A 994,220-nucleotide genomic window follows, 5' to 3' on the forward strand; every position below is an offset into this window, starting at 1 on the left:
TCCTGTCTGCATATGAGGTAGCGCACAGCACTGCAGCTGTGCGCCATTGCGCCCACACTAACCCACACACTCCGGTCACTGTAGGGCGCAGGGGGGGGGGCGCCCTGGGCAGCAATTAAGTACCTCCTGGCAAAAGCAGCATATATACAGTTGGACACTGTTATATGCATGAGCCCCCGCCATTAATTTCACACAAAATCGCGGGACAGAAGCCCGCCGCTGAGGGGGTGGGGCCTTCTTCCTCAGCACTCACCAGCGCCATTTTCTCTCCACAGCTCCGCTGAGAGGAAGCTCCCCAGGCTCTCCCCTGCAGACTCACGGTAGAAAGGGTAAAAAGAGAGGGGGGGCACTTAAATTTAGCACATTAATCATATATACAGCAGCTACTGGGTAAACACTAAGTTACTGTGTGATTCCTGGGTCATATAGCGCTGGGGTGTGTGCTGGCATACTCTCTCTCTGTCTCTCCAAAAGGCCTTGTGGGGGTCCTGTCCTCATATAGAGCATCCCCTGTGTGTGTGGTGTGTCGGTACGCGTGTGTCGACATGTTTGACGAAGAGGGCTATGTGGAGGCAGAGCAAGTGCAGATGAATGACGTGTCTCCGCCGACGGCGCCGACACCTGATTGGATGGATATGTGGAAGGTGTTAAATGATAATGTAAACTCCTTGCATAAAAGGTTGGATAAAGCTGATGCCTTGGGACAGTCAGGGTCTCAGCCCATGCCTGATCCTACAGCGCAAAGGCCGTCAGGGTCTCAGAAGCGCCCACTATCCAAAATTGTTGACACAGATATCGACACGGATTCTGACTCCAGTGTCGATGAGGATGATGCAAAATTGCAGCCTAAAATGGCTAAAGCCATCCGCTACATGATTATAGCAATGAAGGATGTTTTGCACATATCAGAGGTAAACCCTGTCCCTGACAAGAGGGTTTATATGTATGGGGAGAAAAAGCAAGAGGTGACTTTTCCCCCTTCACATGAGTTAAATGAATTATGTGAAAAAGCGTGGGATTCCCCCGATAGGAAAGTGCTGATTTCCAAAAGTTTACTTATGGCGTACCCTTTCCCGCCAACGGACAGGGTGCGCTGGGAATCCTCCCCTAGGGTAGATAAAGCTCTGACACGCTTATCTAAGAAGGTGGCCCTGCCGTCATAGGATACGGCCACCCTAAAGGATCCTGCAGATAGGAAGCAGGAAAGTATCCTGAAGTCTGTTTATACACATTCAGGTACTCTACTGAGGCCGGCAATTGCGTCGGCCTGGATGTGTAGTGCTGTAGCAGCATGGACAGATAATCTGTCTGAGGAAATGGATACCTTAGACAAGGATACCATTTTACTGACCCTGGGGCATATAAAAGACGCTGTCCTATATATGAGGGATGCCCAGAGGGACATTTGCCTACTGGGCTCTAGAATAAATGCAATATCAATTTCTGCCAGAAGGGTCCTGTGGACTCGGCAATGGACAGGTGATGCCGACTCCAAAAAGCACATGGAGGTTTTACCTTACAAGGGTGAGGAATTGTTTGGGGACGGCTTCTCGGACCTAGTTTCCACAGCTACGGCTGGGAAGTCAAATTTTTTGCCATATATTCCCTCACAGCCTTTGAAAGCACCGTATTACCAAATGCAGTCCTTTCGATCACAAAGAAGCAAGAAGGTCAGAGGTGCGTCCTTTCTTGCCAGAGGCAGGGGTAGAGGAAAGAAGCTGCACCATACAGCTAGTTCCCAGGAACAGAAGTCCTCCCCGGCTTCCACTAAATCCACCGCATGACGCTGGGGCTCCACAGGTGGAGCCAGGAGCGGTGGGGGCGCGTCTCCGAAATTTCAGCCACCAGTGGGTTCGCTCACAGGTGGATCCCTGGGCTATACAGATTGTGTCTCAGGGATACAAGCTGGAATTCGAAGTGATGCCCCCTCACCGTTACCTCAAATCGGCCCTTCCAGCTTCCCCCATGGAAAGGGAGGTAGTGTTAGCAGCAATTCACAAGTTATATCTCCAGCAGGTGGTGGTAAAGGTTCCCCTCCTTCAACAGGGAAGGGGATACTATTCCACAATGTTTGTGGTACCTAAACCGGACGGTTCGGTCAGACCCATATTGAATTTAAAGTCCCTGAACATTTATCTGAAAAGATTCAAGTTCAAAATGGAATCGCTCAGAGCGGTCATTGCAAGCCTGGAAGAGGGGGATTTTATGGTGTCTCTGGACATCAAGGATGCTTACTTGCATGTCCCCATTTATCCACCTCATCAGGAGTACCTCAGATTTGTGGTACAGTACTGTCATTACCAATTCCAGACGTTGCCGCTTGGGCTCTCCACGGCACCGAGAATATTTACCAAGGTAATGGCGGAAATGATGGTGCTCCTTCGAAAGCAAGGGGTCACAATTATCCCATACTTGGACGATCTCCTCATAAAGGCGAGGTCCAGAGAGCAGTTGCTGATCAGCGTAGCACACTCTCAGGAAGTGTTGCAACAGCACGGCTGGATTCTGAATATCCCAAAGTCGCAGCTGATTCCTACGACGCGTCTGCCCTTTCTGGGCATGATTCTGGACACGGACCAGAAGAAGGTGTTTCTCCCGGCGGAGAAGGCTCAAGAGCTCGTGACTCTAGTCAGAGACCTCTTAAAACCGAAACAGGTGTCGGTGCATCGCTGCACGCGAGTCCTGGGAAAGATGGTGGCATCATACGAAGCCATTCCCTTCGGCAGGTTCCATGCGAGGATCTTTCAGTGGGATCTGTTGGACAAGTGGTCCAGATCGCATCTTCAGATGCATCGGCTGATCACCCTGTCCCTGAGGGCCAGGGTGTCTCTTCTGTGGTGGCTACAGAGTGCTCACCTTCTCGAGGGCCGCAGGTTCGGCATACAGGAATGGGTTCTGGTGACCACGGATGCGAGCCTCCGAGGGTGGGGGCAGTCACTCAGGGAAGAAACTTCCAAGGGTTGTGGTCAAGTCAGGAGGCTTGTCTGCACATAAATATCCTGGAACTAAGGGCCATATACAACGCCCTGAGTCAAGCGGAGCCTCTGCTTCGCAACCAACCGGTGCTGATTCAGGCAGACAACATCACCGCAGTGGCTCATGTAAATCGCCAAGGCGGCGATGGCGGAAGCCACCAGGATTCTTCGTTGGGTGGAGAATCACGTGCAAGCACTGTCAGCAGTGTTCATTCCAGGCGTGGACAACTGGGAAGCAGACTTCCTCAGCAGGCACGACCTCCACCCGGGAGAGTGGGGACTTCATCACGAAGTCTTCACTCAGATTACAAATCGATGGGAACTGCCACAGGTAGACATGATGGCGTCCCGTCTCAACAAAAAGCTACAAAGGTATTGCGCCAGGTCAAGAGACCCTCAGGCGATAGCTGTGGACGCACTGGTAACACCGTGGGTGTTCCAGTCGGTCTATGTGTTTCCTCCTCTTCCTCTCATACCCAAGGTGCTGAGAATCGTAAGAAAAAGAGGAGTGAGAACAATACTCATTGTTCCGATTGGCCAAGAAGGACTTGGTACCCGGAACTGCAAGAAATGCTCACAGAGGACCCATGGCCTCTGCCTCTCAGACAGGACCTGTTGCAACAGGGGCCCTGTCTGTTCCAAGACTTACCGCGGCTGCGTTTGACGGCATGGCGGTTGAACGCAGGATCCTAGCGGAAAAAGGCATTCCGGAGGAAGTTATTCCTACGCTGATAAAGGCTAGGAAGGACGTGACAGCAAGACACTATCACCGTATATGGCGAAAATATGTTGCCTGGTGTGAGGCCAGGAAGACCCCTACAGAGGAATTCCAGCTGGGCCGGTTCCTGCACTTCCTACAGTCTGGAGTGACTATGGGCCTGAAGTTGGGGTCCATAAAGGTCCAGATTCGGCCCTATCCATTTTCTTTCAAAAGGAACTGGCTTCTCTTCCTGAAGTTCAGACGTTTGTTAAGGGAGTGCTGCATATTCAGCCCCCTTTTGTGCCACCAGTGCCACCTTGGGATCTCAACGTGGTGTTGGGTTTCCTGAAATCCCACTGGTTTGAGCCACTTAAGACCGTGGAGCTAAAATATCTCACGTGGAAGGTGGTCATGCTATTGGCCTTAGCTTCGGCTAGGCGTGTGTCAGAATTGGCGGCTTTGTCATGTAAAAGCCCCTATCTGGTTTTCCATATGGACAGGGCAGAATTACGGACTCGTCCGCAATTTCTGCCGAAGGTGGTGTCATCTTTTCATTTGAACCAACCTATTGTGGTGCCTGCGGCTACTCGTGACTTGGAGGATTCCAAGTTGCTTGATGTAGTCAGGGCTTTGAAGATCTATGTAGCCAGGACGGCTGGAGTCAGGAAGACTGACTCCCTGTTTATCCTGTATGCATCCAACAAGCTGGGTGCTCCTGCTTCAAAGCAAACCATTGCTTGCTGGATCTGTAGCACGATTCAGCAGACTCATTCTGCGGCTGGACTGCCGCATCCAAAATCAGTGAAAGCCCATTCCACAAGGAAGTGGGCTCTTCTTGGGCGGCTGCCCGAGGGGTCTCGGCATTACAGCTTTGCCGAGCAGCTACTTGGTCGGGTACAAACACATTTGCTAAGTTCTACAAGTTTGATACCCTGGCTGAGGAGGACCTTGTGTTTGCCCATTCGGTGCTGCAGAGTCATCCGCACTCTCCCGCCCGTTTGGGAGCTTTGGTATAATCCCCATGGTCCTTACGGAGTCCCCAGCATCCACTAGGATGTTAGAGAAAATAAGATTTTACTCACCGGTAAATCTATTTCTCGTAGTCCGTAGTTGATGCTGGGCGCCTGTCCCAAGTGCGGACTTTCTGCAATACGTGTACATAGTTATTGCTTAATAAAGAGGTATGTTATGTGGGCATCCATTGTTGATGCTCTGTTGTTGTTCATACTGTTGACTGGGTAAGTTTATCACAAGTTATACGGTGTGATTGGTGTGGCTGGTATGAGTCTTACCCTGGATTCCAAAATCCTTTCCTTATAATGTCAGCTCTTCCAGGCACAGTTTCCTTAACTGAGGTCTGGAGGAGGGGCATAGAGGGAGGAGCCAGTGCACACCAGTAGTACTAAATCTTTCTTAGAGTGCCCAGTCTCCTGCGGAGCCCGTCTATTCCCCATGGTCCTTACGGAGTCCCCAGCATCCACTACGGACTACGAGAAATAGATTTACCGGTGAGTAAAATCTTATTTTTATTCGGTATGTATGAAAATAATGTATCTGATTTACTCCTGTGTGTCAAAATGCAATTTTTTGACCAATTCCACTGCTATACTCAAAGAGAGCTGAAATAGTATACAGTGTATTAACCTTTCACCTATTTTTTGTGTCTTGGAGGTATGGTTGTGGATGTATATCAACCCGGTGAAAATATTGGCTATTTCTTCGTTGGGTTCCATAGGGATCCACAGGGATAAGCATAGGTGACAGGATCAGCCTGGGCACCATACAGTTAAGCCTTTTTTTTTTAATAGAGTAATTTTTTTTTATTGACGAGTAGGCAGTACATGCACAAATTAACAATGCAAAGGAGACAAGCCGATGCAAATACACAATGGCAGAGCAACAAATGACAATATGTATCATATACATAATCACATCCAGAAAATAATAAAGTGTTGTATGCGCATACTCATAATCTCCTCAATAAAATGTAGCATTTTTTTTTCAACTCCTCTAAACCGCCAACAAAACACCTAAAAAAATAAAATAGATTGCTTTCTGAAACCTCAAGTGCTCCGCAACACCCTAAACTGTTTACACATTTTAGGTCAGTATATAATATCTCCATATAACGAAAAAGTAAAGTTATGTAGGAAATTCCGGCATAGAATAAATACAGGTTGAGTATCCCATATCCAAATATTCCAAAATACGGAATATTCCGAAATACGGACTTTTTTGAGTGAGACTGAGATAGTGAAACCTTTGTTTTTTGATGACTCAATGTACACAAACTTTGTTTAATACACAAATTTATTACAAATATTGTATTAAATGACCTTCAGGCTGTGTGTATAAGGTATATATGAAACATAAATGAATTGTGTGAATGTACACACACTTTGTTTAATGTACAAAGGTTTAAAAAATATTGGCTAATATGACCTTCAGGCTGTGTGTAAGGTGTATATGAAACATAAATGCATTCTGTGCTTAGATTTAGGTCCCATCACCATGATATCTCATTATGGTATGCAATTATTCCAAAATACATAAAAATCCGATATCCAAAATACCTCTGGTCCCAAGCATTTTGGATAAGGGATACTCACCCTGTACTATCAAGCCAGAAAGACCACATTTTTTCATACCTAGTACTAGCGTTATTTTGCATATAAACATAGTGTTCCTTAAGCACAGTATCATGAACCAATAATTTAAAAGAGGATAACGTGGGTCCCGTGGGCGCCATCCACTTCCTGGCAATACACACTTTAGCTAAAGGGCACATATTATGTAGATCTAGTTCCTCCCATTTAGAGAGGAAGTCAGAGACACCCGAACCAAGGATACATGACCACGGAGTAAGCACCACTGAAGGGATACCCGTATCCTCCAGAATTGACCTGACCCCCCTCCAGAATGCTTGTAAGATACGACATTCCCAAACCAAATGCCAGAAAGTTCCCTGAGGAGCATTACATTTAGGGCATACTGTGGAGTGTTTAGGTCCAATCTTGCTCAGCCTCACAGGGGTCATATAGGTCCTGTGAAGAATATAAAACTGAATTTGTTGAAATCTGAGAGACTTTGTGTTAGGATTCTGTTCAGTATGTATCTGATGTCAGCTGATCCCTCTGTGTGTTCTGTTCCTTTGGCTCTGTGTACATGCAGCTCAGCAGGTGCACTGGGTTTGTAATTAGAGTTAACACTCCCAGTCTGGGTTCGTTCATTGGTTAGTGTGGCTGTTAAAAACCAGCTAGCTGAGTTCTCAGACGCTGGTGATATTATACTACTTTCCTGCCTGAACTATCTGCATTGCCTGGTGTCTTAGTCCTAGCTCCTGTTCATGCTGAGAAGCCTGGTCTGCCAGGTCATGTTATCCTGCCACAACCTGCCAGGACTATCTAGCTAAGTATTATGGACTTTTACTGTGCCCTGTGGATTCTCTAGCATTCATTACTTGTGTTACATATTACTATGGACTTCCTCGATGCCTGCATGCTGTTCAGCTTTATTGTGCAAATCCTGCAATCTGAGTTCCGTGGATTATATTACTCTGGTTCCTTGTTCAACTATCTCATTACTCTGCTGCAAGTGTCAGTCTGAAAAACCATTTACTCTCTGCTCATATTGTACCCTGGATTGTTACTGTGATTCCTCTGCCATACCTTATTATACCACTGCTATAATAAAGCACTTAGTATTCCTGCACTTCTGTGGACATTCATTACCTGCAACAGTGATTGTGATACATTCTAGTCCTGTATTCAAGCCCTGGCTCATAGCTGTGTTATTATTACTCATCTGCTGTCCATAATCAGTGTAAAGTATGGTGCTGCACATTCCAGTATTAAAGGGAAAGTCCATAGTCTGCTAAACTTTAATTCTGCTACAACTCGCTCAAGTTATTACAGTATTCCACAGTCAAGTCTGGTTAACCATTTCTATGTCACTCTGCACCTGCCTACACCTCCAGTAGTAATCCTCTCCTTGTAATTCACCTGCCAAACATTAGAGGTAGGTGAATTGTAACATTATCACCGGCCACAAAACACACACTACTGGAGTAGTATGCTCAGAATGCACCCTGTCGTGTCAAGACCAGTCCAGATCTCAGCCGGTCAGACTCATGTCGCAGATCCAGTTCCGGGTCTTCTGAGCATGCTGCAGAACTTTGAGAGTATACAGACACTGCTGTTACAGGCCTTTTTAGGAATGTCTTCTCGTGTGGATCTGCTGCAGCAGCAGAGTATTCCAACCTCCCAAAGTGTCCTGGATGCAGTTAATCCTTGCCATAATCAGCCTGGTGAGGACAATTTTGTTGGTACATTTTCTTGCAACTGTTCCAGGTCCTCTCAGTCCCACGGTGGAGGGAATCCTGAGCGACTGAGTATTTTGTTCTTGAAAATTGAGCAGTTACAAACATTTTTTTTTTTTTTTTTTTTTTTTTTTAAACACTGTTTATTGAAGTTTTTTCAGAATACATTGGAGGAAGGGGGTGGGAAAGACAGAAGGAAAGAGGGAAAGGGGGGAGGGGGGGATACAGCAATGCAAGCATTTGTTATTCATTTTGTAAGTATATTAGAAACCGAATGTCAACGGAGGAGGGCATTTGAAGTGTGCCAACCATGGGGACCAGACCTCAGTGAAGGTTTCCGCCCTGCTTTCGATTACGCTAGAGAGGAACTCCATGTGATATGTATCCCATACAGCCGCAATCACCGCCGCAATGGAGGGGATTGTATGCGATTTCCAGTGAAAGGCAATCTTACATTTCAGTGCGGTCGCAATGTGCCAAATGAGTCTTTGTCTAGGTTTTGGAATTCCGGGGAGGGGCCTTGGAAAGATGAAGAAAGTTGGGGAGAAGGGCACCGTTACTCCGGTGATTCGTAATATCAAATTCCGAATGGCTTTCCAGCGCGGTGTTATCCGGGGACAATCCCAGAATATATGGAGCAGGGTACCCTCCGACCCGCAATTCCTCCAACACCTGTCTGATGCGGAAGGAAATATTCTACTCAGACGGGACGGTACCAAGTACCATCGGACATAAATTTTAAACAAATTTTCTCTATGTCTGATTGAGGTCGCTGAGGATACTAGGTTTTGTTTAATTTGTTCCCAGGTGTCTGGTTCTAGGTGGTCCTGTAATTCAGATTCCCAGGCTATTTCATGAGGGGTCCTTGTGGGAAGATCATGAGTAAGCATGAGACGGTAAATAGATGACAGAAGGCCCCTTGAGGGAGAGCGCAGCAAGCATAATGATTCAAGAGGTGAACGTGTTAAGGAACTATGTGAATGTAAGTATGCAATGTGAAAACTACGCAGTTGTAGATATTGGAAAAAGCAGTGTGGAGGGAGATTATATTTACTCTGAATATCGGAGAAGGCTGGGAAAGAGCGAGATGGTGCTATGTCGTTGATGAACAATAGGTCGTGCTTCTGCCAGTGTTGGAAAGTACGAGTGAACTGTCCCTCGGGGAACAACGGGTTGTTCCAGAGGGGTGCCAGAGCGGGGGGGGAGGACAATAAGGAGAAAGTCTTAGTGAGTCTGTCCCAAAGTGTGACAGTAAATGCTATTGACGGGAAATTAGCGCTTTCTGGAGGTCTATCAGTTCGTGGGATCCAGAGGAGGGTGGAGATGGATCTCATACGTACGAGTTCGGATTCCAATTGAACCCATCTACGTGACGTTGTCTGTGAGTGCCATAAGACGGCCTGAGATAGGTGGGCCGCGTAATAATATAATTTAATGTTAGGTACTCCAAGTCCACCCTCTCTGTTCCTGTTGTAGAGTGTCTTGAAGCGAACCCGGGGTCTTTTACCTGACCACAGGAAGTGTGAAAATTTCTTCTGTAAGTCTGCGAACACCTTTGAGGGTATTCGTATCGGGAGTGCCTGGAATAGGTATAGGAGACGAGGCAGGATGTTCATTTTCAGGGCGTTGGCTCGTCCGGACCAAGAAATATACTGATCTGACCATTTCTGCAGATCTCTAGTGACATTATGAATAAGTTCAGGGTAATTGGCTTTAAATAGTTGGGAGTGTTGTCTGGTGAGGAAAACGCCTAAGTATTTTAGGTGAGATTTCTTCCAATCAAACTTGAAATTACTGTGCAAAGATATCTTTAACTGGGCATGGAGATGAAAGTCTAGCACCTCTGTTTTAGCATCGTTAATTTTAAAGTTTGAAATGAATCCAAATTCTTGTATAACGTGTAGAAGGTTTGGGAGGGAGATGTGGGGGTTCGAGAGAGTAAGCAAGATATCGTCTGCATATAAGGAGATCTTAAACTGAGAAGATCCAATTGTAATCCCTGAGATATCCGGGCAGCCGCGGATCCTCGACGCCAATGGTTCCATCATCAGCGCGAAGATTAAGGGTGACAGAGGGCAGCCCTGTCTTGTACCATTCGCAATCGTGAATGGAGGGGACAGTTGACCATTTACTAGAACGCAGGCTGAAGGGGAGGAGTAAAGGGATTCAATGCCCGTGAGGAACCGGCCCGTGAATCCAAAGCGTCGGAGAGTGCGGTCCATATATGCCCATGATATGCGATCGAACGCCTTTTCAGCGTCCAGCCCCATCGCTAAGGAGGGAATTGCGGAGGCGTCTGCGAAGTGTAGGGTATCAATAGCTCTTCTGATGTTATCAAACGCTTGTCTGCCTGGGATGAATCCGACTTGGTCCGGGTGGACCAAAGAGGCGATCATCACCGCAAGGCGATTAGCGAGTATTTTTGCGAATAACTTCAGATCTGAATTCAGTAATGATATCGGGCGGTAGTTACTACACTCCGTGGGATCGCGGCCGGGCTTGGGGATGACAACTATTTCCGCTCTAGTGGTGGCGCTGTCGAAGGGCGTACCAGCCAAAATAGCATTGAACAATATCGTCAGGGCCGGGGTCAGTGTTCCACTGAATTTTTTATAGTATAGGGCCGGTAGACCGTCTGGACCGGGAGCTGAGGTATTCCTCAGTGTTTTAATTGTGAGATCAACTTCTTCAGAGGAAATTTCCTGATTAAGTGAGTCTATCTGTAGCTGAGATAGGGTTGGGAGGGAGCAAGTAGAAAGGAAACTATCTATACGTTTTTGCAAACTAGTGGGGTCCTCAGGGGTGGGGAGATTGTATAGGGATTGATAATACTTCTTGAAACAATGGGCTATTTGTTGAGGATCGTACGTCAGTTTGTGCTGTTGGTCTTTTAGGGAGAGGATCCTATTTCTCTGTTTGCGGGCCCGTAGGCGAGAGGCCAAGAGGGAGTCCGCCTTGTCACCCTTAGAATAAAATTTGTGTTGTAGCCACCGCATGGTCTTAGCAGCTTTGGCCGACAGAATTTGATATAGCTGGCCTTTAAGAGCCAGGAGTTTGTTATAAATCGTGCGTTTGGGGGTACGCTGGTGTCGAGCTGTGAGTTCTTTAATTTGGTTCTCGAGATCCGCGACCTCCCGGAGGTCCTTCAGTTTTTGCGCTTTAGTTAGGGAGATGAAGTGACCTCGAATGGAAGCTTTGTGCGCTTCCCATATTATTGCAGGTGAGATCTCGTCAGTGGAATTTAGAGTAAAGAATTCTTTCAAGACTTCGGCAGTCTGGGTAAGATATTCTTTTTTCAATAGGAGGGCCGTGTTCAATCTCCAGCGGAAAGTTGTGGGGAGTGCAGGGGAGGAGTCAATGGTCAGGGACACTGCTAAGTGATCCGACCACACCACCGGGGAAGCTGAAGTTCTGACCAAACCCTGCACAGTGGAGGAGTCTACCAAGAATAGATCTATTCTGGAGTGTAAATTGTGGGGGACTGAGTAGTGAGTGTACGTGCGTTCACATGGGTGTAGTACTCTCCAGGCGTCGTAGAGGCCCGAAGATGTTATGTAGTCTGTCAGTCGTCTGGATTCCCTGATTGTCGATGGACTGGGGTTACTAGATTGGGTGCGGTCCCATATCAGATCTGGCACTGCATTAAAATCTCCACCGACGACAACTCGTCCTTTTGTTATTTTTTCCAGTTGAGGGCGGAAGTCGCTGAGGAAGGCACCCTGCTCCATATTGGGGGAGTAAATTGAGGCCACAGTTAAGAAAGAGTTTCCAAGTTGAAGTACTACTATATTGAAGCGGCCCTTAGGATCTGAAAAGGAGCTCTCAACAGCGCAATGGAGTGAAGCGCGGAGTAGAATGGCGGTACCTTTACGTTTTTGGGGGGTGGTGGAGTAGAAGGCCTGGGGGTAAGCTCTCGAGGCAAGAGAGGGGTGTATCGTTTTGAAATGTGTTTCTTGTAAAAGAATTATGTCCGCCCTCTGTTTTTTAAAGTATTGGATGGCCATAGTACGCTTTTGGGGGGAGTTGAGTCCGTTGACATTCAGTGACACAATTTTAAGAGTCATGGGGGATTCCAGAGCCGGTTTCGGCTTAGGGAGGGTCTAACCCTCGCGGGGGTAGCGCAGAGCTGTGTAGGGGGGCTGTGGGCGGGACGGGAAAAGCTGGGAGAGCAAAACAAGGGAGATTGGGGCCTTGCGGCCATCCAAGTATCCGGGTATGGTCGTAGTCTTAAAGACACGACATACAACACCACTGATGGACTCCATCCGTATGGGAGGGAGGTCCGGTGTTGTGGGGGCGAGACCTGGGGGTGACCAGAGGAACGCCTGGTGTCAATCGAGCACAGCAACACAAAAAGGGTTGATATGAACTTGAGCATGGGGAGGGGGTAATCTGCACGGCAGGGAGGGGGAAATACCCCAATATCTTTTAGGTAGGGTCTGATTGAACCGCAGGAGTCGGTGGGTTATCCCGACGTCTGCATGATCTTAGTATTAGGAAAGGTGATACCCTAGCGTGTACAATTGAAATATCACAGTTTAAGATTTGAACATGGGTGAACTTAAACATGGAACAGTTAATGGAGATAAACAATCCTTAAGCATACAAGCGAACGCGTCATCGTGCCATCGCCGGGCGCCCGGGCGAGGCCACCCCGGGGCACCCCACCGTCCAATCCGCAACGCCGTCAACTCAGGGCGTCGGGAAGACGGTCCATGGGGGCCCCGACGGGGGGCCCCGCCCCGGCACCCGGCGAGACCAACAGACAAACATCAACATTTACACAGACAATGATTCCAAAACATTAATCTATGGAAAGGAAAACCTTCTGTTCATCCATGAACTAGAAATCCTGGGAAATCAGCGGGCGGTCGACCACTCAGCTTGAGGGGGGGTTCTCGACTTCGGGTTGTCCATTGAGTCTGAAGAAGATTCAGGGGGAGAGGTCGAGAAAAGTCCCAGTCGTCTTAGTACAGACAGTCCATCATCGGGATTCTTAACTGAGTGGGTTCGGCCGTTGAACGTGAACTGTAGGGCAAACGGGAATCCCCACCTGTAGAGGATCTGGCGGTTACGTAAGGCCTTAGTGACGGGTAACATTTCTCTCCGTTTTTTGAGGGTGGAGGGAGCAAGGTCCTGGAAAACAAGGAGATTTAATCCCTTGTATGGGATAGCCGGGGTGCCTCGGCAAGCGTTGAGCACTTTAGTTTTGACGTGGAAAAAGTGCATGCGGAGGATAATATCTCTAGGTGGTTGATCTGGAGGTGGTTTTGCGCGGAGGGCTCTGTGCGCTCGATCCAACAAAAATTGGTCGTCCGAGAGATCCGGGAGTAGCTGGTGAAAGAGGCCCATGAGAAATTCCGGCAGTGTAGGGGTGTCCACAGACTCGGGTACATTGCGTATTCGCAAATTATTTCTGCGCAAGCGATTTTCCAGGTCCTCTACTTGTTCGCGTATGAGGTCGACTTCCGATCGTAGTTCCGAGACCTCCTGGGTGACCACATCTTGATAATTGCAGATGTCATCGGTCTTGCGTTCTAACGCGTCGGTGCGGGACCCCAGGGAGGACATTTCTGTCTTAAGTTCTTGGATAGCTGCGCGCAGTTCAACTCTGAATGTGGTCGCTATGCGCTGCACTAAAGAGTCGTATGGATCCGCATCGACCGTAAGGGCTGAGTCAGATCTAGACGGAGAGGATCCCGTATCTTGTGGGTTTCCGGGTGAAACCGGGTGTTGATTCGTATTTTTGCCTCGTTTAGGGCCGAAGAATGACGCTGAGTCACCCGGGGGTGCTTTACGGTTCCTGTTAGACATGATCCTTTTGATCTAGGGTGACGCTGTGCAGGTGTATAGGAAAAATTCAAAAACTGAGAAGCTGATGGGGTATTATCCCGTGCCGTGCAGCAGAAGGGAGGTGAATTACATATACATCCCGGGGGCTTTTTTCAGAATATAAAAGACCGCATAGGTAGGAGTGACAGCCACAGGTATCTGTTCAGACAGGTGTCCAGATCACGGCTGCAGGGTTGCTTTTAATAGATGCCAGGTGACCCCGGGATCGGAGTATATGATAGTGAGTGAGACCTCCGAGTTCTTTCAATCAGGGCTGCCTAAGGATCCAAGATGGCCGCCGTGGTACATGCAGGTCTGAAGAACCACTGATTAAATGCTGACCCAGTGCCTTTTGGGCTGTGTGGCCCCGTCTGGTAGGTGACTGGGGGGTTGGGATTGGATGTGGAGCAATGTGGGGCAGCGGAGGGTACGCTGGGCGCCGCTGTGGGTCCCGTTTCAGACTCCTCTTGGGTCTGGAGCTCGCGGTCGGGGAGATGTGAAAATCGAGGCCCTGGTCTCTTATCAGTGTAGGCCCCGATTCCGCCTGAGGTGTGCGGACCTCCTGGATTAGCCCCGTGCACGGGGGGGTGTCTGCAGCTGTGTGCAGGGTCGGGTGAGAGGGTAAGAGACTGTAGGGGGGCCGGCAGGCAGTGAAGGGACTTACTTGTATGCAGGCCGCCGGGCGTCCGTCCGGTCCGTTCCCGGCCTTCTATCTCCGGGTCCCCGGGCAGATGGAGCTCTAGGAGTGCTTGGCCGGCAGTGGGAGGGTCCTCCTTAGCTGCTGACAGCGAGTTATACCGGTTTTGGGCTCCGGAACGAGTCCGAGACGCGGTCCGCGAGTTCCTGGAGCCTTCTTCGGAGAAGCCTGAAAATCGAGGCCCCGGCTTCGTCTGGTCTGTAGGCCGCAATCCGCAGGAGCAGTAAAAACTGCTCCCCGATTCTGCGGCACCTTTAGGGACTCTGTAGGGGGGCCTGGGGAAACAGTGAGGGTCGTTGTGTGCCCAGGGAGGCTTGTAAGAGGGGTTAAACTACTTTTAATCCCCTGTAGTTAGAGGAGCTCTGCAACACTGCTTCTGACTCCATTCGCAGCCAGGCCACGCCCCCGTTACAAACATTTTTTACTGGTATAACTCAATTGATAACAGAAATTTTTGGGAGTTTTCTGGACATTTTCAAAGCTTACTCTCAGGTTTCTGAGACCAATTTGACTACAGACTCTTGCTCCCCCACTACTGAAATTTCCTCGTCAGGTTGGAGTGAAGGGAGATTTCGGAGTTACCTGCGACCCAGGCTCTCTGAAGCCGAATGCCAGCGGCGTATGGAGAATGGTCTCTGTCTCTATTGTGGGAGTGCTGAACACCTGATTAAAGACTGTTCATTATGCAAGTCCAGAAATAGTAATAAACTTCAGCCTTCCAGGGTTCATGCTGATAAATCACTCAATGTTCTTCCAGACCCTATTACTCCCAAAAAGGTTGCCCAAAAGAAAACTCTTATTTACAATTGGAGTCCTGTGATGAGGGGCTCAGAACTTAAATTTGGGAACCAGCAGGAGACGATTAAGTCTCTTATCAGCAGTGAGGTGTTCACCGCCTGTGCCCCAGGAGGGGTTTCGAGTGGCTGTGCCCCAGGAGGGGTCTCGAGTGGCTGTGCCCCAGGAGGGGTCTCGAGTGGCTGTGCCCCAGGAGGGGTCTCGAGTGGCTGTGCCCCAGGAGGGGTCTCGAGTGGCTGTGCCCCAGGAGGGGTCCCCACTGCCCTTGCCTCGCGGCATGGTGTCCCACTGCCCTTGACTCGCGGCATGGGGTCCCCACTGCCCTTGCCTCGCGGCATGGGGTCCCCACTGCCCTTGCCTCGCGGCATGGGGTCCCCACTTCCCTTGCCTCGCGGCATGGGGTCCCCACTGCCCTTGCCTCGCGGCATGGGGACCCGTCTGCCCTTGCCTCGCGGCATGAGGACCCGTCTGCCCTTGCCTCGCGGCATGAGGACCCGTCTGCCCTTGCCTCGCGGCATGAGGACCCGTCTGCCCTTGCCTCGCGGCATGAGGACCCGTCTGCCCTTGCCTCGCGGCATGAGGACCCGTCTGCCCTTGCCTCGCGGCATGAGGACGCTGTTTTCCCTTGCCTCGCGGCATGAGGATGCTGTTTTCCCTTCCATCGGGCAAGTGAGGACTGCCATGTCCACAGTCAGTCCAAATGTTGTCTTGTCTTTCAGGGTCACTCAGTCATTCAAGTCTGCCTTGCCAGAGGTCCGTGAGGTGCCTGCCTTGCCAGAGGTCCGTGAGGTGCCTGCCTTGCCAGAGGTCCGTGAGGTCCCTGCCTTGTCAGAGGTCATGCCAAGGCCTGTCCAGCCCCAGGAGGGGGCTCTGCCTGTCTAGATTCCAGAAAGGGTAGTTGATGGCCTCTCACCAAAAGGGTCATCAAACCCTGAAGTCCCAGGATGGGTTCCAGTTTTTGTGTCCAGTTCTGAAACCCCTGGTGGGGCATCTGATCCTGCAGCCCTAGAAAGGGCATCTGATTCAAGTACTAGTGTTGATTTCCAGTGTGAACACAGCTTTCTCAGACTGTATCCAAAATGCCTCCAAACACTATCATGTCGCATCTGTTAGTTCCAAAAAGATCTCCATTGTAATACTCCAGGGAATATTGTCTTTGAAGGAGATCTTGCCCAATTCCGTGCCCTGGCTCGTTAGTATCTCATATACATCGAATCAGACTCGTCAATCAGCATCACTCCTGCCAATGCAGTTAATTATTTCCTCAGATCCCTTCAGAGGGGAAGCTTTGGACTGGGCCAAGCCCTTCATCAAGTCCAAAAATCCATTGCTCACTGATCTTCCTGCCTGCGGTACAACAAAGATTCACCCCAAAATCAGACTGTCCAAAGTTGTCTATAGATTCAAATTCTGTCATATCTATTCCAGTCAAAGTCTGCCTGTTTCGGTCCATAAAGTTAATTTAACTGTTTCTGATAATGAGTCTCTATGTCTTGCTGATCCTAAAGAGAAATTTCCTGCCCTACCGGTTCCTGGGAAAAACCTTAAGTTTCGTAAGTCTCAAGTAGGGGCTTCATGTCCTGTTGGTCCTGAGAAAGTTCTTCCTTCTGTCAAGCCTGAAAAGAAAGTCCAGTCTGCTGGTCCAGCTAAAGACTCATTCTGTTGATCCTGTCCAAGACCCAGACCCTATTATTTTTAATGGGAGGTTGGAGCAATTTCGAGATCTGTTACTTCAAGTTCGGGAATTGGGTCCATGCCTTTCCTCTGATGCTGAGATAATTCTATTCTTGGGCATGGCCTTCAAGGGGGAGGCTCTGGAATGGCTTAAACCACTCATCTCTTCCAATGACCCTGTTCTTCAAGACTTGAAAGCCTTCAGTAATGCTGTTACTAAAAGATTTAGTTGTCCTGAAATAGATTTTTCTGAATGTTCTGGGAGTCCTGCCTTGTTCACGAAAGAACCTTCTATAACTGAAGTTGGATCACCTTTGAGGAACCAGCGCACGAATGACTCTTCATCTCACAAAAACGGCAGCCTTCCTAAATCTTCTCCAAAACAACAAACCAAGTACATAACTTCTGTCTGTATGTCATTCTCACCATACAATTGGTCTTCTGAAAATTCCTGTCATTGGAACCCATCATCTGCTCAGTCTGTCAAGTTTTTATCTCCTGCTAAGAAAGCTGTGGTTTTGCCTTGTGACGTTGACTCCAATTCGGATTATGACGAAGAAGCTCTGTTACTGGAGTCACCTGTAAGCTATGACAATGTCTTAAAGCTTCCAGTGGTAAAGCCAAAACGGACCCGTAAGAAGAAGTATCGTCGGAGATCATGAATTTATGATTTATCTCTAAGACTTTTTGTTTCCCTTAGTCCTGTTCGGGTGGCCGGAGTCCACCCTGAAGGGGAAGGGCGGGGGGGACTGTTTGCATTCTGTTCAGTATGCATCTGGTGTCAGCTGATCCATCTGTGTCTTCTGTTCCTTTGGCTCTGTGTACATGCAGCTCAGCAGGTGCACAGGGTTTGTAATTAGAGTTAACACTCCCAGCCTTTCCTTGTTCATTGGTTAGTGTGGCTGTTAAAAACCAGCTAGCTGAATTCTCCCATGCTGGTGATATTATACTACTTTCCTGCCTGAACTATCTGCATTGCCTGGTGTCTTAGTCCTAGCTCCTGTTCATGCTGAGAAGCCTGGTCTGCCAGTTCATGTTATCCTGCCAGGACTATCTAGCTAAGTAATAAAGTCGATATTATCTTAAACCATAAAGCTATACCTCTAAATACACTTTTACCTTGGAGCCGCTATGGCCGCTAGACTGAATATGCACGCTACGCACTTTGCACGCTATTTGCGTACAGAGTCCCGTAAGTTGTACGGTCTTACCGTACCAATGCCGCGCTGGAGGTACAAAGTACACACAGCGCGCGCACACTCAATAGATAACCTTTAAAACCTTATTAGTAATACAATGTAATGACATGATTATACTTTAAACCTTTATGCAGCAAAGCACTGCAATGATGTTATACCTTAAACCTTAAGTAGCGCTGACGGTATAAAGTACCCGCAGTGCGTACACCTTATCAATACACTCTTAAACCTTATATAGTTAAATACGCTTTAAACCCTAGCAGGGAAATGAGGGCACAACACCGATATGTAGTTAACCACAGGGTTCTAAGGCCACAGTGGATTATTTCAAAAGGGATAACAGTACAATTTATACACTACAGGCTAACAAGATAAATCTACAACAGAATAATGGCTACAGAAAATGTACATACGTGAGAATGTTCGCTTGCGCACCTGGACCAGTCCTCCGCTCATCAGGTAGATGGCGTTCAGAGTCTTCTGACCAGCCGGGCAGCAACAGGCTTTTTATACACAACTTCCATACACAATATAATGGTCACTGTAATCTCATTGTCCATTGGACACAGATGCATCTTTACATTACAGGAGAGGTCATAGGTTGATTTGAAAAGGTGGGCGATGTCTTTCTCAACTGCTCTTGGGGGTGGTATCCTCTCGATTCCCGACGCACACATAATATACAGTAAATACAGTTTATATCTATATTCTACTTATGCACAGGCCTATACGCAGGAACATGCGATCTTCCTCTAACCAACACCGGAATGTTACCCTTAAAATACCCTACCGCTGGATACTAGACATCACCTTCTAACCTTAGTCTGTCCCTTCCTATCATGCAAAGGCGAATCCCTTAGCCCTGGAATCATTTAAACTGTTGATACTTGCTGATGTGGTGCAGTGTGGCTATGTGTAAAATATGCACTATTTGGGTTAAATATGTAATATTCTGATAACCGTCTATGCGCTCACAAACCCCGCCGTAAATACCCATACCACGTGCAGGAACGCGGGAGCGATCATACGCAAATTGCGGATATGTGCACACACGTCTAATCACAACCTTGGCTCTATTGATGGGTCATAAATTAAATCTGCTGCTGTACCAATGCCCCTGCTCCTTAAACTCATCACTTTGGTACCGTGCTTGCGCCGCGTTAAAATTCGAACACACCTAAATATCAAGCCAATAATTATGACGACTCCCAGGATACAAAGGAGAAACTTTCCTACACTCATGATAACATTTTGAGCCCATTCTCCTAAACCTGAGAACCAATTGCGTGGGTTCAACCATGAGACCCAGCCGGTCAGTTCATTACTCACAGCAGTAAGGGTAAGGTTGTGTCTCCTTCGGAACTCCCACTTCAACTGCAAGATATCGTCCATCTTTTGATCTATGACCTCGGTTGGGTCATCAGTGCTGTTTGTAATATACGTGCAGCACTTCACACCATACTGAGTTGCCAAAGTGACACAGTACCCGCCTGTCACCGCTGTGATATAATTGAGGACCATCCTGTGCTGGATCAGTTCCGTTATGTAAGCTTGCAACTCCCTTCCTGTATACCTGAAGGTGTCATCATACATCTCTGTGATATTATCTATCAGGTTCGCTAGCGCGTGGATATACCTATAATTTATAATTCCTCTGGCGGTGCGGGTGATGTCTAGCGCGAGTAGGAATTGAATCCCGGTGGATTAAATCAGAGGCTGCGTGCTCTGTCCTATCTATGAGGTGTCTCTTAACGATGTGTTCATAGTGAGTATGAGTATAAGGAGCTTGAGCACTGTGGTGAACGTCTTTCATCTTATCATGGGTTATGGTCATTACTTCTGGCAACACTCTTCCAATGTAACACAATCCCTCTGAGTTTGGGGCAAGCCACTTCCTCCCGCATATGAAATAGGTATCATCGGGGAGAACATATGGGACAGAATATGACATTACCATATTGCAAACTTTCCAAGTGAAAAACCCAATCCCTAGTTCTCTCATCTGTTCAATACAAGTATCAGGCTGTATGATATGCGCGCAGTACCCTGGTGATACCTCTCCAACCCAATACCTATACCGAAAATACCTTCCACCGTCGGCTATTTGGCGTATGAGTTCAGAGTCTACGGGTATCCTATCAGCTCTGTGTAAAAATGCCATGGTCTGGTTATTCCATGTCACCTCCCAATTTCCCGGCTTTCGGGAATTGGAAATGTTGAAACACACTAAGGATCTATCTACATGGTACTGGTGGAGCTTCAAACTAGGGGGCCTAGAAATATTACATTTCTTGTCCACCGGTCTCCCACCCCGTAATTCGAGTACCTCATCTATTGCTAACGGGTACGGTACTAGTCCTGACTTGCTCTGACCTTGAGGTACTTGTGAGCACACCCAGCATTCTGTTTGGTTTAAAACCTTACCCACTAGTGAGTGATAATCACTCAATGGATGACGGCCCATGTTGATATTAAGGCTGGACTGACATCTCTGGATGCACCCGTCCTCAACTATGTTTTCACAATTCCTACAAATACAATTTTCCTCAGCCAATAATCCTTCACATTGCCTCCTAGTTTCCTGACTACCAGATCGTTTTCTGATGCTCGCCTTTGCTCGATGGATGTGTTGCTCTTGGAATCCTACAAATCCGTCCTTGCCATCAGAACCCATTCCAGATCCTTTCTCGACCTCTCTGGTACTCTCACCGAAACAGACTGCTTTGGTCAACAACAGGGTCAACAGGAAAACCCGGAACGCAGTCTCTTGGGGTAAGTCCATCTTGTTAAGGGGAGAGAAAAGGGAACAAGAAGGGGGAGGAAAGGAGGGTAATGGGAGATGGAGAAAATAATAAAAAGGAAAAAGAAAATTGGTGCGACAACCGCCTCTGGTCTTGTTGTTCTCCGTGCTTAGGTGCCGTGACAACAGTCCTGCCTCTCAACCTTCCCGGAACAGACACTCCAGTGATACGATGTTCTCTACACTCTGCTCTTTGTCACGGGTTCTCTCTGGGTCAGCGACCTTCTTACAGTGGGACGAGTGGACCCAAGTCTCTCTTTCGGCAACCTTTAATGCTGTCGTGCTGGTTAGTAAGACTTGGTACGGTACTTCGCACCTGTCAATAAGGCAACCTGAGCGTAGAAAATTTTGAATCATTACATAATCCCCAGGTTCAATGTCATGACAATTACTGTTCGGTAGGTCAGGAATCACCAGCTTTAGATTTCTGTTTTGATTCCTCAGCTGCTGGCTCATCTTAACCAAATATTTTACAGTCACCTCATTATTGCATTTCAAATCATCCTAGGGGTCAATCATTACATGGGGTTGTCGACCAAAAAGAATCTCAAAGGGTGATGGGTTAAGAGGGGACCTGGGAGTGGTTCTGATGCTGTACAATACAAGTGGCAAAGCTTCTGGCCACAACAATCCAGTTTCAGCCATCACTTTGCTCAGCTTGTTCTTAATAGTGCTGTTTACTCTTTCCACCTTCGCACTTGCCTGTGGGCGGTACGGAGTATGCCGCTTGCTATTAATTCCCATCAGTTTGCACATAACCTGAAAGACTTCACCTGTAAAATGGGTACCCCTATCGCTTTCAATTATCCTAGGGATACTATATCTGCACACAAATTCCTGCACAATTTTCTTTGCAGTGAACGTAGCAGTATTTGTGGCAGTGGGGAACGCTTCTACCCAATTGGAAAACACATCAATACAGACTAACACATATTTTACATTTCTGCAGGGTGGTAACTGTATGAAATCAATCTGTATTACCTGAAAAGGGCCGTCTGTTGGCGGGATATGGGATGGTTCTGTTGGTATTGACTTTCCAATATTCTTCCTCAAGCAGATAAGACATGTCATTGCTCTCTTACCCGCATGAGGAGAGAATCCTGGTGCACACCAGTAGGCTCTCACCAGCTTACACATACCCTCTTTGCCCAGATGAGTCAGACCGTGTGCCGCCTCAGCTAAGCTTGGAAGATATGCTCTGGGGGCTACTGGCTTACCCTGTCCATCTGTCCAGAGTCCTGAGGACTCCTGGCCATACCCCTTTGACCTCCAGATTGCCTTTTCCTGTGGAGAACACAAATTTTGCATATCACTTAATTTTTGTGTATTGACGGTGTTGAATATCATCAGTGATGTGATATCTGTTTGTATGGGGGTGCTGGCTGCTGATTTAGCAGCTTCGTCTGCCCGGCTGTTACCAAGTGACACTGGGTCTTGACTGTAAGTGTGGGCTTTGCACTTGATAACAGCCACTCTGTCAGGTTCCTGTATCGCTGTTAGAAGCCTTTTTACGTGGGATGCATGCGCTACAGGTGTGCCAGCTGCCGTCATGAAATTTCTTCGGCGCCATAGGGCCCCGAAATCATGCACTACTCCAAAGGCATACCTAGAATCTGTATATATATTGGCTGACTTACCCTTAGCCAATTCACACGCTCTGGTCATACCTACTTGGCTGTTGTAAAGCAAACCGAAGACAAATTCCTAGTATACGCAAGTATACCTGGCCAATAAACCTGATTCTGATTCTGGTTAGGGCGACCAGCTCAGCAACTTGTGCTGAGTGCGGTGGGCCCAGGTGCTCGGCTTCTATGATACCTCTGTCATCTACGACTGCGTATCCAGTACACAAGTCTCCCGAGTCCGTCTGTCTGTGGCAACTACCGTCAGTGTAAAAAGTAAAATCTACCGTCACTAATGACGGGTCTTGCAGTGAAAGTTTGGTTCAGATATTCCATACAATCATGTGTGTCAGTGTCTATACTAAATCCTCCTTCACCATCATTCTCATCTTCCACCCTTTGTGCCTGTCCAGGCACACCTGGCAGATAAGTTGCAGGATTTAGTGCGCTGCATCTCTTTATGGTGATGTTTACAGGGGCCATTAGTGCTAATTCCCACCTTGTAAACCGTGCTGATGAGACATGTCTGGTTTGGGCAGAGTTCAGTAAGGCTGACACTGCATGAGGTGTATGGATGGTCAGGTTGTGTCCTAACACTACGTCTTCGCTTTTACTCACTAGCAAAGCTATTGCTGCAACACTTCGCAAGCATGTGGGGAGAGACCGTGCTACGGTGTCCAACTGTGCACTGTAGTAAGCTACCGGCCTGCTGGCATCACCATGTCTCTAGGACACCTGCCGCACACCCAGCACTTTCCGTACCGTAAAATTCAAAGGGTTTCCCATAATCTGGCATGCATAATGCAGGTGCCTGTGATAGACATTGTTTAAGTCTCTCAAATGCCAGTTCGGACTCATCTGTGTGAGAGATCCGATCCGGTTTGTTCGAGGAGACCATTTCCTGCAAAGGTAAAGCCAAGCAAAGGTAAAGCCAGACACCCTCAGGAGTACAATATATGACACACCTCATCTTACACAATAATTCTCTCCCAAGTAGATTAGTCGGAGCCGATGCAGCTAGCAAAAAGGAATGCTTGGTCTGCAAAGGCCCTATCGTAATCTCCGCTGGTCTACTTAAAGGGTAGTGTTGCACTATTCCTGTTACTCCCATTGCTGAAATTGTTTTACCCGTGGTTTTCATACCTACCATTGAATTTAACACTGACCTGGCCGCCCCTGTATCTACAAGAAAAGGTAGTGATCTACCAGCTACATCAACTGTGACCTCAGGTTCACTACCAAGGCTAGCAATCAACTTCACTGGCTGCAGACTACAGGTGTGGCCTAACCCCTATTGTATGTTGTGACGCTCCCGCAGCGCGCTGGCAGCTACAATATGTGAGGGGGGTAGCTGAGAATTTTCAAAGGTCTGCCAGTCCCTCCTAGGTAGGTACCTCCTACCTGCATGTGGCTCATAACTCCTCCTATGCGATCCCTTATCCCTATTACGTATATCATAATGTGGTTCATGTTCTGGTCTAGGGGGTCGATATACCTTATGTGTGCCTTTATAATTACAGTTCCGTGCGTAATGTCCTTCCCTCTGGCAGTTATAACATTTTACTACATACGACTTACCATCAGGGGTCTGGGGTTTTGGCTGATGCGGCTTTGTTGTAAGGGCTTTTATACTTACTGTCATCAGCTTATCCCCCTGTGACTCCCTGTGCTTAATGATGTTCCGATCGTGCTCAATAGCGGACTCTCTTAATGCAGCCACCGAGATACCTCTCCAGTTAGGTTGAGTGGTTTGTACCCTTGTTCTCAATGTTTCTTTTAACCCGTCCATTAATACTGACACAGCTACCTCTCTATGATGTACATTTTCCTTAATGTCCTCGACCCCAGTGTATCTAGCCATTTCTTGCAGTGCTAGATGGAAATATTCACAAGCAGTTTCACCTTCTTTTTGTCTTATGGAAAAGATTTTATTCCATTTGACAACAGTAGGGAAATATACTACTAATTGTAGATTAATCTGTCGTACATTCTCCTGAGTGTATTCATCAGTGATAGGTACTTCTATGTCCAATTTACAATCAGTAATGAATTTCACGGGGTCAATATTGGAGGGTAAACATGCCCATAGCACTGTTCGCCAATCTTTGTTTGTAGGTTCGGTGGCGTTACCTAATTCTCTAATAAACCTCTGACATGCGGCTAGATCCTTTCTGGGATCGGGAAATTCAGACATAATTGTCCTCAATTCTGTCCGGGACCAAGGACAATGCATGGCAATGTTCCTGATGGGAGTGATTCCCTGAGCGTCAGTCTTCCCATTGGGGACTGCGATCACCCTGACAGGATTTAGTTCAATTACATCATTTTGTGTTGACTCTACAGTCTGAGGTGCTATTGTCTCTGCATAATGTACGGTACCATACTTACCTGTGGACACGACCTCACCTGTCCCTCCGCTAGGGGCCTTTGCTACTGCTCTTACTGGTTGGGCCGTGCCCACTTGGGTGTCTTGTATGGTGGCTGCTAGAGAGAGTGCCGATATCGTGCTGGGCTCATCTTCTTGCTCGCAGTCCTGAGGGAAGTTTAAAATGGGATACAACTTGCACAGGTTAGCATTAATACATTTATCAAGTTCACCCTTATCATATATCAGTATGCCATTGTCTGTAGCCACTTTCTCCCCTGTAATATACGGTGGTGGTGGTGCGGTTGCCATCAGATTCCTGCTAGGTTTGGTACCGGCTGTGTGAGCTAGTTCCCTCTGCATATCGCCCTCTTGCTGCCATAAATGTAAACAGTTTGTGTCTGACCCTTTGTTTTTGGGATTTTATCAGACATATCCAAAACCTTAAATTCTGCAACACCTCTGGTTCAAAACTGCCTACCCTAGGGAATGGTTCCCTATCTTCCGCAGTCATACGTTCCCATTCATTGCATAAAACCTCTGTGTGTGATCCATACTTCTCACACATTATGTACCTCGCCGACCCCTTGGGCCGCGGAATATCAACCTGAACCCTGGTTGATCGTCCCTTACTTGAGCAACTGGCCCCCATATTTTGCAGGTATTGCCTTCTCAGGTAATTCCTACAAAAAAAAAAAAAATACTCAATATAAGGCAACGGTGAAAGTTCAACGAGTGCTCTCACCCACTCACGCCCACGTTGGCCAATACTACCATACACTGTTGATAGCGCAGGCAATGTACCCAACCTAGGGCCCCTGTGTAACCTCTATTCACTGAAAGTATCTGGGAGTGACTTACCCTTTCCAGTAAATATTGATTGTTGGAGATTTCCTGAGTGACCAGCGAAACTCCCTTAAAACAAAAAAAACTTTTTGCACAAATCACGCTTGCGTATACTACACCCAGCGCTAATGATCCCGCGATTTTATGCAAAGCTCGTAAGAAGGGTATCACGTTGCGCTAAGTATTGTACCCACGAACGCGCGGTCCAATCGCACAGCGTATAGGTAACTGTTACTTATACGCCGTACGACCAATGGAATCGTTTTTCAGGCTGCGAAACCTCAGCCGGAGCGTATCTAAATGGGCCTATATGGGTTCTTCGCTAACCCCCTGGGCTGCGGTATCTAAACAAAAACCTCGCTGACCTTTGGTCTGCGGTACTCTAAACCTTTGCTGACCTTTGGTCTGCGATATCTACTACCTTGCTCCTTTGTACTTTAATCAATGTTAACGTGAGCAAGCCACTCTCACGCCACCAAGTGTCCACTCACCTGGTGTGGTCTCCTACGGGATCCCGAATTCCCTGGGTCCACAAAACCTTTATTATTTGCACACTCACGCTCGTTCACTCATATACACTTTGGTTTTTCTGTACAGAATATTAACTTTCATTCAGATAAACAGCCTTAGTACCAGAGGTAATACAGTAAAAAAGGATTTATTTAAACTAAATCTTGGACACTGAGCAATTTGTGCTATTATCGCGTGGCTACCGTCTCGCGCCTAAAGTAAACAATGCTATTGTGTAATTTGTACTTAGCGGTCGTACCTTTACGCACGTTTGCGTAAACACATACGCAGTCCCGTACTTTGTCCGAGACACGTGTACAAAGACCGTACGTCCGCAGTAGTACAAATCCCACACTTCTATAAATGTAAGCGATATTAACTATAATCGCTCACTTAACACCACACACAGTTTCTTCTGTATAAACCTTTACAACTAGGCCAGGCTGCGTATGCGTCTTACACTTATTTCCTTAATATCTTAACTCTATATTTTAACTAAATAGCAACAAATTTCTCAGCACAGGTCAAAAAAGAATCTAATAATCAATACTTATGGCAACAATGCGAGCAGATATGCAAAGTACAAAATACAGGTGTATGCGTGTGTTGTGTGCGCATTTGGCGCCAAACAGAAATTTACAGACTTTAAAAATAGCTTTGCGTTCTTACCTTACGGATCTCACCAGCATCCCTACAAACCATGCAGAGCAGACGCCATCATATCAGCAATTGAGGTAGGGTTTATCAGTGTATTCCACGACCAGGAAAAGGCTTACGTAGGATACCTAGACACCTTTCCGCCCTTTGCTTATAGATGAGGTCTGCTTTAACCTGCTAGGCTGTGGGTATGAGGAAAAACCGGACGATGCGCCCAATTGATAAAGTCGATATTATCTTAAACCATAAAGCTATACCTCTAAATACACTTTTACCTTGGAGCCGCTATGGCCGCTAGACTGAATATACACGCTACGCACTTTGCACGCTATTTGCGTACAGAGTCCCGTAAGTTGTACGGTCTTAACGTACCAATGCCGCGCTGGAGTTACAAAGTACACACAGCGCACGCACACTCAATAGATAACCTTTAAAACCTTATTAGTAATACAATGTAATGATATGATTATACTTTAAACCTTTATGCAGCAAAGCACTGCAATGATGTTATAGCTTAAACCTTAAGTAGCGCTGACGGTATAACGTACCCGCAGTGCGTACACCTTATCAATACACTCTTAAACCTTATATAGTTAAATACGCTTTAAACCCTAGCAGGGAAATGAGGACACAACACCGATATGTAGTTAACCACAGGGTTCTAAGGCCACAGTGGATTATTTCAAAAGGGATAACAGTACAATTTATACACTACAGGCTAACAAGATAAATCTACAACAGAATAATGGCTACAAAAAAATGTACATACGTGAGAATGTTCGCTTGCGCAACCTGGACCAGTCCTCCGCTCATCAGGTAGATGGCGTTCAGAGTCTTCTGACCAGCCAGGCAGCAACAGGCTTTTTATACACAACTTCCATACACAATATAATGGTCACTGTAATCTCATTGTCCATTGGACACAGAGATGCATCTTTACATTACAGGAGAGGTCATAGGTTGATTTGAAAGGTGGGCGATGTCTTTCTCAACTGCTCTTGGGGGTGGTATCCTCTGGATTCCCTGCCGCATACATAATATACAGTAAATACAGTTTATATCTATATTCTACTTCTGCACATAACTATACGCAGGAACATGCGATCTTCCTCTAACCAACACCTGAATGTTACCCTTAAAATACCCTACCGCTGGATACTAGACATCACCTTCTAACCTTAGTCTGTCCCTTCCTATCATGCAAAGGCGAATCCCTTAGCCCTGGAATCATTTAAACTGTTGATACTTGCTGATGTGGTGCGGGGTGGCTATGTGTAAAATGTGCACTATTTGGGTTAAATATGTAATGTTCTGATAACCCTCTATGCGCTCACAAACCCCGCCGTAAATACCCATACCACGCGTAGGAACGCGGGAGCGATCATACGCAAATTGCGGATATGTGCACGCACGGCGGAACAAGTGCACGCGCAGCGGGCATGTGTATGGGGTTAGTACATGGTGTATGCATTACAATATTTTTCGACTTTGATATAAGTATTATGGACTTTTACTGTGCCCTGTGGATTCTCTAGCATTCATTACTTGTGTTACATATTACTATGGACTTCCTTTTATGCCTGCATGCTGTTCAGCTTTATTGTGCAAATCCTGCAATCTGAGTTCCGTGGATTATATTACTTTGGTTCCTTGTTCAACTATCTCATTACTCTGCTGCAAGTGTCAGTCTGAAAAACCATTTACTCTCTGCTCATATTGTACCCTGGATTGTTACTGTGATTCCTCTGCCATACCTTATTATACCACTGCTATAATAAAGTACTTAGTATTCCTGCACTTCTGTGGACATTCATTACCTGCAACAGTGAATGTGATACATTCTAGTCCTGTATTCAAATCCTGGCTCATAGCTGTGTTATATTACTCATCTGCAGTCCATAATCAGTGTAAAGTATGGTGCTGCACATTCCAGTATTAAAGGGAGAGTCCATAGTCTGCTAAACTTTAATTCTGCTACAACTCGCTCAAGTTATTACAGTATTCCACAGTCAAGTCTGGTTAACCATTTCTATGTCACTCTGCATCTGCCTACACCTCCAGTAGTAATCCTCTCCTTGTAATTCACCTGCCAAACATTAGAGGCAGGTGAATTGTAACACTTTGTAACTGTACGAGTGTATTTTCTAGCAAGATCCCACTCCTCGTCATCCATAGGACCCAGGTCAGCCTCCCAGCGCACTCGGAGATGAGAGAGAGGATCCGTGTGAAGCTGAGCAATAAGAAAGGAGTTAGCCAAAGAGACAGTCCTAAGACGTCCAAGGCTGAGAAGAAAGGTTTTAGTAGGGAAACCATTAATTGAGGGTGGGGAGACCCCAAATTGCGTTTGGAGAGCATGCCTGAGTTGAAGGTATCTACAGAAAAAGGAGTTGGGCAGACTAAACTCTCCCTTAAGTTGTTGAAACGATTTTAATACGCCATTACAATACACCTGGGATAAGGACACGACAGCCCTAGGGGCCCATGACGACCGTCCTTCAAAAGAGGTCAACTCAGGAAGCCAACGTGAATGTCAGAGGGGGGTGTCTGGGTCCAAATCCGTAAATCTAGCTAATTTACAGAGTGTCTGCCAAATTTCAACAGATTGGAAATCGATAGGGGGAGAGTATGTAGATACAGATCCACTCAGTAAAACCTGCATGGGAGTGAGTACAGTAAAAGTGAATAAACTCACAATGCAGTGAGCAAGCTTTCGTATCCTGTAACCAAACCCGTATATGCGACATTTGAGCAGCATAATAATACAATCGAAAGTTGGGGAGTGCCAGCCCCCCATCCTCCCTGGGCCTAGTGAGAGTAGCCAACTGAATTTTAGGCCTTTTATTGGCCCATACTAAAGAGGAGAGCACACTAATCTGCTTCCTACAAAAAATAAGGGAATACGTACACCGGAGACTGCAAAAGAAGATACAAAATTTTCGGTAATATCACCATTTTAACTAAGTTGACCCTGCCGGTTACCGTCAAGGGTAGCTTGCACCAAACTTTGGACCTTAGTATGGTATACTGCATTAAGGGATCCAAGTTCAAAGGAACATACTCGGCAGGGATATTTGTAACCTGAACGCCCAGGTATTTAAATTGAGAGGTCCAGCATAAAGGTAGAGAAATCTTCGGGGCAATGGGAGGAGGACCCACCACAGGCATTATATAAGACTTATTCCAGTTTATGCGGAGACCCGAGTAGTTACCAAAATTGTCAATAACCTGCAGGACGAAGGGCATGGAAAGGACATAGTCATGCAAGAATAAAAGGAGGTAATCTGCGTAAAGAGCCACTTTATCAGATCTGGTTCCTGTGCTCAATCCCACTATATCTGAGTGAGACCGAAGCAGACATGCAAGTGGTTCAATGGCCAATGCAAACAATGCCAGAGAGAGAGGACATCCCTGCCTGGTGCCACGGGACAGTGTAAAGGGAGGGGAGACAAACCCATTCACCGAGATCCTGGCACAAGGATGTTGATATAGCAATTTAACCCATTTAATAAATCCAGGACCAAAACCCAAAGCTCTCATAAACCCCCAAAGATGCGGTTACTCCACACTAATCGAAAGCCTTGGCCGCATCAAGGGAGACCAAGACGGGTACACATGGGGAGACTGAAGCAAGGTATACATACGACGTAAATTGATAGAGGTAGACATACCGGGCATAAAACCAGATTGGTTCGGATGTATAATGGTAGATATAACTGCATTAAGTCTAATAGCTAAAACTTTTGCCAGGATCTTTGCGTCTGTAGGGATGAGGGAAATCGGCCTGTATGAATCTGGGGAGGTGGGATCTTTCCCGGGCTTAGGGAGTACAATTATAATTGCCTCCGCCATAGAAACAGGCGGTCTCTCTGTTGCAAAGAACTCTGAATATAGTGCAGAAAGTTTTGGGACAGTTAAGCCTTTTAAGATATCCCTTGTTGCCTGGTTGCTTTCCCTATAACCCAACCTCCATGCTCAGGCATGTCAGTTTTTTGTATGGTGCAGCACCTTTTTACAGGGGGCTGCTATATAGCTGCCCCAAGTACTTTTTTATTTTTTTCTATTTTTACACTGAGCCTGTCACTGCTGGATGTCTATTGGAGCCTGTGTGCTGGAGTCTAACACTCCCCGTCGGGGCCAAAACTCCTGCATGGCCTCTGCCAAGACGGGTACTTACGGCAAGGCCCACACCAAGCGACTAGCACCGCTTTTGCTGGCAACCCCTGGACTGCATGGCTTTCCATTGGGGAGCAGGTAGGAGGGTCCCTGTCTCTGGGACCCGCACTTAAATCGTGGTCCGCCGCAAGTCCCAGGAGAGGGATGCCAGCGCTGGCTGTGGACACTGGCGTCAACCATCTAGACCATCAGAGCATATTTACTATGGGCCTCCCAGAACCAGTGGTTAAAACGCCAGCATAGGGGAGAGAGCGCCAGCCTGTAACCACACCCCCAGCTTTGGGTGCCAGTCTACCGCAGACTTCCCGCTATTTCGCTGTAGCACCATACCCTCCTCCCCTCAGAGGCTCCGGCAGCCATACCAGTGCAAGCAAGACAGGTCTCCAGGAACGCTGGCTGCAGTCTCCCTGTAAAAAGATCACCAAGAAGTCAGGTTTTTACATCACTTATATCCTACCTGCTGAAAAACAAAGCGGAGTAGTTGATAAAGTGCTCATTGCAGTTATATCATTGTATTTCTCTGCATTGTATGTGATTTGTGCTAGTTTCTGCTGTCTAATTCCCAAGTAAGGGCATAATAGTAACATAGTAATTAAGGTTGAAAAGAGGCAATTTGCCCATCGTGTTCAACCTGTATTAAGTTGTGATGAATCTTCATACCCGTTGAGTAATGTTTTATGACTAGTTAACTACTATAACTCATATAACCCCCGGATTAACCATTTTGATATTTTAAATATTACAACCTTGGATATAATTTTCCATCAGAAATGTATCCTTTCCTTTTTAAATCCATTTACAGAGTCCGCCATTACCACCTTCCCTGGCAGGGAATGCCCCATCCAAATTGCCCTAACAGTGAAGAACCCTTTCCTTCGTCGCGTTCGGAACTTTCTCTCCTCCAGCCACAGCGAGTGCCCACGTGTCCTAAAAGAACTGTGTTCTTTAAATAAATAATTCTTCTGATAAATCTTTGTAATGCCCCTTTACATATTTGAAGATATTAATAATATTCCCTCTTAGACGCCTCTTTTCTAGTGTAATACATATACAACCTATTAAGCCTTTCCTCATAATCCAGTCCCTCTAGGCCTTTAATCAATTTAGTAGCTCGCCTTTGGACCCTTTCGAGTTCACTGATATCTTTTTTATACAGTGGTGCCCAAAACTGAACACAATATTCCAGGTGCGGACGTACCAATGCCTTATACAGCGGCATGATTACATCCGAGTCCCTTGTCTCAGTTCCCGTTTTATGCACGCTAGCACCTTACTTGCCTTCATTACTGCGCTTTGACATTGTGTATGGTTATTAAGCCTATTATCAATGAGTACCCCCAAATCCTTTTCCAAATCTATTTTACCTAGTTGTTCCCCATTTAGTATGTAGGCTGCAAGTTTGTTTTTAGTCCCGAAATGCATAACCTTGCATTTGTCTGTATTGAACCTCATTTTCCATTTAGACGCCCAGAGTTCAAGTTTAGATAGATCTTTCTGTAAGGACTCCACATCCAATTCTGAGTTAATTACCTTACACAGTTTAGTATCATCTGCAAAGATTGACACTGTGCTTTCCAGGCCTATTTCTAGGTCATTGATAAATATGTTGAACAGTAGTGGACTGAGTATGGAGCCTTGTGGTATACCGCTGACTACTGGGGACCAGGTTGAGTACTTCCCGTTGACCACTACTCGCTGTACCCTGCTATCCAACCAGTTGCTTATCCATGTGCAAATAGTTTTTCCTAGGCCAAGCTCCTTTAATTTGATGATCAGTCTCCTGTGAGGCACTGTATCGAATGCTTTTGCAAAATCTAGGAAGACTACATCCACTGCTTTTCCCTGATCAAGATTATTGCTCACTTCCTCATAGAAGCTAATTAAGTTAGTCTGACATGACCTGTCCCTCACAAACCCATGCTGGTTCTTGCTAATAATCCTAGCGGACTGTAGATACTCCTGTATGCCGTCCCTTAAAATTCCTTCCAATATTTTCCCCACTATAGATGTTAAACTAACTGGTCTGTAGTTTCCCCGAAAGATTTTTGGATACCTTTTTAAATAATGGCACTACCTCAGCTATACGCCAATCCTTCGGTACCATGCCTAATCTAATTGAACTATTGAAAATCAAGTATAGGGGTCGTGCTAGTTGTGAACTAAGCTCCATAAGAACCCTCGGGTGAAGCACATCCGGACCAGGTGATTTATTAACCTTAATTTTACTTAGTCTCTCCCGGATTACTTCTTCACTTAAACAAGTTTCTAACCATGGATCTTTACTGTCACAAATGTTATGCTCTACTCCCACCAACAGTTCTTCTCTGGTGAATACTGATGAAAAAAAATTGTTCAGTATTTCCGCTTTTTTTCCGCCATTTATCAATTCTCCAAATTCATCTTTTATGGGACCTATATTCTCCTTTTTTAGCCTTTTACCGTTTATGTATTTAAAAAAAAAATTAGGATTGGTTTTACACACTATAGCAATTTGCTTTTCATTTTCCATTTTGGCTGCTCTTATTGCTTTTTTGCATTTCTTATTACATTCCTTGTAATACTTGAAGGACTCTTCCTTTCCATTAGATTTAAATGCTTTGAAAGCCCGCTTTTTTTATCCATTTCTGCCTTAACCTTCTTGTTAAGCCACATCGGCTTGGGTTTAATATTCCTGCGTTTACTGCCCAAGGGATAAATTTATGAATATTGCTATCCAGCAACCCCTTTAAAACATCCCACATTTCCGAAGTATTCTTGTTATTAAACAAAATCTCCCACTTTATGTCATTAAGTGCACATCTAAGCATACTGAAATTAGCCTTCCTAAAATTAAAAGTTTTGGTGGAACCCCTGTAGCTATGTTTCCTGAAACTGATGTCGAATGTGATCATATAGTGGTCACTGTTACTCAAGGTCTCCCCAACTTTAGTGTTTGATATAATATCCGCATTATTAGTAATTACTAGATCCAAGGTAGCTTTACCCCTAGTTGGGTCCTCGACTAATTGAGATAAATAGTGATCCTTTAACATATTTAAGAACCTATTGCGCCTCGTTTTAGCACATGAATCATTACTCCAGTTTATATCCGGGTAATTAAAATCCCCAATCACAAGGGTGTCCCCCAATCCCACAGCCTTTTCGATTTGTTGCAAGAGTTGTTCTTCCTCCTGTATGCTAATATCCGGCTGTTTGTAGCACGTGCCTATGACTAGTTTCTTTGCATCAATACCCCCATGAGGTAAACCAGCACACCACCTTATAAAGTGCAAAACAGCAATATTTTAATGCATCAAAAAGGCAATGAGCCTCTGTATTAGCAGCATCAGCCAAAAATAAGCGCCTTTACATTAGCAGCATTATTGTAATCCATAACAAAGACATCATATTGTTATCAACATACTCATTCATATCTAGGACATCTGTGTAGCTGCACATGGCCATCCCAACAGACCGTTTCGGTTATTTCCTTCATCAAGGGTCAGCCACACAATTAAGCATGCTTGTATAGGTGTTTATACCCAATCTATAACTGCAAATATCACCCACCTGTGTCACAAGGATGCCATCTTTCAGCACAGAATGCCTCTGGCTGGGGAGAACCAAAGATGCTCACCATAGTTCTGCTGTGCCGGAAATGACGCAGCGGAACCGCGACTGTCACCAGGCAACAGGGAACAAACAGTGAGCCTCCGAAGAAGCGCGGAGTTAATCTAATCCACACCTCCGGAAGTGACCACGCGGCTTATAGCAACACTATTCATTCAATAATCACAATAAACAAACATATACTTAATATGCAAAACAGTACACACAAAATACAAACAGAAAAAATAAATAATTTACAATGAAACAGTCCACCAGTATATATCACTATTAATATATAGTGTGAAGGACACAGATGATCCGCATCCATTTATTTAGTCTATAGGTAAGTAGCAGCTTGCATATATGCATGTGTATGAAGATACAGTATGCATAATCAGAGTGTCCTCTCATATATGAAATAAATAGCTATCTTATATATACTGATCTAGATATTCAAAATCTGCTAGACTGTCACATTATAAAGTCTTAAATTGTGCAGTATCCATAATCAAAAAAGGATCTGGACAGAGAAAGACGAAAGAGACTAAAATATGCTCAGGGACCATAAGCATGGAAATGTAACAGCAAAATAAAGTCACATGCGTAAATCTCCATGTACTCCAATTCTACTTAACCGCTGGTGCATAAGTATTCAACAATAAGAGAAATGTACATAAATGTAGTTCAAATAAAGGACGAAAAGGACAGTTCCTCGTTAAGTCTATTGGGTGCAACACTTTTCAGTTTATATATCCATTCACATTCCCGTTGGAGAAGTCGGTGCCTATCACCTCCTCTACGCAAAGGGGGATTGTGATCCACTGGCATAAATTTGAAGTCATTGATGTTATGTCCACAAGCCAAAAAATGTTTTGCAACTGGTGTGCTAGGATCTACCAAAATAGCTGTTTTTTTTTTAATAGAGCTGCAATGCATACCTATACACTCTTCAAGCATGTGTATGGTCTTTTTTACAAGGACAAGAAATAGTATAGATAAGTTGTTCTCAAACTGTGTGCCGTGGCACCCTGCAGTGCCTCGGAACACTAGCAGGAGTGCTTTGGATTGGTGGTCCAGGACCAATTCAATTTTTTTATGGTCTGTGTAATAGGCAAAAACCAGTGCTGGTGGCTGTTAATTTCAAATATGTGTACAAACAGAAGCAAAACCTGTTCCACAGCACACAACTGAACCTAAGGATGACCTATAAACACAATTTACTTCATGTAATTACATAGTTACATAGTCAGTGAGGTTGAAAAGAGGCAAAATGCCCATTGGGTTCAACTTCCTGCTGGAGTAATGGTTTAGTACCAATTGACAGCTATAAATCGTACTACTCCCATATAATTTAATGTCAATATGTTAAAAGCTAAAGCCCTGGATACATTTTTCAGTTAGAAATTTGTCCAATCCGTTTTTAAATGCATTTACAGAGTCTGCCATTATTACTAGAGATGTGCACCGGAAATTTTTCGCGTTTTGTGTTTTGGTTTTGGGTTCGGTTCCGCGGCCGTGTTTTCGGTTCGAACGCGTTTTGGCAAAACCTCACCGATTTTTTTTTGTCGGATTCGGGTGTGTTTTGGATTCGGGTGTTTTTTTCAAAAAACCCTAAAAAACAGCTTAAATCATAGAATTTGGGGGTCATTTTGATCCCAAAGTATTATTAACCTCAATAACCATAATTTCCACTCATTTTCAGTCTATTCTGAACACCTCACACCTCACAATATTATTTTTAGTCCTAAAATTTGCACCGAGGTCGCTGGATGACTAAGCTCAGCGACCCAAGTGGCCAACACAAACACCTGGCCCATCTAGGAGTGTCACTGCAGTGTCACGCAGGATGGCCCTTCCAAAAAACACTCCTCAAACAGCACATGACGCAAAGAAAAAAAGAGGCGCAATGAGGTAGCTGTGTGACTAAGCTCAGCGACCCTAGTGGCCGACACAAACACCTGGCCCATCTAGGAGTGGCACTGCAGTGTCAGGCAGGATGGCCCTTCCAAAAAATACTCCCCAAACAGCACATGACGCAAAGAAGAAAAAAAAGAGGCGCAATGAGGTAGCTGTGTGACTAAGCTCAGCGACCCAAGTGGCCGACACAAACACCTGGCCCATCTAGAAGTGGCACTGCAGTGTCACGCAGGATGGCCCTTCCAAAAAACACTCCCCAAACAGCACATGACGCAAAGAAAAAAAGAGGCGCAATGAGGTAGCTGTGTGACTAAGCTCAGCGACCCTAGTGGCCGACACAAACACCTGGCCCATCTAGGAGTGGCACTGCAGTGTCACGCAGGATGGCCCTTCCAAAAAACACTCCCCAAACAGCACATGACGCAAAGAAAAATGAAAGAAAAAAGAGGTGCAAGATGGAATTGTCCTTGGGCCCTCCCACCCACCCTTATGTTGTATAAACAGGACATGCACACTTTAACCAACCCATCATTTCAGTGACAGGGTCTGCCTCACGACTGTGACTGAAATGACGGGTTGGTTTGGACCCCCACCAAAAAAGAAGCAATTAATCTCTCCTTGCACAAACTGGCTCTACAGAGGCAAGATGTCCACCTCATCATCATCCTCCGATTCATCACCGTGTACATCCCCCTCCTCACAGATTATCAATTCGTCCCCACTGGAATCCACCATCACAGCTCCCTGTATACTTTGTGGAGGCAATTGCTGCTGGTGAATGTCTCCATGGAGGAATTGATTATAATTCATTTTAATGAACATCATCTTCTCCACATTTTCTGGTAGTAATCTCGTACGCCGATTGCTGACAAGGTGAGCGGCGGCACTAAACACTCTTTCGGAGTACACACTTGTGGGAGGGCAACTTAGGTAGAATAAAGCCAGTTTGTGCAAGGGCCTCCAAATTGCCTCTTTTTCCTGCCAGTATACGTACGGACTGTCTGACGTGCCTACTTGGATGCGGTCACTCATATAATCCTCCACCATTCTTTCAATGGGGAGAGAATCATATGCAGTGACAGTAGACGACATGTCCGTAATCGTTGGCAGGTCCTTCAGTCCGGACCAGATGTCAGCATCAGCAGTCGCTCCAGACTGCCCTGCATCACCGCCAGCGGGTGGGCTCGGAATTCTGAGCCTTTTCCTCGCACCCCCAGTTGCGGGAGAATGTGAAGGAGGAGATGTTGACAGGTCGCGTTCCGCTTGACTTGACAATTTTCTTACCAGCAGTTCTTTGAACCCCTGCAGACTTGTGTCTGCCGGAAAGAGAGATCCAAGGTAGGTTTTAAATCTAGGATCGAGCACGGTGGCCAAAATGTAGTGCTCTGATTTCAACAGATTGACCACCCGTGAATCCTTGTTAAGCGAATTAAGGGCTCCATCCACAAGTCCCACATGCCTAGCGGAATCGCTCTGTGTTAGCTCCTCCTTCAATGTCTCCAGCTTCTTCTACAAAAGCCTGATGAGGGGAATGACCTGACTCAGGCTGGCAGTGTCTGAACTGACTTCACGTGTGGCAAGTTCAAAAGGTTGCAGAACCTTGCACAACGTTGAAATCATTTTCCACTGCGCTTGAGACAGGTGCATTCCACCTCCTATATCGTGCTCAGTTGTATAGGCTTGAATGGCCTTTTGCTGCTCCTCCAACCTCTGAAGCATATAGAGGGCTGAATTCCACCTCGTTACCACTTCTTGCTTCAGATGATGGCAGGGCAGGTTCAGGCGTTTTTGGTGTTGCTCCAGTCTTCTGTACGTGGTGCCTGTACGCCGAAAGTGTCCCGCAATTCTTCTGGCCACCGACAGCATCTCTTGCACGCCCCTCTCGTTTTTTAAATAATTCTGCACCACCAAATTCAAGGTATGTGCAAAACATGGGACGTGCTGGAATTTGCCCATATTTAATGCACACACAATATTGCTGGCGTTGTCCGATGCCACAAATCCACAGGAGAGTCCAATTGGGGTAAGCCATTCTGCGATGATCTTCCTCAGTTGCCGTAAGAGGTTTTTAGCTGTGTGCGTATTCTGGAAAGCGGTGATACAAAGCGTAGCCTGCCTAGGAAAGAGTTGGCGTTTGCGAGATGCTGCTACTGGTGCCGCCGCTGCTGTTCTTGCGGCGGGAGTCCATACATCTACCCAGTGGGCTGTCACAGTCATATAGTCCTGAGTCTGCCCTGCTCCACTTGTCCACATGTCCGGGGTTAAGTGGACATTGGGTACAACTGCATTTTTTAGGACACTAGTGAGTCTTTTTCTGAGGTCTGTGTACATTTTCGGTATCGCCTGCCTAGAGAAATGGAACCTAGATGGTATTTGGTACCGGGGACACAGTACCTCCAACAAGTCTCTAGTTGCCTCTGCAGTAATGATGGATACCGGAACCACGTTTCTCACCGCCCAGGATGCCAAGGCCTCAGTTATCCGCTTTGCAGCAGGATGACTGCTGTGATATTTCATCTTCCTCGCAAAGGACTGTTGGACAGTCAATTGCTTGGTGGAAGTAGTAAAAGTGGTCTTACGACTTCCCCTCTGGGATGACCATCGACTCCCAGCAGCAACAACAGCAGCGCCAGCAGCAGTAGGCGTTACACGCAAGGATGCATCGGAGGAATCCCAGGCAGGAGAGGACTCGTCAGAATTGCCAGTGACATGGCCTGCAGGACTATTGGCATTCCTGGGGAAGGAGGAAATTGACACTGAGGGAGTTGGTGGGGTGGTTTGCGTGAGCTTGGTTACAAGAGGAAGGGATTTACTGGTCAGTGGACTGCTTCCGCTGTCGCCCAAAGTTTTTGAACTTGTCACTGACTTATGATGAATGCGCTGCAGGTGACGTATAAGGGAGGATGTTCTGAGGTGGTTAACGTCCTTACCCCTACTTATTACAGCTTGACAAAGGCAACACACGGCTTGACAAATGTTGTCCGCATTTCTGTTGAAATACTTCCACACTGAAGAGCTGATTTTTTTGGTATTTTCACCAGGCATGTCAATGGCCATATTCCTCCCACGGACAACAGGTGTCTCCCCGGGTGCCTGACTTAAACAAACCACCTCACCATCAGAATCCTCCTGGTCAATTTCCTCCCCAGCGCCAGCAACACCCATATCCTCCTCATCCTGATGTACTTCAACACTGACATCTTCAATCTGACTATCAGGAACTGGACTGCGGGTGCTCCTTCCAGCACTTGCAGGGGGCGTGCAAATGGTGGAAGGCGCATGCTCTTCACGTCCAGTGTTGGGAAGGTCAGGCATCGCAACCGACACAATTGGACTCTCCTTGTGGATTTGTGATTTCGAAGAACGCACAGTTCTTTGCTGTGCTTTTGCCAGCTTAAGTCTTTTCATTTTTCTAGCGAGAGGCTGAGTGCTTCCATCCTCATGTGAAGCTGAACCACTAGCCATGAACATAGGCCAGGGCCTCAGCCGTTCCTTGCCACTCCGTGTGGTAAATGGCATATTGGCAAGTTTACACTTCTCCGACGACGATTTTATTTTAGATTTTTGAGTCCTTTTTTTACTGATATTTGGTGTTTTGGATTTTACATGCTCTGTACTATGACATTGGGCATCGGCCTTGGCAGACGACGTTGATGGCATTTCATCGTCTCGGCCATGACTAGTGGCAGCAGCTTCAGCACGAGGTGGAAGTGGATCTTGATCTTTCCCTATTTTTGGAACCTCAACATTTTTGTTCTCCATATTTTAATAGGCACAACTAAAAGGCACCTCAGGTAAACAATGGAGATGGATGGATACTAGTATACTTATGGATGACGAGCGACTGCCGACACAGAGGTAGCTACAGCCGTGGACTACCGTACTGCATCTGCTAGTATAGACTGGATGATAATGATATAAAAAATATATATATATCACTACTGCAGGACAGGTATATATTGTATAATGACGGACCTGCTGGACACTGTCAGCACTGCAGACTCCTAAACTACTAGTATGAAGAAGATAGAAAAAAAAAAAACCACCACAGGTAGGTATACAATTATGGACGAGCGACTGCCGACACAGAGGTAGCTACAGCCGTGGACTACCGTACTGCGTCTCCTAGTATAGACTGGATGATAATGATATAAAAAATATATATATATCACTACTGCAGGACAGGTATATATTGTATAATGACGGACCTGCTGGACACTGTCAGCACTGCAGACTCCTAAACTACTAGTATGAAGAAGATAGAAAAAAAAACCCACCACAGGTAGGTATACAATTATGGACGAGCGACTGCCGACACAGAGGTAGCTACAGCCGTGGACTACCGTACTGCGTCTGCTAGTATAGACTGGATGATAATGATATAAAAAATATATATATATCACTACTGCAGGACAGGTATATATTGTATAATGATGGACCTGCTGGACACTGTCAGCACTGCAGACTCCTAAACTACTAGTATGAAGAAGATAGAAAAAAAAAACCCACCACAGGTAGGTATACAATTATGGACGAGCGACTGCCGACACAGAGGTAGCTACAGCCGTGGACTACCGTACTGCGTCTGCTAGTATAGACTGGATGATAATGATATAAAATATATATATATATCACTACTGCAGGACAGGTATATATTGTATAATGACGGACCTGCTGGACACTGTCAGCACTGCAGACTCCTAAACTACTAGTATGAAGAAGATAGAAAAAAAAAAACCACCACAGGTAGGTATACAATTATGGACGAGCGACTGCCGACACAGAGGTAGCTACAGCCGTGGACTACCGTACTGCGTCTGCTAGTATAGACTGGATGATAATGATATAAAAAATATATATATATCACTACTGCAGGACAGGTATATATTGTATAATGACGGACCTGCTGGACACTGTCAGCACTGTAGACTCCTAAACTACTAGTATGAAGAAGATAGAAATATAATGAATGACGGACCTGCTGGACACTGTCAGCAGAATGCGTTTATAGAATAAAAAAAAAAAACACCACACGAGTGTTTAACTTTTTCAGGCAGACAATATACTGGTGGTCACTGCTGGTCAGTCACACTGGCACTCTGGCAGCAAAAGTGTGCACTGTTAAATATGTACTCCTGCTATAACTGCTCCCCAGTCTCCCCCACAATTAAGCTGTGTGAGCAGTGAGCACTATTCAGCACAGTCAGATATACATAGATGATATTATCATGCAGCACACTGAGGCTGAGCACAGATATGGTATGTGACTGTGTATCGTTTTTTTTCAGGCAGAGAACGGATTATATTAAATGATAAATAAAACTGGTGGTCACCACTAGTATAACTATCAGCAAAACTCTGCACTCTCTGAGTACTCCTAATGCTCCAGTAAATCAAGTGTCTCTGTCTCACTCTCTATCTAAACGGAGAGGACGCCAGCCACGTCCTCTCCCTATCAATCTCAATGCACGTGTGAAAATGGCGGCGACGCGCGGCTCCTTATATAGAATCCGAGTCTCGCGATAGAATACGAGCCTCGCGAGAATCCGACAGCGGGATGATGACGTTCGGGCGCGCTCGGGTTAGCCGAGCAAGGCGGGAAGATCCGAGTCTGCCTCGGACCCGTGTAAAAAGCGTGAAGTTCGGGGGGGTTCGGTTTCCGAGGAACCGAACCCGCTCATCTCTAATTATTACCTTCTCCGGCGGTTAGTTCCAAATCTTAATTGCCCTTACCGTGATGAACCCTTTCCTACGATGTGTACGGAATTTTCTCTCCTCTAGCCTCACGCGTCCTATACAGAGTTCTTTTAATAAACAAATATGCTGCTAGCTCCTTGTAATGACCCTTTACATATTTGAAGATATTAATAATGTCCCCTGTTAGTCGCCTCTTTTCTAGTGTATACATATTTAACCTAGTGATATATGTATTATATCTGTTCAAATTTCTCCAAAGGAAACTTCTGGCCTAGAGGTGCCGTGAAAAAAATTCAGATACTCTAGGGCGCCTTGATTCAAAAAAGATTGGGAACCACTGGTATAGATGATATATTTTGACTCTCAAGTCATCCGATGTTTTAAACTATAGCACTTTATTGGATACAACAGATCAGTAAAAATTTGTCAGTTAACACAACGTGAAGATCCTTTTGTAAAGACAGCCAATTTGAAGACTTACTCATTCCCGAACTAATATCTGAGTATGTTAACCGTTCTATAAGATTGCGGTTTCTTTTGTAAAAAAAAAAAAAGTGGTGTTGACTCGCATTTAGAGCCAATCACTGGATCAGATTGGAGTATACAGTATGCCAATGTTTCAGTATAGCTTTTCTGATCTGTTCCCAGGAAATGCAATATGTGGTAGGGAACATCATCCTATTTCCCATATCATCTTTTACTTTGGGAATCAGTAAATCATTTCTTGAAAGTTGTAAACACTTGTCTATTGCTTCCTGTACCTGCTTTTTGTCATAGCCTCTTTGAACGAAATTCTGACCCATGTTGTTCAGGGCTTTTGAGAATTTAGCTTCCTCAGAAGTCATCCTCACAATCCTTACCAGCTGTGAGAATGTTAACCCTTTTTTAAGAGGGTATGGATGGAAGCTCGCTGCTAAAAGGAGAGTATTTTTGTCGATTGCTTTTCTAAAAATGCCAGTCTTAAAGTTGCCATCCTCAATTGATACTTGAACATCGAGGAACTCAATAATTTCAAAACTACTCTTATAAGTAAATTTAATTTCTCTAACGTCCTAGTGGATACTGGGTAATAGTATATTACCATGGGGTATAGATCAGGTCCACAGGAGCCTGGCACTTTAAGAAATCAATAGTGTGTGCTGGCTCCTCCCCTCTATGCCCCTCCTAGCAGACTCAGTTTAGAAAATATGTCCAAGGACCGGGCGCATTCTGTTAATCTCCAGAGAGTTTTCTTCAGAAATTTATTTTAGTTTAGTATTTTCAGGCACACTGGTTGGCAACATGTCTACCTGCGTCGTGGGACTTAAGGGAGGGACCAAACCAACTTCCTAAGAGTCATTGGTTCGTAATACCAGCTGACAGGACACTGAGCTCCTGAGGTGATGTTTCTCACACTCCCAGAGGATGAGCCCATGCCGGTAGTATGCCACCACCCCTTAACAGATGCCGAAGACAGACGCAATGCAAGATGGCGGAATGAAGGGACGGAGATCACCCAGCTACGAGCCGTGGTGCTCATTGGAAACCCATACTGGCAACATGGTAAACGGGGGCTGCGGGCTCTTGTTTTACACTTTAATGGAGAAAGCCAGTATAAAGAAAGTACACAGACCGCGCGCCATTAAGGGGGTGGGGCTTCCTGGAGAGCGGGACCTGAGGCTAAACGGCGCCATTTCCTGCTGCTACTGATAACCGGCTGCATACCTGTTTTGTTGGACAAATGGTCGGGATTTCACCTGCACATGCATCAGCATGTAACTCAGTCACTGAAAGCAGGAATATACCTACTTTGGTGGCTACAAGTTCCCCATCTGATGGAGGGTCGGAGTTTCAACACCCTGTCCTGGACACTGTTGACAACAGATGCCAGCTTCCGGGGTTGGAGGGCTGTGACTCAAGGAGCGCAGTTCAAGGGGATGTTGTCCTTTCAGGAATCTGCTCTTCCAATCAACATCCTGGAACTTAGGGCAATTTACAACGCTCTCATACAGGCCTCATCCCTCCTTCGGAACCAGGCCAAGTGCAGTCGGACAACGCCACGGCAGTAGTGTACGTCAACCGGCAGGGAGGAACCAGAAGCAGGGCCACAATGCGAGAAGTGTCAAGAATACTCCTCTGGGCGGAAACCAACGCAAGGGCCATCTCAGCCGTTTACATCCAGGAGTGGACAACTGGGAAGCGGACTTCCTAAGCAGGCACGGCCTCCATCATCAGGTGTTTCAACAACTCGTTCACCGTCTCAACAAGAAGCTCCGTTGTTACTGCTCCAGAACGAGGGACCCGCATGCAGTTGCGGTAGACGCTCTAATGACACCATAGAATTACCAGTTCGTTTACCTGTTTCCTCCAATTCCTCTAATCCCGAGAGTTCTAAAAAGACTCAAAAAGGAATGGGTTCAGGCAATTCTCATTGCCCCAGATTGGCCTCGACGGGCCTGGTATGTGGACCTCCTTACCCTGTTATTGAAGGAACCCTGGCCTCTGCCACTTCTCAAGGACGTTCTTCAACAAGGACTGTTCATCTATTCAGACTTACAGGGGCTACGTTTGATGGCCTGGAGGTTGAGAGAGAAATTTTAACCAGGAAGGGTCTTCCATCCAAGGTGGTTTCCACTATGGTTCAGGCCCGTAAGGTGGTTACCTACAAACATTACCTCCATTTTGGAATAAGTGTGTTTCTTGGTGTGAGTTTTCTCCTGTGGAATTTTGTCTGGGCCGGTTTCTACTGTTCCTGCAAGTAGGAGTGGATAAGGGCCTATGATTAGGCTCCATTAAAGTTCAGATCTTGGCTCTCTATCTTCTTCCAGAAACAACTGGCGGTATTTCCTGAAGTACAGACCTTTCCTTAAGGGGGTGTTGCACATTCAGCCACCCTTTGTTCCTCCCACTGCTCTGTGGGACCTCAATGTGGTGTTGACTTTTTCTACAGTCAGATTGGTTTGAACCCTTGCATAAGGTTGACTTAAAATACCTGACGTGGAAGACAGTTATGTTACTGGCCTTGGCTTCGGCTCGATGAGTGTCGGAATTGGGGGCCTTGTCCTGCAAGAGCACATACTTGGTGTTTCAGGAGAATAGGGCTTAGAACTCACCCACAGTTTTTGCTGAAAGTGGTATTGGCTTTTCATGTAAATCAACCAATCGTGGTTCCTGTCTTATCCAACATTTCAGTTGATCCAAAGTCCCTGGATGTTGTTAGGGCTTTGAGGATTTACATCAAAAGGACTGCTCGTCACAGGAAGTCTGACTCACTTTTCATCCTTTATGATGCTACGAAAATTGGTCGTCCTTCCTCCAAGCAGTCCATTGCTCGTTGGCTCAAATTGACTATCCAACAAGCCTATGCGTCGGCTGCTCTGCCGCTGCCGAGTTCGGGTTCAGGCCCACTCCATAAGGTCGGTGGGTTCTTTCTGGGCGGCTGTCCGGGGTGTCTTGGCCTTACAGTTGTGCCATGCAGCAACTTGGTCTGGTGTGAACACCTTTGTTAAGTTCTACAGGTTTGACACCTTGGCCAAAGATGACCTTCAGTTTGGTCAGGCGATTTTGCAGGGGTCTCAGCACTCTCCCACCTGTTCTGGGAGCTTTGGGACGTCCCCATGGTAATATACTATTCTATTATTATGTGGAATTTATATCTGGTTACGGTTATCATTCAGGGTGCTGGGGGAAACAAATGCCCTTTTTTCTTGCTTAGAAATACCCCTCCCTTTCGAGCACCTGAATGATATCACTAAGCTAATTGAGCATCTACCAATATATATGTTTGTTGTGAGAGGCAGAGAGGTTCCTGCATTAGGAGGAGGTGCAGGCCCTGATATGCCACATGGAGCATTATGGGGTTGCTCCAAGGTAGGTAGCTCTTAGCTTAGACATATTGTAGTAAGGAGCCATTATCATGTGGCTCCTTGCTGGTTAATCTTAGACCCAGATTGGGGTAATGGAGGTGTGAGGTGTGGTGCCTCTGGACTGGCTGAGCTGGATGGCCTTAGTGTGGCATACCTTTACATTCTATTAACACTTTTCACTTATTAATTTTTTAACACTATTTCTCTATTTTAATTGCATTTAATTTTTGTTTCACTTTCTCTATAGCTTCGGCTTCCTAAATACTAATTTATTAACACTATAGTTTTTTCACTGGTATGCTACGCTGGGCTTTCTGGCTTATGCTGGTGTTTTGGGGTGCCACACCCTGCACCTAGATATAGCGCTAGGGACCCCAAATATACAGAGACGCCTTGATGCGGCTTTGGGGCTTATTCACACATTTGCGCAAATATGTGTAACGAAGATCTCTGAATTCTATTATTATGTGGAATTTATATCTGGTTACGGTTATCATTCTGGGTGCTGGGGGAAACAAATGCCTTTTTTTCTTGCTTAGAAATACCCCTCCCTTTCGAGCACCTGAATGATAATGCTAATTGAGCATCTACCAATATATATGTTAATATACTATTCGCCAGTATCCACTAGGACGTTAGAGAAAATAGGAATTTAATACCTACCGGTAATTCTTTTTCTCATAGTCTGTAGTGGATACTGGGCTACCGCCTTTGTACTTCGTTTTCCTGCTTACCTGGTTGTAAGTGTTATTGGATGGGTTTGTTGTTGCTTCCCTGTTCCATGTTTGATTAGCGTTGCTATCCTTATATTGTTAGCGTTGCTTTCCTCTGCTCTGGTTAGCTCTGCTTTCTTATTGTTTGTGTGTTGGTTCGTTACCTCATCATTTTATGGGTTATATCCTTCTCTCAAAGTATGTCCGTCTCCTCGGGCACAGTTTCCTAGACTGAGTCTGCTAGGAGGGGCATAGAGGGGAGGAGCCAGCACACACTATTGATTTCTTAAAGTGCCAGGCTCACGTGGACCTGATCTATACCCCATGGTAATATACTATTCCCCAGTATCCACTACGGACTACAAGAAAAGGAATTACTGGTAGGTATTAAATTCCTATTTTTCACTTACTTCAAATTTAAAGCGCCAACAAAGAGTTCAAGTTCAGCTTGTGTTCCTATATACGGTTTATCTGTCCCCGTGTTTCTCCTACGTCCTAGAGGATGCTGGGGACACTTCAAGAACCATGGTATAGACGGGATCCGCAGGAGACATGGGCACTTTAAGACTTTAAAAGGGGTGTGAACTGGCTCCTCCCTCTATGCCCCTCCTCCAGACTCCAGTTAGATTCTGTGCCCAGTGAGACTGGATGCACTCTGAGGAGCTCTCCTGAGTTTCTCTGAAAAAGACTTTTGTTAGGTTTTTTTATTTTCAGGGAGAACTGCTGGCAACAGTCTCCCTGCTTTGAGGGACTTAGGGGAGAGAAGCAGACCTACTTCTGTGAGTTTCAACGCTCTGCTTCTTTGGCTACAGGACACCATTAGCTCCTGAGGGTCTGAACGCTAGGTACGCCTAGATGCTCGTTCCCAGAGCCCACCGTCACCCCCCTTACAGAACCAGAAGTCAGAAGACGGGTGAGTAGAAGAAGATCTGAAGACTTCAGTGATGGCTTTGAGGTACCGCACAGCGGCCGCGCTGCGCGCCATGCTACCACACACAGACGGCACTACAGGGTGCAGGGCGGGGGGTGGCGCCCTGGGCAGCATAAAAATCCTCAATATGGACTGGCAATGTGGTTTTTAAGTGCCTAGGCACTAAATCCGAACCCCCGCCAGTATAAATATTTTAAAAAATAGCGGGGCTGAAGCGCGCCATTAAGGGGGTGGGGCTTAGCCCTCACAGCTCACATCAGCGCCAATTTCTCTTCACAGAGCTGCAGAGACGCTGGTCCTTCCTCTACACTGCTGTACTAGTAACTGTGCAAAAGAGGGGGGGGGGGGGAACAGTTATTTTGGTGCTGTATATGTAATTATAAAAGTGCTAATGGGTCTGAGGCTTTATATAAGGGATTTCAGAACCGGGGTAAGCGCTGGGTTGTGAGCTGGCAAACTCCCTCTGTGTTTCTCTGACAGGCTTTACTGTGGGTCTGTCCCCTATATGCCCAGTGTGTTTGTGGGTGTCGGTACACGTGTGTGTCGGCATGTCTGAGGCTGAGTGCTCTTCCCAGGAGGACTCTGGATTAGGGAAAGAAACGGCTGCAGGAGTGACCCTGTCGGCACCGCCGACTCCTGATTGGGTAAATGTTTTGAGTGCTTTGAATGCGAATGTGGCTTTGTTAAATAAGAGATTAGATGAATCTGAATCTCAGAGCCAGGCATGGAAAAAATCCGTGGAGGAGGTGTTATCACAAGTTCAGACCCCCTCGGGGTAACAAATGCATTCATTTACCCAGTTAGCAGATACGGATACCGACACGGACTCTGACTCCAGAGTCGACTATAGTGATGCCAGATTAAATCCAAAACTGGCTAAAAGCATTCAGTACATGATTGTGGCGATAAAAGACGTGTTACATATCACGGAAGACCCTGCTGTTCCTGATACAAGGGTCTGTATGTTTAAAGGAAAGAAACCTGAGGTAACGTTTCCTCCCTCTCATGAACTGAACGCTCTTTTTGAAAAGGTTTGGGAAAATCCTGACAAGAAGTTTCAGATTCCCAAGAGAATTCCGGTGGCATATCAGTTTCCCTCTGGGGATAGGGAAAAGTGGGAGTCACCCCCCACTGTGGACAAAGCCCTATCACGGCTGTCCAAAAAGGTAGCGCTTCCGTCCCCTGACATGGCAGCCCTAAAGGAACCTGCAGATTGTAAGCAGGAAAATACATTGAAATCCATTTATGTCACTACGGGTACGCTGCTCAGACCTGCCGTTGCATCGGCCTGGGTGAGTAGCGCTATTCAAAAATGGGCAGATAACTTGTCATCTGAGATAGATACCCTGGATAGGGATAGCATTCTTTTGACACTGGGTCATATCTAAAGGAAGCTGCGAGGGATATTGGCCTTTTGGGATCAAGGGCCAATGCCATGGCAGTCTCAGCTAGGAGAGCATTGTGGATTCATCAATGGAATGCTGATGCTGACTCTAAGAAGGCGATGGAGTCTCTGCCGTATAAAGGTGGTGTCTTGTTTGGTGACGGCCTCGCTGACCTGGTATCTACGGCTACCGCGGGTAAGTTATCCTTTTTACCTTATGTTCCTGCACAACAAAAGAAAACGCACCACTATCAGATGCAGTCCTTTCGGCCCAATAAATACAAAAAAGGACGAGGGTCTTCCTTCCTTGCTTCTAGAGGAAGAGGAAAGGACACCGGCTGTGGCAGGTTCCCAAGAGCAGAAGTCCTCTCCTGCTTCTGCCAAATCCACCGCATGATGCTGGGGCTCCTCTGCGGGAGCCCGCACCGGTGGGGGCACATCTCAAACTCTTCAGTCAGTTCTGGTCTCGTTCGGCCCTAGACCCATGGGTTTTGGAAATAGTGTCCCAGGGGTACAAACTGGAGTTTCTAGACGTTCCCCCTCACCGATTTTTCAAATCGGCCTTACCAGCTTCTTCTCCGGACAGGTAGGTGGTATGCGAAGCAATACGGAAATTGTGTCAAAATCAAGTCATTGTCAGGGTTCCTTTGTCGCAACAGAGAGAAGGCTTCTATTCGAGCCTGTTCGTGGTCCCGAAGCCAGACAGCTCAGTCAGACCGATCCTAAACCTCAAATCCCTCAATTTCTACCTACGGAAATTCAAATTCAAGATGGAATCTATCCGGGCAGTGATATCCAGTCTGGAGGAGGGGGATTTTATGGTGTCGGTAGACATAAAGGATGCCTACTTGCATGTTCCCATTTTTCCTCCACATTATTCTTACCTGAGGTTTGCAGTGCAGGATTGCCATTCTCCGTTTCAGACGTTGCCGTTTGGTGTGTCCACGGCTCCGAGAATTTTCACCAAAGTAATGGCGGAAATGATGATTCTCCTGCGCAAGCAAGGAGTCACAATTATCCCGTACTTGGACAATCTCCTGATAAAAGCGAGGTCCAAGGAACAATTACTGCAGAACATTACGCTCTCCCTGACAATTCTGCAACAACATGGTTGGCTCCTAAACTTACCAAAATCGCAGTTGATTCCGACGACACGTCTGTCGTTCTTGGGTATGATCCTGGACACGGAATTAGAGTTTTTCTTCCAGTGGAAAAGGCTCTAGAAATTCAGATCCTGGTGAAACAGATTCTGAAACCAGCAAGAGTGTTGATTCATCAATGCACTCGGTTGCTGGGGAAGATGGTGGCGGCCTACGAGGCTATTCAGTTTGGCAGATTCCATGCCAGAGTGTTTCAATGGGACCTGTTGGACAAGTGATCCGGGTCCCATCTGTACATGCACCGACAGATAATCCTGTCTTCCAAGACCAGAATCTCACTCCTGTGGTGGCTGCACAGCTCTCACCTCCTAGAGGGACGCAGGTTCGGGATCCAAGACTGGATCCTGGTGACCATGGATGCGAGTCTCCGAGGCTGGGGTGCAGTCACTCAGGGGGGAAATTTCCAGGGAAAATGGTCAAGCCAGGAAACTTGTCTACACATAAACATTCTGGAATTAAGGGCCATTTACAACGGCCTTCTACAAGCGGAACATCTTCTTCGCGATCTGCCCGTCCTGATTCAGTCGGACAACAGCAGTGGCATACATAAACCGCCAGGGCGGAACGAAGAGCAGAGAGGCAATGGCAGAGGCCACAAAAGTTTTCTGCTGGGTGGAAAGGCATGTAAGCGCTCTGTCAGCAGTCTTCATTCCAGGTGTGGACAACTGGGAAGCAGACTTCCGCAGCAGACACGATCTCCATCCAGGAGAGTGGGGTCTACATCAAGAGGTCTTTGCAGAAGTGACAAGTCGTTAAGGAATTCCTCAAATAGACATGATGGCGTCTCGCCTCAACAAGAAACTTCTGAGATATTGTTCCAGGTCGAGGGACCCTCAAGCAATAGCGGTGGACGCCCTAGTGACACCGTGGGTGTTTCAGTCGGTATATGTGTTCCCTCCGATTCCACTCATTCCAAAAGTGATAAAGATCATAAGAAGAACAGGGGTTCATGCAATCCTCATTGTTCCAGACTGGCCAAGGAGGGCCTGGTATCCAGATCTTCAGGAATTGCTCGTAGGAGATCCCTGGCCACTTCCTGTACAAGAGGATCTGTTACAGCAGGGGCCGTGCGTGTACCAAGACTTACCGCGGCTTTGTTTGACGGCTTGGAGGTTGAACGCCGGATCCTAGCCCGAAAGGGTATTCCCAGTGAAGTCATTCCCACTCTTCTTCAGGCTAGAAAAGAAGTAACGGCGAAACAATATTACCATATTTGGAGAAAATATGTGTCTTGGTGTTAATCCAAGAAGGCTCCTACGGAAGAATTTCAGCTGGGCCGTTTTCTCCATTTTCTGCAAGCAGGTGTGGATGCGGGCTTAAAATTAGGCTCAATTAAAGTACACATTTCAGCCTTGTCAATTTTCTTTCAAAAAGAATTGGCCTCCCTTCCGGAAGTTCAGACTTTCGTGAAAGGCGTGCTGCACATCCAACCTCCCTTTGTGCCCCTGGTGGCACCATGGGATCTTAACGTGGTGTTGCAGTTCCTGCAATCTCATTGGTTTGAACCTTTACGTAAGGTAGAGTTGAAATTCTTCACTTGGAAAGTGATCATGCTGTTGGCCTTGGCCACTGCAAGGCGGGTGTCTGACTTAGTGGCTTTGTCTCACAAGAGCCCCTATTTGATCTTCCATGAAGATAGAGCGGAGTTGAGAACTCGTTAGCAATTTCTGCCAAAAGTGGTGTCATCGTTTCACATGAACCAACCTATTGTGGTGCCAGTGGCTACTGACACCTTAGCGGAATCAAAGTCTCTAGATGTGGTCAAAGCTTTGAAAATTTATGTAGCCAGAACGGCTCAGATTAGGAAAACGGAGGCTCTGTTTGTCCTGTATGACCCCAACAAGGGCCTATATTTACTAAAAATCCGAGTTTGCCCGATTTGTGTGTTTTTTTCTAAGTCCCAATCCAGAAATTCACTAAGCACCAATCTCTGCAGTGTTTGGACTATTCGTAATGGTTTGATTTGCAAAGTTCAGAAATACGAATGAATAGACCATCGGTCAAACGCGGCTGTTATTTCATACAATACGGGAATTCACTATTCATTCGTATTTGGGTGTTAGTCTCTGAGTGCTCAAATGCGGTCGTATTTTTTTGCGAATCGTTAAAAAAAGCGGCAAAAAAATAGACATGCTTTTTTCAGGCGTGTTTACATGTGTTGCAACTCAAAAATCAATCACACCTGAATACGGATGCCTATAAAAGGATGTTAGGCCCAATTCAATCCACCTACACTCAGAAATGGCAGCAGGACTGTGGACCAATGATATTTTGTGTACTGTGGGATTCCTCAGACTCAGACATCAGCCTATAAGTAACCAGGGCCAACAAACTGAACATGGTCAGCAGGTTGTACAGGTTCCGCGGAGGCTGCGCAGGCCTCGTTTTTTTAGGGGGCGTTTAAACTTGAACGCATTGTCCGATGATATGGTCATACAGATGTTCCGTCTAAATCGTAACAACATTTTCCGTCTGTATGACCTTGTCAAACTTGGCCTAGACCCTGAGATAGCACGCTGTCGCTCTGTCTCAGGCCTGCACAAACTCCTGGCTGTGTTGCACTTTATGGCTACTGGTAGCTTTCAGGCTGTGTCTGGGGATGTCATAGGAATCTCACAGCCCTCATTTTTGAGAATATTAACACAGGTGATGTATACCTAACTACCTCTTCTTCTTTTTTTTTTTTTTTATTTCTCGGTGAACAGTTCTGTCCTAAAATCTCATGTTTATTGTTCTTTCAAATATACACACAGGTGTTGGCTGTTTTGCAGCCCCACATCGATGCCTCAATCTGCTTCCCTACCCAGGAGTCTCAGTGGCATGCTGTCAGGGTAGATTTCTATGAGCTGGCTGGCATGCCCAATGTGCTTGGAGCCATAGATTGCACACACATTCAGCTGAGACCACCTAGGGGCAGGCAGCACATATATACTAATCGCCATTTCGAACACTCCACAAATGTGCAGGTGGTTTGTGATGCAAATCTCAAAATAATGAGTGTTGTTGCTGGTTACCCTGGGGGCTGCCATGACTCCTTCATCCTCAGTCAGTCATCCCTCTTTGATAAGTTTGAGGATGGACAAATGCCAGATGGATGGCTGCTGGATATGTAATTTGATATGTGTAGGCCTGCGTATACTTTGTCCAAATACAGGGGCAGATGTATTAACCTGTAGAAGGCATAAGGAAGTGAGAAACCAGTGATATGTGCAAGGTGATAAAGGCACCAGCCAATCAGCTCCAATATGTAAATGAACATTTAGGAACAGATTGTCCGCTGCCTTTATTACCTTGCATATATCACTGGTTTATCACTTCCTTATGCCTTCTACAGGTTAATACATCTGCCCCACAGTGTGTTACTTATGTGTTGCTGTATCTTAACATGAATCACGTTACTATATCTGTCTTTTAGGTGATGGAGGATATGGCTGTTTCTCTTGGCTTCTAACTCCATTGTCCCGACCTGATACCCCTGCTGAACATAATTACAATCATGCACATAAGTCCATGCGGAATGTGATAGATGTTTTGGTGTGCTGAAATCTAGGTTTCGGTGTCTGGATAAGTCTGGTGGCCTTTTGTTGTATAGTCCCTCGAAGGTGACTCAAATTGTGTTCTGCTGCTGCTTTCTTCATAACATGTGTTTGCAACAACATCTGCCACATGTTGAGGAGGAGGAGGAGGATGAAGAAAGCAGCCAGCAAGCAGAGGAATTAGAGACATCTGGTGATACTTGGAGTACAGATGTAGGGAGGCAGGTTAGGCAAGAGCTCATCACTCGCTATTTCTAAGGTAAGTTTGGTTTGCTTATTTCATTTATTGTGTAATCATAAAAAGATGTTGGCCCATTTTTATTGTAAAAACCATTACTCAGAATGTGTCTGTCTCCTTGAGACATACAAACATACCCTCGCTTTATGCAAAACTAATGTTGCATGTGTATTGTGTTTATTTTAAAAGTCAAAGCAACAGATTATGAGTGGCATGCATTAAGTCTTGATAAGTGTACGTAAACTTGCACTGATAATTTATTACAAGCACACATAATCCACATAGTAATTTATTTAGTATTTTACTTTATGATTGTGTGTAACGTCCTAATGCACAGGTTCTCAAACTCGGCCCTCAGGACCCCACACAGTGCATGTTTTGCAGGTAACCCAGTAGAAGCACAGGTGTATGAATTACTCACATACACATTTTAAAAGGTTCACAGGTGGAACTAATTATGTCACTTGTGATTCTGTGAGGAGACCTGCAAAACATGCACTGTGTGGGGTCCTGAGGGCCGAGTTTGAGAACCTGTGTCCTAAATAAACAGTCCTCAACATATAATATGTTAGCCTTGAGGAATACATGTGTCCCTATGTGTGATGCTCAATCATATTTAAGGGACACAAACTTACTCTCATCCAAAATAATTTATTTCGTAATGTTTGCTGCAGTAAACTTGCTGATTTGTAAGTAAATACACAGTTTGCCACATATATACATTATTATACACATTATTATTTTTTGGTTAAAAATGTATTATTTTTTGGTTTCTGCATCATGTGTAATAACATTATTACTCATTTTTAACACACACAAACATGGCCCAACAATAATGACATTCATTTTGGCAATGAATTATCTCAATTCAATGACAACAAATTAAAAGCTTTTTACGCAACTCAATTGTGTTATTCTTGTAATGTTGTATAGAGAAGAAAGGTAAAATAGTTAACAATCACATTGTAATGTAGATTGGCTGCAGGATAGGAGAATGATTGGAATCTAGAAAGAGTAATGATTAGAAAAAAAATCAAGTGGTATGGTTACTACCTGCTAACATCTATGTGCAGCTCCAACAACATTTCCCTCCTCCAAAAGAAAACAAAGATGGTAAAGAATAAATGTGCGTACTAATTTTATGCTGTTGTTTGTACCACTTATAATTAATGATGTATAAATTGTCAAGGAGCTAAGTGTTATATATATTTTGCCAAACATACACTTACTAACTATTTTGAATTACTTCTCAGAAATGTAAAATTGTTTGTTTTGTGTTATTTTTTTTGGCTGCCTGCTTGTCCTGCCCTTTGCCTTTAGCACTGTCATGTTGTCGTGCTCTGGTGGAGCGTCTTCGTGGTGATGAGACTGGCGTGATATTTGGAGTAGTCGTACCAGTACTGCTGCTTGTTTGCTGTTGGTGCATGGATCTGAGTGTTTCATTCAGGTTAGTGAGGGTGGCATTGAGTTCACGTGTAGCAGCATTTTGATTGTCTACAATTCGGAATAAACTTTCATGAATCTTTTGATTGTTTTGAAAAATGTTCATATAACTTTGCTGTTGTCTGTGCTGTTCTTCCATTAGTCTGTGCTGTTCTTCCATTATGCGCTGTAAGTTGCCCATGACCTGTGTAATGTCTGTATGCATGAGTTCCATGGTATTGCCAATTCTGGTTGTTTGTTCATTTTGTACTCATATTTCTGGTTATTCTTCTGAGGTGACATGGTAGGCTTGCAAACATTTGTGTCTACCTACGCAGGCAATCTTCATTAGTGGCCTGCTTTCTAGCCCAAATGGTCCAAAACACCTGATCAGGGCCTTGTGTTACTGGTGTTGTTGGGCTGTGTTGTGGTGGTGGTGTGCTTTGCTGTGGTGGTGTACTCACAGGTGCTGGGGGGCTGATTCCTTGGCTTAATGGTTGAATTTCTAAGATGATTGTCTCCTCCATGTCACTGTGTTGCTGTTGCGGAGGGATGCTGTTACCAGGACTAGAAGCTGAAATGTCGAAAAATTCGCCGTTAGCTATCTATATGTTTGATAAATGAAAACAAATCACTACACATGGAACACATGTCATTCACTGTTGCTTTCAGATATTCTGCCTAGCAACATCATCACTCATAACTTAAATACATACATATGCCTGTTTGTGGCAAATGTGTCTGGTTACTTAATTGTGAAAGCAAATACTTTAGTTTTATTGTAGATCAGACATACTCCACCATAAAAACACATTGCAATCCATAATGTGTCACCTTATAGCTTTTCTAAAACAAACATAGTAATGTTTTTATATGTATGTGGCAATGTGAGCTCAAACACACATGTGAAAATTTGTGTAAACAACCTTATTATTTGCAAACATTAAACATGAGTTTCTGTTGCAGCATCTTACACACTGTGCTACTGTATGGCTCAAGTGGACATACATATCTTTACTGGATGTGGACAAGGCCATTTTGCTTGGATTCCATTTCATGTTTTACTTACTTCGGTAAGTATATAAGTTTTTGATGTGTTTTGACTTAATGCGGTTAAGAAAAAGTTTGATTATGATCTAAAATTGTTTACATTTATTTCAGTTTGATACTCACAATCAAGATGAGGGGAGTGTGGATGACGTCTTGGAGGTGTGTCCAAAATTTGGAGTGGGGGGACTGAACATACTGTCGATTAATCTTCGTGGCGGGGTAGCCTGCTGTGGTTGGCCCTGGACATCAGGCCTTGCTTTCTTTGCTGCCACAGGTTTTTTGTGGTGATGTCTTACAGAAGTCCCACTTCTGCTGCTCCAGACTTCTTTTGATGGACCTATTAATGAAAGTGAAATTTTGTTATGGCCATTCCTTTACAAACATACCCCCTACTACAATGGACACTTTACCTGCTTCCGCAGCGTCATCATCATCAGATGTGCTGGGAGTTACTGGAGGACGTGTAGTACTGCTTTTTTCAAACACTGTAAAAAAAAAAAAAACACTCATGTATTCATGCTATTGTTGATACATCCACCCATTATGCTTATAAACATGTATTCTTTAAGAAATGCTTGCTTTATTTTTATGAAAAACATAAGGACCGGAAACAAAAAACCACTACATAAAACAATAAACATTGTCCAATAGCAGTAGCGGATCTTGCCATGGGCAAGCAGGACTTTTGCCCGGGGCGCCGCCTTCCGGAGGGCGCAGGGCGCCATCCGGAGGGCGCCGCACCAGGGCAAGATCCGCTGCTGCTGTGTGCCCACCGCTGCCCGCTGCCACTGTGAAGGGAATCTAGACGCGTACGCGTCTAGTTTCCCTTCGTGGAGAGGACCTTTGCTGTGCGGTGCGCGATGACGTCATCGCGCACCGCACATCATTTCAGTCTGTACAGGGGGTGTAAATTACCACGCCCCCTGTACGAAGCCACGCCCCCTATTGCCGCCTGGGGCGCTCAGAGCGCCAGAACCGGCCCTGTCCAATAGCCATATGCACTATGGAAAGTTCAACACAGGAAAACATGTACAGGGCGCTGACATAGGCCACAAGTAAAAATACATACATTAACAACCACAGACACACACATCTTCATTTTGTAATGAAAGGAAAAATATTACAGATGCAATATATAAATTGCTCTGTGATGTGGCACTCCAAACACACATTACCACTATATGACCCAAACAAAAAAAATTTTTTTTTTTTAAATTACACTGCAGTGTTGTCACGGTACAAATACAAACTCAAACTGAACAAACAAATAGTGTTTTTTTTTATAAAAAATAAAACATTCTGTAATAATGACATTACACATGTAAGTGGTTTCCAAACCACTTTCCACTACTCCAGCCTCTAACATGACAACCACTGTTTTTGAAACATTGCACATGGATAACCTAAATATAAAACATAGTCCAAATTAAAAAACAAAAAATGTCCAAAAGGAAAACATTATTGCAGGACAATTCAATGACACACCAAGTCCAAACTACACATGCGAAATATACTGGAAAAAAACACATGACATACAATAAAGTAAGATGTTACATTGGCTTTTGTATAAAACATTACCCAAAACAATGTATTTGCTGACACACACTTGAAGATGGGAGTAATATGCAACGTAACATGACACACATTTAAAAAATAAAATAAAAATAAAAATAAGGTCATAGAATGTTAATGCAAATACACATGCTCACCATTCTTCCTGGGCCTATCTGAATCCCGGACATGGGTTGCAGAGACTACTTCAGGAGGTATTACACTCCGCATGGGCTCCTCATACTCCAGATATCTTGCAATATAGGGCTGGCCACCACCGGTTTTTCGAGCCGACTTCGCCTCCTTGGCCATTTTGGACTTGACACGTCGCTTTATGTCATAGTACCGTTTGCGGCACGTGTCCTCCGTCCGCTTGACCAACCCCTCACTATTGACAGCAGCAACAACTTTCGCCCACAACACCGTCTTCCTCCGTGTTGGCACCTTGGCGGACTCAGGCCCAAATAGCTGCCTCTGATACTTCATCAGCTCACGCACCAATGCCACATTTTCAGCAAAACTAAACTTTACATTCCGCCCAGTCTTAGTAGTGGTGCATGGCTGCGGAGCTGTCTGACTGTCACTATCACTTGAGGCTGCTGCAGCAACCTCACCCACCTCCTCCACCTGACCGACCTCCTCCCCCTCACTCACACCCTCCACCTCACCCACCTCTGAGTCACACATAATTGTGTGTCTAAACACTTAACACAGATAAAAAAAATAGACAAACAACACACTCCTCCACTACCACTACAACTCTCACACACACACACACACACACACACACACACACACACACACACACACACACACACACACACACACACACGGGACTATAAAGAAAAATAACTTGGACAAAAAATGAGACAAAACCACAAAAAACAGGACTACAAGAATGACAAGACGACTTTCAAACACAATACCACACTCAGAAATCGCTACCAACATTCCTCACCAAACCACAAATTCACCTACCTCCACAGCACAACCTCCCTCCTCCTCACCACTAACTAAACCCACTAGGTGCGGACGGTTTGGTGCGTATTTATATGGTTGCGCACAGACACTACTACATCTGAAACACAACCAATCATGAACGGGGATGAAAAACGAAACTAAAAGTTAAAATGCGGCCGGGGTCTTAAAAAAACCCTGCCGCGTTTAACTTAGAAAAAATACCGGTAAAAGCAACCAAAAGACGTACGCAAATGACAATGACGGCCGAGAATGGCCCAAAAAAACCGACTGGCATCGACATCGGAAAACACGAAAACCATAAAGTCGACTGCTTCGTAACTTTGCGTATATAGGCCCTCATTCCGAGTTGTTCGCTCGCAAGTGAATTTTAGCAGATTTGCTCATGCTAAGCCGCCGCCTACTGGGAGTGAATCTTAGCATCTTAAAATTGCGAACGATGTATTCGCAATATTGCGATTACACACCTCGTAGCAGTTTCTGAGTAGCTCTAGACTTACTCGGCATCTGCGATCAGTTCAGTGCTTGTCGTTTCTGGTTTGACGTCACAAACACTCCCTGCGTTCGCCCAGACACTCCCCCGTTTCTCCAGCCACTCCTGCGTTTTTTCCGGAAACGGTAGCGTTTTTTCCCACACGCCCATAAAACGGCCTGTTTCCGCCCAGTAACACCCATTTCCTGTCAATCACATTACGATCGCCAGACCGATGAAAAAGCCGTGAGTAAAATTCCTAACTGCATAGCAAATTTACTTGGCGCAGTCGCAGTGCGGACATTGCGCATGCGCATTAAGCGGAAAATCGCTGCGATGCGAAGATTTTTACCGAGCGAACAACTCGGAATGAGGGCCATAGTTTCAAAAAGTTGCATGAAAATGCACCCGATACAAAACGAGTTTAAACACTACACAAACCGACTCAAACACGAATATTAGTAAATATTGCCCAAGATTGGGGCTCCTGCTTCCAAGCAGACTATTGCACACTGGATCTGTAATACGATTCAGCAAGCTCATTCTACGGCTGGATTGCCGTTACCGAAATCGGTAAAGGCCCATTCTACCAGAAAGGTGGGCTCATCCTGGGCGGCTGCCACGGGGGTCTCGGCATTACAGCTTTGCCGAGCGGCTACTTGGTCGGGTTCAAACACTTTTGCAAGGTTTTACAAGTTTGATACCCTGGCTAAGGAGGACCTCTTGTTTGGTCAATCGGTGCTGCAGAGTCATCCGCACTCTCCCGCCCGTTCTTGAGCTTTGGTATAAACCCCATGGTTCTTGAAGTGTCCCCAGCATCCTCTAGGACGTAGGAGAAAATAGGATTTTAATACCTACCGGTAAATCCTTTTCTCTTAGTCCGTAGAGGATGCTGGGCGCCCGTCCCAGTGCGTACTGTATCTGCAGTCATTGGTTATGGTTACACACGTGTTGTGTTGCGTTTATAGTCAGCCTGTTGCTGTCGTTATTCATGCCGTTGCATGCGTTGGGTTAAATGCCATGTTGTACGGCATGCTTGGTGGTGTAAGCTGGTATGTATCTCACCTTTGTTTAAATCAAAATAAATCCTTTTTCCTCAATGTCCGTCTCCCTGGGCACAGTTCCTATAACTGGAGTCTTGAGGAAGGGAATAGAGGGAGGAGCCAGTTCACACCCCTTTTAAAGTCTTAAAGTGCCCATGTCTCCTGCAGATCCCGTCTATACCCCATGGTTCTTGAAGTATCCCCAGCATCCTCTACGGACTAAGAGAAAAGGATTTACCGGTAGGTATTAAAATCCTATTTTTTCTATGCCCTGTGACCAACTGCTGTCAGGGGTTTTCATTAAACAGTTCAGCATTACTGCAGACAGTTGTCACATACTGTAACAGGATACCACACCCTTATTGTGTACTATGGGGGTCATTCCGAGTTGTTCGCTCTGTATTTTTTTCTCGCAACGGAGCGATTAGTCGCTAATGCGCATGCGCAATGCCCGCAGTGCGACTGCGCCAAGTAAATTTGCTATGCAGTTAGGTATTTTACTCGCGGCATTACGAGGTTTTTTCTTCGTTCTGGTGATCGTAATGTCATTGACAGGAAGTGGGTGTTTCTGGGCGGAAACTGGCCGTTTTATGGGTGTGTGCGAAAACGCTACCGTTTCTGGGAAAAATGCGGGAGTGGCTGGAGAAACGGAGGAGTGTCTGGGCGAACGCTGGGTGTGTTTGTGACGTCAAACCAGGAACGACAAGCACTGAACTGATCGTAGATGCCGAGTAAGTGTGGAGCTACTCAGAAACTGCTAAGAAGTGTCTATTCGCAATTTTGCTAATCTTTCGTTCGCAATTTTGATAAGCTAAGATTCACTCCCAGTAGGCGGCGGCTTAGCGTGTGCAAAGCTGCTAAAAGCAGCTTGCGAGCGAACAATTTGGAATGACCCCCTATGTGTGTGGGTGACTCCCTATCGTTGCAGCTATGTCTAGCAAAGCAAAAAGTCGCAAACAGCCTGACACCCCAGTATTACAGTCATGTAGATTGTGCTCTGCAGGTATAACTGCACAGGATGTAGTACAGAATGGGCTCTATGTAAACTGCTATGCACCTCCTGGCCAGTCAACATCCACAGCACCTACTCAAGAACCCCCATGGGCTTCTTTTACTCAGTTACTGGATACCTTAGTGGATCGGTTAACTCCCCCCATGTGATCCCCCTATGTTAGCACCGACTAATATTGTCCCTATGGCTAACCTACCTTGGATGGATACACTGAATACTATAGTTCAGAGCTTAGCCCAAACAACCTAAACATTACAAAGGATGTTACCCAGGACTAAGGACCTAATTAAGACCTGATCGTTGCTGTGCAAAATCGCACAGCGGCCAATTATGGAACGACTGCACATGCGTACGGATCGTAATGTGCAGGCGCGAGGCCAAAGCGTGAAAAAATCCTGCATCTTTTTTGATCGCTAGGTGAACGCAGGCTGATTGACAGGAAGCAGACATTTGGGGGTGGTAACTGGCCATTTTCTGGGAGTGTCAGGAAAAAACGCAGACGTTCGCAAGCATTTTTAGAGCGGGTGTGTGGCATCAGCTCCGGCCTGATCGGCCTGTTTTTTTTTAGCACTGTAGGAGGAAGTCCTGGGCTATGCACAGACTGGAAGAATCATTTGATGGTGAGTGAGTTGCGAACGGATTTGCAGCTGATCGGCAAGGCGTATGCAGACTTGCACAGGGCGGTTTTTTATTCTGTCTTGGTGGTGACTATCCAATCACAAACCTCTGTAAAGTGGCAGGGGTGCAATCAGGTCTGAATTAGGCCCTAAACCGTCCACTACTAGGATTCCTTCATCTCAGTCCACTGCTATATCAGACTCCAATGAGTCATCTGCTGAGGAATAGGAGGATACAGTCTTTCACTGACTCCTGCATTATGGCAGAAGATTCTCCCAACACAGTGGACGAGGCAACTTTAATTGAGGCAATTAGGCTTATTATATACTTCAACTCACTGAGGATGAACCTGAGCCAGTTGCTAAGAAAACTGACATTTTTAAGCGACAAAAAAGGTTGTTAAATCTGAATTTCCACATTCAGATCACCTTACGGAAATTAGACAGGAACCCTGGAATACTTCGGGTGAGAAGTTTTCTGTGTCCAAATAGTTAGCTTCCCGTTACCCTATTCCTGCAAAGGATTGTGGTAAGTGGGAGGCTCACCCTCTGGTTGATTTGCATATGCCATGTCTGGTTAATATTAGTGATGTGCACCTGAAATTTTTTTTGTCGGATTCGGGGGTGTTTTGGATTCGGGTGTTTTTTGTTTTTTTATTACAAAAAACCCTCAAAAACAACTTAAATCATAGAATTTGGGGGTCATTTTGATCCCATAGTATTATTAATCTCTAACCATAATTTCCACTAATTTTCAGTCTATTCTGACCACCTCACACCATTATTTTTAGTCCTAAAATTTGCACCGAGGTCGCTGGATGACTAAGCTAAGTGACCCAAGTGCCCGACACAAACACCTGGCCCATCTAGGAGTGGCACTGCAGTGTCAGACAGGATGGCAGATTTAAAAAATAGTCCCCAAACAGCACATGATGCAAAGAAAAAAAGAGATGCTCGAAGGTCGCTGTGTGACTAAGCTAAGCTACACAAGTGGCCGACACAAACACCTGGCCCATCTAGGAGTGGCACTGCAGTGTCAGGCAGGATGGCACTTCAAATAAATAGTCCCCAAACAGCACATGATGCAAAGAAAAATGAAAGAAAAAAGAGGTGCAAGATGGAATTGTCCTTGGGCCCTCCCACCCACCCTTATGTTGTATAAACAGGACATGCACACTTTAACAAACCCATCATTTCAGCGACAGGGTCTGCCACACGACTGTGACTGAAATGACTGGTTGGTTTGGGCCCCCACCAAAAAAGAAGCAATCAATCTCTCCTTGCACAAACTGGCTCTACAGAGGCAAGATGTCCACCTCCTCCTCATCGTCCGATTCCTCACCCCTTTCACTGTGTACATCCCCCTCCTCACAGATTAATTCATCCCCACCAGGGGCGGATCCAGAAGAAACTGTCAAAGTCAGAAAAATATCCCCATGCACGTTGCCATATTTGCACCGCACACTGGTCTGCGCTGCGCATGCGTACGCTCTCCCGTGAAGGCGCATACCCGCAATAGCGTGCACCCGCGGGCGCACGGTATGCGTATTTACGGTAGAGTTTATGTAATCGTAGCGTGCGACTCATTCGTTACATATTTTCAGTAATAATGTAGTTTGTAGATCATGGTCCCTTTGATAGATTCTGAAAGTTTGGTTAATATAGAATGTCCCTGAGCTGAGGAATCCCTCTTTGTATCGTAGGAAGGGTCTAACAGGAGTCATGCAGTAGTGTTTGGTACCCATCGGAAGAGTATTTAAATAGCAATATTCCGGTGTTGGTTTGGAGCGTATTAATCGCTCGTGCGAATAGTTATGGACATAAGAAGTTTATGTCCATTTCTACTATTTACTCATACTCAGGTATGCGGCGGGAAACCTAGTTCCCCACCCACCTGAGCTGTTTGAAATCGTCACAGCCCACCTGTATGAATCAACCTATGACCTTTTGTTATGATGCAGGGCCGAATTCCGACGTCCAATGGACAATGGGATTGTAGGGACTGTAAGATTGCATTGTGTGTGGGGCATAAATAGGCAGGCCGACCACATCCAGCTCTCACTCTTCAACGGTTCTCATTGCTGAAAATCGGGTGCTGGATGTCCAGGCGCATGCGATCGTTTACCCTTGTGCGTAAGTTTCTCTCCGTAATCATTGTCTTTCCGTGAGCCATTTCTCTCATATATATCTCTCTCTCTCTCTCTCTCTTTTCCTTCTCTCGTATCTCCCATTGACTAGTATTGTATTGTATTAGATCAGCATAGTATTGTATTGTATTTCTTGTATAGTTATTTGGTTAGGAAGTCTCTGTTATATTGTAGTGTATCATTTGTACTGTAATTCTTTTTGCAAGTATAATAGTTATAATACAGATAATAGGCTTTGGACCCTAAACCAGTATCTGTGTATTTTCTCATAGTTTTAAGTGTTCACTTGAGCGTCGGTGACGCTCAAGCAGCTTTGTAGTTAGTCAGGTTACACAAGGTTGCACTTACACCCTGTATTCACATTAAGGTATTCTGTGTATTTCATTAATAATAGGTTTAGACATAAAGGTATAGCGTTGTGAGCGTCTGCGCCGCTGGTGATCTCCTCGTGGTCTCGAGCGTCCGCTACGCCATAGCGATTCATTACGTTAGTCATAGCCAACAGAGTGCTTGTCTGTGATCTCTGGGCCGTGAGCGAACGTGACGCTTGAGCGTCTCGCCTACGGCTGAGCGATCGTTACGCAACTTGCGTACCCTTACGGTACTTCTTAAGTAAACAGCGTACAGTGTTCTTAGACCTCATAAAGGGTTGTATATACGATAAATATTTAGTTTTATCAATTGGCGGCTCGTCCTGTCCTTCACATATCTGCACTAGGTAGATCAGCAGACATTATCCCTCAGCAAAGGGCGGGAGGTTGTCTCGTAGTGCTGACGGGATAAGCGTCTGCTTCGCTTAGATAACGAGTGCTGAAGGAATCCGGGAACCGGAGGTAAGAACAAAACGCTTGTGTTTTTTTTTTTTTTAAACTGTTTATTTTTCTTCTGTCTTGCGTATATACGCACGCATACATATATATATATCTGCACTTCTTTTCCATCTGTGTATTTCATTTGTCGTATATCACCATCCTGTCTGCCAGTTTTTATAGTTGATAGAAAAGTGCTAAAAGAGACTTGCTGTTATTTCATAGTTTAAGGATAGAGGTAATAGTTAAAAGTGTAGACAAACACACAGGTTTGCCTGGGAGATAAGGCAAAGCCAGTGGGGTACGCGGTAGATGATCAGGGATCGTTTACATTGATAAAAGTATATTGTGTTACGGTGGATCTTTGTTTTGCGTACACGTGTCTCTAACAAAGACTAGCGTACGCAATCCAAAGGCCGACGCACGCAGCGTTCATTACGCAACGTAGCGTCCGGTTACGCCCACGTAGCTCAAGTCACGATAAGTTGATTTTTAACGCAACGTGATAAGTAACGCACAGCGGTAAATAGCGCAACAGGCGGTAAATAACGCAAGTCTATTTTTGGAAATCCAAAAATTTAAATTAACAGATCCTGCTCCTAATTGGTAACACAGCTGGGTTGAAGAAAATTTTCTGCGCAGAAATAGAAATAGAAACAAAAGTGTACATATGATGAGTGAGTGTTTTTACAATTTTAAAGGTTGAACCACAAGAAAAGTCGAGTACTCGTGAGGTACATGCGTGTAAGTGACGTGCACGGTGGCTAGGGAGGCATCTCTGGTTAAATACAATTTTGAGCATTAGAGTATAGCAGACCAGGAGGTCATACTGTAACAAGACCAGGAGGTCATACTGTAACAAGACCAGGAGGTCATAACAGACCAGGAGGTCCAGATACAGCCGACAAGGAAGTCCGCTATACAGTTCACAGGCACAACACCGAAAAGGGTTGGTGCAACACCCATATAGGCCATATAAGCTCTGGCTGAAGGAATTCGCAGTCGTAAGTTTCGATTCCATTGGTCTTTCCGTACATAAGCTTAGTTGTTTGTGTACTGAACGACTGGACCGCACGTAAGTGTGTGCAGTAGTTAGTAATCTGACCTAATACCATTAGAGTAAAGGGGTCACAAACGCTATCTGTACACTCTAACGTGATTTGTGTAATTTTTTTTATTTTAAGGGAAGTTCGCTGCTCACTCAGGAACTATCCAGCAACCAATAGTTACTGGAAAGAGTAAGTGTTCTTCGGATAACCCTCACAGGTTCCAGTAAATAGAGGTTCAGGTCGCAGGGGCCCTAGGTCGAGTACGCCAGCACCATATCGGTGTGATCAGGTCGTATAGGTCGGCGTGGGCGAGTGAGTGGGGTACTCGGTAAACCGCCACTGTCAGCCTATTGTTGGCATTTGGTTTTTCGTAAAGGGTTGGCTAAATAAAGCAACACTTTCGAACTATGGGGGCCACTTGTTCAGGTAGGGGGCGATCAACCTCGGTTCGGGTTGATTCAGTGGTCCGGCCAATTGGGTCGGCCAGGTATATCATGTGTGAGAAATATGGAAGTCACACAGAAACTTTATGTGATGAATGGGAGAGAATGACTGTGCATGACGGGGAGAAATTCCCAAGAATAGGGAGCTTCAGCTCAGAAGTGTTACAAAATTTAAGGAGGAGGATATGTCTCATAAAATCAACAAAGAGACGAATTCAGCATTATGATTATTTACAGTTGTGGCAACAGGAAGGTGAGATACAGAGAGGTTTTGCTCAGGCGGCGGGATCTGGCACTAACAGAAAATTAATTGCCACGGCCCCGCCGCCACCATATATATCAGGAGAGAAGTTGATTACGGAGAGAGACGCACTAAGGTGTAACACAAAATCACTTAGTAACTGTGTAAATGTTAATGATAATGTTAACTCATTAACCCATGCAAGTATTAACCCGTGCAAGTTGTACCCTGTTTTGAACTTTCCTCAGGAGTGTGATCAAGAGGACGAATCGGCAACGATTTCAGCGCTCTCTCTAGCAGCCACCATAGCAGAGACCACAGTAGGCACAGCTCCACCCACGAGATTAGTAAAGGTCCCTAGCGGAGGGATAGGTGAGGTCGTATCAACTGGTAAGTACGGCACCATGCATTATGCTGAAACTAGTTCACCACAGCCTGTAGAATCTACACAGAATGAGGTTGTTAGAATCACACCTGTTAGAGTAATAGCAGTACCAAATGGGAAAACAGACGCATCAGGAGCCACTCCCATTAGGAACATCGCCATGTACACTCCATTTTCCCGAATGGAATTAAGGACCATAGTGTCTGAATTTCCTGACCCTAGAAAAGACTTAGTTGCCAGTCAAAAATACATCAGAGACTTAGGTAACACTGTAGAGCCCAACAACAAAGACTGGCAGATATTGCTGAGAGCGTGTTTACCCTCAAATGTCGACGCAACTCAATTTTTAGCTGATTGCGGACTAGATCATGATGTACCTCTTACAGATGTGTACAACCAAGATAATGTGAAAAGAATAAACTTGCAGCTAAAAGAGTATTTCCCAGCAGTAGCTAAATGGAATAAGATATTCTCCATTAAACAGAAGGAGTCAGAGACAGCTGCAGAGTATTTTCACAGAGCATTATTAGAAATGGCAAAATACACAGGTATAGAGGACATTAAAACAGACACAAACCATCGGGAAGTAGCAGTATCGGTACTGATGGATGGTTTAAAAGAGTCATTGAAGACTAGGGTACAGACCACGCAACCTTGTTGGCGAGGTCTGTCTGTGGCTACTTTGAGAGAGGCTGCTATTGATCACGACAGAAACATCACTAGACACAGGGAACAACAAGGTGACAAATTAATGTCAGTAAGTATACAGGCTCTGACCACAAGGCAGCCTTTGTTTGTATCACCAAATCCTGTGGGTAAGTCAAGTATGGTTACTTGTTATTCTTGTCACAAACAGGGACACATGGCACGAGATTGTAGAGTAAAGAATCCACGAAACTCATACCAAACCCCTAGACAACGACACGACACACGACATTGGGAGCAAGGTCCGCAGAAACGGAGTTATGAGCCACATACAGGGGAAACAAAAAGATATCCCCCAAACAGAGACTGGCATGCCTCTGGTAGTTCCCAACTATCTCCCTCACAAGTAGTTGCTGCCAGCGGGATTCAGGGAGGTCACCATACCCAATAGGGGTGTGGCCATACCTGTAATCTGCAGCCAGTAAAATTAATTGCCAACCTTGAAAGTGAACCCGAGGTCGCAATCAATGTAGCTGGTAAAACTTTAAACTTTCTTGTAGACACAGGGGCGGCCAAGTCAGTGATAAATTCGACAGTGGGCATGAGAACCACTGGTAGGACAATTCCAGCCATGGGAGTAACAGGAGTAGTCCAGCACTACCCTGTTAGCAAACCAGCCGAGATTACAATAGGGCCTTTGCATACCAAGCATTCCTTTTTGCTGGCTGCATCTGCACCAACCAATCTCCTGGGAAGAGACTTACTGTGTAAAATGGGGTGCGTCATTTATTGTACTCCTGAAGGTGTATTCTTGGACATACCTGAGAAACACGCTCAGGAAGTGCGAGACATGTTAGACTCCCCATCAAAATTAACGTCACATACCATTATGACAAATAGGAATCCATCCCAAATAGAAGAGATGACATCTCAGATACCAGAGTCACTTTGGACAAAAGACGGACAGGACACTGGATTAATGGCAAACGTAGCTCCAGTAGTGGTACAAGTAAAAAATGGTAGGATAGCTCCAAAAATCCCACAATATCCTCTGAAGCCAGAGGTGGAGTTAGGAGTTTACCCAGTAATAGAGCGCTTGCTACAACAGGGCATTCTAGTAAGAACGTCCAGCACTGCCAATAGTCCCATCTTCCCTGTTAAGAAGAGTGGGGGGAGGGGTTACAGGCTAGTGCAGGATCTAAGGGGGATTAACAAAATAGTTGAGAGTCAGTTCCCCGTAGTGCCAAATCCAGCTGTCATCCTAATGCAAATCCCTCCCACTGCCAAATTTTTCACTGTTATTGACCTCTGCTCCGCTTTCTTTTCGGTACCTCTGCACCCTGACAGCCAATATTTGTTTGCATTCACATACAGAGGAGTCCAATACACATGGACTCGGTTGCCCCAAGGTTTCATAGATAGTCCAAGTATATTTTCTCAGGCTTTGCATGATTGTTTACAGTCTTTCCAACCAGACAGTGGATCAGTATTGATACAGTATGTGGACGATTTATTACTGTGTTCAGATTCACTGGAAGCATCTCTGAAGGATACGAAACAGCTCCTGTTTCATCTTTCAGACACCGGACACAAGGTGTCCAAAGACAAGTTGCAATTATGCCAAACTAAGGTAAAATATTTGGGACACTGTCTAACACAAGGACTGAGACACCTGACCGCTGATAGAATCCAAGCAATTAGAGACATGACACTGCCACAAACCCAGCAACAGATCAGGACGTTTTTAGGAATGTGTGGGTATTGCCGTAATTGGATCCCAGGGTTTTCCATATTGGCGTTACCTTTGCAGGAAATGGTCTCCTCAAACAAACCTGATAGGATCTCGCATACAGACGAATCCGAAACAGCATTTGAGAGACTCAAACAGTGCCTAACGCAGGCGCCAGCACTAGGTATGCCAGACTATGGGAAACCCTTTGAACTATACGGAACAGAAAGTGCTGGTTGCGCAGCAGGTGTACTAACCCAAAAACACGGTGATGCCAGCAGGCCAGTTGCATACTACAGCGCCCAGCTAGACACGGTAGCGCGATCCCTCCCCACATGCTTGCGAAGCGTTGCTGCGATAGCATTACTAGTGACAAAAAGCGAAGACGTCGTGCTAGGCCACAACCTCACAATCCATACGCCACATGCAGTATCAGCCTTATTGAATTCTGCCCAAACCAGACACGTCTCATCAGCGAGGTTTACAAGATGGGAATTGGCACTAATGGCCCCCGTAAACATCACCATAAGGAGATGCAGTGCATTAAATCCTGCAACATATCTCCCAGGTGTGCCTGGTCAGGCACAAAGGGTGGAAGGTGAGAGTGCTGGGGAAGGAGGATTCAATACAAAGGAAGATACACATGATTGTATGGAATATTTGACCCAAAATTTTACCGCAAGGCCTGACATCAGTGACAACCCACTGGAAGATGCAGAACTCACGTTCTACACGGACGGTAGTTGTCACAGACAGTCAGACTCGGGAGACTTGTGTACTGGATACGCAGTCGTAGATGACCAAGACACCATAGAAGCGGAACCGCTAGGCCCACCTCACTCAGCCCAGGTTGCTGAACTGGTCGCCCTAACCAGAGCATGTGAATTGGCTAAGGGTAAGTCAGCCAATATCTACACCGATTCTAGATACGCATTCGGGGTAGTCCATGATTTCGGAGCCCTATGGCGTCTCAGAAACTTCATGACGGCCGCTGGTACACCGGTAGCGCACGCAACTCACATAAAAAGGCTTCTAACAGCGATACAGGAACCCGACAGAGTGGCTGTTATCAAATGTAAAGCACATACATATAGCCAAGACCCGGTATCACTTGGTAACAGCCGAGCAGATGAAGCTGCTAAGTTAGCAGCTGCTACCCCCATACAGACAGACACCACACAACTGATGGTATTTAATACCATCAACACACAGAAGTTGTGTGAGATGCAGAATTTGTGTTCCACACAGGAAAAGGCAGTCTGGAAGGCAAAGGGATATGGCCAGGAGTCCTCAGGGCTCTGGACGGATGGACATGGTAAACCAGTGGCCCCCAGGACATACCTTCCATGTCTGGCTGAAGCAGCTCACGGGCTGACTCATCTAGGCAAGGAGGGGATGTGCAAATTGGTAAGAGCATACTGGTGCGCCCCAGGATTCTCCTCTCATGTGGGTAAAAGAGCAATGTCATGCCTTACCTGTCTGGGAAAGAATATTGGAAAAGCAATACCTACAGAACCATCCCATATCCCACCTGCCGGCGGCCCTTTCCAGGTAATACAAATTGACTTCATTCAATTACCCCCATGTCGAAATTTGAAATATGTACTTGTTTGTATAGATGTTTTCTCGAATTGGGTCGAAGCATTTCCAGCAGCTACAAATACCGCTATGTTTACAGCTAAGAAAATTGTGCAGGAATTTGTATGTAGATATGGTATCCCTAGAATCATTGAAAGTGATAGGGGTACCCATTTTACCGGTGATGTCTTTCAAGGAATGTGTAAATTAATGGGTATTGATAGCAAGCTACACACTCCGTACCGTCCACAGGCGAGTGCGAAGGTCGAAAGAGTGAACAGCACCATTAAAAATAAATTGAGTAAAGTGATGGCAGAGACAGGATTGACATGGCCAGAAGCTTTACCCATTGTATTGTACAGTATCAGAACCACTCCCAGGTCCCCTCTTAATCTGTCCCCTTTTGAAATCTTGTTTGGTCGACAACCGCATGTCATGATTAACCCTCAGGATGATTTGAAATGTAACAATGAAGTAACTGTAAAGTACTTGATTAACATGAGTAAACAGTTGAGGAATCAAAATGATAATCTGAAGTTGGTGATTCCTGATTTACCAGATAGTAATTGTCATGACATTGAACCTGGGGATTATGTAATGATACGAAATTTTCTACGCTCAGGTTGTCTTATTGATAGATGGGAAGGACCATACCAGGTCTTATTGACCAGCACCACAGCATTGAAGGTTGCTGAGAGAGAGACTTGGGTCCATTCATCCCACTGCAAAAAGGTTGCTGATCCAGAGAAGTCCCGTGATAAGGAACAGACGGTAGAGGTTGTATCACTGGAGTGTCTGTTCCAGGAGGACTGAGGCGGCACCTGAGCCTTGAAGACCGAAAGCAGTTGTAGACCCCCTTCTCCCTTTTATTGTTTTCTCCACTTCCCATCCCCCTCTCCCTTAAAAATTTCTTTTTCCCCCTTCTCATTCTTCTCTATTTCCTCCTCAAAGATGGACTTGCCCCAAGAGACTGTGATCCGGATTTTGATGTTAACCATGATGTTGACCAGAGCAGTCTGTTCCGGCGAGAGTACCATAGAGGTCGAGAGAGGTTCTGGAATGGGTTCCGATTATGATGATGGAGGCGCAGTTTTCCAAGATCAACCAAGCCAACAAGCAAAGGCGAGTATCAGAAAACGATCCGATAGAAGAAATTGTGATGGATTGTTAGCTGAAGAAAACTGTATCTGTAGGCTCTGTGACAATTTGATTGAGGATGGGTGCATAAAGAAATGCCAATCCAGTTTTAATATCCATATGGACCGGCATCCATTGAGTGACTATCACTCCTTGGTGGGTAACGTATTAAACCAAACAGATTGTTGGGTATGCTCTCAAGTACCTCAAGGTCATAGCAAATCAGGGCTAGTGCCATTTCCTTTAACGTTAGGGGAGGTACTTGAGCTAAGTGGTGGGAGACCGGTGGACCGGAGGTTTAACATCTCCAGCCCTCCTAGTTTGAAGCTCCACCAATACCATGTGGATAGGTCCCTCTTATGTTTTAATATCTCCAATCCCCGTAAGCCGGGAAATTGGGAAGTGTCATGGAGCAACCTTACCATGACCTTTTCACACAGAGCAGATAGAATGCCTACAGATACAGAGCTTGTACGCCACATAGCCAGTAGAGGAAAATCTTTCCGGTATCGATATACCTTAGGAAATAGGATTACTAGAGTTGGAGAAGTATCACCAGGATACTGTGCACATATCGTACAAACCGATACGTGCATTAAGCAGATGGAAGAATTAGGGTCAGGAGAATTCACCTGGAAGGTGTGTAATATGGTAATGTCCTTCTCTGTCCCATATGTTCTCCCCGATGATGCATATTTCATATGCGGGAGAAAGGCGTACAAGTGGCTTGCCCCAAACTCTGAAGGATTGTGTTATATTGGAAAAGTATTGCCTGAAGTGATGACTGTTACACATGACAAAATGAAGGACATACACCGTGGTGCCCAAGCTCCTTATACTCACACTCATTACGAGCACCGAGTTAAAAGACAACTGTCAGAAAGGTTAGAGCACCCGGCCTCTGATCTTATCCATGAATCCACCGGGATTCAGGTTCTGGTAGCGTTAGATTTCACTCGCACCGCTCGAGGAGTGATGAATTATAGATACATTTCCGCACTCGCCAATTTGTTAGATAATATCACTGAAATGTATGATGACACATTCAGATACACTGGAAGAGAACTTCAAGCTTATAAAACAGAACTAGTTCAGCATAGGATGGTTCTTAATTATCTTACAGCAGTAACAGGCGGATATTGTGTTACATTGGCAACACAGTACGGCATAAAGTGTTGCACGTATATCACCAATAGCACCGAGGATCCGGTAGAGGTCATAGACCAAAAGATGGACGATATTCTCCAATTGAAGTGGGAATTTCGTCGAAAACACAATCTCACCCTTGCTGCTGTAGGTAATGAGCTGACTGGTTGGGTGTCATGGTTGAACCCGCGAAATTGGTTCTCCGGTTTAGGAGACTGGGCTCAAGGAGTCATAATGGATGTTGGAAAGTTCCTCCTATGTATCTTAGGTGTTGTTATATCTATTGGATTGATATTTAGATGCGGGCAGGCTTTAATGAGGTGCAAACAAAGTACAAAAGTGATGAGCTTGAGGAGTGAGGAAACTGTAATTAACCTGGATTTGATTTATGACCCAATGATAGAAACCAGGATGTGATGAAAAATGCGATTATACGGTCCGTTTCTTTCACCTGTTTTTCTGCTTTTCTCCAAGATACAAAGACCCCCTTGGACGAGGAAGTTGACGAGACGCTATACAGACAACAGACAAGCACCAAAGATGAAGTTTTGACCACTTGAGAAATGGACATTTGATGAACTTTGCCATGGATCCCCAGTTTCCCTAGTATTTTTAAACTCACGCTAGCCCAACATTTTTGTAAATCTGATGGCACTGACAAAGCTATTTGCTCATGCCCAAGGAGCAATACAGCGCAAAGAAGACGACTCTCAACAGATACCGAACAAAACTTCAACAACAGATGTACATTTCCCTGACATAGAATACCACCGCATCTACCGTAATTATGTCTTTTCTTCATTTCTACAACCCTCAGGTAATGACACACATAGTCGATAGGGAATACAGGCACAGATATCAACAACCACATACTTCCCCCATTCATGTATCATCAACTAAAATGTGCATCCCCATTTTGTTACAACTGAAAGCCGAAATGAGCTCGGTAAAGTTTGACAGCCCATCCACAGACCTGTACCACGGGATAAGAAGGAATTCAAATGTATACTTCGCAATACCTCGAAGCTTGATTTACCACACGTACGGCACGATGATACATGACCCTCCAAACATGGACTCATACACACATGCTTCTGCTTTCTCACTAGGTCATACCCTCTTCACACCTACTCCTCTCTTCTTCCTCACCCAACCATGGAAATGAATTAACCCCTGACATATATTTTTCTCCTTTTGAAATGTTTTCAGGAGGTGGCAGTTATTATTGACTGCCAAAGGGTGGACTGTCAAAGTCAGAAAAATATCCCCATGCACGTTGCCATATTTGCACCGCACACTGGTCTGCGCTGCGCATGCGTACGCTCTCCCGTGAAGGCGCATACCCGCAATAGCGTGCACCCGCGGGCGCGCGGTATGCGTATTTACGGTAGAGTTTATGTAATCGTAGCGTGCGACTCATTCGTTACATATTTTCAGTAATAATGTAGTTTGTAGATCATGGTCCCTTTGATAGATTCTGAAAGTTTGGTTAATATAGAATGTCCCTGAGCTGAGGAATCCCTCTTTGTATCGTAGGAAGGGTCTAACAGGAGTCATGCAGTAGTGTTTGGTACCCATCGGAAGAGTATTTAAATAGCAATATTCCGGTGTTGGTTTGGAGCGTATTAATCGCTCGTGCGAATAGTTATGGACATAAGAAGTTTATGTCCATTTCTACTATTTACTCATACTCAGGTATGCGGCGGGAAACCTAGTTCCCCACCCACCTGAGCTGTTTGAAATCATCACAGCCCACCTGTATGAATCAACCTATGACCTTTTGTTATGATGCAGGGCCGAATTCCGACGTCCAATGGACAATGGGATTGTAGGGACTGTAAGATTGCATTGTGTGTGGGGCATAAATAGGCAGGCCGACCACATCCAGCTCTCACTCTTCAACGGTTCTCATTGCTGAAAATCGGGTGCTGGATGTCCAGGCGCATGCGATCGTTTACCCTTGTGCGTAAGTTTCTCTCCGTAATCATTGTCTTTCCGTGAGCCATTTCTCTCATATATATCTCTCTCTCTCTCTCTCTCTTTTCCTTCTCTCGTATCTCCCATTGACTAGTATTGTATTGTATTAGATCAGCATAGTATTGTATTGTATTTCTTGTATAGTTATTTGGTTAGGAAGTCTCTGTTATATTGTAGTGTATCATTTGTACTGTAATTCTTTTTGCAAGTATAATAGTTATAATACAGATAATAGGCTTTGGACCCTAAACCAGTATCTGTGTATTTTCTCATAGTTTTAAGTGTTCACTTGAGCGTCGGTGACGCTCAAGCAGCTTTGTAGTTAGTCAGGTTACACAAGGTTGCACTTACACCCTGTATTCACATTAAGGTATTCTGTGTATTTCTTTAATAATAGGTTTAGACATAAAGGTATAGCGTTGTGAGCGTCTGCGCCGCTGGTGATCTCCTCGTGGTCTCGAGCGTCCGCTACGCCATAGCGATTCATTACGTTAGTCATAGCCAACAGAGTGCTTGTCTGTGATCTCTGGGCCGTGAGCGAACGTGACGCTTGAGCGTCTCGCCTACGGCTGAGCGATCGTTACGCAACTTGCGTACCCTTACGGTACTTCTTAAGTAAACAGCGTACAGTGTTCTTAGACCTCATAAAGGGTTGTATATACGATAAATATTTAGTTTTATCAATAATGATAGGGGGGGCATCATGGAAGGGGCAAGTACATTTGCGTGCGGCTTCGGTGCATGTGAGGTGGCGCTTCTTATACAATGCCCACAGTTGTTCCGCTCATTATGCAATGTCCACTGTACTGGTAGTGCCCCTTATATAGACCCCATAGTAGTGGTGCCCCTTATGCAATGCCCGTATTGCCCCCAGTAGTAATGTTGCCTGTAGTAATGCCCCCAGTCATTTAGCGCCCTAGTAGTTATGCCCCCAGTGGTAATGCCCCTGCAGTTATGACCCCAGTAGTTTACCCCCCCTTTAGTTTAGCCTCACAGTGGTAATGCCCCCAGTAGTTTGCCTGCTTGTAGTTTAGCCCCTGTAGTTATGCCCCCCTTGTAGTTTAGCCCCCAGTAGTAATGCCCCCAGTAGTTTGGCCCCTGTAGTTATCCCCCAGTAGTTTGGCCCCTGTAGTTATGCCCCTAGTAGTTTGGCCCCCCTGTAGTTTAGCCCCCAAGTAGTAATGCCCCTGTAGTTACGCCTCCAGTAGTAATGCCCTCCTGTAGTATGCCCCCAGTAGTTAGCCCCTTTGTAGTTGGTCCCCGGTAATAATGTCCCCCAGTAGTTTGCCCCCAGTAGATGCCCCCCAGTAATAATGTCCCCCAGTAGATGCCCCCAGTAATGTCCCCCAGTAGTTTGCCCCCCAGTAGTAATGCCCCCAGTAGATGGCCCCCATTAAAAATGTCCCCAGTAGCTGCCTCCAGTAGTAATGCCCCCAATAGATGACCCCCCAATAGTAATGCCCCCAGTAGATGCCACCCCCAGTAATAATGCCCCCAGTAGTAATGCCCCCAGTAGTAATGCCCCTTGTTGATGCCCCCCAGTAGTAATGCCCCCAGTAGATGCTCCCCCAGTAATAATGCCCCCAGTAGTAATGCACCCCCACCCAGTAGTAATGTCCCTTGTTGATGCCCCCAGTAGTAATGTCCCCCCCTAGTTTGCCCCCAGTAGATGCCCCCGCTGCACTGAGGTAGAGAAAAGAGAACATACTTACCAAGCCACGTTCCCGCTTCCAGACCGCTGCAGTACTCCTCCTCTTGGCGTCCTCTCCTCAGCACTATGAGAGAGACGTCATGACTGACGTCTCTCCCATAACGCACGGCGCACAGTGACAGCGCCGGAGGCAGGAGCTCAGTACTGAGCTCCTGCCTCCGGCTGCCGCTGTGCAGGGAGACGGGCGCCCGCTGGTAACACAATCTCAGCGGGCGCCCGTCATCTCCCTGTGCAGCGCCGGGGGGGGGGGGGGGCAGACGGGGGACTGAGGGACTGGGGACAGAGGCACAAACGACAGGGGGGCACGGGCCCAAGTGCCCCTCCCCTGGATCCACCACTGGTCCCCACTGGAATCCACCATCTCAGGTCCCTGTGTACTTTCTGGAGGCAATTGCTGGTGAATGTCTCCACGGAGGAATTGATTATAATTCATTTTGATGAACATCATATTCTCCACATTTTCTGGAAGTAACCTCGTACGCCGATTGCTGACAAGGTGAGCGGCTACACTAAACACTCTTACGGAGTACACACTGGAGGGGGGGCAACTTAGGTAAAATAAAGCCAGTTTGTGCAAGGGCCTCCAAATTGCCTCTTTTTCCTGCCAGTATACGTACGGACTGTCTGACGTGCCTACTTGGATGCTGTCACTCATATAATCCTCCACCATTCTTTCAATGGTGACAGAATCATATGCAATGAAAGTAGACGACATGTCAGTAATCGTTGGCAGGTCCTTCAGTCCGGACCAGATGTCAGCACTCGCTCCAGACTGCCCTGCATCACCGCCAGCGGGTAGGCTCGGAATTCTTAGCCTTTTCCTCGCACCCCCAGTTGCGGGAGAATGTGAAGGAGGAGCTGTTGACGGGTCACGTTCCGCCTGACTTGACAATTTTCTCACCAGCAGGTCTTTGAACCTCTGCAGACTTGTGTCTGCCGGAAAGAGAGATACAACGTTAGTTTTAAATCTAGGATCGAGCACGGTGGCTAAAATGTAGTGCTCTGATTTCAACAGATTGACCACCGGTGAATCCTGGTTAAGCGAATTAAGGGCTCCATCCACAAGTCCCACATGCCTAGCGGAATCGCTCTGTTTTAGCTCCTCCTTCAATGTCTCCAGCTTCTTCTGCAAAAGCCTGATGAGGGGAATGACCTGACTCAGGCTGGCAGTGTCTGAACTGACTTCACGTGTGGCAAGTTCAAAGGGTTGCAGAACCTTGTACAACGTTGAAATCATTCTCCACTGCGCTTGAGTCAGGTGCATTCCCCCTCCTTTGCCTATATCATAGGCAGATGTATAGGTTGAATTCCACCTCGTTACCACCTCTTGCTTCAGATGAAGGCAGGGCAGGTTCAAGACTGTTTGCTGGTGCTCCAGTCTTCGGCACGCGGTGGCTGAATGCCGAAAGTGGCCCGCAATTCTTCGGGCCACCGACAGCATCTCTTGCACGCCCCTGTCGTTTTTTTAAATAATTCTGCACCACCAAATTCAATGTATGTGCAAAACATGGGACGTGCTGGAATTTGCCCAGATGTAATGCACGCACAATATTGGTGGCGTTGTCCGATGTCACAAATCCCCAGGAGAGTCCAATTGGGGTAAGCCATTCTGCAATGATGTTCCTCAGTTTCCGTAAGAGGTTGTCAGCTGTGTGCCTCTTATGGAAAGCGGTGATACTAAGCGTAGCCTGCCTAGGAACGAGTTGGCATTTGCGAGATGCTGCTACTGGTGCCGCCGCTGCTGTTCTTGCTGCGGGAGGCAATACATCTACCCAGTGGGCTGTCACAGTCATATAGTCCTGAGTCTGCCCTACTCCACTTGTCCACATGTCCGTGGTTAAGTGGACATTGGGTACAACTGCATTTTTTAGGACACTGGTGACTCTTTTTCTGACGTCTGTGTACATTTTCGGTATCGCCTGCCTAGAGAAATGGAACTTATATGGTATTTGGTACCTCAATCAAGTCTCTAGTTTCCTGTGAATTAACGGTGGATACCGGAAACACGTTTCTCACCATCCAGGCTGCCAAGGCCTGAGTTATCCACTTTGCAGCAGGATGAATGCTGTGATATTTCATCTTCCTCGCAAAGGACTGTTGGACAGTCAATTGCTTACTGGAAGTAGTACAAGTGGTCTTCCGACTTCCCCTCTGGGATGACGATCGACTCCCAGCAGCAACAACAGCAGCGCCAGCAGCAGTAGGCGTTACACTCAAGGATGCGTCGGAGGAATCCCAGGCAGGAGAGGACTCGTCAGACTTGACAGTGACATGGCCTGCAGGACTATTGGCTTTCCTGTGTAAGGAGGAAATTGACACTGAGGGAGTTGGTGGTGTGGTTTGCGTGAGCTTGGTTACAAGAGGAAGGGATTTAGTGGTCAGTGGACTGCTTCCGCTGTCATCCAAAGTTTTTGAACTTGTCACTGACTTCTGATGAATGCGGTCCAGGTGACGTATAAGGGAGGATGTTCCTAGGTGGTCAACGTCCTTACCCCTACTTATTACAGCTTGACAAAGGCAACACATGGCTTGACACCAGTTGTCCGCATTTCTGTTGAAATAATTCCACACCGAAGAAGTGATTTTTTTTTTGTATTTTGACCAGGCATGTCAATGGCCATATTCGTCCAACGGACAACAGGTGTCTCCCCGGGTGCCTGACTTAAACAAACCACCTCACCATCAGAATCCTCCTTGTCAATTTCCTCCCCAGCGCCAGCATCACCCATATCCTCATCCTAGTGTGCTTCAACAGTGACATCTTCAATTTGACTATCAGGAACTGGACTGCGGGTGCTCCTTCCTGCACTTGCAGGGGGCGTGCAAATGGTGGAAGGCACAACCTCTTCCTGTCAAGTATTTGTAATAATTAATAGAAAGCGCTATGTAAGCTATATGAATATATGTGGGCGTATGGGTGAAATATGAATGTTATTTAACAAATGCGGTACCTGTAAAAAAGATATTTGATTATTAGAAATGTTTACACTCCTTTGAGAGAGTATTTTATGGAGTAGCCAGCAACACTTCGTTTAATTAGTCCTGGTTTGCAGGTGATTGCCCTACCTTTCCCTGTACTTTGATGTTCCTGAGCCGCTGCGGCTCTGATGTTTCTTTCTGTGCGGCAGCCGGCAGGGCTGTCGGCGCTTTGAGTCCCGCTGCGTCCAGCGGGGCTGTGCGCTGATGTAGTCTCTCTCCTGGCTCCAGGTGCAGCCGTTGTTAGCTGTTCGTGTTGCCGCCGATGATAAGGCCGTGCTGTGGGCTTCCTCCTTGTTTAAAAACGACTCACCAACGCGTTTCATGCAATTAAATGCACTTTTTCGAGGAGTGGAAATGAATGAAATGTCTTTATTGAATTACGTTTTTTTTATATTAAAAAGTACCGGTACTTCCGGCCGGAAATGACATCATTTTTAAGTGGGAACCATATGTTCAGTTCTACACTTATTGGGGGAATAAAAAAGTGGTAATAAAATATATAGTTTAGTAAAAATATATCAGGTACCGCTAAAATGGGGATGTTATTTATTTGTTCTTTTATTTTTATTTATAAAAATAACAAATAAAGGCAAAAATTATTATAAGTTACTACAAAGATATATTTGATGATATTAATAATTTAGTTTTGTCCAAAAAATTATTACCTATATTTTAGTTTCTTATAAATTTAATACTGTTTTTTTTTCGAAGAGATGGGTTTAATACAATTTCTACATTCAGGCCCTTTGGAGTCATGGTTTTTAGATCAAAAATCCATTTTGTTTCTACCATTTTTAATTCTTCCGAAATGTTGCCACCTCTCCAGTTAGGTTGAATTTTTGTAATCACCATGAATTTTGTTCCAGTAGGATTTTTATTGTGAACTTCTGAGTTCTTTATTGAGACCATTCTTCCTGTCAAGTATTGGGAAGGTCAGGCATCGCAACCAACACAATTGGACTCCCCTTGGGGATTTGTGATTTAGAAGAACGCACAGTTCTTTGCTGTGCTTTTGCCATCTTAACTCTTTTAAGTTTTCTAGCAGGAGGATGAGTGCTTCCATCCTCAGGTGAAGCTGAACCACTAGCCTTGAACATAGGCCAGGGCCTCAGCCGTTCCTTGCCACTCTGTGTCGTAAATGGCACATTGGCAAGTTTACGCTTCTCCTCAGACGATTTTGATTTAGATTTTTGGGTCATTTTACTGAGCTTTATTTTTTGGGATTTTACATGCTCTCTACTTTGACATTGGGCATCGGCCTTGGCAGACGACGTTGATGGCATTTCATCGTCTCGGCCATGACTTTTGGCAGCAGCTTCAGCACGAGGTGGAAGTGGATCTTGATCTTTCCCTATTTTACCCTCCACATTTTTGTTCTCCATTTTTTAATGTGTGGAATTATATGCCAGTAATATATCAATAGCAATGGCCTACTACTATATATACTGCGCACAACTGAAATGCACCACAGGTATGGATGGATAGTATACTTGACGACACAGAGGTAGGTAGAGCAGTGGCCTACTGTACCGTACTGCTATATAGTATATACTGGTGGTCAGCAAACTGTGCAAAACTGAAATGCACCACAGGTATGGATGGATAGTATACTTGACGACACAGAGGTAGGTAGAGCAGTGGCCTTCTGTACCGTACTGCTATATAGTATATACTGGTGGTCAGCTAACTGTGCAAAACTGAAATGCACCACAGGTGTGGATGGATAGTATACTTGACGACACAGAGGTAGGTAGAGCAGTGGCCTACTGTACCGTACTGCTGTATAGTATGTACTGGTGGTCAGCAAAATGTGCAAAACTGAAATGCACCACAGGTATGGATGGATAGTATACTTGACGACACAGAGGTAGGTAGAGCAGTGGCCTTCTGTACCATACTGCTATATAGTATATACTGGTGGTCAGCAAACTGTGCAAAACTGAAATGCACCACAGGTATGGATGGATAGTATACTTGACGACACAGAGGTAGGTAGAGCAGTGGCCTACTGTACCGTACTGCTATATAGTATATACTGGTGGTCAGCAAACTGTGCAAAACTGAAATGCACCACAGGTATGGATGGATAGTATACTTGACGACACAGAGGTAGGTAGAGCAGTGGCCTACTGTACCGTACTGTTATATATTATATACTGGTGGTCCGCAAACTGTGCAAAACTGAAATGCACCACAGGTATGGATGGATAGTATACTTGACGACACAGAGGTAGGTAGAGCAGTGGCCTTCTGTACCGTACTGCTATATAGTATATACTGGTGGTCAGCAAACTGTGCAAAACTGAAATGCACCACAGGTATGGATGGATAGTATACTTGACGACACAGAGGTAGGTAGAGCAGTGGCCTACTGTACCGTACTGCTGTATAGTATGTACTGGTGGTCAGCAAAATGTGCAAAACTGAAATGCACCACAGGTATGGATGGATAGTATACTTGATGACACAGAGGTAGGTAGAGCAGTGGACTACTGTACCGTACTGCTATATATATAGTTATACTGGTGGTCAGCAAAATTCTGCACTGTCCTCCTACTATATACTACAATGCAGCACAGATATGGAGCGTTTTTCAGGCAGAGAACGTATAATACTGGTGGTCACTTATCACTGGTCAGCAAAACTCTGCACTGTCCTCCTACTATATAATACTGCTGGTCCCCAGTCCCCACAATAAAGCAATTAGCACACTGAGCACAGATATTTGCAGCACACTGAGCACAGTCAGATATGGAGCGTTTTTCAGGCAGAGAACGTAGATATTTGCACTTGCAGCACACTGATCACAGATATTTGCAGCACACTGAGCACAGATATTTGCAGCACAATTTGCAGCCCACTGAACATAGAAACTGAGAGCACGCCAGCCACGTCCTCTCACGATCATCTCCAATGCACGAGTGAAAAATGGCGGCGACGCGTGGCTCCTTATATAGAATACGAATCTTGCGAGAATACGACCGCGGGATGATGACGTTCGGGCGCGCTCGGGTTAACCGAGCAAGGCGGGAGGATCCGAGTTGCACGGACCCGTGAAAAAAAAGATGAAGTTCGGATCCCGAGGATCCGAACCCGCTCATCACTAGTTAATATGCCTGTCACTACTCTTTCCTCAATGAAAGAGCCCAATGATAGACAAATTTAAAATTGCCTTAAGCCTATTTTTCTTTCATGGATGCAATAAATAGACCCACTGTGGCTGACTCCTGGGCTGCAAAAGCCATTGAATCATGGTTACAAGCTCTAAAGGAAGAATTACCTTCCGATATATCGGAGGACTGCATGTCATACTTGGCTCTTATACGGCAAGCAGTGGGTTACATACATGAGGCCTTATCTGATGCCGGAGTATTGACAGCTAAGGCGTCTACCACATCTATACTCCTCCAGTGCATTATTTGGCTCCGTTCCTGGAAGGCTGACCTTGATCACAAGAATTATTTTTGAATTTCTTCCTTTTACTGGTGATGTGTTGTATGAGGCTGAATTGGACAAAATTGTCACTGCATTGGCTGCAACCAAGACTGCTTTTCTCTCGTCCACACCAACTCCTCGAGGAGTTCTAATTTTCATAACTTTCGTCCTTAAGGCCAAGTGAAAGGACAGGCTTTCCCCAAACTTCCGCCACTAAGGCTAAGCATCCCTAGGCTGCACGTGAACCTTTAGCAAAAACTGCCAAGCGACCTCCTTGGGGACCCCAGCATGGGAGGCTAACTTCTTCACTTTGCGCATGTCTGGACTCTGACCACTTCAGAAACATGGGTGCAAAAAGTGGTCTCTCATTCAAGAGACGCCCCCCCCCCCCCACACACACAGTTCTTTTGCACATGTCTTCCCTCATGCTCTCATTCTGCAACAGGTTGTGCAATCCCTCCTGTACTCAGGGGTGATCATACCGTTTCCTCCATCTCAACATGGAAAGGTCTATTATTCCCCCCTGTTTCTAGTGCCAAAGCCGAATGGGTCACACTAACCCATCCTTAACCTCAAATTTTAGATTTGTCAAGGTTCCCAAATACTGCATGGAGACCCTTCGATGCATAGTCCTTGCTATGGAGCTGGGGGACTTTATAGTATCCCTGGACATACGGGATGCTTATCTGCATATCCCTATTGCTCCCTCTCATCAGCAATACCTGCGTTTTGCTATGGGCAACCAACATTATCAATTCAGGGCACTGCCGTTTGGACTGTCTATGGTGTGCATAATTTTTACAGAAGTTATTACAGTCATGGCAGCACATCTGCGTTGTCAGGGAGTCAGAATACTTCCCTATCTGGATGACGTACTATTGCTTGCTACTTCACAAGAAGTATTGTACAGCCATCTTCAACTCACGATGACCTTCATTCAGACACACGGATGGCTCATCAATTGGAAAAAGTCCTCCCTCACACCATCCGAGCGGGTGTTAAACTTGGAAGCCCTATTAGACTCTGCAAGTCAGCATCTCTTTCTGCCAACAGAAAAAATCTCCAAACTGAAGGACAGGATTCACAGGCTCCTCCAGCCGTGTGGAGTGTCCATTCACTCAGCCATACAGGTCCTCGGGCAGATGGTCTTCGACCTTCGACATGGTAGAGGATGCTCAGTTTCATTCTTGTCCTCTACAACATCTGATCCTGGTCGAGTGGGAAGGCCACCCTCATCTGATCAGATCTCAAATGATGATTCTCCCTCCAGAGGTTTTATTGTCCCTCACTGGGTGGCTCCACACAGCCCACTTGGACAAAGGACGACCCCTTTTGGATTCAGGACTGGGTGCTTCTAACCACAGATGCCAGCCTCCGCGGTTGGGGGCAGTAACGGAACAGCACTCATTTCAGGGGCGTTGGATGCAGTCTGAGTCCCGTCTCCCAATCAATGTCCTGTAACTGCGAGCTGTCTACAAAGCCTTAACTCTGGCGTAAAATGTTCTTCATGGCAGACCTGTTCAGGTTCAGTCCGTCAATGCTACGGCAGTAGCTTATCTCAATCACCAAGGCGGCATTTGCAGCCAGATGGCGATGTAGGAAGTGGCCCGCATTCTCAGGTGGACAGAACATCACCTTCCAGCCATCTCAGCCATATACATTCCAGGGAACCTCAACTGGGAAGCAGACTTCCTTAGTCGCGAGGACGTTTCATGCGGGAGAATGGTCCATTCATCCAGGAGTCTTCCAACTTCTAGTAGACAAGTGGGATCTCCCAGATGTCAACCTCATGGCCTCACGACACAACCACAAGGTTGCGGTGTATGGATATGGATCCCAAGACCCACAAGCAGCATTTGTGGATGCTCTCTTCATCAAGTGGACCTTCTGTCTCATGTACATCTTTCCTCCAGTATCCCTTCAGCCAAGGGTTCTATGGAAACTCAAATAGGAAGAAGGCAACCTCATTGTGGTAACCCCAGCGTGGCCCAGACGCAATAGTTTCTTGGACCTGCGAGGCCTCTTCAGTGGGAGTTCCACTTACACTACGCCAAGACCTCTTGTCTCAGGGAACATGTCTTCACCCGGACCTGCCACGTCTGTCTTTGACAGCGTGGCTCTTGAGTCTTCCATACTGAGGACGAAAAAGGCTTTTCTCGCCCAGTAGTGCAAATCATGCTTAAGGCCCAAAAGCTGGCCTCTGCCCGCATCTACTACCAGATATGGCATACTTCCAGTGGTGTGCTTCGAGGCACGATGCCTCTGCAGCCTTCCTACAACTGGGATTAAGCCTCGGCCTTCGCCTGGCTTCTCTCAAAGTGCATTGTCCATGTGGTTTCAATGCTGGATTGCTCTTCTATCTGATGTCCACACCAGGGTGTTATCTGGGTCCAGCCTCCCTACATTCCTTCAGTGGCTCCATGCGGTCTGTTTGTTATTCTGGACGCTCTTCAACAGGCTCCTTTTGATCCTTTGTAAACAGCTGAGCTGAAATAGCTAACTGCTAAGACCTTGTTCCTTCTGGCCATTGCATCTACCAGACGGGTGTCTGACTTGGGCGCTCTCTCCTGTTGCCCTCCTTTCCTGATTTTTCATCCGGACAGAGCTGTACTGTATACTAGACTGAGTTTCCTACCTAAGGTGGTCTCCCGTTTTCATTTGAATGAGGAAATTGTGTTTCTGGCCTTCTTCTCAGCAGATCTCTCCACTGCAGAGTGTTCTTTGGATGCGGTTTGTGCCCTACATATCCTTGTAGACAGCACCAGATCACTAAAGAGATCGGATTCCCCCTTAATCCTTCATGGTTTTCACAAACGTGGCTGGCCAGCTAATAAACTGACTCTGGCCAGATGGATTAGAAAGGCAATCGCACTAGCATACTCTCAGGCAGTTCTACAAGTCCCAGCTTCTATCTCTACTCAATCTACTCAGTCTATAGGACCATCATGGGCGGTGCGACGTGGCGGGTCCATTGAGTAATTGTGCATGGCAGCTACGTGGTCTTCTATGCACACGTTTCTTAGGTTCTATGCATTTGATACATTCCCCTCCCAGGATGCTTCATTTGGACGACGGATACTACTATCCACTCAGGAGCATCCCCACCCTTGAAGTACTGCTTTAGGACACCCCCGATGGGATCCCTGTGGAAACAAAAGTAGAAAACGAGAGTTATGGTAGACTTACCTTTGTAAACTCTATCTTTCTTCGAGGTCCATAGGGTCCACAGGGCACCCACCCTGATGCACCTGGCCGATATAAGTTTGCGGCATTGGTCACTAGTTCCCTTCTCCTGCCTGAGTGTGTTCCTATGTGTACCAGATCTTTCTTCTCTCTCTCTCTCTCTCTCTGCATCCTCTTCTTGCTTTGGGATTGTTACCAAAACTGACCTGCCTGAGCATGTAGGCGGGGTTATAGGGAGAGGGACTGAGGCATCCTGGGTTATTGGAAAATGCTTAACTGTATGGTGCCCATGCTGATCCTATCACCTATAATCCCAGTGTTATCCCTGTGGACCTCGAAGAAAGGGAGTTAACAAAGGTAAGTCTACCATTACTTTCCTTATTCAATATATGTTCACTAGTACCAATAGCCAAAAATTATATTAGGCACTTAAATTATTATCAGGTAATTGTGAATATTTTGTGTATCAGTCACCAATTTATCAAATAAATAATTATTGAAGGAAGAGTCCGTATTTAGTGGTAAGGGCCGTACTGACAGTGAGATTTCCCCAGAGATGTGTGCTGAGTGGTCTAGCACAGACCACTCAGCACACATCTGTCCCCCCGCTCAGCACAGCGCGATGTGCTGAGCGAGGGGGGGAATGGACACGGGGGGACGTTAATTTAACCCAGCGGTGAAATGAGCGACCTGCTAGATTGTGCCAACATGCAGGCCAATCTAGCACTGACGATAGCGACACACGGTACCGCGCATTGCTGTCACCAGCACCCCTACACACGGAGCGATGTTGATTGCTTAGAAATTAGCTGAACATCGATACGCGTGTACCCCCCTTTAGATTCAAATTTCTTATTGATAACGGTAATTAAATTACCAGTGGAGTCCACTTATCATGTTGGATCTCTTCCTTACACAAAAATAGGAGTCTTTTATTGTTCCAACTCCAATTAGCTATGTATGAACAACAGTCCTTCAGACAATGGTTCACACTCCGTTTCATGCACAACAGCTTTTCACAGAATATATACTCAACAATTATAGTTAAATTACTCAATCAGAAAACATGCATCCATTGAGAGGATATCAAACTTTGTACATCGTACTGGGTAACCCAGTGTATGTCAAGTGTTGTATCTCCAATTAGTCAGTTTGTGGTTCACACCAAGTGTTGCTCGCAATCAGTTATCACAGGAACATTGAAAGTATAGGAAAAGGGGCGTGGCCGTGCCTCCTTTACCTGCTGCCATGCCCCCTTTCCAATTTGTACCAATTTTTATGTGTAAAATGTTGGAGGGTATATTGTTGGTCTGCTTATTAAAAAAAACATGCATTGTCTCCTCTGAGAGGATATTACGATTCATACACAGTGCTAGATTACCTTGTATATTTCAGTCATTGTATTCCCAAATTGCTGTATATAACACCAAATGTTCTTCGCAATCAGCTTTCACAGCAAATAAATATAAGACAAAGGGCCTAATTCAGATCTGAGCGTAGCAGCAAATTTGTTAACTAATGGGCAAACTAATGTGCACTGCAGGTATGGGGTTGGGGAGATATAACACGGGCAGAGAGAGTTAGATTTAGGTGAGTTACAACATTTTGTTTCTGTTCAGGGTAAATACTGGCTGCTTTATTTTTACACTGCAATTTAGATTTCAGTTTGAGCACACCCCACCCAAATCTAACTCTCTCTGTACATGTTATATCTGCCCCCCCCCCCTTCCTCCCCTGCAGTGCACATGGGGGGTCATTCCGAGTAGATCGCTCGCTAGCAGTTTTTAGCAGCCTTGCAAATGCTATGCCGCCGCTCACTGGGGAGTGTATTTTAGCTTTGCAGAAGTGTGAACGCATGTGCAGCCGAGCTCTGCAAAAACAGTTTGTGCAGTTTCAGAGTAGCTCTGAACCTACTCAGCGCTTGCGATCACTTCAGCCTATTCGTGTCCGGATTTGACGTCATACACCCGCCCAGCCACGCCTGCGTTTTTTCGGACATGCCTGCGTTTTTACAAACACTCCCTGAAAGCGGTCAGTTGACACCCAGTAACGCCCCCTTCCTGTCAATCTTTTAGCGGCTGCCAGTGCGAGGAAAAACTTTTCTAGAACCTGAGCACAACCACAAAGGGCTTTGTACCCGTACTTCGCACGTGCGCATTGCGGGGCATACGCATGTGCAGAAATGCAATTTTTTTCTACCTGATTGCTGTGCTGCGAAAATCGTCAGAGGACGATCAACTCGGAATGACCCCCATGGTTTTGCCCATTAGCTAACAAATTTGTTGCTGTGATCAGATCTGAATTAGGCCCAATAGTTGTTAGTCTGCAAATTCAGAAAACATGCGCTGTCTCCTCTGAGAGGATATGGGTTTCATACACAGTGCTGGTATATTTCAGATACTGTATCCACAGATTGCTATGCATAATCAGCAGTTAATCAGATGATGGTTTACATTATGTATTATGCACAACAAATTTTCACAGAAAGTATATTCAAGACAATGGTTGATAGTCCGCTCAATCAGAAAACATGAAATAATTCCCCAGAAAAATATCATACACAGCGCTATTGCCTGCGCTATTGCCTGGTATATGTCATGTATTGTATAAGCGGCATTGCGGCAGCATTTTCGAGGCATGGTCTGGACAACACAGGCATGTCCGTACCATTTGAGCGGCGGCCCACGGCAGCTGTGTGACATCACATGCAGCCGCTGCAGCCAAAAAACATGGCGGGTAGATGCCTGCCTTAGCAGCTAGTCTGCATAGGCAGGGAGCTACTCGGCGTGTGAGAAAGCATCACTGCCATGCGATGCTTTTGCATGTCTGTAGTGGCGGGTAGGACCCAGCATGCGGAGCGGACTTGCCCTGTGCTGGGCGTCCCCCCGCATGTCAGAGATTTTGATCGTAGATGTAAGTTTTTTTGCACATCAACGATCAGGTCTTAATTAGGCACTATACCCGCTGCACCATAATGAGAGGATGCCAGAGATACCTGTGCAGTCAGTGTGTCTGATCAGACCCCCGGTGTTAATCGCGTCTTCCTCCTGTGCCTAGTTTCGGATCTCGTGTGCACCGCGCAGCATGGGAACCCGGAAGTAAATTTGTCTGTGACGTCAGTAACGGGAAGAACTAACATATTGATATTTGAATTTGTTTGATTTGCGATAAGCGGACCACACTGGTGATTTCATTAGTTATCTATAACACATTGGAATAGAACAATAAACACAAAATCTTCCTCCGATGATTATTTATTTGATAAATTGTGATTGATACACAAAATATTTACAATTACCTGATAATAATTTAAGTGCCTAATATAATTTTTAGTTATTAGGACTATTGACCTTATATTGAGTATCGCCAAATAGAAGAAATTTTCTCCCGGTTTATATACATACACAACCATTCCTCCACGGCACAAAAATGGGGTGAGAGGTTAATACACTCTACACCATGGGTCTTCAACCAATGGCCCTCCAGCTGTTGTGGAACTACATATCCCAGCATGCTACCAAGTATATTAAAAACAATTTATTTAGCTAGCATCAGAAAAAAACTAAAAATACACATAAATTAAAAAATACTAATAATAGACCACAATATTAGGTATCACATAAAACTTGGGTATATTGCACCTCAGATATTAGCATAATACATGCCTAAATAAAAACATATAAGAGAGGGTCACTGGATTTTACAAGGAGAGACTTTCAATAGAATATGATTAGACTCTAATAGTTGTTCCGTATCTCACAGTTCAAATAAGGATATGTCCTCCGGCTGATGTATTCAGCATCTGTGACCATAAATTGATGTCAACTTTTCCATGGACTGGATAGATATTTATAATGAAAGACCGTACGGTTTCTATTACTCACTGAGTCACTGTAATTGCTTTCCTGCGCAAGGTGAATTGTAGGAAGCCGCTCTCTATCACCCTTTGCACGGGTGAGACATTTGTCGGCGGCACGCTCAAGTGAAAGCTGTTCCCTTAAGTGCGGCGCAGTATTAGTGTACTGGGCCGCCGTGCAGGGTACAGAGAGGAAGGGTCACTGAGACTACCAAGTGCTCACAGGAGAAATACACCAGCTTATATTCAAATTGGCTGTTTGCAACCAGTTGCCGGTAATCAGCCCACCTGTGATGAGAGTGAGACTGGACTTTTCATTCCTTCCTGCATTGGTAATACCACATATCCTGCTCTGCTGAGCATAGATCTTTCCAAGCCGGGGATGATGCACGGCGGCCCAGTACACTAATACTGCGCCGCACTGAAGGGAACAGCTTTCACTTGAGCGTGACGCCGACGGATGTCTCACCCGTGCAAAGGGTGATAGAGAGCGGCTTCCTACAATTCACCTTGCGCAGGAAAGCAATTACAGTGACTCAGTGAGTAATAGAAACCGTACGGTCTTTCATTATAAATATCTATCCAGTCCATGGAAAAGTTTACATCAGTTTATGGTCACAGATGCTGAATACATCAGCCGGAGGACATATCCTTATTTGAACTGTGAGATACGGAACAACTATTAGAGTCTAATCATATTCTATTGAAAGTCTCTCCTTGTAAAATCCAGTGACCCTCTCTTATATGTTTTTATTTAGGCATGTATTATACTAATATCTGAGGTGCAATATACCCAAGTTTTATGTGATACCTAATATTGTGGTCTATTATTAGTATTTTTAATTTATGTGTATTTTTTGTTTTTTCTGATGCTAGCTAAATAAATTGTTTTTAATATACTTGGTAGCATTATTGGAGTTAAGCGCCGGCCTGGTGTTTGTTTTTAATTGTCTTATTGCTGAGGAGGCTGGCTACCTCCTCACCAGGTGGCTGCTGATTCCAATTGTCATTCACACGGATCTATCCAGCGCCAACAAACCTTATTTTCTGTTTGACATATCCCAGCATGCCCTGCTCTGGTTTAGCTTGCCTTAATAACAAAACTGTGGTAGAGCAGGCTGGGATGTGCAGTTCCACAGCAGCTGGAGGGCCACATATTGAAGACCCATGCTCTATACTATTTCAGCTCTCTGAGTATAGAAGTGGAATTGGTCAAAAAATAGCTTTTTGACACACAAGAGGAGTAAATCAGATACATCATTTTAATACATACCGAATATGGGGTATATTCAATTGGTTTCGAATCCCGGCGTGGATTCGTAATTTTTCTGATTCAACACTATTCGACAGCCGAAACCCTCCACCCGGGACACTGAATTCGACATATTCAATTAAAAACGTATTCAACACGCCCCCGGTCGAAAACGGACCAATCGTCAAATAGTGGGTGGCCTGGATTAAACTTCCCGACGTTTTTTAATCATATATAGGGCTTGTTTGCTGCGTGCTCAGCAGCCATTTTGTGAACCTGCAGAGCGGAGTGAGGAGCTGCAGAGTGATCAATTTGGTTTTGCTTGCTGTGGTATCATTCACACACCCAGCAGACTTTCATCCAGGACGGACAGAAGACCTTCAGCCACCCCGGAGGAGAGGTGGTCTGGCGTTGCAAGTAGGTGTTTGTGTAGTGTATGGGTGTTGTTTTGAGTAGAGATGAGCGGGTTCGGTTCCTCGGAATCCGAACCCGCCCGAACTTCAGTTTTTTTTACACGGGGCCGAGCGACTCGGATCTTCCCGCCTTGCTCGGTTAACCCGAGCGCGCCCGAACGTCATCATCCCGCTGTCGGATTCTCGCGAGGCTCGGATTCTATCGCGAGACTCGGATTCTATATAAGGAGCCGCGCGTCGCCGCCATTTTCACACGTGCATTGAGATTGATAGGGAGAGGACGTGGCTGGCGTCCTCTCCGTTTATAGAGAAGAGAGTGAGACTAGAGTAGAGAGAGACACAGTATTTACTTTAGTAATTTTGGGGAGCATTAGGAGGAGTACTACTACTTGCTGAAGTGAGAGTGTGACTGTATATCTGACTTGTGGGGGAGACAGTGGGGAGCAGTTAGAGTCTGAGAGCAGGAGTACATATTTTAACGTACAGTGCACACTTTTGCTGCCAGAGTGCCACACTGCCATTGTGACCACACTGACCACCAGTATATATTGTGATTGTCTGCTTAGGAGTACTACTTGCAAGTTGCTGATAGTGTGACCAGTGACCTGACCACCAGTTTAATTAATCACCACCAGTTCAATATATATATATATAATTGTATATAATATATATATAATTGTATACCACCTACCCGTGTTTTTTTTTTTTTCTTTCTTCTTGATACATACTACTATAGTAGCTTACTGTAGCAGTCTGCGGTGCTGCTGAGCTGACAGTGTCCAGCAGGTCCGTCATCAGTCATTACATAATAAATATATATACCTGTCCGGCTGCAGTACTAGTGATATTATATATATATATATATATATATATATATATATATATATTAATTTAATCTCATTATCATCCAGTCTATATTAGCAGCAGACACAGTACGGTAGTCCACGGCTGTAGCTACCTCTGTGTCGGCAGTCGCTCATCCATCCATAATTGTATACCACCTACCCGTGTTTTTTTTTTTTCTTTCTTCTTGATACATACTACTATAGTAGCTTACTGTAGCAGTCTGCGGTGCTGCTGAGCTGACAGTGTCCAGCAGGTCCGTCATCAGTCATTACATAATAAATATATATACCTGTCCGGCTGCAGTACTAGTGATATTATATATATATATATTAATTTCATCTCATTATCATCCAGTCTATATTAGCAGCAGACACAGTACGGTAGTCCACGGCTGTAGCAACCTCTGTGTCGGCAGTCGCTCGTCCATCCATAATTGTATACCACCTACCCGTGTTTTTTTTTTTCTTTCTTCTTGATACATACTACTATAGTAGCTTACTGTAGCAGTCTGCGGTGCTGCTGAGCTGACAGTGTCCAGCAGGTCCGTCATCAGTCATTACATAATAAATATATATACCTGTCCGGCTGCAGTACTAGTGACATTATATATATATATATTAATTTCATCTCATTATCATCCAGTCTATATTAGCAGCAGACACAGTACGGTAGTCCACGGCTGTAGCTACCTCTGTGTCGGCAGTCGCTCGTCCATCCATAATTGTATACCACCTACCCGTGTTTTTTTTTCTTTTTCTTTCTTCTTGATACATACTACTATAGTAGCTTACTGTAGCAGTCTGCGGTGCTGCTGAGCTGACAGTGTCCAGCAGGTCCGTCATCAGTCATTACATAATAAATATATATACCTGTCCGGCTGCAGTACTAGTGATATTATATATATATATATATATATTAATTTCATCTCATTATCATCCAGTCTATATTAGCAGCAGACACAGTACGGTAGTCCACGGCTGTAGCTACCTCTGTGTCGGCAGTCGCTCGTCCATCCATAATTGTATACCACCTACCCGTGTTTTTTTTTTTTTCTTTCTTCTTGATACATACTACTATAGTAGCTTACTGTAGCAGTCTGCGGTGCTGCTGAGCTGACAGTGTCCAGCAGGTCCGTCATCAGTCATTACATAATAAATATATATACCTGTCCGGCTGCAGTACTAGTGATATTATATATATATATATATATATTAATTTCATCTCATTATCATCCAGTCTATATTAGCAGCAGACACAGTACGGTAGTCCACGGCTGTAGCTACCTCTGTGTCGGCAGTCGCTCGTCCATCCATAATTGTATACCACCTACCCGTGTTTTTTTTTTTTCTTTCTTCTTGATACATACTACTATAGTAGCTTACTGTAGCAGTCTGCGGTGCTGCTGAGCTGACAGTGTCCAGCAGGTCCGTCATCAGTCATTACATAATAAATATATATACCTGTCCGGCTGCAGTACTAGTGATATTATATATATATATATTAATTTCATCTCATTATCATCCAGTCTATATTAGCAGCAGACACAGTACGGTAGTCCACGGCTGTAGCAACCTCTGTGTCGGCAGTCGCTCGTCCATCCATAATTGTATACCACCTACCCGTGTTTTTTTTTTCTTTCTTCTTGATACATACTACTATAGTAGCTTACTGTAGCAGTCTGCGGTGCTGCTGAGCTGACAGTGTCCAGCAGGTCCGTCATCAGTCATTACATAATAAATATATATACCTGTCCGGCTGCAGTACTAGTGACATTATATATATATATATTAATTTCATCTCATTATCATCCAGTCTATATTAGCAGCAGACACAGTACGGTAGTCCACGGCTGTAGCTACCTCTGTGTCGGCAGTCGCTCGTCCATCCATAATTGTATACCACCTACCCGTGTTTTTTTTTTTTCTTTCTTCTTGATACATACTACTATAGTAGCTTACTGTAGCAGTCTGCGGTGCTGCTGAGCTGACAGTGTCCAGCAGGTCCGTCATCAGTCATTACATAATAAATATATATACCTGTCCGGCTGCAGTACTAGTGATATTATATATATATATTAATTTCATCTCATTATCATCCAGTCTATATTAGCAGCAGACACAGTACGGTAGTCCACGGCTGTAGCAACCTCTGTGTCGGCAGTCGCTCGTCCATCCATAATTGTATACCACCTACCCGTGTTTTTTTTTTATTTCTTCTTGATACATACTACTATAGTAGCTTACTGTAGCAGTCTGCGGTGCTGCTGAGCTGACAGTGTCCAGCAGGTCCGTCATCAGTAATTACATAATAAATATATATACCTGTCCGGCTGCAGTACTAGTGACATTATATATATATATTAATTTCATCTCATTATCATCCAGTCTATATTAGCAGCAGACACAGTACGGTAGTCCACGGCTGTAGCTACCTCTGTGTCGGCAGTCGCTCGTCCATCCATAATTGTATACCACCTACCCGTGTTTTTTTTTTTTTTTCTTCTTGATACATACTACTATAGTAGCTTACTGTAGCAGTCTGCGGTGCTGCTGAGCTGACAGTGTCCAGCAGGTCCGTCATCAGTCATTACATAATAAATATATATACCTGTCCGGCTGCAGTACTAGTGATATTATATATATATATATATATATATATATTAATTTAATCTCATTATCATCCAGTCTATATTAGCAGCAGACACAGTACGGTAGTCCACGGCTGTAGCTACCTCTGTGTCGGCAGTCGCTCGTCCATCCATAATTGTATACCACCTACCCGTGTTTTTTTTTTTTTTCTTTCTTCTTGATACATACTACTATAGTAGCTTACTGTAGCAGTCTGCGGTGCTGCTGAGCTGACAGTGTCCAGCAGGTCCGTCATCAGTCATTACATAATAAATATATATACCTGTCCGGCTGCAGTACTAGTGATATTACATATATATATATATTAATTTCATCTCATTATCATCCAGTCTATATTAGCAGCAGACACAGTACGGTAGTCCACGGCTGTAGCTACCTCTGTGTCGGCAGTCGCTCGTCCATCCATAATTGTATACCACCTACCCGTGTTTTTTTTTTTTCTTTCTTCTTGATACATACTACTATAGTAGCTTACTGTAGCAGTCTGCGGTGCTGCTGAGCTGACAGTGTCCAGCAGGTCCGTCATCAGTCATTACATAATAAATATATATACCTGTCCGGCTGCAGTACTAGTGATATTATATATATATATATATTAATTTCATCTCATTATCATCCAGTCTATATTAGCAGCAGACACAGTACGGTAGTCCACGGCTGTAGCAACCTCTGTGTCGGCAGTCGCTCGTCCATCCATAATTGTATACCACCTACCCGTGTTTTTTTTTTTTCTTTCTTCTTGATACATACTACTATAGTAGCTTACTGTAGCAGTCTGCGGTGCTGCTGAGCTGACAGTGTCTAGCAGGTCCGTCATCAGTCATTACATAATAAATATATATACCTGTCCGGCTGCAGTACTAGTGATATTATATATATATATATTAATTTCATCTCATTATCATCCAGTCTATATTAGCAGCAGACACAGTACGGTAGTCCACGGCTGTAGCTACCTCTGTGTCGGCAGTCGCTCGTCCATCCATAATTGTATACCACCTACCCGTGTTTTTTTTTTTTTTCTTTCTTCTTGATACATACTACTATAGTAGCTTACTGTAGCAGTCTGCGGTGCTGCTGAGCTGACAGTGTCCAGCAGGTCCGTCATCAGTCATTACATAATAAATATATATACCTGTCCGGCTGCAGTACTAGTGATATTATATATATATATATTAATTTCATCTCATTATCATCCAGTCTATATTAGCAGCAGACACAGTACGGTAGTCCACGGCTGTAGCTACCTCTGTGTCGGCAGTCGCTCGTCCATCCATAATTGTATACCACCTACCCGTTTTTTTTTTTCTTTCTTCTTGATACATACTACTATAGTAGCTTACTGTAGCAGTCTGCGGTGCTGCTGAGCTGACAGTGTCCAGCAGGTCCGTCATCAGTCATTACATAATAAATATATATACCTGTCCGGCTGCAGTACTAGTGATATTATATATATATATATATATATATATATATTAATTTCATCTCATTATCATCCAGTCTATATTAGCAGCAGAAACAGTACGGTAGTCCACGGCTGTAGCTACCTCTGTGTCGGCAGTCGCTCGTCCATCCATAAGTATACTAGTATCCATCCATCTCCATTGTTTACCTGAGGTGCCTTTTAGTTGTGCCTATTAAAATATGGAGAACAAAAATGTTGAGGTTCCAAAATTAGGGAAAGATCAAGATCCACTTCCACCTCGTGCTGAAGCTGCTGCCACTAGTCATGGCCGAGACGATGAAATGCCAGCAACGTCGTCTGCCAAGGCCGATGCCCAATGTCATAGTACAGAGCATGTAAAATCCAAAACACCAAATATCAGTAAAAAAAGGACTCCAAAATCTAAAATAAAATTGTCGGAGGAGAAGCGTAAACTTGCCAATATGCCATTTACCACACGGAGTGGCAAGGAACGGCTGAGGCCCTGGCCTATGTTCATGGCTAGTGGTTCAGCTTCACATGAGGATGGAAGCACTCAGCCTCTCGCTAGAAAAATGAAAAGACTCAAGCTGGCAAAAGCACCACAAAGAACTGTGCGTTCTTCGAAATCCCAAATCCACAAGGAGAGTCCAATTGTGTCGGTTGCGATGCCTGACCTTCCCAACACTGGACGTGAAGAGCATGCGCCTTCCACCATTTGCACGCCCCCTGCAAGTGCTGGAAGGAGCACCCGCAGTCCAGTTCCTGATAGTCAGATTGAAGACGTCAGTGTTGAAGTACACCAGGATGAGGAGGATATGGGTGTTGCTGGCGCTGGGGAGGAAATTGACAAGGAGGATTCTGATGGTGAGGTGGTTTGTTTAAGTCAGGCACCCGGGGAGACACCTGTTGTCCGTGGGAGGAATATGGCCGTTGACATGCCTGGTGAAAATACCAAAAAAATCAGCTCTTCGGTGTGGAAGTATTTCAACAGAAATGCGGACAACATTTGTCAAGCCGTGTGTTGCCTTTGTCAAGCTGTAATAAGTAGGGGTAAGGACGTTAACCACCTCGGAACATCCTCCCTTATACGTCACCTGCAGCGCATTCATAATAAGTCAGTGACAAGTTCAAAAACTTTGGGCGACAGCGGAAGCAGTCCACTGACCAGTAAATCCCTTCCTCTTGTAACCAAGCTCACGCAAACCACCCCACCAACTCCCTCAGTGTCAATTTCCTCCTTCCCCAGGAATGCCAATAGTCCTGCAGGCCATGTCACTGGCAATTCTGACGATTCCTCTCCTGCCTGGGATTCCTCCGATGCATCCTTGCGTGTAACGCCTACTGCTGCTGGCGCTGATGTTGTTGCTGCTGGGAGTCGATGGTCATCCCAGAGGGGAAATCGTAAGACCACTTTTACTACTTCCACCAAGCAATTGACTGTCCAACCTTCCTTTGCGAGGAAGATGAAATATCACAGCAGTCATCCTGCTGCAAAGCGGATAACTGAGGCCTTGACAACTATGTTGGTGTTAGACGTGCGTCCGGTATCCGCCGTTAGTTCACAGGGAACTAGACAATTTCTTGAGGTAGTGTGCCCCCGTTACCAAATACCATCTAGGTTCCACTTCTCTAGGCAGGCGATACCGAGAATGTACACGGACGTCAGAAAAAGACTCACCAGTGTCCTAAAAAATGCAGTTGTTCCCAATGTCCACTTAACCACGTACATGTGGACAAGTGGAGCTGGGCAGGGTCAGGACTATATGACTGTGACAGCCCACTGGGTAGATGTATGGACTCCCGCCGCAAGAACAGCAGCAGCGGCACCAGTAGCAGCATCTCGCAAACGCCAACTCTTTCCTAGGCAGGCTACGCTTTGTATCACCGCTTTCCAGAATACGCACACAGCTGAAAACCTCTTACGGCAACTGAGGAAGATCATCGCGGAATGGCTTACCCCAATTGGACTCTCCTGTGGATTTGTGGCATCGGACAACGCCAGCAATATTGTGTGTGCATTAAATCTGGGCAAATTCCAGCACGTCCCATGTTTTGCACATACCTTGAATTTGGTGGTGCAGAATTTTTTTAAAAACGACAGGGGCGTGCAAGAGATGCTGTCGGTGGCCAGAAGAATTGCGGGACACTTTCGGCGTACAGGCACCACGTACAAAAGACTGGAGCAACACCAAAAACGCCTGAACCTGCCCTGCCATCATCTGAAGCAAGAAGTGGTAACGAGGTGGAATTCAACCCTATATATGCTTCAGAGGTTGGAGGAGCAGCAAAAGGCCATTCAAGCCTATACAATTCAGCACGATATAGGAGGTGGAATGCACCTGTCTCAAGCGCAGTGGAGAATGATTTCAACGTTGTGCAAGGTTCTGCTGCCCTTTGAACTTGCCACACGTGAAGTCAGTTCAGACACTGCCAGCCTGAGTCAGGTCATTCCCCTCATCAGGCTTTTGCAGAAGAAGCTGGAGACATTGAAGGAGGAGCTAACACGGAGCGATTCCGCTAGGCATGTGGGACTTGTGGATGGAGCCCTTAATTCGCTTAACAAGGATTCATGGGTGGTCAATCTGTTGAAATCAGAGCACTACATTTTGGCCACCGTGCTCGATCCTAGATTTAAAACCTACCTTGGATCTCTCTTTCCGGCAGACACAAGTCTGCTGGGGTTCAAAGACCTGCTGGTGAGAAAATTGTCAAGTCAAGCGGAACGCGACTTGTCAACATCTCCTCCTTCACATTCTCCCGCAACTGGGGGTGCGAGGAAAAGGCTCAGAATTCCGAGCCCACCCGCTGGCGGTGATGCAGGGCAGTCTGGAGCGACTGCTGATGCTGACATCTGGTCCGGACTGAAGGACCTGACAACGATTACGGACATGTCGTCTACTGTCACTGCATATGATTCTCTCCCCATTGAAAGAATGGTGGAGGATTATATGAGTGACCGCATCCAAGTAGGCACGTCACACAGTCCGTACTTATACTGGCAGGAAAAAGAGGCAATTTGGAGGCCCTTGCACAAACTGGCTTTATTCTACCTAAGTTGCCCTCCCACAAGTGTGTACTCCGAAAGAGTGTTTAGTGCCGCCGCTCACCTTGTCAGCAATCGGCGTACGAGGTTACTTCCAGAAAATGTGGAGAAGATGATGTTCATTAAAATGAATTATAATCAATTCCTCCGTGGAGACATTGACCAGCAGCAATTGCCTCCACAAAGTACACAGGGAGCTGAGATGGTGGATTCCAGTGGGGACGAATTGATAATCTGTGAGGAGGGGGATGTACACGGTGATATATCGGAGGATGATGATGAGGTGGACATCTTGCCTCTGTAGAGCCAGTTTGTGCAAGGAGAGATTAATTGCTTCTTTTTTGGTGGGGTCCAAACCAACCCGTCATTTCAGTCACAGTCGTGTGGCAGACCCTGTCACTGAAATGATGGGTTGGTTAAAGTGTGCATGTCCTGTTTATACAACATAAGGGTGGGTGGGAGGGCCCAAGGACAATTCCATCTTGCACCTCTTTTTTCTTTAATTTTTCTTTGCGTCATGTGCTGTTTGGGGAGTGTTTTTTGGAAGGGCCATCCTGCGTGACACTGCAGTGCCACTCCTAGATGGGCCAGGTGTTTGTGTCGGCCACTAGGGTCGCTTAGCTTACTCACACAGCTACCTCATTGCGCCTCTTTTTTTCTTTGCGTCATGTGCTGTTTGGGGAGTGTTTTTTGGAAGGGCCATCCTGCGTGACACTGCAGTGCCACTCCTAGATGGGCCAGGTGTTTGTGTCGGCCACTAGGGTCGCTTATCTTACTCACACAGCTACCTCATTGCGCCTCTTTTTTTCTTTGCATCATGTGCTGTTTGGGGAGTGTTTTTTGGAAGGGCCATCCTGCGTGACACTGCAGTGCCACTCCTAGATGGGCCAGGTGTTTGTGTCGGCCACTAGGGTCGCTTAGCTTAGTCATCCAGCGACCTCGGTGCAAATTTTAGGACTAAAAATAATATTGTGAGGTGTGAGGTATTCAGAATAGACTGAAAATGAGTGGAAATTATGGTTTTTGAGGTTAATAATACTTTGGGGTCAAAATGACCCCCAAATTCTATGATTTAAGCTGTTTTTTAGTGTTTTTTGAAAAAAACACCCGAATCCAAAACACACCCGAATCCGACAAAAAAAATTCGGTGAGGTTTTGCCAAAACGCGGTCCAACCCAAAACACGGCCGCGGAACCGAACCCAAAACCAAAACACAAAACCCGAAAAATTTCAAGTGCACATCTCTAGTTTTGAGTGCTTGGCTACTGTTTTGTATGAGGTATGAGTGCAGCCTGCATACCTCCCAACTGTCCAGATTTTCGCGTGACAGTCCCGTTTTTTTGGGTCTGTCCTGCTGTCCCTCCCGCGGGCCGCAGTGTCCCGCGGTGGGGGGGCAGTTGGGAGGTTCCTGATCACTTGCTGCTCTGCTCAGTTCAGAGCAGCGGAGAAATGTGCATGCGCACAGCGTCTATTCCAGTGAGGGAGAGGAACTGAGGGCATGGCCAGCGGCTCATAGAGTGCTGGCCGTGCCCCCACTGTGATGAAATTTGGAGGCGTGGCTCACGATCGCGTCACCCACGTGAAGCCACGCCCCCTTTCCATTAGGCCATGCCCTTTTTCTGCGCCGCGCGAAGAGTCCCTCTTTCCAGCATCAGAATGTTGGGAGGTATGCGCATGTAATGTTTGGGTGGTGGGGTGGTGCCATGAGGTGTACATGTGGTGCTTCTTGGGTGTGTTTGGGGTATGTTTATGTGTGGTGTGTATTTTTAAGGTCCTGCTTGTATTGCTGCATGATTTTAGTGGAGTTTTGTGTTTGGGGATGTTTTCATGGGTTTTTTTATTTGCTAAAATGTTTTTGTTCATGCTTCAACACTGGTGTACTTCCAGCATGACATGTTGGGGTGCAGGGATGCATTTACTGGTCTTTTGGGTTGTTTGGGCATGTATTTTCATGTTTTTTTATGTGCTAATGTGTTGTTGGGATGGCTTTACTGGCTATACGGGTGGTTTTTCATGTGTTTTTTTTAATGTGCTAATGTTTTTGGTCATGCTTGAGCACTGGTGCACAAAAACATGTCATGTTGCTGTCACATCTACTGGTCTTTTGGGTTGTTTGGGCATGGGTTTTTCATGGGTTTTTTTATGTGCTAATGTGTTTGGTCATGCTTGAGCACTGGTGTTCCAGCAGCATGACATGTTGGGGTGGCTTTACTGGCTTTTTGGGTGGTTTTTCATGTTTTTTTTGTTTGGTCATGCTTGATCACTGGTGCACCCCAACATGTCATGTTGCTGACACATTTACTGGTCTTTTGGGCGTGGTTTTTCTTTTTTTTACGTGCTAATGTGTTTGGTCATGCTTGAGGACTGGTGTACCAGTAGCATGACATGTTGGGATGGCTTAATGGGTGGTTTTTCATGTTTCTTTTAATGTTTGGTCATGCTTGAGCACTGGTGCACTTCAACATGTCATGCTGCTAACACATTTACTGGCTTTTTGGGTTGTTTGGGCATGGTTTTTCATGTTTTTTTTTATGTGCTAATGTGTTTGGTCATGCTTGAGCACTAGTGTACCAGCAGCATGACATGTTGGGGTGGCTTTACTGGCTTTTTGGGTGTTTTTTTGTGTTTTGTTATGCTTGAGCACTGGTGCACCCCAACATGTCATGCTGCTGGCACATTTACTTGTCTTTTGGGTTGTATGGGCGTGGTTTTTCATGTTTTTTTTAATGTGCTAATGTGTTTGGTCATGCTTGAGCACTGGTGCATCCCAACATGTCATGCTGCTGTCACATTTACTGGCTTTTTGGGTTGTATGGGCGTGGTTTTTCATGTTTTTTTTTTTATGTGCTAATGTGTTTGGTCATGCTTGAGCACTGGTGCATCCCAACATGTCATGCTGCTGTCACATTTACTGGCTTTTTGGGTTGTTAGGGCATGGTTTTTCATGTTGTTTTTTTTAATGTGCTAATGTGTTTGGTCATGCTTGAGCACTGGTGTACCAGCAGCATGACATGTTGGGGTGGCTTTACTGGCTTTTTGGGTGTTTTTTTATGTGTTTGGTCATGCTTGAGCACTGGTGTACCCCAACATGTCATGCTGCTGGCACATTTACTGGTCTTTTGGGTTGTTTGGGCGTGGTTTTTCATGGTTTTTTTAATGTGCAAATGTGTTTGGTCATGCCTGAACACTGGTGTACCAGCAGCATGACATGTTGTGGTGCAGGGGTGGCTTTTTTTATTGTTTATAGAATACATTATGTAATGTGGGGTGTGCGTCTCTGTGTTTTATTTTTGGTGTGTTTGGTTGTGTTTTTTGGGGCACATGTAAAAATAATTTTTCTTTTTCTTTTTACACCAGGGATTTCCCGGGACCAGCACCCCCGATCCCCCCCCCCTTCCCCCCACTCCTCAGAAGAATTGCTGGACAGCAACGAGGAGTGGGCGCCGACCCAGGAGGAGGAGATGGCCGAACAGGCATCCAGCGATCTGCCGCGGTCATCAAGGGACCAACCAGAAAGTAGAAAGAAAAGGCCAAGACAGGTAATTACTTTCAGCACCTGCAGCCACAATATCATCCAACTTGACACAACCATGGGCTATTTTGCGCACTGCCAGGCACACCGACACACCACAAGGCACACCTACAGGTATCTTTGCGCACTGCCAGGGACACTGACACACTCCCAGGGACACCTACAGATCATTGTGATAGTATTAATTGCATGTTTTATTTCCCTAAAAGGCAAGAAGCCAGCCAGAGGATCAGTCAGAGGAGGAAGCCTCTGGAGAAGACACAGGACGGAAGATTCCGCGTGGACCCCGGTACACAGAGGTGGAAAACTGTGCCCTAGTGGATGGCGTCGACAGGTCCTACGACGTTCTGTATGGACCAAGGGCACAGACAACAGCAGCAAAGACAAAGAGAAAGATCTGGGACACCATCGCGAGTCAAGTCACTGCAGTATCTGGAAACCGCCGGAGCACCAGAAACTGCATGAAGCGGTACAGTGATTGCCATAGACAGACCAAAAAAAAGATGGGGATTCAGCGCCGACATGAGACAGGAACCGGAGGTGGTCCGCCTCTCAATTTCAAGTGGCTGCCCTGGGAGGAAGTTATAAAAAGGCGCATGAACCCTGTCATGGTCCAAGGAGTTCACGGAGGTGTGGACTCGACCCGTCCTGCTGGTTTTCCCGAGGAGGAAGAACCGCCCAGAAGACGGAAGACGGCGGGAGCACAGCAGTCCAAAAGGAGGCGTGATGGTAAGAATACATTCAGATGAGCTGTACTAGACTATTATTTTTTTCTTTGCTAATGTGTTTGCTCTTTCCCCTAGACACGCCTGCCTAGAGGACATCACCAGCGCGCAGAACATCACCTGTACTCCGAACATCACCTGCGCGCCAGATATCATTAGCACGCAGACCATCACCTGCGCGCCAGACATCATCAGCACGCAGACCATCACCTGCGCGCCGGACATCATCAGCACCTGGGCGCCAAACTTCAACAGTACGCAGTTCATCACCTGTGCGCAGGGTATCCCCAGCTTGTGATCTAACCTCCAGGAGCTTAGAGACTGTGACGTAAGAGCCTCAAAAAGACATTACCCTTATGGACCCATCACCTGAGCTGTTTGAGTCGACAGGGTTAACCAACGAGACATTTCTAGGGTTTGATGACAGCCGTGCAGACGCATCCAGCCATACCCTAGAAAAGTCTCCAGATTTGAGGCCCAGAGAAGCTCCTGGAGCAGCGGCACCACAGGATGCAGAAGGTTGATATATCAATTTATTGATTTTTTTTTTGTTCACCATTTTGTATAGTTTACTAACTTATTTTTTTTGTTTACTTTTGCAAACAGAGGTGCCATGGATCAGCAGCGGATTCACGTCAGGGATTGGTCCCTACTTCAGGCCAGATCTGTTACAGGAAGAGTCGGACGACGAAGTGGAATTGCAGCAGCCCGCAGTTTCTACATCCCTGTGTAAGTAATTAGATAAAACAAATTTTGCAAAAAAAAATCTTTGTGAACCTTCAAACATATGTAGGAATGTGTCTTCTAATTTATTTCTAACTTTCTTTGCAGCTGCACAAATGCAATTGGTGGCAGACATTCAGCAAGGGCAGGATCCCTCAAATATTCAGAGGGTAAACACCCTGGCAACAGAGATGCAGGACTGCCAGGAGAGTTTTCGGGATGTCGTTGACACTAGACTGGACGCCAAAGAGAAGTCAGTGGAGAAGATGGCAACCAGTATGGTTGAAATGCAAAAGGCTCTTGCCGACAGCACGTCAGAAACGCAAAAGACCAGGCAGGCAGATCACAGGGAGACTATGGACATCCTTCACGTTCTGGTCACATCCATTAACCGGCTGGTGGACAACACGGCATGCCAGTCACACAGCGTTCACAACATGTCGGAGAGCCAGCGACATTCCGCAGCCAGCCAGCCAACCAACAGATCATCGCAACAACGCTACAGATGATCTACGACAAATTCCCAGAGACAGCTCATCAACATGCTGGTCAACCACCACATCCGCCACCACAAGCCACACTGACACCTCCTGCCCTTGCTCCACCACAATCCTGGTATGAACAGTCACAGCAGTACCAAGGATATACAGGCATGTACCCCACTTACCAGATGCCTCCACCACCAACACCGGCCTCAACATCTACACCAGCACGGCCACCAAGGCCAATCCAACGCACTCAACAGCTGCCAAGGACACAGTCGCCACCACCGGAGGAAGAGGATCAGGACAGCCCACACACATGATAGCACGGTCGTATTATTTCATTATTTATAATGTTATTTTTTTCTACTTTCCCTTTTCTCCCTCCCATTAGTTTGTTTTTTTCTTTGTATTGTTTCAATTTAATATGTGTTCTCCTCCACCACCCCCGACCGGGTACTACCAAGGAGCTATGTCTAGACATACATGCGCGGGCATGTATGAGTGTGGTAACTGATGAAGCTCCTTGTGGTTACATATATGATGCGCCAAAGAGGCAATCTGATACCACTTTTTTTTTTTAATTAAAAAACCCCGTTGGTGAAAAGTGTGTAAATTATTCATTCACTTTTGTGTTACTTGACCACTCACTAGTATATATTTTTTTAATTCTTCATAGGGATGGTTGATAAAGAGTCATGACGGCGTTGTTCGTGTTGTGCGTAAAGCCATGTTTCACTATACACACAATTACACAAACCCCATTGCTAGACTGTGTGGTTCAACAAGTGCAGGCGTGGCAAAGTGCAGAATACTGACACCACCACTCTTGCACTTTGTCCCACCTGCCCTTGGGGAACCACACAGTCCAGCAAAACCCATTGCTGGACTGTGTGGTTCAACAAGTGCAGGTGTAGCAAAGTGCAGAATACTGACACCACCACTCTTCCACTTTGTCCCGCCTGCCCTTGGGGAACCACACAGTCCAGCAAAACCCATTGCTGGACTCTGTGGTTCAACAAATGTTCTCGGAAAAGGAATGTGAATGTGACATCATTACAGTTCCCTTTACTTAAGTATGATTTTCTAATTTTTCAACAGATATCTACACAAGAAAAAGGAATGTATGAGGAAGAACAAACACTACTTTTTTTGTTTTATTACAATTAATTTTTTCACAACAATAGAAAATACAACTGTTTTATTTTCTTCAATAAAATTTTACATTTACAAGTTTTGTGTTTTTTCTTAAAATTAATGGTAAATTAAATTTACCATAGGGCATTTCAGGAATGCGGTGGTATTGAAGGTCTTGTTATAAACCATCCATGGTAGAGGGGGAGTACTGTAGTGTCACTTTACATCCGGAGAGTGTACTTTTAACTTTGGGAGGGCTTTCTACGTAAGACCTGTGTAAGAGAAATAGGATTAAGTTCAAGGTATTTGGAATCATGTCCTCCCTCCTGGAAAAGAACAGGTACCAGCAACATTGCACAAAAAAACAGGTTACAACCGTCACTGACAAAACTGCGGCCCTCCAGCTTTTGAGAAACTACACATCCCAGCATGCCCGGACACAGCTTTAGCATTCTCTGACAGCAAAGCTGTCTCAGGGAATGATGTGATATGTAGTTTCACAACAGCTGGAGGGCCGCAGTTTGGACATGCCTGGGTTACTCCGACAAGAGGGAGTTTTGACCAATACATCTCACCTGAAGGGTGTCTCTGTAACATGGCTGAGGGGCAGGTCCACATCATAAGTAGGCCGTCCATGGTATAGCTGGGGTACTGTAGTGTCACTCTACTTCCAGCGAGGGTACTTTTCACTTTGGGAGGGCTACTCTGTAGGACCTGTGGAAGAGAAAAAGGATTAAGTACAAGGTGATTGGAAGCATGTCATCCTTCCTGGAAAAAACAAGAGGTACTAGCAACACTGCGCATACACACAGGTTACACCGACAAGAGGGAGTTTTGGCCAATACATCTCACCTGAAGGGTGTCTCTGTAACATGGCGGAGGGGCAGGTCCACATCACAAGTAGGCCGTCCATGGCATAGTTGGAGTACTGTAGTGTCACTTTACTTCCAGCGAGGGTACTTTTCACCTTGGGAGCGCTACTCCATAGGACCTGTGGAATAGAAAAAGGATTAAGTACAAGGTCATTGGAAGTGTGTCATCCTTCCTGGAAAAGAACAATAGGTACCAGCAACACTGCACATACACACAGGTTACTCCTACAAGTGTAGGTTTTGGCCAATACATCTCACCTGAAGGGTGTCTCTGTAACATGGCAGAGGGGCAGGTCCACATCACAAGTAGGCCGTCCATGGTATAGCTGTGGTACTGTAGTGTAATTTTACTTCCAGCGAGGGTACTTTTCATTTTGGGAGGGCTACTCCGTAGGACCTGTGGAAGAGAAAAAGGATTAAGTACAAGGTAATTGGAAGTGTGTCATCCTTCCTGGAAAAGAACAACAGGTACCAGCAACACTGCACATACACATAGGTTACACCGACAAGAGGGAGTTTTGGCCATTACATCTCACCTGAAGGGTGTCTCTGTAACATGGCGGAGGGGCAGGTCCACATCACAAGTAGGCGGTTCATGGTATAGCTGGGTACTGTAGTGTCACTCTACTTCCAGCGAGGGTACTTTTCACTTTGGGAGGGCTACTCTGTAGGACCTGTGGAATAGAAAAAGGATTAAGTACAAGGTAATTGGAAGTGTGTCATCCTTCCTGGAAAAAACAAGAGGTACTAGCAACACTGCGCATACACACAGGTTACACCGACAAGAGGGAGTTTTGGCCAATACATCTCACCTGAAGGGTGTCTCTGTAACATGGCGGAGGGGCAGGTCCACATCACAAGTAGGCCGTCCATGGCATAGTTGGAGTACTGTAGTGTCACTTTACTTCCAGCGAGGGTACTTTTCACTTTGGGAGCGCTACTCCATATGACCTGTGGAATAGAAAAAGGATTAAGTACAAGGTCATTGGAAGTGTGTCATCCTTCCTGGAAAAGAACAATCGGTACCAGCAAAACTGCGCATACACACAGGTTACTCCTACAAGTGTAAGTTTTGGCCATTACATCTCACCTGAAGGGTGTCTCTGTAACATGGCGGAGGGGCAGGTCCACATCACAAGTAGGCCGTCCATGGTATAGCTGTGGTACTGTAGTGTAATTTTACTTCCAGCGAGGGTACTTTTCATTTTGGGAGGGCTACTCCGTAGGACCTGTGGAAGAGAAAAAGGATTAAGTACAAAGTAATTGGAAGTGTGTCATCCTTCCTGGAAAAGAACAACAGGTACCAGCAACACTGCACATACACATAGGTTACACCGACAAGAGGGAGTTTTGGCCATTACATCTCACCTGAAGGGTGTCTCTGTAACATGGCGGAGGGGCAGGTCCACATCACAAGTAGGCGGTTCATGGTATAGCTGGGTACTGTAGTGTCACTCTACTTCCAGCGAGGGTACTTTTCACTTTGGGAGGGCTACTCTGTAGGACCTGTGGAATAGAAAAAGGATTAAGTACAAGGTAATTGGAAGTGTGTCATCCTTCCTGGAAAAAACAAGAGGTACTAGCAACACTGCGCATACACACAGGTTACACCGACAAGAGGGAGTTTTGGCCAATACATCTCACCTGAAGGGTGTCTCTGTAACATGGCGGAGGGGCAGGTCCACATCACAAGTAGGCCGTCCATGGCATAGTTGGAGTACTGTAGTGTCACTTTACTTCCAGCGAGGGTACTTTTCACTTTGGGAGCGCTACTCCATAGGACCTGTGGAATAGAAAAAGGATTAAGTACAAGGTCATTGGAAGTGTGTCATCCTTCCTGGAAAAGAACAATCGGTACCAGCAAAACTGCGCATACACACAGGTTACTCCTACAAGTGTAAGTTTTGGCCATTACATCTCACCTGAAGGGTGTCTCTGTAACATGGCGGAGGGGCAGGTCCACATCACATGTAGGTGGTTCATGGTATAGCTGGGGTACTGTAGTGTCACTTTACTTCCAGCCAGGGTACTTTTCACTTTGGGAGGGCTACTCCGTAGGACCCGTGGAAGAGAAAAAGGATTAAGTACAAGGTAATTGGAAGCGTGTCATACTTCCTGGAAAGGAAAAAGAGGTACCAGCAACACTGCGCATACACACAGGTTACTCCGACACTTGGGAGTTGTGGCCAATACATCTCACCTGAAGGGTGTCTCTGTAACATGGCAGTGTGGTAGGTCCACATCACAAGTAGGCCATCCATGGTAGAGGGGGGTAAACTTGCAGAAGAACTGCGACAACCCAACAACAGGATGCAACTTGTGGATAACAGGACGTCAACGGGACTTCAAAGGGATGTCAACGGGACAACTCTGTAATAAAATGTAAAAAAAATAATAATAAAAAATATGACACACTGATTTTACATGAAAATACAAATATTACAATTATACTCACAGGCTGATGAAAAATACGTCTCGATCAACATTCTTCGAGCTTCATCTCCTTTGTCAAAACCCAACGGTGGAGCAGAAGAATGGTTCCTGTTGCGGAAAGCCCTGCGACGAAGAGTCACCGGCAAACGGTTTGCGACACATACAGATGTAGCCACCTTTATCTTGACTGGCTGAGGCGTTTGTCCTGATAGAGCATACGCAGCGTACCGGGGCATAGGGAGGCGTGCCTAGTCACAGAAAGGCGTACCTAATCGCACGGAGTCAGTGCGTTTGGCGTTACCTTTACGTGTAATACCTGCGATCATCCACCAGATGTCGCTTTTTACAATCACCACTGCAGATGCGTGTGGTCTCCCGTAAAATACAATACTGAAATATATAATAAGGACTACTTTACTAAGGCATCTCATTACGCTGCATACAGTAAATACTCATTACGCTGCATTATTTAATACAGTATATACGGTACAGACGCAAATAGTACAGCATACAGTATATGATCCATCTTCAGTACTTTATGAATATGTGCGCGTCCAAGTCCCGCAGACAAAATATCATAAAACCAGTAGTGTACACTGTCGCAAATGGACGTGTTAGAAGTTCACTATTGCCTCTTGAGATTAGGAATTTTGTACAGTATGTTAGCATCTTAATCCCATAGCCATTACAGCATAATCAAAACCAATGGATTTATTCATCTGTCTGCGGTGAAGTGGTGAAGTGTTCAGCTTCCTATACTCAGAGTCCCGGGTTCGATTCCTAAAGTACGAATGCATGTTAGTTTTTTCCAGACACTTTATTATTTTTTTTATTCACATAAACCAGGGCAAAGCTGCAGGAGCAGTTCTACTGTTAAGGTTCTATGCACCGTACAGTACACATACAATTCTGTAGCAGGGCAGACTCAATAGAAATGGCTACCACCTATGACTCCTTGCCCCACGGAGGCCCTAGGCTACGGAGGAAGTCACAGTCCAGATTTTGCAGGCTATGGGGCAATGCTGAAGGAGCATCACAATCCCCTAGCTAAAATACACAGGGGCGATAGGAATAAGCGAGGTCTATGCACATTACGGTACACCGGACTTGACTGCATAGCACACTGGCAAAATGGCCGCCGCCCCTGAACCCCCACCACGTGGCAGGCAGCGCTCGGATATGGAGTGAGAGATGGCATAAGCAGGCTACGGGGCAATGTTGAAGGAGCGTCACAATCCCCTAGCCAAAATACACAGGGGCGATAGAGATAAGCGAGGTCTATGCATATTACGTTACACCGGGCTCGATCACATAGCAAACTGACAAAACACAAGTTTTACATAAAGCAGGGCAAAGCAGTAGTAGAGTTTCTACTGTCAAGGTTCTATGCACCGTACGGTACACATACAATTCTATAGCAGGGCAGACTCAATTGAAATGGCTACCGCCTGTGACTCCTAGCTCCATGGAGGCACTCGGCTATGGAGCAAGTAACAGCACAGATTTTGCAGGCTACGGGGCAATGCTGAAGGAGTGTCAGAATCCCCTAGCTAAAATACACAGGGGCGATAGGGAAAAGCGAGGTCTATGCACATAACGATACACTGCAAAGTTCCCCATGGTTTTGATTATGCCTTTTCTCTGAACACGGTATTTTCCACTGCCTCGCCCTACCCCCATCCCACTTTCCCTTTCCCCCCTGGGAGCCTGCAAAGTACATGCAGTAGACAGGGAGGGAGTTCCGATCAGGTTACAAGACATGTGCAACAGTATACTACTGAATGTAGGAAAATCCCCCGCCCACTCTGATTTATGTGAAACCTGTGTGCACCCTTTCATTGAATGTATAACAAAGAAAAAAAATAATAAAGTGAATGTCACTGGAACATATTTAAAAAAAAAGGTTGGCACTTTGGGACTCAAACCTGGGACTCTCAGCGTGGGAGGTGGGAGCCTTCATCGCTAGGTTGGTATGGAAGGGGAGACAATTAGCTACTGGAGGGTACCAACCCCAAGTTTCTGCATCCCCCACAAGGCTCATGGCAAGCGTCTGAACCCATGGTGGGTCTGAATTAACGGGCCCATTATAGTCTATGGGAAAATGGGTCCACTTTGCGTACTGATATCTCTGGTTCTGGGTGTCCCAGAGACTCAGGACTGGTATCATACAAAAGAGGAGACTCTTGGCTTTCGGGGCAGACCAACCTCTAGTTTATGTGACACTGGAAAGGGAAACGGAAAGCAACCGTGTATCGGGTCCCCTCCAGTTGTACGCCTAGCTTGCACAGGATGCAGGGTTTCTGGCTAGATAGGAAATACTGTACAGAAATGCTAAGCATGGTAATTTGACATCCAGGAACATAGGGAGGAGTTTTTATCTCTCTCCATTATACATAGAAAAATTACACTTGCCACTGTACGTTACAAGCTCTTCATGCTAATTAGTACACTAGTAGAACATACTGTACAGAGATACTAAGTACAGTGATTTGGTATCCACGAATTTAGGGAGGAGCTTTAATCTCTCTCCATTGTAATCTTTCTAAGTATAATGGAGAGAGATAAAAGCTCCTCCCTAAATTCCTGGGTTCCAAATTACCGTCCTTAGTATCTCTGTACTCTATGTTCTACTAGTGTACTAATTAGCACGAACAGCTTGTAACGAACAGTGGCAATTTTAATATTTCTATGTATAATGGAGAGAGATAAAAGCTCCTCTGTAAATTCCTAGATACCAAATCACCGTACTTAGTATCTCTGTACAGTATGTTCTACTAGTGTACTAATTAGCACGAACAGCTTTTAACTGGATGCCAAATCACTGTACTTAGTATCTCTGTACAGTATGTTCTATTAGGGTACTAATTAGCATGAACAGCTTGTAACGTACAGCGGCAAGTTTAATCTTTCTATGTATAATGGAGAGAGATAAAAGCTCCTCCCTAAGTTCCTGGATGCCAAATCACCATACTTAGTATCTCTGTACAGTATGTTCTATTAGGGTACTAATTAGCTGTTCGTGCTAATTAGTACCCTAATAGAAAATACTATACAGAGATACTAAGGATGGTAATTTGGCAACCAGGAACTTACGGAGGAGCTTTTATCTCTCTCCAATATACTTAGAAAAATTGCACTTGCCACTGTACGTTACAAGCTGTTCATGCTAATTAGTACACTAGTAGAACATACTGTACAGAGATACTAAGTACAGTGATTTGGCATCCACAAACTTAGGGAGGAGCTTTAATCTCCATTGTAATCTTTCTAAGTATATTGGAGAGAGAGAAAAGCTCCTCCGTAAGTTCCTGGTTGCCAAATCACTGTCCTTCGTGTCTCTGTACAGTAAGTTCTACTAGTGTACTAATTAGCACGAACAGCTTTTAACTGGATGCCAAATCACTGTACTTAGTATCTCTGTGCAGTATGTTCTATTAGGGTACTAATTAGCATGAACCGCTTGTAACGTACAGCGGCAAGTTTAATCTTTCTATGTATAATGGAGAGAGATAAAAGCTCCTCCCTAAGTTCCTGGATGCCAAATCACCATACTTAGTATCTCTGTACAGTATGTTCTATTAGGGTACTAATTAGCTGTTCGTGCTAATTAGTACCCTAATAGAAAATACTATACAGAGATACTAAGGATGGTAATTTGGCAACCAGGAACTTACGGAGGAGCTTTTATCTCTCTCCAATATACTTAGAAAAATTGCACTTGCCACTGTACGTTACAAGCTGTTCATGCTAATTAGTACACTAGTAGAACATACTGTACAGAGATACTAAGTACAGTGATTTGGCATCCACAAACTTAGGGAGGAGCTTTAATCTCCATTGTAATCTTTCTAAGTATATTGGAGAGAGAGAAAAGCTCCTCCGTAAGTTCCTGGTTGCCAAATCACTGTCCTTCGTGTCTCTGTACAGTAAGTTCTACTAGTGTACTAATTAGCACGAACAGCTTTTAACTGGATGCCAAATCACTGTACTTAGTATCTCTGTGCAGTATGTTCTATTAGGGTACTAATTAGCATGAACCGCTTGTAACGTACAGCGGCAAGTTTAATCTTTCTATGTATAATGGAGAGAGATAAAAGCTCCTCCCTAAGTTCCTGGATGCCAAATCACCGTACTTAGTATCTCTGTACAGTATGTTCTATTCGGGTACTAATTAGCTGTTCGTGCTAATTAGTACCCTAATAGAAAATACTATACAGAGATACTAAGGACGGTGATTTGGCAACCAGGAACTTACGGAGGAGCTTTTATCTCTCTACATTATACTTAGAAAGATTACAATGGAGAGAGATTAAAGCTCCTCCCTAAGTTCCTGGTTGCCAAATCACCGTCCTTAGTATATCTGTATAGTATTTTCTATTAGTGTACTAATTAGCACGAACAGCTAATTAGTATCCGAATAGAACATACTGTACAGAGATACTAAGTACGGTGATTTGGCATCCAGGAACTTAGGGAGGAGCTTTTATCTCTCTCCATTATACATAGAAAGATTAAACTTGCCGCTGTACGTTACAAGCTGTTCGTGCTAATTAGTACCCTAATAGAACATACTGTACAGAGATACTAAGTACGGTGATTTGGCATCCAGTTAAAAGCTGTTCATGCTAATTAGTACACTAGTAGAACATACTGTACAGAGATACTAAGGACGGTGATTTGGCATCTAGGAACTTACAGAGGAGCTTTTATCTCTCCATTATACATAGAAAGATTAAACTTGCCACTGTACGTTACAAGCTGTCCGTGCTAATTAGTACACTAGAAGAACATACTGGAGACTCGGACTCATACAGTACTTGCATTTCAAAAGCACAGTATTTTCCACCGCCTCCCGCTAGCCCATCTCCCTTCCCCCCTGGGAGCCTGCACAGGTCATGCAGTAGACAGGGAGGGAGTTATTCACATAAACCAGGGCAAAGCTGCAGGAGCGGTTGTACTGTTAAGGTTCTATGCACCATACGGTACACATACAATTCTTTTGCAGGGCAGACTCAATTGAAATGGCTACCGCCTGTGACTCCTTGCTCCGTGGAGGCGCTCAGCTATGGAGCACGTAACAGCACAGATTTTGTAGGTCACGGGGCAATGCTGAAGGAGCGTCAGAATCGCCTAGCTAAAATACACAGGGTCGATAGGGATAAGCGAGGTCTATGCACTTAACAATACCGCAGACCCCATCGCATCACAAAGTGACAAAATGTCCAAGGCACATGAAAATCCGCCTTGTGTCAGCACTCAGCTATGGAGCGAGTGACGGCATAGGTTTTGCAGGCTATGGGGCAGTGCTAAAGCAGCGTCGGAATCCCCTAGCTAAAATACACAGGGGCTATAGGGTTAAGCAAGGTCTATGCACATAATAATACAAGGCGGGGGTTCATGTGCCTTGGACATTTTGTCACTTTGTGATGTGATGGGGTCTGGTGTATCATTATGTGCATAGACCTCGCTTATCCCTATCGACCCTGTTTATTTTAGCTAGGGGTTTCTGACGCTCCTTCAGCATTGGCCCGTTCTTTGAACACGGTATTTTCCACTGCCTCGCCCTACCCCCATCCCCCTTTCCCCTTTCCCCCTTGGAGCCAGCAAAGTACATGCAGTAGACAGGGAGGGAGTTCCGATCAGGTTAGAAGACATGTGCAACAGTATACTACTGAATGTAGGAAAATCCCCCGCCCACTCTGATTTATGTGAAACCTGTGTGCACCCTTTCATTGAATGTATAACACAGAAAAAATAATAATAAAGTGAATGTTACAGGAACACATAAAAAAAAAGTTGGCACTTCCTTCCCATTGGTGTTGGTTTATGCCTTAGGGGACTCGGACGATAATACTTGTATTTCAAAAGCACGGTATTTTCTACCGCCTCTCCATACCTTCATCGCCCTTCCCCCCCTGGGAGCCTGCACAGGTCATACAGTGGACAGGGAGGGAGTTCAGGTCAGGTACAATACACAAATGCCGACGATCTACAGTACTGTGTTGCTCAGTTAGTTGCATCGGAATACACTAATTAATACTCATTACCGCTGTGTATTTGCATATAGTGGAATGAATTGCTGCTGCAGATTTACTTTGATTTATGTGGAACCTGTGTGCACCCTTTCATTGAATGTATAACAAAGAAAAAATAATAATAAAGTGAATGTCACGGGAACATATATATAAAAAAAAAGGTTTCACTTTGGGACTCAAACCTGGGACTCTCATCGTGGGAGGTGGGAGCCTTCATCGCTAGGTTGGTATGGAAGGGGAGACAATTAGCTACTGGAGGGTACCAACCCCAAGTTTCTGTGACCCCCACAAGGCTCATGGCAAGCGTCGGAACTCATGGTGGGTCTGAATTAACGGGCCCATTATAGTCTATGGGAAAATGGGTCCCATTTGTGTACTGATATCTCTGGTTCTGGGTGTACCAGAGACTCAGGACTGGTACCATACAAAAGAGGAGACTCTTGGCTTTCGGGGCAGACCAACCACTAGTTTATGTGACACTGTAAAGGGAAACGGGAAGTAACCGTGTATCGGGTCCCCTCCAGTTGTACGCCTAGCTTGCACAGGATGCAGGGTTTCTGGCTAGATAGGAAATACTGTACAGAAATGCTAAGCATGGTAATTTGACATCTAGGAACATAGGGAGGAGTTTTTATCTCTCTCCATTATACTTAGAAAAATTACACTTGCCACTGTACGTTACAAGCTCTTCGTGCTAATTAGTACACTAGTAGAACATACTGTACAGAGATACTAAGCACAGTGATTTGGCATCCACGAACTTAGGGAGGAGCTTTAATCTCTCTCCATTGTAATGTTTCTAAGTATATTGGAGAGAGATAAAAGCTCCTCCCTAAGTTCCTAGGTGCCAAATTACCATCCTTAGTATCTCTGTACTCGCTTATCCCTATCGATCCTGTGTATTTTAGCTAGGGGATTCTGACGCTCCTTCAGCATTGGCCCCTTCTTTGAACACGGTATTTTCCACTGCCTCGCCCTACCCCCATCCCACTTTCCCCTTCCTTCCTGGGAGCCTGCACAGTTCATGCAGTAGACAGGTAGGGAGTTCCGATCAGGTTACAAGACAAGATTTATGTGAAACCTGTGTGCACCCTTCCAGTGAATGTATAACAAAGAAAAAAAATTATAATAAAGTGAATGTCATGGGAACTCGGACACTCATACTGTACATGTATTTCAAAAGCACGGTGTTTATGCATTGTACATACTTCCTTTTACACAATTAGTTGCGTCTCCATACACAATCTTGCGTCTGCATACACAAGTGTTTTAACATGTTCGTTTGTGTCTGTATAAACTATTTTTTATTTATATTGAGAACTCTCACCGTCTGACCATTGGTCACCATCTATTAACATTACAGTCGTCACTGACCATTTGCCATAGCTGTAGATCAATCCGCCGCTATACGATCAAAAGTACTGGATTAGTGGAGCATTAGCCACCCAGTGGTGGAGATGTGTAATGCATGCTGAGTATCTAGAATCGCCTTAACACGCCTGCCTGTGATTAAACTCAGCAAGCTAAGCTATCGCCTTAGCGTGACTAAACGTCCGTCTAGGCGGAGAATCGGTCAAGATAAAGGTAGCTACATCTGTATGTTGTGTAGAATACAACATGCATTTATTATGCCGCAAACCTTCGACGGTGAGTATAAAAGAGCACCACTGGAAGAGTCTAAACATCGAAACCGGCTTTTAAATACACCGAAGGCATGCTCAATTACTCCCCGCGATGCAATGTGTGTCTCTTGGTACCGTTCTTGGGCTTCACCGACAGGATTATCAATGGGGTCAAGAGCCAAGGTTTGTTGGGATAACCCGCATCGCCTATGGGAAAAAGAAAAATGGTGGGTAATATTAAAAATAAAATAAAATAAATTTTCTACTTACCTAAAAGCCAGCCACCCAGCATATTTCCTGTCTCAAAATCCTGAAACAGTGATGACTGGCTTAGGATGAAGGAGTCATGAGATGACCCAGGAAATCCCACATAAAGATCGTTAAATTTCATATCGGCATCACAGACCGCCTGAATATTAATGGAATGGAAGCGTTTTCGGCCTGATGTGCACGTGACTACAGTCAATCACGCCCAGAACGTTGGGAAATTTAAATTAGTTGTAAAAGCCTAATTTGATCTCACGCCATCCACTGTCCGTATCTGGAAATCTGATGAACTGGGTCGTTAATTTGCGGAATGCCTTAAAGTAGGCTGGAATGTGCCTGACGCCAAAAAATGTAACATAGCCAGCAGTCTCTGGAAACCACTGACTGCGTGATTGGTCCATGCCCGAGGATCCAAGTCTGCCTCCAACAGATTGTACAGTGAATATATTTAGCGAGCCAATAAGCGATAATTTTGTATCACCTCGAACTCGGAGAGATCCTCCAGTGCATGCCTAGTGCAATACTGGCGTGGACGTGGAAATGAAGCACGCACTGACTCACCCAATGCAGACATTTGCTGACCACGATCCTGATGTTCCACAGCCTTTTCATCCTCCACACTTGCCACCAGCATGAACATCACAATCTGGTCAGAAAAAGGCTCCATTATTGTAGTCAGTGTAAAAAAAATAGGATATATATATGTTAAAAACGCAGGGGTTGTCCTAAAAGATTTTCCTTGATGTATTGCGACATGGAGTCGGTCTCAGGCGCCGATAGAGGATACATTCGCCCTCTAGGAGGAATCTTTCCCGGAATCAGGTCAATAGGGCAGTCTCAGGGTCTGTGGGGTGGTAAGACTTCTGCTGCCTGTTTGCTGAAGACATCAGAAAAGGAGGAATACTGAGACGGAATTTGTGGTAGGATCTCCAGTTGGCTCTTATTCACATATTTAACACTGGTAAGACAAGTTTGACTCTCCCTAGGCCAAAATTTGCATATTCACCCAATTGATTCTTGGGTTTTGCTTCTGGAGCCAAGAAAGTCCCAAAACAATTTCATGAGTAGCTATTGGAATGACTAAGAAATTAAGTAACTCCTTATGGAGAGCTCCTACACATAGCTGAAGGGGTAGAGTCTGGTGGGTAACTACTCCACTGCAGATTTGACTTCCATCTACAGCGGAAAGGGCAATTGGTCAGGAAAGCTCAACTGTAGGAATCCGTACTCGCTGTACCACATCTGCTGTGATAAAGTTTTCAGCAGCTCCCAAATCTAAAAGAGAGAAAAACCCTTTAGAACCCTGTGGCAGGCCCAAAGAAACCTCTAGGACAGCTCAGAACGAGATGGAGACGATGTCACCACTCCTAACCTAATGTCTCCTCTTCTGGTTAGGAGCGCTAGTTTTCCGGACGCTGGGTGCAAGAGGCTACCAAATGTCCTGAACCTCCGCAGTATAGGCACAAGTTCTCCCTGCGCCTTCTCTGACGCTCCTCTGGCGAGAGACGAGCCCTATTGATCTGCATAGACTCATCCTGGGACGCTTCAGCTGACACACTCGAGGAAGAAGGCGGAGGAGGACGGAGCCTTGGGTGCTCCCCATGATTCTTCTCTAACTGGCGCTCTCTAAAACGAAGGTCAATCTTGGTACAAAGGGAAATCAAGTCGTCTAATTTGGGCGGAAGGTCCCGGGTAGCCAACTCGTCCTTGATTTTGTCAGACAGACCTTTCCAGAAGGCCGATACTAGTGCCTCCTCATTCCACCGTAATTCTGAAGCATAGGTCTGGAATTGTACTACATACTGTCCCACAGACCGGTCTCCCTGCCGGAGGCGCATTATCTCGATTGATGCCGACGTGGTTCTTCCGGGCTCATCGAAAATGTTTCGGAAGGTAGCGATGAATTCATCATATTTGTCAAGTAGAGAATCAGCTCTCTCCCACAGGGGTGACACCCAATCCAGGGCTGGACCGGCCAGGAGGGAGACGATATATGCTACCTTTGCCTTCTGTGATGGGAAGTTTAAGGGCTGTAAAGAGAAATGAATCTCACACTGGTTTAAGAACCCGCGGCACATCTTCGGGTTCCCGTCGAATTTGGTGGGCGTCGGTAGTCGCAGGGATGAAGGGGAAGCTAACATAGAAACTGGGGCGGTCGGCACTTGCTGAGTCTCTGGGCGTCGACCAGTGGCGACATGAGCAATGTCGGCTTGCATGGAATCCTGGCGGGTAGCCATCCCTTGAATAAATTGAGCTAATTGGCGCTGGGATTCCTCTAGACTCTCCAGATGAGCTGCTATGCCCTGCAGAAGATCCGTACCGGAACCATGAGCACCCTCCGGATCCATAGGGCCAGTGCAAACTGTCACGGGGACTGGGTTTTGTGAATCCGGAATTGTGGCGTGCGGTTTGGTATCGGTGACTTTAGGCAGGATTAGCCGAGCAGGTTGAATGAAAGTCTTTTCATAGAGCTTTAAAGGAGGTTCCACAGGTGCCCTAGCTGTTTACTTGTTTGGAGCGGTTGCGTCGGCAGGATCTGTACGTCTGTGGACGAACGTCTGGCGGAAACCCGGATAGGAAGACTGTAGACTGGGGTAACTGAGACTCGCTGAGAGGGATGATGACTCGGAGGAGAAATAACCGGGTGTAGATCCAGCAATCCAGGTGAGAACTCAGGGAACAGGATGCTTTAGAAGCAATGCTGTGGAGCACAGGGAACTAGCACACACAAGGCTGTGTGAGAGACGTTGCACTGGCAATTTGCTTACCCAGAAATCCCTAGATTTATACCTGCAGACTGTTTCCCATTGGTTTTGCAAACCTTGCAGGTGACTGAGTGTTTTAGATTAGCTGACCCTTCCAAGGCGGCGACGCCCATCCCGGACCTCTGCAGCTGGAAGCTGCACAAATGATTGCTGCTGCCTCTGAGCCCTCTCCTCCCAGACATGCCTGCAAGTTGTGCCCTTCGCCAGCAGCCCGCACCCCCACCGGAGGGACCGCGCCAGAGCATCCGGACAAGTAAGTACCGCTGGTCCCGGAACCCGATCCGCCGGACCGTGACACACGTGGCGCACTAAGCGCGCCACGCTATCTATTTTCCCTCCAGGAGGGTCGTGGACCCCCAAGAGGGAGAAAAGGTGTCGGTATGCCGGGTGTCGGGATTCCGGCGCCGGTATACTGTGCGCCGGGATCCCGACAGCCAGCAAACTAAAGACCACCCATGTATATATATTGAAACATGTGTTTCAATAAATATATATAAGTGCACAATGACTTTCCAAACACCCTGTACTTCTATAGGCCAGCCTGGCATTGCCAGGTAACTTGACTACAACCACCAACATATTCTGCTGCATTATACTTCTATAGGCCAGCCTGATATTGCTAGGTAATACAAATTGAAGCATTACTGCATAGTATCTCATTCTGATGTACTTTCTGTAGTTTTGACCCAGTTGTTAACTATGTGGTATGCCTGTTTGTTTGCGCAAGGTAATTTACTGCCTGGCATTCTAGGAGGTGGGGAGTGGTTGTAGATTCCAATTATTGGAATCACATGCATTGTTTATCTACTTTAGTTCTATTCTGTAGGCTGTGCATTTATTATCGAAGTGTCCATTTTTATCAAAGTGTGATAAAATTGACACATAATAGCAGCGTTCCATCAGCGTTTTTATTCGAAGTGAAACAGGACACCAAACTAACAAAACATAGAAATATGAAGAACTAATTTAAATAACAAATGTGAGTTCACTTTCTTTTCATATCATTCACCTCCTGATTGTTGAATCTGATTAATACCCCTTTTCCACTACTGTAGCTCAAAAAACACGGGTAAATGCACAGGGGCGCGCATTTACCCGTGTTTTTTGCAAGTGGAAAAGGGTACGCCCGCAAAAACCCGGATCAAGTGACCCATGAATCCTACCCGGGTAAATACCTGGGTAGGACACGGGAATGATCTGGGTAGGGTTGTAGTGTAAACGGGAGCCATGTCGATGCGACATGGCTCCCGTTTACACTGTATGGAAGGGCGGCGCAGCCCCTGCCACATCACTAGCAGCGTCACCAACCCGGCAATTTGCTGGGTTGGTGACTGCTGATGGGAAAGGGGGCTGAGCACGGGCCGCAGCCGGGTAGCACCCGTGTCAGGCTCCCGGCTGCGACCCGTGCTCATAGGTGGAAAATAACACTGAACTACCTGACTTGGACATTTAAAAAACCATCCATTTTACCTACACATGCTTTTATCTGTATTTTTGTATTTTGTTTTTTATCCACAGCTGCACCAATGCAATTTTACCTACAAACACTTAAAAGTCCTTTCTGGATTACCATTGCTTTTTAACCCTCACAATCCTTTCATTTCTTACAGTCCAAATATATTTCTGCACCCATTTTATCTACACTTTTGATTTACGTCAAATTAATTTTACACCTATTGAGTTTACACTGCTTTTCTCAATTGTATTCTGCAATTCTTATGCTGATTCCCTTACAGCCTTCACTCCTACTTCCAGTTTCCCTCACCTATTTACCTACTCCCCACTATGTCAAGGCTTTCTTCTATTCCCCATATCACTCAGGTGTCTACCTAATCATGTATCTTTCCCCCGTTCACACCTTTATCCTTCCCCCCCTTGTCTCCTACACCTCATCCTTTCTCCCCTCCTCCCCTGTTTCCTTTCGCCTCCTTTCCTGTTACCCCACTTTCAACTTCCTCTGCCCTATGGTACCCCATGACTCAGCCCTGCTCCCTCCTTTCCCTGTCATCTCCCCACACCCCCATCCATGTCACACGATTTCAACATCCCTATCAATATCCCCACAAAATCCCCTGCCTCTAAATTCCTTAAACTCACCTTTTCACTTGGTCTCTCCCAGTGGACCTCCTCATCCTCGCAAGTGAATGGGAGCTTACTGGATCTGGTCTTCACTCACCGCTGTGATATTTCTGATTTCTCCAACTCCCTATTTCCCCTCTCTGACCACAACCTGCTCTCCTTTAACCTATCTCTCTCTCTGCTTCCCCATCTCTACCTCCTAAGGCTACCATCACTAAGCGTAACATTGAGGCTATGACACCACATTCCTGTCCTCCCTGTTTGACTCTATTCTCTCTTCTATTCTCTCTTTCATGCCCTGAACAAGCCACTTCCCTATACAAAGCATCCCTTACTTCTGTTCTTGACTCTGTCGCTCCACCAACCACTATTCACCCTTGCAATTAACACCTCAACCCTGGCACACCAAATGCACCAGATATCTTAAAAAATGCTCACGTACTGCTTAGCAACACTGGAGGAAATCACACTCTAAGGCAGACTTCCTCCATTTCAAACTTATCTTCTCATCCTTCAGTGCCGCCCTTTCCTTTGCTAAACAGTTATACTTCAAGAACCTCATCTCCTCCCAGTCTTCCCACCCCTGGTGCCTCTTTGCCACTCACAACTCACTCCTCTGCCCACCTCCACATCTTCTTCCCTCTTCACTCTCTGCTCTTGACTTTGCCACTTACTTCACATCCAAAATTGACGCAATACGTCAGGACATCACATCACACCAGACCATCAGCAACCAGCCTTCTCCCATTCTTTACCACCCCTCCCCATCTCTCTCACCAACACTGACATCTTTCTCCGATGTATCTGGTGAGGAAGTCATGGCCCTCATCTGTTCCTCCACCCTCACCACCTCCCCACTTGACCCTATCCCCTCCCACCTCCTCTGCTACCTCCTTCTGCCTGTTCCCATCTTTCTCACCTTCTCAATCTCTCCCTCTCGTCAGGCACTGTTCCCTCTGCCTTCAAGCATGCACACATCACTCCTATTCTTCTCTAACTACCGACCCATCTCTCTCCTCCCTTTTGCCTCCAACCTCCATGAGCATATTGTCTGCAATCGCCCTCTCTCCTTTCTTTCCTCAAACTCACTGCTTGACCCATTCCAATCTATCTTCCATCCTCTCCATTCCACTGAAACTGCCCTCACAAAAGTCTGCAATGACCTCCATGCTGCCAAATCAAAGGGCCACTACTATATGCTTATTCTTCTTTACCTCTCTGCTTCTTTTGACAATGTGGATCACCCTCTCCTTCTGAAAATCCTTCACTCCATTGGTCTGCGTGATACTGCCCTCTCTTGGCTGTCTTCCTACCTTGCTGACCGTTCATTCTCTGTCTCCTCTCATGACTCCACCTCCGCTTCACTTTCACTAACTATAGGTGTCCCCCAAGGTTCTGTCCTTGGTCCTCTTCTTTTCTCTCTCTATATGTCCTCGTTAGTAGAGATGAGCGGGTTCGGTTCCTCGGAATCCGAACCCGCCCGAACTTCAGTTTTTTTTACACGGGTCCGAGCGACTCGGATCTTCCCGCCTTGCTCGGTTAACCCGAGCGTGCCCGAACGTCATCATCACGCTGTCGGATTCTCGCGAGGCTCGGATTCTATCGCGAGACTCGGATTCTATATAAGGAGCCGCGCGTCGCCGCCATTTTCACACGTGCATTGAGATTCATAGGGAGAGGACGTGGCTGGCGTCCTCTCCGTTTATAGAGATTCGAGAAGAGAGTGAGACAGAGAGAGACACAGTAGTAATTTTGGGGAGCATTAGGAGGAGTACTACTACTACTAGTACTTGCTGAAGTGATAGAGATAGTGTGACTGTATTATCTGACTTGTGGGGGAGACACTGACAGTGGGGAGCAGTTAGAGTCTGAGAGCAGGACTCAGGACTCAGGAGTACATATAACGTACAGTGCACACTTTTGCTGCCAGAGTGCCACACTGCCATTGTTTGTGACCACACTGACCACCAGTATAATATATATTGTGATTGTCTGCTTAGGACTCAGGAGTACTACTTGCAAGTTGCTGATAGTGTGACCAGTGACCTGACCACCAGTTTAATAATCACCACCAGTTTATGAGTTTAATATATATATATATATATATATATATATATATATAATTGTATATAATATATATATATAATATTGTATACCACCTAGCACCTACCCGTGTTTTTTTTTTTTCTTTCTTCTTTATACATACTACTATAGTAGCTTACTGTAGCAGTCTGCGGTGCTGCTGAGCTGACAGTGTCCAGCAGGTCCGTCATCAGTCATTACATAATAAATATATATACCTGTCCGGCTGCAGTACTAGTGATATTATATAATTATATATATATATATATATATATTGATTTCATCTCATTATCATCCAGTCTATATTATCAGCAGACACAGTACGTTAGTCCACGGCTGTAGCTACCTCTGTGTCGGCACTCGGCAGTCCATCCATAATTGTATACCACCTACCCGTGTTTTTTTTCTTCTTCTTTATACATACTACTATAGTAGCTTACTGTAGCAGTCTGCGGTGCTGCTGAGCTGACAGTGTCCAGCAGGTCCGTCATCAGTCATTACATAATAAATATATATACCTGTCCGGCTGCAGTACTAGTGATATTATATAATTATATATATATATATATATTGATTTCATCTCATTATCATCCAGTCTATATTATCAGCAGACACAGTACGTTAGTCCATGGCTGTAGCTACCTCTGTGTCGGCACTCGGCAGTCCATCCATAATTGTATACCACCTACCCGTGGTTTTTTTTCTTTTCTTTCTTCTTTATACATACTACTATAGTAGCTTACTGTAGCAGTCTGCGGTGCTGCTGAGCTGACAGTGTCCAGCAGGTCCGTCATCAGTCATTACATAATAAATATATATACCTGTCCGGCTGCAGTACTAGTGATATTATATAATTATATATATATATATATATTGATTTCATCTCATTATCATCCAGTCTATATTATCAGCAGACACAGTACGTTAGTCCACGGCTGTAGCTACCTCTGTGTCGGCACTCGGCAGTCCATCCATAATTGTATACCACCTACCCGTGTTTTTTTTTTTCTTTCTTCTTTATACATACTACTATAGTAGCTTACTGTAGCAGTCTGCGGTGCTGCTGAGCTGACAGTGTCCAGCAGGTCCGTCATCAGTCATTACATAATAAATATATATACCTGTCCGGCTGCAGTACTAGTGATATTATATATACATATATATTGATTTCATCTCATTATCATCCAGTCTATATTATCAGCAGACACAGTACGGTAGTCCACGGCTGTAGCTACCTCTGTGTCGGCACTCGGCAGTCCATCCATAATTGTATACCACCTACCCGTGTTTTTTTTTTTCTTTCTTCTTTATACATACTACTATAGTAGCTTACTGTAGCAGTCTGCGGTGCTGCTGAGCTGACAGTGTCCAGCAGGTCCGTCATCAGTCATTACATAATAAATATATATACCTGTCCGGCTGCAGTACTAGTGATATTATATATACATATATATTGATTTCATCTCATTATCATCCAGTCTATATTAGCAGCAGACACAGTACGGTAGTCCACGGCTGTAGCTACCTCTGTGTCGGCACTCGGCAGTCCATCCATAAGTATACTAGTATCCATCCATCTCCATTGTTTACCTGAGGTGCCTTTTAGTTGTGCCTATTAAAATATGGAGAACAAAAATGTTGAGGTTCCAAAATTAGGGAAAGCTCAAGATCCACTTCCACCTCGTGCTGAAGCTGCTGCCACTAGTCATGGCCGAGACGATGAAATGCCAGCAACGTCGTCTGCCAAGGCCGATGCCCAATGTCATAGTACAGAGCATGTAAAATCCAAAACACCAAATATCAGTAAAAAAGGACTCCAAAACCTAAAATAAAATTGTCGGAGGAGAAGCGTAAACTTGCCAATATGCCATTTACCACACGGAGTGGCAAGGAACGGCTGAGGCCCTGGCCTATGTTCATGGCTAGTGGTTCAGCTTCACATGAGGATGGAAGCACTCAGCCTCTCGCTAGAAAAATGAAAAGACTCAAGCTGGCAAAAGCACCGCAAGGAACTGTGCGTTCTTCGAAATCCCAAATCCACAAGGAGAGTCCAATTGTGTCGGTTGCGATGCCTGACCTTCCCAACACTGGACGTGAAGAGCATGCGCCTTCCACCATTTGAACGCCCCCTGCAAGTGCTGGAAGGAGCACCCGCAGTCCAGTTCCTGATAGTCAGATTGAAGATGTCAGTGTTGAAGTACACCAGGATGAGGAGGATATGGGTGTTGCTGGCGCTGGGGAGGAAATTGACAAGGAGGATTCTGATGGTGAGGTGGTTTGTTTAAGTCAGGCACCCGGGGAGACACCTGTTGTCCGTGGGAGGAATATGGCCGTTGACATGCCTGGTGAAAATACCAAAAAAATCAGCTCTTCGGTGTGGAAGTATTTCAACAGAAATGCGGACAACATTTGTCAAGCCGTGTGTTGCCTTTGTCAAGCTGTAATAAGTAGGGGTAAGGACGTTAACCACCTCGGAACATCCTCCCTTATACGTCACCTGCAGCGCATTCATAATAAGTCAGTGACAAGTTCAAAAACTTTGGGCGACAGCGGAAGCAGTCCACTGACCAGTAAATCCCTTCCTCTTGTAACCAAGCTCACGCAAACCACCCCACCAACTCCCTCAGTGTCAATTTCCTCCTTCCCCAGGAATGCCAATAGTCCTGCAGGCCACGTCACTGGCAATTCTGACGATTCCTCTCCTGCCTGGGATTCCTCCGATGCATCCTTGCGTGTAACGCCTACTGCTGCTGGCGCTGCTGTTGTTGCTGCTGGGAGTCGATGGTCATCCCAGAGGGGAAATCGTAAGACCACTTTTACTACTTCCACCAAGCAATTGACTGTCCAACAGTCCTTTGCGAGGAAGATGAAATATCACAGCAGTCATCCTGCTGCAAAGCGGATAACTGAGGCCTTGGCATCCTGGGTGGTGAGAAACGTGGTTCCGGTATCCATCATTACTGCAGAGCCAACTAGAGACTTGTTGGAGGTACTGTGTCCCCGGTACCAAATACCATCTAGGTTCCATTTCTCTAGGCAGGCGATACCGAAAATGTACACAGACCTCAGAAAAAGAGTCACCAGTGTCCTAAAAAATGCAGCTGTACCCAATGTCCACTTAACCATGGACATGTGGACAAGTGGAGCAGGGCAGGGTCAGGACTATATGACTGTGACAGCCCACTGGGTAGATGTATGGACTCCCGCCGCAAGAACAGCAGCGGCGGCACCAGTAGCAGCATCTCGCAAACGCCAACTCTTTCCTAGGCAGGCTACGCTTTGTATCACCGCTTTCCAGAATACGCACACAGCTGAAAACCTCTTACGGCAACTGAGGAAGATCATCGCGGAATGGCTTACCCCAATTGGACTCTCCTGTGGATTTGTGGCATCGGACAACGCCAGCAATATTGCGTGTGCATTAAATCTGGGCAAATTCCAGCACGTCCCATGTTTTGCACATACCTTGAATTTGGTGGTGCAGAATTTTTTAAAAAACGACAGGGGCGTGCAAGAGATGCTGTCGGTGGCCAGAAGAATTGCGGGACACTTTCGGCATACAGGCACCGCGTACAGAAGACTGGAGCAACACCAAAAACGCCTGAACCTGCCCTGCCATCATCTAAAGCAAGAAGTGGTAACGAGGTGGAATTCAACCCTATATATGCTTCAGAGGTTGGAGGAGCAGCAAAAGGCCATTCAAGCCTATACAATTCAGCACGATATAGGAGGTGGAATGCACCTGTCTCAAGCGCAGTGGAGAATGATTTCAACGTTGTGCAAGGTTCTGCTGCCCTTTGAACTTGCCACACGTGAAGTCAGTTCAGACACTGCCAGCCTGAGTCAGGTCATTCCCCTCATCAGGCTTTTGCAGAAGAAGCTGGAGACATTGAAGGAGGAGCTAACACGGAGCGATTCCGCTAGGCATGTGGGACTTGTGGATGGAGCCCTTAATTCGCTTAACAAGGATTCACGGGTGGTCAATCTGTTGAAATCAGAGCACTACATTTTGGCCACCGTGCTCGATCCTAGATTTAAAACCTACCTTGGATCTCTCTTTCCGGCAGACACAAGTCTGCTGGGGTTCAAAGACCTGCTGGTGAGAAAATTGTCAAGTCAAGCGGAACGCGACCTGTCAACATCTCCTCCTTCACATTCTCCCGCAACTGGGGGTGCGAGGAAAAGGCTCAGAATTCCGAGCCCACCCGCTGGCGGTGATGCAGGGCAGTCTGGAGCGACTGCTGATGCTGACATCTGGTCCGGACTGAAGGACCTGACAACGATTACGGACATGTCGTCTACTGTCACTGCATATGATTCTCTCAACATTGAAAGAATGGTGGAGGATTATATGAGTGACCGCATCCAAGTAGGCACGTCACACAGTCCGTACTTATACTGGCAGGAAAAAGAGGCAATTTGGAGGCCCTTGCACAAACTGGCTTTATTCTACCTAAGTTGCCCTCCCACAAGTGTGTACTCCGAAAGAGTGTTTAGTGCCGCCGCTCACCTTGTCAGCAATCGGCGTATGAGGTTACTTCCAGAAAATGTGGAGAAGATGATGTTCATTAAAATGAATTATAATCAATTCCTCCGTGGAGACATTGACCAGTAGCAATTGCCTCCACAAAGTACACAGGGAGCTGAGATGGTGGATTCCAGTGGGGACGAATTGATAATCTGTGAGGAGGGGGATGTACACGGTGATATATCGGAGGATGATGATGAGGTGGACATCTTGCCTCTGTAGAGCCAGTTTGTGCAAGGAGAGATTAATTGCTTCTTTTTTGGTGGGGGTCCAAACCAACCCGTCATTTCAGTCACTGTCGTGTGGCAGACCCTGTCACTGAAATGATGGGTTGGTTAAAGTGTGCATGTCCTGTTTATACAACATAAGGGTGGGTGGGAGGGCCCAAGGACAATTCCATCTTGCACCTCTTTTTTCTTTAATTTTTCTTTGCGTCATGTGCTGTTTGGGGAGTGTTTTTTGGAAGGGCCATCCTGCGTGACACTGCAGTGCCACTCCTAGATGGGCCCGGTGTTTGTGTCGGCCACTAGGGTCGCTTATCTTACTCACACAGCTACCTCATTGCGCCTCTTTTTTTCTTTGCGTCATGTGCTGTTTGGGGAGTGTTTTTTGGAAGGGCCATCCTGCGTGACACTGCAGTGCCACTCCTAGATGGGCCCGGTGTTTGTGTCGGCCACTAGGGTCGCTTAGCTTACTCACACAGCTACCTCATTGCGCCTCTTTTTTTCTTTGCGTCATGTGCTGTTTGGGGAGTGTTTCTTGGAAGGGCCATCCTGCGTGACACTGCAGTGCCACTCCTAGATGGGCCCGGTGTTTGTGTCGGCCACTAGGGTCGCTTATCTTACTCACACAGCTACCTCATTGCGCCTCTTTTTTTCTTTGCGTCATGTGCTGTTTGGGGAGTGTTTTTTGGAAGGGCCATCCTGCGTGACACTGCAGTGCCACTCCTAGATGGGCCCGGTGTTTGTGTCGGCCACTAGGGTCGCTTATCTTACTCACACAGCTACCTCATTGCGCCTCTTTTTTTCTTTGCGTCATGTGCTGTTTGGGGAGTGTTTTTTGGAAGGGCCATCCTGCGTGACACTGCAGTGCCACTCCTAGATGGGCCCGGTGTTTGTGTCGGCCACTAGGGTCGCTTAGCTTACTCACACAGCTACCTCATTGCGCCTCTTTTTTTCTTTGCGTCATGTGCTGTTTGGGGAGTGTTTTTTGGAAGGGCCATCCTGCGTGACACTGCAGTGCCACTCCTAGATGGGCCCGGTGTTTGTGTCGGCCACTAGGGTCACTTAGCTTACTCACACAGCTACCTCATTGCGCCTCTTTTTTTCTTTGCGTCATGTGCTGTTTGGGGAGTGTTTTTTGGAAGGGCCATCCTGCGTGACACTGCAGTGCCACTCCTAGATGGGCCCGGTGTTTGTGTCGGCCACTAGGGTCGCTTGTCTTACTCACACAGCTACCTCATTGCGCCTCTTTTTTTCTTTGCGTCATGTGCTGTTTGGGGAGTGTTTTTTGGAAGGGCCATCCTGCGTGACACTGCAGTGCCACTCCTAGATGGGCCCGGTGTTTGTGTCGGCCACTAGGGTCGCTTATCTTACTCACACAGCTACCTCATTGCGCCTCTTTTTTTCTTTGCGTCATGTGCTGTTTGGGGAGTGTTTTTTGGAAGGGCCATCCTGCGTGACACTGCAGTGCCACTCCTAGATGGGCCCGGTGTTTGTGTCGGCCACTAGGGTCGCTTATCTTACTCACACAGCTACCTCATTGCGCCTCTTTTTTTCTTTGCGTCATGTGCTGTTTGGGGAGTGTTTTTTGGAAGGGCCATCCTGCGTGACACTGCAGTGCCACTCCTAGATGGGCCCGGTGTTTGTGTCGGCCACTAGGGTCGCTTATCTTACTCACACAGCTACCTCTGTGCAAATTTTAGGACTAAAAATAATATTGTGAGGTGTGAGGTATTCAGAATAGACTGAAAATGAGTGGAAATTATGGTTTTTGAGGTTAATAATACTTTGGGATCAAAATGACCCCCAAATTCTATGATTTAAGCTGTTTTTTAGGGTTTTTTGAATCCAAAACACACCCGAATCCGACAAAAAAAATTCGGTGAGGTTTTGCCAAAACGCGGTCGAACCCAAAACACGGCCGTGGAACCGAACCCAAAACCAAAACCCGAAAAATTTCAAGTGCACATCTCTACTCGTTAGGTGAGATCATTAGTTCTTTTGACTTCCAATATCATCTCTATGCTGATGATTCATCTCTATGCTGATGACACTCAAATCTACCTTTCCTCCTCTGACCTCTCCCCCTCTCTCCTCACTCGTATCGCCAACTGTCTTTCAGCTATCTCTTCTTGGATGTTCCAGCACTTTCTAAAACTTAACATGTCTAAGACTGAACTGATCATCTTCCGTCCCTCCCACATAACCTCACCTCCCACAATTTCATTATCTATTGATGGCACTACTATCTCTTATAGCCCCCAAGTGCGCTGTCTTGGAGTAATCCTTGACTCCTCCCTCCTTCCAGGATCAGACCCTTTCTGACCCAGGATGCTACGAAGACCTTTATCCACTCACTGGTCATCTCTAGACTGGACTACTGTAATCTCCTTCTGATTGGCATCCCTGACATATACCTCTCTCCACTCCAATCTATCCTCAATGCTGCTGCCCGGCTCATCCTCCTCACCAAACGCACTATGTCCACCTGCCCTCTCCTAAAATCTCTTCACTGGCTTCCCTTCCCTTTCAGAATCCATTTCAAGCTTCTCACACTAACAAATCCCTCACACACTCTTCTCCCATTTACATATCTGACCTTATCTCCCTTTACACTCCCAATCGTCCTCTTCGCTCTGCTAATGTATGCCACCTCTCCTGCATACTGATTAATTCCTCCCACGCCTATTACCAAGATTTTTCATGTGCTGCTACCTTTCTCTGGAATTCCCTACCTCTCCCCTCAGACTCTCCACCTCTCTACAAAACTTCAAAAGGGCTCTCAAGACTCACTTCTTCACCAAAACCAGCACTCTCTCATCCTAAGCACTCTTTCAGGCTCTCTGTGTACCCCATCTGTGTCACCCCTGTCTGTCTATCCCTCCCCTTTAGAATGTAAGCTCTCACGAGTAGGGCCCTCTTCCCTCAAGTGCTTAACCTCTTACTTTAATAATCTTCAACTGCACCAAACTCCACGGTTTTCTGCTACATGATACTTATTTCAGTGTCATTTGCTGATGTAGCTCTATTTATTTACCCTGTACTTGTCCTATATTGTCTTTAACTGTAATGGGCCCTACACATTGGCCGATCCGCCGCCGAGCTGGCCGACAGCGGATACGGCCGACGGGCAACCCAGCGGTGGGGGGGGGGGCAGTGACGGGGGGAGTGAAGTTACTACACTCCCCCCGTCACACGGCTCCATAGAACTGCAGGCAAATATGGACAAGATCGTACATATTGGCCTGCATGCACAGCCGACGGGGTACCAGCGATGAACGAGCGCGGGGCCGCGCATCGTTCATCGCTGGTGCCTCCACACTGCACGATATGAACGTTATCTCGTTCATTAATGAACGAGATCGTTCATATCGTGCAGTGATGTCGGCCAGTGTGTAGGGCCTATAAGTTGCTGTTTTCCTGTTTTTGATTATTTGTTTATCTACTCTGTAACTGGGTGCCGAGGATCCCTTGTGGTGCCATATAAATAAAGGATAATAATAACCAAAGTAAATATTTGCCGCCCTGGTTCTGCCTTTTTTAACAGATAACCTAACCACACGATATAAGCATAAGGTAACCAAATAGAAAATACATATTTTAGTATTTCCCTCCTGTGACATACAGTAGGAGCCATTAAATTATATTTTCCTATGTACAGTATAAACTATCAGTGTATATTCTTATGAAAATGTTACTTGCAAACTGTATGCCAAAATTATATTTTGTAATTAACTCCAGGCAATTGAACAGAGTCAGGGAACATGTGCATTGTAAAAGAAGTGTGCAGTATGTTTACACTACCCAGCAAGAGGTCTTGTTCAGCTGGTACTATTCCTGGCTGTACACAGGTGTCAAATTATTTTGAAGGAAAGTGATTGAAATTTCCCAGGAAGGTATTTGGTCAGAGAATGGTTTTCTTGACTAAGGCCATAAATATGCCCAGTAAGGACAAGTCCCAGACCTTAGCCTTCAGAATGAAACAGAATATTAAGGGACCTTTGCTTGTTTGACAGGGAAACCCTGGGGTAAAGGAACATAGACACAGATCTTCCAATCAATTACTTTTGGTTTTGAAAGAGTTAAAAATCACCAAGGGCTGTGGTCAAGAAGTAGAACATAAGGGATAAATATATTTGTTTAACTGAAACTAGTGTGCATTTTTGGGGGGACAGCGACACATTGAGAATGCCCCGTATCTCTTAACTTTGTGACAGAAATCTAAGTTCTTTGTAGTAAGTTCTGAAAACTTTATTTTATTTTCTGGAACTATTTTTGCACTATAATCTCTGTCTTTAATTTGTAACATTTTAACTATAAACTTTGGAAATATTTCCGATTAAATACACCTTTAACCTAGCGTATTCTCTGTGTGCTCACTGAAACTGTGTGCCTGCGTGGCTCATGTTACCTGTTTTGTGAAATGATAATTGTGTATGTAGGTAGAAGCTAAGGCTACCTAGTGTCCTATCCAGGCGCTCATGGAGGCCGATCAGAATCCATATATCGAAGAGACGCAGGCAAACACTAGATGATCAGTTGGTACTGGACATTGCAACAGACACTAGGCATGGGACTGATACCCCTACTAGTCACAGTGACAATATTGCCTTGGATAAATAACTGCAGCCTGCCTTCAAGTACGTGAAGGATACAGATAATGTGACGCCCCTGCAACAACAGTTCCATGCAGAACATTGAGCAGCTATAGAATGTGAAGCTGCTAGGGATTAATGACAGGCTGAGCACCTATACCTGCCCAAGTAGGAACAGACCTCGGCACGACTAGCTCCTGGTGCCAGAGAAGGACGGCGACCTAGATACTTTTTTTAGGGGTTTTGAAAGGACTTGCCAACAGTTTGCACTAGAGATGAGCGGGTTCGGTTCCTCGGAATCCGAACCCGCCCGAACTTCATGCTTTTTTACACGGGTCCGAGCGACTCGGATCTTCCCGCCTTGCTCGGTTAACCCGAGCGCGCCCGAACGTCATCATGACGCTGTCGGATTCTCGCGAGGCTCGGATTCTATCGCGAGACTCGGATTCTATATAAGGAGCCGCGCGTCGCCGCCATTTTCACACGTGCATTGAGATTGATAGGGAGAGGACGTGGCTGGCGTCCTCTCCATTTAGATTAGAAGAGAGAGAGTGAGATTGAGACAGAGACACTTGATTTACTGGAGCTTAGGAGTACTAGAGAGTGCAGAGTTTACTAGTGACTGACCACTGACCAGTGACCACCAGTGCAGTTTTATTTAATATAATCCGTTCTCTGCCTGAAAAAAACGATACACAGTGACTCAGTCACATACCATATCTGTGCTCAGCCCAGTGTGCTGCATCATCTATGTATAATATCTGACTGTGCTCACACAGCTTAATTGTGGGGGAGACTGGGGAGCAGTTATAGGTTATAGCAGGAGCCAGGAGTACATACATATTATTAAAATTAAACAGTGCACACTTTTGCTGCAGGCAGGAGTGCCACTGCCAGTGTGACTGACCAGTGACCTGACCACACTGACCACCAGTATAGTATACTATATTGTGATTGCCTGAAAAAGTTAAACACTCGTCGTGTGACTTGTGTGGTGTTTTTTTTTTATTCTATAAAAAACTCATTCTGCTGACAGACAGTGTCCAGCAGGTCCGTCATTATATAATATATACCTGTCCGGCTGCAGTAGTGATATATATATATTTTTTATATCATTATTTATCATCCAGTCGCAGCAGACACAGTACGGTAGTTCACGGCTGTAGCTACCTCTGTGTCGGCACTCGGCAGTCCATCCATAATTGTATACCACCTACCCGTGGTTTTTTTTTTCTTTCTTCTTTATACATACTACATCTCATTATCATCCAGTCTATATTAGCAGCAGACACAGTACAGTACGGTAGTCCACGGCTGTAGCTACCTCTGTGTCGGCACTCGGCAGTCCATCCATAATTGTATACCACCTACCCGTGGTTTTTTTTTTTTCTTCTTTATACATACTACATCTCATTATCATCCAGTCTATATTAGCAGCAGACACAGTACAGTACGGTAGTCCACGGCTGTAGCTACCTCTGTGTCGGCACTCGGCAGTCCGTCCATAATTGTATACCACCTACCCGTGGTTTTTTTTTCTTTCTTCTTTATACATACATACTACATCTCATTATCAACCAGTCTATATTAGCAGCAGACACAGTACAGTACGGTAGTCCACGGCTGTAGCTACCTCTGTGTCGGCACTCGGCAGTCCATCCATAATTGTATACCACCTACCCGTGGTTTTTTTTTCTTTCTTCTTTATACATACTACATCTCATTATCATCCAGTCTATATTATCAGCAGACACAGTACAGTACGGTAGTCCACGGCTGTAGCTACCTCTGTGTCGGCACTCGGCAGTCCATCCATAATTGTATACCACCTACCCGTGGTTTTTTTTTCTTTCTTCTTTATACATACATACTACATCTCATTATCAACCAGTCTATATTAGCAGCAGACACAGTACAGTACGGTAGTCCACGGCTGTAGCTACCTCTGTGTCGGCACTCGGCAGTCCGTCCATAATTGTATACCACCTACCCGTGGTTTTTTTTTCTTTCTTCTTTATACATACATACTACATCTCATTATCATCCAGTCTATATTAGCAGCAGACACAGTACAGTACGGTAGTCCACGGCTGTAGCTACCTCTGTGTCGGCACTCGGCAGTCCATCCATAATTGTATACCACCTACCCGTGGTTTTTTTTTTCTTTCTTCTTTATACATACTACATCTCATTATCATCCAGTCTATATTAGCAGCAGACACAGTACAGTACGGTAGTCCACGGCTGTAGCTACCTCTGTGTCGGCACTCGGCAGTCCATCCATAATTGTATACCACCTACCCGTGTTTTTTTTTTCTTTCTTCTTTATACATACATACTACATCTCATTATCAACCAATCTATATTAGCAGCAGACACAGTACAGTACGGTAGTCCACGGCTGTAGCTACCTCTGTGTCGGCACTCGGCAGTCCGTCCATAATTGTATACCACCTACCCGTGGTTTTTTTTTCTTTCTTCTTTATACATACATACTACATCTCATTATCATCCAGTCTATATTAGCAGCAGACACGGTACAGTACGGTAGTCCACGGCTGTAGCTACCTCTGTGTCGGCACTCGGCAGTCCATCCATAATTGTATACCACCTACCCGTGGTTTTTTTTTTCTTTCTTCTTTATACATACTACATCTCATTATCATCCAGTCTATATTAGCAGCAGACACAGTACAGTACGGTAGTCCACGGCTGTAGCTACCTCTGTGTCGGCACTCGGCAGTCCATCCATAATTGTATACCACCTACCCGTGGTTTTTTTTTCTTTCTTCTTTATACATACTACATCTCATTATCATCCAGTCTATATTAGCAGCAGACACAGTACAGTACGGTAGTCCACGGCTGTAGCTACCTCTGTGTCGGCACTCGGCAGTCCATCCATAATTGTATACCACCTACCCGTGGTTTTTTTTTCTTTCTTCTTTATACATACATACTACATCTCATTATCAACCAGTCTATATTAGCAGCAGACACAGTACAGTACGGTAGTCCACGGCTGTAGCTACCTCTGTGTCGGCACTCGGCAGTCCATCCATAATGGTATACCACCTACCCGTGGTTTTTTTTTCTTTCTTCTTTATACATACATACTACATCTCATTATCAACCAGTCTATATTAGCAGCAGACACAGTACAGTACGGTAGTCCACGGCTGTAGCTACCTCTGTGTCGGCACTCGGCAGTCCGTCCATAATTGTATACCACCTACCCGTGGTTTTTTTTTCTTTCTTCTTTATACATAAATACTACATCTCATTATCATCCAGTCTATATTAGCAGCAGACACAGTACAGTACGGTAGTCCACGGCTGTAGCTACCTCTGTGTCGGCACTCGTCAGTCCATTCATAATTGTATACTAGTATCCATCCATCTCCATTGTTTACCTGAGGTGCCTTTTAGTTGTGCCTATTAAAATATGGAGAACAAAAATGTTGAGGTTCCAAAATTAGGGAAAGATCAAGATCCACTTCCACCTCGTGCTGAAGCTGCTGCCACTAGTCATGGCCGAGACGATGAAATGCCAGCAACGTCGTCTGCCAAGGCCGATGCCCAATGTCATAGTACAGAGCATGTCAAATCCAAAACACCAAATATCAGTAAAAAAAGGACTCCAAAACCTAAAATAAAATTGTCGGAGGAGAAGCGTAAACTTGCCAATATGCCATTTACCACACGGAGTGGCAAGGAACGGCTGAGGCCCTGGCCTATGTTCATGGCTAGTGGTTCAGCTTCACATGAGGATGGAAGCACTCAGCCTCTCGCTAGAAAACTGAAAAGACTCAAGCTGGCAAAAGCACCGCAAAGAACTGTGCGTTCTTCGAAATCCCAAATCCACAAGGAGAGTCCAATTGTGTCGGTTGCGATGCCTGACCTTCCCAACACTGGACGTGAAGAGCATGCGCCTTCCACCATTTGCACGCCCCCTGCAAGTGCTGGAAGGAGCACCCGCAGTCCAGTTCCTGATAGTCAGATTGAAGATGTCAGTGTTGAAGTACACCAGGATGAGGAGGATATGGGTGTTGCTGGCGCTGGGGAGGAAATTGACCAGGAGGATTCTGATGGTGAGGTGGTTTGTTTAAGTCAGGCACCCGGGGAGACACCTGTTGTCCGTGGGAGGAATATGGCCGTTGACATGCCTGGTGAAAATACCAAAAAAATCAGCTCTTCGGTGTGGAACTATTTCAACAGAAATGCGGACAACAGGTGTCAAGCCGTGTGTTCCCTTTGTCAAGCTGTAATAAGTAGGGGTAAGGACGTTAACCACCTCGGAACATCCTCCCTTATACGTCACCTGCAGCGCATTCATAATAAGTCAGTGACAAGTTCAAAAACTTTGGGTGACAGCGGAAGCAGTCCACTGACCAGTAAATCCCTTCCTCTTGTAACCAAGCTCACGCAAACCACCCCACCAACTCCCTCAGTGTCAATTTCCTCCTTCCCCAGGAATGCCAATAGTCCTGCAGGCCATGTCACTGGCAATTCTGACGAGTCCTCTCCTGCCTGGGATTCCTCCGATGCATCCTTGCGTGTAACGCCTACTGCTGCTGGCGCTGCTGTTGTTGCTGCTGGGAGTCGATGGTCATCCCAGAGGGGAAGTCGTAAGCCCACTTGTACTACTTCCAGTAAGCAATTGACTGTTCAACAGTCCTTTGCGAGGAAGATGAAATATCACAGCAGTCATCCTGCTGCAAAGCGGATAACTGAGGCCTTGACAACTATGTTGGTGTTAGACGTGCGTCCGGTATCCGCCGTTAGTTCACAGGGAACTAGACAATTTATTGAGGCAGTGTGCCCCCGTTACCAAATACCATCTAGGTTCCACTTCTCTAGGCAGGCGATACCGAAAATGTACACGGACCTCAGAAAAAGACTCACCAGTGTCCTAAAAAATGCAGCTGGACCCAATGTCCACTTAACCACGGACATGTGGACAAGTGGAGCAGGGCAGGGTCAGGACTATATGACTGTGACAGCCCACTGGGTAGATGTATGGACTCCCGCCGCAAGAACAGCAGCGGCGGCACCAGTAGCAGCATCTCGCAAACGCCAACTCTTTCCTAGGCAGGCTACGCTTTGTATCACCGCTTTCCAGAATACGCACACAGCTGAAAACCTCTTACGGCAACTGAGGAAGATCATCGCGGAATGGCTTACCCCAATTGGACTCTCCTGTGGATTTGTGGCATCGGACAACGCCAGCAATATTGTGTGTGCATTAAATATGGGCAAATTCCAGCACGTCCCATGTTTTGCACATACCTTGAATTTGGTGGTGCAGAATTTTTTTAAAAACGACAGGGGCGTGCAAGAGATGCTGTCGGTGGCCAGAAGAATTGCGGGACACTTTCGGCGTACAGGCACCACGTACAGAAGACTGGAGCACCACCAAAAACTACTGAACCTGCCCTGCCATCATCTGAAGCAAGAAGTGGTAACGAGGTGGAATTCAACCCTCTATATGCTTCAGAGGTTGGAGGAGCAGCAAAAGGCCATTCAAGCCTATACAATTGAGCACGATATAGGAGGTGGAATGCACCTGTCTCAAGCGCAGTGGAGAATGATTTCAACGTTGTGCAAGGTTCTGATGCCCTTTGAACTTGCCACACGTGAAGTCAGTTCAGACACTGCCAGCCTGAGTCAGGTCATTCCCCTCATCAGGCTTTTGCAGAAGAAGCTGGAGACATTGAAGGAGGAGCTAACACGGAGCGATTCCGCTAGGCATGTGGGACTTGTGGATGGAGCCCTTAATTCGCTTAACAAGGATTCACGGGTGGTCAATCTGTTGAAATCAGAGCACTACATTTTGGCCACCGTGCTCGATCCTAGATTTAAAGCCTACCTTGGATCTCTCTTTCCGGCAGACACAAGTCTGCTGGGGTTGAAAGACCTGCTGGTGAGAAAATTGTCAAGTCAAGCGGAACGCGACCTGTCAACATCTCCTCCTTCACATTCTCCCGCAACTGGGGGTGCGAGGAAAAGGCTCAGAATTCCGAGCCCACCCGCTGGCGGTGATGCAGGGCAGTCTGGAGCGACTGCTGATGCTGACATCTGGTCCGGACTGAAGGACCTGACAACGATTACGGACATGTCGTCTACTGTCACTGCATATGATTCTCTCAACATTGAAAGAATGGTGGAGGATTATATGAGTGACCGCATCCAAGTAGGCACGTCACACAGTCCGTACTTATACTGGCAGGAAAAAGAGGCAATTTGGAGGCCCTTGCACAAACTGGCTTTATTCTACCTAAGTTGCCCTCCCACAAGTGTGTACTCCGAAAGAGTGTTTAGTGCCGCCGCTCACCTTGTCAGCAATCGGCGTATGAGGTTACTTCCAGAAAATGTGGAGAAGATGATGTTCATTAAAATGAATTATAATCAATTCCTCCGTGGAGACATTGACCAGTAGCAATTGCCTCCACAAAGTACACAGGGAGCTGAGATGGTGGATTCCAGTGGGGACGAATTGATAATCTGTGAGGAGGGGGATGTACACGGTGATATATCGGAGGATGATGATGAGGTGGACATCTTGCCTCTGTAGAGCCAGTTTGTGCAAGGAGAGATTAATTGCTTCTTTTTTGGGGGGGGTCCAAACCAACCCGTCATATCAGTCACAGTCGTGTGGCAGACCCTGTCACTGAAATGATGGGTTGGTTAAAGTGTGCATGTCCTGTTTATACAACATAAGGTTGGGTGGGAGGGCCCAAGGACAATTCCATCTTGCACCTCTTTTTTCTTTAATTTTTCTTTGCGTCATGTGCTGTTTGGGGAGGGTTTTTTGGAAGGGACATCCTGCGTGACACTGCAGTGACACTCCTAGATGGGCCCGGTGTTTGTGTCGGCCACTAGGGTCGCTTATCTTACTCACACAGTCAGCTACCTCATTGCGCCTCTTTTTTTCTTTGCGTCATGTGCTGTTTGGGGAGGGTTTTTTGGAAGGGCCATCCTGCGTGACACTGCAGTGCCACTCCTAGATGGGCCCGGTGTTTGTGTCGGCCACTAGGGTCGCTTATCTTACTCACACAGTCAGCTACCTCATTGCGCCTTTTTTTCTTTGCGTCATGTGCTGTTTGGGGAGGGTTTTTTGGAAGGGACATCCTGCGTGACACTGCAGTGCCACTCCTAGATGGGCCCGGTGTTTGTGTCGGCCACTAGGGTCGCTTATCTTACTCACACAGTCAGCTACCTCATTGCGCCTCTTTTTTTCTTTGCGTCATGTGCTGTTTGGGGAGGGTTTTTTGGAAGGGACATCCTGCGTGACACTGCAGTGACACTCCTAGATGGGCCCGGTGTTTGTGTCGGCCACTAGGGTCGCTTATCTTACTCACACAGTCAGCTACCTCATTGCGCCTCTTTTTTTCTTTGCGTCATGTGCTGTTTGGGGAGGGTTTTTTGGAAGGGACATCCTGCGTGACACTGCAGTGCCACTCCTAGATGGGCCCGGTGTTTGTGTCGGCCACTAGGGTCGCTAATCTTACTCACACAGCTACCTCATTGCGCCTCTTTTTTTCTTTGCGTCATGTGCTGTTTGGGGAGGGTTTTTTGGAAGGGACATCCTGCGTGACACTGCAGTGCCACTCCTAGATGGGCCCGGTGTTTGTGTCGGCCACTAGGGTCGCTTATCTTACTCACACAGCGACCTCGGTGCAAATTTTAGGACTAAAAATAATATTGTGAGGTGTGAGGTATTCAGAATAGACTGAAAATGAGTGGAAATGATGGTTTTTGAGGTTAATAATACTTTGGGATCAAAATGACCCCCAAATTCTATGATTTAAGCTGTTGTTTAGGGTTTTTTGAAAAAAACACCCGAATCCAAAACACACCCGAATCCGACAAAAAAAATTCGGTGAGGTTTTGCCAAAACGCGGTCGAACCCAAAACACGGCCGCGGAACCGAACCCAAAACCAAAACACAAAACCCGAAAAATTTCAGGCGCTCATCTCTAGTTTGCACTGGACCTCAGTCAGTGGGTCAGCTATTTAACCCCTGAACTGAGAGGGAGAGCCTTGGAAGCGATTGCAGACCTTCCCCAGGAACTGGTTGACAATTATACTATTAAACAAGCTTTGCTGAAGTGTTTCAATATCGTCCTTGAGGCATACAGACAGAAATTTAGAGGGTTACAATGTAGTGCCTCTGATACATACTCTAGTCTTGCGTCTCAGTTGACAACCCTATTCTGTCAGTGGTTTGAGGGGATAAAGGTGACAAAATATGCCAAACTCCAGCTAATCTGTGTGTCCTGTACAAGAGCTATCTCCAGTTATCTGATTTCCTGCAACTTCAAGCATCTCCAGTATATCTGCATATACTGTATCTGCTACATCTCCAGGTTATCCTGTATCTGCCAGCATCTCCATTATATCTGAAAATCCTGCTTCAGCAAGTGTATTCAGCATATCTGCATATCCTGCACCTGCTAGCATTCCCAGTGTATCTGGATATCCTGCTTACTGCATTTCACTACTTCAGTGTCATTCCTATACACCAGTCATCTCATAGCAAAGTGACGGTTTATCCAGCCATTTCTTCTACACCTACTGTGGCACCATCTTTGCTGCCTCTTGAAAAAGCTGCTGCTTGTAGTGAAACCAGTTGAGGAATACAGAGCATAATTTTTGGGTCATTAATCATTTCATACCACATCCTTGTGCCTTTTACCATGATCTCTGTAAAAGGAAACCACCCGTAGGCACAGCATTACAAATTGCTGCAGACTATTACCACAGACCAGGATAGGAGCTCATATTGGTAACACAGCCTGACTGGCCTGTTAGAGCTTTCCTGGTAAATGATATGGTCCCTGTGCTGCATTAACAGTGTGTCCTTACTGCTAAGGGTTGGCTCCTGATTAAGAATTACTTGGACTTCGCCACCATCTCTGCATACCACCAGCAGACACCAGAAGAATCACCTGCTTAACCAGTGGTGAGTTAAAGCTTCAGATTCACATGTGAGTAGGCAGGAGCAGCATTCCCGATGCATTGACACAGAGGTTTCTGAACTGCATTACAGCCACTTGGTTCACTTTTATTATACCATCAGTTTCTATATACAGCAGGACTGATTGGGACAACCCATTTCTGAGCTATCACAAAGTCTGGATTTTGGATGCTATTTGCACTATATGTCACAGTGAGACTCTGATGTATGGGTAAAATCCCATTTCCCTTTCTACATTATTGCCAGTCATTCACTGTTACCTACTAAGGTTACTATTAAGCATGTGTTATATACTAACATGTTTATAGGCGATCTGTTTTGAGATTGTGGTCATGAATTTTCTATCTATCTATCTATCTATCTATCTATCTATCTATCTATCTATCTATCTATCTATCTATCTATCTATCATTGATTTTAATACATTCCCGGGAGTGTTATTGTATGATTGTATTGTGTTCTTCAATACACATCTATATATGCTTTTTTTAAAATACATTTTTCATATACTATTTTTCTATTTTATTGGTATTTAGGCTGATGTGTGCAATGCCACCCACTACCTTTTTGTCTGTATCATGTTTGCTGCCTCTGCATGTCATCTACTCAGGATCTGCTATCTGTGTGTCACATGTGATGGTTTTATGTTGTGCTGCGCTGTCTTTAGTTTTTCCACAGGCTGGTATCTAGGGTGACAGGGCTGTTACTACTTCTCCTACCTGATTCCAGGGTTGGAGGGTTTCTGGTTCTCAGGATCTCTTGACTGTCTGTGGTGCTGATATCCTCGGGGTTGTGTCTCCTTCTCCAGCTCTGAGTCTCTACCTGCATTCTGTATTACCTGCTAGTGCTGTAGGGGTAGGCCCAGGGTAGCTAAGCCTTTTAGGTATCTGCTCTGCAAATTCTATGTCCCTTACTGGTGGTGCATACTAGGAGGTTCAGTACTATGCCGCTGAGTTTCCAATGCGGTCTGTCCTTCACCTATTCATATTTGGATAAGGCTGTCAGGATGGACACAGGTCCTGGGAAATGAGAGGGAGGAGGAGACACAGGAGGTAATTCAGACCTGATCGTAGCAGTAAATTTGTTAGCAGTTGGGCAAAACCATGGCCCTCATTCCGAGTTGATCGCTCGCTAGCTGCTTTTAGCAGCATTGCACACGCTAGGCCGCCGCCCTCTGGGAGTGTATCTTAGCATAGCAGAATTGCGAACGAAAGATTAGCAGTTCTGCTATTAAATATTTCCAAGCAGTTTCTGAGTAGCTCCAGACCTACTCCTAGATTGCGATCACCTCAGTCCGTTTAGTTCCTGGTTTGACGTCACAAATACGCCCTGCGTTCGGCCAGCCACTCCCCCGTTTCTCCAGCCACTCCTGCGTTTTAGCCTGACACGCCTGCGTTTTTTTAGCACACTCCCGGAAAACGGCCAGAAACACCCACTTCCTGTCAATCACTCACCGATCAGCATAGCGACAGAAAAGGGGGTCGCTCGGACCTGTGTAAAATTACATAGTTTTGTGTGAAAATACTTAGTGCGTGTGCCCTGCGGCCCATACGCATGCGCAGAATCGCCCATTTTTAGCCTGATCGCTATTCTGCTAAAAACGGCAGCGAGCGAACAACTCGGAATGACCACCCATGTGCACTGCAGGGTGGGCAGATATAACATGTGCAGAGAGAGTTAGATTTGCGTGGGTTGTGTTCAAACTGAAATCTCATACCTCCCAACATGACCCTTTCCAGGAGGGACAAAATGCTCTGTTCCTGGACTTCCCTCTTAATTTACTATTGCCATCACCTGTGCTGAAACACATTTCTCCTCAATTAACTAGTTCTACACAGGTGATGGCAATCATACTTTAAGACAGAAGTCCAGGAACAGAGCATTCTGTCCCTCCTGGACAGGGTCATGTTGGGAGGTATGGAAATCTAAATTGCAGTGTAAAAATAAAGCAGCCAGTATTTACCCTGCACAGAAACATAATAACCCGCCCAAATCTAACTCTCTCTGCAAATGTTATCTCTGCCCCCCCCCTGCAGTGCACATGGGCCCTCATTCCGAGTTGTTCGCTCGGTAAAAATCTTCGCATCGCAGCGATTTTCCGCTTAATGCGCATGCGCAATGTCCGCACTGCGACTGCGCCAAGTAAATTTGCTATGCACTTAGGAATTTTACTCACAGCTTTTTCATCGTTCTGGCGATCGTAATGTGATTGACAGGAAATGGGTGTTACTGGGCGGAAACAGGCCGTTTTATGGGCGTGTGGGAAAAAACGCTACCGTTTCCGGAAAAAACACAGGAGTGGCCGGAGAAACGGAGGAGTGTCTGTGCGAACGCTGGGTGTGTTTGTGACGTCAAACCAGGGACGACAAGCACTGAACTGATCGCAGATGCCGAGTAAGTCTGGAGCTACTCAGAAACTGCTACGAGGTGTGTAATCGCAATATTGCGAATACATCGTTCGCATTTTTAAGATGCTAAGATTCACTCCCAGTAGGCGGCGGCTTAGCATGAGCAAATCTGCTAAAATACGCTTGCGAGCGAACAACTCGGAATGAGGGCCATGGTTTTGCTCAACTACTAACAAATTTGCTGCTACGATCAGTACCTTTGGACATCAGGGGAAGAGGTGGGACACAGTACACATACACATTAGGGGGAGGAGATGAGACCAGACCCTCCAACATAACCCGTCCCACTAGGTACAAAATGCTCCGTTTCTGGACTTCCCTTTTAATTTATGATTTCCATCACCTGTGTTGAACTAAATGATAAGAAAGCTGTTTCTTCACAGGTGATGGCAATAATAAATTAAGAGGGAAGTCCAGAAACAGAGCATTTTGTACCTAGTGGGGCAGGTCATGCTGGAGGGTATGGATGACACAGAACTTGGGGACATGAGAGAGGGAGACAAGGGACCTAGGACCTTGGAACATGGTGTGTGACACAGGACATAGGGGGTGACACAGTACCTGGGGATATGGGTGGAGGGAGTGACACAGTACCTTGGGAAATTAATGGGAGGAGGTGACACAGGACATGGACACAAGAGGGGGCGGGGGGAGGAGAAACACAGGACCTGGGGGTTGGGGAGGGGGCGTGATAAAGGATCCAGTGTTGTACATGCCGGGGCAGTCTCTCCTCACCTTGGATTTATTTATCTTCTTCCACTCAGCAACTGTAGCTCTAATCCTGCACTGGGGGCGGCGGCTTCAGTCAGGAGTGGTTAGGCAGTAACCGAGTGGTCGGTGCCGGAAAGAACAGGAGCTGATAGTACCATCCAGGTACAGGGCAGAGAGCAGAGGTGGGGATGGCAGAACATGGATGCCAGGCAGACACTGGCAGCCAGTGAGTGAGAGAAGCCTTACACATTCACAGTGCACCTCATGTTGCCGCTGCCAGTAAAATTGGGAAGAGACTGTGCTCTGTGACAGTCAGCACCGGGAGCCAGGGGTTGCAGAACAGAGAGAGAGGGGACACTGGGGGTTGCAGGATGGGGAAAGATGGGGGGGTACCAGGGGTTGCAGGACGGGGCGAGCGGGGGGACTGGGGGTTGAGGGATGGGGAGAGCCAGCGGATGTAGGACATTAAGAGATGGGGGGGACTGGGAGTTGCAGGATTGGGAGAGAATAGGGTCACATGTAGGTGAGAGAGGCATCAGCTTCAGCGGTGCAAGTGGGCGGGTATGGGTGGGTACAGAGTATCCTTAAGAATTTAGCCGTGGGTATGCTGTACCCACCGACGCCGGGCTGCTTCTCCCTCCCTCCTTCCGCTGCTGCTCACCGTGCCGCTGCTGCATGAGGGGAGGAGAGCGCAGCGTGCGCCTCTCCTGCCCCTCAGTGTCTACCTTCAATTCGGCGCCAGCCCATGAGCCAATCAGAGCTCTCGGACCGGCAGCCAAGGCTCCTGATTGGCTGTCGGACCGCAAGCTTTGATTGGCTCATGGATCGGCGCCTAATTGAAGGTAGAGTGATACCCGCATTGCCGCCGGAGACTGAGGGGCAGGAGAGGCAAACGCTATGCTCCCCTCCCCTCACACACAGGAACAGGACAGCAGCAGCGTGGTAAGCAGAAGGGGAAGGGGGGGGGGCATGTATACCTGGCACTGGGGGCATATCTGGCACTGTGGGGGCATTTCTATATCTGGCACTGGGGGGACATGTGTATCTGGCACTGGGGGCATATCTGGCACTGGGGGTATCTCTGTATCTGGCACTGGGGGCATATCTGGCACTGTGGGGGCATTTCTGTATCTGGCACTGGGGGCATATCAGGCACTGGGGGGACATGTGTATCTGGCACTGGGGTCATATCTGGCACTGGGGGCATCTCTGTATCTGGCACTGGGGGCATATCTGGCACTGGGGGCATTTCTGCATCTGGCACTGGGGGCATATCAGGCACTGGGGGGACATGTGTGTCTGGCACTGGGGGCATTTCTGTATCTGACACTGGGGGCATATCTGGCACTGTGGGGACATGTGTATCTGGCACTGGGGGCATATATGTATCTGGCACTGGGGGCATATCTGACACTGGGGGCATTTCTGTATCTGGCACTGGGAGGCAATGTATATCTGACACAATGGGGGCATTTGTGTATCTGGCACTGTGGGGCAATGTATATCTGGCACTGTGGGGCAGTGTATATCTGGCACTGTGGGGCAACGTGTATCTGGCACTATTGGGGTCATATGTGTATCTTCCCCTCCCCCATATGTGTATCACGCCCCCATTTTCATTGGCCACGCCCCATGTTGCATTTGGTCACACCCATTTTTTTGGTGCACGCTCACACAGTACCTGTAAGACTTTTTTTCTACTTGCACCACTGAGCTTCATACACTATCCAAGTTGAGAGGACAGCACATAGGGGGTGTCGGGAGCTGCTCACTCTGAAGACGGAGCAGGTGCAGAGGAAGAGAAGGCTGCAGGGACGTCTGCTGGGTGAAGGGGGAGAGGGCAGAGTTTACACAGTAGATGCCGGGGAGAAGGCTGCAGCCAGGGGCAGTCGAACTGAAAGGCAGCACCAATCACAAAGCACTTTTGAATTTCCCACCCAGTTCAGTGACATCACCGATTCTCTCTGAACTGTCTCTGGCACTGCACGGACCTTATCAAACTCCTTTATTAAAGCAGTGTCAGAGCTAATAATCACACAGTCTGCTCCATTTAGCCCCCCTAACATCCCTTAGCCTCCCATGTTTTACTTAAACAATCATAATTCCTCTCTAGCTCACAGAATGTAACGGCTATACGGGCATGTTTGTACACCCAGTTGAAGCCTCTCTGAATAGTACACCCCCTGCTGGAGACCACTGTGCAGGTGCAACAAATTGAAATTCCCTATCTTTAAAATGGGGCAGATTTTGCTGATTAAAAAAAACCCCTGTCAATTCTGAAAAACCTTAACCCCCAAAAGGCACTACAATGGGACAAGAGCTATCTAACAAAACAAACCCCAAGTCTCAATTTGTCCACTACCCTGACTTATGTTTTCCCAAAAATCCCCCCATAGACTACAGCAGAAAACTGTCAGTTTTGACCAAACAGGAAGTGGCAGAAAAATTCTGACAGTTTAAATTTTAGTTTGCTCCCAATTACTCAGTGTATAGTTTTTTGGCATGCACCACCGGGCAACAAATCTACATGGCCATGCCAAATTTAATCTCAGTACATCCAATAATTTTTAAGATGTAGCCCCTCAAACACCATGCTCCCCTCTCAGGATTCCCTACGGGAGACATTTTTATAATGAGTGCAGTGTGTGTGTGGTGCACATGGGCCACTCACACCGCACCCACATATTATACTTACCCCTCTGGAGTGATTTGCACATGCGCACTGGAGATGTCCCTGGGAACAAGGCACACATGCCACAGACTTGCCAACTCTCCTGCATTTAGAGGGAGGTTCCTGTATTTTGCCTGAGTTCCCCGCTGCCCCGCACACTGACCTGCAGCTCCCGGATTCCACTACAACCACCCCTTCCCCTGTCCGTGAAAATATGGAGTGTGGATGCAAGGGGAGGCCGGAAGGACTGTGGGTCCAAATGCTGCATGCCGTGTGTCCCCGCCCTCAGTAGCACGTCACTTGCCATGCTTAAATTCAGAACCCGCGATGGCACCTGTAAGAGGCCTGCAGTTTGAAGGAGTCTGTGCGAGCTCCTCTAGTCACCAGTCCCCGGCATCCACAGTGACACACAGCAAAGCCTCAGCAGTCCCATTAGCTAACAGGATTCATGGAAACCCCACGAATCGCAGCATTTTGGGGGCGGAGCCTAATAGAATGGCGCCTTGTCCACAATTGTGCAACTGATCCTCTGCTTGGTGAGTGTGGGGGAGGGGTGGGGTGTGTTTTATATAGATATGTGTGAGCATGCATGTACTGTATATACATATATATATATATATATATATATATATGTAGGTATCCCTGCACTCTCATGCAACACAGGCAACTACTGGGGTGCCAATGAAGGTCCAACCTAATAGAAGATGGGACCCATAGTACAACATACAGTCAAAGGTGTGCGCAGGGGGGGTGCCTGGTGCGCACAGGCACCCCCTAATGTCTGGCACCCTGATCTCACATGCCTGATGCAGCGATCGCCGAGCAGGCTGATTACTGTCCCCTCTGCGCTGCAGCCTGTCAGGACTGCATTACTGACCGGAAGCCTGGGTTAATCAAGGGTGCCACTGCCACCGGCTTTCAAACTCCCGGCTCCACCTCCATGTACAAAAACAGCGTGATGTGATGTGATTACGTCATGCTGCTCGCACGCCCACCTGCCACACCCGCCACATGTCCACCTCTCTCCTTCTATGCTATGTCAACGCCAGCCACTGATGAGGATCAGCATGCAGCCAGCGTTCCTCTTAGGAAGACAAATTCAATACTGGCAGGCAGCCGGCAGTAGCATTGACACGTAACGCGTTTTTCCAGCAGCAGCAGTACTAGTCTGCGACTGTCAGTGACAGTGAGTGGCTGACTTGTAAGTAAGCTGCTGCAGCTTGCAGGGGAAAGAGAGGGGGAGCCAGACCAGGCTGAGGAGGAGCAGTGTAATTACAGTGAGTGCCATCAGGGGTGTTTGCTTGGTGCACACCACAACATCTGACAATGTATACTTTATTAGGATTGGTACATGTATTGATATTTTATATTGCATTGACCGTCAATAGATGGTGTTAGACACGCCCAAAAGGCGGTGCTAGACACACCATTCTGACGGTGCACCCCCTAATAAAATGTGCTGCGCACGCCAATGTATACAGTATCTGGCTCCAGTTTCCTACCTTACTTTGACTCATGCTGCACTGCTGTACCCGTTGATTCTGTTGCTGTATACCTTGAAAAAGGTCCTGGTGTGGACCGAAACGTTGGACACTTCCTGGAAACTGTGAGATAGACTTTACAATAAATGTGAACTTTTTAGATTTTTTTGATATTCCAATCTGGAGAGCGCTATCTTTTCCACATAGTGGAGATACTGTATGTTATATATATATATATATATATATATATATATAAAATCATATGGAAACCCTCCCCTGCCACTATCAGTGAGCGGCTTGTTGCTCGGGCTTACTTTTTTCCCCCTCACAGCTCCAAACTCTGCCTTTCCCCATCCGCAAAACCCCCCAACCTCCACACAGATTGCACTTGGAGATGACTTGCCATGTGGGAGGGTCCCATTTTTTGCCTTTCTTCCGCTGCCCTGCAAATTTACTGTGGGACCTGTAGGGGATATGTCATGATGTTTAAAGGCTGGCCACCGGCACCATCGCGGGGTTGTAAGTAGTGGTGACCGCCTAGTAAAGTAGCGTTAGCACACTGGGTGAGACTGTTTATCGGAAGTGGTGGGAGTGGAAGCAGTGGCCTGTTTAAAAAATAATTAAGAACAATAAAGCTTAAACTTTAAAGGCCAAAATAATGTCTGTCACATGTGTATGTCACATATACTGTATGTGTATAATGATGTAGGTGTGATGTCAGTATGTAGCCCTGCCGTGTAATGTAGCTGTGTTGTCGGTGCGTAGCCCTGCCGTGTAATGTAGCTGTGTTGTCGGTGCGTATCCCTGCCGTGTAATGTAGCTGTGTTGTCGGTGCGTATCCCTGCCGTGTAATGTAGCTTTGTTGTCGGTGCGTAGCCCTGCCGTGTAATGTAGCTGTGTTGTTTCGTGCATATCCCTGCCGTGTAATGTAGCTGTGTTGTCGGTGCGTAGCCCTGCCGCGTAATGTAGCTGTGTTGTCGGTGCGTAGCCCTGCCGTGTAATGTAGCTGTGTTGTCGGTGCGTAGCCCTGCCGTGTAATGTAGCTGTGTTGTCGGTGCGTAGCCCTGCCGTGTAATGTAGCTGTGTTGTCGGTGCGTAGCCCTGCCATGTAATGTAGCTGTGTTGTCGGTGCGTAGCCCTGCCGTGTAATGTAGCTGTATTGTCGGTGCGTAGCCCTGCCGTGTAATGTAGCTGTGTTGTCGGTGCGTAGCCCTGCCGTGTAATGTAGCTGTGTTGTCGGTGCGTAGCCCTGCCGTGTAATGTAGCGGTGTTGTCGGTGCGTAGCCCTGCCGTGTAATGTAGCTGTGTTGTCGGTGCGTAGCCCTGCTGTGTAATGTAGCTGTGTTGTCGGTGCGTAGCCCTGCCATGTAATGTAGCTGTGTTGTCAGTATGTACCATGTACTGTGCTTTGTACTTTAGTTTTCACCTGCCACTGCAGGACACACCCCTAAGACAATAGATACGCTCATAGGTGGGGATAAACACACCCCTTGGGTGGAATGTAACACCCCACCTCAATGGCGCAGTGTGCTTCTCGCATTATAGTGCAATCTATAATCTCCCTGAAACTACTTTTCAAAAGTAGGCAAGTATACAGTAGACTCTGGCATTATGCCAGAGTCTACTGTGCAGGAGAGCAGAGGCTGCACGTGGGTCCCCTCCTCTCTTAAAATGCCCCTGATGGGAGAATTACGTTGATTCAATTCAGCCTTAAAATAAGGGCACGACCTTGCCCTTCTAATAAAGCACTGACTGGCTTGTGCACTACAGTTTATTTCCTTAGGATGACTGCAGCTTGTGCATACAGGATACTGACAAAGGTCCTCAGCTCCTCACAAAGGCTTCCCAAATGGAACTATCACTAATAGAGTCCTCCCTAGTTACGGGCTGGCTTTTATGGCATCAGTCTCACAGACAAATACCCCAGACAGGCTTTTATACCTAAAGATCCATACACACGGAGAGATTTTGTCTATGAGAGATTTTGACTGAGTGATTTCCCTTGAACTGGCAGTAGGAGATTTTGACTAACTTTACCAGCAATTTCGACTTAGTGTGCAGCAATTTTGGCTATGGGCGATTTTGACTAACTCATTTAAGCAAGAGGATGCTTTTTCTTTTCCAGCGACCTAGCCAAAATTGAATTGCCTGCACAGTCTATTATTAGCAGCGACCTGGCGGGGACGTGCATCGCTATCGCTGGCTGTGTACACACAGAGCGATATATATAGTCAAAATCGCTCAGCTATATCGCTCCGTGTGTATATACCGTTAGACTCATCTTCCTACTCCCAGACTGACAAGCAGGCTACACTCCCACCCTGCCTTAAGGGAGTTCCTCACAGATGCTGTGGTTAATACGTCACTTTCAGCTACACCAGGATGCAGAGGAGAAATTCGATTAAGCAGGTAAGACACACATTTTCTATCCTCCAAATATGTGACTTCCCTGGGTCTGTCAGCTAAACACCCCTGGTTCCTCTGTAGCACATTGCTTCTTTGGGCGCAGATACGTGTTCACCTAAGGGTTCCCCCAGGATTATTGCAAACTTTTTCTTCAACCAGTGTGATTTCCGTATCGCCTTGCTTGTGTCACTAGAGCACCTTCCTGCAATAGTAATTTTGCTTTGCTGAAGTGCAGATCTTGCTTTTGCAAATCCATTAAAACTGAAGATCTGTTATACAGATATAGCCATGCTTATCTAGCATGGCTACATCGCAAATGTGCACTGATGGCATGGCTATGCATCCGGCACCTAGCCGCACCGAGGCAGTGCACAAAGATGTTCCCATTCATGCGATTCGCTGGATGTACGTGGCTACATCTGTATATTGCCAAACCTGCTCTAAGGTTAACTCCTGAAACAAGGGAAGTCATGTAACAAAATAAGTGGATACAGCAGCTTAGGCGTCATTGCCACCACATCCACATGGTCTGGCCCTTGATGGTGACTGGAAGGAGAATCCTCTTGCATTCCTCAGATGTCCCATGAATACACAAGACCTTCACTTTTGGCAACCAAGGCACCAGTTCAATCAGGATCAGTGAGTTCACTAACGGTGCCCACCAAAGCCAGCACCATGGTCTGGTAATGAGGACTGTTACCCAAAATAACCCATTGCTCTTCTGGGAACACTCATGGTACAGTGACGCCTCCCACTCGAGATCCATAGAAGCCCACTGGGCCTCACTGGACAAATATGGTGCCAGCTCTCCACCCCAGACATTTGGTGGCCATTTCACTCTATTTGTCATTCTCTTGAAGGTGGAGGACTAGGCTTCTACAGTATGTCGTCTTCAGCTGATATTTTCTGAAGCTTGGCTTCCTTCTTAGGTCTCAACTGTTGTTGCTGGCATTGCAGCAGCAGCCATTCATGCTACAATTCATGCTGCTTTTGCATGTATAGCAGCTGCTGCGACCCACTCACAAACATTTTTAGAATTTCCTCCATTTTGGCTTCTTAGTGGGTTGGGAAGTGGAAACTAGCTTTCCTTAGTATCCCATGCATTGACACCACCTGTGACAATGAAGCTGTGTAGTTGAAGCACACACTTACTATAGACTTGTGCACTACAATTTATTTCATTAGGATGACCACAGACCAGTAATAATCATAGTTTGTGTTCACACAGGACACTGACAAAGGTCCTCAGCTCCTCACAGAATCTTCCCTTCTGTCCCTAACACTAACAGAGACCTTTTACCTAGTCACCAGGCAATTTTTCTGGTATTGGGCTCACAAATGCCACAGACAGGCTTTTATACCTTTGACTTCTCCTCCCTCACCCAGACTGACAGGGAGGCAACACTCTTCCCCTGATTTGGTGCGTATAACAGATCAAATACAAAAAAACTATAAAGCAACCTGCTCCCCAAGACTGCAGCTTAGTTCACATTAATGAGCACCACACCTCAAACAACAACCAAAAAAATAATCTTCCAGGATGACATTTCTAAAGAATATACATAAATCTTACCTGTGAAGAATGACACTCCCACCCAGCCATCCTCACAGATGATCTGGTTAATCAGTCACATGCTTTCAGCTGCACCAGAGTGCAAAGGATTAATTAACTGAAGTCAATTAAGCAGGTAAGACACACATTTTCTGTACCCTGGGTTTGTCAGCTATACACCCAAGATTCCTCTGTAGCACACTGCTCCTATTGTCATGTGACTGCTTAACCAGAGAAAAAACGAAAACAATACAAAACACTTGAATAGCAGGTGAAACAAACAGTGCTTTTTTTTTCAATGTTTTGGGGAGAATTTCCCCTTCATCAGGTATATCCTTATGAAGGGGAACCTCTCCCCAAAACATTGAATAAAGCACCGTTTGTTTCACCTGTTATTCAAGTCTTCAAGCGCCATCAATTCCACTTCAGCTATCTATTGGGGTGAGTCCCCGTGAGGAAGACACTAAAGCCAGGTATATTAACATTGTTTATATACACACACACGTACATACTGCATATTTCAACGATATAAAACTGCCAGATATAGTGAAATATGAGCAGTAGTGGATTTCCCTACCTTAACCTTACGTTGGAAGCTGAATTGTAATTATAAGGTGCATAGTGTTCCCCTGTTCTGCACTACTGAAGAGAACTTGGTGGGCAACATTGAGCTCATAGTGCAACAGACTTCATCCTTCAGTTGGAAGAGAGGCAAGCTGTAGTAATGAGGAGGCTCGCTTATGTAATTGTTTATGTAGTCCACTTCAATTTATATTTTGAATGCCAGATAACCACCAATTTTTTTAGTTTTGCTTTAGCACAAGGCATTATAGCATTTATATAACACCTTGTTTTAATAACTCTTTAAAGGATAATTCCACCCAAGACTAAAGATTATCATAATTTAGAGCACATCTGGAAAGATTAGTAAAGTTTAGCATTCATGTGACCTGGTAAGGAATGCATGTGTGAAGTGCCGGTAGGCTTGTTTCTGCTGGCAGGGAGTTCTTTGATGGTTGTCTGAATGGCAAAAGATGGGGTCAGCAGGAGTAAGGAGAGCATAGCAGACATTGCTAAACTCTCATATAAAATCAATCACACTGATATGAAAGGTACCACTAACTGAAAAGATATTCTAACACTATTATAAACCACTAACTGTGGGATTATTGGCATTTCCCCTGACTACACCTGCCAAATAAATACTTGAGAGCAATAATAATATATTTCCACCAAAAGGATGTCTGACCCAGATCACAGTGCATCTGTAGTATCCAAATATCATATCATATATTACGGGTGTGGTATGGTAAGCCGGCAGCCGGGCTCCCGGAGACCAGCATACCGGCGCCGGAAGCCCGTCTGCCGGCATACCGACAGCGTGGGGAGCGCAAATGAGCCCCTTGCGGGCACGGTGGCGCGCCACGCTATTTATTCTCTCTCCAGGGGGGTCGTGGACCCCCACAAGGGAGAAAAACTGTCAGTATGCCGGCTGTCGGGATTCCGTCGCCGGTATACTGTACGGCGGGATCCCGACAGTCGGCAACCTGAAGACCACCCTATATTACAGTACATACTGAACTTTGACCAGAGCTGTGTTAAAGACATGCATGATAACACTTGCTATACACAATAAAATAGTGAAACAAAGTTAAAAAAAAAACATACACAATTATTACAAATATAATTTATTATTGCTCAAAACAGACAAATCAATAAAAATACATATATTTGAGACTGCTGTAAATGGCAGTGGTCATACAAAAGAGAGAAGGTATATTCATGGATTGAATGCATTCATGAATATACCACAAACAAAATCTGTACCTCTCATGAAAAAGTTAGTCCCAGCATACTGTAACAGATGCAGCTTGAAAACTGGAGAATGGGGTCATTTCAGCAATGGAGACTAGCAGCAAAAAGGCTATGTTTAGGTTTGCACATTGCATAATATTTACTGTATAAAAAGATTTAATTTTCTATGGGTATAGTCTTCATTCTGAACATGCAATAAATATGGTACTACAGTATTTATGAAACACTGCATTGTGGCTGGATAAACATCAATCAGCACACATTTGTATATAAAAATAACAAATGCAATTTATTTATTACTTTAACAGTCATATAAAAATAGTCAAGCAATTGATTCAAAAGCAAAAGGCTCCTGTGGAACGGAACGTGTTAAAGGATAGGACCTGTTTCTTGTGCAACTACACTTGCACTCTTTGGGCCGATTTTATCCGTTTTCGATGGATCAGGCCAAGAACTCGGATAAAAAATGGAAAATTGCGGGTGTTTTACATCAAGGACCCCATACACTATATCACTGACCTGGTTTGGGAGTGTTGTGGACTCGGGGTTTCTTCCGGTGACCGGGAAGAGGAACCGCAACTGGGTCGCAGCAGAGATGGCCGAATGTAGGTTTTCCTCATGCAGGATTTGGACGGCAGGCAGGGGGCACGTGTGGTCGCTGGAGGTCTCCTGAAAGACAAGACTTGAAAAGGCGCTGATGAATTGGTGAAGAGTACCGTAAGCTCACTGAGAGCGACACTGAGGTGCTGGAGGCACTGAGGTGCTTGGAGGCACTGAGGTGCTTGGCGGCGCTGAGGCGCTTGGAGATGCTGAGGTGCTTGGAGGCACTGGGGTGCTTGGAGGCACTGAGGGGCACTGAGGTTGCGGCTGATAAACCCAGAGACAGGAATTTAAGGGTGATGCTGACCACACAGTGATTCAGAGGATTCATGAGTGATGCTGAAGCACACGGTGACTGATGCTGGTGAGCGTTGCAGAAGCACACGGTGACTGATGCTTGTGAGCGTCGCAGAAACACACAGTGACGGATGCTTGTGAGCGTTGCAGAAACACACAGTGCTGGGAGCACAGAAGTCTGTGCAGCAGAGAGGCACGCTGAATGCTGGAGCACAGGAATCTGGGAGCACAGAAGTCCATGCAGCAGAGGTAAGAAATACTTTAGAGAACCGGAGCGCTGGAGATTCACCCTTCTAGGAGAGAGAAGATCTCAGGCGCCGGAGCTCTGCCCGGCGTCTGAATTTGAACTTCCCGCCTCTATCTGATTGGCGGGGAGCGCCGATGATGTCACCCGCCCATCCGAACGTCCGCCAGGACCAGCGCCAACGGAGCACCAGAAGCCGGGGACCACCAGCGGGGATGGCCGCCAGGAAGCCCAGCGCACCCGGAGGGGTAAGCGCTGTGGCCGCGGCGGCATGACAGTACCCCCTCCTCTAGGAGTGGCCTCAGGACACTTTCCTGGTTTTGTTGGGTGTCTGGAATGAAAGATACGAATTAGTCAGGTAGCAGTGACCTCAAAAGCCTTTATCCAACTTCTTTCTTCAGGTCCATAACCCTTCCATTCCACCAAATATTGTAAATTCTTGTGATAGTAACGAGAGTCCAGAATAGTTTTGATCTCAAATTCTGTCCCAGTTTCAGTCTCTACTGAGGTTGAACTAGAAGGCTCTGAATGGAAACGATTTAGTATGAGGGGACGAAGGAGAGAGACATGGAAAGAATTTGGTATACGAAAGTGAGGAGGCAAACCCAATTTGCAGACCACAGGATTCAGGACTTGTAAAACAGGGTAAGGACCGATGAACCTTGGAGCAAATTTCATAGTGGGTACTTTTAGACGAAGGTTGCGGGTGGAGAGCCATACCCTATCGCCAACTTTGTATTGAGGAGCTGCCCGCCGTTTCTTGTCCGCAAATAATTTGTATCGGATGGAGATTTTTTTGAGGTTATCATGAACCCTACTCCAAATTTGACTGAAGTGTTGTAACGTGGAAGTTACAGCCGGAACCTCCTCCGACAGAAGGATTGGTAATTCTGGAACCCGTGGATGGAACCCGTAATTGATGAAGAACGGAGATTCGCCAGTGGAGGAATGAAACAAATGGTTATGGGCAAACTCTGCCCAGGGTAACAGTTCCACCCAGCCGTCCGATGAAGGAAAGAGATAAACGCAGAGAAAAGTCTCCAAATCCTGGTTGCCCATTTGTTTGGGGATGATAGGCAGACGAGAATTTGAGTTTAATTCGTAAGGCAGAACAGAGAGCTCTCCAAAACCTGGTGGTGAACTGTACCCCTTGATCTGAGACCACCTCCAGAGGTAAGCCATGTAACCGAAAGTGCTCCCGGATAAATAGCAGAGCCAGTTTGGGAGCTGTCGGTAGACCTGTCAACGGAACGAAGTGTGCCATCTTCGAAAAACGGTCAACAATCACCCAGATGGTATTGTAACCTTTGGAGTGGGGCAACTCGGTAATGAAGTCCATAGAAATATGGGTCCAGGGTTTCCTTGGAATGGACAAAGGACGAAGCAATCCGGCAGGAGGCAGACGAGGAATTTTGTGCTGTGTGCATTGAGGACAAGAACTAACATAATCCTGTATATCTGTTAGGGTCTCCTGCCCTGTGCTGCCACGTCGTCATGGCAACCGGGAGACAAGTGCTAGCGGAGTAACCTGAGCGCAGCTGATACTCCGGTTCGGGTCTTTTGCTGTGCAGTGGTTACAGGCATGGGATCCGGTGCTGGTTTTTGTGCTCACAGTCTGTGAGGTCTGAGGGGGGCGTGGACAGCACCTGCTTTATAAGGCCTCTTCTCAGATTAAGCAGATGCTGCTGAATCTTTGTTGGTTAGTCAGTTCCTGAAAGTTAGCCAGTACTGTGTAGCTTTGTATTTTGTTATTGCTTACTGCAAATAGGCCTGGGCATTTGGTACTACACTCTGCCAATCCAGACCTAGCAGTAAGACTGGAGTCAGTCGTTTAGCCTGCTGAGGTTCTTTTGCTATTCTGTGAACCCAGCAGGTTTGTGGCTGTACTTTCAGACCTGCCTGCATAATCCTCTCTCACTGTGCAGGGCGTCCATGTGTCAGTTTAGTGGCAGTAAGCTGAACCTGGGCCCTGCAAGTGAGAATTAGGATTGTGGAGACTCTCCTTGTGTCTATTATTCCATCTCTGACCAAGGCGTTTACTGCCACACCCGTTGGTAACCCTTTAGGGTTTTGCTGTTGCCCTTAGCAACAGCATTTCGGGTTCTCTACGTATTAAAACACAACATCTTGCTTTTTCCATCTGAGCATTTCTAATACTAGGGAGACACCCAGTTTCTTAGCCTCTGGGCTTCTCTGTTCACTCTGTGTTGGTTTTGTTACCCTATCACCTTCTGTGTACGTTATGTCATATTTCCCAGTCTGTCTGTGAGTTCATTTGTTTTGCATCCCTCTCTGTTCAGACACCAGTACATTCCTGCAGGCACTGGTGTGTATAACAGTTCAAACACCAGTACATTCCTGCAGGCACTGGTGTGCATAACAATATCCCTCCTCATGGTATTCCACCAATAAGACCTTCGCAGGAATTCGAACATTTTTTGGACCCCCGGGTGACCAGAGAACTTGGAGATATGGGCCCACTGTAGTATTCTTGGTCGGAATTCAACTGGTACTGACATTCTTCCAGGAGGAGGATCTAGAGAAGTGGAAGCAGCAGAAATGGAGATTGGACTGAGGATTAAACTCCTTTCAAAGGAATTCTCTTCATCTGAGGCAGTTAGGGAACGAGACAGAGCGTCAGCTTTTGTATTGAAAGTCCCGGCCCGGTACTTAATAACAAAGGAGAATCGAGTAAAGAAAAGTGCCTATCTGGCCTGACGGGGATTCAAGCATTGTGCGGTCTTGATGTACAATAAGTTTTTGTGATCGGTGTAAATAGTAATCAGATGTTTGGCACCTTCTAACAAGTATCTCCATTCTTCCAAGGCGGACTTTATTGCCAACAGTTCCTCATCTCCAATAGTGTAGTTTTGCTCAGCAGGCGAGAACTTACGAGAATGGACCCACATGGATGCAATTTCTTGTCCGAAGAATACTGGGAAAGAACGGCTCCGACTCCGACTGAGGAAGCATCGACCTCCAGGAAGAACGGTTCTTCGAAATTTGGTTGTTGGAGTACCGGAGCTGATACAAAAGCTGATTTCAACCGGGTGAAAGCTTCCACAGCTTCGAGAGACCACAAACTCGGGTTGGAACCCTTTTTGGTCAATGCGGTAATGGGTGCAACAATGGTGGAAAAACCCTTAATGAATTTCCTGTAGTAGTTTGCAAAGCCCAAGAACCTTTGTACTGCTTTCAAAGAGAGAGGCTGAGTCCAATCACGAATGGCAGTGAGTTTCTCCGGATCCATACGAAGCTCCGTACCCGAGATGACATAGCCAAGGAACGGAATTGACGATACCTCAAAAGTGCATTTGGAAATCTTGCCGTAAAGACGATTCTTTCGTAGTCGGAGAAGTACCTCTCTGACCTGTGTCCTGTGTTCTGCAAGATTTTTGGAAAAAATCAGGATGTCGTCTAAATACACCACTACACTTTGGTATAACATGTCTCGGAAGATTTCGTTAACGAATCCCTGGAAAACGGCAGGAGCATTGGTAAGGCCGAACGGCATCACCAGATATTCGTAATGCCCATCTCGGCTATTGAAGGCGGTCTTCCATTCGTCCCCCTGCCGGATACGTATAAGATTATAGGCTCCTCTCAAGTCGAGCTTCGAAAAAACGTGGGCTCCACGCACCCTATCAAATAGCTCCGTGATTAGCCGCAAGGGATATTTATTTTTGATGGTGATATCGTTTAGGCCACGATAATCGATACATGGTCTCAGCCCCCTGTCCTTCTTCTTCACGAAAAAGAAACCTGCTCCAGCCGGAGAGATAGAGGGGCGAATGAATCCCTTAAGAAGAGTAGATTTAATATAGTCCGACACATCTTGGGTCTCAGGTAGAGACAGGGGGTAAGTGCGACCCCGAGGCGGCATCTTCCCTGGGATGAGGTCAATGGGGCAGTCCCAAGGTCTATGGGGTGGTAACTGATTAGCCGCCTGCTCAGAGAACACATCCGTGAACTCCCGATAAGCCTCCGGAATGAGCTCCTCGTCCGACCTAGAAGATGCACGGAGCGGACAGACGGGAGTAAGGCAATTAGTGAGACAGAATGAACTCCAAGACAGAATTTGTGAAGACTTCCAGTCGACGTGGGGATTATGGGTTTTGAGCCAAGGCAACCCGAGGACAAGGTCGTGAGGCATCTCCGGAATCACTAGGAGCTCCAGATGTTCTTGATGTAGCGCTCCGACCTGCAGCCTAACGGGCTCTGTGCGATATGTAATGAGGCCATTGGATATTCTGGTTCCATTAATAGCAGTCAATGAAATAGGCCGTTTGATAGACCGCAACTTTAAATCCAGACTTTGGGCACAGGAGAAAGAAACGAAATTCCCAGCAGCCCCAGAGTCCAATAGGGCATTAAAAGATTTGGCAACTGACTTGGAGGTCAAAGACACGGAAAGTAAGCAATCCAAAGTCGGAGAAGATTTGGACGTGACTCTCAACTTGACTCCTCCGGAACAAGCTAGGCCTGCCCGTTTCCCGGACGGGATTTACAAAACTTGAGGAAATGATCCGCGGCTCCACAGTAAAGGCAAAGTTTACCCTCACGACGACGCTGTCGTTCCTCCGGAGACAGTCGGGACCGGTTAATTTGCAGGGGTTCGTCCGGACTGGGTACAGCCGCCGGCCTAGGAGGAGGAAGCCGGAACCTGGAATGATCTGAACGACTACGTTCTCCTCCACGCTCCTGCATCCGAAGATCCACCTTGACGCAGAGGGAGATCAACTCTTCTAATGGATCTGGCAGATCCCTAGTGACCAACTCATCTTTCAGCCGGTCGGAGAGACCGTTCCAGAAGGCAGCCCTCAGGGCGTCATTATTCCAGCGAAGTTCAGAGGCAATGGTCTGGAAATGAACCACGTACTGACCCATGGAGCGGGAGCCCTGACGGACACGGAGCAAGTCAGAAGAAGCAGTGGTCATCCTGCCGGGCTCGTCGAAGATTCTTCGAAAGGACGTGATGAAGTTGGTGTAGTTGGAAACCACGGGATCAGATCGTTCCCATAACGGAGACACCCAATCCAACGCTGACCCTTCGAGCAGGGAAATAATATACGCCACCTTAGACTGATCCGTAGGGAAATTATGAGAGAGAAGCTCGAAGTGCACCTCGCACTGGTTTAAAAAACCATGGCAATTCTTTGAATTCCCATTATAGCGGGAAGGAGTAGGAAGCTGAAGGCGTGACCTGGTACCGGCCGGAGGTTGGACATTACTGGAAATGGCAACTGGAGCAGTTACGGGAACTGAAACCGGAATTACGGAATCTAAGGATGCTTGAATTTGATCCAATCGGCCGGACAATTCCTGGAGATATTGCATCACCTGGCCCTGTGTCGCCTCCTGAGTCTGAACTCGGGAAGCCAAACTTTGGATGGCGCTCGACTCTGTGTTCCGATCCCCCGGGTCCATGAGGCCTGAGTATACTATCACTGACCTGGTTTGGGAGTGTTGTGGACTCGGGGTTTCTTCCGGTGACCGGGAAGAGGAACCGCAACTGGGTCGCAGCAGAGATGGCCGAATGTAGGTTTTCCTCATGCAGGATTTGGACGCGTGTGGACGCTGGAGGTCTCCTGAAAGACAAGACTTGAAAAGGCGCTGATGAATTGGTGAAAAGTACCGTAAGCTCACTGAGAGCGATACTGAGGTGCTGGAGGCACTGAGGTGCTTGGAGGCACTGGAGTGCTTGGAGGCACTGAGGTGCTTGGAGGCACTGAGGTGCTTGGCGGCGCTGAGGCGCTTGGAGATGCTGAGGTGCTTGGAGGCACTGGGGTGCTTGGAGGCACTGAGGGGCACTGAGGTTTGCGGCTGATAAACCCAGAGACAGGAATTTAAGGGCGATGCTGACCGCACAGTGATTCAGAGGATTCATGAGTGATGCTGAAGCACACGGTGACTGATGCTGGTGAGCGTTGCAGAAGCACACGGTGACTGATGCTGGTGAGCGTTGCAGAAGCACACGGTGACTGATGCTTGTGAGCGTTGCAGAAGCACACAGTGACGGACGCTTGTGAGCGTCGCAGAAACACACAGTGACAGACGCTTGTGGGCGTTGCAGAAGCACACGGTGACGGATGCTTGTGAGCGCTGCAGAAACACACAGTGACGGATGCTTGTGAGCATTGCAGAAACACACAGTGCTGGGAGCACAGAAGTCCGTGCAGCAGAGAGGCACGCTGAATGCTGGAGCACAGGAATCTGGGAGCACAGAAGTCCATGCAGCAGAGGTAGGAAATACTTTAGAGAACCGGAGCGCTGGAGTTTCACCCTTCTAGGAGAGAGAAGATACTCAGGCGCAGGAGCTCTGCCTGGCGTCTGAATTTGAATTTCCCGCTTCTATCTGATTGGCGGGGAGCGCCAATGACGTCACCCGACCATCCGACCTCCGTGGACGCCGGGCGTACCCGCGGCGCCCGCCCCCCGAATGTCCAGCGCCAACGGAGCACCAGGAGCAGGGGACCACCAGCGGGGACGGCCGCCAGGAAGCCCAGCGCACCCGGAGGGGTAAGCGCGGCGGCATGACACACTAGAACGATAATGCCTGATTTAATCCGATTCTGACCTTTTGAGACGATAAATCGGATGAAAAGTGGCAAATCGGATGTGTTTTACATCCAATCTGATGCGTGGTCCCGTGAGCATTGGATCGGAGCCCCTAGGTCGTTGGTGCTGCACTCATGATATATCGTAATCGGATGGAAAAAAGTGTGTCTTTTGTGCATGCGATGTATCGCACAAGTTTAACTGGCATTCTCCAACACACTCCCAGCCCCTCTAGCCCCTATAATTCAGCCCATCAGATATATCTTATGGCACAATTGTATGCCATACGATATATCGGTAATATAATATAGAATCAACTATACAAGAGAACGCAAATATAAAAGATTTATTCTTATATTAAAAACATAAATGCTTCAATCTAAAAGTTACACTGTAACAGAACCACATACCCAGTTTAAAAAAACCACAAAGTATCAAAATGAGTAGTCTGAGTGCAATATAATGCAAATTGCCATGCAGTCCCAATTAAGACGTAATGAAATGAGTCCAAATAATCCTGAATAACGGTAAAGTAGCCCCTTAGCAGTGCAGCAGAAATGGGTGCCAGCTATATTCTCAGGATTGCTGCTGCGCCCCCCCCCCCCCCCCCCCCCCCCGTCAATAAGAAATGTATCTCTCTGCAGGTGTCGTTCGTGGCTGCCATGTCCTATAGCACAAGGACGATGCGGTGGTTGCGGGAGCAGATGGATTTGGTGCTGCCGTGACCTATAGCACAAGTGTGATGCGGGAGCGGCGGTCAGATGATGGTAAGTCCTGAGAGGGAGAGAGACCAAGGACCTGGCTGCAATTAGCACTTGTACTTTGTGCTGCGGCTGTGTGCTGATGCCGTAGAAGAAAGGAGCTGTGGGTAATGTGCTCAAGCCCTTAACGCGTTTCTCCAACGCGTAACCGACAACGTATATGTTGGAGAAATGTATATGTATCCCACAGAAACATAGTTGATAACTACAGGCAGCCATCCTCATTTGATTTTGATACAGTATATCAATGTAAAAATATTAAATTTCACTTGTAGATGTAAAACTGTGACCCAGTATTTGATCTTAATATCATACAGTATATTTGAACCAATAATATTTTTATTGGATACATCAATCGAAAGAACATAGGCCCTCATTCCGAGTTGTTCGCTCTCAAGCTGCTTTTAGCAGCATTGCACACGCTAAGCCGCCGCCTACTGGGAGTGAATCTTAGCTTAGCAAAATTGCGAACGAAAGATTCTCAAAATTGCGAATAGAAATTTCTTTGCAGTTTCTGAGTAGCTCGACACTTACTCTGCCACTGCGATCAGTTCAGTCAGTTTCGTTCCTGGTTTGACGTCACAAACACACCCAGCGTTCGCCCAGACACTCCTCCATTTCTCCAGCCACTCCCGCGTTTTTCCCAGAAACGGTAGCGTTTTTTCACACACTCCCATAAAACGGCCAGTTTCCGCCCAGAAACACCCACTTCCTGTCAATCACATTACGATCACCAGAACGAAGAAAAAACCTTGTAATGCCGTGAGTAAAATACCAAACTTCTTAGCAAATTTACTTGGCGCAGTCGCAGTGCGAACATTGCGCATGCGCAATTAGCGGAAAATCTCTGCGATGCGAAGAAAATTACACAGCGAACAACTCGGAATGACCACCATAAAGTATATATACTGTGTGATTGACGTGTGCAGTCTATACACAAGTATACCACAAAGGGAAGGACTCCATGCCATTAGGGAATTCCTCATCAAGGAAGATCTGAATGCCCTGGAGCTCAATCTTTTTTTGGAGCTTTTGTAATTAACTTTAACGAGAAATTATTTTCTATTCAAAGGGAAATTTTATCATCAGAAAAAGGTGGGTGTGCTATAGGGAGCAACGTCTCCACGTCATTTGCAAACATTTTTATGTTAAAGGGGGAAAACCAAGTCTTTTTTAAGGCTCAAGATGTAGCCAAACACATCCTTTTGTTTTCCAGGTACATAGATTACCTGTTCATCCTGTGGATGGGCATGGAGGACCAGTTTGTTCAGTTAATGCAGGACTCTAACTCTAGGACATCTACCATAAAGTACACTTACCAAGTTAGTTCAGTCTCTGTGAATTACTTCAATGTAAAAGTTTAAATTGAGAATGGTTTATTCTCCAAGCCCACTGACAAGAACACGTTCTTGAGGACCAATAGTCATTATCCTAAAGCCCTCAAGAGATGTCTTCCCAGATCACAAATGAATAGAGCTAGCAGAGTCATTAGCGATCGGAGCACATTGGAATCTGAGTTGGACAAGATGGCTTCAAAATTTGTGGAGAGGGGATACGATCGTAAGACCTTACTGATTGAGAAAAAAGAAGTCTTAATCCCCAGAGAAAATCTGATGACTCCGAAAGCAAAAATACCAGGATTTGATATTCCCGTTTGTTAACAAATATAACACCTCTAGCACGGTGTTGACATGGGCAACTAGAGCCTTATAGCCATGGATAAACAATTACCCAATCTGAAAGACAGACGACCGATAATGTGTGTTACCCGTGATAAGAGCATCAGAGATTGAGTAGTCCACTCGGATATCACAGTTTTCCAGCCAAATCAAGATAGACCTAAGAGCTTCCAGGGTAGGCCTCCCGGGTGCTACAAGTGCCCCAAGTGCACCACCTGCTCCCATATTATCACTGGAACTCAGTTTATAGTTATACATCCTCACAGTGACCATACATATAAGATTTATCACATATTAACGTGTACTTTGACTTATATAGTATATGTGATAATTTATCCTTGTAACCTGTATTATGTGGGCAAATCAATTAGGTCCGTGAGGGAGCAAATGGCCCTTCACAGGTCAGCGATCAAGCAATATAATGTCCATCTCAGGTAAAGGCTCCGATCAACCAGTAGCTAGGCATTGGGCTGAGAGAGAACACACTATGGGAGACCTTAAACAACATGTCATTGATCATATCCCTAAAGATCTAAGAGGGGGAGACAGAGAGGGCAAGTTGTTACGAATTGAAGCTAAATGGATATTTGAACTGGATACCATTAACCCTAAGGGGCTAAATGAGATCATGGCGTGAAATATTTTCATGTAGTCCAGGACTGATGGGTCGTATTTTGGTGGTGTAGTATTTATTAGTATTATCGCTACCTTTATTAGTCAAGGAAATTATTAGGGATTAGGGCAGGATTAGGGCTGTATAATGCACGATGTATAGCTACAGCAAGTTCAAAGTGGTCCTTATTACACACCTATTAGGGCAGGGGCAAACGCAGGATTTTCAAGGGGGGGTTTCCTATTGATTATATATATATATATATATATATATATATATAAAAAAAAAGATTTCACATATATGGAAATCCCCAACCCACTGTAAATATACATATGTATACATTTAAATATATATTTATATATATTTTGAGAGTGAGAGATCTAGGCATGGATAGAGAGATAAGGGGCATGGGGAGAGAGCGAGAGGCATGGGGAGTGATAGGGGCATGGGCAGGGAGAGAGGGGGCATGGGGAGAGAGAGAGTGAGAGGTAATGGGGATAGAGAGGGCATGGAGAGAGAGGTGGAGAAAGAGGCATGGGGGGAGAGAGAGAGATACAGGCATGGGGAGCAAGAGAATGAGACTGGGCAGAAGAGCTTGCACTCAGACAGGTGCATTGGAGAGCAGTTACTTGGAGGCTGGAGGTCTCTGGAGGAGGCCGCATCATGTCTCCGGCAAGGCTCCCTAGAATGTGCAGCGGCTGTAGCGGGCTCCCGGCAGTCCTGGAAGACTTAAATTGCTGTGCAGGGGTAGGCGGGAGGTGTAGGCAAAGACGCAGCAGCCAATGGCGGTTGGTATGAGGGAAAGGGAGGAGCCCATTTGCCTGATGGTTCATATATATATATATATATACACTGCTCAAAAAAATAAAGGGAACACTAAAATAACACATCCTAGATCTGCATGAATGAAATATTCTTATTAAATACTTTGTTCTTTACATAGTTGAATGTGCTGACAACAAAATCACACAAAAATTATCAATGGAAATCAAATGTATTAACCCATGGAGGTCTGGATTTGGAGTCACCCTCAAAATTAAAGTGGAAAAACACACTACAGGCTGATCCAACTTTGATGTAATGTCCTTAAAACAAGTCAGAATGAGGCTCAGTAGTGTGTGTGGCCTCCACATGCCTGTATGACCTCCCTACAATGCCTGGGCATGCTCCTGATGAGGTGGTGGATGGTCTCCTGAGGGATCTCCTCCCAGACCTGGACTAAAGCATCCGCCAACTCCTGGACAGTCTGTGGTGGAGGGAGCAAGACATGATGTCCCAGATGTGCTCAATTGGATTCAGGTCTGGGGAACGGGCGGGCCAGTCCATAGCATCAATGCCTTCGTCTTGCAAGAACTGCTGACACACTCCAGCAACATGAGGTCTAGCATTGTCTTGCATTAGGAGGAACCCAGGGCCAACTGCACCAGCATATGGTCTCACAAGGGGTCTGAGGATCTCATCTCGTTACCTAATGGCAGTCAGGCTACCTCTGGCGAGCACATGGAGGGCTGTGCAGCCCCCCAAAGAAATGCCACCCCACACCATTACTGACCCACTGCCAGACCGGTCATGCTGGAGGATGTTGCAGGCAGCAGAACGTTCTCCTTGGCGTCTCCAGGCTCTGTCATGTCTGTCACATGTGCTCAGTGAGAACCTGCTTTCATCTGTGAAGAGCACAGGGCGCCAGTGGCGAATTTGCCAATCTTGGTGTTCTCTGGCAAATGCCAAACGTCCTGCACGGTGTTGGGCTGTAAGCACAACCCCCACCTGTGGACATCGGGCCCTCATACCACCCTCATGGAGTCTGTTTCTGATCGTTTGAGTAGACACATGCACATTTGTGGCTTGCTGGAGGTCATTTTGCAGGGCTCTGGCAGTGCTCTTCCTGTTCCTCCTTGCACAAAGGCAGAGGTAGCGGTCCTGCTGCTGGGTTGTTGCTCTCCTACGGCCTCCTCCACATCTCCTGATGTACTGGCCTGTCTCCTGGTAGGGCCTCCATGATCTGGACACTACGCTGACAGACACCGCAAACCTTCTTGCCACAGCTCGCATTGATGTGCCATCCTGGATGAGCTGCACTACCTGAGCCACTTGTGTGGGTTGTAGGGAGGTCATACAGGCACATGGAGGCCACACACACTACTGAGCCTCATTTTGACTTGTTTTAAGGACATTACATCAAAGTTGGATCAGCCTGTAGTGTGTTTTTCCACTTTAATTTTGAGGGTGACTCCAAATCCAGACCTCCATGGGTTAATAAATTTGATTTCCATTGATAATTCTTGTGTGATTTTGTTGTCAGCAGATTCAGCTATGTAAAGAACAAAGTATTTAATAAGACTATTTCATTCATTCAGATCTAGGATGTGTTATTTTAGTGTTCCCTTTATTTTTTTGAGCAGTGTATATATATATATATATATATATATATATATACACACACACACTTACATACATATATATATATAAATGAGCTGTGTGACTGGATGATGTGCGGGTGGGGGGAGTTCAGATGGGGAGGACTTTAATAAATGGGTTATATATACACGCACAGTATATATATATATATATATATATATATATATAAACAATGTATATAGATTGTAAGCTTGCGAGCAGGGCCTTCCTACCTCTATGACTGTTATCACCCAGTTTGTTATTGTTATTTCAAATTGTAAAGCGCAACGGAATTTGCTGCGCTATATAAGAAACTGTTAATAAATAAATAATGTATATACATATAGAGCCTCTCTTTATACTATATATATATATATATATATATATATACATACACACACACACACACACACACTGTATATATATATATATATATATATACAATATATATATAAATATACAGTATATACACACACTTTATATTTACACTCTGCGAGTATATATAGGCCATTTATTAAAGTTCCCCCCTCTCTGAACTCCCCCCCCCCCCCCCCCCCCCCCGTACCCGCACACACTCATCACTCAGGCACACAGTTGCAGCGGCTATCGGGACATCACAGAAGGGGGAAAGTGAGTTCTCACCAGGCTCTCCCACCACCAGCAGAATCCCCCGTGCGTGCAGCGCGCCCGTCCACTTGCTCACCAGCACCCCCCGGCATGCCATTCTGAGCCACACTGTCTTCCTGACTTGCTACCAGAGACAGTGCCTCACGATGCCTGCTCTGTATTAAAGCCGCTTTGGGAGCTGCCACGGTTACCATGCGCTGCAGCTCCCCCTACATTTAAGCAGCCAATCCTCAAAGTATAAACAGTAAGGAGGCTGCGGTAGCATTGCAGACACTGCCTGCAGCATCAGTTCCTCCGTCTGAGGTATCAGCGGGCGGGGGGGTTCCAGGTACTCGGAAACCCCCCCTACGTGCGCGTATACAGGGGCAGTGTTAACAGCCATAAACCATTATTTGGCAGACACTGTTAAGTAATTTGTTAATATTAGACACAGGCACTGAGGTGGACATTATGGGGGGACAGGGGAGTATCTACCCACTGGCCAGGATGGCACTCGCCAGGGGCACCAAGCAAGGAGGGTGCGCCGCATGGCAGTGCCACCCGCAGCCAAAGGGTACAAAAGTAGTACTGTCAGACTGTACCTGGTGAGAATCTGTTACTGCCGGCGCGGCGCCGGTGTCCGTCAGCACCGCACTGCACTAGTGATCAGACTAGTTTCCGGCAGCACCGCACTTGTAATCAGACTCAAAATAAACTACAGCTCCCAGCAGCCCTTGTTGCTGGGAGCTCCCGGCACCAAGGACTGCTGGAAACTGTAGTTTATTTTGAGTCTAATTACAAGTGCTGTGCTGCCGGACACTAGTCTGATCACTAGTGCAGTCTAGTGCTGACGGACACCGGCGCCGCGCCGGCAGTAACAGACTCTCACCAGGTACACAGCAATTGTTATATAGAACAGTGCTATAGATCTATTTGTTGTTGAAGATAATAAAAAAGTGTCAGTGTTTGAGAGAAGGGACTGTAGAATCTGGAAATCTACACGATTTTCATGCATGTTAGATGTAAGTAAGTAGTAATTAAGCAAAAACTTTAACTTGTTGAGTGTAATATAGAAAATACATATCTTACCTATTTCAAGGCCAGGTTCAAGGAAATGTATATCAGTTTATTGTATAATTGTATTGGAAGTGATGGCACCCTGATACTTTTTTTCTAACAGGAAGCACTTCTACCATCCAACTAATGGTGTTTGGTTAATGGCTGGGTCCATTTTAGGCTCATCTCACAGCATCTCATTAGCATTTCATTCAGGATGCAGTCATGATGCCGGCGTTTAGCATCCCGAAACTGCTTGGAATGCTGATGCTGGCATCCCAACATAGATAGCGATGCAGAATGCAAAAATTTGGATCGAGTTGGTGCCAAAGTCTCCACTGGCAAGCCGCGTGGGAGGATTAGGTTAGGCTGCGAGGGTGGGAGGGTTAGGGTTAGGCTGCAGGGAGGGAGATTAGGATGGGTGAGTTAGGGTTAGGCACCACTGAAGAGGCTGGTGGGGGGGCAGGTTAGGCTCAGGCAGTGGGAAAGGTGGGTTAGGGTTAGGGGGGAGGGATGGTGTAACGTGAATACGAGACACTACTGTGCGGTGTAATGTGAATAAGGGACACTAGTGTGTGTCATAATTTGAATCGGAAGTACTATTGTGTCCACGCCCTTCCCCCACAAGACCATGCCCCATTTCTAATACTCACACCTTATTTCAAATGTGTGTAGGGGGTGGGGGTAGCCCCTTACTTTGCCAGGGGCGCTCGGACCCCTAGATACACCCCTGGGTGGGGGGATTCAAATGTTTGAAAAGTCAGTTGGGTGTCTGTTTTTTCTTATCTAATAGACAGGAAAAACAGACGCCCAACCGACTTTTCAAACATTTGAATTTCCCTCTATGTGTTAGTTTTTTAATCAAATATTAGCCACTTTTTTAATCTAATATTAGTCACCTCTTTATAAACACTAAAACAATATTTGGAAGCGATTGGCTATATAATTAAGTTGTTCCTCTTTGAGCAGTCATTTTCCCAGTTGCATAGGGCAACAAGGGGTTATTTGAAGGTAGGGACATATTGGGGGAGATTCAAATGTTTGAAAAGTCAGTCGGAAGTCTCTTTTTTCCTATCTAACAGACAGGGAAAAACAGACACCCAACCGACTTTTCAAACATTTGAATTCCACCCATTATGTGGGTAGGGGAAATTTTAAGTGTATTAACACTGGTTAGGAGTAAGGGAAAAATCTCTGCAATTTACTATTCACAATTTATAATATACTATGTTCCTCCTTGAATGAGTGGTATAGGCTGCTAGTTACTGCTATGTATAACAACATTTATATTTCAAGATTTTAATACATATAGAGAATGAAGTACTGCGGGATCTACTGTGGCGTTATTTATTTGTAATGAAATTAAGTTGTGTTGACTAATGCTGCCTCCAATATGATGATTGTAAACCTTATTAAGTTAATATATGGTCTGTTATTTAGTGATTACATGCTAGATCTGAATGGGATAGTGGTTTCTATAAACAGTCACTCTGTTTCTCATTCCAGCGCGGGGTTGTAGCTGCGCCAGGCATCCTGGTTGCCAAGACAACCTGTCGCCACATAGTCAATAACGCGCTTGGAATGCGCTGGTGGCCGGGACCAGAAGTTCGGATACTGGGTGGCGCTGAGCACTGGCGGGCTTCTCCAGGTATATACTGGAGGTAAGATTGTTTTTGATGTTTGTTACTCACCTTGACAAAGGGGCGGGACGGCCCCGAAACGTTGGTATGTTGCTGTGATACTTTTGAATACACTTCTATATGGACCAAGCCTCCGAGTGCGCTGTATCTTTTTCCACATTATATATATATATATATATATATATTGACAAAGCCTATATATTTATCCTATTTAAAACACTCTAAAAGATTAGGAGACACAGTACGCAATTGGCGCAAAAGGTATCGCAAGGGTACGCCCTTAGCGTAGCAGACGCTGTGCACAGGGTGTGAACACAGGCGTTGCAGATACTTACAGAATTAAACTAGAATAACTATACCTTAAGGAATGTACTTATACTGTAAACCTTTGTGCAGTGATAATGTGTAGATGTAATGCAGTGTAACCTTGTTAGTTTAAAAGCTGTATGAGCGTATGTGACTCTCTGAGAATACTTAGAAATATAATGAACACACACAGATACTGGTCTCAGGTTCTAACACCTTAAATGAACGTTCTATTGCAAAAGAATATACATTACAAGTTATACACTACCATCATAACATAGAATTCCTAACCAAGTTACTACACATAAAATACAATAAAAACACAAGTACTTTTAAGGGGAAGGAGAGGAAGAGAGAGAGAGAGAGAATGGCTTGCAATAACAATAAAGACAATATGGTTGCAGAGAAACTTACACATGTGAGAAACAATCGCTGCGCAGTTAGTCAATGCTGAGAATCTTTGTGGAGAGAATACTTGTTCTTACCCAGGCTGGCTGTCCCTATATACACAACACCCAGCAACAACACAATGGTCCCTACAATACCGCATGGGACTGAAGCTAGACTCCATTTTGGGAAAAACTCCCATGATTCCAAAGACTGCAACACATGGTTCAAAGGGGGAGGAGAAAACACCCAGCAGCAGCCATCTTCTACAAACCAACTAATTATATTCCACATTCCAATCCAACTAATTATATTCCACATTCCAATCCAACTTCCTAGAACCATCTTATTCAATTTCACATTCCAAACAAACTTCGTTTATTGCCTACAGTCCATGTTATATGAATCACCAGATCACAATGTAACCACATATCCCAGCATGCCATTGCTACAAAACCCATATTCACAAGTAACTGCATGGCGGTATTCATGATTGACAAGGTATATTATAACAAACCAGCACAATCTATTTTAAATCACCATAGGCAAACAAATACCACAAATGCTATGCTACAGGTTGTCTAATGTCCCAGCTACCATCACAGATTCCCAAACGAGTTACAATATCCTAGTTAAACCAGCACCATTGACCTTAAAGCCATCTGTCTATATTTCCTTATCTAGCCATGTGAATTCAATACTTAGCCTTTCGCTTGGAGCCTGGTGATAAGCAAGCCATTGCTTCTGGATGCCAGCTTGGTTCTGAGTGTAGCTACAGTACATCTGTCCTCTGAGGCCACATGCAACTGAACCCTGACCTCTTCTCTAGCCAGGAACTACTTTCCTGTGTGACTAGTTCCTGGGGGAGGGGTCTCTCCTGCACGATTCAGTTACTATTCTCTTTGTATATGCTGATCAGGTTCAGCCCTGAAAACTGCCAAAAGGGTTGGCTTGAGTTCCCTGTTCATTGTATCATTCATTGTTCTAACAAAGTGATTTTAGCTTTTATACATATAATCATAACTATCCGCAGCAATGTCCCACAACTTCACAACAAGTATCAAATTAATCTACACACCAATCTGCTTGTTTCAATAGTAAACATGACGGGTGTATCTGGTTCTGTTCAAATAATACACATTCATGACATTAATTCATTAGGTAATTTTAAATCTCCATGATGTCTGGTGCTTGATATTATTATAATTATGTACTGTATGAAATAAGTGTCGAATCCATCTCTGTGCCATGTCCGTGTAAATGCGTGTGTTAACATATATTGCTGTGCTCGCTGCGCATATTTGCAAGTATAGCGACTTAAATGTGTGCAGTTTGTATGTTCTCTCTATGTAATATTTTTGACTTTGACAGTCCACCCTTTGGCAGTCACCAATAACTGCCACTTCCTAAAACATTTCAAAAAGAGAAAAATATATGTCATATGTAAATACATTTCTATGATTGGGTAAGGGAGGAGAGAAGAAGGTGGGAAAAGGGTATGACCTAGTGAGATAGCAGAAGCATGTGTGTATGAATCCATGTTTGGGGGGTCATGTATCATCGTGCCGTACGTGTTTTAAATCAAGCTTCGAGGTATTGCGAAGTATACATTTGAATTCCTTCTTATCCCGTATCAAGGGTCTGTGGATGGGCTGTCAAACTTTACCGAGCTCTTTTCGGCTTTTGGTTGCAACAAAATGGGGGAGCACATTTTAGTTGATGATACATGAATGGGGGAGGTATGTGAGTGCTGATATCTGTGCCTGTATTCCCTATCGACTATGTGTGTTATTACCTGGAGGTTGTAGAGATGAAGATAAGAAACAATTATGGTAAATGCAGTGGTATTCTATGTGAGGTTAATATACATTCGTTGATTGGAGTCTTGTCTGATGTCTTGTCTTGATGTACATGTTGACTGTAGTCTCCTTGGGCTTTTGTCAAAAGTGCGAGCAAAAGCTTTGTCAATGTCCATAGACTTACAAAAAGTGTTGGGCTAGCGTAATTTTTAACGTTACTAGGGATAAGGGGGGTCTATGGCATAGTCCATCTGTTGTCTGTGTACAAGGTTGTCAAACTTCTTCTTTAGTCCATCTGTTGTCTGTATACAAGGTCGTCAAATTCCTCTTTCAAGCGGGTCTTTTTACCTTGGAGAAAAACAAAGGAGAGACAGGTGAAAGAAACGGACCGTGGAATCACATTTTCATCACAACAGTGTCTCTATCGTTGGGTCGTAAATCAAATCCATTGGAATTTCAATGTCCTCACTCCTTAGACTCATCACCTTAGTACTTCGTTTACACTTCGTTAAAGCCTGAACGCATCTAAATATCAAGCCAATCGATATGACAACACCCAAGATACACAAAAGAAATTTCCCTACATCCATTATAACTCCTTGAGCCCATTCTCCTAAACCAGAGAACCAATTTCGCGGGTTCAACCATGACACCCAACCGGTCAGCTCATTACCCACAGCAGCAAGGGTGAGATTGTGTCTCCTGCGGAATTCCCACTTTAATTGGAGAATATCGTCCATCTTTTGGTCTATGACCTCGACCGGGTCCTCGGTACTATTCGTAATATAAGTGCAGCATTTTACGCCGTACTGCGTTGCCAGTGTGACACAATATCCACCTGTCACTGCCGTGAGATAATTAAGAACCATCCTATGCTGAACCAGTTCTGTTTTATAAGCTTGGAGCTCTCTTCCGGTATATCTAAAAGTGTCGTCATACATTTCAGTGATATTGTCTAATAAATTTGCAAGCGCAGATATGTATCTATAATTCAACACTCCTCTGGCGGTGCGAGTGATGTCTAACGCGAGTAGAACCTGAATCCCGGTGGATTCATGGATCAGGTCAGAGGCCGGATGCTCTGCCCTTACTGTCAGATGCCTTTTAACTACGTGCTCGTAATGAGTGTGAGTATAAGGAGCTTGGGCACCACGGTGAATATCTTTCATTTTGGTATGTGATACAGTCATTACCTCAGGCAGTACTTTTCCAATATAACACAATCCTTCTGAGTTTGGGGCAAGCCACTTATACGCCTTCCTCCCGCATATGAAATATGCATCATCGGGGAGAACATATGGGACGGAGTAGGACATAACCATATCACACATTTTCCATATGAAATCTCCTAACCCTAATTCTCCCATCTGTTTAGTACACCTATCAGTTTGTACGATCTGTGCACTGTATCCTGGTGATACTTCTCCAACTCTCATGGTCCTACTTCTTAGGGTATACCTATATCGGAAAGATTTTCCACTACCGGCTATGTGGCGTATAAGCTCTGTATCTGTTGGCATTCTATCTGCTCTATATGAAAAGGTCATGGTTTGGTTACTCCATGACACTTCCCAATTTCCCGGCTTTCGGGGATTGGAAATGTTAAAACATACTAGGGATCTATCCACGTGATATTGGTGGAGCTTCAAACTAGGAGGACTGGAGATATTAAACCTCTTGTCCACCGGTCTCCCACCACTTAACTCAAGTACCTCCCCTACCGTTAAAGGGAATGGTACTAAGCCTGATTTGCTATGGCCTTGAGGTACTTGAGAGCATACCCAATAATCTGTCTGATTTAACACTTTACCCACTAAGGAGTGATAGTCACTCAATGGGTGCCGGTCCATGTTAATGTTAAAACTGGACTGACATTTCTTGATGCACCCATCCTCTACTACACTGTCACAGAGTCTACAGATACAGTTCTCTTTTCAGCTAACAATCCTTCACAATGTTTACAAATAACATGGCTGCTAGATCGTTTCCGGTACTCGCCTTTGCTTGGTGATTGTGTTGCTATTGGAAATTTACACCTCCGTCTCAGTCATCAGAGAAACCCATTCTGGATCCTTTCTCGACCTCACTGGTACTCTCACCGAAACAGACTGCTCTGGTCAACATCAGGGTCAACATGAAAACACGGATCACAGTCTCTTGAGGCGAGTCCATCTTACAGGAGGAGAAAAGGAGAAATTTGTAATGGGGGTACAGGAAAACAGTTTGAGGGGGAGAGAAACTTGTTACGATAATTAGTTCTCTAGTCTTGTTGTTCTTCTTGTTCTGCTGTCATCTCAAAGGTGCTGTCTCTCAGTCTTCTAAACATTCTGGTGATACAATATTTCTTCTAGCTCAGCGCTCTTTCTGTAAGGAGAATAAATCTTGCATTACCATTTGTCCAACTAATGTGTGACATACCATCTGTAACGTTATGAGAACATGAGAAAGAAGAGAGAGAAAGGAAAAAAAACAACAAGAGAGAGAGAACCGTTCATATATATATGCATCACATAAATCAACAATAAACAACAACAGAAAAAAAAAACATTTTTTTTTTCAAACATTTTTCAGGAGAGAAAAAAAAACATTGTCAGATCTTCCGTTCACCATTAGGCTGTCACATCTACATGTCCAATGGTATCCATGCATAGTCTCTCCCACCAGTATTTCCATACCTACACTCTGTATCTGGCCAGGATACATCGATGCTGGTAGGTCATACTGGGGTTTGGTAGACTTCTGCAAGGACCAAATAGCTATGTGATATTTGGGTCCTGCCGATGAACGTCAGAGATGGGGAAAAGTACATTTACAGATAAATTACAACGTCTACCCGGCCGTCCTTGTGCCTGCAAGGAACTGACCTCCCATTTCATTAACTGTAACCTCAGGCTTACTATCAGTCCTAATGATCACCTTTCCTGATTTGATTACCTTTCCTGATTGCATGTTACAGGTGCGGCCCAAACTCCTTCCTATGTGATCCCTGATTACAATTTGGTGTGTCATAACTTTGCTCATATCTTTGTCTAGGGGGTTTATATGAATTTGGTCTACTTCTTGATCTACAATCTCTTGCAAAATGACCTTCCTTCTGGCAATTATAACACCTTTTCACCTTTGACTTACCCACAGGGATCTGGGGCTTCTTTGTTTCCCTGTGCTTGATGATGTTTTGCTCATGCCCAACAGCAGAGTTCCTTAATGCAGTTACTGAGTTATTTCTCCAGTTAGGTAGAGAGGCTTGTATACTCGTTCTTAATACTTCCTTTAAACCATTTATTAACACCTAAACTGCTACTTTCCTGTAGTGTACATTTGTTTTAATATATTGTGTTCACCCTGACAGGATTTTGTTCCATTATGCTATTTTGTGTTAACTCTTTGGTGTAAGATGCATTTGTCTGTGAGTAACATACAATACCGTACTTACCTGTTGACACGACCTCACCTGACCCTCCGTTAGGGGGTTCTGCTATTGCCTTTACCAACTTGGCCGTGTCCCTCTGGGTGTCTCGTATGATGACTGCAGGGTAGAGTGTTGACATCGTGTTGGTTTCACCTTCTCGCTGGTAATCCTGAGGGGAGTTTAACATGGGGTGCGACTTGCACAGGTTAACATTTGTAATTTTTACACTTTTCATTTTTATAAAACATTATTACATTTGTTACTTTCATTCTTAATATAGTTACTAAGTGCATTTTTATCGTACACCATCGCCATTCTCTGCAACCATACTCCTCTCCATTGCCATGTCTCTCTTTGCATTTCACTTTCCTGTTGCCACAATTTTAAATAGTCATAATGTTTGATCCGTCTCTTTGCAGATTTAATGAGACATATCCTTCTCCTTAGATTTTGTAACACATCTGGGCTAAAGCTGCCTACCCGGGGAAACTTCTCTCCGTCATGCACAGTCATTCTTTCCCATTCATCACATAAAACCTCTGTGTGTGAACCGTGTTTTTCACACATTACATACCTTGCCGACCCGATTGGCCGGTTTACTGAATCAACCCGAACCGAGGTTGATCGTCCCCTACCCGAACAACTGGCCCCCATACCTGCAGGTGTTGCTTTCACTACCTCTGACCTTCAAATCAGGGTCTTCAGCGAACCCTTACAAAACCAAGATGTCCGGTGTAGGCCGACGGTGGCAGTTTACCGAGTACTCCACTCACTCGCCCACGCCGACCAATACGCCCACACACTGCCTTAGCGCTGGCGTACTCGACCTAGGGCCCCTGCGACCTGAACCGCTATTTACTGGAACATGCGAGTGTGATCCGCAGAGCACTTAACCCTTTCCAGTAACTATTGGTTGCTGGATAGTTCCTGAGTGACCAGCGAACCTCCCTTAAAATAAAAAAAATTACACAAATCACGTTAGAGTGTACAAATAGCGTTTATGACCCCTTTCGTACGCAAATGGTACTGGTCAGGTTACTAACTAATGCACACAATTACGTGCGGTACAATCGTTCTGCACATAAGCAACTAATCTTATGTGCGGAGCGACCAGTGGAATCGAAAATTGCGGCTGCGAATTCCTTCAGCCAGAGCTCTAATGGCCTATATGGGTTCCGCACCAACCCTTCCTGGTGTTGTGCTACTTCTCTCTATAGCGGACTTCCTCGTCTGCTGCACCTAGACCTCCTGGTCTGTCTGGACCTCCTGGTCTGTGCTACAATAGACCTCCTGGTCTGCTATACTCTAATGCTCAAATTTATGTTTAACAAGGGATGCCTCCCCAGCCACCATGCACGTCACTTACATGTATGTACCTCACGAGAACTCGACTTCTTGTGGTTCAACCCAAAAATTGTAGAAACTTATATATATACACTCACTCACCACATGTACACTTTAATTGTTATTTCTGCGCAGAAATTCCTTTCATTCAGTAAAAGTCTAGACCAGATGAGTCGCAAATTGGAGTAGGATCTATTAGCTTAAAATTTTGGACACTAAAATTGACTTGCGCTATTTATCACGTTGCTTCCTTTTCACCTATTTAAAATAATACTATTGTGTAATTTGTATTATGTGGGCGTACCCAGACGCTCCGTTGCATCGGCCCTCGCGTCGCGTACGCTCTGTCCTTGTAAGGACACGTGTACACAGACCAAGTACGTTCACAGTAACACACTACACGTTTATCAATGTGAATGATCTTTAACTGTAATCATTCACTATACACCACCCAAATCTCCCTTGTATTCTTAGGCGAGACTGTGTGCGTGCTTTTTTTACAATTATACCCTTAAATATTACTTTATCTTTTTAACTACCAATAGCAACAAATCTTTCTTAGCACGTTATCAATGCAAATGGCAAACAGGAAGGTGAGATGTGAAAATTACACAAATGAACATGCAATTCTAAATTTAATCTAATAACATACATTGATGTAAGCACACGCATATAGATATTACATATAAGTACCAATCACTATTACTTATGATTGACTATGATATAGATTAAATAAATGCATTAAAAAAAAAAAACTCATTAAATGATGATTTCTTTTTGACAATGGATGGCTGATTATTTCCTGAGTCAACTGAAAATCAGCCGCTTAGGGGAAAAAAATAGAAAATTGACCTTCCCAAAATGGCCGCTGCTCCTCCCCCTTTCACCTCCCATGAGGTTTACACAAAATGGTGGACAGACCATGCGGCCTCTCCTGCCATAAAGAAAATCACCATGCAAGCTCCCAAAGTAACTTAGGCCTGAGTTAAAAAAAAAACACTATATCAAGGCTATGCAGCAACTTTTAAATGTACTTTTTAACCTACTTAAACAGATAAACAATCTAATCTTAATCAAACACGATATGATCCATTTGAACCTTGTTTTGCGACAATAAAAATACATTTTAGCATCTTAAATATTATGAGAAACGCCTTGTCCCTTAAAATTTCCTATCAGCGTCTTACTGATACCACAATACATTAACGTGGATGTTTTTTTTTTTTTCGTCAGCATTTTGCGATGCGTCCATCATTAGCCAGTCAATTACAGCCGCGTTTGTAATGTACAGTGCATCATTAAGAACGTGATATCCCGTGAGAGCCCCCAATTGACAAAGCCTATATATTTATCCTATTTAAAACACTCTAAAAGATTAGGAGACACAGTACGCAATTGGCGCAAAAGGTATCGCAAGGGTACGCCCTTAGCGTAGCAGACGCTGTGCACAGGGTGTGAACACAGGCGTTGCAGATACTTACAGAATTAAACTAGAATAACTATACCTTAAGGAATGTACTTATACTGTAAACCTTTGTGCAGTGATAATGTGTAGATGTAATGCAGTGTAACCTTGTTAGTTTAAAAGCTGTATGAGCGTATGTGACTCTCTGAGAATACTTAGAAATATAATGAACACACACAGATACTGGTCTCAGGTTCTAACACCTTAAATGAACGTTCTATTGCAAAAGAATATACATTACAAGTTATACACTACCATCATAACATAGAATTCCTAACCAAGTTACTACACATAAAATACAATAAAAACACAAGTACTTTTAAGGGGAAGGAGAGGGAGAGAGAGAGAGAGAGAGAGAATGGCTTGCAATAACAATAAAGACAATATGGTTGCAGAGAAACTTACACATGTGAGAAACAATCGCTGCGCAGTTAGTCAATGCTGAGAATCTTTGTGGAGAGAATACTTGTTCTTACCCAGGCTGGCTGTCCCTATATACACAACACCCAGCAACAACACAATGGTCCCTACAATACCGCATGGGACTGAAGCTAGACTCCATTTTGGGAAAAACTCCCATGATTCCAAAGACTGCAACACATGGTTCAAAGGGGGAGGAGAAAACACCCAGCAGCAGCCATCTTCTACAAACCAACTAATTATATTCCACATTCCAATCCAACTAATTATATTCCACATTCCAATCCAACTTCCTAGAACCATCTTATTCAATTTCACATTCCAAACAAACTTCGTTTATTGCCTACAGTCCATGTTATATGAATCACCAGATCACAATGTAACCACACATCCCAGCATGCCATTGCTACAAAACCCATATTCACAAGTAACTGCATGGCGGTATTCATGATTGACAAGGTATATTATAACAAACCAGCACAATCTATTTTAAATCACCATAGGCAAACAAATACCACAAATGCTATGCTACAGGTTGTCTAATGTCCCAGCTACCATCACAGATTCCCAAACAAGTTACAATATCCTAGTTAAACCAGCACCATTGACCTTAAAGCCACCTGTCTATATTTCCTTATCTAGCCATGTGAATTCAATACTTAGCCTTTCGCTTGGAGCCTGGTGATAAGCAAGCCATTGCTTCTGGATGCCAGCTTGGTTCCGAGTGTAGCTACAGTACATCTGTCCTCTGAGGCCACATGCAACTGAACCCTGACCTCTTCTCTAGCCAGGAACTACTTTCCTGTGTGACTAGTTCCTGTGGGAGGGGTCTCTCCTGCACGATTCAGTTAATATTCTCTTTGTATATGCTGATCAGGTTCAGCCCTGAAAACTGCCAAAAGGGTTGGCTTGAGTTCCCTGTTCATTGTATCATTCATTGTTCTAACAAAGTGATTTTAGCTTTTATACATATAATCATAACTATCCGCAGCAATGTCCCACAACTTCACAACAAGTATCAAATTAATCTACACACCAATCTGCTTGTTTCAATAGTAAACATGACGGGTGTATCTGGTTCTGTTCAAATAATACACATTCATGACATTAATTCATTAGGTAATTTTAAATCTCCATGATGTCTGGTGCTTGATATTATTATAATTATGTACTGTATGAAATAAGTGTCGAATCCATCTCTGTGCCATGTCCGTGTAAATGCGTGTGTTAACATATATTGCTGTGCTCGCTGCGCATATTTGCAAGTATAGCGACTTAAATGTGTGCAGTTTGTATGTTCTCTCTATGTAATATTTTTGACTTTGACAATATATATATATATATATAGTTAATTGTGTTAAAATCTTTTAGTGGTATTTTATTGTATTTATTCACAATTGATTGCTTGAATATCTTTGACTATTATAGTAATTAATATTTGCTATGTTGTTTCTATAACAAATGTGTTTTAAATGGTATTTATCCAGGCACAATACACTGATTTATAAATAACAAAATACCATATTTATTCCATGTTCATAGAGAAAAACTTGTTGTCCTTAATTGGATATATAGCATTAAAGGCTTTATATTTTTATATATAGCCTGTAATGCTCTCAGGCTCTATTATGAGGTACTGTGTTTGGAATTTATTGTTTGTGACTCATATAATACTTTCCTGTAGTCGTTTATCTTTGGCGTTTCCATGTTCAGGAGTTTCCAAAGAGCTTAGTTCTCATACAGATGGGTCCACATTTATCTTGACCTTTAATAGGATTAACTGAGACTGGCCAGTCGGACTTAATCCCCTGCTGTATTGTTCTCTGTATTGTATTGCAGCTGAGAACAATAGATGCAGAGGCGGAACTACCGGCAGTGCAGGCAGTGCACTGCACTGGGGCCCGCCTCTGTCCAGGGGCCCAAGCATGTAATGAGTCAAACTGACTCATTACATGCCGCTGTGCGCTGCGGGCAACCGCTGCCCGCAGCGCACAGCCGCCCGGCGAAGAGAGGAGAGGAGAGGAGCAGCGGTACTACAGACGGGGGAAGGAGGAGGAGGGAGGCTGAGAAGGGAGCCGCAACAGCGCTTTGTTACTGGTGGAGGCGCTGCTGCTGCTGCCCCTCTGCTTCCCTATAGGCTGTCTTCCGAGAACAGCCTATAGGGAAGCAGAGGGGCAGCAGCAGCAGCGCCTCCACCAGTAACACAGCGCTGCTGCGGCTCCCTTCTCAGCCTCCCTCCTCCTCCTTCTCTCCAGCCCGGGAATCGTCTCTGACGCTGCACCGAGGAGCCTGAGCCAGCGGAGAGGGTAAGTATAATTCTTCTTTCTTTCTTTCCTTCTTTCCTTCTTTCTTTCCTTCTTTCCTTCTTTCTTGTGCCTGCCTGCCGCAATGTGTAAAAATGGGGGACTACCTGCCGCACTGTGTAAAAATGGGGGACTACCTGCCGCACTGTGTAAAAATGGGGGACTACCTGCCGCAATGTGTAAAAAGGGGGGCATACCTGCCGCAATGTGTAAAAAGGGGGGACTGCCTGCAGCAATGTGTAAAAAGGGGGGACTGCCTGCAGCAATGTGTAAAAAGGGGGGACTGCCTGCCGCAATGTGTAAAAAGGGGGGACTGCCTGCCGCAATGTGTAAAAAGGGGGGACTGCCTGCCGCAATGTGTAAAAAGGGGGAATCAGCCTGCCGCAATGTGTAAAAATGGGGGACTGCCTGCCGCTGTGTGTAAAAAGGGGTAATCTGCCCGACGCAATGTGTAAAAAGGGGAATCTGCCTGCCGTAATGTGTAAAAAAGGGGGACTGCCTGACGCTATGTGTAAAACAGGGGGACTGCCTGACGCTGTGTGTAAAAATGGGGAATCTGCCTGCTGCTATGTGTAAAAATGGGGAATCTGCCTGCCGTAATGTGTAAAAATGGGGACGCTGTCTGCCGTAATGTGTAACAAGGGCACGCTGTCTGCCGTAATGTGTAAAAATGGGGACGCTGTCTGCCGTAATGTGTAACAAGGGCACGCTGTCTGCCGTAATGTGTAACAAGGGCACGCTGTCTGCCGTAATGTGTAACAAGGGCACGCGGTCTGCCGTAATGTGTAACAAGGGCACGCTGTCTGCCGTAATGTGTAACAAGGGCACGCTGTCTGCTGTAATGTGTAAAAAGGGCACGCTGTCTGCCGTAATGTGTAACAAGGGCACGCGGTCTGCCGTTATGTGTAAAAAGGGCACGCTGTCTGCTGTAATGTGTAAAAAGAGGAATCTGTTCGCTGTAAGGTGTAAAAGGGTCTCTACCTGGTGTAGTGGTGCTACTGTGCGGCGTAATTTGAATAATGGAGACTACTGTGTTGGTATTATTTTGTGGCCACACCCCTTCCCCACGAAGCCACGCCACTATGTATTTTTGCGCGCGCCTACGGCGCGCACTGCCCCTGGGGTGGACTTGGATGGGGGGGGGGGGGGGGGGCAAAGCATTTTGTCGCACCTGGGCCCACCGCTTGCTTGTTCCGCCACTGAATAGATGAATGGTTTATGCTCATAAACCAAGTTGCACCTAGGTACAGAAAACTAGTCAAGATAACCGTGGACCCATCTGTATGTTTTGCAGTACATCCCGTGACATTTTCTATGGAAGACATAAGATGTATACTGGTTATTCCCGCCATTATACTATGTTTGTTATGCTGTATTTCTCTTGTCTCCTTCTACAACTCCCTGTTTCTCAATGGGTATCCACCTCATGTTTCCATCAACATGTTGATATATCAACCATGTTTTTGGACATGCCTTATATGGTTATAATATTCATGTACTGCTGACTATGGTTAAGTCATTTTGATCAAAATAGGAAGCTGGAATGTGGGGGTTATAAACTCCCCACAAAAATGTAAACGTATTCTAAAGTATTTAAATAAATTACACATTGATCTAATATTACTCCAGGAAACGCATCTAGTTCCTACTGAGGCTCTTAAGCTAAACATGTTAAAATGGAAACTTATTGCCTCAGCATCTCACAATTCAAAAGCCAGGGGAGTGACCATTCTGGCTCGTACACAGCTGCCTGTAGTGATATCGGATATTGTGGCAGACCCCTTAGGCTGCTATGTTTTATGTCAAATCTCATTAGGACAGACAGACTACATACAGATGGGTCCATGTTTATCTTGACCTTTAATAGGATTAACTGAGACTGGGCAGTCGGACTTAATCCCCTGCTGTAATGACTTAATCCCCTGCTGTATTGTTCTCTGTATTGTATTGCAGCTGCGAACAATAGATGAAGGGTTTATGTTAATAGATCATGTTGTGCCTTGACGCAGCAAACTAGCCAAGACAACCGTGGACCCATCTGTATGTCTTAATCAGAGTTGTATCTAGGGGACCAGGCACCCCTGGCAAAGTAAGGTACTGCCCCCCCCCCCATATTTGAAATAGGGAAGGTGCATGTGCAAATAAGGGGCATGATCTTGTGGGAAAGAGGCATGACCACACAATAGTACTCCCATTTTAAATTAACTTACACAGTACCCCTTATACACATTATGTCACACACTAGTGCACCTTACACATCATGCCCACACAGTAATCCATGTCACACTGTGGAGAAATCAGCAGTGCCTGACGCGGCCAAGGAGGGGCACTACCCAGCGATGCCATACGCAGTCAGGGGGTATAATCAAATATTGATGGCACTACCTAGTAGTGGTGATGTAGTGATATCTTAAGAATAGCATTCTAGTAGTTTATTTTGAGTTTTTTCACTATGGTGCATTGTCGTGTTGAACACTGCGCGACCCACCAGCCCAAGCACTACCACTACTAAGTGATTCCACTCCCTGGCCAAGGGTGGCACCACTAGGCAGTGCCCCCTCCTCGGCCAGTGGCATCCTGACCAATGGGTAGATAACCTCCTGTCCCCAGCACATAGAAGTAGTCTCCATCCTGCTCCCAGCACATAGAAGTAGTCTCCTTCCTGCTCCCAGCACATAGAAGTAGTCTTCATCCTGCTCCCAGCACATAGCCGTAGTCTCCATCCCGCTTCCAGCTCACAGCCTAAGTCCCCCTCCTCCTCCCAGCACACGCCCGTAATCTCCATTCCCCTCCCAGCACACGGCCATAGACCCCATCCCCCTCCCTGCACACGGCCATGGTCTCCCCCCTCCCTGCACATGGCCATGATCTCCCCCCTCCCTGCACACGGCCATGGTCTCCCCCCTCCCTGCACACGGCCATGGTCTCCCCCCTCCCTGCACAGAGTCCCCCCCCTGCATATAGTCCTCTCCCCTCCCAGCACAGAGTTTCCCCCCTGTATATAGTCTTCCCCCCTCCCTGCACAGAGTCTCCCACCCCCCTGCATATAGTCCTCTCCCCTCCCAGCACAGAGTCTCCCCCTGTATATAGTCTTCTCCCCTCCCAGCACAGAGTTCCCCCTGCATATAGTCCTATCCCCTCCCAGTACATAGTCTCCCCCCTCCCTGCATATAGGGGGTCATTCTGAGTTGATCGAAGCTGTGCTAAATTTAGCACAGCTACGATCTTCTTCCCTGACATGCGGAGGGACGCCCAGCACAGGGCTAGCCCGCCCCGCATGTCAGTCTGGGCCCCCCTCGCAGAAGTGCAAAGGCATCGCACAGCGGTGATACCTTTGCACTTCAAGAGTAGCTCCCGGCCAGCGCAACTTTAGCGTGCTGGCCGGGAGCTACTCATCGCTCCCCTGCCCACGGCGACTGCGTGTGACATCACGCAGCGGCCCGCCCCCAGTTCGGTCCGGCCACGCCTGCTTTGGCCGGACCAAACCCACGAAACGGTGGCCAAACGTCGCCGTTCTGCCCCCTCCCGCTCAGCGATCACCTCTGCCTGTCAATCAGGCAGAGGCAATCGTATCCCTGCTATGGCCTTCGGCTGTCTGGCATGTGCCAGCGCACTATGGCGCCGGCGCAGTAGGGACCCGTTTGCTCTGCTGCATTAAAACACAGCGAGCGGGTCAGAATGACCCTCATAGTCCTTCCCCCCTCAAAGCACATATCAATTAATAGGGTAGCAGTACCTAGTGTGATGAGCTGCGCATCGCCTGGGCTGGAGGATTGCACAGTAGGCAGGAACACCACACTTCGGCACCGCACCACACTTCGTGAAGAAAGTGAAAGTAAACTACAGCTTCCAGCAACCCTTATTGCCAGGAGCTCCCGACAGCAAGGGCTGCTGGGAACTGTAGTTTACTTTCATGTTCTTCACTAAGGCATTGAGGAGCCAAACACTGGCGCCTGTTCCTGCCTAATGTGAGATCCTCCAGCCCAGGCAATGCCACTACTAAGTGATTCCACCCATTGGCCAAGGGTGGCACTGCCGGGCTGGCGCCCCTGGCGAGTGCCATTCTGGCCAATGGGCAGAGATACGCCCCTGGTCTTAATGTATATGCAACTAAAGTGTATTTGAAATCGTTCTTTTTAAAGATTATTTCCTTACTTACACCACATTCTCATTTACCTATTTTACTGTGTGGTATGAAATACCTACTATCAAAATCCAGAGGGTCAAAATCTAGACAGCAATTGACCAACGGTCAAAATCCCGACATGGACAAAATCCCGACACTTAAAATGTTGACAGGTCAAAAAGCCGTCACAAGTTTTTCATTTTTTTGTGTATGTATGTCGACATGAACACCATATAAGTGTACCGCGTCCCCTCGCATGGCGAGCGGCTTCGGGCACACTATTATATTCCCCCTCCAGATCCACTGGGATAGTAAAGTATGAACAAGTCGGTTTCAATGAAAAAAAATAAAAAACTCATGTCGATTTTTTTGACCTGTCAACATTACAAATGTCTGTATTTTGACCATGTCGGGATTTTGACCGTCGGTAAATTGCTGTCGGTATTTTGACTGTCGGGATTTTGATTGTCGGTAAATTGACTGCATCCCTCAAACACCTCTCTTTCAGTAAATGTTTCACTGAATCCTATTGAGTTAATTTTTGCAAATTTCGATGTTTGGAAAATACCAGCATCAAGGACACAGATATTACATGTTCTAATGATTCTGGTTACTGCAGCTAAAAAAGTAATCCTAAACTCATGGATTACTAATCACTTTCCTTCACTAAGGGAAGTTAACTCCCTCATGATGAAATATATGTTTTTTGATAGATATGAAGCAGTTATTGATCCCCGTAGTGTGAGGAGAGGTCACTTCCTCCGTACATGGGAGACCTATTTAGCAAGTAAACCGGCATCAGTGCAGTCTCAAATATATGAAATCCTTGAAACAAATAATATGCTTTCTTAACATACCTACCCTGTATATGATGTATACTATACTTTCTATCATGGGCGCCGATTCCGTGGGAGCTCCCGGGCCCAAGCACCCACGGAAAATATAAACCACCCACTAGGTACGTCCAGCAACGACCGGCTAGCGATGTGACATCACCACGCTCCCTCCCGGCCACCCTGCGCTGCCCTCCTGCCTGCGGCCCGAAGACACACACGCAGAACAGTTCTGCGGCAGTGCAACTGAGGGAGCCATAAATCAATAAGAGCAATTCCTGGAATAACTGGATCAGCGGCCCACATAACAGTAGGAAATTCCCACTGGGGATGTACACCTGGCTGGCATTACTGAGGTGAGGATGACCTCCATCAGCCATTCATTCATTGGCAAAAAATAATAATAAAGATATAGATATAGATTTATGTAGTATTAGTGTAATTGGCGCCTTGGGGTTGTTATAACACTCCTATTTTTGTGACAGAATGAGCTAATGTCAAATAAAATCTTGTTTAGGAAAACAAATAATATGTTCCAATACGCACCATTTATTAAAATTTATAAAAGATCATCTAATATTGTATTGATATAACTGTCCATAAAACATTTTAACCACCACTAACATCCAGTGGTGGTCCACATAAGAGCAGATGTACAAGTATTTATTTTGCGAAATCCTCCTTCAAGGATTGTAAGTTGGAGGTCAGATCACAACAAATTTGATAACCCAGCGTGTTTTGTCTCTCACAGAGACTTCATCAGGGGTACATCTAAAACATTAGAACATAATTTTAATAACATACAGTATGCACACAGGTTTACACAATTTTTAACCACAAGTTATGATACAAATAAAAATTGAAATAAAAATTGGAACACAACTGTTAGGTTAATGGAACACAATGTAAAGATAACATAGCCCTTTGCATAGAGTAATGTGTAGGCACATACCTTATTTGAGTAATTAGTCTCAAACAATCAATGGATTAATTTGCTCTGGGATATTAAGATCGGTAAAAATTGGATCATCCACTATGAGTACATAGCCAATAATGCCTATTAAAAAGACAGTCTTATTTGCACATATTTTTTATAAAAAAATGGTGCCATCAAACTCAGCTGAGGGCCAATCAATCAGTATACGTAACAGCACATACCTGGCCAATCAGGAGGGATAAAAGTGTGGAAATTATAGAATAAAAAACCCACTGGAGATTCATATAATTCACAACCTAAAGGATTTATTAATGCATGTAGTCAGTATCAGCTCTAAGGCAATAAGTATGTACGGGGAGAGGGGAAGATCAATTACTATTAACTATAATACAGATCCAATTTCAGAAGGGACCAAGTTAACCAATAATGAACAGTGTCTTTTTTTATTATTTAAAAATAAATATTACTTATTGGTTCACAAACTTTATACAAAAGATGGTGCTTCTATAAAACTTTCATAAAGCCACTTAATATTTAACAAGGGCACATACCTGAGCAATCTTAAAAATCGGCATGCGATACTCAAAGACTCAAAATCAGTATTAGCACTCAATGGTTTTGTACCTAAAGGGTTCATTATTAAGTAAAATTAGTATAATCAGTGTCAGACATCTGTCATAAAATATATACAAATAGGAAAACCCAAAGTTTTTTTAAATTTATATGCAGATAAGTATATATAACATGCAGGGGCCAAAGCTAGATGTTTAGTATCATAGTTATCAGTGCCGGATTAAGCCTTGGGGGTGCCCGGGGCACTTTAGACAAGGGGAGACTAGTGGAGGGGGGGGGATGTATTATAGATTGTGCATAACTCCCAAGATGACCCATTCTAGGGGTCTTTCAAGGACTTCCCTCTTAATATATGATTGTAGTCACCTGTGTTGAACTATTTCATTGATAATAAGGATGTTTCAACACAGGTGATTGCAATCATAACTTAAGAAAGAAGTCCAGGTAGAGAGCATTTTGTCCCTACTGAAATGGGTCATGTTGGGATGTATGGATTGTTTATATTAAATTTAACCCAATGGTGTATATTAGATTTAAACTAACAGTTTAATAATGCCTGGGTACTGTTTACAGCGCCACCTAATTGAAAGACAACTATTTTATAAAATGTTCTTGTAGTGGAACAAAAGACAACTTAAACAACCTTAAAATACACATAGAAAAATAAAACCTATTGTTTATATTGTCACATGCAAAAATAGCAGCAGCCTCTGTACTATTTACACACTGGGATAGGACTCAGGACGACTCTGTGTGTGTTTCTCTAGACTCTCATTAGATAACAAGTTACACAGGACTCAGACACCACAGTGATCCCACCCTGTGTCACTTGCAGCTACAGATGGGTCCATGTTTATCTTGACCTTTAATAGGATTAACTGAGACTGGGCAGTCGGACTTAATCCCCTGCTGCATTGTTCTCTGTATTGTATTGCAGCTGAGAACAATAGATGAAGGGTTTATGTTAATAAACCATGTTGTGCCTAGGTGCAGCAAACTAGCCAAGATAACCCTGGACCTATCTGTATCTCCACCCTCCTCTCTCTCCTATGGTTGGGAAGCGCCATCATTAGTTCATAAAATCTGATACTGCTGTTGCTTACATTCTGGCTGTCTGGATCTGCTGCTGCATAAGAGGGAGTGATGCCAGTGTGCTCTGGCCGGGGAGGCCCCCTGGCAGAAGGGGGCCCAGGGTACAGTATGCCCTGCATCCCCCTCTTAATCTGGCTATGATAGTTATGTATTAGTGCAACCCTGTTTTCAAAAATGCTTAATGCCTTTTTGAGAGAACTTATAGTCATTATATGGTTCTAATAAGACGACTAAAATCATCAAATTGTTATAATGGAAGATATGTGCAATCACTGGTAAGGGAAAACACGTTAGAACCAGATAGATGTAGAAAAGAGTTCACATATTTAATATATTTTACAGTGTCCTTCAACAAATGGGGCTAGATAATCAAATAGAGTGGAACACTGTGAATAAAAACAAATGCAAAAAAATGCTACCTAAAGAAACTTACCAATAGTGTGGTGTGCTGTGTATCCCAGTATCACATATACTGGAGTGGGGTCATTGCACTGCCTTATATTGTGATGGAGGGAGTGGCATCACTTCCTCCCTAATTAAATCAATATGTAACGAGTATAGGGATTTACTCCCCACAGATGGACTAATTATACCTCGTATGCTTTAATATACAAGGGCTTATGTGTAAAGTAGGATCAATTTAATAGACAAGGGCTTATGTGAATAAAGTAGGATCAATAACCATAAAAATATATAAAGTGTTGGTAATCACTAATTGATAACAAATGCCCCAAACATAATTGTGACTGTGGACCCTGTAATAATGTAATAACCAATGTGTTTACATTTCCTGAATTAGGTCCAATAGTCATAATGGAACAGAGGAAAGTTAAATCTGTGTTAAATCTATGTAACAAGGTGTATAAATAAATGAATAAATAGCCCATAAAATAAAAATTATTAATATGTTCTATCACTGTAAAAGAAAGGTAGCTGTAACCTGTCTTACATCAGAAAAACAAAGCGATGCATAAAGATAATAAGACAAAAACATCTATGTAACATAAAAAATAAGATCCAGCTAGATCCTAGATTGTTTGGGCTAGATATCGAAGAGACACACTCCCTGGTTTTATACCGATACGTTTTATGCTTAACTAACCTGGCAAAGGTGTTAATAGCCTGAAAATGGTCCTCCCCTGAGGTGCCCAATATCTCCCACTGGAGGGCTTTGGTTAATGAGATTTCTGGCCATGAAAAGGTGATGTTTAAATCCAGAGGCACGTTGGCTAGTTACTATGGGAAATGGGATAGATGGAATATGTCGATTTTTGGAATGGGATTGATGCGCTAGGGAGGTGGTTACATGTTAGTGCTACGGATTCTGGAGACATATTACTCTTGTAGTAGTTTGGATCATGTCTCCTGTTTATGCCTTTGGCATGTTCCCATTGAGATGTGAATTTTTTTTTCTTCTTTTACCCATGTCTACTGATACACCGCATTTCCCTAATTTTACGATGCTTTGATTGTGCTGCTACATACGCTGTTGTCTATATATACATGATGTACTCTTATGTGTTCTATGCAATTTTCTTCCATTTCTTTTTTTGATGTTTAGTTGTTGTTCTTTCTTTGCATGTTTATGAAATAACAAAACTTTTCAATAAAAACGTCCTGAATAAAAAAAGAAGAAAAAAAAGATCCAGAACCACAGCCTTCCTCGTCATTTTCAAGACTGCCACATTTCAAAGACCTTTCTTTTACCGTGATAGAACATATTAAGGAAGATTTTAGGGGCGGTGATAGGAATGCCTTTTTAGCCAGTAGGGAATCACTTGTATATATACGCTTGACACACTTATTCCAAGGGGACTTAATGAGAGCATAGATATGGTAGCATTTCTATAATGGGTATTGGTGCCACTCATAGATAGCTCAGTTAATTTTTGTCTCTATAGACACCCTCCCCCCACCTCCCCCCCTCTATATTTTTTTTTATTTTTTATCATTACCATTCTTTTTGTATATGTCTCTTTCTTCCGGTATTTTTTCTTTGAATGTCATCCATGGGTATTGTTAGATAACAATGTCCGATTTTGAAGTCTGTGGTTAATACTCCTCGATCATTTAATTTATGTTTATACTGATCTATTGTGAAGATGGGGTTAAATAATCAGATTGGTGTGCTGGCATATAGATTCACATGTATAGTATGATTTACATATTAATTATATTAAAATAGTATTCTATGTTTACATTCTAATTTGTACTTCTTGTTCATCGATTGAAGGGTTGACAGTTTAATATTTAGAAACATTTCCAAATAATTTTTCTTTTATGGGTTATTTACTCATTTATTTATACACCTTGTTACACAGATTTAACTTTCCTCTGTTCCATTATGAATATTGGACCTAATTCAGGAAATGTAAACACATTGGTTATTACATTATTACAGGGTCCACAGTCACAATTATGTTTGGGGCATTTGTTATCAATTAGTGATTACCAACACTTTATATATTTTTATGGTTATTGATCCTACTTTATTCACATAAGCCCTTGTCTATTAAATTGATCCTACTTTACACATAAGCCCTTGTATATTAAAGCATACGAGGTATAATTAGTCCATCTGTGGGGAGTAAATCCCTATACTCGTTACATATTGATTTAATTAGGGAGGAAGTGATGCCACTCCCTCCATCACAATATAAGACAGTGCAATGACCCCACTCCAGTATATGTGATCCTGGGATACACAGCACACCACACTATTGGTAAGTTTCTTTAGGTAGCATTTTTTTGCATTTGTTTTTATTCACAGTGTTCCACTCTATTTGATTATCTAGCCCCATTTGTTGAAGGACACTGTAAAATATGTTAACTATGTGAACTCTTTTCTACATCTATCTGGTTCTAATGTGTTTTCCCTTACCAGTGATTGCACATATCTTTCATTATAACAATTTGATGATTTTAGTCCCCTTATTAGAACCATATGGTGACTATAAGTTCTCTCAAAAAGGCATTAAGCATTTTTGAAAACAGGGTTGCACTAATACATAACTATGATACTAAACATCTAGCTTTGGTCCCTGCATGTTATATATACTTATCTGCATATAAATACAAAAACCTATTTGTATATATTTTATGACAGGTGTCTGACACTTATTATACTAATTTTACTTAATAATGGACCCTTTAGGTACAAAACCATTGAGTGCTACTACTGATTTTGAGTCTTTGAGTATCACATGCCGATTTTTAAGATTGCTCAGGTATGTGCCCTTGTTAAATATTAAGTGGCTTTATGAAAGTTTTATAGAAGCACCATCTTTTGTCTGAAGTTTGTGTTAGGGTCTCCTGCTCTGTGCTGCCACGTCGTCATGGCAACCGGGAGACAAGTGCTAGCGGAGTAACCTGAGCGTAGCTGATACTCCGGTTCGGGTCTTTTGCTGTGCAGTGGTTACAGGCTCTGTGCACGGCAGGGGATCCGGTGCTGGTTTTTGTGCTCACAGTCTGTGAGGTCTGAGTGGGGTGTGGACAGCACCTGCTATATAAACCCTCTTCTCAGGTTAGGCAGATGCTGCTGAATCTTTGTTGGTTAGTCAGTTCCTGAAAGCTAGCTAGTACTGTGTAAACTTTGTATTTGTTTGTTGCTTACTGCAAATAGGCCTTGGGATTTGGTATTACACTCTGCCAATCCAGACCTAGCAGTAAGACTGGAGTCAGTCGTTTAACCTGCTGGGGTTCTTTTGCTACTCTGTGAACCTAGCAAGTTTGCGGCTGTATTCTCAGACTTGCCTGCCAAAATCCTCTCTCACTGTGCAAGGTGTTCAGGTGTCAGTTTAGTGGCAGTAAACTGAACCAGTGCACTGCAAGTGAGGACTAGGACTGTGGAGACTCTCCTTGTGTCTATTATTCCATCTCTGACCAAGGAGTTTACTGCCACACCCGTTGGTAACCCTTTAGGGTTTTGCTGTTGCCCTTAGCAACAGCAATTCGGGTTCTATACGTATTAAATCACTACATCTCGCTTCTTTCCATCTGAGCATTCCTAATACTAGGGAGACACCCAGTTTCTTAGCCTTTGGGCTTCTCTGTTCACTTTGTGTTTATTTTGTTACCCTATCACCTTCTGTGTATGTAATGTTATATTCCCCAGTCTGTCTGTGAGTTCATTTGTTTTGCATCCCTCACCGTTTAGACACCAGTACATTCCTGCTGGCACTGGTGTGCATAACATATTCAGCAGCCAAATACTCCTGTTGAAATTTTGTGGGAATATGGAGCATACCCCTCAAAATACTTTGCAACAGGTGGTCGATCAGGTGCAGGTCCTGACTCGACAATTTAATGATTTGTCCATTAAAATGCACACCTCACAGGCCGCTGGCGGAGCTCCCGCAGCAGCAGTACCTTCAGGGGTTAAGGTGCCGAAAGTAAATCTCCCGGATCGTTTTTCTGGAGATCGCTCGCAGTTCTTTTGTTTCAAGGAGAGCTGCAAGCTATATTTCCAGCTTAGGCCTCAGTCTTCTGGGTCGGAGATTCAGCGGGTGGGCATAGTGATTTCCTTGCTACAAGGAGACCCACAGGTCTGGGCATATGGGTTGCAGCCTGACTGTCCGTCGCTTAAAAGTGTTGATGCTTTTTTTACGGGCACTGGGCATGTTGTATGATGACCCTGACAAGACGGCCTCAGCCGAGGCTCAGATTTCGATCCTTAAGCAAGGGCGAAGGCCAGTTGAGGTTTATTGTACGGAGTTTCGGAGGTTGGCCCATGATACCCAGTGGAATGACCCAGCCCTGAGACACCAGTACCGAAGAGGTCTTTCTAACCAGTTAAAAGACCAACTGGTACAATATCCCTTGCCTGATAGCTTGGATCAGCTCATGCAGTTATCCATTCGGGTGGATAGACGGCTGAGAGAGCGCAGGCTTGAAAGGGAGACCGAGGTTTACTTCTTTCCCAAGGGAACCTCAGACTCTGAGGAATTTTCCGAGGAGCCTATGCAGATTGGGGCTACCCGCCTCTCCTCGCGTGAGAAGACGCGGAGGAGACAGCAGGGGTTATGTTTGTACTGTGGGAATAAAGGTCATGTGGTAGTATCATGCCCAGAAAAGCCGGAAAACTTCAGGGCCTGAGGGTGATGGGAAATATCCTGTCAGGCCAGAAGTCAGAATTTCCCAAGAAGACTTTTATCATTCCGGTGACCTTGAAGATCCTCGGTCAAACTGTCAAGACTGAGGCCTTTGTGGACAGTGGGGCCGACGGGGTTTTTATGGACCGCCAATTCGCCCTGAAACACTCTGTTCCCTTAGTACCCTTGGCATCGGAAAATGAGATTTGTGGGTTAAACGGGGAACCATTATCCCAGGGTAAAATTACCTCTTGCACTAGCCAGATTTCTTTGTTTATTGGAGCCACACACTCTGAAAAATTGTCCTTTTATGTGACTGTCTGTACTTTTGCTCCATTGGTGTTGGGGTTACCCTGGTTAAGGGCCCACAATCCTCAATTTGACTGGGTCTCTGGGGAGATTCTTAGTTGGGGTACTGATTGTTTCAGGAGTTGCTTGAGCCTTCCAGTCAGGCTTTCGCAGCTAAGTTTGCCAGGATGTTATGCAGATTTTGCGGACGTGTTCTCCAAAAGAGTTGCAGAGGTACTACCTCCCCATCGCCCCTATGACTGTGCCATTGATTTGTTGCCGAATGCTAAGCTTCCCAAGAGCAGGTTGTACTCCCTGTCACGTCCTGAGACTCAGGCTATGGCAGAGAACATTCAGGAGAACTTGGCTAAGGGATTTATCAGACCTTCACAGTCTCCAGTTGGGTCGGGGTTCTTCTTCGTGGGTAAAAAGGACGGTTCGTTGCGACCCTGCATCGACTTCAGGGAATTGAACCGTATCACGATTAAAAACTCATACCCACTGCCTCTCATTTCGGTCTTGTTTGACCAGCTTCGTACTGCCACCATTTTTTCTAAGATTGACCTACGCGGTGCGTACAATCTAATCCGAATAAGAGAGGGGGATGAATGGAAGACTGCCTTTAATACCCACTCAGGGCATTATGAATATTTGGTGATGCCTTTTGGGCTCTGTAATGCCCCGGCAGTCTTCCAGGACTTCATGAACGATGTTCTCAGGGAATATTTGGATAGATTCTTAGTTGTATACTTAGATGACATCCTAATCTTCTCCCATTCCCTGGAGGAACATCGGAAGCATGTACGCTTAGTCCTCCAGAAACTCAGAGACCACCGGCTTGGGGCGAAGCTGGAGAAGTGCGAATTTGAAGTTCAGCAAATCGCATTTCTAGGATATATTATCTCCCCAGAAGGTTTCCAAATGGAGGGTTCCAAGGTACAGGCAGTCCTGGATTGGGTGCAGCCCACTAGTTTGAAGGCGCTTCAGCGTTTTCTGGGCTTTGCGAATTTTTATAGACGATTTATCGCTGGATTTTCGTCTATAGTGGCGCCCTTGGTGGCACTCACTAAGAAAGGGGCGGATGTTGCTCACTGGTCTTGTGAGGCCAAAGCGGCTTTTGCCCGTCTCAAAAGGGCATTTGTCTCGGCCAAGGTGCTGCGACACCCAGATCCAGAGCGTCCTTTTGTGGTGGAGGTGGATGCCTCTGAGATGGGTATTGGGGCAGTGCTCTCTCAGATGGGGGTGTCTGATAATCGCCTTCATCCCTGTGCTTACTTTTCCCGTAAATTTTCGCCTGCCGAGATGAATTATGATGTGGGTAACCGGGAATTGTTGGCTATTAAGGATGCACTCGAGGAGTGGAGACACTGGCTTGAGGGGGCTAAGTTTGTGGTCTCAATTCTCACCGACCATAAGAATTTGGCATATTTAGAGTCAGCGAAGCGCCTCAATGCCAGGCAGGCACGATGGGCTTTGTTTTTTGCTCGCTTTAATTTTTTGATAACATATCGCCCTGGGTCAAAAAACATCAAGGCTGATGCGCTCTCGCGGAGTTTTGCTCCAATCCAGGAGACCACCGAGGAGCCATTGCCTATTGTGTCCCCATCATGTATTAAAGTGGGCATTACCCAGGACCTCTTGTCATTAGTCCTTAGAGCACAGGAGCAGGCTCCTCCAGACCTTCCGGTAGGTCTTTTGTTTGTGCCTCCTAGGTTAAGACAGCGAGTGTTCCTGGAATTCCATGCCAAGAAGTCGGCAGGTCACCCGGGTATTGCCAGAACTCGGGAGTTGCTATCTAGGGCGGTGTGGTGGCCCTCGGTGGCTAGGGATGTGGATCAGTGGGTTCGGGCATGTGACATCTGTGCCCGAAATAAGACTCCTAGAGGGGTTCCTGTTGGCCCATTACATCCACTCTCTATTCCATCTAAGCCATGGACCCACATTTCAATGGATTTTGTGGTGGACTTGCCCAAATCCTCGGGATGACAGCCATCTGGGTTGTCGTTGACAGGTTTTCGAAGATGGCGCACTTCGTTCCATTGGTTGGGCTGCCATCGGCCAGACGCCTGTCTGAATTATTTATGCTGCATGTTGTGCGCCTCCACGGGTTGCCACTTGATGTGGTCTCTGACCGCGGATCCCAGTTTGTGGCCAAATTCTGGAGGGCATTTTGTTCCGATCCGCAGTCTAATGGGCAGACTGAAAGGGTGAACCAGTCCTTGGAGCAGTTCCTCAGGTGTTATGTCTCCAAGTGTCAGACTGACTGGGTTGCTCATCTGTCCATGGCGGAGTTTGCCTATAACAACGCGGCTCACTCTGCTACAGGGATCTCTCCCTTCCTTTGTGTGTATGGCCATCATCCTAAGGCCAATTCTTTTGACCCCCTGGACTCCACGCCTGGTGGTTCCTCTGTGGTTTCGGTCCTTAGAGGTATTTGGAGGAAAGTGAAGAAAGCCCTTGTGTCTGTGTCATTAGTGACCAAAAGGGTTTTTGATAAGCGGAAAAGACCCTGCAGCTTCAAATTAGGAGACTTCGTCTGGTTGTCTACCAAGAATTTGAAGTTGAGACAGCCATCTCATAAGTTAGGCCCCAGGTTCATCGGTCCTTATAAGATCACTAGGGTTATCAATCCGGTGGCATTTCAGTTAGATCTACCCCGTTCTTTGGGTATCAATAAAACATTTCATTGTTCCCTTTTAAAACGGGCGATTAGTAATTCTTCTTCCAGTGGAAGACCTTCCCCTCTTCTGATACGTGGCCAGAGAGAGTTTGTTGTTGAAAGGATTCTTGACTCCAAGATGGTTCGGGATCGGCTGTCATTTTTGGTGCACTGGAAGGGGTATGGCCCGGAGGAGCGGTCGTGGGTGCGCAGTTGTGATCTTCATGCCCCCAGACTGTTACGCTCTTTCTTCTCGCAGTTCCCCGATAAACCCGGTGGTAGGGGTTCTTTGACCCCTCGTCAGAGGGGGGGTACTGTTAGGGTCTCCTGCTCTGTGCTGCCACGTCGTCATGGCAACCGGGAGACAAGTGCTAGCGGAGTAACCTGAGCGTAGCTGATACTCCGGTTCGGGTCTTTTGCTGTGCAGTGGTTACAGGCTCTGTGCACGGCAGGGGATCCGGTGCTGGTTTTTGTGCTCACAGTCTGTGAGGTCTGAGTGGGGCGTGGACAGCACCTGCTATATAAACCCTCTTCTCAGGTTAGGCAGATGCTGCTGAATCTTTGTTGGTTAGTCAGTTCCTGAAAGCTAGCTAGTACTGTGTAAACTTTGTATTTGTTTGTTGCTTACTGCAAATAGGCCTTGGGATTTGGTATTACACTCTGCCAATCCAGACCTAGCAGTAAGACTGGAGTCAGTCGTTTAACCTGCTGGGGTTCTTTTGCTACTCTGTGAACCTAGCAAGTTTGCGGCTGTATTCTCAGACTTGCCTGCCAAAATCCTTTCTCACTGTGCAAGGTGTTCAGGTGTCAGTTTAGTGGCAGTAAGCTGAACCAGTGCACTGCAAGTGAGGACTAGGATTGTGGAGACTCTCTTTGTGTCTATTATTCCATCTCTGACCAAGGAGTTTACTGCCACACCCGTTGGTAACCCTTTAGGGTTTTGCTGTTGCCCTTAGCAACAGCATTTCGGGTTCTCTACGTATTAAATCACTACATCTCGCTTCTTTCCATCTGAGCATTCCTAATACTAGGGAGACACACAGTTTCTTAGCCTTTGGGCTTCTCTGTTCACTTTGTGTTTATTTTGTTACCCTATCACCTTCTGTGTATGTAATGTTATATTCCCCAGTCTGTCTGTGAGTTCATTTGTTTTGCATCCCTCACCGTTCAGACACCAGTACATTCCTGCTGGCACTGGTGTGCATAACAGTTTGTGAACCAATAAGTAATATTTATTTTTAAATAATAAAAAAAAGACACTGTTCATTATTGGTTAACTTGGTCCCTTCTGATATTGGATCTCTATTATAGTTAATAGCAATTGATCTTCCCCTCTCCCCGTACATACTTATTACCTTAGAGCTGATACTGACTACATGCATTAATAAATCCTATACTGTAGGTTGTGAATTATATGAATCTCCAGTGGGTTTTTGATTCTATAATTTCCACACTTTTATCCCTCCTGATTGGCCAGGTATGTGCTGTTACGTATACTGATTGATTGGCTCTCAGCTGAGTTTGATGGCACCATTTTTTTTTTTAAATATGTGCAAATAAGACTGTCTTTTTAAAAGGCATTATTGGTTATGTACTCATAGTGGATGATCCACTTTTTACCGATGTTAATATCCCAGAGCAAATTAATCCATTGATTGTTTGAGACTAATTACTCGAATAAGGTATGTGCCTACATATTACTCTATGCAAATGGCTATGTTATCTTCACATTGTGTTCCATTAACCTAACAGTGGTGTTCCAATTTTTATTTGTAGCATAACTTGTGGTTAAAAATTGTGTAAACCTGTGAGCATATGTTCTTAAAATGATGTTCTAATGTTTTAGATGTACCCCTGATGAAGTCTCTGTGAGAGACTAAACACGCTGGGTTATCAAATTTGTTGTGATCTGACCTCCAATTGACAATCCTTGAAGAAGGATTTCGCAAAATAAATACTTGTACATCTGCTCTTATGTGGACCACCACTGGATGTTAGTGGTGGTTAAAATGTTTTATGGACAGTTATATCAATACAGTATTAGATGATCTTTTATAAATTTTAATAAATGGTGCGTATTGGAACATATTACTTGTTTTCCTAAACAAGATTTTATTTGACATTAGGTCATTCTGTCACAAAAATAGGAGTGTTATAACAACCCCAAGGCGCCAATTACACTAATACTAGATATTTGTTTTTTGGTTCCTCATAACAGGGAACCTAGTGTAATAAGGCAGCCGATCCTAATTATTGAATGTGACCTCTACCCTATTACTCCATTTTCAATCAGTGCAGAAAATAAGATTTTACTCACCGGTAAATCTATTTCTCGTAGTCCGTAGTGGATGCTGGGACTCCGTAAGGACCATGGGGATTAGCGGCTCCGCAGGAGACTGGGCACAACTAAAGAAAGCTTTAGGACTACCTGGTGTGCACTGGCTCCTCCCACTAAGACCCTCCTCCAGACCTCAGTTAGATACTGTGCCCGGAAGAGCTGACACAATTAGGAAGGATTTTGAATCCCGGGTAAGACTCATACCAGCCACACCAATCACACCGTATAACTCGTGATACTATACCCAGTTAACAGTATGAAATATAACTGAGCCTCTCAACAGATGGCTCAACAATAACCCATTAGTTAGGCAATAACTATAAACAAGTATTGCAGACAATCCGCACTTGGGATGGGCGCCCAGCATCCACTATGGACTACGAGAAATAGAATTACCGGTGAGTAAAATCTTATTTTCTCTGACGTCCTAAGTGGATGCTGGGACTCCGTAAGGACCATGGGGATTATACCAAAGCTCCCAAACGGGCGGGAGAGTGCGGATGACTCTGCAGCACCGAATGAGCAAACTTTAGGTCCTCCTCAGCCAGGGTATCAAACTTGTAGACTGTTGCAAAAATGTTTGAACCCGACCAAGTAACAGCTCGGCAAAGTTGTAAAGCCGAGACCCCTCGGGCAGCCGCCCAAGAAGAGCCCACTTTCCTTGTGGAATGGGCTTTTACAGATTTAGGGTGCGGCAGTCCAGCCGCAGCATGTGCAAGTTGAATCGTGCTACAGATCCAGCGAGCAATAGTCTGCTTAGAAGCAGGAGCACCCAGCTTGTTGGGTGCATACAGGATAAATAGCGAGTCAGTTTTCCTGACTCCAGCCGTCCTGGAAACATATACTTTTCAGGGCCCTGACTACGTCCAGTAACTTGGAATCCTCCAAGTCCCAAGTAGCCGCAGGCACCACAATAGGTTGGTTCAATGAAAAACTGATACCACCTTAGGAAGGAATTGGGAACGAGTCCTCAATTCCGCCTTATCCATATAAAATACAGAAAAGGGCTTTTGTATGACAAAGCCGCCAATTCTGATACATGCCTGGCCGACGCCAAGGCCCACAGCATGACCACTTTCCACGTGAGGTATTGTAGCTCCACGGATTAAGTGGCTCAACCCAATGCGACTTCAGGAAATCCAACACCACGTTGAGATCCCACGGTGCCACTTGAGGCACAAACGGGGGCTGACTATGCAGCACTCCCTTAACAAAAGTCCGAACTTCAGGCGGTGAAGCCAGTTCTATTTTGGAAGAAAATTGATAGAGCCGAAATCTGGACCTTCATGGAACCCAATTTTAGGCCCATAGTCACCTCTGACTGTAGGAAGTGCAGAAATCGACCTAGCTGAAATTTCTCCTTTGGGGCCTTCCTGGCCTCACAGCACGCAACATATTTCCACCATATGCGGTGATAATGGTTTGCGTTCACTTCTTTCCTAGCTTTAAATAGCGTAGGGATAACTTCCTCCGGAATGCCCTTTTCCTTCAGGATCCGGCGTTCAACCGCCATGCCGTCAAACGCAGCCGCGGTACGTCTTGGAACAGACAGGCCCCCTGCAGCAGCAGGTCCTGTCTGAGCGGCAGAGGCCATGGGTCCTCTGAGATAATTTCTTGGAGTTCTGGTTACCAAGCTCTTCTTGGCCAACCCGGAACAATGAGTATAGTTCTTACTCCTCTCCTTCTTATTATTCTTATTACCCTGGGTAAGAGAGGCAGAGAAGGGAACACATACACTGACTGGTACACCCACGGTGTTACCAGAGCGTCCACAGCTATCGCCTGAGGGTCTCTTGACCTGGCGCAATATCTTTGTAGCTTTTTGTTGAGGCAGGACGCCATCATGTCCACCTGTGGCCTTTCCCAACGTTGTACAATCATTTGGAAGACTTCTGGATGAAGTCCCCACTCTCCCGGGTGGAGGTCGTGTCTTCTGAGAAAGTCTGCTTCTCAGTTGTCCACTCCGGGAATGAACACTGCTGACAGTGCTAACACATGATTTTCCGCCCATCGGAGAATCCTTGTGGCTTCTGCCATCGCCACCCTGCTTCTTGTGCCGCCCTGTCGGTTTACATGAGCGACCGCCGTGATGTTGTCTGACTGGATCAGCACCGGACGGTGTTGAAGCAGGGGCCTGGCCTGACTTAGGGCATTGTAGATGGCCCTTAGTTCCAGAATATTTATGTGTAGGGAAGTCTCCTGACTTTTCCATAGCCTTGGAAGTTTCTTCCCTGTGTGACTGCCCCCCAGCCTCGAAGGCTGGCATCCGTGGTCACCAGGACTCAGTCCTGTATGCCGAATCTGCGGCCCCCTAGAAGATGAGCACTCTGCAGCCACCACAACAGCGACACCCTGGCCCTTGGAGACAGGGTTATCCGCCGATGCATCTGAAGATGCGACCCGGACCATTTGTCCAACAGATCCCACTGGAAAATCCCTGCATGGGACCTGCCGAATGGAATTTCTTCGTAAGAAGCTACCATCTTTCCCAGGGCTCGCGTGCATTGATGCACCGACAGCTGTATTTGTATTAGGAGGTCTCTGTCTAGATACGACAACTCCTTGGACTTCTCCTCCGGGAGAAACCCTTTTTATCCTGTTCTGTGTCCAGAACCATACCCAGGAACAGTAGACGCGTCGTAGGAACCAGCTGCGACTTTGGAATATTCAGAATCCAGCCGTGCTGTTGTAGCACTTCCCGAGATAGTGCTACTCCGACGAACAACTGCTCCCTGGACCTCGCCTTTATAAGGAGATCGTCCAAGTACGGGATATTTCGGCCATTACCTTGGTAAATACCTCGGTGCCGGGGACAGACCAACGGCAACGTCTGGAATTGGTAATGACAATCCTGTACCACAATTTTGAGGTACTCCTGGTGAAGAGGGTAAATAGGGACATGCAGGTAAGCATCCTTGATGTCCAGTGATACCATGAAATTCTCCAGGCTTGCAATAATCGCCCTGAGCGATTCCAATTTTTAACTTGAACCTTCGTATATAAGTGTTCAAGGCTTTCAATTTTAGAATGGGTCTCACCGAACCGTCTGGTTTTGGTACCACAACATTTAGGAATACTAACCCCGGCCTTGTTGAAGGAGGGGTACCTTGATTTCACCTGCTGGAAGTACAGCTTGTGAATTGCCGCCAGTACTACCTTTCTCCGAGGGCAGCAGGCAAGGCTAAGAGGTAACGGCGAGGGGGAGTCGCCTCGAACTCCAGCCTGTATCCCTGTGATACTATTTGCAGAACCTAGGGATCCACCTGTGGGCAAGCAAACTGGTCCCTGAAGTTCCCGAGACGCGCCCCTACCGCACCTGTCTCCACCTGTGGAGCCCCAGCGTCATGCGGTGGACTCAGAGGAAGCGGGGGAAGATTTTTGATCCTGGGAACTGGCTGCTGGTGCAGCTTTTTCCTTCTTCCCTTGTCTCTGTGCAGAAAGGAAGCGCCTTTGACCCGCTTGCTTTTCTGAAGCCGAAAGGACTGTACCTGAAAATACGGTGCTTTCTTAGGCTGTGAGGAAACCTGAGGTAAAAAAATTTCTTCCCAGCTGTTGCTGTGGATACGAGATCCCAGAGACCATCCCCAAACAATTCCTCACCCTTATAAGGCAGAATCTCCATGTGCCTTTTACAGGCAGCATCACCTGTCCACTGCCGGGTTTCTAATACCCTCCTGGCATAATGGACATTGCATTAATTCTGGATGCCAGCCGGCAAATATCCCTCTGTGCATCCTTCATATATAAGACGACGTCTTTAATATGCTCTATGTTAGCAAAATATTATCCCTGTCTAGGGTATTAATATTATCTGACAGGGTATCAGACCACGCTGCAGCAGCACTATTTATGCTGAGGCAATTGCAGGTCTCAGTATAGAACCTGAGTGTGTATATACAGACTTCAGGATAGCCTCCTGCTTTTTATAAGCAGGCTCCTTCAAGGTGGCCGTATCCTAAGACGGCAGTGCCACCTTTTTTGACAAACGTGTGAGCGCCTTATCCACCCTAGGGGATATCTCCCAACGTGACCTATCCTCTGGCGGGAAAGGGTACGCCATCAGTAACTTTTTAGAAATTACCAGTTTCTTATCGGGGGAACCCACGCTTCTTTACACACTTCATTCATTCATCTGATGGGGGAACAAAACACTGGCTGCTTTTTCTCCCCAAAAATAAAACCCCTTTTATGTGGTACTTGGGTTCATGTCAGAAATGCGTAACACATTTTTCATTGCCGAGATCATGTAATGGATGTTCCTAGTGGATTGTGTATATGTCTCAACCTCGTCGACACTGGAGTCAGACTCGGTGTCGACATCTGTGTCTGCCATCTGAGGTAACAGCGTTTTTTGAGCCCCTGATGGCCTTTGAGACGCCTGGGCAGGCGCGGGCTGAGAAGCCGGCTGTCCCACAGCTGTTACGTCATCCAGCCTTTTATGTAAGGAGTTGACATTGTCGGTTAATACCTTCCACCTATCCATCCACTCTGGTGTCGGCCCCACAGGGGGCGACATCCCATTTATCGGCCTCTGCTCCGCCTCCACGTAACCTTCCTCATCCAACATGTCGACACAGCCGTACCGACACACCGCACACACACAGGGAATGCTCTGACTGAGGACAGGACCCCACAAAGTCCTTTGGGGAGACAGAGAGAGAGTATGCCAGCACACACCAGAGCGCTATATAATGCAGGGATTAACACTATAACTGAGTGATTTTTCCCCCAATAGCTGCTCGTTTACATATATTGCGCCTAAATTTAGTGCCCCCCCTCTCTTTTTAACCCTTTGAGCCTGAAAACTACAGGGGAGAGCCTGGGGAGCTGTCTTCCAGCTGCACTGTGAAGAGAAAATGGCGCCAGTGTGCTGAGGGAGAAGCCCCGTCCCTTTTTCGGCGGACTTTTCTCCCGCTTTTTTATGGATTCTGGCAGGGGTAATTTATCACATATATAGCCCTGGGACTATATATTGTGATGATTTGCCAGCCAAGGTGTCTTATATTGCCCTCAGGGCGCCCCCCCCCCAGCGCCCTGCACCCATCAGTGACCGGAGTGTGAGGTGTACATGAGGAGCAATGGCGCACAGCTGCAGTGCTGTGCGCTACCTTGGTGAAGACCGAAGTCTTCTGCCGCCGATTTTCCGGACTCTTCATGCTTCTGGCTCTGTAAGGGGGACGGCGGCGCAGCTCCGGGAACGAACACCAAGGTCGGGTCCTGCGGTCGATCCCTCTGGAGCTAATGGTGTCCAGTAGCCTAAGAAGCCCAAACTACCACCTGTTAGGTAGGTTCGCTTCTTCTCCCCTTAGTCCTTCGCTGCAGTGAGTCTGTTGCCAGCAGATCTCACTGTAAAATAAAAAACCTAAATATACTTTCTTTCTAGGAGCTCAGGAGAGCCCCTAGTGTGCATCCAGCTCAGCCGGGCACAAGAATCTAACTGAGGTCTGGAGGAGGGTCTTAGTGGGAGGAGCCAGTGCACACCAGGTAGTCCTAAAGCTTTCTTTAGTTGTGCCCAGTCTCCTGCGGAGCCGCTAATCCCCATGGTCCTTACGGAGTCCCAGCATCCACTTAGGACGTCAGAGAAAGAGGGGTTTATTTTTTTATAGATAGATACTGTATCTCAGAAATTAGATTATGTATGTAATTATATATGTAATAACGGCACCAGTTATTATTTGGCAATTACAATGAGCTGAGGATCTGTTTTGTATTTGTTATTGTGTTACAATTAAACGAAGTGTAGCTTGTATGAAAGTTAATTAAATAGCATCACCGCTCTGTTTATATGGGACCGTCCTTCACAGATTTTTTTTCCAAAGGAGGACGACAACTGGCTATTGTATGAAATATATGTACATAGGTTAGGCCGCTGATGCAGATTTATATGCCTGCTATTTTTGCTGTAGTAATCCAGATTGCTGTACCCAGAAAGAATGTTTCCATATAAATAGAGCTTTGATGCTATTTAGCTAACTTGGAATTTTACTTCAAATCACGTTTAATTCTAACAAGTTGGCAAATAGAATAGGCAGGATCTATGTTGTGATTGCCAGATAATAACTGATGCAGTTACTGCGTATATGTATCTACTGCACTTGTATACTGGTTTGTACTGCGTGCCGTTAGCAGGCTGAGCACCCACCAGTAAAAACATCAATCTGCTCCTCTGTTTTCTATATGCCAAATTTTATATCGACAAACCTGTGGCTGGGCACAATGGATTCGGGTGATGTTATGCAGGCTGTGACGACACAGCCTGCGCATCATGTCGCACAGTGGTAAACGCCACAAGGTTACTATCCTAGCCCTGGTCCTACCCACGGACTCGACTAATTGCCAATATGCATTTAGTTATATGCTAGGCAATATAGTATTGTGTTATATTGTACAGTTATATTTTATAACATGTATTTTATTTGGTTATACTGTGTTCAATGTGTGTAATTATTAACAGGAATAAGTCTATGCCATGGTGTTATTTAACATGGTAAACAATTCATTGTAATGTAAGTCCCCTAGCTGTACAATCACATGTGATTAGGATGAATAGGCTAAGTAGTAAACAGCAGTGCCGTAACTAGACATTTTAGCGCTGTGTGCAAGAAACGGCATCGGCGCCCCCCCATATACAAAACAGGGTCAATGCGCGTACCAAAAATATAGGGGTGTTGCTTCATGGGGATGGGGCGTGGTCAGAGCTCCCTTTTACACAGTACATTAGGCAGAGCTCCCTTTTACACAGTACAGCAGGTATAGTCCCCTTTTACACATTACGGTAACAGTCCCCCTTTTTTTTTTACACATTACGGCAGCAGAGTCCCCCTTTTTTACACATTACGGAGGCAGAGTCCCCCTTTTTTTTTTTACACATTACGGCAGCCAGAATCCCCCTTTTTTACACATTACGGCAGCCAGAATCCCCCCTTTTTACACATACGGCAGCCAGAATCCCCTTTTTTTACACATACGGCAGCAGAGTCCCCCTTTTTTACACATTACGGAGGCAGAGTCCCCCTTTTTTTTTACACATTACGGCAGCCAGAATCCCCCTTTTTTACACATTACGGCAGCCAGAATCCCCCCTTTTTACACATACGGCAGCCAGAATCCCCTTTTTTACACATACGGCAGCCAGAGTCCCTCTTTTTTTTTTTTTACACATACGGCAACGAGTCCCCCTTTTTTTACACATAGGGCAGCCAGAGTCCCCCTTTTTTTTTTTACACATACGGCAGCCAGAGTCCCCATTTTTTTTTACACATACGGCAGCCAGAGTCCCCCCTTTTTTTTATACATACGGCAGCCAGAGTCCCCCTTTTTTTACACATACGGCAGCCAGAGTCTCCCTTTTTTTTTTACACATACGGCAGCCAGAGTCTCCCTTTTTTTTACACATTAGGCATCCAGAGTCTCCCTTTTTTTTTTTACACATTAGGCATCCAGAGTCCCCCTTTTGTTTTACACATTAGGCAGCCAGAGTCCTCTTTTTTTTTTTACACATTAGGCAGCCAGAGTTCCCCTTTTTTTTTACACATTAGGCAGACAGAGTCCACGCTTTCCCCCATTTTGCATGAGAGAGCGAGAGTGAATGAGTGAGTCAGTGTGTGTGTGTGCTCTGTCAGTCATCTGGGGGTGGTAGGCAGCATCCAGGCACAGAGCCTCTCCTGGGGTCTGAGACACATGCTGCAGTGATGCTACAAGAAGCATGAGAGCGGGTCCGGGAGCAACCTCTGACAGCACTCCACACCCCGCCAGCAGGAGACAGCCAGTGGGAGTTCACTGCTGTCTCATTATAGCTGTGACACAGCTCCCATTCTCCTGCACTCACAGCAGGACATGGGGCAGCTGTGTGCTGCTAGATGCCAGCTACAGCCACACTCCCACTCCCATGCAGAAGCGGGAGACAAGCGGCGCCGCCGGGACTGTCACTACTGACTGTCCGTATGGGCGTTGGGTAGGTGTGCTGCCAAATGGTGCGCCTTGCTCACATTTGCACTGTGGGCAAGGCACCCTCGGCACACACCTTGTTACGGCACTGGTAAACAGGTCATGTATGAGCCTGCAGGTAATCCGATCCTATACACCCCATTGTGTACAGGAGCCCAGACACCTCGTCTCCACTCCTCTGTGACCTCCTGACTGACCAGCTTGTGTGATGAATAGACAAGAGGAGTGAGCTCTTCTGGTGAGTGAGAGATCTGCACAGAAGGTCAGAGAGTAGAGGTACTTCTGGAGTGCATGCGCTGACTAGGCATTGTGGTGCCGTCAGTGGCGAGAATCCGTGGTGAAGGGCATTGTGTGAGCTGGTATTCCAGACCAGGAGACACAGAACTACTGCTGGCATGTAACATCAGGAGTCTGTAATCCTATACTACTGTGGCACTTAGTAAGTAAGATACCATCCTGGCTTGCAATTGTTAATGTTATTGTGTACTGTGTGTGTATATTTCGAATAAAGGGCATTTGCCATTTTACTAAACTTTTTACCTGAGTGATCAGAGAATTTGTATCTTCACAAATGGTGGCAAGTGGTGGGAACACTCAGTCCCGGTTTACCCTGGGTAAGGTTGCGAGAGGTGTCGGCGGAGTACACCTAAAAGCCTTGTAAACCGTTTGGCACACAGTAGTCAGGTATCTTGCTGAAAAGTTTTTGCGATAAATGTCATGGTACGTTTGGAAAGTCAGCAGTATGGAGGCAGACACAGAGGTGTACAAAAACCTCAACAAGAGATTCCTGCATATGGTCTGTAGAGCGCGCGGTATTAAGGTGACCGTAACGGATGTAAAAGAATCCCTAATTGTGAAATTGGTTCTATGGGTTCGAGAACACCCTGAGAATGAGGAGGAGGACTCTGAGGAGTCGGACGACGAGGAACAAGTGACAGAATGGTTGAAACCTGCAGCCGGGACATTCGATGCCAATAACCGCAGGGAGAGCGGAGGACCAGAGGTGGGATCCCGAGAGTTAGTACAACCCCATCTGAAAACCCTTAGAGAAGGGAAGGTTGAAGAAAAGTTTGATAGGACCCCGGAGATATTATAGGCCCATCTAGAAGTGCTGGGAGATGGCACGACACCTGAACGGATGCGGGTAATAAGGGAGGTACTGGGATTACCAGACAACAGTCCTACAGTGCGAACTCTTGCACCAGTAGCCACCATTAGACAGACTGCCCTGTCCCATCAGGATGTGCACCAGGGCAGGTGCCAGTGACTCAACATGGCGTCTGACGTTTCATATGGAGATTTGCAAACTGGGTCAGAGGATGGAGAGCTCGAGCTGTCGGCTGATGAAATCCACACTGAGATGGCGAGAACACACCAGGGATCAGGTCATGATGGACTACTCCAGGTAACCGTGGTGTCTGGGTCATCCAGAGCAGGTAAGTACAGTGAATGCTACCCTGCACTACCCTATACAAGGAAAATCCGAGGAACAGATGAGTTGTGGATCTGCTGTGCTTTTAGCTGTCCCATGTGCTATACTGGGGGAGGCTACTGAAAATGAGAAGGAAGTGGGGTATGTCATTCAGACACCCCAGGAGTAGATGCACTATGTCTTCCCATATGCAGAGGTGGAAGAGTAGATCTCTGTGAGGGCAGCAATAGGTGGTAATATCCCAACTATAAGCATGGTTAGTGCAGACAGTGCCTCACTTCAGGCTGCTCAGCATATTTGGCTGAGGGAGGCCTATTGTGTAGCGATGTTCATGGCTGCCCCAGTTATTTTAGCAGAAAAGGATGTTCAGGAAGGGCCCAGTGTATCCCCAGCTACTGTATTTTTCCCAGAAGATTCTGGAGGGTTGTTCCCATTCAGTGAACTTGATGATAAGGAGCTGCAGTCTGAATGCCAGAACCTGCCCTGTGACTCAGAGAATCCAGGTATCAGGCATGGTGAAAGCAACATCAGCACAGGAACTGGAAGGGAATATGTTGATCTATTCTAAAGGGCCGTATTCACAGCCCGACTTGGGGAGAGATGTGTGCTAAGCAAACCGCTCAGCACACATCTCTCCCCATGCTCAGCACAGCGCGATTTGTGCTGAGCGTGCAGGGGGAGACGGGAAGGGGGGCCTTCATTTCACACAGCGGGTGAAATGAGAGACCTGCTTGATTGGCATGCATGCCGGCTCAATCTAGCACCAGAGATAGCGATGAACGGGGCCGTGCATCGCTATCACTGTGGGGTTACACACTGAGTGATCACTGCTTAAAATCTAAGCAATCTAGTCAGATTGCTTAGATTTTAAGCAGCGATCGCTCCGCGAGTACCCCCTTTAAGGCACCTGAATGTGTTTTGCACTGGCATTGTGTGCAAGATGAAATGACTCTAACCAGGACAATGATGTTCAGCCAGGACATGTAACAGTGAATGGAGAAGGTAATGCCATTGTCCCTGTGAACCTACAATTCATGTTCCAGTACAGCCATGGTCAAGTTGGTGGGTAAACACAAGGGAGCTAAGCAGATTGTACTCCAGGCTAAAGCAAACAAGACTCGTAGAGGCATCCCACAAGTTATCCAGCCAGCCAGGCTGGAGGAGGCATTTACCCAGGATAGCACAGAAGAAACTTCTGGCATGGAGGAATCCCCACTGTGCACTGCCAATTACCATACCCGTGGTTCTTGTTTGGGGGAGGCAAGCCACTGTTCTGATGCACCAGAGGTGATGGAAGTGGGGTTCCCAGGGAAAACTTTGGGGAGGGAGACTGAGGGCCCCAGAGATCAGATTTTGTTTACGGAGGAAAAGTGCATCAATCTGAAATATGAGTTTACCCAATTGGGTGTAGGGGAATTATTAAGTCCCCAGGTGTAGTTATTGGACCTGTTGAAATACACTGTTGTACTGGCTGTTTGCCCAACCAAACGTCTGTCTCCAAAGGGGACTTTGATTAATGTATTTGGATGGGACACCAGGAGGAAATACAAGAACTATGGACTGCTGATCACGTTTCCACCAGACCCTGGTAAGATTCTATTGATTTCTGTTCTGTGGGGGACACACCTGCCAGACCGGGGAAAGGAATCCCCACACAAGCCTTGTGACAATTGCTACAGGCTTTGGACATGGGACGCTGGTGGTCTCCCTACAAACTGTATAATGCTATTCACACAACCACCAGGCCCATAAGGGCATCCAGCCAGTCATTGTTATGTCAGAACCCAGACTGATGTATAAGAGCACCACTGTTCTCAGCAAGCTTAAGCTATCCAGGACATAGGGGCAGATAATGTAATGACACAGCCTGCGCATCGTGTCGCACAGTGGTAAACGCCACATGGTTACTTTTCTAGCCCTGGTCCTACCGACGGACTCTACTAATTGCCAATATGTATTTAGTTATATGCTAGGCAATATTGTATTGTGTTATTATATTGTACAGTTACAGTATATTTTATCTGTTATATTTGGAACTAGAGATGAGCGGGTTCGGTTTCTCTGAATCCGAACCCGCCAGAACTTCATGTTTTTTTTCACGGGTCCGAGCGACTCGGATCTTCCCGCCTTGCTCGGTTAACCCGAGCGCGCCCGAACGTCATCATGACGCTGTCGGATTCTCGCGAGGCTCGGATTCTATCGCGAGACTCGGATTCTATATAAGGAGCCGCGCGTCGCCGCCATTTTCACACGTGCATTGAGATTGATAGGGAGAGGACGTGGCTGGCGTCCTCTCCGTTTAGACACTTGATTTACTAATTTTGGGGAGCATTAGGAGTACTCAGTAGTGTACAGTGCAGAGTTTTGCTGATAGTGACCAGTGACCACCACTTTTATTTATAATCCGTTCTCTGCCTGAAAAAAGCGATACACAGCACACAGTGACTCAGTCACATACCATATCTGTGTGCACTGCTCAGGCTCAGGCCAGTGTGCTGCATCATCTATTATCTATATATAATATTATATATCTGTCTGACTGCTCAGCTCACACAGCTTATAATTGTGGGGGAGACTGGGGAGCACTACTGCAGTGCCAGTTATAGGTTATAGCAGGAGCCAGGAGTACATAATATATTATATAGTGAGTGACCACCAGACACACAGTGCAGTTTATTTAATATATCCGTTCTCTGCCTGAAAAAAGCGATACACACAGTGACTCAGTCAGTCACATACCATATCTGTGTGCACTGCTCAGGCTCAGGCCAGTGTGCTGCATCATCTATATATATTATATATCTGTCTGACTGCTCAGCTCACACAGCTTATAATTGTGGGGGAGACTGGGGAGCACTACTGCAGTGCCAGTTATAGGTTATAGCAGGAGCCAGGAGTACATAATATTATATTAAAATTAAACAGTGCACACTTTTGCTGCAGGAGTGCCACTGCCAGTGTGACTAGTGACCAGTGACCTGACCACCAGTATATAATATTAGTAGTATACTATCTCTTTATCAACCAGTCTATATTAGCAGCAGACACAGTACAGTGCGGTAGTTCACGGCTGTGGCTACCTCTGTGTCGGCACTCGGCAGCCCGTCCATAATTGTATATACCACCTAACCGTGGTTTTTTTTTCTTTCTTTATACATACATACTAGTTACGAGTATACTATCTCTTTATCAACCAGTCTATATATTAGCAGCAGACACAGTACAGTGCGGTAGTTCACGGCTGTGGCTACCTCTGTGTCGGCACTCGGCAGCCCGTCCATAATTGTATATACCACCTAACCGTGGTTTTTTTTTCTATCTTTATACATACATACTAGTTACGAGTATACTATCTCTTTATCAACCAGTCTATATATTAGCAGCAGACACAGTACAGTGCGGTAGTTCACGGCTGTGGCTACCTCTGTGTCGGCACTCGGCAGCCCGTCCATAATTGTATATACCACCTAACCGTGTTTTTTTTTCTTTCTTTATACATACATACTAGTTACGAGTATACTATCTCTTTATCAACCAGTCTATATATTAGCAGCAGACACAGTACAGTGCGGTAGTTCACGGCTGTGGCTACCTCTGTGTCGGCACTCGGCAGCCCGTCCATAATTGTATATACCACCTAACCGTGGTTTTTTTTTCTTTCTTTATACATACATACTAGTTACGAGTATACTATCTCTTTATCAACCAGTCTATATATTAGCAGCAGACACAGTACTGTGCGGTAGTTCACGGCTGTGGCTACCTCTGTGTCGGCACTCGGCAGCCCGTCCATAATTGTATATACCACCTAACCGTGGTTTTTTTTTCTTTCTTTATACATACATACTAGTTACGAGTATACTATCTCTTTATCAACCAGTCTATATATTAGCAGCAGACACAGTACAGTGCGGTAGTTCACGGCTGTGGCTACCTCTGTGTCGGCACTCGGCAGCCCGTCCATAATTGTATACTAGTATCCAATCCATCCATCTCCATTGTTTACCTGAGGTGCCTTTTAGTTGTGCCTATTAAAATATGGAGAACAAAAATGTTGAGGTTCCAAAATTAGGGAAAGATCAAGATCCACTTCCACCTCGTGCTGAAGCTGCTGCCACTAGTCATGGCCGAGACGATGAAATGCCAGCAACGTCGTCTGCCAAGGCCGATGCCCAATGGCATAGTACAGAGCATGTCAAAACCAAAACACCAAATATCAGTAAAAAAAGGACTCCAAAACCTAAAATAAAATTGTCGGAGGAGAAGCGTAAACTTGCCAATATGCCATTTACCACACGGAGTGGCAAGGAACGGCTGAGGCCCTGGCCTATGTTCATGGCTAGTGGTTCAGCTTCACATGAGGATGGAAGCACTCAGCCTCTCGCTAGAAAACTGAAAAGACTCAAGCTGGCAAAAGCACCGCAAAGAACTGTGCGTTCTTTGAAATCCCAAATCCACAAGGAGAGTCCAATTGTGTCGGTTGCGATGCCTGACCTTCCCAACACTGGACGTGAAGAGCATGCGCCTTCCACCATTTGCACGCCCCCTGCAAGTGCTGGAAGGAGCACCCGCAGTCCAGTTCCTGATAGTCAGATTGAAGATGTCAGTGTTGAAGTACACCAGGATGAGGAGGATATGGGTGTTGCTGGCGCTGGGGAGGAAATTGACCAGGAGGATTCTGATGGTGAGGTGGTTTGTTTAAGTCAGGCACCCGGGGAGACACCTGTTGTCCGTGGGAGGAATATGGCCGTTGACATGCCAGGTGAAAATACCAAAAAAATCAGCTCTTCGGTGTGGAGGTATTTCACCAGAAATGCGGACAACAGGTGTCAAGCCGTGTGTTCCCTTTGTCAAGCTGTAATAAGTAGGGGTAAGGACGTTAACCACCTCGGAACATCCTCCCTTATACGTCACCTGCAGCGCATTCATAATAAGTCAGTGACAAGTTCAAAAACTTTGGGTGACAGCGGAAGCAGTCCACTGACCAGTAAATCCCTTCCTCTTGTAACCAAGCTCACGCAAACCACCCCACCAACTCCCTCAGTGTCAATTTCCTCCTTCCCCAGGAATGCCAATAGTCCTGCAGGCCATGTCACTGGCAAGTCTGACGAGTCCTCTCCTGCCTGGGATTCCTCCGATGCATCCTTGCGTGTAACGCCTACTGCTGCTGGCGCTGCTGTTGTTGCCGCTGGGAGTCGATGGTCATCCCAGAGGGGAAGTCGTAAGCCCACTTGTACTACTTCCAGTAAGCAATTGACTGTTCAACAGTCCTTTGCGAGGAAGATGAAATATCACAGCAGTCATCCTACTGCAAAGCGGATAACTGAGTCCTTGACAACTATGTTGGTGTTAGACGTGCGTCCGGTATCCGCCAATAGTTCACAGGGAACTAGACAATTTATTGAGGCAGTGTGCCCCCGTTACCAAATACCATCTAGGTTCCACTTCTCTAGGCAGGCGATACCGAGAATGTACACGGACGTCAGAAAAAGACTCACCAGCGTCCTAAAAAATGCAGTTGTACCCAATGTCCACTTAACCACGGACATGTGGACAAGTGGAGCAGGGCAGGGTCAGGACTATATGACTGTGACAGCCCACTGGGTAGATGTATGGACTCCCGCCGCAAGAACAGCAGCGGCGGCACCAGTAGCAGCATCTCGCAAACGCCAACTCTTTCCTAGGCAGGCTACGCTTTGTATCACCGCTTTCCAGAATACGCACACAGCTGAAAACCTCTTACGGCAACTGAGGAAGATCATCGCGGAATGGCTTACCCCAATTGGACTCTCCTGTGGATTTGTGGCATCGGACAACGCCAGCAATATTGTGTGTGCATTAAATATGGGCAAATTCCAGCACGTCCCATGTTTTGCACATACCTTGAATTTGGTGGTGCAGAATTTTTTAAAAAACGACAGGGGCGTGCAAGAGATGCTGTCGGTGGCCAGAAAAATTGCGGGACACTTTCGGCGTACAGGCACCACGTACAGAAGACTGGAGCACCACCAAAAACTACTGAACCTGCCCTGCCATCATCTGAAGCAAGAAGTGGTAACGAGGTGGAATTCAACCCTCTATATGCTTCAGAGGTTGGAGGAGCAGCAAAAGGCCATTCAAGCCTATACAATTGAGCACGATATAGGAGGTGGAATGCACCTGTCTCAAGTGCAGTGGAGAATGATTTCAACGTTGTGCAAGGTTCTGATGCCCTTTGAACTTGCCACACGTGAAGTCAGTTCAGACACTGCCAGCCTGAGTCAGGTCATTCCCCTCATCAGGCTTTTGCAGAAGAAGCTGGAGGCATTGAAGAAGGAGCTAAAAGGGAGCGATTCCGCTAGGCATGTGGGACTTGTGGATGCAGCCCTTAATTCGCTTAACAAGGATTCACGGGTGGTCAATCTGTTGAAATCAGAGCACTACATTTTGGCCACCGTGCTCGATCCTAGATTTAAAGCCTACCTTGGATCTCTCTTTCCGGCAGACACAGGTCTGCTGGGGTTGAAAGACCTGCTGGTGACAAAATTGTCAAGTCAAGCGGAACGCGACCTGTCAACATCTCCTCCTTCACATTCTCCCGCAACTGGGGGTGCGAGGAAAAGGCTCAGAATTCCGAGCCCACCCGCTGGCGGTGATGCAGGGCAGTCTGGAGCGACTGCTGATGCTGACATCTGGTCCGGACTGAAGGACCTGACAACGATTACGGACATGTCGTCTACTGTCACTGCATATGATTCTCTCAACATTGATAGAATGGTGGAGGATTATATGAGTGACCGCATCCAAGTAGGCACGTCACACAGTCCGTACTTATACTGGCAGGAAAAAGAGGCAATTTGGAGGCCCTTGCACAAACTGGCTTTATTCTACCTAAGTTGCCCTCCCACAAGTGTGTACTCCGAAAGAGTGTTTAGTGCCGCCGCTCACCTTGTCAGCAATCGGCGTACGAGGTTACATCCAGAAAATGTGGAGAAGATGATGTTCATTAAAATGAATTATAATCAATTCCTCCACGGAGACATTGACCAGCAGCAATTGCCTCCACAAAGTACACAGGGAGCTGAGATGGTGGATTCCAGTGGGGACGAATTGATAATCTGTGAGGAGGAGGATGTACACGGTGATATATCGGAGGGTGAAGATGAGGTGGACATCTTGCCTCTGTAGAGCCAGTTTGTGCAAGGAGAGATTAATTGCTTCTTTTTTGGGGGGGGTCCAAACCAACCCGTCATATCAGTCACAGTCGTGTGACAGACCCTGTCACTGAAATGATGGGTTGGTTAAAGTGTGCATGTCCTGTTTTGTTTATACAACATAAGGGTGGGTGGGAGGGCCCAAGGACAATTCCATCTTGCACCTCTTTTTTCTTTTCTTTTTCTTTGCATCATGTGCTGATTGGGGAGGTTTTTTTTGGAAGGGACATCCTGCGTGACACTGCAGTGCCACTCCTAGATGGGCCCGGTGTTTGTGTCGGCCACTAGGGTCGCTAAACTTACTCACACAGTCAGCTACCTCATTGCGCCTCTTTTTTTCTTTGCGTCATGTGCTGTTTGGGGAGGGTTTTTTGGAAGGGACATCCTGCGTGACACTGCAGTGCCACTCCTAGATGGGCCCGGTGTTTGTGTCGGCCACTAGGGTCGCTAATCTTACTCACACAGCTACCTCATTGCGCCTCTTTTTTTCTTTGCGTCATGTGCTGTTTGGGGAGGGTTTTTTGGAAGGGACATCCTGCGTGACACTGCAGTGCCACTCCTAGATGGGCCCGGTGTTTGTGTCGGCCACTAGGGTCGCTAATCTTACTCACACAGCTACCTCATTGCGCCTCTTTTTTTCTTTGCGTCATGTGCTGTTTGGGGAGGGTTTTTTGGAAGGGACATCCTGCGTGACACTGCAGTGCCACTCCTAGATGGGCCCGGTGTTTGTGTCGGCCACTAGGGTCGCTAATCTTACTCACACAGCTACCTCATTGCGCCTCTTTTTTTCTTTGCGTCATGTGCTGTTTGGGGAGGGTTTTTTGGAAGGGCCATCCTGCGTGACACTGCAGTGCCACTCCTAGATGGGCACGGTGTTTGTGTCGGCCACTAGGGTCGCTAATCTTACTCACACAGCTACCTCATTGCGCCTCTTTTTTTCTTTGCGTCATGTGCTGTTTGGGGAGGGTTTTTTGGAAGGGCCATCCTGCGTGACACTGCAGTGACACTCCTAGATGGGCCCGGTGTTTGTGTCGGCCACTAGGGTCGCTAATCTTACTCACACAGCTACCTCATTGCGCCTCTTTTTTTCTTTGCGTCATGTGCTGTTTGGGGAGGGTTTTTTGGAAGGGACATCCTGCGTGACACTGCAGTGCCACTCCTAGATGGGCCCGGTGTTTGTGTCGGCCACTAGGGTCGCTTATCTTACTCACACAGCGACCTCGGTGCAAATTTTAGGACTAAAAATAATATTGTGAGGTGTGAGGTATTCAGAATAGACTGAAAATGAGTGTAAATTATGGTTTTTGAGGTTAATAATACTTTGGGATCAAAATGACCCCCAAATTCTATGATTTAAGCTGTTTTTTAGTGTTTTTTGAAAAAAACACCCGAATCCAAAACACACCCGAATCCGACAAAAAAAATTCGGTGAGGTTTTGCCAAAACGCGTTCGAACCCAAAACACGGCCGCGGAACCGAACCCAAAACACAAAACCCGAAAAATTTCAGGCGCTCATCTCTATTTGGAACATGTATTTTATTTGGTTATACTGTGTTCAATGTATGTAATTATTAACAGGAATAAGGGGGTACGGAGAGATCCGTGTTTAAAATCTAAGCAATCACTAGATTGCTTAGATTTTAAGCACGGATCTGCCATGTGTATTCCCCCCAGCGATAGCGATGCACAGCCCTGCGCATCGCTATCGCCGGTTCTAGATTGGCCTGCATGCAGGCTCAATCTAGCAGGTCACTCATTTCACCGTTGTGTGAAGTGAGCGGCCCCCCGTCAGTCCCGTGTCCCCCCTGGCTCTCATGCCAGAGTGTTATTTAACTTGGTAAACAATTCATTGTAATGTAAGTCCCCTAGCTGTACAATCAGATGTGATTAGGAGGAGTAGGTTAAGTAGTAAACAGGTTATGTATGAGCCTGCAGGTAATCTGATACTATGCAGCCCATTGTGTACAGGAGCCCAGACACCTCGTATCCACTCCTCTGTGACCTCCTGACTGACCAACTTGTGTGATGAATAGACAGGGGAGGTTATCACACGAGGAGTGAGCTCTTCTGGTGAGGGAGAGATCTGTAGAAAACCGGAAGAAAAAAAGATATTCCCTATTGCGGGCACACACGGACTAATATATCTTCATATAGTCAAATACCCTAAGGTAGATGGCCAGAAATGCTAAAATCTAACTTTTATTATTGGCATTAAAACATACGCGAAACATAGTGCAAGTGTAATTGTGAAAATAATAATAAAGTGAATTTAAAAAGCTTAGTCACTGTATTGAGTTCTCAATTCACTGTCTCTCTTGTCCTTCAACAATGTTTCAATGTTTGTTGCAATGTCAGCTGCTGAGTGTCTTTCACTGATACATTTGTATGAGTAGCGGTCACCGCAAACGGCTCTCCATCATACATCATATTTGGATTATTAATGGATCGCCTGTAAATTTATAAATTATAATCTTGGCTGGGATTTTTTATCTACTGTTACCATGACCGTTTAATTCTCCCCTGGACCCCAGTCTCATACCGGTGATTTTATACATTTGGCTCGAACTTTATTGTTTAATTCAGGGATTGCAATATCTACAACCTGTTAATTCCCATTGAAGACTATAGACATATGTATGAATTGAACTGCTATATAGTAGCACTAATCAGTTAACATTCCTCGGATTGCTACATATAATTTGTTTGGTTACATGCAATTGTATCTATTTTGGTGCTGTCTGTCTTTTTTTTACTAATTTCTGTTCCTTTTAAAGTGATACATATGGGTACAAATATAATTAATTTTTGGGGGTGTGGCTTGGCAGCCATCAGGACAGGATGTGCTTCCCAAGAGCTCCAGCCATAGAAGCCCTAAAAAGTGACTTACAGCTGCAAATCCCTACCACCTCAGCTCCCCGCTTACTTCCCTGGAGCCTGGGCTCCTTCCACACCACTGGAGCCGGAAGGGGTCTCCTACCTCTCTGCAGGTTTCAGCCTATCTCCCCAGCCCAAGCCGGGAACTCAATTTCCCTCTTCATCCTGCGGGTGGTGCCGCCCCTACCCGCCACTCGGACTGACTCCTCCACCTCGGACCCACTGAACCGCTCCATCGTCTAACTCCCCTACCTCCGGTCCGTGGCGACTGCTGCCTGCCCGGCCCTGATGCCCGGCGGCTGCCGCATCTCAAGCCTGCATGGCTGCCCGCTACGTCGGACGATTCCTGCTGCATACATACACGGCTTCTCCTGGACTAACCACTTGGCCCCGGCACCCTTCCCACCACCTGCGGTCAGACTTTACAAATTAGGAGTATGGAGGAGCCCGCTGGCTGCGGCCTCCCTCTCCTCCCTATACTAGTGGCGGACATCTTTTCCTACAACTGAGAAGAGCAGCTACAACCTGGGGCTGCACACAGACTGGTAAGCAGTACTCTTCCCCCTTATTGCTGCTAGCCCTCAAGAGCAGGATCCAGCTGGGCAATCACCTATTCCTGCTGTACCTGGGGACACTATCTACCATAGGGGTCCCCCCAGGATTTCTCTGTACCAGAGTCCAGTTATTTTTCACTATATTGCAATGGACTCTCCTTGTGATGTGCATCTATTCGGTTGGAGCTCCCTCTAGTGTCTCTTTTCCATACATTGATTTACCTTTATAGCTTCATCACTCTCAGTTGTGTATACATATTGGAAGGATATATGGGCCACTGCGGTACATTTGCTGTGCACTGGTGGCGTGGTGGATGCCCCGTATCCCTCTTTCACAGAAAGAGAGGAGATCCGTCACCGATATGTTCTCACTGTCCTTGCGACTAATACTTGTCTAATGCTATGCTAATGCCATTCCACTGGAAGTCACCATATTGACGGCACTTAACAGCGTACTGTGCAGTTTCCTTGCAGCTAGGCCTTGCACTTCATGATCTCACTTTTATATATGTTCTTGCTCCAGTATGGTCAGATCCGGGGAAAAAAAAGGAAACACAGCGCAGCCTAAAGAGACCGCATCTCAGATGGGGATGAGATCCTTCCTACACCCTATACCTGCTAAATCCTCCGGAGACTTCTCTCCTCCCAGTCCTTCTTCCTGTCATTCCGCCTCGCCTGCCTCTCCCCTACTGTTGGATCAAACATTATCGCACACTCAGGATGATACAGCCCTCCAGGACATTTTAACTTTCATGAAAACTCTACTTACCAAACAGGACCTCCAGGATACCATGCGCAGAGAGCTGGCATCTATTAAACATGATATTTCTCAGCTTTCTGAAAGAACACCGTGATTCTGCTAATGTGTTCATGAGATCCCTCACTGATGTCACTGCGGCTCAATCAGATGAAATCCTGTCGCTGAGGTCCCGTGTGTTGGATTTGGATAACAGAGGTATGCGGAATAATATACGGGTGAGAGGTATTCCTGAGGATGACCCTCAGGCCTGGTGGATGCTCTAACGAAAATCTTCAACGAGGTTCTGGAAAAAGACCCGGCTAACATTACGTTTGATAGGGATCATCGTGCCCTCAAACCGAAAGGGCTCCCTACATCCCGCCCCCGCGACGTCATATGCTGCCTGCACTACTACTACTAAAAAAGAGATCATGAGTCAAGTGAGTCGACTAAATGGGGTGGACTTCGAGCCAATTGCCATTTACCAAGATCTTTCCTGGCACACTCTCCAACAATGGAAAGCTCTTCGGCCCCTTACGAAGGAACTTTGCAAGCGTCGGCTGAAATACAGATGGGGCTTTCCCTTTAACCTTCAGGTCTCATCATCTGGGAAAATCCACACCCTGCACACCCCCTCCAACCCCACCACATTCTGCTCTAGTCTCGGTCTCCCGTCCATCAAGATCCCTGATTGGGAATTTACTTCCCCTCATCTGCCTACGACACAGCCTTCTGGAAATGATGCATCCTGGCAAATCTACATCTAACGGGAAGATTTCTACAGCCCTTGCTGCTGGCCCAGGCTCCTACGTTACCTGATTTCCTCTTTCCCAGGTGACCTGAGACCTGAACTTTTTCCTCCTGTTCGCAAGGGTCTTGAACAGTCCGGGTGTGGTATGACTGGTGAGATATGCCTTGCACTACCCTATTTAGTTACTGCCCTGTCTCACTTGTCCCCCCATCCAGTTCTTTTTTTCTGCCTGGACTTTCCTACAATGTTTATGCCATTGTACTACCTGTAGTTACTGACAGTTTCTGTCTTTCTAATGTTTCTAGTTTATATTGTGCCTAAAATGGTGACTCCCTTGCCCCATTCCCGCACACGGCCCTAGTGCCCTATGGGACTTCTGGTTTGTGAATATACCAGTCCTCCCATGGCGGGTTTCTTCTTATTGATGTTTTTACTTTCTGTGACTTTTTTTTCCCTCTTCTCTTTTTCTGAACTTTCTTCTCTCCCTTATTGACCTATCCGAGTTCCAAGCTAATATGCACTGTTGTATGTTTAATGTCTGTTTTTGGTAGGCTCAAGCTTGCCTCAATAAATGCCAAAGGCCTTACTCTCCCTGAAAAAAGGTCCCATCTATTTAGGTCACTGTGGTCAGACAGGGTGGATATAGCTCTAAAACAGGAGACACACTTTAAAATGTCTGCCCACTACCCTTCCCTCACTAACCATAGGTTTCCCCTTGAGTTTTATTCCAACAACTCGGAGAGTAAATCCAAGGGGGTCACTACACTTTTTTTTTTCTAAATCCTTACAGGTTACCGATATCTGTCCATAAATTAGTTCCTGGTAGACTGTTGGTGGTTAATTGTACTATATTTTCCCAAACCTACACACTCCTAGCGATCTACGCCCCCAACCAGGACCAACCGTTTTTTCCCCTCTCATATCTTTCCCATCTTGAATCCTTTTTTACAGGTATTGTTGTTTTGGGTGGTGACTTAAATTGGGCCATGGACCCTTCCATGGACACCTCCCCCATCATTCTGAAATTTTCTAAACAAAAAGACAGGTTAAGAGTGTTTCATGAGCTTCAACTTGCTGACTCCTGGAGGATCACACACCCCTCGGATGGGGATTTTTCCTTTTATTCTCACCCACACCAGGTTTACTCTCACTTAGATTACTTATTTTTGAGCCATAGACACCTGCCCCTGTTACTAGACACCTCCATTGCTTCCATTACTTGGTCGGACCATGCCCCAGTATTTATCTCCCTTTCGACCCCACTTCGACCCCCTGGCCAATGGACTTGGTGCCTTAATGAATCCCTCCTCCACAACAAGTACTGTAAGGGTGAACTAGATAAGATGCTGTCTGATTATTTCACCATAAATGACACTGAGATTTAGAAACTGACTCTTTGGGAAGCACATAAGTGCGTTCTACAGGGCAAACTGATCCAGTTAGGCTCTTATATGAAAAAAAGATAGACTTGTCCTAACCACCACATTGTTGCATAAAATTCATCATTTGGACACTCTTCATAAATCCTCCTTATCCACTTCCGGTGGGTGGCGCATCCAAGATGGCCACGTTTTAGCTGAGCTCTGCTCACCACGCTCCATCCATCGCCATCTGCCTGGATTTTTTCTATATTGCTCTTTCCACTGTCAAGGGATACCTTCCTTGTGATACCTTCCTTACACTTGGAGGGACCCGACAACATCTTTGTTGGCGGAATTCCTTGGCTGTGAGCCTTGTTCCTTGGAGTCAGGCCCGTGATAGGGCCGCCGCATGGTGGATGTTCACATCTTTTACCCCTACATCTAACCCGTCTCGATTAGAGGACCTCGGTCTGAATATAAGTAAGGACTATCACTATACGCCCCCTCTATGGTGCCCGCTATCTACCTGTGATCCCCCTGCCTGCTGGAGACACAGCTGTTCTGAGCAGCTCCCGGAGGCTTGGGCTTGAGACGCAGGGATGGGTGAGAATGGTGGAGGGGAGTTACACGCCTGCAGTAGGCTCTCCCTGCTTGATTGCCAGCGGCATCTGGCGCAGCGTGATGGGGGTGTTCCTCGGAGCGGGACAATGGGGGAATCTGATGAACAGAGACTGCACACACTACTGTCTACCCTATTGCTGGATGCTCCAGGAGACTGACCGTCGACCGCTGTATGAACGCTATTCATGAGGCTCCGCTGACTCTATTACCTCCTCTGCTGCTCCATTTATGTGGGTGTGCCTACCTGGTACCCTGTTGGGCTCTTGCTGACAGACATGTATCCCCCCCTACCTGTGCCCAGATTTGCTGACACCTGCTTCCTTTTGGGGTCCCACTGCTGCTGCCAACGGACCTGAGCAGCTTCCTACTGCCCTGCTGAACCTCCAGTGTGGGGTTAATGCTGTCTGGTGTCGAGGATCCTGACGGGAGTCCTGGTGGCTGAGGATGCTCCAGTGGATCGCTGCACCCCTTAATTATTAACCTGGTTTGTCTCCCCTACACTGACTAACATTACTGGCTTTCTGACCTTGATCCCTTGACTTGATCCCAAACCTCCTTATGTGTGCCCCCTTCCCTCCCCCCTACATTACCTTTTTTTCCCCTCATCTTCACTACCTAATCCTACTTGCTCACCACCTTCTTCCCCCTTCTATTCGTCTCTTTCACACACATTTTATAAAGCCCATAGGGCTAATTTGTTTGGTCTAGGTGGAACGCACTGGCTACACTGGTCTGCCTATATTTCATAGCTCTCTCCTGATGGAACACATCATAATTTACTTTCTTGATATAGAGATCTAAGCCTCTCCTCTGTATATACGATGACTGTATTTTGTAAGCTACATATATTTGGTAATTTTTTTTGTACCATAGATGAGCTTCTACTGTCATATACTGGCAAAACAATATAACTGTTTGAAACCACATATCTTCTTAATACCTTTTGTTATTATTGGGTTGTACTTATATAGATAAGCTTGCACCGCCACCTGCTGGTAATATTGAACAATAACCTGGTTTTAGGAGCATACGCTGCCATTCATTGGCGATATTGAATAAAAACTCAAATTCACAAATATTATTATCATTGATTATTATTGTGATTTCGTTTTTCTCTCCCCCCTTTGTACACAAGGTAATGATGTAACTATATTTTTGCCTACTTTATCCCTCTCTGGTTCCATTTGATTTCATTATACCATTTAGGGGGTGTTGCATTTTTTTCTATAATGTGAAAGGAAGGAAAGAGGAAAATGTCCTCATTTTCTTTAAGTCTTACCATCATTACTGTCTAATTGGTAATGATTTCCTGTAAACTCTGCTGTAACTCTCTTGCTTGTAAGAATACCCCTCCTCCCTCGCATTTGATGTATAAATTCCTACTATCCTCTACAAATACTTATCCATCAATTACCTCTCCCGCTAGTGTCAATACGGCACGCAGAAAGAATAAACAAAGGAAATGTTTCCCCATCATTGACACAAACCACATGTGCCACAAATGAGGATAGTCAACCTCCAAGCCAACTTGACCCTACCACTCATTTGTCTCAAACTGCACAGGAGATCTTATCAGTTATCATGCCACATATTGACAAAAAGCTAGATGAATTTAAGGTATCTTTTCAATCTACTATCAAAGAGGTCGCCTCTAACACTTCTAGGATAGCCGACCTTGAACAACAAGTCAGTGATATTGAAGACTCAACGTTGTCCCTACAATCCAACACCGACTCATCTGTAGCGATGATTAGAGAGCTACAAGATAAATTAGATGATTTGGAAAATCAGAATCGCAGGAATAACTTGCGATTCATTCGGATTCCGGAGGCGGTTAAACCTACCTCCCTTAGTGATTATATTATATTTTCCTAAATTAGCACTAGCTTTAGATCTTCCTGAATCGATGGAATTTCCCCAAGTAGAGAGAGTGCATAGAGTTGGAGTGGAGAGGGACAGTACCAACTCTCGCCCCAGGCAAGTGATTGCACGTTATTTCGATTTCAGAACCAAATAAATGGTCTTGAGCGCATACAGGAAAATGGATCAATTGATTGACGGTGCCAGCATACTTATTTTTCAAGATTTTTCAGCTGCAGTTGCGCCGAAGCACAGATCTCTCTCTACTGTTTGTAAATTTCTTGCCGACTCCCAGAAGAGATATGCGCTCCTGTATCCAGCTAAGTTGCGGGTTTCCGATAGTGATGAGCGAGGTTCGGTTTTACTCGGTTTTACTCGGTTCTCAAAACGGCATCTTATTGGCTATCCAAAACACGTGACATCCGTGAGCCAATAAGATGCCGTTTTGAGAACCGAGTAAAACCGAGTAAAACCGAACCCGCTCATCACTAGTTTCCGATAACGGTTGCACTCTAATCTTTGATCCGGAAGATGCGCAAAAACATTTTTTGCCTCTTACATCTTCTGGGAAATCAATGTCACCTATAACAGGTTCCCCTAATCACTGATAATATATCAAAATGACCTGTTAAAGAGAATATCTTTTATAAATAGATGGGAACATTTGGAGAACCTGCCCTTATATATACACTTTGTATTATGATGGTAATTTACTCCCCTTTATTTACATTACTCTCATATGGAAGAGAGAAAATACCTCTCAATCTTATATTAACACAATGGTTAATTTTATCTTGATTGTTTCATGTTTGTTAATTGTGTTTAAGATTTGCCTGGCTGACACTGACTCTCCAGTCAGAGACTGCCATGTTAATTTGGTTGGAAAATTTAGAAAAATTACATTGTAACGTCAGGTTTTTTTTCTACTATTTTTGATCTGTATTGTTTCATATTACTTAATATTTTTCCTGTGTCTGTGTCGATGCTGGGTGTTTTGTCCAGGGGGTTGTCTCTCACTCGCTGGGATAGTGGGCAATCCCACCGTACAAATCTTTTTCCATTCATTGCTATCTCTATGAAAACTGGCGTAGGATAATGGCAGATCATCAAGTTACTCTTCCATTCTCACCACCAGATTCTCTAAAATTTCTATCCTGGAATACTGGGGGTCTTAATACTCCTATCAAACGTCGTAAAATTCTCACTCATTTGAAACACTTAATGATATTATGTTTTTACTGGAAACTCAATGGCACTTCCCTCCGCGCCTTTTGGCTCTCTGACTGTATTTCGGCTCCATATATCCGAAAATCTCAAGGAGTGGCCATTCTCATAGCTAGACGTCTCTCCTACACAATTTTGGATTCTGTTGTTGATCCAGAAGGTAGATTTGTTTTGGTTGACATTAAAATCAGAGACACACCTTATACCCTCCTGAATGTATATGCCCCTAATAACCAAGTATCTGATTTTCTCAACATTATCTCTCAAATGCTTGCTCAATGTGTTATTTTCCCACTTATATTAGGAGGTGACCTCAATATTATCAAAGACCCAGTTTTGGATAAATCTCCTGTCCCACCTAGCCCATCCTCTCGAACTTGGGATATTTTAAATAATTTCATGATACAAAATCAGTTGGCTGATGTGTGGAGACTATTTCACCCATCTGATAATTCCTTTACCTATTATTCTGGAGTCCATCGCTCAGTCTCACGTATCAACTATTTATTGGTATCTGACATTTTAGTCCAAACGGTATCATCGGCTGACATAGGTGATCTAATCAATTCTGACCATTTACCTATCACTCTATCCCTACGTCAATCACCGACAGGGCCCCTACATAAAACTTGGAGATTCCCCTCATATTTATTTCAGTCTGACTTTAAATCTTACCATAAAAGACACTGGTCTGATTATGTCGACAATAGTATTGAACATTGGGGAGACCCAATTTTGTTTTGGGAAGCTTCTAAGACTGTAATTCGGGGGACATATGATCTCCTACATAGCTAATCGTAATAAAATCATCAAGGAGCGATATAATACTCTAATACTCTATCTGAAAGTTTGAGTAAGAGTCTCAGAATATATATCCAACTCTTCTATTTTACACTCTATACCCAAGCTAAAAGTCTACTCGATGACTTTCAAGCTCAATTGCGACTTGACTATACCAAAAACCGTTACTATAGATGGGGTAGTAGGACAGGCTGTCTCTTGGCCTCTTCGACTAAGACATGGCACCGTAAAAATCACATTGTTTCTATAAGAACGAGCGATGGACTCTCATCTCGGACAAGTAATCCTGATATCTGAAAAGAAGAGAGTAAGAGACAGCGCTTCTTACTTTGATAAGCTTTTATAAAATAAAACACAATGAATTACAATAACACATATAAATACCGGCCAGTATTGTTTAAAAATATATTATATTCCACAATATATATAAAAAAATAGTATCACTTAACCACTTATGGAGCTGCCAATTCCGGCACTCTATTTGCTACAATAAAGCTCTAATTTTATGTTGTAGTTGCAGAGACATCCATCTATAATCTCTGGAGGCACACAATCAGCTGTAGTATGCAAATTAGAGTCCCACTGCAGATATTTCTAAAACGGTTCTTTCAGGTACACCATGCAAATGTACCAATATCAGATCAAACAGGTATTAGGCAGTTCTTTTTAAGCATGCCATGCACATGCATAGATATTAAAGCGTGTTAGTTGAAAGCCGTTCTTTCAGGCACACTTATGCACATGAACCAATATCACTGCTGGTTAGTGGAAAAACAGTTCTTTTAAGTGCACCATGCAAAGCACCAATAATACCTCTCACAGCTGCTCCTTTTGCTGGTAGCCTTGCCTGTATTTTCAGGCTGCTGTATAGAGTCTGTTTTGTTCCCCCTTAGCACTGGGGTATTGAAATGGAAATGAGCCGGCCGGCTTACCAAACAATTGCTGCAGGAGTGTTTTTCCTCTCCAAAGGTGTCCTGTCTGTGACAAACGCATTTCTCTGCCTCCTAATTACCATCAGCGGCTTCCTCAGTGTCAGTAGTGCTTGGGTGTATAGTTTGATCTTTAAATACCAATTTTCGCGGCTCGCACATGCACACTGCGCTCGCAATTCGAGCCTCTCTTTCAATCTTGTTATCTCCTTTATGCTCTGCAGAGCCAAGCTTTGTTTTCGTTTTTGCTTCCTAGGAAGTATTCCTATGGCTCCCTATAGGCTTATTGCATAGAACCAAGCCTCATTTTCAATCAGGAAGTGTTATGTGGGCTCTAAACATAAAAACCTCAATCTACATTCCATAGTATTGTATTAGCAATGTATATACACACACATACACCTAAGCACATAGATAATTTTTAAAAATATATATATTTTTTATTAATATTTGTTGTCTCTATTCTTAGCCTCTCATACATAGGTGCCAGATCCAGTCCGCATCTCTAGTGCCCCCTATTGGGGCTAGTTCTCCATCACAGTTTATATATCAATATGGATTTACTTATATAAATTAATTCCTTAAGTCTTCTCTCATATAGTTATTAATTATAATTTTATATATATATATATATATATATATATATATATATATATTTATACCTATAAGAAAACCTCATATTGTTTTCAATCCACCATATAGCTCTCCAAAATATATCCACTTTACCTTATTTCATTTGGACATATTTATACCTTATCACCCATTTTTATATATATATATATATATATATATATATACACACATATCTCGCACCCCATTTAGTTCCACCGTGTCATTCAGGCCACCAGGCATCAATGTTCCCATTCTAAAAATCCAGTATGCCGCTCGTCTGCATAATAGGCTGTAATGGTCTCCGTCCCGTGTTGTACTATTTCATTTGTTCTATAGCCATCATCTTACAATGATCAAAATTAGAATTCTGACACTGCATGATGTGGCTAGACAGTGGATGACATTGTTAATGACATTCCTCCGATGTTCCATGTATCGAATATGCATAGTTCGTGTGGTCCTTCCCACATACTGTTTTCCACATAGACAGGTGATTACATATATAATATATGTCGAACTACAGTTCAAAAAGTTTTTTATTTGGAATTCTTCCCCCGTGTTAGATGATATATATATTTTACTAGTTCTTGGCATCTTAACACATGATAGAAAGTTAATCTTTCTACATCTGTGGAACCCCACAGGTTTTTTGGGTAACCACATATTTTCTGATCTTTTCCTCTTTATATTCTCAAAATGACTAGGTACTATTTTAGACCGCAGATTTTCTGCCTTCCGAAAAATAGTATGACCTTTTAGGATCTATTTCTGTTTTCAGAATATTATCCAACATCAAGAGAGGTGTTCTTTTTTTATTACTTGTTCTATCTGATGGGCAGAACCATTAAACTGTGTAATAAAAAATCTATTTATCTTATCTTTTTCTTTTATCATGTTCTTTTTAGGTTCCAATAGTTTGGCTCTATTTATCTGTTCTACCTCAGCTAGATTTTTTTACAATATTCCTTGCGGATAGCTTTGTTCTAAAAAAGATTTCATAAGGGTTCTTGCTTGTATACGATATAACTCCACTGAACTACAATTCCTCAGAATGCGGACAAATTGACCCTGGGGAATATTTTCTTTCCAGCTTTTTTTTAATGAGAACTAGTGTATTGTAAATAATTGTTTTGGTCCACAGATTTAATAAATGTTTTGGTCTTAAGATCTTCTCCTTCTACGTATAGCTCTATATCCAGAAAACTCATCACCATATTACTATATTTATATGTAAATTTTAGTCCAAACTCATTATTATTGAGCCCTTCCGTGAAATTAGGAAGTGTATTCAAATCCCCACCCCAAATAATAAATACATCATCTATAAAACAGCCATAGTATACCAGATCCGCGCCGAGCCCACTCCCCCACACATGTTGGTCCTCAAAGACCCCCATGTATAGGTTCGCGAGATTCGGCGCGAACCTGGCACCCATGGCCACACTTCGTGTCTGTAAATAATATTGTGAATCAAATAAAAAGTAATTGTGAGATAATATAAATGTTATAGAATCTAATATAAACCCACGTAGGGAATCCGAGATCCCATCCTTTAGCAGATATTTCTCTACTGCTTTTATCCCACTACTATGTGGAATATTTGAATACATTGAGATTCAACATCACAAGTAATCAGATAATAATCTTTTTTCCAGGGAATTTTATTAATTATATTCAAGAAGTGTTGTGTATATTTAATATGGGACCCCAAATTCCCCACGTGGTCCTGCAAATAGTGATCAACAAAAAAGGATAAATTATTAATGAGAGACCCAATTCCCGAAATAATAGGACGCCCTGGTGGATTAACAAGTGTTTTATGTATTTTGGGCAAATAATAAAATGTGGCAGTGATGGGGTGTGGACATAACAAAAAATTAAAAAAGTTTCCTTGGATATAGCGCCATCCATAAGTGCATTATCCAATAATTCCATATATTCCTTTTGGAATCGGGCGGTGGGGTTTGTTTTAAATTTACAATAGAATTTGTTATTATTCAGTTGTGATAGAGTCAAATATTTACCTTGAACCTAAGCTATATACTTATTATAGACAATGTACGCAATAGGCGCACGAGTACCGTAATGCTCCGCTATTGGCATAGCGGACGCTGTACCGCGAGAGTGGGATACAAGCGGCGCTGACGCTCACTGAATTACACACAGACAACCTTGTAACAGCACACTGCAAGGATATGCTTATACTGTAAACCTTAGTACTGTAATAATACCACAATGTAACGCTGATTAACCTTTGTTATATGAAAGCTGTTTGAACGATTGAGACGCTCAGAAACCCTCTATAATGTCTAGTGAAACACACACTACTTGCTAAGGTTCCAACACCTTTATAGACAATATTTTGTACGTAAAAAGGGGAAAAACAGTTACAGCTCATACACTACAGACCTAACATTAATACCTAAACAGAATAACTAAACAGAAATATAAACAATAGCGAACGATCGCAAATACAAATAAACAGAAAGAGAATAAATGGCAAACGCTTAAAGGATAACAAAAAGAGAACAATTGCATACACACAGAGTAACGAAATGGCCACAGAGAAACTTACACACGTGGGAATGACTCGCAGGCGCAATCTGGAAACCAGCCCTCAGCTTTTCACCATGAAAACCCTTGTAGAGAGAAGTGAGTGCTGGTCTAGCTATGGGGGTCCTTATATACACAACATACAGTACACTACAATGGGCCCTACAATCTCATTGTTCATTGGACACAGGAATGTGTCTCTGCATTATAACAAAAGGTCATAGGTGGATTCGAACAGGTGGGCTGTGACTATTTCAAACTGCTCAGGTGGGAGGTATCCTCAGGATTCCCCCTGCATGTGTAATTAAACTGCAAATACATTTAATGTTCCAAACATACTTTTGTGCATAACTATACGCAGCAGCGATTAATCTCTTCCTAACCAACACCGGAATGTTTCTAATAAAATACTCTTCAGTTAGATACTAGACACCACCGTTCAACCTTTGCCTGACCCTTCATATCATGCAAAGAGGAATTCCCATGTCCACGAACTATTTACACTAAACATACTTGCAGACATTATTAAGGGGAATATTATCTACAAAACACACTATATGAGTTAACTATGCTATAAACGAGTCGTCCGCTACAAGCTCACAAACTCTACCGTAAATACGCATATCACGCGCGTTATCGCCGGAGCGAGTTTACGCAATTTGCGGACATGTGTACTCACGGCAGACTGAATGCACGAGCAGCGGGCATGTGCATTGGGGTTAGTACAAGGCATGTGAATCATGATATTTTTCGACTTTGACAGTTGTCTATAACATTCTTTTGTATAATCCTCTATAGGATTATAGCGCCCTTATCCACTGGTTTTATTATAATCTCTTTATTTTGCTGGAGACATTTCATGGCTTTCCTTTCCCCCGGGGTCAAATTGTCCCCATACGGATTTCTTTCTGATTTTTCAAATATATTCCTAAAACTAGCCAGGATTGCTTCATACAAGCTGTCTACATATGGACCTCTATATTGTAATGGATAAAAATCCGATCTTTTTTTGAACGGTTTAGTGACGACATACACACATGTCTCTTTTCCACATTCACCCTTCGCTTTCCGCTGTAATGATTCTAGGATCCCAACCGCTATGTCGTCGTCACCATCTAATATAATGGGACTAACTTCACTCTTTTGTGCTTTTAAAGATTTTAACGCAAAATATCTTGTGTGACTTAGAGTTCAGACATAGCGGTTGAGATCTACGAATAGTCTAAATAAATTGGGCTTTGCAGTTGGAGCATAATTCATACCCTTTTCTAATATATTTATTTCCTCTTGTGTAAGAATTTTCTTGGATAGATTAAATACTCCTTTTCCTGTTTTTTCTTTGGGAGTTACCTTCTTCCGGGAGTCTTGTTTCTGTTTACCTCTCACTCCTCTTCATCCTCTATTTCTCCGTTTCTGCCCCTCTTTCTTTGTGATTTCGCTATCTGCCAAGAACTTGATTCCTGGTACCTGTTTCCCCCTAACAAAACTTTATTTCCTGGGGTGGAGTCATATTCATCCTCAGTTTCTGAGGGTTTGGTGAGTTTTTTAAACCTCTCCTGGTATGTGTAAGGCCTTTCCTTATATTTCTCCAGAACCTGGAATCTATTTGTATGTGTCCAATTTCTGTTAGATCTTTCTCTCTGATATGTTCCTCTTTCTTTTTTATTTTGATAGGAACTATTCACCTGTCTACTCATGTTTCTTCTAAAACCTACTGGTTTGAAATATTGGGTCTGCTGTTCCTGCTCCCTCAATTTGATTCTCTTGTTAGAATTGTAAATATTTGCACTTTGATAGTCTGAAACATCCCCTTTCCATCTTATTCTCCTTTCTTGTTGTTAAGGACTGTTCAAATTCTTCCAATTTCTTGTTTACTTTTACATCACTAATTTTATATTCTTCAGATTTTTCATAGGCTTTTAATAGGGTGTGAACTTTTTCAATCTCTAATTGTAACTCATTAACTCTTTGTTCTCTATATTTTATAAGCACCTTCATCAAATTCTTAGAACAATTATCCAATATATTATTCCACTCTTCCGTGAAGTCTTTGGGGTATATGCAATTGCGGTAGAATTGCCGCAAATATCGAAAAACGGGGCATTTTCGACACAAAAAAAATGATTCGACAATGCAATACAGTACTTTTCGACAAAAAAAACGCAGTTTCAAATTCGACTTTTTGCAATTCGACAGTTGTCATATTCGACATGTCTGCAATGGTAAAAATGCGCCTTTCGACAAAAGTATATTCAATTGAAAAATGTTGATTCAACAACAGTGCTTTTTGACAGTAATTTCATCAATTTTAGTCCGCCTCATTTTGCTGGCGGGATCTATTAACATTTTTAAAAACATGTTTTTTGTGTGTTTTTTCTATTGCTAATAGCATATCTATTTATATTAGAAGGGATTATGTACTTGGTTTGTCTATTAGGAGCCACAAGTATTATTTATATATTTTTTAAAAGAATATATATTTTTTTACTGACTAAAATACTATGGAGAGATCAGAGCATGTTTTTCAGTGGGTAGGGGTGGGAATGTGTAAAAAATCCTGAAAAAAATGTGTGGGGTCCCCCCTCCTAAGCATAACCAGCCTCTATGTTCACACGCTGACTCGATCCCCTTCACCAGTAGAATCCATGGGGTACCTGAAAATAAAATTATACTCGCCAAAATCCTGTGTAGATCTGTCCTTTTCTTGTTTGTAATCCACGTACTTGGCAAAATAATAAAACGCAAAAACCCGGACCACGCACTGAAAGGGGTCCCATGTTAGTGATTTAATGACATGGCCGCAGGGACCGATATAAAAGTGGTAAAGGCTATATATAAAATATAAAAGTGATAAAGTGGTAAGTGGTAAAGTGATAAAGGCTGTGGCATTATCTCTCTGACTAGTGGAGCCCGGTGCTGGTGTTAAAAATATGGACCGGCTCAAAGAGCCCAAGGATGGTTATGCTTAGGAGGGGGGACCCCACGCATTTTTTTTCAGGATTTTTACACACTTTTTGTGCCATCCATGAAGTCGAATCCAGAACGCACACTATCGTCAATTGGTCAGTTTTTCGACAGCAGGACTGTCGAATACGTTTTTTATTGAATATGTCGAATTCGGGTCCCGGCAGGAGGGTGTCTGACTGTCGAATTGTGTCAAATTTAAAAACTGTCAAATTTCAGCCGGAATTCGACCGCAATTGCATATACCCCTTTATCTTCTTTAAAGGTGGATTCTTTCCAAATTGTCAAACCCCTAGGTATAAGATTATCATCTAAATATTTTTGTAAGGATATCTGATCCCACCATTGCTCAGTTTCTGTCATGCATAGATGTTCCAATTTATTGAATAATCTATGCATTTCTGTTAACTCCTCATATGCATCATCTGTGGTGGGGTGCTGCTTCCCTTTAAGGTAATGATTACGTCTCTCTAGTCTATTAGCAATACATGTAAGTTGTGCCATTATAAGATGCAAACTATGTTGGAATGACAACACTATATGAGAGCAAGACAACCAATTATTTATACACCTTTAAAATCTTTCAGTATCAACCACCTTAATACTTGGATAGTAGCAGCCTGTGTAAGGAACTAGTCAAATACAAGTGTTTACAAAAGATATACACCTTGTGCTATTATCCTCAAATGTATCAGCAGCTAGTCTTGGGGATTAAGTTCCAATTGCCCCAAATTTAAAAACAGAAAAGAAGAGAGTATGAGACTGCGCTTCTTACTTTGATAAGCTTTTATAAAATAAAACACAATGAATTACAATAACACATATAAATACCGGCCAGTATTGTTTAAAAATATATTATATTCCACAAAATATATAAAAAACAGTATCACTTAACCACTTATGGAGCTACCAATTCCGGCACTCTATTTGCTACAATAAAGCTCTAATTTTCATCCCCATTGCTTCTGAGTATGCCCCCCACATTCTCCTACCCACCCGTACTAAGATCTGATCAAAATGTTATCCCAATCCTACTTCTGCCACTAGTTGCCTGCTATTGTTTCTTTTTTTTCTCTTCATTGCTTGCTTCCACCCCACCATGTGTTTTCCTGTAATGTTTACCTCCACTGATTGCACACCTTTCCATTGTGCCCTACATGCAGGGTACATCATACTACTACATAAGCATCAGTCTTCCCATATATGAACTTGGCCCTTGATTGGCTCACCTCCCACAGTGTAACCTTCAAAGTGCGCCCAACATGGCTGCCCCATATGGTACACTTGTGGATGGGATGAAAAATACATAGGCCTGATGGTTTTGATGGAACCCTACTCTGAAATGTAGGACTCTGAAATCATCCCCATTTTGTGTCATCTCTTCAAGGGGTGGACTATTCCACCCTGGGTAATCCTACGCTAAGCGCCCATGATGGCTGCCGCACCTGGTACCTTGTGAGGGTGGAATACACAACCCTTGGAAGTTATTACCCAAAATGCCTTCACCAATCCTGCATTATGCTTTCTGTGTGCTTAAGGTTTTCTTTTATGTCTGTGTTGCTTGTCTATTGTTGTATTACTCAAATCCTCTGTATCATGTGCATTGTTTTTGATATCTGTAAAGCGCCTTGAGTCCTGTTGGAGAAAGAGCGCTATATAAATAAAATTATTATTATTATGTTGTAGTTGCAGAGATATCCATCTATAATCTCTGGAGGCAAACAATCAGCTGTAGTATGCAAATTAGAGTCCCACTGCAGATATTTCCAAAACAGTTCTTTCAGGTACACTATGCAAATGTACCAATATCAGATCAAACAGGTATTAGGCAGTTCTTTTTAAGCATGCCATGCACATACATAGATATTAAAGTGTGTTAGTAGAAAGCCGTTCTTTCAGGCACACTTATGCACATGCACCAATATCACTGCTGGTTAGTGGAAAAACAGTTCTTTTAAGTGCACCATGCAAAGCACCAATAATACCTCTCACAGCTGCTCCTTTTGCTGGTAGCCATGCCTGTATTTTCAGGCTGTTGTATAGAGTCTGTTTTGTTCCCCCTTAGCACTGGGGTATTGAAATGGAAATGAACCGGCCGGCTTACCAAACAATTGCTGCAGGAGTGTTTTTCCTCTCCAGAGGTGTCCTATCTGTGACAAACACGTTTCTCTGCCTCCTAATTATCATCAGCGGCTTCCTCAGTGTCAGTAGTGCTTGGGTGTATAGTTTGATCTTTAAATACCCATTTTCGCGGCTCGCGCATGCACACTGCGCCTGCGATTCGAGCCTCTCTCAATCTTGTTATCTCCCTTATGCTCTGCAGAGCCAAGCTTCGTTTTCGTTTTTGCTTCCTAGGAAGTATTCCTATGGCTCCCTATAGGGTTATTGCATAGAACAGTGGTTGCTTTTGTCCTTGAGGTGCCGTGAAAAAATTCTGATGCTCGAGGGCGCCGTGATTCCAAAAAGTTTGGGAACCACTGGCATAGAACCAAGCCTCATTTTCAATCAGGAAGTGTTATGTGGGCTCTAAACATAAAAACCTCAATCTACATTCCATAGTATTGTATTAGCAATGTATATACACACACATACACCTAAGCACATATATTAATAAAAAATATATATATCTTTAAAAATTATCTATTTGTTGTCTCTATTCTTAGCCTCTCATACATAGGTGCTAGATCCAGTCTGAATCTCTAGTGCCCCCTATTGGGGCTAGTTCCCCATCACAGTTTATATATCTATATGGATTTACTTATATAAATTAATTCCTTAAGTCTTCTCTCATATAGTTATTAATTATAATTTTTATATATATATATATATATATATATATATAGACGTCCTTATATTGGCCGGCACTCCGAAGGCCTCTGCGGGATTACTCGCTCAGGTGCCATCCTTTGAGGTATCACCTCCATCCATATCCCATAAAGAAGGCGGCACTCAGAGACTTTGTTGAAAACAGGCAATTCTTTAGTGAAAACACTGCACGGTTACATCACATCAACGTTTCGGGGCGTGTAGCCCCTTCATCAGGATAACCCCACACCAACAAACAACAGATATATATAGGTGCACTCACCCCTCCATGCTGTCACCCACTGGCTGCCGCCGCCGCCGTGTCCCAGGCCCGGCGTCCGTCCGCCCGAGCAGAGCACTTCCGCCGGAAGTGACGTCACGGGTCCCGGTCACGTTGCCGCGGCAACCTAACAAACAAAACATACAGCGTCTCTATGTGAGAAAAACGATCTGCGCCTCCACACCAGGATAACCTAAAACCGAGTTTGGTGCTGTGTATAATCTTTAGCCTTAAATGTATAAAGTGCTACGTGCATATGTGCTAATTCCAAACACACTACCGCCAGCGGTGTGAACAAAAAAAGTAGAAAAAATCTTTTAACATCGTGTCCATGGTTTATGAGGTCGTATTAACATTAACAGCACCTCTAACATAACATAAAGTGACCTCCAGTGTTCAATCATTCCTCCTCTTTCACTACCTAAAAACGCGGAGCGTTCTAGGCTGTTATAAAAAAATGTGAAAAACAATCTAAAAAATATATATGTATATCTATACACATCCCCAGTGCTAACATGGGACTAATTTCTCAGTTTTAGTATACCCCCGTGTGGGTTGTGATACAGATCGTCAACTCAAATTCATCTATAGCCAGCCAACACATGGTATATCACCCTCAATTACAATACATAATTCTGTGTATAAAAACATCCAAAACACATCACATATAAAATAAAAATTAGACAAAGAACACATGTAAACTCCACACACAAATTAGCAGCAAAGTTCAATGGACCTACCCCCCGTTTAATCCTTCAAATTATCCAATGATTACCCCTGGATATTCATGCATAATCACTATATATATAGATCGTCTGGTGTGTCCCATCAGACCAGACTATCCTTGGAAAAACACTTTTTACTCCAAGATCTAAGTACAATGCACAGTTCCCAAGTGGTTACTACCCAAAAATTGTCCAAAATTGCTAAACGATTGTACATAATTACAAAAATTTACAAAACATGATCTACAAAAAATTACTCAGACCCAGCGACTCATTCAAACCCCTAGGTCTAATGGTGTCGAGTCTAAAAATCCACCGGGATTCTAGCTGTAGTAATTTTAATGCTCTGTTACCCCCCCTGATGGATTCTGGCATCTGGTCGATGATGCGATATTTTAAAGTCGCCATCCCATGTTTCATTTTTGCGAAATGACGTGCCACCGGCTGGTCACTGCTACCTGTGGTCAACGCCGCCCTTATAGCCTGTCTGTGTTGGGCCATCCTAGTTTTGAATAAACATTCTGTTTTGCCCACGTAATATAGGCCACAAGGGCACATAATTACATAAATTACAAATTTCGAATTACACGATAACGGGTAATTGATGGTATATTTTTTGGCAGAATGTGGATGTACAATGCTAGCCCCAGGGGACATATAACTGCAGGTGGTACACCCAATACATCTGTAGCAGCCATTTGGTCTGCTTAGAAAATGTGCAGGAGTTGGTTTTTTAAATTTACTGAGATCTGTTTTCACTACCAGGTCTTTAATATTCCGGCCCCTTCTATAACTAGGCATTAATTGTGTATTTTTCAATACCTTAAGTTCAGGGTCTGTGGTAATGATAGGCCACAACGTCTTGGCCTTTCTACTAGTATGGCGGCTGTTAGTATCATATGTGTTTACCCAGGGTAATTTATTCTGTTTCTTGCATGTCCTGGTTTTAGTGAGAAGGTCCCCTCTGTCCTGAGCACATGCTTTTACTCTAGCTTGTTTTAATAAAGGTACAGGGTACCCCCTCTCCACAAACTTGGCTTCCATAATATCGAGTTGTTTCTCACGATTAGCGGCAGTGTTTGTAATCCTGCACACCCGTAAAAATTGGGAGTAGGGTAAACCGTGTACAGTAGGAGCAGGATGAAAACTCTTGTGGCTCAAAAGCATGTTTCTGTCAGTGGGTTTGGAATATAGGTCTGTGTCAATCTTCCCTTCATTGATTCGGATAGAGATATCCAAAAAATCAATGTGGGTGTGACTGCATTGCATTGTGAGCTTAATAGTACTATCTGTACTGTTGTGATTTGTTATAATATCTAATAGAGACTGTTCATCCCCTTTCCAGAAGATGAGCAAGTCGTCTATATAACGGTAATACAGATAAATTTGCTCAGCCACCTCCGGATTTTCAAAGAACAGTCCCTTCTCGGTTTCCCACATAAAAGTGTTTGCGAAGGCCGGCGCCACCGCAGACCCCATCGCACAACCCGTTATCTGCCTGAAGAATTTGTCCTCAAACAGAAAATAGTTGTGCGTGAGGGTGAACTCCAATAGTTCGATGAAAAGGTCCACATCTGGGCCTGTGTGTGTTGTATTACCTGTGATTAACCTTCTCACCGCCTGTAGCCCTCCTGCATGCGGAATGCATGTATACAGGCTAGTTACATCAATAGTGGCCATCAGTAAATTCGATGGTACCTGATCAATGTGTAGAAATTTCTCCAACAGTACGTTGGAGTCTTTTAAGTGTGTAAACGTTTGCTGAATGCATGGTTGCAAATAGGAATCAAGAAAGATGGCCAGTGGTTCACACAGAGACCCCCGGGCTGACACAATTGGTCTCCCAGGCGGTCTCTGTGCGTGCTTGTGTATTTTAGGGAGTGTATAAAACACCGGTACTACCGGGTGTGTGTTTAATAATTTCTGAAACATATTCTTAGATAACACCCCCTGTTCACATGCCCCTTTCAAAATACCGGCCAATTGCTCCACATAGATACCTGTAGGATCTCTCTCTAACAAGCAGTAGGTCTCTGTATCATTCAATAAACGGTAACATTCAGTGATATAATCACTGGTGTTAAGAATGACTATAGAACCCCCTTTATCCGCTCCCCTTATAATAATATCCTGTCTCTTACTCAGGGCCTTTAAGGCCACTTGCTCCTCCCTCGACAGATTATTATATATCGGGGGACTAGGGCTGCTGCCGGCTGCCTCTAATAGCCTACTGAAAGTTTTCACCGATGCATTATTTGAAACCGGATCAAATTTAGAAGAGGGACCCAATTTTAACACTCTAGCAGGAACATCACTCATACTCGGTGGACTAGAGTCTTTGGAAAAATGTTCTTTAAGTTTTACAGTGCGGTGCAGTCTAAATGAGTCAAGTTTCCATTGGAACCTATTAGGTTTGTTGGTAGGGACAAACGTTAGGCCTTTCTCCAATACGCTTACCTCTGCAGATGACAGCTGGCTCGAGGACAAATTAAAGATCAAGTCTTTTTTGCCCTGGGTGGGCGACCTCTTCGCTTGCCTTCTTGTTTGTCCCCCCCGTCTGGTGGGTCTCCTTCTCGAGCCGCTGGAATAGCCCGAGTCCTGGCCCCTAAAGGGGTAACCTCCATTGGCCCTTGTCTTCTTGGTCTTACTTGATCGTCCGAATCACTCGCTGATGTCGTACCACTGCGCATGAATGGTCTCCTGCGCCGGAACCTGGGTGCATTATACGCAGGTCCATGATTGCCCATATTGCCCAACCAGGGGTATACCCGATGTTGGGCGTAGTCCTGTTGGACCTTGAGCAGTTTATCCCGTTTGAATTTAAGCAGATCGCTGCGGTACTTCTCCACTTGCTCAGCTAATGTGGACATTTTAACTGCTTCCGCTGCAAGAAGCTCATGATGTTCCACTTCATACTGCTTAATTTTCTCCATGGTCACATTATGTTCCCGAGTCGTCTCCTCTATGACCAATAAAAGAAGGTCCATGGAACATTTATTCAGCACTGCTATCCATCTTTTGCAGAAGCTGATATTAAATCTCCCAATTGTCGGGGCGTTATGCACACGGAACCCCCTGGGGATCTGTTTGGCTCGATAATAATCGGACAGCGTCCGACTATGGTATAAAAAATCTACTGCTCTTTTCTTCAGCTTCAGTAATTCCTTAAATGCATCCTCATTTGTTGTAACAGGTGCAACATCAAACGCAGATTCTTTATGTAAAATACCTTCAGCCTCCAGGTCTGAAAAACTAAGGGTATCAAGGGTATCACATTGTAGCAAAAATGAGGAAACCTCATCTTCCCTGTGGGGTGGCCATTTAAAGTTGCTGCGAACCTATTTGTGCAGGCCCAACCACGTAGATAAAGTGCTGTGTCTACAGTCTGTCACCCAGTGACACAAAAATACTGACAAAAAATAAAGACGACAAAATAACCAAAAATAAGACAGAAAAAACAGTTCCTGAGGAAGTTTAAGCACACCAGGTAAAAATAATCTCGGGTGCCTTGCCTCTGCTCACCACATTGCAAGAAGAGGTACAGCAGTATATAGACGTCCTTATATTGGCCGGCACTCCGAAGGCCTCTGCGGGCTTACTCGCTCAGGTGCCATCCTTTGAGGTATCACCTCCATCCATATCCCATAAAGAAGGCGGCACTCAGAGACTTTGTTGAAAACAGGCAATTCTTTAGTGAAAACACTGCACGGTTACATCACATCAACGTTTCGGGGCGTGTAGCCCCTTCATCAGGATAACCCCACACCAACAAACAACAGATATATATAGGTGCACTCACCCCTCCATGCTGTCACCCACTGGCTGCCGCCGCCGCCGTGTCCCAGGCCCGGCGTCCGTCCGCCCGAGCAGAGCACTTCCGCCGGAAGTGACGTCACGGGTCCCGGTCACGTTGCCGCGGCAACCTAACAAACAAAACATACAGCGTCTCTATGTGAGAAAAACGATCTGCGCCTCCACACCAGGATAACCTAAAACCGAGTTTGGTGCTGTGTATCATCTTTAGCCTTAAATGTATAAAGTGCTACGTGCATATGTGCTAATTCCAAACACACTACCGCCAGCGGTGTGAACAAAAAAAGTAGAAAAAATCTTTTAACATCGTGTCCATGGTTTATGAGGTCGTATTAACATTAACAGCACCTCTAACATAACATAAAGTGACCTCCAGTGTTCAATCATTCCTCCTCTTTCACTACCTAAAAACGCGGAGCGTTCTAGGCTGTTATAAAAAAATGTGAAAAACAATCTAAAAAATATATATGTATATCTATACACATCCCCAGTGCTAACATGGGACTAATTTCTCAGTTTTAGTATACCCCCGTGTGGGTTGTGATACAGATCGTCAACTCAAATTCATCTATAGCCAGCCAACACATGGTATATCACCCTCAATTACAATACATAATTCTGTGTATAAAAACATCCAAAAACATCACATATAAAATAAAAATTAGACAAAGAACACATGTAAACTCCACACACAAATTAGCAGCAAAGTTCAATGGACCTACCCCCCGTTTAATCCTTCAAATTATCCAATGATTACCCCTGGATATTCATGCATAATCACTATATATATAGATCGTCTGGTGTGTCCCATCAGACCAGACTATCCTTGGAAAAACACTTTTTACTCCAAGATCTAAGTACAATGCACAGTTCCCAAGTGGTTACTACCCAAAAATTGTCCAAAATTGCTAAACGATTGTACATAATTACAAAAATTTACAAAACATGATCTACAAAAAATTACTCAGACCCAGCGACTCATTCAAACCCCTAGGTCTAATGGTGTCGAGTCTAAAAATCCACCGGGATTCTAGCTGTAGTAATTTTAATGCTCTGTTACCCCCCCTGATGGATTCTGGCATCTGGTCGATGATGCGATATTTTAAAGTCGCCATCCCATGTTTCATTTTTGCGAAATGACGTGCCACCGGCTGGTCACTGCTACCTGTGGTCAACGCCGCCCTGATAGCCTGTCTGTGTTGGGCCATCCTAGTTTTGAATAAACATTCTGTTTTGCCCACGTAATATAGGCCACAAGGGCACATAATTACATAAATGACAAATTTCGAATTACACGATAACGGGTAATTGATGGTATATTTTTTGGCAGAATGTGGATGTACAATGCTAGCCCCAGGGGACATATAACTGCAGGTGGTACACCCAATACATCTGTAGCAGCCATTTGGTCTGCTTACAAAATGTGCAGGAGTTGGTTTTTTAAATTTACTGAGATCTGTTTTCACTACCAGGTCTTTAATATTCCGGCCCCTTCTATAACTAGGCATTAATTGTGTATTTTTCAATACCTTAAGTTCAGGGTCTGTGGTAATGATAGGCCACAACGTCTTGGCCTTTCTACTAGTATGGCGGCTGTTAGTATCATATGTGTTTACCCAGGGTAATTTATTCTGTTTCTTGCATGTCCTGGTTTTAGTGAGAAGGTCCCCTCTGTCCTGAGCACATGCTTTTACTCTAGCTTGTTTTAATAAAGGTACAGGGTACCCCCTCTCCACAAACTTGGCTTCCATAATATCGAGTTGTTTCTCACGATTAGCGGCAGTGTTTGTAATCCTGCACACCCGTAAAAATTGGGAGTAGGGTAAACCGTGTACAGTAGGAGCAGGATGAAAACTCTTGTGGCTCAAAAGCATGTTTCTGTCAGTGGGTTTGGAATATAGGTCTGTGTCAATCTTCCCTTCATTGATTCGGATAGAGATATCCAAAAAATCAATGTGGGTGTGACTGCATTGCATTGTGAGCTTAATAGTACTATCTGTACTGTTGTGATTTGTTATAATATCTAATAGAGACTGTTCATCCCCTTTCCAGAAGATGAGCAAGTCGTCTATATAACGGTAATACAGATAAATTTGCTCAGCCACCTCCGGATTTTCAAAGAACAGTCCCTTCTCGGTTTCCCACATAAAAGTCTTTGCGAAGGCCGGCGCCACCGCAGACCCCATCGCACAACCCGTTATCTGCCTGAAGAATTTGTCCTCAAACAGAAAATAGTTGTGCGTGAGGGTGAACTCCAATAGTTCGATGAAAAGGTCCACATCTGGGCCTGTGTATGTTGTATTACCTGTGATTAACCTTCTCACCGCCTGTAGCCCTCCTGCATGCGGAATGCATGTATACAGGCTAGTTACATCAATAGTGGCCATCAGTAAATTCGATGGTACCTGATCAATGTGTAGAAATTTCTCCAACAGTACGTTGGAGTCTTTTAAGTGTGTAAACGTTTGCTGAATGCATGGTTGCAAATAGGAATCAAGAAAGATGGCCAGTGGTTCACACAGAGACCCCCGGGCTGACACAATTGGTCTCCCAGGCGGTCTCTGTGCGTGCTTGTGTATTTTAGGGAGTGTATAAAACACCGGTACTACCGGGTGTGTGTTTAATAATTTCTGAAACATATTCTTAGATAACACCCCCTGTTCACATGCCCCTTTCAAAATACCGGCCAATTGCTCCACATAGATACCTGTAGGATCTCTCTCTAACAAGCAGTAGGTCTCTGTATCATTCAATAAACGGTAACATTCAGTGATATAATCACTGGTGTTAAGAATGACTATAGAACCCCCTTTATCCGCTCCCCTTATAATAATATCCTGTCTCTTACTCAGGGCCTTTAAGGCCACTTGCTCCTCCCTCGACAGATTATTATATATCGGGGGACTAGGGCTGCTGCCGGCTGCCTCTAATAGCCTACTGAAAGTTTTCACCGATGCATTATTTGAAACCGGATCAAATTTAGAAGAGGGACCCAATTTTAACACTCTAGCAGGAACATCACTCATACTCGGTGGACTAGAGTCTTTGGAAAAATGTTCTTTAAGTTTTACAGTGCGGTGCAGTCTAAATGAGTCAAGTTTCCATTGGAACCTATTAGGTTTGTTGGTAGGGACAAACGTTAGGCCTTTCTCCAATACGCTTACCTCTGCAGATGACAGCTGGCTCGAGGACAAATTAAAGATCAAGTCTTTTTTGCCCTGGGTGGGCGACCTCTTCGCTTGCCTTCTTGTTTGTCCCCCCCGTCTGGTGGGTCTCCTTCTCGAGCCGCTGGAATAGCCCGAGTCCTGGCCCCTAAAGGGGTAACCTCCATTGGCCCTTGTCTTCTTGGTCTTACTTGATCGTCCGAATCACTCGCTGATGTCGTACCACTGCGCATGAATGGTCTCCTGCGTCGGAACCTGGGTGCATTATACGCAGGTCCATGATTGCCCATATTGCCCAACCAGGGGTAAACCCGATGTTGGGCGTAGTCCTGTTGGACCTTGAGCAGTTTCTCCCGTTTGAATTTAAGCAGATCGCTGCGGTACTTCTCCACTTGCTCAGCTAATGTGGACATTTTAACTGCTTCCGCTGCAAGAAGCTCATGATGTTCCACTTCATACTGCTTAATTTTCTCCATGGTCACATTATGTTCCCGAGTCGTCTCCTCTATGACCAATAAAAGAAGGTCCATGGAACATTTATTCAGCACTGCTATCCATCTTTTGCAGAAGCTGATATTAAATCTCCCAATTGTCGGGGCGTTATGCACACGAAACCCCCTGGGGATCTGTTTGGCTCGATAATAATCGGACAGCGTCCGACTATGGTATAAAAAATCTACTGCTCTTTTCTTCAGCTTCAGTAATTCCTTAAATGCATCCTCATTTGTTGTAACAGGTGCAACATCAAACGCAGATTCTTTATGTAAAATACCTTCAGCCTCCAGGTCTGAAAAACTAAGGGTATCAAGGGTATCACATTGTAGCAAAAATGAGGAAACCTCATCTTCCCTCCGTTGTGGGGTGGCCATTTAAAGTTGCTGCAAACCTATTTGTGCAGGCCCAACCACGTAGATAAAGTGCTGTGTCTACAGTCTGTCACCCAGTGACACAAAAATACTGACAAAAAATAAAGACGACAAAATAACCAAAAATAAGACAGAAAAAACAGTTCCTGAGTAAGTTTAAGCACACCAGGTAAAAATAATCTCGGGTGCCTTGCCTCTGCTCACCACATTGCAGGAAGAGGTACAGCAGTATATAGACGTCCTTATATTGGCCGGCACTCCGAAGGCCTCTGCGGGCTTACTCGCTCAGGTGCCATCCTTTGAGGTATCACCTCCATCCATATCCCATAAAGAAGGCGGCACTCAGAGACTTTGTTGAAAACAGGCAATTCTTTAGTGAAAACACTGCACGGTTACATCACATCAACGTTTCGGGGCGTGTAGCCCCTTCATCAGGATAACCCCACACCAACAAACAACAGATATATATAGGTGCACTCACTCCTCCATGCTGTCACCCACTGGCTGCCGCCGCCGCCGTGTCCCAGGCCCGGCGTCCGTCCGCCCGAGCAGAGCACTTCCGCCGGAAGTGACGTCACGGGTCCCGGTCACGTTGCCGCGGCAACCTAACAAACAAAACATACAGCGTCTCTATGTGAGAAAAACGATCTGCGCCTCCACACCAGGATAACCTAAAACCGAGTTTGGTGCTGTGTATCATCTTTAGCCTTAAATGTATAAAGTGCTACGTGCATATGTGCTAATTCCAAACACACTACCGCCAGCGGTGTGAACAAAAAAAGTAGAAAAAATCTTTTAACATCGTGTCCATGGTTTATGAGGTCGTATTAACATTAACAGCACCTCTAACATAACATAAAGTGACCTCCAGTGTTCAATCATTCCTCCTCTTTCACTACCTAAAAACGCGGAGCGTTCTAGGCTGTTATAAAAAAATGTGAAAAACAATCTAAAAAATATATATGTATATCTATACACATCACTAAAGAATTGCCTGTTTTCAACAAAGTCTCTGAGTGCCGCCTTCTTTATGGGATATGGATGGAGGTGATACCTCAAAGGATGGCACCTGAGCGAGTAAGCCCGCAGAGGCCTTCGGAGTGCCGGCCAATATAAGGACGTCTATATACTGCTGTACCTCTTCTTGCAATGTGGTGAGCAGAGGCAAGACACCCGAGATTATTTTTACCTGGTGTGCTTAAACTTCCTCAGGAACTGTTTTTTCTGTCTTATTTTTGGTTATTTTGTCGTCTTTATTTTTTGTCAGTATTTTTGTGTCACTGGGTGACAGACTGTAGACACAGCACTTTATCTACGTGGTTGGGCCTGCACAAATAGGTTTGCAGCAACTTTAAATGGCCACCCCACAACGGAGGGAAGATGAGGTTTCCTCATTTTTGCTACAATGTGATACCCTTGATACCCTTAGTTTTTCAGACCTGGAGGCTGAAGGTATTTTACATAAAGAATCTGCGTTTGATGTTGCACCTGTTACAACAAATGAGGATGCATTTAAGGAATTACTGAAGCTGAAGAAAAGAGCAGTAGATTTTTTATACCATAGTCGGACGCTGTCCGATTATTATCGAGCCAAACAGATCCCCAGGGGGTTTCGTGTGCATAACGCCCCGACAATTGGGAGATTTAATATCAGCTTCTGCAAAAGATGGATAGCAGTGCTGAATAAATGTTCCATGGACCTTCTTTTATTGGTCATAGAGGAGACGACTCGGGAACATAATGTGACCATGGAGAAAATTAAGCAGTATGAAGTGGAACATCATGAGCTTCTTGCAGCGGAAGCAGTTAAAATGTCCACATTAGCTGAGCAAGTGGAGAAGTACCGCAGCGATCTGCTTAAATTCAAACGGGATAAACTGCTCAAGGTCCAACAGGACTACGCCCAACATCGGGTATACCCCTGGTTGGGCAATATGGGCAATCATGGACCTGCGTATAATGCACCCAGGTTCCGACGCAGGAGACCATTCATGCGCAGTGGTACGACATCAGCGAGTGATTCGGACGATCAAGTAAGACCAAGAAGACAAGGGCCAATGGAGGTTACCCCTTTAGGGGCCAGGACTCGGGCTATTCCAGCGGCTCGAGAAGGAGACCCACCAGACGGGGGGGACAAACAAGAAGGCAAGCGAAGAGGTCGCCCACCCAGGGCAAAAAAGACTTGATCTTTAATTTGTCCTCGAGCCAGCTGTCATCTGCAGAGGTAAGCGTATTGGAGAAAGGCCTAACGTTTGTCCCTACCAACAAACCTAATAGGTTCCAATGGAAACTTGACTCATTTAGACTGCACCGCACTGTAAAACTTAAAGAACATTTTTCCAAAGACTCTAGTCCACCGAGTATGAGTGATGTTCCTGCTAGAGTGTTAAAATTGGGTCCCTCTTCTAAATTTGATCCGGTTTCAAATAATGCATCGGTGAAAACTTTCAGTAGGCTATTAGAGGCAGCCGGCAGCAGCCCTAGTCCCCCGATATATAATAATCTGTCGAGGGAGGAGCAAGTGGCCTTAAAGGCCCTGAGTAAGAGACAGGATATTATTATAAGGGGAGCGGATAAAGGGGGTTCTATAGTCATTCTTAACACCAGTGATTATATCACTGAATGTTACCGTTTATTGAATGATACAGAGACCTACTGCTTGTTAGAGAGAGATCCTACAGGTATCTATGTGGAGCAATTGGCCGGTATTTTGAAAGGGGCATGTGAACAGGGGGTGTTATCTAAGAATATGTTTCAGAAATTATTAAACACACACCCGGTAGTACCGGTGTTTTATACACTCCCTAAAATACACAAGCACGCACAGAGACCGCCTGGGAGACCAATTGTGTCAGCCCGGGGGTCTCTGTGTGAACCACTGGCCATCTTTCTTGATTCCTATTTGCAACCATGCATTCAGCAAACGTTTACACACTTAAAAGACTCCAACGTACTGTTGGAGAAATTTCTACACATTGATCAGGTACCATCGAATTTACTGATGGCCACTATTGATGTAACTAGCCTGTATACATGCATTCCGCATGCAGGAGGGCTACAGGCGGTGAGAAGGTTAATCACAGGTAATACAACATACACAGGCCCAGATGTGGACCTTTTCATCGAACTATTGGAGTTCACCCTCACGCACAACTATTTTCTGTTTGAGGACAAATTCTTCAGGCAGATAACGGGTTGTGCGATGGGGTCTGCGGTGGCGCCGGCCTTCGCAAACACTTTTATGTGGGAAACCGAGAAGGGACTGTTCTTTGAAAATCCGGAGGTGGCTGAGCAAATTTATCTGTATTACCGTTATATAGACGACTTGCTCATCTTCTGGAAAGGGGATGAACAGTCTCTATTAGATATTATAACAAATCACAACAGTACAGATAGTACTATTAAGCTCACAATGCAATGCAGTCACACCCACATTGATTTTTTGGATATCTCTATCCGAATCAATGAAGGGAAGATTGACACAGACCTATATTCCAAACCCACTGACAGAAACATGCTTTTGAGCCACAAGAGTTTTCATCCTGCTCCTACTGTACACGGTTTACCCTACTCCCAATTTTTACGGGTGTGCAGGATTACAAACACTGCCGCTAATCGTGAGAAACAACTCGATATTATGGAAGCCAAGTTTGTGGAGAGGGGGTACCCTGTACCTTTATTAAAACAAGCTAGAGTAAAAGCATGTGCTCAGGACAGAGGGGACCTTCTCACTAAAACCAGGACATGCAAGAAACAGAATAAATTACCCTGGGTAAACACATATGATACTAGCAGCCGCCATACTAGTAGAAAGGCCAAGACGTTGTGGCCTATCATTACCACAGACCCTGAACTTAAGGTATTGAAAAATACACAATTAATGCCTAGTTATAGAAGGGGCCGGAATATTAAAGACCTGGTAGTGAAAACAGATCTCAGTAAATTTAAAAAACCAACTCCTGCACATTTTCTAAGCAGACCAAATGGCTGCTACAGATGTATTGGGTGTACCACCTGCAGTTATATGTCCCCTGGGGCTAGCATTGTACATCCACATTCTGCCAAAAAATATACCATCAATTACCCGTTATCGTGTAATTCGAAATTTGTAATTTATGTAATTATGTGCCCTTGTGGCCTATATTACGTGGGCAAAACAGAATGTTTATTCAAAACTAGGATGGCCCAACACAGACAGGCTATCAGGGCGGCGTTGACCACAGGTAGCAGTGACCAGCCGGTGGCACGTCATTTCGCAAAAATGAAACATGGGATGGCGACTTTAAAATATCGCATCATCGACCAGATGCCAGAATCCATCAGGGGGGGTAACAGAGCATTAAAATTACTACAGCTAGAATCCCGGTGGATTTTTAGACTCGACACCATTAGACCTAGGGGTTTGAATGAGTCGCTGGGTCTGAGTAATTTTTTGTAGATCATGTTTTGTAAATTTTTGTAATTATGTACAATCGTTTAGCAATTTTGGACAATTTTTGGGTAGTAACCACTTGGGAACTGTGCATTGTACTTAGATCTTGGAGTAAAAAGTGTTTTTCCAAGGATAGTCTGGTCTGATGGGACACACCAGACGATCTATATATATAGTGATTATGCATGAATATCCAGGGGTAATCATTGGATAATTTGAAGGATTAAACGGGGGGTAGGTCCATTGAACTTTGCTACTAATTTGTGTGTGGAGTTTACATGTGTTCTTTGTCTAATTTTTATTTTATATGTGATGTGTTTTGGATGTTTTTATACACAGAATTATGTATTGTAATTGAGGGTGATATACCATGTGTTGGCTGGCTATAGATGAATTTGAGTTGACGATCTGTATCACAACCCACACGGGGGTATACTAAAACTGAGAAATTAGTCCCATGTTAGCACTGGGGATGTGTATAGATATACATATATATTTTTTAGATTGTTTTTCACATTTTTTTATAACAGCCTAGAACGCTCCGCGTTTTTAGGTAGTGAAAGAGGAGGAATGATTGAACACTGGAGGTCACTTTATGTTATGTTAGAGGTGCTGTTAATGTTAATACGACCTCATAAACCATGGACACGATGTTAAAAGATTTTTTCTACTTTTTTTGTTCACACCGCTGGCGGTAGTGTGTTTGGAATTAGCACATATGCACGTAGCACTTTATACATTTAAGGCTAAAGATGATACACAGCACCAAACTCGGTTTTAGGTTATCCTGGTGTGGAGGCGCAGATCGTTTTTCTCACATAGAGACGCTGTATGTTTTGTTTGTTAGGTTGCCGCGGCAACGTGACCGGGACCCGTGACGTCACTTCCGGCGGAAGTGCTCTGCTCGGGCGGACGGACGCCGGGCCTGGGACACGGCGGCGGCGGCAGCCAGTGGGTGACAGCATGGAGGGGTGAGTGCACCTATATATATCTGTTGTTTGTTGGTGTGGGGTTATCCTGATGAAGGGGCTACACGCCCCGAAACGTTGATGTGATGTAACCATGCAGTGTTTTCACTAAAGAATTGCCTGTTTTCAACAAAGTCTCTGAGTGCCGCCTTCTTTATGGGATATATATATATATATATATATATATGGAGAGAGTTTTTTATAGGTCAGTGCGCTTAGTCTAACGTCCAAATGTTCCTTTGAAGGAAGGGGTCGTCAGAAAGTCCTGCTGTTTGGACTTATTCGGTTGTGGATGCTCCGTCAATGAACACCTCCCAAGCTTCTTTGGTGGCTGCTCAGTTCTTCAAAATATGACTTGGGTATGTTCAGTCATGCAATTCTGTGAGGGCAGGGGAGAAGAACAAGCGCCATATGGTGTAGTATTTTAAATAAATAGGAGTAGTAAATACGTATATAAAATGTAAGTACCGGATGGATTCTTGAGATCAGGCCTGTCTGTCTCACTAAATTCTTTGTAGCTGTTCCACACCTATATGTTAGGAGACAAAGATCATCGCCATATAGTGTAGTAACCTCGGATATATCTTGGGGAACCCTCCCCTATATTTCATGCGTACCAAAAAAAAGATTCAATATAGCATATAGGATATACTTATATCCAGGTAGATCAAGTCGGTCCAATATGATGTAATGGCTAAATCAATCGCCTGCTACTGCCTTATATAGCAATATCAATAAATTTTTTAATCAACAGAAATAATATACAAATTCAAATAAAAATAAAATAAATCAAGAATCTTAGCTGAATGGTCTAGGCAGTAGGCAGGTCAGTCTCAACGCGTTTCGCCTCCAGGGCTTCCTGAGCTAAGATTCTTGATTTATTTTATTTTTATTTGAATTTGTATATTATTTCTGTTGATTAAAAAATTTATTGATATTGCTATATAAGGCAGTAGCAGGCGATTGATTTAGCCATTACATCATATTGGACCGACTTGATCTACCTGGATATAAGTATATCCTATATGCTATATTGAATCTTTTTTTTGGTACGCATGAAATATAGGGGAGGGTTCCCCAAGATATATCCGAGGTTACTACACTATATGGCGATGATCTTTGTCTCCTAACATATAGGTGTGGAACAACTACAAAGAATTTAGTGAGACAGACAGGCCTGATCTCAAGAATCCATCCGGTACTTACATTTTATATACGTATTTACTACTCCTATTTATTTAAAATACTACACCATATGGCGCTTGTTCTTCTCCCCTGCCCTCATATATATATATATATATATATATATATATATATATATATATATATATATCGAATATGCATAGTTCTTGTGGTCCTTCCCACATACTGTATTCCACATAGACAGGTGATTATATATATATATATATATATATATATATATATATAATATATGTCGAACTACAGTTCAAAAAGTTTTTTATTTGGAATTCTTCCCCCGTGTTAGATGATATATATATTTTACTAGTTCTCGGCATCTTAACACATGATAGACCGTTCATCTTTCTACATCTGTGGAACCCCACAGGTTTTTCGAGGAACCACATATTTTCTGATCTTTTCCTCTTTATATTCTCAAAATGACTAGGTACTATTTGAGGCCGCAGATTTTCTGCCTTCCGAAAAATAGTATGACCTTTAGGATCTATTTCTGTTTTAAGAATATTATCCAACATCAAGAGAAATGTGTTCTTTTTTTATTGCTTGCTCTATCTGATGGGCAGAACCATTAAACTGTGTAATAACAGACATATTTCTCTTACATTTTTCTGTTATGTTCTTTTTAGGTTCCAATAGTTTGGCTCTATCTGTTCTACCTCAGCTAGATCCTTTTCCAATATTCCTTGTGGATAGCCTTGTTCTAAAAGATTTCATAAGCGTTCTTTTTTGTGTACGATATAACTCCACTGAACTACAATTCCTCCAATTGTGGACAAATTGACCCTGGGGAAAATTTTCTTTCCAGCTTTTTTTTTATGAGAACTAGTGTATTGTAAATAATTGTTTTGGTCCACAGATTTAGGAAATGTTTTGGTCTTAAGAGCTTCTCCTTCTACGTATAGCTCTATATCCAGAAAACTCATCACCATATTACTATATTTATATGTAAATTTTAGTCCAAACTCATTATTATTGAGCCCATCCGTGAAATTAAGAAGTGTATTCAAATCCCCACCCCAAATAATAAATACATCATCTATAAAACAGCCATAGTATACCAGATCCGCGTCGAGCCCACTCCCCCACACATGTTGGTCCTCAAAGACCCCCATGTATAGGTTCGCTGAAGTAAAACAGATAGAGCCAAACTACTGGAACCTAAAAAGAAGAAAATGATAACAGAAAAAGATAAGATAAATGTCTTTTATTACACAGTTTAATGGTTCTGCCCATCAGATAGAACAAGTTATAAAAAAGAACACATCTCTCTTGATGTTGGATAATATTCTGAAAACAGAAATAGATCCTAAAGGTCATACGAATTTTCAGAAGGCAGAAAATCTGCGGTCTAAAATAGTACCTAGTCATTTTGAGAATATAGAGGAAAAGATCAGAAAATATGTGGTTACTCAAAAAACCTGTGGGGTTCCACAGATGTGGAAAGATGAACTGTCTATCATGTGTTAAGATGCCGAGAACTAGTAAAATATATATATCATCTAACACGGGGGAAGAATTCCAAATAAAAAACTTTTTGAACTGTAGTTCGACATATATTATATATGTAATCACCTGTCTATGTGGAAAACAGTATGTGGGAAGGACCACATGTACTATGCATATTCGATACATGGAACATCGGAGGAATGTCATTAAGGGCACCAGGCATCCACTGTCTAGCCACATCATGCAGTGTCAGAATTCTAATTTTGATAATTGCAAGATGATGGCTATAGAACAAACTAATAGTACAACACGGGGCGGAGACCGTTACAGTATATTATGCAGACGAGAGGCATACTGGATTTTTAGAATGGGAACATTGATGCCTGGTGGCCTGAATGACATGGTGGAACTAAATGGGGTGTGAGATGTGTGTGTGTGTGTGTGTGTGTGTGTATATATATATATATATATATATATGGGTGTGATAAGGTATAAATATGTCCAAATGAAATAGGGTAAAGTGGATATATTTTGGAGAGCTATATGGTGGATTGAAAACAATATGAGGTTTTTTTTATTATAGGTATAAATTTGATGAAATAAAATCATATGGATGACTTTACTTTTATATATATATATATATATATATATAATGATAATTAATAACTATATAAGAGAAGACTTAAGGAATTAATTTATATAAGTAAATCCATATTGATATATAAACTGTGATGGGGAACTAGTCCCAATAGGGGGCACTAGAGATGCGGACTGGATCTGGCACCTATGTATGAGAGGCTAAGAATAGAGACAGCAAATAGATAATTTTTAGAAATATATATATATTTTTTAATATGTGCTTAGGTGTATGTGTGTGTATATACATTGCTAATGCAATACTATGGAATGTAGATTGAGGTTTTTATGTTTAGAGCCCACATAACACTTCCTGATTGAAAATGAGGCTTGGTTCTATGCAATAACCCTATAGGGAGCCGCAGGAATACTTCCTAGGAAGCAAAAACGAAAACGAGGCTTGGCTCTGCAGAGCATAAGGGAGATAACAAGACTGAAAGCGAGGCTTGAATCGCGGGTGCAGTGCGCATGCGCGAGCCGCAAAAATGGGTATTTAAAGATCAAACTATACACCCAAGCACTACTGACACTGAGGAAGCCACTGATGGTAATTAGGAGGTAAAGAAACGCGTTTGTCACGGACAGGACACCTTTGGAGAGGAAAAACACTCCTGCAGCAATTGTTTGGTAAGCCAGCCGGCTCATTTCCATTTCAATACCCGAGTGCCAAGGGGGAACAAAACGGACTCTATACAGCAGCCTGAAAATACAGGCAAGGCTACCAGCAAAAGGAGCAGCTGTGAGAGGTATTATTGGTGCTTTGCATGGTGCCCTTAAAAGAACTGTTTTTCCACTAACCAGCAGTGATATTGGTGCATGTGCATAAGTGTGCCTGAAAGAACAGCTTTCTACTAACATGCTTTAATATCTATGCATGTGCATGGCATGCTTAAAAAAAACTGCCTAATACCTGTTTGATCTGATATTGGTACATTTGCATAGTGTACCTGAAAGAACTGTTTTAGAAATATCTGCAGTGGGACTCTAATTTGCATACTACAGCTGATTGTTTGCCTCCAGAGATTATAGATGGATATCTCTGCAACTACAACATAAAATTAGAGCTTTATTGTAGAAAATAGAGTGCCAGAATTGGCAGCTCCATAAGTGGTTAAGTGATACTGTTTTTATATATATTGTGGAATATAATATATTTTTAAACAATACTGGCCGGTATTTATATGTGTTATTGTAATTCATTGTGTTTTATTTTATAAAAGCTTATCAAAGTAAGAAGCGCGGTCTCATACTCTCTTCTTTTCTGTTTTTAAATTTGGGGCAATTGGAACTTAATCCCCGAGACTAGCTGCTGATACATTTGAGCATAATAGCGCGAGGTGTATATCTTTTGTAAACACTTGTATTCGACAAGTTCCTTACACAGGCTGCTACTATCCAAGTATCAAGGTGGTTGATACTGAAAGATTTTAAAGGTGTATAAATAATTGGTTGTCTTGCTCTCATACAGTGTTGTCAGTCCAACATAGTTTGCATCTTATAATGGCACAACTTACATGTATTGCTTATAGACTAGAGAGACGTAATCATTACCTTAAAGGGAAGCAGCACCCCACCACAGATGATGCATATGAGGAGTTAACAGAAATGCATAGATTATTCAATAAATTGGAACATCTATGCATGACAGAAACTAAGCAATGGTGGGATCAGATATCCTTACAAAAATATTTAGATGATAATCTTATACCTAGGGGTTTGAGAATTTTGAAAGAATCCACCTTTAAAGAAGATAAAGACTTCACGGAAGAGTGGAATAATATATTGGATAATTGTTCTAAGAATTTGATGAAGGTGCTTATAAAATATAGAGAACAAAGAGTTAATGAGTTACAATTAGAGATTGAAAAAGTTCACACCCTATTAAAAGCCTATGAAAAATCTGAAGAATATAAAATTAGTGATGTAAAAGTAAACAAGAAATTAGAAGAATTTGAAAAGTCCTTAACAACAAGAAAGGAGAATAAGATGGAAAGGGATGTTTCAGACTATCAAAGTGGAAATATTTACAATTATAACAAGAGAATCAAATTGAGGGAGCAGGAACAGCAGACCCAATATTTCAAACCGGTAGGTTTTAGAAGAAACATGAATAGACAGGTGAATAGTTCCTATCAAATTAAAAAAGAAAGAGGAACATATCAGAGAGAAAGATCTAACAGAAATTGGACACATACAAATAGATTCCAGGTTCTGGAGAAATATAAGGAAAGGCCTTACACATACCAGGAGAGGTTTAAAAAACTCACCAAACCCTCAGAAACAGAGGATGAATATGACTCCACCCCAGGAAATAAAGTTTTGTTAGGGGGAAACAGGTACCAGGAATCAAGTTCTTGGCAGACAGCGAAATCACAAAGAAAGAGGGGCAGAAACTGAGAAATAGAGGATGTAGAGGAGGGAGAGGTAAACAGAAACAAGACTCCCTGCAGAAGGTAACTCCCAAAGAAAAAACAGGAAAAGGTATATTTAATCTATCCAAGAAAATTATTACACAAAAGGAAATAAATATTTTAGAAAAGGGTATGAATTATGCTCCAACTGCAAAGCCCAATTTATTTAGACTATTCGTAGATCTCAACCGCTATGTCCGAACTCTAAGTTGCAAAAGATATTTTGCGTTAAAATCTTTAAAAGCACAAAAGAGTGAAGATAGTCCCATTATATTAGATGGTGACGACGACATAGCGGATGGGATCCTAGAATCATTACAGCAGGAAGTGAAGGGTGAATGTGGAAAAGAGACGTGTATGATGTCACTAAACCGTTCAAAAAAGATCGGATCTTTATCCATTACAATATAGGGGTCCATATGTAGACAGCTTTTATGAAGCAGCCCTGGCTAGTTTTAGGAATATATGTGAAAAATCAGAAAGAAATCCGTATGGGGACAATTTGACCCCGGGGGAAAGGAAAGCCATGAAATGTCTCCAGCAAAATAAAGAGATTATAATAAAACCAGCGGATAAGGGCGGTGGGGTGGTTATATTGGATATAGAGGATTATACAAAAGAATGTTATAGACAACTGAATAATAACAAATTCTACTGTAAATTGAAAACGAACCCCACCGCCCGATTCCAAAAGGAATATATGGAATTATTGGATAATGCACTTATGGATGGCGCTATATCCAAGGAAACTTTTAATTTTTTGTTATGTCCACACCCCATCACTGCCACGCTTTATTATTTGCCCAAAATACATAAAACACTTGTTAATCCACCGGGGTGTCCTATTATTTCGGGAATTGAGTCTCTCACTAATAATTTATCCTTTTTTGTTGATCACTATTTGCAAGACCACGTGGGGAATTTGAGGTCCCATATTAAATATACACAACACTTCTTGAATATAATTAATAAAATTCCCTGGAAAAAAGAATATTATCTGATTACTTGTGATGTTGAATCTCTGTATTCAAATATTCCACATAGTAGTGGGATAAAAGCAGTAGAAAAATATCTACTAAAGGATGGGATTTCGGATTCCCTACGTGGGTTTATATTAGATTCTATAACATTTATATTATCTCACAATTACTTTTTATTTGATTCACAATATTATTTACAGACACGAGGTGTGGCCATGGGTGCCAGGTTCGCGCCGAGTCTCGCGAACCTATTCATGGGGGTTTTTGAGGACCAACATCTGTTGGGGAGTGGGCTCGGCGCGGATCTGGTATACTATGGCCGTTTTATAGACGATTTATTTATTATTTGGGGTGGGGATTTGAATACACTTCTTAATTTCACGGAAGGGCTCAATAATAATGAGTTTGGACTAAAATTTACATATAAATATAGTAATATGGTGATGAGTTTTCTGGATATAGAGCTATACATAGAAGGAGAAGATCTTAAGACCAACACATTTATTAAATCTGTGGACCAAAACCATTATTTCCAATACACTAGTTCTCATAAAAAAAGCTGGAAAGAAAATATTCCCCGGGGTCAATTTGTCCGCATTCGGAGGAATTGTAGTTCAGTGGAGTTATATCGTATACAAGCAAGAACGCTTATGAAATCTTTTTTAGAACAAGGCTATCCGCAAGAAATATTGGAAAAGGATCTAGCTAAGTTAAAACAGATAGATAGAGCCAAACTATTGGAACCTAAAAAGAAGAACATGATAAAAGAAAAAGATAAGATAAATGTCTTTAATTACACAGTTTAATGGTTCTACCCATCAGATAGAACAAGTAATAAAAAAGAACACATCTCTCTTGATGTTGGATAATATTCTGAAAACAGAAATAGATCCTAAAGGTCATACTATTTTTCGGAAGGCAGAAAATCTGCGGTCTAAAATAGTACCTGGTCATTTTGAGAATATAAAGAAGAAAAGATCAGAAAATATGTGGTTACCCGAAAAACCTGTGGGTTTCCACAGATGTAGAAAGATGCCTATCATGAGTTAAGATGCCGAGAACTAGTAAAATATATATATATATCATCTAACACGGGGGAAGAATTCCAAATAAAAAACTTTTTGAACTGTAGTTCGACATATATTATATATGTAATCACCTGTCTATGTGGAAAACAGTATGTGGGAAGGACCACACGAACTATGCATATTCGATACATGGAACATCGGAGGAATGTCATTAAGGGCACCAGGCATCCACTGTCTAGCCACATCATGCAGTGTCAGAATTCTAATTTTGATATTTGCAAGCTGATGGCTATAGAACAAATTAATAGTACAACATGGGGTGGAGCCTATTATGCAGACAAGAGGCATACTGGGTTTGTAGAATGGGAACATTGATGCCTGGTGGCCTGAATGACACGGTGGAACTAAATGGGGTGTGAGATATATGTGTGTGTGTGTGTGTATATATAAATGGATGTGATAAGGTATAAATATGTCCAAATTAAATAGGGTCAAGTGGATATATTTTGGAGAGCTATATGGTGGAATGAAAACAATATATGAGCTTTTCTTATAGGTATAAATTTGATGAAATAAAATCATATGGATGGCTTTACATATACATTTATAAATTATAATTAATGACTATATGAGAGAAGACTTAAGGAATTAATTTACATAAGTAAATCCATATTAATATATAAACTGTGATGGGGAACTAGCCCCAATAGGGGGCACTAGAGATGCAGACTGGATCTGGCACCTATGTATGAGAGGCTAAGAATAGAGACAACAAACAGATAATTTTTAAAAATATATATATTTTTTTATTAATATGTGCTTAGGTGTATGTGTATTTATATACATTGCTAATACAATACTATGGAATGTAGATTGAGGTTTTTATGTTTAGAGCCCACATAACACTTCCTGATTGAAAATGAGGCTTGGTTCTATGCAATAAGCCTATAGGGAGCCGTAGGAATACTTCCTAGGAAGCAAAAACGAAAACGAGGCTTGGCTCTGCAGAGCATAAGGGAGATAACAAGATCGAAAAGAGAGGCTTGAATCGAGGGCGCAGTGCGCATGCGCGAGCCGCGAAAATGGGTATTTAAAGATCAAACTATACACCCAAGCACTACTGACACTGAGGAAGCCGCTGATGGTAATTAGGAGGCGGAGAAACACGTTTGTCACGGACAGGACACCTTTGGAGAGGAAAAACACTCCTGCAGCAATTGTTTGGTAAGTCGGCCGACTCATTTCCATTTCAATACTACAGCTGATTGTTTGCCTCTAGAGATTATAGATGGATATCTCTGCAACTACAACATAAAATTAGAGCTTTATTGTAGCAAATAGAGTGCCGGAATTGGCAGCCCCATAAGTGGTTAAGTGATACTGTTTTTTATATATATTGTGGAATATAATATATTTTTAAACAATACTGGCCGGTATTTATATGTGTTATTGTAATTCATTGTGTTTTATTTTATAAAAGCTTATCAAAGTAAGAAGCGATGTCTCATACTCTCTTCTTTTCTGTTTTTAAATTTGGGGTAATTGGAACTTAATCCCCGAGACTAGCTGCTGATAACTTTGTGGATAATAGCGGCAGGTGTATATCTTTTGTAAACTCCTGATATCTCTTCTATTTTCCATAAATTTTATTCTGATCTTTATTCTGCTCCACCATCAGACCAATCATTAATGGACAATTTACTTAGAAAAACCAACCTACCTAGTCTCACGATAGATCAACGTGAATTTCTGGATGCAGAAATCTCTGACCAAGAGCTCTCCGTTGCAATCTTGTCTCTTAAAACATGTAAGACTCCTGGGCCTGACGGCTTTTCAGGCAAATATTTAAAAATTTAGCAAATAGAGATTACTCCTATGTTATTAGAATTATATTGTACTATATATAAAAATTGCCCACAATATCCAAATTTTAATAAAGCATTCACAGCATTGATTCCAAAACCGGGCCGAGACCCTTCTTGTTTGGACTCTTACCGACCCATAACGCTATTGAATGTGGACCTAAAGAGTCTTTCCAAAGTAATGGCCGACACGTTTACAATCCTTTTTATCTACAATTATTTCTTCTCATCAATTAGGGTTTGTTAGTGCACGACATTCTGTGAAAGGAATATGGACAGCAATAGCATCTATAGTGGCTGCAAACTTAACTCCTGATTCTCCTAACATGCTTCTCAGCCTAGACGCCCACAAGGCGTTTGATACTGTTTCATGGGCTTTTCTTTTTCAAGTATTATCTTCTTATTCATTCGGAACTAAATTCATTAACTTTATCAAATTTCTTTATACTTACCCAATAACTTCATTATTGATCAATGGTACTCGGAGTGACCCGTTATATATGTCCCGGGGAACCCGAGAGGGATGTCCTCTCTCCCCCATCCTTTTCAACCTTACCCTTGACCCTCTTCTTCGACTGATCAACTCTTGGTATTAAAGTGGGCGAGATGGAAATTAAAGTCACTGCCTTCGCTGACTATGTTTTGATATATCTTTCAAACCCAAAATCATCTTTCGACCTCTATTGAACTTATTCAATTCCTTTGGACCCGTCTCTGGTTTTATTGTTAATTTTGATAAGTCTCAAGCACTGTATCTTAAAAAGGGATTTGTGCACCCTAAATGGACGGCATCTCTATCTCTTAAATGGGCTAAAGGTCAAACACAATATTTAGAAATTACTCTTCCCAAAAACATTTCTAATTTATATAATTATACCAGTAAAATTATAACCGCACTAACTAGGGACCTGAGTCATCTCCAGCTCTCTTATCTAGGAAGAGCGAATTTATTACGAATGGTTTATTTCCCAAAACTCCTATACCCCTTACGAGTACTCCCTATTCTTTTGACTCGAATGGACGTCTTATCAATCACAAGATTATTTCATAATTTTATATGGAATAACAAAAGAGCAAGAATAGACATGATAAAATTATATCAATCAAAAGGGAATGGTGGTATAAATTTCCCGGATATAGTAACTTACAATTATGGAGCCTTGCTCAGATACCTTAAAGATTGTCTGACAACTCACCAAACTTATACTAATATCTTATTAGAACAAAATGTTATACCCCAAACCTCTCTAATAGCTTTCTTACACATGATAGATTGTGATATTCATACTGAAATTTTTAATAATTCACTTTTAATGTCCACAAGGAAACTCTGGTTACTTTTATGACATAGATATAAAGTAAATCCCCATGTTTCAATTCATTTACCACTCACACGCAACCCAAATTTCCAAGATGGAATGGCCTAGAGGGTTGGTTTAATTTGGCAAAAGAGTGGTTATGCACTTTATCGGACTACTGATGACTGCTAAAATAAGAATTTACTCACCGGTAATTCTATTTCTCGTAGTCCGTAGTGGATGCTGGGTACTCCGTAAGGACCATGGGGTATAGATGGGCTCCGCAGGAGACTGGGCACTCTTAAAAGAAAGATTAGGTACTATATCTGGTGTGCACTGGCTCCTCCCTCTATGCCCCGCCTCCAGACCTCAGTTAGGGAAACTGTGCCCGGAAGCGCTGACATTACTAGGAAAGGATTTGGAATCCAGGGTAAGACTCATACCAGCCACACTAATCACACCGTACAACTTGTGATAACTATACCCAGTTAACAGTATGAATAACAATTGAGCCTCATTAACAGATGGCTCATAACAAAACCCTTTAGTTAAGCAATAACTATATACACATATTGCAGAGAGTCCGCACTTGGGACGGGCTCCCAGCATCCACTACGGACTACGAGAAATAGAATTACCGGTGAGTAAATTCTTATTTTCTCTGATGTCCTAGTGGATGCTGGGTACTCCGTAAGGACCATGGGGATTATACCAAAGCTCCCAAACGGGCGGGAGAGTGCGGATGACTCTGCAGCACCGAATGAGCAAACTCAAGGTCCTCCTCAGCCAGGGTATCAAACGTGTAGAATTTTGCAAATGTGTTTGAACCCGACCAAGTAGCAGCTCAGCAAAGTTGTAAAGCCGAGACCCCTCGGGCAGCCTCCCAAGAAGAGCCCACTTTCCTCGTGGAATGGGCTTTTACTGATTTAGGATGCGGCAGTCCAGCCGCAGAATGTGCAAGTTGAATCGTGCTACAGATCCAGCGAGCAATAGTCTGCTTTGAAGCAGGAGCACCCAGCTTGTTGGGTGCATGCAGGATAAATAGCGAGTCAGTTTTTCTGACTCCAGCTGTCCTGGAAACATATATTTTTAGGGCCCGGACTACGTCCAGCAACTTGGAATCCTCCAAGTCACGAGTAGCCGCAGGCACCACAATAGGTTGGTTCAAATGAAAAGCTGATACCACCTTTGGGAGAAATTGGGGACGAGTCCTCAATTCTGCCCTGTCCATATGGAATATCACACATGGGCTTTTACACGACAAAGCTGCCAATTCTGACACACGCCTGGCCAAAGCCAAGGCCAATAGCATGACCACTTTCCACGTGAGCTCCATGGTTTTAAGTGGCTCAAACCAATGTGATTTTAGGAAATCCAAAACAACGTTGAGATCCCAAGGTGCCACTGGAAGCACAAAAGAGGGCTGAATAAGGAGCACTCCCTTAACAAACGTTTGAACTTCAGGCAGTGAAGCCAGTTCTTTTTGAAAGAAAATAGACAGGGCCGAAATCTGGACTTTTATGGAACCCAATTTAAGGCCCATAGTCACTCCTGACTGTAGGAAGTGCAGAAATCGACCCAGCTGAAATTCCTCCGTTGGGGCCTTCTTGGCCTCACACCAAGCAACATATTTTCGCCATATGCGGTGACAATGTTTTGCTGTCACATCCTTCCCAGCCTTTATCAGCGTAGGAATGACCCCATCCGGAATGCCCCTTTCCTTTAGGATCCGGCGTTCAACCGCCATGCCGTCAAACGCAGCCGCGGTAAGTCTTGGAACAGACAGGGCCCCTGCTGCAGCAGGTCCCGTCTGAGCGGCAGAGGCCATGGGTCTCTGAGATCACTTCCTGAAGTTCTGGGTACCAAGTTCTTCTTGGCCAATCCGGAACAATGAGTATAGTTCTTACTCCCCTTTTTCTTATTATCCTCAGTACCTTGGGTATGAGAGGAAGAGGAGGGAACACATACACCGACTGGTACACCCACGGTGTCACTAGAGCGTCCACAGCTATCGCCTGAGGGTCCCTTGACATGGCGCAATATCTTTTTAGCTTTTTGTTGAGGCGGGACGCCATCATGTCCACCTGTGGCCGTTCCCAGCGATTTACAATCAACTTGAAGACTTCTGGATGAAGTCCCCACTCTCCCGGGTGGAGGTCGTGTCTGCTTCCCAGTTGTCCTCTCCCGGAATGAACACTGCTGACAGTGTGTCACGATCCGGGTATCTGGACGCCATTTCTTACCCATCAGATGCCTCCTAAGGCTGGCTCAGCGCTCCAGGACCGGATCCCATCTGTTATCCTGATGTTCACATTCCTGCATCCTCTCCTGTCTCCCTGAGACGCTGTCACAGTCACGCCATATTACATCTGGCATGGCGTCTCCCGCGGCCTCCGCCGCCATCCCTGAGCTTCTGCATGCAGAGTGTCAGAGTGGCGATTACGTCAGCCGCGGCCTCCGCTGTGTCCGCGTGGTTGGATGTGCACTTGTCAGCCTGGCGTCGCCTGTCTCCAGTGGCCGGCGCCGCCATTACTGTTTTCATTACCACATGGATTACAAACCAAACTTCCCTCCAAGTGTCTGCATGGGCGCAGCCATCTTGGATTCTGTCAGCTGATCATTTCCTCCAATCTGTTGTCAGTATTGTTAATCTGCATAATTGCCAAGCCAATCCCTTCCTTGCTGCAGGTATAAATACACTGTGCCTGAGCAAGGAAGGCGTCAGTGCTTTGGTTGTCAAACCTAGTTCCTGTTTGTCTCTCTCCTGTGATTGTCTTCCAGGTTCCAGCTCCTGTCTCAAGACTTCCACCATAGAGACCCGCACCAGCATTCCACCTGCGGTGTAGCCTGACTCTCCAATCCATTGTGGATTCATCTGTTTCCAGCTACAACATTACCTGCTTCCAGCAGAGTACAGCTTCTCTTAAAGGGCCGGTGTCCTTTCTACACTTTACCACTCTCCACCGGTATTATTATTTCTCCGCTCTCAAGTTCTACATTTCAGCTCATATTTCATCGCTCCCAAGTTCATTTATTATTTAACTGGTTCCAGCCAGTATCCACTCCGTGCTAACAACAGTCTGGTTCCAGCCAGTATCCACAGCAGCCGTTTTATCTTCAGCAACCCAGCTTTTCCTGGAACACCAGCTGGTACAATCCTGGGTTATCTCCATTGCTACAGTCGGGCCTGGTAAGGACTTTCCATCTAGAAGATTATAAGAACTATCTCACACTACCAGTGCCCTGTGGCTCCTGCCATCCTGTAGTACCCAGGAACTGTATTTATTCTTTGCTGACTTTTACGTTTTCTTTTACTGCTGCTGTGTTGCGGAGTTGTCATAATAAACATCATTGACTTTTATCCAAGTTGTCGTGGTCACGCCTTCGGGCAGTTATTATTCATGTTACTTACATGTCCAGGGGTCTGATACAACCTCCCAGGTTCCGGTACATCTCAGCCCCTACAACTGAGGCTGCCTCCCGTCAGCTCAGGCCCTCAGTTGTGACACAGTGCTAGCACGTGATTCTCCGCCCATCGAAGAATCCTTGTGGCTTCTGCCATTGCCATCCTGCTTCTTGTGCCGCCCTGTCGATTTACATGGGCGACTGCCGTGATGTTGTCTGACTGAATCAGAACTGGGTGGTTTTGAAGCAGGGGTTCTGCTTGACTCAGGGCGTTGTAAATGGCCCTTAGTTCCAGAATATTTATGTGTAGGGAAGTTTCCTGACTCGACCATTGTCCTTGGAAGTTTCTACCCTGGGTGACTGCCCCCCAACCTCGGAGGCTTGCATCCGTGGTCACCAGGACCCAGTCCTGTATGCCGAATCTGCGGCCTTCGAGCAGATGAGCACTCTGCAGCCACCACAGCAGAGACACCCTGGCCCTCGGGGACAGGGTGATCAACCGATGCATCTGGAGATGCGATCCGGACCACTTGTCTAACAGATCCCACTGAAAGATCCTTGCATGGAATCAGCCAAAGGGAATTGCTTCGTAAGAAGCTACCATCTTTCCCAGGACTCGCGTGCAGTGATGCACCGATACCTGCTTTGGTTTCAGGAGGTCCCTGACCAGAGATGATAATTCCTGGGCCTTCGCCTTTCAGAATCCAGCCGTGCTGATGCAGCACTTCCTGAGATAGTGCTACGCTGACTAGCAACTGCTCTTTGGACCTCGCCTTTATAAGGAGATCGTCCAAGTACGGGATAATTATGACTCCTTTCTTTCGGAGGAGCATCATCATTTCGGCCATTACCTTTTTTAAATACCCGCGGTGCCGTGGACAGACCAAACGGCAGCGTCTGGAATCGGTAATGACAGTCCTGTACCACAAACCTGAGGTACTCCTGGTGGGGTGGAGAAAATGGGGACATGCAGGTAAGCCTCCTTGATGTCCAATGACACCATAAAATCCCCCTCTTCCCGGCTTGCAATAACCGCCCTGAGCGTTCCATCTTGAACTTGAACTTGAACTTTTTTATATAAATGTTCAAGGATTTAAAATTTAGAATGGGTCTCACCGAACCGTCTGGTTTCGGTATCACAAACATTGTGGAATAGTAACCCCGTCCCTGTTGAAGGAGGGGTACCTTGATTATCACCTGCTAAAGATACAGCTTGTGAATTGCCGCCAGTACTACCTCCCTTTCTCTGAGAGCAGCAGGCAAGGCTGATTTGAGGTAACGGCGAGGGGGAGTCGCCTCGAACTCCAGCTTGTATCCCCGTGATACTACTTGCAGAACCCAGGGATCCACCTGTGAGCGAACCCACTGGTCGCTGAAGTTCCGGAGACGCGCCCCCACCGCACCTGGTTCCGCCTGTGGAGCCCGAGCGTCATGCGGTGGACTTAGAGGAAGCGGGGGAGGATTTTTGATCCTGGGAACTGGCTGTCTGGTGCAGCTTTTTCCCTCTTCCCTTGCCTCTGGGCAGAAAGGAAGCGCCTCTGACCCGCTTGCCTTTCTGGGGCCGAAAGGACTGTACCTGATAATACGGTGCTTTCTTAGGCTGTGAGGGAACCTGAGGTAAAAATGTCGACTTCCCAGCTGTTGCTGTGGAAACGAGGTCCGAGAGACCATCCCCAAACAATTCCTCACCCTTGTAAGGCAAAACCTCCATGTGCCTTTTAGAATCCGCATCACCTGTCCACTGCCGAGTCCATAATACTCTCCTGGCAGAAATGGACATTGCATTAATTCTAGATGCCAGCCGGCAAATATCCCTCTGTGCATCTCTCATATATAAGACGACGTCTTTAATATGCTCTATGGTTAGCAAAATTGTATCCCTGTCGAGGGTATCAATATTATCTGACAGGGTATCGGACCAAGCTGCTGCAGCACTGCACATCCAAGCTGAAGCAATTGCAGGTCTCAGTATAGTACCTGAGTGTGTATATATAGACTTCAGGATAGCCTCCTGCTTTCTATCCGCAGGCTCCTTTAAGGCGGACGTATCCTGAGACGGCAGTGCCACCTTTTTTGACAAGCGTGTGAGCGCCTTATCCACCCTAGGGGATGTCTCCCAACGTAACCAGTCCTCTGGCGGGAAAGGGTACGCCATCAGTAACTTTTTAGAAATCACTAGTTTCTTATCGGGGGAAGCCCACGCTTCTTCACACACTTCATTCAACTCATCTGATGGGGGAAAAACCACTGGTTGCTTTTTCTCCCCAAACATAATACCCTTTTTAGTGGTACCTGGGTTAATGTCAGAAATGTGCAACACATTTTTCATTGCTGTAATCATGCAACGGATGGCCCTAGTGGAATGTTTATTAGTCTCGTCCTCGTCGACACTGGAGTCAGACTCCGTGTCGACATCTGTGTCTGCCATCTGAGGTAGCGGGCGTTTTTGAGCCCGATGGCCTTTGAGACGCCTGGGCAGGCACTGGCTGAGAAGCCGGCTGTCCCACAGCTGTTATGTCATCGAACCTTTTATGCAAGGAGTTGACACTGTCGTGTAATACCTTCCACATATCCACCCACTCTGGTGTCGGCCCCGCAGGGGGTGACATCACACTTATCGGCACCTGCTCCGCCTCCACATAAGCTTCCTCATCAAACATGTCGACACAGCCGTACCGACACACCGCACACACACAGGGAATGCTCTGACTGAGGACAGGACCCCACTAAGTCCTTAGGGGAGACAGAGAGAGAGTATGCCAGCACACACCACAGCGCTATATATCACAGGGATGCACACTATACTGAGTGATTTTTCCCAATAGCTGCTATTTTACACAATTTGCGCCTAAATTTATGTGCCCCCGCTCTCTTTTTTACCCTAGAAGTCTGAAACTGCAGGGGAGAGCCTGGGGAGCTGTCTTCCAGCGGAGCTGTGAAGAGAAAATGGCGCTGGTGTGCTGAGGAAGATAGCCCCGCCCCTTTCTCGGCGGACTTCTCCCGCTTTTTTATATGCTTTATGGCGGGGGATTATGCACATATACAGTTTAATAGCTGTATTATGTGCTATTTAGCCATGTAAGGTACTCTAATTGCTGCCCAGGGCGCCCCCCCAGCGCCCTGCACCCATCAGTGACCGGAGGGTGTGGTGTGCAGAGGGAGCAATGGCGCACAGCTGCAGTGCTGTGCGCTACCTTAATGAAGACCGGAGTCTTCAGCCGCCGATTTTCAACTTCTCTTCGTTCTTCTGGCTCTGCGAGGGGGACGGCGGCGCGGCTCCGGGACCAGACGACCGAGGCTGGGCCTGTGTTCGATCCCTCTGGAGCTAATGGTGTCCAGTAGCCTTAGAAGCCCAAGCTAGCTGCAAGCAGGTAGGTTCGCTTCTCTCCCCTCAGTCCCACGAAGCAGTGAGTCTGTTGCCAGCAGATCTCACTGAAAATAAAAAACCTAACAAATACTTTCTTTTCTAGGAAGCTCAGGAGAGCCCCTAGGGTGCATCCAGCTCTGGCCGGGCACAGATACTAACTGAGGTCTGGAGGAGGGGCATAGAGGGAGGAGCCAGTGCACACCAGATATAGTACCTAATCTTTCTTTTAAGAGTGCCCAGTCTCCTGCGGAGCCCGTCTATACCCCATGGTCCTTACGGAGTACCCAGCATCCACTAGGACGTCAGAGAAAACCTATTTCTCTTATGTCCTAGAGGATGCTGGGGACTCCGTAAGGACCATGGGGTATAGACGGGCTCCGCAGGAGACATGGGCACTCTAAGACTTTAGATGGGTGTGAACTGGCTCCTCCCTCTATGCCCTTCCTCCAGACCTCAGATCCTGTGCCCAGAGGAGACTGGATGCACTACAGGGGAGCTTTACTGAGTTTCTCTGAAAAGACTTTTGTTAGGTTTTTATTTTCAGGGAGCACTGTTGGCAACAGGCTCCCTGCTTCGTGGGACTGAGGGCAGAGAAGCAGACCAACTTTCCTGGAATGATGGGCTCTGCTTCTTAGGCTACTGGACACCATTAGCTCCAGAGGGTCGGAACACAGGTGTCGTCCTTGCTGTTCGTCCCAGAGCCGCGCCGCCGTCCTCCTCACAGAGCCGGAAGATTGAAGCCGGGTAAGTATAGGAAGCAAGAAGACTTCAAAGGCGGCAGAAGACTCCAGATCTTCATGAGGTACCGCGCAGCAGTTGCGCTGCGTGCCATTGCTCCCACAACACACACAGGCACAGCAAGGGTGCAGGGACTGGAACACGTATATAGATACTGCAGAGGCAGTATATAATTAATCCCCTGCCAGTATACTAAAAATAGCGGGACCGAAGCCCGCCGTCGAGGGGGCGGAGCTTGATCTTCCAGCACTAACCAGCGCCATTTTCTCCACAGCATGTTGCAGAGAAGCTGCTCCCGGACTCTCCCCTGCCGAACAAGTAACAGGGGGAAAAACGAGGAGGGGGGGGGGGGGCACATTTATTTGGTGCTAATTCTACATATAAAGCGCTGTACAGGCTGGGACTTTGTTTCAGTATCTAGTGGCGCTGGGTGTGTGCTGGCATACTCTCTGTCTCTCCAAAGGGCCTTATTGTCGGTCTGTCCCCATATTCATATATCCCAGTGTGTGTGGGGGTGTCAGTACGTGTGTCGACATGTCTGAGGCGGAATGCTCGTCTAGGGAGGAAGCAGAGCAGATGGTGGTGGTGTCTCCGTCGGCACAGCCGACACCTGATTGGTTGGACATGTGGAATGTTTTAAATGCTAATGAGGCTTTATTACATAAGAGATTGTACAAAGCAGAGTCCAAGGACAAAGCAGGGAGTCAATCCATGGCTGTTACGGTGTCACAAGACCCATCAGGGTCCCATAAACGGCCCTTTTCCCAGATAGCAGACACTGATACCGACACAGATTCCGACTCCAGTGTCGACTAGGATGATGCAAGATTGCACCCAAGAGTGGCCAAGAGTATTCAATATATGATTATTGCAATAAAAGATGTTTTGCATATCACAGACATGAGGGTCTGCATGTTTAAGGAAAAGAAACCTGAGGTAACGTTTCCCCCATCTCATGAGCTGAACGCTTTATTTGAAAAGGCTTGGGAAACTCCAGACAAGAGACTGCAGGTTCCCAAGAGATTTATTATGGCGTATCCCTTCCCCTCAAAGGACAGGGTACGGTGGGAATCCTCGCCCGCGGTGGACAAGGGCTTGACGTGCTTGTCCAAAAAGGTGGCACTACCGTCCCCGGACTCGGCGGCCCTAAAGGATCCTGCGGATCGCAGGCAGGAAACTACCTTAAAATCAATTTATGCTGCTATGGGAGCCCTGCTCAGACCTGCAGTAGCGTCGGCATGGGTGGGTAGCGCAATTGCAGCCTGGGCAGATAACTTGTCATCTGACATTGACACCCTAGATAAAGATAGTATTTTGTTGACCTTAGGGCACATCAAGGACACAGCGTTATATATGAGAGAGGCTGCGAGAGATATTGGGCTTTTGGGTTCAAGAGCCAATGCCATGGCAGTTTCTGCTAGAAGGTCCCTGTGGACCCGTCAATGGTGATGCTGACTGAAAGAGACACATGGAGGCTTTGCCTTACAAAGGTGAAGTTTTATTTGGGGAGGGCCTCGCGGACCTGGTTTCCACAGCTACCGTGGGGAAGTCTTTTTTGCCTTACGTTCCTCCACAGCAGAAGAAAACACCTCAATACCAGATGCAGTCCTTTTGGTCTCATAAGTTCAGAAAGGGGCGTGGCTCTTCCTTCCTCGCCAGAGGTAAAAGAACACCAGCTACGGCTAGTTCTCAGGAACAAAAATCCTCCCCGACCTCTACAAAATCCACCCATGCCAGCCAAGTCTGGGTTCAGTCGGATTTGGATCCTTGGGTGGTCGAAATTGTATCCCAAGGCTACAAGCTGGAGTTCGAAGATGTGCCTCCACACCGATTTTTCAAATCGGCCTTGCCAGCTTCTCCCCCCGAGAGGGAAATAGTTTCAGCTGCCATACAAAAGCTGTGTCACCAGCAAGTGATTATCAGGGTTCCCCTAGTGCAACAGGGGAAAGGGTTTTCTTCAACCCTATTTGCGGTCCCGAAGCCGGATGGCTCGGTCAGACCAATTCTGAATCTAAAATCCCTAAACCTATATTTGAAGAAGTTCAAATTCAAGATGGAATCTCTCCGGGCAGTGATCTCCAGCCTGGAAGGGGGGGATTTTATGGTGTCACTAGACATAAAGGATGCATACCTTCATGTCCCCGATATATCCGCCTCATCAGGCGTACCTGAGATTCGCCGTACAGGATTGTCATTACCAGTTTCAGACGTTGCCGTTTGGGCTTTCCACGGCCCCGAGAATTTTCACCAAGGTAATGGTGGAAATTATAGTGCTCCTGCGCAAGCAGGGGGTCACTATTATCCCATACTTGGACGATCTCCTGATAAAGGCAAGATCAAGAGATCAGTTACTAAAAAGCGTGTCTCTCTCCATGAGAGTACTACAAAAACACGGCTGGATTCTACCAAAGTCGCAGTTGGTTCCGACAACTCGGCTGTCATTTTTGGGCATGATTCTGGACACGGAAAAAAAATAAGAATTTACTCACCGGTAATTCTATTTCTCGTAGTCCGTAGTGGATGCTGGGAACTCCGTAAGGACCATGGGGAATAGACGGCTCCGCATGAGACTGGGCACATCTAAAGAAAGATTTAGGACTATCTGGTGTGCACTGGCTCCTCCCCCTATGAGCCTCCTCCAAGCCTCAGTTAGGACACTGTGCCCGGAAGAGCTGACACAATAAGGAAGGATTTTGAATCCCGGGTAAGACTCATACCAGCCACACCAATCACACGTATAACTCGTGATAGGAACCCCGGTTAACAGTATGATAACAAAAGGAGCCTCTGAACAGATGGCTCGCAATAATAACCCGATTTGTGTAACAATAACTATTTACAAGTATTGCAGACAATCCGCACTTGGGATGGGCGCCCAGCATCCACTACGGACTACGAGAAATAGAATTACCGGTGAGTAAATTCTTATTTTCTCTGACGTCCTAGTGGATGCTGGGAACTCCGTAAGGACCATGGGGATTATACCAAAGCTCCCAAACGGGCGGGAGAGTGCGGACACTCTGCAACACCGAATGAGAGAACTCCAGGTCCTCCTCAGCCAGGGTATCAAATTTGTAGAATTTTGCAAACGTGTTTGCCCCTGACCAAGTAGCAGCTCGGCAAAGTTGTAAAGCCGAGACCCCTCGGGCAGCCGCCCAAGATGAGCCCACCTTCCTTGTGGAATGGGCTTTTACAGATTTAGGCTGCGGTAGTCCCACCGCAGAATGCGCCAGCTGAATAGTGCTACAAACCCAGCGCGCGGTAGTCTGCTTTGAAGCAGGAGCACCCAGTTTGTTGGGTGCATACAGGATAAACAGCGAGTCAGTTTTCCTGACTCCAGCCGTCCTGGAAACAAAAATTTTCAGGGCCCTGACTACGTCCAGTAACTTGGAATCCTCCAAGTTCCGAGCAGCCGCAGGCACCACAATAGGCTGGTTCAAGTGAAACGCTGATACCACCTTCGGGAGAAACTGAGGACGAGTCCTCAATTCTGCCCTATCCATATGGAAAATCAGATAAGGGCTTTTATAGGACAAAGCCGCCAATTCTGACACACGCCTGGCCGAAGCCAGGGCCAACAGCATGACCACTTTCCACGTGAGATATTTCACATCCACAGTCTTAAGTGGTTCAAACCAATGTGATTTCAGGAACTCCAAAACCACATTGAGATCCCAAGGTGCCACTGGGGGAACAAAAGGAGGCTGAATATGCAGAACTCCCTTGACAAAAGTCTGAACTTCAGGCAGGGAAGCCAGTTCTTTCTGGAAGAAAATCGACAGGGCCGAAATCTGGACCTTAATGGACCCCAATTTTGAGGCCCAACGTCACCCCTGCTTGTAGGAAAAGCAGGAATCGCCCCAGTTGAAATTCCTCCGTTGGGGCCTTCCTGGCCTCACACCAAGCAACATATTTCCGCCAATGCGGTGATAATGTTTTGCGGTGACATCCTTCCTGGCTTTGATCAGGGTAGGGATGACTTCCTCCGGAATGCCCTTTTTCTTCAGGATCCGGTGTTCAACCGCCATGCCGTCAAACGCAGCCGCGGTAAGTCTTGGAACAGACAGGGCCCCTGCTGCAGCAGGTCCTGTCTGAGCGGCAGAGGCCAAGGGTCCTCTGAAAGCATCTCTTGAAGTTTCGGGTACCAAGCTCTTCTTGGCCAATCCGGAACCACGAGTATAGTTTTCACTCCTCGCCTTCGTATTACCTTGAGAATGAGAGGCAGAGGAGGAAAAACATAAACCGACTGGTACACCCACGGTGTTACTAGAGCGTCCACAGCGATCGTCTGAGGGTCCCTTGACCTGGCGCAATTCCACCTGTGGTCTTTCCCACCGGTTTACCAGTATTTGGAAGACTTCTGGATGAAGTCCCCATTCTCCCGGGTGGAGGTCGTGCCTGCTGAGGAAGTCTGCTTCCCAGTTGTCCACTCCCGGAATGAACACTGCTGTCAGTGCCAACACATGATTTTCCGCCCATCGGAGAATCCTTGTGGCTTCTGCCATTGCCCTCCTGCTTCTTGTGCCGCCCTGTCTGTTTACATGGGCGACCGCCGTGATGTTGTCTGATTGGATCAGTACCGGCTGGTTCTGAAGCAGGGGCCTTGCGTGGCTTAGGGCATTGTTAATGGCCCTTAGCTCCAGAATATTTATGTGAAGCGAAATCTCCTGATTTGACCACAGTCCTTGGAAATTTCTTCCTTGTGTGACTGCCCCCCAGCCCCGAAGGCTGGCATCCGTGGTCACCAGGACCCAGTCCTGTATTCCGAATCTGCGGCCCTCTAGTAGATGAGCCCTCTGCAGCCACCACAGCAGCGACACTCTGGTCCTTGCCGACAGGGTTATCCGCTGTTGCATCTGGAGATGGGACCCGGACCATTTGTCCAACAGATCCCACTGGAAAGTCCTTGCGTGGAACCTTCCGAATGGAATTGCTTCGTACGATGCTACCATTTTTCCCAGGACTCGTGTGCATTGATGTACCGACACCTGTCCCGGTTTTAGGAGGTCTCTGACTAGAGATGACAACTCCTCGGCTTTTTCCACTGGAAGAAACACTTTTTTCTGGTCTGTGTCCAGAATCATTCCCAGGAACAGAAGACGTGTCGTCGGGACCAGCTGTGACTTTGGAATATTGAGAATCCAGCCGTGCTGTTGTAGCACTTCCCGAGAAAGTGCTACCCCCACTACCAACTGTTCCTTGGACCTCGCCTTTAACAGGAGATCGTCCAAGTACGGGATAATTAAAACTCCCTTCTTGCGAAGGAGTATCATCATTTCGGCCATTACCTTGGTAAAGACCCTCGGTGCCGTGGATAACCCAAACGGCAGCGTCTGGAACTGATCGTGACAGTCCTGTACCACAAATCTGAGGTACTCCTGGTGAGGGGACATGTAGGTACGCATCCTTGATGTCCAGGGAGACCATGTAATCCCCCTCGTCCAGGCTCGCAATAACCGCCCTGAGCGATTCCATCTTGAACTTGAACCTTTTGATATGTGTTCAAGGATTTTAAATTTAAGATGGGCCTCACCGAACCGTCCGGTTTTGGTACCACAACCATTGTGGAATAGTAACCCTTTCCTTGCTGAAGGAGGGGTACCTTGACAATCACTTGCTGTGAATACAGTTTTTGGATAGCCACCAACACTGCCTCCCTGACAGAGGGAGTTGCTGGTAAGGCAGATTTTAGAAAATGGCGGGAGGGGGGGGGGGACGTCTCGAATTCCAGCCTGTACCCCTGAGATACTACTTGAAGGATCCAGGGATCCACCTGTGAGAGAGCCCACTGTGTGCTGAAATTTCTGAGATGGGCCCTCACCGTACCCGGGTCCGCCTGTGAAGCCCCAGCGTCATGCTGTGGACTTACCGGACGTGGGGGAGGACTTTTGCTCTTGGGAACTGGCTGTATGCTGCAGCTTTTTCCCTCTACCTTTGCCTCTCGGCAGAAGGGATGCGCCTCGAGCCCTCTTGTGTTTATGGAGCCGAAAGGACTGTACTTGATAATACGGTGCTTTCTTTTGCTGTGGGGTAGCCTGTGGCAAAATGTCGATTTCCCAGCCGTAGCTGTGGAAACGAGGTCTGAAAGACCATCCCCAACAGTTCCACCCCTCAGCAAAATATTGTCCCTATCCAGGGTATCAATATTATCCGACAGGGAATCTGACTACGCAGCAGCAGCACTGCACATTCATGCTGATGCAATCGCTGGTCGCAATATAATGCCCGTGTGTGTATATATAGCTTTTAGGGTAGCTTCCTGCCTTCTATCAGCAGGATCCTTTAGGGCGGCCGTATCCGGAGACGGTAGTGCCACCTGTTTTGATAAACGTGTAAGCGCTATATCTACCCTAGGGGATGTTTCCCAACGTGACCTATCCTCTGGCGGGAAAGGGTACGCTGCCAATAACCGTTTAGAAATTATCAATTTCTTATCGGGGGAAGTCCAGGCTTCCTCACACACCTCATTTAATTCCTCAGATGCAGGAAAAACTACTGGTAGTTTTTTCTCACCGAACATAATACCCTTTTTTGTGGTACCTGGGGTACTATCAGAAATGTGTAATACATTTTTCATTGCCTCAATCATGTAACGGGTGGACCTATTGGAGGGTACACTAGTCTCATCGTCGTCGACACTGGAGTCTGTATCAGTGTCGACATCTGTGTCTGTCATCTGAGGTAGCGGGCGTTTTAAGTCCCCTGATGACATTTGAGACGCTGGAACAGTCACAAGCTGAGTAGCCGGCTGTCCTATGTCGTCAAACCTTTTATGTAAGGAGCTGACACTGTCACGTAATTCCTTCCATAAGTCCATCCACACAGGTGTCGACCCCTCAGGGGGTGACAACACATTTACAGGCATTTGCTCTGCCTCCACATAATTTTCCTCATCATACATGTCGACACAGCGGTACCGACACACAGCACACACACAGGGAATGCTCTGACAGAGGACAGGACCCCACAAAGCCCTTTGGGGAGACAGAGGGAGAGTATGCCAGCACACACCAGAGCGCTATATACCACAGGGATATCACCTATAAAGAGTGTTTTCCCCATATAGCTGCATATATATATTATACTGCGCCTAAATTTGTGCCCCCCCCCCTCTCTTTTTTACCCTTTCTGTAGTGCAGGACTGCAGGGGAGAGCCAGGGAGCGATCCTTCCAGCGAAGCTGTGAGGGAAAATGGCGCCAGTGTGCTGAGGGAGATGGCTCCGCCCCTTTTTCGGCGGGCTTTCTCCCGCTATTTTAATATTTCTGGCAGGGGTTAATATACACCTATATAGCCTCTGGGGCTATATATGGTGTCAGTTTGCCAGCCAAGGTGTTATTTATTGCTGCTCAGGGCGCCCCCCCCCCAGCGCCCTGCACCCATCAGTGACCGAAGTGTGTGGTGTGCATGAGGAGCAATGGCGCACAGCTGCAGTGCTGTGCGCTACCTTGGAGAAGACAGAAGTCTTCAGCCGCCGATTTTCCGGACCTTCTTGCTTCTGGCTCTGTAAGGGGGACGGCGGCGCGGCTCCGGGAACGGACGACGAGGTCGGGTCCTGTGTGCGATCCCTCTGGAGCTAATGGTGTCCAGTAGTCTAAGAAGCCCAAGCTACCACCACTTAGGTAGGTTCGCTTCTTCTCCCCTTAGTCCCTCGGTGCAGTGAGCCTGTTGCCAGCAGGTCTCACTGTAAAATAAAAAACCTAAATTATACTTTCTTTCTAGGAGCTCAGGAGAGCCCCTAGTGTGCATCCAGCTCAGCCGGGCACAGAAATCTAACTGAGGCTTGGAGGAGGGTCATAGGGGGAGGAGCCAGTGCACACCAGATAGTCCTAAATCTTTCTTTAGATGTGCCCAGTCTCCTGCGGAGCCGTCTATTCCCCATGGTCCTTACGGAGTTCCCAGCATCCACTAGGACGTCAGAGAAAGAGGGTTTTCCTCCCAATGGAAAAAGCCCAGGAACTACAGAACATGGTGAAGGACCTGCTGAAACCAAAAAGTGTGTCAGTTCATCAATGCACTCGAGTATTGGGAAAGATGGTGGCGGCCTACGACGCCATTCCGTTCGGCAGGTTCCATGCGAGAACTTTTCAGTGGGACCTTCTGGACAAGTGGTCAGGATCCCATCTATAGATGCATCGGAGGATAAGCCTGTCCCCCAGGGCCAGGGTCTCTCTCCTGTGGTGGCTCCAGAGTGCTCACCTTCTAGAGGGTCGCAGGTTCAACATTCAAGATTGGGTTCTTGTGACCACGGACGCGAGCCTCCGAGGATGGGGAGCAGTCACACAAGGAAAACATTTTCAGGGAATATGGTCAAGCCAGTAGGCTTGTCTACACATCAATGTGCTGGAATTAAGGGCCATATACAACTGCAATTGCAGGCGGAGAATCTTCTTCGCAACCTACCCGTTCTGATCCAGTCAGACAACGTCACAGCCGTGGCGCATGTAAACCGCCAGGACGGGACAAGGAGCATAGCAGCAATGGCAGAAGCCACCAGGATTCTTCGCTGGGCGGAAAATCATGTAAGCGCTCTGTCAGCGGTTTTCATTCCGGGAGTAGACAACTGGGAGGCAGACTTCCTCAGCACGCAGGATCTCCATCCAGGAGAGTGGGGACTTCATCAAGAGGTTTTGGCAGAGGTAACAAGTCGTTGGGGACTTCCTCAAATAGACATGATGGCGTCACGCCTCAACAGAAAGCTTTGGACGTATTGTTCTAGGTCGAGGGACCCTCAGGCAGTGGCGGTGGACGCCCTGGTGACACCGTGGGTGTTTCAGTCGGTCTATGTGTTCCCTCCGCTTCCATTTATCTCAAAAATATTGAGAATAATAAGACGAACAAGAGTGCAGACAATACTCATTGTCCCAGATTGGCCTCGAAGGGCCTGGTATTCAGATCTTCAGGAAATGATCACAGAAGATCCGTGGCCTCTTCCTCCCAGGGAGGACCTGTTGCAACAGGGGCCCTGTGTGTTCCAAGACTTACCGCGGTTACGTTTGACGGCATGGCGGTTGAACACCAAATCCTAGCTAGGAAAGGTATTCCGGGGGAAGTCATCTCTACTCTAATCAAAGCTAGGAAGGAGTTAACGGCGAAGCACTATCACCGTATCTGGAGGAAATATGTATCTTGGTGTGAAGCCAAGAATGCTCCTACGGAAGATTTTCAGCTGGGTCGTTTTCTCAATTTTCTACAGACAGGAGTGGATATGGGCCTAAAGTTAGGCTCCATTAAGGTGCAGATTTCGGCCTTATCTATATTCTTTCAGAAGGAATTGGCTTCTCTCCAAGAAGTCCAGACTTTTGTAAAGGGAGTGCTGCACATCCAACCTCCTTTTGTGCCCCCAATGGCACCTTAACGTGGTGTTACAGTTCCTTAAATCACACTGGTTTGAACCTCTTCAAACAGTTGATTTAAAATTTCTCACTTGGAAAGTGATCATGTTGTTGGCCTTGGCATCTGCGAGGCGGGTGTCCGAATTGGCGGCTTTGTCTCACAAGAGCCCCTATCTGATTTTCCATGTGGATCGAGCAGAGTTGAGGACTCGTCCTCAATTTCTGCCTAAAGTGGTTTCGTCGTTTCATATGAACCAACCTATTGTGGTGCCTGTGGCTACGGGTGACGTGGAGGATTCCAAGTCACTTGATGTAGTCAGGGCCTTAAAAATGTATGTAGCCAGGACGGCTCGGGTTAGGAAAACAGAGGCACTGTTTGTCCTGTATGCAGCCAACAAGGTTGGCGCTCCTGCTTCTAAGCAGACTATTGCTCGCTGGATCTGTAACACGATTCAGCAGGCTCATTCTACGGCTGGATTGCCGTTACCAAATTCGGTAAAGGCCCATTCCACTAGGAAGGTGGGCTCTTCTTGGGCGGCTACCCGAGGCGTCTCGGCATTACAGCTTTGCTGAGCAGCTACTTGGTCGGGTTCAAACACTTTTGCAAAATTCTACAAGTTTGATACCCTGGCTGATGAGGACCTCATGTTTGCTCAATCGGTGCTGCAGAGTCATCCGCACTCTCCCGCCCGGTCTGGAGCTTTAGTATACACCCCATTGTCCTAACGGAGTCCCCAGCATCCTCTAGGATGTAAGAGAAAATAAGATTTTAAACCTAACGGTAAATCTTTTTCTCCTAGTCCGTAGAGGATGCTGGGCGCCCGTCCCAGTGTGGACAAATTCTGCAAGGCTTGTATATAGTTGTTGCTTACATAAGGGTTATGTTACAGTTGAGATCAGTCTGTGGCTGATTCTGTTTTGTTCATACTGTTAACTGGTTTAGTATACACCATGTTGTACGGTGTGTATGGTGTGGGCCGGTATGTATCTCGCCCTTAGATTAACAAAAATCCTTTCGTCGTACTGTCCGTCTCCTCTGGGCACAGTTCTATAACTGAGGTCTGGAGGAGGGGCATAGAGGGAGGAGCCAGTTCACACCCATCTAAAGTCTTAAGAGTGCCCGTGTATCCTGCGGAGCCCGTCTATACCCCATGGTCCTTACGGAGTCCCTAGCATCCTCTACGGACTAGGAGAAAAAGATTTACCGGTAGGTTTAAAATCTTATTTTCTTACTCTGAAGCTGTAGCAAAATTCCCTGTGAAAAAAACCTTTTCTTATTTACAAGCTCAACACTATGTTAGTAGTCTCTGGCCTCTTCCTGGCGGGGGATAGGGATAACCTCCTGGACATATCATTAGCAATACCCTCAACTAAAGGAGCGATATCTACAAATTATAAATCTCTAAGAAATGCCTTGAACCATACTGACATGCGCACTGGCATTTCCCAATGGTTGGTACATTTTCCTTCTATGACAACTGAATGTCTAATGAAGCAACTAGAATACTCAATCAATACGTTTCCCATGGCTAAATTCTCAGAAATTTTTCTTAATATATTTCACCGTGCATATATATCTCCAGCATGGGGGTATCAATTGGGAATATTAGAAAGTTCTACATGCCTCAAATGCTCCCATGAGTCCGCAGACCTTTATAATTGTTTTGGACATGCCCAAACATAAAACGCTTCTGGCTACAGGTTGCACGTTTCACTACGGAACACTTAGTTACTTTTACTCCACTGACGTCTGAATGGGCAATTTTCGGAATATTGACGGCTAATTCTCGAACTCCTAGAGGAGTGCGGAAGTTATTAGTGGTGTCATCTGCTGCTCGTAAAAGTATATTGCAATTGTGGCCTCAACATACTAGCCCCTCTCTTACACTTTTCAGAGAGAAACTCTTCTTTATGTTTCATATGGACTGGCTGGAAGCCTCTTTACAAAAAGAGTCTCGTGTTAGAAAAATTTTCGAATCGTGGGAAACTTATATAGAGACTTTATCGACGCCTACGAAAGATTCACTTGTGAACTGCTTCTTAGGAACGGTATGGTATGAGACACGGGTTGCTTTGGAGGACCCTCCAATTCTTTTGAATAACCCTACGTAATTGGGTTTGGCTTTGATAATTGATATATATGGAATATATTGTATACTGTTGAATATTTCATGTTCATTAATTGACCCATGGTATTGACACAGACTATACTGTTCAAAAAACAAAATGTACACAACACAATTGAATCGTAGTTTGTATATGTCTATTGAAGTTTCAATTAAAAAAATTACAAATAAAATAAATATCTATATCTATCTATCTATCTATATATATCTCTCTCTCTCTCTCTCTATATATATATATATATATATATATATATATATCCTCCTTATCCTCCTCTGATTTGGTTGAGATAACGGAGGCCCGTACACAACTGAAGAAAATTCTCAACAACAAAATCCAATTCTCTCTGCGTTAATGCAGCAATAAATATTATCAGTGGTTTAATAAACCTGGCCGTTTACTGGCACAGGCACGGAGAACCCAGAGGGCGGCTTCTTTCATTCCAACTATGAAAAATAGTACAGGCTCCCTTTGTTTCACAAATATAATATAATTTAGGTGACCCCTCTCCTGCCCATGATCCACTATCTACTATACTGAAATTCAAGCTATATCTGGAAAGTTGCGTAACCTACACATTGGCCCCCTCCGACAGGGACTCTCTGGAAAAGCCCTTTACTCTGCAAGAGGTAGAGCATGTTATATCTTCTACACCCTGAGGCAAAAGTCCAGGCCCAGACGGCTTCACAGCTGTTTATTACAAAATATTTAAAGATGTTCTCTTCCCTGGGCTCTTGCAGGCCTTTAACTCCATTTCGGCTGATACCCATTCTTCCAATCAATCCTTGGAAGCCCAAATCATGGTGATTCCTAAACAGGGGAAGGACCCTTTGGTGTGCTCCAGTTATAGGCCCATTTCCCTGCTCAATGTAGATCTTAAGTTTTTTGCAAAGTTGATGGCTCTTAGGCTGAACTAATTTCTCCCTTCCCTTATTCACAATGACCAAGTGGGGTTTGTCCCAGGCCATGAGGTGAAAGACAACACCACAAAGGTCCTCAGCCTTAAACACTTAGCTACTATGAGTCGGACCCCCACCATATTACTATTAACAGATGCCAAAAAGGCCTTTGATAGGGTTAACTGGGATTTTATGAGGGCTATACTGGAGCACATTGGGTTAGGTCCACAGGCACTTCATAGTGTTGTCTCTTTACACACGGCCATCAGCTCGAGTTTGGGTTAATGGGGTCCTCTTTTTATAAGCAATGGGACTAGGCAAGGCTTTCCCTTATCCCCCCTGATATTCATACTTTGTATTGAAGCTTTGGGTAGGGCTATTAGGGCTAACGACCACAGCACAGGCCTACAAGTGGGTGATACCAATTATATACTAGCCTTATTCGCTGATGTTTTGTCAATTCTCACATTCTCTCATTCCGCTCCGCACCTCATGCGTGAACTAGACACTTTCAGTTCACTTTAATACGTCCAAATCATATGCCCTTAAAATTTCCACTCCGTCCTATACATTAGCCACTTTAAAAACTGCTTACCCATTTATATGTAGACTACCATACAACATATTTAGGGGTCCAACTCCCCAGCGACTTATCGCGTTTATTGTCCCTGAACTTCTACCATTTAATACAATCAGTTAAAAAAGCTTACTGTATATGGCAATATGATAGTATATCCTGGTTGGGTAGAAGTAACGTTTTGAAGATGAACACCCTGCCCAAATTACTCTACCTTCTCCTAGCATTACCGATACGTATCCCGGATGCTTGGTTCCGCTCCATATGATCGTTGATCCAACAATTCATATGGTTTCGAAAGACCCAGGCTTAATAGATCTGTCTTGACGCGCTCGCCTCGACAGGGTGGATTCCAACCCCCAGATATAAAAATATATTATCACGCAATTCTGTTGGGCAGGATCTTGGACTGGACCAGACACCGGGAAGCCAAGCAGTGGGTGGTTTTGGAGGGATTGTGTGTTCAGCAATACCCTGAAATTTTCCTGTGGCTCCCCATCCTACCCAAACTCCCACGCCCACACCCGATTATTTCCCCTACACTTTCCCTTTGGAAATGGTTGCGGTGGAAGCCTATTGTTTCCTCAGATTTTGGCTCTCATCTCTTTTTTGGGTAACCCTGCCTTTGCCCCCGGCCTTACTCTTCTTCCTATCGAAACTGAGCCCTAGCGGGACTTTTTAGAGTGGGTCAGTTGACACAATCATCCGGGGGTTAAAATTCTTTTTTATATATGGACGAAATGGGATGTCCCACAGGCTGACTTCTGGAAGTACTTACAAGTACGGCACTTCCTCTATACGGGTAATACTTACTGACAGGTATCTAGGGAACTGACTCCATTTGAAAAGATGTGTGCTGCGCCTATACACCCTAAGCATACAATATCTGCCCTTTATAAGCTTTTACAATTGTCCGACTCCCAGTTCCCCCTTCTCTTTACTCAAAAATGGGAACGTGATTTGAATCTCTCACTTTCAGATAGGGAGTGGGAATCTATTTTTCTCAAGACCCATGGAAGTTCTATCTGTAAATAAGAGAAACTCAATACAAAATATTGATGAGATGGCACAGGCTCCCCTCTCTTCTCCATGCTACTGTATTTCCCCAGCTTATTGGAGAAGTCATAATGCTTTGGGCTCTTTATTGCACATTTGGTGGACTTGCCCTCTCATTAAAGTTTTTTGAGATTACGTAATATCTGTCTCAGGAGATATACTCCATGCCCCGGTCCCCTCTGACCCAGCCTTTTGGTTATTAAATCATTCTTCCCTACCTTTGTCCGCCTATAAGACATCGCTACTGTGACATCTTAGTAATGCTGCCCGTGCAGTGATCCTTGCTCTGTGGAAATCTGATAGTTCCCCTTCTATGAACGCTTGGTTTTCCAGACTTGATTACTATATGATTATGGAGGATATTCTCCTGAGCTCCAGGGACAAACTGACTGAGTTTATAACTATATGGTTGCCCTGGATGGAATATAAATCCACTGGGGCCTATAAGGATTGTATCTATTCCTTACAATGTTGAGTTTATATGCATTCTTGGCTCTAGGTATTATTCCCTTCTTTTTCCTTTCTCTCTTTCTTCTTACTCCTTGGTTTGAAATGTGTTAATGCAGATTTATGTGATGCTGGACACGTCAACATGATTACATATGTTCTAGTGCACGTTGTGTACGGTTACTTTTTACAGGTGTGCTGCTGTCCTTTTTTCCCTGATTTTGAACTGATTTATATCTGTATTTTCTTCAATAAACACTCATTATACAAAAAAAAATAAGAATTTACTTACCGATAATTCTATTTCTCGGAGTCCGTAGTGGATGCTGGGGTTCCTGAAAGGACCATGGGGAATAGCGGCTCCGCAGGAGACAGGGCACAAAAAGTAAAGCTTTAGGATCAGGTGGTGTGCACTGGCTCCTCCCCCTATGACCCTCCTCCAAGCCAGTTAGGTACTGTGCCCGGACGAGCGTACACAATAAGGGAGGAATTTTGAATCCCGGGTAAGACTCATACCAGCCACACCAATCACACCGTACAACTTGTGATCTAAACCCAGTTAACAGTATGATAACAGCGGAGCCTCTGAAAAGATGGCTCACAACAATAATAACCCGATTTTTGTAACTATGTACAAGTATTGCAGATAATCCGCACTTGGGATGGGCGCCCAGCATCCACTACGGACTCCGAGAAATAGAATTATCGGTAAGTAAATTCTTATTTTCTCTATCGTCCTAGTGGATGCTGGGGTTCCTGAAAGGACCATGGGGATTATACCAAAGCTCCCAAACGGGCGGGAGAGTGCGGATGACTCTGCAGCACCGAATGAGAGAACTCCAGGTCCTCTTTTGCCAGGATATCAAATTTGTAGAATTTTACAAACGTGTTCTCCCCTGACCACGTAGCTGCTCGGCAGAGTTGTAATGCCGAGACCTCTCGGGCAGCCGCCCAAGATGAGCCCACCTTCCTTGTGGAATGGGCCTTAACCGATTTAGACTGTGGCAGGCCTGCCTCAGAATGTGCAAGTTGAATTGTGTTACAAATCCAACGAGCAATCGCCTGCTTAGAAGCAGGCGCACCCAACTTGTTGGGTGCATACAGTATAAACAGCGAGTCAGATTTTCTGACTCCAGCTGTCCTGGAACATATTTTCAGGGCCCTGACAACTCCTAGCAACTTGGAGTCCTCCAAGTCCCTAGTAGGTGCAAGGCACCACAATAAGCTGGTTCAGGTGAAACACTGACACCACCTTAGGGAGAGAACTGGGGACGAGTCCGCAGCTCTGCCCTGTCCGAATGGACAAACAGATATGGGCTTTTTTTGAGAAAAAACCACCAATTTGACACTCGCCTGGTCCAGGCCAGGGCCAAGAGCATGGTCACTTTTTATGTGAGATGCTTCAAATCCACATATTTGACTGGTTTTAAACCAATGTGATTTGAGGAATCCCAGAACTACGTTGAGATCCCACAGTGCCACTGGAGGCACAAAAAAGGGGTTTGTATATGCAATACTCCCTTGACAAACTTCTGGACTTCAGGAACTGAAGCCAATTCTTTCTGGAAGAAAATTTACAGGGCCGAATTTGAACCTTAATGGACCCCAATTTGAGGCCCATAGACACTCCTGTTTTCAGGAAATGCAGGAAACGACCGAGTTGAAATTTCTTTGTGGGCCTTCCTGGCCTCACACCACGCAACATATCTTCGCCACACGTGGTGATAATGTTGTGCGGTCACCTCCTTTCTGGCTTTGACCAGGGTAGGAATGACCTCTTCCGGAATGCCTTTTTTCCCTTAGGATCCGGCTTTCCATCGCCATGCCGACAAACGCAGCTGCGGTAAGTCTTGGAACAGACATGGTACTTGCTGAAGCAAGTCCCTTCTTAGCGGCAGAGGCCATAAGACCTCTGTAAGCATCTCTTGAAGTTCCGGGTACCAAGTCCTTCTTGGCCAATCCGGAGCCATGAGTATAGTTCTTACTCCTCTACGTCTTATAATTCTCAGCACCTTAGGTATGAGAAGCAGAGGAGGGAACACATACACCGACTGGTACACCCACGGTGTTACCAGAACGTCCACATCTATTGCCTGAGGGTCTCTTGACCTGGCGCAATACCTGTCCCGTTTTTTTGTTCAGACGGGACGCCATCATGTCCACCTTTGGTATTTCCCAACGGTTTACAATCATGTGGAAAAAACTTCTCAATGAAGTTTCCACTCTCCCGGGTGGAGGTCGTGCTGAGGAAGTCTGCTTCCCAGTTTCCATTCCCGGGATGAAAAACTGCTGACAGTGTTATCACATGATTTTCCGCCCAGCGAAAAGTCCTTGCAGTTTCTGCCATTGCCCTCCTGCTTCTTGTGTCGCCCTGTCTGTTTACGTGGGCGACTGCCGTGATGTTTTTCCCACTGGATCAATACCGGCTGACCTTGAAGCAGAGGTCTTGCTAAGCTTAGAGCATTATAAATTTACCCTTAGCTCCAGTATATTTATGTGGAGAAAAGTCTCCATACTTGATCACACTCCCTGGAAATTTTTTCCTTGTGTGACTGCTCCCCAGCCTCTCAGGCTGGGCTCCGTGGTTACCAGCATCCAATCCTGAATGCCGAATCTGCTGCCCTCTAGAAGATGAGCACTCTATAACCACCACAGGAGAGACACCCTTGTCCTTGGATATTGGGTTATCCGCTGATGCATCTGAAGATGCGATCCGGACCATTTGTCCAGCAGATCCCACTGAAAAGTTCTTACGTGAAATCTGCCGAATGGAATTGCTTCGTAGGAAGCCACCATTTTTACCAGGACCCTTGTGCAATGATGCACTGTTTTTAGGAGGTTCCTGACTAGCTCGGATAACTCCCTGGCTTTCTCTTCCGGGAGAAACACCTTTTTCTGGACTGTGTCCAGAATCATCCCTAGGCACAGCAGACGTGTCGTCGGGATCAGCTGCGATTTTGGAATATTTAGAATCCACCCGTGCTGATTGTAGCAGTATCCGAGATAGTGCTACTCCGACCTCCAACTGTTCCCTGGACTATGCCCCTATCAGGAGATCGTCCAAGTAAGGGATAATTAAGACGCCTTTTCTTCGAAGAAGAATCATCAATTCGGCCATTACCTTGGTAAAGACCCCAGGGTGCCGTGGACAATCCAAACGGCAGCGTCTGAAACTGATAGTGACAGTTCTGCACCACGAACCTGAGGTACCCTTAGTGAGAAGGGCAAATTTGGGACATAGAGGTAAGCATCCCTGATGTCCCGGGACACTATATAGTCCCCTTATTCCTGGTTCGTTATCACTGCTCTGAGTGACTTCATCTTAATTTGAACCTTTGTAAGTGTTCAAAAAAAAATTTTTAGAATAAGTCTCACCTAGCCTTCTGGCTTCAGTACCACAATATAGTGTGGAATAATACCCCTTTTCTGTAGTAGGAGGGGTAATTTAATTATCACCTGCTGGGAATACAGCTTGTGAATTTTTTCCCATACTACCTCCTTGTCGGAGGGAGACTTGGTAAAGCAGACTTCAGGAGCCTGCGAAGGGGAAACGTCTCGACATTCCCATCTGTACCCCCGGGATACTACTTGTAGGATCCAGGGGTCCTGTACGGTCTCAGCGCCATACTGAGAATTTGTCAGACGCGGTGGAACGCTTCTGTTCCTGGGAATGGGCTGCCTGCTGCAGTCTTCTTCCCTTTCCTCTATCCCTGGGCAGATATGATCTTATAGGGACGAGAGGACTGAGGCTGAAAAGACGGTGTCTTTTTCTGCAGAGATGTGACTTAGGGTAAAAAACGGTGGATTTTCCAGCAGTTGCCGTGACCACCAGGTCCGATGGACCGACCCCAAACAAGTCCTCTTCCTGTATACGGCCATACTGTGCCGTTTGGAATCTGCATCACCTGACCACTGTCGTGTCCATAACATCTTCTGGCAGTTATGGACATCGCGTTTATTCATGATGCCAGAGTGCAAATATCCCTCTGTGCATCTCGCATATATAGAAATGCTCTATAGTCAATAAAATACTGTCCCTGTCAAGGGTATCAATATTTTTAGTCAGGGAATCCGACCAAGCCACCCTAGCTCTGCACATCCAGGCTGAGGCGATCGCTGGCCGCAGTATAACACCAGTATGTGTGTATATACTTTTTATTATATTTTCCAGCCTTGTCAGCTGGTCCTTGAGGACGGCCCTATCTATAGACGGTACCGCCACTTGTTTTGATAAGCGTGTGAGCGCCTTATCCACCTTAAAGGGTGTTTCCCAACGCGCCCTAACTTCTGGCGGGAAAGGGTATACCGCCCATAATTTTCTATCGGGGGGAACCCACGCATCATCACACACTTTATTTAATTTATCTGATTCAGGAAAAACTATGGTAGTTTTTTCACATCCCACATAATACCCTCTTTTGTGGTACTTGTAGTATCAGAAATACGTAACACCTCCTTCATTGCCTTTAACGTGTGGCCCTAATAAGGAATACGTTTGTTTATTCACCGTCGACACTGGATTCAGTGTCCCTGTCTGTGTCTGTGTCGACCGACTAAAGTAAACGGGCGTTTTAAAACCCTTGACGGTGTTTTTGAGACGTCTGGACCGTACTAATTGTTTGTCGGCCGTCTCATGTCGTCAACCGACCTTGCAGCGTGTTGACATTATCACGTAATTTCCTAAATAAGCCATCCATTCCGGTGTCGACTCCCTAGAGAGTGACATCACCATTACAGGCAATTGCTCCGCCTCCTCACCAACATCGTCCTCCTACCTGTCGACACACACGTACCGACACACAGCACACACACAGGGAATGCTCTGATAGAGGACAGGACCCACTAGCCCTTTGGAGAGACAGAGGGAGAGTTTGCCAGCACACACCAAAACGCTATAATTATATAGGGACAACCTTATATAAGTGTTTTCCCTTATAGCATCTTAATATATATATAAGCATATCGCCAAATTAGTGCCCCCCCTCTCTGTTTTAACCCTGTTTCTGTAGTGCAGTGCAGGGGAGAGCCTGGGAGCCTTCCCTCCAGCCTTTCTGTGAGGGAAAATGGCGCTGTGTGCTGAGGAGATAGGCCCCGCCCCTTTTTCGGCGGCCTCGTCTCCCGCTCTTAGCGGATTCTGGCAGGGGTTAAATATCTCCATATAGCCTCCGGAGGCTATATGTGAGGTATTTTTAGCCAAATTTGGTATTCATTTGCCTCCCAGGGCGCCCCCCTCCCAGCGCCCTGCACCCTCAGTGACTGCCGTGTGAAGTGTGCTGAGAGGAAAATGGCGCACAGCTGCAGTGCTGTGCGCTACCTTTAGAAGACTGAGGAGTCTTCTGCCGCCGATTCTGGACCTCTTCTTACTTCAGCATCTGCAAGGGGGCCGGCGGCAAGGCTCCGGTGACCATCCAGGCTGTACCTGTGATCGTCCCTCTGGAGCTGATGTCCAGTAGCCAAGAAGCCAATCCATCCTGCACGCAGGTGAGTTCACTTCTTCTCCCCTAAGTCCCTCGTTGCAGTGATCCTGTTGCCAGCAGGACTCACTGTAAAATAAAAAACCTAAGCTAAACTTTCCTAAGCAGCTCTTTAGGAGAGCCACCTAGATTGCACCCTTCTCGGCCGGGCACAAAAATCTAACTGGCTTGGAGGAGGGTCATAGGGGGAGGAGCCAGTGCACACCACCTGATCCTAAAGCTTTACTTTTTGTGCCCTGTCTCCTGCGGAGCCGCTATTCCCCATGGTCCTTTCAGGAACCCCAGCATCCACTAGGACGATAGAGAAATATAATAAATGGTTTTAACTTTTTTAAACCACTGACTTTTACTGTGATTATAATGGTTCCCTAGCACGACCCTTCACATACAATTTATTGCAGATGGAGCCACGATTAGCGCGGCTCCATCTGTAGTTTAGAAATACCTACCTGCACATAGTATTTAGCCTTGCAATATGGACTACACGGGAGCGTGCATCTCATTGCAAGGGAAACTAAACACGGTGTGATCTGAACTAGACGCGATGCAAGTTGAACTAAAAAGATCAAATTGTATGCGATAATCTCACCGGTCTATAATAAACACTTACCAGATAAAATGCGGATATGCATGTACAGTTAAGGATTCTTACACCTATAAAGTCAGAAAAGGAGAAAAGAAAAGGATAATCCCAAAGTTGAGATTTGTAAAAAAAAATGTTTTTACTGTGATTCCAGAAAATCCCCATAAACGGAACCTATTGTGAATCCCAGGAGCATTTTTCTGGCTTTGTTGCATTTCAAAATGTAGTCTTGGTGGGGGAGATGCCGCCTACAGTGATAGAACAGCACATTATGCAATCATTTTGTCACTAAACTATAGCTCCCATTACATACTGCGCATTAACATCCAATCAGCAGCACTAATAAGTGCTCTTTAATTGCTCTGTGATAGGAACTCATCAAATTTGGACACTCACAAATAGCAGGATCATACTGTTTATGGTTTAACACTTCAGAAATTTTATCATTTCTTAAGCAATCTAAAATACTACTTTGTTTAGAGTGAGGATGGATGCAGAAGCAAAACTGAAATGTATAAAAAAAATGAGACTATTCTATGAGTGCATTAATGGCCCACAGTATTTGTGTATGTTACAGTAGCAGTAGTCACATTAATAAAAACTTGGTTTTACCAATCACTGCAGTAGATCTATATATTCATAACATAATGAGGGATGTAGTATTTTTTACTAAACATGATCAGGCACGATCAGATAATCTATGGTTTGTAAAACCATTATGAACTTTATTAAAGTTTGTTTGGATGTGTTCAGTAGACTAGTAACTTCCACAATAAGGACATGTAGCACAGTGCACTCTTGGTGACAAAATTCAGCTCCAGATGTCCTGTAAATATTGACTCTTATCTCTTAGTGAAGCCAGTGTCTTCATCGCCTCTAGCTTGTCCACACAAAGCTCAACACTTAAAATATCAGTTAAAGCATCGTTGACATCTTTGGCCATATTCCTTGCATCTCTGAAAGAGAAAACAATAGTTGTAAGAGAAAAGCATCAGTATGCTTTTATTTTGTGTTCGTGGTTTACAACATTTTTAACTACAGAACATGAAAAACACTATAATTCCAAAAAAAGCATAATACATGGTCGAGTTACATTATTATAACCACCAGCTAATAGCCAGAGTAACAGCTGTGTCTGCGGCACGGTCAGCAGCTAGACGTTTGCTGAATTGTCATTTTAGACAGACGTCTTGTATCCCTCAACTATAGCGTGTAGGTCGGCCATTATACACCTTCGTAGCAGACGTTCACCTCTCACATCAATGGCAGGGTGTAGTATGGTATGCCTGCGGCCGGGCTCCGGCCGACCAGCATACCAGCGCCGGCATACCGTCAGGGTGGCGAGCGCAAATGAGCCCCTTGCAGGCTTGCTGCGCTCGCCACGCTATTTATTCTCCCTCCAGGGGGGGTCGTGGACCCCCAAGAGGGAGATAAAGTGTCGGTATGCCAGCTGTCGGGATTCCGGCGTTGGTATACTGTGCACCAGGATCCCGACAGCCGGCAAACTGAAGACCACCCTCAATGGCACATGGTGCTCTGCAGCTTCCACTCCAATTTTACAATAAGGAGGGTGCTGCTGGGAGGCTCAAGGACTCTTGGAAGATGAACACAGTACAGGAGGGAGGTGTCACAAACAGACAGACTCATACACACTTACACACACTACATATTAACCACTGTTAAGTGGCAGCGCAAGATCCGGTGACTTTTCCAAAAATTAACTATTTTAGGAAAAATCAGACATGCTCTAGAGGTGCAACTGATTTCTACAGAAATCACTGCGTTCCATTTTCAGCCCTGCGGCTGCAGGTTTTTTTTTAATTCCCTGCCCTCAATTGAATTCTCTCATATGTCTGACTTTCATGTGAACAGACAGGCTCACCTTATGCACAAATCTACAAATCAGATATGACAAATGCAATTTTTGAAGATGAGGATGAGTGAGAAAACCATAGTAATAAACCACAAAACATCTGGGCCATATTGTAATAAATCACTTCCTTACTTGTCTACAGATTCAGGTATACCTATAACATGCACTACTGGCACAAAAAAACAAAAACTTAACATAGGTATCCTGTAGCCATTTCATTTTATATAACAAAATATTTATATACCAGATAAAAATCAAATAAATAATTTATAAGGAATAATTAAAAGGAATAAACGGCTTCAAGCAGCAGATATCTATATACAAAAACTCTGTAGTAAATAAAGTAACTAAAAGCTGTTTCATGGTGACCAAGATAGACACCTTTGCTTTCTGATGGTTTAATGTACACAAACTTGTTTAACTCACAAAATTATTCAAAATATTGAATAACATTACCTTCAGGCTGTATGTATAAGGGGTTGCACTTATGTGACCGGCAGTCAGGAGAACACCGGTCACAATACTGTCCCCTATATCCCACCCGCTCACAATCCCAATGGATGCATGCCGAACAACAGGGACTGTTCCCACCTGTAGCTGTCCACCCATGGAGTGAAAATAGAACCTGTGGAGAGTGCAGCGCGCCTGCAAGGGGCTTGTTGAACTCGCCCCCCCCCCCCCACCGGTCACGCATACCCAACCCTGTATAAGGTGTATATGAAACATAAATGGATTTCATGTATATACACAAACTTTGGGTCATGCACAAAATTATTTAAAATATTGTACAAAATTACCATTAGGCTGTGTGTATAAGGTGTACAGTATATGAAACATAAATGCATTCTGGGTTTAGACTTAGGTCCCATCCACAAGATATCTCATTATGGTATGCAATAATTCCAAAATACGGAAAAATCTGAAATCCAAAATACTTGTGGTCCCAGTCATTTTGGATATGGGCTACTCAACCTGTATATCCAGAAATTCTATCACTACTACAAAGCCATTCTGAAAGTGGTATGGGCTGCACAAGAATACTCAGGAATTTTTTATAGAATTTTAAAAAGGTCTTCAGACAAGATCCCAGCCGTCCATATACCAGCAGTGGGGCAAGCGCAGAGTGTCTCCTTGCAGGCTCAGTGGCTCGCTGTGCTCTCCACATGTTCTATTCCGACTCTATGGGTGTCGTGGGCACCCACGAGTGGGAATAGCCCCTATGAGCAGGGATTCCGACTGCCGGCAATTCAACTGTATCCCCCTCAAACTGTTGCCAACAAAGCAAATGTTTATATTGTACCTATGCCTACTGATTCTTTATATCTATGTACAGGAGATGACAAGGAATTCCAAACAGACAAACAAAATAATGTGAACCGGAATCTAAAAGTGATACAATTGTCTTATACTTCATTGGTAACTTGAAATAAATACATTTACTATATTCACACCATACATTTACTAAATTCACACCATCTTGGATCATCCAACAGCATAAAACATTAGTTATGGTAGACTTACCATTGTTAACTCTGTTTCTCCTAAGTCCACAGTATCCACAGGATTTACATTGGGGTTGTAGATGGCATCAGAGGATCAGGCACTAAACAGTTAAAGTTTTTGGAGCTCCTAGCATTCATCGGTCCAGCCTCCCTATAACCCCTTCCCCTGGCCCAGGGAATTCAGTTTGTCATAAAGCTCGAGGTAGGAGCAGGATTAGAACAAGAAAGAAGACCTATTCAGGTGAGAACAGACACACTTCCATACCAGGAGGAAAGGCACAGTAAATGTATAAATATTCAAATCAGGCGTGTCAGGGTGGGTTCCCTGTGGATACTGTAGATGCAGGCCATACTCTCTTGTAAAATCCGTACAGAACAAAGAGAGAGTCTATTCTTCTGATGGCACTGCTACGATCCACGAAGATCCTTATAGCACGAACTACGTCCAATGATGCATCCCCCACAGAGAGATCCGGTGACTGAAAGGCCGGAACTACTACTTCTTTATTTAGATGGAACTTTGAGACCACCGTAGAAAGATATCCAGATTTGGTTCGGAGAACTGCTCTGTATGGATGGAATACCAGAAATGGAGGGTTACATGACAGTGCCTCTAAATCAGATACTCTTCTAGCTGAAGCAATAGCCAGTAGAAAGAACTTTAGCTGTCAACCATTTGAGATCAACTCGATGCAGGGGTTCAAATGGAGCATCTTGAAGCACCCTGAGGACTATTTCTAGATCCCAAGGGGCTGTAGGGGGAACTAAAAGGAGGTTGAATGTGAAGCAGTCCTTGGAAAAAAGAGCGAACATCCTGTAAGTTACCAATTTTCTTTTGGAACCATACCAGTTAGTGCCGACACTTGCACCTTCAAGAAAGACACACATAGACCTTTATACCAAGGAGTTGTTGGTGGTACAAATGGAGGCTGAATGTGGAGCATTCCCTGGAAAAAGTTGTAGATTTGCAATTTTCCTTTGGAACCAAATGGTTAATGCTGATATTTGTATCTTCAGGGAAGTTATGCAGAGACCTAGGGGGTAATTCTGAGTTGATCGCAGCAGCAAGTTTGTTAGCAATTGGGCAAAACCATGGCCCTCATTCCGAGTTGTTCGCTCGTTTTTTTTCATTGCATCGCAGCGATTTTCCGCAAACTGCGCATGCGCAATGTTCGCACTGCGGCTGCGCCAAGTAAATTTGCTAAGAAGTTTGGTATTTTACTCATGGCATTACGAGGTTTTTTCTTAGTTCTGGTGATTGTTGTGTGATTGACAGGAAGTGAGTGTTTCTGGGCGGAAACTGGCAGTTTTATGGGAATGTGTGAAAAAACGCTGCCGTTTCTGTGAAAAACGCAGGAGTGGCTGGAGAAACAGGGGAGTGTCTGGGCGAACGCTGGGTGTGTTTGTGACGTCAAACCAGGAACGAAACTGACTGAACTGATCGCAGTGTAGGAGTAAGTCTCGAGCTACTCAAACTGCTTAGAAATTTCTATTCGCAATTTTGAGAATCTTTCTTTCGCAATTTTGCTAAGCTAAGATTCACTCCCAGTAGGCGGCGGCTTAGCGTGTGCAATGCTGCTAAAAGCAGCTTGCGAGCGAACAACTCGGAATGAGGGCCCATGTGCACTGCAGGGGGAGCAGATATAACATTTGCAGAGAGAGTTAGCTTTGGGTGGGTTATTTCGTTTCTGTGCAGGGTAAATACTGGTTGCTTTATTTTTACACTGCAATTTAGATTTCTGTTTGAATACACTCCACCGAAATCTAACTCTCTCTGCACGTTATATCTGTCCACGGGAATGAACTGGACCACCTCATTACCGTCGGCAGGATTCCCACAATTATCGTTTGGACATTTCCTATTGGTCATCATATTGTTTTTTTTCCACATCATTCCCTGTGGAGACCGCATTGCCATCGTGAGGGCATCCCACTCCCAGAATATATAGGTTGTGGACAGCAATTCTCCTCCAGCGGTCATCGTGTGGTAACGTTACCCTTAAAAATCATAAGCACTTTACAAAGTTACTATAATATTTCCAAGAACTGTCCATACTAATTGGAATAACGAAAGCGGGAGGTCCTGCATAATTGTACGGGATTCAAAGGAGTCCAGAGCACATAAACAGAATGTTTTAGTGAATATTAATTTTATGTTTCAATAAACCAATTTTTAAGTGTAATATACACTGCTCTAAAAAATAAAGGGAACACTAAAATAACACATCCTAGATATGAATGAAATATTCTTATTAAATACTTTGTTCTTTACATAGTTGAATGTGCTGACAACAAAATCACACAAAAATTATCAATGGAAATCAAATTTATTAAGCCATGGAGGTCTGGATTTGGAGTCACACTCAAAATTAAAGTGGAAAAACACAGTACAGGCTGATCCAACTTTGATGTAATGTCCTTAAAACAAGTCAAAATGAGGCTCAGTAGTGTGTGTGGCCTCCACGTGCCTTTATGACCTCCCTACAACGCCTGGGCATGCTCCTGATGAGGTGGCGGATGGTCTCCTGAGGGATCTCCTCCCAAACCTGGACAGTCTGTGGTGCATGGAGCGAGACATGAGCGAGATATGATGTCCCAGATGTGCTCAATTGGATTCAGGTCTGGGGAATGAGCGGGCCAGTCCATAGCATCAATGCCTTCGTCTTGCAGGAACTGCTGACACACTCCAGCCACATGAGGTCTAGCATTGTCTTGCATTAGGAGGAATCCAGGGCCAACCGCACCAGCATATGGTCTCAAAAGGGGTCTGAGGATCTCATCTCGGTACCTAATGGCAGTCAGGCTACCTCTGGCGAGCACATGGAGGGCTGTGCGGTCCCCCAAAGAAATGCCACCCTACACCATTACTGACCCACTGCCAAACCGGTCATGCTGGAGGATGTTGCAGGCAGCAGAACGTTCTCCTTGGCGTCTCCAGACTCTGTCACGTCTGTCACATGTGCTCAGTGAGAACCTGCTTTCATCTGTGAAGAGCACAGGGCGCCAGTGGCGAATTTGCCAATCTTGGTGTTCTCTAGCAAATGCCAAACGTCCTGCATGGTGTTGGGCTGTAAGCACGACCCCCACCTGTGGACGGCGGGCCCTCATACCACCCTCATGGAGTCTGTTTCTGATCATTTGAGTAGACATGCACATTTGTGGCTTGCTGGAGGTCCTTTTGCAGGGCCCTGGCAGTGCTCCTCCTGTTCCTCTTTGCACGAAGGCGAAAGTAGCGTTCCTGCTGCTGGTTTGTTGCCCTCCTACAGCCTCCTCCACGGCTCCTGATGTACTGGCCTGTCTCCTAGTAGCGCCTCCATGCTCTGGACACTACGCTGACAGACACAGCAAACCTTCTTGCAACAGCTCGCATTGATCCTGGATGAGCTGCACTACCTGAGCCACTTGTGTGGGTTGTAGACTCCGTCTCATGCTACCACTAGAGTGAAAGCACCGCCAGCTTTCAAAAGTGACCAAAACATCAGCCAGAAAGCATAGGAGCTGAGAAGTGGTCTGTGGTCACCACCTGCAGAACTCCTCAATTATTGGGGGTGTCTTGCTAATTGCCTATAATTTCCACCTGTTGTCTATTCCATTTGCACAACAGCATGTGAAATTGATTGTCAATCAGTGTTGCTTCCTAAGTGGACAGTTTTATTTCACAGAAGTGTGATTGACTTGGAGTTACATTGTGTTGTTTAAGTGTTCCCTTTATTTTTTTGAGCAGTGTATATTCTTGTCTATCACTTAGCGCTGCTACGCATATTATCCTATATAATATGTGATTTATTTCATAGTTTGAATTACTGCCTGTGAAAAGCTTTTTGCTTTTAATATGGATGTATTCAAGTGCTACGCCGTCAAAGACAGTCAATCCAAGTGTTCGTAGAGACAAGGACCCTGAATCACTAGATCTGGTCGCCGAGGCAGATCTGTGAAGCGTCCACAGATAGCCTCTGCAGATCAGTGTACTAATTTCGTCTGGACCACGCTATTAAAATCACGGCATCCCCTTCCTGTTTGAATTTTCAAATCACCCTGGGTAACAGGGTGGTTGGTGGGAAGACATATGCCAGATGAAATTTCCACCTCAATGACAGGGCACCCATTCCCAGCAGACCCCACTTGTTTACCAGAATCTAAAAAAAGACTCCTGGTTGCAATGCCTCAGCTGGCAAGACATTCATGCAGACGGCATGAATGTCTTGCCAGCTGAGAGAGTTCGCTAACCAATTTAGGACTCTGGGTATAAATACTGCGGAAACAGCTGTATGATGAAATTCTGCCCACCTTCATCATCTTACTTCCCTCATTGCCATCCGAATGCGAGTGCCTCCTTCATGATTTAGGTATGCTACTGCAGTGGCATTGTCCGACTGAATCTGAATCGGTTTGCCGTGAAGCACTTCTTTTACCTGGGTGAGTGCCATATACTGTATATGGCCCGAAGTTCCAGGACATTGATTGGTAGACAACTTTCGTCCTTGGTCCAATGCCCCTGGAGAGATTATTGCTCTGTTACAGCTCCTCAGCCTTGGGAACTGGCATCCGTGGTCAGAAGCAGATCAGAGGCCACCAGGCTAATGACTGACAAACTTTCTGTGGAAGGATCATTGTCTGACTTTTTATCGTTTGATGCTGTCCATTATATCTGGAGAGATTCAGATGTTGAAGGAGTCTTGAATGAAACTGGGCATATTCTACTATATCGAATGCTGAGACCATTGATACCAGAATCCGCATTGCTGCATGGATGGATTCTTTCAGATTGTGTAGCAATTTGCAAATTCTCATCTGTATCGTGTATCTTTTGTCCAGAGGTAAAAAGATTATCTGAAGACTGGTATCCAATACAGCCCCTAGGTGCGTCATCCACTGGTATAGAACTAGGGAGGACTTTGTCCAATTTATGTGCCAGCCGTGAAACTTAACATATTTATTTGTTTGAGACTGTTTGACATAAGCCTTTGCTTTTGCTTTACCTTGTAGCCACACTGCTCTATGAGCTGCTAATGAAGAAGTTGAGGCTCGAGAAGCTAGTATACCCATTTCTAGGGCTGCTTCTTCCATATAGGCAGCAGTTTTCTTGATATTAGCTATATGGGATAATTGTTATTTTGGTCCTTGCACAGATATCATTTTTGCCACCTATGCTGTGGCCATAGCTGGTCTTGTACTTGACCTTGTTAAGGAGAATACAGTCTCAAGATAACTATTAATCTTTCTGTCTGTTGTATCATTTAATGATGTTGAGAGCAGAGGTAATGCAGATTTGCACACCAGTCAAACTACGTCAGCATCTACCTTGGGAGGCACTTCCCTTTTTCCAAGTCCACAGGTGGGAGAGGATAATAAGAAACCAATTTTTGGGGTATTTTAAACTTCTTACTGGAAGTTATCCATGCCTCTTATATAATTCCCGTCAGCTGATCTGAATTGGGAAATTAAGTATTTACTGTTTTGGGACGTTTAAAGATTGGAACCTTAGACTTTACCACATCCTCCATTTACAATATGGATTTTACGGTCTGAATTAACTCAGGAATATCTACTGAGGTATGGTGTTCCTCTTCTCTTAAAGCAGACAGAGAGAGAGGATTCAACTTCATCAGCTGAAGTATCCTCGGATTCTGAAAACGGTGTAGATTGTAATGGTGGTGTCCCCTGTCTATCCGTTTTCATATCTGTGTGCCTGTATGCTTGTATTAACTGCTGAAAGGTAGCTGAGGTCTGGGCCAAATCTTGGACTGAGTGTGATAGCACATTTATCCATGGCGGCTGTTGCATAAATGCAGAAGGGTTCTGTGGGTACCTCAAATCTGGAGACATAGCCGGAACAGGCAAGCGATTTGCTATGTTCTATAAAACCTGTGCAAAAGATGCCCAAGGGGATTCTTGTACTAGTACAGGTTCCTTGCATAAGGCTGGCTGGTCACTAAGCTTGAGGTTACTCATGAACCTACAACATTTAGCACACAAACCGTCCTACACGAATTCCTAAGAGGTTAACCCTGCTTTGCAGGACAAATATGACCATGTAAGTCCGGGTGCTGCATCGTTACCCTTGCATTGTGAGGACATAGCAACAATATTATTCACATAACAGTGTAACAATCCGCAGCAATGTGACAGCCTTCACTTATGTATGTTTTAAGTGAAGTACAATCAGAACCTACCCTGCTTGTGCCAGCATGGAGGGTATTGAAAGAAGAAAGGGATAGAAAGAGAGACTGACAGAAAAAAAGGTTTTTAAAGTCAGACAGCAGCACTAGCAAAAAGTCCCATAAAATGCATGAGAAAACATTTGCAAAATGGGCATATTTTCAACTACACAGTACCCTAAGGCAGGTAGCAAAACAATACTGTATTACCTAGCTCCAGGTAGCGGGATACAGGGAGACTAGCATATCTAGATGCATAGCGAATAATACAGCAATATATGTACGCAGTTTCTCATTTGCACAAGGCGCTTATTCAACTGTGCAATACCACAGAGGTAGGTAGGAAATTAGTGCTGTACCTCCTGCCTCCGGAGAGTGGGATACAGGAAAACTAGAATAGAACCCGGCTTCCATTTTCAATAATGACGCTAAAAAATAGGACTTTAATACTTGTCGGTAATTCCTTTTCTCGTAGTCCATAGTGGATACTGGGGAACTGTACTTTAGTATCATGGGGTATAGATGGGGTCCACTAGAGCCTGGCACTTTACAAACCTTTAGTGTGCATGTGTGTGTGCTGGCTCCTCCCCTCTATGCCCCTCCTACCAGACTCAGTCAATGAAACTGTGCCCGAGGAGACGGACATACCACGAGAGAAGAAAACAGGTACAACAGCGCTGAGGCACTAAGCCAACACACAACCATAACTGAAAAGGACTGAGCTAACCAGAACAGAGGATAGCAACACCAACCTAACCAGGATAGCAAAGCTATCCCAACAGCATAAGGGGACCGCAACGGCGAGCCAACCAAACACTTACCCGGTAAGTAGGAATCGAAGCACTGAGGCGGGCGCCCAGTATCCACTATGGACTACGAGAAAAGGAATTACCGGTAGGTATCAAATTCCTATTTTCTCTAACGTCCTAGTGGGGAACTGTACTTTAGTACCATGGGGAAGTCCTAAAGCTCCCAAATGGGTGGGAGAGTGCCGAGACCCCTGTAAAACCGCCTGACCAAACTGAAGGTCATCCTTGGCCAAGGTGTCGAACCGATAGAATTTCACAAAAGTGTTCGAACCAGACCAAGTAGCAGCATGGCACAACTGTAAGGCCGAGACACCCCAGGCAGCCTCCAGGCAGCGCCCACCGATCTCGCCGAGTGGGCCTGAATAGATGTCCACAAAGGCAGAGCCGCCAAAGTATAGGCTTGTTGAATGGTCAACTTTAGCAAATGAGCAATTGATTGCTTAGAAGCCGGACGACCAATCTTGGTGGCATCATAAAGGACACACAGCGAATCAGATTTCCGATGACGAGCAGTCCGTATGACAGAAACCTTCAGAGCCTTCACCACATCCAAGGACTCTGGACCAATGGAAGCGTCAGACAACACTGGAACCACAATGGGTTGATTCACATGAAAAGCTGAAACCACTTTTGGCAAAAACTGAGGTCGGATCCTGAGTTCCGGCCTGACTTCATGAAAAATCAAATAAGGGCTCTTACAGGATAAGGCCCCCCAATTCAGAGACACAGCTGGCAGACACCAATGCCAATAACATCACCATCTTCTAGGTAAGAAATTTAAACTCCACCCTATGTAAGGGTTCAAACCAGTACGATTGAAGAAAGGACAGAACCACACTAAGATCCTATGGAGCCGTGGGAGGTACGAAGAGCGGTTGCATATGAAGAACTCCTTTTAGGAAAGTTTGTACTTCCGGCAACATGGCAAGTTGTTTCTGGAAGAAAATAGCGCCAAAATCTGTACTTTAATGGAGCCTAAACGTCCAATTCTAAATTCCATGGGAGAAATCTTTCTACTTTCACACCAGGAAACATACTTTTTCCAGAAATGATGATAATGTTTTGACGTAACCATCTTCCTGGCCTGGACCATGGTGGAAATAACCCTGGAGGGAAGACCTTTCCTTGCTAGAATCTCCCTCTCAACTTCCAAGCTGTCAAACGTAGCCGCTGTAAGTCTGGATAGACAAATGGACTTTGCTGAAGATCCTTTTGAAGCGGCAGAGGCCAGGGATCCTCCAGTGCCATGGATAGAAGGTCAGAGTACCACGCCTGTCGAGGCCAATCCGGGGCAATTAGAATTGCTTGAACGTTTTTCCTTCTTAATCTTTTTAGAACCCCTGGGATTAGCGATAGAGGAGGGAACGGATACACAAACTGGTACGTCAATGGTGACGTCTGCGCATCCACTGCTACAGCCTGTGGATCCCTCATTCTGGAACAGTAATGGCATAGCTTCTTGTTCAGACGAGAAGCCATCAGATATATCTGCGACAGCCCCACTGGTGAATTAACTGTTGAAACACCTGGGGATGTAGGCCCCATTACCCCGGATGGAGGTCGCGTCTGCTGGGGAAGTCTGCTTCCCAGTTGTCCACTCCTGGAATGAAGATGGCTGAGATGGCCATTGCGTTGGCCTCCACCCAGCAGAGTATTTTTGACACTTTTCGCATCAACGCTCTGCTTCTTGTTGCCCCTTGTCGGTTAATATACGCCACCAACGTGGCGTTGTCCGATTGAACCTGGATCGCCCGATCCTCCAGGAGATGGGAAGCTTGCAGAAGAGCACTTTATATTGCCCCGAGTTCCAGGATGTTTATCGGCAGAGCAAATTCCTGAATTGACCATATCCCCTGGAATTGGGCCTCTTGGGACACAGCTCCCCAACCCCAGAGGCTGGCATCCAATGTCAGTAGAATCCACGAGTGGATATTGAAATTCCTGCCCTCTACTAGGTGAGGAACTTGTAGCCACCATAATAGAGAAATACAGGCTTTCGGATATAAGGTCACATCCTGATGCATGTGAAGGTGGGACCCCAACCATTTGTCCAGCAGATCTCGCTGAAATGGCCGGGCATGAAGTCTGCTGTATTGGGTTGCCTCATAAGCAGCAAACCATCCTGCCCAGCAAACGGATGCAAAGATGTATGGATACCTTGCAAGGATGGAGCACTGAGCGGACCATAGCCTGGGTAGCCAAGGCCTTGCCCATCGGGAGAAACACCTTTTGAGACACTGTATCCAGTATCATTCCCAGGAACTGAAGACGCTGGGTCGGTTCCAAGTGAGATTTCTGAAAATATAGGATCCACCCATGATCCGTAAGCAGGTGAGTCGTCAGATCGATGCTGTACAGTAGACGGTCCCCTGGACATAGCCTTTATCAGGAGATCGTCCAGGTAGGGGACATTGTTGACTCCCATCATGCGCAGTTGCAGCATTATCTCCGCCATGACTTTGGCGAAGACCCTCGGAGCTGTGGACAGGCCAGAGGGCAAGGCCTGAAACTGGAAATGGTCATCCAAGATGGCGAACCTGAGGTAAGCCTGATGAGGGGGCCACATGAGAATGTGTAGGTAAGCATCCTTGACATCTAGGAGGTACCAGGAATTCCTCCTCCTCCAGACCGGACACCACTGCCCCCAGGGATTCCATCTTCAATTTGAATACCCGCAGATACAGGTTTAGAGACTTCAGGTTTAAAATGGGTCGCACCAAACAGTCTGCTTTTGGAACGACAAAAAGACTGTTGAAAAAACCCTGTTGTGTAACGGAGTTGGTACCGGAACCACCACCCCTGTCCGCAAAAGTTTTTGACTAGCCTCTTGCAAGGTAACTTTCACAGTGGGCAAAACTGGTAAGCCCGACTTGAAAAATCTGTGAGGAAGTACTTGTAAATTCCAGCCAGTATTCCTGGGAAATGAGGTCCCTCACCCAAGGATCCCGGCAGGACTTCGCCGTGTTGAAGGCGAGCACCCACCTGACAGTCGCCTTGCTGCTGGGGCCAACCGTCACGCGGAAGGCTTAGCGGCAGGGGATCCGGTGGTCTGGTCCAGGGATGCAGCAGTTGCAAGTTTACGGGACTTACCATGAGATCCTCTAGGAGTGGTGGAGACTCCACGGCCCCTGCCTCTGAACTTTCCACACGAAAGGACTGCAAGGAGGGTCCTGTTTAAGAACGTCTAGCAGGTGGTGCAGCCAACGGCAGATAGATAGACTGAGCCTCCCTTGCCTGGGAAATCCATTTATTTAATTTGTCCCCAAACAAGGCATCACCTGTACAAGAAAGATTTTCTACACCCTTTTTGGAATCAGCGTTCACTGACCATTGACGTAACCACAGAGCTCTGCTTGCCGAAACTGCCATAGCAGTAGTGTGGCCATTTATCTTACACAATTCCTTTATAGCCTTGCTCATAAAATTTGCAGCATCCTGAATGTGTTGCAGCAAAGTAATGACCTCATCCTGGGGCAGTGTCTAATCCATTAATAATAATATCGGACCACTTGACTACTGCCCTGGAAATCCACCTACAAACTATTTTGGGGCTCTGTGCTATGCCTGCTGCCATATATATTGCCTTGAGTGGTCTCAATTTTACGGTCAGCAGGGTCTTTAAGGGACATAGCACCTGGCACCGGTGGTACCAATTTGTTAGACAGTCTGGACACAGATGTATCGACTGATGGGGGTTTTTTCCCATACCTTCCTATCCTCAGCTGGGAGGGGAAAAGGAGACAAAAACCTCTGAGGAATTTTAAATTTCTTGTCAGGGTTTACCCATGCTTCCCTGGCAAGGGAGTTTAATTCCTTAGACACAGGAACAGTGGCTAAAGTCTTGGGGCTAACATTAACGTACAACGCCTCATCTGGTTCTGCTTCCTGGTCTGGTATGTGAAGAACCTCTCTTACAGCATAAATGAGGGCCTCCACCCCCGGGGACAGAGAGCTGTCCTCATCCATATCATCATCATCCACATCAGGCTGATCAGAATCCGAATCAGACTGGAGTACCTGTGGCAGTGAGCGTTTATGTGAAACCAACAGATGGGGCTGAGAAGCCTTTCTGGTATCTGCTGCTTTAGCCATACAATCTACAGATTGATTTAACACCTGTCTCTCCTTTTTAGCTGCAGCTAATTCTGAATTCACATTCTGAATCATGTTTTTAAAATTATCTAGCCAGTCAGATGCCTGTGAACTGTGTCCCTGTGGAGATAAGGAGCACTGTTCACACATGAGGGACCTCGCTGAAGAAGGGGTAGAGTTACAAGCAGCACACATAACCATGTCAACAGACATATTTACACAACTGTAATACAGCGCAGCGCACTGAAAAAGCACCTCCACACAGACCCTAGACAGCCCCTGGAGTGACACAGAGAAAACGGAGACCAGCACACAGAACACAGCGCAATGTGTGAAAAAATGTGTATCACTTAAAAGATATGCAGTGGCGCTATCGCTGATGTGCTCCCCCATGCAATGACCACCTGGTACCAGTACAGAGTCTGTAACAGTGTGGGTCCGTGGAGGAGCAGCTTGCAGCAGCAGGATATGGCGCCTTCCCTCCTCTGGTCCCGCTCTCCGGGAAGCCCCGCCCCTTGTAATGGCACGTGGTCCCACTAATGTTTATACTGGCTGATTTTAACACAAAACAGTACACACAAAGCCTAATGGACAGTGAGCACTGTGCAGCATAAGCCCACTGAGCCAGTGTAGTCCGTGGCGGGCACCGCAGCTCGTGGCCCGTGATGGCCGCATGACATGCCGCCAAACCACACCAGGGACCCCGCTGTTAACACTCACCACACCTGACGATCTTCGGCATCTGTTAGAGGGTGGCGGCTAGCTGCTGGCGTGGGCACACACAGTATGGTGTGTGAAACAGCACCTTAGGAGCTCAGTGTCCTGTCAGCTGGGATTACAAACCATTAACCCTCAGGAGGTTGGTTCGGGTTCCCCTCTAAATCCCATGAAGCAGGTAGACTGGTTGCCAACCAGTACTATCTGAAAATAATAAACTAATATAAAAAATAAAGGAAACTCTCTGGGGCTCCAGAGAAATGCACCCCACTCCATGGGCACATTTTTCTAAACTGAGTCTGGTAGGAGGGGCATAGAGGGGAGGAGCCAGCACACACGAACACACACATTAAAAGTTTTTAAAGTGCCAGGCTCCAGTGGACCCGATGTATACCCCCATGATACTAAAGTACAGTTCCCTAGTATCCACTAGGACATTAGAGAAAACGTCTATCAGTAACAGATGCACCAGTGAACACAGCACTACGTACTCAATCTCTATGCATCTCAGATGGAAGCAGGTAAATGCAGTAGACTCTGAGGAAAGTTGTCATGAACTGGGGAAAGGGGCAACCAGGAGAGCGCCTTACTTCCCACTGCTTACATCCACCCCAGGCTTCGCGTCCTCATTAAACCTCAGAGCCTATGATCCCTGAGGTTTAGCGCTGGTCCACCAGAGGTGGACGACTGCATCAGCATCTTTCCGGTAGTCTCCCCCCGAAACAGTAAGGCTGCATTACATGTATCTTAATCCGCTAACCGGATACTGACGCATTACCTTCTCCCTGTGCTCCAATCGCAGCCTGGGATGGTCAGAATGGACCTGCTAGTACATCCAGCTGGCACCTGCCATAACACTAGTATTTACATGAAGGTAACTGTTGTTGCAACACTGGCGGGAAGTTGTTGGAGCAAATTTTTTCAATGCATTTAAGACGCATATTAAAGTCACTAAACTATATAAAACAGCCACACCGTTTCTACAGTGGTCAGACTCCTGCCGTACCAAACAAAAAACTGAATTCCCTGGGCCAGAAGGCGGGGTTATAAGGAGGCTGGATCGATGCATGCTGGGAGCTTCAAAAGCTTTTACCGTTTGGTGCCCCAAACCTCTCATGCCACCTACAACCCCAATGTAAATCCTGTGGATCTACTGTGGACCCTGAAGGAGAAACATGACATATGAAAAGCTACTAGTCGTTAGACATTTGGACGATACGTTGTTGGAACAATTTCTTATCAGTAAGTGCAACTAAAAGCTTCTACTGATTATGTGTTCTTGTGTCAGATGTGAAAGAATTTCATCTACATAATTATATTCTAGGAAAACTTATTTTGAAATAAAATGAATACCAGTCATTCTGTGTGAGGTGTTTGAATAATTTGTTTGATGAAAAATACAATACCTTTGCCAAATGAAACTTAGTTCCTATGTTCATTTCTACGCCTCTCCTCTTGCCAAATTCTTATTTTCAGTTTGCAGATTCTGATTATATAATGCAAAACTAACGATTTATAAATTATATATATTTTTAGTATTGTCTGTTCCATTATATCTTATTCTGTGCTACCTGTATATTGTGTATTTTGAGAAACCTACTAAACAATATAATTATTTATTACAGATTGTCATCAGGATAAATAAATATTACATGTGCTTACTTTATCTATACACCCAACATCCCAACACACGTGCAACCCAATCTATATAACTACATTTGTTGATCGGGTTGCACATGTAAAGGTCCAGAGTATATAGATAAGGTAAGCACATGTAATATTTTATATCTTGATGACAAGCTGTAATATATTGAAACGTCTGGAGTGGCGGACTTTCTGCATTATATAGTAAAGAACTGCGTATAAACTACTTCGGTCTGCTTAGCCAGCTGACTCCTTTATTTCACCAGACATCCATTGTGACACAACATTTTAAACATCCCACAGCTTCCTGACACTAGCTAAACACCAGCCCCAGGGATGTAACAAGAACCCCCCCCCCCCCCCCCTTGTCATGCCTATTACGGGTGTATTTTGTGATTATGTGTTAATAATGGATTTAATGTGTGAAAGAAATTACAGTTTATGGAATCAAGGATGACCCCTAGTCAGGCATGGGTTAGAGTTGATTAGATTGATCAACCATAAAGGGACCCTCACACAGAACTGTGATATTTTAATATTTAAGGATAACTACAGGGTACCTAAAAGAAAATGAACAAGTCTAATCTGACAACAGACCACTATGGGAGACATGGAAAATGTTGTATCACTGAAAAATAGGAACATAAAAGTTGGGATCCATAATTAATTAGCAGGAAGCCTACATAATGGACAATCTGAATAAGAATTATTGAGTGTTGTGCTCCATTTGTGGCTGATAAAATCGGAAAATCGGTGAGCATTTTGTCTAGGTGGGGGTGGGGGAGAGATCTGGTAGAAAAGAAACACCACTAAGTCAAATGACCCATCTGAAGCATGTGACTGAAAAAAGATTTACCAACATGTGGCTTTTGGTAATGTTGGTAACTTCTGTTGGTAATGTTGGTAAATTGGTTAGTTCTTGGTAATTCTTGCGAGGCCTAAATCCTTTAAATGTGTAATGCTCGTCCCTAAAGAAGATACATTTCTTTTGTTAATCCTGCTCAAAATAAACATTAAACCTTTTTAAATAAAGGTAATTTATTGGATCATTTATATATTTTACTTGTATGATAAAATTATATCTTAAAAAGATCACTGTTTTAGCTTAAGTACAACTGTATCCAATACAGTTGCAGTGTGCAAGGTAAGATAATTTAGAAGCATTTATGTTTATAAATGTGCACAATGTACAGGATAATACATCAGGTAAAAACACATTCTCTGCTTGGAAGTTGATTCCCTTTACTATTTTCATCATTAACCTTGCAAATTCCAACTACAGTACAGTATGTATGTATTGTAATGCATGTTTCTTAAAGATAACAGATAGGCTGGTTGAAGTCATGGGTTTTTATTGTAAGAGGATTTTTTTTTTTTTTTAAGTGTCTTAGACGGAAACCATACATTTAATCATCTTTGCAACAAAGGAACTACCAAACTACCTGCTTTCACTCTCATGCTAACTCATCTGTGCATTTAAACGTATGTACCTGTCTTTCAATCTGAAATCCTCACACTGTCTGATAACACTATGCAACCAAATTTTATATAGGAGAAACAGTTGTTATATCAAGATTTGTGTGCGACTGTTAATACCAGTGTTTAAAATTTTGCTCAGTCATTCATAGTTAATGAAGGCATACTGGCCTGGTGTTTTTGCATAATCACATAGAGTGTAATTTATCACCTTTCATCACCTAAACATTTTCCTCACTGGTAGCCTCTATCAATTTGCCATTTTCATGCAATCTAGGGTCACATGTGCTGAACAATGTGTGTTCACATACACTAATATTTCATAACAGTAATACCCCTTTTCAACCAGCCAGCATACAACACTGGTTATTGCACATGAATGCGCATAACCCGTGTTGCTGGCTGGTGTAAAAGGGCTGAGTTGTAATAATCCGGGTCGATTGACCCGGTATTCCAACTCTTTTCAACCCGGTAAGCTGTGCAGTGTAAACGGAAGCGACACGGCTCCCGTTTCACACTGTATGGGATGGTGTCACCGGCAACATCACCAATACGGCAATGGAAAGGGGGCTGTGACCCGTGTCAGGCTCCCGGCTGCGACCCGAGTAATTAGATCGAAAAGGGGTATTCGCTTTTTTGTAAAATTAACAGCTGAATAACATCAGTAAAGCTTAACTTTAACAACTGCAACTTCATTAAACTTTAAGCCTAAATAACTTATTTCAAATGACCCATGTACAACAAATTGATTTTCTTCATTGCACTCCATAATATTTTCTCAAAAGAAATTATATCATTCACTCTACCTGCAACTCACCCCTCTGTACACACTGCCTCCTCAATAATCCACTCCCCTCTTATTAACACTCTTGAGCTTTTTACTTATCCTTATACAGAGACTATAAAATCCACAACCTGTCACCACAAAAAAACATGATCACAAACCTCCTACACCCACATTTATCTCTCTCTCCTTCTTCTGATAATACCATGTGATATTTCACCAAATCCGGGACCCAACCAAATGCCCCACTCACATTCACCTGTTTTGCAGCAATATATAAATCCAGCCAACCTCATAAACATCACATGTCTCCTATCACCCTCCAAATCACTAATGGAATGCATGCTCTGTTTCTAACAAATTAACATCCATGCGTGACCTCTTCATTTCTAACAACTTCAATCTGGTGGCTTTAACAGAAACATGGCTCACCTAATCAGACATGGCCTCCCCTGCAGCCCTATCACATGGTGGTCTCCACTTCACACACACCTCCAGGCCTGGCAACAGTAAAGGAGGTGGGGTTTGAATATTACTATCCCAATCTTTGGCATACACTGTTCTACCACAGGTTCCATCATTCACATTTACATCATTTAAAGTACATTCTACCAGGATTTACACTCCTTTCTCTATGCATGTTGCAGCTACACTATTGTCACAATCCTGACTGTAGGTTTCATATTTGGTGACTTACCCCTGCCATCTGTCCCGGATCCTATGTCTTTTTACTCACTGAGTTAAACAGCTTGTCAGCACTATGAGTTTTCCTGAGTTCTCTGCCTGAAAGGTAATAGTTAATTAGCTCCACCTGTGGTGATCTCCTGTGTGAGGCTGAATTCAGTAATATGAAGTTCAGGCTTCAGTGTTCTCTCGGCCTGCTAGGCCTCATTCTACATCACAGCCTAGTCTGGAGTAGTCACATGACAGTGACTGTTCACCTGATCCAGAGTTGTCCAATCCTCTGCCAGCCTGAGACTCTCTGCATCACCTAATCCTGCTCACCAATCACCAAGAACCAGGAAGTATAAGTTTGGAGGCTGAGTTAGAAACTGGGCCAGTTCCTTGTGTCACACTCACAGCTATGTGTGAGTCTTCAAGCTGAGCTCCCTAAAGGTAACCTTTATACTCTAGTTCCTGTGAAAACTCTGTTCCTTGTTACCCTGTTTGGTTTACTTTTGTGTTGCCACTGATGATCACTATTTCCACGAGTCTCAAAGTAAAGGCACAGCTGCAGTGGTTCATCTTAAAGGCACAGTATTATATTCCATAGTCTCAACTGAAAACCACAGCTGCCGTGGTTCATCTTTACTGCTGTTGTAGTGGTGATCTCCAGAGTTCCCGTATCCCGGCAGCATCTCCGTGCCTCAGCACCTCCGTGCCTCAGCACCTCCGTGCCTCAGCTCCTCCGTGCCTCAGCACCTCCGTGCCTCAGCACCTCCGTGCCTCCAGCATCTACGTGCTTCCAGCATCTCCGTGTCTCGGATCCTCGTGCCTCAGCATCTCCGTGCCTCAGCACCTCCGTGCTTCCAGCATCTCCGTGTCTCAGCACCTCGTGCCTCCAGTACTTCCGTGCCTCAGCGCCTCCGTGCTTCCAGCACCTCGTGCCTCAGCACCTCGTACCTCCAGCGTCTCCGTGCTTCCGGCATCTCAGTGCCTCCAAGCACCTCAGTGCCTCTACGCACCCCAGTGTCTCTACGCACCCCAGTGTCTCTACGCACCCCAGTGTCTCTACGCACTTCCGTGCCTCCTAGCACCTCAGTGTCTCCAAGCATCCAGTGCACTTTAGCACAGTTGTACCTGGTATTCTTCACTGATTCATCAGCGCCTTTCCAGTTCTGTCTTTCAGGAGACCTTCAGCGTTCACACGTGCCCCCTGTCTGCTGACCTAATCCTGCATGGGGAGAACCTAGATTCGGCCATCTCTGCTGCGGTTCCTCTTCCCAGTCACCGGAAGAAGCCCCGAGTCCACAACACTCCCAAACCAGGTCAGTGGTAGTATTCATATAACTCTCCAGTCGCCCGCACAGACTTCACTAACACCGGGTTCACAAAACCTCAGTCATGACAGTAGGAACTGGCCCCATGGACCCGGCCGAAAGTGTTTGTCTGAAGCAGGACCTCCTAAGCAATATTGCAGGACACTTGGAGGGTTTGGAGTCGACTCGGCATCAATTAGTACAGTGTCTGCAGTGGAATTCTTTCACCAGAGATTCTCTGACCTTCTGCACTAAGACTCCTGACCAACTGCAGATTTTCTTCCAGATGTTATTACAGTTACAAGAACTTTTGTCTAGTATTCTTTCTGTGATGCCTGATCTCTTCAGGAATACTACCAACGTTGTTGATCCTGTTTTGTCCCATCCAGTTAATAGAGTCTCTTCCTCTGTGCAAGGAAAAGTTGTTCATCAGAGCTATCCACGGCCCAAACTCTCTGAAGCTGAACGTCAGCGGCGTAGGGAGCTACACCTCTGTCTTTACTGTGGAAATTCCAGTCATTTTGTTAAAGACTGCATTCTTCGTAAGCCAGGGAATGGTGACAAATCTCAGTATCACAGTGCTCATGTCTACAAGTCATCCACAGTAGCCGATCCTGCTACTGCTGACAGGGGTATCAAGATGGCTACTCTGAAAGAGACTCAAATTTATGACTGGGGTCCGGTGATTAAAAGACCTTATCCCAAGTTGGGTGTCCAGAGAAGAATATTCAAGCCATTTAGAGTCACAGAGGAGTCCGTGTCTTTAGCCCAAGGAGGGGCATCCGTGTCTTTAGCCCAAGGAGGGGCGTCCGTGTCTTTAGCCCCAGAGAGGGGGTCAGAGGGTCCAGCTCCAGAGAGTCTACAGAGTGCTGCCCAGTCAGAGAGACTACAGAGCGCTGCCCAGCCAGAGAGTCTACAGAGTGCTGCCCAGCCAGAGAGTCTACAGAGTGCCTCAGCCCAGCCCCGTGAAGTGGGGGCTCTTGCCTCAGCCCAGCCCCGTGAAGTGGGGGCTCTTGCCTTAGCCCAGTCCCGTGAAGTGGGGGCTCTTGACTCAGCCCAGTCCCGTGAAGTGGGGGCTCTTGCCTCAGCCCAGCCCCGTGAAGAGGGGGCTCCTGCCTCAGCCCAGCCCCGTGAAGAGGGGGCTCCTGCCGGTCCAGCAATACTCCAGGCCCAGCCTGGTCAGTCCGTCCCGGTTCCAGCCGGTCCAGCAATACTCCAGGCCCAGCCTGGTCAGTCCGTCCCGGTTCCAACCAATCCAGCAATACTCCAGGCCCAGCCTGGTCAGTCCGTCCCGGTTCCAGCCGGTCCAGCAATACTCCAGGTCCAGCCTGGTCAGTCCGTCCCGGTTCCAGCCGGTCCAGCAATACTCCAGGCCCAGCCTGGTCAGTCCGTCCCGGTTCCAACCGGTCCAGCAATACTCCAGGCCCAGCCTGGTCAGTCCGTCCCGGTTCCAGCCGGTCCAGCAATACTCCAGGCCCAGCCTGGTCAGTCCGTCCCGGTTCCAGCCGGTCCAGCAATACTCCAGGCTCTGCCAGGTCAGTCCGTCCCGATTCCAGCCGGTCCAGCAATAGTCCAGGTCCAGCCTGGTCAGTCCTTCCCGGTTACAGACGGTCCAGCAATACTCCAGGCTCTGCCTGGCCAGTCCATCCCGGTTCCAGCCGGTCCAGCAATACTCCAGGTCCAGCCTGGTCAGTCCGTCCCGGTTCCAGCCGGTCCAGCAATACTCCAGGCTCTGCCTGGTCAGTCCGTCCCGGTTCCAGCCGGTCCAGCAATACTCCAGGTCCAGCCTGGTCAGTCCGTGTCGGTTCCAGCCGGTCCAGCATTACCCCAGGCCCAGCCTGGTCAGTCCGTCCCGGTTCCATCCGGTCCAGCGATACTCCAGGCCCAGCCTGGTCAGTCCGTCCCGGTTCCAGCCGGTCCAGCAATACTCCAGGCTCCGCCTGGTCAGTCCGTCCCGGTTCCAGCCGGTCCAGCAATACTCCAGGCCCAGCCTGGTCAGTCCATCCCGGTTCCAGCCGGTCCAGCAATACTCCAGGCTCTGCCTGGTCAGTCCGTCCCGGTTCCAGCCGGTCCAGCAATACTCCAGGTCCAGCCTGGTCAGTCCGTCCCTGTTCCAGCCGGTCCAGCAATACTCCAGGCCCAGCCTGGTCAGTCCATCCCGGTTCCAGCCGGTCCAGCAATACTCCAGGCTCTGCCTGGTCAGTCCGTCCCGGTTCCAGCCGGTCCAGCAATACTCCAGGTCCAGCCTGGTCAGTCCGTCCCTGTTCCAGCCGGTCCAGCAATACTCCAGGCCCAGCCTGGTCAGTCCGTCCCGGTTCCATCCGGTCCAACGATACTCCAGGCCCAGCCTGGTCAGTCCGTCCCGGTTCCAGCCGGTCCAGCAATACTCCAGGCTCCGCCTGGTCAGTCTGTCCCGGTTCCAGCCGGTCCAGCAATACTCCAGGCTCCGACTGGTCAGTTCGTCCCGGTTCCAGCCGGTCCAGTGATACTCCAGGACCATCCTGGTCAGTCTCCTTTGGTTCCAGCCAATTCAAGTATCCTCGGATCCAATCCAGTCCTACTCGTCCAGCCAAAGATTTCTCCAGTTTCAGTCTGTTCAAGCTCATCTGGACTCAAACAGATTCCAAGCATTGGTCCGAGTAAAGAACTTTTGTCAGTTGGTCCCAGTAAAGGACTTCCACCATCTAGTTCTAAAATTAGACTTCAGTCTGTCTCTGATTCTGTTTCCTTGTCTTCTAGCACTGAGTCCACAGCTTCCGCGGGGAATTCTAATACCTCTTCTCCTCGATGTCTGGATAATTCTGCTCTATCATCTAAAGTCAAGAAAAATACCAAGGCTATTGATCTAATGTCTGAATGTGTACCTCAGTCTAATGTTGTTTCAGTGGCATCTGTTTCCTTGAGTCCAATTTCATCCTCCACTCAGTCTTCAGAACATTCAGCCGATGCTCCGTTTTCTGACCCATCACTTTCTGAGCAAGATAATGCCTTGATGAACCAATACATTAGGAATTTCAGGAATGCCAAGAATTGGAAAACAGTACAAAGACTGTTGATTTAAGTGTTGGTTATGTTTCCATTGATTCCACTCCAAGTTCCTTGTGTTGTTCTGAACTTGTTAATGCAGCTTACAAAACGGATGTAGTTACTCTCAAAGAAGACTGGTATCTTCCAATAGACTTGGACTCAGACTCTGAATTTGATCCAGTTCATGATGCTACTTCTTTCAGGGGAGGTCCCATGTTTTCTAAGGAAGTTTTTTCTTTACAGGAGATTCCACTCTCCCTGGTCAAAACCAAATGTTCCCGTAAGAAGAAGAGACATCAACGAAGGTCCTAAATTCTTCCATATGAATTTCTCAAGTTCCTCTAAGATTCAAGATGGGTGTCCGGAGTCCACCCTTGAAGAGGGGGATACTGTCACAATCCTGACTGTAGGTTTCATATTTGGTGACTTACCCCTGCCATCTGTCCCGGATCCTGTGTCTTTTTACTCACTGAGTTAAACAGCTTGTCAGCACTATGAGTTTTCCTGAGTTCTCTGCCTGAAAGGTAATAGTTAATTAGCTCCACCTGTGGTGATCTCCTGTGTGAGGCTGAATTCAGTAATATGAAGTTCAGGCTTCAGTGTTCTCTCGGCCTGCTAGGCCTCATTCTACATCACAGCCTAGTCTGGAGTAGTCACATGACAGTGACTGTTCACCTGATCCAGAGTTGTCCAATCCTCTGCCAGCCTGAGACTCTCTGCATCACCTAATCCTGCTCACCAATCACCAAGAACCAGGAAGTATAAGTTTGGAGGCTGAGTTAGAAACTGGGCCAGTTCCTTGTGTCACACTCACAGCTATGTGTGAGTCTTCAAGCTGAGCTCCCTAAAGGTAACCTTTATACTCTAGTTCCTGTGAAAACTCTGTTCCTTGTTACCCTGTTTGGTTTACTTTTGTGTTGCCACTGATGATCACTATTTCCACTAGTCTCAAAGTAAAGGCACAGCTGCAGTGGTTCATCTTAAAGGCACAGTATTATATTCCATAGTCTCAACTGAAAACCACAGCTGCCGTGGTTCATCTTTACTGCTGTTGTAGTGGTGATCTCCAGAGTTCCCGTCCCCCTGCAGCATCTCCGTGCCTCAGCATCTCCGTGCCTCAGCACCTCAGCGCCTCCATGCTTCAGCACCTCCGTGCCTCAGCACCTCCGTGCCTCAGCACCTCGTGCCTCCAGCATCTCCGTGCTTCCAGCATCTCCGTGCTTCCAGCATCTCCGTGTCTCGGATCCTCGTGCCTCCGGTGCCTCAGCATCTCCGTGCCTCAGCACCTCCGTGCCTCAGCGTCTCCGTGCTTCCAGCACCTCGTGCCTCAGCACCTCGTACCTCCAGCATCTCCGTGCTTCCGGCATCTCAGTGCCTCCAAGCACCTCAGTGCCTCCAAGCACCTCAGTGCCTCCAAGCACCCCAGTGCCTCCAAGCACCCCAGTGTCTCTACGCACCCCAGTGTCTCTACGCACCCCAGTGTCTCTACGCACCCCAGTGTCTCTACGCACCCCAGTGTCTCTACGCACTTCCGTGCCTCCTAGCACCTCAGTGTCTCCAAGCATCCAGTGCACTTTAGCGCAGTTGTACCTGGTATTCTTCACTGATTCATCAGCGCCTTTCCAGTTCTGTCTTTCAGGAGACCTTCAGCGTTCACATGTGCCCCCTGTCTGCTGACCTAATCCTGCATGGGGAGAACCTAGATTCGGCCATCTCTGCTGCGGTTCCTCTTCCCAGTCACCGGAAGAAGCCCCGAGTCCACAACACTCCCAAACCAGGTCAGTGGTAGTATTCATATAACTCTCCAGTCGCCCGCACAGACTTCACTAACACCGGGTTCACAAAACCTCAGTCATGACAACTATATGGACAAAAGTATTCGGACGCCTGACCGTTACACCAACAGGGACTGTAATGACACTGTATTCAAATACATATACTTTAATATGGAGTTGGCCCCCCTTTTGCAGCTACAGTATAACAACTTCCACTCTTCTTGGAAGAATTTCCTAAATATTTTGTTGTGTTTCTGTTGGAATTTGTGCCCATTCATTCTGTAGAGCACTTTTTAAGTAAGGCACTAATGTTGGACGATGAGGCCTAGCTCGCAATCTCCATTCCAGTTAATCTTAAAGGTGCTCGATGGGGTTGACGTCAGTGCTCTGTGCGGGCCTGTCAAGATCTTTCATACCAAACCCATCAAACCATGTCTTTATAGTCCTTGCTTTGTGCACTAGGGCACAGTTATGTTGGAATAGAAAATGGCCTTCTCCAAATTGTTGCCACACAGTTGGAAGCATAGCATTGTCCAAAATGTCTTGGCATGCTGAAGCATTAAGAGTGCCCTCTACTAGATATAAGGGGCCTAGCCCAAACCCTGAAAAACAGCCCCATACCATTATCTCTCCTCCACCAAACTTGGCACAATGCAGTCAGGCAGGTAACGTTCTCCAGGCATCCGCCAATCCCAGAATCAACCATCTGACTACCAAACAGAGAAGCATGATTTATCACTCCACAGAACATAGTTCCACTGCTCCACAGTCCAGTGTTGCTGTGCTTTACACCACTCCATCCGACACTTGGCAATGGGCTTGGTGATGTGAGGCATGCATGCTGCTGCTCAGCCATGGAAACCCATTCCATTAAGCTCCTGCTGTAGTTTTTGTGCCTACATTTATGCCAGTGGAAGGTTCAGAACCCATCAGCTATGGAATCAGCAGAGGGATGTCAACCTGTACGTACCATGTGTCTTAGTAGTAGTTGAGCCCACTCTGTGATTTTACGTAGTCTTCTGCTTCGTGTCTGAGTAGCTGTTCCTAAATGCTTCCACTTTCTAATAATATCACTAGTTGACCGTGGAATATCCAGTTTTTATCACAAATGTTTGCAAATGGAGACTGCATGGCTAGATGCTTGTTTTTATACACCTGTGGCAACGGGTCTGATTAAAACACCTGAATACAATAATTAACAGTTGTGGGCAAATACTTTTGACCATACAGTGTATCCATCACCTACCTGGGCAACCCAAACAATTTCTGGAAGATCTTTCTGCCTGGCTCCCTCCCTTTCTATCTATCATCTGACATCTCAAACATCACCATGGGTGACTTCAGTGTTGCTATTGGTAGCCGGAAATCTGCTGCTCATGACTCCAAACTACACTCTCTAACCTCCTCTCTCGGTCTCTCCCAATGGAGTGACTCCTCTACTCATTAAGAATGCCACTGACTTGATTTACTGTTCACCAGATTATGCTCAGTTTCTGAATTCACTAACACACCTTTCCCTCTCTCAGATCACAACCTTTTCACCTGCATGCTCTTCACCATTACTTCAAATTCACTGTCACTGAAGTTCTCCAATCCTCCTGAAACCCGCAGAAATATTTACACAATTCATTTTCAAGAACTTTTCACCTTTCTGTAATAACTGCTCTCACCTCTTCCTGCATTCACTTCTCTTGAGATGGCTGCATCACACCTGAACCAGACTCTGGAAATAGCCCTGATGAAGTGGCTTTAGCAACCTATTACACTCCACATAGGCCTAGACGTCAACCGTGGCACTCTAAATTAACAAGACACCTACAACAACTCTCACTAAAGTTGAACGTCAATGATGTAAATCTCATACTCCAAACAACTTCCTCCTATATAAGACTATCCACCACTCCTATCGTAATGCCCTGGACACTGCCAAACATATTTCCAAACTAGTCAAAAAGTCACTATCAGCACACAAGATCTCGTTTCCTACTCTAAGGACAAGATTGATAAGAAATTTGAGATTAAATGGTATACTCTTCCTCAGCAAGTGACCTGGTCAATTCGCTACTGGAAAACTCTTGCACCTTCTCTTCCTTTCATCCCAAACATGAAGATGAAGTATCAACATTCTTCTCATCTTCCTACTCTGCTACCTCTCCTCTTGATCCAAAACCCTCACAAATAAGTAAAGCTGTCTACGGTGCTTATCTAACTAAAATCTTTAATTTCTCTCTCTACTGGTATCTTTCCTTCAGTATTCAAGCATGTAGTGATTACTCCCATTCTGAAAAAAACTAAATTCTGACTCTCTCTCAAACTACCATTCCATCTCTCAGCTCCCAACACTCCACAGAGACACTGACTAAAGTAGTGAATGATCTGGTTATTGCCAAGTCTAAAGGCCATTACTCACTTCTTATTCTTCTAGATCTCTCTGCTACTTTTGACACAGTTGACCTCTACAATCCCTAGGTCTTCAGGATACAACCCTTTCTTGGTTCATATCCTACTATCTTATCGCTCTCAGTGTCTGCTTCTCTGAATCCACCTCCTCTTTGTACCTCTTTCAATTGGAGTACCGCAAGACTCAGTCTTAGGTCCTCTGCTTTTCTCAATCTATACCACATCTCTTGGCAAACTAATCAGCTCTTATGAATATCAGTATCATCTACATGCAGGTATACAGTATCATCTGTATGCCTAGCCTCCCTAGATATGCCACCATCTGTATTGGTCTGTGTCACTGAAAGCCTTTCTGCAGTTTCATCATGGATGTCATCTCCTCACCTCAAACTTCATATTTCCAAAACAGAGTTAATTATATTACCACCGGCCAATAGTAGTTACCAACCTAAAATCTTCCTAACTAGATGTTAGTCATCTACAGATCCACTCTGTCAGTCCTTCCGCTGGTTTACTTGTATTCTACCATATTAAATACTTTTACTCACACACAAAGCCATTAAAACAAACTACACCAACGTACATCTCTTTGCTTATCTCAAAATACCTCCCAACCCAAATACTGTGCTCTTCACAAGATCTATGTCTCCCATTCATGATTGCAGGACTTTATATAGGCTGCAACCACTCTGGAATGCCCTACCATGCAAATTAAGACTCTCCTATAGTCTCCAAAACTTCAAGCGTTCCCTGAAAACTCACCTCTTCAGCCAAGCTTATCAAATTCTAGAACCGCTCGCATAACCTTCATAAGCTTTCCTATCCAATTACACCCCCACTTTATAAGTCCACACATATCTTCACGTTTTCTTTTTTCTTTTAACTTTCCTTTCCTCCTGACCTCAGTTTACCATTGCTGTGTGGCCATATCATGCAGCCACCAATAGTCTTTGCAACCTGGAGGACAATTATGCAATAGATAGCACCTATCCTTGCGTATCAATGCCTATTTCCCTATAGAGTGTACGTTTGCAAGCAGGCACTTCCTACCTCTGACTGTTTGTTGTTATCCAATTTTGTTTTATTATTGTTGTTTCCTATTGTAACATATTTTGCTGCGCTAAATAAGAAGTGGTTAATAAATATTGTAAATGTTACACAGGTCAGTGGAGAAGACAATTAAAAATAGATGGTGGTACTTAACTCATAATGAAATATTTAATTTGGGTGACGTCTGTTTTGATAAGATAAAATATAGTCAAAATTGACTTTGGCACAGTGATTTCTCAGACGTTACACAGTTTAATAGTAAACACACTCCACTCTCCATCTAATCAAGTGAACAGTTCACAACGACTGGGAATGAGCACTCCCCTCACATTGTAAGAACAGCAGGAAAGATGAGTAAAAAGCTGAAATGAAAGAGAATCGCTTTCTATTTTATGTTATTGTTGGATTACATATTCCACGAAGTTTTTGTTTTGATTATGCATTAAAAAGGTAGTAGGAAACACAGTGTACAGCAAAGGGAAGTCTTTTAGGAATTTACTTTATATCCAGGAAAGGCAAATATTATTTTCATTGTTTTGTATTGTTTTTTTATAATTTTATTTTTGCCTTTTACTTTACACATGTCTATTAAATTTATTACGGAAAACCTACAAACTGTCAGAACTCCCTTTTTATTTTGCATATAAAGAACATGTAGACATCACAAAAACTTCCAAAGGCGAACCAATGCTGGGTAGCGCTTCTCAAAAGAACGGCATAAGAAACTGAATGAAAGTTTGAAACCATACTGTAAAAATAAACACACATTGGTGGTACTGCATGAAGGGATGCATGACATTAGAACACAAATCTAATTTTCCGATTTAGCTGGTGCCTTGTACAATATGCGCTATACTTACCCACAAACATAAATGTGTCCATTTTCTTTGATCAATATTTTAGCAATATCTTGAGAGCAAATTTTAAGATATTCCTGTACATATTTTGGAAAGTGTTCATTTGTGCTGCTGAGTGCCTCTCTTGAAAAGCACACTTTTAAATGTGTTAACGTTCCATTTTCAACAAAACTATTTAATTCCTCCCTAAATGCACAGGGGAAAAACACATGTTAATGTTATAAATCAACATTAATTTAACATTGTCATTGTATTTTTCTTTATAGTCCTGAATTATTGTTATAGCTATGTCATGTATAAATTGAATATAGTAACAGAATTACAATTTCTGAGGTTGAAAAAAGACAATTTGTCCATCAAGTTCAACCTGTTAGTGATCTCTTACCAAAAACAAATCCCCCGTTAGCTCTGTGTATTGTTCCCTTTATATATTTGTAAATGTTAATCATGTCCCCTCTTAATCTCCTTTTTTCCAGTGTATACATGCCTAGCCTAGCAAGCCTTTCCTCGTATTCGAGCATCTCCATCCCCTTAATCAATTTGGTCGCCCATCTCTGAACTTTTTCTAGTTCCAGATTATCCTTTTTGTAGTATGGTGCCCATAATTGTGAACAGTATTCGAGATGTGGACTCATTAGTAATTTATATAATGGGAGTATAACACTCATCCCTTGCATCAATTCCCCACTTTATGTAAGTTAATACCTTGTTTGCTGCATTCCTACTTTGGGTACTACTGCTATGTTTGTTATCTATGTGAACACCTAAATCTTTTTCCAGCACAGAATCCACTAGTTTTCCCCCATTTAGTATGTAGGTGGTATTATTGTTCTTGCTACCAAAGTGCATTACCTTACATTTGTCTATATTGAACCTGATTCTCCATTTTGCTGCCCATGCTTCAAGTTTAAATAAGTCGTTCTGAAAGGACTCAGCGCCCCCCTCCAAATTTATAACCTTACACAGATTTGTATCGTCTGCAAAAATTGACACCATGCCCTCTAGACCTACTTCTAGATCATTTATGAAAATGTTGAACAATAGTGGTCCAAGTACAGACCCTTGTGGCACACCACTTAGTACTTCAGTCCATTTTTGAAAAAAATCCACTTGCTGCTCCCTATGATCCAACCAATTTCTAACCCAAGTGCATATTGTGCATCCTAGCCCAAGTCCTCTTAATTTATAGATAAGTTTCATGTGAGGTACTGTATCGAAAGCTTTAGCAACGTTCAAAGATTACAACCGCCTCATTACCCTTATCTACAGTAGGTTCACACTAACTGTTTCCTAAAATCCTATTAAGTTAGTTTGACATGATCTATCCTTCACAAATCCATGTTGGTTCCTATTTATAACCTTATTGGCTTCAAAGAAATCCTGTATTCTATCTCTTAAAATACTTTCCAGTACTTTCCCCACTATAGATGTAAGACTTACTGGTCTATCTTAATTTTTTTAATCGGTCACAGACTATTTCCTCACTTAAATGAGCATTTAGCAGTGGGACATTATCATTGCTGAGATTATGTGTTAATCCCTCCATCTGGTCCTCTCTTGTGAATACAGATGAGAAAAACTAATTTAATGTTTCAGCTATGTCATTATCGTCTTTGAGTAGGATGCCCAACTTGCCTTTTAACTATACTCTCCTTCTTTAATCTTTTGCTGTTGAGGTTTGATTTACTTTCCTTTGCCATTAACTTTTCAGTTTCTATTTTAGACACTCTGATTTTATTTTTGCATATTTTGTTGCAATCCTTATAGTACTGGAATGAATATTATAGTAGGGGAGCCCATGGGAAACAGCGATATTTCCCATGGGCTCCCCTACTATAATATTTGATAACAAACAATGGGGAAATGATAATACCAGGTCTAAGATTGCATTGTACCTAGTTGGTTCCTTGATTAGTCAAAGTAGTGATCATTTAGTGTGTTTAAAAACCTTTTACCCCATTTAGTGTGTTTAAAAACCTACCCCTAGCAGTATCACATGAACCATTTGTCCAATTAATCTCTGGATAGCTAAACTCTCCCATCACTAATATGTCTCTTAATCCTGCCACTTTTTCGATTTGCTTCAGTTTCATTTCCTCATCAGACACATTAATATCAGGCGGCTTGAAGCATATCCCTATTAGTAGCTTTTTTGTTCCCTTTTCCCCCCCAGTATTTACAGTCACCACGCAAATGTCTTCCAGTATATCAGGTTTTAAAAAATGGCTTTGCATAAAGACATACCCCTCCACCCCATGTATTTAATCTGTCTCTTCTGAACAGCGTATAACCCTCCAGCTTAACTGTCCAATCATGAGATTCATCCCACCAAGTTTCAGTAATACCTATAATATCATACCATTTGTTTGCTGGTAGGACTTACAGTTCCCCCTTTTTGCCAGGGACCTTGTATGCATTGGTATATATATATATATATATATATGCCCACCCATCATCTATAACATTAAAACCACCAACCTAATAGTGTGCCGGTCCTCCTTGTGCCACCAAAACAGCTCTGACCCCCTGAAGGCATGGACTCCACAAGACATATGAAGGTGTCCTGTGGTATCTGGCACCAAGATGTTAGCAGCTAATTTGTTAAGTCCTGTAAATTGCGAGGTGGGCCTCCATGGCTTGCACTTGTTTTCAAGATATCCCAATCTGCTCGATCAGATTGCGATCTAGGGAAGTTGGAGACTCTCTGTCATGTTTCACAAACAATCCCTGAACAAGTTTTGCAAAGTGACAGGATGCAATATGTAGCTGAACGAGGCCACCGCCATCAGGGAATACCGTTGCCATGAAGGGGGTGTACTTGGTTTAAAAAAAATGTTTCGGTGATTGGTACTTGTTAAAGTAATATCTACATGAATGCCAGGACCCAAGATTCCCAGCATAATATTGGCTAGAGTGTCACACTTCCTCAGCCGACTTTCCTTGTTTCCATAGTGAATCTTGGTGCCTTTTCTTTCCCAGGTAAACAACACACACGCATCTGGTCGTTTACATAATGTAAAAGAAAACTTGATTCATCAGATCAGTCCACCTTCTTCTATTGCTCCATGGCCCAGTTCTGACGCTCACCAGTTCATGAAGAAGCTTTGAGCAGCAGGTTGGGGTCTGCATGGGCACTCTCTACAGTCTGCGGGTATGCAGCTGCAATGTACTTTTGTTTGACACCTTTCTATAATAAGCAGCATTAACCTTCTCAATTTGCGCTACAGTAGCTCTTCTGTGGGATTGGACGAGACCGGCTAATCTTTGCTCCCCATGCGCATTAATGAGCCTTAGATGCCCACAACCCTGTGACCGTGTTTACCACTCAGACCTGCTGTTTTGGAGAAGCTCTGATCCAGTTTTGTAGCCATCACTATTTGCCCCTTGTCACTCATATCCTTGCAATTGCCCATTTTTCTTACTTCTAACACATCATATTCAGGAACTGACTTTTCACTTTCTGCCTAATATATCGCTCCCCTTAACAGATGCCATTGTAACGAGATAATCATTGTTATTCACTCACGTCAGTGGTTTTAATGTTATGTATGATTGGTGTAAACTTCACAAAGGTTCAGTTAATATAGTCAATAGAAAGGGGGCAGTCCAAGGAGTTATGATGATAGAGTTTTATCCTTAAATTAACATTTTCATATCAGTGTTTAGGTGAAGAATGAACTTTCTGCAGCAGGTTACATTGGTTTCTGCAGGGAAACATTGGGGTAGAGTGAATCTTGATCCAGAGGCACCAACAGGCTAAAGATTTAGGCTGTCCCAGGATGCATTGCGGCCTCCACTATAACCCCGCCTACAGGCACTGTGAGCTCAGTTTCAGTTGGGGTCTGCAGCAGCAGGTCACTTAACAGGTGGGCTGTACTGGGCAGCCCTGAAAAAGCTTGTTCTGACAGAAAATTTCTTCAAAACTGGGCTGTCAGTGCTGTGTGTCATGGTGAGACTTTAGCGCTACAGCTCCATCACCTCCCAAGCGACTTTGCATACTCCCGCAGCCTGTTCATGGGTACTTGCAGTGGAGACGCTCCAGCTTTAGGCACGCGGCCATTAAATCGCGTTTTGTCCGTGAACTAAGGAGACGGGTCACCGAGCAGGGATCCCACTAGACCACCATGGCAATAGAGCACAGGTCGAGTGTACTAACGGCCTATTTAAGAAGCCTAGCAATAGTACCTGGGGTGGAAATCCAGCATAGGGGAGCTGGCGCTTGACCTGTAGCCTCTCCCCAACCCATGGCGACATCTACGCCCTGGAGCTGCCTCACACTCTCCCTCACTCACTGACAGACGCTGGTCGCCATCTTACAAGTATAGTTGCGGAAAGAGAAAGAAGGTGTCCACTTGGGCAAATCTACATTAGAATTAACTGCTTACCTTAATTTTTTGTGCACCACTCACTTCAATCTCTAATAGATGGGTTTGACACATATGTCTCTTTTCTCAGAGAGATTGCCTTTCAATGCTCATGTTTCAAATTATGCCTATCGTGTGACTGAACAGTTGATCTGCTTTTAGGACAAACTGACATACCTGATTTAGCTTTAATAGCAATATATTTTTTCCACCACATGGAACTGTTTTTGTATGTTATATATTTTCAGGTCCAGTCTACATAACTGATTATATATCTTTTTGATAAATAACTGTTATTTGATTGATTCCAAACAGCTGTATTTGGCCACTGTGCATAGATTCATAAGCAATCACCCTCCCCTGTTCTCTTTCTTATATACCTAATTTATGCCATATAGGCATTTATTGCTATAATTTTCGTTTCTAACACTCCTGCACATCTGTGCTAATGTGCTCTCTCATCCAGTTCTGGTCACCACGGGGGTGGTGACGAATCTCTGCGGAGCCTCATTTCTGGACAGCAGAAGCACATTTCTGTTTATCAGGAATAAGTACTCTCTCATCCAGCTGTTTACGGCCATACTCCACAGGAGACGCCTAATCTCGTCTGATCTTGGAAGCAAAGCTCTGGAAGGCCTGGTCAGTACTTGTTTGGGAGACTGGCAAGGAACACCAGGTGCAGTAAACTTGACTGGAAAGCAGAAGGAACATTCCCTTAATCTTGCTTCTTTTTTTTCTCTCAATAGAGCAAATAGATCTATCCTCATAGGCTCTATAGGTAAATGTCAATATCTTCCCACAAACTCGTTGTGGCCTAAATACCACCTCTTTACGGTTTAATCTACTATCTGTTTTTAATCACTAATCTTTATCAACCCAGCAGATTATACACTCCTGTCTAACCTGCTGCATTAAAAAGCCTATGGTGACACCACTGTCAGACATCTACACAGAAGGTGGATCAATACCACATTAGGCAACAAATCTTTTAATCTATTGGTGCTTAGATTAATTTACGGGATTTCATCATAGGAGACTTTAGCTATCCACTCGCTGTTAGTGGACATATGTTAAACTACTCCTGCGATTATATATAATAATTTTTCACCTTGGCAGTATTTACTGTTTATTAGTCCTACATAATTTTGGTATTTGTAATTTTATTTAGAATACCATATCTTGATGGTCACACCATATTTTATATGATCCTTAATAAAGGTTAAGTTTTATTGTCTATCATTTTTTCATATAAGAGTGCCCCAGCGCAGAGTCTTTCTTTTTTCCTTTTTATTTTTCAAGTATAGTTGCGGCTAGTTTCTGGGACTGCAGGGTAAGGTCTCCCATGTAAAACCGCCTGTTTACAGCGCTATGTCTTTACAAACACTTGAGTATTCTACATGTCTTTATACAGACAGCGTTAGTTAAAAAAAAGTGTACCTATTACAGGATATAATGTATGAATATTCAGATATACACCTACGGTCTAGGACAATGCTGTGTGTATGTATGTATGTATGTATGTATGTATGTATGTATGTATATATATATATACACACACATACACGCGTGTGTGTGTGTATATATATATTTATTTATTAGCAGTTTCTTATATAGCGCAGCATATTCCGTTGCGCTTTACAATCAGAACAACAGTTATAGAACAAAACAGGGCAAAGACAGACATAGCGGTAGGAAGGCCCTGCTCGCAAGCTTACAATCTATAGGGAAATAGGCATTGATACACAAGGATAGATGCAACCTGTTACATAATGTTTCCCCAGATTGCTAGCTTCTTAGTGGGTTGTATGATATGATCACCCAGCAATGTTGGAAGACAAAATGTGAGGTTATGGGGACTGTGCAGAGGGGATGTAACTGGATAGGGAAGCATTGAAGGTTATGTGTGTGGGTCAGGAATTTGATAGGCTTGTCTGAAGAGATGAGTTTTCGGGGAACGTTTAAAGGTTTGGAGACTAGTGGAGAGTCTTATTGTGCGTGGGAGGGCATTCCACAGTGTGAGTGAAACCCGGGTAAAGTCCTGTAATTTTGAGTGGGAACAGGTAATACATCTGGATGAGAGACGCAGATCTTGTGCAGAGCGGAGGGGTCTGGTAGGGAGATATTTTGAGATGAGTGAGGAGATGTATGATGGTGCAGTTTGGTTAATAGCCTTGTATGTAAGTAAAAGTATTTTATATTTGACACGGTAGAATACCGGTAACCAATGGAGGGACTGACAGAGCGGATCAGCAGACGAACAACGTCTGGCGAGGAAGATTAGCCTTGCAGCTGCATTTAAAATGGATTGAAGTGGTGATAGCCTATGTTTGGGAAGACCAGTAAGGAGACTATTACAATAATCAATGCGGGAGATGATGAGTGCATGGATCAGAGTTTTTGCAGTGTCTTATGTAAGATAAGGGCGTATTTTGGATATGTTTTTAAGGTGCATGTAACATGATTTAGAGACAGATTGAATGTGTGGAACAAACGACAGTTCAGAGTCAAGGATGACACCTAGGCAGCGAGCTTGTGGGGTAGGGTGGATAGTTGCATTGTCAACAGTTATGGCAATATCAGGTTGGTAACTACCCTTAGCTGGTGGGAAAATAATTAATTCTGTTTTGGAAATGTTGAGTATGAGATGGCGAGATGACATCCAAGATGAAATGGCAGACAGGCATCCAGTGACACGAGCCAATACAGATTGTGATAAATCTGGGGAGGATAGGTAGATTTGAGTATCATCAGCGTACAAATGATACTGAAATCCGAAGGAGCTGGTTAGTTTACCAAGAGAGGAGGTATAGATTGAGAAAAGCAGAGGACCTAAGACTGAGCCTTGCGGTACTCCAACTGATAGAGGTAGAGAAGAGGAGGTATATATATATATATATATATATATATATGTATGTGTGTATATATATATATATATATGTACACACACACACATCTGTACACATACTAGTCCAGTGCAGTTTTATTGGCATAATAAATATCCGCATTGCATGTGACTGTGTGTGCCTGTATCTGCTGTGTGGTTTCACTTTCAGTGTTTACCAGATATAGCTATCACTATTTTCTGTACCTTAAGGGACTAGGTGCGTCAAGTTATATATATTGTGCGTCATAGTATTTACCTATTGCATGTATTCTACGGTGTACTCAGTCACATAATACCGGATTTATTCGCTGGTGTTGTGTACTGTGTCTACAGTCACATACTAATGGATTTATTCGCAGGTATTGTACTTTGTCTGGCTTTATCGTACTAATTTGCTCTGTTGTTGCATTTGTGTACAATATCTAACAAGAAGGGCAGTAAGTCTGTGGACACCTTTGAGAAAACAGCAGGAGCTGTGAAACGCGTCAGGTGTGAGCCTCCTTGTCACCTTATCACCATACATCACCACAAGCTTGAACCACCTTGGACCCCAAAAACCAGCTCGTCTTGAACCAAATCCACAATTAAGGACTGGATTTCTGCAAACCAAACGCACCACTGGTGAGGACTTTCCATTTGATTTATGCCATACCATTGGAACTGCTAATCCTCCAGCGTTGGGACTCTGATTATTCCAGCCCAGGGACTATGCTATAGCCCCAGGATTAAATTGGTTCTAAAATTAAAAGGTCCTAAGGAACATTGGGAACAAGCATGTATGTTGTATAACAGGAGATTAGAGGCTATTTTTACAGTGTATTCTCAATTTTACTGTCCGAAAGACATATTTTATATTTTATATTTAATAAATTCATTTTATTATTAGACAATTCATCTCTCTAAGCGCAGCCTTATTGTTGTTGTATTAAGTCTGTGGACACTCCTGCATCATGCAGAGTATGCGCCAAAGATTTACCAGAGAGGGAAGCTGTGTACTATGTATCATACACCTCCCAGTCAGTCTGCAGCTCCTGTAACCAATCAGGAGCCACCCTGGGCTGCGTTCATAAACCTACTGGGTATTCTGGTGGAATGCCTTATGCCCCCTATGGGACCACCTGTGCCATTACATCCACAAATTGTCGCTATGATTAATCCGCCTTGGGCGGAAAGTTTGTCTAACCACTTGCAGCAATTAAATCATTCCTTAGTCAGACAAAAATCTACTCCAGGTCTCTCTAGCATCTCTGGGTCATCTAAGTGGGCTGCTTCCTCCTCACAATCCATGATTCTCTCAGATGTTTCATCTGAAGAGGAGGAGGAGTGTACGGTCATGTCAGAGACTGAATCAGGTGTTTCTGACAAGGATTCTACATTGCAAATTGATGTCCTTGCCCTTGTGGTTGTTATTAAGCATATCCTACAAATCACTGATGACGAAGATTCCACTACTGTGGCTAAGAAAACTGATAAGTTTAAACTCTGCCTGTCACCACTGTCACTTCAATGAAGGAACGGACAGATAAGCGTGTGGAGGGATGCCTGAAATCTATTTACTCCCTTACAGGTGCTGTACATAGACCCACTATTGCGGCCTCTTGATCTGCAAAAGAAATTGAAGCATGGGTTCAGACATTAGAGGAAGAGCTGCCCGAGGATATATCTGACAATGCCAGACAATACCTCACATTACCACCGCCGCCTATTACATTCAGAAGGCGTCCTTTGAGGTGGGTGTGTTGGCAGCCTAGGCATCGACAGTCTGCCCTGACTCACCGTATTCTGTGGTTGAAGTCATGGAAGGTGGACCAAGACTCCCCTTTAAGGAGGATATTTTGTTTTGGAAGACCTAAACAAAATGGTGTCTGAATTGGCGGCTGCTAAGACTGCCTTTCTCCCAAATACTAATCCTTCTGCACAGAAGGCTAAAGGTACCACTTTTCGATCTTTCAGCCTCAGGGGAAAGCAAAAAGGTCAGGCATACCCGAGACAATATTGTGCTCCCAAAACTACTAAGCCCAAGGCAAAGCAGTACTGGGCGGCCCGTCAGCCTGCTTCTAAACAAGACAAGTCTGCCGGTATGACAGGGGCGGGCCTCCCCCTGGGTGACCCCAGGGCGGTAGGCCGACATCTGCAGTACACCCAGGTCTGGTTAATGACCACTTCAGACGCATCAGTGCGAGAAGTTATCTCTCACGGGTACGCAGTCTCCTTCAAGAGACATACCCCTCACCAGTTTCGCACCACGGTTATCCTTTTGGATCCATTAAAGGTGCAAGCTTTGCAAAAGGTTGTGATTTCTCTCCTGAGTACAGGAGTGGTAGTGCCGGTTCCTCTGGCCCAGAGAGGCAGGGGTTACTATTCGACCCTGTTTCTAGTTCCGAAATCCAACGGGTCTTTCCGGCCTATACCTCAAATCATTGAACAAATTTTTGAGAGTGTCTAAGTACCGTAAGGAAACACTGCGCTCAATTATACTGGCTATGGAAACCGGAGACTATATGGTATCCCTTGATATACAGGATGAGTACCTGCATATACCTATTGCCATGTCGCATCAGCAGTATCTGCGGTTTGCTATTGGCAACCTCCAATATCAGTTCCAGGCTCTGTCATTTGGACTGGCTACAGCTCCTCGGATCTTCACCAAGGTCATGGCCATAATGGTGGCCCATCTTCATCGCCAGGGAGCCAGGATCCTGCCGTATCTGGATGACTTGCTGATTCTGGCAAACTCCCACAATGTCCTCCTCAGTCATCTACAACTGACTGTAAGCTTCCTACAAAGCCCATTGATGGCTCATAAACTGGAAGAAATCCTCTCTGGTCCCAGCTCAGAGTATGGTGCACCTGGGGGCACTCCTGGACACAGTCAACAACCGTTTCTGTCTCCATAAAAAGTCCTGAGACTTCAAGACAGGATAAGATGCTTCCTTTGTCGCCACGGAGTGTCGATACACTCGGCGATGCAAGTACTTGGCCTGATGGTGTCGGCATTCGACATGGTAGAGTACGCTCAATTTCATTCTCACCCTTTGCAGAGGTTAATTCTTTACAAGTGGAACGGCCTACCTCATCGGATCAGATCTCACATGATCATTTTGACTCCGGAGGTTCGTCTGTCACTGGCCTGGTAGCTACAGTACCAGCAATTGAGCAAGGGCTGCCCCTTCTGGATCCCCGACTGGGTCCTGCTGACAATGGACACCAGTCTGAGTGGATGGGGTGCAGTGTTGGTGCAACACTCTTTTCATTCTGGAGCAACAGGCAGTGTTCAATGCATTGACTCTCGCCCTGCCTCTGATACAGAACAGGCCGGTTCAAGTAGGATCAGACAATGCCACTACAGTGGCATACATAAACCATCAAGGCAGCACTCGAAGCCACATGGTTATGATGGAAGTGTCAAAAATCCTCAGAAATATCGTCAGTGTTCATTCTGGGTGTCCTAAACTGGGAAGCGGACTTCCTCAGTCAGCAGGACGTGCACGCCGGAGTGGAGTCTTCATCCAGAAGTCTTTCAACTCCTAGTGGACAAGGGAGGCCTACCAGATGTAGACCTGATGGCGTCTCAACACAATTACAAGGTTCCGGTCTTCGGATCAAGGACCCTCAAGCAGAGTTCGTGGACGCATTAGCCACTCCATGGAACTTTCAGCTGCCCTACGTGTAACTTCCAGTGTCACTATTGCCCAGGGTCCTGCGGAAGTTCAAACACGCAGGAGGATTTCTACTTCTAGTTGGTCCAGCGTGGCCCAGACGGCATTGGTTCTCAAACCTGCAGGGTCTTTCGACAGAGCATCTTATTCTACTTCCTCAGTGCCCAGACCACCTCGTACAGGGCCCTTGTTTTTATCTAGACCTGGCCAGGCTGGCTTTGATGGCATGGCTCTTGAGGCATCACTCCTGAAAGCCTAAGGATTCTCTGAAGTGGTCATCCAAACTATGTTAAATGCCAGCAAACTGGTATCTGCTTGCATTTATTACAAGGTCTGGAATTCTTACTTCACCTGGTGTGCTGATAAGAATTATGATGCATACATATTCAGAATTTCCAGAATTCTGGCTTTTCTGCAAAGAGGCCTGGACTTAGGCCTTCGTCTGACATCCCTCAAGGTTCACATATCTGCCTTGTCGGTATGGTTTCAGAGAAAAATTGCATCTATACCTGATGTTCATACATTCACTCAGGGTGTCTTACGAATTCAGCCTCCCTGTGTCTCTCCTTGGCTCCATGGGATCTGTCTGTTGTCTTGAATGCCCGGCAAGAGTTTCCATTTGAATCTCTTGAAACGGTGCACCTTAAGTGGCTCACGGCCAAGGTCTTGTTTTTACTGGCTATTGCCTCTGCAAGAAGGTTGTCGGACTTAGGCGCACTGTCCTGACGGCCACCCTTTCTAATATTTCATCGTGACCGGGCAGTTACTAGAACTCACCCAGGTTATTTACCTAAGCTGGTGTAATCTTTTCACCTTAACCAAGAGATTGTGGTTCCGGCCTTTATCTTCTCTGATTTGTCCTCCAAAGAGCGGTCTTTGGATGTGGTTAGGGCTCTCTGTTATATGTTGAGAGGACTGCCTCTTTCATGAGGTCAGATTCCCTTTTTGTTTTGATTGGATTTCACAAATGTGGCTGGCCTGCGAATAAGCAAACCTTTGCCAGATAGATTAGAATGATGATTGCACAAGCTTATGCGCAGGCTGGTCTCCCAACTCCTGCTGCTATTAATGCCCATTCTACTCAGTCTGTTAGACCATCTTGGGCGGCATGCCGTGTCGTGTCCGCAGAACAATTGTGCAAGGTGGATACGTGGTTCTCAGTGAACACGTTTATTAGGTTCTATGCCTTTGATACTTCCGCCTCCCAGGATGCTTCCTTTGGACGCCGGGTTCTCATACCAGCTAAGGCGTGTCCCCCTCCATTGAGGAACTGCTTTAGGACATCCCCAATGTTTCACTGTGGAAACCAATGTAACCTGCTGCAGAAAAGGAGAGTTATTGTAGACTTACCATTGTTAACTCTCTTTCTCCGAGGTCCGTTGGGTTCCATAGGTCGCCCACCCTGACGCACCTAGCTTCTATGGGTTTGTGTGGCATTAGCCACTGGTCCCTTCTCCTGTCATAAGAATGTGGTTCTATGTGACTAACATCTACCTTCTCTCTTACCTGCTCCTGCATTGGACTGGTTAACAAAATTGAGCTCACAGTGGAGGCGGGGTTATAGAGGAGGCCCCAATGCATCCTAGGACATCCTAAAGCTTTAGCCTGTTGGTGCCTCTGGATCACAATCCACTCTAAGCCAATGTTTCCCTGTGGAACCCAATGTACCTCGCAGAACGAGAGTTAACAATGGTAAGTCTACCATAACTCTATTTTCAAAATAACCAACAGTAAAAATGTGCATGTTTTAAAACCAGACCACATATCATCTCAAGCTGGTTCCATGAATATGACAATGAGTTATACTCCAATGTCTTCCACATTCATCAATCGCGGTCCTCAAGGCACCCTAACGGGTCATGTTTTAAGTATATCTATGCTTGGCCACAGGTGATTTAATCAGTACCTCAGTCAATTTGATGTAACCATCTGTGCTGAGCCACGGATACCGTTAAAGCCACAACCGTTCAGGGGTGCCAGGAGGACCATGATTAGGTACCTCTGACACAGGATATTTTGTGGATGCAGCTTATAAATTCACATGAAGTCAGTTTTATGAATAGCAGCAATGAAGTGTCTCAGTGAAGTCAAGGATTCTTAGGCAATGGATAGGCGTATTCTAATTAAATACAAAATAGCTTCCACTTTGTAATTGTTTCTTTTTAAGTTACACAAAATTCCACAAAGTTACAAATGCATCACAAAAATATAACTTGGCTTCACCCAAAACTTAAGTCAGTTCAATAGGTTATACAAAATGCTTTTAGTTGGAGTTTGGCATTTCCCAAGCCAGTTTCATGGGGCCCAGTATCTAAAAGGGTCCAGCAATGCATCACTTATACCTTTTCCCTTAGTACGGTAAGTACAATTCAGTGAGGGATATTCAATTGTTTGAAAGTCGGTTGGGTGTCTGTTTTTTACCTATTAGATAGAAGAAAACAGACACCCAACTGACTTTTCAAACAATTGAACACTCCCCCAGTATTTTAGTATAATTGTTGAAGGGCCCCAAAAATGTAAAAGTCAATTTTGGGTAGGGTTACATTTAAAAGCACATCTTGTTTTTAAAAGGCTGCAGATATTTCAAAATACATTAAATGACACATTACTACAAAAGGGCTTAACGACATATAATTACCGAAATAAGTAATCTTTATTATGACTCCGACAACCAAAAAATAGCCAAGTATCTCCAAAAATCTGTTCATTCTCTTGACGGAGAATCTCTCTATATAAAAGCAATCACATAAAAATAGAAATTAACAAATGTCTATAGTTTAGAAATGGAAAAAACAAAAACAAATGAGAATTACAAATTCAATTTTTATAACTTTTTAAAATGTTCAAGAGGCCATACACTTGTGACAAGAACACTGGAATAGTCCTTGAGTGCAGTTATATTTGGCCCAGGTTTCTGATCTACACGTTTTAAAACCCAAGGAAAAATTAGAGTAGTGTTGTCAACAGCCTTTGGGCTTTGGTATAAGCTGGCTAAGGGTTCCTTGGGTCATGGATAGAGAGTGGGGGCAGGCTCCATTCAATAGGCTAATTAACATTTGCACCTGGGTGAGTGTAATAAAAGGCTGTCATACTGGAAACTCAGGGGAAGATGCATGTACAGATGTGTCCTAATAAAGCTTGCCTCAATACGCCATGCAACTGTATGCCTATTGTGAGTCAGCCGGCAGCTTCCGAGCAGCTATGCAAACGTCTGCCTTTTTTTTTTTTTTTTTTTGCTGAAAATGCATTTTATTTGCATTGCTAAGTGACTAGGATGCAAAAGCAGCATATACTGATTAAAATGATGTGGCATGCCTATACTGTGTGTGCGACTGTGGCTGTATCTGCATATGAAATACTACGTTATAGTGATTTCCAGGAAAACCCTAATGTAGCATTTCGTATGCAGATACAGCCGCAGTCACACACAGCATATAGACATGACACATATCATTTTAAAAAGCATAAGCTGCTTGTGCATCCTATTTGCATATCAATGTGACTTAGATGCATGAAAAAAAACTCACATAAAGACTCTCTGCGCTACAGAGTCACACCGCGGCATGGCGTGACTAGAAGGGATGTTTAACATGACTGTAGCACGGATGTAGGAGGAGACATCTGTAGCAGTGAGCCAGTGAAGTTTCCCATGGTAACCAATCAGCATTGAAGTAACATTTATCAAGTGTATTCTATAAAATTATAAGTAGCAACTGATTGACTGCCATCCACTCTTTTCACTGCTTCATACATCTCCCCTCAGTCTCTCGCTGCCTGGGGAAAAAGAGTATTTGTGAGAGAGACCTGCAACTTGGTACAAATGAGCTATACTTGCTGAAACTTTCAAATGTGTTTGTAGTGGATAGTCAGGAATGTTTCTGTTCAGTTGGTGCCAGACAGAGGAGGAGTTTTTATTTTCATGTTTTATTTTAAATTATCTGCTTAATAAAAGTGGCTGAAGCCATTTGAATTAGAAACCTTGGACTTGTGTGATCTCTTGGCTGCTGTTCACCACTGTCTACCACAGAAGATGATACTTGTTCCCTAAACTCTGTTACAGTGTTGTGAATGACAGCAATCTTATCTGCACACAGTAAGAGGAGCAGCAGCCTCGAGAAACTTGCAGAAAACAGGTCTGTGTGTTCCGGGAAAGAAACTAGACCACAGATACAGCCCAAATTAAAAGTTGCAGACTGATACTCTGCAGAGACTCCTTACAGTATGACACGTGCTGGGAACTGCAGTGCCTCAAATAAAAAAAGCAAGTCCAAGTGGTGTTTGGTCTGCACATTGGTGTAAACTTACAGTTAAAGGGCCAGAGCCTCCAAATTTGAAAACAGTGTTGACACATGTCCTGGGTAAAGGCATCTACCACATAACATGAAAGACGTAGTTAAGGCCTTTCTACAGGCTAAAGCAGCCTATCAGGAATCCACCAGAGTTCAATAATTCACCATTGTCATGGCCTGGAGGCAACAGCACTTGGATATCAAGGAAACACCTAGGCAAGAGCACGTAGACCACAAAGCCTTACAGGCAGTGTGGTGCAGCAGCTTGCAGTCCGACCTAGAAATTCTTCCTTGAATCTCCCAACTAGCTCCAGTGTTATTTGAGCTAGTTACATTCTTCCAAAAAATGACTATGGCTGATGACATGACGGCATATCTAACCACTTTTGAGAAAACCGCTGAGCATGAGAGTTGGCCTTAAGAACAGTGGGCCAGACTTTTTGCACATTTCTTGCAGGACAACCATAAACAGCTTATTTCAATTTAAGCCCTGCAGATGCTCAAGACTATGAAAAGCTAAAACGCTCACAAATGCACAACCTCATCCACCTAACCAAGAAATGGTTACAGAAGAACATTAAACAGTCCTCATATAGTAGGAAGAGTTGTCATTGGTCGTTATTTGAGGTCTGTGCCTATGGTTTTGCAGTATCTGGCAGATGAATTACTGACTACACCACAGCAACCCCTAGATCTACGACAGCGCACTTCAGTAAAAGCTGGTAAGAATGTTCAAAGGAAAAAGGGTTCTGGGCACTTAAGAGAATTTAAAAATGGAGAGACTGCAGACACTGGGCCAGGAGACTGGCCAGTTGGGCCAGGAAAGTCCATGCCACACAAAAGACTTTACAATTGTGCTTACATTTTTAGGTGTGGTATGTCAGGAAATGTTATTACTAATTGCCCAGTTGTGAACCCATGCAGTATGATGCTGCCTTTGAATGTTGCAGAACTATTTCTTTGCCAGGTAAGCCTATACTGTTCTAACTTAGCTGGAAAACCCTAATGTGTAATTTCTATGGAAGGCAATTGAATAGAGGCATTGCTAGACTCAGGAAATTTAATTACCCTTGAGAAAGCTGGGTGAGTTAACTCTTCAAAGATTCAGCAAACAAATGTTTGTGTAACTTTCATACAACTGCCATTATATTGCTGCTGAAGTGAATATTAACACCCTTTGTGTTTCAGCTCTTGTTAAAGTAGGGTTGGCTCCTTTCTTGGTGCATGAAAAATAGGGAGAAATTTTCCTAATTTTTGGAAATTATAGGAATCCAGTCTGATCACAGAAGTTAAATGTATAGAGCTCTCTGACAGTGCGGATGGTCCACTGGCAGTGGGTGTGTCCTCTGTAATCCTGGAGCCATTTCCATTTGCTAGTATGGCTGGGGACTAGTGAATGAGGAATATCAAAATGAGACACCTCCTAACATGGAATGAGAAGCTGAAGACAGAGATGGAGGTATGCCTAACCTTGAGGTGAGGAAGGAACAGTCTGTGGTTAAAACAAACATAAGATAAACCCTGAGAAAATAAGAAAGTTATTAACGGGGTAGAATCTTATGACAGGCTTGCGTACCCACACATATCCATCCGTCATGAGGTGTTGTACCAAATTACAAAAAATGGTGAATATGTGGTAGAACAGCAGTAGTTCCCAAGCCATATAGGAGAATCATATTAGACCTAGCTCATGGTCACATCACAGCAGGAAGCTTAGGAGCAGAAAGAACCACCGAGAGGATTTTCCAATGGTTCTTTTGGCCAAGGGTGCATGAAGAGGTATTGGAATATAGTTCCTGTCCCAAGTGCCAGTATCATGCTCCCACACCGCATTTCAAGAGTCCACTAGTGACCATGCCTATTATAGAGGTCCTGTTTGACAGGATAGCTATTTATCTTGTTGGGCCCTTGTTAAAATGTCAGCTTGGGGTCATCAGTATATCCTAGCAATAGTGCATTATGCTACATTATATTACATAGCAATCCCTTTGCGTAATATCTCTACCAAGCTAGAGTAGGGTGGAAATACCTAAAGAAATTCTGACTGACCAATGTACCCCCTTTATGTTTAGGATCATGAAGGAATTACTTAAGGTTACTCACATCAGGGAATCAACTTACCATACCCAAACTGATGGGTTGGTATATAGGTTCAACAAAACCTTAAAAAGCCTGCTGAAAAAGGTCATTGATAAGGATGGGAAATACAAGGATTACTTATTGCAATATTGTTGTTGGCTATTAGAGAAGTTCCACAGTCCTACAGGGTTCTCTCCATTTGATCTGTTGAAAAAGGAAGACACCCCAGAAGGTTGCTAAAGAGTTATGGGAAGGGCAGCCAACTCCTTATAAAAGTGTTATTGAACACATATCGCAGATGTAGGACAGGATTGTGGACGTTATGTCCATTGTCAAGGAGCACATGGAACAAGCCCAACAGAGGGTTTATATATGGAACACATGGGTACATACAATATGACAAAAAAAAAACACATTCAGCACTCCACTGAGAGGAAAAACAGTGCGCGATCCTTTACGACAAATATGATTAGACTTCACATATACAGGATGTATAATAAAATATTTGTATACTTCTCCATTGAATAACAATCAAATTCCTCTATGGATCAGACTTTTGATCCGTAGTTGTTCTTCAGAGCACTTACATAAAGGAAAAATGGAGAAAGTACATACGGTGTAGTACGTTCAGAAACAGTATTGTTCATAAAATGTAAGGAAGACCCCTAGATAATGGGACAGTGATCTTTATCTCCTTAGTCTGAGTACGTGTGGGAAATAATGCTCACTTTAAATACTTACCTAAGATACAAGGGAAGAAACATATCAAGGTATCTTTGTTTGTTCAATGCTCACATGAATGTTTACTTCCACTGTTTAGGTAATCCGCTCATCAAGGTATCTTTAGTGCTGGTTCCCCCAAAAATATCACTCCGTACAGTACTTCTGACGGTATTTCAAGGGTTAACAAATGTATTATTTAAACAGAAGCAAAATAGAATTCCATGAAAACAATTCCATACATAAAAAAACAGGTTCACTACGATATGCCGGCGGTCGGGCTCCCGGCGACCAGCATACCGGCGCCGGGAGCCCGACCGCCGGCTTACCGACAGTGTGGCGAGCGCAAATGAGCCCCTTGCGGGCTCGCTGCGCTCGCCACGCTATTTTATTCTCTCTCCAGGGAGGTCGTGGACCCCCACGAGGGAGAATAAGTGTCGGTATGCCGGCTGTCGGGATCCTGGCGCCGGTATACTGTGCGCCGGGATCCCGTCAGTCGGCATACAGAAGACCACCCTAAAAAAACACAGCGTTAAGTCCGCTATTTCAGATGGAGAGATGGTAACATAAATCCAACTCCTTATCGTCGCTGGTGGTGTAATAAAAGCCCTGGGAGAAAAGTCTTACCAAGTGGTTCTCAGGGTGGTCTCCAACTTCAATGCGGCATAACTAGTAGCACAACACCAACAAGTTACGACTTGCAAGTCTTTTACAAGGTGTTTCTTCCATGTCTCAGACAAACATATTTATTCATTTTGAGATCCCGCCCCCATTCCTATTGGATGATTGTGATAGGAGTCTTAAAGTATGCCCTCTGTAGGAAGTTGTAGGGAATCTGCCGGTGGAACTCATTCTTGATGTCCTCACTGACTCTGTGCCTGGACAATGCCCTTGGACTTTTATTACACTACTGGCAATGTCCACTGGCTGGTGGGACCAGTGGAGCCATCATAAGAGGGATGAACCTTTGGCAACAGAATGATTATCTGCGCCTTGAGATGCTGATGAGACTTGTTCCACCTGGCCAGAACTTCTAGCTGCAGAGGATGGGAGTAAAACTGGGAACACTCCACACCATGTCGAACATGGAGCCCAAGGAATCCAGGATCCGCATGCAGGAGTAGATGGACACTTGACGATCATGGAGGAAAGTACAAATTTTGTATTGCAAGGCTTGAATCTTATCCATTGGAAGAAAGGCCCGTTAAACTCTGGACTACAGCTGCGCCCCCAAGTGCAACATCACCTGAGAAGACGCCAACGTAGATTTGTACCAATTGATTTTGCACCCGTGTGATTGCAGCAGATCCACTATAAGGCAAATGTGGTCTGTCAGGACATCCGGAGACAGGGCTAGGAGTAGGTCATCTAGATAAGACAGGAATCTAACCCCCCTCCGCGATGAAGGTGCACAGCCAATACGGTAATGACCTTTGTGAACACCTGAGGGGCCACGGACAGTCAAAAACGCAAAGCCTGAAAGGTAGTGATCATTTAACACCACAAACTGGAGGAAGCGCTGCTGGCTGACCTGGATGGGAATGTGTAAATAGGTAACCTGGACATCCAAAGATGCCATAAAATCCCCAGTTCCATAGCCAAAATGATGGAGTGAAGAGAATCATCGCGGAATCGGAGGATCCGCAGATACCTGTTTAGAGCTTATAGCTTGAGGATACGGTAAAAGAAGTCATTCGGTTTTTGGATAAGAAAGAGATTTGAATAGTAACCCATACTATTCTGTGAAAGAGGGGCAGAGATGATGACCTTGTAGGCCAGAAGGGAGCAAACAGATTCCCTGAGAGCTACCACCTTTTCCATATCCACTGGAAATCCTGTAGAGAAGAATTCTAATGGAGGACACCTTTGAAAAGGTCAGTGCATAGCCTTTAAAGACCACACCTCTGACCCAAGCATCTAATGTTGTCTCAGTCCACACAGCTGCAAAACGCAGAAGCTAGCCTCCCATGATAGGATCCACTAGTGTGGGTCAGCCCCTTTATGTGGCAAGCATGTCAGCTGGTTTGGAAGCAGGTCATCTGGGAGCCAAGACTTTACCTCGGGATCAAGAGGTCTTGGAGAGGAACCCTGAAATCTCGACAATGTCTGACCCCTGGCCTTTCCCTGTGGACTAAAGGAATGAAAGGAGGAGTTTCTGGCCCTGGGAGAAGCCGCCAAAGGGAGGAAAGCTATCTTGGACGCTGCTAAATAGCAACAAGCCTGTCCAACTCCTGACCAAAGAGAATGTTCCCAGAATACGGGAGTGCCTCTAATGTCTTTTTAGAATCTGCATCAACTTGCCAGGAACACAGCTACAGGGCTCTCCTGATCACTACAGTAGAAGTAGACACCTTAGAGGCCACCTCACCCAAGTAAGACCCTGAACGCTTCTAGTGCCTCAGCCAACATAAAATGGACTTATCCACCCATGCAAGGCAGGGCCAGCGACAGCACCCACATGGGTATAGGGTCATCTTAAGGAAGTTCTACATCTTATCTGTGGAATCCCTATGGGAAGCTGTAGGGAGGATGGAAGATCTCATGAGGCCAACAATGTGGGCATCAACTAGAGGAGGGGACTTCCACTTGGCCCGTTCTGCAGGTGGGAGAGGATAGAAGGACACAAGGCACTAAATTGAAAGGACCTATTAGGGCAAGTCCACGCCTCTGCAAGATTGTCTTCCAGTTGCTCAGAATTGTCGTCACCTTATTCTGACACCTGAAAATGGGGGCCCTGGACCTAGGCGCTTGTTTGGAGTTCTCCACCTAAAATACTGCCCTGATCAGTGCTTCCACATCTACCCTGGAGGCAGAATCCTAAGGCACTAAGGAAGTCTATGTCCGAGGTGGCCAACACGCTAGTCTCATGCACTGAGGACAGGATCTGAACCACCTCTCAACAGTTACATACACACAGACCACTCCATGCACAGAAAAACGTGGGCGATAAGTTCTAAACAATCCAGCTTAGCAGCAGGAACGAGCTAAAGCAAAAATCTAGCCACTGGGAGCAAGGTATATGGAAGACAGGAGCCCAAGCTTCTCCCCAGGCAGAACTGAGGCAGGCAGTTTGGGTAAAATGGCTACCCAGCATCTATGTGGAGTTAAAGAGACAGGAGTCTGCCTGGGACGGGCTGTCTGCCATGACCAAGTGCACCTAAGGGTGGGGATAACAGCAGTAGCCTGCCTGCTCCTCTAGTGTGGACCCCAGGAACACTGCCTGCACCGCTATTAACGGTGTTCCTGTTCCTAATTGTCCTGGTGGCCTATTGTGCAGAGTGCGACCTCCGGGTGCTGACACCAGCACCGCCAGTGGCCTCCACACCAGTGGTGTATAGCCGCTGCAATGTGGCTCCTGGGCTTACCTGTCCCCTGCCAGCTATGGCTGCTTCCATGAGCTCTGTGCAGTGTCTGTGTGGATGGAGCGCCATGGCAGAAGTCACTGACCCGGTCGCCAGTGCTGCCGTCGCTGAAGCTAGGGTGTTTGGAGCAGCAGTGAGGGAGTCTTACACTACTGCTAAGCAAAAGCAAATTAAAAATAGAAATTTAAGTAAAATAGTCTGAGGGACCACTTAAAAGCAGCTCCCCACCACCGGTGCCCACCGGTGATGGCACCAACTAAAAAACTGGCTAATTGGGGTTGGGGTGTAGAGGAGTGGGAGGCCTTGGCTGTTGGGAAAAAATAATTAACTAGTTGGTGCTCAGTCTCTCCTATCCAGCTATACCCAGCATTCCTCACTGTGCCCCCTAGTGGAGGAATAAGAAATACTGGATGAAACTTTCAAATGTGTTTGTAGTGGATAGTCAAGAATGTTTCTATTTAGGTAGTGCCAGAAAGGCAATGCCTTTTTTTTAAAGGTTTTATTTTATCTGCTGAATAAAACAGGCTGAGGCCAGATGAACCAGAAACCATGTACTTGTGTGATCTCTCAGCTGCTGTTCACCACTGTGTACCCCAGGAGATACCTGTTCCCCTAACAATGTTACAACTGTCAGATGTGGTCATCTTCTGATAATTTACACTCTATCCTTACCATCATTTGATGAACTCCATCAGATGTTGACAAGGGTTGGTGATCTTTTGTGGTGCACACAATATGGGGTTTGCATGAAAGCTTGGCTGTCAAAATTACAGCATGTATAGACACTCATGCTGGTCTGGGATAATATGCATCTTTCTACCTTTATTAAGACTACAGAAAGTTATCTACAAGACTGGTGTTTTTTTTTCCCCCGGAGTGGCTCCGTGTCATGTCATGCAGCTGCCCCGAAAACGCTCATGTCACACTCACATTGTGCCCACTAGCCGCCCCCTCCCCTTCCCTTTCCTGAACGCCCGCCGCTGTCAATCACCTTGCGACCACTTCCTGGAAGGATGCGACTGCAAGGTGTAGGGTCAGGCACGCACACTGCGACCGGTACGTGTGCGCAGACCATCCAAATGCAGCCGATGCGTACTGATGCTCTGAATAGCCCCCTTAGTCCAGATATGTTTCACTACAGCAGGTTTTGTTAACCTTGAGCCGTTCTATTCCTACCTATTTTTATTTTCTAAGTTTGCAATGTGTTTTTCTTTGTTTTTCTCACATGCAATGTTTTCTTGCTCTTTTCTTTGCAAATGGTAGATTACTGTTCAATTTCATTGTCCATTTGATCCCGGACGATGGTCATGGATGCCTACCCGAGTTGGGCTAAACTGCATATACCCTATGGACTATTAGATTTACTGCTATGCCCATTCTGTCCAACAGTGGTTTTCGGTTATTACTGTTGCTATATATTCTGTGTTCAATATGTCTTCTGTTTTCCGTATTTCTTCATTCTCTTTTTCCCTTGTTTTCCAATCTTTTCTCTCTCCCTTCCATTTTGTACCCTTCTCCAGCCACCTTACCTGATTTTCACAGGGATTGCCTGGTGACTTGCCCCTCCCGCATCCCCCTATCATTCTGCCCATGCATACTCCCACATCCCCATCATTCTGCTATTAAGCTATGCTCCTTAAATGTTAAGGGGCTTAACATACCTGAAAAATGCTTCACATTACTTAACAGCTTAGAACTGAAAGGGTGGATGTTGCTTTTTTGCAGGAAACACACTTCAAACATCTTGCCTCCCCTAAATAGAGTAATTACTATTTTCCTCAGGCCTTTCAAAGTGACAATACTCTAAGCAAGTCACTAGGTGTGGCTATTTTACTTTCTCGTAGGCTGCCACTTCTAGTTCCTCGACATTTCTTGGAGGAAGGAAGATGTCCGGTCCTCAAATGTAAGTTGTTTGCTCAAATGTATACCTTTGTTAATGTATATTTCCCTAACCGTAATCAGTGACAGGTTTTTAGTAGGGTCCTACGACTTTTGGAGCCACTGAGGGAGGGGTGTCTTGTACTGGGGGAGGGGGGGATGATTTTAATTAGTCCCTAGAATCTGCCCTTGATTGCTTTCCTGTGCGTCCTACCCCTATCTCTGAGATCATCATAGAATCCGCCAACTCCTCCATGAACACCAGCAGTTTTGATCTCTGGAGGATTCAACACCCCACAGTAAAATATTATACCTATTATTCTACCCCACTCCGTATACTCCTGCATTAATTATTTCCTTGTGGACCATCAGTTTTTGCAATACTACCCTCATAGTGAGAGTGGACAAAATTACGTGATCTGACCACACCCCAGTTTATGCCTTTGCGAGTCCCCACCCAACGCCCTCCCATCCGTGGATCTGCCGTTTTAATGACCAGTTACTTTCTGATCCCCGTCTTAAGGACAAACTTGGCTCTGCACATAAATGCATGCTTCATGTAAAATGTATACAATTAGGATCCCAGCTAAAGGAGGAGAGGGCGGCCCCAAGAACGCAACTTCTTGACTATATTAAATCCTTTGAATTGTCCAACAAATCTACGCTCTCGGATGATGTTCTGCAGGAACTCAATGAGACAAGGGTGGCCCTTACTATGCTCCTCAACAACAGGACTAAGCTTTATATGCATAAGTGCAGGCATAAATATTACCTATGGAGCAATAAACCTGGATCAATGCTAGCTAGGGTACTGAGAGTGCAGAGGGTACAGTAATATGTTCATTTTAGCTGCGAGTCTGGGGGGCTGGCGGGTACACATGTTCCAGCAAATTGCTGAAGCTTTTCAAAACTACTAGCTCTATAATTTAAGGAAGGACCATCCTCCTCTCGACCAGCCCTCATTTAGCCAAACAATCAGAGATTACCTTAATTCCGTTGAGTTTTCATATATTCCTGAGGAGGACTTGACCTTCCTAGAACAACAATTTACCATGGAGGAGCTGGAATCAGCACTGTCTGCTACCCCTACAATGAAAAATCCAGGCCCTTCCTAATCAACTATTATAAAACCTACCGAGCATCCCTTATGCCCCTTTTCCTGAAGACATGTAATGCAATTGTTAACATGATTAGCACTTATTTCTATAATCCCTAAAGATCATAAGGATCCTGCCCAGTGCTCGAGTTACAGGCAGATAGCTCTCTGGAACACTTATTTTAAGCTTTTGGTAAACTTCTTGCCAATGAATTAGGGCCTCTCCTTCCTAGTTTGGTTGATGAGGATTAGTTGGGATTTGTCAATGGCAGAGAGGCCAAAGATAATAACTACTAAAATGATTGACCTCATCCACCTCGCCAGGCGTAGTAGGTCCCACGTGGTTCTCTTGTCCGCTGAAGGTGTTCGATAGAATAGACTGAAATTTCATGGAGGGTCTTCTCGAGCACTTGGGCCTGGGTCCAAACTGTGTCCATTGTATACTTGTCCTATTCTGTGCTGCCTCTGCCTGAGTTCATATTAATGGGGCTCTTTTAGAGGGATGTAGTTACAGACGCCTACATCCCGCTCCCATCACAATCCAGACAATCGGCATGCCAACTAACAGGGATTATTTCCACTCATGAGTGTCCACGACACCCATAGAGTATGAATAGAACCTGTGGCCCGCAAGGTGCTTCGTAGCGCTCTCCCCCCCACCGCCAGGTATCTAAATGCCTGGATCCCGCTGTCGGTATGGTGACCGGCAGTCACATGATACCAACCCCTTTAAATTCTCTCTCTATCCAAAATGGCGCTCATCAGGGATGCCTGTTATCCCCCTTTTATTTTTATGCCTTGCATGGAGGCTCTAGCAAGAGTGATTCGAGCGAATGGTGACATCAAAGGTATCCTGGTAGGGAATACTGACCATAAATTGGCACTCTTTGCCGACGACCTCTTGGCATCCGTTTCCAGCCAAGTGACCTCTCTACCGTCCCTTATGCCTGAATATCAGAGGGTTGTGTATTTGTCCAATTTTAAAATAAATTTAGCATAATCAGTAGCCTTAAATGGCCCTGTAGTGGAGGGGCTTTTGCAGGCATTCCCGTTCCAATGGCACCCATCTCACATTAAGTATTACGCTATCCAATAATAATTCCAACTGCGTTCAGCTTAATTTTTCCTCTTTACTAGCTAAATTTAAAATGGACTTACCAAAATGGTCATCATTACGACTGTCTTGGTTAGCTAGGATTAATACCATAAAAATTAATATCTTGCCCAAAATCCTCTATTTATTCCAAGCGCTCCCAATCAGTTTCACTCTCCTTTTTTTAGGGATTTACAGGGCCTGGTGGGGAGATTTGTTTAGGGAAATTTGTTTGGGGCAATGGAAAACCCAGGTTAGTTTAGAAGTTACTTATTCAAAGCCGCACTAAGGGGGCCTTCAACTACCACACTTTCTTAGCTATTACCATTCAGCATACTTGGCTAGAATAGTGAAGATGTCTAGGGTCCAGCCAACAAGCATTGGCCTTCTATTGAGGGCCACTCAGCGAACTGCACTTTATCGATTATTCCATGGCTTGTGTTGAAAAAGAATTAGACATCTCCCCTTTTTCAATCCAGGTGCCTCATTACTTATGCCCTTGAGCAATAATCCAGAGGTATAGCCTGTATGTTCTTGCCTTCTCAGTCTGGTTCCTTCAGGGCATCTCCCGTTTGGGCCAATTGGTGGATGCAGCCGGGCAACGGTCCTTTACGGACCTCTGCAGTGCCTTTGGTCTTCTAATTCATTTTGGTTCTACCTCCAGGTTAGGTATTACTTCTCCTCATTGTCTGTCTGCAGGGTGGGTTGGGATCAAACTAATTTTGAGTCATTATTTCTCTCACAAAATCCACCTAGACATTTGATATCGAATATGTTCCAAGCCAGTCTAGCTGGTTTCATGGATGCTATGCCGTGTTATGTCGCCACGTGGCAAAAGGAACTATCCAGGGAATTGATGGAAGACCAATGGTCTTGGATATTTAGTTATACATTTGCCAGTTCCCCTCTGGTACAGGTCCAACTCTTCAACTTTACCTCAGTAAACATGGAGGCAATTCCATCACAGTGAAGATGTCTAGGGTCCAGCCAACAAGCATTGGCCTTCTATTGAGGGCCACTCAGCGAACTGCACTTTATCGATTATTCCATGGCTTGTGTTGAAAAAGAATTAGACATCTCCCCCTTTTCAATCCAGGTGCCTCATTACTTATGCCCTTGAGCAATAATCCAGAGGTATAGCCTGTATGTTCTTGCCTTCTCAGTCTGGTTCCTTCAGGGCATCTCCCGTTTGGGCCAATTGGTGGATGCAGCCGGGCAACGGTCCTTTACGGACCTCTGCAGTGCCTTTGGTCTTCTAATTCATTTTGGTTCTACCTCCAGGTTAGGTATTACTTCTCCTCATTGTCTGTCTGCAGGGTGGGTTGGGATCAAACTAATTTTGAGTCATTATTTCTCTCACAAAATCCACCTAGACATTTGATATCGAATATGTTCCAAGCCAGTCTAGCTGGTTTCATGGATGCTATGCCGTGTTATGTCGCCACGTGGCAAAAGGAACTATCCAGGGAATTGATGGAAGACCAATGGTCTTGGATATTTAGTTATACATTTGCCAGTTCCCCTCTGGTACAGGTCCAACTCTTCAACTTTACCTCAGTAAACATGGAGGCAATTCCATCACATTTCCCTAATTCCTGTCCCTTATTCCCTTCTAACTTTCCATCTACTTTGTGCTCTACCTCCCTTTTCTTTTTCTTTTTTTTCTATGTTCATTTCTAATTCTGTGACGTTCACTTTAAACTGACCTAGGCTATGCAGCAGTTATTGTAAGTAATTGTTCGGAATCCCTTGCACCACATATCTTGCTCCTGTTTTCCACTTGTATGACTTGAAAAATGTCTTCTTCTGTACTTATTGTTGCGGTTTCTCAATAAAAATACATTACATAAAAAAGTAGTAATAGGCCTACCAGAATTTAAGAAAGCTGAACTGCAATAACTTCTAATATTTATTTTAGTGGTGCTGTGAAGGACAGCAGCTTTTCTATATTTAGTGTGTTATGGTAACATGTATACAGTATCATATTTTTCTATTGTCAGGCTTTTCAATAATTCTTTCAATATAGAAAATATTGGGTATCATGTTATTTGATTTTAACTCTTACCAAGGAACATTAATGTGTGAATATTTATTTCCTATTACCTTTACACTGGAATATAACAGTACATTTTAATTTAAGGAAGGGATAGGAAATATGTGCAGTTTCCAACTGTGACTGACCTACTATCCTTAGCAAGCCAATCTAACTAGATGGTACATATTTAAACAGTTTATGATGCCCGCCTTGCTGGACGTCCTGACCAACGTGCAAATTAGTAGACTTTACATAAATGTATAAATGCACATTGTTTCAGTTATTGTGGATTCATGTATCAATCCTATATTTCATGTGTTGATTTCTATCCTGGTATAAGTGAACATGTTTTGTACCCCTTCCCTGGAGCTCAGCACACCCTGCAGTTTGATCCCAGTGTTACCTTTTCTTTTCTGTACCCCTTTGTGCCTTGCATGTAGAAACTTCAATAAAAATCTAATGTAAAAAAAAAATAAGAGAGAATAAAAGGGTAACCTCTTACACACAATGTCAAAGGGTTGCCAAGCATATCAAATGTTTGAGGGGATGCTGTATATACTCTGCACCATGTGACCTTAGTCTGGGGGGCATTTAGGGAGGTGGGTATGCGGTAATATGTGACCCTCTTCAAAGCTGAAAGCCCCTTAAATTTTTCAAGTTGTCCATCACTGAATAACAGCAGTAATGACTACCGCTGGTTACACAGCATGCTTAAACACTATATTTGAGAGACAGAAAAAGAAATGCATGCAATGAGCTGATAATAACATAGCAACATTTTATCATATTCAGTTTGACACTATTTTACAAAACATGCCTTTAGAGGATAGCTTAACTTTATCACTGACCTGTGTTGTAAAAAACCAATAAATGGTGCAATTCCAGTTCCAGGTCCAACCATCACAATAGGAACAGTTGTATCAGATGGTAAACGGAACAAAATGGAGGGCCTCTGAAAAATAGATATCTAAAATAGAACAGAATTTCAATTACAGTAAATTCATGTGAATGAACGCACTTTAAAAGAATTAATGTCATTGCCCTGCCTCTACAGAATTATCCAAAGTTACAGCAATATATGTGATGCTGTAATGTATATTGTACGTCAGGTGGCATGTTTCTTCTTGTATCCTCTTGGGACACAAACCTTTAAATCAAAATTACAACTCAAGGTGACAACTCAAAATACTTAAATATTTGAGTCTATTTCTGACATCATGTTACGAGTTGCTATTCCAGCAAAACTTTCCACAACTTATTTGCAAATTACAGAATTCCTGAAGATGCTGGGTTGTCTTGTGGATGGGCAGGATTATAGCTGTTAAAAAGAACATTATTCCCAAATAGCTATATATTTTTTCCAGGCTATTCCAGTTGCAGACCTCTTTGTCCTCCTATATAAAAGTTCAACAATCACTTATACCGCCCTTCGGGATCCCGGCTGTCTCAATACAGCCAGGATCACGACAGGGTACTATATCACAGCCGGAATAACGGCGAGGTAGGCGATTCCCCCTTTATGAGTGTCCACGACACCCACAGAGGGAGAATAGAATCTGTGGCGAGTGAAGCTCGTTACCGAGCCGCAGCATGGCGAGCACAGCGTTCCTGCAAGGGGCTTCATTGCGCTCGCCCCCGTGCTGGCATTCTAGTGCCCAAGATGCCGATGTCTGTATACTGAAATTCACCATCCCGTGCAGCGGGATCACATACCCATCCCCCCTAAGATTATCATCGAACATCATTAAGAAGGAAGTGTAAGAGGCCTCCATGACATAACATAATATTGTTGAGCTGCGAATTTCTCTCAGGTTGCTACAGGTATGTCATGGTCCCCATCAAGAACAACTTTGTGTCTGCATATTCAAACTACATATACTGACTGGACCTGCCCCCTTTATGTGTACTGCAAAGAAAAACATGCTACCCTCTAAATTACTACCAATGCTAAAATTCTCTTAACACTTTGGAATCTATAATCTTCAGAAGTAAGCATCACCTGTCCTACTTCCCCCTCTATCTCAATCTGGAGCAACCCAGCATTTATATCTAGGATGTCCGCAGTCTGTTTTCAGAGATGAATCAAAGCAAATAATACAGACTTTTATAGGGGAGGGAAAAGGACCATCGTACACTATGCACATGCTTCAGAGCAGAATTGCTTTCACAATTTTACAGTGATCGCACATTGATTTACTGAGTGTTTAGGGGTAGTAACATGGCGTTTTGTGGGAGTGGTGGCAAAAACGCAAGTGTGTCGTGGCCATTTGACGGGCAGGACTCTGAAGTATTCTGCGATCACTTGCATGCAACAACATGTGCAGATTTGTGGATGCTCTGACTTGGCGCAGATTGAATTTTACCCCTTTGATGTTCCTGATTTTGTGCATGGATTGCGAAGTATACGCAAAACTGCATATGCATTGCAAAACTGCCATCGTTTGGTTTTTTTTTTTTAAATTTCTGGGTGGCAACTACCTGTAGAATTCTTTGCAATTCAGTTTGCAAAAAATTGAACTTTTAGTAGCAATAGCAATCCATGCTGAATTAGTCCCTTAAACAGATATTAACATGTAATTTGGAGATATCCAAGTGAATGATATCTTAAAATAGATGGTATTCTCATGAACTCTGTCCTTCCAGTACAAACCTACTATGAAACAACATGGGAGAAGTACTCAAATTTCCTGTTAACAACTTATTTAAAGCTCCAGTGTCTAAAGACCTCTGGATAATTCACAGCAAAAAACTGCTCACCCTGTTGTACTCTGCTGTAAAAAAACAAACAATAAAAACACAAAACTAATTTGACAAATACAGATAATAGAGAAATGTACCTATAATCTCAATGAGAGGGCCCACATATTCATCCAGGTTTGGGCTCACTGGCTTACTGGTGAGTACATAATGAAAAGTTGGCTTTTTGCACCTTCACTTCATGCTGCATATTTCACGATCAAGAACCCTCTATGGAGACAAATTACTTTTTCCCATTGCTACTCCTGTCCTCCTGCACCTTCTTTTCACCCATCACCTGCATTTTTCCCCAATCATCTAAAGTTGTATTTCTTGATTTCCATGTGTATTTTACAGTCTGTTTCTGAAAATCTTTAGTATTTAGACAAACTAAACAAGGTACTGATGTCCCAAGACTCTTTTTTTCATGCAAAACAGATGTCACTCATGAATCTTAATATTTATTTATTCTCCAAATTCTAACATACAGAGTTATTGAACCCTCAGTTACAGTTTATCCATGTTCCTCATTACACCCAGTGTGAGCTGTGCCTTTGCTGACTTTGGGCCTAATTCATGTTTGTACACAATGGGCGATTATCATGCAATGGACTGCAATCGCATGTGCGAAGGTGCAGCTGCGATCTCACTCGCAATGAGGATTTCATGGAAAAGTGATTGAAAGGAAGTGACCATTTGGAGGTGTTAACAGGGAGTTTATGGGGAGGGGTTAGGAAAACGCAGGCGTGTCATGGCCATTTTCAGAGGGTGTATCTGTTGACGGATGCATGCAAAAACATGGTGTCTGAGTCACTACTGCTGTGTCTCGTCTGCAAAGCCATAGACCAACCTTTAGCCCCGATGTTCCTCATTTTTGGGTATAGGCCACGAACGTGTATGCAACTGAGAATGAGTTTGTGATGAGTGGAGTGTGCATCACTTTTCATTACAGGACAGCACTTTCCCTTGCTAACATTAACAGTTTCGTAGCCTAGAAAACTGCATTTGAATTTGCAGACAAACATGAATTAGACTCTTTGGACTAGCTTTTACAGACCCATAAATAAGTACGCTTTCAGTCTAATAGAAAAACCAAAGTACAGCGAAGACAAAAATATATAATATTTGCTATTTATCGGTGAAAAAGTAACAGTGAACCAAAAAAAAAAAAAAAGGTTTGAATTTGGTGGGTAAATTTAGACTAATTTCCAGTTTTCTAAATACACATATTGAACATGTGAGGCTTAATGTACACATATAAAACAATAGATAGATTATATTAATTTTTTATTCTACCAAACAAACATATCTGCACGAAAGTATAGAACTAACAGTCAGACTTCGGGAAAGGGGCTATAGTAACAAACTTATCAAAATCAGCAAAATATCATGCATCCCGGATTGAGAGGGAAACCCTTATCCTCCCACAAGATGAAAAGAAGACTGAATCTACGGTAGTGGGATACGTTACTAATTTCTGTCATGAATGGAGAGAACTACAGACACTGGTCCAGAGACATTGGAAGGTTTTACTTATGGATGAGGACCTGCAGAAAGTTCTGGGAGACAGACCTTCCTTTAGCTGGAGAAGGGCTAGTAGCTTAAAGGACAAACTGGTAAAAAGCCATTTTGTCAGGAATCTGACACGAAAGACCCCATTGAAAGGCACATACCCATGTGGTAAATGTAAAGCCTGTACTCTTATCATCAGAAAGGATCAGATAAGGGATAGATTTGGCAACAATATCAAACTGGAACAGTTCATCAACTGTGACACCATGGGAGTGGTATACTGTCTGCAATGTAGCTGTAATTTAAGATACGTGGTTATGACAATCCGCATACTTAAACAAAGAATCTTAGAGCATGTGGGCAATATAAGGAATGCCGCTTCAGACCTAGCCAAACATAAAAAACTCACAAACACAAGGATTACAGGCCTTTGGTTTAGAACGTGTCAGACTTGGAACACGTGGTGGAGATTTGAGTAAAGAACTACTCCGGAAGGAAAGCAAGTGGACGTATAGACTAAACACAGTGAGCTCTCATGGCTTGAATGAGATGATAAACTATAATGTCTTTTTATAGACACACTTTATATGTCTTTGGTTTTTTAGGTTGACTCTCCTCCTGTTAACACTCAACATCACATATTTCTCCCATCGATGGAGTGTGTAACTTCATATAATTATTCACTATACAGTTGAAATATACAAACCATATCCCACCTTCTTAGGTATTATATGGTGCCCATGTTACTATCTTCCTCACATACAGCGGGCCTTAACTCACCGATATGCATATTACATAAATATTTTTTACAGTCGCCCAGTATCTTATTTATTTATATTAGTATTATTTTTTTCACCCCACAGAAGTACAATGTAACTCCAATATAATTGGGGTTATGTCATTCCATTATCACTATTATTTTTATTATCTATTTTTATTATTATCATTATTTTCATTTTTTATTTTTCATTATATTTATTTCTATTTTTATTTTTTATTTTATATATATTTTTTTAATTATTATTTTTTATTTATTTATTTACATTTATTATTATTATTTTCATTTTCATTACTATTATCATATTTATTTATTCATTACTCTTTCATATTTTCTCTTATTATTAATTTTTTTCTTTTTCTTTCTTTTTCCTTATCATCATGCTTTCATTTATGATTTATTATTATTATTACTATTATCATTATTATGTTTATTTATATTCATTCTTATCCTTTACTACCATCACTATTTCATTTCTCTACATATTTATCTGTGTTGTTAGGGTGCCATGGATATGGAGGATTTCTAATGTTTATAACCTGCATAATTTACAATCACATTGACAAAAGGTTTATAATATTTAATTGACTTACGCATCTGATGTGACTCGTATAATCATTTTAAATATCATATGAGGATTTTCGAGATATGTATCTAATCTACATCCATATACATATACAAGTATATATCCCTCATAGTTCTATATAGTGTTCCACCTTTTTGCATTTTTATATAATCACATCAGCAGTAAATTTTATTTCTTCTTTCCCCTTCTGTTAATTAATTTTGTACTGCCTTCTCATTCTCATTTTTTGCATGTAGCCTTGCAACTTATTGTTATATAGTTATATTTTCATATTATTGCCAGGTGTCTATTTATACTTGAATAAGAGAGACCATTGGGTACTAATAGAATCTATACTGCACGTCTCCAGAGAATTGTGTTCCCAATTCATAGGGAATGGGAGACGATGCTAGAATACTGACACCTGAGACATAATGCACACACCAGGTCTCATCAGGTACTAGCACAGGCCTAATTGACAGCCGGCGGGACCACATGGTGGGTAACGGGTCCTGCAATACCTTGCGGCATCAAGACCGTTACTACCATTAGGGTCCCAGCACTGTCACCTAACTACTTTCTTCCAGGCACTATAGGCGTAAGGAAGGTACCGCTCACCTGGCATCAATGTATACACATATGCAAGGAAGCAGCGTACATTCAAAAGGGGATTGGTGCTCTTTATTTTCATCTTATTGATACTATGTTTCTTAAATCTTTTTTCGATGCTCTCTCATTGTCATAAGGAGAACTCAGAGGACCCCCTGCGCTGTTACATCAGGGTGCCCGAGGGTGATCTTTTCAAAAGCAGAAGCATTCTCTCGGTTTCCATTTACTGTATTAATGCATGTCACACAGTAAACAGAAGCCACCCCACTGCATCAATGATAGGAGTGCCTTCTCTTCCCCTTTTCTGCAATTTGTACCAGCTCATTCATATGCTCCTTACCTCTTTAAGCCATCTTTTTACATACACGTATTAGAGGTTATGTTAGATGTATACCCTGTTATACTGATTTCTGAATATCAATATGATGGTTACATATGAGGAGCAAGATTGATACATTTATTGCTACAGTGTGTTCTTGAGGCATACTAGATATTTCTGCCCAGACAACAAATTCAATCAGCAATAGCCTGCCAATACCTGAGACTCGGATCAGGGTGTTATATATAGTGGACATTTTTTACCAAGAAATTACCAATTCTACTAATAATAGGCTTACCAGTACACTGCACTGAGAAAATCAATAGTATTTGCACTAAGACAATTACTGGATCAGTTTTTACTCATATTATGGAGATTTATATCCTAGATCTTAAATAATTATAAGATTATTTCGCTACTACCTCTCTAAGGGAACATATGATATGCAATCAATGGGGAGATTGTATGTGCTATGAAGTTTGGACACCTACTAATCAACACTGTTATTGTTACTTATATTCTACGCCAATAGCATCCATTACAACAGGCTGAAATTTTTGGTAAATCTATCTATAGGGCTACCACTTCTTTTTTCAGCCGACTATATCATCCTACAATTTGTCTCCTCTTGTTAGGGGACTGTCAATGCTTATTATTGCAGGAACTATTGTCAGGATCAATAACATTGACCCTGACCAGGTCACGTGTATCTCCCCACGGTGTGTTCCTACCACGCGTAAATTTAGGCGTGTTTTTTTTTTTTGTGTGAATTCTGGTATTTATGTGTACATATTCATGTCCTAGTCTTGGTTTGTGGCAACATTTTTTTAATGATATTTAATAAAAGTTATATTTTATGTAATATCTTTCAATGAGTGTCCCCCAAAAAACGAGAATCTCTTTTTTTTCTTTTTTGGTACACTATTGCTTACTCGCAGGGGTGCACCTCCACATGAGTTATTGTTATTGTACCCTTCAGTGAAGGACGTAATTTCAAACTATTGTGGTTTTTCCAATTCATTCAGCAATATATTATATCTCACCACCTGTGCTCAAGTTTCCCCCATCCCTTTCCTCCCCCCATATTAAAGATTATATTTAGGGACATATTTGTTGAAAAATCTAAAAGGGTAAAGTGGATGTGTCACGCATTGCAACCAATCATATTCTAGCCGCAGTTTTGAGGAATATAAAACAAGAACTAGAATCACATTAGTTGCTATGAACAATAATTCTACTTCCCCCACATAGGTATTTTAGTACAGAATCTGCTCAACAAGTACAGAAATTTAAAATGGATACAAGAACATAAATGTTACTTTGCAATGCTTGTCAAATATGCATGAACTACTGTATAATGTGGGTCTGTGAACTTGTTATAACTAATGCATTTATTTTACATTGTGTATACATATGTATATGTGTGTATGAGATATGGTAGATGTACCATGGTTGACTCTTTTTATTAGAGGTCCATAGGAGCCACAGGGAAACATTGGGGTGTAGGTGGTTGGAGAGGACTGGGCACCAAACAGTTAAAGCTTTTAAAGTCCCGGGGATAAATGTAAGGTGCGATTTCCACCGTTAATTTGCATGTTTTCCAAAATCACAAATATAATAGCTTACGTTTTTAACATATACGAAAATCGCAAGTGAAAAATCGAATCCACTTGTTTTCCCTTTGAAAACAATGAAAATCACAAATGTAATAGGATGCGATTTTTTCATTCTTATTCAGTATTATCCTTTTTTTTATATGGTGCCACAAGGGTTCCGCAGCGCCCATTTACAGAGAACATATGTAAATAATCAAAACAGGAAAACAGTGCTTACAGTTGAAGACAATATAGGACAAGTACAGGTTAACTAAAGATAATTACATCAGCAGATGACAATGAGATAGTAACAAGGTGGCTGAAAACTGCCGGATTTGTGGCAGTTGAGGATTATTAAAGTAAGAAAAGGATAAGCACATGAGGGAAGAGGGCCCTGCTTGTGAGAATTTACATCCCAAAGGAGAGGGGCAGACAGACAGGGGTGACACAGATTTGGTAGAACAAAGGGTTAGGATGAGATTTGGCTGGGTTTGGTAAAGAAGTGGGTTTTTAAGAGCTCATTTGAAGTTCCGTAGAGAGGTGGAGAGTCTGAGGGAGAGAGGTAGAGAATTCCTGAGTAAGGGAGCAGCACATGAAAATCTTGGAGATAGGAGTGGGAGGAAGTAATTAGAAGACAGGCGCGTCGGTGTGCATTAGCAGAGCGAAGAGGACGGGTGGGAGTGTAAAGGGAGATATGGTCAGAGATGTAAATGGGAGAGGAGTGGGTGAGGGCTTTGTAAGTGAGTGTGAGAAGTATAAATTGGATTCTAAACGGAAAGGGAAGCCAGTGAAAGGCTTGTAGGAGAGGGAAGGTGGATGTAGTACATTTGGTGAGGAAGATGGGCCGGGCTGCAGCATTGAGGATAGATTGGAGTGGAGAGAGGAAATTGTCAGGGATGACAGGAGGAGATTGCAAGAATCCAGTCTATAAATTATCAATGAGTTGATAATGGTCTTGGTGGCATACTGGGTGAGAAAGGGTCTAATCCTGGAAATATTTTTGAGATGAAAAATGACAGGTTTGTGAGAGGTGCTGAATGTGTCATTCGAAGGAGAGGGAGGAGTCAACGATTACGCCAAAACAGTGCACTTGGGGGCTAGAGGAGATAGTTGTGCCATCAATAGATAATGAGATTGTGGGAGGTGAGGTTGTGTGGGAGGGTGGGAAGATGATCAGCTCAGTCTTAGACATGTTGAGTTTAAGAAAGCGCTGGGACATCCAGGAAGAGATAGCAGAAAGACAGTTAGAGGTACGAGTGAGGAGAGCCATGGATAGATCAGGGGAGGAGAGGTAGATTTGAGTGTCATCAGCATAGAGGTGATACTGGAAGTTAAAAGAACTAATGAGTTCACCTAAAGAGGACGTATGGAGAGATAAAAGGAGAGGAGCAAGAACAGAACCTTGGGGGACACCAACAGTTAGTGGAAGTGGGGGCGAGGTAGCATCATGAGAGGAGACAGAAGGAATGATCAGAGAGGTAGGAGGACAGCCAGGAGAGGGCAGTATCGCGTAGACCAAGAGAGTGAAGTATTTGCAGAAGGAGAGGGTGGTCCACAGTGTCAAAAGCAGCAGAGAGGTCAAGAAGAATAAGCAGAGAATAGTGGCCCTTAGAGTTGGCTGCATGGAGGTCATTGCAGACTTTTGTGAGGGCAATTTCAGTGGAGTGGAGATAACAGAAATCAGACTGGAATGGGTCAAACAGTGAGTGGGAGGAAAGAAAGGCAGCGAGGCGGTTATAGATAATACACTTAATGAGTTTGGAGGCAAAAGGTAGGACAGAGATGGGTCAGTAGTTGGAGAGGGTGTTTGGATCAAGGGTAGGTTTTTTTAAGAATAGGGGAGACAAGAGCATGCTTTAAGGCAGAGGAGACAGTGCCTGAGGGGGAAGAGATTGAGAAGGTGGGCAAGATGGGAACAGACAGGAGAGGTAGCGGAGGAGGTGGGAGTGGATAGGGTCAAGTGGGGTGGTGGTGGGGGAGGAGGAACAGATAAGGGCCATGACTTCCTCACCAGATACATGGGAGAAAGATGTCAGAGCTGGTGAGTGGGAAGGGGAGGGGTGGTAAGGAATGGGTGGTGGTTGGTTACTGGTCTGGTGGGATGTGACGTTCTGATGTATGGAGTCAATCTTGGATGTAAAATAAGTGGCAAAGTCAAGAGCAGACAATGAGGATGGGAGAGGAGGTGGTGGTGGGCAGAGGAGGGAGTTGACAGTGGCAACGAGGTGCCTGGGGTTGGAAGACTGGGAGGAGATGAACATTTTGAAGTATGATTGTTTAGCAAGGGAAAGGGCAGCACTAAAAAGGACGGGAGCATAAGTTTGAAATGAAGGAAGTCTGTCTTAGAGCGTGATTTCCTCCACTGTCGCTCGGCAGTACATGAGCATTTTTGAAGTTATCTGGTGCATTTGGTGTGCCAGGGTTGAGGTATTGATATGCGAGGGTGAATAGTGGTTGGTGGAGCGATAGAGTCAAGAGCAGAAGGGATGTATTGTATAGGGATGTGACTTGGGCTTGTTCAGGGCATGAGAGAGAGAGAATAGGAGAGAGAAGTGAGTCGAACAGGGAGGATAGGGATGAGGCGTCAATAGCCTCAATGTTACACTTAGTGATCGTAGCTTTATGAGGGAGAGATGGGGAAGCGGAGATAGATAAGTTGAAAGAGAGCAGGTGGTGGTCAGAGAGGGGAAAAGGGTAGTTGGAGAAATATCGCAACAGTGAGTAAAAACCAGAGCCAGTGAGCTCCCGTTCACATGAGAGCGTAAAAAGTTCCATTGGGAGAGACTAAGTGAAGAGGTGAGGTGAGGTTAAGGAGTTTTGAGGCAGGTGATTTTGTGGGGTTCTCGATAGGGTTGTTGAAATCACATAGGATAATGGAGGGAATGTCAGAAGAGTGGAAGTGAGGTAGCCAGGAAGCAAAGTTGTCAAGGAATTTGGAGGAACTGCCAGGGTGGCGGTAAATGACAGCAACTCAAAAATTAGTAGGTTGGCAGAGGTGTGTCGCATGGACCTCAAATGTAGAGAATGTAAGGGATGGTTCTGGAGGTACTGTATAATTTGGTATGTGTAGCTAGAGGGTAAAAGGACCCCAACACCACCACCACTATGGTGACCCCCGAGTCGGGGTGTGTGTGAGAATGTGAGGCCCCCAGCAGAAAGAGCAGCAGGAGAAATAGTGTCAGTGGGGGTAATCCAGGTTTCAGTAATGGCTAGGAGATACAGGAGTTGGAAATTAAAAGGTCATGAGTGGGGGCCAGTTTGTTGCAAACAGATCTGGCATTCCAGAGGGCAAAGGATAGGGGGTAGGAGTTTGTGGGAGAGATGTGAATGAGATTATTAGGGTTGCTGTAGCATTGAGGTAAGATTAATTTGGAAGTGAGAGATATAGGGGGTGTAGTGATGGTGCTGGGTCCTTGGCTAGGAAGGGAGACCGCAGGAGTGAGGCGTGGAGGGAGTGCAGAATGATAGTGGTGAAGGAGAGGTGAGGTGACTGGCAGAGGAGGGAGAGAGCAAGATTGAGGGGTGGGGAGAGTGCCTGTGAAGGGGCAGAAGTGAATTGCAATGGGGAAACAGAAGAGATTGGGAAGGGAGGCAGAGGGAAGGATGGGAGACAGAGGAGAGAGGATGAAAAGTAGGGGACTGGGAGAGAAGGATAGAGGTTACATAGTTACATAGTTAGTGAGGTTGAAAAGAGGCAAAATGCCTCAGTGAGATCAGTGCATGCTTCTGTCTGTAAAAGTAAAGAACGTGTTAAAAATGTAAAAGAAACCAAAAAAAAACAGACGTGCAGGTCCCCCTCCAAAATCATAACCAGTCCCGGGCTCTTTGAGCCACTCCTGTTTGCAAAAATACAGGGGAAAAAAATTGACTGGGGTTAACGGTATTTAAACAACCAGCACTGGGCTCTTGGACTGGTCCTGGTTACAAAAATAAGGGGGACAAAAGAAGTAGGGGTCCCGTGTTTTAGAAACAAGTACCGGGCTGCACTAGCAAGGGAGGTGATGCCGCAGCCGGGGAACGCTTTTCTTCAGGTCCCTGTAGCCGTTGTTCCCCCTCCTCCAGGCACCCAAGGGCCAGGGATGAAGTCCGGGGCTATGGCCGCCACCCCTGGGCTGTGTAGATCAGTCCTCTTCTTTCCCTGTAGGCATCCATGAGTTAAAAAAAAAAAAACCCGAACCCTCGAACTAAAGGGGATCCATGATTACACATGGTTCCCCTTTCCCCGAATGCCGGGACCCCCCATATCTCCTGTCACTAGAGGACCTGGCAGCCAATCAGCTAGTGCCACGCAATAGCGCTCTCCTGTTTGGCTGTGCGCACCCGCTATAATGGAAGATCGTGGTCCTCTATTCTAGTCAACGGTGGGAAAATTGCAGTCTGCGGTAGGCCGCAAGGTTAATTGAGGTCACTCACAAGTCCTCAATTAACGGGGGGTCCCGGTATTCGGGGAAAGGGGATCCATGTGCAAACATGGATACCCTTTAGTTACGTGGACCGGGTTATTTGCGTATTGTTTTTTTTTTAACCCAGTGGATGCCTACTTGGACCGAAGAGGACTGATCTACACAAGATTCTAGCGGAGTATATTGTGTTTTTTTTACAGGTACCAAGGTGCTGCGTGGGACGCTAGGAAAGTATGTGCGAGTGTGTAAGTGTGTGTGAATAAACTTTTACTTTCACGGTGTGTGTCTAGTCTTTTTTGTAGGTATTTCTTTTGTTGTGGGACTATAGGTATCAGCAGGCCCATTAATTGCCCACATGCTGGTACTTGTGGTTCTCCAAGTACCAGCATGCGAGGGAGCTTTGCTGGGACTTGTAGTTCCATAACAAAAAGACAATACAAAAATTTAACCCTTTCATGGCTATCAGTTCTCTATCCACAGCCCACAGATGGAGGGGAAAGCATTGGGCTTCGTCCCTGGTCCTTGGGTGCCTGGAGGGGCGGGGGGGGGGGGGGGAGGGGATTAATTTAAGGGGTCCCCACTCCCCCAGGTAACCTGGGGCCAGGGGTGACTAGTTGGGAGTTTGTGATGCTTTGGCCACAGGGACCTATATAAAAGTGTCCCCCGGCTGCGGTATCACCTCACTGGCTAGTGGAGCCCAGCGCGGTTTTCAAAAATACGGGGGACCCTTACTACTTTTGCCACCCATATTTTTGTAACCAGGGCCGGTCCAAGAGCCAGGGTGCTGATTGCTTAAATACGGAGGAACCCCAGTCAATTTTTCCTCTGCATTTTTGCAACCAGAATCGGTTGAAAGAGCCTGGGGCTGGTTATGCTTTTGGGGGGTACCTGCATGTCATTTTTTTTTTTTTTACTTTAACACTTTCGTCATATTTACAGACAGAAGCATGCACGGATCTCACTGATCTGTGCTTGCTTCTGGCTAAGTAATAAAAACATTATTACTAAACATCGCATGTTTCCTTTACTAAAATCCGCCAATAATTGCATGTGAATTCCGTTTTAACCTAAAAAAATTGCAACCTATTAAATCTAGCCCCCAGGCTGCTCTGGTCCCCCCTCCCCTATACTCTGCCCCCAGCCAAGGTTAGGCAGTTTTGTGAACAAGCCCAAGGCAGGAGCAGGATTGGAGAGAACTGGTACACACAAGAAACACTCTCTCAAACAATACAGAAGGGAACCAGTGAACAAAAGGAAATCCCATAGTAGTCAGGTGCGTCAGGGTGGACACCTTGTGGATGCTATGGACTTCGAAGAAAAAGAGTTAACCAGGGTACATCTACCATGACTTATTTTCTTCTTCAGGGTCCATAGGGATCCACAGGGAAGGCATTGGGGATGTCACAAATAAGTGTTGTTCAATGGAGGTGATGCTCCTGAGTAAAGAGGAGAATTCGGCGCCCAAAGGACGCATCCTGAAAGACAAAGGTAACAAAGGCATAGAACCTGAGAAAGGTGTGGACAGATGACCATGTGGCTACCTTATACAGTTGATCAGCAGAAGCACCACGGCAGAATACACACGAAGGATTCACAGAGCGAGTAGAATGAGCAGAAACTGTATTCGGAACAGAAAGGTTAGCCTGCGTATAAGCCTGTGAGATAGTCATGCAAAGCCATCTAGCCAGAGCCTGCTTGTAAGCTGGGCAGTCCCTCTTGTGGAACCCATATAGGTCAAACAGGGAGTCCGTTTTCCTGATGGAGCTCATTCGATCCACGTAAATCCGAAGTGCACGGACCACATTCAAGGAGGCTTCCCCTGCCGGTCCGGGGATTGGAAGTCCAGAACCACAATTCCTTCGTTAGGAGATCCACTAAGTCCAGAGGTTGTAGAGCCTAGAGAACAAAAGACAAATCCCACGGAGCCACCGGAGGGACAGAGGAAGGTTTTATGCAAAGGACTCCCTGAAAAAGTGTGAACATCGGGCAGGGGAGCGATTCTTTGCTTGTACCAGACTGACAGAGCAAAGACATGCACTTTAAGGTATGCCAGGCGGAGGACGAGATCTAATACAGTTTGGAGAAAGGCAAGCACCCTGGAAACTTTAAAAACCAGATGGTCTTGAAGAACACCACTGAAAATAAGAATTTACTTACCGATAATTCTATTTCTCATAGTCCGTAGTGGATGCTGGGACTCCGTCAGGACCATGGGGAATAGCGGGCTCCGCAGGAGACAGGGCACATCTAAATAAAGCTTTTAGGATCACATGGTGCGTACTGGCCCCTCCCCCTATGACCCTCCTCCAAGCCTCAGTTAGGTACTGTGCCCGGACGAGCGTACACAATAAGGAAGGATCTTGAATCCCGGGAAAGACTCATACCAGCCACACCAATCACACCGTACAACTTGTGATCTGAACCCAGTTAACAGTATGATAACAAAAAACGAAGTAGCCTCTGAAAAGATGGCTCACAACAATAGTAATAACCCGATCTTTGTAACAATAACTATGTACAAGTATTGCAGACAATCCGCACTTGGGATGGGCGCCCAGCATCCACTACGGACTATGAGAAATAGAATTATCGGTAAGTAAATTCTTATTTTCTCTAACGTCCTAGTGGATGCTGGGACTCCGTCAGGACCATGGGGATTATACCAAAGCTCCCAAACGGGCGGGAGAGTGCGGATGACTCTGCAGCACCGAATGAGAGAACTCCAGGTCCTCCTTAGCCAGAGTATCAAATTTGTAAAATTTTACAAACGTGTTCTCCCCTGACCACGTAGCTGCTCGGCAAAGTTGTAATGCCGAGACCCCTCGGGCAGCCGCCCAAGATGAGCCCACTTTCCTTGTGGAGTGGGCCTTTACAGATTTAGGCTGTGGCAGGCCTGCCACAGAATGTGCAAGTTGGATTGTGCCACAGATCCAACGTGCAATCGTCTGTTTAGACGCAGGAGCACCCATCTTGTTGGGTGCATACAATATAAACAACGAGTCAGATATTCTGACTCCAGCTGTCCTTGAAATATATATTTTTAATGCTCTGACAACGTCCAGTAACTTGGAGTCCTCCAAGTCGCTAGTAGCCGCAGGCACCACAATAGGCTGGTTCAAGTGAAAAGCCGAAACCACCTTAGGGAGAAAATGAGGACGTGTCCGCAGTTCTGCCCTGTCCGAATGGAAAATCAGATATGGGCTTTTGTATGATAAAGCCGCCAACTCTGAAACTCTCCTGGCTGAAGCCAGGGCCAATAGCATGGTTACCTTCCATGTAAGGTATTTTAAATCTACCGATTTTAGAGGCTCAAACCAATGAGATTTGAGAAAATTCAAAACTACTTTCAAATCCCACGGTGCCACTGGAGGCACTATTGGGGGTTGTATATGTAGTACACCTTTGACAAAAGTTTGTACTTCAGGCACTGATGCCAATTCCTTCTGGAAGAAGATTGATAAGGCCGAAATTTGAACTTTAATGGACCCCAATTTTAGGCCCATAGACAATCCTGCTTGCAGGAAATGTAAGAATCGACCCAATTGAAATTCTTCCGTTGGAGCCTTCTTGGCCTCACACCACGCAACATATTTTCGCCAAATGCGGTGATAATGTTGTACAGTCACTTCCTTTCTAGCCTTAATCAAGGTAGGAATAACTTCCTCTGGAATGCCCTTTTCTTTTAGAATCCGGCGTTCAACCGCCATGCCGTCAAACGCAGACGCGGTAAGTCTTGGAACATACAAGGTCCCTGCTGAAGCAGATCCCTTCTTAGAGGTAGAGGCCATGGATCCTCCGTGAGCATCTCTTGAAGTTCCGGATACCAAGTTCTTCTTGGCCAGTCCGGAGCCACCAGTATTGTTCTTACTCCTCTTTTCCGTATAATTCTCAGTACCTTTGGTATGAGAGGCAGAGGAGGGAACACATACACTGACTGGTACACCCACGGTGTTACCAGAGCGTCCACAGCTATTGCCTGAGGGTCTCTTGACCTGGCGCAATATCTGTCCAATTTTTTGTTGAGGCGAGACGCCATCATGTCCACCTTTGGTCTTTCCCAACGGTTCACAATCATGTGGAAGACTTCTGGATGAAGTCCCCACTCTCCCGGGTGAAGGTCGTGTCTGCTGAGGAAGTCTGCTTCCCAGTTGTCCACTCCCGGGATGAACACTGCTGACAGTGCTATGACATGATTCTCCGCCCAGCGCAGAATCCTTGCAGCTTCTGTCATTGCTCTTCTGCTTCTCGTGCCGCCTTGTCGGTTTACGTGGGCGACTGCCGTGATGTTGTCCGACTGGATCAACACCGGCTGACCCTGAAGCAGCGATTTTGCCAGGCTTAGAGCATTGTAGATCGCTCTTAGCTCCAGTATATTTATGTGAAGGGACGTCTCCAGGTTTGACCACACGCCCTGGAAGTTTCTTCCCTGTGTGACTGCTCCCCAGCCTCGTAGGCTGGCATCCGTAGTCACCAGGACCCAGTCCTGTATGCCGAATCTGCGGCCCTCTAACAGATGGGCACTCTGCAACCACCACAGGAGAGACAACCTTGTTCTTGGTGACAGTGTTATCCGCTGATGCATGTGCAGATGCGATCCGGACCATTTGTCCAGCAGATCCCACTGAAATGTCCGTGCATGGAATCTGCCGAATGGAATCGCTTCGTAAGAAGCCACCATCTTTCCCAGGACTCTTGTGCATTGATGTACTGACACAGTTCCTGGTTTTAGGAGGTTCCTGACAAGTTCGGATAACTCCCTTGCTTTCTCCTCCGGGAGAAACACCTTTTTCTGAACCGTGTCCAGAATCATTCCCAGGAACAGCAGACGAGTTGTCGGGGTCAATTGAGATTTTGGAAGATTCAGAATCCACCCGTGTTGCTGAAGCACTACCTGGGTTAGTGCTACACCGACTTCCAGCTGTTCTCTGGACTTTGCCCTTATCAGGAGATCGTCCAAGTAAGGGATAATTAATACGCCTTTTCTTCGTAGAAGAACCATCATTTCGGTCATTACCTTGGTAAAGACCCGAGGGGCCGTGGACAAACCAAACGGCAGCGTTTGAAACTGATAATGACAGTCTTGTATCACGAACCTGAGATACCCTTGGTGTGAGGGGTAAATTGGGACATGCAGATAAGCATCTTTTATGTCCAGGGACACCATGAAGTCCCCTTCTTCCAGATTCGCTATCACTGCTCTGAGTGACTCCATCTTGAACTTGAATTTCTGTATGCACAGGTTCAAGGATTTCAGGTTTAGAATAGGTCTTACCGAACCGTCCGGCTTCGGTACCACAAATAGTGTGGAATAATACCCCTTTCCCTGTTGTAGGAGGGGTACCTTGACTATCACCTGCTGAGAATACAGCTTGTGAATGGCTTCCAAAACCGACGTCCTTTCTGAGGGAGACGTTGGTAAAGCAGACTTTAGGAACCGGCGAGGGGGAGACCTTTCGAACTCCAACATGTAACCCTGAGATATTATCTGCAGGATCCACGGGTCCACTTGTGAGCGAGCCCACTGATTGCTGAAAATCTTGAGTCGACCCCCCACCGCTCCTGAGTCCGCTTGTAAAGCCCCAGCGTCATGCTGATGGCTTTGTAGAACCCGGGGCGGGCTTCTGGTCCTGGGCAGGGGCTGCTTGCTGCCCTCTCTTACCCTTTCCTCTGCCTCGCGGCAGATAAGACTGTCCTTTTGGTCGCTTGTTTTTATAGGAGCGAAAGGACTGCGGCTGAAAAGACGGTGTCTTTTTCTGTTGGGAGGGGGTCTGAGGTAAAAAAGTGGATTTGCCGGCAGTTGCCGTGGCCACCAGGTCCGAAAGACCGACCCCAAATAATTCCTCTCCTTTATATGGCAATACTTCCATATGCCTTTTGGAATCCGCATCACCTGACCACTGTCGCGTCCATAAACTTCTTCTGGCAGATATGGACATCGCGCTTACTCTTGATGCTAGAGTACAAATATCCCTCTGAGCATCTCGCATATAAAGAAAAGCATCCTTTAATTGCTCTAGAGTCAATAAAATACTGTCCCTATCCAGGGTATCAATATTTTCAGTCAGAGAATCCAACCACACTACCCCAGCACTGCACATCCAGGCTGAGGCTACTGCCGGTCGCAGTATAACACCAGTATGTGTGTATATACTCTTCAGTGTAGTTTCCAGCCTCCTATCTGCTGGATCCTTGAGGGCGGCCGTATCAGGAGACGGCAACGCCACTTGCTTTGATAAACGTGTGAGCGCCTTATCCACCCTAGGGGGTGTTTCCCAGCGCGCCCTAACCTCTGGTGGGAAAGGGTATAATGCCAATAACTTCTTGGAAATTAGCAGTTTTCTATCTGGGTTAACCCACGCTTCGTCACACACGTCATTCAATTCCTCTGATTCTGGAAAAGCTACAGGTAGTTTTTTTCACCCCCCACATAATACCCCTTTTTGAGGTACCAGCAGTATCAGAGATCTGCAAAGCCTCCTTCATTGCCGTGATCATATAACGTGTGGCCCTATTGGAAAATACGTTTGTTTCTTCACCGTCGACACTAGATTCATCTGTGTCGGTACCCGTGTCGACTGACTGAGGTAAGGGACGTTTTACAGCCCCTGACGGTGTCTGAGACGCCTGAGCCGGTACTAACTGGTTTTCCGGCCGTCTCATTTCGTCAACTGACTTTTGTAATGTGCTAACATTATCACGTAATTCCATAACTAAAGCCATCCATTCCGGTGTCGACTCCCTAGGGGGTGACATCACCATTACCGGCAATTGCTCTGCCTCCACACCAACATCGTCCTCATACATGTCGACACACACGTACCGACACACAGCAGCCACACAGGGAATGCTCTAATCGAAGACAGGACCCTCTTAGCCCTTTGGGGAGACAGAGGGAGAGTTTGCCAGCACACACCAAAAGCGCTATAAATGTATATAAACAACCCTAGAAGGTGTTGTTTTTGATATAAGCGCTTTTAATATATCAATATCGCCAAATTATGCCCCCCTTCTCTTTGTTACCCTGTTTCTGTAGTGCAGTGCAGGGGAGAGTCCTGGGAGCCAGTGGCGTCACAAGGCGGGTGCGGGGGGTGCGGCCCGCACCCGGGTGTGACACCTGGAGAGGGTGACACCAAATGTCAGCTCCTCCGCAGTGACAGGAGCCAGGTGCTGCAGTGTGAAATTCCGTTACAGCACCCGGCTCCTGTCATAGCAGAGGAGCCGACAGCACACTGAGACCGTCTCTGGGGGAAGCCCAGCATCTCCGGAGATGCTGGGCACGCCCCCAGAGTGACGATCCCGGTATCCCCGCGAAGCCACGCCCCCTAGCTGTAAGGCCACGCCCCCCTTTTTGCCGCGATCGCGGCAGTACATCAGGGGTGCGCACCGGGTGTCACCACACCTGGTGACGCCTCTGCTGGGAGCCTTCCTCACCAGCGGAGCTGAGCAGGAAAATGGCGCTGAGTGCTGAGGAGAACAAGCTCCGCCCCTTTTTCGACGGGCTTTTCTCCCGGGTTTTAAGAAAACTGGCCTGGGTTAAATACATACATATAGCCTTAATGGCTATATGTGATGTATTTATTTTGCCACTAAAGGTATTTAATATTGCTGCCCAGGGCGCCCCCAGCAGCGCCCTGCACCCTCCGTGACTGAATCAGTGAGACGTGTAGCAACAATGGCGCACAGCTGCAGTGCTGTGCGCTACCTTCATGAAGACTGAGGAGTCTTCTGCCGCCTGCTTTCCGGACCTCCGTCTTCAGCGTCTGTAAGGGGGATCGTCGGCGCGGCTCCGGGACGAACCCCAGGAGGACCTGTGTTCCGACTCCCTCTGGAGCTAAGTGTCCAGTAGCCTAAGACTCCAATCCATCCTGCACGCAGGTGAGTTGGAAATCTCTCCCCTAAGTCCCTCGATGCAGTGATCCTGTTGCCAGCAGGATTCACTGAGATTTAAACCTAAAAAAACTTTTTCTAAGCAGCTCTTTAGGAGAGCCACCTAGATTGCACCCTTCTCGGACGGGCACAAAAACCTAACTGAGGCTTGGAGGAGGGTCATAGGGGGAGGGGCCAGTACGCACCATGTGATCCTAAAAGCTTTATTTAGATGTGCCCTGTCTCCTGCGGATCCCGCTATTCCCCATGGTCCAGACGGAGTCCCAGCATCCACTAGGACGTTAGAGAAAGTAAGCAAGCCAAACTCTGTAATAGATGTGGGCTGAGGCCGGCTTCCGTGCCTTCAGCATCGTCTAAACCACAGAGTGGTTGAACCCCTTGGCTCTTAGGAGGGATTACTCAAGAGCCACACCATCAAAGACAAATGAGCTGTGCAGACAGGGACCTTTGCGATAACAGGTCTGGCCATAGAGGAAGTGGAAAGGTAGTGTCTATGGAGAGACTCTGTAAGACGGTGAACCAATGGGCTTGGGCCAGGCCGGAACTATCAACAGCACGGTGCCTCCTTCCTGCTTGAATTTGCGAAGAACCCTGGGAAGGAGGGGGACTGGAGAGAAGAGGTACACCAGATGGAAGGTCCACTTTATGGCCAGTGCGTCCACGGTGGCTTAGGGGTCTGTGGTCCTGGACCCATATATGGGAACTTTGTGATTGTGTCATGAGGCCCACATCTGGTAGGCCCAATGTGTCCACCAGGACAACTTTGTGATTGTGTCGTGAGGCCATGAGGTCTACATCTGGTAGGCCCCATGTGTCCACCAGGAGTTGGAAGACTTTCAGATGTAGAGACCATTCTCCGGCTTGTATGAAGTCTGCCTCCCAGTTGAGGATTCCAGGGATGAACACAGCAGAGATGACCGGAAGATGACGTTCAGCCCATTTGAGAATGTACGCCACTTCCCTCATCACCAACACCACCTGATGATATGAGGTAGGTATCACTAATGTGATAGCTATTTTCATGATAATTATTTTGAGCAATAGAGTAGGAACTGCAGCATAGTGGATCCCTTGTTGGGGGCTGCAGGCTTAAATGCATTGATCAATATATGACCTAAAACGCCACTGTTTATTTTTGTTAGTTAATATAGCAAGTGCAGAGCCCCTGTGATTTCTATATAAACAATGTGGTCACAAACAGTGTTTCACCCCAAATCTAGGAATAGGTAAGTGCCGTGGAATAGTGCTTTTTATATAAAAAATATGTGCGTTTTTTCATTGTCATCTGGAGTGGCAACACTTGTTATTTCTCTCTCTTACACTTGTAAGAGGAAAGTAAAAGCTGTAGCCATGGCGAAGCAATTATCGGGTCTTTTACAACAGCAGGCTACAAATATTTACCATAGAATAAAGCAGTCACGGCAGTGGGGTTTCACCTTCGTTCACAGTCGATGTACACAAGAGCAATGGGCCCTCCTGGCCCTGGCTCCCTGACACTAAAACTCCCACCCTGCTTATTTAAGCCACAGCTTTCAGTTGCTGATTTTTACCTGGCTGTTGATCTTAGCCAGCTAAAAAACCTGGAAAAAACCTGCCATACAACCTACACCCAAGGTGACCCTGTTGCCACATACCTTCCCCCTGAACTCCACTCCTTTGGTGAAGCTGACAGACTTCCAGGCAAACTCACCCTTTGTGCTACCCCTACTTTGTGACTCACTTCTCCTTTCTTCACCTCCCCCCCCCCCCCCTCCCTTAGCTTCACCATGGGACTCTCTGAAGGAACCTGAGGTGTATACTTTCGTGACAAGACATCTGCATTCTTCACGGTTGATGAACAAAATCAAATGTTTGTAATTCCAGAAACCAATGTGTTACTCTGGCATTCACCTCTTTGTTGATATACATCCATTAAAGAGGTGCATGGGTTGCTACCAACAGAAACTCTCTTCATAATAAAAAATATTGCAGGGATTTTATAGCCCACATAATTGCTAGACATACCTGTTCCACCATAGCATACCTCCTCTCACACATTAACAACTTACAGTTGAGGTACAAGATCGGTGATTCTTCTCCCTCTACCTCTTAGGACAACACTCAGAGGAGTCAATCTGAAGAATAAACTTTTTCCCTGTCGCTTGCAACATCGGATAGAAAACCAATGCTCCTTTTAAGTATTTTCAAGTTGCCTCAGCAGCACCAGTCCAGATTATTTTATCTGGATTCTTTTTCTTTAAACATTTGATTAGTGGCGCTGCTTTGGTCACAAAACTTTGAATTAACTTGTGATAGTAGCCTGCTAAACCAAGAAATGTTCGAAGTTGCGTTTTCCTTTCTGGTTTAGTGGGCTACTGTCGCAAGTGAATTCAAACTTTCTTGAAGCTACAGCCTCCACTTTATTCATTTGGGGCTTTACTTGTCCATGGCTAACCACATATCCAAGGTACTTTGCCTCCAACATACAGATGTTGCATTTTTCAGGGTTGGCAGTAAAACCATGCACCTGGAGGGAGTCAGCAATGGCCTCAGTCTTTGAGAGATGTGACTTCCAGTCTTGACAGAAAAACACGTCATCTCAGTATGCAGTACATACTCTTAATTCATTGCTTTTTGAGAGGCGACAGGAGCTCCACATAAACCAAACCGTAACACTCAGTATTGAAACAATCCCTCCGATGTTGGAAATGCCATTTTAGCCATAGCCACTTCTGTTAATGGGATTTGACAATATCCCTAATACCTTTTTCTCAACAGAAATCTCGACAATTACCTGGCATTTCAGTGCCGGGTTGTTTTACCGTTCTCTGCCTTACCCTCCTTTCACACAGAGAAGCAAATTACCAGGTCAAGAATTTCTACCTGGTAATTTGCGGATTAACACGGGTATTTCGCCTGTGTGAAATGTTTAACCCGTGTATAAATTCCTGGGAATTTCAACCTGGGTTGACCCTTTCACACAGAAAAAGGACTCGTGTTTATTGGCAAATTACCGGGTAGAACTGTTTTACCCAGTAATTTCATTTTCTGTGTGAAAGGGGTATGAGTTAGACCTAGGGTAGTAAAATACTGACTTTTGGCTAAATTTGCCACTAATTCATTAACTTGGATAGGAGTTGGAGTTGAACTTTATTCAACTTCCTAAAGTCATTACAGAATATTAAAGTTTCCGAAGGATAGACACTAACACAAAGGGATTGCTCCACTCATTATTCGACTCTTCTACTACACCCATTTGAAGCATGTCTTCTACCTCCCATTTTACGGCTCCCCATTTATCTTCAGGAATGCAATAAAGTGTTTGATTCACATCAACCCCAGGAGGAGTGACAATGTCATGTTTAACTATTTGAATGGGGGAGAAAACATCTTAATTCCACGTTACCATATTTGTGGCTTGTGGTCTTTGGTTGGAACTTAACCATTCTTCAACTGGCACAAAACATTCCTGAGTTTTTATAGCAAACCCTGAGGTTCAGGTGATACTCTCTTACCAGGGTTTTAACAGGTTAACAGAATAATCCTGTTCTACCTTCCTTTTACCTTTCTGGTGTACCTTGTAATTGACTGGTCATACCGCTTCAGTAACCTCATATGGTCCCTCTACCAATGGGCATATAATTTACTTTCTGCAGTGGGAATAATTAACACCTTGTCCTCAGGTTTAAAAGGACCAAACTACTGCAGCTGCATCATAATTGATATTTTTGTTGCTGCTGGGCTTGGTTCATATGTTTTACCATTGGACTTATTTGTCTTAAACGGTTGTACAGCTGGGACACAAACTTTACAACATTAGGTTCCTGGGCTGGTTGCTGTTCTGATCCCTCTTTCAACAGGTCTAGAGCTCCCCGGGGCTGACTCCCATAAGAGAGTTCAAATGGGCTAAAACCTATATAAGATTGTGCCACTTTGCATACAAATATCAGATAGGGCAGCAACAAATCCCAATCCCAGCTGTCTCAAATTACAGCCCGTCTAATCACTTGTTTAAAAGTGCGGTTGAGCCGCTATACTAAACCATCGCTTTCTGGGTGGTACCCCAAAGTCCTTATCCTTTCTACCGCTAATAACCAACAAAAGTCTCATCAGGTTCACTTGATCAGTTAAAACCTCCTTATGTATGCCCAGTTGGGTGAAAATTATAAAACAATTTACGAGCAATGGTGCTAGATTTAATATTTTTCAGTTGTATTGCTTTGGGATATCTAGTAGCATAGTCTAATATTATGTATATTGATTACCTCAGGTTAACGTCTCAACCGGACCAACCAGATCCATCCTGATCCATAGGAGTTGGACCAAAATGACTGGTAAGGGTACTAGTGGAGCTCTAAACTGTTACCTGAGGCTGTCCTATGGCAGATTGGACATTCCTGGCAATATTTCTTAACAACTGCATATATGCCAGGCCCCAAAAACCCTACATTGTTTGGTGAAGTTTTTTCTTCCTTCAAATGCCCTCCCCAAAGCTGTGTGCGCGCAGTCTTAAAATACCACTGGTTCATGTCCCCATGGAACTAACAACTGGTCTACCTTTTTACCCTGCACATAGACAACCTTATACAATAAGTCACATTTTAACGCAAAATATAGGGTGCTCTCTGGAGGTAGGGCAGTCTTTATTCTGCCACTTATTTCAACTACATTTTGGATAGCATTCACCAGGTTAGTATCAGTCAACTAATCCCATGCAAAGTCCCATAAAGACACATTTTTTCTATAAGCGACCAGCCATTTTCCAAACTATATTCCTCTGGCTGTTCTGTGGCCATTACTAGTTTCACTATGCCCTTGGACGAGGAACGGGACGTTATGTCAGTCAATTACTTGTCTGACAGACTGTTACTGGACCGTAGTATATGTAGTGGTTGTACACACGTAGGAGTTGTAGTACATGCCCCGGGAATGCTATTCCGTGGCCCCATGTACACACAGCACCCTCACAGGAGGTAATACTCGGCCTGCTCCTTTTGGTACCAACTCTAAGGTAAATATACCCCGTGGCTTTCAATTTATGCTGCCACTTGGAACAAAGTCTACTCATAAAGAGAGGAAAGCCCAGAAGTGCACAAGCTGATCTGGTTATTTTTCCTGTTGCGCACTCCATGGGCTCAGAACGCTTTGGACAGTCACGATGAATATTGTAAGCAATGTAATTAGGTGTGCTGGTCCTGCGCGTGGTGACTCCAGGACCTGCCGGATGAGTGATGAATCTAGATACCCTAAAAAAATCCAGAGAAATTTTTGTGCAAAGAAACTGTGTTCACTCTTTCTGGATCTAGTCACATACTGTATGCACTGAGACATAAGATTTATAAAACTTTATTTTCTAGTTTTGGGCCAATGGACCATAAAATTAATATAATGTATAACTTTATAGATAAAATATCACACAATAAAGCATATGGCAAGTGAGGACAATGGCAGTATTGAATAGGTATTCGAAATATTTGTCCTTTGGCCATTGTTTATCAATACATTATGCGTGGGTTTTTCCCCATTTTAAAATAAAGTCTCATATCGCATGACGGTGGAGGAGCCAGCGGGTGGTATGTGTTGCAGGGTACCCGGGTATACCCTGCAAGGCTCCTCAGCCTTATACCCAATGCGGCAGGTGATGCGTTGGTAGTCCAGGAAAAAGGAACTGGCAGGTATGGCTGATGCATTTCGGGATAACTGATCCCTTCTTCAAGGCTGTGTACCTGTCCTGTGCCAAATCAATCTATTTATAGGCCTCTTCTGATCGTTTTGCCGCTCACTTCCGGTCGCGGCATACCTGACGTCATAACTTCCGATTTTACACTTCCTTGGTTGGTAGAAAAGCGTGTTTGCTTGGCAATTTGGTGATTTCCTGTTCCTGATGGCCGGTAGTGATGTAATGATCCTTTCTTTCAGTTTCCTGGTTGGCATAATGACATATAGTTGGCAAATGAAGGCTGGGGCCATATTGTTTATAGGAACGGAGTCCATTTTATTCGAAATATCCAAGTTATCCTCAATATAAAGAAGATGTTTTTGGTATAATAAATATGTGAAATAAAATAAATAAATAAATAAATAAAAAATGCATAGTTCCATCAATTGTAAAGCAATACTGTGGAGCTGGATAAAAATTTTACAGCATTTTGCATGATGAATGAAAGAATAAATAAATATTCCTCACAGGCTGCAGTTATTCTAAGTGGAAAAAAAATATCTATTGATTGTAATTTAAAGGAACCACTTTACTTCAAAGTCCTGATTAAGACCTGTTGGAACCAATGTCTTTAGCTTGAAGATCATTTTCATTTCGGCTTTGGCCGGTGTTGTGTCCATATTTATATTTTTCCATATTGCTTTTATGTCTTTTATTCCCATTAACTGTGTGATGGCATTTGTAGAACATCCATGATGAAATCGGAAATGTTCTGATAAACTGTGAGTGGTTAAAACTTTGATATTTCTGAGGTGCTCCCCCAGTCGTGTTTTTAATGCTCTTGAAGTTCTTCCTATATTGGTTTTATGCAGGTGCACTCTATCATGTACAGTAGATCACATTAGATGTATGACGTGATGAAGTCCTCAATCTTCATACGTATATTGTTTACCGTTATATCGGAGTATTTAGAACATGAGGTTTTAACTTGTTTACATGCGGGGCAGATCCCGCATCTATGAAAGCCTTTTGTTCGTATTGGATTGGTTGTTTTAGTTGGAAGTGAACTATGAGTGAGTCGGTCTTCCAAACTCCGTGATTTTCTGTAAATAAAATGTGGTTTCTGTGGTATAATGTTGGACAGAATGGGATCATTTAGAAATAAATGCCAGTGTTTCTTCACTGTTTGTTCTATTTTTTGGTTTCCAGAGTCATAGTCAGAAATGAATGACTATTGTAGTTTTGGATTGTTTTTAGATTTAGTTTTTTTCTGTTAGGAGGATTGATCTGTCCATTTTTAAGACCTCTTCTTCTGCTTCATTCAGATCTTTTTTGTTGCAACCTATGTCTGCGAAGTTCTTCTTTAGAGATGTTATCTGTTCTTGACATACTACTTTGTTATCGCAATTTGTCCGTAATCTCACAATTTGACTTTTTGGGATACTCTCAAGCCATTTTGGGTGGTGTTGGCAATCTGTTGGAATATAACAGTGAGTGCCTGTTGGTTTGTAGAAGGTTTTTGTATTCATCATATTGTCTTCAATAGAAATAGTGAGATCGAGAAAATGTATTTCAGACTTGCTTCTTGCAAACGTGAGGTTGATATTGATATTGTTTGTATTAAGCATTTTACAAAGTTTCCAATTCCACCCCTAACCCTCTCCATATGAACAGCAAGTCATCTGTATAGCGACCCCAGAAAGCAATGTTGGTACTCCAAGTTACGCCTGATTATACAACTTCATGTTCCCATTTTGCCATAGATTGGCGTAACTTGGGGCAAAGCGTGTGCCCATTGCTGTCCCGTGTATTTGCAGATAGTAATCGCCATCATAATAGAAATTATTTTCAAGAATGAAGTTGATAGATTCAATTATGAAATTTTTAGTATTTGATGGATATTGTGATTGTTCCAAAAACTAGGATACCATTTCTACGCCGACATGATGTTCTATGATTGTACATAAGGATGTAACATCCCCTGTTACCAAGATCATATCAGTATCCCGTGTTATATTTTGCAATTTTCTTATTGCATCTCCAGTATCTTTCAGATGGGAAGGAGTTTTTGTCACTAGTGGTTGCAGAAGGTGGTTTATTACAGCAGAAAGGTTAGAGGTGATGCTACCAATACCCGCTATGATGGGTCGACTGGGGGGTACGGTGATATTCTTATGGATTTTTGGAAGTGTATATGGTAGGGGTTAATGGTTCTTCAATGCTAATGAAGCCAAATGTTTCATGCGTAATGCCTCCTGTGTCTAGATGTTTTGGTTTTTTTTTAAGTTTTTTATCTGAATTGTGGGGTCAGACCTCAATTTGTGGTATGTGATGGTAAATGAGAGTTGGCGATTGATCTCTTTTTGTAATCTTCAGTATTCATGATAACGATTCCTCCGCCCTTGTCGCTGGGTTTGATGGTTATGGATTCATCTTTCTGGAGGGATTCAATTACCATACGTCTATTTTTCGTTAAATTATGGGTATTGGTCTTGACGTTCTTGATGGGCTAACTTTTTGAATGTTTCCACAAAGTTTCATATCATATGGGCTGGGTAGAAAGTTGAAGTTTTCTTGAAAGGATTAATTGTTCCAGTTGGTGATAAGGCTGATGGTGTAGGATCTCCTTGTGTTTGTTCTGTTTCTCTCTCCTTATTTTCAAAAAACTTCTTCAAAGTCATTTTACGGACAAATTTCTGCAGATCAATGTACTTGTCAAAGTAATTTGGTTTTGAAGTGGGGATGAATTTCAAAATTTTCATTATGACCTTAATTTATGTGGTGGTTAAAGTTCTCTCACTCAGATTGAAAATAGTTATATTCTTTTCCATATTAGATGAATCAAGTACATGGTTGGCTCCAAGGTTATCATTCTTTTAATTTTTTTCCTTTTTTTATTTGTCCTAGGTCAGTGATGGCTAACCTTGACACTCCAGCTATTGTTGAACTACATATCCCAGCATGCCCTGCTACAGTTTTGTTATTTGGCCATGCTAAAACTGATGCAGGGCATGCTGGGATGTGTAGTTCAACAACAGCTTGAGTGTCAAGGTTAGCCATCACTGTCCTAGGTTTTCCTCCTCTAGTCCCTCTAATTTTAGTTATCTTCCATGCAGGTTTTCTCGGCCCCTTGTCAATTCTCTTCTGTCGTTCAGCCTTTCTTCCCGAAAAGGCGATCTGATTCTTTGTCATGTTGTCGTCTCATGGGTCCGTCTGTATTTGCTAGTATGATCTGTATTGCTTGGTGTATGGCCTCTTTCTACTGTATGTTTCCTTGTATTGGTATTGGCCATCCATCTGTAGTTATTCTGTTCCTACTCAGGGAGCTATATGGTCTCAAACGATGTCATTGCAGAACGTGATCTTTTTCCATAATTTTATTTTTTTCGATAATCTCCTCCTTTCCCATAGCGGTGATGTTGTAGTGGACTGCGTGCTCTCCTCCTGAATCTGTCATACCGATGTCTTTCTTGTTGATGATAAACAGGGCTGGTCTGATAAAATGTTGGTCGTTTCCTCCCACTGTTATATATCTAGGTAGATGTTGGTCATTTTCAAATAGGTATGTACTATTAATGTGTGTCCTGGTTGGAGAATGGTATCTCCTTGATTCTAATTGTAATTGTCTTTGATTATGCTGATTGTAATCCCGATGTCTATAAAATCTCGAATAATGGTTATGGTCACGTGTTAGGGTCTCCTGCCCTGTGCTGCCACGTCGTCATGGCAACCGGGAGACAAGTGCTAGCGGAGTAACCTGAGCGCAGCTGATACTCCGGTTCGGGTCTTTTGCTGTGCAGTGGTTACAGGCATGGGATCCGGTGCTGGTTTTTGTGCTCACAGTCTGTGAGGTCTGAGGGGGGCGTGGACAGCACCTGCTTTATAAGGCCTCTTCTCAGGTTAAGCAGATGCTGCTGAATCTTTGTTGGTTAGTCAGTTCCTGAAAGTTAGCCAGTACTGTGTAGCTTTGTATTTTGTTGTTGCTTACTGCAAATAGGCCTGGGCATTTGGTACTACACTCTGCCAATCCAGACCTAGCAGTAAGACTGGAGTCAGTCGTTTAGCCTGCTGAGGTTCTTTTGCTATTCTGTGAACCCAGCAGGTTTGTGGCTGTACTTTCAGACCTGCCTGCATAATCCTCTCTCACTGTGCAGGGCGTCCATGTGTCAGTTTAGTGGCAGTAAGCTGAACCTGGGCCCTGCAAGTGAGAATTAGGATTGTGGAGACTCTCCTTGTGTCTATTATTCCATCTCTGACCAAGGAGTTTACTGCCACACCCGTTGGTAACCCTTTAGGGTTTTGCTGTTGCCCTTAGCAACAGCATTTCGGGTTCTCTACGTATTAAAACACAACATCTTGCTTTTTCCATCTGAGCATTTCTAATACTAGGGAGACACCCAGTTTCTTAGCCTCTGGGCTTCTCTGTTCACTCTGTGTTGGTTTTGTTACCCTATCACCTTCTGTGTACGTTATGTCATATTTCCCAGTCTGTCTGTGAGTTCATTTGTTTTGCATCCCTCTCTGTTCAGACACCAGTACATTCCTGCAGGCACTGGTGTGTATAACAGTTCAAACACCAGTACATTCCTGCAGGCACTGGTGTGCATAACATATTCAGCAGCCCAATACTCCTGTTGAAATTTTGTGGGAATATGGAGCATACCCCTCAAAATACGTTGCAACAGGTGGTCGATCAGGTGCAGGTCCTGACTCGTCAATTTAATGATTTGTCCATTAAAATGCACACCTCCCAGGCCGCTGGCGGAGCTCCCGCAGCAGCAGCACCTTCAGGGGTTAAGGAGCCGAAAGTAAATCTTCCGGATCGTTTTTCTGGAGATCGCTCGCAGTTCTTTTGTTTCAAGGAGAGCTGCAAGTTATATTTCCAGCTTAGGCCTCAGTCTTCTGGGTCAGAGATTCAGCGGGTGGGCATAGTGATTTCCTTGCTACAAGGAGACCCACAGGTCTGGGCATATGGGTTGCAGCCTGACTGTCCGTCGCTTAAAAGTGTTGATGCTTTTTTTACGGCACTGGGCATGTTGTATGATGACCCTGACAAGACGGCCTCAGCCGAGGCTCAGATTTCGATCCTTAAGCAAGGGCGAAGGCCAGTTGAGGTTTACTGTACGGAGTTTCGGAGGTTGGCCCATGATACCCAGTGGAATGACCCAGCCCTGAGACACCAGTACCGAAGAGGTCTTTCTAACCAGATAAAAGACCAACTGGTACAATATCCCTTGCCTGATAGCTTGGATCAGCTCATGCAGTTATCCATCCGGGTGGATAGACGGCTGAGAGAGCGTAGGCTTGAAAGGGAGACCGAGGTTTCCTTCTTTCCCAAGGGAACCTCAGACTCTGAGGAATTTTCCGAGGAGCCTATGCAGATTGGGGCTACCCGCCTCTCCTCGCGTGAGAAGACGCGGAGGAGACAGCAGGGGTTGTGTTTGTACTGTGGGAATAAGGGTCATGTGGTAGTATCATGCCCAGAAAAGCCAGAAAACTTCAGGGCCTGAGGGTGATGGGAAATATCCTGTCAGGCCAGAAGTCAGAATTTCCCAAGAAGACTTTTATCATTCCGGTGACCTTGAAGATCCTCGGTCAAACTGTCAAGACTGAGGCCTTTGTGGACAGTGGGGCCGACGGGGTTTTTATGGACCGCCAATTCGCCCTGAAACACTCTGTTTCCTTAGTACCCTTGGCGTCGGAAATTGAGATTTGTGGGTTAAACGGGGAACCATTATCCCAGGGTAAAATTACCTCTTGCACTAGCCAGATTTCTTTGTTTATTGGAGCCACACACTCTGAAAAATTGTCCTTTTATGTGACTGTCTGTACTTTTGCCCCATTGGTGTTGGGGTTACCCTGGTTAAGGGCCCACAATCCTCAATTTGACTGGGTCTCTGGGGAGATTCTTAGTTGGGGTACTGATTGTTTCAGGAGTTGCTTGAGCCTTCCAGTCAGGCTCTCGCAGCTAAGTTTGCCAGGATTGCCAGGGTGTTATGCAGATTTTGCGGACGTGTTCTCCAAAAAAGTTGCAGAGGTACTACCTCCCCATCGCCCCTATGACTGTGCCATTGATTTGTTGCCGAATGCTAAGCTTCCCAAGAGCAGGTTGTACTCCCTGTCACGTCCTGAGACTCAGGCTATGGCAGAGTACATTCAGGAGAACTTGGCTAAAGGATTTATCAGACCTTCACAGTCTCCAGTTGGGTCGGGGTTCTTCTTCGTGGGTAAAAAGGACGGTTCATTGCGACCCTGCATCGACTTCAGGGAATTGAACCGTATCACGATTAAAAACTCATACCCACTGCCTCTCATTTCGGTCTTGTTTGACCAGCTTCGTACTGCCACCATTTTTTCTAAGATTGACCTACGCGGTGCGTACAATCTAATCCGAATAAGAGAGGGGGATGAATGGAAGACTGCCTTTAATACCCACTCAGGGCATTATGAATATTTGGTGATGCCTTTTGGGCTCTGTAATGCCCCGGCAGTCTTCCAGGATTTCATGAACGATGTGCTCAGGGAATATTTGGATAGATTCTTAGTTGTATACTTAGATGACATCCTAATCTTCTCCCATTCCCTGGAGGAACATCGGAAGCATGTACGCTTAGTCCTCCAGAAACTCAGAGACCACCGGCTTGGGGCGAAGCTGGAGAAGTGCGAATTTGAAGTTCAGCAAATCGCATTTCTAGGATATATTATCTCCCCAGAAGGTTTCCAAATGGAGGGTTCCAAGGTACAGGCAGTCCTGGATTGGGTGCAGCCCACTAGTTTGAAGGCGCTTCAGCGTTTCCTGGGCTTTGCAAATTTTTATAGACGATTTATCGCTGGATTTTCGTCTATAGTGGCGCCCTTGGTGGCACTCACTAAGAAAGGGGCGGATGTTGCTCACTGGTCTCGTGAGGCCAAAGCGGCTTTTGCCCGTCTCAAAAGGGCATTTGTCTCGGCCAAGGTGCTGCGACACCCAGATCCAGAGCGTCCTTTTGTGGTGGAGGTGGATGCCTCTGAGATGGGTATTGGGGCAGTGCTCTCTCAGATGGGAGTGTCTGATAATCGCCTTCATCCCTGTGCTTACTTTTCCCGTAAATTTTCGCCTGCCGAGATGAATTATGATGTGGGTAACCGGGAATTGTTGGCTATTAAGGATGCACTCGAGGAGTGGAGACACTGGCTTGAGGGGGCTAAGTTTGTGGTCTCAATTCTCACCGACCATAAGAATTTGGCATATTTAGAGTCAGCGAAGCGTCTCAATGCCAGGCAGGCACGATGGGCTTTGTTTTTTGCTCGCTTTAATTTTTTGATAACATATCGCCCTGGGTCAAAAAACATCAAGGCTGATGCGCTCTCGCGGAGTTTTGCTCCAATCCAGGAGACCACCGAGGAGCCGTTGCCCATTGTGTCCCCATCATGTATTAAAGTGGGCATTACCCAGGACCTCTTGTCATTAGTCCTTAGAGCACAGGAGCAGGCTCCTCCAGACCTTCCGGTAGGTCTTTTGTTTGTGCCTCCTAGGTTAAGACAGCGAGTGTTCCTGGAATTCCATGCCAAGAAGTCGGCAGGTCACCCGGGTATTGCCAGAACTCGGGAGTTGCTATCTAGGGCGGTGTGGTGGCCCTCGGTGGCTAAGGATGTGGATCAGTGGGTTCGGGCATGTGACATCTGTGCCCGAAATAAGACTCCTAGAGGGGTTCCTGTTGGCCCATTACATCCACTCTCTATTCCATCTAAGCCATGGACCCACATTTCAATGGATTTTGTTGTGGACTTGCCCAAATCCTCTGGGATGACAGCCATCTGGGTTGTCGTTGACAGGTTTTCGAAGATGGCGCACTTCGTTCCACTGGTTGGGCTGCCATCGGCCAGACGCCTGTCTGAATTATTTATGCTGCATGTTGTGCGCCTCCACGGGTTGCCACTTGATGTGGTCTCTGACCACGGATCCCAGTTTGTGGCCAAATTCTGGGGGGCATTTTGTTCCGATCTCCAGATTTCTGTCAGCTTGTCGTCAGGCTACCATCCGCAGTCTAATGGGCAGACTGAAAGGGTGAACCAGACCTTGGAGCAGTTCCTCAGGTGTTATGTCTCCAAGTGTCAGACTGACTGGGTTGCTCATCTGTCAATGGCGGAGTTTGCCTATAACAACGCGGCTCACTCTGCTACAGGGATCTCTCCCTTCCTTTGTGTGTATGGGCATCATCCTAAGGCCAATTCTTTTAACCCCCTGGACTCCACGCCTGGTGGTTCCTCTGTCGTTTCGGTCCTTAGAGGTATTTGGAGGAAAGTGAAGAAAGCCCTTGTGTCTGTGTCATTAGTGACCAAAAGGGTTTTTGATAAGCGGAAAAGACCCTGCAGCTTCAAATTAGGAGACTTCGTCTGGTTGTCTACCAAGAATTTGAAGTTGAAACAGCCATCTCATAAGTTAGGCCCCCGGTTCATCGGCCCTTATAAGATCACCAGGGTTATCAATCCGGTGGCATTTCAGTTAGATCTGCCCCGTTCTTTGAGTATCAATAAAACATTTCATTGTTCCCTTTTAAAACGGGCGATTAGTAATCCTTCTTCCAGAGGAAGACCTTCCCCTCTTCTGATACGTGGCCAGAGGGAGTTTGTTGTTGAAAGGATTCTTGACTCCAAGATGGTTCGGGGTCGGCTGTCATTTTTGGTGCACTGGAAGGGGTATGGCCCGGAGGAGCGGTCGTGGGTGCGCAGTTGTGATCTTCATGCCCCCAGACTGATACGCTCTTTCTTCTCGCAGTTCCCCGATAAACCCGGTGGTAGGGGTTCTTTGACCCCTCGTCAGAGGGGGGGTACTGTTAGGGTCTCCTGCCCTGTGCTGCCACGTCGTCATGGCAACCGGGAGACAAGTGCTAGCGGAGTAACCTGAGCGTATCTGATACTCCGGTTCGGGTCTTTTGCTGTGCAGTGGTTACAGGCATGGGATCCGGTGCTGGTTTTTGTGCTCACAGTCTGTGAGGTCTGAGGGGGGTGTGGACAGCACCTGCTTTATAAGGCCTCTTCTCAGGTTAAGCAGATGCTGCTGAATCTTTGTTGGTTAGTCAGTTCCTGAAAGTTAGCCAGTACTGTGTAGCTTTGTATTTTGTTGTTGCTTACTGCAAATAGGCCTGGGCATTTGGTACTACACTCTGCCAATCCAGACCTAGCAGTAAGACTGGAGTCAGTCGTTTAGCCTGCTGAGGTTCTTTTGCTATTCTGTGAACCCAGCAGGTTTGTGGCTGTACTTTCAGACCTGCCTGCATAATCCTCTCTCACTGTGCAGGGCGTCCATGTGTCAGTTTAGTGGCAGTAAGCTGAACCTGGGCCCTGCAAGTGAGAATTAGGATTGTGGAGACTCTCCTTGTGTCTATTATTCCATCTCTGACCAAGGAGTTTACTGCCACACCCGTTGGTAACCCTTTAGGGTTTTGCTGTTGCCCTTAGCAACAGCATTTCGGGTTCTCTACGTATTAAAACACAACATCTTGCTTTTTCCATCTGAGCATTTCTAATACTAGGGAGACACCCAGTTTCTTAGCCTCTGGGCTTCTCTGTTCACTCTGTGTTGGTTTTGTTACCCTATCACCTTCTGTGTACGTTATGTCATATTTCCCAGTCTGTCTGTGAGTTCATTTGTTTTGCATCCCTCTCTGTTCAGACACCAGTACATTCCTGCAGGCACTGGTGTGTATAACAGTTCAAACACCAGTACATTCCTGCAGGCACTGGTGTGCATAACATCACGTGGATCCTGGTCTCTTATATTACATTCCCTATTAGCAACGTTATGTACAGGGGTAGATTAATTTTGTTGGCGGTTTCTTGGTTTTGTTATTCCGAATCTGTAAAACTTGAAATCACGTTGTAATTTCTTCTGTTTTTTTTTTATCAGTTCTTTGGTGTTATACTCTATTTTGTCTGTGAGTTTTTTCTAGGGCCTCGTATGTATTGAATGACTTGAAGGGTTCAATGAGTGTTTGAAGTGTATTAATTCTCTCCTTTGTTTCTATCAGTTTGTCCTTTCTCTCTTTAATGATTTCCATTAAAGCAAATTAACATGTTTCCAAAGCTTTTGTCCATCTCGTTATGAAGTCTGATGCATTTGAGAATGATGATCATTTTTCAATTCTTAGGCCCTTTGGTATTACTTTCTCACTATAATATTTTTCAAGTAGCTACTTCCCAGAATAGGCGATTTTCTTTTAGTAACCAATTCCCCATTCTGTGCATGGTAGTTTCGGTCATAGTGATTTCCTCTGCATTAAAATTGAGGCTAAAATCTTCTTTGATATTCTTCTTTGATATATCACGATGAATATGCACTGGTTCTCCACATTCATAACAAATTACCATGGAGTTTTCATTAGTTTCCACAAAGACTTGGGTACGTGGTTTGGGTGCAGGTTGTAGGTCCCAGTCAAGATTTTTTATTATCCTACCCAGTGTGATGTACCACTTAATGACTACAGCAAAGTCTTCAAAGGTCTGTGGTTTAGTCTGAAGAGCTCACCTCTGTACTCCTTGGTCCATTACTCATATACAGTGGTCTATGGCTACACAACTCAGTTAACCATATTTGCTTTGGGCTTTAGCCATGCTTCACCCAATCTTGCTAAATCTGCTATATGGTTTCAGGTGTCAGGTTCAGGGTGCCTCTTGACTGGGTAAAGCGCCAGTCATAGACCCCCTGAGCATTGCGAGGTCCAGCCACACATATCCTTGCAAGTATAGCCACCTTAAGGTAGGTATATGAAGTGGCTTGCTGCTCAGGTAGGTCAGTGTAAACTCTTAGAGCTGCTCCAGTTAGGTACGGTGCCAACCTGTTGACCCATTACTCTGCCTGCCAATCTAGGTGCAAAAAATGTCTCATCATCAGACGCTGTTGTTTTCTGCTTTCCTTAGCAGGACAAATTCAGCCTGCATCATCTTAGTACTATTACATTCTAGCTGTGACTGCATTTGGGATTTCAGCTTCTGTATTTGAGTTTGCTGGCCTAGTGCCACATTATTTATTGTCCAGAGGACCTCCTCAAAGCTGTGACAAATGTAAAATGTGTGTCCCTTAAAAACTTCTGCTAGCCACTATAAACATACCAAGATAGGAGGGGTGGGAAGGGAGGAGAAGGGAATGGGGACAGAGAGGGAAAATAAAAACTTCCTCTGTGTGTACTTTAAACATATTGCAGTTTAATCACTAACAGTCACATTCCACAACAGGGTACTCCTGCACTTGATATGTGAATGAGAGAATGATGCACATGTGTCAGTGTCATTGTAGATTATGTAGTTGAGGCAGTTTTTCTTGTATAACAGTAAGGAATTTTAATCGGTAGGTGTAGGGTAACTAGCAGTAGGTTGATAACACAATAGGTTGAATAAACAAATACAAGAGTATGCACACAATGTAGATGGAGATGTGGGCTCTGAATAGTCTTTTGTTGGCCCGTATAAAGATACTGATAGGATGCTTAGTGTTAGCAGGTAGTGTAATGTGGTTGGTTGAGCATCCCGTAACCCCCAGATGCACAGACTTACCCTTCCGGTGTCCTAGCTGGATGTGAGCACTGATCTCTGTGTGCCATCCCTTTTTCCTATCCCCGCTGTTGTCAGATGCTGCCAGTGTGCCCGGCTTTAATCTTCAAGTCTACATTTGACAGCCTTGCCCACTAGGCATATGTCCTCAGCCTCCATAGGCTTCATTTGCCTCCTCTAGCGCTCCAAGTTTCATGAGAAGGAACTACAACCGACCACCTCAATTCCTTCCTGCTGTGGCATACACTTCTCCAACATATGCCCACGTACTGGATCTTCATCTTCAGCCTGTTCCGACGGGTGAGCAAGCAACTGGGGTTGATGCGACCGTGGACATTTTGTCTCGGCTGGGAAAGCAGGAATCCACACAAAATGCAGTTGGTACAGTTTATACAGACCATGTCCACTCATCTGGATTCATGCGGACATGACTACACCTCAGGTTTCGGCTCCCGCAGCCTCTTCTCCTGTGAAGGCATCTTCCGTACCGGTTCCGGTTCCTCAGTTACAGTTGCCGCATTTCCAGTAAATTCAACGGGAATCAAAAGTTTTACAGAAGATTTCTTAATCAGTGTGATATTCAATTCAAATTACAGACTGCCAGTTTTCTGACTGCAGGGACAAAAACTCATCGTCTCACTCCTAACTGGTCAACCTTTGGAGTGGACGTCTTCTTTGTGGGAAATAGCTGATCAAGTTCTCTGAAATTATTCTGAGTTCATATCCTCTTTTCGGAAGATTTTAGATGAGCCGGGCAGAACAACTTTGACCTCCCTGGAGGTTTTTACGTTTAAGTCCGAGTTCTCATCCAGTCAGTCAGTATGTGATTCAATATCGCCCTTCAAAGTCTAGTGTCAAGACTCGATTGTCAAGAGGCTGAACAGCAGCAAATTATCCAATACCTGCAAGGGATATCTTCCCGATTGGACACACTGCAACTGTCTCTCTCTAGGTTCTGTCTCTCCAGCTCCAGCTTCCACCAGCTTCAGTTTCTCAAGTTGCTTCTGTTTCAGTATCAAATCTCCATCTACCTACGCCAAAGTAAATTTGATGGCAACCCCAAAATGTGTCATGGATTCCTGAACCAGTGCGAAGTCCACTTTGAATTGTTGCCGCATAACTTCCTGACACCCAGAGCAAAGGTTGCATATACTGTGCCTTTCCTGACTGGTCCTGCTTTAAATTGGGTCTCCCCATTACGGAAGAGAGCAGATTCTCTCCTAACCAACTATACAGAATTTGTGGCTGCATTAAGACACATCTTCAATGAACCTGGGTGTACAACATCTGCTTCCTTAGACATCTGCCAGATTCGACAGGGAACATGTACCAGTTCCAGACATTGGCATTGGAGGTTAAGTGGAATAACCAGGTGTTGGTTGGTGCTTTCTGGCATGGACTGTCCGATCGTATAAAGGATGAGTTGGCTACCCAAGATCTCCCAGAGCAACTGGAGGCTTTCATATCATTGTGTAAAACTGGATCTGCATTTGCGTGAACATACCAGTGAACGCTCTCGAAGTGACTCTCGCAACCATCGAGTTATGCCTCAAGTACAGCCTCAGTCTACCTCTTCTGATGAGCCTATGCAAGTGAATAGGTCCTGCTTAACCCCTCAGGAGCGGAGGAGGACTAGTGCAGAGTCTCACTTCCCTTTCCACATTCCCTTTATGAATCCCCTGAGGAGCGGTCAAGGTTACAAGAAAGACTGTTTATATTGTGATGCTGCTGGTCACTTGATTAGTTCCTGTGTTACTTGTTCAGGAAACGCCAAGTCCTAACTTGTAAAAGGAGGAGTCAAGTTAGGAACTTCAACCAAAGCTCCTTTTCCCCAAGATCTCATCCTGCCTGTTACCTTGGAAACCCAGAGTAGTCTTTTTCTGCTCTAGTGGACTGTGGTGCTGCAGGAAACTTTATTACATAGGTTGCAGTTGACAGAATCCATCTTCCTGTTTCAAAACTGTCTCATCCAGTCTCTCTCTTTGCCGTGGACGGCAGTCGTATCGCTGAGGGCTCCATCGTTCAGCAAGCCGGTGGTCCTAGGAGTGGGCTTTCTACATTGTGAACTCATAGAATTCCTGGTCATCCCGAAAGCTACTTATGAGATCGTGCCTGGAATGCCCTGGCTTCAGTTACACAATCCACAAATTGACTGGTCTTCGTTACAGATTACGGCATGGAGTCCCTCATATTTCCATTCCTGTCTGGCTCAAGTTCATCCTATGAGATCTTCAGGTTTAAAGCTCCAGTCTGATCTTCCCGAGGCCTATAAAGACTTTGCTGACGTATTCAGCGAACAGGCCACTGATATTCTGCCTACACATCGGAAGTGGAATTGTCCCATCGATCTCATTCCAGGGAAAAATGCACCTAGAGGACGCACTTATCCTCGATGATATCCTGATCTTCTCTTGAGATTTAGCTTCCCATCGTCAACAGGTAAAAAAGGTTCATCGACAGATGCATCTTCATGGGAAATTATCAAAGTGTACGTTCAAAGCTTCTTCAATGCCCTTCCTATTGTACATAATTTCCGGTTCAGACCTTTGTATGGATCCAGTCAAGTTGGAAGCAATAGAGAACTGATCACACTCCACTACACTTAAGTCTGTTCAGCGCTTCCTTGGTTTCGCCATCTGCACTGGATTGGTGCCACCATGACACTGGCGTCAGCCGATCCGGTATCATCCAATCTTGAGCTGTGTCTGCACACGACTCATTCATCCAATGGCTGCTGACCAGGGGGTATATAGTCAGAACTCCGGCTGAGTATCAGTGACTAACAACGCATCGCATCCAGTGCACAGCATCTCCTGGCTCCAGTCTTTGATACTTCCCTGTGTCCGCTCTTTCGTGAAACTACAAGCACCAGACATCCTGCTTGGTTACAGCTTAAGCGACATTCTGCTTCTACAACCAATTGCAGTTAGAGACTGTCTCCAGGTGCTTCTCACCTGTACATTACCACTCTGCAGCAGTTCTGTGCTAACCCACCTGCACCAGGAATCCTGCTCTTATTCACAGCTGTCTCCTGCTAAAACCAAATCTGCTTCTGCTGCTGTTAAAGCACACCAACTACCTGGATAGATCAGTTCCAAGTCACCATCAGTTTCCAGGCTGATCATCATTTGTATTAAGTCACCATCGGCTTCCAGGCCAATCATCAGTTGCTCCCAGTACCATCGGTTCCTAGACCAAACTATCTCTAAGTGATTGTTTATTTCAGAGACTCTGTCAGCTTGCACGCTGAACTCTATTTACATTTCAAATTGCTCCAGTTTCTTATATTTCTTGTGTGCCATCAATAGATTCATTTGCACACATGCGCAGGAACTTACTTCAGCCTCTTTGTTTCCTCCATTGCACCACCACTGACCCACTAATGACCCCTCCGGAAACAGACATGACATCCAGCTGTCTAAATTGTTCATCTCAGAGATCTTTAGACTGCATGGGTTACATCTAGAAATTATTTCTGACAGAGGTCCACAATTTTTAGCTAATTTCTGGAGACCGCTCTATTCCTCTCTGGTTATTAAATGAAATTTCTCTTCCATTTACCACTCTCACACTCTGTCGGATGGGCAGACAGAAAGGTCTAACAAGGACTTAAAAACTTTTCTGCGGTTGTTCACGTCCTCCCCCCAAGACGATTCATTAGACTTTCTCCCAATGGCTGAGTTTTCCAATAATAATCTCTTCCACACTTCTTCCGGATTAACTTCACTAACTATGGATTTCAGTGTGCTTGCTGAAATTGTGGATGGCTCCTTTCGGCACAGCCTGGATGCGATGGCAGGTGACCCGCTGCCATCTTTTTGATCGGTGCAGCTGCGAGTGACATCATGCAGCTGCCTGATCATGCTAACGCCATGCCCACCGTTGAGAAGCCACCACCCCGTTTCCCTGCAGCCGCCCTCGCAATGATTCATCTTGAAAACGGAGCGCTGCTGCCCCACAAATGCCTCTGCCTGTCAATCAGACTGAGGCATTCGCATTTACTGTGGGTCACACGCACGGGCCATGCCCCGCTGGGCGAATGCAAAAATTCTGGTTGGATCGCGATTTGCAATCCAAACTGAATTAGACCCTATATCTTCATGTGATGTGATAAGTGGGCGGTGGTTAGTTAATTGCACAGGTCTTAAAGGTGTATTACGAGCACAAGGGTACAAGTTTTAAAGGTATAGTCCTTTATATATAATGGTGCCTGTGAATTCAGAAAAGTGGCAGTTGGATCAAAAGACATAAAATATATGAATCCTGGTTATTAGGGTATGTGGCTCCTGTAGTAAGTACTGTGCTCAGTGTGAATCTGCTAATTTCATGTATGTGTCATATAAGTACATATGTGGGTCTTATATGCGATATATTACTGTGAAGAGGGGCTTGGTATTGCAGGGATTAAGGCCCTCATACTGACCGATCGCACTCTGCAACTTTTTGCTGCCCGTGCGATCAGGTAGACGCTGCCTATGGGGGAGTGGATTTTTGCATAGCAAGCCTGCGATTGCTTGTGCAGCCAAGTTATGCAAAAAAGTTTTGTGCAGATGAGGAGTAGTATATAAAAGAAAATGTAACAGAAATACAATGGCGCTAAATCTGAACCATAAAGAGCAATATGGATAATCACCATTGTAATAATCCTCAATGTGGGTCAGTTCTTAAATGAGGGAAGACAGTCCATACGACGTTTTGATTTCTTCTTATAATTCTAATCAATAATGAAATCTGATAAAACAAGAAGAAACTCTGCCCACTCAGCATCAAAACTCAGTTTGAGGCAGGGTGTGTTATAGGCACAGAAGATAGGTAACACACCCTGCCTCAAACTGAGTATACTGCTTTTGGAGGTTATTTGAGAAACCTTTTGTTAACATTTATACGGGCTGCTCTTATTTGTTTATTGCGCAACTACTTATATGTTCTGTCTTCACAGATGAGGAGTAGGTCTGGACATACCTGTTGCGATCACTTCAGCGTCTCAGGTCCCGGAATTGGCGTCAGACATCCGGCCACCAAATGCCTCAACACACCTGCGTTCGGATCTCCACTCCCCGAAAACGGTCAGTTGATGCCCTGGAACGCCTCGCTCCTGTCAATCACGGTGCGATCGCAGCAGCGATCGTTTTCTTCTTTAAACGCTGGGCAGCAATGCCCGCTGCGCATGCGCATTCTAGACCCATTCGCACAGCTGTGAAAAAAAGCAGCGTCGGAATGACCCCCTAAGTTTTATTCTGAAAGGTTCAGTGCTGTGTTCATAATTATGCCTAAGGTATAAATCTAGAATTGGTTGCTGGTTGTTGCCATAGCGCAGGTAGGATCTAGTTCTCAGATCTGATCCCTGAATCACTGCTTTGACTTTGTTGTCTTTAGTCCTACTGTACTTTGTGGTTTAAAAAGGTTTTGAGTGTATATATCAATATTAATTAATCTCTGTTAATGGTCTTGTCGTAGTCTCCTCCTCTCCAATTTTTGGATAGCTTTTTGAAGTCCAAAATTATTAGGCCTGTTGGGTTCTGGATGTGGTGCATTTTGAAATGAAGGGAAAGGTTGTGGGTCTCAATTCATTTGTTAGTGTTCTGAAATTCTAGTTTTCAGTTTGCAGTTGGTTCTCCCTACATACAGTATTTAAGTCCACATGGGCATTCTATTAAATAGATAACTAATGTGCTGTCGCAGGTATTGTGTTCGATGTATTTTTCCTTCATAGTACTGGACCTAAAGTGACCTATCTTTTTGGAACGTTGTGGCCTAGTTTGCAGTTGTCGCAGCTTCAACAGTAGTAGAAATCTCTTTGTAGCTGGTTGCTAGACAGTGTTTTTTGTACTTTTATGCTGTCTCGCAAATGATTCTTGATGAGTTTTTATTTGAGATCAGAAGCTTTGGTATGTTTTTGTGGGTGTTTGGTGTTCTTCAACGAATATGGCAGCGGACTTGTTTTTGGCTGTAATTGGTAGTAAATTTTAGGTGGTTGTTGTTTAAGCATTTCAGAAAATTGGTTGGCGTTTGTTCTTCTCTCCAGATGAAGATCTATGTATCTTCACCAGAGAACTAGATTTACACCGAACTCAGGGACACTACAGTAGCTGGCAGAATGTGTCAAGCAGGTGTCCCCATACGGGCCACCAAAAATGTGACACTTGTAAGAACCTCGTCCAGAAGGTGTGGTGAAAGCACTAGGTTTATACATGGAAGTTTTTAGATCGCCGTTTGGTAGCACACTGTTGGATATTTTGTTTCTCCTGTAAAATACCCTCACACCAAGAACACAGACACCCAGACAATGGCATAAAGCTCACAATTAATAAGACATCTGATGTTTATTGTAACATCCACTAAAATTTGAACAGTAAAACAATTATTATATCACAAATAAGTTGTAACCCATTATTACACCGGGACAGATGTATCATATGTGCCACCAACCACCTCAAGATGTAAGCTCAGTCGTGAGAAAATCTCCGAATGTAAACAGAGTATCCTATTCACCTTTTAACCCTATGCTTTTCATCCTTTTTTAGAACTTCCTCAGGGGTATATTCTACAGATTTGGTGAAAGCAAATGCCTATAATTTCCACCAACCAAAGGAACTGCAGTTTAGGCACACTAAATGTCGCCAGATTCGGATTAAACAATTTTACTGGCCAAACAGATTTTTTACATGGGATGTATGGGATGTATGATTCCAATTAAAAGAAGAATGTTAAATCTCAAAGTAAAGTAGTCACTGGTCAAACACGTCACAGACAGGGGCGGATTATGAGTCCGGGGGGGCTCAGGGCACTTGAGATAGGGGGCCCGATCTCATTGCTGTGCCTGCTGCGGGTTCAGGGCGTGGCCTAATGGTGCCCCATGTGGCCACGCCCCTTATGCAAATTCCGGGAATTGGTTGTTGTTTTTTAATGGGATTTTGGCCCCTCAGGTAGGGGCAAATCCAGAGTGGGGGGAGCGATCGGTCTCTCCTACACACCTGCACAGGCAGAAGAAAGCAGGGAGGCAGTAGCAGCCTCCCTGCATCACCACAGACCTGCTAACACGCAGCAGCGTGTGCCGACTGTAGCAAAATGCTGTTGCTGGCAGGACGGGGAGCTTCAGAGCTGGGACAGAGCTACTTCAGCCGGGAGCCCCCCTAAAACTGTCCCCCACCTTAATCCGGCTCTGGACACAGAGGATCAGGAGGCACAAAAAATTGTGTATATCCTTAGTGATCCTATCCAGAGTCTGCAGTATAAAGTGTGTGTGTGTATATGTATATATATATTTTTTCTCTTAGAATATAAGAATAGAGGATGAAGGAAAAGGCACTCACAGTACAGACTGCTTGTTTATTGATGAATTTAAAACCGCATCCAAACAGAACAATTTAAAAAACTCGTACCATTTAGCACACAGGGGCAGATGTATTAACCTGGATAAGGCATAAGGAAGTGATAAACCAGAGATATGTGCAAGGTGATACACGCACCAGCCAATCACCTCTTAACTGTTAATTTACATATTGGAACTGATTGGCTGGTGCGTCTATCACCTTGCACATATCACTGGTTTATCACTTCCTTATGCCTTCTCCAGGTTAATACATCTGCCCCACAGTGTGGGCTGATTACCACATGGTTATAATCCACTGGCATATGCTGCATACCCGCACACCCCCGCACCAGTGCTACAACCCAGAGGCTTCCTGTGGATTGCAACTTTCTCCCGTGTTTGAGAGAAAGAAAATCACCAGTACACCCTCTATGAACTGATATATATATATATATATATATATATTGTGACAAGAACACTGGGATAGTGTTTGAGGGCAGGTATATTTGTCCCAGGTTCTTGTCTTACATGTTTTAGAAAATGTTAACTTCTAGGAAAAATGCTCTTTGTTTTGTCTGAACCTTTTCAGTTTGCTGTAAAAGCTGGGTAAAGGCTCTGAGAGAGAGATAAGGCGAGTTCTAGACATTGGGCCCAGTTCGGGTCTTTGGCCTCACAGAGGGCTAATCAGGGTTTCAGCTGTGTAAGAGTGTTATAGTGCTTCTAACCTGATTAGTATGGGCAGACTGCCTGGGAAGGCTGCAGGATCTGTGTGTGAGAGACACGCTTTCTGATGCAAGTAAGCTATACAGTATGTACTGAAGAACTCTGTGTTTTGTTTAGTGACAGTTAGGAATATCTTATGTTTAGTTAGTGCCGGACAGGCAAGGTATTTTTATTTTGGGGTTTGTTTTATTTTCTGTTTCAATAAAACTGGCCGGGGTCAGTTGTACCAGAAACTGGACTTGTGTTGTTCCTCAGCTGCTGCGTGCGGCCATATTCCCCAGGAAAAGGCGCCTTGCACCCCTACAGTGTTACAACTTGGTGGAGAATGCGAGCACACCGTTCTGCGCATAAGTGAAAGCAGCAGCTTTGTGAGGCCTGCAGAAAACGGTGGTTTATGCAGATACAGCCCAGTGTGAAGTTACTGAGACTCACCCCTGAGGGTTTGATATATGTCCTGGGTGAAAGCAGCTACAAAGCCGCCTGAAAAATCTGTCGACATGGAGGATCTGCTTAAAGCCTTGCTGCAAGCTACAGCGGCTCAGCAGGAGGCCAACCGACAGCAGCAGGTGGCAATGGAAGAAAATAGGAGACAACAGCAGGTGGCAATGGAGGAAAATTGGAGACTACAGCAGGAGGCCAACAGACAGCAGCAGGTGGCAATGGAGGAAAATATAAGACAGCAGCAGGTGGCAATGGAGGAAAATAAGAGACAACAGCAGGCAGTTGTTGATGAACTTTACAGGCAACAGCGTCAGGATAGAGAGGCCTTAGCAGAAGTGGTGCAGAGACTTGCAGCTCGGGTTGGAGATGTGGCCGTCAGTGCTCCAACCAGCTCTAGTTCTATACGGGCCAGTCACTTCCTGCAGAAAATGACAGAGGCTGATGATGTGGAGGCCTATCTGACCACGTTTGAAAGGACTGCCGAGCGTGAGAACTGGCCGAAAGCAGAGTGGGCCAGTCTGCTGGCACCTTTCCTGTCAGGTGAGCCCCAAAAAGCTTACTTTGATTTAAGCCCTGCTGAGGGTCGGGACTATGATAAACTAAAGACTGAGATCCTGACCCGCCTGGGAGTCACGCTGTCAGTACGAGCACAACGGGTGCACCGTTGGCTGTACGCCATGGAGAAGCCTCCGCGCTCCCAGATGCACGACCTTATTCAGCTAACAAAAAAATGGCTACAGCCAGAGACATTAACTGGTCCCCAGATGGTGGAAAGAGTCGTCATGGACCGCTACTTGAGATCTTTGCCCATGGTCCTGCGCAAGTGGGTGAGCCATGGAAACCCGGGTACTGCTGACCAATTAGTGGACATGGTAGAGAGGTATTTGGCAGCAGAGGAACTACTGATGACCACCCAGCAACCCATAGATCCTCGACAGCGCCCTTCAGTAAAGACTGGTAAGACTGTTCCGTGGGAAAACGTTGCTGGGCGGTTAAGAGAACGCAAGGCTGGAGAGACTGTAAACACTGGCCCTGGAGACAGGCCAATGGGGCTAGAACGGTCTATGCTGCCCAAACGGGTTGATAATCGTGTGGTTAAATGTTTTAGGTGTGGTATGCCAGGTCATGTTATTGCCAATTGCCCAGTCACGCAAGAACCCATGCAATGTGATGCTGCCTTTGAATGTCGCAGAATGTCTTTCTTTGCTAGGTTAGCCTGTACTGTGGTACCTTCACCTGAGCTGGAAAAACAAATGTGTGATGTGTTCTTAGAGGGTAACCGGGTAGAGGCCTTGCTAGATTCAGGAAGTTTAGTTACCCTCGTGAAAGCTGGGTTAGTGAACCCCTTAAAGGTCCAGCAGATACCTATTGGGGTAACTTGCATACATGGGGATACCCAACATTATGCCACTGCTGAGGTGAATATAGAAACTTGTTGTGGGTCAGCAATGGTTAAAGTGGGACTGGTCCCTACCTTGGTGCATGAGGCCATAATAGGGAGGGATTTTCCTCATTTTTGGAAACTGTGGGAATCACGGTTATCAACAGATGTGAGAAGTAAAAAGCCAGTTGATAATACCGGTGATTTTATGGATGTACGTGGGTCTTCGGAACTTTCTGGCCCTTTGCCTTTTGCTAGTTTGGCTGGGGAAGTGACAGATGGGGAGTCCAGTGAGGACCCTCTTGCCGGGAACAGAGACATAGTAGTTAGAACTGAAAGCGTGCCTGACCTGGAGGTAAAGAAGGATCTGTTTGCGTCTGAACAGTTAAAGGATCCTACCTTAATAAAGGCTAGAGAGAATGTTAAGATTGTTAATGGGGAACCTGTGGTACCAGGTGACAGGGTTACGTATCCCCACATGGCCATCTGTAATGAGCTCTTGTACCACATTGTTAAAAGGGGTGAGGATGTGGTGGAACAGCTGGTAGTTCCCCAGCCTTATCGGAGAACGGTACTAGATTTAGCTCATAGTCACGTTACCGCAGGACATTTAGGGGCAGAAAAAACCACTGAAAGAGTTTTACAAAGGTTCTTTTGGCCAGGGGTTTATAAAGAAGTGTCTGAATATTGTTCTTCCTGTCCTGAATGCCAGTATCATGCCCCTAGACCCCATTTCAGGAGCCCACTAGTTCCCATGCCTATTATAGAGGTCCCGTTTGACAGAATAGCCATGGATCTCGTGGGGCCCTTGTTAAAGTCTGCTCGGGGCCATCAGTATATCCTGGTAATTATGGACTATGCCACTCGATATCCTGAGGCTGTCCCTTTACGCACTATCACAACCAAGGCGATAGCTAGGGAGCTGGTGCAGGTATTTAGTAGAGTGGGAATACCAAAAGAAATTTTGACTGACCAAGGTACTCCATTTATGTCAAGGATCATGAAAGAGTTGTGCAAGTTATTTAAGGTCACTCACCTCAGGACGTCCATCTACCATCCCCAAACTGACGGGTTGGTGGAAAGGTTTAATAAAACATTAAAAAGTATGTTAAAAAAGGTTGTTGAGAGAGATGGGAAAAACTGGGATTGTTTGTTGCCCTACTTGTTAATGGCCATCAGAGAAGTTCCTCAGTCCTCTACGGGGTTTTCTCCATTTGATTTGTTGTATGGTAGACACCCCAGAGGGCTGTTGGATATTGCCAAAGAGACGTGGGAAGGACAGCCCACTCCTTATAGAAGCGTTATTGAGCATGTAACACAAATGCAGGATAGGATTGCAGCCGTGGTACCTGTTGTCAGAGAGCACATGGAACAGGCCCAAAGTGCTCAACAGAGGGTCTATAACCGGAGTGCCAAGATACGGGAATTTGCTCCTGGCGATAGAGTTCTTGTTTTGGTACCCACTGTGGAAAGCAAATTCCTAGCTAAATGGCAGGGTCCATTTGAGATTAGGGAAAAAGTGAATGAGGTTAATTACAAAGTATACCAGCCGGGAAAGAGAAAACCCGAACAGATCTACCATGTTAACTTAATCAAACCCTGGAAAGATAGGTTGTCTCTGTCAGCGGAGCCTTGCCCTTCGGTGTCTTCACCCCGGTTGCTTCCCGCAGTGAAGGTGTCAGAGACATTATCAGCTGATCAGAACAATCAGGTTAAAGAATTTCTCATCCAAAATAGGGAGGTATTTTCAGAGCTGCCTGGCCGAACGACCATAATAAAACATGACATTGTCACAGAACCAGGGGTCAGGGTTCATTTAAAGCCATATAGGATTCCTGAAGCTCAGCGAGAAGCTATTTCTAAGGAAGTTAAAACCATGTTAGAACTGGGAGTCATAGAGGAGTCTAACAGTGAGTGGTCCAGTCCCATAGTGCTCATCCCGAAGCCCGACGGTAGCATACGCTTCTGTAATGACTTTCGTAAGTTAAATGAGGTGTCCAAGTTTGACGCATACCCCATGCCCCGTGTGGATGAGCTTGTAGAAAGGCTGGGAACAGCCAGGTTTCTCACCACATTGGACCTGACCAAAGGTTACTGGCAAATACCTTTATCTGATAGCGCCAAAGAAAAAACAGCCTTTTCGGTTCCGGAGGGGCTGTACCAGTATAAGATGTTACCCTTTGGGTTGCATGGGGCTCCAGCAACCTTTCAACGGGCGATGGATAAAATTTTGAGACCCATAGAAAATATGCAGCTGCCTATTTGGATGATGTGGTAATTCACAGTACAGACTGGGGGTCCCATTTGGTTAAAGTACAAGCAGTACTGGACTCAATCAGAGAGGCAGGGTTAACTGCTAACCCAAAGAAGTGCTGCCTCGCAATGGAGGAGGTCAAATACTTGGGCTTCACCATAGGCAGAGGTCTGATTAGGCCCCAATTGAATAAAGTTGATGCTATTCAAAACTGGCCTCGTCCAGTGAATAAAAAACAGGTAAGGGCTTTTTTGGGAATTACTGGGTACTATAGACGGTTTATTCCTAATTTTGCGACCACAGCGGTGCCGTTGTCAGACCTTACCAAAGGGAAGCAGTCAAATGTGGTGAAATGGAACCCTGATGCAGAAAAGGCGTTCCAAGCGTTAAAAGTGGCTTTGTGTTCACAACCGGTGTTGATAACACCAGATTTTTCAAAAGAATTTGTGGTACAGACAGATGCCTCAGAGGTAGGGATAGGTGCTGTGCTGTCCCAAACCAGAGATGGAGACGAACACCCTATCATTTATTTGAGTAGGAAACTCAATGAGCATGAATAAAGGTATGCCATTGTGGAAAAGGAGGCTTTGGCCATTAAGTGGGCACTAGATACCTTGAGATATTACCTCTTGGGTAGACAATTCCGACTAGTGACAGACCATGCCCCTTTAAAATGGATGTATGTAAATAGAGGCAAGAATGCTCGTGTAACTAGATGGTTTCTAGCGTTGCAGGACTTTAAGTTTACTGTCGAACATAGACCGGGAACACAATTGGCCAACGCAGATGCATTGTCTCGCATCTTCTGTTTGGGGGCTACAAGTGTTCCGGCCCCTAGGTCGAAACAGGGGAGGGGGATATGTGACAAGAACACTGGGATAGTGTTTGAGGGCAGGTATATTTGTCCCAGGTTCTTGTCTTACATGTTTTAGAAAATGTTAACTTCTAGGAAAAATGCTTTTTGTTTTGTCTGAACCTTTTCAGTTTGCTGTAAAAGCTGGGTAAAGGCTCTGAGAGAGAGATAAGGCGAGTTCTAGACATTGGGCCCAGTTCGGGTCTTTGGCCTCACAGAGGGCTAATCAGGGTTTCAGCTGTGTAAGAGTGTTATAGTGCTTCTAACCTGATTAGTATGGGCAGACTGCCTGGGAAGGCTGCAGGATCTGTGTGTGAGAGACACGCTTTCTGATGCAAGTAAGCTATACAGTATGTACTGAAGAACTCTGTGTTTTGTTTAGTGACAGTTAGGAATATCTTATGTTTAGTTAGTGCCGGACAGGCAAGGTATTTTTATTTTGGGGTTTGTTTTATTTTCTGTTTCAATAAAACTGGCCGGGGTCAGTTGTACCAGAAACTGGACTTGTGTTGTTCCTCAGCTGCTGCGTGCGGCCATATTCCCCAGGAAAAGGCGCCTTGCACCCCTACAGTGTTACAATATATACAAAAATGTTGAGGGGTTCTAAGCGACCAACGGTGTTTATACAGCTATTTAAAAGAATAGTACCCAGTGTATAAAGAATATATATACAATTTATTATAATCACAGGAGCCAATAAAAAAGAATAAAAAAAATTTCTAAAAATATTCACATCTGACATATACCAAAATAATTGGTTTCATAGGAACACAAAACAAAAATAAATAAATAAATAAATTCAAGATATACAAAGTATTTGTCACGATCCGGGTATCTGGATGCCATTTCTTGCCTTTCAGATGTCTCCTGAGGCTGGCTCAGCATTCCAAGGCCGGATCTCATCTGTGTCCACATACTGCATATCCCTCCTGTCATGCTGAGATGCTGTCACAGCGCCGCCATGTTTGAATCCTGCATGGCGTCTCCCGTCCTCCGCTCCTGTGTTATAGTTGCAGGTTGTCAGTGTGGTGTTTCATGCCTGCCGCGGCCTCCGCTGTCATCCACGAGTCTCAGCATACATTTGTCAGTCTGGCGTCTCCTGTCCTCTGTGGCCAGCGCCGCCATTACAGTTATGTTTCCACATGGTTTCCCAGACCAGTTTTCCCTCTAAGTTCTAACACGGGCGCAGCCATGTTGGATTCAATCACATGCTTCAGTTCCTCCAATCCACTGCCTGGAAATCTGCATAATTGCCCAGCCAATACCTGCATTGCTGCAGGTATAAGTATCCTGTGCCTGGGCCAGGAAGTGGTCAGTGCTTTGTTTGTCATACCTTGTTCCAGTCTCTCTCTCCTGTGGTTGTTTCTCCAGGTTCCAGCTCCTGTCTCCAGCATCCACCAAGAGACCCGCACCTGTCTACCATCCTGCGGTGCAGCCTGACTCTGCAGTCCTCCGTGGCTGTTCCAGTTTCCAGCTATTTTCATCTGCTTCCAGCAGTATCCACTACCACCGGTAACCATCCTCAACTCCTCTGTTTCCACGCTCCCTAGCATCTTACAGTATCCACTCCGTGTTTCATCACCTGGCTGATCCCATTCAGCATCCACTCCGTGTCTTACCACCTGGCTGGTTCTATCCAGCAAATACAACAGCTTATTCAAGTTACCAGCTTCATCTATTTCATCTACTGGCATGTTCCTCGGTTATCTTCACTACTACAGCCAGGCCTGGTAGGTTATTCCATCAAAGGACTTTAACAGCTGTTCTTTAACTACCAGTGCTCTGTGAAACCTTCCATGGTCAAAGTGTTCCAGGAACTATATTATTTGCCATTGCCATTATTTGCTGTCTGTTATTACACGGAGTTTGTCAATAAACTTTTAATTTACTTTTACCTGGTTGTCATGGTCACACCTTCGGGTTTCCTTTAATACTTACATGTCCAGGGGTCTGATTAAACCTCCCCGGTTTAAGTTCCTCTCAGCCCCTACAACTGAGGCTTCCTCCTGTCAGCCAAAACCCTCAGTTGTGACAGTATTAGAATAAAAGCGCATAACTATAGATAAAAGATGTGTATATCTTATCTTGGATAGAGGTCATCAAGGGTGAGACCAACGCGTTTCGTCTATGATAGACTTCATCAAGACCTCTTGTGTATCTTGAATTTATTTATTTTTATTTTTGTTTTGTGTTCCTATGAAACCAATTATTTTGGTATATGTCAGATGTAAATATTTTTAGAAAAAGTTTTTATTCTTTTTTATTAGCTCCTGTGATTATAATAAATTGTATATATATTCTTAATACACTGGGTACTATTCTTTTAAATAGCTGCATAAACACCGTTGGTCGCTTAGAACCGCTCAACATTTTTCTATTTTAAACTATCTTCAGGGATTTACCACCCCTGTACTCCTGGGGAATAGCGGACGCCCATAGATTTGTGGAGTGTTATTTTATATTATACATATATATATATATATATATATATATTGAACTGTTTATTATTTTTAATTGCCAGATAAACACATAGGTGATATTATCCTCACAAGTGGCGCAATTTTTTTCATTCTAAACATATATATATATATATATATATATATATAAAATATCTAACAATATATGATCATAAAAATATTAAATAATACCAAATGCATATGAATATTAATATAAAGATATCTCAAGGAGGTGGATCCAAGCTATTCTATGCACAGTAATATACGAACAAATATCCGTGTCTCAGTCCGTATATTGAATAAAATATAAAGCAGCTTTCATTAGAACCCATATAAGAATTATAGACCGGTCTAGATTTTTATATGTATTAAAAAGTATGACATTTATTGAATATACAGTTTGGTTATTTAAATATCAGCCATATCTTATTTTATAGCACAAGAGGTTAATTGTTAGAGTCGTTGTGGGATTAGCACATGGGTTTCCAGTGCTAATTATTCTGACTTGATTACCGCAAGTCAGTAACTCTTTTGCAGCTTGAAAAAGATTTTTTCATTATATACTTTTGATTAGTTATTTACTAGCGCCTGGTTTCAGTTTTTGTGTTTGTGATATATATATATATATATTTATATATATTTTTTTTTATGACAAAGATTTTTTTTCTCTCAATGTTATCCGTTTCTAGTACAACAAACCACGCAATATCTATCACAGAAGTATAACATTCCTATCTGTCTACTATGACACAGTACGATAGAATTCTTTATAAAATAGTTCATTCTTTATCAAATATATCAGGAGTTACTATAATACAAGGACTAGAGAGCTGCAGTTAGCTTGCATGAATATTTTAGCAAGAGACACCAATAATAATTTCCAGAACTGTAACTAGACTTTTTGGTGCCCTGTGCCGGAAAGAGAATTGGTCCCCCTCCCTTTTTTTCCAATACATAAAGCACATGCATCGATTGATCCCACAGAAAGCCCATGCTATGATGTTCCTTCCTCATTTGATTATGTATATATAATATATAAAAATTAACATTTGTCCTTCCGTCTTTCTATACAAATCCACAGTTTACAAGCGAAGATCGTGAAATTTTACGTACAAGCGTATTGAAACATGGCAGAGGCAACTAAAACAATTTGAAATCCCTCGCACCCCTAGGGGGGGCAGACAGCAGCACAGAGTATAGCTCCGGAATTGCTGGAGCAATGTACTAAAAAATTGGTACACATATGCCTTACAATCTGGCAACAAACACTGTGGGAGGAAGACACCCCTAGAACCCTTAGGGGTGAGGCAGCAGCACTGAGTATTTCCAGCAGACAGCATAACTCTGGAATGCCTGCAGCAATTTACGCAAAATTGGTACACATATGACTTACTCTCTGGAAACAAACAATATGGGGGTCAGACACCCCTAGGGGTGGGACAGCAGCACAGAGTATGTCAGCAGACAGCAAAACTGTGGAAGGCCTGGAGCAATTTACACCAAACTTGGTACACATCTCACTTACAATCTGGGAACAAACTCTGTGGAGGTTGGACACCCTTAGCACCCCTAGGGGTGGGACGGTGGCACAGAGTATTTCAGGAGACAGCATAACTCCCGAAAGACTTGACCAATTTACAACAAACTTGGTACACATATGACTTACACTCTGGAAACAAACAATATGGGGTCAAACACCCCTAGCACCACCACCCCTAGGGGTGGGACAGCAGCACAGAGTAAGTCAGCAGACAGCATAACTGTGGACGGCCTGGAGCAATTTACACCAAGCTTGGTACACATCTGACTTACAATCTGGGAACAAACTCTGTTGGGGTTAGACACCCCTTGCACCACTAGGTGTAGGTCAGCAGCACAGAGTATTTCAGGAGACAGCATAACTCCAGGATGCCTAGACCAATTTACAACAAACTTGGTACACATGACTTATAAGCTGGGAACAAACACTGTGGGGGTAAGACACCCCTAGGGGTGGTCCAGCAGCACAGACTATATCAGGACATGCATGAAATGTCAGTGATGACAGGGCTGCATCTGACAGGGGCAGTGACATGATGTGAGGAGGGGAATGGAGGTAGCACAAACCCACACAATGAGAGTTATATAGTGGAAGTAGCACAGTCCCCCAGCAGCACATTGGGTTTTCATTATATTGATGTGTATAACATTTTACATGCTTTTTTTATACTATGTTATTTATACTGTGTGCTTAATATTTAAATACAGTCTTAAAATCCCGGGCAACGCCGGGTACTCCAGCTAATATATATATATATATATATATATATATATATATATATATATAGATATAGATAGATATAGATAGATATAGATAGATAGATAGTGTTCCTTCTAGGCTGTTTCAGCAGGATGCTGCACCCTGCACATTTTTGAAATGTGAAAAAGCACCCTGCCCTTTTTCAGTGCACCCTGCAGGACCATAAATCGCCCCATTGTATACAGAATGCAACAGAGTGCATGTTACAATGTTGTCGTCTACTCCTTGCCCACCTCTGAAATTGGAACACAATTTCTATCCTTAGCCAACTGGATGGCAGAGGAGGCACTGTAAATAACACAGCACTCTGATAAAGAGGGCAAGAACAGGGTAAGCAGTGAGCATGTACTGCTTACAGTATTTCCCTAGTAGTACAGACTAATTTTTTTTCTATATATTTTAACCCATTGTTTAACTTTTCTTTTTTATAACACATACGGATTATAACTACTTCAGCACTGGAAAAGACATTTATAATTACCGTATATACTCTAGTATAAGCCGAGTTTTTCAGCAAATTTTTTGTGCTGAAAAAAAAACAACCCTCAGCTTATACTCGAGTGATGCTCCAGGAGTCCTGCGTTTTTTGGGGTAAAATTAGGTGCCTCGGCTTATATTCGGGTCGACTTATAGTCGAGTATATACGGTATCTACTTATGTATATACTACAGCCGATCTTTCAAGAAGACTGGATATATACAGTATGTTTCTCAGTACAGATGTTAGGTGTCTTATATGCATGCATGGGTATATGATTTATTAAGGGCAAAATGTATGTACAAAAACTTTAAACATATGTGCTATGCTTTATGCGCAAAGCGTCACATCAAAAATGTGCCCTCCAAAATAACAATGTGCCCTCTTCAATGCTCAGCACCCTGCCCTAAAAAATTTCTAGAGTGAACACATATACACACACACACACACACACACACACACACACACACACACACACACATTTATAAACCACTACAAGAAAATGGATTTGGACACAAATGCTCTTTATACTCTATTCATGCACTTATCTTGAGAGCTTGTTGTTATAATACCCTTTATGAAAGAACACATTTCAATATACTGCCATACCCAGGATTCAAACCTATAACTTGTTGAATTCTAATCGAGCACACTACTTATTGAGTTATTTGATCCTGCATAAAAACTATGAACACTATATGAAGCTACTGATACTTTGTAAAAAAAAAAAACAGCATTGCATTTGAACAGATCTATGTAGTGTGCAGCCACATATCCATTCTCTTGCAGCATTAAGGTACATAGAAATGTGTGGTTCACCTGCAATGCTGATAATTTTTTCACAAAGTAAGCTTCCCATAGTTAGATTTCTCTAGCTTAGAATTATCTACCTTTCTATTCAAGGGCAGATAGCTCAATAAATAGATTGTCTGACTGTAATGCCGCAGGCAATGGGTTTGAATATCAGGGTGGTATTCATGTGACCGACGGTCGGGAGATCGACGGTCACATGACCTCCTCCAGCATCCCGACCCCCACTATCCCGATGGTCGGCATGCCGACCAACAGGGACTATTTCCACTCGTGGGTGTCCACGACACCCATAGAGTGGGAATAGAACCCGTGGCGACCGTAGGTCGCCACCGTGCCCGCAAGGGGCTTGCTGCACTCGCCCCTCCCCGCCGGGATCCCGGCGTCTGTATGCTGCCGGGATCCCGGCGTCGGTAAGCTGACCGGCGGTCAGGAGACCGCCGGTCAGCCATACTACACCCGAATATCGGGTATGTCACAACCCTGAAATGTAATAAGGAACAGTGTAACTGAATAACAAAAATCTCAAGTTTAGTTCATGAACGTTGTATAGGTATTAGCGACAGAAAGGGTCAGGGTAGGAGACCGGGGCGGACAGGAGATACTGGGCTTCAAGAAGGGGGGAAGCTGAAAGTGAAAGTAATTAAAACAGATAATTGACAAATGCCTCCAACAATGATCCCTACCCTGCAGCGATATGTGTGGTGCTCCCTCCGCACACACCTAGTACGACCCTGATAACGGTGATCAATTAACCATGAAAGTTAATTTAATATTTGTTTTAGGAGTATAAATAAGTAGACACATATATCTGCTTTATCAGTGGTCTAAATCATCCACGCTTTCTTAAGCAGGTCCTCTAACTAAGCAGTAGATAGATAAGGAAAGGCATGTTTTTCTTAAATAGGAAATGGTCTTGAGTTACAAATTCCTCTGTGCCTTTAGGATAATGTCTAGTGTTTGCCTGGCATAACACTTAATCATACACTAGTGTTTCCAGGAAAAGACTTGTGTAAACCTCAATGGTTAAGCCTTCCAGTTCTAAAGAACCCCAGAAGCTGCCGTTTCCACCATGTAGACCAGTGAATCCTAAAGGCAGTTCTCAGGGCACATCAAAAGTCCAGGTTTTTAGGGATATCCCTGCTTGTGCATAGATGGTATAATCCAAATGACCGAGGTACTATGTAAGTCAACGGTGTCTAAGCATCCTTTAAATCTTTATCCTTTAAACCTGGACTGTTGGGGTGCCTTAGGACCTAGTTAGGGAACCACTGATCTAGATATTTTGGCTGTTGGTAGATTTCTCTCCAAGGAAGAGAATAAATGGTGTGTTATAAAGAAATACAATGTGGCTGCCAAGGGATGGAGGATCCCTGCACTATTCCTAAGGAATGTGGTGAGCTCTGCAACAGCAGAGGCCAGAGACGTTTCCCGAGCTGGTCATCACATAGTGCATCACCTCCTACTCTAGTCTCAGCATTCCACATATACTACTTCCCAGTCAGTGAAACCTCAAGGGTATGACAGGACAGGATAGGACATGTACATGATACAGGAGAATGCGGATTTGAAAATGATACAGATCAGAGACAGGGAGTAGTCCAAAGAAAACCCAGCAGCCTAAAGACAAAGAGCCAGACCGGAAAGTGAAAGCACTGCTGGTTCCAGCTGCCCTCAAAAAATTGCTACAGTGTTTTGTTCTGGTTGTTCTTCTAACTGGGAAGCCACAACAGCATGAACGTGCTTTAGGCAGGTCTAACCACCTTTCTACTGTATGTCTCAACAAAAATGCAGTTTACCAGGGGTGTAACTAGAACTTTGAGGGCCCCATAACAAAATCTTGAAAAGGGCCCCCCTGGCCCACGCCATTGTCACTACAGGAGAGCAGGAGCTAGAGAGTGAGGGGAGTGAGAGAGAGACAACGAGGGTGCTGGGGAAGAGAGCGAAAGAAAGAGAAAAGCAATAAACGGAGGGAGAGTGAGTGTGTCAGGAAGAGACAGACAGGGAAAGAGAACGAGAGAGAGAAGATGTCAGAGAGAGGGAGAGTCAGACACTATCAGGGCGGGAGGGAGACAGTGCCAGACAGAGAGAGAGGGAGGGAGAGACAGCCAGGGAGAGGGACCGTGTCAGGGAGGGAGGGAGGGAGAGAGAGAGAGAGAGTGTGTCAGGAAGAGTGAGAGGGTAGACGGTGAGAGAGTCAGTGTCACGGAGAGAGATAGTGTCAGAGAAAGAGGGAGACAGTATCACGAAGAGAGAGCATCAGGGGGAGAGAGGGAGGAAGTGTTAACAGCATGAGAGAGAAAGAGAGTGCCAGAGACAGAAACAGAGAGAGGGAGAGAGAGAGAGAGACAGTGTGTGTGTGTGTGTGAGAGAGAGAGAGAGAGAGAGAGAGAGAGAGGGGGAGGGAGACCGTGTCAGAGAGAGAAATTATCAGGGAGAGTGTCAGGAAGGGGGTGAGGGAGAGAGTGAGTGTCAGGGAGAGACTGTGTCAGGGAGAGTGGGGGTAGAGACAGAGGGGGGAGCAAGCAGGAGATATACATTACCGGCTGCTACCGCAGACTTACAGATGTCTCTGATGGGGGCGGGATTCATGGAATTAGGCCCCATCCCCTAAATTACCACGAATCATGGCAATGCTGATCTGCTGGTGCTTGGAGCCTGCCAGGTAGGGCCCCACCACCCCCTGCTACATCCTCCATGCGGCTGCAGGGGGTGCTATTGGTGGCAGACATTCAACAGTGGTCGGCGATGAAGGGGGAGCGCGGGCCTAAGAGGCAGGCCGTGACTGGGTGCAGAGGCAGCAGCTGGCCCTGGACGCAGCCAGGGCACCACAGCAGCTGCACCCTCAGTAGTTACGGCACTGCTGTTTGCTATACTCACGCGAGTATAACAAGCGACATTTCTGGGGAGACCTAGCTACTAAACAAGTCTTTTCTACAGACAGACAGAGTGGCCTTGTACACAGAGCAAATGAAAAAAAAAAAAAATAGTCCAACTTATTATAGTACATTTTGCTATGATTAAATGTACAAAGAACTCATGGCTGTATTCCTTTTAATATCTGAGCTAAAGTTTTAAAAATATATATATAAAAAAATAATAATATATATATATATATATATATATATATATATATATATATATGAGACAGTGGCAGTTAATAATCACTTGACGCCATACCTGTGGGATAGCTGTAACCTCATTTGTACTGCCACCAATATGCAGGAGCTTGGATTTCTCATCACTCACAATATCAGATAGCCAGCCAGTACACACACCTTTTCTGAGTGCTGGCAGTTCCAACCGTGTTGCAAACTTCACAACATTAAAAACAAAATTAAGTTTTCCAGGATAAAACAAGTTGGAGCTAAAGAATAAAAGAAATAATGTTGTTACTTAAAGGGTACTATTTATTATTTATTAACCATTATTTATATAGAGCATGTATATTCCACAGCGATTTAGATAATATTTGGCCATTCATATCAGTCCCTGTCCCTACACAAACACTAGCGTTCATTTTTCTCAGAGGCCAATTTAACCCCTGAGAATAAGCACACCGCTATTTATTTACTATGGTTACTATGGTTGATTTAACAGCTAAGATCATTTAAAATAAAAAGGACAATTTTTGAAGCTACTGCACAGAGTGCCAGAATGTTCAGAATACACCACAGCTTCCCATATTAATTCTGTCAGAACGTGAGTTACTTATTTACGCACAATTCAAGGAGTTGGCTTATGCTACAGACATTTCTAAATAAATGCAGCTCAGTTTGAGCTAGACGATTCAGTCTATTTGCTAATTCGTTCATTACTGGGTGGATGCAATTCCCTAGATGCCGTTGTTTTATAAATGCATGTAAGCAACAGCAAGCCATTCTCTCGCCAGCAGATCTGTAGAACATGAAGTCCTTTGCAAAGGGTGCTCTGCAATAAAACAGTAAAGTTATGACTGTATTAGAGTTACGTGGCATTACTAAGAGCGTTACATGGTAACATGTATGGTAAATGGTGTCTCACTCGCGTCCAGCATCTTGCGCTGCGTGCTGTATTGAGGCTATCTGTGGGACAAACATGTATAGAGGTTATTTGTGGTCACCAACCCCTGATTACATCCCTCCCCTAACACAATTAAATATTCCTGCGCATGAGAATAGATTTAATCCCCATGAACATCAAGGGTGTTTTTTAGTTTTTTTTTTTTTTTAATAAGCTTCCCTCGCCACATTGCTTTACTAGTTTTAGTATTCTTTTTCCTCACCCTGTACTTATCCCACTCCACAGCTATTTTAACAGGATTCAGAAACACACTCCCTTTGATAAATCAACCCCAAAATCTTTCACTCCTCTGTTATAATGTTTAACTGAAGCATTTTCTCTGTCAGGGTCCAGAGTGATCCTCAGGATCTACCATGGGATATTAGGTAGTGACAGCAGAACGGGCACCAAACAGTTAAGCTTTTCAGACTCCCAGGATGCAATGGGCCAGCCCCCCCCTATAACCCCGCCTGCCAGCTCAGGCAATTCAGTTTTTCTTGTTTGGTGCGTCTACTAGAACGGTTGGGCTGCAGATTTTTTCAAAGCCACAACCTTTGTTAATTTGTATAGTATTTTTTTGTGAGCGTGTGAGCTTTCTATGCGTCTTAAAACGCATAATAGAAAAGATGCTCCAACAACTCTCCGCCGGGTCGCGACAACTGTTACCTCAGAGTACACTGTTTCGGCGGGCACCAGACTGGATGTGCTAGCTACGGCCGGAGAACGGGGAGAAAGTAAGTCGTCTTTTTCCGGTTGGCGGTTTAAGATGCATATAATGCAGCCTTACTGTTCCGGCAAAGACGACTGGACAGTCGCTGATGCGGCTGCCACCTCGGTTGCACCAGCACTAGGTTTCAGGGATCATAGGTTTTGAGGAATAGTTGAGCCCGCAATCCCTAAATGTCAGCAGTGGGGAGTAAGACGCTCCCCTTGTCGACCCTCCCCCCAGTTAATGACCAATTTCCACTGAGTCTACCGCCATTAACTGATTTCCGCTTCCTTCTGAGATGCATAACATATTATATCGGTCAGAGTAGCACATGCGGCTGGGTACACTAGTGCGTCTGATTCGCTCAGCCGTTTGTTTGCCGCATGGTTGCATACGGAAGCAGGGTTTAAGTCTCCCTGTATCCCGCTCTCCTGAGGCAGGTGATACAGCACTGAGTTCCTATCTACCCTTGGCGGTATTGAGTAGTTGAGTAGGTGCATGATGCAAATGAACGTTGTAAACACTTACTGCTGTGTTATTCGTCTAAATACGCTAGTCTCCGGTATAAGGTGATGATGCAGTAATGTTTTTTCCTACCTACTTATATGTACTGTGTAGTTAAAAAATATGTGCTCATATTGCATATGATGTATATATATTAACGCAGTCCTTTATGTGACTGATTGCTAGTGTGACTGCTGACTTTAAACTCTGTTTCTGTTAGCTGTTTCTCTCTGATATTCAGATCCTCAATGCCTGTGCAAAGCAGGGTAGGATCTGATTGTACTTCACTTTAAAATTTTAAAGTGAGGACGGTCACATTTATACATAAAAATACACTGATTATTGTAATAATTGTTGCTATGTCTAGGAAAGACAAAAGTGACCAGGCACCTACATTAACATAATGTTTGTCATGCAAATCTGGGTGAACCGCCCAGGATCTGGTACAAGAGGACTTCTGTGCAAATTGCTATAATTTCCATAAAAGCCTTCTGAATAAACCAATTCCTAACAGGAACCTCCTTGGGCAGCTTTTGCACAGACAATGTCTAATTTAGCACCTGTTACAGTACCAGATATTGGGTTCCCACTTAACCTTCAACATCCCACTTGGGTTGTGTCACATCCAGTGTTAGATTTAGATCAGTCCTCAGCTGCTGTTCAGCAAAAACAAGCTGATAGGCCCAAGGAATGGAGGTCAGATAGATAGGGAGCTACATCTTCACTGCCTACACAATTTTCAGAATCAGAGGATACTTCAGGTGATGAAGCGGAATCCTCCCATTCTGAAACTGCCTATAGAGAGGTGGAGTACTTTTCTTCAGTGGATATACCTGAATTAATTCAGGTAGTTAAATCTATTCTGTCAATTGAGGAGGCAACAGAACATGTGCTAAAATCTAAGGTGCCCGTGTTTAAACGTCCAAATGGACATAAAGATTGATGGGTTTCTTAAGACTGTTTTTTTTTTTTTTTATAGCAGGGGCAGTGACTAGCCCAGCTATGGCCACAGCCTGGGTGGCTAAAGCAGTGGCAGGCTGGGTAGAAGCTTTGAAAGATTATCTTTCAACAGCTACAAGAGAACAGTTATCCCATATTGCATATATAAAGCAGGCAGCTGCTTTTATGGAAGATGATGCCCTGGATATGGGTGCAGTAGCTTCTCAGGCCGTAGCCTCCTCAGTAGCAGCTCACAGAGCCACCTTGCTATGTGCATGGAAGGCTGATTCAGAGTCCAAGTGGAATCTTTGGCACAGAATTAGATAACATTCTTGTGTCTGAAGCAGACTCCAAAAAAGTTACGTTTCCCTCTTTATTTAAGGGTAAACCCAGTTTTCCTGCTTTCCAATCCTTTTGGGCTCAAGGTAAAGCAAAAGGAAAGGTTTACAGCAAGCAATCTCAGTCAGGTAAATCTGGAAGGACTAAGAAGAAACAGATTTGGTCAACCAGATGTCCAGCTTCTAAACCAAAAGACAAGCCATCGACTTGATGGCACGGGCTTCCACCTGGGGGATCCCAGGGTGGGAGGCAGACTTCTTTTTGCACAGGTTTGGCAACAATCCACCACAGTTATGCTTCTTCCTACAAGAAAAGCCCTCCTCAAAGATTCTTTTGTACCAGCCCATCTCCTGTGGAATCGAAGGCCTTGGCTCTAGAGGACACAGTTCATAAACTACTGCAGTTCGGAGTAATAGTGCTAGTTCCTACAGCACACAAGGGATGTGGTTTCTATTCCAACCTGTTTCTAGTTCCGAAACCAAATGGACCTTACCGTCCCATTCTCAAAGCTCTGAACAAAGATATATATACACATATATAGATATAATCTATCCATCCTCGACTCCGTATGGAAACCTTGTGGTCCATTATCTCGGCTACAGAGCTGGGGGATTTTATGGTGTCCCTGGATATTCAGGATGCTTACCTCCATGTACTTATAGCATCTTCTCACCAATGTTATCTCAGGCTCGCTAATCTCCAACAATATTTCCAGTTTCAGGCTCTACCTTTTAGACTGGCTACAGCTCCAAGGGTATTTACCAAGATCATGGAGGTGAGACAGCTCATCTTCGTCGTCAGGGAATAAGGATTTTCCCATATCTAGACAACTTGCTTATCCTGGCTCAGTCTCGGGGAAACTCTGTAACACTTTCTTCAAGTGACAATAGCCTGCCTACAGGATCACAGCTGGCTCATAAATTGGGCAAAATCCTCCTTAGTTCCATCTCAAAGGATGATGCATCTGGGGGCTGTATTGGATACCAATCTTCATAGAATCATTCTGCCTCTGAACAAAATAACCACAGTACAGACAAGGTTTCAGTAACTGTTACAGTGGGCCCGATTCAGACCTGATCACTGCTGTGCATTTTTGCACAGCGGGAGATTATCGATAGACCGCACATGCGTAAGCACTGCAATGTGCACGCGTGTTACCAAACAACGGGCATCTCGAACAGCGACAGGCTGCTGCGAGAATAACAATCGCACGGCCATTTGCATGCTGATTGACAGGAAGAGGCAGTTTGTGGGTGGTAACTGACCATTTTCTGGGAGTATCAGTTAAAATGCAGGTATTCCCTAGTGTTTTCAGGGACCTGGATCTGATCGCATCGCTCTGTAGGAGTAAGTCCTGGGCTGCGCACAGACTGCACACACTGGTAAAATCATTCGATGGAGAGTGAGGTGCAAACAGAGTTGCAGCTGTCCGCTGACTGAGAGACATTATTGCACTGTGTACACATGCGATCGCACACTTGCACGGGCAAATTTACACTACCCCGTGGGCGGCGACTATCTGAATTCAGGACAGCAAAATCAGCAGCAGTGATCATGTCTGATTCACCCCCAATAGTCGGAGAGTGTCCATCCACGCAGCAATGCGAGTTCTGGGATCAATGGTCTTGACATTCGACATGGTGGAATATGCTCAATTCCATTCAAGATCCCTTCCAACATCTGATTCTCTCCAAATGGAATGGACAGCATCAGATGATAAAAACTCAGACAATATTTCTTCCTCAGGAAGTGCGTCAGTCATTAGCCCGGTGGCTACAGATGGCCCATCTGGACAAAGGGCGACCCTTTTAGATTTCAGATTGGGAGGATCTGACAACAGACGCAAGTCTTCTGGGCTGGCGAGCTGTGATGGAACAGTACCTGTTTCAAGGACGTTGGTTTAAAGAAGGTCATCTGTCAATCAACATTCTAGAGCTTCAGACCATGTACAAGGCACTCATCAAGGGAAAAGAAATGCTTAACAGCAAACAACATTCAGATTTGCTCGGACAATGCCACGGCAGTAGCGTACTTCAATCACCAAGGAGGCATTTGAAGTCGAATAGCAAAGAAGGAGGTAAGCCGCACATTAAGGTGGGTGGAACTTCCTCATCCAGCCGAGTCAGCAGTTTTCATACCAGGAGTACTAAATTTGGAAGTGGACTTTCTCTGCAGGCACAACATTCATGCAAGCGAATGGGCCTTACACCCAAAGGTCTTCCAAATTCTGGTAAACTGGTGGTGACTGCCAGAACGCTGATCTCATGGCCTCTCGTCAGAACAACAAGTACCCGCATACAGGTCAAGAATAAAAGATACCGTGGATGCTCTATCAGCGAGATGGAATTTTCGTCTGGCTTACATGTTTCCACCAATCTCTCTGGTATTCAGAGTGATTTGAAAATTCAAACAGGAAGGGGGTGCCGTGATATTAATACCCAGAAGAAATTGGTACACATATCTGCACAGGCTGTTTGTGGACGCTCTGTTCCTACTGCCTCAACGTCCAGATCTGCTGTTTCAGGGTCTCTGTCTCTACAAACATCTCGATCGACTATTTTTGATGGCGTGGCTCTTGAAACATCCATCTTAAAAGAAAAAGGTTTATCACAAGAGGTAATTCAGACAATGTTTAAAGCAAGAAAGCCATCATCTGCTCATATCTATTACCGGATTTGGCAGGCATATATTCAATGGTGTGCTGCCAAAAGTGTTGATCCTAGGTCTTTCAGAGTTTCTAGAATTCTAGCTTTTCTTCAAGCAGTAATGAACAAGGGTCTTAGGGTGACTTCCTTGAAGGTACAAGTGTCAGTATTAACTGTATGGTTTCAAAAGAAAAATTGCAAACCTACAGGATGTTTGCACTTTTTTCCAGGGAATGCTTCACATTCAACCTCCTTTTGTTCCCCATACAGCTCCCAGGGATTTAGAATTAGTTCTAAGGGCACTGCAAGTTGCGTCATTTGAACCACTGAATCGTGTGGATCTCAAATGGTTGACAGCAAAAGTGCTTTCTCTTCTGGCAATTGCTTTGACTAGAAGAGTATCAAATTTAGGGGCACTGTTGTGTCATCCTCTTTTTCTGTTAATTCATCCAGATAGAGCAGTTCTTCAAACTAAATTTGGATATCTTCCTAAGGTGGTCTCTACGTTCCATCTTAATGAAGAAACAGTAGTTCCGGGTTTTCAGGCATCGGATCTCTCTGTGGGAGATGCATCACTGGACGTAGTTCGTGCACTAAGAATATACATGGATTGTACCAGTGCCATCAGGACAGACACTCTCTTCATCCTGTATGGGTTTCACAAGAGAGGATGGCCTGCCAATAAGCAAACTCTGGCAAGATGGCTTCGGATGACTATCTCAGAAGCATACTCCCAAGCTGATCTCCGAATTCCGGATAATGTCCCTGCCTACTCTACTCGTAAGGTAGGTCCATCATGGGCAGCCCACCGTGGCGCCTCAACTGAACAAATCTGTAAGGCAGCAACATGGGTCATCCATTAACACATTCATTAGACATTGGGCCTAATTCAGAGTTGATCACAACCATGTGCACTGCTGGGGGAGGGGGGGGGGTCAGAAATAACAAGTGCAGAGAGAGTTAGATTTGGGTGGGGTATGTTCAAACTGAAATCTAAATTGCAGTGTAAAAATAAAGCGGCCAGTATTTACCCTGCACAGAAGCAATATTACCCACCCAAATCTAACTCTCTCTGCAAATGTTATATCTGCCAAACCTGCAGTGCACGTGGTTTTGCCCAACTGCTAATAAATTTGCTGCTGCAATCAACTCTGAATTACCCCCATTTTGCCTTTGACACATTTGCCTCTCAGGATGCTGCATTTGGCCAAAGGATTCTCCTGTCCAATCAACTTGTCAAGTCAAATTGAGATGGCATTGAATAGCCCTTGTCGGATCCATTCAGACAAATGAATGTCAGAATGGATCAGACTTCAACTGAATATACCCCATAGAACTGGAAATTTCATCTTTCAATTTGGGTAATGGTTTCATAAAACTCGGAGCTAGAATAGTTTTCAATGATTTATTTTTCTTAAAAATATTATTAGGATTTGGAGGGAGGACATTATCATATCTTAATGCATTATAGTTCCTCTTAATAATACTTTTTATTTCACCTGATTGATTATTGAAAGTTGAAATGAAAGATAAGTCTTGCTGTGTTGTAGTGGAGTGAGGAACCAATACATGGTCAATACTCTCAGCAGCAACATCCACTGTGTCCGAACTAAACAACAAATTGAACCCAACATTTGGAACACTGTTTGGAGAACAAATTTCAGCTGCTAATTGTTCCATTGTCACAACATGGCCATGTGTGAGTAAGAACTTATTGCTTATTGGACATCCTCCATTAGGGAGTGCATTAATTGGTGGACTATACCAGAGACCTTTTAAATTTCACCTGTGTGCTAATAACAGATAGGTTTCCTTATACACACAAGAGATATTGTTTTTTAACTGCTTATTAAAGTGTTTTATTGATTTATTTAGCGCTGTATTCATATTTGAACATTGTTTTCTGATTGAGGAGACTGACTATCTCCCATAACAGCTGCTAGAGAAACAGCTCGTGCATGCACCGGTTATTTTTGTATACTGTATTTGGTATATTTATTTTTTCCTGGTTGGTTACCAGCCTGGCAGCTGTGTTTTGCACCAGCTGTAAGTGGTGTAATTCTTTTGCTGGGAGACCAAGGTAGAGGGCAGTACAGTAGTCTAATCGAGATGATACAAATGCATGTATGACTTTTGTCAGATCATATGAGGGAATTAGGTGCTTGATTCTGGCTATGTTCCTCAGGTGAAAGAATGAGGATTTGATTGTGGCTGATATCTGATGTTTAAGTGTCAAGACAGCATCCAGGACAACGCCAAGATGCCACACACGATCAGTGGTTTGTAATTCTGAATCCCCGAGTGTAAGTCCAGTCGGTTGGCTATGCTGCAGTCTTGTCCTTTGATGTTGCGGTCCTATCATAAGAACCTCTGTTTTAGTCGCAGCCAACTGGCGCTCATCCACTTCTGGAGCTCAGCTAGACAGAGATTTAGGGTTGCTATTGGGTTATCAGTGCCCAGAGCAAAGGACAAGTACAGTTGTGTATCATCTGCATAGCAGTGGTAGACCAGGCCATGACGCCTGATTATTTCACCCAGCGGGAGCATGTATCACTGATGGTGATGAGTATACTCCAGACGATTCTCTCTGTGACCTGCCTGTGAGAAATGATTTGAACCAGTTTAGGACTGTGCCATCCAGTCCACAAAAATGTACAAGTCACTCAATCAGGAGCCCATGGTCCATGGTATCAAATGCTGCAGAGAGTTCCAGAAGGATTAATATTGAACAGTCACCTCTGTCTCTTGCCATCAGAAGATCATTTAACATACACACCAGGGCTGTTTCAGCGCTATGTCTTCTCCTGAATCCTGATTGGAATGGATCATAAATATCATGGGTTGTCAAGCGGGTTTCCACTCCAGTTGATTTGCAATGACTTTCTCAGTAACCTTTCCTAGGAAAGGAAGGTTTGATACCGGTCTGTAGTTTGTCATGTAGTCTGGATCTTAGGTTTTTTAAGAAGAGGTCTAAAAATTGCTTCCTTTAGGGGGTTGTCAGGAATCTGCATTCTCCATCGTATCACTTGAACAGGCGTCTCCTGGCTTCAGTCCTCTGTCTTCAGAGTATCCCCTGTGAATTGTACCTGTGAAACTACAGGTCCCAGCAGTTTCGATCCAGTTCAGTTCTAGTTTCAGTCTTCAGTCTCCTGCAGCCTGGAGTACACAGTGCTTCTAGTTAACAGCATTTACTCCCGATGCACTACTGAGCCCAGCCAGCAATCAGCAGTGCATTGAAGAATTACTCTCCTGATGAATCATTAGCTTCAGCTAACTCACAGCTGATCTGAACACCCAATCCAGTCGGGTGTGTTCTCACAGAGATGCAACATCCAATCATCACAGACCAAGGGGTATAAACTCCAGTTCCTGGCTCAGTCTCATCGCCTTGGACAACGAGTCACACTCGGTGTACTAGTGCTTCTGGTTCCTGTCTCCAGGTGGATCCCCTGTTGTACCTTTTATCGTTCAAGTCTTCAGTCTTCATTCCTTCAGCCTGCTTCAGATTCCAGCCTGCTTCAGACTCCAGCCACAGATCACTACTTCCATCTGCAGTAAGACTTTCCTCAGGTGTTACTCTCTGCTAAACCTGTGCACCTAATTAACAGCATTTCATCCTGTGCATTATATCCAGCATTTAACACTGTTGCTGAGTAGGACTGTCTCCTGCCTGGGCCGTGCAAAGCAAAAGTATTTCTATGTTATAGAGACTGTGTACTTTTACAAAACACTGGAGTTCTTCTTTTCTTCAATTATTACTACAGTACTGTTTTGCATCCAGCTATTCAAGTTATTATTATTACCTATTTCTGCTACCAGTGACTTTTGAATATACATTTCCTTTGGACTCAGTAACTGTTCATTATTCCAACTATCAGTTGTACCAGTTATTATCCATGCTTCAGTTTCTGTTATTATTGGTTTCCGTGTAACTATCCATTGTATATCATCCCATCTGTTTCCAACTACTCTGTGACCTCTGTGACACAATAAACACCAGTGCTTTCGCGCAGGACTCTTATCAAGCCTCCTTGTTTTATACACCGCACCAGCCCTGACCAACTAGTGCCCCCTCTGGGAACAGATAAAACCAGAAACCTGACAGGGGTCCAGGAAAAATGCCTGTCTGCAAAGTGCATTGAACAATTTTTGCAAAGACAGGACCAATTATATCCATGCAACCTATTCGAAGCTTGGTTGAGGCAGGGTCCAGATCACAGGTGGTGGGACGCAAAATCCGAGCAATTTCAGCAGTTTCCTTTACATCCACTTGGTCAAAGCTGGTACATGAAGGCAGGTGGCTTATATTGGCAGGCTTTGTAGTTTGGCACTCCTTTGATGGCACTGTGGAGATTCCAGCCCGGATGGTAGATATTTTCTCTGCAAGGAAGTTTTTCAAACTCGTTGCATCTTGCCTGGGAGAGGGTTTCAACAGTCTGCAGGCATGTTGGCTTGCAAAGCATCTCCACTGTGCGGAAAAGTTGAGCTGGCCTATTGTTTGCTGCCGTGATTTCATTTGACAGGAACTGTGATTTCTATCGAGTGATTGTCGATTGATATTCTTTGTTATGCTTTATTAGTTTTATTTTGTCATCCACTAGATTAGTCTTCCTCCATCGTCTTTCCAGTGTACGCCCCCTTTTCTTGAGCTCGCTAACACTGTTGTCGAACCAGGGAGCTCGACTTTGTGGTTTAAGAGGTCTTATACACACAGGGGTGATAATATCAATTGCAGCCATAACATCCCTCTTATAATAACAGACTAGGGAACAGGGATCTTCACAGGCACCCAGTATAGCAGAGAGATCCAGATTTGCTGCAAGAGCCTGGGGAGTCATACCCCTCCTTGGACGATACCTGGTTAACTCCACGGGCAGAGATCCTATTTGAGGGGCTGCAACTGAGAACCAAAGGGAGTGGTGGTCTGACCAGATGACTTGGTTTATTTTTAGGTCAGTGACTTCCAATCCAATCTGAAAGACAAGAGCAAGAGTGTGACCACTTATATGTGTGGCAGAAGTTATGACCCGTGTGAAGCCCAGTCCATTCATTGTGCACAGGAGGTCTTGGCCAAGGCGTGAGAACTCATCATCCATGCATTGAAATCCCTGAGGATGAGCCATCTTTGATGTTACAGAATCAGGCCATCAATTTCTTATAGAAATATCTTTCCATCTCCAAGGACCGGTAAATGAGAAGTATTCTGAAACCTAATCCTGACGCACTCCGGGCAGCAATACACTTGAATGAGCGAGTAATTTCAATAGGGTGGACCCTAAGTTTAAGTTTTTTTTTGAAGCAGATAGCCACCCCACCACCCCTGCGGTCAAGTCTTGGGTTGTGGATGACAGTAGTTTGTTGGGACTGCAGCCTCCAATATAGGTTCTGATTTTCATCTAGCCAGGTCTCTGTAATACAGGCTAGATCTGCAGATTCATTAAGGACAGCAATTGTTGCAGTCTTGTTTCTTATAGATCTGGCATTACAAAGGACTGACCCGATTGGGCATACCAGAGGGCCTTCAGTTTTCTTTATGTTAAGTGCATGAGCTCTGGGTATGGGGGTCACAAAGCGAGAGTTAACAGTTCTGTTCTTCCAAGCACAGGTCCGTCTTTTGGGCATCACTTTTGATTGTTCTTTGAATCAGGGGGTGGTCAAAGGACTTAGGTGGTTACCGGGGAAAATAAATTTCCATCCTGTTCGCTTTCCAAGAATGCGCCTGTGTTGTTTTTTTTTTTTAAATGCCAAGGGATTGGAGAATAGAAGCCTGTGATGGTGTAATAGGAACTGCAGTACGTGGTGGGCGGAGTAAATGAATGAAGCTGGAGGAATACATATACATTGGGTCATCAATGACAGATTACTATAAGTATGAGCTGCATATGATAATGAGAGAGGGAGAGAGATATACCGTTATGGTAAGAACTTACCGTTGATAATGGAATTTCTCCTATGTCCACAGGTATCCACAGGATAACATTGGGATATGCCGGAGCAACATCGGAAATGGCACCAAATAGTTACGAGCTTTCTGGCCTCCCAGGATGCATCGGTCTCCTCCATATAATCCTGCCCACCGACTCAGTCAAATCAGTTGTTTTCACAGCAATTAGACAGGAGTATCATGTAGAACCCTATTCAGTCAATAAGAACACACATGCACACCCTTCCATACAAGAGGGAAGAGGCTTAGTGATTGTACAGATCCTCAAATCAGGTGTGTCAGGGTGGGGATCCCTGTGGATACCTGTGGACATAGGAGAAATTCCGTTATCAACGGTAAGTTCTTACCATAACAGTATATTTCTCCGGCTGGGTCCACAGGTTATCCACAGGATAACATTGGGATTCCCAAATCCATTATTAGTGGTGGGGACTCTCTTGATTAACCAGGAGAACCTTACGCCCGAATTCCGCATCATGAGAGGCAAAAGTATCCAAGGCATAATGTCTAATGTGTTAATGGACGACCATGTGGCTGCTTTACAAATCTGTTCTGCTGAAGCACCATGTTGTGCTGCCCATGAAGGACCTACCCTACGTGTTGAGTGCGCAGAGACATTAGCTGGAACAGGGAGATCAGCACGAGAATATGCTTCTGAAATAGTAATTCGAAGCCATCTTGCTAGCATCTGTTTAGTAGCAGGCCATCCTCTTTTGTGAAATCCGTAGAGAATGAAGAGAGAATCTATCTTTCTGATGGCACTAGTGCGATCTACGTAAATTCTTAATGCACGAACTACGTCCAGCTACGCTTCTCTCGCAGAAAGTCCTGATACCTGAAAAGCCGGGACTACAATTTCTTCGTTCAGGTGAAACTTTGAGACCACCTTCGGAAGATAACCAGATTTAGTTCTTAGAACTGCTTTATCTGGATAAAAGATCAGAAAAGGACACTTACACAACAGCGCTCCTAAATCTGACACTCTTCTAGCTGACGCCATTGTCAGTAGAAAGAGAACTTTAGCCGTCAATCATTTAAGATCTGCTCTCTTAAGCGGTTCAAACGGAGCCCCCTGAAGGATTTTAAGAACCAGATTTAAATCCCAGGGTACTGCAGGAGGAACAAACGGTGGTTGAATGTGCAACATTCCCTGGAAAAAAAGTACGCACATCCTGTAGGTTAGCAATCTTCTGAAACCATACAGTTAATGCTGATACTTGAACTCTCAAGGAAGCCACCTTTAAACCTTTATCAATTACTGCTTGGAGGAAATCCAAAATCCTGGATACTTTAAAAGATCTTGGATCCATACCCCCTTCGTTACACCAATGAATATAGGCCTGCCATATTCGATAATAAATAAGAGCTGAAGAAGGCTTTCTTGCTCTAAGCATGGTTTGAATTACCTGTTGTGAGTATCCTTTTGATCTTAGGATAGAGGTTTCAACAGCCACGCTGTCAAAGACAGCCGTTCCAGATGGCTGTGATAACAAGGCCCCTGCATTAGTAGATCTGGACGTTGAGGAAGCAGAACTGGAGCTTCCACGGACATCCTTAGTAGATCTATGTACTAATGCCTTCTGGGCCAGGCTGGAGCTATTAGAATTACGGCTCCCTTTGCTTGCTTTATTTTCCTCACCACCCTGGGTAACAGGGAGATTGGAGGAAACAGATATGCCGGATGAAATTCCCATTTCACTGACAGTGCGTCTACAAGGATCGCCACGGGATCCTTTGTTCTCGACCTGTATGCCAGAACTTTGTTGTTCAAACGGGACGCCATGATATCTATCTCTGGCAGACCCCATCTGTTTACTAGAGTTTGGAATACTTCCGGGTGTAATGCCCATTCAGTCTCCTGAATGGTGTGTCGACTGAGAAAGTCCGCTTCCCAGTTCAGCACTCCCGGCACAAACACTGCGGACAATGCCGGAAGATGGAGTTCTGCCCATCTTAGTATGTGAGTTACTTCTTCCATCAGTCTTTTGCTGTGAGTTCCTCCCTGATGGTTGAGGTACGCTACTGCTGTTGCATTGCCTGAACGGATCTGGACTGGGCTTCCCTGCAGAATGTCCTTTGCCTGAACCAGAGTCATATATATGGCCCTTATTTCCAAACATATTTATTGGCAGGAAACTTTCCCTTGTGGTCCACTTTCCGTGGAACCAAACATTTTCGGACACTGCTCCCCAGCCTTGAAGACTGGCATCCGTTGTCAGTACCTGCCAATCTGCTATCCAAAAGGGTCTCCCCTTGTCTAGATGGTCCGTCTGTAGCCACCAGGCTAGTGACATTTTTACGTTTATTGGAAGCTTTATCATCTGTCTTTTTATTGTCTGATGTTTTCCATTCCATCTGGTTAGAATGAGGTGCTGTAGGGGTCTGGAGTGGAATTGTGCATATTCCACCATGTCGAATGTTGACACCATCAGACCCATCAGTCGCATTGCTGCATGGATTGATACTGTCTGACTGTGCAACAATTGCCGAGTCATTACTTGTACCTTGGATATCTTCTTCCCCGGTAAAATAATCCTTTGTAGACTTGAATCCAATATGGTCCCCAAGTGAACCATCCGTTGGGATGGACTCAGAGATGACTTTTCCCAATTTATGAGCCATCCGTGTCTTTGTAGACAAGCTATTGTCTGTTGGGGATGGTCCAAGATTAACTCCTGGGATTGAGCCAGGATTAAAAGATCATTGAGGTATGGAAAAATTCTTATCCCTTGCCTGCGGAGATAAGATGCCATAACCACCATAATATTGGTAAATACCCTGGGGGCTGTCGCTAGCCCAAAGGGCAAAGCCTGGAACTGAAAATGTTGCTGGAGGATGGCAAACCTGAGGTAACACTGATGGGACCGTGCTATGGGCAAATGCAGGTAAGCATCCTGTACATCCAGAGATACCATGTAATCTCCTGGTTCCATGGCCAAGACTATGGAGCGTAACGTCTCCATGTGAAACTTTGGAACCCAAATGTATTCGTTTAACCTCTTGAGATTGAGAATTGGTCGGAATGATCCATTTGGCTTATAAATCAAAAATAGGTTGGAGTAAAACCCCCGTCCCCTTTGTGTCAGGGGTACCGGGATAATTACCCCAGACTGAAGCAATTTCTGAACTGCTTCTTGCAGAGCTCTGGCCTTCGACTCTATACGAGACGGGCTGGTGCAAAAAAACCTTTGAGGAGGGTGCTTCTTGAAAGAGAAACAAACCATAACCGAGAGATACCACCTTCTGCACCCAAGCATCTGTCGTCGACTGCTGCCACATGTGTGCAAAGTGAAGGAGTCGGCCCCCAACCCTGGAATCCTCCAGGCGGAGGCCCACACCCTCAAACTGATGGCTTCTGCTCTGGTTTGGAAGCTGGCCGTCTATTGGCCCATTGCTTCCTACCCCTAGCTAATTTATTGTACTGGGGTTGGTTAGCATCAACCTTTCCCTTTGATCTACCTTGCCATAGAAATGGGCAAAATTTTTACCCCCTCAGTTTAGGGTTATAACTAGCCGGAAACCTGACCTTTTTGGATTCAGCTTCCGATTCCAGAATATCTGTCAATTGCTTTCCGAACAGAATATTACCAACGAAAGGCAACGCTTCAAGAGCATTCTTGGATTCTGCATCCGCTTTCCAAGTACGTAGCCAAATTGCTCTACGAGCGGCTACCATTAAGGCTGATGCTTTAGAAGCAATCGTACCCATATCAACTGCTGCTTCTTCCAAATATTGCGCAGCTTGTTTTATATAGCCTAGATGAGACTCTTGCTCCCTGGTAGGTGCGGAGAGGCCATTCTCTAGTTCCTCCACCCATTCTACCATTGCTTTCGCCATCCAGGCTGAAGCCATAGCTGGCCTTACAACAGACCCTGAGAGAGAAAATATTTTTCAAGAAACCATCTACTCTTCTATCTGTAACATCATTCAGTGAAGTTGACGGCAATGGTAAAACTGATTTACGCACAAGTCGTACAACATGTGCATCTACTTTAGGAGGAACTTCTCTTTTTGAACAGTCCCCAGCTGGAAAAGGATAGTAAGAGTCCCATTTTTTCGGAATCTTATACTTCTTATTGGGCGTAGCCCAAGGCCCTTCCATAATTTCCGTCAGATCTTCTGACTCTGGAAACTCAGTCCTAACCGTTTTTGGACGTTTAAACACAGGTGCTTTAGATTTTGACACTGCTTTGGCTGGTTCCTCCAGACACAGAATAGCCTTCATGGCATCAATAAGCTCAGCTATATCTTCTGTGCAGAAAAACTACGACTAATCATCATATGGGGTATTTGAATACATTGTATCCTCATCTGTTGTATCATCTTGTGTTACCATCTGTAACATGGATGTATCTACCCTGGTATTAATAGCCTGGCTACTTGTAGAAGCTGTTGGCAACAAACCATAAGAAGGGAGCTGCATGTATGGGTTAATAGTGTAACCTATTCCCAGGGGTGGAACTGCAGGTGTTAATCTGTTTGCTATTGTAAACAAGGTCTGTGCGAACACACCCCATGGTGGCTCTACTGGTTGCTGAACCAGAGCCTGCTTTTTAGTTTGCCTATACGCAAAACAGTTTGCACATAATCCCTCATAAGTAAGATACTGGGCTATTCCATCCAAAATCTGTATTTTTGAAAGATAAGCATGTTAAGGGTGTAGGAGCGCCTGATAAAGTATCCTCGTCACTTTTGCCGCTCACAGACATGGTAAATAATCCGTTTTTACAAATACTACACTCTCTGTGACTAAAAATCACTTATACAGATATAGAAGTGATATCAATCTGACCACAATCCGTGCACCTGAATTGAGGTTCAGAAACAATACTTGACAAACATATAAAAGTCAGCAATCACACTAGCAGTCAGTCACATGTTAATTATTAGACATTGTCATATGAGAATATAATCAACCACAAAATACTTCTCAAGTATGTAGGAGTACAATTACTGCACTTCTGTTTTTAAACAGCTATTACCACAAGTTTTTCAGACATGTTATGCAGAAAACAACAACAGTACTGTACAGGTCTCGTATGCATTGTGTACCAAAATTAACTATTCATACTTACAAGTAGATAGAATCTTAGTACTGTATAACCCTTTACTCAGAGTGGGATACAGGGAGACTCACCCCACTTCCAGGATCAATCAATACGCTCGAAAGACGCTGAGTGGATTCAGATGCTACTAGTGTACACTGCCGCTCCGGTAACTGAGACACAGACGCTCAATAACGGACCCAGACACTCAGTGAACTATGAGTGTATGCAGACGCTCCTGTTTGCGACCCGGTCTCGGCGGCAACTCTAGTGTACACAACTGCAGCAGCCTAAGCAACGACCGAGTACCCTCGTGGTAGCGTCTGAGACGGAAGTGAGGTCATCAGTTCATGGACGGGAGATGCACGGTCAAGAACTGGGGGGAGGGGCGACCAGGAGAGCGTCTGACTCCCCCTGCTGACAAACTCCAGGGATCGCGGTCTCAACCTAGTCCTGGTACCTATGATCCCTAAAGCATAGCGCTGGAGCAATTAAGAGTGGCAGCGCGTCAGCCACTGTTTGTAGTCTCCTCCAATACAGTGCGGCTGTGTCCGACTTCCCCTAGTAAGTGGAACCAATGCCTTACCTTCTCCCCATGCTCCGGCCACAGCCTGGTAACGTCTGCTGGACCTGCTAGAACATCCGACACAGACGCCCGTCGAGACAGAACTAATAACCGAGGGTAAGCGTTGTTGCAACCCGGTGGAGAGTTGTTGGAGCGACTCTTTCCAGCATGCATTTAAGATGCTGTTAAGAAAGATCACTCAAAACATAGTAAGACTATAAAAATAAAATAATAAAAGCTTAGGGCTGCCTTAACAGCAGCCCTGTGACCATGGTCCGGCTGCTGCTGCACCAAACAAAAAACTGATTTGACCGAGTCGGTGGGCGGGATTATATGGAGGAGCCTGATGCATCCTGGGAGGCCAGAAAGCTCATGACTATTTGGTGCCATTTCCACTGTCGCTCCGGCATATCCCAATGTTATCCTGTGGATAACCTGTGGACCCAGCCGGAGAAAGCAGTGGTTTTATTTTGTGTGTCCCCCCCAATTCGATATGTGATCCAAAAATTATAATAGGTTTATGAACAGAGTTATTGCTGATTTAGTCAATTATTCCAGGACAGAGCAGGCATGTGGAAAGGTGTTAAAATCCAATTCATATTGTGTAGGTGTGCAAAGTCTCAGTGTGAGAGGCCTTTGAAGTAGATTTCTTGTAGGGGTAGTAATAACGTGTGCCCTGAGGAATGGCTGGGATCCTGCAATTTGAAACGAACAGTGAGCCTTCAGCAATTCAGAGCCTGAATATATGGATATTAGTTGATTAATGCAAGAAGTCAGTTATTTGTTGCTCAGACAACAGAGGTGGATGATGTCTAAGTGAGGGCTGGATGGAGCCAAAATAGATTGTAGTCCACAGTACCTTATCTGGCATGTCCAATGCAGAATACAGTAGATGCCAAACTGAAGGACTTCTCAGTGGAGGGATGCAGAGGATTCAATCCAGTGTGTATCTCAGTGCAGGAATGCAATCTGTTGGTTTTGATGAGATGTCCGTGTAGAGTAGTACAAGTTAAAGGTAAGTCCTTGGATATTTATGATGATTCATAGGTCAGTTGTGGTGAATTTAAGCTGTTTTATGGAGATGATCAGAGCATGCAAAAGGTGAGGCAGCCATTTTGGGCGCCAGCATTTGGTGATTAGTTGATTTTATTCACAACTGACCACAAGTTTACTGAGCTTTTTAATGATATGCCCTAAACATAGTATTTAATTTAATTTCTTTGCTGGCGTAAAAAGAGCATGAATTTATAGTTCTCACTGGAAAATAGGAACACTGAGAAAAATCACAATGCAGTATTGCATCCAGAAGTGTTATTACCTGGCAGCAGAGTATGGCCTTGCTTGTAATCTAGGTAGATGCTCTGAAAAATAAGTAAACATATAATTAGAAGAAAAAAAATTCTGCATAAAAACAGATACTCAGGATGACTTATAAGCAATGTATTTGAATATAGATTACTTTTCTCTTTGGAATTAAATATTCTCTTGAATACAAGTGGAATAAGAAATCCTTTTTGTACTTTTTTAATAATTTGTGGCATAAAGTTACTCTCAAGTAGCATGTAAGATGGTTGCTTTGTTCTCAAGGTCAAGTAGGTAAAAGCAGTGCTTAAAGTTGTCCTAGGGAGGTGGTGGAATTCATCCTACCTCCAGCGCAATAAGGGAATGCAAGCACTGCAGGTGCGTACCACAAAAAGGGGTGTGGTTACTCAATAATATCCCAGTTCAAATTATGCCGCACAGTAGCACAATCTTTTTCACATTACACCACATAGTAGTGTCCCTTATTCATGTTATGACACACATTAGTGCCCCTTATACACAACGCACACAGTAATAGCACCTGAAATACACAATGCCCACAGCAGTAGTGCCCCTTATGTAGAGCCCATAGTAATAATGCCCCTTATGTTCGTTGGAGTGATGCCCCTTAGTAAGTCCCCCTATGCAATGCCCTCATTAGTAGTGCCCCCAGTAGTAATGCCCCCATGTAGGTATGGCCCTTCAGTAGGTATGCCCCCTCAGTCCACGCTCAGTAGTTAGCCCCCGGTAGTTATGTCCCATTAGTAGGTATGCCCCCTCAGTAGTTAGCCACCAGTAGTTATGCTCCCTTAGTAGGTATGCACTTACACACACAAAAAAAAAACAACCCAACACAATACTCATCAAGCCCCACTCCTGCCTCCGACTGCTGCCATCCTTCCTTGCCGCCCGATCCTCGGAACTATGGGAGAGACGTCATGACGTCTCTCCCATAGAGCACAGCTGCACACTGCCAGCGCCGGAAGCCGAGGCTCAAGAGTGAGCTCCGGCCGCCAATGTGGGGAGGAAGCCGGGTGCCTGCTGGTAACACAATCTCAGCAGGCGCCCTGCATCTCCATGCTCACCGGCTTCTAGGTTAGGTGGGCCGGAGAAGGTGTAACTGGTTCTGTCTCAAAATTAAATTGACACCCCAGAAGACACTCAAGTCTATAGGCTCTAAGTTGGCATAATAAGTGCAATGTTGCAATGTGCTTCTTTGTACATCGCCGATTTCTCATACGTCCTCGAGGATGCTGGGGTCCACTTCAGTACCATGGGGTATAGACTGTTCCGCAGGAGCCATGGGCACTTTAAGACTTTTCAAGGGTGTGATCTGGCTCCTCCCTCCATGCCCCTACTTCAGACCTCAGTTTAGAAAATGTGCCCAGGCAGATTGGATGCACTTAGGGGAGCTCTACACTTTATGTTAGGTTTTTTATTTTCAGGGAGGACTGCTGGCAACAGACTCCCTGCTTCGTGGGATTTAGGCGGCAGAAGTAGGAACCAACTTCCTGAATAGTTTCATGGCTCTACTTCTGGCTGACAGGACACCATTAGCTCCTGAAGGGTACTGAACACTAGCTGCGGCTATGCGCTCACTCCCACAGCACGTTGTCACCCCCCTCACAGAGCCAGAAGTCAGAAGACTGGTGAGTGTACAGAAGAGGATCTTCAGTAATCGTGACGGGTAAAAGGTATCGCGCAGTGGGCGGGAACACTGCGCGCCATGCTACCCTTCAACACAGGCACAGCAGGGTGCAGGGTGCGGGGGGCGGGCCCTGGGCAGCATGAAACCTAATAAAAACTGTCTAATAAGGGGACATAAGTTGCTGAGGCACAGTCCTACCCCCGTCAGGATAAAAATTAGTATTGAAATTGCTGAGGAGAAACGTGCCATTGCGGGAGCGGGGCTTCCTCCTCAGTCAGCCAGCACACTGCTCAGTGCCATTTTCTCTTCAAGCAAGCTGCAGAGAAGAACGCTGGTCCTCCTCCACTTCTGAACAAGTATCAGGGTACAAAACAGGGGGGGGGGGGGGACAGTATAAATTGGTGCTGTATTGTGAATTTATCATTATAAAAGCGCTACAGGTCTGTGGGCAGTTTTGTGTTACACAGGGTTTTTATCACTAGCGCTGGGTTGTGAGCTGGCAAATCCTGTGTCCTTCTGATAGATTTTACTGAGGGTCTGTCCCCTTTAAGTTCCGGGGTGTCTGTAGTGTGGTTGTGCACGTGTGTGACATGTCTGAGGCAGGGAGCTCTTCCCCTGAGGGAGCCATTTTAGGGACACAGAATTGTAATGTGGTGGCGCTGCCGGCACACCACGAGCCTGAATGGGTGAAAGAATTACGTGATAGTGTGAATCATATAAGTAAGAGATTAGATAAGTCTGAGTCTCCAGCAGAAAACTGGAGAAAATCAGTGGAGGATGTGATTTTTTTTATAGTTCTGCCTTTTCATCCAAAGGCGACCCCTCTGGGTCACATAAAAGACCATTTGAACAAATAGTACAAACTGATACCAACACAGACTCTGATTCCTGTGTCGACACTAGTGATTCCAGGGGAATGGATCCTAAATTGGCAAAAAGCATTTAATACATGATTGTTGCTATAAAGGAAGTCTTGGAAGTTACGGAAGCCCCTCAGGAGAAGGCTTATTTTTATAAGGAAAAGAAAATTAATGTAACTTTCACTCGTTCTCACGAGCTGAATACTCTCTTTGAGGGAATTTGAGCAAACCCTGAAAAGAAATTTCAGAATCCAAAAAGAATTCAGGTTGCTTATCCCTTCCCGGCAGAGGACAGGAAAAGGTGGGAGTCACCCCCCGTATTAGACAGTGCCCTGTCACATTTAACTAAAAAGGTGATTCTCCCTGCACCTGGGACGGCTTCACTAAAGGAGCCGGCAGACCGCAAGTTGGAGACTACGTTAAAATCTATTTATGTGGCCAATGGTACACTACTCAGGCCCACCAGTGCTTGTGCGTGGGTGAGTAGTGCTATCGAAAAATGGTCAGACAACTTGTCATCTGAAATTGACACGATAGATAGAGACAAGATACTCCTAACCTTATCAAAGCATACCCCTCCAATGCAAAATCTGCTCCTCCATCCCCCTGGCCCATGTCTTGGACATCTCTGCTTTGCTCGCATACCACCATCAGGCTTCTACCTGCTTGGTTGCACCTCATGTTGCACCTCATGTCATCTGTCTGTCGCCCCTCCCCACTAGATTGTTAGCTCTTCAGAGCAGGGCCCTCTTTCCTCTTGTTTAAACCCTCTTCTCGACACATTTCACTCAGCGACCATTCTTTACCTGCTTTTTCTCCTACTGGTAAATGGCCTCTCTCTATCTATGGCCGCCAGCCCCAAGTACTACAATGATTACTCCCTTGCTACTTACATCTAAGCTGTATTATGTTTTCAGAATTGTGGTGTTCTTTGTTACCTGCACTCCATTTTTGTTATTTATTTACTGTTATGCTAAGTTTTGTCTCCCCGTACTGTCCTTTGTACGGCGCTGCGAAACACTTGTGGCGCCCTATAAATAAAATATAATAAGAATTTACTTACCGATAATTCTATTTCTCATAGTCCGTAGTGGATGCTGGGGACTCCGAAAGGACCATGGGGAATAGCGGCTCCGCAGGAGACTGGGCACAAAATAAAAGCTTTAGGACTAGCTGGTGTGCACTGGCTCCTCCCCCTATGACCCTCCTCCAAGCCTCAGTTAGGATACTGTGCCCGGACGAGCGTACACAATAAGGAAGGATTTTGAATCCCGGGTAAGACTCATACCAGCCACACCAATCACACCGTACAACTTGTGATCTGAACCCAGTTAACAGCATGATAACAGAAGGAGCCTCTGAAAAGATGGCTCACAACAACAATAACCCGATTTTTGTAACAATAACTATGTACAAGTAATGCAGACAATCCGCACTTGGGATGGGCGCCCAGCATCCACTACGGACTATGAGAAATAGAATTATCGGTAAGTAAATTCTTATTTTCTCTAACGTCCTAGTGGATGCTGGGGACTCCGAAAGGACCATGGGGATTATACCAAAGCTCCCAAACGGGCGGGAGAGTGCGGATGACTCTGCAGCACCGAATGAGAGAACTCCAGGTCCTCCTCAGCCAGGGTATCAAATTTGTAGAATTTAGCAAACGTGTTTGCCCCTGACCAAGTAGCTGCTCGGCAAAGTTGTAAAGCCGAGACCCCTCGGGCAGCCGCCCAAGATGAGCCCACTTTCCGTGTGGAATGGGCTTTTACAGATTTTGGCTGTGGCAGGCCTGCCACAGAATGTGCAAGCTGAATTGTACTACAAATCCAACGAGCAATCGTCTGCTTAGAAGCAGGAGCACCCAGCTTGTTGGGTGCATACAGGATAAACAGCGAGTCAGATTTTCTGACTCCAGCCGTCCTGGAAACATATATTTTCAGGGCCCTGACTACGTCCAGCAACTTGGAATCCTCCAAGTCCCTAGTAGCCGCAGGCACCACAATAGGTTGGTTTAAGTGAAATGCTGAAACCACCTTAGGGAGAAATTGAGGAAGAGTCCTCAATTCTGCCCTGTCCGTATGAAAAATTAGGTAAGGGCTTTTATAGGATAAAGCCGCCAATTCTGATACACGCCTGGCTGAAGCCAGGGCTAACAGCATTACCACTTTCCATGTGAGATATTTCAAGTCCACAGTGGTGAGTGGTTCAAACCAATGTGATTTTAGGAATCCCAACACTACATTGAGATCCCAAGGTGCCACTGGAGGCACAAAAGGAGGCTGTATATGCAGTACTCCCTTGACAAACGTCTGAACTTCAGGAACAGAAGCTAGTTCTTTTTGGAAGAATATCGACAGGGCCGAAATTTGAACCTTAATGGACCCTAATTTGAGGCCCATAGACAGTCCTGTTTGCAGGAAATGCAGGAATCGACCCAGTTGAAATTCCTCCGTAGGGGCCTTCCTGGCCTTGCACCACGCAACATATTTACGCCAAATACGGTGATAATGTTGTACGGTTACATCCTTCCTGGCTTTGATCAGGGTAGGGATGACTTCATCCGGAATGCCTTTTTCCTTCAGGATCCGGCGTTCAACCGCCACGCCGTCAAACGCAGCCGCGGTAAGTCTTGGAACAGACATGGTCCCTGCTGGAGCAGGTCCTGTCTTAGAGGTAGAGGCCACGGGTCTTCCGTGAGCATCTCTTGAATTTCCGGGTACCAAGTCCTTCTTGGCCAATCCGGAGCCACGAGTATAGTCTTTACTCCTCTCCTTCTTATGATTCTCAGTACTTTTGGTATGAGAGGAAGAGGAGGGAACACATACACTGACCGGTACACCCACGGTGTTACCAGAGCGTCCACAGCTATTGCCTGAGGGTCCCTTGACCTGGAGCAATATCTGTCCAGTTTTTTGTTGAGGCGAGACGCCATCATGTCCACCTTTGGTTTTTCCCAACGGTTTACAATCATGTGGAAGACTTCTGGGTGAAGTCCCCACTCCCCCGGGTGAAGATCGTGTCTGCTGAGGAAGTCTGCTTCCCAGTTGTCCACTCCCGGAATGAACACTGCTGACAGTGCTATCACATGATTTTCCGCCCAGCGAAGAATCCTTGCCACTTCCGTCATTGCCCTCCTGCTTCTTGTGCCGCCCTGTCTGTTTACGTGGGCGACTGCCGTGATGTTGTCCGACTGGATCAATACTGGCTGACCCTGAAGCAGAGGCCTTGCCTGACTTAGGGCATTGTAAATGGCCCTTAGTTCCAGGATATTTATGTGAAGTGACGTTTCCATGCTTGACCACAAGCCCTGGAAATTTTTTCCCTGTGTGACTGCTCCCCAGCCTCTCAGGCTGGCATCCGTGGTCACCAGGACCCAATCCTGAATGCCGAATCTGCGGCCCTCTAGGAGATGAGCACTCTGTAACCACCACAGGAGAGACACCCTTGTCCTTGGAGACAGGGTTATCCGCTGATGCATTTGAAGATGCGATCCGGACCATTTGTCTAGCAGATCCAACTGAAAAGTTCTTGCGTGGAATCTGCCGAATGGAATCGCTTCGTAAGAAGCCACCATCTTTCCCAGGACCCTTGTGCACTGATGCACTGACACCTGGCCTGGTCTTAGGAGTTTCCTGACTAGGTCGGATAACTCCCTGGCTTTCTCTTCCGGGAGAAACACCTTTTTCTGTACTGTGTCCAGAATCATCCCTAGGAACAGCAGACGTGTCGTCGGAATCAGCTGCGATTTTGGAATATTTAGAATCCATCCGTGCTGTCGTAGTACTATTTGAGATAGTGCTACTCCGACCTCTAACTGTTCTCTGGACCGTGCCCTTATCAGGAGATCGTCCAAGTAAGGGATAATTAAGACGCCTTTTCTTCGAAGAAGAATCATCATTTCGGCCGTTACCTTGGTAAAGACCCGGGGTGCCGTGGACAATCCAAACGGCAGCGTCTGAAACTGATAGTGACAGTTCTGTACCACAAACCTGAGGTACCCTTGGTGAGAAGGGCAAATTGGGACATGGAGGTAAGCATCCTTGATGTCCAGAGACACCATGTAGTCCCCTTCTTCCAGGTTCGCTATCACTGCTCTGAGTGACTCCATCTTGAACTTGAACCTTTTAATGGAAGTGTTCAAGGCTTTCAGATTTAAAATGGGTCTCACCGAGCCGTCCGGCTTCGGTACCACAAACAGCGTGGAGTAATACCCTTTTCCCTGTTGTAGGAGGGGTACCTTGATTATCACTTGCTGGGAAAACAGCTTGTGAATGGCTTCCAATACCGCCTCCCTGTCGGGGGTAGACGTTGGTAAAGCAGACTTCAGGAACCGGCGAGGGGGAGACGTCTCAAATTCCAATTTGTACCCCTGAGATACTACCTGCAGGATCCAGGGGTCCACTTGCGAGTGAGCCCACTGCGCGCTGAAATTCTTGAGACGGGCCCCCACCGTGCCTGAGTCCGCTTGTAAGGCCCCAGCGTCATGCTGAGGACTTGGCAGAAGCGGGGGAGGGCTTCTGTTCGTGGGAAGAAGCTGTCTGTTGCAGTCTTTTCCCCCTTCCTCTGCCCCGGGGCAGATATGAGTGGCCTTTTGCCCGCTTGCCCTTATGGGGACGAAAGGACTGAGCCTGAAAAGACGGTATCTTTTTCTGCTGCGAGGTGACTTGGGGTAAAAAGGTGGATTTCCCAGCCGTTGCCGTGGCCACCAGGTCCGATAGACCGCCCCCAAATAACTCCTCCCCTTTATACGGCAATACTTCCATATGCCGTTTGGAATCCGCATCCCCTGACCACTGTTGCGTCCATAATCCTCTTCTGGCAGAAATGGACATCGCACTTACTCTTGATGCCAGAGTGCAAATGTCTCTCTGTGCATCTCGCATATATAGGAATGCATCCTTTAAATGCTCTATAGTCAATAATATATTGTCCCTGTCCAGGGTATCAATATTTTCAGTCAGGGAATCCGACCAAGCCACCCCAGCACTGCACATCCAGGCTGAGGCGATTGCTGGTCGCAGTATAACACCAGTATGTGTGTATATACTTTTAAGGATATATTCCAGCCTCCTATCTGCTGGCTCCTTAAGGGCGGCCGTTTCTGGAGACGGTAACGCCACTTGTTTTGATAAGCGTGTGAGCGCCTTATCCACCCTAGGGGGTGTTTCCCAACGAGCCCTAACCTCTGGTGGGAAGGGATATAGTGCCAATAATTTTTTAGAAATTAGCAGTTTTTTGTCGGGGGTAACCCACGCTTCATCACACACTTCATTCAATTCATCTGATTCAGGAAAAACTACGGGTAGTTTTTTCACACCCCACATAATACCCCTTTTTGTGGTACTTGCAGTATCAGAGATGTGCAAAACCTCCTTCATTGCCGTGATCATGTAACGTGTGGCCCTACTGGAAAATACGTTTGTTTCTTCACCGTCGACACTGGAGTCAGTGTCTGTGTCTGGGTCCGTGTCGACCCACTGAGGTAACGGGCGTTTAATAGCCCCTGACGGTGTTTGAGACGCCTGGACAGGCACTAACTGAGCTGCCGGCTGTCTCATGTCGTCAACAGTTTTCTGTAACGTGCCGACACTGTCACGTAATTCCTTAATTACGGCCATCCATTCAGGTGTCGACTCCCTAGGGGGTGACATCACCATTATAGGCAATTGCTCCGCCTCCACATCATTTTCCTCCTCATACATGTCGACACACACGTACCGACACCCAGCACACACACAGGGAATGCTCTGATAGAGGACAGGACCCACTTAGCCCCTTGGGGAGACAGAGGGAGAGTTTGCCAGCACACACCAGAGCGCTATATATGTATAGGGACAACCTTACAATAAGTGTCTATTGCTTATAGCTGCTTATATCTGTTATTTTGCCAAATAAGTGCCCCCCTCTCTTTTTTACCCTGTTTCTGTAGTTGCAGGATGCAGGGGAGATTCTGGGAGCCTTCCTACCAGCGGAGCTGTGTGGGAAAAATGGCGCTGTGTGCTGAGGAGATAGGCCCCGCCCCCTTCACGGCGGGCTCTTCTCCCGCTTTTTTCTGGAAAACTGGCAGGGGTTAAATACATCCATATAGCCCAGGAGCTATATGTGATGTATTTTTTGCCAAATAAGGTAAATTCATTGCTTCCTAGGGCCCCCCCCCCCAGCGCCCTGCACCCTCAGTGACCGAAGTGTGAAGTGTGCTGAGAGCAATGGCGCACAGCTGCAGTGCTGTGCGCTACCTTATGAAGACAGGAAAGTCTTCTGCCGCCGATTTATGGACCTCTTCTTGCTTCAGCATCTGTAAGGGGGCCGGCGGCGCGGCTCCGGGACCCATCCATGGCTGGGCCTGTGATCGTCCCTCTGGAGCTAATGTCCAGTAGCCTAAGAAGCCCAATCCACTCTGCACGCAGGTGAGTTCGCTTCTTCTCCCCTTAGTCCCTCGATGCAGTGAGCCTGTTGCCAGCAGGTCTCACTGAAAATAAAAAACCTATTTAAACGTTTACTCTAAGCAGCTCAGGAGAGCCACCTAGATTGCACCCTTCTCGTTCGGGCACAAAATCTTAACTGAGGCTTGGAGGAGGGTCATAGGGGGAGGAGCCAGTGCACACCAGCTAGTCCTAAAGCTTTTATTTTGTGCCCAGTCTCCTACGGAGCCGCTATTCCCCATGGTCCTTTCGGAGTCCCCAGCATCCACTAGGACGTTAGAGAAAATAATAATAATAACCTTAGGTCATATTAAAGACGCTGCTGCATACATGCTAGAAGCCATGAAAGATATTGTGCTCTTGGGTTCAAAAGCCGCTATTATGGCAGTCTCAGCTCGGAGGGTATTGTGGAATCGCCAATGGAATGCTGATGCAGATTCCAAAAGAAATATGGATGCTCTCCCGTATAAATGTGATGCCTTGTTTGGAGATGGGCTGGATGCTTTAGTCTCTGTGGCTACCGCGGGTAAATCGTCATTCTTGCTTCATGCTCCTGCGCCGGCAAAAAAATACACATCACTCTCAGATGCAGTCCTTTCGGCCCAACAAATACAAAAAGGGTAAAGGTTCCCCTTTATTTGCAGGTAGAAGGAGGGGTAGAGGAAAAAAGTCCACAGCATCTCCAAGAACGCAGGAGCAGAAATCAAACCCTGCTTCTGCCAAATCTGCAGCATGACGCTGGGGCTCCCGTGCGGGAGTCCGCTCGGGTGGGAGCACGTCTGAAACTTTTCAGTCAGCTCTGGGTTCAATCTGGCCTGGACCCATGGGTCTTGCAAATAGTGTCCCATGGATACAAACTGGAGTTTCAAGACGTCCCCCCATGCCGATTTTTCAAATCGACCTTGCCAGCTTCTCTCCTGGACAGAGAAGTAGTAACAGCTGCAATTCAAAAATTATGTCAGGATCAAGTCATTATCCTGGTGCCCTTGTCACAACAGGTAGAAAGGTTTTTATTCAAGCCTCTTCGTAGTTCCGAAGCCAGACGGCTCGGTCAGACCAATTTTAAACCTGAAATCTCTGAATCTCTACCTGAAAAGGTTCAAGTTCAAGATGGAATCTCTGATGGCAGTGATTTCCAGTCTGGAGGAAGGGGACTTCATGGTGTCAGTGGACATAAAAGATGCCTACTTACATGTCCCCATTTATCCTCCTCATCAAGATTATTTGAGATTCGCAGTACAGGATTGCCATTACCAGTTCCAGACATTGCCGTTCGGACTCTCCACAGCGCCGAGGGTATTCACCAAGGTGATGGCTGAGATGATGGTCCTCCTTCGACAGCAAGGAGTCAATATAATCCCTTACCTGGACAATCTCCTGATAAAAGCGAGATCCAGGGAACGGTTGGTGCAGAACATTGCACTCTCCCTGTCCATACTCCACCAACACGGTTGGATCATGAATTTTCCAAAGTCGCAGTTGGAACAGATGACAAGATTGTCCTTTCTGGGGATGATACTGGACAAAGAAGTACAGTAGGCTCTGGAAATCCAGAGAATGGTCAAACAAATTTTGAAACCAACAAGAGAGTGTAGATCCATCAATGTATTCGGTTGTTGGGAAAGATGGTAGCGGCCTACGAGGCCATACAGTTTGGCCGATTCCATGCCAGAGTATTCCAGTGGGACCTGTTGGACAAGTGGTCCGGATTCCACCTACACATGCACGAGAAGATAATCCTGTCTTCCAGAGCCAGGATTTCGCTCCTGTGATGGCTACACAGTTCTCATCTACTAGAGGGATGCAGGTTCGGGATTCAGGACTGAGTCCTAGCAACCACGGATGCAAGTCTCCGAGGTTGGGGAGCAGTCACACAGGGAAAAGCTTCCAATGAAAATGGTAAAGTCAGGAAACCTGTCTTCACATAAACATTCTGGAATTGAGAGCCATTTACAATGGCCTTCTACAAATGGTACATCTTCTTCAAGATCAACCCAGTCGGACAATGTAACAGCAGTCGCGTACATAAACAGTCAGAGCGGAACGAAAAGCAGAGCAGCAATGGCAGAGGTGACAAAAATCCTCCTCTGGGCAGAAAGACATGCAAAAGCTCTGTCGGCAATTTTCATTCCAGGAGTGGACAACTGGGAAGCAGACTTCCTCAGAAGACACGATCTCCATCCAGGAGAGTGGGGCCTCCACCAAGAAGTCTTCGCAGAGGTGACAAGTCTTTGGGGAGTTCCTCAAGTAGACATGATGGCATCTCTTCTCAACAAGAAGCTTCAGAGATATTGTTCCAGGTCGAGAGACCCTCAAGCAATAGCAGTGGATGTACTGGTGTCACAGTGGGTGTTTCGGTCGGTGTATGTCTTCCCTCCACTTCCACTAATACCAAAAGTTCTCAAGCTCATAAGAAGAACAAGGGTTCGAGCAATCCTCATTGTCCCAGACTGACCAAGGAGGGCTTGGTATTCAGATCTTCAGGAGTTGCTCATAGAAGATCCTAGGCCTCTTCCTCTTCTGCAGCAGGGGCCGTGCGTGTATCAAGACTTACCGCTGCTACGTTTGACGGCATGGCTGTTGAGTGCAGGATCCTAGCCCGAAAGGGTATTCCCAAAGAAGTCATCCCCACTCTTATTCAGTCCAGGAAAGGAGTAACGTCTAGACATTACCACCGTATTAGGAGAAAGTATGCGTCTTGGTGTGAATCCAAGAAGGCTCCTACGGAAGAGTTTCAGTGGAGACGTTTTCTCCATTTTCTGCAGGCGGATGCGGGCCTAAAAATTGGGTTCAATCAAGGTCCAGATTTCGGCCTAATCAGTTTTCTTTCAAAAACAATTGGCCTCCTTTCCAGAAGTTCAGACATTCGTGAAAGGGGTTCTGCACATACAACCTCCATTTGTGCCTCCTGTGGCACCATGGGATCTTAACGTGGTGTTGCAATTCCTTCAATCGGATTGGTTTGATCCTCTACAGGAGATAGAGTTGAAGTTTCTCACTTGGAAAGTGGTCATGCTGTTGGCCTTGGCATCCGCAAGGCGGGTGTCTGAGTTGGGGGCCTTGTCTCACAAGAGCCCTTACCTGATCTTCCATGAAGATAGGGCAGCGTTAAGAACTCGTCAGCAATTTCTTCCGAAGGTGGTTTCGGTTTTCCATATAAACCAACCTATTGTGGTGCCAGTGGCTACTGACACCTTCACTGCGTCAAAGACTCTTGATGTGGTCAGAGATTTGAAAATTTATGTAGCTAGAACAGCTCGGATACGGAAAACAGAGGCTCTGTTTGTCCCGTATGCTCACAACAAGATTGGGTGTCCTGATTCTAAGCAGACCATTGCGCGCTGGATCAGAGGGACGATTCAGCATGCTCATCCCACGGCAGGATTGCTGATACCGAATTCGGTAAATGCCCATTCTACTAGAAAGGTGGGCTCATCCTGGGCGGCTGCCCGGGGGGGTCTCGGCATTACAACTTTGCAGAGCAACTACTTGGTCAGGGGCAAACACGTTTGCAAAGTTTTACAAGTTTGACACCTTGGCCGATGAGGATTTCAAGTTTGGTCAATCAGTGCTGCAGGGTCATCCACACTCTCCCGCCCGTACTGGAGCTTTGGTATAACCCCATGGTACTGAAGTGGACCCCAGCATCCTCTAGGAACGTATGAGAAAACAGGATTTTAATACCTACCGGTAAATCGTAGAGAATGCTGGGCACCTGACCCAGTGCGTACTTTACCTGCAGTTGTTAGTTTTGTAGTTACACGAGTGTTGTGTTACGATTATTTTCAGCATGTTGCTGCAATTGTTCATGCCTGTTGGCATGTGTTAAGTTGAATGCCATGTTGTGCGGCATGGTTGATGTGTGAGCAGGTATGAATCTCAGCATTAGTTTAAAAGTAAATCCTTTTCCTCGAAATGTCCGTCTCCCTGGGCACAGTTTCTATACTGAGGTCTGGAGGAGGGGCATAGAGGGAGGAGCCAGTTCACACCCTTGAAAAGTCTTCAAGTGCCCATGGCTCCTGCGGAACAGTCTATACCCCATGGTACTGAAGTGGACCCCAGCATCCTCTATGGACTAGGAGAAAAGGATTTAAGGGTAGGTATTAAAATCCTGTTATTTATGTTAGCCCAACACCACTAATTTTACTGCACACCTATATGTGGCTGTGAGGTAAAATTAAGAATTTAATACCTACCGGTAATTCCTTTTCTCGTAATCCGTAGTGGATACTGGGGATGACATTAGTGCCATGGGGTATAGATCGGGTCCATTGGAGCCTGGCAATTTAAGAAATCATTAGTGTGTGCTGGCTCCTCCCCTCTATGCACCTCCACCAGGAGACAGACATACCATGAGAGAAGGAATATACAACACGACAGCAGTGAGGTAACGAACCAACACACAACAATAAAAGGATGGCATCGCTAACCAGAACAGAGGACAGCAATGCTATCACAAACAAGGGGAGCAACGCTAGCCAACATGGAACAGGGACAGCAGACCCAACCAATAACACTTACAAACAGGTAAGCAGGAACACGAAGCACTGAGGCGGGCGCCCAGTATCCACTACGGACTACAAGAAAAGGAATTACCGGTAGGTAATTAGGTAATTAGATTCCTATTTTCTTTAATGTCCTAGTGGATACTGGGGATGACATTAGTACCATGGGAAAGTCTCAAGGCTCCCAGAATGGGTGGAGAGTGTTGAGACCCCTGTAAAACCGCCTGACCAAACTGAAGGTCATCTCTGGCCAAGGTGTCGAACTATAGAACTTAATGAACTTGTTCGACCCAGACCAAGTAGCTGCAAGGCACAACTGTAAGGTCGAGACGCCCCGGGCAGCCACCCAGGAAGAACCCACCGACCTTGTGGAGTGGGCCTGAATAGAACTCTGCAGCGGCAATGCTGCCACAGAATAGGCTTGTTGAATGGTCAACCTGAGCTAACGAGCAACTGACTGCTTAGAAGCAGGATGACCAATTTTAGTTTCGTCATAAAAGACAAAAAGCGATTCAGATTTCCTGTGACGAGCTGTCTGCTTGACGTAAATCCTCAAAGCCCTCACATCGTCCAAGGACTTTGGAGCAACCAATGTATCAGACAGTATAGGAACCATAATTGGTTGATTAATCTGAAAGGCCAAAACCACCTTCAGCAAAAATTGCGGGCGAGTCCTGAGCTCCGCCCTATCCTCGTGAAATATCAAATACGGGCTTTTACAAGATAAGGCACCAAATTCAGATACACATCCAGCAGAGGCTAGAGCCAGCAACATGACAGTCTTCCAATTAAGATATTTCAGGTCCACCGTGTGCAAGGGTTCAAACCAGTCCGACAGGAGAAAGTTTAAGACCACATTGAAATCCCACGGAGCCGTGGGAGGGACAATGGGTGGTTGAATTTGAAAAACACCCTTCAGGAATGTCTGTACTTCCGGAGGTACCGCCAACTGTTTCTAGAAGAAAATGGAGAAAGACAAAATCTGAACCTTGATGGAGCCTAACCTTAGGCCCATATCCACACCTGGTTGCAGGAAGAGCAGAAAACGGACAAAGTTGAAACTTCGCAGGAGAATATTCTCTACTCTCACACGAGGAAACATATTTCTTCCAGATACGGTGGTAATTTTTAGATGTGACCACCTTACTTGCCTGAATCATAGTGGAAATAACCTTGGATGGAAGACCCTTTCTGGCTAGAATCTCCCTCTCAACTTCCAAGCCGTCAAACGTAGCCACAGTAAGTCTGGATAGACGAACGGTCCTTGTTGAATATGGTCCTTGAGAAGTGGCAGAGGCCAGGGTTCCTCCAGAGATATGGTCAGGAGGTCTGCATACCAGGTTCGACGAGGCCAATCCGGGGCAATTAGAAGTGCCTGAATGCCTTACCTTTTAAATCTCTTTAGAACTCTGGGAATGAAAGGGATGGGAGGAAACAGGTATACAAAACTGGTAAGACCACTGCGCCGTCAGATAGTCCACTGCAGCCGCCTGTGGGTCCCTCATTCTGGAACAGTAACGGTGAAGCTTCCTGTTGAGATGAGAAGCCATCAGGTCTATCTGCGGACAGCCCCACCGGTGAACCAATTGTTGAAACACCTGAGGGTGAAGGCCCCATTCCCCTGGATGGAGGTAATGCCAGCTGAGGAAGTCTGCTTCCCAGTTGTCCACACCTGGAATGAATAAAGCTGAGATGGCTCTTGCGTTGGCCTCCACCCAGAGGAGTATCCTGGACACCTCTTGCATTGCAGCCCTGCTTTTTCTTTCTCCTTGTCAGTTTATGTACGCCACTGCTGTGGCGTTGTCTGACTGCACCTAGATGGCTTGATTCCAAAGAAGATGGGAGGCTTGCAGAAGAGCATTCTAAATTACCCTGAGTTCCAGGACATTTATCAGGAGTGCAAATTCCTGACTCGACCACTTCCCCTGGAACTGGGCCTCCTGGGTTACAGCACCCCAACCTCGGAGGCTGGCATCCGTTGTCAGAGTCCAAGACTGCGTACTAAAACTCCGACCCTCCACCCTCAACAAGTTGAGAGACATGTAGCCACCATAACAGGGAGATCCGTGCTTTTGGCGACAGAGCTATACTCTGGTGCATGTGCAGGTGAGACCCTGACCACTTGTCCAGCAGCTGGAACGGACAGGCATGAAATCTGCCATACTGGATTGCTTCGTATGAGCCTACCATCTTGCCCAGTAGGCGGATGCAAAGATGAATTGAGACCCTGCGGGGTCTGAGCACCAAGCGGACCATAGCCTGGATACTCCGGGCCTTGTCCAGTGTAAGGAATATTAAGGATCCACCCGTGGTCCATAAGTATGCGAGTAGTCAAGTGACAGAAACATAGAATTTGTCGGCAGATAAGAACCACTTGGCCCATCTAGTCTGCCCCTTTTTTTTTGTTTTACATTATTTTTTATCTCTAACCTTATTTGATCCTTATTTCTTTGTAAGGATATCCTTATGTCTATCCCATGCATATTTAAATTTCTCTACTGTCTTAGCCTCTACCACCTCTGATGGGAGGCTATTCCACTTGTCCACTACCCTTTCTGTGAAGTTATTTTTCCGCAAATTACCCCTGAACCCCCCCCGCCCCCCTTCCAGTCTTAGTGTATGTCCTCGTGTCCTATTGCTTCTCTTCATTTGAAGAATGTTTCCCTCCTGGACTTTGTTAAAACCCTTGATATATTTCAAAGTTTCTATCATGTCCCCCCTTTCCCTTCCCTGCTCCAAACTATACATATTGAGATTTTTTTAGTCTTTCTGGGTATGTTTTGTGATGTAGGCCATGCACCATTTTAGTTGCCCTTCTTTGTACAGTTTCTAATGTATTAATATCCTTTTGAAGATATGGCCTCCAGAATTGAACACCGTATTCTAGATGAGGCCGTATCAATGGCCTATACAGTGGCATTATTACAGGTTGAGTATCCCATATCCAAATATTCCGAAATACGGAATATTCCGAAATACGGACTTTTTTGAGTGAGAGTGAGATAGTGAAACCTTTGTTTTCTGATGGCTCAATGTACATAAACTTTGTTTAATACACAGTTATTAAAAATATTGTATTAAATGACCTTCAGGCTGTGTGTATAAGGTGTATGTGAAACATAAATGAATTGTGTGACTGTAGACACACTTTGTTTAATGCACAAAATTATAAAAAAATATTGGCTAAAATTACCTTCAGGCTGTGTGTATAAGGTGTATATGTAATATAAATGCATTCTGTGCTTAGATTTAGGTTCCATTACCATGATATCTCATTATGGTATGCAATTATTCCAAAATACGGAAAAATCCGATATTCAAAATACCTCTGGTCCCAAGCTTTTTATATAAGGGATTCTCAACCTGTACTTCTTTCTTTCTGCTGCTGATTTCTCTCCCAATGCAGCCAAGCATCTGGCTAGCCTCCCTCATTGCTTTGTTACATTGCTTACCTGCCTTTAAGTCACCTGAAATAGTGACTCCTAGATCCCTTTCCTCCTCAGTAGTTTCCAGTATAGTGCCATTAATACTATATTTAGCCTTTGGATTTTTGAGACCCAAGTGCATGATTTTGCATTTTTTGGCATTAAACCGTAATTGCCACACTCTTGACCATTCCTCTAGTCTACCTAGATCCTCAATCATTTGTTTTACCCCACCCGGTGTGTCTACCCTGTTTCATACTTTTGTGTCATCTGCAAAAAGGCATACTTTCCCATTAATGCCATTTGCAGTGTCACCAATAAAGATATTAAAAAGCACTTGTCTAAGTACAGATCCCTGGGGTACTCCACTGGTAACTTTTCCCTCCTGTGAATGCACTCCATTTACCACAACTCTGTTTTCTATCCTTAAACCAAGATCATATCCATTCAGTTATCCTAATATCCAATTCCAAACTTTCAAGTTTATTTAGCAGTCTGCGATGTGGAGCAGTGTCAAAAGCCTTACTAAAGTCTAGATAAGCTATATCCATGGCTCCACCTTTATCTATCACTTTAGTCACAAAGTCAAAAAAGCCAATAAGATTTGTTTGACATGATCTCCCCCCAGTGAATCCATGCTGTTTGGGATCCTGTAAATTGCCGGATTTGAGATAATCTATAACTCTTTCTTTTAAGAGTGTTTCCATCAATTTCCCTACTACTGATGTAAGACTCCCTGGTCTGTAGTTGTTTGCCTCTTCCTTGCTTACACTTTTGTGCAGTGGGACTACGTTTTCTCTTTTCCAGTCCTCTGGAATTACTCCTGTAGCTAATGACTGGTTGAGTAATTCTGTCAATGGTGCTACCAGCACCTCTTTAAGTTCTTTTAGTATCCTTGGATGTATCCCATCTGGCCCCATAGATTTGTCCACTTTCAGCTTTGAGAGTTCTGTTAGGACCTTCTCCTCTGTAAATGTACTTGTTTAATGTATCTGAATATCCCTGCAAGTTAACTGTGGCCCCTTCCCCTCTCTTTCAGTAGTAAATACTGAGCAAAAATAATTATTATGATGATCTGCTATTAAATGGTCTCCCTCAACAAGACTCCCAGTGTCTGTCTTTAGTTTTGTTATTCCGCCTTTTGTTTTTCTCCTTTCTCTTATATACCTAAAAAAAGTTTTAAACAATGGTAGAAAGGTTCGCTCCCCCTTGTTAGTGTGGCGCCCGAAACCTGTGACCACCTATGGCTAGGTGTCAATAACGAATATCAGCAATAAAATAATTAAATTTTACTGAAAAATGACATACACAATACACAATAAAAAACATGTGATAATGTGACTAAAAACATGGACGATACTGGCAGGAAAAAGTCATACCGGTGAAGGCAGATGGAGCCACAGGTGTCAAAGAAGCAAGGTATCCCGGGATATACCCTGCTTAGGCTCCAAGAGGTTAATCCCACTAGCCGTGGATGGAAAGTTCTGGATGCCCATCAATGATGAAGATGAGCACAGGGATACCTTGCTTCTTTGACACCTGTGGAGGAGGTACTAGGACAACAACCCCCGTGTATAGCAGTTTTTGAATGGCGTCTTGCAAGGTAACCCTTGCTATGGGTGAAGCTGGTAAACCTGACTTGAAAAATCTGGGAGTAGGTAGTGCTTGAAATTCCAACCAGTACCCCTGGGACATGAGGTTCCTCACCCAAGGATCCCAGCAGGACTGTGCCCACACATGGTCAAAGTGTTGAAGGCGAGCACCTACCTGAAATTCGCCCTGCTGCTTGGGCCAACCGTTACGCGGAGGGCTTAGTGGATGAGGACCCGGAGGCCTGGTCCAGAGATCCAGCAGCGGCTGGTTTAAGGGACTGACTGCAATTTCCTCTAGCAGCATTTGAGGCGCCTTTGGCTCTGCCTCTGAATCTGGCAACACAAAAGGACTGTAAAGAGGGCCCAGGGTAGGGACGTCTAGCAGGAGGTGCAGCAGATGGCACATATGTAGACTTACCCACCATCGCCTGAGAGATCCACTTCTTCAGTTCTTCCCCAAACAAGGCATCCCCTGTAAAAGGAAGGTATATGATCCAGTAGTGTAAAGATCTCCTCCTGAGGCAGGGAGTCGAACTCCCTTATTATATCAGACCATTTTGCCATGGCCCAGGAAAACAAGCCGCAAGCTATATTGGGCCTTTGAGCTACGCCTACCATGGTATAAATAGATTTGAGAGTAGTCTCAATTTTGCGGTCAGTTGGGCCCTTGAGAGAGAGAGAGCTCCAGGTACAGGCAGTACAATTTTACGTGATAGCCTGGACACTGAAGTATCCACAGACGGTAGATTTTCCCATACTTTCCTATCATCAGGGGAACAGGGAAAGGAATTTAGTAACAGTTTAGGAGTTCAGAATTTTTTGTTGGGATTGACCCACGCTTCTTTAGAAAGGGAGTTTAATTCCTTTGATATGGGGAAGGTGTCAGAGGATTTTGGTTTCACAATAAAAAAACAATTCCTCTTCGGGTTCTGACTCTTTATCCGGTATGTTGAGGGCTTCTCTAATAGCATAAATCAGGACCTCAACCGCCGGGGTCAGAGAATTGTCATCTTCAACATCTAACTCTCCCTCATCCAGCTCTGGCATGTCAGTATCAGAGTCAGACTGGATCACCCGTGGGAATGTGTGTTTATGAGAGACCATTAGAGGGGGCTGATGAGCCTGTTTGTGGTCAGCAGCTTTAACCAAGAAATCAACAGATTGTTTAAGGGTCTACCTTTCCTGTCTGGCGGTAGCCGAATCTGTATTAATATTAGTAATCATGGTTTTGAATGAATCTACCCACTCAGGTTCCTGCATACTACTACCCTGTGAAGGGAGAGAACACTGGGTACACAGGAGAGAACCCCCTGGGGAAGGTGTACACTTAGTGTTACATGAGGGACACACAGTCTTTTTCCCAGACATTCTTATTGCAGAAAACACACAGAGTTAGGTGAATACACACAGTGCAGTGACAACACAGATAGTGAAACAGCACAACCACCCCAGACAGCCCGAATGGAGTGACACAGAGAGGATTGGGACCAGCACACAATACCTCAGTCAGAGCAGTCCTCCGCTGGGTATAAGAAATATAAATAAATATATATATATATATATATACACACACACACACACACACACACACACACACACACACACACACACACACCGTGGGCGTTGTGTCGTCAGCTACTGGGTCCGGAGCCAGTGTAGCAGAATCGGCTAGACGGAGCACAGCCGTGACGGTTTTTATAACATTGCCGTGCTTGTTATTTTAAACTGAAATGTATGTGGATATTGCATTTTTTACCATAAAGATATTACCTTTTAACTCATAAGTGCGCTCTCCTAATTTCTCATAGCAACAATACTTACTACTCCGCTGGCTTGGAGTTGGATGTAGCTGCACGTGTAGGAGTTAAAGGAGGAAAGGACACATTCTAACTCTGAGAGCATTTGGACTAATTGCGCAGAGACCGAGTATTTAATACTATTCATACATACATACATACAATATATATATATATATATATATATATACATACATACATGTATGTATGTATATATATATATGGACAGAATGTAGTCGCGCATTCCAACAATAAAAGTCTTTGAAATGTATATCAGTCCGAATGTATTGTTGCAGCAATCCTCCTTTAAGAGTAAACCCGTACTCCTCAGCACATGTAGAAAAGAAAATAATGGAGGGCGCAAGTGAGTGTAAAATCACAAGTAGTTTACTGACATATTATTGAATATATATATATATATATATATATATATATATACCCAGATAAGGTGCGGCACTCGACTTTGAATAAAGGACAACCAAACCACGCTTTCAGCGGTTTGGTTGTCCTTTATTCAAAGTCGAGTGCCGCACCTTATCTGGATATGTCTTTATCATTGTGAGGGCACAGGCTGAAGTTTTCCATACGGATCATTGGAGTGCCGGACCTTCGAGCTTGTATATATATATATATATATATATATATATATATATATGATATTTGGCTCTATATTTTGGGTTACTTTCTGGAGAGTGGGTATTGTTGCAGGATTACCTCCCACCACTATTGGACTACAAGGATCAAGAACACTGGCTCTTACTGTATAAGTTGAACAAGAAGTAGTACACAAATTGTGTCCCTCTCCACCTCTTATACTCCTTATATAGAAATTCTATGTATGGTTTCCCATTCTAATACGATGAGGGAAAATTTTATATAATCTAGTTCCATAATAGATTAGCGCACTCTAGAATTATTCTGTATTTTATATGTAGCACAGTCCGGCACTAAATGTCTTTTGCCCCAGTGTCCAGGTCCAATGAGGTATGTACACCAATTTAGAGAAAGCATTGAAGGGTATGGCACTCAGGATTTTTAGAAAAGTAGTGTATTCAAATAGATATACAAGTCATTACATCAACGTTTTGGTGCACTGTGCATCGTCTTCAGGATATATAGTACATATATACTATAAATCACTTTACACAGACAAACACACCATAGCAACTTACCATATTTAGAACAAACCCCCATAGGATAGAAGAGCCAATCCCATGTGTCAGATGCCAGGCTCTGCCAGTGGCTGCGAGATGTGCTGCAGTGACATAGCCTACAGAAATCCTCAGGCACATAGTGGAGACGTCCTGCATAACATTGTACCGTTACCATGGTAACCTCACTGGCGTCAGCATTGTTTACCCGGGAGACAGCTGCATCACCAATGCACCTGCTGAGACACCGGGGGCGCCGCGCCAATATCAACGGGCATCTGGACAAAACAACACAAACAGATTACAACAAAAACATACAAAAGTACTGCAGAAAACTGGTGCAGACTGCCATACAACATACAGGGGAACCAGTCTATAATAAGTATATATCACGTAAAAGGCATATTACAGGGATAGCTCCTAATACCTATATAGCTAGCTCAAATTGAGCATTAAACTATAATATGATGTCTAGACACACCATGACCATGGTTGATCTTACTTTAACTTTGAATGACAATAAAGAAATACTGTAAGTACACATACGAATGGATTCATATTAGAGTGTTCCAACAGATTTTTTCGTTAAGACCGCAAGGCAAGAGGGTGTCCAGTCTGACAATACATTTAGGTTACTAATGCATACTCATTTTTAATGCATAATCACTAAAACTTGATTATAATTTTTATTTGAAGCAAGAGTGCCCCAACACAAGAATCTTCTTTTCTCTCTTTGTACATATATACAGTTTTCTGACTCTAGGGAGCACCACCAACCATACTGACTACCTTGTTTAAAGGCTGTATCACTCACATGTTGGTCATGATGCTTTTCTTCAATGTACTGTATAAGGAATACCATTTCCTGATTGACACTGTGCAGAATCAACCCCTTCTCTTTTCACAATCCTTTTAGCTTCCAAGATGAGCAGTTGTTTATTTCTATCGCCTCCTTGCCTATTAACATGGTCGATAACCATATATTCAATGCTTGCCATATTATGTCCTCGCTCAGTAAAGTGCTTGGCCACTATTGCCACTGTGAGGGGCTGCTGTGAGTGCAGATCGATGTTGTGTTACGCGTTCCTTAAACGGGCATATGGTTTTACCCACATGGGCATCGGACAATATAGATCACATATGCCGTTGTACACGTCACCGCATGCCTAATTGGAATGTACTTGCTACTACTGTATGTAGATGGCAGAACGATGTCCTTATGTCCTTATAGCTGCATGTTACACAATTAATGCACCTATAGCAACCTTTTTTCTGTACTCCAAGAAACAATAGCGGCTGAGGTTGGAAATTGGTGATGTCTGCGCATACCACTAAGTCTTTAATATTTCTCCCTCGCCGAAAGCTGGCCATAGGAGTTTGAAACTTAGAACTTTGCAGCTCCTTATCGGTACTGACAATTGGTAAAAGGGCTTTGGTGGCTGATAGTGTTGCAATTTTGTTCCAAATATGACACAAGTGTTACTCTTTTAGTTTATCCAGAATTTCTGGCACATTTCCCAGAATAGTAACTGTATTGTGTGTATTGTAGGCTAGTAGTCAGTCCCTCATTTGGGGGGGAATATAATCAATTGATTTTACTCTGTATAAAGTGGTGCTCTACAATATTATGGACCGAACAGCATATTTGCAGCTAGAGGATGGGGAGAATCAATGAATCTTATACATTCTCATACTCTCAAGGCTATAGTACTGTCGGTTAACACCTATCATACACTAATTAGCAGAAGGACAGAGTCTATTCTGATAGGAGGAATTAAGTCCCATCCAAATTCATAGGACATTCATGTTCCTTTAATTATCTCTCACATAGTGTCAGATGTACTCTGAGTATGGGAGGGATCAGTACGAGATCCCGCCGGACGGAATACCGACGGTCAAAATACCGACACCGTGATCCCGACCGGCACTTGCGCTCGCCACGCTGCGGGCACGGTGCCTCGCTACGCTCGGCACACTCATTTTTTCTCCCTCTATGGGTGTCGTGGACACCCACAGAGGGAGAATATGTCGGGATTGTGCCGGTCGGGGATCCCAATGTCGGTATTCCAACCACCGGGATCTTGACCGCATCCCGTATGGGATGTATTACCCTGTATTATCTTAGAGAGCATTTATCCTATAAATATCCTATTCATCTCTCACATATAGTGTCAGATGTGGATAGGTTGAGGAATATACAGGTAGCCTATTCCTTAGTTTATAGAGTAATTAGCCCATGAATGTCCTAGAATTCTGTATAGGATATTATTGAGTCTACATACAAATGTCCTCTCACTTATAGTGTCAGGTACACAGACAGTTAGACCCCTTTTAAAAATTTTTGCAGTAATCAGAAAGTGTGGGTTGATCTGTTCATATTAGATCCTAGTATGGTAATTGTCTTACAGACTAGTACATAGGTTCTCAAACTCGGTCCTCAGGACCCCACACAGTGCATGTTTTGCAGGTAACCCAGCGGGTGCACAGGTGTATTAATTACTCACAGACACATTTTAAAAGGTCTGCAGGTGGAGCTAATTATTTCACTTGTGATTCTGTGAGGAGAACCTGTGGACTAGCACATCTTCTGTTAAAGTTTATCATAGGTTAAAATTCATGTAGCAGTTAGCCAGTATTTCTGTTATTGATACGAATAAATTAACAGAGCAGTCCAATGTGCTGACCAGTCATGATTTTCAAACCCTTATCTGGGGTGATATTACGTTTATCACAAGGTGCAGCTAGAGTGTCCTTAATAGTATTATATGTACACTCCAGGAAATGTCCGAGAATTATCTATTACGTAGTCTGTACAGTGTGTTGTCACTGCCTATGCACAGTTTCTCATTGATAGATGTCTGGGGTTTATGTTGCTGTAATTAATGTTACAGTCCCCATTGATTACACCATCATTGGTGTTTATAGACCATAAATATTAATTGGTCCTACCATATGCCACATCTATCCATATACCGCTTCTTATACAGGAATGTGTTTTAGTATCATAGGTACTTAAACATGTATGATCCTAATATTCTTACACACTGGAATATATTGCTATTAAAGAATAGCGGTAATCCTTATCCCTGTGAGTTTACAATGCAGTTCACAGGAATTATTATGTTAATATTGGCTACATTAGCATGGATTAAGGGCTGTAGATGGGATGTGTTACGACAATACAAACATTCATATAACCACACATACAGTAATATCCAATAGATGGACCAGTATCATATTAGTCATAATATACTCTGCTGCATCTCAAACAAGTCAACACTCTGTGTAAATTGGGAGAGGAGCTGCGTAGTCCGGATAGCGTGTATAACCGCGGCTCGTCAGCACTGCTATATAACACCAATATTCAATTCAGTGCGCCGTTGGCCTGCTGTCCCTGCAATTTCTATAGCGGTCTATCATAGTGTGGGTAACTACTATTCTTACACATATGGAATATGTTGCTATTGAAGAACAACAGTAATCCTTATCCCTGTGAGTTTACAATGTAGTTCACAGGAATTATTATGTTAATATTGGCTGAATTAGCATGGATTGAGGACTGAAGATGGATTGTGTTACGACAATACAAACATTCATACCACCACATATGTAGTAGTATCTAATAGGTGGGCCAATGTCATGTTAGCCACAATATACTCTGCTACATCTCAGACAGGTCAGCGCTCTGTATAGATTGGGGAGAGGAGCTCCGTAGTATGGGCAGCGTGTATAGCCGCGGCTTGTCAGCACTGCTATATGACAATATTATTTAATTCAGTGCGCCGTTGGCTTGCTGTCCCTGCAATTTCTATAGCTGTTTGTCATATTCTGGGTGAGCATAAATATTTACAAATACACTTGTTTAAACATTTTAGAGTATACACGTAGGACGCCCAGCCGGTGTCCTATGTACGTTTCGCAAAAGGCTTCGTCAGGGTAAGATGTCAGCTGAAACATTTTTTATCTCAATAATTAAATTAAAAGTCATGTTTTAAATATAGTGCACAGAAAACAGATCGCTTTTCTTCCTTTCTTTGCGTTTTCTCTCAATGTATAGGATCTGTGGTAGCACCCCCAACAATGGATATTGGGGGTCATTCCGCCCAGATCGCTGCAGTTTTTCACAGCGCAGCGTTCAGGTCGGAACTGCCAGGCGGCCGAAGGCCATCGTCAGAGGCGCATCTAGGGTAGGGCGAGTGGGGCACGTGCCCTGGGCGCCTTGGCAGGCCCAGGAGAGGGGGGGCGCCGCCGGCGTCCAGGGCATCATGCCCCACTTGCCCTCGTCAACCCTAAATGTGAGGGGAGGAGAGCGCAGCGTCTCTCCCTTCCCTCACCGCCGCTGCCAGCAGCGCTGCTGTGTCCGGTCTCCGGCGTTAGCCAATCAGAGCTTGCGGACCGGCTCCTGATTGGCTGCCGGTCCGCGAGCTCTGACAGCCGCCGGAGACCTGGAGCGGTGAGGGAAAGGAGAGGCGCTGCGCTGCACTCTCCTCCCATCACATAGCAACAAGCGGCGGCACAGTGGGGCATGTATCTGGCACCAAATGGGGCATGTAACTGGCACTGAGTGGGGCCTGGCACTGTGAAGCATGTATCTGGCACTGCGGGGCGATGTATCTGGCACTGTGGGGCATTGTATCCGGCACTGTGGGGCATTGTATACGGCACTGTGGGGCAATGTAACTGGCACTGTGGGGCATGTATCTGGCACTGAGTGGGGCATGTATCTGGCACTGTGGGGCAATGTATGCGGCACTGTGGGGCAATGTATCTGGCACTGTGGGGCAATATAACTGGCACAGTGGGGCATGTATCTGGCACTGTGGGGCATTGTATCCGGCACTGTGGGGCATTGTATCCGGCACTGTGGGGCAATGTAACTGGCACTGTGGGGCATGTATCTGGCACTGAGTGGGGCATGTATCTGGCACTGTGGGGCATTGTATCCGGCACTGTGGGCATGTATCTGGCACTGAGTGGGGCATGTATCTGGCACGGAGTGGGGCAATGTATCTGGCACGGAGTGGGGCAATGTATCTGGCACTGTGGGGCAATGTATCTGGCACTGTGGGGCAATGTATCTGGCACTGTGGGGCATGTATCCGGCACTGTGGGGCAATGTATCTGGCACTGAGTGGGGCAATGTATCTGGCACTGAGTGGGGCAATGTATCTGGCACTGTGGGGCATGTATCTGGCACTGTGGGGCAATGTATCTGGCACTGAGTGGGGCAATGTATCTGGCACTGAGTGGGGCAATGTATCTGGCACTGAGTGGGGCATGTATCTGGCACTGAGTGGGGCAATGTATCTGGCACTTTGGGGCATTTTCAGTGGCCACACCCCTTCTGGAGCGTAGCCACATGCTTCATTTTGTGTGGGTTTTTTTTTTTGGGGGGGGGGGGGGGATTTTCCATCTTGCCCTGGGCTCCGAAAACCCTAGTTACGCCTCTGGCCATCGTTGCCTATCAATCACCTCTGAGGTAGAAGCGGTCGCTGGGCTGGACGGCAGCATTAAGCCGCTGTTTAGGGGGTGCAGTCCGGCCAACGCAGGCTTGGCCGGACCATTAGGGGGGCGGGTTGCGGCGGCTGCGTGACGTCACATGCAGCCGCTGCGACCCGGGGCAGCGAAAAGGTTCTCCCGGCCAGCCGCAGGAGCTGCGATGGTCAAGAGTAACTCCTGAAATGCAGAAGCATCGCCGCTGTGCGATGCTTTTGCATTTCTGCAAGGGGGGGAACTAGCCCTGTGCTGGGCAACCCCCCACATATCTGAGTGCCTGATCGTAGCTGTGCTAAATTTAGCACAGCTACGATCAACTCGGCATGACCCCCATTGAATAAAACAAATTATTGATATTAGGGGTTTTCAATGCTAAAATAAATAACTACAATATAGAAACATTGCTTCCTGTGCAACAATAATCCCTTCCCTTTTTTCCCTAAAGCATAACTCAATACGTGGTAGTAGGAAGTCTGGAGGATAGCAATTGCTGCTCTGGTCAACGCATTTCACCCCACAATGCACTGGGACTTTTTCAAGACTCAAAATAATAAGGTCATCTATGTAACGCAGAAAAGTAGTAAATTCTGGATTACTAAAAAAAAAATAAGAATTTACTCACCGGTAATTCTATTTCTCGTAGTCCGTAGTGGATGCTGGGAACTCCGTAAGGACCATGGGGAATAGACGGGCTCCGAAGGAGACTGGGCACTCTAAAAGAAAGATTAGGTACTAACTGGTGTGCACTGGCTCCTCCCTCTATGCCCCTCCTCCAGACCTCAGTTAGGGAAACTGTGCCCGGAAGAGCTGACACAACAAGGAAAGGATTTGGAATCCAGGGTAAGACTCATACCAGCCACACCAATCACAACGTACAACTCGTGATAACTATAACCAGTTAACAGTATGAACAAAAACTGAGCCTCAATTAAAAGATGGCTCATAACAATAACCCTTAAGTTAAGCAATAACTATATACAAGTATTGCAGAAAGTCCGCACTTGGGACGGGCGCCCAGCATCCACTACGGACTACGAGAAATAGAATTACCGGTGAGTAAATTCTTATTTTCTCTGACGTCCTAGTGGATGCTGGGAACTCCGTAAGGACCATGGGGATTATACCAAAGCTCCCAAACGGGCGGGAGAGTGCGGATAACTCTGCAGCACCGAATGAGCAAACTCAAGGTCCTCCTCAGCCAGGGTATCAAACTTGTAGAATTTTGCAAATGTGTTTGAACCCGACCAAGTAGCAGCTCGGCAAAGCTGTAAAGCCGAGACCCCTCGGGCAGCCGCCCAAGAAGAGCCCACCTTCCGTGTGGAATGGGCTTTTACGGATTTAGGATGCGGCAGTCCAGCCGCAGAATGTGCCAGCTGAATCGTGCTACAGATCCAGCGAGCAATAGTCTGCTTAGAAGCAGGAGCACCCAGCTTGTTGGGTGCATGCAGGATAAATAGCGAGTCAGTTTTCCTGACTCTAGCCGTCCTGGAAACATAAATTTTCAGGGCCCGGACTACGTCCAGCAACTTGGAGTCCTCCAAGTCCTGAGTAGCCGCAGGCACCACAATAGGTTGGTTCAGATGAAACGCTGATACCACCTTTGGGAGAAATTGGGGACGAGTCCTCAATTCCGCCCTGTCCATATGGAAAATCAGATATGGGCTTTTACATGACAAAGCCGCCAACTCTGACACACGCCTAGCTGAGGTCAAGGCCAACAGCATGACCACCTTCCATGTGAGATACTTTAACTCCACGGTCTTAAGTGGCTCAAACCAATGTGATTTTAGGAACTCCAACACAACGTTGAGATCCCAAGGTGCCACTGGAGGCACAAAAGGGGGCTGAATATGCAGCACTCCCTTAACAAACGTCTGAACTTCAGGCAGTGAAGCCAGTTCTTTTTGAAAGAAAATAGAGAGGGCCGAAATCTGGACCTTAATGGACCCCAATTTTAGGCCCATAGTCACCCCTGACTGTAGGAAGTGCAGAAATCGACCCAGCTGGAATTCCTCCATTGGGGCCTTCCTGGCCTCACACCAAGCAACATATTTCCGCCATATGCGGTGATAATGTTTTGCTGTCACATCCTTCCTAGCTTTTATCAGCGTAGGGATTACTTCATCTGGAATGCCCTTTTCCATTAGGATCCGGCGTTCAACCGCCATGCCGTCAAACGTAGCCGCGGTAAGTCTTGGAACAGACAGGGCCCCTGCTGAAGCAGGTCCTGTCGGAGAGGTAGAGGCCAAGGGTCCTCTGAGATCATTTCTTGTAGTTCTGGGTACCAAGTTCTTCTTGGCCAATCCGGAACAATGAGTATAGTTCTTACTCCTCTCTTTCTTATTATCCTCAGTACCTTGGGTATGAGAGGAAGAGGAGGGAACACATAAACCGACTGGTACACCCACTGTGTCACTAGTGCGTCCACAGCTATCGCCTGAGGGTCCCTTGATCTGGCGCAATATCTTTTTAGCTTTTTGTTGAGGCGGGACGCCATCATGTCCACCTGTGGCTGTTCCCAACGATTTACAATCAGCGTGAAGACTTCTTGATGAAGTCCCCACTCTCCCGGGTGGAGGTCGTGCCTGCTGAGGAAGTCTGCTTCCCAGTTGTCCACTCCCGGAATGAACACTGCTGACAGTGCTAGCACGTGATTCTCCGCCCATCGAAGAATCCTTGTGGCTTCTGCCATCGCCATCTTGCTTCTTGTGCCGCCCTGTCGGTTTATATGGGCGACCGCCGTGATGTTGTCTGACTGAATCAGCACCAGTTGGTTTTGAAGCAGGGGCTCTGCTTGACTCAGGGCGTTGTAAATGGCCCTTAGTTCCAGAATATTTATGTGTAGGGAAGTCTCCTGACTTAACCACTGTCCTTGGAAGTTTCTTCCCTGAGTGACTGCCCCCCATCCTCGGAGGCTCGCATCCGTGGTCACCAGGACCCAGTCCTGTATGCCGAATCTGCGGCCCTCGAGAAGATGAGCACTCTGCAGCCACCACAGCAGAGACACCCTGGCCCTCGGGGACAGGGTGATCAACCGATGCATCTGAAGATGCGATCCGGACCATTTGTCTAACAGATCCCACTGAAAGATCCTTGCATGGAATCTGCCGAAGGGAATTGCTTTGTAAGAAGCCACCATCTTTCCCAGGACCCGCGTGCACTGATGCACCGACACCTGTTTTGGTTTCAGGAGGTCCCTGACCAGAGATGACAACTCCTGTGCCTTCTCCCCAGGGAGAAACGCCTTCTTCTGTTCTGTGTCCAGAATCATGCCCAAGAACAGCAGACGCGTCACAGGAATCAGCTGCGACTTTGGGATATTCAGAATCCAGCCGTGTTGTTGCAACACTTCCCGAGATAGTGCTACGCTGACTAACAACTGCTCCTTGGACCTCGCCTTTATAAGGAGATCGTCCAAGTACGGGATAATTATAACTCCCTTTTTCGGAAGAGTATCATAATTTCTGCCATTACCTTGGTAAATACCCTCGGTGCCGTGGACAGACCAAACGGCAACGTCTGGAATTGGTAATGACAGTCCTGTACCACAAACCTGAGGTACTCCTGGTGAGGCGGGTAAATGGGGACATGCAGGTAAGCATCCTTGATGTCCAGCGACACCATAAAATCCCCCTCTTCCAGGCTTGCAATAACCGCCCTGAGCGATTCCATTTTGAACTTGAACTTCCTTATATAAGTGTTCAAGGATTTCAAATTTAGAATGGGTCTCACCGAACCGTCTGGTTTCGGTACCACAAACATTGTGGAATAGTAACCCCGTCCCTGTTGAAGGAGGGGAACCTTGATTATCACCTGCTGGAGGTACAGCTCGTGAATAGCCGCCAGTACTACCTCCCTTTCCATGGGAGCAGCTGGTAAGGCTGATTTGAGGTAATGGCGCGGGGGAGTCGCCTCGAACTCCAGCTTGTATCCCTGAGAAACCACTTGTGCAACCCAGAGATCCACCTGTGAGCGGACCCACTGGTCGCTGAAGTTCCGGAGACGCGCCCCCACCGCACCTGGCTCCGCCTGTGGAGCCCCAGCGTCATGCGGTGGACTTAGTGGAAGCAGGGGAGGATTTTTGTTCCTGGGAACTGGCTGTCTGATGCAGCTTCTTTCCTCTACCCCTGCCTCTGGGCAGAAAAGATGCGCCTCTGACCCGCTTGCTTTTCTGAGGCCGAAAGGACTGTACTTGATAATACGGTGCTTTCTTAGGCTGCGAGGGAACCTAAGGCAAAAAAGTCGACTTCCCAGCTGTTGCTGTGGATACGAGGTCCGAGAGACCGTCACCAAACAATTCCTCACCCTTATAAGGCAAAACCTCCATGTGCCTTTTAGAATCAGCATCACCTGTCCACTGCCGAGTCCATAATACTCTCCTGGCAGAAATGGACATTGCGTTAATTCTAGATGCCAGTCGGCAAATGTCCCTCTGTGCATCCCTCATATATAAGACGACGTCCTTTATATGCTCTATGGTTAGCAAAATAGTATCCCTGTCGAGGGAATCAATGTTTTCTGACAGGGTATCAGACCATGCTGCTGCCGCACTATACATCCATGCTGAAGCAATTGCAGGTCTCAGTATAGTACCTTAGTGTGTATATACAGACTTCAGGATAGCTTCCTGCTTTCTATCTGCAGGCTCCTTTAGGGCGGCCGTATCCTGAGACGGCAGTGCCACCTTTTTTGATAAGCGTGAGCGCCTTGTCCACCCTGGGGGATGTTTCCCAACGTAACCTGTCCGTTGCCGGGAAAGGGTACGCCATTAGTAACCTCTTAGAAATCACTAGTTTCTTATCAGGGGAACACCACGCTTCTTCACACAATTCATTTAACTCATCAGATGGGGGAAAAGTCACTGGCAGCTTTTTCTCCCCAAACATAATACCCTTTTTGGTGGTAACCGGGTTAATGTCAGAAATGTGTAATACATTTTTCATTGCAGTAATCATGCATCGGATGGCCCTTGTGGACTGTACATTTGTCTCATCCTCATCTACACTGGAGTCAGACTCCGTGTCGACATCTGTGTCTGCCATCTGAGCTAGCGGGCGTTTATGAGCCCCTGAGACGCCTGGGCAGGCGCGGGCTGAGAAGCCGGCTGTCCCAAGGCTGCTGCGTCATCAAACCTTTTATGTGAGGAGTTGACACTGTCGGTTAATACCTTCCACATATCCATCCACTCCGGTGTCGGCCCCGTCGGGGGCGACACCACACTTATCTGCTCCTGCTCCGCCTCCACGTAACCCTCATCAAATATGTCGACACAGCCGTACCGACACACCGCACACACACAGGGAAAGCTCTGACTGAGGACAGGACCCCACAGAAGTCCTTTGGGGAGACAGAGAGAGAGTATGCCAGCACACACCAGAGCGCTATATAACAGAGGGATTTACACTAACAAAGAGTGAATTTTCCCCAATAGCTGCTTATATCACCTTTTGCGCCTAAATTTATGTGCCCCCCCTCTCTTTTTTACCCTTGTTGTAGTGTATACTGCAGGGGAGAGCCTGGGGAGCGTCCTTCCAGCGGAGCTGTGAAGAGAAAATGGCGCCGGTGTGCTGAGGGAGAAAGCCCCGCCCCCTCCGTGGCGGGCTTCTCCCGCTTTTTTAATAATGTTAATGGCGGGGGATTAGGCACATATACAGTTTTATAAACTGTATTATGTGCAGTTTTGCCAAAAGGTATACTTATTGCAGCCCAGGGCGCCCCCCCCCAGCGCCCTGCACCCACCAGTGACCGGAGCGTGTGGTGTGCTGTGGGAGCAATGGCGCACAGCTGCAGTGCTGTGCGCTACCTTAATGAAGACAGGAGTCTTCAGCCGCCGATTTCGTCGCTTCTTCTGTCTTCTGGCTCTGCAAGGGGGACGGCGGCGCGGCGCGGCTCCGGGAACGGACGATCGAGGACGGGCCCTGTGTTCGAACCCTCTGGAGCTAATGGTGTCCAGTAGCCTTAGAAGCACAAGCTAGCTGCAAGCAGGTAGGTTTGCTTCTCTCCCCTTAGTCCCTCGTAGCAGTGAGTCTGTTGCCAGCAGATCTCACTGAAAATAAAAAACCTAACAAATACTTTCTTTCTAGCAAGCTCAGGAGAGCCCACTAGGAGCACCCAGCTCTGGCCGGGCACAGATTCTAACTGAGGTCTGGAGGAGGGGCATAGAGGGAGGAGCCAGTGCACACCAGTTAGTACCTAATCTTTCTTTTAGAGTGCCCAGTCTCCTTCGGAGCCCGTCTATTCCCCATGGTCCTTACGGAATTCCCAGCATCCACTAGGACGTCAGAGAAAACAAATGCTGTTCTGAAATAAGGACTGCCCATCCCTATTTGCATGGGCAATTGTCGATCATATTCAAGGCACCATGGTATAGTTTGCAGTCATCTACTACGTTTTTTTCCTCCGGAGACAAGGGGGCAGGCGGCATTCCGCTATGACCACCTTTCTAATGTGCCCTTTGGGATTGCAATATGGTGCACGAAGCTTACACATTGTCTCCATTGCCATTGGGAGAAACTATGAGCTTCACTGATGAACAGATCAAAAATATATTTTTCACTGAGGATCCTCAATTTTCAGAGCAAGTGGACACTTGTGAGGACCTATATCAATTGTTATACAAGCTGAAGAGACGCAAAATAGATTTCACTATGCATGGCCTTACACTCTCGAACTATTACCGTGACAAATACATACCACGGGGCTTCAGGGTAAGAGAAACACCCACTATTGGCCGCCATAAGAGTTCTACCACAAGTGGATAGCCATCCTCGACAAATACTCATTCAATCTAATGGATATTAGTGGTTAAGGAGGCTGCAAAAGAACTAGAAAGCAACAAGAGCAAAATTCAAAGTTCTGAAGCAATACATACCAGCACATTGCAACAAGATACTTCGGTGAGCTGGTTTACCAAACTGCAATTGCAGTGTGATAAGTACCGATCTGATCTCATCAAATTTAAGAAATTGAATCGCACCAAGGTGGTCCAAGATTACGAGGTGAACCATGTTTGCAGGTGGCTAATCGGAGCAGAATCACCTAAGAATTACAGAAGGCATCAGAGGAATTTTATAGGGTTCCGAGGACCTAAACAATCCACAGAAGTGACTACATCACAAAGTGACAGTGATTTTGTCATCTCTGAGGGTGAGGATACCAGCGCTACACAAGCGGTCCCTTTCGGTCTGCGTGCATGCACTGGAAGCCAAAATCCAGACGCCCACACATGAGCAGAAGTCGGCAAACAGAGAGAGGTAGGACCCCCCCACCCCCTCCCCCATGTAAAAAGATCCACAACTAATATTCAATTTATACTTCTGAATACCGGAAGGAGATCACAAGACAACTCAGTGATCACACTGTCTACAAAAAAAAACTTCCTAGAGATAAAGTGAAGGTCTATAAACAAGAATTGGATCAAATATTGAAAACAGCTAAGCTACAAGGAATCATCTCTGAGACAGTCGTGACAGCTTTAACCCAAACACATACGATTACCCCGATTTTATACACAACACCGAAAATCCACAAGAATCCTATTCACCAACCTGGGCATCCCATAGTGTAGGCTTTGGGGTCTTTATACCAACCGGTTCAAAATATCTGGATACCTTACTCCAGCTGTGTATAGTATACGAAAACTCATACTTGAAGGATGTAACTAGTTTTTTGTTACGCATACAGGAATTCAATACAGCTCCTTTTGACCTGCTGATGTGCACATTAGATGTACAAAGTTTGTACACAGCTATACCACATAAGTATGGATTACATGCTGTGGAGCTGTTTCTACAAAACAATCAATTCTATAAGGGCCCGGATGTGTCATTTGTCTTAAATTGCTCACACTGGTGTTGTATACTACTTTCTCTTCGACGGGCAGTATGATCTTCAAACAAGTACTACTAAAGTGGGTGCTACAAAAAAAATTCTAAAAATATATTTAAGGATTTATCAATAATAGCATATATTGCTCATACGGCTGCCCACACAAGAAGGATCTGGATATCCTCCAAAAATAGAAATTCCTCTGAAGAAACCGCCCTCCAAATAGGTGGAGAAATGCGTCAGGTGACAACAAATGGCAGGTGGAACGCACCAGAAGCCGCAAAAAACGGAAATCACAGTACGCGAACAAGTAAGCGCTCCCTGTCTCCTCCGCCATGCTACTCGCGTGCTATAGCATTGCTGGGTACACCAAACCGCTGCTGTGCGGGAGAATCAGTGGGGTAAACATGGCCTCTACGGACTGCGTGTTGCTTAATACCGACTGCGCGGTTCACTCAGAGCTGCCGTTTTTCTCAGGCTGTTATTAACACCAACTGAGTAGCAAACTGGTAATCTATAAAAGCACTGTAAACTTATCTGCACCACAAAAATAAAAACATTTGGCAGCCAAAGAGGAAATCATCTGTATTTAAACTCCAACAGAGGGTGAAGTATTAACTACTCCTATTTCTCTTTATTAAAGACTGTGCATCAACCAATACTGTTGCTACCAACCGACAGCATATGCATGCACACTATTGACCTGCTTAGACCAAACCAGCTATTGCTATGAAGTAATCTTTTTCTCTTCATTTTTAATGTTGTGCTCCATGGATATTATGAATGTGTATGGTAAACATAACATATATGTTTTTTAATATATGTATTATTAAACCAGCAGCCAATATCATTTAGATTTTTACTGTGCGCCAACATTAATCCTTGTTATTTTCAAACATCAGGTTGTTCCATGGGTTCGAATGACTCACCAATATATGCGAACATCTATATGCATCTACAGCATTTGTTTTTTAGTAACCCAGAATTTACGCAGCACACTAAACTGTTTCTACATTACATAGATGACCTTATTATTTTGTGGTCTGGTGCTGAAGAAGCATTTTGTTCCATGTTAGATTCCATTAATGCACAAGATGGACCAATCAAGTTCACATATAAAACTAGCTTCCGGGAGATCGAATACCTGAATGTCAAATTAATCAGGATGGACAACTTATCAAAGCTCTGTCTTCAGCAAAACGACGGATCGTAATATGTTATATTCTAGTCACCATCCTCCAGCATTAAGATCTGGTTTACCTTACTTGCAGATAATTGGAGAGAGACTGCGCTCACTGGAATGGGGGGTTAGTGCTGCTAGGCCTAGAGGTGTCCTACCTCCGTACTAATGTTAAGCAATGGTGAGGTCAGCGCACTTGTGGGAGAGAATGAATGTGAGAGAAAGGGTGAAGATGGAAAGGGATGGAGAAAGAAGGGATGAAAGAAAATGGGAAGAAAGTGATGTGATAATTTGATGTATGATAGTGTTCACAAATGACCAAATGTCGTAATAAAATGATATTTATTAGGGTGGTATGTTCCCACTGTCAGGTGTGTCATGCAGACCACCCTTTAAAGTGTACCCTCCTGAATGGTACACTTCTGCTCAAAACTTCTAGAATTAATAATAAGAGTGGTGGGTAAAAGTATGTGCCTCTCCGTAAATCTGGCACAATGTCTGTGTCAGTGTTACGTCCTTGGGAGTCCTAATGTTCAGAGGTCCCTTGCGGGATGAATGTCAGGTATGCCCAATGGTGCACCTTTACCATAGGTATGGTATCACCTATGTGGCTCTGAAACTAGGTTAGTACCAGTCGTGGTGGGGTGTGTGACAGTTTGCGGCATCCTGCCTGTCAGACCTCCCTGTGTGCACCAAATGAGGAATCGGGGGTACGGGCTTGGTTCTTACACTTACCGCCGGGGGTGCGTTCCGCGCGCCTATGCCGGCTCAGCTTCCGTTCCCGAGTCCTCCGGTGTCCTTTGATGTCCAGGCCGTCTCGTCTCGGTCCCCGTGGTCGGTCAGCGGCCGCCGCTTTCCTCCTTCCTCCGCCGGGTCCCGTCTGTGACTTCCTGCTTTGCCGCTCACGTGATGTGTCACGTGAGCGGGAGTGTTCAATTAGCCCCTGTTGCTCGGGGATACCTCTCTCCAGCCGGGGAGAGGTGTCTGTAGAATGCAGTGTGTAGTGAGACAAGTCCACCAACGCGTTTCAGCAATCTGCCTTTTTCTAGGATTACAAATCTTGAGTCCTTGGATCATTATATGCTTTTTACATGGCACTGATTGGTTCCCAATATATGTGCACGCCCCTTTATGTTAATGGCCAGTATTATATAATCGGCTTTCTCCAATGTTGATAGGAAGAGACGTATTCTTTGGCCCTAATTTAGGATGTCTGTTAACACTGATTGATTACTAATAATGGGTAATACTTGTGTGAAAAAAGATGGGGGATAATGTATGATAGAACTGTCGGTGCATATATTGTATAGATTGAAAAAGTTATGATAATTACGTAGGTGGAGGGGATAAACATGGTGGGGGGGGGATAACATGATTGGTATGGATAGTATGTGATGATATTAGGTAATTGTCTGTAACGTGGGATATCGATGTATGCAATTGCATGACAGGATGAAAGAGATGTGAAAGGAAAAGATAGTAACGATGAGTGAAAAATGATTAATGAATGAAAAATGAATAGCAGATATGATTGATATGTGATTGAAAATAAATAAATATACACAGTCATAGAACACGCACAGGGCACTGAAAGTATTAAACATTTTCTCTCAGGGGACAACACACTTCAACAAATACAAACAGATTTTATTATAAAGGCCATCATATTCATATTGGAACACAACTACACCTGGTTTGATAACGACTACTACAAACAACTGACAGGGACAGCCATGGGTACCAGGTTCGCCCCGAGCTATGCAAACCTGTTCATGAGTAAGTGGGAGGAAGATAACATCTGGCAGGGGCACGGCTTCGGGGCTCACCTGGTCCTCTGGCGACAGTACATCGATGACATAATATTCATCTGGAAAGGGAGCGAGCACGACCTACAGGCATTCATTGCATACATTAATGATAATGACCGGAATCTACACTTCACAACACAATACAGTAAGGATAAAGTAGAATTTCTTGATCTGGACATACACATTCATAACAGCAAGATAGAAACACGGACATACCACAAAAAAGTAGACGTCAACAGCTATATCTTATCAACCAGTAGCCACCATCCCAACTGGCTGAAAAGCATCCCTACAGGTCAATTCACTAGATTAAGGAGGAACTGCACACAGCTGGAGTACTACAGAGAACAAGGACAGGATCTGACACAGAAATTCATGGACAAAAAGTATGACAAACAGATTGTGGATAAGGCATACAAGAAATTGGAAGACACTGATAGACAACAGCTACTCAAATACAAAGAGAAAAACACCACGCAACAGTATAACGACTTATACTTTGTAACACAGTACAACACCGCAGCCGGAAAAATAAAACAAAGCATACAGAAGCACTGGGCAATACTGATGCAGGATGAAACATTAGCTAAGATCCTACCCTCACAACCCAAAATAGTATATAGAAAAGCTCCGGACTTGAGATCAAAATTGGTACACAACCACATACCACCACCGAAAACTCAGACTAAAATAGATGGTATCACAAAGAGACAGGGCTTTCATCATTGCGGCACATGTATAGGGTGCAGGACTACAAATGCAAGATCAACCAAAAGCATAACAGAATTCTCATCCACAAATACAGGACAGACATTCAAAGTCAGAGAAGAAATATCATGCCACACAAAGGGAGTAATTTATCTCATCACATGCCCGTGCGGACTCCAATATGTGGGACGCACAATTAGGACATTAAAAGTCCGAATATCGGAACATATACAAAACATCAAAAAAAGGTTACGATAAACATAGTGTGTCTCAACACTTTAGAGACAAACACACACAGGATCCGACACAATTGAAATTTATGGCCATACAACAGGTGACGAACAACTGGCGGGGAGGTGACTTCATAAAAAGAATTAACAGGGAAGAACTCAGATGCATTTTTACCCTCAAAACCCTCACACCGAAGCGGCTCAACATAGAGTACAACATTTCTTCAGTACTATAGTGGACACTCACAATCTAGCAAATAATCACCGTACGGATTAGGATCATTTAACACGGTATGATGAACCCATACCTCGGGTTATGGGACTACAAATGTAGGGGTATGACAAGATGTCTAGGGACTTAGATTAATTCATAAGTAAACACCATTATATTAGTCCTACACTGAGGCAATCCACTCATCCTTAGAAAGCCATAAACATTTAGGGTCAGTGTAACATCATTTAAATCAGGAATGTAACCGCCTCCTGAGCTCTTACTACTAATATACATTAAAGTACTCACACACACACTCTGATCATTAATACATTCCTCATTCTTATTTTTATTTTTACTTTTTATTTTTGTTTTTTTTATATATATTTTATTTATTTATTTTTATTTTTTATATTTATTTTTATTTTATTTTTATTTTTTTTAATTTATATTTATTTTAATTATATTTATTTTTATTATATTTGTTTATTTTTATGTTTGTTTATATTTATTTTTATTCTTTTTATTTATTATTTATTATTATTATTTTTATTTATTTTTATTTTCATTATTTATATTTATTTTAATTTTATTATTATTTTTATATTTATTTATTTTCAATCACATATCAATCATATCTACTATTCATTTTTGATTCATTAATCATTTTTCACTCATCGTTACTATCTTTTCCTTTCACATCTCTTTCATCCTGTCATGCAATTGCATACATCGATATCCCACGTTACAGACAATTACCTAATATCATCACATACTATCCATACCAATCATGTTATCCCCTCCCCCACCATGTTTATCCCCTCCACCTACGTAATAATCATCTTATTTTTTTCAATCTATTCAATATATGCACCGACAGTTCTACCATACATTATCCCCCATCTTTTTTCACACAAGTATTACCCATTATTAGTAATCAATCAGTGTTAACAGACATCCTAAATTAGGGACAAAGAATACGTCTCTTCCTATCAACATTGGAGAAAGCCGATTATATAATACTGGCCATTAACATAAAGGGGCGTGCACATATATTGGGAACCAATCAGTGCCATGTAACAAACATATAATGATCCAAGGACTCAAGACTTGTAATCCTAGAAAAAGGCAGATTGCTGAAACGCGTTGGTGGACTTGTCTCACTACACACTGCATTCTACAGACACCTCTCCCCGGCTGGAGAGAGGTATCCCCGAGCAACAGGGGCTAATTAAACACTCCCGCTCACGTGACACATCATGTGAGCGGCAAAGCAGGAAGTCACAGACGGGACCCGGCGGAGGAAGGAGGAAAGCGGCGGCCGCTGACCGACCACGGGGACCGAGACGAGACGGCCTGGACATCAAAGGATACCGGAGGACTCGGGAACGGAAGCTGAGCCGGCATAGGCGCACGGAACGCACCCCCGGCGGTAAGTGTAAGAACCAAGACCGTACCCCCGATTCCTCATTTGGTGCACACAGGGAGGTCTGACAGGCGGGACGCCGCAAACGGTCACACACCCCACCACGACTGATACTAACCTAGTTTCAGAGCCACATAGGTGATACCATACCTATGGTAAAGGTGCACCCTTGGGCATACCTGACATTCATCCCGCAAGGGACCTCTGAACATTAGGACTCCCAAGGACGTAACACTGACACAGACATTGTGCCAGATTTACGGAGAGGCACATACTTTTACCCACCACTCTTATTATTAATTCTAGAAGTTTTGAGCAGAAGTGTACCATTCAGGAGGGTACACTGAAAAGGGTGGTCTGCATGACACACCTGACAGTGGGAACATACCACCCTAATAAATATCATTTTATTATGACATTTGGTCATTTGTGAACACTATCATACATCAAATTGTCACATCACTTTCTTCCCATTTTCTTTCATCCCTTCTTTCTCCATCCCTTTCCATCTTCACCCTCTCTCACACATTCCTTCTCTCCCACAAGTCGCTGACCTCACCATTGCTTTACCTTACTTGCAAATGCTTAGAGTCGCCAGGATTAATAATGATCACAATTAGAAGCACAATTGAACAATACGGTACACAAATTCATCCAACAGGGTTACCTGGAAGCATTGTTACTACAGCATAAGATGAAAGTCCTTAGCATTCCACATGAGAACTTACTTGTACCCATGTCTAATAAGAAAGGTAGAGGACGTGAGAAAAAAACTGATTGATTTGGACCACTATGTACTCTACAAGCAGCTGCATGACTCAATCAGCCACCAAAGCCAATTGGCCAATTGGCAGTATCGATAAGGAGCTGCAAAGTTTTAGGTCTCAAACTCCTATGGCCAGCTTTCAGCGAGGGAGAAATATTAAAGACTTAGTGGTATGCGCAGACATCACCAATTTCCAACCTCAGCCGCTATTGTTTCTTGGAGTACAGAAAAAAGGTTGCTATAGGTGCATTAATTGTGTAACATTAATATGTATATGGACATTGGGACATTGTTCCGCCATCCACATAATGGCAAATACATTCCAATTAGGCATGCGGTGACGTGTACAATGCCATATGTGATCTATATTATCCGATGCCCTTGCAGGTCTACTATGTGGGTAAAAACATACGCCCGTTTAAGGAACAAGCAACACAACCTCGACCTGCAATCAAAGCAGCCCCTCACAGTGGCAATAGTGACCAACCTGTGGCCAAGCACTTTGATGAACGAGGACATAATATGGCAAGCGTTAAATATATGGTCATCGACCATCTACCTGTAAACAAACTAGGAGGCGATAGAAATAAACAACTGCTCATCTTGGAAGCTAAAAGGATTGTCAGACTGGACACTGTCTTGCCTCGCGGTCTTAACAAAAAAAACCCCAACTGTTGGAACACTAATATGAATCCATCTGCATGTGTATTTATTTCTTTAATGTCAGTCAAAGTTAAAGTAAGATCGTCATGGAGTGTCTAGACATTATATTATTATAGTTTAATGCTCAATTTGAGCTAGCTATGTAGGTATTAGGAGCTATCCCTGCAATATGCCTTTACGTGATATATACTGATATATACTTATTATAGACTGGTTCCCCTGTATGTTGTATGGCAGTCTGCACCAGTCTCCTGCAGTACTTTTGTATGGTTTTGTTGTAATCTGTTTGTGTGTTGTTTTGTCCAGATGCCTGTTGATATTGGCGCGGCGCCCCCGGTGTCTCAGCAGGTGCATTGGTGATGCAGCTGTGTCCCGGGTAAACAATGCTGACGCCAGTGAGGTTACCATGGTAACGGGACAATGTTATGCAGGACGTCTCCGCTATGTGCCTGAGGATTTCTGTAGGCTATGTGACGTCACTGCAGCACATCTTGCAGCCACTGGCAGAGCCTGGCATCTGACACATGGGATTGGCTCTTCTATCCTATGGTGGTTTATTCTAAATGTGGTAAGTTGCTATGGTGTGTTTGTCTGTGTCTTTGATTTATGCATGTGTACTATACATCTTGGAACACCTGGCACTCATGTGACTCACATAACTTCTCCGGTGCCCTCCCTGGGAACAAATGTCCATGTACAGGAGAGGATACGGGCGGCACTCAGAAGACTTGGTATGAATCCTTTAATGAAGACAGTTCAACCAACAATTGTTTCGAGCGACAGCCCATCGTCAGGGATGTACAACACATCAAACATACACAGAATATATACCCACATAAACCCTTCTCCCCATGTCAATGTTTGGGTTTAGTAAATTCCGTGACGTCCAATTGCTCAAGCAAGTCTTTTAGGTCCTCTATCTTTGAGACACGGTCTTCCCTATTCCAAGATGCTCAGAGTAAGACGCATAACCAGTGGTCTGCGCCGTTCTCTCCCTGCGGGCGCTTCCAGATGACGTCACCCGCTGCACCGAGCGGTTGCTAGGAATGGATGGCCGCGGTCTGCGTGGTTGACTGTACTGGTGGCACTTACACAGGTGAGGTGAGTTGCAGACATTGACAAAGGGGAAGGGTTTATGTGGGTATATTAGGATGGGGTTGGACAGTAGCGTGCGGTGAGATCAGTAGCTGGTGAGGCAGTGCAGCCATAATGTCCCGCCGAAAACTCCTAACGCCGCCAAGCCAATGCCAGCTACTGCTAATTTCTGCTGCCCCATTGTGTGGGGGGGGGGGGGGTACTGTGTCTAAGGGGCTGTGTGCAGGGTGGAGAATGTGTATCCCCGGACACGGGAGGAAGAGGTAGTAAGGTGGATAGTGTATGTACCCGCTGGCCTGGAGGGTAACTCTATGTTCAGGAGGACGGGGGTGTTAGTTAGGATGGGTAGTGTACTGTGAGGCATGGAGCACAAGCTCTGTACACTTTAGTTGGAAGCAGAGGGCAGGATGGGAGCAGTAGAAGTGTAGAGCAGGGGGCAGGTTGAGAGTATTAGTAGTGGTAGAGAGCAGGGGGCAGGCTGAGAGTAGAAGTAGTGGAGGAGAGCAAAAAGCAGGTTGAGAGAAGTAGTAGTGGTGGAGAGCAGGGGGCAGGTTGAGAGTAGTAGTAGTGGTGGAGAGCGGGGGCAGGTTGAGAGTAGTAGTAGTAGTGGAGGAGAGCAAAAGGCAGGTTGTGAGTAATAGTAGTGGTGGAGAGCAGGGGGCAGGCTGAGAGTGATAGTAGTGGAGAGCAGGGGGCAGGTTGAGAGTAGTAGTGAGGAGCAGTGGGGGCAGGCTGGGAATAGTAGTAGTGAGGAGCAGTGGGGGCAGGCTGGGAGTAGTAGTAGTGAGAAGCAGTGGGGGCAGGCTGGGAGTAGTAGTAGTGAGGAGCAGTGGGGGCAGACTGGGAGTAGTAGTAGTAGTAGTGAGGAGCAGAGGTGGCTGACTGGGAGTAGTAGTAGTGAGGCAGAGTGGGAGGAGGAGTAGTAGTAGTGAGGAGCAGTGGGGGCAGTAGTGAGGGGCAGAGTGGGAGTAGTAGTAGTGAGGAGCAGTTGGGCAGACTGGAATTAGTAGTGGTGGAGAGCAGGGGGCAGACTAGAAGTAGTAGTAGTAGGGAACAGGGGCCCAACTAAGAGTAGTAGCAGTGGGAAGGAAGTAGTAGTGGAAAGTCGAGGACATGATTTGAGTAACAGTAGTGCAGAGTTGGGGGCAGGCAGGAAGTAATAGAAGGGGGGGCAGGATAGGAGTAGTGATGGGAAGAAGTGGGCAGGATGGCAGTGGAAGGGACTCGGTGAGCAGAAGTTACAAAAGGATCTTGCCTTATCTTTGAAGCTCCCAGGTCCCGGCTGCTTCATCCATGCTCACACAGGAAGGACAGATGGACACTTGGACAGCTGATGGGTTCCACTCCTCCGGTAGCCGAGCTCACACTCGTCTCTTCTCTGCATGGCCCAGGGGAGCTTGAACACAGGGGTGGATATGGCTGGCGATCAGGTTGGGGAGGTTGGTGTTGCCGCACCAGCTTTACAGCCTGCATGCAGCAGTTCCTGCCTCATCACTGGGGCATGCCAATGTCTGTAGTACAGGCTGCAGCCCACAGACATTCCCCTGAGCTGGCGCCGTCTGTGTGACAGACGGCGGCCCTGGGAGGGGGCAGGACCTCCCGTGCAGCTCTGCTCTCCGTGCGGCTATAAAAGAGGTAATGCTGCTGAATCTGATGCATACTCCAGCAGGGAATGGCGGACTCCAGTGGGGAATGGCAGTGGAGAGGGGACACTTGGCAGCCATTGATGTAAGCTGGACGGGGTGTGTGTGTGGCCAATGCTTGTGGTAGCCGGCACGGGGAAGGGGGGGGGGGGGGATTTGGTGATGGGCAGCACCAGATAAAACAATGGCAATGCCGCACAGCACAGCATGTTTGCTGCTTAGCTGGACCGGCCCATCTGCAGAACAGCCAGTCCGGCCCTGCCCACTGCACAATTACATCTATTCTAGTGACAGGGGCGTGCTTTCATATGGGCTGAAAGCACGCCCCTGTTGAAGAGGCACTTCCAGAGGTGCCGCTTACAGGGCTATTTTTAATGGGCTTTTACTGCCTGATGCTTCGCCCCGCTTCCAGCTCTTTTACAACGACAGCCGGAGGCACCGAGAGCGGTGCCTCCGATACACATTTCAAACATTTTTACACAATAGAAATAATTAAAATATAAAGGCTGAAGCATATACTTATGACACAGTAGCTGTGTATAAGTATCTTCTTTATATAATTTTAATCATTAATGACAGGGGAGGCCCCTGACTGCACGTCGATGCGGTTGGAGGGGAGAGCTTATATACCCTAAAAGGTTTACTCATTAAGTGTTGGCTCCTCAATCCCCTCTAACCCCATGGTAAACAAGTGTATTTCAGATGAAGGAAAGAGAAACACAGATTTGGAGCAGCTGAAAGCTGTTTGGCAAGAAAATTGTCTGCTTTTGCAAAGAAGCATAAGCTCGTAAAGTGGGTATACCAATATTACGGAGATAAAGGGATGTAGAAAAATGTTCAGGGGGTCCATCCCTATATTTTACAAAAAGACTTCAAAGCTGACAAACATTGAGTCTGGTCCTTTTAATTAGACAACACAGGGTCTGACTTAAGAGTTGTTAATAAATCCAGTTTAAGAGTGCAGATGTGCACCTGGCCAGTACAGGGGGTGCAAATGCAATATATAACAGAAAAGATTGCCTGCTTTTGTATAGATTGATATTACAGATTGTAAGCAGGGCCTTTCTACCTCTATGACTGTCTGTTATTACCTAGTTATGTTGTATCACTGTTGTTTCTATTTGTAAAGACAACTTAATTTGCTGTGCTATATAAGAAACTGTTAATAAATAAATAATACTGAGCAGCTTTAATTTAATACTGCAATTTAGAGTTATGCTAAGACACTTTTCACTACTCTGAAGTTGTACACAAACTGCCCCCCTCCCCACAACATGGCTTTACCAAGGTGCAAAATTATACTTTCCGTCTGGATACTAAACTAAATAAGTCTCACAGTGCAAAGTGTAATAAAAATAGAAATAATTAATATTCTGAGCCAGCCTTAGGCCTATACAGTCTGTGCTCGTGCACTAGATGAGAAAGACCATGGGAATGGAGTCCAGTAGGGGGTGGGGATAACTAAACATAATAAGAAGTGCTAGCATGCAGAGACTCGTAGTGCTATATGTAGAAAGAAAGAATACAGGTGCACTCTCCGAACATTACTAATCAGAAAAATTCTGTTATTACCTAGTTATGTTGTATCACTGTTGTTTCTATTTGTAAAGACAACTTAATTTGCTGTGCTATATAAGAAACTGTTAATAAATAAATAATACTGAGCAGCTTTAATTTAATACTGCAATTTAGAGTTATGCTAAGACACTTTTCACTACTCTGAAGTTGTACACAAACTGCCCCCCTCCCCACAACATGGCTTTACCAAGGTGCAAAATTATACTTTCCGTCTGGATACTAAACTAAATAAGTCTCACAGTGCAAAGTGTAATAAAAATAGAAATAATTAATATTCTGAGCCAGCCTTAGGCCTATACAGTCTGTGCTCGTGCACTAGATGAGAAAGACCATGGGAATGGAGTCCAGTAGGGGGTGGGGATAACTAAACATAATAAGAAGTGCTAGCATGCAGAGACTCGTAGTGCTATATGTAGAAAGAAAGAATACAGGTGCACTCTCCGAACATTACTAATCAGAAAAATTCTACTACATGTAGCAATTTAACATCAAGTAAAAATGTTGTTTTTTTTCCTCCAGAATTCTGGTTAAAAGTATGAAACAACTGACTGCGTCTAGGTGACCTCATCATCAGGTAGGTCCCTAACATTCTAAAGATACAAAGCAAGGGCATGGGGTACCCCTCCAGGCTGGCACAATCAAACCGCCCCAAGGTACCACACTAGTGAGAGTTAGGAAGTAGAGTGTTAGAAGGTGTTAGATAAGTAAAAAGCAGCTGCTTTGCTTTAAAGCTCAGTACACACTAGCCGAGTCCCGCCGATGCAGATATTGTCGGCGGCGGGATCCGGCATCGGCAAGGGCATACACACTAGCCGATGCTAGCGGGGAGGGGAGCGACGGCGGAGAGGCGGCAGGGGAGACACCCATGCTGCCTCTGCAGCATGGCTGTCGTTAACAAAGACCTTCCTCATCTGTACATGGTCAGATGAGGGAGGAGGTTGTTAACGAAGCACGGTAGCGCGCATTATTAATGATAATGAGTGTACACACTAGGCAATATTGTGAATGATGGTGGTCATTCTGAGTTGATCGCTCGCTGCCGTTTTTTCGCAGCACAGCGATTAGGCTAAAATCCGCATTTCTGCGCATGCGCATGGACCGCACTGCGTACGCGCAAAGTAATTTCACAACAAACAAAGCAATTTTACACAGGTTAGAGCAACGCTTTTCAGTCGCTCTGCTGATCGGTGAGTGATTGACAGGAAAGGGGCGTTTCTGGGAGGTACCTGAGCATTTTTTGGGAGTGTGCTAAAAAAACGCAGGCGTGTCAGGCTAAAACGCAGGAGTGACTGGAGAAACGGGGGAGTGGCTGGCCAAACGCAGGGCGTGTTTGTGACGTCAAACCAGGAACTAAACAGACTGAGGTGATCGCAATCTAGGAGTAGGTCTGGAGCTACTCAGAAACTGCAGGGAAATATTTAATAGCAGAACTGCTGATCTTTCGTTCGCAATTCTGCTAAGCTAAGATACACTCCCAGAGGGAGCGTGTGCAATGCTGTTAAAAGCAGCTAGCGAGCGATCAACTCGGAATGAGGGCCACTATTGCTCAGAAAGCATTGCACACGCTAAGCCGCCGCCTACTGGGAGTGGATCTTAGCTTAGCAAAATTGCGAACAAAAGATTCTCAAAATTGCGAATAGAAATTTCTAAGCAGTTTCTGAGTAGCTCGACACTTACTCTGCCACTGCGATCAGTTCAGTCAGTTTCGTTCCTGGTTTGACGTCACAAACACACCCAGCCTTCGCCCAGACACTCCCCCGTTTCTCCAGACACTCCTGCGTTTTTCCCAGAAACGCCAGCGTTTTTTCACACACACCCATAAAACAGCCAGTTTCCGCCCAGAAACACCCATTCCTGTCAATCACACTACGATCACCAGAACGAAGAAAAAACCTCGTAATGCCGTGAGTAAAAGACCAAACTTCTTAGCAAATTTACTTGGCGCAGTCGCAGTGCGAACATTGCGCATGCGCAGTTTGCGGAAAATCGCTGCGATGCGATGAAAAAGAGCGAGCGAACAACTCGGAATGAGGGCCCTTGTTCACAACATCGCCTAGTGTGTATGGGGCTTAAGAGTGTTACATGAGTGAAAGAAAATAACAAATGTGTTAAAAGTGTTACATTGATTAAAAAAAACAGGTAAATCCTTTTCTCGTAGTCCGTAGAGGATGCTGGGGTCCATATTAGTACCATGAGGTAAAGACGGGTCCATCAGGAGCCATTGGCACTTTAAGAGTTTACGAGTGTGGGCTGGCTTCTCCCTCTATGCCCCTCCTACCAGACTCAGTCTAGAAACTGTGCCCGAGGAGACGACATACTTCGAGAGAAGGAATTACACAGATAGTGGCGAGATTCATACCAGCTCACACAAACACGTGAATCCGGCCAACATGCCGGAACAACTCCGCAACAGCTGAAACATAAATAACGCAGAACTTACCTACGAATCAGGTACTGAACCATAAACCCAATGCAGGAAAACGAAGCGCTGGGCGGGCGCCCAGCATCCTCTACGGACTACGAGAAAAGGATTTACCGGCAGGTAATTAAAATCCTATTTTCTTTTACGTCCTAGAGGATGCTGGGGTCCATATTAGTACCATGGGGATGTACCAAAGCTCCCAGTACGGGAGGGAGAGCGCGGAGGCTCCTGCAATACTGCCTGACCAAACTTGGTCATCAGAGGCCAGAGTATCGAACTTGTAAAACTTGGCAAATGTGTTCGAACCAGACCAAGTAGCAGCTCGGCACAGCTGTAAGGCCGAGACACCCCGGGCAGCCGCCCAGGAAGAACCCACTTTATGAGTAGAGTGGGCCTTAACCGTTTTCGGACACGGCAATCCTGCCGTAGAATACGCATGCTGGATAGTGAACCTGATCCAGCACGAAATCGACTGCTTAGATGCAGGACACCCAATTTTATTGGGATCGTAGAGGACAAATAGAGTCAGATTTCCTATGATGAGCAGTCCTCTTCACATAGATCTTCAAAGCCCGTACAACATCCAAGGCATTTGAAGCAATTGAGGAGTCAGTAGCCACTGGCACCACAATAGGTTGGTTGATATGGAAAGCCGATACAACCTTAGGTAGGAACTGTGGACGAGTCCTAAGTTCCGCCCTGTTTTCATGGAAGATCAGATAAGGACTTTTGCAAGATAAAGCCCTCAATTCCGACACGCGCCGAGCAGAAGCCAAGGCCAACAGAGTGACCGCCTTCAACGTGAGAAACTTGACGTCAGCCTCCAGTAGAGGCTCAAACCATGCCGATTGTAGGAACTGCAACACCACATCTAGATCCCAGGGTGCCGTTGGCGCCACAAAGGGAGGCTGGATGTGCAGAACCCCTTTCAAAAAGGTCTGAACCTCAGGGAGGACAGACAATTTTTATTTGAAAGATGGACAAAGCTGAGATTTGGACGTTGATGGATCCCAATCTCAGGTCCATATCCACTCCTGCCTGCAGGAAAAGGAGAAAACGTCCAAGTTGAAACTCCACCGCGGGAAACTTCCTGGCTTCACACCAAGAAACCTATTTCTTCCAAATACGGTGGAAATGTTTAGACGTCACCCCCTTCCTAGCCTGAATCAGGGTAGGAATGACCTCACTTGGAATACCTTTCCAAGCTAAGATCTGGTGTTCAACCACCACGCCATCAAACGTAGCCATGGTAAGTCTTGATAGGCGAACGGCCCCTGCAGCAGCAGCAGATCCTCCCGAAGAGGTAAGGGCCTTGGATCTTCCAGCAGAAGATTCAGTAGATCCGCATACAAAGCCCTCCTTGGCCAGTCCGGAGCAATGAGGATTGCCAGAACCTTTGTTCTTCTTACCAGCTGAAGGACCTTTGGAATCAGAGGAAGTGGAGTGAACACATACACTGACGTGAACACCCACGGTGTTACCAGTGCATCCACCACCACTGCCTGTGGGTCCCTCGGCCTGGAACAGTACCTCCCCAACTTCTTGTTGAGGCGGGAGACCATCATGTCTATGTGAGGAACGCCCCACCAACCGGTTACCTCCTCAAACACCTCTGGATGGAGGCCCCACTCCCCTGGATGGAGATCGCGTCTGCTGAGGAAGTCTGCTTCCCAGTTGTCTACTCCCGGAATGAAGATTTCCGACATCGCTACAGCGTGCCTTTCTGCCCAGAGAAGGATTCTTGACACCTCTGACATGGCAGCCCTGCTCTTCGTTCCGCCTTGTCGGTTTATGTAGGCCACTGTGGTCACGTTGTCCGACTGCACCTGAACAGCCCGATCCTGTAGAAGGTGTGCTGCTTGCAGAAGGGCGCTGTACATAGCCCTTAGCTCCAGGATGTTTATTGGGAGAAGAGATTCTTGATTTAACCACCTTCCTTGGAAGGTTTCCCCTTGAGCGACTGCTCCCCAAACTTTTAGACTTGCATCTGTGGTTAAAAGGATCCAGTCCTGAATTCCGAACCTTCGGCCTTCCAAAAGGTGAGGAAGTTGTAGCCACCAGAGGAGTGAAATCCTGGCTTTCGGAGACCGGTGTATCCTCTTGCGCATGTGTAGGTGAGAGCCCAACCACTGGTCCAATAGGTCCAGCTGAAAAGGTCGAGCATGAAACCTGCCGTACTGCAGAGCCTCGTAGGCGGCAACCATCTTCCCCAGAAGGCGTATGCATTGATGAACCGATACCCGGGTAGGCTTTAAGACCTCCTGAACCATTGCTTGAATCACCAATGCTTTCTCCACCAGGAGAAACACCCTCTGCACTTCCGTGTCGAGGATCATTCCCAGGAAAGACAGCCACCTTGTCGGTTCCAGATGAGACTTTGGAAGGTTTAGGATCCAACCCTGCCTCCTGAGCAGTTGTGTCGTGAGCGCGATGGACCGCAACAACCTCTCCCTGGGTGACGCCTTGATCAAGAGATCGTCCAGATATGAAATTATGTTCACCCCCTGTTTGCGGAGGAGAACCATCATCTCCACCATCACCTTGGTGAAGATCCTCGGTGCTGTGGAGAGGCCAAACGGCAGCGCCTGGAACTGATAGTGATCGTCCATCAGTGCAAACCTGAGATATGCCTGATGCGGCGCCCAAATGGGAATGTGGAGGTAAGCATCCTTGATGTCCAGAGACACTAGGAACTCTCCCTCCGTCAGTCCTGAGATGACAGCTCTCAGAGATTCCATCTTGAATTTGAGCTCCCTGAGATAAGGGTTCAAAGACTTTAAGTTTAGAATAGGCCGTACCGAACCATCCGGTTTCGGTACCACAAAAAGGTTCGAATAATAACCCTTGTTCCACTGCTGAAGTGGGACCGGAACAATGACCTCTGACACCACCAATTTTCTGATGGCCTCCAGAAGAATTTTTCTGTCTGCCAGCAGGGCTGGCAAGCCTGACTTATAGAAACGGTGAGGCGGGGGATCTTGAAACACCAGTCTGTACCCTCTGGACACTATATCCAGTACCCATGGGTCAAGACCCGACGACACCCAGACGTGGCTGAACTACCGGAGTTTTGCCCCCACCTGACTCTCCTCCAAGCCTAGCTGTCCACCGTCATGCAGAGGACTTAGGGGTATCAGAAGTGGGCTTCTGTGTCTGGGAACTTGCGGGAGCAGGCTTCTTTCCTTTGGCACGACCACCTCTGAAGAAGGTGTTCAAAGGCTTATTCTTTCTAGGCCTCGCGGGCCGATAGGACTGTGACATGGCAGATGAAAAAGGCTTCTTTGTAGCCGGTGCAGCTGAGGGGAGAAAAGGAGACTTACCCGCAGTAGCCGTGGCAATCCACGCATCCAGCGCATCCCCAAAAAGAGCCTGACCTTTGTATGGTAGGCCCTCCACACACTTCCTGGATTCCGCGTCCGCAGACCAATTGCGCAGCCAGAGACCCCTGCGAGCCGAGACGGACATGGAGGAGATCCCCGCAGCCTTGGAACCCAGGTCTTTCATAGAATCCACCAGGAACCCTGCAGAATCCTGAATATTACATAAAAATAAATCAATGTCCCCATTATCCATCGTAGTCGATTCCTCCTGCAGAGTGATTGACCACCTGGCAATAGCTTTTGCAATCCAAGCACAGGCTATAGTAAGCCGCAATATAGCACCTGATGCCGTGTAAATGGATGTCAGTGTAGCATCCACCTTGCGATCTGCCGGGTCCTTTAACGTGGTAGATCCCGGGACCGGTAATACCACCTGTTTGGACAGCCTGGAGACAGAGGCGTCGACTATCGGCGGGGACTCCCATCTCTTCCTATCTTCCTCAGGGAAGGGAAAAGCCACCAAGACCCTCTTGGGAATCTGGAATTTCTTTTCCGGAGTTTCCCATGCCTTTTCAAAGATAGCATTCAATTCTTTGGATGCCGGAAAGGTGAGGGGGGGCTTCTTATGATCTGTAAAGAAGGCCTCCTCCACCTGTTCAGGAGCTGTGTCTGAAATGTGTAAAACATCCCTAACAGCCTCGATCATCAACTGCACCCTCAACACATCCCAGTCACCGTCTGCAGCGTCAGAGTCGGTGTCCGTGTCATCCTGCATCATTTCTAGTGCACATTTTTGAGAATGCACCGCAGGGGACCCAGAGGAGGCAGGATCAGACCATACCACCATAGAGGACTGGAGGACCTGAGTGGCATGCTCAGTCCTAGCAACTCTATCAGAAATCTGAGAAATAGTCCCCCTCAGAGAGACTAACCATTCTGGCTCTCTAGCTGGGATCTGCGCTAAAACAGTGCAATCCTGATTACATGGAATGGAGTCTTCCTGGGAAGATAAATCCTCTGCAGCATATGAAACAGTGTCGCTAGACATGTTGTCACACACACTCAAACACCCCACAAACACACAGGGTATTATGCAGACAGAGTTTCCCCCCCAAGAATGGCAGAGAGACACAGAGATTGGAGCCAACCCACACACAGCGCTATCAAAGGTATAGGGAGTCCCTAACCAGCGCTGACAGTGTCCCTTAATAGGTGACACAGCCTGTATACAGCTTCCCCCCCCCCTCCTTCTACAACCCCCTTGGTACCCTACAGATAGCTGGAGATTGCTCTGAAGGGACCTGGTTCCACTTGTAGTACGTGCAGGCAGGAGAAAATGGCGCTGAATGCTGCTGGGTCCGCTCTGAGGAGAAGCTCCGCCCCCGCAATGGCGCTGTCTTCCCGGTCACCGAAAGATTATAATGGCCGGAGGAGTTGCGCTGGCCTGGATCCGCAGACCCAGACAGACTTCAGTGGACAGTGTAGGGTCCGGCGCTGGCCCAGTACCGCTGAGCCATCGCGGAGCGCGGGTGAGACCGCGCTCCCTACCCTAAGGCCGCCTTCTTCACACTTGCAAGTGGGGACAGTGACTAACTCGCCATCTTCAGCTCCCGAGGGGGTGGCGGCCGGCTGCCGGGACGAGCGTTCCCCATGCGACGAGGTGCGATCAGACCCCTCTGAAGCCTAACGTTCAGTCAGCGGGAGCAGTGGCTCAAGATCCCGCATGGCGGACACTGCCGCCAGCAGCCTCCCTGTAAAACAAAAAACTCTGAAAAGAAAGAAAATAAACTTTTTCTAAAGAAGCTCTGTAGAGCTCCCCTAGCTGTGACCGGCTCCTCCGGGCACATTTTCTAAACTGAGTCTGGTAGGAGGGGCATAGAGGGAGGAGCCAGCCCACACTCAAACTCTTAAAGTGCAGATGGCTCCTGGTGGACCAGTCTATACCCCATGGTACTAACATGGACCCCAGCATCCTCTAGGACGTAAGATAAAAAAACCCATACAAACAATTAGGGTGCTGTAAAGTGCTAACTTAAGGTTATATTGTGATGCCCTGAAGTGGCCCAGCCACACCAACCCAGGGGGGCCAAAACTCATCCCATTACTGACATACTACACTGCTAAAAAAAAATTAAGGGAACACTAAAATAACACATCCTAGATCTGAATGAAATATTCTTATTAAATACTTTGTTCTTTACATAGTTGAATGTGCTGACAACAAAATCACACAAACATTATCAATGAAAATCAAATTTATTAACCCATGGAGGTCTGGCTTTGGAGTCACACTCAAAATTAAAGTGGAAAAACACACTACAGGCTGATCCAACTTTGATGTAATGTCCTTAAAACAAGTCAAAATGAGGCTCAGTAGTGTGTGTGGCCTCCACGTGCCTGTATGACCTCCCTACAACGCCTGGGCATGCTCCTGATGAGGTGGCGGATGGTCTCCTGAGGGATCTCTTTCCAGACCTGGACTAAAGCATCCGCCAACTCCTGGACAGTCTGTGGTGCAACGTGGCGTTGGTGGATGGAGCGAGACATGATGTCCCAGATGTGCTCAATTGGATTCAGGTCTGGGGAACGGGCGGGCCAGTCCATAGCATCAATGCCTTTGTCTTGCAAGAACTGCTGACACACTCCAGCCACATGAGGTCTAGCATTGTCTTGCATTAGGAGGAACCCAGGGCCAACCGCACCAGCATATGGTCTCACAAGGGGTCTGAGGATCTCATCTCGGTACCTAATGGCAGTCAGGCTACCTCTGGCGAGCACATGGAGGGCTGTGCGGCCCCCCAAAGAAATGCCACCCCACACCATTACTGACCCACTGCCAAACCGGTCATGCTGGGGGATGTTGCAGGAGCAGAACATTCTACTTGGCATCTCCAGACTCTGTCACGTCTGTCACATGTGCTCAGTGAGAACCTGCTTTCATCTGTGAAGAGCACAGGGCGCCAGTGGCGAATTTGCCAATCTTGGTGTTCTCTGGCAAATGCCAAACGTCCTGCACGGTGTTGGGTTGTAAGCACAACCTCCACCTGTGGACGTCGGGCCCTCATACCACCCTCATGGAGTCTGTTTTTGATCGTTTGAGTAGACACATGTACATTTGTGGCTTGCTGGAGGTCATTTTGCAGGGCTCTGGTAGTGTTCCTCCTGTTCCTCCTTGCACAAAGGCGGAGGTAGTGGTCCTGCTGCTGGGTTGTTGCCCTCCTATGGCCTCCTCCACGTCTCCTGATGTACTGGCCTGTCTCCTGGTACCGCCTCCATGCTCTGGACACTACGCTGACAGACACAGCAAACCTTCTTGCCACAGCTCGCATTGATGTGCCATCCTGGATGAGCTGCACTACCTGAGCCACTTGTGTGGATTGTAGACTCCGTCTCATGCTACCACTAGAGTGAAAGCACCGCCAGCTTTCAAAAGTGATCAAAACATCAGCCAGAAAGCATAGGAGCTGAGAAATGGTCTGTGGTCACCACCTGCAGAACAACTCCTTTATTGGGGGTGTCTTGCTAATTGCCTATAATTTCCACCTGTTGTCTATTCCATTTGCACAACAGCATGTGAAATCAGTGTTGCTTCCTAAGTGGACAGTTTGATTTCACAGAAGTGTGATTGACTTGGAGTTACATTGTGTTGTTTAAGTGTTCCCTTTATTTTTTTGAGCAGTGTATATACATTTATTCAGGTAGTATCATTAATAGCGCTTTGTTCAATATGCAGTTTGCAAATTCAAAGGTTCCTAATGAAAAACACAGAGGGGCAGGTGGGAGGGGTGCCAATCAAGACTGAAGGTGTCTCCACCTTCAAATGTATGGGGGGGTTGGACTGCACACCCTAACTTATCATAATGAGAGGTGCTATCAGGCTAAGACTTGTAGTGCCACACACAGAAAAAAAAGAATGCAGATGCACTCTCCAAATATTACTAACTAAAAAAATTGTAGTAAATTGTGCAATTTAACAGTGAGGAAAGGTGAGGTTCTTTGCCTAATTTGCCTAAAAGTATGCGCCTAACTGGACGTGGTGGGTAGGCCCATACTATTGGAAACAATTATAAAAACCTCACTTACAAAAAACCCAACAAAATAAACATGTACAGTTGTGTCGTAATATGTCTAACCTCAATACGCCACGCAGTGCGAGATGCCTGATGGGAGTAGGCTGACAGGTATCAAGTGACTTTGCTTGCGCAGAGCATATTTTTTTGCTCAAAAATGCATCTTCGTCTCGGACGCACAAGCACCTTGTGCTGATTAATTTGACATGTAACACTTGTATATCTGTGTGCAACTAAGTATATATGCAGTACAGTATGTAGCACAACGGAGCTTGGCATGGAAAAAAGCTGCTGCACCGTAGCTATTTGTATACAGATTAAGAGACTAGGGTGTGCACACACGGTGAGATATTTTCTTTCGATTTCGACTATATAATCAAAATCGCAAGAAAAGTTAGTGCAGATCGCAAGGTGAAAGTCACCTTGCGATCCCGATTCGCGGTCCCGCCAGGTCGGCATCGCAAGAAAAGATAGACTGTGCAGGAAAGTCAGTCCTTGCTAGATCGGTGTACTATCTAGTTCATCTCACATGTCAATGACATCTCACATAAGCCAAAATCTCACATAAGCCAAAATCGTAAGCACACATAGTCCACATCTCAAGAAAAGTTAGTCAAAATCTGTGCTATCTGGGCTCAGGGGAATTCAAGGGAAATCGCAAGTGAAAATCGGGCATAGCAAGGATCTCATTGTGTGTACACACCCTTAGGTGCACACAGACAAGTGTTGGATATCTAATTAATCAGCACAGTCTCTTGGGGAACATATTTTCGGGCATAAAAACGCTGGTCTCAAGCAAAGTCTCACAAGACCTGGCATGCAGAGAGGAACTGTTTGCAGGACGTTAACAACAACGTATGAGGACACATATGTACTTGAAGAGTGGGCCAGGGTAATCTAAGGGTAACAAAATTATGACCCCGCTGGGTTAAGTATAATAGATGAGGAGCTAAATCTAATAGCCTCGGAGTTGCCGGGGGCGCAGTATTTCAGGTTGGTTTTGCCTTGTAAATGATTGCTGCTTTAAAAAAACAGGCAGACTGACAAAAAGTCCAGCAACTCGGAGGCTATTACATTTAGCCCAAGGACCCTAAAAAACTTTACAAATTTAGATTTGTAATTGTTCATTATTAAAGTCAACTTTCAATATACATCTTTAAATACTTGTGTATTTAAAACAAATTTTAGTTATGAATACAACAGCGATTGTAGCTTAAAACTGTGCAAAGTTAGCATATGGTTTGCAAGTATATTGATATATGAATGCTAGAGAAAATCAAACCACATTCTACCAAATTATAAATAAGCTAATAACAATTTGTTTTTAAATAAATTGAGACTACCTTAGCTTTTCCAAGGAACAGTAAGCGCTTACCTATCAATAGGCTTAAAGGAGGCTGGCAGCTTGGAAATGCATTGAGAAGGTCTAAAATGCTGATTGCAGGGTCTCTAAGAAAGTGGTTATAATCAGAGCTGCCTTGTTTACTACACAACTCCTGAAGTCTTCTCTTCTCAGTGGCATCAGATGTGTACTCTACAATAGCACGTAACAGTGCCTAGGGAACATAACAAAATACAGATAAACAAACACACTCAGAAAAATATCTTATTAGTTTCCCCCAAAAAAGCCATCTTTATTTTGCCCTCTGTTTTAAAAAGTTGCAAAAAGAATACAGTCATGACCTCGTACACATATCCTTTTTGCACCCTATGGCATGAGACTCCTGCCGCTCCCTCACAGGTAATTAACATACTTTAGATATTTTTTACTTAATTTTGCTTCTTATTTGTAAAGTAGCCACACACAAATTTGCTTATAGGAGTAAATGTAATAGTCTACGACTTGCAAGCAATGGCGAGACCTCAGTATGTATGGTTGATGGAACCGCGCTCAGCTGAGACGTGCACTCCCGGCGTGACTAGGCGATCCATCCACCTAGTCACGTCAGGAGTGCACAGAGACGCTCTCCCATTCTAGTGAATGGGGCGTGTCTCCGACACGGACACGCGCATCTGCCTGGAGAGGCCTGTAGTAGCTAGGCGCGTCTGGGCGGGCACGCCCATGCACAGACGGAGCCACAATTAGCGTGGCTCCATCTGTAGCAATCATTTAACCCTTTATGACCCCTTGTCCATTTAAATGGAGATTATTAAAAAACATTAATTAACATTATTAAAAAACAACTTTTTGGGGAGTTAATTAGGACATAATTCGTCTACTTTACCAGTTATAACTGGCATACACCAGAAACATGCAATGTGTCATAAAGGGTTAAAAGGCAAAACCAACCTGCTAGTCACATGCTATTACATTTTCCCCATAGTATACTAGGTGCCTAGGATTACTACTTTTGTGCAAAGAAACTGGTATAAACATTAAGAGGTCTATTTATTTACATTATTTTTACTAAAATCATGTGAAAAAGGGTGTTTTCACACCCTTTTCACATTATTTTAGTATCACCTGAATGTATTAAAGGGCATTTGGAGCAGATTTCATGAAAAACTGCTCCAAACCCTTTAATTCACTTTTTTTTTTTTTTAGTAAGCCACCTCGCATCCCCTATACGTATAATGGGAAATGTGATCTGACCAGATTTACTAAAAAAAAAAAAAAAATTGAAAAAATACCGCAGTTGCCCTGTTAGAATCTCGCCAGCTCAGGCTGGCAGGATCACAGGGCAGCACTGCGATACGGAGGCATTTGCCCAGCTTTTTTTGCCCCTGGCAGAGAAAGCTGAGTGGGACCCGGCTACACTGATCAGCTCTATGTGTCCGATGGACACACAAGCTGATCAGAGTGTAAAAAAACAAAACAAAAAAAGTAAAAAAAAAAACCCCATACTCACCTGTCCAGGGGGCCGGTATCCGCTGCTCCGCAGAGCGCTGCTGGGCACCGGGTCCCCCATATGCTGCAATGTGACCCCGAAGCAGTAAAGTGATGCTGCAAAACAGCAGTGCACTTTACAGCACCAGGGGTCATCACAGCGCAAAGGATCCGGCACCCGGCAGCCCAGCAGAAGAAGCGTGGACCGGCTCCTTGGACAGGTGAGTTTATTATCCTGCTGGGGGAGGGGGGTCCGTGGAGCGTGGGGGTAGTCGTGACAGGGGGAGGGCGCCCCGGCGGTGGTGGTAGCAGGACATCGGGGTATTTACGAAAAATACCCCGATGATGCTGCAAAGAGGCATCGCAGGGACAGAGCTTGATCGCAAATAATTAATTGATACATCCCTGCAATGTAATCAATTATCGCAATGCGAGATTGGGCGGTTATATCACCTGTCATTCGCATTCTGGATGTGGATGGTGATAAATAGGCCCCTAAGCATAATGATGCATGGAGAGAGGCAGAGCGCGGTTCACTCGTATCGGACCTGGATCTCTTGCCTTTTTACCCAGATTAGTGTCTAAGTCATATACAGGACCTACCTGAAATGCCATAGTCAGTATTAAGGCTACCCTTGAATCGTTATTTTGTCGTATTAGTGATATGAATAAAACACATTTTATGAACAGGACTCTGGCAAAACACTTTGTTAAGTAGCAAAGTCCATGAAGCGTCAAACAGGACTATTTGCCGCAAATTGAGGATAGGTGTATGTGGACACATCTATTTAATAATTATTTATTACCATTTGCTTAAATAGCGCCATTGCACTTCATAATCACAAACAAATCAGTAAATAAAACAGTAATAAAACAAGACTAGGTAATAACAGTCAGAGGTAAGAGGGGCCTGCTCGCATGCTTTAATCTATACGTCAGACCTTTGGGACCAATTGAATTGGGAGACTACACCTTTGTTTCCAGATGTGTATACATCATTGTTAAACTCTACTTAAATATTGAACCATTCTCTGAAAGTCCTGTTTCTTTTACGTCCTAGAGGATGCTGGGGTCCACATTAGTACCATAGGGGTATAGATGGATTCACCAGGAGCCACTGGCACTTTAAGAGTTTGAGAGTGTGGGCTGGCTCCTCCCTCTATGCCCCTCCTACCAGACTCAGTTTAGAAAATGTGCCCGGAGGAGCCGGTCACAGCTAGGGGAGCTTTACAGAGTTTCTCTAGTAAAGTTTATTTTAGAGTATATAATTTTACAGGGAGGCTGCTGGCAACAGCCTCCCTGCTTTGTGGGACTAAGGGGGGGGGGGGGGGGGGGAGTAGTGTCCGCCCTGCGGGGTCTGAGCCACTATCTCCGCTGACAGGACACTGAGCTCCTGAGGGGATAGCCACAGTGGATAGCTCACCCCAGCAGCATGCCACCACCCCCTTACAGAGCTGAAGATCAGTGGCAAGTGAGTCACTGACCCCCCTAGCAAGCGAGAGGCCGGTGTGAAGATGTCGGCATCAGGGTAGGAGCGCAATATTAACTGCGCTCCGCAGGCTCAGCGGTACATAGTGCGGCGCTGTGAGGGGCGCCCTGAGCCAGCGCCTACACCCTACACTGGTCACAACGCCTGTCGGGGTCTCGGGATCCCAGCCAGCATAAATCCTCAGGCCAGTATAATCCTATGAAGAGCGGGAAGACAGCGCCCTTTTTTGGGGCAGAGCTTCTCCTCAGAGCGGACCCAGCAGCGTTCAGCGCCATTTTCCTGCCTGCACAACGCTGTCAGTGAAGAGCAAGTCCTTCCACAGCAACTCCAACTATCTCTCGCTGTACCAGAGGGTTGTAGAAGGGGGGTGGGGAGGCTGCAAAATTACTGTGTAACCTATTAAGGTGCACAGTCAGCGCTGATAGAGGGGCTTCCTTTATAGTAAAAGCGCTGTGTGTGGGTTGGCTCCAATCTCTGTGTCTCTCTTGCCATTCTTGGGGTTGAAACTCTGTCTGTCCCCACCTGTGTGTGGAGTGTCTGTGGTCTCCATTAAGCAATGTCCAGGGACTCTGTGTCATATTCTGCAGAGGATATGTCCTCTCAGGATGATCCCATTCCATGTAATCAGGATTGCACTGGTTTAGCACAGATTCCAGCATGGGAGCCTGAGTGGTTATCCTCTATCAAATATATGATTTCTCAGATTTCAAATAGGGTTGCACAAAATGAATCTGCAACTCAGGCTTTACAGAACTCTATGGCAGTCTGGCCCAGTTCTGGTACATCAGGGCTCCCCACTGTATATTCACATAAACGTGCTCTTGCTCAGATCATGCAGGATGATACTGATACCGATTCTGATACTGCAGACGGTGACAGGAATGTGTTGCGGGGGGCAACATCTCTTGCAAAAGGGGTGCAGTTGATGATAGAGGCTATCAGGGATGTGTTGAATATTGCTGATACAACACCCGAGCAGAAAATAAGAAAGCCTCGCTAACCTTCCCTGCGTCAAAGGAATTAAATGCTATATTTGAAAAGGCTTGGGAAAACCCGGGTAAAAAATTCCAGATACCTAAAAGGGTTCTGGAAGTGTTTCCTTTCCCGGTAGAGGATAGGAAAAAATAGGAAAGCCCACCTATTGTTGACGAGTCAGTATCCAGACTCTCAAAAAAGGTGGTTTTATCTGTTTCAGGAACTACTGCTTTGAAAGAGCCGGCTGATCGTAAAATTGATAATACGCTCAAATCCATGTACACGGCTTCTGGGGCAATACTACGTCCCACTATTGCCAGTGCTTGGATTGCCAAAGCTATAGTAAAGTGGTCAGGCACGTTACTTGAGGACCTGGATACTATGGAGAAATGTGATGTTGAATTGTTTTACGTAACATTCAGGATTCTGCAGGATTTCTAGTAGAATCCATGTAAGACCTGGGTTCCATGGCTGCGGGAATTTCATGTCAGTATCAGCTCGTCGAGGACTGTGGTTGTGCCAGTGGTCGGCCGACGAGGAATCCAGGAGAAGTGTGGAGACCCTACCCTACACAGGTCAGGCTCTCTTTGGGGAAGAGTTAGATGCGTGGATCTCCACGGCTATGTCTGGTAAGTCACCCTTTCTCCCCTGCTCTACACCTGCTCCGAAGAAACCCTTTTCTTCAGTTACATCACATCCCTTTCGGTCTACCAAACCCAGAAAGGCCAAGCCATTCAACACCTTCTTTCGGGGAGGTCGGCCCAAGTCCAAGAAACCTGCGGCTGCAGGTTCCCAGGAACAGAAACCTGCTTCAGGTACACCAAAGTCCTCCGCATGAGTGGACTGCACGCCCCGGAGGTGGGGCCGGTGGGAGAGAGACTCAGACATTTCAGTCATGTCTGGGTTTCCTCCGGCCTGGACCCCTGGGTGCAAGATATTGTGTCCCAGGGGTACAGGCTGGAATTTCAAAATCTCCCTCCTCACCGATTTTTCAGATCAGGCTTGCCAACTCTGCTGGCAGACAGGACTGTCCTGCAAGAAGCCGTCCAGAAGTTGGTGGAGGCACAGGTCATTGTGCCAGTACCACCTCATATGCAAAACAAAGGTTACTATTCAAACCATTCCGTGGTACCGAAACCGGATGGTTCGGTCAGGCCCATTCTGAACTTAAAATCACTAAACCCCTTTCTGAGGGAGTTCAAGTTCAAAATGGAGTCTCTAAGGGCGGTGATATCAGGTCTGGATGAGGAGGAATTCCTAGTATCCCTGGATATCAAGGATGCGTACCCCCACATTCCGATTTGGCTGCCGCATCAAGCTTATCTTCGATTTGCACTGTTGGACTGTCACTTTCAGTTCCAGGCCCTCCCATTCGGGCTCTCCACAGCACCGAGGGTATTCACCAAGGTAATGGCGGAAATGATGATTCTCCTCCGCAGACAGGAGGTGAACATAATTCCGTATCTGGACGATCTGCTGATAAAGGCATCGTCCAAGGAGAAGCTGTTACGGTCCATAGCACTCACAACCCAGCTTCTCAGGGAACATGGGGGGTCATTCCGAGTTGTTCGCTCGTTATTTTTTTTTCGCAACGGAGCGATTAGTCGCGAATGCGCAATGTCCGCAGTGCGACTGCGCCAAGTAAATTTGCTATGCAGTTAGGAATTTTACTCACGGTTTTTTCTTCGTTCTGGTGATCGTAATGTGATTGACAGGAAGTGGGTGTTTCTGGGCGGAAACTGGCCGTTTTATGGGTGTGTGTGAAAAAACGCTACCGTTTCTGGGAAAAACGCGGGAGTGGCTGGAGAAACGGAGGAGTGTCTGGGCGAACGCTGGGTGTGTTTGTGACGTCAAACCAGGAACGACAAGCACTGAACTGATCGCAGATGCCGAGTAAGTTTGAAGCTACTCAGAAACTGCTAAGAGGTGTGTAATCGCAATTTTGAGAATCTTTAGTTCGCAATTTTACTATGCTAAGATTCACTCCCAGTAGGCGGCGGCTTAGCGTGTGCAAAGCTGCTAAAAGCAGCTTGCGAGCGAACAACTCGGAATGAGGGCCATGGTTGTATCCTGAATCTTCCAAAATCACATTTGGAGCCAACCAGGAGGTTGTCCTTTCTGGGAATGATCCTCGACATGGAGGTGCAGAGGGTGTTTCTCCCAGAGGAAAAGGCGTTGGTGATTCAAATGATGGTCCGGGATGTCCTGAAGCCAGCCCGGGTGTCAGTTCATCAGTGCATTCACCTTCTGGGGAAGATGGTGGCCTCTTACGAGGCTCTGCAGTACGGGAGGTTTCACGCTCGGTCCTTCCAACTCGATCTCCTAGACAAGTGGTCGGGATCCCATCTACACATGCACCAGAGAATACATCTGTCGCCAAAGGCCAGGATTTCACTCTTCTGGTGGCTGCAATTCAAGTGCAGTCGGACAATGTGACAACAGTGGCTTACATAAACCGACAGGGCGGAACGAAGAGCAGAGCTGCAATGTCAGAGGTAACAAGAATCATCCTCTGTGCAGAAAAGCACGCGTTGGCACTGTCAGCTTCTTCATTCCGGGAGAAGACAACTGGGAAGCGGATTTCTTCAGCAGACGCCATCTCCATCCAGAAGTGTTCAAGGAGGTAACAGATCTTTGAGGCGTACCCCAGATAGACATGATGGCCTCTCGTCTCAACAAGAAGCTTCGGCGGTATTGTTCCAGGTCGAGGGACCCACAAGCAGTGCCGGTGGACACCCTGGTGACTCCGTGGGTGTTCCAGTCAGTATACGTGTTTCCTCCACTTCCACTCATCCCAAGAGTTCTAAAGCTCATAAGGAGAACAAGGTTTCAAGCGATCCTCATTGCTCCAGACTGGCCAAGAAGGGCTTGGTATGTGGATCTTCTGGATCTACTGCAAGAAGAGCCGAGGCCTCTTCCTCTTCGGGAGGTCCTGCTGCAGCAGGGGCCGTTCGCCTATCAAGACTTACTGCGGCTACGTTTGACGGCATGGAGGTTGAACCCCCGATACTAGCTCAGAAGGGCATTCCGAACAAGGGCCCTCATTCCGAGTTGTTCGCTCGGTATTTTTCATCGCATCGCAGTGAAAATCCGCTTAGTACGCATGCGCAATGTTCGCACTGCGACTGCGCCAAGTAACTTTACTATGAAGAAAGTAATTTTACTCACGGCTTTTTCTTCGCTCCGGCGATCGTAATGTGATTGACAGGAAATGGGTGTTACTGGGCGGAAACACGGCGTTTCAGGGGCGTGTGGCTGAAAACGCTACCGTTTCCGGAAAAAACGCAGGAGTGGCCGGGGAAACGGTGGGAGTGCCTGGGCGAACGCTGGGTGTGTTTGTGACGTCAACCAGGAACGACAAGCACTGAAATGATCGCACAGGCAGAGTAAGTCTGGAGCTACTCTGAAACTGCTAAGTAGTTAGTAATCGCAATATTGCGAATACATCGGTCGCAATTTTAAGAAGCTAAGATTCACTCCCAGTAGGCGGCGGCTTAGCGTGTGTAACTCTGCTAAATTCGCCTTGCGACCGATCAACTCGGAATGAGGGCCAAGGTTATTTCTACCCTGATACAGGCTAGAAAAGGAGTAACGTCTAAACATTACCATCGAATTTGGAAAACATTTCAACTGGGACGGTTTCTCCTTTTCTTACAAGCTGGTGTGGATATGGGCCTGAGGTTGGGATCTGTGAAGGTCCAGATTTAGGCCCTATGCATTTTCTTCCAGAAACAATTGGCTGCCCTCCCTGAGGTTCAGACCTTTTTGAAGGGAGTTCTGCACATCCAACCTCTGTACCGCCTACAGCTCCTTGGGACCTTAACGTGATGTTGCAGTTCCTCCAATCGGACTGGTTCGAGCCTCTACAGGAGGTCAAATTTCTTATGTGGAAGGCTGTCACGTTGTTGGCTTTAGCTTCTGCTAGACGTGTGTCGGAGTTGGGGGCTTTGTCCTGTAAAAGCCCATACTTGATCTTCCACGAAGATATTGCTGAGCTCCAGACACGTCAGCAGTTTCTTCCGAAAGTTGTGTCGGATTTCATATCAACCAACCTATTGTGGTGCCAGTGGCTGCTGACTCCTCAAGTTCATCAAAGTCCTTGGATGTTGTAAGGGCTCTTAAAATATATGTGATGAGGACTGCTTGTCATAGGAAATCGGACTCTCTGTCCTGTATGATCTCAAGAAAATTGGGTGTCCTGCTTCTAAGCAGAAGATCTCTCGCTGGATCAGGTTCACTATCGACCATGTGTATTCTACGGCAGGCTTGCCGTGTACTATGTCTGTCAAGGCCCACTCTACTCGTAAGGTGGGGTCTTCCTGGGCAGCTGCCCAGGGTGTCTCTGCGTTACAACTTTGCCGAGTGGCTACTTGGTCTGGGTCGAACACGTTTGCAAAGTTCTACAAGTTCGATACTTTGGCCTCTGATGACCTGAAGTTCAGTCAATCAGTTCTGCAGGAGCCTCCACGCTCTCCCTCCCGTTCTGGGAGCTTTGGTACATCCCCATGGTACTAATGTGGACCCCAGCATCCTCTAAGACGTAAGAGAAAATAGGATTTTGGTTACCTACCGGTAAATCCTTTTCTTGTAGTCCGTAGAGCAGTGGTTTCCAAACTTTTTTGAATCACGGCGCCCTAGAATATCAGAATTTTATTCACGGCACCCCATTGCCAATATTTTCTTATTGAGAAATTTAGAAAGAAATATTACATTAAGTAGATAGCGTTTATATGTCATCCTTAGGGTCAGTGGTGTGGTGAGGGACAAGATTTGCTTCTATTTTATGACTGCCAGCCACCAGCACTGGTTTTGCCTATTATATTGACCATGAATAATTTTGATTTGGTCCTGGACCACCAACCCAGGGCACCCCTGCAAGGGTTCCGAGGCACCCCAGGGAGCCACGGCACACAGTTTGGGAACCTCTGCCATAGAGGATGCTGGGCGCCCGCCCAGCGCTTCGTTTTCTGCTATCAATATTTGGTTCAGTACAACTTCGTTTTAGTTGAGTACTGCATTGTTACTTGGTAAGTAATGTTTCAGCGGTTGCTGAGTTTTCAAGCTAAGTTAGCTTGATGTGCCTTGTATGTGTGAGCTGGTGTGAATCTCGCCACTATCTGTGTTAAATCCTTCTCTCGAAGATGTCCGTCTCCTCAGGCACAGTTTCTAGACTGAGTCTGGTAGGAGGGGCATGGAGGGAGGAGCCAGCCCACACTCTCAAACTCTTAAAATGCCAATGGCTCCCGGTGGACCGGTCTATACCCCTATGGTACTACTGTGGACCCCAGCATCCTCTACGGACTACGAGAAAAGGATTTACCGGTAGGTAACCAAAATCCTATTTTATAGTTTTAAACATAGATCAATCACTCTGACAAAATCAACCAATGACTAAACCCATTTGTTGTACGTGGCACAAGTAACTAGGTAGCACATGGGAAAGGACCTATTTGGGTTAGTAAAAACAACAACATTACGGCTCCTCTACATATAAACTATAAGTGTATTCTAGAATATAAAATATTTTCAGTCGTCCCACGTGTTGCGCAGCTATGTGAAAGGGCCGCCTTATAATTACTGCATCCAAGAAAGTGTCTCTCCAAAACACTAATAAATACTAGAAACAAAGAAAAAATAGGGTGCAGATATCGCCCGGGCGCCCAGTGGCAGAACTAATGACAGTACTGATAATCAATAAAAGAAATACAACAAATATACATCCCTTATACTGAAGAGTCCAATCCTCAAACTTCAGACCTCCTCCTCATAGTATACGACAACATGGATCAGCATGTATGCAAAATAGAGGGAAGAAAATAGCCACATGTGTAGTACAATCGATTTAATGGTCACACATACACACAAACACATAAAACATGAATCAATGGGGATAATAAAAATCTGTTCACCACCGGTTCTCAGACCCTCTGGTAATTGTTCCGCAGGTCCTATGTGGCTGATGCTAATGGATGCCATTGATTCATGTTTTATGTGTCTATGTATATTTGTTGTATTTCTTTTATTGATTACCAGTACTGTCATTAGTTCTGCCACTGGGCGCCCGGTGATATCTGCACCCTATTTTTTCTTTGTTTCTTGTAAGTTTATTCTATTTATGCAGTTGAATTTTGCTTTTTTATTATTTACTGAATTTAGAGAGATAGATAGACAGACAGACAGACAGACAGACAAAGGGCCGGCGACGGGGAAGGGGGGGGTCAAAGGGGACACCTGTACTGGGCCTCAAGGATCATAGGGGCCCCAAATATATGCTGCTTATGTCCGGCAGGGAATCATCAGAGTTATTGGGGAGAGACAGACCATGGTGTGTGTCGGGGAGGAAGGAGAGACATACATATTTACATATCTGTATACTGCAGATAAATAAAAATATAAACCTTTAGTGTAGTGGCACTCGAAGGGTCTTGAGGTAAATAATCAATAAAAAGAGGCAACTCACGCCATGCAGCAGGTTCACGTTTCAGTTTACTTTTAAACTTTCGTCAGAACAAAGAACAAGTGTACATGATCTTACCTTTATAGAGAATAAGATAAAATAGGATTTTAAATACCTACTGGTAAATCCTTTTCTCATAGTCCTTAGAGGATACTGGGGTCCACATTATTACCATGGGGTATAGACTGGTCCACTAGGAGCCATGGGCACTTTAAGAGTTTAATAGTGTGGGCTGGCTCCTCCCTCTATGCCCCTCCTACCAGACACACACACACACACACACACACACACACACACACACACACACACACCAAAAGGAAAGCCATGCTAACCAAACTTGAACATGAACAGCTGAACCTAATACTTAATCAAGTAACGAAGCAGGAAATACGAAGCACTGGGCAGGCGCCCAGTATCCTCTACGGACTATGAGAAAAGGATTTACCGGTAGGTATTTAAAATCCTTTTTTCTCTTACGTCCTAGAGGATACTAGGGTCCACATTAGTACCATGGGGATGTACCAAAGCTCCCATAACAGGATGGAGAGTGCTGAGGTTCCTGCAGAACTGATTGACAAAACTTGAGGTCCTCAGAGGCCAAAGTATCGAACTTGTAGAACTTAGCAAACGTGTTCGAACCAGACCAAGTAGCCGCTCGGCAAAGCTGTAGAGCCGAGACACCCCAGGCAGCCGCCCAGGCAGAACCCGCTGAACGAGTAGAATGGGCCTGTACAGATCTTGGAAGCGACAATCCTGCCATGGAATAAGCATGCTGGATAGTTAGCCTGATCCAGCGACCAATTGTCAGCTTAGAAGAAGGACACCCAATCTTGTTGGGATCATAAAGCACAAACAGCACGTCCGATTTCCTATGACGAGCTGTCCGCTGCACATATACCTTCAAAGCCCTCACAACATACAAAGACTTTGAAGTAGCCGAGGTGTCAGTAGCCACTGGCACCACAATAGGTTGGTTGATATGAAATGTTGATACAACCTTAGGAAGAAACTGCTGACGCGTACTGAGTTCAGCTATATCCACATGGAAAATTAAGTAGGGGCTCTTGTGAGACAATGACCCCAACTTTGACACGTCTTGCTGCCGCCAAGGCCAACATTGTGACAGCCATCCACGTAAGAAAAACTTTACATCTACCTCCTGTAAAGGCTCAAACCAATCTGACTGCAGGAACTGCAACACCACATTAAGATCCCAAGGAGACATAGGAGGCACAAAGGGCGGTTGGATGTGCAGAACCCCTTTCAAGAATGTTTGAACCTCAGGCAGGGAAGCCAGTTGTTTCTGGAAGAAAATGGACAAGGCTGAAATCTGGACCTTTATGGAGTCCAGGCGTAGGCCCACACCACACCTGCTTTCAGAAAAAGGAGGAAACGCCCTAGCTGAAACTCCACCGCAGGAAACTTCGTGGATTCACACCAAGACACATTTTTTCCAAATACGATGGTAATGCTTAGACGTTACTCCTGTCCTAGCTTGGATCAGAGTAGGAATCGCCCTTTTCGGAATACCGTTCTGGGCTAAAATCTGACACTCATCTTCCATGCCGTCAAACGTAGCCATGGTAAGTCTTGATAGACGAACTGCCCCTGCTGTAGAAAGTCCGCGCGAAGAGGAAGAGGCCTCGGATCCTCTATTAGTAATTCCAGAAGATCCCCATACCAAGCCCTTCTTAGCCAGTCCGGCGCAATGAGGATTGCCTGAACCCTTGTTCTTTTGATTCCTTTGAGAATTCTTGGGATGATCGGAACTGGAGGAAACGCGTACACTGTCTGGAACACCCACGGAGTTACCAGCGCGTCCACAGCCACTGCTTGTGGGTCTCTCGACCTGGAACAGTACTGCCAGAGCTTTTTGTTGAGACGAGAGGCCATCATGTCTATCTGAGGTATTCCTCACCAGCTTGTCACCTCCACGAACACCTCCGGGTGGAGTCCCCACTCTCCCGGATGGAGATCGTGTCTGCTGCGGAAGCCTGCTTCCCAGCTGTCTACTCTCGGAATGAGGATTGCCAATAGCGCCACTTTGTGTCTCTCTGCCCAGAGAAGAATTCTTGTTACCTCTGACATTGCAGCTCTGCTCTTCGTTCCGCCTTGTCGGTTTATGTAGGACACCGCCGTTACATTGTCTGACTTAACCTGAATGGCTTGATCTTGAAGAAGATGTGCCACTTGTAGAAGGGCATTGTATATGGCCCTTAGTTCCAGAATGTTTATTGGAAGGATGGCTTCCTGACTTGACCATTTTCCCAGGAAGTTTTCCACCCCGGGCGACTGCTCCCCAACCTCTGAGGCTTGCATCTGTGGTTAGAAGAATCCAATTTCGAATCCCAAACCTGCGGCCTTCGATCAGGTGAGAAGTTTGCAGCCACCAGAGGAGTGAAATTCTGGCTTTCGGCGACAGGCGTATCCACTGGTGCATGCGAAGGTGTGATCCGGACCACTTGTCCAGGAGATACGTACTGCAGTGCCTCGTAGGCGGCTACCATCTTCCCCAGCAGGCGAATGCACTGATGAACCGATACCCGGGCTGGTTTCAGGACATCCCGGACCATTGACTGGATCACCAAAGCTTTATCAAATGGAAGAAATACCCTCTGTACTTGTCGAGTATCATCCTCAAGAAGGGGAGTCTACTTGTTGGTTCCAAATGTGATTTTGGAAGGTTCAGAATCCATCCATAATCCTGGAGTAGTTGAGTTGAGAGAGCAATACTCTACAACAACCTCTACCTGGAAGAGGCCTTTATCAGTAGATCGTCCAGGTATGGAATAATGTTCACTCCCTGCTTGCGGAGGAGGAGCTTCATATCTGCCATGACCTTGGTAAACACCCTCGGTGCTGTGGAGAGGCCAAATGGCAGGGCCTGGAACTGGTAGTGACAGTCCTTTAGTGCAAACCTGAGATAGGCCTGGTGAGGCGGCCAGATAGGAATATGAAGGTACGCATCCTTTATATCCAGGGCTACCAAGAATTCCCCTTCCTCCAGACCAGAGAATACCGCTCTCAGAGACTCCATCTTGAATTTGAATACCTGCAAATAGGGGTTCAGGGATTTTAAGATTAAGATCGGCCTTACCAAACCGTCAGGTTTCGGTACCACAAACAGGTTGGAATAATAACCTTTGTTCTGTAGGTGAGGTGGAACTGGAACAATGACCTGTGTTTGTATCAATTTTTGAATTTCTTCTTGCAGGATTGTACTTTCTTCCTAAGAAGCCTGATTTGAAGCATCTGTGAGGTGGGAGATCTTGAAACTCCAGTCTGTACCCCTGGGCAAAAATCTCTTTGACCCAGGGATCTAGGCATGATGTCGACCAGATGTGACTGAAACTCTTTAACCGTGCTCCCACTGGCCTGTTCTTCAGGCAGCGTGGTCCACCGTCATGCCGAAGGCTTTGAGGAAGCAGAACCTGAGGTCTGCTCCTGAGAACCTGTCGCTGCAGGTTTTCTGGGTTTTCCTCGACCCCCTCTGAAGGCAGTGGAGGAACCCCTGGATTTGTTTTTAAATTTTGCTGTCCGAAAGGACTGCAAATTAAGTGTAGGATATGATTTCCTAGCCGGTGTAGCTGCAGAAGGAAGATATGTCGACTTATCCGCAGTTGCCTTGGATATCCACGTATCCAGTTCGTCACCGAACAGGGCCTCATCTATGAAGGGCAGGCTCTCCACGCTTCTCCTAGAGTCTGCATCCGCAGTTCATTGGCGCAGCCACAGTCCTCTGCGTGCCAAAACTGCCATAGCTGTAACCCGTGCGTTAAGCAGGCCAATTTCCTTCATGGCTTCCACCATGTAGCTTGCAGAATCCTGAATATGATGTAATAGAAAGCCAATTTCACTCCTATTCATTGAATCTAAATTATCAATTAAGTTACCTGACCATTTTACAATGGCCATAGAGATCCATGCACAGGCAATAGTGGGTCTCTGGGCCACGCCTGCAGCTGTGTACAGTGATTTGAGTGTAGTCTCAATCTTTCGGTCAGCCGTATCCTTTAAGGAGGCTGTGCCAGGGACAGGTAAAACAACCTTTCATGATAATCTAGACACAGAGGCATCCACAATAGGTGGGTTTTCCCACTTTTTCCTATCCTCCTGAGGGAAAGGAAAAGAGATGAGTCATCTTTTCGGGATTTGAAACTTTTTCTCTGGGTTTACCAAGTTCCTTCAAAGAGGGAGTTTAACCCCTTTGATGCAGGGTTAGTAACAGAGGATTTTTTTTTTTTTTTACATTAAAACAAGACTCCTCATCTTCAACAGGTACCTTCTTTGAAATCTGCAATACATCTCTAATAGCCTCAATCATAGCTTGCACCCCTTGGGTGAGAGCTGTATCAACCCCACCCCCTCCACCCACCCCAGATCCACCTCACCGTCCCCTGTATCTGAGACATCGTCGTCAGTGTCAGCCTGCAATATCTGGGCCAGTGTACGCTTTTGTGGATACGTGGGTGGGGTGATAGGCGCAGTTGTGAGGGCTGAGTCTTTATTCATCAGATCCTCCACAGATTTTCTCAAAAACTGTGTCTCCTTCTCAGTATGGTATAACTTTGTAGAAATTTTGGAAATCATCACCCATATGGAGTCCACCCACGGGGTTCGGACCCAGAAGACTGAGAATGTGTACTGTTTTGAGCACATTGTATAGAATCTCCAAGAGAAGAAAAACACCCTGCTGTACAAGACACAAATGGGATCATTCCGAGCTGATCGCTCGCTAGCAGTTTTTAGCAGTCGTGCAAACGCTAAGCCGCCGCCCCCTGGGAGTGTATTTTAGCTTAGCAGAAGTGCGAACAAAAGGATCGCAGAGCGGCTACAAAAATAAATTGTACAGTTTCAGAGTAGCTTCAGACCTACTCAGCACTTGCGATCACTTCAGATTGTTCAGCTCTGGATTTGACGTCACAAACACGCCCTGCGTTCACCCATACCCTCCTGCGTTTTTCCTCGCATGCCTGCGTTTTTTCGAGAACTCCCTGAAAACGGTAAATTGACACCCAGAAGCGCCCCTTTCCTGTCAATCACTCTGCGGTTGCCACTGCGACTGAAAAGCTTCACTAGACCTTGTGTAAAAATACATCGGCCATTGTGAAAGTACGTCGCGCGTGCGCACTGCGCCGCATGTGCATAAGTGCCTTTTTTTTACTTAATCGCAGCGCAGCGAACATTTTCAGCAAGCAATCAACTCGGAATGACCCCCAAAGTCTTTTGACATGGTAATGTGAGTTATATGCACACACACACACAGGAAAAACGTCAGACATAATTTCCCACAGAGTCCTTCAGAGAGCCACAGAGTATGAGGAAACCAGCCACACTGCTCCCCTTCTTTGCTAATAATAAAACTAGCCAGGCGCAGACTAACTATCCTTAATAGGGTATTTAGTACTAACAAACCTGCTCTAACCCTCTATAACCCTCTGGTACCGCAGAGGGAGTCTGGAGTTGATGTGGAGGGGCAGTGCTTGCCTGTCACCGTCCTCTGTATAGATCTGCAGGGAGAAAATGACAAGGGGAGCTGCTAGGTCCGCTCATAGTGAAGCCCCGCCACCCTTAATGGAACTCTGCTTCCCGCATTTTCTTTATACTGGCCTGAGGTATTTTAGTGTCTGACAGCGGGTTAGAACCCATATCAGACGATTAGCTAGTGTAGGGTGTCAGCGGTGGCTCAGCGCACCCCTCAGCAGCATCTACCACATACAAACAAACACGTGATGTCTGAGCCTCCTGGAGCGCAGCCTACACCCAGCGCTGCGCTCCTACCCTTATGCCACCATACCCACAGGCGACCCACTAACCGGGACGCCGACGCTGTACGCTGCGGAAGGGTACGCTCGCCGTGGTGGGGTTTGCGAATGACTCCCTCAGGAGCTCAGTGTCCTGTCAGCGGAGTAACGGGACCATTAACTCTTTAGGAAGTTGGGCCGTTCTCCCCCCTAAGTCCCACGAAGCAGGCAGACTGGTGCCAATCAGCCTCGTGTAAAATAACAAACTCAAAATAATAAAACTAAAAAAACTCCTCAGGAGCTCACCTAGCTGTAACCAGCTCATCTGGGCACATTTTCTAAACTGAGGCTGGTAGGAGGGGCATAGAGGGAGGAGCCAGCCCACACTATTAAACTCTTAAAGTGCCAATGGCTCCTAGTGGACCCATCTATACCCCAAGGTACTAATGTGGACCCCAGTATCCTCTACGATGTAAGATAAATAAAAATATATATATTTATTTAATAACAGTTTATTATATAGCTCAGCAAATCCCGTTGCTCTGAGGGGGCCCCAGAGATATCACTGTACCGGGCCCCAAGATGACTGCTGCCGGCCCTGAGATAAGATACTGGGGATCAGTACGTAATCCCGCTGGACGGGATCCCGGCGGTCGAAATACCGACGCCGGAATCCCGACCACACAATCCCGACAGGGGTGGCGAGCGGAACGCAGCCCCTTGCGGGCTTGCTTCGCTCGCTACGCTGCGGGCACGGTGCCTCGCTACGCTCGGCACACTATTATATTCTCCCTCTATGGGTATCGTGGACACCCACGGAGGGAGAATATGTCGGGATTGTGGCGGTCGGGATTCCGGCGTCGGTATTTAAACCGCCGGGATCCCGTCCAGCGGGATGTTGACCGCATCCCAGATACTGTAGTATTTGTCTGAAAAAATAGGATTTTAATACCTACTGGTAAATCCTTTTCTCCTTGTCCTTAGAGGATGCTGTGGACTCCAAAAGGATCATGGGGTATAGACGGGATCCGCAGGAGACATGGGCACACTATAAGACTTTGAATGGGTGTGAACTGGCTCCTCCCTCTATGCCCCTCCTCCAGACCTCAGTTATAGGAACTGTGCCCAGGTAGACGGACATTTCGAGGAAAAGGATTTTTGTTAACCAAGGGTGAGAAACACACCAGCCCACACCACAACACACCGTACAACATGGCTTTTAAGCAATGCCAGTTAACAGCATGAACTAAAAACAGCAACAAGCTGAACATAACCGATACACAACCTCTGTGTAACAGAAGCAATAACTATCAATACTACTGCATAAACAGTCCGCACAGGGACAGGCGCCCAGGATTCTCTACGGACTAGGAGAAAAGGATTTACCGGTAGGTATTAAAATCCTATTTTCTCTTACGTCCTATAGGATGCCCGGGAATCCAAAAGGACCATGGGGTCTATACCAAAGCTCCAGACCGGGCGGGAGAGTGCGGACGACTCTGCAGCACCGATTGAGCAAACATGAGGTCCTCATCAGCCAGGGTATCAAACTTGTAGAACTTGGCAAAAGTGTTTGAACCCGACCACGTAGCTGCTCGGCAAAGTTGAAGCGCCGAGACTCCTCGGGCAGCCGCCCAATATTCCTTCCTAGTAGAATGGGCTTTCACTGACTTCGGCAACGGCAACCCAGCCGTAGAACGAGCATGCCGAATCGTATTACAGATCCAGCGGGCAATAGTCTGCTTGGAAGCAGGAGCCCCAATTTTGTTGGGAGCATATAGGACAAACAGAGCCTCCGATTTCCTAACTTAAGCCGTTCTGGCAACATTAATTTTCAAAGCTCTGACTACATCAAGAGATTTTGAAACAGCCAAGGCATCCGTAGCCACAGGTACCACAATAGGTTGGTTTATGTGAAACGATGAAACCACCCTCGGCAGAAATTGTTGACGCGTTCTCAATTCCGCTCTATCCTCATGGAAAATCAAACAGGGGTTCTTGTGAGACAAAGCCGGCAATTCTGACACCCGTCTTGCAGACGCCAAGGCCAAAAGCATGACCAACTTCCAAGTGAGAAATTTCAACCCAACCTTTCGTAAAGGTTCAAACCAGTGAGACATAAGAAATTGCAACACCACGTCAAGGTCCCATGGTGCCACGGGTGGCACAAACGGAGGATGGATGTGCAGTACTCCCTTCACGAAAGTCTGAACCTCTGGAAGGGCGACAAATTCTTTCTGAAAGAAAATAGATAAAGCCTAAATCTGAACTTTAATGGAACCTAATTTCAGGCCTGCATCCACACCTGCCTGCAAAAAATGGAGGAAACGACCCAGCTGAAACTCCTCCGTAGGAGCCTTCTTGGCTTCACACCAAGACACATACTTTCTCCAAATACGGTGATAATGATTCGCCGTGACCTCCATTGTAGCCTTAAGGAGAGTGGGGATGACTTCCCCAGGAATACCCTTTCAAGCTAGGATTTGGCATTCAACCTCCACGCCGTCAAACGCAACCGCGGTAAGTCCTGGAAGACGCACGACCCCTGCAGTGACAGATCCTCTCTGAGAGGAAGAGGCCAGGGATCTTCTATGAGCAATTCCTGAAGATCTGGATACCAGGCCCTCCGTGGCCAATCTGGAACAATGAGGATCGCCTGAACCCTTGTTCTTCTTATGATCCTTATAACTTTTGGAATGAGTGGAAGTGGAGGGAACACATTTACCGACTGAAACACCCACGGAGTCACCAGGGCGTCCACTGCACTGGCTTGAGGGACGCTTGACCTGGAACAATATCTCTGAAGCTTCTTGTTGAGGCGAGACGCCATTATGTCTATTTGAGGAATTCCCCAATGACTAGTCACTTCTGCAAAAACCTCTTGATGAAGACCCCACTCTCCTGGATGGAGATTATGTCTGCTGAGGAAATCTGCTTCCCAGATGTCCACGCCCAGAAGGAAGACCGCTGACAGAGTGCTTACATGTTTTTCTGCCCAGCGGAGAACTTTTGTGGCCTCCGCCATTGCCGCTCTGCTCTTTGTTCCGCCCTGGCGGTTTATGTATGCCACCGCTGTTATGTTGTCCGACTGAATCAGGACAGGTAGACCTCGAAGAAAGTGTTCCGCTTGCAGAAGGCCATTGTAGATGGCTCTTAATTCCAGAACATTTATGTGCAGACAAGCTTCCTGGCTTGACCATTTTCCTGGAAATTTTGTCCCTGTGTGACTGATCCCCAGCCTTGGAGACTTGCATCCGTGGTCACCAAGATCCAATCCTGGATCCCGAACCTGCGTCCCTCTAGGAGGTGAGGATTTTGAAGCCACCACAGGAGAGATATTCTGGTCCTGGAAGATAGACTTATTTTCCGGTGCATGTGCAGGTGAGACCCGGACCACTTGTCCAATAGGTCCCACTGAGATACCCGGGCATGAAACCTGCCAAACGGAATGGCTTCGTAGGCTGCAACCATCTTCCGCAGCACCCGAGTGCATTGATGGATCGACACTCTTGCCGGTTTCAGAATCTCCTTGACCATGGTCCGGATTTCCAGAGCTTTTTCCGCAGGGAGAAACACTCTCGGCAGATCATGCCCAAGAAAGATAGCCAAGCTGTCGGAATCAAATGCGACTTTGGCAAATTTAGAATCCAACCATGTTGTTGCAGCACTATCAGGGAGAGTGCCACGCTTCTTAGCAACTGCTCCTTTGATCTCGCCTTTATCAAGAGATCATCCAAGTACGGGATAATTGTGACACCCTGCTTGCGTAGGAGCACCATCATTTCTGCCATTACTTTGTTGAAGATCTTTGGGGCCGTGGAAAGATCAAACGGCAACGTCTGAAATTGGTAATGACAATCCTGAACCGCAAACCTCAGGAAAGCTTGATGTGGAGGATATATTGGGACATGTAAGTAGGCATCTTTTATGTCGACTGACACCATAAAATCCCCCCCTTCCAGACTGGAGATCACTGCCCGAAGAGATTACACCTTGAACTTGAAAGTTTTCAAATACAGATTGAGGGATTGTAGGTTCAGAATCGGTCTGACCGAGCCATCCGGCTTTGGTACGATAAATAGGCTTGAATAAAACCCTTATCCCCGTTGAGACGGGGGTACCGTGACAGTGACACGCTGTTGACACAGCTTTTGTATCGCAGCACGCACTACTTCCCTTTCTGGGATAGAAACTGGCAAGGCTGATTTGAAAAATCGGTGGGGGGGGGCACTTCCTGAAACTCCAGCTTGTACCTTCGGGACACCAAACAAGACCCTGCCTTTATAAGGGAGAGCTTCCATAGCTTTCTTAGAGTCGGCATCAGCATTCCATTGATGAATCCACAGCGCACTCCTGGCCGAGACTGCCATGGCATTGACCCTTGATCCCAAGAGACCTATATCCCTTGCTGCATCCTTTAGGTAAGCTGCAGCGTCCCTGATATAACCGAGAGTCAAAAGAACGCTATCCCTATCCAGGGTATCCATGCCAGATGCCAAATTATCTGCTTACTTGCCAATAGCACTACTCACCCATGCTGACGCCACGGCAGGTCTGAGCAGCGCACCCGTAGTGACATAAATGGATTTTAAGGTCGTTTCCTGCTTACGATCCGCAGGGTCCTTTAGGGCAGCAGTGTCAGGAGACGGAAGCGCCACCTTCTTGGACAGTCATGATAGAGCCTTGTCCACATTGGGAGATGACTCCCACTTTTCCCTGTCGTCAGAGGGGACAGGATATGCCATTAGAATTCTCTTGGGAATCTGCCACCTTTTGTCAGGAGATTCCCAAGCTTTTTCACAAAGAGTGTTCAGCTCATGAGATGGGGGAAACGTCACCTCAGGCTTTTTTCCCTTATACAAACAAACCCTTGTATCAGGAACAATAGGTACTTCTGAAATATGTAAAATGTCTTTAATTGCCACAATCATGTACTGAATACTCTTAACCAGTTTTGGATTTAAACTGGCCTCACTATAGTCAACACTGGAATCAGAGTCCGTGTCGGTATCAGTATCCGCCATCTGGGTAAATGAACGCTTTTGTGACCCTGAGTGGGCCTGTACCTGAGACAAGGCGTCCTTCAAGGATTTTCTCCACGTTTGTGTCTGAGAATCAGATTTATCCAGCCTTTTAGTCAATAACGCCACATTTGCATTCAATGCACTCAACATATCCACCCAATCAGCAGTCAGCGGTGCCAACAGAGTCACTCCCAGTGCCTTATCTGCCCCCACTGCAACTTCCTCCGGGGAGGAGCACTCAGTCTCAGACATGTTGACACACACGTACCGACACGCACAAACACACTGGCTATAGGGGACAGACCCACAGGAAAGCCTGTTAGAGAAACACAGAGAGAGTTTACCAGCTCACACCCAGCGCCTGTACTGAGAGCAAATACACACTGCCTCAGACCTGTTTGCGCCGTTATTAATGGGTTAATCGCACCAATTTACTGTGCCGCCCCCCCCCCGTTTTGCTCCCTGTTACTTGTGCAGGAGAGTGGAGGTCCGGGCCAGCGTCTCTGCATCCTGTGAGGAGAAAATGGCGCTGGTAAGCTGTGAGGGCTAAGCCACGCCCCCTCACCGGCGCGCTGTAGTCCCGCTCAAATTTTAAATATTTATACTGGAGGGGGCTATATTTAGTGCCTAGGCACTTCTATTATATATTCTGGCCAGTGCTGAACTTCAGTAATCATGCTGCCCAGGGCCCCCCCCCCTGCGCCCTGCAAGTGCCGCCCAAAGTGTGTGTGTGGCAGCATGGCACGCAGCGTGACCGCTGCGCTGTACCTCATTACTGAAGTCTTCTGTCGTCACTGAAGTCTTCTGATCTTTTTTATACTCACCCAGATTCTTTCTTCTGGCTCTGTGAGCGGGTTGACGGTGCGGCTCCGGGAACAAGCAGCTAGGCGCACCAAGTGATCGAACCCTCTGGAGCTAATGGTGTCCAGTAGCCTAAGAAGCAGAGCCTTTGAACTCAGAAGAAGTAGGTCTGCTTCTTTCCCCTCACTCCCACGAAGCAGGGAGCCTGTAGCCAGCAGGTCTCCCTGAAAATAAAAAACCTAACAAAGTCTTTTCAGAGAAACTCAGGAGAGCTCCCCTAGTGTGTGTCCAGTCTCTCTGGGCACAGAATCTAACTGAGGTCTGGAGGAGGGGCATAGAGGGAGGAGCCAGTTCACACCCATTCAAAGTCTTATAGTGTGCCCATGTCTCCTGCGGATCCCGTCTATACCCCATGGTCCTTTTGGAGTCCCCAGCATCCTCTAGGACACAACAGAAATTTCTAAGAACTTCAGAACTCGTGGAAACATTACTAGAATTAATCAAGCTAAATTGAAAATAGATTGTTAAAAATAGATAATTTCTATTCTCAGAAATTCTTTTACAATGTACTGTACTTTGCAAACTTGAGACGTTTTTCAAATAAATAGACATATATACCTTCTTTGGCAACGCTCTTATTTCAAGACACCACGTCAGCAAAAACTGCAGAGAACAGTTTTCTGGAATATGATCAGGTACTGAAGCTCCTATTGAAAACAAACATGCATGAGATATAAATGTTTTGGAATATAGGAACAAAACAGATACATTACAGAGAGATTACACCTACTGACAATTGTGGAAAACTTCCAAACGCTAAGCAGCCCTTCAAGTTTATCTGTATCTTGTAAAGGAGAGGACCAAGCGCAGAACCTTGGGAGACACCTACACTTAGTGGAAATGGGGAGGGCAGAAAGGGGGGGGGGGGGGGATTGGAGCCATGAGAGGAGACAGAGATGAATGGTCAGAGAGGTAAGAGGATAGCCATGAGAGGGCAATATCACGCAGACCAAAGCAGTGAAGGATTTGCAGAAGTAGAGGGTGGTCCAGAGTGTCAAAAGCAGCAGAGCGGTCAAGTAGAATAAGCAAAGAGTAATGACCCTTGGATTTAGCAGAAAGGAGGTCATTGCAGACTTTTGTGAGGGCAGTTTTAGTGGGGTGGATAGGACGGAAGCCAGAATGGATGGATCAAGCAGTGAGTGGGAGCAAAGAAAAACAGTAAGGCGGTTAAAGACAATACGCTCAAGGAGTTTGGAGGCAAAAGGGAGGAGAGAGATGGGTTGGTAGTTTGAGAGTGTGTTGATCCAGGGTAGGTTTTTCTTATGAATAGGGGAGACAAGTGCATGCTTGAAGGCAGAGGGGACAGCGCCTGATGAGAGGGAGAGATTGAGGAGGTGAGCAACATGGGAGCAGGCAGAGAGAGGTAGCGGAGGAGGCTGGAGGGGATAGGGTCAAGTGGGGAGGTGACGGAGTGTGAGGAAAGGATAAGGGCCATGACTTCCTCACCAGATACATGGGAAAAAGATGTCAAAGTTGGTAAGAGGGAAGAGGAGGGGTGGTAAGGGAAAGGAGGTGGCTGGTTGCAGATTCTTTGATTGGATGTGAGGTCTTGACGTATGGAATACATTTTGGATGTGAAGTAAGTGGCAAAGTCAAGAGCAGAGAATGAGAAGGGGAGATGAGAAGGGGATGGGCAGAGGAGGGAGTTGAGAGTGGCAAATAGGCACCGGGGGTTCGAAGACTGGGAGGAGATGAGGTTCTTGAAGTATAACTGTTTAGCGAGAGAAAGGACAGCACTGAATAATGAGAGCATAAGTTTGAAATGGAGGAAGTCTGCCTTAGAGCATGATTTCCTCCACTGTCACTCAGCAGTACGTGAGCATTTTTGCAAGTATCTGGTGCATTTGGTGTGCCAGAGTTGGTGTGTTGATCTGCGAGGGTGAATAGTGGTTGGTGGAGCTATAGAGTCAAGAGTAGAAGGGAAGCATTGTATAGGGATGTGGCTTGTTCAGGGCATGAGAGAGACCGTATAGGAGAGAGAAGTAAGTCAAACAGGGGGGAAAGGAATGTGTCGATAGCCTCAATGTTGTGTTTAGTGATGGTAGTCTTAAGAAGTACAGATGGAGTAGCAGAGAGAGCTAAGTTAAAGGAGAGCAGGTGGTGGATTGAGAATGGAAATGGGTAGTTAGAGAAATCAAAAATATCACAGCGTTGAGTGAAGACCAGATCCAGTGAGCTCCCATTCACATGGAAGGGGGAGGAGGTACACTGGGAGAGACCAAGTAAAGATGTAAGGTTAAGGAGTTTAGAGGAAGGGGATTTTGTACTGATATCAATTGGGATGTTGAAGTTGCCTAACATAATGGATGGAATGTCAGAAGAGAGGAAGTGGGGAAGCCAGGAAGCAAAGTTATCAAGGAATTTGGAGGGCATGTCAGAGGTGCGGTAAATGAGTTACTTGTAAATGGACAGGTCGGAAGAGGCATATAGCAAGGACCTAAACTGTAGAGAATGTAAGGGATGGTTCTGGGGGTACGAGTTGTTAGCAGTAGCTGGACGGTTAAAGGATCCCAACATCACTGCTTTGGGGACCTCCGGGTCATAGTGTATGTGAGAACGTGAGGCCCCCAGCAGAAACAGCAGCAGGAGGAATGGTGTCATAGGGAGTAATCCAGGTTTCAGTAATGGCTAGGAGATGCAGGGAGTTGGAGAGGAAAAGGTCATGGGTAACCAGTTTGTTACAAACAGATCTGCAGAGGGGTGGGGGGGAGATGTAGGAGACTAGGGGGGAGGGAGAGAGGCATTAGAAAGGTGCAAAATAAAGAATAAGGTAGACAAGGGGTGATGGGGAGGGTTGATGAAAACCTATACGTAGTATAGGTGAGATAAAAGGGTGTAAAAATAAAGCAAAATTACATTGGTAAAGGTGAGAAATCAGAAGTTTTTGGTAAGCTAAAGAAGTAAATTTGAGCAGTTGCAGATGAAGTTGAAAGGTCTTGCAGCATTCCTAACACAGATGTAAGTTATAAGTGTCCAGGTTAATCAGACTGGAGTAGTTTGGTATGTATGTAAGAAAGTGGACTCACATTTGTTTGAAAGCAGACCTTCAGTGTTCCAGAATGTGGGTACAGTGTTCTCCTTCTGTTTTCCTTTGGTTTAATGTCGGTGTAACGTCGTAATTATGTTTAAAATTGTAGCTATCCAATAACTCCAATGACCCCCCCCCCCACACACACACACACACACACACACACACACACACACACACACACACACACACACACACACACACACACACACACAGCAATGGCTAGCAATAAAAGAGTCTAAAAAAACAAGCTAACATACCAACCAACTAAGCTTTAACCGAGTTATGTTATAATGCCTACATTTAGAAGATAACATTCCTATTTATCAATAGTATCCAATCATGCGCGTAAGCAATAAATTACAAAAGCAGAAGCCTTAAGATTGTGGCAATGCTATGATTCTTATCTCCCAGTAAGCTAACTAGTATTTCAATGCAATCAGTAGTGATAATTTGCAGCACTCATTTTCAATATACCTAAACATACATATTTTCACAAAGCAGATTATTTTTTAGGAGAAGAACATGTATTTAGCCTTATCCATTAAAAAAATAATTGTTTTGGTAGACTTACCATTGATTACTCTATTTCTCCTAAGTCCACAGGAGCCACAGGATAGCATTCGGATATGAGGTAGCGACAGCGGATTGGCACCAAACGATCAAAGCTTTCGGCCTCCCTGAATGCAATGGTCCCATCCCTATATCCCCGCCTCCTGGCTCAGGCACATCAGTTGTTTTCCAAAGCTCAAGGCAGGAACATCATAGAGAACCCTAGTCAGGCGAGAAGAATATGCACACCCTTCCGTACAAGAAGGAAGAGATTAGTGAGTGAAAGGATCCTCAAATCAGGTGCGTCAGGGTGGGATCCTGTGGACTTAGGAGAAATAGAGTTATCAACGGTAAGTCTACCATAACGATTATTTCTACCGCAGAGTCCACAGGATATCCACACAGATGTCCCAAAGCAATTTAGTGGTGGGAACGCTCCTGATTGGACAGGAGAATCCTTCGCCCAAATTCAGCGTCCTGAGAGGCAAAGGTATCAAAGGCATAATGTCTAATAAATGTGTTAATGGAAGACCATGTGGCTGCCATACATATCTGTTCTGCTGAAGCACCATGTTGTGCTTCCCATGACGGACCTAGAGTGAGCAGAGACATTAGCCGGAACAGGGAGATGAGCTTGAGAATATGCTTCTGAAATTGTCATCCGAAGCCACCTCGCCAGTGTCTGCTTATCAGCAGGCCATCCTCTCATGTGAAATCCATAGAGAACGAAGAGAGCGTCTGTTTTTCTGATGGCACTGGTACGATTCACGTAGATCCTTAAGGCACAGACTATGTCCAATGATGCATCTCCCGTGGAAAGATCCGGCTCTTGGAAGGCCGGGACTACAATTTCTTCGTTAAGGTGGAATTTATAACCACCTTAGAAAGATACCCAGATTTGGTTCTGAGAACCGCTCTATCTGGATAAAAAAAAAAAAAAGAAATCAGAAAAAGAGGGCGACATAACAATGCCCCTAAATCTGAAACTCTTCTAGCTGAAGCAATAGCCAGTCAACCATTTAAGATCTACTTGTTTTAGTAGTTCAAAATGGGGCAACTTGAAGGGCCTTTAGAACTAAACTTAAGTCCCAAGGCACTGTTGGAGGAACAAAAGGAGGTTGAATGTGCAGCATTCCCTGAAAAAAAAGTGCGCACATCCTGCAGGTTAGCAATTTTCTTTTGGAACCATACAGTTAATGCTGACACTTGCACTCTCAAGGAAGCCACCCGTAGACCTTTGTCCATTTCTGCCTGAAGGAATTCTAAGACTCTGGAAACTCTGAAAGACCTAGAGTCAAATTTCCGGTCACTGCACCACTGAATATAGGCTTGCCATATTCAGTGATACTGTAAATGCGAGCCGAGGAAGGTTTCCTTGCTCTGAGCATTGTTTGAATTACCCGTTGTGAGAATCCTCTTGCTTTCAGGATGGAAGTCTCAAGAGCCACTCCGTCAAACACAGTCGATCCAGGTGCTCTGGGATCCTTTGTTCTTGACCCATATTCGGGAACTTTTTTGTTCTGACAGGACGCCATGAGATCTCTCTCGGGTAAACCCTACTTTTTTACCAGAATCTAGAAGACCACGGGGTATAAAGCCCATTTGTTTGCATGAATGGCATGTTTACTGAGAAAATCTGCTTCCCAGTTTAGGACTCCCTCCTTCCTGAGACCGCTCCCCAGCCCTGAAGGCTGGCATCTGTTGTCAGAATTTCCCAGTCTGATATTCAAAAGGGTCTCCCTTTGTCCAGATGGGATGTCTGTAGCCAACAGGCTAAAGACCTCCTTACTTCCAGAGGAAGGACCATAGTCTACATTTTTATTGTCTGATGAAAACCCTTCCATTTGGAAAGGCTCAAACGCTGCAGAGGTCTCGAGTGTAATTGAGCATACTCCACCATGTCGAATGTCGACACCATCAACCCCATCACACGCATTGCTGTGTGAATGGATACCCTTTAACTGTGTAGCAGCTCCTGAATCCTTGACTGAATTTTGGATATTTTGTTCAGAGGTAAAATTACTCTCTGAAGACCTGAATCCAACACAGCGCTCAAATGAGTCATCCATTGGGACGGAACCACAGACGACACTGCCCAATTTATGAGCCAACCGTGTCTCTGTAAACAAGCTATTATCTGTTGCAGATGACACTGAAGCAATTCCTGAGTTTGTGCCAGGATTAATAAGTTGTCAAGGTATGGAAAACTACTTATCCCCTGCTGACCGAGATAAGATGCCATTACTAAAATAATTTTGGTGAATACTCTGGGAGCTGTGGCCTAAAACTGAAAATACTGTTGGGGGATAGCGAACCTGAGATAGCGCTGATGGGACAGTGCTATAGGAACATGTAGGTAAGCATCCTGGATATCCAGGGATACCATAAAATCCTCCGGTTCCATGGCCAGAACAATGGAACGTAAAGTCTCCATATTAAACCGAGGCACACAAATGTATTTGTTCAGCGCCTTGAGAAAGAGTATGGGCCAGAACAACCCATTTGGCTTGTTGCGCAGGATGAACTGGAATTATCACTCCTGACTGAAGCAACTTCTGTACTGCCTCTTGCAAAGCCCTGGCCTTTGTTTCCACTGAAGATGGTCTGGAACAAAAAACCCTTTGAGGAGGGTGTTTCTTGAAAGCAAACACATAACCGAGAGATACCCCTTCTTGCACCCAGGCATCTGTGGTGGACTGCTGTCAGATCTGTGCAAACTGAAGATGTCGGCCTCCCACCCTGGGATCCCCCAGGTGGAGGCCCGAACCATCAGGCTGATGGCTTATCTTCTGATTTGGAAGTGATCCCTCTGGTAGCCCACTGCTTATTAGTCTTACCCGACTTATCAGATTGAGACTGTTTGCCATAACCCTTTCCTATTGCTTTTCCTTTAGTCCGAAAGGGACAAAAAGCTGGAAATCTAGGCATGGATTTGTGTGTGGAAGGAGACTTCACTTTCTTGGAGTCTGCTTCTGACTCCAAAATACTCTTTAATTCTTTACCAAAAAGAATATCTCCAGTAAAAGGCAAAGACCCCAGAACCTTTCTGGATTCTGAGTCAGCTTTCCATGTACGTAGCCAAACCGCTCTGCGAGCTGCTACTGCTGAGGCTTATGCCTCAGAGGCAATTGTACCCATATCCAAGGCTGCTTCTTCCATAAAAATAGCCGCCTGTTTGATATGTGCAATATGGGATTTTTGCTCTCTAGATGCCAATGAAAGATCATCCTCCAATGCATCAGCCCAGATTGCCACTGCTTTTGCCAACCAGGCTGAAGCCATGGCTGGTTTTAGGACTGCCCCAGACAAGGAGAAAATGGTTTTTAGAAAACCATCTATATTCCTATCCGTGACTTCATTTAATGATGTTGAAAGCAGAGGTAATGTATATTTTCGCACCAATCGAATGACATGCATATCTACTTTGGGAGCCACCTCCCTTTTTAAACAGTCCCCGGCCGGAAGAGGATAATAGGAATTTCATTTCTTTGGAATTCTAAACTTCTTACTGGGTGTAACCCAAGCCTCTTGCATAATTTCCGTCAGCTGTTCTGACCCAGGAAACTCAGTCCTAACTGTTTTGGGACATCTAAACACAAGTGCCATTAATTTTAACATAGGCTCTGCTGCCCCCTCTAAGGATAGAACAGCTTTCATAGCACTAATTAGCTCAGGTATGTCCACTGAGCTGAGGCATTCCTCCTCGCCTCTGTATGCAGACCCAGAGTGTGAGGAGTCCTCATCCTCCAACGAGTCCTCATCTGAAATATGTAGACTGTGAAGATGTTGTTCCATATCTAAGTGATTTACATACCGCGGGCCTTTCAGCCTGTTTTTGTTGAGAGACTGCTGATTCCTGTACTGGATGTGATAAACCTTAGGTGGAATGTTGCATGTAAGGGTTAATAGGGTAACCTATGCCTGGTATAGGAGCTGGAATTATCCGCTCAGCTATACTAGATAATGTCTGTGCAAAAGTAGCCCATGATGGTTCAACTTGAACCTGTGCCTGCCTTGGATTATTCAAGAGGCTTTGGTGAAAGCTAAAACAATTTGCACATAATACATTTTGAACCAGATCCTGAGAGGTTAACCCAGCTTTGCAGGACAAACATGAAATGAGTGTAAGTGCTGCTGTGGAGAGTGTATCATACTCACCCTTGCCTCTCTGAGACATGATAAATAAATAACACACCTGTACAGTGTTAACTGCAATTTGTGACTGCAATTACTTTAAATTTTGTTAAAGTGACATACAATCCGATCCCGCTCTGCCTTGCACCAGCATTGAGGATCGGAATACACAGAAACTGACAGAATTATAGTAAAGTCAGCAATCACACTAGCAATCAGTCACAAGTTATACATTAGTATGATAAGCAATATGAGCACATAATCAACTACAGATACATTTCAAGTATGTAGGAGAAACATGTTACTGCATTACCTTATAGCAAAAGAAACAGAAGCAATAGTTTACAGACTCATATGCATCAGGCACTTATCCAACTATTTGTACTCAAAGGTAGATAGAAAATTAGGGCCTAATTCAGACCTAATTGCTCGCTAGGTTTTTTTTGCAGTCCTGCGTTTGCATAGTCGCATCCCATAGGAGACTGTATTTTTGCTTTGCAAGTATGCAAACGCATGTGTAGCAGACCTGTACGAACATCTTGTGCAGTCTCTAAGTAGCATAAGACTTACTCAGCCGCTGCGATCACTTCAGCCTGTTCAGGACCGGCATTGTCGTCAGACACCAGCCCTGCCCTGCAAACGCTTGGACAAACCTGCGTTTTTCCAACCACTCACAGAAAACATCAGCTGCCATCCACAAACGGCTTCCTCCCATCAATCTCCTTGCGATCGGCCGTGCGAATAGATACTTTGCACAAACCCATCCGCATTGTGCATGTGCAGTTTAGACCTGATCGCAGGCTGTACGAAAACGCAGCCTAGCGATCAGGTCTGAATTAGCCCCTTAGCGCTTCCAGGATTGATCAATACATTAATGAACGTTGAGTGGATCCAGCTGCTATTAGTGCATACAACCTTCCCGTGAACCCACAGTGAACACAGACGCTCAAGTGAACACCGACGGACCAGACATACAGCCACCTATGCTGCGGTTGGGTCCTTTTAGATACACAGCATCTCAGACAGAAGCGGGAACTCAGTTCATGGCAGGAAACTCAGAGGAAACTGATCATGAACCGGTGGGAGGGGTGACCAAGGGAGCATCTTACTAGCAAGACTATAAAAATAAAGTAAAAAAGCTTATAGCTGCTAAAAACCAGGAGCCTATTGACCATGGTCCGGCTCCTGCCGCACCAAACAAAAAATTGATTTGCCTGAGCCAGGAGGCGGGGATATAGGGATTGGCCCATTGCATTCTGGGAGGCCAAAAGCTTTGATAATTTGATGCCAATCTGCTGTCGCTACCTCATATCCCAATGTTATCCTGTGGATAACCTGTGGACCCTGCAGGAGAAATATATATACAGTGTATATATATTTTTTTGATATCTGAAAAAAAAAATAGTTTTTTTCGAACATTGGTCATCACCATTGAAACATCACAGCTTTCATTTTAAAAGCCAGGACAGCCACAAGGTACATAGAAGGTGCTTGGTGTGGGGGGGGGGGGGGGGGGGGGGGGGAGTAACTAACACTTTCCCAGCGGCTGCTATTGTCTGCAGCTGCTGGTGGGGGGTCCTGCCGCGCTGACCAATCAGCAGTGATCGGCAGCATAGCAAACACTGGGGGATGCCTCTGAGAGCTGCAGCTGCGGGAAGTTGCCCTTCCCTGCAGTTGCACACACTGTTTATATGAGTGGTCGCATCTTGTGCGACCAGGTTAGATAAAGCACTTGCTGGTGTGGTCGCATCTGATGTGACCATGCCAGACAAGTGGTTAAACAAGTTTATGGTGATGGTAGTGATAATATCAAATTTAATGTGGGGAAGACCGTACTTTTTTCTTTTTATTGAATTCAGTATATTTTAGATATTGTTAGGGAGGCCAACCCTGGGCCTTTTTTCAATCCCGGATATCGGGATTGACAAATGGTCAATCCCGGGATTCCCGGGATTGGGTTAAAGATTTAAAAATGTTAAATCTTCTGTGATTTCCCCACTCCTCCGGACCCGCCCAGCCCCCACAAATACTCACCATCCTAGACAGGAGAGTAGGAGGGTTCACTGGCTGTGGACGCCGATGTGCGGTCCGGGTGGCTGGCGTCAGACTGCGCAGTGTGACCTCTGACATCATGTCATGCTGCACAGTACACACAGCCGGGGGCAGGGGGAGCTGGAAGGAGGGTGCCGGGCAGCGTCTGAGCCTGCTGAAGAGGTTCAACGCTGCCTGGCACTGTAAAAAATAGTGGACTGGCTAATTCCGAAATCCCCGGGATTGGAAGTTTCAACCTGGCATTGAATCCCGGCAAATTCTTGGCCAATTCCAAGATCCAAGATCCCGCTGATCCCAATCCCAGGATTGGCCACCATAGATATGGTGCTTAGTATTGGGAAAAACGGGTTACTACTTGGAGGTATATCTTGTTTTTTCAGAAGACTTTTTGGGCATATCCAATTAAATGCAGAGATTACAGCACAGGGTAAAGCTTTAGGTCTCGCTTCCCAAGAGGGTACAATTTAACGCAGTATTAAGAGAGACAGTGGGTGTTCATTGAAAGGTTCCCAGGGTGGGGTTATGGGAGCATCTATACTAGGCTGATTACCTTAGGCTGATGAATAAACTTCAAATGTCAATAAATGTAAAATCTAAATCAGTAAATAATGGCACACTAAAATTAATTTAATAATATACAAAATTGTTAAAATGCATAATGTGCCATTGTACAAGGCATTAGATAAATCAGGTTCTTCTTAATGTATATGTAACTAGATATACTGTACATATTTTCTCAAGAATGTCCGTAAAGGCTAATTATAAGAAGTAGTTATGGTAAAAGTTACCTTCATTAAATAGGATTTTAATACCTACCAGTAAATCCTTTTCTCTTAGTCCGTAGAGGATGCTAGGGATGCTTCATAGAACCATGGGGTATAGACGGGATCCGCAGAAGACATGGGCACACTATAAGACTTTGAATGGGTGTGAACTGGCTCCTCCCCCTATGACCCTCCTCCAGACTGCCCAGGGAGACGGAAATTTTGAGGAAAATGATTTATTTAATTATTTTAAACTAAGGTGAGATACATACCAGCTCACACCACTAACACGCCGTACAACATGGTATTCAACAACAAAAAAGCATGCAAAGGCATGACCAACAGCAGTCACAGATTGACTGAACTCAACGCAACCTGAGCGAAACTACAACCAAACTGCAGATACAGCCCGCAGTGGGACGGGCGCCCAGCATCCTCTACGGACTAAGAGAAAAAGGATTTACCGGTAGGTATTAAAATCCTATTTTCTCATACATCCTAGAGGATGCTGGGGATGCTTCATAGAACCATGGGGATTACACCAAAGCTCTAGAACGGGCGGGAGAGTGTGGATGACTCTGCAGCACCGATTGACCAAACAAGAGGTCCTCCTCCGCCAGGGTATCAAACTTGTAAAACTTTGCAAAGGTGTTTGAACCCGACCAAGTAGCAGCTCGGCAAAGTTGTAACGCCGAGACTCCCCGGGCAGCCACCCAGGATGAGCTCACCTTTCTTGTAGAATGGGCTTTTACCGATTTCGGTAATGGCAATCCTGCCGTAGAATGAGCCTGCTGAATCGTATTACAAATCCAGGGCGCAATAGTCCACTTACAAGCAGCAGCCCCAATCTTGTTGGAAGCCCACAGGACAAACAGAGCCTCTGTTTTCCTAATCTGCACCGTCCTGGCGACATAGATTTTCAAAGCTCTGACCACATCGAGAGACTATGACTCCGCCAAAGCATCAGTAGCCACTGGCACCACAATTGGCTGGTTAACATGAAATGACGAAACCACTTTCGGCAGAAATTGCTGACGAGTTCTCAACTCCGCTCAATCAGCATGGAAAATCAAATAGGGGTTTTTGTGAGACAAAGCCTCCAACTCAGACACTCGCCTTGCAGACGCCAAGGCCAACAACATGACCACTTTCCAAGTAAGGAATTTTAACTCAACCTTGCGCAAAGGTTCAAACCAATGTGATTGCAAGAATTGCAACACCACATTAAGGTCCCATGGTGCGACTGGGGGCACAAAGGGAGGTTGGATGTGCAGCACGCCTTTTACGAAGGTCTGAACTTTTAGAAGGGAGGCCAATTCTTTTTGAAAAAAGATCGACAAATCTGTACTTTAATAGAGCCTAACTTTAGGCCCACATCCACACCTGCTTGCAGGAAATGGAGTAAACGCCCCAGGTGAAATTGTTCCGTAGGAGCCTTCTTGGATTCACACCAAGACACATATTTTCTCCAAATACGGTGGTAATGTTTTGCCGTCACTTCTTTTCCAGCCCGAAGAAGTGTAGGAATGACTTCACTGGGAATACCCTTTCGGGCTAGGATTTTGCGTTTATCCGCCACGCCGTCAAACGCAGCCACGGTAAGTCCTGACACACGCACGGCCCCTGTTGTAACAGCTCCTCCCGAAGAGGAAGAGGCCAGGGATCTTCTATGAGCAACTCCTGAAAATCTGGATACCAAGCCCTTTTTGGCCAATCCGGAACAATGAGGATCGCCTGAACCCTTGTTCTTCTTATAATCTTTATCATCTTCGGAATGAGTGGAAGTGGAGGGAACACATAGACTGACTGAAACACCCACGGTGTCACTAGGGCGTCCACCGCTATCGCTTGAGGGTCCCTTGACCTGGAACAATATCTCTGAAGTTTCTTGTTGAGGCAAGACGCCACCATGTCCACTTGAGGAACTCCCCAACGACTTGTCACTTCTGCAAAGACCTCTTGATGAAGACCCCACTCTCCTGGATGGAGATCGTGTCTGCTGAGGAAGTCTGCTACCCAGTTGTCCACTCCTGGAATGAAGACCGCTGACAGAGCGCTGGCATGTCTTTCCGCCCAGCGAAGAATCTACGTGGCCTCGGTCATCGCCGCTTTGCTTTTTGTTCCGCCCTGGCGGTTTATGTACGCCACTGCTGTCACGTTGTCTGAGTGAATCAAGACCGGCAGACCTCGAAGAAGATGTTCTGCTTGCAGTATGCCATTGTAGATGGCTCTTAATTCCAGAATGTTTATGTGTAGACAAGCTTTCTGGCTTGACCACTTTCCCTGAAAGTTTCTCCCCTGTGTGACTGCTCCCCAGCATCGGAGGCTTGTATCTGTGGTCACCGGGATCCAATCCTGAATCCCGAACCTACATCCCTCCAGAAGGTGAGAACTGTGCAGCCACCACAGAAGGGAAATTCTGGTCCTGGGAGATAGAATTATTTTCCGGTGCATGTCCAGGTGAGACCCGTACCACTGCTCCAGCAGGTTCCACTGAAACACCCTGGCATGGAACCTGCCATACGGAATGGCCTCATAGGCCGCCACCATCTTTCCCAGCAACCAAGTGCATTGAAGAACTGACACCTTCTGTATTTCCAGAGCTTTTTCCACTGGGAAAAAAACTCTTTGCAATGCTGTATCCAGAATCATACCCAGGAACGACAGCCGTGTCGTTGGATCCAACTGTGATTTTGGCAAATTTAGGAGCCAACCGCGTTGTTGCAGAATCGTCAGTGAAAGGGCAACATTCTTCAGCAATTGCTCCTTGGACCTTGCCTTTATGAAGATATGTGATTCCCTGCTTGCGCAGGAGAACCATCATTTCCGCCATTACTTTGGTGAAAATCCTCGGCACCGTGGACAGACCAAACGGCAACATATAAAATTGGTAATGACAATCCTGCACAGCGAATCTCAGGTAAGCCTGATGTGGAGGATATATGGGGACATGTAAGTAGGCATCTTGTATGTCGACCGACACCATAAAATCCCCCTCCTCCAGACTGGAGATCACTGTTCGTAGAGATTACATCTTGAACTTGAATCTTTTGAGGAAGAAATTGAGGGATTTTAGATTTAGAATAGTCTGACTGAGCCATCCGGCTTAGGGACCACGAACAGGATCGAATAAAAACCTTCCCCCGTTGAGACGGGGGTACCGTGCCGTGGTAGCCGTAGATACCAGGTCAGTGAGGCCGTCGCCAAACAAGACCCTACCGTTAAACGGTAGCGACTCTATCACCTTCTTAGAGTCAGCATCAGCATTCCATTGATGAATCCACAACGCTCTCCTAGCCGAGACCATGGCATTGGCCCTTGGCCCTTGATCCCAAAAGGCCAATATCCCTTACAGCTTCTTTTAAATATGCTGCAGCGTCCCTGATGTGACCCAGAGTCAAAAGTACACTTTCTCTGTCTAGGGAATCTACCTCAGATGATAAGTTATCTGCCCACCGTTCAATAGCGCTACTCACCCATGCCGCAGCAACGGCAGGCCTGAGTAGTGACCCCGTAGTGACATAAATAGATTTCAGTGTATTTTCCTGCAGGATCCTTTAGGGCTGCCGTGTCAGGGGACGGGAGCGCCACTTTTTTAGATAGACGCGACAAAGCTTTGTCTACCGTGGGGATTGACTCCCACCTTTCCCTGTCCCCAGAAGGGAACGGATATGCCACTGGAATTCTTTTGGGAACATGTATCCTTTTGTCAGAATTTTCCCAAGCTTTTTCAAAATGTGCGTTCAGCTCATGAGAGGGAGGAAACGTTACCTCAGGTTTCTTTCCTTTATACATACAGACCCTGGTATCCGGAACAGCGGGGGCTTCAGTGATATGTAAAACATCTTTTATTGCCACAATCATGTACTGAAAACTCTTAGCCAGTTTTGGATGTAATCTGGCATCACTATAGTCGACACTGGAATCAGAGTCCGTGTCGGTATCCGTCTCTGCTATCTGGGTAAATGCACGTTTCTGTGATCCCGAGTGGGCCTGGGCTTGTGACAATGCATCGTCCATGGATTTCCTCCATGTCTGGTTCTTAGACTCAGATTTATCAAATCTCTTAGCTAACTTAGTCACATTTGCGTTTAAAACACTTAACATATTCACCCAATCATCTGTCGGCCACTCTCACAGAATTGTCTGTCCCCACTCCAGCCTCCTGCTGGGAAGAGCATTCAGCCTTAGCCATGTCGACACACACAAATGTACCGACAGCCACAACCACACTGGGGCTATAGGAGACAGACCCGCACTAAAGCCTGCCAGAGAGACACAGTGAGAGATCTGTCAGCTCACACCCAGCGCCTATCCCGGTACTGAGGCCAGTAATAAGACTGGCCAGACCTGCTAGCGCTTTATCATATAAAATAAACCACCAAATTTGCAAGTGCCCCCCCCGTTTTGCACCTGCTACTTGCACAGTGTGGAGGTCAGGGCCGGCGTCTCTGCAGCCTTCCGTGAAGAGAAAAAATGGCGCTGGTCAGAACTGTGCGGGCTAAGCCCTGCCCACTACATGGCGCACTTCCGTCCCGCTCAAAATCTTTATACTGACGGGGGTCCCTTAACTAGAGCCCGGGCACTGTTAACTACTATGCCAGTGCTGTCTGAGGTCCCCCCATGCTGCCCAGGGCGCCCCCCCTGCGCCCTCAGTGCCGTGATCTGTGTCGGAGCATGGCGTGCAGCGCGGTACCTCAAACGCGTCTTCTGACGTCACTGAAGTCTTCAGTTGTTCTTATACTCACCCGGCTTCAAACTTCTGGCTCTGTGAGGGGAGTGACGGCGCGGCTCCGGGAACAAGCAGCTAGGCGTACCAAGTGATCGAACCCTCTGGAGCTAATGGTGTCCAGTAGCCTAAGAAGCAGAGCCCTTGAACTCTTAAGAAGTAGGTCTGCTTCTCTCCCCTCAGTCCCACGATGCAGGGAGCCTGTTGCCAGCAGGTCTCCCTGAAAATAACAAACCTAATAAAGTATTTTCCTGAGAAACTCTGGAGAGCTCCTCAGTGTACATCCAGTCTCATGTGGCACAGAATCTAACTGGAGTCTGGAGGAGGGGCATAGGGGGAGGAGCCAGTTGACACCCATTCAAAGTCTTATAGTGTGCCCATGTCTGCTGCGGATCCCGTCTATACCCTATGGTTCTATGAAGCATCCCCAGCATCCTCTAGGACGTACGAGAAACTTTATTTCTTCGTGGTCCATGGGATCCACAGGGATAACTTTGGGTATGGCTGGTGGAGACCAGAACAGACACCGAACAGCATATGCTTGTGAGCCTCCCAGGATGCACTGGGCTCTTCTCCCTCATACCCCAGCCCACATGCTCAGGCACTTCAGTTTTAGTTAACAAGCCCAAAGCAGTAGCTGGAGAAAGGAGGGTAGGAAGAATGATACACCCAGGAAACACACTCTCATTAAGAGGATAAGGGAACTAGTAACCATAAAAGCAACCCATTGAAGCTAGGTGCAACAGGGTGGGCGCCCTGTCTATCCCATGGGACTCAAAAAAGAGTTAACGAAGGTAAGATTTACCATAACTCTTTCTTTTCTTCTTCAGGGTTCATGGTCTCCACAGGGATAACTTTGGGATGCCCAAAGCAGTTGTAATAGGGAGGGAATGCTTCTAATCTGAAAGGAGGATATTGCAGTCATAGGTTACATCTTGAGGCAAAAGGTTTCAAAGGCATAGAACCTAAGAAACATGTGGGGAGAAGATCACATAACAGCCTGACATAGTTGTTCAGCAGATGTGCCCTGGGAAGCTGCCCACGAAGGACCCACAGAGCGAGTAGAGTGAGCAGAGACTGTACTTGGAACAGGAAGATCAGCCTATGTGTAAGCCTGTGAGATGGTCATGCAGAGCCAAGGTGCCAATGTTTGCTTATGTACTGGCTAGCCCCTATTGTGGAATCCATAGAGGATGAATAAGGAATCCATTTTCCAAACATACATCCCATGTAGATCCTGAGAACACAGACTACATCCAACGAGGGTTTCTCTTGCAAAAGACCAGGCTCCTGGAAGGGCGGTATAAACAATGGGTTTGTTAATATGGAATTTAGACACTAAGTTAGGTAGTTTTCCACGTTTAATCCAAAGGACCACCCGGTCCTGGTGAAATATCAAAAAGGGGGAGCGAAAGGAGAGAGCTCCCAAGTCAGAGACTCTTCGGGCTGAAGCAATGGCCAGTAGAAAGATTTTGATACAGGTAAATTTTAGTGTCTCTGTCTACTGTGCGTTTGTGACCCCTCCCACTTTCTAGCACCTGATATATAATTATCTCCAGGAATGATTGAGCAGCTACCACTGTTTGTCTGCATGTGTGAGAAGGCATTGAATGGAAGCAGCATTTGGAAGGCATGCTGTTCCTTGTAGTGCTAATGGGAGATCCTGGGGGTGGCTCCCATGTAAGCTAGCCCTGTCTAGATGCGTTTTAGTATGAGCCTTTATCATGAGGCCTTACTGTAGACAGATCACATGGCCCTATGTGGACACTGCCATTATGCAGTGTTAGGACTGCTGATATCGGAGAAGCCGTGACGTGGCCAGCAGCTAAACATTTCTTTGCAAATGCATGTGACCAATTTCTCTGAAATTCCATTACCAGATAGGTTCAGATACTGGTACAGGTAATTTTTAGTGTGCTGGGGGGATACCAGGGGGGAAGAAAGCACCCCCTCCTCTCTGTCTGCTGTTTGTTTGTGACCCCTCCCTCTTCCTAGCACCTGAAATATAATTATCTCCAGGAATGATTGAGCAGCTACCACTGTCTGTCTGCAAGTCTTGGAGGTCAACCACTTGAGGTCCACCGTTTACAATGGTTCAAAAGGAGTGCACTGTAAGTCCCGAAGAACCAAGTATAGATCCCACAGAGCAACCCGAGGGACAAATGGAGGCTGTATTCGGAGTACAACCTGGAGGAAGGTCTGCACACCTAAGGAAGTCAGTCTCTGTTGGAATCAGATGGACAAGGCCGAGACCTGGACCTTCAAAGATCCCAGACAAAGACCCGTGGCTAGGCCCGCCTGCAAGAAGGCTAACAGCCTAGAGATCCTAAGAATTTTAGAGTTGCATGCCGTCAAAGACAAGCGAGGCAGTACCGGATGTAGGGAGGGCCCCTGACAGAGTAGGTCTGGACGAAGAGGTAGAGGGAACGGCTCATCTATGGAGAGACACTGAAGATCCATGACCCACAGCATCTGGGTTATGCCAGAGCCACGAGGATGAGCGTGCACCGTCCTCCTTGAACTTTTGAAGTACTCTGGAAAGGAGAGACACTAGAGCGAAGAGAAAGGCCAGACGAAAGGTCCATGCGACTGTAAGTGCATCCATCAAGCTTGCTCCCGGATCCCTTGTCCTGGCCCCGTACACTGGAACTTTGTGGTTGCGTCTGGAGGCCATGAGATCCACATCTGGAAGACCCCATTTACACACCAGAAACATGTCTGGATGTAGAGACCACTCTCCGGCGTGAACATCCTGTCGACTGAGAAAGTCGGCTTCCCAGTTTAGGACTCCCGGAATGAATATTGCAGAGACGGCTGGAAGATGGAGTTTTGCCCAGGCCAGAATCCAAGTTACTTCCTGCATAGTTGCCGCACTCTGCGAGTGCCTCCCTGTCGATTTATATAAGCCACTACCATGGCATTGTCAGACTCGAATGTACCGGAGAACCCTGTAAAAGGTCCTGAGCCATTTGAAGGGCCCAGTACATTGTCCAAAGTTCCAGGATATTGATCGGGAGATCCATTTCTGTCAGAGACCAGTGGCCCTGGAAGGAGCAACTGCCCATGACAGCTCCCCACCCACAGTGGCTGGTGTCCAGCGTGGATTACAGAATGACCGCCCCTTGTCCAGGTTGGACGGGGTTTAGCCACCATGAGAGGGAAGCCAGAACATTCTGGGGCAGTATCAATGTCTGAGATTTGATCTGTTGTTGTAGACCATTCCATTTGAAAAGTATCAGGTGTTGTAGACGCCTGGAGTGAAATTGGGTATATTCTACTATGTTGAAGGTGGATATCATGGAGCCTAGGGTCTGCATTGTTGAATGGGTCGAGACCCTTTGTCTGTAAAGTAGGTTGTGGATACGCAACTGCACTGCTGCAACCTTGTCCTGAGGAAGGAATATGCGTTGTACGTGGGTATCCAGTAGTGCTCCGAGGTGGTCCATCCTCTGAGATGGGATTAGTGAGGAATTAGCCATCCGTGACTCTGCAGAAATTACATAATTATCAGTAGGTGATGGTACAGTACCGCTGGAGACTGTGCCGAAAGGAGGAGGTCATCCAGGTAAGGGAGTATTCGAATTTCCTGTTGCCGGAGAAGAGTCGCCATCACCTTGGTGAACACCCTGGGAGCAGTGTACAGTCCAAAAGGTAGGGCCTGGAATTGAAAATGCTGACGTACGACAGCAAAGCAGAGATACAGTTGATGACAGGGTGCTATAGGTACATGTAGGTATGCATCCTTTATATCTAGGAAGACTATATAATCTCCAGGATGCATAGCCAGGACAATGGAACGGAGAGTCTCCATATAGAATTTGGGTAGCTTGAGGTATTTGATGAGCAACTTCAAATTCAAAATGGGACGGTATGACCCATTTTGTTTCAGATTCAAAAAGAGAGTTTTTTCAGCACCTGAGTTTTGTCAGGGTCTGTCAATGGAGGGTCTGTAAATGTCTGGGGGTGGGGGGGGGACTCTTTTGGAAGGAGAGAGTGTACCAGTGAGAGAGTACTTCTTGGACCCAGGTGTCTGTTTTGATTTGACACCATGCGTGACTGAACTGAAGGTCCACCAGAGGAGGGCCCGTCCTGTCTCGTCAGGCTGAGGGTTTATCCCCCTGGCTTGGTAGTACGACGTCTAGCTGTCCAGGCCCGCTTGGTTTCGGGTTTGGAGGCTTGATTGTGTGAAAACCTTGGAAAGTTTTGACCTTTGGCCTTGCCCTGTGGACGAAAGGACGAAGTCCGAGGCTGCATTGACTAAGCTGTCTTCAGTTGTGGTGCAAATAGGTAAATCGCCTGTGTACAGCAGAGCTTCGAGAGCCTTCTTGGCATCCGAATCCGCTTTACAGGAATAGAGCTACACTATGAGGCGTGCTACAATGGAAACAGCAAAAGCTTTGGAAGATAATAGTACAGAATCAAAAGCAGCTCACCAATATAATAGGCCACATCCCTGATATTGACAAAAAGAGCAAATCTTCCGTGGTAGGTTCAGATGTGAAACAGTGTTAAAGGTTGTCAGCCCAAGTTTCTATGGCTTTAGCCACCCAGGCTGTAGCCGTAATCGTTCTTGGCTGTGGTTCCGGTAAGGGAGAACAAAGATGTAAGACACGCATCCAGTTGTCTATCTGGTTGCTCCTTTAGAGAGGACGCAGCCGGGATAGGTGGATTTTTTTTTTTACCATAGGTGGATTTTTTCCCCCAATTTTGCACAATTAGCTGTAGGTAACGGGTGAAAGGAGCTGAGCCTTTAAGGAACCGTAAATTGGTCAGGAGTTTTTCAAGTCTCATTCCTAGCAACCGAGAAGTGATCCGTGTGTGGAAACTAAGCTACCATTACCTTCTGCTGTTTACGTAGAGGATCCTTAGTCATAGGGGCTGGTTCAGTGTCGTTTAGTTGAAGAGAGTATTAATCCGCCAAAATTAATGCAGCCACATGAAAGCACAGGGTATGGTAGACTTACCTAGATAGCGTTCTTTCTCTGAAATCCACAGTGTCCACTTGAGCAAACTTGGGATATAAGGAAGTGACAGCAGAATGGGCACCAAACAGTTAAGCTTTTCAAACTCCCAGGATGCAATGGGCCAGATCTCTATATCCCCCACCTCCCAGCTCAGGCAATTCAGTTGGTTCCCAAGCTTGAGGCAGCGGCAGTTCAAATGAGAGGGAGACCTATTCAGGCGAGAAGAACATACACACACACTTCCATCCCCAAGGAAGGAAAGAGGTTAGTAAATGTAGAAATTATCAAATCAAGTGCGTCAGGGTGGGATCCCTGTGGACTTCAGAGAAACAGGGTTATCGACGGTAAGTCTACCATAACCTGTGCTTTCTCTATCAGGGTCCACAGTGATCCACAGGATCTACCTTGGGACTTCCCAAAGCAGTACTAAGGGAGGGGACGCTCCTGACAAGACAGGAGAATCCTTTGTGCAAATGCAGCATCCTGAGAGGCAAATGTGTCAAAGGCATAATGTCTAATGAATGTGTTAATGGATGACCATGTGGCTGCCTTACATATTTGTTCAGCTGAGGCACCACTGTGGCCTGCCCATGACTGACCTAGTTTACGAGTAGAGTGGGCAGAGACATGGGGCCTAATTCAAACCTGATCGCAGCAGCAAATTTGTTAGCAGATGGGCAAAACCATGTGCACTGCAGCAGGGGCAGATATAACATGTGCAGAGTTAGATTTGGGTGGGTTATTTTGTTTCTGTGCAGGAGAAATACTGGCTGCCTTATTTTTACACTGCAATTTAGATTTCAGTTTGAACACACCCCACCCAAATCTAACTCTCTCTGCACATGTTATATAACAGCCTCCCCTGCAGTGCACATGGTTTTTCACATCTTCTAACAAATTTCCTACTACGATCAGGTCTGACTTAGGCCCATTATCTGGAAGGGGGAGATCAGCTTAGCAGTATGCTTCTGATATAGTCATCCAAAGCCATCTTGCCAGTGATTGCACTAGTATATATATATATATATATATGAATCAGGGTTCAGGGTGACTGGCACGTTCCCCAGCTCACACATACAGGAACCAGTTGGCACTTAACAGATATGGTGAAAGTATTTAGAGCTGTATTCGATCACATCAGTACAGGCATAAGGGGGGTACACACGGGAGAGATCCATTCTTAAAATCTAAGCAATCTGACTAGACACAAGAGATCCAAGTTGTTCACTATACTTGATGGAATGGATGTTCTTGGGAAACAGGAATCTTAACTAATTATAATAAAAGTTATATTTTAGACTTCTTCTTTCTCTATAGTGCGCCAACCAAGAGACAATCTTTTTCTTCATACTGTTTCCTACCCTCATTGTCTATGGCAGTACCCCCTGTTTACAACTGAAATATTAATTCATAATGCAGACAATTGGGGATTCTACATTATAATCATAATAATCCAATAACCAATGATTGACTAGTGCAGAAGACATCCATTTCCCTTTCCCTTTATTTAGTACTCTATTACATACTAAGATGGCAGACATCCCTCCAGATGTCTTTTACATCGTCCTCTTCGAGACACATATTATGTCTGGTTATCTATTAACAGCAAAACCTGCAGAAACTCTCTAAACTCTCCCTATATAACTGTCACGATCCTGACCTATTTCATCCATGTATTAAGTGTTCCTTGTGCCTCACCTCCTATCCTGCAGTGTTTTCAGGATGCCTTTCAGTCTTGCTAAGCTCCATACAGACTTCAGCTTCTATACTACAGCATGTGTTAGTAGTCCAAGCTGCTGACTGATTATGGCACCTGAGGATTCTATGACTGTGGACCTCAAAGACTCCTGATTATTGCAGAGTTAAATGCAGAGTTAAATGGTGCTAGACCTGAACTGCAGAGTTGTTATGGTAGTATTGTCTCAATTCCCTTTGCAAGTTCTTAATGGATTCCACACCAGAGTTTCTCCAGAATTGAAGATGAACACAGCCATGACAGTTTAGATCAGGTGATCGGACTAACACCAGCTGTAAGCCTGTCTGTGATCATGATACTCCCAGCCAATCCACAGTCACCCAGGGGTATAAAGAGGTTGCAAAAACACTTCCCGATGTCCGTGCTTTGTTGTCATACACAGATCTGCAGGGATTCTCTCTGATAGCTACCTACCTATGGACTCCTGTGCTGTGTCATCTAAGCACAGATGGGCTCCATACCGGTTCCAGACGGTTGCAGCATATACCAGTTCCAGCCCGGTTACAGCAATTACTGGTTCCAGCCCGGTCACAGCATATGCTGGTTCCAGCTAGTCCTGGTTCCAACACAGTTTCCACATTCACTGGTTCCAGCCCAGTCTCTGCAATTACCGGTTCCAGCAAGCACCGGTTCCAATCTGGTCTCTCTGCAAATACTGGTTTCAGCCCGGTCACAGCAAATACTAGTTCCAGTACAGCTCCATCAAATACCGGTTCCAATCTGGTTACAGCAAATATACCAGTTCCAGACATTTTAGCGCTGTGTGCAAGAAAACACATCGGTCCCCCCCCCCCCCCCCCCCCCCTTATATACAATACAGTGGCAGTGCGCCAAAAATATAGGAGCGTGGCTTCATGGGAAAGGGCATGGCCACAAAATAATACCAATTCATATTACGCTGTACAGTAGTTTCCATTATTCAAATTACACCACTTAGAGCCCCTGTCGTACATTACCCCAGGTAGAGCCCCTGTCGTACATTACGCCAGGTAGAGCCCCTGTTGTACATTACGCCAGGTAGAGACCCTGTCATACATTACGCCAGGTAGAGGCCCATTTTACACATTACACCAGGTTCAGTCCCCTTTTCCACAGTATGGCAGGTAGAATTCCCTTTTACACATTACGGCATGCAGAGCTCACTTTTACACATTACAGCAAGTAGAGTCCCCTTTTACAGATTACGGCAGGTAGAATCCCCTTTTACATGTTATCTTGGAGTGACCTGGGCCTAATGCCAAGATCACTCTTATTAGGCGGCTCAGGCATTTAGCCTGCCTGACAATGGCACTTTGCAGTGACCTGGGTCTAGTGCCCAGAGTAAACCTATTCACCTGGGGGGGTGCATATTGGCTCTACTGCCCACTACATGTACACAGGCCTGAGGTCTGTCAATTACCCACAGACCTAGTGCCCGACTAGCATGGTGTCAGTTGGGTAACCTGGGCCTAATGCCCAGAGTTACCTTATATACCTATTGGGGGGGACACTTCAGCTATTAGGGCCTAGTGCTCTCTACTATGCACACAGTACTAATGCCTGAATTATGGCCACGGGTCCATCAGCCTAATGCCCGAGCCCTGGTGGCCTAGGGAGGAAAGATGTAGGGCCTTAGAAGAGCCTGCCGTGAGGGTAGGAGAGGCTGCAGTGGGGAGCTTCACTGGGCTCTTTTCCTTCCCATCACTGCAGGCCTCCTGAAGTCTTCATGGCCTTTTCCATGGCCACTGGAGCTCTTCGTTCGGCTTCTTCTTCCCGCATCGGCCTGCCACTGCAGGCCTCTTCCATGGCCACTGGAGCTCTTCATTCGGCATCTTCTTCCCGCATTGGCCACCGCGCTTCATCTCCTCCTCCGCGGCGTCTTCTTTCTTCTGCCATACGGCAGCGTCTGATATCAGATGCTGGGGGCGGGGCCAGCTACAGCATGACGAGCTCTGAGTGGCTTACCACGGCCGCATTCCATTGGCTGCCAAAGTGGCACCGGACACCCGCTGCAGAACTAACAGCACTGGGATCGGACACTCGATCCCAGCGATGTGCTCAACTGTATCCCACAGGGGACACAGCTCCCCCACATGCCGCTGGGCGCCCGGCGCTTGGAGCGGACACACCGTCCCGGTGCCAGACCACAGTCACAAAATCAGAGCGGCTTATCGGGGACTCAGCGCAAGATGCACTCCCTCCACAAGTGCGCTGTGTGCAAGGCACACAGTCCAGTTCTCAAGTATTGCAGTTCTCATTTCCAAGCCACAGTATCCAGGCTTTCTGCAGTTCCTGTTTCCAAGCCACAGTTTCCAGTGCCCAGGCCTTTTTGCAGACTGTTTTTTGTAGCCACAGTTAATCAGTATCCAGTCTTCTGCAATCCATGTTTTCTAGTCACAGTTATCCTAGTTTTTCACAGTTTCTGTTTTCCAGCATCAGCAACCCAGACTTCATCAACAGTTCATGTTTTCAAGCCTCAACAATCCAGTCGCTACAAATACCACACCGTGTCCAGGTCATCCACACTCCTCGGGAAGCCTAGAACCCATGAGAATGAATTATATTCATCCTCCTCGCTTCCTCCCTCTTGAGGTCTCTACATCTAATGCTCTGATCTGCTCGTTGGATTTCTCTTCTCAGCCTGACCCCTGTGCACGCTGTGTGTCCCATGTCCCAGAGTCGGCCAGATCTGCTCGTGTTCATCTGGCTTGCTGCTGTTGTCAGTGGTCCTGGCAGCAGAGACGTCAGCTGGCAGTAATTGATCCCCTGACTAGGTCCTCGCAGTGCCGTCGCCGCTGCTGCCGGGAGACAGTGGAATTGGTGAGGCTAATGTGAGGTCCAGCTGGTGGGGTGCAGATGATGAGCACAGGTGTGGAGATTGCAATGTGATCAAGGGGGTGGGGAGGTGGGGGGGTGCGGCAGCAGTGTTAAGAGTGCAGCCGCTAGTCCGGGGACAGTTGGGGGTGGTTTGGTTGTCACTGCGGGCACTGGTGCAATGAACCACCAGTTAACCCGGTATGGTGTTGTCAATTACCTTCCCTGGTGTCCTCCTGGGAGCAACAGCTGCTTTTCACTGTGTTCAGTGCTGTGACCATGTGGGGGGGAAGCAGCTTGCTGTGCTGTGCTCTGCGAAGGGAGCGGGTTGCTGTGCGGTGTTGTGAGCATCAGAGGGATGGATATCAGAAGCCCAGTATTAAATGGTTACTGGGCTTCCAGCATCAAATCCAGCATTGCGATGGCACCAACCATCACATCGCAACCATCCAATGGTAGTACCTTCGCAATGTTGGGCTACGGACACCAATTCCATGCATCCGCAGCCATGGGGGTTGGGTATGCGTGACCAGCGGTCAGGAGACCGGCGGTTAGCATACCTCCACTGGGATCCCGGCAGCGGAATGCCGGCGTGGTGGTGGGGGCAAGCGCAACAAGCCCCTTGTGGGCTCTCACCAGGTTCTATACCCACTCTATGGGTGTTGTAGACACCCAAGAGTGGGAACAGTCCCTGCTAGTCGGCATACCTACTGCCAGGATTCTCAGGGGGCGGGGGAGTATTGCAACCGGCGGTCTCCTGACTACATCCCAGCCACGGAAAGCTGCATCGGAAAGCTGCATCCGATGGCTGGAAACCATCAGATTCCCACAATTCGATGGTAAAAGTATTTCCATTGGACTGAAAACACTGATGGTTGCTAACCATCGGATTCCGATGTCCATCCCTATCAGAAGGGAATTGGTGCCAGTGCTGTGGCCATTGAGGGTAGAGGTGTATTGGTGCGGGTGCTGCTGCTTTGTGTTTACCGGTTAGGGGGAGGGGGTTTCTTAAAAATTATACTTACATAAAATTTTAACATCCTCTCAACTTTAGGGATAAAATGAAAAGCTAATTAAATATAGATACGTAAAATGTGATAAGATACATAGTTGAGAGTCAGGGAAAGGAGCCCTCTGGAGCATGAACTGCCATTTCTTCCAGCACTTGGGTACATATAACAGCGCTATGTCCTCGCGCACACACAGCACCCATGAAAGGACCCATTTTTGAACGTCAGATAAGAGAGACTCGATCATATTCTGCTTTACATACAAAGGGGGACAATGGGCAGAGCCGGCCTTAGGCATAGGCAAACTAGGCAAATGCCTAGGGCATTTGGTATGCTTAGGGGCACCAGCAGCTTCTGCTGATTAAAATGATATGCGTCAATCACTGTAATGTAGCATTTCGTATGCAGATACAGCCCAGTCGCACACAGAATATAGGCATGCTGCATATCATTTCAATCAGCAGAAGCTGCTTGTGCATCCTAGCCACATAGTAATGCAAATAAGATGCATTTTCATAAAGAAATGGCGCCCAACGTTAGCAGAGCTGCCAGCTGACTCATGCCAGGCAGAACTAGCGGCGGTGCTAGGGGGCACCAGCCAAAATCTTGCCTAGGGCATCATATTGGTTAGGGCCGGCTCTGACAATGGGGAAAGCTGTCGACAAACAATGCAGAAATACAACAGGTCTGCAATAGCACATCAAGCCCACAGCGACGCCACTAGCTTTCAGTAACAACACTAGCCTGCAGCGAGAGAAACAGAGGTAGTGAGATGGAAGGCAAGAGAGAAAGTGGGAGAAAGTGGGAGAGAGAGAGAGAGAGAGAGAAAAGGAGATTTATGGTAAGACTTAACATGGTTAAAGCTTTCTGGATTCCACAGGGAATAACATTGGGGTGTAGAGTTGGAACTGGACTGTTCCCAGGATGCACTGCACCGCTTCCTCTATAACCCCGTCTCCTTGCACAGAAGCTCAGTTTTGTTAACCAGTCCAATGCAGTACGGTAGATGTTAGTCAAATACAACCACGTTCTCACGACAGGTTAAGGAACCAGCGGCTAATCCCATACAAACCCAAAGAAGCTAAGTGCATCAGGGTGAGCGCCCTGTGGAATCCAGTGCACCTCGCAGAAAGATTTAACCATGGTAAGTCTTACCATAAATCTCCATTTCTACAGCGGGGTACACTGGGATTCTACAGGGAATAATATCGGGGATGTCCTAAAGCAGTTCCTCATGGGAGGGGACGCACTGTAGCGGGCACAAGAACCCGGCGTCCAACGGAAGCATCCTGGTAGGCGGAAGTATCAAAGGCAGAGAACCTGATGAACGTGTTCACAGAGGACCACGCAGCCGCCTTGCACAATTGTTCTGCGGACGCTCCACGGCGGGCCGCCCAAGAAGGTCCAACAGACCGAGTAGAATGGGTCTTGATAGCAGCAGGAGCTGGGAGACCAGCCTGCGCAAAAGCTTGTGCAATCACCATTCTAATCCATCTGGCCAAGGTTTGCTTGTTTGCAGGCCAGCCACGTTTGTGAAAACCAAACAGTATGAAGAGGGAATCTGACCTCCTGATAGAGGCAGTCCTCTCCACATATATATGGAGAGCCCTAACCACATCCAAAGACCGCTATTTGGAGGACAAACCAGAAGAGATAAAGGCCGGAACCACATTATCTTGGTTAAGGTGGAAAGATAACACCACCTTAGACAAATAACCAGGACGAGTTCGAAGAACTGCCCGGTCACGGAGAAATAGCTGGATGACAGGACAAGGCGCCTAGGTCCAACACCCTCCTAGCAGAGGCAATAGCCAAGAGAAACAGGACCTTAAGGGTAAGCCATTTCAGGTCCACAGACTCAAGAGGTTCAAATGGAGACTCTTGCAGGGCGTTAAGAACAACAGATAGTAAATACATTTAAAAAAAAAAAAAAAAAAAGAAAGACAGACAGATCCCATGGAGCGACAGGAGGAACATAAGGAGGTTGCATCTGCAATACACCAAGTGAAGGTATGAGCGTCAGGAATAGACACAATCTTCCTCTGAAACCACACCAACAAGGCAGAAATATGAACCTTGAGGGAGGCCAGACGAAGGCCTCCCCAACCTCGGAGGCTTGCATCTGTGGTCACCAGGATCCAAGTCTGAATCCCGAACCTGCGTCCCTCCAGGAGGTGAGAACTTTGAAGCCACCACAAGAGTGAAATACTGGCTTTTGTTGACAGGATTATCCTCCGGTGCATGTGTAGGTGCGATCCGGACCACTTGTCCAGTAGGTCCCATTGGAACACTCTGGTGTGGAATCGGCCAAATTGTAGAGCCTCGTAGGCCACTACCATCTTCCCCAGCAGGCGAATGCACTGATGAATCGATACGCGTGCTGGCTTTAAAACTTGTTTGACCATCCTCTGGATCTCCAGAGCCTTTTCCACGGTAGGAATACTTTCTGTGCTTCCGTGTCCAATATCATTCCCAGAAATGATAACCTCATTGTGGGTTCCAATTGTGATTTTGGAAGGTTTATGATCCAACCATGCTGTTGAAGCACCGTCTGGAAAGTGCAATGTTCTGCACTAGTTTCTCCCTGGATCTCACTTTTATGAGATCATCCAAGTATGGGATGACTTTGACTCCTTTCTTGCGAAGAAGAACCATCATCTCCGCCATCACCTTGGTGAATATTCTCGGAGCCGTGGAGAGCCCGAATGTTTGGAACTGGTAGTGGCAGTCCTGCACCGCAAACCACAGGTATGCCTGATGCGGCGGGTAGATGGGAACATGTAAATAAGCATCTTTGATGTCCATCGATACCAGAAATTCCTTTTCCTCTAAGCTGGAGATCACCACTCTCAGGGATTCCATCTTGAATTTGAACCTTTTCAAATAAAGGTTCAGAGTCTTTAGGTTTAAAATCGGTCTGACCGAGCCATCCTGTTTCGGCACTACAAACAGGCTTGAATAAAACCCTTTTTCCTGTTGTGACACAGGAACTAAGGAAATTACATTGTCTTGACATCATTTCTGTATTGCGTTCAGCACTTTTGCTCTGTCCTGAACAGAAGCTGGTAAGGCTGATTTGAAAAATCGGCATGGGGAAGGTCCTGAAATTCCAATTTGTACCCTTGGGATACAATCTGCAATACCCCAGGATTCAGATCTGAGTGAACCCAGACCTGGCTGAAAGACCGTAGACGTGCCCCCACCCGATCGTACTCCCGCAGGGGAGCCCCAATGTCATGCTGAGATTTTAGCAGAAGTAGCTGTTGACTTCTGCTCCTGCGAGCCTGATGGTGTTGTAGATTTTTTACCCCTTCCTCACCCTCTTCCTGCGTAGAAGGGGGTACCCTTTGCCTTTTTGGACTTGTTGGGCCGAAAGGATTGCATCGTATGAGAATGAATCCTTTCCTAGGTGGAGCAGCTGCGGAAAGCAGAAATGCTGACTTGCCTGATGTAGTTGTTGAAATCATGACATCCAGCTCATCTCCAAAGAGGGCTTCTCCATTGTAAGGAAGCGCCTCAATATTCTTTTGATTCCGCATATAAATCTAATGGAAAGGAGGAGTCTTTCAAGTATTACAAGTAGTGTAATAAGAAATGCAAAAAAGCAATAAGAGCAGCTAAAATGGAAAATGAAAAGCAAATCGCTATAGAGAGTAAAACCAATCCTAAAAAGTTTTTTAAATACATAAACGGTAAAAGGTTAAAAAAGGAGAATATAAGTCCATTAAAAGATGAATTAGGAGGAGAATTGATAAATGATGATGAAATAAAAGTGGAAATACTGAACAAATTCCTTTCATCAGTATTCACCAGTGAAGAACTGATGGTGGGAGTAGAGCATAACAATTGTGACAGTAATGATTCATGGTTATATACTTGTTTAAGCGAAGTAGTAGTCCGGGAGAGACTAAGCAAAATTAAGATTAATAAATCACCTGGTCCTGATGGACTTCACCCAAGGGTTCTTATGGAGCTTAGTTCACAACTAGCACGACCCCTATACTTGATTTTCAATAGTTCAGTTAGATCAGGCATGGTACCAAAGGATTGGCGTATAGCTGAGGTAGTGCCATTATTTAAAAAGGGATCCAAAAATCTTCCAGGAAACTACAGACCAGTTAGTTTAACATCTATAGTGGGGAAAATATTGGAAGGAATTATAAGGGACGTCATACAGGAGTATCTAAAGTCCGCAAGGATTATTAGCAAGAACCAGCATGGGTTTGTGAAGGACAGGTCATGTCAGACTAACTTAATTAGCTTCTATGAGGAAGTGAGCAATAATCTTGATCAAGGAAGAGCAGTGGATGTGGTCTTCCTAGATTTTGCAAAGGCTTTCGATACAGTTCCTCACAGGAGACTGATGATCAAAGTAAAGGAGATTGGCCTAGGAAAAACTATTTGCACATGGATAACCAGCTGGTTGGATAGCAGGGTACAGCGAGTGGTGGTCAACGGGAAGTCCTCAACCTGGTTCCCAATAGTCAGGGTCCGTACTCGGACCACTACTGTTCAACATATTTATCAATGATCTAGAAATAGGCCTGGAAAGCACAGTGTCAATCTTTGCAGATGATACTAAACTGTGTAAGGTAATTAGTTCAGAATTGGATGTGGAGTCCTTGCAGAATGATCTATCTAAACTTGAACTCTGGGCGTCTAAATAGAAAATGAGGTTCAATACAGACAAATGCAAGGTTATGCATTTTGGGACTAAAAACAAACTTGCATCCTACATATTAAATGGGGAACGCCTAGGGGAAACAGAGTTGGAAATAGATTTGTGGGTATTCATTGATAATAGGCTTAATAACCGTACACAATGTCAAAACGCAGTAAAGAATGCAAGTAAGGTGCTAGCGTGTATAAAATTAAGATTTTACTCACCGGTAAATCTATTTCTCGTAGTCCGTAGTGGATGCTGGGACTCCGTAAGGACCATGGGGAATAGCGGCTCCGCAGGAGACTGGGCACAACTAAAGAAAGCTTTAGGACTACCTGGTGTGCACTGGCTCCTCCCTCTATGACCCTCCTCCAGACCTCAGTTAGGATACTGTGCCCGGAAGAGCTGACACAATAAGGAAGGATTTTGAATCCCGGGTAAGACTCATACCAGCCACACCAATCACACCGTATAACTCGTAATACTATACCCAGTTAACAGTATGAAATATAACTGTGCCTCTCAACGGATGGCTCAACAATAACCCTTTAGTTAACAATAACTATATACAAGTATTGCAGACAATCCGCACTTGGGATGGGCGCCCAGCATCCACTACGGACTACGAGAAATAGATTTACCGGTGAGTAAAACCTTATTTTCTCTGACGTCCTAAGTGGATGCTGGGACTCCGTAAGGACCATGGGGATTATACCAAAGCTCCCAAACGGGAGGGAGAGTGCGGATGACTCTGCAGCACCGAATGAGCAAACTCTAGGTCCTCCTCAGCCAGGGTATCAAACTTGTAAAATTTAGCAAATGTGTTTGACCCCGACCAAGTAGCTGCTCGGCAAAGTTGTAAAGCCGAGACCCCTCGGGCAGCCGCCCAAGAAGAGCCCACCTTCCTCGTGGAATGGGCTTTCACTGATCTAGGATGCGGCAGTCCAGCCGCAGAATGTGCAAGCTGAATCGTACTACAGATCCAGCGAGCAATAGTCTGCTTTGAAGCAGGAGCACCCAGCTTGTTGGGTGCATACAGGATAAACAACGAGTCAGTTTTCCTGACACTAGCTGTCCTGGAAACATAAATTTTCAGGGCCATGACTACGTCCAACAACTTGGAATCCTCCAAGTCCTTAGTAACCGCAGGCACTACAATAGGTTGGTTCAAATGAAAAGCTGATACCACCTTAGGGAGAAACTGGGGACGAGTCCTCAATTCTGCCCTATCCATATGGAAAATCAGATAAGGGCTTTTATATGACAAAGCCGCCAATTCTGACACACGCCTGGCCGAAGCCAAAGCCAACAGCATGACCACTTTCCACGTGAGATATTTCAAATCCACGGTTTTTAGTGGCTCAAACCAATGTGACTTTAGGAAATCCAACACCACGTTGTGATCCCAAGGTGCCACTGGAGGCACAAAAGGGGCCGAATATGCAGCACTCCCTTAACAAAGTCTGAACATCAGGCAGTGAAGCCAGTTCTTTCTGGAAGAAAACCGACAGAGCCGAAATCTGGACCTTAATGGAACCCAATTTTAGGCCCATAGTCACCCCTGACTGTAGGAAGTGCAGAAAACGGCCCAACTGAAATTCCTCCATTGAGCCTTCCTGGCCTCACACCACGCAACATATTTTCGCCATATGCGGTAATAATGGTTTGCGGTCACTTCTTTCCTAGCTTTAATCAGCGTAGGGATGACTTCCTCCGGAATGCCCTTTTCCTTCAGGATCCAGCGTTCAACCGCCATGCCGTCAAACGCAGCCGCGGTAAGTCTTGGAACAGACAGGGCCCCTGCTGCAGCAGGTCCTGTCTGAGCGGCAGAGGCCATGGGTCCTCTGAGAACATTTTTTTTTTGAAGTTCTGGTTACCAAGCTGTTCTTGGCCAATCCGGAACCACGAGTATAGTTCTTACTCCTCTCCTTCTTATTATTCTCAGTACCTTGGGTATGAGAGGCAGAAGAGGGAACACGTACACCGACTGGTACCCCCACGGTGTTACCAGAGCTATCGCCTGAGGGTCCCTTGACCTGGCGCAATATCTTTTTAGCTTTTTGTTGAGGCGGGACGCCATCATGTCCACCTGTGGCCTTTCCCAATGGTGTACAATCATTTGGAAGACTTCTGGATGAAGTCCCCACTCTACCGGGTGGAGGTCGTGCCTGCTGAGAAAGTCTGCTTCCCAGTTGACCACTCCGGGAATAAACACTGCTGACAGTGCTAACACATGATTTTCCGCCCATCGGAAAATCCTTGTGGCTTCTGCCATCGCCATCCTGCTTCTTGTGCTGCCCTGTTGGTTTACATGGGTAACCGCCGTGATGCTGTCTGACTGGATCAGCACCGGGTGGTGTTGAAGCAGGGGTCTAGCCTGACTTAGGGCATTGTGAATGGCCCTTAGTTCCAGAATATACATGTGTAGGGAAGTCTCCTGACTCGACCATAGTCCTTGGAAGTTTCTTCCCTGTGTGACTGCCCCCCAGCCTCGAAGGCTGGCATCCGTGGTCACCAGGACCCAGTCCTGTATGCCAAATCTGCGGCCCTCTAGAAGATGAGCACTCTGCAGCCACCACAACAGCGACACCCTGGCCCTTGGAGACAGGGTTATCAGCCGATGCATCTGAAGATGCGACCCGGACCACTTGTCCAACAGATCCCACTGGAAGATCCTTGCATGGAACCTGCCGAATGGAATTTCTTCGTAAGAAGCTACCATCTTTCCCAGGACTCGCGTGCATTGATGCCCCGACACCTGTATTTGTTTTAGGAGGTCTCTGACTAGAGATGACAACTCCTTGGCCTTCTCCTCCAGGAGAAACACTTTTTTCTGTTCTGTGTCCAGAACCATACCCAGGAACAGTAGACGCGTCGTAGGAACCAGCTGCGACTTTGGAATATTCAGAATCCAGCCGTGCTGTTGTAGCACTTCACGAGATAGTGCTACTCCGACCAACAACTGCTCCCTGGACCTCGCCTTTATAAGGAGATCGTCCAAGTACGGGATAATTATAACTCCCTTTTTTCGAAGGAGTATCATCATTTCGGCCATTACCTTGGTAAATACCATCGGTGCCGGGGATAGACCAACGGCTGGAATTGGTAATGACAGTCCTGTACCACAATTTTGAGGTACTCCTGGTGAGGAGGGTAAATGGGGACATGCAGGTAAGCATCCTTGATGTCCAGTGATACCATGTAATCCCCTTCGTCCAGGCTTGCAATAACCGCCCTGAGCGATTCCATTTTGAACTTGAACCTTCGTATATAAGTGTTCAAGGATTTCAATTTTAGAATGGGTCTCACCGAACCGTCTGGTTTCGGTACCACAACCATTGTGGAATAGTAACCCCGGCCTTGTTGAAGGAGGGGTACCTTGATTATCACCTGCTGGAGTACAGCTTGTGAATTGCCGCCAGTACTACCTCCCCTCGAGGGCAGCAGGCAAGGCTGATTTGAGGTAATGGCGAGGGGGAGTCGCCTCGAACTCCAGCTTGTATCCCAGTGATACTACTTGCAGAACCCAGGGATCCACCTGTGAGCGAGCCCACTGGTCGCTGAAGTTCCCGAGACGCACCCCCACCGCACCTGGCTCCACCTGTGGAGCCCCAGCGTCCTACGGTGGACTCAGAGGAAGCGGGGGAAGATTTTTGCTCCTGGGAACTGGCTGTCTGGTGCAGCTTTTTCCCTCTTCCCTTGTCTCTGTGCAGAAAGGAAGCGCCTTTGACCCGCTTGCTTTTCTGAAGCCGAAAGGACTGTACCTGATAATACGGTGCTTTCTTAGGCTGTGAGGAAACCTGAGGTAAAAATGTTTCTTTCCCAGCTGTTGCTGTGGATACGAGGTCCCAGAGACCATCCCCAAACAATTCCTCACCCTTATAAGGCAGAATCTTCATGTGCCTTCTAAAGTCAGCATCGCCTGTCCACTGCCGGGTCCCTAATACCCTCCTGGCAGAATGGACATTGCATTAATTCTGGATGCCAGCCGACAAATATCCCTCTGTGCATCCCTCATATATAAGACGACGTCTTTAATATGCTCTATGTTAGCAAAATAGTATCCCTGTCCTGACAGGGTAATAGACCACGCTGTAGCAGCACTATCCATGCTGAGGCAATTGCAGGTCTCAATATAGTACCTGAGTGTGTATATACAGACTTCAGGATAGCCTCCTGCTTTTTATCAGCAGGCTCCTTCAAAGTGGCCGTATCCTAAGACGGCAGTGCCACCTTTTATGACAAACGTGTGAGCGCCTTTCACACACTTCATTCACTCATCCGATGGGGGAACAAAACACTGGCTGCTTTTTCTCCCCAAACATAAAACCCCTTTTTTGTGGTACTTGGGTTAATGTCAGAAATGTGTAACACATTTTTCATTGCCGAGATCATGCAACGGATGTACCTAGTGGATTGTGTATATGTCTCAACCTCGTCGACACTGGAGTCAGACTCCGTGTCGACATCTGTGTCTGCCATCTGAGGTAGCGGGCGTTTTTGAGCCCCTGATGGCCTTTGAGACGCCTGCGCAGGCGCGGGCTGAGAAGCCGCCTGTCCCACAGCTGTTACGTCATCCAGCCTTTCATGTAAGGAGTTGACACTGTCGGTTAATACCTTCCACCTATCCATCCACTCAGGTGTCGGCCCCGCAGGGGGTGACATCACATTTATCGGCATCTGCTCCGCCTCCACATAAGCCTCGTCCTCAAACATGTCGACACAGCCGTACCGACACACCGCACACACACAGGGAATGCTCTGACTGAGGACAGGACCCCACAAAGCCCTTTGGGGAGACAGAGAGAGAGTATGCCAGCACACACCAGAGCGCTATATATACACAGGGATTAACACTGTAATGGAGTGATTTTCCCAATAGCTGCTTGTATACACAATATTGCGCCTAAATTTAGTGCCCCCCCTCTCTTTTTTACCCTATGTAGTCTGGAAACTGCAGGGGAGAGCCTGGGAGCGATCCTTCCAGCGGAGCTGTGAGGGAAAATGGCGCCAGTGTGCTGAGGGAGATAGCCCCGCCCCTTTTTCGGCTGACTTCTCCCGCTTTTTTGTAGGTATATCTGGCAGGGGATTTTACACATATATAGTCTCTATGACTATATTATGTGTAGTTTTGCCAGCCAAGGTACTTAATATTGCAGCCCAGGGCGCCCCCCCCCCAGCGCCCTGCACCCATCAGTGACCGGAGTGTGAGGTGTGCATGGGAAGCAATGGCGCACAGCTGCAGTGCTGTGCGCTACCTTGGTGAAGACCGAAGTCTTCTGCCGCCGATTTCCAGGACCGTCTTCTTGCTTCTGGCTCTGTAAGGGGGACGGCGGCGCGGCTCCGGGACCGGACGATCGAGGTCGGGCCCTGTGTTCAATCCCTCTGGAGCTAATGGTGTCCAGTAGCCTAAGAAGCCCAAGCTAGCTGCAAGCAGGTAGGTTCGCTTCTTCTCCCCTTAGTCCCTCGTAGCAGTGAGTCTGTTGCCAGCAGATCTCACTGAAAATAAAAAACCTAAATTAAACTTTCTTTTTCTAGGAGCTCTGGAGAGCCCCTAGTGTGCACCCAGCTCAGCTGGGCACAAGATTCTAACTGAGGTCTGGAGGAGGGTCATAGAGGGAGGAGCCAGTGCACACCAGGTAGTCCTAAAGCTTTCATTAGTTGTGCCCAGTCTCCTGCGGAGCCGCTATTCCCCATGGTCCTTACGGAGTCCCAGCATCCACTTAGGACGTCAGAGAAAAGGGGAATTGAGACAAGGAACTCGGATGTAATCATGCCGCTGTATAAGGCATTGGTACGTCCGCACCTGGAATATTGTGTTCAGTTTTGGGCACCATTGCATAAAAAAAAGACATCAGTGAACTCGAAAGTGTTCAAAGGCGAGCTACTAAATTGATTAAAGGTCTAGAAGGACTGGACTATAAGGAAAAAAACTAGGCTGAATATGTATACACTAGAAAAGAGGCGCCTAAGAGGAGATATTATTAATATCTTCAAATATGTAAAGGGACATCACAAAGAGTTATCAGAGGAATTATTTATTAAAAGAACACAGTTTAGGACACGTGGGCACTCGCTGCGACTGGAGGAAAGTTACGAACACAACGGAGGAAAGGGTTCTTCACTGTTAGGGCAATCAGGATGTGGAATTCCCTGCCCAGGAAGGTGGTAATGGCGGACTCTGAAATTGGATTTAAAAAATCAATGGATAAAATTCTGAATGAAAAAGCTATCCAAGGTTATAATACTTAAAATATGAACGTGGTTAATCCGGGGGTAACATGAGTTATAGTAGCTAAGTAGTTATAAAACATTATTTAGCAAGTATGTAGAATCATCACAACTTAAAACAGGTTGAAAACGATGGGCAATTTGCCTCTATTCAACCTCAAATACTATGTTACTATGCATCCGCATTCCATTAGCGGATCCACAGCACCCTGTGGCTGAAATCGCCATAGCAGAGGATCTTGAACTCAGCAACCCATACAATGCAGGAAAGACAAATAAATGCACTTAAACACTATTTTAAAAAAACTGGGGAGGGTGAAATTTGCAGACCTCCACATGAATATGTTCATTGTGAATCCTCGTGAAAGGGATTTGATCCAAATTAAATGTATGTCAAAATAGGAGGACATCAGCTTACCTTTTTTTTTTGTATTCGATTTGACAGCCAAGCAGATCTGGCAATATTTCTTATCCGAGAGCCCAAGCTTGTTAGTGAGATCTGTCACTTCATCAGGAGGATTTGGACAAATTATGTAGAAAGAATCCCCAGGCTGGTAGTCAATGTCAGTATGCTGTAAAGAGATTGGGCCATAAGTAATACAGCTATACACACACAGCTGGTCTATGCATTTATTTTTAGTAAAGAAGCACAATAAACTAAATGTCTGTGGGTCGTGCATAATGAAATCGTAATCCCCACATCTTTTGTTCTGGGATTTGAGGAAAACCCATAGCCTCCTTTACACAAACAATGCCGTTTCACAAAATTGGTGTGCAGAAACCAGCACAAAAAGCTGAAATCTACAGTATACATAAAACATGACTGCATGTCTCTGTACTCTACTTGTATAATACAGATGTAGCCACAGTCATCGTTGCTGCTGCTGCGCCATACAGGCGCCCTAGTCATGCCATACAAATAGGGCAGGTAGGGGAAGTAAGGAGTGATAAGGCACAAGGAGGATCCACAGCATACAATACAGTTTCACCACTGGGTGGTTATTGTCTCACTAATGAAAACTACAGTACAGTGCTGAATCGCAGCGGATGGTTATGGCACTACAGAATACTGAACAATGTAGCAAGCCCCGACAAGTGGGCCAGTGCACATTATATATAGTAATTCTATTTTAAAACATTAACACTGCAAAGCGGAGTAAGAAATCAGCAGAATGGCAGACATCCAAAGACAACATGCCTTACAACTGAAAGTTCCCCTGGTGCGCTGTATTAAATGATCCCTACATTAAGTAGAAATTTGAACACAGAAAAAGATTTGCTCAGTGTCTCCAACGCACACAAAGAAAAGCATAGTTCAGAGTTCTACACAGCTCTCTAAAAGAAAAAACACACATATTACAATCAGCAATAGAGTTGGGACACACAGCACTATAAAAATAAATAAATAAAAAAAATTACAATGATCAACATCGCTATGTCACTGCAGGTGTCAATCACTTGTCTCCAAGGCTCTCTTGTCATAGTGGTATCACCAGTGGTTACAAAGCCAATGAGCTAGGGTTCGATTCCCGCAAGGACACACTTGTATATCTGTGTACAAAATTAGAATCCACAGTTTTTTTTTCTATTTTTCCCAAAACAAGTTCTGTCATACTCAGTATACAGACTCAAACATGTACACAGATATACAGTGAAAATTAGACAAAAAAACTGTACGTGCTACTTTTTACACACATATACAATACAAGTGTGACTTTCTAAATTATGAGAGTCTTGTCTTTAGGAGACTGAGTTTATTGTACTGCTTCCCAAGCCTCCCCATTGTTTTAATAGGCAGCCTCCCCCACCACTAATCCCACCCCCTGTGAGAATCGGCATTTCACGGACTGGTAATAATAAAATTATAATGCAGCAGGAGGTGTCTCTAAGAAAAAGAGGCCTCCTGCTAGCATCTCCGAACCGAGTGCTGCACCTGAAAATGCAGCATTGTATCACCATCACAACAGAAATATTGTCAATGCCCTCACTTTAAGGAAACTCTCTACATGCTCTCCCCACCCCCAAATGCCAGTAGCCTGTCAACTAGGATGAGGCTTAAGATACACTGCATGTGATCACGTTGGACCTGTTCTGCACATGATCAGAATGGGTCATACACAGTCCACCCACAGGTTTGAATACAGATGTGTCCTCTCTCATGGTGACTGCAGTCATGTTTAACATCCCTTTTAGTCGTGCCTAGTCAGGAGTCTTTTTGTGCATTTTTTCCCCTGCAAATGCATCTTACTTGTATCGCTGCATCTGGAAAACACTAACGGTAGCATTTCATATGCAAATACAGCTGTAGTCGGCACAGTATATAGGCATGTTGCATAAAAATGTTATCAGCAGAGTCTGTTTGTGCATCTTAATCACCTAGTGATGCAAATAAGATGCATTTTTGGTAAAAAAAAATTAAGCCTGTGTCATGCATAGGAACTGCCAGCTATCTTGCATGCATGGCGTATTGAGGCTAGATGTATGATGACACATCTGTGCATCTCTGAATCATGCCCTTTTTTCTGTCCTCCTGTCATTCGACGGGGCAGAAAATATATGTTATGGTAAGAACTTACCGTTGATAACGGTATTTCTCCTAAGTCCACAGGATCACAATGGGACAGACAGAGTCTTTCTTCATTCTCCACGGATTTCACAAGAGAGAGAATGGCCTGCTGATAAAGCCCCTAAATCTGATACTTTTCTAGCTGACGCCATAGCCAATAGAAAGAGAACTTTAGTTGTCAACCATTTAAGACCCACTTTATTAAGTGGTTCAAATGGGGCAACTTGAAGGGCTTTCAGGACTAGACTTAAGTTCCAAGGCACCACAGGAGGAACAAAAAGGAGGTTGAATGCACAGCATTCCCTGGAAAAAAGTACGTACATCCTGTAAATTGGCAATTTTCTTTTGGAACCATGCAGTCAATGCCGACGCTTGCTTTCTCAAGGAAGCCACATTCAAACCTTCATCCATTCCTGCCTGAAGGACTGCTAAGACCCTGGAAACTCTGAAAGACTTAGGGTCCATTTTCCGTTCACTGCACCAATGAATATAGGTTTGCCATATTCGGTGATAAATGCGAGCTGAGGAAGGTTTCCTTGCTCTAAGCATAGTTTTAATTACCGGTTGTGAGAATCCTCTTGACTTAAGGATAGAGGTTTCAAGAGCCACGCATGTCAAAGACAGTCGATCCAGATGTCTGTGATAACAAGGATTCTTCATCAGTAGATCTAGATGTTGAGGGAGCAGAAGTGGAGCATCCATCGACATTCTCTGCAGATCTGTGTACCAATGCCTTCTGGGCCAGGCAGGAGCTATTAGTATCACGGCACCTTTCCCTTGCTTTATCTTTCTCACCACCCTTGGTAATAGGTTGATTGGAGGAAAACATAAGCCAGATGAAAGTCCCATCTCACCAACAGGGCATCCACAAAGATCGCTCTGGGGTCCTTTGTTCTTGACCCATATGCGAGCTCTTTGTTGTTCAGACGGGATGCCATGAGATCTATCTCTGTCAACCCCCACTTGTCTACTAGAGTCTGGAAGACCTCTGGGTGTAGAGCATATTCGCTTGCCCGAATGGCGTGTCGACTGAGAAAGTCCGCTTCCCAGTTTAGGACTCCCGGATCGAATACTGCGGACAAGGCTGGAAGATTAAGTTCTGCCCACTTTAGTATGTGACTTACTTCCTTCATCGCTTTTCGGCTGCGAGTTCCTCCCTGATGGTTGAAGTACGCTACTGCCGTCACATTCTCCGAGCGGATCTGGACCGGTTTTCGCCAAAGAATGTCCTTTGCCTGAATCATTGCCATGTATATGGCCCGAAGTTCCAATATATTTATTGGCAGGCAACCTTCTTCCTTGGTCCATTGAACACAACCTTCCTGACACTGCTCCCCAGCCCTGGAGACTGGCATCCGTTGTCAGAATTTCCCAATATGATATCCACAAGGGTCTCCCCTTGTCCAGATGGGATATCTGTGACCACCAGGATAATGACCTTCTTACTTCTATCTCCACCATGTCGAATGTTGACACCATCAAACCCATTACACGCATTCAGAGCCGGCCCTAACCAATATGATGCCCTAGGCAAGATTTTGGCAGGTGCCCCCTAGCACCACCGCTAGTTCTGCAGGAGATGCCTGGCATGAGTCAGCTGGCAGCTCTGCTAATGTCGGGCGCCTTTTGTTTATGAAAATGCATCTTATTTGCATAACTATGTGGCTAGGATGCACATGCAGCTTCTGCTGATTAAAATGATATGCAGTATGGCTATATACTGTGTGCGACTGCGGCTGTATCTGCATACAAAATGCTACATTACAGTGGTTTCCAGGAATACACTGCAACGTAGCATTTCGTATGCAGATACAACCGCAGTCACACACAGAATATAGGCATGCCGCATATCATTTTAATCAGCAGAAGCTGCTGGTGCCCCTAAGCATACCAAATGCCCTAGGCAGTTGCCTAGTTTGCCTATGCCTAAGGCCGGCTCTGCACGCATTGCTGTGTGAATGGATACCTTTTGACTCTGTAGCAAGTCCTGAATCCTTGACTGAACCTTGGATATCTTGTTCAGAGGTAACATTACTCTCTGAAGACTTGAATCCAGTACAGCCCCCAAGTGAGTCATCCACTGTGACGGAACCAGAGACGATTTTGCCCAATTTATGAGCCCCCCGTGTTTCTGCAGACACATAGGAGCAATTCCTGCGACTGTGCCAGGATTAAAGATCATCAAGGTATGGAAAAATTCTTATCCCCTGCTGTCGGAGATAAGCTGCCATTACCACCATAATCTTGGTAAACAGTCTGGGGGCTGTGGCTAACCCAATAGGGCCTGTTACTGAAAATGCTCTTGTAGGATAGTGAACCTGAGATAGCACTGATTGGACAGTACTATAGGAACATGTAGGTAAGCATCCTGCATATCCTGGGATACCATATAATCCCCTGGCTCCATGGCCAAAATGATGGAACGTAAGGTCTCCATGTGAAACCGAGGTACCTAAATGTATTTGTTCAGCAGTTTGAGATTGAGAATGGGCCGAAATTACCCATTTGGCTTCTGAACAAAAAAACGATTGGAATATAAACCCTGTCCTCGTTGTGCAGAAGGAATTGGAATGACTACTCCTGACTGAAGCAATTTCTGTACTGCCTCTTGCAAAGCCCTAGCCTTCGTCTCTTCCCGAGATGGGCTGGTACAAAAAAAAAAAAAACCTTTGAGGAGGGTACTTCTTGAAGGCAAAAGCATAACCTAGAGATACCGTCCTGCACCCAGGCATCTGTTGTAGACTGCTGCCATATCTGTGCAAACAGAAGAAGTCAGCCCCCCACCCTGGGGTCCCCCAGGTGGAGGCCTGCACCATCAGGCTGATGGCTTATTATCTGTTTTACCAACCGGTCCTCCGGTAGCCCAATGCTTTTTAGTCTTACCAGACGTGTTGTATTGGGACTGCCTATCACTTTTGCCTTTAGCTTTCCCTTGAGACCGAAAGGCCAAACTTTAGGTTTGAAATTGTATGTGGAAGGAAACTTTACCTTCTTGGAGTCTGCTTCTGACTCCAAAATATCTGTTAATTCTTTACCAAAAAGCAAATGGGATCATGTCTAATGGAGCCGCTCGTGTTGCTCCCTGACGAAGCTGCCATAGACACAGTGAAACACGCGTGTAGGGCACGGCGTGTCCACGTGTGCTTTACTTGATGAAATGTTGAAAATGACTATACATGATTGCAATATGTTATTTAGTAATCTCCACCAATAGGAAACGGATACTGAGCTAGTGAAATCTGATAGATTGGAATGGATTAGTGGCATAATCACAATAAATTGGCAATAAATTAATGCAAGTTAATCTGATCTAGGTCAAGATAAATACAATAGAGAGAAATGCCACATCAGCTGCTATAAAGAATCACTAAGCATCATATGGATTGTATTATTATGCACTACTAGCTGTATCACTGTGCTAACCATAATGTTTTTAGGAAGCATTTGTGGCTTATGAATACATTTTCAAGAGTTAGCCAGGCAGCCCCATGGATATTTAAATAATACAGTGTAACAAAACCCTTTTTGGTAACACTGAAAGGCTGAGAAGCAGCTGCATATCTCACTAGTAGCTGCACTTGTAACAGTATCCTTACTAGTAGCTGCATTTGCAAGAGTATCTTTACATAAGACTGTTACAAACAGACACATCTCTTCAAGTGAATCAAGCAGCTTGATGTCCCAGTAGCATACAATAGTCTACATTTTGTAACAATTCATGAGCAATAGATAATGAATCAAGCTGCAGCAGTATACTTTGCTGGCATATTTTCCCTGACACAGTGTTGAAATGAACCAATCTTATTTAGGAAATAGTTAAGGTACAATTATTTGAAGTTGATCACTGCCATATTCCCGAATATATAATATACTCAAGCATACAATTTATATTAATAAATGCTAACACTGGAAGAATCGATGATAGACTTTTTTCCATAGATGGTAATATTTATATTATGAATTGACTAAAGACAGTCTAATCTACTCCTATTTAACCAGGGTCTATTTATTGTATATTAAGACACAAGCCCCTCTGGGCTTCTTTATTTTGCAATATAATAGGCTAATATCTATTCTTAGGACCTATAAGGACCACTATATATATAACAAACGGGACTGCTACAGTTTACATTGATAGAATTGCACTGTAAAATAATAAGGAATATTCCTTTAACAGTGCAGCAAAAAGCTTATAAAATCTCAAACACATGCAATATAGTAGTCGTCAGTAATAACTGACATGAGATAGGACGAATTATACTGTTTGCTTTCTAGTATATTAAAGATTGCCATACCTCTTAAGAAAGCAGTACTGTTTATACTAAAATTAAATCATGCAAGCCCCGATTGTTACTATAAAGGAAGAGTGCTATATAAGATAACTGGAATGGCTATATTCCTTTAAGCAACTCTACCTGTCAATAATAGCCGACACAAAATTAGACGAATTAAGCCGTCTTAGTAACCATATGTGCTTCCTAGTAGACTTGAGATTGCTATATCTCTAAGGAAAGCAATATTGATCCTATTGAAACCAGACCAAAAAGGGTCTGATCGCGATTACAAAGGAAGAGGGCTATATATGACAACTAGAACTGCTACATTCCTTAAAGCGATCTTACTTGCAAATACCCTATCAAACAAATAGACCCTATAATTGAATTGGAGCAATTTTCTCCTCTTGGGATAACAATAAATATAAAACATCCCAATTTTGGAGATCTATTTCTTATACTACATATATTGAAATTATCCGTCTGTGGAATTATAATTGGGAATATGGCTTTAAGGGACATAGAGATATAGTGATCCCTGACGATTGGTCAGTCTCATAACTGGAGGTCGGTTAATTTTATTACATTCATCTACCCTTACAGTTTTGCTACTGGGGATGACTTTCCAAGAATCTACCTACATCTAGCGAATGGTGTATAAATAACAAGTTTCATTAACAATACCACACTACAGAATTATTTACATTAATAACTTGGCCATACACAGGATAATTTTGTGAAGGTGGCATAGTAAATAATCACACGTGGACACGCCTTTTAGTCTTTCATTCACATCTCTTTATTTTTCATCATTCACTTATATGTCTGTTTTGTGATTTTAAACCTTATGTTTCACTGCGAGTTTGGGATAAACATACAAATGTACATCTCATTTTAATACATATCTAATAAAGGTTACTTTTTAGGATATAATCATCTCTGTCTCAAGTGCGTCAACAGTACAGACTTCTTCTTGTCTTCCCCCCCCCCCCCCCAATTCTATCTTATAATTACTGTAGTTGACTGCACCCCCTTCTATATAAAATATTGTTTGTTATTAGGAAGAAGGGGTTTTTGCCCAGTGGGTTTATGGTGATGAAAAACATACACGCACAATATATTAGTACGATATTGAGTGTGCAGACACTATATTTGTGTGTATACCAAAAAGAATATCTCCAGAAAAGGGCAAAGATTCCAAAACCTTCTTAGATTCTGAATCAGCTTTACATGTACGTAGCCAAACTGCTCTGCAAGCAGCTATCGTTGAAGCTGATGCCCTGGAGGCAATAGTACCCATATCCAATGCTGCTTCTTCCAAGAACATTGCAGCCTGTTTTATATGTGCTATATGGGATTTTTGCTCTCTAGATGCTATTGAAAAATCCCCCTCTAATGCATCAGCCCAGGCAGCCACTGCCTTTTCCATCCAAGCTGAAGCCATGGCTGGCCTTACGACTGCCCCAGACAGGAAAAAATGGTTTCTAGAAAAACATTCACTCTCCTATCCATGACATAATTTAATGATGTTGAAGGCAAAGGTAATGTAGAGTTTCGCACTAATCGAATCACATGCGTATCTACTTTAGGAGCTACCTCCCTTTTTAAACAATCCCCAGCTGGAAGAGGATAATTGGAATTCTATTTCTTAGGAATTCTAAACTTCTTATTAGGCATAGCCCAAGCTTCTTCCATGATTTCCGTCAGCTGATCTGACCCTGGAAACTCAGTCTTAACTGTTTTGGGACGTTTAAACACAGGTGCCTTGGTTTTTAACACAGGCTCTGCTGAATCCTCTAAGGATAGAATGACTTTCATTGCTTTAATTAACTCAGCTATATCCACTGAGCAGAGATCTTCCTCCTCCTCTTCGTATGCCAAAGTAGAATTAATTGAGCTTTCATCTGAACCATGTGTAGCCTGTGAGGATGAAGATTTACTTACCACCGGCTTATCAGCCACTTTCTTTTGAGAGGCTGCTGCTGGAAGTGATATACCACAAGTGGGAAGCTGCATGTAAGGGTTAATCGTGTAACCTATCCCCGGTACAGGAATTGGAGGAATTATCCGTTCAGCTATACTGGATACAGTCTGTGCAAACATAGCCCAAGGTGCATCAACCTGCACCTGAAACTGCCTTGTATATTTCAAGAACCCCTGGTGAAAGCTCAAACAATTTGCACACAAAGCATCCTGAACCAGATCCTGAGAGGATAACACAGCTTTGCAAGACAAACATGATATGAGGGGTGGTCTTCAGTATGCCGAATGTCGGGATCCCGGTGCACAGTATACCGGCGCCGGAATCCCGACACCTGGCATACCGACAGATATTCTCCCTTGTGGGGGTCCACGACCCCCCTGGAGGGAGAATAAATAGCATGGCGCGCCACCGTGCCCGCAGCGTGGCGAGCATCACCGTGCCCGCAAGGGGCTCCTTTGCGCTCGCCACGCTGTCGGTATGCCGGCGGTCGGGCTCCCGGCGCCGGTATGCTGGTCGCCGGAAGCCCGGCCGCCGGCATACCATACTACACCCGATATGAGTGTTGGTGTTGCTGTGAGCGTATCTTCTTCACCTTTGCCGCTCTTAGACATGATAAATAATCAACACTTCCACAGTGTACTACACAATTTGTGACTGCAATCACTTGAAGTATTTTAAAGTGACATACAATCCGATCCTAACCATGTACCAGCATTGAGGATCGGAATATTTTATTCTGTCAGTTTTGTTTAAAAGTCAGCAATTACACTAGCAGTTAGTCACATGTTATACATTAGTATAATCAGCAATATGAGCACATCAACTACAACTACTTATGTATGTAGGAGAACATATTACCGAATCATGTTTAAACAGATCTACCGTATTCAGACGCACTGCGAAAATAAGATTTTACTCACCGGTAAATCTATTTCTCGTAGTCCGTAGTGGATGCTGGGAACTCCGTAAGGACCATGGGGAATAGCGGCTCCGCAGGAGACTGGGCACAACTAAAGAAAGCTTTAGGTCACCTGGTGTGCACTGGCTCCCCCCACTATGACCCTCCTCCAAGCCTCAGTTAGGACACTGTGCCCGGACGAGCTGACATAATAAGGAAGGATTTTGAATCCCGGGTAAGACTCATACCAGCCACACCAATCACACCGTATAACTCGTGATACTATACCCAGTTAACAGTATGAATATAACTGAGCCTCTCAACAGATGGCTCAACAATAACCCTTTAGTTAGGCAATAACTATATACAAGTATTGCAGACAATCCGCACTTGGGATGGGCGCCCAGCATCCACTACGGACTACGAGAAATAGATTTACCGGTGAGTAAAATCTTATTTTCTCTGACGTCCTAATGGATGCTGGGAACTCCGTAAGGACCATGGGGATTATACCAAAGCTCCCAAACGGGCGGGAGAGTGCGGATGACTCTGCAGCACCGAATGAGAGAACTCCAGGTCCTCCTCAGCCAGGGTATCAATTTTGTAGAATTTAGCAAACGTGTTTGCCCCTGACCAAGTTGCAGCTCGGCAAAGTTGGAAAGCCGAGACCCCTCGGGCAGCTGCCCAAGATGAGCCCACCTTCCTTGTGGAATGGGCTTTTACAGATTTTGGCTGCGGTAGTCCAGCCGCAGAATGCGCCAGCTGAATTGTGCTACAAATCCAGCGAGCAATAGTCTGCTTAGAAGCAGGAGCACCCAGTTTGTTGGGTGCATACAGGATAAACAGCGAGTCAGTTCTCCTGACTCTAGCCATCCTGGAAACATAATTTTTCAAGGCCCTGACTACGTCCAGTAACTTGGAATCCTCCAAGTCCCTAGTAGCCGCAGGCACTACAATAGGTTGGTTCAAGTGAAAAGCTGATACCACCTTAGGGAGAAACTGGGGACGAGTCCTCAATTCTGCCCTATCCATATGGAAAATCAGATAAGGACTTTTATATGACAACGCCGCCAATTCTGATACACGCCTGGCCGAAGCCAAGGCCAATAACATGACCACTTTCCGCGTGAGATATTTTAGATCCACGGTTTTTAGTGGCTCACACCAATGTGATTTTAAGAAACTCAACACCACGTTGAGAACCCGAGGTGCCACTGGAGGCACAACCGGGGGCTGAATATGCAGCACTCCTTTTACAATGTCTGAACTTCAGGTACTGAAGCTAGTTCTTTCTGGAAGAAAATCGACAGAGCCGAGATCTGTATCTTAATGGAGCCTAATTTTAGGCCCATAGACACTCCTGCTTGTAGGAAATGCAGAAATCGACCTAGTTGAAATTCCTCTGTTGGGGCCTTTTTTGGCCTCACACCAAGCAACATATTTCCGCCATATGCGGTGATAATGTTTTGCAGTTACATCTTTCCTGGCTTGAATCAGCGTAGGAATGACTTCCTCCGGAATGCCCTTTTCCTTTAGGATCCGGCGTTCAACCGCCATGCCGTCAAAACGTAGCCGCGGTAAGTCTTGGAACAGACAGGGCCCCTGCTGCCGCAGGTCCTGTCTGAGCGGCAGAGGCCATTTCTTGAAGTTCTGGGTACCAAGCTCTTCTTGGCCAATCCGGAACCACGAGTATCGTTCTTACTCCTCGCCTTCCTATTATTCTCAGTACCTTTTGTATGAGAGGCAGAGGGGGGGAACACATAAACCGACTGGTACACCCACGGTGTTACCAGAGCGTCCACAGCTATCGCCTGAGGGTCCCTTGACCTGGCGCAATATCTTTTATAGCTTTTTGTTGAGGCGGGACGCCATCATGTCCACCTGTGGCCTTTCCCAATGGTGTACAATCCTTTGGAAGACTTCTGGATGAAATCCCCACTCTCCCGGGTGGAGGTCGTGTCTGCTGAGAAGATCTGCTTCCCAGTCGTCCACTCCGGAATGAACACTGCTGACAGTGCTAACACATGATTTTCCGCCCATCGGAGAATCCTTGTGGCTTCTGCCATCGCCATCCTGCTTCTTGTGCTGCCCCGTTGGTTTACATGGGCGACTGCCGTGATGTTGTCTGATTGGATCAGTACCGGCTGGTTTTGAAGCAGAGGCCTTGCCTGACTCAGGGCATTGTAAATGGCCCTCAGTTCCAGAATATTTATGTGTAGGGAAGTCACCTGACTTGACCAAAGTCCCTGGAAGTTTCTTCCCTGTGTGACTGCCCCCCAGCCTCAAAGGCTGGCATCCATGGTCACTAGGACCTAGTCCTGTATGCCGAACCAGCGGCCCTCTTGAAGATGGGCACTCTGCAGCCACCACAGTAGAGATACCCTGGTCCTTGAAGACAGGGTTATCAGCCGATGCATCTGAAGATGTGATCCGGACCACTTGTCCAACAGGTCCCACTGAAAAGTTCTTGCATGGAACCTGCCGAATGGGATTGCTTCGTAGGAAGCTACCATTTTTCCCAGGACTCACGTGCAATGATGCACCGATACCTGTTTTGGCTTCAGGAGGTCTCTGACTAGAGATGACAGCTCCTTGGCTTTCTCCTCCGGTAGAAACACTTATTTCTGTTCTGTGTCCAGAACCATCCCCAGGAACAGTAGACGTGTCGTAGGAACCAGCTGTGACTTTGGACTGTTTAGAATCCAACCGTGCTGTTGTAGCACTTTCCAAAATAGTGCTACCCCGACTAGCAACTGCTCCTTGGACCTTGCCCTTATAAGGAGATTGTCCAAGTACGGGATAATTAAAACTCCCTTTTTTCGAAGGAGTATCATCATTTCGGCCATTACCTTGGTAAACACCCTCGGTGCCATGTACAGTCCAAACGGCAGTGTCTGGACTTAGTAATGGTAATCCTGTACCACAAATCTGAGGTACTCCTGGCGAGGATGGTAAATGGGGACATGCAGGTAAGCATCCTTGATGTCCCGGGATCCCATGTAATCCCCCTCATCCAGGCTTGCAATAACCGCCCTGAGCGATTCCATCTTGAACTTGAATTTTTTTATGTATGTGTTCAAGGATTTTAAATATAAAATGGGTCACACCGAACCATGCGGTTTCGGTACCCCAAACCGTGTGGAATAGTAACCCCGTCCTTGTTGAAGTAGGGGCACCTTGAGTATTACCTGCTGGGAATACAGCTTATTAATTGCCTCTAGCGCAGCCTCCCTGCCTGAGGGAGTTGTCAGCAAGGCATATTTGAGAAAACGGCGGGAGGGAGACATCTCGAATTCCAGCTTGTACCCCTGAAATACTACTTGAATGAAACAGGGATCCACCTGTGAGGGAGCCCACTGATCGCTGAAATTTTTGAGACGGCCCCCCACCGTACCTGGCTACACCTGTGGAGCCCCCGCGTCATGCTGTGGACTCAGAGGAAGCGAGAGAAGAATTTTGATTCTGGGAACAGGCTGACTGGTGCAGCTTTTTCCCTCTTCCCATGTCTCTGTACAGAAAGGAAGCGCCTTTGACCTGCTTGCTTTTCTGAAGCCGAAAGGACTGTACCTGATAATACAGTGCTTTCTTAGTCTGTGAGGAAACCTGAGGTAAAAATATTTCTTCCCAGCTGTTGCTGTGGATACGAGGTCCCAGAGACCATCCCCAAATAATTCCTCACCCTTATAAGGCAGAATCTCTATGCGCCTTTTAAAGTCAGCATCACCTGTCCAGTGACAGGTCTCTAATACCCTCCTGACAGAATGGACATTACATTCATTTTGGATGCCAGCCGGCAAAATATCCCTCTGTGCATCCCTCATATATAAGACGACGTCTTTAATATGTTCTCATGTTTGACAGGGTCACCGACCACGCTGCAGCAGCACGATCTGCAGGTCTCAGTCTAGTACCTAAGTGTGTAAATACAGACTTCAGTATAGCCTCCTGCTTTTTATCAACAGGTACCTTCAAAGTGGCCGTTCCTAAAACGGCAGTGCCACCTTTTTTGACAACCGTGTGAGCGCCTTATCCACCCTAGGGGATATCTCCCAGCGTAACTTATCCTCTGGCGGGAAAGGGTACGCCATCAGTAACTTTTTAGAAATTACCAGTTTCTTATCGGGGGGAACCCACGCTTTTCACACACTTCATTCATTCATCTGATGGGGAAACAAAACACTGCCTGCTTTTTCTCCCCAACATAAAAACCCATTTTTAGAGGGTTAATGTCAGAATTGTGTAACACATTTTTTTTTATTGCCGGGATCAAGTCACGGATGTTCCTAGTGGATTGTGTATATGTCTCAACCTTGTCAACACTGGAATCAGACTCCGTGTCGACATCTGTGTCTGCCATCTGAGGGAGCGGGCGTTTTTGAGCCCCTGATGGCCTTTGAGACGCCTGGGCAGGCGCGGACTGAGAAGCCGGCTGTCCCACAGCTGTTACGTCATCCACCCTTTTATGTAAGGAGTTGACACTGTCGGTTAATACCTTTCACCTAACCATCCACTCTGGTGTCGGCCCCACAGGGGGCCACATCACATTTATCGGCATCTGCTCCGTCACCATATAAGCCTCCTCATTAAACATGTCGACACAGCCGTACCGACACACTGCACACACACAGGGAATGCTCTGACTGAGGACAGGACCCCACAAAGCCCTTTGGGGAGACAGAGAGAGAGTATGCCAGCACACACCAGAGCGCTATATAATGTGGGGATTAACACTATAACTGAGTGAAATTTCCCCAATAGCTGCTTGTATATATAATATTGCGCCTAAATTTAGTGCCCCCCCTCTCTTTTTAACCCTTTGAGCCTGAAAACTACAGGGGAGAGCCTGGGGAGCTTTCTTCCAGCTGCACTGTGAAGAGAAAATGGCGCCAGTGTGTCTGAGGGAGATAGCTCCGCCCCTTTTTCGCTGACTTTTCTCTCGCTTTTTTCTGGATTCTGGCAGGGGTATTTACCACATATATAGCCTCTGGGGCTATATATTGTGGTATTTTTGCCAGCCAAGGTGTTTTTATTGCTGCTCAGGGCGCCCCCCCCAAGCGCCCTGCACCCTCAGTGACCGGAGTGTGAAGTGTGTATGAGGAGCAATGGCGCACAGCTGCAGTGCTGTGCGCTACCTTGGTGAAGACTGATGTCTTCTGCCGCCGATTTTCCGGACCTCTTCTTGCTTCTGGCTCTGTAAGGGGGACGGCGGCGCGGCTCCGGGACCGAACACCAAGGCTGGGCCTGCGGTCGATCCCTCTGGAGCTAATGGTGTCCAGTAGCCTAAGAAGCCCAAGCTGGCTGCAAGCAGGCAGGTTCGCTTCTTCTCCCCTTAGTCCCTCGCTGCAGTGAGCCTGTTGCCAGCAGGTCTCACTGAAAATAAAAAACCTAATTCTATACTTTCTATCTAGAAGCTCAGGAGAGCCCCTAGTGTGCATCCAACCTCGGCCGGGCACAAAATCTAACTGAGGCTTGGAGGAGGGTCATAGTGGGAGGAGCCAGTGCACACCAGGTGACCTAAAGCTTTCTTTAGTTGTGCCCAGTCTCCTGCGGAGCCGCTATTCCCCATGGTCCTTACGGAGTTCCCAGCATCCACTAGGACGTCAGAGAAAGAAACAGTATATGTATGCAGACTCATATGCAATAGGCTCTTATCCAACTATTCATACTCAAAAGGTAGATAGAGACTTAGTGCTGTATTACCCGTACTCAGTAGAGTGGGATACAGGGAGACTCACCTCGCTTCCAAGACCGATCAATACATTAGCGAATGCTGAGTGGATCCAGACGCTACTACAGTAGTTTCATAAAAGGAGTAAAAATGAGATAATCTTACTATTCAATACCTAAATCTATGACATTGGTACTCTTTTTGGAAAGAGTAGTGGTCTCCTAGTGATTGAAGACCCTTTATAAAGTGTTGTTTAGCTATAGAGAAAGCCAGTTTGTTTACAGATGATAGGGAAGCTTTAAATTGTTGGTAAGAGTCTGCTGGACCAAAGGACAAGCCACCAAGTACCCACTCCCTCAATGTGAAGTATAACAAATTATTTTGTAGTAGTGCTGGGGGGACAGGGGAGAGAAGGATGGTTAGAAGGTTGGAGGAGACTTTAAACTAGGTGCCGAGGAAAAGGATTTCACTGAAAACTATGGGTCAAGCAGTGGGAATAGTAAGGATGGCGGTAGTGAGCTAAATGGGGGTGGTGAAGGGGGGGAGGGAGAGAGCAGCCGGCAAGGGTATTATCAAGGGTATTCCCAAAAATAAGATTTTAAACCTACCGGCAAATCTTTTTCTCGTAGTCCGTAGAGGATGCTGGGGACTCCGTAAGGACCATGGGGATAGACGGGCTCCGCAGGAGACATGGGCACTTTAAGAAAGACTTTAGGTCTGGGTGTGCACTGGCTCCTCCCTCTATGCCCCTCCTCCAGACCTCAGTTAGAGAAACTGTGCCCAGAGGAGACGGACAGTACGAGGAAAGGATTTTAGTTAATCCAAGGGCAAGATTCATACCAGCCACACCAATCACACCGTATAACTGGTGTATTTATTAAACAGTTAACAGTATGAAAAAACAACGTAGCATCAGTCCAAAACCGATGAAACTATAACATAACCCTTATGTAAGCAAAACTATAACAAGTCTCGCAGAAGTAGTCCGCACTAGGGGGGTCATTCCGAGTTGTTCGCTCGCAAGCTGCATTTAGCAGCTTAGCACACGCTAAGCCGCCGCCTACTGGGAGTGAATCTTAGCTTATCAAAATTGCGAACGAAAGATTCGCAATATTGCTATAAGACATCTCTGTGCAGTTTCTGAGTAACTCGAAACTTACTCGGCACCTGCGATCAGTTCAGTGCTTGTGGTTCCCGGTTTGACGTCACAAACACACCCAGCGTTCGCCCAGACACTCCTCCGTTTCTCCAGCCACTCCCGCGTTTTTCCCAGAAACGGTAGCGTTTTTTCGCACACACCCATAAAACGGCCAGTTTCCGCCCAGAAACACCCACTTCCTGTCAATCACACTCCGATCACCAGAACGAAGAAAAAACCGTGAGTAAAAAACCTAACTGCATATCAAATTTACTTGGCGCAGTCGCACTGCGGACATTGCGCATGCGCACTAAGCGGAAATTCGCTGCGATGCGAAAAAACATACCGAGCAATCAACTCGGAATGACCCCCTAGGGACGGGCGCCCAGCATCCTCTACGGACTACGAGAAAATAAGAATTTACTTACCGATAATTCTATTTCTCGGAGTCCGTAGTGGATGCTGGGGTTCCTGAAAGGACCATGGGGAATAGCGGCTCCGCAGGAGACAGGGCACAAAAAGTAAAGCTTTTCCAGATCAGGTGGTGTGCACTGGCTCCTCCCCCTATGACCCTCCTCCAGACTCCAGTTAGGTACTGTGCCCGGACGAGCGTACACAATAAGGGAGGATTTTGAATCCCGGGTAAGACTCATACCAGCCACACCAATCACACCGTACAACTTGTGATCTAAACCCAGTTAACAGTATGATAACAGAGGAGCCTCTGAAAGATGGCTCCCTAAACAATAACCCGAATTAGTTAACAATAACTATGTACAAGTATTGCAGATAATCCGCACTTGGGATGGGCGCCCAGCATCCACTACGGACTCCGAGAAATAGAATTATCGGTAAGTAAATTCTTATTTTCTCTATCGTCCTAGTGGATGCTGGGGTTCCTGAAAGGACCATGGGGATTATACCAAAGCTCCCAAACGGGCGGGAGAGTGCGGATGACTCTGCAGCACCGAATGAGAGAACTCCAGGTCCTCCTTTGCCAGGGTATCAAATTTGTAGAATTTTACAAACGTGTTCTCCCCTGACCACGTAGCTGCTCGGCAGAGTTGTAATGCCGAGACCCCTCGGGCAGCCGCCCAAGATGAGCCCACCTTCCTTGTGGAATGGGCCTTAACAGATTTAGGCTGTGGCAGGCCTGCCACAGAATGTGCAAGTTGAATTGTGTTACAAATCCAACGAGCAATCGACTGCTTAGAAGCAGGCGCACCCAACTTGTTGGGTGCATACAGTATAAACAGCGAGTCAGATTTTCTGACTCCAGCCGTCCTTGAAATGTATATTTTTAAAGCTCTGACAACGTCCAACAACTTGGAGTCCTCCAAGTCGCTTGTAGCCGCAGGCACTACAATAGGCTGGTTCAGGTGAAACGCTGATACCACCTTAGGGAGAAAATGCGGACGCGTCCGCAGCTCTGCCCTATCCGAATGGAAAATTAAATAAGGGCTTTTATAAGATAAAGCCGCCAGTTCAGATACTCTCCTGGCGGACGCCAGGGCCAGTAACATAGTCACTTTCCATGTGAGATATTTCAAATCCACATTTTTTAGTGGTTCAAACCAATGGGATTTTAGGAAATCTAAAACTACATTTAGATCCCACGGTGCCACCGGAGGCACCACAGGAGGCTGTATATGCAGTACTCCTTTGACAAAAGTCTGGACCTCAGGAACTGAGGCCAATTCTTTTTGGAAGAATATTGACAGGGCCGAAATTTGAACCTTAATAGATCCCAATTTGAGACCCATAGACAATCCTGATTGCAGGAAATGTAGGAAACGACCCAGTTGAAATTCCTCCGTCGGAGCACTCCGATCCTCGCACCACGCAACATATTTCCGCCAAATGCGGTGATAATGCTTCGCGGTGACTTCCTTTCTTGCCTTAATCAAGGTAGGAATGACTTCTTCTGGAATGCCTTTTCCTTTTAGGATCTGGCGTTCAACCGCCATGCCGTCAAACGCAGCCGCGGTAAGTCTTGGAATAGACACGGTCCCTGCTGAAGCAGGTCCTGTCTTAGAGGTAGAGGCCACGGATCGTCCGTGACCATCTCTTGAAGTTCCGGGTACCAAGACCTTCTTGGCCAATCCGGAGCCACTAGTATCGTTCTTACTCCGCTTTGCCGTATGATTCTCAATACCTTTGGTATGAGAGGCAGAGGAGGAAACACATACACCGACTGGTACACCCAAGGTGTTACCAGCGCGTCCACAGCTATTGCCTGCGGATCTCTTGACCTGGCGCAATACCTGTCCAGTTTTTTGTTGAGGCGAGACGCCATCATGTCCACCATTGGTCTTTCCCAACGGTTTATTAGCATGTGGAAAACTTCTGGATGAAGTCCCCACTCTCCCGGGTGAAGATCGTGTCTGCTGAGGAAGTCTGCTTCCCAGTTGTCCACTCCCGGGATGAACACTGCTGACAGTGCTATCACGTGATTCTCCGCCCAGCGAAGGATCCTGGCAGCTTCTGCCATTGCACTCCTGCTTCTTGTGCCGCCCTGTCTGTTTACATGGGCGACTGCCGTGATGTTGTCCGACTGGATCAACACCGGTCTTCCTTGAAGCAGAGGTTCCGCCTGGCTTAGAGCATTGTAGATTGCTCTTAGTTCCAGAATGTTTATGTGAAGAGACTTTTCCAGGCTCGACCACACTCCCTGGAAGTTTCTTCCTTGTGTGACTGCTCCCCAGCCTCTCAGGCTGGCGTCCGTGGTCACCAGGATCCAATCCTGTATGCCGAATCTGCGGCCCTCCAATAGATGAGCCCTCTGCAACCACCACAGAAGAGATACCCTTGTCCTTGGAGACAGGGTTATCCGCAGGTGCATCTGAAGATGCGTGCATTGATGTACAGACACCTTTCCTGGTTTTAGGAGATTCCTGACCAGGTCGGATAACTCCTTGGCATTTTCCTCGGGAAGAAAAACCTTTTTCTGAACCGTGTCCAGAATCATCCCTAGGAACAGCAGACGAGTTGTCGGCATTAATTGGGATTTTGGAATATTCAGAATCCATCCGTGCTGCTTTAGCACCTCTTGAGATATTGCTAATCCCATCTCTAGCTGTTCTCTGGACCTTGCCCTTATTAGGAGATCGTCCAAGTATGGGATAATTAATACGCCTTTTCTTCGAAGAAGAATCATCATCTCGGCCATTACCTTTGTAAAGACCCGAGGTGCCGTGGACAAACCAAACGGCAGCGTCTGAAACTGATAGTGACAGTTTTGTACAACGAACCTGAGGTACCCCTGGTGTGAGGGGTAAATTGGAACGTGGAGATACGCATCCTTGATGTCCAAGGATACCATAAAGTCCCCTTCTTCCAGGTTCGCTATCACTGCTCTGAGTGACTCCATCTTGAACTTGAACTTCTTTATGTACAGGTTCAAGGACTTCAGATTTAGAATAGGCCTTACCGAGCCATCCGGCTTCGGTACCACAAATAGAGTGGAATAATACCCCTTCCCTTGTTGTAGAAGAGGTACCTTGACTATCACCTGCTGAGAGTACAGCTTGTGAATGGCTTCCAAAACCATCTCCCTTTCGGAAGGGGACGTTGGTAAAGCAGACTTCAGGAAACGGCGAGGTGGATCTGTCTCTAATTCCAACCTGTACCCCTGAGATATTATCTGCAGGATCCAGGGATCTACCTGCGAGTGAGCCCACTGCGCGCTGTAATTTTTGAGACGACCTCCCACCGTCCCCGAGTCCGCTTGAGAAGCCCCAGCGTCATGCTGAGGCTTTTGTAGAAGCCGGGGAGGGCTTCTGTTCCTGGGAAGGAGCTGCCTGTTGCTGTTTCTTCCCTCGACCTCTGCCTCGTGGCAGATATGAATAGCCCTTTGCTCTCTTATTTTTAAAGGAACGAAAGGGCTGCGGTTGAAAAGTCGGTGCCTTTTTCTGTTGGGGAGTGACTTGAGGTAGAAAGGTGGATTTCCCGGCTGTAGCCGTGGCCACCAAATCTGATAGACCGACTCCAAATAACTCCTCCCCTTTATACGGCAAAACTTCCATATGCCGTTTTGAATCCGCATCGCCTGTCCACTGTCGCGTCCATAAAGCTCTTCTGGCCGAAATGGACATAGCACTTACCCGTGATGCCAGTGTGCAGATATCCCTCTGTGCATCACGCATATAAAGAAATGCATCCTTTATTTGTTCTAACGACAGTAAAATATTGTCCCTGTCCAGGGTATCAATATTTTCAATCAGGGACTCTGACCAAACTACCCCAGCACTGCACATCCAGGCAGTCGCTATAGCTGGTCGTAGTATAACACCTGCATGTGTGTATATACTTTTTTGGATATTTTCCATCCTCCTATCTGATGGATCTTTAAGTGCGGCCGTCTCAGGAGAAGGTAACGCCACTTGTTTTGATAAGCGTGTTAGCGCCTTGTCCACCCTAGGAGGTGTTTCCCAGCGCTCCCTAACCTCTGGCGGGAAAGGGTATAATGCCAATAATTTCTTTGAAATTATCAGCTTTTTATCAGGGGCAACCCACGCTTCATCACACACGTCATTTAATTCTTCTGATTCAGGAAAAACTATAGGTAGTTTTTTCACACCCCACATAATACCCTGTTTAGTGGTACCTGTAGTATCAGCTAAATGTAACGCCTCCTTCATTGCCAAAATCATATAACGTGTGGCCCTACTGGAAAATACGGTTGATTCGTCACCGTCACCACTGGAATCAGTGCCTGTGTCTGGGTCTGTGTCGACCGACTGAGGCAAAGGGCGTTTTACAGCCCCTGACGGTGTTTGAGGCGCCTGGACAGGCACTAATTGATTGTCCGGCCGCCTCATGTCGTCAAACGACTGCTTTAGCGTGTTGACACTATCCCGTAATTCCATAAATAAATGCATCCATTCTGGTGTCGACCCCCTAGGAGGTGACATCCCCATATTTGGCAATTGCTCCGCCTCCACACCAATATCGTCCTCATACATGTCGACACACACGTACCGACACACAGCAGACACACAGGGAATGCTCTAAACGAAGACAGGACCCACTAGCCCTTTGGGGAGACAGAGGGAGAGTCTGCCAGCACACACCAAAAAACGCTATATATGACAGGGATAGCCTTATAATAAGTGCTCCCTTATAGCTGCTTTATATATATCAAGATATTGCCATTAAATTTGCCCCCCCTCTCTGTTTTACCCTGTTTCTGTAGTGCAGTGCAGGGGAGAGACCTGGGAGCCGTCCTGACCAGCGGAGCTGTGAGAGGAAATGGCGCCGTGTGCTGAGGAGATAGGCCCCGCCCCTTTTTCGGCGGGCTCGTCTCCCGCTATTTTGTGAATACAGGCAGGGGTTAAATATCTCCATATAGCCTCTGGGGGCTATATGTGAGGTATTTTTAGCCTTTATATAGGTTTACATTTGCCTCCCAGGGCGCCCCCCCCCCAGCGCCCTGCACCCTCAGTGACTGCGTGTGAAGTGTGCTGAGAGGAAAATGGCGCACAGCTGCAGTGCTGTGCGCTACCTTTAGAAGACTGCAGGAGTCTTCAGCCGCCGATTCTGGACCTCTTCTTACTTCAGCATCTGCAAGGGGGCCGGCGGCGCGGCTCCGGTGACCATCCAGGCTGTACCTGTGATCGTCCCTCTGGAGCTGATGTCCAGTAGCCAAGAAGCCAATCCATCCTGCACGCAGGTGAGTTCACTTCTTCTCCCCTCTGTCCCTCGTTGCAGTGATCCTGTTGCCAGCAGGAATCACTGTAAAATAAAAAACCTAAGCTAAACTTTCTCTAAGCAGCTCTTTATGAGAGCTACCTAGAATTGCACCCTTCTCGGCCGGGCACAAAAATCTAACTGGAGTCTGGAGGAGGGTCATAGGGGGAGGAGCCAGTGCACACCACCTGATCTGGAAAAGCTTTACTTTTTGTGCCCTGTCTCCTGCGGAGCCGCTATTCCCCATGGTCCTTTCAGGAACCCCAGCATCCACTAGGACGATAGAGAAAAAGATTTACCGGTAGGTTTAAAATCTTATTTTCTCTTACGTCCTAGAGGATGGTGGGGACTCCGTAAGGACCATGGGGATTATAGCAAAGCTCCCAAACGGGCGGGAGAGTGCGGATGACTCTGCAGCACCGATTGAGCAAATAGGAGGTTCTCCTCAGCCAGGGTATCAAACTTATAGAACTTTGCAAAGGTGTTTGAACCCGACCAAGTAGCAGCATCGTCATAGTTGTAGTGCAGAGACCCCTCGGGCAGCCGCCCAAGATGAGCCCACTTTCCTAGTGGAATGGGCCTTGACCGATTTTGGTAACGGCAATACAGCTGTAGAATGCGCATGCTGAATCGTGTTACAGATCCAGCGAGCAATAGTCTGCTTTGAAGCAGGGGCGCCAACCTTGTTGGCTGCATATAGGACAAACAGTGCTTCTGTTTTTCTGACTCTAGCCGTTCTGGCCACGCAAATTTTCAAAGACCTTACTACATCAAGGGACTCTGAAATCCTCCAAGTCTCGCGTAGCCAGAGGCACCACAATAGGTTGGTTCATATGAAAAGATGACACCACATTAGGTATGAATTGAGGACGGGTCCGCAATTCCGCTCTATCCATATGGAAAACCAGATAGGGGCTTTTATGAGACAAAGCCGCCAATTCCGACACTCGCCTAGCCGAAGCCAAGGCTAATAACATGACCACCTTCCAAGAGAGATATTTTAACTCCACCGTTTGAAGTGGTTCAAACCAGTGCGACTTAAGGAAACTCAACACCACGGTAAGGTCCCAAGGCGCCACCGGAGGTATAAAAGGAGGCTGCATATGCAGCACTCCCTGCACAAAAGTCTGCACTTCTGGGAGAGAAGCCAATTCTTTTTGAAAGAAAATGGATAAGGCCGAAATCTGAACCTTAATGGAGCCTAATTTTAGGCCCAAATTCACTCCAGTCTGTAGGAAGTGAAGGAAACGGCCCAGATGGAATTCTTCCGTAGGATCATTCCTGGCCTCACACCAAGAAACATATTTTCGCCATATACGGTGATAATGTTTGGCTGTCACGTCCTTCCTAGCCTTTATCAGCGTAGGAATGACCTCATCCGGAATGCCTTTTTCCGCTAGGATCCGGCGTTCAACCACCATGCCGTCAAACGCAGCCGCGGTAAGTCTTGGAACAGACAGGGCCCCTGTTGCAACAGGTCCTGTCGCAGAGGAAGAGGCCACGGATCTCCCGTGAGTATTTCCAGCAGATCCGGATACCAGGCCCTTCATGGCCAATCTGGAATAATGAGAATTGTTCTCACTCCTCTTTTTCTTATTATTCTCAACACCTTGGGTATGAGAGGAAGAGGAGGAAACACATAGACCGACTGGAACACCCACGGTGTCACTAGGGCGTCTACTGCTACCGCCTGAGGGTCTTTTGATCTGGCGCAATACCTCTGTAGCTTTTTGTTGAGGCGGGAAGCCATCATGTCTATCTGGGGCAGTCCCCACTGACTTGCAATCTGTGTGAAGACTTCCTGATGAAGTCCCCACTCTCCTGGATGCAGGTCGTGTCTGCTGAGGAAGTCTGCTTCCCAGTTGTCCACTCACGGAATGAACACTGCTGACAGTGCGCTTACATGATTTTCCACCCAGCAAAGAATCCTGGTGGATTCCGCCATTGCCACTCTGCTCCTTGTGCCGCCTTGGCGGTTTACATAAGCCACTGCGGTGATGTTGTCTGACTGGATCAGAACTGGTTGGTCGCGAAGTAAGTTCTCCCCTTGACGTAGGGCGTTGTATATGGCCCTCAGTACCAGGATGTTGATGTGAAGACCAGTCTCTTGACTTGTCCAAAGTCCTTGGAAGTTTCTTCCCCGTGTGACTGCTCCCCACCCTCTGAGGCTCGCGTCTGTGGTCACCAGGATCCAGTCCTGAATGCCGAACCTGCGGCCTTCTAAAAGGTGAGCACTCTGCAGCCACCACAGGAGAGATACCCTGGCTCTGGGGGACAGGGTGATCAGCTGATGAATTTGCAGATGTGACCCGGACCACTTGTCCAATAGGTCCCATTGGAAAGTCCTTGCATGGAACCTGCCGAAGGGAATGGCTTCGTATGTTGCCACCATCTTTCCCAGCACTTGAGTGCAATGATGTACTGACACTTGTTTTGGCTTCAATAGGTTCTTGACTAGAGTCATGAGTTCCTGAGCTTTTTCTATCGGAAGAAAAACCCTTTTCTGGTCTGTGTCCAGAATCATGCCCAAGAAGGTCAGACGAGCCGTAGGAACCAGCTGCGACTTCGGGATATTGAGAATCCAGCCGTGTTGCTGTAACACCTTCAGTGAAAGTGACACGCTGTTCAGTAACTTCTCTCGTGATCTCGCTTTTATGAGGAGATCGTCCAAGTATGGGATAATTGTGACACCCTGCTTGCGCAGGAGCACCATCATTTCCGCCATTACCTTGGTGAAAATCCTCGGGGCCGTGGAAAGCCTAAACGGCAACGTCTGAAATTGGTAATGACAATCCTGTACCGCAAATCTCAGGTACGCCTGGTGAGGTGGATAAATGGGAACATGAAGGTATGCATCCTTTATGTCCAGAGATACCTTAAAATCCCCCCTTCCAGGCTGGCGATGACCGCTCTGAGCGATTCCATCTTGAACTTGAACCGTTTTAAGTATAGGTTCAGGGATTTTAAATTCAAAATGGGTCTGACCGAACCGTCCGGTTTCGGGACTACAAACAGAGTTGAGTAGTAACCCTTTCCTCTTTGAAGCAGGGGAACCTCGACCACCACTTGTTGAAGACACAATTTGCGAATCGCATTTAACACTAACTCCCTTTCTGGGGGAGAAGTCGGTAGAGCCGATTTGAAAAACCGGTGAGGAGGCACCTCTTCGAATTCCAGCTTGTATCCCTGAGAAACAATTTCTATTGCCCAGGGATCCACCTGTGAGTGAACCCAGATGAGGCTGAAAAGTCGAAGACGTGCCCCCACTGGGGCGGACTCCTGTAGCGGAGCCCCAGCGTCATGCGGTGGATTTTGCAGAGGCTGGGGAGGACTTTTGTTCCTGGGAACCAGCTGTGTTGTGCAGCTTTTTTCCTCTGCCCTTACCTCTGGCAAGAAAGGATGATCCATGTACTCTTTTGCTTTTATATGAACGAAAGGACTGCATTTGATAATGTGTCGCTTTCTTAGTCTGTGAGGGAACATAAGGCAAAAAATTTGATTTACCTGCCGTAGCTGTGGAGACGAGGTCCGAGAGACCTTCCCCAAACAATTCCTCACCCTTGTAAGGCAAAACCTCCATATGCCTCTTCGAGTCGGCATCACCTGTCCACTGCCGGGTCCATAAGACTCGCCTAGCAGAAATAGACATAGTGTTTATTCTGGAACCCAGTAGACTAATGTCTCTTTGAGCATCTCTCATATATAAGACAGCATCTTTTATATGCCCTAGGGTCAATAAAATGGTATCCTTATCTAGGGTCTCAATATCCGCTGATAATGAATCTGTCCATGCCGCTACAGCGCTACAAACCCAGGCCGACGCAATCGCCGGTCTGAGTAAGGTACCAGAATGTGTGTAAATGGACTTAAAGGCAACCTCCTGCTTGCGGTCAGCAGGATCCTTGAGGGTAGCCGTATCTTGGGATGGCAGCGCTATCTTTTTTGATAAGCGTGTCAAAGCTTTGTCTACCCTAGGGGAGGATTCCCACCGTATCCTGTCCGTTGGCGGGAAAGGATACGCCATAAGAATCCTTTTGGGAATCTGCAGTTTTTTGTCTGGAGATTCCCAAGCTTTTTCACATAATTCGTTCAACTCATGTGAGGAGGGAAAGGTTACCTCAGGTTTCTTTCCCTTATACATGTGTACCCTCGTGTCAGGGACAGGGGTTTCCTCCGTGATATGCAAAATATCTTTTATTGCAATAATCATATAACGAATACATTTTGCCACTTTTGGCTGTAACTTTGCATCATCGTAGTCGACACTGGAGTCAGAATCCGTGTCGGTATCTGTGTCTCCTATTTGGGATAGTGGGCGCTTTTGAGACCCCGAAGGTCCCGGCGATATAGGGACAGACATGGGTTGACTCCCTGACTGTTCCCTAGCTTCAGCTTTGTCTAATCTTTTGTGCAATAAATTGACATTAGCACTTAAAACATTCCACATATCCATCCAGTCCGGTGTCGGCGCTGCCGACGGAGACCTCACATTCATACGCTGCCCCTCCTCCCTAGGCGAGCCTTCCACCTCAGACATGTCGACACACGCGTACCGACACACCACACACACACAAGGAAACTCTTATCTGAAGACAGTTTCCCCACCAGGCCCTTTGGAGAGACAGAGAGAGAGTATGCCAGCACACACCCCAGCGCAATATGACTCAGGAAAAAACACCAAATGTTTACCCAGTAGCGCCTTATTATATGTATATGCGCCAATTATATGCTTCCCTACCCCCTTGAAAACCCTCTGTCACCGTGAGTAAGCAGGGGAGAGTCCAGGGAGCTTCCTCTCAGTGCTGTGCTGTGGAGAAAATGGCGCTGGTGAGTGCTGAGGGAGAAGCCCCGCCCCCTCGGCGGTGGGCTTCTGTCCCGCTCAAAATTCTTAAAAAACTGGCGGGGGCTCTTTATATACATGTACAGTGCCCAGCTGTACATGTATATGTGTAATTTTGCCAAAGGAGAGGTTTATATGCTGCCCAGGGCGCCCCCCCCCTGCGCCCTTACAGTGACTGCCGTGTGTGAGGTGAATGGGAGCAATGGCGCACAGCGTTACTGCTGTGCGTTACCTCTGTGAAGATCAAGAAGTCTTCTGCCGCCTCTGAAGTCTTCTTTTGTTCTCATACTCACCCGGCTTCTATCTTCCGGCTCTGCGAGGAGGACGGCGGCGAGGCTCTGGGACGGACGGCGAGGGTGAGACCTGCGTACCAATCCCTCTGGAGCTAATGGTGTCCAGTAGCCTAAGAAACAGAGCCTTGAAACTCACAGAAGTAGGTCTGTTTCCCTCTCCTCAGTCCCTCGATGCAGGGAGTCTGTTGCCAGACTAAACCTAACTAAAATTCTTTCTAACAGGAAACTCAGGAGAGCTCCCTGTAATGCACCCAGTCTCCACTGGGCACTGTATCAAACTGAGGTCTGGAGGAGGGGCATAGAGGGAGGAACCAGTGCACACCCAGACCTAAAGTCTTTCTTAAAGTGCCCATGTCTCCTGCGGAGCCCGTCTATCCCCATGGTCCTTACGGAGTCCCCAGCATCCTCTAGGACGTAAGAGAAATACAAATTAACGATGAATATGGATCACCAATAATGCATATAGAAAATGAAGTTCCTAGCAGCAGAGGGCTTGCTTATCTTAATTGTATGTATGTAAATGATAGAAGCCTTACAGGAAAAAAGGGGGAACTAGAGTCCTTGCAGCATACAAACAGTATGATATTATAGGTATCACTGAAACTTGGTGGGATGAAACTCATGATTGGACAGTTAATCTGGAGGGTTCAGGAGAGACAGATTAAATAAAAGGGGTGGTGGGTTATGTCTTTATGTAAAGCCTTTTTAAAACCTGATATACAGGAAGACATTTGCGATGGGATTGTAAATACTGGGGATTCTTCATAGGTAGAAATTGCATGCGGGGGGAAAGGTAACTAAAATATACGTTATGGTAAGAACTTACCGTTGATAACGGTATTTCTCCTAAGTCCACAGGTTCCAGAGGATAACAATGGGATATGATGGAGCGACAGCAGATTGGCACCAAACGATCACAAACTTTCAGTCCTCCCAGGATGCAACGGGCCCGTCCATATATCCCCGCCCACTGGCTCAGGCAAATCAGTTGTATTCCAAAGCATTTAGGCAGGAGCATCATGTAGAGCCCTAATCAGGCGAGAAGAACACACATGCACAACCATCCGTACAAGAAGGAAGAGGCTTAATGAGTAGAAAGATCCTGAAATCAGGTGCGTCAGGGTGGGATACCTGTGGAACCTGTGGACTTAGGAAAAATACCGTTATCAATGGTAAGTTCTTACCATAACGTATATTTCTCCGGCAGGGTCCACAGGTTATCCACAGGATAACAATGGGATTTCCCAAAGCAATTTAGTAGTGGGACGCTCCTGATTGGACAGGAGAACCTTTCGCCCAAATTCAGCTTCATGAGAGGTAAAAGTATCATAGGAATAATGTCTAATGAATGTGTTAATGGAAGATCATGTGGCTGCCTTACACATCTGTTCTGCTGAAGCACCATTTTGTGCTGCCCATGAAAGACCTACCTTACGAGTAGAGTGAGCAGAGACATTATCCGGAAAAGGGAGATCAACTTGAGAATATGCTTCTGAAATCGTCATTCGAAGCCATCTTGCCAGCGTCTGTTTAGTAGCAGGCCATCCTCTCTTGAGAAATCCGTAGAGAATGAAGGGAGAATCTGTCTTTCTGATGGCACTGGTACGAGCCACGTAGATCCTTAATCCCCGAACTACGTCCAGCGACGCATCTCCCGCAGAAAGTCCCGATACCTGAAAAGCCGGGACTACAATTTCTTCATTAAGGTGGAATTTAGACACCACCTTAGGAAGATACCCAGACCTAGTTCTGAGAACTGCTTTATCTAGATAAAAAGTCAGAAAAGGAGAACGACAAGACAGCGCTCCTAAATCTGATACTCTTCTAGCTGATGCCATAGTCAGTAGAAAGAGAACTTTAGCTATCAACCATTTAAGATACACTTTATTAAGTGGTTCAAATGGAGAAACTTGAAGGGCTTTCAGGACTAAATTTAAGTCCCAAGGCACTGTAGGAGGAACAAAGGGAGGTTGAATGCGCAGCATTCCCTGGAAGAAAGTATGCACATCCTGTAAATTGGCAATTTTCTTTTGGAACCATACAGTCAATGCTGATACTTGTACTCTCAAGGAAGCCACCTTCAAACCTTTATCCATTCCCGCCTGAAGGAAATCTAAAACCCTAGAAATTTGGAAAGATTTCGGGTCGATATTTCTTTCACTGCACCAATGAATATAGGCCTGCCATATTCGGTGATAAATGTAGGGTTTCCTTGCTCTGAGCATTGCTTGAATTATCTGTTGCGAGAATCTTGACTTCAGGATAGAGGTTTCAAGAGCCACGCCATCAACGATAGTCGATCTAGATGTCTGTGGTAACAAGGACCCTGCATTAGTAGATCTGGACGTTGAGGGAGCAGAAGTGGAGCATCCATCGACATTCTCTGCAGAGCTGTGTACCAATGCCTTCTGGGCCAAGTCGGAGCTATTAGAATCATGGCACCCTTTGCTTCTTTTATCTTCCTCACCACCCTGGGTAGCAGGATGATCGGAGGAAACAGATATGCCAGATGAAAATCCCATTTCCCTGACAGGGCGTCCACAAAGATTGCTCCGGAATCCTTTGTTCTTGACCCGTATACGGGTACTTTGTTGTTCAGACGGGACGCCATGAGATCTATCTCTGGCAAACCCCACTTGTCTACTAGAGTATGAAAGACTTCCGGCTGTAGAGCCCATTCGCTTGCTGCTTCCCAGTTTAGGACTCCCAGAACGAATACTGCGGACAATGCTGGAAGATGGAGTTCTGCCCATTTTAGTATGTGACTTACCTCCTTAATTGCTGTTTGACTGCGCGTTCCTCCCTGATGGTTGTGGTACGCTACCGCCGTAACACTGTCCGAGCGGATCTGGACTGGTCTTCCTTGAAGAGTGTCCTTTGCCTGAATCAGCGCCATGTATATGGCCCGAAGTTCTAACAGATTTATTGGCAGGCAACTTTCTTCTGTGGTCCATTGTCCCTGGAACCATAATCTTCTGGACACTGCTCCCCAGCCCTGAAGACTGGCATCTGTTGTCAGGATCTCCCAATCTGATATCCAAAAGGGCCTCCCTTTGTCTAGATGGGATGTTTGTAGCCACCAGGCTAATGACTTTCTTACCTTCGTATTGGGTGTATACACAACCGCCCCCACACTGAATTTGTGTGGACAGGTGTGTATACTCTCAGGCGCCAGTAATTGCTGAACTGAAGGAGATTTCAATAATAGCAAGGACTGCTGCTCCTAATTATAGGGATAATTGCAATCCCTATATTGAACAAAAAACACACAAACTACCCACAAGGGTGTGACCCCCTGTGGAAAATCAGGAGCGCTGACCTCACTAATTATAGGAGACAAATAAATAATAATTACAATAATGCTGTTTGAAATATAAAATACAAATTATAATTTATTAACATATAATGCTGCAGCATAAATGACATACATTAAGACCATGATAAATATGTGTATGAGCTTCTAGTGCAAGTGCTCCACATATCTTAATAAAAAATTAAAAATTAAAAATTAACTAAAAAACCGAGGCTTGGATTTCCACTATGGATTTCATAATGTCCACTTGATGTATTAATGGACCAGCTGATTCAGCTTTTTTAGACACTGGTTACATTCACGTGTCTACAATTCATCAGTGTCCCGGAAAAAATGTGTGCACACATATATTGATTCCAATAGGCAATTACCATGTATAGTTAGACCTTTATATCACCTCAAAGATCAGCCTGTTAGGATGATTCCAATTAGAAAAGCTCCCTCTGCTGGTGCTTGTCCATTAGTTGCAGATTATCTGGAGACTGTATTCACAGGATTCCATCCACAGCTCTCCGGCTCCCTCTGCTGGCGACTAGCCGAAATTGCAGGTTAAAGGCTGCTATCGTAGCCACGAGCCGGTGATCACTTCAAACAAATAAGCGGTAGTTACCACTGATGGTGATGGTCCCTTCAAAAACGCGTTTCTCCGCCTTCCACACTCAGCGGCTTCCTCAGTTTGAATGACCATCCTCTGCAGGGTCACTATTTATAGTCAACTCCATTTGTATTTCCCGCGGCCATTTGCGCATGCGCACTTGAACATGCGTTCCAAGCCTCGTTTCTGCTCCATACTTTAAATAGACTCCGACGGCCATTTTAAATCTCGGGATCCAAGCCTCGTTTTCACTCCCGGACGTCATAACGGCCTCTATTATTAATATATCCATAATAATACTTCCAAGCCTCGTTTTGGAGAACTAATTAGCACAATCAGCTTTACTAAGCTCCAGTAAATTATTCATACATGATCTTATTAAGTGCAATATTAATTCTCACACAATCCATATTTCATTTAAAATATTTTCCTCATATAAGATTCCAAATTCTAGCATCATTGCAACTACAAGCTCCATGGAATTAAATTAATATATTTTATACATACATATAACAAATACTGAGTATTAAAATCAACATAATTATAAAAATCATTTAAAACAGAATAAATTCCAACTATGGTCCTATTGCACCCTCTTGTGGTTCAACTTCATAATTGCAACCCCTTTATATCACCATATGAAATACTTAGTCTCCATCTCCAACTTCCAGCATCATAAGGAACCATACAATACCCCATACCCAATTAATTGTGTATATATATATCAAAAATATCATTCATATATATTGAATTATATTAAGTCAAATGTCAGGTCTCAATTTTATTTATCATGTCCTAAATTTTGTTTTATTTTATTTTTCAGGTCCTAAATTTTATTTAACTCAACTGTATCGTTAAGACCATGCGGAATCAATGTTTTGAGATTAAATATCCAAAAGGCCTCTTTTTTACACAGCCTTTTGAACCTATCCCCTCCTCGACTAGTTATCGCCACCTGTTCAATGGCCATAATGAATATATTTTCTAAATTCCCTTTATCACATTCCAAAATATGACGATAAAGGTAGGTATTTCCTACTTTCCTATCAATCTGTCTTCTATGTTCCATAAATCTGACGTGGAGTGCCCGAGTGGTGCGCCCCACATATTGTGCTCCACATCCACACTGTAGGACATAAATAACATATATGGATCTGCAATTCAGAAAACTTTTTACGTTAAACTTTTCTCCTGAAACAAATGAAGTAAATTGTGTCGTTTTCTTTTTTGTATGTCTGCAAGTTACACAATTTGTTTTCCCACACTTGTGGAACCCTATTGGTGGTTTGGGTATCCAAGTACTTATTTGTCCACCTTGTACCACCGGATCCATAGATTTCCCACATGATCTACTAAAGAAGCTTGGAGCTAATGCCGATTTCAAGCTATCTGACTTCCGAAATATTACCTGTTCACTAAGTGTTACATTGGAATTCAACATTTCATCTAACTTTAGAATGGAGAAATTTTTCTTAATGATCTTTTTAATCTCATATGCACTGGTGTTATACTTAGTTACAAACATCGTTGTCCTATCTGTTGTTTTATTACTTCTTTTCTTTCTAGAATTCATTCTGGTGGTGTCTAATAAGGTATCTCTTTCCAAACTATCCACTTCTTTCAAAGCCTGATCCAGTACAGATTTTGGATAACCTTGAGTGAGAAATGCCCCATAAAGATTTGTCATCTGTCTATTGGCTCCCTCCTTGGTAGAACAATTCCTTTTTATCCGAAGGAACTGGCCCTTCGGTATATTGTCCTTCCATCGTTGTAAATGGCTACTCTTATAGTGTAAATATCGATTTTGGTCTACCTCCTTAACAAAAGTGCTGGTTACCACAATCCCATTTTCGACCTTTAGCGCTATATCCAAAAAAGTTATCTGTGTGGGGTGACAGTGCCCCGTAAATTTTAAACCAAAGTTGTTGCAATTCAAGCTGGCAACAAATAAATCTGCTGATTCAGTGCTCCCCTCCCAAATGAAAAATAAATCATCTATGAAACGGCCATAAAGAACCAGGCTCGCCCCGAGGTCGCCGCCCCACACATGTTGCTCCTCGAACCGCCCCATAAACAGGTTGGCAAAACTCGGAGCGAACCTGGTTCCCATGGCCGTCCCCCTGGTCTGTAAATAATACCGCTTATCAAAAATAAAATAATTGTGTTGGAGTATAAATCTAATACCCTCTAAAATCAACCACCGCAATTCTTCACCCATATTTGGGTCTCTTAACAAATAAGATGCTACTGCATCAATCCCCAATTGGTGCTCGATATTCGAGTATAGTGATTCTACATCACATGTGATAAAACAATAAGTTGACTGCCATTCAATATCCTTAACTAAATTTAAAAAATGTGTGGTGTCCTTAATGTGTGATTTTAATTCAACAACATAACCCTGTAAAAAACTGTCAATAAAAAAAGATAAATTACTGGTCAGTGAATCCACCCCTGCGATAATGGGTCTTCCCGGTGGATTTATTAAAGTTTTATGCACTTTAGGTAAACAATAATATGTAGGAATCACTGGATTATCGCAGAACAGAAAATATTGAATTTCTCTGGATATAGCGCCCAGATCTAATGCTTTATTCAACAAGATTTTCAGTTCTTTCTGAAATTGGGCGGTGGGATTGTGGCTTAAACGTGAATACAGATGGATGTTGTCTAGTTGTCTATTGGCCTCGGCCAAATACAACACTGTATCCATTACCACAATCCCACCGCCCTTGTCAGCCTGTTTAATGGTCAAGGAGGAATCACCTTTCAAGGTTTTAAGGGCTGATCGTTCCTTATTACTCAAATTATCTTTTAACGACTGTTTCTCTGATTTTTGACACATCTCCCTAAATTGTTCTAATGTTGACCTATAAAAGCTCTCAATGTAGGGCCCTCTATAAGTCAACGGGTAGAACTCAGATTTGTTTTTAAATTTGGTGGATCCAGTACTATCAAATATTTTAATATAACCATCCATATTTGAATTATTCGCCGATTCGTCCGCTAAGGACTCTAATATGTTTACAATTGCTTGATCATCTTGGTCCAATATGATAGGAATACCATCATTACCTTTTTTCTTCATATTTTTGATCGCAAAATATCGCTTCCTACTCAACGTCCTAATATATCTATTAAGATCGACGAATAATTCAAATAGGTTCGGTTTTTGGGCGGGAGCAAAATTTAGGCCCTTCTCAAGTAGTCTCAATTGATCTGAACTCAATTCTTTCGAGGACAGATTAAAGACACCTTTACCTCTCACTTCAATTTCATGCTTTTTACTTGGCCTGTTCTTTCTCCCTCTCTTTCCTCTGGCTCTTGTTCTCTTTGTCTTTTGCCCGACCACCCCGTTCCTTCGTATTTTCTTTGTGGACGGTTTTGAAATCTGTGGCTGTCCTCCAAAAAATTATTTGTGCCACCATAATTGTTTGACTGTGGTCTACTTCTAGTTCCCACCTCTACCCAGTCATCTCTTCCTGGGTCTCTTTTACTCCATTTTGAATGTGGAGCTGGGGACTTTATGCTGTTTTGTTGAGATAAAATATCATATCTACTCCCAAAAGTGTTGGATTCCCAGTTCCCCTCCTCCTGATTTCTATATCTCCTCGAATCTCTACGGTCAACTGGGGTTCTTGGTCCCCTGTACTGAGCTGCCCTATATTCAAAATTTGGTGTGGTTCCCACTTCCCTTCTAGAGGGTTTGTAATTATATGTATTATCCCTCCTCCTATTATAAGTGTGTACTTCTCCTTTTTGGTAGTCTAATTTATCCCGATTTAATTTGTTATTTTTCCTGAAGACCAGGGTCTTTTCAAAGTCCTCCACCTTACGATTTACTTTCTGATCTCTGTCATTAAACCCTTTGTCTCCAGAAAATGCTTTCAATAAGTCATGAGTTTTTTCAATTTCTTTCTGTATCACACTTACTTTATCCTCCCTAAATCTGACAAGCAATTTCATGAGGTTTATGGAGCAATTGTCTAATAATGTATTCCATTCCTCCGAAAATTGCTTGTCCTCTTTAAAGGTGGAGGTTTTTAAGATCCTTAATCCCCTGGGTATCAAACCTTGATCTAAATATTTCTGTAGTGATACCTGGTCCCACCAGTGCCTTGTTTCCTCTATACATAAATTTTCCAGTCTGTTAAATAAACCATGCATATCCTCCAAGTTCTCATCCCTCTCCATGGGTCGTATATCATCCACCCCTTTCAAATATACACTACGTCTTTCCAATCGTTCAGCTATACACTTAAGAGCTGCCATATTCTATAGTTCCTTATGTTACCTGCTGCCCGAGATGCAATTATCTAAGACAATTAACAAAAATATCGTATTGGGTGTATACACAACCGCCCCCACACTGAATTTGTGTGGACAGGTGTGTATACTCTCAGGCGCCAGTAATTGCTGAACTGAAGGAGATTTCAATAATAGCAAGGACTGCTGCTCCTAATTATAGGGATAATTGCAATCCCTATATTGAACAAAAAACACACAAACTACCCACAAGGGTGTGACCCCCTGTGGAAAATCAGGAGCGCTGACCTCACTAATTATAGGAGACAAATAAATAATAATTACAATAATGCTGTTTGAAATATAAAATACAAATTATAATTTATTAACATATAATGCTGCAGCATAAATGACATACATTAAGACCATGATAAATATGTGTATGAGCTTCTAGTGCAAGTGCTCCACATATCTTAATAAAAAATTAAAAATTAAAAATTAACTAAAAAACCGAGGCTTGGATTTCCACTATGGATTTCATAATGTCCACTTGATGTATTAATGGACCAGCTGATTCAGCTTTTTTAGACACTGGTTACATTCACGTGTCTACAATTCATCAGTGTCCCGGAAAAAATGTGTGCACACATATATTGATTCCAATAGGCAATTACCATGTATAGTTAGACCTTTATATCACCTCAAAGATCAGCCTGTTAGGATGATTCCAATTAGAAAAGCTCCCTCTGCTGGTGCTTGTCCATTAGTTGCAGATTATCTGGAGACTGTATTCACAGGATTCCATCCACAGCTCTCCGGCTCCCTCTGCTGGCGACTAGCCGAAATTGCAGGTTAAAGGCTGCTATCGTAGCCACGAGCCGGTGATCACTTCAAACAAATAAGCGGTAGTTACCACTGATGGTGATGGTCCCTTCAAAAACGCGTTTCTCCGCCTTCCACACTCAGCGGCTTCCTCAGTTTGAATGACCATCCTCTGCAGGGTCACTATTTATAGTCAACTCCATTTGTATTTCCCGCGGCCATTTGCGCATGCGCACTTGAACATGCGTTCCAAGCCTCGTTTCTGCTCCATACTTTAAATAGACTCCGACGGCCATTTTAAATCTCGGGATCCAAGCCTCGTTTTCACTCCCGGACGTCATAACGGCCTCTATTATTAATATATCCATAATAATACTTCCAAGCCTCGTTTTGGAGAACTAATTAGCACAATCAGCTTTACTAAGCTCCAGTAAATTATTCATACATGATCTTATTAAGTGCAATATTAATTCTCACACAATCCATATTTCATTTAAAATATTTTCCTCATATAAGATTCCAAATTCTAGCATCATTGCAACTATAAGCTCCATGGAATTAAATTAATATATTTTATACATACATATAACAAATACTGAGTATTAAAATCAACATAATTATAAAAATCATTTAAAACAGAATAAATTCCAACTATGGTCCTATTGCACCCTCTTGTGGTTCAACTTCATAATTGCAACCCCTTTATATCACCATATGAAATACTTAGTCTCCATCTCCAACTTCCAGCATCATAAGGAACCATACAATACCCCATACCCAATTAATTGTGTATATATATATCAAAAATATCATTCATATATATTGAATTATATTAAGTCAAATGTCAGGTCTCAATTTTATTTATCATGTCCTAAATTTTGTTTTATTTTATTTTTCAGGTCCTAAATTTTATTTAACTCAACTGTATCGTTAAGACCATGCGGAATCAATGTTTTGAGATTAAATATCCAAAAGGCCTCTTTTTTACACAGCCTTTTGAACCTATCCCCTCCTCGACTAGTTATCGCCACCTGTTCAATGGCCATAATGAATATATTTTCTAAATTCCCTTTATCACATTCCAAAATATGACGATAAAGGTAGGTATTTCCTACTTTCCTATCAATCTGTCTTCTATGTTCCATAAATCTGACGTGGAGTGCCCGAGTGGTGCGCCCCACATATTGTGCTCCACATCCACACTGTAGGACATAAATAACATATATGGATCTGCAATTCAGAAAACTTTTTACGTTAAACTTTTCTCCTGAAACAAATGAAGTTAATTGTGTCGTTTTCTTTTTTGTATGTCTGCAAGTTACACAATTTGTTTTCCCACACTTGTGGAACCCTATTGGTGGTTTGGGTATCCAAGTACTTATTTGTCCACCTTGTACCACCGGATCCATAGATTTCCCACATGATCTACTAAAGAAGCTTGGAGCTAATGCCGATTTCAAGCTATCTGACTTCCGAAATATTACCTGTTCACTAAGTGTTACATTGGAATTCAACATTTCATCTAACTTTAGAATGGAGAAATTTTTCTTAATGATCTTTTTAATCTCATATGCACTGGTGTTATACTTAGTTACAAACATCGTTGTCCTATCTGTTGTTTTATTACTTCTTTTCTTTCTAGAATTCATTCTGGTGGTGTCTAATAAGGTATCTCTTTCCAAACTATCCACTTCTTTCAAAGCCTGATCCAGTACAGATTTTGGATAACCTTGAGTGAGAAATGCCCCATAAAGATTTGTCATCTGTCTATTGGCTCCCTCCTTGGTAGAACAATTCCTTTTTATCCGAAGGAACTGGCCCTTCGGTATATTGTCCTTCCATCGTTGTAAATGGCTACTCTTATAGTGTAAATATCGATTTTGGTCTACCTCCTTAACAAAAGTGCTGGTTACCACAATCCCATTTTCGACCTTTAGCGCTATATCCAAAAAAGTTATCTGTGTGGGGTGACAGTGCCCCGTAAATTTTAAACCAAAGTTGTTGCAATTCAAGCTGGCAACAAATAAATCTGCTGATTCAGTGCTCCCCTCCCAAATGAAAAATAAATCATCTATGAAACGGCCATAAAGAACCAGGCTCGCCCCGAGGTCGCCGCCCCACACATGTTGCTCCTCGAACCGCCCCATAAACAGGTTGGCAAAACTCGGAGCGAACCTGGTTCCCATGGCCGTCCCCCTGGTCTGTAAATAATACCGCTTATCAAAAATAAAATAATTGTGTTGGAGTATAAATCTAATACCCTCTAAAATCAACCACCGCAATTCTTCACCCATATTTGGGTCTCTTAACAAATAAGATGCTACTGCATCAATCCCCAATTGGTGCTCGATATTCGAGTATAGTGATTCTACATCACATGTGATAAAACAATAAGTTGACTGCCATTCAATATCCTTAACTAAATTTAAAAAATGTGTGGTGTCCTTAATGTGTGATTTTAATTCAACAACATAACCCTGTAAAAAACTGTCAATAAAAAAAGATAAATTACTGGTCAGTGAATCCACCCCTGCGATAATGGGTCTTCCCGGTGGATTTATTAAAGTTTTATGCACTTTAGGTAAACAATAATATGTAGGAATCACTGGATTATCGCAGAACAGAAAATATTGAATTTCTCTGGATATAGCGCCCAGATCTAATGCTTTATTCAACAAGATTTTCAGTTCTTTCTGAAATTGGGCGGTGGGATTGTGGCTTAAACGTGAATACAGATGGATGTTGTCTAGTTGTCTATTGGCCTCGGCCAAATACAACACTGTATCCATTACCACAATCCCACCGCCCTTGTCAGCCTGTTTAATGGTCAAGGAGGAATCACCTTTCAAGGTTTTAAGGGCTGATCGTTCCTTATTACTCAAATTATCTTTTAACGACTGTTTCTCTGATTTTTGACACATCTCCCTAAATTGTTCTAATGTTGACCTATAAAAGCTCTCAATGTAGGGCCCTCTATAAGTCAACGGGTAGAACTCAGATTTGTTTTTAAATTTGGTGGATCCAGTACTATCAAATATTTTAATATAACCATCCATATTTGAATTATTCGCCGATTCGTCCGCTAAGGACTCTAATATGTTTACAATTGCTTGATCATCTTGGTCCAATATGATAGGAATACCATCATTACCTTTTTTCCTCATATTTTTGATCGCAAAATATCGCTTCCTACTCAACGTCCTAATATATCTATTAAGATCGACGAATAATTCAAATAGGTTCGGTTTTTGGGCGGGAGCAAAATTTAGGCCCTTCTCAAGTAGTCTCAATTGATCTGAACTCAATTCTTTCGAGGACAGATTAAAGACACCTTTACCTCTCACTTCAATTTCATGCTTTTTACTTGGCCTGTTCTTTCTCCCTCTCTTTCCTCTGGCTCTTGTTCTCTTTGTCTTTTGCCCGACCACCCCGTTCCTTCGTATTTTCTTTGTGGACGGTTTTGAAATCTGTGGCTGTCCTCCAAAAAATTATTTGTGCCACCATAATTGTTTGACTGTGGTCTACTTCTAGTTCCCACCTCTACCCAGTCATCTCTTCCTGGGTCTCTTTTACTCCATTTTGAATGTGGAGCTGGGGACTTTATGCTGTTTTGTTGAGATAAAATATCATATCTACTCCCAAAAGTGTTGGATTCCCAGTTCCCCTCCTCCTGATTTCTATATCTCCTCGAATCTCTACGGTCAACTGGGGTTCTTGGTCCCCTGTACTGAGCTGCCCTATATTCAAAATTTGGTGTGGTTCCCACTTCCCTTCTAGAGGGTTTGTAATTATATGTATTATCCCTCCTCCTATTAGAAGTGTGTACTTCTCCTTTTTGGTAGTCTAATTTATCCCGATTTAATTTGTTATTTTTCCTGAAGACCAGGGTCTTTTCAAAGTCCTCCACCTTACGATTTACTTTCTGATCTCTGTCATTAAACCCTTTGTCTCCAGAAAATGCTTTCAATAAGTCATGAGTTTTTTCAATTTCTTTCTGTATCACACTTACTTTATCCTCCCTAAATCTGACAAGCAATTTCATGAGGTTTATGGAGCAATTGTCTAATAATGTATTCCATTCCTCCGAAAATTGCTTGTCCTCTTTAAAGGTGGAGGTTTTTAAGATCCTTAATCCCCTGGGTATCAAACCTTGATCTAAATATTTCTGTAGTGATACCTGGTCCCACCAGTGCCTTGTTTCCTCTATACATAAATTTTCCAGTCTGTTAAATAAACCATGCATATCCTCCAAGTTCTCATCCCTCTCCATGGGTCGTATATCATCCACCCCTTTCAAATATACACTACGTCTTTCCAATCGTTCAGCTATACACTTAAGAGCTGCCATATTCTATAGTTCCTTATTGTGGTAACCAGCACTTTTGTTAAGGAGGTAGACCAAAATCGATATTTACACTATAAGAGTAGCCATTTACAACGATGGAAGGACAATATACCGAAGGGCCAGTTCCTTCGGATAAAAAGGAATTGTTCTACCAAGGAGGGAGCCAATAGACAGATGACAAATCTTTATGGGGCATTTCTCACTCAAGGTTATCCAAAATCTGTACTGGATCAGGCTTTGAAAGAAGTGGATAGTTTGGAAAGAGATACCTTATTAGACACCACCAGAATGAATTCTAGAAAGAAAAGAAGTAATAAAACAACAGATAGGACAACGATGTTTGTAACTAAGTATAACACCAGTGCATATGAGATTAAAAAGATCATTAAGAAAAATTTCTCCATTCTAAAGTTAGATGAAATGTTGAATTCCAATGTAACACTTAGTGAACAGGTAATATTTCGGAAGTCAGATAGCTTGAAATCGGCATTAGCTCCAAGCTTCTTTAGTAGATCATGTGGGAAATCTATGGATCCGGTGGTACAAGGTGGACAAATAAGTACTTGGATACCCAAACCACCAATAGGGTTCCACAAGTGTGGGAAAACAAATTGTGTAACTTGCAGACATACAAAAAAGAAAACGACACAATTTACTTCATTTGTTTCAGGAGAAAAGTTTAACGTAAAAAGTTTTCTGAATTGCAGATCCATATATGTTATTTATGTCCTACAGTGTGGATGTGGAGCACAATATGTGGGGCGCACCACTCGGGCACTCCACGTCAGATTTATGGAACATAGAAGACAGATTGATAGGAAAGTAGGAAATACCTACCTTTATCGTCATATTTTGGAATGTGATAAAGGGAATTTAGAAAATATATTCATTATGGCCATTGAACAGGTGGCGATAACTAGTCGAGGAGGGGATAGGTTCAAAAGGCTGTGTAAAAAAGAGGCCTTTTGGATATTTAATCTCAAAACATTGATTCCGCATGGTCTTAACGATACAGTTGAGTTAAATAAAATTTAGGACCTGAAAAATAAAATAAAACAAAATTTAGGACATGATAAATAAAATTGAGACCTGACATTTGACTTAATATAATTCAATATATATGAATGATATTTTTGATATATATATACACAATTAATTGGGTATGGGGTATTGTATGGTTCCTTATGATGCTGGAAGTTGGAGATGGAGACTAAGTATTTCATATGGTGATATAAAGGGGTTGCAATTATGAAGTTGAACCACAAGAGGGTGCAATAGGACCATAGTTGGAATTTATTCTGTTTTAAATGATTTTTATAATTATGTTGACTCAGTATTTGTTATATGTATGTATAAAATATATTAATTTAATTCCATGGAGCTTATAGTTGCAATGATGCTAGAATTTGGAATCTTATATGAGGAAAATATTTTAAATGAAATATGGATTGTGTGAGAATTAATATTGCACTTAATAAGATCATGTATGAATAATTTACTGGAGCTTAGTAAAGCTGATTGTGCTAATTAGTTCTCCAAAACGAGGCTTGGAAGTATTATTATGGATATATTAATAATAGAGGCCGTTATGACGTCCGGGAGTGAAAACGAGGCTTGGATCCCGAGATTTAAAATGGCCGTCGGAGTCTATTTAAAGTATGGAGCAGAAACGAGGCTTGGAACGCATGTTCAAGTGCGCATGCGCAAATTGCCGCGGGAAATACAAATGGAGTTGACTATAAATAGTGACCCTGCAGAGGATGGTCATTCAAACTGAGGAAGCCGCTGAGTGTGGAAGGCGGAGAAACGCGTTTTTGAAGGGACCATCACCATCAGTGGTAACTACCGCTTATTTGTTTGAAGTGATCACCGGCTCGTGGCTACGATAGCAGCCTTTAACCTGCAATTTCGGCTAGTCGCCAGCAGAGGGAGCCGGAGAGCTGTGGATGGAATCCTGTGAATACAGTCTCCAGATAATCTGCAACTAATGGACAAGCACCAGCAGAGGGAGCTTTTCTAATTGGAATCATCCTAACAGGCTGATCTTTGAGGTGATATAAAGGTCTAACTATACATGGTAATTGCCTATTGGAATCAATATATGTGTGCACACATTTTTTCCGGGACACTGATGAATTGTAGACACGTGAATGTAACCAGTGTCTAAAAAAGCTGAATCAGCTGGTCCATTAATACATCAAGTGGACATTATGAAATCCATAGTGGAAATCCAAGCCTCGGTTTCTTTATTGTCTGATGTATTCCATTCCATCTGGCCAGAATCAGACGCTGCAGAAGTCTTGAGTGGAATTGTGCATACTCCACCATGTTGAATGTTGACGCCATCAAATGCATCAGTCGCATCGCTGCGTGGATTGATATTGTTTGACTGTGTAACAACTCCTTGACTGTACCTTGGATATCTTGTCCCGAGGTAAAAATATTTTCTGCAGACTTGAATCCAGTACAGCCCCCAAGTGAGTCATCCGTTGCGAAGCAACTAGAGTCGATTTTGCCCAATTTATGAGCCATCCGTGCCTCTGCAGACATGTAATTGTCTGTTGGAGATGGTCCATGAGCATTTTCTGTGATTGTGCTAGAATTAACAGGTCGTCGAGGTATGGAAAAATTCTTATCCCCTGCTTGTGAAGATAAGCTGCCATAACCACCATGATCTTGGTAAATACTCTGGGTGCCGTGGCTAACCCAAAAGGTAATGCCTGGAACAGAAAATGCTTCTGGAGGATAGCGAACCTGAGATAGCACTGATGGGACAGTGCTATAGGAACATGTAGGTAAGCATCCTGAATATCCAGGGATACCATATAATCCCCTGGTTCCATGGCCAAAACTATGGAGTGTAACGTCTCCATGTGAAACAGAGGTACCAAAATGTATTTGTTCAGCATTTTGAGATTGAGAATTGGCTGGAATGAACCATTTGACTTCTGAACCAAAAACAGGTTGGAGTAAAACCCCTGTCCCCATTGTGCAAAATGTACTGGAATGATTACGCCTGACTGAAGCAATTTCTGAACTGCTTCTTGCAAAGCCCTGGCCTCTATCTCTACCCGAGATGGGCTGGTGCTGAAGAACCTTTGAGGAGGATGCTTCTTGAAGGGAAAAACATAACCCAGAGATACCACTTCTTGCACCCAGGCATCTGTTGTAGACTGCAGCCATATCTGTGCAAACTGAAGAAGTCGACCCCCTACCATGAGGTCCCCCAGGAGGAGACCTGCACCATCAAACTGATGGCTTATTCTCTGGTTTTGAGGCTGGCGTTCTGGTAGCCCATTGCTTTTTCGCCTTACCAAATTTATTATATTGGTGCTGCTTACGATCACTTTTTCCTTTTGCTTTTCCTTGTGACCCAAAGGTCCGAAAAGCGGGACCCCTACATTTGGGGTTATATGTGGAAGGAAATGTTACCTTTTTGGAGTCTGCTTCTGACTCCAGAATATCTGTCAATTCTTTACCAAACAGAATGCTTCCAGTAAAAGGCAAAGATTTCAGAACCTTCTTAGATTCTGAATCAGCTTTCCATGTACATAACCAAAGTGCTCTGCGAGCAGCTATAGTTGAAGCTGATGCCCTGGAGGCGATAGTGCCCAAATCTATTGCTGCTTCTTCCAAGAATATTGCAGCCTGTTTTATGTGAGCTATATATGATTCTTGCTCCCTTAAAGTTGCTGAAAGACCGTCTTCCAGTACCTCTATCCAGGCAGCAACTGCTTTTGCCATCCAAGCTGAAGCCATGGCTGGCCTTATGACTTCCCCAGACAGAGAAAATATGGTTTTCAGAAAACCATCCACTCTACTATCCGTGACATCATCCAATGACGTTGATGGCAAAGGCAATATAGATTTTCGCACTAATCGAATGACATGCGTATCTACTTTGGGAGCCATTTCCCATTTTAAACAGTCCCCAGGTGGAAAAGGATAATTGGAATCCCATTTTTTGGGGGAATTCTATATTTTTTACTGGGTGTAGCCCAAGCCTCTTCCATGATTTCCGTTAGCTGGTCTGACCCTGGAAACTTGGTTTTTAACACAGGCTCTGCTGAATCTTCTAAGGATTGCTCTAATTAGCTCAGCTATATCCACTGAGCTGAGACCTTCTACTTGTTCTTCATATGCCGAAGTAGAGTATATAGAGCTTTCATCGTCCGATGAATCATCCTGTGTAGCCTGTGAAGTTGACGGTTTACTTACACTTGGTTTATCAGCTTGTCTCTTTGGAGAAGCTCGTGAAGGAAATGATATACCGTAAGTAGGGAGCTGCATGTATGGGTTATTAGTGTACCCCATTCCTGGTAGCGAAGCTGTAGGAATTACCCGTTCAGCTATATTGGGCAAGGTCTGTACAAACATCGCCCAAGGTGGATCTGTACCTGACGTTGAACAGGGATCTGCCTTGTAATCTACTGAAACGCAAAACAATTTGCACATAAACCATCCTGTACCAGATCCCGAGAGGATAATACAGTTTTGCAAGACAAACATGATATGAGTGTTGGTGTTACTGTGAGTGTACCCTCGTCACCTTTGCTGCTCTTAGACATGATAAATAATCAGCACTTTCACAGTGTACTACACAATTTGTGACTGTGATCACTAAAGTGATATCAATCTGACCCTACCCATGTACCAGCATTGAGGACCAGAAGAAACAACTGACAAACATATATTAAAGTCAGCAATCACACTAGCAGTCAGTCACATGTTATATATTAGTCATATGAGAACATAATCAACTACAAACACATTTTAAAGTATGCAGGAGTACATATTACTGAATTCTGTTTTATACAGATCTTAACGTATTCAGACGCAATGTGAAGAAAACCACAGTAATGTACACAGACTCGTATGTAAAAGGCACTTAAATGTAACTATCCATACTGACAAAAGTAGATAGAAATTTAGGCTGTATAACCCATACTCAGTAGAGTGGGATACAGGGAGACTCACCTCATTTCCAAGATCGATCAATACGTTAGCGAATGCTGAGTGGGATCCAGACGATACTAGTGAATACCGCTGCTCCGGGAACTTTTAGTGAACACAGACGCACTGTGCATACAAATGCACCGGCCATACAGACGCCTGTACTGCGACCAGGTCTCCTCGCGGTAGCGCTTAGTGAACACAGACGCAGCGGCCTATGCTGCGACCAAGACCCCTCGTGGTAGCTTCTGAGATGGAAGTGAGGCAACAGTTCATGGCGGGAGACTCGCGGAAACTGGTCATGAACTGGGGGGGGGACCAGGAGAGCGTCCAACTCCCCTCCGCTGACATCAACCCTAGGGATCGCAGCCTCATACTAATCCTGGTGCCTTATGATCCCTAAGGCCTAGCGCTGGAGCACCCGTAGTGGCGGCGCGTCAGCTACTGTTTGGTAGTCTCCTCCCAATACAGTGCGGCTGTGTCCGTATTCCCCGAATACGTGGAACCGATGCCTTACCTTCTCCCCGTGCTCCGGCCATAGCCTGGTAACGTCTGCTGGACCTGCTAGTATATCCGACACAGATGCCCGTCGAGACAGCACTGTACTCATGGGTAAGCGTTGTTGCAACCCGACGGAGAGTTGTTGTAGCGACTCTTTCCAATATGCGTATAAGACGCTGTTAAGAAAGATCGCTCAAAAACATAGTAAGACTATAAAAATAAAATAAGAAAGCTTAGGGCTGCCAAGAACAGCAGCCCTCTGACCATGGTCCGGCTCCTGCTGCACCAAACAAAAAACTGATTTGCCTGAACCAGTTGGCGGGGATATATGGACGGGCCCGTTGCATCCTGGGAGGACAGAAAGCTTGAGATCGTTTGGTGCCAATCTGCTGTCGCTCCATCATATCCCATCGTTATCCTGTGGATAACCTGTCGACCCTGCGGAGAAAAGATACTTATAGGGATATGCTACAAGCCACCTGATTAATGTGTCTGATGAGGAATTGTTACTGAAGCAAATCGAAAAAGTGTCAGGAGACGTAATAGTGCTGGGAGATTTTAACTATCCAGAGATAAATTGGACAAATGATTCATGTGATACTTCTAGGGGTAATAGGTTTTTAAACACACTCACTGCTTTCTTCAACTTATCGAGGAGCCAACTAGGTACAATGCAATCTTAGACTAGGTATTACCATTAATAAACAAGGGGGATTTGAGATCAAATATTATAGCAGGGGAGCCCATGGGAAACAGCAACCACAATATGATCACACTTAAAATCAGCTTTCACAAACAGCCCTATATAGGCCCGACTAAGACTCTAAATTTTAGCAAAGCCATGATGAGGGAAGCTTTAAGGGACATTGACTGGGAAATTTTGTTTCAAGGCAAAAAAACTACAGAGAAATGGGATGTATTAAAAACGTTGCTCGCTAGTTATACTCGTAAATTCATTCCCATGGGCAGCAAACTAAGGAGTAACAAGTCCATACCAATGTGGCTTAACAAAAAGATTAAGGAACTACTGGCCAAAAAGAGGCAAGCATTCAAAATGTATAAATTGGAAGGGAAGGCGGAGTCATTCCAGTACTATAAGGATTGTAACAAAATATGCAAAAGAGAAATCAGAGCGTCTAAAATTGAAACTGAAAAGCTAATAGCAAAGGAAAGTTTTTTTTAAATACATCAACAGCAAAAGATTAAAGAAAGAGTACAGGCCCTTTAAAAAGGCAATTTGGGCGTCCTAATCAAAGACTCCAATGGCATAGCGGATAAATGAAACAAGTTTTCTCATCTGTATTCACAAAAGTGGACCAGATGGCGAGATTGATGCACAACCTCAGCAATGATAATGTCCCACTGCTTAATGATTATCTAAGTGAGGAAGTAGTCTGTGACGCATTAAAAAAAAATAAGATTAATAAATCACCTGGTCCCGACGGAATTCACCCAAGGGTACTCATGGAGCTACACTCCGAATTAGCAAGAGCCCTATAGTTGATCTTCAATGACTCACTTGCATCAGGCATGGTCCCCAAAGACTGGCGTATAGCGGAAGTAGTCCAGATATTTAAAATAAGATTTTACTTACCGGTAAATCTATTTCTCGTAGTCCGTAGTGGATGCTGGGAACTCCTTAAGAACCATGGGGAATAGCGGGCTCCGCAGGAGACTGGGCACTCCAAAGAAAGATTTTGTACTATCTGGTGTGCACTGGCTCCTCCCTCTATGCCCCTCCTCCAGACCTCAGTTAAGGAAACTGTGCCCGGAAGAGCTGACATTACAAGGAAAGGATTTTGGAATCCAGGGTAAGACTCATACCAGCCACACCAATCACACCGTATAACTCGTGATAAACTTACCCAGTTAACAGTATGAACAATAACAGAGCATCAGATAAACCCTGATGCAACTATAACATAACCCTTATTTAAGCAATAACTATATACAAGCATTGCAGAAAAAGTCCGCACTTGGGACGGGCGCCCAGCATCCACTACGGACTACGAGAAATAGATTTACCGGTAAGTAAAATCTTATTTTCTCTAACGTCCTAGTGGATGCTGGGGACTCCGTAAGGACCATGGGGATTATACCAAAGCTCCCAAACGGGCGGGAGAGTGCGGATGACTCTGCAGCACCGAATGGGCAAACACAAGGTCCTCCTCAGCCAGGGTTTTAAACTTGTAGAATTTTGCAAAAATGTGTTTGAACCCGACCAAGTAGCAGCTCGGCAAAGCTGTAATGCCGAGACCCCTCGGGCAGCCGCCCAAGAAGAGCCCACCTTCCTTGTGGAATGGGCTTTCACTGATTTTGGATGCGGCAATCCAGCCGCAGAATGAGCCTGCTGAATCGTGTTACAGATCCAGCGAGCAATAGCTTGCTTTGAAGCAGGAGCACCCACTTTGTTGGATGCATACAGGATAAACAGCGAGTCAGTCTTCCTGACCCCAGCCGTTCTGGTTACATAATTCTTCAAAGCCTGGACTACGTCAAGCAACTTGGAATCTTCCAAGTCACAAGTAGCCGCAGGCACCACAATAGGTTGGTTCAAATGAAAAGATGACACCACCCGAGTCCGCAATTCTGCCCTGTCCATCTGGAAAACCAGATAGGGGCTTTTACATGACAAAGCCGCCAATTCCGACACACGCCTAGCCGGAGCTAAGGCCAACAGCATGACCACTTTCCACGTGAGATACTTTAGCTCCACAGTCTTAAATGGCTCAAACCAGTGGGATTTCAGGAAACCCAACACCACGTTAAGATCCCAAAGTGCCACTGGTGGCACAAAAGGGCGCTGAATATGCAGCACTCCCTTAACAAACGTCTGAACCTCAGGCAGTGAAGCCAGTTCTCTTTGAAAGAAAATGGATAGGGCCGAAATCTGGACCTGTATGGACCCTAATTTTAGGCCCATAGTCACTCCTGACTGTAGGAAGTGCAGGAATCGACCCAGCTGGAATTCTTCTGTAGGGCCTTCCTGGCCTCACACCAAGCACATATTTTCGCCATATACGGTGATAATGCTTTGCTGTCACGTCCTTCCTAGCCTTTATCAGCGTAGGAATAACTGCATCCGGAATGCCTTTTTCCGCTAGGATCCGGTGTTCAACCGCCATGCCGTCAAACGCAGCAGCGGTAAGTCTTGGAATACACAGGGCCCCTGTTGCAACAGGTCCTGTCTGAGAGGCAGAGGCCAAGGGTCCTCTGTGAGCATTTCTTGCAGTTCCGGGTACCAAGTCCTTCATGGCCAATCCGGAACAATGAGTATTGTTCTCACTCCTCTTTTTCTTACAATTCTCAGCACCTTTGGTATGAGAGGAAGAGGAGGAAACACATAGACCGACTGGAACACCCACGGTGTTACTAGTGCGTCCACAGCTATCGCCTGAGGGTCCCCTGACCTGGCGCAATACCATTTTAGCTTTTTGTCGAGGCGGGACGCCATCATGTCCACCTGTGGCAGTTCCCGTCGATTTGCAATCTGCGTGAAGACTTCTTGATGAAGTCCCCACTCTCCCGGGTGGAGGTCGTGCCTGCTGAGGAAGTCTGCTTCCCAGTTGTCCACTCCCGGAATGAACACTGCTGACAGTGTGCTTACGTGATTCTCCACCCAGCGAAGAATTCTGGTGGCTTCTACCATTGCCACCCTGCTCCTTGTGCCGCCTTGGCGGTTTACATGAGTACTGCGGTGATATTGTCTGACTGGATCAGAACCGGTTGGTCGCGAAGCAGGGTCTCCGCTTGACTTAGGGCATTGTATATGGCCCTTAGTTCCAGGATATTGATGTGAAGGCAAGTCTCCTGCCTTGACCACAGCCCTTGGAAGTTTCTTCCCTGTGTGACTGCCCCCCACCCTCGGAGGCTTGCATCCGTGGTCACCAGGACCCAGTCCTGAATGCCGAATCTGCGACCTTCGAGAAGGTGAGCACTCTGCAGTCACCACAGGAGAGACACCCTTGCTCTGGGAGATAGGGTGATTAACCGATGCATCCGAAGATGTGATCCGGACCACTTGTCCAGTAAGTCCCATTGGAAGGTATGGAACCTGCCGAGGGGAATGGCCTCGTATGATGCCACCCTCCTTCCCAGGACTCGAGTGCAGTGATGCACTGACACCTGTTTTAGTTTTAATAGATTCCTGACCAGTGTCACGAGCTCCTGAGCTCTCTCTATCGGGAGATAAACCTTTTTCTGGTCTGTGTCTAGGATCAAGCCTAGGAGAGGCAGATGAGCTGTAAGAACCAACTGCGACTTTGGAATATACAGAATCCAGCCGTGTTGCCGTTTCACTTCCAGAGAAAGTGATACGCTGTTCAGCAACTGCTCTCTTGATCTCGCTTTTATGAGGAGATCGTCCAAGTACGTGATAATAGTGACACCTTGCTTCCGCAGGAGCACCATCATTTCCGCCATTACCTTGGTGAATATTCTCAAGGCCGTGGAGAGACCAAACGGCAACGTTTGAAATTGGTAATGACCATCCCGTACCGCAATTCTGAGGTACGCCTGATGAGGTGGATAAATGGGGACATGAAGGAATGCATCCTTTATGTCCCGAGTCACCATAAAATCTCCCCCTTTCAGGCTTGCAATCACCGCTCTTAGCGATTCCAACTTGAACTTGAACCCTTTCAGGTATATGTTCAGGGATTTTAAATTCAATATGGGTCCGACCGAACCGTCTGGTTTCGGGACTACAACATGGTCGAATAATAACCCCCTCCTTGTTGAAGGAGGGGAACCTTGACCACCACCTGTTGAAGATACAATTTATGAATTGCAGTTAACACGGTTTCCCTCTCGTGGGGGGAAGCCGGCAGGGCCATCGGTGAGGGGGCATCTTCTCAAAGTCCAGCTTGTATCCCTGAGACACAATATCTATTGCCCAGGGATCTAACAGGGAGTGAACCCACTTGTGGCTGAACTTACGAAGGCGTGCCCCCACCGGGCCTAGCTCCGCCTGTGGAGCCCCAGCGACATGCGGTGGATTTTTGTAGAGACCGGGGAGGACTTCTGTTCCTGGGAACTAGCTGTGTTATGCAGCTTCTTTCCTCTGCCCCCGCCTCTGGCAAGAAAGGACGCACCTCGGACTTTCTTGTTTCTTTATTCGAAAGGCTGCATTTGATAATGTCGTGCTTTCCTAGGCTGTGCAGGAATATCAGGCAAAATATCAGAATTACCAGCTATAGCTGTGGAGATCAGGTCCGAAAACCCTTCTCCACACAATCCTCAGCCTTCCAAATGCCTCTTAAGTCGGCATCATCTGTCCATTGCATATTCTACAGGACACGTCAAGCAGAAATCGACATAGCTTTGACTCTAGGACCCAGTATACTCATGTCTCTTTGGGCATGTTTTATATACCTACCTATCACTTAAGACAGCATCTTTTATATATATATATTTCTATATATACATATATATATATATATATATATATATATGCACACTAGGGTCTCAATCTCTGCTGATAAGGTACCTGTCCACGCTGCCACAGCGCTATAAACCCATGCCGACACAATCGCCGGTCTGAGTAGTACACTAGAATGTGCACGCTATCTGCAGGATCCCTGAGAATAGCTAGTGCTACCTTCTGGGCAAACGGGACACCCTAGGGGAAGATTCCCATCACATCTTGGCCCTAGTGGGGAAAGGATACTGCTTGAGAATTTTTTGTGGGAAGCTGCAGTCTCTTGTCTGGAGTTTCCCGCTCTTTTTCCTCATGAGAGGAGGGAAATTTACCTCAGCTTTCTTACCCTTAACATGTGTTCCCTTGTGTCAGGGACAAATGAGTCATCAGTGATATGCAAATCCTCTTTTATTACCATAATCATATATTGAATACCTTTCAGCCATTTTGGCTGTAACTTTGCATTATCGTAGTCGACACTGGAGCCAAACTCCGTGTCGATATCAGTGTTTATTATTTTGGATAGTGAGCATTGTGAGACTCTGAAGGTCTCTGTGACATAGGGACAGACATGGGTAGATTTCCTGTCTGTTCTCTAATCTGTTGTGCAATAAATTCACCTCAGCACTTACACATATCCAAACAGGTGTCGGCGTTGTCGATGGAGACAGCCTCTCACACACATATTTGCCCTATCTCCTCCTTAGGGGAGCCTTTTACCTCAGACATGTCGACACACACGTACCGACACACCACACACACAGGGGATGCTCTATTTGTAGACAGTTCCCCCACAAGGCCCTTTGGAGAGACAGAGAGAGAGTATGCCAGCACACACCCCAGCGCTATATGACCCAGGAATCACACAGTAACTTAGTATTAACCCAGTAGCTGCTGTATATATTGTTTTTGCACCAAATTTATATGCCCCCCCTCTCTTTGTACCCTCTTCTATTGCAGGGGAGAGCCTGGGGAGCTTCTCTCAGCGGATCTGTGGAGAGAAAATGGTGCTGGTGAGTGCTGAGGAAGAAGGCCCCGCCCCCTCAGCGGCGGGCTTCTGTCCCATTTCTGTGTAAAAATAATGGCGGGGGCTCGTACATATATACAGTGCCTGACTGTATATATGTATAATTTTGCCAAAAGGTATCTTAATTGCTGCCCATACCATCCGGAACCACGAGTATCGTTCTTACTCCTCGTTTTCTTATTATTCTCAGTACCTTTGGTATGAGAGGCAGAGGAGGGAATACATAAACCGACTGGTACACCCACGGTGTCACTAGAGCGTCCACAGCTATTGCCTGAGGGTCCCTTGACCTGGCGCAATATCTAGTTTTTTGTTTAGGCGGGACGCCATCATGTCCACCTGTGGCCTTTCCCAACGGTTTACCAACAGTTGGAAGACTTCTGGATGAAGTCCCCACTCTCCCGGGTGTCGGTCGTGTCTGCTGAGGAAGTCTGCTTCCCAGTTGTCCACTCCCGGAATGAACACTGCTGACAGTGCTAAGACGTGATTTTCCGCCCATCGGAGAATCCTTGTGGCTTCTGCCATCGCCATCCTGCTTCTTGTGCCGCCCTGTCGGTTTACATGGGCGACTGCCGTGATGTTGTCTGATTGGATCAGTACCGGCTGGTTTTGAAGCAGAGGCCTTGCCAGACTTAGGGCATTGTAAATGGCCCTCAGTTCCAGAATATTTATGTGTAGGGACGACTCCTGACTTGACCAAAGTCCTTGGAAATTTCTTCCCTGTGTGACTGCCCCCCAGCCTCGAAGGCTGGCATCCGTGGTTACCAGGACCCAGTCCTGTATGCCGAATCTGCGGCCCTCTTGAAGATGAGCACTCTGCAGCCACCACAGTAGAGATACCCTGGTCCTTGGAGACAGGGTTATCAGCCGATGCATCTGAAGATGCGATTCCGACCACTTGTCCAAGAGGTCCCACTGAAAGGTTCTTGCATGGAACCTGCCGAATGGAATTTTGCTTCGTAAGAAGCTACCATTTTTCCCAGGACTCGTGTGCAGTGATACACCGATACCTGTTTTGGTTTCAGGAGGTCTCTGACTAGAGATGACAGCTCCTTGGCTTTCTCCTGCGGGAGAAACACTTTTTTTCTTTTCTGTGTCCAGAACCATCCCCAGGAACAGCAGGCATGTGGTAGGAACCAGCTGTGACTTTGGAATGTATAGAATCCATCCGTGCTGTTGTAGCACTTCCCGAGATAGTGCTACTCCGACCAACAACTGCTCCATGGACCTCGCCTTTATAAGGAGATCGTCCAAGTACGGGATAATTAAAAACTCCCGTTTTTCGAAGGAGTATCATCATTTCTGCCATTACCTTGGTAAAGACCCTCGGTGCCGTGGACAGTCCAAACTGCAGTGTTTGGAATTGGTAATGGCAATCCTGTACCACAAATCTGAGGTACTCCTGGTGAGGATGGTAAATGGGGACATGTAGGTAAGCATCCTTGATGTCCAGGGATACCATGTAATCCCCCTCCTCCAGGCTTGCAATAACCGCCCTGAGCGATTCCATCTTGAACTTGAATTTTTTTATGTATGTGTTCAAGGACTTCAAATTTAAAATGGGTCTCACCGAACCGTCCGGTTTCGGTACCACAAACAGTGTGGAATAGTAACCCCGTCCTTGTTGAAGTAGGGGCACCTTGACTATCACCTGCTGGGAATACAGCTTGTGAATTGCCTCTAGCACAGCCTCCCTGCCTGAGGGAGTCGTCGGCAAGGCAGATTTGAGGAAACGGCGGGGGGGAGACGCCTCGAATTCCAGCTTGTACCTCTGAGATACTACTTGAAGGATCCAGGGATCCACCTGTGAGCGAGCCCTCTGATCGCTGAAATTTTTGAGGCGGCCCCCCACCGTACCTGGCTACGCCTGTGGAGCCCCAGCGTCATGCGGTGGACTCAGAGGAAGCGGGGGAAGAATTTTGATTCTGGGAACTGGCTGACTGGTGCAGCTTTTCCCCTCTTCCCTCGTCTCTGTGCAGAAAGGAAGCGCCTTTGACCCGCTTGCTTTTCTGAAGCCGAAAGGACTGTACCTGATAATACAGTGCTTTCTTAGGCTGTGAGGAAACCTGAGGTAAAAAATTTTCTTCCCAGCTGTAGCTGTGGATACGAGGTCCCAGAGACCATCCCCAAACAATTCCTCACCCTTATAAGGCTCTATGTGCCTTATAAAGTCAGCATCACCTGTCCAGTGTCGGGTCTCTAATACCCTCCTGACAGAATGGACATTGCATTAATTCTGGATGCCAGCCGGCAAAATATCCCTCTGTGCATCCCTCATATATAAGACGACGTCTTATGTTCGCAAAATAGTATCCCTGTTTGACAGGGTTACAGACCACGCTGCAGCAGCACTATCTGCAGGTCTCAGTCTAGTACCTGAGTGTGTAAATACAGACTTCAGGATAGCCTCCTGCTTTTTATCAGCAGGTACCTTCAAAGTGGCCGTATCCTAAGACGGCAGTGCCACCTTTTTTGACAAACGTGTGAGCGCCTTATCCACCCTAGGGGATATCTCCCAGCGTAACTTATCCTCTGGCGGGAAAGGGTACGCCATCAGTAACTTTTTAGAAATTACCAGTTTCTTATCGGGGGAACCCACACTTTTTCACACTTCATTCACTCATTTGATGGGGGAACAAAACACTGGCTGCTTTTTCTCCCCAAACATAAAACCCTTTTTTAGTGGTACTTGGGTTAATGTCAGAAATGTGTAACACATTTTTTATTGCCGGGATCATGTAACGGATGTTCCTAGTGGATTGTGTATATGTCTCAACCTCGTCGACACTGGAGTCAGACTCCGTGTCGACATCTGTGTCTGCCATCTGAGGGAGCGGGCGTTTTTGAGCCCCTGATGGCCTTTGAGACGCCTGGGAAGGCGCGGGCTGAGAAGCCGGCTGTCCCATAGCTGTTACGTCATCAAGCCTTTTATGTAAGGAGTTGACACTGTCGGTTTATACCTTCCACCTAACCATCCACTCTGGTGTCGGCCCCACAGGGGGCGACATCACATTTATCGGCATCTGCTCTGCCATCACATAAGCCTCCTCATCAAACGTGTCGACACAGCCGTACCGACACACCGCACACACACAGGGAATGCTCTGACTGAGGACAGGACCCCACACAGCCCTTTGGGGAGACAGAGAGAGAGTATGCCAGCACACACCAGAGCGCTATATAATGTAGGGATAAACACTATCACTGAGTGAATTTTCCCAATAGCTGCTTGTATAAACAATATTGCGCCTAAATTTAGTGCCCCCCCTCTCTTTTTAACCCTTTGAGCCTGAAAACTACAGGGGAGAGCCTGGGGAGCTGTCTTCCAGCTACACTGTGAAGAGAAAATGGCGCCAGTGTGCCGAGGGAGATAGCTCCGCCCCTTTTTCGCAGACTTTTCTCCCGCTTTTTTATGGATTCTGGCAGGGGTAATTATCACATATATAGCCTCTGGGGCTATATATTGTGATTATTTTGCCAGCCAAGGTGTTTTTATTGTTGCTCAGGGCGCCCCCCCCCAGCGCCCTGCACCCTCAGTGACCGGAGTGTGAAGTGTGTGTGAGGAGCAATGGCGCACAGCTGCAGTGCTGTGCGCTACCTTGGTGAAGACTGAAGTCTTCTGCCGCCGATTTTCCGGACCATCTTCATGCTTCTGGCTCTGTAAGGGGGACGGCGGCGCGGCTCCGGGAACGAACACCAAGGACGGGTCCTGCGGTCGATCCCTCTGGAGCTAATGGTGTCCAGTAGCCTAAGAAGCCCAAGCTAGCTGCAAGCAGGTAGGTTCGCTTCTTCTCCCCTTAGTCCCTCGTTGCAGTGAGCCTGTTGCCAGCAGGTCTCACTGTAAAATAAAAAACCTAACATATACTTTCTTTCTAGGAGCTCAGGAGAGCCCCTAGTGTGCATCCAGCTCGGCCGGGCACAGAAATCTAACAGAGGTCTGGAGGAGGGGCATAGAGGGAGGAGCCAGTGCACACCAGATAGTACCTAATCTTTCTTTTAGAGTGCCCAGTCTCCTGCGGAGCCCGTCTATTCCCCATGGTCCTTACGGAGTTCCCAGCATCCACTAGGACGTCAGAGAAATAGGATTTTAAATACCTACCAGTAAATTCTTTTCTTGTAGTCCGCAGAGAATGTTGGGGTCCACATTAGTACCATGGGGTATAGACGGGTCCATTAGGAGCAATTGGCACTTTAAGAGTTTGAAAGTGTGGGCTGGCTCCTCCCTCTATGCCCCTCCTACCAGACCAAGTCTAGAAACTGTGCCCGAGGAGACGAACATCTTTGAGAGAAGGATTACACAAATAGTGGTGAGATTCACATCAGCTCACACACAAGGCAACCCAAGCTAACTAGCTTGAAACATCAGCAATGGCTGAACAAGATTACTTAACAAGTAACAAAACAGTACTTACCAAGAACTAAGCCGTACTGAACTAACTGGTAGATGTATAATTTTTCTTTTTGGTGCGTTATGGATGCTGGAGCATATCGCAGTTTTTTACCGGCGATATGCTCTCGCACTTCACCTGAATGTATGTCCCCCTGGTGAGGTCTCTTACCGCTGCGCTATGTTGGCCCGCTGGTGAAGTGTGCTCCTGTGTCCTTACGTCTGTCGGTGTGGGTCTGCGCATGCACACGAGACCTCCTTCCCACTGTCCTCCGATCCTGTAGTAGTGCGCATGCGCGTCCTCTGTCCTGTGATGCCGTGGATGTGTGCCGAGGTGGCGGGTTACAATTAACTTTATTCAAAATATCACAAACAAACATGGCCGCCGGCAGAAAAAAAGACATTTGGGAGCCGCACCGCATGGAAAACAACAGCGAAGTCGAAGACTGCAGGCGCCGAAGTGGAGATCCGAAAAAGCCCTTCATACATTGGTAAGTCCTGCCGCCGCCAGCTAGAGGGTGGTGACGGCGAAAAGGGGAGAGGCCCATAGCGCAGCACGAAAAAAACAACCAAATCCTCATTCATACATCGGGAGGTGCGGTAACTGCAGCAAATAGCGTGCGCAGTTACCGTTTTTACACAGAAAAACAGTTCATACATCTACCCCTAAATAACCACAGCAGGATAACGAAGCGCTGGGTGGGCGCCCAGCATCCTCTACGGACTATGAGAAAATAAGAATTTACTTACCGATAATTCTATTTCTCGGAGTCCGTAGTGGATGCTGGGGTTCCTGAAAGGACCATGGGGAATAGCGGCTCCGCAGGAGACAGGGCACAAAAAGTAAAGCTTTAGGATCAGGTGGTGTGCACTGGCTCCTCCCCCTATGACCCTCCTCCAAGCCTCAGTTAGGATACTGTGCCCGGACGAGCGTACACAATAAGGAAGGATTTATGAATCCCGGGTAAGACTCATACCAGCCACACCAATCACACTGTACAACCTGTGATCTGAACCCAGTTAACAGTATGATAACAGCGGAGCCTCTGAAAAGATGGCTCACAACAAATAATAACCCGATTTTTGTAACTATGTACAAGTAATGCAGATAATCCGCACTTGGGATGGGCGCCCAGCATCCACTACGGACTCCGAGAAATAGAATTATCGGTAAGTAAATTCTTATTTTCTCTATCGTCCTAGTGGATGCTGGGGTTCCTGAAAGGACCATGGGGATTATACCAAAGCTCCCAAACGGGCGGGAGAGTGCGGATGACTCTGCAGCACCGAATGAGAGAACTCCAGGTCCTCCTTAGCCAGGGTATCAAATTTGTAGGATTTTACAAACGTGTTTGCCCCTGACTAAATAGCCGCTCGGCAAAGTTGTAAAGCCGAGACCCTTCGGGCAGCCGCCCAAGATGAGCCCACCTTCCTTGTGGAATGGGCATTTACATATTTTGGCTGTGGCAGGCCTGCCACAGAATGTGCAAGCTGAATTGTATTACACATACAACTAGCAAAAGTCTGCTTAGAAGCAAGAGCACCCAGTTTGTTGGGTGCATACAGGATAACAGCAAGTCAGTTTTCCTGACTCCAGCCGTCCTGGAACCTATATTTTCAGGGCCCTGACCACATCTAGCAACTTGGAGTCCTCCAAGTCTCTAGTAGGCGCAAGACACCACAATAAGCTGGTTCAGGTGAAACACTGACACCACCTTAGGGAGAGAACTGGGGACGAGTCCGCAGCTCTGCCCTGTCCGAATGGACAAACAGATATGGGCTTTTTTGAGAAAAAAAAACCCACCAATTTGACACTCGCCTGGTCCAGGCCAGGTCCAAGAGCATGTTCACTTTTCATGTGAGATGCTTCAAATCCACAGATTTGACTGGTTTTAAACCAATGTGTTTTGAGGAATCCCAGAACTACGTTGAGATCCCACAGTGCCACTGGAGGCACAAAAGGGGGTTGTATATGCAATACTCCCTTGACAAACTTCTGGACTTCAGGAACTGAAGCCAATTCTTTCTGGAAGAAAAATCGACAGGGCCGAAATTTGAACCTTAATGGACCCCAATTTGAGGCCCATAGACACTCCTGTTTGCAGGAAATGCAGGAATCGACCGAGTTGAAATTTCTTCGTGGGGCCTTCCTGGCCTCACACCACGCAACATATTTTCGCCACATGTGGTGATAATGTTGTGCGGTCACCTCCTTTCTGGCTTTGACCAGGGTAGGAATGACCTCTTCCTGAATGCCTTTTCCCTTAGGATCCGGCGTTCCACCGCCATGCCGTCAAACGCAGCTGCGGTAAGTCTTGGAACAGACATGGTACTTGCTGAAACAAGTCCCTTCTTAGCGGCAGAGGCCATAAGTCCTCTGTGAGCATCTCTTGAAGTTCCGGGTACCAAGTCCTTCTTGGCCAATCCGGAGCCATGAGTATAGTTCTTACTCCTCTACGTCTTATAATTCTCAGTACCTTAGGTATGAAAAGCAGAGGATGGAACACATACACCGACTGGTACACCCACGGTGTTACCAGAACGTCCACAGCTATTGCCTGAGGGTCTCTTAACCTGGCGCAATACCTGTCCCGTTTTTTGTTCAGACGGGACGCCATCATGTCCACCTTTGGTAATTCCCAACGGTTTACAATCATGTGGAAAACTTCCCCATGAAGTTCCCACTCTGCCGGGTGGAGGTCGTGCCTACTGAGGAAGTCTGCTTCCCAGTTTCCATTCCCGGAATGAAACACTGCTGACAGTGCTATCACATGATTTTCCGCCCAGCGAAAAGTCCTTGCAGTTTTTGCCACTGCCCTCCTGCTTCTTGTGCCGCCCTGTCTATTTACGTGGGCGACTGCCGTGATGTTTTATCCCACTGGATCAATACCGGCTGACCTTGAAGCAGAGGTCTTGCTAAGCTTAGAGCATTATAAATTTACCCTTAGCTATATTTATGTGGAGAAAAGTCTCCAGACTTGATCACACTCCCTGGAAATTTTTTCCTTGTGTGACTGCTCCCCAGCCTCTCGGGCTGGCCTCCGTGGTCACCAACATCCAAAACTGAATGCCGAATCTGCGGCCCTCTAGAAGATGAGCACTCTGTAACCACCACAGGAGAGACACCCTTGTCCTTGGATATAGGGTTATCCGCTGATGCATCTGAAGATGCGATCCGGACCATTTGTCCAGCAGATCCCACTGAAAAGTTCTTGCATGAAATCTGCCGACTGGAATTGCTTCGAAGGAAGTCACCATTTTTTTACCATGGCCCTTGTGCAATGATGCACTGATTTTAGGAGGTTCCTGACTAGCTCGGATAACTCCCTGGCTTTCTCTTCCGGGAGAAACACCTTTTTCTGGACTGTGTCCAGAATCATCCCTAAGCACAGGAGACTTGTTGTCGGGATCAGCTGCGATTTTGGAATATTTAGAATCCACCCCTGCTGTTGTAACAGTATCCGAGATAGTGCTACTCCGACCTCCAACTGTTCCCTGGACTTTGCCCTTATCAGGAGATCGTCCAAGTAAGGGATAATTAAGACGCCTTTTCTTCGAAGAAGAACCATCATTTCGGCCATTACCTTGGTAAAGACCCGGGGTGCCGTGGACAATTCAAACGGCAGCGTCTGAAACTGATAGTGACAGTTCTGTACCACGAACCTGAGGTACCCTTAGTGATAAGGGCAAATTTGGGACATGGAGGTAAGCATCCCTGATGTCTCGGGACACCATATAGTCCCCTTCTTCCCGGTTCGTTATCACTGCTCTGAGTGACTCCATCTTGATTTGAACCTTTGTAAGTGTTCAAATTTTTTTAGATTTAGAATAGGTCTCACCTAGCCTTCTGGCTTCAGTACCACAATATAGTGTGGAATAATACCCCTTTTCTTGTTGTAGGAGGGGTAATTTAATTATCACCTGCTGGGAATACAGCTCGTGAATTGTTTCCCATACTGCCTCCTTGTCGGAGGGAGACCTTGGTAAAGCAGACTTCAGGAGCCTGCGCAGGGGAAACGTCTCGACATTCCAATCTGTACCCCTGGGATACTACTTGTAGGATCCAGGGGTCCTGTACGGTCTCAGCGTCATGCTGAGATCTTGTCAGAAACGGTGGAACGCTTCTGTTCCTGGGAATGGGCTGCCTGCTGCAGTCTTCTTCCCTTTCCTCTATCCCTGGGCAGATATGACTCTTATAGGGACGAAAGGACTGAAGCTGAAAAGACGGTGTCTTTTTCTGCAGAGATGTGACTTAGGGTAAAAACGGTGGATTTTCCAGCAGTTGCCGTGGCCACCAGGTCCGATGGACCGACCCCAAATAACTCCTCTTCCTTTATACGGCAATACACCTTTGTGCCGTTTGGAATCTGCATCACCTGACCACTGTCGTGTCCATAAACATCTTCTGGCAGATATGGACATCGCACTTACTCTTGATGCCAGAGTGCAAATATCCCTCTGTGCATCTCGCATATATAGAAATGCATCCTTTAAATGCTCTATAGTCAATAAAATACTGTCCCTGTCAAGGGTATCAATATTTTTAGTCAGGGAATCCGACCAAGCCACCCCAGCTCTGCACATCCAGGCTGAGGCGATCGCTGGTCGCAGTATAACACCAGTATGTGTGTATATACTTTTTATGATATTTTCCAGCCTCCCGTCAGCTGGCTCCTTGAGGACGGCCCTATCTATAGACGGTACCGCCACTTGTTCTGATAAGCGTGTGAGCGCCTTATCCACCCTAAGGGGTGTTTCCCAACGCGCCCTAACTTCTGGCGGGAAAGGGTATACCGCCCATATTTTCTATCGGGGGGAACCCACGCATCATCACACACTTCATTTAATTTATCTGATTCAGGAAAAACTACGGTAGTTTTTTCACATCCCACATAATACCCTCTTTTGTGGTACTTGTAGTATCAGAAATATGTAACACCTCCTTCATTGCCCTTAACGTGTGGCCCTAATAAGGAATACGTTTGTTTATTCACCGTCGACACTGGATTCAGTGTCCCTGTCTGTGTCTGTGTCGACCGACTAAAGTAAACGGGCGTTTTAAAACCCCTGACGGTGTTTTTGAGACGTCTGGACCGGTACTAATTGTTTGTCGGCCGTCTCATGTCGTCAACCGACCTTGGCGCGTGTTGACATTATCACGTAATTCCCTAAATAAGCCATCCATTCCGGTGTCGACTCCCTAGAGAGTGACATCACCATTACAGGCAATTGCTCCGCCTCCTCACCAACATCGTCCTCATACATGTCGACACACACGTACCGACACACAGCACACGCACAGGGAATGCTCTGATAGAGGACAGGACCTACTAGCCCTTTGGAGAGACAGAGGGAGAGTTTGCCAGCACACACCAAAAACGCTATAATTATATAGGGACAACCTTATATAAGTGTTTTCCCTTATAGCATCTTTTTTATATATTTCTAACGCCAAATTAGTGCCCCCCCTCTCTGTTTTAACCCTGTTTCTGTAGTGCAGTGCAGGGGAGAGCCTGGGAGCCTTCCCTCCAGCCTTTCTGTGAGGGAAAATGGCGCTGTGTGCTGAGGAGATAGGCCCCGCCCCTTTTTCGGCGGCCTCGTCTCCCGCTCTTAACGGATTCTGGCAGGGGTTAAATATCTCCATATAGCCCCCGGAGGATATATGTGAGGTATTTTTAGCCAAAAATAGGTTTTCATTGCCTCCCAGGGCGCCCCCCTCCCAGCGCCCTGCACCCTCAGTGACTGCCGTGTGAAGTGTGCTGAGAGGAAATGGCGCACAGCTGCAGTGCTGTGCGCTACCTTAAGAAGACTGAGGAGTCTTCATGCCGCCGATTCTGGACCTTCTTCTTGTTTCAGCATCTGCAAGGGGGCCGGCGGCGAGGCTCCGGTGACCATCCAGGCTGTACCTGTGATCGTCCCTCTGGAGCTAATGTCCAGTAGCCAAAGAAGCCAATCCATCCTGCACGCAGGTGAGTTCACTTCTTCTCCCCTAAGTCCCTCGTTGCAGTGATCCTGTTGCCAGCAGGACTCACTGTAAAATAAAAAACCTAAGCTAAACTTTTCTAAGCAGCTCTTTAGGAGAGCCACCTAGATTGCACCCTTCTCGGCCGGGCACAAAAATCTAACTGAGGCTTGGAGGAGGGTCATAGGGGGAGGAGCCAGTGCACACCACCTGATCCTAAAGCTTTACTTTTTGTGCCCTGTCTCCTGCGGAGCCGCTATTCCCCATGGTCCTTTCAGGAACCCCAGCATCCACTAGGACGATAGAGAAAAGGATTTACCGGTAGGTAATGAAATTCCCATTTTCTCTTACGTCCTAGAGGATGCTGGGGTCCACATTAGTACCATGGGGATGCACCAAAGCTCTCAGAGGGAGAGCGCGGAGGCTCCTGCAGAACCAATTGACCAAGCTTTAGGTCCTCACAGGCCAAAGTATCGAACTTGTAAAACTTTGCGAACGTGTTTGACCCCAACTAAGTAGCCGCTCGGCAGAGTTGTAATGCAGAGACACCCCGGGCAGCCACCCAGGAAGAACCCACCTTACGAGTATAGTGGCCTTAACAGACGTAGAACACAGCAAGCCTGCCATAGAATATGCATGCTGGATAGTTAACCTGATCCAGCGAGAGATCGTCTGCTTAGAAGCAAGACACACAATTTTCTTGGGATCATACAGGACAAACAAAGTCCGACTTTCTGTGATGAGCAATCCTCCTCACATAGGCCTTCATTCCGAGTTGATCGCTAGCTGCCGTTGTTCGCAGCGATCAGGCTAAAAATCGGCACTTCTACACATGGTGCGCACGCGCGACGTACTTTCACAAAAACCGATGCAGTTTTACACAAGCTCTGGCGACGCTTTTCAGTCGTACTTCTGGCCGCAGAGTGATTGACAGGAAGTGGGTGTTTCTGGGTGGTAACTGACCGTTTTCGGGGAGTGTGTGAAAAAACACAGGCGTGCCACATAAAAACGCAGGAGTGGCTGGGGAAACGTAGGCGTGGCTGGGCGAAAGCAAGGGCGTGTTTGTGACGTCAAAACAGGAACTAAACAGACTGAAGTGATCGCTAGCTAGGAGTAAATCTCGAGCTACTCTGACACTGCACAATTTTTTTTTATAGCAGCGCTGTGATCCTTTCGGTCGGACTTCTGCTAAACTAAGATACACTCCCAGAGGGCGGCGGCTTAGCGTTTGCACTGCTGCTAAAAGCAGCTAGCGAGCGAACAACTCGGAATGAGGACCATAGATCTTTAGAGCTCTTACAGCATCTAAGGACCTTGATGAAATTGAGGAGTCAGTCGCAACTGGCACCACAATAGGTTGGCTGATATGAAACGTCCGGAGTTCAGCTCTATCTTCATGGAAGATCAAGTATGGGCTTTTACATGACAAAGCCCCCAACTCTGACACACGTCTAGCAGAAGCTAAAGCCAACAAAGTGACAGCCTTCCACTTGAGAAACTTGACCTCAACCTCCTGCAGAGGCTCAAACGAGTCCGACTGGAGGAACTGCAACACCACGTTAAGGTCCCAAGGCGCCGTAGGCAGTACAAAGGGAGGTTGTATGTGCAGTACTCCCTTCAAAAAGGTATGAACCTCAGGGAGGGCAGCCAACTGTTTCTGGAAGAAAATAAGATTTTAAACCTACCGGTAAATCTTTTTCTCCTAGTCCGTAGACGATGCTGGGGACTCCGTAAGGACCATGGGGTATAGACGGGCTTCGCAGGAGACATGGGCACTCTAAAACTTTAGATGGGTGTGAACTGGCTCCTCCCTCTATGCCCCTCCTCCAGACCTCAGTTAAAGAACTGTGCCCAGAGGAGACGGACAGTACGAGGAAAGGAATTTTGTTAATCTAAGGGCGAGATACATACCAGCCCACACTATACACACCGTACAACATGGAATATACGAAACCAGTCAACAGTATGAAAAAACAGCATCAGCCAGAGACTGATATCAACTGTAACATAACCCTTATGTAAGCAACAACTATATACAAGCCTTGCAGAAATAGTACGCACTGGGACGGGCGCCCAGCATCGTCTACGGACTAGGAGAAAAAGATTTACCGGTAGGTTTAAAATCTTATTTTCTCTATCGTCCTAGTGGATGCTGGGGTTCCTGAAAGGACCATGGGGAATAGCGGCTCCGCAGGAGACAGGGCACAAAAGTAAAGCTTTCCGATCAGGTGGTGTGCACTGGCTCCTCCCCCTATGACCCTCCTCCAAGCCAGTTAGATTTTTGTGCCCGGCCGAGAAGGGTGCAATTCTAGGTGGCTCTCCTAAAGAGCTGCTTAGAGAAAGTTTAGCTTAGGTTTTTTACTTTACAGTGAGTCCTGCTGGCAACAGGATCACTGCAACGAGGGACAGAGGGGAGAAGAAGTGAACTCACCTGCGTGCAGGATGGATTGGCTTCTTGGCTACTGGACATCAGCTCCAGAGGGACGATCACAGGTACAGCCTGGATGGTCACCGGAGCCTTGCCGCCGGCCCCCTTGCAGATGCTGAAGTAAGAAGAGGTCCAGAATCGGCGGCAGAAGACTCCTCAGTCTTCTAAAGGTAGCGCACAGCACTGCAGCTGTGCGCCATTTTCCTCTCAGCACACTTCACACGGCAGTCACTGAGGGTGCAGGGCGCTGGGAGGGGGGCGCCCTGGGAGGCAAATGAATACCTATTTTGGCTAAAAATACCTCACATATAGCCTCCGGAGGCTATATGGAGATATTTAACCCCTGCCAGAATCCGTTAAGAGCGGGAGACGAGGCCGCCGAAAAAGGGGCGGGGCCTATCTCCTCAGCACACAGCGCCATTTTCCCTCACAGAAAGGCTGGAGGGAAGGCTCCCAGGCTCTCCCCTGCACTGCACTACAGAAACAGGGTTAATACAGAGAGGGGGGGCACTAATTTGGCGATATGCTTATATATTAAGATGCTATAAGGGAAAACACTTATATAAGGTTGTCCCTATATAATTATAGCGTTTTTGGTGTGTGCTGGCAAACTCTCCCTCTGTCTCTCCAAAGGGCTAGTGGGTCCTGTCCTCTATCAGAGCATTCCCTGTGTGTGTGCTGTGTGTCGGTACGTGTGTGTCGACATGTAGGAGGACGATGTTGGTGAGGAGGCGGAGCAATTGCCTGTAATGGTGATGTCACTCTCTAGGGAGTCGACACCGGAATGGATGGCTTATTTAGGAAATTACGTGATAATGTCAACACGCTGCAAGGTCGGTTGACGACATGAGACGGCCGACAAACAATTAGTACCGGTCCAGACGTCTCAAAAACACCGTCAGGGGTTTTAAAACGCCCGTTTACTTTAGTCGGTCGACACAGACACAGACAGGGACACTGAATCCAGTGTCGACGGTGAATAAACAAACGTATTCCTTATTAGGGCCACACGTTAAAGGCAATGAAGGAGGTGTTACATATTTCTGATACTACAAGTACCACAAAAGAGGGTATTATGTGGGATGTGAAAAAACTACCATAGTTTTTCCTGAATCAGATAAATTAAATAAAGTGTGTGATGATGCGTGGGTTCCCCCCGATAGAAAATTATGGGCGGTATACCCTTTCCCGCCAGAAGTTAGGGCGCGTTGGGAAACACCCCTTAAGGTGGATAAGGCGCTCACACGCTTATCAAAACAAGTGGCGGTACCGTCTATAGATAGGGCCGTCCTCAAGGACCAGCTGACAGGAGGCTGGAAAAATATCATAAAATGTATATACACACATACTGGTGTTATACTGCGACCAGCGATCGCCTCAGCCTGGATGTGCAGAGCTGGGGTGGCTTGGTCGGATTCCCTGACTAAAAATATTGATACCCTTGACAGGGACAGTATTTTATTGACTATAGAGCATTTAAAGGATGCATTTCTATATATGCGAGATGCACAGAGGGATATTTGCACTCTGGCATCATGAGTAAATGCGATGTCCATAACTGCCAAAAGATGTTATGGACACGACAGTGGTCAGGTGATGCAGATTCCAAACGGCACAAAGGTGTATTGCCGTATAAAGGAAGAGGAGTTATTTGGGGTCGGTCCATCGGACCTGGTGGCCACGGCAACTGCTGGAAAATCCACCGTTTTTTACCCTAAGTCACATCTCTGCAGAAAAAGACACCGTCTTTTCAGCCTCAGTCCTCTCGTCCCTATAAGATCATATCTGCCCAGGGATAGAGGAAAGGGAAGAAGACTGCAGCAGGCAGCCCATTCCCAGGAACAGAAGCGTTCCACCGCTTCTGACAAGTTCTCAGCATGGGGCTGAGACCGTACAGGACCCCTGGATCCTACAAGTAGTATCCCAGGGGTACAGATTGGAAGGTCGAGACGTTTCCCCTTCGCAGGCTCCTGAAGTCTGCTTTACCAAGGTCTCCCTCCGACAAGGAGGCAGTATGGAAAAAAATTCACAAGCTGTATTCCCAGCAGGTGATAACTAAATTACCCCTCCTACTACAAGAAAAGAGGTATTATTCCACACTATATTGTGGTACTGAAGCCAGAAGGCTAGGTGAGACTTATTCTAAAAAATTTTTTGAACACTTACAAAGGTTCAAATCAAGATGGAGTCACTCAGAGCAGTGATAACGAACCAGGAAGAAGAGGACTATATAGTGTCCCGGGACATCAGGGATGCTTACCTCTATGTCCCAAATTTGCCCTTCTCACTAAGGGTACCTCAGGTTCGTGGTGCAGAACTGTCACTATCAGTTTCAGACGCTGCCGTTTGGATTGTCCACGGCACCCCGGGTCTTTACCAAGGTAATGGCCGAAATGATGTTTCTTCTTCGAAGAAAAGGCGTCTTAAGTATCCCTTACTTGGACGATTTCCTGATAAGGGCATAGTCCAGGGAACAGTTGGAGGTTGGAGTAGCACTATCTCGGATACTGCTACAACAGCACGGGTGGATTCTAAATATTCCAAAATCGCAGCTGATCCGACGACACGTCTGCTGTGCCTAGGGATGATTCTGGACACAGTCCAGAAAAAGGTGTTTCTCCCGGAAGAGAAAGCCAGGGAGTTATCCGAGTTAGTCAGGAACCTCCTAAAAACAGTGCATCATTGCACAAGGGTCCTGGTAAAAATGGTGGCTTCCTACGAAGCAATTCCATTCGGCAGATTTCACGCAAGAACTTTTCAGTGGGATCTGCTGGACAAATGGCCCGGATCGCATCTTCAGATGCATCAGCGGATAACCCTATATCCAAGGACAAGGGTGTCTCTCCTGTGGTGGTTATAGAGTGCTCATCTTCTAGAGGGCCGCAGATTCGGCATTCAGGATTGGATGCTGGTGACCACGGAGCCCAGCCCGAGAGGCTGGGGAGCAGTCACACAGGGAAAAAATTTCCAGGGAGTGTGATCAAGTCTGGAGACTTTTCTACACATAAATATACTGGAGCTAAGGGTAAATTTATAATGCTCTAAGCTTAGCAAGACCTCTGCTTCAGGGTCAGCCGGTATTTATCCAGTGGGAAAAACATCACGGCAGTCGCCCACGTAAACAGACAGGGCGACACAAGAAGCAGGAGGGCAATGGCAAAAACTGCAAGGACTTTTCGCTGGGCGGAAAATCATGTGATAGCACTGTCAGCAGTGTTTCATCCCGGGAATGGAAACTGGGAAGCAGACTTCCTCAGCAGGCACGACCTCCACCCGGGAGAGTGGAAACTTCATCGGGAAGTTTTTTCCACATGATTGTAAACCGTTGGGAAATACCAAAGGTGGACATGATGGCGTCCCGTCTGAACAAAAAACGGGACAGGTATTGCGCCAGGTCAAGAGACCCTCAGGCAATAGCTGTGGACGTTCTGGTAACACCGTGGGTGTACCAGTCGGTGTATGTGTTCCCTCCTCTGCTTCTCATACCTAAGGTGCTGAAATTTATAAGACGTAGAGGAGTAAGAACTATACTCATGGCTCCGGATTGGCCAAGAAGGACTTGGTACCCGAAACTTCAAGAGATGCTTACAGAGGTCTTATGGCCTCTGCCGCTAAGAAGGGACTTGCTTCAGCAAGTACCATGTCTGTTCCAAGACTTACCGCAGCTGCGTTTGTCGGCATGGCGGTGGAAAGCCGGATCCTAAGGGAAAAAGGCATTCCGGAAGAGGTCATTCCTACCCTGGTCAAAGCCAGAAAGGAGGTGACCGCACAACATTATCACCACATGTGGCGAAAATATGTTGCGTGGTGTGAGGCCAGGAAGGCCTCACAAAGAAATTTCAACTCGGTCGTTTCCTGCATTTCCTGCAAACAGGAGTGTCTATGGGCCTCAAATTGGGGTCCATTAAGGTTCAAATTTCGGCCCTGTCGATTTTCTTCCAGAAAGAATTGGCTTCAGTTCCTGAAGTCCAGAAGTTGTCAAGGGAGTATTGCATATACAACCCCCTTTTTGTGCCTCCAGTGGCACTGTGGGATCTCAACGTAGTTCTGGGATTCCTCAAATCACATTGGTTTAAAACCAGTCAAATCTGTGGATTTGAAGCATCTCACAGGAAAAGTGACCATGCTCTTGGCCCTGGCCTGGACCAGGCGAGTGTCAAATTGGTGGTTTTTTCTCAAAAAAGCCCATATCTGTTTGTCCATTCGGACAGGGCAGAGCTGCGGACTCGTCCCCAGTTCTCTCCCTAAGGTGGTGTCAGTGTTTTACCTGAACCAGCTTATTGTGGTGCCTTGCACCTACTAGGGACTTGGAGGACTCCAAGTTGCTAGATGTTGTCAGGGCCCTGAAAATATGTTCCAGGACGGCTGGAGTCAGGAAAACTGATTTGCTGTTATCCTGTATGCACCCAACAAACTGGGTGCTCTTGCTTCTAAGCAGACTATTGCTAGTTGGATGTGTAATACAATTCAGCTTGCACATTCTGTGGCAGGCCTGCCACAGCCAAAATATGTAAATGCCCATTCCACAAGGAAGGTGGGCTCATCTTGGGCGGCTGCCCGAGGGGTCTCGGCTTTACAACTTTGCCGAGCAGCTACTTGGTCAGGGGCAAACACGTTTGCTAAATTCTACAAATTTGATACCCTGGCTAAGGAGGACCTGGAGTTCTCTCATTCGGTGCTGCAGAGTCATCCGCACTCTCCCGCCCGTTTGGGAGCTTTGGTATAATCCCCATGGTCCTTTCAGGAACCCCAGCATCCACTAGGACGATAGAGAAAATAAGAATTTACTTACCGATAATTCTATTTCTCGGAGTCCGTAGTGGATGCTGGGCGCCCATCCCAAGTGCGGATTATCTGCAATACTTGTACATAGTTACAAAAATCGGGTTATTATTGTTGTGAGCCATCTTTTCAGAGGCTCCGCTGTTATCATACTGTTAACTGGGTTTAGATCACAAGTTGTACGGTGTGATTGGTGTGGCTGGTATGAGTCTTACCCGGGATTCAAAATACCTCCCTTATTGTGTACGCTCGTCCGGGCACAGTACCTAACTGGCTTGGAGGAGGGTCATAGGGGGAGGAGCCAGTGCACACCACCTGATCGGAAAGCTTTACTTTTGTGCCCTGTCTCCTGCGGAGCCGCTATTCCCCATGGTCCTTTCAGGAACCCCAGCATCCACTACGGACTCCGAGAAATAGAATTATCGGTAAGTAAATTCTTATTTTCTCTTACGTCCTAGAGGATGCTGGGGACTCCGTAAGGACCATGGGGATTATACCAAAGCTCCAGACCGGGCGGGATGACTCTGCAGCACCGATTGAGCAAACATGAGGTCCTCATTAGCCAGGGTATCAAAACTTGTAGAATTTTGCAAAAGTGTTTGAACCCGACCAAGTAGCTGCCCGGCAAAGCTGTAATGCCGAGACGCCTCGGGCAGCCGCCCAAGAAGAGCCCACCTTCCTAGTGGAACGGGCCTTTACCGAATTAGGTAACGGCAATCCAGCCGCAGAATGAGCCTGCTGAATCGTGTTACAGATCCAGCGAGCAATAGTCTGCTTAGAAGTAGGAGCGCCAACCTTGTTGGCCGCAGACAGGACAAACAGCGCCTCTGTTTTCCTAACTCGAGCCGTCCTGGCTACATAAATTTTTAAGGCCCTGACTACATCAAGGGACTTGGAATCCTCCAAGTCACCCGTAGCCACAGGCACCACAATAGGTTGGTTCATATGAAACGACGAAACCACCTTAGGTAGAAATTGAGGACGAGTTCTCAATTCTGCTCGATCCACATGGAAAATCAGATAGGGGCTCTTGTGAGACAAGGCCGCCAATTCGGACACCCGCCTCACGGATGCCAAGGCCAACAACATGACCACTTTCCAAGTGAGAAATTTTAATTCAACAGTTTGAAGGAGGTACAAACCAGTGTGACTGAAGGAACTGTAACACCACGTTAAGGTCCCACGGTGCCACTGGGGGCACAAAAGGAGGTTGGCTGTGCAGCACTCCCTTTACAAAAGTCTGGACTTCTGGGAGAGAAGCCAATTCCTTCTGAAAGAATATAGATAAGGCCGAAATCTGCACCCTGATGGAGCCAAACTTTAGGCCCATATCCACTCCTGTCTGTAGAAAATGGAGAAAACGACCCAGCTGAAAATCTTCCGTAGGAGCATTCTTGGCTTCACACCAAGAAATATATTTCCTCCAGATACGGTGATAGTGCTTCACCGCTACCTCCTTCCTAGCTTTGATCAGAGTAGGGATAACTTCCCCCGGAATACCTTTCCTAGCTAGGATTTGGTGTTCAACCGCCATGCCGTCAAACGTAACCGCGGTAAGTCTTGGAACACACAGGGCCCCTGTTGCAACAGGTCCTCCCTGGGAGGAAGCGGCCACGGATCTCCTGTGAGCATTACCTGAAGATCTGAATACCAGGCCCTTCGAGGCCAATCTGGAACAATGAGTATTGTCTGCACTCTTGTTCGTCTTATGATTCTCAATATTTTTGAGATGAGTGGAAGTGGAGGGAACACATAGACCGACTGAAACACCCACGGTGTCACCAGGGCATCCACCGCAACTGCCTGAAGGTCCCTCGACCTGGAACAATCCGGCCAAAGCTTTTTGTTGAGGCGTGAAGCCATCATGTCTATTTGAGGAAGTACCCACTCTCCTGGATGGAGATCGTGTCTGCTGAGGCAGTCTGCTTCCCCGTTGTCTACCCCCGGAATGAAGACTGCTAATAGAGCGCTTACATGATTTTCCGCCCAGCGAAGAATCCTGGTGGCTTCTGCCATTTCTGCTCTGCTCCTTGTCCCGCCTTGGCGGTTTACATGCGCCACGGCTGTGACGTTGTCTGACTGAAACCGAACGGGTAGGTTGCGAAGAAGACTCTCCGCTTGTTGTAGGCCGTTGTATATGGCCCTAAATTCCAGCACATTGATGTGTAGACAAGCCTCCTGGCTTGACCATATTCCCTGAAAATTTCTTTCTTGTGTGACTGCTCCCCATCCTCGGAGGCTCGCATCCGTGGTCACAAGAACCCAGTCTTGAATGCCGAACCTGCGACCCTCTAGAAGGTGAGCACTCTGAAGCCACCACAGGAGAGATACCCTGGCCCTGGGGGACAGGCTTATCCTCTGATGTGTTTGTAGATGGGACCCTGACCACTTGTCCAGAAGGTCCCATTGAAAAGTTCTCGCGTGGAACCTGCCGAACGGAATGGCCTCGTAGGCCGCCACTATCTTTCCCAATACTCGAGTGCAGTGATGAACTGACACTACTTTTGGCTTTAGCAGGTCCCTGACCATGTTCTGGAGTTCCTGGGCTTTTTCCGTTGGGAGAAAAACCCTCTTTTTTTTCCGTGTCCAGAACCTTGCCCAAAAATGACAGCCGAGTTGTCGGAAATCAACTGCGACTTCAGTAGATTTAGAATCCAGCCGTGTTGTTGTAGTACTCTCAGGGAGAGAGACATGCTTCTCAGTAACTGATCTCTTGATCTTGCCTTTATCAGGAGACCGTCCAAGTATGGGATAATTGTGACTCCTTGCTTGCGCAGGAGCACCATCATTTCCGCCATCACCATGGTGAAAATCCTCGGGGCCATGGAAAGCCCAAAACGGCAACGTCTGAAACTGGTAATGACAATCCTGTACAGCGAATCTCAGGTACGCCTGATGAGGGGGATAAATGGGGACATGAAGGTATGCATCCTTTATGTCTATAGACACCATAAAATCCCCCTCTTCCAGGCTGGAGATCACTGCCTGGAGAGATTCCATCTTGAATTTGAACCTTTTCAAATACAGGTTCAGGGATTATAGATTCAGAATGGGTCTCACCGAGCCATCCGGCTTCGGGACCACAAATAGGGTTGAATAATACCCCTTCCCCTGTTGCATTAGGGGAACCTTGATGATCACTTGCTGTTGACACAGCTTTTGTATGGCAGCTGAAACTATTTCCCCCTCTGGGGGAGAAGCTGATTTGAAAAATCGTCGAGGAGGCACTTCTTCGAACTCCAGTTTGTAGCCTTGGGATACAATTTCGACCGCCCAAGGATCCAAATCCGACTGAACCCAGACCTGGCTGAAGAGTCGAAGACGTGCCCCCACCGGTGCGGACTCCCTCAGCGGAGCCCCAGCGTCATGCGGTGGATTTTGTAGAGGCCGGGGAGGACTTTTGTTCCTGGGAACTAGCTGTAGCAGGCGCTCTTTTCCCTCTACCTCTACCTCTGGCGAGGAAAGAAGAGCCCTGACATTTCTGAACTTATGCGACCGAAAGGACTGCATCTGATATTGAGGTGTTTTCTTTTGCTGTGGGGGAACGTAAGGAAAAAAAGATGACTTACCCGCGGTAGCTGTGGAAACCAGGTCCGCGAGGCCCTCCCCAAATAAAACCTCACCCTTGTAAGGTAAAATCTCCATCTGTCTCTTTGAATCGGCATCACCTGTCCATTGGCGGTCCACAGGGACCTTCTAGCCGAAATTGCCATGGCATTGGCTCTTGAACCCATCAGCCCAATATCTCTCGCATCCTCTCTCATATATAACGCTGCGTCCTTAATGTGACCCAAGGTCAACAAAAATAAGAATTTACTCACCGGTAATTCTATTTCTCGTAGTCCGTAGTGGATGCTGGGTACTCCGTAAGGACCATGGGGAATAGACGGGCTCCGCAGGAGACTGGGCACTATTTAAAGAAAGATTAGGTACTACATCTGGTGTGCACTGGCTCCTCCCTCTATGCCCCTCCTCCAGACCTCAGTTAGGGAAACTGTGCCCGGAAGAGCTGACATTACTAGGAAAGGATTTGGAATCCAGGGTAAGACTCATACCAGCCACACCAATCACACCGTACAACTCGTGATAACTATACCCAGTTAACAGTATCAACAACAGCTGAGCCTCATTAAACAGATGGCTCAGAACAATAACCCTATAGTTAAGCAACAACTATATACAAGTATTGCAGAAGTACGCACTTGGGACGGGCTCCCAGCATCCACTACGGACTACGAGAAATAGAATTACCGGTGAGTAAATTCTTATTTTCTCTGACGTCCTAGTGGATGCTGGGTACTCCGTAAGGACCATGGGGAATATACCAAAGCTCCCAAACGGGCGGGAGAGTGCGGATGACTCTGCATCACCGAATGAGCAAACTCAAGGTCCTCCTCAGCCAGGGTATCAAACTTGTAGAATTTTGCAAACGTGTTTGATCCCGACCAGGTAGCAGCTCGGCAAAGTTGTAAAGCCGAGACCCCTCGGGCAGCCGCCCAAGAAGAGCCCACCTTCCTCGTGGAATGGGCTTTGACTGATTTAGGATGCGGCAGTCCAGCCGCAGAATGTGCAAGTTGAATCGTGCTACAGATCCAGCGAGCAATAGTCTGCTTAGAAGCAGGAGCACCCAGCTTGTTGGGTGCATGCAGGATAAACAGCGAGTCAGTTTTTCTGACTCTAGCCGTCCTGGAAACATAGATTTTCAGGGCCCGGACTACATCCAGCAACTTGGAAGCCTCCAAGTCCCGAGTAGCCGCAGGCACCACAATAGGTTGGTTCAAATGAAACGCTGATACCACCTTAGGGAGAAATTGGGGACGAGTCCTCAATTCTGCCCTGTCCATATGGAAGATCAGATAGGGGCTTTTACATGACAAAGCCGCCAATTCTGACACACGCCTAGCCGAAGCCAAAAGCATGACCACTTTCCACGTGAGATATTTCAACTCCACGGTCTGAAGTGGCTCAAACCAATGTGATTTTAGGAAATCCAACACAACGTTGAGATCCCAAGGTGCCACTGGAGGCACAAAAGGGGGCTGAATATGCAGCACTCCCTTAACAAACGTCTGAACTTCAGGCAGTGAAGCCAGTTCTTTTTGAAAGAAAATAGACAGGGCCGAAATCTGGACTTTAATGGATCCCAATTTTAGGCCCATAGTCACTCCTGACTGTAGGAAGTGCAGAAATCGACCCAGCTGAAAATCCTCTGTTGGGGCCTTCATAGCCTCACACCAAGCAACATATTTTCGCCATATGCGGTGATAATGTTTTGCTGTCACATCCTTCCTAGCTTTTATCAGCGTAGGAATGACTTCAACCGGAATGCCCTTTTCCATCAGGATCCGGCGTTCAACCGCCATGCCGTCAAACGCAGCCGCGGTAAGTCTTGGAACAGACAGGGCCCCTGCTGTAGCAGGTCCTGTCGGAGCGGCAGAGGCCAAGGGTCCTCTGAGATCATTTCTTGTAGTTCCGGGTACCAAGTCCTTCTTGGCCAATCCGGAACGATGAGTATAGTTCTTACTCCTCTCTTTCTTATTATCCTCAGTACCTTTGGTATGAGAGGAAGAGGAGGGAACACATAAACCTACTGGTACACCCACGGTGTCACTAGAGCGTCCACAGCTATCGCCTGAGGGTCCCTTGACCTGGCGCAATAACTTTTTATGGAAAATAAACTACCAAGGTAGGAAAGGCGCTGACATGTGTTGTAAGTCCTCAAGCTGCTGAATAGAAGGGCTAGTTAAACCCTTGTTAGAAACAGAGAAGATAAAAACAATTCAGCGCTACTGACTAATTAAATAATGATAAATTTATTTAGAAACATAAAACATCAATTTCCATGTGTATTGACAGATAGTAACTGTTGCAACAGATAATTGTAATAAGATATGGTACCAAAGTTCAAAAAATAAAAATAAAAATAGAAAAATTGAAAAATTAAAAATTAGGGCCAAGATCAACACTGCTTATTTATGAAGAAAAGGATTTTTTTCCAAAATGCTGGGTATATTGCATGAGGCCTTATCCTGGGGAAATAGATATACGGTGTTACCAGTTCACTTGTGGTGGGTCCTCCAATCGGTTAGCACTCCATATGAATGGGGATCCTCTCACTTATTTCGTGATCCTTTGCTGGTATTGGTAAGGGAATTGGGCCGTAGCACGGTCCTGATGGAATTATCTTCCCAAGATTTAGTCCATAATGGTCACCGTTCCCAGTAGGTGGATAATTGGCACGTCTTGAAGTTTAAAAGTCCCAGTCTGTCACCAACGCGTTTCACTGTTAGCGCAGCTTTTTCAAGGTGTAGATGCAGTGCACAGTGAGCCCTTAAATAGCAGTGTTGATCATAATGAGCCCCAGATGTGCAGTTGTCAATTGATTTAAAAAATTATCAAATTCAAACACTAATTTAATAATAAAGTTTAATAACTTTTTAGCTTTTTGTTGAGGCGGGACGCCATCATGTCCACCTGTGGCCTTTCCCAACGATTTACAATCAGCTGGAAGACTTCTGGATGAAGTCCCCACTCTCCCGGGTGGAGGTCGTGCCTGCTGAGGAAGTCTGCTTCCCAGTTGTCCACTCCTGGAATGAACACTGCTGACAGTGCTATCACGTGATTTTCCGCCCATCGGAGAATCCTTGTAGCTTCTGCCATCGCCATCCTGCTTCTTGTGCCGCCCTGTCGGTTTACATGGGCGACCGCCGTGATGTTGTCTGACTGAATCAGCACCGGCTGGTTTTGAAGCAGGGGTTTTGCTTGACTTAGGGCATTGTAAATGGCCCTTAGTTCCAGAATATTTATGTGTAGGGAAGCCTCCGGACTCGACCATTGTCCTTGGAAGTTTCTTCCCTGAGTGACTGCCCCCCAACCTCGGAGGCTTGCATCCGTGGTCACCAGGACCCAGTCCTGTATGCCGAATCTGCAGCCCTCGAGAAGATGAGCACTCTGCAGCCACCACAGCAGAGACACCCTGGCCCTCGGGGACAGGGTGATCAGCCGATGCATCTGAAGATGCGATCCGGACCACTTGTCTAACAGATCCCACTGAAAGATCCTTGCATGGAACCTGCCGAAGGGAATCGCTTCGTAAGAAGCTACCATCTTTCCCAGGACTCGCGTGCAGTGATGCACCGACACCTGTTTTGGTTTCAGGAGGTCTCTGACCAGAGATGACAACTCCTTGGCCTTCTCCTCTGGGAGAAACACCTTCTTCTGTTCTGTGTCCAGAATCATACCCAAGAACAGCAGACGCGTCATAGGAACCAGCTGCGACTTTGGGATATTCAGAATCCAGGGGTGCTGTTGTAGCACTTCCTGAGATAGTGCTACTCCGACCAACAACTGCTCCATGGACCTCGCCTTTATAAGGAGATCGTCCAAGTACGGGATAATTATAACTCCCTTCTTTCGAAGGAGTATCATCATTTCGGCCATTACCTTAGTAAATACCCTCGGTGCCGTGGACAGACCAAACGGCAACGTCTGGAATTGGTAATGGCAGTCCTGTACCACAAAACGGAGGTACTCCTGGTGAGGTGGGTAAATGGGGACATGTAGGTAAGCATCCTTGATGTCCAGTGATACCATATAATCCCCCTCTTCCAGGCTTGCAATAACCGCCCTGAGCGATTCCATTTTGAACTTGAACTTTCTTATATAAGTGTTCAAGGATTTCAAATTTAGAATGGGTCTCACCGAACCGTCTGGTTTCGGTACCACAAACATTGTGGAATAGTCCCTGTTGAAGGAGGGGAACTTTGATTATCACCTGCTGGAGGTACAGCTTGTGAATTGCCGCCAGTACTACCTCCCTGTCCTGGGGAGTAGCTGGCAAGGCTGATTTGAGGTAACGGCGAGGGGGAGACGTCTCGAACTCCAGCTTGTATCCCTGAGATACCACTTGTAGAACCCAGAGATCCACCTGTGAGCGAACCCACTGGTCGCTGAAGTTCCGGAGACGGGCCCCCACCGCACCTGGCTCCACCTGTGGAGCCCCAGCGTCATGCGGTGGACTTAGTGGAAGCAGGGGAGGATTTTTGTTCCTGGGAACTGGCTATCTGGTGCAGCTTTTTCCCTCTACCCCTGCCTCTGGGCAGAAAGGACGCGCCTCTAACCCGCTTGCCTTTCTGAGGCCGAAAGGACTGTACTTGATAATACGGTGCTTTCTTAGGCTGTGAGGGAACCTCAGGTAAAAAAAGTCGACTTCCCAGCTGTTGCTGTGGATACGAGGTCCGAGAGACCGTCCCCAAACAATTCCTCACCCTTATAAGGCAAAACTTCCATGTGCCTTTTTGAATCAGCATCACCTGTCCACTGCCGAGTCCATAATACTCTCCTGGCAGAAATGGACATTGCATTAATTCTAGATGCCAGCCGGCAAATGTCCCTCTGTGCATCCCTCATATAAAAGACTACGTCTTTAATATGCTCTATGGTTAGCAAAATAGTGTCCCTGTCAAGGGAATCAATGTTATCAGACAGGGAATCAGACCATGCGGCTGCAGCACTACACATCCATGCTGAAGCAATAGCAGGTCTTAGTATAGTACCTGAGTGTGTATACACAGACTTCAGGATAGCCTCCTGCTTTCTATCTGCAGGCTCCTTTAAGGCGGCCGTATCCTGAGAAGGCAGTGCCACCTTTTTTGATAAGCGTGTGAGCGCCTTGTCCACCTTAGGGGATGTCTCCCAGCGTAACCTATCCGTTGGCGGGAAAGGGTACGCCATTAGTAACCGCTTAGAAATCACTAGTTTCTTATCTGGGGAACCCCACGCTTCTTCACACAATTCATTTAACTCATCAGATGGGTCACTGGCTGCTTTTTCTCCCCAAACATAATACCCTTTTTTGTGGTGACCGGGTTAATGTCAGAAATGTGCAACACATTTTTCATTGCCGTAATCATGCATCGGATGGCCCTTGTGGATTGTACATTTGTCTCATCCTCGTCGACACTGGAGTCAGACTCCGTGTCGACATCTGTGTCTGCCACCTGAGGTAGCGGGCGTTTTTGAGCCCCTGATGGCCTCTGAGATGCCTGGGCAGGCGCGGGCTGAGATGCCGGCTGTCCCAAAGCTGCGTCATCGAACCTTTTATGCAAGGAGTTGACACTGTCGGTTAATACCTTCCACATATCCATCCACTCAGGTGTACATCACACTTATCGGCACCTGCTCCGCCTCCACGTAAGCGTCCTCATCAAACATGTCGACACAGCCGTACCGACACACCGCACACACACAGGGAATGCTCTGACTGAGGACAGGACCCCACAAAGTCCTTTGGGGAGACAGAGAGAGAGTATGCCAGCACACACCAGAGCGCTATATAACAGAGGGATATACACTATACACAAAGTGAATTTTCCCCCAATAGCTGCTTATATCACAATATGCGCCTAAATTTATGTGCCCCCCCTCTCTTTTTTACCCTTTCTGTAGTGTATACTGCAGGGGAGAGCCTGGGGAGCGTCCTTCCAGCGGAGCTGTGAAGAGAAAATGGCGCTGGCTGTGCTGAGGAAGATAGCCCCGCCCCTTCAGCGGCGGGCTTCTCCCGCTTTTTTAATGAAAATTATGGCGGGGGATTAGGCACATATACAGTTTAGAACTGTATTATGTGCAGTTTGCCACTTAAGGTATACTAATTGCAGCCCAGGCCCCCCCCCCCCCCCAGTAATTCTATTTCTCGTAGTCCGTAGTGGATGCTGGGAGCCCGTCCCAAGTGCGGACTTCTGCAATACTTGTATATAGTTGTTGCTTAACTATAGGGTTATTGTTCTGAGCCATCTGTTTAATGAGGCTCAGCTGTTGTTGATACTGTTAACTGGGTATAGTTATCACGAGTTGTACGGTGTGATTGGTGTGGCTGGTATGAGTCTTACCCTGGATTCCAAATCCTTTCCTAGTAATGTCAGCTCTTCCGGGCACAGTTTCCCTAACTGAGCTCTGGAGGAGGGGCATAGAGGGAGGAGCCAGTGCACACCAGATGTAGTACCTAATCTTTCTTTAAAGAGTGCCCAGTCTCCTGTGGAGCCCGTCTATTCCCCATGGTCCTTACGGAGTACCCAGCATCCACTAGGACGTCAGAGAAATGCTATCTTTATCTAGGGTGTCAATGTCAGATGACAAGTTATCTGCCCACGCTGCAATTGCGCTACCCACCCATGCCGACGCTACTGCCGGTCTGAGCAGGGCACCCGTATGTGTGTAAATTGATTTTATGGTAGTTTCCTGTCTGCGATCAGCAGGATCCTTGAGGGCTGCCGTGTCTGGAGACGATAGCGGAACCTTTTTGGACAAGCGCGTTAAAGCCTTGTCCACCGTGGGCGAGGATTCCCACTGTAACCTGTCCTGTGAGGGGAAGGGATACGCCATAATAATTCTCTTGGGAATCTGCAGTTTCTTGTCTGGAGTTTCCCAAGCTTTTTCAAATAAAGCGTTCAGCTCATGAGATGGGGGAAACGTTACCTCAGGTTTCTTTTCCTTAAACATGCAGACCCTCGTGTCAGGGACAGAGGGGTCCTCAGTGATATGCAAAACATATTTTATTGCAATAATCATATAATGAATACTCTTGGCCACCCTTGGGTGTAACCGTGCATCATCATAGTCGACACTGGAGTCGGAATCCGTGTCGGTATCAGTGTCAGCTATCTGGGAAAGGGGACGTTTATGAGACCCCGAAGGGCCTTGTGACACAGTCAAAGCCATGGATTAACACCCTGCTGTTTCCCTGGAAAGTCACATTTGCATTTAAAACATTCCACATATCCAACCAATCAGGTGTCGGCTGTGCCGACGGAGACACCACAATCATCTGCTCCGCCTCCTCCCTAGACGAGCCTTCTGCTTCAGACATGCCGACACACACCCCCACACACACTGGGATATACAAATACAAAACAGCCCCCCAATGAGGCACTTTGGAGAGACAGAGAGAGAGTATGCCAGCACACACCCAGCGCCACTGGACACTGGAATAAAGTCCCAGTCTGTACAGCGCTATATATATATATATATGTATATATATATATATATATATTTATTAGAGATGAGCGGGTTCGGTTCCTCGGAATCCGAACCCCCCCGAACTTCACCCATTTTACACGGGTCCGAGGCATACTCGGATTCTCCCGTATGGCTCGCGCCCGAATGTCATCATCCCGCTGTTGGATTCTCGCGAGATTCGGATTCTATATAAGGAGCCGCGCGTCGCCGCCATTTTTCACTCGTGCATTGGAAATGATAGTGAGAGGACGTGGCTGGCGTCCTCTCACTTTGTTTCAGGGGGCTGCATATCTTTATTCTGGGGACCAGCAGTATTATAGGAGGAGTACAGTGCAGAGTTTTGCTGACCAGTGACCACCAGTATTATACGTTGTCTGCCTGAAAAACGCTCCATATCTGTGTTCAGTGTGCTGCATATATCTGTGTTCACACTGCTTTATTGTGGGGACCAGCAGTATTATATAGCAGGAGTACAGTGCAAAGTTTTGCTGACCAGTGACCACCAGTATACGTTGTCTGCCTGAAAAACTCTCCATATCTGTGCTCAGTGTGCTGCATATATCTGTGCTCACACTGCTTTATTGTGGGGACTGGGGACCAGCAGTATTATATAGGAGGAGTACAGTGCAGAGTTTTGCTGACCAGTGACCACCAGTATTATACGTTCTCTGCCTGAAAAACGCTCCATATCTGTACTGCACTGTAGTATATAGTAGGAGTACAGTGCATAATTTTGCTGACCACCAGTATATAATATATAGGAGTACGGTACAGAAGGCCACTGCTCTACCTACCTCTGTGTCATCAAGTATACTATCCATCCATACCTGTGGTGCATTTCAGTTTTGCACAGTTTGCTGACCACCAGTATATAATATATAGCAGTACGGTACAGTAGGCCACTGCTCTACCTACCTCTGTGTCGTCAAGTATACTATCCATCCATACCTGTGGTGCATTTCAGTTTTGCACAGTTTGCTGACCACCAGTATATAATATATAGCAGTACGGTACAGTAGGCCACTGCTCTACCTACCTCTGTGTCGTCAAGTATACTATCCATCCATACCTGTGGTGCATTTAAGTTTTGCACAGTTTGCTGACCACCAGTATATAATATATAGCATTACGGTACAGTAGGCCACTGCTCTACCTACCTCTGTGTTGTCAAGTATACTATCCATCCATACCTGTGGTGCATTTAAGTTTTGCACAGTTTGCTGACCACCAGTATATAATATATAGCATTACGGTACAGTAGGCCACTGCTCTACCTACCTCTGTGTCGTCAAGTATACTATCCATCCATACCTGTGGTGCATTTCAGTTTTGCACAGTTTGCTGACCACCAGTATGTAATATATAGCAGTACGGTACAGTAGGCCACTGCTCCACTACCTCTGTGTCGTCAAGTATACTATCCATCCATACCTGTAGTGCATTTAAGTTTTGCACAGTTTGCTGACCACCATTATTTAATATATAGCAGTACGGTACAGTAGGCCACTGCTCTACCTACCTCTGTGTCGTCAAGTATACTATCCATCCATACCTGTGGTGCATTTCAGTTGTGCGCAGTATATATAGTAGTAGGCCATTCCTATTGATACTGGCATATAATTCCACACATTAAAAAATGGAGAACAAAAATGTGGAGGGTAAAATAGGGAAAGATCAAGATCCACTTCCACCTCGTGCTGAAGCTGCTGCCACTAGTCATGGCCGAGACGATGAAATGCCATCAACGTCGTCTGCCAAGGCCGATGCCCAATGTCATAGTAGAGAGCATGTAAAATCCAAAAAACAAAAGTTCAGTAAAATGACCCAAAAATCAAAATTAAAAGCGTCTGAGGAGAAGCGTAAACTTGCCAATATGCCATTTACGACACGGAGTGGCAAGGAACGGCTGAGGCCCTGGCCTATGTTCATGGCTAGTGGTTCAGCTTCACATGAGGATGGAAGCACTCATCCTCTCGCTAGAAAAATTTAAAGACTTAAGCTGGCAAAAGCACAGCAAAGAACTGTGCGTTCTTCTAAAGCACAAATCCCCAAGGAGAGTCCAATTGTGTCGGCTGCGATGCCTGACCTTCCCAACGCTGGACGGGAAGAGGTGGCGCCTTCCACCATTTGCACGCCCCTTGCAAGTGCTGGAAGGAGCACATGCAGTCCAGTTCCTGATAGTCAAATTGAAGATGTCACTGTTGAAGTACACCAGGATGAGGATATGGGCGTTGCTGGCGCTGAGGAGGAAATTGACAATGAGGATTCTGATGGTGAGGTGGTTTGTTTAAGTCAGGCACCCGGGGAGACACCGGTTGTCCATGGGACGAATATGGCCATTGACATGCCTGGTCAAATTACAAAAAAAATCACCTCTTCGGTGTGGAATTATTTTAACACAAATGCGGACAACAGGTGTCAAGCCGTGTGTTGCCTTTGTCAAGCTGTAATAAGTAGGGGTAAGGACGTTAACCACCTCGGAAACATCCTCCCTTATACGTCACCTGCAGCGCATTCATCATAAGTCAGTGACAAGTTTAAAAACTTTGGATGACAGAGGAAGCAGTCCACTGACCACTAAATCGCTTCCTCTTGTAACCAAGCTCCTGCAAACCACACCACCAACTCCCTCAGTGTCAATTTCCTCCTTACACAGGAAAGCCAATAGTCCTGCAGGCCATGTCACTGGCAAGTCTGATGAGTCCTCTCCTGCCTGGGATTCCTCCGATGCATCCTTGAGTGTAACGCCTACTGCTGCTGGCGCTGCTGTTGTTGCTGCTGGGAGTCCATCGTCATCCCAGAGGGGAAGTCGGAAGACCACTTGTACTACTTCCAGTAAGCAATTGACTGTCCAACAGTCCTTTGTGAGGAAGATGAAATATCACAGCAGTCATCCTGCTGCAAAGCGGATAACTCAGGCCTTGGCAGCCTGGCCGGTGAGAAACGTGTTTCCGGTATCCACCGTTAATTCACAGGCAACTACAGACTTGATTGAGAAACTGTGTCCCCGGTACCAAATACCAACTAGGTTCCATTTCTCTAGGCAGGCGATACCGAAAATGTACACAGACCTCAGAAAAAAGTCACCAGTGTCCTAAAAAATGCAGTTGTACCCAATGTCCACTTAACCACGGACATGTGGACAAGTGGAGCAGGGCAGGGCAGACTCAGGACTATATGACTTTGACAGCCCACTGGGTAGATGTATTGCCTCCCGCAGCAAGAACAGTAGCGGCGGCACCAGTAGCAGCATCTCGCAAACGCCAACTCGTTCCTAGGCAGACTACGCTTTGTATCACCGCTTTCCAGAAGAGGCACACAGCTGACAACCTCTTACGGAAACTGAGGAACATCATCGCAGAATGGCTTACCCCAAATGGACTCTCCTGGGGATTTGTGACATCGGACAACGCCAGGAATATTTTGCGTGCATTACATCTGGGCAAATTCCAGCACGTCCCATGTTTTGCACATACATTGAATTTGGTGGTGCAGAATTATTTAAAAAACGACAGGGGCGTGCAAGAGATGCTGTCGGTGGCCCGAAGAATTGCGGGCCACTTTCGGCATTCAGCCACCGCGTGCGAAGACTGGAGCACCAGCAAACACTCCTGAACCTGCCCTGCCATCACCTGAAGCAAGAGGTGGTAACGAGGTGGAAATCGACCCTCTATATGCTTCAGAGGATGGAGGAGCAGCAAAAGGCCATTCAAGCCTATACATCTGCCTACGATATAGGCAAAGGAGGGGGAATGCACCTGACTCAAGCGCAGTGGAGAATGATTTCAACGTTGTGCAAGGTTCTGCAACCCTTTGAACTTGCCATCCGTGAAGTCAGTTCAGACACTGCCAGCCTGAGTCAGGTCATTCCCCTCATCAGGCTTTTGCAGAAGAAGCTGAAGACATTGAAGGAGGAGCTAAAACAGAGCGATTCCGCTAGGCATGTGGGACTTGTGTATGGAGCCCTTAATTCGCTTAACCAGGATTCACGGGTGGTCAATCTGTTGAAATCAGAGCACTACATTTTGGCCACCGTGCTCGATCCTAGATTTAAAACCTACGTTGTATCTCTCTTTCCGGCAGACACGTCTGCAGAGGTTCAAAGACCTGCTGGTGAGAAAATTGTCAAGTCAAGCGGAACGTGACCCGTCAACAGCTCCTCCTTCACATTCTCCCGCAACTGGGGGTGCGAGGAAAAGGCTAAGAATTCCAAGCCCACCCGCTGGCGGTGATGCAGGGCAGTCTGGAGCGAGTGCTGACATTTGGTCCGGACTGAAGGACCTGCCAACGATTACTGACATGTCTACTGTCACTGCATATGATTCTCTCACCATTGAAAGAATGGTGGAGGATTATATGAGTGACCGCATCCAATTAGGCACGTCAGACAGTCCGTACGTATACTGGCAGGAAAAAGAGGCAATTTGGAGGCACTTGCAGAAACTGGCTCTATTTTACTTAAGTTGCCCACCCTCCAGTGTGTACTCCGAAAGAGTGTTTAGTGCAGCCGCTCACCTTGTCAGCAATCGGCGTACGAGGTTACTTCCAGAAAATATGGAGAAGATGATGTTCATCAAAATGAATTATAATCAATTGCTCCGTGGAGACAATCACCAGCAATTGCCTCCAGAAAGTACACAGGGACCTGAGATGGTGGATTCCAGTGGGGACGAATTAATAATCTGTGAGGGGGATGTACACAGTGAAAGGGGTGAGGAATCGGACGATGAGGAGGAGGTGGACATCTTGCCTCTGTAGAGCCAGTTTGTGCAAGGAGAGATTGATTGCTTCTTTTTTGGTGGGGGCACAAACCAACCAGTCATTTCAGTCACAGTTGTGTGGCAGACCCTGTCGCTGAAATGATGGGTTTGTTAAAGTGTGCATGTCCTGTTTATACAACATAAGGGTGGGTGGGAGGGCCCAAGGACAATTCCATATTGCACCTCTTTTTTCTTTCATTTTTCTTTGCATCATGTGCTGTTTGGGGACTATTTTTTTGAAGTGCCATCCTGCCTGACACTGCAGTGCCACTCCTAGATGGGCCAGGTGTTTGTGTCGGCCACTAGGGTCGCTTAGCTTAGTCATCCAGCGACCTCGTGCAAATTTTAGGATTAAAAATAATATTGTGAGGTGTTCAGAATAGACTGAAAATGAGTGCTGTGCCGTGTGTGTGTGTGTGTGTGTGTGTGTGTGTGTGTGTGTGTGTGTGTGTGTGTGGGAGCAATGGCTGCGCGGTACCTTAGTGAAGATCTGAAGTCTTCTGCCGCCTGTGAAGTCTTCTTTCTTCTTATACTCACCCAGCTTCTATCTTCCGGCTCTGTGAGGACGGCGGCGCGGCTCCGGGACGAACAGCGAGGACGACGCCTGTGTTCCGACCCTCTGGAGCTAATGGTGTCCAGTAGCCTAAGAAGCAGAGCCTATCAGTTAAGTAGGTCTGCTTCTCTCCCCTCAGTCCCACGATACAGGGAGCCTGTTGCCAGCAGTGCTCCCTGAAAATAAAAAACCTAACAAAAGTCTTTTCAGAGAAACTCAGTAGAGCTCCCCTTCAGTGCATCCAGTCTCCTCTGGGCACTGGATCTAACGGAGGTCTGGAGGAGGGGCATAGAGCGAGGAGCCAGTTCACACCCATCTAAAGTCTTTGAGTGCCCATGTCTCCTGCGGAGCCCGTCTATACCCCATGGTCCTTACGGAGTCCCCAGCATCCTCTAGGACGTAAGAGAAAATGGATAGGGCCGAAATCTGGACCTTTACAGATCCTAACCTCAGGCCCATATCCACACCTGCTTGCAGGAAGAGGAGAAACGTCCCAGTTGAAACTCCACCGTAGGATACTTCTTGGACTCACACCAAGATACATATTTTTTCCAAATACGATGGTAATGTTTTGACGTTACTCCTTTCCTAGCCTGTATCAGGGTAGGAATAACCTTGTTCGGAAACTAGTATCTGGCGTTCAACCTCCATGCCATCAAACGTAGCCGTGGTAAGTCTTGATAGGCGAACGGCCCCTGCTGCAGCAGGTCCTCCCGAAGAGGAAGAGGCCTCAGCTCTTCTAGCAGCAGATCCAGAAGATCCGTGTACCAATCCCTTCTTGGCCAGTCCGGTGCAATGAGGATTGCCTGAACTCTTGTTCTCCTTATGAGTTTGAGAACCCTTAGAATGAGTGGAAGTGGAGGTAACATGTACACCGACTGGAACACCCACGGAGTTACTACCACCGCCACTGCTTGCGGGTCCCTCGACCTGGAACAATATCGCCGAAGCTTCTTGTTGAGATGACAGGCCATCATGTCGATTTGAGATACGCCCCAAAGATCTGTTACCTCCTTGAACACCTCCGGATGGAGACCCCACTCCCCTGGATGGAGATCGTGTCTGCTGAGGAAGTCCGCTTCACAGTTGTCTACTCCCGGAATGAAGATTGCCGACAGCGCCAACGCGTGTTTTTCTGCCCAGAGGATGATTTTTGTAACCTCAGACATTGCAGCTCTGCTCTTTGTTCCGCCCTGTAGGTTTATGTAAGCCACTGTCATTACATTGTCCGACTGCACTTGAATGGCCCGATTTCTCAGAAGATGGGCCGCTTGGAGAAGACCATTGTAGACTGCTCTTAGTTCTAGAATGTTTATCGACAGGCCAGCTTCCAGACTTGACCACCTTCCTTGGAAGGTTTTCCCTTGAGTGACTGCGCCTCAGCCCCAGAGACTTGCATCCATGGTTAGAAGGATCCAGTCCTGAATCCCGAACCTGCAGCCCTCCAGAAGGTGAGGTAATTGCAGCCACCAGAGGAGTGAAATCCTGGCCTTTGGCGACAGATGTATTCTCTGGTGCATGTGTAGATAGGATCCCGACCACTTGTCCAGGAGATCCAATTGGAAGGACCGAGCATGAAACCTCCCGTACTGCAGAGCCTCATAAGAGGCCACCATCTTCCCCAGAAGGCGAATGCACTGATAAACCGACACCCGGGTTGGAATTATGTTCACCCCGTCTGCGGAGGAGAACCATCATTTCCGCCATCACCTTGGTGAATACCCTCGGTGCTGTGGAGAGGCCGAATGGCAGGGCCTGGAACTGAAAATGACAGTCCAACAGAGCAAATCAGAGATAAGCCTGATGCAGCAGCCAAATCGGAATGTGGAGGTAAGCATTCTTGATATCTAGGGATACCAGGAATTCCCCCTCCTCCAGACCTGATATCACTGCCCTTAGAGACTCCATTTTGAACTTGAACTCCCTCAGAAAGGGATTTAGTGATTTTAAGTTCAACCATCCGGTTTCGGTACCACGAAAAGGTTCGAATAGTAACCTTTGTTTTGCAACTGGGGAGGAACTGGTACGATTAACTGTGCCTCCACCAGCTTCTGGATAGTTTCCTGTAGGGTAGCCCTGTCTGTCGGCAAAGCTGGCAAGCCTGATTTGAAGAACGGGGGAGGAGGGAGATCTTGAAATTCCAGCCGGTACCCCTGGGACACAATATTTAGTACCCAGAGATCCAGGCCGGACGACACCCAGACGTGACTGAAATGTCTGAGGCTCGCCCCCACCGGCCCTACTTCCAGGCCGTGCTGTCCACCATCATGCTGAGGACTTTGGCGTACGAGAAGCAGGTTTCTGTTCCTGGGAACCTACAGCAGCAGGTTTCTTGGATTTTGGCCGACCTCCACTAAAGAAGGTGTTGGACGGTTTGGCCTTTCTTGGTTTAGTAACCCGAAAGGACTGTGATGCCGCTGAAGGAAAAGGTTTCTTCGCAGCAGGTGCAGCTGAGGGAAGATAAGGTGACTTACACGCTGTAGCTGTGGAGACCACGCATCCCCAAAGAGAGCCTGACCTGTGTAAGGTAGGGTCTCCACAACTCTCCTGGATTCCGCGTCGGCAGACCACTGGCGCAGCCACAGTCCTCGACGAGCGGAGACAGACATGGAAGAAATTCCTGCAGCCATCGGACCCAGGTCCTTCATGGATTCCACCATAAATCCTGCAGAATCCTGAATGTTACGTAAAAACAATTCTACGTCACTTTCATCCATCGTATCCAAATCCTCAAGTAACGTGCCTGACCACTTTAGTATAGCTTTGGAATTCCATGCACAGGCAATAGTAGGCCGTAGTATCGCCCCTGAAGCCGTGTATATGGATTTGAGCGTTGTATCAATTTTGCGATCAGCCGGCTCTTTTAAGGTGGTAGATCCTGGAACAGGTAAAACCACCTTTTGAGAGGGTCTGGATACAGACGCGTCCACTATGGGTGGGTTTTCCCATTTTTTCCTATCCTCCTCAGGGAAGGGAAAAGCAACCAGAACCCTTCTAGGGATCTGGAATTTTTTCTCCGAGTTTTCCTATGCTTTCTCAAATCTAGCATTTAATTCTTTGGACGCAGGGAAGGTTAGCGAGGCTTTCTTATTGTCAGTGAAGTAAGCCTCCTCGACCTGTTCAGGTGTTGTGTCCGTAATATTCAACACATCTCTAATAGCCTCTATCATCAACTGCACCCCTTTTGCAAGAGCTGCGGCCCCCCTGAGCATGTCCCCATCACAGTCTGTCCTGTTGAGCGTTTGAGTACGGAGGATTGTGACGCTAGCCTGGGGATTCAGTCTCCGGTTAGTGTCTGTGACCAGTGTAGGGTATTAAGATGCTGGCTCAGGACGCCCCTAAAAGCGCCAACACTGTGTGCCGCTGAGCCTTCCCAGAGCGCAGCCGCTCAGAGCTGCGCTCCTACCCTTGTGCCACCATATCTCGCCTCTTCTGATCTTCTGGCTCTGTAAGGGGGTGGCGGCATGCTGCCGGGGTGAGCGATCACCTGTGGCGGGGAACGTTCGATCCCCTCAGGAGCTCAGTGTCCTGTCAGCGGAGATAGTGGCTCAGACCCTGCAGGGCGGATACTACTCCCCCCCCCCCCCCCTTAGTCCCTCGAAGCAGGGAGGCTGTTGCCAGCAGCCTCCCCTAAAATAATAAGCTCTAAAACAAACTTTTTCTAAGGAAGCTCAGCAGAGCTCCCCTAGCTGTGACCGGCTCCTCCGGGCACATTTTTTAAACTGGGTCTGGTAGGAGGGGCATAGAGGGAGGAGCCAGCCCACACTCTCAAACTCTTAAAGTCTTAAAGTGCCAATGGCTTCTAGTGGACCCGTCTATACCCCATAGTACTAATGTGGACCCCTGCATCCTCTAGGACATAAGAGAAAAATAAATAATAATAATAATAATAATAATAATAAATATGACAACTCCGGAGGAAGACTGATCTGCCGAACATTGCAGCTCCATCTGTGAGCACATTATATGACCATGTCTGAACGGGATGTAGTCACGTTGCCGGCGGTCCGAATCCCGCCGGTCAGTATACAAACGCCAGGATCCCGACTGCATGAAATGGCAAACGAATGCTGACACGCAGGGACTATTCCCGCTCGTGGGTGTCCACGTCACCCATAGAGTGGGAATAGAACCTGCAGCAAGCACACAAGGGGCTTTGTTGCGCTCACCCCTCTGCCAGAATTCTAGCGGCCGCCGGTCATGCGATCTCAACACGTCTGAAAAAGCTGTATCTCCTGTATATGAGAGGGTACTACACTGGAAATAAAAGAGACTTGGGGTCTATGTACTAAAGGGCCACATACACTAGACTGATAATGCCTGATTTCATCCGATTTCGGGCATTCGGCACTATGTATCGGATTAAATCAGGCATTTTGGAGGTGTTTCAGATCCGATGTGCATTCCCGTGAGCATTGGATCGGATCCTACCGCCTGGGAGGCTGCCGGGGTGATTGCCTGCGACATGACGGTCGCACGTCGCGTTAGTGTATGGGGCCCTTAAGCCTTGGAGAGAGAAAGTGGAGAGAGAGAGAAAGTACCAGCCAATAATCTCCTGCCATGTTACAGTCTGTTTGAAAATGACAGAAAATGACAGTTATGAGCTGGGTGGCTGGTACTTTATCTCCGTCCACTTTATCTCTCTCTGAGGCTTAGTACATAGACCTGGAGCAATTTTCTAAATCATCTCATTACGACCATATTTGATACTGTGACTTAGGCATCACAGACGTGCGTGATTTCAGAGAGCCACATCTTTTTTTAATAAAGTAATTTTTATTCAATAGTCTGGAGATTTAAGGTACAGACATTGCATATCATAATCATATCTCAAACATTACATCCATTCATGTTGAATCAAAGCCATGTTTTACACATATCCTACATCAATAGGATATCAGAATATTTTCAATAAAGATGTATACTAGGATTTCCCAATGTTCAGACTCTCATGATCTACGAAGTCCGCAACCATCTATATTAGTCTTCATTAATTTTTATATTTAAACCCGCAACCTAAACTATAAGAAAATAACAAACAACTAAAGAAAGGGCAAGGGAGGCAATTTAAGAAGGAGAGTTAGATTCAGGGCTCCACTAGTCATACACATAAGTAAGTAAGAGGGCTCGCAGGGCCCAGCCGTCATCATCTCAGTACACATCAGGCGCATTAGGTTATTGACAAGCTTGCACTTCAGTGTCTACTATATTTGGGGAACAAGACGAGAGTGGGGGGAATCTAGCCATGGAGACCAAACTCTTTCAAACTTAGCTGATGCACTTTGCTTCATGTAAACATATCTTTCCTTAATTATAGTGTCATTAATTAAGGCCTTAAGTGCAGATATTAACGGTCCTTTGGGGGCCATCCACATTCTTGCAATGCAAACCTTAGCCAAGGCACATACATTTAGAGCATAGAGACCCCTTGAAACTGACCCAGGAGCAAGGCACCCCATTCCCAAGATACAGAATTGTGGGGTAAGCAGTCCGCCAGGCACTCCCGTACTCTCCAGAATCGACCCGACCCCCGACCAGAACACCCTCAACCTCGGGCAATCCCACACCAGATGCCAGAATGTTCCCACCGCCCCCCCACACTTAGGACAGAGATTAGATCTGCCCGTCCCGAACGTAGCCAGCCTAGCTGGAGTCATATATGTTCTGTGTAAGATGAAGAATTGAATCTGCTGATATCTAAGGGACTTGGTAACCTTAGCAGGGTATTCTAAAGCGAGGGCCCAGTCCTCCTCATTTATTAGACCCAAATCCTCCTCCCACCTTCCACGGAGACGCGTCAAAGGGTCCGTATGGAGCTTGGTAAGAAGATATCCATACGCAAGTGAGACCATCTTAGCCTGACCCAAAGTGGTCACAAATGTCTTGATGGGAAATGGGAGGATTCGCGGAGGTGATTCAGCAAATTGGGTCTGGAGGGCATGCCGAAGCTGGAGGTATCTGAAGAAGTAGGAATTGGGTAGGTCAAACTCATCCCTCAGTTGTTGAAAGGATTTTAATGTATTATCTAGATAAAGTTGAGAGACAGATATCACCGATCTAGGGGCCCACACCTCCCGCCCCTCAAGTGCATGCAGTTCAGGGAGCCAGTCAGAGTACCACAAGGGGGTATCCGGGTCTAGGTCGTCATATCTCAAAAGGTCTCTCAGGGCCCGCCAAATCTTTAGGGCCTGAAAAATGATAGGGGGAAGAAATCTAGCTATGCTCCCACTTAGTAACACCTGCATAGGAGAGAGGTAGGGAAAGTAACAACGGATAAACTCACAATGCAAAGAGTCAGTCCCCGAGTTTTGTGCCCATATAGTGATATGAGTCAGCTGAGCAGCGAAGTAATATATCTGAAAGTTAGGTAGAGCCAGGCCGCCGTCAGATCTCTGTCTGGTAAGGGTATTTAGCTGTATCCTAGGTCTTTTATTAGCCCAGATCAGTGAGGACAGAACGCTATTCAATTTTCTAAAGAATATTGGATAGATATACACCGGGGATTGGAGAACAATATACAGGAGCCTGGGGAGTATAATCATTTTAATGAGATTAACCCTGCCAGAGACCGTTAGTGGAAGCTTACACCAAGTCTTAGATTTGCCCATGACCCACTGAGTGGTCGGATCTAGATTCAGGGGGACAAAATCAGAAGGGTCATTAGTTATTTGGATTCCAAGGTACTTAAATTGTACCGTCCAACTCAAAGGCAGGGGGATTCTGGAAACAGTAGGAGGGGGGCCTATAACTGGCATAATGTATGATTTAGGCCAGTTAATTCTAAGGCCCGAATGATCTCCAAAGCCTTCTATCACACTCAGCAGGCTGGGCATTGACCTGGTGTAATCCTGCAAAAACATCAACATGTCATCGGCATATAGAGCTATCCTATCCTCACGTGAACCTGTACATATTCCCACAATATCCGGGTGCGATCTAATCAAGCATGCCAGGGGCTCGATGGCCAAGGCAAACAGCGTAGGGGACAGGGGGCAACCCTGCCTAGTGCCTCGGGTCAATTGAAAAGATGGGGACACATAACCGTTCACCAAGATCCTGGCAGTCGGATGTTGATACAATAGTTTAATCCATTTTATATAATTGGGTCCAAATCCCATACGAGCCAACACCTCCCATAAATAAGCCCACTCAATGCTGTCAAAGGCCTTGGCCGCGTCCAACGAGACCACAGCCGAGTCAGAGGGGGATTCATGCGGGAGCTGTAAAATGGTATATAGTCTACGTAAATTGATAGACGTGGACTTTCCTGGCATGAAGCCGGTCTGGTCCGGATGAATTAGGGAGGTTATCACTGAGTTGAGCCGTATTGCCAATATCTTTGCCAGGATCTTGGCATCGGTGGGAATCAGGGAAATCGGTCTATAGGAGTCCAGAGATTTAGGGTCTTTACCGGGTTTTGGAATCACTATTATAATTGCCTCTGACATGGAGGGGGGGAGATCGTTACTGGCAAATATATCTAAGTACAGGGCATGCAGCTTGGGGCCAAAAAAATCAATATGATTCTTGTATACCTCGGAGGGGATTCCGTCACATCCCGGAGCCTTGCCATTAGGGGACATACCAATGGCCGCAGTCACCTCCTCCAACGTCAAAGGTGCCTCCAGCAGCTCTCGGGCCTCAGAGGAGAGCGCGGGCAGCGGAACACCCCCCATGTAGCATGACAGATCTGAAGCAGAGCGCTGCAACTGTGAATTATAAACCTCAGAGAAGTAAGAACGGAATAACAGCGCAATGTCCGGTGTGGTGTCGACAAGAGAGCCATCCGCTCCGGACATTTGGGTGATTGTGGTCCCAGGACGATCGTAATGTATAAGACGGGCCAGGAGGCCTCCCGTTCTATCAGCCTGCATATATATATTAGTAGCTTTAAAAAGAAGGGAGCGAGAGTTTCTATCAGACAGGTGGGCCAACCAAACTGACTGAGCCATCAGCCATCTTGTCTTTGTCGCGGGGGCGCTGTCAGATAGATATTGGGACTCTAGGTCCCTAGCATCTTTTTCAAGGGCCTGTTCTCTCTCCCTAGAGGCCATTTTATGAGCCGCTATTCGTCCAATATATGATCCTCTCAAGAACGCCTTAAACGAGTCCCAAACTACTGTACCCGGGGCAGACCCTACATTGTCGCCAAAGTACCCCTCCCATTGAGTCTCCAAGTCACCGCAGTTCCCCAGCTGGGTCAGCCAAGAGGGGTGCAATTTCCAATAGGAGTGCCCCCTCTGACTTTCCACAGCAAGAGTCATCATCAGAGGGGAGTGGTCGGAAACCCCTCGAGCCTCGTAGTGAACGTCAATTATCCTAGGGACGAGGGTGGGGGACACCAGCATCAGGTCAATTCTGGAGAAGGAGCCATGAGTGCTGGAGAAGCAGGAGAACTGACGAGCCGCGGGATGACGAAGTCGCCACACATCTACCCATTGCAAACTATTCAAAAAATCCGCAAACTTGGTAGGACCACCTCCCACCAGCGCAGCCTGTGGGGAGTGCCATCGGTCCATAGACATATCCAGGACGTTATTAAAATCCCCCAAGCAAATCACTGGGGTATTAGGGGAGGGAGCTATGAAGGACGCAGCTTGTTGCAGCACATTATATGAGAACGGAGGGGGGACATACACTGCTAAGATGTAATATGGCTGGGAGTTCAGCTTACACTCTATAAATACATATCTTCCATACGGGTCAGTTTTAATCGATATCAACTCGAACTGCACTGTCTTTTTAATCAGAACGGAGACACCTCTAGAAAAGGAGGAGTGGGAGGCATGATATGCCCAGCCCACCCAGGCCCGTCGTAAGGACAGTAACCTATGTCCCTCCAAGTGGGTCTCACTGAGGCATGCAATATCCGGGTCATATTTCTTAATCATATTAAGTATCAAAGAACGTTTGATGTTGTTATTCAGACCTCGAACATTCCATGCCAGAATTTTCAGATTAATCATGACCCCCTATGTGCTCTAAACACCTTCCGGATGGACCTCTCCCAGAATACATTTTGAGTATAAGCATTATCAACACCCACAAAACATGACGTATATGAGCCCTGCATTGTAAGCCATAGCATCTGAATATAAAACATCCTTGCCTCAGTAAATACTTGAATAAGAAAAATAACAAACTAAAGAAAAAAATAAAACCCCAAAAACAGCAAAGGGAGGCGCAACTAGCAGCTTCCCAATTAACCTTTCCCACCCCGTATACCACCCCGAACTTCGGCATACTTATATCCCGAACAATCAAGCTAACTACCAAGCGCTAGGAAGGCTAGATTCTTAGCTGAACCTCCAACCTTCTCTGACCAATGCCGCTTGGCCGTGCAAGTCTTGAGCCACCAATGCAAAGAGGGGGGGCTCCCCGAACCATGATCAAGCCTCCGGCAGACCAGGTCCCGGGCTGCTTTCATAGGAGATCAGTCCGGAGCCAGTTGCCGAGCACCCGGTGCAAATCTGTCCAGCCACTGGGCCGCCTCTCTAGGGGAGTTGAAAAACTTGGTCTCCCCATCCGCCACGACTCGGAGCCTTGAGGGAAACAGCATGGAATATGAAATGTTAAGGTCTCGCAGTCGTCTTTTGATGGGCATAAACTGGGCACGATCCTTCTGGACATCTGCGGCAAAGTCCGGGAAGGCCGACACCTTGACTCCATTGCGGACCAGTGGGCCCTTCGTGCGACCTAAGCGGAGAACCGAGTCACGGTCCTTATAGTGCAGGAATTTAGCGATGAAGGTGCGAGGAGGGGCTCCTGGGGGTAAAGGCCGAGATGGTATCCTATGTGCTCGCTCCACCGTAAACTGGGCCGTAAAGGACTCAGCGCCATACATTTCTTTAAGCCAGGATTCAAGGAATTCCTCCGGCTGCGAACCCTCTTCTTTTTCAGGCAGGCCTACGAATCTGACGTTGTTCCTACGCAGCCGTCCCTCCATGTCTAAGAGCTTGGTTTGAAGTGAGGAGACCTGCTGGGTCACCGTGGATACGGACTGCTTAAGGGGGCCACATAAATCTTCCAGGTTGGAGACCCGTGTCTCCGCCTCACCCACTCGCTCTCGGATACGTTGTACATCTTGGCGGAGCAAGGAGAGATCACACTGCACCTTTTCCATCTTATCGGAGAGACGTTGTTCACTGCCGGCTATAGCCTCCAGCACTTGTTGAATAGACGGCGCCCCCACTGCTTCCGGGGAATTAACCGCTGTCTCAGGAGGGGAGGTCGAATGTATTGGAGAGGCTTCACGAGAAGGAGCCGGTGCAGCCCTAGGGTTGGGTTGTCTGGTAAATTTTTCAAGTTTGGCCGCGGCCGCACTCCGGCCGCCCCCCACCATGTTGAGCGGGAGCAGTCACACTCTTCCCAGAGTAAGGCTATAGTATAGGGTTGTAGCTAGATGACGGGCGCAGCCAGGCCACGTATAATCAGTGGCGGGAATCAATCGTCCAGTCAATATGTCAGAGGAATAAAGTAGGATGATGGTACGTAGTACACTGTGGGAGGCTGATGCAGCACAGCAATGTAGGCAGATCTGATCTATGTGCAGTTCCTGATGTTATATTGGGAGGGCCGTGCAATATAAATAGCTGGCTTTGTCTCCAATCTCAGGTAGGTATTAGCATAGTTATTAGGAGAGTAGTAGAAGGAGATATCAGAATGTATGAAAAAAGTTCCTGTGTGCATAAATAGATCACTGGGCAGCAGAGATGAGAGCAGCCCTTCCAAGCATGGAGATCAGTTTCCCTTCTCACAAAATGGCCGCAGTGTCTCTTCCCCTTCCCCAGAGGTACCTTTTATTTTTCTCCTCTTCTCTGGGTGTTAGGGCTCCGGGCCGCAGCCAAACTGGGAGAGGAGAGGCAGCTTCCACCCCCCAGCCTTCTTAGGGTGTTTGCGGATGTAATCTTCCCGTCGCTCTAGCTCCGGTTTTTCCGCGGCCGAGGGCGCCGAAATCGAGGCCGGGGATCCGGAGGAGGCCTAGGCCGCAGGGCCGGAAATCAGCCAGCACCGTCCCTCGAGTCCCGGAGACCGCGACAAACGGCCTCCCGCAGCGCACGGCAGCACAGGGGAGGTATGCAGCCCGGGCAGGCTCACCAGGAGGGTCAGGATGGGTGACAGGAGAAGTTTGTTCGGGGAGCTCCCGAGATCCGCTCCCTACTCCGTTGCTGCCGTGGCCACGCCCCCAGAGAGCCACATCTTTGAATACTTTTTTGACTGTGTTTCCAAATGCAATAAAGCCCCGACACCGGGGCTCTAACGCTATAGCTGGCATTACTCTATAGAAGTCTATGGGCTTCTTTCCGCTTAGCACTGTGTGAGGGATCCAACTGAATACCACCCAGCATGCCACGTGGCATGCCGCGTCCTTCTCTGCATGCGCAGATGGACTCCCGGGACATAACCCCAAAGACCAGAGACAGGGGCCCATCACTAAGGACAGCTCTTATTGAAAGAGCGGTTCTTTGCATTACTAATCACACATATGCACTTAGCATCGATGCAGTGTGGTAGGATGTACACTGCAAGGTTACACATCCCGCCCACTGTATTCTGCTGTTTGCAATCAGGTGGAAATTTAATGTATTTTTAAACCAGCTACTGCTTGCATGATAGCTGCAGTCTGCTCCTTAAGAAGCAGAAACAGTTTCCTTTAGTAAATGAACCACTTCAGCATTAGTCAGGGTATGTGCGGCACCTTAGGAGCTTGGGGTCAACAGGTCTGCCTTTACCACTGGTAACTGGTTAAACAGGATATGGAAGCTGCAGTGGATTGGCATCCTCGTGTTTGGCAGCCATTTTGGATAGACTAGTCTGGGAAGCCCGTTGAGTGGTTTAGAATGCAGCCAGACAGCAGAGCTGTGCAATCTCAGCCTATTTTCACAGAAACCGGAAGTCAAACAATATATATTTAATAAGGTTATAGAAATGTCCTATTATTTGGTATCCAAACATTTGGGAGGGCTCCAAGGGTTAATTACTAACATTGCTGTAGGGTGCATAAACATCATCCATAAATAACAGCAATCTATCAGCAATTTGCAATAAACAGGTTAAAGCTAATTATTGATTGCAGATTGTTCTTCATTAGCAGAATTTAACCAATCTTTCAGTATCACTTTGATTCAAACGAGACCTACCAAGAGGTCCTCAAATAAGGACGTTATCACCAAACTCCGGACTGCTGGCAGGTATATGTTGGTCTTACCATCTATTTCACATTTTTTCCACATAAAGCCATGTAGGCAATGACACTACTGAAATACTTTGTGCTGCTGCCTACAATCTAAAAAACACAAAATAAAGTTACCGATATGTCAAGCTCCAGCATCAACGCAGTTTTTACAGCATCCTCTGTAGAGAGTCGCTTAGCCCGACAGATGGGTACTCTGAAAACCATTTCTTCTGGATATAACAAAGATGGGTCTTCATCCTACAATGAAAGACAAAAATAAATAAACTTGAATAGCATTTATTCAGCAATATATTGCAATAAGGGAAACGTATATACCAGTAGCATTATTTTTCCTTTAAAAAACGTATCCACCAGCTCTGTAAAAACATCTATACGAATCCAGGGTTTCCTATAACTGAGACAATTAGTGGAAAAAGAATGGCTCATCATTGCTACTGCCAACATAACCCTTGTGGTATATTTTTTTTAAAATAGATTTTATGGCCCGATTCAGACCTGATTGCTGCTGTGCGTTTTGGCACAGCGGGCGATTATCAAACTATTGCGCATGTGCAGGCGCCACAATACACAGGTGCGTCGCCAAACATCGCCAGGATGGTGTAAAAATTTGGATCGCATGGCCGTTCGCAAGGCGATTGACAGGAAGAGGACGTTTGTGGGCGGTAATGGGACGTTTTTTGGGAGTGTCTGGGAAAACGCAGGCATTCCCAGGCGTTTTTAGGGAGAGTTTGTGACGTCAGCTCCGGCCGATTTCTTCGCACTGGAGGAGTAAGTATTGAGCTACGCACACACTGCACAGAATGGGAAAAACATTTGATGGTGAGTATGATGCGAACGGTTTTGCAGCTGTCCGCTGGCTGAGGGGATTTTTCGCACAGCGTACACATGCAATCGCACACTTGCATGGGGTGGTGGATTTTCACTCCCTCTGGGCGCGACTATCTGATCGCAGGACAGTGTAATTTGCAGCACAGTGATCAGGTCTGAATTAGGCCCTTAGTACACACTACATGATTTGTCGTGCAATCATGCTACCTGCAAATATTACTTGCAAGACCATCATGTAGTGTGTACTCCCAATCTGTCATTTACACATATCATTCATCGCAGTGTCCTATCTGATGTGCAGTGAGGTCACACACATCGGTCACTCACAATGGTTGCACAGTGTGTATGCCAGGACACACAATTGCACCACTGGAAGGACCGTCGGATGATTGACGCATTATTCAGGTGTGTACCCAGCTTTATTGCAACACTTTTTTTTTTTAATAAAGTAATTTTTATTCAATAATATGTAGATTGAGTTACAGACATTGCATATCAACGGCATTTCACATCATCACATTAATCACATCTTCGTTTACATAGATTTTGTCAGCCCGTCTGAGCCTGCAACATCTGCAGTCAGTATATAAATCTACATGTCCGTTTTTTAATTTTTTACCCTTAAACTAACCCACAAAAGGGTACATAAAAAGAAAATAAAAAGAAATAAATAAGAAACATAGGAAGAACATAGTAAGAAGTAGTCATCTGAACTAGGACCTTATCAGTCGCATATGTATTAAGGCAGGCCCGCAGAGCTGAGCTGTCAGCCTTCTAAACATACATCATTATAAATTAGATCAGTGGCACAATAGCTCTTCAGTATCCACTATGATTGAGGGACCAGGTGGGAATGGGGAGACTCCAGCCAACGAGACCAAATTCTTTCAAACTTGGCCGATGCGTTCTGTTTCATATAAATATATCTTTCCTTGAGTATTGTGTCGTTAACCAAGGTCTTGAGCGCAGAGATTAAAGGGCCGCTAGGGGCCATCCAGAGTCTCGCAATGCAAACCTTAGCCAAGGCACATACATTGCGAGCATATAGATCGACCGGGCCAGTCTCAGAAGTAGAGCCTCCCATCCCCAAAATACAGAATTGTGGGGTAAGCAGTCCGCCAGTCACTCCCGTACTCTCCAGCACCGATCTAACCCCCGACCAGAACACCCGTAGTCTTGTGCAATCCCATACCATATGCCAAAATGTTCCCATATCCGCCTCGCACTTAGGGCAGAGACCAGATCTGCCAGTCCCAAAAGAGGCCAGTCTAGCTGGAGTCATATATGTTCTATGTAGAATGAAGAATTGGATTTGTTGGTATCTGAGGGACTTGGTGACTGTAGCGGGGTATTCCAGAGCAAGAGCCCAGTCCTCCTCACCCATGAGACCTACATCCTCCTCCCATTTTCCACGGAGACGTGTCAGAGGGTCCGCATGGATTTTGGTGAGAAGATATCCATACGCAAGGGAAACCATCTTAGTTCGACCCAATGTAGTTACAAAGGTCTTGATGGGAAATGGGAGGATTCGCGGGGGGGAATCCGCAAACTGGGACTGGAGGGCATGTCGAAGTTGAAGGTATCTGAAAAAATATCAGTTAGGTAAGCCAAACTCATCTTTCAGTTGCTGAAAGGATTTGAGTGAGTCATTTAGGTAGAGTTGGGAAATAGAGACCACCGATCTAGGGGCCCACACCTCCCGTCCCTCAAGCGCATGCAACTCAGGAAGCCAGTCAGAGTACCAAAGGGGGGTGTCTGGGTCCAGGTCGACGTACCCTAAGAGGTCTCTCAGGGCCCGCCATATTTTTAAGGCCTGAAAAATAATAGGGGGAAGAAACCGGGCCCCGCTCCCACTCAGCAGCAGCTGTATAGGAGAGAGGTGAGGAAAATAGCAGCGGATAAACTCACACTGCAAGGTATCATCGCCAGAATCCCGCACCCATACACTAATATGAGTCATCTGAGCAGCGTAGTAATACATCTGGAAATTAGGCAAGGCTAGGCCGCCATCAGAGCGCAGCCTAGTGAGAGTATTTAATTGTATCCTAGGTCGTTTGTTAGCCCAAACAAGTGAGGATAGAACACTATTTAGTTTCCTAAAGAATGTTGGATAGATATATACGGGGGATTGAAGTATAATGTATAGGAGTTTGGGCAGTATGATCATTTTAATGAGATTAACCCTGCCAGACACCGTCAATGGAAGCCTACACCAGGTTTTGGATTTGCACACGATCTGCTGCATGGTCGGGCCCAGATTCAGAGGGATGAAATCAGAAGGGTCATTAGTTATTTGGATTCCAAGGTATTTAAATTGTGTTGTCCAACATAATGGTAGGGAAATTTTTGGAACAGTAGGAGGGGGGCCTATGACTGGCATAATATATGATTTAGACCAGTTGATCAAAAGACCCGAGTGAGCACCAAAGTCCTCAATCACACGCAGCAGAACGGGCATTGACCCGGCGTAGTCTTGCAAAAATAATAACATGTCGTCGGCATAAAGTGGTATCCTATCCTCACGTGAGCCCGTGCAAATTCCCACAATATCTGGGTGTGATCGTATCAAACAGGCCAAGGGCTCGATGGCCAAGGCAAACAGTGCGGGGGATAGGGGACAGCCCTGTCTGGTACCCCGGGACAATTGAAAGGAGGGGGATACATAACCATTCACCAAGATCCTGGCACTCGGATGCTGGTACAGTAATTTAGTCCATCTGATATAGTTGGGCCCAAAGCCCATACAAGACATCACCTCCCATAAATAAGCCCATTCAATACTGTCAAAGGCCTTGGCCGCGTCCAGCGAGACCACAGCCGAGTCAGAAGGGAAGTCACGTGGGAGTTGTAAAATGGTATACAGTCTACGTAGGTTGATAGATGTGGACTTCCCAGGCATGAAGCCAGTCTGATCTGGATGAACGAGGGAGGTGATCACTGTATTAAGTCGTACTGCCAATATCCTTGCCAGGATCTTGGCGTCGGTGGGGATTAGGGATATCGGTCTATAGGAATCCGGAGACCTAGGGTCTTTACCGGGCTTTGGGATCACTATTATAATTGCCTCTGACATAGAGGGGGGAAGTTCGTTATTGGTAAATATATCTAGGAATAAGGCATGGAGCCTGGGCCCGAAAAAATCAACGTGAGTTTTGTATACTTCTGAGGGAATTCCGTCACACCCCGGGGCCTTGCCACTGGGAGACATACCAATAGCCGCAGTCACCTCCGCGAGCGTCAAGGGTGCTTCCAGTGCCTCACGGGCCTCGGGGGGGAGCACGGGTAGCGAGATACCCGCCAAATAGTAGGAGAGATCCATAGTGGAGAACGTCAATTGTGAACTGTAAACTTTGGTGTAGTAGGATCGGAATAGCTGCGCAATGTCCGGTGTGGTGTCAACAAAGGACCCATCCCCATCGGACATTTGTGTAATTACAGTCCCAGGGCGATCCTGATGTATCAGCCGGGCCAGGAGGCCACCCGTCCTATCAGCCTGCATATAAATATTAGTGGCCCTAAAGAGGAGGGACCGTGAGTTTTTATCGGACAGGTGGGCAAGCCACGCCGACTGGGCCACCAGCCAACGTGTTTTCGTCGTGGGGGTACCATCTAGCAAATATTGAGACTCTAAATCTCTGGCGTCACTCTCCAGGGCCTTCTCCCTTTCTCTAGAGGACACTTTGTGAGCTGCTATGCGTCCTATATAAGAGCCCCTCAGAAAAGCCTTGAATGAATCCCATACCATAGTCCCCGGGGCAGATCCTGTGTTGTCACTAAAGTAACCCTCCCACTGAGTCTCCAGGTCACCACAGTCACCCAGCTGAGTCAGCCAAGATGGGTGCAGCTTCCAATAAGAGTGTCCCCTCTGACCCTTCACAGCTAGAGTCATCAACAAGGGGGAATGGTCAGAGATCCCTCGGGCCTCATAACGGACGTCAGTGATCGCAGGGATAAGGGCGGGGGACACCAGTACCAGGTCTATTCTAGAAAAGGAGCCATGTGTGCCGGAGAAACAGGAGAACTGACGGACTGCAGGGTGGCGAAGCCTCCACACATCAACCCATTGTAGATTATTAAAAAAATCAGCAAATTTGGTATAACCACTACCCACCATCACATCATTCGGAGACCGCCATCGGTCCACAGAGACATCTAATATATTATTAAAGTCGCCCAAACATATCACCGGAGTGGTAGGGGAGGAAGCTATAAAAGATGCAGCTTGCTGCAGTACAGCGTATGAAAAAGGAGGGGGGACATACACTGCTAAAATGTAATATGGCTGGGAACTTAGTTTGCATTCCAGAAACACAAATCTGCCATACGTGTCAGTTTTGACCGATATTAACTCAAATTGCACCGTTTTTTTAATCAGAACAGACACACCCCTGGAGAAGGAGGAATGAGAGGCATGGTAAGCCCATCCCACCCAGGCCCGTCTTAGAGATAACAACCTATTTCCCTGCAAGTGGGTCTCGCTAAGGCATGCAATGTCCGGGTCATATTTCTTAATCATATTTAGAACCAAAGAACGTTTGATTTTGTTATTTAGTCCCCGGACATTCCATGCCAGGAATCTCAAGTTACTCATGACCCCAGGTATACACTATGTACCACACGGATAGACATCGCACAATATATATCCAAATATCAGCACCATTAGCCATAGCGACATATATCTCATAGGAGCTCTGCGTTATAAGCCACAATATCTGGTATATCAAACATCCCAGTTTCAGAAAAAACATAGATATGAAAAATAATAAACTAAAGAAAAGAAACCAAAAACAACAAGAAGAGCCGCAACTAGCAGCTTCCCAACCATCCCTCCCCTCCCCGTACACCACCCCGAACTCCGGCATATTTATATCCCAAAACGCCAAATCCAACTACCAAATGCTAAGAAGGCCCAGATTCTCAACTTAACCTAAACCCTCTAAACCAGTAGCACCTGAACTTGGAAAAGTCTTGAGCCACCAATGCAAAAGGTGGGGGGCTCCCCGAATTGTGGTCGTCTCCTCCGGTGGTCAAGATCCCGGCATCTTCAGCGCAGGGAATCAGTCCGGAGCTAGCTGACGAGCACCCGGCGCATATCCGTCCAGCCACTGGGCCGCCTCTCTAGGAGAATTAAAAAACTTGGACTCCCCATCCGCCACCACTCGGAGCCGAGAGGGAAACAGCATGGAATATGAGAGGTTGAGGTCCCGCAGGCGTCGCTTGATAGGCATAAACTGGGCCCTGTCCTTTTGAACGTCCGCGGCAAAGTCCGGGAAGGCCGACACTCTGACTCCGTTGCGGACCAATGGGCCCTTTGTACGGCCAAGGCGGAGGACCGAGTCACGATCCTTATAGTGCAGGAATTTGGCGATGAAGGTGCGAGGAGGGGCACCAGGAGGTAGTGGCCGAGATGGTATCCTGTGCGCTCGCTCCACCGTGAATTGTGCCGTAAAGGACTCAGCCCCATATATCTCTTTGAGCCAGGATTCGAGGAAGTCCTCCGGCTGCGAGCCCTCCTCTCTCTCAGGCAGACCTACAAATCGGACATTGTTTCTGCGCAGTCGACCCTCCATGTCTAGGAGCTTGGTTTGGAGAGATGAGACCTGCTGGGTCACTGCGGACACGGATTGCTTAAGGGGGCCACACACATCCTCCAAGTTGGAAACACGCGTCTCCGCCTCACCCACTCTCTCACGTATACGTTGAACATCTTGTCGTAGTAAGGAGAGGTCGCACTGCACCTTTTCCATCTTATCGGAGAGACGCTGCTCACTGCCTGCTATAGCTTCCAACACCTGCTGGATAGACGGCGCCTCCGCTGTAATTGGGGAGTTGGTGATAGACGCTGGAGGGGAGCTTGAGTGTATTGGAGAGGCACCCTGAGGTGGAGCCGATGACCCCCTGGGGTTGGGTTGCCTAGTAAATCTTTCTAGTTTGGCCGCGGCCGCACTCCGGCCTCCCCCAACCATATTGACAGATGTCGGTCACCCACTCCTCCGAGCAGAGTTGTAGTATAAAGTATAGTTAGAAGACAGCAGGCTGTATGCTTTTGAAGCCGGGAAGGATCTTTGGTTCCAAATATCAATGGATAAGAGCACAGGCTTTGTGTAAAAATAAAAAATAGTATATGATATTGATGTTATTGAGGGGAGAATGTCCTGCAGCAAATTCCAGGTAGAAGCAGAGTATTGGTGTGTGTCACACTCTGGATTATTAGTGTAACATAAGAGTGCATTGAGTTGCAGTGTGCATGCAGTCCTTGCAGGGTAGGCAGGGATGTCTGTGTATTAAGACTGTCTATTGAACTGCACCCAAAATGGCCACCGGGCTTTTAATCTCTTCACCCCTTCACTGGAGTACCTGTGCCTTATTGTGCAGCCAGGAGTCTCAGGTCCTCATCAGCCAGGTACAGGAGGGCAGGAGGGCTTTCAGTGTCCCCTGCAGTGTGCCCAGCGTCAGCCAGCGCCGCCCGCCCGTTCGTCCGTCCGTCAAGAGGGTCCTGGAGCCGCGCGGCTGGGAGCGCCAAACTCGAGGCCGGGGGGTCCGGAGGAGTCACAGGCCTCAATGCCGGAAGTCGTCCGCCGCGGTCAGACAGCACCCAGAGACCCCGGACAAAGGTGCCCGCCGCTGCTCGGAGGTGAGGGGGGACCAGCACCGGGGGGTAGACGCTCCGGAGGGACACAGGATGGGTGCAGGAGATATAAAATCGGGGAGCTCCCGGGATCCGCTGCTTACTCCCTCACCGCCGTGGCCACGCCTCTATTGCAACACTTTAAACAAGCAGCTGCAGTGGAGAACAACACTTAACAAATTATTTTCAAAATTCAATCATCTAAAGCAGGCGTAGGCAATAAGTGGCCCTTCAGCTGCTGTAGAACTACACATCCAAGCATGCCATGCCAGGTACTATATACTATTTGGCTAAACTAAAACTGGTGCAGAACATGCTGGGATGTGTACTTATTGCCCACCCCTAGTCTAAACACAAAACATTTATATGACCTCATGAAATAAGAGTTAAAATTAATTTCACCAAACTGAAGAACAAATTGTTAGCTTTTTCCTTTAACAAAATATATTAATAATAAAAATACACTGTTCCCCTGCAACTTATAGAAGACAAATTCAGTTTGTGATGAATTCAGAATAAATAATTATGTTAACATTTATTTATATTTGGTGGGTTAGACGAAAACTCTAATTCTATTGGAGATATTCCTAGATGTAATTATACAGGTCAGCAACACTTGCATCCTTACTAATCCATCTGTCCTCTTAAACACAAAGTAATTACTTTGGCAATAGACAAACTATTTATGCATATCTGTATTGCTGCTAGATTCAATACCTGTAAAAATCAGTTAACATACTGTGGCAGTATAAAGGTAAACTGCATTAGTGACACATGGATTCTGTGTGGCGCTGAAGGGATCATCAAACACAGGGAAGAAAAAAGGCAGGTGTGAGCATACCTAATGACTGCACAGGAGAGTCGGTCTGGAAGACTACTGCATTCAGGACAGGCTGCGGCCTGTGTATCCAGACCAAGTGGGGTTGGGAAAGAAAGTCAGACCTCAGTGTGCTAGGTAGTCACTGTGGGCCAGGAGGCATGTGTATACACACCTGTAGGAGACAAGGAAGACTACCAAACACTGAAACTGAGCTTATGTTGCTGGGAAGAAGCCAGGTCAGGGAGACTTCAGTATGAGTAGGCTAGGAAGCCAGAGTTCATACCTGCAGGAAGCAGGGATAACCAGAAAAATGATACTATGGGGGTAATTCCGGGTTGATCGCTCGCTAGCTATTTTTTGCAGTGCTGCGATCAGATAGTCGCCGCATATGAGGGAGTGTATTTTCACTTTGCAAGTGTGCAAAGACTTGTGCAGCCAAGCGGTACAAAAAAGTTTTATCTGAACTTACTCAGGCGCTGCGATTACTTCAGCCTGTCCGGCCCCGAATTAACGTCAGATACCCGCCCTGCAAACGCTTGGACACGCCTGCGTTTTTCCAACCACTCCCTGAAAACAGTCAGTTGACACCCATACACGCCTTCTTCCTGTCAATCTTCTTGCGATCAGCTGTGCGAATGGATTCTTTGTTAAATCCATCGCCCAGCAATGATCCGCTTTGTACCCGTACCATGTGCCTGCGCATTGCGGTGCATACGCATGCACAGTTTTGACCTGATCGCAGCACTGCAAAAAAAAGCTTGTGTGCGATCAGGTCGGAATGACCCCCTATGCGAGAAGCTGTGGCAGTCAAGTCAAGCTAGGCTGTAGACCAAGCATTTCCAACCACGGTCCTCGAGGCACACTAACAGTCCTGGTTTTAGGGATATCCAGGCTTCAGCACAGGTGACTTAATTAGTAGCTCAGTTATTTTGATTTAACCATCTGTGCTGCAGTGTGGATATCACTAAAACCTGCACTGTAATGGGCCCTACACATTGTCCGATCCGCCGCCGAGCTGCCCGGCGGCGGCGGGGCAGTGACGGAGGGAGTGAAGTTTCTTCACTCCCCCAGTCACCCGGCTCCATTGAAGTGCAGGCAAATATGGACGATCTCGTCCATATTGGCCTGCATGTACAGCCGACGGGGGACCAGCGATGAACGAGCACGGGGCCGCGCATCGTTCATCGCTGGAGCCTCCACACTCAAAGATATGAACGAGATCGTTCATATCTTTGACTGATGTCGGCCAGTGTGTAGGGCCTATTAGTGTGCCTTGAGGACTGTGGTTGGGAATGCCTGCTGTCCATGGGTCTTCAACCTGTGGCTCTCCAGCTGCTGTGGAACTACACATCCCAGCATGCCCTGTCACAGTTTTGCTATTAAAGCATGCTAAAATGGAGGCAGGGCATGCTGTGATTTGTAGTTCCACAGCAGCTGGAGGGCCACAGGTTGAAGACCCATGCTGTAGACTGTGAAATATCTTGCAAAAGATCTCCTGGATAATATCTGCAAGAAGCAGGCAAGACTTTGAGATTTTGTTTGCAGACTAGCTGCCCAAGTATAGCGAGAGGCAAAGAAGTGAGTTAGTGCCCTGTATGGGGGCTACGCTGTTTAATGCTTCACTTTCATTTATTTACATGAAAAGCTGTGTTTTGATCCTGATTAAGCACCTAGACACTGCACAAATAAACCCTTCTACCGAGCTACTTACCCTGGATTATCACAACACACAATAAATGAAATTCCAAATATGGAGACTGGTTGGTATCGCAAGGAAAGATAGACTGTGCAGCAAAGTCAATCTTGACTATATAGTGTACTATCTAGTACAAAGTACAGTAAAAATTGTACCTTCGCTTTTGACTAAGTGCCAGATAGTCAAAATCAGTGCTTCTGGGCTCTGGGGGAGTTCAGGGGAAATCGCAACGTCAAAACCGAAGATAGTCAAAATATCACCATGTGTATGCACCTTAAGATCACCCCGGCCTACTACTCTTTTCACAACCTTCATAAAACCAATAACAGTGCTATAGGTGTATGCACCCTGATGTGACCTCCAACCTATATCCAACAGTGGCTTTTCCCTCATAAATAATCACAATGTGGCTGTTGTAAAGGACCTTATTATTTGTGTACAGAGGTGTCAGCTTACATCTCTGCGCACAGCACAGCATTCAGCCTCCCAGTCTGAACATGTCTCTACGGAACGCCACAAGAGAATCCACGCCATGCAATAGAAAGTTTAATCTCTGGGTGGCGAATGCTCCGTGGACGAAAACTACAGTATGGTGTCAGTGAATGGTGATCCCTTATAAGCCGGCTAATCACATTCAGCCTTACATAGCCAGCATCTCGGGTTTGTGGTCTGGAAAGCGACAATGTTATTTTGTAAATCTTTTTATTGTTTTTTAGCTTTAATACAGGATTAAATAAAGAAATCAGTTGGTGTGCGAGTCCTGTGATTTTTAACAATACATATCTATGTTGGCCTGAAGACGCACGGCCAGCATTAAATAAAGACAGAGCAATTCAAGTTCAATATTCTTAATGTACTCTGCCGAATACAATACATTACTCCCAACTTGCCACCACCTATCATGTCTGATAGGGGGAGGGTTTTGAGCGATGAAGTCGGGCCACTCCATCAGGCCCGGGTTATTAGTACCTGCTTCCCTCACTTCTCAGTGCCACCGATTAACAGGACCCTTACAGACATTATGCCACACATTACTAGTGCCCTCACAGACATTCTGTCACACATTACTAGTGCCCTTACAGACATTCTGACACACATTAACAGGGCCTTATACATATTACAGTATGCCACACACTAACAAAATAGTGTACAGTATACTGTACTGTATGTGTAAATCTGTTTCTGATACTACTGTACATGTACTGTAGCCAGTGCAACCCCAGCCCAGACCTCACTGTCATTTACTTTAAGCCAAACAGTATGCCACTACAGCTGATAGTGATTGGCTATACAGTACTTAACTTAATGTACAGTAATAATGTACAGTGCTGTACTTACTACTTCAGTCCCCCAGCCTCTGCAGCAGCCGGGGCTCCTCCAGACAAGGTCGCTTCATTGTCTTTGTAAGGAGCAGGCACTCTGGCACCACTAAAATTTGACACCAATTTCATGGTGGGCATTCATGTATGCCCGCCACTACTCCAAATTATTTGCCAGCGGCTTGTCCCGCCGGTGTAGAGGATCAGCAGCTCTCCGTCACAGTAGGGTCTGTTCCTCACCACCATTTTGACAGGACTGAGTACACACAGTAGGACACAGGATGGCAAGAAGCCAGGTAAGGTATACAATACAATATCAATAGCAGTTTAGGGAAAATGCAGCTGGGTAGCATAACATTAAAAAAAGGTTTTATTCCTTTATTCCTGTATTGAAGATTAAAAAGATAGATAAAGGGGGGCGTGGCCTGGTCGTCTTGGAGAGTGGACGTGTTCTCTCCAGCTCCTGCACATACAGTCTTCCTAATTCCCCTCTTCTTCCCCTAACCTGCCCCAGACTGCCTCCTGTGACCCCCTGTATGTATCCGCAGCTGCTGTGGGGGACCCGCGGAGTCGGGGAGTGCTTTTAAGCACTCCTGCGGATTGCGGCCTCCCCCCAGCCTGAAGCCGGGGGCTCGAGTTTGGAGCCGGGCTGGAGCGGCGGACCGGAGCCGCGATATTGCTGGAAGCCGCTGCCTCTCTGTCGTCCCGCCTGTATCCCCCCATACCCACACCTGGAGACTGGGAGCTGTCCGGCCGGAGGCCGATCCCTGGAGGCCGCAGTACGAGCGGCGGCCGTCTCGCTGGAGGTCGCCGGGGGCCTGGCTCTGCAGCCGGGGAGACCCGAGACTGACGACAGACGGCGGGATCCCTGTGGTATGTACGGCCCACTACGGCCCCTGCCTTGAGACCCGTTCCTGGGCGCTGTGGAGGCTTCCGGCGGCTCCCGGGGACTGAGGCCTACACCCCAATCTTAAGCCGGGGCCTCGATTTTGGCAGCGGCCCGCCCGGGAGCTCCGGGACACACTCACGAAGGGCTCCCGCGGGCGCCTGACGGACCCCTCCCTCCTCCGCACATACCTGCTGGCTGCCCCGGACCCCCTGGTGCCCCCAGACGCCGGAGACCCTCCTGGGAGGCTCCGGAATTACCCTGGTACTCCCTGCAGCTCTGTGTGGCACACTAGTGGCGGCGATTTTGCAGGCCTCCAGGCCCATCTCCCTCACTACCTGCAGACTGTGATCCCCCCTGCTACAGCCCTCTGGACCACACATTATACTCCACCTGAGGGCCGTTCCTGCTAACCGCAGCACCCCCTCCCCCTGCTGTCCGGCCCCGGTGCTGCCCCGGTCACTGGCTGGTCAGTGCCCAGGGCTCATCTCCGCGGTCCCTAAACGGGGGTGGTCCTCCACGGAGCCCCGCCTCCTGCGACCTCTGTCTGTCTGGCTCCTCTCCGGGGCCCCCTGCTCTCCTGGGACTCCCTGGACCTACCCCATCTGCCGTGCTCGGCTGACCACACCATGATGCCTCCCTAGGGCCCTCGCCTTACCTTCCCTGGTCCTGAGCCTCACTGCTGGAGCGCCACCTCTACTTCCCACCAAGCTGTCCACCCCCTTCTTCATATGTTCACGATGACCAGAGGTGGCAAAGTCATAGGGGTCCGACCTCACACCATTCCTTACCAAAAAAAAAAACCCCGGCCAAGAGCAGGCCTGATGCTCCCGGACCCCCCCAGGGTCCCTCCGACTCGGAGGCCGAAGACGACGATCTCACGCCCCTCATCCGCAAGGACTTTCTCTCCCTCCTTAAGGAGATGCGGGATGTTAAGACCTCAGTCCAGGCTCTCCACTCCCTGAAATCCGATATTGCCGTCATCGGCTCCAGAACCGATCAACTTGAACGACGAGTGGAAGAGGTGGTGTCGTTCCAACAAACGGTCGAGACCGACTTCCATCAACTCCGCCAAGATGTTGCCCACTTGCGGGAGGAGCATGAGGACCAGGACAATAGGGCGAGGAGAAACAACCTGATGATCCGGGGTGTCCCTGAGGAGGTCGAGGCGGCCCACCTTGACCTCTACCTCAAGCGCCTCTTTGCACACCTGTCACCTGACACCCCTGAAGAACATCTGCTCCTGGATCGAGCGCATCGAGCCCTGCGACCTCGCTCTCAGGACTCCTCCCAGCCCAGGGATGTCATTCTCCGACTGCACTATTTCACTGCGAAGGAGGCAGTCATGAGGGAGGCCCGACGGCTGGGATCTGTGACTTTCCAGAATACCCCTCTTCAGATTTTCCAAGACTTATCCCCGCTCACTCTGGCCAAACGCAGAGACTTCAAACCAGTTACTTTCCTGCTCTCCCGTCATAATGTTAAATACCGCTGGGGTTTCCCTTTTCAAATCCTGGTTTGGCACCAAGGGAAGCTCCTCACGGCCAGGGATCTATCCGAGGCTCAAACGCTGCTCTCCAAGCTGGGCATCCCCACCGTCGAACAGGATATCCATACTCAACGCCCGCCGCCACGGACACAGCGGGACTCGCTTCAGCCCCCTCGATCTGAGTGGTTTACAGTCCCGGCCTCTGCGGCCTCCCAGGCTCCACCTCCAGTTCCCTGATGGACTTTCAGCTCTCTAATTCAATGTCTTCTCTACTTAATTGGGTCGACCCACCACTGGTCCTGGCCCCTACTGCCGGATGACCAACCACCCTCCCTCCCCTCCCGGTTTCCTTTCCTTCCCGCCTCCCTTCTGACCACACTCTCTCTCGCTTTATATCCTTCTTCTCTATCTTTCTCTCTCCTCCCTCTACTTTCAGTGCTCTCCGCTCTTTCTAATCTGCCTACCTTGTTGTTGCTTGCCCATGGGTCTCCGGGTACTATCTTTTAATGTGAAGGGCTTGAATAGCCCCCAAAAGAGAGGTAAGCTCTTTGCCTCCCTTAAACTCCATAAAGGTGACCTGGTCTTCCTACAGGAGACTCACTTCCTGCATGACTCCCATCCTACGCTGCAATGTAAACCATACCCTGATTCTTTCCATGCCTGCGACCATTCGGCCAAGAAACGGGGGGTTGCGATTTTATTCGCCCGCCACCTCACCTTTGAGCTTCTATACTCATATCCCGACAAAGATGGCCGGTTTCTTGTCTTGGTGGGGAAACTTAATAACAACCTCTGAACCCTAGCCAACGTTTATGCCCCTAACCAACGACAGGAACGATTCTTTACAAAGCTAGATAACCTCCTTACTCGAGTCCGGCAAGGCGACCTCATACTTGCTGGGGACTTTAACTCCGTTTTAAATCCACAGGTAGACCGCTCTCCCTCTCCCCCTACTGCTTCCTCGTCGGACTCCCTCCGCTCCAGATCCATCCTCCGTCTCATGCAATCCCAGCTTCTCTATGACTCCTGAAGGATAAAAGACTCCTCTGCTCGTGACTATACCTTTTACTCTGCCCCTCATAATTCCTACTCCCGCATTGATATGGTCCTGCTCAGCCACAATCTCGCCTTAAATCTCCACGATGCCCATATTCATCCACTGATCTGGTCCGATCATGCCCCTATCACCTGCGATCTCTCAGGTCTGGCCTCACGCCCTCGCCCCATGACATGGCGCCTTAACGACTCCCTCCTCCACAACCCGGAGATACGTTCCCATCTTCGGGACACGATCTCCGACTATTTTACCTTGAATGATACCCCTGATATCTCTAGGTCCACTCTCTGGTTGGCACACAAGGCAGTTCTTCGTGGACACGTTATCAGCCTAGCTTCAAAAGCTAAAAAAACAATCCCTCTCTCAGTTTAACAAACTCTCTATTAAACTCCACTCACTTGAGACCCAGCATAAGGCGTCCTCCGACCAGGCTGTCTTGTCCGAACTTCGTACTGTTAAGGCGGAACTTGATCTCCTTCTCACTGGACGGGTGGCCAAACGTCTTAAGTGGCTTCGCCAATCCTTTTATGAGAAGGGAGACAAGGCGGACAAGATCCTAGCGGCACGACTCCGTTCCACGAGAGCCAAAACTAATATTGTCTCTATCAGAAACTCTCTCAATCAACTTGTCCAAGATCCCACTGCCATTAGAGCTGCCTTCCAATCCTACTACGCTGACCTGTACAACCTCCCACCCCCCTCACCTGGTTCCTCCCCTCTGCCTCACTCCGATCTAGTCTCCCACTTTCTTTCTGCTTCTAACTTGCCTAGATTGCCCCAGGACGCCATGGACCATCTTAACAGTGAGATCTCGGTGGAAGAAATTGCTCAGAAAATACTCATGCAAAAAATTGGTAAATCCCCAGGCCCGGATGGTTTCACGGCTCTTTACTACAAAAAAATCTCTGCTCTTCTCTCCCACCACCTTCAGTCCCTGTTCAATAGGATTGTCCATGGCGACCCCTTTCCCCCTGAGATGTTGGAGGCGAGAATTGTGGTGATCCCCAAAGAAGGCAAGGATGCCCTTAACTGCGCTAGCTACCGCCCTATATCTCTCCTGACCTTGGACTTGAAAATCTTTGCTAAGATCCTGGCCAACCGCCTTAACCCATACCTCCCCTCCCTTATTCATTACGACCAGGTGGGGTTTATCCCGGGCCACCAGGCGTGCTATCGATCTTATACATATCTCGAACTCCAGGAGATCCCCCACTATCATGCTCTCCTTGGATGCTGAAAAAGCATTTGACCGGATCTCCTGGAGTTTTCTGAGAGCCGCCCTGGAGGCCTATGGCTTGTCCGGTGGCTTTCTCACTGGCGTCCTGGCACTATACTCCGCCCCCTCTGCCACAGTTTTAATTAATGGTGTCCCATCAGCCCCACTTAGCATCTCAAATGGTACACGTCAGGGTTGCCCCCCCTCGCCGCTAATATTTGCCCTCATTATTGAGCCCCTTGCTTCTCAAATTAGAGCTCATCCAGATATACACGGAATACAAGTAGGCCGCACCGACCCTAAAATCTCCCTCTTCGCTGACGACATCCTACTTTCTCTGATCCAACCCCTTATCTCACTCCCAAACTTATTCTCAGTCTTGCATTCTTGTAGCCTTATATCAGGGTATAAGATCAACTACTCCAAATCCGAGGCTATGCTGCTTCATATCCCTCATCGAGAGGCTGAATCCCTTCGCGCTAACTTTAATTTTAAGTGGCAGCCCACAAAGATTAAATATCTGGGGATATACCTGACCTCTCGTTATGATTCCCTCTTCCGGGAAAACTTTCCGCCCCTCCTAACCAACACACTCGCTGACCTGACCTCCTGGAACAGTCTTTTTATTTCGTGGCTGGGCAGGATCATAGCGGTTAAAATGACCATAGTCCCCAAATGGCTTTATCTCTTCCAGACCCTCCCAGTAGCAGTCCCGGCCTCCTTTCTTTGCACTATCCAAAGAGCTCTTGTGCGTTTTATTTGTAATCACAGACCCACCCGCATCGCCGCCAATAACCTGAAAAGGGCAACCCCCGCGGGAGGTAGGGGACTTCCTGATGTCAAACTCTACTATCTCACCTCCCACTTATCCCATATTGTCACCTCTTATGCTCCTCCGGGATCTGTATCTTGGCTGGATATTGAGGCAGCCTTCATTGGCCTCCCGGACCTGACCCCTTTGTGGGGTCTGCCCTCCACCTCCCGACCCCCAACCTCTAAACTTCTCCCCACTATTAAATTTAACCTTAAAACTTGGGACTCCCTCTCCCTGAAGAAGGGCCTCACCACTACCCCTTCGCCCTTGACCCCTATCTGGCAGAACCCTAGGTTTCCTCCTGGACTCTCAACTGTGAGGTTCCGTTTATGGATAACGCTGGGCTTCAAATTCCCGACCAATTTTGCCGATTGGGGCCAATAGCTGTCCCTACCTAACCTCCAACAAAAGACCCCTTCACACACACTTAACCCCTTCCAATTTTTACAAATACGCCACTTCCTAGGCTCTCTCCCCTCCTCCGCCTTGCTTCGTGCCCTCACCCCCTTTGAAAGCTTATGCATCAACTCCCACCTCTCCAAAGGCCTAATCTCCCAACTCTACTCCCTTTTACTAGATTCTTCCCTTCCCCCCTCCCGGCCCCATGAGCTCGCATGGGAACGTGATCTTGGGCCCCCACCAGAGAGTGAAGATTGGGAAGACATGAGACTGGGGATTGCTAAATGCTCTATTGCCACTGCTTTTAAAGAAACGGCCTACAAAGTTTACTACCGTTGGTACTACACCCCTGACCGACTTAAACTCTTTCTGTCTTCCTCCCCTAATTGTTGGAGGAACTGCGGGGCTAGAGGCACTATGCTCCACATATGGTGGACCTGCCCGTCCATTGCTTTCTTCTGGAACTTAGTCCACTCCCTACTCAACTCGCTTTTGGATTCTCCTGTGCTGAAAGATCATTGGATCTTTTTGCTATGTTACCCTCCCCCATTGCTCAATAAATTTTCCCAAAAGCTGGCAACACATATCCTAACGGCGGCAAAGTCGCTGAGAGCTCTTAATTGGAAGAGCCCCTCCCCACCCTCCCTTAAAACTAAAATTTGGCACATTGCCTCAATGGAAAAGATTACATACTATCTCCACGACCGGGGTCACATTTTTGAGCAGGTCTGGGCCCCCTGGCTCGCAGCTGAACGTAGATTGCCATCATCCTCCTCTTACTCCTAACTTTCCCCGCAGACCCATGGGCATTGCCTACTATTCCTCTTCCAGGCCTTTCTCCTCCTCTTTTCTTCTCTCTCTCTCTCTCTCCTCTTCCTTCCCTTTTCCTAATCTTCTCTTGTCTCCCCCTTGACCCCCCTCTTCCTCTTTTTTCTGATCTTACTATTTCCAGGATATATACTGTGCACAGATTGTACCGTGGTTTTTTGCCCCCCTGTTCCCCTTTCCCTCCCCCCGAATTCCATATTTGAATGTTACTGTTCTTTCTTCATTGATTAACTTTGTTGTCTATTTGAAAATTTGTGGTTTATGCTGGTTCTGATGGCCACCTGTCCCATGTTTCCATGTAATGTTTTCTTACCATGCTTAACCACGTATAAATAATTAAAAAAAAAAAAAAAGATAAATAAATAGATTTACACAATGACATCATCCCTTTCTGGGCCTCAAACCTGAAGCACCGGTTGCCGATAGTTGGTGGAGGTGGGGAAATGCATTATTACCACTGCTACTTTCATTTAAAGATACCAGCTGTATATTGTTTACCTACCTGGGAGTTTCTACAGTGATAAAGAAATGAACGTCTCCAGCTATGGCTGCCTGAGAGCAATTAACAGCATTCAGGAGAATGTATTCAATACTGCACTCTCTGGAAAAAGGATGTAGTAAAAACAGAATTTTAATTACCCATCGGTCAACCCTTTTCTCATAGTCCGTAGGGGATACTGGGAATCCATGGAGGTATAGACTGGTCCACAAGGAGCCATGGGCACTATAGAAGTTTGATTAGGTGTGCTGGCTCCTCCCTCTATGCCCCTCCTACCAAACTCAGTCTAGGAAACTGTGCCAGAGGAGACGGACATACTTTGAGAGAAGGATATAAAAAAGGAAAGTGGTGAGATTTCGAACCAGCACAACCATAACAAGAGGAAAGCCATGCTAACCAAAACTTGTAAACAGGAACAGCAACAGCTGAACTAAACAACATTACTTAACCAAGTAACATGGCAGGAAGAACGAAGCACCGGGTGGGCACCCAGTATCCCCTACGGACTACTAGAAAGGGATTTACCGGTAGGTAATTAAAATCATATTTTCTCTTACGTCCTAGTGGATACTGGGAATCCATTTAGTACCATGGGGAAGTACCAAAGCTCCCAAACCGGGTGGGAGAGTGCTGAGGTTCCTGCAGAAGTGACTGACCAAACTGAAGGCCCTCAGAGCCCAAAGAATCGAACTTGTAAAACTTAACAAACGTGTTCGAACCTGACCAAGTAGCTGCTCGGCAGAGCTGTAAAGCCGAGACATCCCGGGCAGCCACCCAAAAGGAACCCACCGACCTAGTAAAGTGGGCTTGAACAGATTTCGGAATCGGCAAAAGCATGCTGGATAGTGAGCTTGATCCAGCGTGCAGTTCACTGCTTCGAAGCAGGACACCCAATCTTATTGGGATCATAAAGAACAAACAGAGAGTCCGATTTCCTGCGATGAGCTGTTCTCTTCACAGCTCTGAAATCATGGAAAATTAAGTAGGGGCTCTTGTAAGACAACGCCCCCAGCTCCGACACACGTCTTGCTGAAGCCAAGGCCAACAGTGTGATGGTCTTACACGTAAGGTACTTCTCATCTACCTCCTGTAACGGTTCAAACCAGTCCGATTGAAGGAACTGCAGTACCAAATTAAGATCCCAAGGTGCTGTAGGAGACACAAAGGGAGGTTGTAAGTGCAGAACACCTTTCAAGAACGTCTGGACCACAGGGAGAGAAGCCAATTGTTTCTGAAAGAAAACAGACAAGGCCGAAATCTTTACTTCAATGGCGCGTAGGCCTAAATCCACTCCGGACTGCAGAAAAAGCAGGAAATTCCACTGTAGAATATGGTCTGCTCTCACACCAAGAGACATATTTCTTCCAGATATGATGGTAATGTTTAGACATTACCCCCTTTCTGGCTTGAATTAGAATTGGGATTACCTTGTCAGGTATCCCTCTCCTGGCTAGAATCAGCCGTTCAACTTCCATGCAATTAAACGTAGCCGTGGTAAGTCTTGATAGATGAACGGGTCCTGTTGCAGAAGATCCTCTCAAAGAGGTAGAGGTCACGGATTTTTGATCAGCATCTCGAGAAGATCCACATACCAGGCCCTTTGTGGTCAGTTCGGAGCCTTTACCCTTTTTATTCTTTTCAGAATTCTTGGGATCAGAGGAAGTGGAGGAAACACATACACCAGCTGGTAGACCCTTGGAGTTGTCAGGGCATCTACCGCTACTGCCTGTGGGTCTGTCGACCTGGAACAATACTGCTTGAGCTTCTTGTTGAGTCGAGAGGCCACCATGTTGATTTCAGGATATTCCCACCGACGCATCAACCACCGGAACCCCTCCGTGTGAACGCCCCACTACCCCGGGTGCAGGTCGTGTCTGCTGAGGAAGTCTGCTTCCCAGTTGTCTACTCCCGGAATGAAGACCGCCGACAAAGCCACGGCGTGTTTTTCCACCCAGAGGAGAATTCCTGACACTTCTGACATTCCGGCTCTGCCTTTCATTCCACCCTGTCGGTTTATGTATGTCACTGTGATCACATTGTCCGACTGGACCTGAATGGCCGGATTCTGGAGAAGAAATTAGGCATGCAGAAGGGCGTTGTAGATAGCTCTGAGTTCCAGGATGTTTATTGGAAGGACGATTTCCTGACTTGACCATCTTCCTTGAAACTGCACTCCCTGGGTGACTGCGCTCCAACCTATGAGGCTTGCGTCCGTGGTTAGCAGAATCCAATTCTGAATCCCCAACCTCCAACACTCGACTAGAGGAGAAGTTTGTAGCCACCACAGGAGGGAGATCCTGGCTTTTGGGGACAGACAAATTCTCTAGTACATGTGAAGATGCGATCCGGACCATTTGTCCAACAGATCCAGGTGGAAGGATCTTGCATGAAACCTTCCCTACTGAATCGCCTCGTAAGAGGCTACCATTTTTCTCAGGTGTACGTAGAGATGCACTTTGATCCGGGTTGGCTTCAGGACAGCCTGAACCATGGATTACCATTGCCTTTTCCAAGGGAAGGAATACTTTCTGAGACTCCGTGTCCAGTATCATTCCCAGGAAAGGAAGCCTCTGCATTGGTTCTAGGTGAGATTTTGGTAGGTTCAGAATCCACCCAAGATCCAGGAGTAGTCTGGTTGAGAGACCAATGTTCTCCAACAACTTTTTCCTGGACGGTGCCTTTATCATCAGATTATCCAGGTAAGGAATTATGTTCACTCCTTGTTTGCGGAGTAGTAACACCATCTCTGCCATCACTTTGGTGAACACCCTCAGTGCCGTGGATAGACCAAATGGCAGGGCCTGGAACTGGTAGTGACAGTCCTGCAGTGCAAACCGCAGATAAGCCTGATGAGGTGGCCAGATCGGAATATGAAGGTACACATCCTTGATATCCAGAGACCCTAGGAATTCCCCTCCTCCAGACCTGAGATCACCGCTCTCAGAGACTCCATCTTGTATTTGAACACTCGTAAGTACAGGTTCAACGACTTGAGGTTCAGAATCGGTCTTACTGTACCGTCCGGCTTCGGTACTACAAACAAGCTGGAATAGTACCCCTTGTTTTGTAGATGAGGTGGAACTGGAACAATAACCTGGGTCTGTAACAATTTTTGAATGGCATCCTGTAAGTTTATTCTTGAAGCCTGATCTAAAGAATCTGTGAGGTGGGAGCTCCTGGAACTCCAGTCTGTAGCCCTTGGATATAAGGTCTGTGACCCAGGGATCCTTACACGATCTTGTCCAGATGTGACTGAAGAATTTAAGCCGGGCTCCCCCTCGATTGCCTTTCAGGCACCGCGGTCCACCATCATGCGGAAGGCTTTGAGGAAGCAGAGCCTGAGCTCTGTTCCTGTGAACCGGCAGTAGCTGATTTTCGTGGTTTATCTCTAGCACCTCTGGCGGTGGTAGAGGAACCTCAGGCCTTGCCTCTGAACTTGCCAGTCCGAAAGGACTGTAATTTGGATACAGAATAGGCCTTCCTAACTGGGGTAACTGCAGAAGGTAGGTATGTGGACTTATCCCCAAGTAGCTTTGCAGATCCATTTGTCGAGTTCATTTCCAAATAAGGCCTCATCTATGAAAGGTAGGCCTTCCACGCCTTTCCTGGAGTACGCTTCTGCAGTCCACTGGCGTAGCCATATGCCCCTGCGTGCCGAAACTGCCATAGCTGTAGTGTGTGCATTAAGCAATCCTATCTCTTTTATGGATTCCACCATAAAATTTGAAGAGTCCTGAATATGTTGCAGGAGCAAAATAATCTCCTCTTGAGGTAAGGTGTCTAACCCCTCAATTAGGTTACCCGTCCATTTAGCAATTGCTTGCGTAATCCACCCACATGCTATAATGGATCTCTGGGCCACCCCAGCAGCTATATACAAAGATTTGAGCGTAGTCTCAATTTTGCGATCAGCGGCGTCTTTTAGGCAGGCTGCACCCAGGACAGACAATACAAATTTTTGTTAGAAAAGGTCAGAGCAGCTAGTCACGGGGGATCTTATCCCAAAATCTCCCCAAAAAACAAACAGCAACCAAAAAATAATGAGACTGCGTTTCCAACTTTGATATACGTATTTTTTACTATGTTAAAAAATGTAAACATATACAATACATACTGGCCAGTATCATAAATTAGCACATATAACACAAAAAAAACAACAATAATAATAATAATAATAATAATAATACTACAGTAATATCACTATATCTCACACTATAACAATTAAAACATTTGTATGAATGGTTTCTTTTAATTTAACTCTTATGCCTCCAATAAGAATACCCAATCTCAGTCCCAGTGAGGCCTCAAATCAGAGTATTTAAAAGATGAAATCCATGTTTGAAACAGATTAGTATGCAGTTAGTAAAGCATATCATGCAAGTTCTTCCAAAGTGTTAATACTTCCAAAGCAATAGATGATTAGAGCTTTATGTATTCATGCAATGCAGCTCATAGGGAGATCATTTCCAGCAATATGGAGATAGTGATAAATCCAGCCACTATTGGAATGCACCAAACAATGCAGCCAATACAATACCTCTCCCAGTAGCTAGGTCAGCCAGGGTTTTTTTCTCCTGGGATTCCACGCTGGTGGACAATCTATTCCCCCCCCCCCCCCCCTAGCACTGGGGTTGGCTAATGAATCAATGAGCTCGCCAGCTCCAAGATGGTACGATATACAGATGAATGCTGGAATCTTACAAATTAGTGTCCTCTCCCACTGGGACTGAGATTGGGTATTCTTATTGGAGGCATAAGAATTAAATTAAAAGAAACCATTCATGCAGATGTTTTGTTATAGTGTGAGATATAGTGATATTACTGTATTATTATTATTGTTGTTTTTTTATGTGTTATATGTGCTAATTTATGATACTGGCCACTGTCTATGTATTGTGTTTTAATTTTTTTACATAGTAAAAAATACCTATATCAAAGTTGGAAGCAATTTTTTCTTTATATTAAAGTAGGATTCCTCACTCTCCTCTGTCACCTTATCAGGGATATTGAGGGCTTCACTGATAGCATCTATGAGAGCCTCTATTCCCTGCGACAGAGTACCCTCCCCCACCTCTTAGTCCACCTCCATTTCTGACCCAACATTATCAGAGTCAGAGTGCAGGATATGGGCCAAAGAACGTTTTTGCGGACAAATGGCAGGGGACCGAGACGCTGGTCTGGGTAGTCTTTTTTTATAAACTCAGCCATAGACTGTCTTAAGTATTGCGTATCTTTCTCATTCCGAGATAATTCAGTAGAAATGGTGGAAATCATTCCCCTAATGAAGTCCAGCCATGCTGGTTCTGCCCCACTAGCCTAGGAAGGGATACTACACTGAGAACACACTAGTGAACCCCCTGGAGAAGAGGAACACTGTGCCTTACGTGAAACACACTTTTTGCCTGACATACTGTAGCAGTGACAGCACACACACACAGGAAAAGGTTAAATGCACAATTAACCAAAAAAGAGCCCTTCCAGGGAAACACAGGGAGAGTATGGAACCAGCATGCGGCGCCATTATCGCTAATGCCAAGCTTAGCCAGGTCGCACACTAAGTACCTAGATTAGGGACAGTACAGTAATAAGTCGCTCCCCTCCGCTATGAACCCCTGGTACCGCTGAGGTAATCTGGAGTCAGCGTCTGTGTCAGCTGCAGTAGAAAAAATGGCGCTTGTGAGCTGCTGAATCCACTCATAGTGAAGCCCCGCCCCTTCAATGGCACGCGGTCTTCCCGCTCTTCTTTATACTGGCTGTATGTGTCTATGTGCATAAAATGGAGTAAACCCCCTTTTATGGCTGTGGTGACAGTCTGGGTACTGTGTACACTGTAGTGTACACAGTCAGGAGACTCAGTCCGCCCCATTTAGAAGCCGTGCGTCTCTGTACCCTCATGCCGCCATAAAGGCTGGCAACCCGCTAACCGGGACGCCAGCTTAGTACTCACCACTCTTCATTCTTCTGGCTCTGTTAGGGGTGGTGGCGTGCTGCGGGAATGTACGCTCGACGTGGTGGGGCGTGCAAATAGTTTCCTCAGGAGCTAGCGTCCTGTCAGCGGGGAACGGGACCATTAACCCTGAAAGAGGTTGAGCCGTTCCCCGCCCCCTAAGTCCCACGAAGCAGGCAGGCTGGTGCCATCCAGTCCTGCCTGAAATAACAAACTTAGAAAATAAATGCAGAAAACTCTTCATGAGCTTCCAGAGATGTGACCGGCTACTCCAGGAACATTTTATAAACTGAGTCTGTTAGGAGGGGCAAAGAGGGAGTAGCCAGTGCACCTAATCAAACTCTGAGAGAGCCCATGGTTCCTAGTGGACCCGTCTACACCCCCATGGTACTAAATGGATTCCCAGTATCCCCCAGGACGTAAGAGAAAATTATTTTAAATCTATATATAGTCATGGCCATGATGGACTGCTAAGTCTTAAGACTTTAATTTAAACAGAGATCTGTCTGTTGCTTCTGTGCTACTAATACACCTGCTGCTTGTATTTCTGCTTACAAAACTGCCTAAGTTTAAACGTGAGCAGGACTGTAGCTGATTTGTGGGCTTGCTAGCAAATTAATTTCCAACAAAAGGTGAACAGCTGTGATACAGAGATCTACAGTAAATGATCACTTTTCCATTAATATTGCAAAAATGCTTGCTTACAAACCATCTATAAAACAAGCATTGCTCTCTCTTTTCTCCTCATTAGAGATTATTGCTTCTTCTGTGCAAACTAACATCTATGCTGTCTTGTTGAAGTACTTATTATATTAAGAGATAGCAGAAGAGTTATAGGCCCTACACACTGGGCGATAATGCTCAAAGATATGAACGAGATCCCGTTCATATCTTTGAGTGTGGAATCACCAGCCATGAACAATACGTTGCCCACGCTCGTTCATCGCTGGTGCCCCGTCGCCTGTGCATGCAGGCCAATATGGACGATCTCGTCCATATTTGCCTGCACTTCTATGGAGCTGGGTGATGGGGGGAGTGAAGAAACTTCACTCCCCCCCCCCCCCCGCTGCCGGGTCGCCCGTATCCGCCGTCGGGCAGCTCGGCGGCAAATCGTTCAATGTGTAGGGCCATTTATATGAAGATATGATTTGCTTATATGCTTGCTTGCAAACAGTCTGCTTTTTTGCTAATTAAGTGTAGAGTTTTAGGATGAATATTGTGAAGAGGAGTAAATAATATAGAGCATTAAGAAAAACCCTGTGTCATTTGAGAAGTCATATAAAGCAGGAACTAATTATATATAACTGGGACCTGGTTGTTATAAAGAATAATAGTAAGGGAGGAGGTGCATTACTTAGAAGGCCTATTACTAGTGCTAAATATTTGAATATAGAAACTTGTAAAATGTGCATACACACTGAGCGCTTTTCCCCCCTGCCCAGTGATGTCAGTGGGGGTGAACGGCTTTCCATAGCAGGACGCTATGGAAAGCCGCTCACCCCGCCCTTCATCTACTGGTAATACCAGCCGGCGATGAAGCAGGAGCGTGCATCAGCGCTCATCGCCGGGGCATACACACTGGGTGGTTCTGAGCTGAAAGCAGCTCAAAAACATCAAAAGTGACCTGCTTTCAGCTCAAAATCGTCCAGTGTGTATGGGCCTTAAATGTGCTGCTTTATATGAATACTCAAAAAGAGTGCTCTGCTAGATGGCCTTTTTATATATATATATATTTTTTTTTTTTTTTTTTTTTTTTGTGTGTATAAGTAAGATAATTGGTACCAAAACTAAAAGTGATATACTGAATTTAATATAGGATAATAAAATAATTATTTTAAAATATTACTGCTTGCCAGCGCTTCCTTTCTTTTTACTTTTATGGCTATGTAAGGCTCTCACCTTACTCAGGCACACAAGCCAGCCATAGCAGCAGTCACACCTGTTGAGTATGTGGTGTTAAGAGTGCACATTAATGCCACATAAGGTACACAACACAATGACAGTAGTGGTTTAGTTTTAATGCAGCTGGGTGGCAGAACATAGAGAGGAAGGGAGGGGAAAAGTGTGGAGCAATGCATAAACTTTAGCAGAGTATTTTTTTTTTTTATTATTATTTTTTTTTTTAACAGCAATAGTTTTTATTGAGAAAAAAAATACAAACGCTATGTCCTTGGACAAATTCTTATTGCAGCAAGAGCCGCTTTAGCGCAACTGTGGAAACAATCAACCTCTCCTTTACTAAAAGTTATACATAAAATTCAGTTCCATTTCACTATATAGACGGAATATTTACCTTATTCGTACTTGGCCTCATCTCCCTTAGTACTTTGGTCGTCCTGGAATGAATTTGTTACGGAAGGTGATGGAGCTCAGTACTTTCCTAAAGCTTCCCAATCTGATCCTATGCCTTTCAGCCTTAACGAGAGAGAGTCTGACTCTTCCTGAAATGAATGTAACTTCCATTTGTTTGTTTGAATCGTTTACATTCTGATCTTGTTGTATGTATAGGCTATTCTGTATATACGGTAACTCTGTATACGCTAATGGAATTATGTATATTTGTTTGTAATAATTGTACCCCCCCTTTTTCTCTATCTCTCTTAAGAGTATTGAACCTGAAATGATCTCTCTTTATGAAAAGCTTCCCGTGTGTCTTTACAACTGGCTTCTTTACATCATGTAAAGACACTTTACTGTGCATACAGATGTCACTGTAAACGGTACAAAACAATGTCTACATCGGTTTAGCGTAAAATGCAGTTGGGTGGCACAGGACAGAAATTACAGGTGGTATGGCAAGTTTTGGGCAATGTACAGAGTTCCACATAGTACCTTAAGAATATTGAACTTGAATTGCTCTGCCTTTATTCAATGCTGGGCATTTGTCTTCAGACCAACGCATATATGTATGCTTAGAAATCACACAGTCAACTGCAGCTCTGCATTCATGAGAAAACGCAGTTCAGTACTACTTTATAGTGTAATGAATGACAGCTTCCGGCAGCAGGCGGCGTTACAGAAGTTTCACTGGCGCATGCACTTTGCAGTTTACGAAAAGCGAGATCTGGTGGACAGAAAGATGTATTACACTATACAGCTTTTCCAGCACCTCAGTATGTTACGCTTCCCTATTTTAAGCGACTTAGGGGGTAATTCAGATTTGATTGTAACAGTAAATTTGTTAGCAGTTGGGCAAAACCATGTGCACTACGGGGGGGCAGATATAACATGTGCGGAGAGAGTTAGATTAGGGTGGGATGTGTTCAAACTGAAATCTAAATTGCAGAGTAAAAATACAGCAGCCAGTATTTACCCTGCACAGAAACAAAATAACCCACCTAAATCTAACTCTCACTGTGCATATTATATCTGCCTCCCCTGCAGTGCACATGGGGGCTAACTCAGACCTGATCAGCAATCAGGCCTGAACTGTGCATGCGTCGCAATGCGCCGGCGCATGCCAGACAGCAGACGGCTGCCTTTAGCTAGCGATCGCCTCTGTAGGGATGGACATGCGGGGCGGGCAGGCACTGTGCTAGGTGTCCCCCTCCATGTCAGTGTAACTGCTAACAAATTTGCTGCTACGATCAGGTCTGAATTACCCTCTTAGAACACCAGGCAGCGGCACAGCAGGGCGTGCTACATGGCATATGGAGCAAAGATGTAGCAGGACACATCTGTATGTATAGTATGAAAAATTATTGTAAGCTTCCCTGGAGCAAGGTCTATTGTGATTACTTTCTTTACAGCAATACGTAATATGCAGGTGCTGTATTAATCAGTTTGGCTTGGATGATTCAGAGACATTTCTGTTCACTTAAGTCACATACAGTGCATCCGAGAAGTATTCACAGCACTTCACTTTTTCCACATGTTATGTTACAGCCTTATTCCAAAATTGAATAAATTAATTTTTTCCTTCAAAATTCTACACATAATACCCCATAATAACATGAAAAAAAGTTTTTTTGCGATTTTTGCAAATTTATTCAAAATAAAAAACTGAAAACTTTCCGAATGGACTGTAAGGCCCGATTCAGAGTTGTACGATGCTGCACAGCCGAAGGGAAGCAGCTGTGCAATATCATTCAGCTAATAAGCTAATGCAGTTGGAGATGTAAATAAATGCCTGCTTCTGTGATCTGCTGTTGCGTCTCATGTCGCACCATCAGATCACTCAGCGCGACCATCTGTCATCTGAGTAACCTTCAGGTTTCTCAGATTTCCGTCTCAGATCCACAGCAGAGGTCAGTAAATCTGAGTCACCAAACACAGACACTGACTTCGGCACTCCCACAAAATGGAGTTGACAAGACTCCGTTTTGAGAAGCTGGCCCAGTTGCTGCCTCTTCCCCACCCCCAAACGGCCTGAGCCTGTCAATCAGGCTAAGGGCACTGCATGTGAGAACTCAGGACCCGCTTCTGCACATGCAGAGAACGGGTCCAATACACGTGCAGTGGCCCCACCATTAGACTTGTATACAAATATTTGGGTTAGGAAAGAAGTCTGAATTAGGCACCTAATTCTGAAAACCTAAAAAAGTGCAAATCTCACAGTGTGATTCTGTTATATGCTATTTTGCAATTAAATTATTGTAGGTAAAATTATTTATTTTTAAAATTTGACATGAAAAATTTACACCATCCTGTAAATTCTCTGTATTGACAAATGTGATGAAACGACAGGGTAATCATCACCCACACCTCAGGTCTCACAAAGGGTCTGCTCATTGTCCTGGACCTCTCTGCGCCATTCAAGACCATGGATCACCCTCTCCTAAGCTAAACATTTCAAACAACTGGCCTCTTTAGCACCACCCATGCCTGGTTCACCTCTTACCTCACCAACTGCTCCTTCTCTCTGCATCTGACTTCACATCACCCCCTTCCATCCTTCCCATTGATGTCTTGCAGGGCTCTGTTCTTGGTCCTGCTGCTGTTCTCCCTGTACACCTCTTCCCTGTTCTTCAGCCTCCAATATCACCTCTATGCTGACAACATGCAACTATACTTCTCCCCTTCTGTCCTCTCTTGGGTATCCAGCCAACTCCGTCATCTCCTCTTGGATGTCCAAGCACTCTTGAAGCTCAACATGGACAAAATCGAACATCATTGTCCAGAGTCTCCACACCACCCAATCTATTGCTGTTGACAACACCATCATCTCCCGTTCCCCAACTCCGCTGCTTGGGTGTCACTCTTGACTCCTCCCTCTCCTTCACCCTCCACATTTAATCTCTTGCTCAGTCCTGTCAGTCCCAGCTCCAAAACATTACCTAACTACCATTAGGCCTTTCCTTTCCCAGGTTGCTTCTAAACTTATTCATGCACTGATAATTTCTCGGCTTGATAACTGAAAAACTACTCCTCACTTGCCTCCCACGTTGCTATCTCGCTCCTCTCCAATCTACTCAACACTGCAGTTAGACTTATCAGCCACTCTTCTCTGTCAAAACCTGCACTGGCTCCCTTTTCCACACAGTTGGGGTGCCTTAAGGACCGCTTTTGACAACCTATGCCATACAGAATCCGCTACTCATCACCCTTACATATAAGGGCCTCTCTAACTAATCTGCTCCCTACATCTCCAACCTCACCTCCCTGCATACTCCTTCCCATCTCCTCCAGTCAGACAATGACCATTTCCTCTCTTCTAACCTGGTTACTGCATCTCAGTCGAATCCAAAATTTCTCCCGTGCTGTACCCCCATACTAGTGCAAGTGAGCTTGTTCCTTCAGAATATTCCTGACCTTGCATAGCTTCAAATGGGCATTGAAAACCTACCTGTTCATCAAAGGGCACCCTTCCACTACATCAAGTCACCATGTCGATCACCCCTCCCTCCTGAATCGGCCATTTCTACATCAATTACTTTGTGCCACCAGGTCCCCATTCACTAGATCTCTCATGTCATCCATATCCCGCTTACTCCTAGGAGCAGGATCCTCCTCCCCTCTGTTCTCACTGAACTCTGCTCTTCACATCAACTATAGCCTTCACCTACTCCGTGGCCCTTTAACACCAAATTCCTCTCACTTGTGGCAATTCATCCCTTGCAGCTGCTCTAAACCTGCAAGCCATATCATTGCTATTGTATATAGATTCCAAGCTACACCAATTATTCCCTTGCATACATTGCTTCCTAGCTGTGTTGTGTACTGAGAATTGTGGTGCCAAAGAGCAATAATCATCCCTGGACCTTTCAGCCTGATCTGGTAACAGAAAATAAGGAGGGAGAGGGGGGATATGGAGGCATCTTCCTTTATCTTCACTGGGGTGGTGGCAGCCAGTAAGCTCTTTTGAGTGGCCACTGCCTGTGCAGGAAATCCTTGATGTCTTCTATCTTATCCACCGGACTGACTCCCACTGGCGAATGTTAGCCAACACAAGGGGGTGGAGCAACAATGTAGCAAGAGATAATTTGCTCGCCGCAGAAATCTTGTTTTTCGGAAAATGGCACGGCCGCGCCATTTTTTAAAATGTAAACACCACCATTGTGCACGCTGCCTACTGCCAAACTCTGTAAAACTCAGGTAAAGAGCTGCCGGTACCAGAGATCGGTCACTAGCTCTGGTCTCAGCAGCCCACACATCGCAGAATCAGTCGCCTGGTCGGCAGGTCAGAACTCCAGGTTTTTCAGCAAGTTTAAAAGCAGGAGACATGACAGGTGATAAGTATCGGGGGAAGGGGTAGATCCACAGAAGGTACACAATTGTCCAATGTCAGACAGACCGGACGGTCAGAAGTCTGATCTGCCGAGGTGCTTTAATCGTGCCTGTTATGCTGTTGAGATTCCATATTATTAAAGTGCACCTGCTATACTAAATACAACACCTTTGCATCTACAGTATACTTGGGGTTTATCTGAATGGGGTTGATCTGAGTGATCTAAAGAAATACAATTCTACACAATAAATAAGAGCAGATGTTATCAGTACCCACTATAATCAGGTCTAGATAGCCTGTGGCAGCTTGCAGGGTAATATGTAGAGCCACAAGTTGTCCAGGCTATAACTACTGTACATGAAGGGGCCAATATTACAACAAAGTATCAACCTTGCTTTAAAGCAATTCAGTTATAGTTATATACTATTTTATGCTTTCATTACTATTGTTTTCATTTGTGACCCACACTCACAAGTTGGAGTTTACTCACCTTTACTTCACGATCTAGAATATGTACATCCAGAAAGGAATGTGGAAGAGAAGGCACATTAAGGCTACACTGAGAGAGAGGAGGCACTGAGTGGATAAGTGACAGCTCAACTTCTTTGCAAGTGTTGGATACTGCACACTCTAGCAATGTGCCACTTGATATTACTGCATTTTCAAGGCTAACCGTTTGTATCTGCAAGTCCAGATTTTCTGGTACACTGTTATTAGTTCTAACCCTAATGTGCCCATCCATTTCTCGATTCTCTGCCTTAGACATGAATTCACTCTCCAGAGCAACCCAAAGTCCTTCAATCCACGGGTCCACAACCAACTCTAACCTGTGCAAAAAATAAAACAGGAAGTGATACTATATTATATTATAATATATATTACTCATTACTTTACTGATATACAGTACTTTATTAAATATATGAATTCATGTGCTGAATGCTTTTGCAGAACATAAGTAATGTATCTAAAATGTTAACACATGAATATGCTGGGTCACCTGATTTTGCCCCTGCTCCATATCCCACTCTGACTGGTGCTAGTCGTGTTCTCTCGCCCTCGTAGAGAGGCAGGATAGACCTATAGCTATATCAAGGACCACCAAGCAAAGTTAAAGTCTTGAGTTGTCCTCAATGTATCAATTTACCGTATCCCCTGACATTGTATATTGTACTCCGTTTAAGGGCAAGATTCAATTGTAAGCCATGCCAGCAGCCAGTATATAGCCCAATAGAGCTTTTCAATAGTTTCTCCGTTCAGGCATGATCGGCTGCCGCTGCAGACATTTTAGCTTGCACTCCCCAGGAGTGATAAGCTGAAATAAGCAAAAAGTGACCCAGTTTGAGCGCTCAAACAGGACCTTGAGTCGTGCCCATTACTTTGGTTGAGTTACGCTGCTTTATACGGCTAAATCTGACCTCTCATGGTGCCACAATTGCGATAAATAAACACAAATGAATATTGCCCCCCGATCTCCCATCACTTTAGATGGGAAATCGGATAAAACAACTGAATATTGACCCAAGTATAAAAGGACACATCATGGGGTTAATTCAATTGTTTTGGGAGTCTAAACGGGACTGTTTAGATGCCCAAACAATTGTCACACTTCAATTGATGTTTGGGAGCCCATGCACATCGCGCATGTCGTTCCCAAATAGACAGGGTTTAGCCATGTAAAATGGCTAAACCCATCTTAAGGCCTCACCAAAGTGCTGACTTAGGGCCTAATTTAGACCCGATTGCAGCAGAAACATTGTTCTCTAATGGGCAAAACCATGTGCAGTGCAGGTGGGGCAGATATAACATGTGCAGAGAAAGTTCGATTTGGGTGGGGTATGTTCAAACTGAAATCTAAATGCAGTGTAAAAATTAAGTAGCCAGTATTTACCCTACACAGAAACAAAATAACCCACTCAAATCGAACTCTCCCTGCAAATGTTATATCTGCCCCACCTGCACTGCACATGGTTTTGCCCATTAGATAACAATTTTGCTGCTGCAATCAGGTCTGAATTAGGCTCTTAACACACATTTCTTCTTGCACCTCAGGAGGCTGAAAAACGAGTTTTACCTTTGTTAAAACTCTTTCTGCGAGGTACACTGGGCTCCACAAGGACAGACATAGGGGTGTAGAGTAGGATCTTGATCCGAGGAACCAACAGGCTCAAAAGCTTTGACTATTCCCAGAATGCATAGCGTCACCTCCTCTATAACCCCGCCTCCCTTCACAGCAGCTCAGTTTTTAGTTAACCAGCCCAATGCAGTAGCAGGAAAAGAGACGACAACGGTTAGTAGCCACATACACCACACTCTCACGACAGGAGAAGTGTCAGAGGCTAATGCCATACCAACCCAAAGAAGCTAAGTGCGTCAGGGTGGGCGCCTTGTGGAGCCCAGTATACCTCGCAGAAAGTTTTAACAAAGGTAAGTTCTTACCATAAAACTCGTTTTCTGCTGCGGGGTACACTGGGCTCCACAAGGAAAGCCATAGGGGATGTCCTAAAGCAGTTCCTTATGGGAGGGGACGCACTGTAGCGGGCACAAGAACCCGGCGTCCAAAGGAAGCATCCTGGGAAGCGGCAGTATCGAAGGCATAGAACCTTATGAACGTGCTCACTGAAGATCACGTAACCGCCTTGCACAATTGTTCAAGGGTCGCACCACAGCGGGCCGCCCAAGAAGGTCCAAAAGACAGAGTAGAATGGGCCGTAATGTGAGCAGGAGCTGATAGACCAGCCCTCACATAAGCATGTGCAATCACCATTCTAATCCATCCGGCCAAAGTTTGCTTGTGAGCATGCCAGCTCCGTTTGTGAAATCCAAACAGCACTAAGAGAGAATCAGATTTCCTAATAGAAGCAGTTCTCTTCACATAGATACGGAAAGCCCGTACCACATCCAAAGACCGCTGTTTGGGAGACAGATCAGGAGAAACAAGTGGCGAAACCACAATCTCCTGGTTAAGGTGGAAAGAAGAAACCACGTTAGGTAAATATCCGGGACGAGTCCTAAGAACCGCCCGGTCACGGTGAAATATCAGATATGGGGAACTACAAGACAAGGCACCCAAATCCGACACTCTACTAGCTGAAGCAATAGCCAGCAGAAACACCACCTTAAGGGAAAGCAACTTAAGATCAGCTGAGCCAAGAGGTTCAAACGGAGACTCTTGTAACGCCTCCAAATCCACCGACAAGTCCCAAGGAGCCACAGGCGGGACATAGGGAGGCTGGATACGCAACACACCCTGAGTAAAGGTATGCACATCAGGTAAGGTCGCAATCTTTCTCTGAAACCACACCGACAAGGCAGATATTTGAACCTTGAGGGAGGCCAGACGCAGGCCTAAGTCCAGGCCCTGCTGAAGAAAGGCCAACAACTTGGCTATACTAAACTTGGAAGCGTCATAATCGTTAGATGCGCACCAAACAAAGTAAGAATGCCAGACCCTATAGTAAATCCGAGCAGAAGCCGGTTTCCGGGCCCGCAACATAGATTGAATGACCGCCTCAGAAAACCCTTTAGCCCTTAAGACGGAAGCTTCAAGAGCCACGCCGTCAAAGACAGCCGGGCTAAGTCCTGGTAGACACAGAGGCCCTGAACGAGGAGGTCTGGGCATTGTGGAAGTAGAATTGGACGCTCTGACGATAGGCCCTGCAGGTCTGAGAACCAGTGCCTTCTGGGTCATGCTGGAGCTATGAGAAGCAGAATTCCTCTTTCTTGCTTGAACTTCCGAATTACCCTGGGCAGGAGTGACACCGAAGGGAACACGTACGTCAGCCGAAACCTCCACGGCACCGCCAGCGCATCTACGAATGCTGCTTGAGGATCCCTTGTCCTTGCTCCAAAGACCGGAACATTGTGATTGTGTCGAGACGCCATCAGATCCACGTCTGGAAGGCCCCACTTTTCCACTAGGAGTTGAAACACTTCTGGATGGAGGCCCCACTCTCCGGCGTGTACGTCCTGACTACTGAGAAAGTCCGCTTCCCAATTCAGGACTCCCGGAATGAATATTGCCGATATGGCCGGTAGATGGCGTTCCTCCAAATGTAGAATCCGTGAGACTTCCTTCATTGCCAAAAAGCTTTGAGTGCCGCCTTAATGGTTTATGTAAGCCACTGTGGCGGCGTTGTCCGACTGTACTTGAACAGGACGGTTCTGAATTAAATGCTGGGCCAGGGTCAATGCATTGAATACCGCCCGTAATTCCAGAATGTTGATCGAGAGGAGAGATTCCTCCTTGGTCCACCGAGCCTGAAGGGAGTGTTGCTCCATCACCGCTCCCCAACCTCTTAGACTGGCATCTGTCGTCAACAGGACCCAGTCGAATATCCAGAAGGGACGGCCCCTGCACAATCGTTGGTCCTGGAGCCACCAGTGCAGCGACAGACGGACCTCCGGAGTCAATGAGATCATGCGAGATCTGATGTGGTGAGGCAGGCCGTCCCACTTGGCTAGAATCAGCCTCTGGAGGGGGCGAGAATGGAATTGGGCATACTCCACCATGTCGAATGCTGATACCATGAGGCCCAGCACCTGCATCGCCGAATGTATCGACACTTGCGGATGAGAAAGGAAGCAACGAATCCTGTCCTGAAGCTTCAGGACTTTTTCCTGAGACAAGAACAACTGCTGGTTGTGGGTGTCCAATAGCGCTCCCAGGTGCACCATGCTCTGAGCAGGGACCAGGGAGGATTTCTTCCAGTTGATGAGCCACCCGTGGGCTTGTAGAAACCGTACAGTCATATCCAGATGACGTAGGAGAAGTTCTGGGGAATTTGCCAGGATTAACAAGTCGTCCAGATACGGCAGTATCCTGACCCCTTGACGGCGGAGTACCACCGTCATCACCGCCATAACTTTGGTGAAGACTCACAGAGCCGTAGTTAAACCAAAAGGTAACGCCCGAAACTGGTAATGGAGGTTGCAAATCGCAAACCTCAGGTATTGCTGATGTGACACTGCTATAGGAATATGCAGGTAAGCATCCTGTATGTCCAGGGATACCATGTAGTCCCCAGGTTCCAAGGCCAGAACTATAGAGCGAAGGGTTTCCATACGAAACTTGGAAACTTTCACAAACCTGTTCAATGCCTTAAGGTTGAGAATGGGCCGGGAAGACCCATTCGGTTTCGGGACCAGAAACAGCGGAGAATAGTACCCCCGGCCCCTCTGAGCAAGAGGCACCTGTACTACGACTACTGTATCCAGGAGGGTATGTACCACCGAATGTAGAGTGTTTGCCTTTGTCTGGTCCAACGGGACGTCTGTCTGGCAAAATCGATGAGGAGGTCAGTTTTTGAAGGCTATGGCGTAACCTCGAGTGACGACTTTCCGTACCCAGGCATCTGAAGTGGTCTTCAACCATTCCTGGGTATACCCTAGAAGCCGGCCCCCCACCCTGGGATCCCCCAGGGGGAGGCCCGTCCCGTCATGTGGCAGGCTTATTGGTCTTGGAAGCCGGTTGACGGGCAGCCCAGGCTCTTTTGGGCTTCGGCTTACCAGGTTTGGAAGTGCGGGCCTGCTTGTTGTACGCCTGACCTTTTGCTTTACCTGAAGGACGAAAGGGGCGAAAGTAAGTACCTTTAGCCTTCGACACAGAAGGAGCGGTACTTGGCAGACAGGCAGTTTTGGCATTAGCCAAGTCAGCCACTATCTTATTTAAGTCCTCCCCAAACAGAATATCCCCCTTGAAAGGGAGTACCTCCAGGGTTTTTCTAGAATCCAGATCCACAGACCAGGATCTCAGCCACAATATCCGGCGAGCCAGGACTGATGTAGTAGAGGCCTTGGCTGCAAGGATACCGGCATCAGAAGCCACCTCTTTAATATAGTGAGAAGCTGTGACAATATATGACAAGCATTGTCTAGCATGGTCAGAAGAGATTTCAGCTTCTAACTCTAGGGCCCATGCTTCAATAGCCTCTGCAGCCCATGTTGCTGCAATAGTGGGCCTTTGTGCAGCACCCGTGAGGGTGTAAATCGCTTTCAGACAACCCTCCACACGTTTATCCGTAGGCTCTTTTAGAGACATGACGGTAGTGACAGGTAGAGCCGAGGAAACCACAATCCTAGCCACATGTGAGTCTACTGGAGGAGGCGTTTCCCAATTTTTAGACAGCTCTGGCGCGAGGGGATAGCAAGCCAGCATCTTCTTTTGAGGCACAAACTTCTTTCCCGGGTTTCCCCAGGGTTCCTGACGTATATCCACTAGGTGGTCAGAGTGAGGTAAAACTTGTTTAACCACCTTCTGACGCTTGAACCTATCTGGTTTCCTAGGAGGGACGGATGGCTCGGGATCATCCGTAATCTGTAGAATCAACTTAATAGCCTCCAAAAGATCAGGAACATCCAGATGTGAACTACCCTCCCCATCAGCAGTATCTGTGGCAGAATCTGTGGGGTCAGTGTAAGCGCCATCTTCATCAGGCGAGGTGTCAGTGACAGCAGTGGATTGTGAGGAGATAAGAGCTCGCTTAGAGGACCCCTTGGTCTTAGGCGAGCGAGGGTCAGACTTTTTAGTAGTTAAGGACTGGTTCAACTTCTTCAATTGAGCAGACAAACTATCCGCCCACAGCGGGTTAGCTGCAGGGACCACATACGGTTGCACCGCCATAGGAGGTCCCATAGGGGGTGTTAGTTTAGTAACTAGCGTATGTAGAAGCGTGGAGAAAGTAGCCCACGGCGGGTCATCATGCACCCCCGTTGTCACAGTTCCACTGGGGGGAAAGGAGCCCCCAGAACCAGAGCCCACAGCTGCTATGGTCTCCTCATAGGGATCTGTGGCTTCAGCAACACCGGCAGTGTATTCAGCCCCAGAACCGTTACCTTCAGAAGCAGACATGATATAACTTGCAGTATCAGGTAACACAGTACAATTGTCAGCAGCACAATAGCTCTTGCCCAAACCCCTGCGCAGTGTAGTCAGCACAAACAGGGATACAGGAGAAATATGGTGACTAAAATCACAGAGAAAAATACGTATTAAAGTATATCTTGTGAAAATCCTATATAATTATAAAACCTGACGCACCAAGCCCCCTCAGGTTATAGAATATAGGGATAGCAAGTTGAGTGAGAGACACGAAATGGAAACCACTCAGCAAGCTAATGCACACACAAATAGTCACAGTTATACAATGCAGAGGTTATTACTAACAATAATACTGGACTGGACCAGCTTATATATATATATATATATAGCTATGTAGTCAATAGATATAACACTGCACAGTAAGAACTGGATTTATGTCACAGGGTACTTGTACCAGAGAACCCTGACTAAATGCACTCTCTTAACTAACACGGTCTAATTGACATGTAGAATACTTAAGTGTCATGTAAAGTCACAGCGCTGTCAACCAGGCGGCTTTACAAAGGAGGCTTTCCCCAAGCAGTCCCAGGAACAGTGTAGCTGAGAAAAATAGCACCCAAACACTGACAGGGAGTGAGGGAGAGACAGATATGCAGCTCCAGTGCGGGAAGATTTGCTGGAAATGGCGCCCTGGGGCTGGGGGAGGGGCTCCAGGTCTAAGCCTTATCCCCTCTGCTGGCAAAACCACCAGGTACTGGGGGCTACACACACAAAAAAGGTTTTAAGAGAAAACCTGACCTGCACCCATGCCCTGGTGATCTAGTGGGATCGCCTGTACTGCCACAGTGTCCACCGCCAGTGCGCGCGGTCCGCCTCCCACCGACCGCGCCGGATCGCGCTAAAGCACAGGTCCCGTGAGCGGGACCCACTCACCACCTCCCGAAGCGCGGCCACGCGATCCCGGAGAGGCCCCGTTGTGTGTGCCTGAGTCAGAAGAAAACCAGAGCCTCCTGCTGTAGTTACCCGGCAATCAGGGCTCGGGAATGTACAGTGCCGCTGGGGAGAGATGGAGCTGCAGCAGTGAATGTCAACAGACATGTACACACTGCTGCAGCCCTTGAAGTCTTCACTTTTCTTCTCAAAAAATAAGATTTTACTCACCGGTAAATCTATTTCTCGTAGTCCGTAGTGGATGCTGGGGACTCCGTAAAGGACCATGGGGAATAGACGGCTCCGCAGGAGACTGGGCACATCTAAAGAAAGATTTAGGACTATCTGGTGTGCACTGGCTCCTCCCCCTATGACCCTCCTCCAAGCCTCAGTTAGGAACTGTGCCCGGAAGAGCTGACACAATAAGGAAGGATTTTGAATCCCGGGTAAGACTCATACCAGCCATACCAATCACACCATATAACACGTGATAGGAACCCCGGTTAACAGTATGATAACAATTGGAGCCTCTGAAGAGATGGCTCACAACAAAACCCGATTTTTGTAACAATAACTATGTACAAGTATTGCAGACAATCCGCACTTGGGATGGGCGCCCAGCATCCACTACGGACTACGAGAAATAGATTTACCGGTGAGTAAAATCTTATTTTCTCTGACGTCCTAGTGGATGCTGGGGACTCCGTAAGGACCATGGGGATTATACCAAAGCTCCCAAACGGGCGGGAGAGTGCGGATGACTCTGCAGCACCGAATGAGAGAACTCCAGGTCCTCCTCAGCCAGGGAATCAAATTTGTAGAATTTAGCAAACGTGTTTGCCCCTGACCAAGTAGCTGCTCGGCAAACTTGTAAAGCCGAGACCCCTCGGGCAGCCGCCCAAGATGAGCCCACCTTCCTTGTGGAATGGGCTTTTATTGATTTAGGCTGCGCTAATCCTACCGCAGAATGCGCCAGCTGAATAGTGCTACAAATCCAGCGCGCAATAGACTGCTTAGAAGCAGGAGCACCCAGCTTGTTGGGTGCATACAGGATAAACAGCGAGTCAGTTTTTCTGACTCCAGCCGTCCTGGAAACATAAATTTTCAGGGCCCTGACTACGTCCAGCAACTTGGAATCCTCCAAGTCCCTAGTAGCCGCAGGCACCACAATAGGTTGGTTCAAGTGAAAAGCTGAGACCACCTTCGGGAGAAACTGAGGACGAGTCCTCAATTCTGCCCTATCCATCTGGAAAATCAGATAAGGGCTTTTACAAGACAAAGCCGCCAATTCTGAAACCCGCCTGGCCGAAGCCAGGGCCAACAGTATGACAACTTTCCACGTGAGATATTTTAATTCCACAGTCTTAAGTGGTTCGAACCAATGTGATTTCAGGAATGCCAAAACCACATTGAGATCCCAAGGTGCCACTGGGGGCACAAAAGGAGGCTGAATATGCAGAACTCCTTTGACAAAAGTCTGAACTTCAGGCAGTGAAGCCAGTTCTTTCTGGAAGAAAATCGACAGAGCCGAAATCTGGACCTTGATGGACCCCAATTTGAGGCCCAACGTCACCCCTGCTTGCAGGTAGTGTAGGAATCGACCCAGTTGAAATTCCGCCTTCGGGGCCTTCATGGCCTCACACCAAGCAACATATTTCCGCCAAATGCGGTAATAATGTCTTGCGGTGACATCCTTCCTGGCTTTGATCAGGGTAGGGATGACTTCCTCCGGAATACCCTTTTCCTTTAGGATCCGGTGTTCAACCGCCATGCCGTCAAACGCAGCCGCGGTAAGTCTTGGAACAGACAGGGTCCCTGCTGCAGCAGGTCTTGTCTGAGCGGCAGAGGCCAAGGGTCCTCTGCCAGCATCTCTTGAAGTTCCGGGTACCAAGCTCTTCTTGGCCAATCCGGAACCACGAGTATGGTTTTCACTCCTCGCATTCTTATTATTCTCAGTACCTCGGGTATGAGAGGTAGAGGAGGAAACACATAAACCGACTGGTACACCCACGGTGTCACTAGAGCGTCCACAGCGATCGCCTGAGGGTCCCTTGACCTGGCGCAATATCTTTTCAACTTTTTGTTGAGGCGGGACGCCATCATGTCCACCCGTGGTCATTCCCAACGGTTTACCCGCATTTGGAAAACTTCTGGAAGAAGTCCCCATTCTCCCGGGTGTAGGTCGCCCATCGGAGAATCCTTGTGGCTTCTGCCATCGCCATCCTGCTTCTTGTGCCGCCCTGTCTGTTTACATGGGCGACCGCCATGATGTTGTCTGATTGGATCAGTACCGGCTGGTTCTGAAACAGGGGCCTTGCTTGGCTTAGGGCATTGTAAATGGCCCTTAGCTCCAGAATATTTATGTGAAGCGAAATCTCCTTGGAAATTTCTTCCCTGTGTGACTGCACCCCAGCCCCGAAGGCTGGCCTCCGTGGTCACCAGGACCCAGTCCTGTATTCCGAATCTGCGGCCCTCTAGTAGATGAGCCCTCTGCAGCCACCACAGCAGCGACACCCTGTTTCTTGCCGACAGGGTTATTCGCTGTTGTATCTGTAGATGGGACCCGGACCATTTGTCCCACAGGTCCCACTGGAACGTCCTTGCGTGGAACCTTCCGAATGGAATTATGCTTCGTACGAAGCTACCATTTTTTCCAGGACTCGTGTGCTTCCACTGGAAGAAACACTCTTTTCTGGTCTGTGTCCAGAATCATTCCCAGGAACAGAAGACGTGTTGTCGGGACCAGCTGTGACTTTGGAATATTGAGAATCCAGTCGTGCTGTTGTAGCACTTCCCGAGAGAGTGCTACCCCCCACTACCAACTGTTCTTTGGACCTCGCCTTTATCAGGAGATCGTCCAAGTACGGGATAATAAAAACTTCCTTCTTGCGAAGGAGTATCATCATTTCGGCCATTACCTTGGTAAAGACCTTCGGTGCCGTGGACAACTCCAACGGCAGCGTCTGGAACTGATAGTGACAGTCCTGTACCACACATCTGAGGTACTCCTGGTGAGGAGGGTAAATGGGGACATGCAGGTACGCATCCTTGATGTCCAGGGAGACCCTGTAATCCCCCTCGTCCAGGCTCGTAATAACCGCCCTGAGCGATTCCATCTTGAACTTGAATCTTCTGATATAAAAGTTCAAGTATTTTAATTTTAAGATGGATCTCACCGAACCGTTCTGTTTCGGTACCACAACCATTGTGGAATAGTAACCCCTTCCTTGCTGAAGGAGGGGCACCTTGACAATCACTTGTTGTGATTATAGTGTTGAATAGCCACCAACACCGCCTCCCTGGCAGAGGGAGGTGCCGGTAAGGCAGATTTTAGGAAACGGCGGGGGGAAGAACATCTCGAACTCCAGCCTGTACCCCTGAGATACTACTTGAAGGACCCAGGGATCCATGTGAGAGAGCCCACTGGGCGCTGAAATTTCTGAGACGGGCCCCCACCGTACCCGGGTCCGCCTGAGCAGCCCCAGCGTCATGCTGTGGACTTACCGGACGCAGGGAGGACTTCTGCTCTTGGGAACTAGCTGTGTGCTGCAGCTTTTTCCTCTACCTTTGCCTCTCGGCAGAAAGGATGAGCCTCTAGCCCTCTTGCTTTTCTGGGGCCGAAAGGACTGTACTTGATGATACGGTGCTTTCTTTTGTTGTGGGGTAGCCTGTGGCAAAAAAGTCGATTTCCCAGCAGTAGCTGTGGAAACGAGTTCTGAAAGACCATCCCCAAACAGTTTTACCCCCTTATAGGGCAAAACTTCCATGTGCCGATTCTAGTCGGCCTCGCCTGACCATTGCCGAGTCCATAACCCCCGTCTGGCGGCAATGGACCTAACGCTTATTTTTGATGCCAGCCGGCAAATATCCCTCTGTGCATCACGCATGTATAAGACCACGTCTTTTATATGCTCTATTGTCAGCAAAATATTGTCCCTATCCATAGTTATTTTCCGACAGGGAATCTGACCACGCAGCGGGAGCACTGCACATCCATGCCGAAGCAATGGCTGGTCGCAATATAATGCCCGAGTGTGTGACTATATCTTTCAGGGTAACCCCCTGCTTTTTTATCAGCAGGTTCCTTCAGGGCGGCCGTATCCGGAGACGGTAGTGCCACCTTTTCTGATAAGCGTGTAAGCGCTGTATCTACCCTATGGGGTGTTTCCCAACGTGACCTATCCTCTGGCGGGAAAGGGTACGCTGCCAATAACCGTTTAGAAATTATCAATTTCTTACCGGGGGAAGACCACGCTTCCTCACACACCTCATTTAATTCCTCAGATGCAGGAAAAAATAAGAATTTACTCACCGGTAATTCTATTTCTCGTAGTCCGTAGTGGATGCTGGGAACTCCGTAAGGACCATGGGGAATAGCGGGCTCCGAAGGAGGCTGGGCACTCAAGAAAGATTTATGACTACCTGGTGTGCACTGGCTCCTCCCACTATGACCCTCCTCCAAGCCTCAGTTAGGACACTGTGCCCGGACGAGCTGACATAATAAGGAAGGATTTTGAATCCCGGGTAAGACTCATACCAGCCACACCAATCACACTGTACAACTCGTGATACTATATCCAGTTTGAGAGTATGAAAAACAACTGAGCCTCTCAACAGATGGCTCAACAAATAACCCTTTAGTTAACAATAACTATTTACAAGTATTGCAGACAATCCGCACTTGGGATGGGCGCCCAGCATCCACTACGGACTACGAGAAATAGAATTACCGGTGAGTAAATTCTTATTTTCTCTGACGTCCTAGTGGATGCTGGGAACTCCGTAAGGACCATGGGGATTATACCAAAGCTCCCAAACGGGCGGGAGAGTGCGGATGACTCTGCAGCACCGAATGAGAGAACTCTAGGTCCTCCTCAGCCAGGGTATCAAATTTGTAAAATTTTGCAAACGTGTTTGCCCCTGACCAAGTAGCTGCTCGGCAAAGTTGTAAAGCCGAGACCCCTCGGGCAGCCGCCCAAGATGAGCCCACTTTCCTTGTGGAATGGGCATTTACAGATTTTGGCTGTGGCAGGCCTGCCACAGAATGTGCAAGCTGAATTGTACTACAAATCCAGCGAGCAATAGTCTGCTTAGAAGCAGGAGCACCCAGCTTGTTGGGTGCATACAGGATAAACAGCGAGTCAGATTTTCTGACTCCAACCGTCCTGGAAACATATATTTTCAGGGCCCTGACAACGTCTAGCAACTTGGAGTCCTCCAAATCCTTAGTAGCCGCAGGCACCACAATAGGCTGGTTCAGGTGAAACGCTGACACTACCTTAGGTAGAAACTGGGGACGAGTCCTCAATTCTGCCCTATCCATATGGAAAATCAGATAAGGGCTTTTACATGATAAAGCCGCCAATTCTGACACTCGCCTGGCTGAAGCCAAGGCCAATAACATGACCACTTTCCACGTGAGATATTTTAGATCCACGGTTTTAAGTGGCTCAAACCAATGTGATTTTAAGAAACTCAACACCACGTTGAGATCCCAAGGTGCCACCGGGGGCACAAACGGGGGCTGAATATGCAGCACTCCCTTCACAAATGTCTGAACTACAGGTACTGAAGCTAGTTCTTTTTGAAAGAAAATCGACAGAGCCGAGACCTGTACTTTAATGGAGCCTAGCTTTAGGCCCATATTCACTCCTGCTTGCAGGAAATGCAGAAATCGACCCAGCTGAAATTCCTCTGTTGGGGCCTTTTTTGCCTCGCACCATGCAACATATTTCCGCCATATGCGGTGATAATGCTTTGCCGTAACATCTTTCCTGGCCTTAATAAGCGTAGGAATGACTTCTTCCGGAATACCCTTTTCCTTCAGGATCCGGTGTTCAACCGCCATTCCGTCAAACGCAGCCGCGGTAAGTCTTGGAACAGACAGGGCCCCTGCTGTAGCAGGTCCTGTCTGAGCGGTAGAGGCCACGGGTCCTCTGAGAGCATCTCTTGAAGTTCCGGGTACCACGCTCGTCTTGGCCAATCCGGAACCACGAGAATTGTGTTTACTCCTCGCTTTCTTATTATTCTCAATACCTTTGGTATGAGAGGCAGAGGAGGGAACACATAAACTGACTGGTACACCCACGGTGTCACTAGAGCGTCCACAGCTATCGCCTGAGGGTCCCTTGACCTGGCGCAATATCTTTTTAACTTTTTGTTGAAGCGGGACGCCATCATGTCCACCTGTGGTTTTTCCCAACGGTTTACCAGCATCTGGAAAACTTCTGGATGAAGTCCCCACTCTCCCGGGTGGAGGTCGTGTCTGCTGAGGAAGTCTGCTTCCCAGTTGTCCACTCCCGGAATGAACACTGCTGACAGTGCTAGTACATGATTCTCCGCCCATCGGAGAATTCTTGTGGCTTCTGCCATCGCCATCCTGCTTCTTGTGCCTCCCTGTCGATTTACATGGGCGACTGCCGTGATGTTGTCTGACTGGATCAGCACCGGCTGGTGTAGGAGCAGGGATTTTGCTTGACTTAGGGCATTGTAGATGGCCCTTAGTTCCAGAATATTTATGTGAAGGGAAGTCTCCTGACTCGACCATAGTCCTTGGAAGTTTCTTCCCTGTGTGACTGCCCCCCAGCCTCGAAGGCTGGCATCCGTGGTCACCAGGACCCAGTCCTGTATGCCGAACCTGCGGCCCTCTAGAAGATGGGCACTCTGCAGCCACCACAGTAGAGACACCCTGGTTCTTGGAGACAGGGTTATTAAGCGATGCATCTGAAGATGCGATCCGGACCACTGGTCCAACAGGTCCCACTGAAAGATTCTGGCATGGAACCTGCCGAAGGGAATTGCTTCGTAAGAAGCCACCATCTTTCCCAGGACCCGCGTGCAGCGATGCACTGATACCTGTTTTGGTTTCAGGAGGTCTCTGACTAGAGATGACAACTCCCTGGCTTTCTCCTCCGGGAGAAACACTTTTTTCTGGACTGTATCCAGAATCATACCCAGGAACAGTAGCCGTGTCGTCGGAACCAGCTGTGACTTTGGGATATTCAGAATCCAGCCGTGCTGGTGCAGCACCTCCTGAGATAGTGCTACTCCCACCAACAACTGTTCCTTGGACCTCGCTTTTATTAGGAGATCGTCCAAGTACGGGATAATTAAAACTCCCTTTTTTCGAAGGAGTATCATCATTCCCGCCATAACCTTGGTAAATACCCTCGGTGCCGTGGACAGTCCAAACGGCAGCGTCTGGAATTGGTAATGGCAATCCTGTACCACAAATCTGAGGTACTCCTGGTGAGGATGGTAAATGGGTACATGCAAGTAAGCATCCTTGATGTCCAGGGATACCATGTAATCCCCCTCGTCCAGGCTTGCAATAACCGCCCTGAGCGATTCCATCTTGAACTTGAATTTTTTTATGTATGTGTTCAAGGATTTCAAATTTAAAATGGGTCTCACCGAACCGTCCGGTTTCGGTACCACAAATAGTGTGGAATAGTAACCCCGGCCTTGTTGAAGTAGGGGTACCTTGATTATCACCTGCTGGGAATACAGCTTGTGAATTGCCGCTATCACCGCCTCCCTGTCTGAGGGAGCAATCGGCAAGGCAGATTTTAGGAACCGGTGGGGTGGAGACCCCTCGAATTCCAGTTTGTACCCCTGAGATACTATTTGAAGGATCCAGGGATCCACCTGTGAGCGAGCCCACTGATCGTTGAAATTCTTGAGGCGGCCCCCCACCGTACCTGGCTCCGCCTGTGGAGCCCCACCGTCATGCGGCGGACTTGGAAGAAGAAGCGGGGGAGGACTTTTGCTCCTGGGAACCTGCTGTTTGTTGCAGCCTTTTTCCCCTACCTCTGCCTCTGGACAGAAAGGACCCGCCTTTTCCACGCCTGTTTTTCTGGGTCCGAAAGGACTGAACCTGATAAAACGGCGCCTTCTTAGGCTGTGAGGGGACATGGGGTAAAAATGCTGACTTTCCAGACGTTGCTGTGGAAACTAGGTCCGAGAGACCATCCCCAAATAATTCCTCACCCTTATATGGCAAAACTTCCATGTGCCTTTTAGAATCTGCATCTCCTGTCCACTGGCGAGTCCATAAGCCTCACCTAGCAGAAATGGACAATGCACTTACTTTAGATGCCAGTCGGCAGATTTCCCTCTGTGCATCTCTCATATATAAGACTGAGTCTTTGATATGGTCTATGGTTAGCAGGATCGTGTCTCTGTCTAATGTGTCAATATTTTCTGACAGTTTATCTGACCACGCAGCGGCAGCACTGCACATCCAAGCTGACGCAATAGCTGGCCTAAGTATAATGCCTGAGTGTGTATATACAGACTTCAGGATCGCCTCCTGCTTTCTATCAGCAGGTTCCTTGAGGGCGGCCGTATCCGGAGATGGTAGTGCCACCTTTTTAGACAAACGTGTGAGCGCTTTATCCACCCTAGGAGGTGTTTCCCAACGTGACCTATCCTCTGGCGGGAAAGGGAACGCCATTAGTACCTTCTTAGGAATTACCAATTTTTTATCAGGGAAAGCCCACGCTTCTTCACACACTTCATTTAATTCATCTGATGGGGGAAAAACTACAGGTAGTTATTTCTCCCCAAACATAATACCCTTTTTAGTGGTACCTGTATTTATATCAGAAATGTGTAACACCTCTTTCATTGCCTCAATCATGCAGTGAATGGCCTTAGTGGGCATCAGGTTAGACTCATCGTCGTCGACACTGGTGTCAGTATCAGTGTCGACATCTGGGTCTGCGGTCTGAGGTAGCGGGCGTTTTAGAGCCCCTGATGACCTGTGCGATGCCTGGACAGGCACGAGCTGAGAAGTCGGCTGTCCCACATTTGGCATGTCGTCAAATTTCTTATGTAAGGAGTCTATACGTGCACTCATTTCCTTCCATAAGCTCAACCACTCAGGTGTCTGCCCCGCAGGGGGTGACATCCCTTCTAAAGGCATCTGCTCCGTCTCCACATCATTATCCTCATCAAACATGTCGACACAGCCGTACCGACACACCGCACACACACAGGGAATGCTCCAACAGAGGACAGGACCCACAAAAGCCCTTTGGGGGGACAAAGTGAGAGTATGCCAGCACACACCAGAGCGCTATATAATGCAGGGACTAACTGAGTTATGTCCCCTATAGCTGCTTTTTCTATATAATTGTATACTGCGCCTAAATTTAGTGCCCCCCCTCTCTTTTTTTACCCTTTTCTGTAGTGTAGACTGCAGGGGAGAGCCAGGGAGCTTCCTTCCAGCGGATCTGTGAAGGAGAAATGGCGCTAGTGTGCTGAGGGAGATAGCTCCGCCCCTTTTCCGCGGACTATTCTCCCGCTTTTTCCTATATTCTGACAGGGGTATTTTCCACATATATAGCCTCTGGGGCTATATATTGTGGTATTTTTGCCAGCCAAGGTGTTATTATTGCTTCTCAGGGCGCCCCCCCCCCAGCGCCCTGCACCCTCAGTGACCGGAGTGTGAAGTGTGTGTGAGGAGCAATGGCGCACAGCTGCAGTGCTGTGCGCTACCTTGGTGAAGACTGATGTCTTCTGCCGCCGATTTTCCGGACCTCTTCTTGCTTCTGGCTCTGTAAGGGGTACGGCGGCGCGGCTCCGGGACCGAACACCAAGGACTGGGCCTGCGGTCGATCCCTCTGGAGCTAATGGTGTCCAGTAGCCTAAGAAGCCCAAGCTGGCTGCAAGCAGGCAGGTTCGCTTCTTCTCCCCTTAGTCCCTCGCTGCAGTGAGCCTGTTGCCAGCAGGTCTCACTGAAAATAAAAAACCTAATTTCTATCTTTCTTTCTAAAGGCTCAGGAGAGCCCCTAGTGTGCATCCAACCTCGGCCGGGCACAAAATCTAACTGAGGCTTGGAGGAGGGTCATAGTGGGAGGAGCCAGTGCACACCAGGTAGTCATAAATCTTTCTAGAGTGCCCAGCCTCCTTCGGAGCCCGCTATTCCCCATGGTCCTTACGGAGTTCCCAGCATCCACTAGGACGTCAGAGAAACTACTGGTAGTTTTCTCTCACCAAACATAATACCCTTTTATGTGGTACCTGGGGTATTATCATAAATGTGTAATACATTTTTCATTGCCTCAATCATGTAACGGGTGGACCTATTTGGAGGGTACACTAGTCTCATCGTCGTCGACACTGGAGTCTGTATCCGTGTCGACATCTGTTTCTGCCATCTGAGGTAGCAGGCGTTTTTAGAGCCCCCCATGACATTTGAGACGCTGGAACAGGCACAAGCTGAGTAGCCGGCTGTTCTGTGTCGTCGACCTTTGTGTAAGGAGTTGACACTTTCACGTAATCCTTCCATAAGTCCAACCACACCGGTGTCGATCCCGCAGGGGGTGACATCACATTTACAGGCATTCGCTCCGCCTCCACCTCATTATCCTCCTCATACATGTCGACACTGCCGTAACGACACACAGCACACACACAGGGAATGCTCTGACAGAGGACAGGACCCCACAAAGCCCTTTGGGGAGACAGAGGGAGAGTATGCCAGCACACACCAGGGCGCTATATATCACAGGGATATCAAATATAAAGAGTGTTTTCCCTTATAGCTGCCTATATATATTGTATACTGCGCCTAAATTGTGCCCCCCCTCTCTTTTTAACCCTTTCTGTAGTGTATTGACTGCAGGGGAGAGCCAGGGAGCTTCCCTCCAACGGAGCTGCGAGGGAAAAATGGCGCCAGTGTGCTGAAGGAGATAGCTCCGCCCCTTTTTTGCGGACTTTCTCCCGCATTTTTATGGATTCTGGCAGGGGTTAAAAAGCACCTATATAGCCTCTGGGGCTATATACGGTGCCAGTTTGCCAGCCAAGGTGTTATTATTGCTGCTCAGGGCGCCCCCCCCCCCCCCCCAGCGCCCTGCACCCATCAGTGACCGCAGTGTGTGGTGTGCATGAGGAGCAATGGCGCACAGCTGCAGTGCTGTGCGCTACCTTGGAGAAGACAGAAGTCTTCAGCCGCCGATTTTCCGGACCACCTTCTTGCTTCTGGCTCTTTAAGGGGGACGGCGGCGCGGCTCCGGGAACGGACGACGAGGTCGGGTCCTGTGTTCGATCCCTCTGGAGCTAATGGTGTCCAGTAGCCTAAGAAGCCCAAGCTACCACCACTTAGGTAGGTTCACTTCTTCTCCCCTTAGTCCCACGATGCAGTGAGCCTGTTGCCAGCAGGTCTCACTGAAAATAAAAAACCTAACAAACACTTTCTTCCTAGGAGCTCAGGAGAGCCCCTAGTGTGCATCCAGCTCAGCCGGGCACAGAAATCTAACTGAGGCTTGGAGGAGGGTCATAGGGGGAGGAGCCAGTGCACACCAGATAGTCCTAAATCTTTCTTTAGATGTGCCCAGTCTCCTGCGGAGCCGTCTATTCCCCATGGTCCTTACGGAGTCCCCAGCATCCACTAGGACGTCAGAGAAAAAGCTCTTCTTAGGGCTGCCCAGAGCAGCCCCTCTGTTATGTGCCTGCTATCTGCGGCACCAACTACAAAACAGCTCCTGTGCAGGGAGGCGGGGTTATAGAGGAGGCGACGCTATGCATTCTGGGAACAGTCAAAGCTTTTGAGCCTGTTGGTGCCTCGGATCAAGATCCTACTCTACACCCCTATGTCTTTCCTTGTGGAGCCCAGTGTACCCCGCAGCAGAAAAGAAGAGATGTCAGCCTCGTGGCTACTGGGCATCTAAATGGAGCATCAAATTAACTGTTCTGTTTTGCACCCTCTAGTGGTAGCAGGCGGGAAAAACAAGTGAATCAGCCCCCTCATGTGTTACACGCAGTAGCAAGGGCCATCTAACATCAGTATTCAATTTACCATTACATAAATGTACTTACCCTACACAATCATCTGCATATCCAGTATCGTAAAAATGTTTTGCTCCAAGTTCTTGAAGTCTCTTATCAACTATTTTCCCACCATTGCAAAAGTAGGTGTATTCAGAGTCGCCAAGCGCTGTAAAAAAATAAGGGGAAAAAACGATTGTATGAAGAAAATCAAGACAGTAAATGCAGAGATACCATTCAAAACCAGCTACAAAGATTGCACATGATGCAGAATCTGGGGGACATACAGTATATGTAGTATTCTACAGCTGAACAAAACACAATGGGGTATATGCAATTGCGGTCGAATTCGCGGCAATTTTCGCCGTTTTTTAATTCGACTCAATTCGACAGGTGAATCCCGGAAGGTGGCTTCCGGAATTCACCATATTCAATGAAAAACGGATTCGCCAGAGTCGCGGGCGAAAATCGGCCGATTTGGCGGATTTTGCTGCGATTTTAAAAAACGGTAAAAAAACGTGAAAAACCCGGAAAAAAAATGGCGTGGGGTCCCCCCTCCAAAGCATAACCAGCCTCGGGCTCATCGAGCTGGTCCTGGTTCTAAAAATGCAGGGGAAAAATTGGCCAGGGATCCCCCGTATTTTTAAAAGCAGCACCGGGCTCTGCGCCTGGTGCTGGTGCCAAAAATACGGGGGACAAAAAGAGTAGGGGTCCCCCGTATTTTTAACACCAGCATCGGGCTCCACTAGCTGGACAGATAATGCCACAGCCGGGGGTCACTTTTATGCCGTGCCCTGCGGCCGTGGCATTAAATATCCAACTAGTCACCCCTGGCCGGGGTACCCTGGGGGAGTGGGGACCCCTTCAATCAAGGGGTCCCCCCCCCCCCAGCCACCCAAGGGCCAGGGGTGAAGCCCGAGGCTGTCCCCCCCCATCCAATGGGCTGCGGATGGGGGGGCTGATAGCCTTTTGTGATAATAAAAAGATATTGTTTTTTCCAGCAGTACTACAAGTCCCAGCAAGCCTCCCCCGCAAGCTGGTACTTGGAGAACCACAAGTACCAGCATGCGGGAGAAAAACGGGTCCGCTGGTACCTGTAGTACTACTGGGAAAAAAATACCCAAATAAAAACAGGACACACACACCTTGATAGTAAAACTTTATTACACACTACCGACACACACATACTTACCTATGTTGACACGCCGACTGCCACGGTCGCCGACGATCCGAGGGTACCTGTGAAAAAATTATACTCACCTTCCAGAGATAAATCCACGTCCAGAGAGTAAAATCCACGTACTTGTTTAAAAAAAAAAACACGCAAAAACCCGCTCCATACCGGACTAGAAAGGGGTCCAATGCTTTCACATCAGACCCCTTTCTCCCGAATGCCGGGACATCACGTGACTCCTGTCACTGACGTCCCTTCAGCCAATCAGGAAGCGCTACTTCCGTGGCGCTCACCTGATTGGCTGTGCGCTGTCTGTACTGTGACAGCACATCGCAAAGCCGCTCCATTACTTTCAATGGTGGGAACTTTGCGGGTAGCGGTGGGGTCACCCGCCGGTCAGCCGCTGACCGGCGGGTGACCTTACCGCTAGCCGCTAAGTTCCCACCATTGAAAGTAATGGAGCGGCTTTGCGATGTGCTGTCACAGTACAGACAGCGCACAGCCAATCAGGTGAGCGCAACGAAGTTGCGCTTCCTGATTGGCTTAGAGACCTTTCTGTGACAGCTGTCACTGACAGGTCTCATTCGTGGAAAGGTGTCCCATGTGTCAGCATGGGACCCCTTTCAGTCCGGCATGGAGCGGGTGTTCGGTTTGTTTTTTTGCCAAGTACGTGGATTTATCTCTGGACCATGGCTGAGGTGAGTATATTGATCTTTTCTTTTCAGGTATCCGTGGATTCTACATGGAGAAGAGGACCGATGTCGGCATGTGAACATAGGTAAGTATGTGTGTGTCGACGTATGAAATAAAGTTTTACTGTCGACGGTGTGTGTGTCCTGTTTTTATTTGGGTATTTTTTTCCCAGTAGTACTACAGGTACCAGCGGGCCCGTTTTTCTCCCGCATGCTGGTACTTGTGGTTCTCCAAGTACCAGCTTGCGGGGGAGGCTTGCTGGGACTTGTAGTACTGCTGGAAAAAACAATATCTTTTTATTATCACAAAAGGCTATCAGCCCCCCCATCCGCAGCCCATTGGATGGGGGGGGACAGCCTCGGGCTTCACCCCTGGCCCTTGGGTGGCTGGGGGGGGGACCCCTTGATTGAAGGGGTCCCCACTCCCCCAGGGTACCCCGGCCAGGGGTGACTAGTTGGATATTTAATGCCACGGCCGCAGGGCACGGCATAAAAGTGACCCCCGGCTGTGGCATTATCTGTCCAGCTAGTGGAGCCCGATGCTGGTGTTAAAAATACGGGGGACCCCTACTCTTTTTGTCCCCCGTATTTTTGGCACCAGCACCAGGCGCAGAGCCCGGTGCTGGTTTTAAAAATACGGGGGATCCCCTGTCAATTTTTTCCCCGCATTTTTAGAACCAGGACCAGCTCGAAGAGCCCGAGGCTGGTTATGCTTTGGAGGGGGGACCCCACGCCATTTTTTTTTATGATTTCACCGTTCCAGCATAAAAAAATAAAAAATAAAAAATAATATTTTAAAAAATATATAAATAATATTTGTGCCTCCAAAAAAAAAAAAAAAAAGTACCTAATCCCTTCTAATATAAATAGATCTGCTATTCCCCCCCAAAAAAACACAAAAAAAAACATGTTTAAATTTTTTTTATTTGTTTTCACCCTCCAAAGTGTGGCGGATTGAAAATGACGAATTTGCTGTCTAAAAGCACTGCTGTCGAATTTCCAAACTTGAATTGAATATGCTTTGGTCGAATTGCAGCACTTGTATCATTGCAGAAAAGTCGAATTTGCAAAAAGTCGAATTTCAAAAAGTCGAATTTTGAAAGTCCGTTTTTTGGTCGGAAAGCACTGAATTGCATAGGCGATTTTTTTTTTTGGTCGAAAATGACCCGAAATTCGACAATTTCGGGAATTCGACCGCAATTGCATATACCCCAATATGAGCAGTGACAATCAGTGTTTGCTTTCATTTTCTACCAAAATAGGCAAGCCGCGTAGTAGACACTGTACGCACGCAGTTACTGCAATGTAGAATAATAATAATAATAATAAAAAGCAGCTTCTACTTTTTTTGCACAGAACAGAAAAACAGCATTTGAAAAATAGTTTTGGGTGGTATTTCAAACCTTAATGCGTGTAAATAAGGCATTTTTTATTTACATTTTTAACAGCTGTCATTGTAGTGGACATTATTACAGCAACCACAAGCAAGCTCATCGAGTAAACATGGTCATTGCTATACCATGGTTACACTCACCTAGTAATCCATATCGCAGTTGTGCAAAGTAATCATCTGGAACCTCTTTGCTTTTAATTTTCTTTACAAATTTTAGAGCATTATCAGGAGGATCCCCAGTTCCAGTTGTAGAGATTACAATAACCACAGGATCACTTTCTTTTTCTAAGTTGAACTAGAAATAGTGCAGATAAAAAAAAAAAAAATACATTAGGAAAGCTCTGTAACCACTGCTATTTCTTCCCAGTAAATTATGTTTATTTGTTTGATCCACAAGTTGGTGGAATTTCTAGCAATCACAAAACTATAATATTTGATTGTAATTTGTCTGTCTATTCTACATGTCAAAACACTTTCTTTCTTTTTTTTAATCAATCTTAATTGCCTTAATCACACACTTATGTAAGGATAGCGCTACATTGATTGGGTTATGATCTGAGGTAGATGAGACAGGGAGTTAGAAACAGAGGCTGTGCTGTCATGGCCTCCCTGCTGCTTCTACTGTCAATCCCAGGATCCTGGCCAAAAGAAAAGGAGATTTATGGTAGACTTACCATTGTTAAATCTCTTTCTGCGAGGTACACTGGGTTCCACAGAGAATACACTGGGGTGTAGAGATGGCTCTTGATCCAGGCACCAACAGGTTAAAGCTTTAGCTGTACCAGGATGTACTGGGGCCTCCTCTATAACCCCGCCTCCAGGCACCGTGAGCTCAGTTTCGTTAACCAGTCCAATGCAGTAGCAGGTAAGAGAGACGGTATATATTAGTCACATAGAACCACATTCTCACGACAGGAGACGGGACCAGCGGCTAATGCCACACAAACCCATAGAAGCAAGGTGCGTCAGGGTGTGCGCCCTGTGGAACCCAGTGTACCTCGCAGAAAGAGATTTAACAATGCTAAGTCTACCATAAATCTCCTTTTCTGCAACAGGGTACACTGTGTTCCACAGGGAATATATCAGGGATGTCCTAAAGCAGTTCCTCAAGGGAGAAGATGCGCCTTAGCGGGTATGAGAACTGTGCGTCCAAAGGAAATACCCTGGGAGGCAGAAGTTTCAAAGGCATAGAACCTAATGAACGTGTTTCACTGAGGACCACGTAGCCACCTTGCACAATTGTTCTGGGGATGCGCCGCAGCGGGCAGCCCAAGAGGGTCCAACAGACAGAGTAGAATGGGCTTTAATAGCAGCAAGAGCTAGAAGTCCAGCCTGTGCATAAGCTTGTGAAACCAGCATTCTAAACCATCTGGCCAAGGTTTGCTTATACGCAGGCCAACCACATTTGTGAAAACCAAACAGTAAAAAAAGGGTATCTGACCTCCTAATAGAGGCAGTTCTCTCCACATATATGCGGAGAGCCCGTACCACATCCAAAGACCATTCTTTGGAGGACAAGTCAGAGAAGACGAACGCCGGAACCACAATCTCTTGATTAAGGTGAAAACATGACACCATCTTAGATAAATAATCAGGGTGAGTTCTAAGAACTGCTCGGTCATGACAAAATATCAGAAAGGGCGGACAACAGAACAAAGCGCCTAGGTCCGACACCCTTCTGGCCGTGGCAATAGCCAGTAAGAACAGGACCTTAGCTGTAAGCCATTTAAGGTCCACTGACTCAAGAGGTTCAAATGGAGACTCTTGCAGGACATTCAGGACAACAGATAAATCCCATGGAGCCACAGGAGAGACATAGGGAGGCTGAATCCGCAATACACCCTGAGTGAAGGTATGAACATCAGGTATAGACGCAATTTTTCTCTGACAGGCCTGTTCTGTACCAGAGGCAGGGCAAGAGACAACGCATTGAACACTGCCCGCAACTCCAGAATGTTTATCGGGAGGAGTGATTCCTCCTTGGTCCGACCCTGAAAAGAGTGTTGCTCTAACATTGCGCCCCATCCCCACAGGCTGGTGTCCGTTGTCAGCAGGACTCAGTCGGGGATCCAGAAGGGATGGCCTCTGCTTAATTGCTGGTCCTGAAGCCACCAGGTCAGCGACAGACGAACCTCCGGAGTCAAAGTGATCATATGAGACCTGATCCTTTCTAAATGGGATGGCCTACCTCATCGGATTAACCTCTGCAGAGGGCGTGAATGAACTTGAGCGTACTCCACCATTTTGAATGCAGACAGTATCAGACCCAGTACTTCCATTGCCGAGTGTATTGACACACTGGGCCGACAAAGGAAGCATCTTATCCTGTCCTGAAGCTTCAGGATCTTCTCTGGAGACAGAAACAGCCACTGACTGTGCGTGTCCAGCAGTGCCCCCAGGTGCACCATGCTCTGAGCTGGGACCAGCTAGGACTTCTTCCAACTGATGAGCCACCCGTGGGCTTGTAGGAAGCTTACTATCAGTTGTAGATGGCTGAGAACATCGTGGGAGTTCGCGAGGATCAGCAAGTCGTCCAGAAATGGCAGGATCCTGATTCCCTGGCGACAGAGACGAGCCGTCATCACGGCCATAACCATGGTGAAGATCAGAGGGGCCTTGGCCAGTCCAAATGGCAGAGCCTGAAACTGATAGTGGATGTTGCCAATAGTAAACCTGGAGATATTGCTGATTCAACATGGCAATAAGTAAATACAGGTATGCATCCTGTATATCAAGGGATACCATATAGTCTCCGGGTTCCATGGCCAGTACAATTGAGGGCAGAGTTTCCATACAGAACTTGGATACTCTCACAAACTTGTTCAATGATTTGAGGTTGCGTATAGGCCGAAAAGACCCATTGGGTTTCGGAACTTGAAACAGGGTCGAATAGTATCCTTTGCCTCTCTGGGACAAAGGTACCGGAACCACCACTCCTGTATCCAGGAGGGAACTCACAACCAATTGTAGAGCGTGCGCTTTTAACGGGTCCGAATGGATAACCGTGGTGCAAAACTGGCGAGGGGGGTGGTCTCTTGAAGGAGACTGCGTACCCGTGAGAGACGACTTCCCGCACCCATGCATCTGAAGTTGTCTTTAACCAGACCTGGGTGAACTGTAGAAGTCGGCCTCCCACCCTGGGATCCCCCATAGGGAGGCCTGCCTCGTCATGCGGCAGGCTTGTCTTGTTTAGAAGCAGGCTGACTGGCCACCCAGGACTATTTTGTGTTGGGGTTTTGGTAACACGAGACTGTCTCAGGTATGCCTGACCTTTTGCTTTCCCATGAGGCCAAAAATATGATTTTAATTACCTACCTGTAAATCCTTTTCTCGTAGTCCATAAGGGATATTAGAGGAATTTCTTAGTACGATGGGGTATAGACGGGATCCAAAGGAGCGGGTGCACTTTAAATTTCTTCAACTGGGTGTGCTGGCTTCCCCCCTCTATGATCCCTCCCACAGGCAGTTATACCTATAAACAGTGCCCGAAGGAGAAAGGACATACTTGAGAGGAGGAACGTAACAATGAGTGGTGAGATTCACACACCAGCACATAGCTAACATAAAACGACCAGCAACGGCTGGTAACAAAACAGCAACAGCTGAACAGGTAACCACATAAAAGAGAACCTGCAGACAAGTCAACGCATTGAGGCGGGCGCCTAATATTCCTTATGGACTACGAGAAAAGGGTTTACCGGTAGGTAATTAAAATCCTATTTTCTCTAGCATCCATAAGGGATATTGGGGGAATTTAGTATGATGGGGACATCCCAAAGCTTCCAGAACGGATGGGAATGTGCGGAGACGTCTGCAGCACCGCCTGCCCAAACTGGGTATCAAACATGTAGAGCTTCACAAAGGTGTACTTCAGTGACGTGCGGTGAGGTGCTTGGCTGGGGAGGCACAGACAACCCATAGGCGTGCGCAGCTAATTTTATTAGGGGGTGCACAGCAGGAGGGGCATGCCAAGCACCACCTTTTGGGTGTGTCTATAACCACCTTTTAGGTGTGTCTAGCACAACCCAGGGGCGTGTCTAGCACTATTTTACATTCTCTCAGTAACGTCACATGGCTTAATCTAATTTCTCCCTAGTTCCTAATAATACATGTAGATATCATAAACCCCAGTGAAATAAAATTAAACTTAATGGTGCTATGGCATAACCCTGAGCCCTAGTTGGCGCTGCACCATATCGTTGCTTACACTTCCCCAACCTACTCTTGACCCAGTGGCGGAAATAGAGAGTGGTGGACCTAGGTGCATATGCATTCTGCACCCCCAGCACCTACGCTCTAATTTTGAGTGGGCTACTCTGAAAAGTACGGGATATTTAGGGGGCTGAACATATGACTTTTAAAATAATGCAAGTAAAGTTTAAAATTTACACATGTGCAGGACACCAGCATTTGTAACACATGTCCCCATGCTTACCAGCAACTGACAGTGGTGTCCCTTAGTCACATTACCCTACACAGCATAAGCCAAAATCCACATTATGCCACACGGTATGAGCTGAAAGTCACGTGTTATGCCACACAGTATGAGCATGAGCCAAATTCACATTATGACACAGTGTGAGGAGAAATTCACGTTACGACACACAGTATGAGGAGAAATTCCTGTTACACCACACAGTATGAGGAGAATTTCCCATTACACCACAAAGTATGAGTAGAAATTCCCGCTACACCACACAGTATGAGGAGAAATTCATGTTACACCACACAGTATGAGGAGAAATTCCCGTTACACCACACAGCATGAGGAGAAATTCATGTTACACCACACAGTATGAGGAGAAATTCCCGTTACACCACACAGTATGAGGAGAAATTCCCGTTACACCACACAGTATGAGGAGAAATTCCCGTTACACCACACAGTATGAGGAGAAATTCATGTTACACCACACAGTATGAGGAGAAATTCCCGTTACACCACACAGTATGAGGAGAAATTCCCATTACACCTCACAGTCTATATTTCTACCGATAAGGTAGAAATATAAATAAATATGTGTAAAAAAACATTTTATATATATATATATATATATATACACACACACACACACACACACACACAGACACATAGAATAGGATTGTAAAATAAATATATAAACACACACACTCATAAAACAGATATGTACTGTAAATAAGTATATATAAACATATGTAAAACAAGAGGTAAAATAAAATCATCAATAATGCGGTCCGTTGGCCCCGCAGTGTCTCCGAACGGCTGCCTGTCATACACATACATTCCTGACGAAAGAGGGGAGATCACCCAGACAACGGGCAGACTAACCAGCGCGCTGCTGGGGAGGTGGGGGAGGGGGTGGACATTAGGGGGTGCACGCCAATGGTTGCACCTCACTGCAGCTGCCCCCCTCTCTAACCTGGGATCATGATGCCGCTGTTGCTGGCTGGGAGGGCGGACCCGGCGGACGAACGAGAGGGGATAGTGCTGTCCACTACTGCTGCCACATACACACCTGCTCTGGGCTTACCGAGGCCACCGCTGCTGTAGTGACCCGGGACAGCTCCATGTAACTGCCGGGTCCCGCCACCACTTCCCCCCGCCGCGTATGTGTGATTGGGCCAGCGGATCCAGCACTGGATTCGCTGTCCAATCACATGTGCCTCGCTGGCAGGGGCGTGCTTTCCCTGCCAGCGAGGCACTTGTATAAGTGCCGCATTCCCCTTATTTTCTAATGGGCTTTTACAGCCCACTACTTGGCCCCGCCTCCCGCTTCATCCCCGTTCCCACTGTGTACGGGAGGCACTTGCTATCGGTGCCTCCCGAACTAGATTTCTAGACTAAAATGATTAGAGTAATATAAAGGAGATACATATGACAGAATATGTGTCTTATGTATCTTCTTTGTATTATTTTAATCATTAATGACAGGGGAGGCACTGCCTACCCTGCCTCCCCTGACTGCACGTCCCTGGTGTACTTCCCCAACCAGGTAGCGGCACAGTTGCAAGGCAATGACTCCATGGGCAGCCGCTGGACCTGTTGGATAGTAAGCCAAAGCCGATGAGCAATGGACTGCTGAGAAGCAGGGCAACCCTTTTTCTGCGCATCATAGAGCACGAACAAGGAATCCGTCTTTCTAATCCAAACCATTCTGTTGATATAGATCTTCAAGGCTTGCACAGCATCCAATGCCTCTGGAGGAGCAGAAGTGTCAGAACTTGACGGAACCACAATAGGTGGTTTCAAGTGGAACGCAGAGACAACCTTCGGCAGGAACTGCTGTCTAGTCCTGAGCTCCGCTCTGGCCTCGTAAAAGACCAAGCAGAAGACAGGGTCAGTAACATCACAGTCTTCCACGTGAGGTACTTGTCTTCTACCGTCAACAGAGGGTCAAACCCGGGGGATTGTAGAAATTCCAACACTACATTCAAATCCCAGGGTGCTGTGGGTGGTACAAAAGGAGGTAGAAGGTCTGAATTCTAGCAACACTGGAAGAAATGGAGAGCGCTGAAATCTGGACCATAATGGAACCCAGACGTAAGCCATTATCCACACCAGCCTGCAGGAAACGGAGGAAACGTCCCAAGTGGAACTCTGCAGGCGGAAACGTGCATTCCTCGAACCAAAAGACATTTCTTCTCCTGATATGATGATAGTGTTTTGACATCACAGGCTTTTTTGTCTGAACTATAGTAACAATAACCTTTTTGGAAAGGCCCTTGTGAGCTAGGATGTTCCGCTCAACCTCCATGCCATCAAACGAAGCCGCCGTAAGTTTGGGTAGATGAACGGTCCCTGTGGACGAAGACCTCTTCTCAGTGGCAGAGGCCAAGGGTCTTCGACGTACATGTCCAGAAGATCCGCGTACCATGCCCTCCGGGGGCAATCTGGGCAATTAGAATTGCCTGAACTCCTTGATTCCTGATTCGCTTGAGCACCCTTGGGAGCAATGGAATCGGAGGAAACAGGTAGACCTAGGCGACGTAAGTGCATCTATAGCCCTTGACTGAGATTCCCTGGGTCGTGAGAAATACCAACAAAGCTTCTTGTTGAGTCGAGATGCCATCATGTCTATTTGTGGGTAGCCCAAACCATTCGACGATCTGCTGAAACACCTGATTGTGGAGATCGTGACGACTCAGGAAGTCCGCTTCCCAGTTGTCTATTCCCAGAATAGCGGACATTGTTCTTGCATATCTTTCTGCCCAGACGAGTATCTTTGACACTTCTCGCATGCAGGCCCTGATTTTTGTCCCTCCTTGTCGACTGATGTATGCCACTACCATGGCGTTGTCCAACGGCACATGGATCGTGTGACCCCTGAGTAGAGGAGAGGCTTGACTCAGAGCATTGTAGATCGCCCAAAGTTCCAGAATGTTGAACGGAAGGAGGGCTTCGTGGGCTGACTACCTGTCCTGGAACCGAGCCCCCTGGGTAACAGCTCCCCATCCTCTCAGATTTGCATCCATCGGGAGGAGGATCCAATCCTGAAGGCCTGAGGTGACAGCCGTATTATCCGGCGCATCTGAAGATGTGATCCAGACCACTTGTCAGGAAATCCAATTGAAATGTTTTGGCATGGAACCTTCCATACTGGATCGCCTCGTATGAGGCTACCATCTTCCAACAATCTTATGCAAAGATAGATGGATATTCGAGTAGGCCAGAGAACCATGCGGACCATCTCCTGAAGTGTTCTCGCTTTGTCCTCTGGGAGGAACACGGTCTGTGCCACAGTATCCAGCAGCATTCCCAGGAACAGGAGCCGCTGAGTTGGCTCCAGGTGGGACTACTGCAAACGTTTTTGCACGTCTATATGGAGCAATAAAAGCTCCCTGGATCTTGCTTTTATCAGGAGATCGTCCAGTTAAGGGACAATATTGATCCCCTCGACCCGGAGTTGGAACATCATCTTCGCCATCATCTTTGTGAATACCCTCGGAGCTGTGGACCGGCCGAAGGGTAGCGCCTGCAACTGGTAGCGATCGTTAAGCAGGGCAAACCTCAGGTAAGCCTGATGAGGTGGCCAAATTATGGAGATAGGCGTCTTTTATATCCAGAGAGACCATGAACTGCTGTTCCTCCAGGTCAGCAATCAATGCTCGCAAGGATTCCATCTTGAACTTGAAACCTTTAGGTAAGGATTCGAAGATTTTAGATTCAAAATGGGTCTTACCGAACCATCCGGTTTCGGCACCACAAACAGGTTGGAGTAGTAATGCTTTCCCTGTTGTTACAGTGGCACTGGAACATGGACTTGGGACTGGACCAACTTTAGGATGGCCTATTGCAGCGTAACACGCGTATCCTCCAAAGCTTGATTTTAAAAATCGTTGGGGAGGAGCACCGTCAAACTCCAGCTTGTAGCCCTGAGAAATGAGGTCCTTTACCCAGGTATCCTGGAAGGAACTTTCCCAGATGCGGCTGAAGTGATGCAGCTGAGCTCCCACCTCGAGATTCCCTCGGGGTGGGTGGGCACAGTCATGCTGAGCCACTGGTGGAAGCTGAACTAGTGCTTTGTTCCTGGGAACCTGCAGCTGCTGGCTTTTTTCCTTACCTCTGGTGCCTCATGCAGCATTAGAGGTGCCTCTACCGAATAGCCACTCCCCTGAGAAAGTGAGAGACTCCACACTACGCTTGGAATCTGCGTACGCTATCCACTGGCACAGCCACAAAGCTCTGTGCGCTGACACTGCCATGTCAGTAGTATTTGCATTAATAGCGCCTCACTCTTTAATAGAGACGAACAGGACACGTGCAGTATCCTGAAAGTGTTTGATCAGAGTAACCATAAGCACCAGAGACAGTGCCGGCGCTACCCGCTCTGCAAAGCCTGCAAAGCAGGGAGGCGCCTGACTCATGAGGAGCTTTCCCTGCTCTGCGAGTACAACTTGCTGCCGGCCGCCGCAGTCCGCGCTGCCGCCTGTCACACTGATGTATGACAGCAGCAGCAGCGCCGGCAGCATAAACAGAAGCTGATCTGGTATCAGGAGAGCCCTCCCCCCTTCACTCTACTCCCGGCTCCTCCCCGCACCTACTCCTGTCAAGCTAGATAACAGTCAGGCAGCAGTGTTGCCCCCATCCCCTTCGATACAGCAGTCTTCAGCAGCTGCCCGCCCCCTCCCCTATCCCCCTTCACACCCCTCCCATCAGTGTCATTTCTGGGGCCAGGGCACTTTTATTTTTCATTTGTGCTCATAGCAAAGCCGGCTATCCACCTCCAGACACTCTGCTGAGCCTGCTTCCTGATTAGGCAGGAACAGGAAGGTAGTGCACAACATGTGACTGCACTGGAGGATCGCTCAGACATGAGGAGCAGCAGCCCAGAAGGTCCAGCAACCAGCCATCCCATACCGAGGATTCAGGTACATTCTGCAGCTGACACATGGGTGAGGGATATAATAGTATGTGCTGGGGAGGGGTATAATAGTGTGTGCTGGGGAGGGGGGAGGGGTATATTAGTGTGTGCGCTGGGGACGGGGGTGGGTATATTAGTGTGTGCTGGATAGGGGGATGGGTATATTAGTGTGTGCTGGGTAGGGGGGGTGGATATAATAGTGTGTGCTGGGGAGGGGGGGTATATTAGTGTGCACTGGGGAGGGGGGGATGGGTATATTAGTGTGTACGCTGGGGAGGGGGGTATATTAGTGTGTGCGCTGGGGAAGTGGGATGGGTATAATAGTGTGTGCGCTGGGGAGGGGAGGGGGGGTATATTAGTGGGTGCGCTGGGGAGGGGGGGTGAGTATATTAGTGTGTGTGCTGGGGAGGGGGGATATATTAGTGTGCGCTGGGGAGGGGGAGGGGAATAATAGTGTGCGCTGGGGAGGTGGGGGTCGGTATAATAGTGTGTACTGGGGAGGGGGGGTCGGTATAATAGTGTGTGCTGGGGAGGGGGATGGGTATAATAGTGTGTGCTGGGTAGGGGGGTGGGTATAATAGTGTGTGCTGGGGAGGGGGGTGGGTATAATAGTGTGTGCTGGGGAGGGGGAGGGGTATATTAGTGTGGGAGGGGGAGGGGTATAATAGTGTGTGCTGGGGAGGGGGTGGTATAATAGTGTGTGCTGGGGAGGGGGGTGGGTATAATAGTGTGTGCTGGGGAGGGGGGTGGGTATAATAGTGTGTGCTGGGGAGGGGGGTTAGGTATATTAGTGTGTGCTGGGGAGGGGTATAATAGCGTGTGCTGGGGAGGGGGGAGGGGTATATTAGTGTGCGCTGGGGAGCGGGAGGGGTATAATAGTGTGTGCTGGGGAGGGGGAGTCGGTATAATAGTGTGTACTGGGGAGGGGGGTCGGTATAATAGTGTGTGCTGGGGAGGGGGATGGGTATAATAGTGTGTGCTGGGGAGGGGGAGGGGTATATTAGTGTGTGCTGGGGAGGGGGGGAGGGTATAATAGTGTGTGCTGGGGAGGGGGGGGGGGTATAATAGTGTGTGCTGGGGAGGGGGGGTGGGTATAATAGTGTGTGCTGGGGAGGGGGGGGTGGGTATAATAGTGTGTGCTGGGGAGGGGGGGTGGGTATAATAGTGTGTGCTGGGGAGGGGGGTGGGTATAAGAGTGTGTGCTGGGGAGGGGGGGTGGGTATAATAGTGTGTGCTGGGGAGGGGGGGTGGGTATAATAGTGTGTGCTGGGGAGGGGGGGGGGGGTATAATAGTGTGTGCTGGGGATGGGGGGTGGGTATAATAGTGTGTGCTGGGGAGGATGGGTGGGTATAATAGTGTGTGCTGGGGAGGGGGGGTGGGTATAATAGTGTGTGCTGGGGAGGGGGGGTGGGTATAATAGTGTGTGCTGGGGAGGGGGGGTGGGTATAATAGTGTGTGCTGGGGAGGGGGGGTGGGTATAATAGTGTGTGCTGGGGAGGGGGGGTGGGTATAATAGTGTGTTCTGGGGAGGGGGGTGGGTATAATAGTGTGTGCTGGGGAGGGGGGGTGGGTATAATAGTGTGTGCTGGGGAGGGGGGGTGGGTATAATAGTGTGTGCTGGGGAGGGGGGGTGGGTATAATAGTGTGTGCTGGGGAGGGGGGGGGGGGTATAATAGTGTGTGCTGGGGAGGGGTGGGTGGGTATAATAGTGTGTGCTGGGGAGGGGTGGGTGGGTATAATAGTGTGTGCTGGGGTGGGGGGGTGGGCATAATAGTGTGTGCTGGGGTGGGGGGGTGGGCATAATAGTGTGTGCTGGGGTGGGGGGGTGGGCATAATAGTGTGTGCTGGGGTGGGGGGGGGGGGTATAATAGTGTGTGCTGGGGAGGGGGGTGGGTATAATAGTGTGTGCTGGGGAGGGGGGTGGGTATAATAGTGTGTGCTGGGGAGGGGGGTTGGGTATATTAGTGTGTGCTGGGGAGGGGTATAATAGTGTGTGCTGGGGAGGGGGGAGGGGTATAATAGTGTGTGCTGGAGAGGGGGGAGGGGTATATTAGTGTGTGCGCTGGGGACGGGGGTGGGTATATTAGTGTGTGCTGGGTAGGGAGGATGTGTATATTAGTGTGTGCTGGATAGGGGGGATGGGTATATTAGTGTGTGCTGGGTAGGGGAAATGGGTATATTAGTGTGTGCTGGGGAGGGGGGGGTATATTAGTGTGTGCTGGGGAGGGGGGTGGGTATATTAGTGTGTGCTGGGGAGGGGGGGTGGGTATATTAGTGTGTACGCTGGGGAGGGGGGTATATTAGTGTGTGCGCTGGGGAAGTGGGATGGGTATAATAGTGTGTGCGCTGGGGAGGGGGGTGGGTATATTAGTGTGTGCGCTGGGGAGGGGGGGTGGGTATATTAGTGTGTGCGCTGGGGAGGGGGGGTGGGTATATTAGTGTGCGCGCTGGGGAGGGGGGGTGGGTATATTAGTGTGCGCGCTGGGGAGGGGGGGGTGGGTATATTAGTGTGCGCGCTGGGGAGGGGGGGGTGGGTATATTAGTGTGCGCGCTGGGGAGGGGGGATATATTAGTGTGCGCTGGGGAGCGGGAGGGGTATAATAGTGTGTGCTGGGGAGGGGGAGTCGGTATAATAGTGTGTACTGGGGAGGGGGGGTCGGTATAATAGTGTGTGCTGGGGAGGGGGATGGGTATAATAGGGTGTGCTGGGGAGGGGGGTGGGTATAATAGTGTGTGCTGGGGAGGGGGGGTGGGTATAATAGTGTGTGCTGGGGAGGGGGGGTAGGTATAATAGTGTGTGCTGGGGAGGGGGGGGTGGGTATAATAGTGTGTGCTGGGGAGGGGGGGTGGGTATAATAGTGTGTGCTGGGGAGGGGGGGTGGGTATAATAGTGTGTGCTGGGGAGGGGGGGGGGTATAATAGTGTGTGCTGGGGAGGGGGGGTGGGTATAATAGTGTGTGCTGGGGAGGGGGGGTGGGTATAATAGTGTGTGCTGGGGAGGGGGGGGGGGTATAATAGTGTGTGCTGGGGAGGGGGGGTGGGTATAATAGTGTGTGCTGGGGAGGGGGGGTGGGTATAATAGTGTGTGCTGGGGAGGGGGGGGGGGTATAATAGTGTGTGCTGGGGAGGGGGGGTGGGTATAATAGTGTGTGCTGGGGAGGGGGGGTGGGTATAATAGTGTGTGCTGGGGAGGGGGGGGTGGGTATAATAGTGTGTGCTGGGGAGGGGGGGTGGGTATAATAGTGTGTGCTGGGGAGGGGGGGTGGGTATAATAGTGTGTGCTGGGGAGGGGGGGTGGGTATAATAGTGTGTGCTGGGGAGGGGGGGTGGGTATAATAGTGTGTGCTGGGGAGGGGGGTGGGTATAATAGTGTGTGCTGGGGAGGGGGGGGGGGTATAATAGTGTGTGCTGGGGAGGGGGGTGGGTATAATAGTGTGTGCTGGGGAGGGGGGGTGGGTATAATAGTCTGTGCTGGGGAGGGGGGGTGGGTATAATAGTCTGTGCTGGGGAGGGGGGGTGGGTATAATAGTCTGTGCTGGGGAGGGGGGGTGGGTATAATAGTGTGTGCTGGGGAGGGGGGGTGGGTATAATAGTGTGTGCTGGGGAGGGGGGGTGGGTATAATAGTGTGTGCTGGGGAGGGGGGGTGGGTATAATAGTGTGTGCTGGGGAGGGGGGGTGGGTATAATAGTGTGTGCTGGGGAGGGGGGGTGGGTATAATAGTGTGTGCTGGGGAGGGGGGGTGGGTATAATAGTGTGTGCTGGGGAGGGGGGGTGGGTATAATAGTGTGTGCTGGGGAGGGTGGGTGGGTATAATAGTGTGTGCTGGGGAGGGGGGGTGGGTATAATAGTGTGTGCTGGGGAGGGGGGGTGGGTATAATAGTGTGTGCTGGGGAGGGGGGGTGGGTATAATAGTGTGTGCTGGGGAGGGGGGGGGGTATAATAGTGTGTGCTGGGGAGGGGGGGGTATAATAGTGTGTGCTGGGGAGGGGGGGGGGTATAATAGTGTGTGCTGGGGAGGGGGGGGGGTATAATAGTGTGTGCTGGGGAGGGGGGGGTATAATAGTGTGTGCTGGGGAGGGGTATAATAGTGTGTGCTGGGGAGGGGGTGGGTATAATAGTGTGTGCTGGGGAGGGGGGGTGGGTATAATAGTGTGTGCTGGGGAGGGGGGGTGGGTATAATAGTGTGTGCTGGGGAGGGGGGTGGGTATAATAGTGTGTGCTGGGGAGGAGGGATGGGTATATTAGTGTGTGCTGGGGAGGGGTATAATAGTGTGTGCTGGGGAGGGGTATATTAGTGTGTGCGCTGGGGACGGGGGTGGGTATATTAGTGTGTGCTGGGTAGGGAGGATGTGTATATTAGTGTGTGCTGGATAGGGGGGATGGGTATATTAGTGTGTGCTGGGTAGGGGGAATGGGTATATTAGTGTGTGCGCTGGGGAGGTGGGGTGGGTATATTAGTGTGTGCTGGGGGGGGTATATTAGTGTGTGCTGGGGAGGGGGGGGGGGTATATTAGTGTGTGCTGGGGAGGGGGGGGTATATTAGTGTGTGCTGGGGAGGGGGGGGTATATTAGTGTGTGCTGGGGAGGGGGGGTGGGTATATTAGTGTGTACGCTGGGGAGGGTGGTATATTAGTGTGTGCGCTGGGGAAGTGGGATGGGTATAATAGTGTGTGCGCTGGGGAGGGGGGTGGTTATATTAGTGTGTGCGCTGGTTAGGGGGGGTGGGTATATTAGTGTGTGTGCTGGAGAGGGGGGATATATTAGTGTGCGCTGGGGAGGGGTATAATAGTGTGTGCTGGGGAGGGGGGGTCGGTATAATAGTGTGTACTGGGGAGGGGGGGTCGGTATAATAGTGTGTGCTGGGGAGGGGGGTGGGTATAATAGTGTGTGCTGGGGAGGGGGGTGGGTATAATAGTGTGTGCTGGGGAGGGGGAGGGGTATATTAGTGTGCGCTGGGGAGGGGTATAATAGTGTGTGCTGGGGAGGGGGGGGGGTATAATAGTGTGCGCTGGGGAGGGGGGGTGGGTATAATAGTGTGTGCTGGGGAGGGGGGGGGGGTATAATAGTGTGCGCTGGTTAGGGGGGGTGGGTATATTAGTGTGTGTGCTGGAGAGGGGGGATATATTAGTGTGCGCTGGGGAGGGGTATAATAGTGTGTGCTGGGGAGGGGGGGGTCGCTATAAAAGTGTGTACTGGGGAGGGGGGGTCGGTATAATAGTGTGTGCTGGGGAGGGGGGTGGGTATAATAGTGTGTGCTGGGGAGGGGGGTGGGTATAATAGTGTGTGCTGGGGAGGGGGAGGGGTATATTAGTGTGCGCTGGGGAGGGGTATAATAGTGTGTGCTGGGGAGGGGGGGGGTATAATAGTGTGCGCTGGGGAGGGGGGGTGGGTATAATAGTGTGTGCTGGGGAGGGGGGGGGGGTATAATAGTGTGTGCTGGGGAGGGGGGGGGGGGTATAATAGTGTGTGCTGGGGAGGGGGGGTGGGTATAATAGTGTGTGCTGAGGGGGGGGGGTATAATAGTGTGTGCTGGGGAGGGGGGGTGGGTATAATAGTGTGTGCTGGGGAGGGGGGGTGGGTATAATAGTGTGTGCTGGGGAGGGGGGGTGGGTATAATAGTGTGTGCTGGGGAGGGGGGGTGGGTATTATAGTGTGTGCTGGGGAGGGGGGGGTGGGTATAATAGTGTGTGCTGGGGAGGGGGGGTGGGTATAATAGTGTGTGCTGGGGAGGGGGGGTGGGTATAATAGTGTGTGCTGGGGAGGGGGGGTGGGTATTATAGTGTGTGCTGGGGAGGGGGGGTGGGTATAATAGTGTGTGCTGGGGAGGGGGGGTGGGTATAATAGTGTGTGCTGGGGAGGGGGTGGGTATAATAGTGTGTGCTGGGGAAGGGGGATGGGTATATTAGTGTGTGCTGGGGAGGGGTATAATAGTGTGTGCTGGGGAGGGGGGAGGGGTATAATAGTGTGTGCTGGGGAGGGGGGAGGGGTATATTAGTGTGTGCGCTGGGGACGGGGGTGGGTATATTAGTGTGTGCTGGGTAGGGAGGATGTGTATATTAGTGTGTGCTGGATAGGGGGGATGGGTATATTAGTGTGTGCTGGGTAGGGGGAATGGGTATATTAGTGTGTGCGCTGGGGAGGTGGGGTGGGTATATTAGTGTGTGCTGGGGAGGGGGGGTGGGTATATTAGTGTGTGCTGGGGAGGGGGGGTATATTAGTGTGTGCTGGGGAGGGTGGGTGGGTATATTAGTGTGTGCTGGGGAGGGGGGGTGGGTATATTAGTGTGTGCTGGGGAGGGGGGGTGGGTATATTAGTGTGTGCTGGGGAGGGGGGGTGGGTATGATAGTGTGTGATGGGGAGGGGGGTGGGTATGATAGTGTGTGCTGGGGAGGGGGGTGGGTATAATAGTGTGTGCTGGGGAGGGGGGATGGGTATATTAGTGTGTGCTGGGGAGGGGTATAATAGTGTGTGCTGGGGAGGGGGGAGGGGTATATTAGTGTGTGCGCTGGGGACGGGGGTGGGTATATTAGTGTGTGCTGGGTAGGGAGGATGTGTATATTAGTGTGTGCTGGATAGGGGGGATGGGTATATTAGTGTGTGCTGGGTAGGGGGAATGGGTATATTAGCGTGTGCTGGGGAGGGGGGGTGGGTATATTAGCGTGTGCTGGGGGGGTGGGTATATTAGTGTGTGCTGGGGAGGGGGGGTGGGTATATTAGTGTGTGCTGGGGAGGGGGGGTGGGTATATTAGTGTGTGCTGGGGAGGGGGGGGTGGGTATATTAGTGTGTGCTGGGGAGGGGGGGGGGGGGTATATTAGTGTGTGCTGGGGAGGGGGGGGTGGGTATGATAGTGTGTGCTGGGGAGGGGGGTGGGTATAATAGTGTGTGCTGGGGAGGGGGGATGGGTATATTAGTGTGTGCTGGGGAGGGGTATAATAGTGTGTGCTGGGGAGGGGGGAGGGGTATATTAGTGTGTGCGCTGGGGACTGGGGTGGGTATATTAGTGTGTGCTGGATAGGGGGGATGGGTATATTAGTGTGTGCTGGGTAGGGGGAATGGGTATATTAGTGTGTGCGCTGGGGAGGTGGGGTGGGTATATTAGTGTGTGCTGGGGAGGGGGGGTGGGTATATTAGTGTGTGCTGGGGAGGGGGGGGGTATATTAGTGTGTGCTGGGGAGGGGGGGTGGGTATATTAGTGTGTGCTGGGGAGGGGGGGGGGGTATATTAGTGTGTGCTGGGGAGGGGGGGTGGGTATATTAGTGTGTGCTGGGGAGGGGGGGGTGTATATTAGTGTGTGCTGGGGAGGGGGGGTGGGTATATTAGTGTGTGCTGGGGAGGGGGGGTGGGTATATTAGTGTGTGCTGGGGAGGGGGGGTGGGTATCTTAGTGTGTGCTGGGGAGGGGGTATGGGTATATTAGTGTGTGCTGGGGAGGGGGGGTGGGTATATTAGTGTGTGCTGGGGAGGGGGGGTGGGTATATTAGTGTGTGCTGGGGAGGGGGGGGTATATTAGTGTGTGCTGGGGAGGGGGGGTGGGTATATTAGTGTGCACTGGGGAGGGGGGATGGGTATATTAGTGTGTGCGCTGGGGAGGGGGGTATATTAGTGTGTGCGCTGGGGAGGGGGGTATATTAGTGTGTGCGCTGGGGAGGGGGGGTATATTATTGTGTACGCTGGGGAGGGGGGTATATTAGTGTGTGCGCTGGGGAGGGGGGGGAGGGTATATTAGTGTGTACGCTGGGGAGGGGGTATATTAGTGTGTGCGCTGGGAAGTGGGATGGGTATATTAGTGTGTGCGCTGGGGAGGGGGGGATGGGTATATTAGTGTGTGCACTGTGGAGGGGGGATGGGTATATTAGTGTGTGCTGGGGAGGGGGGAAGGGGATAATAGTGTGTGCTGGGGAGGGGTATAATAGTGTGTGCTGGGGAGGGGGGGTCGGTATAATAGTGTGTGCTGGGGAGGGAGGATGGGTATAATAGTGTGTGCTGTGGAGGGGGTGGGTATAATTGTGTGCGCTGGGGAGGGGGAGAGGTATATTAGTGTGTGCTGGGGAGGGGTATAATAGTGTGTGCTGGGGAGGGGGGCTGGGTATAATAGTGTGTGCTGGGGAGGGGGGGTGGGTATAATAGTGTGTGCTGGGGAGGGGGGGTGGGTATAATAGTGTGTGCTGGGGAGGGGTATAATAGTGTGTGCTGGGGAGGGGTATAATAGTGTGTGCTGGGGAGGGGGGATGGGTATATTAGTGTGTGCGCTGAGGAGGGGGGGGGGTATATTAGTGTGTGCGCTGGGGAGGGGGGTATATTAGTGTGTGCGCTGGGGAAGTGGGATGGGTATATTAGTGTGCGCGCTGTGGAGGGGTGGTGGGTATATTAGTGTGTGCGCTGGGGAGGGGGGATATATTAGTGTGCGCTGGGGAAGGGGGATGGTATATTAGTGTGTGCTGGGGAGGGGGGATGGGTATATTAGTGTGTGCTGGGGAGGGGTATAATAGTGTGTGCTGGGGAGGGGGGAGGGGTATATTAGTGTGCGCGCTGGGGACGGGGGTGGGTATATTAGTGTGTGCTGGGTAGGGAAGATGGGTATATTAGTGTGTGCTGGATAGGGGGGATGGGTATATTAGTGTGTGCTGGGTAGGGGGATGGGTATATTAGTGTGTGCGCTGGGGAGGTGGGGTGGGTATATTAGTGTGCGCTGGTGGGGTGGGTATATTAGTGTGTGCTGGGGAGGGTGGGACTCACTTTTTAAAAATGAGCGTGTCCTGTCCGCTGTGAGTCAGAGACCTGTGTGCGCCTCAGCCACTACTGAAATGCTATTGGCTTGGGCACACACAGGACTCTGACTCGCTGCGCGTCCTGCAGGACCTGCTCTTTCCTCAGTGGCTGTCTCCCCTGTCACTCACCGCTGGCAACCATTCCCCATCTGAGACCTCTGTCCTTGCCCTGCCAGCGAGAGCCAGTGCGAACAGACTACGTGTCCATCAAATCAGGGTGGAAACTCTGCGCAGGATTGGTCCCACAGGCGGGGAGCAGTAGTTGTGGTGCGGCCTCTGTAGTGCTGCGGGGACCGTGAGAATATCTCACCAGTGCAGCGCGAGCAGCGACAGGTAACGGGCGGAGGAGAGAAGGGAGTGCTGCGGTAGGCTTAGCTTTAAGTAAAGCAAAAGAAGGTCCCGGGCACGACTCCACCGAAGGTAGCATAGGAGGCAACGGATCCGTTCTTGAAAAAGGTTGTAGCACGGACAGTGCACTACATTGGCTGTTGGAGTGGACTCTGAAGGGACATTTGCTTTTTGAGCCTCCTTTTATACTACCTGTGGTGGTGCCGTGCTCTCCAGCCGAGGACCTTCTTTTGCTTTACTTAAAGCTAACCCTACCGCAGCACCCCTAGAAGGTGAGAGACCCTGCTTTTGGACTAAAGTATACCTGCACTGTTGCCACTTTACACATTGCCAGGTGTGTTTTCATTTAGAATTGTATATGCAATATGTATTATTAAATATGTTTTTTTTATGCCTATACTCTCCTCATACATTAAGGACAGTAATTTGGGGTTATTATATTTTTTTTGGGGGTGCAAGTGCCAACACACTTACACCGCCTGAAAAAAATAAGATTTTACTTACCGATAAATCTATTTCTCGTAGTCCGTAGTGGATGCTGGGGACTCCGTCAGGACCATGGGGATTAGCGGCTCCGCAGGAGACAGGGCACAAAACTAAAGCTTTAGGATCAGGTGGTGTGTACTGGCTCCTCCCCCTATGACCCTCCTCCAAGCCTCAGTTAGGATACTGTGCCCGGACGAGCGTACACAATAAGGAAGGATATTGAATCCCGGGTAAGACTCATACCAGCCACACCAATCACACCGTATAACTTGTGATCTAAACCCAGTTAACAGTATGACAAACGTAGGAGCCTCTGAACAGACGGCTCACAACAAATAACAACCCGATTTTTTTGTAACAATAACTATGTACAAGTATTGCAGACAATCCGCACTTGGGATGGGCGCCCAACATCCACTACGGACTACGAGAAATAGATTTATCGGTAAGTAAAATCTTATTTTCTCTAACGTCCTAAGTGGATGCTGGGGACTCCGTCAGGACCATGGGGATTATACCAAAGCTCCCAAACGGGCGGGAGAGTGCGGATGACTCTGCAGCACCGAATGAGAGAACTCCAGGTCCTCTTTAGCCAGGGTATCAAATTTGTAGAATTTTACAAACGTGTTCTCCCCCGACCACGTAGCTGCTCGGCAGAGTTGTAATGCCGAGACCCCTCGGGCAGCCGCCCAGGATGAGCCCACCTTCCTTGTGGAATGGGCCTTGACAGATTTAGGCTGTGGCAGGCCTGCCACAGGATGTGCAAGTTGAATTGTGCTACAAATCCAACGAGCAATCGTCTGCTTAGAAGCAGGAGCACCCAGCTTGTTGGGTGCATACAGTATAAACAGCGAGTCAGATTTTCTGACTCCAGCCGTCCTTGAAATGTATATTTTCAATGCCCTGACAACGTCCAGCAACTTGGAATCTTCCAAATCGCTAGTAGCCGCAGGCACCACAATAGGCCGGTTCAGGTGAAACGCTGACACCACCTTAGGCAGAAAACTGAGGACGCGTCCGCAGTTCTGCCCTGTCCGAATGGAAAATCAGATATGGGCTCTTATACGATAAAGCCGCCAATTCTGATACTCTCCTGGCTGAAGCCAGGGCCAGTAGCATGGTTACTTTCCATGTAAGATATTTCAAATCCACCGATTTGAGTGGCTCAAACCAATGGGATTTGAGAAAATCCAAAACTACATTCAGGTCCCACGGAGCCACTGGGGGCACAACCGGGGGCTGTATATGTAGTACTCCTTTTACAAAAGTCTGGACTTCAGGAACTGAAGCCAATTCTTTCCGGAAGAAAATCGACAGGGCCGAAATTTGAACCTTAATGGACCCCAATTTTAGGCCCATAGACAATCCTGTTTGCAGGAAATGTAGGAATCGACCCAGTTGAAATTCCTCCGTGGGGGCCTTCCTGGCCTCACACCACGCAACATATTTTCTCCAAATGCGGTGATAATGTTGTGCAGTCACCTCCTTCCTGGCTTTAACCAGTGTAGGAATGACCTCTTCTGGAATGCCTTTTTCCTTTAGAATTCGGCGTTCAACCGCCATGCCGTCAAACGCAGCCGCGGTAAGTCTTGGAATAGACACGGTCCCTGCTGAATCAGGTCCCGTCTTAGAGGTAGAGGCCACGGATTTTCCGTGAGCATCTCCTGAAGTTCCGGGTACCAAGTTCTTCTTGGCCAATCCGGAGCCACGAGTATCGTTCTTACTCCCCTTTGCCGTATAATTCTCAGTACTTTGGGTATGAGAGGCAGAGGAGGAAACACATACACTGACTGGTACACCCACGGTGTTACCAGAGCGTCCACAGCTATTGCCTGAGGGTCTCTTGACCTAGCGCAATACCTGTCCAGTTTTTTGTTGAGGCGAGACGCCATCATATCCACCTTTGGTTTTTCCCAACGGTTCACAATCATGTGGAAGACTTCTGGATGAAGTCCCCACTCTCCCGGGTGTAGATCGTGTCTGCTGAGGAAGTCTGCTTCCCAGTTGTCTACTCCCGGAATGAACACTGCTGACAGTGCTATCACATGATCTTCCGCCCAGCGAAGGATCCTTGCAGCTTCTGCCATTGCTCTCCTGCTTCTTGTGCCGCCCTGTCTGTTTACGTGGGCGACTGCCGTGATGTTGTCCGACTGGATCAACACCGGCTGACCCTGAAGCAGGGGTTTTGCCAGGCTTAGAGCATTGTAAATTGCTCTTAGCTCCAGTATATTTATATGAAGAGACATCTCCAGGCTTGACCATACTCCCTGGAAGTTTCTTCCCTGTGTGACCGCTCCCCAGCCTCTCAGACTGGCATCCGTGGTCACCAGGACCCAGTCCTGTATGCCGAATCTGCGGCCCTCTAACAGATGAGCACTCTGCAACCACCACAGAAGAGACACCCTTGTCCGTGGCGATAAGGTTATCCGCTGATGCATCTGCAGATGCGATCCGGACCATTTGTCCAGCAGATCCCACTGAAAAGTTCGTGCGTGGAATCTGCCGAATGGAATTGCCTCGTAAGAAGCCACCATCTTTCCCAGGACTCTTGTGCATTGATGCACAGACACTTTTCCTGGTTTTAGGAGGTTCCTGACAAGTTCGGATAACTCCTTGGCTTTCTCCTCCGGAAGAAACACCTTTTTCTGAACCGTGTCCAGAATCATTCCCAGGAACAGCAGACGTGTTGTCGGGGTCAACTGAGATTTTGGAAAATTCAGAATCCACCCGTGTTGTTGCAGCACTACTTGGGTTAGTGCTACTCCGTCCTCCAGCTGTTCTCTGGACCTTGCCCTTATCAGGAGATCGTCCAAGTAAGGGATAATTAATACGCCTCTTCTTCGCAGAAGAATCATCATTTCGGCCATTACCTTGGTAAAGACCCGAGGTGCCGTGGACAATCCAAACGGCAGCGTCTGAAACTGATAATGACAGTTTTGCACCACGAACCTGAGGTACCCTTGATGTGAAGGGCAAATTGGGACATGCAGGTAAGCATCCTTTATGTCCAGGGACACCATAAAGTCCCCTTCTTCCAGATTCGCTATCACTGCTCTGAGTGATTCCATCTTGAACTTGAATTTTTGTATGTACAGGTTCAAAGATTTCAGATTTAGAATAGGTCTTACCGAGCCGTCCGGCTTCGGTACCACAAATAGCGTGGAGTAATACCCCTTTCCCTGTTGTAGGAGGGGTACCTTGACTATCACCTGCTGAGAAAACAGCTTGTGAATGGCTTCCAATACCGTCGCCCTGTCTGAGGGAGACGTTGGCAAAGCAGACTTTAGGAACCGGCGAGGGGGAGACTTCTCGAATTCCAACCTGTAACCCTGAGATACTACCTGCAGGATCCAAGGGTCCACCTGTGAGCAAGCCCACTGTGCGCTGAAATTCCTGAGTCGACCCCCCACCGCTCCTGAGTCCGCTTGTACAGCCCCAGCGTCATGCTGAGGGCTTTGCAGAACCCTGGGAGGGCTTCTGTTCCTGGGCAGGGGCTGCTTGCTGCCCTCTCTTACTCCTTCCTCTGCCCCGGGGCAGATATGACTGTCCTTTTGCCCTCTTGTTCTTATAGGACCGAAAGGACTGTGGCTGAAAAGACGGTGTCTTTTTCTGTTGGGAGGGGGTCTGAGGTAAAAAGGTGGATTTTCCGGCAGTTGCCGTGGCCACCAGATCCGATAGACCTACGCCAAATAATTCTTCCCCTTTATACGGCAATACTTCCATATGTCGTTTAGAATCCGCATCACCTGACCACTGTCGCGTCCATAAACTTCTTCTGGCAGATATGGACATCGCACTTACTCTCGATGCCAGAGTGCAAATATCCCTCTGAGCATCTCGCATATAAAGAAAAGCATCCTTTAATTGCTCTATAGTCAATAAAATACTGTCCCTATCCAGGGTATCAATATTTTCAGTCAGGAAATCCGACCAGACCACCCCAGCACTGCACATCCAGGCTGAGGCGATGGCTGGTCGCAGTATAACACCAGTATGTGTGTATATACTCTTTAGGGTAGTTTCCAGCCTCCTATCAGCTGGATCCTTGAGGGCGGCCGTATCAGGAGACGGTAACGCCACTTGTTTTGATAAGCGTGTGAGCGCCTTATCCACCCTAGGGGGTGTTTCCCAGCGCGCCCTAACCTCTGGCGGGAAAGGGTATAATGCCAATAACTTTTTTGAAATTAGCACTTTTCTATCTGGGTTAACCCACGCTTCATCACATACATCATTCAATTCCTCTGATTCAGGAAAAACTACAGGTAGTTTTTTCACCCCCCACATAATACCCCTTTTTGTGGTACTTGCAGTATCAGAGATATACAAAGCCTCCTTCATTGCCGTGATCATATAACGTGTGGCTCTACTTGAAAATACGTTTGTTTCTTCACCGTCGACACTAGATTCAGTGTCCGTGTCTGGGTCTGTGTCGACCGACTGAGGTAAAGGGCGTTTTACAGCCCCTGACGGTGTCTGAGACGCCTGGGCAGGTACCAACTGGTTTTCCGGCCGTCTCATGTCGTCAACTGATTTTTGTAATGTGCTGACATTATCACGTAATTCCATAAACAAAGCCATCCATTCCGGTGTCGACTCCCTGGGGGGTGACATCACCATTACCGGCAATTGCTCTGCCTCCACACCAACATCGTCCTCATACATGTCGACACACACGTACCGACACACAGGGAATGCTCTTATCGAAGATAGGACCCCACTAGCCCTTTGGGGAGACAGAGGGAGAGTTTGCCAGCACACACCCAAGCGCTATAATATATATATGGGAACAACCTTATATAAGTGTTGTATCCTTATAGCAGCTTAAATATATAAAATATCGCCATAAAAAGTGCCCCCCCTCTCTGTTTTACCCTGTTTCTGTAGTGCAGTGCAGGGGAGAGTCCTGGGAGCCTTCCTCACAGCGGAGCTGAGCAGGAAAATGGCGCTGTGTGCTGAGGAGAATAAGCCCCGCCCCCTATTCCGGCGGGCTTTTCTCCCGTAGTTTGTAATATCTGGCAGGGGTTAAATACATCCATATAGCCTCAAGGGCTATATGTGATGTATTTTTTAGCCATAAAAGGTATTTACATTGCTGCCCAGGGCGCCCCCAGCAGCGACCCTGCACCCTCCGTGACCGTTGGTGAGAAGTGTGTGACAAACAATGGCGCACAGCTGCAGTGCTGTGCGCTACCTTCAAGAAGACTGAAGAGCCTTCTGCCGCCGGTTTCTGGACCTTCAATCTTCAGCATCTGCAAGGGGGGTCGGCGGCGCGGCTCCGGGACGAACCCCAGGGTGAGACCTGTGTTCCGACTCCCTCTGGAGCTAATGGTGTCCAGTAGCCTAAGAAGCCAATCCATCCTGCACGCAGGTGAGTTGAACTTCTCTCCCCTAAGTCCCTCGATGCAGTGAGCCTGTTGCCAGCAGGACTCACTGAAAATAATAAACCTAAAAACTTTTTCTAAGCAGCTCCTTAAGAGAGCCACCTAGATTGCACCCTGCTCGGACGGGCACAAAAACCTAACTGAGGCTTGGAGGAGGGTCATAGGGGGAGGAGCCAGTACACACCACCTGATCCTAAAGCTTTAGTTTTGTGCCCTGTCTCCTGCGGAGCCGCTAATCCCCATGGTCCTGACGGAGTCCCCAGCATCCACTTAGGACGTTAGAGAAATAATTTTGGTATCAGGCCTTAGTATGAAATGCTGGCGCACAGGATCAGACGTTCATAATACAGATACCGGGATCCTAATGTATGAAATCCCAACAGGGGTGAGTAGAGGGTATTTCTCCCTGTCCCCTGCTCCTGAATCAACTGTTTCCACACCCTAACCTCCCCCTTAGTGCCTGACCCTAACCACCCAACGGAGGTGCCTAAACTCAACCCCTCATCCCCGCTGCCTAAACCCAACCATCCACTCTCTCGCAGCCTGACCCTGATCTCCCTCAGGGGTGCCTAACCCCCACTCCCCTCAACCTAACACACCCCACTCCCGCAGCCTAACCCCCTGTGTGGCACCTAAACCTAGCCCTTCCTTACCAGTCCTAAACCTAACCCGCCGGTTTTTATTACCATTGATATTCCAGGTTGGTCTCCTGCCCCTTTCAGAGTTCCGGTGTCGGTATTCCTGCGGGTGTCGGGATCCCGGCATCAGTATTTCGACTGCCAGGATCCCAACAGCGTATTAGTGTGTGCAGGGGAGGGAAGGTGAGTATATTAATGTGTGCAAAACAGACAAAAAATAAATACATTTAAAAAATCATGTATTATTATGGTTCAAGCTAATTATGTTATTTATCAGGTACTTGATATTTCATTACTTTCCCTTTTTTGTTGCCTGTAACACATCAGTCCTTCGAAGGTCACAAACTGAGTGTAAAAAGGGCTCAGGTACTTACTGCAGTCGGTTAACTTAATCCTTCCTATAAAACAGGCTAATCATGAAAACATGCAGAAAGAGATTTTTCACGTTTAGGGGCACCAATGGCAATCAAAGTTTAGTGACAGTTCATAACAACTGGTGCGGTGGAGTGGCATATAAATGTGTTGTTGTTTTTTTTATTTATATTGATGTAGTTTCCTACTGCCTGTCACTCACTGCCTCTCCCCAGCCGTCACCTCTCTCCTGTCACCCTCTCTATCACCGTCTTCCCATCACCTCTCTCTCCTGTTACACTCTCCCTGTCGCCAACTGATTTTCACCCTTTCCCCATCACCTCTCCTTCCTGTCACCCAGTGAAATCACATTCTGCTTCTCAACCTGTACCTCTTATTGTCACCTTCCTCCACCCATTGTCATCCACTGTCCAATGCCTCTCCCTAGCATCACTCTGTCCTTCTCCCACCGCCTCTCCCTGCAGTTACCCTTTCCCCATCCACTCTGTCTCTTGTCACCATCTCCCCATCACCCTCTTTCTCCTGTCATCCTCTCTCTGTCACCCACTGACTCTTTTCACATTTTAAACTATGAAACATTGGCCCTCATTCTGAGTTGATCGCTAGCTGCCGATGTTCACTGCGTAGCGATCACCTGAAAAATTGCAAAACTACGCATGCGTATGGAGCGCAATGTGCACGCGCGGCGTATGGGTACCAAGAGCATCGTTGTTTGCACTGCTTCTACCGACGATTCCATTCACACAGCCGATCGCAAGGAGATTGACAGGAAGTGGGAGTTTATGGGTGTCAACTGACCGTTTTCTGGGAGTGTTTGGAAAAACGCAGGCGTGACCAGGCGTTTGCAGGGTGGGTATCGGACGTCAGTTCCGGGACCTTCGTCGCAGCAATCATCGCACATAATAAGTAACTACAGGGCTGGTCTTGTTTTGCACAAAATGTTTTTGTGCCGCTCGGCTGCACAGGTGTTCGCACACTTGCAAAGCGAAAACACACTCCCCCGTGTGCGGTGATTATGCATTTGCACGGCTGCTAAAAGTAGCTAGCGAGCGATCAACTCGGAATGAGGGCCATTGTAAAGAGACATGTCAAGAAGGGGTGGTCTTCAGTATGCCGACTGACGGGATCCCGGCGCACAGTATACCGGCGCCGGAATCCAGACAGCCGGCATACCGACACTTATTCTCCCTCGTGGGGGTCCACGACCTCGCTGGAGGGAGAATAAAATAGCGTGGCGCGCGTAGCGTGGCGCGCCACCTGCCCGCAGCATGGCGAGCGCAGCATGGCGAGCGCAGCGAGCCCGCAAGGGGCTCATTTGCGCTCGCCACACTGTCAGTAAGCCGGCGATCGGGCTCCCGGCGCCGGTATGCTGGTCGCCGGGAGCCCGACCGCCGGCATACCATACTGAACCCGTCAAGAAGACATACTGATGTGTCCCTTTTCAGTTTAAAGGCTAATTGCGGCAAACACAACTCGTTATTCGCAATAAGCATGCCCATGGGTGTGCATGTATCCGTGATCCATGGGATCGCATGGTGTGTACGCTCCCGCAAACAGGTCGCAGCTTACGATGCGGCTGCTAGCAGGTAAGATGAGAGTGGCCACATCTGTATTTGTAGGAGGGCGCAAAATTTATAGTTTGCAGGAGGGCGCCGAACACCTTAGCACCGGCCCTGACCAGAGACATGTCCCCCACAAGGTCCTCTTGAACTGGCCACCCAGGTGTGAATGTCATGTGTCAACCAGCAACCGGCTATCACAGGACTTTGTGATAGACCAGCTGCTGTGGAATAGACTTCAGTGTAGTCTCTAGTTTACTATCCCCAGGGTCCTTTAAAGCCAAGCGACCGGTAACACCACCTCTTTAGACAGGCGTGACACAGACGTCAACAGCCAGGGGACCTTTCCCATTTACTCCTGATGGCAGTAAAAATTGGGAAGTGTTAAGAACCGTCTGGTCACCTGCAATTTTTTTTATCAGGTCAATCTTAAACATATCTAATTCCTTAGAATCAGGGAAAGTGACGCTAACCTTTTCCTGTGAGGAGAAAAAACAACTGCTTTACTGCTTAATCTTCTACTGGGAGTTTTAACACATCCCTGATAGTAATTATGAGGGGCTCAAGCCCTTGTGCAGGAGATGAATCCTCAATAATAAGGTCCAACTCCACCGCCTCCTTCTGTCCCTCTTCATTAGTTACCGAGAGTAAGTAAGGCAGCCCACGTTTATGTGACCCCCGAGCTAGGGAGAGGGGTCTGTCCTCTGCCTCTTGCAGCCAGGTCTGTTACAGCCTGCTGCAGTCGCTGTGTCTTTTCACTATTTGCAGAGGCCTGAGAGAACATGTCAGCCAACCAGGGATTTTAACCAGAATGGCTGCTGCACCTCCCCCCCTCAGCCTCTTCACAAGCTTGTGAGGACTTCCTACATTGTTCATGAGAAGAGGGGAGAGAATCTGCATGTACATAAATGGTGTTTACCATATTCACTGGAGACAAACACTCACACACAACACACAGACACTGCCCTTGATTGGTATGTGAGTAGGAGACCCAGTGAAAATGACCAGCACACCAAGCCTAGCAGACTCAGGGAGACTGCAGGCTGTAACTTTATACTGTGACTCAGTGGAACACCTGTGTTTTGTCCATATGAGGACTCTGTTTACAAGCATAATATTCCAAGGGAATAACATCGGGGTGTAGAGTTGGCTCTTGATCCAAGGCACCAACAGGCTAAAGCTTTGACTGTTCCCAGAATGCACTAGACCACCTCCTCTATAGCCCCGCCTCCAGGAATTGGAGCTCAGTTTCATTAACCAGTCCAATGCAGTAGCAGGTAAAATAGAGACGGTAGAGGTTAGCCACATAGAACCACATTCTCACAACAGGAGAAGGTACCAGCGGCTAATGCCACACAAACCCAAAGAACCCAAGTGCGTCAGGGTGGGCGCCCTGTGGAATCCAGTGTACCTCGCAGAAAGAGATTTAACCATGGAAAGTCTACCATAAATCTCCTTTTCTGCAGCAGGGTACACTGGGATTCCACAGGGAGTAACATCGGGGATGTCCTAAAGCAGTTCCTCATGGGAGGGGATGCACTGTAGCGGGCACAAGAACCCGGCGTCCAAAGGAAGCATCCTGGGAGGCGGAAGTATCAAAGGCATAGAACCTGATGAACGTTTTCACTGAGGACCACGTAGCCGCCTTGCACAATTCTTCTGCGGTGCGCCACGGAGGGCCTCCCAAGAAGGTCCTACAGACCGAGTAGAATGGGCTTTGATAGCAGCAGGAGCTGGGAGCCCAGCCTGCGCATAGGATTGTGCAATCACCATCTAATCCATCAGGCCAAGATCTGCATATTCGCAGGCCAGCAACATTTGAGAAAAACAAAAAAAGTACAAAGAGAGAATCAGCCCTCCTGATGTAGGCAGTCCTCTCCCCTTAGACACGGAGAGCCCGTACTACATCCAAAGATTTTTCTTTGGAGGACAGACCAGAAGAGCTGAAGGCCGAAACCACAATCTCCTGATTAAGGTGAAAAGAGCACATCACCTTAGGCAAATAACCAGGGCGAGTTCAAAGAACAGCCCGGTCATGGTGACAAATCAAAAAGGATGGACGACAGGATAAAGCGCGACACCCTCCTAGCAAAGGCAATAGCCAACAGAAACTCAACCTTAAGCGTAAGGCATTTAAGGTCCACAGACTCAAGAGGTTCAAATGGAGACTGATCCCATGGAGCCACAGGAGGGACATAGGGAGTCTGAGTAAGTTGAACACCCTGAGTGAAAGTGTGAACGTCAGGAAGAGATGCAATTTTGCTCTGAAAACACACCGACAAGGCAGATATATGAACCTTGAGGGAGGCCAGACGAAGGCCCAAGTCTAAGCCTTGCTAGAAAAAGCCAAAAGTCTTGAAGTTTTGAAAGTAAACACATCCTAATTCTTAGCAGCACACCAAGTGAAGTAAGAATTTCCGACCCTGTAATAAATCTAAGCCAAAGATGGTTTACGGGCCTTCAACATAGTTTGAATGACCGCCTCAGAGAATCCTTTTGCTCTCGGGAGTGATATTTCAAGAGCCATGCCGTCAAAGCCAGTCTGGCCAGGTCCGGGTAGAGAGAAGGGCCTGAACGAGAAGGTCTGGGAGGTGAGGAAGCAGAAGTGGACGCTCTGTCGAGAGACCCCGCAGGTCTGAGAACCAATGCCGTCTGTGCCATGCTGGAGCGACTAGAAGTAGTACTTCTCCTTCTTGCTTGAACTACCATATTACCTTGGGCGGGGATGACACTGGAGGGAACACATATGGTAGCCGAAAGTTCCATGGAATTGCAAGTGTGTCCACGAACGCCGTTTGAGGATCCCTTGTCCTTCCGAAGACCGGAACCTTGTGATTGTGTCGAGATGCCATCAGGTCTACATCTGGTAGGCCCCACTTATTCATGAGGAGTTGAAAGACTTCGGGATGAAGACTCCACTCTCCGGCGTGTACGTCCTGACGACTTAGGAAGTCCGCTTCCCAGTTGAGGACTCCCGGAATGAACACTGCCGATATGGTTGGCAGATGGCGTTCTGCTCATTGGAGAATTTTACACATTTCCATCATTGCCATGCGACTTTGAGTGCCGCTTTGATTATTTATGTACACCACGGTGGTGGCGTTGTCTGATTGTACTTGAGGCAGGGAAAGTGTCAACGCACTGAACACTTCCCGCAATTCTAGAATGTTTATCGGGAGGAGAGATTCCTCTTTGGTCCACCGACCCTGGAAAGAGTGTTGCTCCAACACCGCGCCCCAACCTCGTAGACAGGCGTCCGTTGTTAGGAGGACCCAGTTGGATATCCAGAAGGGACAGCTCCTGCTCAACTTTTGGTCCTGTAGCTACCAGCTCAGTGACAGATGAACCTCCGGAGTCAAGGAGATCATTTGAGACCTGATCCGGTGAGGCAGGCCGTTCCACTTGGAAAGGATTAATCGTTACAGAGGGCGGGAATGAAATTGAGCGAACTCTACCATGTCGAATGCCAACACCATGAGGCCTAGTAATTGCATCGCCGAGTGTATTGACACTCTCTGGCGAGAGAGGAAGTATCTGATTCTGTCCTGAAGTTTCAGGACTTTCTCTGAAGACAAGAACAACTGTTGGCTGTGTGTGTCCCCAGGTGCACCATGCTCTGAGCAGGGAACAGCGAGGACTTCTTCCTGTTGATGAGCGACCCGTGGGCTTGTAGGAATTGGACTGTCAGTTCCAGGTGACTGAGGAGAACCTCTGGGGACTTCGCCAATATCAGCAAGTCGTCCAGATACGGCATGATCCTGACACCCTGATGGCGGAGAAGAGCAGTCATGACTGCCAAGACCTTGGTAAAGATCCGAGGAGCCGTGGTCAGTCCGAAAGGCAAGGCCTGTAATTGATAATGTAGGTTGCCAATAGCAAACCACAGATATTGCTGATGCGACATGGCAATAGGTATGTGCAGGTAAGCATCCTGTATGTCCAGGGATACCATATAATCCTTGGGCTTCATAGCCAGTACAATATACAGCGCAGAGTTTCAATACGGAATTTGAAAACCCTCACAAATTTGTTCAAAGATTTGAGGTTGAGAATAGGCCGGGAGGACCCATTTGGTTTCGGGACTAGAAACAGGGTTGAATAATAACCCCTGGCTCTTTGAGAAAGAGGTATCGGCACAATGACTCCAGTATCTAGGAGAAATTGTACAACCAAGTGTAGAGTTTGTGCTTTCAGCGGTTCTGAAGGGATAACAGTCAAGCAGAACCTTTGAGGGGGCGTCTCCTGAAAGAGATTGCGTAGCCGTGAGAGACAACTTCCCGCACCCAGGCATCCGAAGTGGTCCTTACCCAGGACTAGGCGAACTGCAGAACTCCGGCGAGCCAGGATAGACGTAGTAGACGCCTTGGCCACCATTACACCAGCATCAGAGGCTGCCTCCTGAATATAGTGAGAGGCTCTGGTAATATACAACAGATATCGGGGGTCATTCCGAGTTGTTCGCTCGCTAGCAGATTTTAGCAGCATTGCACACGATAGGCCGCCGCCCTCTGGGAGTGTATCTTAGCTTAGCAGAATTGCAAACGAAAGATTAGCAGAATTGCGAATAGAAAATTCTTAGCAGTTTCTGAGTAGCTCGAAACTTACTCCTACACTGCGATCAGCTCAGCCCGTGTCGTTCCTGGTTTGACGTCACAAACACGCCCTGCGTTCGGCCAGCCACTCCCCTGTTTCTCCAGATACTCCTGCGTTTTATCCTGGCACGCCTGCGTTTTTCCGCACACTCCAAGAAAATGGTCAGTTTCCGCCCAGAAACACCCACTTCCTGTCAATTACACTCCTATCACTTCAACGATAAAAATACTTAATTCGGACGTGAGTAAATCTACTAAGTTTTGTGCTAAAATACTTAGCGCATGCGCACTGAGTACCATGCACACTTTCGCCTTAATCGCACCGTTGCGAAAATCGGCAACGAGTGAACAACTCGGAATGACCCCCATTGTCTGGCAGTATCAGAAAAAATAGTATTTTAATATCTACCAGTAAATCCTTTTCTCTTAAGCTGGGTACACACTAGCAGATATATCTGCTGTACAATCGATCTGCAGATATATCTGCAGATGGTGGTTGTTCATACACACAGAAAGATGCACCAATGTATCTTAAAGATATATCTGCTGTTCAAACGATCTGCAGCTATATAAGCAGATGGAGATTGTTCATACACACTGAAAGATGCACTAATATATCTGCAGATATATTGGTCATCTGCTGTGTCGCACAGCAGATGCAATATATCTGTGAAAGACGTCTTTCACAGACATATTGCTTGTAGATCAACAAAAGATATATTGGACAACCAACTGATTGGCCAATATATCTGCCAGTGTGTACCCAGCATTAGTCCGTAGAGGATGCTGGGGATGCTTCAAGAACCATGGGGTATAGACGGGATCCGTAGGAGACATGGGCACACTATAAGACTTTGAATGGGTGTGAACTGGCTACTCCCTCTATGCCCCTCCCCCAGACTCCAGTTATAGGAACTGTGCCCAGGGAGACAGACATTTCGAGGAAAAGGATTTATTTAATTATTTTAAACTAAGGTGAGATACAGACCAGCTCACATCTCAAACACGCCGTACAACATGGCATTCAACAACAACGCATGCAACGGCATAACCAACAACAGTCACAGACTGACTGAACTCAACGCAACATAAGCGTGACTATAACCAAACTGCAGATACAGCCCGCACTGGGACGGGCACCCAGCATCCTCTACGGACTAAGAGAAAAGGATTTACCGGTAGGTATTAAAATCCTATTTTCTCTAACGTCCTAGAGGATACTGGGGATGCTTCAAGAACCATGGGGTTTATACCAAAGCTCTAGAATGGGCAGGAGAGTGCGGATGACTCTGCAGCACCGATTGACCAAACAAGAGGTCTTCCTCAGCCAGGGTATCAAACTTGTAAAACTTCGCAAAGGTGTTTGAACCCGACCAAGTAGCAGCTCGGCAAAGTTGTAACGCCGAGACTCCCCGGGCAGCCGCCCAGGATGAGCCCACCCTTCTGGTAGAATGGGCTTTCACCGACTTCGGTAACGGCAATCCCGCCGTAGAATGAGCCTGCTGAATCGTATTACAAATCCAGCGCGCAATAGTCTGCTTAGAAGTAGGAGCCCCAATCTTGTTGGGAGCCCACAGGACAAACAGAGCCTCTGTTTTCCTAATCTGCGCCGTTCTGGCGACATAGATCTTCAAAGCTCTGACCACATCGAGAGACTTTGACTCTGCCAAGGCGTCAATAGCCAGTGGCACCACAATTGGCTGGATAACATGAAATGATGAAACCACTTTTGGCAGAAATTGCTGATGAGTTCTCAACTCCGCTCTATCAGCATGGAAAATCAAATAGGGGCTTTTGTGAGACAAAGCCACCAACTCAGACACTCGCCTTGCAGACGCCAAGGCCAACAACATGACCACTTTCCAAGTAAGGAATTTTAACTCAACCTTGCGCAAAGGTTCAAACCAATGTGATTGCAAGAACTGCAACACCACATTAAGGTCCCATGGTGCCACTGGGGGCACAAAGGGAGGTTGGATGTGCAGCACGCCTTGTACGAAGGTCTGAACTTCTGGAAGGGAGGCCAATTCTTTTTGAAAAAAAGATCGACAAGGCCAAAATCTGTACTTTAATAGAGCCTAACTTTAGGCCCGCATCCACACCTGCTTGTAGGAAATGGAGCAAACGCCCCAGGTGAAATTCTTCCGTAGGAGCCTTCTTGGATTCACACCAAGACACATATTTTCTCCAAATACGGTGGTAATGCTTTGCAGTTACTTCTTTTCTAGCCTGAAGAAGTGTAGGAATGACTTCACTGGGAATACCCTTTCGGGCTAGGATTTGACGTTCAACCGCCATGCCGTCAAACGCAGCCGCGGTAAGTCCTGATACACGCACGGCCCCTGTTGTAACAGGTCCTCCCGAAGAGGAAGAGGCCAGGGATCTTCTACAAGCAACTCCTGAGGATCTGGATACCAGGCCCTTTTTGGCCAATCCGGAACAATGAGGATCGCCTGAACCCTTGTTCTTATAATTTTTATCACCTTTGGAATGAGTGGAAGTGGAGGGAACACACAGACCGACTGAAACACCCATGGTGTCACTAGGGCGTCCACCGCTATCGCTTGAGGGTCCCTTGACCTGGAACAACGACTCACTTCTGCAAAGACCTCTTGATGAAGACCCCACTCTCCTGGATGGAGATCGTGTTTGCTGAGGAAGTCTGCTTCCCAGTTGTCCACTTCTGGAATGAAGACCGCCGACAGAGCGCTGGCATGTCTTTCCGCCCCGCTAAGAATCTTCGTGGCCTCGGCCATCGCCGCTCTGCTCTTTGTACCACCTTGGCGGTTTATGTACGCCACTGCTGTCACGTTGTCTGACTGAATCAAGACCGGCAGACCCCGAAGAAGATGTTCTGTTTGCAGTATGCCGTTGTAGATGGCTCTTAATTCCAGAATGTTTATGTGTAGACAAGCTTCCTGGCCTGACCACTTTCCCTGAAAATTTCTTCCCTGTGTGACTGCTCCCCAGCCTCGGAGGCTTGCATCTGTGGTCACCAGGATCCAATCCTGAATCCCGAACCTGCATCCCTCCAGAAGGTGAGAACTGTGTAGCCACCACAGAAGGGAAATTCTGGTCCTGGGAGATAGAATTATTTTCCGGTGCATGTTCATGAGAGACCCGGACCACTGGTCCAGCGGGTTCCACTGAAACACCCTGGCATGGAACCTGCCATACGGAATGGCATCGTAGGCCGCCACCATCTTCCCCAGCAACCGAGTGCATTGAAGAACTGACACCTTTGCCGGTTTCAGAATCTGTTTTACCATGTTCTGCATTTCCAGAGCTTTTTCCACTGGAAGAAAAACTCTCTGCAATTCTGTATCCAGAATCATACCCAGGAATGACAACCGTGTCGTCGGATCCAACTGTGATTTTGGCAAATTTAGGAGCCAACCGTGTTGTTGCAGAATCGTCAGTGAAAGGGCAACATTCTTCAACAATTGCTCCTTGGACCTCGCCTTTATCAGGAGATCGTCCAAGTACGGGATAATTGTGATACCCTGCTTGCGCAGGAAAACCATAATTTCCACCATTACTTTGGTGAAAATCCTCGGAGCCGTGGACAGACCAAACAGCAACGTCTGAAATTGGTAATGACAATCCTGCACAGCAAATCTCAGGTAAGCCTGATGTGGAGGATATATGGGGACATGTAAGTAGGCATCTTTTATGTCGACCGACACCATAAAATCCCCCTCCTCCAGACTGGAGATCACTGCTCGTAGAGACTCCATCTTGAACTTGAATCTTTTCAGAAAGAAATTGAGGGATTTTAGGTTTAGAATCGGTCTGACTGAGCCATCCGGCTTCGGGACCACAAACAGGCTCGAATAAAAACCTTCCCCCTGTTGAGACGGGGGTACCGTGACAATCACTTGATTTTGACACAACTTTAGTATCGCATCGCTTACTATCTCTCTTTCTGGAAGAGAAGCTGGCAAGGCCGATTTGAAAAATCGGTGAGGGGGCACGTCTTGAAACTCTTGTACCCTTGGGTTACAATGTCTACTATCCAGGTTCGAGTGTACCCAGACGTGGCTGAAGAGCTTGAGACGTGCCCACACTGGTGCGGACTCCCGCAGAGGAGCCCCAGCGTCATGCGGTGGATTTGGTAGAAGACGGAGAGGACTTCTGCTCCTGGGAACTTGCCACAGCCTGTGACCTTTTTCCCCGACCTCTCCCCCTTGCAGCAAGGAAGGAGGACCCACGTCCTTTTTTTAATCTATTGGGCCGAAAGGACTGCATCTGATAGTGAGGCGATTTCTTCTGCTGCGCAGGGAAATAAGGTAAAAAGGAAGACTTACCCGCGGTAGCCGTAGACACCAGGTCAGTGAGGCCGTCGCCAAACAAAACCCTACCGTTAAACGGTAGAGCCTCCATCGCCTTCTTAGAGTCAGCATCAGCATTACATTGATTTAACCACAACGCTCTCCTTGCAGAGACCGCCATGGCATTGGCCCTTGAACCCAAAAGGCCAATATCCCTTACAGCTTCTTTTAAATATGCTGCAGCGTCCCTGATGTGACCCAGAGTCAAAAGTACAGTATCCCTGTCTAGGGAATCTACCTCAGATGACAAGTTATCCGCCCACTTTTCAATAGCGCTACTCACCCTTGCCGCAGCAACGGCAGGCCTGAGTAGCGACCCTGTAGTGACATAAATGGATTTTAGTGTATTTTCCTGCTTACGATCCGCTGCCGTGTCAGGGGACGGAAGCGCCACCTTTTTGGATAGACGCGATAAAGCTTTGTCTACAGTGGGGATTGATTCCCACCTTACCCTATCCCCAGAGGGGAACGGATATGCCACTGGAATTCTTTTGGGAACATGTATCTTTTAGTCAGGATTTTCTCAAGCCTTTTCAAAAAGTGCGTTCAGTTCATGAGAGGGAGGAAACGTTACCTCAAGTTTCTTTCCTTTAAACATACAGACCCTAGTATCAGGGACAGCAGGGTCCTCAGTAATATGTAGTACGTCCTTTATCGCCACAATCATGTACCGAATACTCTTGCCCAGTTTTGGATGTAATCTGGCATCACTGAAATCAGAGTCCGTGTCGGTATCTGTATCTACTATCTGGGCAAATGCACGTTTCTGCGACCCTGAAGGGGTTTGGGTCTGTGACAAAGCATCTTCCATGGATTTTCTCCATGTTTGGTTCTTAAACTCAGATTTATCAAATCTCTTAGTCAATTTTGTCACATTTTCATTTAAAACACTCAACATATTCACCCAATCATCCGTCGGCGGTGCCGACACAGCCACTCTCACAGTATTTTCTGTCCCCACTCCAGCTTCCTCCTGGGAAGAGCATTCCGCCTCAGACATGTCGACACACACGTACAGACAGCCACAAGCACACTGGGGTTATAGGAGACAGACCCACAATAAAGCCTGCAAGAGGGACACAGAGAGATCTGCCAGCTCACACCCAGCGCCTATCCCGGTACGGAGGCCAGTAAGGTGACTGCCCAGCCCTGTTAGCGCTTTTAATATAATCAATCAGCACCAAATTGCCTGTGCCCCCCCCCATTTTTCACCCTGTTACTTGTACAGTAGTGCGGAGGACAGGGTCAGCGTCTCTGCAGCTTCTGAGGAGAGAGAAGATGGCGCTGGTCAGAGCTGTGCGGCTAAGCCACAGCCCCTACATGGCGCGCTCCAGTCCCACTCAAAATGCTGATTATACTGGCGGGGGTCCCTGAACTAGTGCCCGGAGCACTGTTACTATACTTGCCAGTCTGATCTGAGGTCTCATGCTGCTCAGGGCGCCCCCCCTGCTCCCTGCAGTGCCGTGATAAGCGTGGGAGCATGGCGCACTGCGCGGTACCTATTTTGCCGTCACTGAAGTCTTCTGCCTTCTCATACTCACCCGGCTTCTATCTTCCGGCTTTTGTGAGGGGGCGACGGCGCGGCTCTGGGAACAAGCAGCTAGGCGTACCGTAGTGATCGAACCCTCTGGAGCTAATGGTGTCCAGTAGCCTAAGAAGCAGAGCCCTTGAACTCTTAAGACGTAGGTCTGCTTCTCTTCCCTCACTACCACAATGCAGGGAGCCTGTAGCCAGCAAGTCTCCCTGAAAATAACAAAACTAAATAAAGTATTTTTCGGAGAAACTCAGGAGAGCTCCTCAGTGTGCATCCAGTCTCACTGGTCACAGAATCTAACTGGAGTCTGGGGGAGGGGCATAGAGGGAAGAGCCAGTTCACACCCATTCAAAGTCTTATAGTGTGCCCATGTCTCCTGCAGATCCCGTCTATACCCCATGGTACTTGAAGCATCCCCAGCATCCTCTAGGACGTATGACAAATTTAGAGGTAGCTCATCCTCAACTGCCTGAACCCATGCTTCAATAGCTTTTGTAGACCCAGAGGCTGCCATAGTGGGTCTATGTACAGCACCGGTAAGTGTGTAGATAGACTTCAGGCATCCCTCCACACGCTTATCCGTCGGTTCCTTCAGTGAAGAAGTGACAGTGGTGACAGGCAGAGTAGAAGACGCCACTAGACGGGCGACATGAGAGTCCACCAGAGGTGGAGTTTCCCACTTGTTACTCAACTCCGCAGGGATAGGATAACGAGCCAACATCCTTTTAGACAGGGAACATTTTTCCCGGAGAAGACCAGGCTTCCTGGCGTATGTCATTTAAGAGGTCAGAATGAGGTAAAACTACTTTAGAAACCTTCTGACGTTTAAACTTATCAGGTTTCTTAGACGTAGTAAGAGGTTCAATCTCATCATCCATCTGGAGAATCAGCTTGATAGCCTCCACTAGTTCAGGAACATCAACCTGAGTTGTAGATTCCTCATCAGAAACAACTGTACCCGTATCAGAAGGAATAGTATAATCCCCATCCTCATTGGAGGAATCATCCGAAATATTTGTGGATTGTGAGGAAGAAATGGCCCGCTTAGAGGACCCTTTGGTCCCAGTAGGGCGAGGGTTAGGTTTGTGTTTAACCAAGGACTGACTTCATTGCTGTAATTGGGTTGTCAGAGTATCCGCCCAGGCGGATTAACTACAGGGACAATATGTGACTGTAATGGCACAGGAGGTCCCACAGGGGACGTAAGTCATGTTACAAGCGTAGTCAGCATATTTGAAAAAGCAGCCCAAGGTGGGTCTTGATTAGTCACAGGTGCTGCAGACTGACTGGAAGGTGCAGGGCATCCAGTACTTGAACCATCAGCTGAAACCTTTTCCTCAGTCAAATCCGTGACGCCAGCACTGCATGATGCAGGAGCGTCTGCGGATTTCCCGCCCTGTGTGGCAGACATTATTGGGAATGTAGCCTTAGGGCGCAACAGTACAATATAGCCAGACAAAAACAATACCAGCAAAAAATATACGTTATGGTAAGAACTTACCGTTGATAACGGTATTTCTCCTAAGTCCACAGGTTCCACAGGATAATAATGGGATGGAGCGTCAGCGGACTGGCACCAATTCATCAAAGCTTTCTAACCTCCCAGGATGCAACGGGCCCATCCATATATCCCCGCCCACTAGCTCAGGCAAATCAGCTGCATTCCAAAGCAGAAGGCAGGAGCATCACGTAGAGCCCTAATCAGGCGAGAAGAACACACATGCACACCCTTCCGTGCAAGAAGGAAGAGGTTAGTGAGTAAAAGTATCCTCATGTCAGGGGCGTCAGGGTGGGATCCCTGTGGAACCTGTGGACTTAGGAGAAATACAGTTATTAACGGTAAGTTCTTACCATAACGTATATTTCTCCGGCAAGGTCCACAGGTTATCCACAGGATAACAATGGGATTTCCCAAAGCAGTTTAGTGGTGGGGACGCTCCTGATGCACAGGAGAATCCTTCGCCCGAATTCAGCATTGTGAGAGGCAAAGGTATTCAAGGCATAATGTCTAATGAATGTGTAAACGGAAGACCATATGGCTGCCTTACATACCTGTTCTGTTTAAGCACCAAATTGTGCTGCCCAAAAAGGACCTACCTTACAAATAGAAAGAAAACAGAGACATTAGCCAGAATAGGAAGATCAGCTTTGAGAATATGCTTCTGAAATAGTAATCTGAAGCTATCTTGCCAGCATCTGTGTACCAGCCGGCCATCCTTGCTTGTGAAATCCATAGAGAATGAAGAGAGAATCCGCTTTTCTGATGGCACTGGTACAATCCACATAGATCTCTAATGCACGGATCATGTCCAGTGATGCATCTCCCGCAAAAAGGTCCCGAACCTGAAAAGCCGGACCACAATTTCTTCGTTGAGGTGGAACTTAGTCATCACCTTGGGAAGATACCCAGATCTAGTTCTGAGAACTGGTTTATCTGGATAAAAGAAAAATATCAGAAATGGGGAACAACATGACAATGCCCCCAAGTCTGATATTCCACTAGCTGACCCCGTAGTCAGTAGTAAAATAATTTATGATCCATTTTAATAAATGGTTCAAATGGGCAACTTGAAGGGCTTTCAGGACTAACACAAGTCCCACGGCACTGTAGGAGGAATAACCAGAGGCTGAATGTGCAGCATACCCTGGAAAAAAGTATGCATATCCTGTAAGTTGGTCATTTACTTTTGAAACCCTACAGTCAATGCTGACCCTTGCTTTTACAAGGAAGCCACCTTCAAACCTTTATCAATTCGTGCCCTAAAGAATGCTAAGACCCCGGAACTCTGAAAGATTTAGGGTCCAACCTTCTTTCACTGCAACCCTGAACATAGGCTTGCCATATTTGGTGATAAAGGTGAGTTAAGGAAGGTTTCCTTGCTCTAAATACTGTTTGAATCACCAGATGAAATTATCCTGTTGCCTTCAGGATAAATGTTTCAAAGGCCACGCTGTCACAGACAGCAGATCCAGATGTCTTTGATAACAAGGACCCTGCATCAGTAGGTCTGGACAATAAGGGAGTAGAAGTGGAGCATCCATTGCCATCTCTGCTGGTTTTCTTGTTCAACTTTCTCACCACCCTGGTTAATAGGGTGCTTGGAGAAACATATAAACCAGAAGAAAGTCTCATCTCACCGATAAGGCATCCACAAAGATCGCTCTGGAATCCTTTGTTCTTGACCCGTATGTGAGCACTTTGTTGTTCAGACAAGACTCCATGAGATACATCTCTGGCAAGCACCTCTAGTTTACTGGAGTCCGGAAAAATCTCCGGGTGTAGAGCCCATTCACTTCCCTGAATGGTGTGTCAACTTGAGAAAGTCCGCTTCCCCATTTAGTATTTCTGGAATGAAAACAGCGGACAAGGTTGGATGATGAAGTTCTGCCCATCTTAATATGTGCTTTACCTTCTTCATCGCTTTTCGGCTGCGAATTCCTCCCTGATGTTGAGGTACGCTACCATCGTCGCATTTTCTGCCCGGAACTGCACTGGTTTTCCCCGGAGACTGTTCTGTGCCTACACCGGTGAACTGTATATGGACCAAGGTTTCAACCTTTAACGGCAGACAACTTTCTTCTTTGGGAACACAACCTTCCTGACACTGCTCCTAAGTGTCAGAATCTTCCCAATCTGATATCAAAAGGATTTCCCTTTGTCCAGCTGGGTTGTCTGTAGCCACCAGGCTAACGACTTTCTTACTTTTATCGTTAGTACCACAGTCAGTCTTAATTATCTGATGCAATACGTTAATACCTACAATACCTTGTATTCCCAGTTGGTCCCTCCAGGTACCAACCAGGCCAACACTGCTGATCTTCCACAATCCGATGAGATCCGGGCATATCCAGTGTGGTGTGACTGTAGATTCTATTTGGTAAGAATCAGACACTGCAGAGACCTAGAGAGGAATCGTGCATACACCCTCCTGTCAATGCAGATACCATCAAACCCATCACCCGCATTGCTGCGTGAATGGATACCGTTTGACTGTGTGGCAAGTCCTGAATCCTATGCTGAACCCTGGATATCTTGTTGCGAGGTAAAAAATTACTCTCTGCAGACCTGATCCAGTACAGCCCCCAATGAGTCATCCGGTGTGACGAAACTGGAGACAATTTTTTTATTATTTATTTATTTTTAAGTTATGGGTCACTTGCCTCTGCAAACACGTTATTGTCTGTTGCAGATGACAAAAGAGCAATCTCTGTGACTGTGCCAGGATTAAAAGATCGTCTAGGTATGGGAAAATCCTTAACCCCTGCTGGCGGAGATAAAGTGTTATTACCCCCATATACTCTGAAGAATGTGGCTAACCCAAAAGGTAAGGCCTAGAACTTAAAATGCTGTTTAGAGGATAGCAAACCTTGGATAACACTGATGGACAGTGGTATAGGAACATGTAGGTAAGCATCCTGTATATACAGGGATACTATAAAAATCCCTGGCTCCATGCCACACATAAGGAACGTAACGATTCCACGTGCAACCGAGGTTCCAAATGTATTTGTTCAGCATTTTAGGATTGAGCATGGGCCGAAGTGACCCATTTGGATTCCGACTAAAACCAGGTTAGAGTAAAACCTTGTCCTCGTTTGCCAGAGGAACTGGAATGACTATTTCTTTCTGACTGAAGCAATTTCTGACCTGCTTCTTGCAAAGCCATGGCCTTCGCCTCTACCCGGGACAGGCTGTCTTGAAGACGAAAGCATAAACTAGAGATACCGTGCCAGATCTGTGTGACCCGAAGAAGTCGGCCCCCCAGCCTGGGATCTCTCAGACGGAGGCCCACAACATCAGACTGATTGTTTATTTTTATACAGAACCTGGTATTTCCAAATGGTCTCCCACCCGAGTACTAACCAGGCCGAACACTGCTTAGTTTCCAAAAATCAGATGATACTGGGCCTATCCATTGTGGTGTAGCTGTAGATCTTCTGGTAGCCCAATGCTTTCCTAGTCTTCCCCGACTTATTAGATACCAAAAAGGGCCGAATTGCAGAATTTTTAGGTTTGAAACTGTATGTGGAAGGAACCTGTCCTTCTTGGAGTCTGCTTCTGACTCCAGAATATCTGTAGATTCTTACCAAAAAGAATAATTTTCAGAAAAAGACAATGATTCCAAAACCTTCTTAGATTCTGAATCAGCTTCCAAGTACCCAGCTAAACGAGCAGGTATAGTTGGGGCTGATGCCCTGGAGTAAATATTTTGCTCATATCCAATGCTTCCAGGAACATTGTAGTTTTTTATATGAGCTATACGAGATCTTTTATTGAAAACTCTCCTTCCAATGCATCAGCCCAGGCAACCACTGCCTTTGCCATTCAAGCCGAAGCCAAGGCTTGGCCTTATGACTGCCTTAGACAGGAAAAAAAATAATAATTCTGAAACCCATTCACTCTCCTATCCGTGATGTTGAAAGCAAAGATAATGTAGATTATTTTGCATCTACTTTAGGAGCCACCTCCCCTTTTTTTTTTAAACAATCCCCAGCTGGAAGAGGATAATTGGAATTCCATTTCTTAGGAATTCTAAACTTCTTATAGGGCGTAGCCCAAGCCTCTTCCATGATTTCAGTCAGCTGATCTGACCGTGGAAACTCAGGTTTTGGGATGTTTAAACACAGGTGCTTTGGGTTTTTAACACAGGCTCTGCTGTATCCTCTAAGGATAGAATGGCTTCTTTGCTTTCATTAACTCCGCTAAATTCCAGAGCTGAGACCTACCTCTTTTATTGCAGACAAGCTTTCCAACTTAACCTTATCCTCTGGAAATACGTCCCTTGCAAGGACTGCTCCCCAGCCTCGGAGATCTGTATGCACGGACACCAGGATCTAAACCTGGATCCCGAACCTTCATCCCTCTAGAAGGAGAGAACAGAGCAGACAGCACAGGAGTGATGTCCTGGCCTTTAGGATTATATTCCGGTGCATGTGCAGGTGAGACCCGGACCACAATTCCAACTGGCCCCTTGAAAGCCACTCTGGCAGCAGACCTGCTCACCAATAAAAAACCTCGTAGGCCGCACCCATCTGTTTTAGTAACAGAACATATTGATGAAGTGTCACAGCAAAGCTGATCCAACTCTGGATCCTCAGACATCTTTCCACAGTAAAAAACACCGAACATTAACCGGTCAGTATCTACTCTGAAACCCACCTCCGACAACTGTGTCAATGGGAACAACAGCCAATCCCTGTGTCGAAGAACAGTCAGAGAGAAACAACGATTTGCACCTTTATACAGGGACAACCGGACAATGTCCTGAACCTGACGCCCCTCTATATGACGTAGCGAACTACCTCCCCTTCCATAGGGGAACGGCAAGATCTATTAGAAAAAACAGTAAGGGGAACAACCGTAACTCAGAATGCTCCCCTTTTGGATTCTATAAATAACTCACAGGTCTTGGTCTATTCCTGGACTAACTGAAATTAGTAGACGAGTGCTCACCGGAGTGGGAACTAGCCAGACAGACTCAGCGACAAGTGGTGAATGTATTGGAAACAGAAAACGACATCCACTTCTGCAAACCTAACAAGGCTGCAGAACTCTTACCTTTCAACCTTCCACTGTCTGCACAGAAAAGGAAAAAAAAGAGAATGGTATCGAACCGGTTAAAACGACTGCATCCCACAAAAGAATGCGTCACTAACCGTTGTGAAGGAGGCTAACTCCCGAAGTTAGACTTACCAGTTGTATCCGCCGAGAGTGACTGAACAGAGGGCTCACCAAACAGCTGTATACCTCCCTCAAGTATCTCTCGGAGACAACCTCAGCATTTTCCCGGCTACACCTCCTGCTGTCACGCGGCAGCCTGCTGCAATGTTATAAAGTAGAATCAACATAAGCAAGCTTACCCACTCTGGGTAGGATAATTCTATCGGATGCCTACACGAATACAACACTCCCTCATGTGCATGCTAATGCAAATAAGGCCAAAGTATAGACATAAAATATCATTTAGCTTCCTGTGTATGATACTTTGCAACCGGGCTCTGCGTCGACCAGGAGTTGACTGCCGTAATGTTCTCTCCGCGTCGGGAAGAGAATAATACTCAGACTCCTTGAGAGGATCGAAAACCAACTCGTCCCGGCCAATCTAGAGCCTAATCAACAGAGCGATCAGCACATGAGAAGAATGGATATACATAATGGATATGGATATACACATGGATATACACAATAAAACACACATATCCTAACCATGCATATATAAACATATATCTACATATATATATATATATATATATATATATACATATAGATATAATCTATACGCAAGTGGATTGTCCAGACCAGTCAGGTCCCTAGTGACAGTAATGTGTTGTGAATGTGCATGACCATGTACTGACGTGCCCCCGATGTGGATCTACCAGGAACGTTATGGTCGACAGAAACTGAGTAAATGTCGACAGCAAGGAATAGTATGCGGGGGAAAATCTTGGAACCCCGAGGGGTCCGAGGGAAGCATACATATACAATTTCAATAACACTCCCCCCACATATACACATAAATATATATATATATATATATATATACACATATACATACACACACACATATACTTATATATATATATACATACATACATACATACATACACACATCCATACACACAAATACAGGTACAAGGCAATAACAGCCTGTTAATTTTTTATTTTTTTTTACCCAGGAAATACCGTTGATGCTGACAGGGCATCCACAAACAACTGTGTCTCCCCTAGCGTGTTTACTTGTTTTCAAGCACACAAAACCAACCTGCTAATACTTAATTTTTTCGAATCAAGTACCACCAAGAGTCGGCGAAGCCGACAGTTATCCCCACAGCATGTGACAAAGCCCTCACACCTGTCGACATGTCGACTAACCGATAGTGGGTAAATAAACAGGGAAACAGTGAATTTATGTACCACAACAAGGATTATGTGTCCATTATTAAACATAATGCTATATGACACCCATATAGCATTAAAACACTGTGCCCCCCCCTCCTTCTTACTATACAGTAAATCTTGGCGGGGACCTGAGGAAAATGGCGCTGACTCCTCTGTGAGGGCTAAGCTCCGCCCCTTCCCGTCGCGCTTAAGCCCGCTCAATTATATAAATATATAAAGCACTAAAACTTAGCTGGGGACCCTATATACAGGGGGTAACCCCCTGTATAACTTGTTTAATGTCCCTACGCAGCCCAGGGCGCCCCCCTTGCGCCCTGCACCCACGGAAGCCGTTGGTGTGTGGGAGCTATGGACCGCAGCGTGCACGCTGCGGTCTCCCAGCGGGGCGAAGACACCCGGTGTCCGGGTATGTTCCCCCGCCTGGGATCCTTTCAGAAATGACGCCCAGGGCGCTCCCCCCCAGCGCCCTGCACCCTGCAGGCCGATGGAGAGCAGGAGCAGAGAGCGCAGCGCTACCGCTCCCTCCAGTTTGCAGCGCACTGGCGGGGCGGGCACCGAAGCATGTCCCCACGCCAGTGATTTCACCTGTTATACGCTGCCCAGGGCGCTCACCACCAGCGCCCTGCACCCTGCAGGCCCGGTGGAGTGCGGGAGCCGGGAGCGCAGCGCTACCGCTGCTGCTCTCTCCCGTTCGCGGCGCACTGGCGGGGCGGGCACCGAAGTATGTCCCCCCGCCAGTGAATTACAGATTTTATTATATGCTGCCCAGGGCGCTCCCCCCCAAGCGCCCTGCACCCTGCAGGTGATGGAAAGCGCGGGAGCAGGGAGCGCAGCGCTACCGCCGTCTCTCCCCCCTGCGGCACCCTGTCGGGGTGAACATATACCGTGCCAAGGCACCGAAATATGTCCCCCGCCAGCATTGTAGACCCTCAGCAACATGCCCCCCAGGGCGCTCCCCCCCAGCGCCCTGCACCCTGCCAGAGACGTTGGTGTGTGGGAGCCTGGAGCGCACCGCGACCGCTGCTGTTACCTCCGTTACTGTCTTCTGCCGTCACTGAAGTCTTCTTTTCTTCCAATACTCACCCGGCTTCTTTCTTCTGGCTTCTGTGAGGGGATTGACGGCGTGGCTCCGGGAACAAGCAGCTAGGCGCACCAAGTGATCGAACCCTCTGGAGCTAATGGTGTCCAGTAGCCGAGAAGCAGAGCCTTTAAACTAAGAAGAAGTAGGTCCTGCTTCTCTCCCCTCACTCCCACGATGCAGGGAGCCTGTAGCCAGCAGGTCTGCCTGAAAATAAAAAACCTAACATAAGTCTTTCAGAGAAACTCAGGAGAGCTCCCCTAGTGTGTGACCCGTCACTCCTGGGCACAAAGTCTAACTGAGGTCTAGAGGAGGGGAATAGAGGGAGGAGCCAGTTCACACCCAGTTTAAGTCTTTATAGTGTGCCCAAGCTCCTGCGGATCCGTCTATACCCCATGGTCCTTTTGGAGTCCCCAGCATCCTCTAGAACGTATGAGAAATATATATATATATATATATATATACACACACACACATACACACACACACATACATACACACACACACACTAGGTGATTCATAGTGCCCTATGGGCACTCTTCACACCGTCGTAAGGGGCTACGCCCCCTTAACCCTTGCACAACCTTGTGGTGTGCAATATTTTATTATATGGAGTATTACGGCCAATCATAATTGTGTGAGTGGTTAAATATTGCACGGACAAAGGGCGTGCAATGGTTAAGGGGTCGAAGACCCTTGCAACGGCATGAACAGCGCACGCAGGGCCTGATGAATCACCTAGTAGGTGCTCTGGATGGGGGAGTGGCGGGTGCGGGGGAAACACAGATGGGATTCAGAGGTGCTGCGGGAGGGGCAGGTGCGGTGGTGCTGCAGGTGGGAGAGGGGCTGTTGCGGTGGTGCCGCGAGTGGGGGAGGGTGCGTGGGTGCCACGGGTAGGGGTCCGGAGCCACCGCAGATGGGGGAGGAGCAGCTGCGGGGGTGCCCCGGGTGGGGGAGGGGCGGATGCGGTGGGAGAGGCGAGTGGGGGAGGGGGTGCCGCAGATGGGGCCCGGAGGTACTGCGAGTGGGGGAGGGGCAGGTAATGCTTCTCCTCCTGTCAGCAGCTAAGCTGCTGTCCTCCCTTTGGCAGTGATTCTCCCGGAGACTCGCACAGCAGCCAGTCACTATTGTTAGTGTCAAAGTCGAAAAATATTGTAATGCATACATCATGTACTAACCACACACACATGCCCGCTGCGCGGGCACATATCCGCAATTTGCGTGTGATCGCTCCCGCGATCCTGCGCGTGGTATGGGTATTTACGGCGGAGTTTGTGAGCGCATAGAGGGTTATCAGAACATTATATATTTAACCCAAATAGTGCACATTTTACACATAGCTCCCCTACACCACATCAGCAAGTATCAATAGTTTAAATGATTCCAGGACTAAGGGATTCGCCTTTGCATGATAGGAAGGGACAGACTAAGGTTATAAGGTGATGTCTAGTATCCAGCTGTAGGGTATTTTAAGAGTAACATTCCGGTGTTGGTTAGAGAAAGATCGCATGTTCCTGCGTATAGTTATGTGCAGAAGTAGAATATAAATATAAACTGTATTTACTGTATATTATGTATGCGGCGGGAATCCAGAGGAGACCACCCACAAGAGCAGTTGAGAAAGACATCGCCCACCTTTTCAAATCAACCTATGACCTCTCCTGTAATGTAAAGATGCATCTCTGTGTCCAATGAACAAAGGGATTACAGTAACCATTGTATTTTTTATGGAAGTTGTGTATAAAAAGCCTGTTGTTGCCTGGCCGGTCAGAAGACTCTGAACGCTATCTACCTGATGAGCGGAGGACTGGTCCAGGTTGCGCAAGCGAATATTCTCACGTATGTACATTGACTGTAGCCATTATTCTGTTGTAGTTTTATCTTGTTAGCCTTGTAGTGTATAATTTGTATTGTTATCCCCTTTCAAATAATCCACTGTGGCGTTAGAACCCAGTGGTTAACTACAAATCGGTGTTGTGTCCTCATTTCCCTGCTAAGGTTTAAAGTGTATTTAACTGTATAAGGTTTAAGAGTGTATTGATAATGTGTGTACGCACTGCGGGTACTTTATACCGTCAGCGCTGCGTTAGGTTTAAGGTATAACATCACTGCATTGCATTACTAATAAGGTTTAAAGTTCATCAAGAGTGTGTGCGCTCGCTGTGCGGACTTTGTACCCCCAGCGCAGCGTGTGTACGCTAAGTCCGTACAACGTACGGGACTCTGTACGCAAATAGCGTACAAAGTGCGTAGCGTGTATATTAAGTATAGCGGCCGCAGCGGCTCCATGGTAAAAGTGTGTTTAAAGTTATAGCTTTATGGTTTAAGATAATATCGACATTATCAATTGGGGGCATCGTCCGGTTTTTCCTCATACCCACAACCTAGCAGGTGATAGCAGACTTTATCAGCAAAGGGCGGACAGGTATCCTACGTAAGCCTTTTCCTGGCCGTAGAATACACTGGTAAACCCTATCTCAATTGCTGATAAGATAAGTGTCTGCTCTGCATGGTTTGTAGGGATGCTGGTGGGATCCGTAAGGTAAATACGTAAAGCTATTTTAAAAAATCTGTGAATTTCTGTTTGGCGCCAAATGCGCACACAACACACGCATACACCTGTACTTTGTACTTTGTATACCTGCTCGCATTGTTGCCATAAGTAGTGATTATTAGATTCATTTTGACCTGTGCTGAGAAATTTGTTGCTATTTAGTTAAAACATAGACTAGATATTAAGGAAGTAAAACGTAAAACACAAATACAGTCTGGCCTAGTTAAACAGGTTTATACAGAAAGATACTGTGTTGTGTTAAGTAAACGATTATAGGTAATATCGCTTACATTTATAGAAGTGTGGGATTTGTACTACTGCGGACGTACGGTCTTTGTACACGTGTCTCGGATAAAGTACGGGACTGCGTACGCAACGTGAAGACATACGCACGGTCGCGTGTTTACGCAAAGTGCGTAAAGGTATGGCCGCTAAGTACAAATTACACAATAGCATTGTTTCGTTTAGGCGCGGGACGGTAGCCACGCGATAATAGCACAAATTGCTCAGTGTCCACGATTTAGCTTAAATAAAACCTTTTTTACTGTATTACCTCTGGTACTAAGGCTGTTTATCTGAATGAAAGTTAATTTTCTGTACAGAAAAACCAAAGTGTATTTGAGTGAACGAACGTGAGTGTGCAAACATAATAAAAGGTTTTGTGGACCCAGGGAATTCGGGATCCCGTAGAAGTGGTACACCGAGTGAGTGGAGGCTCGGTGGCGTGAGGCAGCTGACTCATGTTAACATAGATTGAAGTACAAAGGAGCAAGGTAGCAGAAACCGCAGACCAAAGGTCAGCGAGGTTTTTGTTTAGATACTGCAGCCCAGGGGGTTAGCGAAGAAACCCATATAGGCCCGTTTTGATACGCTCCGGCTGAGGTTTCGCAGCCTGAAAAATCGATTCCATTGGTCATATGGCGGATAAATAACAGTTACCTATACGCTGTGCGATTCGACCGCGCGTTCGTGAGTGCAATACTTAGCGCAAGGTGATACCCTTTTTACGAGCTTTGCGTAAAATCGCGGGATCATTAGCGCTGGATATAGCATACGCAAGCGTGATTTGTGTAAAAAAGTTTTTTATTTTAAGGGAGTTTCGCTGGTCACTCAGGAAATCTCCAACAACCAATATTTACTGGAAAGGGTAAGTCACTCCCAGATACTTCCAGTAAATAGAGGTTACATAGGGGCCCTAGGTTGGGTACATTGCCTGCGCTATCAACAGTGTATGGTAGTACTGGCCAACGGTGGCGTGAGTGGGTGAAAGCACTCGGAGGACTTTCACCGTTGCCTTATATTGAGTATTTTGTTTTTTTGTAGGATTAGCTGAGAAGGCAATACCTGCAAAATATGGGGGCCAGTTGCTCAAGTAAGGGACGGTCAACCAGGGTTCAGGTTGACATTCCGCGGCCCAGGGGGTCGGCGAGGTACATAATGTGTGAGAAGCATGGACCACATGCAGAAATTTTGTGCAATGAATGGGAACGTATGACTGCGGAAGATAGGGAACCATTCCCCAAGGTAGGCAGTTTTGAACCAGAGGTATTGCAGAATTTAAGAGTTAGGATATGTCTGATAAAATCCCAAAAGAAAAGGGTCAGACACACAAACTGTTTAAATTTATGGCAGCAAGAGGGCGATATGCAAGGGAAATTAACATATGCAGCCGGTTCCAAACCTAGCAGGAATGAGAACACAAACACACCATTGTCGACACAGGTCGAAGGGGAACAGGAGGCTACAGTCAATGATACATCCGTAAATGACAGTAATATGAAAGAGCAATCTATTAACCCTAACTTTTGCAAAATGTATCCTGTTTTGAAGTCTCTCCAAGGTTTTAGGTCACAGGAAGATGAAGGATTCAGCCAAATCGCAGCTCTCCTCCAAGCAGTCATGTTGCAGGAAACTCAGGTGGGACCTGTCCAACCAGGTAGTGCAGTAACAATATTCCCCAATGAAAGAACGGGTGAGGTCACAGCTACCGGTAAGTATGAGACAGTTCATTGCACAGAGACAACAACACCTCACAGTAAACAGATTAGGAACGGAATGGTAGAATTACACCCTGTCTTGGAAATAGTAACTCCCAATGGGGGAACCGATAGTCAGGAAGTAGTCCTCACCAGGAATAATGCAATGTATTGCCCGTGGCCCAGAGATGAGCTGCGATCAATCATTTCAGAATTCCCCAACCCTCGGAAGCATTTAGCCAGATGTCAGAAATTTATCAGAGATCTGGGTAATGCGTATGAACCGACAAACAAACACTGGCGGATATTTTTTAAAAAGTGCCTACCCCCAAACATTGACACCCAAAAAATTACCACTGATTGTAGGCTAGAGTCGGATAGTCCTATGACTGACAGAAACAATCAGGAAAATATAGAACGAATTAACAGACAACTAGAGTTGTATTTCCCCACAACTGATAAGTGGAGGAAACTTTTCTCCATAAAGCAGAGGGAAAACGAAATGGCATCTGAATATTTCCATCGGGCCCTACACATAATGGATAGATACATAGGGGTATCGGATACAGGGAACGATGAAATTACAGCGAGGTGGCTGTCTCTGCGCTGATGGACGGACTCGATAAGACAGTGAGGGACAGAGTACAAACCTCTTTACCTGGTTGGAGAGGGGTCACAGTAGCTTGCCTTAGAGAGTGCGCAATTGAACACCATAGGAATATTTCTAGGCGTAGAAAACTGCAAGAGGAGAGGCTGAGGATTGAAAGTATGCAGGCTCTTACACCAAAGTCTCATCAGCCCAAACCCCAAAACCCTAGTAGTAACAAAAGACCGAGAATATGTTACATTTGTAAAAATGAAGGACATGCTGCTAGAGATTGTAAGAGTAGTAGAGCACATAGCCATAGACCCCTAGACAGAATAAATAAGCCACGTTATTAAACACATAGGGGTATATGCAATTGCGGTCGAATTCCCGAATATGTCGAAAAACGGGACATTTTCGCCCCCAAAAAAAAAATTCAACAATGCAATTCAGTACTTTTCGCCAAAAAAACGGACTTTCCAAATTCGACTTTTTGAAATTCGACATTTGTCAAATTCGACATTTCTGCAATGGTACTAATGCGGCAATTCGACAAAAGTATATTCAATTGAAGTTTGTAAATTCGACAACAGTGCTTTTAGACAGTAAATTCGTCATTTTCAATCCGCCACACTTTGGTGGCGGAATCTAATAAAAAAAATTAAAAACATGTTTTTTTGGGTGTTTTTTTTATTGGTAATAGCTTATCTATTTATATTAGAAGGGATTAGGTACTTGGTTTGTCTATTTTGGAGGCACAAGTATTATTTATATATTTTTAAAATATTATTTATTTATTTATTTATTTATTTATTTTAAATGGAATGGTAAAAATCAGAAAAAAAATTGCGTGGGGTCCCCCCTCCAAAGCATAACCAGTCCTGGTTCTAAAAATCCGGGGGGGAAACTGACAGGGGATCCCCCGTATTTTTAAAACCAGCACCGGGCTCTGCGCCTGGTGCTGGTGCAAAAAATACGGGGGACAAAAAGAGTAGGGGTCCCCCGTATTTTTTACACCAGCATCGGGCTCCACTAGCTGGACAGATAATGCCACAGCCGGGGGTCACTTTTATACAGCGCCCTGCGGCCGTGGCATTAAATATCCAACTAGTCACCCCTGGCCGGGGTACCCTGGGGGAGTGGGGACCCCTTCAATCAAGGGGTCCCCCCCTCCCATCCAAGGGCTGTGGATGGGGGGCTGATAGCCTTGAGAAAAATGAAAGAATATTGTTTTTTCCAGTAATACTACAAGTCCCAGCAAGCCTCCCCCGCAAGCTGGTACTTGGAGAACCACAAGTACCAGCATGCGGGTGGAAAAACGGGCCCGCTGGTACCTGTAGTTCTACTGGAAAAAAAATACCCAAATAAAAACAGGAGACACACACCGTGAAAGTAAAACTTTATTTCATACATGCCGACACACACATACTTATCTATGTTGACCCGCTGACTGCCACGCCCCCCTCGTCACTAAAGAATCCGGGGTACCTGTGAATAAAATTATACTCACCTGATCCAGTGTCCAGATTATAATCCACGTACTTGGCAAAAAAAAAAAACGAACACCCGGACTGAAAGGGGTCCCATGTTTACACATGGGACCCCTTTCCCCGAATACAGAGACCCCCCCCCCGTGACTCCTGTCACAGAAAGGTCCCTTCAGCCAATCAGGAAGCGCCACTTCATGGCACTCACTTCATGGCACTCACCTTTCAATGGTGGGAACTTTGCGGTCAGCGGTGAGGTCACCCGCGGTCAGCCGCTGACCGCGGGTAACCCCACCGCTGATTGCAAAGTTCCCACCATTGAAACTAATGGAGGGAGCTGTGCGATGCGCTGTCTGAGCTCAGACGCGTATACAGCCAATCAGGAGAGTGTCACGACGTGGCGCTTCCTGATTGGCTGAAGAGACCTTTCTGTGACAGGAGTCACGGGGGGGGGGGGGGGTCTCTGTATTTGGGGAAAGGGGTCCCATGTGTAAACATGGGACCCCTTTCAGTCCGCCTGGTCCGGGTGTTCGATTTTTTTTTTCTGCCAAGTACGTGGATTATGGATAATCTGGACACTGGATCAGGTGAGTATAATTTTATTCACAGGTACCCCGGATTCTTTAGTGACGAGGGGGGCGTGGCAGTCAGCGGGTCAACATAGGTAAGTATGTGTGTGTCGGCAGGTGTGAAAAAAAGTTTTACTTTCACGGTGTGTGTCTCCTGTTTTTGTTTGGGTATTTTTTTCCAGTAGAACTACAGGTACCAGCAGGCCCGTTTTTCTCCCGCATGCTGGTACTTGTGGTTCTCCAAGTACCAGCTTGCGGGGGGGGGGGGGCTTGCTGGGACTTGTAGTACTACTGGAAAAAACAATATTCTTTCATCTTTCTCAAGGCTATCAGCCCCCCATCCGCAGCCCTTGGATGGGGGGGGGCAGCCTCGGGCTTCACCCCTGGCCCTTGGGTGGCTGGGGGGGGGGACCCCTTGATTGAAGGGGTCCCCACTCCCCCAGGGTACCCCGGCCAGGGGTGACTAGTTGGATATTTAATGCCACGGCCGCAGGGCGCTGTATAAAAGTGACCACCGGCTGTGGCATTATCTGTCCAGCTAGTGGAGCCCGATGCTGGTGTAAAAAATACAGGGTAACCCTACTCTTTTTGTCCCCCGTATTTTTTGCACCAGCACCAGGCGCAGAGCCCGGTGCTGGTTTTAAAAATACGGGGGATCCCCTGTCAGTTTTCCCCCCGGATTTTTAGAACCAGGACCGGCTCGAAGAGCCCGAGGCTGGTTATGCTTTGGAGGGGGGACCCCACGCAATTTTTTTTCGGTATTTATACCGTTTTTTCCCGTTTTTTAAAAATCAAGATCAAAATCCGTCAAATCGGCCGTTTTTCGACAGCGGGACTGTCGAATCCGTTTTTTATTGAATATGTTGAATTTCGGCACCCACTTGCCGGAATTCGACGGTCGAATTAAAAAACGGGCGAAAAACTGCAGCGATTCGCCGGCAATTGCATATACCCCATAGACGGGATCAAGGGACATATAGTAAGGAATCACGATAAAGTATAGAAAAACACAGATTCAGTTAATGGGAAGAACAGGATAAATGCAACTTTACCCTTTTGACAGAATTTATGGAGATTAGGAGGAGGCTTCTAAACTTCTGCTTCTCTCTCTCTAGCAGAAGTGACCTTTAAAGTAATTTAACAGGAGTTTTGTTAGAGATGGTATACATATAGAGTGCTCCCACCAAGGAAGCACAAAATATGTTAAAATACCCACGAAGACTAATATTGCATTTCACTGTTTTAGAAGCATGTCCATCACTGGTAGAGGAAATTATCTCAAAGATACCGGGTTCCCTATGAACTTAGAATGGACAAGACACTGGATTGATGGCTGGGATAGTCCCAGTAGAGATATAACACACATAGAATTTTTTTTAAGGGAACAGCCTGATTAGGGAATCATTCCCCGTAGTGCCCAATCCAGATGTCAAACTTTGTGAAATCTTCTTTGTTACTAAACTCTGTGATTTGTCTTCAAAATTTCCTCTTCATCTCTGACGTTCACCGACAGATTTACAGCTCAAACGCCACGTCTACTCTGTCTTTTCAGAGGTCTGCCCAAACCCAGTATGTCTCACCAGCATCACTGTGCCTGGCCATGCACAAAGGGTGGAGAGTGGAAATACTGGTGAAGGGAGACTGTGCATAGATACCGATAGACATAATGTTGTGACAGCCTGATGGTGAACGCAAATCTGACAAATTTTCTTTTTATTATTTCCTCTCTCTTTTTCATTTTCCACGGATGGTTTACTTCACACAACTGATAATACACAACAGTTAAACACATTGTAATGCAAGATTTATGTTCCCTACAGAAAGGTCGCTGACTCGGAGAGAACATCGTATCACTGGAGTGTCTGTTCCAGGAATGTGGAGAGGCAGTACTGTTGAGACGGCACCTGAGCCCAGAGGCGGTTGTCGCACCAGTTTTCTTTTTCCTTTTTTTTTATTTTCTCCATCTCCCATTACCCTCCTTTCCTCCCCCTTCTTGTTCCCTTTCTCTCCCCTTAACAAGATGGACTTACCCCAAGAGACTGCGTTCCGGGTTTTCCTGTTAACCTTGTTGTTGACCAGAACAGTCTGTTTCGGTGAGAGTACCAGAGAGGTCGAGAAAGGATCTGGAATGGGTTCTGATGGCAAGGACGGATTTGTAGAATTCCAAGAGCAACACATCAATCGAGCAAAGGCGAGTATCAGAAAACGATTTGGTAGTCAGGAAACTAGGAGGCACTGTGAAGGGTTATTGGCTGAGGAAAATTGCATTTGTAAAAATTGTGAGAACATAGTTGAGGATGGGTGCATCCAGAGATGTCAGTCCAGCCTTAATATCAACATGGACCGTCATCCATTGAGTGATTACCACTCACTAGTGGGTAAGGTCTTAAACCAAACAGAATGCTGGGTGTGCTCACAAGTACCTCAAGGTCAGAGCAAGTCAGGATTAGTACCGTACCCTTTAGCAATAGATGAGGTACTCGAATTACGGGGTGGGAGACCGGTGGACAAGAAATGTAATATTTCTAGGGCCCCTAGTTTGAAGCTCCACCAGTATCATGTAGATAGATCCTTAATGTGTTTCAACATTTCCAATTCCCGAAAACCAGGAAATTGGGAGGTGACATGGAATAACCAAACCATGGCATTTTCGCACAGAGCTGATAGGATACCCGTAGACTCTGAACTAATACGCCAAATAGCCAACAGTGGAAGGTATTTTCGGTATAGGTATACTCAAGGAAGTAATACCATGCGGGTTGGAGAAGTATCACCAGGGTACTGTGCGCATATCATACAGCCTGATACGTGTACTGAACAGATGAGAGAACTAGGGATTGGGTTTTTCACTTGGAAAGTTTGTAATATGGTAATGTCATATTCTGTCCCATATGTTCTCCCCGATGATGCCTATTTCATATGTGGGAGGAAGGCGTATAAGTGGCTTGCCCCAAACTCAGAGGGATTGTGTTACATTGGAAGAGTGTTGCCAGAGGTCATGACCATAACCCATAATAAGATGAAAGACGTTCACCGCAGTGCTAAGGCTCCTTATACTCATACTCATTATGAACACATCGTTAAGAGACACCTCATAGATAGGACAGAGCACGTGGCCTCTGATTTGATCCACGAATCCACCGGGATTCAATTCCTTCTCGCATTAGACATCACCCGTACTGCCAGAGGAATTATAAATTATAGGTACATCCATGCGCTAGCGAACTTGATAGATAATATCACTGAGATGTACGACGACACCTTCAGGTATACGGGTAGGGAGTTGCAAGCTTACAAAACGGAACTGATCCAGCACAGAATGGTCCTCAATTATATCACAGCCGTGACGGGTGGGTACTGTGTCACTTTGGCAACTCAATATGGTGTGAAGTGCTGCACGTATATTACAAACAGCACTGACGACCCCACGGAGATCATCAATCATAAGATGGACGATATCTTGCAGTTGAAGTGGGAGTAACGAAGAAGACACAACCTTACCCTGACTGCTGTGAGTAATGAACTGACCGGCTGGGTCTCATGGTTGAACCCACGCAATTGGTTCTCAGGTTTAGGAGAGTGGGCTCAAAATGTTATTATGAGTGTAGGAAAGTTTCTCCTTTGTATCCTGGGAGTCGTCATAATTATTGGCTTGATATTTAGGTGTGTTCGAATTTTAACGCGGCGCAAGCACGGCACAAATTTGATGAGTTTAAGGAGCGGGGGCATTGTTACAGCAGCAGATTTGATTTACGACCCATCCATAGAGACAATGTTATGATAAGACTTGATTGCAAATGAATTCCATGGCCCGTTTTTTTCACCCGTTTTTCCTGTGTCTCCCCCCTTGCCCAGATACATTGATCCGGAAAAGACATCAACTACACCCAAGAATGATTACGAAAATGTTATGTGAATGTATTTTAGATATGTGTCTTATCTTCAACTCTACAACCTTCAGTTAGTGACACACATAGTCGACAGGTGATATCCACATATATTAGCACTCACATATGTTCCCCCTCCATGTTTCATCAACTAAATGTGCACCCCATTTGTTGGAACAAGAAGCCGAAAAGAGCTCGGTAGTGTTTGTTGGCCCACTTACAGACCCTTAATACGGGATAAGAAGGATTTAATGTATACTTCGCAATACCTCGAAGCTTATTTAGAACATATATACGGCACGATGATACATGCCCCTCAGACATGAATTCATATATACATACTTTTACTATCCCACTAGGTCAGACATTTCCCACCTACACCTCTCCTCCTACCATCCAATCATCTGTAGATATTGTATTGTATATTTTTCTGTTTAATGTTTAGATAGTGGCAGTTATTGTTGACTGCCAAAGGGTGGACTGTCAAAGTCGAAAAATATTGTAATGCAGCGCGGGCACTTGTTCCGCCGTGCGTGCACATATCCGCAATTTGCGTATGATCGCTCACGCGATCCTGCGCGTGGTATGGGTATTTACGGCGGAGTTTGTGAGCGCATAGAGGGTTATCAGAACATTACATATTTAACCCAAATAGTGCACATTTTACACATAGCTCCCCGGCACCACATCAGCAAGTATCAATAGTTTAAATGATTCCAGGACTAAGGGATTCGCCTTTGCATGATAGGAAGGGACAGACTAAGGTTATAAGGTGATGTCTAGTATCCATCTGTAGGGTATTTTAAGGGTAACATTCCGGTGTTGGTTAGAGAAAGATCGCATGTTCCTGCGTATAGTTATGTGCAGAAGTAGAATATAGATATAAACTGTATTTACTATATATTATGTATGCGGCGGGAATCCAGAGGAGACCACCCACAAGAGCAGTTGAGAAAGACATCGCCCACCTTTTCAAATCAACCTATGACCTCTCCTGTAATGTAAAGATGCATCTCTGTGTCCAATGAACAAAGGGATTACAGTAACCATTGTATTGTTTATGGAAGTTGTGTATAAAAAGCCTGTTGTTGCCTGGCCGGTCAGAAGACTCTGAACGCTATCTACCCGATGAGCGGAGGACTGGTCCAGGTTGCGCAAGCGAATATTCTCATGTATGTACATTGACTGTAGCCATTATTCTGTTGTAGTTTTATCTTGTTAGCCTTGTAGTGTATAATTTGTATTGTTATCCCCTTTCAAATAATCCACTGTGGCGTTAGAACCCAGTGGTTAACTACAAATCGGTGTTGTGTCCTCATTTCCCTGCTAAGGTTTAAAGTGTATTTAACTGTATAAGGTTTAAGAGTGTATTGATAAGGTGTGTACGCACTGCGGATACTTTATACCGTCAGCGCTGCGTTAGGTTTAAGGTATAACATCACTGCATTGCATTACTAATAAGGTTTAAAGTTCATCAAGAGTGTGTGTGCGCTCGCTGTGCGTACTTTGTACCCCCAGCGCAGCGTGTGTACGCTAAGTCCGTACAATGTACGGTACTCTGTACGCAAATAGCGCACAAAGTGCGTAGCGTGTATATTAAGTATAGCGGCCGCAGCGGCTCCATGGTAAAAGTGTGTTTAAAGGTATAGCTTTATGGTTTAAGATTATATCGACATCATTAGCGCCAGTGTCCCAATGCGCCGCATTACAGAGAAGAAGATGCACTCTATAAACTACAGCTCCCAGCAGCCCTAAGGGCCGGAATGCTTCGGCACTAAGGGCTGCTGGGAGCTGTAGTTTATTTAGCGCGTCTACTTCCCTGTAATGCAGCACGTTGGAACACTGGTGCTAACAATAGTGACTGGCTGGCAGAACTGAGTGACTGGCTGAATCAATGTAAAAGGAGAGAGTGCTGTGCAGTGTCAGTGACCCTGCACACAGGCCCAGCGCTAGCCGCTCAGCAAAGCGATGCAGTGCAGGGAGGCGCCTGAAAGGAGAGACGTTCTCCCTGCTCTGTATCCCTGTGCTGAACTGCTGCTGCTAGCCCTGCTGCCGGCTGCTGTCACACATGCAGCGGAGCCGGCAGCACAAAGCCTCCTCTCCCCCTCCCCTGTGTGACGTTCAGTGGCCGCACGGTGGGCGGAGCTAGATGGAAAATAAGATTTTACTCACCGGTAAATCTATTTCTCGTAGTCCGTAGTGGATGCTGGGAACTCCGTAAGGACCATGGGGAATAGCGGGCTCCGAAGGAGGCTGGGCACTCTAGAAAGATTTATGACTACCTGGTGTGCACTGGCTCCTCCCACTATGACCCTCCTCCAAGCCTCAGTTAGGACACTGTGCCCGGACGAGCTGACATAATAAGGAAGGATTTTGAATCCCGGGTAAGACTCATACCAGCCACACCAATCACACCGTATAACTCGTGATACTATACCCAGTTAACAGTATGAATATAACTGAGCCTCTCAACAGATGGCTCAACAATAACCCTTTAGTTAGGCAATAACTATATACAAGTATTGCAGACAATCCGCACTTGGGATGGGCGCCCAGCATCCACTACGGACTACGAGAAATAGATTTACCGGTGAGTAAAATCTTATTTTCTCTGACGTCCTAGTGGATGCTGGGAACTCCGTAAGGACCATAGGGATTATACCAAAGCTCCCAAACGGGCGGGAGAGTGCGGGTGACTCTGCAGCACCGAATGAGAGAACTCCAGGTCCTCCTCAGCCAGGGTATCAATTTTGTAGAATTTTGCAAACGTGTTTGCCCCTGACCAAGTAACAGCTCGGCAAAGTTGTAAAGCCGAGACCCCTCGGGCAGCCGCCCAAGATGAGCCCACCTTCCCTGTGGAATGGGCTTTCACTGATTTAAGATGCGGCAGTCCAGCCTCAGAATGCGCCTGCTGAATCGTGTCACAGATCCAGCGAGCGATAGTCTGCTTAGAAGCAGGAGCACCCAGCCTGTTGGGTGCATACAGGAAACATAATTTTCCAAGGCCCTAACTACGTCCAGTAACTTGGAATCCTCCAAGTCCCTAGTAGCCGCAGGCACCACAATAGGTTGGTTCAAGTGAAAAACTGATACCACCTTAGGGAGAAACTGGGGACGAGTCCTCAATTCTGCCCTATCCATATGGAAAATCAGATAAGGACTTTTATATAACAAAGCCGCCAATTCTGATACACGCCTGGCCGAAGCCAAGGCCAATAACATGACCACTTTCCGCGTGAGATATTTTAGATCCACGGTTTTTAGTGGTTCAAACCAATGTGATTTTAAGAAACTCAACACCACGTTGAGATCCCAAGGTGCCACTGGAGGCACAACCGGGGGCTGAATATGCAGCACTCCTTTCACAATGTCTGAACTTCAGGTACTGAAGCTAATTCTTTCTGGAAGAAAATCGACAGAGCCGAGATCTGTATCTTAATGGAGCCTAATTTTAGGCCCATAGACACTCCTGCTCGTAGGAAATGCAGAAATCGACCTAGTTGAAATTCCTCTGTTGGGGCCTTTTGTGGCCTCACACCAAGCAACATATTTCCGCCATATGCGGTGATAATGTTTTGCAGTTACATCTTTCCTGGCTTGAATCAGCGTAGGAATGACTTCCTCCGGAATGCCCTTTTCCTTTAGGATCCGGCGTTCAACCGCCATGCCATCAAAACGTAGCCGCGGTAAGTCTTGGAACAGACAGGGCCCCTGCTGCAGCAGGTCCTGTCTGAGCGGCAGAGGCCATGGGTCCTCTGATATAATTTCTTGAAGTTCTGGGTACCAGGCTCTTCTTGACCAATCCGGAACCACGAGTATCGTTCTTACTCCTCGCCTTCTTATTATTCTCAGTACCTTTGGTATGAGAGGCAGAGGGGGGAACACATAAACCGACTGGTACACCCACGGTGTTACCAGAGCGTCCACAGCTATCGCCTGAAGGTCCCTTGACCTGGCGCAATATCTTTTATAGCTTTTTGTTGAGGCGGGACGCCTTCATGTCCACCTGTGGCCTTTCCCAATGGTGTACAATCCTTTGGAAGACTTCTGGATGAAGTCCCCACTCTCTCGGGTGGAAGTCGTGTCTGCTGAGAAGATCTGCTTCCCAGTTGTCCACTCCGGGAATGAACACTGCTGACAGTGCTAACACATGATTTTCCGCCCATCGGAGAATCCTTGTGGCTTCTGCCATCGCCATCCTGCTTCTTGTGCCGCCCTGTTGGTTTACATGGGCGACTGCCGTGATGTTGTCTGATTGGTTCAGTACCGGCCGGTTTTGAAGCAGAAGCCTTGCCTGACTCAGGGCATTGTAAATGGCTTTCAGTTCCAGAATATTTATGTAGGGAAGTCACCTGACTTGACCAAAGTCCCTGGAAGCTTCTTCCCTGTGTGACTGCCCCCCCAGCCTCAAAGGCTGGCATCCATGGTCACTAGGACCTAGTCCTGTATGTCGAACCTGCGGCCCTCTTGAAGATGGGCACTCTGCAGCCACTACAGTAGAGACACCCTGGTCCTTGGAGACAGGGTTATCAGCCGATGCATCTGAAGATGTGATCCGGACCACTTGTCTAACAGGTCCCCCTGAAAAGTTCTTGCATGGAACCTGCCGAATGGGATTGCTTCGTAGGAAGCTATCATTTTTCCCAGGACTCGCGTGCAATGATGCACCGATAACTGTTTTGGCTTCAGGAGGTCTCTGACTAGAGATGACAGCTCCTTGGCTTTCTCCTCCGGGAGAAACACTTATTTCTGGTCTGTGTCCAGAACCATCCCCAGGAACAGTAGACGTGTCGTAGGAAACAGCTGTGTCTTTGGACTGTTTAGAATCCAACCGTGCTGTTGTAGCACTTTCCAAAATAGTGCTACCCCGACTAGCAACTGCTCCTTGGACCTCGCCCTTATAAGGAGATTGTCCAAGTACGGGATCATTAAAAACTCCCCTTTTTCGAAGGAGTATCATCATTCCGGCCATTACCTTGGTAACACCCTCGGTGCCATGTACAGTCCAAACGGCAGAGTCTGGACTTGGTAATGGTAATCCTGTACCACAAATCTGAGGTACTCCTGGCGAGGATAGTAAATGGGGACATGCAGGTAAGCATCCTTGATGTCCCGGGATACCATGTAATCCCCCTCGTCCAGGCTTGCAATAACCGCCCTGAGCGATTCCATCTTGAACTTGAATTTTTTTATGTATGTGTTCAAGGATTTTAAATATAAAAAAGGGTCACACCGAACCATGCGGTTTCGGTACCCCAAACCGTGTGGAATAGTAACCCCGTCCTTGTTGAAGTAGGGGCACCTTAAGTATTACCTGCTGGGAATACAGCTTATTAATTGCCTCTAGCACAGCCTCCCTGCCTGAGGGAGTTGTCGGCAAGGCATATTTCAGGAAACGGCAGGGGGAAGACATCTCGAATTCCAGCTTGTACCCCTGGAATACTACTTGAATGAAACAGGGATCCACCTGTGAGCGAGCCCACTGATCGCTGAAATTTTTGAGACGGCCCCCCACCGTACCTGGCTACACCTGTGGAGCCCCCGCGTCATGCTGTGGACTCAGAGGAAGCGAGAGAAGAATTATGATTCTGGGAACAGGCTGACTGGTGCAGCTTTTTCCCTCTTCCCTTGTCTCTGTACAGAAAGGAAGCGCCTTTGACCCGCTTGCTTTTCTGAAGCCGAAAGGACTGTACCTGATAATACAGTGCTTTCTTAGTCTGTGAGGAAAACTGAGGTAAAAATATTTCTTCCCAGCTGTTGCTGCGGATACGAGGTCCCAGAGACCATCCCCAAATAATTCCTCACCCTTATAAGGCAGAATCTCTATGCGCCTTTTAAAGTCAGCATCACCTGTCCAGTGACAGGTCTCGAATACCCTCCTGACAGAATGGACATTACATTCATTTTGGATGCCAGCCGGCAAAATATCCCTCTGTGCATCCCTCATATATAAGACAACGTCTTTAATATGTTCTCATGTTAGCAAACTAGTATGTTTGACAGGGTCACCGACCACGCTGCAGCAGCACGCTCTGCAGGTTTCAGTCTAGTACCTGAGTGTGTAAATACAGACTTCAGGATAGCCTCCTGCTTTTTATCAACAGGTACCTTCAAAGTGGCCGTTCCTAAAACGGTAGTGCCACCTATTTTGACAACCGTGTGAGCGCCTTATCCACCCTAGGGGATATCTCCCAGCGTAACTTATCCTCTGGCGGGAAAAGGTACGCAATCAGTAACTTTTTAGAAATTACCAGTTTCTTATCAGGGGGAACCCACGCTTTTCACACACTTCATTCATTCATCTGATGGGGGGACAAAACACTGCCTGCTTTTTCTCCCCAAACATAAAAACCCATTTTTAGAGGTTAATGTCAGAAATGTGTAACACATTTTTTATTGCCGGGATCAAGTCACGGATGTTCCTAGTGGATTGTGTATATGTCTCAACCTTGTCGACACTGGAGTCAGACTCCGTGTCGACATCTGTGTCTGCCATCTGAATGAGCGGGCGTTTTTGAGCCCCTGATGGCCTTTGAGACGCCTGGGCAGTCGCGGGCTAAGAAGCCGGCTGTCCCACAGCTGTTACGTCATCCACCCTTTTATGGAAGGAGTTGACACTGTCGGTTAATACCTTTCACCTAACCATCCACTCTGGTGTCGGCCCCACAGGGGGCGACATCACATTTATCGGCATCTGCTCCGTCACTATATAAGCCTCCTCCTCAAACATGTCGACACAGCTGTACCGACACACCGCACACACACAGGGAATGCTCTGACTGAGGACAGGACCCCACAAAGCCCTTTGGGGAGACAGAGAGAGAGTATGCCAGCACACACCAGAGCGCTATATAATGTGGGGATTAACACTATAACTGAGTGAATTTTCCCCCATAGCTGCTTGTATATACAATATTGCGCCTAAATTTAGTGCCCCCCCTCTCTTTTTAACCCTTTGAGCCTGAAAACTACAGGGGAGAGCCTGGGGAGCTTTCTTCCAGCTGCACTGTGAAGAGAAAATGGCGCCAGTGTGTCTGAGGGAGATAGCTCCGCCCCTTTTCCGCTGCCTATTCTCCCGCTTTTTTCTGGATTCTGGCAGGGGTATTTACCACATATATAGCCTCTGGGGCTATATATTGTGGTATTTTTGCCAGCCAAGGTGTTTTTATTGCTGCTCAGGGCGCCCCCCCCAAGCGCCCTGCACCCTCAGTGACCGGAGTGTGAAGTGTGTATGAGGAGCAATGGCGCACAGCTGCAGTGCTGTGCGCTACCTTGGTGAAGACTGATGTCTTCTGCCGCCGATTTTCCGGACCTCTTCTTGCTTCTGGCTCTGTAAGGGGGACGGCGGCGCGGCTCCGGGACCGAACACCAAGGACTGGGCCTGCGGTCGATCCCTCTGGAGCTAATGGTGTCCAGTAGCCTAAGAAGCCCAATCCGGCTGCAAGCAGGCGAGTTCGCTTCTTCTCCCCTTAGTCCCTCGCTGCAGTGAGCCTGTTGCCAGCAGGTCTCACTGAAAATAAAAAACCTAAATCTATACTTTCTTTCTAAGGGCTCAGGAGAGCCCCTAGTGTGCATCCAACCTCGGCCGGGCACAAGATCTAACTGAGGCTTGGAGGAGGGTCATAGTGGGAGGAGCCAGTGCACACCAGGTAGTCATAAATCTTTCTAGAGTGCCCAGCCTCCTTCGGAGCCCGCTATTCCCCATGGTCCTTACGGAGTTCCCAGCATCCACTAGGACGTCAGAGAAATAAGGGGGAGGAGCTAGACGGGACCATGCTGGAGGGAGGATGAGCTGCTACAGCTTCGGACAGCCAGACTTCATTAGGCAAGTGTCTGGAGAGTGAGTGTGTAATTATATATAATATATATATATATATATATATATATATATATATATATATATATATATACACACACACACACACACACATATATACACATATATACATACACACATATATACACATATATACATACACACATATATTTGTGTGTATGTGTGACTGCGGCATAATGTGTGTAAGCGGCACTGGCACAGGGGGCGTTACGTGTGTAAGCGGCACTGGCACAGGGGGCGTTACGTGTGTAAGCGGCACTGGCACAGGGGGCGTTACGTGTGTAAGCGGCACTGGCACAGGGGGCGTTACGTGTGTAAGCGGCACTGGCACAGGGGGCGTTACGTGTGTAAGCGGCACTGGCACAGGGGGCGTTACGTGTGTAAGCGGCACTGGCACAGGGGGCGTTACGTGTGTAAGCGGCACTGGCACAGGGGGCGTTACGTGTGTAAGCGGCACTGGCACAGGGGGCGTTACGTGTGTAAGCGGCACTGGCACAGGGGGCGTTACGTGTGTAAGCGGCACTGGCACAGGGGGCGTTACGTGTGTAAGCGGCACTGGCACAGGGGGCGTTACGTGTGTAAGCGGCACAGGCACAGGGGGCGTTACGTGTGTAAGCGGCACAGGCACAGGGGGCGTTACGTGTGTAAGCGGCACTGGCACAGGGGGCGTTACGTGTGTAAGCGGCACTGGCACAGGGGGCGTTACGTGTGTAAGCGGCACTGACACAGGGGGGCGTTACGTGTGTAAGCGGCACAGGGGGCGTTACGTGTGTAAGCGGCACAGGGGGCGTTACGTGTGTAAGCGGCACAGGGGGCGTTACGTGTGTAAGCGGCACAGGGGGCGTTACGTGTGTAAGCGGCACAGGGGGCGTTACGTGTGTAAGCGGCACAGGGGGCGTTACGTGTGTAAGCGGCACAGGGGGCGTTACGTGTGTAAGGGGCACAGGGGGCGTTACGTGTGTAAGGGGCACAGGGGGGCGTTACGTGTGTAAGAGGCACAGGGGGCGTTACGTGTGTAAGAGGCACAGGCACAGGGGGCGTTACGTGTGTAAGAGGCACTGGCACAGGGGGCGTTACGTGTGTAAGAGGCACTGGCACAGGGGGGCGTTACGTGTGTAAGAGGCACTGGCACAGGGGGCGTTACGTGTGTAAGAGGCACTGGCACAGGGGGCGTTACGTGTGTAAGCGGCACTAGCACAGGGGGCGTTACGTGTGTAAGCGGCACTGGCACAGGGGGCGTTACGTGTGTAAGCGGCACTGGCACAGGGGGGGCATTACGTGTCTAAGCGGCACTGGTACAGGGGGACATTACGTGTCTAAAAGGCACTGGTACAGGGGGGCATTATGCGTCTAAGCGGCACTGGTACAGGAGGGCATTACGTGTGTAAGCGTCACTGCTACAGGGGGGCAATACGTGTGTAAGCGTCACTGCTACAGGGGGGCAATACATGTGCAAGCGTCACTGCTACAGGGGGGCATTACGTGTGTGTCACTGCTATAGGGGGTGTTACTTGTGTTAGCGTCACTGGTACAGGGGGCGTTGCATGTGTAAGCGTCACTGGTTCAGGGGGCATTACATGTGTAAGCATCTGTGGTACAGGGGGCGTTACATATGTAAGTGTCTCTACTACAGGGGGTATTATGTGCGCTGTGCCTTTGTAAAGTATGTGAGGGTGCAAATTTATCACCTTTTACATTGATTCAGTGTCCATACATTACCCTCCGCGATATCACCCACTCTATCCGTTACATTAGCCATCTCGGGGGGTTCCAGGCCGGCAGCCCAGGTGCTGTGTTGCGGAGTCAGGGCCTCTGGGGGTCTGGGCACGGCTGTGGCAGGGAGGCACTTCTGTGACATCATGCGCAGAGGAGGCTCCGGGGCTCAGAGAGTATGCGGTGCAGGGAGGGCTATGAAAGCCTTCCGCTGCACCGCTTTCATACACATCTATGCCGGTGGCCGCAGCAGCTTTTGTTCCACCGGCGCCGTGGCTAGGGAGTGGGAGTTGTTGATGCCGGAGGGGGCAGGCCGACTGGCAGCAGGACATAGGACGCTGCAGTAAAAGGATTTTTTTCCCCCCTATCTACAGCGCAGAGACTTGCTGCAGATGCAATGGCATAGCCTCCCACTGGATGTAACCTGTATGGGAGTGCGTTTCTCGCCATATCAGCTGTGGACTGGGTGTGATAGACCTGCCACTAACCCAATGAGAGCTCCTAGCCACGCCCAGCGTTAGAGGCGCAGGCACAGAGTCACAGATCTGGGCTATTATATAGGAGAAATTATAATTAATATATACACACACACGAATAAATATATATATATATATATATATATACACACACACACATATATACATACATACACACATATACATACATACGTACACACACATATATATATATATACACACACATACATACACACACACAAACATATACACTCATATACACACTTCGTATAATGAACTGAAGTAATTGAAGGAGTCCCATACTTAATATTTCTAATGTAATAGAATAATGAAGTCACAAAACTCAGAATCTTAAGATCTCACCTTATTCAGATCTTTCAGTGAGAAAATGTCAGCAACAAATCCACGGTTATCTGCCTGTTGGCCTATTTCCTCAGCAATAGCCTTTGCCTGCCCCTGCTGTGTGCCATAAAGTAGCAAGAATCTCCGTTTTAGTGAGCCACACATAGTATAACTCCAATTGCACTGCGCAAAGAAAATGAAAAGATAACTGAACTCTCCAGAGACTAACTTAGAAAATAAATTGACATTTCAAAGAAACAGATTTTAAGAGGCCTTGGCAGAACTATCAATTACTAGCTCACACTCAGTTTACTACCATGAAGAGAAAACATTTATAGAATCCTAGGTTCACAATAGCACTATGTGCTGTCCCCGCCCCCTAAACCTGTGATGCATTTATGTCCCATCTAGGGGGCAGGTCCGCTCGCTCAAAATAGAGCACTGCCCAGAGCTCTACAGGCTGCAGCATGATTTCCGGAGCAGCAGCTCTGCAAAGGTTTTACTGGCTGCACAGTGCTGTTCTAGACCATGTACACGTGCAGTAGGGAGCAACTGTGTCGCCCCCAGGGGCCTCCCATTTCTCCAAATGATTGAATAAAGAACATACATTCAATGAGTTAATCGTAATATACTTAAAAGACAGTCCAAATGAGATGAAAGATAGGGCCAGTTCAATTTTCCGGGAATAACAACAATACTGCTTATTTTCTGCAAAATGCAGAACTGTGCAGCAACTGAATTGGCCTCTTGAAACTCTTCACTCAGTGAAACACACAAGTCTAGTAACACATGGGCTGATCCTGTCACTAGAGTAAGGGTGTGTACATACGGTGAGATCCTTGCTATGCCCGATTTTCACTTGCGATTTCCCTTGAACTCCCCTGAGCCCAGATAGCACAGATTTTGACTAACTTTTCTTGAGATATGGACTATGTGTGCTTACGATTTTGGCTTGTGAGATTTTGGCTTATGTGAGATGTCACTGACGTGAGATGAACTAGATAGTACACCGATCTAGCAAGGATTGACTTGCCTGCACAGTCTATCTTTTCTTGCGATGCCGACCTGGCGGGACCACGAATCGGGATCGAATTGGGATCGCAAGGTGACTTTCACCTTGCGATCTGCACTAAGTTTTCTTGCGATTTTGACTACATAGTCAAAATCGAAAGAAAATATCTCACCGTGTGTACACACCCTTATTAGATTGATGTTAAACTTGGGTCATATTAGGCGATATTTGCTTTGAAGATGAACAACATGTGTGGCCATCTTAAGAAAGAACAATGAAAAGATTATCTCTGCCAGAAAGTACAATGAATTGAATTACCTCAAAATGTCTGAAACGAAGAGGGGTATCACTTCTCTTACAATGTTGGATATTTTGTATAAGTGATAAAACTTCAACATCCAATATGGTCTCATCAATATAAGCATTGAGGGATCATTTTGTCAGACTGGCCTAAAAATATTAAAGACAGAAAATAAGGCATTAGTATACATTCCTCATTGTGATATGTTATATTGATGCCAATCACTAATATATTGGAATGAAATAACTTTTTTTTTTGTTCATTGAGCACAATATGAATAGCCAACCTGGGCGTTTTACAAAATACAAAAAAAAAGCTGCATATAAAAATAGAAATGTAATAAATACAATATTCCTGCTACTACAGAGCCCCCAGTGATAGTCAACCTAATGCACTTCAATCAAAGCATTAGCAACACTAGCCTTAAAAAAAAAGCCAGCATATTACCATTAAAAAAAAAAAAAAAAAAAGGATTTATGGTAAGAACTTACAGTTGTTAAATCTCTTTCTGCGAGGTACACTGGGCTCCACAAGGATTAACATCGGGGTGTAGAGTAGGATCTCGATCCAAGGCACCAAAAGGCTCAAAGCTTTTGACTGTTCCCAAAATGCACAGCGCCGCCTCCTCTATAACCCCGCCTCCATGCACAGGAGCGCAGTTTCGTTAACCAGCCCAATGCAGTAGCAGATACCAGAGACGACAATCGCTCGTAGCCAATTACATCACACACTCACCACAGGAGAGGGTATCAGCGGCTATGCCAATACCAACCCAAAGAAGCTAAGTGCGTCAAGGTGGGCACCTTGTGGAGCTCAGTGTACCTCGCAGAAAGAGATTTAACAACGGTAAGTTCTTACCATAAATCTCGTTTTCTGCTGCGGAGTACACTGGGCTCCACAAGGATTAACATCGGGGATGTCCTAAAGCAGTTCCTTATGGGAGGGGACGCACTGTAGCGGGCATGAGAACCCGGCGTCCAAATGAAGCATCCTGGAAAGCGGCAGTATCGAAGGCATAGAACCTTACAAACGTGTTCCCTGAGGACCACGTGGCCGCCTTGCACAATTGTTCAAGGGCTGCACCACGGTGGGCCGCCCAAGAAGGTCCAACCAACCGAGTAGAATGGGCTTTGATGGTAGCAGGAACCGGACGACCAGCCTGTACATAAGCATGTGCAATCACCATTCTAATCCATCTGGCCAGAGTCTGCTTGGAAGCAGGCCAGCCACGTTTGTGAAAACCAAGCACAAAAAGAGAATAATTTCCTAAAGGAGGATGTTCTCTTCACATAGATACGGAGAGCCAGTACTACATCCAAAGACCGCTCTTTGTTAGACAACTCAGGAGAAGTAAAGGCTGGAACCACAATCTCCTGGTTAAGGTGGAAGGAAGACACCACCTTGGGTAAATAACCTGGGCGCGTTCTAAGAACCGCCCGGTCACGGTGAAAAATCAAATAGGGAGACTTGCAGGATAAGGCACCCAAGTCTAAGACCCTTCTAGCTAAAGCAATAGCCAGCAAGAATAACACCTTAAGGGAAAGCCACTTAAGGTCAGCCGAGGTAAGAGGCTCAAACGCAGACTCTTGTAAGGCCTCCAAAACCACCGACAGATCCCAAGGGGCCACAGGTGGAACATAAGGAGGCTGAATTTGCAACACACCCTGAGTGAATGTATGCACATCAGGTATGGTGGCAATCTTTCTCTGAAACCAAACCGACAAGGCAGAGATGTGAACTTTGAGGGAGGCCAGACGCAGGCCCAAATCCAGGCCCTGTTGTAGGAAGGCCAATAGTATGGCCGTACTAAACTTGAAAACGTCATGATTGTGAGACGCACACCAAGTAAAGTAAGCATTCCAGACCCTATGGTAGATCCGAGCAGAAGCCGGCTTACGGGCCTTCAACATAGCTTGAACGACCGCCTCAGAAAAACCCTTGGCCCTCAGAACGGAAGCTTCAAGAGCCATGCCGTCAAAGGCAGACAGGCCAAATCCAGGTAAACACAAGGGCCCTGAACAAGGAGGACCGGTCGTTGGGGAAGTAGAAGGGGACGATCCAACAAGTGGCCCTGTAGATCGGAGAACCAGTGCCGCCTGGGCCAAGCTGGAGCGACCAGAAGAAGGTTATCTCCTTCTTGCTTGAACTTCCGTATTACTCTGGGCAGGAGTGAAACCGGAGGGAACACATATGGCAGCTGAAAGTTCCATGGAATTGCCAGAGCGTCCACGAACGCAGCTTGAGGATCCCTTGTCCTTGCTCCGAAGACCGGAACCTTGTGATTGTGTCGAGACGCCATCAGATCCACATCTGGAAGACCCCACGTGTCCACGAGAAGTTGAAACACCTCCGGATGGAGGCTCCACTCTCCGGCATGTACGTCCTGACGACTGAGATAGTCCGCTTCTCAGTTCAGGACGCCCGGAATGAACACTGCGGATATGGCCGGCAGATGGCGTTCTGCCCACTGAAGAATTTGTGATACTTCCCTCATTGCCATGCGGCTTCAAGTGCCGCCTTGATGATTGATGTACGCCACCGTGGTGGCATTGTCCGACTGTACTTGAACAGGTGTGTTCTGTATCAGATGCTGGGGCATTGACAACACATTGAACACTGCCCGTAGCTCCAGAATGTTTATTGGGATTAGGGACTCCTCCCTGGTCCACCGACCATGGAGAGAGTGTTGTTCCAACACCGCGCCCCAACCTCTCAGACTGGCATCCGTCATCAGCAGGACCCAGTTGGATATCCAGAAGAGACTGCCCCTGCTCAACCGTCAGTCCTGAAGCCACCAGTCCAGTGACAGGCGGACCTCCGGAGACAAGGAGATCATGTAAGATCTGATCCGGTGAGGTAGGCCGTCCCTACCACACCGGATCAGATCCCTTCTGTCCGTCCCTACCTTGGACAGAATCAACTTCTGCAGAGGGTGAGAATGGAATTGAGCATACTCCACCATGTTGAAAGCCGACACCATGAGACCTAGCACTTGCATTGCCGAATGAATCGACACTTGCGGACGAGATAGGAAGCATCGAATCCTGTCCTGAAGTTTCAGGACTTTCTCCTGAGACAGGAACAACCGCTGGTTGTGAGAGTGTCCAATAACGCTCCCAGGTGTACCATGCTCCGCGCAGGAACCAGGGAGGATTTCTTAAAGTTGACCAGCCACCCGTGGGCTGTCATGCACTGGACTGTCACATCGAGATGATACAGGAGAAGTTCTGGAGAATTTGCCAGGATCAACAAATCGTCCAGGTACGGTAGAATCCTGACCCCTTGACGGCAGAGTGTAGCCGTCATGATAATGCTGATTTATCTTCAGGAATGAAAGCTATACCTTAAACACACCTTAAATACTCTTTACCATGGAGACACTGCAGCCGCTATACTTAATACACACTCTACGTACTTTGTACGCTATTAGCGTACAAAGTCCCGTACTGTGTACGGACTTTGCGTACAAATGCCGTGCTGATGGTACAAAGTACTCACAGCGCGTACACACCCAGAGATACACTGTAAACCCTTAACAGCTATGCAATGCAATGATAATACACTTTAAACCTTAGCAGGGCAATGAAGACACGACACCAGATTGTAATTAAACCGCTGGGTTCCGACACCACAGCGTATTATTGCTGAAAGGGGGTTACAATACAATACAATATAACAGAGTAAATGGCTACAGTCAATGTTACATACGTGAGTGGATTTGCCGCGCTACCCAGTCTGGTCCTCCGTCATCTGATAGATAACGTTGTGAGTCTTGTGTCTGACCAGGCCTGCTGCAGGCTCTCTTTATACAATTCATCCAAAACATAACACAATGGATACTATAATCTCTTTGTCCATTGGACACAGGGATGGTCATTTACAGTACAGGAGAGGTCATAGGTCGGTTTGAATAGGTAGGCGGTCTTTTCCAACTGCTCTTGTGGGTGGTCTCCTCTGGATTCCCGCCGCATACATAATGTACAGTAAATACAGTTTATATCTATATTCTGCTCCTGCACATAACTATCCGCAGGAACATGCGATCTTCCTCAAACCAACACCGGAATGTTGCCCTTAAAATACCCTTCAGCTGGATACCAAACACCACCTTATAACCTTGTCCTGTCCCCTCCTATCCTGTAAAGGTGAATCCCTTTGTTCAGTTACCATTTAAACTGTTGTTACTTTCTGATGTGGTGCAGGGAGACTATGTGTACATTGTGCACTATTTGGATTAAATATGTAATGTGTTTTGATAGCCTTCCATGCGCTCACAAACTCTACTGTAAATACTCATACCACGCGCTAATACGCAGGACCGCGGGGGCGACCATGCGCAATTGCGAATATGCGCACACACAGCAGAGCAAGTACGCGCATGGAGGCCATCTGTGCGTAGTTTGTACGTGATGTGTGTACTGCAATATCTTTCGACTTTGACAGTCATGACCGCCATAACTTTGGTGAAAACTCGGGGAACCGTTGTCAAACCAAAGGGTAATGCCCGAAATTGGTAATGAAGGTTACCCACCGCAAACCTCAGGTACTGCCGATGAGATACCGCAATAGGAATATGTAGGTAGGCATCCTGTATGTCCAGGGTGACCATATAGTCCCCAGGCTCCAAGGCCAGAACACTAGAGCGCAGCGTTTCCATACGGAATTTGGAGACCCGCACATGCTTGTTCATGCTTCAGATTGAGAATGGGCCGTGAGGACACGTTCGGTTTTGGGACTAGGAACAGCGGTGAATAGTACCCCTTGCCTCTCTGAGCCAGAGGCACCTGTACAATCACTCCTGCGGCCAGGAGGGAATGTACCACAGAGTGCAAAGTGTTTGCTTTTGCCGGATCCAGAGGCACATCTGTCAGGCAAAATTGATGCGGGGATGACTCTTGAAAGGTATGGCATAACCTCGAGCGACGACTTCCCTCACCCAGATATCTGAAGTGGTCTTCAACCATTCCTGGGCAAATCCTAGAAGTCGTCCTCCAACCCTGGGATCCCCCAGCGGGAGGCCCGCCCCGTCATGCAGCAGGCTTGTCAGTTTTGGAAGCTGGCTGACGGGCGGCCCAGGCACGCTTCGGTCTGGGCTTGGCAGGTCTAGAAGCACGAGCTTGCTTTGTGTACGCCTGACCTTTTGCTTTTCCTGGAGGACGAAAGGGCTGAGGGAAAGTAATTTTACCCTTCTGTGCGGAAGGAGCCGTACTAGGTAGGCAAGCTGTTTTAGCAGTAGCCAAATCAGCCACAATCTTATTGAGGTCTTCTCCAAAGAGAATGTCTCCCTTGAAAGGAAGCACCTCCAGGGTTTTCTTGGAATCCATATCCACCGACCAGGATCTCAACCAAAAGATACGTCTGGCCAAGACGGACGCAGTAGCAGCCTTGGCCGCCTCAAGGTACAGAGAAGCCGTGGTAATATACGAGACACATTGTCGAGCATGCTCAGATGCGTTGGAAGGCAGTTCCGCCTCAAGCTCTTGAGCCCACGGCTCTACAGCTTCAGCAGCCCAAGTTGCTGCAATGGTTGGCCTATGCACAGCCCCAGTTAGGGTATAAATCGCTTTTAAACAACCCTCCACGCGGTTCCATCAGAGAGGTGATGGTAGTTACTGGCAGAGTAGAGGAAACAACCATACGCGCCACATGAGAATCAACGGGCGGAGGGGTTTCACAATTCTTACAGACCTCCGCAGAGAGAGCCAACAGTCTCTTATTCGGTGTGAATTTTGTCTCCGGATTTTCCCAGGATTCCTGACATATGTAAACCAGGTGTTCAGAATGAGGTAAAACTTGTTTAACCACCTTCTTATGTTTAAACCTATTCGGTTTCTTAGAGACAGCCTCAGGATCGTCAGACACCTGAAGAATGAGCCTAATCGCTTCAATCAAATCTGGGACATTCACTAATGACTTCCCGTCCCCATCAGAAACATCTGTCTGTGGGATCAGTATATGCACCATCCTCATCAGAGGATGTGTCTGGGATAGCAGTGGATTGGGTGGAGGTAATGGCCCGTTTAGAAGACGACTTAGTCTTAGGCGGGCGAGAGTGACACTTAGGGGTAAATTTACTAAGATGGGATGTTGCCCATAGCAACCAATCAGATTGCAGGTATTATCTTCTAAAAGGTGCTAGATAAATGAGAAGTAGAATCTGATTGGTTGCTATGGGCAACATTCCATCTTAAAAAGAACTCCCATCTTAGTAAATTTACCCCTTAGATTTAGTCAGTGACCGGTTCAAATGCTGTAACTGAGTGGAGATTTGATCTGCCCATAGCGGATTAATAGCAGGGACCATAAACTGCTGCAGTGGCACAGGTGGTCCCACGGGGGCGCCAATTTAGTTACAAGCGTGTTTAATAGCGTGGCAAATGTAGCCAAAGGTGGGTCCTGTGAAGCCCCAGGTGCTACTGACCCACTGGAGGGTAAGGAACCTGAACTCTCAGTTGCCATATTATCCTCCATCACGTCCGCGGCCTCACTACCACGCAATGTGGGAGAAGCCCCAGCGTCTTTGCCACGTGTAGCAGACATAACAATGTGCACAATATCGGGCAACCTGGTACAAGGTGTAGCAGCAATATACCTAGCAAGAGCACCCGTAAAGTGTGACTATGACAGCACAGACCTGGACTTCAAGAGATAATAAGAATTTACTCACCGGTAATTCTATTTCTCGTAGTCCGTAGTGGATGCTGGGAACTCCGTAAGGACCATGGGGAATAGCGGGCTCCGAAAGAGGCTGGGCACTCTAGAAAGATTTAGGACTACCTGGTGTGCACTGGCTCCTCCCACTATGACCCTCCTCCAAGCCTCAGTTAGGACACTGTGCCCGGACGAGCTGACATAATAAGGAAGGATTTTGAATCCCGGGTAAGACTCATACCAGCCACACCAATCACACCGTATAACTCGTGATACTATACCCAGTTAACAGTATGAATATAACTGAGCCTCTCAACAGATGGCTCAACAATAACCCTTTAGTTAGGCAATAACTATATACAAGTATTGCAGACAATCCGCACTTGGGATGGGCGCCCAGCATCCACTACGGACTACGAGAAAATAAGATTTTACTTACCGATAAATCTATTTCTCGGAGTCCGTAGTGGATGCTGGGGTTCCTGAAAGGACCATGGGGAATAGCGGCTCCGCAGGAGACAGGGCACAAAAAGTAAAGCTTTTTCAGATCAGGTGGTGTGCACTGGCTCCTCCCCCTATGACCCTCCTCCAGACTCCAGTTAGGTACTGTGCCCGGACGAGCGTACACAATAAGGGAGGATTTTGAATCCCGGGTAAGACTCATACCAGCCACACCAATCACACCGTACAACCTGTGATCTAAACCCAGTTAACAGTATGATAACAGCGGAGCCTCTGAAAGATGGCTTCCTTCAACAATAACCCGAATTAGTTAACAATAACTATGTACAATTTATGCAGACAATCCGCACTTGGGATGGGCGCCCAGCATCCACTACGGACTCCGAGAAATAGATTTATCGGTAAGTAAAATCTTATTTTCTCTATCGTCCTAGTGGATGCTGGGGTTCCTGAAAGGACCATGGGGATTATACCAAAGCTCCCAAACGGGCGGGAGAGTGCGGATGACTCTGCAGCACCGAATGAGAGAACTCCAGGTCCTCCTTAGCCAGAGTATCAAATTTGTAAAATTTTACAAACGTGTTCTCCCCTGACCACGTAGCTGCTCGGCAAAGTTGTAATGCCGAGACCCCTCGGGCAGCCGCCCAAGATGAGCCCACCTTCCTTGTGGAGTGGGCCTTTACAGATTTAGGCTGTGGCAGGCCTGCCACAGAATGTGCAAGTTGGATTGTGCTACAGATCCAACGAGCAATCGTCTGCTTAGACGCAGGAGCACCCATCTTGTTGGGTGCATACAATATAAACAACGAGTCAGATTTTCTGACTCCAGCTGTCCTTGCAATATATTTTTAATGCTCTGACAACGTCCAGTAACTTGGAGTCCTCCAAGTCACTTGTAGCCGCAGGCACTACAATAGGCTGGTTCAGATGAAATGCTGACACCACCTTAGGGAGAAAATGCGGACGAGTCCGCAGTTCTGCCCTGTCCGAATGGAAAATCAGATATGGGCTTTTGTAAGATAAAGCTGCCAATTCTGATACTCTCCTGGCAGAAGCCAGGGCTAGAAGCATGGTCACTTTCCAAGTGAGATATTTCAAATCCACCTTATTTAGTGGTTCAAACCAATGAGATTTTAGAAAGTCCAAAACCACATTGAGATCCCACGGTGCCACTGGAGGCACCACAGGAGGCTGTATATGCAGCACTCCCTTAACAAAGGTCTGGACTTCAGGGACTGAAGCCAATTCTTTTTGAAAGAAAATCGACAGGGCCGAAATTTGAACCTTAATAGATCCCAATTTGAGACCCATAGACAATCCTGATTGCAGGAAATTTAGGAATCGACCCAGTTGAAATTCCTCCGTCGGAGCACTCCGATCTTCGCACCACGCAACATATTTTCGCCAAATTCGGTGATAATGTTGCACGGTTACTTCCTTCCTTGCTTTAATCAAAGTAGGAATGACTTCTTCCGGCATGCCTTTTTCCTTTAGAATCCGGCGTTCAACCGCCATGCCGTCAAACGCAGCCGCGGTAAGTCTTGAAACAGACAGGGACCCTGCTGAAGCAAGTCCCTCCTTAGTGGTAGAGGCCACGGATCTTCCGTGATCATCTCTTGAAGTTCCGGGTACCAAGTCCTTCTTGGCCAATCCGGAACCACTAGTATCGTTCTTACGCCTCTTTGCCGTATAATTCTCAATACTTTTGGTATGAGAGGCAGAGGAGGAAACACATACACCGACTGGTACACCCAAGGCGTTACCAGCGCGTCCACAGCTATTGCCTGCGGATCTCTTGACCTGGCGCAATACCTGTCCAGTTTTTTGTTGAGGCGAGACGCCATCATGTCCACCATTGGTCTTTCCCAACGGGTTAACCAGCATGTGGAAGACTTCTGGATGAAGTCCCCACTCTCCCGGGTGAAGATCGTGTCTGCTGAGGAAGTCTGCTTCCCAGTTGTCCACTCCCGGGATGAACACTGCTGACAGTGCTATCACATGATTCTCTGCCCAGCGAAGAATCCTTGCAGCTTCTGCCATTGCACTCCTGCTTCTTGTGCCGCCCTGTCTGTTCACATGGGCGACTGCCGTGATGTTGTCCGACTGGATCAACACCGGTTTTCCCTGAAGCAGAGGTTCTGCCTGGCTTAGAGCATTGTATATTGCTCTTAGTTCCAGAATGTTTATGTGAAGAGACGTTTCCAGGCTCGTCCATACTCCCTGGAAGTTTCTTCCTTGTGTGACTGCTCCCCAGCCTCTCAGGCTGGCGTCCGTGGTCACCAGGATCCAATCCTGTATGCCGAATCTGCGGCCCTCCAATAGATGAGGACTCTGCAACCACCACAGAAGAGACACCCTTGTCCTTGGAGACAGGGTTATCCGTAGGTGCATCTGAAGATGCGACCCTGACCATTTGTCCAACAGATCCCTTTGGAAAATTCTTGCGTGGAATCTGCCGAATGGAATTGCTTCGTAAGAAGCCACCATTTTTCCCAGGACTCTTGTGCATTGATGTACAGACACCTTTCCTGGTTTTAGGAGGTTCCTGACAAGCTCGGATAACTCCTTGGCTTTTTCCTCCGGGAGAAAAACCTTTTTCTGAACAGTGTCCAGAATCATCCCTAGGAACAGCAGACGAGTTGTCGGCATTAACTGGGATTTTGGAATATTCAGAATCCACCCGTGCTGTTTTAGCACTTCTTGAGACAGTGCTAATCCCATCTCTAGCTGTTCTCTGGACCTCGCCCTTATTAGGAGATCGTCCAAGTATGGGATAATTAATATGCCTTTTCTTCGAAGAAGAATCATCATCTCGGCCATTACCTTTGTAAAGATCCGAGGTGCCGTGGACAATCCGAACGGCAGCGTCTGAAACTGATAGTGACAGTTTTGTACAACGAACCTGAGGTACCCCTGGTGTGAGGGGTAAATTGGAACGTGGAGATACGCATCCTTGATGTCCAAGGATACCATAAAGTCCCCCTCTTCCAGGTTCGCTATCACTGCTCTGAGTGACTCCATCTTGAACTTGAACTTCTTTATGTACAGGTTCAAGGATTTCAGATTTAGAATAGGCCTTACCGAGCCATCCGGCTTCGGTACCACAAAAAGAGTGGAATAATACCCCTTCCCTTGTTGTAGAAGAGGTACCTTGACTATCACCTGCTGAGAGTACAGCTTGTGAATGGCTTCCAAAACCGTCTCCCTTTCGGAGGGGGACGTTGGTAAAGCAGACTTCAGGAAACGGCGAGGTGGATCTGTCTCTAATTCCAACCTGTACCCTTGAGATATTATCTGCAGGATCCAGGGATCTACCTGCGAGTGAGCCCACTGCGCGCTGTAATTTTTGAGACGACCGTCCACCGTCCCCGAGTCCGCTTGAGAAGCCCCAGCGTCATGCTGAGGCTTTTGTAGAAGCCGGGGAGGGCTTCTGTTCCTGGGAAGGAGCTGCGTGTTGCTGTCTCTTCCCTCGACCTCTGCCTCGTGGCAGATATGAATAGCCCTTTGCTCTCTTATTTTTAAAGGAACGAAAGGGCTGCGGTTGAAAAGTCGGTGCCTTTTTCTGTTGGGGAGTGACTTGAGGTAGAAAGGTGGATTTCCCGGCTGTAGCCGTGGCCACCAAATCTGATAGACCGACTCCAAATAACTCCTCCCCTTTATACGGCAAAACTTCCATATGCCGTTTTGAATCCGCATCGCCTGTCCACTGTCGCGTCCATAAAGCTCTTCTGGCCGAAATGGACATAGCACTTACCCGTGATGCCAGTGTGCAGATATCCCTCTGTGCATCACGCATATAAAGAAATGCATCCTTTATTTGTTCTAACGACAGTAAAATATTGTCCCTGTCCAGGGTATCAATATTTTCAATCAGGGACTCTGACCAAACTACCCCAGCACTGCCCATCCAGGCAGTCGCTACAGCAGGTCGTAGTATAACACCTGCATGTGTGTATATATAATTTTTTGGATATTTTCCATCCTCCTATCTGATGGATCTTTAAGTGTGGCCGTATCAGGAGAGGGTAACGCCACTTGTTTAGATAAGCGTGTTAGCGCCTTGTCCACCCTAGGAGGTGTTTCCCAGCGCTCCCTAACCTCTGGCGGGAAAGGGTATAATGCCAATAATTTCTTTGAAATTATCAGCTTTTTATCAGGGGCAACCCACGCTTCATTACACACGTCATTTAATTCTTCTGATTCAGGAAAAACTATAGGTAGTTTTTTCATACCCCACATAATACCCTGTTTAGTGGTACCTGTAGTATCAGCTAAATGTAACGCCTCCTTCATTGCCAAAATCATATAACGTGTGGCCCTACTGGAAAATACGGTTGAATCGTCACCGTCACCACTGGAGTCAGTGCCTGCGTCTGGGTCTGTGTCGACCGACTGAGGCAAAGGGCGTTTCACAGCCCCTGACGGTGTTTGAGTCGCCTGGACAGGCACTAATTGATTGTCCGGCCGCCTCATGTCGTCAAACGACTGCTTTAGCGTGTTGACACTATCCCGTAGTTCCATAAATAAAGGCATCCATTCTGGTGTCGACTCCCTAGGGGGTGACATCCTCATATTTGGCAATTGCTCCGCCTCCACACCAATATCGTCCTCATACATGTCGACACACACGTACCGACACACAGCAGACACACGGGGAATGCTCCTAACGAAGACAGGACCCACTAGCCCTTTGGGGAGACAGAGGGAGAGTTTGCCAGCACACACCAAAAGCGCTATATATATATCAGGGATAGCCTTATAATAAGTGCTCCCTTATAGCTGCTTTGTTATATCAAAATATCGCCATAAATTTGCCCCCCCCTCTCTGTTTTACCCTGTTTCTGTAGTGCAGTGCAGGGGAGAGACTTGGGAGCCGTCCTGACCAGCGGAGCTGTGAGAGGAAATGGCGCCGTGTGCTGAGGAGATAGGCCCCGCCCCTTTTCTGGCGGGCTCGTCTCCCGCTATTTAGAAAAATCAGGCAGGGGTTAAATATCTCCATATAGCCTCTAGGGGCTATATGTGAGGTATTTTTAGCCTTTATAGGTATTCATTTGCCTCCCAGGGCGCCCCCCTCCCAGCGCCCTGCACCCTCAGTGACTGCCGTGTGAAGTGTGCTGAGAGGAAAATGGCGCACAGCTGCAGTGCTGTGCGCTACCTTTAGAAGACTGCAGGAGTCTTCAGCCGCCGATTCTGGACCTCTTCTGACTTCAGCATCTGCAAGGGGGCCGGCGGCGCGGCTCCGGTGACCATCCAGGCTGTACCTGTGATCGTCCCTCTGGAGCTTGATGTCCAGTAGCCAAGAAGCCAATCCATCCTGCACGCAGGTGAGTTGACTCCTTCTCCCCTCAGTCCCTCGCTGCAGTGATCCTGTTGCCAGCAGGAATCACTGTAAAATAAAAAACCTAGCTAAACTTTTTCTAAGCAGCTCTTTAGGAGAGCCACCTAGATTGCACCCTTCTCGGCCGGGCACAAAAATCTAACTGGAGTCTGGAGGAGGGTCATAGGGGGAGGAGCCAGTGCACACCACCTGATCTGAAAAAGCTTTACTTTTTGTGCCCTGTCTCCTGCGGAGCCGCTATTCCCCATGGTCCTTTCAGGAACCCCAGCATCCACTAGGACGATAGAGAAATAGAATTACCGGTGAGTAAATTCTTATTTTCTCTGACGTCCTAGTGGATGCTGGGAACTCCGTAAGGACCATGGGGATTATACCAAAGCTCCCAAACGGGCGGGAGAGTGCGGATGACTCTGCAGCACCGAATGAGAGAACTCCAGGTCCTCCTCAGCCAGGGTATCAAATTTGTAGAATTTTGCAAACGTGTTTGCCCCTGACCAAGTAGCTGCTCGGCAAAGTTGTAAAGCCGAGACCCCTCGGGCAGCCGCCCAAGATGAGCCCACCTTCCTTGTGGAATGGGCATTTACAGATTTTGGCTGTGGCAGTCCTGCCACAGAATGTGCAAGCTGAATTGTACTACAAATCCAGCGAGCAATAGACTGCTTAGAAGCAGGAGCACCCAGCTTGTTGGGTGCATACAGGACAAACAGCCGTCCTGGAAACATATATTTTCAGGGCCCTGACAACGTCTAGCAACTTGGAGTCCTCCAAATCCCTAGTAGCCGCAGGCACCACAATAGGCTGGTTCAGGTGAAACGCTGACACCACCTTAGGGAGAAATTGGGGACGAGTCCTCAATTCTGCCCTATCCATATGGAAAATCAGATAAGGGCTTTTACAAGATAAAGCCGCCAATTCTGACACTCGCCTGGCTGAAGCCAAGGCCAATAACATGACCACTTTCCACGTGAGATATTTCAGATCCACGGTTTTTAGTGGCTCAAACCAATGTGATTTTAAGAAACTCAACACCACGTTGAGATCCCAAGGTGCCACAGGAGGCACAAACGGGGGCTGAATATGCAGCACTCCTTTCACAAATGTCTCAACTTCAGGTACTGAAGCTAGTTCTTTTTGAAAGAAAATCGACAGAGCCGAGATCTGTACTTTAATGGAGCCTAGATTTAGGCCCATATTCACTCCTGCTTGCAGGAAATGCAGAAATCGACCTAGTTGAAATTCCTCTGTTGGGGCCTTTTTGGCATCGCACCATGGAACATATTTCCGCCATATGCGGTGATAATGCTTTGCCGTAACATCTTTCCTGGCCTTAATAAGCGTAGGAATGACTTCTTCCGGAATACCCTTTTCCTTTAGGATCCGGTGTTCAACCGACATGCCGTCAACCGCACCCGCGGTAAGTCTTGGAACAGACAGGGCCCCTGCTGTAGCAGGTCCTGTCTGAGCGGTAGAGGCCACGGGTCCTCTGAGAGCATCTCTTGAAGTTCCGGGTACCACGCTCGTCTTGGCCAATCCGGACCACGAGAATTGTGTTTACTCCTCGCTTTCGTATTATTCTCAATACCTTTGGTATGAGAGGCAGAGGAGGGAACAAATAAACCGACTGGTACACCCACGGTGTCACTAGAGCGTCCACAGCTACCGCCTGAGGGTTCCTTGACCTGGCGCAATATCTTTTTAACTTTTTGTTGCGGCGGAACGCCATCATGTCCACCTGTGGTTTTTCCCAATGGTTTACCAGCATCTGGAAGACTTCTGGATGAAGTCCCCACTCTCCCGGGTGGAGGTCGTGTCTGCTGAGGAAGTCTGCTTCCCAGTTGTCCACTCCCGGAATGAACACTGCTGACAGCGCTAGTACATGATTCTCCGCCCATCGGAGGATTCTTGTGGCTTCTGCCATCGCCATCCTGCTTCTTGTGCCGCCCTGTCGATTTACATGGGCGACTGCCGTGATGTTGTCTGACTGGATCAGCACCGGCTGGTGTAGGAGCAGGGATTTTGCTTGACTTAGGGCATTGTAGATGGCCCTTAGTTCCAGAATATTTATGTGAAGGGAAGTCTCCTGACTCGACCATAGTCCTTGGAAGTTTCTTCCCTGTGTGACTGCCCCCCAGCCTCGAAGGCTGGCATCCGTGGTCACCAGGACCCAGTCCTGTATGCCGAACCTGCGGCCCTCTAGAAGATGGGCACTCTGCAGCCACCACAGTAGAGACACCCTGGTTCTTGGAGACAGGGTTATTAAGCGATGCATCTGAAGATGCGATCCGGACCACTGGTCCAACAGGTCCCACTGAAAGATTCTGGCATGGAACCTGCCGAAGGGAATTGCTTCGTAAGAAGCCACCATCTTTCCCAGGACCCGCGTGCAGCGATGCACTGATACCTGTTTTGGTTTCAGGAGGTCTCTGAATACAGATGACAACTCCCTGGCTTTCTCCTCCGGGAGAAACACTTTTTTCTGGACTGTATCCAGAATCATACCCAGGAACAGTAGCCGTGTCGTCGGAACCAGCTGTGACTTTGGGATATTCAGAATCCAGCCGTGCTGGTGCAGCACCTCCTGAGATAGTGCTACTCCCACCAACAACTGTTCCTTGGACCTCGCTTTTAATAGGAGATCGTCCAAGTACGGGATAATTAAAACTCCCTTTTTTCGAAGGAGTATCATCATTTCCGCCATAACCTTGGTAAATACCCTCGGTGCCGTGGACAGTCCAAACGGCAGCGTCTGGAATTGGTAATGGCAATCCTGTACCACAAATCTGAGGTACTCCTGGTGAGGATGGTAAATGGGGACATGCAAGTAAGCATCCTTGATGTCCAGGGATACCATGTAATCCCCCTCTTCCAGGCTCGCAATAACCGCCCTGAGCGATTCCATCTTGAACTTGAATTTTTTTATGTATGTGTTCAAGGATTTCAAATTTAAAATGGGTCTCACCGAACCGTCCGGTTTCGGTACCACAAATAGTGTGGAATAGTAACCCCGGCCTTGTTGAAGTAGGGGTACCTTGATTATCACCTGCTGGGAATACAGCTTGTGAATTGCCGCTAGCACCGCTTCCCTGTCTGAGGGAGCAATCGGCAAGGCAGATTTTAGGAACCGGTGGGGTGGAGACGCCTCGAATTCCAGTTTGTACCCCTGAGATACTATTTGAAGGATCCAGGGATCCACCTGTGAGCGAGCCCACTGATCGCTGAAATTCTTGAGGCGGCCCCCCACCGTACCAGGCTCCGTCTGTGGAGCCCCACCGTCATGCGGCGGACTTGGCAGAAGAAGCGGGGGAGGACTTTTGCTCCTGGGAACCTGCTGTTTGTTGCAGCCTTTTTCCCCTACCTCTGCCTCTGGATAGAAAAGACCCGCCTTTTCCACTCCTGTTTTTCTGGGTCCGAAAGGACTGAACCTGATAAAACGGCGCCTTCTTAGGCTGTGAGGGGACATGGGGTAAAAATGCTGACTTCCCAGACGTTGCTGTGGAAACTAGGTCCGAGAGACCATCCCCAAATAATTCCTCACCCTTATATGGCAACACTTCCATGTGCCTTTTAGAATCTGCATCTCCTTTCCACTGGCGAGTCCATAAGGCTCTCCTAGCAGAAATGGACAATGCACTAACTTTAGATGTCAGTCGGCAGATTTTCCTCTGTGCATCTCTCATATATAAGACTGAGTCTTTTATATGGTCTATGGTTAACAGGATCGTGTCTCTGTCTAATGTGTCAATATTTTCTGACAGTTTATCTGACCACGCAGCGGCAGCACTGCACATCCAAGCTGACGCAATAGCTGGCCTAAGTATAATGCCTGAGTGTGTATATACAGACTTCAGGATCGCCTCCTGCTTTCTATCAGCAGGTTCCTTGAGGGCGGCCGTATCCGGAGACGGTAGTGCCACCTTTTTAGACAAACGTGTGAGCGCTTTATCCACCCTAGGAGGTGTTTCCCAACGTGACCTATCCTCTGGCGGGAAAGGGAACGCCATTAGTACCTTCTTAGGAATTACCAATTTTTTATCAGGGAAAGCCCACGCTTCTTCACACACTTCATTTAATTCATCTGATGGGGGAAAAACTACGGGTAGTTTTTTCTCCCCAAACATAATACCCTTTTTTGTGGTACCTGTATTTATATCAGAAATGTGTAACACCTCTTTTATTGCCTCAATCATGCAGTGAATGGCCTTAGTGGGCATCAGTTTAGACTCATCGTCGTCGACACTGGTGTCAGTATCAGTGTCGACATCTGGGTCTGCGGTCTGAGGTAGCGGGCGTTTTAGAGCCCCTGATGACCTGTGCGACGCCTGGACAGGCACGAGCTGAGAAGTCGGCTGTCCCACATTTGGCATGTCGTCAAATTTCTTATGTAAGGAGTCTATACGTGCACTCATTTCTTTCCATAAGCTCAACCACTCAGGTGTCTGCCCCGCAGGGGGTGACATCCCTTCTAAAGGCATCTGCTCCGTCTCCACATCATTATCCTCATCAAACATGTCGACACAGCCGTACCGACACACCGCACACACACAAGGAATGCTCCAACAGAGGACAGGACCCACAAAAGCCCTTTGGGGGGACAGAGTGAGTATGCCAGCACACACCAGAGCGCTATATAATGCAGGGACTAACTGAGTTATGTCCCCTATAGCTGCTTTTTCTATATAATTTATACAGCGCCTAAATTTAGTGCCCCCCCTCTCTTTTTTTACCCTTTTCTGTAGTGTAGACTGCAGGGGAGAGCCAGGGAGCTTCCTTCCAGCGGATCTGTGAAGGAGAAATGGTGCCAGTGTGCTGCAGGAGATAGCTCCGCCCCTTTTCCACGGCCTATTCTCCCGCTTTTTTCTGGATTCTGGCAGGGGTATTTTCCACATATATAGCCTCTGGGGCTATATATTGTGGTATTTTTGCCAGCCAAGGTGTTATAATTGCTTCTCAGGGCGCCCCCCCCCAGCGCCCTGCACCCTCAGTGACCGGAGTGTGAAGTGTGTGTGAGGAGCAATGGCGCACAGCTGCAGTGCTGTGCGCTACCTTGGTGAAGACTGATGTCTTCTGCCGCCGATTTTCCGGACCTCTTCTTGCTTCTGGCTCTGTAAGGGGGACGGCGGCGCGGCTCCGGGACCGAACACCAAGGACTGGGCCTGCGGTCGATCCCTCTGGAGCTAATGGTGTCCAGTAGCCTAAGAAGCCCAATCCGGCTGCAAGCAGGCGAGTTCGCTTCTTCTCCCCTTAGTCCCTCGCTGCAGTGAGCCTGTTGCCAGCAGGTCTCACTGAAAATAAAAAACCTAAATCTATACTTTCTTTCTAAGGGCTCAGGAGAGCCCCTAGTGTGCATCCAACCTCGGCCGGGCACAAGATCTAACTGAGGCTTGGAGGAGGGTCATAGTGGGAGGAGCCAGTGCACACCAGGTAGTCATAAATCTTTCTAGAGTGCCCAGCCTCCTTCGGAGCCCGCTATTCCCCATGGTCCTTACGGAGTTCCCAGCATCCACTAGGACGTCAGAGAAATAAATGTATATGGTGACTATAAATCACAAGTAAATATACACGGCAGGTATATCTTGTGATACAATCCTGTATTAAACAAAAAGAAACCTGATATACTTAGCCCCCTCAGGTATAGCAATATAGGAGTACCCTTTAATAAGGCAACCACGCAGTAGCTACATGCACACACACATATATAGTCACAAGCGTACCATGCAGAAATTATGTCCCATAAAACTGCACTGGACTAGCAATACAAAGTAATACTCATTATGGCTATATGTGTTAACAATAGATATAACAAAGCACAGTAAACACTGGATGTATATCACAGGGTGTTTGTACCACACAACCCTGAATGTATGCACTCTCTTTTAACTAACACTGTCCCAGTGACAGGTAGAATACTTAAGTGTCCTGTATGAAGCACAGCACTGGCAGTCAGGCGGAGAATTTGCCCCAGCAGTCCCAGGAACAGCTCAGCTCCATCAGTGATGGCCGCTGACCAGGAGTGAAGGAGAGGAAAGCAGCTCCAGGGCAGGAACATTTGTAGAAATGGCGCACTGGGGCTGGGGGGAGGGGCCACAGGATCGACCTGCTCCCCTTGCTGGCATCCCCACCGGGCGCTGTGGGCAGTGTTTTAAAGCGGGGTTTATGTATAACAAAAGACCCCCAGACCTGTACCCATTAGGTGTCCCTGGTGGCTAGAGGAGCGGCTGCCCAGTAATCAGTATCCACGCCAGCACGCACGGCCGCACTGGAACGCGGTAAGGTGCGGGCACAGAAACCCCTTACCTCCCCCGTAGCTGCGGTCCCACGATCCAGGAGGATGGCGGCGTGTGTGTGACTCACGTTTAGAAGGAACCGGCGCCTCCGCTGCAGTGACCCGGCAACCAGGGCGTGGGGGTATACAGCGCCGCTGGGGGTGACGGAGCTGCAGACAGAAAAGTCTGTGAGACTTTGCCTGCTGCAGCCCTTGAAGTTTTGTAGAAAAATCTTCTTTTCTGTCAATTTAAGCTATCAATAGTCTGCCTCAGGCAGCCCTCCTGTTATGTCTCTGCTTACTGCATGGCACCAACTTACAAACTGAGCTCCTGTGCATGGAGGCGGGGTTATAGAGGAGGCGGCGCTGTGCATCTCCCACTCCCATCCTCCCTCACTGCCACTGACTTTGCCTCCTTTTCCACCAAACTTGAGGCAATCCAACAAAAATCTGCTCCCGTCTACACTCAGCAGCCCTATCATCCTCTGCCTCCAGCCATCCCACCACAGACAAGGAAGTAAACTCCCTCATCTTATCTCCCCTGTCCACCTGCACCATGGACCCCCCTCCCCTCCCGCCTTCTCCGTTCGCTCTCCCCTTTAACCTATCACTCTCTATTGGCATCTTTCCCTTGTCATTTAAAAATACTCTTGTCTCATATTCTAAAGAACCAAACCTTACCCTACCTCACCCACTAGCTACCTCCCCATCTCTCTTCTTCCATTTTCCTCCAAAGTACTTGAGTGGCTGGTATACAGCGGTCTCACCAGCTACCTGTCTGACAACTCAATCCTTAATCATATTCAATCTGTCTTTCGCCCAATCCACAGAAACTGCCCTTGTCAAAGTCACCAATGACCTGCTTTTGCCCAAATCCAGGGGTCACTTCTCTCTGTTCTTCTTCCTGGACCGCCCTGCTGTCTTTGATACTGTGGCTCATCCTCTCCTCATCCGCACCCTCCAGACCATTGGCATCTCTAGCAATGTCCTTGCCTGGTTCACCTCTTACCTCACTAACTGCTCCTTATCCGTGTCTGCTCCTCCTCACCCCCTTCCTTGGCCCCCTTCTCTTCTCCCTGTACACCTCTTCCCTGGGTGCAAAAATAAGATACTTCAGTTTTCAATACCACCTCTATGCTGACGATAAGTAACTATACCTCTCCTCCATTCTCTCAGGTATCCAGCTGCCTCTCTGCCATCTACTCCTGAATGTCTGAGTGCTCCCTAAAGCTCAAAATGGACAAAACTAAACTCATCATCTCCCCCCCCCCCTCCCATGCAGAGTCTCCACCACCCAATCTCTATATCACTGTTGACAACACCATCATCTCCCCAGTTCCCCAACTCCGCTGCTTAGGCATCACTCTTGACTCCTCCCCCTTCTTTGCTGCCCCCTATGTCCAATCTCCGGATCAATTCTGTTGCATCCAGTTATGCAACATTGCTGATACGCACACCAGTGCTAACAGGACTATACCGGTGTATGAACAGAGAGGGAAGCGAAGCAAACGAACTCACAGACAGTATAACATAACATACACAGGAGGTGATGGAATAACTAATAAACACAAAGTGAACGGAGAAGCCCAAAGGCTCAGGAATTGGGTGTCTCCCTAGTGTCAGGAATGCTCAGATGGAATAGAGCGGACAATGAAGCGAGGTGTAGTGATTTAACATGTGGAGCACCTGAAATGATGTTGCTAAGAGCAACAGAAAAAACCCCAAAGGGTTACCAACGGGTGTGGGAATAAACTCCTTGGTCAGAGATAGAAATATAGACACAAGGAGAGTATCCACAATCCTAACCCCCACTTGCAGGGCACAGGTTCAGCTTACTGCCACTAAACTGACACCTGGACGCCCTGCACAGTGAGGGAGGATTAAGCAAGCAGGTCTGAGAGTACAGCCGCAAACCTGCTGGGTTCACAGAATAGCAAAAGAACCCCAGCAGGTCAAACAATTGACTCCAGTCTTACTGCTAGGTCCGGATTGGCAGAATGAAGTACCGAATCCCAAGGCCTATTCGCAGTAAGCAACAAGTAAATACAAAGTCACACAATACTAGCTAACTCTCTGGAACTGACTAACAAACAAAGATTCAGCAGCATTTGCCTAGCCTGGGAGGATGGTTTATATAGCAGGTGCTGTCCACGCCCCACTCAGACCTCACAGACTGTGAGCATAAAACCAGCGCCAGATTCCCTGCCGTGCACAGAGCCTGTAACCACTGCACAGTGAAAACCCGGACCGGAGTATCAGCTGCGCTCAGGTTACTTCGCTAACACTTGCCTCCCGGTTGCCATGGTGACGTGGCAGCACAGAGCAGGAGATCCTAACAGTACCCCCCCTCTGACGAGGGGTCAAAGAACCCCTACCACCGGGTTTATCGGGGAACTGCAAGAAGAGCGTATCAGTCTGGGGGCATGAAGATCACAACTGCGCACCCACGACCGCTCCTCCGGGCTATACCCCTTCCAGTGCACCAAAAATGACAGCCGACCCCGAACCATCTTGGAGTCAAGAACCCTTTCAACCACAAACTCCCTCTGACCCCGTATCAGAAGAGAAGAAGGTCTTCCACTGGAAGAAGGATTACTAACCGCCAGTTTTAAAAGGGAACAATGAAATGTTTTATTGATACCCAATGAACGGGGCAGATCTAACTGAAATGCCACCAGATTGATAACCCTGGTAATCTTATAAGGGCCGATGAACCGGGGGCCTAACTTATGAGATGGCTGTCTCAACTTCAAATTCTTGGTGGACAACCAGACGAAGTCTCCTAATTTGAAGCTGCAGGGTCTTCTCCGCTTATCAAAAACCCTTTTGGTCACTAATGACACAGACACAAGGGCTTTCTTCACTTTCCTCCAAATACCCTTAAGGACCGAAACAACAGAGGAACCACCAGGCGTGGAATCCAGGGGGACAAAAGAATTGGCCTTAGGATGATGCCCATACACACAAAGGAAGGGAGAGATCCCTGTAGCAGAGTGAGCCGCGTTGTTATAGGCAAACTCCGCCATGGACAGATGAGCAACCCAGTCAGTATGACACTTGGGAGACATAACACCTGAGGAACTGCTCCAAGGACTGGTTCACCCTCTCAGTCTGCCCATTAGACTGTGGATGGTAGCCTGACGACAAGCTCACAGAAATCTGGAGATCAGAACAAAATGCCCTCCAGAATTTGGCCACAAACTGGGATCCGCGGTCAGAGACCACATCAAGTGGCAACCCGTGGAGGCGCACAACATGCTGCATAAATAACTCAGACAGGCGTCTGGCCGATGGCAACCCAACCAGTGGAACGAAATGCGCCATCTTCGAAAACCTGTCAACGACAACCCAAATGGCTGTCATCCCCGAGGATTTGGGCAAGTCCACCACAAAATCCATGGAAATGTGGGTCCATGGCTTAGACGGAATAGAGAGTGGATGTAATGGGCCGACAGGAACCCCTCTAGGAGTTTTATTTCGAGCACAAACGTCAAATGCCCGAACCCACTGATCCACATCCCTAGCCACCGAGGGCCACCACACCGCCCTAGACAGCAACTCCCGAGTTCTGGCAATACCCGGATGCCCTGCCGACCTCTTGGCATGGAATTCCAGGAACACTCGCTGTCTTAACCTAGGAGGCACAAACAAGAGACCTACCGGAAGGTCTGGAGGAGCCTGCTCCTGTGCTCTAAGGACTAATGACAAGAGGTCCTGGGTAAAGCCCACTTTAATACATGATGGGGACACAATGGGCAATGGCTCCTCGGTGGTCTCTTGAACTGGAGCAAAACTCTGCGAGAGCGCATCAGCCTTGATGTTTTTGACCCAGGGCGATATGTTATCAAAAAATTAAAGCGAGCAAAAAACAAAGCCCATCGTGCCTGCCTGGCATTAAACCCGCTTCGCTGAGTCTAAATATGCCAGATTCTTATGGTCGGTGAGAATTGAGACCACAAACTTAGCCCCCTCAAGCCAGTGTCTCCACTCCCCGAGTGCATCCTTTATAGCCAACAATTCCCGGTTACCCACATCATAATTCATCTCGGCAGACGAAAATTTACGGGAAAAGTAAGCACAGGGATGAAGGCGATTATCAGACACCCCCCATCTGAGAGAGCACTGCCCCAATACCTATCTCAGAGGCATCCACTTCTACCACAAAAGGACGCTCTGGATCTGGGTGTCGCAGCACCTTGGCCGAGACAAATGCCCTTTTGAGACGGGTAAAGGCCGCTTTGGCCTCACAAGACCAGTGAGCAACATCCGCCCCTTTCTTAGCGAGTGCCACCAAGGGGGCCACTATAGACGAAAATCCAGCGATAAACCGTCTATAAAAATTCGCAAAGCCCAGAAAACGCTGAAGCGCCTTCAAACTAGTGGGCTGCACCCAACCCAGGACTGCCTGTACCTTAGAACCCTCCATTTGGAAACCTTCTGAGGAGATAATATACCCTAGAAATGCGATTTGCTGGACTTCAAACTCGCACCTCTCCAGCTTCGCCCCAAGCTGGTGGTCTCTGAGTTTCTGGAGGACTAAGCGTACATGCTTCCGATGTTCCTCCAGGGAATGAGAGAAGATTAGGATGTCATCTAGATCATAGGTTCTCAAACTCGGTCCTCGGGACCCCACACACTGCATGTTTTGCAGGTAACCCAGCAGGTGCACAGGTGAATTCATTACTCACTGACACATTTTAAAAGGTCCACAGGTTGAGCTAATTATTTCACTTTTGATTCTGTGAGGAGACCTGCAAAACATGCACCGTGTGGGGTCCTGAGGACCGAGTTTGAGAACCTGTGATCTAGATAAACAACTAAGAATCTATCCAAATATTCCCTGAGCACATCGTTCATGAATTCCTGGAAGACTGCCGGGGCATTAGAGAGCCCAAAAGGCATCACCAAATATTCATAATGCCCTGAGTGGGTATTAAAGGCAGTCTTCCATTCATCCCCCTCTCTTATTCGGATTAGATTGTAAGCACCGCGTAGGTCACTCTTAGAAAAAATGGTGGCAGTACGAAGCTGGTCAAACAAAACCGAAATGAGAGGCAGTGGGTACGAGTTTTTAATCGTGATACGGTTCAATTCCCTGAAGTCGATGCAGGGTCGCAACGAACCGTCCTTTTTACCCACGAAGAAGAACCCCGACCCAACTGGGGACTGTGAGGGTCTGATAAATCCCTTAGCCAAGTTCTCCTGAATGTACTCTGCCATAGCCTGAGTCTCAGGACGTGACAGGGAGTACAACCTGCTCTTGGGAAGCTTAGCATCCGGCAACAAATCAATGGCACAGTCATAGGGGCGATGGGGAGGTAGTACCTCCGCAACTTTTTTGGAGAACACATCCGCAAAATCTGCATAACATCCGGGCAATCCTGGCAAACTTAGCTGCGAGAGCCTGACTGGAAGGCTCAAGCAACTCCTGAAACAATCACTACCCCAACTAAGAATCTCCCCAGAGACCCAGTCAAATTGAGGGTTATGGGCCCTTAACCAGGGTAACCCCAAAACCAATGGGGCAAAAGAACAGACAGTTACATAAAAAGACAATTTTTCAGAGTGTGTGGCTCCAATAAACAAAGGAATTTGGCTGGTGCAGGAGGTAATTTTACCCTGGGACAATGGTTCCCCGTTTAACCCACAGATCTCAATCTCTGATGCCAAAGGTACTGAGGGAACAGAGTGTTCCAGGGCGAATTGACGGTCCATGAAAACCCCATCGGCCCCACTGTCAACAAAGGCCTCAGTCTTGACAGTTTGACCGATGATCTCCAAAGTCACCGGAATGAGAAAAAAGTATTTTTGGGAAATTCTGACTTCTGGCCTGACAGGATATTTCCCATCACCCTCAGGCCCTGAAGTTTTCCGGTTTTTCTGGGCATGATACTACAACATGACCTTTATTCCCACAGTACAAACACAAACCCTGCTGTCTCCTCCGCGTCTTCTCACGCGAGGAGAGGCGGGTAGCCCCAATCTGCATAGGCTCCTCGGAATATTCCTCAGAGTCTGAGGTTCCCTTGGGAAAAAAGGAAACTGTGGTCTCCCTTTCAAGCCTACGCTCTCTCAGCCGTCTATCCACCCGGATGGATAACTGCATGAGCTGATCTAAGCTATCAGGCAAGGGATATTGTACCAGTTGGTCCTTTATCTGGTCAGAAAGGCCCCTTCGGTACTGGTTTCTCAGGGCTGGGTCATTCCACTGGGTATCATGAGCCAACCTCCGAAACTCCGTACTATAAACCTCAGCTGGCCGTCGCCCTTGCTTAAGAACCGTAATCTGAGCCTCAGCTGAAGCCATCTTGTCAGGGTCATCATACAAAATGCCCAGTGCCGTAAAAAAAGCATCAACACTTTTAAGCGACGGACAGTCAGGCTGTAACCCATATGCCCAGACCTGTGGGTCTCCTTGTAGCAAGGAAATCACCATGCCCACCCGCTGAATCTCCGACCAAGAAAACTGGGGCCTAAGCCTGAAATATAGCTTACAGCTCTCCTTGAAACAAAAGAACTGCGAGCGATCTCCAGAAAAACGATCCGGGAGATTTACTTTCGGCTCCTTAACCCCTGAACTTGCCGCTGCTGCTGCGGGAGCTCCGCTAGCAGCCTGCGGGGTGTTCATTTTAATGGACATCTCATTAAATTGTCGAGTCAGGACCTGCACCTGATCGACCACCTGTTGCAAAGTATTTTGAGGGGTATGCTTCATATTCCCACAAAATTTCAACAGGAGTAGGGCTGCTGAATATGTTACGCACACCAGTGCTAACAGGAGTATACTGGTGTATGAACAGAGAGGGAAGCGAAGCAAACGAACTCACAGACAGTATAACATAACATACACAGGAGGTGATGGAATAACTAATAAACACAAAGTGAACGGAGAAGCCCAAAGGCTCAGGAATTGGGTGTCTCCCTAGTGTCAGGAATGCTCAGATGGAATAGAGCGGACAATGAAGTGAGGTGTAGTGATTTAACATGTGGAGCACCTGAAATGATGTTGCTAAGAGCAACAGAAAAAACCCCAAAGGGTTACCAACGGGTGTGGGAATAAACTCCTTGGTCAGAGATAGAAATATAGACACAAGGAGAGTATCCACAATCCTAACCCCCACTTGCAGGGCACAGGTTCAGCTTACTGCCACTAAACTGACACCTGGACGCCCTGCACAGTGAGGGAGGATTAAGCAAGCAGGTCTGAGAGTACAGCCGCAAACCTGCTGGGTTCACAGAATAGCAAAAGAACCCCAGCAGGTCAAACAATTGACTCCAGTCTTACTGCTAGGTCCGGATTGGCAAAATGAAGTACCGAATCCCAAGGCCTATTCGCAGTAAGCAACAAGTAAATACAAAGTCACACAGTACTAGCTAACTCTCTGGAACTGACTAACAAACAAAGATTCAGCAGCATTTGCCTACCCTGAGAGGATGGTTTATATAGCAGGTGCTGTCCACGCCCCACTCAGACCTCACAGACTGAGCACAAAACCAGCGCCGGATTCCCTGCCGTGCACAGAGCCTGTAACCACTACACAGTGAAAACCCGGACCGGAGTATCAGCTGCGCTCAGGTTACTTCGCTAACACTTACCTCCCGGTTGCCATGGCGACGTGGCAGCACAGAGCAGGAGATCCTAACAATTGCGCACATCAGGCAATTTCTCTTGTGCAACTAAAAACTTATTATCCACTCACTGGTCATCTTGTAACAGTCTCTAATATGTGCCGTATGTACGGCACAGAGAAAACACTTGTAAAAAAAAAGTTATGGTAGACTTACCATTGTTTATGCTCTTTCTGCGAGGTACATTGGGTTCCACAGGGAAACATCGGTGGTGTAGAGTGGATCTTGATCCAGAGGCACCTACAGGCTAAAGCTTTAGGCTGTCCCAGGATGCATTGGGGCCTACTCTATAACCCCACCTCCAGGCACTGAGAGCTCAGTTTCGTTAACCAGTCCAATACAGGAGCAGGCAAGAGGGAAGGCAGATGTTAGTCACATAGAACCACATTCTCATGGCAGGAGAAGGTACCAGCGGCTAATGCCATACAACCCAAAGAGGCTAGGTGTGTCAGGGTACGCCCTGTGGAACCAAACGTACCTTGCAGAAAGAGAGAGTTAACAATGTTAAGTCTACCATAACTCTCCTTTTCTGCAGCGGGTTACATTGGTTTCCACGGGACATCGGGGATGTCCTAAAACAGTTCCTCAAAGGAGGGGACGCGCCTTAGCGGATGTGAGAATCCAGCGTCCAAAGGCAGCATCCTGGGAGGTGAAGGTATACAAGGCACAGAACCTAAGAAACATGTTCACTGAGGACCACGTAGCTACACTGCACAATCGTTCTGCGGATGCGCCATGGGGGGGGGGCGCCCAAGAAGGTCCAACAGACCAGGTAAAATGGGCTTTAATAGCAGCAGGAGCTGGAAGTCAAGCCTGCGCATAAGCTTGTGCAATCACCATTCTAATCCGCCTGGCAAAGATTTGCTTATTCACAGGCCAGCCACGTTTGTGGAAACCAAACAGGACAAAAGGGCATCTGACCACCTGATAGAGGCAGTTCTCTCCACATAGATTCGGAGAGCCCCAACCACATCCAAAGAACGTTCTTTGGAAGACAAATCCGGAGAGATAAAAGCTGGGAACACAATCTCTTGGTTAAGGTGAAATGACGACACCACCTTAGGTAAATAACCGGGAGGAGATCATAGAACTGCGTGGTCAAAGTGAAATATCAAAAAGGGTGGACGACAGGACAAAGCGCCTAAGTCTGACACCCGTCTTGCAGATGCAATAGCCAGCAAGAACAGGACCTTGGCCGTGAGCCATTTAAGGTCCACCGATTCATGAGGTTCAAATGGAGACTCTTGCAGGGCATTTAGCACGACAGCCAGATCCCATGGAGCCACAGGAGGGACATAGGTAGGCTGAATCCGCAGGACACCGTGAGTGAATGTATGAACGTCAGGTATAGACACAAATTTTCTTTGAAATCATACCGACAAGGCAGATATGTGAACCTTGAGGGAGGCAAGACGAAGGCTTAAGTCTAGGCCTATTTGCAGAAAAGCCAGAATTCTGGAAGTTATCTGTATGCATCATAATTCTTATTAGCACACCAGGTGAAGTAAGAATTCCAGACCCTGTAATAAATCCAGGCAGATGCCGGTTTGCGGGCCTTCAACATAGTTTGGATAACCGCCTTGAAGAATCCTTTGGCTCTCAGGAGTGGTACTTCAAGAGTCACGCCATCAAAGCCAGTCTGGCCAGGTCTGGGTAGAGACAAGGGACCTGTATGAGGAGGTCTGGGCGCTTAGGAAGTAGAAGGGGATGCTCTGTCGACAGACCCAGCAGGTCTGAGAACCAATTTAGTCGAGGCCCCGCTGGAGCGACTAGAAGTAGTATTCCTCCTTCTTGTTTGAACTTCCGTAGTACAGGGCAGTAGTGACACTGCAGGGAACATGTAGGGTAGCCGAAAGTTCCATGGAACCACCAGTGCATCCACGAATGCTGCTTGAGGATCGCTGGTCCTTGATCTGAAGACCGTAACCGTGTGATTGTGTCGAGACGCCATGAGGCCTACGTCCGGTAGGCCTCACCTGTCCACCGAGTTGAAAGACTTCTGGATGAAGATTCCACTTTCCAGCGTGCACGTCCTGGCGACTGAAGAAGTCCGCTTTCCAGTTCAGGACCCCCGGAATGAACACAGCCGATATGGCTAGCAGATGGAATTCAGCCCAACGAAGGATTTCCACCAGAGTACCCAGTAGGTTGATGAACGCATCTCAGGGTAGCTCCAGTGTAGATGCAGGAGCTGCGTCTGACGGGGTTGTGTATGACAATTTGTACATAAACCATCATATAACATTTCCCCCTCTGGTAAATCCTTGGAGCATGCTCTGCATGATGTAGGAGCTTCCACTGATTTACCACCCTATGTGTTAGACATTATGTGATTATGCAACAACTGAGCGACTTAGTATAATAAAGCCAGACAAAGTACAATACCTGCGAATAAATCTATTATATGACTGAATACACAGTAGAATATACGTATTTGATAAATACTGTGTAGTACTATATACGATACCCAGACGCACCTAGGGGCCAATTCAGACATGATCGCTGCTGTGCGTTTTTGCACAGCGGGCGATCAGACACAAACTGCTCATGCACCGCAATGCGCAGATGCATCGCAGGGTTACAAAGCGGATCGAACCCTCAGAGATGGGTTTGTGCAATGGATCCGTTCACAAATGTGATCGCAAGGAGACTGAGAGGAAGAGGGCGTTTGTGGGTGACAGTTTTCAGGGAATGTTTGGAAAAACACAGGTGTGTCTATACATTTGCAGGGAGGGTTCCTGACGTCAATTCCAGTTCACGCGATCCAGAAAAGCGGTCTGCGACTGTGTGCCATAAGTCAGGATGACTCCGCCGGAAGTACCTGGGAACCAGGCCGCAGGAGTATGCAACGCCACTTGGCAGCCAAGATAGGACATTTAGTCAGAAAAATATAATATTATATATATATATATATATATATATATATATATTTATTTATTTTAAACCTACCGGTAAATCTTTTTCTCGTAGTCCGTAGAGGATGCTGGGGACTCCGTAAGGACCATGGGGATAGACGGGCTCCGCAGGAGACATGGGCACTTTAAGAAAGACTATAGATCTGGTGTGCACTGTCTCCTCCCTCTATGCCCCTCCTCCAGACCTCAGTTAGAGAAACTGTGCCCAGAGGACACGGACAGTACGAGGAAAGGATCTTTGTTAATCCAAGGGCAAGATTCATACCAGCCACACCAATCACACCGTATAACTTGTGATATACTATCCAGTTAACAGTATGAAAACGACATAGCATCAGTCCAAGACCGATGAGACTATAACATAACCCTTATTTAAGCAATAACTATATACAAGTCTTGCAGAAGTAGTCCGCACTTGGGACGGGCGCCCAGCATCCTCTACGGACTAGGAGAAAAAGATTTACCGGTAGGTTTAAAATCTTATTTTCTCTTACGTCCTAGAGGATGCTGGAGACTCCGTAAGGACCATGGGGATTATACCATAGCTCCAAAACGGGCGGGAGAGTGCGGATGACTCTGCAGCACCAATTGAGCAAACAGGAGGTCCTCCTCAGCCAGGGTATCAAACTTATAGAACTTTGCAAGTTTGAACCCGACCAAGTAGTAGCTCGGCACACCTGTAGCGCCGAGACCCCTCTGGCAGCCGCCCAAGAAGAGCCCACCTTCCTAGTAGAATGGGCCTTGACCGATTTAGGCAACGGCAATCCCGCCGTAGAATGCGCCTGCTGAATCGTATTACAGATCCAGCGAGCAATAGTCTACTTTGAACAGGGGCACCAATCTTATTGGTTGCATACATGACAAACAGTGCTTCTGTTTTTCTGACTGTAGCCGATCTGGCCACGTAAATTTTCAAAACCCTGACCACATCAAGGGACTCGGGATCCTCCAAGTCCCGCGTAGCCACAGGCACCACAATAGTTCATATGAAAGGATGAAACCACTTTTGGCAGGAATTGAGGACGGGTCCGCAATTCCGCTCTATCCATATGGAAAACCAGATAGGGGCTTTTATGTGATAAAGCCGGTAATTCCGACACTCGCCTAGCCGAAGCCAAGGCTAATAACATGACCACCTTCCAAGTGAGATTTTTCAACTCCACCGTTTTAAGTGGTTCAAACCAGTGTGACTTAATGAAACTTAACACCAAGTTAAGGTCCCAAGGCGTCACCGGAGGTACAAAAGGAGGCTGAATATGCAGTACTCCCTTCACAAAAGTTTGTACTTCAGGGAGAGAGGCCAATTCCTTTTGAAAGAAAATGGATAAGGCGAAATCTGAACCTTAATAGATCCTAATTTTAGGCCGAAATTCACTCCAGTTTGCAGGAAGTGAAGGAAACGGCCCAGATGGAATTCTTCCGTAGGAGCATTCCTGGCCTCACACCAAGAAACATATTTTCGCCATATACGGTGATAATGTTTAGATGTCATGTCCTTCCTAGCCTTTATTAGCGTAGGAATGACCTCATCCGGAATACCCTTATCCGCTAGTATCTGGCGTTCAACCGCCATGCCGTCCAACGCAGCCGCGGTGAGTCTTGGAATAGACATGGCCCCTGTTGCAACCGGTCCTGTCTTAGAGGAAGAGGCCACGGATCTTCTGTGAGCATTTCCTGCAGATCTGGATACCAGGTCCTTCGTGGCCAATCTGGAACAATGAGGATTGTTCTCATTCCTCTCCCTCCTACCATTCTCAACACCTTGGGTATGAGAGGAAGAGGGGGAAATACATAGACCGACTGGAACACCCACGGTGTCACTAGGGCATCTACAGCTAGTGTAGCTTCAGGACCAGGTCACCTCTGTAGCTTCTTGTTGAGGCGGGACGCCATCATGTCTATCTGTGGCAGTTCCCACTGACTTGCAATCTGTGCGAAGGCTTCCTAAAGAAGTCCTCTCTTGGATGCAGGTCGTGTTTGTTGAGGAAGTCTGCTTCTCAGTTGTCCACTCCCGGAATGAACTGCTGAAAATGCGCTTACATGATTTTCCGCCCAGCGGAGAATCCTGGTGGCTTCTGCCATTCCACTCTGCTCTTTGTGCCGCCTTGGCGGATTACAAGAGCCACTGCGGGGATGTTGTCTGACTGGATCAGAACCGGTAGGTCACGAAGCAATGTTTCCGCTTGCCGAAGGGCATTGTATATGGCCCCCAGCTCCAGGATGTTGATTTGAATACAAGTTTGTTGACTTGACCCAAAGACCTTGGAAGCTTCTTCCCTGTGTGACTGCTCTCCAACCTCTTAGGCTCGCGTCCGTGGCTACCAGAATCCAGTCCTGGATGGCGAACCTGCGACCCTGCAGAAGGCAAGCACTCTGCAGCCACCATAGGAGAGACACCCTGGCCCTAGGGGACAGGGTGATTAACTGATGCATCTGTAGATGTGATCCGGACCACTTGTTCCGTAGATCCCATTGGAAAGTCCTCGCATGGAACCTGCCGAAGGGAATGGCCCCGTAAGATGCCACCATCTTTCCCAGGACCCGAGTGCAGTGATGCATGGACACCTGTTTTGGCTTTAATAGGTTTTTTTACCATAGTCATTAGTTCCTGGGCCTTCTCCATCGGAAGATAAACCCATTTCTGGTCCGTATCCAGAATAATACCCAAGAAGGGCAGACGAGTCATAGGAACCAACTGTGACTTCGGGATATTGGGAATCCAGCCGAGTTGCTGTGACACCTTCAGCGAAAGTGACACGCTGTTCAACAACTGCTCTTTTGATCTCGCCCTTATTAGGAGATCGTCCAAGTATGGGATAATTGTGACTCCTTGCTTGCGTAGGAGCACCACCATTTCCGCCAATTACCCTGAAATTGGTAATGACAATACTGTACCGTAATTCTCAGGTACGCCTGATGGGGTGGATAAATGGGAACATGAAGGTATGCAGCCTTTATGTCTAGATACACCATAAAATCCCCCCCTTCCAGGCTGGCGATGATCGCTCTGAGCGATTCCACCTTGAATTTGAACCTTTTCAAGTATAGGTTCAGATATTTTAATTTTAAAATAGGTCTGACCGAACCGTCCGGTTTCGGGACTACAGCCAAGGTTGAGTAATATCCCCTTCCTTGTTGAAGGAGGGGAACCTTGAGCACCACCTGTTGGAGATACAATGTGTGAATTGTATTTAATATTATCTCCCTTTCTGGGGGAGAAGCCAGTAGGGCTGATGAGGAAAACCGGCGAGGAGGCACCTCTTCGAATTCCAGCTTGTAACCCTGAGAAACAATTTCTATTGCCCAGGGATCCACCTGTGAGTGAACTCAGATGTGGCTGAAGACGTGCTCCCACTGGGGCGGACTCCCTTAGCGGAGCCCCAGCGTCATGCGGTGGATTTAGTAGAGGCCGGGGAGGACTTCTGTTCCTGGGAACTAGCTGTGCCCTGCGCCCTTACCTCTGGTAAGAAAGGACACTCCTCGTACTTTCTTGTTTTTCTGCGACCAAAAGGACTGCATTTGATAATGTCGTGCTTTCTTAGGCTGTGAGGGAATATAAGGCAAAAGATCAGATTTACCAGCTATAGCTGTGGAGACCAGGTCAGAGAGCCCTTCTCCACAAAATTCCTCACCCTTGTAAGGTAAAACCTCCATATGCCTCTTTTAGTCGGCATCACCTGTCCATTGCATGTTCCACAGGACACGTCTAGCAGAAATCGACATAGCGTTGACTCTAGAACCCAGTAGACCAATGTCTCTTTGAGCCTGTCTTATATATAAGACAGCATCTTTTATATATATCCTAGGGTCAATAACATGGTATCCTTATCTAGGGCTTCAATCTCCGCTGATAAGGTATCTGTCCACGCTGCTATAGCGCTATAAACCCCTGCCGACACAATCGCCGGTCTGAGTAGTGTACCAGAATGTGTGTAAATGGACTTCAAAGTACTTTTCTGCATGCTATCTGCAGGATCCCTGAGGGTAGCTGTATCTTGGTATGTCAGCGCTACCTTTTGGGTAAACGTGTCAACGCCTTGTCCACCCTAGGGTAGGATTCCCATCGTATCCTGGCCCTAGCAGGGAAAGGATACGCCATGAGAATTCTTTTGGGAAACTGCAGTTTCTTGTCTGGAGATTCCCGCTCTTTTTCACACAATTCATTTGGTTCATGAGAGGGGGGAAATGTTATCTCAGCTTTCTTCCCCTTAAACATGTGTACCCTCGTGTCAGGGACAGATGGGTCATCAGTGATATGCAAAACATCTTTTATTACAATAATCATATATTGAATACTTTTCTGCCAGTTTTGGCTGTAACTTTGCATCATCGTAGTCGACACTGGAGTCAGACTCCGTGTCGGTATCAGTGTCTATTATTTTGGATAGTGGGCGTTTTGAGACTCTGAAGGTCCCTGCGACATAGGGACAGACATGGGTAGATTCCCTGTCCGTTCTCTAATCTTTTGTGCAATAAATTTACCTCAGCACTTAATTCCACATATCCAGTCAGGTGTCGGCGTTGTCGACGGAGACACCACACACACACACATTTGCTCCATCTCCTCCTTAGAAGAGCCTTTTACCTCAGACATGTCGACACACACGTACCGACACACCACACACTCAGGGAATCCTCTTATCTGAAGACAGTTCCCCCACAAGACCCTTTGGAGAGACAGAGAGAGAGTATGCCAGCACACACCCAGCGCTAATACCCCAGGAAAAACACAATGTGTTTACCCAGTAGCGCTGTAATACTATTATTTGCTGCCAATTATGTGCCCCCCCCCCCCCCCCTCTTCTCTGAAACCCCCTTTCATCGTGGATAAGCAGGGGAGAGTCCGGGGAGCTTCCTCTCAGCTGTGCTGTGGAGAAAATGGCGCTGGTGAGTGCTGAGGGAGAAGCCCCGCCCCCTCGGCGGCGGGCTTCTGTCCCGCTTAAATATAATAAAAACTGGCGGGGGCTCTTTATATATACAGTGCCTAGCTGTATATATATATATCTTTTGCCAGAAATGAGGTTTATATTGCTGCCCAGGGCGCCCCCCCTGCGCCCTGCACCCTTACAGTGACTGCTGTGTGTGAGGTGTGTGGGAGCAATGGCGCACAGCTGCACTGCTGTGCGTTACCTTAGTGAAGATCATGAAGTCTTCTGCCGCCTCTAAAGTCTTCTTTTCTTCTCATACTCACCCGGCTTCTATCTTCCGGCTCTGTGAGGAGGACGGCGGCGCGGCTCCGGGACGAACTCCAGGGTGAGACCTGTGTTCTGACTCCCTCTGGAGCTAATGGTGTCCAGTAGCCTAAGAAGCAGAGTCTTAAAACTCACAGAAGTAGGTCTGCTTCTCTCCCCTCAGTCCCTCGATGCAGGGAGTCTGTTGCCAGCAGGCTCCCTGAAAATAAAAAGCCTAACAAATATACTTTGTCAGAAAGCTCAGGAGAGCTCTCTGAAAAGCACCCAGTCTCCACTGGGCACAGTATCAAACTGAGGTCTGGAGGAGGGGCATAGAGGGAGGAGCCAGTGCACACCAGATCTAAAGTCTTTCTTAAAGTGCCCATGTCTCCTGCGGAGCCCGTCTATCCCCATGGTCCTTACGGAGTCCCCAGCATCCTCTAGGACGTAAGAGAAATATATATATATATATATATATATATATACACACACACACACACACACACTATAATATATATATATATTTATATTATACATTTACTGTATATCAGAATCCTTGTACAATATATTCTGGTAGTGGTACACTTGTTCTTAACTAAAGCTGTCTTAAAATGACATGTAGTATACTTAAGTGTCTGTAAAATCACAGTGCTGATGTACAGGAGACCTTGCCCTGCAGTCCCGGAGACCAGTCGCAGCTAATCATAGAAGACAGCGCCCAGGGTCTCAGTCAGGGAGTGAGGGAGAGTGTGAGGCAGCTCCAGGGCGGGAATACCAGCAGTAGATGGCGCCCGGAGACGAGGGAGGGGCTACAGGTCAAGCGCCTTATCCCCCATGCTGGTCCTCACCACCGGGTACTGAGGAGCCTTATTAAACAGGATAGTTTACTATCCGACATGTGCTCTCATGCCCTGGTGGATATAGTGGGGTACCTGCTCGGCCACAGTGTCCACGCCAGCGACGCAGTCCATCTCCTAAAACCACGACCAGAATGCGATTTAATGGTGGGTCCCGCCTGGGGGACCCTCTTACCTCCTCCCTTAGTAGCAACCACGCAATCCAGGAGAGCATCTGCAGTGGTGTGCCTAAGACCCAGAGCGTCTCCACCGCAAGTACCTGGGAACAGAGCCAGCGGGAGTATGCGATGCCGCTGGGGAGGTGATGGAGCTGCAGCAGAGTATGTCACACTGACATATGAAGTGCTGCAGCCCTTGAAGTCTTCTAAAAAAGCTTTTTCAGCCCCCCTGACATATGAAGTGCTGCAGCCCTTGAAGTCTTCTAAAAAAGCTTTTTCAGCCCCCCTGTTAAGTGACCTGCTTCATGCAGGAACCAACTCTAAAACTGAGCTCCAGTGCCTGGAGGCAAGGTTATATAGAGGAGGCCTCGCAATGCATTCTGGGACAGTCTAAAGCTTTAGTCTGTTTGGTGCCTCTGGATCAAGATCCATCTCTACACCCTGATGTATTCCATGTGGAATACAGTGTACCCCGCTGCAGAAACATAAAATAAAAAAAGTTAAAAAATATATATAATTATTTTAAAAAAATGAATAAATACACAGGTTCTAAAGGATTTCAGAAAATAAGAATTTACTTACCGATAATTCTATTTCTCGGAGTCCGTAGTGGATGCTGGGGTTCCTGAAAGGACCATGGGGAATAGCGGCTCCGCAGGAGACAGGGCACAAAAAGTAAAGCTTTAGGATCAGGTAGTGTGCACTGGCTCCTCCCCCTATGACCCTCCTCCAAGCCTCAGTTAGGATACTGTGCCCGGACGAGCGTACACAATAAGGAAGGATTTATGAATCCCGGGTAAGACTCATACCAGCCACACCAATCACACTGTACAACCTGTGATCTGAACCCAGTTAACAGTATGATAACAGCGGAGCCTCTGAAAGATGGCTCACAACAATAATAACCCGATTTTTGTAACTATGTACAAGTATTGCAGATAATCCGCACTTGGGATGGGCGCCCAGCATCCACTACGGACTCCGAGAAATAGAATTATCGGTAAGTAAATTCTTATTTTCTCTATCGTCCTAAGTGGATGCTGGGGTTCCTGAAAGGACCATGGGGATTATACCAAAGCTCCCAAACGGGCGGGAGAGTGCGGATGACTCTGCAGCACCGAATGAGAGAACTCCAGGTCCTCCTTAGCCAGGTTATCAAATTTGTAGGATTTTACAAACGTGTTTGCCCCTGACTAAATAGCCGCTCGGCAAAGTTGTAAAGCCGAGACCCCTCGGGCAGCCGCCCAAGATGAGCCCACCTTCCTTGTGGAATGGGCATTTACATATTTTGGCTGTGGCAGGCCTGCCACAGAATGTGCAAGCTGAATTGTATTACACATCCAACTAGCAAAAGTCTGCTTAGAAGCAAGAGCACCCAGTTTGTTGGGTGCATACAGGATAACAGCAAGTCAGTTTTCCTGACTCCAGCCGTCCTGGAACCTATATTTTCAGGGCCCTGACCACATCTAGCAACTTGGAGTCCTCCAAGTCCCTAGTAGGCGCAAGACACCACAATAAGCTGGTTCAGGTGAAACACTGACACCACCTTAGGGAGAGAACTGGGGACGAGTCCGCAGCTCTGCCCTGTCCGAATGGACAAACAGATATGGGCTTTTTTGAGAAAAAAACCACCAATTTGACACTCGCCTGGTCCAGGCCAGGTCCAAGAGCATGTTCACTTTTCATGTGAGATGCTTCAAATCCACAGATTTGACTGGTTTTAAACCAATGTGTTTTGAGGAATCCCAGAACTACGTTGAGATCCCACAGTGCCACTGGAGGCACAAAAGGGGGTTGTATATGCAATACTCCCTTGACAAACTTCTGGACTTCAGGAACTGAAGCCAATTCTTTCTGGAAGAAAAATCGACAGGGCCGAAATTTGAACCTTAATGGACCCCAATTTGAGGCCCATAGACACTCCTGTTTGCAGGAAATGCAGGAATCGACCGAGTTGAAATTTCTTCGTGGGGCCTTCCTGGCCTCACACCACGCAACATATTTTCGCCACATGTGGTGATAATGTTGTGCGGTCACCTCCTTTCTGGCTTTGACCAGGGTAGGAATGACCTCTTCCTGAATGCCTTTTCCCTTAGGATCCGGCGTTCCACCGCCATGCCGTCAAACGCAGCTGCGGTAAGTCTTGGAACAGACATGGTACTTGCTGAAACAAGTCCCTTCTTAGCGGCAGAGGCCATAAGTCCTCTGTGAGCATCTCTTGAAGTTCCGGGTACCAAGTCCTTCTTGGCCAATCCGGAGCCATGAGTATAGTTCTTACTCCTCTACGTCTTATAATTCTCAGTACCTTAGGTATGAAAAGCAGAGGATGGAACACATACACCGACTGGTACACCCACGGTGTTACCAGAACGTCCACAGCTATTGCCTGAGGGTCTCTTAACCTGGCGCAATACCTGTCCCGTTTTTTGTTCAGACGGGACGCCATCATGTCCACCTTTGGTAATTCCCAACGGTTTACAATCATGTGGAAAACTTCCCCATGAAGTTCCCACTCTGCCGGGTGGAGGTCGTGCCTACTGAGGAAGTCTGCTTCCCAGTTTCCATTCCCGGAATGAAACACTGCTGACAGTGCTATCACATGATTTTCCGCCCAGCGAAAAGTCCTTGCAGTTTTTGCCACTGCCCTCCTGCTTCTTGTGCCGCCCTGTCTATTTACGTGGGCGACTGCCGTGATGTTTTATCCCACTGGATCAATACCGGCTGACCTTGAAGCAGAGGTCTTGCTAAGCTTAGAGCATTATAAATTTACCCTTAGCTATATTTATGTGGAGAAAAGTCTCCAGACTTGATCACACTCCCTGGAAATTTTTTCCTTGTGTGACTGCTCCCCAGCCTCTCGGGCTGGCCTCCGTGGTCACCAACATCCAAAACTGAATGCCGAATCTGCGGCCCTCTAGAAGATGAGCACTCTGTAACCACCACAGGAGAGACACCCTTGTCCTTGGATATAGGGTTATCCGCTGATGCATCTGAAGATGCGATCCGGACCATTTGTCCAGCAGATCCCACTGAAAAGTTCTTGCATGAAATCTGCCGACTGGAATTGCTTCGAAGGAAGTCACCATTTTTTTTTATTTTTTTTTTACCATGGCCCTTGTGCAATGATGCACTGATTTTAGGAGGTTCCTGACTAGCTCGGATAACTCCCTGGCTTTCTCTTCCGGGAGAAACACCTTTTTCTGGACTGTGTCCAGAATCATCCCTAAGCACAGGAGACTTGTTGTCGGGATCAGCTGCGATTTTGGAATATTTAGAATCCACCCCTGCTGTTGTAACAGTATCCGAGATAGTGCTACTCCGACCTACAACTGTTCCCTGGACTTTGCCCTTATCAAGAGATCGTCCAAGTAAGGGATAATTAAGACGCCTTTTCTTCGAAGAAGAACCATCATTTCGGCCATTACCTTGGTAAAGACCCGGGGTGCCGTGGACAATCCAAACGGCAGCGTCTGAAACTGATAGTGACAGTTCTGTACCACGAACCTGAGGTACCCTTAGTGATAAGGGCAAATTTGGGACATGGAGGTAAGCATCCCTGATGTCTCGGGACACCATATAGTCCCCTTCTTCCCGGTTCGTTATCACTGCTCTGAGTGACTCCATCTTGATTTGAACCTTTGTAAGTGTTCAAATTTTTTTAGATTTAGAATAGGTCTCACCTAGCCTTCTGGCTTCAGTACCACAATATAGTGTGGAATAATACCCCTTTTCTTGTTGTAGGAGGGGTAATTTAATTATCACCTGCTGGGAATACAGCTCGTGAATTGTTTCCCATACTGCCTCCTTGTCGGAGGGAGACCTTGGTAAAGCAGACTTCAGGAGCCTGCGCAGGGGAAACGTCTCGACATTCCAATCTGTACCCCTGGGATACTACTTGTAGGATCCAGGGGTCCTGTACGGTCTCAGCGTCATGCTGAGAGCTTGTCAGAAGCGGTGGAACGCTTCTGTTCCTGGGAATGGGCTGCCTGCTGCAGTCTTCTTCCCTTTCCTCTATCCCTGGGCAGATATGACTCTTATAGGGACGAAAGGACTGAGGCTGAAAAGACGGTGTCTTTTTCTGCAGAGATGTGACTTAGGGTAAAAAACGGTGGATTTTCCAGCAGTTGCCGTGGCCACCAGGTCCGATGGACCGACCCCAAATAACTCCTCTTCCTTTATACGGCAATACACCTTTGTGCCGTTTGGAATCTGCATCACCTGACCACTGTCGTGTCCATAAACATCTTCTGGCAGATATGGACATCGCACTTACTCTTGATGCCAGAGTGCAAATATCCCTCTGTGCATCTCGCATATATAGAAATGCATCCTTTAAATGCTCTATAGTCAATAAAATACTGTCCCTGTCAAGGGTATCAATATTTTTAGTCAGGGAATCCGACCAAGCCACCCCAGCTCTGCACATCCAGGCTGAGGCGATCGCTGGTCGCAGTATAACACCAGTATGTGTGTATATACTTTTTATGATATTTTCCAGCCTCCTGTCAGCTGGCTCCTTGAGGACGGCCCTATCTATAGACGGTACCGCCACTTGTTCTGATAAGCGTGTGAGCGCCTTATCCACCCTAAGGGGTGTTTCCCAACGCGCCCTAACTTCTGGCGGGAAAGGGTATACCGCCCCTATTTTCTATCGGGGGGAACCCACGCATCATCACACACTTCATTTAATTTATCTGATTCAGGAAAAACTACGGTAGTTTTTTCACATCCCACATAATACCCTCTTTTGTGGTACTTGTAGTATCAGAAATATGTAACACCTCCTTCATTGCCCTTAACGTGTGGCCCTAATAAGGAATACGTTTGTTTATTCACCGTCGACACTGGATTCAGTGTCCCTGTCTGTGTCTGTGTCGACCGACTAAAGTAAACGGGCGTTTTAAAACCCCTGACGGTGTTTTTGAGACGTCTGGACCGGTACTAATTGTTTGTCGGCCGTCTCATGTCGTCAACCGACCTTGCCGCGTGTTGACATTATCACGTAATTCCCTAAATAAGCCATCCATTCCGGTGTCGACTCCCTAGAGAGTGACATCACCATTACAGGCAATTGCTCCGCCTCCTCACCAACATCGTCCTCATACATGTCGACACACACGTACCGACACACAGCACACACACAGGGAATGCTCTGATAGAGGACAGGACCTACTAGCCCTTTGGAGAGACAGAGGGAGAGTTTGCCAGCACACACCAAAAACGCTATAATTATATAGGGACAACCTTATATAAGTGTTTTCCCTTATAGCATCTTTTTTATATATTTCTAACGCCAAATTAGTGCCCCCCCTCTCTGTTTTAACCCTGTTTCTGTAGTGCAGTGCAGGGGAGAGCCTGGGAGCCTTCCCTCCAGCCTTTCTGTGAGGGAAAATGGCGCTGTGTGCTGAGGAGATAGGCCCCGCCCCTTTTTCGGCGGCCTCGTCTCCCGCTCTTAACGGATTCTGGCAGGGGTTAAATATCTCCATATAGCCCCCGGAGGCTATATGTGAGGTATTTTTAGCCAAAAATAGGTTTTCATTGCCTCCCAGGGCGCCCCCCTTCCAGCGCCCTGCACCCTCAGTGACTGCCGTGTGAAGTGTGCTGAGAGGAAATGGCGCACAGCTGCAGTGCTGTGCGCTACCTTAAGAAGACTGAGGAGTCTTCATGCCGCCGATTCTGGACCTTCTTCTTGTTTCAGCATCTGCAAGGGGGCCGGCGGCGAGGCTCCGGTGACCATCCAGGCTGTACCTGTGATCGTCCCTCTGGAGCTAATGTCCAGTAGCCAAAGAAGCCAATCCATCCTGCACGCAGGTGAGTTCACTTCTTCTCCCCTAAGTCCCTCGTTGCAGTGATCCTGTTGCCAGCAGGACTCACTGTAAAATAAAAAACCTAAGCTAAACTTTTCTAAGCAGCTCTTTAGGAGAGCCACCTAGATTGCACCCTTCTCGGCCGGGCACAAAAATCTAACTGAGGCTTGGAGGAGGGTCATAGGGGGAGGAGCCAGTGCACACCACCTGATCCTAAAGCTTTACTTTTTGTGCCCTGTCTCCTGCGGAGCCGCTATTCCCCATGGTCCTTTCAGGAACCCCAGCATCCACTAGGACGATAGAGAAAATAAAATAGATAAAACAGGGTTCAAGGTTAACCTTTGAATAAGCAAAGTCCTGGGGGTTAGGTCTCCCGTGATAAGAGTTGAGCATCCTAGTCAGCGTGACTCTCTTAGGCGAATGACCCTGAACCAGCTAAAGACACACAATTGTATCCTTATAGATTGAAAGCTTGCGAGCAGGGTCCTCCTACCTCTATGTCTATCTGTTTTTGCCCAGTTTGTTCTATTACTGTTGTTCTAATTGTAAAGCGCAACGGAATATGCTGCGCTATATAAGAAACTGTTAATAAATAATAATAATAATCCTTCCACAAACACGGCTTCTTGACACATACCCTCACCCTTGGAATTTTAACCCTTTCAAACCCAGAATTGATTGTTTGTACTTAGGTTCTGTATCTGAAGGTCATTGTGTGCAGTTTTTTCTCTGTTCAGTGAACCCCTGCACAGGGGTGTATCTAGGGGTCCGAGCTCCCCTGGCAAAGTAAGGGACTGGCACGCCGACCCTACACACACATTTTGGTGTCCTGTGCCAGGAGAATCATTGGTGCACCCTCCATATTTTAAATAGGGACAGTGCACTGAAAAAGGAACATGTTTTTGTTGGGAAGGGTCGTAGCCACACAATAGTACCCCCAATATAAATTCCAAGTGTTATTCTACCCCCTGGCAGGCAGCGCCCCTCCTCACCAGGTGCCCCTGCAAGCACCATTCTGTCAAAGTAGATACACCCATGGTAGGGGCCCCCACAAGTTAGCCACCCTGGAGCCCCCACAAACCTTAATCTGACCTTACCAGTTGCTATAGGTTGCAGCTTTGGCAACAAGAAGCAATGAAGGATCAGATCATGACATTAGTATGGTTACAGTGTTTCATTATAAAGACAGTGGATTGTTATGAATAGACAGTGTGCACTGAGGAGCTAACTCTGGCTCATTGCATAGGGCAGTGTTTTTCAACCACTGTGCCGTGGCACACTAGTATGCCCTGAGCAGTCTCCAGGTGTGCCGCCATAGAAGCACATCCAGGCCAGTCAGTGTTTTGCCGCTACTGAGGCCCTGGAATGATCAATACTGGTGGGTCTAGTGGTTGCAAAACCAGTTCTAATTTTGGGCCTGGGCAGTGTTGGGCTCTTCTGGCTTTCTCAGATGTGGCCCAGGCGTTTCCTATAGAGAAGCTGCGACATGACATCCTAGGACACGCAACTGCACCATGCATCACCATGATATTTGAGTGTGCCTTGGCAATATTTAAATCTTGTTCAATGTGCCGCGAGTTGTAAAAGGTTGATCATCTCTGGCATAGGGGCATGAGAGTCAGTGACTGATGCTTTGTGCATCTGGAGCTGTGGCGCTGTCTGCAGGGCGTTTGGAGGGGGGAGACAGCACGTGTATTACTGGCAGCCAGCCCCGGTGACTTAACTGCAGTTCAAACCATAGCATCTCCCTACCCCTTCCCCCTGAGCTTAGCATCATGTGAGCTGTTCCAAAACACAGAGGATAGAAGGGCGGGACTGCATGTTGGTTGCCCTGGCAATAGCAGGCCGCGGGTGTATGTGTTGAGCAGTGAGGTCATGGCGTCAGGATCGGGAATGAGGCCACTGCTGCATATCTCTCCTCGATGCCGCCACATGCAACATTGTCCTGACCATGTTGCTTCCAGGGGCGAATCTATCCCATGGCCATGAGCGGCACTGCAGCCGGCGCCCCCTTCTGCCAGCGTCCCCGGCGAGTGCCTTCTTGGCCAAGGGGTAAATACGACCCTGCCCCCACATACACTTAGATAGAAATAGATCAGTGTGTATGTTCTTCTATGGGATCAAAAGATTGGGCCAATTAAATATTACACTAGAAGATGTGATCGGTTAATGTTCCTGCATACACAGCTAAACAATCGTTAAACAGCTGAACATTGCATGCATAGGTGTGTACCCAGCTTAGCTGCTAACATTTTATAGCTCAACCGCAATTGCTATTCAACAACATTAACGTATGTGGCTGTTTTAAGTTTAGAATTTTACACTTTTTATTTTTTTTTAATAATAGACCTATAATGGAAATTACAGACCTCTCTCATCTTTTTAAGTGGATCAACTTGCACAATCGGTGGCTGTCCGAATACTTTTTTGCCCCACTGTACAAGATGCATCCAGCTCTGCATGGGTAGCATATGCATCTGCTTTAGTCGTGGAGTAAACAATGTGACTGGTTTATGCCATAAGATTTTATTTCACAGGGATTGCAGTAATGCTAAAAATTTAAGTACAGGACTAGATAGGGTTAGGAATACCAGATAAAGCTGCATTCACCATGGGAAAACTAATTAGTTTAAAATTTAAATACAGACAAGCTGTATGTAATTATTGGGCTTCATAACCAATTAATAGCTTAAATGCGCTCCTGCAACTGCTGCTTTGGAACCTCCTGATGCAACTGAAGTGTGTACTGGCAGCACACGGAACAGATAATTGCACTGAGGACCGGAGCATTTATCTAATTTGCAAAAGTGATCTGCAGAGTGTGTACCCAGCATTAGTTTTGAAAAGGAGTCATACTCCATTGTCACCTTCCCCTTTAAGAGATAATATATATACAGTGGCGGATCTTGCCACGGGCAAGCAGGACTTTTGCCCGGGGCACCGCCTTCCGGGGGGCGCCGCACCATGGCAAGATCCACCACTGTGCAGAGTGCCCCCGCGCTGTGCCTATCCCCGCTGTGAGAAGGGAACCAGACGCTACGCGTCTAGTTTCCCTTCGTGGCGCTGGTCCCCCCCGCTGTGAAGGGAATCAGACGCTAAGCGTCTAGTTTCCCTTCATGGAGAGGACCTTTGCTGTGCGGTGCACGATTACGTCATCGCGCACCGCACAGCATTGTAGCACAGACGCTAGGGGTCATAATTGACCTCTAGTGCCTATGCTGTGCTATGGGGGAGACGTCATGACTGACGTCTCTCCCATAGATCCGAGGAGAAGAGCGGCGCCGGGGGGAGGTCTGCAGGTCTGGATTCAGGAGCGGGGTATAGTAAGTATACTTTGTTTTTGTTTTTTTTATTTCCTTTCAGCGGCGCTACAAATGGTGGCGTGACTGACCACGCCCCCGCATTGAGCCACGCCCCTAACTTTTGCCGGGGCGCCACAAGGGCAAGAACCGGCCCTGTATATATATGTATGTATAATTTCTGCAGAAGAATTGCTAATCTCTCTGTAACACTTAATAGATTACACTATAATATTAGCATAAATGAAAGGGATTTAGACACATTTAGTCACTACATCATCATTGGTTTGTAAATTGTGGCAGGAGTTGAGAATGTACAAGTTAATACATTTCCAAATAGGCACACCTAATGGTGCCCATACACTTGTGAGATATTAGGTACTATCCTTCGATTTCGACTGCATCTGTGAGGGGCAATTCCATTTGTGACAGCCACGACAAATGATTCACTGCAAGAATAATGATTTTTTTTTTTTTCATTAATAAAATATCAGAAGTTCTGCAAACTATGCTAGTTATAAACTATAATCGTTCAGTTAACTGTTAAAGTAACAGGGAAGTTTAATTCTGTAATTATCAGAATTATACAGGTACAAAATATTATGTGACAGACACGACAATGAACGGGAACACAAATTCAGGATGAGTATAACTTCCTTCCAAATCTTCCAAAATATGAAACCTACAGTTCCATGACTTAACACTGAGAATAATAAGTTGTACAGCAGTGTGGAGGTCAGGGCCAGCGTCTCTGCAGCTTCTGTGAAGAGAAAATGGCGCTGGTCAGAGTGGTGTGGGCTAAGCCCCGCCCACTACATGGCACGCTTCAGTCCCGCTTAAATTTATATTTATACTGGCGGGGGTCCCTTAACTAGTGCCTAGGCAGTTTTCACTTATGCCAGTGCTGTTTGAGGTTCCCATGCTGCCCAGGGCGCCCCCCCCTGCGCCCTGCACTCTGCCGCGCGGTACCTCAAACGCCGTCTTCTGTCGTCACTGAAGTCTTCTGATCTTCTCATACTCACCCGGCTTCTGTCTTCTGGCTCAGTGAGGGGGGTGACAGCGCGGCTCCGGGAACAAGCAGCTAGGCGCACCAAGTGATCGAACCCTCTGGAGCTAATGGTGTCCAGTAGCCTAAGAAGCAGAACTCAGAGAAGTAGGTCTGCTTCTCTCCCCTCAGTCCCACGATGCAGGGAGCCTGTTGCCAGCAGGTCTCCCTGAAAATGATAAACCTAACAAAAGTATTTTTCTGAGAAACTCTGGAGAGCTCCTCAGTGTGCATCCAGTCTCACTGGGCACAGAATCTAACTGGAGTCTGGAGGGGCATAGAGGGAGGAGCCAGTTCACACCCATTCAAAGTCTTATAGTGTGCCCATGTCTCCTGCGGATCCCGTCTATACCCCATGGTTCTTGAAGCATACCCAGCATCCTCTAGGACGTATGAGAAAACTGTGAAATATTTGGATAGGATGAGCCGGCAGCTGAGAAATCAACAAAGAAATCTAAAGCTGGTGATTCCTGACCTACCGAACAGTAATTGTCATGACATTGAGCCTGGGGATTATGTGATGATCCGAAATTTTCTACGCTCAGGTTGCCTCATTGACAGGTGGGAAGGACCGTATCAAGTCTTGTTAACCAACACTACAGCATTAAAGGTCGCAGAAAGAGAGACTTGGGTCCACTCGTCCCACTGCAAGAAGGTCGCTGACCCAGAGAAAACTCGTGACAAAGAGCAAGGTGAAGAGAAACTCATATCACTAGAGAGTCTATTCCGGGAAAGCTGAGAGGCAGGACTGTTGAACGGCACCTGAGTGCGGAGAGCAACAAGATCAAGGACAGTTGTCGCACCATTTTCTTTTTCCACCCCCCTCTGCATTTTCATTTCTTTTCTCCGCCTTATTTTCCTTCTTTCCCCAAACGAAATGGATCTATCACAAGAGACTGCGTTTCGCGTTCTGCTAGTAATACTGTTTTTGCTCAGGACAATTTGTTTTGGTGAGGGTCCCAGAGAGGTCGAGCAAGAATCTGGAATGGGTTCTGATGGCGAGTACGAATTTGTAGGATCTCAGGAGCAGCACATCACTTGAGTAAAGGCTGGTATCAGTAAGCACTCTGGTAGTCATGGAGCTCGGAGGCAATGTGAGAGGTTATTGTCTGATGAATATTGTATTTGTAGATATTGCGAGAATATAGTCGAAGATGGGTGCATCCAGAGATGTCGTTCCAACTTTAATATCGACCTGGACCGACATCCGTTGAGTGATTACCACTCATTAAACCAGACAGAATGTTGGGTGTGCTCCCAAGTACCGAGTAAATCGGGATTAGTGCCATATCCTTTAACGTTAGATTAGGTACTCGAATTACGGGGTGGGAGACTGGTGGACAAGAAATTCAATATATCTAGGCCCCCTAGCTGGAAGCTCCACCAGTATCATGTAGATAGATCACTAATATGCTTTAAATGTTTCCAATTTCCGAAAACCCGGAAATTGGGAAGTAACCTGGAATAACGAGACAATGACCTTTTCACACAGAGCTGATAGGAAACCTATTGACTCTGAACTTGTACGCAAGATAGCCAATAGTGGGAGGTATTTTCGGTATAGGTATACACGTGGGAGCAAGACCATGTGGGTTGGAAAAGTATCGCCGGGGTATTGTGCCCACATCATCCAACCTGATACTTGTACTGAGCAGATGGGAGAACTAGGGATTGGTTTCTGTACCTGGAAGATTTGCAATATGGTAATGTCATATTTTGTCCCCTATGTTCTCCCAGATGATGCCTATTTCATATGTGGGAGGAAAGCGTACAAGTGGCTAACGCCGAGCTCTAAGGGATTGTGCTATATTGGGAGAGTACTACCAGAGGTCATGACCATGACCCATGATAAAATTAAAAACGTTCACCGCAGCGCTCAGACTCCTTATACTAATACTCACTATGAACACATCATCAAGAGACACCTCATAGATAGAGGCTGCGTGCTCTGCCCTGATTTGATCAACGAATACACCAGGATACAGTTCCTTCTCGCATTAGATATCACCCGTACTGCCAGAGGAACTATAAGTTATAGGTACATCCATGAGCTAGCGAACTTGATAGATAATATCACTGAAATGTATGATGTCACCTTCAGGTATACAGGAAGGGAGTTACAAGCTTACAAGAAAGAGCTGATCCAGCACAGGATGGTCCTTAATTACGTTACAGCCGTGACAGGTGGGTACTGTATTACCTTGGCAACTCAATATGGCGTGAAGTGTTGTACGTATATCACGAATAGCACTGACGACCCCACGGAGATAATCGATCAAAAGATGGATGAGATCTTACAGTTGAAGTGGGAGTTCAGGGGGAAGCACAACCTTACCTTAGCGACTGTGGGTAATGAACTGACTGGCTGGTTCTCATGGTTGAACACACGCAAATGGTTCTCAGGGTTAGGAGAGTGGGCACAGAATGTTATTATGAGTGTGGGGAAGTTTCTCCTTTGTATCCTGGGAGTCATCATAATTATTGGTCTGATATTCAGGTGTGTTTGAATTCTAACACGGCGCAAGCACGGCACAAATTTTATGAGTTTAAGGAGCGAGGGTGTTGAAACAGCAGTAGATTTGGTTTATGACCCATCCATAGAGACAGTGTTATGATAAGGATTGCAAATGAATTTCATGGCCTGTTTCTTTCACCATTTTTCTCTGTTTCCCCCTTTACCCAGAAACATCCAACCGGAAAAAACGTCAGCCCTACCTAATGTTTATGTGAATGTATTTTTTTTTTATTTTATATATATATGTATGTATCGACGTTTCTGGGATTTTAACCCCTTCCTCAAGATGTGGCAGAGACACATCTTGAGGAAGGGGTTAAAATCCCCGAAACGTCGATGCAATGATGTATTGGATTTAATACAGCGATTTTTCAAAACGTCCCTGAGTGCCGCAGTCCTTTTCTTCCATTTGTGTGCATTTGATCCTGAGGGCACCGTGGCATCTCTCATCCTCTAATACAAGAGAGTGCCGGGCTGTTGATACCAATATATATATATATATGTAGAAAGAAATGATACAGCGCCACTTGTGAGGTGGGTTATCAGTAAAACATGAAAAATAAAACTGCTAAAAAAAACACAAAAAGCCTTGTTAAAAGGTGTCTGCCAACCCTTAAGAGTGCAATACTGGTACAGTACTGCTGGGAAAAGTATAAAATGGGGGGATAAGGGTACCGGCGACTTGTGTTGTTTAAAATGCAATTGCTAAAATTTTTAGATTTAAAAGCCAAAGGGTTTGAAGAAGTCTGTTGTGACGAAACGCGTTGGTCTCCCTGTAGTGACTCCCTTGCCTATTTTTAAAAGATAAGTCAGAACTCCTTACCTTTTACAAAGACCTTTTATGTTTATATATTGTTATCAATATTTTGAAGTACGTATTATGTTGTGATCCGCTTTTATGTGATATTAAAGCTTGTTTGTATTATTATATATTTTTTGGCTTTTAAATCTAAAATTTTTAGCAATTGCATTTTAAACAACACAAGTCGCCGGTACCCTTATCCCCCCATTTTTTATATATATATATATATATATATATATATATACACATATATACATACACATACAGACATACACATACACACACATACGTATACACACACATACATATACATATATGTCTTATCTTCATCTCTGCAACCTTCAGTTAATGGCACACATAGTAGACAGGTGTTATACACATATAGTAGCATTCACATATGTTCCCCCTCCATGTATCATCACCTAAGTGTGCTCCCCATTTGTTGGAATAAGAAGCTGAAAAGAGCTCGGTAGTGTTTGTTTGCCCATTTACAGACCCTTAATATGGGGTGAGAAGGATTTAATGTATACTTCGCAATACCTCCAAGCTTACTACATATACAGCACGATGATAAATGACCCTCAGACACTGATTCATACATACATGCTTTTTACTATCCCACTAGGCTATACATTTCCCACCTACAACTCTCCCCCGATCATCCAAACTTGTATATATTGTGTAGATAATATTTTCTGTTTAGTAGTAAAGTGTGGCAGTTATTGATGACTGCCAAAGGGTGAACTGTCGAAGTCGAAAATATTGCAGTACACACATCACGTACAAACTACACGCAGATGGCCTCCGTGCGCGTACTTTTTCTGCCGTGCGTACACATATTCGCAAGTTGCGTATGACCGGTCCTGCGTATTAGCGCGGGGTATGAGTAATTACGGTAGTATTTGTAATCGCACGGGAAAGCCATCAAATGCCACATTCACTATTTTACCCATATAATGCATAAATCACACACTGATTTATCCTTCTAGTAGCTAGTTACAGTTCACACATAAAATTATCCTCCTAGAAACTCTAGCACAATGTACCAGACTGCCTTTTTTACGTAAAGCTTTGAAATCCTATGAAGAAGGCAAATACCTTTGGTTACCCCCATTGTTCTAGAGTTGTCCAGTATCTGTCGAAGACAATAAATACTGGATTGTCATTGTCTTATCTGAAGACAGGACAAACAAAAAGACAATGGGGGTAATTCCAAGTTGATCGCAGCAGGAATTTTTTTAGCAATTGGGCAAAACCATGTGCACTGCAGGGGAGGCAGATATAACATGTGCAGAAAGAGTTAGATTTGGGTGGGTTATTTGGTTTCTGTGCAGGGTAAATACTGGCTGCTTTATTTTTACACTGCAATTTAGATTGCAGATTGAACACACCACACCCAAATCTAACTCTCTCTGCACATGTTAACTCTGCCTCCCCTGCAGTGCACATGGTTTTGCCCAACTGCTAACCAAATTCCTGCTGCGATCAACTTGGAATTACCCCCAATATCCAGGAACCTAGTTTAACTGGAGAGAACTCAATTAGCAATAGCTGACAAATTACATACGACATTTAGATATCGAAGGTAATAACATTCATGGTCTGAACTGTTGGAAGTGTGTGTGTGTAACAGCAGAGGGACTGGAACGCCAAAGGTATTCCTCAAAGTCCAAAAACGCCCAGGTGCCACGTGTAAAAGAAATTCTTATCCAAAAGCAGCAAAACACGGCACTCATGAGTGACGTGTTTTGGATATATATATATATATATATACACACATATATACATACATACACACACACACACACACACACACAAAGCAGCAGGCCCGGCACTCCTCGAGGAAGAAGCAGCTTGGTTTGGTACCCTTACAACAAAGGGACAATACAGCAGCACAGGTGTACGGCACTCACAACCATTTGAAAAGGAAGAGACAACAGCACGTTTGCTATACAACGTTTCAAACTCTATTTGAGTTTTTCTTCAGGTAAAACGTTTTACCTGAAGAAAAACTCAAATAGAGTTTGAAACGTTGTATAGCAAACGTGCTGTTGTCTCTTCCTTTTCAAATGGTTGTGAGTGCCGTACACCTGTGCTGCTACTATATTATATATATATATATATATATATATATATATTATATATATATATATATATATACACACACACACACACACACCCACACACATATACATACATACATACATAAACAGTTGTGCTCATAAGTTTACATACCCTAGCAGAATTTGTGATTTTATGGCCATTTGTCAGAGAATATGAATGATAACTCACAAACTTTTCTTTCACTCATGGTTAGTGGTTGGGTGAAGCCATTTATTGTCAAACAACTGTGTTTACTCTTTTTTAATCATAATGACAACAGAAACTACCCAAATGACCCTGATCAAAAGTTTACATACCCTGGAGATTTTGGCCTGATAACATGCACACAAGTTGACACAAACGGGTTTGAATGGCTACTAAAGGTAACCATTCTCACCTGTGATCTGTTTGCTTGTAATCAGTGTGTGTGTATAAAAGGTCAGTGAGTTTCTGGACTCCTAAAAGACCCTTGCATCTTTCATCCAGTGCTGCACTGACGTGTCTGGATTCTGAGTCATGAGTGGCGATAAGGGTTCAAAGACTTTAAGTTCAGAATAGGCCATACCGAACCATCCGGTTTTGGTACCATGAAAAGGTTTGAATAATAACCCTTGTTCCACTGCTAAGGCGGAACCGGAACGACGACGTCCGACACCACCAATTTTCCGATGGCCTCCAGAAGAATCGCTTTGTCCGCCAGCAGAGCTGGTAAGCCTGACTTGAAGAAACAATGAGGCGGGGGATCTTGAAACTCCAGTCTGTACCCCCTGGACACTATATCCAGGACCCAGGTGTTCAGACCTGACGACACCCAGACGTGGCTGAACTGTCCGAGTCTCGCCCCCACCTGACCGTCCTCCAGGCCCAGCCGTCCACCGTCATGCGGAGGGCTTAGTGGCATCAGAAGCGGGCTTCTGGGCCTGGGAACCTGTGGGAGCAGGTTTCTTTCCTTTTTCACGACCACCTCTGAAGAAGGTGTATCGAAGGCTTGTTTTTTATTTGCCTCGCGGGCCGAAAGGACTGTGACGCAGCTGGTATAAAAGGCTTCTTCGTAGCCGGTACAGCTGAGGGGAGAAAAGTAGACTTACCCGCGGTAGCCGTGGCAATCCACGCATCCAGCGCCTCCCCAAAGAGAGCCTGACCCGTGTAGGGTAGGCCCTCCACGCTTTTCCTGGATTCCGCATCCGCAGACCATTGGCGCAACCAGAGACCCCTGCGAGCCAAGACAGACATGGAGGAGATCCCCGCAGCCATGGAGCCCAGGTCCTTCATGGAATCCACTAGGAACCCTGCAGAATCCTGAATATGACATAAAAACATATCAACGTCTTCTTTATCCAGTGTAGCCGATTCTTCCTGCATAGTGATAGACCACCTGGCAATAGCTTCTGCAATCCAAGCATAGGCTATAGTAGGCCTTAATATAGCCTCAGAAGCCGTGTACATGGATTTTAACGTAGCATCCACCTTGCGATCCACCGGGTCTTTCAACGCGGTAGATCCTGGTACCGGCAGCACCACCTGTTTGGACAGTCTAGAAACAGAGGCATCGACCAACGGCGGGGACTCCCATTTTTTCCTATCTTCCTCTGGGAAGGGAAAAGCAACCAAAACCCTCTTAGGGATCTGAAATGTCTTTTCCAGAGTTTCCCAGGCCTTTTCAAAGATAGCGTTTAATTCTTTGGATGCTGGGAAGGTGAGGGGGGGGGCTTCTTGTTTTCTGTAAAGAAGGCCTCCTCCACCTGATCCGGAGCTGTGTCCGAAATGTGCAAAACATCTCTAACAGCCGCAATCATCAACTGTACCCCCTTGGCAAGTGATGCAGTTCCCCACGACACATCCCCGTCACCGTCTGCAGTGTCAGAGTCGGTGTCCGTGTCATCCTGCACGTTTCTGAGAATGAATCAAAGGGGACCCTGAGGAGGCAGTATCAGACCAAACAACCATAGAGGACTGGAGGACCTCAGTGGCGTGCTCAGTCCTAGCAACTCTATCAGAAATCTGGGAAATAGTCCCCCTCAGAGAGACTAACCATTCTGGCTCTCTAGCAGGGATCTGCGCTAAAACTGTGCAATCCTGATTACATGGAATGGAGTCCTCTTGTGAGGATAAATCCTCTGCAGCATATGATACATTGTCCCTAGACATGTTACCCCACACACACACACAGGGTATTATGAAGGCAGAGTTTCCCCCCAAAGAATGGCAGAGAGACACAGAGATTGGAGCCAACCCACACACAGCGCTATTAAAGGAAGAAATAAAACTCTTTTACCAAGATAACTCAGTAGAGCTCCCCTAGATGTGACCAGCTCCTCCGGGCACATTTTCTAAACTGAGTCTGGTAGGAGGGGCATAGAGGGAGGAATCAGCCCACACTATTAAACTCTTAAAGTGCCAATGGCTGCTGGTGGACCCGTCTATACCCCATGGTACTAATATGGACCCCAGCATCCTCTAGGACGTAAGAGAAAAAACTTTATTGTTTTTTTGTAAGCACAATCCATGGCTCTCAGAATCGAGTGCCAGGGACAGTGCTGTGTGGTGTGGGAACAACAGCTGCAGCTGTCAAAATCGATGGCTGCAGTTCCCGAAATGGTCAACCTACCTACACATCAGCGCACTAACTTAAGGATAGAAGCGCTAATAATGATGGGGGCACATTATTACATGCAGGGGAATGGTAACTGCACCAAATAATGTTCGCAGTTACCAAATTTGCCCATAATGACCCTTCATAAATCTACCCATTTGTTAAATAAATCATAAACCCAAATCATTCCATTTGTTAAATAAATATGATTTGCACAAATCATATTGAGAATTAAACATAACAAAAATAATGCATTTGTTCATCAATAGCCATATATTGAAACATCTATGTTGTTTTATAATGACATTTTTTCTGTTTACATGTAGGAATGGATAGGTGTATACATGCATGGCATATATTAGTATACTGTATTAGTATGCGAGATGTACAGTACACTACATTTATTTTTGAGTGATTTAAATACCATCAAATGTTCAAATACAGAAACATTGATGTTGTCCTTGCTTAAACAGTATCTATGTTTATTTATAATTACATTTTTCCTGTCGATATATATATAAATTGATATGTGTATACATGCATACATACAGAAGAAGCCACGCCAGTCATGGCTCCATCTCATGTGTATGCACCTTTATACATGTTTAACTAAACAACCCCTTCTAGGTTAATCAAGCAGCTGCTTCATAAGGTGCATACACTCTGGGCGGTTTTACACAGCGTGTATGCACAGTGATGATCGTGAACCATCATCGCTGGCAGGAAAATAGCTCAGTGCATACACACCAAGCTATTTTCACAGGGGGGGGGGGGGGGGGGGTTATTTTGGGTAAATCACTTTCCACAGTAGGAGACTGTGGAAAGTGATTCACTCGGCTGTACACACAGCCCGATGGACGGTGGTGGTCAGTAATGATGCGGGAGCGCGCATCAGCGCTCACTGCCCGCTAACATTTACGGAAGGGGAACTAGACACTTCCATACACACTGGCTGAGTTTGAGCTCAAAGTGCCAAAAGTGAGCTACTTTGAGCTCAAAATCGCCCAGTGTTTAGCGTTCAGGATTTTAACCTGTTTGGATACAGAACAATTGACTGCCCTATACAAGCGCACTTTACTATTTATGAAGCAGGATCAACCTTTTGATATTTTGTTTGAGCTGTGGATACAATAATTGCATTTGATCCTATAAGCATTAACATGCTGTCTTCCAGTACCACTGAATGGGTTCATTTTTAAATAGGTCTCATTAATTAAGGCTATTTGCTGTGTTTTGAGGGGCAATATTCCCCTTCTTTTTTAATATTTATTTTTGTATATGTAGTGAATAAATTATACAAACATTCTTGTTGCAATTGCATAGGTCTTTTTTCCCCAATTTTTTTTTTTTAAATCTAGAAGAGCCAGAACACTTCACGTCTATTTATACCCCAACTCCCAGTTGTTGCTGTCACTCTCACGCAGGAACACTCGCACACCCGTACAAAGGGGTGATAGGAGGAAAAAACAAAAAGGACAGAGAAAATCCCTATACCTAACGCTTTTGCCAAAGGGATTTATGTACCAAAGGGATTTCTGCCTTCAGCCTACAAGCCATAACAGCAGCTTTCAATAGGCAACTATAGTGGTAGTAGTGTCCTAGCTATTACTACTGTAAGAAGAAATGTCACTTACAGTTAGCTGACTTCTCCATAATCGGCATCCTCACCTCTAGCTGTTATATCTGCTTCACGTGAAGAGTGACTATGGAAAAGCAGGAAGTGAGCACTGTCTGTCACATTTGTCTGACTGTTAATAAAGATTTAAAAAAAGAAAAAATCTCACTGCTGCTTCTACCAACATTTAGGTGCTGTAAGGGCGGAAGTTCTCTCCTGCCCTCTCGTTTTGTCACTTCCAGGTCCTGAGCACGAAGGTAAACATAGACAAACCCTTCTACCATGCATGCAGGACAGACTATTAGGAGAGAGCTTAGCTCACAAACCAGATTTACATTAGTTTCTTAGGTACGGTGGAGGGGGCAGGAAATATATAAACAAAAGTACTTTATTGAAGTTTATATAAAAATATACGTAAAAAAAAGTTATATTAAAATTGTTTTGGTTTGAGTATATTTGATTGAAAAACATGCTAGTATCTTTGAAAGCTGCAAACACAGCTTAGCAATATTATACCTTAAAAAATATCAGAATGTTAGAAAACAATGAATGTTACACAAAGGCTAAAAAATTGGAGCCTAAACTCTGCATGCAGATTAGACAGCTGCAATTTTAAGAGTTGCAAGGTTTGTAAAATCACCCATTCATTCTGTCTGCGCTGGCAGGAATCAAACATAGGGGCAGATGTATTAACCTGGAGAAGGTATAAGGAAGTGATAAAGCAGCGAAAAGTGCAAGGTGATAAACACACCAGCCAATCAGCTCCGGTATGTAAATTAACAGTTAGGAGCTGATTGGCTGGTGTGTTTATCACCTTGCATTTATCACTGCTTTATCACTTCCTTATGCCTTCTCCAGGTTAATACATCTGCCCCATAATTTGATGAGGCTGGGTGGCCCCCAGCATGTGAGGGTGATGGACACATGCTGGGTGGCCCCCAGCATGTGAGGAGATGGACGCAGATCTTGCTGCAGACAGCAAGATCTGCGTCCATCTCTAAATAACCCCCCAAAGACTTATAAATCAGCCTTGATAAGAAAAAACTTTAAAAAAATTGTGATCAAAGAAAAAAACTGTTCCCATCTCAATAATTAAAATGCTGAAGGGCCTATTTATTTTATAAAGCTTTTTCGTAAAATGATGTAGACACAGCAGGTTATACATAATTTTATGTTTCTCTGCTATATAATAATACACTAATTTCTGTGAAATCTCCTACAAAAGGCTGTTTAGTGCTACAGACTGTAGTCCCCATTAACCACTTTCCTGGCATGATTACATCATTTGAGACCACACCAGGCAGTGCGTTATCTGATCTGGTCACAAAGCAATGTGACCAGTCAGATACACAGAGTGGCCGGCTGCCCTGAAGTTAATCTTGCTGCAGCCGCCAATCACAGGGGGACCTCCCAGCCTCTCTGACTCCCTTCACTCTCCCTCAGTGTGTGCCGCGCTGCCGATCACTGCTGATCGGTGGGGTCCAATGGCTGTAGAGAGGAACAGCTGCTGGGAAATGTAAATTAGCCCCCACAATGTGTACCTGGCAGCTGTGGCAACTACAGTTTAATGCTAAAAAATGCAAAATCATGCACTTAGCTCTCAAAAACCCAAAGGCTAAATATAGTATCAAGGATACTATAATGGAAACTATTGAGGAGGAAAGGGATTTAGGAGTCACTATTTCAAGTGACTTAAATGCAGGAAAGCGATGCAACAAAACAATGTGAAAGGCAAGTCAGATGCTTGGTTGTGATAAAGGAGAACCCAGGAAAGGGCACCCTTTGCTTAACCAAGTTCAAGCATGCATTCAGTCAGCATCAGGTTCATACACGGCTGCAGCCAGTGACCAGTCAACAAAGTGACCTTTGTAATAACTAGCCACACATGTGTAAAGTGGAAAGTAATAGAGCAGAGAGAGAGAGCTTTATTTCCTACAAGCAGTACATTATAAAGGATACAAATTAACATATGGTGTCGTCGATTCCTGACACGAAGCTTAATCCTATTGGCTAATAAAACTCCTATCTTATACGTAATATAGTTGCCAACGTCTATATTTTTTTATACTGTATGTGCTTTTAAATGGGTTAGTTAGGGGAATTTTGCTAAAAGTGAGACATGCTATGTCTAGTTATGTTTTCACACCTCCCATACCGCAAACTACTGGACACCTGTGAAGCCTATATGTCTAGCTGCTGACATTTATATTTTACTCAGAAAAGTAATAAAAATAGATCATAAGAAGGTTTCAATATGCAACGCCTGGCAGTTCTTTCCAATATCAACTCTGATCTGATAAACAATTATAAACAGCTTAGCAATATGGAGTCTATGAACAAAGATGGTTTCCATCTTTATCAATTTCCCCTCTTTGTTTACAATTTTTACCTCTATTCTACCCTTCTTTTACCTGGCCATTGATTCTATAGGGACACCTACTTTCACATCAAGTGTGCCTTAAGGGCACTCGAGACATGGGCTAATCCATTCAACACCCCTATACTTATGCAGAATCAATGTTCCCTATTCTCTTATCCCTAATTTCTAAATTATTATAAGAGTTTATATATCAGAGGTATCTTCTGAAGATGGAATCATCATAATGTCCATAGTCCTTGCTCAATAGTCCTTGAAAGTCTTTTTGACTTAATATTGTGACAGTAAAGTTCATTAGATTATGTCATCATAACAGTAGGGACAGCTGGAAGCTTCTGTGTATCTGGTATGGCAGGTTTCACAGTAGTAGAATGTGGAATTGTATATTATAGCTCCTCCAATAAGTTTCATATAAATTGGTTGCAGTTTAGCAGTTTCAGCAATGCCTTAGGTAGAAAAACATTTTAGTGTCAGTATCCACATAATAAGCCTTAAAATATGCAATTAATAGCAAAACAAGTCCCTTAGCAACAATAGATAATATTCCTGAAAAGCAATTGGTTGTATAGTGGTTATAAAACCAAGAAAAGAAAGAATCTGGAAATACACTGGTATAATTATGATTAGTAGCGAACTGATTTTTCAACTGTATTACTTTATTTATTTTTTCATCAATAATATCTTCTGGGCTAGTATAATTTATTAAATAAGTACAACATTTTACTCCATACATGGTCTGCAAAGTGACATACTAGCCTGCAGATACAGTAAACAATTGGTGACAACTGTTTATATTGGTCCTGTTTTACATTTAATGACCAGCATCTTTTATGCCTATATGTCTTTACCTGGGTAATTGTTGACATCCTATGTGTAGACATTTCAGGTGGAGCAAAGGTAGTTAGTTGTGTATATATATTCCTTTTTGTTCTGTTATTTTTGGCATAGTTACTGATTATTGCACTATTACTTGACTCCTCATATAAGTAAGGATCAATCATTACTGTTTATATAAGAATAACCATGCTAACAAGAAGAACTGAGTAACACATTATACATCCCCCAGACCCTTATATGGCCTGGGGCCTCTTAAATTGTATCTATATATTTTGATTATGTATCGTGATTGGATAATACTTCCTTTGTCACTTTCTTGCAATGAGATGCGTCTATTCACGAGTCTCTTTCACTCAACGTGACTGAAGTGGCTGTAGTCAACAGAACTTAAAACGGTCCTTTGAATTTGGGTTGAAGAGACTTTCTCTTTCTTAGTGACCACCCAATCACCTTGCTTTAGTTCATGTGAGTCTTGGGAACAGTTGGCATCTGGAATAGAATCAAAAACTTTGCCATGCAATTTGGTTAGTTGCTGTTGTATATGCATTACATAATAAGCTAAGTCACCATGCTCATGCAGAAGCTGCTGGGGAAAATAACATACTGTTCTAGCAACAATACCAAAATAAGATTTCATATGGTATTAACCCATGCTTTTCACTTGAAGTATTTGTGAGAACAAAGCAATGGGTAAACCTTCTAGTCATGTTTTGCCTGTTTCTGTAACTTATTTTTATAGCTTTAGTTTTAAGGTAATAGTTAAGTTTTTCTACATGTTTACTACTCTGCCTATAGGGAGTGTAAAAGGCCTGAGTAACACCTAAATCTGATAGAATTTTGCCTAATACTTCTCCTGTGAAATGGGTACCTCTGTTGCTTTCAATAACTTAAGGTACTCCATATCTACATATTACTTCTTGCATTAACTTCTTTGCAACTGTTTTGGCGTTTGCTGCTCTACAAGGCCAAGCTTTAACCCAATTTGAGAATAGGTCTTTGCACACAAGTACATTTTCATACCCAGAACATTTAGGTAACTGGATAAAGTCTATTTGTAATCTCTGAAAGGGGTAGCAAGTTTGTGGGGTACTTTTTGCTGGTACCTTTACAACCTTTCCTGGGTTGTGTAGAGCACAAGTTACAGACCCTGCAACATAAGCCTGTGCTGCTTGTGTGAAACCTGGTGCTACCCAATGCTGGTTTAGAATCCTCACCATTGCATCTCTGGATTGGTGCGTTTTTCCATGCAATATTTGTGCTAAATGTTAGGTTCCTGGTGCTCAGAACAAGGGAGATGCTATGAAGTGAGTCCAGAGCACCAGGACGTAATACTGGATTTGGTGAAATGGAACGGGAATAGCCTCTGGCACCCTACCTCCGTTGTTTTACCCGTGTTGTCAATTCACGCTTGCAGGACTATGGTTTCTTGGGCCCATGGCAGCCGCGTTTGAAGGGCGAATTAGGTCTGCCCAACTCCGATGCCCCCTCAGGTCTTAAAGAGAGACAAAGCGTGAACTGAGACAGGGTAATAACAAGGGGCCCTCTAACTAACAACAACCAAAGCCAGGGGCTACTAACTAGCCTAAAACTAAATGTATGTGCGGCTTGCCGCCAAAGGAAAAGAACAGCAAAGGAAATGCTGACCACACGCCGACACAATACTTTTGTTTACCGGCGGTGACAGCATAAGCAGAACCCTCTGCAAAACACCAGTGACAGATACAACCAAGGAATAATGCGGCCTAGGCCGACGGACGCGTCAAAGCCGCTACTCACGGAACCGGAACAAATACTGGCAAACGGACAGGAACCCCCAATGCTGCCGACACAGACTCTCAGAACTGGAGGACAGGCAGAATCCCAAACGACAGACCGGTGGACACCAAGAAGCTAGAAACTCGATGTCACAACTGAGGGCCTGAGCTGACGGGAGGCAGCCTCAGTTGTAGGGGCTGAGATGTACCGGAACCTGGGAGGTTGTATCAGACCCCTGGACATGTAAGTAACATGAAGAAGAACCGCCCGAAGGCGTGACCACGACAACTTGAATAAAAGTCAATGATGTTTATTTATGACAAACTCCATGCATCACAGTAGCAGTAAAAGAAACATAAAAGTCAGCAAAGAATAAATACAGTTCCTGGGAACTACAGGGTGGCAGGAGCCACAGGGCACTGGTAGTGTGAGATAGTTCTTATAATCTTCTAGATGGAAGTCCTTACCAGGCCCGACTGTAGCAATGGAGATAACCCAGGATTGTACCAGCTGGTGTTCCAGGAAAAGCTGGGCTGCTGTAGATAAAACGGCTGCTGTGGATACTGGCTGGAACCAGACTGTTGTTGGCACGGAGTGGATACTGGCTGGAACCAGTTAAATAATAAATGAACTTGGGAGCGATGAAATATGAGCTGAAGTTAGGAGTTTGAGAGCGGTGAAATTATATTACCGGTGGAGAGTGGTAAACTGTAGAAAGGACACCGGCCCTTTAAGAGAAGCTGTACTCTGCTGGAAGCTGGGCTGGAAGCAGGTAATGTTGTAGCTGGAAACAGATGAATCCAAAATGGATCGGAGAGTCAGGCTACACCGCAGGTGGAATGCTGGTGCGGGTCTCTATGGTGGAAGTCTTGAGACAGGAGCTGGAACCTGGAAGACAATCACAGGAGAGAGACAAACAGGAACTAGGTTTGACAACCAAAGCACTGACGCCTTCCTTGCTCAGGCACAGTGTATTTATACCTGCAGCAAGGAAGGGATTGGCTAGGCAATTATGCAGATTATCAATACTGAGAACAGATTGGTGGAAATGATCAGCTGACAGAATCCAAGATGGCTGCGCCCATGCAGACACTTGGAGGGAAGTTTGGTTTGTAATCCATGTGGTAATGAAAACAGTAATGGCGGCGCCGGCCACCGGAGACAGGAGGCGCCAGGCTGACAGATGCACATCCAACCACGCGGACACAGCGGAGGCCGCGGCTGACGTAATCGCCACTCAGACACTCTGCATGCAGAAGTTCAGGTACGGCGGCGGAGGCCGCGGGAGACGCCATGCCAGGTGTAATATGGCGTTTACTGTGACAGCGTCCCAGAGTGACGGGAGAGGATACAGGAATGTAAACATCAGGATAACAGATGGGATCCGGTCCTGGAGCGCTGAGCCAACCTTTGGAGGCATCTGATGGGTAAGAAATGGCGTCCAGATACCCGAGTGGCCCCAGGACACTTCTTTGGCTTTTGAGGAAACTTGGAATGGAATCTCCGGACCAAGGCAGGAGCATGGACATCAGAAGCATTGGTCCATGAACGTTCCTCAGGACCATAACCCTTCCAGTCAATAAGATATTGTAGTTGACCGTAACGGTGACGTGAGTCCAGGATCTTGGCCACTTCATACTCAACGCCTCGTTGAGTTTGGACTTTCGGAGTTGGAGGAAGTGAGGAATAAAACCGATTCAAGATTAGCGGTTTCAACAGGGAAACATGGAATGTCCTGGGTATTTTTAAGAAGGGAGGCAACTGGAGTCTGTAAGCAACAGGATTGATGACTTGTTCAATCTTGAAAGGACCGATATAGCGAGGTGCAAACTTCATACTGGGAACTCTTAACCTCAAATTCTTCGTGGATAACCATACCCGATCACCCACCTTGAGAGCAGGAACTGCTCGACGCTTCTTATCCGCAAACTTCTTGTACCTGAACGATGCCTTGAGCAGAGCTGATCGTACGCTCTTCCAGATATTGGCAAACTGATGCAAGGTGATATCCACTGCGGGAACAGAAGTTGCTGGAAGCGGTTGGAACTCAGGGACTTTAGGGTGGAATCCAAAGTTAGTGAAGAATGGTGTTGAAGCAGATGAAGAATGATACTGGTTGTTATGACAGAACTCTGCCCAGGGAAGTAATTGAACCCAGTCATCTTGAGAGGAGGACACATAGATGCGGAGGAAGGCCTCCAAGTCCTGATTCACCCTCTCGGTTTGACCATTGGTCTGAGGATGGTAAGCCGTGGAAAACTTTAGCTTGACTTGGAGGACTTGACATAAACTTCGCCAGAATTTGGCTGTGAATTGAACTCCTCGATCTGAGATAATTTCTTCTGGAAGACCGTGGAGTTGGAAGATCTCTTGTATGAATACTTGAGCCAACTTGGAAGCTGACGGAAGACCGGTGAGAGGAATGAAGTGTGCCATCTTGGTGAACCGGTCAACTACCACCCAGATGGTATTGAACTTGTTGCACATGGGTAAATCTGTAATAAAATCCATCGACAAATGGGTCCAAGGTCGACGGGGAACAGATAGTGGAACCAGTTGCCCCGCAGGCGACTGGCGGGATACCTTATGTTGAGCACACTTTGGGCAAGATGCAATAAACTCCAAGACGTCCTTTTTCAGAGTTGGCCACCAATAGGACCTAGAGATAAACTCCAGGGTTTTTTGGATACCTGTATGTCCGGCAAAACGGGAAGCATGGGCCCAATGCATGAGCTTCTTCCTTAGCATCGGTTTCACAAAACTTTTCCCTGATGGGGGCGTAGAGTCCATCCCTACCGTGGAGAATGCCAACGGATTTATAATAGGATGCTTGTCTGAAGACTCTGACTCATTTTCTTGCTCCCATGAGCGGGAAAGGGCATCGGCCTTGCGATTCTGAGAGCCCGGACAGAACTGGAGTTTAAAGTCGAACCTGGAAAAGAAAAGTGCCCATCTGGCCTGACGAGGGTTGAGACATTGTGCGCCTTTCAGATATAAAAGGTTCTTGTGGTCTGTAAGTATGGTGATTGAATGAGAAGCTCCCTCCAACAGATACCTCCACTCTTCTAGAGCGAGCTTGATGGCTAGCAACTCCTGGTCGCCAGTGGCATAGTTGCGCTCAGCTGGGGAGAACTTCCGGGAGAAGAAACTGCAAGGGTGTAAATGGCCATCTTTAGCCCTCTGAGATAACACCGCTCCTACTCCAACGGAGGAGGCATCCACCTCTAAGATGAAAGGAGAGTCGATGTCAGGCTGTTTCAGAACAGGCGCAGAGATGAACCTTTGTTTTAAAAGATGAAATGCTTGCATGGCTTCTTTAGACCACTTGGACGGGTTAGCACCCTTCTTAGTGAAAGCAGTAATAGGCGCCACAATGGTGGAAAAGTCTCGTATAAACTTTCGGTAATAGTTGGCGAACCCTAAGAACCTCTGGACCCCTTTGAGGGTTAAGGGTACCGGCCAATTTTGGATTGCTTGTAGTTTCTCAGGATCCATCTCTAGTCCGGAACCGGACACAATGTACCCTAGAAACGGAATGGACTTGACTTCAAAGACGCATTTCTCTAATTTGCAATAGAGATGATTGACACGGAGACGGGACAGAACCTCTTTAACCCAAAAACGATGTTCCTCTAAATCGTTGGCAAAAATGAGGATATCGTCTAGATAGACCACGACATGACGGTATAGAATGTCTCTGAAGATCTCATTGACAAAATGCTGGAAGACAGCTGGAGCATTGCTCAATCCGAAGGGCATGACGAGGTACTCGTAATGTCCGTCACGGGTGTTAAAGGCGGTCTTCCACTCGTCACCCTCACGGATCCGGATGAGATTGTATGCACCTCTCAAGTCCAGCTTTGTAAAGATGGTAGCTCCGCTAACTCTGTCAAAGAGCTCAGTAATCAGGGGTAAAGGATAACGGTTCTTGATGGTAATGTCGTTCAAACCTCTGTAGTCGATGCACGGCCGCAGACCACCATCTTTCTTTTTTACAAAAAAGAAGCCTGCGCCGGCTGGAGAAGAAGAAGGTCGAATGAACCCCTTTGCTAGGTTCTCTTTAATGTATTCCTCCATAGAATGCGTCTCAGGCAGAGACAACGGATAAGTTAGGCCTCGAGGTGGAACCTTCCCTGGAACGAGATCAATCGGGCAGTCCCATTCTCTATGAGGAGGAAGGATATCAGCAGAAGCTTTACTGAACACATCCGTGAAATCTTGATATGGAGGAGGTGGAACATCAGACGACCTGGGGGAGGAAGAACAGACAGGCAATACTTTAAACAAACATGTCTCAGCACAGGAGGAACCCCATGCCAGGATTTGCGTAGTCGTCCAATCAATTGTAGGATTGTGAAGATGGAGCCATGGAAGGCCCAGGACCACAGGATGTGTGGCTTTTGGAATCACTAAAAAAGAAATAAGTTCGGAATGAAGAACTCCCACTCTCAGACGAACTGGTAGAGTCCTTAAAGAAATAACTGCATCAAAAATTTTGCTGCCATCCACGGCAGTTAAAGAAATGGACGAAGGAAGTCTCTCGGTGGGTAGGGACCACCGTTTAACATAGGCTTCGGTAATAAAGTTCCCAGCTGCTCCGGAATCAAGGAGGGCAATGACGTTCCGATAACGTTGAGCAACTTGAAGCGAGACTGGGAGATTACAATCTTGAGGAGATGGAGAGGAGATCATTACTCCTAGCCGGCCCTCTCCTTGGCGAGCTAGGATTTGGAGTTTCCCGGACGTTTGGGACAGGCATTAATGGTGTGAGACGGAGCTGCACAATAAAGACAGAGAGACTCGGAGAGACGTCTTCGGCGCTCAGCAGGAGTTAAACGGGAACGGCCAATTTGCATGGGCTCATCTTTAGTTGGTGACAGTTGGCGAGGAGGAGGAGCAGAAGATTTTGGAGCAGATGATCTTCCACGCTCAGTTGCTCTCTCTCTGAAACGTAAATCAACTTTCGTGCAGAGTGAGATTAGCTCATCTAACTTAGAGGGTAAGTCTCTGGTAGCTAACTCATCTTTAATACGCTCAGATAAGCCATGCCAGAATGCAGCATACAGGGCCTCGTCGTTCCATGCCAGTTCGGATGCCAGGATCTGGAACTGTATCAGATATTGTCCTACAGTACATGACCCCTGGCGTAAACGGAGAATCTCGGATGAAGCTGAGGTTACCCGGCCTGGCTCGTCGAAGATGCGCCTGAATGTTGAGACGAATGCAGTGTAAGAAGATAGCAGGGTGTCGGACCTCTCCCATAACGGTGATGCCCAATCAAGAGCTGAGCCACTGAGAAGAGAAATAATGTAGGCAATTTTTGTACGGTCACTAGGAAAATTGCCAGGTTGTAGCTCAAACTGAATCTCACACTGGTTGAGAAATCCCCTGCAGAATCTTGGAGATCCGTCAAATTTTGCTGGCGTTGGAAGATGAAGACGTGGAGCAGAAATGGGTAAGGTGGGTGGGGTTATAACTGGAGTCACTGTGGTTGACGCACCAGAAGCGCCTGATCCACGGAGAGTTGTCTGAATCCCATCCAGCCGAGTAGAGAGATCCTGGAGACAGCGGATGATGTGGCCCTGTGCAGCCTCCTGATGTTCTAGTCGGGCTGCCAGTTCTTGCATCGGCCTGGCCGCTTGATCCTGGTCTCCGGCTGGATTCATTAGGTCAGTGCTTACTGTCACAACTGAGGGCCTGAGCTGACGGGAGGCAGCCTCAGTTGTAGGGGCTAAGATGTACCGGATCCTGGGAGGTTGTATCAGACCCCTGGACATGTAAGTAACATGAAGAAGAACCGCCCGAAGGCGTGACCACGACAACTTGAATAAAAGTCAATGATGTTTATTTATGACAAACTCCATGCATCACAGTAGCAGTAAAAGAAACATAAAAGTCAGCAAAGAATAAATACAGTTCCTGGGAACTACAGGGTGGCAGGAGCCACAGGGCACTGGTAGTGTGAGATAGTTCTTATAATCTTCTAGATGGAAAGTCCTTACCAGGCCCGACTGTAGCAATGGAGATAACCCAGGATTGTACCAGCTGGTGTTCCAGGAAAAGCTGGGCTGCTGTAGATAAAACGGCTGCTGTGGATACTGGCTGGAACCAGACTGTTGTTGGCACGGAGTGGATACTGGCTGGAACCAGTTAAATAATAAATGAACTTGGGAGCGATGAAATATGAGCTGAAGTTAGGAGTTTGAGAGCGGTGAAATTATATTACCGGTGGAGAGTGGTAAACTGTAGAAAGGACACCGGCCCTTTAAGAGAAGCTGTACTCTGCTGGAAGCTGGGCTGGAAGCAGGTAATGTTGTAGCTGGAAACAGATGAATCCAAAATGGATCGGAGAGTCAGGCTACACCGCAGGTGGAATGCTGGTGCGGGTCTCTATGGTGGAAGTCTTGAGACAGGAGCTGGAACCTGGAAGACAATCACAGGAGAGAGACAAACAGGAACTAGGTTTGACAACCAAATCACTGACGCCTTCCTTGCTCAGGCACAGTGTATTTATACCTGCAGCAAGGAAGGGATTGGCTAGGCAATTATGCAGATTATCAATACTGAGAACAGATTGGTGGAAATGATCAGCTGACAGAATCCAAGATGGCTGCGCCCATGCAGACACTTGGAGGGAAGTTTGGTTTGTAATCCATGTGGTAATGAAAACAGTAATGGCGGCGCCGGCCACCGGAGACAGGAGGCGCCAGGCTGACAGATGCACATCCAACCACGCGGACACAGCGGAGGCCGCGGCTGACGTAATCGCCACTCAGACACTCTACATGCAGAAGTTCAGGGACGGCGGCGGAGGCCGCGGGAGACGCCATGCCAGGTGTAATATGGCGTTTACTGTGACAGCGTCCCAGAGTGACAGGAGAGGATACAGGAATGTAAACATCAGGATAACAGATGGGATCCGGTCCTGGAGCGCTGAGCCAACCTTAGGAGGCATCTGATGGGTAAGAAATGGCGTCCAGATACCCGGATCGTGACACTCGACCAGGCACAGGCAAAGCCACAGGACTTCAGGACAGGAATGCTTCACAGCAGGACACGGGAACTGACACAGGAATCGACACAGGAAGCAGCTAGTCAGACACTGCTAGACAGGAGCTCAGGAATTGGCAGGAACAAGCTCAGAACTCAAACACTCTGGAAGACTGGAAACCTAGAAATATCACCAGCGTCTGTGAATTGCACTCAGCCAGCATATAACAGAGAGGCCTAATTAATTATGTCGTGCAGCTGCCCCGTTGCATGACTCCAAACTGACAAGATGCAATTAGCAGACAGGTGAGACCAACCACATGGAAACAGGCTGCAATTACACAGACTCACCACTGACAGCAAACAAATATCTTCTAAACCAGAGCAAAAGGAAATCCTGGCCTGCAAGAGACCTATAAACATAAAATAGGAATGAACCACTACCTGTGGTTCATAACAGTATCCTCTCCTTAAGGGTGAGCTCCGAGCACCCCATGACACCCACGGGGAACATAAACATAAACAGAAGTATAACATAAAATACATATCCAAAATGAAACATATGAATGAGCCACAGCCGTGGCTCATAACATTACCCCCCCACCCCCCTTCCTTGAGGAGGGGTCAATGGACCCCAAAATTCAGACTATCCAAAACAAGGGATACAAAAAAAAACCTGACACACTGGTCTAACAGACAAGAAAACAGAAACAAGCTGTAACAACAGCTTGTAACAGTGCCCTCCCCTTGACGGTGGCCACTGGACACAAGACAAGGGAAAAAAATCTTTTTTTTTTATATATATATATATCAAGGCAAGAGTCAAAAATTATTTCTTTTTCTTCTTCTTTTTACAAAGCTCTTTACCAAGGTAGTTCCCCAAACATTGTCTGAACTGATGGTACCACCCAGCAAGGCTGTGTTCAAATCAGAAATGGGTTTCTTACCCTTGGGAACTGAACTTTCAGGCAAAGTACTATTATTAGAAGAAGAGAGAAAAGCACATCCTGCAGTCAAAACAACGGGTTGAGACTCTTGTGCCAGGTCTACAGTATCCGGTGAACTCTCAGCAGACAAGATGAGTGACCTAGAGAAACCTGAACCAATTTCTTTGCAACCATATCTTTTAATAATTGCATTACTGAATGCTGGGGGATCCTGAAGAATGGGATCTTCAGCTTTCATTAGGCTGGTCGCCCACTCAAAAGGCTCTCCTCTAAAGGAATAAATCAGATAGAGCACAAGGTTCTCTGAAGTGATGCCCAGAAATGGTCTAGATAACATAATGATGTAATAGTGTTTGTAAAGCGCCAGAAATTGGACTAAGTCCCCATCAAAGATTATGGATGTTGAGATATCAACAGAGTCAGGATCTGTTTCCTTCCCATCAGACTGACTAGAGTACTTTGCTAGGACCTGGTCACTATTGACCTTACTCGAGGCTGAGACTCTCTGAACCCCACCTTTGGCAGTGACTTTCTGAACCCCACCTTTGGCAGTGACTTTCTGAACCCCACCTTTGGCAGTGACTTTCTGAACCCCACCCGGGGCAGTGACTTTCTGAACCCCACCCGGGGCAGTGACTTTCTGAACCCCACCCGGGGCAGTGACCTTCGGGAACCCCGCTGGGGTCAGCACCTCGGATTCTTTTACTGGGACCGAGCCGTCGGCCTCCCCCACTGGGACCGAGCCATCGGCCTCCCTCACTGGGACCGAGCCATCGGCTTCCCTCACTGGGACTGAGCCATTGGCCTCCCTCTCTGAGTCGATAATTATCGAAACTCCTCCCGGGACTATGACTTCCGGGACTTTTGCTGAAGCTATAACCTTCAGAACCTCCACTAATGCTATGCCTCTTAAGTTCTTTCCTGGGGAAGCGACCTCTAGACCCATCTTTGAGGCTGCGTCTCTCGAGACCCCACTTGGGGATATTACTTCAAAGATCCCTTCTGGGGTTTTGCTTCACGAGTTCCCTTCTAGAACTATGGTTTTAGATACCCTTTCTGGGGTTGCGCTTTTCAAGTCCCTACCTGGGGTAACAGCTTCTGAGACCTCTTCTGGTATGGAAACCTGAGCTATAATATTTGATGTCCCTCTATAAGCTAGAGCATCGGGTACCGCTCCAGCACTCTGGGCATCGGGTACCACTCCAGCACTCTGGGCATCGGGTACCGCTCCAGCACTCTGGGCATCGGGTACCGCTCCAGCACTCTGGGCATCGGGTACCGCTCCAGCACTCTGGGCATCGGGTACCGCTCCAGCACTCTGGGCATTGGGTACCGCTCCAGCACTCTGGGCATCGGGTACCGCTCCAGGACCCTGGGCATCGGGCACCACTCCAGGGGTGTGCAACTCTGCTTGAACAGGAAAATCAAGAGAGGAGAGAAACATTCTCTTTTGATTCCTGAATCTATAATGGGGCTCCCTTGCCCAAGGACCCCAATTATAGGACAGAGAGCTTTTTAGTGTGGGTTGTGTGACAAGTACCTCTGCCACAGTAGAGACAGGAGTAGGTCTTGTATCCTGACCAACCACGTGGAAACAGGCTGCAATTACACAGACTCACCACTGACAGCAAACAAATATCTTCTAAACCAGAGCAAAAGGAAATCCTGGCCTGCAAGAGAACTATAAACATAAAATAGGAATGAACCACTACCTGTGGTTCATAACAGTATCCTCTCCTTAAGGGTGAGCTCCGAGCACCCCATGACACCCACGGGGAACATAAACAGAAGTATAACATAAAATACATAACCAAAATGAAACATATGAATGAGCCACAGCCGTGGCTCATAACACTAAGACTGGGTAAAGTGAGCGTGGTAAACAGATATGGTTTTCCACCATCCATCTGTCACCGTGTATTCGCCCACCTAATTTTTCCCAATCCTTTTTCTCCTTGCCTAAGGTCTGTGCTTGTAATTTGCACAATAACTGTAGGTCTAATGACTCTGGTGTGACAGTTAACATCACCTGAGTGTCTGGCAGAGGCTGGACTGCTGCAGCTTTTGCAGCCTGATCACCTAGAGCGTTTCCTCTGACCTCTGCAGTATCCTCTTTAGTGTGCGCTTTGACCTTTATAACTGCTAATTTCTTTGGCAATTGAAAGGCAGCAAATAATGCCCTAATACAGTCTGCATGTTTTATTGGTTTTCCTGAAGAACCTATAAAATCTCTGCTCTTCCAGATAACTGCATAGTCATGGGCAATACCAAAGCAGTACCTTGAGTCTGTATAAACGTTAACTGTTTGACCTTCAGCATAAATACTGGCTGCTATCAGTGCCCTAAGTTCTCCCTCCTGAGCTGAACTACCTGATGGCAAGTGTTCCTGTATTAAGATGTCTGTTTCTGTGGTAACTGCAAAACCTGTATGCGGTTCCCCATCCACATAGTACCTGGAGCCATCCACAAATAAATGTAAATCTGCATTCAATAGAGGATGTTCCTGTATTTCTGGTGTACTTGCGGTTTCAAGATTCATTAACTCTATACAATCATGTTCTTGATCGTGTATAGAAATTGAAAAATTTAATTGGTTTTCTGTGCCTGTCATTTCATCATCACTTGCACCATTCCCCTCTTTTGAAACCAGCGGCAATAATGTAGCTGGGTTCAAAGAAGTACAACGTTTGATAGTGACATTGGATGGTGTAAGCAATGCTACTTTATATTTGGTTAGTTTAGCAGCAGATAAATGTTTAGTCTGCGCTTGGTTCAGAATTTCAGTCACTGAGTGAGGCACCTGTACAGTTAAGGGATGACCCAGAACAATATCAGCAGCCTTTTCTAACAGTAACGCTGCTGCTGCTACTGACTTGACACAGGTTGGTGCTGCCCGTATGACCTGCGTTAATATTCCTTGCGCATGGCCTGAAATTTCACAACAAAACAAATTGAAAGGCCTTGCATAATCAGGAAGTCCTACTGCTGGTGCTGATATTATGTCTGTTTTTAGCTGACAAAAAGCATTTAGCTGTTCTTGTGTCATGAGTAATGGACCTTGTGCATTTTGTCCCTTTAGGGCAGCCATTTTCAACAGGTGTGCCGCGGCACACTAGTGTGCCGCAGGCAGTTGCCAGGTGTGCCGCCACTGCTGCCAGCCAGAGATGCCCGCCGCCTGCCGCCACACAGTCCTGCTGCCGCCTGCCGCCCGCACACTGACCTGGCGCCGCCGCCGCCTGCACACAGACCCGCTGCAGCAGCTCCCGCACACAGAGCAGCGCTGCCCGGCGAGCACAGGTACATGTGGCTGGTGGCAGCGGCAGGTCTGTGTCACAGACCCGCCGCTGCCACCAGCCAGATGTACCTGTGCTCACCGGGCAGCGCTGCACTTCCGCATCAGCTGGCCCGATCTCCCCACCTGCAGTGCACACTCAAACGCTGCTGCTGCTCCTTGTCCCAGCGCTCCCCACTGAGAGGAAAAGATTTAAGGTTAGAAATATACACATATATATATATATATATATATATATATATATAAAACTCACATAAGTATGTGCAAAGAATTACTATGGTGGGGGACCGGTGTGTGTTATATTACTGTAAGGGGGTCAGGTGTGTGGAATTACTATAGGGGGCATGTGTGTATGATTACTATGTGGGGGCAGGGTGTGTGTAATGACAATGGGGGGCAGGTATGTATATTTACTATGGGTGGGACAGGTGTAAGGAATTACAATGGGGGCGTGTGTGTGGCTTGACTATGGGGGGGGGCAGGTGTGTGGAATTAGAATGGGGCATGTGTGTATAATTACTATGGGCGGCAGGTGTGTGGCATTACTGGGGGGGGTAATGAGTGGAATTACTCTTGGGTAGGTGTGTGGCATTAATATAAATCTGTTTTATTACAGTGGGAGCCAATGTGTTTTATTACTGCGAAGCCCAAAAAATTGATGGTGTGCCTTGGAAATGTAAAAATTTTGTTTAGTGTGCCACAAATTTAAAAACGCTGAAAATCACTGCTTTAGGGCATCATATAACACTTGTAGTTTCTGTGATGCGCCTACAATCCACTCTCTGCAATAAGTGATTAATCCTAAAAGGATATGAGTTGTTTACATGTATGAGGAGGTTTAACTTTTGAAATAATTTTCCCCCTTTTTGTAGTGATATGATTACTATAAGCAGAAATGCAGTGCCCCAGAAATTGTACTTTGTTTTGTGCATATTATAACTTATTTCTATGTACCCTACATTTCTTTTTTATATATGAATAGCAATAAGGCTTGACATTTGGGTTCTATTTAAAAATACCTTACACTTGTTGTTCTTTTGATGGCATCATATAAAACTTAGTTTTCTGTGATGCCCTTGGAATGTATTTTGTACAATAGGTGATTAATTTTAGAAATGACTTAAGCTCTTGTAAGGTGCGTCATAGAGATATTTCTAAAATAAACCTCCCTCCTTTACTGTTATATGCCAAGCACCAACAGTGATGCAATGTTAATGTATGTTTACCTAACATTTTTTAGAGGTATCATTTATGCATTGTTACAGTTTACAGTTACAATCTTGATTTTATACCATGTAAATGTAATTGTATCATGAGGGCAGACTTCTATCTTAGGGGTATGGACTATGACTACAGTTTTGCCCACTTCTCATACCTAGTTTACTTCATCACTTGGCCCCACCCCTTGTAATAGTTACCCAAACACTTCCTGATTCTCTGACATTTCATTACACACTGTAACTGGAACAGTAACGAGCTGTACATTAAAGAAAATATTTTCTTACATCTGTAACAAGTTTCTAATTATTTACCTATTGTCACAACTGAGGGCCTGAGCTGACGGGAGGCAGCCTCAGTTGTAGGGGCTGAGATGTACCGGAACCTGGGAGGTTGTATCAGACCCCTGGACATGTAAGTAACATGAATAATAACTGCCCGAAGGCGTGACCACGACAACTTGGATAAAAGTCAATGATGTTTATTATGACAACTCCGCAACACAGCAGCAGTAAAAGAAAACATACAAGTCAGCAAAGAATAAATACAGTTCCTGGGTACTACAGGATGGCAGGAGCCACAGGGCACTGGTAGTGTGAGATAGTTCTTATAATCTTCTAGATGGAAAGTCCTTACCAGGCCCGACTGTAGCAATGGAGATAACCCAGGATTGTACCAGCTGGTGTTCCAGGAAAAGCTGGGTTGCTGAAGATAAAACGGCTGCTGTGGATACTGGCTGGAACCAGACTGTTGTTAGCACGGAGTGGATACTGGCTGGAACCAGTTAAATAATAAATGAACTTGGGAGCGATGAAATATGAACTGAAATGTAGAACTTGAGAGCGGAGAAATAATAATACCGGTGGAGAGTGGTAAAGTGTAGAAAGGACACCGGCCCTTTAAGAGAAGCTGTACTCTGCTGGAAGCTGGGCTGGAAGCAGGTAATGTTGTAGCTTAAAACAGATGAATCCACAACGGATTGGAGAGTCAGGCTACACCGCAGGTGGAATGCTGGTGCGGGTCTCTATGGTGGAAGTCTTGAGACAGGAGCTGGAACCTGGAAGACAATCACAGGAGAGAGACAAACAGGAACTAGGTTTGACAACCAAAGCACTGACGCCTTCCTTGCTCAGGCACAGTGTATTTATACCTGCAGCAAGGAAGGGATTGGCTAGGCAATTATGCAGATTAACAATACTGACAACAGATTGGAGTAAATGATCAGCTGACAGAATCCAAGATGGCTGCGCCCACGCAGACACTTGGAGGGAAGTTTGGTTTGTAATCCATGTGGTAATGAAAACAGTAATGGTGGCGCCGGCCACTGGAGACAGGAGGCGCCAGGCTGACAGATGCACATCCAACCACGCGGACACAGCGGAGGCCGCGGCTGACGTAATCGCCACTCAGACACTCTGCATGCAGAAGTTCAGGGACGGCGGCGGAGGCCGCGGGAGACGCCATGCCAGGTGTAATATGGCGTTTACTGTGACAGCGTCCCAGAGTGACAGGAAAGGATACAGGAATGTACACATCAGGATAACAGATGGGATCCGGTCCTGGAGCGCTGAGCCAGCCTTAGGAGGCATCTGATGGGTAAGAAATGGCGTCCAGATACCCGGATCGTGACACCTATGAACTGTTACTCTTTTAGACACAGAGATATTAATTTTACTGTGGAGATTTTTTTAATGCAAATACATGTCATATTTTTAGTCTTATGACAGCCCTTTGCTATTGGCTGGGGCAATATTTATTTGGCCACAACACATTTCATTATACTTATCCAAAACTTTATATTAAGAGAATACTATTTTACACACACAAATAAAATACTGAGAGTGAGCCAGCACTCTCCCAACTCCGAACAGGGGTTAGCTGGAGTTTAATGATAAACCATTAGAATTTACATAATACATTATATTACACACTTCCATTGAAGTCTACAAGTCATTTGTAGCCACTGATTCAATACATATTTACCAATCTAATTTAGACTATATATTTTGCTATTCTGTGGCACAAAATGACAGAAAAGTGCAAACACACTGATTACAATTTATGAATAATTTTTTTTACACAATTTGATAAGCATGCAGTTTCAGAGACAAAAGCAGCCTGAAACTGATACTTTTGGACCCCAGTTTTACCTAATGACGGACCAGACTAGCCCACATGGGAAGGCAAAAAGGAGTAAAGAATAGATTACCCACCAGCTGGTTTTATGTTTGCATTTCCATGCCACCTGAGTCCAATTGTCCATCACTAAGCAGGATCCAGAAAACTTATAACCCTTTTTGGATTCTATTTCTAGGTTTAAATTCTTTTTAATTTTCTTACATGTCTAATGAACTTCATAAATTGTTGTTTAACATCAGGGAGTTCTGTAACTGTTATGTTAACAGTTCTGAATTTGTTTATGGCTTGTACAATGTTGTGGTTCTGCGCCGCTCTGCCTGCGCTGCGTTACCATCCGCAGCTGCTACAGCAGGTGTGATTGAATCTTGTGTACATACCGGATACAATCCATAGGGGACTGATCCCTCGGGTACAATATATGCTGGAGGTGCAGATGCCAGACTAGAGACCACACATCCAGTTTGTTTAGGATGCACTCCTGGTCTTTTGACCTTACATGCTGTGCACTCTTTAGTTTGCCAATGTATAAGTTTAGGGCATCCGCATCTCCAAGTATATTTTGTAGGTTTGTTATTTTTAAGTAATGGCAACCATTTACTGATTAACCTTTTAGATTTAACAGATTTCCTAACATATGGTCTTTTACAGGGTTTACATTTGTAAGACCAGGGTGTCTGACAAACTGGGCATATTGTGTCATCTGGTGGGTTACAATGTCCACAATTTGGACATGCCCAGTAAGGATACCCTTTGGTTTTCTTGGGACCTCTATGTATCATTGTTTCCTGTCCAGATATGTCTGCATCTTTAAAATCATCCATATTAATTAGAGCCATTTGTTCTTGAGTTTGTCCTAACTCTTCTAACTTTTTCTTATACTGAAGTAATTTACCTGTTTTAATCCACAAATCAAGACTCTGTTCCAGATTATTATCCTTCACATATCTCCCATAGGTTACTCTAATTTGTTTCAACCTATCCGGGTCTAGAGTGCCATTAGTAGTCACTTTTGCCCATTGAAACAATCGTCTCATACCCTTCAAGCATTGCTCACCATGTACATTCTTCATAATGTCCATGGCACTCCGAGGTGCTTCATCCGAAGGATAAGTATTTGTATTTCCCATTCTTATGGCCAGTAAGAATTCAAAATCCGGGAAATATCAGTAGCCTGGATCTAACGGATTCTCAGAGATATAACTGTGAAGAAAATTGCCTGGAACGGAGGTGATTTGTAACCAATTTTTACCTATGTCACTATCTTTTGGAATGAAATTACATCCCATCAATATGAACACATCCTCTGGGTTTTCTCTATTTTCCCAAACCCCTTCTTCTGCAGAGTACACTACTGCTTTTAAAATAAATGGATGTCCCTCCTCTAACTTGTGTATGATTGCTATGCAGACACAATCCTGACAGGACATTTAACTTGCATTCATTGCTTGCAGCAGTCTGTGGTTACAGCTCACGGAAGAGAGAGAGGAAAAAAGTTTAAACGGCTTCCGTTCCTGATTTTTTTTTTTTTTTCTTAACTCTGTACGCTATAATTTTTAAAGCGACAGGACGTGCTTTATGATACTAACAAGGTATGCAAGTCAGATGCAATGATATTTTACTGTGAGTACAACTTAGACTCTTATATTGTGTGCAATATATTGTTCTGAACCTTCCAATTCAGACAGTATATCTGACCAATCCTTTCCAATATTTCTTACTTTAAGAATAAAATGACAACCTATTGGTACAAAAATTTTAAACCCCTCTTCCCACGGTTCAGAGAATAAGGGTGATTCTCCTGGATTACAAATATAATGTAAATAAAATTTCTGATCGTGGGGTGCCTTTACTAAGAGTACTACACACTTACAAAGGGGACATGTCTGTTTCATAACTCTGACTTTTTTCTAAAGTCTCCCTTCACTAATTTACATTTATACTGCTGTAACAATGACTTAATCTACGTTCTAATTCTCTTTATAAGACAAACAAGACAGTGTTCTAGCCCTCAAATGCCACATGGGTCACTTGAGTATGCGTATAGGATCGCTACCGCACCAGATCACCTGACCAGACTCATTGGACGTTTTAACTACGCCACTCCAATCGCCTGTTATTTGAGGTATACAAATCAAGTTCACAGGTCCCAGGAGCCACTACCACCAGTGAAGGCAGCTGCAGCAACATCCAGTTTAACAACCCGTCATTGATTGATTATGTATACACACTCTAAATACTCAGGATAAATTCACACTGACATTCATTGATTCATACGCCTTTGTAACATATATAAGCACATATAAGCAAGAGATAGAATGAAAATGAGAAAAACCTGTTTACTGAGTGAACTTTGCGCATGCAATCCCGATTCCTGTCTCCCAGCGGAACAGAGTGGACAGTTAGCAGGAATGAGAGTCTACAGAGAAATATCTCTAAGTACCATGCATGGGTTTTGAGTCTCAGTCCAGGAACCGTCCGCCCAGTCGTCCGCTGTTCAACAGGTGATGTGGGATCTTGGATTCAGAACCTCCATATTGATAAAGGAGAACCCAGGAAAGGGCACCCTTTGCTTAACCAAGTTCAAGCATGCATTCAGTCAGTCAGCATCAGGTTCATACACGGCTGCAGCCAGTGACCAGTCAACAAAGTGACCTTTGTAATAACTAGCCACACATGTGTAAAGTGGAAAGTAATAGAGCAGAGAGAGAGAGCTTTATTTCCTACAAGCAGTACATTATAAAGGATACAAATTAACATATGGTGTCGTCGATTCCTGACACGAAGCTTAATCCTATTGGCTAATAAAACTCCTATCTTATACGTAATATAGTTGCCAACGTCTATATTTTTTTATACTGTATGTGCTTTTAAATGGGTTAGTTAGGGGAATTTTGCTAAAAGTGAGACATGCTATGTCTAGTTATGTTTTCACACCTCCCATACCGCAAACTACTGGACACCTGTGAAGCCTATATGTCTAGCTGCTGACATTTATATTTTACTCAGAAAAGTAATAAAAATAGATCATAAGAAGGTTTCAATATGGTTCACTCAAAGTGCAACGCCTGGCAGTTCTTTCCAATATCAACTCTGATCTGATAAACAATTATAAACAGCTTAGCAATATGGAGTCTATGAACAAAGATGGTTTCCATCTTTATCAGTTGCATAGCGAGAGGAATCAGTAGAAGGAAAAAATTAGTAATAATGCTACTGTATAGGTCATTGGTGCGTCCCCATCTGGAATACTGTGTCCAGTTCTGGAGACCATGGGGGTAATTCTGAGTTGATCGCAGCAGCAAATTTTTAGCATTTGGGCAAAACCGTGTACACTGCAGGGGGCGAGGGGGCAGATATAACATGTGCAGAGAGAGTTAGATTTGGGTGGGGTGTGTTCAATCTGAAATCTGAATTGCAGTGTAAAAGTAAAGCAACCAGTATTTACCCTGCACAGAAACAAAATAACCCACCCAAATCTAACTCTCTCTGCAAATGTTATATCTGTCCCCCCTGCAGTGCACATGGGCCCTCATTCTTAGTTGTTCGCTCGCTAGCTGCTTTTAGCAGCATTGCACACGCTAAGCCGCCGCCCTCTGGGAGTGTATCTTAGCATATCAGAATTGCGAACGAAAGATTCGCAAAATTGCGAATAGAAATTTCTTAGCAGTTTCTGAGTAGCTCGAGACTTACTCTGCCACTGCTATCAGTTCAGTCAGTTTCGTTCCTGGTTTGACGTCACAAACACACCCAGTGTTCGCCCAGGCACTCCCCCGTTTCTCCAGCCACTCCCGCGTTTTTCCCACAAACGGCAGCGTTTTTTCACACACACCCATAAAAGGCCAGTTTCCGCCCAGAAACACCCACTTCCTGTCAATCATACTCCGATCACTATAATGAAGAAAAATCCTCGTAATGCCGTGAGTAAAATACCTAACTTTTGAGTAAAATAACTAAGCGCATGCGCTCTGCGAACATTGCGCATGCGCAGTAAGCGACTAATCGCAATATAGCGAAATTCGGCAACGAGCGAAGAACTCGGAATGAGGGCCATGGTTTTGCCCAACTGCTAACAAATTTGCTGCTGCGATCAACTCTGAATTACCCCCCATAGCTCCAGAAGGATATAAATACATTAGAGAGTGTACAAAGAAGAGCAACTAAAACGGTGCATTGCCTACATCACAAAACTTACCCGGAAAAGCTAAAAGATCTTAACATGTATAGTTTGGAGAAGAGAAGGGAAAGGGGGTACATGATAGAAACTTTCAAATATACCAAGGGTTTTAACAAAGTTCAGGAGGGAAAGATTCTTCAAAGGAAGAGAAGTATTAGAACTCGAGGACATACACTGAAACTGGAGGGAGGTAGGTTAAGGGGAGATTTAAGGAAAATTTACTTCACAGAAAGGGTAGTGGACAAGTGGAATAGCCTCCCATCAGAGGTGGTAGAGGCTAAGACTGTAGAGCAATTTAAACATGCTTAGGATAGGCATATGAACATCCTTACAAAGAATTAAGGTTCAAAAAGGGTTGAGATTACCTAAAGGATAAAATAAGGGGCAGACTAGATGGGCCAAGTGGTTTTTATCTGCCGTCAAATTCTGTGTTTCTATGTTATTCAGATGAGTGCCAATTGTTACTGTACATGATAAAATAATTAGCAGGAGACACTTTTATTAAACTTGCTGAAAATCTATAAAAAAAAATCACATCACAGACATTATTTTGTACCTCAAAATAATCTTTAGAGACTTTAACATGGTAAAAAACACTTGCTTATTACATTCATTTTTGGCCCATAGCAATGTATGTAACAAGAAATATTAATATGTAAACTGAACCAGCATAAATTGGTCTAAATATTAGAACTACTGGCGTAATGGCTCAATGAGCGAAAATATATGTCCGATGTAGACAGTAGGTCTCTTCTTCCTGAGTGTTAATACAATAAGTGCTATAATAGAGATATGATAGGAAGAGAGAAACAGGGAAAGCAAATGCTCTTTGGTTCTGGGTCCTGTGTCCTTGGGTTGGATAAAAAATACCTGCGGTACCTGGTATTCTCTGGTGGTCTCCCACCCAGGTACTGACCTGGCCCACAGTGCTTGGCTTCCAAGATCAGACGAGGTTGGGCATACTCAGTGTGGTTTGACCGCAGGTAAGTATATCACACCGGATGGCACTGAGAACCATATATGGTCGTTGGGATGTCTGTAGGAACTCCCAGGATTAATTTGAAAATACTAGATGCTTGCGAATAAATACACAATGTAATTTGGACAATGGTATGACAATGCTGCAAAAGAATTTGTAATAGAGAGTCAGGTCTAAGTTTAAAACCACTTCTACTTTTTGATCATCTGCCTGAGCATCGAAAGAAAAAATGAGAGGGTGGTAGAAAACGACACTGAGACAGAAGAAAGATAGGGGAACACTTCTGCTGTTACATACATTGCTATTGTCACTTTTTTCCTTGTCGCTTTCTAGCCATTATTTTATGAGGGACATTAATAAAAGTTATATTTTAACCAAATAATCAACACCAATCATTTTCAACTTACAATTAAAGTGTGCCCCAGAAGAGACACATAGTCTTTCTTCTTTTCTCTTTTTGGTTCCGGTACTATACGGGAACCATCTCCCCATTTTCACAAGTAGTTTACTGAACTATTTTCTGGGAGCACCGCCAACCCAGCGCCGAACCTTAATTATTACCATAGTACCTGGCCATATGTTGGTTTATTTAATTTCATGTTAGAGCTACGGCTCTAACAAAATCAATTCAGACGACAATTGTGTGTATATATTGAGTGATCCTGTGCAGACTCAACTAACCGTTTCTCTACTTAGCATTACTGCCTCACAATACTGAGGTCATGGATTCAATTCCCACAATTGCCCTAACTGGTCTCAACAAAGTGGGTGTGATCTAAAAGGGGTGTGACCTCAAAAGGGGCATGGCCACGCAATAGTATCCCCAGTTCAAATTATGCTGCATAGTAGCACAATCTAATTCATAACACCACATAGTAGTGTCCCTTATTCATGTTATGACACACATTAGTGCCCCTTATACACAATGCCCACAGTAGTAGTGCCACTAATACACATAATGCCCACAGCAGTAGTGCCCCTTATACAATGCCCACAGCAGTAGTGCTCCTTATGCAATGCCCCACTATAGTAGTAGTGCCTCTTATGCAATGCCCACAGTTGTAGTGCCTCTTATACAGTGCACCTAGTAGTGGTGTCCCCTAGGCAATGCCCAATTAGTAGTGCCCCTGGTAGTAAAGACCCCTGTAGTAGTGCCCCCATTAGTAGTGCTGCATGCCCCCTGTAGTACTGCTGCTAGTAGTAATGCCCCCTGTAGTACTGTCCCCAGTAGTAATACACCAAGTAGTACTGCCCCCCAGTAATAATTCCCCCTATAGTAGTGTCCTTGGTAGTAATAGCGCCTGTAGTAGTGCCCACAGTGATAATGCTCCCTGTAGTAGTGTCCCCAGTATTAATGCCCCCCTGTAGTAGTGCTCCCAGTGGTAATGCCCCCCTGTAGTAGTGCTCCCAGTGGTAATGCCCCCAGTAGTATTACCCCATTAGTAATGCCCTGTGTAGTACTGCTCCTTGTAGTATTGCCCCCAGTAGTAATGCCCCCTATAGTAGTGCTCCCAGTTGTAATGCCCCATATAGTAGTGCCCCCAGTAATAATGCCCCCTGTAGTAGTGCACCCAGTAGTAATGCCCCCTGTAGTAGTGCCCCCAGTGGTAATGTCCCCATTAGTAATGGGGCATGCCTCCAGTAGTAATTCCCCTGTAGTACTGCCCCCATTAGGAATGCTCCCTGTAGTATTGCTCCCATTAGTAATGCCCCCTGTAGTATTGCCTGCATTAGTAATGTTCCCTGAAGTACTGTCCCTTATAGTATTGCACCCCAGTAGTAATGCCCCATACTAGTGCCCCCAGTAGTAATGCCCTTGTATTATTGCCCCCAGTTGTAGTGCCCACAGTGGGAAAGCCCCCTGTAGTATTGCTCCCAGTAGTAATGCCCCATATAGTAGTGCCCCCAGTAATAATGCCCCCAGTAGTAATGCACCAGCAGCTGTAGTAGCGCCCACAGTGATAAAGCCCCCTGTAGTACTGCCCCCAGTAGTAATGCCCCCTGTAGTAGTGCCCCCAGTAATAATGCCCCCAGTAGTGATGCCACATACTGGTGCACCCAATAGTAATGCCCATGTATTATTTCCCCCAGTTGTAGCGCCCACAGTGGTAGTGACCTTTACACACACACACATAAAAAAAATAAAAATAAACAATAGTTACCTGAAACCCCGCTCCTGCGTCTGACCGCTGCCCTCCATCTAGCCATGGCTGCCTGCTTCTCGGAACTATGGGAGAGATGTCATGACGTCTCTCCCATAGACACTCTGCGGGACTCGGGAGCTGGAAGCAACAGTGAGTTCCGGCCTCTGGCTGCTCGCTGGTAACAAAATCTCAGCGGGCGCCCTGCATCTCCGTGCGTGATGGCCTGACTTCTTGGGTTAGGTGAGCTGAAGGAGGCGGAAAAGGTTCCATCTCCAAATGGAACTGACGGAATGCAGTTCTGCCCTGTCCCGGCTCACTTTAACCTCTACTGCCTACAGCCTGGTGACTCTTTTCAGGTCACCCTATTGTGAAATGAAGTATATGGTGAATTGTAGGCAGGGCCATCTTTACATATGGGCTCAGTGGGCAGTTGCCCAAGGGCCCCAGGAGTATAAGGGCCCTAGGCTGATAGCTGATTTTTTAAAATCGGCCATAGGAAACCTGAGATATCCGACTTCAAAGCAGTGGTCCCCATCCGAGCCTTTTAATTACTCTTCCCAGCCAGATATCTCGGGTTCTGTCTGACTTTTTTTCTGAAGGTATTCTGCAAAATCTGTGACTCTCCCCTTTTGGTGGACCAGAACCAGAGATATCTACCTTCCATCAGCTGGATTCAGCTGTGGATTGTTCTGGCTACTGAACGCTGATCCCCATGTCCTTTGTACCTCCTGAAAGGTGGGACTCTCTAGCTGAAAACTAAGAAATCTATTTCCAGGAACTGTAGATATCTGCAGTCAAGCAAGTTTCTCACTGGAAAAAGGAAAAAGGAGAGTTATGGTAGACTTACCATTGTTAGCTCTCTTTCTGCAAGGTACATTGGGTTCCACTGGGAAACATTGGGGGTGTAGAGTGGATCTTGATCCAGAGGCACCAACAGGCTAAAGCTTTAGGCTGTCCTAGGATGCATTGGGGCCTACTCTATAACCCCACCTCCAGGCACTGTGAGCTCAGTTTCGTTAACCAGTCCAATGCAGGAGCAGATAAGAGAGAAGGTAGATGTTAGTCACATAGAACCACATTCTCATGACAGGAGAAGGGACCAGCGGCTAATGCCATACAAACTGTCACTGACCTGGGTTGGGGATGTTGTGGACTCGGGGGTTCTTCCGATGGTCGGATATAGGATTTCCTCATACAAGACTCTGATAGTTAGGTTTGGTAAAAGAATGCTGAGGAACTTTATTAAGGGAAGGGAGCAATACAGCGGCACATGAAAGAAAGTGAACTTGTGGGCAATGTCAAAAAGTTACTGGAGAATTCGTGAGCAATGATGAAAGACACTGAAGAATTTGTGAGCGATGTTTAAAGACACAGATGAATGAAGAACTTGTGAGCGATGGTAAATGACACTGAAGAATTTGTGAACAATGTTTTAAAGACACTGATGAATGAAGAACTTGTAAGCGATGGTAAATGACACTGAAGAATTTGTGAGTGATGTTTAAAAACACTGATGAATGAAGAACTTGTGAGCGATGATGAAAGACACTGAAGAATTTGTGAGCGATGTAAAAGACACTGATGAATGAAGAACTTGTGAGCGATGGTGAATGACACTGAAGAATTGGTGAGCGGTGTTTAAGGACACTGATGAATGAAGAACTTGTGAGCGATGGTAAATGACACTGAAGAATTGGTGAGCGGTGTTTAAGGACACTGATGAATGAAGAACTTGTGAGCGATGGTGAATGACACTGAAGAATTGGTGAGCGGTGTTTAAGGACACTGATGAATGAAGAACTTGTAAACGATGGTGAATGACACTGTATGCTGGAAGCACTAAAGTTGGTTCGGCCCGCAGGCCTTGCTGAATCCAGGGAGCGCTGGCAACTTCACTGCAGAGGAACACACTAGTTGTTCGGATCACTGGAGACTGTGCTGCCGGAAGGCACCCTGAATGCTAGATGCACTGGAGTATAGCTGCTGGGAAACACACTGCGTACGGGAGCTCTGGCATCCACTTCAGAAAAGAGACTATACTTAGGCGCTAAGGCTCTGCCCGGCGTCCGGTTTTGAATCTCCCGCCTCTATTGGATTGGTGAAGCGGGTTCGTGACATCACCTGCTCCCCGCCCACGTGACGCTGGCCGCCATGGCGGCGCCCAAGCTCCGGGGAACCGCCGGGAGCCGCGCCTGCCAGACGCCGGGACCCGAGGACCGCCAAACGGACCAGCAGCCACGCAGGGGCAAGCGTGGCGGCCACTGCCCCTGGCGTGTGACACAAACCCATAGAAGCTAGGTGCGTCAGGGTGGGCGCCCTGTGGAACCCAATGTACTTTGCAGAAAGAGAGTTAACAATGGTAAGTCTACCATAACTCTCTCCCTTTCTGCAGCAGGTTACATTGGTTTCCAAAGTGAAACATCGGGGATGTCCTAAAGCAGTTCCTCAAGGGAGGGACGCGCCTTAGCAGGTATGAGAACCAACGAAAGCAACCTGGGAGGCGGAAGTATCAAAGGCATGAAACCTAATATTCGTGTTCACAGAGAACCACGTAGCCACCTTGCACAATTGTTCTGCCAACGCGCTACAGCCCATGAGAGACAACTTCTCGCACCCATGCATCTGAAGTGGTCATTAACCAGACCTGGTGAACTGCAGAAGTCGGCCTCCCACCCTGGGGTCCCCCAGGGGAAGGCTTACCCCGTCATGCGGCAGGCTTGTCTTGTTTAGAAGCAGGCTGAGGGGCCGCCCAGGACTGCTTTGCCTTGGCCTTAGTGGTTTTGGGAGCACAATATTGTCTCGGGTATGCCTGACCTTTTGCTTTTCCTTGAGGCTGAAAGGAACGAAAAGTGGTACCATTAGCCTCCTGTGCAGAAGGATTAGTATTTGGGAGAAAGGCAGTCTTAGCAGCCGCCAGTTCAGACACAATTTTATTTAGGTCTTCCCCAACTAAAATGTCCCCATTAAAGGGGAGTACCACCAAGGATTTTTGGAGTCTAGGTCCATCTTCAATGACCTCAACCACAGAATACGGCAAGTCAGGACAGACGTAGTCGACGCCTTCGCTGCCAACACACTCGCCTCAGAGGACGCCTCCTGAATCTAATAGGCGGTGGTGGTAATGTGAGACAGGTGTTGTCTGGCATTGTCAGATATATCCTCGGGCAGCTTTTCCTCTATTGCATGAACCCATGCTTCAATTCCTTTTACAACCCAAGAGGCCGCAATAGTGGGTCTATGTACAGCACTTGTAAGGAAATAAATATATTTCAGGCATCCCTCCACACGCTTATCTGTCGGTTCCTTCAGTGAAGTGACATTGGTGACAGGCAGAGTAGACGACACAACAAAACAGAAATCCGGCGCTAGAGCTAATTGTAACTATATATGACTTTCTGCCAATGCTCAATAATTACACCAATTTTACAGCAGCTGTTAAAAGGGGAATACTCAACCCCTAAAAAGACATGAAACAAACAAACATCAAACAGCGCTAAAAAGAGATGTATATTTTAATAAAAATTAATTAAATGAATATATAAATGTGTACAGATACCGGCAATGGTTGCACTTAAAGTCCTACATACAAAGCAGTTCCAGCTTATTTGTTAGTATAACTGATTAATAATCATGCACAGATGATGGGTTTAGTCCAAGATAACAAGAGACTTCATGCAGTAAAAGCAGCTGTGCTGGTGGCTTTTTCAGTGCACTGAAATAGATACTTCCTTGTCCAGTTAAAAGATGGTAACAATGTTAGTATAATGATGAAACTTGGACAGGAATTTTAATCGGAGATGTTTAGAACAATGAGGCACATCGGTATTTGATATCACCTTTTGCGTAACGCCCAGCTCCCAACAGGGGGCAGTTTCGGGGACTCCCGGCTTCTGGTGTCTTCAACACATTAATGTTGCCATATCCGGAGGGTCCAAAACAAGGGGCTTTTCAGAGGATAAGTTTACTGAGTGACAAATGCCAGTACTGGACACCAAAGATGACGTCTTACGCGTTTCTCCGCCTCCAATCACGTCAGCGGTTTCTTCAGAGACGTCTAACCCTAGTAAAAGGGTTTTAACCCGAAACGCGTTGGAGACACTTGGTGCAGAGACGGAGAACACTGTAAGTGTATGCAAACACTGACAGTAGACGCTGACACGCGTCTAAGCAACCACGCCGCACGAGAGACACGGAGCCGGACCAGCCGTAAACAGCAGGGAAGACGGACTATACAACACCCGAGGCATACGCCGCTAATACCATCAACAGCAAGCCACAAGAGGTATCAATAGGGTTAGCAGGGATAGTTCGGCAAAAAGACTGTCCGGTATAACTCACAACTATTACAATAATTGTCTCCGTTCCACCACCATTTCACAAAAGAGCTTAAACATTTTACTAACGAAAAATAATTTTTTTACAGGTATGTGCGTTCCACACAATATGCATAATTAAATCAAGCGCTCCTTTTTTAGGTTTTTTTGTTTAAACATATCAGTTTTCTTAGCTACAGTAGTGGAATCCTCATCAGTGATTTGCAGGATCTGCTTAATAGCAACCACAATGGCAGGGACATCAATTTGTAATGGAGAATCCTCGTCAGAAACACTTGATTCAGTGTCTGACAGGAAAGTATGCTCCCCCTCCTCTTCAGATGAAACATCTGATAGATTTGTGGATTGTGAGGAGCAAGCAGCCCGCTTAGATGACCCAGAGACACTAGAGTGACCTGGAGTAGATTTTTGTCTGACCAAGGAATGATTTAATTGCTGCAGCTGGTTAGACAAATTTCCCTCCAAGGCGGGTTAACCATAGGGACAATGTAATGGCACAGGTGGTTCCATAGGAGACGTAAGGTGTTCCACCAGAGTTTTGAACCCAGGTTTGTGAACGCAGGACAGGGTGGCTCCTGATTGGTTACAGGAGCTTTGGACTGACTGGGAGATGTATGATACATAGTACACAGACCATCATACACAGTTTCCCCCTGTGGTAAATCTTTGGCGCATGCTCTGCATGATGCAGGAGCGTCCACAGACTTACTGCCCTTCTTTTTAGACATTGTACACAAATGCAACAACAGAGCAAATTAGTACGATAAAGGCAGACAGAGTACAATACCTGCGAATTAATGCGGCATTATGTGACTGAGTACACAGTAGAATACACGTAATAGATAAATACTGTGACGCACTACATATATGACCCTGATGCACCTAGTCCCTTAGGGTGCAGAATATAGTGATAGATATATCTGGGAAACACTGAAAGTGAACCCACACAGCAGATACAGGCACACACAGTCACAGGCAATGCAGATAATTATTATGACAATAATACTGCACTGAACTAGTATATGTACAGATATATATATATATATATATATATATATGCCACAGCACGGTCCTAGACTAGAGGTATATATCAGAACACTCGTACAATATATCCTGTAATAGGTACACTTTTTCTTAACTAACGCTGTCTGTATAAAGGCGTGAAATACTCAAGTGTTTGTAACGTCACAGAGCTGTATACACGCGGCTTTACGAGGGAGACCTTGCCCTGCAGTCTCAGAGACTAGCTGCAACTATTCTTATAAGATGGGGCCCAGCGTCTCAGTCAGGGAGTGAGGGAGAGTGTGAGGCAGCTCCAGGCCAGGAAAATCTGCAGTAGATGTCGCCCTGGGCCGGGGAGAGCTCAAGCGCCAGCTCCCCTATGCTGGACTTCCACCCCAGGTACTAGCGAGCCTTATTAAATAGGGCGTTAGTACACCCTAACCTGTGTTCTATTGCCCTGGTGGTCTAGTGAGGTCCCTGCTCGGTGACAGTGTTGCGACCTGTCTCCCTAGGTCACGGATGGAACACGATATAATGGCGGGTCCTGCCTGGGGGACCCTCTTACCTCCTCCCCGTAGCAGCCACGCGAACCAGGAGAACAAATGCGACCGTGTTCCTAAAGCCGGAGCGTCTCTGCTGCAAGTACCCGGGAACAGGCAGTGGGAGTATGCGACGCCGCTTGGGAGGTGATGGAGCTGCAGCGTTGAAGTGTCACCATGACATACAGCGCTGACATCCCAGTTTTGAAGAAATTTTCTGTCAGAAAAAGCTTTTTCAGGGCTGCCCAGTGCAGCCCACCTGTTAAGTGACCTGCTGCTGCAGACACCAACTGAAAACTGAGCTCACAGTGCCTGGAGGGGGGGTTATAGAGGAGTCCCCAATGCATCCTGGGACAGCCTAAAGCTTTAGCCTGTTGGTGCCTCTGGATCAAGATCCACTCTACACCCCGATGTTTCCCGGCTGTAGAAACCAATGTAACCTGCTGCAGAAATAATGAATATTATGCCGACTCCACTATCCATTACTATCATATTAAACACCCCCTACCACCTTGGAAATCATATACTGGGGCCTCTTCATTCAGCCCAATGGCCCTTCTACAGTTTAGTGTTCTCCCTCCAGCCCCATCTCCCACCATCTTTGCAGTAAAGGAGTAATTAGCAGATATTAATGCTCCAGGTCCTACATGCTGAGCGGAAGATAGAACCCCCCTACCTCCAGCGGGATATCAAAGCTGCCACTGATAGCACCCCTACCGCAGGAGTATGGGTAGGGGCCCCAGTGCTTTGCGTTGCCCAGGGGCCTACACTGCTGTTAAGACAGCCCTGGTTGTACAGTAGGTGCAACCAGTCTTAGTACTTTTGTCTTGATGCAAGGCACTGCTAGATAAAATGTTCTGAGAGTTCTAAATGGAGGGATAGTATAATCATAAGATATACTTTTAATACGTGAAAGTTTTTACCTTTATTCTCACTCTATAAGCATTGTATGTTAAAAAAAGCATTCAAATTATGTAGTAATACATAAAAATGCATAAAAGAATTATCTTAAAATTGTTAATAGAATAATATACAATCTTATCTTGTAAATAGGATAAAATAAATTATTGTCACTTAATATGATCCATTAAATATTATGTAAACAAAAAATATGTTCAAGGTTATCGTACCATGTGACCATGACAGGATAGATAGATAGATAGATAGATAAATAAATAAATCAATCAATAAATAAGTCCAGTAGCGCACGCAGTGTGGGTTTCTGGTTAGCCAGAAAACCCCCCTGATGGACTGAATTCATTTTTTTAAGAGATGGAGACAGCTGTCTCAAGGATAGCCACAACCGCAATTGCAGCTCCCGCTGCAGGGAGCTCTTGCCAGCAAAGTCTGCCCACAGCATCTGTCGGTGAGTGGTAGCTGCTGCACATGCACAGCAACATCATATGTCATCCTCACTGTCCCGTGGCTGGCAGTGTGTCCTCTGCAGCCCTGGGTATGGGTGCAGTGCACTGTATTTGTTTGTTTAAAGCATGGGTCTTCAACCTGCGGCCCTACATCTGCTGTGAAACTACACATCCCAGCATGCCCTGCCACAGTTTTGCTATTAAGGTATGCAAAAACTGGGGCAGGGCATGCTGGGATGTGTAGTTCGACAGCAGCTGGAGGGCCGCAGGTTGAAGACCCATGGTTTAAAGTTACAGTACATGTGTGTTGTGTCATATATGTATGTTTGTGTGTGTGCAGTCTGTCTGTGAACCTTTTCATACACACACATCTCTTCATACATATCATAAATGTGTGTGTGTGTGTGTGTGTGTGTGTGTGTGTGTGTGTGTGTGTGTGTGTGTGTGTGTGTGTGTGTGTGTGTGTGTAGAGAGAGAGAGAGAAACCCTCCACAGTAAATCCTGCGTTTGCCCCTGGAGTCATGTAAAATCAGGTCAGGTAGTCCACAAATAGTCCAATAATTCACATTTCTTCCGAGATTCGTTTTTGTCCTATTTACCTTGATGTATACAGTCAAAAAAACAGAGAGTCGAGGTAAACTTACCTATGTGAGTCCTCAGGTACCTTTACTCACGCATAATGGGATCAACCTATAAAATTGCTTAATCTGCCGCTCAATATTGGTGGTGGATCATTACACGGCACTGTTAGTAAGACTGTTTGCATAAACTTAGATCCTGTATAAGCACTGTTGTAGGGCAAACAGAGATGAAGGTGTGGAGGGATCTGTACGGATCTCTATGCTACTTTGCCCTCTCTCCTATATAAAAGAGCAGGACCTTGTTAAACAACACTGGGCCTGATTCATAATTGTATGCTAATGCTGCTGCATATATAATTTTTGACTTAGAGGATGTGAAAAAATATTCTAATTTCTCTTACGTCCTAGAGGATGCTGGGGACTCCGTAAGGACCAAGGGGGTATAGATGGGCTCCGCAGGAGATAGGGCACCTAAAAAGAACTTTGACTATGGGTGTGCATTGGCTCCTCCCTCTATGCCCCTCCTCCAGACCTCAGTTAGATCTTGTGCCCAGAGGAGAATGGGTGCACTGCAGAGAGCTCTCCAGAGTTTTCTGTGGAAAAAGAATTTTGTTAGGTTTTTTATTTTCAGGGAGTCCTGTTGGCAACAGGCTCCCTGCATCGTGGGACCGAGGAGAGAGAAGCAGAGCTGGCTTGTCAAGTTGGGCACTGCTTCTAAGGCTACTGGACACCATTAGCTCCAGAGGGAGTCGGAACACAGGTCTCACCTGGGGTTCGTCCCAGAGCCGCGCCGCCGTCCTCCTCACAGATGCCGAAGATAGAAGCCGGGTGAGTATGAGAAGACAGAAGACATCATAGGCGGCAGAAGACTTCAGATCTTCATGAGGTAAGGCGCGCAGCGGTAAGCTGCGCCCCATTGCACCCAGTCACACACACACAGAGCAGCACTGAAGGGTGCAGGGTGCAGGGGGGGCGCCCTGGGCAGCAATAAACCTCTCATTTGGGCACTGACAAGGTAGATTAGGCTGCTGGGCAGTAATTCTACGATCCCCCGCCATTTTCTATTAAAAAATCACCGGGACTGAAGCCCGCCGTCGGGTGGGCGGAGCTTGATCCCCAGCACTAACCAGCGCCATTTTCTCCACAGAAGCTGCATGAGGAAAACGCTGGCTCCCTGGTCTCTCCCCTGCTGAACATTCAGGCTGGAAAAAAGAGGAGGGGGGCATTTTGAGCGCAGTGAGTGGGAATCTGTTCATTTTATATATATATATATATATATATATATATATATATATATATATATATATATATATATATATATAAAAGCGCTATCTGGTCATATTTTTCCAGTGTTATTAAGCGCTGGGTGTGTGCTGGCATACTCTCTCTCTGTCTCTCCTAAGGGCCTGGTTGGGGTTTTGTCCCCTTATAGGTTAATCCCTGTGTGTGTGGGGTGTCGACATGTCTGAAGCGGAAGGCTTTTCCAAGGAGGAGGTGGAGTAAATAAGTGGTGTGTCCCCGTCGGTTGTGCCGACTTCAGATTGGATGGACATGTGGCATATATTGAATGCAAGTGTGGCATCTTTACATAAAAGGCTTGATAAGGCTGATTCAGGGGGGACATCAGGGGGTCAATCCTCAGATTGGACCGACTCACAGGGCCCGTCGGGGTCTCAAAAGCGTCCCTTAACACAAGACACTACTACTGACACGGATTCTGATTCCAGTGTCGACTATGACAAAGTAAAATTGCACCCTAGGGTGACTAAAACCATTCAGTGTATGATTGTGGCAATAAGGGATGTGTTGCATATTGTGGATGAACCCTCGGTCCCCGACACAAGGGTACACATGTTTAAGGAAAAGAAACAGATTATTAACTTTCCCACATGTCATGAATTAAATGAATTCTTTGGAAAAGCTTGGGAGACTCCGGATAAGAGACCGCAGATCCCCAAAAGAATTTATATGGCATACCCTTTCCCTAAGCAGGACAGGGAGATTTGGGAATCACCCCCCACTGTGGACAAGGCCCTGACGCGCTTGTCCAAGAAAGTTGCGCTACCGTCTCCTGACACAGCGGCCCTTAAGGACCCTGCAGATCGCAGGCAGGAAACTACCTTAAAGTGTATTTATTCTCATACGGGTGCTGTGCTAAGACCGACAATTGCGTCGGCATGGGTGTGTAGCGCAATTGCAGCTTGGACAGATGAGCTGACAGATCAATTTGATAATATGGATAAGGATACTATATTCCTAACTCTAGCCCATATTAAAGACGCAGTCTTATTTATGAGGGATGCTCAGAGGGACATTGGATTGCTAGCTTCTAGGGCCAATGCCATGTCTATCTCGGCGAGAAGATCCTTATGGACTCGCCAATGGACGGGTGATGCGGATTCCAAGAAACATATGGAAGTACTACCCTACAAGGGTGATGTATTGTTTGGGGATGGGCTGACGGACCTGGTTTCCACAGCTACAGCAGGTAAATCAATTTTTTTACCATATATTCCCCAACAGCAAAAGAAAGTAACACCCTATCAGATGCAGTCCTTTCGGTCGCATAAGTCCAAAAGAAGTCGGGGATTCTCTTTCCTCGCCAGAGGTAAGGGCAGAGGCAAGAGAGCACCTGCTGCGGCAGGTGCCCAGGAACCAAAGTCCTCCCCGGCTGCTCCAAAACCCACAGCATGACGCTGGGGCTCCCCTGGGGGAGTCCGCACCAGTGGGGGCACATCTTTGACTTTTCAGTCAGGCCTGGGTCAGTTCGGACCTGAATCCCTGGGTGTTGGAAATAGTTTTCCAGGGTTACAAATTGGAATTCGAGGAGGTGCCCCCGCGCCGATTTTTCAAATCGGCCCTACCAGCTTCCATATCGGAAAGGGATGTAGTGTTAGCTGCAATTCAAACGCTGTGTATACAGCAAGTGATAATCAAGGTTCCCCTGCACCAGCAGGGAAGAGGTTACTATTCAACCCTATTTGTGGTTCCGAAACCGGACGGTTCGGTCAGACCTATTTTGAATCTGAAATCCCTAAACCTGTACATAAGAAGATTCAAATTCAAAATGGAATCTCTCAGAGCGATAATAGCCAACATGGAGGAGGGGGAGTTTATGGTGTCTCTGGACATAAAGGATGCGTACCTTTATGTCCCCATATATGCCCCCCATCAGGAATACCTGAGATTCGCTGTACAGGATTGTCATTACCAATTTCAGACGTTGCCGTTTGGACTCTCCACGGCCCCGAGGATTTTCACCAAGATAATGGCGGAAATGATGGTGGTCCTGCGCAAGCATGAAGTCACAATTATCCCATACTTGGATGATCTCCTAATAAAAGCGAGATCAAGGGAGAAATTGCTGAACAGTGTGGCGCTCTCGTTGAGAGTGCTCCAGCAACACGGTTGGATTCTAAATCTACCGAAGTCACAGTTGATTCCGACAACTCGACTACCTTTCCTAGGTATGATACTGGATACGAAACAAATGAAGGTCTTCCTCCCAATAGAGAAAGCCCAAGACATACAGAACATGGTCAGAGACCTGCTAAAACCGAAAAGGGTGTCAGTTCACCAATGCACTCGAGTTCTGGGGGAAATGGTGGCGGCCTACGAGGCCATTCCCTTCGGAAGGTTCCATGCAAGGACTTTTCAATGGGACCATCTGGACAAGTGGTCCGGGTCCCATCTGCACTTACATCGGAAAATAACTCTGTCCCCAGGGACCAGAGTGTCCCTCCTGTGGTGGTTGCAAAGTGCTCACCTCCTGGAGGGTCGCAGGTTCGGAATTCAGGATTGGATCCTGGTTACCACGGACGCGAGCCTCCGAGGATGGGGAGCGGTCACACGGGGAAAAATTTTCAGGGTCTTTGGTCAGACCAGGAGTCCTGTCTACACATCAATGTGTTGGAACTCAGAGCCATTTACAACGGCCTTCGACAAGCGGAGAGTTTTCTTCGAAACCTACCGGTTCTGATTCAATCAGACAATGTCACAGCAGTGGCTCATGTGAACCGCCAAAGGTGGGACAAAAAGCAGAGTCGCGATGGCGGAATCCACAAGGATCCATCACTGGGCGGAGAATCATGTAAGCGCTCTGTCAGCTGTCTTCATTCCGGGAGTGGACAACTGGGAAGCAGACTTCCTCAGCAGACACGATCTCCATCCAGGAGAGTGGGGACTTCATCAAGAAGTCTTTACAGACATAACACGTCTTTGGGGAACTCCTCAAATAGACATGATGGTGTCACGCCTCAACAAAAAACTTCAGAGGTACTGCGCCAGGTCTCGGGATCCTCAGGCAATAGCAGTGGACGCTCTGGTAACACCATGGGTGTTCAAATCGGTCTACGTGTTTCCTCCTCTTCTTCTCATCACAAAAGTGTTGAGGATCATAAGACGAAGAAAAGTACGAACGATACTCGTTGTCCCAGACTGGCCTCTAAGGGCCTGGTACTCGGATCTACAAGAGATGCTCACAGGAGATCCCTGGCCTCTTCCTCTGAGGGAAGACCTGTTGCAGCAGGGGCCCTGTGTATTTCAAGACTTACCGCGGTTACGTTTGACGGCATGGCGGTTGAACACCGAATCCTTGCGAAAAAGGGGATTCCGGAAGAGGTCATCCCTACGTTAATAAAGGCTAGGAAGGAGGTGACGATAAAACATTATCACTGTATCTGGCGAAAGTATGTGTCTTGGTGTGAGACCAAGAATGCACCTACGGAAGATTTCATCTGGGTCGTCTTCTCCACTTCCTACAGACAGGAGTGGATATGGGCCTGAAATTAGGCTCTGTTAAGGTACAGATTTCGGCCCTCTCGATTTTCTTTCAGAAGGAATTGGCTTCTCTTCCAGAAGTCCAGACGTTTGTAAAGGGAGTGCTGCACATCCAGCCCCCTATTGTGCCTCCAGTGGCACCATGGGACCTGAACGTGGTGTTGCAGTTCCTAAAATCACACTGGTTTGAACCGCTTAACAAGGTTGAGTTGAAATTTCTTACCTGGAAGGTGGTCATGTTGTTGGCCTTAGCATCAGCAAGGCGAGTGTCAGAATTGGCGGCTTTGTCACACAAGAGCCCCTACTTGATTTTTCATGTGGATCGAGCTGAATTGAGGACACGTCCGCAATTTTTGCCTAAAGTGGTTTCTTCTTTCCATATGAATCAACCTATTGTGGTGCCTGTGGCTACAAGTGACCTGGAGGATTCCAGATTCCTGGACGTAGTCAGGGCCTTAAAAATTTATGTTGCCTGGACGGCTAGAATTAGGAAAACAGAGGCTCTGTTTATCCTGTATGCGGCCAATAAGATTGGCGCTCCTGCTTCGAAGCAGACTATTGCTCGCTGGATCTGTAATACGATTCAGCAGGCTCACTCTACGGCTGGATTGCCGGTACCAAATTCGGTTAAGGCCCATTCCACTAGGAAGGTGGGCTCTTCTTGGGCGGCTGCCCGAGGGGTCTCGGAATTACAGCTTTGCCGAGCGGCGACTTGGTCGGGGTCAAACACTTTTGCTAAACTCTACAAGTTTGATACCCTGGCTGATGAGGACCTAGCGTTTGCTCAGTCGGTGCTGCAGAGTCATACGCACTCTCCCGCCCGATTGGATGCTTTGGTATAAACCCCAAGATCCTTACGGAGTCCCCAGCATCCTCTAGGACGTAAGAGAAAATAAGATTTTAAACCTACCGGTAAATCTATTTCTCCTAGTCCGTAGAGGATGCTGGGCGCCCGTCCCAGTGTGGAAACTCTGCAAGACTTGTATATAGTTGTTGCTTACATAAGGGTTATGTTACAGTTGACATCGGTCTTGGACCGTTACTGTAGTTTGTTCATACTGTTAACTGGTTATGTATGTTCCAGGTTACATGGTATGATTGGTGTGGGCTGGTATGAATCTTGCCCTTGGATTGCTAAATCCTGCCTTGTATTGTCCATCTCCTCTGGGCACAGTTCTCTAACTGAGGTCTGGAGGAGGGGCATAGAGGGAGGAGCCAGTGCACACCCATAGTCAAAGTTCTTTTTAGGTGCCCTATCTCCTGCGGAGCCCGTCTATACCCCCATGGTCCTTACGGAGTCCCCAGCATCCTCTACGGACTAGGAGAAATAGATTTACCGGTAGGTTTAAAATCTTATTATAACAGCTGCAGGGATTTGTATAGAGATGCCCACTAGAGCCTTCACACAGGGGCGTATCTACTGTTTGGCGAGGATGGCACTCGCCAGGGGTGCCGGCCGAGAGGGGGCGCTGCCTGGCTGTGCCACCCGCGGCCGGTGCTATCTGTGATCAAAGCTCCGTGATGCTCTCTCTGCTTCTCCCTCCTCTCAGCCAGCGCTGATCAGAAGCACAGCGCTGGCTGAGAGGAGGGGGAAGCAGCAAGCTCAGCCTGACAAAATGAGAGGGGGCACCTGCGGGCGGGCGGGGGGGGGGGAGGAATGTCACTCGCAGATGAGGGGTGCACCAGCGGGTGGGGGGACTCCTGCGGGTTGGGGGCGGGTCACCCGTGGCAAAAAAATGTTAAAGTTCCTTGCAGGCTGCTGGACATCTCCCAGGTTCAATGTTGAATATCCCCCGGAATTCTTGTATGCAGTACTCCATTTCTGCTCAGATGGGAAGGGCTGGGTAGATGCTGTAGAGCCAATAGGAGCAGGATGGGGCGGGGATCCAGCATCAGTGGGTGGGCTGGATGTCGGAGGCCAGCGTTATAGGTTTAGTCAGTGTGTAGTTGGCGGGGCTTTGACTGTGTGACAAGCGAGCAGACCAAAGTTTGCTCACAGTCCACACTGATAAGCAGAGCCCACGGGGGTACGATCCATTGTCGGCATGAGGGCTATTCGACCAGTGTGGTCAAACTGCGATGCCACCCCATATGGAGCTGAGTAAGGCTGCTGCCGATGGGACCAATCTTTCCTGGCAGCACCTATTAAATATCTTTTGACCCCATGACCCTCAGAGTGTAGCCCATGTGGCATGCCGCTGGCCCATCTTCAACTCATTTATTTCAGCTGCTGCCTCTGCAGAAGCAAACACGGCAGTGGGCTTGCTGCTTGCAATGCACCCCGCTGTCCCCACTCCCCTGCAGTTCCCTTTCTGCAATGCAGCCAGGCTGCCGAGTTCGGCATACAGTGGGCGGGGAATGAGACAATATAAAGTTTTATCCCACCCTGAGTGAATAGGCGCCTTATCCCGCCCCACAGTCACCGTGACCCGCTCATCCAGCCAGCCAGAGAGATGGTCAGTCCTTGGCCAGTCTGGTGCAAGGTGTGTCACTTCCCTTTAAATTGTGCTGGTGGGTGCCATTTCAAGTGACCGGCTGCCAGTAGAGAGATGAAGAGCAGAGCTGGGTTTACACTATTCCATCTGGCCTCTCCCTACCACTGTTAGCCCTGTGTCTACACCTGCTGCCCATTATACTCATGATGCCGCCTGCGGATTGCTACTTGGGTGAGTGAGTACAGGACCTTTATAAAACATAACCTTATTCTTGTCATCTTGTATAGCTCATAAGGAAATTAATACATATGATATGCGTTTGGGATGCCGGCTGTCAAAATACAGACAGCGGCATCCTGGTGATTAAAATCCCTACGCTTACTAATTAAGCTAAACCTGATCCCTTACGACCCTATAACTCCCCCTCAGTATCCCTGGCCTCACCCACCCTATAACTCCCCCTCAGTATCCCTGCCCTCACCCACCCTATAATTCCCCCTCAGTGTCCCTGCCCTCACCCTCTCCTGTAACCCCCCCCCCCCCTCAGTGTCCCTGCCCTCACCCTCTCCTGTAACTCCCCCTCAATATCCCTGGCCTCACCCTCTCTATAACTCCCCCTCAGTATCCCTGCCCTCACCCACCCTATAATTCCCCCTCAGTGTACCTGCCCTCACCCACCCTATAATTCCCCTTCAGTGTCCCTGCCCTCATCCTCTCCTGTAACACCCCCTCAGTGTCCCTGCCCTCACCCTCTCTTGTAACTCCCCCTCATCCCTGGCCTCACTCTCCCTATAACTCCCCCTCAGTGTCCCTGCCCTCACCTCTAATTCCCCCTCAGTGTCCCTGCTCTCACCCTCACCTGTAACTCCCCCTCAGTGCCCCTGCACTCACCCTATCCTGTAACTCCCCCTCAGTGCCCCTGCACTCACCCTATCCTGTAACTCCCCCTCAGTATACCTGCCCTCCCCTGTAACTTCCCCTCTGTGTCTCGGGGGGGGGGGGGGGGGGGGGGGGCGCCAGTCCCTTACTTTGCCATGGGCACTCGGGCCCCTAGATACACCCCTGCCTTCACAGCTCACCTCACATTCACAGCATCAATGCATAGCCGAGAAATACAGTATTGACTCCCTGACTGAGTCTGTGGTCACTCAGAGGCGACCACAACAGAGACACAAGAGATGTGTTTTCCGCGTACAGGATCACAGGTGGTGGTGATACATGCCCCAAATTGTTTTTTGCACCCATTCCCCGTTACCTCCCACAAAATGGCTGCTACCTGTCAATTACTTTTGAATGAATCCTCACTGCAACCGCAATTTCATTTCACTCTCCATGTGTGCGCTTTGCAGCAGAGATGCATGCACAGACGACCGAAGAAAACACTAGCATAACGTACAATTATGAATCAGGACCATTATCTACAGGTTTCCCTCAGGCAAGATTCAAAACATTTTAGTTTTAATAGTTTTCATAATATTAGGCAACCTCATTATTTATTTATTTATTATTTATTTATTACCAGTTATTTATATAGCGCATAGATATTCCGCAGCGCTTTACAGAGAATATTTGCCCATTCACATCAGTCCCTGCCCCAGTGAAGCTTACAAACTCAATTCCCTACCATATGTACACCAGACACATTCACTAGGGTTACTTTTGTTGGGAGCAAATTAACCTACCAGTATATTTTTGGATTGTGGGAGGAAACCAGAGAACCCGGAGGAAACCCACGCAAGTACGGGGAGAATATACAAACTCCGCACAATTAGGGCCATGGTGGGAATTGAACCCATGACCTCAGGGCTGTGAGGTCATTAGACCTCTTATAATGTTTGTGCCCAGTTTAGAAAACATGTTAAAACTAGAGATGTGCACTTGAAATTTTTCGGGTTTTGTGTTTTGGTTTTGGGTTCGGTTCCGCGGCCGTGTTTTGGGTTCGACCGCGTTTTGGCAAAACCTCACCGAATTTTTTTTGTCGGATTCGGGTGTGTTTTGGATTCGGGTGTTTTTTTCAAAAAACACAAAAAAACAGCTTAAATCATAGAATTTGGGGGTCATTTTGATCCCAAAGTATTATTAACCTCAAAAACCATAATTTCCACTCATTTTCAGTCTATTCTGAATACCTCACAATATTATTTTTAGTCCTAAAATTTGCACCGAGGTCGCTGGATGACTAAGCTAAGCGACCCTAGTGGCCGACACAAACACCTGGCCCATCTAGGAGTGGCACTGCAGTGTCACGCAGGATGGCCCTTCCAAAAAACCCTCCCCAAACAGCACATGACGCAAAGAAAAAAAGAGGCGCAATGAGGTAGCTGTGTGAGTAAGATAAGCGACCCTAGTGGCCGACACAAACACCTGGCCCATCTAGGAGTGGCACTGCAGTGTCACGCAGGATGGCCCTTCCAAAAAACCCTCCCCAAACAGCACATGACGCAAAGAAAAAAAGAGGCGCAATGAGGTAGCTGTGTGAGTAAGATAAGCGACCCTAGTGGCCGACACAAACACCGGGCCCATCTAGGAGTGGCACTGCAGTGTCACGCAGGATGTCCCTTCCAAAAAACCCTCCCCAAACAGCACATGACGCAAAGAAAAAAAGAGGCGCAATGAGGTAGCTGTGTGAGTAAGATAAGCGACCCTAGTGGCCGACACAAACACCGGGCCCATCTAGGAGTGGCACTGCAGTGTCACGCAGGATGTCCCTTCCAAAAAACCCTCCCCAAACAGCACATGACGCAAAGAAAAAAAGAGGCGCAATGAGGTAGCTGTGTGGGTAAGATAAGCGACCCTAGTGGCCGACACAAACACCGGGCCCATCTAGGAGTGGCACTGCAGTGTCACGCAGGATGTCCCTTCCAAAAAACCCTCCCCAAACAGCACATGACGCAAAGAAAAAAAGAGGCGCAATGAGGTAGCTGTGTGAGTAAGATAAGCGACCCTAGTGGCCGACACAAACACCGGGCCCATCTAGGAGTGGCACTGCAGTGTCACGCAGGATGGCCCTTCCAAAAAATACTCCCCAAACAGCACATGACGCAAAGAAAAATTAAAGAAAAAAGAGGTGCAAGATGGAATTGTCCTTGGGCCCTCCCACCCACCCTTATGTTGTATAAACAGGACATGCACACTTTAACCAACCCATCATTTCAGTGACAGGGTCTGCCACACGACTGTGACTGAAATGACGGGTTGGTTTGGACCCCCACCAAAAAAGAAGCAATTAATCTCTCCTTGCACAAACTGGCTCTACAGAGGCAAGATGTCCACCTCATCATCATCCTCCGATATATCACCGTGTACATCCCCCTCCTCACAGATTATCAATTCGTCCCCACTGGAATCCACCATCTCAGCTCCCTGTGTACTTTGTGGAGGCAATTGCTGCTGGTCAATGTCTCCACGGAGGAATTGATTACAATTCATTTTAATGAACATCATCTTCTCCACATTTTCTGGATGTAACCTCGTACGCCGATTGCTGACAAGGTGAGCGGCGGCACTAAACACTCTTTCGGAGTACACACTTGTGGGAGGGCAACTTAGGTAGAATAAAGCCAGTTTGTGCAAGGGCCTCCAAATTGCCTCTTTTTCCTGCCAGTATAAGTACGGACTGTGTGACGTGCCTACTTGGATGCGGTCACTCATATAATCCTCCACCATTCTTTCAATGGTGAGAGAATCATATGCAGTGACAGTAGACGACATGTCCGTAATCGTTGTCAGGTCCTTCAGTCCGGACCAGATGTCAGCATCAGCAGTCGCTCCAGACTGCCCTGCATCACCGCCAGCGGGTGGGCTCGGAATTCTGAGCCTTTTCCTCGCACCCCCATATGCGGGAGAATGTGATTGAGGAGATGTTGACAGGTCGCGTTCCGCTTGACTTGACAATTTTCTCACCAGCAGGTCTTTGAACCCCAGCAGACTTGTGTCTGCCGGAAAGAGAGATCCAAGGTAGGCTTTAATTCTAGGATCGAGCATGGTGGCCAAAATGTAGTGCTCTGATTTCAACAGATTGACCACCCGTGAATCCTTGTTAAGCGAATTAAGGGCTCCATCCACAAGTCCCACATGCCTAGCAGAATCGCTCCGTGTTAGCTCCTCCTTCAATGTCTCCAGCTTCTTCTGCAAAAGCCTGATGAGGGGAATGACCTGACTCAGGCTGGCAGTGTCTGAACTGACTTCACGTGTGGCAAGTTCAAAGGGCATCAGAACCTTGCACAATGTTGAAATCATTCTCCACTGCGCTTGAGACAGGTGCATTCCACCTCCTATATCGTGCTGAATTGTATAGGCTTGAATGGCCTTTTGCTGCTCCTCCAACCTCTGAAGCATATAGAGGGTTGAATTCCACCTTGTTACCACTTCTTGCTTCAGATGATGGCAGGGCAGGTTCAGTTGTTTTTGGTGGTGCTCCAGTCTTCTGTACGTGGTGCCTGTACGCCGAAAGTGTCCCGCAATTCTTCTGGCCACCGACAGCATCTCTTGCACACCCCTGTCGTTTTTTAAAAAATTCTGCACCACCAAATTCAAGGTATGTGCAAAACATGGGACGTGCTGGAATTTGCCCAGATTTAATGCACACACAATATTGCTGGCGTTGTCCGATGCCACAAATCCACAGGAGAGTCCAATTGGGGTAAGCCATTCCGCGATGATCTTCCTCAGTTGCCGTAAGAGGTTTTCAGCTGTGTGCGTATTCTGGAAAGCGGTGATACAAAGCGTAGCCTGCCTAGGAAAGAGTTGGCGTTTGCGAGATGCTGCTACTGGTGCCGCCGCTGCTGTTCTTGCGGCGGGAGTCCATACATCTACCCAGTGGGCTGTCGCAGTCATATAGTCCTGACCCTGCCCTGCTCCACTTGTCCACATGTCCGTGGTTAAGTGGACATTGGGTACAACTGCATTTTTTAGGACACTGGTGAGTCTTTTTCTGACGTCCGTGTACATTCTCGGTATCGCCTGCCTAGAGAAGTGGAACCTAGATGGTATTTGGTAACGGGGGCACACTACCTCAAGAAATTGTCTAGTTCCCTGTGAACTAACGGCGGATACCGGACGCACGTCTAACACCAACATAGTTGTCAAGGCCTCAGTTATCCGCTTTGCAGCAGGATGACTGCTGTGATATTTCATCTTCCTCGCAAAGGACTGTTGGACAGTCAATTGCTTACTGGAAGTAGTACAAGTGGGCTTACGACTTCCCCTCTGGGATGACGATCGACTCCCAGCAGCAACAACAGCAGCGCCAGCAGCAGTAGGCATTACACTCAAGGATGCATCGGAGGAATCCCAGGCAGGAGAGGACTCGTCAGAATTGCCAGTGACATGGCCTGCAGGACTATTGGCATTCCTGGGTAAGGAAGAAATTGACACTGAGGGAGTTGGTGGGGTGGTTTGCGTGAGCTTGGTTACAAGAGGAAGGGATTTACTGGTCAGTGGACTGCTTCCGCTGTCACCCAAAGTTTTTGAACTTGTCACTGACTTATTATGAATGCGCTGCAGGTGACGTATAAGGGAGGATGTTCCGAGGTGGTTAACGTCCTTACCCCTACTTATTACAGCTTGACAAAGGCAACACACGGCTTGACACCTGTTGTCCGCATTTCTGTTGAAATACTTCCACACAGAAGAGCTGATTTTTTTGGTATTTTCACCAGGCATGTCAATGGCCATATTCCTCCCACGGACAACAGGTGTCTCCCCGGGTGCCTGACTTAAACAAACCACCTCACCATCAGAATCCTCCTGGTCAATTTCCTCCCCAGCGCCAGCAACACCCATATCCTCCTCATCCTGGTGTACTTCAACACTGACATCTTCAATCTGACTATCAGGAACTGGACTGCGGGTGCTCCTTCCAGCACTTGCAGGGGGCGTGCAAATGGTGGAAGGCACATGCTCTTCACGTCCAGTGTTGGGAAGGTCAGGCATCGCAACCGACACAATTGGAGTCGGACTCTCCTTGTGGATTTGGGATTTCGAAGAACGCACAGTTCTTTGCGGTGCTACTGCTTTTGCCATCTTGAGTCTTTTCATTTTTCTAGCGAGAGGCTGAGTGCTTCCATCCTCATGTGAAGCTGAACCACTAGCCATGAACATAGGCCAGGGCCTCAGCCGTTCCTTGCCACTCCGTGTGGTAAATGGCATATTGGCAAGTTTACGCTTCTCCTCCGACAATTTTATTTTAGGTTTTGGAGTCCTTTTTTTACTGATATTTGGTGTTTTGGATTTGACATGCTCTGTACTATGACATTGGGCATCGGCCTTGGCAGACGACGTTGCTGGCATTTCATCGTCTCGGCCATGACTAGTGGCAGCAGCTTCAGCACGAGGTGGAAGTGGATCTTGATCTTTCCCTAATTTTGGAACCTCAACATTTTTGTTCTCCATATTTTAATAGGCACAACTAAAAGGCACCTCAGGTAAACAATGGAGATGGATGGATACTAGTATACTTATGGATGGACTGCCCAGTGCCGACACAGAGGTAGCTACAGCCGTGGACTACCGTACTGTGTCTGCTGCTAATATAGACTGGATGATAATGAGATGAAATCAATATATATGTATATATAATATCACTAGTACTGCAGCCGGACAGGTATATATATTTATTATGTAATGACTGATGACGGACCTGCTGGACACTGTCAGCTCAGCAGCACCGCAGACTGCTACAGTAAGCTACTATAGTAGTATGTATAAAGAAGAAAGAAAAAAAAAACCACGGGTAGGTGGTATACAATTATGGATGGACTGCCGAGTGCCGACACAGAGGTAGCTACAGCCGTGGACTACCGTACTGTGTCTGCTGATAATATAGACTGGATGATAATGAGATGAAATCAATATATATGTATATATAATATCACTAGTACTGCAGCCGGACAGGTATATATATTTATTATGTAATGACTGATGACGGACCTGCTGGACACTGTCAGCTCAGCAGCACCGCAGACTGCTACAGTAAGCTACTATAGTAGTATGTATAAAGAAGAAAGAAAAAAAAAACCACGGGTAGGTGGTATACAATTATGGATGGACTGCCGAGTGCCGACACAGAGGTAGCTACAGCCGTGGACTACCGTACTGTGTCTGCTGATAATATAGACTGGATGATAATGAGATGAAATCAATATATATGTATATATAATATCACTAGTACTGCAGCCGGACAGGTATATATATTTATTATGTAATGACTGATGACGGACCTGCTGGACACTGTCAGCTCAGCAGCACCGCAGACTGCTACAGTAAGCTACTATAGTAGTATGTATAAAGAAGAAAGAAAAAAAAAAACCACGGGTAGGTGGTATACAATTATGGATGGACTGCCGAGTGCCGACACAGAGGTAGCTACAGCCGTGGACTACCGTACTGTGTCTGCTGCTAATATAGACTGGATGATAATGAGATGAAATCAATATATATGTATATATAATATCACTAGTACTGCAGCCGGACAGGTATATATATTTATTATGTAATGACTGATGACGGACCTGCTGGACACTGTCAGCTCAGCAGCACCGCAGACTGCTACAGTAAGCTACTATAGTAGTATGTATAAAGAAGAAAGAAAAAAAAAAAACCACGGGTAGGTGGTATACAATTATGGATGGACTGCCGAGTGCCGACACAGAGGTAGCTACAGCCGTGGACTACCGTACTGTGTCTGCTGATAATATAGACTGGATGATAATGAGATGAAATCAATATATATGTATATATAATATCACTAGTACTGCAGCCGGACAGGTATATATATTTATTATGTAATGACTGATGACGGACCTGCTGGACACTGTCAGCTCAGCAGCACCGCAGACTGCTACAGTAAGCTACTATAGTAGTATGTATAAAGAAGAAAGAAAAAAAAAACCACGGGTAGGTGGTATACAATTATGGATGGACTGCCGAGTGCCGACACAGAGGTAGCTACAGCCGTGGACTACCGTACTGTGTCTGCTGATAATATAGACTGGATGATAATGAGATGAAATCAATATATATGTATATATAATATCACTAGTACTGCAGCCGGACAGGTATATATATTTATTATGTAATGACTGATGACGGACCTGCTGGACACTGTCAGCTCAGCAGCACCGCAGACTGCTACAGTAAGCTACTATAGTAGTATGTATAAAGAAGAAAGAAAAAAAAAAAACCACGGGTAGGTGGTATACAATTATGGATGGACTGCCGAGTGCCGACACAGAGGTAGCTACAGCCGTGGACTACCGTACTGTGTCTGCTGATAATATAGACTGGATGATAATGAGATGAAATCAATATATATGTATATATAATATCACTAGTACTGCAGCCGGACAGGTATATATATTTATTATGTAATGACTGATGACGGACCTGCTGGACACTGTCAGCTCAGCAGCACCGCAGACTGCTACAGTAAGCTTCTATAGTAGTATGTATAAAGAAGAAAGAAAAAAAAAAACCACGGGTAGGTGGTATACAATTATGGATGGACTGCCGAGTGCCGACACAGAGGTAGCTACAGCCGTGGACTAACGTACTGTGTCTGCTGATAATATAGACTGGATGATAATGAGATGAAATCAATATATATGTATATATAATATCACTAGTACTGCAGCCGTACAGGTATATATATTTATTATGTAATGACTGATGACGGACCTGCTGGACACTGTCAGCTCAGCAGCACCGCAGACTGCTACAGTAAGCTACTATAGTAGTATGTATAAAGAAGAAAGAAAAAAAAAAACCACGGGTAGGTGGTATACAATTATGGATGGACTGCCGAGTGCCGACACAGAGGTAGCTACAGCCGTGGACTAACGTACTGTGTCTGCTGATAATATAGACTGGATGATAATGAGATGAAATCAATATATATATATATATATATATAATTATATAATATCACTAGTACTGCAGCCGGACAGGTATATATATTTATTATGTAATGACTGATGCCGGACCTGCTGGACACTGTCAGCTCAGCAGCACCGCAGACTGCTACAGTAAGCTACTATAGTAGTATGTATAAAGAAGAAAGAAAAAAACAAAAAAACACGGGTAGGTGCTAGGTGGTATACAATATTATATATATATTATATACAATTATATATATATATATATATATATATATATATATATTAAACTCATAAACTGGTGGTGATTATTAAACTGGTGGTCAGGTCACTGGTCACACTATCAGCAACTTGCAAGTAGTACTCCTGAGTCCTAAGCAGACAATCACAATATATATTATACTGGTGGTCAGTGTGGTCACAAACAATGGCAGTGTGGCACTCTGGCAGCAAAAGTGTGCACTGTACGTTATATGTACTCCTGAGTCCTGCTCTCAGACTCTAACTGCTCCCCACTGTCAGTGTCTCCCCCACAAGTCAGATAATACAGTCACACTATCTCTATCACTTCAGCAAGTACTAGTAGTAGTAGTACTCCTCCTAATGCTCCCCAAAATTACTACTGTGTCTCTCTCTGTCTCACTCTCTTCTCGAATCTCTATAAACGGAGAGGACGCCAGCCACGTCCTCTCCCTATGAATCTCAATGCACGTGTGAAAATGGCGGTGACGCGCGGCTCCTTATATGGAATCCGAGTCTCGCGATAGAATCCGAGCCTCGCGAGAATCCGACAGCGTGATGATGACGTTCGGGCGCGCTCGGGTTAACCGAGCAAGGCGGGAAGATCCGAGTCGCTCGGACCCGTGTAAAAAAAACTGAAGTTCGGGCGGGTTCGGATTCCGAGGAACCGAACCCGCTCATCTCTAGTTAAAACTATCAACTCGCAGTTACTTAACTGTTATTAAGTATTGTCTAATAACCATATTTGAAATAATTAATTGCAGTAAGGGGGAATTCAAATAGACCTCGTAATTTACCAGGCGTGAAAAAAGGTGGTAGCCCTGCGCAGCACCCGATAGCAGACTATTTATCGGGGCTTTCTTTCCAGGTCTGCTCAGACTCAAAAATAAATCTCTGCTAACTGCAGCCTGTGGTCTGCAATTGGGGCTAATTGAATTTCCCCCCTAAGTGTATATTCTCCTTATCATGTACCTTCCATATAAATCTATCATTCACCACAAATGAAACTATAGTATTGCATTCTGATGATTGTCTCATGTGCAGCGGCTGTTAGCAGTAGTAGTCTTCCATCCACAGTGCTGCAGTTAGCAGAGATTTATTTTTTGTACAATATTTATTTCAAATGTCTGGTGTCAGACTCCTTTCCTACACAAAAATAATTGAGTATAAAAAGTATTGATCATAGGAGTCAGCTCTGTAGGTACATAAGTAATTTAAGAATATTAGTTGGCTAACATGATCACTCACAATAAAAAAACAAAACTTGTCTCTTACAGCACTGTTTGATACAGTAGTGTGAATTAAGAGCAATCTTTTCATGTTATAATATATTGTTTTATTTGATACTGTAAACTTGGAGTGGTCTAACTATGGGCGTGCGCCGAGTGCTAATCGTCTGTTAATATCCGGCTTCACATTCAGTATTCCATCTTCCGGAAATCCATACACCTCTGTCTGGAGACCGAAGTATGGTGAATGTGCGTTGCAGCCATGGCAAAGTCCTTGATGGCCAACCCTATCTACTGCTTCCCCTCTAGAATCATAGTGACAGAGTTGTTTTTTTTAATACAAATACATTTTAATGCACATTTCTATCTTGATAATCACTGATGGACATCAGCAGTGCTGAATCTCAACAAATAAATAGTCCACCTCTAAATCTGCAAAGAAAATCTGTTTAGCAACAATAGGAAAAATAATATACAAGTCCTACTGATACTAATGAAATTATAAAAAAAATATCTACAGTATATAACATTGGAGGTATTATATTGCTTATCAGTTATAAGAGCGTGTGTGCGTGTGTGAGACAAAATATCTGAGGTAATGGTGCTGTTTCTTATATGAACACTAAAGGTTCAAGTACGCTCAGAATTTTAAATATAAAGATGAGCCTAAAATATACAATCAGAGTAGAACAATCATCTTATGCAAAAAAAGATGAAAACACTCCTCCAAAATTTGTTCATGGGTGGCTGCTTATCTTTCATCTAGGTGATTCATCGCGCCCTACGGGTGCTCTTCACACCGTCGTAACCCCCGTACGACTTTGTGGTGTTCAATAGTTGTGGATGGGGCAGGGTGTCTGTATATGCTGGGGGATAGGGGTGGGGGATGGGTCTGGAGGTGTTGTGCTTAAGGAAGTTGCAGGTGTGGTCGACAGGGGGATGGTGGCTGAAGGTGCCATGGGGGGAGGTGGGCCACATGGGATGGGTGAGTGGATGTGGGAGGGTTTTGGGAGGTGCTGTGTGCAGGGGAGGGGAGGGGCAGTGCGGTAGGCGGATGGGGGAGGTTGTCCGGAGGTGCAGGGGGTGGTGGAGGGGTGGATTTTCCGGTGGGAGGGGGGGTGGGGCAGGTATGGGGCTCGACGGAGGGAAACTCAACCTATGGCTGGCGGAGGGGGGCGCATCAGAGTTTGAACCAATGGCTGGCGAGGGGGGACGGAGCCGCGACGGAGCCTTAAGCTGGTGCTGTTGTCTCTGCACAATCGCGGCCACTCTGATATAACCTGCGGTCAGTTATTGCTCACGTATAGATTAGGGTATCCAATGCTCACATATAGATTAGGGCAGATCTCCTATGGCTATCTTCTATATATTAGCCCAGATCTGTGAGATCTATGGCTTGACTCCGCCCAGCTATGTGACTCCGCCCAGTGTTAGCAAATGAGGCACAAAGGGGTAAATTTACTAAGATTGGAGTTCTATGTAAGATGGGATGTTGCCCATAGCAACCAATCAGATTCCATGTATTATGGCCCTCATTCCGAGTTGTTCGCTCGCAAGCGGATTTTAGCAGATTTGCTCATGCTAAGCCGCCGCCTACTGGGAGTGAATCTTAGCATCTTAAAAATGCGAACGATGTATTCGCAATATTGCGATTACACACCTCGTAGCAGTTTCTGAGTAGCTCCAGACTCACTCGGCATCTGCGATCAGTTCAGTGCTTGTCGTTCCTGGTTTGACGTCACAAACACACCCAGCGTTCGCTCAGACACTCCTCCGTTTCTCCGGCCACTCCTGCGTTTTTTCCGGAAACGGTAGCGTTTTTTCCCACACGCCCATAAAACGGCCTGTTTCCGCCCAGTAACACCCATTTCCTGTCAATCACATTACGATCGCCAGAACGATGAAAAAGCCGTGAGTAAAAATCCTAACTGAATAGCAAATTTACTTGGCGCAGTCGCAGTGCGGACATTGCGCATGCGCATTAAGCGGAAAATCGCTGCGATGCGAAGATTTTTACCGAGCGAACAACTCGGAATGACCTCCAATGTTCTAGAAGGTGCTAGATAAACGAGAAGTAGAATCTGATTGGTTGCTATGGGCAACATCCCATCTTAAATAGAACTCCCATCTTAGTAAATTTACCCCAAAGTCACAGATCTGGGCTAATATATAGGAGATTAGGTAAATGTATTATAGCGGCATGAGGTGAAGCAGTAAGGGACCTCGGCAAGAAGTAAGAACATTTTGTCTGCAAAACCCCCTCCAGTGATGTCCCTCTGAGCACTGAGCTGACGCGCTGTGTCTCCTTCCCGGCCGGCTCCTCTGTGTATACGTGGGATCTCACTATTCATGCGAGATCCCCAGCACAGTCCGGAGCCGGAACCCGCCACAGGTAGGGACAGCTCTGTCCCAGCTGTGGTGAATTGGCATCGCCACCTGCGTCTGTCTAAATCGACAGCTGCAGGTGTCAGAATTGCTCATACTTATTAGCCTGCTATCTTTTAGCATAGCGCCCCTGTCACCTTGCAGACACCGCTGCCATCATACTTGGGAAAGTAGCGGTATAGCGCACATAACGTGTGCTGATGCTGCTTCTCCCCCATATCGACACATAATACATTTACTCCAATATGACAATTAGGTGGATAGACTAGAAGAATCTAGAAAGAATGGGGAAAAGACAAGCAAAGTGTAGTATGTTCATAACAAAAAGTAGATGAATCTTATGCTCAGAGGCATAACTAGTACAATGCCGCCACATTGTCAGATAGGCTTCTTTTCAGGTGGCAGATAAGCAGTGTCTGGAGCTTGAGCGCCAGAGCTTCGCCTTCCAGCTCCCGCCAGGGCTGCCAAGAGAAATCCTGAGCCCCGGTACAGTAACTTTCCGGGGCCCCCTGCAGGGGGTGTGGCCACAACCTGTTAGTTGCATGACCTGCACCACTTTGGGGGCATGTCTAGATCACGAGAAGTACCCACTCTAGAACACGAAAAGTACCCACTCACAGGAGCATGACATACCTCCCAGCAGTTGGGACAAACGTGTTCAGAGTTGAATAAACTGAAATGTTGACTTGCACATTAGTGGTCATCACCAGAATATATTTTCTCATACGTCCTAGAGGATGCTGGGGTCCACTTCATGACGATGGGGTATAGACGGTTCCGCAGGAGCCATGGGCACTCTTAAGACTTTTCAATGGGTGTGAACTGGCTCCTCCCTCTATGCCCCTCCTCCAGACCTCAGTTTTAGAATTGTGCCCAGTCAGACTGGATGCACTCCAGGGGAGCTCTACTGAGTTTCTCTGAAAAGACTTATGTTAGGTTTTTTATTTTCAGGGAGAACTGCTGGCAACAGTCTCCCTGCTTCGTGGGACTGAAGGGGCAGAAGTAGGAACCAACTTCCTGAAGAGTTTCATGGCTCTGCTTCTGGCTGACAGGACACCATTAGCTCCTGAAGGGAACTGAACGCTAGCCGTGTCTAGATGCTCACTCCCACAGCACACCGTCACCCCCCTCACAGAGCCAGAAGTCAGAAGAAAGGTGAGTGTAAGAAGACAGATCTTCAATCAAGTAAAGTGACGGATGAGGTACCACGCGGCTGGCAGGAGCGCAGCGCGCCATTGCTGTCCACACATACACAGGCACTGCAGGGTGCAGGGCGCTGGGAGGGGCGCCCTGAGCAGCAAATAACCTCGTAAACTGGATAAAAAGGGGCATAAGATGCCAAGGCACAGCCCTACCCCCGCCAGTATAAATATTATGTGAAAAATCTCTGAGGAGAAACGTGCCATTGCGGGGGCGGAGCTTCCTCCTCAGTCAGCCAGCACACTGTTCAGCGCCATTTTCTCTCATTCACAGACTGCAGAGAAGAAGCTGGTCCTCCTCCACTTCTGAACAAGTATCAGGGTGAAAAAAGGGGGGGCCTGGGTGCTAAAACATTGTTCATAATATAATAGCACTTAAAGGTTTCTGTGTACGGAGTACGTGACACAGGTATTTTGTCTCTGTGTACAAAGGGACACAGGGATTTTTTCTTTGGCGCTGGGTTGTGAACTGGCTGCTCCTAAACTGTGTCCCTCTGACAGATTTTACTGTGGGTCTGTCCCCTATAAGTCCCAGTGTGTCGGTGTGTGTTGTACACGGGTGTGACATGTCTGAGGCAGGGAGTTCCTCCCCGGAGGAAGGAATTTGAGGGACACAGAGTTGTAATGTGGTGGCGCTGCCGGCACACCAAGAGCCTGCATTGGTGAAAGAAATACGTGATAGTATGCATCATATCAATAGGAGATTAGATAAGGCTGAATCTCATGCTGAATGCTGGAGAAAATCTGTGGAAGATGTGATTTTTCAGGATTCTGTTCTTCCATCCGCAGGCGACCCCTCTGGGTCACATAAAAGACCATTTGCAAATGTTGTGAATACTGATACCGACACTGATTCTTGTGTCGACGATAGTGACTCCAGGGAAATAGATCATAAATTGGCTAAAAATATACAATATATGATTGTAGCTGTAAGGGAAGTTCTGGAAGTCACGGAAGCCACTCCTGTACCTCAGGAGAAGGCTTATTTCTATAAAGAAAAGAAATCCAAGGTCACTTTTCCCCCTTCTCACGAGCTTAATACTCTCTTTGAGGGGATGTGGGTGAATCCCGAAAAGAAATTTCGTATTCCCAAGAGAATTCAGATAGCTTATCCTTTCCCGGTAGAGGACAGGAAAAAAAGGGAGTCACCCCCTGTGTTAGACAGTGCACTGTCCAGGTTGACAAAGAAGGTAATTCTCCCTGCACCTGGCACGGCTTCACTAAAGGAGCTGGCAGACCGAAAGATGGAAACTACATTGAAATCCATTTATGTTGCCAATGGTACGCTGCTCAGGCCCACAATTGCTTGCGCGTGGGTGAGTCGCGCTATTGAAAAATGGTCAGAAAGCTTATAATCTGAAATTGACACGATTGACAAAGATGAGATACTCCTTAAATTAGGGAATATTAAAGACGCTGCCGCATACATGCTAGAAGCGATGAAAGATATTGGACTATTGAGTTCACAAGCCGCTACCATGGCAGTATCGGATTCGCCAGTGGAACGCGGATGCAGATTCCAAAAGAAATATGGAGGCTCTCCCATATAAAGGTGAGGCCTTATTTGGCGATGGACTAGATGCTTTATTCTCGGCGGCTACCGCAGGTAAGTCGGCATTTTTGCCCTCTGCGCCTGCACCGGCAAAAAAGACATATCACTCTCACATGCAGTCCATTCGGCCCAATAAATACAAAAAAGCGAGAGGTTCCCCCTTCTTTGCAGGTAGGGGAAGGGGAAAGGGAAAGAAGTCCACAGTGGCTTCAGGTTCCTAGGAGCAGAAGTCTACCCCTACTTCTGCCAAATCTTCAGCATGACGCTGGGGCTCCCTTGCGGGAGGCCGCTCGGGTGGGGGCACGTCTCAAACTGTTCAGCCAAGGTTGGATTCTGTCTGGCCTGGATCCCTGGGTGTTGCAAATAGTGTCCCAGGGATACAAGCTGGAGTTTCAAGAAGTTCCCCCATGCTGATTTTTCAAATCGACCTTGCCAGCTTCTCTTCCAGAAAGAGATGCAGTAACAGCGGCAATCCAAAAATTATGTCAGGATCAGGTCATAGTCCTGGTACCTTTGTCACAACAAGGGGAGGGGTTTTATTCAAGCCTTTTTGTAGTTCCGAAGCAGGACGGCTCGGTCAGACTGATCCTAAACCTAAAAAATCTGAATATCTACTTGAAACGGTTCAAGTACAAGATGGAATCACTCTGGGCAGTGATTTCCAGTCTGGAGGATTGCCATTACCAATTCCAGACGTTGCCTTTCGGTCTCTCCACGGCACCGAGGGTATTCACCAAGGTGATGGCGGAGATGATGGTTCTCCTGCGTCAAAAAGGAGTCAATATAATTCCTTATCTGGATGATCTCCTGATAAAGGCAAGATCCAGGGAGCAGTTATTACAAAACATCACGCTCTCCCTGTCCATACTCCAACAACACGGTTGGATCATAAATTATCCAAAGTCACAGTTGGAACCGACGACAAGATTGTCTTTTCTCGGGATGATCCTGGACACAGAAGTTCAGAGAGTCTTTCTTCCGGTGGAAAAGGCTCTGGAAATCCAGAAAATGGTGAAACCGATATTGAAGCCAACAAGTGTGTTGCTCCATCAGTGCATTCGGTTGTTGGGGAAAATGGTGGCGGCCTATGAGGCCATACAGTTTGGCAGGTTCCATGGCAGGTTCCATGCCAGAGTTTTCCAGTGGGACCTGTTGGACAAGTGGTCGGGTTCCCACCTACACATGCACCGAAAGATAATCCTGTCGTCAAAAGCCAGGATTTCACTCCTGTGGTGGTTACACAGCTCTCACCTACTAGAGGGACGCAGATTCGGGATTCAGGACTGGCTCCTGGTGAACACGGATGCAAGTCTCCGAGGCTGAGGACCTGTCACTCAGGGAGTAAACTTCCAAGGAAAATGGTCAAGTCAGGAAGCCTGCCTTCACATGCTGGAATTGAGAGCCATTTACAACGGCCTTCAACAAGCGGTACATCTTCTTCAAGATCATCCCGTGCAGATCCAGTCGGACAATGTAACAGCAGTCGCGTACAAAAACAGGCAGGGCGGAACGAAAAGCTGAGCGGCGATGGCAGAGGTGACAAAGATCCCCCTCTGGGCAGAAAAACATGTAAAGCCTCTGTCGGCAATTTTCATTCCGGGAGTAGACAACTGGGAAGCAGACTTCCTCAGCAGACACGATCTCCATCCAGGGGAGTGGGGCCTCCATCAAGAAGTCTTCGCAGAGGTGACAAGTCTTTGGGGAGTTCCTCAAGTAGAAATGATGGCATCTCGTCTAAACAAGAAGCTTCAGCGATATTGTTCCAGGTCGAGAGACCCTCAAGCAATAGCGGTGGATGCGCTAGTGGCCCAGTGGGCTTTCCGGTCGGTGTATGTCTTCCCTCCACTTCCGCTGATCCCAAAAGTGCTCAGGATCATAAGAAGAACAAGAGTTTGCGCAATCTTCATTGCCGCAGACTGGCCAAAGAGGGCTTGGTACCCAGATCTTCAGGAGTTGCTCATAGAAGATCCTTGGCCTCTTCCTCTTCGCAAAGACCTGCTGCAGCAGGGGCCGTGCGTGTATCAAGACTTACCGTGGCTACGTTTGACGGCATGGCTGTCAAACACCGGATCCTAGCCAGAAAGGGTATTCCCAAGGAAGTCATCCCCACTCTTATTCAGGCCATGAAAGGAGTATGGTAGAAACATTACCACCGTATTTGGAGAAAATATGTATCTTGGTGTGAATCCAAGAAGACTCCTACGGAAGAGTTTCAGTTGGGACGTTTTCTCCATTTTCTGCAGGCTGGTGTGGAGGCGGGCCTCCGATTGAAATCAATCAAGGTCCAGATTTCGGCCTTGTCAGTGTTCTTCCAGAAACAATTGTCCTCTCTTCCAGAGGTTCAGACCTTCGTGAAAGGGGTTCTGCACATCCAGCCTCCATTTGTGCCTCCAGTGGCACCATGGGACCTTAATATGGTGTTGCAGTTCCTTCAATCGGATTGGTTTGAGCCTCTACAAGAGATAGAGTTGAAGATTAACACTTGGAAAGTGGTGATGCTTTTGGCATTGGCATCCATTCGGCGGGTGTCGGAATTGGGGGCCTTGTCTCACAAGAGCCCTTACCTGATCTTCCATGAAGATAGGGCAGAGTTGAGAACTCGTCAAAATTTTCTTCCAAAGGTGGTTTCCTCATTCCACATAAACCAACCTATTGTGGTGCCAGTAGTTACTGACACGTTCACTGAGTCAAAGTCTCTAGATGTGGTTAGGGCTTTGAAGATTTATGTCGCTAGAACAGCTCGAATACGGAAAACAGAGTCTTTGTTTGTCCTGTATGCTCCCAACAAGATTGGGTGTCCTGCTTCCAAGCAGACTATTGTGCGTTGGATCAGAGGTACCATTCAGCAAGCTCATACTACGGCTGGATTGCCGTTACCGACGTCGGTGAAGGCCCATTCCACTAGCAAGGTGGACTCATCCTGGGCGGCTGCCCGGGGGTCTCGGCATTACAACTTTGACACCTTGGACGATGAAGACCTCAAGTTCGGTCAATCGGTGCTGCAGGGTCATCCGCACTCTCCCGCCCGTACTGGAGCTTTGGTATAAACCCCATGGTCATGAAGTGGACCCCAGCATCCTCTAGGACGTATGAGAAAACAGGATTTCTGCTGCGGGGTACACTGGGCTCCACAAGGAAAGACATAGGGGGTGTAGAGTAGGATCTTGATCCGAGGCACCAACAGGCTGAAAAGCTTTGACTGTTCCCAGAATGCATAGCGCCGCCTCCTCTATAACCCCGCCTCCCTGCACAGGAGCACAGTTTTGTAGTTGGTGCAGCAGAAAGCAGGCACATAACAGAGGGGCTGCTCTGGGCAGCCCTAAGAAAAGCTTTTTGAGAAGAAAAGTGAAGACTTCAAGGGCTGCAGCAGTGTGTACATGTCTGGTGACATTCACTGCTGCAGCTCCATCTCTCCCCAGTGGCGCTGTACACTCCCGAGCCCTGGTTGCCGGGTAACTACAGCAGTTGGCTCCGGTTTTCTTCTATGGTCAGGCACATACGACGGGGGCTCTCCGGGATTGCGTGGCCGCGCTTCGGGAGGTGGTGAGTGGGTCCCACTCGCGGGACCCGTACTTTATCGCGATCCGGCGCGGTCAGTGAGAGGCGGGCCGCGCGCGCTGGCGGTGGACACTGTGGCAGTACAGACGATCCCACTAGATCACCAGGGCATGGGTGCAGGTCAGGTTTTCCCTTAAAACCATTTTACTAGTAGCCCACAGTACCCGGTGGTTTTGCCAGCAGGGAGATAAGGCTTAGACCTGGAGCCCCTCCCCCAGCCCCAGGGCACCATTTCCCGCAAATGTTCCCGCCCTGGAGCTGCATATCTGTCTCTCCCTCACTCCCTGTCAGTGTTTGGGCGCCATTTCTCTCAGCTACACTGTTCCTGGCACTGCTTGGGCAAATCCTCCTGTGTAAAGCCGCCTGGTTGACAGCGCTGTGACTTTACATGACACTTAAGTATTCTACCTGTCACTTAGACAGTGTTAGTTAAGAAAGAGTGCATTTAGTCAGGGGTTTCTAGTACAATTACCCTGTGATATACATCCAGTTCTTAGATCTATTGACTACATAGCTATATAAGCTGGTCCAGTGCAGTATTATTGTTAGTAATAACCTCTGCACTGTCTAACTGTGACTATATGTGTGTGCATTAGCTTGCTAAGTAGTTTCCATTTGTGTCTCTCACTAAACTTGCTATCCCTATATTCTATAACCTGAGGGGGCTTGCTGTGTCAGGTTTTATAATAATATAGGATATTCACAAGATATACTCTGATACGTATTTTTCTCTGTGATTTCTCTTACGTCCTAGAGGATGCTGGGGACTCCGTAAGGACCATGGGGTATAGACTGGCTCCGCAGGAGACATGGGCACTATAAAGAACTTTAGAATGGGTGTGCACTGGCTCCTCCCTGTATGCCCCTCCTCCAGACCTCAGTTAGATCCTGTGCCCAGAGGAGACTGGGTGCATTACAGGGGAGTTCTCCTGAGTTTCTCTGAAAAGAATTTTGTTAGGTTCTTTATTTTCAGGGAGCACTGCTGGCAACAGGCTTCCTGCATCGTGGGACTGAGGAGAGAGAAGCAGACCTACTTAAATAATAGGCTATGCTTCTTAGGCTACTGGACACCATTAGCTCCAGAGGGTCGGAATGCAGGTCTCACCCTCGCCCGGAGCAGCGCCGCCGTCCTCCTCACAGAGCCGGAAGATAGAAGCCGGGTGAGTATAAGAAGAAAGAAGATTTCAAAGGCGGCAGAAGACTTCAGATCTTCTCTGAGGTAACGCGCAGCGGTAACGCTGCTCGACATTGCTCCCACACACAACACACACTGCAGGCACGGATGGGTGCAGGGCGCAGGGGGGGCGCCCTGGGCAGCAATAATAAACCTCTAGGACTGGCTAACAAGCATATATAGGCTGCGGAGGCAATATATATTAAAATCCCCCGCCAGTATTGAAAAATTGAGCGGGACCGAAGCCCGCCGCTGAGAGGGCGGAGCTTGATCCCACAGCACTAACCAGCGCCATTTTCTCCACAGCACACTGCATAGAAGCTGGCTCCCCGGACTCTCCCCTGCTGAACACGGTGACACAGGGCAAAAAAAAGAGGGGGGGGGGCACTTGTAAGGCGCAGTGAGTGTATAGATATACATATATTTATATAAAAGCGCTGTTTATCTGGGAATTTTGTTTCCAGTGTCAGTTGGCATTGGGTGTGTGCTGGCATACTCTGTCTCTCCAAAGGGCCTTATTGGGGAACTGTCTCCATATAAATATATCCCTGTGTGTGTGGGGGTGTCGGTGCGCGTGTGTCGGCATGTCTGAAGCGGAAGGCTCATCTAAGAAGGAGGTGGAACAGATGATTGTGGTGTCTCCGTCGGCAACGCCGACACCTGATTAGTTGGACATGTGGCATGTTTTAAATGCTAATGTGACTTTATTACATAAGAGATTAGACAAAGCAGAGTCCAAGGATAATACAGGGAGTCAATCAATGGCTTTGACGGTGTCACGGGGCCCTTCAAGGTCTCAAAAACGTCCCCTATCCCAAATAGCAGACACTGATACCGACACAGATTCTGACTCCACTGTCGACTACGATGATACAAAACACAGGGCGTACGGGCACAGATATTTGCATTAAATGTAATAACAATGTATAGAGAAAATACCAAAGTTGGACAGTGAGTAACCCTTTTTAGTGGGAAGGAAAAGGCGTGTATTCCAATTTTTAGTATGCTGTCCTAGTTGGTGGTGCGCCCAGAGCCAGAAAGTACACAGACTTACAATGGGAGAAAAAAGAAGGCTCTTGTGTGGGCGCACTCTTAGAAAGAAGTTGATACAATATGTGAATTGGAAAATGCTTAAAACATAACTTTTATTGATATTATTAAACCAAAATTTCCCATCCCAGGGATCAGTGAGAGAATAAAGATTTTGTAAAAAATGTTAAAATGTTCTGGTCTCTTTATTTCAAAGAGTGTTCGGAAAGGTTGTAGACATTGGATTGTCATACCCCTATTTCCCCTGACCAGTACAGGGTTTCTGTATTGATGGGACCGGGGGGTGGTCAAAACAGAATATTTAAGAGAGTCCAAATAGACTTAACTTAGATTTAGTAGAATGGTAATCAATGGTCACCACACTAAGGATTAAATACCTGAATTATGTACAAATACAATCTTTATAGACAGAATTGGAGGCATTCAATTGTAATAAAGAATATAAAGACACTAATAGAGAAATACTGGATAGAATTAGTGGTGATACTGCTGTTGGTGTCTCGTATCACATGGAAAGGGAAATTAATTCCCGCTCTACAACACCAGGTATTCGCAGGCAGTCTCCTCTCCTGATAACTGACCCGGCCCAACGCTGTTTTGCTTCCAAGATCGGACGAGATCGGGCGCTGGCAGCGTGGTATGGTAGTAGAGATTTATGTGTACACCAATGAGAGTGCACCTATATAAGAAATTGAGGAGTAGGAAATCAAGAAGGAGATATAGGAGAGAGAAATGACTAGATAAAGAGGGTGAAAATATGTGGATCTGCTTTCCACGTTAGACACGGTTCAGAGATTCCCACAAATGTGGTACAGTGCACCGAGAATCGTGGATGAGAGTCCACGAAATGAGTGAATAGAGAGATATATAAGATAGACAGTTCCTCTCAGAGGGACTGTATGGCAGGCTGATAACTTAAGTAGGGTAGTGGGGCGGTTTAACCGCTGCAAAATATTTATTAACACAAGGGACTAACAAGTCCTAATGGTACAGGGAAGACCTCCCTGGCGTCTCCCCCTTTGACCCTAATGTAAATGGAAAATAAATTATATCTCACAGAAGAGAATAGGTTTCAGAAAGAGGTATATCACCATGCATAAAAAAATATTGATTAGAATAACAGAATTCAGATTGTAAACAGATTCCCACAATATCAGGGAGAGCATGCTTTAAACATCATGATTAGATATAGGTTATTTTGGATCAACAGCAGTATAGTGCAAATTAATTGTACAATAGAAGAGTATACTGATATCAAAATAACAAAAAACGTTTGTCCCAATATCAAAGTGGGAAAGATGCTGAAAGAAATGCCTGTGTTCGGAATAGAGTATTCTGTCTATATTATTTTTGATGCCATAATTATCTACAGACAATAATGAGACATAAGTGGTATAGAAAATAATGCTGACCTGGCCTCAGTTAGGAAACTGGGATTTGGCCCATATGTGGGAGAAACCCCTTATACACAAAAATCACACTGTTATATGGTAAGTGCAGATAGGGTTAATAATTTCCCTGATTAAAGTGTTGCTATCTGTGGGACATGACCACAAGATAGAAGGGGCTTACAATTCTCCAATCACTCCAACAGGCCACGTAAGCAGGTCAAATTAGCCTCAGGTACAGAGATGGTGCCATTAGAGGACAGTGTGAGCGGATCCCCCCGCAGAAAACGCGTTTCGCCCGTAGGGCTTGTTCACTTCCGGGTTCCGTATGGTCAGGTGGGGGGACAGGTTTTTAAAGCAGCTGGGAGAGAGAATTATCCAATAGCGTGGGCGTGAGGGCGGGTGCTTGATCCCCGCTGGCTTCCGAGGTTGCTAGGAGCTAAGTTTACGGAGGCGAGATAGGAAAGCACAAATCTCGCCAGATTAGAGCCGCCATATTAGTGAAGGGAAGATGAGTTACGGATAAGGGCGAGCCCCGGACAGCAGGTGCGGGACCTGTGACCTAAATAATGGAAGGATAAGGCAACATAAAACATGTAATAGGGATGTGGGTTCGGCAAGAGGGGGCTATATTGGGGCTATATGAGAGACCGCTGAGGGCATGATAAGACTTACTGGCCTGACAGATGGACGAACTGAATGAGTGGGTACAGCAGGAGGCTGTTAGCGCCATTTTGGTTGTGGGATAGCTGCTTATGAGAGCTCCTAGCAACCGCGGACGCCAGCGGGGATCAAGCGCCCGCCCTCACGCCCACGCTATTGGATAATGCTCTCTCCCAGCTGCTTTAAAAACCTGTCCCCCCACCTGACCATACAGAACCCGGAAGTGAACAAGCCCTACGGGCGAAACGCGTTTTCTGCGGGGGGGGGGGGGGGTCCGCTCACACTGTCCTCTAACGGCGCCATCTCTGTACCTGAGGCTAATTTGACCTGCTTACGTGGCCTGTTGGAGTGATTGGAGAATCGTAAGCCCCTTCTATCTTGTGGTCATGTCCCACAGATAGCAACACTTTAATCAGGGAAATTATTTAATCCTATCTGCACTTACCATATAACAGTGTGATTTTTGTGTATAAGGGGTTTCTCCCACATATGGGCCAAATCCCAGTTTCCTAACTGAGGCCAGGTCAGCATTATTTTCTATACCACTTATGTCTCATTATTGTCTGTAGATAATTATGGCATCAAAAATAATATAGACAGAATACTCTATTCCGAACACAGGCATTTCTTTCAGCATCTTTCCCACTTTGATATTGGGACAAACGTTTTTTGTTATTTTGATATCAGTATACTCTTCTATTGTACAATTAATTTGCACTATACTGCTGTTGATCCAAAATAACCTATATCTAATCATGATGTTTAAAGCATGCTCTCCCTGATATTGTGGGAATCTGTTTACAATCTGAATTCTGTTATTCTAATCAATATTTTTTTATGCATGGTGATATACCTCTTTCTGAATCCTATTCTCTTCTGTGAGATATAATTTATTTTCCATTTACATTAGGGTCAAAGGGGGAGACGCCAGGGAGGTCTTCCCCGTGCCATTAGGACTTGTTAGTCCCTTGTGTTAATAAATATTTGTAGCGGTTAAACCGCCCCACTACCCTACTTAAGTTATCAGCCTGCCATACAGTCCCTCTGAGAGGAACTGTCTATCTTATATATCTCTCTATTCACTCATTTTGTGGACTCTCATCCACGATTCTCGGTGCACTGTACCACATTTGTGGGAATCTCTGAACCGTGTCTAACGTGGAAAGCAGATCCACATATTTTCACCCTCTTTATCTAGTCATTTCTCTCTCCTATATCTCCTTCTTGATTTCCTACTCCTCAATTTCTTATATAGGTGCACTCTCATTGGTGTACACATAAATCTCTACTACCATACCACGCTGCCAGCGCCCGATCTCGTCCGATCTTGGAAGCAAAACAGCGTTGGGCCGGGTCAGTATCAGGAGAGGAGACTGCCTGCGAATACCTGGTGTTGTAGAGGGGGAATTAATTTCCCTTTCCATGTGATACGAGACACCAACAGCAGTATCACCACTAATTCTATCCAGTATTTCTCTATTAGTGTCTTTATATTCTTTATTGCAATTGAATGCCTCCAATTCTGTCTATAAAGATTGTATTTGTACATAATTCAGGTATTTAATCCTTAGTGTGGTGACCATTGATTACCAATCTACTAAATCTAAATTAAGTCTATTTGGACTCTCGTAAATATTCTGTTTTGACCACCCCCCGGTCCCATCAATACAGAAACCCTGTACTGGTCAGGGGAAATGGGGGTATGACAATCCAATGTCTACAACCTTTCCGAACACTCTTTGAAATAAAGAGACCAGAACATTTTAACATTTTTTACAAAATCTTTATTCTCTCACTGATCCCTGGGATGGGAAATTTTGGTTTAATAATATCAATAAAAGTTATGTTTTAAGCTTTTTCCAATTCACATATTGTATCAACTTCTTTCTAAGAGTGCGCCCACACAAGAGCCTTCTTTTTTCTCCCATTGTAAGTCTCGACTACGATGATGCAAGGTTACACCCAAGGGTGGCCAAAAGTATTAATTATATGATTATTACAATAAAAGATGTTTTGCATATCACAGATGACCCCTCTGTCCCTGACATGAGGGTACACATGTTTAAGGAAAAGAAACCTGAGGTAACCTTTCCCCCATCTCATGAGCTGAATGCGTTATTTGAAAAGGCTTGGGATACTCCAGACAAGAAGCTGCAGATTCCAAAAAGAATTCTTATGGCGTATCCTTTCCCTGCACAGGACAGGGTACGGTGGGAATCATCGCCCAGGGTGGACAAGGCTTTAACGCGCTTATCCAAGAAGGTGGCGCTACCGTCTCCAGACACGGCAGCCCTCAAGGATCCTGCTGATTGCAGACAGGAAACGACTTTAAAATCAATATATACACATACGGGTGCTTTACTCAGACCGGCAATAGCATCGGCTTGGGTTTGTAGCGCGGTATCAGCTTGGACAGATACCTTGTCAGCTGATATTGATACCCTAGATAGGGATACCATTTTATTGACCTTAGGTCACATCAAAGACGCAGTCTTATATATGAGAGACGCTCAGAGAGACGTTGGGTTGCTAGGGTCGAGAGCCAACGCCATGGCGATTTCTGCTAGGCGAGCACTGTGGACCCGCCAATGGACGGGTGATGCCGACTCAAAGAGGCATATGGAAGTTTTGCCTTACAAGGGGAGGTTTTATTTGGGGAAGGTCTCACGGACCTGGTTTACACAGCTACCGCAGGTAAATCTACTTTTTTGCCTTATGTTCCCCCACAGCAAAAGAAAACGCCACAGTATCAGATGCAGTCCTTTCGGTCGCATAAGTCCAGAAGAGGTCGGGGCTCTTCCTTCCTCGCCAGAGGTAAGGGTAAAGGGAAAAGAATGCCTGCTACGGCTAGTTCCCAGGAGCAGAAGTCCTCCCCGGCTTCTACTAAATCCACCGCATGACGCTGGGTCTCCGCTGAGGGAGTCCGCGAGGGTGGGGGCACGTCTTCGACTCTTCAGCCACATCTGGGTTCAGTCGGATGTGGATCCTTGGGCGATGGAAATTGTATCCCAAGGCTACAAGCTGGAATTCGAAGACGTGCCTCCTCGCCGAGTCTTCAAATCGGCTTCACCAGCTTCTCCCCCAGAGAGGGAGATAATTTTAGCTGCAATTCAAAAGCTGTGTCGACAGCAGGTGATTATCAAGGTTCCCCTAATACAACAGGGAAAAGGGTACTATTCAACCCTATTCGTGGTCCCGAAACCGGATGGCTCGGTCAGACCCATTCTAAATTTAAAATCCCTAAACCTGTACTTGAGAAAGTTCAAGTTCAAGATGGAATCGCTCAGGGCAGTTATCTCCAGCCTGGAAGGGGGTGATTTTATGGTGTCACTGGACATAAAGGATGCATACCTTCACGTCCCCATATATCCTCATCAGGCTTACCTGAGATTCGCTGTACAGGACTGTCATTACCAGTTTCAGACGTTGCCGTTTGGGCTTTCCACGGCCCCGAGGGTTTTTACCAAGGTATTGGCGGAAATGATGGTGCTCCTGCGCAGACGAGGAGTCACAATTATCCCGTACTTGGACGATCTCCTGATAAAAGCGAGATCAAAGGAACAGTTGCAGAAAAGCGTGTCGCTCTCCCTGAGAGTACTGCAGCAGCATGGCTGGATTCTAAATCTACCAAAGTCACAGTTGGTTCCGACGACTCGACTGTCTTTCTTAGGCATGATTCTGGACACAGAACAAAAGAGGGTTTTTCTCCCGATGGAAAAAGCCCAGGAACTAGAGAACATGGTCAGAGACCTGTTAAAACCGAAAAGAGTGTCAGTCCATCAATGCACTCGAGTACTAGGGAAAATGGTGGCGACCTACAAAGCCATCCCCTTCGGCAGGTTTCATGCGAGTACTTTTCAGTGGGACCTTCTGGGCTAGTGGTCCGGGTCCCATCTTCAAATACATCAGAAAATAACCCTGTCCCCCAGGGCCAGGGTGTCTCTCCTGTGGTGACTGCAGAGTGCTCACCTTCTAGAGGGTCGCAGGTTCGGCATTCAAGACTGGGTTCTGATGACCACGGACGCGAGCCTCCGAGGATGGGCAGCAGTCACGCAAGGAAGACATTTTCAGGGACTATGGTCAAGCCTGGAGGCTTGTCTACACATCAACATACTGGAATTAAGGGCCATATACAACGGCCTACGACAAGCAGAGAATCTTCTTCACAACCTACCGGTACTGATTCAATCAGACAACGTCACAGCAGTGGCTCATGTAAACCGCCAAGGCGGGACAAGGAGCAGAGCGGCAATGGCGGAAGCCACCAGGATTCTACGCTTGGCAGAAAATCACGTAAGCGCTCTGTCAGCGGTATTCATTCCGGGAGTGGACAACTGGGAAGCAGACTTCCTCAGCAGACACGATCTCCATCCGGGAGAGTGGGGACTTCATCAAGAAGTTTTTGCAGAGATAACAAGTCTTTGGGGTCTTCCTCAAATAGACATGATGGCGTCACGCCTCAACAAGAAGCTTCGGAGGTATTGTGCCAGGTCAAGGGACCCTCAGGCAGTAGCGGTAGACGCCCTGGTGACACCATGGGTGTTTCTGTCGGTCTATGTGTTCCCTCCTCTTCTTCTCATCTCAAAAATATTGAGAATCATAAGACGAAAAAGAGTACAGACAGTACTCATTGTTCCAGATTGGTCTCGAAGGGCCTGGTATTCAGATCTTCAGGAGATGCTCACAGAAGATCCATGGCCTCTTCCTCTCAGGGAGGACCTGTTGCAGCAGGGTCCCTGCGTGTTCCATGACTTACCGCGGTTACGTTTGACGGCATGGTGGTTGAACGCCGAATCCTAGCTGGAAAGGGTATTCCAGGGGAAGTCATCCCTACTCTGATAAAGGCTAGGAAGGAGGTGACAGCGAAACATTATCACCGTATCTGGAGGAAATATGTATCTTAGTGTGAAGTCAAGAATGCTCCTACGGAAGATTTCCACCTGGGCCGTTTTCTCCACTTTCAACAGACAGGAGTGGATATGGGCCTAAAGTTAGGCTCCATAAAGGTACAGATTTCGGCCCTATCTATATTTTTCCAGAAGGAATTGGCTTCTCTCCCAGAAGTCCAGACTTTTGTAAAGGGAGTGCTGCACATCCAGCCTCCTTTTGTGCCCCCAGTGGCACCATGGGACCTTAACGTGGTGTTACAGTTCCTAAAATCTCACTGGTTTGAACCTCTTCAGACAGTTGAATTAAAATTTCTCACTTGGAAGGTGGTCATGTTGTTAGCCTTGGCATCTGCAAGGCGGGTGTCCGAATTGGCGGCCTTGTCTCATAAGAGCCCCTATCTCATTTTCCATGTGGATAGAGCAGAGTTGAGGACTCGTCCTCAATTTCTACCTAAGGTGGTGTCATCGTTTCATATGAACCAACCTATTGTGGTCCCTGTGGCTAAGGGAGACTTGGAGGATTCCATGTCCCTTGATGTAGTCAGGGCCTTAAAAATTTACGTAGCCAGGACGGCGCGGATTAGGAAAACAGAGGTACTGGTTGTCCTGTATGCAGCCAACAAGGTTGGCGCTCCTGCTTCTAAGCAGACTATTGCTCGCTGGATCTGTAACACGATTCAGCAGGCTCATTCTACGGCTGGATTCCCGTTACCAAATTCGATAACAGCCCATTCCACTAGGAAGGTGGGCTCATCTTGGGCGGCTGCCCGAGGCGTCTCGGCTTTACAACTTTGCCGAGCGGCGACTTGGTCGGGGTCAAACAGTTTTGCTAAATTCTACAAGTTTGATACCTTGGCTGAGGAGGACCTCATGTTTTCTCAATCGGTGCTGCAGAGTCATCCGCACTCTCCCGCCCGGTCTGGAGCTTTGGTATAATCCCCATGGTCCTTATGGAGTCCCCAGCATCCTCTAGGACGTAAGAGAAAATAAGATTTTAAACCTAGCGGTAAATCTTTTTCTCCTAGTCCGTAGAGGATGCTGGGCGCCCGTCCCAGTGCGGACATATTTCTGCAGGACTTGTATATAGTTGTTGCTTACATAAGGGTTATGTTACAGTTGGGATCAGTCGTTAGCAGATACTGTTTTGTTCATACTGTTAACTGGCTGCGTATATTCCAGGTTATACGGTGTGGATGGTGTGGGCTGGTATGAATCTTGCCCTTAGATTAACAAAAATCCTTTCCTCGTACTGTCCGTCTCCTCTGGGCACAGTTTCTCTAACTGATGTCTGGAGGAGGGGCATAGAGGGAGGAGCCAGTGCACACCAATTCTAAAGTTCTTTATAGTGCCCATGTCACCTGGGGAGCCCGTCTATACCCCATGGTCCTTACGGAGTCCCCAGCATCCTCTACGGACTAGGAGAAAACGATTTACCGGTAGGTTTAAAATCTTATTTTTAGTCACCATATCTCTCCTATATCTCTGCTTGTGCTGACTACACTACGCAGGGGTTTGGGTAAGAGGTATTGTGCTGCTGCCAATTGTACTGTGTTACCTGATACTGCCAGTTATATTATGTCTGCTTCTGAAGGTAACGGTTCTGGGGCTGAACACACTGCCGGTGTTGCTGAAGCCACAGATCCATATGGGGAGAATATAGCAGCTGTGGGCTCTGGTTCTGGGGGCTCCTTGCCCCCCAGTGGGACTGTGGCAACGGAGGTACATAATGACCCACCGTGGGCTGCTTTTTCCACGCTTCTATATATGCTAGTTAATAAACTAACACCCCCTATGGTACCCCCTATCCCGGTGCAACCGTATGTGGTCCATGCAGCTAATCCGCCATGGGCGGATGATTTATCTGCTCAATTGAAGAAGTTGAACCAGTCCCTGACTACTAAAAAGTCTGACCCTCGCTCGCCTAAGTCCAAGGGGTCCTCTAAGTGAGCTTTTATCTCCTCACAATCCACTGCTGTCACTGACACCTCGTCTGATGAAGACGGCACTTACACTGACCCCACAGATTCTGACTCAGATACTGCTGATGGGGAGGGTAGTTCACATGTGGATGTTCCTGATCTTTTGGAGGCTATTAAATTAATTTTACAGATTACGGATGATCCCGAGCCATCCGTCCCTCCTAAGAAACCAGATAGGTTCAAGCGTCAGAAGGTGGTTAAACAAGTTTTACCTCACTCTGACCACCTAGTGGACATACGTCAGGAACCCTGGGGAAACCCAGGTAAGAAGTTCGTGCCTCAAAAGAAGATGCTGGCTCGCTATCCCCTCGCGCCAGAGCTGTCTCAAAATTGGGAAATGCCTCTTCCAGTAGACTCACATGTGGCTAGGATGGTGGTCTCCTCAGCTCTACCTGTCACTACCGTCACGTCTCTAAAAGAGCCTACGGATAAACGTGTGGAGGGTTGTCTGAAAGCGATTTACACCCTCACGGGTGCTGCACAAAGGCCCACTATTGCAGCAACATGGGCTGCAGAGGCTATTGAAGCATGGGCCTTGGAGTTAGAAGCTGAAATCTCTTCTGACCATGCTAGACAATGCTTGTCATATATTGTCACAGCTTCTCGCTATATTAAAGAGGTGGCTTCTGATGCCGGTATCTTAGGAGCCAAGGCCTCTACTACATCAGTCCTGGCTCGCCGGATATTGTGGCTGAGATCCTGGTCTGTGGATTTGGACTCTAAGAAAACCCTGGAGGTACTCCCTTTTAAGGAAGATATTCTGTTTGGGGAGGACTTAAATAAGATAGTGGCTGACTTGGCTACTGCCAAAACTGCCTGTCTACCAAGTACCGCTCCTTCTGTGTCGAAGGCTAAAGATACTTCCTTTCGCCCCTTTCGTCCTTCAGGTAAAGCAAAAGGTCAGGCATACAACAAGCAGGCCCGCACTTCCAAACCTGGTAAGCCGAAGCTCAAAAGAGCCTGGGCTGCCCGTCAGGCAGCTTCCAAGACCGATAAGCCTGCCGCATGACGGGGCGGGCCACCCCCTGGGGGATCCCAGGGTGGGGGGCCGGCTTCTAGGGTATACCCAGGAATGGTTGAAGACCACTTCAGATGCCTGGGTACGGGAAGTCATCACTCGAGGTTACGCCATAACCTTCAAGAACCGACCCCCTCATCGATTTTGCTGGACAGACGTTTTTTTTTTGTTGGACCAGACAAAGGCAAACACTCTACATTCGGTGGTACAGACCCTCCGGGATACAGGAGTCGTAGTACAGGTGCCTCTTGCGCAGAGGAGCCGGGGGTACTATTCTCCGCTGTTTCTAGTCCCGAAACCGAATGGATCCTCCCGGCCCATTCTCAACCGAAAGGCATTGAACAGGTTTGTGAAGGTTTCCAAGTTCCGTATGGAAACCCTTCGCTCTATGGTTCTGGCCTTGGAACCTAGGGACTACATGGTCTCTCTGGACATATATAGGATGCTTACCTGCATATTCCTATAGCAGCATCACATCAGCAATACCTGAGGTTTGCGATTGGCAACCTCCATTACCAGTTTCGGGCGTTACCTTTTGGTTTAACTACAGCTCCGCGAGTTTTCACCAAAGTCATGGCGGTAATGATGGTGGTACTCCGCCGTCAAGGGGTCAGGATACGGCCGTATCTGGACGACTTGTTAATCCTGGCAAATTCCCCAGAAATTCTCCTTCGTCATCTGGATATGACTGTCCGGTTTCTACAAGCCCACGGGTGGCTCATCAACTGGAAGAAATCCTCCCTGGTCCCTGCTCAGAGCATGGTGCACCTGGGAGCGCTATTGGACACTCACAACCAGAGATTGTTCTTGTCTCAGGAGAAAGTCCTGAAGCTTCAGGACAGGATTCGTTGCTTACTTTCTCGTCCGCAAGTGTCGATACATTCGGCCATGCAGGTGCTGGGCCTCATGGTTTCAGCATTCAACATGGTGGAGTATGCTCAATTCCATTCTCGCCCCCTCCAGAAGCTGATTCTAGCCAAGTGGGATGGCCTGCCTCACCGGATCAGGTCTCACATGATCTCATTGACTCCGGAGGTCCGTCTGTCGCTGCTCTGGTGGCTCAAGGACCGACAATTGTGCAGGGGCCGTCCCTTCTGGATATCCGACTGGGTCCTGTTGACGACAGATGCCAGTCTAAGAGGTTGGGGCACGGTGTTGGAGCAACACTCCCTTCAGGGTCGGTGGACCAAGGAGGAATCCCTCCTCCCGATCAACATTCTGGAATTGTGGGCGGTCTTCAATGCGTTGAACCTGGCCCAGCATTTAATTCAGAACCGTCCTGTTCAAGTACAGTCGGACAACGCCACCACAGTGGCTTACATAAATCATCAAGGCGGCACTTTAAGCCGTTTGGCAATGAAGGAAGTCTCACGGATTCTACATTGGGCGGAACGCCATCTACCGGCCATATCGGCAATATTCATTCCGGGAGTCCTGAATTGGGAAGCGGACTTTCTCAGTCGTCAGGACGTACATGCCGGCGAGTGATACCTCCATCCAGAAGTGTTTCAACTCCTAGTGGAAAAGTGGGGCCTTCCAGACATAGATCTGATGGCGTCTCGACACAATCACAAGGTTCCGGTCTTCGGAGCAAGGACAAGGGATCCTCAAGCAGCAATCGTGGATGCGCTGGCGGTGCCGTGGAGGTTTTGGCTGCCGTACGTGTTCCCTCCGGTTTCACTCCTGCCCAGGGTAATTCGGAAGTTCAAGCAAGAAAGAGGAATTCTGCTTCTCATAGCTCCGGTGTGGCCCAGACGGCACTGGTTCTCAGACCTGCAGGGCCTATCGTCAGAGCGTCCAATTCTACTTCCGCAATGCCCAGACCTGCTCGTTCAGGGCCCCTGTGTCTACCAGGACCTAGCCCGGCTGTCTTTGACGGCGTGGCTCTTGAAGCTTCCGTCTTAAGGGCTAAAGGGTTTTCTGAGGCGGTCATTCAAACTATGTTGCGGGCCCGGAAACTGGCTTCTGCTCGGATTTACTATAGGGTCTGGCATTCTTACTTTGGTGCGCATCTAAAAATTATGACGCTTCCAAGTATAGTACAGCCAAGTTGTTGGCCTTTCTTCAGCAGGGCCTGGACTTAGGCCTGCGTCTGGCCTCCCTCAAGGTTCAAATATGTCGGTGTGGTTTCAGAGGAAGAGTGCGACCTTACCTGATGTGCATACCTTCACTCAGGGTGTGTTGCGTATCCAACCTCCCTATGTCCCGCCTGTGGCTCCTTGGGACTTGTCGGTGGTTTTGGAGGCGTTACAAGAGTCTCCGTTTGAACCTCTTGGTTCAGCTGATCTTAAGTGGCTTTCCCTTAAGGTGGTGTTTCTGCTGGCTATTGCTTCAGCTAGAAGAGTGTCGGATTTGGGTGCCTTGTCTTGTATGTCCGCATATCTGATAATTCACTGTGACCGGGCGGTTCTTAGGACTCGTCCCAGATATTTACCTAAGGTGGTTTCTTCGTTCCACCTTAACCAGGAGATCGTGGTTTCGGCACTTGTTTCTCCTGATCTGTCTCCTAAAGAGCGGTCTTTGGATGTGGTACGGGCTCTCCGTATCTATGTGAAGAGAACTGCTTCTGTTAGGAAATCTGACTCTCTCTTTGTGCTGTTTGGATTTCACAAACGGGGCTGGCCTGCTCACAAGCAAACTTTGGCCAGATGGATTAGAATGGTGATTGCACATGCTTATGTGAGGGCTGGTCTATCAGCTCCTGCTCACATTACGGCCCGTTCTACTCGGTCTGTTGGACCTTCTTGAGCAGCCCGCCGTGGTGCGACCCTTGAGCAATTGTGCAAGGCGGCTACGTGGTCCTCAGTGAACACGTTCATAAGGTTCTATGCCTCGATACTGCCGCATCCCAGGAAGCTTTCTTTGGACGCCGGGTTCTTGTGCCCGCTACAGTGCGTCCCCTCCCATAAGGACCTGCTTTAGGACATCCCCTATGTCTTTCCTTGTGGAGCCCAGTGTACCCCGCAGCAGAAAACGAGTGCTCCTGCGCAGACGAGGAGTCGCAATTATCCCGTACTTGGACGATCTCCTGATAAAAGCGAGATCAAAGGAACAGTTGCAGAAAAGCGTGTCGCTCTCCCTGAGAGTACTGCAGCAGCATGGCTGGATTCTAAATCTACCAAAGTCACAGTTGGTTCCGACGACTCGACTGTCTTTCTTAGGCATGATTCTGGACACAGAACAAAAGAGGGTTTTTCTCCCGATGGAAAAAGCCCAGGAACTAGAGAACATGGTCAGAGACCTGTTAAAACCGAAAAGAGTGTCAGTCCATCAATGCACTCGAGTACTAGGGAAAATGGTGGCGACCTACAAAGCCATCCCCTTCGGCAGGTTTCATGCGAGTACTTTTCAGTGGGACCTTCTGGGCTAGTGGTCCGGGTCCCATCTTCAAATACATCAGAAAATAACCCTGTCCCCCAGGGCCAGGGTGTCTCTCTTGTGGTGGCTGCAGAGTGCTCACCTTCTAGAGGGTCGCAGGTTCGGCATTCAAGACTGGGTTCTGATGACCACGGACGCGAGCGGTTACGTTTGACGGCATGGTGGTTGAACGCCGAATCCTAGCTGGAAAGGGTATTCCAGGGGAAGTCATCCCTACTCTGATAAAGGCTAGGAAGGAGGTGACAGCGAAACATTATCACCGTATCTGGAGGAAATATGTATCTTAGTGTGAAGTCAAGAATGCTCCTACGGAAGATTTCCACCTGGGCCGTTTTCTCCACTTTCTACAGACAGGAGTGGATATGGGCCTAAAGTTAGGCTCCATAAAGGTACAGATTTTGGCCCTATCTATATTTTTCCAGAAGGAATTGGCTTCTCTCCCAGAAGTCCAGACTTTTGTAAAGGGAGTGCTGCACATCCAGCCTCCTTTTGTGCCCCCAGTGGCACCATGGGACCTTAACGTGGTGTTACAGTTCCTAAAATCTCACTGGTTTGAACCTCTTCAGACAGTTGAATTAAAATTTCTCACTTGGAAGGTGGTCATGTTGTTAGCCTTGGCATCTGCAAGGCGGGTGTCCGAATTGGCGGCCTTGTCTCATAAGAGCCCCTATCTCATTTTCCATGTGGATAGAGCAGAGTTGAGGACTCGTCCTCAATTTCTACCTAAGGTGGTGTCATCGTTTCATATGAACCAACCTATTGTGGTCCCTGTGGCTAAGGGAGACTTGGAGGATTCCATGTCCCTTGATGTAGTCAGGGCCTTAAAAATTTACGTAGCCAGGACGGCTCGGATTAGGAAAGCAGAGGTACTGTTTGTCCTGTATGCAGCCAACAAGGTTGGCGCTCCTGCTTCTAAGCAGACTATTGCTCGCTGGATCTGTAACACGATTCAGCAGGCTCATTCTACGGCTGGATTCCCGTTACCAAATTCGATAAAGGCCCATTCCACTAGGAAGGTGGGCTCATCTTGGGCGGCTGCCCGAGGCGTCTCGGCTTTACAACTTTGCCGAGCGGCGACTTGGTCGGGGTCAAACACTTTTGCTAAATTCTACAAGTTTGATACCTTGGCTGAGGAGTACCTCATGTTTGCTCAATCGGTGCTGCAGAGTCATCCGCACTCTCCCGCCCGGTCTGGAGCTTTGGTATAATCCCCATGGTCCTTATGGAGTCCCCAGCATCCTCTAGGACGTAAGAGAAAATAAGATTTTAAACCTAGCGGTAAATCTTTTTCTCCTAGTCCGTAGAGGATGCTGGGCGCCCGTCCCAGTGCGGACATATTTCTGCAGGACTTGTATATAGTTGTTGCTTACATAAGGGTTATGTTACAGTTGGGATCAGTCATTAGCAGATACTGTTTTGTTCATACTGTTAACTGGCTGCGTATATTCCAGGTTATACGGTGTGGATGGTGTGGGCTGGTATGAATCTTGCCCTTAGATTAACAAAAATCCTTTCCTCGTACTGTCCGTCTCCTCTGGGCACAGTTTCTCTAACTGATGTCTGGAGGAGGGGCATAGAGGGAGGAGCCAGTGCACACCAATTCTAAAGTTCTTTATAGTGCCCATGTCACCTGGGGAGCCCGTCTATACCCCATGGTCCTTACGGAGTCCCCAGCATCCTCTACGGACTAGGAGAAAACGATTTACCGGTAGGTTTAAAATCTTATTTTTAGTCACCATATCTCTCCTATATCTCTGCTTGTGCTGACTACACTGCGCAGAGGTTTGGGTAAGAGGTATTGTGCTGCTGCCAATTGTACTGTGTTACCTGATACTGCCAGTTATATTATGTCTGCTTCTGAAGGTAACGGTTCTGGGGCTGAACACACTGCCGGTGTTGCTGAAGCCACAGATCCATATGGGGAGAATATAGCAGCTGTGGGCTCTGGTTCTGGGGGCTCCTTGCCCCCCAGTGGGACTGTGGCAACGGAGGTACATAATGACCCACCGTGGGCTGCTTTTTCCACGCTTCTATATATGCTAGTTAATAAACTAACACCCCCTATGGTACCCCCTATCCCGGTGCAACCGTACGTGGTCCATGCAGCTAATCCGCCGTGGGCGGATGATTTATCTGCTCAATTGAAGAAGTTGAACCAGTCCCTGACTACTAAAAAGTCTGACCCTCGCTCGCCTAAGTCCAAGGGGTCCTCTAAGTGAGCTTTTATCTCCTCACAATCCACTGCTGTCACTGACACCTCGTCTGATGAAGACGGCACTTACACTGACCCCACAGATTCTGACTCAGATACTGCTGATGGGGAGGGTAGTTCACATGTGGATGTTCCTGATCTTTTGGAGGCTATTAAATTAATTTTACAGATTACGGATGATCCCGAGCCATCCGTCCCTCCTAAGAAACCAGATAGGTTCAAGCGTCAGAAGGTGGTTAAACAAGTTTTACCTCACTCTGACCACCTAGTGGACATACGTCAGGAACCCTGGGGAAACCCAGGTAAGAAGTTCGTGCCTCAAAAGAAGATGCTGGCTCGCTATCCCCTCGCGCCAGAGCTGTCTCAAAATTGGGAAATGCCTCTTCCAGTAGACTCACATGTGGCTAGGATGGTGGTCTCCTCAGCTCTACCTGTCACTACCGTCACGTCTCTAAAAGAGCCTACGGATAAACGTGTGGAGGGTTGTCTGAAAGCGATTTACACCCTCACGGGTGCTGCACAAAGGCCCACTATTGCAGCAACATGGGCTGCAGAGGCTATTGAAGCATGGGCCTTGGAGTTAGAAGCTGAAATCTCTTCTGACCATGCTAGACAATGCTTGTCATATATTGTCACAGCTTCTCGCTATATTAAAGAGGTGGCTTCTGATGCCGGTATCTTAGCAGCCAAGGCCTCTACTACATCAGTCCTGGCTCACCGGATATTGTGGCTGAGATCCTGGTCTGTGGATTTGGACTCTAAGAAAACCCTGGAGGTACTCCCTTTTAAGGAAGATATTCTGTTTGGGGAGGACTTAAATAAGATAGTGGCTGACTTGGCTACTGCCAAAACTGCCTGTCTACCAAGTACCGCTCCTTCTGTGTCGAAGGCTAAAGGTACTTCCTTTCGCCCCTTTCGTCCTTCAGGTAAAGCAAAAGGTCAGGCGTACAACAAGCAGGCCCGCACTTCCAAACCTGGTAAGCCGAAGCTCAAAAGAGCCTGGGCTGCCCGTCAGGCAGCTTCCAAGACCGATAAGCCTGCCGCATGACGGGGCGGGCCACCCCCTGGGGGATCCCAGGGTGGGGGGCCGGCTTCTAGGGTATACCCAGGAATGGTTGAAGACCACTTCAGATGCCTGGGTACGGGAAGTCATCACTCGAGGTTACGCCATAACCTTCAAGAACCGACCCCCTCATCGATTTTGCTGGACAGACGTTTTTTTTTTGTTGGACCAGACAAAGGCAAACACTCTACATTCGGTGGTACAGACCCTCCGGGATACAGGAGTCGTAGTACAGGTGTCTCTTGCGCAGAGGAGCCGGGGGTACTATTCTCCGCTGTTTCTAGTCCCGAAACCGAATGGATCCTCCCGGCCCATTCTCAACCGAAAGGCATTGCACAGGTTTGTGAAGGTTTCCAAGTTCCGTATGGAAACCCTTCGCTCTATGGTTCTGGCCTTGGAACCTAGGGACTACATGGTCTCTCTGGACATACAGGATGCTTACCTGCATATTCCTATAGCAGCATCACATCAGCAATACCTGAGGTTTGCGATTGGCAACCTCCATTACCAGTTTCGGGCGTTACCTTTTGGTTTAACTACAGCTCCGCAAGTTTTCACCAAAGTCATGGCGGTAATGATGGTGGTACTCCGCCGTCAAGGGGTCAGGATACGGCCGTATCTGGACGACTTGTTAATCCTGGCAAATTCCCCAGAAATTCTCCTTCGTCATCTGGATATGACTGTCCGGTTTCTACAAGCCCACGGGTGGCTCATCAACTGGAAGAAATCCTCCCTGGTCCCTGCTCAGAGCATGGTGCACCTGGGAGCGCTATTGGACACTCACAACCAGAGATTGTTCTTGTCTCAGGAGAAAGTCCTGAAGCTTCAGGACAGGATTCGTTGCTTCCTTTCTCGTCCGCAAGTGTCGATACATTCGGCCATGCAGGTGCTGGGCCTCATGGTGTCAGCATTCGACATGATGGAGTATGCTCAATTCCATTCTCGCCCCCTCCAGAAGCTGATTCTAGCCAAGTGGGATGGCCTGCCTCACCGGATCAGGTCTCACATGATCTCATTGACTCCGGAGGTCCGTCTGTCGCTGCTCTGGTGGCTCAAGGACCGACAATTGTGCAGGGGCCGTCCCTTCTGGATATCCGACTGGGTCCTGTTGACGACAGATGCCAGTCTAAGAGGTTGGGGCACGGTGTTGGAGCAACACTCCCTTCAGGGTCGGTGGACCAAGGAGGAATCCCTCCTCCCGATCAACATTCTGGAATTGTGGGCGGTCTTCAATGCGTTGAACCTGGCCCAGCATTTAATTCAGAACCGTCCTGTTCAAGTACAGTCGGACAACGCCACCACAGTGGCTTACATAAATCATCAAGGCGGCACTTGAAGCCGTTTGGCAATGAAGGAAGTCTCACGGATTCTACATTGGGTGGAACGCCATCTACCGGCCATATCGGCAATATTCATTCCGGGAGTCCTGAATTGGGAAGCGGACTTTCTCAGTCGTCAGGACGTACATGCCGGCGAGTGATACCTCCATCCAGAAGTGTTTCAACTCCTAGTGGAAAAGTGGGGCCTTCCAGACGTAGATCTGATGGCGTCTCGACACAATCACAAGGTTCCGGTCTTCGGAGCAAGGACAAGGGATCCTCAAGCAGCAATCGTGGATGCGCTGGCGGTGCCGTGGAGGTTTTGGCTGCCGTACGTGTTCCCTCCGGTTTCACTCCTGCCCAGGGTAATTCGGAAGTTCAAGCAAGAAAGAGGAATTCTGCTTCTCATAGCTCCGGCGTGGCCCAGACGGCACTGGTTCTCAGACCTGCAGGGCCTATCGTCAGAGCGTCCAATTCTACTTCCGCAATGCCCAGACCTCCTCGTTCAGGGCCCCTGTGTCTACCAGGACCTAGCCCGGCTGTCTTTGACGGCGTGGCTCTTGAAGCTTCCGTCTTAAGGGCTAAAGGGTTTTCTGAGGCGGTCAGTCAAACTATGTTGCGGGCCCGGAAACTGGCTTCTGCTCGGATTTACTCTAGGGTCTGGCATTCTTACTTTGGTGCGCATCTAAAAATTATGACGCTTCCAAGTATAGTACAGCCAAGTTGTTGGCCTTTCTTCAGCAGGGCCTGGACTTAGGCCTGCGTCTGGCCTCCCTCAAGGTTCAAATATGTCGGTGTGGTTTCAGAGGAAGAGTGCGACCTTACCAGATGTGCATACCTTCACTCAGGGTGTGTTGCGTATCCAACCTCCCTATGTCCCGCCTGTGGCTCCTTGGGACTTGTCGGTGGTTTTGGAGGCGTTACAAGAGTCTCCGTTTGAACCTCTTGGTTCAGCTGATCTTAAGTGGCTTTCCCTTAAGGTGGTGTTTCTGCTGGCTATTGCTTCAGCTAGAAGAGTGTCGGATTTGGGTGCCTTGTCTTGTATGTCCGCATATCTGATATTTCACTGTGACCGGGCGGTTCTTAGGACTCGTCCCAGATATTTACCTAAGGTGGTTTCTTCGTTCCACCTTAACCAGGAGATCGTGGTTTCGGCACTTGTTTCTCCTGATCTGTCTCCTAAAGAGCGGTCTTTGGATGTGGTACGGGCTCTCCGTATCTATGTGAAGAGAACTGCTTCTGTTAGGAAATCTGATTCTCTCTTTGTGCTGTTTGGATTTCACAAACGGGGCTGGCCTGCTCACAAGCAAACTTTGGCCAGATGGATTAGAATGGTGATTGCACATGCTTATGTGAGGGCTGGTCTATCAGCTCCTGCTCACATTACGGCCCATTCTACTCGGTCTGTTGGACCTTCTTGAGCAGCCCGCCGTGGTGCGACCCTTGAGCAATTGTGCAAGGCGGCTACGTGGTCCTCAGTGAACACGTTCATAAGGTTCTATGCCTCGATACTGCCGCATCCCAGGAAGCTTTCTTTGGACGCCGGGTTCTTGTGCCCGCTACAGTGCGTCCCCTCCCATAAGGACCTGCTTTAGGACATCCCCTATGTCTTTCCTTGTGGAGCCCAGTGTACCCCGCAGCAGAAAACGAGTGCTCCTGCGCAGACGAGGAGTCGCAATTATCCCGTACTTGGACGATCTCCTGATAAAAGCGAGATCAAAGGAACAGTTGCAGAAAAGCGTGTCGCTCTCCCTGAGAGTACTGCAGCAGCATGGCTGGATTCTAAATCTACCAAAGTCACAGTTGGTTCCGACGACTCGACTGTCTTTCTTAGGCATGATTCTGGACACAGAACAAAAGAGGGTTTTTCTCCCGATGGAAAAAGCCCAGGAACTAGAGAACATGGTCAGAGACCTGTTAAAACCGAAAAGAGTGTCAGTCCATCAATGCACTCGAGTACTAGGGAAAATGGTGGCGACCTACAAAGCCATCCCCTTCGGCAGGTTTCATGCGAGTACTTTTCAGTGGGACCTTCTGGGCTAGTGGTCCGGGTCCCATCTTCAAATACATCAGAAAATAACCCTGTCCCCCAGGGCCAGGGTGTCTCTCCTGTGGTGGCTGCAGAGTGCTCACCTTCTAGAGGGTCGCAGGTTCGGCATTCAAGACTGGGTTCTGATGACCACGGACGCGAGCCTCCGAGGATGGGCAGCAGTCACGCAAGGAAGACATTTTCAGGGACTATGGTCAAGCCTGGAGGCTTGTCTACACATCAACATACTGGAATTAAGGGCCATATACAACGGCCTACGACAAGCAGAGAATCTTCTTCACAACCTACCGGTACTGATTCAATCAGACAACGTCACAGCAGTGGCTCATGTAAACCGCCAAGGCGGGACAAGGAGCAGAGCGGCAATGGCGGAAGCCACCAGGATTCTACGCTGGGCAGAAAATCACGTAAGCGCTCTGTCAGCGGTATTCATTCCGGGAGTGGACAACTGGGAAGCAGACTTCCTCAGCAGACACGATCTCCATCCGGGAGAGTGGGGACTTCATCAAGAAGTTTTTGCAGAGATAACAAGTCTTTGGGGTCTTCCTCAAATAGACATGATGGCGTCACGCCTCAACAAGAAGCTTCGGAGGTATTGTGCCAGGTCAAGGGACCCTCAGGCAGTAGCGGTAGACGCCCTGGTGACACCATGGGTGTTTCTGTCGGTCTATGTGTTCCCTCCTCTTCTTCTCATCTCAAAAATATTGAGAATCATAAGACGAAAAAGAGTACAGACAGTACTCATTGTTCCAGATTGGTCTCGAAGGGCCTGGTATTCAGATCTTCAGGAGATGCTCACAGAAGATCCATGGCCTCTTCCTCTCAGGGAGGACCTGTTGCAGCAGGGTCCCTGCGTGTTCCAAGACTTACCGCGGTTACGTTTGACGGCATGGTGGTTGAACGCCGAATCCTAGCTGGAAAGGGTATTCCAGGGGAAGTCATCCCTACTCTGATAAAGGCTAGGAAGGAGGTGACAGCGAAACATTATCACCGTATCTGGAGGAATATGTATCTTAGTGTGAAGTCAAGAATGCTCCTACGGAAGATTTCCACCTGGGCCGTTTTCTCCACTTTCTACAGACAGGAGTTGATATGGGCCTAAAGTTAGGCTCCATAAAGGTACAGATTTTGGCCCTATCTATATTTTTCCAGAAGGAATTGGCTTCTCTCCCAGAAGTCCAGACTTTTGTAAAGGGAGTGCTGCACATCCAGCCTCCTTTTGTGCCCCCAGTGGCACCATGGGACCTTAACGTGGTGTTACAGTTCCTAAAATCTCACTGGTTTGAACCTCTTCAGACAGTTGAATTAAAATTTCTCACTTGGAAGGTGGTCATGTTGTTAGCCTTGGCATCTGCAAGGCGGGTGTCCGAATTGGCGGCCTTGTCTCATAAGAGCCCCTATCTCATTTTCCATGTGGATAGAGCAGAGTTGAGGACTCGTCCTCAATTTCTACCTAAGGTGGTGTCATCGTTTCATATGAACCAACCTATTGTGGTCCCTGTGGCTAAGGGAGACTTGGAGGATTCCATGTCCCTTGATGTAGTCAGGGCCTTAAAAATTTACGTAGCCAGGACGGCTCGGATTAGGAAAACAGAGGTACTGTTTGTCCTGTATGCAGCCAACAAGGTTGGCGCTCCTGCTTCTAAGCAGACTATTGCTCGCTGGATCTGTAACACGATACAGCAGGCTCATTCTACGGCTGGATTCCCGTTACCAAATTCGATAAAGGCCCATTCCACTAGGAAGGTGGGCTCATCTTGGGCGGCTGCCCGAGGCGTCTCGGCTTTACAACTTTGCCGAGCGGCGACTTGGTCGGGGTCAAACACTTTTGCTAAATTCTACAAGTTTGATACCTTGGCTGAGGAGGACCTCATGTTTGCTCAATCGGTGCTGCAGAGTCATCCGCACTCTTCCGCCCGGTCTGGAGCTTTGGTATAATCCCCATGGTCCTTATGGAGTCCCCAGCATCCTCTAGAACGTAAGAGAAAATAAGATTTTAAACCTACCGGTAAACTTTTTCTCCTAGTCGTAGAGGATGCTGGGCGCCCGTCCCAGTGCGGACATATTTCTGCAGGACTTGTATATAGTTGTTGCTTACATAAGGGTTATGTTACAGTTGGGATCAGTCGTTAGCAGATACTGTTTTGTTCATACTGTTAACTGGCTGCGTATATTCCAGGTTATACGGTGTGGATGGTGTGGGCTGGTATGAATCTTGCCCTTAGATTAACAAAAATCCTTTCCTCGTACTGTCCGTCTCCTCTGGGCACAGTTTCTCTAACTGATGTCTGGAGGAGGGGCATAGAGGGAGGAGCCAGTGCACACCAATTCTAAAGTTCTTTATAGTGCCCATGTCACCTGGGGAGCCCGTCTATACCCCATGGTCCTTACGGAGTCCCCAGCATCCTCTACGGACTAGGAGAAAACGATTTACCGGTAGGTTTAAAATCTTATTTTTAGTCACCATATCTCTCCTATATCTCTGCTTGTGCTGACTACACTACGCAGGGGTTTGGGTAAGAGGTATTGTGCTGCTGCCAATTGTACTGTGTTACCTGATACTGCCAGTTATATTATGTCTGCTTCTGAAGGTAACGGTTCTGGGGCTGAACACACTGCCGGTGTTGCTGAAGCCACAGATCCATATGGGGAGAATATAGCAGCTGTGGGCTCTGGTTCTGGGGGCTCCTTGCCCCCCAGTGGGACTGTGGCAACGGAGGTACATAATGACCCACCGTGGGCTGCTTTTTCCACGCTTCTATATATGCTAGTTAATAAACTAACACCCCCTATGGTACCCCCTATCCCGGTGCAACCGTACGTGGTCCATGCAGCTAATCCGCCGTGGGCGGATGATTTATCTGCTCAATTGAAGAAGTTGAACCAGTCCCTGACTACTAAAAAGTCTGACCCTCGCTCGCCTAAGTCCAAGGGGTCCTCTAAGTGAGCTTTTATCTCCTCACAATCCACTGCTGTCACTGACACCTCGTCTGATGAAGACGGCACTTACACTGACCCCACAGATTCTGACTCAGATACTGCTGATGGGGAGGGTAGTTCACATGTGGATGTTCCTGATCTTTTGGAGGCTATTAAATTAATTTTACAGATTACGGATGATCCCGAGCCATCCGTCCCTCCTAAGAAACCAGATAGGTTCAAGCGTCAGAAGGTGGTTAAACAAGTTTTACCTCACTCTGACCACCTAGTGGACATACGTCAGGAACCCTGGGGAAACCCAGGTAAGAAGTTCGTGCCTCAAAAGAAGATGCTGGCTCGCTATCCCCTCGCGCCAGAGCTGTCTCAAAATTGGGAAATGCCTCTTCCAGTAGACTCACATGTGGCTAGGATGGTGGTCTCCTCAGCTCTACCTGTCACTACCGTCACGTCTCTAAAAGAGCCTACGGATAAACGTGTGGAGGGTTGTCTGAAAGCGATTTACACCCTCACGGGTGCTGCACAAAGGCCCACTATTGCAGCAACATGGGCTGCAGAGGCTATTGAAGCATGGGCCTTGGAGTTAGAAGCTGAAATCTCTTCTGACCATGCTAGACAATGCTTGTCATATATTGTCACAGCTTCTCGCTATATTAAAGAGGTGGCTTCTTAGCAGCCAAGGCCTCTACTACATCAGTCCTGGCTCGCCAGGTATTGTGGCTGAGATCCTGGTCTGTGGATTTGGACTCTAAGAAAACCCTGGAGGTACTCCCTTTTAAGGAAGATATTCTGTTTGGGGAGGACTTAAAATAAGATAGTGGCTGACTTGGCTACTGCCAAAACTGCCTGTCTACCAAGTACCGCTCCTTCTGTGTCGAAGGCTAAAGGTACTTCCTTTCGCCCCTTTCGTCCTTCAGGTAAAGCAAAAGGTCAGGCGTACAACAAGCAGGCCCGCACTTCCAAACCTGGTAAGCCGAAGCTCAAAAGAGCCTGGGCTGCCCGTCAGGCAGCTTCCAAGACCGATAAGCCTGCCGCATGACGGGGCGGGCCACCCCCTGGGGGATCCCAGGGTGGGGGGCCGGCTTCTAGGGTATACCCAGGAATGGTTGAAGACCACTTCAGATGCCTGGGTACGGGAAGTCATCACTCGAGGTTACGCCATAACCTTCAAGAACCGACCCCCTCATCGATTTTGCTGGACAGACGTTTTTTTTTTGTTGGACCAGACAAAGGCAAACACTCTACATTCGGTGGTACAGACCCTCCGGGATACAGGAGTCGTAGTACAGGTGCCTCTTGCGCAGAGGAGCCGGGGGTACTATTCTCCGCTGTTTCTAGTCCCGAAACCGAATGGATCCTCCCGGCCCATTCTCAACCGAAAGGCATTGAACAGGTTTGTGAAGGTTTCCAAGTTCCGTATGGAAACCCTTCGCTCTATGGTTCTGGCCTTGGAACCTAGGGACTACATGGTCTCTCTGGACATACAGGATGCTTACCTGCATATTCCTATAGCAGCATCACATCAGCAATACCTGAGGTTTGCGATTGGCAACCTCCATTACCAGTTTCGGGCGTTACCTTTTGGTTTAACTACAGCTCCGCGAGTTTTCACCAAAGTCATGGCGGTAATGATGGTGGTACTCCGCCGTCAAGGGGTCAGGATACGGCCGTATCTGGACGACTTGTTAATCCTGGCAAATTCCCCAGAAATTCTCCTTCGTCATCTGGATATGACTGTCCGGTTTCTACAAGCCCACGGGTGGCTCATCAACTGGAAGAAATCCTCCCTGGTCCCTGCTCAGAGCATGGTGCACCTGGGAGCGCTATTGGACACTCACAACCAGAGATTGTTCTTGTCTCAGGAGAAAGTCCTGAAGCTTCAGGACAGGATTCGTTGCTTCCTTTCTCGTCCGCAAGTGTCGATACATTCGGCCATGCAGGTGCTGGGCCTCATGGTGTCAGCATTCGACATGGTGGAGTATGCTCAATTCCATTCTCGCCCCCTCCAGAAGCTGATTCTAGCCAAGTGGGATGGCCTGCCTCACCGGATCAGGTCTCACATGATCTCATTGACTCCGGAGGTCCGTCTGTCGCTGCTCTGGTGGCTCAAGGACCGACAATTGTGCAGGGGCCGTCCCTTCTGGATATCCGACTGGGTCCTGTTGACGACAGATGCCAGTCTAAGAGGTTGGGGCACGGTGTTGGAGCAACACTCCCTTCAGGGTCGGTGGACCAAGGAGGAATCCCTCCTCCGATCAACATTCTGGAATTGTGGGCGGTCTTCAATGCGTTGAACCTGGCCCAGCATTTAATTCAGAACCGTCCTGTTCAAGTACAGTCGGACAACGCCACCACAGTGGCTTACATAAATCATCAAGGCGGCACTTGAAGCCGTTTGGCAATGAAGGAAGTCTCACGGATTCTACATTGGGCGGAACGCCATCTACCGGCCATATCGGCAATATTCATTCCGGGAGTCCTGAATTGGGAAGCGGACTTTCTCAGTCGTCAGGACGTACATGCCGGCGAGTGATACCTCCATCCAGAAGTGTTTCAACTCCTAGTGGAAAAGTGGGGCCTTCCAGACGTAGATCTGATGGCGTCTCGACACAATCACAAGGTTCCGGTCTTCGGAGCAAGGACAAGGGATCCTCAAGCAGCAATCGTGGATGCGCTGGCGGTGCCGTGGAGGTTTTGGCTGCCGTACGTGTTCCCTCCGGTTTCACTCCTGCCCAGGGTAATTCGGAAGTTCAAGCAAGAAAGAGGAATTCTGCTTCTCATAGCTCCGGCGTGGCCCAGACGGCACTAGTTCTCAGACCTGCAGGGCCTATCGTCAGAGCATCCAATTCTACTTCCGCAATGCCCAGACCTCCTCGTTCAGGGCCCCTGTGTCTACCAGGACCTAGCCCGGCTGTCTTTGACGGCGTGGCTCTTGAAGCTTCCGTCTTAAGGGCTAAAGGGTTTTCTGAGGCGGTCATTCAAACTATGTTGCGGGCCCGGAAACTGGCTTCTGCTCGGATTTACTATAGGGTCTGGCATTCTTACTTTGGTGCGCATCTAAAAATTATGACGCTTCCAAGTATAGTACAGCCAAGTTGTTGGCCTTTCTTCAGCAGGGCCTGGACTTAGGCCTGCGTCTGGCCTCCCTCAAGGTTCAAATATGTCGGTGTTGTTTCAGAGGAAGAGTGCGACCTTACCTGATGTGCATACCTTCACTCAGGGTGTGTTGCGTATCCAACCTCCCTATGTCCCGCCTGTGGCTCCTTGGGACTTGTCGGTGGTTTTGGAGGCGTTACAAGAGTCTCCGTTTGAACCTCTTGGTTCAGCTGATCTTAAATGGCTTTCCCTTAAGGTGGTGTTTCTGCTGGCTATTGCTTCAGCTAGAAGAGTGTCGGATTTGGGTGCCTTGTCTTGTATGTCCGCATATCTGATATTTCACTGTGACCGGGCGGTTCTTAGGACTCGTCCCAGATATTTACCTAAGGTGGTTTCTTCGTTCCACCTTAACCAGGAGATCGTGGTTTCGGCACTTGTTTCTCCTGATCTGTCTCCTAAAGAGCGGTCTTTGGATGTGGTACGGGCTCTCCGTATCTATGTGAAGAGAACTGCTTCTGTTAGGAAATCTGATTCTCTCTTTGTGCTGTTTGGATTTCACAAACGGGGCTGGCCTGCTCACAAGCAAACTTTGGCCAGATGGATTAGAATGGTGATTGCACATGCTTATGTGAGGGCTGGTCTATCAGCTCCTGCTCACATTACGGCCCATTCTACTCGGTCTGTTGGACCTTCTTGAGCAGCCCGCCGTGGTGCGACCCTTGAGCAATTGTGCAAGGCGGCTACGTGGTCCTCAGTGAACACGTTCATAAGGTTCTATGCCTCGATACTGCCGCATCCCAGGAAGCTTTCTTTGGACGCCGGGTTCTTGTGCCCGCTACAGTGCGTCCCCTCCCATAAGGACCTGCTTTAGGACATCCCCTATGTCTTTCCTTGTGGAGCCCAGTGTACCCCGCAGCAGAAAACGAGTTTTATGGTAAGAGTTTAAACTCTTTCTGCGAATTAAACTGGGCTCCACAAGGCGCCCACCCTGACGCTCTTAGCTTCTTTGGGTTGGTATGGCATTAGCCGCTGACACTTCTCCTGTTGTGAGAGTGTGGTGTATGTGGCTACTAACCATTGTCGTCTCTTTTCCTGCTACTGCATTGGGCTGGTTAACTAAAAACTGAGCTCCTGTGCAGGGTTGCGGGGTTATAGAGGAGGCGGCGCTATGCATTCTGAGAACAGTCAAAGCTTTTCAGCCTGTTGGTGCCTCGGATCAAGATCCTACTCTACACCCTCTATGTCTTTCCTTGTGGAGCCCAGTGTACCTCGCAGAAAGAGTTTTAACAAAGGTAAGTTCTTACCATAAAACTCATTTTTGATACCTACCGGTAAATCCTTTTCTCCTAGTCCGTAGAGGATGCTGGGCGCCCGTCCCAGTGCATACTTTACCTGCAGTTTAGTTATTAGAGTTACACAAGTTGTGTTATATTAGTTCAGCATGTTGCTGCAATTGGTTCATGCCTGTTGGCGGGTGGTATGTTGATTGCCATGTGTGCGGCATGGTTGAGGTGTGAGCTGGGATGTATCTCACCACTAGTATTTAAGTAAATCCTTTCCTCGAAATGTCCATCTCCTTGGGCACAGTTCCTATAACTGAGGTCTGGAGGAGGGGCATAGAGGGAGGAGCCAGTTCACACCCATTGAAAAGTCTTAAGAGTGCCCATGGCTCCTGCGGAACAGTCTATACCCCATGGTCATGAAGTGGACCCCAGCATCCTCTACGGACTAGGAGAAAAGGATTTACCGGTAGGTATCAAAATCCTGTTGTTACATTAGTAAGTCCCGAGAGTGCCACAGTATTTCAGCTTATACTACCTGTCATCCCACTAAGGGCACCCGGGCTATTGTGCAGTATTTTGGACATAGGTTTGAATCCCAAGCTAAGCTTGTTATTTTTATACTAGTCTGCATTGTTGTTTGTGGCTCTATACTATGTAATGCACAAGTCTTTTAACAACAGTAGTCAAATCTTCTAGTGGACTTATTAGTGAAACCCAATAGACAGCTTTCTTTTCTTTTTTGTTTACTCATATATTGTCAAATCGGCGCACAATATCTTACATAAAAATATCCAGACGAATTTGGTCGGATATATTCTTAATTGAGAGATTTCTGTGTTCCAAAAGTCCCGTAATTCATATGTCTTTCAGGTCTGTGAATCAATTTCTTTTATCTCAAAAAAAGAAAAAAGATCATGGTGCAGATCCACTTAATCAGGGACAAGGATTTATTTTACACAGGAAAACTCACATTTAAAACAGATAAAACAAGCATATAACCAATGAAGGCACGAGATGCTGTCGTCACTGGTAGTCAGAGTTACCCTCCTATGATGGTCTCAGGGCTGCACTCAAGGTTCCGGATACCATATGAGTGCAAAGGGCAGCTCCAACGTCCCTGGTCAGATCCAAACATCAATTCCCAATCACCAACTGCTCAACGCGTTTCGGACAACTGCGGTCCTTCGTCAGGAGCATAGTTGTGAATGGGAAACATACAAGTATTTATAGCAAAAGATAATTGGAAAACAAGTCCACATGTGGCGCTTTTTTCCCGCCCGGAATCACCGGCCATGACGTCCATCACCGGAAGTTCCACTAACCGGAACCGGAAATAGATGTGCGTTCCACCGCCGATGTCCGGAAGTTCGCTATGCGTTCCATATGCGATGTCCGGAAATTCCTTATGTGTTCCATCGACTGGTGTCCGCAAAAAAGAGTCCCAAATACAGAAATCCATGGTTTGAAATGGAGTCTCTTTAATCCCAATGAGTCCAAATCCATAGATCAGGCATATAAACAAAAATATATATATATGTATTAAGAAAATATTCAAATACATTAAAATATTTTTAAAATTATGGAGACATATTGAGAATATTGAGAACTGTAAAAGGGTATATAAAAGAAAGGACATTTTCATAATAAAGAAAAGAAAAAATATTTTCCTAGCAGAAATGGGCATTATAAAAACCATTTTAATTCGAAATCCCCATTTAAACCTTCTGGGGTTAGGGTTTTTAATTTAAAAATCAACCTCATCTCGGATTTAGCTAATTTGCTCTCAATATCCTTATTTCTTTTTTCTTTTTTTGAGATAACAGAAATTGATTCACAGACCTGAAAGACATATGAATTACGGGACTTTTGGAACACAGAAATCTCTCCATTAAGAATATATCCGACCAAATTCGTCTGGATATTTTTATGTAAGATATTGTGCGCCGATTTGACAAAACCTTTTGTTATAGTATCTGTTGGGATTGTTTGTGAAGGTCCCTACCTGTTTTAATTGGCTGCACCATATTTTGGCAGCGCATCTATTCACCGCCCCTTTTTTTGCATTACTCATATATTGAACAGAGTGCCAGCCATGACATATATAGCTATAGATAGATACATATGTACACACACGGATGTGGTTATGTGTCACAATACCGACGCCGGGATCCCAAAACCTGAATATCCAGCTGGCTGACATGCCGACCAACAGAGGCTATTCCCACTCGTGGGTGTACACGACACCCATAGAGTGGGAATAGAACCTGTGGCGAGCGCAGCGAGCCACCAAGCACACTGCATGGCAATCATAATGAGCCCGCAAGTGGCTTCGTTGCACTCGCTATCCCCACTGGCCATCTAAATGCCGGGATACCAGCGTCTCGATGGTGACTGGTGGTCTTACAACCGCCAGTCACTCAAACCCAAGCCATACACACACACACATACATATGTATATACTGTATATAGATAGATATATATTAGGCAGTACGGATGGTGTAATGATTAGCATTACTGCCTCACAGCACTGAGGTCATGGGTTCGATTCCCACCCTAACTGTGCAGAGTTTGTATATTCTCCCCGTACTTGCGTGGGTTTCCTCTGGGTACTCCGGTTTTCTCCCACAATCCAAAAATATACTGGTAGGTTAATTGGATTCCAGCAAAAAAAAAAAAATTAACACTAACGTGAATGTGTCTGTGTACATGTGATAGGGAATATAGATTGTAAGCTCCACTGGGGCAAGGACCGATGTGAATGGGCAAATATTCTCTGTACAGCGCTGCGGAATATGTGTCCGCTATATAAATAACTGGTAATAAATAAATAATATTACACACGCACACATACAGGGCAGTAGAGAGTCTGGCTGGGCCCAGGTAGTTTTCAGGGGCCGTGGCCTATACACAGAAGACATGGTTATGTACCCTTTGAAAAAATACCGATTTTTTTTTATTTTAAGCACCACCATGGCCACACTCCAGCCCAGCAGTCAGCAGCGTGTGCTGGGCTTAGGAGAAGAGCTGTAGCTGCTGCTGCCAGTTAAGCGGGAGGAAGCTCAAGGCCCCCACTGGGCCCCTCCATTAGAGCTGGGCCCGGGTAATTTGTACCCTCTCACCCCTCTCTTGGCACCACTGGCTCCCGCACAGAGTGCATGCTCATAGAGGGTGATTCAGATCTGATCGCTGGGCTGCTAACTTTCCTGTCCTGCATTCAGATAGTCGCCGCCTCCAGGGGGAGTGTAAAGCATGCAGTCTCTGCGCAGCCCAGGACTTTCTCCTACAATGCGATCACAACAGGCTGATCGGGGCCAGAGCTGACGTCAGACACCCTCCCTGAAAACGCTTGGGTACGCCTGCATTTTTCCAGACACTCCCAATAAATGGTCAGTTACCACCCACAAACGGCTTCCTCCTATCAATCACCTTACGAACGCCCATGCGTTCTGATTTTTCACACCATCCCGTCGCTGACCAGTGATGCCCTTTGTTGCTGTACGACGTGCGTGCACATTGCAGTGCATACACATGCGCAGTTAGTACGTGATCGCCCGCTGTGAGAAATCACACAGCAGCGATCAAGTCTGAATCACCCCCATAGCCTGTTACACAGTGCAGAGAATGAGCCAGTGCTAAACAGTGCTGAGGAGTGAGCCGGTGTTCGGCGGGAGCAGTGGCAGCAACTGGAAGAGTCACCTATGGCAGGCGAGATGAACAGGACGGCAACAAAAAATAGTCTTGTCTTATGACACAATAGCAAGACATAATGAACTATTCGCTATTACTTGGTGATAGGTAACAGCCAGGCAGATGTATTAAGCCTGGAGAACTAATAAAGCAGTGCTAAAAAGCAATGATAAGTGCAAGGTGATAACGCACCGGCCAATCAGCTCCTAGCTGTAAATTTACACTTCTCCAGGCTTAATACATCTGCCCCAGTGTATCATGTAACCAGCATGCCCATAGCCAGTTATACCAAAAAGAACACACCTGGTGGTGTAACTGTAATCATCAAGTTCACCTTCTGCTACCAATTAACCACTTGCCCGTCACTACCATAAGTGATGTGACCACAGCCGGGAGTATGTTACCTGGCCACCCCCTAGATATATATTTTTTCTTAACTAAAATAATTAAATATATCTTTAAAAATACTTTTTAAACTTTAAAAAAAAAGTTTAAAAAATACTTTTAAAATTTAAAAAAATGCCAATTTATGTGTGGTTTTGGGAGGAAAAATTGTCAGTTAAGTGGTTAAGGAAGTACTCAACCCTTCAAACCACAGAAAAAAACTTCTCAAACAATAGCGCTGGTGAACAGGTGTTTTAATATAAAGATATAGAAACACAATATGTAAAATTCAATATTACATATACATCTGTCTGTGTCAATTTCAAACAATACACAATAAATCACTGATGAATCCAGCACAGAGAAAATACTGTTTGAAATGATAACTGTTTATATTTATAGATTATATTCCAAGCAAATAAATATTAGTCATATTAACAGTCACTGTATATTAGTACTAAAAAGTCCAGGCTCAGAGATGTTAGAGCAATAATCACTTGTGTTAGTAGTATATATTCCAACACTCATAGATGCTAATCACAGTCAGAGGCAGAACTCTGGGAGGCAACAGAGTCATCTGCCGCCGGGCTCCTGCTTTGAAGGGGAGCACCTCTCCTCCCATTCTGTGACACCATTGAATTAAGTTAATTGATAGCTGCTGCTATCTCTTCAGTGGCCGACTTCCTCACTGGTCCCTGCACCTTACAAGTCACACCCTCTTTATTATACTGTAGATACACATTTACAAGTGTCATACTCAGGATTAGAAACCATGACCTATTACACTGGAAGCAGACACCCTACTGATGAAGCTGTTTACTCCTGTATAGGAAATATGAGAGTTCTAACTATATGAAGATACTTCTCTGACAAACACACGTAACTTCATATAGTTAGAATTCTCATGTTCCCTGTACAAGAGCAAATAGCTCCATCAGTAAAGTGTCTGCTGTCAGTGTGACAGGTCATGGGTTCTAATCCTGGGTATGACTGCTAAGAAATGTGTGATTTAAAATAAAAGACAATTAAATGTATAATTACATTATACAAATTTTTTTCAGAATACTCCATATACACACACATATATATATATATATATATATATATATACATATACACACACGCACACATACATACATATATTTATCTTAACATAGGAAGTAGGGGGGCACCAATATTTATCTTGCCTCCAGGCAACTTGGACGAACTTACGCCACTGATCACAGCAATAGTCACTAATTAATATACACTTCCACACTTGATATACTTCCCAATGTTTTTAGGGTTAGTAGGTATTGAAAAACTGCATAGTTATCTACTTTAATGTTGTTCCTGGCTGGGAAATAAATTCCATTGTTTGCTTTTTATTCTGTACATGTAGGCAACTCCAGTGGCTCCTATACTCCTTTCTATTGGGTGTACACACATCCAAGCTAATTTAGCTGGAGACAAAGGGGCTAATTCAGACCTGATCGGTGCTGTGCATGTTCGCACAGCAGCGATCAGGTATGAACTGCGCATGCGCCGGCACAGCCGACGGCTGTCTTATCCCCGCGATCACTTCTTCCTGATTGACAGACAGATGCGGTCGTTGGGAGGCAGGGGGTGGGCCGATGGCATTTAGCCGCCATTTAGGGGGCGCGGTCATGGCAACGCAGGTATGCCCAGATCCTTGGGGGGGGGGGGGGGGCGGGCCGCGGCGGCTGTGTAATGTCACATGCAGCTGCTGCTACTCGGGCAGCGATGAGTAGCTCCCTGCCAGCACGCAGGAGCTGCGCTGGTAGGGAGCTACTCCTACAGTACATCACCGCTGTGTGCTGCTTTTGTACTTGTGCAGGGGCATCGGCCCTGACATGCGGGGCGGACTAGCCCTGTGCTGGGCGTTCCCCCCAGTAGCGCACCCAGGGGGGGGGTTTCCGGGCACCCAGAAACCCCCCTCCACCAAAAAATAATAATAATTTTTTTTCTTTTCTTTTTTTTAGCTGCATGAGTATTATTAATGGCTGTCTAGCGTCCTCTGCAGCCGGTACTCCATGGAGTACTAAATCAACTTGCCAAGGTGCACTCCTGGGGTCTGCCAACCCCCTACCATAGAATCCAAAAAGAAAGAGGCACTCCTGGTCTTGAAACAAATTCAAACAAACTGGTGGTTTTAATCTTTAACGTTTCGGGGTACTATCCCCCGTCATCAGGACACACACAACACAAGGGCTAACAAACAGCATTTAAATACAACTTACAGGGCTCCTAATCACGTTTCCTGACTCTCAGCATGTGTGCTCAGCGTCCGCACACCTACTTCCGGTCGTCCGAAAGACGTCACACCGGAAGTGACGTGCGACACAGCATAGCTGAGCAAGCCAGGTTTCCATGGAGACGCGGCAACACGTACCGCTCCTCCACGTCACATAGGGAACTTATGAAACAACAAATAGAGCACCCTGATCGATATACCACAATTAATACATGTAAAACAATATAACATTAATACATAATCAATATAACATTAAATAATTAATAAACAAAGTGACTTGGTGCATTGTTCTGTGTACATGAGGCTGCCGCCTGCCCTCTAGTGGCAAGATGCCATATCTTTACTATATTAAAGTGCTATTTGGCTATAATGTGAAAAAATCAATTGTTCACTCACTGTGCCAAGTATATATACCTACATAAGTGTTATGATTAAAACCACCAGTTTGTTTGAATTTGTTTCAAGACCAGGAGTGCCTCTTTCTTTTTGGATTCTATATATAAATATATATATATATATATATGTATGCATGTTTAATATGCTATGTATATATATATATATATATATATGTGTGTGTGTGTGTATATATGGTATATATATATATGTGTGTGTGTAGATATATATATATATATATACACACACAGACACACTAGTTTTATGGACCCAGAATATACTGGGTCACCTCAGTCCCCACCCCCGTGCTTGGCTCCACCCAGTTCTGGAAATTCCCCCCATGCAAATCCTGCGTTTGCCACTGGTTCCCCCCACATGTCAGGGAAGCTAATCGTAGATGTGCTAAATTTAGCACATCTATGATCAGGTCTGAATCACCCCCAAAATCTCCAAAATCTTCCCAGCTGCTGGTGCAGTTCAAATTTGCAGCTGTTTACTGGATGGTGAAGTGAGCAATCTTAGCGGTGTGTCCCTTGTGCACAGAAGGTGTACTGGCTGGAACAATGTATATAAAGTCCTTAACCCTGATATCTGTTATCAGCAGTTCTTCAGAAGGTATGCTATATGCCCCAACTTTGTAGTTTAAATACCAGCGGCATTCCACTTCTTTCCTGTGTGACATAACTTCTATAAGGGGCATTATTGTATGGCATAAAGTATATGAGGGCTATAAGGGCCATTACTGTGTGGTGTAACATGTATAAGGGACACTACTGTCTGACATAACATGAATAAGGGGCACTACTGTGTTGTGTAATGTGAATAAGGGGTACTACTGTGTGGTGTAGTTTGAATTGGGGGTACTGTTGTGTGGCCATGCCTCTTTTTTGCAAGACCTCATACCCTTTTATGGGCACAAGCTGTCCCTATTCAGAATATAGGGTGGGGCAGCAGTGCTCTTTCTAGCACAGGACACCATAATGTCTAGTTACAGTATGCTACTATGCATACAAAATATATACTTGCAGTATAGCTTATCTATTTATCCATACTGTCACCTCTAGTATGGATTTCATCCTAGCGCTAGGTCTGTGATTGTTGTAGGTCTCACGTATATACAGCTTAACGGTCAATTATATAGATATCATTATGCCCAACCTTCAGAACAAGGTACTGTAGTAGATTCTACGCCACATGTGCAAAAAAGAAATATGTCCACTTGTAGCAATATATTTATTAAATGACTAAGCATGGATAAACATAAAAAGACACACAAAAAACACAGAAACAATATATAAAAATTGTATATAAAAATAGTAGCAATGTGTTAAAAATGCTTAGCTTAGGTATAGGAGAAAGAGTGCTTGGACATTGTTAGTTCCCTTATGGATTCCTTAGCATCCAAATATGTCAAACTCCAGACCAGTAGTCCATATGAGGTAAATCCATAATGTTCAGCATATATAAGAGGAGAAAAGTATCTAATGTGTTTCGTCCTAGATTGGACTTCTTCGTGAGTATTGTAGCATTGGCTATTATAGTTTGATCAATGTGAATTATGCCCCATGAGTGAAATTATTGTTTAGCCTTCTTTGTATCTTTAATTCCAGTGCCCTTAGGGATAGGTAAACACTGCTGCATTACGGGACGTGCATTGTATATGTATGCTATGACATCATCTGTTTGTGCTCCAGGTCCTGCTTCCAGCCAAACAGTTTTTACTTGTGGCAGTGAAAGGGATATAAGGTAAGCTACTATCCTGGTGACACTCAAAAGACTGAAATGCTTATATAGCTATTGTACCATGCCTCTTTATTTCTGGAGTCATTAGTGCAGCACCACTACTGTTTTTATAACCACTTGTTTATGGGGGCATAGGACGCAATGTGACTAGGATGCACCAAGAGACTGTTCTGATTCATTTGATACAACTGGGCTTGAAAGTTTGGGAACCCTTCATAATTTTCTATATTTTCTGATGAATTTGGCCTAAATGTAGATAAAAAGAACCAAATCAAACAAAACAAAAAAATTAGATGTGCTCATCTTTTTTTATTGAGAAAAATGATCCAATTTCACATATCTGTGAGTGGCAAAAGTATGTGAACCTTTAGGCTTAGCAGATACTTCAAAGGTGAAATTAGAGTCAGGTATTTTCAGTCTATGAAAAGGCAATCAGGTGAGAGTAGACAACCTGGTTTTTTTTCTTTAAAGAACAGAGATCTATCAAAGTCTGATGTTCACAACACACGTTTATGGAAGTGTATCATGCCATGGACAAAGGAGATTTCTGAGGACTCCAAGGAAGAAGAGTTGTGTATACTCATCAGGCTGGAAAAGGTTACAAAACCATATCTAAAGAGTTTGGACTCCACCAATCAACAGATTGTGTACAGTGGAGGAAATTTCAGACCATTTTTACCCTCTCCAGGAGTGGTCGACCAACAAAAATCATGCCAAGACCAAGGTGTCTAATAGTTTGCATGGTCGCAAAGGAACCCAAGGTAAACTGTAAGCAATTGGAGACCTTTCTCACATTAGCTATTATTAATGATCACGAATCCACCATTAGGAGGACACTGAACAACAATTGTGTGCATGGCAGGATTGCAAGGAGAAAGCCACTAGTCTCCAAAAAGAACATTGCTGCCCATCTGCAGTTTGCTAAAGATCAACTAAGCAAGCCAAAAGGCTATTGGAAAAATGTTTTGTTGACAGTTGAGTCCAAAATAGAGCTTTTTGGATTAAATGAGAAGCGTTATATTTGGAGAAAGGAGGACAGTGCATTCCAGCATAAAAACCTCATAGCATCTGTGAAACACAGTGGTAGTGGTATCATGGTTTGGTCCTGTTTTGCTGCATCTGGCCCATCAATGATTTGCCATCATTGATGGGACAATGAATTCTGAATTACACCAGAATATTCAAAAGGAAAATGTTAGGACATCTGTCCATGAGCTGCATCTCAAGAGAACGTGGGTCATGCAGCAAGACAGTGACCCAAAGCATATAAGTTATTTAACCAAATCCAATCGAACTGTTGAGGAAGAGTTGAACTACTTAAAGGAATGCGAGTGTTCCCGCGCTAACCCAATATAAACAAATAATGTTGTGGAGACATAGGGGGTCATGCCGAGTTGTTCGCTCGTTATTTTTTTCTTGCAACGGAGCGATTAGTCGCTAATGCGCATGCGCAATGTCCGCAGTGCGACTGCGCCAAGTAAATTTGCTATGCAGTTAGGAATTGTACTCACGGCATTACAAGGTTTTTTCTTCGTTCTGGTGATCGTAATGTGATTGACAGGAAGTGGGTGTTTCTGGGCGGAAACTGGCCGTTTTATGGGAGTGTGTGAAAAAACGCTGCCGTTTCTGGGAAAAACGCGGGAGTGGCTGGAGAAACGGAGGAGTGTCTGGGCGAACGCTGGGTGTGTTTGTGACGTCAAACCAGGAACGACAAGCACTGAACTGATCGCACTGGAAGAGTAAGTCTCGAACTACTCAGAAACTGCACAGAGAAGTCTTTTCGCAATATTGCGAATCTTTCGTTCGCAATTTTGATAAGCTAAGATTCACTCCCAGTAGGTTGCGGCTTAGCGTGTGCAAAGCTGCTAAAAGCAGCTTGCGAGCGAACAACTCGGAATGAGGGCCATAGTAACATAGTAACATAGCTAAAAAGGTTGAAAAAAGACCAAAGTGTCCATCGAGTTTGAACTGTATTATATTTCTTACACTTACTGTATCTGTATGTAACTATTGTTTAACTAGAATGCCCAGATTTTATGCTTTTTCAAAATTCACTTCCTTTAAATGCTATATCCTCAGACTATTTCTTTCAACTTGGAATTTATATAATCTATTTTTAAACATATTGACTTAGTCCAACATTACTACCTTCTCTGGCAGAGAATTCCAAATGCTTACTGCCCTTACTGTGAAGAACCCTTTTCTTTGTTGGGTATAAAATTTTCTCTCCTCTAACCTCAGAGGGTGCCCACGTGTCCTGTGTAGAGACTTTTCGATAAACAAATTGCCTGATAGATCCTTGTATTGTCTCTTTATATATTTGTAAATATTAATAATGTCCCCTCTCAGCTGACTCTTTTCGAGTGTAAACATATCTAACCTAGTAAGCCTTTCCTTATAGTCCAGAGTCTCTAACCCTTTGATCAGTTTTGTGGCTCGCCTCTGAACCCTTTCTAGTCCAAGATATCTTTTTTATAGTGCGATGCCCAGAACTGTACACAATATTCAAGGTGTGGCCGTACCAATGATTTGTACAGTGACATCCCTTGTCTCAATTCCCCGATTTATGCATGCTAACACCTTATTTGCTTCTGTTGCTGCACTATGACATTGGGAACTGCTGCTAAGTCTATTATCAATGAGTATCCCCCAATCATTTTCAATCACTGTTTCCTCTACATTTTCCCCATTTAATTTATAGGCTGCCCAGATTGTTCTTAGGGCCCAATTCAGGCTGAAGCCCTTTGGGCAGTGCGCTGGCGCACCCTGGGTGGCCCAGTGAGATGCTAAAAGGCAGAGGTGGTCACGGGGGCGGGAGGGGGCATGCCAATGGCATTAGAACGCTGTTGGTGGGGGGCGGTACGGACAATGCAGGCGGCGGCGTGCCGATGTTGCTGCATGACGTCTTACGCAGCCGCTACAACCTGGGATGTGGTGGGTAGCCACCTGCCATCACAGGCTGCGCAGGCAGGGAGCTACTTGGTGGGTGCAAAAGCATCTCCGGCGTGCGATGCTTTCGCTCCCGTGCGGGGAAGGGGACAGGGCCTGACATGCGGGGCAGACTAGCCCTGTGCTGGGCGACTTCCCACATATCTGAGTAACTAAATTTAGCACATCTACGATCAGATCTGAATCACCCCCTTAATCCCTTAGCCATGTTAGTTTTTTTTAAACAAACATGGGGGTCATTCCAACCTTATCACACGCTAGCTATTTTTTACAGCGCTGCATTCAGGTCAAAACTCGGTAAAACTGCGCATGCAAATGCACCGCAATGCGCAGGCGTGTCATACGGGTACAAAGCGGATCGTTGCTGGGCGATGGATTTAACGAAGAATCCATTTGCACAGCTGATCGCAAAGTGATTGACAGGAAGAAGGCGTTTATGGGTGTCAACTGACTGGTTTCAGGGAGTGGTTGGAAAAACGCAGGCGTGTTCATGCGTTTGCAGGGCGGGTGTCTGACGTCAATTCCGTGACCGGAGAGGCTGAATTGATCGCAATGGCTGAGTAAGTTCAGACCTACTCAGAAACTGCACAAGCTGTTTTTGTAGTGCTCGTCTGCACAAGCGTTCGCACACTTGGCAGCTAAAATACACTCTCCTGTGGGCGGCGACTATGCATCTGCACGGCTGCAAAAAGTAGCTAGCTAGCGATCAACTCGGAATGACCCCCATTGTCTTTATTAGGATGATAAAAAAGTAAATACAATTATTGGGGAAATATAGACATGGTGGTGTGGGTCTAAATGTTCAATTGGGATTTATAAAAAAAAAATGATATACAGTATATGTGTATATAGAGTTTAAAACAAAAAACAAAAGCGATCTAAAAAAAGGTGACTCCTAATAACGGTATTCCAAATTGGTTACAAAGACAACCGATCAAACACTTAAAACAAATACAGGTTGTAATGAAGGAAAGAAAAGTACTCTCTTGCCGGGGGCACAAACTCACTATTAAGTATAAAACTTAGTTTTTAATAAATAAAGTCATTAAGATAGGGGGTATCAGTTCCCTGCAAAACAGACAAATACAAACCACACACAGAGAAAAGCATAGACATAATAAACATAGTAAATTGGCATTGCACACAGATCTTTATCAAAAAATGTAACCAGAAGGTTGAAAAAATACTCTCTTGGTTATGAGTGCACACACCAAGTGCAAAATACAGGGCCACTGGCCACAGTGATACAGCTGCAAATATAGCTAGGTATAGTATTTATTGGCTCGAAAGTGTAAGGAATATCACATTTCCGTGACCCACATGTTCTTGATACCAATCAGGCTGGGTCAATTTTATGCATAATTTCATAGGGTGGGAAAGTTAGGGATCATCCCACTCTGTAACCCAAGGTAGAAATTATATTTTGGATAATAGATAATATTTGTAGGTAATTTTTTTTTAGTTGCTGAGGTTGAAAAAAAAGCAATTTGTCCATCGAGTTCAACCTATTTGTGGTCTCCTACACTGTATTATTTTTAGGACTAATTTTGTCTATTGCTATTGTCGCCCGTTGTATTTATTCCTCTATTTTTAAAAAAATAACTATAGTGCGTGACTACGCCCCTTAACCCTGTATATCCTTATTCATTAGGTACTTATCTAGCCCATTCTTAAAAGTGTTGACAGAGTCCGCCATTACTACTCTCTCTGGCAGGGAATTCCAAACACGTATTGTCCTTACTGTGAAGAAATCTTTACGTCTCTGTGTGCGAAATCTCCTCTCCTCCAACCTAAGCGGGTGTCCACGTGTCCTCTGTGTTGATCTTACTAAAAACAGATCCCCCACATGCTCTGTGTATTGTCCCCTTATATATTTGTAAATGTTGATCATGTCCCCTCTTATTCTTCTCTTTTCCAGTGTAAACATGCCTAGCCTTGCAAGCCTTTCCTCGTATTCCAGCATCTCCATCCTCTTAATTAGTTTGGTCGCTCGCCTCTGAACCTTTTCTAGTTCCAGGATATCCTTTTTGTAGTATGGTGCCCAAAATTATGCACAGTATTCAAGATGTGGTCTCACTAGGGATTTATATAATGGGAGTATAACACTCTCATCCCTTGCGTCAATTCCCCCCTTTATACATACTAATACCTTGTTAGCCTTCTTTGCTGCAATCCTACTTTGGGTACTGCTGCTTAGTTGCTAGCTATGTGAACACCTAAGTCTTTTTCCAGTACAGAATCCCCTAATTTTACCCCATTTAGTTTGTAGGTGTTATTTTTGTTCTTGCTACCAAAGTGCATTATGCATTACCTTACACTTGAATCTCATTCTCCATTTTGCTGCCCATACTTTCAGTTTAACTAAGTTGTTCTGAAGAGACTCATCTCCCTCTGTATTTTTAACCTTACACAATTTGGTATTGTCTGCAAAAATTGACACCATGTGCTCTAGATCTACTGCTAGATTGTTAATGAAAATATTAAACAATAGTGGACCAAGTAAAGACCCTTGTGGCACACCACTTAGTACTTCAGTCCAATTTGAAAAAGTTCCTTTTACCACAACGCGCTGCTCCCTATTAGCTAACCAATTTCTGACCCAAGTGCATATTATGCTCCCTAGCCCTAGTTCTTGTAACTTATAAATAAGTCTTATGTGCGGTACTGTTTTGAAAGCTTTAGCAAAGTCTAAAAAGATTACATCCACCTCCTTACTCTGATCAAGGTTAGCACTAACCATTTTCATAAAAGCCTAGTAAATTTGTTTGACATGATCTATCCTTCACAAATCCATGTTGGTTCCTATTAATAACCTTATTGGCTTCAATTAACTTCTGTATACTATCCCTTAGAATACCTTCCAGCACTTCCCCACTATAGATGTAAGACTAACTGGTCTATAATTATCCGGTTTAGCTTTAATTCCGTTTTTGAATATCGGCACTACTTCTGCTATACGCCAGTCTTTGGGAACCATGCCTGATATAAGTGAGTCATTGAAGATCAAAAATAGCGGTCTTGCTAGTTCAGAGTGAAGCTCCATGAGAACCCTTAATTGAATTCTGTCGGGACCAGGTGACTTATTAATCTTATTTTTTTTTAATCAGTCACAGACTACCTCCTCACTTAAATAAGCACTTAGCAGTGAGACATTATCTTTGTTGAGATTGTGTGTTAATCCCTGCATCTGGTCTTCTCTTGTGAATACCGATGAGAAAAACCTCATTTAATTTGTCCACAATGTCATTATCATTTTTGATTAAGACTCCCAGCTTGTCCTTTAAGGGGCCTATACTCTCCTTCTTTATTCTTTTGCTGTTAATATATTCAAAAAAAAATTGGAATTTGATTTGCTTTCCTTTGCTACTAGCTTCTCAGTTTCTACTTTAGCCGCTCTTATTTCTTTTTTGCCTATTTTGTTACAATTCTTATAGTGCTGGAATAATTCTGCATTCCGGTTTGATTTGTATTTTTTGAATGCTCGCCTTTTTTTGCCCATTAGTTCCTTAATGTTTTTGTTAAGCCACATTGTTTTGGAATTTTTAGTCCTTTGTTTGCTGCCCATGGGAATAAATTTGCGAGTATTACTAATGAGCAGTGATTTTAATACCTCCCATTTCTCCATGGTATTTTCTCTTATGTCCGAGAGCATAGGTTCTCAAACTTTTTTCCTCAGGACCCCACACAGTGCATGTTTTGCAGGTCTCCTCACAGAATCACAAGTGAAATAATTAGCTGCACCTGTGGGCCTTTTAAAATGTGTCAGTAAGTAATTAATACACCTGTGCACTTGCTGGGTTACCTGCAAAACATGCACTGTGTGGGGTCCTGAAGACCGAGTTTGAGAACCTCTGTCCTAGAGGATGCTGGGGTCTACATTAGTACCATGGGGTATAGATGGGTCCACCAGGAGCCATTGGCACTATAAGAGTTTGAGAGTGTGGGCTGGCTTTTCCCTCTATGCCCCTCCTACCAGACTCAGTTTAGAAAATGTGCCCGGAGGAGCCGGACACAGCTAGGGGAGCTCTACAGAGTTTTTCTAGTAAAGTTTTATTTTAGAGTTTTTTGTTTTTTTTTACAGGAGGCTCTCAAAAAAGGTGGTTTTACCTGTTCCGGGATCTACCGCCTTGAAGGAGCCGGCAGATAGGAAGATTGATAACATGCTTAAATCAATGTACACTGCTTCAGGGGCCATATTACGTCCCACTATTGCCAATGCATTGATTGCAAAGGCAATAGTGAAGTGGTCGGCTGCCTTGCTTGAGGATTTGAATACGATGGATAGGGATGACATTGCATTGAATTTACCCAACATTCATGATTATGCAGGTTTTATGGTACAATCCATGAAAGTCCTGGGTTCCATGGCTGCGGGAATTTCTTCCATGTCTGTTTCAGCTCATCGGGAACTGTGGCTGCGCCAGTTGTCAGCCGATGCAGAATCCAGAAGAAGCGTAGAGTCGCTGCCCTATACAGGTCAGGCTCTCTTTGGGGAAGCACTTGACGCGTGGATATCCACTGCTACAGCGGGTAAGTCTCCGTTTCTTCCCTCAGCAGCACCTGCTCCGAAGAAATCCTTCTCCTTAGCTGCGCAGCAGTCCTTTCGGCCTAACAAGCCTAGAAAGGCCAGATCATCCAATACCTTCTTAAGGGGAGGTAGGGTTAAGTCAAAGAAACCTGCCGCTGCAGGTTCCCAGGAACAAAAGCCTGCTTCAGGTACCCCAAAGTCTTCCGCATGACAGTGGACTGCACGGCCCGGTGGTGGGGCCTGTGGGAGCGAGACTCAGACAGTTCAGTCATGTCTGGGTCTCATCCGGCCTGGATCCCTGGGTAGTAGATATTGTGTCTCAAGGATACAGGCTGGAATTTCAAAGTCTCCCTCCTCATAGTTTTTTCAAGTCGGGCTCACCAACTGTTGGAGGACAGCATAGTGCTTCAAGACGCTGTCCAAAAGCTGGTGGAAGCACAGGTCAGCCACAGGTCATCCTCACATGCTGACCAAAGGTTACTATTCAAAACTTTTCGTGCTACCGAAACCGGATGGTTCGGTCAGGCCCAAAATCATTGAACCCCTTTCTAAAGGAGTTCAAGTTCAAGATGGAGCCTCTCAGGGTGGTGATATCAGGTCTGGAAGAGGGGGAATTCCTGGTATCGCTGGATATCAAGGATGCGTACCTTCACATTCCGATCTGGCTGCCGCATCAGGCTTATCTCCACTTTGCATTCCTGGACTGTCACGGTTGGATTCTGAATTTTCCAAAGTCACATTTGGAACCAACCCAGAGATTGTCATTTCTGGGAATGATCCTGGATACGGAAGTGCAGCGGGTGTTTCTTCCACAGGACAAGGCGTTGGTGATCCAATCCATGGTCCGGGATGTCTTGAAGCCACCCCGGGTGTCGGTTCATCAATACATTCGTCTATTGGGAAAGATGGTGGTCTCTCCAGTACGGGAGGTTCCATGCTCGGATCTTCCAACTGGATCTCCTGGACAAGTGGTCGGGTTCTCACCTCCACATGCATCAGAGAATTCGTCTGTCACCAAGGGCAAGGATCTCACTCCTCTGGTGGCTCCAAATGCCTCACCTCCTGGAAGGCCGCAGGTTCGGAATTCAGGACTAGGTCGTGCTAACAACGGATGCGAGCCTCCGGGGCTGGGGAGCAGTCACTCAAGGGGTGACCTTCCAGGGACGGTGGTCAAGCCTGGAAGCCAGCCTGCCCATCAACATTCTGGAACTAAGAGCCGTCTACAACGGTCTTCTTCAGGCGGCCCCTCTTCTGATAAACTGGGCCATTCAAGTTCAGTCGGACAACGTAACAACAGTGGCTTACATAAACCAACAGGGCGGAACGAAGAGCAGAGCGGCAATGTCAGAGGTGACGGGAATACTCCTCTGGACAGAAAAGCACATGTTGGCGCTGTCAGCCATCTTCATTCCGGGAGTAGACAACTGGGAAGCAGACTTCCTCAGCAGACACGATCTCCATCCAGGAGAGTGGGGACTCCATCCGGAGGTGTTCAAGGAAGTAACAGATATTTGGGTTCTACCCCAAATAGACATGATGGCCTATTTCTCCTTGTCCTATTTCTCCTTGTCTCAACAAGAAACTTCGGTGTTATTGTTCCAGGTCGAGGGACCCACAGGCAGTGGCAGTGGACGCCCTGGTGTCTCCGTGGGTGTTCCAGTCAGTGTACGTGTTTCCACCACTCTCACTCATCCCAAGAATCCTAGAGCTCATAAGGAGAACAAGGGTTAAAGCGATCCTCATTGCCCCAGACAGGCCAAGAAGGGCTTGGTACGCGGACCTTCTGAATCTACTGCAAGAAGAGCCGAGGCCTCTTCCTCTTCGGGAGGACCTGCTGCAACAGGGGCCGTTTGCCTATCAAGACTTACCGCGGCTACATTTGATGGCATGGAAGTTGAGCGCCTGATTCTTGCTTGAAAGGGCATTCCGAAGAAGGTTATTCCTACCCTTATACAGGCTAGGAAAGGGGTAATGTCTAAACATTACCATCGTATTTGGAAGAAATATGTCTCTTGGTGTGAGTACAAGAAGTTTCCTACGGTGGAGTTTCAACTGTGATGTTTCCTCCTCTTCCTGCAAGCAGGAGTGGATATGGGTCTGAAGTTGGGATCTGTGAAGGTCCAGATTTCAGCCCTATCCATTTTCTTTCAGAAACAATTGGCTGCCCTCCCTGAGGTTCAGACCTTTTTGAAGGGAGTTCCGCATATCCAACCTCGATTTGTACCACCTACGGCGCCTTGGGACCATAACGTGGTGTTGCAGTTCCTCCAGTCGGATTGGTTTGATCCTCTACAGGAGGTGGAGTTCAAATTTCTTACATGGAAGGCAGTCACTCTGTTGGCCTTAGCTTCTGCTAGATGCGTGTCCGAGCTGGGGGCTTTATCATGTAAAAGACCTTACTTAATCTTCCATGAAGATAGAGCTGAGCTACGGCCTCGTCAGCAGTTTCTTCCGAAGGTTGTGTTGGCATTCCATATCAACCAACCTATTGTGGTGCCAGTGGCTACTGACTCCTCACTTACTTCATAATCCTTGGATGTTGTAAGGGCTCTGAAAATATATGTGAAGAGAACTCGTCACAGAAAGTCGGACTCTCTATTTGTCCCGTATCATACCAAGAAACTTGGGTGTCCTGCTTCTAAACAGACTATTTCTCGCTGGATTAGGTTCACTATCTAGCACGCTTATTCTATGGCAGGACTGCCGTGTCCAAAATCTGTTAAGGCCCACTCTACTCGTAAAGTGGGGTCTTCCTGGGCGGCTGCCCGGGGTGTCTCGGCAGTGCAACTTTGCCGAACTGCAACTTGGTCTGGGTCGAACACGTTTGCAAAGTTTTACAAGTTCGATACTTTGGCCTCTGATGATCTGAAGTTCAGTCAATCAGTTCTGCAGGAGCCTCAGTGCTCTCCCTCCCATTTTGGTACTAATGTGGACCCCAGCATCCTCTAGGACGTAAGAGAAAATAGGATTTTGGTACCTACCGTTAAATCCTTTTCTCGTAGTCCGTAGAGGATGCTGGGCGCCCGCCTAGAGCTTCGTTTTACTGCTATTGTTATTTGGTTCAGTACAACTTCGTTTTAGTTGAGTACTGCATTGTTACTTGGTAAGTAATGTTTCAGCAGTTGCTGAGTAGTTCAAGCTAGTTGACTCGACGTGCCTTGTATGTGTGAGCTGGTATGAATCTCACCACTGTCTGTAATATCCTTCTCTCGAAGTATGTCGTCTCCTCGGGTACAGTTTCTAGACTGAGTCTGGTAGGAGGGGCATAGAGGGAGGAGACAGCCCACACTCTCAAACTCTTAAAGTGCCGATGGCTCCTGGTGGACCCGTCTATACCCCATGGTACTAATGTGGACCCCAGCATCCTCTACGGACTACAAGAAAAGGATTTACCGGTAGGTACCAAAATCCTATTTTTTCCTTGAAACAACATTTCCCATTCAATGTCTCTAAAAGCTTCCCTCATTATTTCAAAGTTGGCTTTGCTAAAGTTTAGAGACCTAGTTGAGCCAATATAGGACTGCTTATGAAAACTGATATTGAATGTGACCATATTGTGGTCGCTGTTTCCCATGAGCTCCCCTACTATAATATTTGATATCAATTCCCCATTGTTAGTTAATACCAGGTCTAAGATTGCATTGTACCTAGTTGGTTCCTCGATTAGTTGAAGTAAGTAGTTATTATTTAAAATAATAAATTGATAATAAATAAATAATATATAATATATAATAATAATAATAATAATAATATAATAATAATAATAATAATAATATAATATAATATAATTATAATATAATATAATATAATAATAATTTAATATAATAATAATAATAATAATAATAATAATAATATTTATATATAATAAATAAATAATAAAGTGTGTTTAAAAACATATTACCCCTAGCAGTATCACATGAATCATTTGTCCAATTTATCTCCAGATAGTTAAATTCTCCCATCATTATTACGTCTCCTACTCCTGCTGCTTTTTCAATTTGCTTTGCTTTAGTAATATTTTCTCATCAGACACATTAGTGGCTTGTAGCATAGCCCCAATACTAACTTTTTTGTTACCTTTCCTCCGCATGCAATTTCTACCCATAACGTCTCAACAGTCCCCTCGTGAATATCTTCCCGTATGTCAGGTTTTAAAAATGGCTTTACGTAAACATATATCCCTCCACCCCATTTATTTAATCTATCTCTCCTGAACAGCGTATAATCCTTTAGATTGACTGTCCAATCATGAGATTCATCCCACCAAGTTTCAGTATGATATACAGTTTGCTTGCTGCAAGGACTTCCAGTTCCCCCTTTTTACCTGTAAGGCTTCTAGCATTTACATAAATTAGTTTCCTAAATTAATATGAAATTCAGCACCAAGGTGATAGTCGCCCTTTTAAGTGGATTGTATCTAGGTACCCAAGTTGTTAATTCAGCCTTCTAAATATGGCTGTGTCTTCCACAGATAGCTGCATAATTATGTAGTGTGTATACTCATACAATATTTATATATAGAAAAAACACCACAAGATAGTATATATATATATATATATATATATATATATATATATATATATATATAATGCAGGTCAATTCATCAGGCATATATACATAAAGATTCTCAAAAGCATACAATATTATTGCCATGTAGTGTGGCTGTATTCATATACAAGATGTGTAAAACATAGATATATGGGTACTGCACATGGAGAAGGTTATGTATAGAGATCAGTATGATTAAATATGCAGACATAGTAAGTTATTTCTTTGGCTGTACACTGCAGACTGCTATTTCATATCATGTGCAAAACAGTGAATGATATGTGAGCATAACTGCTGAAGTGTGTCACAGCAATGTACAGTATTGAAAATTAGATATCTGCTGTTGTGATCTTTTCAAAGAAGTGTGTCTGTTACAATAGCATTGCAGACCACTATCAATAAAAATATACACAATGAGAGTGCCTGTATGTAAATTTATGAGGATAGTGTGATGTGAACATGCCACTGTGGTGCTGCTGCCTCAAAGTATGATACATACAGTACAATACATCATATCTACCAACTGGCCCGATTTTTGCAGGACACTCCCGTTTTTTTGGGTCTGTCCTGCTGTCCCTCCCATTGGCTGCAGTCGCGTGGGGGAGCAGTTGGGAGGCTCCCTATCACTCGCCACTCTGCTCAGTTTAGAGCAGAGCAGCGGTGAATAGTATAATGTGCACAGCGTCTATTCCAGTGAGCCAGAGGGACTGGGGGCATGGCCATGTCCCCACTGTGATGGAAATGGGAGGCGTGGCTCACAATTGCATCAGTCACACATCGGCACCCCCCCCTTTTCAACAGGCCAAACCCCCTTTTGGTATAGGTTCAAGCCTCTAGATGTTGGGATGTTTTATTTGCTGGATAGTCCCACCCACCCACAGGCCACAGAGTCCCATGGTGGGTGTGGGCAGTTTGGAGGCCCCTGTCATTCACTGCCCTGCTTAGCAGAGCAGTGTGAATAGAAGCTGTACGCATATACATAGCATCTATTGAGGGGGGACATGCCCCCACAGTGATGAAAACGGGGAAGTGGTTTGCGATAATGGCATCTTTTGCATTTTCACTGCAAAAGATGCAAATAAAAAAGATGCTCCAAGCCACCGAGTCCCGCTAAAGCATGGCGCAACTTGAAAGGCTGTTTAGCATGACTGCAGCAAGGATGTAAGAGGAAACATCTGTGTATTTGGTGTAAGTGTATAAGAAATGAGTAAAAGATTTTTAGTGTGAGGAATAGATGAAAAAATTATTTTGCATCATTAGAAAACAAAATATTCAGTGATAAGATGAAAAAATGCTAAAAGAAATCAGAAGGAGGTTATGGATTAAATGATGTACATTGATGACAATTAGATCAGGGATAGTTAAGCCAAACTTGTGATTTTTACAAAAAGCCAATATAATTAATAATTTTGTGGAGGCCGTGACTGTATTGAGTCTGAAACTCCACTCGCTCTCTTTTTGTATGTGCCTTGAGCCCCTTATTTGAGCCCACATGCAGGGCCGGCGCCACCATTAGGCAGCTTTCGACAGCTGCCTAAGGGCGCCAGCTCTTGAAGGGCGGCACTGAGTGGAAAAAAAATGAATAAAGTGACTGTGCTCGGTGCATGATGTGAGGGATGTGAGGCACCTATTCTCTGCCCACCTAGTGTTTATCAGAGCCTCATGTCCGGGGCTGTTCCCACCTCTCCGTCCTGCATCAATCTGGCCAACCGATCTGATGAGCGTGTAGAAGCCAGAGGAGGAGGCCAGGTATGGTACCTTCACTAGGTAGGTAGAGGGCTTCTCCCAGCATCGGCTGATCAGGCCCCCCCAATGGTGCCCCGTCTGCGACTGTCATTTCTGATACTCTGATACAGACAGCTACAGGAGCTACTTGCTGCAGGAGAGGAGGGAGCCCACAACGGAGGTTGCACACAGGTCCCCTCTTCTCTTAAAACACCACTGTTGGTAGGGAACATTAATTGTTCACTGTTAGTATGGTAAACATGATGGTTGGCTTTTTTTAATGGATCGTTCACTATAGCCTCTGTTCATTAGTCTCTGTGTAAGTTTAACACTTTTTGATCCTGTAGGTCAGGCATTCCCAACCACGGTCCTCGAGGCACACCAACAGTGCAGGTTTTAGTGATATCCAGGCTTCAGCACAAGTGACTTAATTAGTAGCTCAGTTATTTTGATTTAACCATCTGTGCTGCAGCCTGGATATCACTAAAACCTGCACTGTTGGTGTGCCTTGAGGACCGTGGTTGGGAATGCCTGCTGTAGGTGATATCATCCGTGCAATTTCGACAAAGTCTTAGAAATCCTCTTTCAGGGATATTCTTGATAGTTGGAGAGAAGTTGGAGCTGTTGCAGTGTAGGACACTGTTTGTCGCTGTGTCCTTGCAAAAGAGTTCAGTTTGTACTGGTCCTGTCTCATCCTTAAAGATTTTTAGATCAAGAAAATTCCATTCTTTTTTGCTTATGTTCTGGATGAGTTTGAGGTTCAGATCATTGTTATTGAGTACCGAGATGAAATTATGTAGGTCGGTCTCCGTGTCATTCCATATCAACAGGATGTCATCGATGTAGCATTGGCAGGTTGTGATCTGGTTAGTGTAAACTTCATTTTCTTCTGAGAATCAACCGAGGAACAAATTTGCATAAGTGGGTGCACATGCAGTACCCATCGCCGTTCCTCAGGTTTGGAGAAAGATTTTGTCATTGAATGTGAAATAATTATGATGTAGAATAAACTCAAAAAGGTCCAGTAAAATAATTTGGAAATCGCAAAGTGCTTCCACATCAAGTGTGGAAGCACTAAGTGACATCATTAAGTTTCCTCAATATGTCTGATGTCTCTTGTAAATAGGATGGCAGGCTCATGACATGGTGTCTCAGGTTTTTACGAAAATGCTTTCCTGTTCAGATAGGCCCCCAATACCTGACACTATGGGCCGGCCAGGTGGTTTAGTGAGGTTTTTATGGACTTTTGGCAGCATATAGAAAGTTGATGTTGTCGGATGGTCTACCTGTAGGTAGAGATGTGCACCGGAATTTTTTCGGGTTTTGGGTTTGGATTCGGTTCCGCGGCCGTGTTTTGGACTGCAGTGTCAGACAGGATGGCACTTAAAAAAATTGGCCCCAAACATCACATGATTCAAAGATAAATAAATTAAAAAAAGAGGTGCAAGATGGAATTGTCCTTGGGCCCTCCCACCCACCCTTATGTTGTATAAACAGGACATGCACACTTTATCAAACATCATTTCAGCCATAGGGTCTGCCACACGACTGTGGCTGAAATGACTGGTTTGTTTGGGCCCCCACCAAAAAAAGAAGCAATCAATCTCTCCTTGCTCAAACTGACTCTACAGAGGCAAGATGTCGACCTCATTATCATCCTCCGATTCCTCACCCCTTTCACTGTGTACATCCCCCTCCTCACAGAGTATTAATTTGTCCCCACTGGAATCCACAATCTCAGGTTCCTGTGTACTTTCTGGAGGCAATTGCTGGTGAATGTCTCCACGGAGGAATTGATTATAATTCATTTTGATGAACATCATCTTCTCCACATTTTGTGGAAATAACCTCGTACGCCGATCGCTGACAAGGTGACTGGCTGCACTAAATACTCTTTCGGAGTACACACTGGAAGGGGGGCAACTTAGGTAAAATAAAGCCAGTTTGTGCAAGGGCCTACAAATTGCCTCTTTTTCCTGCCAGTATACGTCCGAACTGTCTGACGTGCCTACTTGGATGCGGTCACTCATATAATCCTCCACCATTCTTTCAATGGTGACAGAATCATATGCAGTGACAGTAGACGACATGTCAGTAATCGTTGGCAGGTCCTTCAGTCCGGACCAGATGTCCGTTTTCGCTCCTGACTGCCCTGCATCACCGCCAGCGGGTGGTTTTGGAAATCTGATCCTTTTCCTGGCAGCTCCAGTGGCAGGAGAAAATGAAGGAGGAGCTGTTGGCGGGTCACGTTCCGCTTGACTTGACAAGTGTCTCACCAGCAGGTCTTTGAACATGTGCAGACTTGTGTCTGCCGGAAACAGAGATACAACGTAGGCTTTAAACCTAGGATCGAGCACGGTTGCCAAAATGTAGTGCTCTGATTTCAACAGATTGACCAGCTGTGAATCCTGGTTAAGCGAATAAAGGGCTCCATCCACAAGTCCCACATGCCTAGCGGAATCGCTCCGTTTTAGCTCCTCCTTCAATCTCTCCAGCTGCTTCTGCAAAAGCCTGATGAGGGGAATGACCTGACTCAGTCTGGCAGTGTCTGAACTGACTTCACGTGTGGCAAGTTCAAAGGGTTGCAGAACCTTGCACAACATTGAAATCATTCTCCACTGCGCTTGAGTCAGGTGCATTCCCCCTCCTTTGCCTATATCGTAGGCAGATGTATAGGCTTGAATGGCCTTTTGCTGCTCCTCCATCCTCTGAAGCATATAGAGGGTTGAATTCCACCTCGTTACCACCTCTTGCTTCAGATGATGGCTGGGCAGGTTCAGGAGTGTTTGCTGGTGCTCCAGTCTTCGGCACGCGGTGGCTGAATGCCGAAAGTGGCCCACAATTCTTCGGGTCACTGACAGCATCTCTTTCACGCCCCTGTCATTTTTAAAAAAAATTCTGCACCACAAAATTCAATGTATGTGCAAAACATGGGACGTGCTGGAATTTGCCCAGATGTAATGCATGCACAATATTGGTGGCGTTGTCCGATGTCACAAATCCCCAGGAGAGTCCAATTGAGGTAAGCCATTCTGCGATGATGTTCCTCAGTTTCCGTAAGAAGTTGTCAGCTGTGTGCCTCTTATGGAAAGCGGTGATACAAAGCGTAGCCTGCCTAGGAACAAGTTGCCATTTGCAAGATGCTGCTACTGGTGCCGCCGCTGCTGTTCTTGCTGCGGGAGGCAATACATCTACCCAGTGGGCTGTCACAGTCATATAGTCCTGAGTCTGCCCTGCTCCACTTGTCCACATGTCCGTAGTTAAGTGGACATTGGGTACAGCTGCATTTTTTAGGACATTGGTGAGTCTTTTTCTAACGTCTGCACATTCTCGGTATCGCCTGCCTAGAGAAGTGGAACCTAGATGGTATTTGGTACTGGGGACACACTACCTCAAGAAATTCTCTAAGTCCCTGTGAACTAATGGCGGATACGGGACGCACGTCTAACACCAACACAGCTGCCAAGGCCTGATTTATCCGCTTTGCAACAGGATGACTGCTGTGATATTTCATATTCCTCGCAAAGGACTGTTGGACAGTCAATTGCTTACTGGAAGTAGTACAAGTGGTCTTCCGACTTCCCCTCTGGGATGACGATCGACTCCCAGCAGCAACAACAGCAGCGCCAGCAGCAGTAGACGTTACACTCAAGGATCCATCGGAGGAATCCCAGTTAGGAGAGGACTCGTCAGACTTGCCAATGACATGGCCTGCAGGACTTTTGGCTTTCCTGTCTAAGGAGGAAATTGACACTGAGGGAGTTGGTGGTGTGGTTTGCAGGAGCTTGTGTACAAGAGGAAGGGATTTATTTATCAGTGGACTGCTTCCGCTGTCACCCAAAGTATTCGAACTTGTCAATGACTTCTGATGAATGCGCTCCAGGTGATGCATAAGGGAGGATGTTCCTAGGTGGTTAACATCCTTACCCCTTATTACAGCTTGACAAAGGCAACACACGGCTTGACACCTGTTGTCCGCATTTCTGTTAAAATAATTCCACACCGTAGAGGTGATTTTTTTTGTAATTTGACCAGGCATGTCAATGGCCATATTCATCCCACGGACAACAGGTGTCTCCCCAGGTGCCTGACTTAAACAAACCACCTTACCATCAGAATCCTCCTTGTCAATTTCCTCCTCAGCGCCAGCAACACCCATATCCTCATCCTGGTGTACTTCAACAGTGACATCTTCAATTTGACTATCAGGAACTGGACTATGGGTGCTCCTTCCAGCACTACCAGGGGGCGTGCAAATGGTGGAAGGAGCCACCTCTTCCCGTCCAGTGTTGGGAAGGTCAGGCATCGCAACCGACACAATTGGACTCTCCTTGGGGATTTGTGATTTAGAAGAATGCACAGTTCTTTGCTGTGCTTTTGCCATCTTAACTCTTTTTTCATTTTTCTAGCGGGAGGATAAGTGCTTCCATCCTCATGTGAAGCTGAACCACTAGCCATGAACAAAGGCCAGGGCCTCAGCCGTTCCTTGCCACTCCGTGTCGTAAATGGCATATTGGCAAGTTTACGTTTCTCCTCAGACGCTTTTAATTTAGATTTTTGTGTCATTTTACTGAACTTTAGTTTTTTGGATTTTACATGCTCTCTACTATGACATTGGGCATCGGCCTTGGCAGACGACGTTGATGGCATTGAATCGTCTCTGCCGTGACTAGTGGCAGCAGCTTCAGCACTAGGTGTAAGTGGATCTTGATCTTTCTCTATTTCACCCTCCACATTTTTTTCTCTCCATTTTTTAATCTGTGGAATTATATGCCAGTAATATTATTATATCAATAGCAATGGCCTACTGTACTGTACAACTATATACTGTTGGTCACCAAAATGCTGCACTGTACTACTATATATACTGCTCACAAAAATGCAGCACAGATATGGAATAGATACTTGCAGTGACACAGAGCTGCAAGATACAGCAATGGCCTACTGTACTGTACAACTATATACTGTTGGTCACCAAAATGCTGCACTGTACTACTATATATATACTGCTCACAAAAATGCAGCACAGATATGGAATGGATACTTGCAGTGACACAGAACTGCAAGATACAGCAATGGCCTACTGTACTGTACAACTATATACTGTTAGTCACCAAAATGCTGCACTGTAATACTGTATATACTGCTCACAAAAATGTAACACAGATATGGAATGGATACTTGCAGTGACACAGAGCTGCAAGATACAGCAATGGCCTACTGTACTGTACTGTACAACTATATACTGTTGGTCACCAAAATGCTGCACTGTAATACTATATATACTGCTCACAAAAATGTAGCACAGATATGGAATGGATACTTGCAGTGACACAGAGCTGCAAGATACAGCAATGGCCTACTGTACTGTACAACTATATACTGTTGGTCACCAAAATACTGCACTGTAATACTATATATACTGCTCACAAAAATGCAGCACAGATATGGAATGAATACTTGCAGTGACACAGAGCTGCAAGATACAGCAATGGCCTACTGTACTGTACAACTATATACTGTTGGTCACCAAAATGCTGCACTGTAATACTATATATACTGCTCACAAAAATACAGCACAGATATGGAATGGATACTTGCAGTGACACAGAGCTGCAAGATACAGCAATGGCCTACTGTACTGTACAACTATATACTGTTGGTCACCAAAATGCTGCACTGTAATACTGTATATACTGCTCACAAAAATGTAGCACAGATATGGAATGGATACTTGCAGTGACACAGAGCTGCAAGATACAGCAATGGCCTACTGTACTGTACAACTATATACTGTTGGTCTCCAAAATGCTGCACTGTAATACTATATATACTGCTCACAAAAATGCAGCACAGATATGGAATGAATACTTGCAGTGACACAGCTGCAAGATACAGCAATGGCCTACTGTACTGTACAACTATATACTGTTGGTCACCAAAATGCTGCACTGTACTACTATATATACTGCTCACAAAAATGCAGCACAGATATGGAATGGATACTTGCAGTGACACAGAGCTGCAAGATACAGCAATGGCCTACTGTACTGTACAACTATATACTGTTGGTCACCAAAATGTTGCACTGTACTACTATATATATACTGCTCACAAAAATGCAGCACAGAATGGATGGATACTTGCAGTGACACAGAGCTACAAGATACAGCAATGGACTACTGTACTGTACTGTACAACTATATACTGTTGGTCACCAAAATGCTGTACTGTAATACTATATATACTGCTCACAAAAATGCAGCACAGATATGGAATGGATACTTGCAGTGACACAGAGCTGCAAGATACAGCAATGGCCTACTGTACTGTACAACTATATACTGTTGGTCACCAAAATGCTGCACTGTACTACTATATATATATACTGCTCACAAAAATGCAGCACAGATATGGAATGGATACTTGCAGTGACACAGAGCTGCAAGATACAGCAATGGCCTACTGTACTGTACAACTATATGCTGTTTGTCACCGAAATGCTGCATTGTACTACTATATATATACTGCTCACAAAAATGCAGCACAGATATGGAATGGATACTTGCAGTGACACAGAGCTGCAAGATACAGCAATGGCCTACTGTACTGTACAACTATATACTGTTGGTCACCAAAATGCTGCACTATAATACTATATATACTGCTCACAGAAATGCAGCACAGATATGGAATGGATACTTGCAGTGACACAGAGCTGCAAGATACAGCAATGGCCTACTGTACTGTACAACTATATACTGTTGGTCACCAAAATGCAGCACACTGAGCACAGATATTTGCAGCACACTGAGCACAGATACGGAACTTTTCAGGCAGAGAACGTAGATATTTGCAGCACACTGAGCACAGATATTTGCAGCATACTGAGCACAGATATGGAGCTTTTCAGGCAGAGAACGTAGATATTTGCAGCACACTGAGCACAGATATTTACAGCACACTGAGCACAGATATTTGCAGCACACTGAGCACAGATATGGAGCTTTTCAGGCAGAGAACGTAGCCACGTCCTCTCCGTTCAATCTCCAATGCACGAGTGAAAATGGCGGCGACGCGCGGCTCTTTATATAGAATACGAATCTCACGAGAATCCGACAGCGGGATGATGACGTTCGGCCGCATTCGGGTTAACCGAGCAAGGCGGGAAGATCCGAGGCTGCCTCGGACCCGTGTAAAATAGGTAAAGTTCGGGGGGGTTCGGATATCAACGAGTGCTATCCCTTTATAAAGTAATGGAGGGTGCAAATTAATAGTTTGCAGAGGAAGCTGAACACCCTAGCAACGGCCCTTGTACTATGGATTGTTTTAGGAATGGGGGGTGCCCAAATCGGTGTCTTACTTAGGACCCCGTGAGGTCTAAATCTGCTTCTGACCCCAACTGTCACCTCTCCTCAATGAAACACTGCAGGAGACACCAGGGTTGTTTGCTATAAGTGTGGAGAGCCAGGTCATATAAGACGGGGCTAACCCTGAAAAACAGAGCCTATGGAGTTTGGGGTTGCTAGTATGGGTACCCTGCTTTTGCACAATGGTACCTTTGGATTGCAGACTGCCGTTAATGTGCGCTGACCCTGATCTCAGAGGCTGTCCTGCTCAGGCAAGTGGAAAAAGTGCCAGGGTTTGTTGAAGTACTCTGCATTCATGGATACACAGAAAACTTCTCCCGGGTGCGAGTGAGCCTCACTATAAAGACGCGCACTTATGAGGTGGTCACCGTGGTTGGTTCTAAGTTCCCATATCCACTCATATTGGGATGCAGTTTCCCAGGGTTTACTAAACTCTAAAAGGAACCACAGAGACAAAACCACTGTAAAGTTTCCAAGTCCTTATCTCGTAAAAGGAAGATTAGTGGAAAAGCATGGCCAGTCCTATTTGGAGAAGGAAAGTCTGATTTACCACTACTGAATGAGGATGCCCGGATTGGGATACACTACCAGCTGACATAGACCTGCAAAGTTTTGCCCAGGATCAACAAAACAATGCTGCCCTCGGGAATATCATGTCTAGTGTCATAATAGTTAATGGCGTAGCAAAAACTGCCTACCCACTGGAAGGCACTCCATATTTTGTCCTTAAAGCCGATCTGTTATATAGAGTCAAAGTGAAGTAATGGAAGAATATTGAGCAGTTATTGGTGCCCAGGGTATATATACTACTAGTGTTGCAAGCTGTTCATACCCATCATTGGGGAGGTCATACAAATGGAGCCGCATCACAGATGTGCACTCCCGGCGGGACTAGGCGATCCGGCACCTAGCCCCGCCACGTGAATGCACACAGATGCTTCCATTCTAGTTAATAGGGTGCGTGCGTGCAGTGCCGGCACATGCGCAGCAATCAGGTCAGAATGACCCCTCTAGATTCCTGTGTCCCTGGCTAGGTCACTTGGTACTCCTTCTGTCTCTTTGTGGGAGCACACCACATTCATGCTGTGTCATGCTGTATCAAGAATACATGCCTGGAAAGGATTGTCAAAAGGATGGTTGGTCTCATCTGTTACGAAGAGAAAACTGTGCTTCCCCAAGCTTAGAAAAGCAAAGGGGGGGGGGGGTATTTGGTTAGAGGGCTCTTGTCTCACCACAATTGCCAACATTTCTGTGGCATCAGCTCCCCCCAAGAGAGGAAAGGAAACGAAGACCAGTACATTCTGCACCTGCAGTAGAAGTGTGGAACACTGAGGTTTATGGGCTGCACGGCTCAATGTGGAAAAATGCATTCCGGGTCCTACAGCTAACCCAGAGCCAGCAGGAAGTCAGAAGTAGGAGAGGGGTTTAAAACTCCCATGCACCCACTGCACTAATGTGTAAAAGGGAGCTCTAAGCCATGCCCCTCACCCGTGAAGCCACGCCCCTATATTTTTGCATGCGCCTACGGTGCACACTGTCCCTGTTTTTTATATGGGGGGCGTGAATGCTGTTCCTTGCACACAGCGCTAAAATATCTAGTGACGGCACAGTCCCAAGTGCTCTGTGTCCTCCCATGTTCCTGTACTCCATAGGCCTGCTGTTGTAGGGGTGAATCAGGGGCTTTCCTGATCTGACAGGGGGCTATGATCTGAGGAAAATACATAGACTGGATGATGCAGAGAACTGGGTGATTGCAGGTGATGATTGGGTGAACTTGACATGGGGTCTATCTTCTGGACAATATCCCCAGACACCTGGGTGTAAGACTCATCGAATGCACTCAGAAGGTCTCATGCCTATAAGAGCTGCTTTTCCCTTGAGACTTTATAAGCCTATCGGTACTGAGATGCCCACCAGGACTTATGCCACTGGCGACAGTACAAGCTAACCCCAAGATGACCAGAGTTATTTGTCGGTAGAAAGGACAACAAAGACAAGACCAAGAATACAAGAAGACAAGAACGAGACAAGAGAACAGTGAATTAATAACAAAGAATAGTAATATGGTAAAGGTACTAACGAGATACCTGGGTCTAGGGAGATACAGAAAGAGTGGTGCACCAATGGTTATAGCACGAGGAAGTAGTCTGGAGAGATGGCAATAACCAACTAACAGACAGGGTAAACTAATTAAAGAGACAGGCAAGGAACATAAATCAACTGGTACATGCAGTGCATCCAGAAAGTATTCACAGCGCTTCACTTTTTCCACATTTTGTTATGTTACAGCCTTATTCCAAAACTGAATAAATTTGTTTTCCCTCCAACTTCTACACACAATACCCCACAATGACAATGTGAAAAAAGTTTTTTTGAGATTTTTTCAAATTTACTAAAAATAAAAAACTAAGAAATCACATGTACATAAGTATTCACAGCTTTTGCCTTGAAGCTCAAAATTAAGCTCTGGTGCATCCTGTTTCCACTGATCATCCTTGAAATGTTCTTACAGCTTAATTGGAGTCCACCTGTGGTAAATTCAATTGATTGGACATGATTTGGAAAGGCACACACCTGTCTATACAAGGTCCCACACTTGACAGTGCATGTCTGAGCACAAACCAAGCATGAAGTCAAAGGAATTGTCTGTAGACCTCCGATATAGGATTGTCTCCAGGCACAAGTCTTGGGAAGGGTACAGAAAAATATCTGCTGCTTTGAAGGTCCCAATGAGTACAGTGGCCTCCTTTATCCGTCAAAGGAAGACGTTCGGAACCACCGGGACTCTTCCTAGAGCTGGCCGGCCATCTAAACTGAGCAACCGGGGTAGAAGGGCCCTAGTCAGGGAGGTGACCAAGAACCCAATGGTCACTCTGTCAAAGCTACAGCATTCCTCTGTGGAGAGAAGAGAACCTTCCAGAAGGACAACCATCTCTGCAGCAATCCACCAATCAGGCCTGTATGATAGAGTGGCCAGACGGAAGCCACGCCTTAGCAAAAAGCACATGGCAGCCCGTCTGGAGTTTGCCAAAAATGCACCTGAAGAACTCTCAGACCATGAGAAACAAAATTCTAATGAGATAAAGATTGAACTCTTTGGCATGAATGCCAGGCATCATGTTTGGAGGAAACCAAGCACCGCCCATCATCAGGCCAATACCATCCCTACAGTGAAGCATGGGGGCAGTAGCAACATGCTGTGGGGATGTTTTTCAGCGGCAGGAGCTGCGAAACTAGTCAGGATAGAGGGAAAGATGAATGCAGCAATGTACAGAGACATCCTGCATGAAAACCTGCTCCAGAGTGCTCTTGACCTCAGACTGGGGCAACGGTTCATCTTTCAGCAGGACAATGACCCTAAGCACCCAGCCAAGATATCAACGTGTGGCTTCAGGACAACTCTGTGAATGTCCTTGAGTAGCCCAGCCAGAGCCCAGACTAGAATCCGATTGAACATCTCTGGAGAGATCTGAAAATGGCTGTGCACTGATGCTATGCATCCTACCTGATGGAGCTTGAGAGGTGCTTCAAAGAGGAATGGGCAAAACTGCCCAAAAATAGGTGTGTTAAGCTTGTGGCATCATATTAAAAAAAGACTTGAGGCTGTAATTGCTGCCAAAGGTGCATCAACAAATTATTGAGCAAAGGCTGTGAATACTTATGTACATGTGATTTCTTAGTTTTTTATTTTTAAATAAACTAGCAAAAATCTAATTTTTTTTCATGTTGTCATTGTGGGGTATTGTGTGTCGAATTTTGAGGGATAAAATGAATTTATTCCAGTTTGGAATAAGGCTGTGACATAACAAAATGTGGAAAAAGTGAAATGCTGTGAATACTTTCCGGATGCACTGTAAATATCAAGGAATGCTCTGAACCAGTAGTAGTAACTACTGGCAACAACATAAGTAAATGACAATAGGATTTAGACAGGGAGAGCAGAACAGATACACAAATACACCGAATGCTCCAGGCCAGTGGCTGTTACTCCTGACAACTCTAGTTACCAACACTAAGGAGCAACACAACTACTACTGCTAGGAGACGATTAGACAAGGACAGACAGAGAAAGACTGAGATCAGGAATTGGTCTGAGGACAAACAAATAGGACTGTGACTATGTACACGGTTAAAATGGCCTGAGAGAGAGACTGTAGTGGAATGGTACTGTGGTAATAGAGACAAATATGGTGGAAATGTGGGAAGCAGCTGCATGCAAATAAAATGATAATGGATAGCAAGCAGAAAGACCAAAGATACGGACAAGAGAAAGAAACAAGTATTGTGTGGATTCTTCCACACTGCAGCTGATGCTAAGGCAGACAGGAACCAGACAAGACAAGGTCTGACAAGGATACTTTAGCACAAGAGCTCACAGGACTGATACAGAGACAAAAGCTTCTGCTGCAACCCGACTCTATGACCAGCAAGCAGTGCAAGGCAGGTTCAGGAGATAAATGAAACATGAGCCAATCAACAGCCTCCTGCAGCCAAGCCTCCAAATATCAATAATCCCATGCAGCTGCTACGGCAATTAAGCAGACAGAACAGAGATGCAATTAAGCAGACAGAACAGAGCTGCAGCAATGCATGTAACACTTATACATATTGTTGTGTGATGCTGTCGGTGAAAGTTAACCGCAGTGCATCATCTTCTGTGACTTATACACGTATTGTTGTGTGACGCTGTTGATAGACATGGAGCACGAACAATTGAAAGGTGATCAGCAACCACATACTAGTGCCGAAGCTGCTGCCAATAGTCCTGACAATGCATATCCATCAACGTCCCCTGCTAAGGCCAATACCTAATGGCATAGAGGGCATGTAAAATCAAAGAAGCAATATTTTACGGTCATTATAAAAAAAAGTTAAGTTAGCTGACGAGAAACATAACATTGGCAATATGCCAATTCACTGCACTAAGTGGCAAGGAAAGGCTAAGGCCTCATTTTTATTTATTGGCCTGTGTTTGACTGGTAGTTATGCATCTCATAATGATGATGTAAGCCCTCCTCCCTGTAGAAGAGTTAAAAAAATAAAACTTGTTAAGGCACAGGAACCAGAAAAATCCCCAATCCCCAAGGAGAGTCCAAGTGTGTCCGTGGTTGCGATGTATAAAGGGCCCCATGCACTACAGTGATATGTCTGATGGCTGAAGTCGGAGGCGATTTCCCTTGAACTATCTCGGGAGCTTCCCGGGAGTGGTTCCATATGATTCCATATGATCTGGTACATGTGTGCTTTTTTTGCATGCGATCTATCACGCGTCGACATATCGCATGTGATATATCGCAATGCATTCACATGTACCATAAGATATATCTGATGGGCTGGATTATGGTGCTAGGGGGGCTGGGCCAAATAGGCATATAGATAGCAGCAGCCATTTTAGCCATGTGCACACTGCTGCTCTGTGAATAGTGAGGCTGGTTTATACCTTCTGAGCGTTCCACATTGCTACTGTGCTTTGCTTTATTTGGTTTTTCTGAACAAAGTGCTCTTTATCCTGTTCTGTGATGGATTCCTATCAACTTCTTTTAGCCTATGACTATATGAAGCTGAAACGTGACAGGGATCTGAAACGGAAGAGGCTGAGGTCTGTTTGGAGCAAGAAGTGGCTGATGAAGAGGGGGACTCTCTCTCACATGTCGCTCCTGACTGAGATTAGGGATAATAACCCTGAAGAATATCGCAACTACCTTCAAATGGAAGACGATACCTTCCAGGAGTTGCTTGGCCTTGTGACTCCCTAATTGAGAGGCAGGACACCAAGATGCGGAGGGCCATCCCTGCTGAAGAGAGGCTGACTGCTACTCTGAGGTTCCTGGCTACAGGGCGGTCATTGGAGGACCTGAAGTTCGGGACCCTCATCTCTCCCAGGCTTTGGGTCGGATAATCCCTGACACCTGCAAGGCCATTGTGAAGGTGCTGCAGGACCAGTATTTAAAGGTAAATAAAATACACAGCACACCTGTTTAGTTACTTTTAAACTGTTTATAGAAAAAAATGTGTTATTTTTCTTGTAAACAGCTGTGCAAAAACTATGCAATGATTTGCCAATATGGCACATATAAATATAAAATATGACATCACAATTTATATATATATATATATATATATATATATATATATATATATATGTAATAAAAGAATTAAAATGATTAAATAACAGTTTATTTTACTTTGAATTCCCAATAAATATGGGGGGTAATTCCAAGTTGATCGCAGCAGGAAATTTTTTAACAATTGGGCAAAACCATGTGCACTGCAGGGGGGGCAGATATAACATTTGCAGAGAGAGTTAGATTTGGGTGTGGTGTGTTCAATCTGCAATCTAATTTGCAGTGTAAAAATAAAGCAGCCAGTATTGACCCTGCACAGAAATAAAATAACCCACCCAAATCTAGCTCTCTCTGCAAATGTTATATCTGCCACACCTGCAGTTCACATGGTTTTGCCCAATTGCTAACTTTTTTGCTGCTGCGATCAACTCAGAATTACCCCCCATGGTGCGGTACTTTCACACCTAAGATGGAGGGCTATATGGTGTTTTGGGCACAGATTTGATTGGGAGAATACACACATGCTGTAAAGTGCAGAATGAATGGGCCCGGCTCCATTATTATGCACCTACAGCACGCGTGTATCCTCCCCCAAAAATCTGGCCCCAAAACACCATATAGCCTATACTGTATCATATTTATTGGGAATTAATAACTTTAAACAAGACCCTTAACAATGTTCTAATTCCCAATAAATATGGGCCCTCATTCCGAGTTGTTCGCTCGCTAGCTGCTTTTAGCAGCATTGCACACGCTAAGCCGCCACCCTCTGGGAGCGAATCTTAGCATAGTAGAATTGCGAACGAAAGATTAGCAGAATTGCGAATAGAAATTTCTTAGCAGTTTCTGAGTAGCTCCAGACTGACTCTGCCATTGCGATCAGTTCAGTCAGTTTCGTTCCTGGTTTGGCGTCACAAACACACCCAGCGTTCGCCAAGACACTCCCCCGTTTCTTCAGACACTCCCGCGTTTTCCCCAGAAACGGCTGCGTTTTTTCGCACACACCCATAAAACGGCCAGTTTACGCCCAGAAACACCCACTTCCTGTCAATCACACTCCGATCACCAGAACGAAGAGATTTCTTCGTTAAGCCGTGAGTAAAATACCAAACTTATTATCAAATTTACTTGGCGCAGGCGCACTGCGAACGTTGCGCATGCGCAGTTTGCGACTAATCGCACCGATGCGAAGAAAAATAACGAGCGAAGAACTCGGAATGAGGGCCCTGGTGCGGTACTTTCACTCATAAGATGGAGGGCTATATGGTGTTTTGGTCACAGATTTGTTCGGGAGAATACACACATGCTGTAAAGTGCAGAATGAATGGGCCCGGCCCCATTATTATGCACCTACAGCATGTGTGTATCTTCCCCCCAGAACACCATATAGTCTATACCGCACCATATTTATTGGGAATTATAAGATGCCTACAAATTTTCAAACTGGGGCATTTCCTCCTCTGCCTCCAGCATAGCAGAGTATATGGCTGAGGAACAGGTGGGTGGGGGAGTAGGCTGTGGTTGGGTGGGCGGAATAGGATGGGGTTGAGTGGGTGGAATAGAGGTGGGGTTGGGTGGGAGGAGTGATAGGATGGCGGTCGAACAGTACAACATTTTCATGGAGTTGCGATTTTCTGGCTTTGTTCAGCATCTTTAAATTTAGACGCTGAATCTGCTCCGCTTGACCCGGGGGCAGGTTGTGCATGGCAGAGGCCAAGAATTCCACAAATTTTGTGTAGTAGTCAGGGGGCTGGACAAGTATTGCTGTGTTCTCTTCAAAGATTAGGTCTTTGCCCTCCTGGCAGGTGTGGTTTTTTATTTTTGGCTTCTCTTCCGAGGCGCAGCGGAGGAGCTGGTGCTGCAGAGGTATCAGGGGTAGCTGGTGCTTCAGGGGTTGGATCTTGGGTCTGTGATTCCTCTGTATCCAGGAGACTGAGGTCTGGAGTGGTGGGAATCTCCATACTTCCACTCTGTAGTAATTTTTTTTTTTTTAAATATACTGTTTAAATACATGCTTTCATTTTTTATTTCTATTTTTTTATAGCTCCCTGCAAGTACATCTGAATGGCAAGCTGTGGCCTTAACACTGGCAAAAGCGACCAACCAGTCGCACGCCATTTTGTCCAGATGCGACATAGTCTGGCCACGGTCAGGTACAAGATAGTGGACCAGGTCCCGGCCTCCACCCGAGGAGGGGACAGAGCGGCTCAATTATTACAATTAGAGGCCCGCTGGATCTTTAAATTAGACACCATCTACCCCAGGGGCCTCAATGAACAACTGAATCTACAATGTTTCCTGTAGCCAGGATTGACATCTGCAAGCACGTGCCCAGTCACCATCCTGTTCTCTAGAATTCAGTGTAGGCAGGCTCAATTCTTAAGGAATAATATAGATAGTTGGGCTGCAGGGATGAGATTGGCTAGACATCAGCCGTGCATTGTATGCCTTATGTACAATGATGATTGAAACTATTTTTATTTCATTATATATTTATCTATTTGAACTCTGATCCGAACAGTTTCGTTGTGACAGGACCCAACATGGTCCAATGTGGACCCTGCAGGGTTATTAGTAGTTTTTATCTTGCATAATCTTATAGATTTTCACTTATATATTTGCAGCGCGTGTTTGTTTTAACACTTATGTTTTATTGACTCGTCATTTTTCAACTAATTGTTATTTATACTACTGCATCACTCTTGTTTTTTATGCACTATTCTTATGTATTCATGCACAGTAGTTATGGCTGGCTCTAATGCCTACAGTACATGTCACAAATAGTTGGCGAGGCAGCGCAGCGTTGCGACGCTGCGTTGCATCTCCATGGTTACCGTTTTCCCTTCGTCAGCAGCCACGTCACTGGGAGGTCCGAGACACGGGATGACGCGACTTCCGGATATTGCATGCCACACGCTGCCGGAAGCGCGGGCTCCGTGCACCGGACGGCTGGGACGTGGAGGCGGACGCAGGTTCTCGGTACAGGTAAGGTATTTAAGTTGTTTTTTTGCACAGTCACTAGTTTGCAGTGTCCTGAAGAAGGGGGTTCGTCCCTCGAAACGTTGACAAATAAAATGCACTTTTTGCTTTGATTACCTGAAAGTGAAAGTCTCTGAGTGCCGCCGCCTCCCCCTTGCTGTATATATATATATATATATATATGTAATAAAAGAATTAAAATGATTAAATAACAGTTTATTTTACTTTGAATTCCCAATAAATATGGGGGGTAATTCCAAGTTGATCGCAGCAGGAAATTTTTTAGCAATTGGGCAAAACCATGTGCACTGCAGGGGGGGCAGATATAACATTTGCAGAGAGAGTTAGATTTGGGTGTGGTGTGTTCAATCTGCAATCTAATTTGCAGTGTAAAAATAAAGCAGCCAGTATTGACCCTGCACAGAAATAAAATAACCCACCCAAATCTAGCTCTCTCTGCAAATGTTATATCTGCCACACCTGCAGTTCACATGGTTTTGCCCAATTGCTAACTTTTTTGCTGCTGCGATCAACTCAGAATTACCCCCCATGGTGCGGTACTTTCACACCTAAGATGGAGGGCTATATGGTGTTTTGGGCACAGATTTGATTGGGAGAATACACACATGCTGTAAAGTGCAGAATGAATGGGCCCGGCTCCATTATTATGCACCTACAGCACGCGTGTATCCTCCCCCAAAAATCTGGCCCCAAAACACCATATAGCCTATACTGTATCATATTTATTGGGAATTAATAACTTTAAACAAGACCCTTAACAATGTTCTAATTCCCAATAAATATGGGCCCTCATTCCGAGTTGTTCGCTCGCTAGCTGCTTTTAGCAGCATTGCACACGCTAAGCCGCCACCCTCTGGGAGCGAATCTTAGCATAGTAGAATTGCGAACGAAAGATTAGCAGAATTGCGAATAGAAATTTCTTAGCAGTTTCTGAGTAGCTCCAGACTGACTCTGCCATTGCGATCAGTTCAGTCAGTTTCGTTCCTGGTTTGGCGTCACAAACACACCCAGCGTTCGCCAAGACACTCCCCCGTTTCTTCAGACACTCCCGCGTTTTCCCCAGAAACGGCTGCGTTTTTTCGCACACACCCATAAAACGGCCAGTTTACACCCAGAAACACCCACTTCCTGTCAATCACACTCCGATCACCAGAACGAAGAGATTTCTTCGTTAAGCCGTGAGTAAAATACCAAACTTATTATCAAATTTACTTGGCGCAGGCGCACTGCGAACGTTGCGCATGCGCAGTTTGCGACTAATCGCACCGATGCGAAGAAAAATAACGAGGGAAGAACTCGGAATGAGGGCCCTGGTGCGGTACTTTCACTCATAAGATGGAGGGCTATATGGTGTTTTGGTCACAGATTTGTTCGGGAGAATACACACATGCTGTAAAGTGCAGAATGAATGGGCCCGGCCCCATTATTATGCACCTACAGCATGTGTGTATCTTCCCCCCAGAACACCATATAGTCTATACCGCACCATATTTATTGGGAATTATAAGATGCCTACAAATTTTCAAACTGGGGCATTTCCTCCTCTGCCTCCAGCATAGCAGAGTATATGGCTGAGGAACAGGTGGGTGGGGGAGTAGGCTGTGGTTGGGTGGGCGGAATAGGATGGGGTTGAGTGGGTGGAATAGAGGTGGGGTTGGGTGGGAGGAGTGATAGGATGGCGGTCGAACAGTACAACATTTTCATGGAGTTGCGATTTTCTGGCTTTGTTCAGCATCTTTAAATTTAGACGCTGAATCTGCTCCGCTTGACCCGGGGGCAGGTTGTGCATGGCAGAGGCCAAGAATTCCACAAATTTTGTGTAGTAGTCAGGGGGCTGGACAAGTATTGCTGTGTTCTCTTCAAAGATTAGGTCTTTGCCCTCCTGGCAGGTGTGGTTTTTTATTTTTGGCTTCTCTTCCGAGGCGCAGCGGAGGAGCTGGTGCTGCAGAGGTATCAGGGGTAGCTGGTGCTTCAGGGGTTGGATCTTGGGTCTGTGATTCCTCTGTATCCAGGAGACTGAGGTCTGGAGTGGTGGGAATCTCCATACTTCCACTCTGTAGTAATTTTTTTTTTTTTAAATATACTGTTTAAATACATGCTTTCATTTTTTATTTCTATTTTTTTATAGCTCCCTGCAAGTACATCTGAATGGCAAGCTGTGGCAGAGGAGTTTGCTACCACCTGGCAAATCCCTGTGGGGGAGCAATAGATGGCAAACACGTCCGCATCAACCCTCCTGCAAACAACGGATCCCTTTATTTTGATTATAAAGGGTATTTCAGCATCGTGCTGATGGCAGTGGTGGATGCCAACTATGAATTCATCTTCACTGACATTGGCAAAAACGGACGTGCATCAGACGGTGGGTCGCTGAAGAATACCACCTTCTACGAGTGGCTCACCACAAAGACCCTGAACTTGCCATCTAGGGAGCAAACCAAACACGGCCTCAATTTTGTTTTCATGGCTGATGAGGCATTCGTAGTCCACGAGAACATTATGAAGCCGTACCCCCAAAGGCACCTGACAAGGGAGAAGCGCATCTACAATTGTAGGCTATCCCGGGCACGACGAATTGTAGAGAACACTTTTGGCATCCTGTCTAGCTGCTTCCGCATATCCCTAATGGCTATCAATCTGCAGGTGGAGAAGATAGATTGGGTGGTGACTGCGTGCTGTGTCCTGCATAACTATTTGCGCAGCAAAACCACCCAGCATAGGACACTGCCCAGAGCAGCACCAGGAGACCCAGACCCAGAACACCCAGAGGAGACTTCACCATTTTCCTCTGTGGAACCACCTCCACTCCATTCTATGGGCAAAACAAGTCAGGGACGAGTACCTGGCCTATTTTAACGGGGTGGATGCAGTCGATTGGCAGGAGGACCACATTTAAGTGTACTGTGTTGGACTGATGATGGAACTTGCAAAAATGTAAAAACTTATTCAAAAAAATATACTTACAGATACAGACAAAGATAGTTCACCCTCGTCAGGCTCTGGTGTGGCAGTCCGAGGGAGGGAAGTGAAACCTGTCCGGGTAGCCTCCTGGTCCAGGACAAACTCCAGCATGGGGTAGTACCAGAGCGAGGTCTTGTAAACCTGGGAGGAACTTGCTCCAGATCTTTTGGACTGTTCCATTTTTTTGTGTTCTTTGAGGAACACTGTATGCAAGTTCTGTATCTTTTTCTTTACCCAGTCCTTGTCAGCATCGGACACAAAGGGCTTGCTGTACTCCACTAGCTCCTCCAAGGCCGCATTCCGACGGACTTTATCCAAATACCCCTTGGCTTTGATCTTCCACTGACATTCATGGCCACAGTACATTTCTAGTAGGCCGGTGATGAAGTCTATATCTTGAACTAGAGTCATCTACTGTATAATGAAAAAAAAGTGGTGCACAAACTGTTATATTTTGTGTTTTACAACTGGTTTTACTTAGGGTGTATGGTTATATGGTTAAATTTGGTTAAGATATGGTTTTAAAATCAAGTTTTTTTTTTCATTTTCAAAACGGTTTTACTTAAGGTTTTACTTTCAAAATGTTTTGATATATGGTTCAATTTGGATAATATATGGTTTTAAAATAAAGTTATTTTTTTGAAAATAGTTTCCTCATTACCCAAACATCAATGGTGCAGCATTGGGGTACAGTGGCGGGGAAAACACATGGCCATTAGGGGGTTAAAATAAGTTTGGGGATAAACACATGGTGCAGCATTGGGGTACAGTGGTGGGGAAAACACATGGCCATTAGGGGTTTTTAAAATGACTTTGGGCCCACAGAAATGAATAAAATATGAACAATAGAATACATTGGTGGTCAGTGTGTGTTAGGCGCCGGGGTCCGCTCGTCGGTGCGGTCCGGCGCCTAGCAACCAGGGACGTCGTGCGCGTACAGCCGCCGGCTCCCTGGCAACGCTAGACGCCGGGCGCACGGAGCCGCACGGACCCTAGCAACGGGGACGCCACTGGCGGACCGCGTTCCCCGTTGCTGGGTCCATTTAAATTAATAAGGGCACCTGTTTCCTGGCCGTGCAGCAAGGCAGCTGCACGGCATTTAGTCCAATCAGCCTCTAAACAGCTGATTGGAGGACTCCCTGTTAAGTACACTTCCAGGGCTTCTCACAGACGCCGGTAATAGCTTCCTGCATGCTGTATCTGTTTGCTGAGAGTGTTTCCAGTCCTGCTGTACCCGGTCGTTCCTGTCCTCAGTTGTCCTGTACTCGGAAGTTGTCATCTGTTCCTGGAGTCCTGACTGAGCACCTTTAAACATCCAGTGGTGTTCGTGAGTCACGGCGTAGCCGTGTGTTGCGGCTTGGCCGCTTTATATCTTATTATTTATTATTTGTGTTTCGGAGCTTTTGCGGAGGATTCCGCTCCCACAGATCCACTCTGGTATCCAGCGGTGCTGGATAGGAGTAACGGACTAGTGGATTTTGGTTGTTCTTTTTATCTGGCGGTTTGTCCGCGCATACTTCTGGTTTGGTTAGTTAGCTTGTTGCCCCTGGCCTGTTGTCAGTCAGAGGTCCTCTTGTCATCATCCTGCCTCGGATTTCCCTTTGTCTCTCACTAAGACCGGGGGGCACCGGAGTTGGGCAGACATAATCCGCCTTTCAAACGTGGCTGCCAGGGGCTCAAGAAACCATAGTCTCGCAAGGGATTTCCGATAGCACGGGTGAGACAATAGAGTTAGGGCGCCAGGGGCAACTAGTCTTTCCAGCTCCCGTAACCAGCATTCCTTTCTAGTACTCTGGCCATTGCCATGAGATCTCCTCCGGTCAGGAGTACTGGAATCATAACATTATTACCGGCCATACCAAAACTTAAAATTAAACAGGGTTTCATTTTTTACTTATTCAGTTTTGTAAGAGTTATCGGCCTCATGAATCCCACAGGTTTAGGGCCAAATCCTGGTCAGCTCCTAGTCAGCCAGATTCAAGAACTTACTCAGATGGTTCAGGATCTTTCCCTTCGGGTGAAGTCGCAGGAAGATCTTTTACGAACTTCCCCGAGGGTAGTCCCTGAACCAAAAATGCACTTGCCTGACCGTTTTTCTGGTGATAGGAAGGAGTTTTTTAATTTTAAAGAATCCTGTAAACTTTATTTTCGTTTAAGACCGATCTCCTCAGGTACTGAATCTCAGCGGGTCGGAATTATTATTTCTTTGCTCCAGCGGGATCCTCAGACCTGGGCATTCGGTTTAAAAGCAGAGGATCCGGCGTTGTTGTCAGTAGACGCCTTTTTTGGGTCTTTAGGGCTTTTGTATGATGACCCTGATAGAGAGGCATCCGCTGAGAGTCAGTTACGCGCTCTCAGACAGGGTAGAAATCCTGCAGAGGTTTTTTGTACAGAGTTTCGCCGTTGGTCGAACGACTGTGGCTGGAATGACCCAGCCCTGCGCAGTCAGTTTCGCCTCGGCTTATCAGAGTCTATAAAAGACAGTCTCCTTCAGTATCCCGCTCCTGAGACTCTCGATAAACTCATGGAGCTTTCTATTAAGATTGATCGTCGTCTCAGAGAGCGGAGGGCTGAAAAAGGAGCACCTGTCAGGTCTACTCCATGTGTATTTTCCATTCCTGAGGACGTAGAGGAGCCCATGCAGATGGGTCTCTCCCGGCTGTCTCCAGAAGAAAGAGCCAGAAGGCAAAACTCTGGTCTTTGTTTGTACTGTGGGGGTAAGGGACATTTTGCCCGTAATTGTCCGAACAAGTCGGGAAAACGCCTCGACCAAGTGAATTGTGAGGGGGTTCACTTTGGTCTGCAGCTTATCTCCTCGAACAACTCCCTTTTAGTCCCACCTAAAGTTTCCTTTGGCAGCCTCAGTTCTTCTGTGTCAGCTTTTGTTGACAGTGGAGCTGCAGGGAACTTTATGGACTTAACGTGGGCCAAGGCCTTAGGTATTCCTCAGTTAGCCTTGGGTAGGTGTATCACCATGCATGGTTTAGATGGGAGTCCCTTGTCCAATGGGGTTATTTCCCTCTGTACACCCCCTGTACTACTTACGGTAGGAGCTCTTCATTCCGAGAAGATCGAGTTTTTCCTTACCCATTGCCCAGCAGTTCCAGTGGTTCTGGGTCACCCTTGGCTGGCCTTTCATAATCCCATCATTGATTGGCAGTCGGGGGAGATTTCACAATGGGGTACCATCTGTAATAAGGAATGTATTACGTTTCCCGTCAGAATAGCTGCTGCCATTCCCGAACTCATTCCCGTGGAATACCAGGACTTTGTTGATGTGTTTTCCAAGGGCAATGCGGACATTCTGCCTCCCCATCGGCCTTATGATTGTGCTATTGAGCTAATTCCTGGTGCCACATTGCCAAAGGGAAGGTTATATGCATTATCCAGGCCAGAAACTGCGGCCATGAATGAGTATGTTAAGGAGAGCCTAGGGAAAGGATTTATCAGGCCATCTAAATCCCCTTTAAGTGCAGGCTTCTTCTTTGTGGAGAAAAAAGATGGATCACTCAGACCTTGCATTGACTTTAGAGCCCTGAATAAGATCTCAGTTAAAAATACTTACCCTCTGCCACTGATTTCTGTCCTCTTTGATCAGCTGCGTTCGGCTGTGATTTTTTCTAAGATTGACCTGAGGGGAGCGTATAACCTCATTCGAATCAAGTCGGGAGATGAGTGGAAGACGGCTTTCAGTACTCAGTCGGGTCACTACGAGTATCTGGTGATGCCGTTCGGCTTGTCTAATGCTCCGGCAGTTTTCCAGGATCTCATTAACGATGTGCTCCGTGATTTTCTAGGAAGATTCGTGGTCGTTTACTTAGACGACATCCTGATCTATTCTGATTCAATTGAACAACATGTTACCCAGGTGCGTCAGGTTCTTCAAAAATTACGTGAAAATCATCTATATGCCAAGCTGGAGAAGTGTGAGTTTCATGTCACGGAGGTATCCTTTTTAGGGTACATTATTTCCCCTCGGGGATTCTGTATGGAACCTAAGAAGCTCCAAGCCATCCTTAGTTGGGCGCAACCCACCAACTTAAAAGCAATTCAGCGCTTTTTAGGGTTTGCGAATTATTATAGAAGATTTATTCATTCTTTTTCCGACCTGGTTGCTCCCATTGTGGCACTGACTAAAAAGGGAGCGGATCCTACCAACTGGTCACGTGAAGCTGAGTTATCCTTTCAGGCCTTGAAACAAGCTTTTGTCTCAGCTCCAGTCCTCAGACATCCCAACCCAGAATTGCCCTTCATTGTTGAGGTTGATGCCTCGGAGGTTGGAGTGGGGGCTATCCTATCTCAGAAGGATCCGGACTCTCTGGAACTACATCCTTGTGCCTTTATGTCCAGGAAATTCTCTTCCGCTGAATCCAACTACGATGTTGGTAACCGGGAGTTACTGGCTATTAAATGGGCTTTCGAGGAGTGGAGGCATTGGCTTGAGGGAGCAACACATACCATTTCAGTATTGACTGACCACAAAAATCTTCAGTACATCGAATCAGCTAAGCGGCTGAATGCCCGGCAGGCTCGTTGGGCTTTATTTTTTACTCGTTTCAAGTTTATTATCACTTTTAGGCCAGGTTCCAAGAATACCAAGGCGGATGCCCTGTCACGCAGTTTTCTTCCAGTTCATAATAACAGTCCTGTTACTCCCATACTTCCGTCTTCAGTCATTTGGGCAGGCCTCACACAAGATTTATTTACCCAGTTAAAGCAGCTTCAACATCAAGCTCCTGGAAATACTCCTGCTGGTCGTCTTTACGTTCCTGAGTTTTTGAGAGCTACTGTTTTGACTGAGTTTCATGATAGCAAAGTTGCCGGGCATCCGGGGATCTCTAAGACTTTGGAATTAGTCTCCCGCTCAGTATGGTGGCCTGGTCTTTCTAAAGACATTAAGGAGTTTGTTTTTTCTTGTCAGGTCTGTGCACAGCATAAGGTTCCCCGTTCCTTGCCTATCGGGCAACTTATGCCCTTAAATGTTCCTCTCAGGCCATGGTCTCATATTTCCATGGATTTTGTGGTAGACCTCCCTCTGTCAGCCGGATTCCGAGTCATATGGGTGGTAGTGGACCGTTTTAGCAAGATGGCCCATTTCATTGCTCTTCCCCGACTGCCATCTGCCCAGGGATTGGTTGTTTTGTTTCTCCGCCATGTTTTCAGACTTCATGGGTTGCCCACTGATATTGTTTCTGATCGGGGTCCACAATTCATTGCACAATTCTGGAAGTCTTTTTGTGCCTCATTAAAGATGAAATTGTCTTTAACATCCGGCTACCATCCCCAATCCAACGGGCAGACCGAGCGAGTTAATCAATCATTAAAACAGTATTTGCGTTTGTACTCAGCCAAACTCCAGAATGATTGGTCCGAGTTTCTTCCTTTGGCGGAGTTTGCTTACAACAATTCTTGTCATTCCTCCACTAATGTGTCTCCATTCTTTTCAGTTTTTGGTTTTCACCCCAGAGCTAATTCTTTTTTTCAACATTCTTCTGTTTCCTCGCTAACCTTAACCTCTCATCTCAGAGTCATTTGGAAAAAAGTGCACCTTGCTCTCAGAAGAGCGGCATTTCGAGAGAAAAAAATTTCTGACAGGCTCCGGCGTCCTTGCACTTTTAAGGTGGGAGACAGGGTATGGTTGTCGACTCGTAACATTAGACTTCGACAAACCTCAGCTAGATTGGGCCCCAAATTTATTGGACCATTTCATATTATTAAAAAAATCAATCCAGTTGCTTTCCGGTTACGTTTACCAAGAGCTCTCCGGATCGGAAATACGTTCCATTGCTCCCTGTTGAAACCATACGTTTCTTCCAGTAGATTTCCTCGGAAGATCTCCCAGGGGAAATCACCAGTAGATGTACAGGGACATCAGGAGTTCTTGGTGGAGAAGGTTCTCGATTCCAAATTGTCCCGGGGTCAGCTTTATTTTCTGGTGCACTGGAAAGGCTATGGTCCAGAGGAAAGGTCTTGGGTCCTGGATAAGGATCTCCATGCCCCGAGGCTCAAGAGGGCATTTTTTCGGGAATTTCCTCGGAAACCTGGCTTTAGGGGTTCCTTGACCCCTCCTCAAGGGGGGGGGTACTGTTAGGCGCCGGGGTCCGCTCGTCGGTGCGGTCCGGCGCCTAGCAACCAGGGACGCCGTGCGCGTACAGCCGCCGGCTCCCTGGCAACGCTAGACGCCGGGCGCACGGAGCCGCACGGACCCTAGCAACAGGGACGCCACTGGCGGACCGCGTTCCCCGTTGCTGGGTCCATTTAAATTAATAAGGGCACCTGTTTCCTGGCCGTGCAGCAAGGCAGCTGCACGGCATTTAGTCCAATCAGCCTCTAAACAGCTGATTGGAGGACTCCCTGTTAAGTACACTTCCAGGGCTTCTCACAGACGCCGGTAATAGCTTCCTGCATGCTGTATCTGTTTGCTGAGAGTGTTTCCAGTCCTGCTGTACCCGGTCGTTCCTGTCCTCAGTTGTCCTGTACTCGGAAGTTGTCATCTGTTCCTGGAGTCCTGACTGAGCACCTTTAAACATCCAGTGGTGTTCGTGAGTCACGGCGTAGCCGTGTGTTGCGGCTTGGCCGCTTTATATCTTATTATTTATTATTTGTGTTTCGGAGCTTTTGCGGAGGATTCCGCTCCCACAGATCCACTCTGGTATCCAGCGGTGCTGGATAGGAGTAACGGACTAGTGGATTTTGGTTGTTCTTTTTATCTGGCGGTTTGTCCGCGCATACTTCTGGTTTGGTTAGTTAGCTTGTTGCCCCTGGCCTGTTGTCAGTCAGAGGTCCTCTTGTCATCATCCTGCCTCGGATTTCCCTTTGTCTCTCACTAAGACCGGGGGGCACCGGAGTTGGGCAGACATAATCCGCCTTTCAAACGTGGCTGCCAGGGGCTCAAGAAACCATAGTCTCGCAAGGGATTTCCGATAGCACGGGTGAGACAATAGAGTTAGGGCGCCAGGGGCAACTAGTCTTTCCAGCTCCCGTAACCAGCATTCCTTTCCAGTACTCTGGCCATTGCCATGAGATCTCCTCCGGTCAGGAGTACTGGAATCATAACATTATTACCGGCCATACCAAAACTTAAAATTAAACAGGGTTTAATTTTTTACTTATTCAGTTTTGTAAGAGTTATCGGCCTCATGAATCCCACAGGTTTAGGGCCAAATCCTGGTCAGCTCCTAGTCAGCCAAATTCAAGAACTTACTCAGATGGTTCAGGATCTTTCCCTTCGGGTGAAGTCGCAGGAAGATCTTTTACGAACTTCCCCGAGGGTAGTCCCTGAACCAAAAATGCACTTGCCTGACCGTTTTTCTGGTGATAGGAAGGAGTTTTTTAATTTTAAAGAATCCTGTAAACTTTATTTTCGTTTAAGACCGATCTCCTCAGGTACTGAATCTCAGCGGGTCGGAATTATTATTTCTTTGCTCCAGCGGGATCCTCAGACCTGGGCATTCGGTTTAAAAGCAGAGGATCCGGCGTTGTTGTCAGTAGACGCCTTTTTTGGGTCTTTAGGGCTTTTGTATGATGACCCTGATAGAGAGGCATCCGCTGAGAGTCAGTTACGCGCTCTCAGACAGGGTAGAAATCCTGCAGAGGTTTTTTGTACAGAGTTTCGCCGTTGGTCGAACGACTGTGGCTGGAATGACCCAGCCCTGCGCAGTCAGTTTCGCCTCGGCTTATCAGAGTCTATAAAAGACAGTCTCCTTCAGTATCCCGCTCCTGAGACTCTCGATAAACTCATGGAGCTTTCTATTAAGATTGATCGTCGTCTCAGAGAGCGGAGGGCTGAAAAAGGAGCACCTGTCAGGTCTACTCCATGTGTATTTTCCATTCCTGAGGACGTAGAGGAGCCCATGCAGATGGGTCTCTCCCGGCTGTCTCCAGAAGAAAGAGCCAGAAGGCAAAACTCTGGTCTTTGTTTGTACTGTGGGGGTAAGGGACATTTTGCCCGTAATTGTCCGAACAAGTCGGGAAAACGCCTCGACCAAGTGAATTGTGAGGGGGTTCACTTTGGTCTGCAGCTTATCTCCTCGAACAACTCCCTTTTAGTCCCACCTAAAGTTTCCTTTGGCAGCCTCAGTTCTTCGGTGTCAGCTTTTGTTGACAGTGGAGCTGCAGGGAACTTTATGGACTTAACGTGGGCCAAGGCCTTAGGTATTCCTCAGTTAGCCTTGGGTAGGTGTATCACCATGCATGGTTTAGATGGGAGTCCCTTGTCCAATGGGGTTATTTCCCTCTGTACACCCCCTGTACTACTTACGGTAGGAGCTCTTCATTCCGAGAAGATCGAGTTTTTCCTTACCCATTGCCCAGCAGTTCCAGTGGTTCTGGGTCACCCTTGGCTGGCCTTTCATAATCCCATCATTGATTGGCAGTCGGGGGAGATTTCACAATGGGGTACCATCTGTAATAAGGAATGTATTACGTTTCCCGTCAGAATAGCTGCTGCCATTCCCGAACTCATTCCCGTGGAATACCAGGACTTTGTTGATGTGTTTTCCAAGGGCAATGCGGACATTCTGCCTCCCCATCGGCCTTATGATTGTGCTATTGAGCTAATTCCTGGTGCCACATTGCCAAAGGGAAGGTTATATGCATTATCCGGGCCAGAAACTGCGGCCATGAATGAGTATGTTAAGGAGAGCCTAGGGAAAGGATTTATCAGGCCATCTAAATCCCCTTTAAGTGCAGGCTTCTTCTTTGTGGAGAAAAAAGATGGATCACTCAGACCTTGCATTGACTTTAGAGCCCTGAATAAGATCTCAGTTAAAAATACTTACCCTCTGCCGCTGATTTCTGTCCTCTTTGATCAGCTGCGTTCGGCTGTGATTTTTTCTAAGATTGACCTGAGGGGAGCGTATAACCTCATTCGAATCAAGTCGGGAGATGAGTGGAAGACGGCTTTCAGTACTCAGTCGGGTCACTACGAGTATCTGGTGATGCCGTTCGGCTTGTCTAACGCTCCGGCAGTTTTCCAGGATCTCATTAACGATGTGCTCCGTGATTTTCTAGGAAGATTCGTGGTCGTTTACTTAGACGACATCCTGATCTATTCTGATTCAATTGAACAACATGTTACCCAGGTGCGTCAGGTTCTTCAAAAATTACGTGAAAATCATCTATATGCCAAGCTGGAGAAGTGTGAGTTTCATGTCACGGAGGTATCCTTTTTAGGGTACATTATTTCCCCTCGGGGATTCTGTATGGAACCTAAGAAGCTCCAAGCCATCCTTAGTTGGGCGCAACCCACCAACTTAAAAGCAATTCAGCGCTTTTTAGGGTTTGCGAATTATTATAGAAGATTTATTCATTCTTTTTCCGACCTGGTTGCTCCCATTGTGGCACTGACTAAAAAGGGAGCGGATCCTACCAACTGGTCACGTGAAGCTGAGTTATCCTTTCAGGCCTTGAAACAAGCTTTTGTCTCAGCTCCAGTCCTCAGACATCCCAACCCAGAATTGCCCTTCATTGTTGAGGTTGATGCCTCGGAGGTTGGAGTGGGGGCTATCCTATCTCAGAAGAATCCGGACTCTCTGGAACTACATCCTTGTGCCTTTATGTCCAGGAAATTCTCTTCCGCTGAATCCAACTACGATGTTGGTAACCGGGAGTTACTGGCTATTAAATGGGCTTTCGAGGAGTGGAGGCATTGGCTTGAGGGAGCAACACATACCATTTCAGTATTGACTGACCACAAAAATCTTCAGTACATCGAATCAGCTAAGCGGCTGAATGCCCGGCAGGCTCGTTGGGCTTTATTTTTTACTCGTTTCAAGTTTATTATCACTTTTAGGCCAGGTTCCAAGAATACCAAGGCGGATGCCCTGTCACACAGTTTTCTTCCAGTTCATAATAACAGTCCTGTTACTCCCATACTTCCGTCTTCAGTCATTTGGGCAGGCCTCACACAAGATTTATTTACCCAGTTAAAGCAGCTTCAACATCAAGCTCCTGGAAATACTCCTGCTGGTCGTCTTTACGTTCCTGAGTTTTTGAGAGCTACTGTTTTGACTGAGTTTCATGATAGCAAAGTTGCCGGGCATCCGGGGATCTCTAAGACTTTGGAATTAGTCTCCTGCTCAGTATGGTGGCCTGGTCTTTCTAAAGACATTAAGGAGTTTGTTTTTTCTTGTCAGGTCTGTGCACAGCATAAGGTTCCCCGTTCCTTGCCTATCGGGCAACTTATGCCCTTAAATGTTCCTCTCAGGCCATGGTCTCATATTTCCATGGATTTTGTGGTAGACCTCCCTCTGTCAGCCGGATTCCGAGTCATATGGGTGGTAGTGGACCGTTTTAGCAAGATGGCCCATTTCATTGCTCTTCCCCGACTGCCATCTGCCCAGGGATTGGTTGTTTTGTTTCTCCGCCATGTTTTCAGACTTCATGGGTTGCCCACTGATATTGTTTCTGATCGGGGTCCACAATTCATTGCACAATTCTGGAAGTCTTTTTGTGCCTCATTAAAGATGAAATTGTCTTTAACATCCGGCTACCATCCCCAATCCAACGGGCAGACCGAGCGAGTTAATCAATCATTAAAACAGTATTTGCGTTTGTACTCAGCCAAACTCCAGAATGATTGGTCCGAGTTTCTTCCTTTGGCGGAGTTTGCTTACAACAATTCTTGTCATTCCTCCACTAATGTGTCTCCATTCTTTTCAGTTTTTGGTTTTCACCCCAGAGCTAATTCTTTTTTTCAACATTCTTCTGTTTCCTCGCTAACCTTAACCTCTCATCTCAGAGTCATTTGGAAAAAAGTGCACCTTGCTCTCAGAAGAGCGGCATTTCGAGAGAAAAAAATTTCTGACAGGCTCCGGCGTCCTTGCACTTTTAAGGTGGGAGACAGGGTATGGTTGTCGACTCGTAACATTAGACTTCGACAAACCTCAGCTAGATTGGGCCCCAAATTTATTGGACCATTTCATATTATTAAAAAAATCAATCCAGTTGCTTTCCGGTTACGTTTACCAAGAGCTCTCCGGATCGGAAATACGTTCCATTGCTCCCTGTTGAAACCATACGTTTCTTCCAGTAGATTTCCTCGGAAGATCTCCCAGGGGAAATCACCAGTAGATGTACAGGGACATCAGGAGTTCTTGGTGGAGAAGGTTCTCGATTCCAAATTGTCCCGGGGTCAGCTTTATTTTCTGGTGCACTGGAAAGGCTATGGTCCAGAGGAAAGGTCTTGGGTCCTGGATAAGGATCTCCATGCCCCGAGGCTCAAGAGGGCATTTTTTCGGGAATTTCCTCGGAAACCTGGCTTTAGGGGTTCCTTGACCCCTCCTCAAGGGGGGGGTACTGTTAGGCGCCGGGGTCCGCTCGTCGGTGCGGTCCGGCGCCTAGCAACCAGGGACGCCGTGCGCGTACAGCCGCCGGCTCCCTGGCAACGCTAGACGCCGGGCGCATGGAGCCGCACGGACCCTAGCAACGGGGACGCCACTGGCGGACCGCGTTCCCCGTTGCTGGGTCCATTTAAATTAATAAGGGCACCTGTTTCCTGGCCGTGCAGCAAGGCAGCTGCACGGCATTTAGTCCAATCAGCCTCTAAACAGCTGATTGGAGGACTCCCTGTTAAGTACACTTCCAGGGCTTCTCACAGACGCCGGTAATAGCTTCCTGCATGCTGTATCTGTTTGCTGAGAGTGTTTCCAGTCCTGCTGTACCCGGTCGTTCCTGTCCTCAGTTGTCCTGTACTCGGAAGTTGTCATCTGTTCCTGGAGTCCTGACTGAGCACCTTTAAACATCCAGTGGTGTTCGTGAGTCACGGCGTAGCCGTGTGTTGCGGCTTGGCCGCTTTATATCTTATTATTTATTATTTGTGTTTCGGAGCTTTTGCGGAGGATTCCGCTCCCACAGATCCACTCTGGTATCCAGCGGTGCTGGATAGGAGTAACGGACTAGTGGATTTTGGTTGTTCTTTTTATCTGGCGGTTTGTCCGCGCATACTTCTGGTTTGGTTAGTTAGCTTGTTGCCCCTGGCCTGTTGTCAGTCAGAGGTCCTCTTGTCATCATCCTGCCTCGGATTTCCCTTTGTCTCTCACTAAGACCGGGGGGCACAGGAGTTGGGCAGACATAATCCGCCTTTCAAACGTGGCTGCCAGGGGCTCAAGAAACCATAGTCTCGCAAGGGATTTCCGATAGCACGGGTGAGACAATAGAGTTAGGGCGCCAGGGGCAACTAGTCTTTCCAGCTCCCGTAACCAGCATTCCTTTCCAGTACTCTGGCCATTGCCATGAGATCTCCTCCGGTCAGGAGTACTGGAATCATAACATTATTACCGGCCATACCAAAACTTAAAATTAAACAGGGTTTAATTTTTTACTTATTCAGTTTTGTAAGAGTTATCGGCCTCATGAATCCCACAGGTTTAGGGCCAAATCCTGGTCAGCTCCTAGTCAGCCAAATTCAAGAACTTACTCAGATGGTTCAGGATCTTTCCCTTCGGGTGAAGTCGCAGGAAGATCTTTTACGAACTTCCCCGAGGGTAGTCCCTGAACCAAAAATGCACTTGCCTGACCGTTTTTCTGGTGATAGGAAGGAGTTTTTTAATTTTAAAGAATCCTGTAAACTTTATTTTCGTTTAAGACCGATCTCCTCAGGTACTGAATCTCAGCGGGTCGGAATTATTATTTCTTTGCTCCAGCGGGATCCTCAGACCTGGGCATTCGGTTTAAAAGCAGAGGATCCGGCGTTGTTGTCAGTAGACGCCTTTTTTGGGTCTTTAGGGCTTTTGTATGATGACCCTGATAGAGAGGCATCCGCTGAGAGTCAGTTACGCGCTCTCAGACAGGGTAGAAATCCTGCAGAGGTTTTTTGTACAGAGTTTCGCCGTTGGTCGAACGACTGTGGCTGGAATGACCCAGCCCTGCGCAGTCAGTTTCGCCTCGGCTTATCAGAGTCTATAAAAGACAGTCTCCTTCAGTATCCCGCTCCTGAGACTCTCGATAAACTCATGGAGCTTTCTATTAAGATTGATCGTCGTCTCAGAGAGCGGAGGGCTGAAAAAGGAGCACCTGTCAGGTCTACTCCATGTGTATTTTCCATTCCTGAGGACGTAGAGGAGCCCATGCAGATGGGTCTCTCCCGGCTGTCTCCAGAAGAAAGAGCCAGAAGGCAAAACTCTGGTCTTTGTTTGTACTGTGGGGGTAAGGGACATTTTGCCCGTAATTGTCCGAACAAGTCGGGAAAACGCCTCGACCAAGTGAATTGTGAGGGGGTTCACTTTGGTCTGCAGCTTATCTCCTCGAACAACTCCCTTTTAGTCCCACCTAAAGTTTCCTTTGGCAGCCTCAGTTCTTCGGTGTCAGCTTTTGTTGACAGTGGAGCTGCAGGGAACTTTATGGACTTAACGTGGGCCAAGGCCTTAGGTATTCCTCAGTTAGCCTTGGGTAGGTGTATCACCATGCTTGGTTTAGATGGGAGTCCCTTGTCCAATGGGGTTATTTCCCTCTGTACACCCCCTGTACTACTTACGGTAGGAGCTCTTCATTCCGAGAAGATCGAGTTTTTCCTTACCCATTGCCCAGCAGTTCCAGTGGTTCTGGGTCACCCTTGGCTGGCCTTTCATAATCCCATCATTGATTGGCAGTCGGGGGAGATTTCACAATGGGGTACCATCTGTAATAAGGAATGTATTACGTTTCCCGTCAGAATAGCTGCTGCCATTCCCGAACTCATTCCCGTGGAATACCAGGACTTTGTTGATGTGTTTTCCAAGGGCAATGCGGACATTCTGCCTCCCCATCGGCCTTATGATTGTGCTATTGAGCTAATTCCTGGTGCCACATTGCCAAAGGGAAGGTTATATGCATTATCCGGGCCAGAAACTGCGGCCATGAATGAGTATGTTAAGGAGAGCCTAGGGAAAGGATTTATCAGGCCATCTAAATCCCCTTTAAGTGCAGGCTTCTTTTTTGTGGAGAAAAAAGATGGATCACTCAGACCTTGCATTGACTTTAGAGCCCTGAATAAGATCTCAGTTAAAAATACTTACCCTCTGCCGCTGATTTCTGTCCTCTTTGATCAGCTGCGTTCGGCTGTGATTTTTTCTAAGATTGACCTGAGGGGAGCGTATAACCTCATTCGAATCAAGTCGGGAGATGAGTGGAAGACGGCTTTCAGTACTCAGTCGGGTCACTACGAGTATCTGGTGATGCCGTTCGGCTTGTCTAACGCTCCGGCAGTTTTCCAGGATCTCATTAACGATGTGCTCCGTGATTTTCTAGGAAGATTCGTGGTCGTTTACTTAGACGACATCCTGATCTATTCTGATTCAATTGAACAACATGTTACCCAGGTGCGTCAGGTTCTTCAAAAATTACGTGAAAATCATCTATATGCCAAGCTGGAGAAGTGTGAGTTTCATGTCACGGAGGTATCCTTTTTAGGGTACATTATTTCCCCTCGGGGATTCTGTATGGAACCTAAGAAGCTCCAAGCCATCCTTAGTTGGGCGCAACCCACCAACTTAAAAGCAATTCAGCGCTTTTTAGGGTTTGCGAATTATTATAGAAGATTTATTCATTCTTTTTCCGACCTGGTTGCTCCCATTGTGGCACTGACTAAAAAGGGAGCGGATCCTACCAACTGGTCACGTGAAGCTGAGTTATCCTTTCAGGCCTTGAAACAAGCTTTTGTCTCAGCTCCAGTCCTCAGACATCCCAACCCAGAATTGCCCTTCATTGTTGAGGTTGATGCCTCGGAGGTTGGAGTGGGGGCTATCCTATCTCAGAAGGATCCGGACTCTCTGGAACTACATCCTTGTGCCTTTATGTCCAGGAAATTCTCTTCCGCTGAATCCAACTACGATGTTGGTAACCGGGAGTTACTGGCTATTAAATGGGCTTTCGAGGAGTGGAGGCATTGGCTTGAGGGAGCAACACATACCATTTCAGTATTGACTGACCACAAAAATCTTCAGTACATCGAATCAGCTAAGCGGCTGAATGCCCGGCAGGCTCGTTGGGCTTTATTTTTTACTCGTTTCAAGTTTATTATCACTTTTAGGCCAGGTTCCAAGAATACCAAGGCGGATGCCCTGTCACGCAGTTTTCTTCCAGTTCATAATAACAGTCCTGTTACTCCCATACTTCCGTCTTCAGTCATTTGGGCAGGCCTCACACAAGATTTATTTACCCAGTTAAAGCAGCTTCAACATCAAGCTCCTGGAAATACTCCTGCTGGTCGTCTTTACGTTCCTGAGTTTTTGAGAGCTACTGTTTTGACTGAGTTTCATGATAGCAAAGTTGCCGGGCATCCGGGGATCTCTAAGACTTTGGAATTAGTCTCCCGCTCAGTATGGTGGCCTGGTCTTTCTAAAGACATTAAGGAGTTTGTTTTTTCTTGTCAGGTCTGTGACAGCATAAGGTTCCCCGTTCCTTGCCTATCGGGCAACTTATGCCCTTAAATGTTCCTCTCAGGCCATGGTCTCATATTTCCATGGATTTTGTGGTAGACCTCCCTCTGTCAGCCGGATTCCGAGTCATATGGGTGGTAGTGGACCGTTTTAGCAAGATGGCCCATTTCATTGCTCTTCCCCGACTGCCATCTGCCCAGGGATTGGTTGTTTTGTTTCTCTGCCATGTTTTCAGACTTCATGGGTTGCCCACTGATATTGTTTCTGATCGGCGTCCACAATTCATTGCACAATTCTGGAAGTCTTTTTGTGCCTCATTAAAGATGAAATTGTCTTTAACATCCGGCTACCATCCCCAATCCAACGGGCAGACCGAGCGAGTTAATCAATCATTAAAACAGTATTTGCGTTTGTACTCAGCCAAACTCCAGAATGATTGGTCCGAGTTTCTTCCTTTGGCGGAGTTTGCTTACAACAATTCTTGTCATTCCTCCACTAATGTGTCTCCATTCTTTTCAGTTTTTGGTTTTCACCCCAGAGCTAATTCTTTTTTTCAACATTCTTCTGTTTCCTCGCTAACCTTAACCTCTCATCTCAGAGTCATTTGGAAAAAAGTGCACCTTGCTCTCAGAAGAGCGGCATTTCGAGAGAAAAAAATTTCTGACAGGCTCCGGCGTCCTTGCACTTTTAAGGTGGGAGACAGGGTATGGTTGTCGACTCGTAACATTAGACTTCGACAAACCTCAGCTAGATTGGGCCCCAAATTTATTGGACCATTTCATATTATTAAAAAAATCAATCCAGTTGCTTTCCGGTTACGTTTACCAAGAGCTCTCCGGATCGGAAATACGTTCCATTGCTCCCTGTTGAAACCATACGTTTCTTCCAGTAGATTTCCTCGGAAGATCTCCCAGGGGAAATCACCAGTAGATGTACAGGGACATCAGGAGTTCTTGGTGGAGAAGGTTCTCGATTCCAAATTGTCCCGGGGTCAGCTTTATTTTCTGGTGCACTGGAAAGGCTATGGTCCAGAGGAAAGGTCTTGGGTCCTGGATAAGGATCTCCATGCCCCGAGGCTCAAGAGGGCATTTTTTCGGGAATTTCCTCGGAAACCTGGCTTTAGGGGTTCCTTGACCCCTCCTCAAGGGGGGGGTACTGTTAGGCGCCGGGGTCCGCTCGTCGGTGCGGTCCGGCGCCTAGCAACCAGGGACGCCGTGGGCGTACAGCCGCCGGCTCCCTGGCAACGCTAGACGCCGGGCGCACGGAGCCGCACGGACCCTAGCAACGGGGACGCCACTGGCGGACCGCGTTCCCCGTTGCTGGGTCCATTTAAATTAATAAGGGCACCTGTTTCCTGGCCGTGCAGCAAGGCAGCTGCACGGCATTTAGTCCAATCAGCCTCTAAACAGCTGATTGGAGGACTCCCTGTTAAGTACACTTCCAGGGCTTCTCACAGACGCCGGTAATAGCTTCCTGCATGCTGTATCTGTTTGCTGAGAGTGTTTCCAGTCCTGCTGTACCCGGTCGTTCCTGTCCTCAGTTGTCCTGTACTCGGAAGTTGTCATCTGTTCCTGGAGTCCTGACTGAGCACCTTTAAACATCCAGTGGTGTTCGTGAGTCACGGCGTAGCCGTGTGTTGCGGCTTGGCCGCTTTATATCTTATTATTTATTATTTGTGTTTCGGAGCTTTTGCGGAGGATTCCGCTCCCACAGATCCACTCTGGTATCCAGCGGTGCTGGATAGGAGTAACGGACTAGTGGATTTTGGTTGTTCTTTTTATCTGGCGGTTTGTCCGCGCATACTTCTGGTTTGGTTAGTTAGCTTGTTGCCCCTGGCCTGTTGTCAGTCAGAGGTCCTCTTGTCATCATCCTGCCTCGGATTTCCCTTTGTCTCTCACTAAGACCGGGGGGCACAGGAGTTGGGCAGACATAATCCGCCTTTCAAACGTGGCTGCCAGGGGCTCAAGAAACCATAGTCTCGCAAGGGATTTCCGATAGCACGGGTGAGACAATAGAGTTAGGGCGCCAGGGGCAACTAGTCTTTCCAGCTCCCGTAACCAGCATTCCTTTCCAGTACTCTGGCCATTGCCATGAGATCTCCTCCGGTCAGGAGTACTGGAATCATAACAGTGTGATTACATTGGTGGACAGTGTTCGGTGGACAGTAATATTGGTGGTCAGTGTGGATTAAATACATACTTAAGACAATGGAAATCCAATCATCGGATATATCTTTAGAGCTCTCCTCCTGCTGCGTTGCTGCTGCTGCCGCTGATGGGAGTGTCCTGAGAATGCCAGTCAAACTTCCTACGATATATTGCATGCGATATATCTCAGGCACAAAAAAACACACCTTTTTCCATACGATTCCATGCGATTACGATATATCACGAGTGCAGCACTAGCAACCTAGGGGATCCGACACTACACTCACGGGAACGCGCATCGTATCAGATTGGATGGAAAACACATACGGTGTGACACTTTTCATAAGATATATCAGACCGAAAGGTAGAAATCGCAGGAAATCTGCCATTATCGTTCTAGTGTATGGGGCCCTTAAGCCTGACCTGAAAAGTTTGTGGACATTTTCGACATTCAGCAACTGCATGTCGAAGACTGGAGCACCAGCAAGCACCAATTTGCCCTGCCATCATTTAATATACCTGTAAGGTCAAAATACCGACATTTAAAATGTTGACAGGTCAAAAAGTCAACACAAGTTTTTCATTGTTTTTTAGTGTGTATGTCAACATAGGTTGACATGGACACCATATATATATATATATATATATATATATATCATCCAATTGGTGGTACTCAGTCATAATGAAGAAGACAAATCTCAGATTTGGTACATCATCGTTTTAAAGCTTTTTTGCCTCGTCGTCAGGATAAATGGAACAGCAAAAGACAAAGCCTTATATTGGCTACCCCACCCACGTGTCAGATCACGGACCAGTTACAGGTGTGCTGATGACTGAACACACGTCACCACCCACCCTCACCTCTCCATGGTTACAAAAAACAAACATTTAAAATAGAGATGAGTGGGTTCGGGTTTTACTCTGATTTACTTGGTTCTCAAAACAACATCTTATTGGCTATCCAATACAATGGACATCGTGAGCCAATAAGATGCTGTTTGAGAACCGAGTAAATCCGAGTAAAACCGAACCCGCTCATCTCTAATTTAAAATAGTGAACAAGCAGTGATGGGGCCAATCTCTTTGATGCAACATACACAATCATGTTTAAACTTCATATTCAACTACAATCTTATTAAAACAATAAATGCCATACAAATAGACACCATACTTCAGAATACATACATAAATTCTGAAAATCAGAACCCAGGGGTTAAGCATAACCAAACGTTACATGTATATTCCTCTAATGGTTATAATGTGTACAAATATATAAATTAGCCAACAAACCCTGCTTACAGGGAGTCCCTAATAGTACCTTTTATAAGCTTACAAGAAATAATGCAAACCTATGTGCTCATTAAGTCCCTTAGGAGCTAGGGTTTCTAACCTATGAATCCAGGTTAGGTTGATTCACATTGCAAGAGATGCAAAGACCTATTACCCCCCCAGACTGACTGTGGTATTTGATCAATAATAATATATCTTAACGTGGCCAAACTGTGCCCTTCGATGGCATAACATCGAGCCACAGGTTGGTCACTATGTCCTGTTTCAAGAGCCACTTTAATAGCCGACCCGTGCTGGGCCATACATTTCCGCAGTGTTCTCTCGGTCTTGTCCACATAAGACAGCCCACACGGGCATGTCATCATGTAGACAATAAACTTTGTTGTACACAAAAGATGATGTCTAAAATTATACCTTCTACAACTGTGTGGATGACAAAAGCTAGTACCTACTGAGAGAGATTTACAAGTAAGGCACCCCAAATGATAGCAGACATTTTTAGAAGATAAAGAATTATATTGTAAACTCTGTTGTACATGTATTCCCGTGATGTCTGACTTCATCAAAGTATCACAGATGTTCCTGCCTCGCGTATAGCAGGCACAAGGGACACATCCCGCAGATTGAGTTCTACATCAGTGCTGACAATCGGCCATAATTTCTTAGCCATTCGTTGAATATCATTACTTAAGGTACTGTAATGATTAACCCATGGGATCCGCCTTCTTTCTTGTTTACTCACTCTAGGTTTTAGTAATGATTCCCTAGACATCGAGAGTGCCCTAGTTTTAGCCTTTAATAGATAATGGTAATCATATCCCCTAGCCAGGATATTTTTAAACATTTCATCAATATGTTGTTCAGCAACAATCACATCTGTACATATCCTCCATGCTCGGAGGAACTGAGAGTATGGCAAGCCATATTTCAGGGTGTTAGGGTGAAAACTATAGTATTTCTGTCAGTATTTTTCTTAAACAGTGATGTTGATATAATACCATCATGCAATTTCACCTCAACATCTGGAAAATGTACAGTCAATAACATGTGTAAATTTATCCAGATAATTAGATGAATTATGAGTCTCCATAAAAGATACAAACTGATCCTTACTGCCTGTCCAAATGATGAACAGGTGATCAATATATCTAGAATAAAATGTTATATAACCAGATACATTATCAGCTTCCAACAGTAAATCCTTCTTCACCTCAAACATATACGAATTGGCTTACGATGGGGCCACATTAGACCCCATCACACAGCCAATCAGCTACAAGAAAAAATGACCATCATAATAAAAATAGTTAAGAGTGAGGACCATCTCCAATAGCTGTATAAATACTTTGACTGTTGGACCCTTATACAAAGGGTTGTTCTCTATCAAATTCCGAACAGCCAACAAGCCCTCAGTATTAGGAATCACAGTATATAAGCTAGAGATGTCTACACTACATAACACACTGTCTGTGGGAATATCCGATAATGATGCCAACTTATTAAAAAAAAGAAGTGGTGTCAAGTAGATAATGCTGATTTTCAACAATAAAAGGCTGTAATATAATATCCAAATAGGTTGCCACTGGTTGGAATAAACTCCCCCTGGCCGCAATTATTGGGTGACCAGGGGAAGATTCCAGTGATTTATGTATCTTTGGCACCGAATAGATCAATGTCACAACAGGATGAGTGGGAATCAATGCGTTACATAACTCAGATGAGATGTAACCACTGGATTTATCCTCTAAGATATTGGTAAGTTTACGCATAAAGAGAGCTGTCGGGTCCCCATCCAAGCTGCAATACACCTGCATATCAACCAGCTGATGATCTAATTCAGCTTTATTCTTACTGGGATCTTGAATAACAATAGCCCCGGCCTTATCGGCGGGGCGAATTACAATGTCAGTATACTTGGAAAGGTCCTGTAACGAATCCCATTCCCTCTTACTAAGGTTGCTACATTTATTATGTACTGCTTGTGGAATTACATTCAAAGCGACCTCATTGTTCAACATGCAGCTAAAGGTTTTTATGCCCGCATTGTTGGACAATGGATCAAAGGAAGATCTGGGTTGTAGTTTCTGTAATTGGGGGGGAACATCACTTATATTAGACTCACATGCCTGCGATCTTAACCCATTAAAATGTTCATGCAATTTTAACTGACGATGAATCTTAAATTTCTCCACCTCCCATTCATACTGTCCATATGTGCCGTTGGGACAAACGATAAGCCTTTGCTGAGGACAGTCCTTTCAGCATCCGTAAGGCAGTGGGTAGATAAATTTATAATTATGTCCTCCTCGGCAGTGGGGATCTCCCCACTCTTCCTCACCCTCTGCCTCTGTCCTCCTCTCCACGGCCGGTTTTGAACCCGGAACATCCTGTTCGGGTGCGAACCCCTAAAGGGGATGTGGAGCGAAAGCCTCTCCCAGTACTGGCAACATTATATGAATCACTCGTGTTAATCTCATCATATGAGGACTCATAGACCAGTTTTCTCCTGTAATCACGATGACGGAATGGCCGGCCTTGTTCCCGCTGGCTGTTATTAACCCATTGATATACTCTGTTCTGCTCGTAATCCAGATTCACTTTGTCAAGTTTCTGTTTTTTTAACTGTATCAAGTCCCTTTTATATGTAGCCATTTGGCCAGAGAGTTTTTCAAGCCAATTAGCTGTTTTATCAGCCTCAAACACTTGACGATGTGCTGCTTCAAATGTAGAGATTTTTTCACGTGCAACTTTTAACTCGTTAGTCGCATCCTCAATTATCAACAAGATTAAGTCCAAACTGCACTTGCTGAGTATAGCAATCCAGCGTTTACAAAAACTCACGCGTGGCCCCATCGTAAGCCAATTCGTATATGTTTGAGGTGAAGAAGGATTTACTGTTGGAAGCCGATAATGTATCCGGTTATATAAAAACATTTTCTAGATATATTGATGACCTGTTAATCATATGGACAGGCAGTAAGGATCAGTTTGTATCTTTTATGGAGACTCATAATTCATCTAATTATCTGGATAAATTTACATATGTTATGGACTGTACATTTTCCAGATGTTGAGGTGAAATTGCATGATGGTATTATATCAACATCACTGTTTAAGAAAAATACTGACAGAAATACTATAGTTTTCACCTTAACACCCTGAAATATGGCTTGCCATACTCTCAGTTCCTCCGAGCACGGAGGATATGTACAGATGTGATTGTTGCTGAACAACATATTGATGAAATGGTTAAAAATTTCCTGGCCAGGGGATATGATTACCATTATCTATTAAAGGCTAAAACTAGGGCACTCTCGATGTCTAGGGAATCATTACTAAAACTTAGAGTGAGTAAACAAGAGAGAAGGCAGATCCCATGGGTTAATCATTACAGTACCTTAAGTAATGATATTAAATGAACGGCTAAGAAATTATGGCCGATTGTCAGCACTGATGTAGAACTCAATCTGCGGGATGTGTCCCTTATGCCTGCTATATGCGAGGCAGGAACATCCGTGATACTGTGATGAAGACAGACATCACGGGAATACATGTACAATAGAGTTTACAATATAATTATTTTTCTTCTAAAATGGGCTGCTATCGTTGTTTGGGGTGCCTTACTTGTAGATCTCTCAGTAGGTACCAGCTTTTGTCATCCACACAGTTGTAGAAGGTATAATATTAGACATCGTCTTTTGTGTACAACAAAGTTTATTGTATACATGATGACATGCCCTTATGTGGGCAAGACTGAGAGAACACTGTGGGAACGTATGAACCAGCATATGTTGGCTATTAAAGTGGCTCTTGAAACAAGACACAGAGACCAACCTGTGGCTCGACATTATGCCATCGCAGGGCACAGTTTGGCCACGTTAAGATATAGTATTATTGATCACATACCACAGTCAGTCCAGGGGGTAATAGGTCTTTGCGTCTCTTGCAATATGAATCAACCTGGATCCATAGGTTAGAAACTCTAGCTCCTAAGGGTGTCATGGTGTATCTGGATGACATACTCATTATTTCTGCAACATTTTCCGAACACAGGTTTCAGATCAAAGAGATGCTATGTCATTTTTGCAAGAACCACTGGTACAGCAAGATTTCTAAGTGCACTTTCGAAGTGCCGATAATTCCATTTCTTGTATACATCATCTAAGTCACTGAGCTCCGCATGGATCTGGAGAAGGTCAAGGCCATCCGAGATTGGACTCAACCGCTCTCCTCAAAAGCTGCACAAAGACTATTTGGCTTCGCTAATTATTATAGGAAGTTCATAAAGGGTTTTTACACCATAGTAGCGCCCATTACTGCCCTGACCAAAGAAGGTGCAAACACGAGTCTTTGGTCTCCAGAAGCCCTTGAGGCATTTAATCTCTTGAAAACAGCAATTATATCTGCACCAGTGCTACGGCAGCCTGATTTCGAGAAGTCCTTTGTCTTGGAAGTAGACGCCTCTTTAGTCGGAGTGGGAGCCATTCTTTCACAGTACTCCTCAGATGGGAAATTGCATCCATGTGGGTTTTATTCCCGGAAGTTTACACCGGTGGAGCGAAATTACTCCATAGGAGATTAGGAACTCTTTCCAATCAAATCAGCCTTGGAAGAATGGAGCTACTTACTGGAGGGCACAAATCATCCCATTACCATTTACACGGACCACAAGAATCTGTGGTACATCAAGTCTGCCCAATGTATCAATCCCCACCAAGCTAGATGGGCACTGTTATTTACGAGTTTCTCTTTTATCTTCAAGTATCGGGCTGGGGTCCTTAATGCAAATGCTGACGCTTTGTCTTGCTCTGTGTCCGCCTCTGAAAAAGAGAGTTCTGCTGAAAGAGATCTGATCATCAAGCCTATTACTGCGGCTCCAACTTCCTTCAATCCTCCACCAAGCAGGTCATCTGTTCCAATTGAGCTCCGCCCGAAGTTACTACAATGAGCTCATGTCTCTAAGTTCTCTGGTCACACTGGCGCTGAAAAGATGATTGAATTTCTGCATAGGGCTTACTGGTGGCCCTCCATGAGGAAGGATGTACAAAACTATGTAAGTTTGTGCTCTCAGTGTACTCAACATATGATTCCTTGTCTCCCTCCATCTGGGTTACTGCATACTCTGCACATTCCCAGATGACCTTGGACTCATATCTCGATGGACTTTATCACGGATTTACCCATTTCCAAGGGATACAATACAATCTAGGTGATTGTCGACCACTTTTCTAAGATGGCACATTGTACTCCATTGACGGGACTTCCCACTGCTCCCAGGTTAGCTCAACTGTTCATCTGAGAACACTTCCGGCTACATGGTTGACCTCATGAAGTGATTTCTGATCGTGGAGTTCAGTTCACCGCAAGATTCTGGAGGGCTTTATTTGCTGCTTTACAAATCAACCTCAAGTTTTCTTCCACTTACCACCTGCAAACAAATGGGCACCAGCTCCTCTCATCCATCACACCACAGCCGTTACACGCCACTCTGTCTGGGCTGCTACCTGGCCGCACCAGGAGCCGCTGGACTTGGCATGCAGGAAACGGAGCCCCTATTGTCCTCGGTCCGGGGGCACCACCATTGTTCCCGGCGGTCACATGCCGGGAATAAGCCAATGGTTCTCCACGGCCATCACGTGACCCCAGGAAAAAAGAGGGGAATTCAAAAGGTAGCGCTGGGCAGAGCCCCAGCGCCTGAGTATTGATGCTACCACAGCTTCACCCCAGGCTCCTGCTGTGATTCTTGGAGTCGTCTGCCTTAGGATACCTTCAAGATCCCAGCAGTGTGAACTGAGACCAGAATCAGTTTGGTTCTCCGTTTAAGTTTCAGTGTTCCCAACACAAGTCCAGTAGCCCATTATATCCGGTACCAGCCCGGATCATTGCTACAAGCTCGTTATAACGGTGCCAGCCCAGATCATTGCTGCAAGCCTGTTATATCCGGTACCACCCCGAAACATTGCTGCAAGCCCGTTATATCTGGTACCAGCCCGGATCATTCCTGCAAGCCCATTATATCTGGTACCAGCCCGGATCATTGCTGCAAGCCCATTATATCTAGTGCCAGCCGGGATCATTGCTCTTAACCCATTATATCCGGTACCAGCCCAGATCATTGCTGCAAGCCTGTTATATCCGGTACCACCCCGAAACATTGCTGCAAGCCCGTTATATCTGGTACCAGCCCGGATCATTCCTGCAAGCCCATTATATCTGGTACCAGCTCGGATCATTGCTGCAAGCCCATTATATCTAATGCAAGCCGGGATCATTGCTCTTAACCCATTATGTCCGGTACCAGCCCGGATCATTGCTGCACACCCATTATATCCGGTACCAGCCAGGATCATTGCTGCACACCCGTTATATCCGGTACCAGCCCGGATCATTGCTGCACACCCATTATATCCGGTACCAGCCCGGATCATTGTTGCGAACCTGATATATATATATATATATATATATAAAAATAGAAAAAAGCTGGCACTCGTTCACAAACATAAAGTAGATGCCTGGTTGCCCTCCTAAAATACGTCTTGCAACGTATGGAAATAGCAGGTAGAAGGCGGCACTCCAAGGTCTTAGAAATCACTAAAAAAGATAGGTGCTGAACACCTGCAGCTTATGGTGTTCAGCACCTATCTTTTTCAGTGATTTCTAAGACCTTGGAGTGCCACCTTCTACCTGCTATATATATCACATCTCATATCTCTGTATGTTATACTACACCTATTCCTAATCATCCCTAGTCATCGTGTAATAAAAAGTAAAAAATTTTTTTATCCTCTTAATATTCCAGCCTATTGGCGAAAAACCGGCTCTATCCAGCTTTATTTTGGACGTTTTTTCACGAGCACTACGTGTGAATCACTACGGACTTTATGATGAAAACCTACTAAGATGGGACATACCTCTATATATGGAGAAAGAACTATATCACTTTTTTTTATATATATCTTTTATATATATATATATTTTTATATTTTTTATGTTTATTTTTACTATTATTAGTTTTATTTTTATTTTTATTTTTATATTTATTATTTTTATTTTTATTTATATATTTATTATTTCTAATCCAGATATGCTCCTATATACATATGTACCTATATACACTAAATAGTTTGTCCACTGCCATCCTCCTTCACTGCCCCCCCCTTGTTTCATTAATCACTGAAAGAGCAGCAGTTGATCACTGCTGACAAGCTCCGCTCTACAGAGCGCATCGTCACGGAGATGACGATGCGTTCCACAGTGCGTTCCACCGGCCGGCGGAAGTACCTTCCGCGAAACCGGAAGTGACGCGCGGCGGACCATGCCAGGAACTAGCTGTGCGTTCCAGCGTGCGTTCCACCGCGCTGCACAGCACCATACGAAGCTTCTAAGCTTCGTTTTACAGTCCAATTTCCCTGCCTTACCACTTGTTTGTGCCCTTTATACATCTCATATGTAGCTACCACGCCTGAAACTATAATTAAACTGTCTCCCATTATCAAAATTCGATATCACCTAACAGGAAGTGATGTCATCAATTACCTGGCCATGTGCTGGGTTCTCACTATCTCTTTAGGTATAAATAGAGCATCTTTGCTCACTGACCTTATCCCCATGATGAAGTCTAATAAAGGACGAAACGCGTTGGGACTGATGCACCTGAACTTCCCTTATGGGCAGATAAGCTGTTTTAATACTTATTTTTTGTACGTTTGAAATTTTACTATTTATCTTGGATACTTACGAAAAATCTGATGTACCCCAGTCCTAATATGGACAGATAAGCTTGTCATTCAATTTTATCTTGTACGCTCGCATTACTTCTACCTTTCATGTTTTATGTGTTTTATTAAATTTTGTGAAAAACTTTTAAAAAATCCCTGGCTGTGGATTTCAAATTTTTGGGACTTGCCTATACCCAGAAAGTTTTCTTTAAACACATAATTGGTCCATTTTATCTATAGATTGAAAACTGTGTATTTTATACTTCTACCTTTATGTTTTATGTGTGTTTTATTATGGTGAAAAACTTTTAAAACAAAATCCCTGGCTGTGGATTTTAAATTTGTGGGATTTACCTTTACCCAGAAAGTTTTTTAACACACAAATTGGTTTATATGATCTGTAGATTGTGATTGCGTAAAAACAGTACGCGCTATGTTATTTTGTTCTTCTTTTTTCATGTACCTGTACTGGTCCTATGACTGAAGCAAAAGTCTATTTATGCCAGATAAGTAGTATCATGTTCTCAATCACACCAGCTCTATAATTTTATTAGACACTAGTATGCGCCCTTTTCTTCACTTTCTGAAAATCTTGTTTATGTGTTTTCCAAGCACATATTTATTGCTTAAGGTTGCAGCCACTCTTACTCTAGAGGAAGTGTCACGTATTCTATACACTTGATTTCATATTTTATTAGTGGTAGCGCACCGTGATATCTGAGCGCCCCCGTTTCTCTTTTCGACTACATTTTCTGGTTTCTCTCGGAGGCAGCTAGACACATTGTACACCATAATGTTTAAAAATATAGGTTTGGAAAAAAGAAACAACCTCTGTCAACAGATTTTTAACGAAGAAAATCCAAGCATATCTCAAGTGACTGTTAACGATGAGGACATGGACTCACTTTTCTGGGAAACAGAAAGACTCCTAACCAAAGAAATCAAAGCATGGTGGGAGATCAAAGGTTTGGAGCAATATATCTCAGTAAATAGAATCCCAAGAGGACTACGCCTTATCAAAAGACCTACTTTTGGTCAGGATAAACAGGATTTTATAAAGAAATGGGATGAAACACTCCATAACTGCTCATTAGAACTAATGAGGCTAATCATCTCAGAGAAAAAGAATATTCTTACCACAATTGAGGAGGACATAAAGAAAAAAGAACAAATACTAGTGCGACATCAAGATAAGGAGGAATTCAAAGCCAATGATGCTACCTTAACCAAGAAAATAGAACGTATAGAAGAAGAGGTGATCAAAGGTAAGCAAAAGAAATACCTGAGAGATAAAGAAGATTACGCGCACAACCAAGTGAATAACTGGAGCAGATTCCAAGAAAAGAATTATAACCGTATCCCTGTCTTTCAAGATCGAAGGACTAAAAGATGGAAGACAACCCCATATCAAAAGAAAGGCAATCAGGAAAGATGGAGAACTACGAACTATCAGGTTTCTCCGTACATGAAACCTTTACCTCTGAAGAATAGGTTCTCTGCCCTACAACGCCTGGACTCCAATAGCGACTCGGATTTTTTATCACCGGACCCGGACACAGACAATCCAGCAACTACCAAGAAAACCTTCTTCAGAGAGAGATTCAAGGCTCAAGCCCCTACAAAAAGAAGCTACCCAGAAGAAGAGGCACAAGGGGCAGCGGCAGGACAAAACCCGAAAAAAAGATATCTCAAATAGACCCTCAGGAAAAAGGAATATTCAACCTGTCAAAACAAACCTTAAGCACGGCAGAAATTTCTTTACTTGGCAAAGGACTAAAATTTGCACCGACAAATCAGATGAATAAATTTGAGATTTTTATTGATCTCAACAAGTTTGTCAGAGCATTGACACTTAAGAGACATTTCGCAAGAAAAGATAAAGAAACCACACTGTCTCAAGCAACCAAATCTGGTTTGAAAAGAAAATCTAAATTTTATCCTCTAGAGTCCAAAGGCAACTACATTAATGTGTTCTATGAACAAGTTAAAAAAGATTTATGTGAAGATGATCATGAAAAAAGCAAATTCTCAAACCTAAAAAATGCTGAAAAAGAAGCACTGAAAAAATTACAAAAAAATAGAAACATTGTCATTAAGCAGGCGGACAAAGGAGGAGGCCTCGTAATAATGGACAGAGATGCATATGTGACAGAAGCTACCCGTCTCCTCAGTGACGACACCTCATATAGAAAACTTCCAAACGACCCCACAAATACATTCGTTGAAGAATTGAGAGTTTTACTAGTATAGTATCTTCATAACCAAATTTTGGAAAAAGAGGAATTCCAGTATCTAATGACATCAAATCCGGTCATACCCATCTTCTACTTCCTACCAAAGATACACAAGTCCCTTGTTAATCCACCAGGTAGGCCCATTATTGCTGGAATTGACTCATTGACAGCACACATGTCCGAGTACATAGATGTCTTTCTTCAGAAATACGTGGTGCAACTCCCGTCATATCTCAAAGACACGAAGAACGTTTTGGACATATTACCAATGGTACAGTGGAAGAATTCTTACTTGTGGATAACCATAGATGTCCAGAGCCTCTACACATGCATTGTACACGAAAAAGGGATTGAAGCGTGTCGGAGGTTTCTAGACAGGGATTTGGATCTCTCCACACTCCATAAAGATGCCATTTGTGACTTCATCAAGTTCATTCTCCGTCACAATTACTTTAAATTCCAGGACACCTTTTTTCTCCAGACATGTGGGACAGCCATGGGGACGATTTTTGCGCCCAGCTTCGCGAATCTCCTCATGGGAAGCTGGGAGGAGGAGCATATTCATTCCAACAATCCATGTATCGATCAGCTGATACTTTATAAACGCTATATTGATGATATTCTCATAATCTGGGAAGGTCAAGAAGAAGACTTTCTGGCTTTCTTCAACTTAATATCTACTAACGACTATAACCTAAAATTCACACATCATATGGACAAAGAGAAGATCGACTTTCTGGACCTGACCTTATCAAGCACAAATCAAAAAATCACCACCTGCAACTATATAAAACAAGTGGACACTAACAGTTACCTACACTATAAAAGCTGCCATGCAAAGGGTTGGAAGAACAACATCCCATACTCCCAATTTCACCGGATCAGACGTAACTGCAGCAATCCAGATGAGTGCGCCAAACAACTGGAACTATATGCGGGGAGATTCAAAGAGAGACAATATCCAGAGACTACCATCAAGAAGGCACTTGAGAAAGTTTATGATGTTAAGACCGAATCGATCAAAGAGAAATCTGATGAGAAATTCATCCCCTTCATCACCACGTACAACTGCCAGGAACAGTCCATCAAGAAGTCGTTTAATAAACACTGGAACCTCCTTTTACTTGACCCCGTCCTCAAAGACATCATTCCAGAACGCCCAAAAATTGTCTTTAGAAAGACCAAAAGTCTCAAAGACATCATAGCCCCAAGTCTTTTGAAAAAAGAAGAGCCTACAAACAAAATCGGGATGCCTAAGTGCAAAGGAAATTATAAATGTGGAAATTGCAACATGTGCAAGTTTGTACATCCGGTTAGAAGACACTTCTCCAATCATAACAACTCGAAAGAATACTTAATCAAAGACTTCATGAACTGTAACTCAACCATGGTCATATATCTTTTAGAATGCACATGTGGCCTAAAATATGTGGGCAAAACGAAACGACTACTTAAAATTCGACTACAGGAACATGTCCGAAATATAAAAAATAAGGTTGAGAATCACGTTGTTTCCAAACATTTTAAGGAAAAACACAAATCCAATCCCGAAGATCTGACATTCAAAGCCATCGAGCAAATTAAATCAGGAGAAAGAGGGGGAGATATATTGAACAAATTATCGAAAAGAGAGATGTTCTGGATCTTTGAACTGCAAACTATGGCACCGCTGGGCTTCAACGAAGCATTTGAAATCGCCCCTTTTTTATAAGAGACTCATCACCTATACTTTTTAACACAAAATAGTAATATATTATGACCACAATTGCACTATATTATTGCACCTTCCTTTATTATGACCTTGAGTCAATTTAATCACCTGCAACTTAATTGCACATCTCATATCTCTGTATGTTATACTACACCTATTCCTAATCATCCCTAGTCATCGTGTAATAAAAAGTAAAAAATTTTTTTTATCCTCTTAATATTCCAGCCTATTGGCGAAAAACCGGCTCGATCCAGCTTTATTTTGGACGTTTTTTCACGAGCACTACGTGTGAATCACTACGGACTTTATGATGAAAACCTACTAAGATGGGACATACCTCTATATATGGAGAAAGAACTATATCACTTTTTTTTATATATATCTTTTATATATATATATTTTTTTATATTTTTTATGTTTATTTTTACTATTATTATTATTATTATTTTTTTATATTTATTATTTTTATTTTTATTTTTATTTATATATTTATTATTTCTAATCCAGATATGCTCCTATATACATATGTACCTATATACACTAAATAGTTTGTCCACTGCCATCCTCCTTCACTGCCCCCCCTTGTTTCATTAATCACTGAAAGAGCAGCAGTTGATCACTGCTGACAAGCTCCGCTCTACAGAGCGCATCGTCACGGAGATGACGATGCGTTCCACAGTGCGTTCCACCGGCCGGCGGAAGTACCTTCCGCGAAACCGGAAGTGACGCGCGGCGGACCACGCCAGGAACTAGCTGTGCGTTCCAGCGTGCGTTCCACCGCGCTGCACAGCGCCATACGAAGCTTCTAAGCTTCGTTTTACAGTCCAATTTCCCTGCCTTACCACTTGTTTGTGCCCTTTATACATCTCATATGTAGCTACCACGCCTGAAACTATAATTAAACTGTCTCCCATTATCAAAATTCGATATCACCTAACAGGAAGTGATGTCATCAATTACCTGGCCATGTGCTGGGTTCTCACTATCTCTTTAGGTATAAATAGAGCATCTTTGCTCACTGACCTTATCCCCATGATGAAGTCTAATTAAGGACGAAACGCGTTGGGACTGATGCACCTGAACTTCCCTTATGGGCAGATAAGCTGTTTTATTACTTATTTTTTGTACGTTTGAAATTTTACTATTTATCTTGGATACTTACGAAAAATCTGATGTACCCCAGTCCTAATATGGACAGATAAGCTTGTCATTCAATTTTATCTTGTACGCTCGCATTACTTCTACCTTTCATGTTTTATGTGTTTTATTAAATTTTGTGAAAAACTTTTAAAAAATCCCTGGCTGTGGATTTCAAATTTTTGGGACTTGCCTATACCCAGAAAGTTTTCTTTAAACACATAATTGGTCCATTTTATCTATAGATTGAAAACTGTGTATTTTATACTTCTACCTTTATGTTTTATGTGTGTTTTATTATGGTGAAAAACTTTTAAAACAAAATCCCTGGCTGTGGATTTTAAATTTGTGGGATTTACCTTTACCCAGAAAGTTTTTTAACACACAAATTGGTTTATATGATCTGTAGATTGTGATTGCGTAAAAACAGTACGCGCTATGTTATTTTGTTCTTCTTTTTTCATGTACCTGTACTGGTCCTATTACTGAAGCAAAAGTCTATTTATGCCAGATAAGTAGTATCATGTTCTCAATCACACCAGCTCTATAATTTTATTAGACACTAGTAGGCGCCCTTTTCTTCACTTTCTGAATATATATATATATATATATATATATATATATCTATCTATCTCCAGTGCCAGCCCAAATCATTCTTGCATATCCTATTATAGCCCAGATTACTGTTATGCTATTAGTCTTGTCCGGTATCAGCCTGGGTCACTGGTACGCGGCTAGCTACTATATATCACAGTACCCAAAGTGGTTCCACACCACCAAACTATTTCCGAGACCTCAATCACCTCGATAAACGCAACCCACACCTGCGAATGAGTATCTGCATGAGGAGGACTTATAGCCGACCCTCTTTGTTCCGACATAGCCTCAGTTCCCCTCCCCGAACATTGGATGAATCTGCGAGTGCAGAAACATCTTGCACCAGTTCAGTGACAGTATATTTGTTTAAAAAAATTATTATGTTATTTGGATGCATATTGTCAGTTTATTGCCTAAACGTTTCTGTGTAAGACTAAAGGTGTTATACTGTACATAGCCATCTATTATTAAAAGTTTTTTTAGATTTAATGAACACACATGGGCCCTCATTCCGAGTTGTTCGCTCGCAAGCTGCTTTTAGCAGCATTGCACCGCTAAGCCGCCGCCTACTGGGAGTGAATCTTAGCTTAGCAAAATTGCGAACGAAAGATTCGCAATATTGCGAAAAGATTTATCTGTGCAGTTTCTGAGTAGCTCGAGACTTACTCTTCCAGTGCGATCAGTTCAGTGCTTGTCGTTCCTGGTTTGACGTCACAAACACACCCAGCGTTCGTCCAGACACTCCCCCGTTTCTCCAGCCACTCCCGCGTTTTTCCCAGAAACTGTAGCGTTTTTTCACACACTCCCATAAAACGGCCAGTTTCCGCCCAGAAACACCCACTTCCTGTCAATCACACTCCGATCACCAGAACGAAGAAAAAACCTTGTTATGCCGTGAGTAAAATACCAAACTGCTTAGCAAATTTACTTGGCGCAGTCGCAGTGCGAACATTGCGCATGCGCAATTAGCGGAAAATCGCTGCGATGCGAAGAAAATTACCGAGCGAACAACTCGGAATGAGGGCCATTGTGCAGAACTAAAAAGATTATATTTATTTCTTGATCAGTCATTGCCCCAGTGGAGCTTACCATCTATATCTTTTACCACATACAAACTAGTGTTTACTTATGTCAGAATTCAATTAACTTACCACATACTTGCCGACTTTGGCAAGTCTTAGTCCAGGAGAGGAATAGGCAGGTGGGTGGGATGGGGGTGGAGTACAGTGGATCATGTCATTTTGCCATGGTCAGTTGGCAGGATGTTGGAGATTTTTATTACTTTACTGGAGATGGTAGACTCGCCCCTAAATTTGTGGATAGTCTGGAACGTCCTGGAGAGTAGACAAGTATAACTTACCAGTATGTTTTTGGATTGTGGTAGAAAACCAGTGCACCAATTTGAAGGCCAAGCAAACATGAGTAGAATATGAAAATCTCCACACATATAGGCCCCTAATGGTAATTGAGATCAAGGCCTTAGTGTTGTTAGGCAACAATGCCAATAATGCTACCCACTATCAATAAATAGATAAATATATATATATATATATGCTGAAATAAACGATGTACAGGTGCGCTGGTAGTCTTTCAATAGTTCATTCACAGTTCACAGGTAGTGGACCTTGTGCTGTTGGCACTGGTGTAATGGACACCGCAGCAATTCCCCAGAGGCTCAGAATCCCTTTGAGCAGAAAGATACCTGGAAAAAGAATTTAGGAGAATGCGCCCATAGTGCAAATCATTTTTTATTTTATGCATGCATCATTAGACACAAACAGGTAAAAGGTAAGTGTGTTCCCGTACCAGATAAGACCCACACTTTGGGCCAGTCACAGAGCATAAAAAACATCCACCAGGCAAACCTCCGCCTCTGTGTACGAACGCCAGGACCATGCACCGCGCCGATACTCCGGACCCGTCTGGCCACTCGCAGCGGACACAGGGAGAAGAAGGCCGAGTGGAACAAAAGCACACACGTCTGGCAGGCTCCGCCCCAACGCGTTTCGTGGATACTTCGTCAGGAGGCTGGCCTGTCAGACGTCAGTAATCTATTTAAAAGCCCCCATCTTAATTAAACACAGGTGGTATGAATCATCAATGACTATTTATGTCTCCAAAGCGCTTCAGAAAGACAGTTTTAACATAGATATATAGCGCGTGGGTTCAGGTAATAATAACATCTGCATAAAAGTATATAAACAGACAAACTGTTTAACTATATAAAACACAATAAAAATAATACATCATAAACAAACACGTAATAAAAAGGAAAAATATTTTTCATTGACTGCTAAATGGAACATCACATCAAACATACATGGTGGTTTCCCTTAGTAACCTGGAAGCACATATGTCTCATTTCTACCGCCTCCACGTCTCTGTATATTTGTAAGTTAATCACTATTCCTATCATGAGGAGAAAATCACAATCTGTAAGATCCCATTTATAAGTAAAGACAGGCATATATTGCACTCTCCATTTTAAAACGAAGTATATATATATATATATATATATATATATATATATATATCTTTCTTATATAGTCATTGAAGAAGTATCTATATTAAGAATACATTTATGAAAGGATGACTATATTCCCTATATTTAGAGATGTAGATATATAGCACACAAGACAAAAGGACAAAAAATACAATTATCACATGCCGCATAGCTTTAAATGAACAGATATTATTTCTCCCATTTTTTAATCAGTATCTCAAACAGGTTCTATAGACTATTGGGTCAAATAAATCCGAAGGATCCACACCTTCTGTTGTTAGCAGAATTATACACATCAGTTAGAAGCATTATTTATAAGCTTTAAACAAAGCTACAGGCTGAACGTTGTCATCAGCCACAAACCATTAGGTGCTTGCAGTAGGAAAAAGGAGAAAAGCCCACGGGTCACTAGCGTTCCCTAATAAAGGGGGTGATCTCGTAATTTTCGTTTAAACCACGTGGCACCAATGTGTTCAAAGTCAAAATCCAGAAGGTTTCCCTTCTGAGAAGACGTTCTTCTCTATTTCCACCATCTTTACCTGCCGATACAAGTTCAATACCCGCAAATTTTAAAAGTGAGGGGTCAGCATTATGTTTCTCAGCAAAGTGTCGTGGGACACTATGATTCAGAACACGGTTTCTGATGTTTCTGCCGTGCTCTAGAATTCTGTTCTTTAAGACCCGCTTGGTCTTACCAACATACCCTAGCCCACAAGGAAACATTAGTACAGGTTGAGTCTCCCTTATCCAAAATGCTTGGGACCAGAGATATTTTGGATATGGGATTTTTACGTATTTTGGAATAATTGCATACCATAATGAGATATCATGGTGATGGGACCTAAATCTAAGCACAGAATGCATTTATGTTTCATATTTACCTTATACACACAGCCTGAAGGTCATTTTAGCCAATATTTTTTATAACTTTGTGCATTAAACAAAGTGTGTGTACATTCACACAATTCATTTATGTTTCATATACACCTTATACACACAGCCTGAAGGTCATTTAATACAATATTTTTAATAACTTTGTGTATTAAACATAGTTTGTGTACACTGAGCCATCAAAAAACAAAGGTTTCACTATCTCACTCTCACTCCAAAAAGTCCGTATTTCGGAATATTCCGTATTTCGGAATATTTGGATATGGGATACTCAACCTGTATATAGATGCAAAAAGTGGTATTGCAGTTAATGAAAGATTGAATAGAGATGGGACGTGTGCTGATCTTCCCTGCTATGTTTTTTGCACATTTATCAGCCCAATTACAGACTTTACAGCTCCCACATTGAAAGAAACCTTTCATGGGTGTCAGAAATTGATGGTCACTTCTTTCTGTCTGCCTTTTTTGTAGCTTGCGCTTTGCTACCATCAATTTAACAGTTTTTGCCCTTCTATAAATAACCTCTGTTTTTTTTGGAAGTTCCGGACCCAATATAGGGGTAAATTTACTAACATTGGTAATTTTCCGTTTGAGGTCAAAGTTCAATCACGAATGACATCGAAAGTGTAAATATGCAACTTTTTGAATTTATTACGACTAATTTACTAAGCTGCCGTATTCTGCATTTTCGGTTTTTCCGATGTCGATGTAATTCGTTTTTTTAGGCAGTGTTTTACGTGAGTGACTTGTAAAACACTGCCGACTTTAATACAATGAATCTCGGCCGGATCTGAGAGATCCATGCTGGGCTTCATTGTGCACCTTGTGAAAAAAAAAAAAAAATGTTTAAACTTTAAAAAAAAATTGCGTGGGGTCCCCCCTCCTAAGCCAAACCAGCCTCGGGCTCTTTGAGTCGGTCCTGGTTGCAAAAATATGGGGAAAAAATTGACAGGGGTTCCCCCATGTTTAAACAACCAGCACCGGGCTCTGCGCCTGGTTCCAAAAATATGGGGGACAAAAAGCGTAGGGGTCCCCCGTATTTTTGAAACCAGCACCGGGCTCCACTAGCTGGACAGATAATGCCACAGCCGGGGGTCACTTTTATACAGCGCCCTGCGGCCGTGGCATTAAATACCCAACTAGTCACCCCTGGCCGGGGTACCCTGGAGGAGTGGGAACCCCTTAAATCAAGGGGTCCCCCCCTTCCAGCCACCCAAGGGCCAGGGGTGAAGCCCGAGGCTGTCCCCCCCATCCAAGGGCTGCGGATGGGGGGCTGATAGCCTTTGTTGAAAGTGTTGAATATTGTTTTTAGTAGCAGTACTACAAGTCCCAGCAAGCCTCCCGGGTGACCGAAAGTAACCTCACCGCTGACCACAAAGTTCCCACCATTGGTTACAATGGAGCGCATAGGTGCTACATTGTAACACTGCCGTGTGCCGCCTGTCAGACAGTACAGGAGCACACAGCCGATCAGGAGGGTGCCACAACGTGCCGCTCCCTGATTGGCTGAAGAAACCCTCTTAGGCATAAGTCAGAGGGGGTTTCTGGCATTCGGGGAAAGGGGTCCCATGTGAAAACATGGGGCCCCTTTCAGTTCGAGGTCGGGTGTCCGTTTTTTTATTTTGACAAGTACGTGGATTACAAATGGATTACAAGCAGAAGAGCCTTCTACACTGGAGTATGTGAGTATAATTTTTTCAACAGGTACACCATGGATTCTACATGGAGAAGAGGACCGACCCTCGTGTGAACATAAGGTAAGTATGTGTATATGGAGGTGTGGATGTATGTATTAAAGTTATACTTTCAAGGTGTGTGTCTTACGTCTTTATTGGGGTATTTTTTTAGTAGTAGTACTACAGGTACCAGCGGGCCCGGTTTTCCTCCGCATGCTGGTACTTGTGGTTCTCCAAGTACCAGCTTGCGGGGGAGGCTTGCTGGGACTTGTAGTACTGCTACTAAAAACAATATTAATTTTTTTACACAATGGCTATCAGCCTCCCATCCGCAGCCCATGGATGGGGGGGACAGCCTCGGGCTTCACCCCTGGTCCTTGGGTGGCTGGAGGGGGGGACCCCTTGATTGAAGGGGTCCCCACTCCTCCAGGGTACCCCGGCCAGGGGTGACTAGTTGGTTATGTAATGCCAGGGCCGCCGGGAGCTATATAAAAGTGTCACCCGGCTGTGGCATAATGTATCTGGCTAGTGGAGCCCGGTGCTGGTTTCAGAAATACGGGGGACCCCTACGCTTTTTGTCCCCCATATTTTTGGAACCAGGACCAGGCGCAGAGCCCGGTGCTGGTTGTTGAAATATGGGGGAACCTCTATAATTCCCCCCCCCATATTTTTGCAACCAGGACCGGCTCAAAGAGCCCGAGGCTGGTTTTGCTTAGGAGGGGGGACCCCACGCAATTTTTTTTCTAAAAATGAACACTTTCCCATCCCCTTCCCACTAATAAACATGTACGGATCTCATGGATCCCTGCATGCCTATCCAAACACGGGATAAAAAAGCAGGTCTGTATTTTTTTAGCACTTTTTTACGAATTGTATTTCTGCACGGCAGTGTTTGGCTATTGTCGGCAGTGTTTGTGATTTGCACTTTTTAGTAAATTCCCGATTTCTACCAAATTGCAGGCGTATTTGACCGATGGTGTATTGATTCGTGATTTTTTCCTAGGACTTCCAAAATATTACGAATGCCCTCATCACTGCCGTGATTTTTGCTTAGTAAATTACCGAGATGACACTTTGAAGAAAAAACGGCATCTCGGTCAAAATCGGGAGCTTAGTAAATATACCCCATAGGATTAAGTTGTAAAATATGCCAGTTTTTTTGGGCTATTTTTTCCAGATCTTTATATCCTGTGCTGAACTGTGTGACAAAGGGACAGAAAGTTTTTTTAGTAGTCATATCTTCCCTAGTCTTTTTCTTATAAACCAGCAGGGATTCTCTTTGTTTTCCTCTAGCTTTAAGCATGGCATTTTTGGTTAGTTCCTTCGGATACCCTCTCTCCAGAAACCTATCTGTATAGATCTCTGCTTGTTCATCAAATTTAGGGAGGTCTGTACAGTTCCTCCGTAGTCTAGTGTATTGAGAATAAGGTATATTCTCTTTCCACTGCGGTAGATGGCAGCTCTTAAATTCCAAATAGCTGTTGCTGTCAACTTTCTTAAAGAACGTATATGTTTCTATCCTACCCGTTCTCTCAAAGTTTTCCGTTGAAATTACTAGATCAAGGAATTCCAGTTTATTACGACTGAACGTACCAGTAAATTTCAGATTGTAAGTGTTCATATTTAAACTACCAAGGAACTCATTCCATTCTATTTCACTCCCATCCCATACAATGATCAAGTCATCTATGTATCTCTTATACATGATAATCTTAGACCTTATCTCACCTTGTAAAGTGTAAAGTCGTAATAAACTGGAATTCCTTGATCTAGTAATTTCAACGGAAAACTTTGAGAGAACGGGTTTTCACATGGGACCCCTTTCCCCGAATGCCAGAAACCCCCTCTGACTTATGTCTAAGAGGGTTTCTTCAGCCAATCAGGGAGCGGCACGTTGTGGCACCCTCCTGATCGGCTGTGTGCTCCTGTACTGTCTGACAGGCGGCACACGGCAGTGTTACAATGTAGCACCTATGCGCTCCATTGTAACCAATGGTGGGAACTTTGTGGTCAGCGGTGAGGTTACTTTCGGTCACCCGGGAGGGTTGCTGGGACTTGTAGTACTGCTACTAAAAACAATATTCAACACTTTCAACAAAGGCTATCAGCCCCCCATCCGCAGCCCTTGGATGGGGGGGACAGCCTCGGGCTTCACCCCTGGCCCTTGGGTGGCTGGAAGGGGGGGACCCCTTGATTTAAGGGGTTCCCACTCCTCCAGGGTACCCCGGCCAGGGGTGACTAGTTGGGTATTTAATGCCACGGCCGCAGGGCGCTGTATAAAAGTGACCCCCGGCTGTGGCATTATCTGTCCAGCTAGTGGAGCCCGGTGCTGGTTTCAAAAATACGGGGGACCCCTACGCTTTTTGTCCCCCGTATTTTTGGAACCAGGCGCAGAGCCCGGTGCTGGTTGTTTAAACATGGGGGAACCCCTGTCAATTTTTTCCCCATATTTTTGAAACCAGGACCGACTCAAAGAGCCCGAGGCTGGTTTGGCTTAGGAGGGGGGACCCCACGCAATTTTTTTTTAAAGTTTAAACATTTTTTTTTTTACAAGGTGCACAATGAAGCCCAGCATGGATCTCTCAGATCCGGCCAAGATTCATTGTATTAAAGTCGGCAGTGTTTTACAAGTCACTCACGTAAAACACTGCCTAAAAAAACGAATTACATCGACATCGGAAAAACCGAAAATGCAGAATACGGCAGCTTAGTAAATTAGTCGTAATAAATTCAAAAAGTTGCATATTTACACTTTCGATGTCATTCGTGATTGAACTTTGACCTCAAATGGAAAATTACCAATGTTAGTAAATTTACCCCTATATTGGGTCCGGAACTTCCAAAAAAACCAGAGGTTATTTATAGAAGGGCAAAAACTGTTAAATCGATGGTAGCAAAGAGCAAGCTACAAAAAAGGCAGACAGAAAGAAGTGACCATCAATTTCTGACACCCATGAAAGGTTTCTTTCAATGTGGGAGCTGTAAAGTCTGTAATTGGGCTGATAAATGTGCAAAAAACATAGCAGGGAAGATCAGCACACGTCCCATCTCTATTCAATCTTTCATTAACTGCAATACCACTTTTTGCATCTATATACTAATGTGCCCTTGTGGGCTAGGGTATGTTGGTAAGACCAAGCAGGTCTTAAAGATCAGAATTCTAGAGCACGGCAGAAACATCAGAAACCGTGTTCTGAATCATAGTGTCCCACGACACTTTGCTGAGAAACATAATGCTGACCCCTCACTTTTAAAATTTGCGGGTATTGAACATGTATCGGCAGGTAAAGATGGTGGAAATAGAGAAGAACGTCTTCTCAGAAGGGAAACCTTCTGGATTT

The 994,220-nt window shown here is 46.1% G+C and overlaps 1 protein-coding gene and 4 pseudogenes across 2 annotated transcripts; 2 read left to right on the plus strand and 3 right to left on the minus strand.

The window, feature by feature from the left end:
* Positions 1–293,364: 293,364 nt before the first annotated feature.
* MTRR (5-methyltetrahydrofolate-homocysteine methyltransferase reductase) lies at positions 293,365–821,744 on the minus strand. Of its 2 annotated transcripts, none has more exons than XM_063922764.1 (16): positions 821,611–821,744; positions 766,387–766,518; positions 765,078–765,239; positions 697,441–697,594; positions 694,092–694,209; positions 675,012–675,348; positions 643,543–643,665; positions 545,197–545,350; positions 508,661–508,749; positions 486,101–486,281; positions 428,900–428,942; positions 410,030–410,216; positions 351,121–351,239; positions 336,359–336,448; positions 322,817–322,999; positions 293,365–293,626 (listed from the first exon to the last, which is right to left on the minus strand). In XM_063922764.1, exons 3-16 carry the CDS (start codon positions 765,219–765,221, stop codon positions 293,482–293,484), a joined length of 2,067 nt encoding a protein of 688 aa, XP_063778834.1. In that variant the 5' UTR covers positions 765,222–765,239; positions 766,387–766,518; positions 821,611–821,744; the 3' UTR covers positions 293,365–293,481. The 2 variants fall into 2 exon arrangements, with proteins under 2 accessions (XP_063778834.1, XP_063778835.1); XM_063922765.1 differs by having other exon boundaries at positions 821,645–821,719.
* Positions 327,747–327,865, plus strand: LOC134930469 (5S ribosomal RNA; annotated as a pseudogene).
* Positions 821,745–846,187: 24,443 nt separating the features above from the next.
* On the minus strand, positions 846,188–846,305 carry LOC134929893 (5S ribosomal RNA; annotated as a pseudogene).
* A 38,963-nt stretch (positions 846,306–885,268) lies between these two features.
* Positions 885,269–885,388, minus strand: LOC134929865 (5S ribosomal RNA; annotated as a pseudogene).
* A 2,683-nt stretch (positions 885,389–888,071) lies between these two features.
* Positions 888,072–888,190, plus strand: LOC134931444 (5S ribosomal RNA; annotated as a pseudogene).
* Positions 888,191–994,220: the final 106,030 nt, after the last annotated feature.

This window comes from Pseudophryne corroboree, chromosome 5, assembly GCF_028390025.1.
Source record: "Pseudophryne corroboree isolate aPseCor3 chromosome 5, aPseCor3.hap2, whole genome shotgun sequence".
Classification (NCBI taxonomy): domain Eukaryota; kingdom Metazoa; phylum Chordata; class Amphibia; order Anura; family Myobatrachidae; genus Pseudophryne; species Pseudophryne corroboree.

What these genes read in the sequence shown, in the direction of transcription:
- MTRR (XM_063922764.1), bottom strand. Translation starts at nt 765,221, where the DNA reads ATGTGTGGCTCACTAAAACGGAGATTCTTGCTACTTTATGGCACACAG. An exon ending in ATTGGTTTTTTACAACACAG is followed by an intron (nt 336,449 to 351,120) that starts GTCAGTGATAAA and finishes GCTTTTATATAG; the next exon opens with AGAGATTCTCCGTCAAGAGA. An exon ending in AATAAAGATTACTTATTTCG is followed by an intron (nt 323,000 to 336,358) that starts GTAATTATATGT and finishes CTGTGCATTTAG; the next exon opens with GGAGGAATTAAATAGTTTTG.